At 45.0% G+C, this 1,153,433-nt stretch overlaps 2 protein-coding genes across 4 annotated transcripts; both read right to left on the bottom strand.

Moving 5' to 3' along the window:
* Window positions 1–220,197: 220,197 nt before the first annotated feature.
* Window positions 220,198–236,328, bottom strand: LOC147689420 (uncharacterized). Its single transcript, XM_086939925.1, has 4 exons — window positions 236,253–236,328; window positions 222,016–222,114; window positions 221,183–221,317; window positions 220,198–220,622 (listed from the first exon to the last, which is right to left on the bottom strand). Exons 1-4 carry the CDS (start codon window positions 236,326–236,328, stop codon window positions 220,198–220,200), a joined length of 735 nt encoding a protein of 244 aa, XP_086796051.1.
* A 143,160-nt stretch (window positions 236,329–379,488) lies between these two features.
* Window positions 379,489–962,965, bottom strand: LOC147689419 (vomeronasal type-2 receptor 26-like). 3 transcript variants are annotated; one of them, XM_086940099.1, is made up of 4 exons: window positions 962,684–962,965; window positions 531,470–531,697; window positions 423,453–423,576; window positions 379,489–380,396 (listed from the first exon to the last, which is right to left on the bottom strand). In XM_086940099.1, the coding sequence occupies exons 1-4, from the start codon at window positions 962,831–962,833 to the stop codon at window positions 379,489–379,491; spliced, it is 1,410 nt and encodes a 469-aa protein (XP_086796225.1). In that variant the 5' UTR covers window positions 962,834–962,965. The 3 variants fall into 3 exon arrangements, with proteins under 3 accessions (XP_086796225.1, XP_086796226.1, XP_086796224.1); XM_086940100.1 differs by lacking the exon at window positions 531,470–531,697 and having other exon boundaries at window positions 962,684–962,938; XM_086940098.1 differs by lacking the exon at window positions 962,684–962,965 and having other exon boundaries at window positions 531,458–531,685.
* Between the last annotated feature and the right edge of the window lie 190,468 nt (window positions 962,966–1,153,433).

The raw sequence follows: 1,153,433 nt of genomic DNA, 5'->3' as shown, positions 1-1,153,433 counted from the left end.
CCTCTGACTTGTACGGTGGTAGGCAGACTATCTGTGTTCTTCCGTCGAGGAAGGAGAGGATCCATTCCAGAGCCTTCTCCTGGATTCCGACGTTGCTGAGGCGCTGTACTAGGGTGCGGTGGCAGACGGTGTCGAATGCCGCGGAGAGGTCTAGGAGGATGAGGGCCGCTGTTTCTCCGTTGTCCATCAGGGCTCGGATGTCATCGGTGGCGGCGATGAGGGAGGTCTCGGTGCTGTGGTTGGCTCGGAAGCCAGACTGTGAGGGGTCGAGGGATCCATTCGTCTCAAGGAAGGCGGCCAGCTGCTTGTTGACGGTCTTCTCGATGACTTTGGCTGGAAACGGGAGGAGCGAGATGGGGCGGTAATTCTTGAGTTCGGTGGGGTCCGCTGTGGGTTTCTTGAGTAGAGCGCTGAGTTCGGCGTGCTTCCAGCTCTCAGGGAAGGTGGCGGTGTCGAAGGATGTGTTGATGATGTCCCGCAGGTGGGGTGCGATGACAGCGTCGGCCTTGTTGAAGACGTGGTGAGGGCAGGGGTCGGTCGGCGATCCGGAGTGGATGGAGTTCATCGTGCGGATGGTGTCTTCGGTGCTGATCGGAGTCCAGGCGTGGAGGGTGGTGGTGGGGGGTGGTTGTTCGGTCTTGGTGTGCGTTGGTTGGTTGTTGAAGCTGTTGTGTATGTCCGCGATCTTGTTGTGGAAGTATGAGGCGAGGGAGTTGCAGAGGTCTTGCGATGGGGTGATGTTGTTGTTTCCTGCGCTGGGGTTCGAAAGCTCTTTCACGATGTTGAAGAGTTCCTTGCAGTTGTGTGCGTTGTTGTCCAGCCGGTCCTTGAATGCAGTTTTCTTGGCGGCGCGGATCAGCTGGTGGTGCTTCCGGGTGGCAAGCTTGAAGGTGGTCATGTTGTCCGGTGTTGGTTCCCTTCTCCAGACTTTCTCGAGGGCTCGGCAGTTCTTCTTGGAGCTCTTGAGTTCATCGGTGAACCATGGGGCTTTCTTGCTGCCGGGTCTGCTGGGCGGGGTCCTCAGCGGGGCGAGCTCGTCTGCGCAGTTGCTGATCCACTTCGTGAGGTTGTCGGCGGCCTGGCCGGGGTTCGCTGAGCTGGCAGGCGGGTGCTGGCTCAGGGAGGTGGCGAGCTGGTCGGCTGTGATCTTGCTCCAGCTTCTGCGGGCAGCCTGTTGCTGGTAGTGGTGGGTCGTCGTTCTTTTGAAGGTGAAGTGGACGCAGCTGTGGTCCGTCCATTGAAGCTCTGTGGCGTGGCTGAAGTCGATGTCTGTGCTGGATGAGAAGACTGCGTCGAGTGTGTGTCCGGCGAGGTGGGTGGGGGTGGACACCAGTTGCTTGAGTCCAAGATTGGCGAGGTTGTCGAGCAGGGTGCTGGTGTTGCGGTCGTTGTTGTTCTCCAGGTGGAAGTTGAGGTCCCCCAGTAGGATGTAGTCAGCGGAGGGGAGGGCATGCGGGCTGACGAAGTCGGCGATGTCCTCGCTGAATTGGGTGCGTGGTCCCGGAGGTTGGTTGTCAACACTCCAAACCAGGTAGTGTTGGCAGCCATCTTGTGCTTAGTACACCGAGGCACAAGAAAGCAGAAAAACAAACGTGTAGAACACAAAAAGGGGGCAGGGTAGAAACACCCTTACCCCCTAGGCCTGCCAAGGTGGTCCCACAAGGACCCCCAAGGCCCAATTATTATTTTTTTTTAAACCCGGTATATTTTTTTTAAATTACCCCCCAGGGGGACCAAATCACGGGGGCATAGTGATAAAGAGGTGAGATGGGGGGCCCAATCCCCCCCACACTGCCCCGGGGACCACCGCCCTCCGGGGCAAAGCAACGCAGCCCCCTGGCGCATACTAGAAGCTCCTGGTAGGCTAATTTGCCCACAGGGACCCCCAGTATGCAAGGGGAATTAGTTACCCATCTGCAAACGTGACCGGGGGCTGCATTGCAGAGAGGTATAAAAAAGGGTGTGGCCTCATTACACCTCTCTGCAATGCTGCTCCCTCGCGCATACTGGACGTTCCAGGTGGGCTAGTTGGCCCACAGGGACCCCCAGTATGCAAGGGGAATTAGCTCCCCCTCTGCAAACATGCCAGGGGGCTGCGTTGCAGAGAGGTGTATAAAATAGTTTGGCCTCATAACACCTCTCTGCAATGCAGCCCCCTGGCGCATACTGGAGGTTCAAGGTGGACTAGTTGGCCCCCAGGGACCCCCAGTATGCAAGGGGAATTAGTTCCCCCTCTGCAAACACGCCCGGGGGCTGCGTTGCAGAGAGGTATAAAAAGGGGCATAGCCTCATTACACCTCTCTGCAATTCAGCCCCCTGGCGCATACTGGATGTTCCAGGTGGGCTAGTTGGCCCCCAGGGACCCTAGTATGCAAGGGGAATTAGTTCCCCCTCTGCAAACGCACCCGGGGGCTGCGTTGCAGAGAGGTGTAAAAAAGGGTATGGCCTCATTACACCTCTCTGCAATGCAGCCCCCTGGCGCATACTGGAGGTTCCAGGTGGGCTAGTTGGCCCCCAGGGACCCCCAGTATGCAGGAGGAATTAGTACCCCCTCATCAAACACGCCAGGGGGCTGCATTGCAGAGAGGTATAAACGATTTTTTGTTCAATTTATATTAAAAATATGTAATGTAATTTAACAAATAATATATCAAAAAATAAATAATTTAGAAATATTGTAGTAAATCAGTATAAAAATATAACAACTATTACATTTAAAAATTATCATTTACAAAACCATTGAAATTCACTGAAAAAAACATAGGTTTCAGCCACGTTATAGTTAGGAATTACCATTTAAAAAACCTTATATATACATATATATATTCCCACCTCTCCTCTGGAGCCTTTCCCCAGTCAAACCTCTGCTCCTTTTCCTCCTTCTCTGAGCCACTACCCTTAGGGGCCCTGTTTGTAAGAGGTCAACTACAATCAGGATTCTCCCTTCTCAAGAATTCTGAAGGAGTGCTCTTTAAACTCTTTGTGTGGTGCAGATTGCATTCTGTGGGAGTTCTCCCAGGCTCTAAGGGTGAATGAGCACCCAAACCTGAACGTACAGATTAGTTAATGGCTGTGTGAATAGTGTTATGGGTGTGTGACTGAGTGTTTCAGTTACTGTTTGGCTATATGAGTGATGGGTACATAAGTGCTTTTGTATGAGTGTAACTGGGTCTGTAAATGCCTGACTCACTGTGTGAAGTGTGCAAATTAAAATACATACTATTAAATTAAATACTATAAACAAGCACCCATATCTGATGTTAAACGCATTCATTCATACTGTGATAGTAAAATTAATTTACATTCAGTATACCAATTCATCTTTCTCTTTTCCTGCTCACTATATTTTTAGGTAATATTCTCATCTAAGCACCCCTCTATTTTCCTTCTAGTATGGTGTCTAGAAGTTACAATTTTTTTCAGCTTACATACACTTACTATTGTTTATCTTCTAGATATGCTTCTGGATACTACCACCTAATCAACAAACCTCTAATACATCTTTGCTGTTCTCTCAGTTTTATCTATGTTTGGTAACATCTGTTTTACAACAGCTGGACTGAGCGTCGTACTAATTATTAAAATATTTTTAAGATTCTTCAAATGGAGCCAAAGTTACTGAAAAACAACAAACAAAAATTCCTATGGAAACTATGTCCTAACTATAACTACCAACTGGTTAATTTTTAATTTATGTCACCTGAGTGGCACTGTGACTGTCTGTATCAGTGTGGAAGTGGGAGTCTGACTGGCTGTTTGGGTGAGTGAGTACTGCATGGGTAAGTGAGTATCTGTGTGAGTGGCTATATGAGTGGGGCGAGTGTGTATGATTGGCTGTATTGGTGACTGTGGTGGCTGTGTGTGCGGGGTGAACCAGAGGTGATGTGAGGAACCAGAGGGTGCTGTGATGAACGAGAGGGTGGCAGTGCTGAACCAGAGGGTGGTAGTGATGAACCAGAGGGTGGCAGTGCTGAACCAGAGGGTGGCAGGGATGAAGCAGAGAGTGACAGTGCTGTACCAGGGGGTGGCAGGGGTGAACCAGAGGTGCTGTGATGAACCAGAGGGTGCTGTGATGAACCAGAGGGTGGCAGTGCTGAACCAGAGGGTGCTAGTGATGAACCAGAGGATGGCAGGGATGAACCAGAGGGTGGCAGGGATGAACCAGAGGGTGGCAGGGATGAACCAGAGGGTGGCAGGGATGAACCAGAGGGTGGCACTGGTGAACCAGAGGTGCTGTGATGAACCAGAGGGTGCTGTGATGAACCAGAGGGTGGCAGTGCTGAACCAGAGGGTGGTAGTGATGAACCAGAGGGTGGCAGGGATGAACCAGAGGGTGGCAGGGATTAAGCAGAGGGTGACAGTGCTGTACCAGAGGGTGGCAGGGGTGAACCAGAGGTGCTGTGATGAACCAGAGGGTGCTGTGATGAACGAGAGGGTGGCAGTGCTGAGCCAGAGGGTGGTAGTGTTGAACCAATGGGTGGCAGTGCTGTACCAGAGGGTGGCAAGGATGAAGCAGAGGGTGACAGTGCTGTCCCAGAGGGTGGCAGGGGTGAACCAGAGGTGCTGTGATGAACCAGAGGGTGCTGTGATGAACCAGAGGGTGGCAGTGCTGAACCAGAGGGTGGTAGTGATGACCAGAGGGTGACATGGATGAACCAGAGGGTGGCAGGGATGAAGCAGAGGGTGACAGTGCAGTATCAGAGGGTGGCAGGGGTGAACCAGAGGTGCTGTGATGAACCAGAGGGTGCTGTGATGAACCAGAGGGTGGAAGTGCTGAACCAGAGGGTGGTAGTGATGAACCAGAGGGTGGCAGGGATGAACCAGAGGGTGGCAGGGATGAAGCAGAGGGTGGCAGGGATGAACCAGAGGGTGGCAGGGATGAACCAGAGGGTGGCACTGGTGAACCAGAGGTGCTCTGATGAACCAGAGGGTGCTGTGACGAACCAAAGGGTGGCAGTGCTGAACCAGAGGGTGGTAGTGATGAACCAGAGGGAGGCAGGGATGAACCAGAGGGTGGCAGGGATTAAGCAGAGGGTGACAGTGCTGTATCAGAGGGTGGCAGGGGTGAACCAGAGGTGCTGTGATGAACCAGAGGGTGCTGTGATGAACGAGAGGGTGGCAGTGCTGAACCAGAGGGTGGTAGTGATGAACCAGAGGGTGGCAGTTCTGAACCAGAGGGTGGCAGGGATGAAGCAGAGGGTGACAGTGCTGTACCAGAGGGTGGCAGGGGTGAACCAGAGGTGCTGTGATGAACTAGAGGGTGCTGTGATGAACAAGAGGGTGGCAGTGCTGAACCAGAGGGTGGTAGTGATGAACCAGAGGGTGGTAGGGATGAACCAGAGGGTGGCAGAGATGAATCAGAGGGTGGCAGGGATGAACCAGAGGGTGGCAGGGATGAAGCAGAGGGTGGCAGGGATGAACCAGAGGGTGACAGGGATGAACCAGAGGGTGGCACTGGTGAACCAGAGGTGTTGTGATGAACCAGAGGGTGCTGTGATGAACGAGAGGGTGGCAGTGCTGAACCAGAGGGTGGTAGTGATGAACCAGAGGGTGGCAGTGCTGAACCAGAGGGTGGCAGGGATGAAGCAGAGGTTGACAGTGCTGTACCAGAGGGTGGCAGGGGTGAATCAGAGGTGCTGTGATGAACCAGAGGGTGCTGTGATGAACGAGAGGGTGGCAGTGCTGAACCAGAGGGTGGTAGTGATGAACCAGAGGGTGGCAGTGCTAACCCAGAGGGTGTCAGTGGTGAACCAGAGGGTGGCAGTGTAAACCAGAGGGTGCTGTGCCCACATACACAACCGCATGGGTAACTTCGCCATGCAAGCGGCCCGCGAACACGCAAAAAACCCAGCGAACACGCAAAAATTCCCACGAACACGCAAAAACCCCAAAATTCGCAATTTCGCATGAATTCGCGAATTATGCGGATCGCGAATTCGCTTTCGCACGATTTCGCGGACCGCGATTTCGCTGATTTCGCCCATGCTTACATTTGACGCGTTTCGTTCTGTACAATAGAACTTCTTCAGGGTGTTCTTATTTCCTTCAAGTTATGTCGGTATCCTGTTGTCATATAACTAGATATTTCTTCCAAATGTAAGACGAGTCGTAAGTACATTCTTATTCAAAGTGACTGGGTATCAATTTTACCCACACAATTCGGGCAGACTTGAGTAATTTATAGCATCCTCAAAGTCAGTCTTTCAAAAATTCCAAAGTATAGGACATGATAATCCAAATCCAAATGTTTCTCAAGAAAAGTCATTTTCAATCGTTCGGAATATCGGCGTTTGGGCAGATATGACACACGGACACATGAGAAACATTTGGATTTGGATTAACATGTCCTATACTTTGGAATTTTTGAAAGACTGACTTTGAGAATGCTATAAATTACTCAAGTCCATGGATGCTGCTGGGAACGCCCCCAGCAATACCCATTGCACGCCCCTTTAACGCAGGACACTGCGTTAAAGGGACTGATATTTTTCAGGCAGAATTAAGCCACAAAAAGTGGCTTAGTCCTGCCTGATAAATATCACTAAGTCTTCTGCGCCACCGGAAAGTCACAAAAAGAGACGTTCTGGAGGCGCAAGGGGCTCATAAATAAGGCCTCATAGGTTTCACACTCGTTATAGTTTGGAATTAGCATTTAAAAAACCTTAGACATTTTCTGAAAAAACCATAGGTTTCACACACGTTATAGTTAGGAATTAGCATTTAAAAAACCTTGAAAATTCACTGAAAAAAACACAGGCTTTATACCAGTTATAGTTAGCTGGACATTTTGCTCATACAAAACCATTGAAATTCCCCCGTTATAGTTAGTTGTACTCACTATAACTCGCGCGCCCGCAATCCACTCCTGATGATGTCACATATTACATCATTCATGACATGGTCAGTGACATCACTGATGACATCTCAAATGACATCACTGATGACATCACTGATGACATCATCCAGTGAATGTGGTTTCCTTTGATATTTTAATATGTGTTATAAATACACTACTTTGCATTGAAGAATGAGTGGATATATAAATATAAATGTGTGAATGATGGATTTAGTAACAGTGTCATTGATTGTTTCCTTGACTAATTTGTAGAGTCTCACTATATATATTATGTAGTTATTTAACTGTGTTAAAGTCTTAATTGCTTTGACTTCATTGGTGTATTAATGACTATATTTGTTATTGGTTTCTTAACTGAGTATTTGTATGGGTAAATTAATGTCAATGTGGTTTGGTGGGGGGTATTTAATTGCCTAAAAATGTGTGAATAGTTCATTCAGTAGGTAAATGAGGTTAAGACTACATGTTATAACACTTTTTTCAGTGAGTGTATATGTTTATGGGTGTGGTGGTGAATAAATATGTCTCTCAATAGTATATCTCCATTAAATGTGCATAAAAAAGCAGTGTATGTTACAGTTATATCTAATTAGGTGAGCCTAAGACTTAGTGATTGTATGAGTCACTGTTTTGAGAACTGAATATTTCTAATAATCATTTTATAACACACTAAGTGTATAGATGAATAGATGAAGTGGTGTTTGTAGAAGTGTGTAGGTGAGTAAATGTAAGTATGATCCATTGTTTCCATAAGTCAATGAGATATCTTTATAAGTGAATACAATGTGTGCTGGTGTGTAATGTTGAAATAGGCGTATAAGTATATTTGTTAGTGTTCTGTTACTTATTCACTGCATATAACACTGAATCTATAGGTAAGTGATTAGATGTGCGTATAGATCCATGATTCACTGAGTGGATGTTTAGAAAATACTATTGATGTGTAAATGGTTTGAAATAGGGCACTTTCTATTTTACAGTGAGTGAAAAATATTATACTAGTGTGAGATGAGGTGTATTTCATTGTCACATGGATGATGTCATCAGTGATGTCATCAGTGATGTCATTTGAGATGTCATTAGTGATGTCATCAGTGATGTCACTGACCATGTCATGAATGATGTAATATGTGACATCATCAGCAGTGGATTGCGGCGCGGGCGCGCGAGTTATTGTGAGTACAACTAACTATAACGGGGGAATTTCAATGGTTTTGTATGAGTAAAATGTCCAGCTAACTATAACTGGTGTAAAACCTATGGTTTTTTCAGTGAATTTCTAAGGTTTTTTAAATGCTAATTCCTAACTATAACGTGTGTGAAACCTATGGTTTTTTCAGTGAATATATATATGTATATATATATTACCTACTGGCGGTCGCCAGTAGGTAGTCATAGTTAGGACCTAGTTTCCATAGGAAATCCGCAACATTCTATTGGGAATAACTTTGGCGCCAGAGGATTAATCTTCGTGAATTTCTCAAAGAAGATGGCCCGCTCCGCTCCCCTCCTTCCCTGAAAGTTTTTTTGGGATATGTCAAGCGGGGGCTGAGAAAAAAGGGGGGTCCCAAAACGTGTTTTCCCCATGTTATTTTCCATAGGACGATTAGACATGGCTACAGCCTGAACAGCTGAACGGAATTAGAAGAAATTTGGCAAAATGTTAGAGTCTGATTCGCAGATCACCCTTTTGTTTAAATAGTGTAAATTCCCCCAGTAGTTATTGAGAAAATCGAATTTGAAAACACATATATATCTATAAACATGCACCATACGCGTACCGTGCGTGCGCGAGCTGCATGCTGATTGGCTGCCAATGTCTGTCAACACTCCAAAACAGAAATTGTTGGAAGCCATCTTGTGCCTCGGTAGACTGAGGCACAAGAAAGCAGAAAAACAAACGTGTAGAACTCAAAAAGGGAGCAGGCTAGAAGCACCCTGACCCCTAGGCCTGCTCAGGGGGTCCCACAAGGACCCCCAGGGCAAATAAAATATTTATTTTTTTCCGAAAAATCGCGGGGTGCGCGTACCGTGCGTGCACGGGTCCGCATACGTACACGTACGGTACGTGTACGGTGCGCGTACCTTTCCGAGAAAGCTGCATGCTCATTGGTTGTCAACACTCCAAACCAGGTAGTGTTGGCAGCCATCTTGTGCTTAGTAGACCGAGGCACAAAAAAGCAGAAAAACAAACGTGTAGAACACAAAAAGGAGGCAGGGTAGAAACACACTGACCCCCTAGGCCTGCCAAGGTGGTCCCACAAGGACCCCCAAGGCCCAATTATTATTTTTTTTTAAACCCGGTATTTTTTTTTTAAATTACCCCCCAGGGGGACCAAATCACGGGGGCATAGTGATAAAGAGGTGAGGTGGGGGGCCCAATACCCCCCACACTGCCCCGGGGACCGCCGCCCTCCGGGGTAAAGCAACGCAGCCCCCTGGCGCATACTGGAGGCTCCTGGTAGGCTAATTGGCCCACAGGGACCCCCAGTATGTAAGGGGAATTAGTTACCCATCTGCAAACGCGCCTTGGGGGCTGCATTGCAGAGAGGTATAAAAAAGGGTGTGGCCTCATTACACCTCTCTGCAATGCAGCTCCCTCACGCATACTGGACGTTCCAGGTGGGTTAGTTGGCCCACAGGGACCCCCAGTATGCAAGGGGAATTAGCTCCCCCTCTGCAAACATGCCAGGGGGATGCGTTGCAGAGAGGTATAAAAAATAGTTTGGCCTCATTACACCTCTCTGCAATGCAGCCCCCTGGCGCATACTGGAGGTTCAAGGTGGGCTAGTTGGCCCCCAGGGACCCCCAGTATGCAAGGGGAATTAGTTCCCCCTCTGCAAACACGCCCGGGGGCTGCGTTGCAGAGAGGTATAAAAAGGGGCATAGCCTCATTACACCTCTCTGCAATTCAGCCCCCTGGTGCATACTGGAGGTTCCAGGTGGGCTAGTTGGCCCCCAAGGACCCTAGTATGCAAGGGGAATTAGTTCCCCCTCTGCAAACGCGCCCGGGGGCTGCGTTGCAGAGAGGTGTAAAAAAGGGTATGGCCTCATTACACCTCTCTGCAATGCAGCCCCCTGGCACATACTGGAGGTTCCAGGTGGGCTAGTTGGTCCCCAGGGACCCCCAGTATAAAGGAGGAATTAGTTCCCCCTCTGCAAACACGCCAGGGGGCTGTGTTGCAGAGAGGTATAAACGATTTTTTGTTCAATGTATAATAAAAATATGTAATGTAATTTAACAAATAATATATCAAAAAATAAATAATTTAGAAATATTGTAGTAAATCAGTATAAAAAATATAACAATTATTACATTTAAAAATTATCATTTACAAAACCATTGAAATTCCCTAAAAAAAACATAGGTTTCAGCCACGTTATAGTTAGGAATTACCATTTAAAAAACCTTATATATATATATATATATATATATTTATATTCCCACCTCTCCTCTGGAGCCTTTCCCCAGTCAATTCTCTGCTCCTTTCCCTCCTACTCTGAGCCACTACCCTTAGGGGCCCAGTTTGTAAAAGGTCAACTACAATCAGGATTCTCCCTTCTCAAGAATTCTGAAGGAGTCCTCTTTAAACTCTTCCTGTGGTGAAGATTGCATTCTGTGGGAGTTTTCCCAGGCTCTAAGGGTGAATGAGCACTCAAACCTGACCGTGCAGATTAGTTAATGGCTGTGTGAATAGTGTTATGGGTGTGTGACTGAGTGTTTCAGTTACTGTTTGGCTATATGAGTGATGGGTACATAAGTGCTTTTGTAGGAGTGTAACTGGGTCTGTAAATGCCTGACTCACTGTGTGAAGTGTGCAAATTAAAATGCATACTATTAAATTAAATACTATAAGCAAGCACCCATATCTGATGTTAAATGCATTCATTCATACTGTGATAGTAAAATTAATTTACATTCAGTATACCAATTCATCTTTCTCTTTTCCTGCTCACTATATTTTTAGGTAATATTCTCATCTAAGCACCCCTCTATTTTCCTTCTAGTATGGTGTCTAGAAGTTACAATTTTTTTTTCAGCTTACATACACTTACTATTGTTTATCTTCTAGATATGCTTCTGGATACTACCACCTAATCAACAAACCTCTAATACATCTTTGCTGTTCTCTCAGTTTTATCTATGTTTGGTAACATCTGTTTTACAACAGCTGGACTGAGCGTCGTACTAATTATTAAAATATTTTTAAGATTCTTCAAATGGAGCCAAAGTTACTGAAAAACAACAAACAAAAATTCCTATGGAAACTATGTCCTAACTATAACTACCAACTGGTTAATTTTTAATTTATGTCACCTGAGTGGCACTGTGACTGTCTGTATCAGTGTCGAAGTGGGAGTCTGACTGTCTGTATGGGTGAGTGAGTACTGCATGGGTAAGTGAGTATCTGTGTGAGTGGCTATATGAGTGGGGCGAGTGTGTGTGATTGGCTGTATTGGTGACTCTGGTGGCTGTGTGAGTGGTTCTATGGGTGGATGAGTGTGTGTGACTCAGTGGCTGTGTGAATGGCTCTATTTGTGAGTGACTGGGTATGTAAGTTGATGTATGAGTAAATGAGTGGCTTTTTGACTCTGTGTATGGGTAAGTGAGTGGGTGTGTGAGTTGCTGTTTTGATTTGTAAGTATTTGTGTGAGTGGGTATATAGATGAGTGAGTGGGAGGCCCGGGGACCCGGCGGACAAGGTAAGTGTTTTTAAAAGCTTTCTATCCTTTTATTTAAGTATTTAGGGCTTGAGGGAGGGAGGTGGGTGGCGGCCGGCTACGCACCGTCTGCGGATCGCGCATAGTGCCGCCTGGCTACGCCCGCTACGCAAAATGCGTAGGAGACGGCACTACGCACACTCCGTGCACGGAGCGTAGCTGGCCGCCCACCCTTACTGTATCGGTGAGGGGGTGGCTGTGTGTGTGGCTGTTTGGGATTCTGAATGGGTATGTAAGTGGTTGTATAGGTATGTGAGTGAGTGTGAGTATCTGTATAGTCTGTGAGTGGGTTTGTGAATGTTTTTGTGGGTATGTGAGTAGTTGTATGGGTCTGTTTGAGGCAGTATGGGTGAGTTAGTGGTTGTGTGAGTGGCTGTATGTGTGAGTGAGTGTGTGTGTCACTAGTTGCATGGGTCTGTGAATGGGTGTATGAGAGGTTGTATGGGGAATAGGTATGTAAGTGGATCTGCGGATGATGTAATCAGCGGTCATCAGTGATGTCATTTGAGATGTCATCAATGATGTCATCAAGGATGTCACTGACCATGTCATGAGTGACATAATATGTGAGGACATAAGCAGTGCATTGTGGGGGCATAAGTTATAGTTAGCTGTATGGGTGAGTGAGTAGCTGTGTAGATGCTGTATGGTGAATGAGTAGCTGTATGGGTGAGTGAGTGGTTGTTTGGATTTTTGAATGGGTATGTAAGTGGCTGTATAGGGGTTGGACTTGGCCCATTTTGCCGGGTCATCCATGAACTTTTTGCCTTCCTCCTATATATTTTCTGACCTGTTGTTGGCTATTTTATGACTCTGGGCACTTTACCACTGCTGATCAGTGCTTAAGTGCATATGCTGACTGGGCAAGTGCACCCACATGCCAGTCCCTAAACCTTCACTTTTCTTCATATTAGTCACCCCTATGGTAGGCCCAAGAGCAGGGTGCATTGTAAATGTAAGGTAAGACAAGCCCTGATGTGTTTGGCATGTCCTAATAGTGAATTACAGCAATTTTCATTTTTCACTATTGCAAGGCTACCTGTTCTCCATAGGCCAGAATAGGAGGTTAGAATTGTTACTTTTTATAATCCTAACCGACTCAGAGAACATGGTAGAAACTCGAGTTTAGTATGCCTGGACTCAGAATAATTAAATACATCTTTTAGTAATGTTTATTTTAGTATTCTTTGTTTGCAAATACCACTTTTAGAAAGTAGGTATTTGCTTGTCTAACTATCCAAAGTCTGCCTCTGCTAGGTTGTGTATTCCTTTGTCTGGTTTTGCGAGTGACAGGGCTGGGGGATTCCAAGAGACAGGATGGGTCAGCTCAGTGGTGAATAGAAAGATCTGCATCTAGAAGGGAGGGAGGAGTTGCACCTGAACCTTGAATCAGTCTGTGCCTGCCTTGCACAATGTTGGCTCCACCTCCTGTGGTGCGTCTGATGTCTCTGCTCTGCACACTGAAAGAAGAGAAGGAAGACTGTCAACAAAGTGCTCCAGGACTGTACTTGCATTCCACAATGCCAGCTCCACCTCCTGTGGGGCGTCTGCCCTGCACTGTGAAAGGAAAGGAGAAGTCTGGTAAACAGAGTGCTTCAGAAACTGGTTTGGACTGGGCACAGGCCCCTCTCCCCTCAGAGAACAAAGGATTTTGGGGTACAAGTATTGGGACCCTGATCGCATGAAATTAGATCACTTCTGGACTCACAAGACGAAACCTCTGCTGAGGAGAGGAATCTGAAGAAACTGAGGAGAGACTATTCCCAAACTGAAGTGCTGCTTGGGAGATTGCCTGCAGTGGTTGCCTGACTGCCAACGAGAGAAGAAAGAACTTTGTGGACTTTACTTTCAACTTGTGCAAAGATCTCCAAGGGCTTGGAAGAGAGCTTGCCCCCTGACTGAAGTCCCAGGACCAGTGGACTTCACCAGCCTTTGTGGATTGCTGCTGGAAACGCTGTTTCAGTGACTACAGAGGAAGGGACCTGTGACCGACTCTCACGACCGGTCCGGTGTCCTGTAGGCACCGCATCAAGCAACGCCCGCCTCAAACAATGCAAGCTCTGAGCTCACTGACTCCAACCTGATGCCGTCACCGAGCCATTTCCTGCACTGCGACTGGAAGGACACCACAATGCGCAACGCCTCGCTACACCAACTCGTACTGGTCTGACCGACGCAGTCACTGCTGCTGACTTGGAGTCCTGTGATTGCACCGGAGTTAGGCACCGCCTCCCATGTTTTGCGACGCACCACCCGACTCACACGGCTGTCCGGACTGATCGACGCCATCTCCAAAACTCCGTCTCGAATGCCGCACCGCAAGCTGGAAGCACCGCAACGAAGCACCGTCTCGCCCTGCAACGCACGCCTTGGATCCTCCGACTCTGTCAACGAGCCACTGCCTGCACCGCATCGAGGGACAACGCATCCTGCAACGCTTTCTTTTCTGCACCGCGACGAACACCGGAACCAGTTCGCACGTCCTTGCCGGCCGCATCAAGTAAAAGGTACTGTGACTGAGTCTGTCGACATGTGAGTGGGCCCGGACCGCCACGGTCTGCTGGATTTGTTAGACTCTGTGTTATTTCAGCAACACTGTAGCCGGACAAGGCTACCGACTCGCACAGAACTGTGAATTCAGATTTTTTGACCAGAACTCTTGAAATCTAATAGTACTGTGGATTCTTTTTGTCATTTATTGGTCTTGTGGTAACACCTCAAGGAAAAACCTTGTGTGGTGTCCATTTCTAGTGTTGTCACTGGGTTAATGTATGTGGTCACTAATGCTTAACTTACAACGCCTCGGAGTTAAAGCCTTGCAGCTCGTGCCAAGCTACCAAGGGGGTGAGCAGGGGTTATTTTAGGAGTGTACCCCCTTACCCTGACTAGAGGAGAGGGTCCCTATTTATCACAAGTACCTACCTGTGCCAACTAGAGACCCCCAATTCTAACAATAGCTATGTGAGTGAGTGTGTGAGTGGCTATATTGTCTGTGAGTGAGTGTGTGAATGGTTTTGTGGGTATGTGAGTAGTTGTATGGGTCTGTTTGGGGTTGTGTGAGTGGCTGTATGTATGAGTGAGTGTGTATGTCACTAGTTTAATGGGACTGTGAATGGGTGTATGAGAGGTTGTATGGGGATATGATTGGGTATGTAAGTGGGTCTGCAGATGATGTCATCAGCGGTCATCAGTGATTTCATTTGATATGTCATCAATTATGTCATCAGTGATGTCACTGACCATGATAATTAAACAAGAAGAATCCTACTCAGAGTGCACACCTCAGGGACTCATGCACCTACTCCCAGACTCACTCAGACATGGACCCACTCACAGACCCATTCTGAGACTCACACAACCACTCACAGACCCATTCAGACACTCAAACACTCACTCACCCACTAAGAGACTAATACACCCACTCACTAACTTTACAGCCACTCACACACAAACTCTCAAAGCTTAGATGTTACAGTTAAAAAAAATAAAACCATTAAAATGAACTAAAAAAAAAACAAAGGTTACAGGGTCTTTATAGGTAGGAAATAGAATTTAACAAAAACATTGAAATCCGGTGAAAAAAACAAAGATTACAGGGATGTTATAGTTAGGCTCAGATTTCACTCTTACGAAACCATTGAAATTCTGCAGTTATAGTTACCTGAGCTAACTATATCTTATGCCCTTACAATGCACTGCTTATGACCTCACCTATTACATCACTCATGACATGGTCAGTGACATAAAAGGTAACAAAGGGGGGAGGTAGAGTATAGAGATAGGATTCTCACTCCACGGGCACTGATAATTAAACAAGAAGAATCCTACTCAGAGTGCACACCTCAGGGATGTCCAAGGACATTTCCCCTGTGGAGACTGCAGTAGTTGCCATCTAACTCAAAAAAGCAAGGTCTTAACTTTCAGAAACGGTACATCATGGGAACAACGACAATTTTCCAACTGTAACACAAAAAACGTTGTCTACATGATAACATGCCCATGTGGCCTAGAGTATATAGGCATGACCACCAGACCTGTCAAAGTGAGAATAGGAGAACATAAAAGCGACATACGCTGCAAAAAAACAACCACAAAGATGGCATCTCACTTCCTGGAACAACAACATTGTGTCAATGATCTACGTTGGACCATAATTGAACGTTTAAAATCAGAAACCGGCCTGTTCCAAAAAGAACAATGATGGGTTTTTCGTTTGGGCACCCACATTGAAGGCCTAAATGATGATATTCCATGGGGCCATCTGTCCGGGTAAAACCTGAAAAACCTGAAGGGTTTGCAACTTATGGCTGTAATTCTATTTTGAGAAACACGGGTTCTTATCAAACTGTAAACCGTAGGGGTGTGCCTGGTTAGTCTCTGTTTTAACAACCCAAGTAAACACTCACTGATCCATCCCATGCGTTGTCCCAAGTACCGCATCACAAGTTTCCAAATAACCCACTCCTATTATGATTACAATCATATTGAAGTGTACCTATGACATTTACTCTATATTACTATCAGAATAGTGTAACTAACCAAAGCGCATATCTCATAGACTACACCATCTACCCATGCGCCCAGAAATAGTGACTGACGGCCGTGTCAATGATTGATGCGCATGCGCCCAACTGGCTCAACAGTCACCACCGGATCTAACATGCTCAGAATGACACAGGTTACTCTGAGAACAGGTCCATGATCATGATAGGCGCAGGGGCGGACGCTCCTTATTTGGTCTGCGCACCATATCCGTCAATCAACGAATCAGAAAGCACCTTGAGGCCCATATATGACAAAGCCCTGAACGCTAAGCATTACCAGCGGAGCAGCGTAGGGTGGTAGAAGGAGGCCGACTCAGGCGGATTTTGTGAGTATTCAGTAGACAAACTTTCAGAGACCTACCTAGCACGAACCCAGACAGTGAGTAAAAAATATTGAAACCAACTCTTTACCCACACAGATTACGAATCCACCTACCCACCCTGGCGTTCTGGATATGCTCATGAGGCAGGACACAACAGTCACTATGAGTATGCTCTACAGAACCATTACAAACTATTAGTGTGTCATCTATGTTGTGTGTTATGTCTGTCTTTCTTTTTACAGGTTTATTTAACCGTTTGGGGCTCCAGGTGACTGCACCTGTCCGAGCCAGTCCCTTGTGGCAACCAAACTGACTCGTCCTTTTCTTTTTCTTTTTAGGACATGCAACTGCATGAACCAAAAAAACGCTGTAGGCACATTTTAGCCTTTTTTCTTCACTGTAAATAGTTTCACTTTTTTTTCTACTTTAAGAGAATACATTTTTTTCTTAAAAATACGTGAGTAGGGTTGGGAAGTTGTGTCCCCGTCCTGAAGAAGGAACACCAGTTCCGAAACATGTCGACACACACCAGAGGTAGTGTCCATAATAAAGACAACTGACCTCACTTTGCACTTCTTTTTAATAGCACCAGCTAGGGGTCTCGAATAAAGTTTTTTCCTAGAACCCACTAGCCAGGTACTTTTTAATTTCTCACCACACCCTTCACTCACATTTCCCAATATCCCATCACTTGCACCTAACACACACCACACATAGTCAACTTCGACAGTGCTCCCGCGTAGTCGCTGGTCCCAGCACGCCGCATCCCTCCAGCGGGATGCGAAGACCCCGATGATGAAGCATGACACCAAGGGGCCTGTTGGTGTGTGAGGGGTATTTTTCACAACACTGAGTGTCCCCATCCCTGAGGTGTGCACTCTGAGTAGGATTCTTCTTGTTTAATTATCAGTGCCCGTGGAGTGAGAATCCTATCTCTATACTCTACCTCCCCCCTTTGTTACCTTTTATGTCACTGACCATGTCATGAGTGATGTAATAGGTGAGGTCATAAGCAGTGCATTGTAAGGGCATAAGATATAGTTAGCTCAGGTAACTATAACTGCAGAATTTCAATGGTTTCGTAAGAGTGAAATCTGAGCCTAACTATAACATCCCTGTAATCTTTGTTTTTTTCACCGGATTTCAATGTTTTTGTTAAATTCTATTTCCTACCTATAAAGACCCTGTAACCTTTGTTTTTTTTTTAGTTCATTTTAATGGTTTTATTTTTTTTAACTGTAACATCTAAGCTTTGAGAGTTTGTGTGTGAGTGGCTGTAAAGTTAGTGAGTGGGTGTATTAGTCTCTTAGTGGGTGAGTGAGTGTTTGAGTGTCTGAATGGGTCTGTGAGTGGTTGTGTGAGTCTCAGAATGGGTCTGTGAGTGGGTCCATGTCTGAGTGAGTCTGGGAGTAGGTGCATGAGTCTCTGAGTGGATCTGTGATTGGCTGGATGAGTGTCTGAGTGGGTCTGTGAGAGTGTGCAAGAGTCACTGAGAATGTGTGTTCATGTGTCTGAGTGGAGCTGGGAGTGGGTACACAAGTGTCTGAGTAGGTCTGTGAGAGGATGCATGAGTGTGTGAGTTGATGTGAGTCTCTGAGTAGGTCTGTGAATATGTGTATGCGTTACTGAGTGGGTCCGTGAGTGGATGAATGAGTGCTTGGATGGATTTGTGAGTGGGTATATGACTGTCTGAGTGTGTCTATCAGTGGGTGCATGAGTCTCTGAGTGGGTCTATGAGTGGGAGCATGAGTGGATCAGTGAGTGGCTGCGTGATTGTATGATTGGGTTTTTTCAGTAGGAATGCTGTAAAAGTAGTAGTGGGCCCTCTTGTTCAGCTTGCCTGCTGTCTGCTGCTCTTTGCTGCATTCAGTGTTGTGCCTCCTCTGCTTGTTTTCCTGCCTCTTCTCTTCTTGCTCCAGTCCTCTATGTTGCCTCTTTCTGCCCATTATTTTTCCTTTCTGCTCACTCCTGACCTATATTCTGTCTCCTGCTGCTCGTTTATGACCTCTATTTTGCATCTTGCTGCTCATTTCTCACCTCTATTTCGCCTCTTTCTGCTCATTCTGCTGCCCATTATTTTGCCTCATTCTGCTCACTCCTGACCTTTATTTTTGCCTCTTTCGGCTCCCTTCTGACCTTTATTTTGCCTTATTCTGCTCGTTTCTCAACCATATTTTGCATCTTGCTGCTGGTTTCTGACCTCTATTTTTCCTCTTTCTACTAGTTCCTCAAGGCTCATCCCTAAGTCCGACACTATTCAATATCTATGTGTCGGACCTTGCTAATGTCATCAAAGCATATGGGATGAGCGTAACCTCCTACGCTGACGATACCCAATTGGTGTTGGCCATCAAAGACAACGGACCAGAGGTGGCAGACCGATTTCAACACGGAATGCTTGCAATCATTGAGTGGATGGCATCTAATTGCCTTAAGCTAAACTCCAATAAGACGGAGGTGCTTATCTTTGGCCCCCTTCGACCAGATTGGTCGTCAACCTGGTGGCCATCAGCCATGGGAGAGCCGCCCAGGCCAGCACTTAAGGTCAGGAACCTGGGAGTAACATTCGATGTGGACCTAAATTTTATGGCACACGCGAACAAGGTAGCGGCAACAGCCCATCATAAATTAAAACTGATCAGGAAAATTCTTCCATTTCTTCCTGATACTGCCGCCAAAAACCTGATCAGTTCATTGGTGTTAACATCTCTAGATTACTGCAATGGGCTATTTCTAAATGCCCAAGCCAGGATAATAAACAAGCTTCAGTCACTGCAGAATGCAGCAGCACGGCTTCTTTCGGGAACACCCAAATTCTCTCCAATTTCTGACACCATCAAGAAATATCACTGGCTAACGATCCGCAACCGAATAAAATTCAAATCGTTATGCATAGTGTACAAAGCACTGCACGATCAGGCTCCTCACTTCTTTAAGGAACAGTTGACACCTTACAAACCAACCAGACAGCTCCGATCGGCCACCTTGAACCAACTAGTGGTCCCTCGATCCAAGACAGTTTCATGGGGAGATCGTCGCTTTTTGGTTGCGGCACCCAAGCTATGGAATACCTTGCCATACTGCATTAAGATGTCTTCTTCACTTCCGCAGTTCCGTAAATTACTAAAGACTTGGCTGTTTGATCAGTAATCTAAGACATTTTCTATGAGCCGCTAGGGAAATGAGGGAATCACTTAGCGCCGAGATGCCCACGGGTATTCGCCGCGCTCAACAAATTATAAAAATAAATAAAAAAATAAATAAATAGTTTCTGACCTGTGTCTGCTCCCTTCTGACCTTTATTCTGCCTCTTTCTGCTCAATTCTGACCTTTATTCTCCTTTTCTGCTTGTTTCTGACATCTTTTTTGCCTCTTTCTGCCTATCTTGGACCTCTATTCTGTCTGTTCCTGTTCGTTGCTGACCTTTATTCTGCCTCCTTCTGCTAATTTCTCACCATTAAGCGGGCCCTGGGTGGTGGCTGTCCCCAAGCCCATTAATGGCTTGAGGAGGGAGGGCCACACAACCCCCTCATTTACTTTTCAGGGCCAGCTCTGGAAAGGTGGTGGTCCCCATGTCATATGTTGCCCAGGAGTGGGGCGGCCGCTCTCTGGCCACAGGGATCTGGTAGTCCCTGTGGGCCTCAGGAGTCTGCAGAGCCTCCTATTAACTCATTTTTGCCCCGGGGAACTGGTGGTCCGTGGGGCAAGAGGTGAGTGCACGCCCCCATTACTGTTTCTATAGCGCCGGGGAGGTGCTGGTCCTTGGGGATTATTGAACTTCTGAATTGAAGCTAATTTCTTTGTAACCATTTTGTAAATGGTTACAAAGAAATTAGCTTCAACTTGGGCACCTGCTGTAACCCTGTAAGTGCTTCCTGGAAAAAATTTGTCCCGCTCGCGGATTTTTCTGCAATTTCGCGAGATTCGCGGATAGCGAAATAGCAGAAAATCCGCAAATTCCGCGAGCGGAACTGATTTTTGGTCCTCACTTAGTGATTTTCAACTAATAATTAAAAAATGCTTTCTTGCCCTGAAGGGGTCCCTCTCAGACCCGAGAACTAGAGCTAAGAGGTCAGGGTTTTGCTACCCTACCCCTTTTCTTTTATTTAACCTTTTTTCAGGGACTCGGCTGAAGCCGAGGCCCAAGATGGCTCCCAACTCTTCCTGGTTGAAGTATTGGCAGGACAGACTTGTTCTCGTGCTGCCAATTTATCTTAATTTCCCCTTACAGGGCACTCCTCCTCCCCCAGTGCATTAACCGTCCTTGAACTACTGGCACAAGTCTTCCATCTGCTCTTCAGGTAGAGTGAAAGGATTAAGACCATGTTGTTGTGTGTAGTGTTTAAACCAAAAGTTCTACTACATGGGTTGTCTCCTAACTATTCTGCCTCCTTCTGATAATTTCTCACCTTTAAGCGGGCCCTGGGTGCTGGCTGTCCCCAAGCCCATTAATGGCTTAAAGAGGGAGGGCCACACAACCCCCTCATTTACTTTTCAGGGCCAGCTCTGGAAAGGTGGTGGTCCCCACGTCATATGTGGCCCAGGAGTGGGGCGGCCGCTCTCTGGCCATAGTGAATTGGTAGTCCCTGTGGGCCTCAGGGGTCTGCAAAGCCTCCTATTAACTTTTTTTTTCCCCGGGGAGTTGGTGGTCCGTGGGGCAAGAGGTGAGTGCACGCCCCCATTACTGTTTCTATAGCGCCAGGGAGGTGGTGGTCCCTGGGGATTATTGAACTTCTGAATTGAAGCAAATTTCTTTGTAACCATTTTGTAAATGGTTACAAAGAAATTAGCTTCAACTTGGGCACCTGCTGTAACCTTGTAAGTGCTTCCTGGAAAAAATTTGTCCCGCTCGCGGATTTTTCTGCAATTTCGCGAGATTCGCGGATCGCGAAATTGCAGAAAATCCGCAAATTCAGTGAGCGGAACAGATTTTTGGCCCACACTTAGTGATTTTCAGCAAATAATTAAAAAATGCTTTCTTGCCCTGAAGGGGTCCCTCTCAGACCCGAGAACTAGAGCTAAGAGGTCAGGGTTTTGCTTCCCTACTCCCTTTTCTTTTCTTTTAACCTTTTTCCAGGGACTCGGCTGAAGCCGAGGCCCAAGATGGCTCCCAACTCTTCCTGGTTGAAGTATTGGCAGACTTATTCTCGTGCTGCCAATTTATCTTAATTTCCCCTTACAGGGCACTCCTCCTCCCCCAATGCATTAACCGTCCTTGAACTCCTGGCACAAGTCTTCCATCTGCTCTTCAGTTACAGTGAAAGGATTAAGACTATGTTGTTGTGTGTAGTGTTTAAACCAAAAGTTCTACTACATGGGTTGTCTCCTAGCTATTGTTCCTTTACTCTTCGGTGTTGTCTTAACATTTGAGGCTGTTGCTGGTTTCTGATGGCTGAGCCTTGGGTGTGAGATGTGTGCAGTTTGAAGTGAAGTGGTGTATGCGGTTCGGGTCAGGTGTACAGTATTCACCTGTTCTCTACCAATCGAGGTCTCCACCAAGGTGGCTGAGGTCTCTGTCAAATAGGCTGCACATAAAAGTTGATCATGACGTTTCTTTTCATTTCATTTCAGCGCAAAATACTATGTGGGTAGGCTCCACCAACTCATTCGCAGGGGTAGAGAATGAAAGTCTACACCTAAGTGAAAATCTGCACTTGAAACGCTTGAATAGAAAATAAGGGTATTGTTACACCTTGGTTCAGGAGTGAATAAGCACCTGAGTAATAATACACATGTATATTAACCTTTTCAAATCAGGTCCATTCTGTAATATTAACATGAAGCTTTGATTTGGGATCCTTCTGGGGCTCTCGCCACTAAACATAGTGTATGGCTTAGTTACATTAACAACATGCACTAGAGAACATGCCATCGATGTTAAGCATCAGAAACATCTCACTGGTATGAACTGGAATGGCTTCTCTTTGGAAGCGTTCTTCTCTCCTTTACATTGCTGCTTGACCCTGAATCCCAGTTGGTAGTTGCCAGAGCATCTCTTGCAAAAGATCTTTTGATTTGGCTAATAGACATGTCTTTGCTGCACAACTTTATTGTTGGAAGAAGGGACTGACTGAGTGACATTGTGTTTAAAAGGAGCAACACCTCTTCTTATGGCATATAATGCTTTTGGTCACAATGTATTCTTTTAAATGTTATTTTCATACTCCCGGGAACCCACACTGCCTTCAAAGCCGCGCTCTCCACACAATACCTCCTTATCAAAGAAGACGGCCCTCCAGGTCAGAATAAATGGCAACACATACAAAAGTAAAGTACTCTTCACCATCATCAGGGAGTTCGCCAGGCCCAACCAACAGCGAGACCACAGATGTCCCACCCTCCTAAGACCTCTGCGACAAACTCAGCACCTTCTTCCACAACAAGATAAGGCTTATGTACGACAGCTTCAAAACCCAAGACCCTCCCACCAAGCCTGACACCACCGCACCCAACCACGCCGCACCCCAACAGATCCTGCACAGCTGGACCCCTCTCACCTCTGATGACTCTTTCAATACCATGAAGAGCATCCACTCTGGACCCCCCTCAGACCCATGTCCATACCACATCTTCCACAGAGCAGCCACAGCCATCGACCCCAAGCTCTGCAGCACTGTCAACAGATCCATCCAGACTGTCATCTTCCCAGGTGATCAACCCTCTACTTAAGAAACCATCCGCCGACCTGATAGACCTCAAGAACTTCAGACCCATCTCCCTTCTCCCCTTCCCAGCCAAGGTCATCTAGAAGGACATGAACACCCAACTCTGAGTTCATTGAAGCAAACCATATCCTGGACATCTCCCAATCTGACTTCAAGAGCAACCACAGCACCAAGACAGCCACCTTCGACACCCCCTCCCACTGCACCCTAATCAAGAGACTCCAAGATGCTGGCATCCGCGATAAGGCACTGGACTGAATCCACTCCTTTCTCACCGGACAAACACAGCGAGTCAGACTACCTCATTCCTCGCCAAATCCATGGAGATCAACTGCGGAGAGTCTCAGTATTCTTCCCCGAGCCCCACCCTCTTTAACGTCTACATGGTCCCCTCGCAACCATCATCAGGAACTAGAAGTCAACATCCTCTCCTACGCCGATGACCATCAACTGATCCTCTCCCTCATTAATGAACCAACAACTACCAGAAACAACTTCCACAGAGGAATGAAGGCCATCGCCACCTGGATGAAGAGCAGCTGCCTCAAACTGAATTCTGACAAGAACGAAGTCCTCATCCTAGGACCCTCAGCATGGAATGACTCCTGGTGGCCCTCCACTCTGGGAACCTCGTCCACCACCACAGAACGTGCACAAAGCCTCAGCATCCTATTGGACTCCTTGCTCACAATGAACCATCAGATCAACGCGTCACCTCCTCATGCTTCCACAAGCACTGCCTGCTTCACAAGACATTCAGATGGATCCCAACTGAATTCAGGAAAACAGTCACCCTTTCGCTCATCAGCAGCAGACTCGACTACGACAATGCACTCTATGCTAGCATCACCCAAAAACTACTCAGAAAACTTCAGAAACTTTAAAATGCTGCAACCAGACTGATTCTCGACATCCCTCACCACAGCCACATCTCCGAACACCTCTGAAAACTCCACTGGCTTCAAGTCAACAAAAGGATAACCTTCAAGCTTCTCATGTATGCCTACAAATCCCTCCATAGCGCAGGAATAGCATACCTGAACCACCGCTTGCTTTCCACATCTCCACCAAAGATCTCCACTCTACCCAGAAGGCCTGGACATCGCCCCCCTGGATCCACAAGACAGAACCTTCCTCGCCATCAAGGCCTCGAACACCCTGCTGACCCACCTCAAACAATCCCCATCGCTGACCACATTCAGGAAGGACCTCAGGACTTGGCTCTTCGACGGAACAGCTTAGCGCAGATGGATCTGCCCCCCTCCCCTCCGAGCACCTTGAAACCCTCACGATTGAGTAACCACGCTTTACAAACCCTGATTGATTGTTGATTGACTTCAAAAAGTGGGATGTGGTCTGCTCTCCTTCATCTGCTGGTAAACTCTGCCATATGGAAAGCGCTGCAGGGCCCAAGAAACAAAACATGCTCTCTTCTTATTGTATTGGCTTCTAATGCATACTCTTCCTTTGGTCCTAATGCACATGTTGCAGGCTTTACTCTTGAGGGACAAAAAGCTTTTGTCTGGTTTATTTCTGGAGCTTGGAGAAGTGGTGAATCCTTCAACTGCATGAAGGAGGGAGTGATTAAGCAAGTTTGGGCTCAATGTTTTTTTTGTCAAACGGGGAATCAATTCTTCAATAACCATTAACGGTTCTTGGTCCAGCTAAGCTAAAAACCTCTACACCTGCACTTCTCCTGGCCCAGCCTGGCTCTGGAAACATAAACTTGATGGGTGTCCCTCAGATCTCCATGCTAGCTTCAAGATAGGACTTCTTTGGACAGCATGCCTTATATCTCCATCTAATAAATATCACTACAGATTGCCAGTTCTCAAAGAAAATCGTCAGTTTTCTCTCCAAGCAAAGACAATATTTAAAATCAGAAGCATCACGTACTACTCTGCTCTCATTATCAGCTAAGGCTTTTTAAAACATATGTGGACTCTATACGTCGCCACTGCTAATCTTAAAATCTCTCAGGAGCTAAACTTAACCTGTGTGGGTGTTGCTGCATCCTCCCTCTCTGCAAACTATGAACTCTACCAAGTATGGAAATACTGAGGAAACAACAGTGACTGAATCGCACCTTCTCTGGTTGCACCTGAACAACTGCGCCACCCACTAAACCTGGTCACCATTCCAGAACATGATTGTGCTAACTTGGCTTTATTGCCCTGTTTCTCTGTGTCATTAGTGTTCACTATGGTTGTACTTTCTCACAGGTTATTGAAAAGTGCACTAATTCTTTATGGTACAGGAGCTCTCTAAAGAACTCTTAAATGCAAAACAAAACTAATGCATACATGTCTCCAGAAATAGGTGAGATAAGGAGAAGAGAAGACAGTGAGTAATTAAGGGAGATGAGAAGATAACAGGACTTTAAAGTTGGAGGAATGAGAGTGTTGATATAGGGAGCAAGAGGATATTATGATCTAAACGGTGTAGAGAGGAGAGTGTAAGATAGAGGGAGGAGAGGATACCACGTGCTAAAAGATGTGAATAGTGAGTGATAGAAGGAGCTGAGGGTAGCATGAGCTAAGAGCGCATAGGGGAGAGCCAGTGATACAAAGAGGGGGAGGCAAACACGAGCTAAAAGATGGTGGAGGAGAGAGTTATAGAGGGAGTAGAGGATAACATAAACTAAAAGGTGTAGAGAAGAGAGTGAGTGATAGAGGGAGGAAATGATAAAATGAGCTAAAAGATCTGGAGTGGCGAGCGAGTGATAGAGGGAGCAGAGGATAACATGAGTTTAAAGGTATAGAGAGGGGAGTGAGTGAGAGGGGGTAGAAGGCTAACATCAGCTAGGAGGAGTTAGAGAGGAGAGTGAGTGATAGAGATGGTGAGAGCCTAGCATGAACTAAAATGAGTGGAGAAGAGAGTGAGGGATAGCTGGGTGAGAGGATAATATGTGGCAAAAGGAATAGAGCTGAGAGTAAGAGCTTCAGTGGGTCGGAAGATAACTTGAGCTAAAAAGTTTTGTGAGAAGAGTGAGTTATAGAGATGGTGAGAGGATAAAAAGAACTAAAAGGAATAGAGAGGTCAGCAAGTGATAGAGGGAGGAGGGGATAACAGGAATAAAAAGATTCAGGGAGGAAAGGATACAATGAGATAAAAGGTTTAGAGAGGAGAGTGAGTCATAGAGGGGGTGAGTGGATAACATGAGCTAAAAGGTGTAGAGAGGAGAGAGACAGAGATGGCGAGAAAACAAACATAAGCTAAGAGGTGTATGAGGAGAGTGAATAATAGATGGGTGAGAGGATAACAAAAGTTGAATGGTATAGACAGGAGAATGAGTGATATAGATGGTGAGAGGATAACAAGAGCTTAAAGGAGTAGAGAGGAGAATGAGTGATAGAGGATGGAGAGGATAACAGGAACTAAATCTTGCAGAAAGGAGAGTGAGATGTAGAGGAAAGAGAGGATAATTTAAGTTATACAGAATAGAGAGGACAGTTTGTGATAGAAAGAGGAGAGATATACCAAGCTTAAAGGTGTGTAGAGGAGAGTGAGTGATAGAGATGTTGAGAGGATTACATGAACTAAAAGATATGGAAAGGATAGTGAGTGATAAAGGGAGGAGAGGATAACACATGCTAAAAGATGTAGATAGTGAATGACTGAGGGAGCAGATGGCATCATGAGGTAAGAGTGTATAGGAGAGAGTCAGTGTCAAAGACAAAGTCAAAAAGTAGCTTTATTTGGTAGCAATATAGAAACCATAAAAGCACATGTTAAAATACAAATACAAATTTCATCTGATTCATTAAATACGTAAGTATATCGAATTAAAAAATGAATTAAACACAATATAATTTGGAAATACAGGTATATAAAAAATCCGAATATGCCACTAATTTCATGACCAGAAACAAACACTCTAGTTCATTGATAGTCTGAATCTTAAGACACATTTTAAAAACACTGAAACGCTAAAAAGAGTGAGCTCATCCTTCAACATTTGCAATCTTAACAGGGCTGGTCTGCACTGTCTTAGATCCCAGCTTTTGAGTAAATTAATAATATACCCTCTCCTGATTGAGGTATAAAATTTACAAAACATAATACAGTGTAAAGTTGTTTGTTGTGATACATCGTCACAAGGACAAAGGGGCAAGGATTCCGAACAAATGTTCACCTCCTGGAAGGTCACCAGTCTGAAGAAACTGCCCCCCCCCCTGAAGCGGGTGAGCAGCATCCGGGTAAAACAGCTCAATGTGAGTATTAAATATTTCTGTAAGCCAGGACCATTTAGCAACATATGATTGTGAATGACAGATGATTTCTTACCCTCCTGATGCCACCTTAAATCTTCCAGGTAAGTAAGACAGGCCTCTTTCAGTTTCTGCCTTGTGACACCTGCCATGCTAGAAGGATTATCAAAGTAATCCTGATGGCCTATAGCTATTAAAAAGCGTCTCACATACCTTAACCAGTCTATTTTCATGCACCCTTGGTGAGCCATACAATCACTGATAATGTCCTTATTTAGCCTTGTCTCCTGTGAGACCCAAACCCTGTGCCACAACAAGACCGGGCTCACCTTGATGAGGTCCGACACATAAACTATGCCCAGTTCTTTATGACAGACGTATGTGGAGGTTGACTTTGGTACTGCTAGTAGGTACCGTAAAAATGCGTTTTCACAGACCTGGATTTTACTTGTATCCGTGATACCCCAAACGCCTGCCCCATAAATTGCTGAGGACATACATTTTGCCTTATAAATATCAATGAGGATTTTTACCGGTCTACCTCCTAATTTTATAGCAAAATTTTGCACGGGCTAATAGCACGGGAAAAAACTAGTTTCCTAGCAGTTGCCGCTGTGGCCCAAGCCCATTGTTGTCGAAATTAATGCCTAAATAAGAGAAGGTTTAGTTGTGTCTATCTTTACCCCCGCCAAAAAAATATTACAACGCATCTTACTTTTCCTTGGGCAGGACATGCTAAAAGTCTTGCTGGTATTAATTTTTAAGCCATGTGCTTCCATAAAATCAGAAAAAGAGTTAAGTGACCTCTGTAGACCCAGTTGCGTGCGTGCCATAATGACAGCGTCGTCCTCATAAAGCAGGATTGGAACTGGTTTCCCTTTTACCTGTGGATAATCATGCCTATTTTCAGTCAAATGGGATGCTATATTGTTTATATATAAATTAAATAAAAACGGTGCCAATATGCATCCCTGTCGGACGCCTTTTTTGATTAGGAATTTAGAAGTACATTCCCCCTTTATACCAAATTGGACTTTTGCACATGCCCCACTGTACAATTCCTTTATAAAGTTTATGATGACGGGATCAATTTCTAGGTGTGAGAGGGTTTCCCATAGTACTTCATGACTGACACAATCGAAAGCAGCGCTTAAATCGACGAAAGTCATGAACAGTTTGTCCCCTTTAGCAACCCCATATTTGCCAAGTGATACAAAGAGAGGAGGCAAACACGAGCTAAAAGATGGTGGAGGAGAGAGTTATAGAGGGAGCAGAGGATAACACAAACTAAAAGGAGAGGAGAGTGAGTGATAGAGATGGTGAGAGAATTACATGAACTAAAAGGTGTGGAAAGGAGAGTGAATGATAAAGGGAGGAGAGGATAACATGAGCCAAAAGGTATACGGAGAGAGAGTGATAGAGGGATCAGAGGGGAACAAAAGCTAAAAGGGGTAGTGAGGAAAGTGAGTGATAGATGGGGTGAGAGGCTAACATAAACTAAAAGGTGTAGTGAGAAGAGTGTGTTATGGAGGGGGTGAGAGGATAACATTAGCTAGTTGATGTGGAGGGGAGAGTGAATGATAGAGGGGGTGAGAGGATAACATAAATTAAAAGGCCTAGCGAAGAGTGAATGTTAATTTGAGCAAGAAGATAACATGAGCTATATGTGTAGTGGGGAGAGTGAGTGATAGAGGGGTGAGAATATAACATGAGATGAAAGGTATAAAGGAGAGTGAGTGGAAAACATAAACTAAAAGGTGTAGAAAGGGGAGTGAGTGATAGAGGGGTGAGTGGATAGTGTAAGCTAAAAGTTGTAACGAGGGGAGTGAGTGATATAGGGGGTAGAGGATAGCATAAATTAAAAGGTGTAGTGATGCGAGTGAGTGATAAAGTGAGCAAGAAGATAACATGAACTAAAAGGTTTAGCAAGGAGGATGAGTGATAGAGGTGTGGGAGGATAACATGAACTAAAAGATGAAGAGGATAGTGATAGATAGAGAGAGGAGAAGAAATGATAACATGAGCTAAAATATGTGCAGAGTGAGTGAGTGATGGAAGAGAGGGTAACTTGAGCTAAAAGGTTTAGATGAGAGTGAGTGATACAAGAAGGACAAGAAAGCATTAGCTAAAAGATGGTAGAAGCGATTGAGTGATAGAGGGGGTGAGAGGATAACATGAGCTAAAAAGTGTTGAGAGAAGGTGAGTGAAAAAGATGGTGAGAGGATAGCATTAGCTAAATGGTGTACCGAGGAGAGTGAGTGAGTGACATAGATGGTGACAGGATAACATAAACTAAAATGTGTAGGGACAAGAGTGAGCGATAAGGTGAGTGAGAAGAGAACATGAGCTAAAAGGTGTAGAGAGGAGAGTGAGTAATAGAGGGGGTGAGAGGATAACATAAGCTAAAAGGTGTGGAGAGGAGAGTGAGTGACAGCGATGGTGAGAGGATAGTATGAACTAAAATGTGTAGGGACAAAAGTGGGTGATAAGGTAAACAAGAAGATAACATGAGCTAACAGTGGTAGAGAAGAGAGTGAGTGATTGAGGGGGTGAGAGGATAACATAAGCTAAAAGGTGTAGAGAGAAGAATGAGTGAAAGAGGGAGAAGGTGATAACATGAGATACAATATGTGGAGTGGAGAGTGTGTGACAGAGGAAGTAGGAAGTAGTGTGCTAAAAGGTGTAGAGAGGAGAGTGAGTGACTTAGATGGTGAGAAGATAGCATGAACAAAAATGTATAGAGGAGAGTTAGAGATAGAGGGAGCAGAGGGTAACACAAACTAAATGGTGTAGAAGAGAGTGAGTGATAGAGGGAGCAGAGGGTAACATGAGCTAAACGGTGTAGGGAGGAGAGTGAGTGACAGGGATGGTGAGAGGATAACATGAACTAAAATGAGTAGGGACGTGAGTGAGTGGTGAGGTGAGCGAGAAGATAAAATAAGCTAAATGGTTTTCGAGGGGAGAGTGAGTGATAATGTGAGTGAGAAGATAACATGAGCTAAAAGGTGTAGAGGGGAGAGTGAGTGATAGGGGTGTGAGAGGATAACACCGGCAAGCAAAAACAGTCAGTTAAGAAAGTAGGTGCCAAGGGGGCATTTTCAAGGGTATCATGAAGAATAAATACATGTTGGAGAAAAAAGTAACACTGAAAATGCAAAACGGTGTTATAGTTATCAACAATCGAAGGAAGGAGGGTATCTATGTGTCTATCTAGATTGTATCACTTTCAGGATTGTTCATGAAAACTTTTAATATATTTCCCCACTTCACTGATCCCTCAGAATAATTTACTTTTTGTTACTTAAATGTTCCCATTATTCGTCTGGAATTCAAACACACAAAGCCTCTTTCAGAGCGATGCTCTGAGCACAGAGACCCATTTGACCAACAAGCATACATCGGTCTGACATACAATACGTACATGTTGAGGTTAATGAAAAGAGGTTTCTCTTTAAAATCAGGAATTGGGCCTTGACCCTTATCTCCAAACTGCATGACTGCACCCAGGATCAGGGTCCCATCTCTCCTTGACGTCCTTTCCTCTGTTGTTTCTAAGACACAGCTGTGGTTTAGTGTTTCATGCGCTTCACCTGCATCAATAAACGTGATCAGCAGCACCGGAGTCAGGAAAATCAAATATAACTCACTGAGCACCAACAGGATCCGACTGGACATTGTTGTTCAACAGGTCTTCCAAAAAATAAACTGTACTCTGACTTAAAATCACCTTATCAATCCTCCAGGAATCAAGCCACTACCTGAAGGCGGGAAGCAGCAACACAAAGTGACAAGGTGATATTCATAGTTTGAAAACTTGAAATTAATGTTTCACTCTGATTTGTTACTTCTTAGCTTTGCCTTGTGGTCTTTGTCTGAAATTAATATTAGAATTTGCAAAGTGTGACTCTGGTGCAGTGCCTGTTTATAAAGGGGTTTAGTGCTGTTCTACCCCCCAAATCCACACACTCTAAATACACATAAACTCATGGACTTTCATGTTGTGATTTAATAGGTGCTTGTTTGGTCGTTCAGTCTTTTAGCGGTTACAAATTACGGGAGAAGAATAACAAGACATTCAATGTTTATTTTTAGATGACGGTCATCATTCCCTCATCTTCATCATGTCCTGAAGGGCTCTTGAGGACGCAGATGGAGCCCCAGTAGCTACAAGGATGATCACTTCTAAATGTAGAAATCTCAGTAGTATCCAGGCAAGAACACAGATTTACAACACCTGCAAGGGTTGTTGTTTGCAAGGATGAGATACTGAACCAAGATAGAAAGTGCAAGGTAACTAGATACATGTATGATCTCCTTGTTGATAGGGCAATAGTGTAGGGGTCCATGGGTAACTGACCACCCCGGGGTCAGATTCATAGCTTCACTCACCATACAACAGCCAGACAATGCCAATGCAGGCAGGGGTCAGCAGGTGCAGAGACTGACATCTTATCAGAAGTATACCCTTCACTGTTGTAATCAATGAAGCACTTAGGGTTTCATTATGGGTCAAGGATAATGGTCAGACAAAAAGCAGAATCCAGTACACAATGTCCATCACACATCCCTTCATTACCAACTTGATCAGAAAGAACCAACATGAAGTTCTCTACGCGTGTTTACAGTATTGTGTTATTGTGCTGCAGAAATCGTATGACAGACAACAAATGGCACAGCAACATTTTCCCTTAGCACATTTTCCAGGGACACTTGGAGCTGTTGGCTGTGCAAAAGAGGCATCAAATCTCCCTGGCAGACTGTACACCTGTATCACAATCACCACCGCTGGCACTCCATGAATGCGCCAGCTGTATGGACTGGCAGGGGGTATTCCAAAAATGTGTAAGCCTGGGCATAACAGCTAGAACAATTTCCTTTGGGTCGCCATCAATGTTACATCACTGAAGTCATAGGGATTTTGAAACATCAAATCGTCGCATAAAAACCAAGTGAAGCACTTGAGCCACACCCATTAAGCAGGAGAAGTGGCAACACAACTCACATGATATGCAGTTTTACTGAGACAACTATACAGCACACCAATAATAATGTGTGGAAATCAGTTTTCAGCAAATGTTTATCATTTGCACATCACTATGTAAAGGCTCTTGATATGATTTGATCTTAGCTTTGTGTCCATCAAACTGCAGAATTAGAAACACATGAGCTTCATTTGTGCTTCCCTACTACTACTTGCATGTTTCCTTTACAGGTATTTAAATGATGTTGTTGTAGGAAGGTAGGATCTGACTGCATGGTTACCTCCACTTTTTTCCTGGTGTTTTGTTGTTTTTTTACTAGTCTGACTGGGATCATGCTAATCACGACTCCAGTCTGCTTTCTCCTTGAAATTGCAATACATTTAAATTGGTACACTGTAGATTGGATAGTGAGGTACCCTTATCAGTCCCTAGTATATGGAACACATAAACCCAGGGCATAGGTACCCAAAAGGCTTCCCATGGGCCGAGGCATGTATTATGCCACCCATTAGAGGCTATTCAAAATGACACAACAAGTCTGCTACTGCAACCTGTGTAAGCTGGTGCTCGTACCACTTACTTAGATATACGTTAACTATATCTATCTAAATCACTACACTTAAAACCTATCAATCACCCCTATGGCAAGCCTTATCAATCATGAAGGCAGGGTGCTGGGTTTTACGTGAGAGGGTGCCCTTGCCTGAGTAGGGCCCCCCTGCCGCCTTCGGAGACCATTCTCCCGGGTTGTCTGTGATGCAGCCAGACATATAGGTTAAGGTGCATTATAACCTCGTGATAAATGCTATCTTTAAAACGGCTGCTTAGTAACAAGTCATGTTTGGTGTCAAACACCTTGGAATCATACCTCCCAACTGGTACATATTCTGTGGTAGGGTAGAGGTAAGCTATGCTACAGGAAATACGGAATTCTTGTAGGATTGAATAAACTATCCCTTTTGCTTAGCGTAACAGACAAATGGAAATGTATTTCTGTTGTAACTAAAGAATTATTGTAAAAGTTTAGAGTTGAAAAATATTGTCGATAAGTTTTGCAAAGATGTGGTCAGCTGAGTTGGAGCAGAGCTGACGTCAAAAAGACCGTGCTGGGATTATCCGGTTTTACAGAGAATGTTTTGTAAAGGAGGGGTCAGCAGAAAGAGGAGCATAGCTGACATAAGAGAGACCGCGCTGGGATTTGCCGGTCTTACCGATAACTTTTGTAAAGGAGGAGTCAGACAAAGCAGGAGTAGAGCTGACGTAACGAAGAGTCTGCGCTGGGATTGGCCAGTGTAGGAGTGACGCAAAGAGTTCTGATTGGTGCGTTGGTGTGAGACATGCTGGGATTGGAAGACGAGGTAGTGTGTTAAAAGGGATTTGTGAACGGTAACAGTGAAAAGAATAACAATGTGTTTCAGCGGAAAAGTGAAACAGAAATCTTCTTGGTTTGGGAAATATAAAAGTCTTTTTACAAAAGAAAAACCAATTGTGACGAGGGAAGGACAAGTAATTCCTCCACAAAATCACTTGTATCTTACATGATGATGAAATATGGTTATCATACCTGTATTTGGTTATATAATTGGGCAAAGTATACTAAAGGAGATGAAGTGTTAGCTTTTCTGGAACATGGTTCCTTTAGCCCAGCGATACTCCAAAATTTGAGAGAAACTATGTGGAAACTTGAACCGAGACTAGGCCAACCAAATTTGAAGCGTTAGTGGAATGAGAAGATGAGATGCATGAAAGAGAAAGACAAAGAGGGGCGAGACAGTTGTGGGTGTATGGTAAATCTTGGATGCCAGAAAGGCATGAAGATAGAATGAAATGATGGCAAAGTGCCGATATAACAGATGGCATGTTTCCTGTTAGAAGAGTGGGTGATAAAGTTATGACACTTATGGATAGTGATGGAAGGAAGTGCACAGAAAATAGGAAGCATACAATGCCACAGGACTATGAATTTGGAATGAATGATACAGATGATGAGCTGTTGTAGGATATAATAAATAGAAAGCCACCTCCATACCAACAGGATCCTGCGATGGTGACACCCAGTGCACCGCCAAAGGAGACAGTGTTATATCGGACCCCGGAACAAGTCCCGACAAATTATGGGAAAAATAATCCCTTTAATGTTGAGACACCACAAACTGTAGGTCCTGATAATAAAGAAAAAGACGAGTTAGCCAGAACCACAAAAGAACTCACTGAGAAAATCAAGGAACTAACCAGAAACATGGAAGCAGTGACTGTGCCAGTAACTATAGGGCCAGTTGTTCCAGAATTTGAAAAACAAAAACCAGAAGAATGTTCTTTAACCGTTCCCTATATTGTTGGGGTACTGAGAACCAGAGAAAGGACACTTTTGGGAGATAGCGAGTTTATAAGTGTGGCAGGTCCGTCTAGAAATAGTCCACCTGCAGACTTGACAATGAACCAGAGTCCAGCACGTCAGACTCCACTGGCAGCTGGATAAGCAACATAGACTCCTGAAAAGTGTTTAGAAAGAATGAAGTTACCTGCAACTCTTGTGGGTCCAACTCCAGGAAAACTGGATGATTGGGTAAGAAGTTTGTGGTAAATATATTTTACCGTATACGAGTTTGCCATATAATTTCAGACAGGTAAAAGAATAGCTCAATCAAATGAGAGGCAGAGTCCGTGATGTCTGAGTCATACGGGCTTTAATCAAAAATGGCTCGAGCCATGGAAATCAATTCCATCAATACAAGGGTTCGGGGGTATGCAATGATGGCAGAAAGATGTCAATGATTTATTAACAGTACATGACATATATAGTAAAATGACACAATGGCAATGGATACAGTAGGCGTGACAAGTGAAATGTATATGATAAGAACACATGTGAGTAGCAAAAAGGCGTGTACAGGGGCGTGCACAGAAAAGTGTCATATGTGGGTGGGTGCGTAGAGAATTCTGCAAAGTCAGCAGGAAGTGCGGATGCGCGCGCAACTAGCATGACGTGACATAGACGTGTAACTGGGGAGAACTTTGACACTAGTAAAGGAGACAGAAGTCTGGGATGTCAGTACGACCTGGACCTATAACATATCTGGTATCTTATGTTTGGAGGATGTTTTATCTGGAGTAAAAGGTCTCTCGGGCAGAGGCTATTCCATACTGAATGCTAGTGCGTGCATAGGTGTCTATGTGTCTACGTGCGGGCCATGGGCCTACTATGGCAACGGGAATTGCAAATTACTTGCACGGAGACAGGAAGGCTTGCTCTTTGCTCTGCAGCCGGGGATATGTTTACCTAAATCACTAGACAGGAATGTATTTTCGAGGAGGCTGAACAGATAACTTGAAGGCAAAATACGATCTTGGCAGGCAGGCCAGGCCGAGCCAGGCACCGCTACGCTTGGCAGGAAGTAAGGCAGAGGGAGGTCAGGGATGCATCTCCATGCTGCAGCTTCCAGAGGCAGAGACAGAAGTGGCTCGAAGGCAGAAATCAGGGCCTAGCTCGGCAGAGCCAGGAAAAACGTGAAAGTGCACCATGTAAAGACGGTGGCACGGCATACTTAGGAACTGTATTTCCGATCCATTCATGGTGGATCTGATAGAGAACATGTTGACGTTGGACGCAAATGTATTTGCGTCTTCAGATTCGGTTGTGGAGGGAAATTACATGTACTTTAATCTCGTACATGGAGCCGTTGGGGTACACGTTAGGGGACACACTTGACCATATAATTTTAATTACCTCATTCCCTCCTTGTCCCCTACGGACCCTTCAAGATATATTCAAGATATATCTATTTTCATGAGACCATCAATCTGTTCATATAACATCATCTGTTCTTCTTTCTTTATTCGGGAATGGGAACGTGAACTTGGATGAGGAACACAAGCTGTGGCGCACAAGCCGCAAATCGCTGGCCCACATTGCAGACATAGACAACAACTGAATACTATGGCCAATATTATTCCTAGGAATGACAGTAGCTTCCATCCCCAGGCTGTTATTACGCTCCAGAGCCAACCGGACCAAGTCCAGGAGCCTGGGTTCTGATGTATCAGATGGGCAATTTCATGAAGTCTGGTAATGGCCTTATAGACTGATGGCGCGTTATTAGGAATAAACACGCAACAACTGGATCCGATGACCCTACAAGCTCCGCCCCTATCGGCCAGGATGACGTCAAGGACAAGGCGGTTCTGAAGAACAACAAGTCTCATAGCAGACTGCTCCTCGGTTAAGTTGCCTAAAGCAGAAGTAGTCTCATTCACTACTGCTTCGAGTATTCTGGTTAATTTGCGTATCAGTTTACTGTTGGAGACAGTGCCTAGATAGGGAAAGAATCCTTTATTGAAATCTGTATATTGTTCCCATGTAGTTTCAGTCTGATCGACTATTGGGAGACCTCTCTTGTGCCTAACGAGATCGAGGCGGGAATTCCTGTGATAGTCAGAGGGGGCTAGGAAAACTGGTGGCAATAGGAATGCAATGAAACAAGTACCATCCCAATCTAGAGGTAAGCGGACATAAGCTGTCTGACCACAAATGAAATAGGAATGTCGGGAAGCTTTGAATGTAGACTTGCCTTTATCACTGAATTCAACCACAGTAGTACAGTCACTGTGACCTAGATGTACTGAACCATTCTTTCTGACACATAATACACCTTTTGCTGGTAGAACTGATATGGATGGCAAGTCTGGATTAGTCTCGGTCTGGACATTTAGAATCATGAGGTTAAGTGTAAAATTGCCTAATCCATGAACTTCATTTTCTAGATCGGTCCCTGTCATTTGTGGAAGACCTTCTTCGTTTGGGAAACATGCTTTGTTCATGACTGTATTCAGATTTCCCCATATCCAATTGTATTGGGAAACTCGGGAGTCAGTGTCTAAAGAGGATATTAAACTAAACCATGCACCACAGGAACCAATATGTGTAAACGGGTAAGGAAAGAGGGGCAGAGCTCCCTTGTAGTTCTGATAGGGAGGGAGTCGGCCACATATCCAACAATTAGTAGCATTGTTGATCTGGTGAGAATGGTGTAACATACGGATGAATGTATTGTTGCGCAGTGCAAGTCGATAGGATAATTCGTGTGGAGGCAGGGCACTGAACGTGTGCTCTGCAGTGTCATTAGAAGATTGTGCAATGGGATAATACATATATAACATCCAACTCATAACAATAATCGTAAGACTCAGAATAAACATAATAAGTAATGTGCATATGCATCTGCTTCGGAGACTTTTACAATATTTCTGTTTCTTGGTCTCCTGTCTATCTCTCTCTCTATTGGGGTCTAACTTATACATGTCAAGAAACTGTCTTACCGCTTCACCCAGGGGGGGACTTAAACAATTAAACTGTCTGACTTACTAGACCTCAATTTCATTCGAAACTCCTGCTGAGGAGTTATCTCTAACAGGGGGAGTTTGGTATCGGTCTCTGGAATGCGAGGGTTCTGGGAATCAGTCTTTGGCGGAAGTCCATGAAATCGTTTAACGTGGCTGGAATGGACCCAGCCTTTCCTCCCCTCTAGTTTCACTGCAGTCCTGGTTGTTAACAAAACGATCTTCGGCTCCTTCCAACGGGGTTCCAGAGGGCTTGATCGATCGAAATTCCGGGCTACGACGACATCTCCTGGAACCAGTTCATGTGGTTTCACCTCGGTGTTGTCTGGGAAGGCTGCCGCAACCTGTGAACGACATGATTGTAGTGCAGACATCAAGGAAGCAAGGTAATCTGTCAGCATATTACTGTCTACATCAGTTATTTTGCGTGGCATAGGCGTCCCCCACATATTAGGAGGTCTACCGAAGACCACCTCATACGGGGATAGCCCTGTCCTAGAATGGGCTACCATTCGCATATAAAAAGGGCAACTGGCAAAGCTACTATCCAATCTACTCCTTTCTCTTTACACACTTTGGCAAGACGCGTTTTCAGAGTCTGATTGTGTCGCTCCACGAGACCTGCTGCCTCGGGATGTCGGACACAGTGAAACTTCCACTGGTAACCCAATAGAAGTGAAACCTGCTTCATAAGTTCAGATGAGAATGGCTGACCGTTATCTGAATACACGACACGGGGCAAACCGTATCGAGGGAAAAACTCGCGAACCAACTGCTTGGCAGTGGTCGGGGCAGTGTAATCTGGGACGGGATATGCTTCTGTCCATCTGGATAGGGCACATACGACTACAAGGACATATTTGAATCCTCTGCATCTTTCCATCTGGATATAATCCATCTGGAGGACTTCAAAAGGATGGTCGGGAGGATGAAATCCACCTTGTTCCACGGGAATGCCTTTGCCTGGATTGAACTGACAACAGATCATGCAGGTACGCACTTTCTGTTTTGCTGCTGCTCGTAAATGCTTGTTGAACCAGAGGTTCTGTATGCTGTCTAACATGGCTTTTTCTCCTAGATGTGATGGACTATGTGCTGTGTTAATGATAACTTGAACCATAGAGTCGGGGAGAAACCATGTGGTCTTTCCCCTCGTCATCCATCCCTGGTCTGTCTGGACCCCTCCTTGTTCAGTCCATTTCTTTATTTCATCTGGAGTAGCATGTGTCTGTATGTCGATGACATCTTGTGTAGGATCTCTGACTGTCATGCAATGTGTCAGTGAGGTTACGTCAGTCTTTGTCATATCAGTCGTTTGAGTATGAGTCAGTGCTGTATGTTTAGCCGTTCGATCTGCAAAATCGTTACCCTGGGAAATAGTGTCTGTGACTTTTGTATGTGCTTTACACTTCATGATAGCTATAGCTGTAGGCAAATGTATTGCTTCCAACAGAGCTTGAATGAGGGGGCCATGCTGGATCTTGGCTCCGTGAGAGGTCAAGAAACCTCTTTCTTGCCAAAGTACACCGAAGTTGTGTACGACTCCGAATGCATAACGTGAATCTGTGTATATGTTTACTTTATGGTTCTTGGCTCGTATACAGGCTTGGGTCAGAGCAATGAGCTCTGCTGCTTGAGCCGACAGGGTGTCAATGCGATGTGTTTCTATGACTTCAGTTTCAGTGGTCACTGCATATGCGGCCACTAACTCTCCTGTACTTGTTCTCATACATGAACCATCTACATAAAGTGTCAGGTCTGGATTGGATAATGCAACATCTGTCAAGTCTTGTCTGGGCTTCGTAATTGTGTTAACGACATCCACGCAATCATGTGGAGTAGGATCTGTTGTGCTCGATGGTAAAAGTGTAGCAGGATTTAGTGTATTGCAGCGTCTAATTTCTATGTGTGGTTGGAATAATGTTAATTCATAACCTGTCAGTCGTGCTATAGTCAAGTGTTGGGTCTGTGTTCTGTTTAGGAGAACTTCCACTGAGTGTGGAACCTGTACTGTCAATTGATGTCCTAATACAATGGAGTCACTTTGTCTGATTGCTAGAGCTGTTGTTGCAACTGATTTTAAGCACGCAGGCAGGGCCTGGGCTACTGGATCTAATGTACTCGAGAAATAAGCACACGGTCTGTGTTTGTCTGCTTGAACCTGAGTGAGAACTGATAATGCTGTACCATCACGTTCTGTGACAAAAAGTGTAAAAGGTTTGCTGTAACATGGTGTTGCTAAAACGGGCGCTTGACATAAGGCTTTCTTTAATTCGTCAAAAGCTTGTGTATGTTCCTGAGTCCATGGGAGAACAGTCGAAGACGCTGCCTCCTGTGTTGTCAACTGTATAAGTGGTTTGGCTAGAAATGCATATTGTGGGATCCATTGTCTGCAATAAGAAGTGAGTCCAATAAAGGCTCGTACTTCTTTCTGTGTCTTGGGTTGCGGAAGATGTGCAATTAACTGAATTCTATCAGGTGTCAACTGTCTACCCCACTTGGACAGCAAGTGCCCAAGGTACACCACTTGCTGGGCACAGAATTGTAGCTTCGAAGGAGACACCTTGTGTCCCTTGTCTGCCAGGAAATACAAAACTGTCAGTGATGCTAGTACACATTCTGGTTCACTACGGGCGGTGATCAATAGATCATCGACATATTGGAGTAGGGCAGTGTTGGCGGGCATGTGAATACTGTCAAGTTGTCGTTTCAATGCTTGGCTGTAGATGCTGGGGCTTTCTGTGAATCCTTGAGGGGCGCGTGCAAATTTGAAGCTACGGCCATTTAAACAGAATCCGAAAAGGTATTGGCTTTCCGGATCGATGGGAACACTAAAGAAGGCGTTCTTGAGATCGATTACAGTAAAGAACGTCGCTTCAGAATCAATAGCTGTCAATAGTGACGAAATGTCTGGGACCACTGGATACTGTGGTACAATGCATTTATTTAACTCCCTTAAATCGATCACCAATCGATAAACTGGGGGTGCATTTGGATCAGTGCGTTTAAGAATCGGAATGATAGGGGAATTACAAACATTTGAGTCGGTTTCTACAACCACTCCTTGTGCAATGAGCTCGTCAATGATTTTCAGTAAAGCCACTACAGCATCAGGTGGTAACTTGTATTGTCGGATTCGTGGTAGTACAACTCCTGGCTTGAGTGTGACACGGTATGGTGTAATGTGCATACAACCTACATCAGTAGGGCCTTGTGCCCATAAATGTGCAGGAACATTCTGTAACTCGGATCAAAATCTCTCAATACATAGTGTCCTTTAAAATCACGAAGGAACAGCCTTACTCCTTCCGGAGAACAACAAATTACAGCTCCTAGAGCTTTCAGTGTCTTTATACCAAGCAAGTTTTCTGGACATGATTTCGTGAGCAATAAATCTGTAGTACGGGATAATGGACCAACTGCAAGGGGAACTGGTTTCGATACTTCATTAACAATAGGCTTTCCTGAAAATCCAAGGGAAACATTCTGTGAGCCTGAGAGGGGTGCCCCTGGAACCTCGTCATGACTGATGGTAGTTCTGCTTGCCCCCGTGTCAATCAAAAATTTTCTATCCTTTCCTAATACCTGACTATGTACATAAGGACCCTCTTGATCTACAGGAACTTCAATAAGAGGCAAGCCAACCTCCCTCTCTAGGCTGTTTCATGTGTACTGCTGATAATCGGGGTAATCGGATTGTGCATACTGGTACATCTGCTGTGTAACATGTTGTGTTGCGGCAATGGGCTGGGGCTGTGGTACCGCTACGGTCTGTTGTGGAACTTGCGTAGGCTGTACATTCTGCATCTGCGGAATATGATGTTGGACCTGGTCCTGTCTAGGGGGACGCGGTCTCTCCTTAGTTTTACCTGTAGCTATATTATGTTTCAAGACTGCACAATCGTTTACATAGTGACCTGGCTGTTTACAATAGTTGCATGTCCCTTTAACAGGAGCTGCCGAATTATTGGACTGTGTCGTACCCCTTTTATGACCATCAGCTGGAACTGACTGAGCAACTAGCACTTTCATTTTAGTGTCTTTCATGCGTCTCTGTTCGTGATCATGTTCCTCCCTGATTCTGTTCTGGTGGTACTGTAACATTTGTAACATTTGTGAAGGTGTATTTGCTTGCCATGTGCTCTCGACTTTCAGTACACGGTTCTTAACCTGGGGTAAGGAATTCTCGACTAATTTGGTCACAAAAAGATGTGGGTATGACTCGCTACTTGTTTTCAGGCCACTATTAATAATAAAACCTTTCTCAAATCTGGAATAAAAGTCACTAGTGTCTTCATCGTGTTTCTGTTTGCAGGCTGAGATTGCATCCCAGTCTTCCTTTTTAGTTGTCAATAATCTGGGCAAAACCTGTACTAATAATCCTGGTAATGCTTTAGTTTTCTCCCCAAGACCTAAACCTGGGGTTCGACCAGTTTCTTCGTTTTCTAATTCTGCCCAATTGATCTTTTTATCTCCCACCTCCCACTCTTTTTCTTTGAGTTTCTCGTAAATACCGGCAGGCAATAACACTTTTAATATTTTCATAATGTCGGGATAGGTGTAATCTCCCATGAGTAACATGTCTTTTATTTCGCGGTGAAACCCTGCTGGATCTTTATCATGGCTCGGCACTATTTTCTTCATTTCCAATAATTCCATCTTAGTTATGGGCGTATATACAAACACGCGTTCAAGTGTATCATCTGGTTTCCGGATTGGATGCACTTCTCGTAAAGGGTTCTGTTTATCTAGGTGATATGATTGTCTCACTGGGGGTGGAACGGAAACAAGATGTGGAGTCAGGAAAGTTCTGTATTTGTGAAGTTGTTCTAAAATGATGTCAATTAAATCGGTACCTAGACCTCTCCATCTTCTCAGGAGTAAGTCCTGCAATAGATTATATAACAAACCTGGATCAGACTGTTGGTTTTCATACTGTACAATAAGATGTTGGGTCATGTATATACCAGCTAGTCGCTGTTCTTCTGGAGTAAGACTTAAAAATGTTTGCACCACTAAATCGTCTTTATATATACTGTCATCCCCGGCCCATTCGACTGCGGACCGGGCTAGTTCCTGATCACGTAAGGTAGTGAGTTCATGATAACCTACTCTTTCTTTCAGGATTTTATCAGTAACTTGGAAAATATGTTCAAGGGAACATCGCTCTGGTATCGGGGAAAGGTAGCGTTTCTTGTTTTCTAAACAAATGGGTCTGTCAAAGGGCCTATCAAGAGGATACTGTCTAGGGAGTTTTTCTCTACCTACGTACGCTATCAGGCCTTGAGTCTCTGCAGCATCCTCTGGTTCTTCCTCCTCGGAGGTATCTTTATCGTCCGACTCGAGATGCCTTTCAGCCTCCCGTCGGGAGTGTATTGCTACTATTACTTTACGGATCTTTCTAGTCATAGCCTCTATACATTTCTCTTTGTCATGTTTACAATCTGCAATATTCTGACTCCACTTTGACAATCCCTCCATCTCTTCTTGCGGAAAGCCTGGCTGGTCTTGTTCCCTGATCAAACAATTAATCAAAAATCGTAATATTAAAGCTTGTGTCTCAACTTTCTGATTTGCCATGGCTTCACGAACACATTCTGGCCTCTCTCCTGTTCTAATAAAATGATATATGTTGTCTAGATGTTCTGGCATTTCCGGTAATAACATCAAATAATCTGTAACACGGCGTAAACGTAATGAGGCTAACATCATGGGTCCTGCCTTGCCAGGTACTGTATCATATCTGCAATCTGTAAGTAACTGTTTAAGTTTTTCGGCTGGGCTTGCTTTAGCTGTACGCTGCATAGCTAATTCTCTCATTGTCACTCGATGCAATTGCGGCGGGGTATGATGGGGACCTCCTGTAGCACCTCCTGAGACGGAGGCGTGAGCATAACCTGATGTCAATGGATGCGGGAAAGGTACATTTATCGGGGACGACTGACTCTGAGTCACATTTGAACCAAAAGGGTTGTGAGGACCAAGAATAGGGGGGCCAGGAGGGGAAATGACAACAGGTGCGGGAAAATGCTGACGTGGAGGGGTCATGGCTTGGGCTTGATCAGCAGGAATAAGTGGTGGCAGATTGTTATTAACAGGTTGCACGGGTACATTGGTATATGTGGGAGCTACATCATCTAAATAGGAAGAAAGGAAAATATCTGCTGCAGTCTTTTCATGACGTAATTTAGTCGGAACCAATGGAGGTGGTGGATCGTTCGGTATTTCCGGGGTCGCCTTGGGCAGGCCCTCGGCCAGAACTGGATACAGTCCTGTTATAAGGGCATTGCTCCGTCTGTCGTGTTGTTCCATTCTGACTCGCTGTCCTTCTTCTAGTAGTTCTTTTTCTCTAGCTTTTTGGGAATCTTCTCTACTCTTCTCTACTTTTCTGAGTGCTTTCTCTGTCCGTCTATGTGATTCTTTACGCCATAATTCGATGGCATCTTTCTGTGATTGTCTGGCTTTCTTTTTCCATAATGCTTCTTCTACTCTCATGATGCACTCGGCATCCCATGTCCCTGTAACGGGCCATCTCTGATTCTCTTCCAAGTCTTTCGTATAATCCACCCACAAGTCTAAGTACAGTATGGCATCTAAGCCATGCTTGTGGTACATAAAATGTCCAGGAGTGTCCCTAGGTGGGATGGGAACTGCTTCTTCAAGTATCCCTTTCCTAGTTCCTATCTGTCGTAGTTTTGAAAACAAAGGCATTGCTACCTCGACGCGAACACGATAAACACAGTAAAGAAATGCAAACAATCACTCATACCACGACATTAAACACATTGAAACATTTCGAACAAAACACTGACTTAACAAAAATTAACTGAATCACTGTATAACTGGATTACTAGATGTACTGCTAAACAGTACAGATACACTGCTAAAACAGTGCAGACCGGATCTGTGTACCCAAACCCGTCTTGACCGGACACAAATCAATGCACCTGTCTTGATGCGTCCCCAGCAACGGTACTCACCGGGAAGCACGGAACGGAAGGCCTCGGAAACTCGACTGGACTGGACCGCTACGACGTCACTGCTGCTGTGCACTACGCATGCGCCTCGACGCTTCGGACAGGTGGGCCTCTCGACACCTCGGACACTGCTCTCTCGGCTGGGCTCTGGTCGGGATCCTCCGCACTCCTCACCGCCTCGTCTGGATGTCGACCGCAGTCTCCGTCACCTTCGTAGGCCTGAGGGAGATACAGGAAAACCTGCAGATGCGCATGGGGTCCGTCACGGCTGTGGTAGGGGGCAAGGCCTGCGACGCATCGCCGGCGCGTGGGGTGGGGGAGGGGTCCCTGTTCGGGCGTCAAATTATGTGGTAAATATATTTTACCGTATACGAGTTTGCCATATAATTTCAGACAGGTAAAAGAATAGCTCAATCAAATGAGAGGCAGAGTCCGTGATGTCTGAGTCATATGGGCTTTAATCAAAAATGGCTCGAGCCATGGAAATCAATTCCATCAATACAAGGGTTCGGGGGTATGCAATGATGGCAGAAAGATGTCAACGATTTATTAACAGTACATGACATATATAGTAAAATGACACAATGGCAATGGATACAGTAGGCGTGACAAGTGAAATGTATATGATAAGAACACATGTGCGTAGCAAAAAGGCGTGTACAGGGGCGTGCACAGAAAAGTGTCATATGTGGGTGGGTGCGTAGAGAATTCTGCAAAGTCAGCAGGAAGTGCGGATGCGCGCGCAACTAGCATGACGTGACATAGACGTGTAACTGGGGAGAACTTTGACACTAGTAAAGGAGACAGAAGTCTGGGATGTCAGTACGACCTGGACCTATAACATATCTGGTATCTTATGTTTGGAGGATGTTTTATCTGGAGTAAAAGGTCTCTCGGGCAGAGGCTATTCCATACTGAATGCTAGTGCGTGCATAGGTGTCTATGTGTCTACGTGCGGGGCCATGGGCCTACTATGGCAACGGGAATTGCAAATTACTTGCACGGAGACAGGAAGGCTTGCTCTTTGCTCTGCAGCCGGGGATATGTTCACCTAAATCACTAGACAGGAATGTATTTTCGAGGAGGCTGAACAGATAACTTGAAGGCAAAATACGATCTTGGCAGGCAGGCCAGGCCGAGCCAGGCACCGCTACGCTTGGCAGGAAGTAAGGCAGAGGGAGGTCAGGGATGCATCTCCATGCTGCAGCTTCCAGAGGCAGAGACAGAAGTGGCTAGAACGGCAGAAATCAGGGCCTAGCTCGGCAGAGCCAGGAAAAACGTGAAAGTGCACCATGTAAAGACGGTGGCACGGCATACTTAGGAACTGTATTTCCGATCCATTCATGGTGGATCTGATAGAGAACATGTTGACGTTGGACGCAAATGTATTTGCGTCTTCAGATTCGGTTGTGGAGGGAAATTACATGTACTTTAATCTCGTACATGGAGCCGTTGGGGTACACGTTAGGGGACACACTTGACCATATAATTTTAATTACCTCAAGTTTACAAAAGAAAGATGCAGAACTGCAACCTTTGGATGTAGTTAAGCTTAAAATAATTATGGAAGAATTTATTGCAGGAACGATTGGTTCCGAATGATAAAGAACTTACCAGGATGATGATTCATGTTTCTCTGTAAGAGCATCACCTGGAGCGCTAAAAATATTAATGAAAAACTTGAGGAAAGTGCAAATGAACTAGGAGTACACTTTGCAAAGAACCGGAGTTTGCAGAAACCTTATAGAGTAGACTTCACAGAGAAGGACATAGAACATCTGAACACTTCAGGACGCATATCCAAAATAAAGGATCTAGTAGTGTTACTGAGAATTATTATTATTATTATTATTATTATTATTATTATTATTATTATTAAATCAGTTTTGTACAGCGCACGGTTACCCTAGAGCATCCCAGCGCTTTGCCCACAGAGCATGTCAGAAATAGCAGAGACAGAAAAGGTTAGCAGAAGAGGAAAGTTTTAAGTTGTTTTCGAAAGCGCAGAAGACAAGGTTCCGCGCGTAGACATAGAGGGAGGGCATTCCAGAGGGTGGCGACATTAACAGAGAATCTCCTTCCTCCTGAACGGGCCTTTTTTACCCTAGGGACAACAGTCAGGTGTTGCTGGTCTGAGCGTAAACTTCTGCTGGCTTTATACGGGATCACCATCTTTTGAAGGACGGGGGGGCCTTTGCCTTGCAAGATTTTGTGTGCAAGGCAAAGGGATTTAAATTTCACCCTTTCCCGTATTAGCAGCCAGTGTAACGCCCTCAGTGCTGGTTTAGCTGAACGAGACATGGGGATGTTGTAAAGCATTCGTGCTGCCGCATTCTGAACTTGTTGGAGTCTGTTCAGAGTGCTCTCAGGGGCACCGAGGTATATCGCATTGCTGAAGTCTAACCTAGACATAATCAGACCCTGGATTAGGAGCTTCCTAGATAGAAAGGGGATGAGTGGTAGTACCTTACGTACCGATCGGAGGAGGCCAAAACAGACACCCGCTAGTTTGGAGGCCTGGGTTCTGAGGGAGAGATCTCGTTCCAACCAAATGCCCAGGCTCTTGATCTCAGACTTTGGTTCAGGAAGAGGTCCTAGGCAACTGGGCCAGGCCAAGCAGGGGAGAGAGGGATTTTTTGGTCCCATCAGCATAATCTCCGTTTTGGACCCATTGAGTTTAAGTGCTGAGTCCCCCATCCAGGAATGGACCTGTGAGAGGCAGGCGTGAAGTATCTGGGAATTTTCCATGGATTGGGAGAGGGCGAACACCAGTTGGGTGTCGTCGGCATAGCTCACGATCTTGATGTTGAATGGAGCCACCACTTCCTCCAAGGGAGTCATATACACGTTAAATAGTGTGGGACTCAGGGAGGAGACCTGAGGCACGCCACAGTGGAGGTGAGTGGATGCCGATCGTGCGCCCCCTTCCCAAACCTGGAAAGATCTTTCGCTGAGGAATGACCTAAGCCAATTCAGCGCTGTCCCCCTCACTCCGGCATCCGACAGTCGCTGGAGTAACACTCGGTGGTTCACAGTGTCGAACGCTGCACTCAGGTCCAGGAGGATCACTGCCACTGATACCCCCGAATCCAAAATGCAGCGTGCCTCCTCCATGACTGCCAGCAAGGCGGTGTCAGTGCCTTGGCCCGGGCGAAAACCTGTTTGAGAGCTTCTTAACACACCATTGGACTCAACGAAATTAGATAACTGAGAGTTAACCAGTTTTTCCGTGATTTTACTCAGTCCTGGGAGGAGCGAGATAGGCCTGTAATTGGCCATATCTAGGGGGTCTAGGGAGGGTTTTTTTTAGGAGGGCTTTCACTATTGTGCTCTTCCAATTGGGTGGAACAATACCCGTGCCTAATGAGGCGTTGATGACTTCGGTGACGGGCTCCACAATGGAAGGGGCAACCTGTTTAAGGATCCTCATGGGGGCAACATCCCAGGGGGAGCCACTCTTAATTGAGCATAGGACTTTAAGGACTTCATCCTTAGTGACTGGCCCAAAGGATTCCAAGGTTATCTGAGGACGACCCTCCTCCTCCAGTAGCTCAGGTCCTATCTTGGGCTGGGGTAGAGAAATTAGGATTTTTTCAATTTTTGTGTGGAAGTACTCTGCCAGATTATTGCATTTAACTTCCAAGTTCTCCGTGGGGGCAGAAGGTGTAGAAACCTTCAAAAGTTCTTTAACCACCAAGAAAGTTTCTCTTGAGGAGTTGGAGGCATTACTAATTTTCTCCTCGAAAAACTGAGTTTTAGCCAGCCGGATGGAGATCTTATAGCTCCTCATTGCCTTTCGGTATTCCATCTTACTAGCTACCTCCCAGTTTTTTCTCCAGGAACGCTCTAATTTTTTGAATGCCCTCCCCATAACCCTCAGCTCAGGTGTGTACCAAGGAGCAGTGTGTAGTCTTTTCTCCTTTAATCCTGACGATCTTATAGGGAGGACGGCGTCTAAAGTGTTCGACATCCACCTACAAAAGTCTGCTTCGGCTACGACAGGGTCCTGTGAAAGTAGTGGGCGTGTGGCTTCCAGGCTACAAGTGACATTTTCCACTGATAGCCTGGCCCATGGTCTGTCAGGTGCACCAACACTAGAGGGGGGATTCTCTCAGATTCAGTTTCCCAGGTAAAAGGGATCAGGAAGTGATCCGTCCATGGCAGAGGAATAGGGGGGGCTGCTTTCATGATGGAAATATTTGCAAAGATGGGGTCTAACAAATGGCCTTTGTTATGAGTAGGCTCCAGGTTTATAAGGTCCATCCCATAAGTTTTAAGGTCATATAGGAGGGCAATCGCCAACCGCTCTTCCTGGTCATCAAAGTGTAGATTAAGGTCTCCCAGGGTAATGACATTTGTGGCAGAGGCAGCACAGACCATTACCGTTTCCATAAGGGAACTGGTAAAATTTCCAATATTTCCTGGGGGGCGATAAACTAACAGCCCTGACATTGCAACAGTGGGTGAGATTTGGAAGCAGAACTTACAGCTCTCACAGTCTTCCACTTCGCCTTTCTGAATTCTGCAGGTCAGTGAGTTTTATACAGAATGGCGACGCCTCCTCCTCGACCAAGCGGTCGATCCTGTGAAAGAATAAGAAAGCCAGGAGGAAGAGCGTTGACCATATCTGCTTCTGAACCCTGCGTGAGCCATGTTTCTGTTAGAAACAGGATGTCTAACTCCTGTTCCAGAATGAGGAGATTAACCTCAAGCTAGTGCCTGGGGAGAGATCTGCAATTCAAGAGACCGAGACGGAATGTGTGTTTTCCCACTGCTTGGTTAGGGGGGTGACATAAAGCACAATAAGTAAAAGGTAAAGGGTCCGTCTTACACAGGATACAATATGAAGGTGGCAGGGAACGTAAACGAAGTAGTGCATCTCTGGAATAAGTCCGAGGGGGGCCTGGTAAAATCGGCAGAGTGACTGGCCCTAGGCTCATCTGGGCGCGGACGGGCTCAGACGGGCATGACTCTGGCACGACTCTGGCGCCGTTCTTTATGACCGCTGCTAGAGCGCGTCACTCACGCACCCCCACCCAATATGGGCGCCAAAGTTGGAAACAACCAGCCCTCAGCGTCTACACTCGGCCGAGAGCTGACCGGGGGCAGATCGAGGGGGCAGAGGTACAGAAAGCGATTTCAACAACAAGGAAAGTCTCTACACGCCTTTTAAATCAAGCGTGATAGATGCAGGCAATGCGAACAAAGTGAAATAAAATCTGAGTAGTTTTAAAATCAATGAAGCGCTAAGAGCGCACTGTGCAAAGAAAAGTACAGAGACCTCCCGGCTTCTGCCTCAGAAGGGAAATGAGCAGCTGTTTGGCAATACGAACGAAGACTCCCAGGGCCCTTTATGACCGCTGCTAGAGCGCGTCACTCATGCACCCCCACCCAATATGGCCGCCAAAGTTGGAAACAACCAGCCCTCGGCGTCTACACTCGGCCGAGAGCTGACCGGGGGCAGAGGGAGGGGGGAGAGGTACAGAAAGTGATTTCAACAACAAGGAAAGTCTCTACACGCCTTTTAAATCAAGCGTGATAGATGCAGGCAATGCGAACAAAGTGAAATAAAATCCGAGTAGTTTTAAAATCAATGAAGCGCTATGAGCGCACTGTGCAAAGAAAAGTACAGAGACCTCCCGGCTTCCGCCTCAGGAGGGAAATGAGCAGCTGTTTGGCAATACGAACGAAGACTCCCAGGGCCATTTATGACCGCTGCTAGAGCGCGTCACTCACGCACCCCCACCCAATATGGCCGCCAAAGTTGGAAACAACCAGCCCTCGGTGTCTACACTCGGCCGAGAGCTGACCGGGGGCAGAGGGAGGGGGGAGAGGTACAGAAAGCGATTTCAACAACAAGGAAAGTCTCTACACGCCTTTTAAATCAAGCGTGATAGATGCAGGCAATGCGAACAAAGTGAAATAAAATCCGAGTAGTTTTAAAATCAATGAAGCTCTAAGAGCGCACTGTGCAAAGAAAAGTACAGAGACCTCCCGGCTTCCGCCTCAGGAGGGAAATGAGCAGCTGTTTGGCAATACGAACGAAGACTCCCAGGGCCCTTTATGACCGCTGCTAGAGCGCGTCACTCACGCACCCCCACCCAATATGGCCACCAAAGTTGGAAACAACCAGCCCTCGGCGTCTACACTCGGCCGAGAGCTGACCGGGGGCAGAGGGAGGGGGCAGATGTACAGAAAGCGATTTCAACAACAAGGAAAGTCTCTACACGCCTTTTAAATCAAGCGTGATAGATGCAGGCAATGCGAACAAAGTGAAATAAAATCTGAGTAGTTTTAAAATCAATGAAGCGCTAAGAGCGCACTGTGCAAAGAAAAGTACAGAGACCTCCCGGCTTCCACCTCAGGAGGGAAATGAGCAGCTGTTTGGCAATACGAACGAAGACTCCCAGGGCCCTTTATGACCGCTGCTAGAGCGCATCACTCACGCACCCCCACCCAATATGGCCGCCAAAGTTGGAAACAACCAGCCCTCGGCGTCTACACTCGGCCGAGAGCTGAGCGGGGGCAGAGGGAGGGGGGAGAGGTACAGAAAGCGATTTCAACAACAAGGAAAGTCTCTACACGCCTTTTAAATCAAGCATGATAGATGCAGGCAATGCGAACAAAGTGAAATAAAATCCGAGTAGTTTTAAAATCAATGAAGCGCTAAGAGCGCACTGTGCAAAGAAAAGTACAGAGACCTCCCGGCTTCCGCCTCAGGAGGGAAATGAGCAGCTGTTTGGCAATACGAACGAAGACTCCCAGGGCCCTTTATGACCGCTGCTAGAGCGCGTCACTCACGCACCCCCACCCAATATGGCTGCCAAAGTTGGAAACAATCAGCCCTCGGCGTCTACACTCGGCCGAGAGCTGACCGGGGGCAGAGGGAGGGGGGAGAGGTACAGAAAGCGATTTCAACAACAAGGAAAGTCTCTACACGCCTTTTAAATCAAGCGTGATAGATGCAGGCAATGCGAACAAAGTGAAATAAAATCCGAGTAGTTTTAAAATCAATGAAGCGCTATGAGCGCACTGTGCAAAGAAAAGTACAGAGACCTCCCGGCTTCCGCCTCAGGAGGGAAATGAGCAGCTGTTTGGCAGAAAATGGGGAGATGTGGACAAATGGAAAAGTAGATGGATTAGGAGAAAAGAGGGAACAGTTGAGAAGCCATTATTAACTTGTTCAGTGAGAGAAAAGGAACCTGAGGTGGTTGAGAGAAAGTGCAGGAGGGGGATATGTGTATATCCCATGGACCAGAGAGGATATACTGTCATTCATAAATGATTTCCCGAGGTTAAGAGAAAAAACAGCAGAATTGTACAGGCAGGTAGAGAGGTTAGTGAAAGTTTCAAAAGTACTATGGGTAGGCTTGGATGGCTTGTTTGACCTAGTTGTCCCGGCGGATTTGTGGACAGAATGTAAAATCTCGGTAGATTGGCATCACAAGAATACCCCAGAGATCCAAAAACAGGAGCTCCTCATCCAGATCTCCTAAAAAAATATGAGAAAGTAATCTTGTTCCTGAAGAACAAAGATCCCCCCAAAAAAAAGGACTTGGTAAAAATAGATAGAACAGTCCCGGAAAGCAAAGAGTCTGTGCATGCCTATTATGAAAGGCTGCTCTTAGTTTTCAAGCAGTACAGCGGGTATGAGAAGCTGAGCGAAAAGGACATGAGTCATTTCATATACAGGTTTGTATATGGTTTACAACCTGAAATCAGTGAGACAATCAAGAAACACCTGGTGGGGTGGCAGAGCAAACCCATTGATGAAGTCCTGCGATACGCTAAATATTGCAGTGATGACATCAAGACCAGACAGCGATAGCTAAAGGAGAAAGCAATGTGGGCACAAGTAAAGGTTGAAGAACAGCAAGAGGCGCAAATAATAAACCAAGCTAGTGGAAGTGATAAAACAAGAACAAAGCCTAATATTAGGAAAGGGAAAGGCCAGATAAGTATAGAAGAAGCAAAGAAGAAATGCCCTGACACAATTCCGGAAAATTAGGGCATTGGAAATCTGAGTGTAGTTTGCCTCCATAGAGTGACACTGTGAATCCATCTGTAAATCCACAGGTGCAGAATGAGGTGAGTTACCAACAGCCACAACAGCAGCAGGTAGCTCCCCAACAGGATCAGGTGCCAAAGCCACCTTTTCCTCAGAGTGTAAATCTACAGAGATACAGTGCAGAGACAGGATTCTGCGAGGAACAGGTAACTAAGCTCCCGCATGCAGCTGCTGCCACTCAGTATTGGATGAGGCAGAATGGTATGAGTCGCATGAGAGTTTATGACGGTGCCTAGGGGAGGAGGGAGAGTGCGTACTTGGTGCATCTCTAGTTATAGATACGTCAGGTCCATTTAGTGGATGGAAAGGTGAATGGTGTAAATCATACCTTCCTTGTGGACATTGGTGCTACTCGTACCACTGTTAGATTAGTGGAGGTTCAGAACCTTCCTCTCTCTGGAAAAGTAATCCAAGTAGTGAGTGTTGCAAACAATTTGATCATAGATCCTCTCACCGATCCCGTAGAGGTGGTGATTGGACAGTTTAAAGACATGCATCGATTTGTGGTGTGTGATACCAGTCCTATAAATTTGCCAGGATGAGACTTGTTACGTAAGATGAACTGTACCATCTTCTGTACTCCAGATGGTATCAGTTTTGAAACCTCGGACGAGGATGTGCTATACAGAGTAACATTATCAGAAGTAAATGCAGAGAGAAGCTAGACGCTCCATCACTTCCACACACTTCGAATGCTCAAAAGAATCTTCAGATGGAACCTAATTAACAAATTAAGTAAAATTAAATTAACTTTATTAAATTAATTAAGTAAAATCGACAACATACTGGCTTCCCTTCCCCGGCTAGGTGAGGTCTCCTCTTTGTAGGACAATCCCAGCTCCCAACCTGAGTCACCATTGGTGGAGTTGGCTTCCCTTGGTCCAGTTACTAAGGAGGAAGTCTTGTTGGTGCTGAGATCTATGAAGAGCGGCTCCCCGAAAGACCCAGCACCTATTAAATATCTTAAACAGGTGTCATCTACTATCGTTGGCCCTGTTACGGACTTGATAAACCTGTCTCTCGCCCATGGGGTGGTCCCCCCCAGTTGGAAAGGGGCGGTGGTTAAGGCTCTTTTGAAAAAGCCTAACCTCGATCGCGCCGATCTCGCCAACTTTCGGCCTATCTCTTTGCTGCCGGGTATCAGTAAGGTGGCTGAGAAGCTGGTGAATAGTCGCCTTTCCAACTTCTTGGAAGCCAATTCCCTCCTGGGCGACTCCCAAACGGGTTTTCGCCCCGGTCAGGGGACCGACACCGCCCTGCTGGCGGTCGTGGAGAATGCGAGGAGCATGCTGGATTCGGGGGGATCAGTGGCAGTGATCCTCCTGGACCTCAGCGCTGCTTTTGACACCGTGGACCATCAGGTGCTTCTCCAACGGCTGTCGGGGGTGGGGGTCACGGGTTTGGCCCTCAAATGGTTCGCCTCCTTTTTGGAAGGTCGCACATTTGAGGTGTGGGAAGGCCAGGAAAAATCATCTTCTACCCCTCTCCAGTGTGGTGTGCCACAGGGCTCTTCATTGAGCCCTACCTTATTCAACGTTTACATGGCCCCCCTGGAGAATGTGGTACGGCCGCTGGGTATCAAAATCATCAGTTACGCTGATGATACTCAGCTGGTGGTAGGCCTCTCCCAGTCGGCGTACCATCCCGACCGGCTGCACACGTGTCTTGAAAAGATCTACACGTGGATGTGCAGCTCAGCCCTAAAGTTAAATGGCTCCAAAACGGAACTGATGCTGCTGGGGAACTCCTCTCCATCTTTGCCCCCCAGCAGCTGGCCAGACTGTTTGGGACCGATGCCCCCCCCCAAGCAGGAGATCAAGAGCTTGGGGGTATGGCTGGAGCAGGACCTATCATTTAAAACCCATGCCAAAAAGACTGCTGGCGTGTGCTTTGGCCTGCTCCGCTCAGCCCAGAAGATTCTGCCCTTGCTCCCAGTGGCCACTCGAAGGCTTCTCATCCAGGGACTTATCATCTCGCGGCTGGATTTCAGCAATGCGCTATTCCTGGGCGCACCCGAATCGACCCTGAACAGACTGCAGCAAGTGCAGAACGCTGCTGCCAGGCTTTTGACGGGTCTCCCTAGGCGGCAATCTGCCCGCCCGGCGTTGAGGGCACTGCACTGGCTCCCTGTGAGGGACCGGGTGAAATTCAAGTCACTCTGCATCGCCCACAAAGTCCTGCACGGGGTGGGTCCACCTATTCTTGAGGAGATGGTCCAGCCCTATAAGGCCTCTCGTTCCCTCCGCTCTGACCACCAACATCTCCTTCAGGTTGGCAGGGTGAAAAAGGCAAGAACTGGTGGCAGAAGGTTTTCAATAAATGTGGCCTCCTTGTGGAACTCACTGCCCCTACAACTGCGTTCCGAAGCCAGTCTCTTCAGGTTTCATAAACTTCTCTGTTTAATCCTTGCATTCTTGTAGCAGTGTTATGTTCTGATAAGCGCGGGGATGCCTATTGGTAACCAGGCGCTATACAAAACTCGGAATAATAATAATAATAATAATAACACCAGAAAGAGCGTTACTCAAACCCTCGTCACCAGCCGCTTCGACTAAGGCAACAGCCTCTACTCTGGCATTTCCACCCAGCTCTTCAGAAGACACCAGACCATACAAAATGCTTCAGCCAGACTCATCCTGGGCATCCCCAAACTAACCCACGTTGCCCCCACCAGAGAGACCTCTACTGGCTCCCCATCCAGAAAATATGCCAGTTTGAGTTCCTCACGCATCCCTACAAAGCCATCCATGACCTAGGACCTGCCTACATCAAATATCAACTGAACTTCCATCAAACCTCTAGTCACCTGTGCTCCTCTTCACTCACCCTCGCACACACCCCCTGGATCCGTCATAGCCGCGTCTGTGGTCACTTCTTCTCCTACATTGCTGCCAAGACCAGGAACGACCTTTTCTTCCAGCTCCATTCAGCCCCCTCGCCAACATACTTTAGAGAGAGACTCAAGACTGGTCTCTTCGATGAAGACTCAGCACACTGATAGCCCTAGGAGTGACAGTCATGCACTCTATGAAAGCTGTTTGATTGCTTAATTGATTGATTTGACCTGCAAGATCTACATATACAGGCACAAAGATTGGGATGGTTGGTCTTTCCGAAGAGCAATATTTGCAGACCAAATTCACAAATGAAAGATGGAAAACCAGCATCAGAGTTGATAGATTAGTCTTTGCATTTAGAGCATTACATTAAATTGGCTAATTTGCTGCAGTAAACCAGCATCATGTTACTTGTGCTAAATATAACAGTGTGCGGGAAACTTTTGGGAACGAGGAGCACACTTTCCTTAGATTACTGTATGAGGATGTCGGTAGATTTGGACAAAGAATATGGCCTAGGAGTTTGTATATTGTTGGAAGTTTCTATATAGAGGCACGAATGATAAAAGTTATTGAATGGCGTGTTTCAGTATAAATATAGACATGATTAGGACTTTTCTCTCCTTATGGATTAAAGGTATTAATTCAGAACCAGGAGATGAATTGAGAGTATTGGAAGGTATTGGAGGCCTCTATGAAGGGCTTGTTAGAATGTTTTAGTTTTCTGCAGCAGTACAAAAACTTTGGTAAGTGAAGACACTAGAAATACTAAGGAGCTAATTCAAACAATTGATAGGATCCTTAATGGCAAAAGAGAGTACACTGAATAACATAAGAACGGAATTGGACTTCAAGTTGAAATTAGATGAACATATTGATAAATAGATTATACCTAACACATTACATCAGTGTTATAAAAGACAAAATGTGATTGACATCTGACTATCATGGCATTTTCATGTTTATTTATCCAGGAATTCTTCCCCCTGAATACATGCTTAATCATTGTATGGATATTCTGGGCTCAGTAAGAAGGTGATGCCTTGTTAAAAGAGGTATGATGGACAAATGCAAGATTGAATTTTTAATGTATGCATTTCTCACTCGGAGCACATGGGTGAGGGGCATGGTTTGTGATGATGGAATGCCTTTTACGGTACAGCATGTACCACTCAGATGTTTATCGTGACGGATTGGAAGTGGTTAAAGGAGTTGAAGAGGTAGTTTTTAGAGGATATTGGGGTATGTAAGGACTGAGCAGTGTTTTTACTGTATGATAAGTATATGAAAAATATTTATGATTTTTATAAATGTAATGAAATGTGTTTCTGATGAACTTTCCATTGAAAATTGTGAAATAGGATAACAATAATGAACAATTAAATGTATATAACAATATAAGTGGGTCAGTAACTATTTTGTGATGAAATCCTGGCTAGAACAATTTAGGTTAAGTGAGGATTCTTGCTGAATATTTAAGTCCAGGGTACAGACGTAGAACTTTGCCCACCTAAGGTGAGCAGGCACTACAGCCATGCACTTTGAGAAGGTTCTTGTAGCAGAAGGGAAGGACTTTACATTAACTATGGGACTGGTTTCTATCAATCTTAGAATCTTTCATTCAGATGATTCAGACAGGTTCACCATCTCTGGTGGTTCTCTGCATACCCACAGCAAGAGGTCAATGAGACTGCAGACTAAGAAGTGCAAAGGCACCCAGGATCTGAGACCAAATCACTGTATCCCTCAAGATCTTCTCAACAGTTCTCTGATTTAGCAAAGAGTTTAAGAACCCTACATCACAATGCATTAACTGTCTACAAACTAGGTACCTTTAGTATCACTCATTGACTATATGCTTGTTATGTTATGTTATGTTATTGCTTATTTGTATAGCGCCTATCACCGCCGGTCTCTAAGCGCTTAGAAGCAGAACAACACAACACACTGTTAACCCAAGTCTCTCAGGCTACCCGTCGATTATGCTGGAGTCATCGCCATTTTAAATAGATGGGTTTTTAATTTCTTTCTGAAGGGCAGTAACTGAGATTCTTCCTTCAAAGTAGCCGGAAGTGCGTTCCACAACTGTGGGAGAAGCACAGACAGGGCTCTGCCTCCTCTGGTTTTTAGCTTGAATCTAGGTTTGATCAGATTAGAGGTCATCCCTGAACGCAGAGGTCTACCGGGAACGTATCTCATAAGACGTTGTTTTATATACTCTGGTGCTTTACCAAAGAGAGCCTTGTGGGCCACACAGAGACATTTGAATTGTACTCTGTACTTGACCGGTAGCCAGTGCAACTTTTGGAGCAGGGGGGTGGCGTGAGAATTTCTAGGCAGGGAGTAGACCAGCCTTGCGGCATCGTTCTGTACTACCTGCAGCTTCCTCAACAACTTCTGTGGCAAGCCGAGGTATAGTGCATTGCCGTAATCAAGTCTTGAAATAACTGTGGCAGATACAATCGATTGCAGGGTAGGGGCTGATAAGATGGGTACCAATTTCCGCAAATGCCTCAGTACACCTGTGCAAGAGCCAACCACGGCTGCAACTTGGGGAGCCATCGAGAGATCTGCATCAATCCTCAGACCCAGACTTTTTACCACCCTACCAGGGGGGGAGTATAACCTAACTCTGGGGGCCAGTATAGGTCACTCCAGGGGTTCCCTAGGTTGCTGAGGACCAGCACCTCAGTTTTTTCAGCATTCACTTTCAACAGATTGTTGGTCATCCAGTTGACCGTGAAGCTGAGCAGATTTCTCACTGATTCCTGGGCTTCGATGGTGTCATCCAGCTGAACCAGTAGCTGGGTATCATCTGCGTAGTTCAAAACTTCGCAGTTCCGGCTCATGAGCTCCTCAACCAGCGGCTGCAGGTAGATATTGAACAGCAGGGGGGACAGCGCTGACCCCTGAGGCACGCCCCATGTTACATCACTAATCCCTGATAGCTGATCACCCAGCTGTACCCTTTGAGTACGACCTGCTAGAAAAGACTCCAGCCACTTTAGCACTTGGCCTGTGATCCCCAGCTTCGCGATACGGTCCAGCAAGATGGTGCGATTGTCCTTGACCTCATACAGTACCCGGCTGCCCTTTGGCTTGGCCCATGCTGTAGAAAATCTACGTATATACATACATGCATTCTGTCTTTTGCTGTCACTTGTATGTGAAAAAAGCATACCATAGATGCAAAGAACACATCCAATCACACTTCATATGCAGTGGATATTTCTGATGCAAAACTAACATTCTAAATGTTTGTTTCCTGATCGGTTAGTTGGCTTGTCTCAGATCAAGGATCAGCCTCAACGCCTCTTTGGGTTTTTCTTGGGAGTCAAAAATATCTGGCATAGATTCCTTTTCCTTTTTAAGATGAAAGAACTGGTTGTAATACATGTTTATGGAGCAGTAAACTCACCTCCTATCTTAAAAGTGTCAATTGATGTCTTAGAGTTGGCTTTTAGAGAGATTGATGTAGGAGGAGATTTGATCTTAAGTGCCGGCCATCCTGCATGATCTGTGGGACCCATCTTTTGGTGATAATTAGTCTCCTCTCTGGCGGGTGTTTTTTTACAATCCCTCCCAGTGGAGTGGCAAATAGAGTAGTAGGACTGAAGCTTTTATTGTTAAGATTGTGAGAAAGACTTCCCTAATGAGTAGCAATGCTGCTGCTGCCCTCTGTCTCGACTGGTTCTGCAGTAGTACTGGGCTTGATGCTGCTATTGCTGTCAATGAGCCTTGGGCTAAAAGTACCATTGAAGGGATTGAACCCTCTTTTCAGGCTGGTACCTATTATGTCTATGTCTGAAATGAAAACAATAAAATCTCTCCTTTACACCACTGCCATAGCATTTCCTCCTCTTTCTTAAAACACTCCATCTGCTTATCCGTATGGGGTACTAAAAGGACTGCCCTGGTAAAGGGGAGATTTTCTTGAGTCCTGAGTCTTGACTGGGGTGGGTAACTTCAGCCAGGACCATTCAGGGAGTGAGATGATGTGACAAAACTCTGTGATTGGAAATAGGGGTGGGTAACCCAATATACCCTTGCGGGCTTGGGCAGTAAAATTGTTTTAAGGAAAATATTGCCAGCAAGGGGTTTGTTTGAGGGTCTGAGTTAGACAGTATAACGCAGTCTGTGTTAATTGGACTTAACAGCTGAATGAAACAGCGACTGTTCAAAATCTTACGAATCTGTAATTCAGATACTATAGAAATTACCACACTAGCCCCATAGAAATGTAGTGATTTGGACAGAGCTCCCCTCTGATTGGATACAGAAGAGACGCTTCGTGCCAGTAACTCGCTACAGAACCATCTTGAACCCTGAGATTGAAACCACAGGTTCCCTAAAGTTCTAAATCGTTCCTGGCTTGATTATTTGGATATTACTTCGGGGCAGACTTATAGCTTCCCTAAGGCAATGATTTGTTCATACTCTGCATTATTCCATCTACAGCTTTGTTTCATTAATGAAATAAGGGTCATCCTTATTGCATCATTCTTTTGTCCTGATGATGGTCTCTGGATTATTCCACTGAGACCGAAACGTCGACTCTTCAATCCAAGTCTCTCTTCCTGTTTTACATCTGGCTTCCTATTTACCATCTTGGAAAGAAGTCAATTTAATTTAATGTATTCTTGACTGGATTGCCTTCTTTTGTATTTATGGATTGTTTTTTTCGGCTCCATTTACATTAGAAACACATGCAATTGTTTACAACTGTACACCCTTGATTTTCATTGATGATTTATTTCAATATAAAAATAATTTTTTCAAAAATTTATCCTTTCGTGTTGCTTCACTTGTACTCTTGTGTTTAATTCGCATTCACTGCCAGAAAACGCAAGTTTGTTGTTGAATCTGTCCAAATCACTACATTTCTATGGGGCTAGTGTGGTAGTTTCTATAGTATCTGACTTACAGATTCGTAAGATTTTGAACAGTCGCTGTTTCATTCAGCTGTTAAGTCCAATTAACACAGACTGCGTTATACTGTCTAACTCAGACCCTCAAACAAACCCCTTGCTGGCAATCTTTTCCTTAAAACTCTGTGATAGTAAGGCCCGCAGAAGCAATAGTGGAACTTATTTGAAGACTATCTGACCTTCCTATACTTACTTCAAAATGTCCTGTCTTCTATCTTTAGGCAAGTCGCCTGCAAAGGTAGTAAGTGATTCTTAAAGAGCTCAGTCATACTGCCCCAACAAAGCTGATGCTCTAGCTGTTATAAAAGCTACAGCTACAGAAGCATTTACTTCACTTCCTACAGCATCAACCCTCTGAATTTCTCCCTATGATGTATGTAATTACAGGAGAAGAAGGGTCTCTCTTTCTTATAGTCAAGACTATCCCTAAGTCTAGCCTAGGCTCCAGGTTCAAATAAATTGATCCTGCTATAAAGGTCTGTATTTATGGAGAAGCCTTGCAGTAGCAGACATGATTGTAGCTGGAGTCAGGGACTTTTCTTAAGCTAACTCTGCAAAACCTGAAACCAATGGTAAGGTGGACCAAATGAAAGCTCGTGGCTGCAAAGTATCAACTATTATTGAGTCCGCCTATCTGGGAGTCTCCATTTATATTTTCAGCTTTGTTGCCTCTCTTATCAGGACATTTTGAAAAATCATGAAATCCTCCACAGAAGACATTTTTATAGAAGACGCTGATAAAGATGTTTGTGTGTAGAACATATTGTTGTGTAGGGCTCTCTGGCTCAGCTCTACGAGGATTGCTGTCACGCCCATGGGTGACCCGAGTGAGCTTAGTTCAATGCACCGACGCTTAAATGTGAATGACAGGTTTTTGTGACCCAGCAGAATCCCATCCAATACATATTTGAAGTGGCATCAATGCTTTTGTTTCCTAAGAGTACTAAATGGATCCAGGGACACAGTGGTGAACGGACACAAGCCTGTTTTGTTCTTCTCAATACCACAGTCACAAACTGCACTAAGGAAAAGACACTTTACCTATAAAGTGTTAATTTCAACAGGCCTGCCTTTGTTTTGGATTTGCTATGTGCCAACACTGAGCAGGTGTACAAAGGCCCCTCTGTACCAGAGGGAGTCCTTAAGGGTTTTATTTTTTTACGTCAGGCTGCTCAGGAAAATCTCACTGGGCCAATAGAGGAAAATGAAAGTAAAACAAGCTGATGTGCTCATTTTACTTTCACAGAATTAGTGTTTGGGGGCATATCTCAGCCTTGCTGATTCTTTTGAGAGAGTAATAGGTGGGGAAAATCTCTCCTGCTACCTCTGGCCAGTGGATCTCTGCTTGGTCATCAGCACAATAGAGTGATCCACTTGTAGAATGGCGTAAGCAGCCCCGTAGGCAAAGGCTTGTGCTCCTACCAGCACATTTGATGATTACAGCCTTTCTGCCCTGTGGTGGATGTATGCAAGTAATTACCCCCGATCTGCCTCCTTGGGGGTGGGGAACAAAAATCCCACTAGACACCAAGGAAATATTTTATTTAAGTATAGGGGTGGGGGCTGTCCACCATGGGCAAGGCCATGCCGCCCACCCCAGAAAAACGGGGCATCAGTCTTTCTGAACCCTGGTTATGGCCCCCAATCCGCCCCTTGGGAAGAGGGTCAGAAAGCCCACTAGATACCAAGGACAAAAATATATATATGAGTGGGGACTGCCCATCTCATACCCCCTTCCTTAAAAACAAATCAGAAAGCCTTTCAGCCCTCTCTAGGGGTAACTGGATGTAATCTCCCCACATCTGCCACTCCGGGCAGGGGGGTGTAGAAAGCCCACTAGATCCCAGGGCATATTTGCCTCTTATTTGAGGTATCTGGTCTCAGTAAAGATACCTACATCCCCTCAGTAGACTTTGTGGAATCCACTGGCTGCCCCTCAGCTCCTCTGATTGCAGCGGGAACAAAGTAACAGAGGCTCAATGGACAGCCACCCTCAACACCACCCAGCCAGTCACCACTAGCAACCTGGACTCGGGGAGCATTTAGTTTGTGGTGAATAACCAAATTGGAAGTGCGAGGAGAGGGGGCAGTCATTCTTCTATTGTAGCAGAGCATATGCCATAGAGCAAGATAACAACGTGTAACACAAGAGTAGGGCACTCCTTCTACACCTTACAGAAACACTCCCGGAATGGACCTCCATCATAGCTACTGAGCTTTAGTTTAGTTTTGAGAAACTTGGACATCTGTTGTCACACTGAAACACAATAATTCACAAAACCTGGACAATAGTTGTCACACTGTGGGGCGATGATGAGGTGACTTGGCACTGGCTTTGTTCTTCACCCCAATGTCATCATGAAAGAGCAAAGTAAGCAGTGATTGCAGTCCACTTGTGGGTCTTTAGTATCATCAAGCACTGACTCTGCTTCTGTAATGCTGGGCAACTCTTCTCCAAAAACATGCTGCAGCACCACGATGGTACAAGCTTAGGGGGAAGGAGCTTTTATTCAGGTTCTTAAGCACTGTGGCAGATGGTACATCCCCTTGGATAAACATTTCAAGCTGACCAGCACACAGCATCTCATTCTTTTGTAACATCATTGAACATTTCAGGAATCTCCACTTGAAGCTACAAAACATCCCCTACCAATAATATGCAGTTAATGTAGTCACTAACAAACCTCCTATTTATGACGGTGTTGACCCCATCTTACCAGATAATCTAAGAGAAAGCACCTGTGCAGGATCCAAGACGGTATTAACCTCAAGAACATATGAAGCAATGTGTCCAGATAACACACAACAAATACATCAGCCTAGTTGATTGAATAAGCCTTAAATCAAGTAGGGACTTGAGCCTTCTAGAAGGTTTTGAAACCATGAAGGTTTATCTAATAATAAAGTGCAATACAGAAGCCAAAAATAACAGTTAGTTAAAATACACACTAAATCAATACAGGTATTTAGAATGAGACTCAGTCAAACACAGCAAAGACAATATACTGAGGTCAAATCTTAGAGTAACATATTCAAAGTCATAATCAGGTGACAGACTAACGTGAGTCCACTCTCTAAAGTCAGGAAACACCAGACCTAGCTAGCTTACAAAAACAATTCTTTGTGTAGCAAATTTAACAATACAAATCATGTCATCAGCATTTGGGATTTGTGCCATTATGCATATTTGGCATATAGAATATAAAACATAATGCAGTATGATTTAACACCATCTCAACACCAACCCCTAATGGAATATTCCCTAATGCAATCAGATGTCTCAGTACAAATCAAGTTACACTTAAACACTAACAATCTCAACAACAAAAAAGTGGACCACAGTAGTGCAGGCAGGAGGAGCCTTGAAATGTAGTAAAGTATTCCTCTGGCATTCTTCAAGAACAGCATGTCAACACATGATGCACAATTTGTCACGTGCAATGAGAGAAGAAATGAAAACACACATCATGACTGCTTCAGAATTCAAAATGAAGTTTATGTCTAGTTTGCACCTAGTTTTGACAAGCATAGGAAAATACAGTTCTGCAATGCGCAGTTTTTGTTTTAGGGCAAATATATACTGTTAGGCGCATATTTAAATAATTCTAAATCATCTCTTTCAGCATACATTTTTGATTTCTAGAATACTAAGATGATGACGTATTTCCTAAAGGATCACATATTTAAGTCAGTATAATTGTGACTAGTACAATACAGATCTACTTGTGTGTAAATGATGAACTGTGAAAATACCCCAGTACAACCGGACACCTATTTCCTCATTCTTCATTGGGCTCTAGTGGATTTTCTAGCACAAATTGAGTGCAGAATATTGGCTGCAAAAATACCAAGTCAGGCTGGGATCTACAGCAGTATTGTCAAGGTAAGTATATTGGTAAGTCTATATTTAGGATCATATTACTAAGATCTCACGCAGCTCAGCGCGTCACCTTTCTGTGCTGCACTGCGTGATAGAGAAAGGGCTGGAAATGTGCTGTACTGAGCACTGTCATTTTATAGGGCTGGCTAGCACCAACACAGGCACCCTTGAACCATGGTACGAGGGTGCCTGCGTTGTAAGCAGGATTGTATTTGTGCAGAATGGGACACCTTCCTGCACAAAAACAATCCCCTGAGGTATTTAATTATTTCAATGTGTGCTGCAGAATGGAGCACAGATAGAAAGAGGATGTAACAAGGAGAAATGCAGATATTACTCCCTGTTATGCCTCATGTCGGAAGGCATTCTGACACATTCCCAAGTCTACCAGTATTAGTAAATCTATGAATGCTTCAGAATCCACGGGTGGATGCGCAGGAATGGGTCGAATGCCTTCCCAGGACAGAGTAACATAACAGCGATGTGCACTGCGTTGCATTTCTCTTGATTTATCAAGCCACTCATAGCCACACAAGGTGGCCTTACGTGCGTCACTCATGGGCCCCCTTGCATGGCATAAGGGCTACGCAAAACCAACTTCAATAAGTCCCTTAATATTTTTACCTCCACACTGATGTGTGTTGATGATATACATAGTGTCAAGATACATAGATGTGAAATTAAAAATAGTAAATGTAAGCACACACTTATGTAACCACTTCGATGGGGCTGGAATTCCCCCGCTGTGTGGGAGAATTCCACGTGTGTGGAAAACGAACTGCCCCCGGCCGTCCTCAACACACGGCCACCATGACGTCAGACCGCCGGGGGCCGCCCGACGCATGGAAGAGGATATACCTACCTTGAAGAGACCATGCTATCAAATATTCTGCACTTGGTATTTTTACAGGTTGATATTTTGCCACTCAGTATTACTCTGGAAGTCTTAGGTGGTAGCTTGTTTTCCCATTAGATAGTCCTTGGTGTTCAGCTCAGGCCTAAGGAGTAGGATGTAAACTTTGGGGATGAAGATGCAGCCCAGCAGTCCAGCGCTGGAAGTCAGGATGGTGAAGACCTCCACGGCCACCATGTACCTGCCCTTGGTGCTCAGGTACGCTGGGATGAAGGCAACCCAGACACTGCAGAATACCGGCATGCTGAAGGTGATAAACTGGGCCTCGTTGAAAGTAGCCGGTAACTTTCTAGCTATTGAGGCAACAACAAAGCTCAGAAGAGCCAAGAGTCCCATATAACCAACCACAGCAAAGAACGCTGCGACAGAACCTTTGTTACCCTGTAAGATCATTTTTCCGGTTTCTGATTTGGTGTCAGTGTCTGGAAATGGAGCAGAGAGAAGGAGCCACACTGTGCAGATCACCACCTCTCCAAGTAAGCAGAGAAGCATCACAAAGATGGATAATCGAGGGCCCACCCACTATCTGAGTTTACTGCCCGATTTTCTGGCATTGAAGACAATGATAACTGTGAGAGTTTTTGCTAAAACTGAAGAAACAGCAATGGTGAAAATGATCCCAAAGGTAGTTTGACGTAGAAGACAGAACCTCATGGAAGGGCGTCCAATAAACAAAAAACAGCTTAGGAAGCACAGCATGAGGGAGAGGAGGAGGATGTAGCTGAGATCCAGGTTGTTGGCTCTAACCAGAGGTGTTTCCCTGTGTTTCATAAAGATTCCCAGCCCTCCAGCAGTGAGGAGGGAGAACAAACTTGTAATGGAGTTTAAGGTAACTCCCAGCTGATCCTCATAGGACAGGAACTCCACCACTCTTGGGATGCAGGCATTTCTCTTCTGATTGGACCACTGGTATTCAGGGCATGTTAGGCAGTTTGGCATATCTGCATGAAAAAAACATTGTTCATTATTACAGAAGATGCATTCAAGTAGTGAGAGATGAGAGAGATTAGTGGAATGTGAAATAATCAAGTTATTCTGACTTTTCCTGTGGGTAGCTGTGTACCTCTATGCAGGTCCACAGTCTCCGAAAAATGCACATTGGGCCTTTCAACTCATTGAAAAAAAACACATTAACCAAGCATATCCATAGAGGCTGCCAGGAGGACAGACAGAGGAATTAGTGGTAGCTTGCGGTGGTCATGCTCCAACCCTTCAGCGGGTTGTAAACTCCTTCACAAACCTACCAGTAGTACCAGGATATTTCTGAAGTGACTGGCTGTAGGGTGTGCAGACCCTCATCCTGCCTGCATACCTGTATGTATGAGTTTGTAATGGGGGCATGCACTTAGACAACAGGAAGTTTCTCCTTTTCAGAGAGGCATGTCCTCAAACAATGATATAATACCCAGATTTGAATGTTTATAATGGGAATTTACATCTGTCTTTAGAGAACCAATCATGTAGCTACACCTGTAACATCACTCTGGCCCCTGCTTCGAAAAAGTCTCCATCTTGTATTTTCACAGATGCTTCTGGTTTGGAAATGCTGCCCCTTCTGCTACATTATGTGACTAATCGTAACAACAGAAGAGCGTGCCTTTTAATAATTAAGGATTAGCACAACCAGAGAACCCAAATAGGTTTTTGATACAGCCCTCACTCACCAACCTAGTTGGTGACATGCTTCATCATCGGGCCCGACCTGGAGAGGCCAAATGCCACCCTGGTGTGCGTCGACGCCAGAATTACAGCGGAACTGGTCGTTCGTGTTCAGTGAAATGGTGAAAAAAGTGAGTATTAAAAATGTCACTATTGTGTCAAAGAATACATTTTATTAGAAGCCAATCAGACACAATTAAAAACAAAGTGTGGGACATCAAGGCTGAATAAATTGTTCAGAGAAGTCCACTAGAAAGTGGTCAACATGTTTCTGCCTATGTGTTGTAATTTAAACAGGCATTCGTCAGGACCGTGAGGTGTAAACCCCGGCGGTATGGGCGCACTAAGGCACACCCAAACCAAAGGTTATAAGTGTGAAAAAAATATATATATACAAATATATATATATATATATATATATATATATATATATATATATATATATATATTCACTGAAAAAACCATAGGTTATAGACCATATATAGTTAGGAATTCGCATTTACAAAACCTTATTTTACTCACACAAAACCATTGAAATTCCATATATAGTTAGTGGCACTAACTATATATCGCGCACCCGCAATCCACTGCTGATGATGTCACATATTACATCATTCATGACATGGTCAGTGACATCACTGATGACATCACTGATGACATCTCAAATGACATCACTGATGACATCTCAAATGACATCACTGATGACATCACTGATGACATCTCATTTGACATTACTGATCACATCACTGATGATATCATTCATGTGATAATACGATGAACCTCTTCAGACTCTAATATAACCTTAGATACAATCAGTGTAAACAGACACTCACAGACTGTCACTCATCCATGGAGTTACTCACACACCTAGTCAGTCATGCAAAGAATCAATCACACCTCCATTTCCTCAACTATACAGTTATACAAACTTTACTTATTCAAACATATACTAACACATATTTACTCTCTTATACAATCCCTGATACAAGTTCACAATGATCCATACAGCCACTCACACATTCACTGGCTCTTATGCACAGTTATTTATATATGTCAACTCTCACATGTACTGTGTTTTACATATGTACTTACTTTGACATGTAGCACTGAGATATCCATTCACTCACCAATACACTCATGCACACAGTCAACCGCCCATACAGCTGTTTCCACATGCACTTTTGAAACCATACATCTAGTGAATCAACTGCTCACACATCTATGCACAGAGTCATACACCTCCCAGCCACCCACACACACACTCAGTCTCCCATACAAATACTTGGGCAACCAATCAATAACCCATATAGTTACTCATATAGCTACTTATCAACACATGCAACAGTTTACAGAACAACAGACATAATGATGCACAAATTAAGACAGTTTAGTCACTAACCCATGCACTCAGTGAGACACATTTAATCACTCACTCATACAGTCAGTCATGCACCTACTAAATCCTTCATCCAGACACTTATACATCCACTCATTCTTCAATATGTAAGATATATTTTAACTTTACAGAAACATACAGTCACTGGATGTTGTCATCAGTGATGTCATCAGTGATGTCATTTGAGATGTCATCAGTGATGTCATCAGTGATGTCACTGACCATGTCATGAATGATGTAATATGTGACATCATCAGCCGTGGATTGCGGGTGCGCGATATATAGTTAGTGCAACTAACTATATATGGAATTTCAATGGTTTTGTGTGAGTAAAATAAGGTTTTGTAAATGCGAATTCCTAACTATATATGGTCTATAACCTATGGTTTTTTCAGTGAATTTTCAAGGTTTTGTAAATGCTAATTCCTAACTATATATGGTCTATAACCTATGGTTTTTTCAGTGAATTTTCAAGGTTTTGTAAATGCTAATTCCTAACTATATATGGTCTATAGCCTATGGTTTTTTCAGTGAATATATATATATACATACATATATAAACATATATCATCTGTATATCTATATAAATACAAACATAAATGCATGCATACATATACTTATATGCATACAGATGCATGTTATTTACATGAAAGTTGAAAAAACACTAATAAAAGCAAAGCTAAAAAGCCACCTCATTACAAACAGAATGGCTTTAACTTAAACGAGGGCGAGATCTATTGCATTTTCAATGCTTGTTTACTTTGGTTCCATCAAGAAGGCATTCAGATGTGTCACACATTTGCCATAAATTCTGAATGTTAGCACTCTAGTTGCACATTAGATCACTGTAGTAAAGCTACTGCTCACCAGGGACGTCTGCTGCTGGTATTCAAAGTGCATGTTTCAGTTTGCATGTCAGAATTTTTTTAATGAAATAGAAGAGGATTTGAGAAGTCACTCAAAATGATCCCTAATTTTTCTTTCTGAAGCACTAATCATACTTTCTATGGCAAAATTAACCCCCTCATGTTGTTCCTTTTTAAATTGAGTGTTTTCAGACTTACCACTTCATTCCAATCAAGATGGCTTCTGGTGTGCCATACTTTTGTCATAAGTAAGACTGTTAGCGCTCTAGTTGTTCTTTAGAACACTCTGTGACATTCTGTCATTGGGCTATACTTGGGGTACATCTTGGTGATATTTGGGCTACATTTAGGCTCTTTTGTCTCTGGTGGCCATCTTGGGAGACTGTATGTCAGAATTTTTTAATGAAATTGAAGAGGGTTTGAGAAGTCACTCAAAATGTGCCCTAATTTTTCTTTCTGCAGCACTAATCATAATTCATATGGCAAAATATACCCCCTCATTTTGTTCCTTTTTAAATTAAATGTTTTAAGAGTTACCACTTTATTCCAATCAAGATGGCTTCAGGTGTGCCATACCTTTGTAATAAGTAGGACTGTTAGCGCTCTAGTTGTTCTTTAGAACACTCTGGGACATTCTGTCATTGGGCTATACTTGGGCTACATCTGGGTGATATTTGGGCTACATTTGGGCTCTTTTGTCTCTGGTGGCCATTTTGGGAGACTGCATGTCAGAATTTTTTAATGAAATAGAAGAGGATTTGAAAAGTCACTCAAAATGTGCCCTAATTGTTCTTTCTGAAACACTAATAATACCTTCTATTGCATAATATACCCCCTCATTTTGTTCCTTTTTAAATTAAATGTTTTAAGAGTTACCACTTTATTCCCATCACGATGGCTCCAGGTGTGCTATACCTTTGTAATAAGTAGGACTGTTAGCGCTCTAGTTGTTCTTTAGAACACTCTGGGACATTCTGTCATTGGGCTATACTTGGGCTACATCTGGGTGATATTTGGGCTACATTTGGGCTCTTTTGTCTCTGGTGGCCATTTTGGGAGACTGCATGTCAGAATGTTTTAATGAAATAGAAAAGGATTTGAGAAGTCACTCAAAATGTGCCCTAATTTTTCATTCTGCAGCACTAATCATACTTTCTATGGCAAAATATACCCCCTCATGTTGTTTCTTTTTAAATTAAATGTTTTAAGAGTTACCACTTTATTCCAATCAAGATGGCTTCAGGTGTGCCATACCTTTGTAATAAGTAGGACTGTTAGCGCTCTAGTTGTTCTTTAGAACACTCTAGGAGGCTGCAGTAGAACACAAAGGAATCAACTGACAGTCTCTGTCCTTGTTGGATGTACATGTTTTACTGAGAATGTCAGACTTCATTTTCACATGACTGAGAAAGATAATGTGAATTTACAGAAAATATGCTTTCAGTTTAGCTTATAGATCCCCTTCCAAACCACTGTGGGAAAATCATGAGATATTAGTTTTCTTTCAAACAATATTCATGATATCACAGCAGAAGGTTTTTTCACATGGTAAAATCACCTTAGAACCCACCACAATTCCTAAAACGAGTATGGTACCATCAACAAATGATTTATAATGTAACTAAAGTCCTAAAATCCTCTATTAACTACAATGCTTTTTAATGAGGTGCTATCATGTATATTGGTCCCATGATGGCTGCCAACACTTCTTGGATGAAGTGCTGACAGCCAATCAGATCAGATGTGTGGTTAGGCTCCGCCCAGATATATATCTTTTTTTGAACCTAAATTACTCAAAATCCACTGGAGCACATATATTGAGACCTAGCAAAGGCACATTGGGCTAACAGTCCCTACAATTTTGCCAAGTTTCGTGCAAATCCATTCAGCCGTTCGAGCTAAAAGTGAGGCCAACCGCCCTATGGAAATTAACATGGGAAAAACACGTTTTGGGACCCCCCTTTTTTCTCGGCCCCCCCTTGATGAAACCCCCCAAATTGTCAGGGGCTGCTCAGAAACAGAATGTTCCATTTCCCTGAAAATCTCAGCCAATTCCGTCCACAAACGCCAAAGTTATTAGACATAGAATTTTCAAAAATCCCATAGAGAAAAAATCCTAACTATATATACCTACTGGCGACCGCCAGTAGGTAATATATATATATATATATATATATATATATATATATATATATATATATATATATATATATATATATATATATATATATATATATATATATATATATATATATTCACTGAAAAAAACATAGGTTTTAGGCCATATATAGTTAGGGATTAGCATTTACAAAACCTTAATTTACTCGCACAAAACCATTGAAATTCGCATATATAGTTAGATGCAATAACTATATATCGCGCACCCGCAATCCACTGCTGATGATGTCACATATTACATCATTCATGACATGGTCAGTGACATCACTGATGACATCATCCAGTGACTGTATGTTTATGTAAAGTTAAAATATGTCTTACATATTGAAGAATGAGTGGATGTATAAGTGTCTGGATGAAGGATTTAGTAGGTGCATGACTGACTGTATGAGAGAGCGATTAAATGTGTCTCACTGAGTGCATGGGTTAGTGACTAAACTGTCTTAATTTGTGCATCATTATATCTGTTGTTCTATGAACTGCTGCATGTGTTGATCAGTAGCTATATGAGTAACTATATGGGTTATTGATTGGTTGCCCAAGTATTTGTATGGGAGAGTGAGTGTGTGTGTGAGGGTGGCTGGGAGGTGTGTGACTGTGCATACATGTGTGAACAGTTGATTCACTAGATCTATGGGTTCAAAACTGCATGTGGAAACAGCTGTATGGGTGGTTGACAGTGTATGAGTGTATTGGTGAGTGAATAGATATCTCAGTGCTACATGTCAAAGTAAGTACATATGTAAAACACAGTACATGTGAGAGTTCACATATATAAATTACTGTGTATAAGAGCCAGTAAATGTGTGAGTGGCTGAATGGATCATTGAAAACTTGTATCAGGAATTGTATAAGAGAGTAAATATGTGTTAGTATATGTTTGAATAAGTAAGGTGTGTATAACTGTATAGTTGAGGAAATGGAGGTGTGATTGATTCAGTGCATGACTGACTAGGTGTGTGAGTAACTCCATGGACGAGTGACAGTCTGTGAGTGTCTGTTTACTCTGAGTGTATCTAAGGTTATATTAGAGTCTGAAGAGGTTGATCGTATTATCACATGATTGATGTCATCAGTGATGTTGTCAGTGATGTCATTTGAGTTGTCATCAGTGATGTCATTTAAGTTGTCATCAGTGATGTCATCAGTGATGTCACTGACCATGTCATGAATGATGTAATATGTGACATCATCAGCAGTGGATTGCGGTTGCGCGATATATAGTTATTGCATCTAACTATATATGCGAATTTCAATGGTTTTGTGCGAGTAAATTAAGGTTTTGTAAATGCTAATCCCTAACTATATATGGCCTAAAACCTATGGTTTTTTCAGTGAATTTCAATGGTTTTTTAATAGCAAATATCTATAGCTGTAACATATATTCTTATTCTAATTCACAAATATATTTTATATATTTTTTTTTTAAGCGGAGGACCCAGATGCATTTACAGTTTATCACTAACAATGTTCCAGGCTAATGTATTTTCACGGGAAATTAACAATTTTCCTGCAAGTAAAATATTCCTATTTCGTGAAAAAGGGCGTTTCTTCGTCCCATGAGGGAGCCGTTGAGCAAAAGAGACTCGGCCTGCTGTCTTAGTCGCTGATAGGCCTGATTATCGTATTTTTATCGATCACTTTATGTTGCAACAGTGGAAAACAGAACAGCCCTTGCCCATGTATTTTTACAGCATTCCTGCGTATTATACCCTACCCCCAAACAGTATTTTGCCTGTTACCATAGTAGTAGTTTATGGAACACTTACGTCAGCACATAGGTTAAAATTTCACCACAATATGTTGCTAATGAGTGAGCTTCAGCATTATACTTCAAATTATAAATATCATTTCTATTGATGACTGCTACCCCTACAAAAAAACAGACGTATGTACTTTTTTAATTAACTTTTATTAAAACAATAACCGGAACTATAACTAAAAGATAACACTACAATAAATAACTAGAACTATAAGTAACAAAACAATATAATAAACAACATATAATATGGAGTCCAAAATAAGTATTGTAGTTAATCAGCAAAACAAAAAGAAAATTAGTGTTTAAAATTAGATTGAAGTGACTAAATGAGATCAAACATCACAAGTCAAAGTAAAACTTGACAATATTTATATTTTTTAAAATCTTCACAGTGTGCCTGAAACGCTTCCACTGGCATTCATCATGCAGACTTTGGTCCACCCTCTTTATCAATTTTTGCAGTTTGAGATATAACGTCCTACATGTGTTATTCATCTCCTACTTTCTCCTTTCAAATTCTCTTGTAAAGACCTTAACAACAAATAAAGGGAACATTTTCTGCATATTTTTAATAAAGCATTTGACACAATGACCGTATTTATTGAATGTTTTGAAATTAATTTTCACAAGTCTTAAAAAAGGTGAATGCAAGAAAAGTTACTTGCCGCATATGCAAGACTGCTTTCAAGAGGAGACCCCAATAAAAAGGACTTGTGTGGAACTGCAAGTATGCTGAAGCAGTTGCAGACTAAGAATCCGGTCAACTTTGCAAGGGAAGAGTTAAGGAGATTGAGAGCGGCTCCTTCTGCTTCATGAGAAGGCTCGAGTACCAGTGGAGCAACACCGTCAACCTCTAGAGCACAGCCTAATATTTGTCCCCAATTTGAAACCCTTTAAGAGAAAAAGTAAGAAGGTTGGGAGCTTTGTATGCCATCCTAATATCTAATTATCCATAGTTATACAGAGATCCGCCCTGTATCAGACTCATATGTACAAGTGTATATTGTAGATTATCTGCCACCGAAAACCTCTCAAGTACCTATATCCGTTACTTTTTAACTTCGTTGAGTAGTCATATTGTGAGTATTTACCTTAAAGTTGTTAATTTTTTATTGAATATTGCTCTTTGAGATATTCCCTGTCTACAAACAGAGAAGAATAGGAATATTCTGTCTCCCTTTGCAGATAGTGAAGGATAGGTAATGCGGACTTTTGTCCCCCGTTGTAATCCGTCATGCCTGTTTTTCTCCCCACTGATTGATTGATTGGCTGGACATTTATTGTTCAAGGAATAGTTCTAACGAGGTATTCTCTGTTTGCAAATAACGTGGAATAGAAATATTCTGTCTAGTCTTTTCAAGTAGTGAAGGGTGGGTAATGCGGACCTTTGTCCCCCGTTGTAATCTGTCATACCCATCTACTCCCCACTGATTGAGAAACTAGTTCCACCCGGACCATTTATTAGAGGTACATCATCTGGCTCAACCGGAGAGTACCCCTAATAAAGAAGACATATGTAAAATACGAAGTAAACACTGTATCCTGTTAAACAGAAACTTTACAATGAAACACACTTGAAAAAGAAGGAAAAGAAATCGAACAAAATCAGTAGGCCACTGATGAGTTTTTGACTTCGCTAGAAATAAGGAACATGGAAGTGGTGAGAGAAGCCAAGCTTGACGTTACGACAGCCACGAGGTAGCTAACCTCCGCCACCCCCCCCCCCACTGCTCCAAGCATGTCTGTCCCACCGCCCGCCACGCCCAATAACGGTAACATGAAATAGATACAAATCAGCAGATACCTACCCCCATTCCGGAAACTCCCGAAGTGCAACAGGTCCATGGTTACGCCCATCCAGAAGATGAGGCCTCGACACGTGCAGGGCGGGGCCCGACTAGCCGCCATCAGCCGGAGAAGTCGTGGGATGGTCGGCCCGGAATGTGCTGGTCCTCCCTTTCTCTTCTGGTGCCCTGCAGGCCACGGGGGGGGGGATTTCTTGCCTCTGCCTCCGACCCCCCCCCCTCTTATCGCCTGGTCCGGACATCATGGATATCAACGCCTGACAAAATGACGGCCAGCACCCTGTATCCTGGACTCGTTGTTGACGGGGACACTGGCCTACCGCACGGCGCGTCTGCTGAATACTGTAAAGGTGTTCCTACACTTGGCGACGTGCTCGCTGCCTTGAATTCCTGGCGTGAGTCCATGAAGTTTCAGTCCGCCAGGCCGGAGGGTGTTCTTCTAGACGGGCTCGCTGAACCGCTTCCCACGTGTGCTTGATATGAGCTCCCCGTTCGGGCCTGAAGCGGCGCCCTGCAGGCCACGGGGGGGATGTCTTGCCTCTGCCTCCGACCCCCCCCCCCCCTCTTATCGCCTGGTCCGGACATCACGGATATCAACGCCAGGTGTCGGCGTGGGGTGCGCTGGGAGGGAGAGGCGGCGCGAACGAGCCTCTCCCACCCCCACAGGTGGGGGCCCCTCAGCACCCCCAACGCTCCACTCACCCAACAAAAGGGTTCCTCCACTCTTGCGATGCAGCGGCGCTGCACTCACCCGACAAAAGGTCTCGTCCACTATTGCGAGGCAATGATGCTCCGCTCACCCAGGGGGGGTCTCGGTTACTTTTGTGGTACAACGACGCTTTTCAGTTCAGCCTGAAAATGAATCCTGCGTCCAGAAACGTTCTCCTCAACTTTGAAGATTCTATAAGAGCCACGGGGGCCCCCGACCCCCGATGAGAAATGACTGCCTTGATCACCCACGGAACGATTACGACGTAGCAGAGGGACGTCGTCGCGCTCATGCCGGCGCCAGCCTCAGTCTTGAAATGATCAAAATCCTGCAAGACTACCAACTTGATCAGTTCCGGTGGGACAGCAGTATGACCCGGTAGGAGAGATTGTTTCCTCCCACCCCACTTTCACTGATTTTTCATGTCTCCAGTCCCCTCTGCTACCCTTCAACGAAAACTTTTGGACTGCCGAAAGAGGTCCCGGTCCAACCACGAGTTGGTGGAGACATTTTGACTATACTTGGACCTTCCTGACCTCATCCAAAATGGCGCCGGTACAAATGAAACTCTCAACTCCTTGTTGTGCCCCGATTGCTCAGCCTTGATATCATGAGAAATGTATGCAGTTTTTATCACATGAATTGATATGGGATAAGACTGATTACACGTTCAAACAATGAATTGATATTAAGTTCTAATGCATCATTGATTACTGTATTTATTATTGAAGGTTTGAATTGTCGACACTAATGGTACTTGCTCACAATGAATTATCGATATGATTTTGTTGCACTTGTCGCACTTTTTACTATGAAATCAACGACCACTGACTCTGTTATGTTTTCCACAAATAAATACCCCCCCCCCCATTTACAGTTCCAGCCTGCTCCGTGGCCGGCCCACGGGGTTGTAGGCCCGTATTTGGGCATCAACATTTTTATTAAAGGTTTTTGGAAAAGCAAACGTAGTTGTAACGCGTAGATTGGTAAGTTTCGAAGAAATGGCCACAGTTTCCGATGTTTTTTTTTTTTTTTTTTAAAAAGAAGGTGAAATGAAGCAGCTCAATTAGTTAAGGGTTAAAAAGTATAGTACGCAGAAACATTGAAAATATGAATGGTCCAGGTTTGTTGTATGTGTTTTTCATTTTTGTACAGCATAAAGCAATCGATAAAGATCCTGGTATTTAGCCTCTACTTTATATGCTACCTGTATCAGGGAAGTTGTTTTAAATGCCCCTAAGCCACCCCGAAGGAATGTCACCTGGCCCCCCTAGTACGAACGAAAACGACCCCGTACCACTGTAGGTTATCTCTCTTCCTCAAAAATGACAAAAATTACTTTCTAGGATGTTTTGGACATTGATGATTTTCATATGATCTATTTATTAAAGTAATACTCATCTCTCCGCATGAAATTAATTTTCCACATGCTACACAAGTCAATCTCATCTGCCTAAAGTTCTTTTACAGATTTGGGACCGTTTCCCTTGCCTCTGACTCACTTATTGGTAAGTCATTGGTGGATGTTTTTGCCGGTTGGGATTATCCACCAAATCTCGAAGTTGTGCTATAGAATAATTAAGAGGGTGCCACCTCTCCATGTGCCAATGCATGGTATGATTACCATAGCTATATTTTTTTTCGGTCCCTCTCGAGAGTTTTTTTTTTGCAGATGAGGTAGGTAACGAACCTGACATTAACTTTCTTTTCATGAGAAGGAAAAGAAAAAAATTGCCGGATAAAATTCACTTTCACATGGGACGTTCTTGGCATTTCTTTCAGAAACTTTTACATCACTGTGTCATTTCTTTGTCTATCCTGGTTAAAGCAATGTCATGTAAATAGTTCTTTAAAAAGTTTTTTTTTAACGTGTTTACTTTGTTGGAGCGTTGTATATATTTATAAGTTATTAAAGTGTTATAATACTACTACTTTGTTGGAGTGCTATATATTTTTAATGTGACACATAATTGTGAAGACTTTGATGTACAAAAAGGCATCCCTGGAATCTTCCGCTTCAGGCTCGGTCCCACACACCCTTACAGTGAGAATCCCCTCCCCAATCACAATACAGGATCGTTATCAGATAGTAGGAACGCGTGTGGTGTGACGGATCTCATGAGGTGGGGGCCTTGATCTACTGTAACTCCTTTGAACAGGGGTGATTCTTTACAGTTGGGGCCCTAAACTACATCCGCAGGGCTAGGTGATAGCCTGGGACCGGCCTGGACAATCGGACACAGAGGAAGAGGAGTGTCAGAGGGTGCGGTAGTGAATAGGGTGAAAGGGTGGTGTCGGGCGAGCACAGGGTGTGATTCTCAGGGAAGAGCAGCGCAGATGGGGGGAGGTTTATGGCCCATGCATAAGACAGAGAGCGGGGGTGACAAGTGCGTGGGGGAGATGCTTGCGAGGGTAGGGAGCCATGCTGAGGATCGGCGGCGTGCAGAGAGTGGGTCTGGTCAAGGCATCTAAAATGGCTGCCGTGCACGACAAAAGTGTGGCATTGGAAAAAAAGCAAGATGGCGCAGACAATGTTTATCAATACGGATTAATTTATAACAATTATTTTTAACAATATATTTACTAGCAGTGTCAAAATGGCGGTCAACACTTCCTGATTTCCTTCGAATCGAACGTTAACAGAAGTCAAGCGGCAAAAAAAAAAAAAAACGCTCACGCGCAGCCGCCGGAAGACAAGTATCAACATATATGAGCCTCCTCAACCACCCTCAGAAAACATAGAGGGTCAGGATACGTCTCCCATACCCCCTTATACCCAATACTCACATTGCTTTTCCTCCATCTTGTAATTTAATTAAATCGAAACACAAAATGACAAAATTCCCGTTTCGCTACCAGTTTGCGACCCGGTTCGCGAACCAAGAAGCGCTTCTACCGCGAAAAATCAAATTTTCTTTATTTGCCCCACGGGACCCTTTAATAACCCCAACATCATTCCTAGGGGGTCAAGAGGAGTCTACCTTGCCCCCTTTCATTAAATTCCCCCTTCGTTATTCTCCTCCTCTTGTCTCTCGATCCTACCGAGATACAAGATGGCGGCCGCACCGGACTGTTTAGAATGTTGACAGACACCGGAGAGCCAATCAGCTTCGCTTCGCAAAGCTCCGTTACGCGAAAAGTACGCGATCTGGAGCGCTATCCGGGACGCTGTCACAGATATATCTGTTTTTTTAAACGTTAATTTCTCAAAATCCACTGGAGCACATATATTGAGACCCAGCAAAGGCACATCGGGCTAACAGTCCCTACAATTTTGCCAAGTTTCGTGCAAATCCATTAAGCCGTTCGAGCTAAAAGTGAGGCCAAACACCCTATGGAAAAATGAATGGGAAAAACGCATTTTGGGACCCCCCTTTTTTCTCGGCCCCCCCTTGACGAAACCCCCCCAGATTTTCAGGGGCTGCTCAGAAACAAAATGTGCCATTTTCTTGAAAATTTCAGCCGATTCCGTCCACAAACGCCAAAGTTATTAGACATAGAATTTTCAAAAGTTCCATAGAGAAAAAATCCTAACTATATATACCTACTGGCGACCGCCAGTAGGTAATATATAATCTTCTATCCCTCGTGTTGGGAGGAATCGATTTTATTCTGGAAATGGATGGAAAACACAGAAAAACATGAAAAGAGAAGACAGACATAAATTAATTAGTTAGATAAGCTTGTCTAGAGTTGTCATAGTTGGACATACAAATGCTAGTGCTCTACGCAGTGCACTTATGCAGTAACCATTGATCGTACATGCTGATTAAAAAAGGGAGTGCATTCAAAATAAAACTGTATTGAGTGAAGGTATATGACAGATACAACATTCATATCGTATGCCCATCGTGGTTTGTACCTGTATACACGGAACTCAGTGTGGAACACTATGCGTAAAGCCTTTAAACATAGTGCAGTTGGGCATCAAGAAATCACAAAACCTCAACACAGGGGAAGAAGGGAATACCTCACATCATGTAATGTAGTCACTAACTACATCATGGGTCTCGGGAGGGGGTTGGTCGCAACCATGTCACACCCTGAAGAAAACGTGATGAAAAAGAAAAAAATGGTAGTCAATTCTATCCATAGGATTGTAAGCCCACGCTACTTATCTGGTGAAGGGTCGAAGAGAACTTACGCCTTCAGTGCAAAACACCTGCTTGGTGCCTGCAAAGCTCCCTCAGGACCGGACCCCGCTGGTAGTAAGCGGGGAAACCGGCTGGTATATAAGGCAGTAGAGTAATGACATTGCGGGAAAAATGAGGCATTACTGTGGGTGTGGCTACGTAAACGCCAATAGCATCATCCACTGTGAGCCAATCTGAAAAGGTCTAATGCGGTCAGCCAATCCAGGAGGAAGCCTCACAAGCTCAACGTTCAACCAAACTCGGACCGGGTACTGCCGTAATGATGATTACCAGGGCAATGTTTAACACAACAGTGGGCTAACGTATGCGCAGGGCAGATTGTCGGGTATCACGTAAAGGTGAACATTGGAAAGAACGTGAAAAGCACATAAGATTAATTAACAGTGAGTCATGAAGGCCGAATTACGCAGTAAGCGGATCTCTTATAAAGATTTTTTAAAAACATTTTTTTATTAAATGCTGCGAAAAAAAGGGGGTGGAAACCCCGTATTTTAGAAATGTCAAATTGCCGGATATAAATCACTTGATAGGGAGGGACAGCAGATATTTAATTAGTGGACCAAGAGGAACAGGACATTGTCAGAAATTATGAAATGATTCCAGATGGTGCCAAACAGGGGGTGTGAGGATGGATAACACACACAATCACGTGACAAAAGTTGTCATGTATGTATCGGTGGACACAAATTCTATTAAGGACATCGCCCACAGGTTTGTAGTAAAACTGTTTAAATGTCGAACTAGACGACTAATCAGCCGCTATCATGATATCATGGATACTAGTTCCAAGCATAAAAGATTTGGAGGCCATAGCGCCCCTGATAGAATGCGCGCCAAACAAAGCTATTTCAATGCCTGCGTCTGACATAGCAAATCGGAACCACCTGGCAATCGTAGCAGAGATAACAGGCTTGAAGGGCTTTTGTAAAGAGATCAACAGTGTTGAACAACCCACTGGTCTGAGAGGCCGGGTACATTCTTCGTATGCCTTGAGGCACTTCACCACACATAGCTTAGAATTCGAAGGAAAAGCATTGTAATCAATAGACCTAGAGAAAGTTTTTGTACGTGCCGTGATAACAAAAGAAACTCCCTCCAGAGGGAAAATTCTGCCCTCCAGGTCCAAGACCCTAATGTCAGAGACCCGTCTGCAAGACGACAAACACAGGAGCATAGCTAACTTAGCAGATAATTGTTTTATAGACAAGAATGCATTCTCAGGCCACGTATCAAACAGAGTCAATATCTTAGAAACATCCCATAAAGATGAATACTTAGCCTTAGGTGGGTTTGCGACACAAATTCTTTGAGCAGTTTACAAACTATCAGATGCATGCCTACCGGTCTGCCATCGATCTGTGTATGTCCTTCTGAGATGGCAGACCGGAAGTTTTTGACTGACCTGTATGACAAACCGTCAGCTGCCTTACTGGAACGAAAATTCACTATAAGCAATCAGGCGCAGCTGCCCCTCTAGCACTAGAGGATGCCACTCGCCTTGAGGGCCCTGGAGCATCGTCAGAAAAGATGGAAGAAGGAGAGGAAGGTCGCACGCCAGTTCCAGGCGAACCAGGAACCAAGGCTGCGACTTCCAGATCGGAGTTATCAATACCAACTCCGTTGCTTGTAGGGAGATCTGATTGGCTAGTTTGGGAATCAGAAGAAAAGGTGGAAAGGCTTAATTGAGGGATGTTGACCAATCCTGAGAAAAGGCATCCGTGGCCCTCGCCAGCTGATCCGGCCTCCAACTGAAGAACGCCTCCAGTTGACTGTTCAGTCTGGACGCAAACAGGTCTATGTGGCACGGACCCCAAATCGATTGAGTCAATTGGAAGAGCGATGGATGAAGTTTCCAATCACTGTAGTCTTTTAAATGATGAGAATTCCAGTCCGCAATTGTATTTTCTTTGCCCAGGAGATACTCTGTCACCACTGTTATCTGATAAGCTAGGCAATAGTCCCAGAAGTCTTTGGCTATCTCCGCCAACATTGGAGATCTGCTGCCCCCCAGCTTGTTTATATAACGCACCACGGAGATGTTGTCCATCCGCGGTAGAATACAGCAGGAAACCTTCTTGGGGGAAAACGTGTGGATCGCAAATGACCCCGCAAGAAGTTCAAGACAGTTCAAATGTAATTCTAGTTCTTGAGATGACCATCTGCCCCCTGTCGTCATCATCCCACACCGGGCTCCCCAGCCCGACCGACTGGCATCCTATTCTATCACTAACTGTGGGCGAGAGCCAAAGATTGCTAGCCCGTTCCAAGCTTCTACATGGGCTAGCCACCATCTGATCTCCTCTCGGGCGGCCTCCGTAAGGGGAATCATGTCAGAGTAGGAGAGCCCTTTCTGGAGATGCTGTATTTTCAGGCGCTGCAGGGCCCGGTAATGAAGGGGCCCCAGAAATATTGCCTGTATGGAGGAGGCCAGAAGGCCCACCAATTGCGCAATAGCTCTGGGAGACATCTGTTGAGATTGGGCCTTATCAAGTGCAGTAAAGGTCCTCGTACTTGGTGACGTCCTTCCAGAACTTTTACCCGAACAGCAAACCCTCAGCCAAAGGGCCTGGTGCGGCAGATGCAAGCTCCGTAAGATTGCTGTCCATCCTCAAGAGTAAGGACTTCCTACGCTCCGATGAAATAGCACAGTTGGCATTCCCTACGAAACAAACAGCGCGTTGCGCCCATCCCGCCAGGATGTCGGGATCTATGAGCGCAGCCATTTCCTTGGCAACCAGAGCCAATCTGAGGATCTTTGCCAGTGGATCAACAGCGCCAAGCTCTGTCGTTCCCTTTTTACGGGTCTTTGGCAAATTTCGTAAGGAACGCCAGCATGTTCGGATCTATCTCTGGCGTCTCCGCCACCTTGTTTAGGACATCCGGGCGAGGACACTCCAAGCATAGCCTGCTCCTGACTTCCCTGTCAAAGCTTCACCTGAGGTTCTGGTGGAGGTAGCTGGCAACCTCAGGGGGAGGGGCTCAACCGGAGGAGCGAGGAAAAATAATGTCTGCCGGGTTGAAGTCAAAGGGTAATGGAGACTGGTACACCGGCGCTACCTGGGAACCCCCCGGAGCGCGTCTTGGCTTTCTTCTTCTTGGGGGAAGCTGTCTTACTTGTGGAATCTGTGTCAGAGTCCGTGTCTGTGGTGGTATACACCTTGGTGGAAGACGATTGACTAGGGCCCGCCACCGCCTATTGGTTGTCACTAGCGGGGGCGGGGGCAACTTAGTCAAAGCCGGAGCGTGAGGCCAATTAGAAGAAGAGGTGCTAGCAAAGGTGGTAGCAGAGGTAGCACCAGAAGAGGCTGGGGAAGTCTAAGAGAGCATGCCATGCCTCTTCGCAAATTGCTCAAGCTGCGCTGTAATCGGCCTTAGAACGACAGCCAGCGCCTTGTTCATCGTCTTGGGGACCGCCACCTCAACTGCCCTACTTACAGACTGTTGCACAGATGCATCCACGCATCCACTAGGTTGTCCTCCAGAGGCGTGACAAGCGCCTCCTCATAGTACCTGTATTGGTGTTCCTCGCAGTAGGCCCAGTCTTCCATCATGCGATTGAAAAAGGCAGTGCCAGATATATATAAAGCTTGAACCAATTCAAGCAATCCCAAAGGGATTAATCAAGAGGGAGCCACCCTATGTGCAAAGTATGGGAAAATCAGAGAGATGTTCTTCAGCAAAGCTATAGACAGTCACCAGCCAAATATAGTTTACAAAACCTGCACAGAGCTTTGGCCTGACTCCAATATTATAACCAGCCCAAAAGGAGCCCAAAAGAAGCCCAAAAGGAGCCCAATTGGGCTGCGTGCACCCGGCTGGTGATCGGCAATCAGCAACGCGGGCCTGAATGAGGGAAGGCACCGCCGATATAGACGGGACCGGGACCGGGGAACAAACAGAGGAAAAACCACCTTCGGGCGGGGTTACGCGGGGACAGGAATTCTCCCGCTGACCTCGCCGCGCACCACCGCTCGAGGGCAGGACAACGCAGGAAAAGTAAAATGCCCTGAGGCAATCTTCACAAGAACACAAGGTCAGTTCACAAACTGCAAGGAAACGCGAAACAGCTGCGCATTGGCGCGGACCTTCACCAGAGAATAAAAAAACAATAGTACAATACGCCAAGCATAAGCAATGCGCTATGATCAGATGGAACACAAGAAGCACTTATCTTTGTCTGCGAGCAGCAAAGAAAGAGGAAGTGCTCGCTGGGCAAGAGACTTATATAGGGCTAGTCTATATGGTTGTTAGGGATGGCATGCTAAGCATTCTGGGAATGTTACTGTTGTTGTAATACATGTTTTTATTGGCTGCTGTTTTGTGCAGTAAAGAGAGAGAAAGCATAATCCAAAGCCTCCGGTCCTGTAATAGAATCCCCGTATTTCAGAATAGCATTCACGTCTGTACAAGCGGTATACAGAGGAACAGGATATTGTCAGAAATTATGAAAAGATTCCAGATGGTGCCAAACAGGGAGTGTGAGGGTGGGAAATCACGTGACAAAAGTTGTCATGTATGTATCAGTGGGCATAAAGGAATACCTGTGTTTCAGAATAGCATTCATGTCTATTCAAGCAGTATACAGAGATATATATATGTGGCTAGCGTTTTAGTACTGATGCCCAGGGGATATGTGTTTTGTTCGCAATATACACTGTTTTCCTAGGGCACTCGATGCAAATCAACATAACTTCACGTTACAACATGGCAGCTGGTTTCACAACTAATTAGAGCGGACCTGTGAGCGTCAGTTACATGTCTCGACTAATTTTACCAGGAAGCCAGCCCCTCCCCACACCAGAGGCCGGCAAGTATTTCAGTGCTTCCAAAACGTAGCTGGCAAATGCCCGGTGCTGGCGGTGAGTGGTAGGTTAGGCGGCTCACTTTCTGGACCCTAATGGGGAGTCACTACGATGCAGACTAAGTCCAAACCCAACCCTCTACGCATTGCAAGGTAAGATGTTGGTGGTGGGGCTCCTGCTCACTTTAGCTACTAAGCTTTTCCAGCCACAGATATGGAGAGCCCTGAGTCATGAATTATAATGCAGCGGGACCGCACACCGACCACATGGGAGTACCTACAACATCCTGGTACACTCCCAGTGCGTTGCGGACTCCTTTGGCTTTGCATGCACTTCCATGAACATACCCCCTACTGCACCTCCAACTTTGGACACAGTTATTCAATGTATACTTTCTCATCACGAAGAAACACATCAAGACAGTAAGCATGCGCAGAAAACAATGCGAAAGATTCAAGGGGCAGTTCGAAAAGTTGCAAAATCATGTGCTGTCATTAATGAACATCTCACAAGTCTTGAAGCTCATACTGAAGCGCTGGAAAATTATGTAGCAATCACACGCACAAACACCTCGGCACATGATGCGCAGTTGATCGTCATACAATGGAAAATTGAAGCCTATGAAAACAGGCAATGCCGGAATAATCTACGAGTCTTGGGCGTACCGGAGGGAAAGGAAGGGGCAGACACTTAGAAGTATATGGTTGACACTCTATCCAAGGCATTCCCAGATTTGGAGGGCAGGAACTGGGAACTGGAAATTGAAAGAACCCACTGTGTCCCCTTCAATCTTAAACTGCAGGTCAAGACCAATACTAAACCTCACGCCATACTTGTCTATTTTGGCAACTTTCTACTTCGGCAGGCAGTCTATGACAAAGCAAAGCCTACAACAAAATGCAGCAGCGGGGATTATACCTTTTTTGTTCAACCTGACTTCTGCCATTTAACAGTGGAAAGACTATGGCGACTTCGACAAATGATAAAACCAGTGCAAGATCATGGGGGGCAGGCATATCTCCTACATCCAACCCGCCTAAAAGTAATAAAAGGAGAACACGTTGGCTTTTTTACCTCAGAAATGAAAGTGCAAGAATATCTGGAGAAATGGGACCAGAAACCATAAACCGATTATTGCTGGGACTAAGTTCTAGGCTGTTCAATGTCTGGGTACGGGCTCCGAGAGCATCAGCAGCGGTGAGGGAAGATGTGCTGGTCATTGTTTCACTGCTCTGGGGTCCGGCGCACCCAGAACCAACTGACACACCGGTGCTCCGATATCTAGGAGTAGGACCTGCTGGACCTGCTAGGAGTGGAGGTCCCAGGTCTTGGTGAGTAACTAATTATTACTACTTTGTGTCTGTTCTTCTTCTCTGTGCTATATATTGCAAATATCTTTTTTTTCCAACCAGCAAGAATGCTGCTGCTTACATTAAAGGTAAATTACGTTTAAAAATCTTCTGTGATTGTTATGATGACACAGGGGCTCTTCTGCGCTACTAAACTTACTTGTATGCAACTTTGCATTTGCGCTCGCTTAGAGTGATTATGTAAGAGTTTATTTTAGAGAAATTAAGTTACATAATGCTATAGTGACTCTAGTCCTTACATTGTCCTGTCACTAAGAGATAGGGGCGGATTGATGCTTAGGTTTAGTTACTTTGTATGAGTTTGTGATTTTCTAGTGGTATGCGTGATGCCCCCTGTTATGTCACGTGCTGCTAGTATCCCAGTCTTTAGTAGAACCTTTTCTAGTTTGTTCAATGAGTGGTAATAGGCTTAGCACTTGCAGAACCTCATTCAGCATCAATCAATCAACCAAAAATTTGGTGTATATAAAAATGTGGTCATGTGTCCTCCATTTGACCATATGCATTTTTTCAGGACTAAAATAAGTGGAAATACATACTTAATGTACAATTGGCATGCCTGGAATAGGTGGGCTTGGTCAGGTGGTACGTACTACTTAGGCTTAGTTAGTATTCTGGAAACAGAATGGAAGACTGGATTAGTGTTGATAAATAGTAAGTAGTTGATCCGCGAATCCCCCAAAACTACTTTTCGACCAGATGAGATTGGTCTATTTAGTTATTGGTATTGTTGTTTATAAGTGTTTTTTGACAGTTCTTTACAAATATTTTATTTGTTTCACACCATTCATCAATGTTTGTCTCTTTCTTATATCTTTCCTGTTCAGCCCCCAGGGGCAGGAAGACAGGGTCGCAGTCGGCGGGAGGAGCACAACAGCAGCAACAGGAGGACACCAACGAGGGCTCTTTTGCTGGCCCTAGTAAGTCTTCTTGTTTTTAATATTAATAATTCTTATTCCAGAATTTTTACTGCACCATATTTTTTATGAACTATTGTTTCTGTTTCCTAATGCTATTTTTTACCAACAATTATCCTTCAATCTTGACTATCTGTTTCGAAATTCTTGTTATCCCTGCCTCTGCTATGATGACTCTCTGTACTGCTACTATTAGTCTGTCTGTAGTAGCTAAGCTTGCCCAGTTGGCCACTCTTTATTTAAAATATAAATAAAACTCAGATTCACCAGTAGCTCTAGCCGTTGAGTCCAGTCCTTAGGGTTGTCCTCTTGTACTACTAGTACTATTGATCTTGAGTCTTTGTTAATCTTCAGGCTTTTTGACAATTCCCACCAACAAATGCCCAACCAGATCTACTACTATTTTGATAGGATAGGACATACTACTACTGTTGTAGGGATGATTTTTTACATACTGAACTTTGCACAAGAAAATAGGATGTTGGTGTTGGGATGTTGGACCTTCCTCACACCTCAATCAGAAGTGCAGAAGCCACCACAGTTCCCTGTCCGACTAGTTATAGTAGTGTCTCGTCATAATTATTAGCTCTCCGAACCCTCTCCCTAAGATACCCAACAAATAGACAACCCAGAACATAACACACCCGACCTCTCAGCCGTGGAAGCAATGCACACCCTTCCTTTCGCTCACTCACTTGTGTAAGTCCACACCAAATACCACTGAGCCTATGTAAGTTCAAAAGTTTTATTTTGAATTGACAAGCTACCTACGTTGTTGTATAATGCAGCACCAACAGGAAAATTCATAACATTAAAACAATAAACATTGTTACACTTACAGTTACAACAACTAGAAGTCCATAGGAAAAAAAAGTGAAATTGTGATAACTGAACAGTGGTGGAAGCATCACCATCCCCTTGTTAGGAATATATAAATGAAGATGTCTGAGCGAATTCTGGGGACCCCTCACCTTAGAAGAACCTAGTACTGGTACATCATAAGCTCTGCAAAGCTCTGGCTCGTAGAAGGAAATCTTCTGTCTGTAATGTGAAAAATTGTGCACGTTAGTATATTGCAAGCATTTCTCAGCCGTGCCAAAATGTGTAGCATTTTTATGGATAAGGAATATGGACTAACACCACAACTTCATAAAAAAGTGGCTTGTTAATGTTTTGGTCGACCTTGTACGCAGCGCTTAGACAGTAGCAGTATGAGGTCATGTGGGCTCAATGGTGTCTTATACAACAAGCTGCGAGGTAACGTCACATGTGCAAAAATAAAAGACACAAAGGGAAAATGGTTGCATGGCTGGGGCTAACTAAGCAAAGACTAGAATGACCCTAGGGACCATATAACTACTAGTGTCTACTCTAGTACTACCTGATTTGTACTAGTGATGTATTGTATACTATTAACTCATTTTTTAATCTTGCTACTGACCAATAGGGGGAGATGTATATGACACCGAAAAAATGTGTAATGTTTTTTCTAGGCGCACTACCGACCACCAGTGCCGGGGCCAGCGGCGAAGGCGACGTGGCTGTAGAGGATGCGGCAGTTGCGGATGGAGCTGCAGGGGGCGAGCCAGCACCAGGGGTGGACGGTGGTAAGTTAGATTCATAATCCTTACGTATTGACATTACACTCAGTGCAAGGGTGTACTGTATTTATACTGTACTGTTGAGACTTAGGGCCCCATTAGGATAGCGGGCGGATTGCCCCCACTGGGCTGACGGTAGTTATCGCCGGCCCGGTGATGGCAAACCGCCCGCCATCCTTGTAGAAAAGACCCCCCACCATATTACAATGGCTGGGGGTCCGGGCGGATGGAAAGACCCTCCACCGCTTTTCCGCATGGTCGACATGTCCACCGGGCGGAAAAGGGTTCAATATTGTGGCGGTGTCTGAAAGACACCTCCAGCCATATTAGAATGTGCATTTTGGGATGCCTTCCTGTGGCGGCATTGCCGCCACGGAAAGGCATGCAGAGTATGCTTGGGGGCCCGTTGCGGGCCCCCATGGACTCTCGGGGGGTGCACATGGGGGATGCCTATGGTAACCTCCTCCCTTTCAAAAAACAAGGTGGCAGGCACCGCGTGGTGCCTGTCACGTTGTGCTTTGAAAAGCACAACATGTATTTTTAGCATTGCGGCGGGCAGTGCTTTCAGCACCGCCCGCCACAATGTTAAAAATACTGGATGCACCCGCCACTGTGGCGGGCGCATCCTAATTGTCCCAACAGGACCCCCGCCCTTATGGGGGGGCGGTGCCTTTTAGCGTGAGGATGGTGGGAGGACAAAGTCCGCCAGCCATCCTAATGATGCACTTAGTAAGAGTTGTTGTGAACATTTCAAGAGTGAAGATACCCTTTAATTGGCATTAGTAAAGGCACTAGGAGCGGGAATATTGAGTAACCAATGGCCTCCTCTATCTGATTTCAACTCTGCTTTAAAAGTTTTATGGGGAAGACTAAAAGTCAGATAAGATCACCTGGTGTTGAGCTAAAAAGGGAAAGACGGGTGGAAGGAAGAAGGATGGGTGAGATTTAATATTTATGACTGACAGAGAGAAGGATATGTGTGATGCAAGCATTCAAATTGCAAAGGTGGCTGATAGGAATCTGATGCATGGTTGGTGGAATGCCTGAAAACATCCTTCAAATATTAAAGACCAAGCAAGTGGGAGGATAGATACATACCGCTTTATAGTGCCACCATGCCACTATGTGTATAATTAACTTGTCTTACTGTTTTTCTAAGAGTATATTTTACAATAGCCTTGTTTTTTCTTTTTGATATACAGCTACTCCTTCCAAACCGGATCGGAAGGAGTTGGCCGCCAAGGCAAGGCGCCAGAAGCTGGAGGCGATACAAGTGGAATATCGGCTGCTGGTGGTCCTGGAAGAGGAGGAGAAGGCTGCAGCAGCTGAACACTCCTCCAATTCCCCGGGCCCCAGCCACCGCCCTCCAGCGGTATGGTGCCACCGTCTGGCGGCCGCCTGCCGCCACCTTTCCATCACTGGTGCCCCCCCACTGTGGCTGCAACTGCTGCACTCTAAAGCACTGCGTCGCCCTACTTGAGGAGGCAGTGCGTGTCCTCCAAAGACAATCCCGCCGAACCTAGGAGACCCTGTTTATTGCCCCTTTTTTATTTATTGTTTTGGTGGGTGGGAAAGGGTGTTGGGGTTTTGGACATTTGGTTGGACTTCTTTATGGACATCGGTTGGGGTTAGGGAGAGGGGTGGGTCAGGTTTTGTGGGTTTTTTACATAGTTTATTTTTTTTAGGGTTATTAAATCAATATTTATAATTTACATACAATGTTGTTAATGTTTTGTGGGTGGGGTTACTGTTTTACATCACACTGTTTCCTTGCTGGTGCAGGGCCGCCCATAGCCAGTGTTTGATTTAAATAATTGGCTGACTTTGAAAGACACAAAAAGATAGATGCGGCACCCCTCACTGATTGAGTTGTCCTACTAAGACTCTCAGTCTCTCTCTTCTAGTCTATGCATTCTTTAACTGGACTCAAAGGGGTGTGTGACTTGATTAAAAACATGTCCATTATTAATTTTGCCTCCCCAAACTTCTCTTACCTTTGCTTGATGTTTAACTTAGGCACAGCGATGGCTGCATGGTGATGATGGTTTCCTTTCCTAACATGCCATGGTTGTGGTGTGTGTAGTAGTAGTAGACACCGGCCGGGCAGCAGCATTTTCAAAAGAAGAAAATGAGACAGTCAGTCGCCTGAGAGAGACTGTTTTAGGAGTAGTAGAATGAAGTACAGTACAGAACTTACTGTGAAACAATAATATGCAAAAAATATGTTACTACAAAACATAAACTATAGTTGGGTGGAGTCACTTGACTAGGCCTACAGTACACTCGGCACAAGCGTAACAGTTAGTGCTGTGTTTGAGGATGACAATAAATCCCATCAATGCCGACAATTAATGCGGATGTATGTGTTCCTTTGGTAAATAAAAATCACCTCTAAAATATACTGCTCATGGGTGGGCAAGCAGTAGAAGATCCTCACTCTGCTTTGAAATTAAAGTACTGTTGCTTTCGCCACATCCGCCCCAGCAAGCGTGTGAAAATTATTGGTGTACATTTAATCTAGTCACACCCCAATAAGTCACACAGCCCGGGGGAAGAGGGTTAGGGTTTGTTGAATGGATGGAAGGGGTTTGGGGAAAGGTTTGAAAATGAAAAACAGACAGTACGCATGCACAAACACCAAACAACCTTTAGGTCTGCTGTTGTTGTTTTGGACTTGGTTACCTTTTATGCCACTCATGAAACGTCCTCCTGACTTGTTATTATTCCATCAATCATCTCCGATACTTGTACTGACTGACTGTGAAAATTGGCCTGCAGTAGAAGTACAATTTTGTTATTACACAACAAGAGTAGGAATATTATTGACTTGAGTCACTCTTTAGTGTGTACGGTAAGACTACTAGTAAACTTTGGCTTCACTTCATGTGCAACAAAAACAACAAAAACACAAACACCAATCGCTCAGAGTCAGGTGTCGAATGCATGCCAATCATTTTCATTACCTGTTCCTTCTCATCTTAAGTTTACGGACCGTCTTACTCGCCACCATCATCATGGACGGTGCTGTTGTCATACTCAGTGTGCAAATTGAGTCCCCATCCTGTAGTCAATCAAAAAAAAGTATCAAGCTGCAGTAGAAGTACAAATTTCTTAATAAAAATAGTTGCAAGAAGGGAAAATTGCCTTGAGTTACGTTTAGTGTGTACTGTAGAATGATGATTAGTGCACAATGAAATAACTTCATGCACATCAAAGAACAACAAAATCACTCAGTCTGCGTCCAATGCATGGCATCATTCATTACCTGTTCCATCTCATTTTCAGTTAAAGGGCAGTCTCTCTCGGCTCAGTAAGGAGGATAGCTATTGTAGTCATCATGTTCCACTTCTTTTGGCGGGACTAGAAAAGATTTTATTTTTTCTTCTATTTTGCTTCATCCAATCATCATCTGTCTTGAGGGCAATGGATTTGGGGAGATTCAGGAGGATGGAGCAGAGGAGCTGGATTCGGAGGACTGTACTGTGAAATTGAGACAGCTGAAACTCGTCTATTGAAATAAGAAGAGTAGAAGACGGTGGTGATGGATTTGTTGTGATTCCTTCAAAGTTTGTAACCAGAAAGACAGACACACAAATAAAGGAAAATAAGGGAGGAAGACATTAAGTGCAAGCCTAATTGTCAGGGAAGTGTAGTTCGTCCTCAAACTCTGGGAGTTCAACCAGTGGTAGGTAATCATGTAACACACTACTTCCGTCACATGAGCCGCTGTCCGTATCTTCCTCCCTTGATTCATGTATTGTGTATTTTGGTGGTATGAAACGCTGATTAATTGTGATTATTGGTAACCTCTCCACATTTTTGGGTGAGAGACTGGTCCTTCTCACTGTTACAATGGAACCAGCAGCACTGAAAACACGTTCGGAAGATTCGGAAGAGACACTTGAAACAGGGCATGCCAGATAGCTTATTGCCAGCCTGCTGAGCAGTGGCCATTCAGCCCATTTCCTATACCAATACTGCAATGGGTTTTGATCAATGTACACTTCTGTTGGGTCGTCCAGATAGTCCTGGACCATCTGCTCAGTGTTCAGGGGTGTTGCTGCTAACCTTTCTTCAGGCTCTTTTCTCTGTGCATCAGCACTGTGCTTACCAATGCCTAACGGTAAATATCAATCGTGTAACGATTCTACTGGGCCTAATGATCCAGTTATTGTTGCTGTTGTCGATAGTGATGGTGAGTGTTCTCAGCCAAACGCACTGCCCCCCAGCCTCCGAAGTTGCACTTGATGCCGGATGCCCTGCTGCAGTATTTCTTATGGGTTGAGCTAGCACGCTTTTAAGTAGCATCGCTCATTTTCCAACTTACTCGCTGCCTCAGCCATCCAAGTTTTGTAGCGGTCAACATCCATCTCTGAAAAAGGAATTAATGTCTCCAGTGCCAATTTTGCCCGTGGATCCAGAATTGTGGCAGAAATGTAATGTTCTTGTGACAAAATCTTATTCTGCACCTTTGTATTTTCAGCTAAGCGACGGGCTAAGCTCTCCACCAAGTCATAGGCTTCTTTTTTTTCCTCTACACCTTTGTCCGGCACACCAGTCATAGTTAGTGGCACTTCCTTTTTCTGTTCCTTCTTCTCGCTGGCAACTTTCTTGGTACTGGACCTGGCACCTTTCTTTGGGGCCATCTTCTTCATATGTCTGGCAGGATGCAGGTGCACAAGTTGTGGTCACACGTGGACGTGATGCGCAGCAGGACTTCTTTCTTGCTGGCTGTAAAACGGGTGATGATGATGACACCTCCTCCTCTGGCTTTTTGTGCACCTAAAAGGAAATAAGCCAGGAGAAGAACATTAGTGAAATGTTGCATGTGTTGTTGTGGTTCAGTTACTACTGTACTAGTACAAACAAACACACAAAAGATATAGTCTAGCCATTTCTGAGACTTTGTCAACAAGGGCTATGTTATGCTACTGTGTACACACTACACTCCCAGGAAGGATAGGAAAGAGAATAAGAACCACCAAAATAAAAATGTAATGGAAGTTGGGTGGACCCTATTTGCCATTAAATTATTTGAGCATCACATCATTCATGGAGCTGCTGCTGGCAAAGGGGAAGGATGGATGGAAGCAGTACGCCAATAGGAAAACCATGCAGGCCTATATGGCAAAAGCAGGACACTAAAAACTCCCACCACAAAAAAATATCACCAGCCACATGGACACTCACAAATCACAAGCAACAAGCAGGGGGCCTGGGAAACACCAGGAGCTGACAAATGGCCCATAAAAGCCAGGCAAATGATGCATGCTAAAGCACACTGCTCTGCCTTTTTAATGCAATAAAATGCAAAAACGAAAGTACACAGGCCCAAAAAAGGTCTGCAGGGTGCATGCATTGCACACCAACACGCACCAGACACACACAACAAAGGCATGTCTTTAAGACACCAAACATCAGAAATTCCACCCCAAAAAATCACACATTTCCCAACTCAATCCAATGCAATCCATGCACTAAATGATGTCTAAATTCAACAGACTACACAGAAACACTTGCTTCATGCAGCTGTCTGTGGCTACCTGTTCTGAGCCTACCGGATGAAAGCAGGCCTGTTGGTAGACAAGGCCAGACAAGCTTGCAGGCCTAGGCTTCTAAATGGCCACCAGCCACATGGCCAGGCCCAACAACAGAAAGCCCTCCCCAAAAAAACATATTTCCCAACTCAATCCAATGCCATCCATGCCCTAAATTATGCTTGAAAATTAAATACATTAAAAAAACACCAAAAGAACAGTTGCTTCATCATGCACCCACCCATGACTAGCTCTGGGCCTACTGACTACTACTGCCCACAACAATTAAAAAAAAAGGAAGGATATGTACCAAACTTAAATTATAATTGAAACAACTGCAATGCCCTGAATCAAACAGACAACAACCATTTACTTGTAAAATATCCAATTAAAAAATCCTTAAATCCAATATAATGCAGTCAAAAAGAGTGATCTTTCCAGCTCAAAATCCAAAGGCAGAAGGATCAGGAGATGGACAAAGCACTGGGAGGAGCCTGCTGGACAGGAACAGGAAATTGGAGATTCTGTGGCACTTCCTCCCTCTCCCCCCATTTTTAACAAGCATTTGCAATGCAATAGGTCTCGCATTTGGAAAAGTTTGATCTATTGGCATTGTAAATGACAAACCTTTTATCTATGTGTTGGCTTTGAAAACAGATAAATCAATGGCATTGTCATTTACAATCCCGATAGCTTAAACTCTCGCATTGTAAATGACAATGCCTTTTTCAAGATGTTAGGGTTGTTACTATTACTTTTAAGTTGAGGCTGGCACAAATTTTCTTTTAGGCAGCAAACACCACTAAAAGAACACATTAAACAGAACATTGAAAACATATCAAACTCAGATGCAATATACCATATAGCTAGGTATAACTGGCCAGGGCACCTCCTTCTCTCCCTTTCAGCTGCTCAACTTCATTTAACTTAAGCCCATGTTCTCGCACATACAGTACCACTTTTCCACAATTGAGAGCAGTTATAACCCAGCAGACACCATTAAGTAATGACACGCCTCCTTCACGAAAGTTAGAGAGAAAGACAAGAAAAGAGTTCGCTGCTACACCCAATGAGCCTGTTCCTCCACCAAAACACACACGGGCCGAGGGTATTTGTGAGTCCTGCTCCACAGCCCCTGGCAAGAGTGGTTTGCAGGCAGCGATAAGTTTGGAAAAAATAATATTTTCGGGCACACTCCTATATGGGAAAACCGGAATGGGGGCGGGGGGAGACAGAGGAGAGGGCGGGGGGGGGGGAAACATTGGAGAGAGCTAGGACCTGGGCAGAGCAGGTGAACGAGGCACTGGGAGTAGGCACGAGAGGGCATAGAAAGGAAGGTGGTGGTGGGGGGGCTACAGGAAGCTGCTTTTGGCTTTTGCTGCCGGTGTTAGGGCAAATACAAATCGGTAAAACGGAAAGCTACTGTTAATTTTAAAGTCTAATGGTATGGGCTAGAATGGAATAAATCCCTTAATGAAACAATATAAAAAAAGACAGGCAGCTTTAAAGACAACGTCCTTTTCAGACCCGCCCAGAAAACAAATTAACATTATGATTTATTTCGATTTTTTGAGTCTTTAGGTATTTTGTGGAATTATTTAGATCCTTCAAAATTGCCCTTTTCGTAACCCAGAGTACTATGGCGCGTAATGCAACATAACTCGGCATATAAAATAACATAACACCATACAAACTAACATAACATCACACATTGACCCTGTAACCATGACAGCTATGGTTGATTACCTAAACTATATACAATTGTCTGTTTTGCAGTTTTGTATAGCGCTAACTTGAACCGGAGGGTTTGGAGCGCTTTACATAAGCACCAGTTACATTACTCAAGGACTCATTCATACACATTCTGAAAATCATTACGTTCACTTGGAAATGTTAAATATTATTTCGTCCCCAATCTTTTCTAAGCAGTCCTACACTTGTGCGGCTGACGGAAGTTACTTCCCGGAGCCAGGACATGGTGGTCTTGTCAATTCTTAAGTCTCGGAGGTCGCATATGCGGTTCTTGCTCTTTAACCGAGGGACTGACCGGCTTTAAGACGCAGCTGGTATATTCCTCTACCTCTACCGTTTCCATGGTTCGAGCAGTATCTAAAAGCCCGAAGAGCGAGGCGCCGTTGCGAACACCAACTGGGACCTCGTGAGCCGGGAAGCGCACACATCATTAAGTGATGTGAAGGCACAGAGATTGAAATGTTAGCGTGGTGAGATCAAACGCTATGCAAACACAGTCTTGAGAATCAACATGGGGGGTGGGAGGGTTACAGGAATGTAATATTTTAAAAAGAAAAAAAATGCAGCATTCATTCACACTTGAACATTGTGTAAATCGATTTGTATCTCCCTTGTCCCCTGAACTGTCAGGTTAAAGGATGCACAGAGTGTTCCTTTTAGTCGTCAACAGCTTTTATGGCGCGGTCAGACAGTACCAGGTGAAAGCTGCACGGAAAGCTTGGGAGACATTTCTGTGTGGGCAGAAGGAGCTGGACACTCGCACCCTCGAGGTTTCACCCGAGTCTAGACCCCTTAATTTTAGGGCTCTTATGCGGAAAACAGTGCTTTAAATGGGCAGATACTGTCCAGGACGGAGTACCTGCACTTCAAGGTGAAAGAGAGAGTACCTGCACTTGTCAACAAAGCTGCAATATATTTAATAGGAGAGAACCAGCAGTCGCAGTCGAATTTAGACTTGCCTTGGGATTCTGCCTGTACCTTTGATGCCCGTGAGGAGAACTGTGTTTGGGATTGAAGTCCGCCAACAGACCGGGACTGCGAGGCCCACCAGGCTGTGCGCTGAAGATCCTGCACACCTGCTGCCTCTTCCCGTGTCCCCTCCCCTCTAACTGCTCACTACTTGGCCTTTAAAAAACGACTCGCGGCCCCCGCTCCACGGGAGCCTCTCGCAGTCGAATGGAGACTTGCCTTGGGATTCTGCCTGTACCTTTGATGCCCGTGAGGAGAACTGTGTTTGGGAGTGAAGTCCGCCAACAGACCGGGACTGCGAGGCCCACCAGGCTGTGCGCTGAAGATCCTGCATACCTGCCGCCTCTTCCCGTGTCCCCTCCCCTCTAACTGCTCACTATTTGGCCTTTAAAAAACGACTCACGGCCCCCGCTCCGCGGGAGCCGCTCGCAGTCGAATTGAGACTTGCCTTGGGATTCTGCCTGTACCTTTGATGCCCGTGAGGAGAACTGTGTTTGGGAGTGAAGTCCGCTAACAGACCGGGACTGCAAGGCCCACCAGGCTGTGCGCTGAAGATCCTGCACACCTGCCGCCTCTTCCCTTGTCCCCTCCCCTTCATCCACCCTCCCATATATAGATTGGATCAACATCGCGTGAGTGGGATGCGTGAGCGGTACGCGTGAGCGGGACAAATCCCGTGACAAAGCCCGGACTAAGGGCGGACCCTCTGAGACCCTCAGAGCACCGAAGAGACTGGACTGGGCTTAACCCCTTGATCCTTCGTTACTCCACCGCTACTGTAAACGACTTGCTATAGGTTTTCTTCCATTGGACTCGTTCAGCCTGCTTGTTACAAATGTCCGCAATAACGCCAAGCACAGACCAGTCCATGTCAGACAAGCAGGGTGCCCTGCTAAATAGAACTCTGGACAAGTATTTCACAAAATCTACCCCTGACATTACTAAGGAAATTGCTTTGGCGGAGCGTCGAGCTGAACGCCGCCGTTACGTGGAAAGCATGAAGAACAGGTCAGTGTCATTGGTATCTGTACCTGCTACTTCTACCACTGAGATTAATCAAAAAGCCAATGAGTCTGTATATATATTGAATAGCCAACCTTTGGTAGTGAGTGACACTACGCCCATATTAAATACTTCCCCCAAGTCGGATATGAATGGTCCGTCCACAATAATTCACACGAGCACTCCAAGTTTATCGAAGGTACCTGCCCCCGTCCCAGCTAAAATAACTCGTAATAGGGCAAAAAAACCTATGTCTTTGCCTAGAACTTATGGCCCTCCGCCGAATAAAAAACGGCGGAAAAGGGGGGATTCGCAGCAACCCAAGCTGAGCTGTTCTGACTTTGGGAAAAAGGCGATCACTATTGCCAAAAACCCCAACAATTTACAAGTAATTACAGAAGGAATTCACATCACATCTTCAGCCTTACCAAACTTGCCTACAGACAAAGCGGCCAGTATGGACACTATTGTGGTTGTCAACGCGCCCTATGTAGATCAGGGCCCTGTTACATTGCTTAGCATAGAGAGTCTAATCAAAAATTACTCAGCATCTATTTTAGAGAGGCTGATGGAAGTAGAATGTAGACTGTGTAAAATTGAGCATGCTTTGGGATGTAAGGATGTTGTTACTAACACTGCACCAAATAATGCATCCACCTTAGTACCAAGCAATGTAACACAAAACACTTTATTACCATCTAAACCATCCTTAACTGTCCCAACCTCTACTCCATCTTCGCACCCAACCACCCCAAAGCCCCCGGGGAACACAGTGATTACCCAACATAACCCACCCCCCAAACCACCACAACAAAATAAACAAGATCAGCCGCCGGCTATTACTGCAAGTAAAACTTCCAATAGCATGGCTAATACATTCTTGGAAAGACCATCAAGGGAGCTGGGGGATACCAGGTACACCTGGGGGAAACCTAAAAGGACTCCATTACCAGAACTCCCGCCAGAGGCAGTACCCTTTGTGGTAGTCCTAACAGGGGTGCCTGTGTTAGAACAGAACAAGCGGGAGGGTTTTGCCCAATTGAAGAACAAGATTATGCATTGGCTGAGTCTATTCAGGCCAATTGCAAATCATATTAGTGGCGAAATTGTTCATGTTCGCCGTCTTCAATGGCTGGGGGGCAGACCTAAAGACATCGAAGGCGATGTGGTGGTTGTGAATTTTAGGGACCCTAATGCCGTCCAATTCATATTAAACTGTCCGTCAGGCAGCTCCAACAACTCCATAATCCCTAGACCACTAACGTATTTTTACCCAAGGTCAGTGGTGTTTCCATCTCAGCATCAACCATCACAGCATATAACATACACCCACCCAACTAGCCATCCCCCTATTACACAGAATGCTGGGAACAGTCAATACGCATTGTACCCACTGACCATACAGAATGTTAGGAACCCGCAATTTGTACCCTATCCTGTGACAATCCCAGATCCCATCAGATGGAATTATGTACCAGCCAGAACTCACAATGCCCACAACAGAAGGATGGATCATCTAAAACCATTCACACCTCTAGAGACCACAAATAGATTTGACATATTTAGCGGGCTAGATGATTGTGATTGATGTTTCTTGTGCCGGTGGGGTGAGGAAAGCGGAACAAGGAATCCTATTGTTGAGGGTGTTGTTAATGAACCTAAAGTGTTGGTGAATCCTGGGTCCTCATCATTGGACAAACCAGCAATTAGTGATATAATTACCTTAGGCGAATGTTGTATAGATTTAAATGTATTGGTAGTATCCCAAAATAAACCGAGTAAAATGCCATCACTTGAGGAAACGCCCTTGACAACACAAACTGTGGATCCCGTTAGTCGTGGAGAGACGCCAAGGGTGGTCCTTGAGACAACATCCGTAGTTAGGGAGCCGGTAAAACTAGTCTGCTGGAACATAGCTGGAATCGCAAAAAACCTGAGGGATCCAGAGTGGGCGAGCTTTATTGAATCCTTTGATTTCTGTATGTCACAGGAAACCTGGGCAGTTGATACACCACAAGGAGTAGGTGATAAGACCTATGGAATTGGTGCGATTCCATCTAGAAGTGGAAGGTCTTCGGGGGGGCTATTCACTTGGGTGAAAGCAAAACTAAGGGTACACATCAAGGTGGCGGATACAAATTCTTTAGATATATTAGCATTAAAAGTCACGACTTGCAAAGGGAAAAAATTATTTTTGATAAATATCTATAACAGGCCCTCACCCTCGTCAAGTGAATCACCAACGCTATCTAAATTAGACCGTTTCCTAAGCGGCCTGGATTCCAAGGAGGATTTCATCATCCTGGCAGGCGATTTAAATTGTAACTTCGAGCCAGTCTTGGGTCTTAGTGATATTTTTGTTGAGGAAGATCAGGCGAACAAAATCCCTATTTTGGAGAATGTTAAATCGGTAAAATGCTCAACTTTGGTTCTCCAATTGACCAAACTATGCACGGAGTACTGTCTTAGGGCTTGTAATGGATGGTTACCGTCTGATAGTTTGAAGAAACCAACCTTTAGTAGGAACAATTGCAAAAGCAACTTAGATTTCGTGATTACCTCCATACCAATTTGGTCGTATCTTTTGGACCTCGATGTAATGGAGAGGCTAGAAAGTGACCACTTTCCTCTAAACCTTGTAATAGATGCCTCATTGTTTGATGACATAGTTCAACCCTCCTTAGAGGAGGAAAGCAGTGGTGATAATATCGAGATCCACATTAGCAACAATAGGCGCTCACTCAAATGGCCTTTTATATTGGATCATAGTGACATACTTAGTGAAATATACACACTTTTTGCTGGGACTTTTGGACCATATTTAGGTCTAATGCCTGACGAGGAAATTAAAATCCCCTTTATGTTAATACACCAAAAATTCTTCAGTGAACTAAAATTGTTAGTGACCAAAATGCCAAAGAAGAATCAGCAAAAGACACAGAATCTGTCCCATAGTAAACCCTGGTATGATAGATTCTGTAGAGAGTCCAAAAGAGAACTTTTATTGGCGATTAAATCTAAGTCTCCCTTAGATATTCAAAAAGCCAGGAATAAATACAAGTCTGTTCAAAGGGCTTCAAAAATAGCATGGGAGGAAGACAAATGGGCTGAATTGCTGCTGGCCGCCAAATCACGTGATAATGTGGCCTTTTGGAGGCTAGTAGCTAATGGGAACCACGTAGGGAGAGTGGTTAAGGATGTCTATTTGGACGAGCAAACTTGGATTAATAACTTCACTAACTTATATAAAAAATATGATGATCCCCATATTGACATGAATCCCCTAAGCTATGAAATATCATCAGATTATCTGGTCTTCACATTAGGGGAAACTGAGCTGGCAATAAGCCAAATAAAATCTGGCAAAGCTCCAGGTCTCGACAAGATTCCAGGGGATTTATACAAGCACGATTTAAAAGTATGGGCACCATATTGAGGTAATTAGAAATTTTATGGTCAAAAGTGTCCCCTACTGTGTACCCCAACAGCTCCGTGTACGTGCTTCAAGTACATGTAATTTCCCTCCATGACCAGATATGAAGACGCAAATACATTTGCGTCCAACGTTAACATGTCCTCTTTCAGATCCACCATGAATGGAATGATAATTCAGTTCCTAAGTATACCGTGCCACCGTCTTTACATGGTGCACTTTCACGTTTTCCTGGCTCTGTTGAGTTAGGCCCTGATTTCTGCCATCGAGCCCTTTCTGCCTTCTGCCTCAGAAAGCTGCAGCCTGGATCTGCATCCATGACCCTTACCGTACTCCCTGCGTGGCGAGCGGTGCCCGGCTCGGCCTGCTTGCCTGCCAAGACAATATTTAGCCTTCAAGTTATCTGCTCCGCTCCTCGACAATACATTCCTGTCTAGTGATTTAGGTAAACATCTCCCCAGCTGCAGAGCAAAGGGCCCGGCCTTTCTGTCTCCGTCCAAGGTATTCATTGCTCCCGTTACTATGGTAGGCCCATGGCCCCTCGCATTACACGTAGACACGTAGACACATATGCACGCACTAGCAGTCAGTATAGAATAGCCTCTACCCGAAAGACCTTTCCTTCCAGATAAAACAGTTCTCCAAACACAAGATATCAGATATGATTTGGGTTTAGGTTGTTCTGACACGCCAGACTTCTGTCTCCCCTTATAGTGCTAAATGTCAAGTCCCCTTCACCCTCCAGTTCCACGTCAAGCACACGTCATGTTGCCTGCGCGCGCATCCAGCCATATATTTCTGCTGACACTGCAGGATTCCTCTATGAATCCACCCACCTGTGACCCTTTCATGTGACGTTTCTAGCACACACCTCCGTGTACGCCCTCGTGCACGCCTTCTGTTACGCACATGTGTTCTTATCTCGTTTCTTTCAGCTGTTACGCCTTCTGTATCCTTCACCATTGTATGCATTTACTATATATATTGTGCACTGTAAATAAAGCATTGTCTATCCCTTCCTGAACCTTCGTGGTGAAGGAACACGATACCATGGTTCGAACCATTCCATTACATGGAATAAAACCCTTATGAACTCAGACACCACGGACTCTGCCTCTCATTTGATTGAGCTATTTTATTGAACTTATACCGCATAGAAACTCAGTATACGGTAAATCTTTATTTACCACATAATTTGGTGCCCGAACAGGGACCCCTCCCCCACCCCACGCGCCGGTGATGCGTCGCAGGCTTCACCCCCGACTACAGCTGTGACGGACCCCATGCGCATCTGCAGGATTTCCTGTATCTCCCTCAGGCCTACGGAGGTGACGGAGACTGCGGCCGACATCCAGACGAGGCGGTGAGGAGTGCGGAGGATCCCGACCAGAGCCCAGCCGAGAGAGCAGTGTCCGAGGTATCGAGAGGCCCACCTGTAGTGTCGAGGCGCATGCGTAGTGCGCGGCAGAAGCAGTGACGTCAGTCCAGTCCAGTCGAGTTTCCGAGGCCTTCCGTTCCGTGCTTCCCGGTGAGTACCGTTGCTGGGGACGCATCTAGACGGGTGCATTAATTTGTGTCCGGTCAAGACGGGTTTGGGTACGCAGACCCGGTCTGCACTGTTTTAGCAGTGTATCTGTACTGTTTAGCAGTATATCCAGTATCCAGTTATCCAGTTATCTAGTTACCTAGTTATTGTTGTTCGATTCGAAATGTATTAATGTGTTTTAATGTCGTGGTATGAGTGATTGTTTGCATTCTTCTTACTGTGTTTATTGTGTATAGTGTCTAGATCGAGGTAGCAATGCCTTTATTCTCGAAATTGAGACAGATAGGAACTAGGAAAGGGATACTTGAGGAAGCTGTTCCCATCCCACCCAAGGACACTCCTGGTTATTATATGTACCACAAGCACGGCTTAGATGCCATATTATTTCTCGACTTGTGGGTGGAATATACGAAAGACTTGGCAGAGAATCAGAGATGGCCCGTTACAGGGACATGGGATGCCGAGTGCATCATGAGAGTAGAGGAAGCGTTGTGGAAAAAGAAAGCCCGACAGTCACAGAAAGATGCCATTGAATTATGGCGTAAAGAATCACATAGACAGACAGAGAAAGCACTCAGAAAGGCAGAGAAAAGCAGAGAGGATTTTGAAAAAGCCAAAGAAAAAGAACTACTAGAAGAAGGAGAACGAGTTAGAATGGAACAACATGACAGACAGAGTAATGCCATTATGACAGGACTGTATCCAGTCCTGGCCGAGGGCCTGCCCAAGGCGACCCCGGAAACACCGAAAAATCTGCCCCCTCCATTGGTTCCGACTAAATTACGTCACAAGACCGCAGCAGATATTTTCCTTTCTTCCTATTTAGACGATGTAGCTCCCGCATATACCAATGTACCTGCCCGTGTACCCGTACCACCTGCTGACAATAACCTACCCCATGATCATCTGCCCCCGGGTCCGCAACAGCAGACCCCTCCTGCACCGCTTCCTGCACCCGTACCTGTTGTTCCCCCTGGTATCATCCGCTTAATCCTTTTGGGGCTGGCGCTGCTCAGGTCCCAACTCCGTTACAAATACCGACCCTACAGCCAGGTTATGCTCAAACCTCCGCCTCAGGAGGTGCTACAGGAGGTATTCGCACCCCGCCCCAGTTACATCGAGTGACAATGAGAGAATTCGCAATGTCGCGAACACCCAAAGGGGCCCCGGCCGAACAGCTTAAAAAACAGCTTACAGATTGCAGATATGACACAGTGCCTGGTAAAACAGGACCCATGTTGTTAGCGTCCCTACGTTTAAGACGTGTTACAGATTATTTGCAATTGCTACCAGAAATGCCAGACCATCTAGACAATTTGTATCATTTTATTAGGACAGGAGAAAGACCAGAGTGTGTTGGTGAAGCCATGTCACGTCAGAAAGTTGAGAACAAAGGTTTAATTATGCGATTTTTGGTTAATTGTTTGATAAGGGAACAAGATCAGACAGGCTTTCCACAAGAAGAGATGGATAGATTGAACAGATGGAGCCAGAATATTTCGGAGGGTAAACATGACAAAGAGAAATGTGTACATGCTATGGTTAGAAAGATCCGTAAAGAAATAATAGCAATACATGCCCGTCGAGAATCTGAAGAGCCACTCGAATCAGACGAACAGGACTCCTCGCAAGAGGATGAACCAGAGAATCCAGCAGAAACATCGCAACAGGCAGATAGAAAAATGATGGCATATGTGGGTAGAGAGAAACTCCCTAGACCGTATCCTCATGATAGGCCCTTCGACAGACCCATTCGTTTAGAAAAGAAGAAACGTTACCTTTGCCCAATACCAGAGCGATGTACCCTTGAACATGTATTCCAAATTACTGACAAAGTACTGAAAGAAAGGGTAGGTTATCACAAACTCAATACTTTACGTGATCAGGAACTAGCCCGGTCCGCAGTACAGTGGGCCGGGGATGACAGCATATATAAAGAGGATTCAGTAGTGCAAACATTTTTAAGTCTTACTCCAGAAGAACAGCGACTAGCTGGTATATACATGACCCAACACCTCATTATACAGTACGAAAACCAAGCATATGATCCAGGTCCGTTATATAGTTTATTGCAAGACTTACTCCTGAGAAGATGGAGAGGTCTAGGTACCGATCTAATTGAAACGATTTTAGAACAACGCCATAAATATAGAACTTTCCTGACTCCACATCTTGTTTCCGTTCCACCCCCAGTCAGGCAACCATATCACTTTGACAAACAGAATCCTTTACGAGAAGTACATCCAATCCGGAACCCTGATGATACCTTTGCACGTGTGTATGTATACACGCCCATAACTAAAATGGAATTATTGGAAATGAAGAAAATAGTGCCCAGTCATGATAAAGACCCTGCAGGTTTCCACCGTGAAATAAAAGACATGTTACTCATGGGAGATTACACCTATCCCGACATTATGAAAATATTGAAAGTATTATTGCCTGCCGGTATTTACGAGAAACTCAAAGAAAAAGAATGGGAGGTGGGAGACAAAAAGATTGATTGGGCTGCATTAGAAACCGAAGAAACGACTCGAACCCCAGGTTTAGGGCTTGGGGATAAAACTAAGGCATTACCAGGATTGTTAGTGCAGGTTTTGCCAAGATTGTTAGCGACTAAAAAGGAGGACTGGGATGCAATCTCAGCCTGCAAACAGAAACCCGACGAAGACACTAGTGATTTTTATTCCCGATTTGAGAAATGTTTTATTATTAATAGTGGCCTGAAAACAAGTAGCGAGTCATACCCACACCTTTTTGTATCCAAATTAGTCGAGAATTCATTGCCCCAGGTTAAGAACCGTGTACTGAAAGTCGAGAGCACATGGCAAGCTAATTCGCCTTCCCAAATGTTACAAATGTTACAGTATCACCAGAACAGAATTAGAGAGGAACATGATCACGAACAGAGACGTATGAAAGACACGAAAATGAAAGTACTAGTTGCTCAGTCAGTTCCAGCGGACGGTCATAAAAGGGGTACTACACAATCCAATAATTCAAATTCAGCAGCTCCTGTTAAAGGGATATGCACCTATTGTAAACAGCCAGGTCACTATGTAAACGATTGTGCAGTTTTGAAACACAACATAGCCACAGGTAAAACTAAAGAGAGACCGCGTCCTCCTAGACAGGACCAGGCCCAACAACACGTTCCACAGAATGTTCAGCCTATGCAGATTCCACAACAGACCGTAGCGGTACCACAGCCACAACCCATTGCCGCAACACAACATGTAACACAGCAGATGTACCAATATGCACAATCTGACTATCCCGATTATCAGCAATACACATGAAACAGCCTAGAGAGGGAGGTTGGCTTGCCTCTTATTGAGGTTCCTGTAGATCAAGAGGGTCCTTACGTACATAGTCAGGTATTAGGAAAGGATAGAAAGTTTTTGATTGACACAGGGGCAAGCAGGACGACAATCAGTCACGACGAGGTTCCAGGGGCACCCCTCTCAGGCTCACAGAATGTTTCCCTTGGATTTTCAGGAAAGCCTATTGTTAATGAAGTTTCAAAACCAGTTCCCCTTGCAGTTGGTCCATTGTCACGTACTACAGATTTGTTGCTCACGAAATCATGTCCAGAAAACGTACTTGGTATAAAGACCTTGAAAGCTCTAGGAGCTGTAATTTGTTGTTCTCCGGAAGGAGTAAGACTGTTTCTGCGTGACTTCAAGGGTCACTATGTGTTGAGAGATATTGATTCCAGATTACAGAATGTTCCTGCACATTTATGGGCACAAGGCCCCACTGATGTAGGTTGTATGCACATTACACCATATCGAGTTACACTCAAACAAGGAGTGGTACTACCACGCATCCGACAATACAAGTTACCCCCTGATGCTGTAGTGGCTTTACTGAAAATCATTGACGAGCTCATTGCACAAGGAGTGGTTGTAGAAACCGACTCCAATGTTTGTAATTCCCCTATCATTCCGATTCTTAAACGCACTGATCCGAATGCACCTCCAGTTTATCGATTAGTGATCGATTTACGAGAATTAAATAAATGTATTGTACCACAATATCCTGTGGTCCCAGACATTTCGTCCTTATTGACAGCTATTGATTCTGAAGCAACGTTCTTTACTGTAATCGATCTCAAGAACGCCTTCTTTAGTGTTCCTATTGACCCGGAAAGCCAATATCTTTTCGGATTCTGTTTAAATGGCCGAAGCTTCAAATTTGCACGCGCACCTCAAGGATTCACAGAAAGCCCCAGCATCTACAGCCAAGCATTAAAAAGACAACTTGACAGTATACACATGCCTGACAACACTGCCCTACTCCAGTACGTCGATGATCTATTGATCACCGCCCGTAGTGAACCTGAATGTGAACAAGCGTCACTAACAGTTTTGCATTTCCTGGCGGACAAGGGACACAAGGTGTCTCCTTCGAAGCTACAATTCTGTGCCCAGCAAGTGGTGTACCTTGGGCACTTGCTGTCCAAGTGGGCTAGGCAGCTGACACCTGAACGAATCCAGTTAATTGCACATCTTCCGCAACCCAAGACACAGAAAGAAGTACGAGCCTTCATTGGACTCACTTCCTATTGCAGACAATGGATTCCACAATATGCATTCCTAGCTAAGCCACTCATACAGTTGACAACACAGGAGGCAGCGTCTTCGACTGTCCTCCCTTGGACTCAGGAACATACACAAGCTTTTGACGAATTAAAGAAAGCCTTATGTCAAGCACCAGTTTTAGCAACACCATGTTACAGCAAGCCTTTTACACTTTTTGTTACAGAACGCGAAGGTACTGCATTGTCAGTACTCACCCAGGATCAAGCAGGTTCACACAAACCGTGTGCTTATTTTTCTAGTACATTAGATCCAGTAGCCCAGGCTCTGCCTGCGTGCTTGAAATCTGTAGCAGCAACAGCTCTAGCAATCAGACAAAGTGATTCCATAGTGTTAGGACATCAATTGACAGTACAAGTTCCACATTCCGTGGAAGTCCTTTTGAACAGAACACAGACCCAGCACTTGACTATAGCACGACTGACAGGTTATGAATTGACATTGTTTCAGCCACACATAGAAATCAGGCGCTGCAATACATTGAATCCTGCTACACTTCTACCATTAAGTATGACAGACCCTATGGCACATGATTGTGTTGAAGTCATTAACACTACGACGAAACCCAGACAAGACTTAACAGACATCGCATTACCAGATCCAGACCTGACACTTTATGTGGATGGTTCATGTTTAAGAACAAGTACAGGAGAGTTAGTGGCCGCATACGCTGTGACCACCGAAACAGAAGTCATAGTAGCACATCGCATTGACACACTGTCAGCCCAAGCAGCAGAGCTCATTGCTCTGACTCAAGCCTGTATACAAGCAAAGAACAAGAGAGTTAACATATACACGGATTCACGTTATGCATTCGGAGTCGTACACGACTTCGGTGTCCTCTGGCAAGAAAGAGGTTTCTTGACCTCTCACGGAGCCAAGATTCAGCACGGTCCCCTCATTCAAGCTCTGTTAGAAGCAATACATTTGCCTACAGCCATAGCCATCATGAAGTGCAAAGCACATACGAAAGTTACAGATACCATTTCCCAGGGTAATGACCTGGCAGATCGAACAGCCAAGCATACAGCTCAGACTCATACTCACACAACTGATATGACAAAGACAGTAGTCCCGACACCGACACATTGCATGACAGTTAGGGATCCCGCCCTAGATGTAATTGATATACAGACACATGCTACACCAGACGAAATCAAGAAATGGACTGACCTAGGAGGGATACAGACAGAACAGGGATGGATGACGAAGGGAAAAGCCACATGGTTTCTCCCCGACTCTATGGTTCAAGTTATCATTAACACAGCACATAGTCCTGCACATTTAGGAGAAAAAGCCATGTTAGACAGTATTCAAAACCTTTGGTTCAATAAGCATTTACGAGCAGCAGCAAAACAGAAAGTGCGTACTTGCATGATCTGTTGTCAGTTCAACCCAGGTAAAGGCATTCCCGTAGAACGAGGTGGATTTCATCCTCCCGATCACCCTTTTGAAGTCCTCCAGATGGATTATATCCAGATGGAACGTTGTCGAGGATTCAAGTATGTCCTCGTAGTTGTATGTGCACTTTCCCGATGGACAGAAGCATATCCAGTCCCAGATTACACAGCTCCGACCACTGCCAAGCAGCTGGTACGTGAATTCTTCCCACGGTATGGTTTGCCCCGTATCGTGTACTCAGATAATGGTCAGCCATTCTCGTCCGAGCTTATGAAGCAGGTATCACTCCTGCTAGGATATCAGTGGAAGTTCCACTGTGTCCGACATCCCGAGGCAGCAGGTCTCGTAGAAAGACACAATCAGACCCTGAAAACTCGTCTCGCTAAAGTGTGTAAAGAGAAAGGCGTAGATTGGATAGTAGCTTTACCAGTTGCCCTTTTTTATATGAGAATGGTAGCCCATTCAAGAACAGGGCTATCCCCGTACGAGGTAGTCTTTGGCAGGCCACCGAATATGTGGGGGACGCCTCTGCCTCGTAAGATCACAGATGTTGACTGTAATATGCTGACAGATTACCTTGCCTCCTTGATGTCTGCACTACAATCATGTCGTTTACAGGTAGCTGCAGCCTTTCCCGACAACACCGAGGTGAAGCCACACGAGATCGTCCCTGGAGACCTAGTTGTTGGAAGTATGAAGTAAAGAAGAGGTAAGACACGAGCTTGATAAACGGCTTCTTTATTTGGCCATCCACTCTCCTCACTGAAGGTTCTTCCCAACATTCTATCAACAGCTTCATGAGGAAGGTACCAAGGTAGGTCAGGGAACAGGGGTGGACAGAATGTACCAACTGGTTATAACACATCTCCCTTCCTATAAAGAAGATAGGAAAACGGTAACAGAGGCATAAAACAATATAGTCTTTCAGACACAACCTGGGTTATGGCTGTACTTTTACAATGTGATCAAAACTCCACCATTGACCATTTTCAAATTGTACAACATTTTTTAACACTTTAACAATCCTGCTGGGAGCATAGAACTTGCTGATGTCTGACCCTAATTTAAAATTCCTTCTGGCTTGCACCATGTCTCCCACTTTCCATGTTTGGGACTTCACACCATGTTTATTATCATACCACTGTTTATATTTCACCTGATGCTGTTTAACTTTCTCACCTGCCCCCTCCCAATCAACATCACTGACATCCCCTCCTTTTAACCAACATGGATTAAACTTGGTACTAGGCTCCCTTCCGCGTAAGGACACGAAAGGAGAGACCCCTGTGATTTTGTTGGGTGCTGTGTGATAGGCCCATAGACATTCTCTCAGACAATCCTCAACATCTTGTCTATTAACCAAGGCTAGATGAATATTTTCTTTGATGATCCTGTTAGCTCTCTCCACCATGCCATTAGCTTTGGGACAGTAGAGAGCAGTGGTCTCATGTTTAATTCCAGAAGTCTCCAGAAAACTTTTCATTTCTTCAGAGGTGAATTGTACACCATTGTCTGTGATTAACGTGGAGGGTAAACCTTCCTCACAAAACACCTCGTTCAAAAATTGAATCACTGTTCTAGTGTTAATGTTGTGCACAAACTTTTGTTTCACCCAGTGGGAGGTGTAGTCAACCAGAACCAACATGAACTTTCTTTGCACACCTAGCAATTGCATGGGTCCAATGATGTCTAGAGCCAATTTGCTCCAGGGCTTGATCGGAACTTCTACTGGAGAAAGTGGTGCTTTGTGTATAATTTTTGACTTGTCGCTCTTGGCGCACGCTCCACATTCCTTTACAGCTTCTTCAGTCATGGTATCCATTTTGGGAAACCAGAAATTCATTCTTACTCTAGCTTTCGTAGCACTGCGTCCAAGATGACCTTCATGCGCCAAGTCGATGACTCTCTTCCGTAATTCCTTTGGCGGAATTATTCTGTTATTCCGGTACACTTTTCCTCCGATAGCACTTAATTCATTACGTACTTCCCAAAATTCTTCCAGTTCTGCACCTACATCTCTTTTCTTATTCGGCCATCCTCCTTTGATCTGCTCCATCAACATCTTAAGTTCATTGTCTTTACTGATATTGTCTTCCCACTCTTCCTCTGTGATGGCAGGAAAACTCATCATCATTATAGGGCTGTCCAGAGCCTCCTCAGGTCCTTCTTCCTCTGGCAACGGTGATCTCGAAAGGAAATCAGCAATGGTATTCTCTTTGCCTGGCACATGTTCAACCTTGAAATTATAATGTTCAAGACCTAAAATCCACCTACTGATGCGTGGGGTACAGTTTTCCAGGCCTTTCACAGAGAATATATATATGAGGGGCTTGTGATCCGTTCTTATAGTGAATCTCATCCCCCATAGAAAAAATTTAAAATGTCTGATCGCCCAAAAACATGCCAGAGCCTCACGTTCAATTACTGAGTAGTTTTTTTCTGGAGAAGAAAGACTTCTAGATGCATAGGCAACCACTTTTTCTTCATTACCATCCTTCTGGACTAAAGTGGCGCCCAACCCATAGTTTGATGCGTCAGTGGCGAGAATGGTTTTCTTTGTAGGATCAAAAGTACTGAGTGCTGGAGAATTGATTAGATCTTCTTTAAGTGCATTGGCTACAGCCTCTTGCTCTTCATTCCAGACAAAATCCTTGTCTTTTTTTAACATTTCCCTCATTGTTTCACACTTTGCTGAAAAATTGTCCACATACTTCGACATGTACTCCATGAGCCCTAAAAAGGATTTTAGTTCATCTTTGTTACGTGGGCTCGGAGCCTCTTTCACAGCACGAATTAAACTGCCTTTTGGTCTGAAACCTTGTTCTGTAATAGAATGTCCCAGGTATTCCACTTGTTTCACTTTGATCTTGCACTTTTCCTTTTTTACAGTAAGCCCTGCATCCATGAGTTTCCTGAAAACTTGCTTTAGAACGGTATCATGTTCTTCAGAGTCTTTACCATAAACTAAAATGTCATCTTGGAAACACATGGTGTGCTCCACTCCTTCAAGGATCTTTTGCATGACTCTTTGGAAAATGGCTGCCGCTGACGCAAGCCCAAACGGCATTCTTTTGAACATGAAAGCTCCAAACGGCGTAATAAACGCCGTGAGTGGCCTTGAATCCGGATGTAGCTCTATCTGGTGGTACGCCATGGATAAGTCTATGACACTGAAATATTTAGCAGGACCCATGGTACTAAGCATCTCATTTATAACTGGCAAAGGGTGTCTTTCCACCCAGATACAGCCATTTAGGCTGCGTAAATCCACACAGAGGCGGATACCCTCCCCATTGGATTTGGCTGCAAGAACAATGGGGGCCAACCACTCAGAACAACTCACCGGCTGAATTATATCTAGATCACACAACTTCCGCAACTCCTTTTCTAGAGGTTCTTTCAATTTGAGAGGCACAGTGCGCAGGCCATGCACTACAGGTTTGGCATTTGATTTAAGCTTAATCTTATGCTGAAAATTGTGCAGACAACCTAACTCCTCTTTGAACAGGGGGTAGAACTCATCACAAATCTTTTCACTACCTGGCCAATTCGCAGTAAGCAAAACTTGCTCAGGACTATTTGGGTCCAAAATGATTCCCAGCTCCTTCTGGTGAACCCACCCCAACAGATTTGAACCAGACTTGACCACATAAACTGTGCCATAGGTTTTCCTATCTTTAAATTGAATCCGCACATCCTTCATTCCCAGCATAGGTATACTGCCCTTGTTGTAACCTGAAGGAGAAATATCAGGATTCTTAAGATCACTCATCCTATTACCCTCCATGGCAACATAATCATCCTTATTGATCAAAGTGAACGGGGAACATGAATCAGCGAACATTTCAATGCATTCATCATCAATTAGTACATCACATTTTGGGTAAATAAAATTTACAGAATCATCAACATCTTTTACTTGCAAAATAAACTTTTCCATTTTTTGTTCAATACATTTTACTTCTCTGTTAGATCCCCTTTCAGTTCCTCTATCACTGTCTCTCAAGTGTAACTCACCATCGCGGCACACCCTGGCAAAATGCCCTCTCCTATTGCACTTCTTGCAAGTGACATATTTTGCAGGACATTGGAAATAAGTGGCAAAATGGTTATTACTGCCACAACGGTAACATTTAGGACCTTTCTCCCTGTGCTCTATTTTTGTATTAGGATTCTCTTTATACCTTATTTTGTAGACATCTACACTTTCTTCAGTATCACTTATGGTAGCTACAACTTCACCTTCCGGCCTCATTTCTTTGACACATCTAGCCGTATGCTCCACTGACTTAGCTATTTCAACAGCCTCCTTCAACCCTGGATTCTTAGCCAGCAACTTCTCCTGAATGCGTGGATTATTAGTACATCTCACCAATTGGTCTCTTATCAGGGAGTCAGTGAGATCCCCAAATTCACATAATTGGGTCAACCCCCACAAGACTGCAATATAGTTTTGTACTGACTCCTGCTTCCCTTGACATCTTTTAAAGAATTTATGACGCTCCAGGACTACATTGATTCTATCCCCAAAATGTTTCTCTAATTTCTCCATAGTCTGTACAAACACATCCACTTCACCCACTGCATTAGCATCCTGCTCAGGTATAGGTAAATTTTCATATACTTTGCGCCCTTGCACCCCCAGATTGTGGAGTAATATGTGTTGCTTCCTAATAGAATTGAACCTTTGCCCCCCAATAGCTATAAGGTAAGACTCAAAAAGTTTCACCCATTCCTTCCAGCTTATCTCAGGTTCCCCTATGTCATTTAAAAAAGGGGGTGGTTGATTCATGCTTGCAGCTGCCATGGTGAACTAACAGTAGCCCTTATATAATACTTGAGATGGAACATGCAAAAGTTAAATTTGCTAAATGTGAAACCAGCACACCATGAATACCTATTGTAACAGCATTTTTTGAGAGACTGTAAATGGAATTGTTATTCAATGAAGGACGAGCAACCAGTCACAAACTTTTCCAATGATCCTTACTGTAAACCAATGCCCGTAGAGTCTCCTTCCTGTTCAAAATTTAGTACGAGGCCAAGACACTTTGTTGACCCCGGCAGGAAGACAGCTGGAAACTGACAGGAATTGTCAGCACACTCACTGAACCACCGCGAAACTGAGACACCGTGCGGTGAAATATAATTGGGCCGCTGCGAGACTGGAACACTACTTTCCTGCTTTCCTCCCTCAGAAAGGAGGCAGATGCCGGAAATTGGCGCGCTGCAGAGATGAGACACTACCGCCTCAGCACAGAAGGCGGATGCCGAATTCTGGCGCGCTGCAGAGTCGAGACACTGCCGCCTCAGCGCAGCTGCTTTCCGCACAACGATGGACGCTGACAGGAATTCTCACACGGTCCCGGGCAGATCACAATCCACTGCACAACTCCTTGCGCACCCACAGCGGACGTTGCCAGGAGTTCCCTGACAGGCCCCAGCAGATCACAGGAACACTTCGGGGCCGGTGATACCACGAAGGCGCCGCTACAGCACGCTCTCACCAGACGCTGACAGGAATTCAATCAGCACATCCAAGGCATAGCGCGGGGCACAGGGGTTAAGCCATCGGTCATGAACGGTGACCCAGATCAAGAACCCACAGACGGAAACTACAAATGGCCCCTTCAAAACCGGAGATGGAAGAAGATATCCTCAGGCACCTGGCAATTGTGCACGGACTGCACCACCAAGTAAGTCCTCCGAGGTGTCAAACGATGTAGTATTCAGCGCTTCCTTGTCAAAACCCCTCTCATAAAAGTAACACCCAAAACAAGCGATTGCCACGCAGTGTACCTTAGAGGGAGCGATCTCTGTCCTTATTTTCCTCACCAAGGAGCGCTACCGAGGGGAGAGAGTACTCAAAGGGGAGATGGCCAATAACTGTCCCCTGCACAGGTTCGTCGCCAGTGTTGGAAGTATGAAGTAAAGAAGAGGTAAGACACGAGCTTGATAAACGGCTTCTTTATTTGGCCATCCACTCTCCTCACTGAAGGTTCTTCCCAACATTCTATCAACAGCTTCATGAGGAAGGTACCAAGGTAGGTCAGGGAACAGGGGTGGACAGAATGTACCAACTGGTTATAACACTAGTGTTTATCCGGAATTTCGATAGGAGGAGTCCGCTGGAGCCCCGCTGGCAGGAGCCGAAGCTTGTTCTGTTAACAACAAGGACTGCCGTTAAGTTGGAGGGCCGCAAAGGCTGGCTCCACTCGAGTCACATCAAGAAATACCATGGACTTCTGCCAAAAACAGACTCCCAGCCCTGCCCCATTCCAGAGACTGATACTAAACTCCCCCTGGTAGAAAAAACTCCTCAGCAGCAGTTCCGAATGAAATTGAGGTCTAGCAAGTCAGACAGTTTAATTGTTTAAGTCCTCCCCTAGGTGAAGCGGTTAGACAGGTTCCTGACATGTACAAGTTAGACCCCAATAGAGAGAGAGATAGACAGAAACAGATCAAGAAACGAAAATATTGTAAATCTCTCCGCAGTCACTGTATTGTGACATTATTGATTATGTTTTTTCTGAGTCTTACGATTATTATTACAAGTTTATTGTTACACATGTACTTTCCTATTTCCATACGTGCACATTCTTCCTCAAATGACACTGTCGAGCATACTTTCAGTGAATTGCCCCCTCACGAGTTATCATACCGACTTGCGCTGCGCAACAATACTTTCATCAGTATGTTACATCATTCCCATCAGACCAGCAATGCTACAAATTGTTGGATATGTGGCCGACTCCCTCCCTATCAGAAATACAAGGGAGTTCTGCCCCTCTTTCCGTACCCGTTTACACACAACGGTTCCTGTGGTGCATGGTTTAGTTTAATAAATTCATTAGATTCTGATTTCATAGTTTACCAGGGCAATTGGGTATGGGGAAATCTGAACACAGTTATGAATAAGGCATGTTTCCCTGACAAGGAGGGTCTTCCACAAAGGAGAGGGACCGATCTAGAAAACGAAGTGTATGGATTAGGTAATTTTACACTTAACCTCATGATTCTGAATGTCCAGTCCGATACAAAACCAGACTTACCCGTCAGTATTACCAGTCAAAGGAGAATTATGTGTCAGAAAGAATGGTTCAGTACACCTAGGTCATAGTGAATGTACTACTGTGATTGAATTCAGTGATAAAGGCAAGTCTACATTCAAAGCTTCCCGTCATTCCTATTTCATTTGTGGTCAGACAGCTTATATACGCTTACCTCTAGATTGGGATGGTACTTGTTACATTGCATTCCTTCTGCCACCTGTTTTCCTAGCCCCACCTGATTATCATAGGAACTCCCATCTAGTACACAATAGACCCAAGAGACATCTCCCGATTGTCGACTATACTGAAACGGCATGGGAGCAGTATACAGACTTCAATAAAGGTTTCTTTCCCTATTTAGGTACTGTCTCGAATAGTAAACTGATACGTAGATTAACCAGAACCCTTGAAGCAGTAGTAAATGAAACTACTTCCGCCCTAGGCAACCTAACAGAGGAACAGTCTGCTATGAGACTTGTTGTTCTTCAGAATCGTCTCGTTCTTGACGTCATCCTGGCCGATAGGGGCGGAGCTTGTAGAGTCATCGGATCGAGTTGCTGTGTTTTCATTCCAGAAAACGCACCATCAGTATATAGAGCCATAACCCGTCTCCACAAGATTGCAAGTCAGATACACCAGAATCCAGGCACCTGGACTTGGTCCGGTTGGCTCTGGAGCGTGTTATCAGCCTGGGGATGGAAAGTCCTATCCTTCCTCGGAATAGCCCTTCTCATAGTATTCAGTTGTTGTCTATGTTTACAGTGTGGGCCAGCGATTTGCGGCTTGTGCGCCACATCATGTATTCCCCATCCAAGTCCACGTTCTAAATCCCGCCTGAAAAAGGAAGAGCAAATGATGTTATATGAACAAATAGATGGACTAATGAAGATTGATATATCATGAAGGGTCCGTAGGGGACAAGGAGGGAATGAGGTAATTAGAAATTTTATGGTCAAAAGTGTCCCCTACTGTGTACCCCAACGGCTCCGTGTACGTGCTTCAAGTACATGTAATTTCCCTCCATGACCAGATATGAAGACGCAAATACATTTGCGTCCAACGTTAACATGTCCTCTTTCAGATCCACCATGAATGGAATGATAATTGAGTTCCTAAGTATACCGTGCCACCGTCTTTACATGGTGCACTTTCACGTTTTCCTGGCTCTGTTGAGTTAGGCCCTGATTTCTGCCATCGAGCCCTTTCTGCCTTCTGCCTCAGAAAGCTGCAGCCTGGATCTGCATCCATGACCCTTACCTTACTCCCTGCGCGGCGAGCGGTGCCCAGCTCGGCCTGCTTGCCTGCCAAGACAATATTTAGCCTTCAAGTTATCTGCTCCGCTCCTCGACAATACATTCCTGTCTAGTGATTTAGGTAAACATCTCCCCAGCTGCAGAGCAAAGGGCCCGGCCTTTCTGTCTCCGTGCAAGGTATTCATTGCTCCCGTTACCATGGTAGGCCCATGGCCCCTCGCATTACACGTAGACACGTAGACACATATGCACGCACTAGCAGTCAGTATAGAATAGCCTCTACCCGAAAGACCTTTCCTTCCAGATAAAACAGTTCTCCAAACACAAGATATCAGATATGATTTGGGTTTAGGTTGTTCTGACACGCCAGACTTCTGTCTCCCCTTATAGTGCTAAATGTCAAGTCCCCTTCACCCTCCAGTTCCACGTCAAGCACACGTCATGTTGCCTGCGCGCGCATCCAGCCATATATTTCTGCTGACACTGCAGGATTCCTCTATGAATCCACCCACCTGTGACCCTTTCATGTGACGTTTCTAGCACACACCTCCGTGTACGCCCTCGTGCACGCCTTCAGTTACGCACATGTGTTCTTATCTCGTTTCTTTCAGCTGTTACGCCTTCTGTATCCTTCACCATTGTATGCATTTACTATATATATTGTGCACTGTTAATAAAGCATTGTCTATCCCTTCCTGAACCTTCGTGGTGAAGGAACACAATACCATGGTTCGAACTATTCCATTACATGGAATAAAACCCTTATGAACTCAGACTCCACGGACTCTGCCTTTCATTTGATTGAGCTATTTTATTGAACTTATACCCCATAGAAACTCAGTATACGGTAAATCTTTATTTACCACAATATATTAACTACTTGTGCAACAAGTTATCCCGCACCTTAGAATTCCCTGAAAGTTGGAAGGGAGCTGAAATAGTTTTAATTTTTAAAAAAGGAGATAGGATGGACCCTTGTAATTACCGGCCAATCAGTCTAATGGATATCCTTCAGAAAATCTACTCACAACACATTCTATTACGTGTGAGCGACTGGTTGGAGGAAAATACAATTTTAACCAAATACCAAGCTGGGTTTAGATCAAAAGTTAGCACAATAGACCAGATTTTTAGATTCTGTTGCCTTTACTGGAAATACGTAAAGATTAAAAGGGGTCATTTACATGTGGCCTTTGTTGATTTAAGGGCAGCATTCGATTTAGTGCCTCGCAATCTTCTATGGAAAACCCTGAGTGCAGTAGGGCTGCCAAATAATCTAGCAGTTCAGATCAAAGAGCTACACGAAGGGAATTTTGCGAAAATTCGATGGGGCCTGTGAGAAGTTGGCCTGGTATATAATGCTCACTAATTCTTAGTGATCACTTTGTACCATGCCAAGCAACCCTTATGATGATTGGTTGTAATTCAACCTTGTAGACCAGTTATCCTAGTGGTAACGTGGACAAAGCAGTCTTAGGCTAAACTCTGAAAGGCATGTGAAGCCAGCTGTATTACCATACACAACCCCCTTGAATACCAAATGAAAGGGACACCACACAGATATATATTGAAAATATATGTTGATTTATTAACTATAAAATCCCCTGGACTCTTTATGAGCACAGAAGCACAAGCGTTAAATCACAAGACAGTTTAAAATACACAAAAGTTGCACAATATGGATGAGCCCTAGGGGCCACCTAAACCATATACTAAGAAAGTGGTATAAGAGATACCAATAGGAAAGGGAACAGGCCTAGGGCCTTGGGAATCGCTGGAGCTATTCGAGACTAGCAGTGACTAAGTCGGGAAAGGCCCGCGGGACTCGGGTGCAGTGTTCAAAGTGCACGCACTTTCCAATGCAAAGTCTATGGTGCGTAAAAGTTACACAAAGTTAGTTTAAGGGCACTTCCGCTGAACCTAGAGGAACAAAACTTAATACACAGACCCTAGAGGTGTGTACCAGTGTAGGGACACCAGCGTTGCAATGTTACCTCACCCACAGGAAGTGGGTGCACAGGGTCGAAGTGGCGTCGGGTTTTGACACGCAGGTTCTTGGCGCTTGAAGCTGAAGATGCTGCAGGCGATGTGAAGGAGAAGTGTCTGGTGGATCCAAGGGTGGATCTGAAATAGTGAAGACCTGAAAGCAGAGGGGACAATGTTCAAAGTCACTGACCAGTGACCACCGTGGAACCAGATTGGAACCAGGCAAAGTCGGGTGCAAACAGGTGATGAGGTGTTGACTCTCTCTGCAGCCACGTGGACACGAAGAGGTCAAGGACGTCCAGGAGTCGATCAAGAGCTGTCCCTCAAAAGCTCTAGCTGATGGCAGTGTCGGTAACTCGATTGAAGCAAACAAGCCTTGGCTAATGCAAGCCACAGGGAAAGTGAAAAAGGCTTATTACTCGGACCAGCAAGGTCAGAGCGGGTACTCCTTTCTACAGAAACGAGGGGAGGTCTGGAGCAACCAGATCCACAGTGTAAATTGTAGGTTTCGTCGTCAAGATGGCCGCTGATCACGTGACAAGCGGACGGGATGGCGAGTCGAGTGGCACAAAGCAAAAGGGCCCCACGCAGATCGTGGAGATGCTGGAGGGCTGATCTTTGGTGCAAATGCTGCTCAGTTGTAGGGCTTCTTAAACCCCAAAGCACAAAATCGAGGGTGCCTCGGGTGCTGCGCAGTCAGCGTCTCGGGGGTCTTTCAAGATGCCCGCTCCCACGTCTCTCGGTGCCTCCACAGGTCCCTTCTTTGCAGGAACTGTGGATCGGGCTGGATAAAATCTGGGAAGCTGGGTCTTGTCAGGCTCTGCACTCGGGCTCCGGCGGGAGGCGGCGGCAAAGCAGACGTCGAGGTGCTGGGTGATGCCTGTGTTCACAGGGTGGCCACTCCTATGCCACAAGGGAGATTCTCTTCAGTCTTCTGAGCAGCAGAATGTCGAAGTCCAGTCTTCTTCTTTGTTTCAAGTTGATTCAGGATGATCTGCTGTGCAATGGCACTGCTCCCACTCTTATTCCCAATCTGAGGGGTGGATCACCTACTAGGTCCCTCCTCTGGGAGGAACCAGGAAGGGGGGCGGTTACACCCCCTTTCCTTTGTCCAGCTCCTCGCCAGGCCTGGGTCTGGAAAGTCCCAGGACCGGTTTGGACTGGCTTATGCACGGGGACACCTTGTGTGCCCCGGGCATGTCTGTTTCTATTCAGCCCTGTCCTACCCAATACACAAAACCCTGTCTGGGGTGGTGCTCGCACCTCCCCAGGCAGGAAACCCTTTGTCCAGGCCTTCCTCGCTGGAAGGACTCCCAGCAGCAGGAGGCCAGACTCGAGTCTGTGGTGGCAGCATCCATTTTGTGATGCTGAGGCTCTGGTTAACTTTAACCGGGGTTAAGGCTACACACATGTCGTGTCCCTCTAGAAGGGTGGAATGCTATCCCCGTCGACAGAACTGTCGCGGGGATAGTATTCCAATTCATATGACACCTTACTCGACATGTTTTGATAAAGCCAAACCAAAGATAGCATATAACCGCGAGGATTATAATGCACTTTAGAGTATATGGTATGGCAATATCCCAGAACAGCTTAGGGAGTGGTTCCCGACAGCTGCAGACAGGCTCAGCTCATGCTAGAGCACCATCTCACATGTAACCACGCACTCTGCCCCCAGGATTGCAGGGGCCTTCCATAGGAATGGCTTACAGGTTAACATGTGTCCAGTTTAAGGTTAGATATAGGGATACTATATCTAAGTAAGAGGTGATTACACCAACTTACCCCAGCTGAGTGATCAGCCAGTTGTGTCAAATCTGGAGGCCAGGCCAGGGGTGGCACAATATGTGCTGCAGCCCCTGGTAGGCCTTGGATGCACCTATGCCCTGGGTACCTAGGGTACACTGTTACAGGGGCCTATAAGGTGAACCAGTTCCAATTATGTTATGCACCTAGGGTACATGGAGTCAATTTTAAGGAGAGAGCAATCAGCCTGGGGCCCTGAATAGCAGGATCCCAGGCCAACTATGTCAAAAACCAGCTAAACACCAGGCAAAAAGTTTGGGGGTAACCATAGTCAGATATCCACCTTCCTACAGGGCCCAAACGGCGAACTAACTCAAAAAATTCCCATTGAGCGTGGTGTCCGCCAGGGCTGTGTTCTGGCCCCTACGCTCTTTTCCCTTTTTGTGAACGACATTCCCTTATACTAAGCATGAGCGAATTTTGCGGATCTCGCGTTCGCGAATTTTGCGGATTTGCGGATTCGCAATCCGCAAAATCCGCGAATTCCCGCGAATTTGCGAATTTTTTTTTTTTTTGTGTTCGCCCGTGTTTCTGCCAGTTCGCGAGGGTTTTTACAATTTCGCAATTTGCGAACTTACCTGTCGGGTCGCAAGTTTTGCGAACTTGTTGTTTCTACGTGTCCAGCCTGTTTGGGACACTCTTCTTCATCACTGCCACTCTCTGTCACCACTGCCACTCTCTGACTACTCATGCCACCCTCTGGCCCACCCATGCCACCCTCTGTTTCATCACCACACCCTCTGGTTGTCCAGTGTACATTATTTTCGGCAAAGCAAAGCACACCTTCCCTGCCTCAAGTGACCTGAATTAATTTGGGGCTGATTAATGTGTCACAGAATATTTTTTTAGCTGGCACCTGCTTCCTTAGTGCGCCCTGATTAGTGATCTTTTGCACTTGCTAAGTGCTTTCATTGTTGCAAAATTAGTTACAACACCTGCCCTGCCCCAACTGACAATAATGAATTAGGGGCTGATTAATGGATTTTAACTTCCAGCCTGGCTCCTGCTTGTCTCCCTTAGCTGTAATTCAGGACCTTTGTGGCATATGTGTAACTATTCTGAGGTTCAGAGCAGGGTCACATAATAGTTTCAACTGGCAACTGAACTCTGGAGGGGCCCCTCAGGAAGCACTACAGGAAATGGCTACTAATGATGAGCCTGAACTTTTGAACCTGGTAAGTAGTTACTTTCAGTTTTGCTAAGATCGTATTTCTGCAATTTTGCACTTATTCGCGGGGCGCGAACTCACGCGAACAGTGCGAGCAGTGCGAGCAAAATCCGCTGCTCGCGGATTTGCGGATTTTGCGGGAGATTCGCGAATCTCGCGGATTGCGGATTTCCCGAAAATCCGCAAAATCCGCGAGCGGAACGGATTTTCCGCCCATGCCTACCTTATACCAGGAGGGATGCAAAAACGACTCCCCAAAACTGAACGGTGAAAGGGTAACATCCTTACTATTTGCTGACGACACTATCTTGATTTCCCAAACCAAAAAAGGTCTCCAGGAACTATTGAACTCCTTCAGCGAATATTGCAGTAAGAAGGGGCTGGAGATTAATGGGAAAAAGACTAAATGTATGGCCCTAAACCCGACTAAACCAGATAAGAACTTTGAAAGGAGTAAAATTGGGATCGTTGACCCATTTCTCATACCTAGGGGTGACATTAGATTCCAACTTTACCTGGAGAGCCCAAATGGAAAAAAGTAAGTTGACATTTGCCCAGAATGTAAAACCTATTCTCAGGGAACAAAGCCTGAGTACTAGTAAAGCTGTGTCCCCAGCGATTGAACTTTTCAAATTTAAAGTCCAACCATCAGTGCTATATGGTGCAGAAATTTGGGGTCCCGGGTCCAAAGACACCTTTAGTGTCCTGGATAACAATTTTATGCGAAGTTTGGTAAGGGTCCCGAGAGGCACTCCATTAGTGCCACTGCAATTTGATCTAAATATCAAAAGAACTGATCACCAAGTCATAATTCGACAATTGATGCTAAGGGTTAGACTATGGCAGGTTCACGACCTACATGACTATAGAGACGGGTTAAAAGAAATTATGGCGCTTGATAGTCTAAAAGCTATCCCATGGTTTAGGCATGTTAAAACTTGGCTCAGCAATATAGGTCTGAAACTTTTTTGGGAGAAAACCCGAAATTAATCTTAAAAGCGGCCTTTTGGACCTTTATCGCAAATAGGACCATAAGTGCTTCAATTGGTGGGACTTTAGTATCAAACTTCCTTAGTTTTAAGGACGTGCCATTATTTGAGACCTTTATGGATGAAATAGAGCCCCCACTTGCCAAAACTTTATTTTTAAAATTTAGATACGGAAATCTCTTAATAAAGACAACCTTGGCACGTTGGGCTAGAAACTCAGATACATCATCCATAGTGACCGATGAAATTTGCTCTATGTGTGAACAAAACCAGATAGAAAATGAGCAACATATCCTCTTCTTTTGCCCTGCGTATGCACAGGCCAGGAAAAGATGGATCAAACCAATATGCCTACTTTTAGGCTTGAGGTCATGTACACATGCCTTGAGAATTTTGACAACAAACTCAATGCAACCAATAATATTTAGTGTTAGCAGATTCTTACATTCTATTTTTTTTCAAAGGAAAAAAAAGGGGCATCAACTGTAATTGAGCTCATTCCCGGAAACAGAATTGGTCCACCTTTTGAAACTAGTGAGGGGTCCATCCTAGGGGCCTCATTTATGAAAAGTGACGCATCGCTGCGTGAAAACAGTGATGCGTCACTTTTCACTGCGCACTCCTTGCGACATTCCTGATGCGTCATATTTAACGTATGACGCATCATGTCGCAAGGAGTTACAGATACGTCAGTATTTCTGACGTGTCTGTAAGCGCAAAAGTGACGCATTGCTGGAGTGTGTCACAAAAGTGACGCAACTCCAGCAATGCGTCCTTTCACATGGGGAAAGCCCCATGTGAAAGGGCTTGCGTCAGTCTTAGGCCTGCTGTGAGGCAGGCGCAAGATTTTGACGCAACAGCGTCCTAAAAGTGACGCAGTGAAATCTCATAGATTTCACTGCGTCACTATTACGAGGCTTTTTGCGGGGGAACGCCCCCTCTGCATACATTATACCTGACGCAGGTATAATGTTGCGCAGGGGTTTAAAAAGTGACGCATCTATCTAGATGACCCACTTGTGGGACACCCCCGCGCCGCACGGCCACCAGCTGCTGCGTGTGCCCCTTGCCTGCCCTCTGCCTTGCTGCCTGCCTCGTTGCCGGTTGCCGGCTGCCTCCGCTGTGGTTGTTTTTTCCTTTGTTTATACTGTAATTTGTGCCTGTTTAGTAAATTTTCTTCGTGCCTGTGTTTTGATTGTTTTTGCCTTTGTTTTTACTGTAATTTGTGCCTGTTTTGTAAATTTTCTTCGTGCCTGTGTTTTGGTTTCCTTCCTTGTTGTCCGCCTACCTCGCCGCCCCCCGCTCTCCCTTCCCGCCACCGCCGCTTTTCCCCGCCCCTTTTTCTATTCTGTACCCTCCCCGCTCCCGCCTCCCAGCTGCTCCGCCCACCCGCGCACTTGGCCTTAAATGGCGACCGTGCGACGCAGGTGAGTGTGACCCACTTGTGGGACACCCCCGCGCCGCACGGCCACCAGCTGCTGCGTGTGCCCCTTGCCTGCCCTCTGCCTCGCTGCCTGCCTCGTTGCCGGTTGCCGGCTGCCTCCGCTGTGGTTGTTTTTTCCTTTGTTTTTACTGTAATTTGTGCCTGTTTAGTAAATTTTCTTCGTGCCTGTGTTTTGGTTGTTTTTGCCTTTGTTTTTACTGTAATTTGTGCCTGTTTTGTAAATTTTCTTCGTGCCTGTCTTTTGGTTTCCTTCCTTGTTGTCCGCCTACCTCGCCGCCCCCCGTTCTCCCTTCCCGCCACCGCCGCTTTTCCCCGCCCCTTTTTCTATTCTGTACCCTCCCCGCTCCCGCCTCCCAGCTGCTCCGCCCACCCGCGCACTTCGCCTTAAATGGCGACCGTGCGAACGCGCAGCGGTCACGCGCAGCGGGTGCGCCGTTTGTGCGCCGAAGGCGAGCCAAAGGTAAGCCTGTCTGCGCCCGTCCGCGACCGGATCGCGACCAGCGCCAGGACCCCTGGCCCACGAAGACCCCGACCTACCCGCCTGACGTACTCCGCCGCCTCCCTCATCGCACTCAACACCGGCCGACTCCCAGAATGCCATCAAGCCACACCACGACGCACCCACGGACCTTTCAGCTGCCACGCCTGCAAGTTCACCTGCATCCGGACCTGCCTCGCACCAGCACCCGCCAAGACGAACACCAGCTGCACCCACCTCAAGTGCATCCTGCTCAACACCCGCTCCGTCCACAGACACGCCATCGAACTCTGGAACCTTCTAGATGCCACAGCCCCTGACGTTGCCTTCCTCACGGAGACCTGGATGAACGCCTCTTCAGCTCCCGACATCGCCATCGCGATCCCAGAGGGCTACAAGATCGTCCGGAGGGACCGAAACGCCAACCAGATGGGAGGAGGCATCGTCATCATCCACAGGAACACCATCCGTCTCACGACCAGCACCGACAACACCCTGACCAGCGCCGAACACCTGCATTTCCAGATCCACACCAACCCGAACACCACCCTCAGAGGCACACTGATCTACCGACCCCCTGGACCACGCACACAATTCAGCGAGGACATCGCCGACTTCGTCAGCCCGCATGCCCTCCCCTCCACTGACTACATCCTCCTGGGAGACCTCAACTTCCATCTGGAGAACAACAACGACCGCAACACCAGCACCCTGCTTGACAACCTCGCCAACCTTGGACTCAAGCAACTGGTGTCCACCCCCACCCACCTCGCCGGACACACACTCGACGCAGTCTTCTCTTCCAGCACAGACATCGACTTCAGCCACGCCACAGAGCTTCAATGGACGGACCACAGCTGCGTCCACTTCACCTTCAAGAGAACGACGACCCACCAACACCAGCAACAGGCCGCCCGCAGAAGCTGGAACAAGATCACAGCAGACCAGCTCGCCACCTCCCTGAGCCAGCACCCTCCTGCCAGCTCAGCGAACCCCAGCCAGGCCGCCGACAACCTCACGAAGTGGATCAGCAACTGCGCGGACGAACTCGCCCCACTGAGGACCCCGCCTAGCAGACCCGGCAGCAAGAAGGCCCCATGGTTCACCGACGAACTCAAGAGCTCCAAGAAGAACTGCCGAGCCCTCGAGAAAGTCTGGAGAAGGGAACCGACACCGGACAACAGGACCTCCTTCAAACTTGCCACCCGGAAACACCACCAGCTGATCCGCGCCGCCAAGAAAACAGCATTCAAGGACCGGTTGGACAACAACGCACACAACTGCAAGGAACTCTTCAACATCGTGAAAGAGCTTTCCAACCCCAGCGCAGGAAACAAAGACATCACCCCATCGCAAGACCTCTGCAACTCCCTCGCTTCATACTTCCACAACAAGATCGCGGACATACACAACAGCTTCAACAACCAACCAACGCACACCATGACCGAACAACCACCCCCCACCACCACCCTACACGCCTGGACCCCGATCAGCACTGAAGATACCATCCGCACGATGAACTCCATCCACTCCGGATCACCGACCGACCCCTCCCCTCACCACGTCTTCAACAAGGCCGACGCTGTCATCGCACCCCACCTACGAGACATCATCAACACATCCTTCGACACCACCATCTTCCCTGAGAGCTGGAAACACGCCGAACTCAGCGCTCTACTCAAGAAACCAACAGCGGACCCCACCGACCTCAAGAATTACCGCCCCATTTCGCTCCTCCCGTTTCCAGCCAAAGTCATCAAGAAGACCGTTAACAAGCAGATGGCCGCCTTCCTCGAGACGAACGGATCCCTCGACCCCTCACAGTCCGGCTTCCGAGCCAATCACAGCACCGAGACCGCCCTCATCGCCGCCACCGATGACATCCGAGCCCTGATGGACAATGGAAAAACAGTGGCCCTCATCCTCCTAGACCTCCCCGCGTCATTCGACACGGTCTGCCACCGCACCCTAGTACGGCGCCTCAGCAACATCGGAATCCAGGACAAGGCGCTGGAATGGATCATCTCCTTCCTCGACGGAAGAACACAGAGAGTCCGCCTACCACCGTACAAGTCAGAGGCCTCCGAAGTCATCTGCGGCATCCCTCAAGGATCATCTCTGAGCCCCACCCTCTTCAACGTCTACATGAGCCCCCTCGCGGCCATCGTATGCAAACACAACCTCAGCATAATCTCCTACGCCGACGACACCCAGCTGATCCTCTCCCTGACCAACGACCCCGCCGCCGCCAGAGCCAACCTGCACGAAGGGATGAAAGAGGTAGCCGAGTGGATGACGACCAGCCGCCTGAAACTGAACTCGGACAAGACGGAGGTCCTCATCCTGGGCTCCTCACCCTCCGCCTGGGACGACTCCTGGTGGCCTCCCGCCCTGGGCACCGCACCCAAACCAACAGACCATGCACGCAACCTGGGCTTCATCCTGGACTCCTCCCTCTCCATGACCAGGCAAGTCAACAACGTCTCCTCGGCGTGCTTCAACATCCTACGCATGCTACGGAAGATCTTCTGGTGGATCCCCACCGAGACCAGGAAGACCGTCACCCAGGCCCTCGTCACCAGCCGACTGGACTACGGCAACGCCCTCTACGCCGGTACCACCGCCAAGCTCCAGAAGAGACTCCAGCGGATCCAGAACGCCTCAGCCAGACTCATCCTCGACATCCCACGAACCAGCCACATCTCCGGACATCTGAGAGACCTTCACTGGCTCCCCGTCAACAAAAGAATCACCTTCCGCCTCCTCACCCACGCACACAAAGCCCTACACGACCAAGGCCCGAGCTACCTCAACAGCCGAGTCAACTTCTACGCTCCCAAACGCCACCTCCGATCAGCCAACCACGCCCTCGCCGCCGTCCCCCGCATCCGAAGAGCGACTACAGGAGGAAGGTCCTTCTCCTACCTGGCCACCAAGACCTGGAACTCCCTCCCGACCGACCTGCGCCTGACCCAAGACCACCTCTCCTTCAGGAAGAAGCTGAAGACCTGGCTGTTCGAGCGGTAGCGGCACCCCCCCCCCCAGCGCCTTGAGACCCTACGGGTATGTAGCGCGCTTTACAAGTGTCACTGATTGATTGATTGATAGATGCGTCACTTTTTAAATATGGCGCAACAGGGCGCATTTTTTACACCGCTGGTGCGTCACAAAAAGTGACGCACCTGCGGCGCAAAACTGACGCAAGGCCTTCATAAATAAGGCCCTAGGATTTTATGATTGTTTGTTTGTGCTCCGATTGTCTTCCAACATGAAATGTACTGTTTTTGCTAATGGTTTTAATATTCAAAATGGTATGTTTTCTTTTTCCTTTTTTCATCCATTGTAATGTATGTATTGTTCTTTTATGGCATCAAAGCCGAAATAAAGAATTTTGAATTGAAAGTGGCGGTGACAAAGAAGAGACAGCTTCTTTGAGGGAATGCGCTTTGTGTGATCCGAGACACAGCGCAAAAGGCTTGCCCACCAACCCCCGGGACACGTTTGATGTTCACCAAGGCAGGAGGTGCTGCAGAATGCAGTGTATGCCGCCTTCAACTATTCCCTTCATGACATGAAAAAGAAAGTGCACAAAACTCCCTGCTGAGACGTGAGGCGATCAATAGAGTTTTGCGGAGCTGTTTACATACCAAACAATACCATACGCCGGTTACATGTTTTGGCTCCTGGCGGGGTTCCCATCCCTGCCACGGTGAACTACAACTCCCAGAATCCCTGCTCAACATGTGACGAGCAAGCCGGGTCCATGTGACTGGCACCACAGAGCTGTTCCTTGCCCATAAGAAAACACTGCGTTCCCTCCGATAAAACCACACCCGCACCCCCACTTGCATTAACTGGTAGCTGTGTGCGGCAGGTCCTCCGGGCCAGCTGCACCCAGGCAGTAGATGCAGTGGTTTGGTTGGGGAGCTCAACAGTCAATGCTCCGCAACCCCTACAGCCGCTGAAAGGCAGGGCAAAGAGCGCGAGCATTACAGTTGAATTTGGCATTGAAGCACCAGTCGCCCTTAGCGCGGTTAAACAGCACAGCCCGGTGGCAAGCACTATATTAAACAAGCACTGTGGGGGAGAGGTCAGCGGCAGTGAAGGTGCCTGCGAGAGGCTCATGTGGCTTCGCAAAAGTGAAAGCATGGGGGAGCGCGAGAACAGACGCTGCTGACGCCGCCGTACACGCTCACAGCTCATACCAGCAGCAAACGCGTGCTCACAAGGACAAATCAGACACTGAAAAAGTGCGCGTCCGACTCGTGTCCACATATTCAAGTAAGCAAAGAGGTATACTAAAGTATACAAGAGGTCTCAAATGCTCAACGTAAAAAGGACTCCTTACACAGAAAAGGACAGCCAAATGTTAATCTGAGAGGTTATTTTTCATCCAAATCATCATTTGCTGAAGGTTTTATGCTGCTAGAAATGATATTCTTCTCCAGATTGAAAATTTTACATGTTCAAGTTCTCGAGCTTCACCTTACTTCCTCCGGATGCCGATGGCGCGTCCAAAATGACGTGTTGCATTCTCTCGCTCCCTGCTGCATTGGATATGATGTGTTTGGGTTCTCTCGCTCCTTGTCGCGTTTGATGTGACGTGTTCACGTCCTCACGCTCTCGCTCGCGGTGGAGAATGACGTGTTCGAGATCTCATACTCTCGCGGTGCATAATCGTGAGACAAATGTGATCGTTGGTGCGAACTCTCGAGAGATAGCGTAAACGGCTACCAACATCTAGTTGAGCACTCAACCGGATCAGGAAAACTTGACGACGAACGCGGGGATCCAGATAAGGCAATCGCGCCCGTGAGAACTTATTTTTAAAGCGCGAGCATGAAAAAAATTTCCGGTACTCTGTGTATCGTCGAAATTTTGCCATTTTCGCACTCTCCGCGGAACACGAAAATGTCAAATTATCGCAATTTCCGCGAGCGGAACAGAATTTGATGCCCACCCCTACCTAAAATTACATTTATTCATATGTTTTTAAATTCAAAGTACATTATTTTATTTTAACATTATTTGCTATAAGGAGTTATTTTAAGTCCTTGTCTAAGATAATATGGATAGGGGGTCTTGTTGTAACGTATCTAGGGCTCTAGTGTAATTTTCCCGATTCATGCCCTTATATATGTATAACTTATCATATCCTTATATAGGCATAAGCATCATAACCATATTTAGGCACAGCCAATGCAGTCCAAATACGGCATGGCTACTTCCACTAAGCTCCTAGAGTACAACGAGTTCTTGAAGACAGCCAGCCTTCAGCAGTACAGGAATTCCCCCTGCTTCAGTATAGATTTGTCCCAGAACTCCTGGAGCTTGTAAAGAACTTTGAGTTCTTAGTGACTTTATTATGTCCACCCTTACGTCAAATTCAGCACCTTCCAGGTATAAATATTCCCGCATCTGCCCTAGCAAAACACACAGTGGTTTTGGAGCAGATCGACTAACTACTTGCCCGACGCCCTGCTGTATGCGAATGCCGAAGGAAGCCGACCCTCCTGCTGACGCACTGAGAGAGACGCTTTCTTTTCTCCTGCCGAGAAATCCAGCTCCAGTGTTTCCCTGCTACCCTTGCAGGTTACTGGGAGATAGAGTCCTGAGAGAGAGAGACAAGACCTCCTTCATTCTATAACCAAGGTACGGAGCTGATTAGACCCTTAGAGAATTCTTGGATAGATTCTTGGCAGAAACTATTTAACTCAAGCTACACCTCACTTACTTCTTCCCTTGTACTAGAATTAGGTTAGGTACACCGGGGTAGGCGTATTTTAGATGCACCAGTTGAGTACTTTTAGTCATTATTTATCATTGTATGTATTTTATCTATTTTATATATTTAATGGCTTAGAACCATATAAATGCTTTTACAGTATTATTTCATAATACTCCTTTTCACTGTACGCACTTTACTTCATAGCAAGTATTACGATTGTAGCAATTCACTTCTCTTGCATGAGAAAGAAGACTGCTCAATAAATAACCTTTTTATTGAAAACGCCCGTCTATCTATTTCTCTGAACTTCTGGTGAAACGAAGCATGCACGATTGACTGAGTGAAATAGCCATCTATTGTTTCTGCGACTCTGGAGATATATTCTTTATTCTTGGGGAACAAAGTTGTCATGTTATATGGTTGTCAGAAACTAATCCCTTCTTGTGTTTTTGAGAAAGTTTCTAGTGACCTCTGAGCTAGCTGGCATTCACAATTAAGTCTAACACATTCAATAGAGACCTAGTCGACTTTAGTCCTACGTCTAAACTATCGTTTATGTTATTCCAATGCGCAGAGCCTTTTGGGAATATAGGAACTACACTACAGTCTGTTGCACCAATACCATTTGTGGTGCTGGGCTTACTCCAGGTCTAAGCTGGAATGCATTTGCAAATGCTTTCTGAACATTTTGCCTATTGTAACTACAGAAGTGTAATTTGTGAATAACAATGGACTTCCTTTTTTGGGGTGGATGTTTGCCCCTCCCTAAACCCCTCCTTAACTAATTATCTAAAAATGTTTTTTATCATGAGCAGTAACCAAAGTTATCTATTCAGATATGGTGCTGTTGCTCTGTCATCTAGTGCTGGCATACCTTAGGCTGCCTTGCACCAATGCACACACCCTTACACCATAGTGCGAGGGTGAATGAATAATGTCAAGCTAAAAGTTTTATACTGAAAGTGTACCCTTCCAGCACAAAATTCAATGTTTGACAACGTTTAACATTTTACCACTTTGCATGCGTATTGTATGGTGCAACACACATGCAAATTTGGAAGTATTTTCTCCAACTTTAAGAATGCCTTGATGATTCTAGTGGATAGGGATTAGTGTCAACATCCTTGGGTGAGTGTGCGGGAACACCCATGTACCACCAATGGTATGCTTCTATGGTGTAAAGTAGCTCATAGTGCTACTTTATGTTATATTAGGTAACTCAATTCAGGATTTCAACTGGAAAGTAAGGTTCAAAACAATACTTTGCACCAGGTTTGCATCGCTTTATAGCGCTTTATAAATACTGCATTACATTACTTTTCCTGATGCAAACCAGGAACAAACTCTTAGTAAATCCGCCCATAAGTGTGATGCAATGATTGTTATTAAAAGGGTATTGATACCTAAAGGAGTCCTCTTTCATAACCTTAGAATAATGAAAGATTGAGGGGAATAATCAATAAGGTTCTGAACCTATGCCTTTCTATATACATGCAGCACTTTGATGCCGCTTCATTACTCAATGTGATATATTAGAAGGATTGTTACTGATGAGCTCCAAATATGAAAAGGATCTCTGTGACAAAAGAAATAACCCACTAAGCTATCTGCAGAAAATACTCATCTGTGTACTGCATGTCACAGGTTGTGCATTGCAGCAGGAATATCAACACTCTGGGAGGCACATGCACAACAGGTTTTAGTGGTCGGTAATTGAGAATCGGGTTGTTAGTGATCCGTGAAATGCCTTTTAGCATGTAACTACCCTATTTTGTGAATTGATAAGCTATTACCAACCCGCAAAATAGGGTTTGCAAGTTGGTGTTAGGAAGAGACGTGCCAGGGGCTTCTCTTCCTAATTGCGAATCGCAGGAACATGTAGGAATGTTTTGCGACCAGAATTAATATTTTATCGATTCCATGAAGGAGGTTGTGAATTTTTTAACAGGAGGCAGTGGTCCGTGTGACCACTGCCTCCAGTTAAAAAATTAAAAGGTAGCTTTTAATTTTTATTTTTAAAATACATCCCATTTTCCTTTAAGGAAAATGAGCTACATTTCAATGAAAAAAAATCTTATATTAAAAAACACTTACAGACATGGTGTTCTACTGACCTCAGTAGTTCACCATTCCTGTGATAACAGGCCATTCCGAATGGTTTGAAAATTGCGATCTACCTCATGAATATTGATTAGGCAGGTCAATTGCAACCCCATTGGGAATCACAAACAGTGTATGAGACAACGTTGTACATCGCATTTTGCGAGTTCCTAATTGCGAGTTTCAAAAAGTCGCAATTAGTAACTTGCAAAATGCTTTGGTCATACATGCGGCCCTAGGCTACTATATAATGAGTCAAAACTGTGACTAGACAAATAGCAGATCTCTTCCTGTAGTACTTTAACCACCAGAGTTATCATGCCGTTTCAATTATCCCTGAAAAATTCTGTGCATTCAAAGATCTCTGCAGGGTGCTCGTTTATTGGTTCAGCCTGCCAGGCAGAGGTTGCACCATTGATCCTGGCACATGGCGCAATGATGCCAGTCACACTACCATAAAGCCAGCACTGGATGGGAGTAGGTAGGGAGAGAGTTAAAGAGAGGAGGAGAAAGAGAGATTGAGATGTGGGTCAGTTGATGAGGATCAACTAATTCTGGCTTTGGCAGATCCTAAAACAACGGTGTCATTCTGTTCAAATAACTTTATTTACAAAGGCAATTTACGTTCAGGAGTAATTTACATGTGCAAGTCTTCTCATTTGAGTCTTTGGAAAGGACTCTTGGTTGGCATGCAGTGTTTTATCACCAACCACTTGTGTTTGTAATCTCTCCTTCTGAGCAGAGGGCACAGTCATAGCAGCAGATGGGCTTGCCCTCCAGAGGGACCTTCCTGTACCCAGGAGGGCAGCTCTTACTGCACACAGAGTAAGGGACCTAGAGAAGAATCGAAAAAGGGAATGTGTGAGAAATAAAGTGGGGAAGAGACAAACGTCAGATGTGACATTATCACATAAGCAGCGGATTGAGAGACAAATTGTATATATGTTCATATGAAAGATAAGAGGGGGACAAAATGAAGGGCAGATGTCATAGCATCAGTTTGAGGCATCCATGGGTTTTCAAGATATGGGTGCATCCGTGTGAACGATACTTGGAGGAAGATATGTGGAGCGCATATGATAGCATCAGTGGGACGGATCCATGGAGGAGGAGATGCTGGCACCTGTGATAGCATCAGGCGAGGGACCCATGGAGTGAGAGATGCCAGGAGCATATGATAACATGAGTCAGTGCGATACTTGAAGGAAGAGATGCGGGGCACATGTGATAGCATCAGGGGGAGCGATCCGTGGAGGGGGAGTTGTGGGGCACATGTGATAGCATCAGTGAGAGGGATCCAAGAAGGAGATCCTAAGCCTATCTCATAGCATCAGAGCGAGGGATCCAGGGAGTGAGAGGTGTGGGCACAAGTCATAGCATGAGTGAGATTGATCCATGGAGGGGAAATTGTGAAACACATATGATTGCATCAGTGCGAGGGATCCAGTGAGGAAGAGATGCAGGGCAGATGTGATTATATCAGTGAGAAGGTTCCAGGGAGGAAGAGATATGGGGCACAATGGATTGGATCAGTGCTAGTGATCCAGGAAGAAGAGATGCTGGGCAGATATGATTGCATCAGTGTGAGGGATCCTTGGAGGAAGAGATGCGGGGCACATGTGATAGCATCAGTGTCAAGGGATCAAGGGAGGAAGTGATATGGGGCACAGGTCATAGCACCAGTGCGAGGGATCCAGGCAGGAGGCGTTCATAAGCCTATCTCATAGCATCAGTGCGAGGGATCCAGGGAGGAGGTGATCCTGAGCCTATCTCATAGCATCAGTGTGAGGGGGAAATGTGAAACACATGTTGAGGTTTTGTATTTCGCGACTTTGTTCGTGTTTGTCTGCCATTTTGCGACTGGCCTCCATTTTGTGTTGCCCTCACTCAGGCAGCACCGCCAGCCAGGTATTTTCTCAGTCATATCCCTGCATTCACATACTAAGTAACCTTTTCGCCTCTATTTACAGGTCTAGTGTCAGGGTCTGACCGAACACAACAATCCATGTCTTATTAACTAATCCCTGTCCAGACTATCTGTAGGTTCGCACCATTCTTTCCTGAGGCTATCTTATCTGCTGTCCTTCGCCATTTCCTTTATGGACTCTCTGATTCCACAACTGTCCTTCCTAAGCATACCAATGTGTTTACTCACATGCAAGTTGGATAGTGTGGGTTCATTTGCGAATGGCTTAAGGGGTTGGGTAACAAATACAGCCAACAACCAAGTAGTGTTCGAAGTTACGTAATACTTTGCTTTCCAAACCCTTTGCATTTGTCTGATTTGTATGTCTTGGGATTGTTCATTGTGTAACTAAAATGTATATAAACCTGTGTGCCATGGAGTTCGTTGGCACTCTCCTTTGAACATACTTCTGTACTTCAGGGACAACTGTGCTGGCTGCAGCTAACAAAATACGATCTTCTACGCCAACGAAGTGTCTGGTGTCTCTGTTCGACCAGGCAGGAGAACTCGAAGATTAAGGCGTACCCTGCGCCGCCAGGCCTTTAATCCGCCCAGTTATTCAAATTGACGCCCAGCATGGGGCAGCTTCAGTGGGAGCAGGTTCAGCCTGAGGATTGTGAGGAGCCCCGCAACAAATTCCGGAGGATGCGCACCACACGATTGGCCCCTGCATGTCATAAGTGGACCGAAGGTCTTTACAGAGTGGCTTTCCCCTTTTTGCTGACGGCTGCTGATGACTGCTGCCCTGACTGCCGCCCTGCCTTGGTCCCTTCGGTGATAATTGCTATTGCGAGACAGTAGACAGACCTCCGGTGGTGTAAGAAGACACTTAGTTAAGTATTTGGTGGGTCGCTCCCACAAATTTGTTTTGTTTCTGTTTTGGGTTTCCATTTGGCTACTGCAGTGGCCGAAGCCAAGGGGTAAGTAGGTTTGTACAGTGTTATTGACATTAATCCCTTGATGATTGAGAAGAGACCAGTGAAATAATGATGCCTGGTTTCAGTAAGTTTAAACGTTGGTGTTGTTGTTCTTGTGATAGGGATTCCCAGCTGAACGACTCTTGTCCGATCCCTCCGGTTGGAACTCCCACCTATGAGTTATATTCGAAACATGGTATTGGGCCCATTACTTTTAATAAGACATGGATCCAATATACTAAAAAGGATGGTGTTCTGCAGTGGCCACAGAATGGTAGCTTTGATACCGATATATTGAATAATTTGGAAACAAGTCTATTTAAAAGAAAAGCCCGGCCGGCAATGTTTGACTCTTTCCGCCTCTGGCAAAAAGGAGCCAAACAGAGAGAAAAAATGCAAGCAAAAAGAGATAGGAAAGTGCAAGGTATGACGATTACGCAGGCTGCCCAACAGTTTGTAAATAATGAGTCCGATTGTGCGATGGAAATAATGGAAAGACAACATTGTACGGCTATAGATAGGTGTTATTCATGGTTGCCTATTTCCCCTCCAGAGAAGAGTAGGGATCCTGAGGAAGATCCTTTAATGGCCCGCTTATTGAGTTTGCCTCCACCCTATGCACAAGGTGCTACTGCACCCCCGTTAGCACCTCCCGCTCAGCCAGTGGCCATTCAGTTGCCGATTGCCCAGCCATCTGCACAACCGATCATTGCTGCTTTGCCTGTTCCTATTCCCCAACATTTGCCCCTTCCTGTAATTCAGCCCCCACCTCCCTCGTTGTCAACTTCTTTGACTCTGCAATCTACTACGCGACCGCCGGTATCGCCTTCCGCTTCCCTTATGTCACCTGTTCTTTTTAGTGATACCCCGACTACGCATAAGCGACTGGTAGACGCTATCTCAGGTTTCTTTTCTCCTTTACTTGGAAATATGTCTCCGGCTCTTTCTCGACGGCACTCCCGTCAGCAAATTCCGCTTTCAGACGAGAAAATTGTGTTGGGTTCTCTCGCTCACAGATGGATTAAGGAAGGTGCAGTATATAGTGCACGAGATATTATGAGTTCTTTCCGCCAATGGACCGAGCCTACCCAGAGATATGTTTTCGATGTTATGTGTGACACTCTGGTTAAGGGATGGGAGGATATGGAGTTGGATACAGTTCCCCTGGATTTGTTGAGAGTTCAGGGTTATTTTGACAAAGGTCTTATAGTAGGTCCAAATGTCGAGGAGGCTATAAATGTGCTTGCTGCTTTTAGAACGATGTTCTCTTCCTTGACTCTTCCAGAATGTGATCCTATTGTTGGTCAGGTAAAGCACTATCCGATGCGTGAAGTTACTTCAGTATGGAGAGACACAGTAGCTGGCGCCCATCCCATACCAGCCCACTTTCAGTGTGTATGGGTTCATGTCCCATTGAAAAGGTCTGAAGTTTTGGCTCTTAAACAGACTCTGCTGGATCCTCGCAAAAACCCTACAGGTTGTTATAAAGAAATGTCCCAGACGGTTGAGGCTTGTAATATTAACCTAGCCGATATCGATATGTTATTTGGCAACGTAGTGTGACAATCCTTATGGGCTCGGATTCGTAGAGAGGACCATGCAGCAGAATTAGGTGGTGATTGGGCTGCTATACGCGCCGCAGAAGCAACGCAAGTGGGCGGTGTGAAGCCCGATGTTTTTATTAAGGAACTCCCTGGTAGAATCATTACTCTAATGAAGACAATGATGCCCGCAGTACGAGTAAATTTGGATAAGCTGGCTGCGTGTAAGCAAAAGGTAGACAAGAGTGTTTCAGATTTCTTTACTCGTTTCGAGGAAACATTTATTGATCACAGCGGACAGGACATGACTACTGAGGGTGGCCAACGTTTGTTGTGGACAAGTTTGTATTTAACTTACTTCCCGAGTTATCCAACAAATTGAAAAGCTCCGAGAGTTCATGGGCTGTTTCCTCTCCTGCCCAAATATTAGCCACTGCACAATCTTATGAGAATAGGGATAAGGAGGAGAAAGATAAACAAGAGAAGAAGAATAGAGATTTGAAAACTAAGGTCCTTTTACAACAGGCTTATCCTCCACGTTTTGCTCAGCGTCAGTTCCCCCAGCCTCTGCAATTTCAGAATATATTTCAAAAACCTGAGCCTTTTGTTCCGTGACCTCTGTTGGGTCCTAACCAGTGTGCTTATCGTAAAGAGAATGACCATTTGAAGAATAGTTCTGTTACACCGTAGTAATGGGATGTCTGTTCCATGTGGTTGCGGTGGTTTTCTGTCACCATCCAGGAGTAGAGGAAGAGGTGTGTTCCCCCAAGAACAGCGTTCTTTCCCGCCTCAGAATGCTACAAATTATTTCGATCAACAGAAAGCTCAGTCTGCACAATACTACACTGATGATTGTTATGTGGACAATGGGAACGAAGATTTCCACACTGAATAGGACAGCCATAGACAAAGTGAGGGAGTTGTATCGATTCCAGTAGACCAGAATGGGCCTTATGTTATTGTCAATACTATGGGTGTCTCAGAACCATTTCTTTTGGATACTGGTGCGACGAGAAGTGCTATCATTCATTCTGAATTCCCTGGGGCACCTTTGTCATGCTCAATAAATACATCTGTAGGATTTTCTGGCGCCCCTGTCTGTAATCCGGTCTCTTGCCCACTGCCTATTACAATTGGTCCTTATAACTTAAAGGCTCCACTTATTTTCACAGCTAGTTGTGGTGAGAACTTATTGGGTTTGTATTTATTGAAAAGGTTGTATGCAACATTACATTGTTCTCCTTCTGGTGTGCATCTCACACTAGGGTGGAAATTGACTTCTTCAATGTACTTGTCCCAAGATCAATTTCCACCTGAGTTGCTTTCTCTCCCTGAAAAGCTCTGGGCTACAGGCCCAAATCATGTGGGCCGTCTTGAGATTCCACCTTATGTTGTCATACTCAAGCCCAATGTCAAATTGCCACGTATTCCCCAATACAAAATATCTAGTGATGGTGAGAAAGCGCTTTTGGCTATTATTCATGATTTGGTTCAGAAAGGTGTGGTTGAGGAAACGAGAGGAAATGTATGCAATAGTCCTGTTGCAGATTCTTAAAAGAACAGATCCTTCCCAGCCCCCTGTTCATAGATTTGTGATTGACCTACGCGAAGTCAACAAAATTGTTGTCCCACAGTTTCCTGTCGTCCCCGATATCACAGCCCTGCTGACAATGATACCTGCTTCGGCAGCTTGGTTCTCTGTGATTGAGTTGAAGAATGCTTTCTTCAGCATTCCCATCGCTAAGGAGAGATGGGATATTTTTGGCTTCTCTGTAGGAGGTCGAAGTTTCCGATTTAAAAGAGCACCACAAGGTTATTGTGAGAGTCCCTCCATTTACAGTCAGGCTCTTAAATCCCAGCTTGATACTTTTCCTTTACCTTCAGGTGCTACCCTTATTCAATATGTGGACGATTTATTGGTGGCTGCTGATTCAGAGGATGTTTGTAAGGACGTGACTTTTACACTGCTACACCATTTGTCTGATCTCAATCATAAGGTGTCACCCTCCAAGTTGCAGTTTGCCCGCCAAGAGGTTACCTACCTAGGTCATCTCTTGTCGAAGGAGGGAAGGCGTTTGTCCCCAGAACGTATTCAAGCTATTGCACAAGTGCCTGTGCCATCTACACAAAGAGAAGTGCGTGCCTTTTTGGGCATTACCTCTTATTGCAGACAGTGGATCCCCAATTTTTCCTTATTAGCTACACCTTTGCTAGCACTTACATTGAAGGATACCGCTCATCCACTTCCTTGGACTGAGGAGTGCCAGAAGACTTTCACTGACTTAAGTACTGCTTTATGTTCTGCTACTGAGTTGGGTACCCCAGATTATAGTAAGTGTTTTAGGCTCTATGTCCATGAGAGAGAGGGTTGTGCATTGTCAGTTTTCACCCAACAGTTTGGAGATAAACAGAGGCCATGTGCCTATTTTTCAGCCACCTTAGACCCAGTAGCTAAAGCATTGCCTAGCTGCCTCAGAGCTACAGCAGCAGCAGCAGCAATCTCTATTCGCCAATCCGCTGGAATAGTATTGGATAACACACTTACTGTTATGGTACCACATGCAGTGGACACTTTGTTAAACAGAACTAAAACACAACACCTCACAAGTGCTCGTTTATCTGGATATGAGCTAATGCTCTTGGCAAGTCATGTACATATTAAACGATGTAACACTTTAAATCCAGCCACATTGATATCCCTCCCAGATGAGAAACATGCTCAGGAGCAGCATGATTGTTTTCTCCGCACAGAAGAGGAAACAAAAGGCAGGATTGATCTGAAGGATACTCCCCTTAAGGATCCGGAAGGGATCCTATGGGTAGATGGTTCCTGTTTCAAACTCCCTAATGGGGAAACAACTTCAGCCTATGCTGTTACTACCCTGCATACGATTGTTGAAACAGCACAAAATAGACATAATTCAGCCCAGGCAGCTGAGTTAATAGCCTTGACCAGAGCATGTGTGTTGTCAAGAGGGAAAAGAGTGAATGTCTATACAGATAGCCAATACGCCTTTGGCGTGGCTCATAGTTTCGGCCGCGTGTGAGGGAGAGAGGATTTCTTACATCTCATGGAACGAAAATACAGCATGGTCAATTGGTGACTGATCTTCTTGAGTCACTAGCTTTGCCTACACAGATAGCAATCATAAAGTGTAGCGCACACAAGAAGGCCACAGATGATGTTGGTTGTGGGAATGTTTTTGCGGATGAGGTAGCAAAAAACAACAGCTAGAGATGCCACAAGTCGCATGTATGTTGAGGGCCCTACAAATTGGGTCAGAGAAGCTGGAATGTGTGAGGACACGGTAGGGAGTGTGAGATCGATTCAAGGAGAGGCTACAGAGAAAGAATTGAGTAAATGGAAAGAAGGCATGGGAATGTTAGATGCAATGGGATGTTGGACGGAGTTATCAGAACACCAGCGTTGGCTGTTGCCAGACGCCTATGTGTTGCCTGTAGTTACTATGGCACATAGTCCAGCCCACATCAGTGCAAAGGGTATATGCAAGGTTTTGGCTCCGGTATGGCAGAATGAAGGTATTCCGAGGTGTGTGGAAAATGTGGTGAAACACTGCATTATTTGTCTAATGCATAAACCAGGGAAGGTTCAAATAACTTTATTTACAAAGGTAATTTACGTTCAGGAGTAATTTACATGTGCAAGTCTTCTCATTTGAGTCTTTGGAAAGGACTCTTGGTTGGCATGCAGTGTTTTATCACCAACCACTTGTGTTTGTAATCTCTCCTTCTGAGCAGAGGGCACAGTCATAGCAGCAGATGGGCTTGCCCTCCAGAGGGACCTTCCTGTACCCAGGAGGGCAGCTCTTACTGCACACAGAGTAAGGGACCTAGAGAAGAATCGAAAAAGGGAATGTGTGAGAAATAAAGTGGGGGAGAGACAAACGTCAGATGTGACATTATCACATAAGCAGCGGATTGAGAGACAAATTGTATGTATGTTCATATGAAAGATAAAAAGGGGGACAAAATGAAGGGCAGATGTCATAGCATCAGTTTGAGGCATCCATGGGTTTTCAAGATATGGGTGCATCCGTGTGAACGATACTTGGAGGAAGATATGTGGAGCGCATATGATAGCATCAGTGGGACGGATCCATGGAGGAGGAGATGCTGGCACCTGTGATAGCATCAGGCGAGGGACCCATGGAGTGAGAGATGCCAGGAGCATATGATAACATGAGTCAGTGCGATACTTGAAGGAAGAGATGTGGGGCACATGTGAAAGCATCAGGGGGAGCGATCCATGGATGGGGAGTTGTGGGGCACATGTGATAGCATCAGTGAGAGGGATCCAAGAAGGAGATCCTAAGCCTATCTCATAGCATCAGAGCGAGGGATCCAGAGAGTGAGAGGTGTGGGCACAAGTCATAGCATGAGTGAGATTGATCCATGGAGGGGAAAATGTGAAACACATATGATTGCATCAGTGCGAGGGATCCAGTGAGGAAGAGATGCAGGGCATATGTGATTATATCAGTGTGAAGGTTCCAGGGAGGAAGAGATACGGGGCACAATGGATTGGATCAGTGCTAGTGATCCAGGAAGAAGAGATGCTGGGCAGATATGATTGCATCAGTGTGAGAGATCCTTGGAGGAAGAGATGCGGGGCACATGTGATAGCATCAGTGTCAAGGGATCAAGGGAGGAAGTGATATGGGGCACATGTCATAGCACCAGTGCGAGGGATCCAGGCAGGAGGCGTTCATAAGCCTATCTCATAGCATCAGTGCGAGGGATCCAGGGAGGAGGTGATCCTGAGCCTATCTCATAGCATCAGTGTGAGGGGGAAATGTGAAACACATGTTGAGGTTCTGTATTTCGTGACTTTGTTCGTGTTTGTCTGCCATTTTGCGACTGGCCTCCATTTTGTGTTGCCCTCACTCAGGCAGCACCGCCAGCCAGGTATTTTCTCAGTCATTTCCCTGCATTCACATACTAAGTAACCTTTTCGCCTCTATTTACAGGTCTAGTGTCAGGGTCTGACCGAACACAACAATCCATGTCTTATTAACTAATCCCTGTCCAGACTATCTGTAGGTTCGCACCATTCTTTCCTGAGGCTATCTTATCTGCTGTCCTTCGCCATTTCCTTTATGGACTCTCTGATTCCACAACTGTCCTTCCTAAGCATACCAATGTGTTTACTCACATGCAAGTTGGATAGTGTGGGTTCATTTGCAAATGGCTTAAGGGGTTGGGTAACAAATACAGCCAACAACCAAGTAGTGTTCGAAGTTACGTAATACTTTGCTTTCCGAACCCTTTGCATTTGTCTGATTTGTATGTCTTGGGATTGTTCATTGTGTAACTAAAATGTATATAAACCTGTGTGCCATGGAGTTCGTTGGCACTCTCCTTTGAACATACTTCTGTGCTTCAGGGACAACTGTGCTGGCTGCAGCTAACAAAATACGATCTTCTACGCCAACGGAGTGTCTGGTGTCTCTGTTCGACCAGGCAGGAGAACTCGAAGATTAAGGCGTACCCTGCGCTGCCAGGCCTTTAATCCGCCCAGTTATTCAAATTGACGAACAGCATGGGGCAGCTTCAGTGGGAGCAGGTTCAGCCTGAGGATTGTGAGGAGCCCGCAACAAATTCCGGAGGATGCGCACCACACGATTGGCCCCTGCATGTCATAAGTGGACCCAAGGTCATTACAGAGTGGCTTTCCCCTTTTTGCTGACGGCTGCTGATGACTGCTGCCCTGACTGCCGCCCTGCCTTGGTCCCTTCGGTGATAATTGCTATTGCGAGACAGTAGACAGACCTCCGGTGGTGTAAGAAGACACTTAGTTAAGTATTTGGTGGGTCGCTCCCACAAATTTGTTTTGTTTCTGTTTTGGGTTTCCATTTGGCTACTGCAGTGGCCGAAGCCAAGGGGTAAGTACGTTTGTACAGTGTTATTGACATTAATCCCTTGATGATTGAGAAGAGACCAGTGAAATAATGATGCCTGGTTTCAGTAAGTTTAAACGTTGGTGTTGTTGTTCTTGTGATAGGGATTCCCAGCTGAACGACTCTTGTCCGATCCCTCCGGTTGGAACTCCCACCTATGAGTTTTATTCGAAACATGGTATCGGGCCCATTACTTTTAATAAGACATGGATCCAATATACTAAAAAGGATGGTGTTCTGCAGTGGCCACAGAATGGTAGCTTTGATACCGATATATTGAATAATTTAGAAACAAGTCTATTTAAAAGAAAAGCCCGGCCGGCAATGTTTGACTCTTTTCGCCTCTGGCAAAAAGGAGCCAAACAGAGAGAAAAAATGCAAGCAAAAAGAGATAGGAAAGTGCAAGGTATGACGATTACGCAGGCTGCCCAATAGTTTGTAAATAATGAGTCCGATTGTGCGATGGAAATAATGGAAAGACAACATTGTACGGCGATAGATAGGTGTTATTCATCGTTGCCTATTTCCCCTCCAGAGAAGAGTAGGGATCCTGAGGAAGATCCTTTAATGGCCCGCTTATTGAGTTTGCCTCCACCCTATGCACAAGGTGCTACTGCACCCCCGTTAGCACCTCCCGCTCAGCCAGTGGCCATTCAGTTGCCGATTGCCCAGCCATCTGCACAACCGATCATTGCTGCTTTGCCTGTTCCTATTCCCCAACATTTGCCCCTTCCTGTAATTCAGCCCCCACCTCCCTCGTTGTCAACTTCTTTGCCTCTGCAATCTACTACGCGACCGCCGGTATCGCCTTCCGCTTCCCTTATGTCACCTGTTCTTTTTAGTGATACCCCGACTACGCATAAGCGACTGGTAGACGCTATCTCAGGTTTCTTTTCTCCTTTACTTGGAAATATGTCTCTGGCTCTTTCTCGACGGCACTCCCGTCAGCAAATTCCGCTTTCAGACGAGAAAATTGTGTTGGGTTCTCTCGCTCGCAGATGGATTAAGGAAGGTGCAGTATATAGTGCACGAGATATTATGAGTTCTTTCCGCCAATGGACCGAGCCTACCCAGAGATATGTTTTCGATGTTATGTGTGACACTCTGGTTAAGGGATGGGAGGATATGGAGTTGGATACAGTTCCCCTGGATTTGTTGAGAGTTCAGGGTTATTTTGACAAAGGTCTTATAGTAGGTCCAAATGTCGAGGAGGCTATAAATGCGCTTGCTGCTTTTAGAACGATGTTCTCTTCCTTGACTCTTCCAGAATGTGATCCTATTGTTGGTCAGGTAAAGCACTATCCGATGCGTGAAGGTACTTCAGTATGGAGAGACGCAGTAGCTGGCGCCCATCCCATACCAGCCCACTTTCAGTGTGTATGGGTTCATGTCCCATGAAAAAGGTCTGACGTTTTGGCTCTTAAACAGACTCTGCTGGATCCTCGCAAAAACCCTACAGGTTGTTATAAAGAAATGTCCCAGACGGTTGAGGCTTGTAATATGAACCTAGCTGATATCGATATGTTATTTGGCAACGTAGTGTGACAATCCTTATGGGCTCGGATTCGTAGAGAGGACCATGCAGCAGAATTAGGTGGTGATTGGGCTGCTATACGCGCCGCAGAAGCAACGCAAGTGGGCGGAGTGAAGCCCGATGTTTTTATTACGGAACTCCCTGGTAGAATCATTACTCTAATGAAGACAATGATGCCCGCAGTACGAGTAAATTTGGATAAGCTGGCTGCGTGTAAGCAAAAGGTAGACAAGAGTGTTTCAGATTTCTTTACTCGTTTCGAGGAAACATTTATTGATCACAGCGGACAGGACATGACTACTGAGGGTGGCCAACGTTTGTTGTGGACAAGTTTGTATATAACTTACTTCCCGAGTTATCCAACAAATTGAAAAGCTCCGAGAGTTCATGGGCTGTTTCCTCTCCTGCCCAAATATTAGCCACTGCACAATCTTATGAGAATAGGGATAAGGAGGAGAAAGATAAACAAGAGAAGAAGAATAGAGATTTGAAAACTAAGGTCCTTTTACAACAGGCTTATCCTCCACGTTTTGCTCAGCGTCAGTTCCCCCAGCCTCTGCAATTTCAGAAGATATTTCAAAAACCTGAGCCTTTTGTTCCGTGACCTCTGTTGGGTCCTAACCAGTGTGCTTATTGTAAAGAGAATGACCATTTGAAGAATAGTTCTGTTACACCGTAGTAATGGGATGTCTGTTCCATGTGGTTGCGGTGGTTTTCTGTCACCATCCAGGAGTAGAGGAAGAGGTGTGTTCCCCCAAGAACAGCGTTCTTTCCCGCCTCAGAATGCTACAAATTATTTCGATCAACAGAAAGCTCAGTCTGCACAATACTACACTGATGATTGTTATGTGGACAATGGGAACGAAGATTTCCACACTGAATAGGACAGCCATAGACAAAGTGAGGGAGTTGTATCGATTCCAGTAGACCAGAAGGGGCCTTATGTTATTGTCAATACTATGGGTGTCTCAGAACCATTTCTTTTGGATACTGGTGCGACGAGAAGTGCTATCATTCATTCTGAACTCCCTGGGGCACCTTTGTCAGGCTCAATAAATACATCTGTAGGATTTTCTGGCGCCCCTGTCTGTAATCCGGTCTCTTGCCCACTGCCTATTACAATTGGTCCTTATAACTTAAAGGCTCCACTTATTTTGACAGCTAGTTGTGGTGAGAACTTATTGGGTTTGGATTTATTGAAAAGGTTGTATGCAACATTACATTGTTCTCCTTCTGGTGTGCATCTCACACTAGGGTGGAAATTGACTTCTTTAATGTACTTGTCCCAAGATCAATTTCCACCTGAGTTGCTTTCTCTCCCTGAAAAGCTCTGGGCTACAGGCCCAAATCATGTGGGCCGTCTTGAGATTCCACCTTATGTTGTCATACTCAAGCCCAATGTCAAATTGCCACGTATTCCCCAATACAAAATATCTAGTGATGGTGAGAAAGCGCTTTTGGCTATTATTCATGATTTGGTTCAGAAGGGTGTGGTTGAGGAAATGAGAGGAAATGTATGCAATAGTCCTGTTGCAGATTCTTAAAAGAACAGATCCTTCCCAGCCCCCTGTTCATAGATTTGTGATTGACCTACGCGAAGTCAACAAAATTGTTGTCCCACAGTTTCCTGTCGTCCCCGATATCACAGCCCTGCTGACAATGATACCTGCTTCGGCAGCTTGGTTCTCTGTGATTGAGTTGAAGAATGCTTTCTTCAGCATTCCCATCGCTAAGGAGAGATGGGATATTTTTGGCTTCTCTGTAGGAGGTCGAAGTTTCCGATTTAAAAGAGCACCACAAGGTTATTGTGAGAGTCCCTCCATTTACAGTCAGGCTCTTAAATCCCAGCTTGATACTTTTCCTTTACCTTCAGGTGCTACCCTTATTCAATATGTGGACGATTTATTGGTGGCTGCTGATTCAGAGGATGTTTGTAAGGACGTGACTTTTACACTGCTACACCATTTGTCTGATCTCAATCATAAGGTGTCACCCTCCAAGTTGCAGTTTGCCCGCCAAGAGGTTACCTACCTAGGTCATCTCTTGTCGAAGGAGGGAAGGCGTTTGACCCCAGAACGTATTCAAGCTATTGCACAAGTGCCTGTGCCATCTACACAAAGAGAAGTGCGTGCCTTTTTGGGCATTACCTCTTATTGCAGACAGTGGATCCCCAATTTTTCCTTATTAGCTACACCTTTGCTAGCACTTACATTGAAGGATACCCCTCATCCACTTCCTTGGACTGAGGAGTGCCAGAAGACTTTCGCTGACTTAAGTACTGCTTTATGTTCTGCTACTGAGTTGGGTACCCCAGATTATAGTAAGTGTTTTAGGCTCTATGTCCATGAGAGAGAGGGTTGTGCATTGTCAGTTTTCACCCAACAGTTTGGAGATAAACAGAGGCCATGTGCCTATTTTTCAGCCACCTTAGACCCAGTAGCTAAAGCATTGCCTAGCTGCCTCAGAGCTACAGCAGCAGCAGCAATCTCTATTCGCCAATCAGCTGGAATAGTATTGGATAACACACTTACTGTTATGGTACCACATGCAGTGGACACTTTGTTAAACAGAACTAAAACACAACACCTCACAAGTGCTCGTTTATCTGGATATGAGCTAATGCTCTTGGCAAGTCATGTACATATTAAACGATGTAACACTTTAAATCCAGCCACATTGATATCCCTCCCAGATGAGAAACATGCTCAGGAGCAGCATGATTGTTTTCTCCGCACAGAAGAGGAAACAAAAGGCAGGGTTGATCTGAAGGATACTCCCCTTAAGGATCCGGAAGGGATCCTATGGGTAGATGGTTCCTGTTTCAAACTCCCTAATGGGGAAACAGCTTCAGCCTATGCTGTTACTACCCTGCATACGATTGTTGAAACAGCACGAAATAGACATAATTTAGCCCAGGCAGCTGAGTTAATTGCCTTGACCAGAGCATGTGTGTTGTCAAGAGGGAAAAGAGTGAATGTCTATACAGATAGCCAATACGCCTTTGGCGTGGCTCATAGTTTCGGCCGCGTGTGAGGGAGAGAGGATTTCTTACATCTCATGGAACGAAAATACAGCATGGTCAATTGGTGACTGATCTTCTTGAGTCACTAGCTTTGCCTACACAGATAGCAATCATAAAGTGTAGCGCACACAAGAAGTCACATCCTAAATGGAACACCTCTCGGTCCCAAACCGATGTCACTGCCATGTACTGCTTTCAGCAGTCAATATTTTTTAGACCTTTGATCCAATTGAGTACAAAGAAGTGGTGAACAAAAGGATTTAAATCAGAATAACATTCAAGAAATGTCAAAATGTTAAAAGGTCTATAAAATATTGACTGCTGAAAGCAGTACATGGCAGTGACATCGGTTTGGGACCGAGAGGTGTTCCATTTAGGATGCGACTTAGTTTAATACGTGACGATTGGGCTGAGCACGTTTCCGTTGAGCACGCCAAAAGTTAAATAGTAATGAAAATATTTGGAGTTGAATTTAGGGAGAACACGGACAAGCAGGAGTGCAACCCCTCCACCCAACATGCGCACACAAGAAGGCCACGGATGATGTTGGTTGTGGGAATGTTTTTGCGGATGAGGTAGCAAAAAACAACAGCTAGAGATGCCACAAGTCGCATGTATGTTGCGGGCCCTACAAATTGGGTCAGAGAAGCTGGAATGTGTGAGGACACGGTAGAGAGTGTGAGATCGATTCAAGGAGAGGCTACAGAGAAAGAATTGAGTAAATGGAAAGAAGGCATGGGAATGTTAGATGCAATGGGATGTTGGACGGAGTTATCAGAACACCAGCGTTGGCTGTTGCCAGACGCCTATGTGTTGCCTGTAGTTACTATGGCACATGGTCCAGCCCACATCAGTGCAAAGGGTATATGCAAGGTTTTGGCTCCGGTATGGCAGAATGAAGGTATTCCGAGGTGTGTGGAAAATGTGGTGAAACACTGCATTATTTGTCTAATGCATAACCCAGGGAAGGGAACCCCAACTCCAGCAGGTAATTTTGCTCCCCCGACATATCCTTTTGAAGTCTTGCAAATTAACTATATTTACATGGATTGGTGCAACAACCTCAAGTATGTCTTGGTGGTTGTATGTGCTTTCTCCAGATGGATAGAGGCCTATCCTTTGAAGGATAACACTGCTTTATCAACTGCTAAAATTCTGCTTAAAGAGTTATTCCCTGGATTCGGCCTGCCGCGAATTGTCTGGAGTGATAATGGGAGTGAATTTGAGGGCCAAATTATGCAAAAAGTGTGTGCTGGTCTTGGTATTAGACAGAAATTCCATGCGGCGAACCATCCCCAATCAGCGGGTTTGGTGGAGTGCTATAATGGCACTATTAAGCTCAAATTAGCAAAGTTTCAGGCCAGCACAGGTCTCGCCTGGCCTGACGCTTTACCTTTAGCTCTCCTGTCTACCAGGACCACTGTCCACTATCGAGTAGGACTTAACCCCTACGAGGTGGTTTTCGGACGCCCAGCAAATATCTGGGGAGTCCCTTGTCCAAAGAAGTATTCAGACATACCATACCCAATGTTGATTGATTACTTGGATGATTTGACTACTAAATTGAGTGTTCTTCATCAACAGGTTCAAAGTGCTTTGCCAGTAGCCTCCACAGACCCAGGTCACTCGATCAAACCTGGGGATTGGGTTTGTGTGAAGAACTTTCAGAGAACCAAAAACCTGGAGCCCGTTGGACAGCCCCTCGCCTAGTACTCCTCATCACACGCACGGTGGTGAAAGTACAGGGGAAGAAAAACTGGGTTAATGACGTGCACTGCAAAAAGGTACCCTTGCCCTTGCCCTTCGACCAGTGGGTCTGCAGGGGCATAGGTGAGTCCGAAAGAGAGCAGATTCCCCTTTTTGTACCTTTTTTTAGGGCCCGGTTGGATGGAACTCAGTCCGAGAAAGAAGATGATGATATTCTTCAGGGAGCTATAGCACCACATCTTCGAATAGACACCACAAATCCGGAAAACACTGTTTCAAGACCAGACTATATCGAATAAGAGACGCTACAACCTCAGGCCTAGAACTGCAAAGGACACTTGAAATTCTTTTTTATTTATTCCTTTTTGTTGAACTTTTTACAAGATTATTCATATACCATCTGTCCCCGTTGCAGGGTCATGGTAGGAGCCTTGGACTGTACCCTGTTTTGGTGGCTAGGACCCGCAGGATTTGCAGTGTTATAAAAGCAAATAAATTCAGCCAAGAGATTGAGGAAGATTGCCGTGAGCAACAACCTTTTTTTTAGAAAGGATGGATGGTACATCAAGTAGGGAAAATAGGAAGACAAAGATGAAGCAGAAATACTGTAAATTATTGCGTAGTCGATTTGGCGTTACTTTGTGTATTTCGATGTTTTTATGTATTTTATTAACATTTGCAGGTTGGATTGTTCATCTTCTACAGCCAAAACCCCTTTCTGATTCCACTTCTTTGCTTTCTCACCCCTTTGTTTCTCAACATCAGACACATGCCCTTCCCCCGCATGAGCAGATAAGAAGGATTGAATACCTGAATAACTCGTTCATTCAACTATTACACCAACACCCATTAGCTGTCAATATAACAGATTGTTGGGTATGTGGACTCATGCCTCATAGCACGCACAAAGGCATGCCCTACCTAGTCCTCCCCTTCTCCTATGAAGGATCGGCCTGGGCATACTTGGCTATGTTCTCGGCCTTATACCATAATCGACTAAGATACCCTATTGGTTCGTTCTGGAGCAGAATGGATTTTAGCCATAGTAGCCTGCTAAAGGGAATAGTATCAATGGCTAAAATTGGAGACAAGAAAATGATACCCATTGATGAGAAACGAGCATTTGAAGGTTGGAATGTGACTCACTATATCACTAGCCTTAATGATAAAACAAAGCAGGGAACGTCTCCCCCAGTATGGACAGTACCCCATCACGGTAATGTTTGCCTTCAGATTAACAGCGAGAAGACTGATATACAACAGAATTGTTCATATACATGTTTTCACATCGCAGAATTCCCCCCATTGATTCCATCTCAGGGTACATACTTTGTCTGTGAAGACAGAGCCTATACATGGCTCCTGTCTGACTTCTCAGGAACATGCTATATAGCCTTCTTGCTTCCCCCTACATACACTGCCCCTTCAGATCATCACAGAAACAGATATGGTAGAGGGATAATTGATGCCAAAGATACAGTGGGACAATAAGGAGGTGATTTCCTTAAAGGATTTCTCCCTTTCTGGGGTCCAATGATCAACAGTAGGCATATTAGGCAGCTGACCCGTGTGGTCGAGACCACCATTGATGTTACTATAGGTGCTTTAAGTAACATTACAGCAGAACTTCAGGCTGATCGTCTCATGACATTGCAGAACAGGATTGTACTAGATGTTATCCTAGCAGACCAAGGAGGGGTCTGTAGATTGATTGGATCTAGCTGATGCATTTACGTTCCTGATGACGCTCCAACAATATACCAGGCCATCTCCAAACTACATACCATCTCCGAGTCGATTCATCAGGAGGAAGGAGACTTGTCTTTGGTAGGATGGTTCTGGGGATTATTTTCTGTTTGGGGATGGAAGATACAAATTTTCCTTGGAGCGATAGGAGCCATCCTATTCTCTTGTTGCCTGTGTGTACAGTGTGGGCCCTCCATTTGTGGTCTACTTGCCACAATGTGTGTCCCAACATCTGTGTCCAAGAAGACAGAGAACATTAAGATATGGTACAGCAACAGTTTGATGACCTTATGGCCATTGAGGTCGACTCCGACTCAGACTAACATGAGTTTGGTGATTTTGCCTGAGTAATAGCAAAAGGTGGGTCTGAGGTTCTGTATTTCGCGACTTTGTTCGTGTTCGTCTGCCATTTTGCGACTGGCCTCCATTTTGTGCTGCCTTCACTCAGGCAGCACCGCCAGCCAGGTATTTTCTCAGTCATTTCCCTGCATTCACATACTAAGTAACCTTTTCGCCTCTATTTATAGGTCTAGTGTCAGGGTCTGACGAAACACAACAATCCATGTCTTATTAACTAATCGCCGTCCAGACTATCTGTAGGTTCGCACCATTCTTTCCTGAGGCTATCTTATCTGCTGTCCTTCGCCATTTCCTTTATGGACTCTCTGATTCCACATCTGTCCTTCCTAAGCATACAAATGTGTTTCTTCACCTGAAAGTTGGATTGTGTGGGTTCCTTTGCGAATGGCTTAAGGGGTTGGGTAACAAATACAGCCGACAACCAAGTTTGTTTGAATGTACGTTATACTTTGCTTTCCAAACCCTTCGCATTTGTCTGATTTGTATGTCTTGGGATTGTTCATTGTGTATCTAAAATCTATATAAACCTGTGTGCCACGGAGTTCGTTGGCAGTCTCCTTTGAACATACTTCTGTACTTCAGGGACAACTGTGCTGGCTGCTGCTAATAAAATACGATCTTATACGCCAATGGAGTGTCTGGTGTCTCTGTTCGACCAGGCAGGAGAACTCGAAGATTAAGGCGTACCCTGTGCCGCCGGGCCTTTAATCCGCCCGGCTCTTCAATGTGATTGCATGAGTGTGAGGGATCCAGTGAGGAAGATATGTGGGCAGATGTGATTAATTCAGTGTGAAGGTTCCAGGGAGGAAGAGATGCGGGGCACTTGTGATTGTGTCAGTGCGAGGGATCCAGGGAGTGAAAGATGCGAGGCACATATCATAGCAAAAGGTGGGAGGGCAACTCCACTCTGCAAGCAGAGTTTTTCCCACTCCACACTCCACTAGGAACGTGGAGTCCAGCAAAACTCCACCAACCACCGTGGAGTGGAGTTCACCAACGCACTTACCCTAAATTCGGACAATACCATGGTTGAAAAAGGAGGAGGAGGCTGACGTGGGTGAAAGGTGCATCCAGTGTGGAGACAATCCTCCTGATCCATTTGTTTCCTTTGCCATGGTGGTGGGTGCATAGTAGTACCAGTGGGAAACTGCAGAGTTGAACAAGCCCCGCATTGCGTGCCTGTATTGACCACTCTGCCTGTACCCCTCTAGTCTATATGGCTTTGGCGCTCTCCTCGCTCCCCCCCAACTGACGGCTTGCAGTGGTACTGCTCCAATCACAGGACTGTAGGGGCCCTACTTTACAAGACTTTCCCTACCCTCAGAGCCTGCCCTAAGAGCAGCCCCAGGAGCAGGAGGACAGGACACCTGCGGCGGCCTCCAATTGCCCTCAGAAACCTTTGAGCCAACAATCTCCCCAGAGCCCCCAGCCATGGGTGACACCGGAAGTGAGCAGAACAGAAACAAGCTGGACTGCCATACCACCCCACCACCCCTACGCATTTTGGAGGTAAGAGGGAGCAGCACAAGTTGTGGGGCCCAGACGAGAATACTCAGCACTCTGCTTCTCTGCTACTGTTTGACTCACCAGTTGTACTTTGCCGGGATTAGCGTTTGATGGTCATCCCTTTGTAAATTTTTTAAGTATAAAATTAGGGGCGGTGGCAACCGGCGGCACTGTGGTGGCGGTCCTTCCGCCATCATACTGATTTTTCCCACCACCATATTATGATGGCGGTGGGAATATGAATGCATCCGCCGCGGACTTAAAGATCGTCTGCCACCCGAAATTGTTTGGCGGACGGTGGAGGATGCCTAAAATGGTGGCGGTTGTCTACCATATTAGGATGAAGCTAAAAAGCTGCCTTTCTATGGTGGTATCCCATGGAAAGGCATGTGGACTTTTGTTACGGGGGCCCGTTGCGGGCCCCATTGCGGGCCCCCCTTGTGTTGGGGGGTTGAGGTATTCACTTGGGGGGTACCATCACTGCACCAAGTGGCAAGCACCATGTGGTGCCAGCCATGTGGTACAGTGACATGCACTACTAGCGATTTTAACATTGTGGCGGGTGCTGCTTTGAGCAGCACCCGCCACAATGTTAAACTATAATGGGACCGCCATTGTGGCAGTCGCATTCTAATTTGCTGTGCGGGACCGCCGCCTGTCTGGTGGGCGGTCCCAAAGACCGCTATGTTGGCAGGCGGACAAAGTCCGACCGCCATCATAATGATCCCCTAAATTCTTGAACAGGAATCTGCTGGCGGACAGTTTGAGACTGGAGCTTTTGAGGTGTGCAACTCAGGAATTCCCAACTAGCCGATTACACGTGCTGTACTGTGGGAATTACTCTGGCCCAGCCCCACGATGCACCCGCACTAGAAAGTGTTTTGTCTGTGGATGCACATTCTTCCTGTTCACGCTGGCTCTGGAGTATAGCTGCCTCTCGTGGACCCATGTACTTGCTCAATTTTGGCAAGGAAGGTAAGAATACTTCTGGCACTGGGAGATACTCGTTAGTGCAGAGTGGACCGCCGCGGAACCCTACAGAGTTTTTATACAACTCTGCAGAATTCTGCATAGTGCAACTTCGCGAGCTCCGCTCAACCCTATAAAATAATCAGTGCAAGGGATCCAGGGAGTGAGAGATGCCGGGTACATGTCATAAAATCAGTGCGAGCAGTCCAGGAGGAAGAGATGCAGGGCATATGTGATTGCATCAGTGTGAGCGATACTTGGAGGGAGAGATATGGGGCACATGCTTATGAATCAGTGCAAGGGATCCAGGAAGTGAGAGATGTAGGAGACATGTGATCACATCAGTGTGAGAGATCCAGGGAGGAACAGATGCTGGGCACATGTGATTGCATGAGTGCTACGGTGCAGGGAGGAACAGATACAAGCAGGTGTACTGCATCTGTGTGAGGGATTCACGGAGTGAATGATGCTGGGCACATGTGATTGCATCAGTGCGACGGATCCATGGAGGAACATATGTGGGTCAGTTGGCGATCACATCAGCGCACAGGTTCCAGAGTTGAAGATATGTGGGACAGAAGTGATAACATTAAAGTAGGAGTTCCAGGGAGAAATACCAAAGGGCACATGATATTACAGAGCGAGGGGCTTGTGGATGAAGAAACACAAGGTGCATGCCCTATTAATACAGAGCCTGGAGTTCTGAGGACAGTGAGCTAAAGAGACTGGGTGTTCTTAGCAGGCTACACAGGGTGTCCAATCCACAGACCTATTTGAATGTGTAAAACCACCTTAAAAATAACATTTTCTTCAGAGTAAATATACCTGTTTGTGGGGATTGACAATATTTTGCTGACTCATTCCCACCTTTTAAAGGGTTGATATTTACATAAGTCATAAATCAATTTCCAGAATACAAGTGTGCAGGAAACAACTCCAATATTGGTGAAAATGAAGAGAGACTGGTTCTCAGCAGTAGTGCAACATTTGCTTTCTAGGAGTACTTCTGATCGGAGTATGCCTCATTGCATTGCTGCCCCTCTTGGGGGCAGATTTACAATCATGGGCGCATCCGTGCATAACAGCAGGGATGCGCCAGTTATTGTGCTCCACGGCAGAAACCTCTTGCGCCACTATGGATGTGCTTCCTTTACAATGCGGCACACCATGGGGCAAGAATAGGCAGATGTGTGACGCATCTACTGCCATAAAGGTGCTACATTGCCAGAGTGGCGTCGCAAGCGCGACGCAGCTCCAGCAAGACTTGGGGTGCACCTATGCCTAACATGCGCGTCAATCCTTCATTTCTGCTCGTTTTTTTCTCCTTACATGTATGCTGCATTCTGTGTCTCTGGATTGTTTGCAGTAATGGTAGGCACCAAGTAGAAAGGACTAGAATGCACTGTATCTCATAAATTTGGTGCATTCCTGCCCCTTGAAATTGGTGTAGGGCAGCACAGTAAATGACGTGTGGCGCTGCCCTAAGCCAATTCTTTGTAAATAAGGGCCCTTAGAGTTTACTGGGGCAGCTGAACTGAGATTTATTTTATTGGGGTTCATTCACTGATACAAACTGTCAATGAGGCAACAATTACTTTTCCATTTGATTATTATTGTTCTTTCAAATCCATCTGTTTCTCACCTTTTTTCAAAGTTTTTTCCCAAATCAGACAGGAGCCATTACCTGTTTAAAGTCAGGGTGCCAACGAATGGCTCGGTCATCAATGATGAACTGTTCTTCCCCGGAAGGGTTTATTTGGAAGCTTCCCACTTTGATTATTGTAGCATTATAGCGGTCAATGTAAATCCAACTGGAAATGTCAAAGCACGTGGGAGGGTCCCCTCCATCATCAAAGTAGATTTCATCACCAGAGGAAGTTTTAAAATGAAGATTCTGCAGATAATGATGTAACTGGAAGAAGACAGAGAAACTGAAAGAGGACACAGCGAATAAATAATCATAAGCTGCAATAATACCTACAGCAGTGGGCTGCTACTTATAGACATTTTAGCAGAAGAGGATGTGAATAAAGCACGTTTGGTGGGACAGAGGTCATAAAAGGACCAACACAATGCATCTCATGAGAACTGCAGCTTTCCAGGTGTAGTCCTACATACAGAGGATGCTGTGAAGAGGTGCTGCCATGCCAGATTGAGGCAATGAATGTGCTGTAGAAATAACAAGATGGGACGCAGTGGTAAAGCCCACACTGTGCCTGCTGAAGGGGCGTTGGACGCTTGCACTCAGCAGATGGGTGTGATTGAAATGATAGGTGTCGCAGGAGTTTGTCATTCAGTCGACAGTGCCAGGATAGGTTTGACAGGACGTGGTCACAAAAGGGGCACATTTACAAAGGTCTTGCATTCCTCTTGTGCCATGTAAGGTGACACAAGGAAACGCAAGCCCTAGAATGGGATTTACTAAGCCACACAAAGCCACCTTGCATGGCTTTGGGTGGCTTAGCAAATCCTGAGTAACTCACCGGAGCCCAAATCGTGGCCTTGCAGAACCCTGAATTGAAAAAATATGTCATGGGTGGAGCATGGGCAATCTTCTGCATCCACCCATGGATACTGGTGCAATTCCAGATTTACTAAAGAATTGTGAACCTGATATTGCCTCAAATTGGCACTCCTTTCCAAGTGAGCAGTAACAAGGAGAAGCATCTATATTTCTAATTTTATTTCCTCTTTCTACGTGTGCTTCATCATGCAGCACACATATAAAGAGGAACATACCTCATAGGATTGCTTTTGTGAAGTAAGGTGTCCATTCCTGCACAAAAACAAACATTCTCTTAACACAGGCCCCCTTGCAGCATGGTGCGAGGGTGTCTGGTTTGGTGCTAGGCAGTACAGAGTACAGCAGCGCAAGGAGTGAGCAGAAATGCTGAAAAACAAACAGTGTCAGAGGGTCTATAAGGTCTATGCGTGGTTCATTGAACTAACAGAAAAGTGTCAACTCATCTAACAGTGATAAAGAATATTGGTGGATACCAGTAAACACTCACAGGATATCCATCAGTCACCACACGGAACCGCCCTTCATCATTTGGCATTCCAGTTGGCCACAAAAAGTTTTTTGGTACACCACTGGCTCAAAGAGGGGGGTCAGTTGGTATAACCTCCCAAGAGACAGGTGATGGCCAATAGTGGTAGAGTGTTACAAACTACCCATCAATTTAATTAGTGGGTGACTGATTTGCAGTGCTGTGAGAAAAGGTGTGTGAAAAAAGTGAGTGAAAATATATAAAATTGGGTGAGGGAGCAGAAATAAGACAACTTTATTAGGTTCTATGCTCACTCCGCCAATATTAAAAAGCAGCATAGGTTGATTTAACAAATATCTACTCTGATATCAAGATGGTCAACATGTTTCAGCAATATACTAGGGACTATAGAGTCCATTACTTTCATCAGGACCGGTGTATGTTATAATGCTACTGCAAATAGTGAAGTGATGGATAAAAACAGTGACTGAATATTCGCATTGCTGCAACATGAAAAAAAACACCTGATGTTCTAGGTGTATTCCTTTGTTTGCAGAAGGTATATTCATTACATTATAGTTGGAGCAAATGGCTCCACCCCGCCTGGCCACGGCTCAGGGCACGAGGGAAGCACCGCTCTCTCCGTCGGTACTCCTACACCTCCTTCTGAGCCGGTTGGGGAGGTTTTTATATTGCTGAAACATGTTGACTATCTTGATATCAGAGTAGATATTTGCTAAATCTACCTATGCTGCTTTTTAATATTGGCGGAGTGAGCATAGAACCTAATAAAGTTGTCTTATTTCTGCTCCCTCACCCAATTTTATATATTTTCACTCACTTTTTTCACACACCTTTTCTCACAGCACTGCAAATCAGTCACCCACTAACTAAATTGATGGGTAGTTTGTAACACTCTACCACTATTGGCCATCACCTGTCTCTTGGGAGGTTATACCAACTGACCCCCCTCTTTGAGCCAGTGGTGTATCAAAAAACGTTTTGTGGCCAACAGGAATGCCAAATGATGAAGGGCGGTTCCGTGTGGTGACTGATGGATATCCTGTGAGTGTTTACTGGTATCCACCAATATTCTTTATCACTGTTAGATGAGTTGACACTGTTCTGTTAGTTCAATGAACCACACATAGACCTTATAGACCCTCTGACACTGTTTGTTTTTCAGCACTTAGTTAGGGAATGTGTCTTTGTTTGGTCCTTAAAATCCCTCAGGCCCTCCTCCAACCTCTTTGTTCTTTCGTGAGCAGAAATGCAGCATCTTTCAGTAGATATGGCATATTTTTGCTCTCTCACTGTCATGCAATACATCACAGCAAGTTGTCCTGCTGTGTTGCGTTGCATGACTTCTTAGTAAATCTGGCCCAAAGGGCCTATGTCTGTGATCATGTACTATTTATTGAAGAGGGAGGTGAAGCATGGGTGGGTAGAATCTGTTGTGTTCTTGCAGAGGTCATCACAGAGATACTCATGGCCACAATGGATCACGGAGTGTTGCCTGAAAAAAATACCGGGATAAATCTGGCTCTAACAGCTGGGATATCTCAACATTAGCTTCTTTAAGATTATTTTTATTTTTTTAATTTAGAGGTTTTGTGAGGAAATACTAAGTCCCGTTTGATACTTCAAAGCACTGACAGAAAAGAGAAAAAATACAATTTAAGGAGGAAATTGGAAGTTAGAGTTTACTCAGCAGGAAGTGCCTAGAAACAATGATCATAAAACATGAGGCTGGTTTAGCATGTTCAGCCTTTTAGACGACCTATACATTCAGGGGAGGTTTGATTACAATTCATGCAACGCAGCACGACAACTAGCTGCACAGTACTGCGTGAATGAGAGAGAGTTAAAAAACACCATATCTACTAAGATATGAAGCTCCTGAGCTTTCTCCCTGTGGTGGCACACAAGTGGATGTCTAATGCTAATGCATCCATCACAAAGTGTGGCCCACATTAAAACCAGCAGTAGCCATGATGCAGCAAAGTGCGGGAAAGCCGTAGAAGAAAAAACAGTGGGACTGTAATTAAGTAGGTGGAGCAGAGAGCGACACACATCCGCATGTGAATCCCTGAGCTCAAGTGGTGGTGGAGGTGCAGTAGCGCTGCAGCTTGAGGGAGCAGCGTGTGCCATGCTGGGCATGTGGTGATTGCCCATAAAAGGTAGACCAGAACTGTCCAATGATGGAGGAAAGACAACGTAGAGGCAGGGGCTCATGGGTCTCAACATGTTCTGCTGACAACAGGCTCCGGATGTCAGACCGGCTGTAGCAGCCAGGGTAATTTCCCGGTCCGCCAAGATGCCATCAAACAAATCTGGTGAGTGGACCACAACAAGACTTATACAGCGCAAATAAATGTCAGACATGGAAGCTACACTCCCAACCACACCAGAACTGGGCAACGAAAGCTAGGGGGCACAAGGAAGGCTGGGAGACTGCAGGAATGCAACATAAATAACTCCAGTGCTACTGGCAGGTAACAGTAAGTACCACCCAATAACTTGTTAGGTGGGGGTATAGGGAGGGATTGTGGATGCACCTAGGACATTATTAGAGGGCCCTTCCCAGGGACTACAATATCTAGTAGGATGGGTAGAAAGGGGACCACACAAAACAAAATGGATAGCACTATCTTCACATCTTGGGACGCAGGCGCCCCATCTCTAAACAACAGAACCACAGAAAGAAATTAAGCCTTCCTTAATAGATATATTGGTGCGTATTCAAGTAGTGAAGGGTTCGCTGAAATCAAAAACTGGATTCCTTTACCATAGAGGTCCTCTTATTCAGACTGACATCAAGTAAATGGTTGAAAGGGTCACAGAGACTGAGGCCTTGCTGGTCACACTAAAGGCTGATGAAAAGGTCCTAGGGGTCAAGTGTACCGCTTGATGAAAGACAATGTGATGATGATTTGCCAAGCTGAGTGACTTAGAGGGCTCCTCAAGAAGGAACAATATTTGAGTGGTGGGGTCCTCGAGTGGGCAGAAGGGCCAAGTGTTGAACTCTTCCTGGAGGACTTTATAATGAACACTTTGAAGCCCAAATGCCTCTCCAATTTTTTTTCAGTAAAATGTGACTATAGGGCCCCAATATTGACACACCGTCCCAGAGCCCCACACTGAACAATAATTGCACATTATTAAGGGTCAAATAAAAAGATATTTAGACAGTTGGGCTTGCGAGAGACTGGCAAGCATCCTGAAAGAGCACAAATTAAAAAATGAAGCCCGGTGATTGGACAAGAGGCTGTTTTTCCTGTGAGAATTTATTCTCTCATGGGAGCGAGAGGCTCTTGCTAAGGCGAGCGCTCTAATTGACTGGCTGCTAGAGTTTCAGAAATCAAATGGCTGTCATTGCTGTTTGTAATGAAACATTTTAGATGTTGTGGAAATGAAATAAAACAACTGTATAAGGAGACAGCAGAAAGGCATCCTGTACAGCTAGATTTTTAGGGGAGGTCTGTGTTGAATGGAATTCTAAATTGTTTTTAAAACAAGTTAATGCCCTCATGGGACTGTCGGAGGATCTTAATTAGTTAAAAGGAGTAGATGAGTTGTGAATACACTCTACTAGGAGGAATCGATATTGTGCACCATATTATTTAAATGAGGTTATGGGATATTAGAATTGTGATGAATAGAATGTAAATTTGTTTTTCAAATTGGCATGTTCTCATGAGACTTGCTTGGGATCTTGAAAATTAGGAAGGAATAGGTGATCTTTTAATACACTCTGGCATACACACTGTAGGAAGGAGTGTTAATATAGATGGATTTTATCTGAACCTACTATTGACACCAATAAACTTAGGAAGAGTTCTAGGTAGAGAGTTAAGTCTCTCCCTACACCCTACTATGCACACCCATCATATTGTAGAGGGGCCTTCTTCCCACACCCTTCCATACACTTCAGTCATCTGAGAGAGAGGTCTGAAAGGAGAGGCCAGCCACACCTCACTCACAACTATGCACACCCGTCATTTGACACAGAGATCTGAAAGGAGAGGCCAGTCCCTCCTCACTCACTACACTGCACACCCATTATTTATGAGGAAGGTCTCGCAGGAGAGTCCAGTTGCTCCCCAAACCCCCTACTATGCACATTTGACATCTGAGAGAGAGGTCTTAAAGGAGAGGCCAATCGATCCACACATCCTACTATGTACATCTGTCAACTGACACAGAGGTCTGAAAAGAGATGCCAGTCCATCCCCACTCACATCTACGCACACTCGTCATTTAAGAGAGAGGTCTGAAACGAGAAAGAGATCTTGAAGTAGAGGCCAGTTAATCTACACAACCTACTATGCACATCTGCCAAGTGAGATAGAGGTCTGAAAGGAAAGATCTGTGGCTCCCCATACTCTCTACTTTGCGTGCTTGTCATCTGAGAGAGAGGCCTGTAAGGAAAGGCCACTCCCTCTCAACTCACTACTACAGACACCAGTCATTTCAGAGAAAGGTCTCAAAGGAGAGGCCAGTCCATTCACATACCCTACTATGCACACTCTTTATAGGAGAGAGAGGTCTAAAAGGAGAGCTAGTCCATCCACACACTCTTTACACCCTAATATGTACACCTGTGATCTTGGGGAGAGGTCTTAGCGGGGAGGTATGTTTCTCCCCACACACTACTATGTACCTGTCTTTCCAAAGAGAGTTCTCAGTGTAGAGATCCGTCCCTCCATACAACCTACAATGTACAATTGTCATACCAGGTAGGGATCTCAGTGGAGAGGCCAGTCCCTGCACTCACCCTACTATGCAAAGTCGTGATTTGAGAAAGAGGTTTGAAAGAAGAGGGTAGTCCTTCATCATACTCCAGTATGCACATCCATTATTCAAAAGAGTGTTTCCAGTTAAGAGGCTATCCCTCCCATATACTATTTCCATACAATTGTGTTGTGATTCTACTAAAGTGCCACAAGAGTAGAGTGCACACTTCAGGGAGTGCCACTTGCCACATGAGGACCATTCAATCCCATTAGCTTCTCGCAAGACCTGTATTGAAAATGACTGTGCCTAACTCAAGGTATTTTACAATCCCACGAGAGTCTCACAAGATCGTATTCCTGCATGTATATGCATCTATACAATAGTATGCACATGTTTTATGCTACAGAGACTTGTTAATAGTGAAGTCAAGTATTTGAATAGACAACTATGGTGAGGTGTCTTGCAAGAGAAAGGTCTCACTAAAAAGATCAGTCCTTGTCCACACTGTAATTTAGAAACCTCTCATACAAGAGAGAAGTCTTGGCACAGAGACCAGTGCACCCTCATGTTCTACTATGCACTGCTATGAGCTTGTGGGGATGTGATAGTAGAGAGGGTAGTTCATTTTCACATGTTACTATATATGTTGAGGCTCTGGAGATAAGTTTTCAAGGAGAAGTCTGTCTCTGTGCTCAACATACTATGCCAGCCTTTGCTTATCAGGAGAAGTGTGAGGGAGAGGTGAGTGTGTCCCTACAATCAATTATCTACATCAATCAAACAAAACATAGTTCTCAGCAGAGAGGATACACCATTTCTATACCCTATTATCCACATCCCTTAGCAAAAAGAGAGGTAGAAGCAGAGAGAGCAGCGTCTATTACTTTTCGGAGATGTCTGAGCTAACAGAACCGTCTCTCTCCATACCCTAATCTCTATGTTTGTCATCTAAGACAGACTTCTCAGCATAGTTGTAATTTTCTCGCCACACCCTAATTATACATCTTTCACACTGGGCAGAGGTGTGAGCAGACAGGTAGGCCCCCTCCTCACACCCTACTATGCACACCCATCATCCCAGAGGGAGGCCTTAGCATAGGGTCTAGTTCCTTTGCCCACCCTGATACGCATACCCATAATCGGAGAAAGAGGTGTGAAAGGAGAGGCCGGCCAACTTCAGTCCTCACTTTGCATGCTCTTCGTCCAAGAGAGGGATTTCAGAAGAGGGGCTAGTCCCTCCCTACATACCACTATGTGTTCTTATCACATTGTGGAGGGGAGCTAGTGGGTATAGACCTTAATACATACACCCAAAGCCCTAGAGAAAGCTGTAATTAGAGAGGCCAATTTCCCAGACACTACTACTCATACTCATTAGTCTAGAGAAATGTGTTAGCGGGTAGGTCAGTTCCCCAACACTCTGCTGTGCACACCCATCATTTCAGAGAGAGACCTCAGGGGATATGCCAATCCTTCCCCACACCCTGCAATGCATGCCTGTCATCAAGAGAGGGGTCTCAGTGGATAGCCCTCTTAAGGTAACCCATCATCTGAGAGAGACATCTCAGTAGGGAGTCTAGTGTCCCCCACACACTACTATGCATACCGGTTAATTTCAGGAGAGGTGTCAGCGGACAGGCCAATCTCTCCTTACACCCTACTATACACTCCTAGTATACTGTGGAAAGCTCTGAGTGGAAATGCCATTTCTCCCCATATTCTAGTAGTAGTATCAATAAAGTATAAGTAATGTAATTAAAGATCACCGACAAAATATTGAAGATCAGAATATCGACCTACAAAAATATTCCAGGAAGAATATCAAAGTCAAGAATATCGGCATCATATCTACATTATGGTAAGTACAAAAATATCGGAAAAAAATATCAATGTCAAAAATATCGTTATTAAAAATGTTTTTTTTTGTTAAAAAAATAATGTAAAATAAAGTAAATAATACATTTAATTAAAATAAACACTTACAAATATGGTAAAATGTTTTCAAATGCTAAATAATATATATATTTTAAAAATACATTAAATATTTACTTATAATATATATACACTTACTTATTAATATGTTTTAAAAATTATTTTAATAATGTGTACATTATTTAAAAATATCTTATACATTATAAATACATCTATACACATAAAAGAATAATATAACTAAAAATTAAATAAAAATATGTAACAAATTAACAAAATTAAAAAATATATATTTTTATAATTTATTATGTACTACATTAGCTAAAATAAAAAAAAAAATATTAGATAGTGGAGGGAATAAAATAACTATTCCAACTCCAAACAGTGCAACAGTAGAGTAAATGTTGGATAGCGTAGGGGTTAAAATTACTATTCCCACTCCAATGAGTGCAACAGTAGGGAATGTGTTGGATAGCAAAGGGGTACAAATTACTACTCCCACTCCAGTGAGTGCAACAATAGGGAAAGTTTTAGATAGCGTAAGGGTTAAAAATAACATACTTATAAGATACCAATAAATAACTAATAAAAATGAATTACCAATTAATAATCCATTAACAATAAATTAATGATAAATACCAATAAATAATTAAAAACATTGAATTAGCAATTAATAATTAATCAATAATACATGTATTATCAATACCAACAATAATAATTATTAGGAATTAATTACCAATTACTACTTGATTGACATTAAACCAATGATAAATACCAATAAATAATAATTAAATATATTTAATTACCAATTACTAATTAATAAACAATACATTAAGTATGAATACCCAAAATTAATAATTAATAAACATTGATTACCCATTAATAATTAATTGACAATAAATTATTTATCAATACCCAACAATACAATTATTAATGACTAAATTAGAATTAAATTACTTCCTACCCTATTCCCCTATAAACTCACAACCTGCTTTAAAATTAAATTAATACAATAATCAATTAATACAAATTAATTACCAAATAATAATGAATTAATAATGCATTATTTATCAATACAAATAAATAAAAATACATTTTTACTTGATTACAATTACATTACTTCCCGCCCTATTCCCCTATAAACCCACAACCCACTCCAGAACTAAAACACAAAATGTATTTAAAACTTAATAATAATTCCTAAAATGAATAATTAATTTACTATACTTGAATAACTTCCCACCCGATTCCACTACAAACCCACAAGCTGCTACAATACTAAAACACATCATTTACTTAAAAAAAATACTAACATCTAAAAATTGCATACATATTTTTCAAAACATTACAATACGTAACAATAAATACATAACACATACATATTACAATGCAGAACACTAATCTAAATATTGATATTAGTAACATCGATATTTTTGCTATCGATATTACTAACTTCTATATTAATAAAAATAATATTTCTTACCTTCAGGTCTATAGTCTGGTCGTTGACATTCTTGACTTTGATATTCTGTCCTTACGATATTTTAAACTCGATATTAGTGTAGGTTGATAATAAAAACTTGATATTTAGATTATTCACCAATTATATCACCTAAAAAAATGTTTGCTCTTGCGAGAATCTCGCGAGATTGGACTAAAGTAAGGAGGGGTAGAGAAAATCTGTCTGAAAAGAGAGAAGGCTCAGCAAATAGTCTTATGTGTTAACACACTCTACCACCCACACCAAAAAATACAGGACTGTTATCAATGAGATATAGGTTAAGTGTGTGAGCTTGCGAGAGTCTGACAAATATTCAAGAGTGTTTTGAAACATTGGCCAGTACTAAATGCGGGACAACTTAATTTAGAAAAGCCAATGTTTGCCTTTAAACGCGCAAAAAATATCAAAGACCATCTAGTGAGGGCTGCACTCCCACTACCTGTATTGAAAACTACCATTAATGATGCATGGGGTCTCCCACCTCTTATAGGTCACAATAAATGTGGAGGTTGTATCTGCTGTGATTCCACAATTGAAGGAAAAACGTTCACATATGGCAACATCAATTTTGAGCGTAAGTCCTTCTCCAATTGTAATTCTTCAAACCTAGTGTATGCCATCTTTTGTCCATGTAGGTTTATTTACATTCGACAAACCAGTCAAAAAATAAAACTCCGCATTGGCCAACACCGGAGTAGGATTAAGTGCAAAACAGCGAATGCACCACTTATGGAACATTTCTCTGCCAATGGACACAACGAAAAGGATCTTCAATGGACAGTGATCACAGTCATCAAACCACCCCCCAGGGGAGCAGACATGGCTCAATTGTTAAACAAAGAAGAACTACACTGGATTTTGCGCACCAACAGCATCCGGAATGGGTTAAATCGGATTGAGGACTGGACGTCCCTACTGTAATTTTTCCTTTATGTTTCTATTCTGTAAAAATGTAAATGCTACTTTCCTGTCCTGGTTTTTAATGTGCGTGTTCACTTAAACACAATATCACCACTTTAAGATGTCCGCCGACAACTTTCCCTGTCACCATAGTTATAACAGGTATTGCCATGCTGCTTAACAATAAATTCGGTTCCCCGTGTTGTTGCAGTAAGGGTTGCTACACCCACTTTCTTGTGTAGCTTTGCAACTTTGGAATACGTAGATCCCATTACTCAGCCTCTTTTTTTTAAAACTTGCATGCCCACTGCAGGCACCATATCACCACTCCAAAATGGCGGCCGAAATCACTTCCTCTCACTGTAGCGTCAATATATAGTCCCTCCACTCTGTTTAGTTCACTATTAGATAAAGCCCGGGAAAGCGGGTTGCCTGTACATCGGATTGTCATACCTGCAGCGGTGCCGTCGCACCTACGCAGTAAGTACGCTACTAAGATACGTTATTGCAGCTATCCTTTTTGGATAGGCCTCATTCTAACCCAGACCTTCCTTCTGCCCCCGTTAGGTAGCCATTGTGCTCCTCCGCTAATTTAGCGTCCGAGTCATGTTTCTGGTAACATAATATGCCGCATGGACTCCCGGTAACATAATATACGGATTGGACGATCTAATTCAGGTAAAATGCCACCTCCACGTTTTGGTACATGCTTAGCATGCGCATCACCAAGATTCTAATGCCCCACTTCTGGTTACAGATCTATCCGTACGTATCAGCCTGGAAATGATCCCCGCAAGCAAAGCCATAAGAGGTTACAATGTAAGTGCAATCATCGTTTTTTACCCCGATTGACACAATAGCGTGCATGCCCTCTTGTATTCACGCACCATAGCCTCCATTGAACTTTCAATCATGTAGGCACGAATGCATCCTCCGTTAAAACCACTATCGCCGTGCTCGACAATCCGTGCACTCTCACTGTCTGGACACAACTTGCGGCGCTCCCAATGCCATGATCACTATATGGACAGCGCTCGACCCTAAGGCATGAATGCATCCTAGGTAAAAATCACGGATACCACTTTCGCCGTGCTCTTCAATCCGTGCACTTTCACTGCCGGGTGCCAGGGACACAACTTGCTGCGCTCACAATGCTAGACCTTAAGAAATAATCTGACCAGGCCAACTTTAGTTTTAATGCACGCCTGCTCCCCCTATCTCCCATGTCACTGCGCCGACAACACTATTATAGTCACTGCGCCGTTAACCCTATGACGTTTTTAATTTCCACTCGCATGTCACAGGTCAAATATTTAACAGAAAAATTTAAAGAAAAGGGTTTTTTGATACATGCCTAATACTTGTGTTATTTTTTGTTTCTTCCCACTTTTCCGTCCTACTGTAAATATGTATATAAAGTAAATGCAATGAAAAGGCTTTTAATACTGCTTATGTCCAAGACAACAATAAGGTCAACCCTTGTCCTGATGATGATGCCTTCATTTTTATAGGCATCGAAACGTCGTCGACTTGTAAACCCCATATGCAAAAAATGTTGGTGAATCTTTCAATTGCAATGGAGTGTTTTTCTGATACTTTATGTCTGCCCTACTGAAGTACAAGTACGCAGACTCATTTGCTTGCTTTGTTTAATATTGTCTCTTTGTTGTTCTGTCTTGCATGTTAAGGGTCACGGCTGTGCCCGCTTGACATTCTCTCCTAGAAACACTTTTTATCTATGCACGTATTGAAAAATAAATCCTGTCCGGACGGACAGAAGTCATATTACTTATCAAGTATATGTTCATTTTTTTGTTTATATTAGTTTCATATAGGGACCACTGTTCTTTGTAAAAACGTAATGCCCAAGGTCCTTATACTATACCTTAAGGGTTCCCTTGTTTTGTTTAAACAAATATTCCAGTGGAGGCAGGGGTTTGTGTGCTCCCACAATAGTCCCAAGGGTATCGGTATTTGTCGAAAGGTGGCTCTGAATATAGTGTACCAAAGTAAGGTATAGCGTGCACAGAGTCCAGTGGATCTCCAGAAGCTTTAAAGAGGCTAAAGAATATAATACCTTACTCTCTTTTGTGGAAGTGTGGTTAAGCAGTCAAGCTTACCAGAGAACAGTTTTAACAATTTGTTGTATATACTCAGGCAAGAAATGGTTACACACACTCCAAGACCGAATCCAAGACCAATTGCTTCTGTATATAAATATTACTTTGTTACCTTTATTTCTAGAAACAAGAGAAATTCAGTTGCAGGTAAGTACCAGTTTTAAAGTAGTAGTATTTTTCAGGTACAGTAAATTGTGTTTGCAAAAACAGTAAAAATACTAGTTATGCTAAAAATACTTTGTAATGTCAAATCAACAGAAGCAACCTTAGCAAATGTAAGAGATAAACATTTAGTGCAACAGGCAGAAATGCAATGCAATCCTAAGGGAGGAAAACCTTTGTGCACATTTAAAGGTAAGTACTCGACTTACACATCAAGTCTTTAGGCAAATACTGTGCAAGGGAGAGTTCTAGGTAGCTACTGCACCACCAGCGGTACTGGGGCGGCCAAGTGCAGAGGTCACTGGGCCCTTCCTTAGTCAATGGAGATTGGGGGCACCCACACAGGTGCTGGTTGGAGGTACGTACATGCGGTTTCAGGATACAAGCCAGGGGGTTAAAGCAGGCATGGGGGACCATGAGACAGCTCCAACCATACACCACCAGTGGCAACCAGGTGCATCGTGCTAATCAGTGTCGGGCACCAAATGCTTTTAAATAGGGAAACTTGGTCGCACAAACAGTCTGCAGGCTCGGACCAGGAGGCTGGAGAAAGATGACCACTAGCTGGATAGGTAATTTGGGATGACAGAAAAGACCTGGGCACCATCAGCTGGGCTCCCTAAAGTCGGGGCAGTGAGGATTCTGGGGTGCCTTTTGGTGTCAGATTTTCTTTACCGGGACCCTTTGTGAAGAAGCTGCAGGAGTCTTCGTGGAGTCCAGGAGAGGTCAGACACTGATGGAGTCAAGGTCAAGAATGCTGGGGGGAATTCACTGGACAAGTGAGACATTCAGACTTCGGCCATGGGCATCAGGTGCAGTGTGGGCAGGTATTGTGTTTACAGTTTGATCAAAAATACTTGTAGTTGGATTTTTCTGGACAGGGCCGCTGTCCTGGTTAGGTCTGATCTTTGTTGAAGAATAGGCAGTCTTCCTCATGTTTCTGGAAGTCACTGGCCACAGGACAGTTGCAGTCTTCTTTGCGGGGTCTTTAAGCTGGAGACAGGCCGGTAGGGCTGGGAACATATCAGTAGTCATCTTCAGGCTTGGCTGCAAGGCGTCGTCTTTGCCATTCTTTGTAGGTTACAGGAATCTGATGATCAAGGGTGCCCTTAAATACTGAATTTAGGGGAGTTACAGGCATGGGCTGGTAGTAGCCAATGGGCTATTTACCTTTTAGGGTGACTACACCCTTTATATGACCCCTCCCTTAGGGGAGGGGGGCAACATAACCTGATTGGCTAAAGCTTTCAATTCAAAGATTGAGGATTTTCTAAGGAGGAGGTCACCTCGGTCCAGGCACCTTAGGTGGTCCTGGCTGAGGGGACAAACATCTCTACTGACTGCTATATTTCCCTCTGACCTTGCTACCAATAGTGGGTTGTTTAGTTCCTATATCCCTATATAGGTTCTGTGCATTAGGATCTCATAGGCTATAGAATATGGAGGAAGACTAAGTCTGTCGGCTATTATCACAAATGTGAACCTTGTCGTAGCGTTTATTTACCTTGCTAGCTCAGAGGCCACTCTATAAACTTCTCGGTAATGAGAAGGGAACAGTTTCTTGGCAACCATTCAACATGAAAAACCATGATTCCTCAGACTCGTGGAAAAACAGTAGATAACCAAATTTAGTCATGCATGCACTATGTTTCTCCGTAGTACACCCAAATAACAGATGGGCGTTTCAATAAAAAGGATTCATTCAACAGTCTTGAATTTTGTGTAAACTATAGGAGCTATTACAATCGTAAGACAGTATGAGATATACAAAATGCATATGAAGTTGAGCAAATGGAAATATTACTGCTCTAACATAGTTCAAGGTTCAATAGTACATTGTTATTGATAAAAACCATATTGGTTAAAAGTACAGATAGCAAACCAAGTGGAACGTCCAGTTTTAAAAACACAGTTTAAAGTTGAGCACTTCGGGAAGTCTGTCTTGTTTCCGAATGCCATCTACCCACCCCCACCCTTGAATCCAAAGCTAGTTATAGATGTAGGTGCAAGGGGAGTTGTCGGCACTGAAGGCTATAGGATGGTTTCTTATAGTCAGGAGGGAAGAGCTATTTTAGTTCTGAAATAGGTCTTGTTTACAGAAGTGTTCTGTGCTAAAAGTTCTGAGTTAAAAAAGATTTTAAAAAGAAGTCTTGCGTAAAGCTCTGAGTTTAAGTGAAAGTAGTCCCTAGCCTTAAGTCTAGAGCAGGGTTCTCCAAATTAGGTTCTGGAGGGCCGGATCCATGTCAAATTTTGATGTAACTACATTTATCTGAATGGGGGTATACTAAAAATCTGGCATGGATCCGGCCCTCCAGGACTGACTTTGGAGAACCCTGCTCCAGAGTCTATCCTTAACCACAAATAAGGGAAGAGGGTCAATCTTATCTACAACTCTACCACCCCAAACCCCCTAAGTCACGTTATACACACAAGGAGGGGTGGAGAGACTCAAAAACACTTATAACACCACAAAACAGAAAACGTACAACTGTTTTGGAAAACTGCCCTCACTCACACACCGAAGTGTGTGACATGCTTCATCATCGGGTATGCTTACAAAACGCCCTGGTGTAGCCACACTCAGGACGGTGCATAAGGGAGGGGGTAAACATAAACACAATACAAAAGCAAACAACATATATATAGAGAGTGATCAGTGAGTGTCGCCCTGTGACTAGGACTAGTGATGCGACAAAGTGCAGCTGATGGGGAAGTGCTTTAAAACTGGTTTGAGGATACCAAACAAACCTTTATTAGTGGGTTCCACAACCAGGATTGAAATAAAAATAGGATGGGTAGTGTTTGCAAGATAAAATGTAAGTTCTCAAAACACCCCTCCTGGTACTGCTTGTGCCAACATGTTTCGATCGAATTACTGCACCTCAAAAGGTCACCCCGGTCTTCTTCTGGACGTATGTCCTTCCCAGTCCTGATAATGGCCTAACCGCACTTCGGTCAACGTGCCAAAAGACTGATCACACAAGGTTTCATCTAAATCATCACGTGTGGAGGGAATTCCCAACAACAGAGGAAACAAAAACTGAAACGATAAATAATCACAAACAAATATGTTGTATTTAGGTACCAGAGAGCTGTGTACTATCTCAGGCAACTCCATCAGTTATAACAACATGTGCCCTTTAAGTGGTCCACGTAACAACAGCCCTTGATGTAAATACATTTGTCACCCCAGGCTACAAGTAAAAGAAAAGAAAGAATGTATGTACAATGCTACAAAAAGACGGGTCACTACATCTCCATGAGTCTAAACGCACTTTCAACCTGTCTCAACTGCCAAAGAGTATATGTATCCCACAAGCGTCTCTGTGAGACATATTACTGCTCTCATTCATGTACTCACCAAGTTTATTCAAGTTGTAAACTCGACATGGCACCCAGCAGGGAGGTGTCCGAAGAACACAACCTATATCCCAAGCGATGAGAGAAGTACATATGTCGCAAACTCCTCTTCGCATCATAAACAATTAGTAAATCAGCCCCTTCCACGGACATCTCATCTTCAAGTTAACAAGTCATGAGATGCGTTGTGAAGTAAAAGCAAACTTGTGGGTATGAGCCTAAATATACTGGTAAAAGTGTAGGCAATCCCCTATGGAGCCTCCTTACTGTTCCGAGGGAAAGACCTCACAACACTGCCTGCTTCCTGATCGCCGCACCGTCAATGGCCGCTCCAGGAGTTCAGCTTAATAACGTCTGACTCCAACGTTGCCGGTTGTTCTGTCCGCCCCACGTGACATCGCGTATGACGTAATCACGTCGCGCGCGTTGCGTGAAGGTATGCTGGGTAACGTAGTCATAGTCTGGCGAAGTATTTTAGAAGCCGGAAGGGCACAGTAGCCAACATGTGCTCATCATTGGCATGATGTTCACCATTCTGACTTCCCCGCTATGGCCACTCCTCCCGTACATCCAGGAGACAATCAAGGAAAAAAGGGAGAGGCAAGAACGAAGGGCCAAACTGAAATGCAAAGAAACTGAATTGTCGGTCAACATCAAGCTCCCACAGTTAGATGTTCCAAAGGATGAAAAAAGGAAACATGTTTATATTTTTCAAACTGCGAGGCAAGATGTACCATCAGTAGGTTCAGGTGTCGCAAAGGAACAAAATACACCTAACCCCATACATCTAATATAGTAGGGGTTGGCCTATATATATATATATATATATATATATATATATATATATATATATATATATATTACCTACTGGCGGTCGCCAGTAGGTATATATAGTTAGGATTTTTTTCCTATGGGATTTTTGAAAATTCTATGTTGAATAACTTTGGCGTTTGTGGACGGAATTGGCTGAAATTTTCAGGAAAATGGCACATTTTGTTCCTGAGCAGCCCCTGAAAATTTGGGAGGGTTTTGTCAAGGGGGGGCCGAGACAAAAGGGGGGGCCCAAAGCGCGTTTTTCCCATTCATTTTTCCATAGGGCGGTTGGACTCACTTTTAGCTCGAACGGCTGAATGGATTTACACAAAACTTTGCAGAATTGTAGATATGGTTTGCCCGACGTGCCTTTGCTATGTCTCAATATATGTGCTCCAGTGGATTTTGAGAAATTAACGTTTTAAAAAACAGATATATCTGTGACAGCACTCCGGTTAGCGCCCCGGTTTGCGTACCTGACGCGTAACGGAACTTCGCGAAGCTGATTGGCTCCCCGGTGTCTGTCAACATTCTAAACAGTCCCGACCTGCCGCCATCTTGTCTCTCGGTAGGATCGAGAGACAAGAGGAGGAGAAAAACGAAGGGGGAATTTAATGAAAGGGGGCAAGGTAGACCCCTCCTGACCCCCTAGGAATGATATTGGGGTTATTAAAGGGTCCCGTGGGGCAAATAAAAAAAATTGATTTTTCGCGTTAGAAGCGCTTCCCGGTACGCGAACCGGGTCGCTCACCGGTAGCGTAACGGGAGTTCGCTATTTTGTGTCGAATTTAATCACAAGAAGGAGGAAAAACAATGTGGGAAATGGGTATAAGGGGGCACGGGAGACGTATCCTGACCCCCTAGGTTTTCTGAGGGTGGCTGAGGAGGCTCATATATGTTTGAAAATTTTTTTTTGAATTTTTCGCGTGGTTAGCTGCCGGTACGCGAACCGGGTAGCGAACCGGGAAGCGAACATAAGTGAAAATTAGTGAAAAAAGGTACATTCGAAATTTTGAAAGAGTAATATATATATATATATATATATATATATATATATATATATATATATATATATATATATATATATAGATATATATATAGATATATATATATATATGTCCACCGCTTGGCTCCCTTTCAGAGCCGTCTCTTCAGCGACTCCACTCCTCCCCGGGACCGGGGAAACCTGTTGCACATATATATATATATATATATATATATATATATATATATATATATATATATATATGTATATCACCTACTGGCGGTCGCCAGTAGGTATATATAGTTAGGATTTTTTTGAATAGGGATTTCTGAAAATTCTATGTTGAATAACTTTAGCGTTGAAGGACGGAATTGGCTGAAATTTTCAGGAAAATGGCACATTTTGTTTCTGAGCATCCCCTGAAAGTTTGGGGGGGTTTCGTGAAGTGGGGGCCGAGAAAAAAGGGGGGTCCCAAAACGTGTTTTTAACATTGAGTTTTCCATAGGGCGGTTGGACTCACTTTTAGCTCGAACGGCTGAATGGATTTCCACAAAACTTGGCAAAATTGTTGGGACTGGTAGCCCGATGTGCCTTTGCTAGGTCTCAAGATATGTGCAATAGTGGATTTTTAGTAATTAAGGTTCAAAAAAATATATATATCTGTAAGCGTGCCCCGGTACGCGCACCGGGGAGCGCTCCGGGTGCGATACGCGACTTGCGTGCTGAAAGCTGATTGTCTCCCCGGTGTCTGTAAACATTCTAAACAGTCCGGAGCGGCCGCCATCTTGTGTCTCGGTAGGATCGAGACACAAGAGGTGGCCAAAACAAAGGGGGAAATTACCATAAGGGGGCAGAGTAGATCCTCCCTTACCCCCTAGGTTTGATGTGGGGGCTTTAAAAGGGCCCCGCGGGTCAAAAAAAAAAAATATATGTTTTTTTACAGGGGGAGAGCCCGGTACGCACACCGGGAAGCGGTGCGGGGAGCGTATATGTGGAAAAAAGAATGATAGCATTTTCAAATATTATATGTTTAATGATTGTTCTTTTTGTTGTTTTTTTTTGTTTATTTTTATTTACGTAGCAACATGTAGGTACCAATGCATAGTCTAAAAATCAATAAACACCGTCTCCTTTGTAGATATCTTGCAAGTTGTTTCAGAAGTTATTGTGTTATATGGAATTCATACCATAGTCTGTCTGGAAAGCAGAAACAATATGGAGGCAGGAGATGAAAAAGAGATGTTAAATACACATTGGAGATAATATAGTTGGAGAAAGGAAGTAACTATGAGCAAACTTACTATGTAACACAAAAAAGTTGTACAGTATATTTTAAGTCTCACTTTATATTATATCTATTTTGGTACTATTTCATAATTTACATATAAAAAAAAAACAATTTTTAATTTTAAAATTTAAATTTATTGTTCAGATTTTTCAAAATCTAAAAGTATTTGTAACATCAATTCATCAGGTATGTTCTCCTTTTCATTCCATGATTCATATTCTTCTACACATTCAATTAATTCTTCGTCTAATGTGTCATCCAAAAAGTCATTTTCATCATTTTCTTCATTTGGATTGTTTTCAATCTTTATTTGAAAGGAAATATTATTTTCTTTCTGTTGTGCTTCCATTTTCTTGCTGTAAATTGCATAAAAAATAAATATATCAGTAGAGATAGGTTACTGTTCGGTTAAAGTTCAGGCAGGTACTTGTGAGTTTTTAACAGTGAAGTTATCTTTGGGCACTGTATGGTTTCAGGCAGGAAGTAGAACTATTAAAAAGTGCATGTGATGAAGACAAAGTAAATTCATAATTATACCATAGAAGCCTAACTCAATCCATAATTTTAACAGAGAAGCCGATCTCAATCTCTAACTCTAACAGAGGGACAGTATATAACTATTTGAAAACGTTTGCACAAATTACCATAACATAGTTCTCATTTCAAATTTTTAAAATAACTTCTTACCTTTCAAAAAGAAGTTTAATTTGTCAGTGAAAATGCTCTTCAAATGTACTTCCGGAAGTAGTAGTCAAAATGGCTGTGTTTCTCTCTCTTTCTTTATATATATTCAGGTACATAACCAATCAAATGTCATGAAATAAAAGTAGAAAATGAAAGTAACATTTTAATTGGTTGTCAATTCTAACACTTCATATGTGTTTTTGTCATGTAATTTACCTCAGGATATTTAGTCAGGCCTACAGCATAAATATCTCAATTGAATTCCATCAAATTTGGGTAAATGGTAGGGACTGCTATGTAGTAGGGCCTATTCTATATTTGATGGAAATGTCTCAAGTGGCTTTTCTGTAAATTACTTTCCCAGCCTTTTTTTATCGTGCACTTACCGGTTCGCGCACCGGTACGCGTACCGGCAGCGTTACGGGAGTCCTCCATTTTGTGTTTCGGTAGAATTGAGACATAAGATGGAGGGCAAAGAATGTTCGGAATGGGTAGAAGGGGGCACGGTAGTCACTTCCTGACCCTCTAGGTTTTCTGAGGGGGGCTTAGGACGCTCATATAGGCAAAAAACCACAAAAAAATGAAAGATTTCGCAGGGGGAGCGCTCGGTACGCGCACCGGTAAGCGTACTGGGGAGCGTACTTTGGCAAAGAAAATAGTGAAAAAACTTAGAAAAAGATAAATGTTTAGAATGATCAGAGATAGGGTAGCTCTGAAAAGAGCTATTGGGTTCTGTGGCTGATTTAGGTACCTTCAAGTAGGTTACAATGCACAGTCTTAAATTCAGGAGGAACATTCTATTCCCCTCATCTGACAAGTGCATACCATCTCGTCTGTAGATGTCTTGCATGTTGAAACGCAAGTTATTGTTGATTATTGAACCCATTCCATAGTCTCTCATGTAAGCAGAAACACATTTATTCACATGTTTCCGTGATTTCTCAAATTGTGGACAAAATTGGTTGGACCAGTTTCATTTCTGTCTTTGGCATATATTGGAATATAGCAAGGAAGTTTGGGGAAAAAGTGTCATGAATTGATCAAAGGTGTCCTTTAAAAGCTTTTCCAGACCAACCCCAGTCATAGTGCCCAAATCATTTCCACCACAGTGCACTATTAAGAGGTCAGGGTTTGGCAGATGCACACAAAAATTATATTAAAAACATATAAAATATATTTTTAATTTAAAAGAATAATACATTTTTTAGCTTTTGATATTTGCTATTAAAAAAACATTGAAATTCACTGAAAAAAACATAGGTTATAGACCATATATAGTTAGGAATTAGCATTTACAAAACCTTGAAAATTCAATGAAAAAGCCATAGGTTATAGACCATATATAGTTAGGGATTAGCATTTAAAAAACCTTATTTTACTCACACAAAACCATTGAAATTCGCATATATAGTTAGTTGCACTAACTATATATCGCGCACCCGCAATCCACTGCTGATGATGTCACATATTACATCATTCATGACATGGTCAGTGACATCACTGATGACATCACTGATGACAACTCAAATGACATCACTGACAACATCACTGATGACATCATTCATGTGTTAATACGATGAACCTCTACAGACTTTGATATAACCTTAGATACACTCAGTGTAAACAGACACTCACAGATTGTCATTCATCCATGGAGTTACTCATACACCTAGTCAGTCATGCAAAGAATCAATCACACCTCCATTTCCTCAACTATATAGTTATACACACCTTACTTATTGAAACATATTCTAACACATATTTACTCTCTTATACAATCACTGATACAAGTTTTCAATGATCCATGAAGCCACTCACAAATTCACTTGCTCTTAAACACAGTAATTTATATATGTCAACTCTCACATGTACTGTGTTTTACATATGTACTTACTTTGACATGTAGCACTGAGATATCCATTCACTCACCAATACACTCATGCACACAGTCAACCACCCCTACAGCTGTTTCCACATGCAGTTTTGAACCCATACATCTACTGAATCACCTGTTCACACATCTATGCAAAGAGTCACACACCTCCCAGCCACCCACACACACACACACACTCTCCCATACAAATACTTGGGCAACCAATCAATTACCCATATAGTTACTCATATAGCTACTGATCAACACATGCAGCAGCTTACAGAACAACAGACATAATGATGCATGAATTAAGACAGTTTAATCACTTACCCATGCACTCAGTGAGACACATTTAATCACTCTCTCATACGATCAGTCATGCACCTACTAAATCCTTCATCCAGACACTTATACATCCACTCATTCTTCAATATGTAAGACATATTTTAACTTTACATTATAATAATTTGATGTCAAATGAGATGTCACCAGTGACGTCATCAGTAATGTCATTTGAGTTGTCATCAGTGATGTCATCAGTGATGTCACTGACCATGTCATGAATGATGTAATATGTGACATCATCAGCAGTGGATTGCGGGTGCGCGATATATAGTTAGTGCAACTAACTATATATGCGAATTTCAATGGTTTTGTGTGAGTAAAATAAGGTTTTTTAAATGCTAATCCCTAACTATATATGGTCTATAACCTATGTTTTTTTCATTGATATATATATATATATATATATATATATATATATATATATATATATATATATATATATATATATATATATATATATATGTATATATATGTATATATATATATCTATATATATATATATTAATTACCTACTGGCGGTCGCCAGTAGGTATATATAGTTAGGACCTAGTTTCCATTGGAAATCCGCAACATTCTATTGGAAATAACTTTGGCGTTGGTTGATGAATCTCCGTGAATTTCTCAAAGAAGATGGCCTGCTCCGCTCCACTCCTTCCCTGAAAGTTTTGGGGGGATTCTTCAAGTGGGGGCTGAGAAAAAAGGGGGGCCCCAAAACGTGTTTTCCCCATGTTATTTTCCATAGGACGATTAGACACGGCTACAGCCCGAACCGCTGAACTGAATTACACCAAACTTGCCAAAATGGTAGGGACTGGTACTCCAGTAGTTGTTGAGAAAATTGAATTTGAAAAAAATTATATATCTATAAGCGCGCACCGTGCGAGCACCCTGAGATTTTTCGGAAAGAAATATATTTTTTGGGGGTCTTGGGGGTCCTTATGGGACCCCCTGAGCAGGGTTAGAGGGTCAGGGTGCTTCTACCCTGCCCCCTTTTTGAGTTCTACCCATTTGTTTTTCTGCTTTCCTGTGCCTCAGTCTACCGAGGCACATGATGGCTGCCAACAATTTCTGTTTTGGAGTGTTGATAGACAGTGGCAGCCAATCAGCATGCCTTCCCGAGAAAGCTTCATGCTCATTGGCTGTCAACACTTCAAACCAGGAAGTGTTGGCATCCATCTTATACTCGGTAGTCCAAGGCACAAGAAATCAGAAAAAAAAATGTAGAACACAAAAAGGGGGCAGGGTAGACATACCCTTGCCCCCTAGGCCTGCCCAGGTGGTCCCACAAGGACCCCCAAGGCCTGCACTTTATGAATCAAGCCCTTGCACTTTAAAGATGTGATCAGTAAGCCATCACAAGATCTTAGTGCCAGGGATCAAAACAAATCCTAGTTATTACAACTATAAGATGACATATACATATATTAATTTGTTTAGGCATTATGTTGCAATAATCATTTGGAACATGTCATCCGCTCATGTGTTTTTTAAAAAAACCCGGCCTGTTTTTTTTTCAAATTAGCCCCCGGTGGTCAGGGTGCTTCTACCCTGCCCCCTTTTTGAGTTCTAAATTCCCCGTCAGGCATTTTCCAATTCTGCCACATGCCTTTCGGACTTGCGTCAGCAGCATCAGTGTTTCAACGTCTTATGATAAACCTACTCAAAGGTCTGAAGAATGTAGCTATTTTCCAAGACAATGTTCTTATACATGCCCCTGACAAGATGACAAATGACAAAGTGCTGATCAAGGTATTGATTATATTTCAAATCAAATTTCAAGCTTTATTCGACAGCAAGTCATAAAAGCAATTATACATCCTACACTACACAATAAATACTACAAAGTTAAATTCATAATTTTTTAAAAACTCATTAAACCATAGTGCTGTCATATTACAAACAAGAAGACAATTTATACATGATGGTTAAAAATAGTTCAATAAAACATGAATTTTTAAAAACTGATCTACAATAAACGGTGACAGTTAATTCATCGAGCAGTGTCTAACTGTTGTAAAGTGCGGGTGCGCATGGTCCAGGTCCAACCTAAAAATTTTGCCATGTAGGGTGTGCAGTCTGATTCCAGCATTCTTAGCACCTCTATACACCTACGTGTGCCTAAGTTTAAACACACAGGTTTTATCCACTTCCGTCGTGGGCTTATATAAAGGCGACAAACAAACAGTATATGAGCAATATTCTCAATCAAGTCTTTGCAATGGGGACATTTGTCGTCCTGGATAGCTGACCATTTGCGGGTAAATGCCTTTAGAGGAAGGGTCCCGGTTCTAAATTGAAAATACAATTTTCTATCAAACGGCCGTTCAATAATGTCCCAGTATGGCTCACAAGATGGTAAGGGTTTGATATCCAAGAAACGTCCTGTTAAATTTGTGTTGAATCCAATACTATAAGCGGTCGACTATACCTTTTCCCAATACATTTTTTTCAATTCTACCTTTGATGGAAAGCTTTCGGCGTTGGGTGAGTTCCATAGGTGGTCTAATTCCAGCTTAATAAGCAAACCTCTTATTTCCTTTAACCACGGGATCGAATGGAAGCGATCTGCCCTGATGATATCCTTCAGGGCAGTGGCATAATGCACAAGTTCAGGGGTAGTCATGATGCGTCTCCAGTATAATAAGGGTCGCAGCCGTGCCAGATCCTCAATGTTCTTCCTGCCAAGGTCGTATGCCAGTGGAACGGTTGGAGTACTTTGGGGAACCGCAACAAGACGGCGTAGAAACCTGTTTTCCGCCTGTTTTAGTTGTTTCAAATTGGAGAATCCCCAAAGTTCCGAGCCTTATAAAGAGGCACTGATCACCTTCATGTTATATAGTTCTAAAGCAGGGGTGATTGGCTTAGTTAGTGAGGCTTTATATTTTGAGAGCCACTACACCCGCCAGCTGGTGGAATTTTAAAACAGCCATATCGATGTGGTTTTTCCAACTCATATTACACTGGAGGGATATTCCTAAATACGTGAAAGCCTCAACCTGTTCTAGGGTAGTACCATTAAAATTGATTGAACACTTGAAAGTGTTCCGCTGGTTCAAGCACATGAACTTGGTTTTGGAGGTATTTATCTCAAGTCCACGTGTTTGACAGAACTCACCGAAAGCGTTAACTGCCTTCTGGAGCCCACTCGGTGTTCGAGAAACTATAAGCGTGTCGTCCGCAAACATGAGGACTGGCACGCGTGCCCCTGCTAGAACAGGAGCATCGGTGGGAGAACGGCTTAGATGGTCTACGATGCCATTGATGTAGATAGAAAACAGTGTGGGTGCCAGAACACACCCCTGCCGGACCCCTCGTTCGACAGGGAATGTGTCCGTCACCTCACCCTGAGCCCCCCACCTGATTCTAGCATAATTGTTCTCATGTAAGCGGACAAGAAGCGTCAGCAATTCCGGGGCCAACCCAGCATAAGCGAGTACCCTCCAAAGTTTAGAACGAGGGACCAGATCAAATGCTGATTTTAGATCTACAAAAACAGCGTAAAGAGTCCCATTTGTTAGCATCACGTTCCTCCAGTAAAGAGCTATGAAAAAAAAGACCTGGTCGACTGAACTTGTACAGGGACGGAAACTAGCTTGATAAGGGGATAAAATATCTTTTTCTACTATCCAAGTTTGCAATTTATTTTGCACTAGTCGACCTATTAACTTTTGGGCAGAGTCTATGAGACTGATAGGTCTATAATTACTAGGTAATGATTTGTCTCCCTTTTTAAAAACTGGAATTATTTCTGCACCCTTCCATGAGGTTGGTATTGGTGCACCCCGGCCACAGAATTAGCTAGCCATTCAAAGTACTGACACCAAGATAATCGATCACTTAAAAACACATCAGCAGGTATGCCATCCATTCCTGGGGCTCGGCCCCCAATCACACAGTCTAGCGCTATGCTAACATCTTTTTTAGTAAATAGCCCGCATTGATAAAAAACTGTAGAAGGTAGTATACACTCTCCTTCCGCTGGATCACAAGCGTATTGTGGTTTGAAGAAGTCTACCCACTGGTTTTTAGCAACATTTTTTTGCGGGGGTTGTGCCACCCCCCCTCTATCCCACTTGACCAGGGCCCTGAATTGACTTTGATTCTTTGCAGCACAGGCGGATTTAAGATCACGCCAGTGGGCCTCATCCCACTGTTTCCTGGCCTCTTTTTGTGCCTTCCTATATATATCCCTCGCCTTTCTCACACCTAGGATGTTCTTGTTTCTGAGTTCGGTGCTGAGGTTCTGGCGGGCTACTCTACAGGACTTATCGTACCATCCCATTTTGGGAATTTTTTTTTGAACATTGTCTGATTTTGTCGGCTTCTTGAAAAACTCCTGAAGTTTGGCAAAAAAGTTCATATGAGCCTCAAGCATGATTTCAGGAAAGTTTTGATTTGTAGTATTTGAATTTATCTTACCCACTTCTTCGACCACCACTTTTTTAAGATCCTCCAACCTCTCTGGGTTCTCAATTAATCTACCCCATTTTATGTGGCGCAGGTTATTCGAGGCTACAATATCTAAGGTGACTTTGCCACCCCCTTGATTTGGTTCTCTTAACCCCATATTTGCTTTAAAGACCATACAGAGAAGGTTGTGGTCACTCTCAACCCTGATTTTTACAGCCATATCTGTCAGCCTATGCCATTCTCTAATGTCCACTAAGAAATAGTCTATTCGGCTAGAGAACCTATCATTGTCAAATGTTTTGTTCCCCTGGCGATCAGAAGCGGTGCGTCCATTAGCTGCTCTGAGTCCTCTTGCTAGACATAAGGCCATCAGTTGGATGGCCTTTGCTGTCCATCTTCTGACTACGGGTAATTCTAGCTGGGGGATACCCCACTTGCTATCCTCCTCTTCTGCTAGGATTTGGTCTTCTTGGCCAAGCGGTTCAAGTGTGGTGTTGACATCACCCCCCACAATAGAATACAACTGTGTTGGGAGTGCCTCGAGCTCAAGGTCAAGAGCGGCAATTACTTCTGATGTTTGACCTCCCACTACTCCCCTGGCATAAATGTTAAAAATGGCCATCCCCTGTCCGTTAGCCCATGTAAGGTTAACTGACAAAATATCATCTAATGGAGAACTCCTTTGCTGGATTCTACAACGTAATGTTTGGCGGGTCCAGATTATCAGACCCACTGATGGGCGACCCTTTGAATTTTTTGTAGCTGGGATTTGAAAATTAAGAAACCCTAGGTGATGTACTGGGGTCAATGACCATGTTTCCTGGAACAGAAGAATGTCAAATTGATCTATAAAGTTATACCATTCTGGTGATGACAACTTGTTAGTAATTCCAGCAATATTCCAGGAAAGAAAAGACAACCCTGCTTGATCTACTTCATCTGCTGCTAAGCATAAGGGGGCCTGAGTTATTAATATACCTTGGGTTACAGCCTCCAGCCCTGGTTCTATATTAATACAATGATGACCTGATGGTTCGGGTAAGGGTGCTACTGGACCAGGAACAGAACATGATACTGACAAGGTGGGGACAGACAGTGGCTCAGAGGATTTATTCTCCTTTCTATTTACTAAAGGAATTGGATCATCTACCCTTTTCCCTGGGGTCATGGAAATAATGTTTGTAAGACCAATCCCCTTGTCTATGGGAATATATGTTCTCAGCTGATTCATTGAACACTACACTGTCTGCCCTCTCAAGTCAATCACAATCGTTCAAGTCTGACAGTGCCGCATATCTATTTTCAAGACCGATTCCCCATTTGCTGGGTTGGGCACCCCTACCCCATTTGTTTGTCACAGGGTTCCACTTTGTCTTTAATATACTTGTATTCCCTGTACTGCCTTCACGATAGAAAAAATCTAGAGTTAGCGGGATGATGTCAGTGCTTCTGCTTGTGGGGGAAATATGTTTCTCAAAACATCAGGGAGTACTTCTGGGCTTACAAAATGCAGAACTACACAATCTCCTTTAAATTTTTTCACACCGTTCCCTATCCAGTCCACCCTTCTTGCCATAGTAATTTCCCCGGCTAGCTGCTGTTTACCCCATGGGGATATCATCATGTTGTTGCATAGCCAGTGGAATGCTTTACTGATCCGGGAGGATATAGATTCCAATTGACCCGGCTTTAAGGGAGGTACATTGGCCAGGACCAGGACAATGGGGGAGGCCTCTACAATGAGTTGGACCGGGCCTTTCTCTAAACCCGTCCCAGTGGATTTTAATGGGGGGTCTTCATTGATTGTTACCTGCACTTCTTTATCTACTGGGTACAGAATAGGGGGAGGATTTGATACCACTGTATCCCTACCCCCTGGCCCTACCCCAGGGACATTCACAGTTGGTTCAACTCTGTTTGAAACTAGAATTGGTATATTACCCACCTCCTCCACAGTCTTGTTTATGAGTCCCCCTAGCCTATTAACCTCTGCTGTTAGCTGGTCAATTTTGGCTACCAACGGTTTAATGATGCATTTGATCTTGAAATCAATCATACTCACTAGTTTTTTAATTTGATCATCCTCCAATATCTCCTTCCCACCATACTCCCCATTTGCCTCTTTTGTAGCCATATTTTTGGGTGGGGAGGCTGTCCTTTTCCTACTAGAGCGTAACCCACCACGTTTACTCTGGCCTTTTCTGCATGCTCTGACTGCTCTAGTTGCAGGCACGGACACAGGGGAGGGGGAATTATCTTCTATCAGGTTTGACTGATCTGCGGAATCATTGTCTAGATTAACAGCAATAGGTATATTTTGTTCAAAATTGTCATCAGGGAGAAACTCAATATCTAGAGCATCACTGTTATGCACCTGTACATGGGCCTTCTACCAGGGTGGGTTCTGGCAGAGAGCTCTGTGTGGAGGTAATGGGGGGAGAACTCAAGCCCAGCGATATCCTTCTCGTGCAATTGATTTTGCTCACAACCTGCACTAGGTAATTGTCCATGGTATTAGATACAGAAGAAGACTTTTGCTTGGACATATTACTCAAGGTGGGATGGTAGCAGGCTTGCACAGGTAACCTTAGGGCAAACAATGAATATCGATTGCTAATAGAATGAAAGCACGAAAGTACCACAAAAAACATTGACAACTGAAAGTCTTACTAGAAGGATACCACAAATGGACCACGGCAGCAACGAACAAGGATCCTGGCCCAGCCCAATCACGGTCAGTCTCGGACTGTCTTAGACTGTCCGCCCTCTGCCCGGGCTTCACCTGGCGTCCCACGAAGCGGGGTATTGAGAGCCTTTGTAGCGCCTCCTGGCGCTCTGGTGACGTGAGCAGCCTGCGCCCGCCGCAGGGGTTGGAGGGAGAGTGAGTCCTCCGCTCAGCGGCCGCAGTGATGGTTAAGGCGGCGGCGGGAGGACTCGTACAGCAGCGTGACGGTAAAATAATGCCCAGGAGATATGTGGTGAAGTCCAGTGACCCTCGTAGGATTTACGCGCTCCGCCGGGTATTGAGAGCCTTTGTAGCGCCTCCTGGCGCTCTGGTGGCGTGAGCAGCCTGCGCCCGCTGCAGGGGTTGGAGGGAGAGAGAGTCCTCCGCTCAGCGGCCGCAGTGATGGTGAAGGCGGCGGCGGGAGGACTCGTACAGCAGCGTGACGGTAAAATAATGCCCAGGAGATATGTGGTGAAGTCCAGTGACCCTCATAGGATTATATTTCAACAACAAGGCATTGTACTCAAGCGAGAAAAATGTGAGTTCTCAAAGGATTCGGTGGAATATCTGAGCCACATTATCTCGAGCGCAGGGGTCACACCGAGACCGCGGTTAGTACAAGCCATTGTAGAAGGACCTCCACCTTCTGACAAATCTGGGGTCAAGTCATTTCTGGGTTTGAGCGAATTCTACTCAAGCTTCATCCCAGACTATGCCTCCAGAGTACGACACATCTCTAACCTGCTAAAAAAAGAGACGGACTTCGTAAGGGATGATAAGTGTAAAGGTGCCTTCGACTGGTTGAAAACCCAACTCTGTCAAGAAAAAGTTTTGAAACCTTATGATCCAGCAGTATCTTGTACATAAACTGTTGATGCAAGTAGTTTTGAACTCGGCGCAGTATTAACACAAAACTATTGGCAAACTGGAACACACTCTAGGTTATGCCTCAAGGGTACTCCTAGACACAGAAATGCATTACTCTGTCATAGAAAAAGAGTTACTGGCATGTTGGTGGGCTATTGGTAAATAAAAATGCTATCTTTGGGGAAGGAAATTTACCCTATAAACTGATCACAAATCTCTGGTTTCCATTCTTGGCAATACCAATCGTGCATACCAAGCCTTTCTTCTAAACTCCTTCAATTCTAATTCAATGTTGAACACATACCTGGGGATTAAAATATATGAGCAGATGCACTCTAACGCTTACCTGTTCCAGGTAACGCCACAGGTAGTTTTGAAAAAACTGATGGTGATGATGAACTTGAAGACTGTCTTGTTGCTGCAATAGAATTGCAAAACATTTGTACCTTAAAAGAATGTGATTGGAGAGTAGCTATGCAAAATGACAAACTCTCACATGTGTTTAGAAGTATATTGCAGCAGGATGGCCTAAAGAAAAGAGTGTGAATGTGGACATCTAACCGTTTGTAAACATATGTGACAAATTGTCTGTTGAGGATGGCCTTGTCATCAGTATAGAGAATATTCTACCCCCCTTTGAGCTCAGGACTTCTCTTTTGTCTGATGCCCATCAAGGACATTTAGGCGCTACGCTTACCTAACGCAGAGTGCAGGAATACTTTTGGTGGCCATAAATGGACAGAGACATTGACAAGATGGTACAGGATTGTCTCATTTGCGCTAGTGGCAACAAAACCTTAAAGATTTCCAATCCACCCCTAACATCCATTCCTCTGCCTTACTATCCTTGGGAAAAATTGGGTTTTGATGTTTTGGGTCCCTTCCATGCCTTGCCTCTCCAGTGCCAAGTCGCAATCGTATTAGTTGATTACTAGTCGAAGTGGCCTGAAGTTAAATTTGTAGCTAGGGCTGACTCAAATGAAATTCTGGAATTCATGAAAGAGGTGTTCATGCAGGAGGACTTTCCCAAGACATTGGTATCAGACAATGGGATACAATTTGTATCATCCGAAGATGAGCTTTTTCTCAGGGAAACTTCTATCAACCACCTTAGGTGTTCACTCTTTCACCCTCAAACCAATGGTTTGGTATTGAGACTTAAGAGAGTGATAAGTGATTGTATACATTGGCCTATTTCACATAACAAAGTAATTCCTGTTTCTGTCAGAACAAAGCTGTGGTTCTACAGAACCACTCCACCCTCCTCCACCGGTGTGTCACCCTTTGAACTTCTCAAAGGGAGGAAGGCATATTCAGATTTCAGACCGGCATGGATGTCCAAACGTTAAATGAGATGGTAAGAAACAAAGTAGAAACTTTCAAGGCCAAGCAAGAGGCATACTTAGACACAAGAAAAGACGTTGCCTGTAAGAGATTGGCTGTGGGTGCTCTAGTTAAGATCAAGAAAGCAGGGTTTGTACGTAAAGGTGACTATAAGTTCAGTGATGCTGTTGTCATTGACAAAATCTGTGGGAGTGATGTTCGTGTCAATCGGTGCAACTGGTGGAACATGAATAAAGTTGTAAGCGTCGATCTCCAGATGCCTGACAACACCCCACAAAGTTTGAATGCTGGTGTAAGTAAGTCTGTCAGTGTTAAACCCAGTACTTCCTCTGTTGAATATTTCCCTCATAGTACTCTGAGAAGAAGTATGAGGGACATCCGACTGCCTGTTAGATTCAGGTCGCCTTTTTTCTCTCTCTCTCTCTCTCTCTCTCTCTCTCTCTCTTTCTCTCTATCGCTCTCTCGCTCTCTCCCTCTTTCGCTCGCTGCCCCTCACTCTCTCCTTATCCCCTTTCGCTCCTGCTTCTCCCTGTAAGGAAAAGAGATATGTATTAATCTGTCCTTGTGCCTCCTGTGTGAGGACTCTCTGTTACATCACAGCTCTTGCTGGCTGTAGCTTGTGCTGTGACACTGGCGGTTTTGGCAGTTGTGTTTCCTCTGTTTGACCGACATTCCGTTGGTGTGCGCCCTGCCTTAGACCTTGCCCTCCGTGTGATCTAGGATGAAACTTAATAGAACTACACTTTGAATTCACTCCGGCTCAGTGAAGTTACTGCAAAACTGTATTCCCTTAATCCTGCAAATGTTTGTAGATACTTCAAGTACAACAGATTTGACGCCATGCTTTATTTTATCTGCACCAAAAACAATCCACCGCTAGGTGAGGTTCTGGACTTCTTCTGGAGCAAGGAATACCAAGCTAGAGGAGCACCACATATATAAATGTTGTTGTGGGTGAAAGATTTAGCAATGCTTGGTCAAGATGCTGATGTGTCAGTGTTGTCATTCATTGAGAAATATATAACTTGTGATAACCCAGAAGAGTCTTAAAACTAAACTTTTAGGCACCAAGTATGTGATTCCAGACCCACAAATGTGGCAAGTATTATCGTTGGAGTTACAGAGCAAAAGGGAAACACTACACCAGGCGCCATTTTGGATTCTCAAGGCCTGTAATCTCTAAAGAAACAGTGAAAAGTTTTACGTCTGCAGTTACACTGTTACTGGCAAATCAGATAAAACTATATATAATCTGAAAAGATGCGAGGCTTCAAAAGTTATCAATGATTGAATCCCAACATGAATATTCAGTTTGTAGCAGACAATTCCATTGCTGTTGCTCGATATGTCAATTCATATATAACAAAGTCAAAAAGGCAGAAATGAAGGATGCATGGAAAGAGATTTCAACAGAGATTTCTTTAAGTAAAAACGTTCATAGTTTCAGTTTAAATGCTAGTGACAAATTTAGTTCTCCAAGCAAATATGGGAACTACAAATCAATAATTTTGGTTAGTTTAGGCCTGTCATCAATACAAAAATGTGTGTTTAAACTTACCACTATGCCAATCAGTATTAAAGAAACTGGAATCACTAGAGGAAACAGTTTCAAATACTGCTGGTTTGGAAAGATTCTAAACCTTTGTAAAAAATGCAGAATAATGTTTTGACTAATCTGAACGTCGAGGAGGGATTACTGAATGGTGTAGTGGGAAATGTGCCTTAATTTCATATCCCAACAGACCAGATTATTAATTAAGGGTGGGTGATAACTGCCACTCTGCTGTCAAAGTTTGTGGAGTTTTGGCCACTCCCAGCTACACTTGCAACATGGAGTTCGGACCAAACTCCACAAACCGTCGTGTGGCGGAGTTTTTTCTCATGCGCAGACCACCAACAGTAAGCAAACAAGCACAAGCAAGAATTGGCATCCCCTAGCATGTTTTTCAGGCGCTATGAGGGCACTCTGCGAGATGTTCTCAACATGGGTATTCGCAACAGTTCGGGACCGTTCGTGGTGAGAAAGCTGCTCCTCGAGTAGAAAATCTACTGTAGTGTCAGCAAAGAAGCAACACCTTCTTGCAAGAGCAGCGTTGCATGGTGATTTCTGTCTTTTCTCAGAAATCTGCAGAATCTTGCAGAGTTTTCATGTAACTCCGCAGACTGAAACTTTGTGAGTTCTGCCTGCCCCTGGTATAAATAGATATTAATTACATTTGATCACATTGCGGAAGAAAATAAATTGGAAGGTGCACTGGCAGATTTCTCCTGGTCAAATAGCTGTATGTGAACAATTAACAGTTTTCTCTGAGTTTGGCCAATGTTGACACCAATCACAAATCTCAAGGATCAAGTTTGACTGCAGCAATGATAAATGTTGGTAACACAGTCTTTAAAGAAATAATGTCTTGGGGCGGAGCTTAGCCATGTAGCAAGATAGAGGGGCTCTGCGGCTGAATTCATATTTTTGCATGATCCTTCTCCCATCGGCAGTCTAACTAGCCACATCCTACCACCTAACAACCTCTAACACTCTCTCAGTGGTGTGGATCCCACCTTGGTGCGTGACAGACGTCTGGGGTGCTTCTGGAGCCTGCTGCTATAGGCGGATGTCGGACCTGGTTGGGCCCAGGCTAGAGTGACGGCCCGGGCTGTGTCGCTTGTGGCCAAACCAAAAGCCACTGAAGAGGGAGGCGGTCCAGCTGCATTTGTGCCCAAGGGCAGACCAGATTTGTGCCTGGATGCCGCCCAGTTCCCTCGTCCCGGTAGACCCATGAGTGCTGACTGGTGCGTCAGGCCGTGCCAGAGCTGAGGTGGGATGCCACGTGTGCTTGATACTGGTAAGAGAGGAACGTGTATCAGTATCTTGATATCTATCAGGTTTTCTCAAATTATCCCTATTCCTGAGGCCATACCTCCTTTCAGAGGGCTCCTTTTGAGGAGACCTACCTCTGGATTGAGAACGCTTCTCTTCAGAAGTTTGTTTAGTATTCTCCAACTTCTTTTTAGGAGGAGTAAGAGTGTTTTTAATAAAGACCTTTAACTATGCAATTCTATTACATTTTGTTTATTACTAAGTAATTGTTCATCCTACATTGCTTCAATGTCAGGGTCAGGACTGTAGTTGCCTAAAGCTAGCCATGTTGCTCCTGGTCTACCTAGTGGACTGAGCCTGGTAATGTGATTTATATGTTCTAGGTCGCCTTTAAACCAGAGCTCATGCTCTTGGTATGTTAGTGGAATTTCAATATACTCGAAAGGACTGTATTCCGTTGGAGGTTCATCCTCTTGTGTTACCGTATTTGTTTCAGGGAAGACTATCCATGAATAGAACACCTTTCAGAGGACTCCTTGTGAGGAGACCTGCCTCTGGATTGAGAACCATTCTCTTTAGAAGTTTGTTTAGTGTTTTCCCACTTCTTTTTAGGAGGATTAGGAGTGTTTTTATTAGAGACCTTTAATTATGTAATTCTATTAAATCTTGTATATTACTAAGTAATTGTTCATCCTACATTGCTTCAATGTTAGGGTCAGGTCTGCAGTTGGCTAAAGCTAGCCATGTTGCTCCTGGTCTACCTAGTGGACCGAGCCTGGTAAAGTGATTTATATGTTTTAGGGCGCCTTTAAACCAGAGCTCATGCTCTTCGTATGTTAGTTGTATTTCAATATCCTCGACAGGAATGTATTCCGATGGAGGTTCATCTTCTTTGTAGAAGTGAAACACTTTTGTTACCATATTTGCTTCAGGGAAGACTATCCATGAAGAGAATAACTCTGTCTGTTGATATTCGTGTGCCCCTATCACAAAAACTATCCTACCACCTCTTGCTGATAGGCCCTTTCTTATAAGTTTCATAGTGATGGCTTTCCTTAAAATTTCTGGACCGCTTATAGTATCCTCGTCGGCTTCATTAAAGCCTGTTGTGTCAAACCCTGCTGTGGCTTGTACAGCTGCGGTTCCAATGGCCCCGGGATTATCTTCGTGGGCCGTTTTGTTGACTGAAAGTTTGCAGAGCACGTTTCAAGGAAACAAAGATAAGGTACACAATATTTTGGAACACTCTATCCTTCAACGTTGAACAAACCAAAAAACGAATACATAGGATTTTTCATCCTACTCAGTTATGGTGGATATTTTATCCTTTTACCCACTCCAGATGTCTATTGTAGTGCCTTACCAAACGTTGGGTGCCATGTAGTGTAGTTACTATATTCCCAATAGGCTCTGCGCATTGGAATAATATATCCTATAGATTTGACCTAGGACAGAGGTTGAATTGGTCTCTATCAAATATACAAAATGTAATAGTGAGTGCCAGCTAGCTCAGAGGTCACTATAAACTTTCGCGAATTCACAAGAAGGGATTCATTTCTTACAACTGCATAAACATGACAACTTTGTTTCCCAAGAATAGGAATATATCTCTCAGAGTTGCAGAAACAATAGATAAGTATTTCACTCAGTCAATCGTGCATGCTTCGTTTCTTCAGAGTTGCAGAGAAATAGAGAGACAGGTGTTTTCAATAAAAAGGTTTATTGAACAGTCTTCTTTCTCATGCAAGAGAAGTGAACTGCTAAAATTGTCAGACAGACTGTAAAGTATAATGTGTACAGTGTAAAGAGTAATAAGAAATAATACTGTAAGAGCATTGTATGGTTTCTAGGCCATATAACAATACATACATAAATACACAGGCTAAAATACCCAACTGGTGCGTCTAAAATACGCCTACCCCAATGTACCTAACCTAAGTCTAGTACGCGGGAAGAAGTAAGTATTGTGTAGCATAGGTTTTAGTTTTTTGCCAAGAATATACCAAAGGTTTCTCTAGATTCTAATTAGCTCCATACATTGGTTAGAATTAAGGAGGTCTGGTATCTCTGTCTCGGGACTCGATTTCCCAACACCCCGCAACGGGAGCCAGAAACACTGGATCTGGATTTCTCAGCAGGGCAGCTTCCTGATCAGTGCGTCAGCGGGAGAGTCGAGTTCCTTCGGCACTTGCTGTAGCGAGCTGCGTCGGGCAAGTAGATAGACGAACTGGTCCGAACCGTAGTTTGCTATAGCACATGAAGGTGCATTTACACCTTGAAGGTGTTCAGTTTGATGTAAAGTTGGGCATATGAACATCATGAATGAACCCTTGGGGAATAGTTGTTCATTGTAAAGTAACTGAGTTCTTAGAGAAATCAATATTCAAACAAGGGGAAGTCTCTAACGGCTAAAGTTGGGTTTCCAATAAATTGTTGTGACATTTGGTACGGGTGGAAGTAGCCATGCCTGTATTTGGGTAACTTGGGCTATGCCTAAATAAGGGTTTGATTTCTATGACTATATAAGGGCAACGTGGATTGTACCTATATAAGGGCATGAATTGGGAAAATTCACGTGGTGAATAAAACTCCACACAAATGACCAAAGGCATTCCCTTCCTCAAGTCTTCCCTTAAACTTAACAGTGAAGGGACAGGAATTACCCTAGTCTCTTTCAAAGTAATGAACTTCCTGCCACCTCACTATCTGTCCTTCCTGGGATGGGATGAGTCAAGTTTGCCACCCCAGGTCATCCTGTCAACAAGGTCTAAGCCTTTGTTCTTACTCTGTGAGTAGTTGTCACACCAAAAAGGGGAGGCACTGGCAGGCCATCTGTTGGTAGGTTAATGCTAATTATCCAACTGAAGTCTCAGGTAGTTAAACGATAACCTTTTAGAAGATAATTTTTCTAAATATTTACAAAAAACCTAACTTTACTAATTAATTGGATTTAATCAAATACTAACCTGCGATCTCAGAAGAAAAAAAATTCAAGTAAACTCGTCATGATAACATTCAATTTACATTGTGTCGTTTTTATTGAAACGTATTCATTTTAATATGGAAAACATTTCAAAGTGTCGTTTTAATTCTATTTATTTATTCGAGTGCTTGTCGATACACAATCTTTTTGTTTTTCCATCTGGTGCATACTCGAATAAATCAGTAGGTTTTCCAAAGCGTGAGCTGGCCACATACAGTTGTCCATGTGAGAAGCACGGATTCTCCAAATCTAGTCCACACACTTGCAGCGATTGTCCTTGTGCTTTGTTGATGGTCATTGCAAAAGCGAGTCGCACCGGAAACTGTAAATGTTTGAATTCGAATAGCATATCTGTTGGTATCATTGGAATACGTGGCAACAGTACATCTTCCCCCTTGAATTTCCCATTCAGAATTGTAGCTTTGATGACATTGTTCATCACCTTTTTACAGCAAGCCTTGTACCGTTGCAAAGTCGTGGTTGCAAATTCAGTATTCAAAAGATTATCCGGGCCCTGGGGGGCGATCTTTAAAAAAACGGTATGCCAGAAACCTTTGCAGGAGTGTACTCAACAACTTCCCAAAGTTTCATGGCGATCGGATGAATGGTGTAGTAATGCATAAAGGACAAACAGACAGACAGACAGACATACATTCTTTTATATATATATAGATTACAAATAGTGGTTTAATTAGCTTTGTAGCTTGTGGCAAACAAAGAACAGCAAATCAGACTTTATCTGAACTTTGGTACTTTTGTATATGACAGTTGCAGCCCTAATAGTAACAATAGGTCTTTGGGGGCAGGTCACTGTAGTAAATGTTTCGCTTTTAAATACCAGGTACCCTCCTGTGTTGCTACAAGGACTAATTAGGGGTGACGTATTTAATATTTAAAAGGGTTATTTTGACCTTGACTGCTGCATGTTTAATGGCTGCAGGAGTCAGGCTACAGTGGTAAGCCTAAAGCCATGTTTCCTTTTTCAGTCCGGTGTATGAGACACCCTGTCCACAGGTGACTTTTAACTCTCCATGCTCTTAGTGGAGTTCCTGCTCCATATACTTTGGTCTTCCTGAGGAGTTACATTGTCCAATTAGGAGTTAGCCAATGAATCATTTTTTAGGGTTCAGAGCAAATATACTGGAGAAGTGGTCCAGTTTGCAGAGTTGAAAAAACAAAAACACAGCATCAGTTTTCAATAAAATCGGAGTGGCACACACCAAAAGGCATCTTGTTACAGTATTTGAATGCTTTAGAAGGGGGAGGGGAAGTTGCTAAACTATGAATGCCAACCTGGGTTCAGATAATGTAGCAACATGGACTTCACTGACTTACAAAGCATAGGTGATGCCCTCGAGACTCCAGTTGAGGATGACCCTGCCTCCTGATATTATCAGGCTGCACAGCTGCCTTGGAAGTATTCATTCATTCTACAACCTTATAAATCCTGGAGTCTTGAATAGGTTTCACCAGCAATGTCCTTCAGTGGTTCTCCTCCTACCTTCCCAACTGGCTCAAGTTTGTTCCCATGGGCATGTCCAGATCCCAAAAGATCCCACACTGGTGAGTACCTAGTGTTTGATATAGTCCAATGTCATCTTCAGAAACTACATGAAACTACTTAGTACTCTACTCACAGACCACAGCATCAGGATTTACCAATATGCCGATGAAACACAACTCTACTTCAAAGCATCCTTAATTTTTTGGGGTTTCAATCAGATAAAACCACATTTGCGGGCAACAGTCATGCATGGTCTGTGATTTCATCCTATAAGCATATGGAACCACAATCCTATTTGCAAGAATGCTTCAGAGACCACTACAAGCGGAAATTGACCTTACTGAGATTGGGTTCCTTTTCAAACAAAGATCTCACCCCAAATGGCTACAGACCTGGGCATCCCCGGACTGCCGCCTCTGTGGCAACAGAGCAGAGTCACTATTACATCTATTATGCATCTGTCCGGCACTACATGACCTGAGGACGTTACTTTTAAGGCCAATCCTAAGAGCAACTCAAATCGGGACTTGCAGATTGTCCGTCATAAAATGCCTCAATGGCTTTTCAGTTCAACTGTTTTGTAACACCGTCAAATTTTTGTCTCTAGCATCACAAGAACTGGTATAGAAAGAATCAGCATGAAAACCTAGGAGGGAATGGGACATCAAAATAAGAACCCGGCAGTTGGGTATAAAGTAGCAGTAGTAGTATTGTCCGATTAGCCAATGAATCATTTTTTAGGGTTCAGAGCAAATATACTGGAGAAGTGGTCCAGTGTGCAGAGTTGAAAAAACAAACACAGCATCAGTTTTCAATAAAATCGGGTTGGTACACACCAAAAGGCAACTTTCTTACAGTATGTGAATGCTTTAGAAGGGGGAGGGGAAGTTGCTAAACTATGAATGCCAACCTGGGTTCAGATAATGTAGCAACATGGACTTCACTGACTTACAAAGCATAGGTGATGCCCTCGAGACTCCAGTTGAGGATGACCCTGCCTCCTGATATTATCAGGCTGCACAGCTGCCTTGGAAGTATTCTATCATTCTAACCTTATAAATCCTGGAGTCTTGAATAGGTTTCACCAGCAATGTCCTTCAGTGGTTCTCCTCCTACCCTCCCAACTGGCTCAAGTTTGTTCCCATGGGCATGTCCAAATCTCAAAAGATCCCATACCTGGTGAGTACCTAGTGTTTGATATCGTCCAATGCCATCTTCAGAAACTACATGAAACTACTTAGTACTCTACTCATAGACCACAGCATCAGGATTTACCAATATGCCGATGAAACACAACTCCACTTCAAAGCATCCTTTGTTTCAGACATCCAATGCCTCAAACACTGCCGGCACATCATCCATACCTGAAGTTCAAATCAGCTGAGACATGGTTCCTTTTATTTGCCAAGAACAGCCAGCAATAACCAGTGCAAACCTGCCTCACTGACATGAGCATTGAGATTGTTTTAAGACCCCAAATTCACCAAATGGCAAGTTGCTTGTATTCACTCTGAACACAAGCCAAACCCTCAGCTCTCTCCACTAAAAAAGTGAAACTCTTTCTTCCAGAAACAGCTTCAGAACTGCTGTCCAAGCCTCATACTCTCACATTAGGATGAGGCGAACCCCTGCTCAATGACCTCTCAGATGCCCCACTGGCACCACTTTAGAGCATCCTACATGCTGCAGCATGTTGCATTCAGGGCCTTATGAAATATGATCACATCGTCCCTATCCTGGTGTAACTCCATTAGTTCCCCTTGACGGCTTGAACAATTCTCATCTATTTATTCTCTATATGTGGAACAACATTTATATATCCATCAGGAACGCCCAGGTTGCTCCAATTTAGGAAAGAGTTGAAAACTGAAAACATATCTTTAATGAACACCACATCACAATGCAAAAACAGCCTACAAGCCAGCTGCCTCTCCTATAGCTCATGGATTTCATGCTGGTTTATGACCTTGTACAGAGCTTTACTGCTTGTTGGTTATGTTTACAATATAGAAATACCACATGCATGCAAACATACATACATAGATACATACATGAGTGCCTGTCAAAGGGAGTATTTTGGATACAAATGTAGCTCTGGATGACTGTATTTGAGAAGTATTGCTTGGCTAGCTTGTACAGAGCTTCCACATACGTTAACATTGCCAAGCTACAATCTTTGTATTTTCTTCGTGAAAGGAATGTCATAACTGCTGACGAGTTTTACAAGTCACTACTCCCGAATGAGACTCACAGAACTCCGCAGTCGATATCTCTATGTTGCATTCAACACACTCGAATGTTGACGGAAGCTTCCGCTGATGCCGAGGAGCAGCTCCGGTGTTTCATATGGAACGGATCCCGTGTGTTTTTGATTTTGGTGTGTGTGAAACACCCTGAATTATTAAATCACGGAAGCCGGAGGCTAGCATATTTTAAAACTGTGCATTTATATTTACTTTTGCGGCATATTATTTTAGTTTTCATTACCTTTTAGTCAAGCAGCCTTATCCCTGCTTACATCGCAGCCCACAGCGCAGCAGACTATGTGCTGACGCTGGGGAGAGAGTGCTCACAGCCGCCATACAGAGTGGGGGAAAGGGTGGCGGTCGAGTTGCTGGCCGCATCCCGCCCTCCCAAGGTATTTACCATTTAGGCTCACCTCTGAGGCGGAAGCCGGAGGCTAGCATATTTTAAAACTGTGCATTTATATTTACTTTTGCGGCATATTATTTTAGTTTTCATTACCTTTTAGTCAAGCAGCCTTATCCCTGCTTACATTGCAGCCCACAGCGCAGCAGACTACGTGTTGACGCTGGGGAGAGAGTGCTCACAGCCGCCATACTGGGTGGGGGAAAGGGTGGCGGTCGAGTTGCTGGCCGCATCCCACCCTCCTCCACACTGGATATAAGGACGACATCATCCCGTCCGCGCGCCAAAGGCAAGCCCGTCTGCGCCCGTCCGTGCCAAGACCGGGCCGAGGGCCACGATCCCTGTTTTAAATGGGCCTGCCGAGCGCATATTCTATTCTGGCGATGATCTCTTACATCTAAGGTCAGTCCCACGTAACATTTGCACTCGATATAACCCTGAGCATATTCCTCAAACGGGAATCGCCGTTTGCCCTAGTTGTGCCTCTCCTTTACCGTTTATTAACGGCAAAGCACGCGCCAAGCGAGACCTTAACAACAAAACTAGAAATATTATCATTGTACTCATTAATGCTAGATCGCTGGGAAAGCATAGGCAGGAAATTCACGATCTGATTCTAGATAACAACATAGACATGCTTTTTATCACTGAAACCTGGATGGATGCCGAATCAGACCCAGACTGGTGGTCGCTATACCACATGGAAATACGGCACATCGACATGATAGACAGGGAAAGAAAGGAGGAGGATTAGCGGTTATTACTCGAAACTGCTTCTCAGTCAGAACATTTCCGATTCTGTCTAAATGCTGTGAAGCATTTCAATTTGCCATTAAGGTAACGCCCTCATACAGTCTCAAGGGAGTACTGATGTACAGACCGCCGGGTTCTCGCTCTGCTTTCTTGGCCAATCTTAATTCGCTTATCGAATCTCTGGTGACCGAGGACTCTTTTATAGTACTGGGAGATCTGAATTTTCACTTAGAGAAGCAGGAGGATGCTGACTCCCAAGCACTAAATGGAGACCTGGAGAGCTTGGGGTTGGTTCAACTCGTCAACGCCCCCACACACGAGGCCGGCCATACGTTGGACGGCATTTTTTCCAACATACATGGCATAACTGTCCAGGATATCCTACCCCTAACATGGACCGATCACTCTGTCATTCTTTGTGCCCTTCCTATTACTGACACGCCCCCAACAAAACAGGTCATTTCAACTCAGGAGCCTTTCAAAGTATGTAAATATATAGACAATTTAGCCCTAGCTGAGATGCTGATTAAGTCCCGCCCTACTATATCCATGGACTCCAACCTAGCCGCCAAACAATTTACTGATTGGATAGGGAACGCGATGAATCTACTAGTTCCATCTAAGACTATTTCCAGAAATAGAAAGGTGCCATCTTCCCCATGGTTCACAGAAGAACTTAGGAAACAAAAGCAAGAATGTCGAAAGCATGAAAGACACTGGCGAAGGTCCTACGATCAAGTCAGTAAAATACGCTTTCAGGAGACACAGCTCATCTATAAAAAATTGATTATGGAGACCAAGAAAAAGTTTTTTGGAGATCAAATCGACTCTGCTAAAAACTCCAGTAAACAACTATTTGAAGTAGTGAAACAACTAGCTGGGAAGCTCACAGATACAGCCCCCACTCCATCACAGGCCCTCTGTGACTCCTTGGCTAACTTATTTTTCACTAAAGTCAATGACATTTATTCTGAGTTTTCGACTAATGACAAACTGGCCTCTCCAGCTATACAAATCAACCCCCCCACCTGCTCACTAGCCCAATTTGAAGGATTAGAGGAGGAACAAATTAGGGACATCATGGTGTCTATAAAATCAGGTTCAGCTTTGGACCCATGCCCCCCCAAAGTCTATTTACCGGTAATCGACTCTATAAGTACAGTTATCAAACAAGTCTGTAATGTGATCCTCAGGTCTGGGACATACCCGAACATGCTAAAGAATACCCTTCTAAAACCGCTCCTTAAAAACCATCTCTGGATAAGGAGTTGTTGAAAAATTATAGACCCATCGCCAGCCTGCCATTTCTTGCCAAAGTGCTTGAAAAGGCAATGAATATTCAGCTGGCTGACTACCTTGAGCAAAACAAACTGCTGGATGATACACAGTGCGGGTTTTGAAAGCTCCATGGCACTGAGACGGCTCTCATTAAAGCCGCAGACCACATCAGAATCATCAGAGATCATGGAGGGACAGCTGTCCTTATAATGCTGGACTTATCGGCAGCCTTCGACACGGTCAATCTTGATTGACCGTGTCGGAAATTTGGGCATCCGATCCAGCGCTAGAGAGCTGCTTACCTTGTTTCTTTCCAGCAGAACTCAAGCAGTCACGCTGGGACCTTTTAAATCGCCGGAGCTTGCCTTACCTTGCAGAGTTCCCCAGGGCTCATCGCTAAGTCCAACACTGTTTAATATCTATGTGTTGGACTTAGCGAGAGTGATTAAAACCAACCAAATGAGCCTTACCTCCTATGCTGATGATACCCAGCTGGTGCTTGCTATCAATAATGATGGGGAACAGGTAGCGGCACTGTTTCAAGAAGGTATGTTGGTTATTAAAGACTGGATGCAGGCCAACTGCTTAAGGTTGAACTCCGAGAAGACGGAGGTAGTCATCTTTGGGAAGATCGCCCCACAATGGTCTCCTGTGTGGTGGCCCTCATCTTTAGGAGATCTACCAACTCCATCAGTTAGGGTCAGAAACTTGGGTATAGTCTTCGATGAGAAGCTCAATTTTGAAGCACATGCCAATCAGACAGTGGCAAATGCTCATCATAAACTCAGACTCATAAGGAAAATCATCCCATTTCTCTTGGATAGCGCGGGAAAAACAGTGGTGAGTACACTTGTGCACTCCGCTCTTGATTACTGTAATGGCTTATTTGCCAATGCACAATCCCAGGTAATCTCCAAACTACAAATGATTCAAAACGCGGCAGCGAGATTACTTTCCAGGACCCCAAAATTCAAATCAGTCAGTCACACAATTAAAAGCTATCACTGGCTAACAATTAAAAACCGTATAAAATGTAAATCACTTTGTCTAACCTTCAAAGCTATTCATAACCAAGGCCCAAGGTTTCTGCAAGAGCAGCTTTCTATCTACTGCCCGTCAAGACAACTGAGATCGATGCAGTTGCATCAATTAGCAGTACCTCGCACCAGGGCGGTTACCTGGGGAGATAGGCGTGTTGTGGTGTCTGCAGCCAGACTATGGACTTCGCTCCCGCTGTCAATCCGATCGGCTCAATCTCTCCTCCAGTTTAGGAAACTGGTGAAGACATGGTTGTTTAACCAGTAATGAGTCCTTATGGCTAAATGCTGTTACCATCAGAGATCCTATGTTGTAATCTTAGCGCCAAGACGCCCAGGGGCAAACGTATGCGCTTTAAAAATTGTATTAACCCCTTCCATGGTCATGACGAGCTCAGCTCGTAATGCAGTACAGTGCTCCTGTGCTCATGACGAGCTGAGCTCGTCATGAACAATGGGATTTAAGGGATACCCAGCACCGGGGGGGAATTGCTATAGCATTGAAGGTGTTAATAAATAAATAAATAAATAAATATATGTGACGAATAATTTCCCTTTCCATTTGGTTTGTATTATTCAACTTTGGTACACAAATTAGCTGTTTCTATCAATAACATCATATTGAAAGAACCTTTTTGGCTATTGATAATAGGCCATGTAGGAATGAACAGAAACATATGACAAGTTTCTAAAACTATGTTACATATTATACAGAGACCATATTTAAAATCATGTATGTACCTTTACTATGAATACGATTGTATGTCACATTGTTTTTTTATGGATTTAATATTTATGAAAGTATCCTTTTTTCTATATCTTTAAATATTTATAACTTGATTAAAATAAAAATATAATTTTTAAAATATTCTCTTATGGTCCTATTTTGTCTTTATTTTTTTCTAGGTCCACTAGCTATCCATTTCCTAAATGTTCTATTTCACATCTTTTTACACTAGGGAGTTACAGTCTAAATAGGTCCACATCAGAAATCCTCAGTGACATTAACCCGCTTCCTCTTGTCTATGGGCTAGTCTGTAAAGTTTCTCTGAAAACTGTATTGACCTCACCATGAATTAATTCTCCCAGCCAGAACATTGACAGTTTTGGCAGTCATTGTGTTCACGAGGTCTTAGTGTGAGCAGGGGTTCACTGAAGACACTGGAAGCATGCTTTTTACTTAAACACATTGTCTATGCAGGATTGTGAGATCCCTTCATGGCCCTGGATAGAAGTGAACTCCTTGTAGCCTCATCACTGGACTCTGTCCTTTCTCCAAAACTGAGTTTGTTTGATTCTACTGAAGGGCTCATGTCTAGACATGTTGAGGGTAATAAATCAGGTGTGAAAGTGAGTGAGTGGAAAGTGAGTGAGTGAGTTGAAAATGAGTCAGTGAGTGAGTGTCCAAATCAATGAGCATATACGAGGATTAACAAAGCAGTAAGGGAGGGTGGACGATAGTATTGGAGAGGCCAGGTAAGTGAGATAACAAGCTGATAAGTATATCTGTGACTAGGGGGTAATTTAGGGCTTGGCAAAGTAGCTGGAATGCCATAAATTGGCAATTCACCCATCTGCCAAACTCACTCTTCTGCCACTATATATAGAGGTGAGTGAACCTCTGCATTTCAATTAGTGGAGTTTCAGCTGGTTTCTATATCCCTAGATTAGGGTGAGGCAACAATCATTAGTTTTCCCTTCCTCTGACCTCCATGGGAAGCATGATGGATCTGGTATGGAAAGCCATCAATGCCCCCAACATGCATGAAAAGATCTCATTATGCATCAGGGCTGTTGATTGTTTCACACAACCACCAATTTTGGGATTGTGTTTATTTAAAGCAGCCAGAAATGCTGAGCGCGGTGAGAAACAAGATGGTGCCTGATCAACATTTCACTGAGCTTATAGAGGAGCTGCGAATGGGGCCGTAGCTAGAAGGTAGGGCTCTCTAAATGAGGCCGATGGTTCTCTGCCAGGAATGTGAAGGCCACATCCCACTAACCTGGTGACCCACAGGGTCTCAAGCTCACATATAGATGTGCCCTGCAGTGATGAGATATGGACATTCCACCTGTGACTCCATAGAAGGAAAGGAGCCAAGGAATGACTTTCAAAGTAACAGAGACAAACTGAAAACCCAAAGCAGCCCTGACAATTTTGCCCAAAGAGGGAGCGGGAAAGTGTGAAGCATTGCTTCATTTGTTACTGGGAGCCGATATTGCAGCACTGCTGCAAAACCGGCCCCCAGTTACAAAACCGGCCCCTAACAGTGCAAAATTGCCACCCACTTTTCCAGCCTCCAGGGCAAACACCCGATGCCCGCTACAGCCAGTCCGGCCCTGGAACACATGCAAGGAACCATTGCTTTAGAAAAACTTTACACTCCTGAGTCTATTTATTAAGCTCATTGACCAAGTTCAGAAATGTATAAATCAAGCTCCTAGAGTGCCTGAACCTTCAGAACCAAGCTGGCAATAAAAAAGTATTAAAAACCCATCACTGGCAGAATCAAATATCTATTTTTTAATACAGTGCATTGTAGGCTAGATTGACTGTAACAAAGGCCTGGAATACCTGCTAAAGTCAGCCTCTTATTCTTTCTTGCAACAGAGCACAACTTCACATCCCATCCAGCTACATCCTGCAAACGGCCAAAGCAAGCAACAGTATATTGCGAGTCAAGAACCTCCATGCCCTTTTCCTGTTCCTAAGAAGGAACTAAGGGGCCTATTTATGAGCTGGTTTGCATCACTCTTGCAACACACAATGTGGTGCAAGAGCGACGCAAATCTTAAGTTGTTTTTATGAAGCCAGACAAACCACTTTGCATGACCCAGAGTGGCTCCATAAATCTGGGGTTGTCGCAGTGATTTGGCTCCTGCATAGAACTGTGCATAGAGACTTGGAACCTCAGTGAATTAGGGTGTGCCAAAACTCACCTTAGTATCCAAAATCCCCTACCAGACTAGCAATCGGTGTCTCATTGGTTCTTACACACCCCCAATGATTAGACAACCCAGAACATGAAGTTAGAACACCTCAGGTCACGTGTAATACATGAACATTCTTTCGTTATACTAGCATATCAGTCCAGAACGAGGAGTAAATGAGGACACGTGCAGATTTGAAATATTTATTTCTAATGCCGTGTTCTCAGGCACAGTATCTTGGCTAATACAAGCAAACATAGTATAAGCAAAAAGGTTATCAGCATAGTTACTAGTCCATAAAATTCAAAGGGTGAAAGCATGTTAAAATGCTACAGGGAAAAGGTCTAAATAGAACCTCAGTTTTACCCTCCCTTGCTAGTAAATTATATTATATTATATTACAGAAGGTCTCTTTGAGTTTTAGAAGGACGGCCCATACCTCTGGTCTTAGTAGAAAGGGATCACATCATCTTCTACACCAACTCTCTGCATGCGGATATTCATCAAGTGTGTGTGCATGCTCTGTGCAGTGCAATATTAAATGCGCCAAAAGCCAGAGTTGGCCATAGCTGCCTATGTGTTATGTCTAAGACGTGCGCTGATCAGACCGAACAACAACCGCTGTGTTGAAATAACATTGAAGGCCTCAGACTCCCTGTTCAGACATAGCTTACCAAGGAAAGCTGATGCTATAGGAAAAAATAATATTCTCATGTGAAGCTAAATAGTCTACTAGGCTCAAAGCATTAATAACAATATGTGCCATGCGCAAAAGCAGCAGAGAGGTAAAATGACGTTTAAACTCCTAATAAGCTCATGCTAACTTAACACAGTGTAAAGGCAAAGCCGTTCTACATGACACCCTCCCTTTATCCGAGCACGGATAAGGTAAGATAAGATAAGATAAGGGGCAAATTTTAGGAACGCAGAGTTCAATAGCAATAGTCCGAACACAAGTCTCCAATTTGTTCTTAGAACAAAAAAGAAAAAATCTTTGAAGAAAAAACTTTATAGTTTGTGAAATGTAAAAAAAATGTAGGCTTTGGACACAGTGAAGTCAATAGGTCTGGGCAAAATTTAATGAAAAAGTAAAAAAAAAAAAAAATTGGGATGTCCAATAAGTGGCGTCGGTCATAGAGGAGAGAGAGAAGACATAACTCATCCCAATAATGAATATGCAAAATACGCAGCAACAGCCTCCAACAGGAAGTCACTGTTCTCATCCGAAAATAACTCGGCCATCCAATTTATCAAAGGGAAAGAACATTCATGTTCCTCAATTACCAGAGCCTCTAGCACCATCAGAGGACAACTCGGTGGGTTTTCAACGAAGCTGCGTGCCAAGAAATTTTGCGCCGCTGGGAAAACATTCCAACGACCCAGTACTCCATGCATCGCTGCAAAAGCCATAATCCCATCATCAGAACAAAGCAATTCATGAGCAACTAAGGGGCTCATAAGTTGATTATAATCCTCATCGGGAGACACCGTATTGCAGAGACACAAATCCAGGGCCCATTCGAAGTCGCAACTCAGGCAATGAAAGACAGGCTGGACGCATGTAAAGTAGGAATATCAAAACGATAATCCATAAAGTGCACTCAAAGTAGCAAGAGGCAGCGCTCCATAGTACTCAAGCATTCGGGCGCAAAGCAGCCCCAGCCGAGACAGCTCTCCTTGTAACACAGGATGTGCATCCATTTTGAAACAAGCAAATCAGTAAAAGCATGCCAGCAGCCAGAGACAGCAGTAAGGGAAATCCACCAAACAGGCTGGAAAAAATAGAATGAAAAAATGCTGCAAAGACACCAAATATAGTTTGAAAAGAAGTGACCAGGCCACTGCTTACAACTTTAAAAAAATGAGCCATCCCAGTTGTGGAGGATGCATTAAAGATAGTCTGAATTAAGTCACCGAAATGCAAGGGCAAATCAGTATTCAATAAAGCATGCACCTCTGTGCGGGTGTTAGCCACGTGAAGGACAAATGTTTCATGAGCAGATGTAAGGGCAACTTCTTTCTGGGACAATAGAGCTCTAATGCGACTCATCTTGTTGAACTCTGCTTTTCAAGGTCGGAATCTTAGGCCAGATGGAAACATCAAGCTTCCCATGCGGGGGAGGATACATTACATTTTTACATTAAACCACCCGCTCACTGATGGTAACAACATAAGCAATTCCCTTTATTAACGCACAACAATCTTTGTAGTTTAAAAGCAAATAGCTCCCATTTGCCAGTAATGTGAATGTGGGAACGATGGCAGGCACAGGTGTACCTTTCAAAATACAGGCTAAATTGGGCTGATTCTGATTCTGATATGTCTACAAATCAATGAGTGATCTGATGTTTCAGTGCATTCTTCACCATTCAAATAAACCTCTTCACCCTCTCTAAGTCATCTATAGGTAAACAGAAGCGACCAAGCTTCATGGAGATAAGAACTTCCAAGAGGCTTGTATCTACCAATTGCAAAGTACTTCATGCACCCCTCGAACTTGAAAAGAGGGAACAGGAGTGTAATTAAACCGTGGATAAGCCACGTTGCAGTATTGGCTTCTGCCACAGAAAAAGGTAAAGGCTCCAACCGTTCAATGTGTAACACAGATAAAGATGCATCCTTCATCGACAGTAAACGCTGCTTCTCAGTCAAATTTAAAGGGGCAAACAATGATGACGTATTCATGTAATGCCATGGCACCTTGCCAGCCATAATGGTCTGCAAGGTCCGTGCAAACTGCATAATGGAACGCAATTGATTTTGACCATGATGCAGAACAGACACTTCATCTTGCACAATGTCAACAACAGACGATACAATATTGTCTAATGTGTAAATGCGGGAAGAGAGCGTGTTTGTGCTATTATCAACGACTGCCAGCCCTTTTTCTAAATTGGTTTAATCTATAGCTCTAAGGCGGGTGGCCGACTCAATCTGGGATGTTTTTCAGAATTCGTTATAAACAGCATATATCCATCTTTTAGATCTGCCTTTATAAAATTATTCAGATCAACATCGGCAGTCAGTTTAGACAAATGTAGCTTATCCGATGCCAGGGTAGAATATCTGAGCCAATTCTGACATAATTTGCCTACAGAATAGGTAGTCACAGAATGGCCACTTTCAAAACTGGGATCTACTCTGACCTGTGTAAATCCTTCTGCCAAACCCAGAAAACGATGCTGGCAAGAAACAGCACTTCTGTGCCAGAGCAACCAGCCTTTGGGATCCAAACTGGATATGTTAAAGGAAGAATTTAACAACAGAGTTTGTAAATCTCTTACTGAAAATGTAGTGGTATTTTTCCAACCTGAATATTCTTCTAAGTCAGGAAAAGAAGGAGCATTTAATTTTTTTGTAGTAGCCAATCCAAAGCATGTTGTCTGTGAAACTGTAGAATTCAAAAACAACATATGGTTCGGGATGAGGCATGCACGGTGCAAACCCTCAATGCCTTGCACTTGCCAGCTTTTAGAACCCCTAACTGATTTGAGGTAAATGGTATCCTTCCACGGTACAGAACGGGAATATCGTTGCAAAAATATCAACTTACCTAAATATCGCTGCAAAAATATCTACAGGAAGAAATATCGATGACAAAAATATAGTCTGACCAGAATATCGACAGACAGGTAAGTAATATCGATTACATTAATATAGTTGTAATAAATATCGTTTACAAAAACATAGTTTACAAAAATATCGTTTTTTAAATAATTATAAGTAATGTAGTGTTTTTAATGAGTATTTGTAGTCAAAGTAGTATATTTTGTAGTATTTTATTAGTTAATAATGTATTTTATGTTGAATTTAGTATTAATAGTTCCGTAGCGGGTTGTGGGTTTATAGGGGAGTAGGGTGGGAAGTAATTTAAATATAATACAATAATAGATTAATTAATGTTTTAAATGAATATAAATAGTGTAATAAATAATAATTAATTAATTTCAATTAGTTAATTGATTAATAATTATGTAATTAATTATGTTAATTATTTAATTAATTTTAGTTGTGTGTACTGGAATTTTTTTGTGAAAATGTAGTAAATTAATTACATTTTTATTGATTAATTATTTAATTAATGATTAAATAAATAAAAAGAAATATTTGTTATTTTATAAATGACTAAATACATTTAGTCATTTTTACCCCTACGTTATCCAACGCTTTCCCTACTGTTGCACCCTCTGGAGTGGGAATAGTCATTTTTACTCCTACGCTATCCAACGCTCCCAACGCTTTCCCTACTGTTGCACCCTCTGGAGTGGGAATAGTAATTTTTACCCCTACGCTATCCAACGTTTTCCCTACTGTTGCACCCTCTGGAGTGGGAATAGTAATTTTTACCCCTACGCTATCCAACGCTTTCCCTACTGTTGCACCCTCTGGAGTGGGAATAGTAATTTTTACCCCTACACTATCCAACGCTTTCCCTACTGTTGCACCCTCTGGAGTGGGAATAGTAATTTTTACTCCTACGCTATCCAACACTTTCCCTACTATTGCACCCCCTGGAGTGGGAATAGTAATTTTTACCTCTACGCTATCCAACGCTTTCCCTACTTTGCACCCTCTGGACTGGGAATAGTAATTTTTGCCCCTACGCTATCTAACGCTTTCCCTACTGTTGCACCCTCTGGAGTGGGAATAGTAATTTTTACACCTACGCTATCAAAAGTTTTAACTAATAATATATTGTATATTTTAATTATATGTATGTATTATTGTTGTTATATAAAGTAATGTGTAAAATATATGTATATGTACACATTTATTAAGTTTATAATGAAAAAATGTAGTTAATTTGTTTTAAATAGTTAAAAAATAAAAGTAATATAATGTATTTTGTTAATAGTACTTATATTTATTTATTATTTAATGTAATTTTAATTAATTTAAAAAGTCGATATTTTTTACATCTATATTAATTACAACGATATTTTTGAGTAGATATTTATGTACTTACCTGTTTAAGTATAGGGTGTCGATATTTTTGTAAATGATATTTTTACAACTATATTTATGTCAGCTATATTTTTGTAATCGATATTTTAACACCCTACCTCCTTCCACAACTCGAAGCCTCCAAGCCAACTGGTCTAGAAAGGACTTTGAATACAATAACTTAGTATCAGTAAGTCTAACTTTGGATGTGGACTTTTCAGTCATTTTAAAATAAAATGCATTGGGATTCAACTGATTAAAATCGGTAAAGTAAGTGAACCTTTTCGAAAAGGAAGCAGAACTGCCTTGTATAGGAGCTGGACAATGTTCCCATTGCATATAATTAACAGTGTTCCTCCTGGTGTTAGTTTTATGCAGGTAGTGATTGCCAAAATGTTGGTAACAATATAAATCACCATAATTAGCAGACTCCAAATACAAATCTTCAGCATCAAAGGCAGCATAATATTTCAAATCAGAAAACAATGATTCTACGACCTGAACATCCGAATCATCAGAACATATATTTTGTTTAACTACATCCCCCATAGAAACTCTAAGCACATTAGGGACATTTATAACCTCAGTTATATATATGGATTTGAAATCAAACAGCATCCCATAAATCCCATCTAAGACAGGCCAAGCAGTGATGTTAACAAAAGCCAAGTCTCTCTTCAATCTATGTGATGAGGAATGGGGAACCAGTGTTCCATTGATATGTCGAATGCATGCTCTCTCCTAGACATAGTGTCCTTTGACGAGACGGAAAAAATAAAACACAAAACAATTTGACATAAAAAGGTAAATCGAAAAAAGCATAGTGCCCTTCACACCAAGCACTGGAACCGGAGCTTGATAAGAGGGCCCAAATTCTTTATTGTTTTCGATCTTCTCTTGAACCAGTTCTCAAACTTGGGTTAGCCAGCCAACTACCGGGATCTGCAACGCATCATCCGAGGTGGAGGGCAAATGTTCCTTTGCAAGACTGTCTCTGGTCTCTTGTAGATTCTGTAAAACATTGCAATGTTCATCTACGTCAAAGGAGGCAGCAACAGCCGCCTGGTCTAGACCGTCAAGGTCCGGTACAAACATCTTGATACTAAAGAGCATTTCGTACGGGGTCCGCCCAGCCAGAGACCTTCTAGGGCACAGCTTTCCAAACTGTGTGGCGCGACACGTTAATGTGTCGCGACCCACACGTAGGTGTGTCGCGCGATGCAGCGCGATGTGATGCGATGATATCTGCTGGCCGGCCGATATTAGGGAAATGCGACTCACGCGACGTGCACACGACGTGAAGGTGGAGGGGAGCCTCGTGGACAGGAGCTCAAGTGAGTATTGACCCCCTCCCTCCCTCCGTGAGTGCTACGGGGCTGCTCATGGCCCTGAGCGCGGGGCCTTGCTGGGACACTGATATCGGAGCCGCCGCTACCCCACCATCCCAGGCACTCACTCGGTCGGTAAGTATTGAGGCTTATAGACCGTTTTGGTTTTGAACTGTTTAGAGATGCATCGATAATTTATATTTGCGCAAAATGAGATGTAAAACCGGTTATGTCTTTCAATGTTGGGATGCATTATGGAAGTTGTTGTGTTTTAGGCAGCACGGATGAATTTAAGCTGTGCAGGTGGTGATCACGTCGAGCAAAGGGGAAGGTTAATTGAGGAGGGGCGGAAGTTGGGTTTAAAGGTCAGGTTTTTGAATGCTGAAGCAAACTCCTTTTGTGACGCAGAGAGGATGACGGATGTTGTGCAGCAGGTATGCGATGGGGTACGAAAGAAGGCGAGGGGGAGAGATTAGAATGAATGTATTGTGATGAACACGTTTGGTCAGGCACATTAAGACGAATAGTGAAACAGACTCGGAAGGCTTGAGTGGGAGGTTGTGATGTAAAGGGGTGAGATGGTGGGATTCATGCTCTTGATAGTTGTGAAGTGAGAAGGGCAGAAGGTTAGAAAGGTACATGAATGATAGTTTTAAGGAGAGGGAGGTTGTGGAATTGGGATGTTGGGAAGGGGTATGAAGGGAGGGGCAAGTATGAGGGTATTGTCGACATGGTCATTGTATAGAAATGTTTAATAGACCATAACAGTATGAAATTGGTAAACACAATATGAATATGAGTGAGACATCAGGTTGTTTGTGTGTGTGTGGGGCTGTGTGTGGGGGTGTGTGGGTGTGTGTGGGGGCGTGGGGGTTGTGTGTGGGTGGGGTTGTGTGTGGGTAGGGTTGTGTGTGGGTGGGGTTGTGTGGGAGTGTGTGTGTGGGTGGGTGTGTATGTGTGGGGGTGTGTGTGTGTGTGCGGGGGGTGGGGTTGTGTGTGGATGGGGTTGTGCCATAAATCCTTGGGGCATTTGTCAATGTGTGCATGATTATATTCTTGTTTCATACACAAACCTAACCTTGCTTACACTCAGTTTTACCAGTCACTGGCTTTGTTAGACCAGATTAACAATTGCTTTATTACCCTTCCTGCTTTCTCAAATTTTCCTGGAAATGCACCATTTCCCCACTACTTTTTCAAAAATTTCTCGCAACCCCCTTAGGTGGTTCGGGCTCGCTCGCTCACGTTACCGTGTCCCTGAATTTTTTTTCACAAAAAGGTGTGTCACCAACATGAAAAGTTTGGAAAGCTGTGTTCTAGGGAGATTATTAAGAGCACGCTGCACGGTATTGAGGTGGGCCAGCAAGTTCCTGCCAGTGCCTATAACTCTAGCTGTCAAATACTGCTTTAAATCTCGGTTTATTTGTTCCACAACACTATTACCCTCAGGTCTGTATGGAGATGAAAACTTGACTTGGACCCCCAACGAAGTCATGGCATCCTTATACACCTTAGAGGCGAAAGCCGGACCCTGAATGGAAGGTACCACAGGCAAAAATCTCTACAAAGACACGCAAGTCTCTTATGACAGGTCGTGAATCGGCGCTGCGGTGTGGCCACACCCACACAAAGCATGTGCATGAGTCAACTGCTACTAAGATGTACTTATACGCAGTATCAGAAGAAAAAGAACCTCAGTAATCTAAATAAACACATCCAAGTGGTTTATTAGGAATGAACAACTGTGTCTGGGGCGGACGTGTAGCAGTAGAAGGCTTAATCTGCTGGCAAATGTCACATTGAAGGACATAATCACGGGTCTGTTTGTACAGTCCCCGCCACCAGAAACGTTGTTGCAACTAAGCTACAGTAGCCGAAACCCCCGCTTGCTCAGACGCAACACCTTCATGGGCTGCTGTAATCAGTGTGGCCCTGCGGGCCGCGTTGGGAATCAACCTCTCATCAACGTCAGGTATTTTCACATAAGGAACTTTATCAGGACTTAAGTGGTATAAATACTTTGAAGGGAACCCCTTAGGATATTTACTTCCCTTCTCAGTTGCAGCAACAGCTGCTGAGATATCATCATTGATCTTATTTTTGGAACGTGTAACTGCTGCAACCAAATATGTCGATACTGCTGATTTCGCTGGCTCATCAGCCAATGAATTGCCAACAGCGTGGACCCCTACGGGCTGATGACCGAGAGTGTGAATTACAAAGACGAGTGGCAACTGCTCTTTAAGTTCAACTACTCGGACCCAGATCATTTTATGTTTTATTGTGCTACCCTTGGAATCACGAAAATCATTCTGAATCCAAAAGAACAGGTTTTCATCGTAAGACTGGACACAGTAGTAAGAATCACTCGCAATAAGAGTTGTCACACTAGGATCAGCCTACTACAATGCAAGCACGGAGCTCTGCCAATTGTGCGGTGCAGTCCCCAAAAGTCTGCGTGTGCACGACTCTGGACTTGAACTCATCATTCACCATGGCACCTACCACAATGGCGCAAAGTGAAACGTATGCCTGCTTAGACCCATGCGCAACTTGCGCTGAACCATCAGTGTATATGATGCAATGGAAATCCTCCAAACGCGGCATAGCTAAAGGCGCAGGATTAACAAATTCATACTGCAAAAACTCCTGCAACTCTAGGAAGGCATCAAAAATAAACGTGACATCCGGAGATGTCAATGATGCTGCCCATTGTATCCACCGTGGGTGCAAAGCTTTAGAACTAGGTACACTGGCCTTCATCACTGCCTCTAGTGCAGGATACGGGGTAACAACCAACATGCGTTTTCCCTGCAACAGCGCACGTTCCTTAAGAATCGCCATTTGCACTGCTGTCAACACTTTTTTCACAGAGGAAAACCGCATTTCAGCCGAAGTGTACAAGTGTGACTTGTAAGCAGTAGGTTCTGTGTCTCCCTCGTTGTGAAACCCACCGCCCCAGGGATGGTTCTTATCACCAGGTTGGTGTGGTTATCATGAGCCAGTAAGAATTTAGATTCTAAAAGATCAGCCTGCAAAGATTGCAAAATAGCTGAATGTTCTGGCAGCCAGCAAGATTTGGTAAAAGTAGGTTGTATCAACGCATACAAAGGCTTGATACGCTAGGCATATTCGGGAATATAAGTACGCCCGAAATTTAGGCATGGGCGTAAAATCCGTTCCGCTCGCGGATTTTGCGGATTTTCGGTAAATCCGCAATCCGCGAGATTCGCGGATTTCCCGCAAAATCCGCAAATCCGCGCGCTGCGGATTTTTTGCTTGTGTTCGCACTGCTCGCGGCCCGCAGCGCGGGCAGCAACAATCTCGCACTCGCGAAATTACAAAAAAAAATAAAAATGGCGGAGGAGTGAAGGAAGGAAGTGGCCCAGTCTCCAACTTCCTGTTCCTGTCCAGCAAGTTCCTCCCATTGGGGAGGGGTGAAGGAAGTGCCCCAGTCTCCAACTTCCTGTTCCTGTTTCCTTTCCTGGCCATTTTGGATTCGATCTTGACTGGGAAGGATTACTTTTTGTGGATGCTGCTGGATATTTGGATTTGAGGCCTTTTGGATTCAAAATTTGATTTCACAAGTAAGTTGATAAGTTGATGTTGTTTGTGGTGATTTTTGTGTGTGTTAATCGACTTTTGGGGTGGTGTTGGGGGCTGGCTATGTTGGTGGTGGGCCATTTGTAATAACTTTTGGATTCGAAATTTGATTTCACAAATAAGTTGATAAGTTGATTTTCTTTGTGGTGATTTTTGTGTGTGTTTTCCGACTTTTGGGGTGGTTTTGGTGATTTAGCGGGTATTTTGCCGCGTTCGCGTCGTGAAGCAACAATCTCGCACTCGCTAAATTGCAAAAAGTGCAATTCTGCACCAGAAAACCACCAGCAGGCAGCATAAACCTTCTGAAACTTGATGGATGGCATTGGATTGTGGTGATTTGTGTTGTCTTTTTTGACTTTTTGGAGTAGGGGTTGGGGGCTGGCTATGTTGGGTGGGGCCATTTTGAAGCATGGTCCTCCTGGCCATGTGGATGGGGGTCAAGCGGCCATTTTGAAGGCAGGCAGTGAGCTTTGTGCCATAGGCCTGCACCCATTTTTCCTTGCTTTCACCCCTTGTGCCCAGGTTGAGTCAGTGGTACATGAAACTAACTACATGCCTCTCTGTGGGCTCTCTTGGATCAATGTTGAATTCCTGTTTCTCAAAAATGTAGCAATTCTTATTTTTGATATTTCCATATTGTGGTGTGCACGTGTGTATTCGAAATTTGATTTCACAAGTAAGTTGATAAGTTGATTTTCTTTGTGGTGATTTTTGTGTGTGTTTTCCGACTTTTGCGGTTGTTTTGGTGATTTTGCGGGTGTTTTGCCGCGTTCGCGTCGTGAAGCAACAATCTCGCACTCGCTAAATTGCAAAAAGTGCAATTCTGCACCAGAAAACCACCAGCAGGCAGCATAAACCTTCTGAAACTTGATGGATGGCATTGGAATGTGGTGATTTGTGTTGTCTTTTTTGACTTTTTGGAGTAGGGGTTGGGGGCTGGCTATGTTGGGTGGGGCCATTTTGAGGCATGGTCCTCCTGGCCATGTGGATGGGGGTCAAGCGGACATTTTGAAGGCAGGCAGTGAGCTTTGTGCCATAGGCCTGCACCCATTTTTCCTTGCTTTCACCCCTTGTGCCCAGGTTGAGTCAGTGGTACATGAAACTAACTACATGCCTCTCTGTGGGCTCTCTTGGTTCAATGTTGAATTCCTGTTTCCCAAAAATGTAGCAATTCTTATTTTTGATATTTCCATATTGAGGTGTGCACGTGTGTATTCGAAATTTGATTTCACAAGTAAGTTGATAAGTTGATTTTCTTTGTGGTGATTTTTGTGTGTGTTTTCCGACTTTTGCGGTTGTTTTGGTGATTTTGCGGGTGTTTTGCCGCGTTCGCGTCGTGAAGCAACAATCTCGCACTCGCTAAATTGCAAAAAGTGCAATTCTGCACCAGAAAACCACCAGCAGTCAGCATAAACCTTCTGAAACTTGATGGATGGCATTGGAATGTGGTGATTTGTGTTGTCTTTTTTGACTTTTTGGAGTAGGGGTTGGGGGCTGGCTATGTTGGGTGGGGCCATTTTGAGGCATGGTCCTCCTGGCCATGTGGATGGGGGTCAAGCGGCCATTTTGAAGGCAGGCAGTGAGCTTTGTGCCATAGGCCTGCACCCATTTTTCCTTGCTTTCACCCCTTGTGCCCAGGTTGAGTCAGTGGTACATGAAACTAACTACATGCCTCTCTGTGGGCTCTCTTGGTTCAATGTTGAATTCCTGTTTCCCAAAAATGTAGCAATTCTTATTTTTGATATTTCCATATTGTGGTGTGCACGTGTGTATTCGAAATTTGATTTCACAAGTAAGTTGATAAGTTGATTTTCTTTGTGGTGATTTTTGTGTGTGTTTTCCGACTTTTGCGGTTGTTTTGGTGATTTAGCGGGTGTTTTGCCGCGTTCGCGTCGTGAAGCAACAATCTCGCACTCGCTAAATTGCAAAAAGTGCAATTCTGCACCAGAAAACCACCAGCAGGCAGCATAAACCTTCTGAAACTTGATGGATGGCATTGGAATGTGGTGATTTGTGTTGTCTTTTTTGACTTTTTGGAGTAGGGGTTGGGGGCTGGCTATGTTGGGTGGGGCCATTTTGAAGCATGGTCCTCCTGGCCATGTGGATGGGGGTCAAGCGGCCATTTTGAAGGCAGGCAGTGAGCTTTGTGCCATAGGCCTGCACCCATTTTTCCTTGCTTTCACCCCTTGTGCCCAGGTTGAGTCAGTGGTACATGAAACTGCAAGCCTCTCTGTGGGCTCTCTTGGTTCAATGTTGAATTCCTGTTTCCCAAAAATGTAGCAATTCTTATTTTTGATATTTCCATATTGTGGTGTGCATGTGTGTATTCATAAATGCCTACTTGCAAACTATTAAATGAAGCGCCACATATGCAACATATATTTAACTGATGTTCCTCTGTCTTCGTTTGCTTTTAGGTGCACAAAGTCAAGAACTCTGCATCATCGTTGAGCATCAGTGCCAGGAAGAAGTCCTGCTGCGGCCTGCTGTTCCGACATCTGAAGAAGAATCAGAAGATGGGTCCGAAAAGAGGTGCCCGTAGCTCCTCTTGCAAGAAAGATGTCTCTACTAAGGAGAAGAAGAAGCAAGTGGCACCACTTACCAAGGAGTCTGGTGCCTCGACCACTAAATTTATGTGGAAAAAAGAACCAAAGTCCACCATGAGTGCTGCACAGGTAGCCTGTTTATTGGTTCAATCACCAACGACCAGTGATGTTGGCTCAAGTACTATTCAACAACCAAAGCCGCAACAACAACTGCATGAGCTAACAGTACAAGCACAAGTACATGCGCAAGGAGCTGTCCGAGAAGGAGCTGGTCGAGAAGGAGCTGGCCGAGAAGGGGAAGGCCGAGAAGGGGAAGGCCGAGAAGGGGAAGGCCGAGAAGGAGAAGGCCGAGAAGGAGAAGGCCGAGAAGGAGAAGGCCGAGAAGGAGAAGGCCGAGAAGGAGAAGGCCGAGAAGGAGAAGGCCGAGAAGGAGAAGGCCGAGAAGGCGAGGTCCATGAAGAGTTGCAAGTAGAGGTCAGTGAAGAGGGCCATGTAGCGGCGCATGGAGCGGTGCAAGTGGCCACAATGGTTGTTCTTCCCGAAGTCGGGGCACAGGAGGAAATTGACTTTGGACCCGGGGTATCAAGTCAGGAAGACGAAGCCACTCCTCCTGATGATTCATTTTCTCCCAGCTCCCCAGCAAGGAAAAGATCAAGGAGGGTGTGTAGAAGTTCCTCTTCAAGCCCCGCTCCATCAGATGATCTGGATCCAGATTGGCAACTATCTCCGACGTCTGAGAGGGAGGCACACCATGAGCTGAGAAAGGTATCAAATGTTAAAAGGAAGGGCCCCGGAAAGCTCATACTTATGGATCCGAACGTCGGACTTGATGAAGTGGTGCATTCTGATGTTGATGAACAGGATGACAGCAATGACCTAGTCATCACACACGTCATTCCAGCCACACCGGCCATGCAGCAGACAGACATTTATACCCTATCCCGACGTCATGCTGAGCGTGACACTGGCGATGTGGCACTGGTAGCACCACCAACGCAGTCATGTAGTACAAGTTCACCAAAACCTACAGCTCCCATATTTTCTCCCCAGAGGGGAACTCCATCCAGCTCGACTCCCTCAAGTAGGGTTGCTGCAATAATTGCACAACCCAGTAGAGGTCTGCAAGGCTCATCCACCACTGCTTCATCTGGCATTGGCAGTATCATCACCTCGTGCGGCAAAACCAGAAGTTTCCAGTCCCCAGTTTGGAACTATTTTAGTGTCCATGCAAAGCATGATAACCTAGCCGTTTGTTCCATTTGTACGACTACAGTTAGCCGCGGTAAGATTGGTACCAACTATGGTACCGGAGGCCAGCTAGGTCATCTTGAAAGAAGGCACTCTGTAGAATGGTTTGCGCACCTAGCAAACATCAAGGCAAAGGAATCCCAAAGGGCAAGTGGCCAAAATAAACCCGTACTAGGTGTTTCATCTGAAGATGACGGGGAGGTAGAAGAAGCGTCAGACATTTATTCGGGCGCACCCAGTACCCCTGGCAGCACCACACCCTCCGGAACACATAGGAGGCACACTGAGAGTCTGGGAGACACACCAATGCGGAAAATGTCAACACTGAGCAGAAGTGGGTCGAAGAAGGCATCATCATCATCCATTAAACTTGTCCAGCGCAGCATTACAGACATGTTCTCCTCAGATGCGCCATTTCAACGCAACCACCCAATTGTGCGCCTGTATAACACTAAGCTGGCTAAAATGCTAGCTGTGGACCTTCTCCCTTTTTCGTTTGTCGAAGGTGTGGGTTTTCTTGAACTCGTGGCAACACTGGCCCCTAAATGGAAGGTTCCTAGCCGGTTCTATTTTGCCAGGGTTGCTGTTCCAGCACTACATAAAGAGGTGCTTGAGTTGGTTGGGGCAGCTTTGCAGAAGAGTGCTGTTCACACTATACACCTGACAACAGACATGTGGACCAGTTGCCAAGCCCTTGATTACATGTGCATCACTGCACACTGGGTCTCTTTTTCAGGGGTTGCTAAACGGATAAATGCAGGTGGTGACTTGGTCGACATTTTTAAGGGTGCTCGTAAACATGCAACATTAGCCATGTTTGGCATGGAGAAAACTCATACTGCAGACAACATTTTGCATGACTTTAACAAAAAGGTCTTGCAATGGCTGCCCAAAAGAAATTGCAAGGTTGGTTATGTTTCTACTGATAATGGCAGCAATGTAGTTAAGGCCATGGCGGACGGTGACTATTTCAGAGTGCCGTGTTTGGCGCACTGTATGAACCTTGTCGTGCAAAAGTTCTTGAAAAAAGAACCTGCAGTCGACAAAATACTGACCATCTGCAGAAGAATATGCACACATTTCAACCATTCTTTTAAGGCCCGGAAGGAGCTGAGGCGCCAGCAAAATGTACGTAGAATGCCAGTGAAAGCACTTATCCAGGAGGTGGCAACACGTTGGAACTCAACCTTCTACATGCTTGAGCGTCTGCATGAGCTGTTTCCAGTAGTCAATGAGTATTTCTACAACCTGGGTGGTGATCCGACAGAAATGATGCTAGCGGTGGAGCAATGGCAGCTAGTTAAAAGCCTGACAGACATGCTTCGTCCTTTTGAGGTCTTCACGCGTGAAGTCAGCAGGGAGGACTGTTCTTTGAGCAAAGCTATCCCATTGTTGCTGAAGCTCGAGCACCAAGTCAAGGTGGTGTCTTCAGAATTAAAGGATGCGGGAAAGAATGAAGCATATGAGTTGGCGCAGAGATTATTACAACGCCTAGTTAGCAATAAACGGCTTGTAAATATCAAGAAACAACAGCACTACATTTGTGCTACTATTCTGGATCCACGTTACAGAAAGCCATTGTTAGGAAAAGTATTAATTCCTTTTGAAACTTCAGATGTTACAGAGTACAAAGGTTGGCTAGCTCGGTCAGCCATTCGTTTTGAAAGAGAGAGGAAGGAAACTGTAGGAGAAGACAGTACTAGTGAATCAGCAGGCCAACAGGCGTCGGATAAAAGCACTTCTGTGCCTGTGGCAGAAGTGAGTGTCTTTTCCTCTGAGCCGTTAACCACACCAGCAACCGTATCATCTGCACCAGGCACAGGCGATATGTCTGAAGAGGATTGGCTAAGTCAGCTAGGGTTTGCTTGTCCCAGAAAGGACACAGAAGTGCAAAGTACAGGAATGCGGGAGAACATTGTTTCAATGGTGCAGGCCTACCTGGATGACTCAACAGCGGTCAATATTACTGAGGACCCATTGGCGTATTGGCATGGGAAAAGAAACATATGGCGAGAGCTCACCAACCTGGCTATCAATTACTTGTCTTGCCCACTCGCAAGCGTGTCTTCAGAACGTGTTTTTAGTTCTGCTGGTGGCATTGTGACTTCCAAAAGGTCCCGCCTCTTGCCCGCAAATGTGGAGCGGCTCACCATGATAAAGATGAACCAGCACTTCATACCACCAGATTACAAAGTACGAGAATGCACGCAGGAAGAAGAGGACACCGACCTACCTGAGGAAAGTTCTCCTCAGTTACCACAAGTACTACCGACTGAATTTGCAGAGTATGAGGACGAGTTCATTTTCCCTGACACCGAGTTCTGAAAATGAGTCAATGATTCATTAACTTTATTTTTAGTTCGACTCCTTATTCACTTTTATTCCTGTGTGTCTGTCTTTCTTTGTTTACCAAGTGCTTGATCCCATTCACAACAAAACTGTAATCACCCAATCAAAGAACAAGCCCATCAGCAGAACTGTCTTGCCGCAGCATTCATCAGGTTCACAAGTTAGTTGCCAAGAACTCAGTCCTGGTCGTCTATCCTCCTCCTCCAGACTCATTCTATCCATTTCCCGTAATGCTGATGCCTGGATTCCGCACAATGAAGAAACTTACGTTGACGAGTTGCTGCAGAACGCTTTAGGACACTGTGAATTCCAGGTGGAGACAACCCTTCAACAAACACAAATTACAGGTAAGATAAGCGTTTGGATGGGAGGTAGTATAATGGAGTATTAGGAGGAGAGGCGAGAGAGTGACAGTGGTACTACTAGTAAACTCCTAGGACTCTTGATTATGGAAACTCTGTGACAGGCATTTAACTTTGGAAAACATTTGGCCAACTACAGGTTGCTTTTGCTTTGCAGAAAATCCACGCCGGGAAACTCCAGTTGGGGCCCAGCTGCAGAACGCTTTAGGACACTGTGAATTCCAGGTGGAGACAACCCTTCAACAAACACAAATTACAGGTAAGATAAGCGTTTGGATGGGAGGTAGTATAATGGAGTATTAGGAGGAGAGGCGAGAGAGTGACAGTGGTACTACTAGTAAACTCCTAGGACTCTTGATTATGGAAACTCTGTGACAGGCATTTAACTTTGGAAAACATTTGGCCAACTACAGGTTGCTTTTGCTTTGCAGAAAATCCACGCCGGGAAACTCCAGTTGGGGCCCAGCTGCAGAACGCTTTAGGACACTGTGAATTCCAGGTGGAGACAACCCTTCAACAAACACAAATTACAGGTAAGATAAGCGTTTGGATGGGAGGTAGTATAATGGAGTATTAGGAGGAGAGGCGAGAGAGTGACAGTGGTACTACTAGTAAACTCCTAGGACTCTTGATTATGGAAACTCTGTGACAGGCATTTAACTTTGGAAAACATTTGGCCAACTACAGGTGAATCAACACGATGACAGTGTTCCGTAAAACAAACTTACTGCAAAACCACCACCCACCAGGCTCACAAGTAGTAAAAAACAGCTATGCTCAGATAAAGTTTGAAAAAGTATATTTTTATATCCCTAACAAAATAAACTCCCGCAAGACCCTCCCTAACCCCAACAAATAAATAGTCCATCAAAAGTCCCCAAAAACCCCAACTCCCAATTCCCACCCCCCAAAAGTCTCTAAAAAAGGGGCAAGGGACACTCTACGGATGCAGGTTGTTGAATTTGGCCTCCAGGGCATCAAACTTCTCCTGGATGATGGCTTGATCTAAACGGAGGCCCTCCACCAGAGTCTGATACTCCTTCCATCTCTGGACCTCCGCCTCTAGGTTGGACACTCTGCGGAGTGCAAGGCGCAAGCGAGCCTTTACAGTACTGTGAGGAGGTGCAGCCTTTGCTGCTCGGCGGTGGCGTCTTCCAGCACGGCTCCGGTTGGCTGGAGCACTGCGCTTACCGGCAGAACGTGGGGTCACGGAGGAGGATGCAGAAGATGTTACACTGGAGTGCGTGTCGTCCCCCTCCATTTCCACCAGCCGGCGATATTGCGCAACAGTGGCATCCAGCCTCCGTTGCCGGGCAAGTACAGCCCGCATACTCCTGCTCGGTTTCCATGTTTTGGTATTACCAACTATAAGAAGAAAGAAAAACATAATCTGTAACGAATGCTCTTTAAAAATATGATTAACACAAAATGATTCAGCAGGAAGTTGTGTCACAGTACAACTAGCAACTAGCCAGCGCAGTACAAAACTATTGAGGCCAGTATCATGGGCGTCCGCATGGAGGGGCAAGGGGGGGGCGCTTGAATCACCATTTCCCTTCCCACAACTCACTTGTATCCTTGGTTTGGTGCTCTTTCATATGAAAGAGATCTGGCAGAAGTGAGTGACTTTTCCTCTGAGCCGTTAACCACACCAGCAACCGTATCATCTGCACCAGGCCCAGGCGATATGTCTCTATCTCTCTCTCTGTCTCCCTCTGTCTCCCTCTACCTCGCTGTCTCTCTCTCTGTCTCCCTCCCTCTGGCTCCCTCCCTCTCTCTCTCCTTCTGTCTTCCTCTCTCTCTGCCTCTATCTGTCTGTCGGTCCCAGCCTGCTGTAATTACCATATTGTAATTTGTCACTGGTCCAGCACTGGATACACATCATATGCTATCTAAGAGTCAGATAGTACCATGATCCAGCTTACCTGTACTCCACACCACCGCTGCCTGCTTCCTCACAGTCTGATTGTCCACTTGCGCCGCATCCTCCCCAGAGTCGCCCTCAGACTCCGAGTCGATGACGATCACGTCCGAGCTGGCCCCGCCACCAGCTGTTCCACCTAAAAAATATATTTAAGACTGTTAGATTACACCACTCACTAGTATTTGGTCTAGGAATGAAGAAGTTTGAAAACAGAAAAAATAATTGACTGTCTACTCTAGTCTAAAGTAAAAATGTCCCTCCTTCCAGGGAAGGCTGTTGTCTTGCTGCACTTTTTTGTCACAATTGATGAATGCTTGCTTAATTTTAACACACATCTTTTTTCTCTGAACAGACAGACGCTGGACTTCTACGGACAAGAGCAACCAACTAAACCAGGTGAAAGCTCGGCTCGACCACAAGACATGTGTTCCATTACTCATCAACTCAGCACCAAGCACTTTTCCTTTTCCAGCTAACTTTATTTTAATATATGTGTTTACTTTTACTTTTTTTAATAAAGCTTTTAAACTTGAATAGACTCTGTGGTTTTTGGTCCTCCTAGCTAGAGTGACTGAGAGAAAGGTTTTGTAATTTTTGCAAGGAGGAGTCCGTGCCGCTGACACTACCGAGTTTATACTATAGTATACAGTGTGCCAAACACGCCACTCTGAAATATTATTACTCTGGTCTTTGGTGTCCATAGTAAGGTTTGTGGAGAATTGTCCCTGCAACAGTAGTATTATTGATTTAGCTCCTATCTAAACACTGTTTCGAAAATTTAAATTAGGAACGCTTGGACAACAATAGGTCCTCTATATTTAAATGAAAACTTACTGGGGCCAGCAAAGGAGCACTCGCCGCCCTGGCCTGCATCATCCTCCTCCTTTGGAGCCACTGCATCCGCTGTTTCTGTCCGCTTGCCCCTGGGCGGACCTGACGTACAACATGAAAGAAAGAACAGAAAAAAATGATGATTGCTGCTTGTCGATGTCCTTGTCAACCAAATCAAACATTTAGAAATAACAAGAACCAACTATTTTAGCCAAAAAGAGGGCTACAAAGGAAGGACTGCACCTGAGCCTCTACTCAGTCATTTAGGACAATGATGCGTCACTGAAACCCTGCGCCTGCATGAAGCAGGCTTACGGCTTGACGCAGCATTGCTGGAGCTGCGCCATCGTTGCAACGCAACTCCATCAATGAGCCGCCTTTACGGCACCGATGCGTAACGCTTCGGTGACGTTTTGGCACCATGGCGTGCCGCATTGAAAATACGGCGCACCATGGGTGGTGCTGGCGTGCCTCACACTTTGCAGGGATGCACAGGTAATGCACTTAGGGGCATACTTACGAGTTCTGGGCTGCACACCTCCAGAGGTGCACCAGAACAAAATGCGTAACTCAAAACTAACCTTGCGTCACGGCAGATGCGCCGCAATTACAATGCGGCAAACCCTGGCGCAAGGGTAGGCAGATGCGTGATGCATCTCGTGACGAAAGAGGGGCGCATCTCTAGAGTCGCGTCGCAGGCGCGATGCAACTATAGCAATGCTCAGGGATGCCCAATACTCAACATACCGCATCAGTCCTTACGCCTGCTTCAAGCAAGCAGGCATAAAGAATTGACGTAGCAGCGTCGCGGAAGTGCCTGCGTTAAATCTTGTAGATTTCACGCAGGCACTTTTGCGAGGCGCACATCTGCCTGACCGCCACCCCCCCCCCCCCTCCCCCTGCGTGGCAACGCACCCATTGTGGCGCAGGCCCAGGTCTTAACGTGGCGCATCTCCTTAGAAGCATCACGTTGTACATGACTCGCTGGGATGCGCCACGTTTACGTCGCTGTGCGTCAGGTAAGGCAGCGTAAACGTGGCGCAAGGGGCTTGTAAATCTGCCCCTTTGTGTCTAGCATTACGCAGTTCTGTAAAGTACACTCATACATTACTCAGCCCAATTAAATGAACACACAATAGAAAACAAATAAGCAGTGGCACCGCCACAGAGAAAGAGAGCAGTGCACCTGAAATGCACAGAAGATTTTGAAATATTAATTTAGCTCTCCTATCAATGTAATCAGCAGCATTATTGTTCTTTGTAAAAAAGTTAAAGCAAACATTTGCAATATTAACACACAGAGCAGGAGAAAAAACAGAGTAGTGAGTGATGAAAAAATTGCTACTACTACTCACCAAGCCCGGGGACCTCCACTCCCAGCAGATCGAGCAGGTCGTGCTCCCGCTCCAGAATATCGGTCCAGCGGTGGGTCACCTGATTATAGGTGCGCTGGACCCCCGTGATCTTAAAAAGGGCCCGGCACACCTGCCCCCACCGCTTCCGACGCTCCTGGCTGTTGGTATAACCGGCAGCAATCCTGCCGCCTGCTGCGATGGTCCTCGGGAGACAGCGCTGCACAAAATAAACGAGTGTGCCCACCTCCTCAGGGCTGAAGATCTCCCTGGGCACCACCATTTCCGCCCTCAAGCGGCCACACGGGAGCCGGGCACGGGCTGCGGTGCCCGGCTTGGGCAGCTTGACAGCTGTCTTCACCATGTTCTGGGCAGGTAAGGAGATAAAATGAAAAAGAATAGGAGTAGAGAAGAAGGAAATAAAAGTTTAAAAAGTACTTGAAAAGTAAACAAAAGTAGCCTAAAACACAAAAATATAGACCTAAAAAACAAGAGGGATAGAAAAAAAGTTTAATAGATCAAAAACAAAATAAAATAAGCAAAGGATGGCATAGATATACAGAGGATAGAAACACCATGCCCAGACACATAGGAATGAATGAAAAACAAGATGGCGGCCGATCACGTGAGCGTAAGTAGGTTCTCACGCGATTTCTCTCGCGAACTCGTGCGAACTTGTATTCGCAAGGCGCTCATCGCGCGAGACTACACATAGCGGGCGGAAACGGAAAAACGTCACGCAAACAAAATGGCGGCGCCCAGAAACCTTGGGGTAACTCGCACGAGTTCGCGGCTTACACGATCGATTTCGCACAACACCGCGCCTCGCGAATAGTGCGAAATTACCGAAAAACGAGTTTTGCAAAAGGAAAAGCTATGAGCAGGTGCAAAAGTTCAACCTCATCATTTGTAACCATTCCCTGTAGTGCTTCCTGAAGGGGCCATCCAGAATTCGGTTAGGTTCCTGTTAAAAAAAAATTACATTGCAACAAACAGGAAAAGGAAAGGAAAGGGAGCAGACAAGCAGGTGCCAGCCTTCATTAATGTCAGTTGGGGCAGGGCAGGTGTTGTTGTAATTTAATTATGCAAAACTTAAGGCACTTAGCAGGTGTGCTTTGCTTTGCCACAATAATGTACACTCACTGGTCAACCAGAGGGTGCTGTGATGACACCGAGGGTGGCATGGGTGTGACAGCCAGAGGGTGGCATGGGTAAACCAGAGTGCCAGTGTTGACAGAGGATGGCAGTGCTTTGTTTGCCCCAATAATGTACACTGGTGAACCAGAGGGTGCTGTGATGATACAGAGGGTGACATGGGTGAGCCCGAGGGTGGCATGGGTGAACAAAGAGAGTGCCAGTGGTGACAGAGGGTGGCAGTGATGAAGAAAGGCTTGCAAACAGGCTGGGCACGTAGAAACAACAAGTTCGCAAAACTGGCGACCGGACAAGTAAGTTCGCAATTTGCGAAATTGCACAAAACCCTCGCGAACTTGCAGAAACCCGTGCGAACACCCCAAAAAATAAAATCCGCAAAATCCGCGAGGATTCGCGGATTTTGCGGATTTTCGCAATCCGCAAATCCGCAAATCCGCAAATTCGCGGATTGCGAATCCGCAAAATCCGCCCATGCCTACCGAAATTCAAAAATCCCAACAAGGACTGTAATTTTTTCAGAGTTGTAGGAGTGCGCAATTGTGCGCATTTCTCCAAAAAGTGAGGAGCCAATCCTCGACCTTCATTGTTGAGCTCGTAGCCCAGGAACAACACTGTGTACTCTGCAATGTGAGACTTCACAAAGTTGAACTTGTAACCAAAGTCCGCAAAGTTAGAAATTATGCGATCAACGCAACACAGATGTGACCAAAGCTAGTCGTCTGTGAGATATATGTCATCCACATACAAACACACATCTGTGTCCACCCTCTCTAAGAGAGAGACTATACGGGCAGCAAACACGCCTGGACTATTTTTATAGCCCATAGGCAACCGTTTATACTGGCGTTGTTTGCCGCCACAGGGAAAACTGGTCCACTGGGAACTCAGTCCATCCAAATTGTGGGCAAAAAAAACATTGGAAATGTCAAGCGTGGTTTTAAACCGCTTTCGCACAAGACCATCCACAAGAGCAGAGCCGTGGGTATTCTTTACTGCACAGGTACGGCAATGCGAGTTTAAATGCCGGTAATCCAATACCAAATGGTACAAGCCGTCTGGCTTGGTCACAGTAAAAAGAGGGTTATTCATCGGTGACACACAAGTTTCAATTACACCTTGATATTCCATATGTTCAAGGATTTCCGTGACGGAAACCTTAGCTTCACATCGGATGCGATATTGAGGTTGAGGCTGTGGCATAGACCGCACAGAAATCTTGTGGTGTGGGGAAAACGTATCTGACCCACAGTGTGTACGGTACAAAGCCGGCGCAAGAGCCTTAGCCCACTCTTCCTGAAAATTCAGCGCATGCTCTTTCGAGACCGTGTACGCAAAACTAGGGAGGAATACCTTCTCCCCTCTCGGAGCCATGAGCACAAAAGGTGGGGGCCAGTCAGCCTCCGTAACAAAATGTCAGAGGTAGTCATAAGATTTTGCCAAAATACCCCTTTGTTGGTACGCTGTATGTCACCTTCAATTAAAAGGACTATTTCATAATGTCTATCAGGGGGAGCTACTCTAGTATCAGCTGTCTCCACAACAACATATTGGTCAGTCGCTGTCACCTTCAGTAGTGGACGCAGGGCCTCTCGCACTATGGTAATATCCGCCGCACTGTCCAACAACGTCAGTGCCCATGTCTGATTCCGAAGCTGAATTCTCACTATCTGTGGCATATCTTGCTGTTAAAACTGAAACTTTCTTATTCTGAACTGGGGTATTTTCGGTGTAGAATCGTCCTGCTTGCCTTTACTGTCTTTCGAAACAAAAGGGGATGATGGACGGAGCGTTTGAGCAAATCAAACACTCACCCCCAGTCAACTGATCTGGGTTTAATCCATCACCATTCTTTACCTCACTCAGCCACACCAGTTCAGACATGGCCATATGCAAATCAGTCTGACCCTGTGCCTCATGGGAACAGTCCAGCCCGAACTGCCAAGCCATGTCTTCCCTGGACCGGAACCAAGCATCCTGGGACCGGTTTCAGATTCATAATCCTCATCAGCCAGGCCATGTCTGAACTGGGGTGGCTGAGTGAGCTAAAGAATGGTGATGGATTAAACCCAGATCAGTTGACTGGGGGTGAGTGTTTGATTTGCTCAAACGCTCCGTCCATCATCCCTTTTTGTATCGCTTTACTGTCTTTCGGGCGGGGCTGGTCGCGTCCCTGCTGGCCACCAGACCTCTGCTGCCTCCTCCACCACCGGTGGATGAGGCCGATGAGTCCTGAAAAGAACGAGGAGAGCGTTGTTCAGAAACCTGAAAACGATCAGGTGATTTTATCGTAGCACAATTTCGCAAGTCATAAACACGTTCTGTAGGTGCAGGCACTGGAGATGCAGGACGAGACTCCTGTTTCAGCGTTTGTTGTTTACCCTGCTACTGTTTTTTAGACCAATTTTGCTTTTTAGACTTGGGCTGATCGTCCGTTTCAGACTTCTGCCCTTGTGATTGTTTTTTCTCTTTTGTAGAGAAAAGTTTGACAACTAAACTATTGCGGCCCACGGTTTTATAAGCCGCCACCATAATTCTTGGTAACTGTCGGGGTTTATCGGCATCGGGAACCGCCAGCAAAGCATTAGACACCTGAAAGCTTACAGCATCTCCCTTGACATTAGCAAGTACGAGATCGGAAACTACGTCAAAACTGCCGCATAGGCGCATACCCAATTCAACCACTGCCTCAGGTCCGTGATCATCTTGAACACGCTTAATGACCGTTGGAAGGACAGTCATTGACGGAGTGCCGAAGCACCTCGTATACACTGCTGAAAAGATCTTATCCCAACACTCACAGTCACCAGCTTCTGGGATCAAGTCTTTAGGCATACTAATTGTCAGGATCCTGTGTTTTTCGCAAGGAATCTTGTTAGGAAATACTGCTTCCAGCTGGTCAAACTTCTCGGCAAGCCAGAAAGGAAAGTCCTCCTTATTCTGGGGGTTCTTGCCCATCACTGCGTTTACCATTACAGGGCTAACCTTCATTCCGCCCTATCCAGCTGGAAGCGCCGCAACACCTGGGGCCCCTCCCGGGAGATTGCGGGTAATGTATTGCACTAAAGACCTAATAACGCTAATAGCGACTGTATGTAGTCGTCTTATATCTGCAAGGGAGCACTCTTCTGCTTGAGGATGAAGTGTAAATCCAGCCAAAACAGGCCAAGTAGAGCCTGGAATAGACAAAGGACCTAATCTCGGAGTTAAAAAAGAGTGGGGTAGGGCGCCATTAAACCAAACTCGGTGCTGCCAAGCATTAATAGGAACTTTCTGTGTCCTATACGGAACATAGTCCTGTGGCATGGCAGTGGGAGTGTACGTGTCGAACACAATAGAATTTGCGTTCATAGCTGGGAAGGTCACCCACGAGTAAAAAATCTCAAAAGGGTAAGCTACTTCTGCACTCACTACCATAATAACCGCCCTGCCATCCACGGGGACGGTATAAGTCTGCAAATGATTGCGCACCGCAATGCGACTATGCTGCGGTATGTCAACGCCAGCCATAACGACACAGAAAGAAAGCGGTCCAATAAGAACCCACGTAGCACTACTGGGTAGTAATTCCAAAGAAAACTGTTTGAATACACTCAAGCTTGAAAAGACCTATGTAATTATAGGTAGGTTTGTCCGACACCACTGTCTTCTGGAAACAATAGCGAAGGGGATTAAGGACTGACAGAAGCAATACTCAACTGTCATGTAATAAGACCACCAACGATTGGGCGCCATGTCGCAGGGATTCTGCTCCTACACAGAACTGTGCATAGAGACCTGGAACCTCAATGAATTAGGGTGTGCCAAAACTCACCTTAGTATCCAAAATCCCCAACCAGACTAGCAATCAGTGTCTCATTGGTTTCTACACACCCCCAAAAATTCGACAACCCAGAACATGAACTTAGAACACCTCCGGTCACGTGGAACACATGAACACTCTTTCGTTATACTAACATATCAGTCCAGAACGAGGAGTAAATGAGGACACGGGCAGATTTGAAATATTTATTTCTAATGCTCTGTTCTCAGGTGCAGTATCTTGGCTAATACAAGCAAACATAGTATAAGCAACAAGGTTATCAGCATAGTTACTAGTCCATAAAATACAAAGGGTGAAAGCATGTTAAAATGCTACAGGGAAAAGGTCTAAATAGAACCTCAGTCTTACCCTCCCTTGCTAGTATATTATATTATATTATAGAAGGTCTCTTTGGGTTTTAGAAGGGCGGCCCCATACCTCTGGTCTTAGTAGAAAGGGATCACATCATCTTCTACACCAAATCTCTGCATGCGGATATTCATCAAGTGTGTGTGCATGCTCTGTGCAGTGCATTATTAAATGCTCCAAAAGCCAGAGTTGGCCACAGCTGCCTATGTGTTATGTCTACGATGTGCGCTGATCAGACCGAACAACAACCGACGTGTTGAAATAACCTGGAAGGCCACGGCACTCAGTGTTCAGACATAGCTTACCAAGCAAAGCTGATACTATAGGAAAACATATTATTCTTGCGTGAGCCAAAGTAGTCTACTAGGCTCAAAGCCTTAATAACAATATGTGCCGGGGGCAAAAGCAGCAGAGCGGTAAAATGGCGTTTACACTCCTAATAAGCTCATGCTAACTTTACACAGTGTAAAGGCAAAGCCGTTCTACATGACAGGGTAATGCAAGGCAGTGCAAATCAAGGATTTGCCTTACTCTGCCCAGGTAAGCTTTCCATAGGGATGGCATGGGTTATCCCACACAACTCCCATGATTTTTGACACATTTCCAGATTTACTGGAACTGGAAAACCTGGGAATGCGGCCAAAAAATACGCCTCCCCAGGAGAGGCATAACGAGGAGAATTATCTTTATTTCTCCTCATTACTTCCTCTTTCTATGTGAGCTGCAGTCTGCAGCACACCTAGATAGAGGAAGATAGAAGAATGTGTGTCTCAGAATTGTTTTTGTGCAGGAAGGTGTTCCTTCCTTTGCAAAATCAATCATGCATACAACAGAGGCACCTGTGCACCAAGGTGCAAGAGTAGCTGACTTTGCGGCACTAGCATAGAGGAAAAGGCAGTATTGTGCTGTACTATCTTAAATTTGGCAAATTCCTGCCATTTCCCTGTCAGGCAGCGCAGCAAGGTGACTTGCTTTGCTGCGCTGCGTGACATTTTCATAAATTGTCCCCTAAATTACCAACATTTAAAAAAGCACATTTCAAAATATAAATGTTCGCAAAAATTATTCAGGAATAGAATGTCATAAGAGTAGAAACAAGCAACTGTCTGGACCTGAAGGAGTGGATTCGCTATGTTTTCATGCATCCAGTCCTGCAACCAAATTTGCTGCATTTCATTGCGTTGAAGATAGAGGGCAGAACTGCCCCAAATGTACTAAGGCGTGGTGCTGCTCCTCTCTGTGGTACTTTAATTTAGGAAGCCTTGTGCCAATTTGCACACTCTTGCACTCTTGAGGGTGTGTGCACACTCTCACTCTTGATGGTGTGTGCACACTTGCACACTCTTGAGGGTGTGTGCTTAAAGTCAAGCTTAGTTTTTACTGGCAGGAGACTCTTCCTGTACAAAATACTGTTCTTTTTGCCAAGAATCACACTTCTTGTAGTTTGTATGCATGTTGTACACTGCAGCATACATGCAAAGTTGAACAAGGTTTAAGAAATGAAACCTTTTCTTAAACTTTATGCCTGCCTATAGGAGGCTTACATTTTTGGTGCAAAGTTATGTTTGTGTCAAAATCCATGGGTTGTTTCATGGGAATGCCCATATACCACCTTGCAATGCCACCTTCATGCAAATTGCTACTCTCACTTGCTTTAGGACAACTTTCCAACTCATATCCAGGTTTGAATCATGAACCTGTGTTTACTAGTTAGGATGGGGGCTCAGATGTCAAACACTCAATCAGTCAGCATTTGTATAGTGGAGCATTACCCTCCAGAGGGATATCTGGGTGCTGTGGATGCAAGGTCTCTGAGCAGAAAGACAGAAAATAAAGGTCAAAAATGAGCAGAAAGAGACACTAAAAAGGTCAGAAATGAGCATGAGACAGAATAAAGGTCAGAAACAAGCAGAATGAGGGAAAATCACAGGCAGAACGAGCACACAGAGGTAAAAATAGAGGACAGAAAAAGGCAGAGGAGGCACAAACCTAAGGCAGCAGAGGATAACAGACTATGGGCTAACTGGCCAGGAGAACCATTGCAGGGGGAGATGGCACGAGGACCTGAAGAAGTGACTTCAACGTGACAGGCAGCAGTGTACCAAATGCTGCTTACTTCAATTAGTTTATCTTTCGGGGAATTACATAAAATGTGCACTATGTGAGTCTAACTATATGCGGTTTATATATATTTAGAAATGAAAAAGTGCATCCCCTACCTGCCAAGTCAAGGAGATGTATTACTGATACCGGCCCTTTTAGGAAAGAAAAGAACTCACGACCGAGCCTTCTCTGGAGCAGCAACAAGAATTAGGAACCCACTCCCCTGGAAAATAAGAAAAATGTCGTCCATTTCTGCTTTAAAAAATGAAGCCAAATCCATTTTTATGAGCAAATTCCTTCCATAGTTTCAGCAGACCTTTTTTTATCAGAGGATCTTTTTGCTCACACATATGCTTACTCGCAGTGTCCCCAAACCGTTATCTTTGGACTTGTATATATGAGTGAAAAAGCACAAATGTTTTTCTTACAAAGCAAGGTATAGTTACTCAGGACCTGGTAGCACAACTGTTTCTAGCAACTCGCTGTGCACTGATTATTTTTACTAAATTCACATGTCGTGAGTGTTGTTCTACGTTTAAAGATATGTAAATGTAAAGTGCGCTAATACCCTTTCATAGGGTCATGTTTGAGCTATATAAAACACCAAATAAATAAATAAATGAGGAAGGAGGCTCAGGGTTGACAGTGTCACCAACAACTGGGCCTGCTCAGTTGGGTAGGGTTGGTGGGAGGGGCTGTGTGGATCCATACCATCAAGCAGCTGGTGCTTGCGAGGAACACCCAAACCTCTCCCGGGTGATCAATACCTGCGAGGGTTACCAGGGAGAAATGGGCAAGGTAATAGGGTCCTCCGGAACATCGAGCAGCTACAGGCAGGCCAAAACCAATGGCTGGACACTTTCAACCAAACACTTGACGACATTACTAGGGTGCTGCAGGATATTAGTACCAGCCTCCACTAGATTGCAGCTCACTTGACTACACCTCACTGTGTGCCCAAAACATCTGGTGCATCAACATCTGCACAAGCCACAGGGATGGACATGGAGTCTGGCGGAGAGTCTCCAGTACCCCAGGAGCATGCAGCTGTTGGTCCCCCACCCAAATGTGGGAAGGGGTATCTGAGGAAAAATCATTAAGAGTCAGATGGCAAAGCACCCTCAGGAAGTGACAATGTGCCCTTGATATCATCAAGTGTGTGTCAGGCGTTTACTTGTTGACTGTCATCAACAACTGTTCCACATTGGATGGAGGTTCAAAATTGGGCTTTGGACTCAAATCACTGTGGCTTTACCCCGAATAATTTCATCTACAAACTATCAACTCCTATCTGCACAATATTTTTTTCTGAGTGCACACCAACATTGTCTGGCTTTATTTGATCAATTTAGGTGCAAAAATAAAACATTTTACACCATAGTATTTACTCATGTTGTGACTTTGAATTCCAAATGTACATATTGTATTCACCCTCAAATTACATTAAAGAAAATGTCAACATCATTGGTAACAAATTACTTCCAAGTAGTAAACTAAGGGCTTGTGAGTAAATGAATCTTGCACAATATGATAGATGTACACAACCAGGTTATCACGCAACTCATACTACATGGTACATATTCACAGGAAGTCAATTGTCTACACAACTATCACTATTTGCCAGCAGAATCAACAATCATAGTTTGCAAACCAGTTCATCATAGTCAAACTATGGTTAGAAATCTCTTTGGATGTGTGATATCAGACAAGGCGCAAGTCAATGGCGGAATGACTGCGCAAAGCCGGAACCGGCTGCAATACTCCGGTGTCAGCGATCCATCATGCACTGCCTCTCGAGGTCTGGGTGCACCCCTTCCCAGTGCTTGGTTTTCCATAGCGTGAAGCAGGTGTGCACGGTGCTGGAAGTAGGAACCTTGCCTGTTTTGTCTTGTGGCTACTACGTGGGAACTGCTTGCATCTTCCAAGGACTGGCGGACTTTTGACCATCCCTCCAGCCTTGCACTCTGCCACTACTTGCACCCATGTTCGATGCGGACCGCCGGCTGCCATAGTACATCTCTCGTAAGGCAGTGCGGCGAGGTCTCGCATGAGGAGGGGGGGCCAGGCAGATAAATTCACCGGCGGGCTCCCGCGGCTGGGAAGCCCTCTACCTGTTTTGTCTTGTGGCTACGCCGCGGGAATTGCTTGCATCTTCCAAGGACCGGCGGACTTTTGACCATCTCTCCAGCCTTGCACTCTGCCACTACTTGCCTCCGTGTTTGACGCGGACTGCCAGCTGCCGTACTACATCAACCATAAGGCAGCGGCGAGGTCTCGCGTGAGGAGGGGGGCCAGGCAGATAAATTCACCGGCGGGCTCCCGCGGCGCGGGACGCACGCGGGCTCGCCCGGGTCAAGTGCGGGCCCGTCCTTGCCCGACTGTGGCCGGGCCGGGCTAAACATCTTGGTTTTCCACAGTTACCATGAACAATCTTTTAGTAAGTCCGCCATTATTATTGTTGAACATTTCCCACCAAACTTATAAGACCTTACCCCCTGTACAGTGTATGTAAGACCTGTGTTTTTCACTATAATTTAGGGGGTAGAAGGAAATCTGTACCAACATAAAATACCTATCAGAGCAGGACTACATTGATAGAGGTAAAAATGGGCAAAAGGAAGCTCGCTAGCCCTAAATCCAACGCAGGACGGAGGGTCATTACAGATTCGCAACAAACGTTGCTGAGTTACTTAACGGGCGCGATGGGAGCTTTAGATAATCAGATAAACTCAGCAGAGGAACTAATTAGGGCCAACTCCTCACGCTCTATTCCGGAGCTAAATCACTCAGCACTCCCACCGAGCCCTAGCCAAATTTTACCCAAAGCAGAGCACTGTAAATGGCTGTGTTCAGCATATTTCTGATAGAATTACCTTAAGTGACTCAGATACTTCCCAACAACCGCCCCAAAAAAAACATAAAATCCCGACCCCTGCTAGAAATAAGGTCCCGAAGAATAGCCCATTTCACGCTCCTACAAATAGTAATTCAACCAACGAGGAGGACGTGGTAACCCAAAAAAGGAAATATACTAAACAAGGCAAGAGAAAAGTGGGAGCAAGAAACACCTCCACAAAGGTTCAAGCTGTTGATGGCAGGATCTCGGAGACCAACAACAACAATATTAAGTCCCTTATCACAGTGGTGGAAAGGCTAGACATGTACTTAAGGTTAAGGATGGATCATATGCAAACTAGACTGACCCAAATAGAACAATCCATAACTATGAATACGGGGCGTTCTAGAGAGGACATACATGTTTCCTCCAACAAACAAGAATTACAACTGGGGGGTATAATCAGACCGATGGGCATCTCAAAATATACCAGAAAAATATCACGAGGTCTGACATCCCGACACTCAATCCTGTTTTAACTACAGATCCAGGAGAGGGAAATAATCCCATAAAGACAACGCTAGATATTGCAGAAACAGATACCTTTTCCCACCCCCCTCAGGTACATCCATACCCTCTTCATAACCCCGCTACTCAGCCCGGGACTAGATTGAGACCAGGCGAATACCTTCACCTGCCACCCGCGGCTACCCCTCACATCATTGTGTTGGCAAACGTTCCATGAAAGTCTCCACTAGAATCAGAGGGGTGGGAAACACTCAGAAATAAGTCGCTACATTGGCTAGGGCTTAAAACTGGTTTAGATGACTGCCTATTTAGAGAATTTAAAATGGCCAGAAGGGTCAAGTAGGTTTGAACTGGCGGAAAATTCTTTCAAGGAGATTGCATTGTACTTACTTTTAGATCACCTTTGCTAGTTAAAAAATCCTCTATGACATGGGTAGTAAGTACATTGCTAGGGGTGAGATAAATATACTCCCATTAGGTTTTTTCTACCCCCCCTGAATTTCACACAACAGACTCCCAACTTCAATTCTATAAAGAGTCAAGACCCATATCACGCGATTCCCACAGCAAATAGATTCAACATGCTTTCAGAACTGGAAGACCAAGGCTGACTGCCTAAGACAAAATCCTATGTTCCGGCCCCACAGGGACGAGATATAGAGCCAGCCCAATATATTGTGATAGAACTTTCAACCTTACATCCCTCTGACTTAATCATTGGGCCCATCTGTCAAGGCTCGCCAAAAATGGACCACCCAGACAAACCCACACTTAGTATACTTTTCTGGAATGTTGCAGGCTTAAGTGCCAAATTAAACAACAAAATCTGGACCAATTTTATTCATAAATTCAACATCTTATGTCTATAGGAGACCTGGTTCACATCTCCTAATCACATAGAGGGCTATAAAAGCTATTACTCCATGGCACTCCCCTCGGCTTTCGGAAGAGCTAAGGGTGGCTTGGCAATTCTAGTTTCTAACATCATTAAACTAGAGAAAATTGTCCAAATCAAAATAGAGGTAAATTATCAAATTATAACCTTGAGGGTGGATAAAAGTAATCTCTTCGCGCTGGTAAATTTTTATATGAATCTTAGACAGGATGAAACTATTAGCGTGAAAAGCGAGATTTACTCCTCCTTGCAGGAATTAAAGAGAAAAACAAGAAAGGGTCTGGTCATAATATGGGGGGGGGAATTTCAATCAACACATCTGTGGGCACAGCTCTGGTTCAACCTGTGGCCTTGAGGACGAAAATCAAATCCCTCTTACCCACTTCCTCCACACCCCGACAGAGAATCTTCTAAACGAGACAATATTTGGCCTGGAGATGGGTATGGCAAATGAGTTTGTGAATCCCCCAATTGCCATTAAGAGTACATTTAATGGGAGAGGTCTATCTAGTATCATTGACTTCATCTTAGTTACTAGTGTCTCTTCGTCCCGATTACATAATTTCTCAACAAACGATATCGCATTAAGCGATCATTATCCCAATAGTGTTACGCTCTTTTTGACATACAAAGAAGACAAAGGGAATTCTCTAAACATTCTGGGGTAGGCAACTCTGTCCCTTGATAGAGCAAATGGATTGGCACTGAAATGGGAAAAAATAGACCCAGTAAAAATTACAACGAAGATAGTGAAGAAGTCTTTAAGGGCTATTGATAAATGTCTTGATCCCTTTAGCGAGCATCAGGAGGTCTTGAAAAACTTTCAGATAATACCCCAATCAGTGAAAAAAGCTCTTAGTGCTAATATTTGAACCAAAACTGTGAAAACAATAGGATAGTTCAATAAAACCTGCACTAAAGCTTATTCAAAACTAAAAATAGCCCTCCACAGAGCTAACAGGGATAAAAATGAAATTATAAACCTTAGAAGAGAATAAAACAACGCACTAAAATCAAGGAAAAAGGAATTGAAAGATGAATTATGGGCCCAACTTCATAAAAGTTGCGCCGCTAAGGATAACATCGCATTTTGGACTACAATCAAATCTCCCTTCCTAGTGAATAATACCAACAACCCGAAAATAGATGTAGCCATCGATGAGCAAACATGGGTAAATCACTCTGCTTTGATTTTTTGCCTACCTTCTGAAGATTGTCCTGTGTTGGAGGAAAATGGAGAACCATCGTGGAAACTAGCAAATCCTCCTTCCCTATTCATCTCGACATAACACCAGTGGAAGTAGAGCTAGCGCTACTAGCCAGTAAGAGCACCAAGGCTCCAGGCCCCAACGGGGTCCCAGTCGACTTCTATACGCAAAATTTGGAATAGTGGTCCCCTATTTTAACCCGAGTCCTGGAAGCGTCCTGTGTGGTGGGAATATTAAACTCATGGTCCGATAGCATCTTGGTCCCAATTTTTAAAAAGGGAAATAGGCAATCTCGCTCTTGCTACTGCCCGATATCACTGCTGGACTCCTTGGGCAAGGTGGCCGGCCACATCATCTTAGAGCGCCTCCAGCTATGGGCTGCTGAGAGCAAGATTCTATTGGACCTTCAATTTGGGTTTCGTGAGGGGCTAGGTACCACAGAACAGGTATTAAACCTAACTCTTCTGGGAGGCAAATACGTCTCAGTCAAGGGTGGGTCATTGCACTTGGCATATGTCGACTTATCAGCAGCTTTTGACTGCGTTAGTCATAGCAAGGTATGGTCCATTTTGAAGGAAATGGAGGTAGAATTACCCCTATTAAACTTCATATGGGAACTATATTCCGGAGCAACTGCACGAGTGAGGTACGGCACGGGAGGACAACTAACGGTGCCATTCGCTGTACAGCGGGGAGTAAGGCAGGGCTGTGTCCTGGCACCCTTTCTTTTTACACTCTACACCAATGGTCTCGAGTGTGCCATGGTGAAAGGGTACCAGGACCTACCCCAAATCAAGAAACGCCCTATAACTGCCCTGCTCTACGCGGAGGATGCAGTGATATTAGCCCATACCCCACTGGAACTGCAGCATGCTTTAGCAAGATACCATTCATACATGGCTGACTTAGATTTTAAAATCAATATTAAAAAAAACATATGTCATGACGCTAGGCTCTAACACACAGAGATCCAAGGCAATCTTTATTGATAACACCAAGCTTGATAGCGCAAAGACCTACCCCTATTTAGGAATTATGATAGACAACAAGCAATCATGGAAACAAGCTATTGAAACAAGGAAACTGCTGTTTACCAGGGCAACAGCGGCACTAACTATTTTTTCACGCAGACTAGGGAAACGGCCTCCAACGGAATTAATATACACCTATAAGGCAAAATGCATATCCACTGCAATATACGTGGCCAGGGTATGGGGTTACGGGAATGCTGATTCTATCCAAACTGTGGAAAATTATTTTCTAAGATACCTTCTTGCATTACCGCAGGGCTCTGCAACTTATTCCTGCCATATAGAGCTTGGCTTGCCATTCCTTACGGACATAGTAAGAATCCAGCCACTCTTGCTGTGGCATCGAATATGGACATCCACTCAAACAACATTCTGTCAAAATCTCATTCAGGATTGTCTTTCATTGGAAAATGCACACAAGATAGGCTGTATTGCTTACATTAAGAACTTCCTATACAATTTGGGAATGGCAAACTATTTCCACACACCTATAGCAATTGCAAAGATGTCAAGAAAAGCTCTTAAAACAACCTGTATGACACACTTAGAGCAGCTCCAACTGAGCAATGAGGTGACAAAAAAAAGCGAAAAACATTCACTAATGGTACAAACAACCTTGCCCATCCAGCCATATCTTACTTTTAATCTAACCACCTACGAAAGGCTAATTTTAACAAGGTTTAGGATGAATACCTTCCATCGTTTTGACACCTTCCCCCAAACCGATGATTGGGCAAAAAGCTTATCCCTAAGCCCCTGTGATGAACTTTCCACCCAAACGACTATGCATGTTATCTTGTTTTGTAAGTTTTATACAGTTCAAAGAAAGCGTTGGATAATCCCCATTCTAAAAACAATGAGTCTACGATGATGCCGCCCAGCATTTCTCTGATTACAATTTTTAGGGCAAGAGTATACCGTGAATCAGGTAGCCAGATTCCTGAAATTAAAGCTAAGATGTAGAGCAAACAGACCACACTATGAATTTGATACCCTGATCATGCATCTCTACTTGTTTAATTTATGCAGCATATTCTGATTTTTAAATGAGCAGACAGCTTGCCGTATTTTAACATTTGTAAAGATTGTACTTATTTAACATTGTATATAGAATTATTTTAAATATTTTTATGACAAAATTACTGTTTTTTATATGTACTTTTATGGTTTTTCTAACACATGAAAACCGAATAAAGTAATTGAATTGAATTTTATTGATTATAAATCTCTTTGGATGTGTGATATCAGACAAGGCGCAAGTCAACGTGGAGCACATGTTTATGCTCCGGCTACAACCTGGTTCCTGAACACAAAGTCAATTCATATCACACAGTACTGAAAGGCACGATAAACAAAATCACCAGGCTATCAGGTCTGAAGGAAGTGGGTGCTAGGCAGTCCAGCGACATTTCCATGTTGGTGTCTATCACAGCATCATGTGTCTGGTGAGGTCACAACTTTCAAGTCCACTCTGTAGACGCCATGTCAAGGTACCCTGGTAAGAATAAACATAGAACACAGTCAGGAAATCAGGAATAACATAGCACATGCAAAGTACATCATCTAAAGCATAAAAATGTCAGTGTGAACACAAGATAGGCTTCCCAGTAAGACTATACATATTAACCTGCTCATTTCAATGACCCATCTTAGAAAAATCCTCAGGACAATTATCATACACTCACGAGCATACATTTATATTGTCCACCAGCAACACAACAACAAACAATGGTAGTCAGTCACCTCTTTTCATTGAATACTTACACTCATGTGAAAAAGTTGTGGATAAGCTGTTGTCTCAAATCCATGCCATCATTATTACCACTGTCATCATGGGCCAAGTCCTGGATCCTCCCTCTGTGGCACCTGCTGGTCTCTATTGTCCACTATCAGAGGTATGCCCTTAAGTGTTGCCACATTGTGTAGCAAGCAGAAAGCCAGAATTATCTGGCACACCTTCCATGGGGCATATTGGAGGGCTCCTCCAATATCCAGGTGGCAGAATCTTGACCTCAGGAGGCCAAAGGTTCGCTCCACTACTTGCCTGTTCCAGTCATGGGCCTCATTAACGCGCACTTCTGCTGGGGTGACTGAGTTGCACAGTGGTATCAGAAGCCATGGCTGGTTCGGGTATCTGGAGTCTCCTACAGTGAACACAGACAATACTTCAGTTGTCAAACAACATATCACTATCTGACATACAATCCAACACACTTTACAACATTCACATACAACATCACATACCAACAAGCCAGGCCCAGGTTGCATTTCAGTCATCAAATGGGGGATGACACTGTTCCTCATGATATATGCGTCATGTGCATAGCCAGGGAAATGGGCACAGATGCATGAGATGCAAATGTCAGCCAAACACACCACCTGGACATTGATGTAGTGATAATGCTTGCAGTTGCAATACACCTGTTTATCGGCCTGTGGTTGTATTGATGCAACATGGGTGGCATCAATAGATCCAATTACATGGGGTATCCGTCCCATGGCATAGAAGTCAACCTTGATGTCAGACAACTCTCCTGGTTTAAGAAACTTGATGTAGTGGTCCAGGTAACGGATCAATGCCTGCAACACATCCCGAAGGACATTGCTGAACATTGAAAGGACATTCCACCCGATGTTGCCACTGTCTACTGGAATGTTCCTGTGGCAAAGAAATGCAATGCTGTCATCACCTTCACATTGGGTGGTAGTGCCGTTGGATTAGTGTGACCCGGCTGCAAATGAGGTGACAACTGCTGCCACAATACCTCAATTGTTGCCCGTGTGAAACGGTACTTCTAGATGATGTCTCGTTCTTTCAATGTTTGTAAGTCTGTCAAGGGCCTGTACACAGGAGGCTGTCTTCCTCCTCCTCTGCGGTGCATATGTGTAGAGTGCATACACAGTTAGTTCACAATGTACCAAGCTACATGCACCTAGACCAACAGCCCAGGATAGAAGAACACACCTAACATGAAATTTTTAATGTACATACACTTTTTTTAACACCAATGTTGATCATATATATATATATATACATATATATATATTTGATGATGAATTCCACAAGTAGGAGCAATAAATACCATACAGTATTACATATTGATGATAAAAAACACATTTTCAAAGCAGCATTTTGTTCACAAATAAACCATTAAACCATATTATCAATTGATTGCACACTAAATATTTGGGTGCAGTCTGTTGCACCTTTCTTCCTTCCACCGAGAGAGCGGTGCCCAGATGTGCTTGCCTAGTTTTCTCGCTCTCCATCCCTTTTTCTCATACACCCCTTTTCTAGATTAAAGATGGCCAGAAGACCTCCTCTTCCGCTCGGATGCGAGCGCGGGGTACCGACGGACAGAGCGGGGCCTCAATTTCCCGAGCGGTTGCCGGGTGAGGAGAGGCCGTCACTCACATAATGCTGGGTAGAAGAATTTGTACTGTCTCCACTGGACATTGGTGCTCCAAGTTCCTGGTAGATATAACAGTATGCAAAAGGCAACTTCACTTATTTAATTTCCTTGTAGTTTATGCACTTTTTAATTTGCAGTAGCATATCATTTTTTAGGTCCTGACGAAAGCCGGAGCAATACTTTTTTTGGCTGAAACATGTTGACCATCTTCATATCGCCATAACGTTGTCACACATTTAGATGACTAGGCAGGTTTTTACTTTTGACACCTAGACTTTCCTTATCAATCCCATGTATCTAGGCAACCCTATAGATCTAGGTAGCCAATTATATTCAAGTATTATTTGAGCACTGCATTATATGAGCACTATTCTCCTGAGCACTACTTTGGCTAAGTTAAGCAACATTCACCTCCGCACCGATACTGCTGGGTCTGGATGGTGTCTAAGTCGGGTACAACTCCCTTATAATTCCCACATGATGATATTCCGCCACGAGGGTGGTCAGATGGGACTTTTTCTATAGCCAGTAGTGACTCTTTCACACACGTTACTCTCAGCTTCTCAGTCATCACCACGACAGCACACCTCCCTTGACCTGGTCACCTTTTCTTGGTTTTTGTAAGCTAATTGTTAGGGGCATAAGGTGACAGGTCGATAAATAACCCCCCTTGACCCCCTGTACACCAGTTGTTGATTAGTACAGAAGCCTCCCTAACCATTGCTGAAATGTAGAGGCCAGTGGATCCAGCCATACAGAGGTTATGCAGATTCTGGCAACTGCCATGGCCACAAATAAAAAGTATTGATATACATCGGGTATTTCATTGTTACCGACACCTAATATCATGCATTCTTATGTTACAATTAATTTTATATTCAGTGAATGATCTAAACAGATTCCTATTTAATTTTTTTAAGTATATGAACGGGGGCTGGTTGTAAACATGTGTAGCTGGTTCACTTCTGTGCTGCAAACAGAGAGGACAGCTAATCCCTTCTTGCCCCCCCTTGTGCTATTTTATCCGGTGTATGATACAGAGAAAAAATAGTTATATAGTGCTGTGCTTGTAATCCATCTGAGCTCAGTATAGTCCTCCCTAGTTCAAAGGAGTTTAAAAAGCTAACACAGCTTATGTTCCCACTTTGCCCCTTGTCTCTCAAGATCATCCGGTTTTAGCTGGGACAGCTCTGCATGTACGTGCCTGATGACGCAGCCTTCGTTATCCCTGACCAGCTCCATAATACGATTCTTGCTAAAACACGTTGAGCCCTCTTTTTTTTGCAAATAAACTCTGAATTTGTAAATACTAAAAAAATTCTCTCCTATCAATTCCAAAGTTGTCTTGAACATCATTAAATTATTGAATTCCATGTGTGTCCATTAGATCCCCAATCATTCGGAATCCCGGACCTTCCCATCTTGCCATGATGTTATCTTGAAAAATTCCTGGGAGCATCAGATTTCCGTACAGTTGAGTATAAAAATTCATTCTGCCAAACCCCATTTTCCTTTAAAAAGCTGCCCAGATCTGGTATGCCACTGATAGGGTTTTAAATGTAACTCTTTTAAAGTAGCTGGGTTCGCAGTATTTCAGCAAGAAATTCTGAGACTCATCACCAAGTAGTAATTCGTAAACATCAGGTGACCCTTGTTTACTCCAGCGGTCTGCTGCATTCCCTCCAATTAAACTCTGCATATATTGCGGGGCTGCTGCCCAATGATACAATTTCAGGTCGGGCACTGCCAACCCCTCTCTCTCTTGTGAGTGTCATGTATCTCAGTGCTCTCCTGGTCTTCCCATGGGCCCAAATAAACCTAATAAACATATTTTCCAGACTCGTAAACCATTGTTTTTCAAATTCAAGGGGTATAGCCCTGAAAAGATAAAGATCTTTGGGCAGGAAAATCATCTTAATTATACTGCACTGGCCAACAATAGAAATATGGAGATTATGCATCATGTCAAAGTCCCTCTTTCCTTTCTGAATAACTGGAGCTATATCCATCTCGACCAGTTCCCCAACTCTGAAGTAATATATTCATCTGGAGGTAGGTGGCTGTTTGTGTCACTCAGGGATCCTCAATGTAAGTAGGTCTATTTATGACCATCTGTGTTTTCTGCTGATTATGTAAATACCCCGATATCCTACTGAATGCCAGGGTTTCCGCCTCTATTACCTTGTGTACTGATTGGGGATTAGATGTTACTATTGCCAAGTCATCGGCATACACCAGAATTTTTGTTCCCCGCCCTTCAAATCTCATTGGTCTGATGTTTCTATTGTTATCAACCCTTCTGATCAAGGGATCTATATATAATGCAAAAAAAAGGGGGGCACACGGGCACCCCTGCTTTGTCCCCAGTGTGATTCTGGATCTGTATACCCCCCATTCAATCTTAATCTAACAACTGGAGTCCTATGTAGTCCCTGTATAGCATTAATAAAACATTTCCCTATACAGAACCGCTTGAGGACAACCCACAAATACTCCCAGGAGACCCTATTGAATGCCTTCTCAGCATCCAGTAAGATCAGTGTCATAGGGTCCCCAGAGACAGCTGCCACAACAACAAAGTTTTACTACCCTGTGGATGTGATCAGTGGTGCCTCTACCAGGCATAAAACCGTGCTGGCAGGGGAATATCACCCTTTCAATAATGCAGCTTAATCATGATGCCAATGCTTTTGAAAATAGTTTGGCGTTGCTGTTCATGAGGGTGATAGGTCTGTAGGAGCCAGCTTCCTTGGGGGGGGGGGGGCTTCTCCTTTTTCAGAAAGATTATAAATGAGGCCCCAGCCCATGAGTCTGGTACAGAATTTCCCTTATATACCTGACAGTGTTTCTAACAGATCCAGCCCTAGGGTGTCAAGGAGGGTTTTGTAAAACTCGAGGGGGATACGGTCAGGTCCAACTGTCTTACCAGACAGATAAGAGCTCTCCATAATTCTTCCTTAATGAATCCAGTCTCCAGTAATATTCGGGGATGAATTGTTCTAATTGAGTACCATTGAGATACTACCTGATTAAATTCTCTACTGGGTTCTGCTCTTCATATTATAATATACCTTAATATTTGTGGAATTCCTTCCGTATACCCAAAGAGCCTGTTACTGAGTTCCCCCTTCATCTTAAATCTCCAGTATCTTTCCCATCTCATTCTTTTGTCTTGTGCATACTGCTAATAGGTTCCCTACCCGTTCATTAAACTCATGGCCGCCATGCAATACATTTCTCTGCAGCCTTTGCTGATGATATTTCTCTGACTTCAGCTTTTGCAGGGGCAAGTTTGTGCAGTATGTGCTCTATAGGTATCCCTGAAGTTCTAGTGCTAGGAAGCTCCTCTACAGCATCTACCAATGCTTTGTATAATATTTTGGAGCGTTGAGCTTCTTTCTTTTGTTGGTGCAGACTATAGCTAAATGTTTCCCCCTTACCCCTGCCTTAAATGCATCCCAGACCACCCCACTTGTACTATTCTTGTTTATTTCCATGAATAAGTGTAATGTATCTCTTGTCTTTCAGTAAGCTTCTTTCAAAAGTCCAGGTTGACTCTGTTCTTTCTACCCCCACTACATGTAACTGCTAAAACTAGGGGGTTATGATCTGACATGACATGAGGGCATTTTTCTATGCTGCTCCTCGGGAGGAGTTGATTTGAAACAATAAAATAATCTAACCATGCTACTGACTTGTGTAGGGCAGAAAAATAAGTGCTTCAGAGGGCTTCATGTGTGACCATGTATCTACTAACTTATTATCTTGAGTAAGAAATGTGAAAGCTCTATAAACCCTATTCTTTTGACCTGTGTATTTACCTGAGCTGCCCTCCCAAAGCCCACCCAAATCATTAATATTCAAGTCCCCACAAAGAATGACAGAGATTAGCTGCAGCGCTAGCTCGGCATTAAGAAATTCCAATACTTCTGGACCATCCCCAGTAGGCCAATATACTGAGCATATTGGAAAGACATGATTGTGATTACACATTTTTCTAGCACCCAACGTCCCAGGTTATCTGACTGGCACCTATTGAATGTTATATCTCTCTTCCAAGATAGGATAGTGACCCCTCTCGTTGTTGTTCCCTGTGTGGTATTAACAATAACATTATACCCGAGCTATTCGATTAGCTTCACTCTTGTGCCCTCCATGTGTGTCTCCTGTATGCATACAATATCGTCAGGGAGCATTTTAAAATCAATTGCTGCTCTCTGTCTCTTGGCTGGATCACTTAGGCCGCATATATTTATTGGTGCGATGCGGATACTCATCATCTATTATAAAAATAATGTTCTTTATAAAGATAATTAAATCTTATAAGTTTGTACATTAGTATATTTTGCGATTACATCAGCCATTTTGGTGATATTCCTCATGTACTGTGTTTCCCCCTCTACCGTTCCTGCCCTGAGAACCCACCTATCCAACCCCTCCTCCTCCACTCTCGACTCCATCCTCCCCAGCCTCCCTCCTCCCTACACACAAATAAGCAGGTCAGAATGACCTCTGTGATTCAGACGCTAACACCAGCCATGAGGTGCCCCAGTGCCCCAGCACCCCAGCACCCCAGCCCTAATTTCAAATAAAGAGAAGATTAAAGGTAGATGACTAACAGAAAGTCTAAGCCTCATCAGAAACAGTGAACCTTAATCTTGTAACCCCAACCACACCAGTGCCCTACTACTTTGAGGGCCTCACTAACCAATCGTCATAATCCACTGTCCCCTTTTGGTCCTTTAAGTTCTGTCAAAAATTCTTGAGCCTTGATTTCTGATGTAAACATCTGCAGCTTTCGTTTGAAATAACCTTAAGTCAGGCTGGGTTCAGAAGCTACTCCTCGCTGCAGGCTGCCTGAAAGGGTGTATTCAAATTAGCAGAGATTCCACCTCCTCTCTTTTGTGTCATGGCAAGTCTGGTCGAGCAAAAACTGTATGGCCTTCAAAGTTGCTTTGGAATTTGGCCTTGCTTTATCCAATATGGCCTGTCAGAGGAGTAAGTTGCCAAAGAAGACTAAGACTGCCGTGGGCCGTTTAGTTTGTCCTGCCATATTTCTCTTCTGCATCAGCGGGAAGCGGTGTGCCCGTTGTAGTTCAGCATCCCAGTACCACTTTGGTAGTTTGGGGAAAGCACCCTCTATAGGCCCACCATGAATGAACTCATATCACTGCCTTCAAAATTTTCTGCAAGCCCCAAACATTTGAGGTTGTTTCGGCGTTGCTAGTACTCAAATTCCTCCAGTTTCCACATTATGTCCGCCGACTCTATTATCCTGTGCCTCTTTGTGTGTCTGTAGCTTCTCGACTTCTACCTCTAATGCTTCTTCGACATGATTCATCCTCTCCTTCATTGCAGAGCAAATTTTGCTCACTTACTGGATTGACCCTTGGAGCATTTTAATAGCTTGGTGTGCCCTGCAAATTTCTTGAAGGGCTTCTCCCTGCATTCATTTTAAAGTGGCATAGACTAGGTCTATTGAAGGTCAAACCGTTGGCTCATCGGAAACCTCCTGCTGTACCGCTTGGCCATCCATCTCTTCCTTATACACCTGACTAGTGGCAGAATAGTCCCATCTAAGTCTGCAGGCCATGCTCTTATCCGGATCTTGCCCCTGGTGAGCTGTTTTGGTCCTGCATTTTTTAATTATTCTATTTTGGCTCCCCTTTACACTGATAGATGAATCCTCCGTCCTCAATGAGCCATGTACTTGAGACCAAAAGTTCTAAAACATCTGTGAGTGAGTAAAATTTCTCCCAATGATCAGGCGATCCAAAAGGACTTTTCAGCCACGGGCCTAGGAATGGCCCTTGTTTAGCAGCATCACATAGAAAACGTGTTTGACAGAACAGGCAGGGAAATGCAGTTTTTTAACCATTGCTTCTGTAGGGGGTTCTAGTTATGGATCTTCCAGAGGACCTGTCGCTCCTGCAGAACTGGGGATGCAGATGTTCATCTCTGTCGCTTGCAGCTGATTCTCTGTCTGGGGATGGTCCATTCCGTGTATTTCAGCTCCAGGGCTGTGCAACAGCTCTGCATCCTCTGGCAGAGCGATTGAATCAGCTCCACCTGCTTTTCCCCACTGCTCTGCGGCTGGGGAGGCACTCTCAGCCGTAGCTTTGCTCCAAGGGTTCACCACAGTGGTCGAGAAGAAAGCCTCTGTAATTGTTGGCTGCTTCAGACTGCCCGGGTCAGCAGCCGCTCCACACCGGCAGCGAACCTCTGAACTGTCTTCCTTAGACATGTGCAAACCAGACGCCTCCATCTTTTTTGTGGTGCCGCAGAAGACCGCTCGCTCCTCCCCCCACCGCCGCCATGGGTGCCGCAGCCTCTTTCATCACCTTGCTTGCCTTGGGGGCCATTGCAGAGTGCAGTCTCTCCCACACAATAACTAGGAGAACTCTGGCCTCTCGGTAAGCAGTCTTTGCCAGAACGCACCACTCCTGTCACCTAATGCCTCTCCTCCACCAGGGGTTCAGCTGACGCAAAAGGTAAGATTCATTTAACATATTATTTTGTCAGCTTCTTCTTTTGTCAAGGGCCAGGCACGGAAGCTCCTCTTAGTGCAGTCAGTTGGCCACCATCTTGTTCTCGGTCCCATACATACACATTTCACTGAAATAAGGTTGACCTCAGATCCATTCATAGCATTGAGAACATTGCTAGACCTGTGTCAGAGGTTTGGTGACACAGCACTTTGAGTGCACTTGTGTAGACTTCACCAGTGTCTGTGATTGTTCCTGTAAAACATGTAGTACATACTCCACAACTCACTACCAAAAAATCATAGAATTCAGTTTGAGAGAACTATAGGAACCTGTAATACATGATATGTGGGACACCACTTACACACAGCATATTACAATGTAAAGTATGCACACTGCTTTCACAGAGTGGACACTGGCATGTCGTAATGTCTGCATTGCACAAACAATTTCATACAGAAACGATGTACCTTGTAGAAGTTCCATCAAATGCAGTCGTCCACTTAAGTTTAGCTCAGAAAGATACCCTAAATTAGAACAAATCTGAACTAAGCAAATGTATCTGCCTAATGTCACAGTGTAGTCATTTATTGGAAAATGCAGATACCAGGACTTGGAACACACACCACCTTTCAAGCCCACATCACAAAGATTGAACACTTGGTCACACTGTCATGTAATGTTGTGACTAGGCAAAGAGTGTCCTTGAAATGACCCAAAAGCATATTCTGACTGTGATCAACCCTAAGAGGCAAAATGGAATAGTTTCCTTCCTGTCGTCATTAGCCTCCCAATCAGTGTGTCATGTGCCCCTCAAGGTTAGGTCATCATGGGAGTGTGAGCGTTTCAGTTAGAGGTAAATGTAAATTGATACTTGTATAGCGCACTACTCACCCGCAAGGGTCTCGAGAAGCTTGTACGAATACCGCTGTGGAACCCATCCTGGCTTTCCCTGTGAGGCGTCCACTCCTGGGCACCCCCAAGGTGGAGGCCAGGCATCCTTAGCGTTGTGGGGGCCGTTGTGGAGATTAAACAAGCTATTGCCCAGAGTTGCAGAGTGGGACTCCATGATTGGAATAGGCACTGTGGCGAGAATTATCAGGTCCATGGAATTTTGAGCCCAAGAGCCGCCGAGGCGGGGAATAGAACCCTGGTCCCGGGCTAGACCTCTGCATGCAGACTCTCCATGCCTGTCCCTTTCAGCAGCAAAATGCTGCATCCAGCAATGGTTGATCAAAAACTCACAACATTTACAAAAGTGTTTTGTACAGTCTGACGATTTTTCAAAGGACACGTTAGGTGCATCATAACCGATTCAGACACGGCCATTGGCTGTTTGTTGTTATGGTGACAGACGTGGGTTTCAGATGTTTTCCACATTGCCCGGAAACCAACTCTGTAACCTCCAATTGAGAAAAGCATCAAAGTCACTCGAGGTCCATAATGTTTTTTGAATGGCGCCGTAGGCAATGGAATGCATTGTATAGATTAGTAAAAATCCTACCGACACAGACCTATTGCTTTGGCTGCATGGACTGAAGACCGGCTCTTCAGTTCAAATATAAGTCTGTTGGTCCCCCAGAGACTGCACTTGCCTGCACTGCCTGATCCTGGATGTCCCTATCTCTCTGCTGTTTTCCACATCCTCTAGGAGCAACAATGGCAACCTGTAGAGAGCGCAGGGCCCCAGGATTCACCCATGAAGAAAAAGAGATGCTGGTGGACACACTCCTGCCTATGTACAGGCAGCTCTATGGCAAACCAGAGGAGCAGGTGAGTATTAAACAGACTGCATTGTAAGTTGACCTGTGCACTAGGCATGCAATACTGTCATTAGGCGTCTTGTACACAAGCATGTAAACTGTTGTTTGCAAAGTTCAAAGTGTGTATATGACTGTTCTTGGCAAGTACACCACAGTAGAAGAGTATGCACTGGTGTAAACATTAGGGGTGGGCGGAATTTGCATAGTCGCGTTACGCAAAATTTTGCAAAACCGCAGAAAATCTCAGCTGTTTCCGCGGAAATCTGCAAGAATGCGGAATTTCTTTTTGCGCCCATTCGTGATGTTTTTTTCGTGTTCGGGAACGCTGTTTACATGATCGCGGGGAAATATGTTGCAAACTTGCCCATGCGGTTGTCAATGGGCGCGGCCATCTTGTTTTTCACTTGTCCCGCCTGTTTGCGATGCTATTTCCTGTTCCGGGTCGCGTACAGCGTGCTCCCTCCCATTTGCGATGAGTATTTCATGTTCAGGAATGCGTATTACATGTTTGCAACACTTTTTGCGTGTTTGGGGGTGAAATCTCCTGTGAACTTGCCTATGCTGTCGGAATGGGCGCGGCCATCTTGTTTCCCACTCTATTCCTCTGGTTCTGGGCCTAGTTTTCTATCCTCCCTTAATCTTTGTAATCCTTTGTTTCTGTACACTTCTTTCTATTCCTTTTTATTAATTATCTATCTCTCTGTTTTCCTTACTCTATATTTGGATTTTTTTTAAACTTTTTGCTGACTTTTTGGACTACTTTTTTACTCTTTTTCTGAAACGTACTTTTTCCATTTCTTTTCCTTTCCTAATTTCATCCCTTTTCTTTTCCGCACCACGAGTCCCAGAACCATGCCCAAGGGAGTGGGAAAGAGCAAGGGGAAGGCTGCCTGTAGCCGCAGCCGCAACCGCCTTCCCTGCAGAAGGCGGAGCCCACATGGGGTGCAGGCTAGGGAATTGTTTGGGGAGGTGGAGCTGGCTGCACAGTTTTTTTTGTGTGCAGTGCCACCTCCCCTTAACCCTAGCAGCAGGCGACAGGCCTGCATCTGTTACAGTCTCCTGGAGCGTCGCAAGAGGTGGGGAAAAGTGCGCCAGGCAGTGTTTCAACACTCTGGTGTCCGGCGCACTGATACCCAGCTGACGCACCGGTGGTCTGTTATCCTGGACTGTAATCACGACCTGCTGGTCCTGCTAGGACTGGAGTTCCTGGACCTTGGTGAATAGCTATTTAATATTACTACTAAGGGGCCGATTCTGATCTTAGTCCGAAAGGCACCGAATCGGGTTTGGCATTATCGGATCGGATTCGGAGGCTGTCTTTCCGTTTGGTTCGTACAAGGGTCCGGACGTCGAAGTATGATGCGAACAAGCGTGAAATCTCCATACGAATCGTTTCCGGGTTCGACCCGCTCCGTTCGTCTCGGCCGTAACCTAACCGTGGCGCGCAATGGAGGCGAATTTCCAACCGAGCCTGCACAATGCTCGATTCGGACATCCGGATCGAGTCGGAGCTTCCTGCTTGCAATAGCTCCCGGAGATGGGATTTGTGGGTCCGCATCGGACCCTCTGTTACCCGCAGCCTTACAACTCAGACACAGGGGGATACCCATGGGTGTCCCCAACACAGGCAGGTACGGTGCTGATGGCACCAACGTGTAACCACTGTAGGGGGTGCACTTGTCCACAACATACCCATTTAGTCAATGGGAGCCCATGTATGCATCGTACAATCGGCTCAATTTGACTTCTATGGGAGTCCGACCGAACCGAGTCCGACAGCATACAGCCGCATCGTACTCGCTCGGGTAGACTGCAGGAGTCCGGATTTGTCTAAAAAACACCCCGGATCAGGCCCAGTCGGAGTGCTTTCCAACCGAGATCGGAATCGGCCCCTTTGTGTTGTTCTGCTCTGTTATATATTGTGAATATATATTTTTTCCTAACAGCAAGAATGATGCTGCTTGCAGGTAAAATACATTAAACAATATTCTGTGATTGTATGACACAGGTGCTGCTCGGTGCTACTAATCTTACTTGTTTTGAACTTTGCGCTCGCTTCGTTTGATTAAGTAAGAATTTACTTTACTTTACAGAACTTAAGTTAGGTAATGCTAGAGAGATACTACTCCTTCCTTGGTCCTTGTGGTGTGCCTGATGCATCCTCTGTCACATCACGTGCTGCAGAGTGCTGCTTACTCCAGCCCTTCGTAGAATCTTTTTTAGTTTGTTTAGTGAGTGGTGGTAATAATATGCTTATTAGCACTAGCAGAACATCTGCAGCAACCAACCAACAATTTGGTGTATTCAAAAATGTACGCATGAGTCCTCCATCTATGCCTTTTTGAGGGCTAAAATGAATGGAAATGCATACTTAGTGAACAATCGGCTCTTCTGTAATAGATGGGCTAGGTCAGGTGTTACTTAGACTTAGTTAGTATTCTGGAATCAGAATGGAACACTGGATTAGTGTTTATAAATAATAAGTAGACGGTCCGTGAATACCGCAATACTACAAGTCTATCATATTAGAGAGGTCAATTTTTTTGCAATTTTTGTTTCCTCAAATGTTTTTAGTGCGTTTTTTAAAATGTTTTATATGTTTCAGACTAATCATTAATGTTTGTCATTATGCATGATCAGCACACAGGGGCAACAAGACAGGGTCACAGTCGGCGGGCCAAAAAAATCACCAACACCAAGATGCCACCCAGGGCCAGGCTTGCTCCTCTACCGAGGGCTCTGCTTCTGGCCCCAGTAAGTCCTCCATGGGCTAATATTAATAATTATATTTTTTTAATGCACTTAAATGTTCCCGAAATATTATTTTGGTTTCCTAAATCTTTTATTTACAATACCTTCTTTGATCTACACTATCTGTTTTTAAATTCTTGTTATCCCTGCCTCTAACTGCCTCTGCTCTGACTCTCTGTACTACTACTAATAGTCTGTCCGGTTAAGCTTGTCCGGTTGGACACTCTTCATTCAAAAGGTTTTAAATAAAACTCAGATTCGCCAATAGTTGTAACCATTGATTCCAGTCCTTTGGGTTGTCCTCTTCTAGTCTTCCTAATCTTGAGGCTTTTCGACAATTCCCACCAACAAAATGGCCAACCTGATATTTTACTATTTTTCAGAGAATAAGGATAGTACATACTACTGCTATTGTAGAGATTCTAAACCCACAGAACAATGCACAAGACTGGACATCATTGGTGATGGGAGGTTGGACCTTCCTCACCCCTCAGTCAGAACACAGAACCCACAATCCCCTGACCGAGTAGCTCTAGTGTCTTATTAGCTCCCTGAACACCCCCTAAGATACTCGATTAGACAACACAGAACATAACACTCCCGACCTCTTGTAGTCGCGGAATCAATGCTGCACATCCTTTCGCTCACTTACTCGTGTAAGTCGACACCAAATTGTCCTATCAGGTAATGGGGTTGGATCGCTTTTTGGGGGGATTCTTGGCTCTACACCCATATACACTCTAGGTATACTCAGAGTAGGGTCCACAGAATAGGAGTACGATATATTGCCAAATTGCATATATGCCTGCATATATTCATTGCTTCAGCACCATGGTAGAACTGTATCTACTGTTTACCCTTTTGGTGCTTGACATCTCTGTTATTTGATTCTGTCTCCTAATCTTTGCAGCACACATATTTTATACAAGAATAATGTTGGGTCAATAAATATTATTGAAAACCTCCCACTGTGTATTCTCTTTATATTTCTCTGAGAATAAGTGAGCTCGAGTGACTGGGCGAAAAGTTCTGTACTGTTTCGATGATCCCTCAGTGATCAGGGTTGTCATGTTCAGTGTTTGCCAAAGACTGTTCTCTCCCTTGTAGGTTAGGGGGGCATACAGTGGCACTGTGAGCTAGCTGGTCTATGCGCCAACATACCCTGCAGGGGTGTTCGTAATCAGTCTTTACACCAACCCCTTAGTTTGTGTTGTCCAAACAATGAGCAGATAGTACGGATTAGTATGAACTACAAGACACCTCACTGCATGCATGTCCCATCACTGAGCTCACATGTTCTGTTACTCGGCACAAACATTCCCCCCATTATTTAGTGCCCCTTCTTAAAATGGCATACACAGCTCAAAATACTATTGTGTCTACAAGCACAGCCCTCATGTCATGTGTCTTTACCACACAAAGACCATTAGGCCTGATCCCTTGACCCGGAGCTGAGGTCATGACGACGTACTAGCTTGATAAACCCATTGTACACAGCCATGCTTTGAATATTTTAAGATACACTTTAATTCCAGCTTTTGACACATCTCACCAGGCCCTGCCTCCAGGGATTGCACACTGAGGACCACTGAACAGGTGACAGTGTTGTTATTCAAGACACCTGTGTGCACTGTGCTCCCGAGGTGCAGCAAGGGTTATTCCTGGAGGCAGCAGCTGTCAAGAGCAGGGATTCGAAGAAGGTACCAGTGAGAATGAGTGTCGTGGGGGGGGGTGAGCAGAGCCGAGAGCAGTGGAAACTTTCCAAAGACAACAGATTGTTCTGTGCGTCCTGCACCTCTGATTTCCCTGTTGTGTTGGGAGCTTTCAACCACCCCTCCCACCAAAGTGAGGCCTGTCTGTCCGAGTGCACCATCACCCATATTACCCCGTACCCACAAACTTTGCTGTACCCACTTTACAGCTCATCATACATCCACCATCACCCCACTCATTATTACGCATCATTCATCCCTCCACTGAGCACCATCACCCCCACTCACAACATATTACTCTTGCCTACACTGAGTGCCATCAGCCATGCTCACAGCACATGGCACATCAGTTTATACTGGATCAGCACAAGCCACAGCACTTCACCTTCACTCCTCAGGGCACCAACACCACCACTCACAATACTTCATTCATCCCTCCACAGCAAATCAGCCACCCTTCCACTTTGCACTATATCCTCCACTCACAACATTTTAGACATCACCTCTAGAATGCACTATCATCATCCAGAAGCACCACATCTATCACTCCATATTGCACCATCAATCCCCCAGCACTTCATTCATCCCTCAGCAGTGCACCATCAACCACACAGCACCTCGGCCATCCTTCAACAGTGCACCATCACCATCTACCGCACCTCTGCCATCCTTCCGCAGTGCACCATTAACCCCACAGCACCTCAGTCACCCCTCTGTAGTGCAAAATTATAAGAATTTGAGAGTGTTAACTGAGTGGTGTAACCATCCACCTCAAGCAATAATCATAATGCTTGCCACAGTGAACTACTAAAGTTACTAAGTAAACCTGAGATCAACCCCCTGGTAGCTATGGCATAGAGCATATAGGCTTAGTTTAGAGGCAACGTGTAAAGTATTTTTGCAGTACCAACATAGTAATAAAGTCAAAACACAACACAACATGATCACAAACAATTTAGAGTTAATAAATATAGAGACACAGAAACAACAAATATCCAATAAGGTGGAACCAGAGATATGAATTGTTAAAGTGTTAAATACAAATACCACCCAAAAGTATCAACAGTCAAAAATAAAAAAAATATAAAAGTACTTTATTCGGTTTACATTTTCAGAAACCATAAAAGTTTAAAAATCCAAGATACAGTGCACTCACATAATAAAAACACAGAAAAATTCCTTGCCCTTGGTCGAGACTTTGATAGGGAATTAGTTTTGTCGTTGTAGTGATGTGAAAGGCATTGTTAAAAACATTTTGATATTAAAAAAGAAGATAGCCCGATAAAAACATGATATCCAATTAAAAATCTAAACTTTTCCTACATTTCATTGCACATTTTAGAAAACTGGCCACAAAGGGGATACAGTTGGATTTCAGAATTTGCAAGTAAAAAAGAGCTGGACGTACTTGTCTAAAGTTTAACTGTGTTAAAATAGGTTTTAAATAAAAGGTGGGCATTTCATAATATTTACAGAGGAACATGAAGTGGAGCAGATCCTGAGGAGACTTATTGTCGCAGCCACAGGATGCTAAAACTTTCCCTTTGTGGCTTCCCCTTGGTACTGCTAGTAAATAATGAAAAAGATTCAATCTAAACCTGGTAAGTAGGAAACGCTCATATGCAGATATTGGCAAAGACAAGTATGGTTCCATATCTGGGGAGGTTCTAATCATCAAGTGGAACCGAACACTGGGTTTCAGCAGTTCTTTCTCCTCCCTTTCCATCGTTTTATTAAATATGAAGGAATGTTTTACGAGCGTTATATCCTTTCTTGTTATACTTTCAGGTTTTAAGAATGAATCCGGACGTCCCAGTTCACTAAAACAAGTTATCATTAACTTTATCCAGGGGATTTTGATCCTGTGATCTAAATTTAAAATGTCCCTCATGAGGTAATGTGTGAGACCTAGGTGCTTGTTGAGCCAACATTGGAGCCAGAAAGTCAACAGGCGTAAAGCCAAGGTGTCACTTATGTAGGGCTAACCAGTTTCCTTGTAGACTGACAGATTCGCTGTCCCCTTTGGGATGCTCAATAGTTCTTTAAAAAAATTATTTTCAGTCATCTGGAGGCTTTCAAGGCCAGTGTATCCCCAAATATCATTCCCGTAACTAGCTATAGATAAGCTTTTGGCTCTATATATTTTTAACAAAGCTGCCACTGGTCGGTTGCCCATTTTGGTGGCAAATCCGAATAGTGCGGCATTTGACCTAGTGAATTTGCCCCTTTTTTTATTTAAAAGTGCTACCCAATTAAGCCGGTAATCCAAAAGAACACCCAGATAGGAAAACGTTGAGCAATTGGGCACCTTAGTTTCGTGTACCACAAAAGTATGCTTTCTTTTGGAACTAAGCCCCACCTGCATCACATAGGATTTGGTGTTATTTATGGCCAGATCTCGCTTGGTCATAAATCCATTTAAAGCTTCAAGTAGGGTTTGTAGACCCTTAGGGGGCGGGCGAGGAGGACTCCGTCATCCGCATAAAGCAGGACGGGCAGTCCTCGCCGTCCCACATAAGGGTAATCGGCCCCTGTGTCCAACAAAACTCCTTCTAGGTTATTAATATACAAGTTAAAAAGAAAGGGCACTAAAATGCACCCTTGTCGTACCCCCCTTTCAGTGTTAAAATTCCTCGATACCTTCAGGTCTATAGTGTATCTGATATTGGCCTTAGTGTCTCTATGAAGATCCCTAAGGAAGTCCAACAGGGATCGCTCCACCCCCATAGCCTCCATGAACTGCCACAATCCTCCTTGGTTGACACATTCAAAAGCCGAGGAAAGATCCATGAAGGCCATGTAGATCGTCCCAGGACGTGCGATGATGTATTTACCTAAGATCAAATAGAGATTAAGGCACTGAGCCATTGTAGAGTGACCTGGACGGAACCCATCTTGGATGTCCGAGATGATCTTATTCTCCTCTGCCAAGGTACTCAATCTCTTTAAAATTGCTCCCCTATAACCTTTACAACTGAATCAATCAGTGAAATAGGCCTGTAATTCATCACACAGTTACGGTCCTCTTTCTTATAAACTGGTACTATTGTGGAGACTCCCCAGGATATTGGGCATCCTTCCTTGGCCACTGCATTACCCACTGCGGTCAAGATCAGGGCCCGAAAGGAGGGATTAGATTTAAAAAGATCCGGAGGAATACCATCCGGACCTGGGGCCTTTTTATTTGAAAGTTTGTTATTGCCCTCCTCTATTTCGGTCAAAGAAAACATCACTACTTTGTTCCCTAAATTCTTGAGGGGTATAACTGGCAGTGTAGATGTGTTCTTAAATATAGAGGCAAAATGGGACACCCATTCTTCCTCTGTTATGTTGGAGCCCACCATTTTAGCCCCTTCTGCATAAAAAGGTGATTGGTTGATGGTACTCCGAAATCTACAACTACTGGATAGGGTCAGGGGATCTAAGAGCTCCCTCCATAGTGCTTCCTTTATTTCCGTTTTGCGTTTGGCCAGTGCAATTTTATAATTTTTCCGCAGTCTTCTAATCATGGAGCTATCCCTAGGCATGGTTTTTAAACCTGCCTTTAGTTCTCTTGCTGCTTTTGAGCATGAGCGGCAGAACCATCTCGGATCTTTAGATAGTCTTGATCTTCCTGGAGCTGATAGCAAGTCTCCTACTTTTTTAGCTAGACCCTCAAAAGATTGTATTATTCCTGGAGCCGTGGAATCTGAGTTAAGGTAGCAAGAGATTTCTTCTGCACAGGTAACCTTTAGTGTGTCATGAAAGAGGGACGGGATTATTTTGGTCCATTTAATCCGCCGCCCTCCATCAGTTTGTAGTAGGGTGTTACCTCTTTGTGCTTGTCCCTCTTTTTTCATTATACTTCCTCCTAATGTCACGCAGACTGGGTTGTTATCACTCTGTGCGGTGGGGGTTATGGAGAAATCCTGAAGGAGAGGTACAATGGACCTAGACAAGAGGATATGATCTATAAATGAACCACTGCCTCTACCTTGGAACGTGGGGTGCCATTGTTTTCTGAGTGGTGAAACAAGACTCAGCGCGGAGGACAAATGCAGCTCATCAAGCATATCATTAAGGGCGTTACCTTGTCTGGTATGCTCGAAGTGAAGTCCCGTTATCATTGGGCAACCCAATGACCCCATGGTGTTCAACTTGGGGTCACCACATGGAAGAACATTAAAATCTCCTACAATAAGCAAGTTCTTTTGGGAGCCACAACCCTGTTTGATGAAATTGCTCAATTTAGTAATCCCACAGCTCTCATCTTTATGGGTGGCATTATAAAAGTTTATCACAAGAAGGATATTATCTTTTTCGCCTAAAGAGATGACCTGGATATTTCTGTTATCAGAAGGGATAGCCCTGATTCTACATCTAAGTACCAGCGATACAAAAATTGCCAGACCACCCCTGGCCCTGCCACTAGTAGCAATGGTCGCTTGAACAAAGAATGCTTTAAAACCATCCACTGCAAAATTGCTGTTAACGAGCCAAGTCTCTTGAAGACATATTAGCGAGAAGTTACTAACGAACTTCACCCACAGGGGATCAGTATCCTTTCCTGCCAACCCCGCGATGATCCAAGAGATTACATTATTAACTTGGTTATTCGCCTTAGTACCCGGGGTGACCGCCCGAGGGGGGGAGGACAAAACTTTTTCAGGGAGGTTAATTTCTCGTTGCCCATCAAGTATGAGGGAGACTTGATGATCTATTATGTCTCCCACTAGTGGGGGCTCCATCCCTGAACTGCTGGCCAGGGGAGAACTAATTTTAGGTGAAATATTTCTGTTGTGGGGAGTGGGGGTTGCATTGTTACCACGCAGTCAATCACAGTCATTAAGACCGGAGAGTGCTGCAAATCTATTTGGCCCCTCAAAAAGCGGGGGAAACCCATGTCCCCCCCAATTAGGTTCACTTGGTAACCTCACCCATGATCGACCCAGTCCCTGTTGTGTTCTATGATGAGGTGGCCTTACATGTTGCCACCCATTCCATATATCAAGTCGTGCTCGGTTCGATGCCCTATAAAAGAAACCTAGGGGTAAAATCTCAATACCCGGACCCCTGTACGCCCCGCTGTACACTACTTCCCTCAGTATCCTGTCTACTGGGGCTGGGCTATTAAAATTAATCATGATACCGTCTCCATTTTTACATTTTCTCAACCTACCCAGCCAGGACACCCGACGGACCATTATAACGTCATGTCCTGCTGTGCGACCTTCTGAGGTGTTACAGAACAGCCAATGAACAACCTTGTTTTTTAGCTGGCTATAATCCTCATTAACTCCCTCATTGAGGGGTGGTACATTTCCTAGCACTAACACCAAAGGGGTAGATTGGGGGGTAGGTCGATAACGGGGAGAATAGCCACACTATTGGTAGTTTCGACCGAGTTTCTTACCCCCTCAGCCTGTACACGTAAAAGAGTGGGGAAAGGGGTGTTCAGTCTGTGATGATTGCTATTTTCCTCTACGTCAACTTTTTTACCTGGGCCTCCCTTCATCATGTCCTCCTTGTTTTTTAAGGTCCTCGGGTCATTAACTACACTAGTTGTGGTCAAGCAAGAGGTGTATAGGGGAATTTTGGCCTGTTTACTTGAATCTATAGAAGTACCCCCAATTTGCAAGCTAGGTGTTAAATTTGCCAACATGTGAGCATTTTCTGCAGTTGCCTTAAAAAGGTTTTCCATTTTCTCATTAATTATCTTTAGTCTCTCGATAATTGGAAGCATGAATGATTTGAGCAACTGTTCCACTTGGGATATAGTGCATACAGCGTCACTAGGTGCAGCTGTAGCATGAGTGAGAGGCTGACTAGATGAGTATTTTGATGGAGCAGGCAGACATGTAGCAGGTATATTAGATGTTACGGTTGCTTTAGAAGAAATGGGCTTTACCGATTTATTTGGTATTTTGGGTACTTTTGGTTTTTTGCAACAGTTGTCGGCCCCCTCCCCTCTTTCCTTTACCCATTTGTTTAGGGCATATAGCTGTATTTTTTGGTGTGTCAACAGCCTGAACATTCTTAGTGGTTAGAACAATAGGGTGGAAGTCCTCGAAAGATAGACTACTACGGGATGAAATGTTCGCGGAGGTAGTGGAGATACACCCAGGTAGTGGAGATACACCCATCTAGGCCTTTACTTCAAGTTCCTAAATTGGTCGCGCTGAGTCTTCGGCTGTTGGAATAGTCTGGTGTAACGTAAGCATGGGCGGAAAATCCGTTCCGCTCACGGATTTTGCAGATTTTCGGTAAATTCGCAATCCGCGAACTCCCGCGAATTTACCGAAAATCCGCAAATCCGCGAGCGGCGGATTTTTCCGGGGGCAAAAGTTCAAAACTTGCAGCCTGGCCTGTTGCAACTATTTTAGGATGGCGCCGGCAAGCTGCCAGCGCCATCCTAAAATAGTTACTAAGTTAGCTTCAACAGGAAGCTCTAATAGATAAAATAAAGCAGGTGCTCGATTTTATCTATTAGAGCTTCCTGTTGAAGCTAACTTAGTAACTATTTTAGGATGGCGCTGGCAGCTTGCCAGCGCCATCCTAAAATAGTTACAACAGGCCAGGCTGAACTGATCTTTCTCTGACCGTTTATGCACACAAGAGGCATGTGAACTCGCATGGAAGCTCCGCACGTTTGGCCCCGCGCACACACTCGCGGTTTGCACCGTCTTCGCGCCATTCACCCACTATGATGGACAGCTCATTCAAGGGACCCCTGCGCCCTTCGGGGCGATTGCATAGTAACACACACATGGGCGCTCGAACTAGTTGATGCTCAAATTCAGTGACTCATTCATTAGCCCAAAAACAATCATGAGCGTCTTCGAGGCTGGACAGGTGTGCCTCTTCCCAAATCTACCGTGGAAAGTCAGCTGTGATGCTGGGTAGAGGCCTTTGCATCCTTGACTTTCATGAGCGCAATCCCCGTGCTGTTCCTGTGACCAGGAGCTTCTTTCTCTTCATATTATTGTGTTCGCACGGGTTGCTGCAAGTTCGCACGCGTTTTGTACAATTTCGCAATTTGCGAAATTGTACAAAACCCTCGCGAACTTGCAGAAACCCGTGCGAACATCAAAAAAAAAAATCCTCAAATTCGCGAGAATTCGCGGATTTTGCGGATTGCGAGTTCGCAAATCCGCAAAATCCGCGAACGCGAGATCCGCAAAATTCGCCCATGCTTAGTGTAACGGCATTCCTTATATCACCCAAGGAGGATCGCTTAGAGCCCGTAAGTTCAAGAGATAGCCGTTTCTCTGTGAGGGCTATTTCTCGCTCTAGCACAACAGCTGCCCTGGTGATAAAGTTATCTAGCATCCCTGTGATACTGCCCCCATTACGCTAGTTACAGTCTTTCTCCCCTTCCCTGGTTGATGGGCCATTTCAATCAGGGTGTCAATGGAAGGGGCTAGCTCGTCCGAGTGCACCCTGGGACACACAAATAGGGTATATCACACGATGATGACCTTCCCAAGTCCCCTCATATAGTCTTACCAGCTTAAGGGTGCACGTTGGGGGGGTGGCCCAGTCCAGCCTCAATTGGGACGCTCCCGCGCAGCGGTTGGTAACCTAAATTAAATAGCATTCAGTCCGTGGACGGAGCACAATCTCATGTGCAGGTGTGGACAGCCCCAAGGACTGCTGGGACAGGTAGGTCAGTGAGTCAGTGCGGGCGTCACTCGTCCAGCGCCCGGCATCCCCAGTAGCACCAGCAGTTCTCCAGCGCTCAGCCCTCGGTTCACTCAGCAAGGTAATCAATTCTGTGAGCCCCTCTCAGCGCTGCGGCACCCGCGAAGCTGCTGCGGCGAGGTTATTTCAGGCGTCCGGTCCGTGGGCGGAGCACAATCTCATGTGCAGGTGTGGACAGCCCCAAGGACTGCTGAGACAGGTAGTTCAGTGAGTCAGTGTGGGCGTCACTCGTCCAGCACCCGGCGTCCCCAGTAGCAGCAGCAGTTCTCCAGCACTCAGCCCTCGGTTCATTCAGCAAGGTAATCAATTCTGTGAGCCCCTCTCAGCGCTGCAGCACCCGCGAAGTGGGTGCGGCAATGTTATTTTAGGCGTCCGGTCCGTGGGCAGGACACAATCTCATGTACAGGTGTGGACAGCCCCAAGACTGCTGGGACAGGTAGTTCGGTGAGTCAGTGCGGGCGTCACTCGTCCAGCGCCCGTCGTCCCCAGTAGCAGCAGCAGTTCTCCAGCGCTCAGCCCTCGGTTCACTCAGCAAGGTAATCAATTCTGTGAGCCCCTCTCAGCGATGCGGCGAGGGTATTTCAGGCGTCCGGTCCGTGGGCGGAGCACAATCTCATGTGCAGGTGTGGACAGCCCCAAGGACTGCTGGGACAGGTAGTTCGGTGAGTCAGTGCGGGCATCATTCATCCAGCTCCCGGCGTCCCCAGTAGCAGCAGCAGTTCTGCAGCGCTCAGCCCTTGGTTCACTCAGAAAGGTAATCAATTCTGTGAGCCCCTCTCAGCGCTGCAGCACCTGCGAAGTGGGTGCAGCGAGGTTATTTCAGGCGTCCGGTCCGTGGGCGGAGCACAATCTCATGTGCAGGTGTGGACAGCCCCAAGTACTGCTGGGACAGGTAGTTCGGTGAGTCAGTGCGGGCATCACTCTTCCAGGTCCGGGCGTCCCCAGTAGCAGCAGCAGTTCTGCAGCGCTCAGCCCTCGGTTCACTCAACAAGGTAATCAATTCTGTGAGCCCCTCTCAGCACTGCGGCAGCCGCAAAGCGGGTGCGGCGAGGTTATTTCAGGCGTCTGGTCCGTGGGCGGAGCACAATCTCATGTGCAGGTGTGGACAGCTCAAAGGACTGCTGGGACAGGTAGTTTGGTGAGTCAAAACGGGCGTCACTCGTCCAGCGCCGGGCGTACCAAGTAGCAGCAGCAGTTCTCCAGCGCTCAGCCCTCGGTTCACTCAGCAAGGTAATCAATTCTGTGAGCCCCTCTCAGTATCAACAATTAACCACGGTCAACTAGGCATGATTCTAGGTCAACTATAATGGAGACCAGGTTGGGTACAGAAACCAGGTTTGTCCCAGTCAGAAGTTTTACCATGGGACTAAGGGCTTCATTTATATATTGGTGGATGGCTTGTTGTTTCGCCAAGGTGACAGAGGAAATGACCTTGTCTGCCTTGTTGGGTCACTGCATGCCAGATTTATAAATGACCGCCAAGCAGGCGATCATTCATAAAGCATTGAAAAGAGCCACCGTCATAGTGGTTCCTGTCAATGCATTTTTCTTTTTACTAGAGGGATTTTTTTTCTATAAGAAAATCCTGAAACTGGATTTCCTTTTTTGGAAAAGAAATTTCAATACCTCCTCAACATGGGATTCCTCTCTCATGACGAGGGGATCATTTAGCAGTTTTCACTGCTCCTTACTGCCAGGGTTTTCTTGGCCGTGACGAGCAGTGAAAAATGGCCAGTCATTTCACCCTTTTAAATTACGTGAATAAAATGACAGGTCAGCCATTGACCCCCATACTTTCCAGTGCCATGAGTGGGATTTAATTATGGCAGAGACCGCGTAGTCTATGTTGTGATTAACCCTAAGGTCCGACCACAATTAAATTAGTGCACCAACTGCATTTTAGGCCTTATGGATACTCCATAATCACTGAAGCAAGTCTGGCTGTAGGAACAAAGAAGGGCCCTGTTTGGGAGTCAGTTAACATTGCTTTTTCAAATATTCAAGTTCCTAGGACCAGCACACTGGCCATCCGGTCAAGGGAACAACAACACGTCTTCACACCCAAGACTCCAAGCATCCTAGGGCCGGTTTCAGGCTTTCAGCCCTCATCAGTCAGGATAGCTTGATTCTAGTGGCATGGAGAGCACAGGACTCACGTCTGAGCTTACCCGTCCCACTCGGGGTGACAAATGCAAAAACAACAGTTGATGGACAGAATGCAGAACAATGTCATACATTCGCCCCAGTACAGAGATCTGGGTATAAATCTATTGTTTATTTGCTCACCATGCCATTCCAGTTTGAACTCAGCCATATGCAAATCAGTCTTGACCCTGTGCCCCACGGGAACAGTCCAGCCCAAACTGCCAAGATGCCAGGTCCTCCCTGGACTGGAAACAAGCATCCTAGGACCGGTTCCAGGCTTTCAGCTCTCATCAGCCAGGATAGCTTGAGTCCAGTGGCATGGAGAGCACAGGACTCAGGTCTGAGCATACCCGTCCCACTCGGGGTGACAAATGCAAAAACAACACTTGATGGACAGAAAGCAAAACAATGTCATACATTCACCCCAGTACAGAGATCTGAACCTAAATCCATCTTTTTTTGCTCGCCATTCCAGTTTGAACCCAGCCATATGCAAATCAGTCTTGACCCTGTGCCCCATGGGAACAGTTCAGCCCGATCTGCCAAGCCAGGTCCTCCCTGGACTGGAAACAAGCATCCTAGGACCGGTTTTGGGCTTTCAGCCCTCATCAGCCAGGGTAGCTTGATTCCAGTGACATGGAAAGCACAGGACTCATATCTGAGCATACCCGTCCCACTAGGGGTGAAAAATGCAAAAACAACAGTTGATGGACAGAATGCAGAACAATGTCATACATTCACCCCAGTACAGAGATCTGGTCCTAAATCCATCGTTTTTTTGCTCACAATGCCATTTCAGTTTGAATCCAGCCATATGCATTGTGTGCATATTAAAACTTGTTTTCTTTTCTTTATTGTAGCAATTCCTGAATTTTCACATCGTGACCAGGCCAATATGGCCACCAGCTTTTTGGATGAAAGTAATATGTAGTACTTTGTTATTGTTGGCAGCTGGAGGCATTTTTACATTTAAATAAGGATGCTACAGTGACATCTTGTGTCGTTATCAAGGTTCGGATGAGCCGAAACTCGTGGCTCACGTCCTTTGCAGATTAAATACTTCCAAACTACAGCCTGAGTGCTGATTCCTTCCTTGGAAGAGTGAGAGGAGATTAAATACATATATATAAAATTCACTGAAAAAAACACAAGTTTCGGGGAAATTATAGTTAGAAATTAGCATTTAAAAAACCTCAGAAATTCACTGAAAAAAATACAGGTTTTTTGGATCTCATAGTTAGTTGGATATTTCACTCATATAAAGCAAGAGAAATTCGGCCATTATAGTTAGGTGTGCTTACTGTAACGCACACCTCGCAATACAGTGCTGATGACATCACATATTAAATCACTCATGACATGGTCAGTGCCATCACTGATGACATCACTGATGACATCTCAAATGACATCACTTTTGACATCATCCATGTGATCATCTGATGCACCTCCTAGCACCCTAAAATACAGACTACCATTCTTGAAACTAACCCTGGGCGTAGTTCGCGGAGCCGCACTCCGCGGAACTACGCGAAGACGCACTTGCACTCCGCGAACTACGCATAGCTCCGCGAGCATGCGTAGTAGCTTGCTTGACCCGTTCGCGAGCCATTTTTCATCTTCGGGAGCGCCGTGGAACTCTGGAACCTGCTCGACACCACATCTCCAGACGTCGCCTTCCTCACGGAAACATGGATGAACGCCTCCTCAGCGCCCAACATCGCCTTCGCCATCCCAGACGGATACAAGATCACCCGGAGAGACCGCGTCAACGAGACAGGAGGAGGCATCGCCATCGTCCACAAGAACACCATCCGCATCACGACCAACTCAGAAGACACCCTCACAGCCGCTTAACATCTTCACTTCCAGATACACACCGACCCCAAGACCACACTCAGAGGCACCCTCATCTACAGACCCCCAGGACCTCGCACACAATTCAGCGAAGACATCGCAGACTTCATCAGCCCGCACGCCCTCGCCTCCGCTGACTACATCCTCCTAGGGGACCTCAACTTCCACCTGGAGAACAACAACGACAACACCACCACCACCCTGCTGGACAACCTCGCCAACCTCGGACTCATGCAACTGGTGAACACCCCCACCCACTACGCTGGACACACGCTTGACCCAGTCTTCTCCTCCAGCAAGTACATCTCCTTCAGCCACTCCACCGGACTCCACTGGACAGACCACAGCAGCGTCCACTTAAGCTTCAGAAAGACCACGACTCACCACCACCCGCAACAGGTTCCCCACAGGAACTGGAACAAGATCACCACCGACCAGCTCACCACTTCACCGAGCCAGAACCCTCCCGCCAGCTCAACGGACCCCAACCAAGCAGCCAACAACCTCCCACAGTGGAACACCAATTGCGCTCGCCCAACCAGCCTCGACCACTCGCAGTCCGGCTTCCGCGCCAACCACAGCACCGAGACCGCCCTCATCGCAGCCACTGACGACATCCGAGCCCTGCTCCACAACTGGGAAACAGCGGCCCTCATCCTCCTGGACCTCTCCGCAGCATTCGATACGGTCTGCCACCGCACCCTAGTGCAGCGCTTCAGCAACACTGGAGTGGATCATCTCGTTCCTCACCGGAAGAACCAAGAGAGTCCGCCTCCCCCCGTACAGATCCAAGGCCACCGAAGTCATATGCGGCGTACCACAAGGATCATCACTCAGCCCCACCCTCTTCAACGTCTACATGAGCCCCCTCGCAGCCATCGTACGCCAACACAACCTCAACATCATCTCCTTCGCCGACGACACCCAGCTGATCCTCTCCCTCACCAACGACCCAGGAACCGCCAGAACCAACCTACACGAAGGGATGAAAGATGTAGTCGAGTGGATGAGGAACAGCCGCCTGAAACTGAACTCAGACAAGGCGGAAGTCCTCATCCTTGGATCATCACCCTCCGCCTGGGACGACTCCTGGTGGCCCCCTGCCCTGGGCAGCGCACCCAAACCAACGGACCACGCATGCAACCTGGGCTTCATCCTGGACTCCTCCCTCTCGATGACCAAACAAGTCAACGCCGTCTCATCATCATGCTTCAACATCCTACGCATGCTCCGAAAGATCTTCCGATGGCTCGCCACCGAAACCAGGAAGACGGTCACACAGGCACTCGTCACCAGCCGACTGGACTACGGAAACACCCTCTATACCGGAACCACAGCCAAACTCCAGAAAAGACTCAAACACATCCAGAACGCCTCCGCACGACTCATCTCCGGACACCTGAGAGACCTTCACTGGCTCCCCGTCAGCAAGAGAATCACGTTCCAACTCCTCACCCACGCACACAAGGCCCTCCACGACCTGGGCCCCAGGTACCTCAACAACCGCCTGACCTTCTACACTCCCACCCGCCAGCTACGATCGACCAGCCACGCCCTCGCCGCCGTGACACGCATCCGAAGATCCACCATGGGAGGAAGATCCTTCTCCTACCTGGCAGCAAAGACTTGGAACTCCCTCCTCATCCACCTCCGCCTGACCCAAGACCACCTCTGCTTCAGGAAGCAACTCAAGACATGGCTGTTCGAGCAGTAGCGGACCCCCCTCCCCCAAGCGCCTTAAGTCCCTCTGGGTGAGTAGCGCGCTATACAAATATCCTGATTGATTGATTGATTGATTGCCTGCATGCTCGGGATGTGTAGCCCGCGAAGTTACCCATGAGGTTTGTCCCGCCCGCTCGCGTCCCCTTATTCCTGGTCACTACTAACGTGTTCGCGAGTTATTCTGTGCCAGATTGCAGTTTCTGCGTGTTCGGCAACTCGATCTTACCGACAAGCATCCTCGCGCACGCGAAAATGCTATTGAGCGCGCGAGAACTACGCTACGCAGCAGTTTGCGGAGTATTCGACAACTTCGCGTTCTCCGCGGAGCGCGGAGTTGCCGAAACTCCGCAAACTCCGCGAACGGAGCGTAGTTCTTCGCCCAGGGTTACTTGAAACCATAGACACACCAATACTAGTACAGCTACAATATTCTGTGTGCTGTGCATGCAGACCTCTAATCAACTATGTAGCACTGATACAGTCTTTTAAATACTCAGTTAGCACCTATGCTGTCTAGGAATCCTTCTGTCTGTCCCATGCACTTGGCCATTCACCCGTCCAGCACTATGTACATATCCTATTACACTGCCAATACCTAAGCACTTATACATTTAGCATGCACTCTCTTTGCAGCACTGAAATTACTCCAGTTATTAGTCATATACTTAAGGAATGGCCTAATCACTAACCCAAGTACAGGTACAATGTTTTGTACACTATGCATGCATATCTCTAACAAGCCACGTACTATTAATACGCTCTTCTAAATACCCAGTTAATACCTATGCAGTGTTTGAATCCTTCTGTCTTAGCCATGTATTTCTCTAATCAACCATTCAGCACTATCTACGTATCCTATCACTCCGCCAATACCTAAGCACCTATAAATTCAACATGTACTCTCTTTGCAGCACTGAAATAATTCTAGTTACTAGTCATGTACCTAAGTATTGGCCTAGCCAGAAAAACTAGTACAGCTACAATATTCTGTGCACTATGCATGCCGACCTCTAATCAGCTACATAGCATTGATACAGTCTTTTAAATACTCAGTTAGTACCTATACAGTCTAGGAATCCTACTGCCCTGTCCCATGCAGTTCTCCATTCATCCATCCAGCAATATCTACGTTTCTGTCACTTCACCAATACCTAACCACTTATAAATTGAGCATGCACTCTCTTTGAAGCACAGAAATTACTCCAGGTATTAGTCATATACTTAAAGAATGGCCTAGCCATTAATACAAATGCAGGTACAATATTTTGTACACTATGGGGTTGATTCCGATTCAGGAAACAAATCCGTACGACGATTCGTATTTGTAGCCATTTCCGTACAAATTCTACAAATCCGTCCGAATCTCGTAGTACGATCCGTAGGAAAAGAATGCGTACGAATGTTTGCGAACCGTACGAAAAGCAAGGGAAAATCTGTACGATACAGGACCCTCACGGTGAACAGTACGACTCGTAAACATGCTGTACGACCCGACAAGTACGATCCGGACCGGGGAACGAGAACGCGATTCGTACGGCAAATGTCGAATGAGCAATTTGTACGGAGAACCACACATACACATACGCACCGTACGCCTGCAATCATATGGGTACGCACGTACCCCTATGTTCTGTACCCCTATGCACCGTACACCTATGCACCGTATACCTACACACCGTACACCTTCTGTCTGTCACATGCACTTCTCCATTTACCCATCCAGCACAATCTACATAGCCTATCACTCCACCAATACCTAAGCACTTATAAATTCAGCATGCACTTTCTCTGCAACACTGAAATTACTCCAGTTATTAGTTGTATACATAAGAAATGGCATAGTCACTAACACAAGTGCAGGTACAATATTTTGTACACTATGCATGCACACCTCTAACCAGCTACAAACTATTGATACGCTCTTCTAAATACCCAGTTAGTACCTATGCAGTGTAGGAATCCTCCTGTCGGTCCCATGTATTTCTCCAATCACCCATCCAGCACTATCTACTTATCCTTTTACTCCACCAATACCTAAGCACTTATAAATTCCCTATAAACTCTGTTTGTAATACTGTAATTATTCTAGTTACTAGGCATGAAATTATGGAATGGCCCATCTACTAACACGAGTACAGCTATAATATTTTGTGCACTATCCAAGCAGACCTCTAACTACCACATACTATTGATACACTCTTCTAAATACCAAGTTAGTACTCATGCAGTTTAGGAATCATCCAGTCTGTCCCATGCACTTCTTTAATCACTTATCTACCACTACTTATTTATCCTATCACTTCACCAATTCGTGAGCACTTATAAATTAAGTGTCCACTCTGTTTGCAGCACTGTCATCATTCCAGTTACTTGTGGTATTCTTATAAAATGACCTAGGCACCAACACAAGTACACATCAAATATTCTGTGCATAATCCGTACAAATCTCTAAGCAGATACATACTATTGGTCCACTCCATTAAATACTGAAGTAGTAGCCATGCAGCGTAGGATACCTTCTGTCAGTCTCATGCAATTTTTCAATCACCCATCCAGCACTATGTTCTTATTGTATCAGTCTGCCAATACCAAAGCACTCATGGGTCAGATTTACAAGCACTCTGCGCCACCAGTACGTGACTTTTTGTAGAGTAGTGATGGCGCCAGGCACTCCTTCATATTTACAAGGAGAGGAAAAGCCACCCAGCATGGTTTTTCCTCTCCTTGTAAATGCGACCCCTTCATACACAGAAATTTTCTTTGAAGTGGCGTTCCATAGGTGTTACTGTGGGTGTTGCCACACAACACCCATAGAACAAGACACATCTCCAGAGTTATGAGAAATCGTAAATCTGGAGATGTGTGTGAATGCTGTGCCATCCTAGATTTGGTGTAGCAAGGAGCAACAAGGATAATTGTTTTCATTTCTCCTCATTTTTTCCCTTTTTGATGCATGCTGCATTCCACAGCGTACATTGAAAGAAGAAAATGCCATTACTGAATGTTTTTGGGTGGAAGGTGTCCCTTCTTGCACAAAAACAATCTACGCATGACACAGACATCCTTGCACCATGGTGCAAGGGTGCCTGTATCACCGCATGGCTGCAGTTTGTGAAGTAGTGCAGAGGGAAGCACAGAGTTGCAACATATTCATGTACATATGTCACATCCCTGTGCTTCGCAAATGCCACAGTGTAGTGCAGCTAAAGAGCTTGCAGTGTCACGCTGCAGTACTTCCTCATAAATCTTCACCTATAAATCACCATTCACTACTAATGCATTCTTTCAGTCAATCATGCTATATACACATATTCAGCCAAACTTTCACACATTACCTTGCAATTATAGTTCTTTCTTTAACCAGATAAGGTAGTTCTTATAAGAACTTTTTTTTCTTCTTTATTCTTTTGTATTTTTTTATCTTTTTGAACAATTTTGTCTTTTTTTGATGTTTTTTCAAAAAATGAACAAAAAAAGAACAAATAAAACAGGAAACGTTAGGAATTACTTATCATTCCAAAAACAAAAATAAAAAAATTAACAATGATGGTTGCGTTGATCCGCACAAACTGCATCTACTGACTGCTCATCGAAGCATTTACGTTTCTTACACTTCACGCAGTATTGCTTGCGAAAGGCGAATTCTGACCTAATGTCCATTGCAGGTGTTCCTGAGGATGCTACGGACGTACGTGCACAGCAAGTGAGGGGTCCAAAGCATCTCGCCTCATTTCCCCCCCAGCAAGATTGAGAGGATGTGTGGTCCGTAGATCCTTGTACATAGAAGCAGTGCCACAAGAGTATTTTTTTTCGCTGCCTCTTGACAGGACTCGGCCAAATATTTTGCACGTCACCTTTCTCGCATTTACTTTTTTCTCTCCAGGTAGAAAAGTGAAGAATTCCTACATGACAGATTCTGCCCTCTGTGGACGTTGTGCCTCCTGCAAGAATTCTTCTTCAGAAGATACATCCTCCGGCTGCTGCTGCTGTCCAGATGCCAGTTTGTTTTATATTTTTTGTAAAACAGCAAAAAAAACAAGCTAAACGGGTTCTTGTAGGAAAAGAGATGTCTCTCTAAAGATGCTCCAACAAGAATGATTAAAATGGGTGGGGTCCTTCAATAGTTATAGTGGGAAATGTTATGAACCAATGAAATCTTATTTTTTTTAGGTCCCATGGGATCCGTGCACTTTGCGCTCACGAAGCACGCACCCGACACAACTTCCCGAAAATATATTAATAAATAACATAGGCTTAATATAAGTATAAATATATAATTTTTTATGAATATCTTAGATAATTTCTTGCCCTAATATGTATGTTAAATCCACATACATATAATTTTAGAACATAAAAAACATTTGCAGGAGTTGCGCATCCAGCGCACCCCAGCACGTATATGACGTCATGCGGGATCCACCACAGCGCAAGCGTCGCGAACTGTAATGCACATGTGTTACGAATGCGCGGGAGCAGGAGTCCCGGACTGGTTGCATACCAATTGCGCACATCATGTAATATTAAATATATATAATGTAACTGAAAAACACGCAGCCGTCACACACCATATGAAGATCCTTCACAACTTTTCTAAAATGGTGGCTAGAATCCTTTATGTGTACGCTTTGGGTGCGCCACTCCGAAAAAAAATTGGATTTTTTTTTAAAGAAAATAACATAAATATATTAAAAGAAAAAATAAAACAAAAAAGTTAAACAATATTTCAGTTTGATTTTTGTAATTTCTTTTTATTGCAATTTTCATAAAAATATATAATGTTATTTAATGAATAAAATATAAGTAAACAGTTAAAAAACTGTAGAAAATCAGTAGAAAAAATAGGTATAGCTAGTATTACACTTACAAATTAGCATTTAAAAAACCTTTGAAATTCACTGAAAAAACCATAGGTTTCAGAGACATTACAGTTAGAAATTAGCATTTAAAAAAGCTTTGAAATTCACTGAAAAAACCATAGGTTTTCAGAGACATTACAGTTAGAAATTAGCATTTAAAATTGCTTTGAAATTCACAAAAAAAACATGGGTTTCAGAGATGTTATAGTTAGAAATTAGCATTTAAAAAAACCTTAGAAATTCACAGAAAAAAAGCATAAGTTTCAGGAGTGTTATAGTTAGCTGGACATTTCACTCGTACAAAACCATAGAAATTCCTCCATTATAGTTAGTTCTGCCAACCATAACTCGCGCGCCAGCAATGCACTGCTGTTGATTGTTAATGTCGCATATTACATCATTCATGACATGGTCAGTGACATCACTGATGACATCTCAAATGACATCACTGATGACATCACTGATGACATCATCCACGTGACAATCTGATACACCTCATCATACACTAACTAGTATAACATTTCATCACTCGCTGTAAAATACAGAGTATCATATTTGAAACCATTGACACACCAATACCAGTTACTACATACCCACTCACTGATTCCTAAGTCTACACACACAACTACCCATTCAACAACAGAATCACTTATAGATGCAGTCACTAATTAATAGAACAATATCAAATGCACTTATATTCATATATAGACATTGACACATCAGCAGTCATCTTAGTCGGTTATGAAGTCATCCCATTCACTCTTGAAAAAAATTAATCACACTTACATTTACTCACTTAGACAATTATACACACAACACCTCATTTATTCAAACACATAGTAACTCATAGATAATATGTTAAAAAATCACCATTACAATTATACACTCATTCATATAGTTACTCTCACAATCACTGACTCTTACATTTACTCTTTGTTGAAGATGTACAACTAAAACATATATTCACTCACCAACACACAAATATATACACTTAGTCACCCAAACAACTGTTCCCACATGCACTCTTAAACCTATACACCTAGTCAATCAACCGTTCACACATCTATGCACACCATCCAAACACACACATACTCAGTGTCCCATACAAATACCCACCCAACTAATCAATAACTAATATACACACTCATGTAATTAGTGACCAACTGATGCAGCATGTTATATAACAACAGAGACAGTGATGCACATATTCACATAGTTTAGTTACTAATCCATGTATTAAGTGAGACACTTTTAATTACTCACTTAATTAGACAGTCATACAGCTATTAAATCCTCCATCCAGTTATATATCCACTCAATCTTAAATACAGATTGGTATATATATGATACATATTTACATTTCAAACTAAACCACATTCACTGGATGATGTCATCAGTTATGTCATCAGTGATGTCATTTGAGATGTCATCAGTGATGTCACTGACCATGTCATGAATGATGTAATATGTGACATCAGCAGTGCATTGCGGGATCGTGAGTTATAGTTAGCAGAACTAACTATGACGGAGGAATTTCTGTGGTTTTGTACGAGTGAAATGTCCAGCTAACTATAACACCTCAGAAACCTATGGTGTTTTCTATGAATTTCTAAGGTTTTTTAAATGCTAATTTCTAACTATAACATCTCTGAAACCTATGTTTATTTCAGTGAATATATATATATATATATATATATATATATATATATATATATATATATATATATATATATTACCTACTGGCGGTCGCCAGTAGGTATATATAGTTAGGATTTTTTCTCTATGGGATTTTTGAAAATTCTATGTCTAATAACTTTGGCGTTTGTGGACGGAATTGGCTGAAATTTTCAGGAAAATGGAACATTTTGTTTCTGAGCAGCCCCTGACAATTTGGGGGGGTTTCATCAAGGGGGGGCCGAGAAAAAAGGGGGGTCCCAAAACGTGTTTTTCCCATGTTAATTTCCATAGGGCGGTTGGCCTCACTTTTAGCTCGAACGGCTGAATGGATTTGCACGAAACTTGGCAAAATTGTAGGGACTATTAGCCCGATGTGCCTTTGCTAGGTCTCAATATATGTGCTCCAGTGGATTTTGAGTAATTTAGGTTCAAAACAAGATATATATCTGGGCGGAGCCTAACCACACATCTGATCTGATTGGCTGTCAGCGCTTCATCCAAGAAGTGTTGGCAGCCATCTTGGGACCAATATACATGATAGCACCTCATTAAAAAGCATTGTAGTTAATAGAGGGTTTTAGGACTTTAGTTACATTATAAATCATTTGTTGATGGTACCATACTCGTTTTAGGAATTGTGGTGGGTTCTAAGGTGATTTTACCATGTGAAAAAACCTTCTGCTGTGATATCATGAATATTGTTTGAAAGAAAACTAATATCTCATGATTTTCCCACAGTGGTTTGGAAGGGGATCTATAAGCTAAACTGAAAGCATATTTTCTGTAAATTCACATTATCTTTCTCAGTCATGTGAAAATGAAGTCTGACATTCTCAGTAAAACATGTACATCCAACAAGGACAGAGACTGTCAGTTGATTCCTTTGTGTTCTACTGCAGCCTCCTAGAGTGTTCTAAAGAACAACTAGAGCGCTAACAGTCCTACTTATTACAAAGGTATGGCACACCTGAAGCCATCTTGATTGGAATAAAGTGGTAACTCTTAAAACATTTAATTTAAAAAGAAACAACATGAGGGGGTATATTTTGCCATAGAAAGTATGATTAGTGCTGCAGAATGAAAAATTAGGGCACATTTTGAGTGACTTCTCAAATCCTTTTCTATTTCATTAAAACATTCTGACATGCAGTCTCCCAAAATGGCCACCAGAGACAAAAGAGCCCAAATGTAGCCCAAATATCACCCAGATGTAGCCCAAGTATAGCCCAATGACAGAATGTCCCAGAGTGTTCTAAAGAACAACTAGAGCGCTAACAGTCCTACTTATTACAAAGGTATGGCACACCTGAAGCCATCTTGATTGGAATAAAGTGGTAACTCTTAAAACATTTAATTTAAAAAGAAACAACATGAGGGGGTATATTTTGCCATAGAAAGTATGATTAGTGCTGCAGAATGAAAAATTAGGGCACATTTTGAGTGACTTCTCAAATCCTTTTCTATTTCATTAAAACATTCTGACATGCAGTCTCCCAAAATGGCCACCAGAGACAAAAGAGCCCAAATGTAGCCCAAATATCACCCAGATGTAGCCCAAGTATAGCCCAATGACAGAATGTCCCAGAGTGTTCTAAAGAACAACTAGAGCGCTAACAGTCCTACTTATTACAAAGGTATGGCACACCTGAAGCCATCTTGATTGGAATAAAGTGGTAACTCTTAAAACATTTAATTTAAAAAGGAACAAAATGAGGGGGTATATTTTGCCATATGAATTATGATTAGTGCTGCAGAAAGAAAAATTAGGGCACATTTTGAGTGACTTCTCAAACCCTCTTCAATTTCATTAAAAAATTCTGACATAGTCTCCCAAGATGGCCACCAGAGACAAAAGAGCCTAAATGTAGCCCAAATATCACCCAGATGTACCCCAAGTATAGCCCAATGACAGAATGTCCCAGAGTGTTCTAAAGTACAACTAGAGCACTAACAGTCTTACTTATGACAAAAGTATGGCACACCAGAAGCCATCTTGATTGGAATGAAGTGGAAAGTCTGAAAACACTCAATTTAAAAAGGAACAACATGAGGGGGTTAATTTTGCCATAGAAAGTATGATTAGTGCTTCAGAAAGAAAAATTAGGGATCATTTTGAGTGACTTCTCAAATCCTCTTCTATTTCATTAAAAAAATTCTGACATGCAGACTGAAACATGCACTTTGAATACCAGCAGCAGACGTCCCTGGTGAGCAGTAGCTTTACTACAGTGATCTAATGTGCAACTAGAGTGCTAACATTCAGAATTTATGGCAAATGTGTGACACATCTGAATGCCTTCTTGATGGAACCAAAGTAAACAAGCATTGAAAATGCAATAGATCTTGCCCTCGTTTAAGTTAAAGCCATTCTGTTTGTAATGAGGTGGCTTTTTAGCTTTGCTTTTATTAGTGTTTTTTCAACTTTCATGTAAATAACGCACCGTTTTCACCAAATCGACTTTGCCCAAGCACACCCTTCCCTTCAGCCAACAAATCCCAAAAATTCGGCACACCTGCCGATCCACACTCCCTACAGCTCACCCAAGCCCCGTCCCTCTAGCGCAACTGGAACACCCCAAATTCACCTTCTCCATGCGCACCAAAAACTCCCATTGAATAACATGGCAATTCGCTACTCCGCACAAAAATTGCTCTTTAAAGCACTTCCACTGCTCCGATCCGCTTCAAACTTGGCTGGACACTAGTTCCAGCGATTTCCTAACATCTCACCAAAATTCAGCCCAATCCATCCACTGGAACGGGGACGAATTTCAACCCGAATACGCGCCCCTCGCAAACACAAAAAAAAGCCATAAAACGGCCAAATCTCGACCAAAAACCGCCAAAATCCCTCAAAACCTTGCCAACACCAATACGCACGAAACTGAACCGGCCCCTCAGCCCTAGGCTCTGGGAACCCTACTTAATTGACCCAAAAGCCCTAAAAAAGCAACATAATACACACGAAAACGCCCTAACAACCCTAAAATGCATATAAGTATATGTATGCATGCATTTATGTTTGTATTTATATAGATATACAGATGATATATGTTTATATATGTATGTATATATATATATTCACTGAAAAAACCATAGGTTATAGACCATATATAGTTAGGAATTAGCATTTACAAAACCTTGAAAATTCACTGAAAAAACCATAGGTTATAGACCATATATAGTTAGGAATTCGCATTTACAAAACCTTATTTTACTCACACAAAACCATTGAAATTCCATATATAGTTAGTTGCACTAACTATATATCGCGCACCCGCAATCCACTGCTGATGATGTCACATATTACATCATTCATGACATGGTCAGTGACATCACTGATGACATCACTGATGACATCTCAAATGACATCACTGATGACATCACTGATGACAACATCCAGTGACTGTATGTTTCTGTAAAGTTAAAATATGTCTTAAATATTGAAGAATGAGTGGATGTATAAGTGTCTGGATGAAGGATTTAGTAGGTGCATGACTGACTGTATGAGTGAGTGATTAAATGTGTCTCACTGAGTGCATGGGTTAGTGACTAAACTGTCTTAATTTGTGCATCATTATGTCTGTTGTTCTGTAAACTGTTGCATGTGTTGATAAGTAGCTATATGAGTAACTATATGGGTTATTGATTGGTTGCCCAAGTATTTGTATGGGAGACTGAGTGTGTGTGTGGGTGGCTGGGAGGTGTATGACTCTGTGCATAGATGTGTGAGCAGTTGATTCACTAGATGTATGGTTTCAAAAGTGCATGTGGAAACAGCTGTATGGGAGGTTGACTGTGTGCATGAGTGTATTGGTGAGTGAATGGATATCTCAGTGCTACATGTCAAAGTAAGTACATATGTAAAACACAGTACATGTGAGAGTTGACATATATAAATAACTGTGCATAAGAGCCAGTGAATGTGTGAGTGGCTGTATGGATCATTGTGAACTTGTATCAGGGATTGTATAAGAGAGTAAATATGTGTTAGTATATGTTTGAATAAGTAAAGTTTGTATAACTGTATAGTTGAGGAAATGGAGGTGTGATTGATTCTTTGCATGACTGACTAGGTGTGTGAGTAACTCCATGGATGAGTGACAGTCTGTGAGTGTCTGTTTACACTGATTGTATCTAAGGTTATATTAGAGTCTGAAGAGGTTCATCCTATTATCACATGAATGATATCATCAGTGATGTGATCAGTAATGTCAAATGAGATGTCATCAGTGATGTCATCAGTGATGTCATTTGAGATGTCATCAGTGATGTCATTTGAGATGTCATCAGTGATGTCATCAGTGATGTCACTGACCATGTCATGAATGATGTAATATGTGACATCATCAGCAGTGGATTGCGGGTGCGCGATATATAGTTAGTGCAACTAACTATATATGGAATTTCAATGGTTTTGTGTGAGTAAAATAAGGTTTTGTAAATGCGAATTCCTAACTATATATGGTCTATAACCTATGGTTTTTTCAGTGAATATATATATATATATATATATATATATATATATGTGTTTGAGTATATTAAGTTATTAAGTACACAGTGGCTGTGTAGTTATTGTTGACACCGGGTTTCCATAGGAAACAGTTTTTTTTTGGTTTGTGTAAGCGTGGGAGGGGTGCTAGGGACAGTCTCCGGTATAGGAACAGGTGCTACAACAGTAAGAGGCTGACTAATGTACTTCTTTAAACTGGGTTTTATTTTTATGGTGCGACGTGTTCTGTAAGTAAGTCTTTCCCTCGCAAATACAGAGTTATCCGTGGCGTTGGTCTTCTTGGTCTTTCTATGGTCCCGGGGTTCTGGTCTCTCTCCTGGATCGTCTCTCACTGCCGTGAGGTCTCAGGGCTCCGGTCATGAAATGAGAAAGAAGGAGAGAGGGACGCCGTTAGCCACTACTGTCCTTATCGTGTTTGCCCAAAAGGAACCCGGTGTTTGTGCAGGGTCACCCGTTTTACTAACGTGCTCTGAGGAGGGAGGATACGTGTGAGGTACAGGGGTAAGGGAAAAAGGTACCAGGTACGGGTAGCGGAAAGAGGGGGTGGAAATAGCGGACGGACGGTCTTAGATTTAAGAAGGTTTTACACTAGCAACAGGGGAACCCTTCCCCAACCAGCCCGCCAAACGCCGCCGTACCTGGCTAAGCCATACTCCTCCCTCGGGAGTATGGCACGGCGGAGCGTAGAAGCGTTGGCCTCCTGGCTTTCCTCCACAGTCGATTCCTTCGCTTTCTCCATCCTCAGCTCGCGTCTCCGTTCTCTTCTCCTCGCCTGCGCCGGTCCTCGCTGTCCCGGTGTCGTCACACGCCGTGTAGAGGACTTCCCCCGAATTCATCCATCCGGGAGAGGAGACGTCATCAGGAGGCGGGGATCCTTCTTCGTTGCAATACGCCCACTTAAAGGAGCCCGTGGACGCTTCCTCGCTCTCGTCCTCCTGAAGCTCCCACGCATCCCTCGCTCTGCCAGTCTGTAGAGTAGAAGGGGAAATAGCATCAGGTGTCCACCAGTCCTCCCGGCCTCCCTTCCCGACCTCGTTACACTTTGATAAAACTTTTGGTGCCATTTGAAGAATCGTCTTCACAAATCTTTCCACAAAAAAGGTTGAACATTTTCAGAGTGGTCATTCAAGAGAGACACAAGAAAAAGAGGGGGTCACAAAACATGTTTTCCCCATTCAATTTCCCCTAGGGAAACTGCACAGAGCAACAGGCAAAATAACTGAAAGAATTTGCACAGAAATTCACAGAAAGCTAGATCTTTACACAGAAAACATGCCTTTTGTGAATTGGTGTCATTCTGTTCAGTAGTTTTTCAAAAAGAAGATTCAGGATTTATGTATATATAGAGGTGCGGTACCACTGCGGAGTGCTGCGGTGGTACAAACTCAAAACACACAACCTGACTGCCTGACCACAACATGAAGAAAAATGTACAGCTTCTATTTTATGACTATGGGACTTGGTCTCGGTTTCACAGAAAACTAATAAGAATAAGGAATAAAGGGACAGGATAGGAGTACCCAGACCCCTTGGCCCTTGTGGTGGGGGGTCTCAGAAGAACACCCACTGTGGTCATACTGAAAAAAACAGGTGACTATAATTTGCATTCTCACCAAGCACAATGATGTCATCAATAATATTTTAGTAGTCATCAGTAAGGTTGTAAGGATGGCACAGTGTTGCTGTATGAGAGGTCATAAGCAATGATCGGTGAGGAAGAAAGTTATAGTTTCTTCAGTTAACTATAATCGTGAATTTCAGTTTGTTTTGTTAAAAGTGTTATGTTTTAACTGACACATTAATCTAACTATAATATCACATTAACGTTTAATTTTTTAGATTTCTATTTTTTTAACTTAAAGTATGAATTTATTACTATACTTAACAATGCCAAATCAAGTGCCACGTACAGCATTCAGTCGTCCAAGATGAAGGGTTGGCCATTCTGTGTCCAAGGCAGCTAAACGTTATTGTGCACAGCCGGTAGGTTTGAAACGTAGAGCCTGACCATTAATACGTAAGGGGGTGTCATTTTAAACAAATCGGGCCTACTGGTTCAAAAGGTTCAAAACATCAGTATATAAAAAGCAGGCCTATTGGCTTTGTCAGGGGGTCTCCCCTTTAATAAATTAGTCACGTGTCTTAATTTACCATTAACCAATAGAATAAATAACCATAATCCAATATATTTGTAATTAAAACGCACATTGTAATGTTCATTAAAAGTTATTGTCAATAAGATACTATATGTAAAGCACTCTTAAGGAATACAACAATAAACTTGTATTGGAGAGTTTTTTGATACTCTCCAGGCCACAGAACGCAACCATCGGACCAACCACAACCACACCATCTGAACATGTAGCTTCAGCTCGGACAGCTTGGAAAAGAATGGAAAGCTCTCCTTGGGCCGATCATTCAGTGACCAAGGAAACAAGATTTTTCCAAAAATATTTCTGAGGAGCCTGCTGTGCTCCCTGCAGCCCCCACAGCACTAAATTAATAATTGGTGGTGCCCCTGTACATCCTTGGAGTACCACAAGAACTCAAATAGTTAGAAAATTAAACCCACGCAGGGCATTATGGGGTGCTCCAGACATGTGAAGTGAATATTGCATGAATGGCCTCACAGCTTTCAATCCTGGAGCGACTAGGAGGTTGCAACTATTTTTAAAGAAAACTGGAACAAGGCAGAATAAAGGCGGCATATATATTTATCCACAACAATAAGCATATTATATGGACTAGACAATTTACTTATAATTAAGTCTGCTTTTCTATAGAAAGAGAATTTTTTGAGTTTGCTCATAACTTTGGCTCTCTTTGACCAATCTTCACAAAACGTTACACAAAAAATATTCATCCACCTCAGTTCCTTTCTGGAAAGTTGCGGGGAGATTTGTCAAGCAGGGTGCGAGACAAAATTGGGTACCAAATCAAAAACTCCCATTGCATTTTCTATAGACTTCTTTAGACAAGCCTACAGCAAAAATTGCTGAACGGAATCACACAAAATTTGACGGAATTGTAGGAAACTGGTTCTCTGTATGCTATCCCAAAAGGAGGTATGCGCAGAGAGTCTAATGCTCTCTTTTTTGGAGTTGTGGTCGAGCAGTTCGGCTTATCAGAGGGCAGTGTTAAGCATTTAATGTACACACCGTGGCAACACAGGAAACACACACTCAATGAATAAATCTGAGACCAATTTCTAAAAATAATACTTGGTTTTATTTATATCATAGAGCCACAGGACTTCATCTTAGAAATATACTTTTTGCAATAGAAATACTTTTCAATCTCAGAAGTGCAATTTTTAGACTTTACATTGCTAACCTATAGGAGGAAATAACATTCATCATACTTAGAGGTAACATCGACTTACATGACAAGTCTTCTGGAGTTACAGTTAGTATTGGGCAAGGTTCAGTTCAGCACCAACAGTGCACCACCAACAGCACAGGGTGCCTGGGTGCAGGGTGCAAATACAGTGTCGGGCACCCAATACAACTCAATGAAGAATGGGGCAATCGAACGGAGGCTGCTTACAGGTGAGTAGCATCAGCTTCAGGAGCTAATCTCTAGGAGTTGAAGCAAGCACTGGGCAAGGCCAAAGCAGCACCAACACTAAACCACCAGCAGCACAGGGGCAGTAATGTACCAACACAGCATCGGGTGCCCAATGTAAAGCAATGAAGAATGGCAAACTCGAAAAAGGGCTGTAGGCTCAGGCCATGCGGCCAGTCGAAGGAAACCAACAGCTGGAGAGGTAAGTCTGATGCCCGGGGACATAGGGACACCTTTGGTCCACTTCACCAAAGCCCAGGGCCGGCTGGGGTGTCTTCTCAAGTCAGAAATGGCTTACCAGAGCAGGATAAGGTTGACAGAGTCACTGTGCAGAGGCTGCAGGTGACGTTTAGGAGTCCAGGGGGAGCCAGCCCATGAAGGATTCAGGCTCTGGAGCACTGGGGAACCTCACTGGGACCAGTTGGCCACTTGCACTTGGGATGGAGGTGTCGTGTGCAGAGGTTGAAAAGGGAGCTGAGTTCTATGGTTCTTCAGGTCATAGAGGCCTTACTTGAGTTTTGTTGCCGATGACCAGATGCACTGTTCTGGGAGATCTTGATCTTTGTCGAAGACAGGCAGTCCTCCCAAGGCTTGCGAGGTTGGTGAGGTGCAGGACGAGTCGTGTTTTGGCGCTGGATCATTGAGAGCTGCAGACAAGGCAGTAGGGTTGGGGACAAGTCAGTAGTTCTCTGCAGTCTTCTCTGTAAGTGCAGCTCTCTGGTATCCAGGTCTTCTTGAAGTTCTGGGTCCGGGGCTGCCACCTCAATTCTAGATTTAGGGGCATTATAATGGAGTGACAGATAGTGGCCAATGGGCCCCTTACGAGGACTACAACCTCTATTATATATATATATTTTATATATATATATATATATCCCCCTACCACTTCCAGTGGTAGGGGGATATAGTCCTAGCCCTGATTGGATAAGACCCACCATCTTTAAGATGGTGGCACTTGAATATGTTATTCACCTAGCCTCTAGCGGGGTGGGGTTGGCAAAGGGGTGCACACCTCCTATTCTTTCTGAGTTTGCCCACCCGTCCTCCTGATAAAAAGGAGGTGAAAAAAGGGCAGGGGTCTGTTCACTCGAGCAGGAGAAGCTGGGGTTGTATTACAAAGGCACAAAGGCCTTTGAAGCTCCCCACCACAGATGGCTCTTCTTGACCAGGGAGCGGGGTGAACACCTCCACCTAGGAAAGGCATTGTTCCCGGCCTCTGAGCATGCAGACACTCACCCCATGAGTTTAGAACCACCACTCTCCCCGAGAACCTTGCCAACCTAGGACTAAAGCAGCTTGTCAGCACACCCACTCACAGAGCAGGTCACACCCTCAACCCCATCTTCGCGGGTGGATCCAAAATCCATTTCAACCACGCCACCCATCCCATCTGGATGGACCACCACTGGGTACACTTTACCTTCAACACCACCACCTCACCTAAGCCCGCCCCGTGCTAACCGTGACGGAACTCCTCAACACGGCCCTCCTCTGGGTCCAAGGTAGCACTCTCCCTAGCAGCTCCGCCTAACATCTGGACTGCCCGAGTCAGAGCCCTCTCCCAGCAGAGTTCAAGCCAGCACTGTTACATTCTGTGGCATTTTTTCCCCTGTTGATCCTTAATTGATCCTGACTATTGCTAATTGTTTTTTATTGTTTTCCTCACTGTTACTGCATATACTGTGCTCTTTTCACCCAAATCACTTGTGCATACTTTTCCTGCTGCTGCTGCCCCTGCGGCACGCCCCCGATTCAGCCCCGCTCTCGCCTCCCCACATCTGCTCCCGCCCCCTCCCCTACTAAATGGCAACTGCTACACGGTCATGCACAGCTGGCGCGCCTAAGGCAAGCCCATCTGCGGTTGCTGTGACCCGACCAGCGCCAGGAACCCTGGTTCTCCTGGACCCCACCACTATGACACAGCCACCCTCCAAGCTCTCAACCCCGGAGGCCAAGCCGACTGCTTAAGATCCTCTTCAACCACGACCCACGGGCACTTCTCGTGCAGACACTACTGATGATCCTCTCAGTTGACAATGCTCTCGCAGCCACCGAATGGCTGCCTGCTGCACGCACCACCGAAACCCTGATGTGCATCTTTTTCAATGTGCTCTCCCTGCACCGACACGCCATTGAAATCTGGGACCTTATCGACACCCTCTCACCCAATTATGCCTTCTTCATGTAAACTTGGACCAACACCACCTACGGACCCTACATTGCCACGGCCATCTCGGAACGCTACAAGATCCAGAGAAAGGACCGCCCTCATTGCCCGGGAGGAGGACTCGCAATTGCACACAAGGCTCCCCTCCGACTCTCCACATCCAGCATGAGTGACCCCCACTTTAACAAAGAACACTCCATTCCAGATCCAGACCAGCCCCACGACCACTCTATGTGGCACCCTCATATACAGACCACCAGGACCTCCTACCCAGGCCACAACCTCCATTGCCGAGCTCGCCGCACCCCATGCCATCACCTCCATTGACTACATTCTACTCGGAGACCTGAACTTCCACCTTGACAACATCAGCGACCCGGACTCCACTCTCCTCGAGAACCTCGCCAACCTAGGACTGAGGCAGCTCGTCAGCACACCCACAGAGTGGGTTACACCCTCGACCTCATCTTCGCGGGAGGATCCAACATCTGTTTCGCCACATCACCCAGCCCATCTGGACAGACCACCACTGCATACACTTAACCTTCAACACCACCACTGCACCATGCCAGACCCGCACCTGCCACAACAGAACTGGGGCAAGGTCACTGAGAAACTCCTCAACACAGCCCTCCGCCAAGACCCCCCTCCAGCGCCACAACCGACATCAACTTTGCAGCCAGGGACTTTCACCAATGGGTCTCCTGCTATGCCAGCAATCTGGCTCCTCCCTGCCATGCCGCCAAACAACGCCCTCCGAAGGCCGCCTGGCTCACCACAGGACTCCAAGAAGCAAGATGCTCCTGCAGATGCCTAGAGAAAACCTGGCAGAACCGGAAAAGCACGGAACTACCACAAGAGTGCCCTCAAGGAATACCACCAGAGTATAAGAGATGCAAACGGACCTTCATAAGAGACAAAGTCAAGACCAACACGACCAACGTCAAGGAACTGTTCAACGTCATTCAGCAGTTCACGAAACTACGGATGTCACACCCTCCCCGGACCTCTGCAACAAGCTCAGTTCCTACTTACACCTGAAGATTAAGGCCCTCTACAACAACTTCAGTAAGCCAGCACCAGAAAACACCCCCCTATCCACCACCACCGAGAAGCTGGCCATTACGTCCTGGGCCCCCCTGACTGTCGAGCACATCATCACAACAATGAAGAAAACTCACTCAGGTGCCCCAACAGACCCCTGACCCCCACACATCTTCCACAGGTCCGCCGCGGTCATTGCACCCAAACTAGGACGGGGGATCAACACCTCCCTCAGAACCGGCCTCTGCCCAGATGACTGGAAATGTGTGGAGATGAAACCCCTTCTCAAGAAACCAACGGCCGACCCAACGGACCTGAAAAACCTACAGGCCAATCTTTTTTCTTTCATCGCAGCCAAAGTCACTTAGAGACTTGTGACCGCCAAGCTGACCACCTTCATCGAAGAGAACCTCATCCTAGATGCCTCCCAGTCTGGTTTCTGAAGCAACCACAGCACCAAGACTGCCCTCCTCACCGCCACTAGACCAGAGACACACCGCAGCCCTCATCCTTCTAGACCTCTCCACAGCCTTCGACACCGTCTCATATCGCATGCCAGCAGACTTAAGGACGCAGGGATACGAGGAGCCTCCCTCGACTGAATGCAATCCTTCCTCTCGGGCAGAAGCAAGAGGATCAGACTTCCCCCCTTCCTCTCCAAACCCACTGACATCAACTGCGGAGTACCCCAAGGATCATCACTCAGCCCAACGCTCTTCAACATTTACATACCCCCCCTCGCCGCCATCATCAGACAGCATGGGCTCAGCATCGGATCCTATGCCGACGACATCCAGCTCATCCTCTCACTCACGAAGAATCCCGAAGACACCAGACTCTGCTTCCAGTAAGAAATGAAGGACATGGCAGGCCGGATGAATGACAGCTGCCTGAAACTCAACTCAGAGAAGACCGAGGTCCTCATCCTTGTACAATGCACTTCCGCCTGGAACAACACCTGGAGGCCCTCCGCCCTAGGGACCCCACATACCCCGACAGACCACACCCAGAACCTCAGCAGCATCCTTGACTCCTCCCTCCATGAACCGACAAATCAATACAGTCGCGTCCACCAGCTTTACGTGCCTCTGCATCCTCCGCAAGACATTAAAATAGATCCCCCCTGACTGCAGAAAGACTATCACACACACACTCATAACCAGCAGACTTGACTACAGCAACGCCCTCTACACCGGACTCAACAGAACACTTCTACACAAACTCCAAACCATCCAGAACGCCGCAGCCAGACTTGTCCTCGGGACACCGCGTCACAAGCACATGACCCAACACCTACAAGGCCTCCACTGCATCCCCCTCAAGAACAGGATCACCTTCAAGCACACGTTCATGAAGGACCTCAAGACCTGGCTCTTCGACTGATCCTGAACTGCTTTCCCTGCCCCCCAGTGCCTTGAGACCCTCATAAGTGAGTAAACATAAGGTTACTGTTCTTATGGGAGAGAGTTTTCATTGAACACTGGTGCAGAGGTCCGACCCGGGACCAGGGTTCAATTCCCGATGCGGCAGGGTCTTGAGCTCAAAATGTCCACGGACTCGATAATTCTCGCCTCAGTGCCTACTTGAATCATGGGTTCACACTCTGCAGCTCTGGGCAATAGCTTGCTTAATCTCCACTACGGCCCCACCGCGATGGGATGCCTGGTCTTCACCTTGGGGATGCCCAGTAGGGGCTATCTTGCAGGGAAAGCCAGGACGGGTTCCCAAAGCAAGCGCTAAGAGACCTGTCGGTGATTTGGCGCTATATAAATCGAAATTAACATAACGTAACATAACAAAATGCGCAGAATGCTACTTTGATCACATTTAGACAGTGTGGGCAAGCTGATCATGACCTATGTGTACCACTATCTGTCTATGTACATGTTGCATGTGAACTAAGAGCCTGTCATCATGTCATCCTTGCAGTTCAACTCACATCAGAACGGCAAGCTGTGGAGGACCATTGCGTGGAAGGTGCGCTCCGTGGGTGTCGCCTCTCGGAGTAGTCACCATTGCAGGAGACGGTGACAGAATTTGAGAGGCTGGACAAAGATCACAAAAGTCCTGCTGGGCCTGTCACCTCCAGGCAAGAAGGGCGCGTGCCGCACCTTGACCCCGACATGCTCCTCACCGCCACTAGACCAGAGACACACAGCAGCCCTCATCCTTCTAGACCTCTCCACAGCCTTAGACACCGTCTCATATCGCTTGTCAGCAGACTCAAGGACGCAGGTATACAAGGAGCCTCTCTCGACTGAATGCAATCCTTCCTCTCGGGCAGAACCAAGAGGATCATTCTTGCCCCCCTTCTTCTCCGAATCCACTGACATCAACTGCGGAGTACCCCAAGGATCATCACTCAGCCCGACGCTCTTCAACATTTACATACCCCCCTCGCCGCCATCATCAGACAGCATAGGCTCAGCATCGGATCCTATGCCGACGACACCCAGCTCATCCTCTCACTCACGAAGAATCCCGAAGACACCAGACTTGTCTTCCAGTAAGACATGAAGGAAGTGGCAGCCTGGATGAACGCCAGCTGCCTGAAACTCAACTCAGAGAAGACCGAGGTCCTTATCCTTGGACAATGCACTTCTGCCTGGTACAACACCTGGTGGCCCTCCGCCCTAGGGACCCCACATACCCCAACAGACCACGCCCAGAACCTCAGCATCAACCTTGACTCCTCCCTCCATGAACCGACAGATCAATACAGTCGCGTCCACCAGCTTTAAGTGCCTCTGCATCCTCCGCAAGACATTAAAATTGATCCCCCCTGACTGCAGAAAGACTATCACCCACACACTCATAACCAGCAGACTTGACTACAGCAACGCCCTCTACACCGGACTCAACAGAACCCTTCTACACAAACTCCAAACCATCTAGACCACTGCAGCCAGACTCGTCCTCGGGACACCGCGTCACAAGCACATGACCCAACACCTACAAGGCCTCCACTGCCTCCCTCTCAAGAACAGGATAACCTTCAAGCACACGTTCAGGAAGGACCTCAAGACCTGGCTCTTCGACTGATCCTGAACTGCTCCCCCCGCCCCCCCACCCCCCAGCGCCTTGAGACCCTCACGAGTGAGTAAACATAAGGTTACTGTTCTTATGGGACAGAATTTTCATTGAACACTGGTGAAGTGCGCAGAATGCTACTTTGATCACCTTTAGACAGTGTGGGCAAGCTGATCATGACCTATGTGTACCAGTATCTGTCTATGTACATGTTGCATGTGAACTAAGAGCCTGTCATCATTTCATCCTTGCAGTACAACTCACATCAGAAGGGCAAGCTGTGGAGGACCATTGCCTGGAGGTGCGCTCCGTGGGTGTCGCCTCCCGGCATAGTCATCATTGCAGGAGACATGGGCAGGATTTGAGAGGCTGGACAAAGATCACAAAAGTCCTGCTGGGCCTGTCACCTCCAGGCAAGAAGGGCGCGTGCCGCACCTTGACCCCGACATGCTCCGCATCCTTACGGTGGTCTTCCATGACCTGGATGGGATGTTGAAAGCCAGACAGCAGCAAAGAGAGTGTGAGTATTTGCAATTATGCCCAAGATTTTAGCCCATGCATGTTTGAGTGTCTAAGCCTGCAGGCCCATTTTCAGGTTGTAAGACACACAAAATAACTGTTCAGAGTTAATAAATGCATATGCACAAGGATATGTAGATGTATGGTATTCGCTCTTCTCCTGTGTCATGTGAGGATATCATGTCTAGGGTATTGACAGTAGTGCCATGCTCATGTGATCTGAAAGCATTACAACAACTTGTGCATGTAGATAACCTGAAGACATATTGTGATAGCTCAAAATGTGTCTGCACAATCTCTAATGTTTGCTCTGTTCTCTGAGTGGTCACACAAACTTTATGAAGTATGGTGTTGTTTGAGCATTTAGGTGCAAAAGCTAATGGTATACATCCAGGTAGCAGGTGATGTCTATGTTGAGGCCTAGATGAGTATTGATTGGTCAGTGTGCCAACGTTAGGTCCCAGCACTGGTGACCAGTGTATACCGAACTGATGGCCAATTTACAGGTTTGCTAACTCATGTCACCTGTCACACTGGCCTTTTCAAACGATTGGGTGTAAAATTCAATTCTATCTATTCCAAAGAGTGAGTCCAAGTGTCTGATACTGTAACAGTTAATTGCAAGTTTTATATAGCGCTAGGATCGACTCCCGGAGGAGTATCTCCGCGCTTCGACCGCTGCGAAACCCTTACTGGCTTCCCTGAGAGATGGTCCCTTAATGGGTATCTCCAGGGTGAGACCAGGCATCCCCGGCGGTCTGGTGGGGCCGTTAGTGCAGATGAGGCAAGCTTATGCCCAGAGTTGCCGAGTGTGATCGCTGATCAGAGTGGGCACCGAGGCGAGAGAATTATCGAGTCCGCTGACCCTGGTCCAGAAACCTGCCGCGTCGGGAATCGAACCCTGGTCCCGGGCCGTCCTCTGCTCTCGGGTCTGCCGCCTCTAACCAGTGAGCAACACTACTGCAACAGTAACAACACATGCCATTCTGTGGACAACAAAGTTGCTCACTGGTGGAAACAGGGATTGGATTGTAAGGTCCCATGTGTGTAAATGCTTTAAACTGGTTATACTTGATTACTTTTTAAACCATGCGCACGATGCATCGCTGTGAGATTCAGAGATGTCACATGAGCATCATTTGGAAATATGTTTACAAAATGAGATTGTAAGCAAAAACATTTCAGCTATACAAATTGTGCACAATGGCAAAAAGGAGTGGCATTCAGACTTGGTCTTTACACATGTGTACTTCTGAAGTCTTGACAAAATGCTACAAAGTGTTGACTATGAATTTCAAACCAAGGTGCTCAGGAGTAATGGTATGTACAGATGATGCATCCAGACAGCCCAGTGGCCTTGGGATCCACAGGAAGCACTGTGAAGATACAGTCATTGGACTTGGCAGTGTGCTGAGCATTGTTCACATGTGAAACTGGTGAACTGTTTCCAATGTGATCAACATGTGTATTCATTTTCCTAATACTGTACATAAATGACTCAAAACTGTGGCCACAAACCTCCCACTCTAGCTATGCCTACTACCTTGGTGTCTCCTCGCTAATAGTTAGATGTGTGACCTGACAGACAACAACTTAAGCTACAGGACATATAAGCATGATAAACGTAATTTGTGTGACATGGCCTATGAAATGACTACACCAGCTAGATGTGTGACAAGAAACGTATATGACCTGTGACAGTAGGCCCAAGGGTACCCAGATGGATGGATGAGGATAGTAGAATGTATATCATGTCTGCATTTAAATCTGTGACTCATATCCCAATTGAGAGTTCTAGACTCACTTCCATCTTTCAAGACAGGTATGTCATGACACAAGGCCATCAGTACTGAAAGACAATAGATAAGCTGGTACATAGTGAAGTAGTTGACATTGTGGTTGTGTAAAGGGCTTTTGCTAACCACAATGTTGCTGATATCACATTGTGTGACGGTACATAGGTTCACTTGCGTACTTACATGTGTTATTTGCAGAACAGTTACAAAAGTGTATCACACAAGTCAGATTGATGTAGTCAGTTCATCTTGGAAGAGTTGTTATGAAACCTATGTGTCAAGTACATATGGACGACTCATGGACTAATTTTACTCCTTGTTCACAGCATCAGCACTGGCCAGTGAGGAGGCAGCACCATGGAAACTGGGGAAGCAGCTCGCCAGACTGGTTATAGTGTTAAGTATGAGAAAGAGGGAACCAGTGGCACGGGGACTGAGAAGAGCCACACTGAGGGCACGCTGGACTTCTCATCAGTGACATTGAGATCAAGCTTGAGCTCCAGTGAGGACTGCCATGTGGTGGTGGATGACCCAGGGACTGATGAACCTCAGAAAATCCCATAAAACTTCCCACAACTGAAGTCTGAAAGCCCTCATGGCATCATAGCACAATGGACAACTCTCAACACGGATGAGGGCCGAGTGAGAAGAGTGGAGAATGGATGAGATTTTGGAAGTTTGCATACTTACCACTTATGAATATTTTGTCTGTACAAGCTAGGACTATCCAATTTTACCCACACATCATTTGTAGTTGAGCATCTGATATGTGTGTATGTTGTCATTTCTACATAGATGACAATGGAATACTTTTGAGCTAAGCTTGATGCTGGCCAAGATCACACAGAGAGATGAACTAGGAGTGCTGTTATGGCTAGTGGATTGCCCTGTGCAAAATGTGGTAGGCTGAGTGGGCTGTGAGGGCACAGAAGTGTTGTGGGTCCATCTGCTGGGCAGGTGCTACATGAGGCTGTGTTACATCCATGCACTAAATTAACAGACAGCAGGGAAGGAGATATATATTGGAATATGAAGCCTGGCTGTAGATGTGCTTTGCAAGGTTAATGTTGCATGGGCTGAGCTGGCTTAACAAGGGTAGGGGTGAGAAAGACTAGTGTTTCCATGTTGTGAATGGAGTGGAGACTTAGACCTGATGGGGACAGAACAAGTTAGGAATTTTACGAGAGTGAAGGAATGAGTTAATGTCAAAGGCAGTTCTTTGATAGAAAAAATGAAGTATTATCATTGTTACAATGTGAATTATTTACAATGCTGGGGTGTAGGAATCAGAGTATGGGCTTTGTGAGACTGGTTAAAACCTGGGCAGGGTATGCTAGAAATAGGTAGATGTGATTGAGGTAGAACCGGCTAGACATGGTTAGAGGCTGGCAGGAGATGAGAGCTGTGGTCTGTGGAACTACATTGAGGGATGACTGTGACAGGGCAGTGACATTGATGAAGGTAGTTTACAATGTGGATATGTCAATGGAGCAATGGAGCACGGAATAGAGATGTAGATGTGACAGGGCCACAGTGAGACAATGTTAAACTTGTTATTTGTAACAAATTGGATAAATGTACGTCAAGGGTATACACAAGTTGATTAAGTTAGGATGCTGGATGGGGAGGTGCAGGTGTTGGCCAGTTGATATATTTTGTTTGAATCTGTGGATGCACTAGTTTGTCAAATGACGTTTAACTTCTGCTGAGGAGGTGATTTGCACAGTACATTGTGTATATAGCATGAATGGGAGAGGTATTATGTACACAGTAATGATAAGTGATGCTGTGAATGTAGGTGTGGATGTTGAGAGGGGCAGCACCAGGATGAGCTTGTGAGAGTTGCGATGGAAGAGTTGGGGTACAAGGTTGGAGCGAGGAGGGCAGAAATATTTTAAGTATGCCTGCTCCAGAGGGTGATTTTGAAGAGCTTGTGTTTGATGGATAGATTGAGAGATGAGCATGTACTTTGAGGTTGATGTGAGAAGGGTCAGACCAGCACAAGTAGAGATTATGCATGCGATGAGGTAATAATGTAGAAATATGCACACGTAGAGATTAGGTCAAGTCAAGTCCTGTTAGTATATTCTGCGTGAACAACATTTGTCTGTACTTGGTCATCCAATGCCCTTTCTAGCCCCTCATAGTGACCGATATATTTTTATAAGTGATCGGTCCAATTATGGCCGTTGCCCACTACCATCTCAGTATATTTTGCTATAATATAGTGCTGTGTTGGCCCATATAACATGAATTTGTTATAGAGTAGGGCTTGATTATGTTATTTATGTTTCCAACTTTATCTTGCGTAATGGCAGGGATTGCCTATCGGCTTCAGCATGATCTTATGCCTTCTTGCATACTAATTTTGTTCTTTTGTGGGAACTAAGGCCTATGCTCGAGTAACTCCATTTTCTGAGTTGTCGCCATCTTCTGAGCCTCTTTAGGTGAGAGGCTATGTTTTACTTTCCACATGTTGTTCATCCTTCTTAAACTGGAGAGGACCGGTTCTTGTCAGAGGAATGTGCTCTCTCTATTCTTAAGTCATAACATACGCCTGGTCAGCCACAGCTGGGGCCTTGGTACAGAGTGGTACAGAATCTAATGGGAAAAGGAGGCGAGGCTTGTTAGAAGCTTCGGCCGACGTTTCCACTTGTACTAAAGGAGGTGTCTGAGCTCTGAGCAGAGTTAGATCGATCTCTGGTAGTCCATCACGGGTGGTGATCCATCACATTGCAGACGTGCAGCTGTGACCGTGGAGCAGGAGATCCTAATTAGGCTGGAGAGACAAGCCCCCTCTGGTGAAGTGGAAGCGAGATGTGTAGAAACTTAGGGCCAGATGTAGGTAATCCCAATGTACCTATTCTTAAATACCAAATTTTAACGATTCGGAATTTAGGAATAGGTAAATGGGATGTAGATACATTTTTAGTAAAAATTACCGAATTGGTAAGATTCGGTAAATACCGATTCGGTATTTACCGAATCGGTACTCCCCATTCATTCCTATGGGCCTGGAGGCCCATAGGAATGAATGAGAATTACCGATTCGGTAAATACCACCGAAGGGTGGCAGGGTGTCACATTGACACCCTGTTGCACCCCTGTATTGTGCATGGGTGCACATGTGGCAGACATACATGCCCTAATGGCATGTTTGTCTGCCACATGGCAATGAATAAAAAGCACAAAATTGCTTTTTAAAAGGTATTCGGAATTTACCACCAACTAATAGTTGGTGGTAAATAACGAATCCTTAAATGTAAAAAGCACTCACTTGAGTGCTCTCTACATTAAGGTTTTGGTAATTTACTGAATCGGTATGTTAAGATTTCGGTATGATTCTTTAAGTTACCGATTCGGTAAATTACTGAATCCTACAATTTAGCCACCTACATCTGAAAAGCCTAATTCCGGTCGGTAACGGCCGAAATTCTGTAATTTCGGCCATTACTAACTGGAATTTGGCTTCCTACATCTGGCCCTTGGTGAGGTGTTCCACTAATTCTTATATTCTGACTATCTTTACCTAACTATACCTTTCTGTTTTCAGATGCCATACGTTTATATACATACTAGCAGCCCGTCCCGACGTTGCCCGGGTATGAATTGCTGCCGGCCAGTAGTATATTGTTTTGTAGGATTTCGATTTGATAGCATTTCTTATCTGTGACAGGCCTGTGAAACGCTCAGATTCACAGTGCACTGCTGATGCACTTAAGAGTGCGCGTTCAGTAGTGCGTGAACTCGAGTTTCCCTACTTTATTTTTCCTTGCAATATTATATAGCGCGAACTCGACAACATGGCATGAGCACAATTTACATTACAGAAGAACACATTCATTTGTGGTAGGCCCGGGGAGACAAAGCGATTTGCCTGGAATCACAGGATGTTGAGCTGATGCCGAGATTCGAACGTAGCTCCCCGGCTCTAAAGTTCGCAATTGTAGAACTTGTGGCGGGAGGTGTGTCTAAAAGTGTATGTCGGTGCTGGCCATCAATGAGAGAGACCTGTGCATTTTTCAAATGGGTGGTGAAAAAATATGAGTATGTTGCTGGAGATGTGGGCCGCCGTGCCACCAATGTACTTACCGGGGGAGGGTAAACACCCATTATTCCGCAACTTTCTTTCCGCATACCATCACTCTGCATACTTTCATTACCAAAGTACCATGACTCCGCAATGCCATTATAACGCATGGCATTACATTTTATATGCTTTGTAAATGCATGAATGGTAAAAGCATGTTTTTTTTAATGTTTGGATAAGGTAAGTATGGGTATAGGTGTATATGTTTTGGGGTACTGAAGTATATGTTTTAGGGTGTTTGGGTATTTTAAGGGTTCAGGTATAGTTTTAGGTTATGGGGTACAGGGGTAGTTTTAGGGTTTAGGGATAGGTATGGGTTTGGAGTACAGGGGTATTTTTAGGGTTCAGGGCTAGGTTTGGGTTTTGGGGAATAGGGGTATTTTTAGGGTTCAGGGGTAGGTTTGGGTTTTGGGCTACAGGGGTATTTTAAGGGTTCAGGGCTAGGTATGGGTTTTGGGGTACAGGGGTATTTTTAGGGTTCAGGGATAGGTTTGGGTTTTGGGGTACAGGGGTATTTTAGTGTTCAGGGCTAGGTTTGGGTTTTGGGGTGCAGGGGTATTTTTAGGGTTCAGGGGTAGGTTTGGGTTTTGGGGTACAGGAGTATTTTAAGGGTTCAGGGCTAGGTTTGGGTTATGGGGTACAGGGGTATTTTAGGGTTCAGGGGTAGGTTTGGGTTTTGGGTACGGTGGTATTTTTAGGGTTCAGGGGTAGGTTTGGGTTTTGGGGTACAGGAATATTTTAAGGGTTCAGGGCTAGGTTTGGGTTATAGGGTACAGGGGTATTTTAGGGTTCAGGGGTAGGTTTGGGTTTTGGGTACAGTGGTATTTTTAGGGTTCAGGGCTAGGTTTGGGTTTTGGAGTACAGGGGTATTTTTAGGGTTCAGGGGTAGGTTTGGGTGTTGGGGTACAGGGTATATTTATAGGGTTAAGATGGGTTAGTGTTTAAGGGTGTTGGGGTATTTTAAGGAGTAAGGGTGGGTTATGATTATGGGGTGCAGGTGTATTTAAAAGGAGCAGGGTGGGATTAGCACACAATATGAGACATGGCATGAAGGGTGGAACATACCACACGCCCCCAGCATTTGTCACACCCCCATCACACGCCCACAGCACAACGCAGACACGCCCACAAGGGACTACTTTGCTGGCACGGTTCTTTTACCTTTTAAATGTATATGCTGGGCGTCTACATAGCCTATGTCCTTCTGCTGCAGCTGCCCTTTCCAACGCTGTATTGGGTGTTGTGATTGGTGCTGTGGTTCCTGTGATTACCCGCCTCAAAGGTTTGGGCTCTCTCTTTATTATATTAGTATGGATAAGTTTTATATGTTTTACTGATTGCGTTTAGCAATTGCTTAGGTGCTATTGTGAAGAAGGCCTATCGTGACATATTAGTAATTTCTTTCTTTTGCCATTCTATCATTGTGTAATAAAGAAACTCCAGAGCATATCATTATTTGTCTGTGTTCCTTGGGATGGGAGGTCAGGACCTTTCTGATCCAAGTGCTGTCGCATCGGAAGGATGGTAAGTTTCCCTTCCTGCAGGTAATTGTAGAAGGAGAGTTGTTCCGCTCTCATCCAGGGAAGGATAAATTCTAAGTATTCTACCCCAGCCATTGTTAGAAGGAGTGTGCATTGCTGCTATTCCGAATCCTCTTAGATGTGGGGAGGTGTGCTTGTTGTAGTTTCCTAATCCTCACGGATGTGGGGAGATGTGCGTTGATGTAATTTCCGAATCCTCTCAGATGTGGGGAGATGTGCGTTGTTGTAATTTCCGAATCCTTTTGGATGTGGGGAGGTGTGCGTTGTTGTAATTTTCTAATCCTCTTTAATGTGGGGAGGTGTGCGTTGTTGTAATTTCCCAATCCTCTCGGCTGTGGAGAAGTGTGTGTTGGTGTAATTTACGAATCCTCTCGGATGTGGGGAGTTGTGTGTGGTGACTTTATTTGCAAGCTCCTCTGCAATGGCCATATATCTTTAGTTTGCTGTTCGTGCTTATTCCTTTCTTAGGTAAGTATTGTGGAGTGTGGTGTCTTTCTGGGTCCTGGGAAAGGATGTGTAAGTAATGCCCTGGTGATTGGCAGAAATAACCGAATTATCAGGTCATTACATCTTGGCGTTGTGACAAAGGTTGACTCTAAATTGTCAATGGAAATTCCTGGATGGGATTCAACTCCGTAAGGAGTGCTGGCTCATGAATGGGTTAATGCTGCTGGTTTGAGTGAAAACTGGAATGCGTGTTTGTTAAAAGCCGAACCGGCTCAGGTGGTTTCATGTTTGCAAAAGGTGCCGGTTATAAGAGGAGAAGAGTTTCCTATATTAGGACGAAGAGGATGGGTTTTGTTAAATGCTTACAGAATAATGCATGAGAAATATGTGAAATTACTGCGTGAGTGTAAGGAGTTGGAAGAACAGCATGTTGAAATAAAGAATGCGACTACGCTGTTAAGATGTAAAAATAAATTATTTCTGGACAAGATAGAGACTTTTCAGACCGTAGCGGAAAGGTCTGCAGTGCGCATTGCGAAGTACAAATACAGATGAGGGAGAATTAATAAAAGGAAGGTACATGTAGTCATTGCAAAGGCAGGACTTGACTGGGACCCGAGAAGTTTGATGGAAATATTTGGGATTCTTCAGAGTTTTCTGGTTTGGGTGAGGAGGATGACAGGAAAGCAGAGCCTGTTAAGACTGAGAACGAAAATAAATCAGAAGAGCGTAGAGAGGTGCATGCGCAGCCGATACATCGGAAAAAATTGCAGGGTGGTCCACAGCATCCCCAGGGAATAGCTTTGGATAGTTTAGAGGATTTTACACAACAAGAAATTAATGATATTTTGGACAGGTTTTGGCAGAAATCTGGCAAGAACTTACTTACATGGATGGTCCGCATCTATGACCTGGGTGCTGCTGGTGTGATGTTAGATCAGGGAGATGCAGTAAAATTTCGTACCATAAGCACAGACCCGACAATTCAGGAACATTTTAGGAATTACAGGCTTAATGATCAGATTAGCCTGTTACAACTGGCTGTGGCTGGATGTAGTCACAAATACCCGACTGAATCAGACTGGCCAATGAATGTGAAACCTTTGTATACGTTGAGAGACGCAACACAGAGATTAAAGGAAGAGGTGATGAAAACCTCTATTTTCTTAGATTCTGCACATAGACTAATGGAAGGACTACTTAATACTTCTGTAAGAAATAACATCATTCATACGGCTCCTCCTGCTTATAAGCAGGTAATAATGACATTGCTTATAAATCAGACAGGAAACACACTAGCTCAAGTGATTGAAGCAGTTCGTGAATTGGGTGAACTGGGGGAATGGATGAAGACAGAGAGGACATCTAGACCTGAGGTTCGTACAGACAATGATAAGTTGACTAGACAAGATATGTTTTTGGCCTTAATGAGAGATGGGGTGAGTAGAGAAGAAATAGATGGGGAACCTACTCCGAAGTTATGGACCATGTTTCGAAAAAAGGGGCTTGGACAGGAAAGAAGGGAGCAGAAGAGTTAACAAACAAAATCATGAGCGGAGATACTCAGATGGAAGTGGTGACGAGTTATATCAAGGGAGAAGGGAAGAATCTCCAAAATATAGGACACAATATGAGAGGGAAGAATCTCCAAAATATAGAACATGACCTGAGAGAGAAGAATATGTAGATCACAGAGTTAAAAATGAAAGAGGTAGATCTCCAGAACTGAGAATGAGAAATGAGCGAGGGAGATCCCCTGATCGGAGATCGCGGAGTGACAGGAACATGAGAAACTCATATTATGAAGGAAGAGTGTACGAGGAAGATGTGCTTCCTAAACAATATTAAAGTCTTTATCCTGATTTGTCTTGGGCGCAGGACAGGAACAAAAATGATTAGGAAAAAGGTCAAGCTCCAGTACAGAATTGGGCTCGTAAAGATCATAGGCCCTATGTGGATATAGAGATTTTTTGGAAAAATTGTAACGTACAATGGGCCCGAGCTCTAGTAGATACAGGAGTTGAGGCCACTTTGATATATGGAAATCCCAAGAAATTTAGAGGACAGTATTTTACGATTACAGGGTTAGGTGGTAAAGAGACCCCAGCAGTGCAAACTAACCTTTAATTAAAAATCGAAAAAATACCAAAAAGAGAATATAGTGTGTTAATAGTGCCCTTTCCTGAATACATTATTGGAATTGATATTTTGAAAGGAATGACACGGAGCTTAGATGATGGTTTTATCAGTTTGGAACAAAATGTTAATGTTAATGTTAACTGGTATTTATTGAGCGCTCGTACGCCCGGAGGCTTCATGGCGCTATAGAAAGGAACAGGGCGCATCAATCATTTGATAAAAAGAGGCAGTTCAAGGGTGTGCCTGAGAAAAGAGCCAGGTCTTCAGAAGATGTCTAAAACTGAGGAGATTGTCGCTTAGTTTTAGGTGAGGAGGGAGGGAGTTCCAGAAGGCAGCTGCAAGATGGTCAAAGCAGCTGCCTCCGAGACGTTTCCTCTTGTACGACGGCACAGTCAACAGAGATTTATTGGTGGACCGGAGGTGTCGGGAAGGATTGTATTTATGGAATAGGTTCCTGACGAATTGGGGGCCAGTATCTTGCAAGGATTTAAATAAAATGCAGCCCGTCTTGAAGGCCACACGTTGTTCCACCGGCAACCAGTGTAATTGTTTCAAGCCAGATCTAACTGATTGCCTTCTGGGGATGTTCAGAAGAAGTCTGGCTGCTTGGTTCTGAACCAGCTGGAGGCGTTTGAGCTCTCCTTTTGGGAGCCCGAGGTAAAGGCTATTGGAAAAATCCAGTCTGGATAAAACCAAGGAGATGACAATCTGGGTAAGGGCGGAAAAGGAAAAAAAGCGTGCAATTTTTTAAATTTTTTTCAACTGAAAAAAACTGGCGGAGACGACTGACCCCACCTGTTTCTTCAAGGAAAGATCTTCACTGATGTGGATGCCCAGACTTTTTACCGAAGATGACTTAGACGGAGGGGCACCCATACAGGAGGGCCAAAAGCTAGGATTCCAACTATGTATACTCTGTCCAGGCAAGACCAATTCGGTCTTTCCTGGGTTGAGTTTTAAATGATTGCAGCTCATCCAACTCAGAATGTGGGACATGGTGTTCTGAAATTCTACCACTGAGTCCTTGGTGTTAAGGGGGAAGATGAGCTGCAAATCATCAGCATAGTTGAAGATGGTTACCTTGGCATTTCTAAGAGAAAACAGAAGAGGACGCAGGTATAGATTAAAAAGTAGGGGGGACAGCGAAGAGCCTTGAAGCACTCCGCAGTTGGTAGATATGGTGGGGGCCGTAAAGGTACCCAGTCTGACCGATTGAGTTCGGCCAGAAATGAACGAGCGGATCCAACTCAGGGCCGGACCTCTGAGGCCAGCCTGCTCGACGCGGTCGACCAAGATGGTATAGTCGACCGTGTCGAACGCAGCGGAAAGATCCAATAGCACCAGAGCCTGGTGGATCCCCTCGTCCGCATTCCGTCTCAAAGAATTCTGCACCGAAAGAATAACTGCTTCGGTTGAGTGGCAAGGGCGGAAGCCGGCCTGGTTGGGTGCAAGGTACTTAGATTTCTCCAGGAAAGCGGAGATACAATCACAGACATGGGATTCCAAAAGTTTGGCGCAGTAAGGCAACAAAGAAATGGGCCTATAGTTAAGTGGATCTGATGGGTTGGCTCCTATCTTTTTTAAAAGGGGAATGAGTAGGGCTTTTTTGAAGTTACTTGGGACTTTCCCTTGGGTGAGCGATCCATTCAGCAAGGGAAGTAGACCCTCAGGGATGAGGGTGCCTACTTCTTTCAGAATGAAGGGAGGACAGATGTCGTCAGGGGATCCTGATTTAACTTTGGTAAGAAGCTTAGATAAGGTAGCATTATCAATAAGAGGGTATGAAATCAAGGTGGCAGGATTGTGAAAAACATCGGAAAACAGAAGAGATGGCTGAGTGGTGGAGATGCTCTGTTTGATGGTGCAGATTTTGTCAAAAAAGAAAGAATTGAGTGAATTGCAAAGTTCCTGAGTGGGGGTTATCGGAAGGGAGGTTCTGTCACTTGTACTAAGATTTTCCACTATATTGAATAGTTCTCTGGATTTATTATTAGCTTTGAGTATTTTTTCAGAGAAATGTTCAGTTTTGTGTTTTAGGATAAGCTTGTGATAGTCCCTGCGAACTTTACGATAATTATCCTTGTCTTGCTCTGAATAGGCAGTGCGCCATTTTCGCTCCAGTTGACGGACCTTAAGCTTAAAGTTTTTCAAAACAGGTGTGAACCACTTGCGTGCGTCGTTGGGGCGGGAGCGAGGAAAGTTAGTGCAGGGAGCATGATCGTCAGCTGCCTGAAGTAACCAACCTGAAAAAGCTTCTTCCATTTTATCAATGTCCTGGTCGGATGAGGGAGGAGAGGAAGATAAGGATTCAATAAAGGTGGAAATGTTGACATTCTTCCACAGTCTAGTTTTACCTCCTGGCTGAGGTTGGGACCTTCTGCTGCTTACTATGGTGATGGTGAAGTTGATCAGATAATGGTCCGACCAGATGCAGGGCATGATGGAATTAATAGCAAGAGGAGTGTTTTGGGACCAGATTTGGTCTAAGCTATGCCCTTTGCTATGGGTAGGAAGATGGATGTGTTGAATAAGATTCATATCCAATAACATTTCTTTAAGACTGGCTGCCTGAGGATCAGACTCGGTAGAGTCCAACCATAGATTAAAGTCTCCTAATAATACAATTTTGCCATGGGAGATGGTCAGGGAAGCAAGCTGTTCAGCAAAGGATGTGATGAATGTAAGCGAAGTTTGAGGGGGACGATATAGAAGGATCAAAAGTAGTGATCCTAGATCAGTGTTCAATTTAAAAAGCAGGTTATCGCATCCTGTCAGATCTAAAGATGGTAAGGAAGAGACTTGATGAGAGCTGCGAATAATCGCAGCGACACCTCCGCCTCTTTTGCCAGCGGGTCTGTCAGCGTGCAGGATGTAATAATTCGAAGGGACAGCAGCTAGGATGTCAGGCAGGGATCCTTCATTGAGCCAGGTTTCAGAAAGAAATAAAAAGTCTGGCTGGTCGGTCTGAAGCAGAAGGAAAATGTCAAGATGGTGTTTGACCATAGACCTATTATTTAAGTATAGGCATTTAAGTGTTGTCGCAGAGTTATGAGTGGTAGCAGAGGACAGAGTAGAGCTGTATTTAGGAATTTTGGCATGGATGTATTCGGGCTTCAGAATGCCGTATGTGGCCGCACGTTTTAAGGTGTGGGCGGGCGGGGCGGGGCCAGCACTGTCTGGGGGTCTAAGTGACAGCAAAGTAGAAGAGGAGTATTTGATGTTTGGTCCAGGGGTTGTGGCCCCTGGCCCCGGACTGCCGCGGACGGGCGCAGACGGGCTTGACTTATGCGCGACTTCGGCGCGCATTCGTCGCGCCCGCTGCGCTCGTCCGCTGCGCTCCTGTATGCCCATTGTTTATAAGGCCTGCCTCCCGGGAGAACTAGACCGCTAAATCCGGTCCAGCTCCACCCAAGATGGCGGCTCGCCTCACCCTCCACACAAACGGCACCAGCCGCGATGGACCAGGGCGGGTAGCAGCAGAAAATAGTGTCCAGTCAGTGGGTGCAAGTTAAAATAAACAAAATGACAACTTTTAAGCAATTTTTAAAATACGAGCGCACTAGCGCTAAAAGTCGCGCTACAGCGCTAACAAATACTGCCAAGTAACTGAGATGACTGATAAACGAGTCCGAGGTTCCTCGAGGGCCGGGCTGCTGCCACCAGCCGAGCGTTCTCGAGTAGCCCAGAGCAAGGAAGTGTTTTAAGGCCTGCCTCCCGGGAGAACTAGACCGCTAAATCCGGTCCAGCTCCACCCAAGATGGCGGCTCGCCTCACCCTCCACACAAACGGCACCAGCCGCGATGGACCAGGGCGGGTAGCAGCAGAAAATAGTGTCCAGTCAGTGGGTGCAAGTTAAAATAAACAAAATGACAACTTTTAAGCAATTTTTAAAATACGAGCGCACTAGCGCTAAAAGTCGCGCTACAGCGCTAACAAATACTGCCAAGTAACTGAGATGACTGATAAACGAGTCCGAGGTTCCTCGAGGGCCGGGCTGCTGCCACCAGCCGAGCGTTCTCGAGTAGCCCAGAGCAAGGAAGTGTTTTAAGGCCTGCCTCCCGGGAGAACTAGACCGCTAAATCCGGTCCAGCTCCACCCAAGATGGCGGCTCGCCTCACCCTCCACACAAACGGCACCAGCCGCGATGGACCAGGGCGGGTAGCAGCAGAAAATAGTGTCCAGTCAGTGGGTGCAAGTTAAAATAAACAAAATGACAACTTTTAAGCAATTTTTAAAATACGAGCGCACTAGCGCTAAAAGTCGCGCTACAGCGCTAACAAATACTGCCAAGTAACTGAGATGACTGATAAACGAGTCCGAGGTTCCTCGAGGGCCGGGCTGCTGCCACCAGCCGAGCGTTCTCGAGTAGCCCAGAGCAAGGAAGTGTTTTAAGGCCTGCCTCCCGGGAGAACTAGACCGCTAAATCCGGTCCAGCTCCACCCAAGATGGCGGCTCGCCTCACCCTCCACACAAACGGCACCAGCCGCGATGGACCAGGGCGGGTAGCAGCAGAAAATAGTGTCCAGTCAGTGGGTGCAAGTTAAAATAAACAAAATGACAACTTTTAAGCAATTTTTAAAATACGAGCGCACTAGCGCTAAAAGTCGCGCTACAGCGCTAACAAATACTGCCAAGTAACTGAGATGACTGATAAACGAGTCCGAGGTTCCTCGAGGGCCGGGCTGCTGCCACCAGCCGAGCGTTCTCGAGTAGCCCAGAGCAAGGAAGTGTTTTAAGGCCTGCCTCCCGGGAGAACTAGACCGCTAAATCCGGTCCAGCTCCACCCAAGATGGCGGCTCGCCTCACCCTCCACACAAACGGCACCAGCCACGATGGACCAGGGCGGGTAGCAGCAGAAAATAGTGTCCAGTCAGTGGGTGCAAGTTAAAATAAACAAAATGACAACTTTTAAGCAATTTTTAAAATACGAGCGCACTAGCGCTAAAAGTCGCGCTACAGCGCTAACAAATACTGCCAAGTAACTGAGATGACTGATAAACGAGTCCGAGGTTCCTCGAGGGCCGGGCTGCTGCCACCAGCCGAGCGTTCTCGAGTAGCCCAGAGCAAGGAAGTGTTTTAAGGCCTGCCTCCCGGGAGAACTAGACCGCTAAATCCGGTCCAGCTCCACCCAAGATGGCGGCTCGCCTCACCCTCCACACAAACGGCACCAGCCGCGATGGACCAGGGCGGGTAGCAGCAGAAAATAGTGTCCAGTCAGTGGGTGCAAGTTAAAATAAACAAAATGACAACTTTTAAGCAATTTTTAAAATACGAGCGCACTAGCGCTAAAAGTCGCGCTACAGCGCTAACAAATACTGCCAAGTAACTGAGATGACTGATAAACGAGTCCGAGGTTCCTCGAGGGCCGGGCTGCTGCCACCAGCCGAGCGTTCTCGAGTAGCCCAGAGCAAGGAAGTGTTTTAAGGCCTGCCTCCCGGGAGAACTAGACCGCTAAATCCGGTCCAGCTCCACCCAAGATGGCGGCTCGCCTCACCCCCCACACAAACGGCACCAGCCGCGATGGACCAGGGCGGGTAGCAGCAGAAAATAGTGTCCAGTCAGTGGGTGCAAGTTAAAATAAACAAAATGACAACTTTTAAGCAATTTTTAAAATACGAGCGCACTAGCGCTAAAAGTCGCGCTACAGCGCTAACAAATACTGCCAAGTAACTGAGATGACTGATAAACGAGTCCGAGGTTCCTCGAGGGCCGGGCTGCTGCCACCAGCCGAGCGTTCTCGAGTAGCCCAGAGCAAGGAAGTGTTTTAAGGCCTGCCTCCCGGGAGAACTAGACCGCTAAATCCGGTCCAGCTCCACCCAAGATGGCGGCTCGCCTCACCCTCCACACAAACGGCACCAGCCGTGATGGACCAGGGCGGGTAGCAGCAGAAAATAGTGTCCAGTCAGTGGGTGCAAGTTAAAATAAACAAAATGACAACTTTTAAGCAATTTTTAAAATACGAGCGCACTAGCGCTAAAAGTCGCGCTACAGCGCTAACAAATACTGCCAAGTAACTGAGATGACTGATAAACGAGTCCGAGGTTCCTCGAGAGCCGGGCTGCTGCCACCAGCCGAGCGTTCTCGAGTAGCCCAGAGCAAGGAAGTGTTTTAAGGCCTGCCTCCCGGGAGAACTAGACCGCTAAATCCGGTCCAGCTCCACCCAAGATGGCGGCTCGCCTCACCCTCCACACAAACGGCACCAGCCGCGATGGACCAGGGCGGGTAGCAGCAGAAAATAGTGTCCAGTCAGTGGGTGCAAGTTAAAATAAACAAAATGACAACTTTTAAGCAATTTTTAAAATACGAGCGCACTAGCGCTAAAAGTCGCGCTACAGCGCTAACAAATACTGCCAAGTAACTGAGATGACTGATAAACGAGTCCGAGGTTCCTCGAGGGCCGGGCTGCTGCCACCAGCCGAGCGTTCTCGAGTAGCCCAGAGCAAGGAAGTGTTTTAAGGCCTGCCTCCCGGGAGAACTAGACCGCTAAATCCGGTCCAGCTCCACCCAAGATGGCGGCTCGCCTCACCCTCCACACAAACGGCACCAGCCGCGATGGACCAGGGCGGGTAGCAGCAGAAAATAGTGTCCAGTCAGTGGGTGCAAGTTAAAATAAACAAAATGACAACTTTTAAGCAATTTTTAAAATACGAGCGCACTAGCGCTAAAAGTCGCGCTACAGCGCTAACAAATACTGCCAAGTAACTGAGATGACTGATAAACGAGTCCGAGGTTCCTCGAGGGCCGGGCTGCTGCCACCAGCCGAGCGTTCTCGAGTAGCCCAGAGCAAGGAAGTGTTTTAAGGCCTGCCTCCCGGGAGAACTAGACCGCTAAATCCGGTCCAGCTCCACCCAAGATGGCGGCTCGCCTCACCCTCCACACAAACGGCACCAGCCACGATGGACCAGGGCGGGTAGCAGCAGAAAATAGTGTCCAGTCAGTGGGTGCAAGTTAAAATAAACAAAATGACAACTTTTAAGCAATTTTTAAAATACGAGCGCACTAGCGCTAAAAGTCGCGCTACAGCGCTAACAAATACTGCCAAGTAACTGAGATGACTGATAAACGAGTCCGAGGTTCCTCGAGGGCCGGGCTGCTGCCACCAGCCGAGCGTTCTCGAGTAGCCCAGAGCAAGGAAGTGTTTTAAGGCCTGCCTCCCGGGAGAACTAGACCGCTAAATCCGGTCCAGCTCCACCCAAGATGGCGGCTCGCCTCACCCTCCACACAAACGGCACCAGCCGCGATGGACCAGGGCGGGTAGCAGCAGAAAATAGTGTCCAGTCAGTGGGTGCAAGTTAAAATAAACAAAATGACAACTTTTAAGCAATTTTTAAAATACGAGCGCACTAGCGCTAAAAGTCGCGCTACAGCGCTAACAAATACTTCCAAGTAACTGAGATGACTGATAAACGAGTCCGAGGTTCCTCGAGGGCCGGGCTGCTGCCACCAGCCGAGCGTTCTCGAGTAGCCCAGAGCAAGGAAGTGTTTTAAGGCCTGCCTCCCGGGAGAACTAGACCGCTAAATCCGGTCCAGCTCCACCCAAGATGGCGGCTCGCCTCACCCTCCACACAAACGGCACCAGCCGCGATGGACCAGGGCGGGTAGCAGCAGAAAATAGTGTCCAGTCAGTGGGTGCAAGTTAAAATAAACAAAATGACAACTTTTAAGCAATTTTTAAAATACGAGCGCACTAGCGCTAAAAGTCGCGCTACAGCGCTAACAAATACTGCCAAGTAACTGAGATGACTGATAAACGAGTCCGAGGTTCCTCGAGGGCCGGGCTGCTGCCACCAGCCGAGCGCTATATTTCAGCTAACACAGTGAGAGTAGGTTGTTTGAAAATCCCTGTGAAGGTGCCTCAGGCGACTAAAGTGATTTTGATGAAAAAGTACAGAATTCCTGGTGGGCATGATGATATCAGTGCTACTATTCAAGACTTGATGGACGCAGGGGTTGTGGTTCCGATTACTTCTGCATGGACAAATCCCGTGTGGCTGGTGCGCAAAAGTGATAACTCAAGGCGCATGACAGTTGATTACCGCGAACTGAACAAGCATATACCGCCTTTACCTGTTGCATGTCCCTGACACTATTACCTTGATTGAGAGAATTTAGAAAATCCAGGGACTTGGTACGCAACTATTGATATTGCCAATGCATTCTTTTCCATTCCTATATCTCCTGAATTTCAGGAACAATTCAGTTTTTCATGGGGTGGCAGACAAATGACATTTCAAAGTCTGCCTCAAGGCTATTTACATAGTCCGACAATATGTCACCGGTTGGTGGCAGAGCATTTAGATGAGGTACAGTTAAGTTCTGGAGTACAGATCTGTCATTATATTGACGACATATTGATTCAAGGTAAAACACAAGAGCAAGTTCAAATTCAACTAGACCAAATTGTAACCTATTTGCAAAGTAAAGGTTGGGAGATTAATCCTGATAAATTACAAGGTCCAGCACAAAGTGTAACATTTTTAGATATTCAATGGCATAAAGGAAATCGAGAGGTGGTCCCATAAGTGAGGCAGAAAATAAAGAATTTGCAGTACCACGAAATAGGAAAGAGGCTCAAAGATTCATTGGTTTGTTTGGATTTTGGAGACAGCACATTCCCCATCTAAGTCAGATTTTGGCTCCTTTGTACAAAGTCACGCGAAAGAAAAATGCGTTTGAGTGGGGTGACCCGCAGCAGACTGCGTTTGAACTGGTGAAAGAAGCTATTCAGCATGCTTTAGATTTGTGGCCAGTGCGAGATGGTGAAGTTGATTTGAATGTGACTGTACAGGGTCCCTATGCAAATTGGAGTTCATGGCAAAAACAAGATAAGACAAAAGTTTCCTTGGGATTTTGGACGAAAAAGTTGCCTGACGCTGGAGAGCATTGTACACTCTTTGAGAAACAGTTACTTGCATGTTATTGGGCTTTGGTAGACACGGAACAATTGACGTTGGGACATGATGTAATTTTGAGACCTGAAATTCCAATTATGCAATGGGTTATGAGCTCTCCTAAAACTCACAGAATTGGACATGCACAAGAAGCTAGTGTAATTAAATGGAAGTGGTACATACAGGAGAGGGCTTGAATGGGCCCTAAGGGTACAGCGATGTTACATGAGCACGTTGCTCAGGCACCAATTGAAGAGACAGATGTGGAGTACAACGTACCTATAGTACAAGAATCTCCTGTTAAGTGGGGTAAGGCATTTAGTGATCTCTCCGTGGAGGATAGAAAGCATGTATGGTTTATGGATGGTTCAGCTAGGTATGTTGGAGCAAAGAGGCATTGGAAAGCAGTATCTTACAACCCTATTACACAAAAATTGCTGAGTAAAACTGGTGAAGGAAAGAGCAGTCAATTGGCATAACTTTATGCTGTTTATCCGGCTTTGAAACAGGAATTACCGAGAGTTTGTCATATTTATACCGACTCCTGGTCGACTGTTAATGGATTGGCCACATGGCTTCCCACACGGCACGCACATAATTGGTTAATTAACAAAAAGGAATTATTGGGAAACGAATTGTGGAAAGAGGTGTCGGACATGCTCCCCCAAAGTGTTGTGTCTGTATTTCATGTTGATTCTCACACTTCAATGTATTCACTCGATAGGTGGTTTAACCTCATTGCAAACGACCATGCTAAGATCTCTGAGGCAGAGGTGGAGACGCAGAATTTTGACGTGGTTGGATTGGCGAGGTGGGCGCACCAAAAGTGTGGGCATTTTGGACAGAAGATTACTAGCAGGTGGGGAGCGGATAGAGGGATATACCTTCCCTATGATATAATTAAAACAGTAATTTTACATTTCTCCATTTGTCAGCATTCCTAACAAACAAGAGGTACCACAGATAGTAAGAGGTCAGTTGCATCGAGGTAAGTCACCAGCACAAATTTGGCAGATAGATTACATAGGTCCCTTACCAATGTGCAAAGGTTGCCAATATGTATGCACAGTCGTAGACACCTTTTCTGGGTATTTGATTGCATCCACTTGTAGACGTGCTACTCAGATGAATACACTTAAAACTATAGATTTGCTTACGCTTTACTATGGCAGCCCATTACAAATTCAATCGGACAATGGCTCACATTTTAAAGGGAGAATGGTACAAGAATATTGTGCTCAACACAATATTGAGTGGATTTTTCATATTCCGTATTACCCACAGGCTGCAGGTTTAATTGAGCGAATGAATGGCCCTTTAAAAGATCAGTTAAGAAAATTGTCAGCTGGTTCATTACGCAATTGGAAAGATCATTTGGTTGATGCCTTACAAATTTTGAATAATTGTCCTTTGAATAATTCTGAAACACATATTATGCGAATGCTGTCCCCTTCTGTAAGTGTGCAACCCCATACGGCAGTGGCTACCATTGACTATTGCGAAATAACTCCCGGAGCCTAAGCACCACATAGAGCAACCCCTGAAGCTGCCGGTTTGGATTTACATACCTTGAAACAGAATGTGTTAAAACAAAGAGATATTGGCCTAATTGAAACTGGAATTGGTGTCCAAATACCAGCTGGACATTTTGGTCTTATTGCCCCACGCTCTGGACTAGCGCTAAAAGGCATCCAGGTGCTGGGTGGCGTAATTGATTCTGATTATCAAGGAGAAATCAAAATTATTCTGTTGAACAGTGGTGATCTGGATTTAATAGTCCAGCCTTGAGATCGAGTTGCCCAGTTGGTTATAATGCCAGTCTTTGGAGGTGTGGTGAGAAAGGGGGCTGCCCCAACCCTCCTAACTGTACGTGGAGAAGGAGGTTTTGGCTCAACTGATAAAAATCCAGGAGCCAAGGTGTGGGTTCAGTCACCCAATCAACCCCCTGAACCAGCTGCAATAATAGCTACGGGCAATGACAATGCAATCTTGATCATGAAACCTGGACAGGAAAAGTGGGACTGTGTCCCGGCTGATAAATGTTATCTTGGAGAATGAGTAATACCTGTTTTTGACTCCTTTTCTTTAGGTCATTGTATGGATTGTCGCTGCAGGATGTCTCGTCGCTGGACTCCTTTCGGCATGGTGCGCATGGGGCCAGGATGGGCCTGGGAGATTCCGGAATGAGGCGATTACCCAAGAACGGAGAACGAACTCGATCCTGACTGATAAACCAAACGTCTGGGAGAATCTTGCATGCAAAGTGCTGAACCTTTCATATTTTTGTATGTCAAACATGAAGAGTGTTCCCGACATTCTGTCAACGTGTTTGGTATCAACCCCAACTGCAGTTCTGATTAATGCATTCAATGTTACAGGTATCAACAAAAGTATCAACGTTGGGACTGTGCAGAATAGATTATCGGTGTATGACTTTTGTGCATCGTGCACAGTGTTACTGATTTAAACGGGCCTCAGACTTTCTCTATCACTACTTATAACATCACGGAAGGCGACGTTTGTTATAATTTTACGTGTGACCCACAAATAATTGGCAAATGTATACAAGTGAAACTGGAAAACGTTTCTGCACTACCACTGCATGTACAGATGCTATGCTATAATCGTACCCCCAAAATGTGCTCGTCAGTTCGTAACTCTATGACTTGTAGACAGGTTACCCTTTCCGTTAGCCATTATAATATTGTTTTGTTGCCGACTGGATGGCTCTTTTCATGTGGTAATATTTCCTGGTCCTTTATTCCAGCAAACATTTCTGATGGACCATGCGCTTTGACTAGACTTAGCCTAATGATGTTTTCTTTGTTTCCCTCCACGCATATTCGAACTGTGCGTGAAGCACCCTCACTGACTGAACATTGTAAATCTAATTTGCATTTACTATCCAAGACAGAATATGTCAGTCTTGCTGCTTCAATTGTAGGTATTCCTGGATTATCTATTTACAATTCCAGAGTCATTAGGAAACTAGATTGTCTTATGGTCAAATCTATCAATCATACTTCAACTGCTTTATCAGAATTTTTGTTGGATGCACAAGGTGAACGCCGAGCTATTTTACAGAATAGAGCTGCTATTGATTATTTGCTGCTGAAACATGATCATGGATGTTCGGACTTTGAGGGTCTTTGTTGTTTTAACCTATCTAGCCACTCAAAATCTATTCAATCTCATATTACTGCCTTGTACAATCTGTCTTTAGAAATCTGGAAACATTTGGATCAAGGGTGGTTTAATTGGCTTTCCGGGTGGTTGCCTGATTTACATTTGCTTAGTTCTATTTTGGGTGGTGCATTCTTAGTCATTTGTTTTTTGATCACCATTTGCTGTTGTATTCAATATATTCCCAATCTTTTGAATATGTTTCGACCAAATACTATGACCAGATCTGTTAGTTATGTTTCCTATTATTCTGCTAATGATTTACTTTCTGTTTGAAGCTTATATATGTTCGATGGTGTTGGACAATGGTCATGGGTGGAATGTAGTGACCGATATATTTTTATAAGTGATCGGTCCGATTATGTCTACTACCATTTCAGTATATTTTGCTATAATGTAGTGCTGTGTAGGCCCATATAACATGAATTAGTCATAAAGTAAGGCTTGATTATGTTCTTTCTGTTTTCAACTTCATCTTGCTTAATCGCAGGGCTTGCCTATTGGCTTTGGCATGATATTATGCCTTCTTGCATACTAATTTTGCTCTTTTGTGGGAACTGAGGCATATGCTCGAGTAACTTAATTTTCTGAGCTGTCGCCATCTTTTGAGCGTCTTTAGGTGAGAGGCTATGTTTAACTTTCCACTTGTTGTTCACCCTTCTTAAACTGGAGAGGACCGGTTCTTGTCAGAGGAATGTGCTCACTCGATTCCAACGTCATAACAGACGCCTGGCCAGCCGAAGCTGTGGCCTTGGTATGGAGTGGTACAGAATCTGATGGGAAAAGGAGTCGAGGCTTGCTAGATGTTTTCACTTGTACTAAAGGAGGTGTCTGAGCTCTGAGTAGAGTTAGATCGATCTCTGGTAGTCCATCACAGGTAGTGATCCATCACATTGCAGACGTGCAGCTGTGACTGTGGAGCACGAGATCCTGATTAGGCTGGAGAGACGGGCCCCCTCTGGCGAAGTGTAAGCGAGATGTGTAGAAACATGGTGAGGTGTTCCACTAATTCTTATATTCTAACTATCTTTACCTAACTATACCTTTCTGTTTTCAGATTCCATACGTTTATATACATAAGTTTTATATGTTTTACTGATTGCGTTTAGCAATTGCTTAGGTGCTATAGTGAAGAAGGCCTATCGTGACATATTAGTAATTTCTTTCTTTTGCCATTCTATCAATGTGTAATAAAGAAATCTCAGAGCATATAATTATTTGTCTGTGTTCCTTGAAATGGGAGGTCAGGACCTTCCTGATCCAAGTGCTGTCACATCGGAAGGATGGTAAGTTTCCCTTCCTGCAGGTAATTGTAGAAGGAGAGTTGTTCCGCTCTCATCCAGGGAAGAATACATTCTAAGTATTCTACCCCAGGCATTGTTAGGAGGAGTGTGTGTTGCTGCTATTCCGAATCCTCTCTGATGTGGGGAGGTGTGTGTTGTTTTAATTTCTGAATCCTCTCGGATGTGGGGAGGTGAGCGTTGTTGTAATTTCCGAAACCTCTAGTATGTGGGGAGGTGTGCGTTGCTGTAATTTCGGAATCCTCTCGGATTTGGGGAGTTGTGCATTGTGACTTTATTTGCAAGCTACTCTGCAATGGCCATATATCTTAAGTTTGTTGTTGGTGTTTATTACTTTCTTAGGTAAGTATTGTGAAGTGTGGTGTGTTTCTGGGTCCTGACAAAGGATGTGGTAAGTAATGCCTTAGTGATTGGCAGAAATAACCGAATTATCAGGTCATTACACCCCTTCATGTGACGCAGCCACAGGTGTAGCTTTTCAGCAGTACAAGGCAATGCAGCAATCTCCTTCTCTATTTAGTTAGTGCAAGCAGTCTGAACAGTTGCGCAGTTTTCCTCCCTCCACCAACTATCGGACCAGGTGACAAGGTGCATAAAAGCAGCACCGTCACCCTTACCTGCGGAATCACTTGCGGAGCATTTTTGGAACCGGCAGCAGCTGTACCAGTGGGGGCTACGTGTCAGAGGCGAACCACGCACCTCTCAGTACCTTGCAGAGACGCCACCTCTTGCGTTTCCCGCTTCGCGGAAAATGCTCGCACCTGTGGGTTTGGTGCAACTACAGCGCCCAGAAGGCAACGGGCATAGCGCCTCCCTCCCTCCACCAACTATCGGACCAGGTGACAAGGTGCATAAAAGCAGCACCGTCACCGTGGACCGCGGGACGAGCCGGGCGAAGCCCGGGCAAAGGGCGGGCCGTCTTAGGCCGTCAGTGGCTGGAAGAGGCTGGGCTGGGCCACTTCCCTTGGCCGTTTGTTTGAGTAAGTGCCCTGATATTCATAAACTATATACTGTGGTTATCGAGGAGCTAACTGTATGTTGCATGGTCTTTAATATTCCACATCTTTATTGTTACTACCTTTGCTTTTTATTCGGTAATTGCTGCCAAAAATGTTGATACAAACCACTCTAACGGATAACTATTTGGTCAAAGTTGTTAGTAGGATTAACAGTGACAGACGAAAATCCCTGGGTCAAGGTAATCTACCTGACCCTCAAAGTGACTTACCTTTGGATCCAACAAACGAGTATAACACCTCCCCCATTGTGACAGTTGAGTCTAAGGACACCAGTAGTAACATCGGAACTACTCCTGTAGAGGTGTTAGATGACTCTATCCCTGTGGAAGATCAACCAGAAAGTCCTGAAGGTACTCTGCAACCATGCACAAGGGCTACACGTTCTATGAGAGCATGTAGGAAATTAACTACCAAGCGGGGAGGCCATTTGACCAGAAGGAAAAAGGAATCCACACCTAAGAAAAATGTTTGTGACAGAGGGACTTTAACTAAAGACAATTGTGTTACTATTAACATTGACCAATTTGAATTGTTAGTGGGCTGCATAGATGGTAAATTGAAGTCGATTGTTGAACCATTACTTGCCAAAATTGATGCCTTATCTACCGAAGTATCTAGATTGGGGTCCCAGTTAGATGTGTACGCAGCCAAGTTGGTTAACACTGGACCAGCTAGTAAGGATGCCCCTAGTATACGATCTGCTCCTAAGTCAGTCAAGGGGAGGTCTTGCCTTACGAAAAATGTTACATCTGGCTTTAATATGAGTAGTCTGACCTTGCAGGTTCCACCTGCCTTGCCAAGTACGACCACGTTACCAGCTTGCCATTCAGGTAGGGTAACACAGGCACCACCTGTGATGGCCGCAGCTGTTGGATCTGCAGTGGGTCCTATTAGTACAAATACACTACCAGCTCCTAAGACAGGCGGGGTAGTGCATGCACCAGCAAAACCGGCGACGGCTGCTGGGTCTGTAGGGGCTTCTGTTGGTAATAATCGCGTGGTAGACCTCCCACCCGAGTGTGTACCCTATGTTGTGGTTTTAACCAACATTCCCCCCTTAGCATCCAGTCAGGCTATACCTTCCCAAGAGCCGCGGGACTCATTAAAGAACAAAACGGTCTCTTGGCTACATAGATATTGTGGGTTCCCCGTTAACTTCTCAGATCAAATTATATCTACTGGAAGGGTGAATTGGGTTGGCAATACCAGAAAGAATTGTGGGGGAGACTGTGTAATTGTCAATTTTAAACACCCCCAGCATGTTGCGACGGTCCTACTAAGAGCTGCTGCAATAACCCAGTATGAGACCGATGTAACTGCACGTCCTTTAGGCTATTTCTATAACCATCTTAACAAGATACCACCTGCCACTAGCAGAGATAGGGCTTTTACCCCCAATATTGTATCTAATGGTGAGAGATTCTTTCAACCTATCCCTAAATTTGTACCTACTGGTGATAGATTTTTTCTGCCCACACCAAACCTTACACCTACTGATGATAGATTTTTTCTATCGAACTCCAATTTTCCATCTCATGGTGACAGATTTTTTCCATCAACTCATGGGATGGTATATGAAGTCCCTATCCAGAACAGGTATCAACTCCTGAGTTCCCTGGATCAAAATGATTGACTTCATAAGGGACCCGGGCTTCAGAGTGACGTCACCAGGGGTGCTAATTTGAATAATCCTAGTGAGGAAAAGGTGGTTATCGAGAGTCAACAGACTAATGATATCATGGGTAACATGAGAAGTGGGACAATAGTGTCCTATATGACTGAGATCACTGAGGACCCTGTGAGGGATGTAGGTAGTAATATAGGGAGGCTTGTGATTGAACAGAGTAGTAACGGCAAGACTCCCAACAATACATTTGGCATTTCCAACAGTGACCATTACATTGGGATTTCAATTGTTAGCTGGAATATTGCCGGTTGGGCCTCTAAGGTACACAAAATGGAGTGGGAGGGCATTTTTAGATCCTATGACATTCTATGCTTACAGGAGACATGGTGTGTTGACATACCTAGATTTGAAGGGTACACATGCTATAGTCTTGAAGCTACTGAATCAAGGCATGGAAGGGCAAAGGGAGGTCTACTTTTTCTAATTTCGGTGGATCTAAAGTTGACAATTATCAAACATTTGTTAGTCGAACCCCACTCACAAATTCTTTGGGTACGCGCGCTAGATGGCACTGATGTGCTTTTAGTAAATTTCTATAATAATATTTTTAACAATTCACGGCACAAAGTAATAGAGGAGTTGGATTGTGCCCTCTTGAAGCTGACATCTGAGGCAAAATGCACTTTTACTTATATTTGGTTAGGGGATTTTAATTTAACAGTTTGCAGTCTGTCCTCCTCCAGGGCATGTGGGATTCAAACCAATAGCGGGGAGAGCATGGTGCGTTTCCCATATCATGCCTATGGGGAAGCTATTAATAACGTTATGGCCTCCTATGATCTAGAGCTAGTGAGTACTGACCGAGGGGATAGTGAGAGTTCCATTCCTACCTTTATTGGGCGGAATAGCGGATCCAATATTGATCATATTATGGTTTCATCCAATTTGGTACCTCACTGCCTAACCAAGGTCAGGGATGCTTTCGCCCTGAGTGACCATAACTACATCACATTGCAAATAACTACATGGAAGTGCAGAGTATTTATTTTGCGTGTTTGTAGAGCGCTAGAATAGACTCCCAGGGGAGTATCTCCGCGCTTTATGACTGCCGAACCTACAGGAGAACAAGCTACATAACTGCAATCCAATTCTGAGACTGTAAAGTTAGACCTGGAACAGAAACGTCTTCAGCTTTTTCCTGAAGGTCAGATGATTTTCAAGCTGCCTAAGCTGGAGGGGGAGGCCATTCCAAATCTTCGGTCCCCTTACCGACAGAGCCTTACCCCCTTGCCTTGCCCGCTTGATCCTAGGAATCATAAGAAGCAATTGATCACTGGACCGTAGAGCACGGGAAGGGACATACGGCACAAACTTGTCTGCGAGATAAGAGGGACCCAAACCATGAAGACCTTTATGTACCGTACAACAGATCTTAAAGGTGACTCTCTGACGGATGGAGAGCCAATGAAGCCTGGCAAGAAGTGGTTTTGATGGTGTTCTGGGAGGAGCATTTACCACCAGCCTAGCTGCAGTGTTCTGCACAACCTGCAACCTGTCCAGATCCTCTTCATTAGCTGACAACAAGAGGCCATTACAATAGTCGAGACGACTGATAACCAGCGCCTGGACCAGGGTCTTTCTAATAGTGTCTGGAAGCAGTGGAAAAACTCTGCGCAGTAGTCCTATAGTTCGAAAACAGGACCCCACAATGTTGGTAACATGCTGTTTCAGGCTGAGTTCTTGTTACAGACGGACCCCTAGGTTCTTGACTATCTGCTTAGGCTCAGGGACTGGGCCTAGGTCTAAAGGCCACCAGTCAGGAGCCCAGCAGATTTTAGCCTCACCAAAGAGCATAACCTCTGTCTTTGAAACGTTGCACTGCAACTTGTTCAAAGACATCCATTGGGAAACTGCTCTCATCCCCTCAGAGAAAGAATGTAATACCTCTGGGGTTAGATGGTCAAAGGGAAAGAGCAGCTGAGTATCGTCAGCATATGACACTGGGCAAAAACCAAAGGCTCTCAGGATATTCGCCAGGGGGGCCACATAGATGTTGAATAATGTAGGGCTCAAACAAGAGCCCTGTGGCACCCCCTTAGTAATCCTGGTCTCCTTGGATCGAAAGTCTCCCATGGTGACACATTGGGTTCGATCCAGAAGAAAGCTCTTTAGCCAAGCCAGTGCCATGCCCCCTAGTCCAGTCTCAGTCAGGCGCTCGACCAAAATTTCATGTGAGATGGTATCAAAAGCTGCCGATAGATCCAGCAGCACCAGGACAGCTGATGTTCCTTTGTCCTGGAGCATGCGTAGATCATCGGTAATTGACAGCAATGCTGTTTCCGTGCTGTATTTTGGTCTAAAGCCCGAATGAGATGGATCTAGTGCACCAGTGTGTTCCAGGTGATTAGACAAGTGCTTGTTGACATGCTTTTCTATGAGCTTTCCCAAGAATGGTAAGAGGGAAATGGGTCTCAAATTGGTCATGTCAGCCCACGCAGTGGCGGTATTCTTGCGGATGGGTCGCACTTGGGCTCTCTTCCACTCTAAAGGGACACAGCCTGTATCCAAAGAGAGGTTGACCAAACTTTGGATTTCTGGTGCCAATATGCTCCTCACTGAGATCATCACTCTCGGTGGAAGCTGATCCATGGGACTCCCACTTTTTATAGTTGTAATGAGTCCCTCCACTTCAGCCACAGTGATGTTAGGAAATTTGGTGAAGGTGGGGGCGAGGACCTTTTTACTCGCTGGGACCACAGTGGGAAAGATAACATGTCCAATGGATGCTATGGAGACATGAATCTTTTCATAGATGGTTTCAATCTTGTCAGTAGAACTGCCAACAAGAATTTTGGGTGACATTGAGCCACACAGGGCAAATGGGACTAGGCTTAGGTGGAAAGGGGAAAAAGCATCTTTAGTGGAACCCATTATTGTTAATAAATGCCTGGCGGACATCAATATTATCCTGACTTCAGGATGTCCGCCTGCCTCCGTCATGACTCATTTTCTTAACATTAATACTGTTATTAATAACATCTTCACAGGGGTTAAATCGGGAAGAAGCGGAAAAGGGATCGGTTGGTTTGACCATACTTGTACGACCCTTCTCTCGCAACTTAAACACGCTTTAGCCCTTACTCCAAGAGATAGGAATAGAGTCAGACTTTTAAGAATTGAATATAAAAAGGCGCTATCCAAAAGGAAGAAGGAATTACAGCAGGAAGCCTGGGACCACCTATCCAAGGCAGCAGAAACTGCTGATAGTTGTCTATTTTGGTCCACTATTAACTCCCCTTTCCTCCAAGATGATAAAAATCCACAGCTCTCCTCTAACGTTGGTAGCGAGGACTGGGTGCAACACTTTTCTACAATCTTCCGGGATAACACTCAGACGTCCGAAGGGCAAAGGCTTTGGCCCGTGGTGCCTTTAGATATCACCCTGAAGGAAGTGGAAAGCAGTATTAAATTCAGTAAGGGTGGTAAGTAAGCATGAGCGAATTTTGCGAATCTGGCGTTCGCGAATTTGCGTATTTGCAAACTCGCAATCCGCAAAATCCGCGAATTCTCGCGAATTTGCGGATTTTTTTGTTTTTATAGTGTTCGCAAGGGTTTCTGCCAGTTCGCGAGGATTTTGTACCAGCTCGCAATTGCGAACTTACTTGTCGGCACGCAACGGTCGCGACTATGTTGTTTCTACGTCTGGTTCATCATCACAGGTTCACAGCACCCTCTGTTTCAACACTGCCACCCTCTGTTTCACCCATGCCACCCTCTGGTACATCAATGCCACCCTCTGGTTCATCATCATCACTGTAGATTATGGGGGGAAAAGCAAGCACACCTGCCCTGCTTCAATTGACATGAATTAATTTGGGGTTGATTTATTATTGTGTCACTGTTTTAAAATTCCAGTCTGGCACCTGCTTCCTTATCTGTAATTTGCTTTCTGTTGCAGTGCAATTTTTTTTTCCAGGACCTTTGTGGCCTATTTGTAGCTATTCTATGATCCGGCTGTGAGGGTCAGAGTAGGGTCATACAATTGTTGCAGCTAGCAACTGAACTCTGGAGGGGCCCCAGTCAGGAAGCACTACAGGGAATGGTTACTAATGATGAATTTGAACTTTTGCATCTGCTGAGTGCTTTCAGTTTAGCAAAACTCGTTTTTCTTCAGAACAGCAACTGTAATGCCCCAAACAAACTTACTTGTGAAAGTTGATTTCTAATCCAAAAGTGATCCAAAGAAAGTCAAAAGGCCTCAAATCCAAAAAAGTGCAGGCAAATGTCAACCTGAGGAGTTATTCTGATAAAAATCATCATTTCCAGAAAGTCTATGCTGCTTGCTAGTGGATTTCTTGTGCAGAATTGCAAATTTTGTAATTTCGCGAGTGCGAGATTGTTGCTGCCCGCCGCACCTACATGTTCGCAATTGCGAACTTACGCCGCAAAATTGTATCACCAAGAAAAAAAAATCCGCTGCGTACGAATTTGCGAATTTTCGGTAAATTTGCGAGCGTTTGCGGATTGCGAATTTACTTAAAATCCGCAAAATCCGCGAGGGGCCAGATGGAGTCCCAATTGATGTGTTCAGGGCCCAACCGCAGCTCTGGGGACCTATACTTACTTTGGCACTCAATGCTGCGGTTACCACCCTGATCCCACCCTCTTGGGGTGACTCCATTATTGTCCCCATTTATAAAAAGAGGGATAAGGCATCAGCTTGTAATTACCGGCCGATTAGCCTGCTTGACTCATCGGTCAAAATCATGAGTAGAGTGTTGCTATATAGATTAGAAGAGTGGGCTGATGAGAACGGGATTCTTGGCAATTCACAATACGGATTCAGGAAAGGACGAGAGACCTTAGATCAGTGCCTGAATCTAGAATTATTGATTGGCAAGTACACTAGAGCCAAGCCCGGTAATATCTATCTTTGCTTTGCTGACCTAAGCAGTGCTTTTGATTTGGTAAACCATTCTCTCCTGTGGTCTATTCTGCTAGATATGGGTGCCCCTAAAGAAATATTTTTTTTCCTTGCGAGATTGTATAGTAAGATGCAAACATGTGTCCGCTATGGGGTTGGTGGGGAGTGTACTCCAAATTTTAATGTTAAGTTGGGAATTAGACAGGGGTGTGTTCTTGCCCCCCCTGTTGTGTACTCTTTTTATTAATGGGGTTGAATCTGCCCTGAAAAATGTCAAAGCTGATGCCCCACAGGTTGCTGGGAATAGCGTCCGAGTTCTGCTTTATGCAGATGACGCGGTGCTTCTGTCCCGAACACCTGTTGGCCTGCAGCGCTTGATGGACAGGTTTACCCATTTTATAGGAAGTAGGAGACTGCTGATTAACAAAAATAAAACCCACACTATGACCTGTGGGACAAAGACGGGGAACAACTGTGCCTTTTTTATAGAAGGGGTTAAAGTACAGCATGTCAATAGTTTCTGCTACCTGGGGGTTACCTTTTCTAGCGATGGTAGCTGGGGGCAAGAACTAACCAATGTTAAGACCAAAATGAGCAAAAGCTCCTTTGGCATTTTTTAATTTGCCTCTAAGTTGGGAGATAGGCGAATTAAAGATATGATGGAGATTTATAAGGCACGTAGTGTATCCATCGCCCTTTATGGGACGGGCTCTAGGGGTTATTGTAATGTTGAGTACCTTCAGAGGGAAGAAAATAACTTCATAAATAAATTACTGTGCCTCCCTAAATCTGCTCCAACAGAGTTGATCCACAAAGAGGTGGGGTTCGCTTATTTGGGCGACCTTGCCTTACTCAGGCCTCTACTACTCTATCGAGCTATTTGGCTCAAGGAAGAGACTGAGTTTAATCAACTTGTAATTAGGGATTGCCTTAGTTTAGACAATTGTTTGATGATACCATGGCTTAAATATGTTGTTGATTGTTACCTGAGTATCTATGATATTAATTTGCTGTTAGACCACTGTCCCCCCAGAGGTCTTGCCAAACAGGAAAGGAAAAATTCCTTTAGGTCCTATAGAGCTCTGAAACGCTCAGCTGTGACTAATTCTCTCGTCACTGTTAATCTTTACAATAAATATATTGGTATCGAGGGATTCCAGAATTATCTGAGTGTGGTAACTAGGCCTGCGCATCGATTTGTATTGACTAGATTGAGAGCTGGAATTGTCCACGTTCTGGTGGCCTTTCCACATCAAAAAAATCACCCGGTTGGCCCTTGTCCCTGCGATGGGCATTCTAAACAAAGCACCATGCACTTTATGCTTATTTGTACGTTGTTCCAGAATGTGAGGATTACATATTTAAAACCAATATTTCTTAAGTATGGTATTCGTACTGTGGAGGATGCAATGTGTTTATTATACAACATGGACTGCCCCTATATATGTTTTTATGCTGCGAGTTTTATCTGTAAATCTATGTTTTTTAGGAAAAGCATGATCTTTTAAACATTACTGTTAATTTACTGTATTTTATCTTGTTGCATTTTGCTATGTGCTTTTATGGTCATTATTGTTATGAACCGAATAAAGCTTCATGAAATGAAAAAATGTCTACTCCGCGTTCTCCATGGAACGCGGAGTAGCCAAATCTCTGCACACTCCACGGGCGGAGCAGAGTTCTCCACCCACGGTTAATTGTGAGGATCTCTCTGGATGTGCAGAGAAAATACAGTGCACTGTTGCAAGAGATACATGTGACACCGGAACATTATACCTAAGCTTTCCTTTTTTCAGTTTCTATTTTTGGTAATATCTGGTGGGTTTTTTCAGTGTTTTCAGGTAATTTCAATACCTTTAAAAACAGTGGTTATCAGTGTTTACACATTTTCGCGCCACTAATAACAACAGAAACAGTGTTTTTTCGGTGTTTATGGAAACTTTGCTTTTCTTATTGCTTGCTTTCTGCACTGATTGTGCATGTTATATAGATGGTGTATGTACAGTGTATATGAGGTCCAAATATATTTTTGCAAATCAAACTTAATGTCATACACCATACAATACTTATTCAGTGAGTCTTTGGTCATGTGCGCTCGCTCTTTCCTTCCTGAAAAGTCCCTCTCAAAATTGGCACTTGAGACAGGCATCGCCAAAATAGCCAGTACAAAATGTGCTATCTCTGGCCATTGACACAGCTTCCCATGCCAATACTGGTGCACTTGAAGATTGTGATTTTCTGGGTAGGTTCTGCAACATTTTCGTTGAACTGGGCGCTTATGCCCTCAGAGTTATTGAAGCGGTCAAAAATAAAGCAGCACTTTTGAAACTACAGAGAAAATTCCCATTTATGGAAAGGATCTAGATCTTGGAAGAGTACTACAGTGAAGTATCATTGACTTCAAATCCCATGGTTGGTGAAGGGACATTTACATGCATCATTGCAAGCCATTTCTCAAACATTGTAAAATATAAGTTCCTGAATTGCTTTTCAACATTGCTTTGTTTACCAAGTGGCTAGCCCTCTAACATAGAACATGTTGCAGCTCCTAAGTCACTAAGTGTGTCCCCTAGCCTACTCTCAAGGAGATGTTTCACATATACACCAATTATGCTGAACACTTGGCAGACAAGGGAGTTTTCAGACTAGTTTTTTTTTATATGAACACTACAGTAGTTATATTTTCCTGTAACAATCTAAGAATGCAGTACAGTGTACTTTTTTGACATCACTATCAATATGAGACCAAAGATCCGCACATTACTTGCCTTTGGCATCATCCCATAGCAGAATTTCTGTAAACGGTTGCCATATTGATAATATAGCATTCACAGCCTCTTGGACTGAGAGCCATCAGCTAAATGACACAGTTTGGATGACTCTTTCTTTGATGCCACACAAAGCACAAAATGAGAAATATTTGCATTTTAGTTACTGCCCATAACAAAGCAGTGCACCAGAATGGACGAAAAAGTTATTAGAATTCTTCATTAACTCTGAAGATAGTAAAGTTACAGGGAAGCACTTCAGCTCAGGTATCCATTTATCAGGTCGTCACACAGCTTTTTCATATACGTAGCTGAATCACTTCAAATACAAACAATATCACTCCAATCTTTGCTGAACTTGGAAAGAACCTTATAGCAGCAGCATTCCAAGTGACACTGTGTTCCATGTTTTCCAGTAGTCTGGTGTCATGTTTTCACTAAGCATGGGCGAATTTTGCGAATTCGCGGTTTGCAAATTAGCGTGAATTCGCAAGAAAATCTGCGAATTCGTGGGCAATTGCACTATACTCAACTGGAGTACTTTCTACTGGCCAATCAGTAAGTGCTTCCTTGTTGGGTAAATGTATTGTGCTTTTCCTACACTACAGCTGCGTAAAGGCCCAGAAGAGTTGTCTCCAGTGACCCTGTGTGTCTGTAACTTTGCCACCGCGCCCATAGGCGCCGAGGTCCCTCGAGTGATCTGTCCATCACAGTGGGGGAAAGGGCGGGAAGAGGTTTGCAAAGCCTAGTGTGTGTGGGGCCGGGCTTCTGTGCGAGTTCACATGTCTCTTGTTTATAAAGGTCAGAGACCGATAAGAGCAGCAGATAAGGAGAAAGCAGTAAGTGCTACCTCATTGGGTAAATGTTCGTGCTTTTCCTACACTACAGCAGCGTAAAGGCCCGGAAAAGTTGTTTTCAGTGACCCCATGTGTCTGTAACTTTACCACTGCGCCCATAGGCGCAGAGGTCCCTTGAGTGAGCTGTCCATCACAGTGGGGGAAAGGGCGGGAAGAGGTTGCATAGCCTAGTGTGTGTGGGGCCAGGCTTCTGTGCGAGTTCACATGTCTCTTGTTTATAAAGGTCGGAGACCGATAAGAGCAGCAGATAAGGAGAAAGCATTAAGTGCTACCTCTTTGGGTAAATGTTCGTGCTTTTCCTACACTACAGCAGCATAAAGGCCCTGAAGAGTTGTCATCAGTGACCCCGTGTGTCTGTAACTTTGCCACCGCGCCCATATTCGCCGAGGTCCCTCGAGTGAGCTGTCCATCACAGTGGGGGAAAGGGCGGGAAGAGGTTGCATAGCCTAGTGTGTGTGGGGCTGGGCTTCTGTGCGAGTTCACATGCCTCTTGTTTATAAAGGTCAGAGACCGATAAGAGCAGCAGATAAGGAGAAATCAGTAAGTGCTACCTCGTTAAGTAAATGTTCTAGCTTTTCCTACACTACGCAGCGTAAAGGCCCGGAAGAGTTGTCTTCAGTGACCCCATGTGTCTGTAACTTTGCCACCGCGCCCATAGGCACCGAGGTCCCTCGAGTGAGCTGTCCATCACAGTTGGGGAAAGGGAGGGAAGAGGTTGCATAGCCTAGTTCATGTGGGAAGGGGCCAAACGGGCTGGGCTTCTGTGCGAGTTCACATGCCTCTCGTTTATAAAGGGTTAGAGACCGATCAGCGCAGCAGATGAGGAGAAAGCAGCCTCCTGGTCACTGAAAGTACAGGCGGTTGCGCTCTAGAAACTCGTGGATGCCTTGAGACCCCCATCACGGATTACAGCTAATTGTAGACGGTAGATCTGGGGAGAAAGCACACCTGCCTAGCATCGACCGTGCTCACTAGATTCTTGGGCTGATTATAATGCGTTACTGAATTTGAGCTTCAACTCCAGCAGCTGCTTTATTTATATCTGTAAGTGCTTCCTGCTGAGGTTTAATTTTTGTGACAGGGGCCTCGTTGCCTAATTGTAACTATTCTCTGACCCTGCTTCGAGGGTCAGAGCAGGGTCAGAGAATAGTTGCAAGTAGGCAACGAGGCGCCGCTCAGGAAGCACTTACAGGGTTACAGCAGGTGCCCAAGTTGAAGTTAATTTCTTTGTAACCATTTTGTAAATGGTTACAAAGAAATTAGCTTCAACTTGGGCACCTGCTGTAACCCTGTAAACGCTTCCAGAGCAAAATTCGCCCCGCTCGCGAATTCGCAGATTTTTCCACGATTTCGCACGATTCGTGGATCGCGAAATCGCGGAAAATCTGCAAATTCGCGAGCGGAACGAATTTTCCGCCCATACTTAGTTTTCACCACTATCCCATATGCTTGGTGATAGTACTCTTTTCACATATACTTGTGACTAAACCTTGCATTGAATTTTTAAAGCATGAGGTGTTGGCAATTCACCTAGTATCAATACTGGCTCACCAGAAACTGGGGGCTGATGTATCAAGGGTTTTTACCCATTTTCTGTTGGTAAATCTGATTGCACATATTGGGAGGTATTCTTATGAAATGAGCCATTTTGTTAATGTTAATGTTAATGTTAATATGTATTTATTAAGCGCTCGTACGCCCAGGGGCTTCATGACGCTATAGAAGAGAACACAACACAGCAGTTAAAAGTGGTAATAATACAACTCAGCAATAAGCCTGTGAGAATAGCCAGGTTTTAAGGGAGTGTCTGAAGCTAAGAAGATTACCGCTCAATTTCAATTGTAGAGGAAGGGAATTCCAGAAGGTGGCTGCGAGATGGTCAAAGCAGCAACCACCTAGACGCTTCCTTTTATAAGATGGAACAATCAGTAGAGATTTTTGAGCGGAACGAAGATTTCGGGAAGGATTATATCTGAGGAACAGATCTTTTATAAATTTTGGGCCAGAGTCTTGTAAAGATTTAAATAGGATACACCCTGTTTTGAATGCAACTCGCTGTGCAACAGGCAGCCAATGTAAATGTTTCAACCCAGGTCTAATAGATTGCCTTTTTGGAAGGCTCAGAATCAGTCTGGCAGCCTGATTCTGGACTAGCTGAAGACGTTTTAACTCTCCAATTTGGAGCCCCAAATAGAGACTATTGGAGAAATCTAGTTCTAGTCGAGACAAAACCAAGGCAATTATGACCTGGATGAGGGCAGCCTGTGAGAGAAAACAAGCAATTTTTCTTATTTTCTTTAATTGAAAGAAGCTAGAGGACACTACCGCGCCTACCTGTCTTTTCAAAGAGAGATCCTCACTAATTAGTACTCCCAGACTTTTAACTGAGGACGATCTAGAAGGTGGAGCCCCCATGCCAGATGGCCAAAAGCATGGGCTCCAACTTAATACGCTCTGCCCAGGCAAGACCAATTCAGTCTTGCCTGGGTTGAGTTTCAGATGGTTGCAACTCATCCAACCCAGGATATGTGACATGGTGTTTTGGAATTCCTCCACCGAGTCCTTGGTGTTCAGAGGGAAGATGAGTTGCAGATCGTCTGCATAATTAAAGATGGTAACTTTCGCATTTCTTAGGGAGTACAGTAGCGGGCGTAGGTACAAATTAAAAAGTAAAGGTGACAAAGATGAGCCCTGAGGTACTCCACATGTGGTGGAAATAGTGGGAGCTGTAAAAGGGCCCAGTCTTACGGATTGAGTGCGGCCAGTAATAAATGAACGGATCCAACTCAACGCAGGTCCCCTAAGACCAGCTTGTTCGACACGGTTGACCAAGATGGTATAATCAACCGTGTCGAACGCTGCCTAAAGGTCCAATAAAACCAGGGCCTGGTGAATCCCGTTGTCCGCATTTCGCCTCAGGGTATTTTGTACCGCCAGGATGACTGCTTCAGTTGAATGACACGAGCGGAAGCCACACCACACCACAGACTCCTGACCTCAATCACCTACAATGCATCCTTCTCAACACCCGATCAGTCCACAGGCACGCCATTGACCTATGGAATCTACTAGACACCATTTCTCCGGACATCGCCTTCCTTACGGAAACATGGATGAATGCTTCCTCCGCACCAGACATCACCATTGCCATCCCTGAAGACTATAAGATCACTCGCAAAGACCGTACCAGCCACACAGGAGGAGGAATCGCTATCGTCCATAAGAAATCAATCCGCATCTCAACCAGCTCTGACGCCAACCTCGCCAACTCCGAACACCTTCACTTCCAGATCCACATCGACCCCAAAACCACACTCAGAGGCACCCTCCTCTACAGACCACCAGGACCCCGCGCAAAATTCAGTGAAGACATCATGGACTTCATCACTCCACACGCGCTCCCCTCCAAAGACTACATCCTTCTGGGAGACCTCAACTTTCACCTTGAAAAGATCAACGACCGCAACACCGCCACCCTCGTGGACAACCTCGCCAACCTCGGACTTAAACAACTAGTCACTTCCCCCACCCACATCGCAGGTCACACGCTCGACCCCATCTTCACATCCAGCAATCATGTATCCTTCAGCCACACCACGGACCTCCTCTGGACTGACCACAGCTGCGTTCACTTCACCTACAACAAACCAAAACCCAGCATCCACCTCCAACCTACCCTGCAAAGAAACTGGAACAAAATCACCACGGACCAAATCTCCGCATCGCTCCTTCGAAGCTCTCCAGCCCTCTCTTCGAACGCTAACAAAGCCGCCGCCAACCTCACCCTATGGTTATCCAACACCGCCGACACCTTAGCACCACTGAAAAAACGTCAAAGCAAACCTGGCAGCAAGAAGGCCTCATGGTTCAACGATGATCTCAAGAAGTCCAAGAAACTCTGCCGCTCCCTTGAAAAGGCCTGGAAAAAAGACCCAACCACCAGCACCAAGGACGCCTTCAAAAGCGCCACCCGCACTCACCACCAACTGATCCGAAAAGCCAAGAAAACAGCATTCAAGGATCGACTTGACAACAACGCCCACAACAGCAAGGAACTTTTCAACATCGTCAAGGAATTTTCCAATCCCTGGGCCAACTCCAACGACATCACCCCCTCTCAAACCCTCTGCGACTCCCTAGCCTCATTTTTCCACAACAAGATTGCAGACATCCACAACAGCTTTGACAACCAACCCGGAAACCAACCCACCCTACCATTTGTTGACCTTCTTCCCCCCGTGAACACCCTTAACGACTGGAACCCAATCTCCACTGAGGACACCATCCGCCTGATGAATTCCATCCACTCAGGTTCCCCCACAGACCCATGTCCTCACCACATCTTCAACAAAGCAGACTCCGTCATAGCACCGCACCTCCGAGACGTCATCAACTGCTCCTTCAACTCCGCCACCTTCCCGGAAGACTGGAAACACGCTGAACTCACCGCCCTTATGAAAAAACCAACAGCGAAACCCACCGAACTAAAAAATTACCGCCCCATCTCGCTTCTTCCATTCCCGGCCAAAGTCATCGAAAAAGCCGTCAACAACCAGCTCGCCGCCTTCCTCGAAGCCAACAAATCCCTCGACCCCTCACAATCTGGCTTCCGAGCAAAACACAGCACTGAGACCGCCCTCATCGCAGCAACAGACGACATTCGAACTCTACTGGACAATGGAGACACAGTCGCCCTCATCCTCCTTGACCTCTCTGCAGCTTTCGACACAGTCTGCCACAGCACCCTATTACAACGCCTCAATAACATCGGAATACAAGGAAAAGCACTTGAATGGATCACCTCGTTCCTCACCGGAAGAACCCAGAGAGTCCGCCTTCCACCATTCAAGTCCGAGGCCTCTGAAGTCATCTGCGGCGTACCACAAGGGTCTTCACTCAGCCCCACCCTTTTCAACGTATACATGAGCCCCCTCGCAGCCATCGCCCGCCAACACAACCTCAACATCATCTCTTACGCGGACGACATGCAACTGATCCTTTCTCTCACCAATGACCCCAGCACCGCCAAAACTAACCTACACGAAGGAATGAAAGAAGTTGCCGAATGGATGAAACAAAGCCGTCTGAAACTGAACTCAGACAAAACAGAAGTCCTCATCTTAGGTACATCCCCCTCTGCATGGGACGACTCCTGGTGGCCGGAAGCCCTCGGAAAAGCACTAGGCATGGGCGGAAAATCCGTTCCGCTCGCGGATTTTGCGGATTTTCGGGAAATCCGCAATCCGCGAGATTTGCGAATCTCCCGCAAAATCCGCAAATCCGCGAGCAGCGGATTTTGCTCGCACTGCTCGCACTGTTCGCGTGAGTTCGCGTGAGTTCGCGTCCCGCGAATAAGTGCAAAATTGCAGAAATACGATCTTAGCAAAACTGAAAGTAACTACTTACCAGGTTCAAAAGTTCAGGCTCATCATTAGTAGCCATTTCCTGTAGTGCTTCCTGAGGGGCCCCTCCAGAGTTCAGTTGCCAGTTGAAACTATTATGTGACCCTGCTCTGAACCTCAGAATAGTTACACATATGCCACAAAGGTCCTGAATTACAGCTAAGGGAGACAAGCAGGAGCCAGGCTGGAAGTTAAAATCCATTAATCAGCCCCTAATTCATTATTGTCAGTTGGGGCAGGGCAGGTGTTGTAACTAATTTTGCAACAATGAAAGCACTTAGCAAGTGCAAAAGATCGCTAATCAGGGCGCACTAAGGAAGCAGGTGCCAGCTAAAAAAATATTCTGTGACACATTAATCAGCCCCAAATTAATTCAGGTCACTTGAGGCAGGGAAGGTGTGATTTGCTTTGCCGAAAATAATGTACACTGGACAACCAGAGGGTGTGGTGATGAAACAGAGGGTGGCATGGGTGGGCCAGAGGGTGGCATGAGTAGTCAGAGAGTGGCAGTGGTGACAGAGAGTGGCAGTGATGAAGAAGAGTGTCCCAAACAGGCTGGACACGTAGAAACAACAAGTTCGCGAAACTTGCGACCCGACAGGTAAGTTCGCAATTTGCGAAAGTGTACAAAACCCTCGCGAACTTGCAGAAACACGGGCGAACACAAAAAAAAAAAATCCGCAAATTCGCGGGAATTCGCGGATTTTGCGGATTGCGAATCCGCAAATCCGCAAAATTCGCGAACGCGAGATCCGCAAAATTCGCTCATGCTTAAAAAGCACCCATCCCGACAGACCACGCACGGAACCTAGGCGTCATCCTGGATTCTTCACTCTCAATGAACAGACAAGTCAGCGCCGTATCCTCTTCTTGCTTCAACATTCTTCGCATGCTCAGAAAAACATTTCGCTGGATCCCCTCCGAAACAAGGAAAACAGTCACCCACGCTCTGGTCACGAGCCGACTGGACTACGGAAACACCCTCTACGCAGGTACTACCGCAAAACTCCAGAAGAAACTCCAACGAATCCAAAACGCCTCAGCCAGGCTCATATTAGACATCCCACGCAACGAACACATCTCTGGTCACCTTAAAGACCTCCACTGGCTACCCGTCAATAAGAGGATCACTTTCCGACTGCTTACCCACGCACACAAATCACTCTACGACATCGGACCAGACTGCCTCAACTCACGACTGTCCTTCTACACCCCCTCCCGCCAACTACGTTCTTCCAGCCAAGCCCTTGCCACTGTACCTCGCATCAACAAGACCACCATGGGAGGCAGATCCTTTTCATACCTGGCTGCTAAAACATGGAACTCACTCCCCGCTTACCTTCGCCTTACCCAGAACCACCTAGCATTCAGAAAGCAACTTAAAACGTGGATATTTGACAAGTAATCCTCCGCCCCTTCCTAAGCGCCTTGAAACCCTCTGGGTATGTAGTGCGCTATACAAATTCTATGACTTGACTTGACTTGACTTGACTTGATTAGGTTCAAGGTATTCTGTTTCTTCTATGGATTTAGACATGTTTGCGCAGACGTGAGCCTCCAGTAGCTTAGCACTATACGGCAGCAATGATATAGGCCTGTAATTTAGCGGGTCAAGCGGGTTTGCTCCGACTTTCTTAATCAAGGGGATGAGTAAGGCCTTTTTAAGGTTATTGGGGACTTTACCCTGTAGAAGTGATCCGTTCAACAGAGAAAGCACACCCTCAGGAATAACTGTTCCCACCTCTCTCAAGATGTACGGGGGCAGATATCGTCAGGTGAGCCCGATTTGACCCTGGTAAACAGCTTGGACAGGGTATCACCATCAATAAGGGGAAAGGATTCCAACGTGAAAGAGTTATGGTACGCATCATCCTGGAGAGGGGGGGGCAGAGTAGTAGAAATGCTTTGTTTTATAGTACAGATTTTATTAAGAAAAAAAGAGTTCAGTGAGTTGCATAGGTCCTGAGTAGGAGTGACCGATGGAGTAATTCTGTCACTACCACTAAGACCATCTACAATATTGAACAATTCGTTTGATTTATTGTTATAGTTCAGAATTTTCTCAGAGAAATAGTCAGTTTTATGTTTTAGGACAAGTTTCTGATAGTCCTTACGGGCCTTGCAGTAGTTGGCTTTATCTTGTGCCAAATAACCAATTCGCCATTTCCGCTCTTTTTGACGGACTTCAAGTTTTTGAGACTCCAAGTGAGGTGTAAACCACTTATGTGCGTCATTAGGGCGGGAGCGGGGAATGTTTGAACAAGGGGCATGAGCGTCAGCTGCCTGACGTAGCCAGTTGGAATAGGCTTCTTCAATGCCATCAATGTCCTGAGCCATGGGGGGAAGAGACGATGTCAAAGTGTCCAGAAAAGCGGAGATGTCAGTGTTCTTCCATATTCTAACTTTCCCACCTATCTGGAAAGGCTGCTTTCTACTCTTCGCAATGGCGAGTGTAAAGTGTATCAGAAAGTGGTCCGTCCAAATACAAGGGGTAATGGAACAAATAGCCAGGGGGATATTCTGAGACCATATTTGATCAAGGCTATGCCCTTTTTCATGGGTTGGCGAGTTAATCTGTTGAGTTAAGTTCAGATCTAATAATGCCTCTTTCAGCGCAGCTGCCTGGGTGTCTAAGGCAGTGGTATCTAGCCAAAGGTTAAAGTCGCCCAGCAACAGAATGTTTTTATAGTTAATAGTGATATTTTACCTATCAGCGAAAGACTGGAAAGCAGTCAAAATATCAAATATTTTTTTGATAAGTCCTGATCCTCTACAGTTTATAAAATCATTGAACAAGACCTAAAACATGCTTCTTAATCTGGCATCTTCAGACCTAAGACCACAAAACCGAAAAAAAGGAAGAACAAACAATCTTTTGGTGACATCCCTAAACAAAACTCAAGCATAATAATGTTAGCCCAGCATTCTTGCTGCTAGTTTGTATAACTAAGTTATATTGTATTGGCCCCTTGGGGAAGAAAATAAAATGACTCTTTCACTCTTATTTTACTATCTTTGAATGGCATTTATTTTGTGGTTGTGCAGGTGTTTTTTCAGTGTTTATATGTTTACACTGGTGAGGGCTATTGCATTTTCGGTGGGGTTTAATCAGTTATTATAGGGTTAAACCTAAAACTGGACAGCCTATCTATAATGAACAGTTAAATGAGTACTGTATATGGTTTTCAGATATCTACTTATGTTGAAAGAGATGGATTTATCGAGAACAAGATTCCACTATTACTACAATTGGGAATCCTTTCAAACCAAGGAGCACCTTTATCCCACCAGTATCACATAAAATTTTGGACTCATTCGAGATCTTGGTACAAAAGGATTTGTCCCCCATTAACTACCAAACCATGAAATTTGATAACCTCCTTAAACAAGAAAGATCAATCATCAAATCCTTAGCTAATAATCGGGACATCACTTTGCAATCGGCTGATAAAGGTGGAGCCATAGTGGTTATGGACTCAGCATTTTATGTAGCTAAAGTCAACACTTATGTATCAGACACCGACAGCTGTATGCAACTTGCAAATGACCCTACTAACCAACTGCAGAACATTCTTTCCAATCTACTTAAAGAGGCTATTGATAATGATTGGATTTCAGATCAAATCAGATCTTATTTGAAAACTACCAATCCGAGAAGACCAAGACTGTATATGCTCCCCAAAATACACAAAGATCTTGTGGACCCACAATTTCATCCTATTGATTCAGGATTTGGTTCGAGTTTTGACCCGTTGGGGAAGTTTCTTGATCACTACATGCAACTATTTGTGCCACACTGGTGCTCATACGTAAAAGATACTAAACATTTTCTCAAAAAATCGGAATCTTTTGATGGTACAGATATTTCAGACATCATATTATGTACCATAGACATCACTGCATTATACACCTCAATTCCTCACCAAGCTGGTCTCGAAGCCGTTGAGTGGGCACTACTACGCACATAAGATATCAAGATGGAAAGATTGTTTATCCTGAAATTGCTAAGTTTTGGTCTCAACCACTGCTACTTTGAGTGGCAGGGATGTTTTTATGCCTAATTAACTGGAACATCTATGGGCTTTTCTGGAGCCCCAGCATACGCCAACACATTTATAGCTCTATTCGAACTGGAAAACATCATGAATAACCAGAACGGGTGGCAGAATATCAAAAGGTACTGCAGGTACATAGACAATATCTTTATCCTATGGACAGGGACAAGGACTGAAATAAGATCCATGATTGTCGAACTGAACACCGTCGATCCTAGGATACAATTTACATACAAGATTCAACAACAAATTATTCAATTTCTTGACGTTTTGATTTCTAAATCGTCTGACCAACAGGGTGGCTGTTTGTTTTGTATGCAGTTTTTTTGATTACCCATATTGTCTCTCTCCTTGTCAGGTTTCTGATCCTGCGGTTGTACATCATGTCACTGATCTTCGTTTTAGGATATTTGATATTCATTAGCTCGCGAGCATCGCGTGTTTGCGGTCTAGTAGTTTTCTGCAATTACAGTGAACTACATATAGCGTCTTTTCTATTTCCATTAACCTGCACGTGACTCGAGTTTCCCTATATCACTTCTGGGTCTCCACAGCTTTTGAGTGTGATAGGGTGTCTCTAACAGTATTTTTTCTATTTTCATTCTCCATCACGTAACTCGGGTTCCCCGATATAACTTCCGGTTTTCTGTGTACGTTTTGAACACGTCTTCTTTCGTTCGTTGCGTCTACAAGTGGGACATCTTTGAATACTTTTCGGGTAAGATATAGGACTTGAGCGTTTTTTAAGTAGAGTTTCGTCTATATTAGTAATAAGGTACATTATGGGTTCGTTTTTTATCTCTGCAGAAGTCCGCGATTTACACTAATCGGACGAAGTTTTTCAAGCCTTTTTCGTGCAACGATCTTCACTTCTTAGTTAGGTGAGTTACCGGGATTCCAGGATATGAGCAGTTGGATATAGTATTTATCATTATCATTATCTTAGAACTTAGTTTCCCGTGTAATTGGTTTTTGTTTTGTTTTTCTTTAGCGTGCTTTGTTAAACTTCGTTTCACCATATTGATGATTCTCGCTTTATGTTTCATGGTGAGTTTCACACCTAATATTACAGGCTTATGGTGGTTGTTGAAGATTTCTTTGATTTACATACCACGTTTTGAATATACTGACTTAGAGATTCTTGGACCATTACCCCCCTACAATCCAAGGGTGATCTACATTATTCGCATGAGCATCATGTATGTGTCATTCACTATGTCTAAACTTTGGTATGCAATCACCTATCAGGTGTTGTGCTAATATGATCCTACGCGATTTCCTGAAATTATGTTGCCTTCATTCTGAATGATTAAAATGTTTTCCTTTTAGGTTTCCCCTGACGAAGGGACCGTATATTCCGGAAATGCATCGGGCCACACACAAAAAACAGATGAAGATTTGAATTATATGTTTACTTATTACTACATTGTGTTAATGACATACTGCTTAAACTAAAAATGTCTATATATTTTGCATTGTTTACTATTTGAACTTTATCTATGCTTTGATTTATGGATATGTGAATTTTATGTATCTATCTCAAAATATACTGACAGCGAAAGTATATGGTGAATGGTGATGATTTATTGATTCATTGATACTAGTGGTTTGCTGGATACGCAACCTGTGAACAGTGCACGGTTCTCCTGCTATTGCCTTTATTCTTCACATCCAATGTAGCCAAGCCGTGTGCATAGAAAGCTTTTCTTTACCCCACTGGCATAGAATGGCCCAAACAGATGCCCCAGCACAGGCCCAATATGTCACCCCTTTAAGTGGGAATTTCACCGGGTTAGGGATACCCAGGGTTATGGAAGCCAGTCATCTGTGTATCAAGGTGTTTATCTTTGTCATCTAAAACTGCACCCAGCAGTGCTTGAGCTTCAGACATTCCCATAGAATTGAATTACTTTATTGTACAGTTAGGTAAAACTCACAATATAAAACTCACATCATTAAAATCATTATAAACTTAAATACACATATGTTGTTAAAAGGAAAAAGGTATTTAAAACAATATCAAGTCATCATTCTCGATTGCAATATCTGTAATCCACCTATAGAGTTAAAAGTGTGACTCAATGTGCTGGTGCATGCATTGACTTGGCGGGACCTTGGCAGACTGCTTCTTGGTTAGCAAATTGTTGCATGCTGTTAGTCGCTGCGCCATGTGGTTGGTTCATAAGTCTTGTGGACACAATGTCAAGGAACTTCGTCAGTCTACAATTTAGCTGGACCTCTTCAGGTTTGAAGCATATCATCACAGCTTGCCTGCAGCTTGTTATACCTTTTTGATTCCAAAGTAATCTAAATAGGGCATGCCTTATGTCTATTAGGTTAGGGCAGATTCAGATTATATGGATTAAATCCTCATTCTCTGATCTGCAAAGACGGCAAAGATGATCTTCTGGCCTCCTTTTCCATGGTTCCAAGTGAGGTAGAATTGGTAAAATTCCGAAAAGCAGGTTTAGAAATGTATCTTTTGTCTTCCGTGTGAGACCCATTTTCAGGTATTCCTGCAGTTTCAGGGCGTTGTAATCTTTCAGCACGGCCCATCCTTGCGCTCTCTTGGCCAGTGTTTCTTTATCTTCAATAGATTATATCAGTTTAGTAACTTTTGTTACCACCTTTTTGAAATTATTATTGTCAGTTGATGACTCCCAAAGGCTAGTTAAATCCAGATGTTCCAATGAGATTAGAAGGTATTTCTTAGCGGGTGAGTTTGATCGTATTGACAGTTCGGTCCATAGATGAGCGTTTAGGGTTCCTTGCTCCGCACCTTTTATTTTGCGCCAGCATTTTATGTAGGCACCTCTCCTCTCCACCATTTGTTTTTGGATGCCGAATTCGAGGCGGATTTGAGCAGGAGACACATAGTTTGGCAGACAGAAAAATGCCCTGTATGCTCTGGAGATTATTTTGTCTAGAGCATTAGCGTCTTTCCCTTGCATGGGTTCACTTCCGTTTGTAAGCATAGGCTGTAGGCGTGCTCTATTCACCTGTAGGAGGGGTTCAAATGATCGATTAGGGAGAACTTTCTTTAATGGCTTCATTGAGAAATGGAATGTAGTACCCTTCCGTGTTATAGCCACTAGCTGGGATTTGAAGGAACCTCTTCTGTCTAATAATACGCCAAGGTATTTGTAGTTGGTGACTCGGTCCAACCTCTGTCCGTCCAGGGACCATACTAGTTTCTTTGATTTGTTGTAATTCCCTGACATAACTTATTTAATTTAATCTTCAAAGCGTTGTTTACTGAAAATTTGTTAGTAGTGTCCAAGAGATGTTACAGTCCAATTGGGGACCGACTTATTAAGACCAAGTCATCAGCGTAAAGGAGGTTCGATAACAAGATGTCCCCATCCGTGGCGCATGTGAGTTGGTTTTGTCCAATTCTCCGAGCAAGTCTGCGAGGAAAAGGTTAAGCAACATGGGGGCATGGACGCACCCTTATTTTAGACCTATGGTGGTGTTAATTTGCTTGGAAAGGTGCGTCCCGCTACCAAGTTTGATCTTGACCCAGATGTTGGTTTGGAGTAGTATCAACTGCTTCAGGAGTGGCCCCGGTATCCCCCCCTTGTCCAGTTTCTGCCATAGTTTGCTTCGGTCAACATGATCGAACGCTGCACTGTAATCTATAAAGCATAGAAATAGTGAGCTCTTAGTTATCTTGGCAGTGTCTGTCAGTAGGGTTTGCGCCATGATGTTTGTAATTGTGCCCTGTCCTCTGCAAAATCTGGTTTGGTTTACAGAGATGATGTGTTTTAGGGTTGCCCAAGATGTTAGTTCCTCCAGAAGGAAACCCGCATAGTACTTTGCCTCTGTGTCAATTAGGGCGATGAGGCGATAATTACTTGGGTTGCTCCTATCGCCCTGTTTGTGGATCGGACTAAGTATTGATCCTCTCCAGGTTAAAGGGCATGTCGCCATTTCCCTGACTTCCAGAAAGAGTGGCACCAGTTACTTTCTCCATAAGTTGGCTTCATGCTTGTACATTATTGGCGGGACTCCATTGAGTCCAGGAGCTCCTTCCAGTTTTCCTTTGGATATTTGTTGCTTAATACTGGCTGCTGTTACTGTATGTTTTTTATCCTCACTGCCTGAAGGTGGTCTAAAGCTTGCTGTTCCATCTTTCTCCAGTGTTGTGGGGTTGCACGAGGTCTCCAACAGAATAGTGTCTTCATTCACGTTTGCATTTGCTCCATGATTGATTGTCATTTTCCTATTACTCTTTGTGTCCTCGTAGATTGATTCTTTCCTCTAAGTAAGCCCCCCTCTGAATTTTTGGCATTGAAGTGTGTCGATAAATAGTGAGTCCATTCGGGTTCAGATATATGGGAGTTTATTCCAATGTGGTTTGGAAGTTGGAGGCTTTGAATAGTTTTGCAGAACCTGGCGCTGTTCTTCTGTTTTGAATTGTATACGATTTTTGCCCAGAGGTCCTCGTTGATTTGCCTTTTGTTTTCCCAGATCGAATTATTATGCTGAGTCTTTAGGGATTGCAGCTCCTCCTGCAAGGCATGGTTGTTTGGTTGTTTGTGGAGCTTCCTAAGGGTCTGGTTTATTTCCTGTTTTAGTTTTTGTTATCTCCAATGAGGGGACTTTCGCTGTTGTGTAGGATGGTGAGCTCTTAGTATTGATTTTTTGCTCTGTGGCAAATTTTGTTCCAAGTTCTGTTACAAATTCTACTCAAGACACTAATGGGTTTGTTGACGAGCTTATGATCCGGTGAAGAATCGTTTTTGCGTTGATTGTTAGCTCTTCTACTTTGTTGGTCTTGCATCTTATCCATCTGAAATTGGTGGTGTGCTCCGTGCCAGCAGTTTTTCTTACTTCCTGGTCCATAAAATGGAAAGCAGCCTCCCAGAGGGCCTGCATCACCTCCAACACTTTGCACTATGAATGTTATTGCCTCCAGCAGGTGGGCCGGGGCTAGAGACCAATAGGTCGCGCTCTTGATAGCAGTCTCTACTCTTGCAGTGTTGCAAGCTCTGTCCCCCGCCCTATAATATATCTCTTCCCGCTCCTTGTGTTAGTAAAATGACATATATAAATATGTAATTAAATATTCATCAATATACTAAAATTTGTAATATCAAACAAATGATAACAAACATATAAACAGAATTACAAAAAGACGTGTATGCACATACAAAACTCATAACGTCAGTGAGACAATATTTAGTGTTTTAGGCATACAATAAAAAACATAGAAACAGAAGAAACAAGATACAACACTTGACATGATCATATTCCATGCCAACCGTTGGCAAGTTCGTTTATATATAATTGGCAGACATTAAACATATGACCGAGAACACAAAGCAACACGCCACAACAGTGCAAAGGTAGGGTAATCTGACAAATTAAAATTCAGAAAAGGAAGGCAGGGAAGAAAAACCTCCCACTAGTGTGGTGCGCTAAATCCATGACCTATAGTTTTCATTATAAGCAGAGGGAGAATTAGTGCTACCAGAACCAATAGAATCCTGACAGGAGAAAATATAAGTAAGCAAAAAATGAAAAGAAGGCAGGGAAGAAAAAAACATCCAATAGTATATGAATTATCAGAATTGTCTGTTTGTTAAACTAAATCCATGACTTGTAGTCCTTTTTATAGGCAGAGAGACAATTAGTGCCACCAGAGAGAAAAAAATAGAAATAAATCCTGATCGGAAAACATAGTTAAGTGACAAAATTAAAGGAGGAAAAAATGAAAAAATGAAAAGAAAATGAAAAAAGTTTGACCTATAGTCCAATGTGATGGAAGGCCCGAGAGACACCCCTAAGGCAAAAACAAAATCATGTAAGTTTTATACCCACCAAACTAGAGTATAAGGTGTTTCATAATGGTCCAAAAAAACACCAATCCAATATCACTATGCGCTATCTCAATGCTTGATGGCAACCATGTTTTGAATGCCATACGCAGTCAAGGTGCATCAAGTAGATCATGATTAAGTAACTAGAAAAATATATATGAGAGATTAAATAAATCAAGACCTACAAATAAAAATGCATGTTGGCCATAGGACAATGAGTAGGGCACTTACATTCCGATTGGACCCGTAGTAAAAAGCATAGACAAGACTGGGTATTTCAGGATAAGTCCACTTCTGGGTCCTATAGACGAGGTGAGCGCAGGGTAAATATACCCAATTCACTGGCACCTAACACAAAAACACACAAGAATTGTGTTATAGTTATGAAGTAGCAGGTATATCTTGATGACCAGTAACAAAGACTGATCGGGCTAGTCTCAAGTAGCCAAATTCAAGTACCCATTGGCCTTCCATCACCGAACCGCTTGCATAAGCCAAGCGGAAAAATATTAACCCAAATGGGAAAACGTATTAATAAGATGAAGGTACAACTGTCAAGGTAAAATGTGTCTGCCCCAATGTTTTGGCCTTGGCAGGTGTGTGCCTTGTCTTTAGGGAGCCGCCTCCTTTCAGAGGGAGTGAGCGTGTGCTAAGCGCTGTGTTGCTTGTCTGAGTGTGCAACCCAGTGCCTGATTTGCATATATCACAGCCGTTCTGTTCCTTCTAACCCATAATCTGTCCTGAGCTGCTCAAAAGAGAGGGGCCCATCCGCATCAAACATGTGCCCCACTGTCCTGAAGCCGGGCACCTGCCAAGCTGGAAACGTAGATCGGTGGAGTCACGGGGTAAACTCTGAGTTGCCAGCATGGTCATTTTGAGTATGATATAGAACTGTTCATCCATCAAAATGGGTACCTGGTAGTGAGTTGCACCTCAGTCTGAATTAAAAGATTCATGCATAAGCCCTAGGCTTTGTCCAAATGTCCCCAGTTCTTCTAGGAAGGCCGGTAGTGCTTTTAGCAGGTCTTCCAATTACACTATCACATTATCAGTGTAAAGGCTGATGGTATGCTCCTCATTCCTGAAACACATCCAAGTGATGTGTAATAATCTTGTACTCTCTGCGCCAGCGGCTCCATTTACAACACAAACAACAAAGGCGACAGTGGACACCCCGGTCTTGTCCACTTGTTGACAGAAAAGGGAGTGGAGGCTATGTGTTGTACCCTGCGCATTGAGACACTGGTATCCTTGTAGAGTAGTTTCAAATCTTCTTTATTAGTTCCACGTCAGCGTGTTAACAATCATAGTCCAGCCATGTACCAGCTCCTACATCTCCTATACCAGTCCCACCAGGAGCAGCCTGCCTAGCTGCTCAGCCAGTCTCCAACTGTCCCCACTCATCCACACAGGCACCCAGGAATTCCATTCATCACAGTCACACCGACATTCAATTACCATCTCTCTGGATCAGCAGCTAGGAGGACCTAGGATATTTACAATCAAATGTAATACTCAGGATATAACATTATCCCTTTCTTTTTAAAATGAAAAATGAAAACAAAGATTACAATACTAAAGCAGATAACTGTAATGTTCGTAACTCAGGGATGCAATTAAAGGCAAAACATCACAAAAGAGAGAACAATGCAAATCAAGAAAAGATGGACAAAATACGACATTTAGAAACATGCATCAAAATCCCCCATCCTCCCTCATGAAGATTAAATCATATGAAAGCATGAAATAAATGATCAAATCACAAACGATGTTAAGACGCAGAGAAGAAGACTAAAACTGCGTACTTTAGGGAAGGAATAAAAATTGTCAAGCAATTTAAATTACAAACTAGCAAAAACCCCATCCTTCCCCATGAACATTTGAAAATAATGTAGTGAAGGGTGAACACACCCCACGACCAACACCCAAGGCCAGAAACAGACAACAAGGATGAACCAACACTACAAATACACGTGTACCACAATATGGACCACATAGAGGGTACACACAGTGAGGCGGAGGGTGACTTACACACAACAAAATCTGAAGCGCGGGGCGACTTACACAGGACAAACATGTGACGCACAGGGCGATTACACACAACAACATCTGAAGAGCAGGGCGACTTACACAGGACAACACATAAGGCGCAGGGCGATGATCCAGCGCTCCTGTGAAAAACTGTCTCAATAACGCTACCTATTACCTCAATACTCACCATTAATCATGAAACACTTAAACAGGCCATAACAGCAATGAGACAATTTTGAGCAACTGAATCATGTGGTCTGATTAATAAACTCACTCTCCTAATATTTACACTATTATATACAACTGCAGTTTATCATCCTTTACCATAGTTATAAAAATTTGACATATATTTAAGCAAACCACTTAAGGTGATTGGATCAACTAGGCCACGAATGAACAAGACCAGCTTGTCTTTTCAAATCTATTTTATTAAACGTTATTCTTCAAAGAAAGAGCATTTATGTTTAGAAACATTATTTTATTAGCAAATAAAGCAGCATTTTATTAGGAAACAAATTAATGAACTGACATTTATTTAAGCAAGATCAGAATCATGAAATATTAGCAAATAACAGTTTCCATACCCTAATTCTATTTCCCTGTCTATCTTTGCTTCACCTGAAAAGGAAAATATCAATTTAAATCAGCTGTCCTTACGTGCGCCAAAAGTCCAACAGCACGTCAATCAGGAATCGGGAAGCAAGCTTTTTGCCCTGCTCATGATGTCAGGTTTTATACCTTTTCTCTATCTAAAACTTTCTACATTCTGCATTCTTTCAACGAAATCCAGATCTCTTATTGGCTGAGCCATGTCAGTCCACCATTAGGTCATCCTTATATTTTATCCAAGTTGGGGTTTTTACATAAGCCCCATTGTCTCTTTCTTCGACGACATTTGGCTTCCTAAAAAGTGATACTTTCTCGTTCGAGTACTGTTCTTTTCACTTCCTGACCTTGGCAGACATTCACAGGTCCTGTCCTTGGGCCTTCTTTCCGAGAGCACATTTTATTCAAGCAAAGTCTTTTTTATTCAGCAAACATTTCCATTACACAATGCAAGGCTCCATTCTGGACAAGATTTCTTTCATGTCTGCATCTCTGTCAGCCATATTTTTCCGAGCCACTTTTTAGGCCTCACTTTGGAAACTATTATTTAAACAAACACAAAACATCAATTAAAAACAGAATTGAGACCCATTATGTTACCCGCCCCTCTTCTAATTATTAACCGGGTTAATTATGTTACCTAGCCAAAGCAACACAAATGCAGCATTATATCTACTTTTTTCTCCAGGATCTGCATGAACTCCAAAGGCTTTTGTCATAAAAGACATAACATAAGCACAAATAATAAGCACATGCCATTAGTTAAACAGCCGCATTTAATACTGACAAAGACAATAGACAAAGTTAGTTTATTATTTTCTTATTTGCGTATGCAACATAGAGCACATTAGTTAATCCCGCGTGTAATGTTTGCAATTTCAAACTAAGTTGATTAATACTTTTCACCACATGCTTATTAGTTAAATTATATATTATGGAAGATTAACTTCACAGGTTAGAACAACATTTTGCTCTTTACCCTGCTCCATCAGCGACTTACACACAACAGCATCTGAAGCACAGGGCGACTTACACAGGACAACATGTGAGGCGCAGGGCGACTTACACATATAAAAACAGACAAGACGTACAGCGCAAGACGACTTACCAACACAACACAGAGAAGTGGAAAACCACCCACCAAGACCAGAACCACCATCATGTAAGACAGAAACTGTGTCATACCAACACAATGTACCCTTGTGCATATATTGAGGATGACACCCACAGGTATAAAGGAGCTAACTTATACGCCTGTCCCCATGTAGGGGTCTCTAACTGGGACTAATACCCAACCTCACCCCTCACCAAAGGGATGAACTGTGATGTCCACCCACAAGGAGACTAAGACGTCCCATACGTAAATAATCCTAGACTGTGGCATCACTTCATACAAATATACTGTAACAGTAAAATCTCCAAATTGAGCTCTAAACAATGCAAACTACATTGCAATTACTGTGAGAAATAGGCTCTGTCAAAAGGCAGTACATTTCAAATAGTGCCCAGTAGAAGTTAGAGAAACCTGAAAATCACGCCGAAGAGTGATCTCTCAACTGAGTTGTCCTGGGTAAGAACTTCCCTGCGTAAGGGATCCAAGGGAAAAAAAACACAACAACACCTTCCAAATTGTTTGACCTCACACAAAATATTTGGAGACAACAAGCATTTGAAAAGCATAAAATTACCAACAGAGTGTCGTACTACCCATGATAAACAAAACACGTAATAAATTGGTCACTCCCAATATACAAGTCAGAGAAGACTTCAGCAAGAAGGTGTATAAGTAGATGTGCACTAAATATGAGCACTTAAATAAGCTCCTCATGCAGCGTGAGCCCCTACAGGACACTCTGCAAACTGGATTCTGGCATTCATTGAAGAGAAAATCCATAAAACCATATTGTGAAATGGAAACACAAAAAAAAATACTTTGAAAATCCACCAGATGGCACTCATGTAAAAAAATTAAAAGCCTTAACTTCAACTCGTTTGTGCTTGTTTCTGCTTCCGTGTCTGGATTCCATATGTTTTGACAAGTCTCTGTGCTCAAGGGTAGCTCTGGTGAAAAAACCTTTCTGGAAACACGAGTAAGACCTTTGCGATGTGTGCATCTTAATTACAGCAGTTAAGCAGGACAGTGTTGCTTGACAAACTTTGATGACAAACAAGATCATCGAAGAGATAGTAGTTTGAAGCAACATGACGTCAACTTAAACTTAGGACGCAAATAATAGCGTGGTTGGCAGTGGACAAATAGTATCCTACAAAATAAGAATGAGCCGCCAGCCACAAGATGGCAGCCCGCATCGTGCGTCGTGCCGGGTAGCTTCAAGCATGTTGGAGCTCCACAGCGTCCCAAAGCAGCTAGAGCTTAATGGAGATCCTCGTGAAAGGTAAGAGCGCTCGTGCAGCTCATGACTCGTGCCTCGGTTTTAAAAACAAACGCGTTGGTTAAACAGTCCTAGTTGGAAGGAGGCTGTGGTATCTGCTCCAGCTTGCTGCTCAGCCAGGGGATATGTGTGGAATGTTGTTATGGGTGTATGATGTCATAGAGTGTTGTATGCATGGGCGAAGGTCAGTTACGAGTAAGGCTGAGCAGCAAGGAGGCTGCTCCAGTTGGGGTTTGTTTTTTGTACCTTACTTCTTACCAAATAAACTACATTAAGATATCACCTGGATCCAGTGTTTCTTCCGTTACAACACTGGCGACGATCTGAAGAACCTACTGCTGTATTCTCAGGACTTCTGAACTTTGAAAAACTAAGCAACTACAAGGTATGATCTTGTAACTATTTATGAACCTTTTACAGCATTCTGGCACCCTATGAACCCCTATAGTGACCTCCCATTAGTCACCCTCATCACCTATTTGCCAGTCTTTGCTTCAATTTCTGCTTGATATCTGCTTACTGTAACCTGCCTGCGAGTGCTTGGAGCACTATTCTGCCACCTTGTGAGTGCCCTGTTGAATTAGGCATTTTTGTCCACTTGCTCCTTCTACTTACAACTTTACTCTACTGCTCCTGTCCCTGCGGCATTTACCTACAGTTCTAGCGTACCGGTTTACTGCCTGCCTCCTGTAATCTGCTTTTGGATATTAGCACCTCTTTTGTGTTTTCATCATTTTAGACTGCTGCGTTTGTGAAGAAAGTGCCTTTTCTTTTGCTGCCTTTATTGCGCATTTTGTCTACCTGCTGCAACCAATGTACAAGCGTTCCACCCATTTGCCTGGAAAAGAGCTTCGAACTGCTCGTTTTTGTGATGTGGGGAGTCTTGGATGTTCTTCTGCGTTCATCTCCTGCTTCCTAATTACTGCCGCATGTAACTTGATTTGTGTTTTCACTGCCACACGTTTTTGCTTCTGCTTGGCAGTGGTGAGGGAAAGGAGATCTGCCGACCAGCTCTTCATCAGTGCTTCGGGTGTAACAGTGAGTTTTTTATTAATTTGTACAATTATTATTGTAAATTGCCTCTGTATGTGTACCCTACCATGACAGTTTAACTGCCATCTAAACCTGTCAAATCTCCTCGAGCGCACATTGGGCCCGCGAGATCGTACCTTCATGACGCTGTTGTGCCGCCCTTCATTCCTCGTGACGCCTACAGTCTTCGTCATGTTTCCTGCTTCTCCTGTGACATTGCATCCCTCTGCAGTGTTAGAGGAGCACAAACCTGTCTTGAGCCACCCGGGGCTCCGTCCCGCTGCGTGCCTCCATTTTGTCTGGCACTAGCGGAGCTCCTTGACTTTCAATTGTGCTGCCAACCACTGCCAACCACGCTTTCAAGATATTGGCAATCTCGTAACTTCGTCCTCTCCTTCACATCAAGCACTACCTGTTCCTTGCTGCGTGTCAATGCTGAGGTGTTTTCCAGCTTGTGATTGGCATTTTCTTGCCATTTTGTTGGACCAAAATTTTTCATTAGCATTGCAGCGTAAGTACTGCAGTTGAAGTTTCATTAACCATGTAACATCGCCATCTAGCGGTTATCTAGCATTACTGCATCTGTTCCAGGAAAAGGAAAGCCCATGTTTGTGCTTTTTCTTTAAACTGTTTTATTGCTCGATGATGTCATAGTTGGTCATCTTTGCACTAATCCATGGCAAGGTACTGTTCCATTCTGTTTGGGCATCAGCTGCACACTAAGATGACTACGGTGACCACTTTATTTGTGTTATCTTATTATTTTATTGGAATGTTACTTAAAGTTTATAATGTATATCATTTATGTTATGAACCATTTTGCCAACATTCATTTCTTTGTGTCCTCGCATTTGGCGCGGACATTTTTAGTACTTATTTTGCTTTATGTTACAGTACTTTAGAGGGCCAGTATTTACATGACGTAGTGCATCTGTTTTAATAGCTTACTGGCTGTATACCTTACCTTACAGTGATGTCTTCTCAATTTCTTGTTGGTGAATCTTTATTGGTGCTATTATAGTATTCATTGCAACGTTACTCAATAATAATAATATTAAAACCATTTATAAAGTGCCTGGTTACACAAAGCACTGTGTGTCCCCACGCTATGAATGCTGGATATCCCCAAGTAGCAGTTGACATAAGCTGAGAGAAATAACAAAAAACAGCTAAAGATAATTAAATACATGGAAAAAGGTAGGTTTTAAGTTTCAGGCGGAATCTCACTTCTGAAGGTTCCATGCGGAGTTCATTGGGGAGCTCATTCCAGGATTTGCTTGCTAAATACCTGAATGAGCGACCCCCCATTCTCGCCTTACGGATACGAGGAACCTTGCAAAGCATAGTTCCAAGTGATCTCAGATTGCATTTGGGGCAGTAACTAGTAAGAATCTTTTGCAGATACGCTGGGCCTTTACCTTGGACAATGCGATGTGTAATACATAGCGCTTTGAACCTAATACATTCCTTAATAGGGAGCCAGTGCAGCAATGATAGGGCCTGTTTCCCTGATGCTCTCCTTCAGTTAAAAAAAATCCTTATGGAATTCTTTATTGAGATCCATTTTATGTGACTTGTCAGCGTCACTTACACCGTTATGCATTATGATAAGATACTTTCCTATGTTTCGTGATTTGTCAGGTCACCTATATGCATTACAGTATGATACATTCCTATGTTATGTGACTTGTCAGGTCACTTACACTGTTATCCATTTTGTAATCTTACTTTTCATGTGTCTTATCCTTCTGTATGTGGATTCATTTCAATGTTTCCTTCAAACATTAATGTGTTTACTACATTGCATTACTTTATGTTACATTACCTTACTGTGCCTACCTATTGGGCACATGTCAAAGATGTAATTGTGTTGTAATAGCCTATGTTTTCTTAACCTTTGTATCTTATTTACATATTCATGTTTTCTTGGGATCTATGAAACTTTGTATTTCATCTTACATGGTAGCTGTCTGTTGATTTTTCATGGTGTCACATTATTATTCTCTTGCGTATTTTCTAAATACTAATAGTTTTCCTTACAGATCTCTCATACATTTTTAGAGTTTTTTTCTTGTCTTTGCACTGTCTGTTTTCCTTTGCTGTTTCTTCTTGCCATCTTCAGTCTAGTCAGGCCAACTGGTATATCTGGTGGTGATTTGGAGCGTCAATTCTTTTTGTTATGTGTATTTCGTCACTATTGCTAGGCTATTGTTGTCCATCCGTACTTTTCTAGTATCCAATTCCAATTCCAATTCCAAAAATTCTTTATTTCGGCCATATAGGCCATAAAAGATGCAGTAAAATACAATACATACATTTAAAATACAGTGTTAGATACAATAAAAGCTCTATACTGGACCAGCGAGGGATAGAAGGTGCAAAGCAGTGCCAGTTCCGGGGGACATTTTCTTCCTAATTATCCACGCTGCCATTAAGAATTTTCAAACAGCAAACACAATGTGGCCCAGCGTACTGGTTTTCATGACCCTGTAAGCCTGTAGGTACTTCCTGAAGCCCAGGTTCCGGCAAAGCGGTGCTATCCAATGCTTCCTGGGTCTATGGTAAGCATGGCATACAAACATTATATGTAGGTCATCTTCATCATGGGCATTGCAGCAAGGGAAGAGTTTGTCACCCCCTTTTGACCATTTGGAGGTAAATGTTTTAGTGGGGAGTGAACCGAACCTCCATTGCACAAACAGTTTCCTCGCCAGGACAGGGAAGATAAAATCCATAAAAAGATTTGAACACATAAGAATTTTTGGATTCCATAAAACGGGCCGTCAGGGTGCCACTATTAAAAGCATTTTCCATATGAGACAAGTTCTTATTCTTATACATCTGGGCCAGGGTTTTGCGGGTAATCCTTTGACAGCCTCGGGCTGGATCATCCCATAAATCTGGCAAGTTCAAACTGAGCAATTCCGTCTTAATAAAAGCCAGCCAGGGAATTTTGTTGTTACCATTCAGGCTCAGTACATGAATAAGGTCCTGTCTGTAATGGTGCAGTTCATCAGTAGTCCATATCCGGTGCCAGAACTTCACGGGTTTGGACAGAAGATCGTCAGCAATGGAGGGAAGACCCAAATCTAGTCTTAGGGGCAGGAGTGGCGTGCCTTTCGGGAGACCAAGTAGGCGTCTTAGGAAACAGTTTTCCACTCCTGCCAAAGCCTTCCCTGCTTTGTGTCCCCATAACTCGCTACCATACATGGCTGCTGCCTTGGCTTGGGACCTATATGTTTCCAGGGCCGGGCTTACAGGCTTAAAGGTGGACTTATTAGCCACCTTCAGCATTGCACCCGATAGCTGAGACAGTTTTACCCTGGATCTAGCTATCTGGCTGTCCCAAGAGAGGTTTTCCTGGAGTGTAACCCCCAGATATACGAAGGTCGAGACCCTCTCAAGACTAACTTCCCCCAGTGTGGGATTGGGTCTGGTTTTAGAGGGGGGATTGAAGATCATGAACTTGGTCTTCTCTGTGTTCACCTCCAGCCCGTGTTGGCGTCAGAAAAGACCAAAACCGTTCACGATCCTCTGAATCCCCATGGGGGATTTGGAAAGCAGGAGGGTATCATCAGCAAACATTATTGCCGGGACCCTCCTGCCTGCCAGGAGCGGGGCATCATTGTCCTTAGCGTTATCAAGATGTGATATAACGCTATTGATGAAAAGACAGAACAGGGTCGGCGCCAGGACACAGCCCTGTCTGACTCCTCTAAGGACTGGAAATCTGGACGAAGGCTTGCCATCCCTCCCGCACCTCACTTGTGCATAGTTGTTCTCATGCAACCTGATGATAATGCTGAGTAGCTGAGGGGGTACTCCTAGCTTTTCCAAAACCTCCCATAATTTCCTTTGAGGGACTAGATCAAAGGCTGACCTTAGATCCACGAAGACCATGTACAGTCTTCCCCCCTCTATCGTCACCGTCTTCCAATAGAGGAGGAGGAGGCGGAAGATCTGGTCCATGGTCGACGTGTTCTTTCTGACGCCAGCCTGGAGGGGGCTCATGATGTCGTTGTCCTCCACCCAATCCAGCAGATGGTTTAGAATGAGGCGCGCAAAGAGCTTTTGGGGTACATCTATTAGGCTAATGGGCCTGTAGTTGGCCGGGAGCAGAGTGGACCCCTTCTTGTGAATCGGTACGATCTCTGCCCCCAGCCAAGACCCGGGGATCGCCATACCTCCTAGGATGGCATTAAAAAGAATAAGGAGGTACGGACCCCAGATGTCCGGATGGTGCCTAAAGAGATCCCCGGGTAGCTTATCCAGACCCGGCGCCTTCCCCAACGATAAGTGCTCCAGGGCAGACTCTACCTCCCCTAGGCATAATTCCAGGGCTGAGTCCAGGGAGCCTATAGACACTGACAGGTCTCTGTCTGGGCAAGTATTAGTGTCTTGGTATAGTGCCCCAAAGTGAGCCTCCCAAACCCCGGGGGCAATGTTGGGTTCACTTGCTTTCTTAAGTTCCCCCATCCCATTGTTTACCAGGGCCCAGAATTTCCTGGAGTCCCTGGCTTTTAGGGCATCATGAAGGTCCTGCCAGTGGTTCCAGTCCCACTCGGTCCTGGCGTTTGCCATCACTAATTTATACTCCTTCCTAAGGTCACGTACCTTGGCCCTATTTGACCCCTCCTTGATTGCGGCAATAAGCTCAGATTTGGCTGCCCTACAGGAGGAAGTGTACCAGGTGGGAACATGGGACTTTTTCTTTCGGATTGGCACCACCGGGTGAAATACCTCCGCCAGATCCCTCACTAATTCCTGGTGTATGCTACCCAGTTTCTCGTTATATTCTGGGGTTCGTCGTTCATTTAAAAGTTCATCCACCTCCATGAACCTTGGGAGTGCCAACCCATATAACTTATTGATAGCATCTTCTGAGCTCAGGAGTTTTCCCCACTTGACCCGACGCCTATTTGTTGTAAGGAGCAACTCTCCCATGTCTGCTCCACCGTCTTCTACGGGAAGGCCCACTGGGGGCAGGGGCTGCTGAATGTTTAAGCAGAGGGCATTATGGTCGCTATCTGACCTATTTATTACCCTAAGGTCAAGGACTTTTGGCCAAATTGTAATATCTACCATGATGTAATCTAGCCTCGACTCATGGCCCCTTCTATTGAAAGTACACGCCGAGGGGGTGTCGGAAGGGGTACGGCCATTACAAGCCCTCAGTGCGAAGTTCAAGGTGAGGGACATGAGTTGTATTGCTAGAGGGGACCAGGCTTTTGGGTGGGGTGAGGACGAGGGTGGTACCCCCCAATAGTCATCCTCAGCAGTGAGGGCACCCTCCAGTAGGCCTTCCAAGGGTTCAAAGTGGCAGTTAAAATCTCCTCCCAGCACTACCTTAAAGTCTCCCAGCAGTTGACCCAGGAAGGAGGACAAATCATTTAAAGTGGGTGACTCATTTGGCGCAGCAACTGGTCGCGAGTAGACATTGACAATGGCCCACGATGGTTTGACAGGCCATGTGAGCAATACACACTGGATGTCCTGCGAGGACGTGTGCACCTGTTCCGCCAGGCACCCAGTGTGACTCGCTATCCAAATTGCCAAGCCTCCTGACGGCCTCCCCCTCCCACTCCATTTAGCGGGGATTTCAAATATTTCGAACCCTCTCCTGGTTTGGGGTTCCCTCGCCCATGTTTCCTGAAGAAGGAGGATATCGCTGGAACCTAATAAGTGATCCCACTCCGGTGTGCCTACCTTGTTTGCGATTCCTGCCACATTCCAGGAGAGAATTATCAACCCTGGATCTTGCGGTACTGCACCTTGGCCTCCAGTAGGAGGTGGTGCAGTAACTGTGGGGGGATAGGAGTCTGGCGGAGTAGTATTACAGACCATGGTGATGGGTGGACCATCCACCTCCACCTCCATGGTCTGCACACTATGATCAGACCCAGTGTTGGGTGATGGCCCCTGCTGGCCCAGAGTGTCATCCTGGGTGGCCATTTGTTCTTTGACGGTATCCTGTGGGCCACACTCAGTTACAGGGGCAGCACTCAATCCCACCCAACTTTGCGCCTCACCCACCAGCTTTCCAGGGCTGAGGAAAGTCTCCCCAGTTTGTCGTCAGTCAACTTGGTCTAGGCATGAAAATCTATTGTAGTGTGTGATATTGACCGGTACAGGTGGTAGGTAATGCTTTGGTCTGTAACGTGAGCCGTCTACGGCAAAGCCTACTCTAGTCCACCCCTTATCCCTCCCCACCTCCGTATTGCAAACATTTGGGTAGAAGTGTGAGAGGGGTACTAGTTCAATATTGGACTTGTCAGGCCTTACGAGCCAGTTGCAGATGTAATTTGCGACATGTGGGCTTTTGAAACTGACAATAATGCAATCCCCCGCCCTGTTCTTAGGGGTATGGCCAATCCATGGGATCCTCCTGACCATTAGAACCTCTCCTTTCAGATTTGGGGGCAGAGGCCTGTTAATACTGAGCCAACTTACGACCTTGTTGCGTAGAGAGTCCTGGGGCTCCCTTGTGTCGCCAGTTAGCTCCGGTACTCCCACCATGATTGCCGTGTATGGTACTGCTTCTGGGGGCAGATTAACCACTCTCCGCCTATCAAGGGGGGTATTAGTGTTGCCAGTGGGACCATTAGTGGAATTCTCAACTCCCCTCGACTGAGGAGCAGGAAGTGGCTTGGATCTTCTAGGGGCCGGAACAGGGGGCCTAGGCGTTGGGGATGGCAAAGGGTGCGTTTGAGGGGCAAGCGCACCATTTGTGCTGCAAGGGACCAGATTTAGGTCCTGGGTCAGTGCGGCAGCCGACGGTCTGTTCCCAGATGATTTCCGGGGGACTAAAGAAGCATTTGTAGCTGACCCATGACTGTTCCTTTTGTGAATATTTTCCAAAGCCTTGAGTCTAGCCTCTATAGCATCCAATTTGTCCGAGATAGGACTCAGCAAGTTCTTAAAAGTCTGTGAGAGTGAGTTGATTATTATGTCAGTGCTACTGGAAGTTACCCCACCGAAAATAAATGGACCCGTGTGCGATGGTAAGGCTGTGGCTACTGGGGAGCCTATATGGTCCGACCTGACCCCTGGTGAGTTGAGTTCAGGGGAGGCCGAGATGTCTGTGCTGATATCCAGATTTAACTCAATTGAATCAACTTTAGCCCTTTTTGCCTTCTTTGGTTTCCTCGTCCTTTTCCTTTTTGGCGGTTGTTCCCCTCCACTAGTTGCAGGCTCTGTAAGCAGGACAACCTGTCTTGCTTCCTGCAGCTCTATTCCCGTGTTGACCGGAACAGGGGAGTGGTCAGAGTTCCCAGATGGCCAAGGGGAGTCACTAACCCTCTGTGGGAATGACGGAGTTCTTAGCTGCTGGAGAACCGACTCAATGGTCTGATCGATACTGTCCATTAGTGACATATGGGTGGCATCCAGTAGTAAAGGCGTACTAACGTCAGTAGAGAAAGTATCCCCGGGGTCCAATGTCACGCTTTCAGGTCCCAGCTCCAGATGCGATTCCGTGACTGACTGACATTTGTTGGCTAAAGCACTCGCCTTTGGAAAAAAAAATTCCAGTGTACTGGAAGACTGTTGAGCAGATTTGCTCCTTGAAACCCTGGTCGCCATTATGGGGTTAAGCGGAGAGGGGCTGTGGGGCAGGAGGCGTCAGAGGGGTGGCCCGGTCCGGTCTCTGCCGGCCTCTAACGGCCCGCTCTTTGCCCGGTCTTCGCCCCGGTGACCGCCCCGCGTGCGTCCCGCGATGCGCTTGCCCAGGTGCTCCTATGTGTGACAGGGGGGCGTAGCACTGGGAGGGGGCGCGGCGCGGCGGGAAGAGGAACCAGCTGGCGGTGTCAAGCAGGAATGCTGGTCCTCGCAGTCCCGCTCGTCGCGCCTCTCACCTCCACTGCGGCCGAGTCCTCCGTTGGCAAATACAGAATCCCCAGCAATATAGAAATATGCTCCCAGCTACTCCTGTAGCGAGCGCGGACAGACACCAGAAGGACAGCGTCTCACTTTCGAGCGGCTCCCGCGAAGCGGGGGCTGCGAGAGGTAATGAGCTCTCAGGCGGGGGGCGTGGCACTGGGAGGGGGCGCGGCGCGGCGGGAAGAGGAACCAGCTGGCGGTGTCAAGCAGGAATGCTGGTCCTCGCAGTCCCGCTTGCCGCGCCTCTCACCTCCACTGCGGCCGAGTCCTCCGTTGGCAAATACAGAATCCCCAGCAATGTAGAAATATGCTCCCAGCTACTCCTGTAGAGAGCACGGACAGACACCAGAAGGACAGCGTCTCACTCTCGAGCGGCACCCCTAGTATCCCTTTAGCTTGTTACATTTCCTACTTTTCTTCTTCCTTTGCTCTTCCTACAAATGATTCCTTGTCATTCTTTTAAAGGGAGAAGACGGGTGTGGTTATTCCTGGTATTCCTGGTTGTGGTACTCATTGTCCTCTTCTGCTTTATTTTAGTGTTTATGTTCTCATTGTTAGTCTGAATATTAATTCCTTTTTTTATTGCCCAACTATCTATCATAATATTTGCAATATGTACTTATTTAGTTTCTTAAGTTATTGATTTTCTGACTGCATACTTTTTCCTTGTAATGTCGTTATTATGCTTATTCCTTGCATTTTCAATTTTTGTGTTTTTATTAAAGGGGGAAGAAGTGTGGTATCTGCCCCAGCTTGCTGCTCAGCCAGTGGATATGTGTGAAATGTTGTTATGGGTGTATGATGTCATAGAGTGTTGTATGCGTGGGTGAATGTCAGTTGAGAGTAGGGCTGAGCAGCAAGGAGGCTGCTCCTGTTGGGGTTCGTTCTTTGTACCTTACTTCTTACCAAATAAACTACATTAGGATACCACCTGGATCCAGTCTTTTCTTCTGTTACAACACAGGCCTCAAATCAAAATAAAACAATTAACTGCCGCACTAGAAATATCCTGCTCCTTCAGTTGGCACTTCAGAGAAAAAAAAACGTGCCGCCAACACACCATGAAGGCAAGTCCCCAAGCTCTCCTCAGTAAGGTTCTTTGTGTGCAGGTTGAAGGAGCGTGAAAAAGGGTATATAAACCATTTCTCCCCCATTGCAAAAGTCAGGACCTGATGCTCCAAAACACACAAAAAATAGCACTTCTGTTCTTATGTCAATTGGCAAACATTGCGCAGCGTAAGTGATTTCCATGGGTCCATTCAGTATTTCTTAGATTTAATTAGATCCCCAACAACATTACTTCTACAGCATTCACTGACAATGGTAGAATTTTCTATGTGCCAACAAAATACCAATCTTTGGTGAACTACACCGCTCCTGTGTGGCACCTGTAAATTTGTTTCACTGAGTTAGTCCATAACTCACATCTTGAACAGCAACAATTCCTTTACACTGTTGATACATCCATGCAGCAGATAACACAGGAACTGGTAGGGTGAAACTTAGAACAGACATACCCTAACATACAGACCATATCTGTGGTCAAATCCATGGAGCAAGTTCTCCCTCTTGATCACATAGCACTCCTTGTCCCAGATTGGACTTGTTAGGAGACCTCACTTCTTTTTGACAATTGTGAATTTCGGTTGGTGAACCGGGGAGGTGCTATTTTGTACCTCAGAGCTATAGTGCTCTCGGGCCATAATGGAAGGCCTTAAAACTCACAGTTATAATGAGGGCCAATTTAATAAAAATATCAATGGCACTGTTAAAAATATCTCAACAGTGCGCATTAACAACACTGATGAAGAAGAGTGGTGGAATCTATGGAACACCAAAAAGAAAATAATAAGAACTGAATTACACTCAGATTTTCTTATAGATTACTGCAAGAGGGGTATAATCCCAAAGGGACTCCAGGTGACTAACAAACCAGGAACATTTATTAATAACCCCAAATTCATAGAGAATTGGACCCTTTTGGCCAACCGATGCAGCCGTGACTGGATGCTTTTAAGAATTGAAACAGCTACAGACATCCTCATTATTGAGAGACAAGAAATAAAAGATCTAGAACTGAAACTGACAGACAGTACGGCACTAGAAGATGCCAAAAAGAAATTGGAGGATATCCAAAGTGATGTAAATGGATCTAGAGATTATTTAATTAACAAGAAAAGCAACAAATTAAGGAAGGACATTGCTAAATATAATCCTGAACATGTCTACCCCTACCTCCAGAAAGATTATTACGAACGCCCTAGAGAGAATTTCCAATACCGCAGACCCTGGCAACAACACCCGGGGCAAAACACCCAAAAAAAGAAATTCATATTTTTTGACACTTCTTACACCAGCTGTGACTCTGAAACTGAAATGCAAAGTGAAAATCATGGTAATAATAAAGACAAATATGCCACAACTGGCTCAAATAGATAATCCTTCTCTTTTTTAGAACAACAACAGAATTTCAATCAACAGAGAGGGAAAAACAGAGAGAGGGGCAAGAACTCCCCTAAACCTCAATTCTACCAGAGGCTACACACCTGGAGCCAGAAAACATGGGACAGGTAAATAAGGCCCCAGTGATCAATTTATCAGATACAATACTCACTGATACTGAAATCAAACTTTTAGAGAAAGGGTTAGGTTATGCAATTGCAGTCTTTCTTTGAAGGGAAGGAGAAAGCCCCCTCATTTAATAAATCAGGATTAAAGCCCAAATCTACCTGGACCCGTCAAATAGGACAGGTTAATAAAGAATTAGAGGCGTTTGAAAGGGTAGTAGAAAAAAGTATAGCAGACCTCCTTGACCAAAAGAATTGGATTAATTTTAATCTGAATATTGATGAAAAGGAAGCTTTAAAAAAACTAGAAAATTGCCATTTATTAACCATTAAGCCCGCGGACAAAGGCAGTAGCATAGTAATTATGTCCACTGATCAATATAATGAGAAAATGGCCTTACTTCTAGGAAATGAGGACCATTATCAAAAGGTCAATAGAAAAGACTAGACTAACCTCAAAGATATGGTAAAAAGAACACTAGATCTAGCCAAAGAGGATGAAGTGATCTGCGATGAAAAGTACAAATTTCTTTATAATATTAATCCTACAGTGCCTGCACTGTATGGATTATCAAAAGTGCATAAAAACCTAAAAAAAAAGATCCACGAGACCCATCGTATCCAGTATTGGCTCATTAACTGAGCCTCTCAGTAAATACGGCAACATATTTTTACAACCTTATGTGACCATACAAAAAGCGTATATTAAGGATACAGCAGCCATTATTCAAAAAGTAGAAAATTTACCTTTTAACCCCGATACTCAATATTTAGTAACTCTCGACATTGAGGCTCTTTATACAAATATACCTCAGGATAGTACGATTGAGATGATAAGAACACTCCTGGGTCAAAGTGATAGAGACCTAAATGCTCAAGAGATATTTATTATTGATTGTGTCACTATAGTCTTGAAAAACAATATATTTATTTTTAACAAAGATCTCTATAAACAAGTAAAGGGCACGAGCATGGGAGCTACCTGTGCTCCTAGTCTAGCATGTTTATATGTAGCACAGTTTGAGGACACCCACATATTTAATTCCATGGCCCCCTTCTTTGAAAATATATTGGAATGGTCTCGATATATTGATGATGTCTTCTTCATCTGGACCGGAAAATTGAATACATTAGAGGAATTTATTTCGTGGTTGAACCTAGGTGATTCTAACCTCAGATTTACGGTACTCCATGATAATAAACGATGTGAGTTCTTGGATATAATAATTAAACATGACAAAGGAAGACTACAAGTAGAATTATTTACAAAAGGTACAGACAGGAATATCATGCTTCACTACAAGAGTTACCATCCACCTTGTCAGAAAGACAATATCCCTTATCGGCAGTTCTTAAGGTTAAAACGTAACTGCTCACAAATTAAAGACTTTGAAAAACACGCTAAGATTTTAACTGACAAATTTTTAAACAGAAGTTATCCAAGACGCATGGTAAAACATGCATACAAGAGAGCAAAATACTTCAATAGGGACACCCTTTTTCAAAAGAAACAGAAGCATGATCAAAAAGAGAAACCTCTAATTTTTGTGACCAATTATAGTGTAATTAATAATAAAGTAAAAAACATAGTCAATAGGAACTGGCATCTCGTTATGGATAAGAATAAGGAGAGCATAAGGAGAAACTACCTGACCCAATGTTTACCTTTAGGCGCAATCAAACGATTAGGAATAGTTTAGTTCATACATATAGAGAGGAATCCATAGCAAGTCAACAGAGTATAAACAATGCTCCTCTCCCAACAGGGACTTTCCCATGTGGAAATTGTTCCAATTGCGAGAATGCCCTTAAGGTGAACTGTGTTGAACATAACAATGCGAAACACAGAGTGAAATCATTTATTAACTGTAGGTCCAAAAACTTAATACATTTCATAAAATGCCCATGTAACCTAGCGTATGTAGGGTAAACATCTCGCGAGATTCACCTAAGAATCAATGAACACAAATCAGCGATTCGCACAAAGAAAAAAGGTGCACCACTAACAGACCATTGGCAGCAAGCCAGCCACACCATTAATGACCTTTCATGGTGTGGACTAGAAAGTATACAGATGAATAACAGGGGCGGAGACATAGATTTAAAAAGAAAGAAACACAAACAATTCTTTATGTCCAGATTTAATACGGTAAGAAAGGGTCTCAATAATAAAGAAGACTGGGAACGTATCTTGTAAAAACACTTATCATCCACCTAGGTCTGACAATATCAAATCCCGGAGAAAGTTCAGAAAACCTCTAATGCCCCCATAACATGGGAATAAAAGAAGCTGCTTTTAAGGCAAGGAATACGTAGCCGCCTCTAAGGCAAGAAATATGTATTAGTTTTATACATCAGGGTAAAAGAAAGAAAGAAATAAACCAGGCAAGATGCCAGCGAATACGCCCCAGCGTAGACCTCTAAATTTTACTAACTAGCCCAGTACATAGCCACCGCAAGAAAAGACAGGCAGTGACTGCAAAACGATTAGAAAATATATATCAGCTTGAAATTTATGAGAAAACAAAGATATAACTTAAATAGACAAGAGGATATAACAAACACACTCTAAATAGATTATACGAGAAAACTACATCTACTCGATGTTTTGAATAAATGCAATCTTCTGTGTAGAATAACATGAAGATCACCACTAAATAACTATGTTGACACCCCAATTGAGACATGGAACAAACGAAAAACTACCTGTGTAGTCCGCTGTCTCCACAAAACATAGCGAGAATTCGCCAAACTCCCGGTTTTGTTTTTTTATTATACCTCCTACTGAAGTCGGGAATATTCGACTTAATATAACTTTCGATAAAATCAAGGTAACTAGACCACTCGATATTATGTTTCACACTAACGATACCCAACAATGTATGTGCCAATAATCAACATAGGCCTGAGTGTGGTCCAAGTTGATAAACTACTCCAGTAATAAACTACTCCAGTAGTTCCTGTATGTCGGTCGGATTTAGAAAAACATTATACATTTCCATAATGTTATCCCGTTTACTAAATCCCGCGGGACAACAATGAACAGGAAGCCGGCTGAATTATTGTAAATAAACACACAGTGGAATGAGAGTTTACTTATCACAAGAAGACGAGGTACAAGCGGAGCAGGGAGGCCGACGATAATAGCAAAGGTAAGACTGGCCCCGCTATGCGAGTTTGAAGTCTTTAAAGTTAGGACTTTTTTATAGTTTTCGGATATTGGCTTCGTACTACTTGCCAATATGCTACGCGAGTTTGAGGTCTCTTAAATTAGGTTTTTTTAGAGCCTTTGTAGACAGCGGTACCGTAACACTTGCCAATAGTCCCGCATGAACGCCGAGTGTGGAGGAAGACTTTCGATTTAAAGCAACAAACTTCCCCGAACTGGCAGACCAACTGGGTAATGCTCAAAAGAAGTAGTAACTTAGCGGTTTATTAACCTAACGTGTAGTGAACAGCGGTGCATTAATGAACCGGTAGACCTACTGGGTAATGCTTAAATGAAGTAGTAACCTAGTGGTCTATTAACCTAACGTTTAGCTAACAGTGGTACATTTACTAAATAGTAAACCGTCAACGTGCTGTCTTGATGGTAAATCCCTTAAAGCCACATGACACCGTATAAGGTTGAATGCAGCCTTAAAGCTGCGAACAAATAGAGCACAGAGGGCTTTTTAAAAAAAACGTGCCTATGGTGAATGTAATCGTGCGCTTAATTTAAACAATGGAATGACGTTATACCTATTGAACCAACAGGGGCACACGACGCGGTAAAGCGCATACATGTTGCCCAAGCTGTCAATTAGCAGAGGGCAACGCGGGTAATAGATGGGGCTATGATAAACCTCAGAACAGACTATTAATATTGATGTCGCCTGGATTTCTAGATAGGAATAGCAAACTGAAACCTAATGCGTTGGTGGTAGACTAAATACACACTTAATGGACATGTATCGCATTCCAGAGCCGGTCAATTGTACAAGAATAGAATTGATGAGGAGGGCAGTGCTGGAATTATTGAAGGGATCCAGCGACACGCAGCTCCACAATCCCTGATTTAGGGGTAAGTGTGTTCTATATATGGATGGTAGTAAATAAAAAGACCATACACACGATCCTAAGGTCCCTTTCATTCATCTTTTTATACAGCGACCTGCCCCCAAAATTCGGTGGCTCCCTTGACCTCAGATATACCACAGAGTATAGGAAACCTCAAGGTAATCAAAAAATAGGGTACAATACACTGAAAAAGAATAGAAATAGACAAGATATTAATAAAACTTATTATCTACTCCCATTAAGGAATCTGTGTTGAAATGCAAACCCAGTATTGAATCATATCAAACAGAAGCACCCAAGCATAAGATGGTGACTCGGTGAAGAATACCCTCTAATTGACTACAGAGGTGGAATTCATTTCCAATTTTTAACAAATAAGGTATGCGAGCCTACAATATGTAGTTAGTAATTTTCTCAGGTATAACTTCCCCAGAATAAGTATGACCCCACTTAACTCAAAATTAGAACCTTATGCAAATATAAGTCAAAGTGCCTGCAAGTACTGTTTTGTTTTAATTGTATTTTAATCATGTCCCAGACAAGTGACAACCTAGTATTACGAGTTAGAGTCAAGTCAAGTCAAGTCATAGAATTTATATAGCGCACTACATACCCAGAGGGTCTCAAGGCGCTTAGGGAGGGGAGGAGGATTACTTGTCAAATATCCACGTTTTAAGTTGCTTTCTGAATGCTAGGTGGTTCTGGGTAAGGCGAAGGTAAGTGGGAAGTGAGTTCCATGTTTTAGCCGCCAGGTATGAGAAGGATCGACCTCCCATGGTGGTCTTGTTGATGCGAGGTACAGTGGCGAGGGCTTGGCTGGAGGATCGTAGTTGGCGGGGGGGGGGTGTGTAGAAGGACAGTCGAGAGTTGAGGCATTCTGGTCCGATTTCGTAGAGTGCCTTGTGTGCGTGGGTCAGAAGTCGGAAAGTGATCCTCTTATTGACGGGTAGCCAGTGGAGGTTTTTTAGGTGACCAGAGATGTGTTCGTTACGCGGAATGTCCAATATGATCCTGGCTGAGGTGTTTTGGATTCGTTGGAGTTTCTTCTGGATTTTAGCGGTAGTACCTGCGTAGAGGGTGTTTCCGTAGTCCAGTCGGCTCGTGACCAGAGCATGGGTGACTGTTTTTCTGGTTTCGGTGGGGATCCAGCGGAATGTTTTTTTGAGCATGCGAAGAATGTTGAAGCAGGATGAGGAGACGGCGCTGACTTGTCTGTTCATTGAAAGTGAAGAATCCAGGATAACGCCTAGGTTCCGTGCGTGGTCTGTCGGGATGGGTGCTTTTCCAAGGGCTTCCGGCCACCAGGAGTCGTCCCATGCAGAGGGGGATGTACCTAAGATGAGGTCTTCTGTTTTATCTGAGTTCAGTTTCAGACGGCTGTGTTTCATCCATTCGGCGACTTCTTTCATTCCTTCGTGTAGGTTAGTTTTGACGGTGCTGGGGTCATTGGTGAGAGAAAGGATCAGTTGAGTGTCATCCGCGTAAGAGATGATGTTGAGGTTGTGTTGGCGGGCGATGGCCGCGAGGGGGCTCATGTATACGTTGACGAGGGTGGGACTGAGTGAGGAACCTTGTGGTACGCCACAGATGACTTCAGTGGCCTCGGACTTGAATGGTGGGAGGCGGACTCTCTGTGTTCTTCCGGTGAGGAACAAGGTGATCCATTCCAGTGCTTTTCCTTGTATTCCGATGTTTCTGAGGCGTTGTAAGAGGGTGCTGTGGCAGACTGTGTCGAAGGCTGCAGAGAGGTCGAGGAGGATGAGGGCGACTGTGTCTCCATTGTCCAGTAGAGTTCGAATATCGTCTGTTGCTGCAATGAGGGCGGTCTCAGTGCTGTGTTTAGCTCGGAAGCCAGACTGTGAGGAGTCGAGGGATTTGTTGGCTTCGAGGAAGGCGGCGAGCTGGTTGTTGACAGCTTTCTCGATGACTTTGGCCGGGAAAGGAAGGAGCGAGATGGGGCGGTAATTTTTGAGTTCGGTGGGGTCCGCTGTGGGTTTTTTCAGAAGGGCAGTGAGTTCAGCGTGTTTCCAGCTTTCCGGGAAGGTGGCGGAGTTGAAGGAGCAGTTGATGACGTCTCGGAGGTGCGGTGCTATGACGGAGTTTGCTTTGTTGAAGATGTGGGGAGGACATGGGTCTGTGGGGGATCCTGAGTGGATTGAGTTCATCAGGCGGATGGTGTCCTCAGTGGAGATTGGGTTCCAGTCATTAAGGGTGTTCAAGGGGGGAGGATGTTCAGCATATGGTTGGGTGGGTTGGTCTCCGGGTTGGTTGTCGAAGCTGTTGTGGATGTCTGCAATTTTGTTGTGGAAGAATAAAGCCAGGGAGTCGCAGAGGGCTTGAGAGGGGGTGATGTCGTTGGAGTTGGCTGAGGGATTGGTAAATTCCTTGATGATGTTGAAAAGTTCCTTGCTGTTGTGGGCGTTGTTGTCTAGTCGATCCTTGAATGCTGTTTTTTTGGCCTTTCGGATTAGTTGGTGGTGTATGCGGGTGGCGTTTTTGAAGGCTTCCTTGGTGCTGGTGGTTGGGTCTTTTTTCCAGGTCTTCTCAAGGGAGCGGCAGAGTTTCTTGGACTTCTTAAGATCATCGTTGAACCATGAGGCCTTTTTGTTGCCAGGTTTGCTTTGACGTTTTTTCAGTGGTGCTAGGATGTCGGCGCTGTTGGATAACCATAGGGTGAAGTTGGCGGCGGCTTGGTCTGGGTTAGAAGAGTGGGCTGGGGTGTTTAGAAGGAGCGATGAGGAGATCTGGTCGATGGTGATTTTGTTCCAGTTTCTTTGAAGAGTTGGTTGGGGGTGGTTGATGAGTTTAGGTTTGTTGTAGGTAAAGTGGACGCAGCTGTGGTCAGTCCAAAGGAGAGCCGTGGTGTGGCTGAAGGAGACGTGATTGCTGGAGGTGAAGATAGGGTCGAGAGTATGACCTGCTATGTGGGTGGGGGAAGTGACCAGTTGTTTAAGTCCGAGGTTGGCGAGGTTGTCCAAGAGGGTGGTGGTGTTGCGGTCGTTGTTCTTTTCAAGGTGAAAGTTGAGGTCTCCCAGAAGGATGTAACCTTTGGAGGGGAGCGCGTGTGGAGTGATGAAGTCCGTGATGTCATTACTGAATTTTGCGCGGGGTCCTGGTGGTCTGTAGAGGAGGGTGCCTCTTAGTGTGGTCTTGGGGTCGATGTGGATCTGGAAGTGAAGGTGTTCAGAGTTGGCGAGATTGGCGTCAGAGCTGGTTGAGATGTGGATTGATTTTTTATGGACGATAGCGATTCCTCCTCCTGTGTGGCCGGTACGGTCCTTACGAATGATCTTATAGTCTTCAGGGATGGCAATGGTGATGTCTGGGGCGGAGGAAGCGTTCATCCATGTTTCCGTTAGGAAAGCGACGTCCGGAGAGGTGGTGTTTAGTAGATTCCATAGGTCAATGGCGTGCCTGTGGACCGAGCGGGTGTTGAGCAAGATGCATTGTAGGTGGTTGGGGTCGGGAATCTGTGGTGTGGTCGCAGCGGAGATGTTGTCGGTGCCGACGAATTTGCAGGAATAGCAAGAGAAAGGTCCATGGGTGTGTCCAGGAGCGGCTTGGACGCAGTTGGGGGCGCGACCGGGGTTAAGGGCTAGGAGGGTGGCGGCATCGTAGGTAATGCGGGAGGGCTGGGCAGCGCGAGGAGCAGGGGGTCTGGCGCTGGGCGCGGTCCAGGCGCGGACGGGCGTAGACGGGCTTACCTTTGGCGCACCTTCGGCGTGAATGGGGCGCGGTCGCTGCGCGTGAATGCTGCGCGCGGGAGCGACTGTCATATATGGATAGTGGAGGGGGGAGGGGCGAGGGCGCTCAGCTGGGAGGCGTGGCGGGCTCAAGGGAACAACAACAACAACAAAATCAAAATGGAGGGGAGGGCAGAGCAGGGCGCCGGGGGATAACACACGAGGTCAATATCACAATGCGCAGGTAAATATCAGAGCGAGCAAGCAAGCAGCCAGTAAAGCAGTGACCAAGCGATGAAAAACGCTAATGAATCCTGGCGCTGTTGAAATAAATAAATAAACACTGAAACGCTATAGAATCCTTGCGCTATTGAAATAAATAAATAAACAACACTGAAACGCTATAGAATCCTGGCGCTGTTTAAATAAATAAATAAACAACACTGAAACGCTATAGAATCCTGGCGCTGTTTAAATAAATAAGCAACACTTCGAAAAAAAGCAGCTTCACAGTACGATACCGCCTTTCAGCAAGCAGACAGGGGAGCGACCACTCAAGGCAAGAGCGAGGAGTGGATCACAGCGCTGCGAGGTCAGAGGGCGCTCTATATTGGTAGTGGGAGGGCGGCTCAGCTGGGAGGCGTGGCGGGCTCAAGGGAACAACAACAACAACAAAATCAAAATGGAGGGGAGGGCAGAGCAGGGCGCCGGGGGATAACACACGAGGTCAATATCACAATGCGCAGGTAAATATCAGAGCGAGCAAGCAAGCAGCCAGTAAAGCAGTGACCAAGCGATGAAAAACGCTAATGAATCCTGGCGCTGTTGAAATAAATAAATAAACACTGAAACGCTATAGAATCCTTGCGCTATTGAAATAAATAAATAAACAACACTGAAACGCTATAGAATCCTGGCGCTGTTTAAATAAATAAATAAACAACACTGAAACGCTATAGAATCCTGGCGCTGTTTAAATAAATAAGCAACACTTCGAAAAAAAGCAGCTTCACAGTACGATACCGCCTTTCAGCAAGCAGACAGGGGAGCGACCACTCAAGGCAGGAGCGAGGAGTGGATCACCTAGAATAGAATGTAAAAAGAATGATATATTATAAGATGTATGTATCTAATTGTATGTTTCTTTTTAAATAGAACATTGTCCTGATGAAGGTGTTATTACACAAACCGAAATGCTGCGTCGACAACCTGTATTTTATTGTTCTTTATGTGAATTGACAAATTTTTAATCTTATTGTATGGCACTGTAATTTTGTATTTATCAATGCATTATATGTAATAAATTGTACAATTTCTATACTGAATTATTTTATTTTGTATATATTTGCACTATTTTTGAAACGTGGTTGCCAACTGTTTGGTATCTTGAGTTATGAGGGGGTATACACAATAGGTTTTTCCCTTAGAGAAGCATTGGGACTTCTCCCTCTTTGATTGCAAGTTCAGGCAAGACACTGGTTGTTGGGGCCGTCCAATGACATGGACACTGGTGTGGTTGGCTTGCCTGTAACTCCATAGCGCTTCATATAGTTGCTTCCTTTTCTTGTAGTTTTGCAGGTTACTGTGGTTTCTTTGTTTCTGCTAAGTCCTTAAGCCAATTAAAATGTTGTACCCTGCGCATTGAGACACTGGTAGCCTTGTAGAGTAGTTTCAAATCTTCTTTATTAGTTCCAAGTCAGGGTATTTACAATCATGGTCCAGCCATGTACCAGCTCCTACATCTCCTATACCAGCCCCACCAGGAGCAGCCTGCCTAGTTGATAAGTAGATGGAGACTTTGGCAGGTGAACCTACCTTTTCTTTCAATCATGACCAGTCTCTCGAAGAAAAAGGTGCTTTATACAATTGTGGTGGAGATCCGGGGCTAAAGGTCCAGCAAGCTCTGTATACTGAGTTAATAAATCAAAGGCTTACTAACTGGAGGAGACCTCATCGGCACTGCCAAAACAGTTACAGGCAGCAGAGCAAGGAATCTCAGACATTGAGGACAAACTGGCACTCCTGCAATCCTGTCCGGCACCTGAATCTGTAAAAATTGCAGAGTTGGAGCTGAAATTAGAGTCAATGGTGAATCATGCAAGACGTTCCAATTTTTGATTCATGGGAATTCCAGAAGGCAGTGAATCCCAGGGTCAAATACAATCAGTTCCGCAGCTCATTAATATGCTGATTAAAGATCACATCTTACCATCTGCTCCTGAAGATTTGACAATTATGCGTGCTCATTGAGTTCCTTTTCATCAGCCACTTGGGGCTAAATACCCACAAACTATTTTGGTGAACTTTTTCAATTTCTGGAATAAGGAACAGGTCCTTACAAGAGTGATCCAGCAGTAAACATTTATGCCCACATGCATCAAGCTTTTTTGCATTCGCAAACGGCGCAAATCGCAAAATTCGGCCGTTTGCGAATGCAAAAACCTTTTTGGGATGCATCATTTTTTTTTCAATTTTCGCAATTTAAGAAATTGCAATTTTTTGCGATTTCTCAAATTGCGATAGCATGTAAGAAATCGCAAATTTTGCGATTTCTTAAATGCTATGCTTGATTTTTTTAAATTTGCGAATTCGCAATTAGGAAGGGGAAAATTACCATGAAGTAAACCTTCATGGTAATTTGCGAAAAGTTTCAAAAATGCAAAATAATGCATTTTTGAAACTTATATTTTACACACACACATGCCTTTGGGACATGTGTGTGAGTAAAATGTACTTACGTGACATTTCAGGGGTGCAGGGGGGTGAGGAGGTCCTTTGGACCCCCCCCTGCACCCTTGAAATTGCATTCTCATTTTGCGATTCCGTAATTGCGAATTCGCAAAATGAGAATGCCTTCCCATTGATTCCTATGGGCCTCTAGGTCCATAGGAATCAATGTAAAGCGATTCCTTATTTGCAATTCGCAATTAAGGAATCGCAAATAAGGACAATTAAGAAATCGCAAAAACTTTTGCGAATTCTAAATGCATAGGAATTTGCGATTCCTTATTTTTCGCAATTTAGGAATCGCAAATTCCTACAATGATGCATGTGGCTGTTACAGTCTTGCAAAATGCCTCTTTGAAGATTTTTTCCTATCTTTCCGTGAATTCCGCTATGCGGAGAAAAGCTTTTCAACAGCTTGCCTTTGACTTTAGATCAATTGGGGCACAAGCCTCCCTGGTCCAATTTACAGAACTTAAGGTTCTTTGGAAAGGACAATTCCATATATTTAATGTTCTTTCAGAAGCACAGGACTTTTTAAAATCAATTATAAACTAAAGATGTATGTAGGGTGGCATTACCCCTTTTTGCTTTTTTTTCTTTTCTTTTCTTTTCATTTAGTTTTTTTCCCTCTTTTCTTTGGTGGGGGGCAGTCTGGTGGTGGTGGTTGGGGACCCGATTAGGACAGGTCAGGATGCAATTTCATGGCATCATTCTGATAGGGACTCTGCGTGGTACGTTGCTAGGGGGACTATCGCCATGTGGGTGGGTAGAATGGGGAGGGTGAAGAGGGTGGGAAGGGTGGGGGTTGGGTGGGGATAGCAGGAAGAAAAATGAGTGGATCAAAGTTTTTTATTTTATATGCAAGTGTGTTTCTTTATATCTCTTTAGATATTTAGGGGCAGATTTTTGAGCCCCGTGCAACACATTTGCGCCACCACTGAGTCACTTTTTTGGCACAGCGGCATCGTAAAGCAAACGCTACGCTGTGAAGGATTTACAACAAGACGCATCTAGGGAGATGCATTACACAGTAAACCCCTACGCCACATTATACCTGCATCAGGTTTAATGTGGGCATACCGTCATAGTGTGGGCGTTCTGTCGCAGGAAAGCCTCAGAAAAGTGCCTGAGTGAAATCTACACGACTCCAGCACTGCGCTAACCTTACGCCGGCAGATACAACACGCATCTGCCTATCCTTGCGCCACGGGGTGCGGCTTTGTAAATGCAGCATATCCGTGGTGGCACAAGGTGGGTTTGTGTGTCGCAAGTTTACTGGTGCATCCCTTCTGATTTGATGAGATGCCCCAGCCTTGTAGATCTACCCCTTAATTTCAAGTGGTTTTGGTGCGATGAAAGCCTTTGTACCTTTAACAAATGGATAGCATCAAAATAATTTCATGCAAAGTGAATGGGTTGGTGAATTCAAGAAAAGCAAGCCCAATGTTGACTTGGTTGCTTTCTTTTTCCCCATAAACTCATTTTAGGGCTAATTCACCTAAATTAATCCTTCCTAAGGGGTACAATCAAGCCAATTTTGCTTCTGCAAATATGTCAGTTCATGGGCTTGCTATTATATTTTCTAATAACTACAACTGCCAGGTACTAAAAGTTAGTTGTGATGTGCAAGGCCGATGGATTTGCGTACAAATGAACCTTCAAGGTACAGTGTTTGATCTTTTGAACTACTACAAACCTAAATTTGATGATACTTTGGCTTTGCTTCAAATTTATGACTTATTGGTTGTTTCTAAGGGTTCAATAATTTGGGAGGGGAGAGTTTTACTTTATTCAGGATATTCATCTATATATTTCTAATCTTGCTAAGAGGCAATTAAAACCTAAATCAAATAAATTGATCAACATGATGAAGCAAGATTTTGTTTGCTGGATCCCTGGAGTCAAAGTCAGATTATACATGCTATTCCTCAACTCAGCTCAGCCCAATCTAAAGCATATAAATCAGAGCTCCTCATCCCTAGGTCAGTGAGGAATTCAAGACTGGAGCTAGGTTTGGCAAGGCTAGGTTTTAGATGCCAGTGTTTTGGTTTGGAGTGGAGTGAAAAATGAGAAAAAAATAAAACATGAAAGGGTATCTTAAGAGGACCTCAGACCCCACTTTTAACATACACACATCTGGGAGAAATTACGTGCACAGAAGAAGCAACGCATGAGGTACACAGCAACATACACATTCGTTCCTAAGCACCCCACTATTTCCCTTACACCCCTACTAAAAAGATATTATAATTGGATTTATATAGCGCTTACTACCCTTGACAAGGTGTTGAAGCAATGTACGGCAAGTAGTATGTGACTCCGGAACCCAAATAAGATTCTACCTGCTTTTAACAGGCCCTCATGTTCACATATAACTATAGAAGTACACATTTAGTGCATTGCATTTGTGCCTTGGTGCGGCACAGTGTGTTGTGTCTATAAATAACATTCTCAGGCCATCGTTCCATGTATTTAGCAGAATGTTGGTCTGGGAAGAATAACAATTGGGGAGTTCACTTCACATAGGACGTTTGAAGAGTTTATACGAACCCAAATGATCAGTGTTCAGAGCACCCACTGCGGAGATCAGTCTGGTAAAGATCAGTGCTGTAAACACACTTACTTTTGGGATTTTCATTTAGTACATGAAATCACTAGTACCAACAAAAGATGACGTTGTGCAGTCCCAGACAGTAGAGGTGATCGCTTTACTAAAACTTCCAAGTATTGCGAACCACACAAAACTGTTCTAATGCCCGCTTCCAGTGGTGTAATATAAGAGGACGTTGCCACACTGTCCCTCTCAGACAACCCCCACCCCCAAATTAAAGAGGAGCCCGATACTCCAGAAACTCACAGATAGTGCTAGTCCTGCTTACCTTATCAGGTAGATTTTAGGCACTTAGAAACAAGTGGGCACCAGTAAATCGATAGGTGAAACTAGGAAGTGACGATTCAGGGCAAAAAACAATGATTTGACAATGTGGTACATTAGTCATAAAATGACATGTACAATGTGTAGAGCATCCTTTGCAGGTGGGAAGTGGGCAGGGTCTGCCTGAATTTTAGGACAGGATATTTTGGTCAAAGTGTGCAGACAAGGGCTATTATGTAGAAAATGAAACACGTTTTATAATGTTATGTTTCATGCCCCTGACAAGACGCTTTCAGTTAAGTGGTAACATCCCTCATGTGTTTATAATTAAGGCTCCCTGTTTTTGGTTTTTACAGATTTTTACAGATGAATACAGAGAGAAAACCAATTAATTTCATGTCTGGATTTGTTTTTAAATGTAGGCAAAAATGGAAATTATGTTCTTTTTTAAGTTCCTTTAAATACTGCCAGCCATGACTGTCAGGCCAATAGATGTGTGGATTGACAGGTATAGGCAGTTCAAAAAAGTAAGACATTTTAGTAATGAGTCTTAGACATTAGTAGATATGCATTAAGTTAATATTGAAAACTTTGATATTTTCGTATCTGTATATTGCTTTACCATCTGTGGGTCTATATATCATTGAAACCTGTCAGACATTCAAATAAGGGCATACATTTATTGGTTAAATAAATGCAGAAATATACTGGTTTCAGCAAAATAATGGCCGATTGTGGCAGAATGATTTATGATACCCCGATGATTTATGTCCCAGGGGTTATGATGCCCCAATGAGAACGGTGTGATACCCTATGTGCAATAGTGTATGAGGATGATTTGTGACCCCGCCCACAAGAAGGTGCCCAGGGGAGTTGCACATATATGACGTATTTAACAAGTAACAAAACTGCAGCCAACAATGACCACCAAATACAATGACTGTTGGCTTTGTTTAGTAATACAAATACAGAAGTAGGGTCCCTTCCTGGAATGGGCACAGTGCGGACATTAGGGATCTCCCAAGGATTAAACTCCCAGAGTTGCAGCGACTAATAGGGGGGCTCCAGGCTAACAAACATTTATTAGTTTATAACTGCATGTCAATTGGGGTGTTCAACACTTGCTTACATTAAGTAGTCTGATTTGACATCAGTCAAATTCAGACCACTATCCCCATAGAAGCGATAGAGAGGCGACAGTAACAACTTGGTCCTTTCCAGATTTAGTTAACCAAATGTTGGCAAATCAAGTCATCCTCAATTTATGGGGGATAGTGTGACAAAAGTTCAAATCCCACCCCGCTGCCCAGGACCACAGCTCCTAATAAAGCAAGAGGGAGTTCAGTCATAAGGAGAGTGGCAGGGCAGGAATGAATCTGAGAACTTTAGATAACCTAACAATTGTGAAGGTGTCAAGCATTGACCACCAGGGCCAGGTCCAGCAGGTGTACTATGACTCCGCAGCCCTTAAAACCCAGGCCAGACCCTGGCTTCACAACAGTCAAGTCATCACCCAGTCCTGACAAGAAGAACAAAAGCTGTGAACCTGAGTCAGATAGCATAAACAACTGCTCATGGAGTGCACACGGACTGAAGACTCTGTTACAAGGAGAGGACGCAAGGTCATTTCTCCAGAACACTTACATTGTCCTGATTCAGCGAACGTTGTGTTCAGAACCAACATAAATTGTAAGCTATGTGGAGTATCATGTACCGATGACAAGGTTTTCAAAATTTCAAGGGGGGGGCCTCCCACGTTCTGTGCCACAAAATTCAACAGGGCCATAGAATAAATGGATCTCGGGGTAACCTGGATATTAGAAATCAAGCTAGAACCCAAGAAGGAATGTCTCATGCCTAGGGCAGTGCTCTTTATAAATATATACATTTACCCCAGCAAAGCAAAAAAAACAGAAAAACATGCAAGTTGTGCTCAAAATATTAAAAACTAGGCTAAGTATGAAGTATTAGGCTTATGTGTTTTCCTGGGTATGGCTTTTTCTTCCTTTTTTCTTACGTATTTACGGGTGGTATGCTTCAATATATATGTAAACGTTCGTATATTGTAGAACTTGGCTTCACAGAGATGCTGACGGGGGAAATTTGTCCCTTGTTACAAAACTGTACGGATTTTATAGCTAACCTTCGCATGAATTTTGCTTCCCTGAAAAATGACTGAACGTACTATGGTCTTTGCAAAATGTTTGCAACCTGTGAATACATTTCAATAAAGATATTTTGACAAAAAAATAAATATATTAAAATCATTACATATACAATACAAGCAAGCAATCTTCATTATCTCCGGTGATTTTAATACAGACCTAAATAATCTAAGTACAAAAAGGGGCACTCTCCAAGGTGTAAGCAAATTCAGAAGGCAGCTGGCAAAACTGGGGGGTATAATATTAAAGGACGGCGATAAATAACGCAAAGCACGCTTAGAGCTTGTTTATTTATCGCCGTCTATCTCTGGAATTTATCGCCCTGGTAGCGCGTTTCTCCAGTTTGATAAACATTTTAGAGATAGCGGGGATATGTCTTATAGGCACCTTCCCACAGGACAACATCCACCCGCCAATTTTGGCTCAAGAGAAACTAGGATGCCTCCAATATGCGGACGATATGGTCCTATTAAGTCAAACTCCAATAGGTCTGCAACACAGTATGAATGCCCTAAATGGATTAGCAAGGGCTAGAGCTTAACTTGAATAAAACTAAAGGGGTTTGTCTGGTTCATTCCAAATTTAATTCATACTCTTGGTTTTTGGAGGGGAAAAAGGTTGAGGTAGCGACCACATATAAATACTTAGGATTAAACGTGGAACATCAAATGACTTTTAAACATCATCTAGCTGCTATTCAGGCCAAAGCACAGTCATGAATGTGCGGTTTAAAATTATTAAAGAAGAAACTGAGCTATCCGTTATTCAGGCATTTGCTCACAGTAATGCTCTCTCAGTTAACGCCAACGGTGACCTATGGCACGGAATCAATAGGATCCAAACAAAAGTATAGAAAACCTTATTTCACATCCCAAAATCAGCATCACCAGCCCAGGTACACCTAGAGTTTGGCTTGAAAAACCAAGCATTTCATTGCAGGAGTATTTATATCAATCAATGCTTATGGCTGCATGTCTCCGAGAGCGGCTCCACCAACAACTTATGCTGGCTGGAAATTGAGGAGCAACAGAACAGCAACTTAAATGGTTCCTGGGGATACCACCTAAACCAGGCCATTAAGGCTTTGTATACGCAAGAAGCTTGGTACCCATGGGAACATCTGCATTTTATTCAGCAATAAATGCTTCAACTCGAATCTTATCTCATTTAACAGATAAAAATGCTCTTGCGTAAAGATGGCACTCCTGGGCAGTGATCAACTCACACAACTGCTTGTGGCATCAGGAGTATCTCTCAGAGCACTTTTCTCGTGCCCTAAAGCATCAGTTCATGTTATTTCATTTTGGCTTCATGGAGACAAAAGATCTCATCTCCGCTTGGAAAGATCAGTTGCAAAATTGAAAATATCAACTCTGCGGATACAAGCAAGAGTCGCTAGTACATATCTTTTGTGTGTGCCCGGTGCACCTGGCTCAAAGGAAAAAACACCTGAAACTCAAGCAGATATCGGATGCCTTCAGCGCATCCAGAATGCCGCAGCAAGAGCGGTGGTAGGATTACCCAGATCGTGCTCCACTACAAACACCCTGCGATCGCTGCATTGGCTCCCGGTGGCACAGCGGATCCGGTTTAAGGTCCTCTGTGTTGCCTATAAAATTCTTAAGGGGTCTCCGGCTGCGATTCTCTCCAAGCTCCTGGTTCGTTACATCCCGGCCGGACCCTTAAGATCTTCTGATCTAGAATTGGCTGCTGTTCCTCGCTTTAAGCGGAGCAGGGCTGGCGGACGCTCTTTTCAAGTCCGTGCTGTGGTGCTTTGGAACTCCCTTCTCCCGGCGATTCGTTGCTTCAGGGACCTGCTCTCCTTTCGCTGTGCGGTGAAAACTTTCTTATTTATTAAGTATTCTGATTTCCGGGTTTTGTGTTTAGTTGTGTTGTGCTGCTACCTTGTCGGGCGGCAGGACGCTCCTTCGCTGGAGCATCTGTGCGCTTAATAAATACGCATAACATAACATAACACAACATAACATAACTAATATTCATCAACTTGAAAATTCGTTCTTGCAGGCAAACGGTAATCACTTGGTTAAGTGGCACTTCAATTCCCCCAGCCTGCAAAAGGGGAAACATTCTGAAGCCAATCTTCAGAGAAATGGACCAAGTGAACAAGCAACCTGCTGCTATGGGGAAAATAAGACAGTAAGGTTGGTTCATATTTAAGACCATTGAACTCTAGAAGACACTTGCACTTTATTTGAGATTTGATCAGCTCACTTACTCAATATTGGATTGCTAGACTCTAGGGGGCAGATTTACAAGCCCCTTGCGCCACTTTTGCGTCACTTTTAACATGGGAAAAGTGACGCAAAAGTGGCGCATGGGACTTGTAAATCTGCCCTTAGGTTTGCACAAGGCATCTGCACTTAAACTCGTGAAGAGAGCAAGGACAGGCACAAAATATCTGCTGCTGAGGGGGGGGGGGGGGGGGGGGAATTAGCAAGGTAAGACGACTGGTTAGTACGCTGGTTTACTTAATGCTACTGCTTTACAGGTGCAATAACAATGGACTCGCACCTACATTCACATGTCTTTATTCACAACTGTATTTTACTTGCAGGATAAATGGCATATCACTGAGTTTCACTGTATATAGCAGAAATGCTTAGCAGAGGTCAGAGCAAAAGGTTTTTAGAGTAGTTATTTTTGTATTTTAAACAAATGTATTAGACAAGGTTTTTATTGATATGCAATGTTTTTAACTGACTATGCAAACAAACTTCACTTTGACATACATCATGGCTGCTTTAGAATTCAAGATAGTGTTTATGTCTAGTTTACACCTACTTTTGACAAGCTCAGGAAAATACAGTTTTGCAAACTGCAGTGTTTTTGTTTTAGCACACACATATAACGGTAGGCACAGACTTAAATAATTTGAAATCATCTCTCCCAGCAGTAAAGCTTTGATTGCTAGAATACTAAGCTGATAAAGTATTCCCTAAGGGATCACATATTTAAGTCAGTAATAGTTGATGTTTACAATATAAAACTGTGTGTAAATGATGAACTGTGAACATATCCCAGTACAACATGACCTCTACTTGCTTGTTCTTCGTTGGGCTCTTGTGCACTTTTTAGCACATGGCTGAGTGCAGAACATTGGCTGCAAAAATATCAAGTCAGGATGGGGTCTGAAGCTGTATTGTCAAGGCAGGTACATTGGTAGATTTAGGATCATATTTACTAAGATCTCACACAGCTCAGCGCGTCACCTTTCTGTGCTGCACTGCGAGATAGGGAAAGGGCAAAAATGGACCGCACTTAACACTATACGGCGTTGTGTCACTTCCCAGTGCTGGTGCACGATGTGCTGCCTGGCGCCAAAGCAGGCCCCCTTGCACCATGGTGCAAGGGTGCCTGTGTTGTAAGCTGGATTATATTTGTGCAGGAAGGGACACCTTCATACACAAAAACAATCCCCAAGATAATTTCCCCTTTCTATGTGTGCTGCAGAATGGAACACAGATATAAAGAGGAAGTAAAAGTAGAAACACAGATATTTCTCCTCATTATGCCTCTTATGGGAGAGCGTAGCATTCTGACGCATTCCCAGGTATACCAGTATTGGTAAATTTGGGAATACTTCAGAATCAATAGGTGGATGCATGGGAACACCCACGCTCCACCCATGGAATGCCTTCCCAGGGCAGACTAACACAAAGCGGACGAGCTCGCAACTGCGCGGACGAGCTCGCCCCGCTGAGGACCCCGCCCAGCAGACCCGGCAGCAAGAAAGCCCCATGGTTCACCGACTAACTCAAGAGCTCCAAGAAGAACTGCCGAGCCCTCGAGAAAGTCTGGAGAAGGGAACCTACACCGGACAACAGGACCACCTTCAAGCTTGCCACCCGGAAGCACCACCAGCTGATCCGCGCCGCCAAGAAAACTGCATTCAAGGACCGTCTGGACAACAACGCACACAACTGCAAGGAACTCTTCAACATCGTGAAAGAGCTCTCCAACCCCAGCGCAGGAAACAACGACATCACCCCATCGCAAGACCTCTGCAACTCCCTCGCCTCATACTTCCACAACAAGATCGCGGACATAGACAACAGCTTCAACAACCAACCAACGCACACCACGACCAAACAACCACCCCCGACCACCACCCTCCACGCCTGGACTCCGATCAGCACCGAAGACACCATCCGCACGATGAACTCCATCCACTCCGGATCGCCGACCGACCCCTGCCCTCACCACGTCTTCAACAAGGCCGACGCTGTCATCGCACCCCACCTGCGAGACATCATCAACACATCCTTTGACACCGCCACCTTCCCTGAGAGCTGGAAGCACGCCGAACTCAGCGCTCTACTCAAGAAACCCACAGCGGACCCCACCGAACTCAAGAATTACCGCCCCATCTCGCTCCTCCCGTTTCCAGCCAAAGTCATCGAGAAGACCGTCAACAAGCAGCTGGCCGCCTTCCTTGAGACAAATGGATCCCTCGACCCCTCACAGTCTGGCTTCCGAGCCGACCACAGCACCGAGATCGCCCTCATCGCCGCCACAGATGACATCCGAGCCCTGATGGACAACGGAGAAACAGCGGCCCTCATCCTCCTAGACCTCTCTGCGGCATTCGACACTGTCTGCCACCGCACCCTAGTACAGCGCCTCAGCAACGTCGGAATCCAGAAGAAGGCTCTGGAATGGATCATCTCCTTCCTCGACGGAAGAACACAGAGAGTCCGCCTACCACCGTACAAGTCAGAAGCCACCGAAGTCATCTGCGGCGTCCCTCAAGGATCCTCGCTGAGCCCCACCCTCTTCAACGTCTACATGAGCCCCCTCGCGGCCATCGCACGCCAACACAACCTCAGCATAATCTCCTACGCCGACGACACCCAGCTGATCCTCTCCCTGACCAACGACCCCGCCGCCGCCAGAGCCAACCTGCGCGAAGGGATGAAAGAGGTAGCCGAGTGGATGACGACCAGCCGCCTGAAACTGAACTCAGACAAGACGGAGGTCCTCATCCTGGGCTCTTCTCCCTCTGCCTGGGACGACTCCTGGTGGCCTCCCGCCCTGGGCACCGCACCCAAACCGACAGACCATGCACGCAACCTGGGCTTCATCCTGGACTCCTCCCTCTCCATGACCAGGCAAGTCAACAACGTCTCCTCGGCGTGCTTCAACATCCTACGCATGCTACGGAAGATCTTCTGGTGGATCCCCACCGAGACCAGGAAGACCGTCACCCAGGCCCTCGTCACCAGCCGACTGGACTACGGCAACGCCCTCTACGCCGGTACCACCGCCAAGCTCCAGAAGAGACTCCAGCGGATCCAGAACGCCTCTGCCAGACTCATCCTCGACATCCCACGAACCAGCCACATCTCCGGACATCGGAGAGATCTACACTGGCTCCCCGTCAACAAAAGAATCACCTTCCGCCTCCTCACCCACGCACACAAAGCCCTACACGACCAAGGCCCGAGCTACCTCAACAACCGAATCAACTTCTACGCTCCCAAACGCCAACTCCGATCAGCCAACCACCCCCTCGCCGCCGTCCCCCGCATCCGAAGAGCGATGACAGGAGGAAGGTCCTTCTCCTACCTAGCCGCCAAGACCTGGAACTCCCTTCCGACCGACCTGCGCCTGACCCAAGACCACCTCTCCTTCAGGAAGAAGCTGAAGACCTGGCTGTTCGAGCAGTAGCGGCACCCCCCTACCCCCAGCGCCTTGAGACCCTACGGGTATGTAGTGCGCTCTATAAATGTCTTTGATTGAAAGTAGCAATTTGCACACCGTTGTGTTTTTCTAGATTTATCAAGCCACCCAAGGCTGTGCAAGGTGGTCTTGCGTGACTTGATTAATCAGAGGTTTTGCATCACCGTTGAGCCCCCTTGCATGGTGCAAGGGCAATGCACAACCTACTTGAATAAGCCCCTTTATAGTTTTTTGCCTCCACACCGATGTGCCTTGATGGTAAGCATGTTGTCAAGGAATATATCTATTTACAATGAATGCACATCAACGCATTCCATTACAACACGGTTGTAACAATGACTGTGTGGTTACAATGCAAACCATTACATCAATTGTTGTTACAGCGACTTGCTGTAGGGGGCGCACTGGACTTAGGTATAGTATAATTTACTATTCCTACTCCAGTTTGTGCAACAGCAGGGAAGGTGTTGGATTGTGAATCCAACATCAGCGCACCCCCTACAGCAAGTCCTTGAAACAACTTGTGATGTAATGGTTTGCGTTGTAATGGAATGCGTTGTAGCACATTTGATGTAAACAATGTTTTCCATTGTCAAGATAGTCAAGTCAAGTCAAGTCAAGAGATTTATATAGCGCGCTACATACCCATAGGGTCTCAAGGCGCTAGAGGGAGGGTGGGGAGTTACTTGTCGAATATTCAAGTTTTAAGTTGCTTTCTGAATGCTAGGTGGTTTTGAGTAAGGCGAAGGTGAGTGGGAAGTGAGTTCCAGGTTTTAGCTGCCAGGTAGGAGAAGGATCTACCTCCCATGGTGGTTTTGTTGATGCGAGGTACAGTGGCAAGGGCTTGGTTGGAGGATCGCAGCTGACGGGAGGGGGTGTAGAAGGACAGTCGTGTGTTGAGGCAATCGGGTCCAAGTTCGTAAAGTGCTTTGTGTGCGTGGGTTAGGAGGCGGAAAGTAATCCTCTTATTTATGGGGAGCCAGTGGAGGTTTTTCAGGTGACCAGAGATGTGTTCTTTATGAGGGATGTCTAGTATGAGCCTGGCTGAAGCGTTCTGGATGCGTTGGAGTTTTTTTCTGGAGTTTTGCGGTGGTACAGGCGTATAGTGTGTTTCCTTAGTCCAGGCGGCTCGTGACCAGTGCGTGGGTCACCGTTTTTCTAGTTTCGGTGGGGATCCAGCGAAATGTTTTTTTGAGCATGCGAAGAATGTTGAAGCAAGATGATGAAACGGCGTTGACTTGTCTGGTCATCGAGAGTGAGGAGTCCAGGATGACGCCCAGGTTCCGTGCGTGGTCCGTCGGGATGGGGGCTTTTCCAAGTGCTTCTGGCCACCAAGAGTCATTCCAGGCGGAGGGGGAGGTGCCTAAGATGAGGACTTCTGTTTTGTCTGAGTTCAGTTTCAGACGGCTGTGCTTCATCCACTCGGCTACTTCTTTCATTCCTTCGTGTAAGTTGGTTTTGGCGGTGTTAGGGTCTTTTATGAGTGATAGGATCAGTTGAGTGTCATCCGCATAGGAGATGATGTTGAGATTGTGTTGGCGAGCGATGGCCGCAAGGGGGCTCATGTATACGTTGAAGAGGGTGGGGCTGAGTGACGATCCTTGTGGCACGCCGCAGATGACTTCAGAGGCCTTTGACTTGAATGGTGGGAGGCGGACTCTCTGTGTTCTTCCGGTGAGGAACGAGGTGATCCATTCCAGTGCTTTTCCTTGGATTCCTACGTCTCTGAGGCGCTGTAGAAGGGTGTTGTGACAGACTGTGTCGAAGGCAGCGGAGAGGTCGAGGAGGATGAGGGCGTTGTGTCTCCATTGTACAGTAGAGTTCGAATGTCGTCTGTTGCTGCGATGAGGGCGGTTTCAGTGCTGTGTTTGGCTCGGAAGCCGGATTGTGAGGAGTCGAGGGATTTGTTGGTTTCGAGGAAGGCGGCGAGCTGGTTGTTGACAGCTTTCTCAATGACTTTGGCCGGGAATGGAAGGAGCGAGATGGGGCGGTAATTTTTGAGTTCGGAGGGGTCAGCTGTGGGTTTTTTCAGAAGGGCGCTGAGTTCTGCGTGTTTCCAGCTTTCCGGGAAGGTGGCGGAGTTGAGGGAGTAGTTGATGACATCTCGGAGGTGTGGTGCTATGATGGAGTCTGCTTTGTTGAAGATGTGGTGAGGGCATGGGTCAGTTGGGGATCCTGAGTGGATGGAGTTCATCAGGCGGATGGTGTCCTCAGTGGAGATTGGGTTCCAGTCGTTAAGGATGTTCAAGGGGGATGAAGGTCCTGCAGAAGATTGGGTGGGTTGGTCTTCGGGTCGATTGTCGAAGCTGTTGTGGATGTCTGCGATTTTGTTGTGGAAGAAGGAAGCTAGGGAGTCGCAGAGGGCTTGGGAGGGGGTGATGTCGTTGGAGTTGGCAATGGGGTTGGTGAATTCTTTGACGATGTTGAATAATTCCTTGCTGTTGTGGGCGTTGTTATCTAGACGGTCTTTGAATGCGGTTTTCTTGGCAGACCGGATTAGTTGGTGGTGTATGCGGGTGGCGTTTTTGAAGGCGTCCCTGGTGCTGGTGTTAGGATCTTTTTTCCAGGCCTTTTCGAGGGAGCGACAGTGTTTCTTTGATTTCTTAAGATCATCGTTGAACCAGGATGCGTTTTTGCTGCCTAGCTTGATTTGGCGTTTTTTCAACGGTGCTAGGATGTCGGCGCTGTTGGATAGCCATTGGGTGAGGTTGATGGCTGCTTGGTCGGGGTTTGAGGAGTGGGCGGGGGGGTTTAGTAGAAGCGATAAGGAGATCTGGTCGCTGGTGATTTTGTTCCAGTTTCTTCGCAGGGTGGATTGAGGATGGTTGTGGATTGTGGTCTTATTGTAGGTAAAGTGAACGCAGCTGTGGTCCGTCCAGTGAAGAGCTGAGGTGTGACTGAATGAGACATGTTTGCTGGAGGTGAAGATAGGGTCGAGCGTGTGACCTGCGATGTGGGTGGGCGTAGAGACAAGTTGTTTGAGTCCGAGGTTGGCGAGGTTATCCAGAAGGGTGGTGGCGTTGCTGTCGTTGCTTTTTTCCAGGTGAAAATTGAGGTCTCCCAATAGAATGTAGTTCTCGGAGGGGAGGGCGTGTGGGGTGATAAAGTCAGTGATGTCGTCACTGAATTGTGCACGGGGTCCTGGAGGCTGGTAGAGGAGGGTGCCTCTGAGTGTGGTCTTGGGGTCGGTGTGGATCTGGAAGTGAAGGTGTTCGGCGCTAGCGAGGTTGACGTCTGAGCTGGTTGAGATGCGGATGGAGTTCTTATGGACGATAGCGATGCCTCCTCCTGTATGCTTGATGCGGTCCTTTAGGATGATCTTTTATCCTTCCGGAATGGCAATGGTGATGTCTGGGGCTGAAGAGGCATTCATCCATGTTTCTGTTAGGAAGGCGACGTCCGGTGAAATGGTGTCTAGTAGATTCCAGAGGTCGATGGCGTGCCTGTGGACCGAGCGGGTGTTGAGCAGGATGCATTTAAGGTTGTTGGTGTCAGATATCTGGTTGGTGTTAGTGGATGAGGAGTTGTTCTTGGTGCCGTCGAAATTGCAGGAGTTGCAAGAGAAGGGTCCATGGGTGTGTCCAGGAGCGGCTTGGACGCAGTTAAAAATAGTAAGTGTAAACACACAGTTACATATACCTACCTTGAAGATACAGTGCTATCCCATTTTCTGTACTTGGTAATGTTGCAGGTCAATAATTTGCCACTCATTATTGTGCTATAAATCTCAGGTGTTTACTAGTTTACCCATTAGATTGTCCTTGGTGTTCAGCTCAGGCCTACGGAGGATGATGTAGACTTTAGGGATGAAGATACAGCCTAACAGTCCAGAGCTTGAAGTAAGGATGGCGAAGATCTCCACGGCCACCATGTACCTGCCCTTGGTGCTCAGGTACGCTGGGATGAAGGAGACCCAGACGCTGCAGAACACCAGCATGCTGAAGGTGATAAACTGGGCCTCATTGAAAGTAGCCGGTAACTTTCTAGCTATTGAAGCAACAACAAAGCTAAGAAGAGCCAAGAATCCCACATAACCAACCACAGCAAAGAACGCAGCGACAGAACCTTCGTTACACTGTAGGATCATCTTCCCGGTTTCTGCTTTGGTGTCAATGTCTGGAAATGGAGCAGAGAGAAGGAGCCACCAAGTGCATATCACAACCTCGCCAAGTGAGCATCCAAGAATCAAAAAGATGGACAATCGAGGGCCCACCCACTTTCTGAGCTTGCTGCCCGGCTTTGTGGCATTGAAGGCAATGATAACTGTGAGAGTTTTTGCTAAAACTGTAGTAACAGCAATAGTGAAAATTATCCCAAAGGCAGTTTGACGGAGGAGACAGGAAGTCTTGGACGGGCGTCCGATAAACAAAAAACAGCAGAGGAAGCACAGCATGAGGGAGAGGAGAAGGATGTAGCTGAGATCTCGGTTATTGGCTCTAACCAGAGGTGTGTTGCTGTATTTAATAAAGATTCCTAGCACTCCAGCAGTGAGGAGGGAGAACAAACTTGTAATTAAGGTTAAGGCAGATCCCAGCAGATCCTCATAGGACAGGAACTCTACCACCCGTGGAATGCAGGAATCTCTCTTCTGATTGGACCACTGGTCTTCAGGGCATCTTAGGCAGTTTGGCATATCTGCAATGAAAGAACATTGTTCAGTATTACAGAAGATGCTTTCAAGTAGGGAAAGATGAGACAGATGAATAGAATGTGACACAGTGAATTTATTATGACCTATGTGGCTAATAATACACCTGTATGCGGGTGTACTGTGTGTGGAATATACACACTGGGCCTTGCAACTCATTAACAAAAACACATTGACCAAGAATCTCCATAGAGGCTGCCAGGAGGATAGACAGAGGAACATCTAGCAGCTGTGGTCACTCTCCAACCCTTGAGCGTGTTATAAAACCCTTCACAAACCTAGGAGTAGTACCAGAATATTTGTGAAGTTACTGGCTGTAGGATGTGCGTACACTATTCCTGACTACATAAAAGTATTCAGGAATGTAGAATGGTCTGTAATGGGGGCATGGACACAGGCAACAAGAAGGTTCTCCTTTTCACGGAGGAATGTCTTCAAGCAATAAAAGAATACCCAGATTTGAATGTTTATAATAGGAGTTTACATCTGTCATTAGAGTAGGGATCATGTAGCTGCACCTGTAAGGTCAATCCTGCCCCTGCTTGGGTATAGTCTCCATATTTTGTTTTCACTGGTGCTGCTGGTTTGGACATTCTGCCCTTTCTACTACATTATGTGACTATCACAATTCATTCTAATCTCCTGATCTTACATAAGCCTCATAACCATTAAGGCCCCTCCTCTACAGCATACACACAATCTTGAAATGACTCCTCTCCCTGTTCTTCAACCCCAATACCTCAATGCACAGCTCTCTTTATTTCTCTAAATAACGTTTCCGCTATAAACAGTCATACCCTTAAATAGATAAATATCTTCGTATAAACCATAAAAGTCTAATATGTTTGGACACTGCAGAAATGAGCACAGGCAAACTTTGTATTTATGCCAATGTGTGACATTTTCTCAAACACAAGTAAACTTTATAAACCTTAGCAGCAGTGTCATTTCATTAGGCCTCCATCGATAAGTAGTAGGCCCAACACACATAACTGGGCACACATTAGATTTCATATTCACAAACTCTCCTAACCTATAGGTCGAATCCCCCATGCCTAAGTTCTGGACAGAACATTTCTCTATCAATTTTCATCTCCATGTTGGAAAATCCCTGGACCTCACCGCTCTGTCACCTAGAAAGGTCGGACCCTGGAGAGAGGTGTCTCTTCAGTCCTTTACTTCACATTTTACTCCTTCCCTCCCTACCACTCATGGAGATATTAATCATGCTTTGAAGGATTTTGAGGAAGCGTTTACCCAGGCATTAGATATCATCACACCATGAAAATCAGAAATCCATCTCTCCCTGGTTCCCATAGTCTCTAAAGGCAGAAAAAGCAGTCTGGATCTAAACATATTAATGAATAATACTAAGTGGTACTCCCCTAGTAGAGTGCTTCACTCTAGTATCGCTAGAAATCTGATAGGTCCCTTCCACAAGCTTGTTTCTTGTGATGCGGAAGCTTCATTGGTGGCACAACCTTACATTGCAACACTCTTCTCTTTAATATCAAATCCGCATTGACTCATGAATTTCAGGAAATCCTTAAAGACATGGCTTTACAGCAACTAATCAGGGCCCCTCAGTGTTAGAAGCTAGCACCAAAAATCCTCCGATATACATGAGCGCTTTATAAAACTTCAATTCTAGCACTGCACCACACATGTTTTCTCCCATTTTGCAGGCGATAAGTATCACAGCTGTTGAATGTCATTCCCAGTGGTATTAGATTTTAGCACCACCAGCATCAACTACTGATCCAAAGGGCTGTCTTGGATGACACATGGGCTCTCATCATGAGTGGTATGGTAATTACTTTATGGCTAATCTCTGCTACCGTTTTATTGCAATAATTCTCACTGTAGGAAAGTGAGGACTTATGTAGTGAGGCGGGTTAAGCTGGACTATGTAACACCTTCACGTTGCCCCAAATAGATTCTTTGGATTCACACTAATAAATCCCTATCTCAGTCCTGGTAGTGTGGCACAGAGCAGTCAGGCTTTAGCAGAGAAACATGTGTTAATCAATTCATAGTACCAATCTGGACGATAAGTAACTGACTTGACTCAAAAGAAAACTGACAACAATTTATAAAAATAGAACATATTTTATATGTTTGTAGACACCAAAATGAAGACAGTGGGATGAGAATAACCAGAGTTATGAATTTTTAAAAGAGAAATCAATTAGTGCATTTAACTGCTGCAAAACAATAATGTTGCAGTCTATGGGGAAACACATTAGTGACACCCGGTCACTTGCGGGTCGAGTCCAGCGGAAACGACTGGGGAGCAGGGTGATGGGGGTCCCAGGACCAGGCTTGGACAGTCAGACTGTCGTGATAAACAAAATGCTCCATGCCCAGTCTCCATTTTAGTTTTGCTGTTTCTCCAATTCTTCTTGAGACGTCTGCAGGTGTGTCTGGATTCTTGGAATTTAGTGGTGAACCAGGGGGCTTCCTTGGTTGCTGTCTGTCGTGGTTGTGGAGGGGGCCAGCATGTCTGCGCAGTTAGTGATCCATCTGTGAAGTTCTTTGGCTGAGGAGTTGGTGTCGGTCGAGGTCGGGGGGCATCGCAGTTGAGCGTGGAGTTGAGGTGCTCCTCGGTGACTTTGCTCCAGTTCCTTTGTGGTGGCGGGTGGTGCTTTGGGTGTGGTGGGATTTTCAACGTGGAAGTGAAAGCAGTATTGGTCTGTCCAGATGGGTTGCGTGGTGTAGCTGAATTGGACATTGTTACCTCCTGCGAAGACGAGGTTGAGGTTGTGTCCTGCCTTGAGGGTCGGGCGGTGAAAGCAAAGTTGCTGCACTGCATTGCTGAACTGCACCATATTTTCGAAGACATATTTTATTAACATTTTATTATATGGAGTGCAATCACATTCAAGGGCAATATCTTGCAACACATACTCTTATTTCAATAAGACCTGCTGAGATCACTGATAGCAAAATGGTGTACATAAAGGAGTGACTTAAGATAGGATAAAAGGTCGACTCACATTCAGGAAAATTGAATCATAGTGCTAACCCACACAGGCTAGCTACGAATATGAGTCCTAGAGTATAACAAGCACTAACCTGGGGGAAGCAGGGGTAATTAAGAACAAATAAACCTAAAAGCAAATGGGAAATATTCAGAACCATTGGGCTTATTTACAAGCCCCCTGTGCCGGCGGAGTGTAACTTTTGGTGATGCTCCAGTGGCGTAGATGACAAACTCATATCTATGAGGCCATGCAAAGCCACTATGTGTGACTTTGAATGACCTCATACATATGTGGTAAGGCAAGATAACACAAATTGCTGCGTTTCTTTACTCTGCGCTCCGGAGACGTTCCATAGGCTTTATGGTTTGTTTTCCTACGCAACAGCGATGGATTTTGATGCTTCCCTAGATCTAAAAAAACATGAAACCTGAGAAAAAGCCAAATCCTTACGCCTTCCGAGGTGAGGCATAACGAGGAGAAATGTTTTTATTTCTACAAGTTATTTCCACATTCTGCAGCACACATAGAAAGAGGAAAATGCCTCTTAGGTTGTTTCTGTACCCTTTCCTGCACAAAAAGAATACTGCTGACAACACTGGCACCCTTGCACCATGGAGCAAGGGCGACTGCATGCACCATACTGAATAAATATGGTGTAATCCTGCCTTTTCACTTTAACATGAGGCAGCGCAGCAAGGTGACTTGCTTCACTCCTCTACACCAGATCCCCTTAAATGAGGGCCCAATTGTCCACTGGGGGGTTCATACCACACTAATATGTATGATGGATCATTGCAGTATGGGGGGGGGGGGTAGAGTGCAGAGGGTGGCAGGCGTTGAGTGCGGCGAGTTTTCTTCATGGTCATCAAAAGTGGCACAAGTGGCTAACGACCCAATTGGCAGAGATTGGTGCCTCAACTCCCATAAGAGGATTCTTCTACTGGAGCAGAGAGTAGGTGGCCATCATTAGCTACAAAAGGGTAGTCGTTCTGTATCATATCCCAAGCCAGCGTGTGGTCTGTATTACACCAAACGTTCTGTACTTCCAGCTTCATTAAAATTCTCTCACATTCAGACCATTTGGGCAATTCTTGTCTCCACTCCTGTATGGAGGGACTGTTAGGGGATTCACAGAACATCGATATGCGTCAGCGAGAAGGACGTGAAATAAGATTGCAAATTTAAGGTGATGATTTGGAATGGGGTGTGGGGAGCAATCTCAGTAAAGAGACAGTCTTAGTCCTATTGAGATTCTGGCTTGTGGCAACATTGATGAGGCATATCACTGCTTCCCAATAAGGTGTGAGGGTCGAGCAGTGTCGCACATACAATAAAAGTCTTCACCACCTTGCTGGCATCTAAGGCTAACCGCTTGGGCCCCTGGGAAAATCCCGTTGATGCACGTTGGGGTTAAGTACACCCTATGGACATAGCAACATTGAATCAGTTTAAAGAATGCATTGCAGGACGTGTAATGAGTGTTACCCAGAACATTAGACCAGTCCTTGTCTGCCCATGTCCATGGCTCATTGGTCTTGAAGGTGAACATGGTCACTCTTAGTTTGGGAGAGTCATGACCAATAAAGGAGCATAATAGCTCATACCCATCCAGATGTGGTGAAAATAGTTTTGGGGCAATTGGGGGTGGGGGTTCAAGTCTATCCCCAACCCCATGGCCAACAAATAGTGGCCACCACTGCACATAGAGAAAAAAAAGTAATATCAGGGAAAGGAAAGCATGTCCATTAGTAAAGTGAAGCTCTGCAATTGCTTGTTCGAAAACCAGTGCTCCATAATCATCATGCCCCTCTGCAACTAATCATCTAGTCTAGTCCAGCCTCCTGTATGAGGGAGATGAAGTAGGGCTGTTAGTGGAAAGTAGAGGATCTTTGTCCCAGTGCATTGTAGAGCCCAGATCCATGCAAACTAGAGAGTATATATTAAGAGACCCTCTGACCCCATGCTGTGCTTGCAGTGTGAGTAACAGGGCCGCAATGGTGTATCGAGTGCGTACAAATGGCGATCCTCCGCTGTTTCATCACAACCTCCATACCGCCAGTAAGCCGCCCATTTGAGTTGCCCTGCAGAGTTATAGAGCTCCATATCCCGTACTGCGAGTCCTCCTTCATCTGTGGAGAAAATCAGTTTGTTCAGGACTGTATGATGGTACTCTGTTCCTCAAATGAGTAGGACTGGCAGACTATCCATCTCATTAAAGAGGGGCATTGGAAGGCAAATCGGAAGGGCAGCAAAGTAATAAAGAAAAAATTTAACCTTTTAGTTAAACAAGCATGACAAGAAAAAATTTCCAAATCACTGCAGACCGACTTAGAGCCCCTCCGGACCCAACTACCACGCCAATAATTACTTTATTTGAGGGAGTGTCATAACCCAATCCCCCTCCCTTCCCCCGAAGCTATGCACCTGCAAATTGGTTATCTGTGCTCTGAGCATGCATGGTTCTGTACTGTGCCGCAGAAATGGAGATTTGTGCTCTGACTATGCAAGGTGCTGTCCTGTGCTGCAGAAACTGAAATCTGAGTGTGCACAATACTCTACAGTGGCAGGAAAATGGGGATTATGTACAGGTAAACGGGAGTAGTTTAGGGAGGGACAATGAGGGATTTAGGTACAGGTAAGGAAGTGTTTATGAAGGGACTATCTAATACATTCATGGTCCGGTCAGGTGAGCCCTTCCCCGATGAATGTGTACACTTTTTCCATGGAAACCTCTGGGGTTCCTTATCAATATTTGTGATGCCAAATTTTCAATAAACAAAATTGCAAGCCATTTCTTTTCAATGCTACATCTTTATTTTGAGAAATAAATAGATTTTTATTTGTTCAATCTAACGGACATTATTTGAACTTCCAGTTATATGTAATCCATAGATTTTACAACCGAATGCATTTCAGGTCACTCCATGGACCCTTCTTCAGGGGTCGAAAAATAAAATAATGCAAGATGCTAATCAGTCTATCTTTCTTAATAAACAAAAGTTATACATGTATTCAATGTAATACTGACAAACGATAATGGATATTATAATTACTAGCATAAAACTAAGTGTGGGCGAATTTTGCGGATTTGCGATCTGCAAATTTGCGCAAAATCTGCAAATAAATCAGCGAGTTTGCGAAAAAATTTACGAACTTGCAGATTTGCCCAAAAAAGACTGTTTCCTGGTGTGCGGGGCCAAATGGGCGAGGCTTCTATTCATGTTCACATGCCTCTTGTGTATAAAGGGTCAGAGAGCGAGCAGGGCATCATATGAGGAGAAAGCAGCCTTCTGGTCATAGGAATTACACAGGGATCGCTCTCGAGAAACTCATGGATGCAAAGACCTCCCTGAAGTATTACAGCTAATTTTCTATGGCAGGGATGGGGATAAAGCACACTTGCCCAGCCTCGACCGTGCTCACTAATGTTTTGGGCTGATTAAAACGTTACAGAATTTGGCTTCAACTCGGGCACCTGCTTATCTGTAAGTGCTTCCTGTTGAGGTTTAATTGTTGTGACAGGAGCCTCGTGCCAGAATGAATCCTGCCCTGCATATTTATCCACGAAGATGCCACCGTTTTGTGCAATACCTCTACTCAACTGGAGTACTTCTAGTAGCTAATCAGTAAGTGCTACCTCGTTGGGTAAATGTATAGTGCTTTTCCTACACTGCAGCTGCGTAAAGGGCCAGAAGGTTTGCCTCCAGTGACCGTGTGTGCCTGTAACTTTGGTCCCTTGAGTTAGCTGGCCCGAAAAAAAATAATAATCCTACTGCGAGCGAACGTGCGAATTTTTCAGCAATTTTGCAAGATTCGCGGATTGCAAAATTGCAGAAAATCCGCGAATTTCGCGAGCGGAACCGATTTTTGGCCCATACTTACATATAACATGTAATAGTACAAAAAGGTACTCAATGTACATAAAGTGACAATAGAGAAATGAATGCGCGGTGCTGCATCTCATGTATTTCATGATGTAAAACTTGATCACATACTTAATGCCCATGTTCTTGGAAAGTGCTCATGTCCCAAAATTATTAAAAACCAATACCTTATGCTATGTTTGACTGATAAACCCTATAACTCGCATTTCAACCAAAGTTACACGTCAACGCGGTCCTATCTAATCTAAAAAAGTGCCCCAAAAGCATTCATGGTTCTAAACAACGCTCATTTAGTTTAAAAGCTTTGATGGATACCCGTCTTTTAAGAATAGCAAAAAGATGCATATAGCCATGTTCATTTACGTGAACCGGTTCCAACCTGATATGCACTCGCGTTCAACTTGAGGTTAAGAGTGAACACAGTCAGACAGAATCGCCAAACTTTCCAAATGTTCGCTTACGCGCAAACTTACTTTCTGCAGAAGAGTGCTTAACCCAGGGTCTGGTACGGAATCAAACCGCTCGAGAGTTCTCCATGACTGAACTACGCACTACGTGATATGCGGAAGTCACGTGTTAGTTTACTGTGATTTATTTAAAGGGACTACTCACTTTGTTGAATGCTTAACACAATAAAGAAATAGAAAAACAAAAAGAGAACAATAATCCCCTTCATACAGAGTTCTGAGGCATGACATATGATCACATACATAGAGCTTCATTTGTTATGTGAGCCAGAAACGATAACATGATATATAACGGACATCTCACCACCATTGATTCTGTAATACTACAGTCTTTCAGTTCTGTGTATACATGATTAAATGTTCATCGATGAATGCTCATACCACAATTTAAAACCTGATGGAAGGAAAACACAATATTAAAGAAAACATGCTAATTCAATACGGTTGTTTAACCCAAACGGATGTGTAGAATTAAGTCTCTTGATCCAATAAAATTCAGATCTTAACAGCTGTTTGTGTGGATCAATATATGGACACATTTTTAAGGATTCTAATATGGTGAATCTCAACTGCGACACATTGTGTCCTGTTTCCAGCCAGTACATGGCTACTGATGATTTTTCATTTTTCACCCGGTAGAGGTGGGAGGGAGGAGCAGCTGGGAGGCGGGTGCAGCGAGTGGGCAGGCGGGCGGGGAAACAGTGGGACAGAAGCAGAATGGGGCGCGAAGAGGGGGAAAACAGTGGCATAGAGGTCAAAACGGGGCACAACAGAGGGGGGAAAACAGTGGCACAGAGGTCAAAACGGGGCACAACAGAGGGGAAAAACGAGTGGCACAGAAGCAAAAAAGTGGCACACAGAGGGGGAAAACAGTGGCACAGAGGTCAAAAACAGGGTACAACAGAGGGGAAAAACGAGTGGCACAGAAGCAAAAGCGGGACACACAGAGGGGGGAAAAACAGTGGCAGAGAAAGTGAAAACGGGGCACACAGAGGGGGAAAACAGTGGCACAGAAAGTGAAAAAGGGGCACACAGAGGGGCAAAACAGTGGCACAGAGGTCAAAAACGGGGCACAACAGAAGGGAAAAACAAGTGGCAGAGAAGCAAAAGCAGGGCACACAGAGGGGGGAAAAACAGTGGCAGAGAAAGTGAAAACGGGGCACACAGAGGGGGAAAACAGTGGCACAGAAAGTGAAAAAGGGGCACACAGAGGGGCAAAACAGTGGCACAGAGGTCAAAAACGGGGTACAACAGAAGGGAAAAACGAGTGGCACAGAAGCAAAAGCGGGACACACAGAGGGGGGAAAAACAGTGGCAGAGAAAGTGAAAAAGGGGCACACAGAGGGGCAAAACAGTGGAACAGAGGTCAAAAACGGGGCACAACAGAAGGGAAAAACAGTGGCACAGAAGCAAAAGCGGGACACACCGAGGGGGTAAAAACAGTGGCACAGAAAGTGAAAAAGGGGCACACAGAGGGGGAAGACAGTGGCACAGAGGTCAAAAACGGGGCACAACAGAAGGGAAAAACAAGTGGCACAGAAAGTGAAAAAGGGGCACACAGAGGGGCAAAACAGTGGCACAGAGGTCAAAAACGGGGCACAACAGAAGGGAAAAACAAGTGGCACAGAAGCAAAAGCAGGGCACGCAGAGGGGGGAAAAACAGTGGCACAGAAGCAAAAGCGGGACACACCGAGGGGGTAAAAACAGTGGCACAGAAAGTGAAAACGGGGCACACAGAGGAGGAAAACAGTGACACAGAGGTCAAAAACGGGGCACAACAGAGGGGAAAAAACTAGTGGCACAGAAGCAAAAATAGGGCACACAGAGGGGGAAGACAGTGGCACAGAAAGTGAAAAAGGGGCACACAGAGGGGCAAAACAGTGGCACAGAGGTCAAAAACAGGGCACAACAGAAGGGAAAAACAAGTGGCACAGAAGCAAGAGCAGGGCACACAGAGGGGGGAAAAACAGTGGCACAGAGGGCACAAACGGGGCACAGAAACAGGGGTAGAACACACTTACCAGTGGGTACTCAGCAGCGGCAGCAGGGGCACACAGGCAGAGCTGCGTGGAAGGGGTGCAACCTACCAGGAGGGTCAGGGGTCGCTCCCCTTTATTGTATAAATCGTAGGGATACTATTGATTATAAACTCAAAGAAGTTTATACATGGGCGTAGGTCTACGGCCAAATGAAGTGGCAACAAAAAACATAAATGAGTTAATCTCAAGAAAGTATGGCTTCAGATTCACATGTTGCACAAAACAGGCCACCAATGAATTGGGGAGCAAGTACATTCACACAAGTCTCAAATATTCAAGCATCTAAAGGGACCAAGGCGTCTTTTTTATCCACAAGTCCAGCAGCCAACAATGCTCCAAATATAGAAGAACCTGCAGGGGCATAAGAGACAGACCCCGACACAGTCAATAGATCCCTAAGGAGCACTACAAAAATTACTTAGTAATGAACATATCAAATGTTAATCTGACAAAAGATCAAATACAAGTACTAAATAAAGGGACATTGTGTGTTCCCACATATACGAGCAACATAGCTGAGACAGAAGTTTCCATCTTCAAATTTTTACGCACCTTGAAGTTAAAATATTTTTTTTGTATTTTGCCTGCTTCAACTGACCATCATACAACACAAGAGTACATTGAGTTTAAAAAAAAGAGTTCATTGTGTGCACCGACTTCAAACAAAACTATTGACATCTTCGAACGTCTTGTGAAAATTAATTGCAACAAGATTAAATTTGGCAAACCTAAAATGACAAATTTCACAAAAAAGCAATGGAATATTCTTCAGGACCTGGCAGAAAACACTGAACTGACATTCCAGAAGGCAGAAAAAGGTGGTGCTTTGGTCGTTATGAATATAGAATTTTACCAGAGCAATGTGGCTACTCATGTACAAGACAAAGGAGTATACATGCAATTAGAGAAAGACCCAACTATGGCATTAGCCAAAATTTTGGGACAAATTCTAGATAAAGCCCACGAGATGGGCTGGATAAGTGAAAAGACATATAAGTTTCTTGATAATGAATTTCCATGAAGTCCTCAATTCTATATGCTACCAAAATTCACAAAAGTCTATTGAAACCTCCTTTCAGATCCATAGTATCAGCCTGTGGATCTATCTCGGAACCGATTGTCAATATCAGGATCAATTTTTTCAGCCAGTGGTACAGAACTGGATAACTTACATTAAGGACACTACCTTTTTTTAAACCTACTGGAGTCATTACTCAAGGAAGACATGTCTAATTGGCGGTTATGTACAGTGGATGTAACCTCTTTAAACACCCACATGAGGGGCTTGAAGCTATTGAATGGTTTTTACTGAACAATGAATGTGAAGGAGCCAATAAAAGTTTTCGTTTGGAATTAAAGCATTTTGCATTGTATCACAGCTACTTCCAATGGAAAAAAATGTTTTGCTCAATGTAATGGCACTTCAATGGGCTTTGCTGGGGTGCTGGCCTATGCAAATATGTTCATGCCCAAATTTGAGTATGACCATATCTTACAGGAAACAACATGGAGTAACAACGATGTTCAAAAGATATATTGACGATATTTTCATAATTTGGAAAGGTGAGGAGAATGCATTAGATGACAATATCCAACGTTTAAATAAATGTCATCAACATATCAAATTTACCTACACTATCGATAAAAGAAGCATTGCGTTTTTAGATGTCCTAGTACAAATTGGAAGTAGCGACATCAAAATCAACGTGTATATGAAACCTACTGATCATTAATTGTCTCCACTTTAAAAGTTTTCATCAGCAGGCATTGAAGAAACATTTGCCGTTCTCACAGTTCTTATGACTTAAAAGGATCACAAGCCCACAAGAAGAAGCCATGAAAGCAATAAAAACCCACTCTGACAGATTCATGGATAGAGGATATCCAGAAGCTCTGATCAGTGAATTAATTATTAAAGTAAGACGTTTAGAAAGATCAACTTTAATTGAACATGAAATCAAGATCTAACAAAAATCTAATATATGCATCTTGAAACATTCCACTGAAGACATCCAAATTAAGAACATCATCAAAAAGCATTGGCATTTGATAGAGTCTGAACCTGATTTAGATTGTATATATCTAAGAACAAAATGATATTTGCCTTTCAACATTCACAGAATGTAAAGGCATTACTATCTAAAACAAACGCTAAATGTGGAACAACTAAATTTAAAGGCATGCAAACTTGTGGTAATTGTTCGCATTGCAACAATGTCATTAAATGCAATGAATGTACACACCCTTCAAAGGGCTATAAGATTAGTTTGAAACATATGAGTACATGCAATACTACAAATGTTGTATATGCTATAGACTGCCCGTGCGGAAAAATCTATGTAGGAATCACAGAAAGAAAGATGGGAACATAAAAGCAGCATAAGATTGAAAAATGAAAAATTATCGAAATCCATGCACTGGCTGGGAATGTGTCGCAGTTGAGATTCACCATATTAAAATCCTTAAAAATGTGTCCAGATGTTAAGATCTGAATTTTATTGGATCAAGAGACTTAATTCTACACATCCGTTTGGGTTGAACGACCGTATTGAATTAGCATGTTATCTTTAATATTGTGTTTTCCTTTAATCAGGTTTTAAATTGTGGTTTGAGCATTCATCGATGAACATTTAATCATGTATTCACAGAACTGAAAGACTGTAGTATGACAGAATCAATGGTGGTGAGATATCTGTTTTATATCATGTTATCGTTTCTGGCTCACATAACGAATGAGGGTCTCTGTATGTGATCATATGTCATGCCGCAGAACTCTGTACGAAGGGGATTAGTTGTTCTCTTTTTTGTTTTTGTTTTTCGTTATTGCATTAAGCATTCAACAAAGTGAGTAGTCCCTTTAAATACATCACAGTAAACTAACACGTGACTCCTGTCACGCTGCATATCATATAGCGCATAGTTCAGTCATGGAGAACTCTCGAGCGGTTTGGTTCCGTATCAGACCCTGGGTTAAGCACTCCGATGCAGGAAGTAAGTTTGCGAGTAAGCAAAAATTTTGAAAGTTTGGCGATTCTGTCTGAGTGTGTTCACTCTTAACATCGAGTTGAACGCAAGTGCATATCCGGTTGGTAAATGAACATGCCTATGTGTATCTTTTCGTTATTCTTAGAAGACAGGTATCCATCAAAGCTGATGAACCAAATGAGCGTTGTTTGGAACCATGAATACTGTTGGGGCACTTTTTTGGGTCTTGCCGACCCAGCACATGCGTTGCATAGGCAAAAATACCTTTTTTTATCGGTACGGCTTTTCGGCCAAAAACGTGCATGCGTTCTATTGCCTTCAATGGCAACGCGTACACGTGTTGCTATTCACTTGCAGGAGCGAGCACCGCCATATGGCAGCAATTATCGCTCCCGCAATGGAATCACAGAGGCCACCCTCCTCCCCCCTGCTGCCGCCTACGCACCTCCCCCTGCTGCCGCGCGAGCTTGTTTTTTTTTAGCCACACTGCTGTATAATGCATGCACTATGCCTTCAAGCCTAGGATGGCTCACACAGTTGGTTATCAGAGCATACAGTCAGCAAATTTGTTTCGTTTTTTTGTTTGTACTGTATAATTACTATTAACATATCGTCCATTACATTGATTTATGAATGTTTACCAATCATTGTTCCTGCACGGTTCTGAACAATCGCAGCAGCCCGAATTCTCAGCTCACAGCGTGCCCAGACGTTGGCTTTACTCCAGGGTGCGCTTCTTTTCAAAGGCCGGGGAACGCTTCAGGCTATTTTTACATAAATATCCTGGAATACCCAGGGTGCCTCGATGTTGCACAGCTGCAAGGAGACGGCAGGCTGCGGAGAATGTGCATATGTACTAGAGCAGAGTAAATGGGGCGGATGCACTGCCTTATGATCACTTTAATCCTTCTAGTATTGTACTCAATATTTCTGACAAAGGGTGCGTACCCACTGCCTGTTAGGACCCCGCAGGCTGTAGTCAATTAGTGTTTGTACAGGAATGAAATCCCTGAGTGGGTAGCACTGTTCCTGTGGGAATAAAGCCCAAAAATATTCAAACAGTTGTACTATTGTGTAAAAAACAGTTTTTAAATAAAAAATGACCAACACTCATTATTTGCTGTTATGTGTATTTACCTTGCAGCTTTTAGAAAGAACGATTGTACATGAACTTATGATTACATAAACAAACATTTAAGTGGATCTAAGCTCCACCTAGTTTTTCAAAATGTTTAAAATTTCCATAAAAATTATACAACATCAGTTGTGTATTTGCAGATTATAGCAGACATGTAGAAAGTCAGCCCAATGCATTTCGGGACATGGGGGTCCCTTCATCAGCGGCGCATCTGTAAATGAGCAAATGAATTCAATGCATTACAAGGTATAAATGGAGGAAACTGCCTCAACAACAACAAAATTAAGAAATAAGGACTGGTGATACTGATGGAGCAAGGATTCGCACGTAACGCGACTTGCTCTCTTTCATGAACCTCGCCTTAAATCATAACTATACTAACTCCGATTGTTTGTCATTTATTTGTATTTCCCCAACACACGGGTGTCCCTAGGAGGCTTGCCTATGTGTTTTTCATCGTAATCAAGCTTGCACATTAATAAAATGGCCGCTTTGCAGAAATCCAGTCTGCGCATGCGTCGGTCATACCCATGTGATGTGACGCACTCGCAATCTGGAGGGAAAAGTTTGCTCATGCGCAGTAGTGTTAAAATGGCCGCTTGTCACTAATCATGCTTCATGCTATCTTAAGCCGCTTTTGTCTATGCATCTTTTCTGCACTAACTCTTAATGCTATAAGTATTATAAAATAAGGGATTAAGAGTAGTTGGTCATGGTGTACAGTGTATTCATTTTATTCTGTGTTATTAATTTGTTTTCCCTTACTTTTCATGTACCGCGTAAATGAGGGCCTGGAAGTAGGGACGGGAACCATATTGAAGCTGACGTATCCCTCATCACGTGACCTAAGATCTGGGACGTGCAGCAATGGAACCTGGCCAGTTGGCTATTGAAAATGGGACTGTCCTTTCCAAGCGCACCTTCGCCCTTGAAGACTTGCTATTTTTACTCTGAATGTGCAACAATGTTGCAAACCCTTTCTTCACTATTGTACTTTCCCACACGTATGCCTGGGAACCCAGATGTTAGGGGGAGGGTAATGTCACATGAAATACGTAATAAGAATATAGGTGGTACCTATGTCCTAACCACCTCTCTTGACCAATCAGAAGATGGGACTTTGTCATATTGCAACATTTATCATTATGGGTGGTCTTGGGGACTCAAAACAGTATATATAGCCTAGCTTGGCTTAGAGAAATTGTCCGACTTGTCCGAGTAGCAGACCTGTCACTGACCCTACGAACTCTATAGGTGCCTGATACAGAGTGCTGCGGAGCATTCTGCCTGAGACTTTCCACAAACTCCAAGGGGTGGAAATTAGTCCTAAGTGCTAAGCGAAGCACTTTGCTGGGAGATTCGAAAACCCAATCGGGGTTATTGGCGGATTCCGTGCAGAAGAGGGGGTAACGCTGGCGTTGCATCCGATGCTGTGAGGGGTTGGTCGTGCCTTGGTGAACCCAGTCCTGACCCAGACCTGAGGGGTATCCTGTCCTGACTGTCTATGAGCTGTACCTGCTCACCTTCTGGTATTCCCTGAATCCTTGAGGGTCCTTGTCCCGTTCTTTCCCAACTGACCCGTGGCCAGGGTTAGTCCTCATTCTCACTTAGGTAAATATTGGCATAGGTGTCTGTCTATACTATTCCTTCAACTTTTCCTCCTCTGATTAAAGCAATCTTGCCTGTGATATTCTCCATGTCTCTTTTGAATGTAATTTCATGCAATTAAATATTAGTAAATGTTCCACTTTTACCCTTCCTTTAGGACATTGTAGAAACCCAACTGTTTATTTAGATTGTTCCACTTATTCCCTTTCCCTTAGTATGGTTGCCGTGAAGTTAGAAAGATAGCATAAGGTTTAGGAAGTAGTATAAAATTATTAGGTCACACATTAGGTCTTCCTCACGTCCTGGCCCTAGATCAAACTGTATTAGATAAATGTTCATTATGATTCATGCCCTATAGTGTTCCCTTTTACTCTATGATACTCACTTTAATCCATAGTTATATCCTGGTTCTGATACTAATCATTGATGTATTACTTTGCATTTGCCTACTTGTAATGGCATTTTCGTTCTAAACTTATACTATATAAAACCCTTAAAACCATCAAGGTGTCTGTGGTCATTATACATTAAAGCGATACTAAAAGTATTAAATGTGTAAAGTAGAATTTTCTCCCTTTTAGGAAAACCCTTATCACCTGTCCACTGCTAGCTCCTGATCCGTCAGGAGTAATGTGCCTGTGGTAAGTCAGGTACATGAATAGTGAGTGGTGTAAGAGTCACCCACTCGATTACTCATAGTAGCGTGACAGAGGTTTCACCCGGTTCATGCAAAACACGGTCATCATATGCACGCCAGGGCCCAGTGCGTGGAAAATTTGGAAATCTAGTGACCCGGGTGACCCGCGCGCTCTATCAGTAATTTCTGGTAAGCAGAGGAATGGTTAGGACTAGTAAGATAGGTAGATAAGATAGTTAGAAAAGAAACCGTGAAAAATAAATGTGCTGCTAAAAATTGTTTTTTAATATTGATTGTGTTACTTAATATTTTATTGCAAAAGAAATCGATTTCAAAAATTGTTTTAAATGATTTTATATATGTATTGCTGCTAAATATTATATGTTTTGTTAACCAATTGTGTGTGATTGTTGAGTGTTGTCTGAAATCCCCGGGGAATTGTATAACGGATGGTGAGTAGAATCCATCGCGTTCTGAGGTCATTTGTAGGGAGGAAAGGTTAGTGCATGGTTCAAGTGGAACTGGAAGCGCTAATTAGGTCTTTTTCGGAAAACTGTATGAATGAAAGTAACGGGACTGCTGATAGAAACCTTGGTCTGATATCACCTAGTAAGGGTCACACTAAGGGAGTAATAGAGTCATCGGAGCTTGTATGATAGCAAAGGGAAACGCTGACGAACCCCAGGCTTAGTATATATCCCGGGAAGAAGTGGATGAGACTGGGTAATAGCAGGTTTTCTAATGCTTGCGTGAGGGTAGGCAAGAGAAGTCTATCCGAAGTGTATGAAAAGTAGACAGAAGTGGTTTACTTGCAGTAAAAGAAGAACTTTCTATCTCTTTAGAACACTCCTACACAATGGCGAATGTTACACGTTGTTGACTAAAATTAACAATAGCACCTTAGAGAAAATACAAAGTTTCCGTTACCTTGTAAAGGAGGGAGACAGTCGAAGGGCTGCTCTGACGTCACTCCGTGCCGCGCTGGTATTGGTTAAACCAGCGGGTGTGTAGTGAAGCCGAAAATTGTAAGGGAGGGGTGAGTGCCGGAGCGTGAGAACGCGTCTCGCGAAAGGCCGCACACCCATTAGGTCAAGAACTTTTTGCAACCTCTGCACTGATTGGTTGTTGAGAAATTGGAGTCACGCTAGCATTGGAAGCACAAACGAAGTAAAAATTTTCCGCACCGAGCTTATAGATTGTTACGAGCGGTGTATGTGGTACCCTGACTTTCTGCCTGATCCCAGAAATCTAGGGTGTCATAAAGAGTTGATGAGCAAAGGCAGACCTCACAACATGTACGGAGGAAAGAGAAAAATGTCATTTGCCAGCAAAATAAAGAATTTCTTCAAAACTGACAAACCCGTACGAACTAGGGAGGGCGTGATCATTCCTCCGCCAGATACTCCAGCCTCTTTCATGATGTTAGAAAAGGGGTATCATACCTGTGTATGGTTAGAGAACTGGGTAAAGTACACTGCGGAGGATGGAGTTTTAGCCTTTCCCATTGATGGTACTTTTAACGGGAGAGTCCTATTTAACCTGAGGACCCGAATGAATGAATTACATCCAAGACCTAGATTAACTCAGTATGAAGCTTTAGAGGAATGGGAAATTGAGGCTCTAGAGCGAGACAGACCCCGAATGGACAAGGGAGTGACCCGATGGTATCCAAAGATGGTAAAGGAAACCAAGGAGCAGAAATTGAAACAGTGGAGACAAAATATGATGGTAGAAGGGTTATTCCCCATGTTCGGAGCTAATGAAATGATGGGAGGGAAGAAATGTACTGAGAAAACCCGACACATGATGCCCCTGGGTGAATCGGAAGATGAATTTTTAGAGGACTTATTTATGAAAGGTCCCCCGCCTTATAATGAAGACACCAGATCTCAAAGCTTAACTACTCCATTGAGACCTTCAGGAAGAAGAAGTACTAGTGAAGCCGATTCCACAGGGATAGAACAGAGAAGAGCGGGAGGAGAGGGATTTGGTAGACCCGACCCCGTGGTCCCGAATTACAACCCCTTTGGCGAGGAAAGACCAGTTTTATCCACTCCATCTGCTCCGAATATATATCCTTCTTTAGTACCCCAAATGATCCAGGATCCCCCCATGAATCGAGTATTACACGAGCAGGAAAGGGATGCCCTGAGAGGACAGCGGAATGATCTAATACATGCCATAGCTCAGATTAATCCAAATCCTGAAGCCCTGACGATTCCAGTAACCATTGGTCCAGTTTTTCCCCTATATGGGGACAGAATGAATACTCCAAAAACTCCAGTCATAACCCCGATGATGCCCCCGCCCAGAAGGGAACCACTCATTATTGATGACCAAGCAAGTGAATGTGAGTCCATGGCTTCCTTGATGGATCTGCCTAATAGGGAACAGGGACCTAGTATGTCTCGAATGGGAACTCAGACTGGGAACAAAGACGTACTAATAGAGTCTTCATCAGGAACTCAAAGTGCGACAGTGGTAACTCCCGAGGAAATAGAAAGATGGACCCGAGAATTAGAAAAGGGAACCCCTCATCCGAAACCACTAGATATTTATAAGCTAAGAATAGAGCTAGAGGAACTGAGCGCAGGGAATGTGGGTTTAGAACGATTGAATGTCCGGGAGGAAGATGAGTTGTTGTTCATGTGCAAACACCTTACTCGGAACGCAAAAATATACTATGACAAATTAATGGACACGGCAGTTTGTATGGGAATAGATATCAGCAGATCCAAGGTACTACAGAAATCCTATAGGGTAGAATTTTCAGACAAAGATCTAGAAAACCTGAATACCGCAGGGAAGAAGACGCAGATTAAAGAACTGATAAACTTAGCACAGAAATGGGGAGATCTAGACAAGTGGAAAGCCAGGTGGGCAAAGAAAAAGGAGGATAGCAAGGAGAGACCACGGACTGCTGAGTACGTCCTACAAGAAGCTGACAAACCAGAAAAATTATGTCCCATGAGAGAAGTCCCAGGGGGAAAATATGTCCATGTCCCTTGGTCCAGACAAGATATAGTATCATTTACCAATGACTTTCCAAAATTACGGGAGAAACCAGTCGATTGGTACCGACAGGTCGAACGCTTCATAAAAGTTCAGAAATGTCTTCTGAAAGACCTGGATGGTTTTTTCGACATTGTGGTGCCTGTAGATTTGTGGACCGAATGCAAAATTGAAATTGATTGGCCCAATGAGGAGTACGAGAGAGACTCTGTAACTGGAGCTCCCTCACCTGAAGTAATGAGAAAGTATGATCAAGTCATACAATACCTAAAGAAAAAGGTACCTGCAAAGGAAACTGATTGGACCCGTATAGATAGAACTACCCAAGAGCGTGATGAATCAGTCCACTCCTTCTATGAAAGGTTACTACAGGTGTTCAAAACTTACAGTGGAATCGATAATGTGGACATGAAGGATATGACCCATTTCAGTTATCGATTCGTGTTAGGATTGAGACCTGAAATATCCAAGTGGATTAGAGATAACAAAATCAGTTGGCAAGGGAAACCTATTGATGATGTTCTCAAATATGCCAAATACTGCGAAGATGAGATCGAGAACAAAAAGAAAGCCCTAAAGGAGAAGGTGATGTGGGCTCAGGTGAAATTAGCTGAACACCAAGAAAAACAGTTAAGTAAAATGACTAACAGTAATAATGCTCCAAATCCGAATGCTGGGGGTGGAGGCAGGCCCCGGGTAAAAATGAGTAGAGAAGAGGCTATGGGAAAATTTCCCTGTCACGGATGTGGTCAGATGGGGCATTGGAGAGATAAATGTCCGCACTTGCAGGCTGATAATGCCCCCGTAAATGGTTTAAATCCACAGGTGCAGAAAGAGGGGATCCGAAAGACCCAGCAGCAGGTAAATCAACCCCCGGTGCCACGCGCTCCTAGACAGAATTATAGGAATCAGGGTCAACAGAATGAAAGGGTCGAAGTGTGGGAAGGAGAGAATGAAAGAAATGCACCCATTCCACAGTACCTGTTAAATGATACTTTTCTCTGTGATGATCAATACTGACGGGGCCTGAGAGGGGAGGACAAGGAGTGCGTGCTTGGCGCCTCCTTACCGGTAGACCAGACTGGACCATACATTGAAGGAAAGGTTGAAGGGACAGATGTCACCTTTCTGTTGGACACTGGTGCTACCCGTTCCACTGTGAGAACAGCGGACGTTCCTAACCTACCCCTCTCGGGAGAAGCTATCCAAGTAGTGGGAGTTTCTAATCAAATAATCAGTACTCCGGTAACAGAACCTATGGAAATTTCCATAGGAAATTTCAAGGAAATGCACAGATTTGTGGTCTGTGATTCCAGTCCTGTAAACCTATTAGGACGAGATTTGCTGTGCAAAATGCGTTGCACCATCTTTTGCTCACCAAATGGTGTTGAAATCCAAACCCCAGATGAAGATGGCCTATATAAATTGATGTTACTGAGGCCCGACACAGAAATTAAGCCCATGTCCATTGAAAGTCTACCTGAAGAACTGCAATCAAGCGTAATACCTGAAGTTTGGGATTTTACTGGAAAAGATGTAGGCTTAATGGCAAATGTAGACCCAGTTAAAAATAGCTATAAAAGCAAATGCGGTATACCCAAATACCAAACAGTATAAAATGAGTGCAGAAGTGAAAGAAGGAGTCACAAGGGAATTAAACAGATTGCTCAAAGCAAACATCATTCAGGAAGTGATGAGCAGTCCCTGTAATTCACCCATACTTGGAATTAAGAAGCCTAGCGGAAAGTATAGGGTAGTGCAGGACCTGCGCAAGGTAAACCAAATAGTAGTACCTTGCTGTCCCATAGTACCAAACCCCGCAGTAATACTGTATCAAATTCCTTGGAATGCGGAATGGTTCACTGTCATAGACCTGTGCCATGCGTTCTTTTCCATCCCATTGCATCCAGAAAGCAAATTCCTTTTCAGTTTTGAATTCAACAGCCAGGTCTATGTCTGGAATCGTGTCCCCCAGGGGTACACCGAAAGTCCATCGATTTTCAACCAGATTCTAAAGAAATGTCTTGAATCCTTAGTACTGCCTAAAGAGTCTGTCCTGGTACAGTACATAGATGACCTGCTGGTAGCATCTAGAAGTCAAGACGACTGTGTCACTGATACCATTGCCTTGCTGAATCACCTAGGAAAAGGAGGACATAAGGTCTCACCAGACAAATTACAGTTCTGCAAGAACTCAGTAAAATATCTGGGGCACCAGATAGAGAAAGGGATCCGGAGAGTCACTACAGAAAGAATTAAAATAATTCGAGAAATGTCACTACCAGTAACCCAGAAAGAAGTAAGAATGTTCTTAGGAGTTGTTGGGTACTGCAGACAGTGGATCGTGGGTTTCGCGGCTATAGCTAAACCCTTGATTAACATGACAAAGAAAGGAGCGGAAGACCCAGTTTGTTGGAATGATGAATGCATGACTGCTTGGGTAACATTGCGAAATTGTCTGTGCACAGCTCCAGCCTTAGGAATGCCCGACTATTCCAAGAACTTTGAACTGTTCTGTGACACGAGAGACAATTGTGCGCTCTCGGTCTTAACCCAGGAACATGGTCTGATTAGACGTCCCGTGGCCTACTTTTCGGCCGCCCTGGATCCAGTGGCTGCTGGATTACCTGGGTGCCTGAAAGCAGTAGCTGCTACCTGTACAAGCCTAGAGCAAAGTGAGAACATTGTGATGGGACATCCTGTCACTGTATTTGTTCCACATTCAGTTGTGATCTTGCTCACACGAACCAAGACACAGTATCTCACCCCTAGTCGGTTGACTAAGTATGAGAGGATTCTCATTGGTGCAGAAAATGTAATAATCTCCCGATGTAATATTCTAAACCCTGCCACTCTATTGCCCCTTCCCATTGATGTAGAGGCAGGAGATGAAATTGAGCATAGCTGCATAGACTTGACTGAATTTAGCACAAAACCCCGTCCTGATATCAGAGAAGTGGCCTTGGTGGATGAAGACCTCAAAATGTTTGTGGATGGTTCATGCTTGAGACATGAGAATGGAGGTTTGAGTGCTGCCTATGCTGTAGTCACATTGGAAAGAACCCTGGAAGCTTCCTATCTTTGCCAAGTTAAATCTGCTCAAGTAGCGGAGCTCATTGCTCTAACAAGAGCTTGTAAAATAGGGAAAAACAAAAGAGTAACTGTTTATACTGACAGTCAGTACTGTTATGGGGTTGTTCATGACTTCGGCCAGCTCTGGTTGCAAAGAGAATTCATGAGTTCCTCAGGTTCTCCTATCCGAAATGGAAAACCAGTACAAAACTTACTAGAAGCCATCCAATTGCCCAAAGAATTGGCTGTGGTCAAGTGTGCGGCTCACCGATCTGGAAATGACGAGGTGACAGCCGGAAACAGATATGCTGACCAAATTGCCCAGTACTGCGCCCGACACAAAATGTCCCTCCTAATTAAATTATGGGGAGGTGAAAGCAGCTGCCAAATGATGTTGTTTGAAAGATTGGGAACATGGGATGAATTGAGAGAACTACAACAGACAACTGACAGGGAAGAAAGGAACAGGTGGAGGCAGGATGAATGTCGACCAAGGGAAAGGGATGGTGTTGTGGTCCACGTGACTGGTATGCCTGTACTCCCCGAACGACTGGTTACCGCAATGGCACGGATAATACATGAACCAACACATATTGGGAGGGATGCCATGTGCCGAATGTTTGAAAAGGTGTTCTACAGTCCAAAATTCAGGAGCACAGCAGACAAACTTTGTCAGAGGTGTTTAGTGTGTCAACAATTCAATGCAGGAAAGAAGACAGTAGTGGAACAAAGTACCATTGGGAGAGCAGAAGGTCCCTTCATTAGGATGCAGGCAGACTTCATAACAATGCCCCTGTGCAAGGGATATCGATATGTCCTGGTCATAGTTTGCTTGTTTTCCCGGTGGGTGGAGGCTTATCCAGCAAAGAAGAACGATGCCCTGACGGTAGCTAAATTGTTACTTAGGGAACTGATCCCCCGCTTTGGAATTCCTGAGACAATTGAAACAGACCAAGGTGGACATTTTTCAAACGAAGTCCTAAAAGAACTCTGCAAAGCATTCAAAATGGAGCAAAGGCTGCACTGTGCCTATCATCCAGAGGCTTCTGGGATAGTCGAGCAGATAAACGGCACTCTAAAGTCCAGGCTGGCGAAATTGTGTGACTCCACAAAAATGAACTGGATAGAAGCTTTGCCCATGGTGCTGATGAGCTTGAGAAGTATTCCAAACAGAAAGACAGGCCTGAGCCCCCATGAAGTGCTGATGGGAAGAGTGATGCGACAGGCATGGGTACCTGGACACAAACTGCTAAGTATTACTGATGATATGGTGCTAGAATACTGCAGGCAGTTGGGTGACCAAGTGCGTTCTATCTCTCACCAGATTGGAGAGACTGCTGTCGAATGGCCTACAACTCCAGCACACAATCTGAGACCAGGTGATTGGGTGGTGTTGAAGAAACACACCCGGACGAGTTGCCTTGGACCGAAGTGGGGCAGGCCTCGACAAGTGATCCTTGTCACCACAACTGCTGTGAAGTGTGCTGGTGTACCAAAGTGGATCCATGCAAGTCACACGAAGAAGGTGACTGGAGAAAACGCGACTGAAGCCGGAGGTAGTCCAGCTGAGGAGACTCCAGAAGAGGGTCCGGATCCCGCTGATATCGAACTACCAGGCACAAGTCAAGAAGTTGAATGGTTTCCTGCTGATGACCAAGTTCCTGATCCAATAAGAACCAGAAAATACTCTTACCTAGGTAGTGAGTGGGACAGTGCAGGTGAGTCAGAACAAGAAGGAGAAGGTCAGATCATCAAAACCATCATAAAATCTGATCAGGGAATAGGCCAAGTAGGGACAGTTCAAGTCATCGACACTCCTTCTGAGACAGAGGAGACTGGAAAGGGACAGATAGTAGTCAAAGCAGAAGTTCATGCGGAAGAAAATCAAGAGATCGAAGAGCATGAACAGGATCAGTTAGTAATAGATGAACGTGTTCAGGAAGAAGAGTCCAGTGAATCACTAACAAACGAAGATCAAATACAGTCTAAACCTGAACTAGGTCAGCTTAAGGACCAGGCAGAAGAAATAGATGAAAGACCTTGAACTAGTCAAACAGGAAGGGAAAAAGACACTGCTGAAGCAATAGTGCGACAAAGAAGAAAAAGCAAAAGAGTTCACGAGGAAGAGCAAGTTTCCTCGACTACAAATAGGATCGAAAAGAAGGATGAACCCCGATATGTAAAAAGACTAAGAATAAGAATAAAAACAGTCGAAGAAAAACTAAAGGACCGAAAAAGGGCTGAAAGTGAAGGAAAAGAAGCCCGAGGAAAGTCCATCCGAAAGGGCGACAGAGTAAAGAAACAGAACAGACTGTATCGAAGCCCTGAGTGGACCTATTTGGTGTTGGAAGAAATTGATGAGCCCGAAGCCTGTGGCAAAGTGACGAAGAGCCAATTGCTAATCGGAGTTCTGACGAAGACCCTCCTTGAGGTGAAGCGAAGTAAAACCTCTGCTGAGAAGAAACGAAGAGGGGTTGGAAAACGCCACCTGTAAGATAAAATGTCTGATTCAAATGTCACTGGAAGGTCCAGATTTAGCTGTTGCAAGACATGCTGTAAAATATGCATCTGTAGTGTAGTACTGATAGTAATGATATGGATAGGATTAACAGTGTTTATACCTTTTAGGATAAGCAAAGACCCTAACATATATCCTACAGACTTGACGACACAAGACGCAGAAGTTGTACATACTGAAGAAACACCACGAAGAGTAGAAAGACGTGACAATGCAATGAGTCTGAGACATATACGACCTGACTTAGAAGCATCAGATGAGGGAGAACTACATTATCACCAAATGAAGAACAGGACACACTTAAATGTTTTCGCTAATCTTTTAGTGCACTATGTAGAAGCTATGGAAATAGAAGATTGCTATGTCTGCATGATGCTACCTACTTCAGTGGCTGAAGGCGTGACATACCACCATTTACCCCTGACCTATGGAATTTCCTGTAGTATTTTAGCTAGTTTATTTTATAGAAGCACTTTACAGTACTATTACTCAAACACTGACGTTATCTTTTCAGAACTTCCTATTAGAGGGAATCTGAACCTTGTACATACACTTGGTGGAGTGACTCGCTACATGGGAGAATATTTCCTGACTATAGGTGACATAGACTTAGATGAAGCTAGAAAAGCTAACCTGACTTGTTCCTTACATGCACAAGAGAAAATGTTCTTGAAAATGGCGGAGAAGAGAAGGGAAAAGTTTCAGAAAAAGGCAAATGACGAAAAGAACAGAACCCCTAGATGGGCAGAAAACATGGATAACACCTAACAAAGCGAAGTTACTCCTGCTCTGTTGCTGGATTTTGAACGGAAAGGGAAACTCTGTCTTCATAGAGAAAAGACTAGTTATTATAACAATGTATTCATTGGTTCCAGCGAGTGTGAACATAATTACAAGGTAATTGGAGGTTGGGGTTTCAAAAATGGGTCAGAACCTGTGTTTCCAGGAATTTATTATATATGTGGAAACAAGGCGTATTTCAAATTGCCGGATCACTGGTATGGAAGCTGCTACTTTGGCATTGTCTTTCCGAAAATATACCATGTGAACAATGCAGCTGGAAGCAATGAGATTACTAATGGCTTAGTGCGTAGAAAACGTGAAAGTGTAGGAGAAATTATAGGTGATATTTTTAGTGCACTGATACCTGGAATGGGGGTAGTTCTGAATACTCATAGAATCTGCAAATTATCTACAATAGTGGATCGGTTATCTACTGACACTGCTGCTGGATTCCTGATGATCAATACTGAAATGGTTGCGATCAGATCAATGGTTTTACAGAATCGCCTTGCTCTTGATACCTTATTGGCAAAAGAGGGCGGAGTCTGCAGGATGCTGAGGGCACAACATTGTTGCACTTACATTCCTGATAAAAGTGTCGAAATTAAGAAGTATATAAGAAACATTACTAATTTGGAAAAATAACTCAAACCATTAGAGGTTGACAGTGCCTGGAAGAGACTGACTGATGGTCTCTCCTCTGTAGGTAGTTGGTTCTCTAACTTAGGTAAAAGTCTTATATGGAAAATACTGATGCCAATAGCTGGAATAGGTTTGATTGTTCTGATCATATTCATCTGTTGCAAATGCCAGAAATGCAGAAAATATATAGTGAATAAAAGAGGAAAGCGAAAGGCTGAAGAATTAGAATTAGAAGAATTAAGAAACCAGATATATAAGAAAATAAAGAACAATCATACACACAGAGAGGCGGAGAGAAAGCTCAACAATAAGTTCATTGAGATTGAGATGGATGAATTGGATGAATGAAGTTGGCATCTGTTTTCATGTGTAGTGATGATAGTAAATATCATCAAAGAGGGGATTGATGGAGCAAGGATTCGCACGTAACGCGACTTGCTCTCTTTCATGAACCTCGCCTTAAATCATAACTATACTAACTCCGATTGTTTGTCATTTATTTGTATTTCCCCAACACACGGGTGTCCCTAGGAGGCTTGCCTATGTGTTTTTCATCGTAATCAAGCTTGCACATTAATAAAATGGCCGCTTTGCAGAAATCCAGTCTGCGCATGCGTCGGTCATACCCATGTGATGTGACGCACTCGCAATCTGGAGGGAAAAGTTCGCTCGTGCGCAGTAGTGTTAAAATGGCCGCTTGTCACTAATCATGCTTCATGCTATCTTAAGCCGCTTTTGTCTATGCATCTTTTCTGCACTAACTATTATAAAATAAGGGATTAAGAGTAGTTGGTCATGGTGTACAGTGTATTCATTTTATTCTGTGTTATTAATTTGTTTTCGCTTACTTTTCATGTACCGCGTAAATGAGGGCCTCAAAGTAGGGACGGGAACCATATTGAAGCTGACGTATCCCTCATCACGTGACCTAAGATCTGGGACGTGCAGCAATGGAACCTGGCCAGTTGGCTATTGAAAATGGGACTGTCCTTTCCAAGCGCACCTTCGCCCTTGAAGACTTGCTATTTTTACTCTGAATGTGCAACAATGTTGCAAACCCTTTCTTCACTATTGTACTTTCCCACACGTATGCCTGGGAACCCAGATGTTAGGGGGAGGGTAATGTCATGTGAAATACGTAATAAGAATATAGGTGGTACCTATGTCCTAACCACCTCTCTTGACCAATCAGAAGATGGGACTTTGTCATATTGCAACATTTATGGGTGGTCTTGGGGACTCAAAACGGTATATATAGCCTAGCTTAGCTTAGAGAAATTGTCCGACTTGTCCGAGTAGCAGACCTGTCACTGACCCTACGAACTCTATAGGTGCCTGATACAGAGTGCTGCGGAGCATTCTGCCTGAGACTTTCCACAAACTCCAAGGGGTGGAAATTAGTCCTAAGTGCTAAGCGAAGCACTTTGCTGGGAGATTCGAAAACCCAATCGGGGTTATTGGCGGATTCCGTGCAGAAGAGGGGGTAACGCTGGCGTTGCATCCGATGCTGTGAGGGGTTGGTCGTGCCTTGGTGAACCCAGTCCTGACCCAGACCTGAGGGGTATCCTGTCCTGACTGTCTATGAGCTGTACCTGCTCACCTTCTGGTATTCCCTGAATCCTTGAGGGTCCTTGTCCCGTTCTTTCCCAACTGACCCGTGGCCAGGTTTAGTCCTCATTCTCACTTAGGTAAATATTGGCATAGGTGTCTGTCTATACTATTCCTTCAACTTTTCCTTCTCTGATTAAAGCAATCTTGCCTGTGATATTCTCCATGTCTCTTTTGAATGTAATTTCATGCAATTAAATATTAGTAAATGTTCCACTTTTACCCTTCCTTTAGGACATTGTAGAAACCCAACTGTTTATTTAGATTTTTCCACTTATTCCCTTTCCCTTAGTATGGTTGCCGTGAAGTTAGAAAGATAGCATAAGGTTTAGGAAGTAGTATAAAATTATTAGGTCACACATTAGGTCTTCCTCACGTCCTGGCCCTAGATTAAACTGTATTAGATAAATGTTCATTATGATTCATGCCCTATAGTGTTCCCTTTTACTCTATGATACTCACTTTAATCCATAGTTATATCCTGGTTCTGATACTAATCATTGATGTATTACTTTGCATTTGCCTACTTGTAATGGCATTTTCGTTCTAAACTTATACTATATAAAACCCTTAAAACCATCAAGGTGTCTGTGGTCATTATACATTAAAGCGATACTAAAACTATTAAATGTGTAAAGTAGAATTTTCTCCCTTTTAGGAAAACCCTTATCACCTGTCCACTGCTAGCTCCTGATCCGTCAGGAGTAATGTGCCTGTGGTAAGTCAGGTACATGAATAGTGAGTGGTGTAAGAGTCACCCACTCGATTACTCATAGTAGCGTGACAAAGGTTTCACCCGGTTCATGCAAAACACGGTCATCATATGCACGTCAGGGCCCAGTGCGTGGAAAATTTGGAAATCTAGTGACCCGGGTGACCCGCGCGCTCTATCAATACCACATGATTACGGTGATCTGATCATGTAGTGTGTTCATGCAAGGTTAAAAATCATGAATTAAATCCTCAATCCAATCAAAGAAAACCATATGCACGGGATACGTATATATATAGCTGTGATTCAGTGCTCAATATTTGACCAGTGTGAGGTAATGTGCGTGAAGAGGGCAACAACAGTACTAAACAAGCGGTGTGGTGGTTCACCTGCTGTAGAATACAACAAAACTCTCCGTCTTAGTCAGGTCCACAGCACACTTTCGAATAAAAAATATCTGCGATTCCCAAAAATATTGGATGTTATTGGATATCTCTGCGCATGCCTAAAAATTACCCATAGTGTAAGGCGGAACAATTCTTACCGAAGAAGTGTATCTCTCCTAATCAACGACCGTACTCAGATGTGAGCTCCTGAAAGAGGAACAGAGAATCCTCATGTAACATATATTACGTGCTGCTAGAAAAAGAGAAGCCTTTCAGAGGCCAAACCGACACTTACCTAATATGTTAATCTATTTGCTTTCTTCGTCTTCTATTTCTGCCCATGCTATCTTTGACTCTCCCACCTCCCAATCCTTTTCCTTTAATTTCTCGTAAATGCCCGTGGGCAACAGTACTTTTAACATTTTCATAATATCATCATACGTGTAATCTCCCATCAGCAACATGTCTTTAAGCTCTCTATGAAAACCTGCAGGATCTTTATCATGGCACGGAACTAATTTCTTCATTTCTAACAGTTCTAACTTAGTCAGTGGTGTGTGAACATACACACGCTTCAAGCGTTGGTCCGTACCCATAACTGGGTGTACTTCTCGTAAGGGGTTCTGACTTTCAATGCCGCCACCGCATTGCATGTGGTACATTTTCCTTTCTGGAGGCGGGGCGGGAACATATTCGGGACTTATGAAGGTGTTATATTTATGTCGTTGTTCTAGAATTATTTGTATTAATTTGGTACTAAAACCTCTCCATCTATCCATGAGTAGTGCTTCTAATGTCTCGTGTAAGGGGCCTGGATCAGAATGATGGTTTCTGAACTTGATGAGGAGGTGCTGAATCATGTATACACCTGTTATTTTCTGCTCTTCCGGGGAAAGGTTCAAGAATGTCTGTACTAATGTGTCATCATTATACATGTCTGGGTTTTCGGCCCATAACACGGCCGACCGGGCTAGTTCCTGTTCATCCATAGAATTGAGTACATGGTACCCCACTCGGTCTCGAAGCCTTTTATCAGTTTCCTGGAACTGATGTTCAGAAGAATTCGGATTGGTTAAAGCAGAGAAAAGAACTCTCTTGCTCTCCGGACGGATGCCTTTCCTAAGGTAACTTCCCTTACCTACGTACGCTATAGTATCTGTAGACCTTCCTGGTGCTTCATGGTCTTCTTCCTCCTCGGAGGAAGCTTTATCATTCTCTTCCTGGTGTGCAGTCAATACTGCCTTTCTAATTTTCTGGGACATACTGGCTATGCAATTCCCTCTATCATGCTTTCCTTCGGCTATATTTTGACCCCACTTGTTTAATGCGTCTAATTCACTTTGATCTGTCCCGGGCCTGTCTCGTTCTCTTATTACACAATTTATGAAAAATCGTAATATCTGTGCTTGAATGTCAACTTTCTGTTTATGCATGGCATCTTTGACACTGTCGGGGTCTTTCCCTGTCTGTATAAACTTATATAGTCTGTCGAGAAGTTCCTGCATTCCTACATAGCATAGCAAGTTATCGGTGGCAGATCTTAATCGGAGTGATGCTAATATCATTAAATCGTCTTTTCCGGGTACTGGATCATATCTGCAAACTGACATCTTCTCTTTAAATGCGTCAAGACGGGAAAAGTGGGGAGACTGGAAAGGATTCTGCGTATCCCTTAAATTCAATCTGTGTGTCGGTGGCGGGGTCTGTAGACCCGCTGTCGCACCTCCTGAGGCGGATGCTTGGGCATTATCTCTCCGCGGAGTCTGGATCTGAGTCTGAGTTTGTCGTTTAGTAAGATCAGGTAGGACTGGTTTCGGTAGGTCTGTTTTAAGTGCGGGAAGTGGCGGAGCTAGCGGAACAGGGGGAGTCTGTCGTGGTACCGGCGGAACATTATCTGGGGGCGCAGTGCCACCCCCATCCCTGTCAGTAGGCAGGGCACGAACAGGCAGATTGGTATAAGCTGGTGCTACATCCTCTAGATATGAATTTAGGAATATGTCTTTAGTAGTTTTATGCATTACTTTAGTTGGAACTAATGGTGTCGGTAAGTTTTTCGGTGTTTCTGATTGGGCTTCAGACGTGCCATCTGCTGCAAGATACATACCGTTTACAAGATTATTTCGGGCACGGTCTATTTGTTCTGTTTATACTCGGATCCCTTCAGTAACTAATTCGTTTTCTTGCTCTTTATCTGATTCCTTAAGTCTGTCTTCTCTACGGAGTGTTTTGTCAGCACGCTTACGTGATTCCTTACGCCAAAATTCTATGGCGTCCTTCTGAGATTGTCTAGCTTTCTTTTTCCATAATGCTTCTTCTACCCTCATGATGCACTCGGCATCCCACGTTCCGGTAACAGGCCATCTGTGTCTTTCGTCTAGGTGTTTGGTGTAATCGGCCCATAAGTCTAGATATAATATGGCATCTATGCCATGCTTCTGGTACATAAAATTGCCTGGAGTGTCCCTAGGGGGGATAGGAATCTCTTCCTCCAGTAACCCTTTCCTAGTTCCTATCTGTTTTAACTTGTTGAAAAACGGCATCTTGCTTACTTATTACTGAATGCTAGATCCTTATTCCTTAATACTCTTGACAGCTAGTTGATACAAGAAACACAATAATACACATTTAAACAGTTACATTCATACCACAACATTAAGCACATAAACACGTTGAAGACATAGATGACTACCCCCTTATACTAGATGTACTGCTCAACAGTACGGATACACTGCTGTAACAGTGCAGAAATTCGGAATACTTGATATACTGCTAAACAGTACAGATACACTGCCTAAAAACAGTGCATACCGGACTTGCGTACCCAAACCCGTCTAGATACGACCCAGCAACGGTACTCACCGGGAAGCACGGAAACAGAAGGCCTCGGAAAACTCGACTGGACTCGACTCGGAACTTCGGAAAACTTCGGAAAATTTCGGGAAACTTCGGAAAACTTCGGAAAACTGGTGGGCCTCTTCACACCTCGGACCTTGCTTCTTTCGGCTAGGCTCTGGTCGGGATCCTCCGCACTCCTCACCGCCTCGTCTGGGCACTGATCGCAGTCTTCGTCACCTCCGTGGGTCAGAGGGAGATGCAGGAAATCCTGCCAGTACACGTGTGTTCCATCTAACTGATGGCAGGGGACACAGCTTGCAACGCGCCAACCGGCGCGTGAGGTGGGGGAGGGGTCCCTGTTCGGGCGCCAAAATGACGTAAATAATTAATTTACTCTCTTAATTTCTATGCAGGTAAGTACTTAATCAATAATAACTCAATCGGAATGAAAAAAGACAGAGTCCGTGGTGTTAGAGTTTCTAAGGGTTTTATTCCTTATAAAGGAATCAGGATATCATGTTCTGACCACCACAGGGGTGCCAGAAGGGATAGATGAGCGCTCTCGTTTATTGACAGTACATAGCTTATATACTTGATTTATACCATAAGAATCAATGTAAGAGGCGTAACAGCTGAGAGAAGACAAGATAACAGTATACACGTGGTACTAGTACATCATCAAGAGGCGTAAACTAGGCGTGAACCAGAGGTGTGTGCTAGAAACGTCACTGATAAGTGACGCAAGTGGGTGGCACCAAGGGGTGGTGCTAACAGAATGTTGCAATGTCAGCAGAAATCGGAAGCTTGGATGCGCGCGCAGCTGCATGACGTGTGATTGACGGGGTGCAGGGGACTTGACATTTACACTGACGGAAAGAGACAGAAGTCTGGCATGTCAGATCAACTTGTACTTCTATCATATCTGATATCTGGTGTTTAGGAACTATACTATCTGGGCGGAAAAGGTCTCTAGGGCAGAAGCTGTTCTATGCTAACTGTGGATGCGTGTATAAGCGCCTAAGTGTCTACATGTGAAGCGTGGGGCACGGGGCCTTCCATGGAAGCATGGCAACAGAGGCTATGAATTACTTGCATTAAGACAGGTCGGCCTTTTGGCTCTGCAGCTGGAGAGGATGTTTACAGGATCTAGTAGACAGGAATGCATTCTCGAGGAGCGGAACAGATAACTCGAAGGTTATAGTCAGTCTTGGCAGAAAGCAGGCTGGAGCTGAGCGCGAGGGGCCGCGCTGAAAGTAGGACAGAGTTCACGGGTACAGAGGTAGCCTGGGCAGAGTCAGGAGCCACAAAAGAGGTTCAGATGGCAGGAATTCAGGGCCTACTCTTGCTAGAGCAGGAATACATGAAAAGTGTACTACAAAGAGACGGTGGCATAGCATACTTAGGAACGGACTACATAATCCATTCATGGTGGATCTGAAAAAGGACAAGTTAACGGTGGACGCAAATGCATTTGCGTCTTCATAGCTGGCACAGGAGGGAAGTTACATGCACTTTAAGCTGGTACATGGAGTCGGTGGGGTACGCGCTAGGGAACACAACATGGCCAAAATTTAATTTTCCTCAAAGGTAACAAGAGAAAGTTCTGGATCACAAACTGTAAAAACAGTAATACACAGAATTATGTATTCAATCCCCGCATGCTGTAAGCATGGTGTGTTATCCATGGTAAAGGTTAAACGCTTACCGATAATGCTGCGACGATGTTAGTTCACACGACACAAAACACTTCAATCTGGAAGAACGCGCATGACCCAAATGCGTGAGTGAAATAGGACTAGTAATGTTAGATATCAAAAAAGGACTGAATGGAACCGACGCTCAAAAGTGGATGTGCAAAACAATAGAAGTGAAAACCGGACTATTCTTATGTTTACGACTGCAACAAAAGTGATCCCAGTAATCAGTGTGCCCAGTGTACTTTAGAATCCTGAACGCGTATATCTACAGGATGTTGAAAATATAGTGATGAAAATCGTGTAGTGATGATACAGATCATCGAATTATGAACCGAAATAATAGTGTGTGGGGAACATGAAAGTTACTATTCCCTCGTAAGACACAGTATGTAAAACTTATTCCATGGACCAGTGACAATGTATGTTAGAAGTAGACAACGGCTCATGAATCCGTTACTGAAATTTCAGTTCCTAAAGTTTTACATTGATGACTGCCTTACATGTATATTCATTTTAAACCATCTGAGAAACAAATGACAATAACTATGTCATTGCACTTGCCATGAACGACAATGTATGTTACAACACATTCCTTTGATCGGAGACAATGCATGATGGAGGTGGACAATTAACCATACAACCGTTACAGGTATCTCTGTTCCTGGAAATGTAAATTGATGACGACCTTGCCTGTACAAACATATTACAACCTCTGTGAAACACAGTTAAAGACATCTTAGTTGCTAGAAATCAGCATTGATGGCAATCTTAAGCTACATCTGTAAAACACATGTCAATAACTGTGACATTGCACTTAATGCATATCAAAACATTATGAAACCCACGTAATGTAAATGTAATCTTCAAAATGATCCAGAAAAGTGGTATCTGCACCCCTTACAGGAAACAACTATAATCAACTCGATCATTTAACCCTTTAGGGAATGTGGTACCCAGAGATTCTATCCAGTAAACTTCCCTCTGTAGTAATCTCTTGTGATTGTCAACTCCATCTAGAGGTTTTACTATCTCAATTATCTGGCCACGTATTTAGGAAATACTGTGCTTAGCCTCTTGCCAGTGTGTGGCTACACTAGAAGTTGATTTAATTCCTGTCCAAATACTTATGTACTAGAGCAGCCCACAGACCCTGAAGACACTAATAGTGAGTCTATGCGCTTATTACGTATAGTGCCAACAGCCAGACATACTTCACTCTGACTGCAGATAAGCGCTTCAAACGGTTCCGAAATCAGAATGCCTCTTGTAAAAGTCACCCACAGCTTTTACGTTACATAGGCATGCATTCTGCCAATCAAATCTGGAGTTGGCACTCAGCTAAAGAGCTTCTGCTTTACCTGCCTAGTGCCCCAGCCCAGGGCTTCATTGCGCTAGGCACTCTAGCGCAGAGCTCTTATTTGGTATTACCGGTAGACCCCTGGCCGGCCTTGACCTCCTTTCCGCGTTGTTTCATTCCTGAACCTCCATCTCAGCACTTCCATCAGTCTCGGCTCTTATCTGTTCCAGTCCTAAGGTTTAACTGAACCACAGTCCTGAAAAGTATTTTTTTATTGAATACACATTAGTATTAACACAATAAATAGCATGAAGTTGAGACTAATGTGAAAACTGCGCTTGTTCTAACATTGGTGAAGGTAGGTCTCGATATCATGGCTGCCTCCGCATCTTCTCAGCAAGTAAGCCTCTGCCTCACCTGTGCGTAGAAGATTCATGCACAAGCAACTTTGTAAACACTATTTGAATGGTAATACTCCTCACATCTACAGAACGATGTTTCTGTTTTTTAAAGCTCCCAAACACAATGTTCCACTGACAGTGAAGCATCTCGAGGCCTCACCTCTTGGCACTACAGCGCTATTCTGTGTGAGAGCTTGTCAGTGTATACTAAGTGACAACATTTGTACCAACCATCGCAGTGGCGGACAGACTCCAGGGATGGGAACCGCTTCATGTGAATCTCTGGGACAATATTGACAACGTGAGCTCAGAAGCGTATCACTCGTCCTCTAATGTGATTGGCTCAAACCGTGCGACTCTTGCACAACTGTAACAGCTGTATAACTTCCATTGTGGAAGGCGTTATAAACATAGCCCCTTCTTGGGGTGTTGGGGTCGTTCTTTCCCCTGACTTTCGGGTGCGCCACCACCCTGATCGAACCTCTGCTTTATGACTGATTTATTTACTAATCCTGAACAATATCTGGTTCTGTTTAATTATTTCCTGAATTTTATTCCCAGCTTCATACCATTTTTTTTATATATATCACTAATTGATGGACTTATAACCGCTCGCTTTGCAGTCTGTGATGGCCGTAGCCCTAATAAACCTTCACAGTTTTAGAACTCTATTTGTCACATTTTCATTCAAAAGCCCAATGTGCTTTACAGCTCATATTATAATTTTGGTGACTAGATCTTCGTGATGAGCAACAAAATTATTTGGGTATTAACACTGCTCCCAGTCCGTCAAAAGCGCTTTAAATTCACATATTAAAACAAGCATTGGCAAATCCAATAGGTCTCGCCTTTGGGACCTTATAAGTGTTTAGCCATGCAACAGTTGATGTTGTTGCACCAAGGATATTGTGCTGGATAACTAAATACTTATAAGGTCCTAAAGGCAAGACCTATTGGCTATGCCAATGCTTGTTTAGCTGAGATAGGACCGTGTTCCCTGGTAACTTTGGTTGAAATGCGAGTTATATCGTTTATCAGTCGAACATGGCATGAGGTATTGGTTTTGAATCATTTTGGGACGTGAGCACTTTCCATGAATGCGTGCCTTAAGCATGTGATCAAGTTTTACATCATGAAATACATGAGATGCAGCATCTCGCATTGATTTCTCTATTGTCACTTTATTTACATTGGGCACCTTTTTTGTACTATTATATGTTGTATGCTAGTAATTATAATCTCCATTATCGTTTGTCAGTATTACATTGCATATATGATATCTTTTGTTTATTACGAAAGATGGACTAATTAGCATCTTGCGTTATTTATTTTTTTAGACCCCTGAAGAAGGGTCAATGGAGTGACCCGAAATGTATTGGGCTGTAAAATCTATGGATAAGATAGAACTGGAAGTTCAAATAATGTCCGTTGGATTGAACAAATTGAAGTAAAAATCGATTTCTTTCTGAAAATAAGGAAGTGATGAAGCATTGAAAAGTAATGGCTTGCAATTTTGTTTATTGAAAATTTATCATCACAAATATTGATAAGGAACCCTGGAGGTTTCCATGGAATAAGTGCACACATTCATCAGGTAAGGGCTCACCTGACCGGACAATGATTGTAATACTTTTGGCACCTTGACATAGTGTAACAAATGGAGCAGCACCATATGAACATGGTATAGAAAATGATTTTTTTTATTACTTTAATGTGCACAGAGAACCATTAACACTATAATAAAAAATACATCCACAAAAGAATAAGACCATTTTTATTCGCAAATGGCATTTCTGAAGTTGCTATGGCATTAAGGGTGACAAAACAGCAGCAAATATTCACCAGCCAAGCCTTGGAGGAAGTTTAGCATCACACAAGGCCATTTGCAGGTTCTGAAACACACTCCCATAGAAAATAGTGGGTGTAGGAATTTAATTTAATACCCCATAGGAAACTATGTTAAAATAATTACATTATTTTGACTTTTAAACTATTATAATTAAAAATTGGGAAGAGGAGTTGACCTTGTGGAGAGGAGTTGGCCTAACATCTAGGGCAGTTGATCTCAAATCTGGGGTTTGAGTCTTGGCAAGGACGCGCAACATCCTGTGATTCTGGGCAAATCACTTAATCTCCCTGTGCCTAACAAAAATGAATGTGTCCTCATGTTATGCAATTTGTGCTTGTGTAAAGCGCATTGATACGCGATACCTTTGGGTCAAGTTCATGCTATATGAAACGCTGTAAAAAAATGCATTTATATGGCGCTCATCAACCCTGCCAAGACATTAAAGCACTTTACGCTAGGCAGCATTCTGTTCTGGTGCCAAAAGTTAGTAGTTAGTCCTGTGATAATACTTGCTGTCAGTTAATTATGTGCATATGTGTATGTGTTTGTGTGTCTTAAAAAGTGCACACAATCATATCTACATATATTATTAGTTTAGCTAATAATATTAACTATAGTAAAAAATATATTTAAAATTAAAATCTAATTTACAATAATTAAACTCAAGTTTAATTCAATGTGGTTAGTACTAATTGGAAATAAAATTGCTAGGTTGTGTTTTTTTATTTCATTTTATTTATAAAAAATCTATATTTATTACACTTGAAAATTGTGAATATCCAAAAGTGTGAAATTCACACAAAAGTATAAGAGTGAATTTATGCTCACTATTTACAAGACAAATATACAAATCTACATATTTAAATTTAGACTTGTAGTGTGCAGTAAATTTACTAGCTTTGGCTATTCACCATTTCTGAGTGTAAATATACTACATAGGGGACGATTACGATGTAGGTCGTAAAGCTTCCAAACCTAGGTCATCGTCGGTTTCAATTCCGGCTGGCTGATTACAATACAGCCAGTCAGAATTGAAACCGGACGGTCATTCCAGCTGGCTTCCGAGAGGAGCCCGCCAGCCAGTCGGAACTGGCCCGTAATCAATAAGGATGGCGGTTTGCGCCGCCCGGATTACGATAATAATAATAAATAATAATAATAAGGTAGTTTGTAAAGCGCTTGGTTACGCCATCCCGGCATGTCCCCGCACTGTGGAGAACAGAACAAAACCAACCAGAAGCATTAGCAAACCACCCATCCGCACCTACGCTCCTATATAATATAGAGGTGAGTTTTAAGAAGACTCCTGAACTTGGCCTCCTCCGACCTTTCCAGTCTGAGACCCACCGGGAGTTTATTTCAACTTTGAGCCACTATGACTCTGAAAGAGCGTCCTCCCATTCTGGCTTTCTTGATAAGGGGGAAAGCAAGCCGCCCGGTCCCACCTGAGCGTAAGGCTCTACTTGGCTCATACCTGGAGACCAAGTCTCCCAGATATGGTGGAGCCTTATGCCAGAGAATGCAATGGCATATAAGGAGGGATTTGAACAGGACTCTCTTTTTGACCGGTAGCCAATGTAGTGCTGCAAGTGCCGGCCTAGAAGCTGCTCTTCTTGGAAGTATTAATACCAGCCGAGGGCCCGCATTTTGTAGGACTTGCAGGCGCCCCAAACTTTTTTCCGTAGCTCCTAGAAATAGGACATTCCCGTAATCCATACGGGACGTCACGAGGGCCTGCGTCAAAGTGCGTCTGGCTTCAAGAGGGAGCAGATCCAAAGATTTGTTTAGTGTTTTTAGCACACCGAAACACTTTCCCACTAGACGGCGAATGTGCCCCTCGTAGGATAGGGTAGGGTCCACCCATATCCCCAGATTCTTAGCCTCCTTACAGGGGGTGGGAGAAGGGCCCAAATATTGTGGCCACCAATCCACTGTCCAGCTAAGATTATCTCCACCGACCACCAACACCTCGGTCTTGGCTCCATTTAGCTTCAAGCAGTGCGTGTTCATCCAAGAGGCCAGAGCCTGCATACAGGCCTTAAAATTGGATGCCGCGACCGAGGGTGTTTGGGAGAGCGAGATCAGCAGTTGGGTGTCATCAGCGTAGGAGACTAACTCCACTCCAAACGCTTGCACCACCTCAGCCAGGGGGGCCATATATAAATTAAATAAAGTCGGACTCAGGGCCGAGCCCTGAGGCACCCCCTGTTCCAGCGCCACCTCCATGGATTGAAAAGAGCCCCGTTGAACCTGAAAGCTGCGGCCCGTAAGGAAGGATTTCAGCCACCCTAGTGCGGATCCTGTGACACCACCTCTGATCAGACACTGCAGCAAGATGAAATGAGCTACAGTGTCAAACGCCGCACTGAGGTCTAACATCACCAATGCCATGGTGTGTCCAGCATCCGCAACTTGTCTTATGATCTCCGTAGCTCTCAGTAGGGCGGTTTCGGTCGAATACCCTGACCGGAAACCCGATTGGGAGGGATGTAGGAGATTGGCATTCTCTAAATGTGCCATCAGCTGAGTATTTGCCACCTTCTCGGCCACCTTAGCTATGTAAGGTAGCAGAGAAATCGGCCTAAGGTTCTCCAGGACTTCATGACTCACATTGGATTTCTTCCTAATGGGTAGAACTACTGCCTTCTTCCAATCTACCGGATGTGTCTGGAAGGCAAAGGAGATCTGCAGCACATGTCTGATGTAAGGCTCCAGGACCAGCAGGCTGTCTACGAACACCTTGGGGGGTGCTGGGTCCCGAGGGGAGCCGGACTTAACACTCAGACAAATACTCCGTAGAACATCCGGGAGCCTTTCCACATTACACTTCCTCAAAGGTCAGCCCGCTTTCGGGATTATTAGAAAAGGAGGCATATATGTCCCTGACCTTACTGGCAAAATACTCTGCTACTCGGTTACACTCGGTCACTGAGTCATTGTCTGGGGCATTCGAACTGGCCACTAATGAGATCTCTTTAAAGATCTTAAAGAGTTCTTTTGAGGAGTTCTCTGCATCTCCAATTCTAATATTGTAATGGGTGGCCTTGGCTCTTCGTAACATAACTTGATATTTTCTCTGCGCCACCCTATAATTTCTTTTCTTCTGCGAGCAAAAATCTGTGTGCCAGCTTCTCTCTATTCTCTTGCAGTCAGATCTAGCCATCTGCAGAGCTGGCGTATACCAAGGAGCGGATTTTCTGGCTCTGCTACCCGATTTAGTCAGACATAGCGTAGCCACTATATTAAGGGCACTAAGAAGGCGTTCGTCTAACTTTTTATTAGTGCTGTCGCTGTCTCCGCCCCCCGGCGGAACCCCTTCCTGCAACAGTTTACTAAAGGTGTCCTGAGAGAAGTGTTTCCATTTGCGATGGGGATAGTTTTGGTTTCCTCCCCTTTGTGTGTCTTCCGCTAAGATGTTTATACTGAAGGGAAACAAGAAGTGATCCGACCAGGGGACTGGTAAAGGAGTGTCCGTCTCCACCCCGTCCCAGCTGGCAAACACCGGATCTAATAAATGGCCATGCTTATAGGTAGGGGTAGTGTTTTTCAGCTCCAGTTGCATAGCCTGCAGCTCATGCCTTAAATCTACTGCCTCCTTTAGCAGGCCATCCTCGAGGTGTATGTTGAGGTCCCCTAGCACAAGAAGCCTGCTGTTCCTAATAGCCTAATGAACAATACCCTCCATCAGACTTGTCCTGAACTCACAGAGCCCTCCTGGGGGACGATAGAGAAGGATCCTCGCAATAGAATATTGAGGGCCTAATTTTAGGCTGAAATATCCTGCCTCACAGCTATCCATTTTTAGGGGCTCTAAGGTGCATTCATACGGTGCTTTGATGACCATTGCAATCCCCCCACCCCTTCCCGTATCTCTATCAATTCTGGCTATAGTATAGCCTGGGGGGAGAGCTTCTATAATATCAGGATCAGAGTTGTCCCCCAACCAAGTCTCCGTTAGGAAGAGAACATCCAGTTTCTCATCCAAAAGGAGGCCCCAAATCTGATTACTGTGCTTACTCTAAGATCTGCAGTTCAGCAGGCCTCCCTGCAGATTCCTGGTAGCTGTCCCGCTAGCCGGCTCTCTCCTGCCCTTAAATGAGCAATGCATGCAGTCCCTGAGTAATGCCTCCATGGAGTGCCAGCATACCTCCGTAATGGGTGGACATAGATGTAACAGTTCCTCTTTCCCATAATGTATGGGACGCCATTTCAATTGGACAGGGGTCGTGGCCCCGGCCCCTAGTCGGCCGCGGATGGGCGCAGACGGGCTTGCCTTTGGCGCGCCCGCTGCACGCGTCCTCACCCTCCGCATCAATCGCCCACAATGGGCGCGGCGGACCAGGGCGGGAGTGCAGCAGGTGAGTGACCCCCCCGGACTCTTAATCAGCCCCAAATAGAGTGCATGTTATTTTTAAAAATGTCAGCTCAATACAGTGCAAATCATTAAAACCTACTAGCAGTACTCGCTAACACTATGTAAAAAACAGCAATACTATTGCTTTTACATCAAAATGCTCTAAATCAGCACCCAGAGTAAAATGCTTGCAGCGCACAAGCGGATAGAGCCTACCTCTGCCACCGGCTTGCTCGTCTCCACGATGCACGGGTTTACGGCAGGGTTTTCATGTAGGCCTTTCTGACATGGAAAACCTGTCGATAATCGTGTTTGGGGGCTCCTAGCAGGGCTCCCTTTCGTTTGCTGCCTCTGTGCCCCCCTGTTAATCCCTGCACCATGTGGCAGGCGCATTGATTTGTCTGCCACGAGGTGCAGGGATTAACACAACCTCACATTTCCCTATGGGAGCATGTACAAAGAAATCAGGAAGTAGAGCCTAAGAGTGTAATGATACTACTAGTAACTTTTGACACAAAGTCATAGCCACTGGGTGGAGATCTCCTAATTGTAAAGTATTAGACAATTTTTTTAAGTTTATTACATTTTAAAATAAATTATACAAATATTTCTGTTACATATTAATGAAAATTAATTTTATATATGTACTTTAACAGTAGAAAAAAATAAAAACCTATTACAGCACAACAAACTTAGTTTTGAATTAAAAATAGTTGACGATTTGAATATATTAAATTTAAATGACATTTATTTTTTTAATTAATTTTAGAAAATTACTACCTAAATAACATGTCCATATTTATTTATTATATAGCAATGTTACCAATAATATTCTATAGAAATATTTTAAATTAAATTATCTTTAAATAAATATAGTTACGTTTATTCTTAAGCTTAAAGGTGTGTTAAACTATTTAAAATATAAAGAAATGTTTATTTTAAAATAATACACTATTTCTTTAACATTAAATTACAGTTATACATATGTTTTAAAATTCTAAATACATTCTTTTATTTTAACATTACTTGTTATCTGGTGTTATTATAAGAGCCTGTCTGTGTTACTATGGATAGGGGTTTTTTGAAGTACCAGTGCTTGGCCATATGTGGTGCTGGGCTTACTCCAGGTCGAGCTGGAAAGCATTTGCACCTGCTTTGCTGAAATATTTGGATATGCTAACTATAGAAGTGCAGTTTGTGAATACCAATGGGCTCACTCTTTTGAGGGTGAAAGTTTGATCCTTCATAAACCTCTCCTTAATCAATTTGCTAAAAACCTTTTTTTACCATGAGCAGCAACCAAAGTTATCTATTAAGATATGGTGAGGTTTCTCTGTCCTCTAGTGCGGCCGTACCTTAGGCTGCTTTGTGCCAATTACACCCTTACACCATAGGGTGAGGGTGATTGAGATATGTCAAGTTAAAGATTTATACTGAAAGTGTACTCTTCCAGAACAGAATTCAATGTTTCATAAAATTACCACTTTGGGTGTGTAATGTATGGTGCAGCACACATGCACATTTGGAAATACTTTCTCCAACTTCACACCTGCCTTGAGGATGCGAAATTGTTTCATGCCTATCATTTTCTATTAAAGTTAGTAGATAGGGATTAGTGTCAACATCCATGGGTGAGTGCGTGCGAACATCCATGTACCACCCATGTTACGCCTCCATGGCGTAAACTAGCTCATAGTGCTACGTTGTATTAATTAGGGTTACTGTCCAACTCAATTAAGAATCTGCACTGGAAAGTAAGTCTCAAAACAATACTTTGCACCAGGTTTGCACCACTTTTCCGATGCAAACCAGGAACAAACTCTTAGTAAATCTGCCCATAAGCATAACACAATGGTTGGTATTAAAAGGGTATTGCTACCCAAAGGAGTCCTCTTTCCCAACCTTAGAAATATGAAAGATTGAGGGGAATAAACAATAAGGTTCTGAACCTATGCCTTTCTATTTGCATGGAGCATTTTGATGCCACTTCATTGCATAATTTTCTATATTAGAAGAAATGTTACTTATGAACTCCAGATAAGAACTTACACTTGAGAGTAATTTACATGTGCAAGTCTTCTCATTTGGGTCTTTGGAAAGGATCATTGGTTGGCATGCAGTGTTTTATCACCTACCAATATCGTTGGTAATCTCTCCTTCTGAGCAGGGGGCACAGGCATAGCAGCAGATGGGTTGGCCCTCCAGAGGCACCTTCCTGTACCCAGGAGGACAGCTCTCACTGCACACAGAGCGAGGGACCTGGAGAGGAGGCAAAGAAGAACATGTGTGAGAAATAAACAGGGGAAGAGGCAAACGCAGATGTGACATTATCACACAACCAGCAGATTGAGAGACAAATTGTATCTATGAGATAAAAGAGGAAGATGAGATAAAGGGCAGATGTCAGCATCAGTGTGAGCGATACTTGAAGGAAGAGATGTGGGGCACATGTGATTGCTTCAGTGTGAGGGATCCAGGGAGTTAGAGATGCGTGGGTAAATGTGAATGCATCAGTGCGAGTGATACTTGTAATGATGCTTGGAGGTAGAGATACAGGGCACATGTGATGGCATTAATGTGAGGGACGCAAAAAATGAGAGATGTGGGGCACATGTGATAGCAGCAGTGTGAGGATCCAGGGAGTGAGAGATGTGGGGCACGTCATAGCATCAGTGCGAGGGATACATAGAGTGAGAGATGTGGGGCACATTTAATGGCATCAGTACGATGGATCCAGGAAGAGATGCAGGGCATATGTCATAGCATCAGTGTGAGCGATCCGGGAAGAAGAGATGCAGGCACATGTGAGTGCATCAGTGTGAGGGATACTTGGAGGAGGAGATGCGCGGCACATGTGATTGTATCAGTGTGAGGGGTCCAAGAAGAAGAGATGCAGGGCACATGTCATAGCATCAGTGCGAGGAATACATGGAGGAAGAGTGCAGGGCACATGTAATTGCATCAGTGTGAGGGATACATGAGGAAGAGATACAAGGCACATGTAATTGCATCAGTGCAGGGGATATAGGGAGTGAGAGATGTGGGGCAAATGTCATAGCATCAGTGCGAGGGATCCAGGGAGTGAGAGATGCGGGCACATGTCAAAGCATTACTGCGAGGGATCCTTGTAGGAAGGGGTGCAAGTCACATGTCATAGTATCAGTGTGAGGAATCTTGTGAGTGAGAGAATTGGGGCACATGTTATAGCATCAGTGCGAGGGACCCTGAAGGACTGAGTTATTTAAGACCCAGCGGTGCCAGGGGACAACACCTGAAACCTTCGTGGGTAACCTGCTCCGGCGTACGAATGACAGAGACACGGGACACTTCCTTCGGCGTCAAAGATTCAAGGTTTATTTACTGCAGGGAAACACAGAAGTCACAGGAAGTACAACGAGTGTAGTTCGGGGAGACTGCTTCAAATTGGTTCTGTGGATCGCTCCTTTTATACACAATTCTCCCATAGGTTTACATGGTACACAAAGGTTTAGGACTTGGGTCCCACAATTATCCCCGAGAGGGGTCGCTTTGGTCACTTTGATACATTCAAGGTCCGGCACATAAGTGCGGAAACATTTGGCGGTTCCCAACTGTAAAAACCCATCTTCCCACCATTAGTACATTCCAATCGGCAGTAAAACAGATCGAAGAAGGAACAAGAACAGGTGCAGAGGAAGATGGAAACAGTGAGGAGATTGGAAAGGGTGTAAAAAAGGGGGGTATCAAGAAACACGAGCTACAGGCATCAAAGGGACGTGCCTAATGAGATGTACGGCTGAGACAATAGACCAGCACGGCAAGATGGGCCTCGAGCGGCGCCATCTGCCTTACAGTATCATCCCCCTCGTCAAAAAGACACTTTCAAAGGACATGTGTCTTCCACAGATCTCTTGGGAATCCCAGGGTCGCGAAGCGGACAACGTCCGTTCGCTGGCTACCTGAGGGCAAGAAACAAAACGGATGCCGTATCTAAGATGGAATCCGTGGGTACAGATGAAAAACCCACGTAACAAACGAACGGTTTAAGTTAGCACAGCGAAACTGCGCACACTTACTAAACTCGTCATTTGCGGTTCATAGATACCAGACTCGACCATATTCGTGCGAGTCGAAAACACCACTTACAATTGTCACGGAACCTCAGACGCTCCTTTTGCCCTCATGTAGGCAAGCACTAGTCGGAATCATACTCAATATTCATCAGACCATCTAGATGTTGCTGTAACATAGCTCTGTCCAACCGAGTTCCCTTGATAACAGGTGGCTGTCTTATACACGTTGTAGCACAAAGGCCACATAAGGCAGGACCACACTGCACACAAAGGCAACACGTGAACAGGAACGCCACAACAACTCCGATAATCATCAGAATCTTCCAACCCCAAGTCGACATCAGGCCCCAAAACCACCCAAGTAGCGTCCAATCCCCTACATCCACGTGTATGGATTCAGAGATTTTATGCAACTTTGAGATGGCTTGATAGACGGTCGGAGCGTTATCAGGAATGAAAATACAGCAGCTCGAATGGATCACCTTACATACCCCACCTCGATCTGCTAAGATCACGTCTAAAACCATATGGTTTTGTAACGTCATAAGTCTATCCTGAAGTTCTGTGGTGATATTACCAAGGGCACTGGCAGTAATATTAGCTGTCGATTCCACCACTCGAGTCAACTGTCTTAGGTTCCTACTATTAACCATAGGCCCCCAAAACGGGAGGAAACCCTTGAAAAAGTCTCCTGCCTCTTGACCGGCAGTGTCCTCTTCGCTAATTACGCCTCTCACAACTCTATTTTTGTGATAGTCTGCGTCTACAGTGAACGTCGGAGGCAACAGATTTGCGATAAAACATGAGCCCACAAAGTCGGAGGGCAACCATGCATACGCACGATCATGGCAGACAAAGTACGTACCCTTGGCAGCCAGAAACACAGGGGACGAGACCATCGGCAGAATGTAATTTTCAGTGCAAGCACTCTCTCCAAGTCGGGCTTTCGATCTTCGGCCACGACCCATTAAACAAAAATTACCAATGTGGGGTACGACCCATATCGGAGGCGAGCTTTTAAGCTGTTTATCACTCGGGAGCGCACTGTACTCGACCTTACTCAGGACCCTATAGGCTTGTACCTCTTCCTCTGGGATGAGCGACGGCTCATAGATATCTCTATCTAAATCTTCTATCGCTATGGACAAAGGCTTATAGTACGAGCCAAGGCCAAGGTAGGGAGAACGTGGCTCTCGAATGGGGTGAGAATCTAGTGCGCTTCGAAACATTGTTTGAAATGCTCGAGCGGACCCCTGGGAACTATACGGTAACACCAGATATGGAATTCCCTTATCCGTGGTATGTGGCATTAATCCACACACCCAACAATTAGTAGTATTCACCACTAACTGGTGCTGGTGAAGGAGCTGAATAAAGGAATTATTGCGGAATTCTGCACGTCTAGCCTGCTCGTGTTCGGGTAAGATATGAAAAGAATGAGGAGATGCAGTGGAGGTAAGTGTAGGGTCAGAAGTAGGAGTAGGTATGACAGAAGGTGAGAAGTACGACATCATATAATACACCCCACACGCTAATAGTGCAGAAACAGTCAGAAGCAGTACGAATATTTGAAACATAAAACATTTGGTACGAGTAAGTTGCTGTAGCTTGAACCTTTGCGCCTGAGCTTCTTCCAAGTCCATCAGCTTTGAAAACGCCATCCCCTATGACCGTCCGCAACGTTTCTTGACGCACTTCGTTCTGTGTAGCAGTAGTCAATCCCCAGGAGTTCCCAGGAACCGACGGTCTTTAACCTAGCGTCAAGACCTGCTAACCAGAAGGAAGTACACGCACGGCCCTACGGCCTTTATTCACAATGTATATGCAAAAAAAATGTCTCTCAGCTGTGGAAGCAAAAACACATATGGAACGAAACTCAATATATATATATACAAAAATAATTACAATGACACGGGTGTTCGGACTGATCGTGGAAAATGGGATAATGCAACTATAAAGGGGCAGAACGGGATTTTTATTTGTCCTTAGTACTAGAACGCAAAAAGTATCGAGTTTTCCCAGGACGTGTATGTTCATCAAACAAAGGATCCGATGAGGGAACAGAGTCCTGTTGATCAGCCGAATGTTCTGGTCTCGAGTCTTTTGATGACAAATGTTCAACAATGTCTTTCTGCTGCACTGAGGATTCTCCGATAGGTTGTGCGTCGCTAAAAGGTACAAACGCCGGCAATCCTTCTGATTCTGATGAAGCAATGCCCCTCCTCACCCACGAGTCTGCCGGTAAAGGAATAGGAACTTTCTTCGTATGGGTGGCATGCACCCAATTCTTCCGACCTTCTAAACGAACGGCAGTTCTCGTGGCGAGGAGGACCTGGTAGGGTCCAGTAAACCGGGGTTCCAAGTTCTTCTTGCGGGCAAAATTTCTGGTGACCACCCAGTCTCCGGGCTGGAGCTGGTGGTCTGGACCCTCCGTCTGCGTCGGCAATGCTTCGTAAACCTGTTGGTGAATTAACCTCAGTTTAGCAGTCAGATCATGAAGATAGTCAATCAACATTGGGTACTCAAGATTACAGAACACACCCGGTCTAGGGACCCCCCACACATTCGCAGGACGACCGAACACTATTTCATAGGGGCTAAGCCCTACTCGGGAGTGTACGGTTGCCCTAGTTGACAACAAAGCTAAGGGTAAAGCATCAGGCCATGAAAGACCAGTCGTAGCCTGAATCTTCGCTAGCTTCAGTTTAAGGGTACCATTATACCCTTCAACCAAACCAGCTGACTGGGGATGATTGGCGCTGTGGAATTTTTGATTAATTCCAAGGCCCTTACACACACTCTTCATCACACTCCCCACAAACTCACTTCCGTTATCCGACCATACAATCCGAGGCATTCCGTACCGAGGAAAGTATTCCTTCAGCAGGATTTTCGCAGTCGACAAGGCAGTATTGTCTTTGAGGGGATAGGCTTCAATCCATCGGGAGAACGCGCAAACCACAACTAAAACGTATTTCAGGTTATTGCATCGCTCCATATGGATGAAGTCTAATTGGATCACCTCAAAGGGACATGAAGGGGGAGCAAAACTACCAGGAGGAGTTGGGGTTCCCTTACCAGGATTGTACAACATACATACCATACAATTCTTAACCAATCGTTCAGCACATTTCGTGATACCATCATTCTTCCACACAGGGGACAGCAACTTACAAATACCTTTCACGCTAATATGTGCTAACCCATGTGCCATTGTCACAACAGCTAGCACATACGCATCTGGTAACATCCATCTCTTTTGTTCCGACAAATCAACCCAACAACCATTCGCATCCAACTTTCCCGTACTTTCTTTCCACTTCGTCTTTTCAGTTTCGGTGGCTTCATTCTGAATTGCTTTCACACTCTCGATAGTGTCCTCACACATACTTGATTCTGTAGGCCACCTAACCGAACTCGTCACATACATTCTAGTGCTAAGGTTCCGGGCAGTCTCCTTAGCAATCTCATCCGCAAAGGCATTACCACGACCAACATCATCCGTCACCTTACGATGCGCACTACATTTAACAATCGCTACCTGTTTAGGCAACGTAAGTGCATCCAAAAGATCATTCACGAGCTGTCCATGCTGAATCTTCGTACCATGCGATGTCATAAAACCTCTCTCTCTCCACAACCGTCCAAAGCTATGGGCGACGCCAAAGGCGTATTGGCTATCGGTAAACACATTCACACGTTTCCCTTTCGCTAACACACACGCTCTAGTTAGAGCGATCAGCTCTGCAGCCTGGGCAGAGTTCTGATTCAATCTCGCAGTTTCCACTACAGTATTCAATGTTACAACAGCATATGCAGTAGTCACATCACAATTCGGCAATTTAAAACATGAACCATCCACATACAACGTTCCATCTGGATCTTCCAAAGGAGTGTTTTTAAGGTCCACTCGACCTTTTGTTTCCTCTTCAGTTCTCAGATAGCAGTCATGGGCTGCTATTTCATCTGACTCTGTGCTAATGGGTAACAAAGTTGCCGGGTTCAGGACATTACAACGTCTTATCTGAATGTGGCTTGCCAACAGCGTCAACTCGTACCCAGACAACCTCCCACTCGTCAAGTGCTGAGTTTTCGTACGATTTAAAAGAGTGTCGACTGCATACGGAACCATCACCGTAAGCATATTATCCATGACCAATCCTGCTGATTGTCGGATGGACACCGCAGCTGCCGCTGTTGCTCTCAAGCAACTCGGCAATGCTCTAGCTACCGGGTCCAAGGTCGAGGAAAAATATGCACATGGACGTTGCTTACCACCAAAAGGTTGCGTTAAAACACTCAAAGCACAACCTTCCCTCTCGTGAACATATAATGTAAACGGCTTGCTGTAGTCAGGGGTACCTAACACAGGAGCCGAACACAATGAGTCACGCAATTCAGAAAAACTTTTCTGACATTCCTCCGTCCATGGTAAAGGAGTTGAAACATCCTTGCACGTAAGAGCCACCAATGGTTTTGCTAGCAATGAAAAATTTGGAATCCATTGCCTGCAATACGATGTGATACCTAGAAAGGCACGCACATCTCTTTGCGTTGTTGGCACAGCCATTCGCGCAATTGCTGCAATTCTCTCTGGGGTCAACCGTCTTCCCTCCTTTGACAATAAGTGACCTAGATAGGTTACCTCTTGACAACAATACTGGAGTTTAGAAGGTGACACCTTGTGATGTAAGTCACAGAGATGTTGCAGCAACGACACCGTAGCAATTTTGCAAATGTCCTGAGTATCTGCAGCCACCAACAAGTCATCGACATATTGGATTAAGGCCGCACCGGCCGGCAATGTAAACGCATCCAGTTGACCCTTCAAGGCTTGACTGTAAATCGATGGACTCTCACAGTAGCCCTGAGGAGCGCGTTTAAACCGGAAACTGCGTCCACCAAGAGAGAAACCGAAAAGGTCTCTGCTCTCTTCTGCAATTGGAATGCTGAAAAACGCATTCTTCAAATCGATCACCGAAAACCAAGATGCAGAAGCTGGAATCAGAGTCAGTAGCGCCGTGATGTCAGGCACAACAGGAAACTGAGGAATCACAATTTTATTCACCTCCCGTAAATCAATAACAAAACGATAAACAGGTGGTTTCGAGGGATCAGTACATTTTAAAATAGGCAGTACAGGACTGTTGCACACGTTTCCCCGCGTTTCTTCAATAACATCTTTCTCGATCAGATCATAAATGATCGCTAACAGTGCTCGTTCACCATCAAGAGAGATACGATACTGGGGAATACGTGGCAACCGCACATTAGATTTTAGCTGAACAACATAAGGGGAGATGTCGAGCAGGCCCATGTCGTTGGGACCTGTTGCCCACAAAGATGCAGGAAGAGAACTCAATTCCGGTGGAAGCTTATTGAGAGACAAGTACATAGGAGAGACAACCCTCTCTCCTAACGTAAGCTTTACACCCGCAGGAGAACAATACAGAGTTGCATACAAACGTTTTAGCAAATCCAGGCCCAAAAGATTTTCACCACAACCCGTAGTCAAAATCAATGGAGCTTTTAGCTCACACGGCCCAATTGTAAGGGGCAAAGGGCGTGAAACTGGATTGCTAACAGGGGTGCCAGAGAATCCAACGGAAACATTTGTTAAGCCAGACAAAGGTGCGCCAGGGAGTTTCGAATGCATTATGGAACTTTTCGCTGCACCAGTGTCCAACAGAAAAGGCTCAACGACGCCCGATGTAGCAACTGCGACGTAAGGCCCTCTCTGATCAACCGGAACTGATACCACTCCCTCTCCTTGTCTATGGCTGTCCTAGTAATTACTGTCGTCATTTTCCTGATCGACGTAATAATCATCTACATTGTACTGCGCAGATCGTCCTTGCGATGATCCGCGTTGATCAAAACAGTTATTGGAATTTGATGAGTTATCTGAACGATCATTTTGAACACCACGACCCCTACCACGTGATGTCTGCTGCGACCCACCACGGCCTCCTCTAGATGAGTTACCACTGTTACGGTCGTTTAGAACGGGACAGTTGAATTTTAAATGACCCTCCTGTCTACAATAGGCACACTGATTGTACCCTAACGAAGATCTTTGGGAAGAGGAGTCAATTCGAGGTTGTGACCTATTTGATTGCGACTGCGGCCTATTTTGCTGCGAAGCATTCTGGTTCGAGCGCGGAGGATACGCCTGCTGTAACAACACTTTAGTTTTGAGTTCCTTCGTCTTCTTATCAGCGCGGTCGTTCTCCTCTTTTTCTCTGTTCTCATAATACTGTGCCGTAGCCAATATTTGAGCCGAAGTAGAAACGGCCCACGCACTCTCAGAATTTTTTAATTTATTGCTCAAATCGGGCAATAAGTTAGAGACAAATTTGTCCACGAACAACCGTTGACCACCCTCAGTGCCCATATCCTGACCACTATGATCGATGAATGCCTCCTCAAATCTCGTAAAGAAATCAGAGACACTCTCGTCCTTTTTCTGTTTACACGCTGACAATTTGTCCCAGTTCACCCTCATAGCTGGCATAAGGGTTTTCATTAGCGTAATTATTCACTGAGGGAGAGCAGTAATGAGCTGTTCAGGCTTAGACCCCGCCAACTTGTCGCGTGTCGGCCGCAGTAAGAGTAGCCCAATCACCACCTAATTCGTTTGCGTGATCTTCGTGCCGAATCTTAGCCCATACCGGCTGCGGTAGGACATTGCCGAACAGCATGTCGATATCGGCAAGATTCATTATCGTAGCGTCTACGAGCTGCGACAATTCCTTATAATACCCTGTAGGATTTTTGCGAGGGTCAGGCAAAGATTGCTTCACCTGCAAAACTTCTGATCGTTTCCATGGGAGATGTATCCATACTCTCTGGAAATGTGGCAGGATCAGTGGAATTTGAGCAGCATCACCTGGCATCCACACTGGTGGAACTTCACGCATGGGGAACTGACCGGACGCATCTAACTGCCTCTCAACATCCTCAACAAACAAAGCTTGAGGTATAGGAGCGGGACGGAAAGATAACAACCGCTCAACAGCACGTCGAACATTAGTATCCACTATCAGTCCATTCGAGAACTGAAGCTGTAGGTCAGACAAAGCGGTCAACACCTCGTCAGGTGCATCGGCCGATATCTGATCACGCAGAACCTTGCACATTTCTTCGAACACGTACCTTTGTGTCGGTACATTGAATTGGCAAAACGTATCAAGTACAACGCGTGGAGGATTTCTAAGAGGGTGCGTCATCCAACCCATCGCCATATTGTATAGCGAAGCACGTTCCCTGTTACCGGGAAGCTGACTACGTCTCTGAGGACCATCTGAACCAGCGGACCCAAGAACAGGCCCAAGAGAATGAAAGAAACTAGCCGCAACAGGAGGAGTACGACTTCGAGTAGATGGAGAAGTATAGCACAAGGGGCTAACAAGAGAAGGAGTAGAAATAGAAGAAGCAACAGGAGTAAGTAGAGCAGGAGCAGTGGCGGGAGCAGGAGTATGTGGAAGCGGAGGAGCAGTAGGAATAGCAATCGGCAAAGGAGCGGGAACAGTCGGAAGAACGGGTGCAGGTTGAGGAACAGGCTGAGGAACAAGTACAGGGGGGACCACAGGAGCTGCGGTACCCTGTACGTACGGAGGTGGTGACTTCATAAGATAAGACATTAAAGGATCCTCAACTGATTCGTCCTTCTTATCCGACTCCGTTGGCAAAGCAGGATAGCACTTATCTATGGACATACGCTGTAGCCTATCAAACACTTCCTTTTCCTTAACCTCCTTATCACGCTGAAACTGCTCTGTTTTCTTTAGAATGGTGGCAACACCATCTCTCTGATTACGTTTAGTCTGTCTGATCTCTTTCTGTCGGGCTTCTTTACGCCACAACCAAAAGGCATCAAACATGGCCGGCCTTGACTTTCTTTCAAACAATTTAGTCTCAAGATTATCTAAGATCGTTGTCTCAAAACTACCATGAGGTGGCCAACTAAGGGCACCATCTTTCCTAGTATAACGGATCCAGTAATCATTAAAAGTAATTGGACCTAGCCCGTGTTTGCTGTAGAGTTCATAAGTGGGAGTTCCAACCGGAGGTATCGGACACGAGTCCTCCAGTCGGGAATCCATACCACAACGCCTGAAACAACTAAACAAAGTACTGCGACCAGGCATCTTGCACACTAGCCGAGTTTCACAAACGTCAAGTGTTACGGGATTTACCAAGTCCCTGCAAAGAGCAAAAACCCTCAGTTTTTGGCGACTGCAGACGTCAAATATCACAACAAAGTACCAAGAACCACAAATGCAATGGAACCATGCAACAACTACGCAACCACAACCAAGAACTCTGGGAGCGACCCACAAATACTTAACTCAAAGATCAATGGCGTCACCAGGAAGGCCCGTCAATCGTCTCGCTATACCAAGGTCTACGCCAGGCGCCAAAACAGGTCTACAGTCAGGGCAGCAGTCCGTCGCAGCCGTCAGGAGGCGGGAATCTTCGCGGGAAAAGTCTTCGGGCCACTTGTTTCGACAACAGGATCGATGAAGCGGAGTGCACCTTCCCTCTGAGATTTCACACGAAGTTCCTCACGATCGTCGGGCTTGGACCGGTACCACTGATGCAGCCCCACGTTGGGTGTCAACTGAAGGACTGGGTTATTTAAGACCCAGCGGTGCCAGGGGACAACACCTGAAACCTTCGTGGGTAACCTGCTCCGGCGTACGAATGACAGAGACATGGGACACTTCCTTCGGCGTCAAAGATTCAAGGTTTATTTACTGCAGGGAAACACAGAAGTCACAGGAAGTACATTGAGTGTAGTTCGGGGAGACTGCTTCAAATTGGTTCTGTGGATCGCTCCTTTTATACACAATTCTCCCATAGGTTTACATGGTACACAAAGGTTTACGACATGGTTCCCACAATTATCCCCGAGAGGGGTCGCTTTGGTCACTTTGATACATTCAAGGTCCGGCACATAAGTGCGGAAACATTTGGCGGTTCCCAACTGTAAAAACCCATCTTCCCACCATTAGTGCATTCCAATCGGCAGTAAAACAGATCGAAGAAGGAACAAGAACAGGTGCAGAGGAAGATGGAAACAGTGAGTAGATTGGAAAGGGTGTAAAAAAAGGGGGGTATCAAGAAACACGAGCTACAGGCATCAAAGGGACGTGCCTAATGAGATGTACGGCTGAGACAATAGACCAGCACGGCAAGATGGGCCTTGAGCGGCGCCATCTGCCTTACAGTATCATCCCCCTCGTCAAAAAGACACTTTCAAAGGACATGTGTCTTCCGCAGATCTCTTGGGAATCCCAGGGTCGCGAAGCGGACAACGTCCGTTCGCTGGCTACCTGAGGGCAAGAAACAAAATGGATGCCGTATCTAAGATGGAACCCGTGGGTACAGATGAAAAACCCAGGTAACAAACAAACGGTTTAAGTTAGCACAGCGAAACTGCGCACACTTACTAAACTCGTCATTTGCGGTTCATAGATACCAGACTCGACCATATTCGTGCGAGTCGAAAACACCACTTACAATTGTCACGGAACCTCAACCCAGGGAGTGAAAGATGTAGAGCACATCATAGCATCAGTGCGAGGGACCCAGGGAGTGAAAGATGCAGGTGATATTGGAGTGCACCAGTGTGAGGGATACTAAAAAGAAGCGATGCTGTGCTCATGTGATTGCATCAGTGCAAGGGATATAGGAAGTGAGAGATGCGGGGCACATGTCATGGTATCAATGCGAAAAACACAGTTGATGGACAGAATGCAGAACAATGTCTTACATTCACCCCAGTAAAAAGATCTGGGCCTAAATCCATCGTTTTTGCACTCCACACCACCCTAGGTAAGACAATGGCTATATGCAAATCTGCCTTGACCCTGTGCCTCATGGGAACAGTCCAGCCCGAACTATCAAGCCATGTCTTTCCTAGACCGGAATCAAGCATCCAAGGACCGGACTTCTGGCTATCAGCCTTCTTCAGCCTGGATAGCTTGACTCCAGTGATGTGGAGAGCCTGGGACTCACGTCTGAGCATACCCAGCCCACTCGGGGTGAAAATTGCAAAAAACACAGTTGATGGACAGAATGCGAAACAATGTCTTACATTCACCCCAGTACAAAGATCTGGGCCTAAATCCATTGTTTCTTTGCACTCCACACCACCCTAGGTCAGACAATGGCTATATGCAAATCAGCATTGACCCTGTGCCTCATGGGAACAGTCCAGCCCGAACTACCAAGCCATGTCTTTCCTAGACCGGAATCAAGCATCCAAGGACTGGTTTCTGGCTATCAGCCTTCTTCAGCCTAGATAGCTTGACTCCAGTGATGTGGAGAGCCTGGGACTCACGTCTGAGCATACCCAGCCCACTCGGGCTGAAAATTGCAAAAAACACAGTTGATGGACAGAATGCAGAAAAATGTCTTACATTCACCCCAGTACAACAATCTGGGCCTAAATCCATCGTTTTTTTGCACTCCACACCACCCTAGGTCAGACAATGTCTATATGCAAATCAGCCTTGACGCTGTGCCTCATGGGAACAGTCCAGCCAGAACTACCAAGCCATGTCTTTCCTAGACCAGAATCAAGCATCCAAGGATCGTTTCTGGCTATCAGCCTTCGTCAGCCTGGATAGCTTGACTCCAGTGATGTGGAGAGCCTGAGACTCACGTCTGAGCATACCCAGCCCCCTCGGGGTGAAAATTTTTAAAAACACAGTTGATGTACAGAATGCAGAACAATGCCTTACATTCAAATACGTACAAAGATCTGGGCCTAAATCTATCGTTTTTTGCACTCCACACCACCCTAGGTAAGACAATGGCTATATGTAAATCAGCCTTGACACTGTGCCTCATGGGAACAGTCCAGCCCGAACTACCAAGCCATGTCATTCCTAGACCGGAATCAAGCATCCAAGGACCGGTTTCTGGCTATCAGCCTTCTTCAGCCTAGATAGCTTGACTCCAGTGATGTGGAGAGCCTGGGATTCACGTCTGAGCATACCCAGCCCACTCGGGCTGAGAATTGCAAACAACACAGTTGATGGACAGAATGCAGAACAATGTCTTACATTCATCTCAGTACAAAGATCTGGGCCTAAATCTATAGTGTTTTGCACTCCACACCACCCTAGGTCAGACAATAGCTATATGCAAATCAGCCTTGACCCTGTGCCTCATGGGAACAATCCAGCCCGAACTACCAAGCCATGTCTTTCCTAGACCAGAATCAAGCATCCAAGGACCGGTTTCTGGCTATCAGCCTTCGTCAGCCTGGATAGCTTGACTCCAGTGATGTGGACAGCCTGGGACTCACGTCTGAGCATACCCAGCCCACTCGGGGTGAAAATTGCAAAAAACACAGTTTATGGACAGAATGCAGAACAATGTCTTACATTCACCCCAGTACAAAGATCTGGGCCTAAATCCATCATTTTTTTGCACTCCACACCACCCTAGGTCAGACAATGGCTATATGCAAATCAGCCTTGACCCTGTGCCTGAGGGGAACAGTACAGCCCAAACTACCAAGCCATGTCTTTCATAGACCGGAATCAAGCATCCAAGGACCGGTTTCTGGCTATCAGCCTTCTTCAGCCTGGGTAGCTTGACTCCAGTGATGTGGAGAGCCTGGTACTCACGTCTGAGCATACCCAGCCCACTCGGGGTGAAAATTGCAAAAAACACAGTTGATAGACAGAATGCATAACAATGTCTTACATTCACCCCAATACAAAGATCTGGGCCTAAATCCATAGTTTTTTGCACTCCACACCACCCTAGGTCAGACAATGGCTATATGCAAATCAGCCTTGACCCTGTGCCTCATGGGAACAGTCCAGCCCGAACTACCAAGTCATGTCTTTCCTAGACTGGAATCAAGCATCCAAGGACCGGTTTCTGGCTATCAGCCTTCTTCAGCCTGGATAGCTTGACTCCAGTGATGTGGAGAGCTTGGGACTCACGTCTGAGCATGCCCAGCCCACTCGGGGTGAAAATTGCAAAAAACACAGTTGATAGACAGAATGCAGAACAATGTCTTACATTCACCCCAATACAAAGATCTGGGCCTAAATCCATAGTTTTTTTGCACTCCACACCGCCCTAGGTCAGACAATGGCTATATGCAAATCAGCTGTGACCCTGTACCTCATGGGAACAGTCCAGCCCGAACTACCAAGTCATGTCTTTCCTAGACTGGAATCAAGCATCCAAGGACCGGTTTCTGGCTATCAGCCTTCTTCAGCCTGGATAGCTTGACTCCAGTGATGTGGAGAGCTTGGGACTCACGTCTGAGCATGCCCAGCCCACTCGGGGTGAAAATTGCAAAAAACACAGTCTATGGAAAGAATGCAGAACAATGTCTTACATTCACCCCAGTACAAAGATCTGGGCCTAAATCCATCGTTTTTTTGCACTCCACACCACCCTAGGTCAGACAATGGCTATATGCAAATCAGGCCTTGACCCTGTGCCTCATGGGAACAGTCCAGCCCGAACTACCTAGCCATGTCTTTCCAGGACCGGAATCAAGCATCCAAGAACCGGTTTCTGGCTATCAGCCTTCTTAAGCCTGTATAGCTTGACTCCAGTGATCAATGTGAGGCATCCACGGAGTTAGAGATGCAGAGCACTTGCTATAGCATCAGTGTGAGGGATTCATGGTGGAAGAGATTCAGGGCACATGTCATAGCATCAATGTGAGTGATCCAGGAATGAGATGCGGGCAGATATGATTGAATCAGTGCGAGTGATCCACGGAGAGAGAGATGCAGAAAACATGTGATTGCATCAGTTCTAGGGATCCAGGGAGGAACAGATGCAGACAGATGTAATGCATCAGTCTAATGGGTCCAGGGAGTGAATGATGCTGGGCACATGTGAGTGCATCAGTGCAAGGGATCCATGGAGGAACAGATGCAGGCCAATTTGTGACAACATAAGTTCACAAGATCTACAGTTGAAGATATGTGAGGCAAAAGTGATAACATCAGTATGAAAGATCCAGGGAGGAAACACCAAAGGGCACATGATATTACAGAGTGAGGGGCTTGTGTAGGAGGAGACACTAGGTACATGCCCTATAAATATAGTGCCAGGAGTACCGAGGACAATGAGTTAAAGCGACTGGGTGTTCTTAGCAGGCTACAAAGGGGGTCCAATCCACAGACCAATTTGACCACTTTAAAAATAAGATTTTCTTCAGAGTAAACAAAATTGTTTGTGGACATTGACAAGAGTTTGCTGACTGATTCCCACCTATTAAATAGTGGCGATTTACATCAGTCATGAGCAGGAGTTAATCCATGTCCAGAATGCAAGTGTGCAGTAAACAACTCCAGTATTGGTGAAAATGCAGAGGAAGTGGTTCTCAGCAGTAGTGCAACATTCGCTTTCTAGGAGTACTTCTGAAAATGTTTACAAATTCCTCCCAAAATATTTTGTCCTTCAAAGTACAAGAGCGAACTTGTTGAATTATACTTATATTTGAATTTGTGTATGTGACAGTCAAAGAACAAGTCCTTGGAGGGAGACGAGACAAAGATGATCTGCCAAAATATTAATAATAGGTATTTTTAATTCAATTAAATTCTTATTTATTGTGCTGTGGAACTCAACAGAGATCCACATAAAGAATACAGCAATTCATCCTCATCTTCAATGCAAGAAAATTAAAGCAAAAAACAAACACATACCATTACAGTTGAAAGATAAATTGTTCATCCATACAAAGTTAACACACAGGGATCCATAGTGTATCCCTCAGATGACACAAAACTTTAATTGACAAATGTAATAAAAAATCTCATTCGCTGAGAATATATACAACCTTATTGGGGCATATTAACAAGGGCCTAATCTCCACTTTTTTGGCTTTAAAAGTAAAAAAAAACAGAGATAAAACTATTGCCCTCCCAACAAATGGGTGCTAACATGCATAATCGCATGTCAGCACCCTTTTACTCGACGCCTCCCTTTGCATCTCAAATGTTATGCAAAGTGGGCATCACTGGGCAGTACAACCTTGGAAATATATATTTACAAGACTGCCCTAGCATTTTAGCAGATGTTAGTTTTTGGAGAAAACCGCTGTTTTCTCCAAAAACTAACGTCTGCTAAAATGCAGACTTAGCTATCCCTAACATTGGGGGTGGGGGATTGTGCTGATATGACTACAGGGTCGTATCAGCAAGGTTATCGGCATTTTGCAGGGAACAGAGATGTTCCCTGTAAAACGGCAATTCCACCTCTATCTCTGGAATTTTTATGGCCCTAGAGAAACGAGTTGTTAATAACCCGCTACCAGGGCGATAAATTCCAGAGATAGTCGGCTATAAATTAACAAGCGCTAAGCACGCTTGGCATTTATTTATCGCCGTCCTTGCAAATATGCCCCAAACAGTGCAAATACAAAATAACAGTACTGAATACAATAATCTACCGTGAACTGCCAACATCTGATATAGTGCACATACACAGTTAAATCAATGTAGGCAAAACAGTACAACGCTCTCTGCAGTAAAGAATGCGGTACACCCTGATACAAGGCGTGGAGTAAAAAGAGCAAATGAGCAAATAAAGTGCAAGAGGGGCAAAGGATTGGCAGAAAATAAGAATGCCTAAGCCTCTATTACATCTGTCGAGCATCCAGCTTAACACAGCATGTGAAGTAATAATTAGGCTTATGATGAGCATTATAACATTTACTCTCCTTAGCAATTCAAATAAAAGGCAGAGAGTAAGAGAGTAATCACTCATATTATTACAAAATGTAAAACACACTTTAAAAAAAGTTACCTATTTGTGCAAACCATTTCAGGAGGGGGAGGGTGTGCCAATAGACACTGGTAAGCCTCAACTGACATAGTTATGTTATGCTTAAAAAAGAACAGTCTTAGAAAGTGTTCTAGTGATGACGCAGCAGAAGCAGATTAAACCTTTATAACAGAATTATTCTGTTTACTCCGTGTGGGAGATTCCATAAAATACCGTTTTTTTTTGCAGATGCTCCTCTCTATTATAATTTCATTCCTTTATTTTATTTTATTTACAGGCTTGTATCGCGCTGGCTTTGACTCCCAAGGGAGTATCTCCGCACCTTTGACTTCTACCACATTGAATTCAGGGAAACGCTAGCTTTCTAATGATTGAATAAGAATGTTTTCAACATTTTTCTGAAAGGGAGGTGCTCTGTACATAACCTAAGAGTGTTAGGGAGGCTGTTCCAAAGGGAAGGTCCTGCTATTGAGAGAGCTTTGCTTCTGTGTCTGGCCTTCTTAGCTCTAGGTACACAGCAAAGGCCTTGTTCGCTTGACCTAAGTAAGCGAGAGGGTTTATAGGGAACAAATTTGGTTGACAAATATGCAGGTCCCATTCCGTTGAGACTTTTATGTATGGTACAGCATACCTTGAATTTGGCCCTCTGTCTGAAAGATAGCCAGTGGAGTTTTGTCAATAGGGGCTTTGAAGGTGTGCAGGGAGGGGCATTCAAGACCAGGCGGGCAGCCGTGTTCTGGACTACCGGATGTCTTATCATGACTCCCTCGTTGGCAGATAGCAGCAAGCTGTTACAGTAGTCTAAACGACTCATGACTAGAGCTTGTACCAACATCCTCCTACTTGCATCTGATAAAAGGGGAAAGATTTTCCGCAGCATGCCGATTATATGGAAGCAGGATCCCACCACCTGGTTGGCATGTTGTTTGAGGGTAAGTTCCTGGTCTAGTCGGACCCCCAGATTCTTGACTGTTAGTTTAGGCTCCGGTACTGGGCCAAGGTCTTGTGGCCACCAGTCCGGAGTCGAGAGTCGTTTTAACTCACCAAACAACATGACTTCCGTCTTTCCAACATTGCATTGAAAATAGTTGGAAGACATCCAGTGTGCCACTGCTTACATGCCCAGGGAGAAGGAGTTCCTAACCTCGGGAGTAAAGGTCTTAGAAGGAAACAGGAGTTGCGTATCATCCGCATAGGATATTGGAACAAATCCATATGCTCTCAAGATGTTAGCCAGGGGTGCCACATATATGTTGAAAAGAGTTGGGCTCAAACATGAGCCCTGTGGCACCCCCTTGGAGATTTCAACTTCCTCGGACCGGAATCCACCCATGATTACTTGCTGGGTCCGATTGGTTAGGAAACTCCTCAGCCATGCCAGGGCTTTGTGTTTCAGGCCGATGTTAGCTAGCCTAGCCGTAAGGATAGAATGGGATACGGTGTCAAATGCCACAGACAGATCTAGTAGTACCAGGATAACGGAGAGGCCCCTATCCTGGTACATGTGCAGATCGTCTGCGACTGACATTAGGGCGGTTTCCGTACTATGTGTAGGCCTAAAGCCAGATTGTGACAAGTCCAACACTCCTGCAGATTCAATATATCTCGACAGGTATTTATTTACGTGTTTTTCAATAATTTTACCTAGGAAGGGGAGTAGAGATATCGGTCTGAGGTTGCTAAGCTCATTCCAGAGGATAGCGGTATTCTTCCTAAGCGTTTGACCAGTGCCCTTTTCCATCCTTGTGGGACTTGCCCGGTGCTTAGCGAGAGGTTTATTAGTCTCTGGATAGTGGGTCCCAGATCCATTGCTAGTGTGGGCATAACACGTGCTGGGATAATATCCATTGGGCAACAACTCTTTATTTGGGCGGTGAGTGCCAATACTTCCTCAATCTGAATAGGGGGAAATCATGAGAGGAGGTGGTATTTCAAAGTTAGGAATAGGGTCATTGTCATATTTACAGGTATGATTTGGCGTCAATTTTTTGAGTAAAAAAATGGGAGATATCATCACATAATTGCTGTGAGGCCACCTTTGGAGGCTATGGGTTTGGTGAAAGTCAATAGAATCTGATATAGTGTCTTGGAGTTGTTACCAGCAGCCAATAGCTGTGAAGCTATGTGGTTTTTTCGTGCTAAGCGGATGTCTTTATGGTATGCTCTCAGAGATCTTTTATATAGTTGTTTGTCGCTATCTTGGCGTGAAGCCCTCCATTTCTTTTCTAATTTTCGTGTGGCTTGTTTAAGTAATCTAAGGTTTTCCGAGAACCAGATCTCCTGTTTGGGTGCAGGTTTAGGTTTAAAAGTTTTTAATGGAATGATGCCATCTATGGTTTTAAGTAGCGTCTCTTCATATTTGCATAGGGCCTTTTCAATATTCTCACTCGCAGTAGTTTTGGGCGTTACAAAGTTTTTATTAAAATTTTGTTGGGTTAATTTGTGCCAGGGTCTCCTTTTACTGGGTAGGATGGAGTGTCTCAGGTCATGTGAGGTGGGAGAGGGGGTGAAAAATTCTATGACATAATGGTCTGTCCATTCTACTTGGTAGGGAGGGGAATATTCAATCATTAGGGAGTTGGAAAAAATTAGGTCTAGCGTGTGTCCTGCCTTGTGGGTGGGCCCATTATTGACCTGCCTTAGTCCCAGTGAGTTGAGGTCTGCCATAAAAGTCTTCGTTTCGGAGCTATTTTCTAGCTCACTGTGGACATTAAAATCACCTAATAATAGAAAATCTGAGTTTTCGTGTATATGAGGTGCCAATGCTTCCATCAGTACTACAGATATGTTGGAGCATGGACCAGGGGGGCGGTATATTAATGCTCCTTTTCTGCTTAATTTAGTTGAAAATTGAATATTAAAGATCATAAGTTCTAGTTCAGGGGTGCACATCTCATCCAGTACTTTGACATTGTTTTCCTGCTTATGTACTATCGCTATTCCACCTCCGATTTTCATGGGGAGATCCACCCTAACAATCTTGTAGCCTGTAAAGATTCCCAGTGTTATGGCGGGAATTAGGTGAGGTTTAAGCCAAGTTTCCGTCAAGAAACATAGGTCGGGTTCCTCACTAGAAATCAAATCCCATACTTCGACTGCGTTTTTGGACAATGATCTGATATTACATAACAGGTTTTTATTGTTCAGGGAGCTTTTAATAGTAGTCTTATTCATTATGGAGGAAGAATTATGAGGTAGAATGCTTTTTCCCGGTGAGCAATATTGAGGAAAATGTTTGGGGATGTGTCTCGGCCCAGTGACAGCCTCAAATTGAGTTTTGCAGTATAGACAGGAAAATGGGCCCTCTATACTGTCCTCCACCCTATTAGAGCATTCCCTCGATGAATGGTATGAGATATTCAGTAGTACCTGTGATGGATACGTTAGTCGAGGCACTGATGATAACGCCATAGCTGCCGGCCCCCGGCCACGTCCTGTCGCGGACGGGCGCAGACGGGCAGGTCTTTGGCTGGTCTTCGGCGCTGACAACGGCGCCCCCACTGCGTGCTACCGCTGCGCGCTAGGGCCGACGAGGCCTATATAGCTCTGTCAAGTGGAGAGCTGGAGCGCTAACCGCTCGCCTCCCTGGGCGTGTCTTGCTCTTGCCTGCCCCGCCCTCTTCTCAACGGTATTGGCTACCGAGTCGGACCGGGGCGGGCAGACTTGAATAATGAGCAAGACGTGGTAGCACGACAGCCGATGATACCTTCTGAGCCCCTCTAAGTCCTGTCAGGCGCTGGTACCTCAGTAAGTTACACAAAATATGTTTAAAATTCTTACATCAATTTTAAAACATTCTATCCGGGTAGGTGCAGAGTTTTTAAAATTCGACAATCAATTTTAAAAAACGACGAGTGCGGGGTAAATACAGGGACAGTTCAATTATTAATTCAATGCCAGTCACTCTGCCGCAGCGTTACCGCTTCAACAATGAGGTAGGCGCCAAGCGTTGTCGGGAGATGCTGACACCGTCGTCCCTTACCGCAAGATTGCACTGCCTCCTCGTTGCCTATACAGCCCTGTCAAGTGGAGAGCTGGAGCGCTAACCGCTCGCCTTCCTGGGCGTGTTTTGCTCTTGCCTGCCCCGCCCTCCGCTCAACGGTATTGGCTACCGAGTCGGACCGGAGTCTTACATGCTGTTAACAGAACAGAATATCCCTTTTTCGACTCACTGCATAGAACGATTTTTAAACCACATTTTTTAATAAAAGATTTTGGAAGAGGACTACCCCATCTGGCTAATCTCAAAAATTTACAGAGATGTTATATAATTAGAATAAACTGTACTTCTTCCTTTCAAGCTATGAAAGATTTCAAGCTTTAGTGCAGCTTGGATAGAACCCATTTCACGACCCAGTAGACTCTTCCCCCATCTCAGGACGGCTGCCATAGCAAGCACGATTGTAGAAGATAGTCCAAATTTGAGCCCTGGGCACATTGAGAAGTGAAAGAATTCAGGTTACATGTGCGCCCTTCTACTTTCTCAAACGAGGATCAGTGCCGCTCGTCCATCACTGCACACGGATAACTCAGTGATGGCGGTATTTTTGTCTTATAAACTGAGAGGACTTGCGCAAAGTGCCTTTGTACAATCTCAGGACAATGCCTTACTTTTTCAGTAACTTATATGATCTTTGTTTAACCATTTACTTGAGAAAATGTTGCCAATGTCAGGGTAAAACCACACCACTCCGAACCTGGCATTACCCAGGGACCACCTGACATTTTTACTGATTCTGCACCCCTTAGTTCTAAAAATCATGACTTTGCTCTTCAATATATTTATTTTTAGAAAGTGTTCTTGCAGATATTTCTCCAACACACAGAGTCCCCTTCGGAGGCCTGTCAGGGTTAAGTCCAGAAAAATAACATTGTCAGCATAAAGAAGACGATCAACAGTCAATAACCATGATTTAGATGGATCCCCCTTTGTCGGGCCAACTCTACGAGGCAAATCATGAGTGTAGAGTGAGGAAAGAAGAGGCACAAGCAGGCACCTCTGCTTTAGACCATTATGCATCCCCACTTCACGGGACAAACCCTGGTTCCCTCCCATCAGGACCTGGATCCAAGTAGAAGAGTTCAAGGCAATTATTAACCATCCGAAGATGATCAGGAATCCCTAGTGCACTCAGGGCCGGACTGACTACTGGGCAGTTTGGAATGCTGCCGAGCTGCGTGCTGATTTCATCGTTGTGGGGGCCGATTTAGTCAATGGAGACCTGTGTGTGCTTCAAATTAATGAAAGCAAAACGAATTTTGTTTAGTACACGCAGGTCCCCATCAACGAAATCAGCCCCCAGCTCAGCAGCATTCCAAACTGCCCGGTAGCCAGTCTGGCCCTGAGTGCAGACAGTTGTGTCAACAGCATCCCTCGGTCAACCCTTGAATGCTGTGGAGAAATCAATAAAGGCAGAATACATGGGCCTTCCCCTAGCCAAGGGATACTTTTTGACCAGGGTTTGGAGGACCGTGATATTATCAAGGGTAATACAATTCTTACCAAAGCCAGCCTGCTCTGCAGGTATACGCTTATTGCAGAATGCCCATTCCTGAAGGCGACATACTTTACTTTTGACACATAACTTGTCAGTCTCATCCAGAAGGGGGATTTGTCTATAGCTGACAGGAGAGGCTTTTGAATCCCTTCTATATGAAAGTGCCACAATACTTCCTTTGCAATGAGATGCAATATCACCAGACCAATAGCAGTTCTGGAACAGAGGAAATAAAAAGATAGCCCATTGGGAGGCATCCAGTTTAATGATTGCTACCGGGAGTTCATCATGGCACATAGCACCTGAAGTTTTTGCACCCTTAACGAATCCTTCAATCTCCTCACAAGAAGGCGGGCCGTATAGTTCCAGTGAACCTGCTTCAACACTAAGCACAATCTGGCCACTGTGGCCCAATTGTTTACGAGAATTAAATGAAGTGGAAGCTTCCCTTAGATTGATCCATTTCCAACCATCCTCCTTCCTTCGTTCAGACACCTTCAGTCTAGTTCCTATACGCTTAAGTCACTTGGTTTCCCTCTGCTTCGGAATTAGGAAACATTTAAATTGTTTCCTTACTAGGGAGTTTATTTCACGATTCACCTTTTTTAAAGCCCAAGGGATGTTAATAGGTGACTTGACACTTTCACCTCTATTTTTACTTCCAAATGTTTGAAAAAAGGTTAGCTGCTTTTGGAACCAGGAGACAGGGTCATCTAAGGAAAAGCCAGAGGGGCCCAGGCTTTCTGTGTAAATACTATGGCCCAGGTTCCTTATGGTGTCCCAGGACCGGAAAGTGCACCCATTAGATCTGTTGTAGGCTACACTGTCTTTCCCAGAGTTACAGGAATCTAAATGAATAGACACTGAAAGAACGCTGTGGCCACTTAAATCAGTCCCCAAAACCTCCAACTCTGTACACACTCCAAACATTTGATGGGATACCACCATATAATTGATTCGGGATTGCCCTCATGGGGGTGAAAAGTGTATGAAGAGTCTTCGGAAATCTGCCATTGAAACAAATTAATTTGTGTAATTCAGGCTTTCCAGGAAATGTAAATTCTGCCTGTCTGATCTAACCTTTTCAGGTAAAACACCGTCAGAATGCACCACTCCTCATCAATTCGGTGTAACTAAAGGTCATGCTGGCAGAATTCAAAAGTTTAGCATTGAAGTTCCCTACAATAATAACCAAAGAGCATTGCTCCAGAACACTAATACTATGAATGAATGAAAGCATGGAATCAACGAGAATATCATGGTATTTTCCTGGGGGATACATATATTTACAACCAAACGAGATGATGACAGCCCTCCATTCTCATTAGACAAAGCCAACTTTAAGCACAGGCAAAGATTAGTGGGGTGAGCAAATACCTTTGGTTTCCAATTTATATCATTGCTAATAGGTATAAAGCAGCATTAATTTTATTTATTTATTTATTTATTTAGTGTTTTTTATAGCGCGAACATGACCCAAAGTAGGGTATCAGAGCGCTTTACATGAGCGTTTCAACAAACCGAGACATTAAAGAAAAAACGGTCATTACTGTTTTACGACATTACACTTCATGATAGCATATAAACACATATACAGTCAATAGTTAAATTACCATAACGCAGCTTAAGAACAAGGATAACCTTATGTACAATCCCCAAGGTTAGCTATACCTTGAACACAAATGAACAGTTTATAGACACAAATTCAGCTATTTGGCCTTATGGGAGAAATGTACTCATAATACGATTTTGCTTCCTCTTTGAATGTTGCAATGGATGTAATTCTTCTAATGTTTGGTGGGGAGTGTGTTCCAAATTCTCAGTGCTGCCCCTGAGAATGCTCAATCATAAGTCTTTTTCTTGCAGAAGCAAGACGGTTTCAGTAGTAAGTCTCTTTTGTTCCTGGAGGATCGGTTCCCTCCCGAAAGCGTGAGTTTCTGTGCAAGGTAAACTGGAGTTTTGTGGTGTATTGCTTTATGAGTGATGCATGCCAACTTGAATTGAATTCTTGCTTCCATAGGCAGCCAATTTAGTATTTTCAGGCGAGGGGAGATATGGTCGAATTTCTGGATCCCGCTATCAGTCTTGTGGCTGCATTAAGACATGCTTTCAATAGGGCTGTTGAGATCTTGGGGAGCCCAGCCAAGGTAGTGCACCCATATTCGATCCTTGAGATGACCAGGGCCTGAACTGCTGTTTTAAGATCTGGTTTATTTTGGAATGTAATAAAACAAGGAAAACACTTTAAATCCTTCAAGTGGAGTTTATTCTGACACCCACCGATAACTTGCAGCTGAAACTGCAGCAACTGACACTCTGTGTGACTCAGCTCGAGCAACACGCTCTCACTGATGTCACATCATTCTAAAAGTGGAACATCAACATTAAAGAGAAATTACAACACATCTTCCTTTATAATAATAATAATTCAAATAAATAAAAAGAATAAATAAAAAGGAACAGCAACACAGAATTATACACAAAGCAATAAAAGTAATTATTTAAGACAATAATCCTGAAGATACAAAGGTGACTTCTTGACTCTTCTTGACTCTAGTACTATGAGAAGAAAGGCCAGAACCATCTTTATGATTACCACTCTGCGGCACATCAACATGTTGCAGACTTCTCTGAGATTTTAGTTTATCACAAATCTGATCCCTTTGAAAATTGTCTTGACAATCACCATCGTTGGACTTGAAAAAACAAGATTTAGACTTGACATATTCATCCCCCTTTGTACACTTTGCCAAACGAGACAACTCCAAACATCCACCCCCAGCAAGCATGACAACATTCTTCATAACTTTAACAATACGCTTTGGCCCAAAATATTTAGACTCACCTTTAGGTGACCAGACTGCTTTCTTCACATAAACAAAATCACCCACTTTCCCCAAAAATTTCTTAACCCCCATCTTAATATCAAATCTTTGCTTATACTTGTTTTGATAACTTCTAATTCTCCAGTTAACTACAACACAACTCTTGTCTTTTATACTCAACCATAAGGGATTAAGCTTAGAACCAGCAGTTCTACCTTTGAGTTTCTTAAAAGGCGAATAACCAGTCACATTGTTTGGAGTATTTCTATGTGTCCACAGTTTCTCTTTAAGTATCGGTCTAAGCGGAACTCTCATCTCCAAAGCAGACTAGGCAAAAGCTCTGATTAACCTGTTCATGCTCTCGACCAAACCATTGGCCTGAGTGGCATAGAGAGCAGTCTTATGATGTTTTATGGACAGATCTTTAAGAAAATCAGACATTTCTTGAGAGGTAAACTTAACCCCGTTGTCAGAAACAAGGATATCAGGAACACCCTCACATGTAAAAGAATCTTTCAAAAATTCTATGATGTTTTTTGTCACAACTGAACTCATACAAGCAACAGACATCCACTTTGACGTATAATCTGCTAAGACCACAACAAATCTTTCAGAAGGAGCTAAATTCTCAAATGGACCAACAATATCCACCGCAAGTTTGGACCAAGGACATTCAGGTATAGCAACAGGAAACAGAGGAGTAGACCTTACTTTCCTGGATTTATCATTCCCGGCACAGATAGTGCAATCCTTAACCACTTCTTCAACAAGACGGTCAACCTCAGGCCACCAATAAGACTCCCCGATCCTAGCCTTGGTAAGACTACGGGCAAGATGCCCTTCATGTGCAAGATTGATAACCTTCTCACACATCTGAAATGGTGGTATCAACCTATCACCCCACAAAAGCTCACCTTGCACAATATTCAACTCTTCACAAACATTCCAATAACCTTTGATACTTTCAGGAACCTCTTTCAAACAAGTCCAACCATTGACAGTAAAATCCATAGCTATTTTTCTTGCCTCATCACTAACTGAACCATTCTGCCATTCTTCCTGGTTAATGGCTGATTCCTTTACCCAAGAAACCTTCACACAGTCAGCACTGGATACTGAGTATTTTTCCAAAGTTGTGTTAGCTTGTTATTTTTCCTTCTTTATGTTGAATTGTCATTTTAGATAATTTTGTAGTCTATTTTATTAGCTTGTTAAGTTAATTTGCCTTACAGGACGACTATGGCTACTGGAATGAGCCAACCTCCTCAATTTTTGAGTGAGCAAGGTGAACATATCCTTCCGTGGAAGAAGTGGAAACCAATTTTTGATTCCTATTTAATTGCCATTGGTGGGGAAAAATTTTCTGCGGCAAGAAAGCAAGGTTTATTGTTGCACAATCTTGGCACTTAGGGGAGAAATATATATGACAGTCTCGATCCCATACCTATTGGCAGAGGGGCTGGTGAGCCTAATGATGTTGAAATGAGTATTCTTTTACTTGAAAAACATTTTGGAGCACGTTTGAATGTGGTTATGGAAAGACATATATTTTTTATGCGTGTTCAAGGTAAAGGAGAAAGAGTTGGCAATTACGTTGCAGCTCTCAAGTCATTAGCACAAACATGTGAGTTTCAACAATTGACAGACTCTCTTATTTGTGATCAACTTGTTCGATGCATTAATGATCCAAAGATTCAGGAAAAGTTGCTATCCAAAAATCCTAACTTGAATGAGGCCATAACCATTTTTGAAAGTGTTGAACACACTGCTCATTGGGTGAAAGAAATACGTAAGAGTCCGGGGCATGTTGAACCTGTTACCAATTTGAGGTAAGACAACCAAGACAGTGTATCCTCTGAAAATCATGTGGCAGCTATCAATAAAGCAACCAGTAAGCAAGAGATAAGTTTGATTAAAACTGACAAACAGAAGTTCAATTTCGATTTGAACAAAGATGGGAAATTCAAATGCCCGAGGTGTGGAAGCCAGAATCATGGGCCGAATTTCCCAAATTATTATGCCAGGAGTACTAATTGCAGAAATTGTGGCAAAAAAGGTCACTATGTCCGTATGTGTAGAAACACAAGAGTAAATTTGATTGAAGATGATAAGGAATTCACGCAACAGGGTATTCATTATATTACTAATTGTACATCTGAGGACTCTCTCAGTATACTTGATGTAAAGACAATTGACTCTGACACTGTGACTATGCCAGAATGTGATGTGTGCATTGGGGATGAAATTATTCCAGTCTTAGCGGATTCTGGTTCCCCATATACTTTGATAGGTGATACATTTTGGTTTCACACTTTTAGGAACAAGAAATTTGAACTTTTGGCACCTGATATTAATCCTGTGAGTTATGGATGACAAAAATGCGATTTAACTGGTTATTCCATCCAAACTATTGTGTTCAAAGATAGAGAAACAGTAGGTAAGGTTTATGTTGCAAAGTGTGAGGATAATCTCTTAGGTTGGCATCACCAAAGAGATCTTGGCATTATTTTGAACCTAAATGCACCAGAACAAGTTATGTTAATTTCTTTGCAGAATGGTGTCCAAGACATCATTAACAGGTTTCCTGGAGTTTTCAGTGGAAAACTTGGTCTTTTGAAGGGTTTCAAACACAAAATTATATTAAAGGAGAGTGCAAAACCATCTGTGCATAAAGTAAGGAAAGTGCCTAATCTTATGATGGAATCACTTCGAGAGGAGATTGATAAACTGCTCAACTTAGGTGTTATTGAGGAAATTGAGTTCTCAGAATGGCTTGACCCAATTGTTTTGGCCTCTAAGGATAAAGGAACTAAGATTAGAATGTGTGTGGACTTAAGAAGCCTTAACAACTCAATTTGGGTTGACAGACAACCTCTTCTCAACATTAATGAGACATTGTCAAAACTTGGGGGTGCTACTGTGTTTAGTGTTATGGATTTATCATCAGCTTACCATCAGATTTTACTTCATGAGGATTCGAGACCTTTAACATCTTTTGTGCCTCCTCTAGGTGCTTACAGATTCATAAGGATGCCTTTTGGTCTGGCAAGTGCAGCAGCTTGTTTCCAAAGGGTGATGAAAAATGTTTTGTCTGGAATTGATTCTGTCATTATTTTTCAAGATGACATTCTTGTCCATGGGCAAGATACAGCTAAGCATGATGAAATCCTTTTTAAAGTTTTGTCCAGGTTGGAAGAATATGGTTTCACTTTCAAAAGTGAGAAGTGTAAATTCAGGGTCAACTCAGTGTTTTATCTTGGGCACTCTATATCGGGTGAGGGCATCAGTCCTAAAGTTGATCTTGTGGAGGCTATACTACAGGCACCACCTCCTACCAACAAGGAGCAGTTTAAGTCTTTTCTTGGTTTAGCCGAGTATTACTCAAAGTTTGTATGTCATTTTGCAAGTGTAATGCAACCTATTAGGACCCTTCTAAAAAAGGGTACTGTTTTCTGTTGGAATGACGATTGTGTAAATGCTTTTGACAAAGTAAAAAGTGAAATTGCGAGGATGCCAACCCTGGGTCATTTTGATGTACATAAAAAGACTATTTTGACCACTGATGCAAGTCTGCATGGATTAGGGGCTGTCTTATTCCAGGTTATTGATGGAAAAGAAAAAGTCATTGGTTTTGCGTCACGGGCACTTAAAGGAGCAGAGGAGCCTTATTCAGTGATAGAACGTGAGGCTCTTGCTTACTCATGGGCCATTAATCATTTCAGGTTCTATTTGTGGGGTATACCATTTTTGGTTAGATCAGACCACAAGCCATTGGTACACATGTTTTCCTGCAGGAATGTGGAGAGCACCACCCCAAGAATGAAAAGGTGGATTGATGGGCTTTGGGAATTTATTTTCCGTGTGGAATATTTGCCTGGACTTAAAAATGTTCCGGCAGATTTTTTGTCAAGAATGATCCATTGGCAATTTGCTCAGTAACACCTTTCAAAAAGATGATAAATAATTTTCTTGCGCTTGTCACGTTTCTCAAATAATTGTTCTTATATTTAAAAATAAATAAGATAATAAATAACAAAATAAATTAAAACAGTTAACTTATCTTGAGAATGATGGTCTATTTTCTTTAATAAGTATATAATATTCTTCTTTCCGTTTGAGTAGTTGTCTTCTAAACCATTTCGCGCATTCTCACCTCTTTTTTAACTGAGCATAACTTGGAAATACTTTTTTGCTGTGAGATCATACTGTTTATTCTTAACAAACATAAACCATTTCGCGCATGCTCATAACTAAGTCTTTGCGCATGACGTCAGTTGTGTGTGCCCTTTGTCTCGTCTCACGTTCACTTCAAAGAACGCCACTCACAGGGAACACAATGCCAGGCTCTCATAGAAGTGCGGTAAGAATCTCAAATAATTAATTCACGCGCATGCTTCAAAAGATGCTGCTTTCAGCGCATGCTGCCAACTGTAAATCGTAAACCACATGCTAGCGCTTTAATTTATAGCTACCTTTTCAGCCACAAGCATATGCAGTTAACGCTTGGCTAACTCAGTCTATTCCACAAGTCTTCTGTTAAATAAACAATCAACACGACTTGAAATGTGAAACTCTCACGGACTTTAATCCTTTTCACATAAATCTTCCCTTCTTGTCACAATGAGTTCTTTGGTGGGCGTCTAAATCCCGTTGCCAGTAATAAAACGAGGAAAACACGTTAAATCCTTTAAGGGGAGCTTATTCTGACACCCACCGATAACTTGCGGCTGAAACTGCAGCAACTGACACTGTGTGACTCAGCTCGAGCAACACGCTATCACTGATGTCACATCATTCTAAAAGTGGAACATCAACATTAAAGAGAAATTACAACAGAATGGTTTTAGTTTTTGCAAGTTGCTTAAGTGGAACCGGGCGTTTTTTGCCATTGTATAGATATGTGCTAACATGTTCAAGTTTTTATCTAGAGTAATTCCCAGTGATTTGGTGGAGTCGACAATCTTTGGAGTACATTTTAGAGCAGTGATAAGGTTGACCCATTCTGCTGTCTTTAGTTTGCTTTTCTGGGGTGTAATAAATAGGAATTCGGTTTTCTGAGGGTTTATCTTCAGGTGATTCTTGGTTAGCCATTGGAGGGTGCTCGATAGTGCATGGTTCATGGTCTTTATCTCTTCTGCTGATGCAACCTTGATGTACAGCTAAGTGTCATCCGCATACATATGGAAAGCGACGTTTGCTTTTTGTAAACCTTTTTTGAGTTCCCTCTCCAAAGAGTTAACTTTTTCTGGAAAGAAGACCGAGAAATCTTCACTATTTAGGCTATTTTTGGTGATGACTGGTGCTAATTTAGCTGATTTATTAGACTGTTCTTTAAGTAGATCCAATAGTTTCCTGGGTCTTTTTACTGCATTATCCAATTCTTTCCGGAATAAGTCTTTTTTAGATGTAATAATGCTTTTATTGTAAGCTTTCCTAGATTGTCTCAATAGGATTAGTTGGGGCGAGGAAGAATGTGGTCGCCATTTGTGTTCTGATAGTCTCATAGATCTCTTTTTTTCATTGAGAGCATCATTGAACCACAGGTTTTTGACTTTGTCAGAGAACCTTTTCAGTTTTAAAGGCGCTATGTCCTCGATAATGCTTGACATTGTCTTGTTATAGTACAACGTGAGGTCATTGACGTCAACCATGCTCTTGGGTGGTTGCAAATCTAATTCACAGCATGCGGCTATGCTTTCCATATTGATTCATTGAGTGTCCCGGGTCCATTCTTTGGGTTTAATAGCTTGTGCAGACGATTTGTTTTTTTTTTAAGGGAATTTCGAATGTGAAAATGTGGTGATTGGACCACTCACAGGGTGTGATTACAATATTCTTTATCGCTTTCTCTTTAGCTATGATCCAATCTAAGGTGGAGCCTTTGGAGTGGGTGGGGAGATGACATCCTTGGACTAACGCTTGCTCTGCCAGGACAGTTTTAAGGATGGTGATTTAACTGTCAAACTGATCCTCCCAATGAATATTAAAATCTCCTTAGAAGATATCGTTAGACTGCGGGTTAGAGTTGGTGGTAATGATTTCTATTATCTGTTCTATGAACTTGGTCTTTGTACCGGGGGGGGTGGTAGAGTGCATGGAGTTTACAGTTTTGGTTATCTGCTGAACTTAAGGACATGCCCATATATTCACAAGACTCGTAATAACTGGAAATATGCTAATTTCTCCTCTTAACTTTCTCTTCCTATGCGTGATGCATTCTCCATCACAAATAGGAAGTTGAAATTGCATTACAAGATTGTTTTGTGCAGGAAGGTATACCTTTCTGCACCAAAAACAAATTTTCCCCTAATACAGGCTTTCTTGCAGCATAGTACAAGGAGGGCTGTGTTGGTGCTTTGAAACAATTTGAGGGAGCTGAAGAGCACCATATATTAGTAGATCTGGTGATATATGGAGGCATATAGAATTGTCTGCACTGGCACAAGTGGACTGATGGTTTCTTCAATTTCCAGCTGTCTAATGTCAGCTTGGATCTGGTGTAGTATGTATGTACTAGGAATAGCAGTTTAGGAAATAGCAAAGTGCCCACCGCACAAAAAAGAGAGCGTCATGTTGATGGGAGTAAACCCACTCATGGTCTTAATGTTCTTTTATCTTTTAACCATTATGTGATTAATGAATCGTGAGAGTGTATGTCCTATCTGGGATGTTGATATAGCACTAAATCGAAAATGTGCACAACTCGCAACATGGGGGGGAGTAACCTATAGACACAAGTCAGCCCATGTTCTAGAATGCCAATATGGCAGCTTCAGGATTGTCAATTTTGGCACTTGTGATCCTAAATTTTAACCCGATGTTGTGTAACCCACTGTAGAACTCTGCTCAGCACCAATACCATCAACCAATTATTTTGAATTTTCCTTTATATTATAGTGTATTTAATGAGCAGTTGCACTCTCTGTGGTCCAAAATGTATCTTGAAACTTGTATCAAGCACGCAGTCAACATGTTTATAATCTCATAGTGTTATGTATATTTAGATTTTAGCTTCTATGATAATGAGCTTTTTATCAATGTATTAGCGTTTCTGATTTCTGATTATATTCATTATGATTTTGTTTTTATGTTTTTTTTATGTATGTTGTACTTTTATGATCCTGGAGATCGAAATAAAGTTATGATGAGGATGATGATGATGATGATGGTGGTGATTTTTTCTTGAGAAACAAAAAGTCAATGGTCCTGGAATTTAAAGATTTTTTTCTGTTGGACATGGCCCTTCTTAGGGGATATTAACCCAAAGCTTTTTGCTTTTTCCTGCTAGCTTTTGTTGTATCTTTCTGCCAGACCTTAGGACTCTGGGCACCTTCCCGCTTTACTGCAGAGGGAAGGTGTGCGCGCCCTTCCTGCACGCAACAGGATGGTGTGTGTATGTATCTGGCTTTGGTGCCGTACCTACACATACCCCATAAACAGGTACCTCACATACCCACAGCAGGTATGACACTGGCTAGTAGTGGGACTTAGTACTGAGTGTGCCACCCACTGGATAGCCTGTCAACCATGTATTGGACCTGCCATCACAGGCCTGTGGGCACCATTGCACCCCTCCTTAGATTGGATGATTCATGCCTCAGACAATTCTGAGTGCACCACGAGGACACCCACCAGGGAAGCCCTGAGGAATGAGAGGGTGGTCGGCTGAAGGCAGGGTGGGAACAGATGGCTGTCCTCTATCCAGGTAGTGAGGAGCACCCTTGTGGGTTTTCCTCTGTCTTGGAGTTTGAATCCCCACAGGTACTCCTGAGGCAAATGCTCTTTTGTGGCCTTAGGGCCAGAGGCACTTTCTCACCATACAGACCATGTGAAAGTGTGAGCGCCTTCCTACATATGTAAGGAAGTGACGCTGACACAATGTTCTGAGACTTGGGCCAGTCTGCCATAGCAGACCTGTGTGTGTATGCTTGCCATTGCGGGCGTGGGGGTGCGCACTGGCCCTTGTGCTGGTTTTAATACATGTCAAGACTGCCACTGCAGGCTTATGGGTACACACTTACATAGGTATCTGTCCTGCTATCGCAGGCCGATGTTTGCATACCAATGACGATGATGTTTCAAGAACTGGGTCAGGACTGCAGTTGCCAGCCTAAGTGTGTGCGCTTGCACACATATTGTTAGTGGCTACGTATCCGGCCGGCCATCACAGGCCTTTGTTAGAACACTTGCCCCGTAGTGGGTACACAGCGGTCTGGCCTGCCATTGCATACTTGTGCATGTGCACCTGTACCTACGGTAATAAGGGCTATGTGTCCCAAATGCCCTTACAGGCTTGGGTGTCGGACTCGCACCGGTGGCACTAGGGACTACATGTTCCGCCTGCTTGGTGGCATGTGTGTGTGCACTTGCAATGATGGTGCAAGGGACTACATGTGCTGTCTGTTTTGCAGACTTATGTGTGCACGCTTGCACCTATGGTGCTCATGACTATTTGTCCAGACGGCTCTCGCAGGCTTGTGCATGCGCAGTTGCACCCATGGTGCCCTTGTCTACATGTCCAGCCTAGCATTGCAGGCCTATGGGTGAGCACTTGCATCCGGAATGGCTAAACCTATATCCAGTCTGCCATTGCAGGCTTCTGTGAGCGCACTGGCACCTATGTGTCCATCCTGCTATTGCATGTCTGTTTCCTATCAATGGATTCTCCATGCCAAAGCTGGTTTAGGCATAGCTTGCTTAAAAATCCCACTTATAGAATATGAGCATTTCTATGTTCTAAAAATCTTTGTTTGCCTTGGGGCAAGGTTCCAATCAATACCGGAGGACAGGGGAGCACTTCTCCACATTCCCCAAAGGCAGCTATAAACCATGGACATGCCCTGGAATAACAGACCTCTGCCATTTCAGGGCGAAGTGGAATAGATTGGTACGGTAAGTTGTGACACTTAGCCTCTAGGGGCCATGTTAGACCTGGCACTATTGGCGTGGGTCTCCCTTCCATTTTTCACTTCCATCTCCTCTGTTCTTGCTGGTATTAGAAGTTCTGGGCGCTGAGCCACTGCCATTCAGTGCCACAGGGCAAATGCTCCTTATTATCAACTGACCGTATGAATTGGTATTCCCCTAATTGGTTCATAGGAGTTGCCTGTCAGTCCCTAATATAGTGCACCATGCGAGCTAGGGCTGGTAACCCAAATGCTGCTGGTGGGCCTGCAGCGCTGATTGCGCCACCCACCGAAGCAGCTTGCCAAATACGCCTCGGACTTGGCATCGCAGAGTCTGTGCGCAGTGCAGAACTGCCCTGCTGTCTGGGAAGGGCACCCCCTCCCGAGTCCCTAAACCTTCCCTTGGTATCATGTCAGTCACCCCTATGGCAGGGTACATTGTGTGCGCAAGGTAGGACATGCTTTGGTCCATGTAGCTTGTCCTGATAGTGAAATACACTCTATTTCATTTTCACTATGGCAAGGCTATCTGTTCCCTTAGGCCAGAAAGGGCGGTTCGATTATTACATCCTATAACCCAAAACCGACTCCAGGAACACAATAGGAAAACCAAATTTAGTATGCCTTAGCACAGGATATTAAAATACACCTTTTAGTAAAGAGTATTTTCTTATTCCGTGTTTGAAAATATCACTTTTAGAAAGTGGGTATTTTCTTGCCTAACAAAGCTATGCTCTCGCAACTACAATGAGGTGTCACAGAAAAAGTACAATGACCAATGTGAATCAATGAACAGAAGCAGATTCTTTTGTGTGTTTCTTGTCACAGCAAGATGATGGTTTATTGTATCCAGACTTGAGGATTGTCACAGTTAGCCGACACGTGTTTCGTCGTGCACAGTTGAGTCAACACGACTCTTCAGGGCTGGTGGTACAAAAATAACGTATGCATACTCAGTTATGCGTCATATCACTGTGACATACTGCATATGGTGACAGGAGTGCATCCTACATGCAGTAGTGACGTGCGTATCCATTCGCACATAGTGGATGTGTTTGGTGATGACGCTCGAGATCTAGGAAGTGTGCCACTACAAGGATGTGAGTGGTTGACCTTGAGTGGTAGTGCAAAGGTGGTGAAGTTTGGTGATATAACGTCTGAGTGTGTGATCATTGTTCGCACACACACAGTAGTCCTGCAAAACGAAGGTAAGTGAAGTGATGAAGCGTCCAAAGGAAAGCAATCTAAAGTGAAGTGATGTGTAAAATTTTTGGTGATAAGTCTAAACGGGAGCGTTTAAGTGTGGTTTAGCGTCAAAATTGGGCGGTGTCCGAAATAAGTTAAAGGCAAACATGCTCTCTCTAAACGGTAAAATAATTACCTGAAACTCAACTCCAAACGTATGGGTTGAGACTAGTCTGGACCTCGTAGTTGCGTTCTATGTGGGTGGATTAGAGAGAGACTAGAGGAAGAAAGGAAAAAACTCATCAGGAAGGCATAAAAATGGGGGATGTCCGAGGACATCAATTTGTCTCGTGAATAAAACTGAGTGGTAAGGTTGAAAGGGGACAGAGTGGAAGGAGTCCTTACCACTATGTCATTACGAATCAGATTTGTGACTGAGTAGGAATGGTGCATCCAGTAGAGTCACGTGCAAGATATACTTCTGGCCGCTAAAATCCGCCTTATTAGGTAGGTAAAAATCTTCGAATATTAGCACTCTGGTTAAGAGAAAAGCATGGAACACAAAAGTTATCAGGCTTGAATTGCCATATCACGTGGTGTTCCAAATGACATCAGTCATAATATTAGCGGTGAACAAAGATGGGTTAGGAGTAAATCGGTACATGAATACGGGTGCGTATCGGGCAGTAGCCGGGAGGGGATCCATGTGTAGAGTTACTTCAGAAAAAGGGTACGTTTTCTCTTTAGCGGTATGCTGTGAAAGGGAAAAGATCATATACGCACGCTTTAGACATGCATGAGCCTAGTCGTATGGGCTTCAAAAGTTGATTACAAAAGGTGAAAATGGTTGTTGTGGGGAAAGCCCAACAACTTACCCGCAGTGTGGTATCCCTCCTCTCTTGGTTCCCGGTCGTCGTCTCTCGTGTACGGACACGTGACCTGGGGGGAGGTGTCGCCATATAGGAGTAGTAGACATGGAAGATGTCAAATTACTTACTGTCAAAACATGGACGCCATGTTTGAGAGGGGAACTGTTTAAGAAAATATTCTTTATTAAAGTCTTTTTCTCCTATAAACGAGTAGATGTGTGCAACAGTGCCACAATTGTTTGGAAGGGCAAATGATGCGTACCGAAGCAGGATATGTGGGCAATAGTAGTCCAATTATTGTTAGAAGAATAGTAAATTCTCACGGCTGTAAGTAGAGGGAAATTAAAGTCTAGCGACTGTCAAGCTACTTTGTCTACCTCTGTTCCAAATCCAGTATGCTCTGATTTTGCAGTGTCCTTTAGATTAAGTGATACGTGAAAAGTAAATGCCATCACTTGTTATGGCCCGGTGCTTATAGACGTGGTGTGGTATAAAGAGAGCGATTAGATAACATAGCTGCCACAAGGGTGAAGGTGCACCATTATCACCATTCATTCGTGAGTTCACTCATAATGTACTCGACAGAAATTCATTTCAATAAAAATTGACAAGCGGTGTAATTGATTACATGTGACGGACCACAGTACAAGTCAAACATTAATTTATACAGTACATCTTGAATTCTATACTACATAGTACATGCAATCGGTGGCATCATTCTCCTTCCAAAAGTTATGAGTATCTCTAGCAGTGTCTAGTATTTGTTATGTGAGTCACTGGCTCATACTTAAAAGCAACAAAGCAGTAAATGTTACAAATATAGGAACCCAAAGGGTGACTATTTAGTCACCCAGAAAGTATTGAAGCTCAGGATCGTAGTTTAGCCCATGTTCCACGCTTTGTAAACGCATGATCCATGTGGCTTCTCTACGTCTGAGTGTCAATTCACGGTTACCCCCTCTGATGTTGAGGGGAATCATGTCAATCCCAAAGACACGTACTTTGATGTCATCCTCCAAATGTTGACATTCTGCTATGTGTAGGGCTACTGGGTATCTTGGATCTCTTTTCTGAATTGCTCTCATGTGTTCTGAGATTCTTTCTTTGAGAGCCCTAATCGTGCTACCTACATAAATCTTGCCGCATTGGCATTCAATTATGTACACTACAAATTTGGTCAGGCAAGTAATGTTATGTTTGATTTTGTATACCGTCCCTTCTGGACCCTTGAAAGTTGTGGTGCCATGTTTCCCCCAAATGCACATGGAACAGAAACCACACTTGTGGAATCCCAGGCCTCGTGTGGATAGCCAATCACGAGCTGTAGTGTTCGGGGGAACTGTGGGGCTCAATTTGTTTCTCAGAGTAAAGCCCTTTCTGTATGTGATGGAAGGTCTGTCTGGAAGAAATTCCTTGAGCACAGGATCATCTGTTAAGAGTTTCCAGTGTTTGTTGAAGCTTTTTCTGGTGGTGTGATTGAGTGCATTAAATTCTGTTATGAGTCTGATTTGTTGGCCAGAGGATTCTACCTCTGTACGTGTCTTTAAACAATCTGGTCTCGGGACGATTCTGGTCCTTAGTTCTGCTTTCTTGAGGGATGTGTTAGAGTACCCTCTCTTGCGAAATCTGTCTCTCATATTGGAGATGCAATTGTCAAACTCACTGGATTCGCTACAGTTACGTCTAGCTCTTAGAAATTCTCCATATGGGATGGAACGTAACTGGTGTTCAGGGTGAAAGCTAGAGGCGTGAAGTATAGAGTTACAGGAAGTAGGTTTCCTGAACAATTTGGAATGTAGTTGGTTGTCCTTCAAATAAAATTCTAGATCTAAGAATTCCATGTTAGTAAGGCTGTGTCGCATGGTGAAACTTATTTCCCATGTGTTATTGTTCAAATAATCAAAAAAAGAGAGAAGTTCCTCAGATCCTGACCATAAGAGAAAACAATCGTCGATGTATTGACCCCAAAAGACTATGGAGTCGACGTATTGTGTTCCTTTGGTGCCCCAAATTAAATCAGCCTCCAATGCCCCCATGAAGAGATTAGCGAAGGATGGTGAAAATTTGGAGCCCATAGCTACTCCCTTTTTTTGTCGATACCATTTCCGATCGAAAATGAAGAAGTTGTTCTCTAAGATGATCTTCATCATGTGTAGTAGCATGTTGGTGTGTGCCCAAAGTGAAGCCGGTCTGTTGGATAGCAGTTTGGTAATGGCTGAAATGCCTAGTTCGGGATTAATGCTGGTGTAGAGAGACACCACATCCATGGTTACTAATATAGTGTCTTGTTGCCATTCCATGTCCGACATGATATTCAGTATATGTTTGGAGTCTTGAATGTAAGAAGGAAGGTTCTTGACTAGAGGTCCCAAGAAAAGATCCACATACTATGCGATTCTTTCGGTGGGACCCCCTATCCCCAATACTATCGGTCTACCAGGTGGAAACAGTAGATTCTTGTGAACTTTGGGTAAAGTATACAACCAAGGGTACGTGGGTCTGAAGACTTTGAGGTACAGGTACTCATTGTCATCCAGAAGAGCAGATTGTTTCCAGTTAAGTAGGAGTCCATTAAGTAGAAGTGTTAGTGGACCCATGGGGTTATGATTAAGTAACTCATAACATGAGTCATCATTAAGTTGGCTATGGATCTCGTTGTTGTAGTCAGTCAGATCCATAACCACCACATTATCCCCTTTGTCTGCCTCCCTGATGATGATGTTGGGGTTATTGCTTAAAGTGGAAAGTGCTAACCGTTCCCCTTTAGTCAGGTTGTCCTTATATTTAAATTTGGTGTTTAAGTTCTTGGTATTAATTCTATTCAGATCTTCAAGAACGTGTCTGTGGAAATTGTCAATCACATTACCCCCTGACAATGTGGGTGTCCATTTGGATTTACTTTTCAAACCACTCGCCATGCTGTAATCAGTCTCTACATCAAGCTCCTCAAGTAGCCTTTCCATTTCAAGAGGACTGTCTTCCCTGTCTGTTAAAGAAAGAAGCAAGTGTGTAGTTTGCACATCTTTAATGGTCAAAGATATATCATCAAAAACATTAGGAGTGTGTCTAGGTTGTCTCTGTATGTCTTGTGATCCAACTAAAACTAGTTCCTAGAGGATACGGTCCCACATCTTCCCGACCTATGATGATCTCGACCGAGATCTCATGATCAAATGGGAAGACTCACTGAACCAGAATTCCATTACACTCATGGATATTCTCATTGAGAGTGCTGACCGTAAAACCGCCATATTACGAACAGAAATCTCTACTGTAGAACAGGAGATCAAAGACTTAAATAAACCCGAGGCCACTGTGAAGAACTACACCCTACTGGATGAGATTCTTCTAAAACATCAAGTGGAAATCAAAAACAGAAAGGCACGTCAGATTAAAAGGGACGAGGCAGACTATAAAAATGGTGAAATTTATACTTTTGATCGGAAATATGATTCCCTGATCCCTAAGCCCAAGGCAGTTTCACAGGCTGGTAGATCCACTACCACCAGTTCTGTAAATTCCAGCACCACATCATTGAGCTCTACTGGACTCAGCGACATTGAGAACGAAATTCTAGCTAATACAGAGCCCAACAATTCAACCTTTTTTTTAGAAATGGAACGTGTGAGGAAGGGCAACAGGACACAGCCACCAAAGGTCGCTGTAGACCCAAACCCCACCGGGGCAAACGTAGGAACAAGCGAGGATTATCGCAGGAAACTGAGGTCAGGGACACAGAGGAATTAGCCAGACCAGTTGACACGGTACAAGTCATTAATCTTTCCTCATTTCCCTTGACACCGGAGATGGTCTCCTTACTCAGTAGAGGCCTGAACTTTAATCCCTATGCCACCGGTGACATGTGCCAAACCAAGATTGATATTTTTAAGTTTATACTTAATCTTAAACTTAAGAAACATTTTGCTGGATCACAAGACATACAGAGACAACCTAGACACACTCCTAATGTTTTTGATGATATATCTTTGACCATTAAAGATGTGCAAACTACACACTTGCTTCTTTCTTTAACAGACAGGGAAGACAGTCCTCTTGAAATGGAAAGGCTACTTGAGGAGCTTGATGTAGAGACTGATTACAGCCTGGCGAGTGGTTTGAAAAGTAAATCCAAATGGACACCCACATTGTCAGGGGGTAATGTGATTGACAATTTCCACAGACACGTTCTTGAAGATCTGAATAGAATTAATACCAAGAACTTAAACACCAAATTTAAATATAAGGACAACCTGACTAAAGGGGAACGGTTAGCACTTTCCACTTTAAGCAATAACCCCAACATCATCATCAGGGAGGCAGACAAAGGGGGTAATGTGGTGGTTATGGATCTGACTGACTACAACAACGAGATCCATAGCCAACTTAATGATGACTCATGTTATGAGTTACTTAATCATAACCCCATGGGTCCACTAACACTTCTACTTAATGGACTCCTACTTAACTGGAAACAATCTGGTCTTCTGGATGACAATGAGTACCTGTACCTAAAAGTCTTCAGACCCACGTACCCTTGGTTGTATACTTTACCCAAAGTTCACAAGAATCTACCGTTTCCACCTGGTAGACCGATAGTATCGGGGATAGGGGGTCCCACCGAAAGAATCGCAGAGTATGTGGATCTTTTCTTGGGACCTCTAGTCAAGAACCTTCCTTCTTACATACAAGACTCCAAACATATACTGAATATCATGTCGGACATGGAATGGCAACAAGACACCATATTAGTAACCATGGATGTGGATTCTCTCTACACCAGCATTAATCCCGAACTAGGCATTTCAGCCATTACCAAACTGCTATCCAACAGACCGGCTTCACTTTGGGCACTACCAACATGCTACTACACATGATGAAGATCATCTTAGAGAACAACTTCTTTATTTTCGATCGGAAATGGTATCGACAAAAAAAGGGAGTAGCTATGGGCTCCAAATTTTCACCATCCTTCGCTAATCTCTTCATGGGGGCATTGGAGGCTGATTTAATTTGGGGCACCAAAGGAACACAATACGTTGACTCCATAGTCTTTTGAGGTCGATACATCGACGATTGTTTTCTCTTATGGTCAGGATCTGAGGAACTTCTCTCTTTTTTTGATTATTTGAACACTAACACATGGGAAATAAGTTTCACCATGCGACACAGCCTTACTAACATGGAATTCTTAGATCTAGAATTTTATGTGAAGGACAACCAACTACATTCCAAATTGTTCAGGAAACCTACTTCCTGTAACTCTATACTTCACGCCTCTAGCTTTCACCCTGAACACCAGTTACGTTCCATCCCATATGGAGAATTTCTAAGAGCTAGTTGTAACTGTAGCGAATCCAGTGAGTTTGACAATTGCATCTCCAATATGAGAGACAGATTTCGCAAGAGAGGGTACTCTAACACATCCCTCAAGAAAGCAGAACTAAGGACCAGAATCGTCCCGAGACCAGATTGTTTAAAGACACGTACAGAGGTAGAACCCTCTGGCCAACAAATCAGACTCATAACAGAATTTAATGCACTCAATCACACCACCAGAAAAAGCTTCAACAAATACTGGAAACTCTTAACAGATGATCCTGTGCTCAAGGAATTTCTTCCAGACAGACCTTCCATCACATACAGAAAGGGCTTTACTCTGAGAAACAAATTGAGCCCCACAGTTCCCCTGAACACTACAGCTCGTGATTGGCTATCCACACGAGGCCTGGGATTCCACAAGTGTGGTTTCTGTTCCATGTGCATTTGGGGGAAACATGCACCACAACTTTCAAGGGTCCGGAAGGGACGGTATACAAAATCAAACATAACATTACTTGCCTGACCAAATTTGTAGTGTACATAATTGAATGCCAATGCGGCAAGATTTATGTAGGTAGCACAATTAGGGCTCTCAAAGAAAGAATCTCAGAACACATGAGAGCAATTCAGAAAAGAGATCCAAGATACCCAGTAGCCCTACACATAGCAGAATGTCAACCTTTGGAGGATGACATCAAAGTACGTGTCTTTGGGATTGACATGATTCCCCTCAACATCAGAGGGGGTAACCGTGAATTGACACTCAGACGTAGAGAAGCCACATGGATCATGCGTTTACAAAGCGTGGAACATGGGCTAAACTACGATCCTGAACTTCAATACTTTCTGGGTGACTAAATAGTCACCCTTTGGGATCCTATATTTGTAACATTTACTGCATTGTTGCTTTTAAGTATGAGCCAGTGACTCACATAACAAACACTAGACACTGCTAGAGATACTCATAACTTTTGGAAAGAGAATGATGCCACCGATTGCATGTACTATGTAGTATAGAATTCAAGATGTACTGTATAAATTAATGTTTGACTTGTACTGTGGTCCGTCACATGTAATCAATTACACCGCTTGTCAATTTTTATTGAAATGAATTTCTGTCGAGTACATTATGAGTGAACTCACGAATGAATGGTGATAATGGTGCACCTTCACCCTTGTGGCATCTATGTTATCTAATCGCTCTCTTTATACCACACCACGTCTATAAGCACCAGGCCATAACAAGTGATGGCATTTACTTTTCACGTATCACTTAATCTAAAGGACACTGCAAAATCAGAGCATACTGGATTTGGAACAGAGGTAGACAAAGTAGCTTGACAGTCACTAGACTTCAATTTCCCTCTACTTACAGCCGCGAGAATTTACTATTCTTCTAACAATAATTGGACTACTATTGCCCACATATCCTGCTTCGGTACGCATCATTTGCCCTTCCAAACAATTGTGGCACTGTTGCACACATCTACTCGTTTATAGGAGAATAAGACTTTAATAAAGAATATTTTCTTAAACAGTTCCCCTCTCAAACATGGCGTCCATGTTTTGACAGTAAGTAATTCGACATCTTCCATGTCTACTACTCCTATATGGCGACACCTCCCCCCAGGTCATGTGTCCGTACACGAGAGACGACGACCGGGAACCAACAGAGGAGGGATACCACACTGCGGGTAAGTTGTTGGGCTTTCCCCACAACAACCATTTTCACCTTTTGTAATCAACTTTTGAAGCCCATACGACCAGGCTCACGCATGTCTAAAGCGTGCGTATACGATCTTTTCACTTCCACAGCATACCGCTAAAGAGAAAACGAACCCGTTTTCTGAAGTAACTCTACACATGGATCCCCTCCCGGCTACTGCCTGATACGCACCCGTATTCAGGTACCGATTTACTCCTAACCCATCTTTGTTCACCGCTAATATTATGACTGATGTCATTTGGAACACCACGTGATATGGCAATTCAAGCCTGATAACTTTTGTATTCCATGCTTTTCTCTTTACCAGAGTGCTAATATTCGAAGATTTTTACCTACCTAATAAGGCGGATTTTAGCGGCAAGAAGTATATCTTGCACGTGACTCTACTGGATGCACCATTCCTACTCAGTCACAAATCTGATTCGTAATGACATAGTGGTAAGGACTCCTTCCACTCTGTCCCCTTTCAACCTTACCACTCCGTTTTATTCACGAGACAAATTGATGTCCTCGGACATCCCCCATTTTTATGCCTTCCTGATGAGTTTTTTCCTTTCTTCCTCTAGTCTCTCTCTAATCCACCCACATAGAACGCAACTACGAGGTCCAGACTAGTCTCAACCCATACGTTTGGAGTTGAGTTTCAGGTAATTATTTTACCGTTTAGAGAGAGCATGTTTGCCTTTAACTTACTTCGGACACCGCCCAATTTTGACGCTAAACCACACTTAAACGCTCCCGTTTAGACTTATCACCAAATATTTTACACATCACTTCACTTTAGATTGCTTTCCTTTGGACGCTTCATCACTTCACTTACCTTCGTTTTGCAGGACTACTGTGTGTGTGCGATTCAGAAATGGGGGTGGTGATGAACAGAGTGTCTGAATTAAGCAGACCACTCTTACCCAGTCCAAAGATCAGGGCTTGATCCATCACCGTTATTTATCTCACTGCACCATCCCAGTTAAGAACCTGGCTATATGCAAATCAGTCTGTCCCTGGCCCAGTGCATCATGGGAACAGGGCAGACTAAACTACCAAGCCAATTATTCACCAGAAAGGAGACAAGCTACCGGGGACCGGTTTCTAGCATTTCAGCCGTCTTCGGCCCGGCTTGCTTGAATCCTGATGGTGCAGTGAGAAAGGGACTCATGTCTGAGTATAGCCTGCCACACCTATAGTGGTAAAAAAGGATTCAGAAATGGGGGTGGCGATGAACAGAGTGTCTGAATTAAGCAGACGACTCTTACCCAGTCCAAAGATCAGGGCTTGATCCATCACCGTCATTTATCTCACTGCACCATCCCAGTTCAGAACCTGGCTATATGCAAATCAGTCTGTCCCTGGCCCAGTGCATCATGGGAACAGGGCAGACTAAACTACCAAGCCAATTCTTCACCAGAAAGGAGACAAGCTACCGGGGACCGGTTTCTGGCATTTCAGCCGTCTTCGGCCTGGCTTGCTTGAATCCTGATGGTGCAGTGAGAAAGGGACTCATGTCTGAGTATACCCTGCCACACCTATAGTGGCCAAAAACGTTTCAGAAATGGGGGTGGTGATAAACAGAGTGTCTGAATTAAGCAGACCACTCTTGCCCAGTCCAAAGATCAGGGCTTGATCCATCACCGTTATTTATCTCACTGCACCATCCCAGTTCAGAACCTGGCTATATGCAAATCAGTCTGTCCCTGGCCCAGTGCATCATGGGAACAGGGCAGACTAAACTACCAAGCCAATTCTTCACCAGAAAGGAGACAAGCTACCGGGACCGGTTTCTGGCATTTCAGCCGTCTTCGGCCCGGCTTGCTTGAATCCTGATGGTGCAGTGAGAAAGGGACTCATGTCTGAGTATACCCTGCCACACCTATAGTGGCCAAAAACGATTCAGAAATGGGGGTGGTGATGAACAGAGTGTCTGAATTAAGCAGACCACTCTTACCCAGTCCAAAGATCAGGGCTTGATCCATCACCGTTATTTATCTCACTGCACCATCCCAGTTCAGAACCTGGCTATATGCAAATCAGTCTGTCCTTGGCCCAGTGCATCATGGGAACAGGGCAGACTAAACTACCAAGCCAATTCTTCACCAGAAAGGAGACAAGCTACCGAGGACCGGTTTCTGGCATTTCAGCCGTCTTCGGCCCGGCTTGCTTGAATCCTGATGGTGCAGTGAGAAAGGGACTCATGTCTGAGTATACCCTGCCACACCTATAGTGGCCAAAAACGATTCAGAAATGGGGGTGGTGATGAACAGAGTGTCTGAATTAAGCAGACCACTCTTACCCAGTCCAAAGATCAGGGCTTGATCCATCACCGTTATTTATCTCACTGCACCATCCCAGTTCAGAACCTGGCTATATGCAAATCAGTCTGTCCCTGGCCCAGTGCATCATGGGAACAGGGCAGACTAAACTACCAAGCCAATTCTTCACCAGAAAGGAGACAAGCTACCGGGGACCGGTTTCTGGCATTTCAGCCGTCTTCGGCCCGGCTTGCTTGAATCCTGATGGTGCAGTGAGAAAGAGACTCATGTCTGAGTATACCCTGCCACACCTATAGTGGCCAAAAACGATTCAGAAATGGGGGTGGTGATGAACAGAGTGTCTGAATTAAGCGGACCACTCTTACCCAGTCCAAAGATCAGGGCTTGATCCATCACCGTTATTTATCTCACTGCACCATCCCAGTTCAGAACCTGGCTATATGCAAATCAGTCTGTCCCTGGCCCAGTGCATCATGGGAACAGGGCAGACTAAACTACCAAGCCAATTCTTCACCAGAAAGGAGACAAGCTACCGGGGACCAGTTTCTGGCATTTCAGCCGTCTTCGGCCCGGCTTGCTTGAATCCTGATGGTGCAGTGAGAAAGGGACTCATGTCTGAGTATACCCTGCCACACCTATAGTGGCCAAAAACGATTCAGAAATGGGGGTGGTGATGAACAGAGTGTCTGAATTAAGCAGACCACTCTTACCCAGTCCAAAGATCAGGGCTTGATCCATCATCGTTATTTATCTCACTGCACCATCCCAGTTCAGAACCTGGCTATATGCAAATCAGTCTGTCCCTGGCCCAGTGCATCATGGGAACAGGGCAGACTAAACTACCAAGCCAATTCTTCACCAGAAAGGAGACAAGCTACCGGGGACCGGTTTCTGGCATTTCAGCCGTCTTCGGCCCGGCTTGCTTGAATCCTGATGGTGCAGTGAGAAAGGGAGCATGCGAGCAATGCGTGCGAGCAATGATCACACACTCAGACGTTATATCACCAAACTTCACCACCTTTGCACTACCACTCAAGGTCAACCACTCACATCCTTCTAGTGGCACACTTCCTAGATCTCGAGCGTCATCACCAAACACATCCACTATGTGCGAATGGATACGCACGTCACTACTGCATGTAGGATGCACTCCTGTCACCATATGCAGTATGTCACAGTGATATGACGCATAACTGAGTATGCATACGTTATTTTTGTACCACCAGCCCTGAAGAGTCGTGTTGACTCAACTGTGCACGACGAAACACGTGTCGGCTAACTGTGACAATCCTCAAGTCTGGATACAATAAACCATCATCTTGCTGTGACAAGAAACACACGAAAGAATCTGCTTCTGTTCATTGATTCACATTGGTCATTGTACTTTTTCTGTGACACCTCATTGTAGTTGCGAGAGCATAGCTTTGTAATGTTGTCTAGTCTTTGACTTTCTCAGACGGTTAAGGGTGTTTTCCGCCTGCTCTTTACGCACTACACATCAACCATTTCATACAACACACTGTAACGTAGAAATTGAGGCAGTGCGCCCTTGATATCTGAATTTCCTAAAACCCCAGTTCAGTTTACTTCAAATTATATCAGATTGGGTGCCTCCACGTTACCACATTTTTTACTTCTAGATCTAACTCATTTTCCATACTTGTCCATCACATTATGGACAGAGACAAAGCAGCGGCAGATCTCTTTGATAATCTGGCCAAAGGCATGCCCACACACCAGGCATCGGCCACGGCAGGTCCTGCACGTATAGAGGGTTTAAGAGACAAGTTCATCAAACTAGAGAAACTCAAGAAGCAAGAGAACTCCCGTTGGTGGGATGGAGCAACCCTAAAACACTATCTTAGACTAAAATTAGTTTCTAGAGGACTACAGTCCCACATCTTCCCGACCTATGATGATCTCGACCGAGATCTCATGATCAAATGGGAAGACTCACTGAACCAGAATTCCATTACACTCATGGATATTCTCATTGAGAGTGCTGAAAGTAAAACCACCATATTACGAACAGAAATCTCTACTGTAGAACAGGAGATCAAAGACTTAAATAAACCCGAGGCCACTGTGAAGAACTACACCCTACTGGATGAGATTCTTCTAAAACATCAAGCGGAAATCAAAAACAGAAAGGCACGTCAGATTAAAAGGGACGAGGCAGACTATAAAAATGGTAGAATTTATACTTTTGATCGGAAATATGATTCCCTGATCCCTAAGCCCAAGGCAGTTTCACAGGCTGGTAGATCCACTACCACCAGTTCTGTAAATTCCAGCACCACATCACTGAGCTCTACTGGACTCAGCGACATTGAGAACGAAATTCTAGCTAATACAGAGCCCAACAATTCAACCTTTTTTTTAGAAATGGAACGTGTGAGGAAGGGCAACAGGAGACAGCCACCAAAGGTCGCTGTAGACCCAAACCCCACCGGGGCAAACGTAGGAACAAGCGAGGATTATCACAGGAAACTGAGGTCAGGGACACAGAGGAATTAGCCACACCAGTTGACACGGTACAAGTCATTAATCTTTCCTCATTTCCCTTGACACCGGAGATGGTCTCCTCACTCAGTAGAGGCCTGAACTTTAATCCCTATGCCACCGGTGACATGTGCCAAACCAAGATTGATATTTTTAAGTTTATACGCAATCTTAAACTTAAGAAACATTTTGCTGGATCACAAGAAATACAGAGACAACCTAGACACACTCCTAATGTTTTTGATGATATATCTTTGACCATTAAAGATGTGCAAACTCCACACTTGCTTCTTTCTTTAACAGACAGGGAAGACAGTCCTCTTGAAATGGAAAGGCTACTTGAGGAGCTTGATGTAGAGACTGATTACAGCATGGCGAGTGGTTTGTAAAGTAAATCCAAATGGACACCCACATTGTCAGGGGGTAATGTGATTGACAATTTCCACAGACACGTTCTTGAAGATCTGAATAGAATTAATACCAAGAACTTAAACACCAAATTTAAATATAAGGACAACCTGACAAAAGGGGAACGGTTAGCACTTTCCACTTTAAGCAATAACCCCAACATCATCATCAGGGAGGCAGACAAAGGGGGTAATGTGGTGGTTATGGATCTGACTGACTACAACAACGAGATCCGTAGCCAACTTAATGATGACTCATGTTATGAGTTACTTAATCATAACCCCATGGGTCCACTAACACTTCTACTTAATGGACTCCTACTTAACTGGAAACAATCTGGTCTTCTGGATGACAATGAGTACCTGTACCTCAAAGTCTTCAGACCCACGTACCCTTGGTTGTATACTTTACCCAAAGTTCACAAGAATCTACCGTTTCCACCTGGTAGACCGATAGTATCGGGGATAGGGGGTCCCACCGAAAGAATCGCAGAGTATGTGGATCTTTTCTTGGGACCTCTAGTCAAGAACCTTCCTTCTTACATACAAGACTCCAAACATATACTGAATATCATGTCGGACATGGAATGGCAACAAGACACCATATTAGTAACCATGGATGTGGTGTCTCTCTACACCAGCATTAATCCCGAACTAGGCATTTCAGCCATTACCAAACTGCTATCCAACAGACCGGCTTCACTTTGGGCACACACCAACATGCTACTACACATGATGAAGATCATCTTAGAGAACAACTTCTTTATTTTCGATCGGAAATGGTATCGACAAAAAGAGGGAGTAGCTATGGGCTCCAAATTTTCACCATCCTTCGCTAATCTCTTCATGGGGGCATTGGAGGCTGATTTAATTTGGGGCACCAAAGGAACACAATACGTCGACTCCATAGTCTTTTGGGGTCGATACATCGACGATTGTTTTCTCTTATGGTCAGGATCTGAGGAACTTCTTCTCTCTTTTTTTGATTATTTGAACACTAACACATGGGAAATAAGTTTCACCATGCGACACAGCCTTACTAACATGGAATTCTTAGATCTAGAATTTTATGTGAAGGACAACCAATTACATTCCAAATTGTTCAGGAAACCTACTTCCTGTAACTCTATACTTCACGCCTCTAGCTTTCACCCTGAACACCAGTTACGAGCTAGACGTAACTGTAGCGAATCCAGTGAGTTTGACAATTGCATCTCCAATATGAGAGACAGATTTCGCAAGAGAGGGTACTCTAACACATCCCTCAAGAAAGCAGAACTAAGGACCAGAATCGTCCCGAGACCAGATTGTTTAAAGACACGTACAGAGGTAGAATCCTCTGGCCAACAAATCAGACTCATAACAGAATGTAATGCACTCAATCACACCACCAGAAAAAGCTTCAACAAACACTGGAAACTCTTAACAGATGATCCTGTGCTCAAGGAATTTCTTCCAGACAGACCTTCCATCACATACAGAAAGGGCTTTACTCTGAGAAACAAATTGAGCCCCACAGTTCCCCCGAACACTACATCTTGTGATTGGCTATGCACACGAGGCTTGGGATTCCACAAGTGTGGTTTCTGTGTGGTAAATAAAATTACCTATACTTAATTTATGCGGTAAAGTTCAATAAGAATAACTCAGTCAAAAAAAATGAGAGGCAGAGTCCGTGGCATCTGAGTTTATAAGGGTTTTATTCCTTAAAAAGGAATTGGTTCGAACCAGGTATCATGTTCCATCACCACGAGGGTTCAGGAAGGGAATGGACATGGACATGTACAATGCTTTATTAACAGAATATCATATATATAGTCAATGCATACAGTGGTGATGGATGCAGAAGGCGTAACAGCTGAGAGAAACGAGATAAGAACACATATGCGTAACAGAAGGCGTGCACAAGGGCGTACACGGAGGTGTGTGCTAGAAACGTCATAGAGAAGTGTCACAGGTGGGTGGATCCATAGGAGAATCCTGCAGTGTCAGCAGAAATATGTGGCATAGATGCGCGCGCAGCAGCATGACGTGTGATTGACGTGGAACTGGAGGGTGAAGGGGACTTGACATTTGCGCTATACGGGGAGACAGAAGTCTGGCGTGTCAGAACAACCTAATCCCAAATCATATCTGATATCTTGTGTTTGAGGAACCGTATTATCTAGAAGGAAAGGTCTCTCGGGCAGAGGCTATTCTATACTGACTGCTAGTGCGTGTATATGTGTCTACGTGTCTACGTGTAAAGCAAGGGGGCCATGGGCCTACCATGGTAACGGGAGCTATGAATTACTTGCACAGAGACAGAAAGGCCGGGCCCTTTGCTCTGCAGCTGGGAAGGATGTTTACCTAAACCACTAGACAGGAATGTATTTTCGAGGAGCGGAGCAGATAACTTGGAGGCAAAATACAGTCTTGGCAGGCAAGCAGGCCGAGCCGGGCACCGCTAGCCGCGCAGGGAGTAAGGTAAAGGTCAGGGATACAGATGCAGGTCCAGGCTGCAACTTCCAGAGGCAGAAGGCAGAAAAGGCTGGATGGCAGAAATCAGGGCCTAGCTCCGCCAGACCCAGGAAAACGTGAAAAGTGTACCATGTAAAGACGGTGGCAAGGCATACTTAGGAACTGAATATTCGACCCATTCATGGTGGATCTGAAAGAGGACATGTTAACGTTGGACGCAAATGTATTTGCGTCTTCATAGCAGGTTGTGGAGGGAACATACATGTACTTGAAGCACGTACATGGAGCCGTTGGGGTCTACGATAGGGGTCACAATTGACCATAAAAATTCATATTACCTCATTCCCTCCTTGTCCCCTACGGACCCTTCATGATATATCAATCCTCATTAATCTATCAATTTGTTCATGTAACATCATTTGCTCTTCTTTCTTCCGACGGGATTTTGAACGTGGGCTTGAATTGGGAATACATGATGTGGCGCACAAGCCGCAAATTGCTGGCCCACACTGTAGACATAGGCAACAACTGAATACTATGACAAGGGCTATTCCGAGGAAGGATAGGACTTTCCATCCCCAGGCTGATAACATGCTCCAGAACCAACCGGACCAAGTCCAGGTGCCTGGATTCTGGTGTTTCTGACTTGCAATCTTGTGGAGACGGGTTATGGCTCTATATACTGATGGCGCGTTTTCTGGAATGAAAACACAGCAACTCGATCCGATGACTCTACAAGCTCCGCCCCTATCGGCCAGGATGACGTCAAGAACAAGACGATTCTGAAGAACGACAAGTCTCATAGCAGACTGTTCCTCTGTTAAGTTGCCTAGGGCGGAAGTAGTTTCATTCACTACTGCTTCAAGGGTTCTGGTTAATTTACGTATCAACTTACTATTAAAGACAGCACCTAAGTAGGGAAAAAAACCTTTATTGAAGTCTGTGTATTGCTCCCATGCCGTTTCAGTATAGTCGACAATCGGGAGATCTCTCTTGGATCTATTGTGTACTAGATGGGAGTCTCTATGATAATCAGGAGGGGCCAGGAAAACAGGTGGCAGAAGGAATGCAATGTAACAGGTACCATCCCAATCTAGAGGTAAACGTATATATGCTGTATGACCACAAATGAAATAGGAATGACGGGAAGCCTTGAACGTAGACTTGCCTTTATCACTGAATTCGATAACAGTAGTACATGTACTATGACCTAGGAGTACTGAACCATTCTTTCTGACACATAATTCACCTTTGACTGGTAATACTGACATAGCGGGCAAGACTGGTTCAGCTTCGGACTGGACATTCAGAATCATGAGGTTGAGTGTAAAGTTACCTAATCCATATACTTCATTTTCTAGATCGGTCCCTGTCCTTTGGGGAAGACCCTCCTTGTCAGGGAAACATACTTTATGCAGAACGGTGTTCAGATTTCCCCATACCCAGTTGCCCTGGTAAACTACAGAATCAGAATTTAAGGAATTAATCAAACTAAACCATGCACCACAGGAACCATTGTGTGTGAACGGGTACGGAAAAAGGGGCAGAACTCCCTTGTATTTCTGATAGGGAGGGAGTCGGCCACATATCCCACAGTTGGTAGCATTACTGGTCTGATGGGAATGGTGTAACATACTAATGAATGTGTTGTTGCACAGCGCAAGTCTGTATGACAACTCATGCGGGGGTAATTCACTGAAAGTGTGCTCGACAGTGTCATTTGAAGAAAAATGTGCACGTTTGAAAATAGGAAAATATACATGAAGCAGTATACTTGCAGCAATAATCAAAAGACTCAGAAAAAACATAATCAGTAAAGTCACTATGCAGTGACTACGGAGTGATTTACAATATTCACGTTTCTTGAGCTGTTTCTGTCTATCTCTCTCTCTATTGGGGTCTAGTGGATACATGTCAGAAACTTGTCTAACCGATTCACCTAGGGGAGGACTTAAACAATTAAACTGTCTGACTTGCTAGACCTCAACTTGGATTTATACTCCTGAGAAGAAGTTTTCTCTACCAGGGGGAGTTTTGAGTCAGTTTCTGGAGGAGGGCAGGGCTGGGAGTCTAAGTCTGGCGGCAGTCCATGGCATTTTTTAACATGACTCGAGTGGAGCCAGCCCTTGCGGCCCTCCACTTTGATCGCAGTCCTTGTAGTCAATAGTACTAGCTTCGGCGCCTGCCAACGGGGCTCCAGCGGACTCCTCCTGTCGAAGTTCCTCACGAAAACCAGGCCCCCCGGAACAACCTCATGCGGATTCACCTCGGTGTTGTCGGGAAAGGCTGCAGCAACCTGTGAACGACATGATTGTAGTGCAGACATCAAGGAGGCAAGGTAATCTGTCAGCATATTACAGTCGACATCAGTAATTTTTCTTGGCAGAGGCGTCCCCCACATATTCGGTGGCCTACCAAAGGCCACCTCATACGGGGATAGCCCTGTTCTAGAGTGAGCTACCATCCTTATATAAAAGAGTGCAACTGGCAAAGCTACTATCCAGTCTACGCCTTTCTCTCTACAGATCTTGGCAAGACGAATTTTCAGAGTCTGATTATGACGTTCCACGAGACCTGCTGCCTCGGGATGTCGGACACAGTGGAACTTCCACTGATAACCTAGCAGGAGTGATACCTGCTTCATAAGCTCGGACGAGAATGGCTGACCGTTATCTGAGTATACGATACGGGGCAAACCATACCTGGGGAAGAATTCACGAACCAGCTGCTTGGCAGTGGTCGGAGCAGTGTAATCTGGGACTGGATATGCTTCTGCCCAACGGGAGAGTGCACATACAACTACGAGGACATATTTGAATCCTCGACAGCGTTCCATCTAGATATAATCCATCTGGAGGACTTCAAAAGGGTGATCGGGAGGATGAAATCCACCTTGCTCTACGGGAATGCTTTAACCTGGATTGAACTGACAACAAATCATGCAAGTACGCACTTTCTGTTTGGCTGCTGCTCGTAAATGTTTATTGAACCAAAGGTTTTGAATACTGTCTAACATGGCTTTTTCTCCTAAATGTGCTGGACTATGTACTGTGTTAATGATAACTTGAACCATAGAGTCGGGGAGAAACCATGTGGCTTTCCCCTTCGTCATCCATCCCTGTTCTGTTTGGATCCCTCCTAGCTCAGTCCATTTCTTGATTTCGTCTGCTGTAGCATGTGTCTGTATGTCAATTACATCTAGGGCTGGATCCTTAACTGTCATGCAATGTGTCGATGTCGGAACTATTGTCTTTGTCAGGTCAGTTGTGTGAACCCGAGTCTGAGCTGTATGCTTGGCTGTTCGGTCTGCCAGGTCGTTACCCTGAGAAATGGTATCTGTGACTTTCGTATGTGCCTTGCACTTCATGATGGATATGGCTGTAGGCAAATGTATTGCTTCTAACAGAGCTTGAATGAGGGGACCGTGCTGAATTTTGGCACCGTGAGAAGTCAAAAAACCTCTCTCTCGCCAGAGTACTCCGAAGTCGTGTACAACTCCAAATGCATAACGTGAATCTGTGTGTATGTTAACTCTCTTGTTCATTGCTCGAATACAGGCTTGTGTCAGAGCGATGAGCTCTGCTACTTGAGCTGACAGGGTGTCAATACAATTCGTTTCTATGACTTCAGTTTCTGTCGTGACTGCATATGCGGCCACTAACTCTCCTGTACTTGTTCTCATGCATGAACCATCCACATAAAGTGTCAGGTCTGGATCTGGTAATGTGGTATCTGTCAAGTCTTGTCTGGGTTTCGTCGTGATGGTAATGACTTCAATACAATCCTGTTCCAAAGGGTCTGTCTCATTTAATGGCAAAAGTGTAGCAGGGTTCAATGTATTACAGCGTCTGATTTCTATGTGTGGCTGAAACAATGTCAATTCATAACCTGTCAGTCGTGCTATAGTCAAGTGTTGAGTCTGCGTTCGGTTTAAAAGAACTTCCACGGAGTGTGGAACTTGTACTGTCAATTGATGTCCTAACACTATGGAATCACTTTGTCTGATTGCTAGAGCTGTTGCTGCTACTGATTTCAAGCACGCAGGCAACGCCTGGGCTACTGGATCTAATGTACTAGAAAAGTAAGCACACGGTTTGTGTGAACCTGCTTGATCCTGAGTGAGTACTGACAATGCAGTACCTTCACGCTCTGTGACAAAAAGTGTAAAAGGCTTGCTGTAACATGGTGTCGCTAAAACAGGTGCTTGACATAAGGCTTTCTTTAAGTCGTCAAAAGCTTGTGTATGTTCCTGAGTCCATGGGAGGACAGTCGAAGACGCTGCCTCCTGTGTTGCCAACTGTATGAGTGGCTTGGCTAGAAATGCATACTGAGGGATCCATTGTCTACAGTAAGAAGTGAGGCCTATAAAAGCCCGTACCTCCTTTTGTGTCTTGGATTGTGACATGTTTACAATTAACTGGATGTGGTCAGGCGTTAGCTGTCTCCCCCCTTTGGACAGCAAGTGCCCAAGGTAAACCACTTGCTGAACACAGAATTGTAGCTTCGAAGGGGACACCTTGTGTCCCTTGTCAGCCAAAAAAGGTAAAACCGTCAGTGATGCTCGTTCACATTCAGGTTCATTTCGGGCGGTGATCAATAGATCATCGACATACTGAAGTAGGGCAGTGTTGTCAGGCATGTGAATACTGTTGAGCTGTCTTTTCAGTGCTTGGCTATAGATGCTGGGGCTTTCTGTGAATCCTTGAGGTGCGCGTGCAAATTTGAAGCTTCGGCCATTTAAACAGAATCCGAAGAGATATTGTCTTTCCGGATCAATGGGGACACTAAAGAAGGCGTTCTTCAGATCAATTACAGTAAAGAACGTTGCCTCGGAATCAATAGCTGTCAGTAATGAAGAGATATCTGGGACCACAGGATACTGTGGTACAATGCATTTATTCAATTTGCGTAAATCGATAACTAATCGATAAACTGGGGGTGCATTTGGATCAGTGCGTTTAAGAATGGGAATGATAGGGGAATTACATAAATTCGAGTCGGTTTCTACAACCACTCCTTGTGCAATGAGCTCGTCAATGATTTTCAGTAAAGCCACTACAGCATCTGGGGGTAACTTGTATTGTCGGATTCGTGGCAAGACTACTCCTGGCTTGAGTGTGACTCGATATGGTGTAATGTGCATACAACCTACATCAGTGGGGCCTTGTGCCCATAAATGTGCAGGTACATTCTGTAATCTGGGATCAATATCTCTCAACACATAGTGACCCTTAAAGCCACGCAAAAACAGTCTTACTCCTTCCGGAAAACAGCAAATAACAGCTCCTAGAGCTTTCAGAGTCTTAATTCCTAACAAGTTTTCTGGACATGACTTCGTGAGTAATAAATCTGTAGTACGTGTCAATGGACCAACTGCAAGGGGAAGTGGTTTAGATACTTCATTAACAATAGGCTTTCCTGAAAACCCAAGGGAAACATTCTGTGAGCCTGAGAGGGGTGCCCCTGGAACCTCGTCGTGACTGATGGTTGTCCTGCTTGCCCCTGTATCAATCAAAAACTTTCTATCTTTCCCTAATACCTGACTATGTACATAAGGACCCTCTTGATCTACAGGAACCTCAATAAGAGGCAAGCCAACTTCCCTCTCTAGGCTGTTTCATGTGTATCGCTGGTAATCGGGATAATCAGTTTGCGCATACTGGTACATCTGCTGAGTTGCATGTTGTGTTGCGGCAATCGGTTGTAGCTGTGATACTGCTACGGTCTGTACTGTCTGTTGTGAAGCCTGCATAGGCTGTGCATTCTGTGGTACTTGTTGTTGGACCTGATCTTGTCTAGGCTGGCGCGGTCTCTCTTTAGTTTTACCTGTAGCTATATTGTGCTTCAAAACTGCACAATCGTTTATATAGTGACCTGGCTGTTTACAATAGTTGCATGTCCCTTTAACAGGAGCTGCTGAATTATTGGACTGTGTCATGCCCTTTTTCTGACCGTCAGCTGGAACTGACTGAGCTACTAACATTTTCATTTTTGTATCTTTCATACGTCTTTGTTCGTGATCATGTTCTTCTCTAATTCTGTTCTGGTGATACTGTAACATCTGTAACATCTGTGAAGGCGTGTTTGCTTGCCATGTGCTCTCGACCTTCAATACACGATTCTTTACTTGGGGCAAAGAATTCTCGACTAACTTGGATACAAAAAGGTGTGGATATGACTCGCTACTTGCTTTCAGGCCACTATTAATAATAAAACATTTCTCAAATCGGGAATAAAAATCACTAGTGTCTTCATCGGGTTTCTGTTTGCAGGCTGAGATTGTACCCCAGTCCTCCTTTTTAGTTGCTAATAAACGTGGCAATACTTGTACTAACAATCCTGGTAATGCTTTAGTTTTGTCCCCAAGCCCTAGGCCTGGGGTTCGAGTGTTTTCTTCATTTTCTAATGCAGCCCAATCAATCTTTTGTTCTCCCACCTCCCATTCTTTTTCTTTGAGTTTCTCGTAAATACCGGCAGGCAATAATACTTTCAATATTTTCATGATGTCGGGATAGGTATAATCACCCATGAGTAACATGTCTTTTATTTCACAGTGAAAACCTGCTGGGTCTTTGTCATGGCTAGGCACTAATTTCTTCATTTCCAATAATTCCATTTTAGTTATGGGCGTGTACACAAACACACGTCTAAAAGTATTATCATCATTCCTGACTGGGTGCACTTCTCGCAAGGGATTCTGTCTGTCTATGTAATACGTTTTTCTTTCTACGGGTGGAGCTGGAACAAACTGTGGATTCAGGAAAGTACTATATCTGTGCCGATGTTCTAAAATTACTTTAATTAAGTCGGTACCTAGGCCTCTCGATTTATTCATGAGTAGCTCTATTAATATATCAGGTAGGGGACCAGGATCAGAGTGTTGGCTTTTATACAATATAAGGAGGTGCTGTATCATGTACATACCAGCTAGTCGCTGTTCATCTGGGAAAAGATTCAAAAACGTTTGCGCTACTGCGTCATCATTATATTTATCGGAATTGTCAGCCCATTGTACTGCTGACCTGGCTAATTCTTGTTCATCCATGGAATCGAGTACATGGTACCCCATTCCTTCTTGAAGTATTTTATCGGTAGCCTGAAATAGATGTTCAGGAGTCTTCGGATTTGACATAGCAGAGTGAAAAAGTCTCTTGCTTTATGGGCGTATTGTGTTATTAAAGGATCTACCCTTTCCTACATATGCTATCATTCCCTTATCTTCTGGCTCTTCCTCCTCTGAGGATTTATTTGCATCTGATTCTGCTTCCCTTTCAGCTTTCTCTTTTTCATGGAATACTACTATTTCTTTACGGATTTTTCTCCACATAGAATCTCTGAATGTCTACTTTCTGATGCGCCATGGCCTCCTGAATACATTCCTGACCCTGCCCCGTCTGAACAAAATGATATATCCTGTCTAGGTTATCTATCATTCCTGGAAACAGAACTAAAAAATCTGCAGCACGTCTTATGCGTATTGATGCTAATATCATGCAACCATCTTTGCCTGGTATGGGGTCATATCTACAGTATGTGATAAGTTCTTTTGCCTTTTCACTTGTAATCGGTTTCGGAGTACGTTGCATTGCTAGGTCTCTAGTGTTTAATCGATGTACTGGTGGCGGGGTATGGTAACCTCCTGATGCACCTCCTGAAGCGGAGGCTTGAGCAGGATCTGTCGGTAGGGCCGTGTCAGGCCCGAAAGGATTAGGCGGATTAATAGGGGGTGCAGGAAGTGGTGGAGGACTCTGCCGTTGGGGATGACGGTCAGGGGGATGACGATCAGCGGGTGGTATACGTGCAGGTGGAACATTGATATATTCGGGAGCTACATCGTCTAAATAGGAAGAAAGGAAAATGTCTTCTGCGGTCTTGTGACGTAATTTAGTCGGGTGTAATGGCGGGGCAGATCTTTTGGTACTTCCGGGGGTCGCCTTGGGCAGGCCCTCGGCCAGGACTGGATACAATCCTGTCATAATAGCATTACTACGTCTATTGTGTTGTTCTATTCTAACTCGTTCTCCTTCTTCTAGTAGTTCTTTTTCTTTGGCTTTTTCGGAATCTTCTTTACTTCTCTCTGCTTTTCTGAGTGCTTTCTCTGTCCGTCTGTGTGATTCTTTACGCCATAGTTCAATGGCATCTTTCTGCGACTGTCTGGCTTTCTTTTTCCATAATGCTTCTTCTACTCTCAAGATACACTCGGCATCCCATGTCCCTGTAACGGGCCATCTTTGATTCTCTGCTAGATCTTTGGTGTAGTCCACCCACAAGTCGAGAAATAATACAGCGTCTAAGCCGTGTTTGTGGTACATAAAATATCCGGGAGTGTCCCTGGGTGGGATGGGAACAGCTTCCTCGAGTATTCCTTTCCTAGTTCCTATCTGTTTCAGTTTAGAAAACAGCGGCATTTTGAGCCTTGATACTTGATACTTAGATACTTACTCGGATTTGGACACCACTAATACAATAAACACAGTAATGAAAATCAAACAATCACTCATACCACGACATTTAAAACACATTTAAACATTTCGGAACGAACATAAACTAGATAACTGGATACTTGATATACTGCTAAACAGTACAGATACACTGCTAAACAGTGCAGACCGGGTCTGCGTACCCAAACCCGTCTTGACCGGGCACAAACTAATGCACCCGTCAAGATGCGTCCCCAGCAACGGTACTCACCGGGAAGCATGGAACGGAAGGCCTCGGAAACTCGACACTGGACTGGACCGGACTGGACTGGACTCGACTCGTGACGTAGGTACTTCGGAACTTCGGAACTGGTGGGCCTCTGAATACCTCGGACCTTGCTCTCTCGGCTGGGCTCTGGTCGGGATCCTCCGCACTCCTCACCGCCTCGTCTGGGTGTCAATCGCAGCCTCAGTCACCTCCGTTGGCCTGAGGGAGATACAGGAAATCCTGCGGGTACGCGTAGTTGTCCGTCACGGCTGTGGTAGGGGACCAGGCCTGCAACGCCCCGCCGGCGCGTAAGGTGGGGGAGGGGTCCCTGTTCGGGCGCCAAATTATGTGGTAAATAAAATTACCTATACTTAATTTATGCGGTAAAGTTCAATAAGAATAACTCAGTCAAAAAAAATGAGAGGCAGAGTCCGTGGCATCTGAGTTTATAAGGGTTTTATTCCTTAAAAAGGAATTGGTTCGAACCAGGTATCATGTTCCATCACCACGAGGGTTCAGGAAGGGAATGGACATGGACATGTACAATGCTTTATTAACAGAATATCATATATATAGTCAATGCATACAGTGGTGATGGATGCAGAAGGCGTAACAGCTGAGAGAAACGAGATAAGAACACATATGCGTAACAGAAGGCGTGCACAAGGGCGTACACGGAGGTGTGTGCTAGAAACGTCATAGAGAAGTGTCACAGGTGGGTGGATCCATAGGAGAATCCTGCAGTGTCAGCAGAAATATGTGGCATAGATGCGCGCGCAGCAGCATGACGTGTGATTGACGTGGAACTGGAGGGTGAAGGGGACTTGACATTTGCGCTATACGGGGAGACAGAAGTCTGGCGTGTCAGAACAACCTAATCCCAAATCATATCTGGTATCTTGTGTTTGAGGAACCGTATTATCTAGAAGGAAAGGTCTTTCGGGCAGAGGCTATTCTATACTGACTGCTAGTGCGTGTATATGTGTCTACGTGTCTACGTGTAAAGCAAGGGGGCCATGGGCCTACCATGGTAACGGGAGCTATGAATTACTTGCACAGAGACAGAAAGGCCGGGCCCTTTGCTCTGCAGCTGGGAAGGATGTTTACCTAAACCACTAGACAGGAATGTATTTTCGAGGAGCGGAGCAGATAACTTGGAGGCAAAATACAGTCTTGGCAGGCAAGCAGGCCGAGCCGGGCACCGCTAGCCGCGCAGGGAGTAAGGTAAAGGTCAGGGATACAGATGCAGGTCCAGGCTGCAACTTCCAGAGGCAGAAGGCAGAAAAGGCTGGATGGCAGAAATCAGGGCCTAGCTCCGCCAGACCCAGGAAAACGGGAAAAGTGTACCATGTAAAGACGGTGGCAAGGCATACTTAGGAACTAAATATTCGACCCATTCATGGTGGATCTGAAAGAGGACATGTTAACGTTGGACGCAAATGTATTTGTGTCTTCATAGCAGGTTGTGGAGGGAACATACATGTACTTGAAGCACGTACATGGAGCCGTTGGGGTCTACGATAGGGGACACAATTGACCATAAAAACTCATATTACCTCATCTGTTCCATGTGCATTTGGGGGAAACATGGCACCACAACTTTCAAGGGTCCGGAAGGGACGGTATACAAAATCAAACATAACATTACTTGCCTGACCAAATTTGTAGTGTACATAATTGAATGCCAATGCAGCAAGATTTATGTAGGTAGCACGATTAGGGCTCTCAAAGAAAGAATCTCAGAACACATGAGAGCAATTCAGAAAAGAGATCCAAGATACCCAGTAGCCCTACACATAGCAGAATGTCAACCTTTGGAGGATGACATCAAAGTACGTGTCTTTGGGATTGACATGATTCCCCTCAACATCAGAGGGGGTAACCGTGAATTGACACTCAGACGTAGAGAAGCCACATGGATCATGCGTTTACAAAGCGTGGAACATGGGCTAAACTACGATCCTGAGCTTCAATACTTTCTGGGTGACTAAATAGTCACCCTTTGGGATCCTATATTTGTAACATTTACTGCATTGTTGCTTTTAAGTATGAGCCAGTGACTCACATAACAAACACTAGACACTGCTAGAGATACTCATAACTTTTGGAAAGAGAATGATGCCACCGATTGCATGTACTATGTAGTATAAAATTCAAGATGTACTGTATAAATTAATGTTTGACTTGTACTGTGGTCCGTCACATGTAATCAATTACACCGCTTGTCAATTTTTATTGAAATGAATTTCTGTCGAGTACATTATGAGTGAACTCACGAATGAATGGTGATAATGGTGCACCTTCACCTTTGTGGCAGCTATGTTATCTAATCGCTCTCTTTATACCACACCACGTCTATAAGCACCGGGCCATAACAAGTGATGGCATTTACTTTTCATGTATCACTTAATCTAAAGGACACTGCAAAATCAGAGCATACTGGATTTGGAACAGAGGTAGACAAAGTAGCTTGACAGTCGCTAGACTTCAATTTCCCTCTACTTACAGCCGCGAGAATTTACTATTCTTCTAACAATAATTGGACTACTATTGCCCACATATCCTGCTTCGGTACGCATCATTTGCCCTTCCAAACAATTGTGGCACTGTTGCACACATCTACTCGTTTATAGGAGAATAAGACTTTAATAAAGAATATTTTCTTAAACAGTTCCTCTCTCAAACATGGCGTCCATGTTTTGACAGTAAGTAATTCGACATCTTCCATGTCTACTACTCCTATATGGCGACACCTCCCCCCAGGTCACGTGTCCGTACACGAGAGACGACGACCGGGAACCAACAGAGGAGGGATACCACACTGCGGGTAAGTTGTTAGGCTTTCCCCACAACAACCATTTTCACCTTTTGTAATCAACTTTTGAAGCCCATACGTCCAGGCTCACGCATGTCTAAAGCGTGCGTATACGATCTTTTCACTTTCACAGCATACCGCTAAAGAGAAAACGAACCCGTTTTCTGAAGTAACTCTACACATGGATCCCCTCCCGGCTACTGCCTGATACGCACCCGTATTCAGGTACCGATTTACTCCTAACCCATCTTTGTCCACCGCTAATATTATGACTGATATCATTTGGAACACCATGTGATATGGCAATTCAAGCCTGATAACTTTTGTATTCCATGCTTTTCTCTTTAGCAGAGTGCTAATATTCGAAGATTTTTACCTACCTAATAAGGCGGATTTTAGCGGCAAGAAGTATATCTTGCACGTGACTCTACTGGATGCACCATTCCTACTCAGTCACAAATCTGATTCGTAATGACATAGTGGTAAGGACTCCTTCCACTCTGTCCCCTTTCAACCTTACCACTCCGTTTTATTCACGAGACAAATTGATGTCCTCGGACATCCCCCATTTTTATGCCTTCCTGATGAGTTTTTTCCTTTCTTCCTCTAGTCTCTCTCTAATCCACCCACATAGAACGCAACTACAAGGTCCAGACTAGTCTCAACCCATACGTTTGGAGTTGAGTTTCAGGTAATTATTTTACCGTTTAGAGAGAGCATGTTTGCCTTTAACTTACTTCAGACACCGCCCAATTTTGACGCTAAACCACACTTAAACGCTCCTGTTTAGACTTAACACCAAATATTTTACACATCACTTCACTTTAGATTGCTTTCCTTTGGACGCTTCATCACTTCACTTACCTTCGTTTTGCAGGACTACTGTGTGCGTGCGAACAATGATCACACACTCAGACGTTATATCACCAAACTTCACCACCTTTGCACTACCACTCAAGGTCAACCACTCACATCCTTGTAGTGGCACACTTCCTAGATCTCGAGCGTCATCACCAAACACATCCACTATGTGCGAATGGATACGCACGTCACTACTGCATGTAGGATGCACTCCTGTCACCATATGCAGTATGTCACAGTGATATGACGCATAACTGAGTATGCATACGTTATTTTTGTACCACCAGCCCTGAAGAGTCGTGTTGACTCAACTGTGCACGACGAAACACGTGTCGGCTAACTGTGACAATCCTCAAGTCTGGATACAATAAACCATCATCTTGCTGTGACAAGAAACACACAAAAGAATCTTCTTCTGTTCATTGATTCACATTGGTCATTGTACTTTTTCTGTGACATCTCATTGTAGTTGCGAGAGCATAGCTTTGTAATGTTGTCTAGTCTTTGACTTTCTCAGACGGTTAAGGGTGTTTTCCGCCTGCTCTTTACGCACTACACATCAACCATTTCATACAACACACTGTAACGTAGAAATTGAGGCAGTGCGCCCTTGATATCTGAATTTCCTAAAACCCCCAGTTCAGTTTACTATTTTCTTGCCTAAGCCTTCCAGTGTTCTCTGCCGTTATGTGTTTTGGCTGCCTGGTTTTGGAGGGACAGGGCAGGCTGATCCAGACCTGGGGTTGAATAGAGAGATCTGCATTTGGTAGTATGGGGAGGGGTGACCCCTTGACCTGAAGCGGGCCGGGCCTGGCAATGTACTGCCAGCTCAACCTCCCACTGTGCGTCTGATGGTAGACCAGCTCGTTCCAAAGGGCAGGATGCAGCCTTGTAAAACACAGTGCTCCGTGACCACACAGAACTGGTTCTGGCTTGGTTCAGTGACCTGTGACACTTGAGAACAAAGACTTTTAGGGTATAAATGTGCGCGCTGAAAGACCGCCAATTTGTATTACTTTTGGATGTCAAGACGAACCTCTGTCCGTCGAGGTAAAGGACTGTCTGCACTTTCCTCCATCCTGCTGAGCAATCACCCAAGGGCTTGAACCGAGCTTGACTCCTGTCGAAGTCTCAGGGACATAAGACTTCACCCCGCCAGCCGTCCGAATTCCTGGAACAGGGATTCTACTTGCAGGTGAAGCCCCTGTCAAGAACTCCAGGGCCTCTGTGTTATTGCGGAGGCGCCGGCTGGGAATAATCGCCATACCTACATGTGGGCGAGCTGTTGCCGCTGAGTGCCCGCACCTTGCATCGCATCATGAAGATAAGTGTCCTCCTTACTTGTGGGCCGCTGCAGCTGAGAGCTGTTGCCGCTGAGTGCCCGCACTTTGCATTGCATCACGAGAATATTTGTCACCGCTGTTTGTGGGCCGCTGCAGCTGAGAACTGTCGCCGCTGAGTGCTCGCACTTTGGCTTTGCATCAGGAGAATAATCGCCAGCTTTCTTTGTGGGCTGCTACAGTCGAGAGCTGTTGCTGCTGAGGGCCCGCACTTTGCATCGCAACTGGGGAATCGTCATTGATACTACTTGTGGGCCGCTGCAGCCGAGAGCTGTTGCCACGGAAGTGCCCGCACTTTTACCGCGCTGAGGGAATAATCACCATTACCATCTGTGGGCTACTGCAGCCGCGGAGCTGTGGCGGCTGAGTGCCCGCACTGTCCTCGTCTCGAGGGAAGCATTGACATCGTCATCTTAGGACTGCTGCAGGTGGGAGTCACGTTCCAATGCCCTGAGCTGTGGCCGCTGAAGGGTCCGGATTCCACCCTCTCAACTCCACCACGGAGTCGCATTACTGGGCCTCCTCCCCTCCAGTTACTTGGCATTTCCACAGGCCGCATAGGCCTCTGCCTTGAATCAAACTTGAGTGACCAGCTGCTCAGTCATTGCCCAGCACAGGGGTTGTGGGGATGCTTTGTGAGTGATGGGAGAGATACCCTGTTAGATCTGCCTGAAGAGGACTTGATGAAAAGATATGGGTTAACCCCTGAAATGTATAAGCAGAGATTTAGAACCTGCAAGAAGTTAGAGGGTACCACTTGGGTTGAAAACGTGTCTTTATTTTGAAGAGCAATGGGACGCTGGTTAAAGGGTAGCACAGTGGCAACTTTTGAGCAGCTTTATGATTTGTTCGCATGGGAGCATTTATCTAGAAATTGTTTTCCAGATCTACGCCAGCACCTTATTGATAGCAAGTTGACTAACCCTAGGAAACTTGCTAAGGAGGCGGACCGCTAGGTGAGCACCCGGGTTCGCAAGGGTCCTATGAGAGACTTAGCCAAAGGTGGGCTGGGTCCCCAGCAGAGGAGTGGGGTGACCGGGGTAAACCGGTGGATTTCCAAAGAGGGCCCCAAAGTAATTCCCAAGGGAACCAAGGAGTGGGTTCCGAGGCTCCCTCAGAAAAGAAATCAGGGCCCCCGACAGGTAGGCCTGTTCAGAGGGGGCCCCCTACTTGTGTTAAGTGTGGTCAAGTGGGCCACTGTTATTATGATCCCCAGTGTCCACAATAGGATCCCAATGCCCCCCGTGCACCACCCATCAGATTGCCAGTGCATCCTTGGAAGGGGAGGCGATGGGGGCCCAAGATGGGTGGGAGCCCGTAGAATTGACCCTTGTCTCATTAGGAGACTTTGAGATGGTCCCTAATCCCACATTGCCTGCTAACGCTAAAAAATACTGGCAGTGGGTGACCATCAATGGCCAGAAGGTGGAGGCTGTTAGGGACACAGGAGTTAGTGTGACTGCTGTCAGCTCCCGGTTTGTGTCTAAAGAGCAGTTTGTCCCTCATGCCTTTTGCCCAGTAGTGTCAGCAGACAACTCTGAGAGCCAGCCTTTGACTGGGGGGGCGTCTCAGGAACTCTTCAAGTAGCTGTGAGGCCCACCACGCCTGTGGAATGTCTGTTAGGCAACGATTTAGAGAACTCTCCGTGGGTTACAGTGGGGAGGATGTCTCACTTGGAAATGTTGGGGCTGCCTGAGCAGGCGTGTGCCATGACTCGGTCCATGACAGCAAGTCAGAGTGATCAGAAGGACCTGGAGTCTGAGTGTATGACCCAGGGCCCTGTCTTAGAGAGAGGGGAATGGGGGTGTGGGAAACCGGCCCCTGTGGTTCCCATGATCCAGGAGGGAGCAGACCTTGAGAGGGATTCCCTGGAGCCTACAGGGGAACAGGCGCCTGAACTGGAGGACGTCCCTGAGCTGACCCATTGGCAGCAGGAGGGAGGGCCCACAATGGAGGAATTTTGTGAGCAACAAAGAAAATGGCCTTCACTTGAGGGCCCGCGGCAACAGGCTGTAGCCCAGCCAGCCTGTGAAAAGACGGGGTCCCATTTGATGTATTGGTAGAATGACCTCCTCTACAGTGAGCCTAAGGTGGCGGAGCCTGGGTCAGCCCGTGTGCTGGCGGTACCCCAGCACTTCAGAGCCTTCCTACTGGGGTTGGCTCATGATGTGCCATTGGCAGGACATCTGGGGCAGACTAAGAACTTGTACAGGTGGGTGACCCATTTATATTGGCCCCAGATGCACAGGAGCTTAGATGCTCACTGCAGGACATGTAAAACTTGCCGGGCAAGTGGGAAAAGTGGGGCGAAGTTCAAGGCCCCACTCCAGCCCTTCCCAGTTGCCAGTACCCCCTTCGAGCGAGTGGGCATTAACATTGTGGGGCCTCTGGAACCCAAGACAGCCATGAGCAACAGGTTTATCCTGGTCTTGGTGGACCATGCTACCCTGTACCCGGAAGCCACCCCTCTCAGGACAGCGACAGCCCCCGTGGTGGGACGTGCGCTGATGGGGATTTTCTACCGCATGGGGTTCCAAGGAGAGGTAGTTTCCGACCGGAGCACTAACTTCATTTCCAAGTATATGAAGTATCTGTGGGATGAGTGTGGAGTAACTTATAAATTTACCACTCCTTACCACCCCCAAGGCAATGGGCTGGTTGAGAGGTTCAAATGGACCCTTAAAGGCATGATTATGGGCCTAGAAGAACCCATGAGGCATAAGTGGGACGTCCTCTTGCCCTGCCTGTTTGTCGCTTGCCTTGAGGTACCACAGAAGGCCCTAGGGTAAAGCCCCTTCGAACTGCTCTATGGTCACCCGGTCAGAGGATCTCTGAGTCTGGTCAAGGAAGGCTGGCAGAAAACTCCCCAGAAACCTCCACAGGATGTGTTTAGTTACATGCTGGTCATCAGGAACCAGAATCTGCGTCTCAGGAAGCTTGCTGAAGCAAATATGGAAGCCAGCCAGGAAGAGATGAAGTGCTGGCACAATCAGAATGCCACTCTGAGTTTCAGCCTGGTCAAAAGGTTTGGGTCATATCCCCAGTGGAGTCCCGTGCTCTCCAGGATAAGTGGACTGGGCCATTTGAGGTGGGGGAGCGCAAGAGTTCTGTTACCTACTTGGTGGACTTGCAGTCTCCCAGGAACCTCGTACAGTTCCTGCATATCCAACCGCCTAAAGCCCCACTTTGAGAAGTCCGATGTGTGTATGCTCCTGGCCACAGATGCTGGGATGGAGTAGGTGAGCGAGCCTCTTCCGAAACTCCTGTGTGTAAAGGAGCAAGATGGGTCAGTAGAGGGTGTGGTCCTCTCCACCATCCTGACCCTTGAGCAACAGAATTATTGTCGCCAGCTGTTTGGGCAATTTTCAGATTTATTTCCCCTGGTACCTAGTGTCAATGATTGGTGTGTCCATGAAGTAGACACTGCGGACAGTCCTCCTGTCGGACACGGCTTACCGAGTGACTGCCCGGGTCAGGGCCTGCATTGAGGAGGTCTCCAAAATGTTTGCCTTAGGGGTGAATGAGTCCTCTAGTATCCCTTGGTCCAGCCCAGTGGTTTTGGTACCAAAAGCTGCAGCCCCAGGTACCACCCCAGAACTTTGGTTCTGTCGGTTCAGTGTGGATTACAAAGGTCTCAATTCGGTCACTAGGACTGACGCGCACCCATACCCAGAGTGGGTGAGCTCATAAATTGGTTAGGGGTGTGGTCCTCTCCACCATCCTGACCCTTGAGCAACAGAATTATTGTCGCCAGCTGTTTGGACAATTTTCAGATTTGTTTTCCCTGGTGCCTAGTGTCAAGGATTGGTGTGTCCATGAAGTAGACACTGCGGACAGTCTTCCTGTCGAGCACAAGGCTGACCGAGTGACTGACCGGGTCAGGGTCTGCATTGAAGAGGTCTCCAAAATGTTTGCCTTAGGTGTGATTGAGTCCTCTAGCAGCCCTTGGTCTAGCCCAGTGGTTTTGGTACCAAAAGCTGCAGCCCCTGGGCCCACCCCAGAACTTCAGTTCTGCGTGGCCTCAAGGCCCAAGGTCTCAATTCGGTCACTAGGACTGACGCGCACCCATCCCCAGAGCGGGTGAGCTCATAGATTGGTTAGGAGCTGCCCGGTACCTCAGCACGTTTGATTTGACGTCTGGGTACTGGCAGATCGCCTTGACTGATTGGGCCAAGGATAGGTCAGAATTCTCCACCCCAGAGATGCTCTACCAACTCCATTTGATGCCCTTTGGGATGAAGAATGCCTCTACCACCTTTCAGAGGTTGGTCAACAGAGTGTTGGTTGGGCTGGAAGACTTCAGGGCCGCCTACCTGGATGACATTGCAGTGTTTAGTTCCTCTTGGGAGGCCCACTTGCGCCACCTCTGGGAAGTGTTGTTGGCGCTGCGCAGGGCAGGCATCACAATCAAAGCCAGTAAGTGCCAGATTGGGCAGGGTTTGGTGATGTTCTTGGGACAACAGGTGGGGAGCGGCCAGGTGCCACCCCTACAGCCCCAGATTGAAACCATCCGTGCCTTGGAGCCCCCCCGGGACCCAGACCCAGGTGAGAACCTTTATAGGACTCAGGGGTTATTACAGGAGATTTGTCAAGGGGTATGGCAACATTGTTGCTCCTTGACTGAACTGACTTCTAAAAATAAGCCAAAGATGGTGAACTGGACTGACACCTGTCAGGAAGCGTTTGACGCCCTGAAGACGGCCATGTGTACCGCACCTGTACTTCAGGTGCCCAACTTCTCCAAAGAATTTGTTGTCCAGACAGATGCTTCAGAGCATGGTGCGGGGGCTGTTCTGTCACAGATCAATGAAGAGGGCTTAGACGAACCTGTAGCCTTTATTTGTAGGAGGGTACTCCCCGAGAATAGAGGTGGAGCACCACTGAGCGTGAGGCCTTTGCTGTGGTGTGGTCACTGAAGAAGCTCAGACCATACCTGTTTGGGACTCACTTCCGGGTTCAGACAGACCACAGACCCCTCAGATGGTTGATGCAGATGAGAGGTGAGAATCCTAGGTTATTGAGGTGGTCTATGTCCCTACAGGGCATGCATGGACTTTATGTCCCTTTATGGGACAGAACACACCAATGCTGATGGTCTGTTTAGATTTTTCCGCCCTAGTGACGAGAACCCCCAAGAGGGTGGGTAGTTCTCCCCACATTTCAGCTGGAGGGGACGCGTGTTAGACCTGGCACCATTGGCGTGGGTCTCCCTTCCAGTTTTTGCTTCCATCTCCGCTGTTCTTGCTGGTATTAGATGTTATGGGCACTGCGCCACTGCCATTCAGTGCCACAGCGCAAATGCTCCTTATTATCAACTGAGCGTATGAATTGGTATTCCCCTAATTGATTCATTTGAGTTGCCTGTCAGTCCCAAGTATAGTTCACCATGCGTGCCAGCCTGCCAGGGCTGGTAACCCAAATGCTGCCACTGGACCTGCAGCCCTGATTGGGCCACCCACCGAAGCAGCTTGCCAAATACGCCTCGGACCTGCCATCGCAGAGACTGTGCACAGTCCCGAACTGCCCTGCTGACTGGGAAGGGCACCCCCTCCCCAGTCCCTAAACCTTCCCTTGGCATCATGTCAGTCACCCCTATGGCAGGGTGCATTGTGTGCGCAAGGTAGGACATGCTTTGGTCAATGTAGCATGTCCTGATAGTGAATTATACTCTTTTTCGTTTTCACTATGGCAAGGCTATCTATTCCCTTAGGCCAGAATGGGTGGTTCGATTATTACATCCTATAATCCGAACACGACCCCAGGAACACAATAGGAAAAACTAATTTAGTATGCCTGAGCTCAGGATATTAAAATACACATTTTAGTAAAGAGTATTTTCTTATCACGTGTTTGCAAATACCACTTTTAGAAAGTGGGTATTTTCTTGCCTAAGCCTTCCAATGTGTTCTGCCGTTATGTGTATTGTCTGCTGCTTTTGGAGGGACACGGCAGGCTGATCCAGACCTGGGGTTGAATAAAGAGATCTGCATTTGGTAGTAATGGTAACCCCTTGACCTGAAGCGAGCTGGGCCTGGCAAGGTACATGCCTGCTCCGGATCACTGACATAATATCTACTGACAGAATATCGACTAGCAAAAATATCGAGGAAAAAATATCTACAGACAAAATATCGAGTTTGTATCTACAAACAGGTAAGTACAAAAATATCGAGTACAAAATATCGTTTACAAAAATATAGGTTTAAAAAATATCGACTTTATTAAAAACAGTGTTAAATTAAATAAAAATTAATAATTAATTACTAAAATATACTTGAAAATACTTAAATTAACTTATAATAATTAAATAATTATTGGAAGTTATAAAAAAAATGTTTACAATCATATTTATAAAAACATATATATATATTAACATAATATAATTAAATAATATCCAATATTATTACCGTACGATAGCAGAAGTGTAAAAAATACTATTCCCACTCCACAGAGTGCAACTGTAGGGAAAGCGTTGGATAGCGTAGGGGTTAAAATTACTATTCCCACTCCAGTGAGTGCAACAGTAGAGAAAGCGTTGGATAGTGTAGTGGTTTAAATTACTATTCCCACTCCAAAGAGTGCAACAGTAGGGAAAGTGTTGGATAGCGAAGGTGTTTAAATTACTATTCTTACTCCAAATAGTTCAACAATAGGGAAAGCATTGGATAGCGTAGGGGTTTAAATTACTATTCCCACTCCAAAGAGTGCAACAGTAGGGAAAGCGTTGGATAGCGTAGGGGTTTAAATTACTATTCCCACTCCAAAGAGTGCAATAGTAGGGAAAGCGTTGGATAGCGTAGGGGTTAAAATTACTATTCCCACTCCAGTGAGTGCAACAGTAGGGAAAGTGTTGGATAGCGTAGGGGTAAAAATTACTATTCCCACTCCAGTGGGTGCAACAGTAGAGAAAGCGTTGGATAGCGTAGGGGTAAAAATTACTATTCCCACTCCAGTGGGTGCAACAGTAGGGAAAGCGATGGATAGCGTAGGGGTTTAAATTACTATTCCCACTCCAAAGAGTGCAAAAGTAGGGAAAGCGTTGGATAACGTAGGGGTTAAAATTACTATTCCCACTCCAAAGAGTGCAACAGTAGGGAAAGCGTTGGATAGCGTAGGGGTAAAAATTACTATTCCCACTCCAGAGAGTGCAACAGTAAGGAAATTAAATACTTCATATATTATTTCAATAAATATAAATTAATATGTATCAAAAATTAATTAAACGTAATTACAAATTTAATATAATATAATAATTAATCAATTAAAATTACACATTTAATTTAAATATTACAATTATTTAACTAATAATACTAATTAATTACAAATTAACAATTAATACTTTCACATTTAAAAATTAATTTACAATAAATTCTAATTAAATACGATTAAATAAATTGATTTATTTAATTAATTATAAATACATTACTTGCCATCCTATTCCCCTATAAACCCACTACAAAAAATAAATTATTAAATTAACATAATTAGCAATGAATTAATAAATAAAATTAATTAGCAATTCTAATTTAATTAATTACCCATACAAATTAATTAACAATTAATTCCAAAACAATACCAATAAATATGTTAGCATATTTAATTAATTATAAATAAATTACTTCCCACCCAATTCCCCTATAAACCCAAAACCCGCTACAGAAAATAAATTAGTAAAATTTACATAATTAGCAATTAATCAATTAATTTAAATTAATTGCCAATTAAAAGTTAATTAATTACCAAATATAAATTAATTGACAAATAATTAAAAATGAATAACAATAAATACATTTACATATTTATTAATTATAATTAAATTATTTCCCACCCTATTCCCCTATAAACCCACAACCCGCTACAGAATTAAATTACGCAAAAATTAAAAAATAAACATTTCATTAATTAAAATTATTTATAACATAAATACACATTTTTCACACATATAATAACAAATAAAACACTATAAATAATTCAATATTATAAAAAAATCGATAATTTTAATAACCTATAATATATACTTCGATATTTTAACTGTCTATATTTTTAACATTCGATATTACATTACTTACCTTAAAAACAATATTTTTGATGTCTATATTCTGTCCAGTCGATATTTTGTCCATTCGATATTTAAAACTCGATATATGTCCAGTAGATATTTTGTAGTCGATATGTTGACTGTTTACCGCCTGCTCCACCTCGCACTTTGCGTCTGATGGCAGACCCCCTCGTTCCAAGGGCCGGATACAGCCTTGTAAAACGCAGTGCTCCGTGACCACACTGAACTGCTTCTGGCTGAGTCAGTGACCTGTGACACTTGAGAACAAAGACTTTTAGGGTATAAATGTGCGCGTTGAAAGCCCGTTAATTTGTATTACTTTTGGATGTCAAGGCGAACCTCTGTCCGTCGAGGAAAACAACTGTCTGCACTTTCCTCCATCCTGCTAAGCAATCACCAAAGGGCTTGAACCAAGCTTTCCTCCTGCCGAAGGCTCAGGGACATAAGACTCCACCCCGCCAGCCATCCGAATTCCTGCGACAGCGATTCTACCTGCAGGTAAGGCTCCTGTCGAGAACTCCAGGGCCTCTGTGTTACTGCGGGGGCGCCGGCAGGGAATAATCGTCACCCCTATGTGTGGGCCACTGCAGCCAAGAGCTGTTGCCGCTGAGTGCCCGCACCTTGCATCGCATAACGAAGATATGTTTCATCCCTACTTGTGGGCCGCTGCAGCCAAGAGCTGTTGCCGCTGAGTGCCAGCACCTTGCATCGCATAACCAAGATAAGTTTCATCCCTACTTGTGGGCCGCTGCAGCCAAGAGCTGTTGCCGCTGAGTGACCGCACCTTGCATCGCAACACGAAGATAAGTGTCCTCCTTACTTGTGGGCCGCTGCAGCTGAGAGCTGTTGCCGCTGAGTGTCTGCACTTTTGCATCGCTTCAAGAAACACACGGCCAGATGTAGGTCGCCGAATACCGGTCGGTAACGGATGAAATTACCAAATTTCGGCTGTTACCGACCGGTATTGGGAATTTGTAATGTAGGAGGCCAAAAAATCCTTGTCTCATTAGGGGACTTTGAGATGGTCCCTAATCCCACATTGCCTGCTAAACACTAAAAAATACTGGCAGTGGGTGACCATCAATGGCCAGAGGGTGGAGGCTCTTAGGGACACAGGAGTTAGTGTGACTGCTGTCAGCTCCCGGTTGGTGTCTGAAGAGCAGTTTGTCCCTCATGCCTTTTGCCCAGTAGTGTCAGCAGACAACTCTGAGAGCCAGCCTTTGAATGGGGGGGGGTCTCAGGAACTCTTCAAGTAGCTGTGAGGCCCGCCACGCCTGTGGACTGTCTGTTAGGCAATGATTTAGAGAACTCCCCGTGGGTTACAGTGGAGAGGATGTCTCACTTGGAAATGTTGGGGCTGCCTGAGCGGGCGTGTGCCATGACTCGGTCCATGACAGCAGGTTAGAGTGATCAGAAGGACCTGGAGTCTGAGAGTATGGCCCAGGCCCCTGCCTTAGAGAGAGGGGAATGGGGGTGCGGGAAACCGGCCCCTGTGGTTCCCACAGTCCAGGAGGGAGCAGACCTTGAGGGGGATGCCCTGGAGCCTACAGGGGAACAGGAAGCCAAACTGGAGGACCTCCCTTAGCCGACCCTTTGGCAGCAGGAGGGAGGGCCCACCATGGAGGAGTTTTATGAGCAACAAAGAACGTGCCCTTCTCTTGAGGGCCCGCGGCAACAGGCGGCATCAAAGCCAGCCTGTGAAAAGACGGGGTCCCATTTGATGTATTTGGAGAATTACCTCCTCTACAGTGAGCCTAAGGTGGCCGAGCCTGGGTCAGCCCGTGTGCTGGTGGTACCCCAGCACTTCAGAGCCTTCCTACTGTGGTTAGCTCATGACGCGCCATTGGCAGGACATCTGTGGCAGACTAAGACCTTGGACAGGCTGGTGACCCATTTTTAGTGGCCCCAGATGCGCAGGAGCTCAGATGCTCACTGCAGGACATGTAAAACTTGCCAGGCAAGCAGAAATAGTGGGGCGAAGATCAAGGCCCCACTCCAGCCCTTCCCAGTTGTAAGTACCCCCTTCGAGCGTGTGGGTATTAACATTTTGGGGCCTCTGGAACCCAAGACAGCCATGGGCAACAGGTTGATCCTGGTCTTGGTGGACCATGCTACCCGGTACCCGAAAGCCACCCCGCTCAGGATAGTAGCGGCCCCGTGGTGGGACGTGCACTGATGGGGATTTTCTCCCGCATAGGGTTCCAATGAGAGGTAGTTTCCGACTAGGGCACTAACTTCATTTCCAAGTATATGAAGTATCTGTGGGAGGAGTGTGGAGTAACTTATAAGTTTACCACTCCTTATCACCCCCAAGGCAAGGGGCTGGTTGAGAGGTTCAACTGGACCCTTAAAGGCATGATTATGGGACTAGAAGAGCCCATTTGGCATAAGTGGGACGTCCTCTTGCTCTGCCTTGAGGTGCCACAGAAGGCCCTAGGGTTCAGTCCCTTCGAACTGCTCTATGGTCACCCGTTCAGAGGACCTCTGAGTCTGGTCAAGGCAGGCTGGCAGAAATCTCCCCGGAAACCTCCGCAGGATGTATTTAGTTACATGCTGGCCTTCAGGAACCAGACTCGGCGTTTCAGGAAGGTTGCTGAAGCAAATCTGGAAGCCAGCCAGGAAGAGATGAAGTGCTGGCACAATCAGAATGCCACTCTGGGTTTCAGCCTGGTCAAAAGGTTTGGGTCATGTTCCCAGTGGAGTCCCGTGCTCTCCAGAATAAGTGGACCAGGCCATTTGAGATGGGGGAGCGCAACAGTTCTGTTACCTACTTGGTGGACTTGCAGTCTCCCAGGAACCCCTTACGGGTCCTGCATGTCAACCTCCTAAAGCTCCACTTTGATAATTCCGAAGTGTGTATGCTCTTGGCCACAGATGCTGGGATGGAGGAGGAGAGCGAGCCTCTTCCGGAACTCCTGTGTGCAAAGGAGCAAGATGGGTCAGTAGAGGGTTTTTTTTCCTCTCCACCACTCTGACCCCGGATCAACAGAATGATTGTTGCCAGCTGTTTGGACAATTTTCAGATTTGTTTTCCCTGGTGCCTAGTGTCAAGGATTGGTGTGTCCATGAAGTAGACACTGCGGACAGTCCTCCTGTCGAGCACAAGGCTGACCGAGTGACTGACCGGGTCAGGGTCTGCATTGAAGAGGTCTCCAAAATGTTTGCCTTAGGTGTGATTGAGTCCTCTAGCAGCCCTTGGTCTAGCCCAGTGGTTTTGGTACCAAAAGCTGCAGCCCCTGGTGCCACCCCAGAACTTCAGTTCAGCCCGCTGACCCTGGTCCAGAAACCTGCCTCGCCGGGAATTGAACCCTGGTCCCGGGCCGTCCTCTGCTCTCGGGTCTGCCGCCTCTAACCAGTGAGCCACACTACTTGCCACACTGTTGCCCCCTTGACTGAACTGACTTCTAAAGGGAAGCCATAGATGGTGAACTGGACTGACACCTGTCAGCAAGGGTTTGACGCCCTGAAGACGGCCATGTCTACCGCACCTGTACTTCAGGTGCCAAACTTCTCCAAAGAATTTATTGTCCAGTCAGACGCTTCAGAACATGGTGTGGGCGCTGTTCTGTCACAGATCAATGAAGAGGGCCTAGACCAATCTGTAGCCTTCATTTGTAGGAGGTTACTCCCCGGGAACAGAGGTGGAGCACCATTGAGCATGAGGCCTTTGCTGTGGTCTGGGCACTGAAGAAGCTAAGACCATACCTGTTTGGGACTCACTTCCGGGTTCAGACAGACCACAGACCCCTCAGATGGTTGATGCAGATAGGAGGTGGGAATCCCAGGTTGTGGAGGTGGACTATGTTCCTACAGGGCATGGACTGTATGGTGGAACACCGCCCTGGGACAGAACACGCCAATGCTGATGGTCTGTTCAGATTTTTCCGCCTTAGTGATGATAACCCCCAAGAGGGTGAGTAGTTCTCCCCACATTTCAGCTAGAGGGGATGCGTGTTAGACCTGGCACCATTGGCATGGGTCTCCCTTCCATTTTTCGCTTCCATCTGTTCTGTTCTTGCTGGTATTAGATGTTGTGGGCACTGCGCCACTGCTATTGAGGGCCACAGCGCAAATGCTCCTTATTATCAACTGAGCGTATGAATTGGTATTCCCCTAATTGGTTCATTTGAGTTGCCTGTCAGTCCCAAGTATAGTGCACCATGCGTGCCAGGGCTGGTAACCCAAATGATGCCGGTTGACCTGCAGCCTGATTGGGCCACCCACTGAAGCAGCTTGCCAAATACGCCTTGGACCTGCCATCGCAGAGTCTGTGCACAGTCCCGAACTGCCCTGCTGACTCTGAAGGGCAACCCCTCCCCAGTCCCTAAACCTTCCCTTGGCATCATTTCAGTCACCCCTATGGCAGGGTGCATTGTGTGTGCAAGGTAGGACATGCTTTGGTCAATGTAGCATGTCCTGATAGTGAATTACACTCTATTTTGTTTTCACTATGGCAAGGCTATCAGTTCCCTTAGGCCAGAATGGGTGGTTCGATTATTACATCCTATAATCCAAAGCCGATAGGAAAAATGAATTCAGTCTGCCTGAGCTCAGGATATTAAAATACACCTTTTAGTAAAGAGTATTTTCTAATCCCGTGTTTGAAAATACCACTTTTAGAAAGTGGGTATTTTCTTGCCTAAGCCTACCAATGTGCTCTGTCGTTATGTGTATTGTCTGTCTGGTTTTGGAGGGACACGGCAGGCTGATCCAGGCCTGGGGTTGAATAGAGAGATCTGCATTTGGTAGTAAGGGTGAACCCTTGACCTGAAGCGAGCTTGGCCTGGCAAGGTACATGCCGGCTCCACCTTCCACTTTGCGACTGATGGCAGACCCCCTCGTTCCAAAGGGCCGAATGCAGCCTTGTAAAACGCAGCACTCCGTGACCACACTGAACTGCTTCTGGCTGGGTCAGTGGCCTGTGACACTAGAGAACAAAGACCTGTTAATTTGTATTACTTTTGTATATGAAGATGAACCTCTGTACGTCAAGGTAAATGACTGTCTGCACTTTCCTCCATCCTCCTAACCATTCACCAAAGGGCTTGAACCTAGCTTGCCTCCTTCCTAAGTCTCAGGGACATAAGACTTCACCCCGCCAGCCATCGGAATTCCTGCAACAGGGATTCTACCTGTAGGAGAGGATCCTGTCAAGAACTCCAGGGCCTTTGTGTTACTGCGGGGGCGCCGGCTGGGAATATTCGTCACCCCTACGTGTGGGCCGCTGCAGCCAAGAGCTGTTGCCAATGAGTGCCCGCACCTTGCATCGCATAATGAAGATAAGTTTAGTCCCTACTTGTGGGCAGCTGCAGCCAAGAGCTGTTGCCGCTGAGTGCCCGCACCTTGCATTGCATCACGAAGATAAGTGTCCTCCTTACTTGTGGGTCGCTGCAGCTGAGAGCTGTTGCTGCTGAGTGTCTGCACATTTACATCGCTTCAAGAAACACAGGGCCAGATGTAGGTCGCCCAATACCGGTCGGTAACGGCCAAAATTACCGAATTGTTACTACTTGTGGGCCGCTGCAGTCGAGAGCTGTTGCCACGGAAGTGCCCGCACTTTTACCGCACCGAGGGAATAATCGCCATTACCATCTGTGGGCCCCTGCTGCCACGTAGCTGTGGCCGCTGAGTGCCCGCACTGTCCTCGTCTCGAGGGAAGCATCGCCATCGCCATCTGAGGCTGCTGCAGCCAGGAGTCACGTTCCAACGCCCGGAGCTGCGGCCGCCGAAGGGTCCGGATTCCACCGCCACAACTCCCCCGCTGAGTCGCGTTGCTGGGCCTCCTCCCCGCCAGGTACTTTGGTATGTCGACAGGACGCATAGGCCTCTGCCTTATATCGAACTTGAGTGACCAGCTGCTCAGTCATTGCCCAGCACACTAAAAGAATTCCCCTCTACATATATTATTGAGTATAAGTCGTTTTGAGTCTTGTGACAAGCCTATATAAAGATGCTTAAATTTTTATAACTACCTGTGTGGTGTGCCTTTTGTAGTGTCTTCGCTGCGTTATTGTGCATGGTCATAAATGCTTCACACGCTGCCTCCGAGATAGGCCTGTCTGCTCGTGCTACGTTACCACAGGTTTGAACAGGGGTTATCCAGTTGTGCTGCCCCCTTGCTCTGACTTAGGAAGAAGGATCCCTATTTGGACATTGGCGCCAGCCAGTGCCAACTAGAGATCCCCATTTCTAACAGGCCAGATCAAGGCCCCACTGAAGATTAGAACATCTGCATTCCACTGCCCCATTACACACAGGCCGAAAATCTAGGGAGACATCTGTGGTTCAAAGGGAAACCCCATGAACCACCCCCAACTGCAAAGGCCACTTCAGTATAACTACTGGTGCCATGCTTCAGCAAAGCAGAGATACACTTGTTGGAACGTAGGACTGAAGAACCCAGACTTGTTGTAAATAAAACAGCGATAATGTTAAGCATTCGCTGAAGACATGCTATTGTGTCTTTAGTATAGTTTTCCCGCTCATACTTGAATGTACGGCTGGACTCCATTTTGTTTTCTGGCCTCCATCTTGTAGGCTACATTGTGCCATGTGCTCGCCACGAGGCCAGTCCTTCCTCACTGACCGTCACCCCTGGAGTTTGCCCAGCAACAGGCCATAAATAGTTCCAGCTTATCTAGCGCATGCCCAGTACGTGTAACATCTGTTTCTGTTTAGAGGGGATTGGAATGTGCATTCGAGGGGCTTCATGAACCGTTAACTCCACCCATGTATCGATCATGTTTGAGAAACGTCCATATAAGGTTGTAAATCATGCTCTTGTGTTGTAACCGCCCACTTATGAGCCCCTTCTTTGTGTATAAAAGGGGACCACATGTCCACATGTCCTGAGTGTAGCGCCGACCTCCGCATTTGCCTCTCAGCTAGCGCACTAGTTTGTTTGTTCAAATTTGTTCATAGCGCTTTGGCTGAGTGTAGCGCTGACTTCTGCATCTGCCTTTCTGCTAGCGCGCACGTTTGCCTAAACATTATCATAGCGCTTTGGCAGACTGTAAACTATTTTATATTTGCTGTGCATATCCATGTGTTTGTATTGGCTGCTCATTGTCCGTGATTACATTGGCTGTGTTTAACCCTGTCTCCGCGCTGTTGTTATTGTTGCGGCCATTTCCCTGGTTGACCCGAGCCCTCCCTCGACCTCGCTCCCACCTCCCAGCGGCCCCTCCCACGCTCCGCCCCCTCCACCACCCATTTTAGCCAATGCCCCCACGCGCAGCGTCCACGCGCTACGGCCACGCCGAAGGTGCGCCAAAGGTAAGCCCGTCTACGCCCGTCCGCGCCTGGACCGCGCCTAGCGCCAGACCCCCTGCCCCTCGCGCCGCCCAGCCCTCCCACATTACCTACGATGCCACCACCCTCCTAGCCCTTAACCCCGGCCGCTCCCCCAACTGCGTCCAAGCCGCTCCTGGACACACCCATGGACCTTTCTCCTGTTACTCCTGCAAATTCAGCGGCACCGACATCTACTCCGCTACGACCACTCCACAGACTCCCGACCCCAACCACCTACAATGCATCCTTCTCAACACCCGCTCGGTCCACAGACACGCCATTGACCTATGGAATCTACTAGACACCATCTCTCCAGACGTCGCCTTCCTAACAGAAACATGGATGAACGCTTCCTCCGCCCTAGACATCACCATTGCCATCCCTGAAGTCTATAAGATCACACGCAAGGACCGTACCGGCCACACAGGAGGAGGAATCGCTATCGTCCATAAGAAATCAATCCGCGTCTCAACCAGCTCCGACGCCAACCTCGCCAACTCCGAACACCTTCACTTCCAAATACACATCGACCCCAAGACCACACTCAGAGGCACCCTCCTCTACAGACCACCAGGACCCCGCGCAAAATTCAGTGAAGACATCACGGACTTCATCACTCCACATGCGCTCCCCTCCAAAGATTACATCCTTCTGGGAGACCTCAACTTTCACCTTGAAAAGATCAACGACCGCAACACCACCACCCTCTTGGACAACCTCGCCAACCTCGGACTTAAACAACTAGTCACTTCCCCCACCCACATCGCAGGTCACACACTCGACCCCATCTTCACCTCCAGCAATCATGTCTCCTTCAGCCACACTACGGATCTCCTCTGGACTGACCACAGCTGCGTTCACTTCACCTACAACAAGCCGAAACCCACCAACCACCTCTAACCAACTCTGCAAAGAAACTGGAACAAAATCACCACTGACCAGATCTCCGCATCGCTCCTTCTAAACACCCCAGCCCACTCTTCTAACCCAAACCAAGCCGCCGCCAACCTCACCCTATGGTTATCCAACACCGCCGACACCTTAGCACCACTGAAAAAACGTCAAAGCAAACCTGGCAACAAGAAGGCCTCATGGTTCAACGATGATCTTAAGAAGTCCAAGAAACTCTGCCGCTCCCTTGAAAAGGCCTGGAAAAAAGGCCCAACCACTAGCACCAAGGACGCCTTCAAAAACGCCACCCGCACTCACCACCAACTAATCCGAAAGGCCAAGAAAACAGCATTCAAGGATCGACTCGACAACAACGCCCACAACAGCAAGTAAACTTTTCAACATCGTCAAGGAATTTTCCAATCCCTCGGCCAACTCCAACGACATCACCCCCTCTCAAGCCCTCTGCGACTCCCTAGCCTCATTCTTCCACAACAAGATTGCAGACATCCACAACAGCTTCGACAACCAACCCGGAGACCATCCCACCCAACCATTTGCTGAACATTCTCCCCCCGTGAACACCCTTAACGACTGGAATCCAATCTCCACTGAGGACACCATCCGCCTGATGAATTCCATCCTCTCAGGATCCCCCACAGACCCATGTCCTCACCACATCTTCAACAAAGCAGACTCCGTCATAGCACCGCACCTCCGATACGTCATCAACTGCTCCTTCAACTCCGCCACCTTCCCAGAACACTGGAAACACGCTGAACTCACCGCCCTTCTGAAGAAACCCACAGCGGACCCCACCGAACTCAAAAATTACCGCCCCATTTCGCTCCTTCCTTTCCCGGCCAAAGTCATCGAGAAAGCTGTCAACAACCAGCTCCCCGCTTTCCTCGAAGCCAACAAATCCCTCGACTCCTCACAATCTGGCTTCCGAGCAAAACACAGCACTGAGACCGCCCTCATCGCAGCAACAGACGACATTCGAACTCTACTGGACAATGGAGACACAGTCGCCCTCATCCTCCTCGACCTCTCTGCAGCATTCGACACAGTCTGCCACAGCACCCTTTTACAACGCCTCAATAACATCGGAATACAAGGAAAAGCACTTGAATGGATCACCTCGTTCCTCACCGGAAGAACCCAGAGAGTCCGCCTTCCACCATTCAAGTCCGAGGCCACTGAAGTCATCTGTGGCGTACCACAAGGATCCTCACTCAGCCCCACCCTCTTCAACGTATACATGAGCCCCCTCGCGGCCATCGCCCGCCAACACAACCTCAACATCATCTCTTACGCGGATGACACTCAACTAATCCTTTCTCTCACCAATGACCCCAGCACCGCCAAAACTAACCTACACGAAGGAATGAAAGAAGTTGCCGAATGGATGAAACAAAGCCGTCTGGAACTGAACTCAGACAAAACAGAAGTCCTCATCCTAGGTACATCCCCCTCTGCATGGGACGACTCTTGGTGGCCGGAAGCCCTTGGAAAAGCACCCATCCCGACTGACTACGCACGGAACCTAGGCGTCATCCTTGATTCTTCACTCTCAATGAACAGACAAGTCGGCGCCGTATCCTCATCCTGCTTCAACATTCTTCGCATGCTCAAAAAAACATTTCGCTGGATCCCCACCGAAACCAGGAAAACAGTCACCCATGCTCTGGTCACGAGCCGACTGGACTACGGAAACACCCTCTACGCAGGTACTACCGCTAAACTCCAGAAGAAACTCCAACGAATCCAAAACGCCTCAGCCAGGATCATATTAGACATCCCGCGCAACGAACACATCTCTGGTCACCTGAAAGACCTCCACTGGCTACCCGTCAATAAGAGAATCACTTTCCGACTGCTAACCCACGCACACAAATCACTCTACGACATCGGACCGGAATGCCTCAACTCACGACTGTCCTTCTACACCCCCTCCCGCCAACTACGTTCTTCCAACCAAGCCCTCGCCACTGTACCTCGCATCAACAAGACCACCATGGGAGGCAGATCCTTCTCATACCTGGCTGCTAAAACATGGAACTCACTCCCCGCTCACCTTCGCCTTACCCAGAACCACCTAGCATTCAGAAAGCAACTTAAAACATGGATATTTGACAAGTAATCCTCCTTCCCTTCCTAAGCGCCTTGAGACCCTCTGGGTATGTAGTGCGCTATATAAATTCTCTGACTTGACTTGACTTGACTTGTGCTACCTTGTACAATACTGTAGAGTGTTGTGTGAGCTTTAGTACCACCTTTAAAGGTTTATTAAACTATGTCTTTGTATTTCCAGTTTCCGTGCCAATTTTCTTATGTAGTCTGAGGACTTATCGTACAGAAGGGCGAACCCTTTTCGCACTCGCAGGCCTTGCTGAGACCTGAACTCATCAATTGGCGCCCGTCACGTGGGGCTCATCGACGACTCGGATGCTCTAAGGACTGGTCGTGACGAAGGATTGGAACCTTGCCGGGGACGTGATCACTGCCAGTGGTGCCTTTAGTCCTGGCATCCCGAGGTATTCTTCCTTCCCTTCCGATCTGACCATCTGGGTGGCGCCGGTCATCGACTGAGACATCTTCTGTCGGTTTGCTGCACAGTGGCCGTTTGGGCGAATTCGGAACTTGGCAGTTGGAATCTGGACGCTCTTGATTGGTAAGAATCGTTGTACGATCCTTGCTCCGAACCTTTGGTAGTCTTGATTGGCAAGGCAGTTTTAGGATACGCTTGCCCCGACTAATTTGTTTGATTGATTGTTTTGTTGATGACTAGTCATATTATTGATCCTATGAGAGTGATATATGAGTTGCAACCCATATAGGCAGGCAATGTGGAGATATTTCTCCTGATCTGTGAATTTGAACGGCGCAATGTTTAAGTGCCATTTTTGTATAATACTGCATATTTTGCATTATTCTTTGACATGCCTGTTTTTAGCGCACTTCGTAAGTGGTGCTGCTGTTTTGGAAATGACCGGTTGGTACTTGAAGAATCACAGCCGGCTCCCCCAGAGGGGACGCCGAATAGGGATATGTACGTGAAGTTTGGTCTTTCCCCCATAATGTACAGCACGTTGTGGAGGAAATATACCAGAAAGGATCCTGAGTTGCGATGGCCCATGTATGGTTCGTTTGATTTGAGAAAAATTGAGTATGTGGAGCAATGTATGTGTAAGCGTCGAGTGAGGCAAGATATGTTTGAATGTATACGAATGTGAGTGAAAGAGGTACGAGAGCATGAGAAACATGAGCAAGCATTAATTGAGAAAGAGCAGCGAAAGAGTGAACGTGAAAGGGCGCATGAGGCGAAAAAGCGTGAAGCAAAGGAATTAGAAAAAAAGCAGGAGAAAGAACGTCGATTGCAAATATCTGGCCAGTACCCTGTTCGTCAGCTTCTCTATCCTGTCCTTAATAAACCGGATGATGATTTTTCGTTATTAGATCGCTCATCGCCTCCGTACGCTGGTCCGTCAGCTCCAAGTGGAGGAGATCAAGATTCTAGACCGCCCGGACAAAAAGTGGATACGAGGTCTATGTTATCGACCGATCGTATGGCGAAGCTTCGTAAGATTGCTCATCGGGTTAAAAAGGATTCTATTACCCTTGCTGATTTGTTAACAGATCTAGAGACATGGGAGGATAGGGAGAAATTGTACTTTACTGATTATTTTTCTAGTGAAATAGTATCAGCTTTTCGGAAATATTCCGATCTCTTAGAACCAGCTGTTGTGATAAATGATGCAAAAGAGTTGCGTAAAGGTCTTTTCCTTTCCCCCCAGGTACCCGATGCCATCCGACGGTTAATTGCGTTGCGGGATGAAACGTTTCGACTACGGGACGAGGCGCAGAAAAGGAAGGCCGGTGAGGAACAGTTGAATCCGGGTGGTGGCGTGAAGCAGTCATCCATTTTCAATTCAGATAAGATCGGTGCAGTGCATGCTAAGCCAATGCGGGAGGCAGCGCCTTTATATGTTCCTCCTAAAGGAGCGGGTACTAGTTCAGATAAAGGGTCTCCTGATGCTCAAGGGTACTTTATCTATAATTGGGTTTATACTCCTTGGAATAGGGCTGATGTTATGGCATTGAAGGCAGCATTACCTGATCCCCGGAAGAATCCTGCAGCCTTTTATGAGGAAGTTGAAGGGGCTTTGAACTCCTGCACTATGACTCTGGCTGATATTGACTTGTTTTTTGGGCTTATACTACCCCCAGATATGTGGAGGTCAATCCGAAAGGTTGATGATCTTCAGGCATTTAAAGTTCGGTGGGTGGACCTTGAGGATGAGGACAGGGAGAGGAAGCCAGCACAGAAACCGCCTCAGGCCATTTTAGATCTTCCTGTTGCTATTTTAGCTAAATTAAAAACGCTTATTCCCCCTAAAAAAATTGATTGGACTATGTTAGCGTCATGTAAACAGAAAGTAGATGAATCGGTTTCAGATTTCTTTACACGATTTGAGGAAACTTTTTATGACTTTAGTGGACAGTCGCTTACGGACGATACGGGTCAACACCTTTTTGTTGACAAATACGTCTCGAATTTATTACCAAGTATAGCAGCTCGACTTAAAGCGAGCGAAAGTTCTTGGACGACTTCGACACCAGCATCCCTCCTGACGATGGCTCAGTATTACGAGCGTCAGGAACTAGAAGCAAAGAGCAGTGAGGAAAAGAAATCTAAAGATTTAAAAACGAAGGTTATGTTAGCACAAGTATATGGGCCGCCTCGTAGGGGAAACGATAGGGGAGGCAGGAATTTTCCTAACTTTCCTTCGGGCCATACTGATTTGGCTTGAAATCAATTTGCATATTGTAGACAGAAAGGCCATTGGGCAAGAGAGTTTCCGGTGTTGCGTGCGCAGCGCCAGGAACATGGCCTGGGGTCTCTAAGGGTTAGAGGAAATTTTTCAGGCCCTAGAAATAATACGAATGACCGAGCTAGATTTGATTCTAATGTGCGACCCCGAGATGGGTCTAATGTTCTTGATCGACCAAACCAATACCAAATGTCTGATTATACACCTCCCGAACAGCATGATTCACAGTATGCATAGGATTGCGTAGGATGGGGTAAGGAACCAGTTGAAGTGCCAGTAGATCACAGGGGTCCTTATGTTACAGCACATGTTTTGGGCTCTACTGATAGGTTCCTGGTTGATACAGGAGCTACTCGTAGCGCTTTGTCCCAAAAATTGGTTCCGAGGGCTCCCCTGTCTGGTTCAACGATTATGTCAATAGGGTTCGATGGAACGCCTTCTGTTAGCCCACTGTCACAACCTCTTGCACTCTATGTAGACCAGTTTGCTGCACCATGCCCATTCCTCCTTTCCCCGAACACTCCTGATAATATCGTTGGCCTGGATATGCTCAAATATTTTCGGGCCACGATACGGTGCTCCCCTGAGGGAGTACGTGTTATTTTGAATGATAATTATCCACCATCAGAAAGGGTGTACATGATTACCATAGAGGCTGCACTGGCCTCTTTGCCTGAGTCTTTGTGGGCCATGTCCGATACCGACGTGGGACAGATGATCATCCCTCCGGTACACATCAGTGTAAAGGAGGGAGCTGTGCTGCCGCGCCTGCCTCAGTATCGGATTTCACAGGAGGGGGAGGAGGCACTCATACAGATAGTGCAGGACTTGATTAAAGTAGGGGTGGTTGAAGAAGTTCCCTATAATGTGTGTAACAGTCCTATACTACCGATTTTGAAAAAAGACACTGACACCAGGATTTATCGATTTAATATCGATTTGAGGGAGGTCAATAAGATAGTGATACCTCAATACCCAGTGGTTTCTGACATTACGACACTCCTTACTTTGGTCCCACCAACAACGTTCTCTGTTATAGACTTGAAGAACGCTTTCTTTTTGATCCCTATTCATCCTGACAGCCGATACCTTTTCGGTTTCACGTTGAATAATAGATCGTATAGATTTTGTAGAGTTCCTCAAGGCTATACTGAAAGCCCTAGCATTTAGAGTCAGGCTTTAAAAAGACAATTGGATTCCTTTGTTTTGCCCGACGGTGTGGCGCTTATACAATATGTCGATGACATCTTGTTGGCCGCCGACACCCCTGAGCAATGTGAACAGTGCACTTTGTCCTTACTTACCTTTTTGGCATCGCACAACCACAAAGTTTCGAAGAAGAAATTACAATATTGTAGACCAAAGGTAACCTACTTAGGTCACCTTTTGTCTAAGGAGGGGCGTGCACTTACACCAGATCGTATTCAAGCAATTTTAGATACACCAGTACCTTTTACACAGAAAGAAGTACAAGCATTTTTAGGTCTTACCTCCTTTTGTAGACAGTGGATATTAGGGTTTTCACACATAGTTAAGCAACTGTTAGCTCTTCTGACAAAAGATACTCCAGTTCCCCTTCCATGGACGGATGAATGTGAGAATGCTTTCCACCAATTACGTCAGGCTCTTTGTTCGGCACCAGTATTAGGCACCCCTGATTATACAAAGCCCTTTACATTGTATGTGCATGAAAGAGATGGATGCGCGTTATCAGTGTTAGTGCAGATGCACGGCCACAAGCAGCGCCCTTGTGCATACTTCTCTGCAGTACTTGATCCTGTTGCCCGAGCGTTGCCTGGGTGTTTTCGCTCAGTTGCGGCGACAGCTGTGTCAATATGCCAGAGTGAAGGGATAGTCTTATCTCATAAGCTGTTGGTGTTGGTCCCACATGCTCTTGATGCCCTTTTGAATCAGACGAAGACGCAGCATTTAACTAGTGCTCGTCTGACCGGATACGAGCTGACATTGTTGGCTCCTCACATAACTTTGAAGAGATGTGCAACACTAAATCCAGCTACATTGTTGCCTTTCCCAGCGACTCAGCCTGAGGCACAAGAGATGCATGACTGTGTCTTTGTGACCGAGGAACAGACAAAGGGTCGTATTGATTTACAGGATATGCCCTTTACAGATGTTGATGGAGAGCTGTGGGTGGATGGGTCCTGTTTAAAATTACCAGATGGAACCACTTCCGCAGCATATGCAATTACCACATTGCACACGATAGTGGAGACAGCACGCATACCACAGAAATCAGCTCAGGCAGCAGAACTGATACACGAGCTTGTGAGCTTAGTGCAGGATTATGTGTGAATGTCTACACAGACAGCCGCTATGCTTTCGGAGTAGCGCACAATTTCGGCCTGCTCTGGAAGGAAAGGGGCTTTTTGACATCACATGGAACTCAGATAATGTATGGAGACTTAGTACAAAACCTTTTGACTGCATTGACGATCCCTAAGAAGATAGCTATAGTGAAGTGTAGTGCACCTAAGAAAGTGACAGACAAAGTGGGACAAGGAAACGCTTTTGTAGACTGAGTGGCACGTGACACTGCGATGCAGCCTGGCTCTACTTCAATGTATGTTGTGAAGTCACAAGCTGAATGATGGCATGATGCTAGGGGGAAAGTATTGGAAATGCAAAAGATTGCTACTGAAAAAGAACGAGAACAATGGTCCAAAGATGGAGAATTGGACGATGAGGGTTGTTGGAGGAATAAGCAGATGGATAGATGGAAGTTACCTACAGCCTTTGTACAACCTATGGTTCAGATGGCACATGGGCTAGCACATGTTGGAGCTTCGGCAATTGTGAAATTGCTTACACAAGTATGGGAGCATCCAGAGATTGCTAGCACAGCTAAGAGAGTGGTACAGACTTGCATGATTTCCCTAAATATAATCCAGGAAAAGGGACACGAACTCCGGCAGGAGGATTTGCAACACCTACTGCACCTTTTGAAGTATTGCAGATGGATTATATTCAGCTGGAACTCTGCAATAATCTGAAGTATGTCCTGGTTGTGGTTTGTGCATTCAGTAAATGGATTGAAGCATACCCTACTAAGGACAATACTGCCATGACTACTGCTAAGGTGCTTCTGAAGGAATTCTTTCCTCGCTTCGGTGTTTGTAGACTGTTGTGGAGTGATAACGGGCCCCATTTTGTGGCGGACGTTATTAAGTATGTTCTGAAGGGATTAGGCATCGTGCAAAAGTTCCACGCTGTATTCCACCCGCAATCAGCTGGATTGGTGGAGAAATATAATGGCATATTGAAGTTGAAAATTGCAAAGATACAGGCTTCTACTTCTCTGACTTGGCCAGATGCTCTGCCTTTGGCGTTGTTGTCTATCAGATCGGTACCACACTCTCGGACAGGCTTAACGCCCTATGAGATAGTATTCGGGTGCCCCATGAATATATGGGTGGTGCCCAAACCAAGTTCAGTGTATGATGTACCTTGTGTTTTAATGAATGACTATTTGGCACAATTAACTGATAGTTTGGTTTCTATTCATCAGACGCAGGTTCGAGAAGCACTCCCTGATCGGTCCACAGGAGAAGGTCATAATCTCTGCCCTGGCGATTTCGTTCTCGTGAAATCATTCGAGAGGTCGAGTAGTCTGGAGCCGAGATGGTGTGGCCCTGACCAGGTCCTCCTAGCCACGAGAACAGCAGTACGAGTGACGAATCGCAGAAACTGGATCCATTCTGTTCACTGCCGGAAAGTGCAACCTGATCTGGTGGAACCTGCTGTACTGACTGACCATCGAGATATCCTGACTACGGAGAGAGGACGTGCTGTGGTACCTGACGATACTGAGGAGTTCTTCCCGGACCAAACAACGCCTGCATCGAGAAGATACGATCTGCGCCCAAGGAAAGAATCCGCAATTGTATGAGAAGTTGTCAGAACGGTCCCTAGGTTTGTGAAATGGAGAGCCAATGAGGCAAGGGGGGGGGTCAGCCATGCATTAGAGTAGTGACACCCGTCTTGGCCCGATGGTGAAGAAAACAACGGCTATCTCAGGGGTAAGAGTTCTGACAACACTTTAGTTTCAGGAAGATACTGTGTACATTTTCTGCTCGAGAAGGATAAACGAAAGACTTTTGGTTCTGTAGGGTTAATTTTCGTTATAGCAGTCATTGCTACAGTCATGTGGTTTGTGGAGGAGAAAGCTCCTGCCCGAGAACTGTATGTTGTTTCTACTCCAGTCCCTGATGAACATTTCTTTTATACACTCCCTTATCAAGAGTTGAAACATCGACAGTCATATATGAACAATACTTTTATTCAGATGTTGCATCACACTCATGTTGCTACAAATGCTACAGACTGCTGGATATGTGGGATGATGCCAGCACATCAAAAGAAAGGGGGAACCCGTTCATACCGCTTCCCTTTTCGCATAATGGCTCTTGTAGAGCGTGGTACACTTTGCTTTTTGCTACAAGGAAGCCTACAGTAGGACAATTGATTTTCAAGCTGAATAAAGAATGTCATCAGGATAAAGACGGTTATCCACAAGCCAACGGAACTATATGGGAGTTGGAAGAATATCGACCGGACAATGAATCGACCCCTTATGTCTTCACGAACACGAGAGACACTGTTGGACAAGAGAAATTTGTAATTTCTGTGGCACAAGCACAAGCTGATTTATGTGTACAAAGTGTGGGCCATATTCCTGTAGGTGTTAGCGATTGCACTGTCGTGCTGAACATTGACGGCCTGAACAACAGTACTTTCCTTGCTTCACATAACACTTATTTTGTATCTGGGAATAAGGGCTATTATCGATTACCAGCCGGTTGGTCTGGAGTATGTAATGTATCGTTTTTGTTGCCACCTGTATTTCTGGCACCTGCATTATATCATAAAGACTTGAAGTTGTTGAATAATGTAGCTGTAAATAGATTTAGACGGACCTTATCTATGGATGATGTTGATCAGACGGACACTAGTCTACAACAGTATATAGACTTTAACCTGGGATTGTTTTTCTTTGTTGGAGCTGCTCTGAATAGCAGAAAGATACGACGATTAACAAGAGTAGTGGAAGCTGTTACCAATCAAACTGCAGCAGCTCTTGGGAACCTTACAGATTACTAGAATTGTTGCGTTGCAGAACCGAATGGTTCTCGATGTTATGTTAGCAGATAGAGGTGGAGCTTGCAGAATTATCGGAAGTAGATGTTGCGTCTTTATACCTGACCATACTCCTTCTGTGTACAAAGCCATTAACAAATTGCACAAAATTGCTGCTGATATACATCAAGAAAATGGGTGTTGGACTTTCTCTGGGTGGTTCTGGACCTTAATTTCCACATGGGTATGGAAAGTTCTTACTGGGCTATGCATAATTGTTGTCATACTTTTCACCTGCTGTGTGTGTATTCAATGTAGCCCTATGATATGCTCGTTATGTGTCTCACTTTGTATGCCTAATAAAGAAGCTGTTGTGGAGGCTGTCCACAAGAAAACTATAACTAGAGAGATAGCGGATATGATGAGCATCGATATCAACGATGAGTATTTAGATTATCCGAGAAAGCCGAATGTCTTCAGCAAATGCTGAAAGGGTCATCTGTTGTAAATAAAACAGCGATAATGTTAAGCATTCGCTGAAGACATGCTATTGTGTCTTTAGTATAGTTTTCCCGCTCATACTTGAATGTACGGTTGGACTCCATTTTGTTTTCTGGCCTCCATCTTGTAGGCTACATTGTGCCATGTGCTCGCCACGAGGCCAGTCCTTCCTCACTGACCGTCACCCCTGGAATTTGCCCAGCAACAGGCAATAAAATAGTTCCAGCTTATCTAGCGCATGCCCAGTAGGTGTAACATATGTTTCTGTTTAGAGGGGATTGGAATGTGCATTCGAGGGGCTTCATGAACCGTTAGCTCCACCCATGTATCGATCAAGTTTGAGAAATGTCCATATAAGGTTGTAAATCATGCTCTTGTGTTGTAACCGCCCACTTATGAGCCCCTTCTTTGTGTATAAAAGGGGACCGTATGTCCGAGTTCTTTGTGCTACCTTGTACAATACTGTAGAGTGTTGTGTGAGCTGTAGTACCACCTTTAAAGGTTTATTAAACTATGTCTTTGTATTTCCAGTTTCTGTGCCAATTTTCTTATGTAGTCTGAGGACTTATCGTACAGAAGGGCGAACCCTTTTCGCACTCGCAGGCCTTGCTGAGGCCTGAACTCATCAGACTGTGTGGTGCACACTGTCAAAGGAATCTCTCGTGCGCATGGAGGATAACTGTCTGAATAGTGTCCAGCCTTGGCTGAAGACCTGTTGAAGTGTAGCACCCTGAAGTGTGCTCTCCAAGGGTCTGTTGGTTGGCCTCCTGTTCTTCTGTAGATATCAAAGATCTCCTACAAGGGCCTACACCATCTACCTGTGACATCTGAAATTAAATAAATGAAAGTAGGAATTCTAAAGCGCACTACTACCCGTAGGTGTCTAGGCACTGAAAAATATCTGCAAAGCGTTGCCCTTGCAAGTGCCTACTTCGTCTGCTGAATCCCAAAATGCAGCGAGGCACGGGTGCCATACTAAGAAGTATGACTGGAGATCACATTGCTTAGGGTGGAGCCCCAGAAACTTTGTCAGCATCTAAGGTGTGTGATTCCTGTACTGCAGGGACCTCAACATTCCTAAGCGTCTGGTTGGTGGTGAGGGGATCCACCGGCTGCAGAACTCTATATGGCCCAATTTATTTCGTGCGGCCCTATCTCTCTCATGCGTCACTGCGACTGCATGCTCATTGCGTCCAGTGTCCTGATGGAGGAAGGTACCAAGTGAAACTTGCTTGAAAGCAACTCTCCTGATAGATAGAAATATTAACTGTACTAATAAAATTGTGGTGTGAAGACTAATATGCATTTTTATAAATATTACATGGGGAAAAGACACTTGCAAATGATTAACTGCATCTAATAGACGATTAATACGAACACTGTCGCTTTAAACTGGAAATTCTGCCTGTGCATGCATCAGTCTGACTGACGTGTGTCTGAAGTAGTATAGATGGTGGGAAAACTTGTGCATGAGCAGTGATGCTTAAAATGGCGTCTTGCCTACTCGCATGCATGGCGCCTGCTTTGCTATATTTTCAAGCCTTGTTTGCTACATGAAATGCCTCTCTTTAACAAATTAATTATGATTAATATGAGGTAGAGGCGGGTGGTCAACATTGCTACACTAAGTTTGAAATTCTAACGTTTTTCTTTTCTGCTGTTTATTATTAGTATTCATTCGGGCCTCTCAAGCCAAATAACGTGAGCTTGAGCGCCATCTTGCGCACATGCACAGAAGGAGAACAAACCGACCCGGCGAACTGATTGCGGAGCTCCTGCCAAGAAGTCAAGAACAAGGTAGCCTGGGAAAGGTGCTCTATGAACTCTTTTTTTGAATGACACCTTTATATGAATTGAATAAAATGTATTACAATGTATAGTACATTTGTACAAGTAACAGGATATTGAATAATAAATTAAGGGGCAGATTCAAGTAACAATAAAGTCTTATAAATTTGCCAATTCAGCAGTGGAGTGAGCCTGACACCCCATAATTGGTCCAATCAGAGCCCAAATTTAGAGGTAAAAGTTACTTTAGAGGGAGGGACATGAATAAAGTAAGGTATAACTAGGGTAGATTAGCCAATTACTTAGAACCAGATGCTGAGATCGAGAGACTCCAGAATCAAGATACCAGAGACGCAGATGCAGACACTGACTCCAGAGCAGTGCAGCACAGACTCTTGAGAAAAATTACTGCAGATATAAAGCTGATTGCTGATTAGAAGATTTGCGGAAGAACACTCGAGGAGGGAGAGAGCTAGAGCAAGGGTGTGGCGCAGGTCATCGGAAGCGCAGAAGAGGTCCAACTGTTCTGTCCTGTCCTGATCCTGTCCTGAGTCCTTTGCCCCATGAAGTCTCGTGTCGGGAGGCCCCGCCGGTCCCTAGACCTGGGGATTGGTTTTCCAGCATCTCTTTTGGGTAATATATATTTTCAGAGATTAAGTTAATGAGCTTATCTATATGTATTTTTGTCCTCTTCTCTATCCACTCCATATTTTCAGGTGACAGTAGTGACAGATTTTTTTTAAATTCTGCTAACAAATATTTTCTCCTTCAAGTATTTCACTGTATTATTAAGTGTTTACATTTCATTACAAAATTTTAGAAAAGATTTAAACGACAACCAGAGTCCGCGGTTATTGGCGTCTGTAGTTATTATGCATAAGAGAGTGAAAATTGTTACAATAGCCATGATCATCAGGCCAACTAATTAGGATTCATCGAGTGATAGGATTGGTCTATTTATGTAGGGTAAGTAAAGTAACAGATCCTGAATCGGTAAAAGAAAAATAGATCAATCCAAGCAGGAAGTCAGGGAAGAAGGGTGTAAGTCGGGAAAACATCCGAGGTAAAACTTATGGTTTCAGGTGCAGAGTGAGAAGTACAAGAGGAAAGGGCCCAGGTGAGTACCTGCTAAGGCATGGGTGCTCACAAACTTTCTCTCGGGGACCAAATTTATAGTGTGGTTTGTGTCCGAGGGCCACACCGCACCGGTGGTGATGGGGTCAATGGGGGAGGGGGCGGGCCAGAGCAACAAAAAAACTGTGACCATGAGGTTAAACACAGCGGACGCCTTCATCCACTGAGCTACCAGCCCGGCATACACAAATATCTCTCTCTCTTTCTCTCTCTATCTCTCTCTCTCCCTCCATCCTCTCTCTCTCTCTCTCTCTCTCTCTCTCTCTCTCTCTCTCTCTCTCTCTCTCTCTCTCTCTCTCTCTGTCTCTCTCTATCTGTCTCCCTCCCTCCATCCCTCTCTCTTCCTCCCTGACTCCTTCTGTCTCACTCACTCTGACTGACTCACTCCCTCTCCTTCTCTCTCCCTCACTCTGACTGTCTCACTCCCTCTCTCTCTGTCTCCCTCACTCTCCTTCCCTCTCCCTCTGCCTCTCTCCTTCCCTCTCTCCTTCCCTCTCTCCTTCCCTCTCCCTCCCTCTCCTTTCCTCTCCCTTATTATTATTATTATTAATCGGGTTTTATAAAGCGCAAACAACCCAGAGGCCTCGTAGCGCTGAGTACAGTCATACTATTAAAAGAGGGGAAGAAAGTTAAATGAACAGATAGGTTTTCAGAGCCTTCCGAAATTTTAAAAGGCTTGGTTCGCTGCGAAGGAGAGTGGGCAGAGAGTTCCATTCTTTTGCGGCGTTCCAGGAGAAGGAGCGTCCACCCCATCTGGTACGTCTGATCTTGTTGACAGTAGCCAGGAAAGCAGTACTAGATCGCAGAGATCTGCGAGGAAGGTAGGGTTTTGCCAGGGAGCAGATCATAGTGGGGGCATTCTTCCACATGGCTTTATGCATGATACATAGAGATTTAAACAACACTCTGGCCTTAATAGGAAGCCAGTGCAGTTTCCTTAGGGCCATGGTAGCTGATTGTCGTTTGTTGAGGCATAATAGGAGGCGGGCTGCGGCGTTTTGTGTCACCTGCAACTTTTTTATTGTAAAGGAGGGAGCTCCTAAGTATAGGGAGTTCCCGTAATCCAAACGGGACAAAATATTGGCTTGAACCATTATTCTGCGAGCTTCAAAGGGGAGAAGAGGCAACACCTTTCTCAGCATACGCATGAGCCCGAAGCATGTGGCAGAGAGAGTAGTAGCTTGCTGCATGAAGCTGAGGTTGGAGTCCAACCAAATACCTAGGCTCTTTATATGGGACTTTGGTTGGGGCGTTGGGCCCATACACGGTGGCCAGTCTAACAAAGGACTGGAAATGGCTGAGTTGCCTAGTACCATGAGCTCAGTTTTCTCGCCATTTAATTTTAAATGCGAGGTAGCCATCCACTGAGCCACCGCTACCAGACAGTTACTTAGATTGGAAGAATCTGCCTGATTCATAGATACGATTAATTGCGTATCATCGGCATAGGTGACTATATCAAGGCCAAATGAGTGCACTATATCAGCTAAAGGCTGCATATAAATATTAAAAAGAGTAGGGCTCAAAGCCGAGCCCTGGGGCACACCTTGATCCAAGGGCCAGATTTTTGAGTAGGTAGTGCCCTCAACAACCTTAAAGGAGCCCTCCCTCTCCCTTCTCTCCCTCACCCTCCTTCTTGCCTTCCCCCTCCCTCACTCCCCTTCCCTTCCCTTTATTTACTCCCCTTCCCTCCCCTTCCTTGACCCTCTTTACCCCTCTCTCCCCCTCCCTCTCTCCCTCCCTCATTCCCCTTCCCTCTCTCCCTCACTCCCTCCCTCACTCCCCTTACCTCACTCCCTTCCCCTTCCCTCACTCCTTCACCCCCCTTACCGAACTCCCCTTCCCTCACGCCTTCCCTCACTCCCCTTTCCTCACTCCCCTTCCCTCACTCCCCTTTCCTCACTCCCACCCTTTCCCTCACTCCCCTTCCCTCACTCCCTCCCTTACTCCCCTTCCCTCACTCCCCTTCCCTCCCTCCCCTTCCTTCACTCCCCTTCCCCTCTCCCCTTTCCTCACTCCCCTTCCCTCACCCCTTCCCTCACTCCCATCACTCCCCTTCCCTCACTCGGCTTCCCTCACTCCCTCCCTCACTCCCTCCCTCACTCCCCTTCCCTCCCTCCCTCACTCCCCTTCCCCGACTCCCCTTCCCTCCCTCCCTCTCTCCTTCCCTCACTCCCCTTCCCTCACTCCCTCCCTTACTCCCTCCCTCACTCCCTCATCTTCCCTCACTCTCCTTCCTTCACTCCCTCCCTCCCTCCCCTTCCCTCACTCCCTTCCCTTCCCTCACTCCCTCCCTCACTCTTTATTTAAAACTTTATTTGATTCATAAAAATGGATCATAAAAGTACTGAACATACAACCATCGTACCTCATAAAAGAAAAGAGCATTTTAAGTACACAATTTACCAAAATTTATAAAAGACATGATAAAAGGACCATTATAAAAATATAAATGCATAGTTTTGGCCAGAGAACATTATATACATATTGGTACTAGCCAAAGCCCTTCCTAATCTTTAGCGAAACTCTGATAAAATTTAACATGGCACAGCAGGTTTCAACAGAGGATAGTGATGACAGGTAATCATACCCTTCCTTATAAGTGCAAGGTTGCCGCCCCTTCAGAATTGGTTTGATAAACCGGATTCTTGGCTCTTGGTATAAGGAGCAAAAGAGGACCACATGTATGGTGCTTTGGCTAACCCTGTTATTACATGGACAAGGGGGCAGCCTCTCACACCAACCCCCTTGTTTCGGGAAAGCAAGCAGAAAATGCAGAATATCCAATCTAAACCTTGTTATTAAGAATCGCCATTGAACATTGAGAGTAAATGTTAAATAAAACTGAGGTTGGGGCTTACGAACATAAACATTGACATTGTCCAAAGATGGTGAATTCAATGATTTCCAGTACATTGTCTTTATGACCGCCTTTTGGTTTCCCTCTATTTTTTCTGGATTGTCAAAAAAGGAACCCAAGCCAATCTTATTAAACATGTTACAAACGTAGGACAGCCAAGGGATCTGTTTTTAATTTTCTAAGGCCATGCAATCGATGATGATATCTTTAGTAAGTTGCAGGTCTTCAGATCGCCATATTTTGCCCCATAACAATAAAGGGGACAAACGAATAGTATCAGAAACACTGACCATTCCCATTTCTTTGTGGCAAAAGATGTTTGAGGAACCTTTGGGGACCGATAAAACCCGTTTTATGAAATTATTTTCCACCACCTGTATAACAGTTGGTGTTTCAGTCCCCCACACCCCTGCCCCATAAGTGGCCATCGATAGACATTTAGATGTATAGAGGGTTTTGAGGTGCTTAACATGTTTTTGGCCCAATTTGCTACAAAAACGGAAGATGCCCTCTATTGCCCGGGTCGCACTCTGGGCTCGAACCTTCATAACTGGAGTCCAGCTTAGTTTGGTGTTAAACAAATTACCTAAATAGTTAAATTTCTCCACCTTTCCAATTGTGCGATTATTTACCACAAACTTCCTGATGTTTGACCCTTTGGGACCACAACACATTACAAAAGATTTGTCGAAGTTTACCTTTAAGTCAAGGTCCAGCATGAAAGTATTAAAGGCATCTAAACATACTTGCATGCTATTCCCCGTTAAGGTCATTAAGACGGTATCGTCTGCATAGGAAAGCATGGGAATACTTTTGCCATTAATTTTTGGAAAGTCGCAACCCTGGTCTAATAAGTACTTTTCAAACCCGTTTGTGTATACCAAAAAAAGGAAAGGCGCCAGAATGCATCCTTGACGCACACCCTCAGTTGATGGAATCGATTCTGTCATTTCGCCTCCAGGGCCAAATCTAACTGATACAGCTGTTGCTGCATGTAGCCTCCGAAGCAATGTGACCAATGGTTCCTCGAAGCCCATGTCATCCATCATCTGCCACAACTTATGTCTACAAACAGTGTCGAATGCACTTGACAGGTCGATGAAGGCGAGATGTATTGCGGACTTTTTTGCCTTCATGTACTTGCCTATAATTAGTGCCAAATTCAGGCACTGCTCGACAGTCCCCTTTCCTCGCCTAAATCCATATTGGGAATCAACTATAAGACCTGTTGAGTCTGCCCAGCTTTCTAATCTGGCTAGGATAACCCTGCCCAAGATTTTGCATGAAGCATCTATTAGGGATATAGGACGATAGCAACATGGGTCGCACCTATCACCCTTCTTGAAGATCGGCACTACAATTGCCTCCTTCCAGGAACCAGGGATGCGCCCGACCACAACAGCCTTAAATACATTCAATAATAGGGGTGCCCACAGATTAACGTTATGTTTAAAAAGGTCCAAGGGGACAGTATCTGGGCCTGGAGCTTTTAATGATAAACCCTTCCCTATAGCTTCCTCAATCTCTATCAGTGTAAGTGAAGAGCTGAGGGTCAAAGCCGAGGGAGATGACGCCAGTTCCCCTGTACTATCCGAACTTGCCGTTATTGGAATAGAATTAGGATTAAAAATCTTAGTAAAATGTAGTACCCATTGTTCAGCGGTGACCTGCATAACTATAGTTTCTTTATTGTCATTCTTAAAAAGGGGGCGGTTTAGGACCTCCCAAAAGAGTCTACTGTCTTTTAGTTCTGCAGCCTTTTCAAGGTCTTCCCAAGCAATGTTTTTTAGGTCCTGCTTTCTTTTTACAATAGCCTCCTTGTAAGCCTTTCTACTAGTTCTTACAAGTTCCCTGTTTCTTGGTTTTTGACGCAAGGCTAGTTTTAGGGATTGGTGTGTGGCAGAACAAACAGAGTCAAACCATCTAAAGGCCTTTTGGCCGCCCTTTCCCTTGGGTTTCCTAAGGTGCTTTGCTACATGCCCACACAGTTTCTCAAAACTCTCAATAACCTTATGGGGGTCAGGTGCTGGGAGTAGACATGATTCCATTTCCGTTTTACAGCTAACAAAAATATCTTCCTCCAATTTTGTCGTATTTACCTTCCCCGATTTTAAACTAACTCCCTGATTCTTGCTGTACTTAATTGACTGGTCCCAGGTCTTTGGTGATTCTTGTACTGGGAGGCACAATGACAACATTAGGGGGTTATGATCGCTTGAGGGATTAGCCACCACCTCGAGCTTTTCAACATATTTAAGAAAGCTACTGGATACCAGGACAAAATCGATGGTACTCATCTCTCCCCTTGTACCCTGGAAAGTTGGTATTTGCGGTATATTGGGGGCTGACCAAGGTTCCACCACACACAAGTCATTCAAGATAATAATATTGTTCAAAGCATCCCCCTGGGGTGTGTGTTTGAAGTGGATCAAGGGCTGTGTGTTTAAGTCCTCCAGTCCACACACATTCGAATCTCCAAAACTGCACAACGAACAGTTAAAATCTCCAACCCAAATGATAGACGATAAAGGATGCTCGCTTCGTACTTTGCCCATTGCGTCCTCCAGACTTTGGATTATCGATGTATCACGGCCATTAAAGATATTGTGATACCAGTTGACTAACAACACAGGTTCTGGAAAGAGATGCTCTAATAACAACAATTGATACCAATTTGTGTCCACCAGTTTCAAAGTTGTCAATTTCTGTAGTTTTATGGACAGCGCTGTCATTATGCCACCCTTTGCCCTCCCAGATGTCGATGGAACGGCCAAAACATTGAAAGATTGAAAGCCCTCAATGTCATAGGCAGTCCTAGTCCAAGTCTCCTGTAGACACAGGATCCCCTGGGCTCCTACATAATCCAACCACGCATCATCCTCCAATCTGCCTGCAAGTCCAGCAATGTTCCAAGATATTAGAGACAGCCCCGGTTTCCCATGAGTACTTCCCAGGATGTCTCTTGTATTTGAAAGGTCTTGTCCAGACGATAGTGTGTGATTCTCACGACCCAAGATGGTATCTCCTCCACAAGTAACACCATTCTATGCACATGAGGGGCCGATACTCACAGTATCACAATCGCCAATCACCGCAACTTGGTTATTATTGCGGGCTATCCCTGTGTTTTTACTCTTTCCCAAGTCTAGCGCGGAAGGCGCATTTCCCTTAGACCTAGATGATGGTCAATCTACACCGTCCATACCCATTAATGGATCAAAGCGGTTTCTCAATGGGATATTATTATTTGAGATCCATCCTGGATGTTCCTCACCCTGATACCTAGGTCTTCGTGGGTTATACGGGACTTGTGTAAAAGGACCCATACTCGGTGGTCTCATAAAGGGGCCATTTATCTCATGCCAAGGGCCACAATAATTTTGTGTACCTTGGTTCATGGTCAAGTTATGTGCCCAACCCGAGTGATTACTGTTGTGTGATCTTTGCCCGGGTGGTTGGGGTTTGAGATGGTGTGATAAAGGTTTGGGTAAAAATATTCAAGTCCCACACACTGGATGTCCCCCATCCTACCGAACCTTGCTTTGCTGCAGATCATATCCTTAACCCAGATGTCTCTAAAATTAATCAGGATACAATCTCCCTCCAGGTCTTTCTTGCTTGGCCCAACCCAGGGGACCCTCCGCACACTTAAAATTTTTGTAGCAGTGTCTTGAGAACGGGGCCTGTTATTATTTAGCCAAAATTTTGTTTTATTTAGAAGGTCCTCCATTTTCTCATATTTATTCGCTGCGATTAATGGAACACCTGTCAAAATTGCCATATAGGGAGCAGCCTCGGGGGGTATATTTACATAGATTTGTTTACCAGGCAGGGGTGTTTTACTAGGAGCTAAGGGCTTGCTAACTGGAGTTTCTTTCCCCTCAGCATTTAGCAGGGCTGGGGCAGCTGTATTTACTGGTGTTGCTACCGCCAAGGAGTTCTTTAACTGAGATCCCACAGTGGTTTTAGACAAAGTAGCTGGCACTATACTAGGGGTAATACCGTTAGGATCTGCAGATACTGCAGTTTTCGGTTGCTGAGATTGTGGCTGGCTTTTCTTAGCGCTCTTTTTTACTATAGTAATGTTATTACCCCCAGTAGCAGCAGGTTGTTTACTATTATCTAGAAGACTCTCCAGTAGAGCCGTATGTTTAGATGTTAAGAACTCTAGTTGATCTAGTTTTAGGTTAATAATTTGGGTTTTTTCCATCAGGGGAGTCAGCATACTTTTTACCAGCTTCTCTAGACTGGCCATAAGATCCTTCATCTTGTGTATAGATTGTTTTTTTATCTTGGTTCGAAACACTTTTTTCCCTCTCCAAGAGCTTAGATCCTATATGTGAGAGTTTCACTTCAAGGGGAATTAACAGTTTCTTGAGTGTTTCCCACACAACAGTCAAAAATTCTACATCTTTCCCTTTTATGATGCAAAGTGGAACCCCACTAGTTTCACTCTCTATTACGAGATTATTATTTTCATAAGTTACTTCCAGTGATTCAGGGCTGGGTTCTGGTCTTAGTTCAGGTGGCTGTGTGTTACTCACTGGGGATGGATCTAGTGGTAGCAAAGATGGTGCCTTGGTGGATAGCTGTGCCTTCGCAATCTTGGCTTTTTTCCTTGCGTATGCTGTTATATTATTACGCTTCCTTTTATTGTGTGGCCCTTGTTGTAGGGTACAAGAATTCTCCCCGCCCAATTCCATAGATTTGGGTGTTGGCGCCGTTCCCAAAGGGCCGCCCTCACCCTCCTTCTCTTCCCCATCTGCCCCGACCATTGAAGTTTTTAAAGAAGAATTAATGGATACTAGTGGCGACCCCCCCTTTCGTATAGATGTAGTGGGTACTAGTGGCTGGTGAATATCTGCCTCGGTTAAGATCAGGGTAGGAGCAGGACCAATTGGACGGTCAGGTGTTTTAGCGAAAGCTATAGACCCCAGGGAAGATTTTTTGGCCGCTGCTAACTCCTGTGATAATCTTCTAGCAGCGTCTAATTCGATGGACACTCTGTGCTGCATTTTGGCAATCTCGTGTCAATGGCTGTGTGGGTCCTGGTAATAAAGTCATCTAGTGTACCATTTTTCAGTTTAGACTTAGCTGCCCTATCTTTGTACTCACGGGTTGACATGGTGGCTGGTCAGATTTTCAAACTGGCAGTGCAGATATTAGCGAGGGTTAGGGCCAAAAGAGAGTGGCCCAGTCCAGTCTCTCCCAGCCTCTAACGGCCTCAAACGGCCCGCTCTTTGCCCGTTCTTCGCCCCGAGCTGCGTCCCGCGCTGCGGGAGGGACGTTCCAATATATAGGGGAGAATTGCTGAGGGCGGGGGGCGGGCCAACAGGGAGAGCCGACCGGAAGCTGTCACACGGTCACGCAGGGACTCCTGGGAAATGGAGTCCCTGCAACGCTCGCAGCCCTGCTGGAGCCCTTAGCCACAAGTCCTTCTCACTTCTACTCCCAACAAACTCCAAAGATTCTGCCCCACTCGAAAACCGGCGATGCGGCACCCGCAGAGCGGGTGCGGCGAGGTCCTGATGCAGGTCAGGGTAAGGTAAGCGCCTCCAACAATGCGCCTCGTACAGAGATGATGTCCCTCCCTCACTCCCTTTCCCTCACTCCCCTTCCCTCACTCCCTCCCTCACTCCCCTTCCCTCACTCTCTCCATTTCCCTCACTCCCCTTCCCTCCCTCCCTCCCTCCCTTTCTCAATCCCTCCCCTTCCCTCACTCCCCTTCCCTCACTCCCCTTCCCTCAATCCCCCTCCCTCCCTCACTCCCTTTCCCTCACTCCCTCCTTCACTCTCCTTCCCTCACTCCCTCCCTCCCCTTCCCTCACTCCCTCCCTCCCTCACTCTCCTTCCCTCACTCTCCTTCCCTCACTCCCCCTCCATATCTCCCTCTCTCACTCCCTTCCCTCACTCTGTCTCCCTCACTCCATCTCCCTTACTCCAAATCCTTCCCTCTGTCTCCCTCTGTCGCCCTCCTCCCTTTGTCGCCTTCCTCCCTCTGTCACCCTCCTCACTCTGTTGCCCTCCTTCCTCTGTCTATCTCCCTCCCTCTATCTGTCTTCCTCCCGCTGTCTGTTTCCCTTTCTCTGTCTCCATTTCTCTGTCTCCCTTTCCCTCCGTCTCCCTCTGTTTTTCTCACCTTCCCTCCCTCTTCCTCTGTATCCCTCCCTTTCCCTCCCTCCCACCCTCCCTCTCCCTCTGTTTTGCCCCTTTCCCTCCCTCCCTCTCCCTCTGTCACCCTCGTCATCTCACCCTGCCTGTGTGTCAGCTTCCCGGGCACATACTCCGCCGCACCCGAGCACTTCACAGGTCTTTAAAAGACCATTTGAATGTTAATGGAGCTGTGTTGTATTTCACACCTCTTAGCGCCCCTGCAGCTCCACTCTGACTATCGCTGGAATTAATCGCCCAGCCCCCACAGAGCAGCAGTGTCTCTCAGAGTGTCGCTGCTGCAATCAGCAGTGTTTGCAGACACTCTTTAAAAATGTTTTTTGTAAAACATGGGTACGATGTCTTCAAGGTCCGCGGGCTGACAAGGAAGGCTTGCCGGGCCGATGGCGGCCCGCAGGCCGTACTATGAGTACCTGTGTGCTAAGGTAACTATTTGCCTTTGGTGATGAAGAGATAGGTCTTTCCCAGTTACTGCCCAATACACCTGATTTCTGCTCCATCATTCCAATTCATAGGTGCGACCCTCGGAGATCGGGGTGTACCCATAGTAGTGCCTCATTCTACTTCATGCTGCTCTGCTGAACTTGCTCCTCTGTATTTGACCAGGCTGGTCTGGCGTAACCCAAATCAATGTGCACCGGAACGTTATGCCTCATTTGCAGGAAAGTACAGAATTTGCGACTCTTCGTTTTGTGTGATCCGAATTTCCTAGTGCAACCCATATCAACGTGAACCGGCCATTGTGCCTCATTTCAAGGGACATACGGAATATACAACTCTTTGTTTGTGTGACCTGAAGTGGTTGGTATGACTCATCCCAATGTGCACCAGACCTTGTGCCTGGACTGCCTGGGTATGACACAGATCCACATGTGGCTGAGGGGGTGCCTTCTGCATTCGAGAGGCTCACCTGCGTTATTCCCCATTCATTTTTGTTTCCTTCCTGACCCTCATCTCGGCAGACCAACTGACCTTTTCTCACCTGGCCTCTTCCGAAGACATCTTGGCACCAGATAGTAGCAAACGATTTAACTGGGCTGGAGCAATGCTTCTGAGTCAGTTTATAAGTGGGTCAGGAGACTGCGTAACTCCTTTCTGTTTTGAGACCTGTGGGTGACTTCCTGAGTGGCGGCCAAACCCCTGAAATGTATGTTTAACTTTTAATTTAACTTGTTACTTTCTTCACCTGTTCCCGAGACCCCATTCTAAACGCTATCTGGGGATCTTCCATCCGGGGTTGTGGAACAGTCAGGGTGAACTGGAGGGTGGAGGAAGGTTTGGGCCTCGGGGTTTGCAGAGTGTTATTAGTTGACCTGCTGAGTATCAGTGCATCGCATTTGGGTGCCGAGTGTGTATGAGTGTAAGAACATTCCATACAGACTGGCTGGTACCAGTGACACCGCGTAGCGGTGTGGAGTGAATGTGTGTGGAAGTGACAGTGTTCGTACAGCCAGTGTTTCACAACATTGGCCTGCAGTGCGGTTTTATGTGTTCATTTCATACCAAAAGCATGTTTACATTTAACACTGGTTGTACCTGCATGGCCCTGGTCCGAGGTGCTGCTGAAAAGTGGTCTAATTTCCTAAATGTACATTTTTCTGATTTTGCTGTGACCTAGGGTGCCCCCTATAACTGTGTGGGATTAAATTATAAGGATTGTTGGGATGGGTCTTGGGTGTAAAGGCATTTTGCACAGCTTAAATGTGCTGTGTACTGTGTGTGTGTGTGTGTGTGGGGGGGTTAGATTAGGAATTGTCCCCAGTGTGCATATTCGTGATATTTTTACAACACAAGCGAGCCTAGGATTCCTAGTAATAATTCCAAGTGTGATTTATGCCCAAAAGTACATGACGTTGATTTTGCATTGATTATATACATGTGCTGAATACAAACAATTTTTACATATGTCTTGTGTGGTACACAGACAAAATATCGAGTTTTAAATATCGATATACCAAAATATCGAAGTTTAAATATCGATATACAAAAATATCGAAGGTAAGTAATATCGACAGTCTAAATATCGATATTGGTATGATATCAGTAATATCGAAGTTGTAAATATCCATGTTAACAATATCGAAATTAATAACTTTGATGTTACTAATATCAATTTTTAAATAAATTTAGTGTATATTATATTGTATTTATTATGTTTTATTATTTATTTTTAATGTAATTTAATTAAATATTGTCTTTTACTACTGTAGCGGGTTGTGGGTTTATAGGGGAATAGGGTGGGAAGTAATTTAATTATGTTAAATTAATTATTAATTAGTAGGAATTATTAATTAATTAATTGAGAATTAATTTTTAATTATTTTTAATTAATTGATTAATTGATAAATATGTTCTGTAGCGGGTTATGGGTTTATAGGGGAATAGGGTGGGAAGTAATTTAATAATAATTAATTAATTGATATATGTTTGTACATATTTTAATTAATAATTAATTGGTAATTAATTTCGATTAATTAGTTAATTAATTATTATATTTTTTTACATATTTATAATTATTAATTAGTTGGTGATTAATTATTATTAATTATTTTATTACATCAATTAGAGTAATTTTTTTATATATAATTTATTGTTATTCTTAATTAAGTAATTGGGCAAAATAATATTAATTATTAAATTAAATGAATTACAGCAAATGTGCTAATATATTTACTTTATTGTTATTGTTAATTAATAAATAATTGGTAATTAAATGATATTAATTAATTTTGGGTACAGGGGTATTTTTAGGGTTCAGGGTCAGTTATCAGTTCATGGGTACAGGGGTATTTTTTGGGTTCAGGGTCAGTTTTCAGTTCATGGGTAAAGGGGTATTTTTAGCGTTCAGGGTCAGTTTTCAGTTTTTGGGTAAAGGGGTATTTTTAGGGTTCAGGGTCAGTTTTCAGTTCATGGGTAAAGGGATATTTTTAGGGTTCATGGTCAGTTTTCAGTTTTTGGGTAAAGGGGTATTTTTAGGGTTTAGGGTCAGTTTTCAGTTTTTCGGTAAAGGGGTATTTTTAGGGTTCAGGGTAAGTTTTCAGTTTTTGGGTAAAGGGGTATTTTTAGGGTTTAGGGTCAGTTTTGGGTTTTTGGGGTACAGGGATATTTTTAGGGTTCAGGGTCAGTTTGGGGTTTTTGGGTAAAGGGGTATTTTTAGGGTTCAGGGTCAGTTTTGGGTTTTTGGGGTACAGTCGTACAGGGTAAAAATAAAATAAATTTAAATTAAATCAATTAAATGAAATTAAAAAATATAAAATTACATTAAATTATTAAGTTTTTGATGTATTTTAAATGTATATGTATTAGTTTTAATTTTTTAATTATGTTTTAATATTTTTATTTAATATTTGTAACATTATATGTATTTTATAATTATTTTTACATTATTATTAATACATTTAAAAAAACGATATTTTTAATTTCGATATTTTTGTACTACGATATTATTTTTTCGATATTTTTGTACTTACCTTGTTAGGGATAGGATTCCTATATTTTTGACTTCGATATTTTTGTTCCGATATTTTTGTATTTCGATATTTTTGATTTCGATATTTTGTCAGACATTCGTCTTGTGTGAAATCTCTATTGTACCGCGTGGGGTATTTATCATTAGTGAGTGCTCTACCAATGCTTTACACATTGCCTCTGCGATAAGCCTGACTGCTCAGTGCCAAGCTACCCCAGGGTGAGCACAGGTTATACAGTAAGTGTAATTACCGGCCCTTTGACAGGGGTGGAGGATTCTGGCTGGCTGGATCTTTGTCTCAGCCAACCAGAAAACACTGCTTCCAACATTGTTCTTGAGTGTGGGAGTCATTAAATAATTACCTAGCCATGGGTCGCCAAGTCTGACATTGTAGCCAGAAATATGTGTTGACCTTCATTCTGCCCAGTACAACACTTGCATCTGTTACTATAAGCTGGTGGTCAAGTGGAAGACAAGCCGTCAGGTAAAGGTTTCAGCTATCTGAGCTAATTTAGGCTCTGTGATGGAACCCCACATTATTCCACCTTTAAATTGGCCAGGGACACTTTTTTTGGCGCACCAGCTATGCAGAGTGCTGACCCATATCTACGAGGCCACGCAAAGCCACTTTACGTGGCTTTTCATGTCCTTGTAGATATGAGTTAGGCAAAGCAGCACAGGTATCTGTGTTGCCTTACTCTGTGTCAAAGAGGCCTTCCTTGGGCGGCTCTGTAAGTTTAATCCTGGGAATGCACGAGGAGAAATAACTTTATTTCGCCCTATTTTTTTCCTCTTTCTTTGGGTGCTACTTTCTGCAGCACATATAGGAGAAAAATTCCTCCAATTATTATTTTTTGTGTGGGAAGGTGTCCCTTCCTGCACAAAAACAATAGTTACTACAATTCAGGCACCCGCACTGGGAAACATTGTTTACAACGCGGGGATTACATCGCAATGCTATTACATCACGGTTTTCACAACGCAAGTCGTTACAACGACTTGCGCTGGATGGCGCTCTGGGACAAGGAATAGTATAAGTTATTATCCAACACCTTCCCTACTGTATGTAGGCTGGAGTTGGAATAGTAAATTATACTACAGGGCCCTCCAACGCAAGTCGCTGTAATGACTTGCGTTGTAAAAATCTTAATGTAATGTACTGCGATGTAAATGTATGCGTTGTAACATCATGCATTCCCTTGCACCATGGTGCAAGGGTGCCTGCATTGACGGTAGTCAGCCAATTATGCGCCAGCGCAGTGAGAAAGCACAGGAATGCACCATATCTCAGCGATATGACCCATTCCTGCTGTTTACTTTTGATGCATAGTAGCGCTGCAAAGTGACTTGTTGCTTTGCCATGCTTTAAAAACTAGTACATAAGCCCCTTAGAGTTTTGAAGGGCAGCCGAACTTCGATTTATTGTGATCACCCTCTGATACAGACTGTGAATGAGGCAACACTTACTTTTCCATTTGTTTATTATTGTCCTTTCACATTAACATGTTTCTGACCTTTTTTCCAAGTTTGTTCCCAAATCAGACAGGAGCCATTACCTGTTTAAAGGCAGGGTGCCAGGGAATGGCGCGGTCATCAATGATGAACTGTTCTTCCCCAGAAGGGTTTATTTGGAAGCTTCCCACTTTGATCCTTGTAGCATTAAAGCGGTTGTAGAAAATCCAACTGGAAATGTCAAAGCGCGTGGGAGGGTCCCCTCGATCATCAAAGTAGATTTCATCACCAGAGGAAGTTTTAAAATGAAGATTCTGCATGTAATGATGTAACTGGAAGAAGACAGAGAGATTGAAAGAGGACACAGCAAATAACCATAAGCCGCAATAATTCCTACAGCAGTGGGCTGCTACTTATCGACATACCATTTTTGCAGAAGAAGCTTTGAATAAAGCACATTTGGTGGGTCAGAGGCCAAAAAGGGTCTACCTCAATGCAGCTCAGGACAACTGCAGTTGTCCAGGTGTATTTCTGCAGCAGACGATGCAGTGCAGAGCTGCAGCCATGCCAGACTGAGGCAGTGAATGTGCTCTAGTAATAACAAGATGGCTGCAGTGGTAGAGACCACACTGCGCCTGTTGAAGGGGCATTGGATGCGGGTACTCAGCAGACGCGTGCAATTGAAGTGAGAGGTGTCGCAGGAGTTGGTCATGCCATGATGGCAATAACTGGAGTCATTCAGTGGACAGTGCCAGGATCGGTGTGGCAGGACTTGGTACAAAGGGGCAGATTTACTTAGGGTTTACGTTCCCCTTGTGTCATGCAAGGTGATGCAAGGGAATGCAAGGCAGTGCAAGACCTGGAATGGGATTTACTGTGCCACACAGAGCCACCTGACATGGCTTTTTGTGGCTTAGTAAATCCAGAGTAACAAACAGCATCCCCTATCACTGGCTTGCAGTACCCAGGTTGTGAAAATATTTCAAAGGTGGAGCATGGGTTTTCCGAAGCTTCCACCCATGGATACTGATGCAAACCCTCATGTAAAGCTCTCTGACACCCGATGTCTCAGGTCTAGTTCATGCTACATAAAACTCACAAAAAAACAAACAGAGTTAATCAAAAACAGTGAACTGGGGTTGCATCAAAATGACACGCCTTTCCAAGTGAGATGTAATGAGGCAAAATAACTTTATTTCTCATCCTTATTTCCTTGTTCAATGTGTACTGCATTCTGTGGCACACATAGAAGGAGGAAAATTCCTTATAGGATTGAATTAATCCTCTTAACACAGGTCCCCTTGCAGAATGGTGCGAGGGAGCCTAGTTTGGTGCTAGGCAGTACAGAGTGCAGCAGCGCAGGGCGTGAGCAGAAATGCAGCATATCTTAGTAGATATGGCTCTGTCCCTGACATGCATCATACATTAACCCCAGTACAGAGATCTGGGCCTAAATCCATCGTTTTTTTGCTCACCATGCCATTCCAGTTTGAACTTAGCCATATGCAAATCAGTCTTGACCCTGTGCCCCATGGGATCAGTCCAGCCTGACCTGCCAAGCCAGGTCCTCCCTGGACTGGAAACAAGCATCCTAGGACTTCATGGGAAAGGGTCACAGAGACCAAGACCTCGCTGGCCGCACTAAAGGCTGTTGAAAAGGCCCTTCGGGGTCAAGGGGACCACTTAATGAAAGACAATGTGATGATGATGTCCAAGCTGTTAGACTACCAGGGCTCCTCCAGAAGGAACAATATTTGAGTGGTGGGGTCCTTGAGTGGGCAAAAGGGCCAAGTGTTGAACACTTCCTGGAGGACTTTATAATACACACTTTGAATCCCAAAGCCCTCTCCAAGTTTTTTTCAGTGGTACATGACTATAGAGCCCCAACATTACCACCCAGCCCTGTAGACCCACACCGAACCATTATTGCACACATTTTAATAATTGAGATAGGGATGCAATCCTAAGTCCCCAAGAAACTTACAATGTTAAAATGCCATCATACATTTTTTTACAGACTTTAAGCTAAAAGTACATCACTTTTGATGGAGCTTCAATGTTATGTAAAAGGTGCTGAGAGTGAAAGACCCTTAATATATGATGTTTTTTCCCTGAAGATACGAGACCTGACATGTTGTGACTCCTGAGAAGGGAAAGCCCATGTGAAGCATTTGATGAAGTGATAGCAACACTGGGATTGGAGACTATGGACTTTTCTAGTGCTGTTGATTTCAGTAAGACCTTCGAGACTACTGAACTGAGAGATGCCTTCCTACATCATAGTAGCATCATAGTAGGTAGGCACATTGCCTGGACTCTTCTGGACCTCACTCCTGCTGTGCGAAGCCCCAGAAATGACATGGAAATATAATGGTATTCTTGGGGGTGAGAAAGGACAAAAAATTACCAGGGACCTCACACAGCAACCTGCTCGCTCTACACTTTCTTGGAGTAACAGGAGCTCTGAATTGTTGGGGAGGTTGGTAGTTTCAAGTCTGCCACACAGGGTTGCAGGGAGGGGGGAATTTACCAGAGGGAAAGTTTGATTATGTTTTAATCTTATTTTTCACATCCACTGGGAAGAAACCCTAAAGTAACTATAACTTGTGTCCCCACCATGCACAGTATTATCAACAATGATGTCATTTCAGATGTGATAAAGGGTGGTATAAATGTAGTCAATGAATATGTCATGACTGATTTAATATGCAAGGGTCAAAGCAGTCCCACTCTGTGACTCTGGGCAATAGCTTGCTTAATCTCCACAACGGCCCCAGCAGCGCTTGGATGCCTGGCTTCACCTTGGGGGTGCCCAGGAGTGGGCACTTCACAGGAAAGCCAGGAAGGGTTCCACAGCGGTATGAATACAGCACTACGAGACCTCAGGGTAGAAGGCGCTATATAAATACAAACACCTGCTCCACTCATCCTTGCCCTCCATAACCTAAGACCTCTTTCCACTCATTTAGCTCTGTGTGGCCGATGCTCTGCCATTGCCCTGCACAGTTAGCTTTCTGCCAGTACCCACTTCCTCCCTGCATTCTGTTGTCCCAGTCCATGCATCTGCCTCCTCCCCCCTATCCTGCACAATCCGATGTGCTGCCACTGTCTTCTAGTCAGCTTGATATTCCTGCCCACTCCTCCTACCCTCCACTGCCTTAGGCTATGCTCTTATCATAACGCGAGGCTCCTTGGATGACTAGAGGTAAGGAGAGCCCTGACTGGATCCAATCGTTCCTCACCGGAAGAAGCCAGAGAATCACACTACCACACTTCCTCTCCGATCCTACGAAAATCAGCTGCGGAGCCCCACAGGGATCATCACTGAGCCCGACCCTCTTCAATATATACATGGTCCCACTCACAGCCATTGTCCGAAAATATGGCCTCAGCATCGTATCCTACGCCGACGACACCCAGCTCATCCTCTCCCTCACCCGAGACCCCACCACTGCCAAACTCAACTTCCAGAAAGGAATGCAAGACGTCGCAGACTGGATGACCTACAGCTGTCTGAAACTCAACGCCGAGAATACAGAAGTCTTCATCCTTGGAACCACCCCTTCAGCATGCGACAACATTTGGTGGCCGACAGCCCTCGGGAACCCACCCACCCCCTCAGACCACGCAAAGAACCTGGGTATCATCCTCAACTCCTCACTCACCATGAACTGACAGGTCAACGGCGTCACATCTAGCTGCTTCAACACCCTCTGCATACTCTGTGAGACCTTCAAATGGATCCCCCCGAGTCAAGGAAGACCGTCACCCACACACTCATCACCAGCAGACTGGACTATGGAAATGCACTCTACACAGGCATCAACAAGTCCCTACTCCGCTAACTCCAGACCATACAGAGCACCGTAGCCAGACTCATCCCCTGCTTCCCCGGCAAGAACACATCAGCCAACACCTACAAAGACTCCACTGGCTCCTCATGGAGAAAAGAGTCACTTTCAAAATCCTCACCAACACCTAGAAATGGCGACACAACAACGGACCTGAATACCTCAATGACAGAATCAATTTCCACATACCCAAATGAAACCTCCAATCCTCCAACCTCGCACTGGCAAAAACCCTGCGCATCCACAGTGCCGGAGCAGGCGGAAGATCCTTCTCCCACATTGCAGCCAAGACATGGAACGAGTTACCGGCAGACATCAGATGCGCACCCTCCATGAACACCTTCAGAATAACTCTCAAGACCTGGATCTTCGGCTACACAGACCAGCGGATACCCCCCCCAGTGCCTTGAGACCCACATGAGTGAGTAGCATGCTTACGATTCCCCTGATTGATGGATTGATTGATTGATCATTGCACTCCTGCTTAGCCTACCTTTCTTCCCCCTGCCCTCTGAAGTCTATGTGCATGCCCCTGCTCCCGCCATTTTGCCCACTAAGTTCCATGGATCTGCCACTGCACCTCCTGTCTACTCTGAGTTCTCTGTTCAGCTGCTACTGTCCCTCCTCCCTGCCCAGCATTGGCAGACGGCTGTCACCTATCCCTGACCCCTCCACCCTCCCTTCCGTTGACCGAGTTCCATGACCCTATCCGCTTCCTTCTGTCTTCCACAGTCCATTTTGTTGCCACTCCCTTCTGCCCTCCATGCTCATTTTTGCTACAACTGCACCTCCTGCCTGCCCAGCTTTGTGTTTTGTAAAGCCCCTGCTCCATTCTCCTGCCCTCACTTGTCTGTTCCCAGCCCGTACCTCTCTCTTCTTCCCTCCATGCTCCTTTGTGCTTGACCTTGCCCCCTCCCTCTTGCCCTCTATGGCTGTTTTGCTGCCATTAATCCTCCTGCTTGCAATGGATGGTCTTTTGTGCTGTCACTGCCCCGCCCACCTGCCTTGTGTAGCCAGCTTGCTGCCCTTGACCCCTCCCACCTTCCTTATGTTGTCTGTGTGCATGCGATTAACCCCTTCGCTGCTAGGCCTCCCCGCCCCCGTGCTAAGCCTTTTTGTGGCTATTTGGGGTAGTTTGCGCTTGGGCCCTTGAAACTTTTTGTACACATAAGGTATCAACACCAAATGTGCGTCTTTTTCTTCCAACATCATGCAGATTTTAAATGTCCCCATGTTTGTTGATTTTTAAGCGTGGGAGAATTTTGCGAATTCGCGGTTCGCAAATTTGCTTATTCACGAATTCGCAATCCGCAAAATCCGCGAACCCCCGCAAATTTGCAGATTTTTTCTTTTTTTTGTGTTCGCAAGGGTTTCTGCCAGTTCGCGAGGGTTTTGACCAGTTCGCAAACGGGAACTTACTTTTCGGGTCGCGTATATGTTGTTTCTACGTCCGGTTCATCACAGCACCCTCTGTTTCACCACTGCCACCCTCTGGTTCACCCATGCCACCCACTGGTACATCACTGCCACCCTCTGGTTCATCACTGTAGATTATGGGGAGAAAAGCACACCTGCCCTGCTTCAACTGACATGAATTAATTTGGGGTTGATTTATGTGTCACTGAGTCTGGCGCCTGCTTCCTATGTGTAATTGCTTTCTGTTGCAGTGCAATTTTTTTTCACAGGACCTTTGTGGCCTACTTGTAGCTATTCTCTGAGCCTGCTGTGAGGGTCAGATCAGGGTCATAGAATAGTTGCAAGTAGGCAACTGAACTATGGAGGGGGCCCTCAGGAAGCACTACAGGGAATGGTTACTAATGATGAGGTTGAACTTTTGCACCTGCTGAGTGCTTTCATCAAAAATCGTTTTTCTGCAATTTGGCGGGGCGCGAATTTGCGTGAGATCGAATTCGTAAGCCGCAAATTTGTGCAAATATGCGATTTGTTTTTTTGCGGCGTGTTAGTTTGCGTGGTTTTGTGCGTTTTAGCAAGCCGCTGGTAGCGCAACGAGGCAAAGTTACCCTCGCGGTCGTACATGGGAGCAGCCATCTTGTTTGCGTGACGTATTTCCGTTTCCGGGCGCTATGTGTAATCTCGCAAAGTGTGCGGCTCGCTAGTACAAGTTCGCGTGTGATCGCGAGGAAAATCTCACGCAAACTTACCCACGCGGTCGTGAACGGGCGCGGCCATCTTGTTTTTCATTCATTAATATGGTTCTGGGCATGCTTTCTGTATCCTCTGTCAATATCTGCCATCCTTTGCTTGTTTGAAGTTTTTTTTAATCTATTTTACTTATTATCTATCCCTCTATTTTTCTAGCTCTATATTTTTGTGTTTTCTGCTACTTTTGGTTAATTTTAAACTACTTTTTTAAACTCTTTTCTTTTCTTCTTCCCTATTCTATTTCTTATTTATTATTTACCTTCCTTTCTGCCCAGTGCATGGTAAAGGGAGCCGGGAAGCAGCCTGTGAAGGGGAAGGGTCCCGCACCCTGTGCCCAGCTCCCGTGCGGGCGTTTGAGGGGGGAGCAGGTCACAGCCCGGGAGATCTTTAGCGCGGAGGAGGTGGCCACACTAGTTTTTTATGTCCAGCGCCGCCTCGCCAGGACCATCATGGCAGGCGGCAAGATCGCGAGCGGCTACGGGATCCGGGAGCGCCGGAAGCGGTGGGAGAAGGTGTGCCGGGCCATGTACCAACACTCTCGGGGCCGGCGCACCTACAACCAGGTCACCCACCGTTGGACGGATCTCCTGGACCGGGAACGCGACTTGATCGACCTGCTCGGCCTCGAGATCCCCGGGCTTGGTGAGTAGTAGTAGCTATTTCTTCACTACTCTGTTCTCTCCTGCTCTGTGTGTTATTATATTGCAATTTTTTGTTTTTTACCAAGAGCAATAATGCTGCTGATTACATTGTAGGTAGATTATATTTCAAAATCTTCTGTGCATTTCAGGTGCACTGCTCTCCTTCTCAGTAGCGTTGCTACTATGCTTATTTGTTTTTGATTTTGTGTTCATTTCATTGGCCTAAGAAATTATGTATGAGTGTAGTTTAAAGAACTGCGTAATGCTAGACACTAAGGGTCAGATTTTTAATTACCGGCGCATCCCTGCAAAGTAGCAGGGATGCGCCAATAATTGTGCGCCACGCCACCACCACCACCCATGGTGCGCCGTATTTACAATGCGGCGCACCATGGGCCCAAAACATCACCGAAGCGTTACGCATCTGTGCCATAAAGGCGGCGCATTGCTGGAGTTGCGTCGCAACGATGGCGCAGCTCCAGCAATGCTCTGGGGTGCCCTATCACCCCAATGCTGCGTCAAGACATACGTCTGCTTCAAGCAGGCGCAGGGTTTGGGTCACGCATCATTGTCCTAAAAGTGACTGATTGAAATCTTGTAGATTTCCCTCAGCCACTTGTAGGATGCGTTCCTGCGCAGGAACGCCTTCCCTTGCGCCGGAACGCCCCCTGATGGCGCAGGGCTTTACAACGTGATGCATCTCCCATATGCGTCACGTAACACATTGTTAATATACGCCGCACCATGGCGCCTCTTTTGTAATGCCGCTGCGTCACAAAAGTCACGCAACAATGGAGCAAAAGAGCCGTAAGGGGCTTATAAATCTGCCCCTACAGACTCAAGTCCAGTCCTTCCTTTGTACACCTTGCAATAAGAAGAAATAGTGGTGGTGGATTGATAGTTGGAGTATTTTAATGACTGGTTATTGTAGTAGTAAACTTTTTAGTGTTGTCGCTGATCTGCAATCTCGATGGAGTTTGTCTGTCACTTCACGTGCTGCGGACTGCTGCCTGCCAGACCTAGGCGAACCTTTTTAGTAGTTTGTTTAGTGAGTTACATAACTTTCCAAGTCGACGGTCCGCAAATCAAGCAATACTAATATCGTAGTAGACCACATGAGATAGGGCAATATATCCCGTGGAAAAGTTGTCTATTTGCTATTTCGCCAAAATATTTTGTTATTGTTCTTTTGAAATGTTTGATTTGGTTGACAAATATCATCATGTTTTCGGGTCTTTCTTTCTTTCATGTTGTACATCAGCTCCCCCCAGGGGCAAGAGGACATTGGAGGAGGCTGCTGCTGCTGCTGAACAATGCCAGGATCGGTCAGGCGAGGGCTCCTTTGCTGGCCCCGGTAAGTTTTAATTTTAATCTAGAGTACCTATTTTTTCCTAGCATTCCTCATTCGATTTTTTCTAAATCGTCTTTGATCTTCTTGTAGACTGTATCTAAATTCTTATCCTGCCTCGACTATGACTCCCTGTGGTATTACTAGATTATTCCTATAAGTCTGTCTGTGTAGCTAACTAAGATTGCACATTTGGCAAAAGGAGTAAAACAAAACTCCCATTCTAGTCAGCAATAGCTCTATGCACTGAGTGCAGTCCTCTGGTATTGTCCATAATGTCTTTTCAAGTCTTCTAAATGTTTATGCTTTGACAATTACCAACAATAAAAAGGTGAATGACCACCCAGAAAGAATAAGATACTACTTTACTTTTGGTTTGGATAGGAGGACAATCCATACTACTACTGTTGCAGGGACAAATCTGCACAAACAGAACTATGGACACTAAATAGTGCATTGTTTATCAATTATAATAGGCACAGGTAGACTTTCCACATACCTCAGTGATATCAGTCTTTGAAGAACCCCCAATCTCCTTACTGACTAGAAAGTGTGGCAGAGTCATTTAGCTCCCGAATTCATTGATGATTGATCCCCAATGATGATTATCCAACGCAGGACAAGAGTACGGAGTCAGAGTCCAGAAGTGTCAGAGGCACGGACTCATGCTTGCAAATTGCAAAACCTTTTACTCATTCACTCTTGACCAAAAACCACAGAGTCTATTTAAGTTTTAAAGCTTTATTAAAAGTAAAAATATTTATTAAAATCAAGCTTGTCATAAAACATAAACGGTTGATTAAAAATGGAAAAGTGCTTATAGTGATTTATTTCACACATTTATTGTGGGCGAGCCGAGCCCTCACCTGGTTTGAACTCTAATTTTTCTTTTTGGTGCTGAATCGTTGGTCCCTCTGTCCTAGTGGTGATGATGATGATTTGTTCTTAGAAGTGAAGCTTCTGTCTGTTATGAGAAAAATGGTGCGTGTTAAAAAGCAAGCATTCATCAGTTGTGCCAAAAAGTGCAGCAAGACAACACCCTTCCCTGGAAAAAGGGACATTTTTACTTTAGAGTAGACAGTCACAAATTATTAGATTGGTTTCTGTATTCACATTTCTTCATTCCTAGACAAAATGTTAGTGAGTGGTGTATGTCTATGACATCTAACATTCTTAAATGTACTATGTAAGTGGATCATCTGGTGCTGGGCCCAGCGCGGAGGTGGAGGAGGAGACTTCAGGGGAGGAGGCGGTGCAAGTGCCGGAGGAAACAGCTGTGCGGGTTGCCACGGTAGTGGCGGGCAGTGGTAAGCTCTTATATTCCTTACTTATTGAGATTGCAGACTGCATAGTGTGCTCCCCATGAGAAAATGTAAGGTTTGTCCAGATGAGAGACATGAAGAAGAATGACTGACATATAGTTTGAATGGATGGATGCCTGAATCATGGTACTATCTGACTCTGATAGCATTTGTGTATCTAGAGAGAGTAGACGGTCACTGGATGAACTAAGTGTTACTTTGAAGAGCATGTAACATCGCACCCGCACGTCCGTCCCAGCGTAGGAAAGGCAAGGAAAAGAAGTTGTAATTTTGTCCGAATACTACCATGAATAGTAGCAGTAGTTTGTATTGCAAGCACAGCATATATCCGCCTATTACGATGGCCACTCACTATCTCTGTTAATAAGTTTAGTAGAACTCGGTCATTCATGTGTGGATGTATCACTGTTCACTCAATAAAAAGCAAAGCACCTAAAGTCATCCCATATGTAAGCAAATACATACCATGTGCAGTGATAGATAATCAGATTATTTATCTTCTTCATTTTCCTTTTCTAGTATTCATTGGCACTGTAGGGTGAAAGTTAAATTAATTAAGCAGTAGCCCCTGTAACAGAGTATTCTCAGTGCCACCCGTAATAGAAAAGTAAGAGCATCACCACCTGCATGTGCTGGACTGGTACAGTAATGCAAGTCTGTCTCACTCATCATGGCGGGCGTCTGTTTTTCTCGGGTGCAAGTTGACTGCGCTGGCATTATGACGGCTTGCAGAAGTTAACGTACCAATTTTGCTAAACAAGAGAGAAGAAGAAGAATAAGACTGGTGTACTGTCATAGTCGACTCTAATGGAGTGAGTCCATAGTGCTCGTAGAATTGATTCCTTAAACTCCCACTAATGTTAGAGTAAGGATGAAGAAGTGGGAGGTTAGATAGATACTGGCCACAATAGTTATGTACTACGCTTGCAAGTTGCTAGTTCTACTGTGACTCAACTTTCTGCTGAATCATTTTGTGTTAATCTTAAAGAGCATTGGTTACAGACTATGTCTTTCTTTCTTCATATAGATGCTCCTTCCAAACCAACACGGAAGGAGCTGGCTAAAAGGGCCCGGCAACGGAGGCTGGAGGCCACTGTCGCCGAATATCGGTGGCTGGTGGCCCAGGAGGAGGAGGACATGCAGACTAGTACGTCAACAACATCCACTGCAACACCTGCATCCTCCTCCGCGCTCCCTGGGTCAGCCAGTCAGCACAGCAGGTCTCCAGCGGTACGGAGCCGGGGTACCACAGCCACCCGCCACCGCCGAGCAGCAAAGAAATCAGCTGCCCCCCACAGCAGTTACAAAAAAAGGATGCACCGCCTTTCCCTGAGGGTTTCCTACCTCGAGCAGGAGCTCCTCAACACCAAAACCCTGCTCGAGACCCTCCGCAAGGAGTATGCCGACCTGGCCCGAAAAGTCAACAGCAGCCAGCAGTAGGAGGACACTGTCCCTTGCCCCTTTTTTAAAGACTTCTGGGGGGTGGGAATTGGGAGTTGGGTTTTCTACTTTTTTGGACTTAGTTTTCAGGGACATTCGTTGGGGTTCGGGAGGGGGGGTGGGTTGGGTCTTGCGGGAGAATATTTATGTTAGGGATATATAAATATACTTTAAAATTTATCTTAGCATACGTGTTTTTTACTGCTTTTGAGGCTGGTGGGTGGGGGTTTAACAGTACAGAAACTTAAGTGGCATCTTGAGTCAAGTTGTGTAAGTACTAATGGCCCAAATGTTTTCAAAACTAAGTGCCTCTCACAGAGTAAGTGAATTCAATAGTCCTAGGACCGTCAGTCTCCCATCTCTCCTAATACTCCATTATACTACCTCCCCACAAATGCTTATTTTACCTGTAATTTGTGTTAGGAAATAGGGCTAGGCACAGGGCTGGCTGCACGCGAAATGGCAATTAAGGTTGGCAATCCTGGGTGGATGAATTGTCATCATTGCGGTGGTACTTGTGGTGTTACACAGTGGCAGTTGCAGCATCTGAAAAAAAAGAAAATGAAACCTTGTTTGTCCTTACCGTAGCATTAGAACGGTACGATAGAGAATATAGCAGGTGACAGTACACTAGAACAGTGCCACAATGTAGCCTAACAAATGGTAAAGTATTGAAAGTATAACTAGTACTTGCGTTGAATTTCTTTGACATTGGCTACTACTACAAGAAATAGTACCGAAGGTGAAGGACACAGCAGCGTAATAATTTGCCACGTCTAGGAGGAGGATGTTATTGATGACCAATCAAGTTGATGGCGCACATGAAAATCTGCTTACATTTGCCAATAGTGACTGAGTGTCAAGCTGATTAAGAATAGAATATATCCTCGGATTCCTTCACCAGCCTGTTGCTATGACCTTATCCTCCCCAGCAAGTGTGTGGAATTATTGCTGAAACATGTTATCTTAAGTTCCGCAAAGGAGTGAAAACCTGGCTGTTCTCTCTGTAACCTGTTCCTTACACTCCCGTTTGCCCTCTTTTACTTCTGTTCTCCTAGCGCCGGGAAACCCACGGGTAGCTGCGCGCTCTAAAAAATCAGATATAATAATAATTTAGTCACACATCAATCAAAACCACACAGCCCGGGGGAAGAGGGTTAGGGTTTGGAAAATGGATGGGAATGGGGGATTTTGGGAAAGTTTTGTTGAGAGAAGAAAAAAAAAGCACAGCATGGACAAACAATAATTGAAGATAAAGAAATCTTTGGGTACAAAGCTAACCATAAATCTTTTCAGTGACATAAAGGAAGTGCATGCACTACTGCATGCATGGTTACTGAAAAGTAAGTAGTACTTTCGATAACCGTAAATGAAAGAATGCGACAGTACAGGGCTGCAGTAATAATTTAGTTTTTTCACTTGCCTATCTCTGCACTCAGAGAAACACTTCTTACATTAAATTAGGTTTAAAAAATAGCCGAAGTAAAACCTATAGAATGGCTGTAGGGATCAATTTAGAAGCAGAGATCAAAGAAATGCAGAGTCACACTCATAGAAGTTCACAGCAATAACATTACTTAAAAGATAATTAGAAAAGAACGGATACTGTATCTGTATGTTGTTGTAGTTGTCCTGTTGAATTTGGTAAGTTGCATGCATCAAACCATTCCTCTTATTAGCGGGACTCCTCCATTCCAGCTGACGCTCCGTCCATCAATGTTGGTGACCAGAAGACAACCTGTCCACTGCCTGCCTGGCGGATGCTGAATTGCGGCTCGCTAATGTGAAGCCTGACTTCATCCTTTTTTTCCAATTGCACAGACTGAAACCCGGCCTGTAATTATTGATGGAAAAACAGGAAGTGATATTAGAACACCACTGACAAATAAATATAAGGTATGTACGCTGTGTAGTGCAAAAAGTCACACTTTGAGTTTCCTAATAGACAGTACAATATTTTTGAAAGTGCGTACTCTGTCTGAGTCTCCTTTTGAAGGATAAATAAGTATGGGCGAATTAATTTAGCGGATCTTTCCCCTCAAGCTAGGTGTACTGTAAACTGTGTTTTAGAACAAAATTAGACCTTCCCAGCAGTGCTCCCAGACCCTTACTAAACCCAGTCGCAAAAATGTAGAAGACCCCAATCAGATCTCAAAAAACAAGGTCTAGTGGAAAAATGGTGACAAAACGTACTTTGAAAGTCAAGTAGGCCCAAATCCCCCCTTACCCACCGTGGATTGTATTCAAACCACTTGCAAGCAAGCAAAAGTATCCATACCCAGCATCGCTCCAAGACTCGCAAACCCCCCACAAACAGCCCCCGCCCAAACGTATGCAATACAATACTGCTAACCCTAACGAGCCCTAAGTTAAGAATAGTTGCAAACGCTTTCTTTAACTAGGCCAAATCCCCCCTTTCCAACTATGGATTTTCTTAAAATCACTTGCAACCAAGATTGCACATTCCCACGAGTGCTCTAAGACCCCAGAACTCAGTTGCAAAAATCTAGAACACCCCGAAACACATGCAATCCTGCTGCTAGTGCTAACGCTAACGAACCCTACGTTACAAAAAGTGCCAAAAGGCTTTTCAGCATGGATTTTCTCCAAACCACTTTTATCCCGTATTAGAACTTCCCAGCAATGCCCCAAGACCCGCCAACCCACCCGCAAAAAAGCACAACACCCCCAAACAGGCAAAAAGCAAAAATGGAAAATCTCATACTTACAATATTTTTCGGCCTTCTTTCAATTCTGTCCAAACGCGCTGTGCAGCTAGGCCCTAACTCCCCTTTTCCACCATGGATTTCCTGAAAAACAAATGCAATCCACATTAGACTGTGCCAGCAGTGCTACCAGACCCCAAAACCCACCCACAACAACCTAAAAGCCCGCCAAACAGCACCCCAAAGATAGGCAAGTGAACAAAAGCGCAAAATCTTTTTCTGCTCCGATTTTCTCCAAACCACTTTTTTCCGGTATTAGACCTTCCCAGCAATGGCCCCAGAGCCGTCAACCCAGGCGAAAACTAGTAGAAGACCCCCATACCGCCAAAAAGCTAAACTACAAAAATGGGGACTTAGTAATTTTCAGGCACATTTCCAAAATTACTCCACGCGCACTCTGCAGCTAGGCCCTAACTCCCCTTTGCCACCATGGATTTGCTTCAAACCACTTGCAACCAAGATTACACATTCCCACCTGTGCTGTAAGACCCCAGAACCCAGTTGCAAAAATCTAGAACACCCCCAAAAACATGGAATACTGCTGCTAGGGCTGACCCTATCGAACCCTAAGTTACAAAAAGTGTCAAAAGGCTTTTCAGCATGGATTTTCTCCAAACCACTTTTATCCGGTATTAGACCTTCCCAGTAATGCCCCAAGACCCGCCAACCCACCCGCAAAAAAGCACAACACCCCCAAACAGGCAAAAAGCAAAAATGGAAAATCTCATACTTACAATATTTTTCGGCCTTCTTTCAATTCTGTCCAAACGCGCTGTGCAGCTAGGCCATAACTTCCATTTTCCACCATGGATTTCCTGAAAAACAAATGCAATCATAATTAGACTGTGCCAGCAGTGCTCCCAGACCCCAAAACCCACCCACAAACACCCGGAACCCCCCCAAACAGCACCTCAAAGACAAGCAAGTCAGCAAAAACGCAAAACAAATTTCGCCTCCGATTTTGTCCAAACCACTTTTATCCGGTATAAGACCTTCCCAGCAATGGCCCCAGAGCCGTCAACCCATGCGAAAACTAGTAGAAGACCCCCAAACAGCCAAAAAGCAAAACTACAAAAATGGGGACCTAGTAATTTTCAGGCAAATTTCCAAAATCACTCCACGCGCGCTCTGCAGCTAGGCCCTAACTCCCCTTTGCCACCATGGATTTGCTTCAAACCACTTGCAATCAAAAGTATCCATACCCAGCATTGCTCCAAGACCCCGAAACCCACCCACAAACACCAGGAAGTCCCCCAAACAGGCCCCCGAAAACGCTAAATTGAGTGAAATGTCTGAAAATGCAAAAACTTTTTCCTCATGGATTTTGTCCAAACCACTTTTATCCGGTATTAGACCTAACCAGCAATGGCCCCAGAGCCGTCAATCCAGGCGGAAACTAGTAGAAGACCCTCAAACAGCCAAAAAGCAAAACTACAAAAATGGGGACAGTAATTTTCAGGCAAATTTCCAAAATCACTCCACGCGAGCTCTGCAGCTAGGCCCTAACTCCCCTTTGCCACCATGGATTTGCTTCAAACCACTTGCAATCAACGGTATCCATACCCAGCGTTGCTCCAAGACCCCGAAACCCACCCACAAGCACAAGTAAGCCCCCCAAACAGGCCCCCGAAAACGCTAAATTGAGCGAAATGTCAGAAAATGCAAAAACTTTTTGCTCATGGATTTTGTCCAAACCACTTTTATCCGGTATTAGACCTTCCCAGCACTGGCCCCAGAGCCGTCAACCCAGGCGGAAACTAGTAGAAGACCCCCAAACAGCCAAAAAGCAAAACTTCAAAAATTGGCACTTAAAAATGTTCAGGCAAATTTCCATAATCACTCCGCGCGCGCTCTGCAGCTATGCCCTAACTCCCCTTTGCCACCATGGATTTGCTTCAAACCACTTTCAACTTTTCCACCATGGATGTCCTGGAAAACAAATGCAATCAACATTAGACTGTGCCAGCAGTGCTCCCAGACCCCAAAACCCACCCCCAAACACCAGGAACCCCCCCAAACAGGCCCCCGAAAACATGATAGTGAGCAAAAAGGCAAAAACTTTCTCAACTCTGATTTTTTCCAAAACACTTTTATCCGGTATTAGACCTTCCCAGCAATGGCCCCAGAGCCATCAACCCATGCGGAAACAAGTAGTAGACCCCCAAACAGCCAAACAGCAAAACTACAAAAATGGGGACTTAGTAATTTTCAGGCAAATTTCCAACATCACTCCACACGCGCTCTGCAGCTAGGCCCTAACTCCCCTTTGCCACCATGGATTTTCTTCAAACCACTTTCAATCAAAAGTATCCATACCCAGCATTGCTCCAAGACCCCAAAACCCACCCACAAACTCCAGGAAGCCCCCCCAAACAGCACCTCAAAGACAAGCAAGTCATCAAAAGTGCAAAATAAATGTCACCTCTTATTTTGTCCAAACCACTTTGATCCGGTATTAGACATTCCCAGCAATGGCCCCAGACCCCCGCAGCCACCCGCAAAAAAGCAGAACACCCCCAAACTGGCAAAAAGCTAAAATGGGCCTACTACCTGGAATTCTGTCCAAACGCGCTGTGAAGCTAGGCCCTAACTCCCTTTTCCACCATGGATTTCCTGAAAAACAAATGCAATCATAATTAGACTGTGCCAGCAGTGCTCCCAGACCCCAAAACCCACCCACAAACACCCGGAACCCCCCCAAACAGCACCTCAAAGACAAGCAAGTCAGCAAAAACGCAAAACAAATTTCGCCTCCGATTTTGTCCAAACCACTTTTATCCGGTATAAGACCTTCCCAGCAATGGCCCCAGAGCCGTCAACCCATGCGAAAACTAGTAGAAGACCCCCAAACAGCCAAAAAGCAAAACTACAAAAATGGGGACCTAGTAATTTTCAGGCAAATTTCCAAAATCACTCCACGCGCGCTCTGCAGCTAGGCCCTAACTCCCCTTTGCCACCATGGATTTGCTTCAAACCACTTGCAATCAAAAGTATCCATACCCAGCATTGCTCCAAGACCCCGAAACCCACCCACAAACACCAGGAAGTCCCCCAAACAGGCCCCCGAAAACGCTAAATTGAGTGAAATGTCTGAAAATGCAAAAACTTTTTCCTCATGGATTTTGTCCAAACCACTTTTATCCGGTATTAGACCTAACCAGCAATGGCCCCAGAGCCGTCAATCCAGGCGGAAACTAGTAGAAGACCCTCAAACAGCCAAAAAGCAAAACTACAAAAATGGGGACAGTAATTTTCAGGCAAATTTCCAAAATCACTCCACGCGAGCTCTGCAGCTAGGCCCTAACTCCCCTTTGCCACCATGGATTTGCTTCAAACCACTTGCAATCAAAGGTATCCATACCCAGCGTTGCTCCAAGACCCCGAAACCCACCCACAAGCACAAGTAAGCCCCCCAAACAGGCCCCCGAAAACGCTAAATTGAGCGAAATGTCAGAAAATGCAAAAACTTTTTGCTCATGGATTTTGTCCAAACCACTTTTATCCGGTATTAGACCTTCCCAGCACTGGCCCCAGAGCCGTCAACCCAGGCGGAAACTAGTAGAAGACCCCCAAACAGCCAAAAAGCAAAACTTCAAAAATTGGCACTTAAAAATGTTCAGGCAAATTTCCAGAATCACTCCGCGCGCGCTCTGCAGCTATGCCCTAACTCCCCTTTGCCACCATGGATTTGCTTCAAACCACTTTCAACTTTTCCACCATGGATGTCCTGGAAAACAAATGCAATCAACATTAGACTGTGCCAGCAGTGCTCCCAGACCCCAAAACCCACCCCCAAACACCAGGAACCCCCCCAAACAGGCCCCCAAAAACATGATAGTGAGCAAAAAGGCAAAAACTTTCTCAACTCTGATTTTTTCCAAAACACTTTTATCCGGTATTAGACCTTCCCAGCAATGGCCCCAGAGCCATCAACCCATGCGGAAACAAGTAGTAGACCCCCAAACAGCCAAACAGCAAAACTACAAAAATGGGGACTTAGTAATTTTCAGGCAAATTTCCAACATCACTCCACACGCGCTCTGCAGCTAGGCCCTAACTCCCCTTTGCCACCATGGATTTTCTTCAAACCACTTTCAATCAAAAGTATCCATACCCAGCATTGCTCCAAGACCCCAAAACCCACCCACAAACTCCAGGAAGCCCCCCCAAACAGCACCTCAAAGACAAGCAAGTCATCAAAAGTGCAAAATAAATGTCACCTCTTATTTTGTCCAAACCACTTTGATCCGGTATTAGACATTCCCAGCAATGGCCCCAGACCCCCGCAGCCACCCGCAAAAAAGCAGAACACCCCCAAACTGGCAAAAAGCTAAAATGGGCCTACTACCTGGAATTCTGTCCAAACGCGCTGTGAAGCTAGGCCCTAACTCCCTTTTCCACCATGGATTTCCTCAAAAACAAATGCAATCCACATTAGACCGTGCCAGCAGTGCTCCTAGACCCCAAAACCCACCCAAAACAACCTAAAAGCCCGCCAAACAGCACCCCAAAAACAGGCAAGTGATCAAAAGCGCAAAGTCTTTTTCTGCTCAGATTTTCTCCAAACCACTTTTATCCGGTATTAGACCTTCCCAGCAATGCACCAAGACCCGCCAACCCACCCGCAAAAAAGCACAACACCCCCAAACAGGCAAAAAGCAAAAATGGAAAATCTCATACTTACAATATTTTTCGGCCTTCTTTCAATTCTGTCCAAACGCGCTGTACAGCTAGGTCATAACTCCACTTTTCCTCCATGGATGTCCTGGAAAACAAATGCAATCAACATTAGACTGTGCCAGCAGTGCTCCCAGACCCCAAAACCCACCCCCAAACACCAGGAACCCCCCCAAACAGGCCCCCAAAAACATGATAGTGAGCAAAAAGGCAAAAACTTTCTCAACTCTGATTTTTTCCAAAACACTTTTATCCGGTATTAGACCTTCCCAGCAATGGCCCCAGAGCCATCAACCCATGCGGAAACAAGTAGTAGACCCCCAAACAGCCAAAAAGCAAAACTACAAAAATGGGGACTTAGTAATTTTCAGGCAAATTTCCAACATCACTCCACACGCGCTCTGCAGCTAGGCCCTAACTCCCCTTTGCCACCATGGATTTTCTTCAAACCACTTTCAATCAAAAGTATCCAAACCCAGCATTGCTCCAAGACCCCAAAACCCACCCACAAACTCCAGGAAGCCCCCCCAAACAGCACCTCAAAGACAAGCAAGTCATCAAAAGTGCAAAATAAATGTCACCTCTTATTTTGTCCAAACCACTTTGATCCGGTATTAGACATTCCCAGCAATGGCCCCAGACCCCTGCAGCCACCCGCAAAAAAGCAGAACACCCCCAAACTGGCAAAAAGCTAAAATGGGCCTACTACCTGGAATTCTGTCCAAACGCGCTGTGAAGCTAGGCCCTAACTCCCTTTTCCACCATGGATTTCCTCAAAATCAAATGCAATCCACATTAGACCGTGCCAGCAGTGCTCCTAGACCCCAAAACCCACCCAAAACAACCTAAAAGCCCGCCAAACAGCACCCCAAAAACAGGCAAGTGATCAAAAGCGCAAAGCCTTTTTCTGCTCAGATTTTCTCCAAACCACTTTTATCCGGTATTAGACCTTCCCAGCAATGGCCCCAGACCCGTCAACTCACCCGCAAAGAAGTAGAACACCCCCAAAAATGCAGAGTCTTTCTTCATTGGGCGTAATCCAGCCATCTGCTTTGAGGGAAATAGGAGTCTGGAGGAGGAGTATAGAGGAGCATGTTCTTGTGAACTTGTGAACCTGAGGAATGCAGACTGCTGCACCTTCAAATTAATAAGCAAATAAGTGAAGACAGTTCTGCTGATGGGCTTGTTTTTGTGATTAGGTGATTAAAGTTTTTTTTTATATAGATTTTGCAAAACAAAGAAAGACAGACACACAGGAATAAAAGCGAATAAGGACGAAAAAGAAAGTTATTGTTTCATTGGCTCATTTTTAAGGCTCGGTGTCAGGGAAGAAGAGTTCGTCCTCATACTCTGCGAATTCAGGCGGGAGTAGGTCACCTAACAGAGAAGAACTTCCCTCATCTAAGTTGGTGTCCTCCTCGTCTTCTTCCTGGGTGTATTCTCGTAGTTTGTAATCTAGTGGTATGAGGTGCTGATTCATCTTGATCATTGTTAACCTCTCCACATTTTTGGGCGAGAGGCAGGTCCTTTTGGAAGTTACAATGCCACCAGCGGCACTGAAAACACGTTCAGAAGACACACATGCGAGTGGGCAAGACAAGTAATTTATAGCCAGGTTGGAGATCTCTGGCCACAATTCTTTTTTCCCATGCCAATACGCCAATGGGTCATCATGAACATATACCTCTGTTGAGTCATTCATAGTCCTGCACCATTGACTCAAGGTTCTCCACGGTTCCTCCACTTTGCTTACTTTTTGATGGGACCTTTTGAGAAGCAAGCCCAAGCTGAGTTAGCCAATCCTCTTCTTCACACAATGTTACTGTTGTGTCTGGTACAGATGATCCGGTTGCTGGTGTCTTTAACGGCTGAGAGGGAAAATCACTCACTTCTGTCACAGCCACAGGTGCAGAAGTGGATTCTTTTGACTCCGGATGGCCTGCTGATGCTGATGTACTGCCTTTTCCTTCAATTTCCTGCCGTTCTCTTTCAAACCGAGTGGCTGACACAGCTAGCCAACGTTTGTACTTTGTAACTTCTGCGTCATCAAAAGGAAAGAATACTCTGCCTGCCAGTGCCTTTTTGTACCGTGGATCCAGAATAGTAGCACAAATGTAATGCTGTTCTGTGTGGATCTTTTGAAGACGTTCATCGCAAAGTAGGCGCTGTAATAATTTCTCCGCCAAATCAAAAGCTTCTTGCTTTTTTTCATCTTTTTCAAACGTAGAAGACACGGCCTTCAGTTGGTGCTCTAGCATGCGCAACAATGGGATAGCTTTTCCCAAATTACAGTCCTCCCTGCTGACTGCACGCGTGAAGACCTCAAAAGGACGAAGCATGTCTGTCAGGCTTTGAACTAGCTTCCATTGCTCCGCATGTATCCTCAGGTCCTTCATAGCTGCACCCTGTGTAAAGAAATACTGATCGACTACCGCACACTGCTCAAACAGACGCTCAAGCATGTAGAAGGTTGAGTTCCAACGTGTTGCCACCTCCTGGATGAGTGCTTTCACTGGCAGTTTACGTTCATGTAGCAGGCGCCTCAGATGCTTCCGGGCCTTAAAAGAATGGTTGAAATGTGTGCACATTCTTCAGGCAGGTGGTCAGTAACTTGCACACTGGACTTTCTTCACTCAAAACATTTTTAACAACCAGGTTTATACAGTGCGCCAAACACGGCACTCTGAAATAGTTACCCATATCCATGGCCTTAACTACATTGGCGCCATTATCCGTGGAAACATAACCAATCTTGCGTTTCAATGGGGACAGCCATTGAAAGACCTTTGTGTTAAACTCCTGCAAAATGTTTTCTCCTGTATGACTTCTCTCCATGCCAAACATGGCTAGTGTTGCATGTTTCCGAGCAGCTTTAAAAATGTTTTCCGGGTCAACACCTGCCCTTAGCTTTGCTGTAACCCCTGAAAAAGAGACCCAGTGTGCAGTGATGCACATGTAATCAGTGGCTGCGCAACTGGTTCACATGTCTGTTGTCAGATGTATAGTGTGAACAGCACTCTTCTGCAAACCTGCCCCAATCACCTCCAGCACATCTTCATGTAGTGCTGGAACCGCAACTCTGGCAAAATAGAACCGGCTAGGAACCTTCCATTTAGGGCAGAGCGTTGCCACTAATTCAAGAAAACCAACCCCTTCCACAAAAGAAAAAGGGAGAAGGTCCAGAGCTAGCATTTCAGCCAGCTTAGTGTTATACAGACGCGTCATTGGGTGGTTGCGTTCAAATGGCGCATCTGAAAACAACATGCTTCTAATGGTGGGCTTGAGCATTTTACGGGATGATGATGATGATGACTTCTTCGACCCAGTTACGCTTGGTGATGATGATTATCTTTTTCGCATTGGTGTCTCACTCTCTCCCACACTCTTAGTGTGGCTCATATATCTTGCAGGGGGTGTGCTGCTGACAGGGGTACTGGGTGTAAGTGAAGAAATGTTTGACGCTTCTTCCTCCTCGTCATCATCAAATGAAACATCAACGGATACAGTTTCTTGACTTGCAATTCGGGCTTCCTTGATCTCCTTTAGGTGCGCATGCCATTTGACAGTGTGCTGTCTCTCAAGATGACCTCTCTGGCCTCCGGTACCATAGTTGGTGCCAAGCTTACCACGACTAACTCCAAGCTTACAAATGCTACAAATGGCTATGTTTTCACTTGTTGTGCTTACACTAAAGAAGTCCCAAACTGCGGACTTCAAATGTCTGTGGAGGGCGGAGGAGGCGATACTGGTCATGCTAATGCCAGATGAAGTGGAGGATGTGTGTTGCCGAACTTTACTACGTTGTGCACTTCCAGCACCACTAATTGAGGAAATGGAGGTCGAGGTGGATGGAGGTCCCTTCTGGCGAAAAAATATGGAAGCGGTAGGTGGTGGTGTACTACTTAACTGCAATGGTGGTGCTCCCATTGTTGCCTCGTCGACAACATCACGCTCAGCAGCTTTTCGGGCTAGGGTAAAAATGTCTGTTTGCTGCATGCCCGCTGAGCCTGGAGTGACGTTTATGATGACTGCGTCGTCATCGTGAGAGTCTTCATCAGCAGGAGTATACGCCACTTCTTCAGCGTCATCGCCACACTCCATAACTATGAGACTTTCCGGGAACTTCCTTTTACGCTTAGCTACCTTTGTCAGATCATGGTGTGCCTCACTCTCAGACGACTGTGATGGTTCCCAATTTAGATCCATATCATCAGAAAGAAGGGGGCTTGAAGAAGATGTAGACACCATCCTTGATCTTTTCCTTGCTAGGGATCTGGAAGACAATGAATCATCAGGAGGAGTGGCTTCCTCAAATGATACCTCGGCTTGAATGTCGATTTCCTGATGTGCCCCTACTTCGGGAGGAACAACTATTGTGGGCACTTGTGCTGCTCCATGCACCTCTGCTTGTGCATCTCCTTGCGCTGCCTCTCCTTCCACATGTACTTGGGCTTGTACTTGCACATGTGGTTGTTGTTGCGGCTGTGGTGGTTGAACACTCGTCAGATGAGTTACAACAACCTGTGTTGATTGAGGGACATCGCTGCTACTTTCTTGCGATGAGCCAACATCACTGGTCGATGGTGATTGAACAACTATACTGGCTGCCTCTAAAGTACTCAAGGGCTTGGACTTACGTTGGCGTGGTGGTGGTGGCACTGAGCCCAATGGAGCGGGGGTGCTGCTCCCAGCTTGGTCCCCAGCAGACCCCGCTGCTGCTGCAGGCGTACTTTGTTTTTTCCCCAAAAATGTGGCGGGCGGCACACCAGTCTCCTTGGTAAGTGGCACCACTTGCTTCTTCCGCTCCTTACTGGCAACTTTCTTGCTAGAGGAGCTACAGGGAACTTTTTTTGGGGCCATCTTCTTCAGATGTCAGAACAGCACGCCGCAGTTGCACGAGTTGCAGAGTTGTCTTGTCTGTGGCCACACTTGACGTCGCGTGACGTTATGCTGCACACACCGCTGCAGGACTTCTTCCTGGCACTGGTGGTTCTCTTGTGCACCTAACAGCAATGGAAGACAGAGGAACATCAGTTATACACGCCAGAAAAATCGCAAAACACACAAAAATCAGCACAATCCCATGCCATCCATGCCCTCAATGATGTTTAAATTCAAGACACCCCACAGAAAGACTAGGCCCATGCACCACTCACTACCCCTGGGCATAATGGATGAAAGCTAGGCAAAATGGGTGCAGGCTTGAGAACACTGCCTGCATTCAAAATGGCCCCTTTCCCCCCAGCACATGGCCAGGGCCTGCCTGTACCAGCACTCAAAATTGCCCCCACCCACATGGCCAGTCCCCATCAACACCCCAAAAAAATCGAAAAACACACAAAAATCACCATAATCCACTGCCATCCATGCCCTCCATGGTGTTTACATTAAAGAGACCCCACAGAAAGACTCAGTCCATCCACCACTGAGTACCCCTGGGCAAAAGGCCCCAACAACAGCCCAAAAATCGACAATTCCAAAATTGTAGTTGCAGCAACTGTAATGCCCCAAACAAACTTACTTGTGAAATTTCTAATCCAAAAGTGATCGAAAGAAAGTCAAAAAGGCCTCAAATCCAAATATCCAGCAGCATCCACAAAAAGTAATCCTTCCAGGTCAAGATCCAAATCAAAGTGACCAGCACATGAAGAAAGCACTGGGAGGAGCCTGCTGGACAGGAACAGGAAGTTGGAGACTGTGGGGCACTTCCTGCCTCCCACCCCCCCCCCAAAATGGACTCCTTGCAAAAAGAAGTGCAGGCAAATGTCAACCTGAGGAGTTATTCTGATACAAAATCATCATTTTCAGAAGGTTTATGCTGCTTGCTGGTGGATTTCTTGTGCAGAATTGCAAATTTTGCAATTTCACGAGTGCGAGATTGTTGCTGCCCGCCGCATCTACGTGTTCGTAATTGCGAGCTCTCGCGATGCGTGCTGTGCAAGGTGGCAAGCCGCGATGACGTAATCGCGGTCGCCAAACTCCCGCGGGATCCCGCAGCAAGATCCAAAATGGCGCAGCACACTCAAAATATGGAGAAAAACAACTCTGCAAACGCTGAATGACGGGAAGTGAACGCCGCGCGCTGCAATATTGTATCACCAAGCAAAAAAATCCGCTGCGTGCGAATTTGCGAATTTTCTGCAAATTCGCGAGAGTTCGAGGATTGCGAATTTGCTGAAAATCCGCAAATTTTGCCAGCGGAACAGATTTTACGCCCATGCTTATTGATTTTCCTGTAGTGGACCCAGAAAGTAGCCAAAAGACAGCTAAATGTTTTTGATTTATTTAGAAAAATTGGAAAAATGTGTTGCAGATGAAAGCATCTGTTTTTTCCCTGCAAATTGTATCAACAAAGCGTTTGTGGTGCTGAAATCACAATCCTACCAGGTTTAGGTGATTGACAGACTTTAGTCAGAAAACCAAAATTTTCTACACAGTTTGGGCATTTTACCGGGACATAGCCTATTTTTGCTATTTTTTGTGCCTTCAACCACCTTCCAGTTAATGGTAGAAATGGGTATGAAAGCAATAATGGATCTTGGAAAGCTACACATTTCTGGAAAGTAGGCTAAATTTTGAATTTAGTAAAGGGACATTTGTGTGGATCCTTCAAGGTTTTCCTATGGAAACTAACAGTTAAAAATAGGAATAATTTAAAATAAGTTGAAAAAAACAGCCATTTGTTCCAACGTTTTCACCTGTAACTTCTAAGTATGACAGATTTTTTAAAGCAATATAGCGTTACATCCACAGGACCCTTCTGGGTGTGGTAATATATAAGACTTGTAGGTTCACCTAGAATCCGAGGAACCCAGAGCGAATAACTGAGCAGCATCTTGCAATGGTTTTTTATTGTGCACTGGGTATGTAGCAATTCATTGGGGAACATATAAATAGTGAAAAATTGGTATGAAAGACACCTATGTATTTCTGAAATGGGAACAAAATATAGAGTTTAGAAATAGTAGCTATTTGCACATCTCCAAAATTGTGGGTACCCAAATAAGCATGTGAATTATAGGACATTTTTCAAAGTGACTTTTTTACACATTGTCTTACATTCGGAAAGCAGAAATGCATCGAAAGTCAATAGTTAGTAATAGTTGCTCTACAATTCTGTGTTCCCCTAAGTCTCCCGATGAAAATGGTACCTCACTTGTGTGGGTAGGCCTAGTCCCCACGTCAGAAAAAAGGCCCAGAACGCAACATAGACGCACCTCATTTTTACAGTCAAAACTGACCCTTTTTTTTCAAAATGCCTAGCTGTAGATTTTGAACCCTAGCTCTGCGGGCACCTAGGGAGACCTAGCAAACCTATACATTTTTGAAAACTATACACCCAGACACCCAGGGAAATCCAGGATTGAGTGACTTGTCTAGCTCTCACCAGGTTATGTAACCCAGAATCCCTTGCAAACCTCAAACTTTGTAAAACAAACTCATTTTCCTCAAATCTCTGTGATGGAAAGTTCTGGCATCTGCATGGATCCACACAATTCCACCTGCCCCACATTCCCTAAAGTCTTCTGATAAAAATGGTACCTCAGATGTGTGAGTAGGTCTACTGCCCGCAGCAGGAAATGGTCCAAAACGCAACGTGGACACACCACATTTTTACAGTGAAAACTGACCCTTTCTTGACAAAGGGCCTAGATGTAGATTTTGAACCCTTGCTCTGCCCGCACCTAGGGAAACCTAGCAAACCTATACATTTTTTAAAACTAGACACCCAGGGGAATCCAGGATGGGGTGACTTGTCTGGCTCTCACCAGGTTCTTTTATTCAGAATCCCTTGCGAACCTCAAACTTTTAAAAAAAAAAAAAAACATTTTCCTCACATTTTTGTGATGGATTGTTCTTGAAACTGCATGGATTCACAAACTTCCACCCACCCTGCATTCCCCAAAGTCTTCGGATAAAAATTATAACGCCCTTGTGTGGGTAAGTCTAGTGCCCACAACAGGAAATGGCCCAAAACGCAAGGTGGACACACCACATTTTTACAGTGAAAACTGACCCTTTTTTTTTCAAAGTGTCTAGCTGTAGATTTTGAACTTTAGGTCTGCTGGCACCTAGGGAAACCTAGCAAACCCATACATTTATTAAAACTAGACAACCAGGGAAATCCATGATGGGGTGACTTGTCTGACTCTCACCAGCTTCTATTACCCAGAATCCCTTCTAAAGCGCAAACTTTGTAAAAAAAAAAAAAAGAAATTCTCATATTTCTGTGATGGAAAGTTCTGGAATCTGCGTAGATATACAAAGTTCCATGCACCCGCATTCCTGAAGGTCTTCTGATAAAAATTGTACCTCACTTGTATGGGTAGGCCTTGTGCCGGCGACAGGAAATGACCAAAATCACAACGTAGACACACCACATTTTTACAGTGAAACTGACCATTTTTTTGCAAAGTGCCTAGCTGTAGGTTTTGAACCCTAGCTCTGCCGGCACCTAGGGAAACCTAGCAAACCTATACATTTTTTAGAACTAGACACCCAGGGAAATCCAGTATGGGGTATCTTGTCTGGCCCTCACCAGGTTCTGTTACCCAGAATCCCTTGCAAACCTCAAACTTTGTGAAAAAAAACACAGTTTCCTCACATTTCTGTGATGGAAAGTTTTAGAATCTGTGTGGATTCACAGAATTCCCCACACTCAGCATTCTCCAAAGTCTCCCAATAAAAATGGTACCTCACTCGTGTGGGTGGGCCAAGTGCCGGCGCCAGGGAAGGGCCAAAAACCTATTGTGACGACATCACAATTTCCTATCACAAAACAACCTGGTTTTGCAAGGGGGAGTCACCTGGGTTTATGGCCCCGGTCTCAGAGGCCATCTAGGGAAACCTACTAAAGCCACACATTTCTGAAAACTAGACACCCGGGGGGAGTCCAGGGAGGTATGACTTGCGTGAACCGACTAACATTTTCCTACCCAGAATCCCCTGCAATCCTGAAATTTTCCTGCAAAAAGTCACTTATTTCTCATATTTCTCTGTGGGAAAGTTGTGGGATCACTGGGCTAACACAAATTTCCCACAATCCAACGTTCCCCCAGGTCTCCCGATAAAAATAATTTCAGAAATATATGGGTTTGGTAGGTTTCCTTAGATGGCCGCCGAGCCCAGGGCAAAAAACCCAGGTGACCCCCCCTTGCAATACAAGTTGTTTTGTGATAGGTAACTTTGATGTCTCCTCAATACGTTATGGGCCCTTGCATGTCACGGGTACTTGGGCCACCCACACAAGTGAGGTGCCATATTTTATCGGGAGACCTGGGGGAACGTTCGGTGGAAGGATATTTGTGTCAGCCCGGTGATCCCACAACTTTCCCACACAGATTTCAATGCTGAATCGCATAAAAACGTTACTTAAAAACAAATATATATAGTGCTTAGAGTTTGCGGTGGTATACCCCTACTCCCTATGTTTTTGGCCTTTCCCAGTCGCAGGCACTTGGCCCACCTACACAAGTGAGGTATCATTTTACTCTGTAGATTGAGGGGAACGCTGAGTGGTAGGTCATTTTTGCTTGTGCAGTGATTCCAGCCAGAAATGTGAGGAAAATGTGATTGTTTAGCTAATTTTAAGGTTTGCCAGGAATTCTGGGTAGGAAAACATTTGGGGATCCACGCAAGCTCCCCCCGGGTATCTAGTTTTCAGAATTGTCTGGGTTAGGTAGGTTTCCTTCCATGGCCGCCGAGCTCGGGACCAAAAACGCAGATGCCCCCCTTGCAAAACTAGGACGTTTTCTGATAGAGAGGGGTCATATGCGTTTTCGGTCCCAGGGTCGGCAACCATCTAGGGAAACCTACCAAACTCACACATTTCTGAAAATTAGACACCCGGGGGAGACCAAGATGGTGTGACTTGTGTGTACCCACCAAAGGTTTCTTACCCAGAATCCTCTGCAAAACTCAAATGTTGCTGAAAAAAAATCAATTTTTTCTCAAATTTCTGTGTGAAAAAGTGGTGGTTTCACGTTGCTGACACAAACTTCCTTCCACCCTGCGTTCCTCCAGGTCTCCCAATAAAAATTGTAACTCACTCCTGTGTGTGGGTCAAGTACCTGTGACAGGCAAGGGCCCAAAACGTGTTGAGGAGACATCGAAATTACCTATCACAAAACGATCTGGTATTGCAATGGGGGTCACATGAGGTTTTGGTCCCGGGCTTGGCGGCCATCTAGTAAAACCTACCAATCCCTCATATTTCTGAAAACCTGAAAACTAGAGACCTCTGGGAGTCCAGGGAGGTATGGCTTCTGTGGATCCCCCAACATTTCCCACCCAGAATCTCCTGCAAACCTCAAATTTAGCTGACAAAAAATCGAATTTTCCTCACTTTTTCGTGTGGAAAGTTGTGGGATCACCGGGCTGACACAAATTTCCTAATACCTAGCTTTGCCCCAGGTCTCCCGCTAAAAATGGTACCTCACTTGTTTGGTTAGGCATAGTAGCTGCATTAGGAAATGGTCCAAATCGTACTGTGGTGACTTCAAAATTACCTATCATAAAACTACGTGGTTTTGCGGGGGGGGGGGACCTTGTGTTTTGGCCCCGGGCTCGCGACCATCTAGGAAAACCTACCAAACCAACACATTTCTGAAAACTAGACACCCTGGGGAGTCCAGTGAGGTAAGGCTTGCGAGGATCCCCCAAAGTTTTGCTCACCATGTTGTGTTGTGATTTCAGTGCCTATCCTGCCTACCCTGCATTGTCAGGTTGGTTCACATGCCCTGCCATCTTCCCCCCTGCCCTCCTTCTACCATGTGCTGGCCCCTATCCCATCCATGTGCACTGCCCTCCTGCTTGCTCTGTGTGGTGTATTGTGCTGCTGCAACCTCTGGTGGCTGCCCTGTAAAGTCAGTTTTGTGCCCCTGCCCACTTCCCTCCTTCCCTTTATTGTCTGAGTCCATGAACTTGGTAAGAGGAAAATTGTGAAACAAATACATCTGGGAATTGATTTTCTCCTTTGACTTAGATTGAAAAAGAGGAGATTTTAGGCGGGATACAGCGAAAATAAAGTCTTTTGGGCTTAAAAACATTGTGAGTCTCCTACCCGAATCGGGTCCATTGGCATGCATGGTTGTACTGCCACTGCCTCTCTATTCTGCCCTCAATGCTATGCTGTATTACCGTAGCCTCTCTTACCTGCTGTACATGGTTGATGTGTTGACCCTGTCCTCCATGGTCTATTGTGCTGCCACTGCTGCTCCTGCCCATCCCAGAGTGGCCAACTTGCTGTCTCCTCCTCCTTCCTGCCCTCAATTGTCCGAGTGCATGCCCCTTACCTCTGCCTCCCTACCATGTTCTAAATGAACAACTAGATCACTAACATGCTGTGTTTATTGACGGAATCAAAACTGTAATACCTAAAGCATTTCCTTTACGAATTATAAGCATTAGGCGGTCTTTTCCCATAGAAATTATGGTTAGTCCTCTAAAGAACTAATATGAGCAAACATTTCTGAGTTCTCAAATAGCGGGAATGCGCTTTTAAATTATTTGCTACATCAATGTTTTTGTATCCAGTTGTTCACTTGATTATTTGTTGCACCTAGAATCAAGGTTATGGCATTACGGTCAGAGCTGCAGACTTTGCAACTGGGGAGCCAGGTTTGAGTTTCAACACCGGCTCAACATCCGGTGATTTTGGGCAAGTCACGTAATCTCCCCATGCCTTAAACCAAAATGAATGCTTCCTTGTGTAGTGTAACCGATACTCATGTAAAGCAAGCCAATATATTTGGGTCAGGTCTCTGCTATATAAAACTGCAAAAAAAAATTAAGCCTTTTTCACACTTCTGTCATTGGGTATAATAATAATAATAATAATAATAATAATAATAATAATAATAATAATAATAATAATAATAATAATAATAATAATAATCTTTATTTGGATATATAAAAAAAAGATATCCTTAAAAGCACGTCACAATATTCCAACAGCTATACACGTTAATAAGAGAAATGGAAAATCAGTTAAACGACGATGATTAAATGAGGGGCCTCCAGATCGCATTATTCATCTTCTGTTACATATGAAAGATTAAAACGTAAGTGCAAAGCAATAAAAACAGCATGACATTAACACAGAAGAGGTTTATAATAATAACGGTTGAGCAGTATTCAGCTTGTAAAAACAGTCTGATGTTCAGTATATTACTACGAGTTATGATAAAATGCAGTCAGATAAAATCAGATCAAACTAATCGATAGCAGCGAGTTGTGATAAAATACAATCAGAGGGAACAGTTTTAGCAGCTTAAATGTTAAGTGCATTTTAATTTAAACTATTACTTAAAGGAGAGGCCGCGGATGACGCCAAACAGTGTCCCGAGCGGGCCATCGCAGTAGCAAAATATAATCGCTTGGGCCTAAAACAGTACAATGTACCAAGTGCATATCACTACCGGTAAAAGGTACAAGCCAAGCTTTTACCAGTCTGTAATCCCCCAAACACAAAGACAACCCAGAGAGGCATGATTGAAAAGAGGTCTTAACTGGCAAAGCAGTGAAGAAAGAGAAAGGACTGCTGACAACAAGGATTTATATGTTGGGGTGGACTTTACTGCTATTGGCTTGTGGTTGCCAAGGACTCCTCCCAAGGACACATGGGATTTGTACTGTGGGCTGTATCTTTTGTTTGTTTAACTTTGAATCTGCTGTTATTAAAAAGTGACTATAGTTATGCATAATCCTCGCCTCCGATCATGAAATGGAATACAAATTTACTGAGAATGTCAGACTTATTTTTCACATGGCCAAGAAAGATAGTTTTAATGTACAGAAAATATGTTCTCATTTTAGCTTCATGAGCAGCTTCCATAAGCTCTATGAGAAAACTATCTTCTCTCAAACAAGATTCATGAAATTCCAGTACATGGTGAGCCTTTCTCACAGGGTAAAATCACTTTAGAACATACCACAATTCCTAAAATTAGTATTGTTCCACCAGCAAATGATTTATAATATAACTAAAATCTGGTATTAACTTTTATACGTGCTCCTTTTTGTGACCCTAAAAACCTGCCCTTAACTGCAATGCATTTTAATAGGGTCCACGTGCCATAGTCCTGTAATGGCAGTCACAGCATGTTGTCCATGTTGTGGTCAGCCAATAGGTGGGGGGTCACATTGGGACCAACTTTACATGCCGTTTGGGTTCTGGGTGTGATCACTCTGCCCCCCAACCTGAGTTTGGTATGGCTGCCAACGCTATTGTTCAGGTTGAAACCAACTAATCACAATTGACTAGTTCCCTTTAAATTGGCCAATTAGAGCATATATGGACAACAAGTGCCCATATATATTTTTTTAACCTCAATTCCTAGAAAACTACTGAATGGTTTTACACCAAATGACAAAAAGCAGTCTGTGGACCAAGATCTAGCTTCCTGCCAAATTTGGTGTAATTCTGTTCAGCACTTTTTGCTGTTGTCCTGTCTCAATAAGTCTATGGAAAATACATGAGGATTTTTGCATGTTGGGACTCCCCTTCTTTCTCGGCCCATACTTGACAGATCACCCATAAACTTTCCATGCACAAACTCGTCAAAAATGAGTGGTCGCCAGTAGGTAGTTATAGTTATGACCTAGTTTACATAGGAAGAGTGTTTTTTGTTTTGCTAATAACTCTAACATCGTTTGAAAAATCCTCGCATAATTTTCCAAACTAATCCGATGCTCACTTCAACTGCTGCCTTGAAAGTTTTGTGGTGATCTATCAAGCGGGGACCGAGAAAAAGGGGGGTTCACAAAACATGTTTTCACCTTGTTAATTCCCATAGAGATTTTAGACACAACTACAGCCCGAACCACTGAATGGAATTACACCAAATTTGGCAAAAAGGTAGTTGTGAGTCCTGAAAGAAACCTTTTTGTAAATTGGCGTAAATCCATTTAGTAGTTTTTAAGGTATTGGGAGAAAAACAATTTGTATAGATAGAGACACAAAGGCTTCGCAAACCCTCCCGATCTTGTGCTGAGATCTGATTGGCTGCCAAGACTTCAACCAGGAAGTGTTGGCAGCCAACTTGGCACTCAGCCAAGTCCCAGAAAAAAAGTTAAAAAAAGATAGAAAGGGGCATATGAATGCAATGGTACCTAGGCTTCTTAGGGGGTCCTACAGGGACCTCGCTGGGCAAATAAAAGCAGCTGTCAAATAGCTCCTGCTTGCAGAAAGCAGGGTTTTCATCTGTTTGCCTGCACACAAATATGTGTGCAATGAAACAGATGAAAACATTGTTCTGACAGACAGGGAGGTGCCTGTCTGTTTGACAATGATGGCTCCCGTAGGAAGCAGGGAGCTTGCTGGGACAGCGGGGGCCTTGAAGCTCCTCCCACGGTTCCATTGCACACTGGCTGCCCTAGGGATACCTAGGTGACATGGCCAGGCCTGGGAGATGGGGTCCCTGGGGCCAAAATTGGCCCAGGAGATGGGCCACCTCCTCAGCTAATACAAATTTAAAAAAATTCAAATTTGTGGACCCTGGGGATTGGGTACCCAAGGCTGAAATCGGATGGGGGGGGGGGGGCCACGCGGCCACTCTCCCCATAGTATAATGGACAGACCCCGGGGGATGGGGTCCCGGGCCAAATTCAGCCTGGGGAGGTAGACCTTACGGCCCCCGTCACTTATATAAAATTCATTGAAACAAGTAGAAAGAGGCAAAATAGAAGTCAGAAACCAACAGAAAGAGGTAAAATTGAGGTCAGAAGCGAGCAGAAAGAGGCAAAATGAAGAACAGCAGCTAGGAGAAGAGCCAAAATAGAGGTCAGAAACAAGCAGAAAGAGGCAAAATAAAGGTCAGAAAGAGGCAAAATAGAGGCCAGGAAGGAGCAGAAAGAGGCAAAATAAAGGCCAACAACGAGCAGAAAGATGCAAAATAAAGGCCAACAACGAGCATAAAAGATGCAAAATAAAGAACAGCAACTAGCGGAAAGAGGCAAAATAGAGGTCAGAAACAAGCAGAAAGAGGCAAAATAAAGGTCAGAATTTAGCAGAAAGAGGCAAAATAAAGGCCAGCAATGAGCAGAAAGATGCAAAATAGAGGTGCTATTCTGATCCTTTAAGATTTGTCTGCAGCATTTGATACAGTATTCATGAAATCCTATCTCTGAGATTGGGATCTTTGATCAGGCCTGGAGATGGCTTAAATCCTTTTTAACCCGTTTACCGCAGCAGCAATTCTGCCGTGGTGCGGGCATGTGATTGCACGGGCGGGGCTGCGTCGGCCAACGGATGTGCGTACCACTATGGAGGTAGAGCTCGCGACGGTTGTTGGCCCACGAACACACGCAAGGGGTTAAAAAGGGAGCAATGCGTCAGGAAGCCCCCTTTCCATTCTTTTGCAAAGAAATAGAGGTTTGGCATCATCACTAAGCCCAGTCTATTTAACATGTACTTAGCTCTATTGGCAAAGCTTATTGAATCATTTGGCCTAAAGAACATCGCTTATGCATATGACACTCAGCCTCTCCTAAAGGTTGATATTTGCACCCCTTTCCCTAGCCTCACTGCTGCTGAAGGCTAAACGTCTGCTTTGCAATGGGGATAAAACGGGGATACTTCTGTTTGGCCATATCAGATAAGTTGATCAAAACACAGGTTTGTGCAAAATGCAACACACCATTTGATCTTGGCTATTTCCCAAAGAGATCATATTTCTCCACATCTGCACAAATGACACAGGCTTCCTTTAAAGAAAATAATTATTTTGAAACTCTTAAGATCAGATATCATGCTTTTCATCATCAAGGCCCAAAATATCTTGCATCACGATTCCAACATTATGTCCTCTTGAAAGACCTACGGTCCACTTCGGACATGTTTCTCACTGTCCCTCGATTCAGTCAGTCAAGAAGTGGAGGCTGGTCCTTCTCTGTTCTAGCCGATGCTACGTGGAATCAGCTTCTGCTCGGGCTGCTCAAGATGCCACAGGAATCAGCCTTTCATAAAGCTTTAAAACCTCACCTTTTCACATCTTTACTCAGTGGCTATTTCAGTTTTCCTTATCTTTCGGAACTCTAGTACCGGGACACACCTCGGAGCAGCCATGCACTTTATAAATCTCATCATTTATTCATTCATCCATTCATTCATTTATTCATTCCTATTCTAAGCCATATTTAGATGATTTCAGTCTGTGTACACAGATTGCACACTTTCACAACTCTAGTTAATGTGTTACCTTGATGCATTTACATCTCTGCAGAATGTGTTTAAGCCATAAACTACCTAAACATTCTGCCCTAGCCAATTAAGTGAGCAAGCTTTCCTAAGTGTTTGCTGGTTGTTAATTCCTGAGGGACAGAATATGTAAAGAAGTATTGCCTATGTTTAGTAGAGCATAATCTGGAGCGAGTAGACTCCCCATTGATTCTGAAAGGAAAGAGGAAGTAAATGCTATAACCTTCTTTTTTGGGTAAAGTGCATGGGGATCTAAATAATTCTGTTACATTTTACCTTCTTGATTTTTACTGTACCTTTAAATCTGCTTTATATGTTGCTGTGCTGCATATTAAACCTCTTCAAACTACAAGCTGTTCCACTGGATTATTTAACAAATTCACCCACCCAGAGCACCAAGGCCGTAAGCAAAAACACATATGAACGTGAACAAATACCAGAGGGAGTCAAGGAGTGGAAGCGGTTAGTCTAGCAGGGTGCAAGAGCATCATCCCTACACTAAAAAGAAATTACGAGGCAAAAAGTCAGGTCTTCAAGGCTTATGGAAAGGAAAATGAGATTACAGGCAAGCGATGGATTGAGGGATAGTATTCCAAAGCTTAGATGTCTCCACATCAAGGGCTCTCCCTTCCCCATCTTGCCCTCCAAAACCTAGGAACAACCAACATGTTTTTAACAGCAGAGTGCAACAGTCTAGTCGAACATACTGTTAAAAGAGACGCTTCATTCCCTCAAGACCTGTGTTGTGAAGTGCCTTATGACTAATGCATAAGGCCTTTAATGCAAATCATTTGGCAGCCGAGAACCAGTGCAGCTTCCGAATAATTGGAGAGACTGAATGATATTTAGGAAGATCCAAAACAAGTCTTGCTGCAGCATTTTGGACAAGCTACAACTTGTCAAGGGCTGTCTTATTAATATCCAGGTAGAGCGCATTACAGTGATCCTTCCTGGACATAATCAGTGCCTCAGCCTCAGTGAAAAAGATGGATAGTTACCTAGAGTAGTATGATGTATGTTTTGCTGGTGGTACCTCGCCCATTGATCGGAAAAGTAGTGGACTGGATTCCAGAGATTCACAACATACATCCGTGAGGGAGAGAGCCAGACCCAGACCTATTATCTTCACGGAGCTAGAGAACCTGACTTAATGCCATTTAGTGTATGTGTAAGAATGTGAGTTATTAATTGGAGTGGATGTAAGTCTTCCACAAGGTCTAAGGCTCCTAATTAGTCCAAGTAAAAGATAGTTTCAATAATTTAAATTTCGGCTCCTGGTAGCTATGCCATAGAACAGACAGGCTTAACAGAAGTAAATACGTAAACAATTTAGTAGTAACAAAAGAGTTAAAAAGTCAAACCATAACACAATGAAAACCCCTCAACTAATTTAGTAAAATAGAGAAAAATGACAACCAAAAATGAAAAAAATCCAATAACGGAATGAGAGATAGGATTTTTTAAAGATTTAAAGTACAACATGCTAGGAAAAAGTAAACCAGGATGTAAGCGCAATTTCAGAATGAGGGAGCAAGGTTCAGATACACCAAGCGGTTCTTCTGAGTCAAAGATTTTACCTTCTGACTAGGGGCCATATGTAGGTAATCTCAATTTACCTAGTCTTAAATACCGAATTTTACCGATTCGGTATTTAAGAATAGGTAAATGGGATGTAGATAATTTTTCGGCAAAAATTATCGAATCGGTAAGATTCAGTAATTAAGATTCGGTATTTACCGATTCGGTATTTACAGAATCGGTAAACAGCGATTCAGTAATTCCCATTCATTCCTATGGGCCTGGAGGCCCATAGGAATGAATGTGAATTACCGATTCGGTAAATACCAAATCGGTAAATACCGAATCGGTAATAGGGGGAACCCTTTCAAGGGTGTCAGGGTGTCACATTGACACCCTGTTGCACCTGTGAATAGTGCATGGGTGCACATGTGGCACACATATATGCCCTAAGGCATGTATGTCTGCCACATGGCACTGAATAAAAAGCAAAAAATTGCTTTTTTAATGGTTTTCGTTATTTACCACCAACTTGTAGTTGGTGGTAAATAACAATTCCTTACAGGTGAAAAGCACTCACTTGAGTGCTTCCTACATTTAAGATTCGGTAATTTACCGAATCGGTATTTAAGAATTCGGTAATTTACTGAATTCTTAAATACCGATTCAGTAAATTATGGAATCTGAAATGTAGCCACCTCCATCCCAAATGTCTAATACCGGTCGGTAACGGCCGAAATTCGGTAATTTCGGCTGTTCCCGACCGGTATTAGGGTTCCTACATCTGGCCCTTACTGTCTCAAATGGAAGTTGCAATACTTCAGCAGGGAAAGGCTGCAGATTGTTTCCGTCAAAGTCCTCTCAAATTTGGATAGCCAACGAGTTAAGGCCTACAAAGGTTATAGTGTTTATCAGGAAAAGCTCAGAGCGGGAGCAATTAACATTTGACTGCTGATAGAGTCCTCGTGTCAGGGTGATATTTTTCATGCCATCAACAGGTTAAGAGTTCTACTTTCAGGCGTAATGCCTGATTTAGGGTTTGAGGGACAGAGTAAAGGATGACAGGATAGCTGAGAACTTTACCTTTGCCACCCTACCATTAGTCCACCCACCACATTAGGAGAAGTCTTCCGGCTTTGCCGATATATCTATAGATTGGCAGGAATCGCTGACATGGAAGTTTCTGTCAATGAGGGAAATGTTTAACTTTCGGCAATCAAACTTTTCTTAAGCTTTTAATTTTCAAAAACAAACTCCCAAAGCAGGATTTTTTTTTTTTAATGAAAAACTAAAGATACCCACACCATTGGAGTGTTCTCCCACAGTGTGGCAATCGTTTTCTATATTTAGTGTGCTTTGTTGGAGAAGAAAATAAAATACCATCCACCTACCCACTCTAAAAATAGAGTAGATTGTCAGATGGCTTATCTGCCTCATGTCAACAGAAGAAAGGTTGAGTAAATTGTACTCCGTCAGTGTAAATCTGGCAGTTGGTCCACCTCTACATCAGATTAGCAGAACAAGGGATAGGAAGAAAGGGTACTCCTCTCTGCCAAGCTCCAAATCAACCCTTTTTTTATGGAGCTCAAAATCCTCCAGTGGGACATGCCTGAAGTTGTATCCGACAAAGTTATATTTAAAGTGGACACCTTTGCTGTGAAGGATATTCTGAATAAGGGTGTTTTGGGTATAGGAATCAGTGGCGCCTAGCTGTTCTTGCGTGTAATTTGGTGGAATTCTGCTTAGTATGGTGCAAAAGGGTGGGGGAAACACCCTAAGACCCCCACATGTATGAAGGAAAATTCCTGCACATAAACTGTAAACCAAAGATCCTAATCACACATTTGTGATCAGCCTATGAAAGTTTAAGTGTTTCCAATATGAGCATCAATAAAATTCCATGAATATATTTCTTTTCGTTCTGTTTATTCAAGAAAAACATCAAGAGCATCCAGCCAACACGTGTTTCGTCAACGGGAATGATCCCTCGACTTCTTCAGGGCTGGAATGATACAATAATTCATGTATAAATGCATTGTATCACATAAAAGTGTAATAAAGTAGGAGGTGTACATGCCTTTCCAACATTTATTAAAGGTGAACAGAAAATCTTCACCTTTGCGTGAAAACCTTAAACATATTATGAAAAACGATTTGTGACTGATTGCTTGCGCTTTTGAACATGTGTGAGTGAAACAGTATTATCACAATGTGTCAAAGTGATATATTTTGTGCCTAATATCTATTGAGAGTTTAACCATATAGCTTGTAACAGCTGAATTTATAAAATTCCAAAACACAAGGTGATGGGGAGATGTTCATTCTATACATAGTATCAATACATGGACACATTCCATTAAAATATATGCAAGTGCTTCCTGTCCTTCGTATGTGAGTTCTTTCAGTAATCTAAAAGAAAGGTGATGCTAAGGTCCGGAAAAACCAGGAATTAGAGAAACAGAAAGGATCTAAAATGCTTGAGGTAATGAGTATTGACAGAATTTATTGGTGTGCCCGCACCACACCGCCGGTTATAATTCCGGCCCGGCTGGCCAATATTTAAGCGTCTTTTGTCCGTTCCAAAAGACTATGTATTGAATCTTCAAAACTCAACCTATTAAGTAATGAGGTTGATTTTAGTGATCACCATAAAATTAAATGAAAGACAATGAGATGAAAACCATCTCCTTGCATTTGAAAATCATGGACATATGTTCCTTACATAAATTGTGGTGGACGGTACCAGACCCGTGACGTATCGTGTGGGAAACTCTTTCTGTGCTAAACAATGGGATCATCTACCTGTGAAAGTATCAGGCCTCCTTAGAAAACAATGCGCAGGGATCCTGACATGACATAAATCTGCGCCATTCTAACTGATAATCAGAGTTTTCAGACAGCGCTGTGTCTTACTGTAAGCAAGTAAGCTGAAGTCGGTGTGGCATCGGACGTGTACCTTGTTCCGTATACAGACAAGAACACGACCCGGAAGTGACTATTTATAGCGGAGTTGCCTAAGGGACAACTAAAGCGTTAACTCCCTAATGTGAAAAGTTTCAAAGGGTGGAACCTTGATTGAACATAGTTGATGTCTAACACGACAAATGTCCCTATTTTTTAAAATACTGTTTGGACAAATAAAATTAAAGGTAGATGAAACGGAGGCTCGTGTCTGTTTTCAATATGTACCAGGAAATTTAAGAAAAACAGCGATTATATAATAGCTACTTCATCACTTTTCAGCCTGTGATTATATTGCGAGCATTATTGAGTGTGTGTTTAGAACCAGAAATTCACTTGAGATTAGAGACTAGAGTATGGCTGTGGGTTGGCATAAAACTACAGCAGTGTCAATTGTCCATAGCGAAAATGGATACATGACAATATACATATATACATACTGGGGGCGGAAAAGGGGTTTCCTCTTCAACATACCTTCCTATTCTTCCATATCCTTACTCTTATTTATACATTGCAAAACACAGCCTGGAGACACCTTAGACATATAGAGTGTGGCTGTCAGAGTATGACAATAAACAATATTAACTAGAATTTGTGAACATGATAGTACGTGTAGTCCGATGACGGAAAAGTGCTTTTTTGCTCGACCCTTTCTTTCTTTGTCTTTACATTGTTACCCTGATATTCAAATATACTCTGACCTGGAGACCCAGGTCCCATATCTTCCCCACGTATGACGATCTTGACGAGGACTTGCTAAAAAAATGAGAACACCCTGATGGACATACTCATAGAAAATGCAGAACCCAAAGTGACTAAACTACAGATTGAGATTGCTGCATAAGAAAGAGAAATTAGGGATCTGGATATGAAGGAGGCAACTGAAAAGAAGTATGTCATTTTAAATGACATTTTACAAAAAACATCAAAACGATATTAAAGACCGGAAAGCAAGAAAGCTCAGAAGGGATGAGATTGATTATAAGGAGGGGAGAATCTAATCCAAAGAGGCCAACAGGGAGACAGAACTATGAGACTGGAAACTATTTCAATTAACTCCTCCAGCTCTACCTCCCTCAATGCCCCCCTGACTAGTGACAGTGAGGCTGACAACAACACAGGCTCCACAAATGATGTTAGACAGACCAACTTGTCTTTTTTGAAGGAGGTACAGAGAATACGGAGGGGGAACAGATCACAACCTAAAAGGGTCGATCAGGGCATAAGACCCGCAGAGGCAGAAGGGCCGGACAAAGAAGATTACAAGATGAAGCTGAGATCAGGGGACAGGAAGAACAAGTAGAACACACAAAGGGGGAGGTGTAGGTTATCAATCTCTCCTCCAAAACACTCACCAAGGACATGATTTCTCTACTCAGCAAGGGCTTAAGTTTCAATCCACGGGAATGAGGTGCCATTTGTATACTCAAAGTTGACCTGTTCAAGTTTGTAACGGGTCTCAAACTCAAGAAATATTTTAGCTGTAACCCAACTATAAATAAAAGCATTAAAAACATTCTGAGTGTTAAATTCTCTGGTGTACTAAGTATACAAGATGTATATGACACACAACTGCTCCTGTCATTAACTGACGTAGAAGAATCACCACAAAGTATGGAAAGACTACTAGAACAACTCAATGTAGATACAGATTATATCATAACAAGTGGCCTTAGAAACAAATCCAGGTGGACACCTACCCTCCCAGGTGGTAATTCCATAGACACATTTTATTGACTGGTACTTGAGAACATTGACAAATGTGACAGGAAGAGGGCCACCAAGAGGAACATACACAGGGACGATTTGGTCACAGGGGAACACCTCGCATTAAAATTACTAAGCATTTATGAAGACATTCTAATCAGGGAAGTGGACAAAGGAGGAAATGTTGTGATCATGAACCGAGATGACTATAACCTAGAAATATTGACACAGCTTAGTGATGAAGCATGTTATGAGAAACTTTCACACAACCCCATGGGAACACTCACTATCAAAATCAATAAACACTTGGATGAGTGGCATATGACGGGCTTGCTAGATAATGAGGAACATTTATACATGAAGGTTTTCAGACATACCTTTCCATGTTTGTATACCTTACACAAAGTACACAAACATCTGCAGTTCCCACCAGGGAGAACCATTGTATCAGGCATGGTGGGCCCTGCTGAAAAACTTTCAGAGCATGTGTATTTATTTCTTGGACCCCTGGTACAGTCCTTACCTTCTTTTATATGGGATACGAAACATATTCTCAGTATCCTGGCAGACGTACAATGGCAACCGGACATGATTCTAGCAACTCTTGATGTAGTGTCATTGTACACCAGTATTAGTCCTGATCTAGGCCTTTGAGCAATACAACGAAATTTACACAATAGACCTGTGACACATACTAATATGCTGATTTTTTCATTTTTGAAAGACATTGGTACAGACAAAAGAGAGGTGTATCAATGGGCTGGAAATGATCGCCCTCCTTTGCGAATTTATTTATGGGTAACCTGGAGGATGAGTGGATCTGGGGACAGAAAAGGGCACCATGAATTGATTCGATTATTTTTGGTGGTCGCTACATAGACAACTGCCTCCCACTCTGGTCAAGAACTGAAGAGACACTAGAACAGTTCTGTACTTATCTAAATACCAATAATTTTGAAATTAAATTTACAAAAGAATATTTGAGGTCCAGCATTACATTTTTGGACATTGAGCTTTATGTTAGAGATGACAAACTACACAGCCGACTATACCGGAAAAAGTCTTCCTGCAACTCGACTCTACATGCAGGCAGTGCTCACACAGGACACCAAATACAGGCTATTCCTTATGGTGAGTTTATGAAGGAAAGGAGGAACTGCAGGGAAGACATAGGGTTCAACAAATGTCTTTCTGACATGACATCTAAATTCACTAAGAGGTTACCCACCTCACACAATAAAAAAGGCAGAGAACAGGATCAGAACAACACAACGGAATGACACACTGAGGGACAAGGTCCAGACTACACATCACAACCAACCAGTAAGACTGGTAACTGATTTCAACGATACCAGCGACACATTAAAGGAAAAGCCTGACCAAACATTGGGGGATTTTGAGAGCTGACCAATCCCTGGTAGAACACATTGGATCATTCCCTCAAATTACTTAAAGAAGAGGCAGGACATTGAAAACAGACTTAGCCCCACAGGTCCACGGGTTGGTGGAGACTCCATATGGCTCACCCCCCAGTCTGTTGGTTTTTACAAATGTGGCTCCTGCGGTACATGCAGATGGGCTAAACACAACACTAAGGAATTTGTGGGGACATGACAATAGGAAATATGAAATAAGATCTAAAATCAACTGCAACACCAAGTACGTAGTGTACGTTATTGAATGCGCATGCCGGAAACAGTATGTAGGTGTCAGGGTTGGACCAATTGCAGACAATACATTGCAGGTTTCCTCCATCACTAAATCCTCACCCCCTTCTCTCAATTGGACTCAGCTTGTGGCGAAGTATCGTTTCGCCTTGGTTCAATCATTTCCCTGTTGCCAGTGTAGTGGGGCCAGTTAGCGTTCTAGTGTTTGTCTGGAACGCTGGCTCTGTGACTTGAAGCGCGAGCGTTCGGTAAACGTCGCACTTCAACTGAAATTCCCCGAGAGGCGGACGTTTTTTCATTCGCGCTCTCTCTCAGTAGATATTTCTGTCATAGTTAGATTAGTTCAGTCTGGTCAGGTTTACCCTCTTTTTCCAGTCACCTGCCAGTTTAATTTTCCCGGTGTTTGGCGGCTTGTCAGCTGCGTCTATCTTCCGTTGCTGCCCATTAGCCTCACGGACATTAGTTTGGCTCCCATCTGACCCCTTGACACGCTTCCAGCATTTATCCCCTTCACCTTCAGTCAAGTTATCCTAATTCTCCAGTCTGGGTCGGCAGCAGCGGCTTCTTCGACATCCTGGCAGCTTTTCATGGTGCGCTGCGAAGGCGCTTGAGACTTGACACACGGAGAGGTTCCCTCAGCGGCCAGCAGCATTTAGCCGGTGAGCTCGAACCGATTTCTCTTCATTTCTGAACTGTTTATTGCTCCTCCGCAGTTTTCGTTGAGACTATTGGAACTCTGGTACTACGCTTGTCAGCAATAGACATTTATAACAAACTCTTGGAACTTACCAGTTGGAACTTGATGTTAAAAGACTGTGACCTCATGTAGATAAAAATATATATATATATTCTTGTGTACCACCAATATCTCCTGCTCATTACGTCAGTTCTGCTACCACCTTCTACGCAGCAGTATATTAGACCTTCAAGAGAGTAGCTAAGGCTCACTCACACACAGGTAATCGGGGTTGGGTCCCAGAGAGATAGTTTAAGTTGACTAGTGTATTTAGGAGGTCGGAACTTAGTAATGTTGTCCTTATGTTTTGCAGAATAACTCTTCACCATTCCTTGAGCGGGAGTAGATGATTGTGTGAGCAGTCTCTCTGTCTGTCTATCCACTTCCCCTTTCCCTGTTATCACTGTTGCAAGAGAAATCCGGCACAGTGGTGAAGGGGAATTGGGAGCTAGCTTCTTCTTCGGTCTGATACTCCAGCGGATCCAGAATCTTCAGGTACCTTCTGACAGATTGAAGTGCCCGCTGTATTATCCGCTTGGGTGTCATGGCCGAAGGACTAGACCTCAAAGCCCTGGGATCCATTTTGGAAGATTTACAAAAGCAATTGATAGAAACCAGAGAGGAAGTTAGGAAATCTAATCAGGAAACAAACTTTCTTCGTCAAAAGATAAATGAATTCACCACTAGTCCAAGTCCTGATTTCGGGGGTGCAAAGTCCCAAACCTTTAACCCTTCACCAGCCACTAGCGAGTTTTCCACACAGGTAGTACATGCTATGTCTCCCACAATCCCGCTAGCCCCTCCCGAAAGATTTCTGGGGGACCCAAATAAGGCACAGATTTTTGTCACTCAGTGTTCATTGCATTATCTCTGTAAACCAATAATATTTAAAGAAGATCAATCCAAAGTGGCGTTCATGCTGTCGTACCTGAGTGGAGATGCCGCTTCTTGGTCATTGCCATTGGTTTCTACCAATGATCCGGTGCTGTACAATTTTCAGGAATTCAAGACAGAATTTTTACGCATATTTGATCGGAGAGCCATTTCTCAAACCACCGACAATGAGCTTCTGGATCTAAAACAAGGAAATCGAGAGTTGGTGGCATATTTAGCGCAGTATAACAAGCTTATAGTTGAGACAAATTGGCCAACAGAAAAAAGAGCAGCAATCTTCTACAGAGGTCTGCGTGACGAATTGAAGGATGGACTCTCCCAGATTCCCAAGAGACCCACCGACGTCTCAGAACTTATAGACTTAGTTCTTCAAATTGACCAGAGACAATCAGAGAGGCGTCAGGAGCGGCGAAAGGAAACTCGAACTTTTCCTCCGAGATTTGATCGCATGCGTCCAGAGAGTGTAAAACCCAAGGAAGAAGTCACGGTAGAAGAACCAATGCAAATTGGAACGGTTCGGGGACCGCTTAGTTCTGAGGAACGGGAAAAGAGAAGACAAGGCAAGTTATGTATGTACTGTGGTGGTTCTGGACATTTTGTCAAGGAGTGTCCACGCAGACCCAAGACATCGACATGGGTAAAAGACAAGCTTCACCAGTAGAAGGGGTTGCCCTGGTGGAAGCTGAATCTAAGTCAACTCCTCTAATTCAGTCGTTGTCTAACACCATGCAGTTTTCGGCTCCTCATCTCATTCTATCTTGTCAAATAATTTTTGGAAAAGAACAAGGTGCAAACGTAGCAATCATGATCGATTCAGGAGCTACAGGAAACTTTTGCGATATTCTGTTTGCTAAGAGGTTGGGCATTAACTTTGTGAGGAAGGACAAGCCCGAGCCTGTGCGTGCTGTTGATGGAACCCCTTTATCTTCCGGTCCGATAGCCTTTGATACAGAAACAATCTCAGTGATTGGACCTGGAGAACATAAAAGTTACCTTCGATTCAGTTTAATTGATGCTCCTCAGTTCCAACTGATTTTGGGATTGCCTTGGTTAACAGAACATAACCCGAAGATTGACTGGGCTAGGAGAACTGTAGATTTGACCTCAGACTTCTGTATGGAACACTGCTTTCATCCTCATACTTTGAAGACGGAGTCTAGTGAACCTTACTGTTTGGCCAACCAACCGCAAGTAATTTGCTTGGTGGAACTCCCCAAGATTCCTGCACAGTATCAAGATTTAAAATCCGTTTTTGATGAGCGAGAAGCACAAAAACTTCCTCCCCATCGAGAATATGACTGCACAATTGAGCTGGAACCAGGAGCCTCGCTACCCTGTAGTCGCATATATGCTCTTTCGGAATCAGAAAATGTGCATTTGAAGGAATACCTTGACAAGAATTTGGCTAATGGATTCATCAGGCCCTCACAATCCCCAGTTTCCTCCCCTCTTTTTTTTATTCCGAAGAAAGACAAGAGCCTGAGGACTTGTATTGACTATCGGGCCTTGAACCTGGTGACTCGAAAGAACCGATACCCGTTGCCACTTATCTCTGAACTTTTGGATCAGGTGAAGGAGGCCCAGATCTATACAAAATTGGATTTGAGGGGGGCTTACCATTTGGTCCGGATGGCTGAAGGAGATGAGTGGAAAACGGCTTTCCGAACTCGTTATGGGCTTTTTGAATACCAGGTCATGCCCTTTGGGTTGTGCAATGCGCCTGCGGCATTTCAACATTTTGTAAATGATATACTTCGTGAATTTCTGGACCGCTTCGCCGTGGTGTATATAGATGATATTCTTATTTTTTCCAAGAATACCGAGGAGCATATCCAGCATGTTCGAACCATCTTGGAGTGTCTGTTGCAGAACCAACTTTTTGTGAAATTGGAGAAATGTGTATTTCATACAACCAAAGTGGAGTTTTTGGGGTTCATACTCTCTCCCGAGGGAGTTTCCATGGACGACTCCAAACTCAAGGCAATCCGAGATTGGCCAGCTCCAGGTTCAGTGAAGGAAATCCAAAGTTTCTTAGGGTTCGCCAATTTTTATCGGCGATTCATTCAGAATTTTTCTGAAAAGGTGAGCCCCATTACTCGTTTGTTGCGGAAGAACGAAAAGTTTTTATGGGGAACAGAGGCAGAAGGCGCTTTTCAATTCCTAAAAGAATCCTTTGTCACTGCACCCATCTTGCAACACCCGGATCCGTTGGAACCATTTTTTGTAGAGGCAGACGCTTCCAATCTTGCTATTGGGGGAGTTCTGTCCCAACGCAATAAGAAGACGGGGCAACTTCATCCAGTAGCCTTTTACTCCCGAAAACTTACCACAGCAGAAATAAATTACGCCATCGCCGACAAGGAGTTGCTGGCAGTAAAGGTGGCGTTTCTCGAATGGCGACATTATTTGCTTGGAGCCAGGCACGTGGTGACTGTGTTCACCGATCATAGGAATTTGCAGTTTCTAAAGTCTGCGCGGACCTTGACCCCGAGACAGCTTCGTTGGTCCTTATTCTTCGCCGACTATGATTTTGTTCTCACATACAAACCGGGAGTAACCAATGGAAAAGCAGATGCTTTATCTCGATTAAATGTGGGGGAGAATGCAAAGGAAAAGACAGAGGAATTCCTCATCCCCGCAGAAAAGATCTTAGCAGTTGCAGTAGTGGATGAGTTACAAGAGAAGATTGTCTTGGAGTTCAAAAAAGATGATTACTCGAATTGGGAGAATAAGGGTCCAGATCGAATTGTGGAAGATGGGAAACCATATTTTCAAGGAAAGATGTTTGTCCCTGGAGAGAAACTACAAGAGGAGATCATTCGAAGTTTCCATGATCAGCCTTTGGCAGGCCACAAGGGAGTCTTGAAGACGTTGGAACTGATTAAGCGAAATTTCCTTTGGCCAGGTATGGAAGCTCAGGTTCGACAGTATGTTGCCACTTGTGAACTATGTTTAAAAGGGAAAAGTCTCAGGCAATCCCCACAAGGTCTACTTATGCCTTTACCTGTACCACCTTATCCTTGGCACACAGTCTCCATGGACTTTATTGTTGAGTTACCATCTAGTCAAGGGATGTCAGTCATTTGGGTGGTGGTAGACCAATTTTCTAAAATGAGTCATTTTATTCCTCTAAAGGGTCTTCCTACTGCCACTGATTTGGCCTCTTTGTTTGTTCAACACATAGTCAAACTGCATGGAATTCCGAAGGTAGTTATTTCGGATAGGGGGTCCCAATTTGTGTCCCGATTTTGGAGATCCTTCCTAAGTGGCCTGGGGGTGGACTCTCGTTTGTCCACCGGTTATCATCCCGAGACCGATGGACAGACTGAGAGAGTAAATCAAGATTTGGAACAGTACTTGCGTTTGTATCTTCTGGATCAGGAGGGAGATTGGCCATCTTTACTAGCTCCAGCTGAATTTGCCTATAATAATTCAGTGCACACTGCCACTGGATTTTCTCCTTTCTTTTTGAATTCAGGTAGACACCCCAATATGCTGGTGGGCAAGGTTGTAGGAGAAGTCCCAGCTGCTGAAGAAGTCATTCATAAGTTACAGATTGCCCTGCAGTCAGCAACTGCAAACTTGGTCAAGGCGAAGTCAGCTTTTAAGCAGCAAGCAGATAAGGGTCGCAAGGCTAATCCAGTTTATCTTCCTGGGGATCAAGTTTGGGTTTCCACGCGCCATATGCGTTTGCGGGGAAATCGAAAGTTTCAACCTAGGTTTGTGGGGCCCTACTCTGTGGACAGAATGATAAATCCTGTTTGTGTGAGACTCCATTTGCCCAAAACTTTGAAAATTCACCCAACATTCCATGTATCATTGATTCGGAAAAGCCCACCTAATCTTCGTAAGGTTCTCCCACCCGTTTCAGTACAGGTAGACTCAGTGGAGGAATATGAAGTTAAGAGAATACTAGACTCTAAGATCAGGAAGGGACAACTTTTCTATTTAGTGGATTGGAAGGGGTTTGGGCCAGAAGAACAGTCCTGGGAACCCAGCTCTAATGTTCACGCAGCCAGACTAGTGAGAGAGTTTCACAAGACTTATCCACACAAGCCTAGGAAGGGGGTTTTGGTGGGGGGTACTGTCAGGGTTGGACCAATTGCAGACAATACATTGCAGGTTTCCTCCATCACTAAATCCTCACCCCCTTCTCTCAATTGGACTCAGCTTGTGGCGAAGTATCGTTTCGCCTTGGTTCAATCATTTCCCTGTTGCCAGTGTAGTGGGGCCAGTTAGCGTTCTAGTGTTTGTCTGGAACGCTGGCTCTGTGACTTGAAGCGCGAGCGTTCGGTAAACGTCGCACTTCAACTGAAATTCCCCGAGAGGCGGACGTTTTTTCATTCGCGCTCTCTCTCAGTAGATATTTCTGTCATAGTTAGATTAGTTCAGTCTGGTCAGGTTTACCCTCTTTTTCCAGTCACCTGCCAGTTTAATTTTCCCGGTGTTTGGCGGCTTGTCAGCTGCGTCTATCTTCCGTTGCTGCCCATTAGCCTCACGGACATTAGTTTGGCTCCCATCTGACCCCTTGACACGCTTCCAGCATTTATCCCCTTCACCTTCAGTCAAGTTATCCTAATTCTCCAGTCTGGGTCGGCAGCAGCGGCTTCTTCGACATCCTGGCAGCTTTTCATGGTGCGCTGCGAAGGCGCTTGAGACTTGACACACGGAGAGGTTCCCTCAGCGGCCAGCAGCATTTAGCCGGTGAGCTCGAACCGATTTCTCTTCATTTCTGAACTGTTTATTGCTCCTCCGCAGTTTTCGTTGAGACTATTGGAACTCTGGTACTACGCTTGTCAGCAATAGACATTTATAACAAACTCTTGGAACTTACCAGTTGGAACTTGATGTTAAAAGACTGTGACCTCATGTAGATAAAAATATATATATATATTCTTGTGTACCACCAATATCTCCTGCTCATTACGTCAGTTCTGCTACCACCTTCTACGCAGCAGTATATTAGACCTTCAAGAGAGTAGCTAAGGCTCACTCACACACAGGTAATCGGGGTTGGGTCCCAGAGAGATAGTTTAAGTTGACTAGTGTATTTAGGAGGTCGGAACTTAGTAATGTTGTCCTTATGTTTTGCAGAATAACTCTTCACCATTCCTTGAGCGGGAGTAGATGATTGTGTGAGCAGTCTCTCTGTCTGTCTATCCACTTCCCCTTTCCCTGTTATCACTGTTGCAAGAGAAATCCGGCACAGTGGTGAAGGGGAATTGGGAGCTAGCTTCTTCTTCGGTCTGATACTCCAGCGGATCCAGAATCTTCAGGTACCTTCTGACAGTAGGCAGCACAATTAGGCCCCTCAAGGAACAAAATGGGGAACATTTAAGGACCCTACACCAAGAGGATGTGAGATACCCTATGGCACTACACGCTTCCACATGTCCTTCTCAAGAACAACAAAAACTTTTTGCATAATTGATGTTGTGGGACCGAGTCCATGTGGTGGTAATAGAGAACTCAGGCTCAGCCGCACAAAAGCAGCATGGAGCATGCGTCTAAAACACTGCACGGACTCAACAGCGATCCCAAGATGTAATACTTCTTGGGGGAATTAAAAAAAAATCTCTGGTTCTTCCAAAACAAAGATCTTCCCTTCTTTCAGGTCTAGATAGTTCCACTGGCTTATTGGGATGTTATAAAGAGCATATGACAGCATTGGTGGAATCTTGGCGCTGTATACCTGAAGCAGAGAAGAAAAGTGTCTTTGTCCAGTTGAAGCGTATAAATGTGAAAGTGCCCCCACATGAACGTCAGATTTGTGAATCAGATTCTAAGTATGGGGCATGTTTTGTAGAGATTTTGTGAAGATTCGACCTAAATAGGTATATTCATTTGCCACTTCCAAGGATTTTCCACCTAGAGTCGAGTTGAATTTGGCTCTCTATTTCTTTCCTGAAAACAGAACTATTTTTGTTTTTGCGATGTTCGGTATTAAATAGTTTTCCTCTGTGTAGTTGTGGAGTGCTTGGAGGCTTCTTTGCAGACCAAATGGTGTTAGATCTAAAATGATTACATCGTCTGCATACATCATGGTGTGAATTTTGTGGAAGGCAGTTTTAGGTGGAAAGTTGCATATCTGTTTAAAACATTCAGGCAGGCCGCTGAGATAAAGGGAGAACAATAGGGGAGCAAGAAGGCATCCTTGCCTAAGGCCGTTTGGAGTCGGGATAGGGCTTGTGAGACCCTTTTCCCTCCCCATTTGAACCTGACTCCAAGTCCCGGAATGTAATGATGTTATTATATGGAGTAATTTATCCAAGATACCCATTTTGCTGAGTTTTCTCCAGAGTGCTCCTCTATCGACTCTATCAAATGAGGTGTTAAAGTCAATAAAAGCAGCATAGACGACCTGGGATTTTATTGCCACATATTTGTCTAAGATGGTTTGGAGCATGGCAATATTATCAATGACCGAGTGCATTGGTCTCAATCCGGCTTGATATAGGGGGATTAGTCCTGATGAAAAAGCCCAGTCCTTAAAATAGTCTAATACTGCTGTTGTGAAAATCTTACCACGCATCTTTTACCACAAAATACTGTTACAACGAAACTATTACAACGCAGGACCCTTTACAACAAATACCTTTACAACGCATTACACTACAACGCAGATACTATTACAACGCATACCATTACAACGTAAGTATAGGTAAGTTTATCTTTTTTTAAAAACATTTATTTAGTGGTATTGGGTTATGGGGTACAGGGGTATTTTTAGGGTTCAGGGCTGGGTTTGGGTTATGGGGTACAGGGGTATTTTTAGGGTTCAGGGCTGGGTTTGGGTTATGGGGTACAGGGGTATTTTTAGGGTTCAGGGCTGGGTTTGGGCTATGGGGTACAGGGGTATTTTTAGGGTTCAGGGCTGGGTTTGGGTTATGGGGTAGAGGGGTATTTTTAGGGTTCAGGGCTGGGTTTGGGTTATGGGGTACAGGGGTATTTTTAGGGTTCAGGGCTAGGTTTGGGTTATGGGGTACAGGGGTATTTTCAGGGTTCAGGGCTGGGTTTGGATTATGGGGTACAGGGGTATTTTTAGGGTTCAGGGCTGGGTTTGGGTTATGGGGTACAGGGGTATTTTTAGGGTTCAGGGCTGGGTTTGGGTTATGGGGTACAGGGGTATTTTTAGGGTTCAGGGTTAGGTTTGGGTTATGGGGTACAGGGGTATTTTTAGGGTTCAGGGCTAGATTTGGGTTATGGGTACAGGGGTATTTTTAGGGTTCAGGGCTGGGTTTGGGTTATGGGGTGCAGGGGTGTTTTTAGGGTTCAGGGCTAGGTTTGGGTTATGGGGTACAGGGGTATTTATAGGGTTCAGGGCTAGGTTTGGGTTATGGGGTACAGGGGTATTTTTAGGGTTCAGGGCTAGGTTTGGGTTTTGGGGTACAGGGCTATTTTTAACATATATATTTACAAAATCTTAAATAAAAATTAATATAATTAATGTAATTATTTAAATAATTATTAATTACATTATTTTAAAATATGATATACTTACCTATACTTACGTTGTAATGGTATGCGTTGTAATAGTATCTGTGTTGTAGTGTAATGCGTTGTAATGGTATTCGTTGTAAAGGGTCCTGCGTTGTAAAAATTGCGTGGTAATGGTATGCGTGGTAAAAGTATGCGTGCTAACGTCATTCATCCCTTTTTTATATATAGCTCAATTGAGAAGGAACTTGGGGCTCCGATATTTAAGGATTTCACTTCTGGATTTCTAGCCAAATTATTAGTTATTTCTGAATTCGTATTTAGTTTATATAGATTGGCATGGTATAATTCCATTTTTGTGCCCATTTCTTTAGCAATTATGGTCCAATAGGCACGTTGGTTATTTTGTTTGGATGCTATCTGCATATCTACCCAGTTTTTATCCTGGGTTATTCTCTTGTTTTTTGCCTTTTCTCTCCTACGTTGATTTTTCAATTTATTCATTTCTAGCTGTTTGGATACTGAGTATTCTAGAAACTGCGATCTTATCAGTTTGTTTAATTGTTTTGTATTAGTAGCTAATTTTGGTTTTTCATATTGATTCTTCATTGTACCCATTGCTTTAATTTTTCCTATAATTTTTGTAATAACTTTTTGATAGCCATTTCGAAATTTATTATCGGATTTATAGAATGAGTTATTTGCAATAGTCGTGTTGTATCGATTATGGTAATACTTTTATTGAGTGCTGCTGAATTCCATTGAATCCGTCTTTAGGCCTGATTTACCAGAACTGTGCTATGAATGTACATAATATGGCTTGACGGGGAAAGTTGTATATTCCTCTCTGTGTCTGCTTGCAGGATAGCATGGTCACTGCCAAGAACAAAATTAATTTTAAGTTTTGAAACTATTTCAAACAGGTCAGCGCTACAAATCATGTAGTCCAGGAGTGAGGGACTGCAGTTCCCTTGTCTTGTATTTGATGCAGGAATATCTCCTTCTACATTAACATTTAGTAATAATCCACTTAATAATGGGAGTGAAGCTACTAGAATTTTCCCTCTTTTATCCGCTTTATTTTTTTTAAGAAATAGTGGAGTGGAGATTCCCAGAGCCTCTTCTTTGTGCCAGTTTGCCCATTTTTGAAGCACCTCATTTGAGATTTTCCCATTGAAGTCACCCATAATGAAAAATTATAACCTTGACCTTCTACTGGTATTTCGATATCCTGGAGAATTTCTATAGCAAGTACATCCATTTTTGCTCCAGGGGGATATACATATTACAAATTAGTAGATCTTTTAGGGCTTCTAGTGTGTTTATCCCAAACTTAATCTTGATACATTGAAAATTCTTTGTGTTAGTTGGGATAATTTATTGAGCCCACTTGTAACTAGTAAAATCGGTATCCCACCTTTCGCATGACCCCGATCAACCTGCTCTGCGGGAATATCATATGCGTAGTATTTTCCTTGATTGAAACCAGGTTTCTTGTAGGGCCACTATTGCTGGACAGTTTTTTATTATTTCAGCGATCTTATCTTGAGTTCTCCCGGCAATGTTCCAAGATGAGATAGTCAAACCTATTTTAAACGGAAGTTTCATTATCCTAAAGTTGTTTGTTACTGTTCAGGGTCTCAGAGATCCAGGCCCATGAGTAATCCCTCGTTTTTATTTCCCTCTAAGGGGATTTTTTACTCCAAATTCCTCTTTCACCATTCTTTATGGAGACAAATATATTTTCTGTTTAGGGGTCTGGGAGGTTGTTCATAGGAATAAGGCTTTGTTTGATTCAGTCGCTGCGTTTTAAGAGATTCTTTTGTTATTTCTATCTTTTGGGCTTCTCGATTTAACACTGGAGTAAAACAATAGCCATATTTGTGGAGGATCTCACTCTCCTTTATTATAATTCCTGGTATTACTGGAGACCAGAATTCTACAACCGCTGTTGTTGTTTTATTTTTTTCCGGGAACATTACTAGTTTTATTTCATTTCTCGCAAGTGAGTGTAACGGCTGTATCTTTTGAAGCAGACTGATAATTCAGTCACGAGTAAGAGGAGCATTACCTGAAGGAAATAGATCTTACATTTCCAGATGGTTTGGCCAAATCTCATCTACTTGTGGGTTCTTTTTCTCGATGGTAAATGTTCTTTTTGGGATTTCTCTTAATGCCGGGGTCAAAGGACTGTGATCTACTAATGAGAAACTTGTTACCTTTGGATTAAGTTTGTTAAGTTGGTTAGAATTGACTCTTTTTGTTTTCACTGGCGGGTTGCAAGGCATTTCTTCCCTTTCCTCTTTATCTAGTGATCGGATTGGTGTAGGGGAAATATTCTGGAACCTTGTTTTATGGGCTTTTTTTTTCTTGATCCTTCTTAGCGCCTTTCTCCTTTTTGATTTGATCCTTCTTTTGTTTCCTTTTGCTATTTGAAATTTCTGGGCCCTGTGTGGCATTGTTAGGAAGCTCAGTATCAGCCGTTGCTTTAGAATGTGGTATTGCTGGACTGCTCAGAGTCAGTTGTGGTTTAGTTTTTGTTTTTGTAAAAATTGGATAATATGGTATTTGCTGCTGGTGAGTCTCTGATTTGTTTTCCTCCTTGTAAAGTTTTCTGAGTGAATATATCTTGTTATGATCCTGTTTGTCCTTAGATTCCTTATGCAGTTTCCTTCCAGTTTGAGTTGTAATTTCTTTCTTCAACGGGGAAAGAGCTTTTATAATTTCAGCTTTTGGCTTGGAGGGATTTTCCACTTTGCCTTTGCCACAATCTCCTGCTATTAATGTTGATTTCAATAGCTCTTTCTTCCTTTTTTTCTCTACTAGACATTTTAGCATTCCTAGTTGGGTATTGAGCATTTGATCGGAATATTCCAATATGTTCCCTAATTGAATAAGATCTGATTCCAGGATGCTTTGCAAAGTGAACAGAGATTTGGATACTGGGGTATAGTTATTAGAGAGACCTGTGGTTTTAAAAAGATAAAGATCTGGTGATTTTTCAAGGAATCACTCTTGTTTAGATGTTTTTTGTGAAGTGCTATTCTGAATGTTCTGTGGTTTTTTTTAGGACCCCATGTGCAATATTAGATCTTTGATATTAATATCTGGACAAGTGATGTCATACTCTTGAGATTGCTGTATTTGGAATGATCCCGGTATTATTGATTCCGATACAGTGAGGTTAGGAATTGACTCCTCCAGGTCTATTAGTGTACTTTTTGTGGAGACCTCTGGTGTTCTTTGATTTTGAATTTGGGATTGATCGTAGGTTGGTATTCCATTCTTTCCAGCCTCATTATTCCCTTTTTTTTGATGGTCTATCTTATGAGTTTTTTGTAATTGCCCCTGTTCATCTGAGCTTAGTTGTGCGAAGTATTTTTGAATTCCAGGGGTCGATACAGTCTTTCCGGCTCTTATCGTCTTCCCAGTGCTCTTTCTAGTTTCCTCTTCTGTTCCCATCCTCTTCATGAAGATAGTTCTCGATCTTAATTTTTTATATGCCACTAGCTTACCCGTCGTGCGTTGCTGCGATCTCAGAAGAAAGGAAATTTAAGGAAACTTGTTATGATAACAATCAATTTACATTGTGTCATTTTTATTGAAACATATTCATTTTAATATGGAAAACATTTTAAAGTGTTGTTTTAATTCTGTTTATTTATTTGAGTGCTTGTGGATACGCAGTATTTTTTGTTTTTCCGTCTGGTGCGTACACAAATAAATCAGATGGTTTTCCGACGCATGAGCTGGCCACATACAGTTGTCCATGTGAGAAGCACGGATTCTCCAAATCTAGTCCACACACTTGCAGTGATTGTCCTTGTGCTTTGTTGATGGTCATTGGAAAAGCGAGTCACAACATAAACTGAAAATCATTCAGTATTAGAAAGATTATGAGGGCCCTTGTGGGGCGGTGGGCCGATATTTAACACTTTATTTATTTATTTATTTATTTATTTATTTTTGCCAGAAACTTTCCCGGGAGTGTACTCAACAACTTTCAACAATTTCTTTTGTATTTTTTTTGGGCCAGAAACCTTCGCCGGAGTGTACTCAACTACTTCCCAAAGTTTCATGGCGATCGGATGAATGGTGTAGTAATGCATAAAGGACAAACAGACATACTTTCGTTTTTATATATATGGACTAGCTTACGCGTCACGCGTTGCTGCGATCTCAGAAGAAAGGAAATTTAAGGAAACTTGGTATGATAACATTCAATTTACATTGTGTCATTTTTATTGAAACTTATTCATTTTAATATGGAAAACATTTTAAAGTGTTGTTTAAATTCTGTTTATTTATTCGAGTGCTTGTGGATACACATTTTTATTTTGTTTTTCCGTCTGGTGCGTACACAAATAAATCAGAAGGTTTTCCGACGTGTGAGCTGGCCACATACAGTTATCCATGTGAGAAGCACTGTTTCTCCAAATCTAGTCCACACACTTGCAGCGATTGTCCTTGTGTTTTGTTGATGGTCATTGCAAAAGCGAGTCGCACCGTAAACTGTAAACGTTCAGTATTAAAAAGATTATGAGGGCCCTGGAGGGCCGTGGGGCCGATATTTAACCAATTTTTAAAAAAAAATTTTATTGGGCCAGAAACCTTTGCAGGAGTGTAGTCAGCAACTTTTAAGACAATTTTTTTTTTTTTGCCAAAAACCTTCGCGGGAGTGTAATCAACAACTTCCAAAAGTTTCATGGCAATCAGATGAATGGTGTAGTAATGCATAAAGGACAAACCGACATACTTTCATTTTTATATATATAGATTAGAGTGCAGAAAATAACAGCATGATTTCAGTCGTGATTTCGGTCGTCCTGGTTATGCCAAGTGGGCACTACCTGGTGGATTGTGGCCAGCCGTGCGCTTGATCCTACTGTTTCCTGCTGCCCCCCTACTTTTGTGGTCGCAGCTCTAAACAGTAGTGCACTTCTTGCTGAGCCAACAGGAACCAACGTTAAAAAAGACCTTGGCCAATACCAGCCAACCCAGCCAGGGAGGTTAAGTTCCAAAGCACCAATATACCAGTGCACCGCTCATGCAACACCAAACCTAACACCAACCTTCCACTCCCTAACTCTCAGCTTCGTATGTGATTATACCGTTTTCACAGACACTAGTCATTAATCATTAGTCTTTAGTTTGTTGGATACTGAACTGCTATTAACGATATCCGTTGGTTATTCCTGCTGCTCAATCAACCTGGTAATTAAAGCCTGTTTCCAGATTAGGCTTAAACCACAACCAGGGCCTTGAAAGGCACTATAATAAATACAGATGGTCACTTAGATGTAATTAGAGGCGGATGCCAGTGGTAGGCTTCATTCCCCGCCACCCCTCTGTTCACCTAGACCACTGTCTCTTGTACTCATAGTCTCTCTTTGCCTCCGATGCTTTGCGCAGCTCCTCACAGTGTCTTCTCGGTGTCCTTGCTCTGCTCTGCTGCTCTGCTGCTCTGCTACTATCAAAATAAGTTCAATAGCAGCTCCTGCCAAGTAAAGAGACAACTCGTGGCTTTCTGCCAAACTTGGCAATATTTTTGCAGCTACTGCCACGATGAAAAGGCCACACGGCCAACACGGTCTCTGCCGTGCCACACAGGGAATTCGTGGCTAACAGGAAGGTAACACTCTGCTCCCGCCGCATTGTGAGGCACTCAACAATGCCCTGTGGGTCGTGCCACGTTAGAGACAGCACGCGGCTCCTGCCGCACGTTGAAGCAATTTGCGGCTCCCGCCGCACTGGCAGGCGACTCGCGGCACCTGCCACACCAGAAGGAGAATTGCGGCTCCTGCCGCACGAGAAAGTAATTTGCCGCTCCTGCCGCTCCAGAAGGCGGCTCGCGGGTACTGCCGATCTGGGGCGAAATTTGCGGCAATTCGTGGCACTCAGTAATGCCCGGGGGGTGTTGCCGTGCAGAAAAGTAATTTGCGGCTGAGCACTCCACCACCAACAGCAGCACCACTAGCTAGAACACTAGCATCTGTCGTCCCTTCCGATCTCCAACTGTACTCTCCCTATTATATAATCGCTATTTTTCTTAAATTTGCTGTTACATAATGAAAACAGACATGAGCCTCCGCCCGGCTCCGATTCTACCTTTAATTTTATTTTGTCCAAACAGTATTTTAAAAATAGGGAAATTTGTCGTGTTAGACATCAACTATGTTCAATAAAGATTCCACTCTTTCAAACGTTTCACATTGGGGATTTAACGCTTTAGTTGTCCCTTAGGGGACTCCGCTATAAATAGTCACTTCCGGGTCATGTTTTTGTCCGTATACAGAACAAGGTACACGTCCGATGCCACACCGACTTCAGCGTACTTGCTTACGGTAAGACACAGCACTGTCTGAAAACTCTGATTAGCAGTTAGAATGGCGCAGATTTATGTCATGTCATGATCCCTGCGCATTGTAATCTAATTAGGCCCGATGCTTTCACAGGTAGATGATCCCATTGTGTAGCACAGAAAGAGTTTCCCACACGATACGTCACGGGTCTGGTACAGTCCACCACAATTTATGTAAGGAACACATGTCCATGATTTTCAAATGCAAGGTGACGGTTTTCATCTCATTGTGTTTCATTTAATTTTATGGTGATCACTAAAATCAACCTCATTACTTAATAGGTTGAGGTTTGAAGATTCAATACATAGTCTTTTGGAACGGACAAAAGACGCTTAAATATTGGCCAGCCTGGCCGGAATTATAACCGGTGTTGTGGTGAGGGCACACCAATGAATTCTGTCAATACTCATTACCTCAAGCATTTCAGATCCTTTCTGTTTCTCTAATTCCTGGTATTTCCTGAACTTAGCACCACCTTTCTTTTAGATTACTGAAAGAACACACACACGAAGGACAGGATGCACTTGCATATATTGTAATGGAACGTGTTTATGTATTGATACATTGTATAGAATGAACATCTCCCCATCACCTTGTGTTTTGGAATTTTACAAATTCAGCTGTTACAGGCTATATAGTTAAACTCTCAATAGATATTAGGCACAAAATATATCACTTTGACACATTGTGATTTTACTGTTTCACTCACACATGTTCAAAAGCGCAAGCAATCATTCACAAATGGTTTTTCATAATATTTTTAGGGTTTCCACGCTAAGTTGAAGATTTTCTATTCACCTTTAATAAATGGTGGAGATGCATGTACACCTCCTACTTTATTACACATTATGTGATACAATGTATTTATATATGAATTATTGTATTTTTTCCAGCCCTGAAGAAGCCGAGGGATAATTCCCATTAATGAAACACGTGTTGGCTGGATACTCTTGGTGTTTTTCCTGAATAAACAGGTCGAAAACAAATATATTCATGGAACTTTATTGACACTCATATTGGAAACACTTGATGAATTTTCATGGACTGATCACAAATGTGTGCATAGGATCTTTGGTTTACCTTTGCTCTGAAGTCCCACTGACTCCCAAAGTTCTTGGAAGTCAAAAATTACAGAATTTCTGGGGCATCTCCTCTTGGTAAATTATAAAGTCCTCCAGACCTCAGAGACACCACTTAGGCACAATACCCACTTCATCAGAGGCCAAGAGCAGGTTCCAGTCCAGTTCCAGTCACTATTAGTCAGCTGAGCACTTCAGGAAATGGGCCTCTTGCAGCATCTTGTGTCCCTGTAGCCACACAGGGGATCAGCCAACTGAACATTGGAGTCCACTTCTTAGACCTGGGCAATAGTGGGAGCAGGTCCAGCACTTTATGTTACTAAACAAGTCTCAAATAGTAGGTCCAGTCCACTCTAATGCTCTGTGGGTGAGATATAACGTTTGTAGATTTATTAGTTAGTGAGTGGGGCTGACTTCTAGACACTCTTCAGCCAATGGGAAAGAAGTCTCTAGGAGCAACCCTTACCACTTTTGCAGCACATCCTGTTTGCCTTACTGTAAACTATTGCATGCTGCACCTCTCTAAGAGAAATTCAAGATAGCACAGGCCTTCTGCACCTGAAGAGAGCCTGTGGGCCAGCCAGGGGTGTGTTTAGAGTAATGAGCAGTCCAACCCTCACCAGGTACCCCAATCTGGTCTGGCACAGCCCCTCTTCCACTGGGCTGGTGACCAACTGGCTATAGAAGGCATAAGCAACAAAGGCATTCCCTTCCTCAAGTCTTCCCTTAACAGTGAATGGACAGGCCTTATCCTAGTGTCTTTCAGAGTAATGAAGTTCCTGCTGATTCCTCATCTGTCTTTCCTGGAATGAGATGAGTTCCCTTTCTCACCCCAGGTCATCTTGTCAACAAGTCTAAGCCTTTGATCTTACTCTCGGAGTAACTGTCACACCAAAAAAGGGGCACTGGCAGGCCATCTGTTAATAATAATTAGCCAACTGACTTCTCTGTTGCCCCAATGAACTGCATAGTTGAAGAGGGGGCCTGGGAAGATTATTTACAGGAACTATATTCCCCGGGGAGGGTAATTGAAGAGGAGAGATCAAGGGATTGGAGCGGCCTAGTAGAGAACTTAAAATGAGACTGCTCAGTAGTTAATGTGCTTAGTACAATAAGGACTTTGAACTTAACAAGAGCTGCAGGTCCAGACAACCTACCAGCCCTGATAATAAACTCAAACCGGACCTGGTGGGCAGAATTATTTGCTAAGATGTTTTTAGCAATTTTAGAACTAGGGAAGATCCCTGCAAATTGGAAGGGCGCAAAAATTAGGCTGATTCACAAGAAAGGGGATGTACATGCCCCTAAGAATTACAGACTTATTAACCTGTTAGATATAGGAGAAAAGATCTTTGCAAAAATAATATTAAGTAAACTAAAAGATTGGGTAGAGCAGGGATCTATTGTGCCAGTTGAACAAGGAGGGTTTAAAGAAGGACACTCAACTATAGATCACTGCTTTGCACTGTGGGCTCTGGCCAGGAAGTCGATAGAGCAAAATGGTAAACTGTTCTGTTGCTTTGTCGAATTCCGGGCGGCTTTTGACTCTGTGGATCGTAATAGCCTCTGGGAAGTCCTGAGAAATTATGGAATACCTGAAGGCATTTTGAATATTATAATTGACTTACACAGTGACAACTGGGCTCAGGTCATTAGAGACACAAAGGGGTCACTAACTCACAACAATATCTGTAAAGAATGGCCTTAGACAGGGGTGCGTGTTGGCACCCCTGCTATTTCAATTTTTTTTAGCAGATCTCCCCATAGTGCTAGAAATAGAAAGAAGTGCAAGCCCGCGTATGAATAGAGTCTAACTGGCAGATGCATCAAGCAAAATACCTCCCGTTAAAATACCGAATCGGTAAAACAGGCCGATACCGAACGCAAAACCAGAATATGCTATGCATCAACCCCAAATCGGTAAAAATTAAAGAATCGCTAAAAATATCCCCTCGGTAAATTACCGAATCGCAAATCAGACAATCGGAAATAACGAACACCAAAGCTTACCTCGGAAATACCGAATCGCTATTAAAGAATCGCAATGGAATGCATGAAAAATAGCTAATACCGAAAAACGCAAAAATCGCTATTTAGCATGAGCAAAATAAGGGGAATCTCAAACAGGAGGTAGAGTCATTTGAAGGATAGGAAAAAAAAATTCTAATTCGCAACAGGTGCTGACAATCAGTAACCCTTCAAAAATGCCCTGGGAAACCCCACAAGTCTTCTAAAATGGCTGCCCTCTACATGCTTTCTAAGAGGAGGAGGATCAACGCCCAGGCTCAGCGCAGGAGGATGATCCAGGACAGGGTCTTCAGGGTGCGCATCACTTTGCTGGGTTGACCGAGGAACAGGTGTACGATAAGTACCGACTCAACTGTGCCATGTTCATGCGCCTAATAGCAGATCTGGAACCATTACTGCAGCACGAGACCCATAGGACAAACGCCATACCAGCCCATGTCCTATGCTGCCTACACCTGCTGGCGTCTGGAAGCTTCCAGGGGGCAATAGCTGAGAATGGAGGCGTGTCGCAAAGCGCATTATCACGCTTCTTCCACCGGTTCCTAGAGGCCATGCTGACATTCATAAATCGCCACATCACCTTCCCCACAACCCCCCAGCAGCTGACCCGCACCAAACGGGAATTCTACCAGGTGGCACAATTCCCCCATGTGATAGGGTGTGTTGACTGCACGCATGTCCCCATCTGTCCTCCATCAGCCACCGAATACATATACCGCAACCGGAAGTCAAATCATTCTATTAATGTGCAGGTCATGTGCAATGCTAAGTACATCATTACGGACCTTGTAGCTCAATTTCCCGGGAGCACACACAACGCTTACATATTCCGTCACTGTGGCCTCCACAGGCGCCTGATCAACGGTGAATTTGGAGAGGGACACCTATTAGGTACATATTGATGCATCATCGTTCACTCCATCCCCACATGTATCATTGCATTCATGCTGATGACCATTCTCTCCCCATCCTGCAGGTGACAGCGCTTACACATTGCGTGAATATCTACTCACTCCCTACCTCAACCCAGCAACACCGCAAGAGCAGCGCTACAACAGAGCACACATCAGCACAAGGAATGTGGTGGAGCGTACATTCGCCATCCTCAGGAGTTGCTTCCGAATACTGCACAAGACTGGAGGTGCCTTGCAGTACGACCCAGTGACCTGCTGCCAGATCATAGCTGTCTGTGCCATCCTGCACAACATCGCCACCCGCAGGGGGATACCCATAGAGGTGGACGGAGAGGATGAACTACGTGCACAGCAACCCCCCCCAACACCAACAGGCGCATGTGCCCAACACAGCAGAAGGGCAATGGAGGCGGACATACATCACACGGCATCATTTCTGAGACAGGTAAGAGAGTGCCTTGACAACATGATTTGGTTTGGAAGGGTTTAATGGTCATGAACACCTGACTGGTGCAGAAATATGTAACTCAAACATGATGCAGCTGCCGTAGAAGTTAAACTTAAATTGTCCCTTCTCAACACGGGTGATGCTTGTGGCACTATAGTTGGCCCATGGTTATGTCACCATGGATAGTGAGACTTTGCCACATGTCTACTTGCATTTGCCATGTACCCCCAATCTCCTATCCCGTGACTCCTCCGCTTCTCCACGATGGGTGTCAGTGGCTGTTGCGCTGCGCACACTGCGCCTCCTCCCGCTGGTCTCCGGCAGGGAGACGCTGCTCACACTGGAGGCTGTCTCACTCCCCTCATCCACTCCCACACTGCTGACACTGGCTGACCCAGGCTGCAGTTGCTACACTGCAGTGGTCACTCTCTCAAGGGCCCTTGCCACATCCCCACAATAATGCCCTAGGTCCACTTGCAGGGACACGGACCTGCGGGACAGCACAGCAGTGCTGTTGCACAGCTTAGTGATGGCCACATTGGTTGAATTTACAGCGAGCATGATCTGCCTGTGCCTCCGGCGCTCACTTTGTTGGCCTGTGACTACGGCACGTGTCAGTTCCTGCAGGCAAAGCTTGATCTCATTGTTGCCCGTAGCTACGGCTGTGGTGTGCTCACACTCAGCGTCAGTCATGTTTCCTAATTTGTTACAAAGTTTAGTCATGGTGAGTTTCATTGCACCCATGTGTCTCCCCTGCAGGCGCTGGACACGCAGCATCCGGGTCTCAACAACTACGTACCCTTCGGACGGATCCACTGGTCTTGCTGCTGCCCTACCCAGGGGCACAGCCCTCTGTCTGACACGCTGACGTGCTGCTGTTTGGGTGGTTGGAGTGACGACAGCCTGGCGTGGGACATTTTGGGGTGCTGAACTCTGCTCCGACTCCATCTCGTGCAGGGAAGGAACTTCTGCCCTGCGGCTCTGCGGAGTTGTCTGCACTGGTGGTGGTGGTGGTGGTGTCTTTGCCCGCGAGGATGGCGGTGGTGGTGGTGGTGTCTTTGCCCGCGAGGATGGCGGTGGTGGTGGTGGTGTCTTTGCCCGCGAGGATGGCGGTGGTGGTGGTGGTGTCTTTGTCCGCATGGGGGATGCATCTGTGTGTGAAACAGTGCATAGTTAATATTTAGTTATTGTATGTGGCTATTGCATTATTGTCTCTGAATTAAGCTCTTTTTTGGACAGACATTTGGCCCTTTGCTGCTGTATTCATTTCATTCACCTCTGGGGTCAGACATGCACTCATTCATGTATTGACTACAACTCCCATGGTGCAACACTGTGGTGAGGGTATGTGTTTTAGGCACGGCTACATGTGCACTGGGTCTGGCATGGGGGAGTGGGCAGGGATTGACTACACGCTGCATTGCTACACTGCCATGCATCTTACCTTGTCCTCCTTCCGCAGCACCAGAGGTGTCCAGATGTGTGACCCCCACAACAGCTTCCGGTTCTTATAGTAGACTCCACTAGGTCCTCCAGGGCTGTGTTCGGTGTCAAATTGAATGTGCCCCCACCTGTGCCTGCAGCATCCTTGACCCTCTGAGCGATCCTCTCCTTGGCCCTTTTACGCAGGTCATACCAGCGTTTTTTTAATTCGTCAATGCTGCGGTGGGTGACTCCGCAGGCATTGACCTTGTCCTTGATGCGCAGCCACATCTTTCTTTTTTCAGCCTCAGGCACCTTCAGCGACAACTTCCCAAAAAGTTTGTAATTGTTGCTGGTTATGAAGCACAAAGGGTACAAAGTTCCCCGAGAGCATCTAGGGAGGGAGGGAGTGTGTAAGCAGAATCAGAGAGTGGAGTCAGGGAGCAGCAAGCTCCCTTGTTAGAACTGAGAGGCCTCACACACCCAGCGAGCTAGATGTCAAGCTTCATCATTGGCCTCTTGCTCCTCGTCAGGCTGGCGCTGCAATGCCTGGCGGGCGCCTAAAAGGCGCGCTTTGTTGGAGATCTTCTGTTCAAGCCAATGGTTGTGTGCGTGTGAGGGGGAAAGAGTAAAGGGTGTAGTCATGTGGAGAAGGTGATATTAAAAAAGGTGAACCAATTCACAAAGATTTTTATTAGTGTGACTGATTCCCTTGGTTTAAAAGGTGGGAGGGGAGACAGAGGCTGTAAAGGGCACAGTGGAGCTATCTCGACCCTCTAATCAGGTCAACATGTTTTTTGCTTCCTATCGCAATTCCTCAGGACCTCAAGTACATAGTACTACACAGTGAAAAAACAAAAAGTGAAGATAAACAGGATCAATACAACCTCTCTGGGTCTGTAAAGCTGCAGGCCAAGTGGTTCTGTGGAAAAGGGTAAACCTAGAGGAGGTAAGAGATAACAAACCAGTTGAGTTACAATGGTATCATCACCTCATCCAGTAATAGGTAACCCTCAATCTCTTAGAGAATGAACACACTCCTAGGGATATTTAAAAAGCGAAATGCATAACAAAAGGTAAGGCCTATAAGCAATTAGGTATGTATACTGACGATAAAAACAACAACATACAGGAATGAAGGCATAGGCTAATGCTTACCCTACAGGAGTCCCTAAAGGGCCTCGCAGTCTGTTCCCGTGGGGCAGCACGAAGGTATAGTAACCTGGAGAGACGAAAATACAGACATGCACCCGGTTCAAGGTTTTTGACTAGGGCTAGGAGAGAAGCCAGTGAGAAGGTCGTGGCTGTAGGCGCACCAAGGATATCAGGAGGTCAGGCAGGACAACTGCCAGAACCGGAACCGACATCCGGAACAACCCAAGCCGGACCCAGCCCACCAGACCCCCCCGTCAGGGTGGCGCGCAGTGCGGTCCCAAGGTGTAGGCGTGTGAACACCATGAGCACCCTATCATGGCACGTGTGCCCGTAGGTCCAAAGCATCCAAAGCACCCCGGGTGATAAATGTCGAGGGCAGGAACGTCCGGTTAAAATACACACAACAACCTATGATGAATGCCTTGATGTACCGCCCCACTGGGACCGCCCGCCCGCCCACCGATCTTAGGGGGGGCCAAAGCGGCCAGAAACCAGGCTCAAGAAGAACGAAGGATATCGTGGGTCGAGCCATGACGGTGTGGGTGGCCAGAATCAGTGACATCAGGGGGCCCTATTGGGTAAAGGACAGGCGCAGATCTTACCTTCTGCAGGAGCAGCCCGAGGCTTGCGAACCTACCCACACGCGAGGCACTCACTACGTGGCGCGGAACAGCTGGTAACGGGAGTGCCGGAGTCCGGGGATTAAAAGCTGTCCGCACGTCCGCCTCGGCAACCGGGCGGGGGGCGTGGTCACGGAGCACTGCCGACTGCGCGTGCATAAGCAAAGTGAGCCTGTCAGGTAGCGGGGATTAGTATAGAACAAGGGGAAGGTGGCGGCCATCTTAGCGTGGTGAAAGTATAAGTGTCCCGTTAACCACAAGTATATAACGGGAGCTTAGGAGCGAGTAGGACGATGGCCTGATAATCATATATGTCAAACAATGTGTACATTGCAATAGTGGAGATAAACCAAGGGCAAAGTCGGATGTACACTCTCAACTGCTATTTCCTAAAAATGAACTGTTGTCATCTAACACCCCTGAGGGAAAACAAGGGATAAAGGTATCTTATCGGAATGCCCACTCAAGAGGGAAAGTAAAGAGGGAAAGTAAAAACCGAATAAGTACCTAATGTGTAATGGCACCTGTCACATGGGGGATATTGTGTGGGAAGCTATCTCTGGATGGCAGGCACATATCTAACTCGTCAGGGATGACCAAGGGACTGAGTCATTGAGGCCAAGGGTGTCCAGCTGTAAGCGATGAACCCAACGTTGTTCCATCCTGAACAGAGCCTGTTGCGTTATTGCGTGGAGAAGTGTGGCTCACGGTGTAGAGCAGGCAGACCCGGAAGCTGAGGTCAGACCCGGGACCAGGGTTCAATTCCCGACGCGGCAGGGTCTTGAGCTCAAATGTCCACGGACTCGATAATTCTCGCTTCGGTGCCTGCTCTAATCATGGGTTCTCACTCTGCAACTCTGGGCATTAAGCTTGCTTAATCTCCACAACGGCCCCCCTGCGGCGGGATGCCTGGCTTTCACCTTGGGGATGCCCTGTAGGGGCTATCTCACAGGGAAAAGCCAGGACGGGTTCCCAAGGCAAGCGCCGGGAAACCTCCGGGTAGCTGTGCGCTCAATAAATGCAATAATAATAATAATAATAATAAGGGATGGGATTCAAGTACTAGCCACTTGATACTGTCAGCATGGTGGTTGTGTTGCAGGTAGTGTTCATAAAGGCGTGTGTGTGTTTTGGAACAACGGATATTGCTCTTGTGTTCCATTATTCTTTGCTTGACCTGCCTCATAGTCATGCCGATATTCTTCTTTCCACACGGGCAAATGAGCATGTAAATGCAACGGAGACTGTTGCAGTTGGTATGTTTGTTCAGGTGCCAAGTGAAAGTGTCGGACAGTTCGATTTCTTTACACTGAATTGTTTGAGGACATACAACACACCCTCCACATTGGTAATGGCCCACCACTGGTGGTAGACCCCACAGTGTACTTTGATTGATGGAGGTTTGTTTCCTAGGACGTGTATGAATGAGGGCATCTTTGAGGTTAGATGTGCGCTTAAAGGCAAAACGGGGACGTGGGATGTCTAACTCCCCTGTATTCAGTAGCCCCCAGTTTTTATTTATAGTCTTTTTCAGGAAGGCTGAATTTTTAGTGAAACAGGTCACACAAGTGATCCAGTTATCAGGTTCTTTAGGGTGTGTTTCCAGAAGTACCTCCCTGGGATTGTTAAGAGCCCTTTTGCGTGAATCGCGGATGAGCTTGGTGGGATAACCTCTATCCTGCAATTTATGTTGGAGTAAGACAGATTCCTTATTGTAGTTGGAGTTGGTTGTACAGTTTCTGCGTATCCTTAGGAACTGTCCAAAGGGAAGGTTATCTCTAAGGGCCTTAGGGTGATGACTATTGTAGAGAAGAAGACTGTTTTTATCCGTTTCTTTACGAAAAAGGGTGGTACTCAGTCCCTCCTGGTCCAGACTGATGGTAAGGTCTAGGAAAGGCAATGTTGTATCTGAGATGGTCCCTGTAAATTTCAGGAAAGGGTTTTGATGATTGATCCAGGTACAGAAGGCGTCACAGTTCTCCCGGTCCCCTCGCCAGAGGACTAGTATATCATCAATATACCTGCGCCAGAGAATAATATTCTCAGAAAAGGGATTGTGGGCTGGTCTAATGATTTTGTCCTCAAAAGTAGCCATGTAGATGCATGCTAGGCTAGGGGCGAAGGTAGAACCCATCGAAGTCCCCCGGATCTGATGGTATAGCTGGGACCCATACTGGAAGAAATTCTCAGTTAGAGCTATGCTGGCACAGGCCATGATGAAAGGGATAGGTGTCGATAAAGTCCACTCTTCCGTCCGGAGAGTGTCTTCCACTGCTTCCAAGGTGGCCTGTTGGGGAATATTGGTGTAAAGCGCCTCAACATCCAGCGTAAGGAGGAGGTGGACGCTCTCTCTCCCCTTGATGGAGTCAACCAGGCGAAGTACATCCCTGGTATCCTGTAGATAAGATGGAATTTTCTTTACCAGTGGTTGGAGAAATATATCACAAAATTTAGACAGGGGTTCAAGAAGTGAGCCGATGCCAGATACAATAGGCCTACCCGGGACAGGTGTTGTTCCCTTATGGATTTTGGGTAGGGTGTAAAAGTAGGGGATGACAGGGTCAGTTGTCAAAAGAAACTCTGCCTCCTTTTTAGTGATCCATTCATTAGCTTCTCCTTCCATAATCAAACTTGTGATCATGGTAGTCAGTCTAGGGGTGGGATCAGCATGTAGTGGCCTATAGTGGTTGGTGTTGGCCAGTTGTCGTTTACACTCTGTGTCATAGTCAGTCACATTCTGGATTACCGTAGCTCCCCCTTTATCCGCCTGTTTTATGACAATAGTGTTGTCATTACCAAGTGTTTTGACAGCCAATCTCTCTGTGTGGCTAAGGTTGTTGAAGCTACTTTTGTTGGGTTTAGCCTCTAGGGACTTCAACACTGCCTTTTCAAAGACCAGAACTTCTGGTGGAACCATACCATCAGTTGGGGTGAACCTGGATGGTCTGCGCAACCCTGTGTCGTTTGTTTCTTGATCTGGTTTCTCATTGAAAAAAGCACGTAAGCGTACTTTTCTGAAAAGTTGCTTGACCTCACACATTTCATTGAAATTGTCAGGGATGGGAGTAGGTACAAACCCTAGGCCTTTCTCAAGGACTCTGATTTCATCGGACGTGAGGGATCTAGTAGACAGGTTGACTATCAAGCTTTCTTCCCTCTGGTTGTGCTCCTGGTCTCTACCGACCTTGATGCTGTCGGCTGGTCCTGCCATTGAACCCCTTTCTGACCTCCTCGCTTTCGCCCTCTTCCTCTGCCCCAACCTCTGTCGTGAAAAGGAGGGTTCATAGGAAAAAACTGTGGTGGACCTTGTGGATAGAAGGGGTATTGCCAAGGTGGTAGCATTTGAGGGGGTCCTTGAAACATCTGTCCCTGATTGAAACCATGGTTCCAATTCTGGCGTCGCTGGTTGCGGTTGTTATTAGTGGGGTAGCCACCGCTTGAATCGCTGCTAGAGGAGCCCCTCCGGCTGCCGTTATCTGAATTGTCATCAGAGGAGTAGCTATTCTTCCTATTGGAGTATCCTTCCTTGAGGTATGGATATACCTTTTCTTTGTCAAATTTAGCCACATCCTTCTGGAGTTTAGTCATTTTCTGTTTGAGTAAGAAATCTTGGTTCTCAGAAATTTCTTGGTTAATTTCTGCCAATTTGGTGGTGAAGGGAGTTTTGGTTAGGGTGCTTCTAATGGCTGTCTCTAAGGCCGTGATTTTAACTAGAAGTGCATCAGCAAGCCTCTTTGCTGTCTTAACGATCAAGAATAGAAGATCTTTGGTGCACTTCCATGACACTTGGCACCAGTCTCCTTCAAATTGGATATCTTCCAGAAAGAGCCTTGGCACGATGTTCACCAGGAGCCCCTGGGGGGCTATATTAGCCCTTAGGTATTCAGTCATTATAGCCCCATGGACTGTAATTCTAAGCCATTCTTTCTTCATTCCAGTTAGTGTTGACCAATCGTCATTAGTGGAGCCTGAGGTGGGAGCCCCTCCAACCCCTAGGAGTTGAGGAGCCGATCTCAAAGCCTCGGCTATAGCATCTTCATCGAAGCTTAAGCCGGGTACGTCCTCCATGATCAGAGGATCAATCCCAGTAGGAGTAAAGTATCACCTAAGCTAAACAATGAGGAAGAGGGGGGTTCTTGTGAACCACACTGGGTTCTAGGGATCAGAATGGTCCACACAGCGGTTTGTCACTGTAGGTAACCTGGAAAGGTTCCGTGGGAGCTTGGCCCACGCTAAGAATTCGGTACGAATGGAGGGAACCAGTTTTGGACAATATTTAGCGGGGTCCAGTGTACATGTCCAGTTAAGCATGAAGCACAAAGGGTACAAAGTTCCCCGAGAGCGTTTAGGGAGGGAGGGAGTGTGTAAGCAGAATCAGAGAGTGGAGTCAGGGAGCAGCAAGCTCCCTTGTTAGAACTGAGAGGCCTCACACACCCAGCGAGCTAGATGTCAAGCTTCATCATTGGCCTCTTGCTCCTCGTCAGGCTGGCGCTGCAATGCCTGGCGGGCGCCTAAAAGGCGCGCTTTGTCGGAGATCTTCTGTTCAAGCCAATGGTTGTGTGCGTGTGAGGGGGAAAGAGTAAAGGGTGTAGTCATGTGGAGAAGGTGATATTAAAAAAGGTGAACCAATTCACAAAGATTTTTATTAGTGTGACTGATTCCCTTGGTTTAAAAGGTGGGAGGGGAGACATAGGCTGTAAAGGGCACAGTGGAGCTATCTAGACCCTCTAATCAGGTCAACATGTTTCTTGATTCCTATCGCAATTCCTCAGGACCTCAAGTACATAGTACTACACAGTGAAAAAACAAAAAGTGAAGATAAACAGGATCGATACAACCTCTCTGGGTCTGTAAAGCTGCAGGCCAAGTGGTTCTGCGGAAAAGGGTAAACCTAGAGGAGGTAAGAGATAACAAACCAGTTGAGTTACAATGGTATCATCACCTCATCCAGTAATAGGTAACCCTCAATCTCTTAGAGAATGAACACACTCCTAGGGATATTTAAAAAGCGAAAGGCATAACAAAAGGTAAGGCCTATAAGCAATTAGGTATGTATACTGACGATAAAAACAACAACATACAGGAATGAAGGCATTGGCTAATGCTTACCCTACAGGAGTCCCTAAAGGGCCTCGCAGTCTGTTCCCGTGGGGCAGCACGAAGGTATAGTAACCTGGAGAGACGAAAATACAGACATACACCCGGTTCAAGGTTTTTGACTAGGGCTAGGAGAGAAGCCAGTGAGAAGGTCGTGGCTGTAGGCGCACCAAGGATATCAGGAGGTCAGGCAGGACAACTGCCAGAACCGGACCCGACATCCGGAACAACCCAAGCCGGACCCAGACCACCAGACCCCCCCGTCAGGGTGGCGCGCAGTGCGGTCCCAAGGTGTAGGCGTGTGAACACCATGAGCACCCTATCATGGCACGTGTGCCCGTAGGTCCAAAGCATCCAAAGCACCCCGGGTGATAAATGTTGAGGGCAGGAACGTCCGGTTAAAATACACACAACAACCTATGATGAATGCCTTAGAAGTCTTAGACAATTAAATGATAACATTTTAAAAGTTAATTTTTCTAAATATTTAAAAAACATCCAACTAATGAATTGGATCTTATTAAAAATAGTGGTTTAATTAGCTCTGTAGCTTGTGGCAGACAAAAGATAACACATCGGTTTCTATCTAAACTTTGGTATCCCCCTACTACACCCCCATCTACCTTGCTTTTATTTGCTTCTTATTTTGTATTTCACTGAACAGTACAGAATGTCGTGATATATATATCATTTTTGTATGTATTTTATTGATTAGGTGCCTCTTATGTTGTATTTACCCTGTAGTACGCTATTTATGCAGCCCACACCTTATTTTGTTTGATGTTTACTCTCTTTAGTCATCTCTCTCACTCCTAACCTTATTCACATCTTTCTCACGCTTAATCTTAATCTCTGAATGTTCCTTTTGATGTGTTGTATCTCTTCCATAGTTCTGCCTTTCTATACTCCTGTTCTGATTAATCTTATGGTTTAATCGACATGCTTTTTCTCTCTCACCTCCTAATCATGCCTCCCCTCTCTCTTTCCCCCTCTACCTCAGTATCATCTATCTCGAAACCTGGCCCCAACTCTTGGTCTATCGTCTACCCCTCCCATCTCTCCAAGCATGGTAAGAAAAACTTCAAACACAAGCTCCTCAGTCTCCACCCTGAAACCTTATTTGCCAATTACCATAATAGCCTTAACTCCTCCTTAATCACCAACTACATCTTCTTTTGGAAAAGCCTATTTCTTCGTCACCTCCATATCACTAACTCTCGCAATATTCCGTACGGTCTGAAACTCCCCACCACTCCTTCCTCTTTCTTTCCTGGTGAAATTGATATTTCCATCTTCAAATCTGGAAACATTCTCATCCAAGCATCTGAAAATCACCTTTACATCTTTGAACTCCACTTTAGTTCCTTATCCAAATCCCTCGCTCAGTTCCTGAACCCCCCTCTCCCACCCCCTCATCTCCTAGGTCCATCACCTCCCCCCTCTTCTCCTACCCCCTAACTCTTCTCTCTGATCTACCTACATCCCCCCCCAACTTTGATGTCTACACCCAACTTCCACTGACTAGTCAAACTCTCAATACCGTTACTAGCACTGACACCCTACACCCCCCAGCCCCACTTTCCCTCCTCACTGATTCACCCACTCTTTCACTCAGCCCTGATGCACACACTCAACCGCAGATGTCCTCCCTAGCTGACTGCTATATTACCAGCACTGACTCCCTTCACCCACGTTCCCCCTTATCTCCTCTCACTGTCTCCCCACCTCTTCTCCTAACCATGATGTTCTCTCTCAATCACTACAAACCACCCCTACTCTTAACATTATAACCTGTAACGACACCCTTATCTCCCAATCACCTAGTTTTTCTGCCTCTTTCCCATCCACCTCCACCAATGATTCTCACACCCCCTTCTTTCACCCCCACCCCCTACTGCCCCTTCCCCACCCTCTTCTATCCTTGCGTCCCACCCCTTTGTCCTCGCTCCCTCACCCCTTTATCCCCCAACACCACCCTCTTTCCGCCTGTCCCCTCACCCCGTCTTCTTCTTCCTCCCCTGTCTCACCTATAACCTCGCAGTCTCTAAGCTCTGCCGAACACTCCACTCCTTGTGATCTCACCTGAACAAACCCTCCTCCATCCTCTACTTCTTACAACTCTTCCTCGTCTCCTCCAGCCTCTCTCACGGACCCCCTATACCCCTTTTTCTCAATAATACACTTTCGTCCATTCACCTCTCTCCTTATGACTCCCGTAATACCCCACCCTTTGATGCACTTTATCCTCTCCCCCTCGTTTAACCGTCCCCCATATCCCCCAACAACCCTCACATCTCCTCCGCTGACAATTCCCTCTCACACTCCCTTGATATCTACTGCAACCCTCAATATACCTCCCACACCACCCTATACTGTCCCTCCTCCTCATTTATCAAACTATCTTCCTAAACCTAATGCCTCAACCACTCCTACCTCCTCTGTCCCCTCCTCCCCAATACGAAACCTCCCACCCATCATAACTCCCTTCTCCTCCCCCCAGGTTACCCCCCATTCCTCTCCCCAATCCCCCCCTCTTCGATAACTCCTACTCTTCACACCTCCCAAAAACTTTTGACCCACTCCACTCCTCACTTCTTATACTATCACTCCTTAATGTTGAATTTCTCCTTTCGTCCCTTGTTTTAGAACTCTCCTCCCTCAGATCTGATGTCTCACTCCTTGCTAAGTCCCACTCTTCTGATCACTTACACACATCGGTCCCTTGACTAAACAGCTTATCATCACACATCAACACCCCTCTCACCTCCCCCATCAACATCTCCCCTAGTACTGGTAACATCGATTACTCTCCACATGGCCCACCCATCCCTACAAATTTCCTGATCCCACCCAAACCCATTGAACTTTCCAATGCCCCCCGCTTACACGGCAACAGAGATTTCCACTCCTCAACATGCTGCATGCCCAATATCCTTGGGGGTTAACTTATCTCCGAACTCCCCTGCCTCTCCCCCTCCCTCTTCATCCTCCTGTCCCCCTTACCCGCAGTCTACTATCCCAGTTCTCTTGGGAATGAGCAGACTCCCCCTTTACCCGACATCACCTAAACCCCCTCAACAACTAACATCTATCTTCCCTGGTCCCTCCACCCAATACCCTGATTCTTCACCCCTCTACTGCATGTTGATTAACTGCCGATCCGCATCTTGCCATGCGACGGATATTGCGGAAACCATTCTCAATGAAACCATCGACATTGCATTCCTAACTGAAACCTGGCTCAACCCCCACTCCACTCCTATCCTCGACTTGCTCATTTCTCCTGGATATTCCCTCATTAGGAAAGATAGAATCGAACAAATAGGAGGTGGCCTTGCCCTAATCTTTAAAGATTAACTTAATCTCACGCTAGTCCATCTCCAGGACCCTTCCACCTCTGAATACCTTTGCGCTAATCTTACTATTCCTGGCTCCCCCACCATTAGTTTACATACTATCTACCACCCCCGGCAATTCTATCCCCTTTACTGAGGAGCTGTCTCATCTTATCATTCAATCCTTGCTCACTCCATCCAAGAATCGCTATCTTGGCGACAATAACATCAACTGGAATAAAAATGATGACCCTGCTGTCAATCTCTTTAAAGACACCATGGACATTCCTGACCTGACTCAACTCTGCCAATCCCAGACTCACTTCAAAGGCGCCACCCTTGACGCTATTATGAATAGCAAGGATCTGGCCTCCCTCAATGATCCTTCCAGTAGACTGGTCTGATCACCACCTTATCCTCTTCACTTTGAACTGCTCCATTACTCGCCCCACCCCTATCGGCACCTTACCCATGAAACATACTCGCAATCTTCACCTTATTCCCCCTGGCGATTTGGAATCCTCAATCAAAACTTGCTTACTTCCCCCCCCTCTCACAGCACCAATGAACTAACTGAACATTATAATAATTCTATTCTTCAAGCCCTTGACCAAATTGCCCCAATCAAACTTAAACAACAACAAAAAATACCACTCAAATCCTGGTTTAATTCCGACCTTAATAATGAAAGACGGGCCCTCAGGCAGTCTGAACATTCTTGGAGGAATCATCCCTCCTCTGTTAACCTGGTATTCCTTAGAAACGCCAGAGCCAAATACAAGAAGCCCATCTTCAATGAAAAAGCCTTCTTCTTCCGTTCGCAACTTGACCATGCTAGAAACCATCCCAGAGAACTCTTTAACATTGTTAAAAAACAAACTTCCTCTGGTCCCCCTAAAATACCAGCCACTGTTGAAAGATGCAAAGAAATCGCCAGCTACTTTTCGAATAAAGTCAACTCGATTGAACTATCCTTCTCTTCACCCCTCTCCCATTCCAATCTCCCTTCAGCCAACACCACCTCCCTAACATTCCTACTTAACCTTTTTCCTCTTCCCCTTCGTGTCAGGACCCCTCTCTACCCCTCCCTAATCTACCCCACCCTGACTCTACTTTTAAGAAATCCCATGCTAAAATCAATGCCTCCTGAAGTGAATTCTGTCCAGTATCTGAATCTACTGTCCTTAACATCATCTCTAAACTCAAACCATCCTCACACACCAAAGATCCTCTTCCCGCCCAGTTGGTTAAGGAGTTTGAACACATCACTGCCCCCATTTGGACCAATATCATCAATTCCTCCTTTACCACTAGTTGTATCCCACCATCCCTTCAACTAGGTCAAATCTCCCCCATCCTCAAAAACCCCACCGCTAACCCTAACGACTTTAACAATCTACGCCCCATCTCTAACATTCCCTTCCTCTCCAAAGCCCTTGAATAATGTGTCTTGTCCCAATTAGACAACCATATCATCTCCTTCAATCTCCTTGACGTTTTCCAATCTGGTTTTAGAAAAGGATGCTGCACTGAAACTGCTATGCTCAGTATTATTGATGATATTCATCGTTCTCTTGACAAAGGCGAATACTCCCTCCTTATCCTCCTTGACCTCTCTGCTGTCTTTGCTACTGTCCACCATCCCACCCTTCTTAATACTCTCAAAGACCGCTTTGGGCTTGAGGGCATTGTTCACCAATGGTTCATCTCATATCTTCAAAATAGATCCCAACAAATTAAACTCAGTCACTGCCTCTCCAAACCCCAACCTGTCTCACTTGGTGTCCCACAATGTTCTATCCTTTCCCCAACCATATTCAATCTATTCATGGAACCACTCACCATCATTCTCAAACAAGCTAATATCAGTTACCACCTCTATGCTGATGACACGCAACTATATTACAAGATCAAGTCCCACCATGACACCCTTCACCTCAATGATACCTTGAATAAAGTCCAATCCTGGTTCCATATTAATCATCTCAAACTGAATCCTAAAAAAACTGAAATCATCCTTTTCACTCCCAAAAACAATACTTTGCCTATCCAACTCTGGTTCAATGATATCAAATCCCTGGGCATCAGCATTAATCAGAATCTTACTCTCATCCCCCACATTAAAAATGCTGCTAAAGGTGCTCTCTTCACCCTTTTCCACCTTAAAAAAATCAAACCTTTTATTCCAGCTGATGACTTCAAAATCGTTGTCCAATCTCTTGTACTTTCCAGAATTGACTATGGCCATGCCACCCTTGTAGGCACCCCTAAAGTCCACCTTGCCCCGATTAAATCTGTTCTCAACCTGGCTGCCAGACTTATCTCTGACTGTAAGTGATTTGATCACATCTCTCCTGTCCTCAAAAACCTCAACTGGCTCCCAATTTAAGGTAGATCCACCTTCAAGATGGCATGTATCACTCACAAAGCCCTTCACCAAAACACCCCCTCCTACCCCTCTGACAAACTACAAAAAGCTGGCTGTTCCAGATCATTGAGAAGCACTAACGCCCTTGTCCTCATCCCCTGAGACTCAAATGTAAAAATACCCAATCATGTGCATTCTCTGGTAATGCCCCTACGATTTGGAACTCTCTCCCCAAAGATCTACGCTGCAACCCCTCCTACCCTCTCTTCAAAATAAGACTCAAGATGCTTCTTCTTAACAAATATTGGGGCACCTAACATCTTTGCATCTCTCTCCTATTTTTCAACCTTCCTCGTTTCCCGTATTTATCTCTTAGTTACTTTCTTTCTTCCTTCCCCTCGTCTAACTGAAATGCCTGATCCTATGTTAGTTTAATTCAGAATGTAATTTTGTCTCTGTGTTTACCTATCTGTAAAGCGCTCTGATACTCTTGGGTCCTGTAGCGCTATATAAAACCTTTTGAATAAATAAATAAATAAACAGCTGCAGCCAAAATAGTAACAATAGGTTTTAGGGGGCTAATCAGTGTAGTAGCATGCAAATATTAAATCCTTAAATGTTTGAAATACCAGGTAGCCTCCTGTGTGTCTACAAGGACAAATTAGGGGTGACATATTTAAAAGTAAGGTTCCCACATTATTTTGATACTGTCAGCTGCAGGTGTAAAGGCTGCAGGGGTCAGACTGCAGTGGTATGCCTGAATCCCTGTTTCCTTTTTCAGCCTAGAGTATAAACACCATGTGCTGCTGTCCACAAGTGACATTTAACTTTCCATGCCCTTATTGGAGTTCCTGCACCAAATAGTTTGGCCTTAATGAGGAGTTACATTTTCCAAGTTAGAGTTAGCCAATTTATTATCTTTTAGGGGTCAGAGCGCAAACACTGGAGAGGAGGGGCCCAGTGGGCAAAGTTGAAATGCCACAGCATTAGTTCACAATAAAATGGGGATACCCACACAAAAAGGGGACTTTCTTACAGTATGTGAATGCCTTAGAAGAGAGAGCGGAAGATGCTGAACTATGAGTGCCAGCCTGGCTTCGGATCATGCAGCAACATGGACATCACTGGCTTACGCATTGTAAGTAAAGCCTTCCAGATCTGAGTTGAGGATCACCTTGCCTCCTGCTCAGCTGCCTTCGATGTATTCTACTCTCCTACACTCATATACGCCATAGAGTCTTGAATATGATTCACCATCAATGTTCTTCACTGGTTCTCCTCCTACCTTTCCAACCGGAAAAGCTTTGTTCCCATGGGCATTTTTTGGTCCCAAAAGATCTGTATCACCTGGCGGGTAACTTGGGTTCCATACAGTCCAATGTCATCTTCAACAAGTACATACTTAGTAATCTACTCATAGACAACAGCATCAGGATTTACCAACACGTGTAGTTCCTATATAATCTATACTGTAGTGTAGTTTCTATATTCCCAATAGGCTCTGCACATTGGAATAATATATCCGATAGATGTGACGTAGGACTTAGGTCAACTAGGTCTCTATCGAATTTATTAGACTTAATTGTGAGTGCCAGCTAGCTCAGAGGTCACTAGAAACTTTCTCGAATAAACAAGAAGGGATTCGTTTCTGACAACCTCATAAACATGACAACTTTGTTTCCCAAGAATAAGAAATATATCTCTAGAGTTGTGGAAACAATAGATTTCACACAGTCAATCGTGCATGCTTTGTTTCACCAGAGGTGTACAGAAATAGAAAGACGGGCGTTTTCAATAAAAGGTATTTATTGAACTGTCTTCTTTCTCATACAGAAGAAATGAACTGCTACAATCGTTGTACTGGTTGCAAAGTACAATATGTACAGTATGAAGATTATTATAAAATAATACTGTAAAAGCATGATATGGTTTCTAAGCCATACAATACATTAAATACATACATAAATAATAAATACCAAAAGTACTCAACTGGTGCTTCTAAAATATGCCTACCCCCGTGTACCTAACCTAGGTCTAGTACGAGGGGAGAAGTAAGTGTGGTATAGTTTAAGGTTTAGTATTCTTGTTCCAAGAATCTATCCAAGATTTCTCTTAGGGTCTAATCATCTCCGTACCTTCGTTTAGAATGAAGGAGGTCTGGTATCTCTCTCTTAGGACTCGATTTCCTAACAACCCGCAAGGGTAGCTTGGAAACACTGGAGCTGGATTTCTAGGCAGGAGAACAGACAGCGTCTCTCTCAATGCGTCTGCTGGAGGGTTGGCTTCCTTCGGCACTTGCTGTAGCAAGTTGCGTCAGACAAGTAGATAGTCGAACTGCCCCAAACCACTGTGTGTTTGCTTGGGCAAGTGTGGGCATATTTATACCTTGAGGGTGCCGAGTTTGACGTAAGGTTGGACTTAAAACAACATCAAAGAGTCTCAGTTCTTTGAAAACTCCATGAGTTCTTGGATAAATCAATATTCAAGCAAGGGGACGTCCCTGACTGCTGAAGGTGGGTTTTTCCAAGAAATCGTTGTAGATTTTCAGAACTAGTGGAAGTAGCCATGCCGTATTAGGACTGCATGGGCTATGTCTTAATATGGCTATGAATTCTATGCCTATATAAGGATACGGTACTTTATACCTATATAAGGGCATGAATCGTGAAAATTACACTAGGGTCCTAAAATTATATACAACAACCACTCCACGTATTATGTCCGATATTACTAAATCTGTAAGCATCTAAAACATAACTAAAGCATGTGATCATAATCCCACCCAAAAATACATAAAATGCATTCGAAAATGGTTGTACACATCATTGAGCATTTGTACTGTACGCATTTTAAAAGCAATAGCTGTCATTCAAAGCATATTTAACGACATTGGAAATGCTATCTGAATGAATCATGAAATAACATTTATGAAATGGCTCTAAGTTTACAGAAGAAAAAGGTTGAGACCATTCCATAGCAGAATATATAAACTGTTATCGTTTTGCAGGACAAGGCCACATATTGTCTCTAGGAAGTGTTTAAAAAAGAATTTCTTGTTCTCTAAGAATAGTTCTACTTTAAGCAGATTACTTAGTGTCAAACTGAATAATAATTCAATTTTGGAAAAAGTCAAATCGAAATAGTAGTAAAAATAGAGTTCCAAAGTTAGAAGTTTTGTTTTGAAAAGCGAAGGTCGAATTCAAAGTTCATGGAACGCTGAGTGCTAATTTCAAAAGTTATTCTCGGTGTCAGGAAAAAACATCAAATCGTCTAAGCTGGCAAAGAAATTGTCTACCACAGTAGGTGAGAGTTGAACCACTTCATTAAGTAGATCAATTGTACACAGATGAGAAATATTACCGTCCGCGTCAACCGCATTAGCAACGTTCTCAGTAGATGGTACCTGTGTGCCTGTTGGTCCATGAGTCTCACATTCAGCAACTTGCGTCTGTGAGACTTCAACAAATGCCGTCATCAGGATTGGTAGCCGTTGGGGACAACACAATGCGTGAGCAGTTACCGGACCTAGCAACATGTCATCATCCGTTGGCAGTGCTGATGGAAGTGTCAAACAAACGTCTAAAATGCATTCCTCTCCACAAAGTAGGCATTGTAGAACAGGTAAAATGCAATCTTGCCAGATTGGTCTTAACAAAAGGAACCATGTGGTATTCAGATCTCTTTAAAGAGCCAAGCCAAGAACCGGTGTTATTCGGTCACGGTACTGCATCGCCAGAAGAGCATTTTCCATGGTAATCTGGCTGTCGCTGGTGACTGGTTTTGCCATATCGGAGCAGAAGAAATAAAAACAGTATCCCTGCTACGAGTCCCAAAATTAGAGGCAGACCACCGAACACAGAGTGCACGAAATTTGGAGAAATGCCTAGGACTGCTTCAAAGGGTGTTACCAGTCCCGAAAAAATTGTCTTAAATACACGTGCCATACCACTGGTATCAGACATGTTTAAGATACGACCTAACATTTCTGCAAAATGTATTGGGCAGTTTGTTGATAATAGGGCATGTATCTCCGCAGAGGACCTTGCGACTTGTAGATCATACGTCTCTTTGGACGAGGTCAGTGGCACCGTTTTTTGTAAAAGAATGGCTTTCATTCTGCTTAAAGTATCAATTTGAATAGAAGAGATGTTCAGTGAAGGCCAGAGCGGCAACTCCCCGTCTGTCTTCGTTTTTGGAAACAATACTTGCAAACAACAAGTGACCATGGCTGACACACTACCTAGATAGTCTATACCTGGCATCATTCCACAACAGCTGTGATCGTTCAACATTATGTAGTTACCATTGGATAGATGCTTAAAAACTGGATTTATCACTGCTGCCGGGGAACCGTGCATGTGGCAAGAAAGGTTATTTGAAGAACCCTCACAGGCTCCATGTAAATTAATACACTGACACAAAAGTGTACCGCTTAGTGAATGTTTGCAATTGTTCCCACTAAGAAATATTTCCTTTCCCCCACTCCAACATGTGTGAGCGTATGGTAAATCCCAGGTCGACTTAATGTATTCTTTACCCAACCTTTCATACAGGCCTGCTGGCATGTGTTTCAAGCAATACTGAAACTGGAAAATCGTCACTGGTATCGTGATGGTGCCATGTATTATCCATTCTATGGCGGGTTTCTCAGAAACAGTCAATGCTAATCTTTCCAGTTTTTCAATGCTCAGCACCGTATAGTCTGCTCCCCTCTGTGACAAAGAGATTTGTTTATCTGTAAGGTTAAATGCAGAAAACAATGACGTGGTGTTGATTAAACGCCATGGCATGTAGCCTGAATGGAGATTTTGTAACGTCCAGCCTAGCAGCATTATAGAACGTATTTGGGACTGACCGTGTTGCAACATTAGCAAGTCCTGTTCCATTATGTCTATGGCAGAGGATACTATCCTGTCCAAAGAATACATTCTGGAGGACAGAGTCGTTAACCCATTGTCCACTACAGAGAGAGCTTTCTCTAAATTAATACGATCAATTTCTCGTATTCTTTCTGCAGTTTCTATTTGTGAGATTTTCCAAGCTTCATTATAAGAAGCATATATACCGGCTTATATGAAACGTTTATGATGCTGTTTACGAGGTCCTAACAGGAATTCTCTTAAATCAACGCCATCTTTAAGTGAAGATAAGTGTTGTTTAATTTCTGGAAGTGTGGATTTCTGTAGCAATTCTAGGCATAGTTTTCCTACACTGTATGTTGTTACTATCCGTGGATGTTGTCTCTGGATATATCTTGGGTCTGGCCTGGTTACTGTAAATCCTTGTGTTTTGTTCAGGAATCTACCTTGACATTTATTTGTGTCTGTGGGCCAGAATAACAATTTTTTCCAATCAGGATTAGTTCTGTTCTGTTCTTAAATGTAGTTTACGTCTACCTCCTTATCTGTAGTCCTATTACTATCAGTTGTGGGTTTCGGTATGGACGGTTTGTTTAAATCTTTTATCTGAGCTATACCAAGACAAGATGTCTGTTGAATTGTGTCATTTAAAAACATTATTTGTTCTGGGATGATGCAGGCTCTGAACTAAGTATGGGCGAATTTTGCGAATCAGCGGCTCGCAAATTTGCGTGAAATCGCAAAAAAATCAGCGAATTTGCGGATTTCCCCGCGAAATCGTGGATTTTTTTGAAATATTGTACCACCGCTAGTGTGTGTGAGGGGGCAAACGGGGGGGCTTCTATGCAAGTTCACATGCCTCTTGTGTGTATAAAAGGACAGGCACCGATCAAAGCAGTAGATGAGGAGAAAGAAGCTTGTGGTCACAGGAACTGCAACGGGATAGAGCTCGTGAAAGTCAAGGATGCAAAGGCCTCCATCAAGCATCATAGCTAATTTTCAATGGTAGATATGGGGAGAACACACACCTGCCCAGCCTCGACAAAGCGCACATTTGTTTTGGGCTGATTAACTTTGCCATCGCGCTGAAGGGCGCCGGGGTCCCTCGAGTGAGCTGTCCATCATAGTGGCTAAATGACGGGGAGACGGCGCACACCACTAGTGTGTGTGGGGGGGCAAACGGGCAGGCTTCTATGCAAGTTCACATGCCTCTTTTGTGTATAAAAGGACAGGCACCGATCAGAGCAGCAGATCCGGGGAGAAAGAAGCTCGTGGTCACAGGAACTGCATGGGGATAGAGCTTGTGAAAGTCAAGGATGCAAAGGCCTCCATCAAGCATCATAGCTAATTTTCGACGGTAGATATGGGGAGAACACACACCTCCCCAGCCTGGACAAAACAAACATTTTTTGGGGGCTGATTAACTTTACCATCGTGCCGAAGGGTGCCGGGGTCCCTCGAGTGAGCTGTCCATCATAGTGGCTAAAGGGCGGGAAGACGGTGCACACCACTAGTGTGTTTGGGGGTGCAAACGGGCGGGCTTCTATGCGAGTTCACATGCCTCTTGTGTGTATAAAAGGACAGGCACCGATCAGAGCAGTAGATCCGGGGAGAAAGAAGCTCGTGGTCACAGGAACTGCACAGGGATAGAGGTAGTGAAAGTCAAGGATGCAAAGGCCTCCATCAAGCATCATAGCTAATTTTCAACAGTAGATATGGGGAGAACACACACCTGCTCAGCCTCGACAAAACGCACATTTTTTTTTAGCTGAATAACTTTGCCATCGCACTGAAGGGCTCCGGGGTCCCTCGAGTGAGCTGCCATCATAGTGGCTAAAGGGTGGGAAAATGGTGCACACCACTAGTGTGTGTGGGGGGGCAAACAGGCGGGCTTCTATGCAAGTTCACATGCCTCTTGTGTGTATAAAAGGACAGGCACCGATCAGAGCAGCAGATCCGGGGAGAAAGAAGCTTGTGGTCAAAGGAACTGCACGGGTATAGAGCTTGTGAAAGTCAAGGATGCAAAGGCCTCCATCAAGCATCATAGCTAATTTTCGACGGTAGATATGGGGAGAACACACACCTGCCCAGCTTCGACAAAACACACATTTTTTTTGGGCTGATTAAGGAGTTACTGAATTTGACCTTCAACTCAGGCACCTGCTTTATCTATATCTGTAAGTGCTTCCTGCAGGAGCCTCGTCTACTTGTAACTATTCTCTCACCCTGCTTCGAGGGTCAGAGCAGGGTCAGAGAATAGTTGCAAGTAGGCAAGGAGGCGCCGCTCAGGAAGCACTTACAGGGTACAGCAGGTGCCCAAGTTGAAGTTAATTTCTTTGTAACCATTTTGTAAATGGTTACAAAGAAATTAGCTTCAGCTTGGGCACCTGCTGTAACCCTGTAAGTGCTTCCTGAGCAAAATTAGTCCCGCTCGCGAATTCGTGGATTTTGCTGTGATTCGCAGATCGGGAAATTGCGGAAAACCTGCAAATTCGCGAGCGGAACGAATTTTCAGCCCATACTTACTCAGAACAAGGCTTCTAAACCTTGCACCTGCCAGTCTTTTGTGCCCTAGACAGTTTTTGTCTCAATGTTGCCTTTCCAAAAGTCAAAGCCTAATGTAGACAGCTGAGCATAATAGGCCGCCGATTAAATTTGCTCAGTATTGGTCAACATACTTTTTGATCCTGTTCTATTAACATTTTTAAAGTAAAACGTTTCTGTATTTGTGACATTGAAGCCTGAAAAGTATGGAAATTTTGCATAAAATGTTTTTGAGCTTCCTTTTGGAGGCGTTGGACAATGTTCCCATTGATTAAAAGTAAAAACATTTCTAGGATTAGCAGATCTATTCAAATAATGTTGACCATAATGATTAAAACAATACCTTTGTTCATAATTTGTTAAATATTCTAAGTACTCGTGTTTTGTGAATTTTGCTGACATTTCTAAGTCTTTCATCATGTTATTGACTGTCTCGAAGTCCCAATCATCAGAAAAAGTGCTTGGTGAAACAAAGTCACTTCAAGAAACCTTAAATTGATGTAGAATCTTCAACAGCTCTACAGGGCCATTGAAGTCATAATCAGTTCTGTCCCATGCTATACCACCTGGTATAGGAACGGCTGTGATGTTCACTGATGACAAGTCTCTTCTTTCACGATGAGATGATTTGTGTGGCTCCCAGGAGCAAGTTGATATTCTTACTGTGTCCATTGTACTGTATTATCCATCAATCAACTGTCCCAAACTTAAAACGAGAATGAGCCATAGTAGGAGAAAAAGTACACCTAACACAATCCAAAATTCAACCCTTGGTGAAACCAGGTATGTTTCGTTAAGTTGAAGAAAGAGTTCTGTTATTTTTTCTTTGTAAGTTTTGCTTGCTGGCGTTGTTTACGGTGCACTGGGATCCTCAGAAAATGTATCAAAGTTGATGAAATAGCCAGAGACACTTCTTTCAATTGTTGGGATTGCATCCATATTTTTTGAAATGGCTGGGGCTGCTTCATCCTTTGTCATGTTGGTATAGTCTGAAGCTATATCATTGTAGACAGGTGTTTCTTGACAAACTGATATTTGGGTTTCAAGAGGCACCAGTTCCGTGGCTTTGTTGCATATTCCTTCTTTTCTTACTACAGGTTTATCAAAGGTGATAATTCTTTCAGTTTGAACCTCTTGGATTGTAGCCAGATTTGGTCTTCTGCTACATCCTGGGAGTCCACTGGGCCTACTACTTATTATCGGGCATATGATGTGGATTGACCAGTTTGATGGACACGACTCTGTTCTCCTTTCTCCCAGCAAGGGGTGGTAGTAACACTGATCTTGTTCCTTGGATTGCTAAGACAGGTACTGGTTTTCTCTAAGAAGGCCCAAATTCCTTCTTCACTGTGATCTTTTCTCCGACTAGATCCCCAATCTTTGGAATCCAGACAGGTCTTGCTGGGACAAGTGGTTTTTCTTCAGTGGTCGTTGGCTTTTGTGTTGTGTTGCTTAGACTTCTTCTTGTTTCATTTAAGTCCTGTAAAATAGTCAAACGGTCTTTGATATCAAAGGATTTTTGTTCCACCACTGAAGTATGACGATCAAGATCCTGGATGATCATTCTAGTACCAAAAAGTATTTCATATGGAGTGATTCCACCCAGAGAATTTCTTGGCAGATTATCCCGAGCCTAATACTCTTGCTGTTATAGATTGCTTTATGTCACGGTTTTTTCTTTCCACTACCGCATTTCCCTCAGGATGGAATGGACTTGAGTACCGCAATGCAATGCCCAAACTAGTCATGGCCTCCTTGTACGCTCTAGAGCTAAACGCAGGACCCTGGTCGGAATGTAGCAAGCCGATTGCGTATGTGCCGATAAAGACTCACAAATCTTTTATAACAGTTCGGGCCTCAGCCGAGTGCTGAGGCCACATCCAAATAAATCTTGTCCTAATAGTTGTGGGACCGCATCTGTCCATAGGGAGGTCTGCATGTAGATAGTCTAATGCTGTCTAACAATGGTGACTGTACTGGGCTGGCTACACTGTAGTCAGGTATCTGGTGGCTTTCTCTGATGTGATCTCTGTTGCAGTCAGGGCAATTAATTGCAAATGTGTGAATGTGGGCATTCATCCCTGGCCACCAGTACTTCTCCTTTAATTCTGTTATAGATTCAGAGATCCCTCGACGTATCAGACCCTCTCCCATATGTGCTTCTTGTATCAAGGCCCCTGTCAGCCTCCTGTTTGGAATTACTCTTTCCCCCACTCCAGGGATTCAAGCAAAAGGAACAGAGTTTGCGTCTATTATGTATCTGTATTTGAGTGGATAATTTTGAGGTAACTCTGCACCGCTGTCTTTGCTTGTGCATTGACAACTAGCATTGTTTCACCATCTATTTTCATTTTGAACAAGTGATTGCAGCTACGGAAGCCGTTTGCACAGCTGCCTTTGTGGCTTCATCAGCCAATGAATTCCCTGCAACGTGAAAGCCATCACGCTGATGACTCAGTGTATGTATCACGTGAGTCTTTTGTAGTTCTTTCTGTAATAGAACTACTTGTCCCCAAAGCAATTTATACTTGATTGTGCCACCTTTTGTGTTTTGAAACCATTTTGAATCCAGCTCTGCAAGTGTTCATTGTAAGATTAAACGCAGAAATACAAATCGCACACTATGAGTGTGGGGAATTCACGATCGGCATTTTCATGCCGCATCTTGAAAGCCTGTAGTTTATCTCGCTGAGCTGTACAGTCTCCTAGTGATTGCATTTTTGTGACCATTGGTCGGAATTTACCATCATACCAGTGACCTTTAACAATCGTGCACGCAGCACTATAAGCTTGCTTACCCCAATTGCGGCTGTGCTGATTTGTCTGTATAAATTACACAGCCGTAATGTTCTGGAGGCAGAATTTCAATGGGCAGAGGACATTCTTGTTCATATTGTAGAAATTCTTGTGTTTTCAAGTAGGGGTCAAAAATGTATTCAACGTATGTTGCAGCAAGAGAATTAACCCATTGTATCCATTTTGGATGTAAAGCTTTAGCATTTGGAATGCTCGCTTTTGTCACTGCCTCTAAGGCAGGTACAGGTATAACGACCATTATGCATTTTCCCTGCGCCAGGACTCTTTCTTTTGCTACTTCAGTTTGAACCGCTGTCAGATTTTTTCTTTTGAAGTGAATTTCATTTCAGCTTGTGTCTACACGTGTGATTTGTAAGCTATTGGTACCTTTTCACCTTCATTAAAGATTAGGTATGTGAATCCGCATCTTCCTGGGATGATTCGGATTACAAGATTGCGTATGTTGTCGAGTGTTTGTAGTTGTGTTTTTGTTAACATGTCTGTTTGTACTGAACACAAAATTTCTGTGTGTTTTTGAGTCCAATCAGTTAGTTTGAAATCAGGTTTGATTAGTTCGTAGAGAGGTTTAACCCTTTCTGCGTAGTTTAGAATGTAGGTTCTCCCAAAATTCAGGAAACCTACAATTGACTCTAAGTTTTTCAGCGTCTTTGGAGGTTGGAGCAGCGCACATTTTTTTTAAAAAGGGTTGCTGCCAGTCTTTTGCCTTCACTTGAAAGTTGACATCCTTAGAATAGAACGTTGAGGTGGGGAATTCGTGATTTCTTAAAATGTAATTTGTACCCTTCAGATGCGAACCCAAGTATTATGGTGTTCACTCTTTTCAAGTGTACATCGTCTGTAAAATAGATATCATCGACATAGGATAATGCCTCATCATCATACGTTTGTAGTAACTCTGTACCCTGGCTGAAAATAACCCTGGACTATTCATGAATCCCTGGAGGAGACGGCAAAATTGTCGCTGTGCCCCCATTACTGAGAAAGCGGTCAAATACCTGCTATTTTGTGCAATGTTTTAACAGAAGAAACAGTTTGAGATATCTAATGTAGTTTTATATTTTTTGCGAACGATGTTATTCATCAGTGCTGCACTGTGTGCATTTTGTACTGCAAAAGTTTTGCAACAGGAGTTTAAGTGTCTGTAGTCCAAAACTAGAGGATATGTATTGTCTGGTTTGGAGACAGCAAATAAAGCATTATTCATAGACGAGGTGCATTTTTCAATCACCCCTTGGTATTCAAGTTGATCTGAGATCTCCCTGACCTGTTTTTTAGCTTCTTGCTTAACTGGATACTACCTTTGCATAGTTGGTTGAGTTTTCAACTGGATTTTATGGTGAGGAGAGTCCTCATCCCATCCTACATAATTTTTATATAATGCTGGAGCCAGTGCTACAGCCCATTTTCTGGCATAGGTGTATTTTTTATGAATAGGAATATGATAAGAGAAGGCTGGCATAATGATCTCTTCGCCATGTGGGCACTCTTTGACAAATTCAGGTGGCCAGTCTTTTTCAGCTAGAAGGATGTCATAACCTTTAGATAGCTTCTCCCAAAAGAGTGCTTTTATTTTCCTAGGTATGTCCCCCTCCATCCGGAGTGTTACTTCATATAAGTTATGGGGTACACTAACCCTGGTGTCGGCAGTTTCAACTTGAATGCATTCATTCAAGTCCACTGTCTCCAGATGATCCTTCAGGATCTTGCGAGCTATGGTATCTGCTGCTGCGCTGTCCTGCATTGTCTGGGCCCACTCCCCGTTCTTGATTTGTGTCTAAGCATGAGCGGAAAATCCGTTCCGCTCGCAGATTTTGCGAATTTTTTGTAAATTCGCAATCCGCGAGATTCGCGAATTTCCCGCAAAATCCGTGAACGAAAATCCGCGAATGGAACAGATTGGGTCAAAAGTTCAAGCTGACTTTTGTAACTCATTCTAAAATAGTTACAAAAGTCAGCTTCAACAGGAAGCTCTAATAGATAAAGTAAAGCAGGTGCTGCTCAAATTCAGTTACACAATCATTAATCACCCCAAACTTGGGGTGATTAATGATTGTGTAACTTAATTTGACCTTCAACTGGAGCACCTGCTTTACTTTATCTATTAGTGCATCCTGTTGAAGCTATTTCTAGCTATTTTAGAATGGCGCTGGCAGCTTGCCGGCGCCATTCTAAGTGCGGCTGAGGGCAGAAGGGCACAAAAGTGGGACAGAGGGCAGAAGGGGACAAAAAATGAGTGGGGCAGAGGGCAGAAGGGCACAGAAACAAGTGGTACAGAGGGCAGATGGGCATAAAAAACAAGAGGGTGGCAGTGATTAAGCAGGCAATACCCCCCCCACCGCGAAAATGTAAAGCGCCTCGCGAACACCCGCGAACACGCAAAGCGCCTCGCGAACACCCGCGGAGACACGCAAAAAAAAAAATCCGTGAATTTGCGCAAATTCGTGAATTTTGCGGATTGCCAATTCGCAAATTCGCGAATTGCCAATTCGCAAAATTCGCCCATGCGGTTTCTTATTTTTCTGAACGTGCTGATCATCTTTGGACTTCACGAGTTCTTCCTTTTGTTCTGACTGTCCTCTTCTTTCTGATTTCTGCGAGGAACTCTGAAAGGTACGGGAGGAACGTGTATCAATATCTTGATATCTATCAGGTTTTCTCAAATTATCCCTATTCCTGAGGTTATACCTCTTTTCAGAGGGCTCCTTTTGAGGAGACCTACCTCTGGGCTGAGAACGCTTCTCTTTAGGAAGTGTCTGTTTAGTGTTTTCCCACTTCTTTTTAGGAGTAGTGAGATAATTTTTAATAAAAGTTTTTTCAGGACTTTCTGTTAGTTGGGGTTTTACTGTTTTCCCACCCAAGCTATCTCTACCTAGTTCTTCATAGGATTTTTCAATAATTCTCGCAAGTTCAGATGGTTGCTCAGTTACATCTATTTCTTTTAGCTTTTGGCGGATTGCCACAGATGCTGCCTCACCTTTAATGTTAGCTAATAGTATAGCTGAGACCTGTTTGAAGTCTTTCATACCCAGATTCAAAGCAGGGTCTGGTCCGTATTCATTTTGAATCTGTCTTAGGACGTCTGGTATCGCCGCCATAGACGGAACACCATGTGTTTTTGTATAGATTGAAGCAAAGACTGTACCCCAAGTGTAGTGTTGCAGTTCTCCTCATGTGGTGCAATCCCCATTGGTAAACAGATTGTTAAAATCCTTTGTTTCTCATGAGGTGTACTCTAAGGAATCACTGCCTCTATTTGAGTAATTTTTTGAGCTAACCAGAACGGAATTTGTTCCCGTTTGAGGCCAATTTACCAATGACTGATTGTATAGTCTGTGGTGTAATTTTGTTTGTTTTCCCCTGGTGAGAGATGTGCTGTGGCATTCTAACAGCAGGTTGGACTGTTAAAGTCCGCATGACATATTGAACCAACTGTCTATGTATTTTAATTACCTGTTTCAGCTGAGCTAACAGTTCTGGACCTGTCATTCTTTCAATGCAAGGATGTGGTGTATAGCTGGCTGGTACCAGCATGTTGCTCCTGGTCTACCTAGTGGACCGAGCCTGGTAATGTGATTTTGATGTTGTAGGGCACCTTTAAACCAGAGCTGATCCTCTTGGAATGTTAATGGAAATTCAACATCTTCGAAAGGAATGTATTCCACTGGAGGTTCCTCCACTTTGTAGTAGTGGAACTCATGTGTTACTGGATTTGCTGTAGGAAACAAAATCCATGAATAGAATACCTCTGTCTGTCGATATTCAAGTGTCTCTATAACAAAGATTACTTTACCACCTCTCGACGACACTCCATTATTTATGAGTTTGTAAGTTATAATTTTTCTTACATTTGCCGGGATGTGTATAACATCTTCATTAAAATCTGTATTATCTAGGTTTTGTGCAAGTGCTGCTGCTGCAGCTCTAGCTAATTCTTCGTCACTATCCGTCATTTTTTATGAAGGTTTGCAGAGCAAGTTTCAAGGAAACAAAGATAAGTTGCACAATATTTTGGAACACTGTATCCTTCAACGTTGAACAAACCAAAAACTAATACATAGGATTTTTGTCCTACTCAGTTATGGCGGATATTATATCCTTTTACCCATTCCTGTTTTTACTGAAAAAAGGGGTCTGTGTGAAAAGAACGACTGAGTTACTCTAGTATCTAGCGTTAAATTAGTGCCTTACCAAACGTTGGCCTCCATGTAGTGTAGTTCCTATATTCCCAATAGGCTCACGCATTGGAATTATATATCCTATAGACGTGACGTAGGACTTAGGTAGACTGGGTCTCTATCGAATATATTAGACTTAATTGTGAGTGCCAGCGAGCTCAGAGGTCACTAGGAACTTTCTTGAATAAACAAGAAGGTATTCGTTTCTGACATCCGCATAAACATGACAACTTTGTTTCCCAAGAATAAGAAATATATCTCTAGAGTTGTGGAAATATTAGATAGTTATTTCACTCAGTCAATCGTGCATGCTTCATTTCACCAGAAGTGTAGAAAAATAGAAAGACTGGCGTTTTCAATAAAAGGTATTTATTGAACAATCTTCTTTCTCATACAGAAGAAATGAACTGCTACAATTGTAATACTGGTTGCAAAGTACAATGCGTACAGTATGAAGAGTATTATAAAATAATACTGTAAAAGCATGATATGGTTTGTAAGCCATACAATACATGAAATACATACATAAATAATAAATACTAAAAGTACTCAACTGGTGCTTCTAAAATACGCCTACCCCGGTGTACCTAACCTAGGTCTAATACGAGGGAAGAAGTAAGTGTGGTATAGTTTAAGGGTTAGTATTCTTGTGCCAAGAATCTATCCAAGATTTCTCCTAGGGTCTAATCAGCTCCGTACCTTGGTTTAGAATGAAGGAGGTCTGGTATCGCTATCTCAGGACTCGATTTCCCAACAACACGCAAGGGTAGCTTGGAAACACTGGAGCTGGATTTTTCGGCAGGAGAAAAGACAGCGTCTCTCTCAGTGCCTCTGCTGGAGGGTCGGCTTCCTTCGGCACTTGCTGTAGCGAGTTGCGTCGGGCAAGTAGATAGTCGAACTGCCTCAAACCACAGTGTGTTTGCTTTGGCAAGTGTGGGCCTATTTATACCTTGAAGGTGCCAAGTTTGACGTAAAGGTTGGACATAAAACGCCATCAAAGAGTCTCAGTTCTTTGAAAACTCCATGAGTTCTTGGATAAATCAATATTCAAGCAGGGGGAAGTCCCTGACTGCTGAAGGTGGGTTTTTTAAAGAAATCATTGTAGATTTTCGGAACTAGTGGAAGTAGCCATGCTGTATTAGGACTGCATGAGCTATGTCTTAATATGATTATGATTTCTATGCCTATAAAAGGATACGGTACTTTATACCTATATAAGGGCATGAATCGGGAAAATTACACTAGGGTCCTAAAATACTATACAACAATACGGGACCTGCGCATTTGGATAACATAAATTGTGGGATTGGTGGCAGACTGAATCCATGCGCCCCTACCGGGCATGTTAGCCTTTCTGTATTAGCTAGCTCACAGTGTCACTAGAAACTCTTCTTACCAAGGAGAGAATAGTTATTGGCAACCTCAGAACATGACAACCCTGATCCCTCAGGATCATGGAAACAATGTACTACCTTTCAATCAGTCACTCGTGCTTACTTAGTTTGTCTCAGAGAAATACACAGAATAAACGATTGGGCGTGTTAAAATAAGGATTTATTGCACATTTGCTATTCTAGTGTAGAATAGATGTGCTGCAACAACTGTTAACAGTAGCAGAGATATTTTATCCGCAGTACAATCAAAGTGAACTGATGGTATAGTTCTATCATCTTGCAGTAGTCATGAATACATGCAAGTATCTAAAATACATGACAGTAAAAGGTGCGTACTCCTATGATGCATCCTAATTAGATGTACCTATGGGTACCTAGCATGTGTGTAGGTGTTAAGCCAAGAATCCCTCTAGGATTTAGTCTAACCCCCTTACCTGAAGTGAGAGACTGTGGGGTCCCATCCTGGTCTCGAGTTGGACACTGCGCAATTGATGTTATACCATTGCGGGCTGAAGTATCTGCATGCAGGAACTGTCTCTGGTCAGTGTGTCAGCCGGGAAGTCTCGGTCTTCTCTGTCTTTCTAAGCAAGACGTGTTGTATACAGAACCATAGGTCTGCCCAGGGGTCCTACCTTGCTGTGTTTCTGTGTCGGCCTGCTGAAGGTTGACGTCGGACCTGTACTTTGTACAGAGATATTATACAGGAGATGGTAGTCCTGATGTGCTTCCATGAAACCTCATGCATAATGTATGACATTAGAACATAGGGAAAACCCGTGTTCTGAATGCAGTGCCATATCTGGGTAAAAGGTCAGTCCCTGTAAACCCTTATGTGTGTAATGTAGGGAAGGATATAGGTAAAAGGTTGCAATGTTACCTGCACCTATATTAGGGTACCTATATGGAATATAACACCCACTCCTCTTCCTACTGGTCGACATAGTTGGATTATCAGCATACTACTAGGCCTACTATATAACGGTACACACAAAGTTTGTATAAAAACAATTGTTTTTGCTAAAAACATTTCAAACTTCTAAAACGTTCTAAAAAGTCTTTTAAAAAATGTTTTTTGAAAGAAAAAGTGTCTTTTAAGTCATAGTTCTAAAGTGTTCGTAGGTTTAGTTTGAACCACTATAAGCTTAGGAAACCCATGTATGCCCCAAACAATTTAAGGAATGTCAATTTTGTTTTGGGATTCAAATTCTTGCTTTTCAAAAAAAGGAGGATTTTCTTCCAGCACACGACGAGCTAAATGTTTATGTTTCCTGGCTGGTAGATGCAACATTTTTGTTGCTTGCTTCCTCAGTCAACGATCCCTGTAGCACCTCGCAGATTATATCAGTCGAGCACAGATGATCTTCTGTACTGGCCACATCTGTTGCTGGGGTGGCCTGTGCGTCTTCCAAGGCCTGGGTGTCAGAGGAGGAGCCGGTGTCCATACCAACAGGTGGCTCTAAGAAAGCCGCCATCAACATAGGAATACGTTGAGAACACCGCAGAACATGGCCCGTTATCGGCTCCAGTAGAGCATCTACGTCCAATTGCGCGCATGATGGAAGTGTCAAACAGAAGTCTAACACACATTCTTCACCGCAGAACAGGCATTGGAGGACAGGTAAGATGCAGTCCATCCAGACTCGTTGAAATGACAAGATCCAAGACACACTTAGTTCTCTTAGGCGAGTAGTGCCAAGATGTTGTGACATGCGGTCACAGTATTTTTGCTCCAGGAGTGCTTTTTCCATCTCCTTGGTGATGGGGCCATTCATTGCGTAGCCGGAAAATAGCAATCAGGATACCCGCTATTAGAAACAGGATCAGCGGAAGCCCACCAAAGATGCTTTCGAACACGGAATGAATGAAGTTCGGTATAACTCCAAGTACAGTCTGAAAGGTGTTTAGAAGTCTGGAACCTATGGTCTTAAATAGGTGGACGATGCCTGTAGTATCATACATGTTAAGGATACGATTAACCATTTCTGTAAAATGGATGGAGTAGTTCCTACGTATAAGCGCCTGTATCTCTGCCTAAGACCTTGCTATATGCAGATCAAAAGACTCTCGAGCAGAGGTTAAGGGCACGGACTTCTGTAGAAGAATGGCTTTCATTCTGCTTAGAGTATCAAACGATATTAAAGAAACATTCAGTGAAGGCCATAATGGCACCACCCTGACTGTAGCTGTTGGGGAAACAATACTTGCATATGGCATGTAACCCTGGAACTCATGGTTACTAGATATGCAATGCCCGGGAGCATCCCACAGCAGCCTTGATCTTTCAACATCAAGTAACTCCCATTTGAAAGTAGTCTGAATACTGGAGTGATCACTGCAGCTGGGGCACCCCTCATGTGACAGAACAAGTTAGCCACTGAACTGTTACAAGCTCTATGTGGCATTATATCCTGACACATGAGCGATCCACTCAAAGTGTTTTCACATTTTGTTTCAATTAGGAATACCTCATTATCCCCACTCCGGCATAGAAATCTGTAGGATGGTCCCTTGATGTACTCCCTACCCATTTCTTCACATCTGCCTGCCTGCTTTTGTTCAAGGCAATACTGAAACTGAAAAGTAGTGACCGGTAGAGTTATGTGGCCATGGATTAGCCATTCTGTGGACGGTGATTCTGCCACTGTAAATGGTAATCTATACAGTTTTTTAATACGCAACATTGTACATTTTGCTCCCCTTTATGCCATCTCCATTTGTTTATCCATTAGATTATAGGCGGAAAACAGAGATGTACTGTTGATAAAACGCCAAGGCACATAGCATCCACGCAAAGATTGCAGCGTCCAGCTTAATACCATAATAGATTGCAATTGTTATTGCCCGTGTTGTAATATGGACAGATCTTGTTCTAGTATGTCTGTCGCAGAAGATACAATTTTGCCTAAGGAATTTATCCTGGAGGTCAATGTACTTAAAATATAATGGAAAAAAGGTTTGCACCGGGTTCAGTGCACAATCAAAACACGTAATGCACTCATATATTTGGACCACAACACACAAATATATTCAGTAAACAAATGTATATAGAAAAAATATTTTATCTTTTTATTATTTTACTACATGAATTATTTTATCAAAGATATAGTTGGTCAAAAGCCACAAGAATTACATACATAAATAATTATCAAAAGAACACATACATTCAAAAAAGATAATTCATTGATAAATAAGAATCATAAAAAACATGTTTTCCAACCACCAGAGAAAATTCATTAATACATTTGCATCACGATGAACATATTTCAAACACCAATAGATAATATATATTGTGTCCCCACCCTGAAAAAAGACGAAAAAACAGGTGTAGGGAGACAAGAAACTTGAACAATTAAGTTGACCTGTCACAAATGTATATTGACATCTGTGTATAATCTTGAAAGCACTGGTTACAGTTGTAAAAGACCAACGCGTTTCGGCATAAGCCTTCCTCAGGGCATATACTTAATACCAGTGGTGTAGCTTCTTAGTATGTATTAGGTCTGCCGTTAATTTTCCATGTGGACGTTAAATCGAGATTATATATGAAAACGATCAACATCAGCATCTGTATTCTGCAAGTTATTCCAAACCAGGGATAGTAACAATCTGCATGATCAAGGGAAACATCCCTCCATGTATTCAGGATAGATTTGGTGATCAAAGACGATTCAAGACGACCAACTCAATAGTTGCTTGCATGCTTTTCAAGGTTACAGCCCGTTAACCGATCTCCATCGATTTTACTTCTTAACAGAAATCTCAATGGGAATTCCCTCCAACCAGAATATCACACAGCTTATCGGGACCGCACTATGATAACAACCTCTATTAATTCAATTCCAACGTGTATTCGGTTGGACCCCACTTTGGTACGATAACTTTCTCCAAAAATGTAGTTAACCCATTGCCTACACCTGCTATAGACTTTTCTAGATTTATACGGTCTATGTCAAGTAATCTCTCTGCGGCCTCTTGTTGGGATATTTTTCAGATTTCATTGTAGACAGCATAGTAGATACGTTTTTGAAATGGCTTTCTGGGACCAATTTCCCAACACTATATGAGGTCACTACCACTGGATGTTCTCTTTGTACATAACGTGGATCTGGCCTATGTGCATTAAACCCTTCGGGTTTCCTCAGGAATCTTTCCTGACATCTGTTTGTGTCTACGGGCCAAATCAACTATTTCTGCCAATCGGGGTCTGATCTGTTGAAATGTGTAATGTCATCAAGTGTAATCTCTTCCTGTGATGATATATCACTCTCGAGATGTGATGGTGTCGGTATCCGAGGTGTGTTCATCTCTTTGCTTTTGGCTAGTCCAAAGCAGGATGTCTGTTGCACTGTCTCATTCAAAAACTTGATTTGCTGAGCAATGAGGCATGCTCTAAATAGTGCTTCTGTTCCCTGTACGTGCCATCCTCTAGTACCCCAGAATGATTTTAAATCAATAGTGTCTTTCCATAAGTCAAACCTTGTTCAGACAACTAGGCAATAAAAGAAGCAGAGTAAATCTGTTTGGTGTTAGTTAACATATTTTTCTGTGCTGGTGTTTGTGCAACCTTATAATAGTATGAGGCTGGGTCAGATAAGTTAAACCCCGGAAAATATGGAAACTTCTGTGTAAATGTTTTTTAACTGCCTTTCGATGGTGTTGGGCAATGTTCCCACTGGTGGAAAGTGAACACATTTCTAGGATTAGCAGATCTATGCAGGAAAGGATGACCGTAATTAAGCATGGGCGGAAAATCCGTTCCGCTCACGGATTTTCTGTAAATTCGCAATCCGCGAACTCTCAGGAATTTACCTAACATCCGCAAATTCGCACGCAGCAGATTTTTTTTCTTGGTGATACAATTTTGCAGCGTGCGGCGTTCACTTACCGTCATTCAGCGTTTGCCGAGTTGTTTTTCTCGAACTTTTGCGAGTACTGCGCCATTTTGGATCTTGCTGCGGGATCCCGCGGGAGTTTGGCGACTGCGATTACGTATTCGCGGTTTGCCACCTTGCACAGCACGCATCGCGAGAGTTCGCAATTGCGAACGCGTAGATGCGGCGGGCAGCAACAATCTCGCACTCGCAAAATGCAGAATTTGAAATTCTGCACAAGAAATCCACCAGCAAGCAGCATAAACCTTCTGAAAATGATGATTTTTATCAGAATAACTCCTCAGGTTGACATTTGCCTGCACTTTTTTTTGCAAGGATTCCATTTTGGGGGGGGGGGCTGGGGGGAGGAAGGAAGTGCCCCACAGTCTCCAACTTCCTGTTCCTGTCCAGCAGGCTCCTCCCAGTGCTTTCTTCATGTGCTGGTCACTTTCATTCGGATTCTTGACCTGGAAGGATTACTTTTTGTGGATGCTGCTGGATATTTGGATTTGAGGCTTTTTTGACTTTCTTTGGATCACTTTTGGATTAGAAATTTCACAAGTAAGTTTGTTTGGGGCATTACAGAGACTGCAACTACAATTTTGGAATTTTCGATTTTTGGGCTGTTGTTGTGGCCTTTTGACCAGGGGTAGTGAGTGCTGCATGGGCCTAGTCTTTCTGTGGGGTGTCTTGAATTTAAACATCATGGAGGGCATGGATGGCATAGGATTGTGCTGATTTTTCAGTGTTTTTCGATTTTTGGGCTGTTGTTGTGACCTTTTGACCAGGGGTAGTGAGTGGTGCATGGGCCTAGTCTTTCTGTGGGGTGTCTTGAATTTAAACATCATGGAGGGCATGGATGGCATGGGATTGTGCTGATTTTTCTGTGTTTTTCGTTTTTTGGGCTGTTGTTGGGGCCTTTTGACGAGGGGTACTGAGTGGTGCATGGGACTAGTCTTTCTGTGGGGTGTCTTGAATTTAAACATCATGGAGGGCATGGATGGCATGGGATTGTGCTGATTTTTCTGTGTTTTTCGATTTTTGGGCTGTTGTCGAGGCCTTTTGACCAGGGCTACTGAGTGGTGCATGGGCCTAGTCTTTCTGTGGGGTGTCTTGAATTTAAACATCATGGAGGGCATGGATGGCATGGGATTGTGCTGATTTTTCTGCGTTTTTCGATTTTTTGGGGTGTTCATGGGGACAGGCCATGTGGGTGGGGGCCATTTTGAGTGCTGGTACAGGCAGGCCCTGGCCATGTGCTGGGAGGCAAGGGGCCATTTTGAATGCAGGCAGTGTTCTTAGGCCTGCAACCATTTTGCCTAGCTTTCAACCATTATGCCCAGGGGTAGTGAGTGGTGCATGGGCCTAGTCTTTCTGTGGGGTGTCTTGAATTTAAACATCATGGAGGGCATGGATGGCATGGGATTGTGCTGATTTTTCTGTGTTTTTCGATTTTTGGGCTGTTGTTGTGGCCTTTTGACCAGGGGTAGTGAGTGGTGCATGGGCCTAGTCTTTCTGTGGGGTGTCTAGAAGTTACACATCATGTAGGGCATGGATGGCATGGGATTGTGCTGATTTTTCTGTGTTTTTCGATTTTTGGGCTGTTGTTTGGGCCTTTTGACCAGGGGTACTGAGTGGTGCATGGGCCTAGTCTTTCTGTGGGGTGTCTTGAATTTAAACATCATGGAGGGCATGGATGGCATGGGATTGTGCTGATTTTTCTGTGTTTTTCGATTTTTTGGGGTGTTCATGGGGACAGGCCATGTGGGTGGGGGCCATTTTGAGTGCTGGTACAGGCAGGCCCTGGCCATGTGCTGGGAGGCAAGGGGCCATTTTGAATACAGGCAGTGTTCTTAGGCCTGCAACCATTTTGCCTAGCTTTCAACCATTATTCCCAGGGATAATGAGTGGTGCATGGGCCTAGTCTTTCTGTGGGGTGTCTTGAAATTAAACATCATGGAGGGCATGGATGGCATGGGATTGTGCTGATTTTTCAGTGTTTTTCGATTTTTGGGCTGTTGTTGTGGCCTTTTGACCAGGGGTAGTGAGTGGTGCATGGGCCTAGTCTTTCTGTGGGGTGTCTTGAATTTAAACATCATGGAGGGCATGGATGGCATGGGATTGTGCTGATTTTTCTGTGTTTTTCGTTTTTTGGGCTGTTGTTGGGGCCTTTTGACGAGGGGTACTGAGTGGTGCATGGGACTAGTCTTTCTGTGGGGTGTCTTGAATTTAAACATCATGGAGGGCATGGATGGCATGGGATTGTGCTGATTTTTCTGTGTTTTTCAATTTTTGGGCTGTTGTCGAGGCCTTTTGACCAGGGCTACTGAGTGGTGCATGGGCCTAGTCTTTCTGTGGGGTGTCTTGAATTTAAACATCATGGAGGGCATGGATGGCATGGGATTGTGCTGATTTTTCTGCGTTTTTCGATTTTTTGGGGTGTTCATGGGGACAGGCCATGTGGGTGGGGGCCATTTTGAGTGCTGGTACAGGCAGGCCCTGGCCATGTGCTGGGAGGCAAGGGGCCATTTTGAATGCAGGCAGTGTTCTTAGGCCTGCAACCATTTTGCCTAGCTTTCAACCATTATGCCCAGGGGTAGTGAGTGGTGCATGGGCCTAGTCTTTCTGTGGGGTGTCTTGAATTTAAACATCATGGAGGGCATGGATGGCATGGGATTGTGCTGATTTTTCTGTGTTTTTCGATTTTTGGGCTGTTGTTGTGGCCTTTTGACCAGGGGTAGTGAGTGGTGCATGGGCCTAGTCTTTCTGTGGGGTGTCTAGAAGTTACACATCATGTAGGGCATGGATGGCATGGGATTGTGCTGATTTTTCTGTGTTTTTCGATTTTTGGGCTGTTGTTTGGGCCTTTTGACCAGGGGTACTGAGTGGTGCATGGGCCTAGTCTTTCTGTGGGGTGTCTTGAATTTAAACATCATGGAGGGCATGGATGGCATGGGATTGTGCTGATTTTTCTGTGTTTTTCGATTTTTTGGGGTGTTCATGGGGACAGGCCATGTGGGTGGGGGCCATTTTGAGTGCTGGTACAGGCAGGCCCTGGCCATGTGCTGGGAGGCAAGGGGCCATTTTGAATACAGGCAGTGTTCTTAGGCCTGCAACCATTTTGCCTAGCTTTCAACCATTATTCCCAGGGATAATGAGTGGTGCATGGGCCTAGTCTTTCTGTGGGGTGTCTTGAAATTAAACATCATGGAGGGCATGGATGGCATGGGATTGTGCTGATTTTTCAGTGTTTTTCGATTTTTGGGCTGTTGTTGTGGCCTTTTGACCAGGGGTAGTGAGTGGTGCATGGGCCTAGTCTTTCTGTGGGGTGTCTTGAATTTAAACATCATGGAGGGCATGGATGGCATGGGATTGTGCTGATTTTTCTGTGTTTTTCGTTTTTTGGCCTGTTGTTGGGGCCTTTTGACGAGGGGTACTGAGTGGTGCATGGGACTAGTCTTTCTGTGGGGTGTCTTGAATTTAAACATCATGGAGGGCATGGATGGCATGGGATTGTGCTGATTTTTCTGTGTTTTTTGATTTTTGGGCTGTTGTCGAGGCCTTTTGACCAGGGCTACTGAGTGGTGCATGGGCCTAGTCTTTCTGTGGGGTGTCTTGAATTTAAACATCATGGAGGGCATGGATGGCATGGGATTGTGCTGATTTTTCTGTGTTTTTCGATTTTTTGGGGTGTTCATGGGGACAGGCCATGTGGGTGGGGGCCATTTTGAGTGCTGGTACAGGCAGGCCCTGGCCATGTGCTGGGAGGCAAGGGGCCATTTTGAATGCAGGCAGTGTTCTTAGGCCTGCAACCATTTTGCCTAGCTTTCAACCATTATGCCCAGGGGTAGTGAGTGGTGCATGGGCCTAGTCTTTCTGTGGGGTGTCTTGAATTTAAACATCATGGAGGGCATGGATGGCATGGGATTGTGCTGATTTTTCTGTGTTTTTCGATTTTTGGGCTGTTGTTGTGGCCTTTTGACCAGGGGTAGTGAGTGGTGCATGGGCCTAGTCTTTCTGTGGGGTGTCTTGAATTTACACATCATGTAGGGCATGGATGGCATGGGATTGTGCTGATTTTTCTGTGTTTTTCGATTTTTGGGCTGTTGTTTTTGGCCTTTTGACCAGGGTTACTGAGTGGTGCATGGGCCTAGTCTTTCTGTGGGGTGTCTTGAATTTAAACATCATGGAGGGCATGGATGGCATGGGATTGTGCTGATTTTTCTGTGTTTTTCGATTTTTTGGGACGTTCATGGGGACAGGCCATGTGGGTGGGGGCCATTTTGAGTGCTGGTACAGGCAGGCCCTGGCCATGTGCTGGGAGGCAAGGGGCCATTTTGAATACAGGCAGTGTTCTTAGGCCTGCAACCATTTTGCCTAGCTTTCAACCATTATGCCCAGGGATAATGAGTGGTGCATGGACCTAGTCTTTCTGTGGGGTGTCTTGAATTTAAACATCATGGAGGGCATGGTTGGCATGGGATTGTGCTGATTTTTCTGTGTTTTTCGATTTTTGGGCTGTTGTTTGGGCCTTTTGACCAGGGGTACTGAGTGGTGCATGGGCCTAGTCTTTCTGTGGGGTGTCTTGAATTTAAACATCATGGAGGGCATGGATGGCATGGGATTGTGCTGATTTTTCTGTGTTTTTCGATTTTTTGGGGTGTTCATGGGGACAGGCCATGTGGGTGGGGGCCATTTTGAGTGCTGGTACAGGCAGGCCCTGGCCATGTGCTGGGAGGCAAGGGGCGATTTTGAATACAGGCAGTGTTCTTAGGCCTGCAACCATTTTGCCTAGCTTTCAACCATTATTCCCAGGGATAATGAGTGGTGCATGGGCCTAGTCTTTCTGTGGGGTGTCTTGAAATTAAACATCATGGAGGGCATGGATGGCATGGGATTGTGCTGATTTTTCAGTGTTTTTCGATTTTTGGGCTGTTGTTGTGGCCTTTTGACCAGGGGTAGTGAGTGGTGCATGGGCCTAGTCTTTCTGTGGGGTGTCTTGAATTTAAACATCATGGAGGGCATGGATGGCATGGGATTGTGCTGATTTTTCTGTGTTTTTCGTTTTTTGGGCTGTTGTTGGGGCCTTTTGACGAGGGGTACTGAGTGGTGCATGGGACTAGTCTTTCTGTGGGGTGTCTTGAATTTAAACATCATGGAGGGCATGGATGGCATGGGATTGTGCTGTTTTTTTGTGTTTTTCGATTTTTGGGCTGTTGTCGAGGCCTTTTGACCAGGGCTACTGAGTGGTGCATGGGCCTAGTCTTTCTGTGGGGTGTCTTGAATTTAAACATCATGGAGGGCATGGATGGCATGGGATTGTGCTGATTTTTCTGTGTTTTTCGATTTTTGGGCTGTTGTTGTGGCCTTTTGACCAGGGGTAGTGAGTGGTGCATGGGCCTAGTCTTTCTGTGGGGTGTCTTGAATTTACACATCATGTAGGGCATGGATGGCATGGGATTGTGCTGATTTTTCTGTGTTTTTCGATTTTTGGGCTGTTGTTTGGGCCTTTTGACCAGGGGTACTGAGTGGTGCATGGGCCTAGTCTTTCTGTGGGGTGTCTCGAATTTAAACATCATGGAGGGCATGGATGGCATGGGATTGTGCTGATTTTTCTGTGTTTTTCGATTTTTTGGGGTGTTCATGGGGACAGGCCATGTGGGTGGGGGCCATTTTGAGTGCTGGTACAGGCAGGCCCTGGCCATGTGCTGGGAGGCAAGGGGCCATTTTGAATACAGGCAGTGTTCTTAGGCCTGCAACCATTTTGCCTAGCTTTCAACCATTATGCCCAGGGATAATGAGTGGTGCATGGGCCTAGTCTTTCTGTGGGGTGTCTTGAATTTAAACATCATGGAGGGCATGGTTGGCATGGGATTGTGCTGATTTTTCTGTGTTTTTCGATTTTTGGGCTGTTGTTGCGGCCTTTTGACCAGGGGTAGTGAGTGGTGCATGGGCCTAGTCTTTCTGTGGGGTGCCTTGAATTTAAACATCATGGAGGTCATGGATGGCATGGGATTGTGCTGATTTTTCTGTGTTTTTCGATTTTTGGGCTGTTATTGGGGCCTTTTGACCAGGGGTAGTGAGTGGTGCATGGGCCTAGTCTTTCTGTGGGGTGTCTTGAATTTAAACATCATGGAGGGCATGGATGGCATGGGATTGTGCTGATTTTTCTGTGTTTTTCGATGTTTTGGGGTGTTCATGGGGACAGGCCATGTGGGTGGGGGCCATTTTGAGTGCTGGTACAGGCAGGCCCTGGCCATGTGCTGGGAGGCAAGGGGCCATTTTGAATGCAGGCAGTGTTCTTAGGCCTGCAACCATTTTGCCTAGCTTTCAACCATTATGCCCAGGGGTAGTGAGTGGTGCATGGGCCTAGTCTTTCTGTGGGGTGTCTTGAATTTAAACATCATGGAGGGCATGGATGGCATGGGATTGTGCTGATTTTTCTGTGTTTTTCGATTTTTGGGCTGTTGTTGTGGCCTTTTGACCAGGGGTAGTGAGTGGTACATGGGCCTAGTCTTTCTGTGGGGTGTCTTGAATTTACACATCATGTAGGGCATGGATGGCATGGGATTGTGCTGATTTTTCTGTGTTTTTCGATTTTTGGGCTGTTGTTTGGGCCTTTTGACCAGGGGTACTGAGTGGTGCATGGGCCTAGTCTTTCTGTGGGGTGTCTCGAATTTAAACATCATGGAGGGCATGGATGGCATGGGATTGTGCTGATTTTTCTGTGTTTTTCGATTTTTTGGGGTGTTCATGGGGACAGGCCATGTGGGTGGGGGCCATTTTGAGTGCTGGTACAGGCAGGCCCTGACCATGTGCTGGGAGGCAAGGGGCCATTTTGAATACAGGCAGTGTTCTTAGGCCTGCAACCATTTTGCCTAGCTTTCAACCATTATGCCCAGGGATAATGAGTGGTGCATGGGCCTAGTCTTTCTGTGGGGTGTCTTGAATTTAAACATCATGGAGGGCATGGTTGGCATGGGATTGTGCTGATTTTTCTGTGTTTTTCGATTTTTGGGCTGTTGTTGCGGCCTTTTGACCAGGGGTAGTGAGTGGTGCATGGGCCTAGTCTTTCTGTGGGATGTCTTGAATTTAAACATCATGGAGGGCATGGATGGCATGGTATTGTGCTGATTTTTCTGTGTTTTTCGATTTTTGGGCTGTTGTTGGGGCCTTTTGACCAGGGGTACTGAGTGTTGCATGGGCCTAGTCTTTCTGTGGGGTGCCTTGAATTTAAACATCATGGAGGTCATGGATGGCATGGGATTGTGCTGATTTTTCTGTGTTTTTCGATTTTTGGGCTGTTATTGGGGCCTTTTGACCAGGGGTAGTGAGTGGTGCATGGGCCTAGTCTTTCTGTGGGGTGTCTTGAATTTAAACATCATGGAGGGCATGGATGGCATGGGATTGTGCTGATTCTTCTGTGTTTTTCGATTTTTTGGGGTGTTCATGGGGACAGGCCATGTGGGTGGGGGCCATTTTGAGTGCTGGTATAGGCAGGCCCTGGCCATGTGCTGGGAGGCAAGGGGCCATTTTAAATGCAGGCAGTGTTCTCAGGCCTGCACCCATTTTGCCTAGCTTTCAACCATTATGCCCAGGGGTAGTGAGTGGTGCATGGGCCTAGTCTTCTGTGGGGTGTCTTGAATTTAAACATCATGGAGGGCATGGATGGCATGGGATTGTGCTGATTTTTCTGTGTTTTTCAATTTTTGGGCTGTTGTTGGGGCCTTTTGACCAGGGGTACTGAGTGGTGCATGGGCCTAGTCTTTCTGTGGGGTGTCTTGAATTTAAACATCATGGAGGGCATGGATGGCATGGGATTGTGCTGATTTTTATGTGTTTTTCAATTTTTTGGGGTGTTCATGGGGACAGGCCATGTGGGTGGGGGCCATTTTGAGTGCTGGTATAGGCAGGCCCTGGCCATGTGCTGGGAGGCAAGGGTCCATTTTGAATGCAGGCAGTGTTCTCAGGCCTGCACCCATTTTGCCTAGCTTTCAACCATTATGCCCAGGGGTAGTGAGTGGTGCATGGGCCTAGTCTTCTGTGGGGTGTCTTGAATTTAAACATCATGGAGGGCATGGATGGCATGGGATTGTGCTGATTTTTCTGTGTTTTTCAATTTTTGGGCTGTTGTTGGGGCCTTTTGACCAGGGGTACTGAGTGGTGCATGGGCCTAGTCTTTCTGTGGGGTGTCTTGAATTTAAACATCATGGAGGGCTTGGATGGCATGGGATTGTGCTGATTTTTATGTGGTTTTCGAGTTTTTGGGGTGTATAACTGAACTGATGTTCCTCTATCTTCCATTGCTTTTAGGTGCACAAGACTCAAGAGAACCACCAGTGCCAGGAAGAAGTCCCGCAGCGGTGTGTGTGTGCAGCATAACGTCACGCAACGTCACGTCTGGCCACAGACAACTCTGCAACTCGTGCAACTGTGGCCTGCTGTTCTGACCTCTGAAGAAGATGGCCCCAAAAAAAGTTCCCCGTAGCTCCTCTAGCAAGAAAGTTGCCAGTAAGGAGCAGAAGAAGCAAGTTACCAAGGAGACTGATGTGCCGCCCGCCACATTTTTTGGGAGTAAAAAAAAATAGTACGCCTGCAGCAGCAGCTGGATCTGCTGGGGACCAAGCTGGGAGCAGCACCCCCGCTCTATTGGGCTCAGTGCCACCACCACCACCACGCCAACTTAAGTCCAAGCCCTTGAGTGCTGCAGAGGCACTTAGTCTAGTTGTTCAATCACCATCGACCAGTGATGTTGGCTCATCGCGAGAAAGTAGCAGCAATGTCCCTCAATCAACACAGGTTGTTGTAACTCATCCGACGAGTGTTGAACAACCACAGCCGCAACAACAACCACATGTGCAAGTACAAGCCCAAGTACATGTGGAAGGAGAGGCAGCGCAAGGAGATGCGCAAGCAGAGGTGCATGGAGGGTCACAAGTGCCCACAATAGTTGTTCCTCCCGAAGTAGGGGCACATCAGGAAATCGACAATCAAGCCAAGGTATCATTTGAGGAAGCCACTCCTCCTGATGATCATTCATTGTCTTCCACATCCCTAGCAAGGAAAAGATCAAGGGTGGTGTCTACATCTTATTCAAGCCCACCTCCTTCTGATGATACGGATCTAAATTGGGAACCATCACTGCCGTCTGAGAGTGAGGCACACCATGATCTGACAAAGGTAGTTAAGCGTAAAAGGAAGGTCGTCGAAAGTCTCATAGTTATGGAGTGTGATGAGGCTCAACAAGAAGTGGCGGATACTCCTGCTGATGAGGACTCTCACGACGACGACGCAGTCATCATAGGCTTCACTCCAGCCTCAGCGGGCATGCAGCAAACAGACAATTTGACCCTAGCCCGAGAAGCTGCTGAGCGTAATGATGATGTTGTCGACGAGGAGGCAATGGAAACACCACAATCATTGGAGTTAACTAGTACACCAACACCTACCGCTTCCATATTTCTTCCTCGCCAGAAGGGACCTCCATCCACCTCGACCTCAATTAGTGGTGGTGAAAGTGCACAACATAGTAAAGTTCGGCAATCCACATCCTCCACTTCATCTGGCATTAGCAGCATGACCAATGAAATAATCAAGCAAAAACGCTTGCCCTCTGCGCACTGTTGCGAATCCAAACTGGATGTATAAAAGATTATCTAATGTATCATTTTATATAAAGAAACATGAACAACTGATTATTCAGTCAATGCATTTTTTTATTGAAATTTAGTTCATCAGCACATTATTTAATGTCATAATTTTCTTTGTTATCTGATAACACAATGTTTTTATCAAGAAATTCTGTTTTATCTCACAAATTGCCCATGCCCAATGCATTTCGGGCCACACGGCCCTTCGTCAGGGGATGTACCTGAAAAACATAAAAGATTGCGTACTTTCACTTCATTGGAAGACCTTCAACTTCACAGTTTACAGTTAACCACAGCAATCAAATTCGCTACTATAGAAACCAAGAAAGTGTTTACCAAAAAAGCATGGTTAAATGAAAAAATAACATCATTTTGAATAAGTGAAAAACATATAGTTTACATGGTATTAAGCAGCACGTTATTCAGAGCACTGACTCACTTGTGAGGTTTAGAATGACAAGGAAAGAGTGAGTAGTCCTAGAAGATTCCGGCCGTAGAAGATTTAACGTGTCAGTATTCTACAATGTAAACAAACCAAAGATGGCAGAAGTGTCCGTTTACATGTTGGGACAATGCGTAAAAAACTGAGCGTTAACTCACTCAAAAATAATGATGCACAACGGCAAATAAGAAGCGGGTGCACGTTCGTGATCCTTCCCCCAAGGACGCGATATGGTTTGACCGTTATTCTAAAAAGCAAACAAAGAATCGTTGACCACCGGATTAAGTGTACGACGATAAGGAAACTATCATGGGAGATAAACCCAAGTCTTGCATTGACGAAAACACGACATCCAGATAAACACGTTTTGTCTCGTAATGAACATAACGTTAAATGCCTGAAGAGAGCTCACTTTTGAGAAATGCCCGTTCAAGAATTACTTAAAAAAACACACATTTGTACTACTGGGCACATTCCGCCCAAACCAACCTTTCGTGTTAGAGACAAATCAGTGTCCAATTCTAAAACGTTCTGTTCAAGCGTAAAAGCTTTACCGATAAGCCAACACCGTTATCTGTGAAAATAATAATAGCGTAGCGTGAAAAAAATGGAATGTAAAATATGCTACCTTTCTTTCATGCACAAAGTCAATATCTCATACCTGTTGTCAAAGAAAAGTCCTATACGAAGCAAATCGAATCAGCCCAACGTGCTTGTGCACCCGATCCAAACGCCGAAGAAATGTGTTGGCCGTATCATCATGCATGGATTTGTGAAGAAATGGAAAACGGACTAACACCATGGGGTTGAGGGTTAAAAAACGAAGTCAGCGCGGGCGCCATGATAAAGTGGATAAACAAAGATGATGAGCTGCGACCATGTGAAGAAAAGCACACTTTGATAGAATGGTGTGAGAAATATACATATACTAACAATGTTTTTCACTACATTGAATATTACAAAAATGTTTTTTTAAAACAAAAGTAAACACCTTTAAACAAGTCATTGATAATAGATGTGAGAAAGCGCTGCTCAGGTCCTTATGCGTACATATGTCATAACAGAATCACAGGAAGCATGCTAAATCTACTCGGTCATTGATCCCTTTCGGATCTTGAGTATCTAGTCTTTTTATCCAAAATATCTCCCTCTGCAACAAAGTTTTTATCAAATTTTTTCCGGGTGTGGGAATAACAACTTCAAGGATCTGGAATTTAACCTGAGCGATAGAATGTCTGTTGGTATCCCAGTGTACTGCCAGGCTACTGTTTTTGTTTTTGTTGTGAATCGTACTCTTGTGCTCAGAGATACGAGTCTTGATCTTGCGTTCTGTTTTCCCTACGTACAATAAGCCGCAGGGGCACTTTATCGCATAAATGGCGTTCATGGTGTTGCAATCTGCATTAATCCTGGTAATGATTGTTTCCCCTGTGTGGGGATGCTTCACCATGTTGGTCACCATAACATTGTTGCATTGGACACAATTCTGGCACCTTTTCATGCCTTTGTACGTTACTACACTAGATCATGCGGTGGGTTTCAGAAGTTCCTTGATATTCTGGGATCTTTTATAGGCAAAAATAGGTCTATTTGGAAAATGTTCTTTGAAATCAATCTCATGGCTCAATAGATTCCAGTGTTGGTTGATACTCTTCTTAATTTAATTTGAGCTTGTGGAGTATTTAGAGACAAATACCTGACGTTGGTCTGCATTTTTCATTCTTTTTATTAACAGAGAATCCCTGGTTTGAATTTGTGCTTTGTCTCTTGCTATTTCCAGAAGATTTTTTGGATACTTTCCAAAAACACTTCTGGAAATAGCAAAAGGCAAAGCACAAATGCAAACCAGAAGAATGAAAAATGCAGACCAACGTCAGCACCAGAAAAAACAGTAACATTGGGTGAAGAAGAGTATTGGCTAACTCAGCTTGGGTTTGGTTCTCAAAAGGTCCCAGCAAAAAGTAAGCAAAGTGGAGGAACCTTGGAGAACCTTGAGTCGATGGTGCAGGACTATCTGAATGACTCAACAGAGGTCTATGTTAATGCTGACCCATTGGCGTATTGGCATGGGAAAAAAGAATTGTGGGCACAGCTCTCCAACCTGGCTATAAACTACTTGTCTTGCCCACTCGCAAGTGTGTCTTCTGAACGTGTTTTCAGTGCTGCTGGTGGCATTGTAACTTCCAAACGGACCCGCCTCTTGCCCAAAAATGTGGAGAGGTTAACAATGATCAAGATGAATCAGCACCTCATACCACCAGATTACAAAGTATGAGAACACAGGCCGGATGAACGTGAGGAGGACAGCAACTTAGATGAGGGAATTTCTTCTCTGTTAGGTGACACTGACCTACTCCTGCCTGAATTCGCAGAGTATGAGGACAAACTCTTATTCTTATACCCTGACACTGAGCCCTGAAAATGAGCCAATGAATCAATAACTTATTCACTTTTATTCCTGTGTGTCTGTCTTTCTTTGTTTTGCACAGTTAATATAATTAAAACTTTAATCGCTTAATCACAAAAACAAGCCCATCAGCAAAACTGTCTTCACTTGTTTGCTTATTGATTTGAAGGTGCCGTAGTCTGCATTCCTCAGGTTCACAAGTTCACAAGAACATGCTCCTCTATCCTCCTCCTCCAGACTCCTATTTCCCTCAAAGCAGAGGGCTGGATTACGCCCAATGAAGAAAGACTCTGCACTTGTGGGGGTGTTCTACTTCTTTGCGGGTGAGTTGGCGGGTCTTGGGGCATTGCTGGGAAGCTCTAATATCGGATAGAAATGGTTTGGACCAAATCGGAGGCAAAATTTTTTTTGCGTTTTTGCTGACTTGCTTGCCTTTGAGGTGCTCTTTGGGGGAGTTCCAGGTGTTTGTGGGTGGGTTTTGGGGTCTGGGAGCACTGCTGGGACAGTCTAATTGTGATTGCATTTGCTTTTCAGGAAATCCGTGGTGGAAAACGAGAGTTATGACCTAGCTGCACAGTGCGTTTGGACCGAAGGCCGATAAATATTGTAAGTATGAGATTTTCCTTTTTGGCTGTTTGGGGGTGTCGTGCTTTTTTGCGGGTGGGTTGGCGGGTCTTGGGGCATTGATGGGAAGGTCTAATACCGTATAGAAGTGGTTTGGACAAAATCCATGAGGAAAAAGTTTTTGCTATTTCTGACATTTCGCTCAATGTAGCGTTTTCGGGAGCCCTTGTTTGGGGGGCTTCCTGGTGTTTGTGGGTGGGTTTCGGGGTCTGGGAGCACTGCTGGCTATCGATACTTTTGATTGCAAGAGGTTTGAAGCAAATCCATGGTGGCAGAGGGGAGTTAGGGCCTAGCTGCAGAGCACGCGCGGAGTGATTTTGGAAATTGCCATGAAAATGACTAAGTCCCCATTTTTGTACTTTTGCTTTTTGGCTGTTTGGGGGTCTTCTACTAGTTTTCGCCTGGGTTGACGGCTCTGGGGCCATTGCTGGGAAGCTCTAATACTGGATAAAAGTGGTTTGGACCAAATCGGAGGCGAAATTTTTTGTGCGTTTTTGCTGACTTGCTTGCCTTGAGGTGCTCTTTGGGGGGTTCCGGGTGTTTGTGGGTGAGTTTTGGGGTCTGGGAGCACTGCTGGAACAGTCTAATTTTGATTGCATTTGCTTTTCAGGAAATCCGTGGTGGAAAACGGGAATTATGACCTAGCTGCACTAGGTCCCCATTTTTGCTGGTGGGTTGGCGGGTCTTGGGGCATTGCTGGGAAGGTCTAATACCGGATAGAAGTGGTTTGGACAAAATCCATGAGGAAAAAGTTTTTGCTATTTCTGACATTTCGCTCAATGTAGCGTTTTCGGGGGCCTGTTTGGGGGGCTTCCTGGTGTTTGTGGGTGGGTTTTGGGGTCTGGGAGCACTGCTGGCTATTGATACTTTTGATTGCAAGCGGTTTGAAGCAAATCCATGGTGGCAGAGGGAAGTTAGGGCCTAGCTGCAGAGCGAGCGCGGAGTGATTTTGGAAATTGCCATAAAAATGACTAAGTCCCCATTTTTGTACTTTTGCTTTTTGGCTGTTTGGGGGTCTTCTACTAGTTTTCGCCTGGGTTGACGGCTCTGGGGCCATTGCTGGGAAGCTCTAATACCGGATTAAAGTGGTTTGGACCAAATCGTAGGCAAAATTTTTTTTGCGTTTTTGCTGACTTGCTTGCCTTTGAGGTGCTTTCTTGGGGGTTCCGGGTGTTTGTGGGTGGGTTTTGGGGTCTGGGAGCACTGCTGGGACAGTCTAATTTTGATTGCATTTTCTTTTCAGGAAATCCGTGGTGGAAAACGGGAGTTATGATCTAGCATTTTTGGGGGCCTGTTTGGGGGGCTTTCTGGTGTTTGTGGGTGGGTTTCGGGGTCTGGGAGCACTGCTGGCTATTGATACTTTTGATTGCAAGAGGTTTGAAGCAAATCCATGGTGGCAGAGGGGAGTTAGGGCCTAGCTGCAGAGCGCGCGCGGAGTGATTTTGGAAATTGCCATGAAAATGACTAGGTCCCCATTTTTGTACTTTTGCTTTTTGGCTGTTTGGGGGTCTTCTACTAGTTTTCGCCTTGGGTTGACGGCTCTGGGGCCATTGCTGGGAAGCTCTAATACTGGATAAAAGTGGTTTGGACCAAATCGGAGGCGAATTTTTTTTTGCGTTTTTGCTGACTTGCTTGCCTTTGAGGTGCTCTTTGGGGGGGTTCCGGGTGTTTGTGGGTGAGTTTTGGGGTTTGGGAGCACTGCTGGGACAGTCTAATTTTGATTGCATTTGCTTTTCAGGAAATCCATGGTGGAAAACGGGAGTTATGACCTAGCTGCACAGCGCGTTTGGACCGAAGGTGAATAAATATTGTAAGTAAGAGATTTTCCTTTTTGGCTGTTTGGGGGTGTTGTGCTTTTTTGCAGGTGGGCTGGCGGGTCTTGGGGCATTGCTGGGAAGGTCTAATACCGGATAGCAGTGGTTTGGACAAAATCCATCATTAAAAGCCTTTTGGCACTTTTTGTAACTTAGGGTTCGTTAGGGTTAGCCCTAGCAGCAGGATTGCATGTGTTTCGGGGTGTTCTAGATTTTTGCAACTGAGTTCTGGGGTCTTAGAGCACTCGTGGGAATGTGTAATTTTGATTGCAAGTGATTTGAAGAAAATCCATGGTGGGAAAGGGGGGATTTGGCATAGTTAAAGAAAGCGTTTGCCACTATTCTTAACTTAGGGCTCATTAGGGTTAGCAGTATTTGTATTGCATGTGTTTGGGTGGGGGGCTGCTTGTTGGGGGGTTTGCGAGTCTTGGAGCAATGCTGGGTGTGGATACTTTTGCTTGATTGCAAGTGGTTTGAATACAATCCACGGTGGGTAAGGGGGTATTTGGGCCTACTTTTACTTTCAAAGTACGTTGTGTCACCAGTTTTCTACTAGGCCTCGTTTTTTGAGATCTGATTGGGGGTCTTCTACATTTCTGCGACTGGCTTTAGTAAGGGTCTGGGTGGGAGCACTGCTGGGAAGGTCTAATTTTGTTCTAAAACACAGTTTACAGTACACCTAGCTTGAGGGGAAAGATCCGCTAAATTAATTTGCCCATACTTATGTATCCTTCAAAAAGAGACTCAGAAAGAGTACGCACTTTCAAAAATATTGTACTGTCTATTAGGAAACTCAAAGTGTGACTTTTTGCACTACACAGCGTACATACCTTATATTTATTTATCAGTGGTGTTCTAATATCACTTCCTGTTTTTCCATCAATAAATTACAGGCCGGGTTTCAGTCTGTGCAATGGGAAAAAAAGGATGAAGTCAGGCTTCACATTAGCGAGCCACAATTCAGCATCCGCCAGGCAGGCAGTGGACAGGGTGTCTTCTGGTCACCAATATTGATGGACGAAGCGTCAGCTGGAATGGAGGAGTGCCGCTAATAAGAGGAATGGTTTGATGCGTGCAACTTACTTACCAAATTCAACAGGACAACTATAACAACATACTGTTCGCTAATTCAACTGCTGCTGACCAGGGACCCTCGTGGACCATCCCTGCAACGTTCCTGCTGCTGGGCTGACCCTTTGCTTCACACTTCGCGGAACCCGCTGCGCGGGTCCCGCATCGCCCGCACTCCAGGACAGGGCTGCCTCGCTGAGGTGAAGAGCTTTGGCGGCGCACCGTGTGCCTCATTGGGCGGAAGGAGAGAACACTCTAGCCGGGCTGCGAGCACCAGGTGAGGGACAGGGACTCCATTTCCCAGGAGTCCCTGTGTAGCCATCCCCTGCACCTGGACGCTCTCCCGGGTAGCCCCGCCCCCAACCGCCGGACTAAAGCTGCTGCTTACCGGATCAAGTTGGGAAACGCTAATTCAACTGCTGCTGACCAGGGACCCTCGTGGACCATCCCTGCAACGTTCCTGCTGCTGGGCTGACCCTTTGCTTCACACCTCGCGGAACCCGCTGCGCGGGTCCCGCATCGCCCGCACTCCAGGACAGGGCTGCCTTGCTGAGGTGAAGAGCTTTGGCGGGGCACCGTGTGCCTCATTGGGCGGAAGAAGAGAACACTCTGGCCGGGCTGCGAGCACCAGGTGAGGGACAGGGACTCCATTTCCCAGGAGTCCCTGTGTAGCCATCCCCTGCACCTGGACGCTCTCCCGGGTAGCCCCGCCCCTAACCGCCTCATCTCCTCATTAGCAACTGCTGACACCCGCTACGCGGGACGCCCGGGGATAAGCCCGGGACAAGGGCGGGACCGTCTGTGGCCGTCCGGGGACGTCCGAGGACGGGCCGGGCCACCCCCCTAAAAACTTTACTCTTGTACTTGGACTACACTGGACCCAGACTGTAAGGTAGGCTCTTACCCATGGCTGCTAATACTGAGAACTCCAGCATGGTGGGGTCCAGTAAAAAAACATTGGATAATTATTTCCCAAGGGTTTCTGTGGACTTGGACAAGGATGACTCACTACTTGAACGTAGGATTGAACGCCGTCGCTCCATTGAGTCCCTGAAAAACAGACCATGTACTGATCTGGCATCCCCATCCACTATGTCGGTCATTGTTAGTGACACACACTATGAAGACCCATTATCGCTGGATAAATTTCCTTTACTCCTCAGAAGTACTCCACCGCCCACGGGCTCCTTATTGGTTGTGTCTCCACCTAATGTTTTGTTCTCGTCTGACCTCAATTCCCCTCCTAATGTAGATACTGGTCCAAAACCTCCCCCCAAAGAGCTGCCCAAAAGGACAGGCAGACCTCTTACCACGTCCTTAGCCCACGGTCCACCGCCATCTAAAAAGAGGAGGGGGCTAGGAGCTCCTCAACGAGGCAAGCTTAGTCATACCGAGTTTGGTAAGCCGTCAAAATTTAAGACCACTGGCGGTACTACATCTAAAACTCTGGTAACAACTGATACTACGCCCATAGCAGTATCAGTTCCAGACCCACAACCTATACAACCCACTAACACCCGAGGGAGGGAAATAGAGGCTGTCCCTACCCCAAGTCCAGTAATCATTCCCTCTACTAATATTGAGCTGAACACTGTTGAGCAGTTGCTCAGGTCTTTCATGCTGCCTATTCTGGATATTCTAAAAAGGGTGGAGCACCGACTAGGTAATCTGGAGGCATTGTATGCTGATAAGACAAGTGTGCGTACGACCTCGCCAAGGCCTACCATTGCCTCCACAATTACACCCCAGATTCCAACTGTCTATGCTCCCAACCCGCCGGCTCCAAACGGCTGTAACAGTGGCAATAATGGAGCAACTAAACCCCCTGTTAGCAATAAACAGAGCTCTGTAGTCTCGACCAAGAATACTGCTAAGGCTAATACTGTAATCAGTAAGCCTGTGAATAACAACCAGCAGAAAAACTTGGTGTCACTGCAGGCACAGGCTCCTGTCCAAACAGCATCAAATTCTACGGCCCAGGTTGTAAGAGTTCCCCAGAAGAGCGATGTTAATTCTACCACTAAGACCCTGCAACTGGGTAGGGGGAGGCCTGTAAAGCCGACTAACGATAAACAATATGGTCCCAATGTTGAATTACCCCCAGAGTCGCTACCTTTTGTAGTTGTACTCACAGGTGTCCCCCCATTAGAAGCAGGCAGAAAGGAGGGCCATCCCCAACTTAAGAATAAGATCTTACATTGGCTAGGACAAAACAGACCTCTCCCGTATTACATTGACGGGGAGATAATTCATGTTAGACGCCTGCCTTGGCTGGGCACTAGGGAAAAAAATATTGAGGGAGACATCGGCAGCAGCCGCCTAATTTTCCATCTCTTGTCCCGCACCATGCTGGCCCCCAGTGGCAACAACCTCTCCACCCCTTACCACCTTTTTTCCAACCTGCCCAGCAGTGGCAACAACTCCCCCAGCCACCACTTTCTGTTAATCATCAATGGCAACAGCCATGGCAGGATCCGTCTTCGTCCTTGTCCTTTAACCCCTCCTATTCACAGTTTGCCCATCCAAACAGGTACTGTGTATTGGATGAGGTTGATTGACTTCCTCTCAAGGGAGGCTCAGATACTAACCTTCCTTATGCTAATATCATTACGAAGGATGCAGTACTGGGTACATCTCTCCCTACAAACTTAGAGGTGTCACCACCTACACCAATTAGGGCCAGAGTAGGTCCATCTAATCCCCAATGTACTGTGATCCCAGACGGAAACTCAGTACATGGCGAGTTAAAAATCCTCAGTTGGAACCTTGCTGGGATCTCAAGGAAACTAGGCCTCCCGGAGTGGAATGCCCTGGTTGATGCCCATAAAATTTGCATTTTTCAAGAGACATGGGCCACTGAACCACTGCACCGGGTTGGGTTTGTCACTTTTTTCACACCAGCAGTAAAACCCAAGGCAGGGAAGGGGCGGCCATCGGGGGGGGGTTATTATCTGGATAAGTATCCTGCTCAACTGCAGGATAATTATTAAGAAGGCAGGAACACCGGATATTCTTGGTATTTCCCTATTGGGCCTACAGGGAAGCATAACTGTTGACCTCTATAATGTCTATATCAGGGGAACAAAAAATGGGCGCATCTCACCCACAATGATGGAGCTTGAGGCCCAGCTAGGAGAGCAGAGTGGACTTGGACATATCTTAGTAGCAGGGGATTTTAATTGTACATACGAGCCACTCCCCCTAGAAGGAATACCTGACCTAGGAGAAGAGGATAGTAGATGGGGTATCCCTACCCTCTCTATCCCACCCATCAAGCGCTGGACTCGCAGTGCAATCCATCTAAATGCACTCACATTGGAGTTTGGATTAAGAGCTGCTAATGGCCGTACTCGATCTGACCTGCTGGGTGCTCCCACATTCAACAGAGTTGGTCACTGTACACGGATTGACTATATTCTGCTGGATAGGGGCCTCTGGAGCCATGTTAACGACATGGTTGTTACCAATACCATAGAGAGCGACCATAACCCACTCTCCTTATCTTTAAAAAATCCTTGGCCCATTGAAGTATTGCCAGTCTCACTAAGCCGCTCACAGGGGATTACTGTTTCCACTTGTGGCAGGCGTCTAAAGTGGAGCAAGTTTATGTGTAACACCGACAAACTATCCACCATAGACGAAGTGGTCAAGGGCACGCAAGCCGAAATTGGCTCTATCGACCTAACTAAAGCAGCAGTCAAGGCCACCGCTATTTTTGAAGCTGCCATAAAAACCATAGGGGACCTCTTTTGGGTACAATTGTCCTCAGGGAAACAGAAATCTTTACTTAAACCTAAAGGCAAACACGACTGGTATTCGGCAACATGCAGGAAGGCCAAATCTCGCCTAATAGAGGCAGTCAAAGGGAAGTCCCCCCCACTAATCCAAACTGCCAGAAGAGATCATAAAAAGGCCCTACAGGTAGCTAAAAGGGAGTGGGAGGATTCCTACTGGCTAACCCTTAAGGAAGCCAGTATGAAAAAAGACTCCAAATCCTTCTGGGACACCATAAGGCGCGAAACAGACCGGATAGTGACCTTGTAACCTGCAACATTTCGGGGCAGGTATGGGAGGCTCACTTTTCCAAACTTTACTCCTGCCATAATGGCCTGAACGAAAGAGGGTCTGTCCAATCCTCTCCTCATACTAATTACATGTTTCTCCCTAGTGATCCTGACTTTACATTGAAGATAGTAGAATATGCTATAAACTCCATCATTCCACAAAAAGCTGCAGGACCAGATGGCATCCCCGGGGACTTGCTAAAATCCGATAGTGTCAAATGGGGTAAACTAATCCACTCCCTCCTTCTTGCCATCTGTAGGGGCGCCCCCATTCCCGTGTCATGGAAGGGGGCGGAGGTGGTTCCCATCCACAAGAAAGGCCCAAGGGATGATCCGTCCAATTATAGGCCGATTAGCTTGCTAGATGTCAGCCAAAAAGTTGTCGGTAAAGTTATTTTACTCAGGATACTCAACTGGGTAGATGAAAACAAAATACTTACCGATTTTCAGGCCGGTTTTAGAGTAGGCACTGGCACGATAGAGCAGGCCTTTAGGCTTATGATGATCTACTGGAAGGTGGTAGTGATAGGCAAGGGCAGTCTTTATCTCGCATTCATCGATTTAAAGACTGCCTTTGACCTTGTCCCCAGGGATTTGCTATGGAAGGTCCTGGCCAACATGGGGCTCCCACAGTATCTACTATCCTTACTAGTCAGGCTTCACCAGGACAGCTTTGCCCAAATTAGGTGGGGTTCTGGAGGGGAGAAAATGGGCTGTATTCCGGTCGAGAGAGGGGTCCGCCAGGGATGTGTTCTGGCTCCCACCCTTTTTTCTTTGTACATCAATGGGGTGGTTGAGCACTTACTTAAATCTCCATCTGACGAACCATCCCTGGCGGGGGTACGCATACCGACCCTCCTCTTCGCGGACGACACGCTCCTAATCTCTAAAACCCCAATGGGACTACAGAAACTCTTAGACAATTTCCAATCATTTTGCACTGATCGGGGCCTGGTAATAAACACCAACAAAACAAAATACCTCGTTCTTAATCCCCCTAAACAGCAAGTGCGTCCCCCTATTTTAAACACCGAGCCCCTAGAAAGGGTAAAAGTATTTGATTACTTAGGGATACGCATTTCAGACAAAATGGATTGGACCCCCCATCTAGACAAGATGCTGTTGAACCACAAAAGGATCACAGGTGCCCTATTGAGGGAGCAACGTTCCAGTTCGTTCAAACCAATAGGATCAGTCCTTGAGATCTATGCTGCCAAAGGTGTCAGCTCTGCCCTTTATGGAGCTGAACTTTGGGGCTCTGCATCTACTGAAGCACTACAAAAATCTGAGAATAATTTCTGTAGACAAATAATGTCCCTCCCTCAAAGCACTCCACTTTTACCCTTATTTATGGACCTTGTTTGTACCCAGATTGGCGAAATCGCGAAATTTCGTCCTCTCTTATTATGGGCCCGTATTTGGCGGGTAGAGGAACTTAGTGCCTACGCCAGAGGTCTGGAAGAAATAATGGCGTCACCACATTGGGCCAGAATCAAATGGCTAAAAGACATGAAAACCTTATTGTTGAATCTGGGCCTACTTGATTCCTGGTCAAGCAGAACCTCTCCTCCAAAACAAATACTCAAAAAGCTTTATCAGGATTGGATTTGCTCCCAAAGACATTCCAGCACATCCATTGGCAGGCTTACAGAGGATTTTTTGATGTTTAAAGACTGTCCCAGGCGAGAACCCTATCTAGACATAATCGGGAAACCATTTGCCCGGTCTTTGTATTTTAGATTTAGAACGGGTACTTTGCCACTGAATACTTTTACCAAAACATGGAAATCCTGTACAGACAAAACCGACTTGTGTCCATCATGCTTAGCCCACCCAGAGACATTAGCCCATTTCTTATTTGTCTGTAAGGAATATGCTAACCCAAGAAGGGTGTGGCTGAAGAATTTGTGCCGACAGCTGGGAACCAGGAGCCATGATGTGGCAATTAGGATACTTGTTTCGGACAGCTATGTACCCTATGTTTGTGCCCTAGCTAAATTTTTATTCTGGGCTTGGGCTATTCGAGCCAGAAAGCTTAAATACCCTGTTTAATTTATTTTTAAAGGATATTTATTCTAGTAATGTTTTACTTTTTGCTATTAACTGGATATGTGTTATCAATTTTATTAACTTGCTTTTATGATAATGAAATTTTATCGAAATAAAGCTTTTTGACTTTGACTTTGTTATTAATTTCAGGAACCCAGAAGCAGTCAGGACCATACTAACAGGACCCCCTAGGAATTTGAACACTGCTATAGTCCCATACGACCTAACAAATTTCTATCCAAGGTCGTATATGACTCCTGTCCTCTACACCGGGGGGTTAACTGACCCCAAAGATATCAGGAATATCCATATGCCTCCCACTAACAGCTATATGTGTCATCTCCAAAGGCCTTTGCCCACCAGGAATAATACAGAGTGGAATATAGTCCCTGCTAGCGGCCGTAGTTTTCCCTTTGTGGGGCTAGAGCATCTGCAGGGGTCTAGAAATATGGAGCACTTGATTCCCTTTACCCCATTGGAAACCTTGAACAGATATGGCGCCCTTTCTGGCCTTGACGGTTGCGATTGACTCCCTGATACGGCTGCCCCCCTATCGAAAGATTTAGGAGTAGTTGGAGGGGGGCTAATAGAGGAGGTCACCCAGAATAGGACAAGGTTTCCATTCACACCTCTCCACTGTGCCAGCTCCCCTTTAAGTATAAATGAGGTTAATTGCACCACAACCAATCATGAATTCACTATGGTGCAGTCGAGGCCTGAAGTGGGTGACCAAACTGTAGAAAACATTATATCCCCGAATCTGTTAATTGACCAGTTGTCCCGTAGTGACAAAAATGTATTGTTGATATCATGGAATGTGGCGGGCTTGGGTGCTAAGCTAGATAATACGGAGTGGTGTGACTATGTGGACAACCATGGTATCTGCATATTCCAAGAGACATGGGCCAGGGCTGTCCACCACAGAATGGGTTTTGCTACCTACGCTGAACTTGCAACCAAGGGTCCTAGAGGTAGACCATCTGGTGGACTAACAACTTGGGTGGGTGTCCATCTTGGGTTCTCGGTTAAAAGGATCAATACTAATACTTGTGACATACTATGTATCCTCCTTACTCGTCCTAGCACACCCAAATTAGCGATTATTAACATCTACCTACGCCCAGTCGTGGGGAGTGTGGTCTCCCGTACTCTAGAGTGCTTAACTGCTTTATTAAACTCCCTCCCAAGTGATACCAAGGTGATAATGGGGGGGGATCTTAATTGTCACTACGAACCACTTGGGGGGGTTCCCCTAATAACAACTGATGAGGATGATGCCTGCCGGATCCCGCCCCCAAATGTTTACCAAACTAAATCTTGGTCACCCATGGCCATGCAGCTCACATCATTGACATACACAAACTCACTTAGAGCTTGCAATGGTCGCTTCCCGGGGGATAGCCCAGGAAGGAGTACCTATAGTGGAATGGGCCATTCATCAATAATAGACTATCTTATGGTTAGTATGTCTTTATGGCACATGATTCGATACTTTCATGTGCCTGATCGCTCAGAAAGTGACCACAACCCTTTGGTAGCAGAGTTAGAGTTGCCACTTCCCGATGGGGAGTATCAAGTTGATGATATCCCCTCCAGTAATATTAGGATCCTACAGGGTGGCAAGAGAATCCGTTGGGCCTCCATTAAATCATCAGCAGATAATTTGGCATCACTGTATAATAGTGTCACTGCCCAATTAGAGCGATTAAAAATATTGCTTGAAAGTGCCCACACCCTTGATAAAGATGCTAAACTCTTAAACATACATAATGACTTAATGCTCATCCTAGCGGCAAGCTTCTATAAATCGGTAAAGCAGACTAACCGACAGGCACGTACCACAAATCCCTGGTACAACCAGTCTTGTAGGAGGGCGAAGACTATTCTAATCTCTGCCCTAAAACAAGGCCATAGAGCTACCATTATGGTCGCAAGGAAAGCCTATAAGAATCTCCTTTCCCACGCAAAATCCGAATGGGAAACTGAGAAGTGGCAGGCAATTAAACAGGCCCTAATAACGAAAGATGCCCGAACATTTTGGAACCTGGTCCATACCGGGAAACCAGAAGGCACGGCAAAAATCGATCCTAACATCGCTGAGGAAGCCTGGCGAACATTCTTTGGTAAACTTTACTCTAGCCCTGCTCCTCATCATAAAGTACCACCCATCATATCTTCGAGTTTGGACCTTGGATGTCTTCCACCACCCTTTACCATGTCGGAAGTCACAATTGCAGTCCAAGCATTAAAATGTAACAAGGCCCCAGGGTTGGACAAGATCCCCGGTGATCTTTTTAGAGAAGAGCCGAAGATCTGGGTCCCCTACCAGACCGTCATATTTAATGCTATTCTTGACGGTCAAGAGATTCCAAATACCTGGTTGGGGGCCGAAATCATCCCGATTTATAAAAAGGGATCACCGTTGGATCCATCAAATTATAGACCAATCAGTCTTATCGATGTCACCCAAAAAATCTACGCCAAACTACTTTTGCAGCGCTTGCAAGATTGGATTAGTGAGAACAACATCCTCTCACATCTGCAAGCAGGGTTCCGTGCCAAAACATCTACCATCGACCAACTACTACGGCTCCAGGTATTATACTGGAAGCATGTGGTCATGGAAGGTGGTAGTCTCTACCTGACATTTGTGGACCTCAAATCCGCATTTGACATGGTGGACAAGAACCAACTATGGAGTATATTAACAACAATGGGCATCCCACCCTACTTATGTCACCAATTTAAAAGACTCCATGAAGGAACCTATGCAAAGGTACGTTATGGCAAATATGGCCAGCTGACAAGAGCTTTCCCTATTGAGAAGGGAGTTAGGCAGGGATGCGTACTTGCCCCTACCTTATTTTCCCTTTTTTTAAATGGCCTTGTTGACGACCTAAACAGTGTTCATAATATTGACGCTCCTAATCTAGCTGGTGGTAAATTCCCTGCACTTATGTTTGCGGATGACACCCTGCTCCTCTCGAAAACACCTATGGGGATGCAGCGAGTGTTAGACCAATTCACCAAATTCTGTAGGAACAGGAATTTGGTGATTAATATAGACAAAACAAAGTATATGGTGTTCAATGCCAATACAATAAATTGCCCATGCCCGTTAATGGATGGACGACCTCTGGAAAGGGTAAACAATTTCACTTACCTAGGTCTGACCTTAAATGATAAAATGAGTTGGGCAACTCAAATGACCAAGGCTAACTTAGCCCTTTCTCAGTCCACGGGTGGGATCTTCAAGGTGCAGAAGTCTTGTGTCCATAAAGTAGTCAGTGTTCCACTGGAAATATACAAAGTCCAAACCAGATCAGCTACCCTATACGGAGCTGAACTCTGGGGCCATTGTCCAGCGAGTGAGATTAGTACAACAGAGAATAACTTTATTAGGCATCTCCTCTCCTTACCAAAAAACACTCCTCTTGTTCCTCTAAGGTTGGATTTAAACTTGAGACCCATTGCAGAAGCTATTGCTTCACGCCCGCTCCTTTATTGGCGCAGACTGTGGAGCGTCCCGGAGCTTGCGTGTTATAGAGAGGAATTGAAGACTGTGATGGCACGCCCGAGTGTAGGGAGGATAAAGTGGTTATCCTTTATAAGGGAGCAGGCGTCTAGGATTGGCATGGAGAACCTCTGGTCCAACCCGGAGGACACATGCAAATCTATCTCTAAGAAAACCCTGGCTGAGTCTATAAAATATTACAACTTAGAAGAGGTCCTTCGTTCAGCCAGGTCTTCTAGTCTCACTGACACCTTTTTGGATCTTAAAAATGCCTACAGCTTTGAGAAGGAATTAGACAGCATAGAACCTGTTTTAGCAAAAAAACTGTATCTACAGTTTACATATGGCACACTACCCCTCCATTCTTATACTAATAAATGGAAAGCGGGTCCAGTTCACCCTTGCCCAGGCTGCAACGATCCAAATGAATCCCTAATCCATGTGATATTGTTTTGTCCTGCTTATTTTGCTAGCAGGAAAAAATGGATTTTACAGTTATGTATGAACCTAGGAGTCAGGAACCATGTAGAGTTTTTTAGAATTTTAAAATCCGATACTAATACACTAATAGTTACTGCTATTTCTAAATTCTTGTTTTCAATGTGGTTAATTAGACGGAGATTGATTCGGTAGTATTAAGCTACTCTAACTCAGTAAGATCATGCTTCTACTGCGTTCTGAATATTTAATCAATGCATTTTCTTGCTGTAGTGTTTTTTTTCCCATCACCCTAAAAACCACATATTAACTGCTTTTATTCAAAATGAGAATTAATTGTGTATTATTTTATTATTGTAAATGTACTTTTATGGTTCTTAAACAAACCGAAATAAAGTTAATTTGATTGATTGATTGACAACAACATACAGATACAGTATCCATTGTTTTCAAATTATTTTTTAAGTAATGTTATTGCTGTGAACTTCTATGAGTGTGACTCTGCATTACTTGGATCTCTCTCTGCTTCTAAATTGATCCCTACAGCCATTCTATAGGTTTTACTTTGGCTATTTTTTAAACCTAATTTAATGTAAAAAGTGTTTCTCTGAGTGCAGAGATAGGCAAGTGAAAACGCTGCAGCCCTGTACTGTCGCATTCTGTCATTCACGGTTGTCAAAAGTACTACTTACTTTTCAGTAACAATGCATGCAGTAGTGCATGCACTTCCTTCATGTCACTTAAAAGATTTATGGTTAGCTTTGTACCCAAAGATTTCTTTATCTTCAATTATTGTTTGTCTATGCTGTGCTTTTTTTTTCTTCTCTCAACAAAACTTACCGAAAAATAACCCCCCATTTCCATCCATTTTCCAAACCCTAACCCTCTTCCCCCGGGCTGTGTGGTTTTGATTGATGTGTGACTAAATGACAGCAATAATTCCACACACTTGCTGGGGAGGATAAGGTCATAGCAACAGGCTGGTGAAGGAATCCGAGGATATATTCCAGACTTACTAAGCTTCAGTACTATTTCTTGTAGTAGTAGCCAATGTCAAAGAAATTCAACGCAAGTACTAGTTATACTGTTGGGCAGGCCTCGTGGAAGGCCCGCTCCCTCCCCGCATGACGGGGCCCGGACCCCTGCCCTCCCTGTATCCCCGACAAGAACCATCCGGGCAACCGACCGGGGCAACCCCCTACCCGTCCACAACGGAACTCCAGCCCCCGAACACCACAGTATCGGCTGGCCCGGGCCTCCGTCAGCACCACTGCCCCGGCCCAGCCGCCATCTTTGGACACTACAGAACTAAGCCGCGTGGCCTCGGCTCGACCCCGACCCTGGGCCTGGCCAGGCCCCGACATCGAGGCACCACCATCTACCCAGGAGGTGAAGAGACCACTTGGCAGGTCAATGGGAGAAGGAGTGTCAATGGCTCTCCTCCGCCAGGTGTCGATCGCCCCCAGCTTCCCCGGGCGCTGGCTCCACCCCCCTGCTGGGTGTCTGGACTCCCTCATCCCGGACCTCCCGACCTCCAAGTGCGAGGGTCCGGACATCAAAGGGGACCAGACCTATAACTGGGGCAGCTCCAGAGCAGGAAGGCAGTTGTATCCTGGAGTCGAGAGACACCGAGACAAACTCATCCTTGGAGGCCTGCTGGCGCTGCCGCGGCCCTTTCTTGTGAACCATCTTTGAAGCCTGCTGGCGCTGCCGCGGCCCTCTGCAACGTGAACTATCGTCTTGGCCTGCTGGCGCGGCCGCGGCCCTCTGCAACGTGAACCATCGTCTTGGCCTGCTGGCGCTGCCGCAGCCCTCTGCAACGTGAACCATCGTCTTGGCCTGCTGGCGCTGCCGCGACCCTCGTCATCGTGAACCATCATCCAGGCCTGCTGGCGCTGCCGCGGCCCTCCTCGTCGTGCACCATCTTCGTGGTCTGCTGGTGCTGCCGCGGCCCTTTCTCGTGAACCATCTCCGAAGCCTGCTATCGCTGCCGCGGCCCATCTCTCCGTACCCCCAAGCTCGAGGATTGTGAGCTTCCCTCTTGCTGGCCCTGTAACGGACCGGTACTGAGACTGTCCCCGCTACCCCTTTCCCCTACAGAGACTAGAATTGGGAGGATCCTCGTGTCCTGCCCCCGCTGTACCGTTTATCACTTTGCCTCAAGATTCTTATATAAAGTGTGGTGAACTTATCCTTGTGTGGTGTCCATCTGTGGGGGGGGAAGTTACTTGTCTGTACGATCGCCGGAGACGGCCCTCACTGGAGGCCTCTCCCCCCTGTACTCGGCCGACCCTCCGGGTCCCCGTCTAACATTGGTGGCCAGCGGCGCGATCCGAGCCAACGCATAATCGTACAGAGAGTAACGCACCCCACGACACACAAACACCATGACGACAAAAGAGAGTGGAGCAACGGAGAAATTCCAGATGAAAAAACTAGAAGAGTACAACCACAGAGAATTAAAACAATTCTGCATAGAACTAGGCATTGCTACCACAGGACTGAGCACGAAAGAGGACTTCAAACACGCCCTGGAATCTTGGGCGGAGACGGGTACGGCTGTACCCCAAACCCAAAACCTCGAGACAACGGAAACAAACACTGCTCCGACAGAAGAAAGAAGACCGGGTCACTCGCCGGAGGAGGCCCGAGAACGGGAGAAGAGCAGGCTCCACAAATTGGAACTGGCTCGACTCCGCTTAGATGGAGAACTTAAGTTGGCGGAACAAAAAATAACTTTAGAACACTTACGGCTCCGAGAGGAGCGAGAAGAGAAACAAAGGCAGAGAGAGCTGGAAGAGAAAAAACTAGCCTACGAGCATGAGCGCAACCTGAAGGAACTAGAGATCCGAAGACAGAACAAAGACCTCGGGGTCCCCGGGCACCCGAGCCCCCCTGTCCCTACGGACCCCAAGGTCCACATCCCCAAGGATGTCGTCAGAGAATATTACCGGAACGATGATATCCAGCAATGGTTCAAAGCCTACGAAGTGGCCATGACCTCCCACCGGATTCCCCGGAGCGACTGGGGAGCCGGGTTGTGGGGGAGGTTTGTTAACGAAGGGCGAGACGCCCTGCTGCAACTCCAGGACCATCAGATGACATCCTACGACCACATGAAAGCCGCCCTCCTCACTCGATATGGACTCAGGCCCGAGATGTACCGCCAGAGGTTCCGCGACTGCAAACGGATCCCGGGTACAACTTGGGTGGAGTACGTGAACTTCTTTAGCCGAGCCTTCGAGGGGTGGATCAAGGGCAGCAAGGTGACCACTTACGAGCAGCTCTTTGATCTTATTGTATGGGAGCACCTCTCCAACAACTGCTTCGTCGAGCTCAGGCAGCACCTCCTCGACAGTAAACTGACGGAACCTCGGCAACTCGCCATCGAGGCTGACCGATTTGAAAGCACCCGAGTACCCCAAAACTGGCCCAGCGAACAGAACCGAGCCTCCCAAGGGCCCCATCGCCCACGAGGGGGAGGAGGAGGCCAGGGTCGGGGCCGAGACACCGTCCCGGTGGCTCCCACCAGCAACACCCCGCCCCCGGCCGGAAGAGGGAACGCCCCGATGCGACCAATTTTTCCCGCCAACGTTACTTGCCATCGATGCCAGCGACCCGGCCACTACGCCAATGATCCCAACTGCCCGAAAAACCAGAGCCCTATGCCCCGCCAGGTCGCTGCCGCCGCTCTGGGAGAGAAACAAACCCAGGAAGAGACTGAAGAGTACGAGCCAGACCAGCCCGAGTGGGAACCAGCCGCCATGTCCTTGGTCTGCCTAGGGGACAGAGACCTGATCCCATGGACACCCCTTCCCGCCAACACGCAGAAGTACAGCCAGTGGGTCAACATTAATGGGCACCGGCCGAAGCCCTCCGCTACACCGGGGCCAGTGTGACCGCAGTCCGCTGTCATCTGGTGACCCCGGACCAGATCTTACCAAACGTCCTTTGCCCAGTACGGTCGGCCGACAACTCAGAAAGCCTGTGTCGGATGGCCTGCGTCCCCTTCGAGTGGGGAGGAGTATCCGGAATGCTGAAAGTGACTGTCCGCGACGACGCCCCCGTGGACTGCCTCCTGGGGAACGACCTTGAAAGTTCTCCCTGGTCAGCCGTCGAGAGAAGAGAGCACCTGGGGATGCTGGGCCTCCCTGAATGGGTCTGCGTAACGACCCGGTCCATGACCGCCCTCGCCATCCCCCGTCCTGAAGAAACCGAATGGCCAGAGCCCCCTCCCCCGATCGTCCAAGAGGGAGCCACCCTGGAAGCCCGTTCTCCGGAGCACAGCGAAGAAGGACTCGATCGGCTCCGGGACCTTCCCGAACTGGCCCAGTGGCGTCAAGAGGGTGGCCCCACTCAGGAACAATTCCAACAGGAGCAAAGAACATGTCCCTCCCTCGAGGGACTCCGGCAGCAAGCCCTCGCCCAGAGCACAGGAGACACCTCGGGGGCCCACTGGATTTATTGGGACAATGACCTGCTCTACAGCGAGCAAAAGATTGCTGAGCTGGGGGCCAGCTGGGTGCTGGTAGTCCCCCTCCGCTTCAGAGACTTTCTCTTGAACCTAGCACATGAGGTGCCTCTTGCCGGACACCTGGGTCAAGACAAAACGTACAACCACCTGGTGACCCACTTCTACTGGCCTAAGATGCGGAATGACGTGACAAACCACTGCCGGGCCTGCCCAACCTGCCAGGCCAGCGGGAAGAGCGGCCGAAAGATCAAAGCACCCTTGCAGCCTTTCCCCATCGTCACCACCCCGTTTGAATGGGTGGGAATAGATATCGTGGGGCCCCTAGAGCCCAGAACAGCACAAGGACACCGGTTCATCCTGGTCCTGGTGGACCACGCCACCCGCAATCCCAAGGCCATTCCTCTTCGGACCGTGACGGCGCCCGTGGTAGGCCGAGCCCTGATGGGGATCTTTTCACGGGTGGGCTTTCCCCGGGAAGTCGTCAGCGACCGGGGCACGAACTTTATCTCTAAATACATGAAGTCCCTCTGGCAACAGTGCGGGGTCACCTACAAATTCACGACCCCCTATCACCCGCAAGGAAATGGACTGGTCGAGCGGTTTAACCGCACCCTCAAGGGGATGATCATGGGCCTGGAAGAGCCCCTACACCGCCAATGGGATGTGCTGCTCCCGTGCCTCTTGTTCGCCTACCGAGAAGTCCCCCATAAATCCCTGGGCTTCAGCCCATTCGAACTCCTGTATGGACACCCCGTCCAGGGTCCCCTCAGCCTGATCAAAGAAGGGTGGGAGGTGCCCCCCCAGAAGGCTCCGCCGGACGTATACAAGTATCTCCTGACCCTCCATAACCAGACCCGGCGATTCAGGGAAATTGCCAAAGCCAACCTTGAAGCCAGTCAAGAGGACATGAAGAGATGGTATGATCAGCATGCCTCCTCCATCGAGTTCGAGCCTGGACAACAGGTCTGGGTGATGTCCCCGGTTGAACCCTGCGCCCTTCAGGACAAATGGACGGGGCCCTTCAAGGTGGTAGAGCGCAAGGGTCCCGTCACCTACCTGATCGACATGGAATCCCCCCGGAACCCCCTCAGGGTCCTCCACGCCAACAGACTCAAACCCCACTTCGTACGCTCAGAGCTCAGCCTCCTGATGGCTACCGATAGTGGGACTGAAGAAGACTCCGAGCCCCTTCCTGACCTGCTGAAGACGCTCGAGAAGGACGGCTCCGTGGAAGGGGTCAGACTCTCCGATGCCTTATCCCCAGAGCAGCGCCAAGGCTGTCGAGACCTTCTACTCCAATTCACCGACCTGTTTTCCCTCATCCCCGGGGTTACCCCCTGGTGCCTTTACGACGTGGACACCGGGGATAGTCCTCCTATTCGACACAGGGCGTACCGAGTGCCGGATGGAGTGCGCGCCTGCATCCAGAACGAAGTCTCCAAAATGCTGGCTCTGGGAGTGATCGAGCCATCTGACAGCCCCTGGGCCAGCCCAGTCGTACTGGTCCCCAAGGCTGCCGCCCCGGGCGTTGCCCCCAAGCTCCGGTTCTGTGTGGACTATCGGGGCCTGAACGCCGTTACCAGAACCGACGTTAACCCTATCCCCTGGGCGGATGAGCTGGTTGACCGCATGGGGGCCACCCGCTACCTGAGCATCTTCGATCTAACAGCGGGCTACTGGCAGATCGGCCTCACCCCAGGGGCCCAAGAGCGATCCGCCTTCTCCACCCCGGATGGCCACTACTATTTCAAGGTGATGCCATTCGGCATGAAAAACGCTCCAGCCACTTTCCAGACACTCGTGAACCAGGTACTGGCGGGCCTCGAAGAATTCAGCGCCGCCTATCTGGACGATATTGCCGTGTTCAGTCGCCACTGGGCGGACCACCTCCACCACCTCCGGGAGGTCCTGCACGCCCTCCGGGAGGCCGGGCTCACCATCAAAGCCAGCAAATGCCAGATTGGCCAAGAGTCAGTGACCTACCTGGGACACCAAGTGGGGAGTGGTCTGGTGGCCCCCCCTCCAGCTCAAAATCGCTGCCATCCAGGCCTGGCAACCCCCTACCACCCAAACCGAGGTCCGAGCCTTCCTGGGGCTCACCGGATACTACCGGCGGTTTATAAAGGACTACGGCAGCATTGTGGGGCCCCTCACAGAACTCACATCCAAGAAAAACCCCAAGACAGTCAACTGGACTCCGGACTGTCAAGCGGCCTTTGAGAAATTGAAGGCCGCCATGTGCACCGCCCCCGTGCTCCAGGCTCCCGACTACAGCCGGGAATTCATAGTGCAGACGGACGCCTCAGATCATGGCATTGGGGCTGTCCTCTCTCAACTTAACACCGAGGGAGTCGATCAGCCCGTGGCCTTCATCAGCCGACGCCTGCTGGCCCAAGAACAGCGCTGGAGCACCATCGAACGGGAGGCCTTCGCCGTGGTATGGGCCCTCAAGAAACTCCGGCCCTATCTCTTCGGTACCCATTTCCGGGTGCAAACAGATCACCGACCCCTGCAATGGGTGATGCAGATGCGGGGAGAGAACCCAAAACTGTTGCGATGGTCCATCTCCCTGCAAGGGATGAACTTCACTGTGGAGCATCGTCCAGGCCAGGACCACGCCAACGCAGACGGCCTGTCACGCTTCTTCCGCCTCGGCGAGGAGAGTACCCAAGAGAATGGGTGACTCTCCCTGCCTTCAGCTGGGGGGGACGCATGTTGGACAGGCCTCGTGGAAGGCCCGCTCCCTCCCCGCATGACGGGGCCCGGACCCCTGCTCTCCCTCTATCCCCGACAAGAACCATCCCGGCAACCGACCGGGGCAAACCCCGACCCGTCCACAACGGAACTCCAGCCCCCGAACACCCCAGTATCGGCTGGCCCGGGCCTCCGTCAGCACCACTGCCCCGGCCCAGCCGCCATCTTTGGACACTACAGAACTAAGCCGCGTGGCCTCGGCTCGACCCCGACCCTGGGCCTGGCCAGGCCCGACATCGAGGCACCACCATCTACCCAGGAGGTGAAGAGACCACTTGGCAGGTCAATGGGAGAAGGAGTGTCAATGGCTCTCCTCCGCCAGGTGTCGATCGCCCCCGGCCTCCCCGGGCGCTGGCTCCACGCCCCTGCTGGGTGTCTGGACTCCCTCATCCCGGTCCTCCCGACCTCCAAGTGCGAGGGTCCGGACATCAAAGGGGACCAGACCTATAACTGGGGCAGCTCCAGAGCAGGAAAGGCATTTGTATCCTGGAGTCGAGAGACACAGAGACGAACTCATCCTTGGAGGCCTGCTGGCGCTGCCGCGGCCCTTTCTTGTGAACCATCTCTGAAGCCTGCTGTCGCTGCCGCGGCCCTCTGCAACGTGAACTATCGTCTTGGCCTGCTGGCGCGGCCGCGGCCCTCTGCAACGTGAACCATCTTCTTGGCCTGCTGGCGCTGCCGCGGCCCTCTGCAACGTGAACCATCGTCTTGGCCTGCTGGCGCTGCCGCGACCCTCGTCATCCTGAACCATCATCCAGGCCTGCTGGCGCTGCCGCGGCCCTTTCTGGTGAACCATCTCCGAAGCCTGCTGGCGCCCATCTCTCCGGACCCCCAAGCTCGAGGATTGTGAGCTTCCCTTTTGCTGCCCCCGTACCGGACCGGTACTGAGACTGTCCCCGCTACCCCTTTCCCCTACAGAGACTAGAATTAGGAGGATCCTCGTGTCCTGCCCCCGCTGTACCGTTTATCACTTTGCCTCAAGATTCTTATATAAAGTGTGGTGAACTTATCCTTGTGTGGTGTCCATCTGTGGGGGGGGGAGTTACTTGTCTGTACGATCGCCAGAGACGGCCCTCACTGGAGGCCTCTCCCCCCTGTACTCGGCCGACCCTCTGGGTCCCCGTCTAACATATACTTTCAATACTTTACCATTTGTTAGGCTACATTGTGGCACTGTTCTAGTGTACTGTCACCTGCTATATTCTCTATCGTACCGTTGTAATTCTCCAGTAAGGACAAAGCAGGTTTCATTTTCTTTTTTTCCATAGGCATGCAACTGCCACTGTGTCACACCACTAGTACCACCGCAATGAGGACATTTCATCCGCCCAGGATTGCCAACATTAATCGCCATTTCCCATGGAGCCAGCCCTGGGCCTAGCCCTACTTTCAAACACAAATTACAGGTAAGATAAGCGTTTGGTGGGAGGTAGTAAAATGGAGTATTAGGAGAGACGAGAGATTGACGGTAGTACTACTAAAGTCCTAGGACTCTGGAATTCACTTACTCTGTGAGAGGCACTTAGTGTTGAAAACATTAACCATTTACACTTAAAGGAAGAAAATGACACAGACTTAAGTTTCAGGAAAACAAACTTACTGTTAAACCCCAACCCACCAGACTCAAAAGCAGTAAAAAACAGGTATGCTCAGATAAAGTTTCAAAAAGTATATTTGTGTAGCCCTAACAAAATAATTTCCTGCAAGACCCTCCCTAACCCCAACGATTGTCCTTCAAAAGTCCCCAAAACAACCCAACTCCCAATTCCCACCCCCCAAAAGTCTCTAAAAAAGGGGCAAGGAACACTACGGCAGGATGCTGTTCACTTTAGCGGCCAGGGCATAATACTCCTTGCGGAGGGAGGCATGGTCGGAGCGGAGGCCCTCCACCAAGGTCTTATATGTTAGGATCTCCTGCTCCAGGTAGGACACTCTGAGGCATAAGCGGTGCTGGTGTGCCTTGCAACTCCTGTGGGGGGCAGCTGCTGTCTTTGCTGCTCGGCGGTGGCGGTTGGCTTTGGTAGCCCGGCTCCGTACCGCTGGAGCACTGCGCTGGCTGGCAGCCCGTGGGGACATGGAGGAGGATGCAGCTGTCCCAGTGGATGTTCCAGTAGACTGCGTGTCCTCCTCCTCCAGGGCCACCAGCCACCGATATTCAGCGACAGTGGCATACAGCCTCCGTTGCCAGGCCATTCGAGCCAGCTCCTTCCTTGTTGGTTTTTTTGATTTGGAAGGAGCAACTATATGAAGAAAGAAAGACATAGTCTGTAACCAATGCTCCTTAAGATTAACACAAAATGATTGAGCAGAAAGTTGTGTCACAGTACAACTAGCAACTTGAAAGCACAGTACATAACTATTGAGGCCAGTATCTATCTAACCTCCCACTTCTTCATCCTTGCTCTAACATTAGTGGGAGTTTAAGGAACAAATTCTATGAGCACTATGGACTTCCATTACAGTCGACTATGACAGTACACCAGTCTTATTCTTCTTCTTCTCTCTTGTTTAGGAAAATTGGTACGTTATCTTATGCAAGCCGGCATAATGCCAGCGCAGTGAACTTGCACCCGAGAAAAACAGACGCACACCATGATGAGTGAGACAGACTTGCGTTACTGTACCGGTCCAGTACATGCAGGTGGTGAAGCTCTTACTTTTCTATTACGGGTGGCACTGAGCATACTCTGTTAAAAGGGCTACTGCTTAATTAATTTAACTTTCAGCCTACAGTGCAAATGAGTACTAGAAAAGGAAAATGAAGAAGCTAAATAATCTGATTATCTATCACTTCACATGGGATGTATTTGATTACATATGGGATGACTTTAGGTGCTTTGCTTTTTATTGAGTGAACAGTGATACACCCATACATGAATGACGTACTACTACTAAACTAAACCTTTTAAGAGAGGTAGGGAGTGTCCACCGTAATAACCGGATATATGCTGTGCTTGCAGTTGCAATACAAACTACTGCTACTATTCATGGTAGTATTTGGACAAAATTACAACTTCTTTTCCTTGCCTTTCCTACACTGGAACGGACGTGCGGGTGCGGTGTTTCATGCTCTTCAAAGTAACACTTAGTTCATCCAGTGACTGTCTACTCTCTCTAGATACACATATACTATCTAAGAGTCAGATAGTACCATGATCCAGGCATCCATCCATTCAAAGTATATGCACACATACAGTTTCTGTTTCACCCACTCAGGCTGTTCTCCTTCCACCCATCCTTGCTTCATCATTCACCCAGCCATGCACCATACCATATTCTTTCCTTCCCAGCCACCTCGGGGACCAAGCAAACACATATCATTCTTCTTTTCCAGTCATCATTAAATTTCTCGTCCTTCCACACTTACTTACACCCTTCTTTCGCTTTTCGTTCATCCCATCCATCAAGTTCATCTCAGATCTGATTGGGATTCTTCTCGCCAAAAACTTCACAGCTAAGTCGAAGTACATTTAGAGGAGGCTACTACCTGGTTGATTTATAATACACCCGTGCAGAAAGCACACTCAACAGTCTTCAATCTCAATAAGTAAGGAATATAGAGCTTACCTCTGCCAGCCCACCTCCACGCTGGGCTCAGCACCAGATGTTCCACCTACAAAGTACATTTAAGAATGTTAGAATACACCACTCACTACTATATAATATTTGGTCTCGGAATAAAGAAATGTGAAAAAAACAGAAAACAATGTAATAATTTGTGAATGCCTACTCTAAAGTAAAAATGTCCCTTTTTCCAGGGAAGGCTGTTGTCTTGCTGCACTTTTTGGCACAACTGATGAATGCTTGCTTTTTATTTTTAACACGCACCACTTTTTCTCCTAACAGACAGAAGCTTGACTTCTAAGAACACGAGCAAGATCAAGTTCAAACCAGGTGAGAGCTCGGCTCGACCACAAGAAATGTGTTCAATTAATCGTCCGCACTAAGCACTTTTCCATTTTCAGTTAAACGTTTAGTTTTATGACAAACTTGATTTTAATAAATGTGTTTACTTTTAATAAAGCTTTTAAACTTAAATAGACTCTGTGGTTTTTGGTCCTCCAGACTAGAGTGGCTGAGCTAAAGGTTTTGCAATTTTTGCAAGCATGAGTCCGTGCCTCTGACACTTCTTGACTCTGACTCCGTACTCTTGTCCTGCGTTGGATAATCATCATTGGGGATCAATCATCGGTGACTTTGGGAGCTAAATGACTCTGCCACACTATCTAGTCAGTAAGGAGATTGGGGGTTCAACTACAAAGTCTGTTATCACTGAGGTATGTGGAAAGTCTAACAGCGCCTATTATAATTGATAAGCTAAGCAATGCATTATTTAGTGTCCATAGTTCTGTTTGTGCAGATTTGTCCCTGCAACAGTAGTAGAATGGATTGTCCTCCTATCCAAACCAAAAGTAAAGTAGTATCTTATTCTTTCTTGGTGGTCATTCACCTTTTTATTGTTGGCAATTGTCAAAGCATAAACATTTAGAAGACTTGAAAAGACATTATGGAAAATCCCAGAGGACTGCACTCAGTGCATACAGCTATTGCTGACTAGAATGGGAGTCCAATGGAATTGCCAAATGTGCAATCTTAGTTAGCTACACAGACAGACTAATAAGAATAATCTAGTAATACCACAGGGAGTCATAGTCGAGGCAGGATAAGAATTTAGATACAGTCTACAAGAAGATCAAAGACGATTTAGAAAAAATCGAATGAGGAACGCTAGGAAAAAATAGGTACTCTATATTAAAATTAAAACTTACCGGGGCCAGCAAAGGAGCCTTCGGCTGACCGATCCTGTTCAGCAGCAGCAGCAGCAGCAACCTCCTCCAATGCCCTCTTGCCCCTGGGGGGAGCTGATGTACAACATGAAAGAAAGAAAGACCAGAAAACATGGGTGATATTTGTCAACCAAATCAAACATTTCAAAAGAACAATAACAAAATATTTTGGGGAAATAGCGAATAGACAACTATTCCACTGGATATATTGACCGATCTCATGTGGTCTACAACGTTATTAGTATTGCTCGATTTGCGGACCGTCGACTTGGAAAGTTCTTATGTAACTCACTAAACAAACTACTAAAAAGGTTCGCCTAGGACTGGCAGGCAGCAGTCCGCAGCACGCGAAGTGACAGACAAAGACCATCGTGATTGCAGATCATCGACAACACTAAAAAGTTTCCTACTACATTAACCAGTCATTAAAATACTCAAACTATCAATCTACCACCACTATGTCTTCTTATCGCCATGTGCACAAAGCAAGGACTGGACTTGAGTCTGTAGGGGCTGATTTAGAAGCCCCTTGCGGCTCTTTTGCTACATTGTTGCGTGACTTTTGTGACGCAGGGGCAGAACAAAAGAGGCCCCATGGTGCGGCGTATATTAACAACGTGACGCATATGGGAGCTGCATCACGTTGCAAAGCCCTGCTCCATCAGGGGGCGTTCCGACGCAAGGGAGGGCGTTCCTGCGCAGGAACGCATCCTAAAAGTGGCTGAGGGAAATCTACAAGATTTCAATCAGTCACTTTGAGGACAATGATGCGTGACTCAAACCCTGCGCCTGCTTGAAGCAGACGTACGGCTTGACGCAGCATTGGGGAGATAGGGCACCCCAGAGCATTGCTGGAACTGCGCCATCGTTGAGACGCAACTCCAGCAATGCGCCGCCTTTAAGGCACAGATGCGTAACACTTTGGTGACGTTTTGGGCCCATGGTGCGCCGCATTGTAAATACGGCGCACCATGGGTGGTGGTGGCGTGGCGCACAATTACTGGCGCATCCCTGCTACTTTGCAGGGATGCGCCGGTAATTAAAAATCTGACCCTTAGTGTCTAGCATTACGCAGTTCTTTAAACTACACTCATACATAATTTCACAGGCCAATGAAATGAACACAAAATCGAAAACAAATAAGCATAGTAGCAACGCTACTGAGAAGGAGAGCAGTGCACCTGAAATGCACAGAAGATTTTGAAATATAATTTACCTACAATGTAATCAGAAGCATTAATGCTCTTGGTAAAAAACAAATATTTGCAATATAATAACACACAGAGCAGGAGAAAACAGAGTAGTAAAGAAATAGCTACTACTACTCACCAAGCCCAGGGATCTTAAGGCCGAGCAGGCCGAGCAGGTCGAGCAGATCGTGTTCCCGGTCCAGGAGATCCATCCAACGGTGGGTGGCCTGGTTGTAGGTGCACCGGACCCGAGAGTGTTGGTACATGGCCCGGCACACCTTCTCCCACCGCTTCTGGCGCTCCTGGATCCCGTACCCACTAGCGATCTTGCCGCCTGCCATGATGGTCCTGGGGATGCGGCGCTGAACATAAAAAATTAGTGCGCCCACCTCCTCCGCGCTGAAGATCTCCCGGGGTGCGACCTGCTCCCCCCTCAAACGCCCGCACGGGAGCCGGGCACGGTGTGCGGGACACTTCCCCTTCTCAGAATGCTTCCCGGCTCCCTCCAGCATGGTCTGGGCAGAAAGGAAGCTAAATAATAAAGAAGAAATAGAATAGGGAAGAAGAAAAGAAAAGAGTTTAAAAAAGTAGTTAAAATTAAACAAAAGTAGCAGAAAACACAAAATATAGAGCAAGAAAAATAGAGGGATAGATAATAAGTAAAATAGATTAAAAAAAACTTCAAACAAGCAAAGGATGGCAGAGATTCAGAGAGGATACAAAAAGCATGCCCAGAACCATAGCAATGAATGAGAAACAAGATGGCCCGTTCACGACCGCGTGGGTAAGTTCGCGCAAGATTTTCCTCGCGAACACACGCGAAATTGTACTAGCGAGCCGCACACTTTGCGAGATTACACATCGCGCCCGGAAATGGAAATACATCATGCAAACAAGATGGCCGCGCCCATGAACGACCGTGAGGGTAACTTCGCGCCGTTGCGCTACAAGCGGCTCGCTAAAACGCACAGAACCTTGCGAACTAACACGCCGCAAAAAAACAAATCGCATATTCGCACGAATTTGCGGCATCCGAATTCGATCTCGCGCAAGTTCGCACCCCTCGAATCCCGCGAAATTGCAGAAAAACGAGTTTTGCAAAACTGAAAGCACTCAGCAGGTGCAAAAGTTCAAACTCATCATTAGTAACCATTCCCTATAGTGCTTCCTGAGGGGCCCCTCCAGAGTTCAGTTGCTAGTTGCAACTATTCTATGACCCTGCTCTGACCCTCACAGCAGGCTCATAGAATAGCTACAAGTAGGCCACAAAGGTACTGGAAAAAAAAATTGCACTGCAACAGAAAGCAAATTACAGATAATGAAGCAGGTGCCAGACTGGAATTTTAAAACAGTGACACATTAATAAATCAACCCCAAATTAATTCATGTCAGTTGAAGCAGGGCAGGTGTGCTTGCTTTTCCCCCCCATAATCTACAGTGATGAACCAGAGGGTGGCATTGATGTACCAGAGGGTGGCATGGGTGAAACAGAGGATGGCAGTGGGGAAACAGCGGGTGCTGTGAACCTGTGATGATGAACCAGGCGTAGAAACAACATAGTCGCGACCGTTGCGAGCCGACAAGTAAGTTTGCAATTGCGAACTGGTACAAAACCCTTGCGAACTGGCAGAAACCCTTGCGAACACAAAAAAAATCCGCAAATTTGCGTGAATTCGCGGATTTTGCGGATTGCGAGTTTGCAAATACGCAAATTTGCGAACGCCAGATTCGCAAAATTCGCCCATGCAGATTTCTCCAAATCAGTTAGCATGTTATTTACAGTTTCAAAATCCCAATCATAAGAAAATGTACTTGAGGTAATGATATCCATCAATGATATTTTAAATAAATGAGTCGCACCAAATATATCGAAAACAACCTTGTCCCAAACTATACCATCCGGTATAGGAACTGCTGTAATGTTCACTGATGACAAGTCTCCTTGTTCTCGATGAGATGACTGGTGTGGTTTTAAAAATAAATTCACTTGTTGGGCAGCAGAGCTTTGCCGGAGGTATTTTCCATTAACAAGCATACTAAAAGTTATAACTAAGCCTAGCCAGAAAATAAAGAAAAGTATCCCGGTAATTACATGAGTTCTACCCAAGACGATACCAGGTAAGTCTTTTTGAGAAAGTTCAGAAAGTCTTTTAACTTGCTGCTTGCATGATTGTTGGTCTGGCGTTGTTTCAGGTTCACTTGGATCCAAAGAAAACGTAGCAAAGTCTTTGAAGTAGCCAAATGCAGTTCGATCAATTTTTGGTATTTCCGCAGGATTTGTGAAAACCCTGGCTTACTCCTGTTGAGGCATGTTTATGTAGATATCAGTGCTTGGTCGAATTGAAACTTGTCTTTCATTTTGATTTAGAATTATTATTTCTGGTTCAAGAGGAACTAGTTCCATAGCATTGTTGTTTAGTCCTTCATTCCTTGCAGAGAACTCTTCAAACGTGGAGTCTTTCTGTTTGAACTTCTTGTATTGTTGCTAGAGGAGGGCATCTGCTCCAGCGGAGTCCACGAGGCCTACTATTCAGATCGATTGAGACAAATCTTTTCTCCCTTTTTCCGGCAGGAAGCGGCAGAAGTACAGTTCTTGTTCCTTGAATTGCTAGGACTGGTACAGGTTTTGTGTATGGTGGTCCAAATTATTTCTTGTCCGTTATTTTCTCTCTGACCAGATCCCCTTGGGATCCAGAAAGGTCTTGCTGTGACTGACTTGACTACCCCAGTGGCAGTTTTCTTCTCCTGCACGTTGCTTTGTAGCGCCTATGCTTCGTTCAGGTCCTGTAAGATAGCCAAACGATTATGAATGTCAAATGGTTTTTCATCTGCCACTGTGCCTTCACAATCAAGATCAGGTACCCACATTCTTGTCCCAAATAGGACCTCGTAAGGAGTGACACACCTTAGAGAACTTCTTGGCTGATTGTTTAAGGCCCTTTGTACCCCATATAGATTATTGACCCAACTACCGCCCTTGCCTAATACTCTAGCTGATAAAAATTGCTTTAAGTCCCGGTTTTTCTTTTCCACAACCGAATTACCCTCAGGAAGGTACGGAGAGGACTACCCCAATGCTACGCCTAAACTTTCCATGGCCTCTTTGTAAGCCTGAGAGCTAAACCCCGGGCCACGGTCAGAATGCAATGTGCCGATTGCGTATGTCCCTATAAAGACTTGCAAATCTTTTATAACAGTTCGAGCATCAGCCGAGCGCTGAGACATACCCATAGGATTCTTGAGCAGGAATCCACTGCAACCATGATATACTTGTAGGCCTTAGAGGGCTGCAGTGGTCCAAGTAAACACAAGCAAGAGGTTTGTCTGAAATTATTAATGGTGTCTGCGCAGTACGTGTTACAGTGGAGCCTTTCATCTGCTGGCAGATGTCGCATTTCAAAACATAGGGGCCAGAAGTAGGTGGCCCAATACCGGTCGGTAACGGCCGAAATTACCGAATTTCCTCCGTTAACGACCGGTATTGGGCATTTGGGATGTAGGTGGCTACATTTCAGATTCGGTAATTTACAGAATCGGTAATGATTACTTAAAATACTGAATCGATAAATTACTGCATCTGAAATGTAGGGAGCACTCAAATGAGTACATTGCACAGTTAAGGATTTGGTATTCATCACCAAATAAAGGTTGGTGGTAAATTTCGAAAACCTTAAAAAAAAGCAATTTTGTGCTTTTTTTACTGTGCCATGTGAAAGACATTCATGCCCTTAGGGCTTGTATGTGTGCCACATGTGCACCCATGCACTATTCAGGGGTGCAACAGGGTGTCAATGTGACACCCTGCCATACTTGCATGAGTTCCCCCTATTACTGATTCAGTATTTACCGAATCGGTAATATTGAATGGCTTCCCATTCATTCCTATGGGCCTCCAGACCCATAGGAACTAATAGGAATTTCCGAATTGGTAAATACCGATTCCTAATTACCGAATCTTACTGATTCGGTAATTTTTACTGAAAATGTATCTACATCCCATTTACCTTTTCTTAAATATCGAATTGGTAAAATTCGGTATTTGAGAATAGGTAAATTGTGATTACCTACATCTGGCCCATAGTCTTTAGTCTGCTTTGTTAAACCAGGCCACCAATAGCGTTGTTTCAACAGTGAAATTGTTGCTGTTACTCCTGTGTGCGCAGAGCACAAACCCTCATGTGCCGCTAATATTAAGCCTTGCCCACGATCCATATTTGGTATTACTCTATCCCCCACTCCAGGAATCTGAGCATATGGAATGTTGTTTGCATCTAACTTGTAGGAGTATTTGAGTGGAAATTTCTTTGGTACTGCTGAGTTGCCTTTGCGTGAAGCAATGATAGCAATCAATCAATCAGAGTACTTGTAAAGCGCTCTACTTACCCATGAGGGTCCCAAGGCGCTGAGGGGGGGTGCTGCTACTGCACGAAGAGCCAGATCTTGAGTAAGCATGGGCGAATTTTGCGAATCTGGCGTTCGCGAATTTGCGTATTTGCGAACTCGCAATCCGCAAAATCCGCGAATTCTCGCGAATTTGCGGATTTTTTTTTTTTTTTGTGTTCGCAAGGGTTTCTGCCAGTTCGCGAGGGTTTTGTACCAGTTCGCAATTGCGTACTTACTTGTCGGCTCGCAACGGTCGCGACTATGTTGTTTCTACGTCTGGTTCATCATCACAGGTTCCCAGCACCCTCTGTTTCACCACTACCAGTTCGCAATTGCGTACTTACTTGTCGGCTCGCAACGGTCGCGACTATGTTGTTTCTACATCTGGTTCATCATCACAGGTTCCCAGCACCCTCTGTTTCACCACTGCCACCCTCTGTTTCACCCATTACACCCTCTGGTACATCAATGCCACCCTCTGGTTCATCATCACTGTAGATTATGGGGGGGAAAAGCAAGCACACCTGCCCTGCTTCAACTGACATGAATTAATTTGGGGTTGATTTATTAATGTGTCACTGTTTTAAAATTCCAGTCTGGCACCTGCTTTCTTATCAGTAATTTGCTTTCTGTTGCAGTGCAATTTTTTTTCCAGGACCTTTGTGGCCTACTTGTAACTATTCTATGAACCTGCTGTGAGGGTCAGAGCAGGGTCATACAATTGTTGCAACTAGCAACTGAACTCTGGAGGGGCCCCAGTCAGGAAGCACTACAGGGAATAGTTACTAATGATGAGTTTGAACTTTTGCACCTGCTGAGTGCTTCCAGTTTAGCAAAACTCGTTTTTCTGCAATTTCGCAGGATTCGCTGGGCGCGAACGTGCGCAAGATCGAATTCGGAAGCCGCGAATTCGTGCGAATATGCGATTCGTTTTTTTGCGACGTGTTAGTTCGCAAGGTTTTGTGCGTTTTAGCGAGCCGCTTGTAGCGCAACGGCGCGAAGTTACCCTCACGGTCGTTCACGGGTGCGGCCATCTTGTTTGCATGACGTATTTCCGTTTCCGGCTCGCTAGTACAATTTCGCGTGTGTTCGCGAGGAAAATCTTGCGCGAACTTACCCACGCGGTCCTGAACGGGCGCGGCCATCTTGTTTCTCATTCATTGCTATGGTTCTGGGCATGCTTCTTCTATCACCTCTGAATCTCTGCCATCCTTTGCTTGTTTGAAGTTTTTTTTGATCTATTTTTCTTATTATCTATCCCTCTATTTTTCTAGCTCTATATTTTTGTGTTTTCTGCTACTTTTGGTTAATTTTAACCTACTTTTTAAAACTCTTTTCTTTTCTTCTTCCCTATTCTATTTTCTTTATTATTTAGCTTCCTTTCTGCCCAGACCATGGTAAAGGGAGCCGGGAAGCATCCCGAGAAGGGGAAGGGTCCCGCACCCCGTGCCCGGCTCCCGTGCGGGCGTTTGAGGGGGGAGCAGGTCGCACGCCGGGAGATCTTCAGCCCGGAGGAGGTGGCCGCACTAGTTTATTATGTTCAGCGCCGCCTCCCCAGGACCATCATGGCAGGCGGCAAGATCGCTAACGGTTACGGGATCCAGGAGCACCGGAAGCGGTGGGAGAAGGTGTGCCGGGCCATGTACCAAAACTCTCGGGTCCGGCGCACCTACAACCAGGCCACCCACTGTTGGATGGATCTCCTGGACCGGGAACGCGATCTGCTCGACCTGCTCGGCCTTGAGATCCCCGGGCTTGGTGAGTAGTAGAAGCTATTTCTTTACTTCTCTGTTTTCTCCTGCTCTGTGTGTTATTATATTGCAAATTTTTGTTTCTTACCAAGAGCATTAATGCAGCTGATTACATTGTAGGTAAATTATATTTCAAAATCTTCTGTGCATTTTAGGTGCACTGCTCTCCTTTTCAGTAGCGTTGCTACTATGCTTATTTGTTTTCGATTTTGTGTTCATTTCATTGGCCTGTGAAATTATGTATGAGTGTAGTTTAAAGAACTGCGTAATGCTAGACACTAAGGGTCAGATTTTTATTTACCGGCGCATCCCTGCAAAGTAGCAGGGATGCGCCAGTAATTGTGCGCCACGCCACCACCACCCATGGTGCGCCGTATTTACAATGCAGCGCACCATGGGCCCAAAACGTCACCAAAGCGTTACGCATCTGTGCCGTAAAGGCGGCGCATTGCTGGAGTTGCGTCGCAACGATGGCTCAGCTCCAGCAATGCTCTGGGGTGCCCTATCTCCCCAATGCTGGGTCAAGCCGTACGTCTGCTTCAAGCAGGCGCAGGGTTTGAGTCACGCATCATTGTCCTCAAAGTGACTGATTGAAATCTCGTAGATTTCCCTCAGCCACTTTTAGGATGCGTTCCTGCGCATGAACGCCCTCCCTTGCGCCGGACCGCCCCCTGATGGCGCAGGGCTTTACAACGTGATGCATCTCCCATATGCGTCACGTTGTTAATATACGCTGCACCATGGCACCTCTTTTTTTCTGCCGCTGCGTCACAAAAGTCACGCAACAATGGAGCAAAGCTTCTAAATCAGCCCCTACAGACTCAAGTCCAGTCCTTCCTTTGTACACATGGCGATAAGAAGAAATAGTGGTGGTGGATTGATAGTTTGAGTATTTTAATGACTAGTTAATGTAGTAGGAAACTTTTTAGTGTTGACGCTATCTGCAATCACGATGGACTTTGTATGTCACTTCACGTGCTGTGGACTGCTGCCTGCCAGTCCTTGCCGAACCTTTTTAGTATTTTGTTTAGTGAGTTACATAAGAACTTTCCAAGTCGACGATCCGCAAATCAAGCAGTACTAATAACGTAGTAGACCACATGAGATCGGTCAATATATCCCGTGGAATAGTTGTCTATTTGCTATTTCGCCAAAATATTTTGTTATTGTTCTTTTGAAATGTTTGATTTGGTTGACAAATATCATCCAGGATCGGGCAGGCGAGGGCTCCTTTGCTGGCCCCGGTAAGTTTTAATTTTATTATAGAGTACCTATTTTTTCTTAGCGTTCCTCATTCGATTTTTTCTAAATCGTCTTTGATCTTCTTGTAGACTGTATCTAATTTCTTATCCTGCTCGACTATGACTCCCTGTGGTATTACTAGATTATTCTTATTAGTCTGTCTGTGTAGCTAACTAAGATTGCACATTTGGCAATTCCATTGGACTCCCATTCTAGTCAGCAATAGCTCTATGCACCGAGTGCAGTCCTCTGGGATTGTCCATAATGTCTTTTCATGTCTTCTAAATGTTTATGCTTTGACAATTGCCAACAATAAAAAGGTGAATGACCATCAAGAAAGAATAGGATACTACTTTACTTTTGGTTTGGATAGGAGGACAATCCATTCTACTAGGACAAATCTGCACAAACAGAACTATGAACACTAAATAATGCATTGCTTAGCTTATCAATTATAATAGGCGCTGTTAGACTTTCCACATACCTCAGTGATAACAGACTTTGTAGTTGAACCCCAATCTCCTTACTGACTAGATAGTGTGGCAGAGTCATTTAGCTCCCAAAGACACCGATGATTGATCCCCAATGATGATTATCCAACGCAGGACAAGAGTACGGAGTCAGAGTCAAGAAGTGTCAGAGGCACGGACTCATGCTTGCAAAAATTGCAAAACCTTTAGCTCAGCCACTCTAGTCTGGAGGACCAAAAACCACAGAGTCTATTTAAGTTTAAAAGCTTTATTAAAAGTAAACACATTTATTAAAATCAAGTTTGTCATAAAACTAAACGTTTAACTGAAAATGGAAAAGTGCTTAGTGCTGACGTTAATTGAACACATTTCCTGTGGTCGAGCCGAGCTCTCACCTGGTTTGAACTTGATCTTGCTCGTGTTCTTAGAAGTCAAGCTTCTGTCTGTTAGGAGAAAAAGTGGTGCGTGTTAAAAATAAAAAGCAATCATTCATCAGTTGTGCCAAAAAGTGCAGCAAGACAACAGCCTTCCCTGGAAAAAGGGACATTTTTACTTTAGAGTAGACAGTCACAAATTATTACATTGTTTTCTGTTTTTTTCACATTTCTTTATCCTAGACCAAATATTATATGGTAGTGAGTGGTGTATTCTAACATTCTTAAATGTACTTTGTATGTGGAATGTCTGGTGGCGGGGCCAGCGCGGAGGTGGTGGTGCTGGATGAGGGGAACACTTCTGGGGAGGATGCAGTGCAAGTGCCGGACAACACCAATGAGCCTGTGAGGGTTCACACGGTGGTGGCGGGCAGAGGTAAGCTATATATTCCTTACTTATTGAGATTGAAGACTGCAGAGTGTGCTATCTGGGGCTCAGGGAGGGGGAGGGGGCGCACCAGCAAGTGCAAGGACCCTGCGCCCACTATCTGCACGGGTGTATTATAAATCAACCAGGTAGTAGCCTCCTCTAAATGTACTTCGACTTAGCTGTGAAGTTTTTGGCGAGAAGAATCCCAATCAGATCTGAGATGAACTTGATGGATGGGATGAACAAAAAGCGAAAGAAGGGTGTAAGTAAGTGTGGAAGGACGAGGAATTTAATGATGACTGGCAATGAAGAATGATATGTGTTTGCTTGGTCCCCGAGGTGGCTGGGAAGGAAAGAATATGGTATGGTGCATGGCTGGGTGAATGATGAAGCAAGGTTGGGTGGAAGGAGAACAGCCTGGGTGGGTGAAACAGAAACTGTATGTGTGCATATACTTTGAATAGATGGATGCCTGGATCATGGTACTATCTGACTCTTAGATAGCATATGTGTATCTAGAGAGAGTAGACAGTCACTGGATGAACTAAGTGTTACTTTGAAGAGCATGTAACACCGCACCTGCACGTCCGTTCCAGTGTAGGTAAGGCAAGGAAAAGAAGTTGTAATTTTGTCCAAATAATACCATGAATAGTAGTAGTAGTTTGTATTGCAACTGCAAGCACAGCATATATCCGGTTATTACGGTGGACACTCCCTACCTCTCCTAATAAGTTTAGTTTAGTAGTAGTACGTCATTCATGTGTGGGTGTATCACTGTTCACTCAATAAAAAGCAAAGCACCTAAAGTCATCCCATATGTAATCAAATACATCCCATGTGAAGTGATAGATAATCATATTATTTAGCTTCTTCATTTTCCTTTTCTAGTACTCATTTGCACTGTAGGGTGAAAGTTAAATTAATTAAGCAGTAGCCCTTTTAACAGAGTATTCTCAGTGCCACCCGTAATAGAAAAGTAAGAGCTTCCCCACCTGCATGTACTGAACCGGTACAGTAACGCAAGTCTGTCTCACTCATCATGGTGTGCGTCTGTTTTTCTCGGGTGCAAGTTCACTAAGCTGGCATTATGCCGGCTTGCATAAGATAACGTACCAATTTTCCTAAACAAGAGAGAAGAAGAAGAATAAGACTGGTGTACTGTCATAGTCGACTGTAATGGAAGTCCATAGTGCTCGTAGAATTTATTCCTCAAACTCCCACTAATGTTAGAGCAAGGATGAAGAAGTGGGAGGTTAGATAGATACTGGCCTCAATAGTTATGTACTGTGCTTTCAAGTTGCTAGTTGTACTGTGACACAACTTTCTGCTCAATCATTTTGTGTTAATCTTAAGGAGCATTGGTTACAGACTATGTCTTTCTTTCTTCATATAGTTGCTCCTTCCAAATCAACAACACCAACAAGGAAGTAGCGGGCTCGAATGGCCCGGCAACGGAGGCTGGATGCCACTGTCGCCGATTATCGGCGGCTGGTGGCCCTGGAGGAGGAGGACACGCAGTCTACTGGTACAACATCCACTGGGACAGCTGCATCCTCCTCCGGGCCCCCACGGGCTGCCAGCCAGCGCAGTGCTCCAGCGGAACGGAGCCGGGCTACCAAAGTCAACCGCCACCGCCGAGCAGTGAAGACAGCAGCTGCCCCCCCTCAGGAGTTGCAAGGCACGCCAGCACCGCTTATGCCTCAGAGTGTCCTACCTTGAGCAGGAGGTCCTAACTTATAAGACCTTGGTGGAGGGCCTCCGCTACGACCATGCCACCCTCCGCAAGGAGTATGATGCCCTGGCCACTAAAGTGAACAGCAGCCTGCCGTAGTGTCCCTTGCCCCTTTTTTAGAGACTTTTGGGGGGTGGGAATTGGGAGTTGGGTTGTTTTTGGGAGTTTTGAAGGACAATCGTTGGGATTAGGGAGGGTCTTGCGGGAGATTATTTTGTTAGGGCTACACAAATATACTTTTTGAAACTTTATCTGAGCATACCTGTTTTTTACTGCTTTTGAGTCTGGTGGGTGGGGGTTTAACAGTAAGTTTGTTTTCCTGAAACTTAAGTCTGTGTCTTTTTCTTCCTTTAAGTGTAAATGGCTAAATGTTTTCAACACTAAGTGCCTCTCACAGAGTATGTGAATTCAAGAGTCCTAGGACTTTAGTAGAACTACCGTCAATCTCTCGTCTCTCCTAATACTCAATTATACTACCTCCCACCAAACGCTTATCTTACCTGTAATTTGTGTTTGAAAGTAGGGCTAGGCCCAGGGCTGGCTCCACGGGAAATGGCGATTAAGGTTGGCAATCCTGGGTGGATGAAATGTCCTCATTGTGGTGGTACTAGTGGTGTGAAACAGTGGCAGTTGCATGCCTATGGAAAAAAAGAAAATGAAACCTGGTTTGTCTCTTTACTGGAGCATTACAATGGTATGATAGAGAATATAGCAGGTGACAGTACACTAGAACAGTGCCACAATGTAGCCTAACAAATGGTAAAGTATTGAAAGTATAACTAGTGACATTGGCTACTACTACAAGAAATAGTACTGAAGCTGAGTAAGTCTAGAATACATCCTCGGATTCCTTCACCAACCTGTTGCTATGACCTTATCCTCCCCAGCAAGTGTGTGGAATTATTGATGTAATTTAGTCACACATCAATCAAAACCACACAGCCCGGGGGAAGAGGGTTAGGGTTTGGAAAATGGATGGGAATGGGGGTTTCTTTTTGGGTAGGTTTTGTTGAGAGAAGAAAAAAAAGCACAGCATGGACAAACAATAATTGAAGATAAAGAAATCTTTGGGTACAAAGCTAACCATAAATCTTTTAAGTGACATAAAGGAAGTGCATGCACTACTGCATGCATTGTTACTGAAAAGTAAGTAGTACTTTCAACAACAGTGAATGACAGAATGCAACAGTACAGGGCTGCAGCGTTTTCACTTGCCTATCTCTGCACTCAGAGAAACACTTCTTACATTAAATTAGGTTTAAAAAATAGCCGAAGTAAAACCTATAGAACGGCTGTAGGGATCAATTTAGAAGCAGATAGAGATCCAAGAAATGCAGAGTCACAGTCATAGAAGTTCACAGCAATAACATTACTTAAAAAAACATTACAAAAGAATGGATACTGTATCTGTATGTTGTTGAAGTTGTCCTGTTGAATTTGGTAAGTAAGTTGCATGCATCAAACCATTCCTCTTATTAGCGGCACTCCTCCATTCCAGCTGAAGCTCCGTCCATCAATGTTGGTGACCAGAAGACACCCTGTCCACTGCCTGCCTGGCGGATGCTGAATTGCGGCTCGCTAATGTGAAGCCTGACTTTATCCTTTTTTTCCCATTGCACAGACTGAAACCCGGCCTGTAAAAATTGATGGAAAAACAGGAAGTGATATTAGAACACCACTTACAAATAAATATAAGGTATGTACGCTGTATAGTGCAAAAAGTCACACTTTGAGTTTCCTAATAGACAGTACAATATTTTTGAAAGTGCGTACTCTGTCTGAGTCTCCTTTTGAAGGATAAATAAGTATGGGCAAATTAATTTAGCGGATATTTCCCCTCAAGCTAGGTGTACTGTAAACTGTGTTTTAGAACAAAATTAGACCTTCCCAGCAGTGCTCCCACACAGACCCTTACTAAAGCCAGTCGCGAAAATGTAGAAGACCCTCAATCAGATCTCAATAAACGAGGCCTAGTAGAAAACTGGTGAGAAAACGTACTTTGAAAGTAAAAGTAGGCCCAAATACCCCCTTACCCACCGTGGATTGCATTCAAACCACTTGCAAGCAAGCAAAAGTATCCATACCCAGCATCGCTCCAAGACTCGCAAACCCCCCACAAACAGCCCCCCACCCAAACACATGCAATACAAATACTGCTAACCCTAACGAGCCCTAAGTTAAGAATAGTGGAAAACGCTTTCTTTAACTATGCCAAATCCCCCCTTTCCCACCATGGATTTTCTTCAAATCACTTGCAACCAAAATTACACATTCCCACAAGTGCTCTAAGAAGACCCCAGAACTCAGTTGCAAAAATAAAGAACACCCCGAAACACATGCAATCCTGCTGCTAGGGCTAACCCTAACGAACCCTAAGTTACAAAAAGTGCCAAAAGGCTTTCCGGCATGGATTTTGTCCAAACCACTTCTATTCGGTATTAGACCTTCCCATCAATGCCCCAAGACCCACCAACCCACCCGCAAAAAAGCACAACACCCCCAAACAGCCAAAAAGGAAAATCTCATACTTACAATACTTCTCGGCCTTCGGTCCAAACGCGCTGTGCAGCTAGGTCATAACTCCCGTTTTCCACCACGGATTTCCTGAAAAGCAAATGCAATCAAAATTAGACTGTCCCAACAGTGCTCCCAGACCCCAAAACTCACCCACAAACACCGGGAACCCCCCCAAAGAGCACCTCAAAGGCAAGCAAGTCAGCAAAAACGCAAAATAATTTCGGCCTCCGATTTGGTCCAAACCACTTTTATCCGGTATTAGAGCTTCCCAGCAATGGCCCCAGAGCCGTCAACCCAGGCAAAAACTAGTAGAAGACCCCCAAACAGCCAAAAAGCAAAAGTACAAAAATGGGGACTTAGTCATTTTCCTGGCAATTTCCAAAATCACTCCGCGCGCGCTCTGCAGCTAGGCCCTAACTCCCCTCTGCCACCATGGATTTGCTTCGAACCTCTTGCAATCAAAACTCTTCATACCCAGCAGTGCTCCCAGACACCGAAACCCACCCACAAACACCAGGAAGCCCCCCAAACAGGCCCCCGAAAACGCTACATTGAGCAAAATGTCAGAAATAGCAAAAAAAAATTCAGCATGGATTTTGTCCAAACCACTTCTATCCGGTATTAGACCTTCCTAGCAATGCCCCAAGACCCGTCAACCCACCTGCAAAAAAGCACAACACCCCCAAACAGCCAAAAAGGAAAATCTCATACTTACAATATTCATCGCCCTTCGGTCCAAACGCGCTGTGCAGCTAGGTCATAACTCCCATTTTCCACCACGGATTTCCTGAAAAGCAAATGCAATCAAAATTAGACTGTCCCAGCAGTGCTCCCAGACCCCAAAACTCACCCACAAACACCCGGAACCCCCCCCCCCCCCCAAAGAGCACCTCAAAGGCAAGCAAGTCAGCAAAACCGCAAAAAAAGTTTCGCCTCCGATTTGGTCCAACCGATTTGGTCCAAACCACTTTTATCCGGTATTAGAGCTTCCCAGCAATTGCCCCAGAGCCGTCAACCCAGGCGAAAACTAGTAGAAGACCCCCAAACAGCCAAAAAGCAAAAGTACAAAAATGGGGACTTAGTCATTTTCCTGGCAATTTCCAAAATCACTCCGCGCGCTCTGCAGCTAGGCCCTAACTCCCCTCTGCCACCATGGATTTGCTTCAAACCTCTTGAAATCAAAACTATCCATACCCAGCAGTGCTCCCAGACCCCGAAACCCTCCCACAAACACCAGGAAGCCCCCCAAACAGGCCCCCGAAAATGCTACATTGAGCAAAATGTCAGAAATAGCAAAAAAAAGTTCAGCATGGATTTTGTCCAAACCACTTCTATCCGGTATTAGACCTTCCCAGCAATGCCCCAAGACCCGCCAACCCACCTGCAAAAAAGCACAACACCCCCAAACAGCCAAAAAGGAAAATCTCATACTTACAATATTTATCGGCCTTCAGTCCAAACGCGCTGTGCAGCTAGGTCATAACTCCCGTTTTCCACAACAGATTTCCTGAAAAGCAAATTCAATCCAAATTAGACTGTCCCAGCAGTGCTCCCAGACCCCAAAACTCACCCACAAACACCCAGAACCCCCCCAAAGAGCACCTCAAAGGCAAGCAAGTCAGCTAAAACGCAAAAAAATGTTCGCCTCCGATTTGGTCCAAACCACTTTTATCCGGTATTAGAGCTTCCCAGCAATGGCCCCAGAGCCGTCAACCCAGGTGAAAACTAGTAGAAGACCCCCAAACAGCCAAAAAGCAAAAGTACAAAAATGGGGACTTAGTCATTTTCCTGGCAATTTCCAAAATCACTCCGCGCGCGCTCTGCAGCTAGGCCCTAATTCCCCTCTGGCACCATGGATTTGCTTCAAACCTCTTGCAATCAAAACTATCCATACCCAGCAGTGCTCCCAGACCCCGAAACCCACCCACAAACACCAGGAAGCACCCCAAACAGGCCCCCGAAAACGCTACATTGAGCAAAATGTCAGAAATAGAAAAAAAAAATCTGCATGGATTTTGTCCAAACCACTTCTATCCGGTATTAGACCTTCCCAGCAATGCCCCAAGATCCGCCAACCCACCTGCAAAAAAGCACAACACCCCCAAACAGCCAAAAAGGGAAATATCATACTTACAATATTTATCGGCCTTCGGTCCAAACGCGCTGTGCAGCTAGGTCATAACTCTCGTTTTCCACTACGGATTTCCTGAAAAGCAAATGCAATCAAGATTAGACTGTCCCAGACCCCAAAACTCACCCACAAACACCCGGAACCCCCCCAAAGAGCACCTCAAAGGCAAGCAAGTCAGCAAAAACGCAAAAAATATTTCGCCTCCGATTTGGTCCAAACCACTTTTATCCGGTATTAGAGCTTCCCAGCAATGGCCCCAGAGCCGTCAACTCACCCGCAAAGAAGTAAATGTATAGGCATTTATATAGCGCACTACTTACCCGGAGGGTCCCAAGGCGCTTCGACCGCTGCGAAACCCTTCCTGGCTTCCCTGAGAGATGGTCCCTTAATGGGTATCTTCAGGGTGAGACCAGGCATCCCCGGCGGTCTGGTGGGGCCGTTAGTGAAGATGAGGCAAGCTAATGCCCAGAGTTGCCAAGTGTGAACGCTGATCAGAGTGGGCACCGAGGCGAGAGAATTATCGAGTCCGCTGACCCTGGTCCAGAAACCTGCCGCGCCGGGAATCGAACCCTGGTCCCGGGCCGTCCTCTGCTCTCGGGTCTGCCGCCTCTAACCAGTGAGCCAAACACCCCCACAAGTGCAGAGTCTTTCTTCATTGGGCGTAATCCAGCCCTCTGCTTTGAGGGAAATAGGAGTCTGGAGGAGGAGGATAGAGGAGCATGTTCTTGTGAACTTGTGAACCTGAGGAATGCAGACTGCAGCACCTTCAAATTAATAAGCAAACAAGTGAAGACAGTTCTGCTGATGGGCTTGATTTTGTGAATAAGGACGAAAAAGAAAGTTATTGATTCATTGTCTCATTTTCAGGGCTCGGTGTCAGGCAATAAGAATAAGGGTTTGTCCTCATACTCTGCGAATTCAGGCAGGATGAGGTCAGTGTCACCTAACAGAGAAGAAATTCCCTCATCTACGTTGCTGTCCTCCTCGTCTTCATCCGGCGTGTATTCTCGTACTTTGTAATCTGGTGGTATGAGGTGCTGATTCATCTTGATCATTGTTAACCTCTCCACATTTTTGGGCGAGAGGCGGCTCCGTTTGGAAGTTACAATGCCACCAGCAGCACTGAAAACACGTTCAGAAGACACGCTTGCGAGTGGGCAAGACAAGTAGTTTATAGCCAGGTTGGAGATCTGTGCCCACAATTCTTTGTTCCCATGCCAATACGCCAATGGGTCAGCATTAACATAGACCTCTGTTGAGTCATTCAGATAGTCCTGCACCATCGACTCAAGCCCCTTCAAGGTTCCTCCACTTTGCTTACTTTTTGTTGTGACCTTTTGAGAACCAAACCCAAGCCGAATTAGCCAATCCTCTTCTGCATCCAATGTTACTGTTGTGTCTGGTGCAGATGATCCGGTTGCCGGTGTCTTTAACGGCTGAGAGGTCACTTGTGCCACAGCCACAGGTGCAGAAGTGGATTCTTTTGACTGGGGATGGCCTGCTGATGCTGATGTACTGCCTTTTCCTTCAATTTGCTGCTGTTCTCTTTCAAACCTTTTGGCTGACAAGGCTAGCCAACGTTTGTACTTTGTAACATCTCCATCACCAAAAGGAAAGAATGCTCTGCCTGCCAGCGCCTTTTTGTAGCGTGGATCCAGAATAGTAGCACAAATGTAATGCTGTTCTGAGTGGATCATTTTAAGACGTTCATCACCAAGTTGGCGCTCTAATAATTTCTCCGCCAAAACAAAAGCGTCTTGCTTTTTTTCATCTTTTTGAAACATAGAAGACACCGCCTTCAGTTGGTGCTCCAGCATGCACAACAATGGGATAGCTTTTCCCAAATTACAGTCCTCCTTGCTGACTGCACACGTGAAGACCTCAAAAGGACGAAGCATGTCTGTCAGGCTTTTAACTAGGTTCCATTGTGCCGCATCTAGCCTCAGGTCCTTCTGAGCTGTACCCAGTGTTAAGAAATAGTGATCGAGTACCGTATACTGCTCATACAGATGCTCAAGCATGTAGAAGGTTGAGTTCCAACATGTTGCCACCTCCTGGATGAGTGCTTTCACTGGCATTCGACGTTCATGTAGCAGGCTCCTCAGATGCTTCCGGGCCTTAAAAGAATGGCTGAAATGGTTGTACATTCTTCGGCAGGTGGCAACTAACTCGCACACTGGACTGTCTTCATCACTCAAGAATTTTTTAACAACCAGGTTTATACAGTGCGCCAAACACGGCACTCTGAAATATTGACCCAGCTCCATGGCCTTAATTACATTGGCGCCATTATCCGTGGAAACATAACCAATCTGGCGTTTTTTTGGGGACAGCCAGTGAAAGACCTTTGTTTTAAACTCATTCAAAATGTTTTCTGCTGTATGACGTTTCTCCAAGCCAAACATAGCTAGTGTTGCATGTTTCCGAGCAGCTTTAAAAACTTGGTCCGGGTCAACACCTGCGTTTAGCTTTGCTTTAACCCCTGAAAAAGAGACCCAGTGTGCCGTGATGCACATGTAATGAGCACCTGCGCCACTGGTCCACATGTCTTTTGGCAGATGTATAGTGTGAACAGCACTCTTCTGCAAAGCTGCCCCAATCACCTCCTGCACATCTTCATGTAGTGCTGGAACCGCAACTCTGGCAAAATAGAACCGGCTAGGAACCTTCCATTTAGGGCAGAGCGCTGCCACTAATTCTAGAAAACCAACCCTTTCTACAAAAGAAAAAGGGAGAAGGTCCAGAGCTAGCATTTTAGCCAGCTTAGTGTTATACAGACCCGGTTGCGTTCATATTGCGCTTCTGTAAACAACATCTTTTTAATGTTGCCCTGGACCAAGCATTTACGGGATGATGATGATGATGACTTCTTCGACCCAGTTACGCTCGCTGATGAACTTTTTCGCATTGGTGTCTCACTCTCTCCCACACTCTTAGTGTGGCTCACATGGGGTGTGCTGCTGACAGGGGTACTGGGTGTAAGTGAAGTGTTTGACACGTCTTCTTCCTCCTCGTCATCATCAGATGAAACATCAACGTTTTCTTGATCTCCTTTAGGTGCGCAAACCATTGGCCAGCGTGCTGTCTCTCAAGATGACCTCTCTGGCCTCCGGTACCATTGTTGGTACCAAACTTACCACGACTAACTGCATGCTTACAAATGCTACAAATGGCGAAGTTTTCCTTTTTTGGGCAAACACTAAAGAAGTTCCAAACTGCGGACTTGAAATGTCTGTGGGGCCCGGAGGAGGCGGCGATACTGGTGGTGGTGGTCATGCTGCTAATGCCAGATGAAGTGGAGGATGTGGATTGCCGAACTTTAGTACGTTGTGCACTTTCACCACCACTAATTCAGGTCGAGGTGGATGGAGGTCCCTTCTGGCGAAGAAGAAATATGGAAGCGGTACGTGTTGGTGTACTAGTTAACTCCAATGATTGTGGTGTTTCCATTGCCTCCTCGTCGACAACATCATCACGCTCAGCAGCTTCTTGGGCTAGGGTCAAAATGTCTGTTTGCTGCATGCCCGCTGGGGCTGCAGTGACTTTTATGATGACTGGGTCGTCGTCGTGAGAGTCTTCATCAGCAGCAGTATCCGCCACTTTTTGTTGAGCCTCATCACACTCCATAACTATGAGACTTTGGACGAGCTTCCTTTTACGCTTAACTACCTTTGTCTGATCATGGTGTGCCTCACTCTCAGACGGCAGTGGTGCTGGTTCCCAATTTTGATCCGTATCATCAGAAGGAGGTGTGCTTGAAGAAGATGTAGACACCACCCTTGACCTTTTCCTTGCTAGGGATGAGGAAGACAATGAATGATCAGGAGGAGTGGCTTCCTCAAATGATACCTCGGCTTGTTTGTCGATTTCCTGATGTGCCCCTACTTCTGGAGGAACAACAATTGGGGGCACTTGTGACCCTCCATGCACCCCTGCTTGCGCATCTCCTTGCGCTGCCTCTCCTTCCACAAGTACTTGGGCTTGTACTTGCACATGTGGTTGTTGTTGCGGATGTGGTTGTTCAACACTCGTCAGATGAGTTACAACAACCTGTGTTGATTGAGGGACATTGCTGCTACTTTCTTGCGATGAGCCAACATCACTGGTCGATGGTGATTGAACAACTAGACTAAGTGCCTCTGCAGCACTCAAGGGCTTGGACTTAAGTTGGCGTGGTGGTGGTGGTGGCACTGAGCCCAATGGAGCGGGGGTGCTGCTCCCAGCTTGGTCCCCAGCAGATCCCGCTGCTGCTGCAGGCGTACTTTTTTTTTTACTCCCAAAAAATGTGGCGGGCGGCACACCAGTCTCCTTGGTAACTTGATTCTTCTGCTCCTTACTGGCAACTTTCTTGCTAGAGGAGCTACGAGGAACTTTTTTTGGGGCCATCTTGTTCAGAGGTCAGAACAGCAGGCCACAGTTGCACGAGTTGCAGAGTTGTCTGTGGCCAGACGTGACGTTGCGTGACGTTATGCTGCACACACACACCGCTGCAGGACTTCTTCCTGGCACTGGTGGTTCTCTTGATTCTTGTGCACCTAAAAGCAATGGAAGACAGAGGAACATCAGTACAGTTATACACCCCAAAAAATCGGAAAACACAGAAAAATCAGCACAATCCCATGCCATCCATGCCCTCCATGATGTTTAAATTCAAGACACCCCACAGAAAGACTAGGCCCATGCACCACTCACTACCCCAGGTGAAAAGGCCACAACAACAGCCCAAAAAAACAAAAAACACAGAAAAATCAGCACAATCCCATGCCATCCATGATGTTTAAATTCAAGACACCCCACAGAAAGACTAGGGCCATGCACCACTCAGTACCCCTGGCCATAATGGTTGAAACCTAGGCAAAAGTGTTGCAGACCTAAGAACACTGCCTGCATTCAAAATGGCCTCCTGCCTCCCAGCACATGGCCTGCCTGTACCAGCACTCAAAATGGCCCCCACCCACATGGCCTGTCCCCATGAACACCCCAAAAAATCGAAAAACACAGAAAAATCAGCACAATCCTATGCCATCCATGCCCTCCATGATGTTTAAATTCAAGACACCCCACAGAAAGACTAGGCCCATGCACCACTCACTACACAGGTGAAAAAGGCCACAACAACAGCCCAAAAAAATGAAAAACACAGAAAAATCAGCACAATCCCATGCCATCCATGATGTTTAAATACAAGACACCCCACAGAAAGACTAGGGCCATGCACCCCTCACTACCCCTGGCCATAATGGTTGAAACCTAGGCAAAATGGTTGCAGACCTAAGAACACTGCCTGCATTCAAAATGGCCCCCTGCCTCCCAGCACATGGCCTGCCTGTACCAGCACTCAAAATGGCCCCCACCCACATGGCCTGTCCGCATGAACACCCCAAAAAATAAAAAAACACAGACAAATCAGCACAATCCCATGCCATCCATGCCCTCCATGATGTTTAAATTCAAGACACCCCACAGAAAGACTAGGCCCATGCACCACTCAATACCCCTGGTGAAAAGGCCACAACAACAGCCCAAAAAAATGAAAAACACAGAAAAATCAGCACAATCCCATGCCATCCATGATGTTTAAATTCAAGACACCCCACAGAAAGACTAGGGCCATGCACCACTCACTACCCCTGGCCATAATGGTTGAAACCTAGGCAAAATGGTTGCAGACCTAAGAACACTGCCTGCATTCAAAATGGCCCCCTGCCTCCCAGCACATGGCCTGCCTGTACCAGCACTCAAAATGGCCCCCACCCACATGGCCTGTCCCCATGAACACCCCAAAAAATCAAAAAACACAGACAAATCAGCACAATCCCATGCCATCCATGCCCTCCATGAAGTTTAAATTCAAGACACCCCACAGAAACACTAGGCCCATGCACCACTCACTACCCCTAGTGAAAAGGCCACAACAACAGCCCAAAACAACGAAAAACACAGAAAAATCACCACAATCCCATGCCATCCATGCCCTCCATGATGTTTAAATTCAAGACACCCCACAGAAAGACTAGGCCCATGCACCACTCACTACGCCTGGTGAAAAGGCCACAACAACAGCCCAAAAAAACAAAAAAAACATAAAAACCAGCACAATCCCATGCCATCCATAATGTTTAAATTCAAGACACCCCACAGAAACACGAGGCCCATGCACCACTCACTACCCCTGGTCAAAAGGCCACAACAACAGCCCAAAAATCGAAAATTCCAAAATTGTAGTTGCAGCAACTGTAATGCCCCAAACAAACTTAATTGTGAAATTTGTAATCCAAAAGTGATCCAAAGAAAGTCAAAAAGGCCTCAAATCCAAATATCCAGCAGCATCCACAAAAAGTATCCTTCCAGGTCAAGAATCCGAATGAAAGTGACCAGCACATGAAGAAAGCACTGGGAGGAGCCTGCTGGACAGGGACAGGAAGTTGGAGACTGTGGGGCACTTCCTTCCTCCCCCCCCCAAAAAAATGGACTCCTTGCAAAAAGAAGTGCAGGCAAATGTCAACCTGAGGAGTTATTCTGATAAAAATCATCATTTTCAGAAGGTTTATGCTGCTTGCTGGTGGATTTCTTGTGCAGAATTTCAAATTTTGTAATTTCGCGCATGCGAGATTGTTGCTGCTCGCCGCATCGACGTGTTCGCAATTGCGAACTCTCGCAATGCGTGCTGTGCAAGGGGGCAAGCCGCGATTACGTAATCGCGGTCGCCAAACTCCCGCGGGATCCCGCAGCAAGATCCAAAATGGCGCAGCACTCGCAAAATATTGAGAAAAACAACTCGGCAAACGCTGAATGACGGTAAGTGAACGCCGCACGCGTCAAAATTGTATCACCAAGAAAAAATAATCCGCTGCGTGCTAATTTGCGGATTTTCGGTAAATTCGCGAGCGTTCGCGGATTGCGAATTTACCGAAAATCCGCAAAATCTGCGAGCGGAACGGATTTTCCGCCCATCTGCTGAAGGCGAGTAGGTCTTGGGTCTGCCGTATGTGGGTAGGGAGGGTGTGCCAGGTCTTGGCAGTGAGGTAGGAGAAGGATCTGCCGCCGGAGGTCGTTCGTTGGATGCGGGGGACAGCGGCGAGGGCGAGGCTGGCAGAGTGGGGCTGGCGGGTGGGGGTGTGGAAGCTGAGTCTGCTGTTCAGGTTGGCTGGTCCGGGGTTGTGGAGTGCTTTGTGTGTGTGGGTGAGGAGCTTGAAGGTGAAGCCAGTGTAGGTCTCTCAGGTGGGGGGTGATGCGGCTGCGGCGGGGGACGTTGACGATCAGTCAGGCGGAGGCGTTTTGGATGCGTTGTAGTCATCGTAGGTGTTTCACTTGGGATTCCTGCGTAGAGTGCATTGCCATAGTCCAGTCTGATGCTGACGAGAGCCTGTGTCACCCTTCTTCTTGTTTCGGTCGGGATCCACTTGTAGATCCTGCGGAGCATGCAGAGGGTGTTGTAGCAGGAGGAGGAGACGGCGTTGGCCTGCTTATACATGGAGAGGGAGGAGTCGAGGATGAATCCTAGAATGCGTGCATGGTCGTGGTTGTTGGTGCTGTTCCCAGTGTGGTCGGCCACCAGGAGTCGTCTCAGGCTGAGGGGGTGGGTCCGAGGATGAGGACCTCTGTCTTGTCCGAGTTCAGCTTCAGACGGCTGCTCCTCATCCAGACGCCGATGGCCTCGTGGAGGTTGGTTTTGGCGGTGTGTCGGTCATTGGTGAGGGAGAGAATGAGCTGGGTGTCGTCAGTTTAGGAGATGATGTTGAGGTCATGATGGCGGGCCACTTGTGCAAGGGGGGCCATGTAGACGTTGAACAGCTTTGGGCTGAGAGATGAGCCCAGGGGGACGCTGCAGATGATGTCGGGGGCTTCGGATCGGAGAAAAGTTACCACCGAGCAGCTAACCACATCGCTGAGCAAGAACCCGCCAGTCAACACCCCTGACACCAACAACGCAGCCCAGAACCTCGCGCAGTGGATCACCAACTGCGCCGATGACCTCGCTCCTCTCAAGAACCCCCCAGGCAACCAGGCAAGACCAGCAACAGGAAAATCACATGGTTCAACAACGCCCTCAAAGACTAAGAAATCCTTCCGAACCCTCAAAAAAACCTGACGCCACGAACGGACGACAGAAAACATGACTGCCCTCAAGAACGCCACTCGCAAACACCACCAGCTGATCCACACCATCAAAAGGACATAATGTAAAGAGCGGCTGGACAACAAGACCCACAACAGCAAGGAACTCTTCAACATCTTAAAAGAGCTCTCCAACCCCAGCGCCAGCAACAACGACATCGTACCATCGCAGGATCTCTGCAACTCCCTCGCCAAGTTCTTCTACCGCAAGATCACAGACATACAGGACAGCTTCAGCACCCAGACCCTGCCTCCAGCCACCGAACCAACAATCACACCCACCACCCTCAGCGCCTGGACCCCCGTCAGCACTGAAGACACCACCCACGTCATGAACACCATCCACTCTGGCTCTCCCTCGGACCCATGCCCCCACTATATCTTCAACAAAGCTGACGCCATCATTGCACCCCACCTCCGGAAGTCATAAACAACTCCTTTGTGTCAGCCACCTTCCCAGAAAGTTGGAAGCACACATAGATCAACGCCCTTCTGAAGAAACCCACAGCCGACCCAAAAGACCTCAAGAACTTTCGCCCCATCTCTCTCCTTCCCTTCCTGGCTAAAGTCATCGAGAAGACCGTCAACAAACAACTGGATGCATTCCTCGAAGCAAACAACTCACTCGACCCATTCCAGTCCGGATTTCGAGCCAACCACAGCACCGAGACCGCCCTCATTGCAGCCACCAACGACATCAGGACCCTGATGGACAACGGGGAAACACCCGCTCTCATCCTCCTGGACCTCTCGGACGCCTTCGATACCATCTGCCACCGCACCCTAATAACCCGCCTCCAAAACACTGGGATCCAAGGAAAAGCCCTGGACTGGATCACCTCGTTCCTCTTCGACAGAACCCAGAGAGTCTGCCTCCATCCCTTCCGCCCCGCATCCACCAGGATCATCTGCGGCGTACCCCAAGGCTCCTCGCTCAGCCCAACCCAATATCTACATGAGCCCCCTCGCCACCATCGCACGCAAACACAACCTCAACATCATCTCCTACGCCGACGACACCCAGCTGATACTCTCCCTCACCAAAGACCCAGCCACCGCCAAAACCAACCTCCAGGAAGGAATTAAAGACGTCGCGGAATGGATGAAGCTCAGCCGTCTGAAACTGAACTCAGACAAGACAGAGGTCCTCATCCTCAGACAATCCCCATCCACCTGGGACGACTCCTGGTGGCCTACAGCGCTGGGCACCGCACCGACACCCATGGACCACGCACGCAACCTGGGATTCATCCTGGACTCCGCCCTCACGATGACCAAACAAGTCAACGCCATCTCATCCTCATGCTTCAACACCCTGCGCATGCTCCGAAAGATCTTCCGGTGGATCCCCACCGAAACCAGAAAAACGGTCACCCAGGCCCTCGTCACCAGCCAACTGGACTTCGGGAACGCCCTATATGCAGGAACCACAGCCAAACTTCAGAAACGACTTCAGCGCATACAGAACGCCTCTGCACGACTCATCCTTGACATCCCTCGCCACAGCCACATAACTCCCCACCTGATAAACCTGCACTGGCTCCCCATCAGCAAGAGGATCACGTTTAGGCTCCTCACCCACGCACACAAAGCACTCCAAGACATTGGCCCCGAATACCTCAACAACCGCCTTTCATTCGACACTCCCACCCACCAGCTCTGCTCCGCCAGCCTCGCCCTCGCCATCATCCCACGGATCCGCAGATCCACAACTGGAGGAAGATCGTTCTCCTACCTGGCCACCAAGACAAGGAACTCCCTCCCCGCACACCTACGACTGACCCAGGACCATCTCACCTTCAGGAAGAACCTCGAGACCTGGCTATTCGAGCAGTAACAGCACCCCCCCTCCCGTCAGCACCTTGAGACCCTCACGGGTGAGTAGCACGCTCTATAAATGTTCTGATTGATTGATTGATTGGTTTCAGCCGGCGTTATGTGAGTGGAGGGTGCTGGCGTCGTAGTGGATTCTAGTGTCGTGGCGTTCGCGGGGTCTAGGGGTTCTGGCGCTGGGTTCGGTTCAGGCACCGATGGCCGCAGTTGCGCCAGCGGCCTGCCCGTTGTACGCGTCTGCTGCGTGGCTGCTTCTTGGCCTGCATATCAGGTGGCTTGGGAGGGAGGAGCAGCTGGGAGGCGGGATATGGAGAGGTGAATGGGTGTGCAGGGTGGGTGGGGCCGCAGGGATGCAGCGGCGGGAAAGGGTCGGATCGAGAGCGGCGGGGGCAGGGGGACTGGTGCACAGGGCAGAAGGGAGGGAAAAACCCAGGAAACCAGGAGGCAGCAAGGAGGCAGGAACCAGGCAGTCAGGTGACGAGCAGCAGCGTGGGGGTGACCTGCCTGCAAGCAGGTTCAAAGGTCACAAAAAAGCACAGAAAGATCACAAAAAACAGGGGGAAATGAGTGGCACAGAGGCACAAAGGTCATAAGAAAGGGCAGCAAAAGGTCACACAAAACGGGGAAAACGAGTGGCACAAAGGGAGAAAGGTCACAAGAAAGGGCAGAAAGGTCACAAAAAATGGGGGAAACGAGTGGCACAGAGGCAGAAAGGTCACAAGAAGGGGCAGAAAAGGTCACAAAAAAATGGGGGAAACGAGTTGCACAGAGGCAGAAAGGTCACAAGAAGGGGCAGAAAAGGTCACAAAAAAAAGGGGAAACGAGTGGCACAGAGAAAGAAAGTCACAAGAAAGGGCAGAAAAGGTCACAGAAAACGGGGGAAACGAGTGGCACAGAGAAAGAAAGTCACAAGAAAGGGCAGAAAAGGTCACAGAAAACGGGGGAAACGAGTGGCACAAAGGGAGAAAGGTCACAAGAAAGGGCAGAAAGGTTACAAAAAAGGGGGAAACGAGTGGCACAGAGGCAGAAAGGTCACAAGAAGGGGCAGAAAAGGTCACAAAAACGGGGGGAAACGAGTCGCACAGAGGCATAAAGGTCCCAAGAAAGGGCAGAAAGGTGACAAAAAACGTGGGTAAACTAGTGGCACAGAGGCAGAAAGGGGAGTATGGGCAGGAAAAATGAGTACAATCAGGGGAGCAGAACGCAAGAAAAACAAGTGCAATCAGGGGAGCAGAAGGCATGAAAAATGGGTACAATCAGGGGAGCAGAGGCAAGAAAAACAAGTGCAATCAGGGGAGCAGAAGGCAAGAAAAACGAGTGCAATCATGGTAGCCTGCGGGTGGAGGGGGGCCTCAACTTCTACAGCAGCGGCAGCTGGGACAGGGTCAGGAAACACAGGCACACCTGTGTGGTGGGGGAGCAACCTACCAGCAAGGTCAAGGGTAGCAACCATAATCTCACCGTCTATTTGCATTCTTGAACATGTGATTGCAGCTACGGAAGCCGTGCGTATAGCCCTCTTTGCTGTTTTGTCAACCAATGAAGTCCCTTCAACGTGAACACCATCACGCTAATGACTCAGTGTATGCATCACGTGAGCCCGCAGTAGTTCGTTTCTCAACCCAAATACCTGTTCCCATAGCATTTTGTGCTTAATTGTGCCACCTTGCGCATCTTTGAACCCATTTTGCTCCCAGTTATGTAAATATTCATTATGACTGCACACAGTAAAAAGAATCGCACACAATTGGTGTGGGGAATTCGTGATCCGTATTCACCATTGCCAGTATTAGTGCTTTTAATTCTGCCAGCTGCGCCGTGCAATCTCCTAGAGACTGAGTTTTTGTACAACTTGGATGGAACTTTCCATCCTGAATGCGACCTTTAACACATGCAGCACTGTACTGCTGCTTACTCCCTATGGCCGGCTTAGCAGATCCGTCAGTGTAAATTATGTCTTCATACTGATCTAGAGGCAACATTTAGTTCAGGAGAGGATATTCTTTTTCGTATTGCAGAAATGCTTATGTTTTTAGACTTGGATCAAATCTGTATTCAACATCCGTTGCAGTGAGATAATTAGCCCATTGTATCCATCTCGGATTTAAGGCTTTTGCTTTAGGAATGCTACCCGTTGTAACAGCCTCTAAGGCTGGTACTGGGGTCACAAAAAGTATGCGCTTTCCCTGAGCAAGTGCTCTTTCTCTTGCTACAGCGTTCTGCACTGCTGGCAGAATTTTTTCTGTTGATGTGAAACGCATTTCTGCTTATGTGTACAGGTGTGATTTGTAAGCTATTGGTACAGTTTCGCCTTCATTGAAGGTTAAGTAAATGTACCCGCATTGACCCGCTATAACACGGATCACTATATTGCGTACGTTTACACGTGTCTGTAAGTGTTTTGAAGCTATCATGTCTTCTTGTAGTGAATGTAGGATATTTGTGTGTTCCTGTATCCATTGTCTAACTGAAAAGTCAGTTTTTATTAAGTCGTAGAAAGGTTTTACTCTTTATGCGTAAGCCAAAATGTATGTTCTGCCAAAATGTAGGAATCCCAGTATCGATTTAATTTTTTTAAATGATTTTGGAGGTTGGAGCAGTGCACACTTTTCTAAAAAGTTAACTGCCAGACTTTTTCCTTCACTTGAAAGCTTATATGCCAAAAACAGGACTTTGAGATGGGCAATTTTTGATTCTTTAAAGTTACATTTGTAGCCCTCAGAGGTGAATCCCATAATTATGTTGCTCACCTTGGTCAAGTGCTTTTTTAGGTCTTCGTCCATCAGATAAATATCATCAACATAGGACAATGCTTCTTCATCAAAAGTTTGGAGTAACTCTGGTACTCTTCCTGAAAATAACCCCAGGCTGTTCTCATACCCCTGGCGGAGATGACAAAATTGCCGCTGGGACCCCAACGCTGAGAATGCTGTTAAATACCTGCTTTCAGGCGCTATATTTTGGCAGAAAAATCAATTTGAGATATCTAGTGTTGTTTTGTATTTTTTCTGCACAATGTTAATCATTAATGTGGCACTGTGTTCATTTTGAACTGAAAATGTCTTTGTGCAAGTGTTTAAATGTCTGTAATCTAAAACTAGATGATATGAGTTGTCCGGTTTTATTACGGGAAGTAAAGGATTGTTCATTGGTGAGGTGCATGTTTCAATGACCCCTTGGTATTCAAGTTGATCTAAGATCTCCCTGACCTGTTTTTAAGCTTCTTGCTTTATTCGATATTGCCTCTGTGCATTTGGATAAACTTTTAACGGAATCACATGGTGGGTCGAATCCTCATCCCATCCATCATGATTTTTGTATAATCCCGGAGCTAGGGCTACTGCCCACTCCTGTCCATATGTGTCTTTAAAATTAATAGGAGCGTGGTCAGAGAAGGCTGGTAAAAGTACAGTTTCTCCCCTAGGGCACTCCATAACGAATGCTGCAGGCCAATTTTCTTCAGATAATAGGATGTCATAACCAAATGTCAGGTTCTCCCAAAAGAGACCTCTAACTTTCCTGGGTTTGTCCTCCTCCATCTGGAGTGTTATTTCATATAACTTATGCGGGACACTCACCATAGTGAGTGTCCCGCATAATTAAATACATAACGCCATGCAGAGCTCCAAAAACAACCACCTACAATGCATCCTGCTCAACACCCGCTCGGTCCACAGACACGCCATTGAACTCTGGAACCTACTCAACACCACAACTCTGGACGTCGCCTTTCTCACGGAAACCTGGATGAACGCCTCATCAGCACCCGACATCGCCATAGCCGTCCCGGACGGATACAAGATCATCCGAAGGGACCGCATCAACAAAACAGGAGGAGGCATCGCGATCATCCACAAGAACACCATCTGCATCTCAACCAGCTCCGACGACACCCTCACAACCACCGAACACCTCCACTTCCAGATACACACAGACCCCAAGACAACACTCAGAGGCACCCTCATTTATAGACCCCCGGGACCCCATACACAATTCTGCGAAGACATCGCTGACCTTGTCAGCCCACACGCCCTCCCTTCCGAGGACTACAATCTCCTAGGAGACCTCAACTTTCACCTGGAGAATAACCACGACAACAACACCACTACCCTACTGGACAACCTCGCCAATCTCGGACTCAAACAACTGGTGAACACCCCCACCCACTACGCCGGACACACGCTCGACCCAATCTTCTTCTCCAGCAAACACATCTCCTTTAATTACACCACGGGACTCCACTGGACGGACCATAGCTGCGCCCACTTCAGCTTCAGAAAGACAACGACCCACCACCACCCGCAACAGGTTCCCCGCAGAAGCTGGAACAAAATTACTCTCGACCAGCTCACCACATCATTGAACCAAAACCCTCCCGCCAAATCTACGGACCCAAATCAAGCAGCCATTAATCTCGCACAATGGATCACCCACTGCGCTGACAAACTAGAACCCCTGAAAAACCGTCCCAACAAGCCAGGAAGCAAAAAAGCCTCCTGGTTCAACGACGACCTCAAGAACTCCAAAAAGAACTGCCGCGCCCTCGAGGAAACCTGGAGAAAAAACCCAACCGCAGACAACATGACCGCCCTCAAGAACGCCACCCGCAAACACCACCAGCTGATCCGCACCACTAAGAAGTCAGCATTTAAAGACCGACTAGACAACAACGCCCACAACAGCAAAGAACTCTTCAGCATGGATGAAGAACAGCCGCCTAAAACTGAACTCGGACAAGACAGAAGTCCTCATCCTAGGATCATCCCCCTCTGCCTGGGACGACTCATGGTGGCCCCCGGCCCTAGGCAGCGCACCCAAACCAACGGACCATGCTCTCAACTTGGGATTCATCCTAGACTCCTCCCTCTCGATGACCAAACAAGTCAACGCCGTCTCATCATCATGTTTTAACATCCTACGCTTTCTCCGAAAGATCTTCCGATGGATCCCCACCAAAACTAGGAAGATGGTCACCCAAGCACTTGTCACCAGCAGACTAGACTACGGAAACACCCTCTACACCGGAACCACAGCCAAATTGCAGAAAAGACTTCAACGCATTCAGAACGCCTCCGCCCGACTCATCCTGGACATACCTCGACACAACCATATATCAGAACACCTGAGAGACCTGCACTGGCTCCCTGTCAGCAAGAGAATCACGTTCCGTCTCCTCACTCATGCACACAAGGTCCTCCACAACCTAGGATCCAGTTACCTCAACAATCGCCTATCGTTATACACCACCACCCGCTAACTACGTTCGTCCAACCTAGCCCTCGCCGTGATCCCACGCATCCGAAAAACCACCATGGGAGGAAGATCCTTCTCATACCTGGCGGCCAAGACCTGGAACTCCCTCCCCTCCCACCTCCCACCTCCATCTTACCCAGAACCACCTCTCCTTCAGGAAGCAACTCAAGACCTGGCTGTTCGATCAGTAATGATCCCCTTTCTCTTAAGCGCCTTGAGACCCTCTGGGTGAGTAGCGCGCTATACAAATTTTTGACTTGGCTTGACTTGACATTCAAGTCCGCTGTCACCAGAAATTCCATCAGGTTCTGGTGAGTTATTGTTACTTCTGCCGCACTGTCTATCATCATCAGTGCCCATTCCCCTTTCAGAAGTTGTGTCCTCAGAATTCTGGGTATGTCTGACATTTAGGCCTGCAACCTTCTTCTTTTTGAACTGTGGCTTTGATTTTGGCTTTTCTTCTTTTTTGGAAGTATAGTCTTGAGCGTGCTGCTTGTCTCTGGACTTTGTACGCTCTTCTTGTCTGTCTGACCGGCCTTCTCTGAGTTTTTCGATTAACCCTGAAATGAATGAGAGGAATGCATATCAGTATCCTGATACCTAACAGGTGTCCCTATTTCTAAGGTTGTACCTCCTTTTGGATGGTATAGCATGAGTTTTGGTGTAGATTTCAGCGAAGACCGTACCCCAAGTGGTACAATCCTCTATTTGTGGTGTAATCCCCATGGGTAAGCAGATTGTCAGCACTCTGTGTTTTCATAAGGGCTGGTATTTGGAAATACTGCTTCTAACTGTGTTATTTTTAGAGCTACCCAGAATGGCATTTGTTCACATTTCGTGGGTATTTTTCCCATTACTGCGTGCAATGTTTGAAGTGTAATTTTAGTTGCTGTACTCTGGGTGGGAGCTGTATATGTTGTAACCATTGCTGGTTGGACTGTTAGTGTCCTCATGAAGAATTGCGTCATGTTTCTGTAAAGTTTTATCAACTCATTGTGTTGTATGAGTAATTCATCTTGTGGCATTGTGACAATGTATGTAGGCCGCTAATGGACATGTTGCTCCTTCTCGTCTGAGTGGACCGAGCCTTACTCTACTTCTTGTATGGGGGAGGGCGCCATTAAACCAGTATAGGTGTTCCTGGTACGTGAGCGGAACTTCAATGCCCTCATACGGACCATATTCTGGTAGTATTCCTTCTTCTAGGTAATAATGAGAATGTTTTTGTTCTTGCATTTGCTGCTGAGAATGTAACCCTCGAATAGAATACCTCTGTTCGAAATGCTTTGTGCACCTCAATCACGAAAACTACTACGCCACCCCTAGCTGCTAAACCATGCACAAATAGTTTTAGGATGACTGCATGTCTGATGTTCGGTGCAAAATGTATTGCATTTTCATCTTTCTCTTCTTCTGAGAGGTTCCGTAAATTGAAGACTTTCTCAAGGGATCTAAGATAAGGTGTTTTGCACAATTTTAAGAACAAAGGGCTAGATGTAGGTAGCCCAATACTGGTCGGTAACGGCCGAAAATACCGAATTTCGGCCGTTACCGACCGGTATTGGGCAATTGAGATGTAGGACACCAAAAAAGACCGAATGGGTAAATATGAATCGGTAAATTACCGATTCGGAATTTACCGAATCGGAATTTACCGATTCAGTAAATAAGAAATGGCAAAAAATGACAATCGAGATGTTGGTAACTTCTAAAATACCGAATTTCAGGATATTCGGTATTTAAGAGTCGGTATTTACCATGGATTGGTACACTGTGACCACAATGGCGGCATTCTACGTGATAGCAAGCCGGCTACGGCTACAGGCAGCAGGAGAGAGGGTCTGGAGACGGGAGGAGCAAGTCTACAGACAGCGGATAACGCTCATCCAACTCACTGAGGCGGAGATCTTGCAAAGGTACAGGCTACACCCCCAAACCATCCTGGACTTGATTGGGGACCTGCACCCATTTCTGGAGCACCCAACACCAAGGGCCCATGCCATCCCACCCCATGTGCAGGTGCTCTGTAGCCTACACCTGCTTGCATCTGGGAGTTACTAGGGGGTGATTGCTGTGGTAGGTGGGGTGTCCCAGAGGTGTCCATCCCGTTTCTTCCGGAAGTTCCTAGAGGCCATGCTGCAGAGAATGCATCATTACATCAGCTTCCCTGACACACATGCAGAACTGCTAAAGACCAAGACTGACTTCTATCAGCTGGCACAGTTCCCACACGTCATCGGCTATATTGATGGCACCCACATCCCAGTCTGCCCACCTGCTGCCACAGAGTACATTTACAGAAACAGGAAGTCAACCCACTCTATCAATGTGCAGGTAATCTGTGATGCCAACAACATCATCACAGACATTCTGGCCAAATTACATCATCCCTACCTGAAGCTCATTTCAACCAAGGCACGGTTCCTGTTATTTACCAAGAACAGCCTACAATAACCAGCATAAACCTGCCTCATTGACATGATCACTGATGGTTTCAAGCCCCAAATTTCACCAAACGCCAAGTTACTTGTATTCACTCTGAACACCAGACAAACCCTCAGCTCTCTTCTCTAAAAAAAGTAAAACTCTTTCTTCCAGAAAACAGCTTCAAAACTGTTGCTCAAGCCTTCATACACTCACATTAGGATGGCAGCAAACCCCAGTGCCATGGCCTCTCAGATGCCCCTGGGGCACCACTTGGGAGCATCCCACATGCTGCAGCATGTTTCATTCAGGGACTGAAGAAATATGATTACATAGTCCCTATCCAGGTGGAACTCCATTGGTTCCCCTTGTAGTCCTGAACCATCTTTAAAACCAGCTGCATCATTTACAAAGCTATCATGACCAGCATCCCTGCTTACCTTGCAGACAAGCTCACCATCTCTGGCGGTTCTCAGTGCATCCATGACCAGGACACCGTTAGACTACAGATTAAGAAATGTAAAAAAGAAAAAATAAGGCAGCAGGCCTTTTCTATTTATACATGCTAATTGTTGAACAACATCCATGTATCCATCAGGATCGCCCCTGGTTTCTCCAATTTCACAATGCAACAAAAGGCCACAAATCAACTACCTCTCCTATTGCTCATGAACTTCATGCTTGTCCATGACCCTTGTACAGAGCTCCACTGCTTCTTGGTTACGTTTGCACTATAGAAATTCCACTTGCAAACAAACATAGATACATACATGATTGTCTGTCAAATGAGGGAGTATGTTGGATACAAATGTGGCTCTGGATGACTGTATTTGAGAAGTATAGCTTAGCTAGCTTGTATGGAGCTTCCCCATTGGTTACTATTGTTGAGCTACAATCGTTGGATTTTCTTGGTGAAAGCAATGTCATAGCTGCTGCCCAGTTTTATATAATGTTGCCGATACTTTAATCAGCGGATGGTGTGTGAGAGGCTGGCCTGGTATATGATGTCCACTAATGAAAGTGGGCACCTTGCACCAGTTCAGACAACCCTTATGGTGATTTAGGATGTCTCAAACAATCTTAGAAAGCTATCCAAGTGGTAGCTGTGGAGAGCAGCCTTCAGGCCTAGTCTTGAGGGAGTGTAAAGCAGCGTGTTTCACCAGAATGCAATCTTATAGTATAGATTAAATGAAAAGAACTACACCAAGTATTTATAAAAAGATGTATTTATTATATAATACTCTCTAGTGTTCCAATATCTCCGATGCAGAGATAAACACAATGCACATAATACTTTAGCAAAGTAACACAGTAAATAGCAAGAAATACACAGTGGGCCCCAGGGGGGAAACAAACCATATACTAAGAAAGTGGTATAAGAACCACAACTCTATTCAGGACAATGTCGAAAGGATGTAGAATTACTAGGGACCCACAGAACCACCCAAGGTAAGTAGATAGTGACCCCATGGAGAGAGTGTGCAGTGTGTGAACACAACCTCATGCTCCTTACAAGTCTATGTGCGAGTTACAGTTGGATTTTTAAAGATTAGGTAACCTTCCCTGTGAACTCGGAAGAAACCCAGTGGACGACAGAAGGTTGCAGAGCCCACCCAACCGTGGATACTGTGGTACCCAAGTTACCTATGCCAGGGAAGCTGGATGCATAGGTGTGAAGTGGATCTCAAAAGAAACAAGTGTGATTGTCAAGTGGACCCACAGGCCTGAGGCACTGGAGTCGCGAGAGGGCCTCAAGCAGCTCACCAAAAGATGCAGGCCACAATGCACACAATGTGGTGTGGCCGAAAAGTCTGGTCGCTGGAGGTGCTCGAGGTTGGGGCTACTTGGAGCCCGAAGTTCTTCTTGCAAAGATGACAACAAGCCTTTGCAACTGCAAAATTGATGCGGTACTCAGGAGTTTGGTTATTGCAACCACCACAAGGACTACTGGCCTCAAACTTGGTGAGAGGGTGGAGCAGATGTCGAGAGCTGTGGAAAACCAACACCTGTGTTGCAGAGCCCACAGAGTCTGGAGGAGCTCAGGATCTGCAGACCAGTCGACTTAGTTGCTGTGCCTGCGAATGCAGGGTAGTGACTCTTTCACTCCAAGGGAAATTACTTTGGTTGTCCTTAATGCTTCACGGGCCTTTGAAGGTTCCTGTATGATACACAGGCACAGGCAATGCAGGAGACTGAAAGGGAGGCAAAGTCAGGCCCAAACAAAGTCCAGCAAAGTCCAGAGTGCCCAGACGGTAGAGTTGCAATGGTGTCTGATCTGAGTCTTATCCCACGGTTAATCTAAAGACCTACAACCAGGTAAGCCCTTAAGTACCCTGGGGAAAGGGTTGGGAAGATCCAGGGGACCCTCCCAAGGGGGATTTTGGACAGAGGGGATGTTACTCCTATGTCCTTTGTCCAGTTTTGTACCAGAGCAGAAGACAACGTCTCTCTAGTCTGGTTTGAACTGGACTATGCACAGGGACAAAAAATGTTCTCCTCATGCACCCTTTCTGGTGCTGGCAAGCCCTAATACAGCCCCAATACACTAACTCCTGTATGGGAGGTGGTCACTCCTCCCTGTGACAGGATGCCTGTTGTTCCTCCTTTCTCTGCTTGGTCTTGACTCAGCAGCGGGATTGGTAAAATGTGTCTCTGGTCGGCAGCAACCATTTTGTGCTGTCTGGGTCAAGAAGGCTGGTACCGGGAATACTGAGAGCCTAACAGAGGGCTTTTCCAGTTCTTGTAATCATACCCCCCACACCGTTTACGGTGTGGGGGGTATGAATCCAACATGTTTGATAAGAAATGGTCATTGTGCAATTACACGGTGCCCCTCTATATAGTATATGGCTGCTTCACTGACAAACCGGGAGAATGGACACCATAGGCTGCAAGGGTGTTCTGCTCATGCAGGGGCACTGTAGGACTTGGCCTTTTTGGTTAAAGTTTCCTAAACTTTTTGCTTTCCCCCTAGACCGTTTTCCTGACCTAGATATGCCAATTTGAATGCTTAGGGTACTTTGCCACTGCTGATCAGTGTCAAAGTACAGGAGTTCCCTATATAAATTGTAATGATGATTGGTTGGCCATGATTGGTATGTTGCCTTACAAGTAAAGGTCCCTAGTGATGTGCACTGCGTGTGCAAGGGCTAGTAATGCAAGGTCACACAGAGAAGGGAATTCAGCCCTTCAGTGTGGGGCCTGCTCGCAGAATGCTAAGTTAGCATGTAGTCTTGACAAGTGCAACCACTTGTCAGGCCTGACATTTCCTTTTACATACACATGGGGCACCCCTGTGGCAGGTACCAGGTAACCCCTTGGGCAGGGTGCAGTGTAGGTAAAAGGCAGAACATAAGCTGAGGTGCTTGTTATGTTCTAACACTGAAAAACTCTCTTTTCAATGCTAAAAGGCCATTCTGCCCATAGGACAGAATGGGGAGGCTGGGTGTGTGTTTGTTAGCCTAGTTTCCTTTCAGTTTATAATGGAGAGGTGAGGTTTAGTATGTATGGATTCACAGTGTCATAATGAATCTTTCTGTGAAGGTGGTTTTGTCACTGTGTGTTTATAAACCACTCTTTTAGTGGCTGAGTTCTGTGCTCTGAGCATGTCTGTGTGTCTCTGAAATGTGGATTGTCTATCTGGAACTGAAAGGTGAGAGGAGCTGGGAGAGGTCTTAACCCAGGGAGGGGTTGAGATGGAACCAGGCTGCCCTGCATCTGGAGAGTAGGGGCAGGTGAAGCCCGGGTGCTGAAAAGGCCTGGGCTGGTGCTATAAACCAATTGACGCATCTCCTGCTGAGTGATCAAGGATCCAGACCCCAGTATCAAAAGGAGAGAGGTGACACTGGGAGGGAGACACCCATGACTGATGTAGGGAGGGGTCATGGACCCCTGAGCACATACAAACTTCAAAGACAGTAAGGGGTATAACTATGAGAGCTGAAACCACTGAACATTGGAATGAAACAGATTGAGACTGAAAAGGTTTGGACCAATTCTGTGGTCAAGAGGAACCTCTGCTAAAGGAGCAACTGAAGAGACTGCTGTGGGTAGACCAACCTTGGCTTCGTGATCCGGGGCCGGTCTGCACTTTGCTGTCCTAACTAAGGAAGAGGCTGTTGGGACTGTGCTTCGAAGTGCTGGGTCCCCCTGCTTGAAGAAGGCTGTGCTTTGTGCTGTGTCTTGTAACCCCAAGGGGCTGAGGTGAGCTGGTTCCCTGTTTTGGAAACACGTGAATATAAAAGTTTCCAGAGAAGACTCTCAGATACGCCGTGGGTGCTTGTGCTCTGTCTAGCCTGAGACCTTCGCTAGTTGTGCCTTGTGATCTTGGGCACCTGGATCTTCAAGTGAAACTCGGACGCGCTGGGAACGTGTTGTGGTGCAGCCCGGGTGTTGGTGAAGAGAGCCTGGGCCTCGTGTGCACCAAAGGAAGAAGCGAGACTCCGCCACGCAAGTGTGCATGTCGTGATGCAGCCAGGGCATTGGTGAGGAGTGCCTGGACATCGTGTGCACCAACGGAGGAAGTGAGTCTCGACGCACTGGGTGTGTGTCGTGGTGCAGCCCTTGTGTTGGTGAAGAGCGCAGGGGCCTCGTAAGCACCAAAAGAAGAAGTGAGTCTCCAACATGCAAGAGGGTGTGTTGTGGTGCAGCCAGGGTATTAGGGAAGAGCGCCTGGACGTTGTGTGCACCGGGAGAAGAGGTGAGACTCGGATGTGCAAGAGTGCGTGTCGTAGTGCAGCCAGGGTGTTGGTGAAGAGCGCCTGGACATCATGTGCATCGGGAGAAGAGGAGAGGCTTGAACGGGCAGGGTGCGTGTTGAGGTGCAAGTGGAGCATTGGTGAAGAGCCCCGGAGCGTCGTGAGCACCAGAGAAGAGGTGAGTCTAGGAAACACGGTGTATGTTTCGAAGTGCATCCTGAGGTGCTGGTGAGGAGTGCCGGGTTTAGGGTGTGCACCCAATTGAAGTCGTCTCCACAGTGCTGAGGGCGGGTCTTGGTGTGGACTGAGACCACCGGAGTGAGGGCCAAGTCGTTGGGGCCCTGCAGTCAATCAGCAGCGGCCTGGACAGGCAGCCACGGAAGAACTGGGCCACCGGCCAGAGTCCGCTGCAGACCGTGATGGAGTTCCGGATCAAGGCCCGTGTCGCTGAAGTCGGGGAGGAGAGTGGGATCGCTCCACCTCAGGTAACGTGGAGCAACACCTGGGTTGGGGTGCGGGCCCGGAGGGACACTCTCTCGGCATCCCGCTTCAGTCAGCTGCGTGAGCCGTTGCTTCGGCTCGGATCCTGGCCAGTGCTGACCCAAGATGGGGCAGTACTTTTTGTGTCGTATTACACTTTGCATCATTGCTGCTAACGAACTATCGAACTGTCGTATGACGCCTTACCTCATTTGTGCCTGACAAAATGTATATTTGATGCGTTACGTACTGCGTTATTTCTCCCTTGCATATTACCTGATTGTAACACGGCGCATTACATTATTTCTTCAGTGCACAGTATCTGAGTATAACGTGGTGCAGTGTATTAATTCTTCATTGCACCGTACAGGATTGTAGCATGACGCATTGCTTTGTTTCTTCCTGGTACAGGGCATGCTGGTGGTGATACACATTGCATTATTACTTCAATTGCAAAGAACATGAATGTGGCACTACGTATGGCATTGTTTCTCTGTTGCACAGTTTAAGAGAATATCGTTACGCATTGCAGTATTTGTTTCCTTTTGCAATGTGTGTTTTTCTAGCAATACGACTGGACTAACTTTTTGGAAACGGTTAGAAGTGAGCTTAACTGTTGGTTAGGAGTGGCGGTTGGAATTAGAACCTACCAACCCACCGGAAAGAATACTTCCCATTCTTATATGTTGATTTTGTATTGTGTGGTCAGATCGTACAATTGCTTATATAAAAATTGTACTCATTTTTATCAATACTCGTGTGGAGTCTATTTGTGATGACATCATGGGGTTACTGTGAGCGTGGTTGCACATACTGAACACTTGTGCCATGGAGATTATCCTGTCTGCTGGTGCCAAGCTACTAAGGGGTTGAGCACGGCTATCTCAGACGGTGTCCTTACTTAGCCTAACGTTGAAGCAAGGAGTCGGGGAAGCACGCCTCCAGCATTTGGTGGTGGCGGTAAGCGACAGGGACCTCCACCTCCAACAGGCACCCTCTCACTTAGAACCACACACGCTACCTTCAGGATTGCTTAGGCCTGCTACATGGGTGACTTATAGGTTTTAAGTGCAGTTACCCTTAGATATAGTAAACCTATATCTTTAGTAAGTGGTGCATGCACCAACTTACACAGACTGCAAGGGCAGGCCTGTAGTTCATTTTGCATGGTCTCTCATGAGTGGCATAATGCATGCTTCAGACCATGGGAGACCTCTGGTGTACCTATGCCCTGGGTACCTTAGTACCATATACTAGGGACTGATAAGGGTACAGTAACCAATGTGGATTTTACCTAAGTACTCAACACAACAATTTATGGAGAAAGCAGAGAGACTGGGTCCTGATTAGCAGGATCCCAGTCAGATATGTCAAAATACAGCTTAGCCCCAGGCAAAAAGTGGGGACAGCCATGGAAGTAGATCCTACTTTCCTATAGTATGAAAGAATTACAACTTCAACTGACTCAAACATTACCTTTCTCTTTCCCTTTCGCTTGCTCTCTCTGTTTTAGACTAAGCCAGACATCTTGATTCTGGTCTTACACAAGGGAGTTACAGTCTAAGTGGGGTCCACATCAGGAATCTGCATTGGCGTTAACCTGTTTCCTCTCTTCTCTGGGCTAGTCTGTAAAGGTTCTTTTGAAGACAGTGTTGATCTCAGCATGAATTAATTCTCCTAGCCAGAACATTGACAGTTTTTCCAGGCATTGTGTCCACATTGTCTTAGTGTGAGCAGGACTCACTGAAGGGACTGGGAGCATGCCTCTTACTTGAATGCACTGCCCATGCAGGTTTGTGAGATCCCTTCATGGCCCGGATAGAAGTGAACTCCTTTGAGCCTCAATTTTAGGAAAGTGACCCTTTTTGCATGGTTAACCCCCAGGTTTTGCCTGACATCTGTTGCAACTTGACTTGATGTGCCCTGGGTCTCTGCCAATCAGGTTCCCAGGGCCTGTGATCTTTCCTCAAACTGTACCTGTGTACCTACAATTGGCACATCCTTGGCTATAGATAAGCCCCTTGTGAAAGGTGCCATGGGTACCAAGAGTGCTGTAAACAGTGAAGGCCTCTAAGAGCTGCAGTACCTATTGTGCCACCCCCAGAGGCCCTGAACCTTAACACACACACACACTTCCATTGCAGGCTGCGTGTTTTGGTGCAGAGACAATTGAAGAGTTGACATGGAACACATCCCTGTCTGCCATGCCTACAACCCACAGCCTGAGGCCTAGGTAAGTCACCCCTCTAGCATGGTGCACTAGCCCTCAGGTGAGGGTACAGAGGCATGAGCTATGTACCCCTACAGTGTCTAAGTCCATTCCTAGACTTTGTAAGTGTAGTAAAGCCATTATGATTATTTGGTCTGGGAGTTGGTCATTACGAACTCCACAGCTCCATAATAGCTTTACTAAAACCTGGAAAGTTTGGCAGCAAAAGACTCAGCACATTAAATCCACACTTATGCCAGTGTGGGATTTAATATAAAATGCACTCAGAAGGCTTCTTAAAAATGACCCCTGAAAAATTACCAGCTCTGGTTTGGTTCCTGAATAGCTGCCCGCCATTTTCCACCACCAGACAGGTTTCTGGGCCCCTGGGTAGAGAGCCTCCGCTCTCTGGATCCAGAAACAAAGCCCATCTGCAGCAGAGGTGTCATGCCTCCTTCCCCAGGATGGGCTGGGTCAGTGAAGGGGAAGCTTCAGAGGCCTGCCACCTTTGTAAGCTGTCCTTGCCTTTTGCTTCCCCCAGCAACTGACTCCCACTGGTTCTGCCTGCCACTTTGGGTAGGAGAATCAGTGGAAAAACCAAGCTAGAAGAGGCATGCCCACCTTTGCCAACCCCACCCCTCAAGTGGCGGAGGTGAGGTGAAACACACATCTCAGTCCCCTCCATCTTGAAGATGAAGGGACCCAGCCAAATAGGAAGAGGCTCATGCCCCCCCTCGCATTGGAGGGTGGCATAATAGGGGGTGTACCCACCCCAAGGAAGAGACCCATTGGTCTCAAGCAGCAAATCCCTTTAACACCCCTCAATTTAGTTTTGAGGGGTGACCCTGAACCTTGCCTCCTCAGATTTGAGGAAGAAAGATGAAGGATTGAAGAGCCATTTTGACCCTCACTTCTCCGACTTCCCTCAAGCTTCAATCCGATGCTTACAGCCTGAACCTGAGGGGTTCCTCCTGACCGCAATCAGAGCTGGTAAAAAGAACCTGATGCCAAAAGATACCCCTGCACCAGATGCCCCTCGGCCTTGTGTGGCCAACCAATGGTGTCCAGGCATCCCCCAAGATCCCAACTTATCTCTCAGCCAGTGGTTGCCTTCAGGAAGTTTCCCTGCCCAAGCCTGCAGCAGCTCTGCTGTACCAAATGTCTCCATTGGAATCTACAGGGTCCCCAACGTCTCCTTGGCACACTGCATATGGCCGCCCCTGTGCTGCAACTCCTGTTCTGATTGTTGTCTCCTATAGTGCTGACCTTAACATGAGGAGCTTTGCTCCCACACTTGAGTGGCCTGCTCGCAAGCAGTCCCTGACCAAAGGCCTCCTTAGCCCAATTATCTAACGTTGGGCCCCTGCACTCTGCATCCGGCTGCCCGAGTGCCACTGGTGGTGCAATTTAAGTGCCTACATAGACCTTGGGTAATCTTGGTCCTAACCCGTAAAACGCCCACTAGTAAGCCGTTTACTTACCTGAGAACCGTTAATCCTTTTTCTCCCATAGGAACCAATGTTACAAGTTTTGTTCCTAAAAATGTTTTGTGTTGAGTTGAACTTTGGATGAAAGAAAGTAACTAGATTGCAAATCTTAAAAAGTCTTACATACCTTGTATTGTGAGATCCCGGGTGTGGTATCTAGGCATTCCACAGAGTAGGCAATGTAATCAAAAAGTCATCTAAAAGTATTTCAAAAGAAATTAGTGTATAATTTAACCTGTTTTTGAAACCCAATACACACCTCTAACAATTGCAATTTCATCTACAATTGCATTTCCTTACTACGTTTTGCATTTGCAAGTATATTTTAGTTACCTGTGCCAAGTCCCTTCAGAGAAATCTTTATTGCATGATTAAAAAACCTTTGCACGTTACAGAGTTTTAAGAGCGATATATCAATGAATACATATAAAAATAAGTATAAGATCATATGCGTTATGAAGATTATAAAAATGTGTAAAAAACATACTTATGAAAAGGAGAGTTAAAAATCATGTCCATTATACAGTAAGGTAGCAGTTAGAACTAGGCTAGTAATTGTGCTGGTGAGAAATCGCGAACTTGGGACACCTCTCCAAGTTTTTTATCTGCTTGTTCCAAAAACCTTACTAGGGCACAGTTTAATTTAGTATTCCGAGGGTCAAAGCAAGCCAAGACTGCTGCTCTACACAATCTAATCATGTTTGTGTTCCAGAGTTTCCTCAGGAGGGACCGCCTTTCGTTCAGCAGGTTTGGGCAAAGACAAAGGATGTGTACATGTCTTCTTTTTGATTCCCGCAGAGTCTACATTGTTCCTGTCCGTGGGCTCTTTTCCATTTTGGCAAATGGACCAACAGGTTGATTACTCCCATTCTCAACTTTAGGAAACTTAGTTTTGTTCGAGTAGTGAATGGTTGAGTTAGGTACTCCTGTGGGGTCAACTGGACATAGGATTGCAAGGACATCCATCCGTGACTTCTTTTTGCCAGCCGAGCTTTGTCTTCCACGGGAGAGAGCTTTTTTGTGCTTATTTTCGCTAGTCGTTTGAATTCATTATGGCTTACTTGCATGCCCCAAAGGTCTTTCAGGCCTAGTGTTCTTAATCCTCTTTCCCAATATGCATGCCCTGCTCGCCATAGATTCATTTGAAGGCAAGACCACAGATGTTGCGCTAGGCTGCCTTCCTTCGATGACCTCAATTTATGACAGCACATTAGAAAACTCAAGGCTCTGGCAAGTGATTGGTGGCAGATTCCCAGTTCCAACCTAATTTGGGCCGGTGATGTTTGACTTGGTAGCTTGAACACTATTCTGTATACCTGTGCCAAGTCCTGCTTTGTTCTAGAAATAAAACAGAAGTATATCTATTTTAGAATTACCTAATTGATTTGGATTCTTTCTCTGAGTGTGTCTAATCAGTACTTGATTGTGTGAATACAATAAATGCTTTACACACACTCTGGATAAGCCTAACTGCTCACTTGCATTACCACACAGAGAGCTGTTAGTTCCTGTCTAATTTAGCCACTGCTATACCGCTAGGGACACCCTGGACTCTGTGCATACTATACTTCACTTTGGTATAGTATATACAAAGCCAGCTTCCTACCCTCATCACTTGTATCTGCCCTTTCTTCAAAACTGAGTTGGTTTGATCCCACTGAAGGGCTCTTGTCTATACAAAGTGAGGGTAAAAATCAAGTCTGAAAGTGAGTGAGTGTAAAGTAAGTGAGTGGGTGAGTGAGTGAGTGAGCCAAAAGTGAGTTAGCGAGTGGAAAGTGAGTCAGTAAACATATCATTGAGCATGTAAGAGGTTTCTCAAAACAGTAAGGGAGGTTAGAAGATAGTACTAGAGAGGCCAAGTAAGTGATTTAACACATTGATAACTATTTCAGTGAATAGAGGGTCATTTAGAGTTTGGGGAAGTTATGTGACTAGGGGGTCATTTAGAGTTTGGGGAAGCAAGTGGAGTGCCATAAATTGCCAACTCACCCATCGGCCAAACTAATTGTTCTGCCACCATGTTTAGAGGTTAGTGAACCTCTGCTGTTCCATCGGTGGAGTTTCAGCTGGTTCCTCTATCAGGAAGATTTGGCCTATCACTTGCTCTATTGGTGCTTGAATCCCTTGATTATGATGAGGAAACACTCATTAGATTTACCTTCATCTAACCTCCATGGGAAGCATGATGGTCGCAGGTATGGAAATCCATCAATTGCCCATAAGATGCAGGAAAAATCTTTGTGCATCAGGGCTGTTGATTATTTTACACACATTCCCACTTAGGGAGTATATTTATCTAGAACAAACAGAAATGCTGAGAAGGGTTTGAAACAACATGGTGCATACTCAATATTTCACTGAGCTTAAAAAGTAGGTGCTGATGGGACCGTAGCTAGAAGATAGGGGTTTCCAACTGGGGCAAACACTTCTCCGCCAGGAAAGTGGAGGCAACATCCCACTAACCTGGTGACCCACAGGGTCTCAAGCTTACCTATAGATGTGCCCTGCAATGGAGAGATATGGACACTCCACCTGTGACCCCTTGGATGGAAAGGAGCCTAGGTAACAATTTTAAAGCTAATCACTGCTTTGTAGCTCATGCCATCCTCACATCAATAGTGTACTCCCAGGTGTCAACATGCAAGGACCCATGCTTTGGAAAGACGTTGTACCTCTGTGTCATATTAAAAAGTTAATTGACCAACTTCAGAAATGTAGAAATCAAGCTCTTAGAGAGCCTGAACCTTCGGGATCAAGCTGCCAATATAAAAGCTTTGAAAGCCCGTCACTGGCAGAATCAAATATCGAGTTTACAGTACAGTGCATTTTAGTCCAGATTGACTGGAACAAAGGCCTGGGATACCTGCTAAGGTCAGCATCTTACTCCTTCTTTCAACAGAGCACAATGCCACATCCCATCCAGCAACCACCTGCAAACGGATGGAGCAAGCAAAAGTATATTGGTAGCAGAGAGCCTCAATGTCCTTTTCCTGTTCGTAAGTCTAAACTAAGAGCCCTATTTACTAGCTGGTTTGCATCGTTCTTCCAACACAGACCGTGGTGCAAGAGCGACGCAAACCTTAAGTTAGATTTAAGAAGCCACACAAGCCACTTTGCATGGCCCTGAGTGGCTCCATAAATCTGGAGTAATGTAACGCATTGCAAATCGCTGCGTTGCCTTACTCTGCCCTGGGAAGGCGTTCCATAGGCTTTGCATGGGTTATCCCACACAACGCTAATGGTTTTTGACACATTGCCAGATTTAGTAGAACTGGTAAACTTGGGAATGTGCCAAGAAGATACGCCATCCCAGGAGAGGTGTAACGAGGATAAATATCTGTATTTCTCCTCATTACTCACTCTTTCTATGTTTGCTGCATTTGCAAACATAGATAGAAGAAGATGGAGGAATGTGCCTCTCAGGATTGTTTTTGTGCAGGAAGGTGTTCTTTCCTGTGCAAAGACAATCCTACATGCAATGCAGGCACCCATGCACCAAGGTGCAAGAGGGCCTTCATTCACGCTAGGCTGCCAAAATGGCACCAGAGGAAAAGGCAGGAATGTGCCGTATTGTCTTCAATATGGTACATTCCTGCCCTTTCCCTGTCATGCTGCCCAGCAAGGTGATTTGCTGCGCTGCGTGACATTTTCATAAATTGGCTCCTAAATTACCAACATTAAAAAAAAAAATCAACATTTTAAGATTCCATACAATATTCAGGAATAGAAGGCCATAGGAGTATATCTACCCACTGACTGGATTGGAAGGAGTAGATTCGCTATGTTTTCATGCATCCAGTCCAGCAACAAAATTTGCTGCGTTTCATTGCGTTGAAGATAGGGAGCAGAACTGCACCAAATGTACTAAGGCGTGGTACTGCTCCTCTCTCCATGTGGTACTTTAATTTAGGAAGCCTTGTGCCAATGTGCCTACTCGCACACTCTTAAGGGTATGTGCCTAATGTGAAGAATAGTTTTTACTGGAAGGAGACTCTTCCTGTACAAAATACTGTCCTTTGCCAAGTTGAACACTCTTTTGAAATTTGTGTGTGTGTTGTACAGTGCAGCACACATGCAAAGCTGAGCAAAGTTTGAGAAATGAAACCTTTTCTTAAACTTTATGCCTGCCTCGAGAAGAAAGAGGAAAAATAAAAGTCAGAAATGAGCAGAAAGAAAAATAAAGGTCAGAAACGAGCAGAAAGTAAAAATAAAGGTCAGAAACAAGCAGAATGAGGCCAAATAAAAGTCAGAAACAAGAACAACAAGTCAAAATAAAGGTCAGAAAAAACCAGAAAGAGGCAAAATCAGAGGCAGAACGTGCAGAGAGAGGTAACGTAGAAGGCAGAAAAAGGAGCAGAAAGTGACCAGAAAAGAAGGCAGAAAGTGAGCAGAAAATGAGCATAGGAGGCACAAACCTAAGGCAGCAGAGAATAACAGACTGGGGGGAAGCTGGACAGGAGAACAGTTGCAGGGGTAGATGGCACGAGGACCTCAAGAAGTGAATTCAACATGACAGGCAGCACTGTAACAAATGTCAATTACATAAAATCTCTTCGGGAATTGCATCAAATGTGCACTATTTGAGTCTAACTATATTTGGTTGATATATCTTTAGAAATAAAAAGTGCCTCTCCTACCTGCCATGGATGGAAGTCCTTCCTCAGACTTTCACTAACTGAGGAATGTCCTGAGTTGGCTTTGGCTGAGATCATGTTGTGCAAAGCGTGAGCAGCTGCATAGACCGCAGTGTAAACACTATACGTATTGTAGAAATTGTAAGCATCATACATAGGGAGGGGCAGCGTTCGCATCGTCTCGTTCCCTTTACAACGAGGGAAGAAGGATTCGTAGGCAAAACTCCCATCCGGCAAAGCAGGAGCGCAACTGAACGTCATCACCCACGAGTCCACAAACATGGAAATGTCTGGGAAATGTGAAGGTTTCACACTGTATAGGAAATCTGTCAGTCCAGGAATCTGTCCCTTAGGAATGGAAAATTCCAGTGAGCCATTGAAAACATTCCCTGCGCTGTGATAACTAAAATCTTTCAAATGTGATGTGATTGCAGAAGCGATCCAAACTTTGGCAGGCAGGTCTACCAAGTACCAAATGAGTATTGGAACCATGTAAGCTCTCGAACAGTGAACAATCACCACATTGACAGAATAACCACGGATTGTTTCAACAATTTGCCTCATCTCTTCCCAGCTGGTGTGAGGGGGCTTGTGGAGTCTTTGTAAGAAGGCCACACAACCCCCACTGTTGGTGATGTCTCTCTCCAGCTCCTCACCAGCCCTCCTGCCACTTTCATCGTCTGATGTCAGGATCCCAACCCAGGTCCAGCCAAAGTGCGAGAGCAGCCGGACGATGGCGCGTGTCTCGTAGATCTCATTGGGGACGGTGCGGTAAAAGGATAGGAACCGATGCCTGTCATTGAAGATCGGATCCATAGCACCATAGCTGATCTGAGAAAGACATAGTCATGCACGATTAGACATACTGCACCACCCTCCACTAACACCCATCATAGCCTATGGTGTGTGGTTAATGGATCTCATTGGAGACAGTGCCGTACAAGGACTTAAACCAAAGCCTGTCATTGAAGATTGGATCCATGGCACCATAGCTGACCTGAGGAAGACATAGACATGAGCTATTAGACATATAGAACCACACTCCACTAACATGCCTCACTGGCCGATGGTGCTTGGCTTGTGGATCTCATTGAGGACAGTGCGATAAAAAGATGGGAACCAATGCCTGACATTAAAGATTGGATCCATGGCGCTATAGCTGATCTAAGTAAGGCATAGACATGAGCAATTAGACATATTGCACCACCATCTACTAACACGCATCACTGGCCGATGGCGAGTGATTTGTGGATCTCATTGTGGACAGTGTGGTAAAAGGATGGGACCTGATGCCCATCATTGCAGGTTGGATCCATAGCACCATAGCTGACCTGAAGAAGACATCAACATGAGCTATCACAGGGAGGGCTGGATGTTTCGAGTCAAAGTGTTTGCTGCAGTTTGTGAAGATGCAACAAATCCCTTTAGGTCCAACATGCTTACTCACTACAGGAACAGAAGTCTATTACTACTTCACAGTGATATAGATCAAACATGTTCAGACAATTTGCATTACTTGATACCCAGACAATATATGAGTATGTATCTATCCCAATCACATCTGAGAATGAGTTTCTTTTTAAAACAGCATATCTGCTCCATAGTTTAATACATCACATGCCATTAGATTTAGCATTTTCTTCCGGATCTGCCCAACGTTGTGATTTAGTGTTGTTTCTCTAACTAGAAACTCTTCCCTCTTCCCTGCGGCATTCTCATGCTCTGCCGTCTCGGGGTGGGGGGAGAGGGTATATTTAATAAGATTTTGCGCCATGTTTGCATTCACAAAAGTGATGCAAATCAATGCAAAATCTTTTTTTAATAATTTGCTCTCCAGGGCAAAGTTAGTTTCGCACTGGAAAATCACTTGAAAGTAGCGCAAAGCAGCACGTAGAGCTGCTTTGCATTACTTAGTGCCACGTGGCCATTCTATGGGGGATGCTTGGGCATTCCCTTGCTACCACCGATGGTTTTTTATGCGAAACCATATTTGCTAAAAAAGTAAGACAGGATTTGCATCAAAAAATAGAGCTCACTTCAACCAGGCGCTATCACTGAGAAATGCTTCGTCTTCTTAAAACTTTATTAGGACACCCAAGTATCCTCAAAAGTACAATGCATAAAAACAGAAAACAATTCATTAAAAACACCATAATAAAAAGGAGAGGATCACCATGATACATATACAAAAAGCCAGAGGTATGGATCCAACATCGTCTGTCTTGCTCAAACGGCTATCCGCAAGAAAGTGCTAGTGCGAAGAGTAATGTCATCATCATGCAGAGTTAACATCATCAAGTAAGCAGTTTCCAAGTTAATAAATTTATATTTTCTAAAATACGGAATTAAAAACCCTTTACTGTATTTCATATAAAATTTGCAAAAGAATAAAAAATGCAGTACGGATTGTCCACTCATCCCATCACAGGGACAGGGCAGGGAATCATGATCATTATGATGGCCAAGGGGGAAACAAAGTGCAGATTTAATAGTGCCAGCCCTAAGGCGAAATATTAAGCCACGCTCCCAGTTGCTCATCAGGAGTGTCAAATAGCGGGGCAGTGGTGGAGTCAAAAAAGCATAAGACAAGTAAGAGGAGACAGTTTTCTTCAGAGATTCCCTGTGGGATCTTTCCCGGGCATACAATGTATAAAAAGAATGTTGCAAGTCATTTTTAGGAGGGAGGACATTAACAGAATAGTTATTAAAAATACTCCCTTGATTAATACTACTAAGAAGATTATACACTCCCGACAACCAGGGAATGTCCATGCACTTATCACATTTCAAACAGTCAGTGATAATATCTTTTGTAAGTAGTGCCGCAGGATTCTTCCAAATGGAAAGCCAGAAGAGAGCAGGGCGTGCGCGTACAAAGTCTTCAATAAAATTAACTCCCAGTTCTTCATGGCAAATATATTGGGGTGTAGAAATAGGGACACAAAGTGTTTTCCTCAGAAACCTGTTCTCCTCATATTGTAAGGGTAAAGTCTTGGCGATGCCCCAAACCTCTGCTCCATAAGTGGCGACCGGGATGTATTGTGCTTTGTAAATCTTTAAAGTTGCCACAAGAGAACCTTTATTTTTTGGGCGCGGTAAGCTGAGGATGGAATTAATGGCCTTTGAGAACCTACCCCTGGAATAGGCAATGTGTTCTGTCCAGGAGTTGTTTGCAGCAAAGACCATCCCTAAATACGGGAAACTATTAGTGGACCATAGCTTATCGGTGCCCACAGAAATACAGCGTAGCTGTCATTTATTAGGGCCACAAGACATAATAAAAGATGTTTTAAAATTGGTTTTCAAATTGAGGGACTCCATATGGTCAGTAAACCCCTTGACAAGGGCGCGTACAGCATTCGGGGTGCGGCCCATGATCACTGCGTCGTCCGCGTATAGTAAAACAGGGAGGGGTTTACCCATTATTTTGGGAACGTCGTGTGTAATTTCGATTATGGTTTGTGCAGCCCGTTAATATAAATAATAAAAAGGAGCGGGGCCAGCACGCAGCCCTGTCTTACCCCTCTGTGAACTTTAATTGCTTTAGTCACTTCACCCCCCTGGACAATCCTCACACAGGCATTAAGATCTTTATGTAAATAGGCTAAAAAATGCACAGGAGATTCATCCAGGCCATACTTTAAAAGGGCTGTCCAGAGCTTCAATCTATTCACAAGATCGAAGGCAGAAGACAGATCCATAAAAGCAATATAAAGTGCTGATTTGCGTGCGATATTATATTTGCCTAGGATAAGGTTTAAATTAAGACACTGTTCAATTGTTCCTACTTTATTGCGGAAACCCAATTGACAGTGTTCCAATATACCATTGTCCTCTGCCCATCTTAAAATTTTATTATATAAAATCCTACCAACAATTTTTAAGGTATTATCGATAAGGGATATTGGTCTATAACAGCTCGGTTGAGAGCGATCTCCCTTCTTAAAGATAGGAACGATAATACTTGATGACCAGGTAGGAGGAAGGGGAGCGGATGTGAGATTATTAAAAACATTTAAAAGGAGTGGGGCCCAGATTTCGAAGTTTAATTTAATAATTTCAATTGGTAGGCCATCAGGGCCAGGTGCCTTATTCCCTACGCTCTGAGTGATACCGTCTTCTACCTCTACTAGAGAAATGCTTCTATTTCTCTCTTCTTTTCCAACTTTGCACATGTGCTGCACCGTACTACATGCATATAAGGTGGAAAAAGTTTTAAAGTTAGTCTAAGCATTGTGGGACATATTTATAAGGCCCTTGCACTGCCGTAGCATCACTTTTTGTGGATGCCTAGCAGGTCGAGCAGGTCTTGTTCCCTGTCGGGATGTCCGCCCAGTTGTGTGTCAGCTGCTGCTAGGTGCGCATGAGGCCGGTGGTGCTGTGAATACAGTGCCGCACTGACCCTCAGAGAACCTGATAATCCTGCACGGCGCAATCCTTCTTGGGCCTACTGCCTACATTGAGGGAAGGTGGTACTGCACTCAACAGATGAGCACAGCCAACTCTGCCTCACCAAAAAATATGAGCAGGTCAGAGCCAGGAGAAAATAGCAGGAGTAAGCTGGATAAAATAAAATTACAATGCGCTTGAATTCCACGTTGTGTTGTTCATTCTGATTTTCAGTGAGGGACATGCTACCGGCAGTAAATCTCTGTACAACATGCATTTTCTTTTGAAATCCCAAAGAATCTCACAGAGTTTTATGTAACTTCATGGAATGCTGCTAAGTGAAATGCAGTGAGTTCCTCTCAGGTCCAAACTAGATATGGAGGTAGAGTGTGGTCTGGAAAGTGACCGCAATTTATTTTTTCTCTCCCTTGAGCAATTAAGTAGACTAAAAACCCTACAATTTAGTTTTTCACATAGTCATCTCCTGGTTGCGAACAGCCATGTAAACTCAAGTCGGAGAATGTTGAATGTGGTCCCACTATTTCGCTGATCAAAAATTGCATTTATACTATTACTCTCAGCAGAAATTATCTGTATAGAGTTCCACCAATGCACACTGACTTGACTGAAGCTCTTGTGAAGCACAAAGCCCTCCTCATATCAAAGCCAGCTCCGGCAAATAAATTACATCATTGTGTAAGACACCATTGCTTCAACAGTAGGTAAAGGCTTCCAAACTCCACTTTATTTGCAGCAATTAAAAGTACTACTGGAGATGAAATTAAAACTGCAAAGCACAGATTTAAAAGTATAGTCAGTACATCAAGAGATGGGTGGGAATATGCTGGATAGCTGGTATTACTTGCAACAACTAGAAAAAGGGACCAGCATGTCTTCTACTACATTTTTGCCTCAAGGAAGAACTGTAGCTATATAAGATCAGAATTTTTATATCACAGGGCTGTATGGTACTCCCACATTTCATTATTATATTCCGCTCCAGAGGTGGCTTCCAGCTGTTTAATTCACACAATCGAGACCGAGAATCTTGAGCCCCTTACGTTGAAGGAGTTGTTACATTAATTTCTTGAGCAATGCAAACCTGAGTGGAGCACCAGAGCCTGCATCATGGTTAGAAGATGAAATTATTCCTCTTTTCTAGAAAAATGCCAGACGTAATATGGCAAATTGTCAACCGATTAGCCTCCATGACAACTTTATCAAGACTCGAGAATCGGTTGACAGCAAACAGATCCTTTCCTATCGCCAAGGTGGCTTACGAAAAACATTGCCCCGTAGGTTAGTCTTTTTGATTTGTACATCTATTAGTAAAATATGTAGTGTTAAGAATATTTATTTATTTTAGAGGTGTTATATAGCGCTGGCCAGACCCGAAGGTATCGGAGCGCTTTACAGCAGAGAGGATAGGATCAAAACAAGGAGATAAAAATAAACAAATTATTATTATTATTCTGAGTTTTGTATAGCGCCTGGTTACCAATAGGCATCCCAGCGCTTCCAGAAAATAACACTACTGAAAGAATGAAGGGATTAAACAGAGAACAAAAAAGTTTTTAAAAGTTTACGGAACCGAAGCAGACTAGCTTCCGATCGCAGCTGTTGTTCAAAAGTTCCATCGCGCTGTGTGTCTGAGGGGCGTCAATGAGGTAGCGAGGTCCAAAGTCTTAGGCTAAATCTTCCTCCAAGCGGCGATGGACAAGGAGGGGGTTAGGGGGATGGGGTGAGGTAGGGAGTGGAGGAACGTTTTTGGTAGCCTGGAGGGAGGAGGCTGGTGAGTTGTGGATTTCAGTGCGGGAAGGCACGGTTGAGGTAGAGTTCTTTTAGGAGTGATTTGAATTTTGGGAAGGAGGGGGTAGTTCTGATAACAACAGGGATAGAGTTCCAGATTTCGGGTGCGTTTCCTGCGAAGGAACGTGCTGCAGTTTTTTGTTTGTGAGTTTTCAAGGGGATGAGTAAGAGGGAGTTAGAGCTCCTGAGGTTTCTCGACTGGCCGGCTTTTTTAAGTTTTGATGCCGGGTATTCTGGTTTCCCTGTGTGCAGGGCTTTATACTTGAGGCAGGCAGTTCTGAAGTTAGCACGCATTTCCACTGGGAGCCATTTTAGTTCTCTGAGAGCGGGAGATATGTGGTCATATTTTTTAAGTCCGGTGACCATTCTGGCAGCAGCATTGAGAGTTGTTTTGAGTGGTGCAAGGTGGGAGATAGCTGTACCGGAGAGAACTGTGTTCCTATAGTGCAGTCTCGACAACACCAGTGATTGGGTGGCTTGTTTGAGGTCCATGGGCGGCATGCAGGGTTTGATTTTATTAAGAAGCTTCAGATTGAGGAAGGCACTCTTTGCGGAGTCCTTGATGTGGTTGTTCATGGTTAGTTTTTGGTCAAGGGTGATTCCAAGTGATTTTACCGAGTTTGCCAGGGTGAGATTACCGTTGAGAGCATTGATTGCTTTCAGCCACTCTACGATTTGCAGGTTTTCTTCTTTATTGGAGATTGGGAGTATTTCGGTTTTATCCTGGTTGAGTTTAAGGTGGTTAGTTGATAACCAATGTTGAATTTCCCTGAGAGTATTGTTGAGTCTTAGGATGTCATTAATGGAGGAGGTTTCCAAGTAGATCTTAGTAGCTATTAGTTTTAATACGCCAGTTTTTGTCCAAATAATTTACTTTGAGTTTTACGTTATCCCCTGTTTTTAAAACCCATTGACTTGCACTATAATTGTGGAAAACCCACCACTCTTTGCGGGTCCTTCTCCTTGCCTTCCTGATTCCGACTCCGGCGGCCATATTGGGGGTAAGCGGGACGCCATTCCTCGCACGGTCTAGTCGTCACAAGGACGCTAGACCTCCTACAAAAGGCGGACAAACTAGTTGCTCAGCCTTGTTCATTTCGAAGGGGCATTGGCAGTCGTGAGGACGCGCTCCATTAGTTTAAAGCGTGCTGCGCTTTAGTGCAAATTACAAGCTGCATATCGCTATTAGTTTTAAAACGCCTGTTTTTGTCCAAATAATTTACTTTGAGTTTTACCTTATCCCCTGTTTTTAAAACCCATTGACTTGCACTATAATTGTGGAAAACCCACCGCTCTTTGCGGGTCCTTCTCCTTGCCTTCCTGATTTCGACTCCGGCGGCCATATTGGGGGTAAGCGGGACGCCATTCCTCGCACGGTCTAGTCGTCACAAGGACGCTAGACCTCCTACAAAAGGCGGACAAACTAGGTGCTCAGCCTTGTTAATTTCGAAGGGGCATTGGCAGTAGTGAGGACGCGCTGCATTAGTTTAAAGCGTGCTGCTCTTTAGTGCAAATTACAAGCTGCATATCGCTATTAGTTTTAAAACGCCCGTTTTTGTCCAAATAATTTACTTTGAGTTTTACCTTATCCCCTGTTTTTAAAACCCATTGACTTGCACTATAATTGTGGAAAACCCACCGCTCTTTGCGGGTCCTTCTCCTTGCCTTCCTGATTCCGACTCAGGCGGCCATATTGGGGGTAAGCGGGACGCCATTCCCCGCACGGTCTAGTCGTCACAAGGACGCTAGACCTCCTACAAAAGGCGGACAAACTAGGTGCTCAGCCTTGTTCATTTCGAAGGGGCATTGGCAGTAGTGAGGACGCGCTGCACTAGTTTAAAGCGTGCTGCGCTTTAGTGCAAATTACAAGCTGCATATCACTATTAGTTTTAAAACGCCCGTTTTTGTCCAAATAATTTACTTTGAGTTTTACCTTATCCCCTGTTTTTAAAACCCATTGACTTGCACTATAATTGTGGAAAACCCACCGCTCTTTGCGGGTCCTTCTCCTTGCCTTCCTGATTCCGACTCAGGCGGCCATATTGGGGGTAAGCGGGACGCCATTCCTCGCACGGTCTAGTCGTCACAAGGACGCTAGACCTCCTACAAAAGGCGGACAAACTAGGTGCTCAGCCTTGTTCATTTCGAAGGGGCATTGGCAGTAGTGAGGACGCGCTGCACTAGTTTAAAGCGTGCTGCGCTTTAGTGCAAATTACAAGCTGCATATCGCTATTAGTTTTAAAACGCCCGTTTTTGTCCAAATAATTTACTTTGAGTTTTACATTAACCCCTGTTTTTAAAACAGCACTGTGGAATATCACGAGCTAGGCCATTTCCGCTGGAATTGACGTCACACGGCGACAGGAGAGAGCCCGCTGCAGCGGATCACATACCGCGGAGCCGGGAAAATGAGAAACTTTCACTGAACCGCGGCAGTTTTCTACCGGCTCCTATTACCATCCGAAGCCTGGTACCCACCTGCATCCCCGCCTGGATTCCCCGCCTGCCTTCCCCCCACCCGCTCGAGAACCAGCTTCAGCAGGGGGCTGCCGGGGTTGTCAGGGAGCCGCGGGTCCAAACGGCGGCTTCAGGCTAATCACGCCGCTCCAGCCGGCTCAGCCCGCCCGCCCCAGCCCGTTCTGGTCCCCACCCGCCCACCCTGGAAAAAGTGACTACAACGCCGGGGGCAATCAGGAGCTGTGGGCGTAGGGGCTACAGGGCTGTTCTGACCAAAGCCCAGTTCCCAGCCTGCCCCCTCCCTATGCATCTCTCTATGCCAGGGGCAAAATAAGGCTGGAAAAAAGGCTGAGAGCATCGGAAGGCTGCAAGAATCGGGAGACCGAGCAAGCAAGGAGTGAGTTCGGGCGAGCGAGGAGCAAGGAGCAGAGAGGTGAGCGGGGGTCGCGGGGGCAGCAGTTGCTTTGCTGTCTTTGCTGGTGTCACCTGGGGGCTCTTCGCCGCTCTTCTCTGCTCGCTACAAGCCCCGCAATTTAGGTCCCTTTGCTCATTTGCCCGGTACCGAAGAGAAGAGAAGAGGCGGAGTGGGGGAAAAAAGTGAGGCTGCACACCTGGAATCTTTTCTACCTATTAACCCCACTCACCTCAATCGATCATCGACCAGGCACAAGGTCTTCCGGGGGAAGGCGAACCTACAAGCGCGAGCGCGGCTGCCAGTAGAGGCGGCCGCTAAGTAAGAGCCCAGGGGGTCTGACAGGCAGTCTGACTAGGTCTGACTGACCTACGGCCCCTTTGCGCGCTCTGCTCCGCTCAACCTAAAGCGCAGCCAGCTCACATCCAGCCTACCTACGGACAACTAGCGAGCCAACCATCATCGCCACTAACGACATGAGGTCAGGCAAGGCCAGGGTGTCCCTGGTAGTCAAACCAAATCCTACAGCAAAAACAAACGAAAAACAGGGAAATGGGAAAGGGCATAAGAAAAAGAAAAGGAAAATGAGCGCAAACTCGACTACCAGCACGGTGCTGAACCTCTCCACATCAGATTAGGCACTGGAACTGAGCTATAACTGAGCTATAATACAACAGAGCAAGGATCCACAACGGTCCTGATACCAGAGACTGTAGTAAGCACATCACAAACCGTCAAAAAACTCTATCAACCCAACATATTCACAAAGTTTGAATTCCTAAAGGATGCGGGCGCAGCAATATTCTCGAGTAACAGGCACCTGTCCGGTCTGCAAACACCACTGCTTCCCGCTGTCTTGGGATCAGCATGCCCTTCGCCACCACTGCTTGTACCTGAAGGCCCGTTGGCACAAGGTGGCCCTTCGTCAGATCCTGCGCAGGGCAGCACCTCAGGGCACGGGAATGCTAGCACTCCTCTGGAGACCTCAAGCGAAAGAGGGAAGTCTTCTAACTCCGCTGCCTACAACCAGAAGATTCCGCACGCATACCCAGCTGGCTTGGTCCTTTGCAGCCGGGAAAACATCTTATCACCCCCACTAGATAACCTCAAAGTCAACCTGAATGAGAAACGAATTTTAGTCCAAATACCAGCTGACAAACTAGACAGCTGCCCCACTGAAAGGGATCCTGGGGCAGGCCTACAGACATCAGCATCGGTTCCAGCAAAAGAAACCGCACCATGTCCGGAGCTGGACTTGCAATTGAAGAGCCTTACTCATAGTACACCCATCAAGTCTTATCCAACGGCTGAACGCGCTCTATCAACCACAGATCAGGAAACCCAAAACTCAGCAAGAAGAGCCTCTGGTAGGGAGGCTGTAAGTTCTCACAACTCCATTAACAAAGCCGAAGCAAGAGCACTAGCGTCCCATCTCAGCACACAAGAATGGGAAGATATGCTAGCCACTCATACACCTGATCCCAAAGGGACTCATGCCCCTGACTCACCTTTGGCAGCCAAAAACCTAAACATGCCTGGCAATGACTCTAAAGAGAATGAGCGGAGAAAGAAACAAAACATCAGAACGTGGAATTCACTGCTAAATACAATCCAACTAGCAGTAGATACCCTGCAATACCAATCAGAGAAAATGGAGCTTCAACTTAATCTTCTCAATACACTGGCAGTCTTTACAGCTGGCATCGACGATAAGCTAGGCAATCTAAACAACCTGATTCTGAGAGCACAATGAAACACCTACCTGAGCTGCAATTGCAGCCAGGCATTAGACAAAGTAGCCTCACTGCCCTCAATGCTAACTCACCTAATAGGAGATATAAAGTCTCTACATAGAGGAAACGCAATTAAAGAAATGGGCATCACTAACCCTGAAGCAGGAGACATCAGGAGTGAAGCATCCAGAACCGCAGCAGAGCCAACCACCCACTCCACACCCGCAAACGAAGAGACAACCCTAACAGGACAGGAGCCCTCGCAAAAACTCAACGCCAAACAGCGTCGTCAACAAAAAAGACAAGGGCGTAAGCAAAAAACTGAAACATCCACGTCTAAATATTTCCCCATCTTCTATGACACAAAGGAGAGATCTTGGGATAACGCAAACAATGCTAACCCCACAGATAGCGAATACCACTTGCCCCTAGGCACAAATCAGCAGCAGCACAAAACAAACAGTAGCCAGCCGAAACAAGAAAGGCAAGGGTCCCAAGGACTACGGGTAAGAGACCAGTCGGAACAAATAGTCGGAGCAAGAGAGGCGGCAGTAAAGATTATTCACCTCATACCGCCAAACTGTGCCAAGAACAAGACAGCAAGGGCCTCTAAGGATCAAGCGGGAGTCTCAACACTGCAAAGCAAGGAGTCTCCTCACCAAATGGAAAGGGGAACATCAGAACTAACTACCAATCAAGACTCGCCAACAATAAATGTTAACAACCACCCTCACAGGCTAAATGTTGAGGTGGGGGATAGGAACGGAAAACTTGGACCATCGCTAAGCCAAATTTACGGAGTCCATGTCACAGACACATCGGACTTCACCAATCACCCCGTTTCTAATCAAACTGAGGGTTCCCAAGCAAAACGGCCATCCGAAACACGAATAATATCAAAGCAAATGACTTCATTCAAAGCATCAACCATCACCGCCAACATGCCAGGTGAAGGTTCAACCTTGGTACCTCGCGAAACTCATACAGGCCATGCATCATTAGCTCAAGTACATCACTCACAATACAAGGAGGGAGGAAGCACCAAACAAACAACAGAGATGTTGGTCTTTTTTCCGGAATATAACTCACAAGGGCAGCATGACACGCTCAACCGTGGCAACATTCTTAAACTAATGGGACATATTCCCAGCCTGGAGGGGATAAGTACCAAGGACTTAATCTCGGTTGAATTCTTGCCCGCCGCCAATCCAAATAGCCTGGAGGGGACCAATACCACCTGGTCTTCCAACAATGTTGCGGAGTCCATTGCAACGGAAGCAGAGCAATTTAAGACCCGGGGCATCAAGCTAGACCCCATACTAAAACCAGCCTACCCCTCACTCCTTCAGAAGAGGACAAGCTCAAAATTGGAGGCAAGACATGCAAATACCCTTAGCGTCCTTAAAGGTGCCTTGGGAAGCTCGCCCAAAAAAAGAGAGAACATACACTGGCAGCGTCCGGAAGATAGGCCGAGGGCGGTAGTGGGCTCTGAACTAGCACTCACATCAAGCGGGAGAAGTCCAGTTTCAAAAGCACCATCAGATTCGCACTCCTATCATGACTAAGCCCTTGAGAGGAAGTCCGCCAATTAAAAACACACGCAGCCCTCGGGGATGGACAGAAGCGAGCACAGGGGGGGGGCTACATCAAAATCGAGCACTAACAAGAGAAACTCTCTCTCGAACGATCTTTATACGTCCTGAAGAGGCCTGATGCCACAAACAAATGAGAGATGAAATAAAGGGCAGTGCACCATCCATAGGCATCTGTTCCTGGAATATGAACGGCCTCATCTCAAAAAATGGATGACCCAGACTTCCAAAAGTACATTTCTCTATTTGATATAGTAATGCTGCAGGAAACCTGGCTCACATCTACACAACACATCACAGGCTTCACTGGCTTTTCAACAGCAGCAGTTAGAACCAATAGATTTGGCCACCAGTCAGGAGGCCTGGCTACATATATATCCAACACAACAATATCGTCGGCAGTTCTCATGAACTCGTCCACATCCTCAACCTTAACAGTAAAAATAAAACTGAAGCTCTCTAACACAGAATAAGAGATATGCCTTGTCAATGCATACGTCCACCCTAAACACAGAGGTAAAGACTCCAACACAATTTCCAATCAACTCACGGAGTATATCTCCCAGATGGAAAAGCCACTCCTTCTCCTGTCAGGGGACTTCAACCAAAACCTCCTTTGCTCATCAGCAGAGGAAGAGGTCCTGGCTCTGAATAATATTTACACCATACCACCACAAAGCTCCCCGCAAAACAGGAGAAAGCACCAACACAATCCCTTTCTCAAAGACTTAGAACATTTAAATCTCCGGGCATTAAATGGTAGATTCATGACAGATCGTCCTCCAGTAGAAACATTCTACTCACATACAGCCAGCTCCATCTTGGACTATACATTTGCCAGTCTGGCACTCTTCCCCTACATCTTGGAATTTAGAATGGGGGACAAGGGAGAAAGTGACCACCGTCCCCAGGAATGCCACCTGACAATAAAGTTGCCTATTACAATTAGGCCAGACAAAATGTTAGGGGCGATCTACACCATCAATCGAAAAAGGATCAAATGCACACCAATAACCTAACAACTATGGCCGATACTGCCCTTCAACGATACAACACACACAAACCAAATTCAGCTGGGCATATCCCACACTGGGAGCAATACACAGGATCTTTGCTAAAAGAACTGGCAACCAAGACCCCGGCAAAAACTAACTTGCACAATGTGAGCAGTAAAACCAACTCAAAAAAGGACCAAGAGCAGAATTAAGGCAGCATAAAAGATTAGTAAATTCGACATTACGAATGCTAAGATCAGCCCCGACAACGCACAGCTTCGGACAGTGTTGAAGAAACAAAGAACTGAGCTCAAAAGCATAAAATGGAACATAAAGAAAGATGCTGAAAATGAGACATGGGCAAAATTACTACACGACAGCAAAAGTAGCAACAGCGCACGCTTCTGGCAATCAGCAAACAGGATCCTACGTACACACCATAAAGAACTAGGCTCGCACATTCTGGAAGAGTCATGGATCACTTACCTCTCTAGCCACTTTAATGACCAGCCGGAACACCCAGGAGCGCAAAAAACAAACACCACAGAGCCTAACTCCACAATGTTCGCGCTGAAGGCCCTGATCAATAGAGAGCAAAGCCCACCCAAAAACATCTCGGATACAACAGCCGGCCAGCAAACAGCAATCATAAAAAAACAGATTCGCAAGGGCAGGAAGGAAGGTGCTCCGGGTCCAAACGGTATTCCGCTAGCCCTATTTAAGGAAAAGATCACATAATGGGCTACCAACATGCAACCGCTATTCTCGGAATTAAGACTCTTAAACAAAATCCCAGAATCTTGGAGAGGGTCGACGATTGTCCCCATATTCAAAAAAGGCGACAAAACGGACCCTAACAACTACCGACTAGTAGCCCTCCTCGATAATGAGGCAAAATATTTTGCGGGAACTCTCTTAGAGGAAATTGCGCAATGGGCGGATACAAATCAGATCATACCATTGAACCAGACCGGTTTCCAGAAAAATACTGGAACAGCTACCAATATTCTGGCCATCTCGCTAATGATCGATGCAGCAAAAACAAAAAAAGCCGCTGCACATGTGCTACATCGATTTCAGTGCAGCATTTGACAACATCGAGAGAGGCAGACTTTGGGGGAAACTGACACAATGGGGAATACCTCAGCCGATCCCAAGCATGCTGAAGCTTCTACACTCTGATACCTGGGTGCAGGTGAAGCTAGGAGGCGGCACACACCTGTCATCTAAAGTTCGTACCATCAAAGGCCTGAAGCAAGGGTGCGTGCTTGCCCCAATACTATTCAATCTGTTTATGGCAGACTTATCAGACACACTCAACATATGCAACTCCGACTCCCCGAGGCTGGGGGGGGAAACCTTGAGCAACCTGCTGTATGCGGACGACGTTGTGCTACTTAGCCATACCTACACCGGCCTTCAGCAGCTTCTGATCCAAATGCACAGCTATGCCACGGAAAACAAACTTAAAATAAATCTGAGCAAGGCACGCACCATGTCGATCAACACCAAGAAGAAGTTTCAGAAGTCATGGGCATTAGGCGGTCAAAAAATAGAGTTGGCACTTGTTTATAAATACCTGGGAGTTCTCTTTCACAGAGATGGCACCTTTGCACAACAAAAGCAGGAAGCAAAAAGGAGAGGGGCGTGCATCGCTGTTACACTAAAAAACATAGCCAATCAACTGATGGGGCCAATTCTAGCCCCCTATCTGAGAGTTATTCAGGCTAAGCTACTCCCCTCTATCTGCTATGGCAGCGAGGCGCTGCGTGGGAGAGACTCCAAGAACCTGGACACAATCCAGACAAAAGCCTATAGAACAATGTTTTCCCTTCCGTCCTACACATCGCCGGCCCAACTTAGGCTGGAATTTGGATTGCAAAAGCAAGCCCTTGCCAGACAGGGAGCATACCTCAACTGCTGCCACAAACTCCGCTTGGCCCCCACCAACACTCTAAACTCGCTGCTATGGCAAGACATCCAAAATAGGGATACATCTCAGGCAAGATCCTACCTGAAGACAGCTTTGGTGGCTACTAATCTAACTGTGATTTGGGACATGCAACTCGGGCACAACCCATTCAAAAAACTAGTCTGGAAAACTGTTAAAACACTATCCTTACTAGAGGACAAGGCCACATTCGCCAAAAGAAACCATGCTTGGATGTCATTAAACTCTTATAAAACGCTGACACCACAACCTTACTTCAGCCAGGGTTATCCTAAGACAACAAAACTGAAGTTCTTGAAATATAGACTAGGGGTTTTGCCCAGCAGAGAGTATCTTCCACCATGGCTCAGGAGTAATGGCCATGAGGTTTGTCCCTTTTGCAACACAGACAAGGGCGATATACTTCATCTGACCTGCCTTTGCGAAGAGCTACGGCCAGCCTATCAACAGCTCTTAAAGGCCCAGCTTAAGCAGCTAGGGACTTGCACGAGAAGACAAGCGGTACCTGCCTGAACCCTTCGAACACGAAACTGAATTGCAGATACGTTAAGTTCCTTGCAATGATCGAGCAAAAACTGTCAAAACAAAAAACTTCCGATCATTGACACAGACAACATGTAGGCGGACTACAGGACTCACAGGAATATGCTGCCCTGCCTTAAAGACAATTGCTCCTGGCTAATCAGACTGGGTTCTTCTGTGTATGCTTTTTAATGACGATAACAATGTACAAATCTTAATGATTTTTTTAATGTCCATTTTTTTACTGTTTGTACCACGCTTTGCACTGGTTTTAATTAACTATGCGTAATAAACTTACTTACTTACTTACTTACTTACTTACTGTTTTTAAAACCCATTGACTTGCACTATAATTGTGGAAAATCCACCGCTCTTTGCGGGTCCTTCTCCTAGCCTTCCTGATTCCGACTCCGGCGGCCATATTGGGGGTAAGCGGGACGCCATTCCTCGCACGGTCTAGTCGTCACAAGGACGCTATACCTCCTACAAAAGGCGGCCATGCAAACGCGCAGAGGGTACGCGCAGCGGGTCCGCCATCATTCCGCCGGAGTTATGCCAGAGTTCAGCCCCTCTGTGCCCGTCCGGGCCCAGACGGGCTTAGGGCTAGACACGCTGGCACTTTCCCCTAAGGTCGGCATTACATATACTAGAAATTATCTTATATTATTACGACCTTCGAATGATGTGCCCTGCAACTACATTCATAAAAGAGATATACCTTTCGTGATGTGCAGGCGATGCATCAAGGGCCAGAGAGCTAAGGAAAATAAGGCCCTACTAATGGCTCTGCTGAATTGTAGGTCCCTTCCTAGTCATTCAATTGAAATCAATTCTCTCGTACAAGATCATGAGCTGGATATCCTGTTTTTATCAGAAACCTGGACCACGTCTAGTTCTGGGCCAGATATGGTGCAAGCACTACCCCCTTGCTATCTAATATACCACCTAGATAGGCCTATTGGACGAGGAGGTGGTATTGCTATCATCTATAGGGACACGCTTGTCTGCATAGCCCAGGACGGGGGGGGGGTTCCCGATTGTGAGAGCTGTCAATTCTCACTACGGATGTCATCCGCGACCTCCATATCAGGCCTCCTAGTGTATCGCCCACCGGGGTGTGTAGGCAATTTGGCCAGTTCATTTATGGAAACTGTTACACTCTTGGCATCGTCGACTGCCAATTTTGTGGCACTTGGAGATTTCAATCTCCATTTTGACGACTCTGCTGACACACTCGCTGTTGACCTGCAGGGTGTTTGAAAGCTTTTAATATGAGGCTAATCAACTCAGGGGCCACGCATTGTAAGGGTCACTTACTTGACCCAGTTTTCTCGAATATGGTCCGTATTAAAGCACTGACTCCCTTGGCTTTACCTTGGTCAGACCATTTTCTGGTTCCCTTCAATTGGCAGTATGATTTAACGGATGTAACTACTCCTAGGACCTACTCTGTCGACAGGGCTTGGTCCAGGCTACCGGTAGAGTGCTGGACTGCTAATCTGGATGCTACCTGTCCCCGCCCGGTGTTGGATTCACTATTTGCAGATGCGAACCTGGAAAATTGGCTGACCAGGTCCCTGGACGCCATTCTCCCTAAAAAGAGAATCACGAAGAGGGAGAAGAGAGTGGGTTCAGCCCCTTGGTATACTCAGATGTTAAGAACTCTTAGGAAAGGCTGCAAGAGGCTAGAGCGGATTTGGAGAAAGGATTGGGGAGAGGCAACTCGGAAAGAGTATCGTACGGCAATCAGAGGATATAAAGCCACTCTCCGGGACGCCAAAGCTAAGTTCTTTGAGGAGAGAATTGGCAATTCGGCTAACTCCTCCAGAGAGTCCTTCCAGGTCTGTAGAGACCTCTTAAAAACCCCTGAACCGCCAGTGAACCATGAGAGTCCTCGAAAGAAATGTAAGGAACTGGCCAACTACTTTCACACGAAAGTAGAAAACATCGTAAGTTCCTTACCACGACCAGCCCAGGAATTAGATACAGGCAAACAGCGGGGTGATGTTGAAATTGAGCTTGACGCCTTTGGACCAGTGACCACTGACGAAGTCCTCAAGGCCATCAAGAGTGGCTCGCCTAGGGATCCTGTCCCGATGAGATACCTCAAGCAGATAGCAACTACTATCGCCGCACCAGTAACAGGTCTTATCAACGCATCTTTTGCGCAGGGGGTGGTTCCACCCAGTTGGAAAAAAGTGGTAGTAAAGGCCCTTCTGAAAAGCCTGGTCTAGATCCATCTGACCTGGCTAACTTCAGACCGATTTCCTTGCTGCCCGGGCTCGGTAAGATCGCGGAGAGACTTGTGAACAGGCGATTGTCACAGTTCCTGGAGTCCAATGGCTTGTTGCGGAATTCCCAAACGGGATTCAGGCCAGGCCAAGGCACTGATACTGCCCTTTTGGCAGTCGTGGAAGAAGCAAGGAGCATTTTGGATTCAGGAGGATCGGTGGCAGTGATCCTCCTGGACCTCAGTGTGGCTTTTGACACCGTAAACCATCAGGTGCTGCTCTAGCGACTGTCAGAGGTAGGCTTGACTGGAATGGCCTTAAAGTGGCTTGCGTCTTTTCTGAACCATCGAACCTACCAAGTCTGGGAAGGAAGTGCACAATCAGCCCCTATCCCCCTCCAATGTGGTGTGCCTCAGGGCTCCCTCTGAGCCCCACATTGCTTAATGTCTATATGGCACCGCTGGAGGATGTGGTGGCACCATTTGGTATCAAAATTATCAGCTACGCTGATGATACCCAGTTGGTGGTGGCCCTCTACCAATTGGTGAATCAACCGGACCTACTTCACTCCTGCTTGTCCAAGGTGCACACATGGATGGGCAATTCAGCATTAAAACTGAACGGCTCTAAAACAGAGATGATGCTGCTTGGACATTCGGGGCTTTCTCTTCCGCCAGGCAGCTGGCCAAGTTGTCTTGGCGATCCTCCAAGCCCCAAAAAGGAGATCAAAAGTCTGGGGGTGTGGCTGGAACAAGACCTGTCTTTCAAGACCCATACCAAAAAAAACGCGGGAGTCTGCTTTGGTCTGCTCCGATCAGCCCGTAAGATCTTACCTCTTCTTCCTCCGGCCTCCAGGAAACTACTTATCCAGGGATTAATTGTCTCGAGGTTGGATTATAGCAATGCGATTTTTTTGGGCTCTCCGGAAGCAACGCTCAATAAACTCCAACTAGTGCAGAACGCAGCAGCAAGGCTGCTAATGAATATTCCAAGGAGACAGTCAGCAAAACTGGCATTAAGAGCGCTGCATTGACTCCCGGTACGGGAGAGGATAAAATTTAAATCTCTCTTTACGGCTCATAAAATCCTTCGGGGGAAGGGACCTCCCATCTTGGGTAATATGGAGCTCCCCTACAAGGCTACTAGAGCCCTGCGCTCTGACCACAAATTTCTGTTACAAGTGGTCAGAGTGAAAAGAGCCCGTACGGGCGGTAGAAGATTCTCTGTGAACGCAGCCAATTTATGGAATGCGCTGCCTTTGAATTTACGGACAGAGACTTGTACTATTCGGTTCCGGAAGCTACTCAAGACCCACCTGTACCCCGCTTAATGCTGTCTTCCTAGCTCTACACCCTTGAGTCATGAACTAGCGCTGGGATGCCCGAGGGTAACCGCGCGCTATACAAGATTCCAAATAATAATAATAATAATAATATTCTGTGTGTCATCAGCATATAGGTGGAAGGGGATGTTGGCTTGTTTTAGAATGGTGGTGAGGGGTTCCATGTATATATTGAAGAGTTGGGGGGAGAGTACTGATCCTTGTGGGACACCTCTATTGACGGGGAGAAGGTCCGACGTAAAAGATTTGATTTTTATCCTTTGGGAGCGATTGTCAAAGAAGTAGGAGAACCATTGAAGGACCACCTCGTCTGCACCTACTCGGTCTTTGAGAGCCTTGATGAGAAGATTGTGATCCAAAGTGTCAAAGGCTGCCGACAGGTCTAGGAGGATGAGTAGGCAGCAAAGGTCCTTGTCAAGGGACTTGAGGATGTTGTCCACGATGTTAAGGATTACGGTTTCAGTGCTACAACCCTTTCTGAAGCCTGATTGGTGTTGGTCTAGCAGATTGCTATTGTCAATGTGTTGGTTCAGTTGACGGAGAACGTATTTCTCGAGGATTTTGGCTAGGAAGGGTAGATTGGAAACGGGCCTGAAGTTGTTCAGATCGCTGGTGTCTAGGCCTGGCTTCTTCAAAAGTGGAGTGACTTGGCCGTCTTTGAGGCAGTCTGGAATGATACTGGTTTTTAGGAGCTGTTTATGATTTCACACCAAAGTGATGCCAGGGAGAGTTTCAGTTTTTTGGCCATTTGGGAGGGAATAGGATCAAGAATGTGGGATGAGGGCTTGGAAGAGGAGATTCATTTGAGAATCTCAGCTTCAGGGATGGGGTCAAAGGAACTCCAGGTTTTTGAGGGGCGTAAACTAGCGGTAGTTTCCATTGCTGGGGCGAAGTTGATTCCAGCAGGGTAGAGATTGATGTCAAGTGATAGTTCAATCTTGATGATTTTGTTATTAAAGAAATTGGCAAAGTTGTCACATAAGTCTTTGGAAGTCTGGATTTGAGTAGAGGAGGACTTGGACGTTTTTTGTTTGATGATGTTAAAGAGTTCTTTTGGTCTGTTTTTGGCATTGTCAAGCGCCTGCAGAAAAAGTTGGTTTTTTCGTTGTTGATATGACTTTTGTATTTTCTTCTTGCTATTTTAAGTACTTCACAGAGGGTAGATGAGGGATTCTTTCTCCAGAGACGTTCTGTGGCTCTAAGTTACTTCCTTTCATCGTTGATGTCTTTGTTGAACCAGGATCTGGAGGGGATGCTCCTGTTTTTTTTCAGTTTCAGTGGAGCTAGTTGGTCTAAGATGGAGGACATGTTAGTGTTGTAGTGAGATGTGAGTTCCGTGGTTGAGAGGCTGTCAGGGAATATGGGCAGGAGGGAGCTTATTTTTTCTTCTAAGTCAACTGTGTTGATTTGAGTTAGGTTTCTTGACCATGTAGGGGGGTCTTGGATGGAAGGATGGCACATGAGTGGATGAGAGATGTGGAATAGGATTAAGTGGTGGTCAGACCAGTCGGCCGGGAGGATGTGGTCAATTGTGATTTTGTCGTGTTGAGCGATGATGGCATCTAGGGTTGCCCCGTTGCTATGAGTTTCCTTTAAGCAGTGCTGGATAAGGTTGTTGGAATGCAATAGCTCATTCAGGTTTTGTATTGGAGCACTGTTTTTATTGTTCCAGTGAAGGTCGCCCAGACTTAGGTTGTTGGTATCACAGAGAGAACAGTGCGCGATCAGGTCTGATACGTGTTCCGGGAACGTGACGGAGTTGCCTGGGGGATGGTATAAGAGATGGCAGTTTAGAAGCTTGTTGTTACTGTTTTTAAGGTTGGCACTTAGGAATTCGCAGGAGTTGTAGTTGAAGGTGTCAATTTCTGTCACTGACAAGTTGTTGTTGTGAATGATTGCTAGCCCTCCGCCTTTTTGGTCTTTTCTATCTTTGTTGATGATAGAGAAACCCTGGGTCATGAGCATATCCATGACTGGAGCGCTTGTGGATCTTCACTTCATCTTTGCTGACATTATAGTGAGGTGAAGTTGGTGACGTAAGGTAACTTGAACCCTCAACATGCACAGCTAATTACTCCAAATATTACATCACTCATGACATGTTCTATATCATCATTGATTGTATCAATGCAACTTTTTAATTCACATCATTGATGACAAGACTGAGCATGGCGGGGCGCGAGGTATAGTTACCTTAGGGAATGAGTTGTAGCTACTAAAGATAACTTTAACTGGTGAATGTCAGTATTTTGTTTTAAATTTAAAACATTATTGTTGTCACTGAGATATCCACTTAACTGAAACGTCAGTTTTTGTTTTTAATGGAAAATAAATTATAATTATCATACCTAACTATAATGTCATTTTAACCATAGCTTTTTTTCAGTGTATACACACGCGCACATACACATAAATACGCACATGTATATATATATATATATAATGAATTATTTGTTTTATACCCAACTATAGCATCACATATACATATACATATATAACCACACATATAAATGTCTTTTTCCTATATAAATCAAACAAGCTCGAGGTGTGCTACTTATAATACTTTGAAGGTGGTGGATAAATTGTAAATGAAACTTATAACTACCACTTTAGCATTTCTAAAGTTTGTGCAGTTTTTTTATATTCTGTTTATTAGCATTTTCAATAATTACATCTTGATGGAACAACACAACTTGCCAGTTTACATGTCCATTATTCAATAATCATGGTGCACGCATGTATAATACTATGTCTCAGGTTATACAAATGGTGGCCATGGCATTACTACAAATAGATGGTGTACATATCTTCAACTTTAGTACAAGTTTGGGGGGGACCTTAAGGATATATAACAAGAATCACGGTAGCAAACACAATCAATCATGTATACTGTAGTTATCAATAAGGCACCACATGAAACTTCCAATTCCCATCTATCCCAGTCCCCCGTCGAGGCCCGCCATTCAAAACTCTATCTCCCATCCCTGTGCATTAGACCGCATCCTCCCCCGATCATTCCACGGCCAGCTCAACCCCAGATCTAGCGTCTTCAGCATCAGTCGACCGCTCAGTGACCCATTGTATATATGGTTCCCAGATGTCCAGAGGTCGGGATGCAGGCGGCATCAGCTCCCAGAATATTCCCAATTGTGTGTGTCTATATGCTATATCTACCAGCCAGCCTTTAATCATGGGCACTTGTTTCCTAACCCAGTGCACCACCACTCTCCTCTTAGCGAAAAAGAGAAGCAGTGCATGCAATTTACGTGTTTTGGGTGGGGTGTTTCTAACATATCCCAGTAGGCCTAGTTCCGGAGACGGGGCATCTGATCGTCCCACAATTTGGTTCATCTAGGCAAAGACCTCAGACCAGTACTTTGCAATCACCGGGCAGGACCAGGCTATGTGTAAAGAACCCTCATCTCCAACAGTCCTCTAGTTCTCTGAGGCCCATCCTGCGCAACCCTATGGGGGTCCCATAGAATCTATGCAGGTATTTAAAGTGTATCAAGCGCAGTCTGTAGTTGGGCGAAAGCTTTGTGAGCTGACCACAGCAGAATGACTATTGTTCTTCGGTTAGGGCACCTGGAATCATCGTTCCAGCCCTGTAGGGACTTTGGTTCAACCACCGGGGCCGCGGCCTGCATCTGCCTATATAACCTGGTGACCAACCTTCGGGGTTTCGGAGATCCCACCAAACTCTCTAAGGCAGGGAAGACCGGGGGGGATACCGAAAAGTCATCACTTATGACTCGGCACGCTGCACGTAGCCTATGGTATAAAAACATCTCCGAAAACGGCGCAGTCTCACCCTCCTCTGCTTCCGGTGGGGGCATGAACTCGCCATCAGGGAATAGGTCATCAAAGGTATGGAGATGCAGCTTCTGCACTAGGGATCTACCAATTCCCCCTTCAATACAAGGCAGCAACGGATTCTGCAGCAGCAAGAGCGAGGGGGCGTACAGTAATGGGATCCTCACCCTCTTCCGCAGTTCCTCCCACACCCATCTCAGCATGCCCGCGGTATCTACATCTCCTCTGGGATGACTCGCTTTCCCACAGATCGCCACCTTCAGCGGGACAGGCGCAACCATATCCTGCTCTACCGCTACGTGAGGCTGGAAAGGGGTCGGGTGAACCCAAAAATGCAGATATTGGACATGCACACACAGCGCATAGAGGACCATGTCCGGGCACCTAGTCCTCCCTGGCTAAGTGGCAAAGTCAAAATGGGTCCAGGTTGTCCTCCGGGTTCACGAGATACTACAGCAGATCTAGATAAAAGGCTCACTGAAGTCCAAAGTGACCGTCTAAAGCTAGCACACCACCAAGTCAAAAGTTTGCAGTACGCAGATGACAGTGTCCCATGTAGCCAGACCCCAGTAGGCCTACAGTCCCTGCTTACGAAGCTGTTGGAATATACAGAGGACTTCGGCCTATCTCTAACCAAGGTCATCTGTTTCTCTACAAACACCGGGCCCATTAGAAAAAAACATAAGTGGTATGCAGCAGGGAACAGCATAGAGCAGAAAGGCGCTTACATATATTTGGGAGTGGTGGTAGATTCCAGATTTCCACTTAAAGAGCATCTCATTAAAAGAAGAGCAAAGGCGGATAAATTACGCTTTGCACTAAACACTCTAAGACAGAAATTAATGTGACCATCAAACTCACATTTACTGAAAGTTATTGCTGCTAAGTTTCTTCCATCTCTTATTTTCCGCTCCGAATCATTTAAGGGCCAAGATGCTAATTTTTTGAATATCCAACCAAATTTTCGGATTCCACAATTAACATCGCAGGCACAAGTTCACTTGGAATTCGGGCTAAACAGTCAATTCCTGGAAAGGCAAGCAGCAATACTAAAATTGTGCTGGAAACTGAGAGCAGCTCAAAAGAATCCTTGTCGGGGCTTTGCTGGATGGAACAGAAGAACCAGCCAAAAGGAAAGAAAGACTGGCCAACCACACTTGACCAAGCGTTACTCACTCTCAACTTACCCGAAGCCTGGGACACAAACTATAGCTTCCCTGCATTTAAAAAAAATAGCAAACAATGCTGCAAAATAAAAAGCCTAGCTACTGGACAAAACTGCCCAGGCAAAGAAAAAACACGGCTGAATGGTTTTATCTTCATTTATTTATTTATTTATTTATTTTTGTAATTTGTACAGCGCGAACAATTGCCCGTAGGCATCTCGGCGCTAGAAACTGTGCATGTATTCCCAAGGCTAAGCCAGTGACTATTCCTGATCAAACAGCCAGGTCTTTATATTTCTGCGGAAGTCCATCAAGGATGGGCTGTCTTTGATCGACGCTGACAGGGAATTCCATAATCTGGGAGCTGCCACTAAGAAGCGTCTATCGCCCCAGTTGACTGTTTTAGTTCGTGGTATATGCAAGAGTTTAAGGTTGTTGGATCAAAGCGATCTTGTGGAGGACTGGTACCTGAGTTGGGATTTCAGGAAGTGCAGACCATGGTTATGCAATGCTTTATAGAGTATGCACAGCGCTTTAAACTTGATCCTATTTCAAATCTTGAGCCAGTGCAGGTCCTTTATTGTCTCAGAAATTGGTGAGTACTTTGGGGTTCCAGACAGGAGACGGGGTGCGGCATTCTGGATGGTCTGCATTTTGTTGGTCACTCTTGCTTGGGCGTTAATGAATAAGCCAATCTTCATATGAGATCCGGTCACCACAGCTGTATCTGGTCCAACACATAACCCCAACCGTACAGCATTTTCTACTCTTGATTCACTGGGAGATTTTTGCTCAAAAGATCAGGTCCCAAAATAGAAACAAACATGGCCGACCACTCAGTGTAGACTCTGTGAACAGGCGGAAGAGACACTCTTACACCTTTTGTGTATCTGCCCAGCTGTGAACAACTGGAGACGCATTTTCTATTTCCGCTTTCCGTTCTCTCTGGGTTAGATCATGCCGACCGGCCATAATGGCATTACTAAACAGCCCGTCATTACAGATTTCATGCAGGAGAGCTAAATTCTTGCAACAAGTCAGCAAATTACTACAAATATCAAACAAATAGTGTTTAACATGGTGCCATTCATTTTACGACTGCTACATTAAATGTGCATATTTTGCACACAATCCTCAATGATGTGGCTGCTACAAAGGGCACAGTGTAGATGTACAGCTGTCATCTAGCATCAACTTGTACATGGCACACTTTTCTCATGTTTTGACGCACTGTGTGCCAAGCTGTTTAAGATTTCGCCACCTTCTAAGTGCTCGCTACATTGATTTGCACATTCGCATTTTTGCACACAAACTCCAACTACGTGGCAGCAGAAAAAGGGCACTGGGACGATTTAAAGGACATCGTAATTGAGGACGATTGCTATCAGGTATTGCACATAGTTCACTGTCCTTTCCGGTTTTAGATGTATATCGCCAATTTCTCAGACTGGTGCTAAGAACTGAATTCAATTATTACTATGGACTTAGAGCTTCCACACAATCACTGAAGCAGTCAGCGGACATTTCTACAGTCTGGACTTGAAGGTGCTGACTTGGCATTAGATACACTATGTTCAAGGTTTTGTTTAAGAAAATTAAATGATTCTTTTAATTTAATACAAATTAAAAATGTAAATAGGAAAGTTGTCACACTTGATGATTTTATGCTAAAATTGTAATGGTTTTAACTAACTACACAATAAAGTCTTATTACAATAGTCACAAATGAGCGAGTTCCATCTCCCGGCAAGACGCTCTCCAAAGCACCCACAAAAAGGATCAACAGAGGATGGTCCTAGTTTCGAAATATTCCACTGTTAGTAACAGTTACAAAGGCATCATCTTAAAACATTGGCGCATCTTGGCATCAGAACCAGATTTTGGAAACCTCTTCAAAGAACCACCAATCTTTGCCTATACTCGACCAAGGAACCTCAAAGAAATCCTATCTCAATCTAATCCCAACATCACCTCTACCAAGCATACTGGTACCCGTCCTTGTCACCATTGCAACAATTGCAATAATATCATCAAGGGAAACAACATTAACCATCCAATGAGAGGCTACAACATCAGATTGAACGTGGACGCAACCTGTGACTCCTCCAATCTTATTTATCTACTTAAGTGCCCGTGCGGCAAGATTTATGTAGGTAAAACCAGCAGAAAGGTCAAGATTAGACTGAATGAACATAAGTCGAACATCCGTACTAAGAACACCAAGTCTACGATAGCCACACATTTTAATGAAGCTAACCACAACGTGGCTCAATTGAAATACATGGTCCTAGAGATTGTCCCCAGGATTGAAGGAAGGGACAATGACAAGTTTCTCTTACAGAGAGAAACCTCCTGGGTTTATAGACTCCAGGCACAGAAACCGTGGGTTCTCAATGACCGGACTGAATTAAGCTGTTATTTATGATGCCCTCCGGGCACTATATTGATGCCATATACTTTGCTTCTGCTGTTTGTACTGAATGTTAACTGCACCTTCAGCATGCCACACTATTCACCCCTCACGGAGTTAACTTTCCCATTCTAACATGGCCGCGCTTTTTCACGCTGTTTTTTAGTCCTTTTTCTATTGCACCCTCCTTGCTTTCATATTCCTCAACTCCGCGTTCACTTCGCGGAGTTCCTGATCGCAGAACCCACCTTCTGCAAACACACGCTGATACTGGTCGAAGTAAGTTTCTTTTCACCCAGTCCGGCACCTTTTTCCCGTTCCTTTACTCCACTCGCTAATAACAAGCGGTTCGTCACTGTTTATTTCAGCTGCCTTTCCCGCTACGCGGAGAGCACCTAAGAAGCCTCGCGCTTTGAGGTCTGTTTTTCACCCGCCCGTTTTTCATTTATTTTCACTTCTTCACCCTCCCTCTAACCGCCGCCTAGTCACATTTAGTCACCCGGTCCGTCTTGGCACGTTGCTTTCACCTTGAGCATGTTTCTTCTATATATTTCCTTCGCACCATCACCATTACCTATGGTTTTCACTTTCTTTGGAGCCTCGTTCCCCATCCATATTGTGATTTTTTTAACCATCCACACTTATAATTTACACAGGGCAGCATGAGGTCGCACAATTCAGTCACCCTTGTTTAGTAACAATGTTACTTAACCGTTTCATTGATTTGGGTTATTTTTTCATATTCTGTTGTAGTGCTCCTCGATAAAGGACTTGGTTAGTCCGAAATGCTTCGGAGCTTTCTCAATATCTGATGTTTGAAAAGAAATAAGAAAATCATGGGTTGATAAATCATCTAACAAATCATCTAATAAACTTGAACAAATTGTACATTTGGAACTATTTATTGAAACTCTTTGGAATCCACGGTGTCATTGACACATAGAACCTGAATAGGTGTGCCCAATACAGGGATGCGCCTACATTTCTGTAGCGCACTTCACCCTCATTGACAATTCCAGACGCACTGGAACAGTTGCGTCACCTGTAGGAGCACCTTGAAATCCACAAACCTCAATTACTCTTCTCTTGAATTTCAACCTTCAAACCTTAGTAGTGCGCCGTGCCCACGTCCCCTTTCATAAACTAATGAGGCACATTTTTTATAGCCTTACATAATTAATTTGTAATGATTACACATGGTAATACTGTCTGGGCAACAATTTCTCACCTCACTAGTACCTCTTTAACAACCAAATACATAAAATAAGCACCTGAAAGAAGACCACTTAACCTTCGGGAAGGGCCTTTCACTGTGCGTGAACACATGTTGCAATGTTTTAGTAACTTTTGATCCATTTGACCAAAAATCTACTTTAAATAAAATCTGCAGAATGTGCAGAAGATGATGAATTATGTGGCACATGCAGCAAATTCATACATTTGTGAAACAGCAACAGGTGTAGAATAGCAGAATTCCAGTATCCCTGCCCATAAGCCTATTGTGAAGGGTGCATAAATGGTACCTATGTCATGGAAAGTTAAATGTCAAATGTGGGCTGCTGTGTATGTTTTTTTAAACTTTTTTTTAAAAACGTTATTTTTCCAGTTATAGAATAGTAGTCACATTGCATTGCAAACAGTAATCCAACATATTAATCAAATTGTCCCTGACAGTAGCGAACCCGTTAGCGATCACACAGTGTAACCCCTGATGGAGCAGTCCAGTATCAAAACAATCCGGCCAACCATCCACCCTCTACCTGCAGTCCCCAACCCAACTGACCAGAACCCTATCGACAATATTATCTGACGGTAGCAATGCCACACGGCCTCAGGGGACATACAGGTCTGAAAGGGAAATCATAGCTAAAAAAGTAAACAACTTTCCCATTAGCCCACCCCCTCAGGCACCAACCCATCATCCACCTGTGATGCAGAAGTTTGCTTGGTGGTCTCAAAGTAGGATCTCAGTGGCCCCCATATATTCCGCGGCTGTGACAGGCTGCTGTGTATGTTAACAGCATCCACATATGCAACAAAAATATAACTCTGCCAGGAGCATCATTGTGCTTTGGCTAGGCTGCAGTTTAAATGCAATGCAGTGACACAGCTTTAGCATTACTTGCTGAATTTGCATGAAATGCGGCTGGGGGTTAGCCAATTACACCCAGTGCCTGTATTACAGGTTTCGTGCAGATTCAATGAGAGTGCAAAGTTAGACGTGGTAAACATGTTTTGTTTAATAATAACTTGGACACTGTTTGATGGACCTGCACAAACTTTTGCAAAGTCTTAGCACATTTAGCCCACTCCAGGTATTTTCTCAATTTGAGCAGGGGTCAGTTAAAAAGGAGGGAGTCAAAATGTCCTCATTTGGAGATAATATTGAGTCTTTGTGACAAATCTGGACAAAATTTGGCAGAAACCGGGAAGGTTTGGTTTTCCATAGCTTTGCCAAGTTTTGTGCCAACCCATCAAGAAAGGGCAAAAATGGGGGGAGGGGGTTTCTATTTATTTTGCTTATAACTTCATCACTGTTTGAGGAATCTGCAACAAATCTGTCAGGCCATTAGCAAACTGCACCTAGTGCAAGTATTTCATGTTTCAAGCAAAGTTAAGAGGGGGCAAAATTAAAGAGAATAGACAAAACATGTCAGAGCTTGTGCAGAACAAATTGGGCAAACGTTGGCAAATTAAAAAGTCCCTTTTAATGAAAATTGTAGCTGAACCATCACTATGCAGTGGTGACTGCCACATACAGTGGAAACATGATAGTTAAATGTGTTTTATGGATCAATATTGCTATAGAAAAGTTCTGGTGACATCATAAATCACAAGTCTGAAGTCATGGTAGAATGTTAGTATGTAATGCTACTGGAATAGAAGTATGTAATGTTAGAATGTAGGGCTGTCATGAGGGGAATCGGGAGGTTTGTACACAGTGCTGGAGAAGATGGTTGCCTTGCTGCCTGGTCCTGTTGGTGGCTGTTTAAGCTGTCTTTTTTTCCTGCAATAAATGTACTTTTCAGATCCACTGCTGTCTGCCTCTTCACTGCATACATTTGTCGATGAGCGGGAGAAGGTAAAAAGAAGGCAGCACTCACCAATATTTCGAGGTTGCTTGCTTTGTGCTGAAGACCCGTTTTCTTTGTGAAGCTGTTTTTACTCATCCCAGGGTCGTCGGCTCATTTAACTATGTCATCCGACCTCTGATAGGATTTATATTTTTAGATTTTGGGCTTCCTCTGCCTCTTCACTACACTCTGGTTACTGTACTACACGTGTGCAAGTAGTGTTTGTATGTGTTTATACTAATTCTGTAGTTATGCAGTAACAAATGCATCATGGCCCTTGGGAGCGCAACGTCACAGGCGCAGCTCATACAATGTCCCGGGGTGTGCATCCGCGGGACATTTATGTTTGCTATTACAGGGCGGGAGCATGGTTTTCACCCTGTGATAGCAAATCCTTGTTTGGTTCATTGAAGCGAGAGGAGGAAAACCTTGTATCGCTTCAATAAAGCGGATCCGGATGGTGAAAATGGAGAGAAAAAAAATGAAGGTGGGTCTCACCCGTTCATTTAAATGAGCCCCCTGGTGGGTAATGTTCCAGGGCCAATCTTATTATTATATTGCGGGGTCTGTGCAGGACTGGGGACCTTAATCTCACATGTAAATTAGGCGCGGGAGGGCGCAGAGACGTTTCACAGACTAGGGGATCGTCAACTCCCCGGGTATTGTTTACTAATTGTTCAGGGGGTTTCTAGGTCAATTGAAGCCCAGGAGTCGCCACCCTCCGGGGCTTTACTTAAATATGCTGGGTGGACCATGCCAGTCCTTGAAGCCTCTGTGGTCCTAGGCAGTGTCTTATTGTTTAAAAAAAAAAAATCTTTATTAGTATTTTCACAATTACGTCCAGATCAGAATAAACATACAAAAACTCCAGATTAATTCCCACTCCCTCCCCCCACCCTCACCACCCCCGCCCACGGCAAAATACATAAGGTATAAATGTCAGATATTTACATCAGTTTATACAAGAAAGAAATAGGAAAAGAAAAAAAAGACAAAAGAAGAAACAGAAAGGAAAACAGAAAAAAGACAGCTACATAGCAAAATAGTATACAAACTGAAATGTCATTCTTATTCATTCAAAGAAGTCCAATTCATCAAGGGAGCCCAAATGGCTAGTCCTTTCGTTCTCAATCTACAATCTTTTCTGGCATAGACAGATTTTTCAAATCTATACATTGATAAGAGCCTTCCTAGCCACTGTTGACAGGTTGGAGGGATAGAATCGAGCCAGTGAGTGGCTAAACACAGCCTAAAAACTGTGAATGCAACAAATAAAAAAGTGTGAATTAAATTCTGAGAAAGAGGGTCTCCTATCAATATAATCAATTGAGGGCTAAGATCAATTTCAATACCAAGTAGGAGCGCTGGGTGAGGCAAGATGGCGGCTGTGTGAAAGCTGCTGGCGGCGCTCGTCCAGGGTTCTATCATGATTTAAAATCTTCCACCGAACCCTCCAACGAATAAACCCCCACTCTCGATGGATAGCGGCTACTGGACCCTTCTGCTAGCGGTGCGGAGATGTAATTTGCATGGAATATTGAAAAAGCAAACTCTCCCCTGTCTCACCTGGATGTTAGCCGGTGGGTTTCTGAAGGTGGCTCCGAGGGTGCTTGCGGCGGCAGTGGTGCTGGCTCAAGCGGGATCAGCTGACAAGGGAAGAACTATGCGGCCCAAGCAGCTCAAGCGGGACACACTGGAGAAGGTCGCTGCGATCGGCGATATAGCAGAGACGGCAACTGGGTGGGCTGCTTTACGGAAAACACTGAACTGAGCCAAAACCGGGGACGCCACTCCCGTGGCTGGACAAAACTAGGGGGAAACTTTGAAAACCAAGATGCGGCAGGGGGAAATGCCAAGTGCAAGCGCCGGTGCTACTAAACAATGAATAATTCCCAGGATTTTTGCAGGACTGGGGAAACCCTCCACCAACTTGAAGAATGCCGGGAAAGAGACACCCCCTGCACCGGGTGAAAAACAACTTGGAGATGCTGTGATGCCTGGAATAAATATGACTACAGAGAGAGAGGATACTGTGAGTATTAACAGTGCTGACATTGTTAATCGACCCTGCACCAACGCAGACAGATCGGGGAAACGCTGAAGCCCTAGCTAATATAGGGGTGAGTGACTTTGCTGATATCGATAAGGATGTGAATAAGCTTGGAACTTTGGCTGGTGCGATGCACATGACAGACAGCATAGCCACATCCTCCAAGTTATTGCCAACTGCCACTACTGCTGTAATTGAGAAAGGCTTTCGAACACCAGAATATGGAGAAAAAAAATTCTCTTAATGCAAGTTACATCGCAAGAGATAAAAGGGAAAGCAGGATTATCCCATATAGGGGTATTTTGATTAATACAACCTAGAGAATATTGCTTGCATATCCCCTTCAAAGTAAACATAATATCTTTAAGTACCTTAAAGTGTACCCTCTTGTAATAGTTGGGATCAACTAACCAATAAAAGAAAAGGATAGCTTCCACTCCTATTGCGAGTTGTTAATATAGTGGTATTTGATTTGAATCTCCATATGAGAGTAGACTACACACGCGACCAGTAAAAGCGGCCCAGAAGTAGAGCTTAAAGTCTGGAAGTGAGAGCTCCCCTGTTTCTTAGGGGAATTTCAAAAGTTGTCTGGCATGCCTAGGACGCCAATACCCCCAGGAAAAGCTCCCCAAAGGTACGTGGTTCTTAAAAAATTTGAGTGACGGCTGATGCAGGGTTGGAAGAAAAGATTGCCACATCGTCCGCATAAGCGTTGAGTTTGAGCTGCCGATCAGCAAAGACCCATGATTGGATATCTATGTTTCTAAGAAGGGACTGTAGATAAGGTACAATATAAAGAGGAAAGAGGAGGGGCAAGAGTGGACACCCCTGTCTTGTCCCTCAATAAATGCAAAAGGGCTCAGAGTAGGTCCAATCATATGCGACCCGGGCGTGTGGGGTCATGTAAAGTTGCTGGATCATTTTAACAAATTATTCGCCTATCCCAAAAGCAGATAGCATGACCCATATGCAGTCCTAGACCACCCGGTCGAAAGCCTTCTCTTAGTCAAGTAGTATCATACCCATATTCATATTACATTTTCCAGCAATATCAAATGCCGTAATTGCTGTGTTAATATGCTCTGTAGTATCTCTACTTGGGACAAATCCATGTTGATGTGGGGATACTAGCCGTGAAATCAATGGAGCAGGACGACAGGCTAAAATTTTGGCAAACCATTTAGCGTCTGCAATAATCTACGAAATGGACTATAAGAAGAGCCCAAGTTGTTGGCCGGTTTATCCTTTTAAAAAAAAACACAATATTAGTTGTGTTCCAGATATCTGGAATAGTCCATTGTGCCTGAATATATTGCACCACGTAGAGAAATTTCACCCTCAGTATTTCTCCAAACGTCTTATAAAACTCAATCTCGAGCGCATTCTCTCCCACAGCCTTAACTGAAAATGTTGCCATTAGTCGAGCTTCAATTTCCAGACTTGAACTTTCTGCCTGTAAATCATATGCTCCTCCGCAAGAGAGGGTAAATGACACTGTTGAATATAATCCCAGCACTTGCCCTGATCAAACTTCTGTGACTGGCTGTACAGCTTACTATAAAACATAGAAAATTGTTACAAAATAAGTTTAGGTTTTACATAAAGCGTACCATCCAATCCCTTAATGGCCTGAATTTTACCCCAGTTTGTTTTTCTGCAATTTGGTATGCTAAAACTCGGCCGACCCTTTCCCCATAATCATATTGGAGCTGTCTATGTTTTACAAAACTAGCCACTGTTATATTTCATATAGATATCCCAATATAGGCTCAGGTAGCAACCAAACCGTTCACCTATATTTCCCCTGCCATTACACAACTTAACTGTTCTTGTGACTGATCTTTTACCTAGTTACGGTACTGCTTACATGACAAGGGGTTTTCCTGAAAAATGGCCTCATCCATTATATATGAGGATTCTAGGAATCTCAATAGGACTACCATCTCCTGCATAATAACTATGTAAAAGGGTCTGACATGACATAACAAGGTAGATCCACTGAGGGTACCACTTTGGGTATATAAACACAATATATTTGCTGAAGAAAGGAAAGAAGAACAAGGACTTCCATGCTGACATACTGACGCGAGATGCTGAGGTTCCTGCATGCAGACATCCCTTGCAGGTTGTCCATCTCAAGACCAAGACGGGGTCTCACAGTCTCTCACTTCAGGTAAAGGGGTTGAATTTATCTTAGAGGGATTCTTGGCTCCACACCTACATAAATGCTAGGTTCACTTAGGTACATCTAGTTAGGGTCACATCATAGGAGTATGCATTATTTCTGTCATGTATTTTTATACCTGCCTGTATTCATTGTTTTAGCTCTACGGTAGATATCTACCATCCTTTTACTCTGTTGGTGCTTATAATCAATTATATCTGTTTATGTCTAATGGTTGTTTCAGCAAACCTATTTTATACTAGAATGACTCTGGTTCAATAAATGCTTATTAAAAAACCTCCCCACTGTTTGTTGTGTGTATCTCTCTGGGACAAAGTGAGCATGAGTGACTGAGTGAAAAGTATCACACTGTTTCCACGATCCCTGATGGGACAGAGTTGTCATATTCAATAGTTTCCAAGAACTATTCTCTCCTTGGTTTCTAGTTACACTGTGAGTTAGCTGGTATACAGGCGAACATGCTCTGTGGGGGTATCTAGAATCAGTCTGAACACCAATCCCACAGTCTATTTTGTCTAAACGTGCGGATCCTATATAGGTTTATAGGTACTACACGACATGGCGCCGCCAACGTTAGTTTGGTACTTATTTAAATGTCAAATCTGATTAATATAGTCATGCTATTCTCTTAGACCCCTAATCACATTTTTCCAGGGAACCTCTGGAGTGGGAAGGGAGCAATCCACCACAGATGAGGAGGCATATCCTATGTATTGGCTGTAGGTTTATCAAATTTGAAGTACAAACAGTACCTATTTTGCAAAAAACCTTATCTCAGTTTCCTTGAAACTTGCTCTTTTTTTTCAGTAATGGCTGACAAAGACACCAATGCACCAGCACAATGTCCTGCAGCAAGGGAGGAAGAAAAGGAAGGTGAAATAAACATTTCAGAAAATGTTAGAACTGCTACAAAGGCGACATCCTGCCCTTTCAGAACGAGGGGGTCTGCTATCAGACGCCCAATGGGAGATGGAGCCATCATTCACCTTCGCCAGGCACGGCCCTGCTCAGATCAAGGAACTACTCCTCCCCCTCCCTTCATGGCGCTCTATCTACTCGGGCAGGTCTGACCCAGCCTGCCCTATCCTCCTCAAACCAGACGGCAAATACACATACCAGAAAAGCGCAATTGAACATTTAGGCAGGTCCAGGACTGCACGGCTTTACAGGACTCTTAAATGTAAATGTGTTTGTATTTATATAGCGCCTTCTACCCAGAGGTCTCGTAGCACTGTAGTCATACCGCTATGGAACCCTTCCTGGCTTTCCTGTGAGATGTTCACTCCTGGGCACCCCCAGGCATCCAAGCGCTGCTGGGGCCGTTGTGGAGAATAAGCAAGCTATTACCCAGAGTCACAGAGTGGGACACATGATTAGACTAGGCACCGAGGCGAGAATTATCAGGTCCGGGGAGGTTGAGGCGGGAATTGAACCCTGGTCCCGGGCCAGACCTCTGCATCAGGGTCTGCCGCTCTAACCATTGAGCCACGCTTCTCCACTCTTAGAGCACTTCACAGGGGCTTTAACCCTTTTTAAATCGCCGCAATTGTTCATTTTTAATTTTTTTGATTCTTTTGGTTAAATTTGTTGTGACTGCTGCTATTGCACCATAATTCCCTATCCGCATACCCGCACCTTAAAAAACTAAATTACCTCATTTCACGCCGCTTTGGCGTGGCTAGAACTCCTGTGTGCGCCATCATGTGTGAGGGAGGGTCAGGCTTGCTGCCATCTGCGTGCGCCATTTTGAGTAGCGCTCTAGATGTCTAGCTGCTCCTCAAGGACACCTTACTTAAGGAGGGGCTGTTAGTGCTCCGATCTTGCTTCCAGGACTGCATGGCTTTACAGGACTCTTAGAGCGCTTCACAGGGGCTTTAACCCTTTTTAAATCGCCGCAATTGTTCATTTTTAAAAATGTGTTATTCTTTTGGCTAAATTTGTTCTGACTGCTGTTATTGCACCATAATACCCTATCCGCATACCCGCACCTTAAAAAATGAAATTACCTGATTTCACGCCGCTATGGCGTGGCTAGAACTCCCGTGTGCGCCATCTTGTGTGAGGGAGGGTCTGGCTGGCTGCCATCTGCACCATTTTGAGTAGGGCTCTAGATGTCTGGATGCTCCTCAAGAATACCATTTATAAGTGAGGACACGCTGGCGCGCCAGAGGCAAGCCCGTCTGCGCCAGTACGTCGCCTCTCGCCAGCCATGCTGTTTAAAGTCAGTCAGGTAAGCTCTCCTACTCCAGAGAGGTATTTTTAAATCTTCGACCTCCTCTTCACAAGTGTAGCATGTCCCCGCTACATCCTTTAAGTGGCCCGGTAAGATGCCCGTGTGGCACATTTGTACTTTCTAAACCCATGCCAGTATTTGTACCCCCTATACCTCCTCCCCAATATTGGTTAAAAATAATGCATTTAAACGTAGGGTCACTTGCTAAACATCATGCAGAAATATATGATTTGATTATTGACAAATCTCCAGATGCTTTCTTTCTGACTGAGACTTGGCTCAGTGATGATATGACGGCTGTCTCGAACTTGGCGCTAACCCCTGACTATTCGATCTATTTGGTGAATAGAGCAACGAGGGGAGGCAGCATTGCGGTGATTACTAGGTCGAATTATCCCTGCCGTTTTGAGAAAGTTAATATGGAAGGAGGCGAATGTGCACACTTTAATATCGCCGTGAGCACTCACTTCTCCCTCTCTGGTCTAATTATATATAGACCCCCCGGACCTATATCCGGTTTTAATACTACCCTTTTAGAAACTGTTGGAGCATTTGCTGTGGAGTCGGCCAACTTTAGCATTTTGGGCGACCTTAATTTCCATTTTGACCTGGACCAGGACCAGACAATCCGTACCATGCTTGCTATTTAGCTGCATTTCAGTTACACCAATTAGTGAAAAGCCCTACACATATAGGAGGCCATCTGCTAGATCCCATTTTTACCAACATGGAAGGGGCCATGGCATCGACACCCATTCCCATGACCTGGTCTGACCATCTCTTGGTTGAAATGATCACTCCCTTGCCTTTATCTCCACAGAATAACATGCGACGCTCAGTATATAAAAGACCGTGGCGTAAGCTTCGTTTGGAGGACTTTCATGCTCTTTTAAGAGCTGATCTGTTAGGCCCTTTGACTGATGTCGAGGTGGGATATGATTCGTTCTGTGCCTGGATTACTCGGGCACTGGACACTTTTATACCGGCAACATGGATTAGAGGTCGTACATATGACTCTAACCCCTGGTATAATGACTCCCTGTTCGTCCTTAGGAAGGCATGTAAAAGATATGAGCGCAAATGGAGGAAAGACTATGACTATGACTATACACAAAGCGCGCTACCTGGCAGAACTCAAAACATACCATAGAGCGGTATGTAGGGCTAGAGCAGAGTATTACGCTGCTGAGATCAAAATGAGCTCTAATCCTGCGAAAATCATCTTTAAAATTGATAGACCTCAGTACTAGAAAAGCTCCGGTGTCCATATCTACATTGCAACCCCAATGCGAGACATTGGCCTCTTTTTTTGTTGAAAAAATACGGGCCATTTATCGTTCCTTCCCTGTTACGGCTATGCCCACACCCTCTCTTTTTACCAGGCCTGTCTTAGCCTCTAACCTAACGGCTATCCCTGAGATCTCCTGGGAAGAATTCAGTAAGTTAGCGGGGAAAATTAAGTCTGGTTCTCCAGCGGACCCACTTAAACCCATGCAGTTCAGAGATGCTTCTCTGATATGTATGCCCCCGCTACACCAACTGATCAATGCCTCCTTTTCATCTGCGATTATCCCGGTGAAATGGAAACAGGCGTGGGTCTCTCCGATTCTCAAGAAACCGAATCTGGACCCTACAAAGCCTGAGAACTTCAGGCCTATTTCTCTCCTCTGGACTCTTTATCCGCTTCCCTCCCTTTTGTTTGATACCACTATTTCTCTCCTTCCCTGGATAACGAATGTGGCAGAATCCCATGTTAATACCGTGCTCACTAACACTCTGAGCGTTAATAACATCCTTAATGAGACGCAACATGGCTTTCGTGCTGGCCACAGCACCGAGACTGCCCTTTTGGCCATGACGGAACATCTACAAAACATTCTTGACCATGGTCAAACAGCGGCACTGATCTTGTTGGATCTCAGTGCCGCCTTCAACACTGTCTCCCATAAGATTCTGCTTCACCGGCTTGAGGATGCGGGGATTACCGATTTGGCCTTGGCCTGGTTCAGATCTTTCATGGCCGAGAGGTCCTTTCGCATGTCCACCCCTCCCTTTTTATCTCAGGCTCACCCAATTGAGCAGGGTGTTCCACAGGGCTCGGCACTAAGTCCAACTTTATTTAACCTGTATGTCCGGCCGCTAGCTGATGTCGCCAGCCAGTGGGACCTTGCCATCGTCTCATATGCTGACGACACTCAGCTAGTGGTTGCTTTGACTGAGGCACTAGCTCCAAATGTCTCCAGGTTCAGAAGTGGCCTTGCTGCTGTGGCACAATGGATGACATCTAACTGTCTGCAATTAAACGCAAATAAGACAGAGGTGCTACTGATTGGAAAGAATGTCGAGTTATGGGGGGACCATTGGTGGCCCACCGCCCTTGGTAAAGCCATGGAACCCAAATTAGAAGTTAAAAACCTGGATGTGTGGTTAGACTCCTCCCTTAGCTTCGGCAACCAGACAAAGAAAGTTGCGGCCACATGTTTCGGTATTCTACGAGGCCTAAGGCCTGTCCTTAAGTTTTTTGATTCATCTACAAGGCAGCTGATAGTCCAGGCCACAGTGCTTTCCCGGCTGGACTACGCATGTTCCTTGCTTCTGGGAGCTAATCAAGCTGAGATCTGCCGGATGCAGCGCATGCAAAATGCGGCTGCCAGAGCCTTAGTGGGCTTTCCGCGATTCTGTTCTATCTTTGATACCATCCGGAGACTCCATTGGCTCCCTATGGCTAAGCGTATCCAGTTTAAGACACTTTGCCTCTCCTTTAAAAATTTTAAATTTGCCACCCCTAAAATGCTCTGAAATCTTCTCACCCCGTATGTTCCAACTCGCGTATTGCGTTCTGCTGGCCAACATTTGGTCAAGATACCCCTGATCAAGCGCTGCCGAGCGGGAGGACGTTCCTTCCGCTACCTAGCGGCTAAATTGTGGAACTTCCTGCCGGCACATATACGTGAATTGGAAAACCTTTTAGATTTCAGAAGGGTTGTCAAAACCCACCTCTTTCCCCAAACTAAGCCTGCTTGTTCTATGCTCTATTTCTTTCTCTGAAGTCAGTCATGTTTCTGTTGCAAAGCGCCGGGACGCCCCTTTGCTGGGGCAGCTGAGACCTATATAAACTACTGGAACATAACATAACGTAACATAACATAACATACCTCGTCCCCAACTGAGGTATTTCAAACTCCGTATACCAAAACAACCTTACTAAAAAGATGTATTCTTAATGTACAAACTCAGGCATACAACATTTTAATTGGTTACTTCGTTCCCAGCGTCGGTCAGGATGGTAGGAATGAAATGGGAGTGTAACCCATTATCATAGCGGCCCACGTAGGCCTAAGCACGTTGCTTCACAGTCAATGAGGCAGTCTTGGACTGCACACCAACCCTGCAAGGGCAGGTGTCAGACATATGCTTGAAAGCTGCTTCGGTGGGTGGCGCACATCAGCGCTGCAGGCCACCAGCAGTATTTGGCCTACCGGCCCTGGGCACACACAGCGCACATATACAAAGGACTGATAGGCAGACCAAATGAGCCAATTATGATTATCTTACTTCATACAGTCATCTTAGCACAGAGGGCATCCACGCTGTGGCACCAATTAGTGGTGGCTTTGCTTTTTGTTCAGCAAAAGTGCACGTCAACGGCAATTGCAACTCAGCATTGCCCCTTGTATATTGTATGTTTGTAATCAAAACAATGAAAGAGCGTCAGAATCTATTTCCGGATAGCTTAGAACGGACATGAAGAATACCCCTGCCATGCACCCATGAGACTTCCACAAGCAGCCTGATAAGTAAGTGATGCATGTTTAAAGTACATCACTCATCTGACACTGACTGTACCTGACTGACAACGATCGTTATTGAGATGCCCAATTATAAACGGTCCTTTTCTTTTTCTCTTTCATAACTCTTTCATAATGATGGCTTTGCAGACAGTTGGCACTTGTACAGTGTTGCTTTTAATCATTACACTGACACGGTAGTTGTGTGTTCAGTGTATTCTCTCTGACCATTAAGGTTGGAGGGTACCCAGCATGTTTATAGGTGGTGGACATGAGCTGGATCTTTGTCACATACATATCGATGTGTGAAAGGTGAATCTAATAATAAGAATAGATTACCTCATGCAACTTGATGAGTATTTAAATTTGTTGAGCAGGTGCCATTTGAACATTCAGTTCTTTTATTGGGGAGAGTTTAGATACAAATGTAAGAACAGTATTACCATGGTACTTATGAGCTGAAGTTGTTTGGGAGTATAAGACCAGGATTGAGGTTTTGTCACCACTCATATACATTTAATTCCACACAGAAGTTGTGTTACACTCCACTTGGATTTTTGCTGTTATTAGGATTTTGTTTTCCTTTACAGACACAGGCGTACTAGCAGCAACCAAGGCAACTCACGGAGGAGTAACCGTGAGTGGGTGAATCACCCTTCTTTTTCTTGAGCACAGCAAGAATTGGACACACGTTAGAGTGTGTTCCTTCTCAAGCTGTTAAAACAAAAGTTTATTTTCGGTCCTGATGAATGCTTGAGTGATTGTTGCTCATTAGTGAGCAGAAACATGTTGACCATTTTTTCTCATTTAAAGGACATCAGGTTTCATTGTTATGCCTTCAAAATGTCCGCTGTTTTCACATGCTTTTAATAGAAGTAGGCTATCCCTCTATTAAAAATGATATTAGGAACTGCTTATCTTCTTTTTTTAAATTTGCACTTTCATTGTGGGCCCTATGAGTGGTCCCCTTTCCCTTTTTTCCATTTTTTCATACTTGGAAAACCCAATGATGATAATTAACACCTACTTGTTTGGTGTTTAAGGGATTTTCTTCTTATCATTGTTCTTTTCTCTCCCTACTTTCATTGCTTGTTCACACCCCTCGTTTTTCCTCTTGGTAAGACTGTTTTCTAAGGGTTGCTGGGGTTGGAGTGTGTTTTTATAGATTCTGACACTCTTTCATTGTTTTGATTACTGAATTACATGGGGGCTGAGAGCGTTTCTGCCACGGCCCTTTCTCTCTTTTTGTTTTGTAGTATTGTATGTTTGTGCCATAATGTACTAAACATAATAGGGCTAATACCATATTTCACATACATATCTAAATTAGGAGTGCCTTCTAAAGGCACTGGCTGAGCTTCTTTCAATTGAGCATCTGCAGAACAGCAGAGACAGCACAAAGAAACCAATTTACTTACTCCAGGCATTCTCAAAGAAAACACATTTATTATTTTATGCCTGGCACAACATTTGCAAACATTGTTATCCAATAGACGGCCCTTAGACCGTACCAAATACAAACCAAAATGGTACAATTATCCACAAAGAACTAAAACAAACTCACCTGAGGTATACAGGTCAAACAAATATATTCTCCACTGCCAACTGTTCAGACCAAACAGTCAGGTCCAAGGGTGTCCCCGTTCATGACTCCAGTCGGGATGACCACTGGGCGAGGCACCGTCCGGAGGGACAGAGGGGGCAGCTGCAAGTACAGGAACTCTCTCATTTAGGGATCCCTGATCTGTCCGTCTGACCCAACAATAGCCCCGACCTCCCCACCCATTCATGGAAGGAGATGGGTCACTCACCCTGAGTAGTCCCTGTTAGGACACCAACTGAAGGAAGTGACCCACTCAGGGTCACCGGGTCAATCACGGCCACCTCTCTGCCTTCCATACTAAATGAAGAGTCGGTCAGACTGTGGAGAACCAATAAACATTTATTCAGGTACACTCGAGCGGAGCCCGCTCTGCCCAGTCTCTTAGGAGTGCTGCAGAGCGACTGGGATTAGAAAGCATAGAAATACATTATGTATAATTCAGAACCGATGAAGGCACACCCACAATAGAATTTTCCAGGAAGATACAGCTAAACAAAGAAGTACAAAAGGATAGGTTTTGATTCTGAGGCCGGGCACACACTATCTCCTGCTCTAAGTCGCTCTGTCCATGCCTGCCACTAGACTAGTGGGAGAAGGCCTCTATCTTGTGGGAAAGGTATGCGCTAATAAGAACAGTGCATCCATTGGCAACGCAGGGCCCAACCCGGGAGAAACAAAACGTACCAGAAGCTGTCTCGGAAAGGCAAAGATTAGTTTCGATCATAGTTCAAAATGGCAGCCAAACATAAAATGGTGCCGCGTATGCTAACTTACATAAATACTGTGCAAGCAAGGATAATAAAAACATTTTCTGTTCAACCCTCTCAACACCATTGACACTCTAGATCTGCTCACCTCAAATGTCTGATTTTCTATCAAAGTCTTTCTTTCTCAGGGTGGATGGCACTGTGCTAATCCTAAGCTTGAAGACTTTGGTAGAAAAGCAGACATTTGAGGTGGGCAGATCTAGAGTGTCGCTGTTGTGGAGGGTGCTCTATACAGGAGCTGCTTTCCACCTAAACATGAGAACTACCCAGAGTTCCCTGCTTCTTTTTTGCATAATTTAGATATCACTACTCTATGCCTGAAAGGATATTGCTTTAATATATACATATATATATATGTATATATTAAAGTATATATAGTTATAGTTAGGATTTTTTTCAATGTTAAATCTCAAAATTCTATTTGGAATAACTTTGGCGCCGGTTGACGAATCTGCCTGAAAATGTCCTCAAAATGGCCTCGCGGCGCTCCGCTCCTTCCCTGAAAGTTTGGGGGGGATTCGTCAAGCGGGGGCCAAGATAAAAGGGGGGTCCCAAAATGCGTTTTTCCCATGTTAATTTCCATAGGGCGGTCGATTTCATTTTTAGCCCGAACGGCTGAATGGATTTCCACCAAACTTGGCAAAATTGTAGGGACTGGTAGCCCGATGTGCCTTTGCTATGTCTCAAGATATGTGCTCCAGTGGATTTTGAGTAATTTAGGTTCAAAAAAATATATATATCTGTAAGCGCGCCCCGGTACGCGCACCGGTGAGCGCACCGGGCGCGCCACGCGACTTGCACACGGAAAGCTGATTGGCTCTCGGGTGTCTGTAAACATTCGAAACAGTCCGGAGCGGCCGCCATCTTGTGTCTCGGTAAAATCGAGACACAAGAGGTGGCAAAAACAAAGGGGGAAATGACCATAAGGGGGCAGGGATAGACCCCCCTGACCTCCTAGGTTTGTTGTGGGGGCTAAAAAAGGGCCCCGCGGGGCAAAAACAATTTTTTTTTCGATTTTCGCGGGGGGAGCGCCCGGTACGCCCACCGGGGAGCGTACTATGGGGAAAAAAGTATGACAGGCTTTTCAAAAATTGTATGTTTATTGTTCTTTTTGTATTTTTTTTATTTTTAAAAGTACCAACATTTTGCATGTTGTTACAGAAGTTATTGTGGTATTTGGAATTCATACCATAGTCTTTCAGGAAAGCAGAAACAACATGGAGGAAGGAGATGATAAAGAGATGTTAAATACACATTGGAGATAATATAGTGGGAGAAAGGAAGTAACTATGATCAAACTTACTATGTAACACAAAAAAGTTGTACAGTATACTATAAGTCTGACTTTACATTATAATCAATTTGGTACTAGTTTAAGAATTACATATAAAAATGAATAATGTCTGAAACAATTTTAGAATTATTAAATATACATTTATTTTTCAGATTCTTTTTCCAAATTTAACAGAACTTCTAATATTTGATTGTCGGAAATGTCCTCATTTTGAATCAGGAAATCTACTGATTCTACACATTGAAGTAGTTCATAGTCCCGTGATTCATCCATGAATTCTAAGTTATCATTGGTTTCAATAACTTTTTCATTGTTGCTCTCCAGAACAATTTTGAAGGAAATATTCTTTTCTCCTTCCATTTTGTTGCTGTAAATTGCATAAAAAATAAATATATCAGTAGAGATAGGGCACTGTTGGGTTTAAGTTCAGACATGTAGTTTGGATTTTTTAACAGTGAAGTTATCTTTGGGCAGTGTATGGTATCAGGCTGGAATTAGAAATATAAAAAAGTGTATGTGATAAAGCCTAAGTAAATTTATAATTATATAAGAGAAGCGTAACTCAATCTATAACTATAACAGAGACGCCTATCTTAATCTATAACTATTACAGAGGGATAGTACATAATATCAGAATATTTTTTCTCAAATTAACTTAAAGTGCACAACATACTTCACTTTCCAAAATAACAACTTACCTTTGAGAAAGCAGTTGAAGTTCTCAGTGTAATTCCTTTTCAAATGTACTTCAGGAAGTAGTAGTCAAAATGGCTGTGTTTCCCTGTCTTTTTTATATATATTCTTGTACATAACCAAGCAAATGACAGGAAATAATCGTAGAAAATGAAAGAAACGTTTTAATTAGTTGTAAATTCTAACACTTCATATGTTTTTTTGTCATGTAATTTACCTCAGGATATTTAGACAGGCCTACAGCCTAAATGTCTCAATGGAATTTCACCAAATTTGGGTAAATGGTAGGGACTGCTATGTAGTAGGGCGTATTCTATATTTGATGAAAGTGTCTCCAGTGGTTTTTCTGAAAATTACTTTCCCACCTTTTTTAGGGAGCTCTTACCGGTGCGCGCCCCGGTACGCGCACCGGCAGCGTTACGGGAGTCCTCCATTTTGTGTTTCGGTAGAATTGAGACACAAGATGGAGGATAAACAACGTTGGGAATGGGTAGAAGGGGGCACGGTAGACACTTCCTGACCCTCTAGGTTTTCTGAGGGGAGTTTAGGAGGGGCATATATGTCAAAGAAATTTAAAAAAAAAAATTATTTCTAAGCTATAGATATTTGCGAAAAAATAACCTTAGAAATTCACTAAAAAACACAAGAAGCCCTAAAAAAAGATACGAAATTCACAGGAAAAACCATAGGTTGCACACCAGTTAAAGTTAGGAATTAACATTTAAAAAACCTATGAAATTCACTGAAAAACCCATAGGTTTCACACCAGTTATAGATAGAAATTAGCATTTAAAAAACCTTTGAAATTCACTGAAAAACCCATAGGTTTCACACCAGTTATAGATAGAAATTAGCATTTAAAAAACCTTTGAAATTCACTGAAAAAACCATAGGTTTCACACCAGTTATAGTTAGGAAATAATATTTAAAAAACCTATTAAATTCACTGAAAAAACCATAGGTTTGACACCAGTTATAGTTAGCTGGAAATTTTACTGACATAAAATTATTGAAATTCCCACGTTATAGTTAGTTGGACTCACTATAACTTGCGCGTGTAATGCACAGCTGATGACATCACATATTACATCACTCATGACATGGTCAGTGACATCACTCATGACATCACTGATGACACCATCCTTGTGACAGATTGACAGATTGAAATTTGAGATGTCATCAGTGATGTCATCAGTGATGTCAATGACCATGTCATGAATGATGTAATATGTGACATCATCAGCATTGGATTGCGGATGCGCGAAATATATAGTTAGTGCAACTAACTATATATGGAATTTCATTGGTTTTATATCAATAAAATGTCCAGCTAACTATATATGGTCTCTAACCTATGTTTTTTTCAGTGAATTTTCAAGGTTTTGTAAATGCAAATTCCTAACTATATATGGTCTATAACCTATGGTTTTTTCAGTGAATTTCATTGGTTTTTTAAAAGCTAATATCTATAGCTGAAAAATATATTCTTTATTACGTGACGTTTCACGTAGCCACGTGAGACGCCTCATGACGCGTCTCATAACCGTGACGTATCGGCTCTGCAGCGCAAACAAAACCCGTAACGTAAGCACGCCGGAGCACGCTTACAGATATATATTTTTTTTTAACCTTAATTAGACAAAATCCACACGTGCACATATCTTGAGGCCTTGCAAAGGCACATCAAACAAAACAGTCCCTACAATTTTGCCAAGTTTGGTGGAAATCTATTCCCTTAAATTTTTTTTTACTGTTTCTCTTGGTTTTCCCCTTGTTACGCTTACCGGGACGCTACCCGGGACGTGAACCGGATGCTCCAAAAACACAAGATGGCGGACTCCCGTTACGCTGCCAGTTAGCTGCCCGGTTCACGTACCGGGACGCGCCTCTTTTGCGAAAAATCGCAAAAATGTTTTTTTTTTATTTTTTGCCCCGCGGGGCACTTTAATATCCCCCTCATCAATCCTAGGGGGTCAGGAGGGGTCTACCTTACCCCCTTTCCTTCATTTCCCCCCTTTTTTTTCCACCTCTTGTCTCTCGATCCTACCGAGAGACAAGATGGCGGCCTCTCCGGACTGTTAACAATGTTGACAGCCAATCAGCTTCTCCTCAGACTCCCGTTACGCTGCCGGTTAGCTGCCGGGTTAGCTGCCCTGTTAGCTGCCCGGTTCGCGTACCGGGACGCGCCTCTACGGCGAAAAATCGCCAAAAAATTTTTTTGCCCCCTGGGGCACTTTAATATCCCCCTCACCAATCCTAGGGGGTCAGGAGGGGTCTACCCTGCCCCCTTTCCTTCATTTCCCCCTTCGTTTTTCACCACATCTTGTCTCTCGATCCTACCGAGAGACAAGATGGCGGCCGCTTCAGACTGTTTAGAATGTTGACAGACACCGGAGAGCCAATCAGCTTCGCTTCACGAAGTTCCGTTACGCGTCAGGTACGCGAACCGGGGCGCTAACCGGAGCGCTGTCACAGATATATCTGTTTTTTAAAACGTTAATTTCTCAAAATCCACTGGAGCACATATATTGAGACATAGCAGAGGCACGTCGGGCAAACCATATCTACAATTTTGCCAAGTTTCATGTAAATCCATTCAGCCGTTCGAGCTAAAAGTGAGGCCAAACGCCCTATGGAAAAATGAATGGGAAAAACGCGTTTTGGGACCCCCCTTTTTTCTCGGCCCCCCCTTGACAAACCCCCCCAAATTTTCAGGGACTTCTCAGAAACCAAATGTGCCATTTCCCTGAAAATTTCAGCCAATTCCGTCCACAAACGCCAAAGTTATTATACATAGAATTTTCAAAAGTCCCATAGAGAAAAAATCCTAACTATATATACCTACTGGCGACCGCCAGTAGGTAATATATATATATATATATTACCTACTGGCGGTCGCCAGTAGGTAGATTTATTTAGGACCTAGTTTCCATAGAAAATCCGCAACATTCTATTGGGAATAACTTTGGCGCCGGTTGATGAATCTCCGAGAATTTCTCAAAGAAGATGGCCCGCTACGCTCCGCTCCTTCCCGGAAAGTCTCTGGAAGATTCGCCAAGCGGGGGCCGAGAAAAAAGGGGGTCCCAAAACGTGTTTTCCCCATGTTAATTTCCATAGGACGTTTAGACACGGCTACAGCCCGAACCGCTGAACGGAATTACACCAAATTTGGGAAAATGGTAGGGTCTGGTACACAGAGCACGCTTTTGTTTAAATGGTGTAAATCCCTCCTGTAGTTGCTGAGAAAATTAAAGTTGAAATCAAATATATATCTATAAGTGCGCACCGTGCGAGCACCGTGCGCGCACCGTGTGCGCACCTTGCCGTGCACGAGCTTCATGCTGATTGGCTGCCACTGTCTGTCAGCACAGAAATTGTTGGCAGCCATCTTGAGCCTCGGTAGACTGAGGCACAGGAAAGCAGAAAAACAAACGTGTAGAGCTCAAAAAGGGGGCAGGGTAGAAGCACCCTGACCCCCTAGGCCCGCTCAGGGGGTCCCACAGGGACCCCCAAGGCAAAAAAAAAATTGGGGGGGGAAATTGTGGGGTGCGTGCACCACCGTGATTTTCCCCCCCAAAATATATATTTTTTTTGCCTTGGGGGTCACTTACCTCCCTTTTATCATCCTCAAATTCGCTTCCCTCACCATCTTTCCATTTCTTTTACCTTCACTCCCCTTACCCTACTCTATGTATCTCTCTTTGTCCCTTACTCTCCTTCCATATGTCCATCCTCACTCCCCTTCTGTCACTCCTCCTCCTTTACTTTCTTTTCCATACTGCTCTTCCTATAATTTTTAATTATTCTTGAATCACTACCCTACTTTTAGACAGCTTGGGGCAGATTTACAAGCCCCTTACACCTGTTTTGCGCCGCCGTTGCGTCACTTTTGTGACACAGCGGTGGTGCAAAAGATGCGCCATGGTGTGGGCTATTTACAACGTGACGCATCTGGTTCCGTCATGGCCCCGCCCATTCTTCAGAACATCAGCGCAGGCGCAAATCTCTTTGTCCCTTACTCTCCTTCCATATGTCCATCCTCACTCCCCTTCTGTCACTCCTCCTCCTTTACTTTCTTTTCCATACTGCTCTTCCCATAATTTTTAATTTCCCTTAACTCACTACCCTACCTTTAGACACCTTGGGGCAGATATACAAGCCCCTTACACCTGTTTTGCGCCACCGTTGCGTCACGTTTTGTGACGCAGCGACGGTGCAAAAGATGCGCCATGGTGCGGGCTATTTACAACGTGGCGCATCTGGTTCCGTCATGGCCCGCCTGTTCTTCAGAACGTCAGCGCAGGTGCGAAATCAGCGCCGCGCAGGCGTGCCGGGCGGGCCATTACGGAACCGCTCCGTCACCAGCGCAGCCCACCCGAGGGCTATGACGGAGCAGTTGCGTCATAAGCATAGGAGGGGTTAAAGGATTGTTGTACATCAAACAGCCAACGTCCATCGTATATCAAGAGAGATGAAACCATGCACACATTCGACCAAGATTGTACAACACACAGTATAGTTAGGAATTAGCATTTAAAAAACCTTTGAAATTTACTGAAAAAACCATAGGTTTAACACATGTTATAGTTAGGAATTAGCATTTAAAAAACCTTGCAAATTCACTGAAAAAAACGTAGGTTTTTGCACACGTTATAGTTAGGAAGTAGCATTTACAAAACCTTTGAAATTCACTGAAAAAAACGCAGGTTTTACACATGTTATAGTTAGCTGGACATTTCACTCATATAAAACCATTGAAATTCCCCCGTTATAGTTAGTTCAGCTAACTATAACTCGCGCGCCCGCAATGCACTGCTGATGACGTCACATATTACATCACTCATGACATGGTCAGTGACATCCCTCATGACATCACTGATGACATCTCAAATGATATCACTGATGACATCACTGATGACATCATCCTTGTGGAAGCATGGCAGACCTTCTCTAACCCTAATATAACCTTTATTACACACATTCAAAAATAGAAAATAACATTTTCAATACAATAGACATACCAATGCCACTTACAACACACCTATTTAGTAATTCCAAGATCTATACACACATCCACTCATTCATCAACAGACATATACAGTCACTCATACATGTACTCACTCATCATATGTACTCATACACTAATACATCCTGATCATCCTGTTACACACCGACACTCATCCATAGAGTTACTCACACATAACTCATATGTACTAGTTTAAAACATATGTACTTACTCACAAATACACTATTAAGACAGTCATTCATTCACTAACACACCCATATAAACACTCATCCACCCATACAGAAAAAAAACAAATAATAACCTATATAGCTACTCACCACACACACTCATCCACCCATACATTCCGGCACATATGCTGCCTTCAACACATACAAGCAGAAAGTCACTCATTCATGCATCTATGCACTACGTAAGACCTCCCAACGAAGCATACAGACACTCCTAATGATAATCAAACAAACAATAACCTATATAGACACTCACCAACACATGCAGCCACTAATACAGAAAGTGAGAGACTGATACAGAAATGTATATATTTAAACATTACTCACTAACCCATGTATTCATTAAGATACACTTAATCAGTCAGTTATACAATCTATTTCTCACCAAAAAAACAGCCATTTATACACGTATATACCCATTTCTTCTTCCATCAACCTTCAGATATACATATATAAAACATATTTAATTTTCAGAAAAACACCCATTCACTGGATGATTTCATCAGTGATGTCATCAGTGATGTCATTTGAGATGTCATCAGTGATGTCATGAGTGATGTCACTGACCATGTCATGAGTGATGTAATATGTGACGTCATCAGCAGTGCATTGCGGGCGCGCGAGTTATAGTTAGCTGAACTAACTATAACGGGGGAATTTCAATGGTTTTATATGAGTGAAATGTCCAGCTAACTATGACATGTGTGAAACCTACAGTTTTTTCAGTGAATTTCAAAGGCTTTGTAAATGCTTCTTCCTAACTATAACGTGTGTAAAACCTACGGTTTTTTCAGTGAATTTGCAAGGTTTTTTGATTGCTAATTCCTAACTATAACATGTGTTAAACCTATGGTTTTTTCAGTGAATATATATATATATATTCACTGAAAAAACCATAGGTTTCACACCAGTTATAGTTAGGAGTTAGCATTTAAAAAACCTATTAAATTCACTGAAAAAAGCATAGGTTTCACACCAGTTATTTAATGTCATTCTATGATTCCAGTGACTGGTGCACAATTCAGAGATTCTGCTTAAGAAAATCTGGTGTGTGATTGACACTGTTCTAAATCTTCAAAAACCTTTTTAACCCCTTGGCTGCTGGGGCTATTCCCCTGCTGTGCTGGGGGTCGGGGGGCACGCAGAGCGCCCCATGCTCTTGATGAGCTCAGCTCGTCATGAGCCACGGTGCTCCGGTGCTCATGACGAGCTAAGCTCGTCACAACCATGCCCGTTTAATGGAACGCTCAGCACAGCAGGGGAATTAGCCCAGCGTTCTGAGCGTTCCAAGGGCCATGACGAGCTCAGCTCATCATGAGCACCGGAGCACCATGGCTCATGACGAGCTGAGCTCATCATGAGCATGGTAGCGGTTAAAGGTGAGTTGTTAATTTGTAAGGGGATGTGTGTTGTGCAGTTTAAGATAATAAGAAAAATGTGTTCTAATGTAGAAGCAGGAGTTTATTTGTATAGAGTCTCTAGCATTTAGTAATCACTTCAGAACATTGTGACAGGATAATTTGCTTGGTTGATGTGTTTAAAAATATGAGAATACATGTACTCATGAAGTGAGTCCGGGTTTAGGAGATGTAGTGTTAGAAAGTGCTATGTAGTATGTCTGTCAGGTCTCTTAATTCCCAAGTAGTATCCATGCTGTATAAAGTAAAAAAGACACTGGGTGTGCTGCACAAATGCCATAGAAAATCTTTCAGTAGCATTTAGTAATCACTTCAGTAAATTGTGACAGGATAATTTGCTTGGTTGATGTGTTTAAAAATATGAGAATACATGTACTCATGAAGTGATTCAGGGTTTAGGAGATGTAGCGTTAGAAAGTGCTATGTAGTATGTCTGTCATGCCTCTTAATTCCCAAGTAGTCTCCATGCTGTGTAAAAAAGATGCAGGGTGAGCTGCAGAAATGCCATAGAAAATCTTTCAGTAGCATTTAGTAATCACTTCAGAAAATTGTGACAGGATAATTTGCTTGGTTGATGTGTTTAAAAATATGAGAATACATGTACTCATGAAGTGAGTCAGGGTTTAGGAGATGTAGTGTTAGAAAGTGCTATGTAGTATGTCTGTCAGGCCTCTTAATTCCCAAGCAGTCTCCGTGCTGTGTAAAAAAGACGCTGGGTGAGCTGCACAAATGCCATAGAAAATCTTTCAGTAGCATTTTGTAATCACTTCAGAAAATTGTGACAGAATAATTTGCTTGATTGATGTGTTTAAAAATATAAGAATACATGTACGCATGAATTGAGTCAGGCTTTAGGCCATGTAGTGCTAGAACGTCCTATGCAGTATGTGTGTCAGGCCTCTTAATTTCCAAATAGTCACCATGCTGTGTAGTAAAGATCCTGGGTTTGCTTTTAAAAAAGGCCATAACGACTCTCTCTCTGGCATGTAGTAAACATTTCAGTGAATTGCAAGGGATACTTGTGTTTGTGTAGTATCACAATGTGAGTCAGTGTACATTTGGGCATAGTGTGACAGAATCACTTACTTGGTGCTTGTCTTTTTTGTCATGGGAATACAAGTAGACATGGATTGAGTTAGGCTTCAGCACATGCAGTGCTTTATATTCCTAGTCCCTGCCTGATACCATACACTGCCCAAAGATAACTTCACTGCTCTAAACTCTGACGTACCAGTCTCACCATGACCCCCTACACTGCCCTAACACCACTGCAGTGTGCAAAAACCCTGAAACACCATCCTCAGCTAATGCCCCTGTAATGTTGAAACACCAGTGCACTGCCCTAAACCCTGAAACAGCACTCTCTGCATGATCTCCTACAATGCCTGAACACTGCTGCTGGGTCTTAAAGTCTGATAAAACACTCCCTGCTATACCCCTTACACTGGGTAAATACTATTTTAGTTTTCTAAACCCTGAAACAGCACTCCCAGCAAGACCTTCATTCACTGTAGTAACCATTTCAGCGAATTGCAAGAGATACTATCATTTGTCTAAAATTACAGTGTGAGTCAGTATTCATTTCAGAAAAATGTGGCAGAATAATTTGCTTGGTTGATGTGTTTAAAAATCTTGTGAATACATGTACGCATGAATTGAGTCAGGCTTTAGGCCATGTAGTGCTAGAACGTCCTATGCAGTATGTGTGTCAGGCCTCTTAATTTCCAAATAGTCACCATGCTGTGTAGTAAAGATCCTGGGTGTGCTTTTGAAAAAGGCTAAAGCGACTCTCTCTCTAGCATGTAGTAATCATTTCAGTGAATTGCAAGGGATATTTGTGTTTGTGTAGTATCACAATGTGAGTCAGTGTACATTTGGGCATAGTGTGACAGAATCACTTGCTTGGTGCTTGTCTTTTCTGTCATGGGAATACATGTAGTCATGGATTGAGTTAGGCTTCAGCACATGCAGAGCTTTATATTACTAGTTCCTGCCTGATACCATACACTGCCCAAAGATAACTTCACTGCTCTAAACTCAGAAGTACCAGTCTCACCATGACCCCTTACACTGCCCTAACACCACTGCAGTGTGCAAAACCCTGAACCACCATCCCTAGGAAAATGTGTTAAACTCTTTGAACACTACTGCACTGCTCTAAATCCTGGAACACCATTGTCAATGAATGTTCCTATAATGTTGAAACACTACTGCACTGCCCTAAACTCTGAAACAGCACTCCCAGCAAGATTCTCTTTTGCTGTAATAATAATTTTACTGAATTGCAAGGGTTACTGTTATTCATCTAAAATCACTGTGTGAGTCAGTAGTTGGTGTGTTTAAAAATATGGGAATACATGTTGTTTAGTACTGATATAATCATATAAAGTACTTGAGAAAGGTTTCTGTATAATATCTTTTAAAGGTTAAAATAGTTGATAAAGCTAGTTTTGTATTATCTATTAGTAAAAATAATAAAATGAAGTATTTATATTTTTCTGCAAGGTACAACACCATATTAAAATTTATAATGGATACAAATCAGAAGACCATTTAAGTCAGTTTTGAAATTTCTGATAGTCTGCTAAAGATTTTAAATGTACCTTTTGAGGACAGCAACAATGAAGAAGAACTTATTGGTGCAGGAGATAAAACCTGCGATTTTTTCGATGAAAGCTTGGACAATGAGTTTATTAAAGTATTAGATGACATTGAATCTAATGAATCACGTTTTCAAATTGATGAACAACTAAATGAAATTCCTGATTAAATCATGTTAGATGTTCTATTAAATTATGAAATGTTTCAAGAATAAATTTATGATGAAAAATTAAAAATGATTTCAGAGAGTCTTCTTCTACAATTGTAATCTTTGAGCTAGTAGCCAAGTTATTATGGTATAAACTAAGTCTTACAGCATAGAGTGCAACATAAAGTAGTGCTAGAAAGTCCTATGCACTATGTGTGTTAGGCCTTTTAATTCCCAAATAGTCGACATGTTGTGTAGTAAAGATCCTGGGTATGCTGTAGAAATGTCATAGCGTCTTTCTCTGTAGCATGTAGCAATTATTTCAGTGAATTGCAAGGGATATGTGTGTTTGTCTAGTATCACAATGTGAGTCAGTGTACATTTGGGCATATTGTGACAGAATCACTTGCTTGGTGCTTGTCTTTTCTGTCATGGGAATACATGTAGTCATGGATTGAGTTAGGCTTCAGCACATGCAGCACTTTATATTCCTAGTCCCTGCCTGATACCATACAATGTCCAAAGATAACTTCACTGCTCTAAAGTCAGAATTACCAATCTCACCATGACCCCCTACACTGCCCTAACACCACTGCACTGTCCAAAACCCTGAAACAGTACTCCCTGCATGATCTCCTACACTGTCCGAACACTGCTGCTGTGCTTTAACTTACTGTTGGAATGAACTAGACTTTACAGCATGTAGTGTTTCTAATTGCTATGTAGTATGCTAGTAGTGATCTATAATTTTATTTTAAAAGCATTTTTTTTCTTCACAACAGATTTTGATTATCTACAGAAAGAAAAACCATCATGCCTTCAAAGACTGAGAAAAGAAAAACATATAAACGGGCTTAGGTTTCCAAGGAAAAACAAACACAAGATTTATCTAAACAACAATGTGTTGAGAAAAAGAGGGAAGCTCCTGGTAAGATAACAAAGGATTTTATAAGGAAGATAACACAAACTAAAAAAAGTGTGGATAGTCTTGAAAAAACAAAAAATATATCTGTAACTACAAAGAGAAACCAGACAAAAAAGAAAAATGATGGAAAACTATGTGGTAAAGACATTGTGTATAGTAAAAGACGTAAGAATCAGTTCGTTGAAATCCGCAAGCCGATGTTTTATAACAGAGTTGTTTTAAATTTATTAAAAAATATAAAGAATTGTAAAAGAAAAACAGCTTTTTATAAGAAAGAGAAACATATTCAAACTATTGTCGAGAAAGCTTTTGAATTAAAAAAGAAGTTGTATATTTTAGTAATCAATAGAATTCGATCACTAGATAAGCCAATCAAAGTTATGAAGGCCAAAAAGTAAGTGGAAAAGACTAATTAATAGAACTAATTTTTGTAATGTTTTTTCTGGAGAATAGAAACATAGTTCAAGTTGTGAGCCGTTTTTTAATGAAGAGAGTTACATTCAGAGTAATGATTTGTTGCATGCAGTTGACACCAGTGGTCGTGCTTATGAGGTTAAGGATGGTTGTCCAATTGAAAAAGAGAAAATTGTGCCCAGAAATGCAGAAGAGGTGTTAGCTGATGAAATTTTAGGGAGACGTCCTAAGGCTCCAGTGTACACTTGGAATTGTACTAGTATTTGTAGTCTACAACAGGATTCAATTGATTTTTTGAGCAATTTCTTACGTAAGTATACTAAGAAAAGTGTTAAACAAAAGATTAAGATATTGCAAGAGTTAGACCCTTGCAGAGTGAGAGAAAAAACGGGTTTGCAAGGTCATTCTCTGGCTTGCCTTTCTAAAAAAGTATGTCAGAGTGTTTTCCACCATTTCAGGATGTTAGCAGTACATCATACTGAAATGAGGAAATTAGTGAGAAGGTTGTATTATGCAAAAAGTCTAGCTCTAATGTTAAAAAAGTTGAACAGAGCTCTTTTGCATGGATCTGTATTAGATGTAAAGAACATTTGTGAAGAAATTGAGGTTAGTTACTTTGGTCCTGAAGAAGACAGTGCAGAAACTGAAACAATAACAGTAGGAAATGTGGAGGAAAATGTACAAAATTTTAGTACAGAAAATTTTGAGCAAGAAATTACTAGGTTTAAGGTCATTTCAGGTGAAAAGCCTAACTTTTCTTGTATTTGTTGTAGAAGATTTCATTATAAAAATCAGACCAGGTTAGTTGATCTATATTTAAAAAGTGAAAAGGAGAATAATATTCAGTGGAAGGAATTTGCAACTTATTTGTTGGTAGAGAATTTTTTTGATTTGGGTTCTGATCAACGTATTTGTAAATATTGTTATATTAAATTAAATGAAAACAAAATGCCTGCTAGAGCTGTACATAATAATCTTGAGTTGGTAAATATTCCTTCGGAACTGAAGGATTTAAATACTTATGAGTCTATTCTTATTCAATGTGTGCATCCATTTCAGGCTATTGTTTGTATGGAGCCTAAGACAGGGAAATTGCCTCCTACAGATTTGCAGAGAGGATTAAAGGGAAGAGTTATATATTTGCCTCTAGATTTAAAGAAAAATATTGAAACAATTGGTGTAGAGAATGTGAAAGAGGAACCTCTAGTTATTCTAGTTAATGGCATCCCAACGAAGAGTAAGAAAACCTGGCAAGAATTAGTGGATATTAGGAAAGTGAAAAAGGCAACGTTGTCTTTGGTAAAAAATAATCAATACTACAAAAATGTATATGTAGGAGAAGAGGAAACAACTGTAGAAGAGGACATTGATTTGTCAACTGGACAAATTGAAAAAGTGGATGTGTCCAGAACTGAAGAAATTTATGAACATTATAGTGTGCATCCACTTCACTCTAAAGAAGTGATGGGGAATACTATTGAGTTATTCCAGATGAAGGAAGCGAAAGGAAGTCCCATTAGTGTATGGGAAGATAGCTTAGAAGCTCGTTGTTTCCCTCAGTTATTTCCAACAGGCAAAGGTGAACGATATGATGAACGTCCTGTGCATATTCCTGCATCTGAATATCGGACAACAAGATTGTATGCAGAAGATCCAAGGTTTCGTCAATGTATTCCATATTTGTTTCATCTTCTGTTTGAGAGTCACTTGTCTGCACTTTCTTATGCAGTGAACCATATACTAAAAAGTGGAGTACTTCTACAAAATGTTTCGGCAAAGGACTTTATGGATAAAGTCCAACAGAAAGATACTGTTTTGGAATTTCACCTAATTAATCTCATGGAATGTCAGCGTGGTACTAATGAGTATTGGTACCGTCATCATGGGGAATTGAAATGTAGGCTAAAAAACTTAGGAACTCCTACATGGTTCCTTACTCTAAGCTGTGCTGAGTATGCTTGGGAAGATTTACTTCAATTTCTTCGAGAGGCAAATGCAAACATAGAAAATATAGAATACAAGACACCCGGAGAACTGTGCTCTCTTGATCCAGTAAATGTATGCAGGTATTTCAATCATAGATTCGAAGCTATGATGTCTTTTTTAACCCTGGGCGTAGTGTGCGGAGTGGGGCTACGCGGAGCTAAGCGAAGTGGGCACAAAACTACGCCCACCCGGCCACTGCGCGTAGCCCCACTACGCGCCGCCCGCCTCCCTCCCGCCCTCCCTAAATACTTAAATAAAAGGATAGAAAGCTTTTAAAAACACTTACCTTGTCCGCCGCGTCCCCGGGGCTCCCTCTCACCGTCCCGCGATTCGCGCCGCCACCGAGTCAGATACTAATGCGCATGCGCGGGCGCCCGCGCAAGCGCATTTCTCGTGAGAAATGCGCAGGCGCGGCCGCCCGTGCATGCGCATTAGTATCCAAAATGGCGGCGCGAATCGCGAGACGGCGAGAGGGAGCCCCAGGGATGCGGCGGACAAGGTAAGTGTTTTTAAAAGCTTTCTATCCTTTTATTGAAGTATTTAGGGAGGGCGGGAGGGAGGCGGGTGGCGGCCGGCTACGCACCGTCTGCGGAGCACGCGTAGTGCCGCCTGGCTACGCCCGCTACGCAAAATGCGTAGGAGACAGCACTACGCACACTCCGTGCACGGAGCGTAGCTGGCCGCCCACCCTTAGTCTTTTTTCACCAACAAAAAAAATTCCCCCTCTTGGAGAGGTTCTGGATTTCTTTTGGAGAAAGGAGTATCAAGCAAGAGGTGCTCCTCATATACATGTGCTGCTATGGATCAAAAATGCCCCAAAATTTGGAACAGATAAAGATGATACAGTGATGAGTTTTATTGAACAATATTCTACATTTGCTGTACCAAAAAGTACAGAACAAAACAATTTAAGACATCAAGTCTTGCGGTTTCAAACCCATCACTGTGGAAAATACTGTTGTCGAAAGTTCAAATCTAAGTATAAGTTCTACACAAAATGTCGTTTTGCATTTCCACGACCAGTAATATCAAAAGGAAGAGTGAACAATTTTATGTCATTTTTGCGACATACCGTCACAAGAAAATCACCAAAAAATACTTACAACTTAAGAAGAAATGAAGAGTCAAAATACATAAATGACTAAAACCCAGTCATTTTGTCCATGTGGAATGCTAACATGGATATTCAATATGTTGCAGACAACGCCATTGCTGTGGCTCGTTATGTAACGTCTTACATTACTAAATCCGAAAAGTCAGAACTTAAGGAAATGTGGGAAGAAATTTCTCATGAAAAGAGCCTAAGTAAGACATCGTACAGCTACAGTTTGAAGATGTTGTCCTATTTGAGAAATCAGAGCTTATGAATGTTCAGATCGCTTATCATCTGCAAGTCTATACTCCAAATCTAGAACAATCATTTGGGTGAGTTTAGGTCTTGCAAGAACACGAAACCAAGTTTTGAAACCTGTACACGAAATTGAGTATTTAGCAGAGAGAGAACCAGACAGTACAGATATTTTGAAGACAAATATGTTGGATACATACTATCCAAATAGAAGTTATCATCTTGAGAACGTTTGTCTCTATGAAGTACTGCAAAGCTATACTTTTAAGAGGAATATTACAGAAGATATCAATAAAGGAGTATATGCTGTGATTGGATCTGAAGGTTGTTTAGTCAAACAAAGAAAAGGACATTTGATTAATCACCGAAAACTGAGTTGCGAAACTCCTGACAAAAGGGAGTTTTACTATTTAGCTCTTTTGCAACTCTTTAAGCCATGGCGTACAGAAGTGGAACTACTTGGAGATTTTCTCAGTTATGAAGATTCATTCAACACAACTAAAAATACTATAGAATGTCCTGTTTTTACTACTTGTCTGAAAATGTTGAACGACGAAATACAGCAAGAAGCTACAATTACAGCAGAGATTGCTAGAGACAGTTCTCAAGACAGTCAAAGTTCTGCTTCGTTGAGTCAGGATCCACTAGGAGAAGCAATTATCCAAAATGAAGCAGCAACTGCCATGGATGAGGTGGAAAGAGCAATGCAACAAGCTCAAAAGGATGTAATAAACTTAGAAGAATTGGAAAAACAACTAAATGTTGAGCAAAAGCAAATATATGGTCAAGTGACACAGCAGATTGAGCATTGTTTAGATCATGAGCAAAAAGAGTGCTCTTGTACGTCATTTAAACCTGTCCAACTGTAAGTGAGTTGACAAGCAGGAACTGGAAAAAGTGTTCTAATTAAAGGAATTGCTACTTATCTACAGAAAAGAACTGAGTCATCACTCTCTTGTGTTGTTACTGCTTCAACTGGGTTGGCAGCACATAACATTAAAGGGATTACTTTACATCGTTTATTGATGCTGCCAGTAGAGCATGAAAATAAATTAGAATACCACAAGCTATCTGGAGAAGCTTGTTGTGAAGTTTCTAGAGTCTTGAAAAAAATGAAACTTCTCATTATTGATGAGGTAAGCATGGTATCAAATGTAATACTTGCCTTTGTGCATTTAAGAATGCAACAAATCCTTAAGACAGAGTATGATTTGTTATTTGGAGGCAAACACGTCATAGTTTTTTGTAGAAGTACTACAACTAACTCCTGTGAAAGGACAACCAGTATTTAAAACAGTTACACATGAAGACACCAGAAAGTGCCTGGGAAGCATTGGAAATATTATTATTTGGTCAAATTTCGAATACACAGAACTCATTACAAATATGCGACAGGCAAAGGATGCTGATTATAAGAGTATTCTTGAAGATATAAGTATTGGAAAAGTGAGTGAACATGGCAAAGAAGCTTTACAGGCTTGATTACTTTCAAATTTGTTTCCAAACGAAAATATTGTTCCAGAAAATATATATAGAAAAATTGCAGAAAAGGAAACAGTGATAGGCTTGAGGCCAACTCTGCAAGAATGTTCAGTATTCAATGAAAAAATGTTAAAGTTAGAAAATCAAGAAATTATAAAACTGGAAGCTATTGATAGAATAGAGCATGAAGGAGCTACTATTATTTTGTCAGAAAAGTTGAAGTCAAAATTGGATTCTTTAGAGAAATCAGTATCTAAAACTGCTGGTTTTGAAAATAATCTATATGCATGTATAAATTATCGGATAATTTTACGACGTAATTTACATGTGGAAAGAGGTTTAGTAAATGGAGCAATGGATAATGTTGTTGATTTTTTTAATTACCCAAATAGAGATGAAATTGAATTTTTGAAAATTAAATTTGATGAAATTGAAGAGGTACAACAATTGAGTCGTTGTTCAGCTCGATTTTTGCTTGTAAAAGATTTAAATGTCCGCTGAAAACAGTTTCCTGTTTGTTTGGCTTATGTGGTGACTATTCATAAATCTCAAGGCTTAAGTGTAGATACTGCTTTGGTGAATATTTGAAGTTCTGTGTTTAAAGAGGGTATGGAATATGTTGCTTTATCTCGAGTCAGAACTTTATCTGGATTATACTTGATTGATTTTGATGAGACAAAGATTAGTGCAGATCTAAATTGTGTAAGAGTATAATAGGTTAAGAAGAGAACATGCTCCAAATTTACCTCAATATCCTTTATTTGTAAAGCGTGTGGTAGGTCGAAAAAAAAGATATGAGAAAAATTGTAGCGAGGTTGTAGAGAAAAGAAAAAAACTAGAGGAACCAGTGATAGTAAGCAAAAAATGCAAAAGGATTCTATTGAAGAGGTTGTTGGTTTTCGGTTTGAAAAAAGTTATGGTGTCAACTGCTATGCTAACGTAGTGGTTAATGTTGGTTTTTTTCTTGAAACTTTACAACAAGAAATTGTTGAAAATCGGATAAACGATTTTGTGGTTTGTGGAATTCTGTGTTGGAGAAATGTAGTAGTGATAAAACTAAAATAGAAAGTGTTTCTGATATTCGAAATGTTTTAGACATTTGTTCTGGTTTAAATCAATTTTCACAGAATATTCAGCAAGATTGTCAGAAATTTCTAACGTATATGCTTGTTGTATTGCAAGATGAAGGTATAGATATTGAAAATCACCTTTTGACCCGGTACTGACGAATTTGTGCGTCCGTTTCCTTCAGACTAAAACGAATCTGGACCCTGAAATAAAGAATTTTTTCTAATACTTGGATCCACACCTGGAATACAAACAAAGGGATAAGTTGCTGAAATCCCAGAGGGTATTAATTCATACGTTGGATTGCACTTCTGAACATCCATAGTGCTTTATGTGTTTTAACACAAGGGTCATCCGTACTGCATTTAAACCTTCTGTCCTGATGATGGTCTTTGGATAAAACATTGGAGACCGAAACGTCGACACACCAGTCCATGTTCACACCCTACATCTGACTTTCTGTTTATTTCAAAATGAGTCATTTTTCTATTTTGATCTACAGACTGGACTGTTTTTCTTATGTATTGATGGATTGATGTTGTCGTTTCCTCATACTTAAGATTTTTATGCAACTATTTTGATCATGAACCCTTGCAAAACTTTAATGTGATTTGAAGATACAAATAATAAGTTTCTTTAAAAACATCTTTTTGTGTTGCTTTTCATTCACTTTTTTTCTCTAAATTGTATTTATTGAACGAGTATTATTATCTTGTACTGTATCTCCTCAGGGCTAGTGGGGTAGCTTTCATGAGGATTTGAGCAAATACAAGTAATCATAACGGTGACTGATTGTCTCAGTTGATAAGTCTCAGTAAGAAAGATACTATCATACTGTATACTTTAATACCTAAAGTAAATCCCTTGCTGGTACCTTTCCTTAAGTATATACTGTTTGCCCAAGCCCGCAAGGGTATATTGGGTTACCCACTCCTTTAACCAACTTTCTTATAAATGGCAACATGACTGTGACAATTGTTCCTTTTCAAGTAGTACTACAATAGACACTGAAAGATTTATATATTTGACTTTACCAGACTGCAAATCAGTGTCTTTTAATAATCTAGTTAGAGTAGCAAATCAAAACATGGTTTGTACCCAATGTAACTCACAAATGTTATCAACTTTATTTATACAAAGATATGGACAGTATGTCATTTTGAGGCTGCAGCGATGCAGACCTGATGGAAGAAAGCTGACAACTTTAATAAAAATGTTTGTTGCTTCTCAACTATCAATATCAGGAAGAACTTTTGTAACTGTAGCAGTTGCTTCTCAACTATCAATATCAGGAAGAACTTTTGTAACTGTAGCAATTATTTTCCATGATGGTCCTTCCACAACATCAGGACATTACTCAGCTTATTTAACATGTAGAAAAGGCTGGACACATTGCAATGATACTCAATTGATTTTTAAACAACGTTTGCCTTATGACCAGTGTTCCCACTAACGCGCGCGGCTGCGCGCCAGCGCACCTTTAAGGCACCGAGCGCGCAGTGTCCCGTCTGAAGCGCGCGCATATTCTCGCCGCCGCCCGCTTTTAAAGCACGAGCGGCGAAAAACTGCAATTTACCAGTTGACTGAGGCCTTTGTGAAAGTATTCCTGTTAAAATGACAGCGCCCGTTATGTGCTGCAGTTAACAGGAATACTTTCACAAATGCCCTCAATCAGCCCGCAGCCTCTCAGGTGTGCTTTACACATCGTGCTTTTGGACTTGCTTCATTTCGTTTCTAAATAGAGCGCGGCTGGGTGCTGATTATGGCCCATTGTGAAAAGATTCCTGTTAATTGCAGCACATGACAGTGCTGCAATTAACATAAATATTTTCACAATGGGCCACAATCAGCACCCAGCCGCGCTCTATTAAGAAACAAAATAAAGCAAGTCCAAAAGCACGATGTGTAAAGCACACCTCGTGCTTTTGGACTTAATGCTTGTCTTTTGAAAAGCGTGTAATATAAGGCTGCAATGGTTTTACATACTTGGTGCGCTTTTAAGCTATTGACTGATCTTGGGCACTATATTGGGGGTACCTTGTTGGGGCCGGGCCTGCTACTGGCGCCAAATCGTGTGCTTTTAACACAGGGATTGGTCTGAGCGTTAGATTGGCGAATTGTTTAAAGGCACTGTCTGCTCTTGGCGCGGTGTGCTCACTGTTAAACTCAGTTATTCCAGGCGCTACACTACTATTGCCAGCATACGCAATGCTCAAGGAACACGAAATACACGCGCTTTTCATTAGATCCCTAATAATACTTAGGGAGGATTCTGCTCTGTTTATCTTCAATACCCGTCCCTTCCACCTTCACTCACCGGCAGTACGGACAGGCCTTGTGAGACAGCATGTAGTATGAGGATGTAGAAACTGGTGAAAGACGGGCTAAGGATTGTCGCCTGTGGGCGGGTGCTATATGTTGCTTCTTTGTTCTGTTTTGCAGGCGATCGTGCTGAACCTGTTATTTTAAGGTTATTTATATCAAACATTTCTATTATCTGTAACTTGGTACTTTTACTTTTTGCTATACAGAGGTACTGATTTGTGTAGTATGTTCTGAGAGATGTTACTTTAGGTTTGTCAGGTACGAGTTTTAGTGGGTCATCTCTAGGATTTGTATACCTCATTCTGATATGTATTTTTGAGGCGAATGCATTGGTGGTATGTTTGCAATGTAATCTGGTTCTTCACTGACATTAGTAATGGAGTATTTTAAAAAAAGGAATGTTTCCGCAAAGCTTGCAAACATTTGAGTGCTCAAAACGTTTAGCACCGTCATCCATCTACCCTAGTAAGATGCTTCTGGTGGCATTTTTTTTCCACGTTGGAAGAATCACACTTTGGAGAAATCAAAGAGAGACTATGCTTTGAGACAGACCTCCCACTTGTCTCTAGTGTTGATGTACGGACAAAGAGGCCAAGAACTGAATGGGCACACAGGCTGATACCCGACTTACCGCTAAACTGATATGGGCATAGAGAAGTCAGTTAGTGAATGGTCATGAAAGAGGACTTTGCTTTGAACATGAGCTGTGATCTGTCGAGAGGGAGGTAACGGAGAATTACTTTTTTATTCATTTATTTTTTTAACCACATAGTAGGGCAGTTAATAGAGATTAATACTAAACTCAGTTAGCAACGTCTCGAGGCCCCACTAAAAGTGTTATTGCATACATTATATCCTCTAGGAAGGATAAAAGGAGGAGTCAGTTTGTCAGGGATTAATTTTGTGACCTGAAAGATGTATCTTGGCAGAAGTAGGTAATTCGCTCAGCATTCTAATGCGCCTGCGACTGAGAACCCCGAGAAGAAAGGGGCCAAGGGTTGGGGTTATTCGTCACCGTTTTTTACGACTTGAGGGCGTAGAAGGAGGGAGCGCCTCGGCAGCAAACTTGGGTATCTAAACAAGGAGCCTACTGATGCTAATGGTGCCTTCTTTCCCTTAATCGCTCCAGATGTTTAGATGTTCTACTATGCAGCTCATATGTTTCGCATACAGTCGTTTTCTATTTGTGGTATAAACAGCTCGTGTCGCTGCGGGGTTTGACTTCTGCACAGAGCCATTGGAAAATGGGAATGGGTGTTGACAGACTAGGATGGGCTATGTCAAACGGCTAGGGCAAAGGATAGCTCAGTGAGCCAAACGCTCGCGACAGCCAAATGTTAGGCTCTTGATCTCATCCCAAGCCTTCCACCCTTCTGTGGGGGTAACCACCATCAAATGGCCAATGTTTGTCATTTAAATTATAGCGACTAGAAAAGGAGAAAGTACAGTATTTCGGTGCTAAGGTCGCAAGCGGATAGGAATTCAGTTTAATGCCTAACTTTGTATGGTGGACTGCAAATATGTGCTATAAAAATATAATCAACATATTTTAGGGTTATTATACCTAGCTTCACTTATATGTACCATACCAACATAGCTTCAAGGTTGAATTGGTTTAGAGTCAAGAATAGCTTTCAGTGGTTAGGCAGTTCACGTTGTGGCTGATATCTTTGTGGTGGATATTTGGACACACCAGGTTAGTGTTTCTGTCTCTTGGAAATCTTAAAGGCATTAGGGCCAGTGGCCCACCATCCGCTGCACATGAATCATTACCGACATCCTCAGTCACATGGTGCACAGTTCTTACGCATATCAAACCAATGTGAGACTGTACAGTCTGGTTCATAGTGGCACATCTTGTTTATACGAAAGAGTGACCTCCTGCATGGCTAGGCAGCATAACAGCGCCACTGGAAAAGGTTGGTTATTATGCCAACGTTGGACCTGGGGAAGAAGGGTCTAGTCTCTGCGTCCATTCAACGTCTTGTGATTCTGGGTAAATCCCTTAATCTCCTCATGCCTACCAAAAATGAAGGTCTTTTGTCACGTATCTGGTGCTCATGCAAGTCGTTCCAATACCATTGGGTCACGCTACAAATAATTAATAGAATAGGTTAAAAATACCCTTGTGTTTTGCGTGCAGGGGACTCTTCTCCCCTTAGTTTAACATGGCTTTTGATACACTTGTATGCGACCCGTCCTTACTAAGGTTTAGTCTCTTGTTCAGCCAATAAGATAGGTTGGCTGTAGCTAGCCAGTTCCAGGGCGCAAGTCGGGAACACGCGGTAGAGGGCGCCTAACCATTCTTTTTCAAGGGTGGACCTTGTCCACGCGGCCAAGAGAAGGGGTCCCCACATGTTTGGGCCAACCTATTTGTCCTGGTATAAGTATGGGACACTGGGACAATTTCAGCTGCACCAGCACTTTTCTGGCCTAGTTCCTAGCAGCAATGCCGGCCAGGGAAGAAGCTGAGAGGATGCCAGCTGCGCACATTACATAAGCCGAACTTATGGGGCTATCAGGCCCCCATGCAAGCAGCGGCTCAGATACCTAGCTTCTTGATAATCTCTTCGGTGGATGGGAGTCCAGCCCTATTACAGTGGTAGGGGCCTTGCTCTGCGAGCGCACTCAGAAGTCAGGAACGTAAGTGCTTGGGGCTTGCAACCACAAGAGCGGAAGCATTTACACTATTATATACAACTTGATGCAAAAAAAACATTGACAAAGCCAATAGTCTTGGCTTCTTGTAGGTGTAATGTTACTTGTATTATATATCTGGATGCAATGACAGAAGCAGCAACATATCAGTAGGGTGGCACACTATGCGATGCACATATTTTTAGCTGAATTGCTTTTAAGCCACACCCTTAATTGCATCGGTTACGCCCCTTTGAAAGATCCTGAGTATTTCCATCCCACTCAAAGCCCTGGTCTACACGCACGGTCAGGTTCTTGGCGCACATAGCCTTGGTTGCAGCGCACAGAGACCTTACTCTGCCGCACACAGAGGAACATAATTAGAGGGAGCATTGCTTATGACTTACCAAATTCTTACCTAGTGTTTTTACAACCAACATTTTAGGGAAAAAAATTGGCCTGGGAAAATGACTGCTGTTTAGAAAGGGTAGTCTGGTGTTGAAAAGTACTTTGTGAGTGAGGGTGAACAGGTTCAAAGAATTCTTGTAGTTGACGTAGAGGTAGTGTAAGTGGATCACATAATGGGTAATGTGGCTATCACAGGAGATGTTGATCATCAGTGAGGCAGAAGTGTTTTAGATTTGTTGTAGTTGTTGTAGATGTTGGTGACATTTTGTATTCCCTTTTAGAGGTTTCTTTTAATGGTATACAGCTGTTTGCTAAGATAAAGGATAAGCAGAGTGTCATCGGCATACCAGATGATGTTGAGATTCTGATAGCATGCTAGTTGTTTAAGGTTCTATGTACATGATAAATAGCATCAGGTGGAGGTATAACCGTTGTTAGATGGTACAAAAGATGTTGGTGCTTTTGATTCAGAAGGTTGGGAAAAAGAAGCTTAAGAGTACTAATAGGTAACTTCCAAACTCTTCATTTTACGAATACTATTTGGCCGTGAGGAAAAGTATCTCAAACAAAAAGGACTATTTCGGGTAAATGTTGTTAGCATATGTTTGTACATAACTTTATTTAGAGTGTATAAAAAAGAAGTAATAATGTTTTGTCACTTTGCGATTGTTGGACATATGCCATACTTATGTAAGAAAATGCTGTTCGAAAAAAACACTTAAGATATGTTTTTTTCAAATTTTTACATTGTTAATGAAAATGTTGAATGGGTTTTTTAAAGACAATCTTATTGATTGTCTTTTTTTGCCCGCTGTTATCTGATGATTATTATTGAGCTCACTCTTTTCAGTGAAATTCAATATATTCTGAGAACAGCAAAAGAACATACATAACATATTGTACAAATTATCTTGTATTGTGAAATATATATTATAACTCAATATTTTCTTCTCTTCCACAGATACTATATTTATAAAAATGTATTATTTACTTGTCATTATTTATAAGGTAAGTATGAGAAACAAAAAATACTTTTTCATCACTCATTTACTACTCTTTCTCTCTTTTCCTTTCTTCACTCTCTCCCTTACTCCCCTTCTTTTACTCATCTTACTCCCCTTCCCTCACTCTCCTTACTCCCCTTCATTCACCTTTACACTCATTCTCTCACCATCAGTACCCTTCTCTCACCCTCACTCACTTTCCCGTGTTCTCTCTTTTCCCTGTCTGTCCCTCATTTCTCTTTCCTTTCTTCCTCCATCACTACCTTTGTCTTGCTCTATCTCTCACTCTCTTCTCACTCTCTTTCCTTCATACCATCCCTCAGTCACCTTCACTCACTCCCCTTCTCCCACTCCCTCACTCCGTTTTGCTCACTCCCCTTCCTTTATTCCCTCCCTCACTCCCCTTTCCTCCATCCGTCTGTAAGTCTCTTCCTGTGTCTCAGTCAATATAACTGCCTCACTCCCTCACAGTCCTTCACTCTCCCTCTCTTTCTCTCTCTCAATGTCTCTCTCTCTCTCCACCAATCTTCCTTTTCTTTCCTCTCTCTTTCCATAAATTCTTCTCTCTCACTCACTACTTTTTCCTCTATCAATTTCATAAGTCTTTATTTCGATTTCAAAATCATAAAAAACAATAACAACTAGACGGTTACATATTTTAAAATGACTCAATAACATTTCAGACACAGTGTATTCCAAGGATAGGAGTAGTAAAGGGGTAGACCCTTGGAACTCCAGGACCGGGGTCCAAATGTCAATACACAAAACAATGGTCCTAGTTCAAATATGACTCATGTGCTGTGACAAGTGTCTATCACATCAAACTAGCACTCACCGCAAAGTCATTTACCATATGTCAAATCACATTAATATATACAAATTAAACCAAGTAAACGTTTTTTATGCATTTATTAATGCATAGTCCATATTGACGCAATAGTATTTTTGTGAGCTTTTAGCTTGTATCAGATATAGTGAATAACACAGAAATATTAGAATGCAATTGTATAATCATTACATTTCAATGTGCTCTCAGAAGAAAGGGAAGGGAAAGTGTGCAGGTTGTGAGGGACCGGGTAAAGGTGGTGTGACTGGTTAGGAACATCACGTTAAAATCAAGATGCCTTTACAATCAGTATGTACAAGGTTCCAGAAATGCATCTAACATAGGTTTAAATTAATCAATTTCTTTATATCCTATGATGTGCTTGAGTGGCGTAGTCTATGTTTCGACCCCCGAAATACGCTGAAAGGGTAATTGCTGCCTCATGTTGGGTTCTTCATCAGGACTGTGTGATATGAGAGCCTATAAAAATATTATGAAGGAAATAAATTACCTGGTATAAAACGGTGAGTGTACTCAGTTTTATAGGTATTAGGTAAAAAAGAATTACATACATCGAAGGACGGTAGAAAAATGTGCCGTCAAGGGATGGGCCGAGTAGTGCTCCTAGAAAATCTGTTGAAAAAATAATGGTGGAGACTGGGGTTCAGTCACTAGCTAGACCAAGCTGCTAGGTGCGGAACGCTCATGGCTAATGGGGAACTTACTTGGAGACTGTTCCTTACAAGTATTGTTAAGTTTCTTCAGGCATACGTCCTGCTGTTCTCAGTTCTTGCACGCGCTGTGTGGGAAAGATATTAAATAATGAAAAAACTACACAGATGGTTAACTGTGGTATGTTCATAAAAAGGACAACTCACTGTCGGGATAATGAGCTCTAGAGCGCTGGATCTGTTAATACAAATTGAGCAAATTGCTGTCAGAATATTCACAGAGAGTCTGTGAGTACAGTGCGCTTTAAAGCGCTGAGCAGTAGTGCAAAATAGATTTAAGGAACTTATAACGGATTTGTTATCTTGCGCAGACACAATACATGTCCGAAATGCATCGTCTGGTGTTGAATTTGTTAAAAGCAACAAGGTTGCGTAAAGATTATAAGCTAATGGTTAAGGATCGGTAGTATGCACATTTCAGGAGTGGGAAGCCGATCGCTGGGTTGTCAGGACATGGAGGAACAACTTACTTTAAGCGTGCCGTCTGTGGTCCGACCTCTGGGGTTCTGGGCTTGAAACTGAAAGACTCACGGTGCAGCCGCTGAGTACTTGTCAGGTTGGGGGCTCGTCTCCAAAGGGCCAATCAAAATTGAGATAGAGCTAAAGGAGCCGTGCTCGTCTAACGCGTCCTGCGTGAGGAAGGGAATGTCTACAAAGGCCGTCGTGTTGATCGACTGGGGGAATGTCTGCAAAGAGCCTCTGTTCTTAAGAATAGTGATATAACTAGGTAACAGCCAACGTTGTTCAGATTAAAGTTTGTCAAATACCAAATAAATACAATCTGCATACAGCCAATTAGACATCAAATAATGCATTCTTAAAAGACAAAAAACACAAGTGTTATACAAATCATCAGCAGTCACAGGTTAAACTTGTGGTTGTTATTGATGGAGTGATGGTTTTATGTGAAAAAAACAATATAGATATTTCTCTTATCGTTTGATGATCTAGGCTATTATTGATGTTAACAGTTATCACTTTGTGTTATCTGAGTGTATATATGATGTTATCAGAGACTCTGCAGTCTGGTCTGATTTGAGTTATGAATGTTAAGTCATGACGCTGGAAGGCAATCATTTAAAAAAAATCGACCAATTAGAAGAGCAAGCATTCAGAGTTTATACCAGCCATTGGGGCAAAGTTGGAGTCTATTTAGTTGAGCCCGTGGTTGCTGGTTATTTAGGATTAGTACCGGCCAGTTTGAAAGGCGGTCATTCAGGGTTTATCCCGGCCATTTGGGCAAAGTTGGCATCCATTTCGTTTAGCCCGTGGCTGATGGTTTTAAACAGGTACATCCATTTACATTCTCTGATGTTCATTATGGAGTTGAGATTCCCCCCACGAGGTCCCAGTGAGATCTTTTCGAGGACCAGCCATCTTATGGATTCAGGAGTGTGGTCGTGTTCCTTAAAGTGTTCCACGAGGGGCGCTCCAGCTGTAGAGCACCGGATTCTGCTAGAGTGCTGGAAAATCCGATTTTTTACTTTCTGTTTAGTTTGTCCAACATACATCAAATTGCAGGGGCATAGAATAGCATAGATGACTCCACTTGTATTGCAATTTGTAAAAGATTTAAGGTCTATAGTGAGATCGTTGTACATCAGTTATTTAGTTTCCCATCATGTGGGGCATGCCTTGCATGTTGTACATTTGAAATAGCCCACTACCTCGGGGAGATTCCACATTCTTTGTATGCTAGGTGCTGCAGGAGTATCCAACATTGAGCGTACTACATGGTCCCTTATGCTCTTTGCTTTTTTGAAAGCATGCATCGGAGGGTCCGGACTGTCTAGAGTGTCTGCAATAAGGTTCCAGTGTTTGTTGACTATTTTGCGTATTGCATTGCTCTTAGTGCAAAATGTAGTCACACAGATCATCCGTGATTGAGAGGGGGTCCGTGTTTTCGGTGTCAGTAGAGATGGTCGGTCTTGGTACCAAGCTCGTTTTCGTGATCTTTTAACCAGGCGTTGCGGATATCCCCTGTCCACAAGGCAGTTGATCAGATCGTCAGATTCCTTAAAGAAGTCATCTTTATGGGAGCAATTCCTACGTAAACGAAGAAATTGGCCGAAGGGTAAATTGTCTCTCAAGGCCCTTGTATGGTGGCTAGTATATCTCAAAAGCGAATTTCGCTCAGAAGGTTTCCTAAAGAGGGTGGTATCGAGATGGTCCTTATCCACTTTGATGGTGATATCAAGAAAGTCAATGGATTCTTTGCTCATGGTCATGGTGAATCTTATATCTTCTGATTGGGTATTCAACCATTCCAAGAATGCATGTAAAGAGCCTTCATCACCTGTCCCTGTCATCAGGACATCATCGATGTATCGATGCCATGTGGAGATCATGTCGCGATATGGATTCGTTGCTGCCAATATGCATTCATGTTCGTATTCAGACATATAAAGAATCGCCAGGTCCGGTGCGAATGCAGCACCCATAGCAACTCCTTTGCTTTGGATGAAGAATTTGTTCTGAAACATAAAGTAGTTTTTGGTCATTGCAATTTCCAGTAGGTCCACTATAAATTCTGTCGGGACTGTTACCGGTTGTTCACGTCTCTCAATAACTCTTTTCATACAGTCTAGTGCTGGTCTCTGTGGTATGCTGGTATATAGTGAGATAATGTCCATGGTCACCAGAATTTGATTGTTCTTATTGAAGGGTGTTTGGTCTATGAAGTTGATGACCTGCATGGTGTCTCTGAGGTAGGTGGGAGTGGCTTCAGCAAGTGGTTTTAAGAAAACATCTACATATTTACATAGTGGTTCTAGAAGCGATCCACATCCTGAAATGATCGGACGTCCAGGTGGTTTGTGTGGATTCTTGTGGACTTTCGGTAGTACGTAAATTGTAGGTGTCCTTGGTTGTTCCACCTTGAGGTATTGTAGTTCTTTGTTGGTGATGAAGCCCAGCTCTAAAGCTTTTTGAGTGAGTATTCGTATTTCCTTTCTGATTCCTTGTGTGGGATCACCCATTACCGGTCTGTAGCTGATGACATCCATTAGTTGGGAGTGAATTTCTGATTTGTAATCCTCTGTATTGAGCATGACAATGGATCCCCCTTTGCCCGCTGGTTTGATTACTATTGATTTGTTGTTTTTGAGAGAGTTCAAAGCTATCTTTTCACCTGCTGTGATGTTGTATTTCACATATGAACTGTCACCTAGTACTTTTAGAACATCCCTCAAGACCACACTCTCATAGGTCAGTATTTTGTGTGAGACGGAAGCCATACTAGGCATGAAAGTCGAGGGTGGTCATAAATAGGTAAAGGCAGTGGAGGCCGCTGTAGGTTTATTGGCAAAGAAATTCTTCAATCTAAGCTTTCTGAAGAATCCGGTTAGCTCTGCTTGTATGTTAAATCGGTTGGGATGCGATGTTGGTACAAATGATAATCCCTTACAGAGTATGTTAGTCTCATCCTGTGTAAGTGTGTAATTGGAAAGATTAATGATGGGACTGGTGTTTGAATTCTTCCTCGGGATTACCACCTGTAGGTCTTCCTCCTGGTGGTTCTCTCTCCGTGATCCTCGGGTTGGAATCTCACCTGCTTATTGGTTTTGGCCTTGTTTCCTTCCACCATCCCAGTTCTGCTGGTTCTGACCTTTAGCTCTATCTCAATTTTGATTGGCCCTTTGGAGACGAGCCCCCAACCTGACAAGTACTCAGCGGCTGCACCGCAAGTCTTTCAGTCTCAAGCCCAGAACCCCAGAGGTCGGACCACAGACGGCACGCTTAAAGTAAGTTGTTCCTCCATGTCCTGACAACCCAGCGATCGGCTTCCCACTCCTGAAATGTGCATACTACCGATCCTTAACCATTAGCTTATAATCTTTACGCAACCTCGTTGCTTTTAACAAATTCAACACCAGACGATGCATTTCGGATATGTATTGTGTCTGCGCAAGATAACAAATCCGTTATAAGTTCCTTAAATCTATTTTGCACTACTGCTCAGCGCTTTAATGCGCACTGTACTCACAGACTCTCTGTGAATATTCTGACAGCAATTTGCTCAATTTGTATTAACAGATCCAGCGCTCTAGAGCGCATTATCCCGACAGTGAGTTGTCCTTTTTATGAACATACCACAGTTAACCATCCGTGTGGTTTTTTCATTATTTAATATCTTTCCCACACAGCGCGTGCAAGAACTGAGAACAGCAGGACGTATGCCTGAAGAAACTTAACAATATTTGTAAGGAACAGTCTCCAAGTAAGTTCCCCATTAGCCATGAGCGTTCCGCACCTAGCAGCTTGGTCTAGCTAGTGACTGAACCCCAGTCTCCACCATTATTTTTTCAACAGATTTTCTAGGAGCACTACTCGGCCCATCCCTTGACGGCACAGATTTCTACCGTCCTTCGATGTATGTAATTCTTTTTTACCTAATACCTATAAAACTGAGTACACACACCGTTTTATACCAGGTAATTTATTTCCTTCATAATATTTTTATAGGCTCTCATATCACACAGTCCTGATGAAGACCCCAACATGAGGCAGCAATTACCCTTTGAGCGTATTTCGGGGGCCGAAACGTAGACTACGCCACTCAAGCACATCATAGGATATAAAGAAATTGATTAATTTAAACCTATGTTAGATGCATTTCTGGAACCTTGTACATACTGATTGTAAAGGCATCTTGATTTTAACGTGATGTTCCTAACCAGTCACACCACCTTTACCCGGTCCCTCACAACCTGCACACTTTCCCTTCCCTTTCTTCTGAGAGCACATTGAAATGTAATGATTATACAATTGCATTCTAATATTTCTGTGTTATTCACTATATCTGATACAAGCTAAAAGCTCGCAAAAATACTATTGCGTCAATATGGACTATGCATTAATAAATGCATAAAAATCGTTTACTCGGTTTAATTTGTATATATTAATGTGATTTGACATATGGTAAATGACTTTGCGGTGAGTGCTAGTTTGATGTGATAGACACTTGTCACAGCACATGAGTCATATTTGAACCAGGACCATTGTTTTGTGTATTCCAAGGAAGCATCATATATAGATAAAACACTATCCATGTCATCCATCCAACCAACATTAAGATAATAAATTAAGTACATTTGATGAATTGTAGCATGAAAATTATATTGACTATTCCTGAATCCCATATATACACAAACAATTCATTATGCAAATTCCTTTAAAAAGAGTTAATATAAGTTAACGTTAAAATGCCATAATTTTACACTTTACACATAAGACAATAAGTATACATTAATGGAGCTCTATCATATAAAACCATTAAAAAAGGAACTTGATTTCTCACTGTGACCTTATTTTGCGTGCTCTAATAATCCACATCCAGTGGAGAAACTTGGCAACAGCAATAACCACTGCCTGAGAGCTATCGGTTAGAAGAATCCTTACCGACTCCCAGCCTGTTTTAAGGCCTAACTGGAGACAGATAGATTTTATCCATAAAGTCCTATGGGGCTTTGTATGCAGGACAAACAAAAAGAATGTGCCCAACGTCTTCCTGCTGACTGGGGCAAAAAGGACACGCAACTCTAGGTCCTCCGCTCCATTTCGCTGTAAAGGCATTGAGTGGTAATGTGTCAACCTTGAACTGATGATATTTTTTTCTGTCCCCAGGGATAGTAATCCAGTCCCAATAACGCTCAAAAACCGGGGAGTGTTTTAGTCCCAGAAACTCCACTGTTAAGGATGGACCAATACAATGACCAAATCTTTTTAGCACAAGCATATTCCAGTACAAATCTCTAAAACTTTTCTAGGTGGGAATATATTAGCTAATGGATCTTCCCACGAGGCAGATAGGCCCAAGGCAGTGTATATTGCCCTTACCTCCCTCATCCATGTATTTTGTGTGCCCTGTCCGCGTCTCTAACCTCAAGAGGGGCCAGTGCATACTGGGAGAGTTCTGGAGTAACCCACAATCTCCTCCAGTAGGCTGCTGGTCTATAGCAAGCCATATCCTCAAGGCGTTGGGATCCTAAGTCATAAAAAAGAGGAGTTAAGGGAGTCGATGCTGGGGGACCTGTAATACCACGCATAAATTTGTTTTGCGCTCCCGTCAACTGGGTTAAATTACCAAATCCCCACAGTTCTGCGCCATATAGAACGGCTGCTCCAACTTTAGCGTCGTAGATATTTAAAGCCGGGGTAATAGGCCTGGTATGTGACTGATAAAATTCTTTTGTAAGTGCTCCCGCCAATTGTGAGTGTTTCATGGCTAGCTGGTTGGTGTGGTGTTTCCAATCTAATTTGGATGAAAGGGTAATGCCAAGGTAGGAAAAAACATGGGTCTGTTGAAGCTGGACCCCATTTATGGCCACCTTCCCTCTGACACACTTAGATTTATGTAGGACCATTAACTTAGTCTTTGTTACATTAATGACAAGTCCATGATCATTGCAGAAGACCTCAAAGACATCAATGGCCTTTTGAAGGCCTTGTTGTGTCTTTGAAATTAAAAGCGTATCATCTGCAAACATCAACAGGGGGATCAGCTTACCATCCAGCTTAGGGGCATCGGTTGGTTGGTGTTCATAGTAGCTGGTCACCCTGTTGATATAAAGTCAAAAGAGGGTCAGTGCCAGGACGCACCCTTGGCGTACTCCCCTAGCGTTTGGGAATTTATCAGTTACACTCCCCTGCTGATTCCAGCGCACTTGGGCAATATTGTCCTGGTGAAGTTTAATTAAAAAGGACAAAATATCTAAAGGCATGCCCTGGGCTTTAAAAGCTGCCCACATTTTAGCACGTGGCACCAAGTCGAACGCGGATTTAAGATCAACAAAAGCCACAAAAAGTGTACCCCCCTGTAACGACCGGATTTTCAGACCAGATAGAATCAGCTCACAAAACACCACCAATCCAGCCGAAACATAACCATCTCCCTCCTCAGGACCCATTTATCCAGGCACCTGGGTACCTACCTGAGGATGGGGAATTAGCAATATAGAAGCTCATATCATCAAAAACATCACTAAATCTATAGGATTACTAGGAATACTCACTGATTACTAAGGACGTCCATGCTCTACACCACACTCATACCTTATAGTCTCGCGGCAACTCAGACCCAGACTATGCTACCCTCCTACTCATAGTGAAGGGGGCAGTTCCAATAACTTACCATTACACACTGACCACAATCATTGCTCACGCAAGCCACAATCCGGTGGGTATACACACTGACCACAATCAGTGCTCTCGTTATTTCCTACATACACAAGCCACAATCCTGTGGGGATACACACTGACCACAATCAGTGCTCTCATTATTTCATACATACACAAGCCACAATCCTGTGGGTATACACACTGACCACAATCAGTGCTCTTGTAGTGTAGTTCCTAGTTTCCCACTAGGCCCTGCGCATTGGAATAACATAAACAGTAGTATCGACGTGGAACTGCTTATATTCCAGGCCTCCACTGACTATGCTAAACTTAATTGGGTTGTGTTACCAACTAGCTCAGAGGTCACTGGAAACTTTCTTCTCTGCATAGGAAGTGATCAGCTTCCTTGGCACAGACAAGAAGGGATTCAGTTTTCCAACAACCGTGCAACATGACAACTTTGCTCCTCAGATCAAGAGTCAATCTCTAGGGTCGTGTGAAACAATAGACATAGATTTCACTCAGTCAGTCTAGTGCAGTTTACTTTCACAGTATGTAGAGAATAGAGAGACGGGCGTGTATCAATAAAGGTTAACATTTATTGAACAGTCTTTCTTCTCGTACAAGAGAAATGTATTGCCACAATTGCAATAACTGTTATTATAAAAAGTACGTACAGTAAGATAAGTATTGCGAAATAGAACTGTAAAAGCATTGATATGGTTTCTTAGCCATACAATGGTTTAAAAGTAATAAAACATATATACAGTCATATATACATTAGGCTAACATACTCAACTGGTGCTTCTAACTAAGCCTACCCCAGTGTGCCTGACCTAAGCCTAACACGTGAAAAGGGGGAGTAAGTAAGTAGCTTAAGTTAAGTTGGTTTTGCCAAGGTTTGTTTCAAGAATTCTCGTCTAAGGGTTTAGTCAACACCATACCTCTGAATAGAATGATGGAGGATTGGTATCTCCTTCAGGGGTCTCTCTCGATATCCCAGTCACCCGCGAGGGTAAACCGGAAGCGCCGGGACTGGATTTCTCTGCACGAGAAATGCAGCGGCTTCTCTCAGCGCGTTGAGGAAGGAGGGGTGACAGCGTCCGCGGGCAGCTGGGCTGGATGTCTTCGCAGAGGACGGCTGCACGGTTCCTCAAGCGTACTGAACCACAGTTCGCGCTGTAGCGGCGATAATGGTAATCAGTAGCTTCACCACCACAGGATAGCAGGCTGCAGCGACAGAGTGCTAGTTGTTACCAACACGGGGTCATGCAGGCAGCTGGCATCAGCAACAGGTTCGCTCACTGCTTAAGGCAACGTTGGTAATATTTATACCTGACAGGTGCCGGGTTTGAGGCAAGTTTGCTGGACATAAGACGTCAATTAAAGATGTCACTAGGAAGTGACAGTTATCAGTTGCTCATTAGAGTTCCATTACTAATCAAAACATAGCAAGCAGGGATTTCCAGGTTTGCTAAGTTTTTATCTTGTTGAAGAACTCGGAGCGTTATCTAGGAATATCAGATAGTGACTGCTGCTCTGTCATTGCACTAATTGGTCGCAAAGGAAGTAGCAGAGAGTCATGCTGGAATGTGGCTCTGTTCGTGTGAGGCCAGAGATGACTTTTCAGAAAATCGCACTTGAACGGTTATGCCAATATAGGGAATAAATGGTTTTATAGCCGAATAGGGGCATAAGGTCACAGTATCGATCAGGAACCTAGATAAGCACGCAACACCCACTCCACGTATACATGTCCATCAAAATTACTAAAACTAAAGCAATTAGATGCATGTGTAACATTGCCCACCCCAAAATACATAAATGCATTCGAAATAGGCGTACTTGCAATACATGGAATTTAGGTACTGTACGTTTTTTTAAAGCATAGTAATCATTCAAAAAATTATTGCATATGAAGTCAATGAACGATTATGCAAAAAGAATTACACATGAAGTATCTCTGACAGAAGAAATGCGAGATAAATCATCACATAAAAATGTATTGTAATAACATGTGTGCTAGAGGCTGGTGTTATGTTGTTATGTCTCTAGATGTGTTTTAGAAATAGAAGTGTGAAGCTTCTGTTCTCTAAGAATAGTTTTTACGTTAAGCAAAGAATTGTTCGTGCCAAAAGGAGAGGGTCAATATTTTTTAAAAAATTGTCCAATTCAAAAAAAAAAATAGATTTCCAAAGCACTTGGCAGTTTTTTGTTGATCAAAACTGAAGGCCGAATTCAGAGTTCATGGGAACGCTGTGTGTCGGAAAGCTTCTCAAAAGTTATTGTTTCTCTATGGGTGAGAACATCGTATCAGACAGGCTCGCAAAGAATTGGTCTACAAAATCAGGTGATAGTTCAACCAAATTAGATAGCGCTGTAACTTGGCAGGTGTGAGAATGATTGCTGTCATCGAAGTCAGGACCAGCAATGCTCACAGAACGTTGTACCTGGATGATGTTGCTTTTGTCACTCGCTCCACTGTTACCACTTGGCTGTAGTACAGGAGTCTCCACGAATGCCGTCATCAGGATTGGTAGCCGCTGGGGACAACACAATGCGTGAGCCGTTATTGGACTTAGCAAAGTATCGACGTCCATTGGTACTGCTGATGGAAGTGAAAGACAGATGTCCAACACGCATTCATCGCCGCAAAGCATACACCGTAGCACAGGTAAAATGCAATTTTGCCATATCGGTCTGAATGAAAGGAACCAGGTCATGTTTAGATCTCTTAGCCTGGCCAATCCGAGGATGTTAGTTATCCTGTCCCTGTAGCGCATTGCTAGGATTGTCTCTTCCATTCCCATGGGAGCTATGTCTGAGCCGAGGCTTGCCATAACGTAGCAGGATGGTCAAAAATAGAATCCCTGCGATGAGTCCCAAAAATAGTGGAATACCACCAAAGATGGAGTGCACAAAATTAGGAAAGATTCCCAAAATTGCCTGGAAGGGTGCTAGCAGTCCTGTAAAGACTGTCTTAAATATGCCTGGGATGCTTGTTGCACTAGACATGTTAAGGAGTTGGCTAAACATTTCTACGAAATGCACGGGGCAATTTGTTGATAAAAGGTCATGGACCTCAGTAGCCGTCCTTGCGACTAGAAGATCATACGTCTCTTTAGATGACGTTATAGGCACTGTTGTCTGTAAAAGCACAGATTTCATTTTGCTTAATGTATCAATTCGTATAGAATAGAGATTCAGACGAGGCCAGAGGGGAGTCACTATGTCTGGAGGCCCGCTCGGAAACAATGCTTGCATACAACATTTGACCATGGACGTTACTTGTACTAGATAACTTTTCCCTGGCGCGAGGCCACAGCACCTGTGATCCGTTCTAAGAATGTAACTCCCGTTTGCGAGTTGCATAAAGAAGGGCTCTATCTGAGTTGCAGGTGTGACTAGCTGGTGGCATGAAAGGTTGTTTGAATTACCATCGCATGCTCCGTGTAAATTAATACCCTGACACAAAAGTATACCGCTTAGTGAGTGTTTACAGTTGTCACCACTAAGAAATACATTTTTGTCACTGTCACTATAGCAAGAATGAGTGTATGGTAATTTCCATTCGGATTTAACATATCCCTTACCCAATTGTTCATATTGGCCAGCAGGTATGTACTCAAGGCATTTATGAAATCGGAAAGTTGTTATCGGAATTGTGATAATTCCGTGTATTATCCATTCAATGACAGGACTCTCTGACATTGTCAATGGTAATCTCTCGAGTTTCTCGATGCTCAAGATTGTATAGTCTGCTCCTTTCTGTGCCAAACTGATCTGTTTATCAGTTAGGTTAAAAATGGAAAATAATGACGTTGTGTTGATTAAACGCCAAGGCACATAGCCTGAACGAAGATTTTGCAGCGTCCAGCCTAGTTCTATAATAGAGCGTAATTGAGACTGGCCATGTTGTAACATTAGCAAATCTCTGTCTATCACATCAAAGGCAGAGGATACAATATTGTCCAAAGAATATATTCTGGAAGACAGAGTCATTAACCCATTGTCCACCACAGAAAGTGATTTTTCCAAATTAATACGATCAATTTCTCGTATCTTTTCAGCAGTTTCAATTTGCTTTACTTTCCAAGCCTCGTTGTAAGCAGCATAGATACTGGTCGCTATGAAACGCTTCTGACGCTGTTTGCGTGGTCCAAGAATGAAATCGCGCAAATCAGCACCATCTTTTAATAAAGACAAGTGTTGCTTAATTTCAGCCAGTGTGGATGTAGTTAGCCATTCTAGGCAGAGTTTCCCTACACTGTATGTGGTTATAATCCCTGGATGTTGTCTCTGGGAGTATCTAGGGTCTAATCTGGTCATTTTTAACCCCTGTGTTTTATTCAGGAACCTATCTTGACAGCTATTTGTGTCTGTAGGCCAGATTAACCACTTTTTCCAATCAGGATGTGTTCTGTTGAAATGTAAAATGTGTGACACGTCTAACTCATTATCTGCAGTTGCATTCTCAGCTATTGGCTTTGGTATAGACGGTGTTTTAAGGTCTTTGTTCTTAGCTAGGCCAAGACAAGATGTTTGGTGTACAGTGTCATTTAAAAATAACATTTGTTCTGGTATCATGCAGGTTCTAAACAGTGCTTCTATGCCTTGCACCTGCCAATCTTTTGTACCCCAAATTGTTTTCGTTTCAATATTATTTTTCCAATAATCAAAACCAAATGTCATCATTTTGTCATAAAATGCTTCTGAATATATCAATTTAGAATTTGTCAGCATTGTTTTCATTCCTGTTTTATCTAACAGTTTGTAATAAAACGTTTCTGCATCACTGGTGTTAAACCCTGAAAAATATTTGAATTTCTCAAAAAATGCTTTAGAACTGCTTTTAGGTGGTGTAGAACAATGTTCCCATTGATTATACATAAAAACATTTCTAGGCTGTGCAGATTTATGCAAGTAATGATCCCCATAGTGGGTGTAACAGAATAACTGCTCATAACTAGATGAACCTTGTAAATAATCATGATCTGTGAATCTAGCTGACATTACTAAATCAGACATCATGTCATTAATACTGTTAAAGTCCCAATCATCAGAAAGTGTACTAGGTGTCACAAAGTCACTTAAGGAAACCTTTCGTTGATGAGGATACTTCAGGATTTCGACCGGACCATAGATCTCATAGTCTGTTTTCTCCCATACTACCCCACCAGGTATTGGAATTGCTGTGACATTTACTGTTGACAGTTCTCTTTTCTTCACGTGGGATGATCTGTGTGGTTTCAGGACTAGGTTGATGTTCTGACTTGCTGTGTCCATTGTAATATATTTTCCTTCAATGAATTTTCCCAAACATAGTACCATGATGAGCCAAAGCAAGAGGAAAAATACACCTAGACCGAACCAGAACTCTAGCCAAGGGGAAATTAGGTAGATTTCCTTCAGTTGATGAAAGAGTTCCGTTGCTTTTTCTTTAAAAGACTTTTTTGTTTCTGGCATCACTTCGGGGTCATTTAAATCTTCAGAGAAGTTGTCGAAGTTGATGAAATAACCAGAGGCAGTTCTGTCAATTGATGGGATTGTTCTTTCAATCTGTCTCTCGGTAGCACTTTCTGATGCCACATTAGTATAGACTGGTGTTGTTTCTTGACGAACTGTTTCAATCTGTGTTTCAAGAGGCACGAGTTCCATGGCATTATTGCATAGTCCTTCATTGTGCACTGCAGGCTGATCGAATGTGATGAGTCTTTCAGTTTGAACCGCTTGGATTGTTGCAAGTTTGGGTATTCTGTTGTTTCTTGGGAGTCCACTGGGCCTACTGTTGATTATAGGCCACATGCTTGTGGTTTTACCAGGTCGATGGACACGACTCTGTTCTCCTTTTTACCAGCAAGGGGCGGTAGCACAACTGATCTTGTTCCGGTGACTGCTAAGACAGGTACTGCTTTTCTGTAAGAAGGCCCAAATTCCTTCTTAACCGCGATCTTTTCTCTGACTAGATCCCCAACCTTTGGAATCCAGACAGGCCTTGCTGGGGCTGTTGCGGGTGGTGCCTCGTCAGTGGTACTTGGCTGTTGCTTTAACTTTATGTTGCTTAATGATTTTCTTGTTTCATTCAGTTCCTGTAAAACAGCCAAACGGTCTTTTACTTCAAACTGCTTTGTTTCTTCTTGTACCACTGACATCTGACTATCGAGGTCCTGAACGTTCATTCTAATTCCGAACAATAGTTCGTATGGGCTGAAACCTTTTAGAGAATTTCTTGGCATGTTATTAAGACTAGTCTGGACACTTATTAAATGTTTGACCCACCCAGCGCCTGAACCTAATACCTTCGCTGTTATAGATTGCTTTATGTCACGGTTTTTTCTTTCTACCACACTATTCCCTTCGGGATGCGACGGACAAGAATACCGCAACCCAATTCCCATGCTGGCCATGGCCTCCCTATAAGCTCGAGAGCTGAAAGCAGGACCCTGGTCAGAATGGAACGTGGTAATTGCGTATATGCCGATATGGACTCGCAAATCTTTTATAACCGTTCTAGCGTCAGCCGAGCGCTGGAGACCTCATTTTTTAAGTGCTTTTCGCCTTAACTATTAATAGGACGCAGGGTGGGGTGTAGGCAGCGTTACGCTCTTTCTGGCTGGTAGCCGGTAGCAAGGTTCGCTACTGCGATCCCTATTACAGTTTTCACAGTTGTTTGCATATATTTGGTGTTCTACACTCATTCCCGGCCACCAGAATACTGATTGTAATTCAGTCAGTGATTCCTTGATCTCTCTGTGCCTTAGACCCAAACCCATGTGTGCGTCTGCTATTAAAAATATTCTCCTGTTCATGTTTGGAATTACTCTGTCCCCCACTCCAGGGATTCGAGCAAAAGGAACGGAGTTTGCATCGATTATGTATGCATAATTGAGTGGATAGTTTACGGGTAGTGCTGCACAGTCGCCTTTTACGGTCGTTTTTACTGCTAGCATGGTTTCCCCGTCTATGTACTTATCTGTACGCTTTTTTGTGGCTACGGAAGCCGGGTTAGTTGCTTCCGCTTTGGCTGTATTAGCCAATGAATTCCCTGCAACGTGAACGCCATCACGCTGAAGTCTCTGTGCGTGAATCACGTGAGTCTTTTGTAGTTCTTTACTTAAAAGAGCTACTTCGTTCCAGAGCAATTTATGCTTTATTGTGGCACCTGTGTCATCTTTGTGATCGTTTTCGATCCAACTCTGCAGTTTGTTATTGTAAGAATTGACGCAAAAATGAGAATCGCAAACTATAAGTGTGGGGAATTCGCGTTCTGCATTTTCGAGCGCCATCTTTAAAGATCTGATTTCAGTTCTTTGAACCGAACAGTTTCTTACAGATTCAGTTTTTGTTACTTTCGGTCTGAATTTACCGCACAGCCAACGACCTTTAATGATCGCACATGCTGCATCGTAGGATTTTCTCTCTACGTTGAAATGCTGTACAAAGCTATCTGTATAGATTATACATGCGTATTGTGGAAGAGGCAGGATTTCGATTGGCAGAGGATATTCTTCTTCATATTCCAAATCATTCAGTTCTTTGTATTGCGGGGCGAAATAGTATTTCACGTCTTCCGCTCCAAGAGAATCTATGTACTGTATCCATTTCGGATCTAGTGACACTGTAGGCAAGTTTACTGGGCTGAATAGCGCCTCGAAGGCGGATTCCGCTGTAAGGATATTAATCCGTTTACCGTGTGCTAGTTCTCTTTCATTTGCTAATGCGATTTGCACTGCGTTCACAGTTCTTTCTGTGTGACTGAATGCTTTTTCTGCTTGTGTGTACAAGTGAGATTTAATTGAAATTGGTACCTTTTCTCCCTCATTAGAGGTTAGGTACGTGAATCCGCATCTTCGTGGGATGACTCGGATTACAAGATCGATCGTGTTGTCACGTGTATCTAATTTTGTTCTTGCTAACATGTCTGTTTGCAGTGATCTCAAAATTTCTGTGTGTTTTTGAGTCCAATTGATTTGTTTTAAATCAGGTTTTATTAGTTCGTAGAGAGGTTTAACCCTCTCTGCGTAATTTAGGATGTAAGTTCTTCCGAAATTCAGAATACCTAGTATTGATTGTAAATTCTTCAGCGTTTTTGGAGCTTGGAGTACAGCGCACTTCTCTAAGAAGTTGTCCGCTAGGCTTTTCCCTTCACTTGATAATTCGTACCCTAAAAACAGTACTGTCAGATGGGCAATTCGGGACTTTTTAAAGTTGAATTTGTAACCCTCAGCTGCGAACCCAAGTATAATGGTGTTCACTCTTTTCAAGTGAGTATCCAAGTCGTCGTCTGTGAGATAAATATCATCTACGTAAGACAATGCTTCATCATCATAGATTTGTAGTAACTCTGTTACCCTGGCTGAGAATAGTCCTGGGCTGTTCTTGAACCCCTGTGGGAGTCGACAGAATTTTTTCTGCGACCCAAATGCAGAGAAAGCGGTCAGATATCTGCTTTCTGGTGCAATGTTTTGACAAAAGAAACCATTAGAAATGTCTAATGTCGTTTTGTATTTTTTCCTAACTATGTTATTCATTAGGGCTGCACTATGCGAGTTTTGTACTGCAAAAATTTTGCAACATGTATTAAGATGTCTGTAGTCCAAAACTAGACGATATGAATTGTCTGGCTTGGAGACAGGAAACAAAGGATTGTTCATTTGAGAGGTACATGTTTCAATCACCCCCTGGTACTCAAGTTGATCTAAGATCTCCCTGACCTGTTTTTTAGCTTCTTGCTTTATGGGATACTGCCGTTGGGCAGTTGGTTCATTTTTTAGTTGGATTTTGTGAGGCGGAGAATCCTCATCCCATCCTACATGATTTTTATACAATGCAGGTGCCTGGGCTACTGCCCATTTCCTTGCATATGTATATTTTTTATGAATCGGTATGTGATTCGAGAAGGCAGGCATAATCACTTCTTCGCCACGAGGGCACTCCCTGACAAACTCCGGGGGCCAATCTTTTTCAGCTAACAGAATATCATAGCCTTTTGAGAGCTTATCCCAAAATAGACCCTTAATTTTCCTAGTCTTATCACCCTCTATACGCAATGTTATTTCGTATATTTTATGGGGCTCGCTAAGCCTGGCGTCGGCAGTTTCAACCTGAATGAATTCATTCGTGTCCACTGTCTCCAGATGACTCATCAAGATCTTGCGCGCTATACTGATTTCTGCTGCACTGTCCAACATCGTCAATGCCCACTCCCCGTTTTTCAACTGTGTCCTCAGTATTCTCGGCATGGTTGATTATTCTAATACTGGCTACCTTCTTTTTCTGAAATTGAGATTTCTTATTTTGAGCAGGTTCCTTGTCTTTGGACTTGGTGTGCTCTCCTGGGTCTGACCGTCCTCTTCTTTCCGAATTCTGTGGAAAAGATCGAGAGGGACGTGTATCAATACTTTGATATCTATCAGGTTTTTTTATATTATCCCTATTTCTAAGGTTATATCTTTTCTCAGAGGGCTCCCGTTGGGGAGACTGGCGTTCTCGAGTCGGAGTTCTTTCCCTCCGTTGAGGAGACCTTCCTCTGGACTGGAAAACTTTTTCCTTGGGAGTGGACTGTTTATTTCCATCCCAGCTCTTTTTAGGAGTGTTTGAATTATTTTTAATAAATAATTTTTCAGGATTTTCGAGCAGTTGGGGTTTAACTGGTTTTCCACCCAAGCTGTCTCTACCTAATTCTTCATAGCATTTTTCTATGATTTTTGCTAGCTCAACAGGATCTTTTATATCTGTTTCCCTCAACTTCTGGCGAATCGCCACAGATGCTGCTTCTCCCTTTATGTTGGCTAATAATATAGCCGTGACCTGCTTGAAGTCTTTCAGTAATTTCATACCTAGATTTAAAGCGGGTTCTGGACCGAATTCATTTTGAATCTGTTTTAGCACTTCTGGTATTACCGCCATAGACGGAACACCGTGTGTTTTTGTGTAAATGGAAGCAAAGACTGTACCCCAAGTGTCACAGTCCTCCACGTGTGGTGCGATTCCCATAGGAAGGCAGATGGTCAAGATTCTGTGTTTCTCAATAGGGGTAGTATCAGGAAATACTGCCTCTATTTGAGTGATTTTCTGGGCTAACCAGAAAGGAATTTGTTCCCGTTTTACGGGTGTTTTACCAAGACATGACTGTATGTTCTGTGGTGTAATTTTATTTGTGTTCCCCTGATGAGGGGTCAGCTGTGGTGTATTAACAGCTGGCTGGACTGTTGCAGTCCGCATTACATATTGGACTAATTGCCTATGTATTTTTATTAATGTGTTTAGCTGTGCTAACAGCTCTTCTCTAGACATTTTTACAATGTCAGGATGTGGTGTGTAGCTGGCTAGAACCGGCCACGTGGCTCCTGGTCTACCTAGTGGACCGAGCCTGGTAATGTGATCATTGTGTTTTAGGGCGCCATTAAACCAGAGCAGGTGCTCTTGAAATTTAAGTGGAATTTCAACCTCCTCGAAAGGAGCGTACTCATCCGGAGGTTCCTCTATTTTGTAATAGTGAAACTCTTGTGTTATAGCGTTTACCGCTGGAAAGTTTATCCATGAATAGAATACCTCTGTCTGCCGATACTCGTGAGCCTCTATCACGAAAATTACTGTACCACCTTGAGGTGGCAGTCCGTTTTCTATAAGTTTTAAAGTTATAGATCTTCTTAACTGGACCGGGATGATAATAGCACCCGGGTCTGTGTATTCGGGACCTTGCTGAGTCGCATCAACTGCGGCCCCAGGGGCTCCGTTTTCTGGCATTGTAAAAATGCGAGGTTTGCAGAGTAGGTCTCCAAGGAGACAAAGATTAGATGCACAATATTTTGGAACACTGTATCCTTCAACGTTGAATAAACCAGAGCTTTACATAGGAATCTCTTCCTACTAAGGTCGGGCGGATTTTAACCTTTCACCCACTCCAGACGTCTATTGGAGTATTTACGGGAGAAAGGGGTGTGAAATATGCACGACTGAGTTACTCTACAAGTCTTACGTTAGTTTATTGCCTTACCAAACGTTGGGCGCCATGTAGTGTAGTTCCTAGTTTCCCACTAGGCCCTGCGCATTGGAATAACATAAACAGTAGTATCGACGTGGAACTGCTTATATTCCAGGCCTCCACTGACTATGCTAAACTTAATTGGGTTGTGTTACCAACTAGCTCAGAGGTCACTGGAAACTTTCTTCTCTGCATAGGAAGTGATCAGCTTCCTTGGCACAGACAAGAAGGGATTCAGTTTTCCAACAACCGTGCAACATGACAACTTTGCTCCTCAGATCAAGAGTCGATCTCTAGGGTCGTGTGAAACAATAGACATAGATTTCACTCAGTCAGTCTAGTGCAGTTTACTTTCACAGTATGTAGAGAATAGAGAGACGGGCGTGTATCAATAAAGGTTAACATTTATTGAACAGTCTTTCTTCTCGTACAAGAGAAATGTATTGCCACAATTGCAATAACTGTTATTATAAAAAGTACGTACAGTAAGATAAGTATTGCGAAATAGAACTGTAAAAGCATTGATATGGTTTCTTAGCCATACAATGGTTTAAAAGTAATAAAACATATATACAGTCATATATACATTAGGCTAACATACTCAACTGGTGCTTCTAACTAAGCCTACCCCAGTGTGCCTGACCTAAGCCTAACACGTGAAAAGGGGGAGTAAGTAAGTAGCTTAAGTTAAGTTGGTTTTGCCAAGGTTTGTTTCAAGAATTCTCGTCTAAGGGTTTAGTCAACACCCTACCTCTGAATAGAATGATGGAGGATTGGTATCTCCTTCAGGGTTCTCTCTCGATATCCCAGTCACCCGCGAGGGTAAACCGGAAGCGCCGGGACTGGATTTCTCTGCACGAGAAATGCAGCGGCTTCTCTCAGCGCGTCGAGGAAGGAGGGGTGACAGCGTCCCCGGGCAGCTGGGCTGGATGTCTTCGCAGAGGACGGCTGCACGGTTCCTCAAGCGTACTGAACCACAGTTCGCGCTGTAGCGGCGATAATGGTAATCAGTAGCTTCACCACCACAGGATAGCAGGCTGCAGCGACAGAGTGCTAGTTGTTACCAACACGGGGTCATGCAGGCAGCTGGCATCAGCAACAGGTTCGCTCACTGTTTAAGGCAACGTTGGTAATATTTATACCTGACAGGTGCCGGGTTTGACGCAAGTTTGCTGGACATAAGACGTCAATTAAAGATGTCACTAGGAAGTGACAGTTATCAGTTGCTCATTAGAGTTCCATTACTAATCAAAACATAGCAAGTGGGGATTTCCAGGTTTGCTAAGTTTTTATCTTGTTGAAGAACTCGGAGTGTTATCTAGGAATATCAGATAGTGACTGCTGCTCTGTCATTGCACTAATTGGTCGCAAAGGAAGTAGCAGAGAGTCATGCTGGAATGTGGCTCTGTTCGTGTGAGGCCAGAGATGACTTTTCAGAAAATCGCACTTGAACGGTTATGCCAATATAGGGAATAAATGGTTTTATAGCCGAATAGGGGCATAAGGTCACAGTATCGATCAGGAACCTAGATAAGCACGCAACACTCTCGTTACACACCAGGTCCTCCTGGTGCTCTCGCAAGCCACAATCCGGTGGGTATAACGCCGCTACACAACGACGATCACTTTCCTATGAATACCCTCTCCATATTGGGAACTCTCTCTCTCTTCTACTGGGAAGTTTCTCTCATACATCTAATATCTACTGGGAATGTATAATTGTTATATTTTATGTGGTACACAAGAATGGCCAAATCACAATATGCAAAGGTTATTATCAAATACAAGTGCTCCTCTACTCCCTTTTAATCCATCAGTTACCATTACAGCATCTGGCTAGAAGAAAGGTTAACTTTATTATGAATAATAACAGTTACACAATGGTACTATATGCAAAGGTTATTCTCTGATTTAGGCGCTCCTTCTCCCTTTTGATCCATCAGTTACCAATACAACATCTGGCTAGAAGAAGGTTAGTCTTATCATGAATAATAACACTTGCACAGCTGTTCACTAAGAACTGGGGTTCCTTTATTACACAGTATCAAATTATAACATCACAATAACTAGCAATCTAGACATAGCCTGAAAAGTAAAGGGGAATAGACACATACACATATCTGCGGAGTCTCTTTATTATAATGGAAAGCTTTATTACTAACACATAACTGTAGATAGCTAAAAAGGGAACTGGATTATAACAGACTGCACACCGCTGAAAGAAAAAGGATTAACAATACAGTGTAACAATATAATAGGGAATCTAGCCTAGGAAATAAAAGACAAGATTAATGTATAGGGGCACTAATATAACAGGACAGATATCACCTGATTAGTATGAAGTCTTGTTCTAGCTGTCATCTGGGTTCCTCTCTCGTCTGTGCCTTGGCTCATCTCAGATTCTCCCATGCACTCTTGGACACACATCTGCGCTGATCACTCTGCACTGGATTCCTCTCCTCCATGAACTGTCTTCACCTTCCAACTTCAGTCTAATGATATAGTTTCTGCCGCTCTGATAACCGTTCGCTCCACTAGCTTCTTCACTATGTCTGATAACTCAGCTCCAATGTCCAACTCACTCCAGCTGATCCCACAGACTAATCCACAATATAACTTCAGTCTCTTCCAAAAGGCATCACTCCAGACTCCAGCTGTTAACTGCCTGCTCCAACTGATCACAACTCCTTCTGATAAGTAACTGCTTCTGACTGCTTTCTTCAGCTCCAAACATCATCTGATCACAACTGCTTCTGACAACTCCAGCAACCAACTGACTGCTCTCTCTGGTTCCAACTCACTGACTGACTTCTATCATTCCAAGAACTGACTGACCTGAACCATCCCAAAAACCGACTGACTACTCCGCCTCTTCTGCACTTCGCTAATATGGAATGCTCTCTCCTAGTGGAAAGTTCCAGCCAGTAGCCTCCTCCCACCGAATCCATGCACCAGGCTCCCTGCTCCAGACGCCCCCACAGTGATCAACTGCTTGTTTCGTCTAGAGACTTGAGCCCAGGGACATTTCCTGATAAGATTCAGCTCCGGCCAGTTCTCTGCAGTTTGCAAACAGCGAACAACACCTCATAACTAAAACATCACCTTTACCCTGCAAGCATTTCAGTCTGCAGAGGCAGAAAGCAAAATGGAGTCTCTCTGGTTCTGGGCCTTGTAAGCCCGAAAAGGATGAAATAAACACTTTGCTCTGTACACAAACCCTACCAATAAGTAATATAAAGTCAGAACTACAGGATCCACCCTCTACTATAGGTAGGATGATGAAAGGACACATAATTATGTCAAAGCCAATAGGCAATAGATGGATTAGAGTCAGGAATAAGGGATCTATCATCATATAAAGCGGATATCCTCTAGTTTATGCTTCTAGGTCTGAAAAGAGGCCTGAAAAGGACCAGAACAAGCTAAGAATAGGGATCTAGGATGGTAGCAAGCTAAAGTCACCATCACTCAGAAATAGAGCCAAAAACCCGGTCACTACACCCCCCCAAGCAAAACCACCCGCCAATAAATTAAAACAAATCTAAAAACTTGATCGACAATACTTGTATGACTGCGGAACCCAGCCTGGAGAGGGGAAATAACTTTTTCCTCCTCAATCCAACCCTGGATTCTCTGCAGTACATGTCTTGCTACCACCTTCTGTATACAGTCAATCAGACTAATTGGCCTGTAATTCCCAGGGTCCGAGCAATCGCCTTTCTTAAAAATCGGAATAATCTAGGCCCCCTTCCAGGAATCCGGAATGGGTGAGCCTTTGGCAATGCTGTTTGCAAGCAATTGGATATAAGGAGCCCAGACCTCCTTGTCATGCATAAATAGGTCTGCTGGGACTGCATCTAAACCAGGAGCTCTACCCTTTGGAATAATATTCAATATCTTAATAACCTCTGCTCTAGTAAAAGATAGAGGAATAATATCCAGGTTAGGGGCAAAAAGAGCATCCCTCACGTCACCAGCTGCATCAATTGATGCAAAATGGGACTCATGGTGGGATACCCACAGGTTGGGTGAAACATAGTTAGTTGATTCGCCCCTATTAATCCCCTTTCCCCATTTCACCATATCCCAAAAGGAGCACATTGATCTTTCTTTACTTGCGCTCAACAGCTCCTTCCAATATTCCTCGTCCCAATCTCATTTTGCCTGGTATTTAGTTTTTTTATACATGGCACGGGCATCCTTAATCCAATCCCTATCTTTAGATTTAACAGCATTGGATAGGGCTTTATACGCCACCCTACAAGACTTCCCATACCATCGCAACTGGCTAAAAAGTTTGTTATGTGTCTGGGTGACATTTAAAATAGTTTCATCCACATCAATACCTCCCTGAAATTCCATTGTTTCCTGTACAGTCAAATCCCTCATCCCAGCTATATGCTCTTCATTCATTAAACAATTACCCCATCTTATTCGTCTGGTATCGTTAGACAAAAGTATTTCCACACAGTCCGGAGGTCCCTCACATTGGTGGGTTTTAAATAGCCTAAATGATAAAACTAGTGGGTCATGATCACTCTCGACCCGTTCCACTACCGTCATATCATTGATATTTGGCCAGTTCTCCTTGTTAGTTAAAATATAATCAATACGACTATGGGATAGGCCGTTATTGAAAGTGAAGGCGCCATGTTTATCAGAAGCCATTCTTCCATTAGTAGCACATAACCCGTGCCCTAAACATTATACTTTAAGTTGGAGCGCAATAGGTGCTAAAGACAACTGAGGGATATTCCATATAGAATCTTCTTCTACAGTAAGATCTATATCGTTGCCGTCTAAAGGTTCAAAACAACATTTAAAATCCCCTGCTACTACAAATTTACCCTTTTTACAATAAGAAGCAAGGAGAGCGTCTAGTTGATCAATTACGTCAGATGGTTTGCCCCCAGGCAAGCCCCTGGAGTAAATATTAAAAACAAAAAGATCTTTAGAACTGGGGCATCTAACTTGAATTAACAATATATCTGAACTATTTGTAACCAGCTGGTTGATAGAGTATCTACTATCTTGTTTTACCCAGGTAAGTAGGCCCCCCTTTGGTCTTCCCCTCAAACCCAGAGTGGCTGGGGCATAAAAATTAAGATATCCATGTTTGTGTTCAGAGACAACCGACCAGGTTTCCTGCATAAGAATTATGTCCATGGTATCTAAAAAGGATAACCAATCCAAAGAAGTTATCTTATTTCTCAGCCCTGCAACATTCCACGAGACCAGACTAGTTACCTCAGGGAGAATATCAGTATTTATTGGCGCTATCAAACCAATATCAACTGGACCCCCATTGTGTGATGAGCCACTTAAACGGCCCTCCATTGAGCACTCAATAATTTGGTCAACTCCACTATTAGGTACAGCGTCAATCCCAAGGGAGACGTTGACTACCTGTGAACAAATATCGAAAGATAGGGGGACAGAACCGGTGCTTGCACTATACAATTCTTGTTGATCCCTACCCAGTTCTAAGCGAAGTCAGTCGTTAGTATCCAATGAGTTCAGGATCTCATATCTATTACTGACTATTAGAGGGCTACTTGGGGGGACAGCCAGTGGTGTAGCGTCACTTATGTCCTGAGTTCCTGGGTAAGAAGATGGATGATAAAAGTAACCCAGTGGTAAGACATTAACACAATCATGATGGATCCTCGCTGACCCAGTCTGCCTGAGGATTTGTCGTACTAGCTCCGGCGAGCTAAAATTCACCACAACACAGTCCCCCTTCATTCCCTTTTGTAAGTGGCCCACCCATGCTACTCTCCGTACCATCTTAAAGTTGTCGAATAAATGGTCTCCTAGTACTGTCTTTTTTGCTTAAATAATGTAGGGACTTGTTTTTAAGAGTTGTCCAATGCTCCTCTTCACTATCAGGGAGTTTAGGAACATTTGCCAAAATATTAGAATAAGGGCAAGCCTCCAGGGGGCAAGTGAAGAAAAACTTCCCTGGAGGAAACTTTAGCTGATGGAAATAGTCTCCCAGTTGGGCCCTTAGGATCAGACTTAACTGGGGGGTTGTTGGTCAGTGCCACAACTGATAGCTTAGGAGCTATGGTCACCAGTGTGGCCGGAAGGCTCTCCTGCGCAGTAGCTATGGGAGCTATGGGTGCAGCAGTAGATACAGCGCTGCTATGTGGGGTTACTATTATATTTTGTAACCCCCTTTTAGGTAGACACTCACTATTGAGGTTTTTTTTCCATAGTAGCTTTCCTACGTTCAATTGACTCAAGTTTATCTATGACTGGATGAACAAGTGCTCTAAAAAGTTCCTCCAGGTACCCAATCAACTCGGGCAAAGTTCCCTCGTTTAAGCAGTTTGGGGCGGTTGAATGTGTGATATTCCCTACATATGGATCTTAATGGGATGTCGGAGGGATAACTTTTTCCCTTTGCGGCCCCAACCCAGATGTGGAATTTTTACTCCTAGCAATTTTAGCACATTGGCGGCTTCCTTTCGGGGCACCATTAGCTTTTCTTTTCCCTGGGAGTTCTTTGCTTTTAGCCCCAAGGGGTAGCCGTGATTGTCTTGTGCGGGTGATGTGGGGGGAAGGAGAGGGGAGAGACGTAGAGGAACAGGTAGTGTTTGACATGTGTAATGTAGGTACCCCATCAACCTGTGAGGGTAAAGCGGTCACCTGTGATAGGTCCAGGCAGGGATAGTTACTAACAGGGACTGCAGAGCCCGAATCTTGATCGGAATTTGGATTGGAGCGATGTAAAGGCTCTAACGAGAGTCTTTTCTCCGTAAGTTCTATCTCTTTGTCTATTGCTAATTCTGCCCGTTTAAGAAAGGCGTCCATCGTCCTGATGCCTCCACCCCCTATCTCACCCTTACGACTAGATTTACTCATATGGGGTGCTAAATATCTTCCTCAGAACAATAAATTATAAGCCCCAACACCACAAGTAAGCGCAATAACGTAATACAATAAGCACACTTAGCTACACATAGAGTCCCAAGGTCCTAATAGATTAGGCAAAATTAGGGAGGAGGCCCGGCCCGACCTCCTCTGGCCTCTGATGGCCACAGATGGCCCAACCTTTGCCCGGGCTTCGCCCGGCACGTCCCGCGCACGTCCCGCGCACGTCCCGCGACGTGGGAGATAGTCTCATTTTTAAAGCGCCTCCAGGCGCAAAAATCCGATGGAGCGGCTTCCTGCCGCAAAGCACCCTGGGAGTTGGAGTCTCCCCCTCACAGCGGCCACGCTAGGATGATAGAGGCTGTGGCGGCGGGGGGAGACTGACACTGGGAGCGGGAGCTGGATACTGCGACCAAGTAGGTAGATGAGGGGCATTAAGGGGGCTACTTGCAAAAAATATCCTGGGAGCCTTAGTAATACACCCGCTCCCCCGGAGATAGTCTCAGTTTTAAAGCGCCTCCAGGAGCGAAAATCCGATGGAGCGGCTTCCTGCCGCTAAGCACCCTGGGAGTTGGAGTCTCCCCCCCACAGCGGCCACGCTAGGATGATAGAGGCTGTGGCGGTGGGGGGGGGACTGACACCGGGAGAGGGAGCTGGATGCGGCGACCAAGTAGGTAGATGAAGGGCTTCAAGGGGGCTATGTGCAAAAAATATCCTGTGAGCCTTAATAACACACACGCTCCCCCAGAGATAGTCTCAGTTTTTTCCTCTACCTTATTATGCTTCTTTTTCCCTCACTCCTTTTCCCTTACCCTCATATCCCTTCCCTCACTGTCACTGCCCTTCACTCAATCTCACTCCTCTTCTCCTACTTCATATTCTCCTCTCTGTGTGTCTCTCCCATTCCCTTTTTCCAGCTCCCATTCCCTCACTCCCCCTCAATCCCCCTCACTCTTTCCCTCACTCCATCTGTCAGTCCCCTGCCTCCCCTTTGCTCATTCACTTTTGCTAACTCCCATTCCTTTAGTCCCTCACTCCCCTTCACTTCATTTCTCTCCCCCTCTGTTTCACTCAGTCTAACCGCCTCTCTCCCTCTCAGTCATTCGCTCTCCCTCTCTTTCTCTCTCACTCTCTCCCTCTCTCTCTGTACCTCACCCTTCCTCTCTTTCCCTTTCTGTTTCCTTCACTCCTACGTTATCCTTCAGTCCCCTTTGCTGACTCCTAATCTCCTTCCTTCTGTCTTGTATTGTGAAATATATATTATATATTTTTTTTCTTCTCTTTCACAGATATCATATTTATAAAAAATATTTAATTAAATTTTCATTACTTATAAGGTAAGTATGACAAACAAAAAATACTTTCTCATCATTCTCTTATTTCTCTTTCTCTTTTTGACTTTCTTCACTCTGTCTCTTACTCCACTTTCTTTTCTCATCTTACTCTCATTCCACTCTCTTTACTCCCCTTAATTCACCTTTATACTCCTTCTCTCACCATCAGTACCCTTCCCTCACCCTCACTTACCTTTTCCTGCTACTTCTTTCCTCTCTGTGTCCCTCACTTCTCTTTTCTTTCTTCCTCCATCACTACCCTTCTTTTGCTCTATTCCTTACTCTTTTCTCTCTCCTCCCTCACTCTCTTTCCTTCACACCATCCCTCACTCACTTTCAGTCACTCCCCTTCTCTTATTCCCTCGCTTCCTTTTGCTCACTCCCCTTCCTTTATTCCCTCCCTCATTCCCCTTTCCTCCATCCGTCTTTAAGTCTCTTCCTCTGTCTCAGTCACTATAACTGCCTCACTCCTTCACAGTTCCTCACTCTCCCTCTCTTTCTCTCTCTCACTGTATCCCTCTCTCTCCACCAATCTTCCTTTTCTTTCCTCTCTCTTTCCATAAATGCTTCTCTCTAACTCACTACTTTTTCCTCTATCTTAATATGCTTCTTTTTCCCTCACTGTCACTGCCTTTCACTCAATCTCACTCATCTTCTCCTACTTCATATTCTCCTCACTGTGCATCACTCCCATTCCCTTTCACCTGCTCCCATTCTCTCACTCTCCCTCACTCTCTTTCCCTCACTCCATCTCTCAGTCCTCTTCCCTTACTCCCCTTTACTCATTCACTTTTGCTAACTCCCATTCCTTTAGTCCCTCACTCCCCTTCACTTGATTTCTATGTCCCTCTCTCCCTCTGTCTCACTCAGTCTAACCGCCTCACTCCCTCTCAGTCACTCGCTCTCCCTCTCTTTCTCTCTCACTCTCTCCCTCTCTCTCCCTCACCCTTCTTCTCTTTCCCTTTCTGTTTCCATCACTCCTACTTTATCCCTCAGTCTCTTTTCATCTCTCTTAATCTCCTTCCTTCTCTCTCATTCCCCTTTCGTCACCCTCATACCCCTTCTCTCACTGTTACTGCCTTTCACTCACCCTCAGTACTTTTCCCTTACTCCTCTTCCCTCACTCCCCCTCCTTCACTCATCTTTCATCTCTCCCTCACTCCATCTCACTTACTCCCCTGCTCTACTTCCCCCTCTCCATCCCTTACTTCCCTTCCCTGTTTCTATCCCCACGCTCCTTCTCTCACTCCTCCTCCCTCACTCTCCTTTCCTTACTGCCCTTCACTCACTATTTCACTGCTCTTACCTCAGTCCTCTACCCTTAGTCCACTTCTTTCAGTCACTCTTTGACTTTCCTTTCCTCACTCACCAGACTCCCCTTTCCTCACTCATTCCCTTAGTCTCTTCCTCCCCTTCACTCAGTCTTTGCAGTCATTCATTTATACACTACACATTCATTCAAAAAAAGTATGACACAGTATATAAGAGATATAGCTCTTCTTGGAGAAGTGAAGTTAGTTCTGAAAAGAACTGTTTTTTTTGTCTTTTTTGTTTTGTATTTTTTCTGTATTTTTTAAACAATTTTTTTATTTTTTGGGGGATTTTTTAGAACAAAAAATAAAAAACAGGTAACAAAAAACTGCTCAACAGTAACAAAAATTAATAAATGAAAAAAATTATTGGCGGGAGCATGTGTGCTGGGTAATCTTCAGCTCTATTAAGTTAAGACTTTGTTCGGCATAACAAAGAATCTCATTGCACATGTTGCATCCGAGGTGGACCTTGGCGAAAAGTGGCCGGATATTCAGAGCAGTCGAAGAAGGAAATGCTCCTGCAGTTGTAGTGCTGGGGACAGCAGCTGGTGGGTTCGCTGCAAGGGCTTGGGTAGATGCCCTTGCATAGTTGTTTGGATGTACATTTTTCACGTGCCTTATCATTGTGTATATACTAAAAGAGTAGTTTCTTTGGGTCTCCTCTAGAAAGCACACTACCACAGATTTTGCAGGTGACCTTCGGTGCATTTACTTTCTTCTGCCCCTCTGGAAAGGTGAAAAAGTTCCATATGAAAGATTCTTTGGTCTTCTTACCACGTGGCTGCTCTTCAACAAACTGCACATCTGAGTCAGATGATGATGTATCCTGCTGTTGCTCTGCCATTTTGCCAAAAAAGCTGGAACAAATCAGCATAGATCCTTCTCCTAGAAAGGTGAAAGAGATAGTGAGGGAAGTGGATAGGGTTTGTGAAGATTCTGGAAAAGTAACTAGTATAAACCAATCAAAAGTGTTGTTTTCTAGTCACATGACTTCACGTGCGTGCACGGGTGCGCGCACGGGCGCGTGCACGTTGCGCGACCGTCACATATGAATGACGTTCTACTCGATTTTTGAAAATACTTTTAAAAACGTGAAAAGGAGGCAGGGAAGAGACTCCCTGACCCCCTAGGCCTTCTCAGGGGGTCAGGGACCCCCTGACGTACTCCGAGGCTGAAATGAGTCAAAATGGGGAGACCTTTCTAAACGCTTCTTTTGAATCCTTGCCCGCCCTTACCTTGTATCAGAGACTGCCAGAGTCTGCCGGGAGCTGCGCCATAGGACCGGGTGTGTGGTGGGAGAGGTCGCTGATGGCCACACAGCATACAGCATACAGCATCGAGGGGCACAGGACCACAGTTCCCAAGGTGCACTGGGGCCACGCACACACCTGACGTCACCGATAAGCGCGCGGAGATGCTTAAAAGACCAGGGAGCTCCCGCGGCGTGGGAGACCTTTCTAAAGGCTTCTTTTGAATCCTTGCCCGCCCTTACCTTGTATCAGAGACTGCCAGAGTCTGCTGTGAACTGCCACCAAGAGCTGTGCCATAGGACCAGGCATGTGGCGGGAGAGGTCGCTGTTGGCCACGCAGCATACAGCATGCAGCATTGAGGGGCACAGGACCACAGTTCCCAAGGCGCATTGTGGCCGCGCACACACCTGACGTCACCGATAAGCGCCCGGAGGCGCTTAAAAGACCAGGGTGCCGCCCGCGGCACGGGACGCGCGCGGGCATGCCCGTCCGCGACAATCGGAGCCCGAAGGGGGCCGGGCCGGGCTTATCCCCTAACATTTACCATTGGATCCGGTACTGTATTGTATTTAACCTGCTTAAAAAACTTTTTGATACCTTTTGGTGCCAAGGGGGTGGTTGGACTGAGGCAATGAACACTGGACTAATTGGGCAATCACTGTTTGGAACTAATTTGAAATTATGAGTAAAAGAAAAAAATTCCACACCGAAGGCAAAAACTCACATGATTTACAACTTGGGGGTCAAACTACACTACTCTCATATTTGATGGGAGCTATGGGGGTACTGGAAAAACAGATTACCAATGTAGAGGAGACAATAGGGAAAGAGCAAGTAAACTGTAATGCAGAGGCCTCTTTGTACATCACACCTCAGCTCATTCTCTTAAGTGGTAGCAGCTCGCATGACAAATTAAAAAACGGATGCATACAAGACCTATCCCTGCAGATTGATGCAAGCACCTCTGAGGATGAAATAGAGTCCCAACCTCCGAACAAACGCCCTAAGAACCCATTGAACATGGAGGGGGTTCATATTAATAACCAGCTCATCGACACGAGCACCATCTGCATAAGCCCCCATAAAATGAATTCTAAAAACAAAAGGTCCAAAATAAAAAAACCTGCTGTACAAATGGCCCCTCGTAGGAACAACAGAGGCCCTGTAAAAAACAGACAGGTCACAGCAATTGAAAACCTTACTAAGGAAATAAGCTGCTTACGTAATACACTTATTGATGCATTGCAAGCACTAATCACTAGAGTAGCTAGCCTGGAGGACATGGTCAGCGTTAGTAAATGCAGGACACACATAGACAAAGCTAAGCAGGCTCAGGCAGGTGCACCTAGGATTCATACATCTGACCTACACCCAACCACTGAGTCACTTATGGGAAATCGAACACAACCTCTGCCTGACTCTGTTCAAATACAAACACATATTATTCCTAGGGGTAACAAAGATACATATCCACTACTTATTAACCCAACTACTCGTCCTCTGTGGGATTGGCTCAACATAAACATACTAGAGGTGAATTTGGGCCCGATGGTCAAACCAACCAGTATACTACTCATGAAAGAAACTGTCTAGACCTACCTCCTGCAGCTACCCCATATGTGGTGGTTTTGTCCAACTCGACAACTTTGGCCCAGGGGAAGTATGAAACCTGGCAAGAACTCAGAAATAAATCCCTTCATTGGCTGGGTTAACAAACGGGGTTAAGCAGCGATCTGTTTAGCTGCTTCAAAATGGCAAGAAGGGTGGCATGGGTGGGAAGGCTAAATAAGATCTCCCCCGGCGACTGTATCATCTTGACTTTTGGTAATCCTAGATTGGTCCACGAAATCCTACTCCGTACCAGACATCTTTCCTTTTATTATAATCCCATAAGCATTAATCCGTTGGGGGCTTTCTACCCTCCACACCAACACACAGGTATGACTCCTGTACACCAATTAGTTACAATACCTCAGATCACCCGTACACAAAGGTGGTGCATACCATTACATAATCCTTATGAGGCCCTGTCGGGCATGGACGAACAGGACTGACATAATAAAGATCAGAAAGGGGGTACAATATCATAAGTTGCCCCGCCTGCCCCGATTAAACTACATAAGCAACAGGGAAAGGGCCTTGCAAGCATCCTGCATTCAAAGATCGTGGTCAATACATTACCTGCAACTACTAAGTCTTCCGACTGGACCACACTGTCGGTAGATAAGACGCCCACAACTAAGGCCCTAATATATAATACAGAACCCTCACTGAACATAAGCCCTTCGTTAGTGCCGAGAATTCTAGAGGGCCCAAGAACAGAGGTTGATAACAGTATCCCTATTACAGAGATAGAACCTATTAACAATATCATATGTTGGAATGTTGCGGGTCTGTCTGAAAAAATCATCAATCCTTTTTGGCTGGAAATAGTAACTAAGCATAGTATTATTTATACACAGGAAACGTGGACCATGAACGAGCTACACATCTTGGGCTACCGTACTTTCCACACCCCAGCCACTCCTAGCCCACATGGTAGACACAAGGTGGGGTTATGTACATATATCTCGTCTACTGCGAGATCCACAGTTATCAAGTTTTTATCAACAGAGTTTTACCAAATCATAGTAACCCCCTGGGGTGATCTAAAAAACATGACACTGGTCAATTTTTATAACAACATTCCAACACTACTGATGGAAACTCTTGTAAACAACCTTATGTCCGATCTACTAAACATAGAGGAACAAATGGATGGAGATATGGCCCTGCTATTGGTAGGTGATTTTAACTGTACCCTATGCCCTCGAGGTGAGGTGGGTATTTGCGGCCTGGGCGATAGCAAGGAAGACGCCCCCACTCACTTTAATCATTCCAGGTTTGGGGACCTTTTGAATACTCTGACTTCTCACTTTACCTTGTCATTCGTCAATGAACTATGTTTTCCCACCAAACCCTTCAGGCCCACCTTTAGCGGGAGAGGACGCAACTCAACCATCGATTTAACCCTTCTATCTCTAAGATATTCAGAGTCAATACTTAACTGGGACACACTCAATACCATCCTTAGTGATCATTATTCCATTTCCATCACCATCAAATCTAATGGTAATGTGCAAAACCCTGTGAATAACCCTTTATACAAACCACCACTAAGGTTAGCCAGGACCAACGGGTACTGCATTAAATGGGACAAGGTGGAGCCTGTGGATTTCCTTCATAGCCTAGTTAAAAATACTCATGAGGATATTCAAATCTGTCTCTCCATTAAGGATGAGCCTCATATAGCTATTGATTCCTTCACAAAAATTTTAGTGGAAATAAAAAGACTTTTAAATAGGGTGCCTCGTCACGCTCCAAAAAATATTCAAGGTTGGTTTGACGAGAATTGTACCAAGGCACTTACTGCCTTAAAGAAAGCCTTATCAATCAATCAATCAATCAATCAATCACGGCATTTATATAGCGCACTACTCACCCGGAGGGTCTCAAGGCGCTAGGGGAGGGGGGGTCCGCTACTGCTCGAACAGCCAGGTCTTGAGCTGCTTCCTGAAGGCAAGGTGGTCCTGGGTCAGGCGGAGGTGGGTCGGGAGGGAGTTCCAAGTCTTGGCGGCCAGGTAGGAGAAGGACCTTCCTCCTGTGGTGGCTCTACGGATGCGGGGGACGGCGGTGAGGGCGTGGCCGGTCGATCGAAGCTGGCGTATGGGAGCGTAGAAGTTGAGGCGGCTGTTGAGGTATCCTGGGCCTTGGTTGTGTAGGGCTTTGTGTGCGTGGGTGAGGAGACGGAAGGTGATTCTCTTGTTGACCGGGAGCCAGTGCAGATCTCTCAGGTGTCCGGAGATGTGGCTGCGGCGGGGGATGTCCAGGATGAGTCGTGCTGAGGCGTTCTGAATCCACTGGAGTCTCTTCTGGAGTTTGGCGGTGGTTCGGGCGTAGAGGGAGTTGCCGTAGTCCAGACGGCTGGTGACGAGGGCCTGGGTGACCGTCTTCCTGGTCGCGGTGGGGATCCATCGGAAGATCTTACGTAGCATGCGCAGGATGTTGAAGCATGATGAGGAGACGGCGTTGACTTGTCTGGTCATGGAGAGGGAGGAGTCCAGGATGAAGCCCAGGTTGCATGCGTGGTCTGTTGGTTTGGGTGCGCTGCCCAGGGCGGGGGGCCACCAGGAGTCATCCCAGGCGGAGGGTGAAGATCCCAGGATGAGGACTTCCGTCTTGTCCGAGTTCAGTTTCAGGCGGCTGTTCATCATCCACTTGGCTACGTCCTTACACACCACCCCGTGATCCCAGGCTAAAATCCAGAGAGCCAGACACATCTACCTTGCCGCCATAATAAGCAGGAAAAAACAACTAAAAAAGGATGCATGGCTGGCACACCAGGAAGCATCCGAGAGGAGGGATAACACAGCCTTTTGGAAGGCAGTAAATGTCACGATTCTCCTGTCTCTTTCTAGTTGAAGCCTGCATAAAGGTCGTCAGTCATGTACACCCATAGTACATAACTTTATTATCCCATCTGAAAAACCCACCCCTGTCCCGTGCACCAGCACCTCTTAGTGTATGTGTGTAAAGAGTTGTGATTCAATGATCTTTTTACAAGAGAAATTGCAGTAAAAGTTGTGGTTGTACTATTTCTATGTTATCTAGCATTGTGACCTTTGTTTAGGCGTTTTCATGGATTAATCTGAGTTATTTGCATTGTTTAACTTTGCCGTCGGAAAGCCTTCTGCATGCGGAAAGCGAAGGCAGTTAAACGCGTGTGCTTTTACCTTGCCGTCTGAAAGCCTTCTGCACACGGAAAGCCGAAGGCTGTTAAAACGTGCGAGCGCACGTTTCTTCTGGGTGCGGTCGGTATTTAAACCGCACCCAGGCCTCTGGAACTCGCTTTGCCTCTGACTTTCAAGAGGACATTTACGCGAGTTCCTGTCATCGGATTTTCAGCTTCCAGCGCTTCACCGGAGGACACCGCCTGGAGCCCTGAAAACATCTCGACCTGCGCAAGGGAAAAAAGACATCGTCTGGAGCCCTGTAAACATCTCGAACTGCGCAAGGGAAAAAGAACATCGCCTGGAGCTCAGCAAACATCACGACCAGAGCTAGGAAGAAGACTTTAAGCTAAGTTTTGTTTGAATGATCCTTTCCAAGGCGCCCAACGCAAGAGAGAGAGAGATTCACTAAAGCTTTAGTTAACTTTTGACTGGAATAGCATTAGACTTTAGATTCTATGCTTGGTGCCTTTTTGGGCTATTTGAACATCTGTGATTTTTTAGAGTCTGTTAATTCACAAGAGGTTTATTGTGAGTTAAGTGTGCAAAAGACTGTTTCTGTTTTAGGAATATTCACAAGAAGGTCATTGTGAGATACCTGTGCACGAGTTGTTTCTTTTCTTGGTGTATTTCATTTTCTTAGGTTAAGATACACAAGAACTCATCAGAACCCACCATTTAAAATTGTGAGGAGATAATTTTCAAGTAAGTTTAGGTAGCAGGGGAGGGAGGCAAGGAGAAAGGGAACAAATAGGGAAAGACTTATTTTTAATAGTCATTTATTTGTTTACAGACTTCCAATCGGTAAAGTTCCAACTCATCTACAAGGACTACTCCAAGACTCCATTCCTGACAAGACAAGAAATACTGGACGGGTGGATAGAACCAGACTGTTCGCAGGTAGGAGTCAGCTCAGATAGGTTTTCAGCTCACTTAACAGGGAAGAGGGTGGACCAGCTTAAAGTAGGAATTCTGTAAAGCTGGAATTGGATAGTAAGTGTTATACTCTTGTTGATTCGCAGGTCGACAGCCAGACGTTTAACACTCCAGTCAACGTCCAGTACCGGCCCTCCTCCCAAAAGTTCTAGTTAATGCTTAGCTGTAAATTCTAGTCAGCAAGTTTTAGTTAGAGTTTTTGGGAAGTTGGTCCCTTGCGTCTCTGCGAAATCCACTACGCTGTCTACAGGAATTCTTGTCATCTCAAAGGTAAGAGACAGCGTATTTAGGTCTTGACAAAAGGCAAGGCCCAAGAAAAATATTTCGCCCAGACGCAATGGACCAGGTTTCCTTACAGGAAATAGCAGCAGTTTTAAAAGACATCAGGGATGAAAATGTTTCCTTAAGAAATGACATGACTGCGTTACAAGCAGCCATTCAGCAGAAACCAATCAGCATGCAGGCCTCATCTTCAGACTCAGGAGTGCAAACTCAGATTCAGGTAGTTACCCCAATTCCAACACCTTTAGCTCAACCTGAACGTTTTTATGGAGACTGTAACAAGTTCTCCATATTCTTTCAACAATGTCATTTACATTTTTTAGCCAAAAAATCAGCCTTTCCAGATGATTCTTCCAAAGTAGCCTTCATGTTATCATACTTTGGAGGTGATGCAGCTCTTTGGTCCATTCCTTTGGTTGAGAGAGATGATCCGATTTTGTATAATTTCAGGAGTTTTGAATGTGCCTTAAAAACGATTTTTGCAAAACATATGTTTGTGCAGTCTGCAGACAATGAGTTATTGAGTTTAAAACAAGGGTCTTCTGAACTACTTCATTACATCTCCCAATTCAATCGTTTGGTACTTGAGGCTAATTGGCCGTATGATAAAAGAATTTCTATTTTTTATAGAGGACTTCGGGAAGATCTGAAGGACATGGTAACCCAAATTGTAGAACCCCCTGATGATATCAATGAGTTTATTGATCTCGTGGTAAAATTGAATCATCGTCTTAGTGAAAGAAAGGGCGAAAAAGGGTAAGAGTGATCATAAAATCTTGTTTGTAAAAGATAGGAATACATCAGTAAAGGAAGTAGGCACTAAGACAGATCATGTGGAACCTATGCAGATAGGAACTGTTCGAGGTCCGCTCTCAAAAGATGAAAAGGAGAGAAGACGAAAATTAAATCAATGTCTTTACTGTGGTAAGACTGGACACTTTGTAAGAGACTATCCAACCAGACCAAATAAGTTTAAGTCAAAATCCTCAGATTTAGCTTTAACTCAAGAGTCGTCGGAAAACTAGAAAACTCGATGAAAGAAGAGGTCGGTTCATCGAGTGTAATTTACAGTTTGGCCTCTACTGTTCCACCTTTGGGATGTAAGCATTTTGGTATTCTAGTCGAGTTAAGAAGCCTATCGCCTTCCTCTCAGATCGGAAAGGTAGAAGCAGTAATAGACTCAGAAGCTACGGGAAACTTTATGGATACTCAGTTTTTCTCCCAGTTAGGCTTTGAATCTATCCTAAAAGATCGTCTTGAGATTGTTAGAGCAGTAGATGGTAAGGAATTAACTTCAGGACCGATAAACCGACAATCCGAAATTCTTGACATGGACTGTTCGCCCATTCATCGTGAAAAGATCCAATTTGACATCATAGACGCCCCTCAATTCAAGATGATTCTAGGAATTCCTTGGTTGATCAAACACAACCCAAGTATAGATTGGGTGTCTCAGACAATTACCTTTCAGTCATCTCATTGCGTTAATAATTGCTTTCTTCAGGAAAGATCTGGAGAAGTTATTCAAGGGTTTAACTTCCCTTCTGATTCATCCTGTGTTTTGGCAATAGAAGGGGTTCCACCTGTTTACTCTGATCTTCAAGACGTTTTTGACAAGAAAAAGGCAAACACTCTCCCTCCACACAGGGACTTTGATTGTAGAATAGATCTTGTCCCAGGAGCTACTCTGCCTTGTAGCAGAATATATGCATTAACGGAAAAAGAGAATGTCCATCTTAGAGAGTATTTAGATGAGTATCTAGCAAATGGCTTTATTCGTCATTCCAAGTCTCCTGTCTCATCAGCTCTCTTTTTTATTCCGAAAAAGGGAGGTGAATTGCGCACATGCATAGATTATAGAGCTTTGAATAATGTGACTGTAAAGAACCGATATCCTTTGCCTTTGATTCCCACTTTGTTAGACCAGATCAAAAAGGCAACCATTTATACAAAATTGGACTTGCGCGGAGCTTATCATTTGGTACGAGTTCGAAAGGGCGACGAATGGAAAACAGCATTCCGTACAAAATTTGGACTTTTTGAATATCAAGTCATGCCCTTTGGACTTTGCAATGCCCCTGCATCTTTCCAATTTTTTATAAATGAAGTTCTACACGAGTTCATTGATGTATGCTGTGTTGTTTATATAGATGACATACTTATCTTTTCCAATTCTGAAGAAGAGCACGTGCAACAGGTCCGAGCTATTCTTAAAAAACTGCTTTCAAATTCTTTGTATGTCAAGTTGGAAAAGAGTCTATTCCACACTTCAAGAGTAGAATTCTTGGGGTATGTCATCAGTCCAAAGGGAATAGAAATGGACCCAAAGAAAGTGGAAGCGGTGGAATCATGGCCCAGTCCTTCTTCTGTAAAGCAGGTTCAAAGTTTTTTGGGATTCGCAAATTTCTACCGTCGGTTCATTCAAGATTTTTCTAAAACAATCACTCCTATCACTAAATTATTAAGGAAAGGTGTGAAGTTTGTTTGGACTGATCTAGCAGAGGAAGCTTTTCAGAATCTCAAGAAAAAATTTATTTCAGCCCCTATTCTTTCCCATCCAGATCCCAGTCAGCCTTTCATTGTTGAAGCAGATGCTTTCCAGTATGCAGTAGGAGGCATATTGTCTCAAAGACATATTGATACTGGACAGATGCACCCAATTGCATACTTCTCTAGAAAACTATCTGAAGCAGAATTGAATTATGCGATTGCAGATAAAGAACTTCTGGCAATAAAGGCAGCTTTTGAAGAATGGTGCCATTATTTGCTGGGAGCTAGACATCCTGTGACAATATATACGGACCATAGGAATCTTCAAGCCTTGAGGTCTGTTAAGGCTCTATCTGCAAGACAATTGAGGTGGTCAATGTTTTTTAATGATTACAATTTTGTTATTACCTATCGACCAGGTAAAGAGAATTTGAAAGCTGATGCATTGTCTAGAATGGGAGAAGTTTTTGTTGATTCTCCTTCTGAAGTAAACCCTGTAATACCTATCTCACGATTTCAAGCCAGTATAACTGTTTGTGATGTTATTTCAGACATTAAGAAAGAATTGGCAAAGAAAGAATTCAAGGAGTGGAAAGAATCACATCCTTATTTACAAGAAAGGGAAGATTTAATCTTTATGCAGAATCTCATTTTTGTACCCACTGATGCAATAAAAGAAAAGATCTTACATTTCCATCATGATACTGCTTTAACAGCTCATCCAAGTAAGATTAAGACCTACAACTTAATCAAAAGAACCTTCTGGTGGCCTTCTATGTTTAAAGATGTGCAACTTTTTGTTGAGACTTGTGGTGTATGTATTCAGAATAAACCTTCTCATCAAAATCCAAGCGGTTTGTTAAACCCTCTACCCGTACCACCTCAACCATGGCACACAATTTCTTTGGATTTTATTGTTGAGTTGCCAATCACCAAGAAAGGTTTTACCACTATTCTGACTATTGTAGACCAGTTCTCAAGCATGGCTCATTTTGTTCCGCTTAAAAAACTACCATCTACCATGGAATTGGCACACTTGTTAATGGAAAATGTAGTTTGTTTACATGGAATTCCATCAGTGGTAATTTCTGACAGGGGGGTCCAATTCATTTCACGAGTTTGGCAAAACTTGAGGTCTCTGCTAAATATGGATATTTGATTATCCTCTAGCTATCATCCTCAAACAGATGGTCTTACTGAACGTACCAATCAAACTATTGAGCAATTCATTCGCTGTATGTTAACCAATGTAGGTGAGGAATGGTCAACACTCTTAAGTCAACTGGAATTTGCTTATAACATTGTTGATCACTCCTCCCTGGGAATGTCACCTTTTTTTTGTAACCTAGGTTATCACCCTAAGTCTTTTCCAAAAGTGATAAAAGAACTCAATCATGTACCAGCTATTTCTGATTATGTTTCCAAATTGTCCTCAATTCAAGAACAAGCCGCTTTCAATTTAGCCAGAGCAAAAGAAGATCAGAAAAGGTTTGCTGATAGACATAGATCAGAACCACCACTTTACACACCTAGGGATAAGGTTTGGTTAAGCACAAAAAATTTGAAATTGAAAGGGAATCGTAAATTTAATCCTAGGTTCATAGGTCCCTTTCCCATAGAAAAGGTTCTATGTCCAGTATGTGTGAGATTAACCTTGCCTGTCAAGTATCAAATCCACCCAGTATTCCATGTATCTTTAATCAAACCTTTTCACCCTCAGACTCGATTCATCCAACCTCCTTCCTCAATTGATATTGAGGGAAGCCCTGAATTCGAAGTAAAGTCGATTTTAGATTCTAAGAGGTCTAGAGGAAGGTTGTTTTACCTTATAGAATGGAAAGGATACGGCCCGGAGGAAAGGTCTTGGGAACCTTTAGAACACTTAAAGAATGATCCCAAAGTATTAAAAAGATTTCATGCTCAGCATCCTGAGAAACCCAAACCTATTTCACCGGTTTTAGGGGGGATCTTGAGGAGGGAGTACTGTCACGATTCTCCTGTCTCTTTCTAGTTGAAGCCTGCATAAAGGTCGTCAGTCATGTACACCCATAGTACATAACTTTATTATCCCATCTGAAAAACCCACCCCTGTCCCGTGCACCAGCACCTCTTAGTGTATGTGTGTAAAGAGTTGTGATTCAATGATCTTTTTACAAGAGAAATTGCAGTAAAAGTTGTGGTTGTACTATTTCTATGTTATCTAGCATTGTGACCTTTGTTTAGGCGTTTTCATGGATTAATCTGAGTTATTTGCATTGTTTAACTTTGCCGTCGGAAAGCCTTCTGCATGCGGAAAGCGAAGGCAGTTAAACGCGTGTGCTTTTACCTTGCCGTCTGAAAGCCTTCTGCACGCGGAAAGCCGTAGGCTGTTAAAACGTGCGAGCGCACGTTTCTTCAGGGTGCGGTCGGTATTTAAACCGCACCCAGGCCTCTGGAACTCGCTTTGCCTCTGACTTTCAAGAGGACAACTACGCGAGTTCCTGTCATCGGATTTTCAGCTTCCAGCGCTTCACCGGAGGACACTGCCTGGATCCCTGAATACATCTCGACCTGCGCAAGGGAAAAAAGACATCGTCTGGAGCCCTGTAAACATCTCGAACTGCGCAAGGGAAAAAGAACATCGCCTGGAGCTCAGCAAACATCACGACCAGCGCTAGGAAGAAGACTTTAAGCTAAGTTTTGTTTGAATGATCCTTTCCAAGGCGCCCAACGCAAGAGAGAGAGAGATTCACTAAAGCTTTAGTTAACTTTTGACTGGAATAGAATTAGACTTTAGATTCTATGCTTGGTGCCTTTTTGGGCTATTTGAACATCTGTGATTTTTTAGAGTCTGTTAATTCACAAGAGGTTTATTGTGAGTTAAGTGTGCAAAAGACTGTTTCTGTTTTAGGAATATTCACAAGAAGGTCAATGTGAGATACATGTGCACGAGTGGTTTTGTTTCTTGGTGTATTTCATTTTCTTAGGTTAAGATACACAAGAACTCATCAGAACCCACCATTTAAAATTGTGAGGAGATAATTTTCAAGTAAGTTTAGGTAGCAGGGGAGGGAGGCAAGGAGAAAGGGAACAAATAGGGAAAGACTTATTTTTAATAGTCATTTATTTGTTTACAGACTTCCAATCGGTAAAGTTCCAACTCATCTACAAGGACTACTCCAAGACTCCATTCCTGACAAGACAAGAAATACTGGACGGTGGATAGAACCAGACTGTTCGCAGGTAGGAGTCAGCTCAGCTAGGTTTTCAGCTCACTTAACAGGGAAGAGGGTGGACCAGATTAAAGTAGGAATGCTGTAAAGCTAGAATTGGATAGTAAGTGTTATACTCTTGTTGATTCGCAGGTCGACAGCCAGACGTTTAACACTCCAGTCAACGTCCAGTACCGGCCCTCCTCCTGAAAGTTCTAGTTAATGCTTAGCTGTAAATTCTAGTCAGCAAGTTTTAGTTAGAGTTTTTGGGAAGTTGGTCCCTTGCGTCTCTGCGAAATCCACTACGCTGTCTACAGGAATTCCTGTCATCTCAAAGGTAAGAGACAGCGTATTCAGGTCTTGACAGTAAATGCCCATTTTCTGCAAAATAAGCAGCTGGCCCAAATAGATCTAGCAATTCCAGGCAAAACTTGGGTCACATATTTTAAAGCCCTATACAATAAAACAGAGGCCGTGGAATCTAGATTAAGTATGGGCGGAAAATTTGTTACGCTCGCGAATGTGTGGATTTTCCGCGATTTCGTGATCCGCGAATCACGCGAAATTGCGGCAAAATCTGCGAATTCCCGAGCAGGACGAATTTTGCTCAGGAAGCACTTTCAGAGTTACAGCAGGTGCCCAATTTGAAGCTAATTTCTTTGTAACCATTTACAAAATGATTACAAAGAAATTAACTTCAACTTGGGCACCTGCTGTAACCCTGTAAGTGCTTCCTGAGCGGCGCCTCCTTGCCTACTTGCAACTATTCTCTGACCCTGCTCTGACCCTCGAAGCAGGGTCAGAGAATAGTTACAACGAGGCTCCTGCAGGAAGCACTTACAGATATAGATAAAGCAGGTGCCTGAGTTGAAGGTCAAATTCAGTAACTCCTTAATCAGCCCTAAAAAAATATGCGTTTTGTCGAGGCTGGGCAGGTTTGTGTTCTCCCCATATCTACCGTTGAAAATTAGCTATGATGCTTGATGGAGGCCTTTGCATCCTTGACTTTCACAAGCTCTATCCCTGTGCAGTTCCTGTGACCACGAGCTTCTTTCTCCTCATCTGCTGCTCTGATCGGTGCCTGTCCTTTTATACACACAAGAGGCATGTGAACTCGCATAGAAGCCCCCCCCCCGTTTGCCCCCCCACACACTAGCGGTGTGCACCGTCTTCCCGCCCTTTAGCCACTATGATGGACAGCTCACTCGAGGGACCCCGGCGCCATTCAGCGCGATGGCAAAGTTAATCAGCCCCAAAAAAATGTGCGCTTTGTCAAGGCTGGGCAGGTGTGTGTTCTCCCCATATCTACAGTCGAAAATTAGCTATGATGCTTGATGGAGGCCTTTGCATCCTTGACTTTCACGAGCTCTATCCCCGTGCAGTTCCAGTGACCACAAGCTTCTTTCTCCTCATCTGCTGCTCTGATCGGTGCCTGTCCTTTTATACACAGAAGAGGCATGTGAACTCGCATAGAAGCCCGCCTGTTTGCCCCCCCCCAACACACACTCGTGGTGTGCGCCGTCTTCCCGCCCTTTAGCCACTATGATGGACAGCTCACTCGAGGGACCCCGGCGTCCTTCAGCGCGATGGAAAAGTTAATCAGCCCCAAAAAAATGTGCGCTTTGTCGAGGCTGGGCAGGTGTGTGTTCTCCCCATATCCACCGTCAAATGATGCTTGATGGAGGTGAGGTTCCGTGACAATTGAATGTGATGTTTTTCGACTCGCACGAATATGGTAGAGTCTGGTATCTACGAACCGCAAATGACGAGTTTAGTAAGTGTGCGCAGTTTCGCTGTGCTAGCTTAAACCGTTCGTTTGCTACGTGGGTTTTTCATCTGTACCCACGGGTTCCATCTTAGATACGGCATCCATTTTGTCTCTTGCCCTCAAGTAGCCAGCGAACGGACATTGTCCGCTTCGCGACCCTGGGACTCCCAAGATATTTGCGGAAGACACGTGTCCTTTGTAAGTGTCTTTATGATGAGGGGGATGATACTGTAAGGCAGATGGCCCCGCTCGAGCCTCATCTCGCCGTGCCGGTTTATTGTCTCAGCCGTGCATCTCATTAGGCACGTCCCTTTAATGCCTGTAGCTCGTGTTTCCTGATACCTCCCCTTTTACACCCTTTCGAATCTCCCCACTGTTTCCATCTTCCTCCACACCTGTTCTTGTTCCTTCTTCGATCTGTTTCATTGCTGATTGGAATGTACTAATGGTGGGAAGATGGGTTTTTACAGTTGGGAACCGCCAAATGTTTCCGCACTTATGTTCCGGACCTTATGAGTATCAAAGTGACCAAAGCGACCCCTCTCGGGGATAATTGTGGGAACCGGGTTGTAAACCTTTGTCTGCTATGCAAACCTATGGGAGAATTGTGTATAAAAGGAGCGATCCACAGAACCAATTTGAAGCAGTCTCCCTGAACTACACTCGTTGTACTTCCGTGATCTCTGTGTTTTTCCCTGCAGCAAATAAACTTGAATCTTTGACGCCGAAGGAAGTGTCCCGTGTCTCTGTCATTTGTACGCCGGAGCAGGTTACCCACGAAGGTTTCAGGTGTTGTCCCCTGGCACCGCTGGGTCTTAAAGAACCCAGTCCTTCAGTTGGCGCCCAACGTGGGGCTGCATCAGTGGTACCGGTCCAAGCCCGACGATCGTGAGGAACTTCGTGTGAAATCTCCGAGGGAAAGTGCACTCCGCTTCATCGATCCTGTTGTCGAAACAAGTGGCCCGAAGACTTTTCCCGCGAAGATTCCCGCCTCCTGACGGCTGTGACGGACTGCTGCCCTGACTGTAGACCTGTTTTGGCGCCTGGCGTAGACCTTGGTAGAGCGAGACGATTGACGGACCTTCCTGGTGACGCCATCGATCTTTGAGTTAAGTATTTGTGGGTCGCTCCCAGAGTTCTTGGTTGTGGTTACTTAGTGGTTGCATGGTTCCATTGCATTTGTAGTTCTTGGTACTTTGTTGTGTTGTTTGACGACTGCAGCCGCCAAAAACCGAGGGTTTTTGCTTTTCGCTGGGACTTGGTAAATCCCGTAACCCTTGAAGTTTGTGAAACTCGGCTAGTGTGCAAGATGCCTAGTCGCAGTACTTTGTTTAGTTGTTTCAGACGTTGTGGTGCGGATTCCCGACTGGAGGACTCGTGTCCGATACCTCCGGTTGGAACTCCGACTTATGAACTGTACAGTAAACATGGGCTAGGCCCGATTACTTTTAATGATTATTGGATTCGCTATACAAAGAATAGAATAGTTGGCCACCTCATGGTAGCTTTGAGACCCCGATCTTAGATAACCTAGAGGCTAAATTGTTCGAGAAAAAGTCAAGGCCGGCCATGTTTGATGCCTTCCGGTTGTGGCGTAAAGAAGCCCGACAGAAAGAAATCAGACAGACTAAACGTAATCAGAGAGATGGTGTTGCTACCATTGTAAAGAAAGCAGAGCAATTTCAGCATGATAAGGAGGTTAAGGAAAAGGAAGTGTTTGATAGATTACAGCGCATGACTATAGATAAATGCTATCCTACTTTGCCTACGGAGTCGGAAAAGAAGGAAGACGCAGTTGAGGATCCTTTAATGTCCTATCTTATGAAGTCGCCACCTCCGTATGTACAGGGTACCACAGCTCCTGTGGTTCCTCCTGTACCTATTCTTCCACCTATTCCTCCGCCTGTTCCTCAACCTGCACCCGTTCTTCCGACTGTTCCTGCTCCTTTCCCTGTTGCTATCCCTACTGCTCCTCCGCTTCCACATACTCCTGCTCCCGCTACTGCTCCTGCTCTGTTAACTCCTGCTGTTGCTTCTGTCTCTACTCCTTCACTCGTTAGTCCTGTGTCCTATACTTCTCCCTCTACTCGTAGTCGTAATTCTCCTCTTGCGGCTAGTTTTTTTCATTCGCTCGGACCTGTTCTTGGGTCCGCTGGTTCAGATGGTCCTCAGAGACGTAGTCAGCTTCCTGGTAACAGGGAACGCGCTTCGCTATATAATATGGCGATGGGTTGGATGACGCATCCCCTTAGAAATCCACCTCGTATTGTACTCGACACATTTTGTCAGTTCAATATACCAACCCAGAGATTTGTGTTCGAGGAAATGTGTAAGGTCCTTCGCGATCAGATATCGGCCGACGCACCTGACGAGGTGCTGACTGCTTTGTCTGACCTACAGCTTCAGTTCTCGAATGGACTGATAGTGGATACCAACGTTCGACGTGCTGTTGAACGGTTGCTATCTTTTCGTCCCACTCCTATACCTCAAGCCTTGTTTGTTGAAGATGTTGAAAGACAGCCAGATGAGTCTGGTCAATTTCCTATGCGAGAAGTTCCACCAGTGTGGATGCCAGGCGACGCTAATGCTCAACCTCCGATCTTGCCACATTTCCAGAGAGTATGGATACATCTCCCATGGAAACGATCAGAAGTTTTACAGGTGAAGCAATCTTTGCCTGACCCTCGCAAAAATCCTGCAGGGTATTACAAAGAATTATCGCAGCTCGTAGATGCTACGGTAATGAATCTAGCTGATATTGACATGCTCTTTGGTAATGTTGTACCGCAACCGGTATGGGCTAAGATTCGTCAGGAGAATCATCCCAATGAATTAGGTGGCGATTGGGCTGCTCTTCTTGCGGCCGATACGCGACAAGTTGGTGGGGCTAAGCCTGAACAACTCATTGCTGATCTCCCTCAAAGAATAATTACCTTAATGAAAACTCTTATGCCAGCTATGAGAGTGAATTGGGATAAATTATCGGCTTGTAGACAGAAGAAGGACGAGAGTGTCTCCGATTTCTTTACGAGGTTCGAAGAGGCATTCATCGACCATAGTGGCCAGGATATGAGTACTGAGGGTGGTCAACGGTTGTTTGTGGACAAATTTGTTTCGAACTTATTGCCCGATTTGAGCAGTAAATTAAAGAATTCAGAAAGTGCGTGGGCCGTTTCTACCTCAGCTCAAATATTGGCTACGGCACAGTATTATGAGAATAGAGAGAAAGAAGTGAACGACCGTGCTGATAAAAAGACGAAAGAACTCAAAACTAAAGTGCTGTTACAGCAGGCCTATCCTCCGCGTTCGAATCAGAATGCTTCGCAACAAAATAGATCGCAGCCACAATCGAACCGATCACAATCTCGTAATGACTCCTCTTCCCAAAGATCCTCATTAGGGTACAATCAATGTGCCTATTGTAGACAGGAGGGTCATATCAAATTCAATTGTCCTGTTTTAAACGATCGTAACAGTGGTAATTCATCTAGAGGAGGTTGTGGTGGTTCGCAGCAGGCACCACATGGTAGAGGTCGTGGTGCTCAGAATGACCGTTCAGATAACTCATCAAATTCCGATAATTGTTTTGATCAACGTGGATCGTCGCAAGGACGATCTGCGCAGTACAATGTAGACGATTATTACGTCGATCAGGGAACTGACGACAGTAATTACTAGGACAGCCATGGACAAGGAGAGGGAGTGGTATCAGTTCCGGTTGATCAGAGAGGGCCTTACGTCGCAGTTGCTACATCGGGCGTCGTTGAGCCTTTTCTGTTGGACACTGGTGCAGCGAAAAGTTCCATAAAGCATTCGAAACTCCCTGGCGCACCTTTGTCTGGCTTAACAAATGTTTCCGTTGGATTCTCTGGCGCCCCCGTTAGCAATCCAGTTTCGCGCCCTTTGCCCCTTACAATTGGGCCTCGTGAGCTAGAAGCTCCGTTGATTTTGACTACTGGTTGTGGTGAAAATGTTTTGGGTCTGGATTTGCTTAAACGCTTGCATGCAACTCTGTATTGTTCCCCTGCAGGTGTAAAGCTTACGTTGGGAGAGAAGGTTGTCTCTCCTATGTACTTGTCTCTCGATAAGCTTCCACCAGAATTGAGTTCTCTTCCTGCATCTTTGTTGGCAACAGGTCCCAACAATGTGGGCCTGCTTGACATCTCTCCTTATGTTGTTCAGTTAAAATCTAATGTGCGGTTGCCACGTATTCCCCAGTATCGTATCTCTCTTGATGGCGAACGAGCATTGTTAGCGATCATCTATGATTTGATCGAGAAAGATGTTATTGAGGAAACACGGGGAAACGTGTTCAACAGCCCTGTACTGCCCATTCTGAAACGTACCGATCCTTCGAAACCACCTGTTTATCGTTTTGTTATCGATTTACGGGAGGTAAATAAAATTGTGATTCCTCAGTTCCCCGTTGTGCCTGACATCACAGCGCTACTGACTCTGATTCCAGCTTCTGCATCGTGGTTTTCGGTGATTGATTTGAAAAATGCGTTCTTCAGCATTCCTATTGCAGAAGAGAGCAGAGACCTTTTCAGTTTCTCTCTTGGTGGACGCAGCTTCCGGTTTAAACGCGCTCCTCAGGGCTACTGTGAAAGTCCATCGATTTACAGTCAAGCCTTGAAGGGTCAACTGGATGCGTTTAGGTTGCCGGCTGGTGCGGCCTTAATCCAATACGTCGACGACTTATTGGTAGCCGCAGATACTCAGGACATTTGCAAAATTGCTACGGTGTCGCTGCTGCAACATCTCTGCGAGTTAAATCATAAGGTGTCACCTTCTAAACTCCAATATTGTTGTCAAGAAGTAACCTATCTAGGTCACTTATTGTCAAAGGAGGGAAGGCGGTTGACCCCAGAGAGAATTGCAGCAATTGCACGAATGGCTGTGCCAACAACCCAAAGAGATGTGCGTGCCTTTCTAGGTATCACGTCGTACTGCAGGCAATGGATTCCAAATTTTTCATTGCTAGCGAAACCATTGGTAGCTCTTACGTGCAAGGATGTTTCGACTCCTTTACCATGGACGGAAGAATGTCAGAAAAGTTTTTCTGAATTACGTGACTCATTGTGTTCGGCTCCTGTGTTAGGTACTCCTGACTATAGCAAGCCGTTTACATTATATGTTCACGAGAGGGAAGGTTGTGCTTTGAGTGTCTTAACGCAACCTTTTGGTGGTAAGCAACGTCCATGTGCGTATTTTTCATCGACCTTGGACCCGGTAGCTAGAGCATTGCCGAGTTGCTTGAGAGCAACAGCGGCAGCTGCGGTGTCCATCCGACAATCAGCAGGACTGGTCATGGATAATATGCTTACGGTGATGGTTCCGCATGCAGTCGACACTCTTTTAAATCGTACGAAAACCCAGCACTTGACGAGTGCGAGATTGTCTGGGTACGAGCTGACGCTGCTGGCAAGCCACATTCAGATAAAACGTTGTAATGTCCTGAATCCGGCGACTTTGTTACCAATTAGCTCAGAGTCAGATGAAATAACAGAACACGACTGTTATTTGAGGACAGAAGAGGAAACAAAAGGTCGAGTGGACCTTAAAAACACTCCTTTGGAGGACCCAGATGGAACGCTGTATGTGGATGGTTCATGTTTTAAACTACCGAATGGCGATGTAACTACTGCATATGCTGTTGTAACGTTGAATACTGTTGTTGAGACTGCAAGATTAAATCAGAATTCTGCCCAAGCTGCAGAACTGATCGCTCTCACCAGAGCGTGTGTGTTAGCGAAAGGGAAACGCGTGAATGTGTTTACCGACAGCCAATATGCCTTTGGCGTCGCACATAGTTTTGGACGATTGTGGAGAGAGAGAGGTTTTCTGACATCGCATGGTACGAAGATTCAGCATGGCCAGCTTGTGAATGATCTTTTGGATGCACTTACGTTGCCTAAGCAAGTGGCGATTGTCAAATGTAGTGCGCATCGTAAGGTGACGGATGATGTTGGTCGTGGTAATGCGTTTGCGGATGAGACTGCTAAGGAGACTGCCCGGAACCTTAGTACTCGAATGTATGTGACGAGTTCGGTTAGGTGGCCTACAGAATCGAGCATGTGTGAGGATACTATCGAGAGTGTGAAAGCAATTCAGAATGAGGCCACCGAGACTGAAAAGACGAAGTGGAAAGAAAGTACGGGAAAGTTGGATGCGAATGGTTGTTGGATTGACTTATCGGATCAGAAAAGATGGATGTTGCCTGATGCATATGTGCTGGCTGTTGTGACAATGGCACATGGGTTAGCACATATTAGCGCGAAAGGTATTTGCAAGTTGTTGTCTCCTGTGTGGAAGAATGATGGTATCACGAAATGTGCTGAACGATTGGTTAAGAACTGTATGGTATGTATGTTGTACAATCCTGGTAAGGGAACCCCAACTCCTCCTGGTAGTTTTGCTCCCCCTTCATGTCCCTATGAGGTGATCCAATTAGACTTCATCCATATGGAGAGATGCAATAACCTGAAATACGTTTTAGTTGTGGTTTGCGCGTTCTCCCGATGGATCGAAGCCTACCCTCTTAAGGACAACACTGCTTTGTCAACTGCGAAAATCCTACTGAAGGAATATTTTCCTCGGTACGGAATGCCTAGAGTTGTGTGGTCCGATAACGGAAGTGAGTTTGTGGGGAGTGTGATGAAGAGTGTGTGTAAGGGCCTTGGAATTAATCAGAAATTCCATAGCGCCAATCATCCCCAGTCAGCTGGTTTGGTTGAAGGGTACAATGGCACCCTTAAACTAAAGCTAGCGAAGATTCAGGCTACGACTGGTCTCTCGTGGCCTGACGCTTTACCCTTAGCATTATTGTCAACAAGGACAACTGTACACTCCCGAGTAGGGCTCAGTCCCTATGAAATAGTGTTCGGTCGTCCTGCCAATGTTTGGGGGGTCCCTAGGCCGGGTGTGTTCTGTGATCTTGAGTATCCAATGTTGATCGATTATCTTCATGACTTGACTGCTAAACTGAGGTTAATTCACCAACAGGTTTACGAAGCATTGCCGACGCAGACGGAGGGTCCAGGCCACCAGCTCCAGCCCGGAGACTGGGTGGTGACGCGGAATTTTTCGCGCAAGAAAAACTTGGAGCCAAGATTCACTGGACCCTACCAGGTCCTCCTTGCCACGAGAACTGCAGTTCGTCTAGAGGGTCGGAAAAACTGGGTGCATGCCACCCATACCAAAAAAGTCCCTATTCCGTTGCCAGCAGACTCGTGGGTGAGGAGAGGCATTGCATCAACTGAAACCGAAGGATTGCCGGCGTTTGTACCTTTCAGCGACGCACAACCTGTCGGAGAATCCTCAGTGCAGCAGAAAGACACTGTTGAACATTTGTCATCAAAAGACTCAAGACCAGAACATTCAACTGATCAACAGAATGCTGTCTCTTCAACGGATCCTTTGTTTGACGAACAGACACGTCCTGGGAAAACCCGATACTTTTTGCGATCCAGCACTAAAGACTAATAAAAGATCCTGTTCTGTCCCTTGACAATTGCATTATCCCGTTTTCCACGATCAGTTTGAACACTCGTATCACTGTAATTATTTTTGTATATGTACATTGAGTTTCGTTCCTCGTATTTTTGCTTCCACAGCTGAGAGACACTTTTGCATACACATAATTGTGAATAAAGGCCGTAGGGCCGCGCGTGTACTTCCTTCTGGTTAGTAGGTCTTGACACTAGGTTAAAGACTGTCGGTTCCTAGGAACTCCTAGGGATTGACTACTGCTACGCAGAACGAAGTGCGTCAAGAAACGTTGCGGACGGTCGTAGGGGATGGCATTTTCGAAGCTGATGGACTTGGAAGGAGCTCAGGCGAAAAGGTTCAAGTTGCAACAACTTAGTCGTACCAAATGTTTTATGTTCCAACTATCCGTATTATTTTTGACTGTTTCTGCATTATTGGCGGGTGGGGTGTATTACACGATGTCTTACTTCTTACCTTCTGCCATACCTACTCCTAACCCTGACCCTAAACTCACCTCCACTGCTTCTCCTCATTCTTTTCATATCTTACCCGAACACGAGCAGGCTAGACGTGCAGAATTCCGCAACAATTCCTTTATTCAGCTCCTTCATCAGCATCAGTTGGTGGTTAACACTACTAATTGTTGGGTGTGTGGGTTGATGCCACACACTACGGATAAGGGAATTCCATATCTGGTGTTACCGTATAGTTCCCAAGGGTCTGCTCGAGCATTTCAAACCATGTTTCGAAGCGCACTAGGCTTCCACCCCATTCGAGAACCACGTTCCCCCTACTCTGGTCCTAGTTCGTATCAAAAACCTTTGTCTATAGCAATTGAAGACTTAGATAGCGATATCTATGATCCCTCGCTTATTCCAGAAGAAGAGGTACAAGCCTACAGGGTCCTGAGTAGAGGCGAGTATAGTGTGTTCACTAGTGAAAAACAGCTTAAAAGCTCGCCTCCGATATGGGTCGTACCCCACATTGGTAATTTTTGTCTAATAGGTCGTGGCCGACGATAGAAAGCCCGACTTGGAGAGAGTGCTTGCACTGAAAATTACATTCTGCCGATGGTCTCGTCCCCTGTGTTTCTGGCTGCCAAGGGTACATACTTTATCTGTCATGATCGTGCGTATGCATGGTTGCCCTCTGACTTCATGGGCTCATGTTTTATCGCAAACTTGTTGCCTCCGACATTCACTGTAGATGCAGATTATCACAAGACTAGAGTTGTGAGAGGCGTAATTAGCGAAGAGGATACTGCCGGTCAAGAGGCAGGAGACTTTTTCAAGGGTTTCCTCCCGTTTTGGGGACCTATGGTCAATAGTAGGAACCTGAGACAGTTGACTCGAGTGGTAGAATCGACAGCTAATATTACTGTTAGTGCCCTTGGTAATATCACCACTGAACTTCAGGCGGATAGACTTATGACGTTACAAAACCGTATGGTTTTAGACGTGATCTTAGCAGATCGAGGTGGGGTATGTAAGGTGATCCATTCGAGCTGCTGTATTTTCATTCCTGATAACGCTCCGACTGTTTATCAAGCCATCTCGAAGTTGCATAAGATCTCCGAATCCATACACGTGGATGTAGGGGATTGGACGCTACTTGGGTGGTTTTGGGGCCTGATGTCGACTTGGGGTTGGAAGATTCTGATGATCATCGGAGTCGTTGTGGCGTTCCTGTTCACGTGTCCTGCCTTATGTGGCCTCTGTGCTACAACGTGTATGAGACAGCCGCCTGTTACCAATGGAACTCGGTTGGACAGAGTTATGCTACAGCAACATCTAGATGGTCTGATGAATATCGAGTATGATTCCGACTAGTGCTTGCCTACATGAGGGCAAAAGGAGCGTCTGAGGTTCCGTGACAATTGAATGTGATGTTTTTCGACTCGCACGAATATGGTCGAGTCTGGTATCTACGAACCGCAAATGACGAGTTTAGTAAGTGTGCGCAGTTTTGCTGTGCTAGCTTAAACCGTTCGTTTGCTACGTGGGTTTTTCATCTGTACCCACGGGTTCCATCTTAGATACGGCATCCATTTTGTCTCTTGCCCTCAAGTAGCCAGCGAACGGACGTTGTCCGCTTCGCGACCCTGGGACTCCCAAGATATTTGCGGAAGACACGTGTCCTTTGTAAGTGTCTTTATGATGAGGGGGATGATACTGTAAGGCAGATGGCCCCGCTCGAGCCTCATCTCGCCGTGCCGGTTTATTGTCTCAGCCGTGCATCTCATTAGGCACGTCCCTTTAATGCCTGTAGCTCGTGCTTCCTGATACCTCCCCTTTTACACCCTTTCGAATCTCCCCACTGTTTCCATCTTCCTCCACACCTGTTCTTGTTCCTTCTTCGATCTGTTTCATTGCTGATTGGAATGTACTAATGGTGGGAAGATGGGTTTTTACAGTTGGGAACCGCCAAATGTTTCCGCACTTATGTTCCGGACCTTATGAGTATCAAAGTGACCAAAGCGACCCCTCTCGGGGTTGTAAACCTTTGTCTGCTATGCAAACCTATGGAATGGGAGAATTGTGTATAAAAGGAGCGATCCACAGAACCAATTTGAAGCAGTCTCCCTGAACTACACTCGTTGTACTTCCGTGATCTCTGTGTTTTCCTGCAGCAAATAAACTTGAATCTTTGACGCCGAAGGAAGTGTCCCGTGTCTCTGTCATTTGTACGCCGGAGCAGGTTACCCACGAAGGTTTCAGGTGTTGTCCCCTGGCACCGCTGGGTCTTAAAGAACCCAGTCCTTCAGAGGCCTTTGCATCCTTGACTTTCACGAGCTCTATCCCCGTGCAGTTCCTGTGACCATAAGCTTCTTTCGCCTCATCTGCTGCTCTGATCCATGCCTGTCCTTTTATACACACAAGAGGCATGTGAACTCACATAGAAGCCCCCCCATTTTCCCCCCACACACACTAGCGGTGGTGCAAAATCGCAAAATAATCTGCGATTTCGCAGGGAAATCCGCGAATTCGCAGATTTTTTTGTGATTTCGCACAAATTCATGAACCGCTGATTCGCAAAATTCGCCCATACTTGATCTAGATGTCCACAGGGAGATGACCTCGTTGCATCTCTGGGGCACAATCTACCAAGTGCTTTCCCTTTGGGTATTACGTTTGAATGCGAGGAAGTCACCAGGGCATTGAAAGAAAGTCCTACAGGGAAGGCACCCGGCCCAGATTGCGTCCCTATAGATGTATATAAATCTGAGATTGATCTATGGGCGCCCCTGCTCACTAACGTGCTCAATTCTTTAAATATTTCCAGATTCATCTCAACCTGGCCATAGGCTATCGTTGTACCGATCGTTAAGAAAAGGGACAGGAACGACCCCGCCTGTTACCGCCCGATCTCGTTACTCAATGCCCTGATAAAAGTTGCTGGGAGGATCATTTTAAATAGGATCCAAAATTGGACAGAGGAGCACAATGTTATTTCAAACTTACAATATGGTTTTAGAGCAGGTAAAGGCACCATAGAACAAGGCCTGAACCTGGCATTAATGATAGCCAAATACACCCAGGCCAAAAAAGGAAATCTTTTTGTGACGTTCGTGGACTTAAGCACCGCATTTGACTGTGTGGACCATGACATGCTCTGGGTGATACTCTCTGAGATTGGCCTAGACAAACAAATCCTTCAGTTTATTAAAGAACTTTATAGGGGGCAGGCGCCGGAAACAGATATGGGAGGAGGGGCGAGTGTTCCGATAAGTTAGAAATACGCAGAGGGGTAAGGCAGGGGTGCATTCTAGCACCACTGCTTTTTACCCTATATATCAGTGCGGTCGGTCAACATCTTACTGAATCATTCCATGACTATCCTACAATAAACGGGTCCCCAATACCTACACTCCTGTATGAGGACGATACCGCAATATAGTCTTCGACAAGGATAGGATTCCAAAGGGCAGTAGGAAAATTTACTGATTTTATGAAAATGAGAGGTCTACGAGTAAACATCTCCAAAACATATACTAAGTCCTGTGGATCCAGGACAAGAAGTACTCCATTCACAATCTTCCTGGATGGGAAAAAAGTCGAGAGCACAGATAGGTTCTCTTACCTTGGGATCTAGCGTTTACTAGGGCTATGGGTGCAATGACTAATTTTGCCAAAAAACTGGGAGGGAGACCGGTAGGACCACTTCTACAGATTTATAAAGCCAAATGCCTATCTACCGGCACATATGGAGCTGGCCTCTGGGGGATTGAGCATGCTGAACATATCCAACGTTCTGAGAACTTTTTTCTTCGCTACTTATTAGCAACTCCCAAGGGCACAGCTACATATGTTGTCCATAATGAATTAGACCTCCCATATATCTCGGACATTATAAAATCTTCACCCATCATATTGTGGCATAATGTCTGGGTAAAACCCGGGACAAGCCTGAACAGAGATGTCATTAAAGATTGTCTCAGCGTAAACGGTGCTGCTAATATCAAATGATTTAAATACGTAAGAGACATGCTTAAAGATATTGGGCACCCGGAATTCTTTTTAAACCCCGCAAGCATGGAGGCTGTGCCCAGAATTACCCTAAAAAAGCTGGTCCTCGAGCACTTAGACAGCAAAAGATGGCTCATAGAAAAGGGCAAAAAGCACAGTCATAGAGAATCAATTGACCACTATTGAAGGCGGGGTTCAGCAGGATTTACTTTTAGAACCATCCCCCTTCACATGCATGCTGTTGACCTGTTTTCGTCCGGATAGTTTTTTCAGATTAATCACTTTTCCGCAATGCAATGATTGGACAGGGGATAGAGCAATCTGCCCGTGTGACAACATCTCACATCAGTCCAATATTCATTGCATATTATTCTGCAGGTTTTATCTGTTCCCGAGGGAAAGATTTCTGAAACCCCTACTAAAGGCTTGGGGTCTATGAACCTGCAGAGTGGCCTATAACAAACTGAAAATATTAGAAGACGCTTATGTCATCAAAGCCGTATCTTCCTACTTAAAACAAGGTCAAATAATTGTCATTAGGAATCATTCAAGGAATTCTTGTTCTCTAAGAATAGTTCTACTTTAAGCAGATTATAATGTGCCATGAACAAATTTGGAAAAAAATCAAATCAAGTTGTAGAAAAATAGATTCCCAAAGGTAGAAGATTTGTTTTGAAAAGCGAAGGTCGAATTCAAAGTTGATAGAACGCTGTGTGCTTGTTTCAAAAGTTATTCTCGTTGTCAGGAGAAAACATTAAATCATCTAAGTTGGCAAAGAAATCATGTACCGCAGTAAGAGAAAGTTGAGCTACTTCATTAAGTAGATCAATTGTACACAGATGAGAAGCATCGCCATCAGCGTGATCCGCATTAGCAATGTTCGCAGTAGATGGTACCTGTGTGCCTGTTGCTCCACGTATCTCACCTTCAGCTGGAATGGCCGTGAGACCTCAATGAATGCTGTCATCAGGATTGGTAGCCATTGGGGACAACACAATGCATAAGCCGTTACCGAACCAAGCAAAGCATCAACATCCGTGCTGATGGAAGTGTAAGACAAACGTCCAACACGCATTCCTCTCGTAAAACAGGTAAGATGCAATAATGCCAGATTGGTCTGAACGAAAGTAACCATGTGGTATTCAGATCTCTTAAACGAGCCAAGCCAAGAATCTGCATTTTGCATTCACAATACTGCTTGGCCAGTAGAGAGCAGCAGAGAGACGTTTGCAAGGAACGCTGCCGGCCGCCAACCTCCGTGATCCAAGCAGCCGCGGCGTGCTTCAAGCGGCAACAGCAATCCTAATTTCCCCCTCCCCCGGTACCCACAACCCGCAATCCACGACCCGCTGCTCGGTGTTGCCAAGTCGGGGGACGGGGTGGGGGGAAGGGGAAGGAAGGCGTAGGACAGAGGATTGCCGGTGGAGCCCGTGGTGCCCATGGTAGAGAGCCTGTAGGGGGAGATCAGCCGGTGAGCGGAGCCCATCTGGTGGCACCCGGACTCCAGCCCCCCGTGGTGACCTGCTTTCCGCTACGGTCCCAGCTTGCCGTGGCAGAGGCAGGGGGCAGGCAGCAGCAATTGGCAGCAGTAACCGGTGAGGAGACCCTTCCAAAGATTGCTTAGTGCTAACGCTTAACGCAGTAACGTATTAACGCTGCAAAACAAAAAAACTCCCCAAAAAAATTCAAGTAGCAATATTATAATAAGCGTTTGTTGGAGTCTGCTAGAGGAGACCGCGAGAGGGCTTAGTTATGCAAAGTAGAGCAGAGCCAGCGCCAGAGAGTCAGAGGGTGCCAGAGAGACGCAAGAAGTGAAGGAGTGAACGAGCACGGCGTTGGAGAGTTCAGAGACCGTCTTGGAACGGCTGTGCCGGGGTCTGTCAACCTCCAACCTTCAACCTTCAAACGACAACTCACGGCGGCGGCATAAGGCACCACAAGGCTCCATAAGGGCATTTTTGAACATGCGAGCGTGGCTGCCGATAGAGGCGGCCGCTGAGTAAGAGCCTGGGGGGTGGCCGGAAGGCAGCTCAACTAGGTCGTGCTGACCTGTGGTCCTCCCCACGTGCAACGCTCGCAAAACAACAGCGACTTCCCTTTGTCCCTTTAGTGCACCAGCACGCCTTAGATCGATCAAACCGCCTGCAGCCACAAGATAGCCTCCACCCAGAAAATACCTGATATTCTTCGTGCAAGCCACCAACTACCAGCTACCAGCTGCCAGCTGCATCTAGCGGCTAGCAACTATCAACTACATTTGTGATTAATCCAGGAAATCACAGCTAACTGATCAGCTGGATCTAGTAGGATTCAACTGAGGGCCCAGTTACACCATGGGCGCAAAACTACAACTTCAACCATAACTCCTGTTAGTGTTACATAAAAGCATAACCAGATAAGGATAAAACTGAGAGCCGACAAACAACTACAACTATGAGATCAGGTAGAGTCAGGTTACAACTAAAGCCTAAATCAAATGAGAAGCGTAAAGCACGGAAAAGTAAACTTGGAAATCTAGAACCAATGTCCTCACTAAATTTAAATGACTCTCAGGCCTTTAATCCACACAAACACAATAAAAACACCCAGGAGGATCCAACTGTGTCTTTTATGGAAACACCACCCTCAAATCAAATCCTACCCTCAATTCCAATTTCAATTCAGACGACAAATAAAAATGACCAGGCTGAGATCATTCTGCCCAACTTTGGCCCCTCAGCACTCAAACAGGTCTGCACAAATTGTACCATCCTCAGTATCAAAGACCTCACCAACAACCCCGGACAATCTTATAACCATCGACGGCCTCCCAGCAAAGAAAAGGACATGTACTTTTCAACCCAAGATTTACACCAAATTTTTCTTCCTTAAAGACCCAGGGACAGCTATCTACTCTAAAACAGGGAACATTCGAGGTCTTCAAACTCCGCTCCTACAAGGCGATTCTCTATGTAGCCACACGGTGAAGATCCATGATGGTTCACCCCAACCAGCCAACGTCTTCTTTCCATCCAGGAACGGGGCCGCCGCGGGTATACACACACCTACATCACCTGACCTAAGAAAAACCGCTGCTCCCCCCACTCTAGCTGACCATGATCCTGCCACCCTCAACCCCTTGGGAATGATATCTGACAGTAAAACTTTCTTGAGAGATTGGAGCCCATCAATGAATCCCGAACTCCTTGAACCAGTAACCGATCGATATTTGGTCAACCAGAGCGAGACCCAATGCAGAAATCTCGGTCCATCGTCCCCAGGAAGCAAAAACGCGTCAATGGTAACTGAGGCCATGATACATAGAGAGGAGGCAAGAGATGATGCGCCCAATCTCCAGCCTGTCAGTAGTTCTCCAATCGCAGCGAAGGTCACCCGAGATGTACACACGGCTTCTCCAACGGACGCCAAAGTACAAGGAGGAGGGCCTCCTCTCCCCCACCCGTCGGGATCTCCTCCGTCTCCTCCGACTCAGACTAAAACACCTCACCCGAACCTGAGCAGAATCAGTGAACAAATAACTTCAAACATTAGGCCAGTAGTACCAACGATATCTCAATGCCGTACTTTATTGCCATTCAACGACCCCTGACCGACAAACAACTCTATCAACGATGACATGTCCTCAATAGCAGTCCAGGAGTGGGAAGAATTAGTTGCCACATATAACCTCAACTCTCCTGAAGGGAAACCGACTACTTTTGCCTCGCCTAAAACCAAAGGGCACACCAGCTTAGGTAAACCAGCCCTCGATACTCCATGGATAACAATCCTAAATACCCTGCAATACTCGGCCACCGCTCTGGACTTCCAGTCACAAAAAATGGACCTACAACTTTCTGTCTTGCAATCAATGGCTGACTCCATCTCTGGGATTGATTGGAAAATCTCGGAATTGAACGGCCTCATAAGGCGAGGCCAAGACGCCGTCTTTGCAGCCAACCATCTCCGTCAAAACTGTCACCTTATGACCCTCTCTTAGATAAGCTCTCATCCCTCCCATCGATGCTAGGGGACTTGATAAGTGACTTAAAATCTACAGCCCTCCAAACCCTAAAGTCACAAACCCCTGATGCTATCCCAGCACCTCCAGCGATGCCAGCATGGCCAGTGATCAAGTCGCCGGGCGATCTGAGCCCTGCTACCATCTTACCCTCAGTTCAAGCATTATCCCCTGGACCACTCAAATCAGAGCCAACGACTTCCACTCGGATCACAGCTGAACCCCCTTTACACTCCAATGCTAAGTCCCGGAGAAAGAACAAAAGAAAAGGTAGGAACCGTACACTAACAGGTGCAATACATAACATAGAAGAACATTCGAGCTCCTCTCCCTCATCAGCCACCGATACCGGGAGTCTGACAACCAATGTCCAGCCACTTCCCCTGCATAAGGTAGCACCCCTTCAGTGTCTCCATCGCAGAGTGTAAAAGCAGGACACAAATCTACAAAGAAATTGACACCTAAAAAATACAAACAGAAACTTTTACAATTTAAAACAATACAAATAGGCCAAAATACTGCCACTACAAAATCTAAACCAGCCGAAGAGGCCTTAATAACAGACTATGACGACACCCTCACGGCCACCATCACAGAGACACCCCAACAGTCCAAATTAAAATCAAACAACACATCTGGGTTTACGAGCTTAGACAACGACCAAAGTGGGCTCTCTTCTGCCTAAAATTTAGCACCCCCAAGTTCCCTGCCTGAACCAGGGCAACTGGAGAACAAGAGTCCGGCACTTGTCTCAGCAATAACGAAGCATTCGGGCACCCCAACCTCAATCTTTTTCATTCCTGAATATAGATCCAGAGGCAGGGACAATATACTGAACAGGGGTAACATATTAAAACTCATGCACTCAATAACAAACCTTGTAAAAATCAGCTCCACCGACCTTTTGCAAGTAGGGTTTCAGTCCAACACCGCCCCTCAATGCCCAGACATAACAAAGACAACTTGGAACTCTTCGGAGATAGCGCACAAAATAATGAAAGAAGAAGCAATGTTCCAGCAATTTGGGGATTGCCCTGAAACTCGAAAAGCAACCCTGCTACCCGACTCCTCTTCTACCCCCTACTTGGCCACAGTCTCAAAAAAACACCAGTTCAATACTAAAGGGAGCCAGGAGCAGTTCACCTGGGATTTTCATCACAAATACAAAAAGCCCCCGACCTGGACAAAATAAAAACCAAGGCACTCAACTCTTGTTTACAACTGACCTCAATTGGAAGTCAATTCAGCGCACAATCATTACTGCGACTCCAGACAACTGACAAAAAGAGCAAATTCTTTCCAACTCCTCAGCGAGGCGCAGGGATATAAGAATTTGTTCCTGGAATATCAATGGTCTACAAAGCAAAAGGAATGACCCTGAATATATACAATATCTAGTCACGTTTGACCTCCTATTATTACAAGAAACCTGGGAAGACAAAGTATTCGATCTCCAGGCGTTCACGTCATGCTTAATCCCGGCAAACAAAAATTCAATCTTTGGATGTAGATCCGGAGGGTTGACGGTCCTCGCCTCTATATCGACAGTAGGCAAAATCGAGGCAATGGATTTTCACATATCTCCACCAAGTGTCATCCAGGTGGTAAAGCTCTCACTTGGGCTAAAAATGCAGCCCCAGGAAGCAATTATAATCAACACGTATATTCACCCCAAACAGAAACATAAGGCGGTAGATGAGCTGGTGAATATTCTAGAAAAAATAAGGGAAGTAAGTGTGTCTGACCTATTCATTCTGGCTGGTGACTTCAACACACTTCTCATCAGCAAAGATCAAGACAGCGACCTTATTCAAGAACTGAATACAGTGTGGGGCGTGCCGCCACAAGGCGCCCTAAAAAATAACAACTGAACGAAGCATTCAACAAAATTCCGACATCACCTGGATCAACTCAATTTAAGGGCCTTAAACAGCCGCTACATTGAAGACGACCCCCCAGTAGCCACTTTCCACACCAACTTGCAAACCTCGCACCTCGACTACATGTCCGTATTTCTGAATATGTTTTGCTGGGTTTCTTCATTCAAAATAGAAGCGAGTGACCTGCCGAAATAAGATCCAACTCGAAACTGGAAATTGAGCCCCTTACTGGCCCAGACACACAAGTCAGTTCAAATTTAAAGCGCCTGCGGTGTAACTCTGGTAACATTGATTCCATCAACCTCACTGCGAAAACCCTTTTTTCCCAAGTCTCTGGGTTTTTCAACCAAGCTGTCGGATGTCTGGCAAAACTTCACCGACGCCATGATGGCGAAAATGAGATGCACGGTGTCCAAAAACTCTGACCAAACAAAGGGGTCTTCAGTTTGGAAACATCTGTCCCCGGACATGAAAAAACAAAAACGAATAATAAACCAAACCTTGAGACTTATGTGAAAGGACCAGGCAAACCGCAGTTTGCAAGCAGTTCTGCGGGAAGCGAAAAAACAGCTCAAACAGTTGAAATGGGAAAGCCAAAAGCAAAGAAATTACGATTTTTGGGTAAAACTTGTCCACGAGGGGAAGCAGAAAAACAGCTCCAGGTTCTGGCAAATGGTAAAAAGGTTACAGAACCCTGACCATTCAGGGCAAAACTCACATATATCAGAGGAAGTATGGTCAAAATACCTATTATCACACTTCAACGATGATGTCATCCCAGGTGACACGGTAATAATGTCTCCTGGCACAAAAACCTCAAGACCTGGAAACGAGGAACAACTCAACCATCACATGGTTGCAAGCACACAAGAAACATGGCAGTGTGAAGGAATAAGGCCAACTAAACCTGACCATCCTAAAAAGGAAGAAAAACCTGCAAAGGATGTCGAGCAAGGGCCAATGAAAATCATCCCAGCAGACATCAGACGGAAAATAACAAAAGGGAGACCCAAAGGAGCGCCAGGGCCGAACGGAATACCATCTATGCTGTACAAATCAGATGCAGATTTCTGGAGTGCATCTCTGGCACCAATATTCAACAACATAAGCTTAACTCTGATGCTTCCGGATTCATGGTATGGGTCCGTCATAAGTCTGATCTATAAACATGGGAACAAGAGTCATCCAAATAGTTACCGTCTTATTGCTTTGCTCGACGTAGAAGCAAAATACTTTGCAGGTCTTATCCTGGAAGAATTATCATCATGGGCCTCCGAAAATGCCATCATCCCTCTTAACCAAACGGGTTTCTGTAAAGGCCAAGGGACTACAACTAACATCATGGCTCTGTCCCTCCTGATGGGTGCAGCAAAAGCAACCAAGTCACCCTTATTCCTCTCGTTCATTGATTATACTGCCGCCTTCGATCACGTGGATCGCAACAAACTTTGGCAGAAACTATACAATTGGGGTATTCCGAAGCGCCTCCTAGATGTCCTAATACTGCTAAACTCCATTACCTGGATCAAAATCAAGCTTGGGGCAGGCACACACCTCTCGAGGCCAATTAGGACGACAAAAGGATTAAAACAGGGTTGCCTACTAGCGCCCATCCTATTTAACCTTTTTCTAGCGGATCTGCCTGTAGAACTTGACAAATGCCGCAATCATGCACCCAAGTTAGGGAAAATTACCCTTTCAAATCTGTTATACGCGGACGATCTAGTGCTGATAAGCCGCTCTAAAATAGGCCTTCAGCACCTCCTGAACGCAACTTACGCCTTTTCAGCAAAGAACGCCCTCCAAATAAATCTTCACAAGTCAAAGTCCATGACGGTTATTTACAGTAAAAAAAGGAATCCTTGCTGGTACCTGAATGGAGAAAAACTTGACAGGGTAGCCTCATACAAATATCTGGGTGTCCTCTTGGACTCAAACAACAACTCTAGGCCTCAACTCCACTCCATCCGAGGGAAAGCCACAATGACTTATCTAGCATTAAAATCATTAAAGGCAAAACTCCCCGATCTTACACTTAAACCACTCCTTGAAATCCTGCGCGCGAAACTACAGCCAACACTCACGTATGGGAGTGAATCACTTCACGGGAAGGATGCCGTACTGCTGGACACAGTCATAGCCAACTATTATAGGGCTATATTTAACCTTCCTACATACGTCTCCCCTGCCCAGATTCGTTTGGAATTCGGCATTGTCAAACAAACTTTAGAAAGGCGGAGTGCGTACGTAGCATGCTGGCGCAAGATCCGCAATGCAGAGGCCGACTCCCTAAATGCCAACGTATGGGAAGAGTTAATACGGCACCGCACCTCGTTGCCTAGAGCTTATCTTTTTGAATCAATTGAAGTACTAGATTTGTCTGACACCTGGGAATCGTCTATAGATCTCCAGTCCTTTATAAAACTGGCTGAAAAAATCAGCACGCATTATCTCAGTGATTGAAGATAGGAAAGACCTTGCAAGCAGAGCGCACGGATGGACAACCCTGGGTGATTATGGTAAAATACAGTCACAAGCATACCTTAACATCGGGATGAAAATACAAGTTAAAGAAAAGTTTCTAAAATAAAGAAAAGTTTCTAAAATGACGCCTGGGCGTAATCCCGATACTGCGCACCTGCCCCCTTGGGAGACAACACCCACCTCGCAACAGTGTCGTTTGTGTAAGTCCGGCAAAGAGGACATTGTCCACGTGATTTGTATATGCCCTAGACTGAGGGACTTGAGGCGCAATCTTCTGCTTCCATCCTTTAAGTCATATGCTGTTCGGACCTACAGGCAGGCAGTTAAACTATGCTTTACCTCTAGTAACACAAAATTTAACTGCCAGGTCGTGAAGTTCTTTGACTCAATAAGAAAAAGACTTGATATATCGTTTGAAGTTCCTCATTAGTACCTGAGGACAACCTTGATCTGACCACTGTAAACTTTGTTATTTTTAATCCTAATTACAAATTGGTTTTAATGTCTCTATTGGTGCTTTTATACTTTTGTAAAGATTTTAATTAATCGTATACAAATAAAATATTACTTACTTACTTACTTACTCATGCATGGCCAGGTGCGTGTTCTCCATGGTTATCTGCGTACCACTGGTGACTGGACTTGCCATATCGGAGCATCAGAAACAAAAATTGAATTCCTGCTACGAGTCCCAAAATGAGAGGCAGGCCGCCGAACACAGAGTGCAAGAAGTTTGGAAAAATGCCTAGGACTACTTCGAAGGGTCCGGAAACAACTCTCTTAAATACATGTACAATACCACTGATATCAGACATGCCTCTACACGGCGTAGAGGTTGCGGCTGCGATCTTCCGGGGTCGCCTGCATTCCGCGGCCCACCCTCGATGCTCAGAGTTGCTGGTCCGGTGTCCTGAGCTGCCTCATCATTGTCACAAGCTCTGTGGGGGCTCTGCTGTTTACCGCCCGCCCACACGGTTCACGCCACACGGATTGCGGCTCCGGCTCGCTCTTCTCGCTTTCTCCTGGTCTATGTTGGGGCTCTACTGTCAGCCACCTCTGCAGCGTTACCAGTACATTGCAATATACCAGTAATTATAATCCTTACCCTACAAGTTTACATGCTTTCCCTAGACTCTCGGTATTTAATCATTTCCTTCATTTCATTATTTGATAAAAACACGGAGAAAGGACTAACTTGTTGAGCCCATTTTGTTTACTCTCGGTCAATAATAACTTTTATTTGGCCACCATTTTGTCGCTCTCCACTTAGCTGACAATGAGCTCCTCCTGCCTATCTGTGACACAGACACTGAGAAAGGACTGGTTTCTCCTACACTAATTCGGTGGCCATCTTTGAAGGTAGCCCCGATCACACTTTATATCACTTAACTTTCTTCTCACAACCTGCTCCCTCATATCTCCTTATATCTTTTCTTGCCATTCCTCACCTCATTTTTCACCTACTCTACCCCCCTCACCACCAGTTATCCTCACTACATGTTATTTTATTTTATTTATTTTATTTCTACCCCCTTCCTGACTGACCTTTGATCTACCCACTAACTCTATAATGTCATTGTGTGCACTTTATTCATTTTCGTTTGGCTTTGTTGTTTCACTGTTGTTCTTTTTGATTTGCACCACATATTTTTCATCATCTTTAATTCTTTTATTATATGACTGTGTATTACGATAGGTCCTTCTTCCACTAGGTATCTTATTTTATCATGTGCTTTTAATTTATTTGTCAAACTTTTCAATTTTAATTCTTCAATTTGTTTTTGATGATATCTCCCTCTTTCTCTTTGCATTCTGTCTTATTATGTATTATGTAGTTACCTGCTCCTCCCCATTCGTTGTTCCTCTGCTCTGTTATCTATTTTCAATAACTATCTTCTTTCTACTTACTCCCCTTTCTCTTTCTTTCTTTTTAATCCGCTTTTTAGTTATTTTTCTCCTCTTTCACTTAATTTTATTTTACCTTTACCGCTTCCCTCACTTTTATCATTCATCCCATTGATTCTCTATTCTACTACCTTCTAATCCATACCCCCCTCTATACCAATTATCTTCACTGTTTGCTATTTTCTATCTCTACCCCTCTCCTGACTAACCTCTAACCTATCCCCTACAGTATATAATGTTTTTTATTTGCACTTTATTTTGTATTGTTTGGATATGTTATTCTATTGTGGCGCTTTTTAACCTATTTCAACTTTAGTTCGTATATTCCTTGACTGTTCACTATGGTATATTCTCTTTTTGTTATGTATTTTGATATATTGTATATTTTGATGGTCCTCTGTTTAAACCACCCTCATTTCCTATCATTGTAATTTGTTTCTAGCTATTGTTCAGATTGCCCTCTATGTTATATCTTTTTGTCACTATGCTTTTGTTTTCAATGTGTATTCTGATGTTACTATGTGTAGTTCACCATTATGTCCTATCTTTATAATTTGTTCAGGCTATATTTAATTCCTTACCCCGATATATAGCCTTATCTTCTTAATTCTCTTGGCTGCCCTGCCTTACATCGTGAAATGTAATTTATATGATTACGTCGCCTCCTCACCTATTGTGCTTATGTTTACATCCTTACATCGTGAAATTGTATTTCCTACGATTACGTTGTCCCATCACCTATTGTGCTTAATTGAAACCCCACCCACACCTATCACTGTCTGAGTCTGCTTTGGATTCACTTAATCGATACCCGCTTCCCCTATCACCACCTCCTATCCTCACTTCGAGGACCAGTGCGTTCTAATCTACTGTGCTTCCCCTTTCTCCCCCTTCTTTTCACCAAATCATGCCCCCACTCACTCTTCCACCATCAATCTCAACCCCACACATCTCTAAACTCAGCCCTAACTCTTGGACCATCCTCTACCCACCCCATCTCTCTAAACATGGTAAAAAGAAAATTCAAACACAAACTTCTCTGTCTCCACCCAGAAACCTTATTTGCTGATCACCATAACAACCTTAACTCCTCACTTATCACCAACTTCATCTTCTTCACCAAACGACCATCTAAATGGAAAAGCATATTCTGACGTCACCTCTTGATCTCTAATTCACGAAACATCCCATACATTCTAAAACTCTCCACTACACCATCTTCTTCCTTTCCAGGCAAAATAGATATCTCCATCTTCAAATCTGGAACTATACTCATCCACACGTCTGAAAAGCACCTCAACATCTTTGAACAAAACTTTAGTGCTATATCCCAAACTCTCACAATATCTGCGACTCCTGCCCTCTCACCCCCTCTACCCCTAGACTCATCACACCCCCTCCCATCCCCGATACAATTACCTTGTCTCTCTGACTTACCCCAACTTTTATCCCCTTCCTTTCCCTTCACCTCTCCCTCCCCCTATCGCCTTGTCGTGATTTTCCCCCTCCCTCTCCTACTCCCAATGAACAATACTTTAGCCCAAACCCTCACACAATCCCCGAACCCTGGCCTCTCACCCCCTCTACCCCTAGATTCATCACCCCCATATCATCCCTGTCCCCCTTACCTCATCTCTCTGACCTTCCCCAAATCTTATTTTCTTCATCTCCCTTCACTTCTCCCTCCCCCTTATCGCCTTTTCCTAATCTGATATGCTCTGGTACACGCGCCTCTCCTTTCAACCTCCTCTCCAACATCCCCCTCCTTGCACCACATCATACATCCACACAATGATACCCCCTGCATCCCCCACTTACCAGATGATCTCCCCCGATTCCAAAAACACACTCTACTCAACGCTCCTCCTTCCACTCGACTCCCTTCCCGCTTCTCCCTCTGTCTCTTACCTCCTGGGACCCCCATATCCTATTAATACACTCTCTTCTTTGCCCCTCCCCCCTTGACTCCCACATCCCTTACCCCTCTGCCACTTATCCCCAGATTCCCCCCTGTTCCAATAATACACTCTCTTACATACTCCTCCCTCCCCCTGACTGCCTTATCAATTCTCCCTTTGCCACGTACCCCATAGTAACCCCCCTTTACAACTATACACTCTCTTCTATGCTCCTCCCTCCCCTTGACTCCCTTACCACATCTATCTCTGACTCAGTTCCCCACTCCCCCTTAACTGCCCCCACATATCCCCCACAATCACCCTCCAACAACTCCCTGCTTTCTTCAACAACTCACAATCCAACAAATACAGCACCTTCTACTTCCTCCATGCCACTTTCACCTAACTGTCTGTCCGAAATGAATACCTTTCCTACATCCTCATCTTGTTCACCTCCGCTCTCCAAAAATGATCCTCCCCCTCATTATATTCCCACCCCCCTCCAGGCTTTCCTCCTCATCCTCCACACGTTATCCCCCCTAAACAACCCTAACTCGACCAACAGCCCAATAAATATGGATCCACAGCACTCATCAATACACACAATGGCTTCCCCTACCATTGAACTTGTCCTTATGTCCCTCATCTTAGAACTCTCCTCACTCAGAAGCGATATCTCATTCCTTACTAAAACCATCTCCTCGCACAGCGACACTCTCCTCAACACATCCACATATTGTCCGCCAAACTCTATCCCCAACAGAAACACTCCTCCTTCTAGCAACTACACAACCAGCACCTTACCCACTCAACCTTCCTCAATCGTCCGTCCCTACAATACCAACATACCCAAACCGCCACAACTTGGTACTCACCCAATTACCTCTGAAGCTAACAGTTCCACTAACTTAACTTCTAGCAACTACACAACCAGCACCTTACCCACTCAACCTTCCTTAATCGTCCCTCCCTACACTACCAACAAACCCACACCGGCACAACTTGGTATTTGCCCGATAACCACTGAAGCTAACAGTTCCACTAACTTAACTACCTCTCCCTCACCACCCTCGTCCACTAGCCCCCCTACTCAACTGTCTACCATCCCAGTTCTCTTAGGAACTAGCAGACTCCTCCTTCTTCCGACCTCCCCTAGACCACCCAAACAACTTAGACCTATCCCCCCTTGCCCCCCCTCCAAATTGCCCAACCCCACTCCCCTCTGTTGCATGCTGATTAATTGCCAATCCACCTCCTGCCACGCTACTGAGATTGCTGAAACCATTCTTAGTGAAAACATTGAGATTGCATTTCTAACTGAAACCTGGCGCAACTCCCACTCCACTCCTATCCTCGACTTGCTTATCCCCCCTGGTTACTCTATCATTAAAAAAGATAGAATCGAACAAACAGGAGGAGGACTCACCATAATTTTTAAAATTTAACTTAACATCTCGCTCGTTCATCTACAAGACCCTTCATCCTTTGAATAACTTTGCGTTGATCTCATTATGCCTGACTCCCCCACCACCCGGTTGCACACTATCTACCATCCCCCTGGAAATAACATCCCCTTTACGGAAGAGTTGACTGATCTTATTATACAATCATCGCTCTCACATTCTAAAAATCTCTTCCTCAGTGACTACAACATCCATTGGAACAAAAGTGATGATCCTGCTGTCATCCTATTTAATGATACCATGGACATCACCAATATGACCCAACTCTGCCATTCTCCCACCCATAACAAAGGTGCCACCCTTGATGCTATTATGACTAGCAATGATCTGGCCTTCCTCTCAAATACACTTCCGGTAGACTGGTCTGACCACCACCTTATCCTCTTCACTATGAATAGATCCATGACTCGCCCGCTCCCATCAGCTCTTCACCTAAGAAATCCACACGCAACCTTCATCTTATTCCTCCTGGCGAATTGGAATCCACAAATAAGGCCCACTTACTTCTGCCCCCTCTCTCTGACAGCACCACCAACCTAACTAACCATTATAACAATTATATTCTTGAAGCCCTTGACCAAATTGCTCCAATCAAACTCAAACAACAAAAAAGTAACCCACCTAAGTCTTGGTTCAATTCTGAACTTAATAAGGAAAGACGGACCCTTAGACATTCTGAAAGGTTTGGAGGAATCATCCAAGCGTTGACAATATGGCTCTCCTTAGAACTGCTAGAGCCCAGTACAAAAAACATATCTTTAATGAGAAAGCCTCCTTTCTACGATCACAACTTGATCAGGCCAGAAACCGCCCTAGAGAACTCTTTAACATTGTTAAAAAACAAACCTCCACTGGCCCTCCTAAAATATTAGCCTCTATTGACAGATGCAAAGAAATTGCCAGTTTCTTTACGAACAAAATCAACAAGATCGAACTATCCTTCTCTTCCCTCCCACTCTCACTACAACCTACCCCCATCCTATACACCCTCTCCAACACTCCTAACTCTCCTCCGTCCACTTTTTCCACACCCCTCGATCCTTCTCATCCCCTCCCTGCTCTCTTCCAACAAGATACCTTTCCGAAAATAAGCCCCCCTGCTAAAAACAATGCTTCATGGAATGATTTTAGTATGGTATCAGAATCTACGATCACTAATATCATTGCCAAACTAAAACCTTCCTCCCACTCCAAAGATCCTCTTCCCGCCCTTTTGGTTCAAGAACTTCAAATCAAATCAAAACACCTTTATTCGGTTTCCGTTTGTGAAAGCCATAAAAGTACATAAAAAACACAATAAATATTTAAAAACCATTATTTGTTCGTTACAAATAGGCATTATAAAAACATTTTCAAGATCCTTTTTCAGAAGAAGGCTGTTACATATCATTATAAGTTCATACGGTGCCTAATGCATAGTTTTAAATATTGTGCCACAGATTTTGTCATTAAGTGTTTTCCAGAAATTGCAGTGCTAAGTAAGCAAGGCGACATCTATGGATGTTCATAACTTTTAGTAGTGGTAATATCCACCTCCTGCGTAGTGGTGTGTAAAATTTACAAAAGAAAAGAACGTGGATTGTTGACTGTGGGGACGTTAGGTCGCAAGGGCACGCCGAGATGTTATGAGTCCATGCGTTCTGGGTGGGAAATAAAACCATATAATGATATAAATTAAACCTGAAACGGGTGAGGAGGAGTTTTTCAAATTGCGACAAATCGTACTGCAGGTAGGGTTGGATGGTTGGGACCAGCTGTATTAACAGGCATTGTTGAACAGATGATTTGCCTATTTCAAGAACTTAAATTTATCATTGCCCCTATATGGACCAAAATCATCAACTCCTCTCTTTCCACTGGCTGTGTCTCCACCTCCCTTCAGCTTGGTCAAATCACACCCATTCTCAAAAACACCCCTGCTTACCCCAATGACCTTAACAACCTTCGCCCTATCTCTAACCTTTCATTCCTCTCTAAAGCCCTCGAAAAATGTGTCCTATTGCAATTAGATAAACATATCGCCTCCTTAAACTTCCTTGATGTTTTCAAATCCGACTTTAGAAAGGGATTCAGTACAGAATCTGCTATGCTAAATATCACTGACGACATTCATCGCTCCCTAGACAAAGGGGAATCCTCATTACTAATCCTCCTCGACCTCTCAGCTGCATTTGATACCGTCCCCCACCACACCCTTCTCAACACTCTCAAAGACCGGTTCGGATTAGATGGCAACGTATTCAAATGGTTCTCCTCATTCCTTCAAAACAGATCAAAGCAAATCAAGCTCAGCCACTTTCTCTCTAAACCTCAACCTGTCTCACTCGGCGCCCCTCAAGGATCCATCCTCTCCCCAACCCTATTCAATCTGTTCATGGAACCACTCACCATCATCCTCAAACAAGCTAATATCAATTACCACCTCTATGCCGAAGACACCGAATTATATTACAAGATCAAATCCCACAAAGACATTCTCCACCTCAATGAGACCTTGACCAGAATTCAAACCTGGTTCTATCGGAACCATCTCAAACTGAACTCGAATAACACTGAAATCATCCTTTTCACCCCCAAAATAACTCCCTTTCCATTCAACTCTGGATAAATGACATCAAAGCTCTTAACTGCCCACTTTCCACGTCTAATTCTGTCAAATCCCTAGGCATCAGTATTGACCAGAATCTAAATCTCATCCCCCACATTAAAAATGCATCCAAAAGTGCGCTTTTCACCCTTCTCCACCTCAAGAAACTTAAACCATTTATTCCATCAGACGATTTCAAACTTGTTGTACAATCGCTTGTCCTTTCCAGGATTGACTACGGCAACGCCACTTTGGCTGGCACCGCTAAAATCCATCTTGCACCGATTAAATCTGTCCTCAATCTAGCTGGGAGACTCATCTCTGATTGTAAAAAATTTGATCATATCTTCCCCGTCCTCAAAAATTTCAATTGGCTCCCAATAGAAGGAAGATCCACTTAGAAGATTGCCTGCATCACTCACAAAGCTCTTCACCAAAACACCCCTTCTTACCTTACAACAAAATTACACAAAGCTGGTTGCTCCAGGTCCCTGAGGAGCACAAACTCCCTTGTCTTGATCCCACCCAGACTCAAATGTCAAAAGACCCAATTGCGTGCGTTCTCTGGTAACGCTCCTACAATTTGGAACTCTCTCCCTAAGGATCTTCGTTGCAACCCCTCTTACCCTCTCTTCAAAAAGGAACTCAAAGTACTTCTTCTCAACAAGTATTGGGGTATCTAATGTTACTGACTCTGAACATGTTCACTCCGTTCTCTTCCCTTGTCCACTCCTCTTCCCACCCCCACTCAATCTCTTCATTTTCTCACTCCCCCTCTCTTCACCCCCCTCTCTCCTAACTTTTAATATTAATTTTCCACTTAATTTTATCTCTCTTTCTTTGCCCCCTTAGCCCTGTTGAATGCATTATCATACTGTAACTCTTTTTCGCTTAATTGTTAATTTTATCTCATTATGTTCACCATCCTTGTAAAGCGCTCTGATACTCTTGGGTCCAGTAGCGCTATATAAAACCTTTGAAATAAATAAATAAATAAATAAATTTAGGATACCTCCTAACATTTCTACAAAATATGTGGGGCAGTTTGTTGATAATAGGGCATGTACCTCTGCAGAGGACCTTGCAACTTGCAATTCATACGTCTCTCTGGACTAACAGTCCAGAAAATACGGTCTTAAATACATGTACAATGCCACTCGTATCAGACATGTTTAAGATACGACTTAACATTTCCGAGAAATGTATAGGGCTGTTTATATTCAAGAGGGTCTGCATCTCAGCAGAACTCCTTGCGACTTGTAGATCATAAGTTTCTTTGGCCGAGGTCAGTGGCACAGTTTTTTATAAAAGATTGGCTTTCATTCTGCTTAAAGTATCAATTCGTATAGAAGAGATGTTCAGTGAAGGCCATAGTGGCGACTCCCCGTCTGTCTTGCTCTTAGGAAACAATACTTGCGCACAACAAGTGACCCTGGCTGACACACTAACGAGATAGGCTATTCCTGGCATCATTCCACAACAACTGTGATCATTCAACATTATGTAGCTACCATTGGATAGCTTCCTAAAAACTGGATCTATCACTGCTGCCGGGGAACCCTGAGGGTGGCAAGAAATGTTATTTGAAGAACCATCGCAGGCTCTGTGTAAAATAATACCTTGGCATAAAAGTGTTCCACTTAGTGCGTTTTTGCAATTTTTACCACTAAGAAATACGTCCTAGTAAGAAGTCTCCTAAATCAACGCCATCTTTAGGTAAAGTTAAGTGTTATTTAATTTCTGGAAGTGTGGATTTCTGTAGCCAGTCAATGCATAGTTTTCCTACACTGTAAGATTCCTGGATGTTGTCTCTGGGCATATCTTGGATCTGGCCTATTCACTGTAAACCCTTGTGTGTTATTCAGGAATCTATCTTGACAGTTATTCGTGTCTGTTGGCCAGATTAACCATTTTTTCCAATCAGGGTCAGGTCTGCTTTGTTGCAAAATATTTTTAACGTCTACCTCCTCTTCTGTAGAGCTATCACCATCAGGTGTGGGTTTAGGTATAGACGGTTTGTTTAAATCTTTTATCTTAGCCAGGCCAAGGCAAGATGTTTGTTGGACAGTGTCATTCAAAATCATGATTTGCTCTGGGATGATGCAGGCTCTGAATAAGGCTTCTAACCCCTGCACCAGCCAGAATTTTGTGCCCCAGACAGTTTTTGTCTCAATTTTGTCTTTCCAAAAATTCAAAGCCTAATGTAGACAGCGGAGCATAAAAGGCCGCAGAATAAATTTGCTTGGTGTTAGTCAACATATTTTTCATTCCTGTCCTATTAACATTTTTTTTTTAAGTTTGATTTTATTGAAGATAAAGGAAAGGGGGGAGGGAGGGAAAAGGAAGAAACAGGAAAAGGGTATGACAATAATTTACAACTTAGAGAAAATTACAATAACTTATTTCAATAAAATCTTATAAAAGGCAGGCAGAATGAGCATGAAATGACAAGAATAAAAATATATAAGAAAACACATTTTTTCCTCAGCAGACCTAAAACATATGCTTTTTGACTGTCCACATGTTTCCAAGTTCTGGAACTCTGCATGGTCCCAAATCCAAAAGATTTTCCTTATTTAAATTCCCTTCTGCCCTGCTCTTGTCTTTCTAGGATCCCTTTCTCCGGATCTCCCTCAATCTCCCAGCCATTACCTGCTCCTTGACCTCTTAATAGCTGTTGCTTTCCACATTATCACGTCTAACTGGAAACAAGCAGCAAACGTGTCTTATCGCTCTTGGTGGAATGCAGTCTGTTTCCATCACTGGCTAGACACCAATTTTCTATCTCCTGTTTCCCTGGCAATTAAACAAGACCTTATTTGGCTTCCTTTGGTAACGTTTCTTTCCTCCAATGCCCCAAGGAGCTCCTCCCTGCATCCTGCAGTAGTTCAAGTCCGCAAACCACCATGAATGTCTTTTCCCTTTGCTTTATTTCATACAGTCCTATTAACATTTTTAAAGTAAAATGTTTCCGGATTTGTGACATTAAACCCCAAGAAGTATGGAAACTTTTCATAGAATGTTTTTGAGCTACCCTTTGGTGGCGTTGGACAATGTTCCCATTGATTGTAAGTAAAAACATTTCTAGGGTTTGCAGATTTTGCAAATAATGATGACCATAATGATTAAAACAGTACATTTGTTCATAATCTGATGAACCTTCTAAGTATTCATGTTGTGTAAATTTTGCAGACATCTCTAAGTCTGACATCATGTTATTAGCAGTCTTACAGTCCCACTCAACAGAAAATGTGCTGGGTGAAACAAAGTCACTCAAAGAAACCTTAAATTGGTGTGGAATCTTCAACAGCTCAACAGGACCATAAATATCATAATCTGTTCTATCTCATGCTATACCACCTGTTTTGGAATGGCTGTGATGTTCACTGTATAGTCTGGTGCTATATCGTGGTAGACAGGATTGTCTTGACAAACTGTTATTTGGGTCTCAAGAGGCACAAGTTCCATGGCTTTATTGCATAGTCCTTCTTTTCTTACTGTAGGTTTGTCAAAGGTGATTAGTCTCTCAGTTTGAACCTCTTGGATCGTAGCAAGATTTGGTTGTCTGCTACATCTTTGGAGCCCACTGGGCCTACTACTTATTATCGGCCACATGATGTGGTTTTACCAGGTTGATGGATACTGACCGGTTCTCCTTTCTTCCAGCAAGGGGCGGCAGTAGCACTGTTCTTGATCCGTGGATTGCTAGTACAGGTATGTTTTTACTGTAAGAAGGCCCAAATTCCTTCTTATCCGCGATCTTTTCTCTGACTAGATCCCCAATCTTTGGAATCCAGACAGGCCTTGCTGTGACAGGTGGTTGTTCTTCATTGGTCGTTGGCTTCTGTAGTGTGTTGCTCAGACTTTTTCTTGTTTCATTTAAGTCCTGCAAAAGAGCCAAACAGTCTTTGATATCAAAGGGTTTTTGTTCTACCACTGAAGTGTGACAATGAAGGTCTTGGACAAGCATTCTAGTACCAAAAAGGATTTCAAATGGAGTGATTCCACCCAGAAAATTTCTTGGCAGATTGTTAAGACTACTTTGGACACTTTAGATGTTTGACCCACCCGTCACCCGAGCCTAATACCCTAGCTATTATAGATTGCTTTATGTCACGTTTTTTTCTTTCCACTACCGCATTTCCCTCAGGATTGAATGAACTTGACTACCGCAATGCAATGCCCAAGCAGGCCATGGCCTCCTTGTAAGCTCGAGAGCTAAACGCAATACCCTGATCAGAATGTAGCATGCTGATTGCGTATGTGCCGATAAAGACATGCAAATCTTTTATAACAGTTCAGGCGTCAGCCAAGCGCTGAGGCCATATCCAAATGAATCTTGAGCAGGAATCCACTGCGACCATGATATAGTTATAGTTGCCATCCCTCTGTAAGGAACCACATTGGTCCAGGTAAACACATGCTAATGGTTTATATGAAATGAAAAGGGGCGTCTGTGCAGGACGTTTCACTGTTGAAACCTTCATTTTCTGGCAGATTTCCCATTCTAGAACATAGTTTCGAGTTTGTTTCCTCATGCATAGCCACCAGTATCTCTGTTTTAATAACAACAATGTGGCAGAAACACCTGCGTGTGTAGATGCGAGCCCCTCATGTGCTGCTAAAATTAGTCCTAATCTGTGTTCCATGTTTGGAATTACTCTATCCCCCACTCCGGGGATTCGAGCAAACAGAACATTATTTGCTTCAGTTATATATAAGTACTTGATTGAAAAGCCTATTGGGAGTGTTTTATCGGAGTCTTTTACTGAAGCAATGACAGCTTGCATTATTTTGCTGTCAATTTTTGTTTTTGAGCTTGTGATTGCAGCTACGGAAGCCGATTGTACAGCTGCCTTCGCGGCTCCATCAGCCAATGAATTCCCTGCAACGTGAATGCCATCATGCTGATGACTCACTGTATGGATCACGTGAGTCTTTTGTAGTTCTTTCTGTAATAGAACTACTTGTTCCCAAAGAATCTTGTGCTTGATTGTGCCACCTTTTGTGTCTTTGAAACCGTTCTGAACCCAGTTCTGCAAATATTCATTGTAAGATTGGACGCAATAATACGAATCGCACACTATGAGTGTGGGGAACTCGCGATCGGTATTTTCAAGTGCCATCTTGAAAGCCTGTAGTTCAGCTCTCCGAGGGATTGAGTTTTTGAGACCATAGTTCGAAATTTTCCATCGTGCCAGCGACCATTAACAATCGCGCACGCAGCACTATAAGCTTGTTTACCCCCAATTGCAGGCTGTGATGATCCGTCTGTATAGATTATACATCCGTAATGTTCTAGGGGCAGAATCTCAATAGGCAGCGGACATTCTTGTTCGTATTGTAGAAATTCTTGAGTTTGGTATGGGTCAAAAACGTATTCAATGTCTGTTGCAGCAAGAGAGTTAACCCATTGTATCCATCTTGGATGTAAAGCCTTTGCATTTGGAATGCTCGCTTTTGTCAATGCCTCGAAGGCAGGTACAGGTGTAACGACCATAATGCGTTTTCCCTGTATGAGGGCTCTCTCTTTTGCTACTGCAGTTTGAACCGCTGTCAGAATTTTTTCTGTTGAAGTGAATTTCATTTCAGCTTGTGTGTACAAGTGTGATTTATAAGCTATTGGTACCTTTTCACCTTCATTAAAGGTTAGGTATGTGAATCCGCATCTCCCTGGGATGATTCGGATTACAAGATTGCGTATGTTGTCGCGTGTCTGTAAATATGTTTTTGCTAACATGTTTGTTTGCACTGAACGTAAAATTTCTGTTTGTTTTTGAGTCCAACTAGTTGGTTTAAAATCAGGTTTGATTAGTTCGTAGACAGGTTTAACCCTTTCTGTGCAGTTTAAAATGTAAGTTCTTCCAAAATTCAGGAAACCTAGAATAGACTGTAAGTTTTTCAGTGTTTTTGGAGGTTGGAGCCGGGCACACTTTTCTAAAAAGTTGGCTGCCAGGCTTTTGCCTTCACTTGAAAGTTCATATCCTAAGAATAGGACATTGAAGTGGGCAATTCTTGATTTCTTAAAATTGAATTTGTACCCTTCAGAGGCAAAGCCAAGTATTATGGTGTTAACTCTGTTAAAGTGCCTATCCAAATCATCGTCTGTAAGATAGATGTCATCGACATAAGATAATGCCTCATCATCATACGTTTGTAGTAATGCTGTTAGGCTGTTATATAATGCTGGAGCCTGGGCTACAGCCCATTTTCTGGCATAGGTGTATTTTTTATGAATTGGAATATGATTTGAGAAGGCTGGCATAATGATCTCTTCGCCATGTGGGCACTCCCTGACAAATTCAGGTGGCCAGTCTTTTTCAGCTAGAAGAATGTCATAACCCTCAGAAAGCTTCTCCCAAAAGAGTGCTTTTATTTTCCTAGTTATGTCCCCCTCCATCCGGTGTGTCACTTCATATAACTTATAGGGTACACTAACCCTGGTGTCTGCAGTTTCAACTTGGATGCATTCAATCAAGTCCACTGTCTCCAGATGATCCTTCAGGACCTTGCGAGCTATAGTGACTTCTGCTACGCTGTCTATCATTGTCTGGGCCCACTCCCCGTTCTTGAGTTGTGTCCTCAAGATCCTCGGCACTTGCTACCTTCTTTTTGGTTAATTGAGTTTTCTTATTTTTTGGAAGGTGTTGATCGTCTTTGAACTTTACGCGTTCTTCCTTATGTTCTGATTGTCCTCTTCTTTCGGATTTCTGCGATGAAGTCTGAAAGGTACGAGAGGAACGTGTATCATTATCTTGATATCTATCAGGTTTTCCCAAATTATCCCTATTCCTGAGGTTATACCTCTTTTAAGAGGGCTCCTGTTTAGGAGACCTTCTTCTGGACTGGGAACGCTTCTCTTTAGGAAGTGTTTGTTTAGTGTTTTCCCACTTCTTTTTAGGAGTAGTTAGATTTTTTTTAATAAAGACCTTTTCAGGATTTTCTGTTAGTTGGGGTTTTACTGGTTTCCCACCCAAACGATCTCTACCTAGTTCTTCATAGGATTTTTCAATAATTCTAGCAAGTTCATATGGTTGCTCAGTAATATCAAGTTATTTTAGTTTTTGGCGGATTGCCACGGATGCTGCATCACCTTTAATGTTAGCTAATAATATAGTCGAGACCTGTTTGAAATCTTTTAGTAATTTCATATCAAGATTCAAGGCAGGCTCTGGTCCATATTCATTTTGAATCTGTTTCAGGACATCTGGTATTACCGCCATAGACGGAACGCCATGAGTTTTTGTGTAAATTGCATCAAAGACTGTACCGCAAGTGTCACAGTCCTCCAGGTGTGGAGTGATCCCCATAGGTAAAGAGATTGTTAGAATCCTGTGTTTCTCATGAGGTGTACTATCGGGAAATACTGCCTCTATTTGAGAGGTTTTTTGAGCTAACCAGAAGGGAATTTGTTCCCGTTTTGTGGGCATTTTACGAATAACTGATTGTATAGTCTGTGGTGTAATTTTGTTTGTGTTCCCCTGGTGAGGAGTGTGCTGTGGATTCCTTATAGCGGGTTGGACTGTTAGAGTCCGCATGACATATTGAACCAATTGTCTATGTATTTTGATGAACTGTTTTAGCTGAGCTAACAGTTCTGGACCTGTCATTCTCTCAATGTCAGGATGTGGTGTATAGCTGGCTAGTACCGGCCATGTTGCTTCTGGTCTACCTAGTGGACCGAGCCTGGTAATGTGATTTTGATGTTGTAGGGCGCCTTTTAACCAGAGCTGATGCTCTTGTTAAGTTAGTAGAATTTCAATGTCCTCGAATGGAGTGTATTCCACTGGAGGTTCTTCTATCTTGTAGAAGTGGAACTCATGTGTTACTGGATTTGCTTGCGAGAAGCCTATCCATGAATAGAATACCTCTGTCTGCCGATATTCATGTGCCTCTATCACAAATATTACCTTATGACCTCTCGATGATACACCATTTGTTATAAACTTTATAGTGATTATTTTCCAGACATTTACCGGGATGATTATAGCATCCGGGTCCTCTTCATTAAACCTTGTAACGTCTAAAACCGCTTGGGCTGCTGCTGCAGCTCCACCGGTTCCGTTGTCGTCGCCATTAAGCTACATTATTTAATGAAAGTTTGGAGAGCAAGTTTCAAGGAAACAAAGATAAGGTGCACAATATTTTGGAACACTGTATCCTTCAACGTTGAACAAAACCAAAAACGAATACATAGGATTTTTCGTCCTACTCAGTTTCGGCGGATATTTGATCCTTTTACCCACTCCAGACATCTATTTGAGTATTTTACGGGAAAAAGGGGTATCTGTGAAAAGCATGACTGAGTTACTCTAGTACGTAGCGTTAAATTAGTGCCTTACCAAACGTTGGGCGCCATGTAGTGTAGTTCCTATATTACCAATAGGCTCTGCGCATTGGAATAATGTATACTATAGAATTGACGTAGGACTTAGGTTGCCTAGGTCTCTATCGAATATATTAGACTTAATTGTAAGTATGGGATGAAAATCCGTTACACTCGCGGAATTAGTGAATTTTTGACAATTTCACGGTCCGCGAATTGTCAAAAAAACCGCAATTTGCAAGGTAGCGGATTTTTTTGCTTGGTCGCGCTTCAAATATACAATCTCGCACGCACGGCGTTGACTTACCGTGATTCTGAGTTCACCAAGATATTTTTCCTCCCGGTTTGCGTGCGCTGCGCCATATTGGATCTGGCTGCGTGATCGCGCAAGACTTTTCGACCACGAGTACGTCATAGCGGCCCGCCATCTTGCACTGCGAGAGTTTAAGAACGCGACTACGTCATAAAGTCCCGCGATCACGCATTGCGGGAGTAAACAATTGCGAACACGTAAATGCGACGCACAGCTGACATCCGGTGGGAAATTTGAACAGCTCACTTTCCCGAACATGCAAAAATTGCAATTCTGCACAAGAAATGTACCGCAGGCAGCATAAGCCTTCTGAAAATGATGATTTGGATCAGAATAAGCCCTCAGATTGACATTTGACTGCACTTTTTTGTGCAAGGAGTCCATTTTTGGGGGGTGGAAGAGGATGGAAGTGCCCCAGAGTCTCCAACTTCCTGTTCCTGTCCAGCTGGCTCCTCCCAGTGCTTTTTCCACGTCCTTGTCACTTTTCATTTGGATCTGGAGCTGGAAGGATTTTTTTGTGGCTGCTGCTGGATATTTGGATTTAAGGACTTTTTGTTTGGATCACTTTTGGATTACTTTTGAATTGAGATTTTAAAAGTAAGTTGGTGTTGTTTGTTTGGGGCATTGCAGTTGCTGCAAATACAATTTTTAAACTTTTTCACAACTTTAAAAAAAAAAAAAATTCTGGGTAGCCACCGTATCCAGTAGTCCCAGGGTTATTCATGGGTGCATGATAGAACTGTTTATGTGTGTTTTGTAGAATTTAAATATCATTTATGTCATGGAATTGATTCTAGCTCACGGTTATATGTGTATTTTTGTTTTTAATTTAGGGGTGCGTGTAAAGCCCAGTAGGCCCAGGGGTAGTCAATGGTGCATGGACCAAGTCTTTCTGTGGGGTGTCTTGAATTTCAAAATCATTTAGGGCATGGATTGGGGTGATTTTTTGTGTGTTTTTCGCTTTTTTGGGGTGTTGTTGGGGCTTGACCATGTGGTTGGGGGACATTTTGAGGCCTGGTCCAGGCAGTGCCATTTTAAAGCCAGGCAGTGTGCTTTTTACCATAGGCCTGCTTCACCCAGTATGCCATGCTTTCATCCATTATGCCCAGGGGGAGTCAGTGGTGCACATGGACCAAGTTTTTATGTGGGCCGTTTTGAATTTAAACATCATTTATGGCATGGATGGCATTGGATTGGGGTGTTTTTTTGTGTGTTTTTTGCTTTTTTGGGGTGTTGTTTGAGCCTGGCCATGTGGGTAGGGGCCATTTTGAGGCCTGGTCCAGGCAGGGCCTGGCCATGTGGGTGGGGGTCAAGGGGCCATTTTGATTGAAGCCAGGCAGTGTGCTTTGTGCCATAGGCCTGCTGCACCCAGTATGCTTTGCTTTCATCCATTATGCCCAGGGGTAGTCAGTGGTGCATGGACCAAGTCTTTCTGTGGGGTATCTTGAATTTAAACATCATTTATGGCATGGATGGCATTGGATTGGGATGATTTCTTGTGTGTTTTCACTTTTTTGGGGTGTTGTTGGGGCCTGGCCATGTGGGTGGGGGCCATTTTGAGGCCTGGTCCAGGCAGGGCATGGCCATGTGGGTGGGGGTCAAGGGGGCATTTTGAAGCCAGGCAGTGTGCTTTGTGCCAGAGGCCTGCTGTACCCAGTATGCCTTGCTTTCATCCATTATGCCCAGGGGTAGTCAGTGGTGCATGGACCAAGTCTTTCTGTGGGGTGACTTGAATTTAAACATCATTTAGGGCATGGATGGCATTGGATTGGGGTGATTTTTTGTGTGTTTTGCGATTTTTTTGAGGTGTTCTCTTAGGCCTGGCCATATGGGTGGGGGCCATTTTGAGGCCTGGTCCAGGCAGGGCCTGGCCATGTGGGTGGGGGTCAAGGGGCCATTCTGAAGCCAGGCAGTGTGCTTTGTGCCATAGGCCTGCTGTACCCAGTATGCCTTGCTTTCATCCATTATGCCCAGGTATAGTCAGTGATGCATGGGCTAAGTCTTTCTGTGGGGTGTCTTGAATTTATACATCATTTATGGCATGGATGGCATTGGATTGTGGTGATTTTTGTCTGTGTTTGGCTTTTTGGGGGTGTTGTTGGGGCCTGGCCATGTGGGTGGGGCCCATTTTGAGGCTTGGTCCAGGCAGGGCCTGGCCATGTGGGTGGGGGTCAAGGGGCCATTTTGAAGCCAGGCAGTGTGCTTTGTACCATAGGCCTGCTGTACCCAGTATACCGTGCTTTCATCCATTATGCCCAGGTGTAGTCAGTGGTGCATGGACAAATCTTTCTGTGGGGTGTCTTGAATTTTTACATCGGTTATGTCATGGATGGCATTGGATTGTGGTTATTTTTGTGTGTTTTTTGCTTTTTTGGGGTGTTGTTGGTGCATTGCCATGTGGGTGGGGGCCATTTTGAGGCCTGGTCCAGGCAGGGCCTAGCCATGTGGGTGGGGGTCAAGGGGCCATTTTGAAACCAGGCAGTGTGCTTTGTGCCATAGGCCTGCTGTACCCAGTATGCCTTGCTTTCATCCATTATGCCCAGGTGTAGTCAGTGTTGCATGGACCAAGTCTTTCTGTGGGGTGTCTAGAATGTATACATCATTTATGGCCTGGATGGCATTGGATTGTGGTGATTTTTGTCTGTTTTTTGCGTTTTGGGGTATTGTTGGGGCCTGGCCATGTGGGTGGGGGCCATTTTGAGTCCTGGTCCAGGCAGGGCCTGGTCATGTGGGTGGGGGTCAAGGGGCCATTTTGAAGCCAGGCACTGTGCTTTGTGCCATAGGCCTGCTGTACCCAGTATGCCTTGCTTTCATCCATTATGCCCAGGTGTAGTCAGCGGTGCATGGACCAAGTCTTTCTGTGGGGTGTCTAGAATTTATACATCATTTATGGCCTGGATGGCATTGGATTGTGGTGATTTTTATCTGTTTTTCGCTTTTGAGGGGTATTGTTGGGGCCTGGCCATGTGGATGGGGGCCATTTTGAGTCCTGGTCCAGGCAGGGCCTGGCCATGTGGGTGGGGGTCAAGGGCCATTTTGAAGCCAGGCAGTGTGCTTTGTGCCATAGGCTAGCACCCAGTATGCCTTGCTTTAAACCATTATGCCCAGGGGTACTCAGTGGTGCGTGAAACAACTCTCTCTGTGTGGTCTCTCTCTCTCTTCTATTAATGTAACATCCATTTTTTATTAGAAATAAATGTGCAATTTTTATTTCTTTTCTTTCCGTTTTTGGGTGTGTTGTAATAATAATAAATGCCTACTTGCAAACTATTAATTGAAGCATGACATATGCAACATTTTTACTTAACTGATGTTCCTCTGGCTTCGTTTGCTTTTAGGTGCACAAAGAGAACCACGAATCAGCTTCCTCGTTCATCATCAGATTCAGTGCCAGGAAGGAATTCTGCTTTGGTGTGTGCAGCACAGCGTCAGAGGACTTCACATGTGGCCACAGACAACTCTGCAACTCGTGCAACTGCGGCCTGCTGTTCTGACATCTGAAGAAGATGGGCCCAAAAAAAGGTGGCCGTAGCTCCTCTACAAAGAAAGTTGCCAGTGCTACTGCCAGTAAGAAGGAGCAGAAGAAGCAAGTGGCGCCACTTACCAAGGAAACTGGTGTGCCAACTGGCACTTTTTTGGGGAAAAAAAACTATGCCTGCAGCAACGGGGTCCACCGGGGACCAAGCTGGGAGCAGCACCTCAGCTTCATTGGGCTCAGTGCCACCACGCCAAGTTAGGTCCAAGGCCATGAATGCTGCAGAGGCCAGTGATGTTGGCGTTGACTCATCGCAAGAAAGTAGCATCCAATCAACGCAGGGTGTAACTCATCTGACGAGTGTTCAACAACCACAGCCGCAACGACAACCACAGGTGCAACAAGTACAAGTGCAAGTACATGCGCAAGGAGAGGCGCAAGTAGAGGCGCAAGTAGAGGCGCAATTAGAGGCGCAAGGAGTGGTGAATGGAGAGGCGCAAGTAGAGGCGCATGGAGAGGCACAACTGCCCACAATTCTTGTTCCTCCAGAAGTAGGGGCACATCAGGAAATCGAGATACTAGCGGAGGTACCATCTGAGGAAGCCACTCCTCCTCATGATCCATTGTCTTCCAGATCCCCAGCAAGAAAAAGGTCAAGGAGGGCTACTACAAGTTCTTCTTCAAGCCCCCTTCCTTCTGATGATCTTGATGTTGATTGGAACCCACCACCAATGCAGTCTGAGTCTGAGAGTGAGGCACGCCATGAACCGACAAAGGTAGCTAAGCCTAAAAGGAAGGTTCCCGCAAGGCTTTCACTTATGGGTGATGACAACAAACAAGAAGTGGTGTATTCTGCTGCTGATGAACAGTCTGACGACGACCCAGTCATCACAGCCATCATTCCAGCCCCAGCAAGCATGCAGCAGACAGACATTTTTACCCTATCCCGAATTGCTGCTGAGCCGGATGTGGGCGGCGTGGCACTGGTACCACCACCAACACAGGTATCTACTACACCAACATGACCTACTACAGCTGCCATATTTTCTCGTCTGAAGGGCCGGCAGGGACCTCCATCCAGCTTGACCTCCATTACCTCAAGTAGTGGTGCTGTAACTGTAAGGGCACACCAGAGTCTAATTCAGCCACGCACATCCTCCACTTCATCTGGCATTGAAAGTAGCACCTCCACCACCACCACCAGAAATCTCAACTCCCCAGTTTGGGACTTCTTTAGTATTAGACAAAAGGCGGAAAACCTAGTTATTTGTTCGATTTGTAAAGCAGTAGTTAGTTGGGGTAAGCTTGGTACCAACTATGGTACCGGAGGCCAGAGAGGTCATCTCCAAAAACACCACATCATCCAGTGGGAGGCGCACCTAAATAACATCCGGAAAGCCAAAAGTACAAATCCAAATGTATCCATTGATATTGCATCTGATTCTGATGATGATGAGCTGATCGTGCAGGGGGGAGGTGAAGATTCAGAAGCGAGCAACATTTTTTCTGGTACACACAGTACCCCTGGCAGCATCACTGCAGTGGTAGCGCCCACACCCTCTACCCCAGCAACATCTATGAGGCACACTAAGAGTCTGGGAGAGACACCAATGCGAAAAAGTAGTACATCAATGAGCCTAACTGGGTTGAAGAAGTCTGCATCATCATCATCACGTAAAAACGGTCCAGACACCCATTAAAAGCATGTTTTGGTCGGAGGCGCCATTTGAACATAACCACCCAACGGCACGCCTTTATAATGCAATGCTGGCTAAAATGTTAGCGCTGGACCTTCTCCCTTTTTCTTTCGTGGAAAGGGTGGGTTTTCGACAATTTGTGGCAACAGTCTGCCCTAAATGGAAGGTTCCTAGCCGGTCCTATTTTGCCAGAGTTGCGGTTCCAGCACTACATCAAGATGTGCTGGAGGTGATTGGGGCAGCTTTGCAAAAGAGTTCTGTTCACACTATCCACCTGACAACAGACATGTGGACCAGTTGCCAAGCCCTTGATTACATGTGCATCACTGCACACTGGGTATCTTTAACAGGGGTTAGAGACAAGATGTATGCAGGTGTTGTTGACACTGACACAATTTTTCAAGCTAGTCGGAAACATGCAACAGTAGCCATGTTTGCCATGGAGAAATCTCAAACTGCAGAAAACATTTTGAAGGAGTTTAACAGTAAGGTCTTTCAATTGCTGCATCCAAGAAAGCGCATGATTGGTTATGTTTCCACGGATAATGGCAGTAATATAGTTAAGGCCATACATGATGGTAACTACTTCAGAGTGTCGTGTTTGGCGCACAGTATAAACATTGTGGTGCAAGATTTCTTGAAAAAAGAAAACATAGTCAGCAAGTTAATGACCACCTGCCGAAGAATCTGCACACATTTCAGCCATTCTTTTAAGGCCCGTAAGCAGCTGAGGATCATGCAACGTGCCCGTAGAGTGCCAGTCAAAGGACTCATTCAGGAGGTGGCAACACGTTGGAACTCAACCTTTTACATGCTTGAGCGTCTGTTTGAGCAGTGCTTGGTAATCAATGAGTATGTCTTTGGACGTGGTTCTTCTATGAAAGACTTGAGGCTAGAGTTGGAGGAATGGAACCAAGTTAAAAGCCTGACAGACATGCTTCGTCCTTTTGAGGTCTTCACGCGTGAAGTCAGCAGGGAGGACTGTACTTTGGGCAAAGCTATCCCATTGATGTGCATGCTAGAGCACCAACTGAAGGTGGTGTCTTCAACTGTCAAAGATGAAAGTGACAAGCAAGACTCATATCATTTGTCGGAGAGCTGATTAACCCGCCTACTTGACAATGAAAGGCTTAAAAAAATACATACAGAACAACATTACATTTGTGCCACTATTCTGGATCCACAGTACAAAAAGGCAAATTTCCAGCAATGCATTCATTCCTTTTAATGAAGAAGATGTTTCAAAGTACAAACATTGGCTAGCTCGGTCAGCCACCCGGTTCGAAAAAGAGAGGCAGGAAACTGAAGGAACCGGCAGAAGTACTACTGAATCAGCAGGCCCTCTGGTGTCAAGGTCAACTTCTGTGGCCGAAGGCAGTCACCTTCCCTCACAGCCATTACCGACACCAGCAACCGTATCATCATCATCCTCACCTGCAACAGGCCCAGCCATAATATTGTCTGAAGCGGATTGGATTACTCATCAAGGGTTTGCTCGTTCCAGTGTTGATGCAAATGCCTCAGATGGTACGCAAAGTTCAGCACCCCAGGATAACTTCGAGTGGATGGTGCAGACCTATCTGGATGACCCAACAGAGGTCTACATTGATAAGAACCCATTAATGTATTGGTATGGGAAAAGGGGTCAATGGCCACTGACCACCAAGCTGGCTCTAAATTATTTGTCTTGCCCACTCGCAAGCATGTCTTCTGAACGTGTTTTCAGTGCTGCTGGTGCCATTGTAACTTCAAAAAGGACCAGCCTCTCGCCCAAAAATGAGGAGAGGTTAACAATGATCAAGGTGAATCAGCACTTCATACCACCAGATTACAAAATACGTGAATGCATGCAGGAAGAAGAGGACACCGACTTAGGTGACGGAAGTTCTTCTCTGTTAGCTAACCCTCTCCCGGCTCAATTCACAGAGTTTGAGGACGAGCTCTACTTCCCTGACACCGAGGCCTGAAAATGACTTCCTTTTTTTTCGTCCTTATTCACTTTTATTCCTGTGTGTCTTTCTTTGTTTTGCAACTTTTACCACAACAAAACTCTAATCACCTAATCACAACAAATCCATCAGCAGCACTGTCTTCATCTTATTTCATTATTCATTTGAAGGTGCCGCTGTCTGCATTCCTGAGGTTCACAAGTTCACAACTCAGTCATGCTCCTCTATCCTCCTCCTCCAGACTCCCCCTATCCATTTCCTTCAAGGCAGATGGCTGGATTACGCAGAATCAAGAAACTTTGGCTTCGTAGATGAGTCCCCTCAAATGGGACTGGAATTACTGACTACATGCTGATTGCTGACAGTTACTTCTGAGATTGACAGGAGAGGCTGCCATGTGGGCCTTCACTTTAAGAACAAGACGCAGACAAAAATGTCACAAGTAATGAATAATGAGAAGATGGCATGCAGTGGATAGCAATGGCTGTCTGGCTCTGATGAAAGCAATTGCTGTTTGTTTGTTGTGCATGAAATGAATCATATGTCTTCTGTTATTATTTGATCTTTTACACACTAAATATAACTCAAGTCTACTCTGTTTTTTTTACCTTGTTTAATTCAAATTGTACTTCAACTGCAGGGGCCACTACGTTGCATTTTCCAATATGAAAAATGTCCTTGGACTCACTGTTTGCCAATATACCATGATGATGATGATGAGTGTAGATGATCAAAGTAAAAGTCCAGACAGCAGTTCATATAAAATTGCAGCTATGTGGCTTGCTGCATCCAATTAGATATGCGTTGTCTGTCTGTGACAAAGAGGTATGCTACATCAGGTTGCTTCACTCAGCGGTGCCTGCCTTGACCGTCTGCATTGCCCTGGCCTGCTGTGTGCTAATTAGTTACTATCCTTGAAAAGGAGACTCAAAGACGCACTTTAGAAATGATGCTTGTATGTAATACTGTCGCCTCTGAAAGTGTTATTTTTGCACTACACAGCATGCCTTATATTTTTTTCTCCGTGGTGTTTAATATCACTTCCTGTTTTTCCATCAACAATTACAGGCCAGCTTATACCCTGTGCAATGGGAAAAACGATTAACTCAGGCTTACCATTAGCTATCCGCAATTCTGCATCCACCAGGCAGGCAGTGGACAGAGTGTCTGGTCACCAAGATTGATCGACGGAGCGTCAGATGGAATGGAGGAGTACCGCGAATAACAGGAATGGCTGGATGCATGCAACTTCACAAATTCAACAGGACAACTACAACATACAGTTACAGTATCCTTTTCACTTCTCCTTATCTTTTAAATAATGTTATTGTTGTGAACTTCTATGAGTGTGACTCTGTGCATTTGTTTGCTCTCTGCTTCAAATTCATCCCTTCAGCCATTGTATACGTTTTTCTTTGCTATTTTTAAAACTAAGTTAATGTACTAAGTGTTTATTCTATCTGAGGGCAGATAGGCAAGTGAAATTGCATAATTACTGCAGCCCTGTTCTGTCACAATGTTTCTTCATAGTTAGTAAGTTGTAGAAAGTACTACTTAGTTTTCAGTAACCTAACCATCCATATAGCAAACAACTTCATGCATGCAGTAGTGCATGCACTTCCTTTATGTCCCTTAAAAGATTTATGGATATCTTCATATCCAAAGATTTGTTTATCTTCATTTGTTATTTGTCCATGCTGTGTTTTTTTCCTCTCTCCATAAAACTTTCCCAAAAAACCCCATTCCCATCCAATTTTCAAACCCTAACCCTCTTCCCCCGGGCTGTGTGGTTATCATTGAGGTGTGACTAAATGACAACAATAATTCCACACACTTGCTGGGGAGGATAAGGTCAAAGCAACAGAAAAATCATTCACATCAGAATTTCATGTGCACCATCGTGGATTGATCATCAACAACATCCTCCTCCTACACGTGACAAATCGAATGCTTACGCTGCTGTGTCCTTCACCTTCAATACTATTTCTTATAGTAGCCATACTCCACGCAACTAGTACTAATATTTTGAATACTTTAGCACTGCTTAGGCTACAATTTACGGCACTGTTCTCTACCGTACTATCTATCGTACTGTTCTAATGCTATGCTCAGGCCACTCAATGTTTCATTTCCTTTTTTTCATATGCTGCTACTGCCAGTGTGTACCACTACTACTACCAGCACAACAATGACATTTCATCCATCCAGGATTCCATACCCAACCTTAATCACAATTTGCCATGCAGCTAGCCCTGTGCTTGGCCCTATTCTCAAACACAAATCACAGATAGGATAAGCATTTTGGGGAAGTAGAATAATGGGCTAGGACTCGGAGGAGAGGAGAGACTGGCAGTAGTACTAGTAAAGTACTAGTAGGGTAATTGAATTCACTAACTCTGTTAGTGGCACTTTTGTAAATTTTTGGACGTTTAGATAATTCATGCTGGTAAGTTTGAGAAAACCAAACGTACAGTAACCCCCGCCCACCACCACACAAAATAATATGAACATGTATACTATGTTTAAATATGTAAAGTAAATAAATATATTTTCCCTAACAAAAATAAACTATTCAAAAGACCCAACTCACCCCCCTCCCTAACCCCAACCAATGTCCAAATGTCCCTCAAAAACTCCCTTTAAATTCCCAACGCCCAATTCCCACCCCCCCAACAGTCTTAAAAAAAGGGCCAAGGGACAGTCACTTCTTCCGGCGGTGTCCTGTTGACAGGTGGTCCTGCATCTCTTTATTTAAGTTCCGGAGCTGGAGCTTCTCAACCACGCGCTCCAGGTAGTCCAATCGCTGGCGGAGGTGGCGCTGACGTGCCATTCAAACTCTGGGGGGGCAGCTGCTGGTGTCTTAGCTGCTCCCCGGCAGCGGCGGGAGGCTGTCGGGCCACGGCGCCCTACCACTGGAGGCTGCTGGCTGGTGGACCCGGGGGCACTGGAGTAGGATGCAGCTGTTGCCGTCTCCTCCTCCTGCTCCCGAGCCTCCAGCCGCCGATATTCGGCACAAATGGCCCCAGCTTCCGGGCCCTGGCCCGGACAGCCATCTCCTTCCGGGTCAGTTTTTTTAATGGAGCATCTATGAAGAAAGAAAGAAAAATAGAGTCTGTAACCAATACTCTTTAACACTAACACAAAATAATTCAACAGAAAGTTGTCTCACACTAACACTAGCAACTTGCAAGGACAGTATAACATTTTGGCATGTATCTTTCCGCCATCTTTGTAGGCCTGTAACATTAGTGGGAGTTTCAGGAATTCTACTAGCAGCTCAACTGGACCAACTTTACTTTTTCTCTACAACGAACTAACACCCTTTTTATTTTATTTGGTAAACCACCGTCTTGACTTGCATTTGAGTTTCACCCAAATTATATATTGCAATGCACACCACACATGCATTTTCTCATTCACCCACACAGGCAGTCATCTTTTCTTTCTCCTCCAACCATCCTTGCTTCAAGCAGCCATGCATCTGATTCCTTCCTGTCAGCCACCTCTGCCTGCATTCAAAAGCACGTATCATTCTTTACAGTCGTAAATGTTACGACTCGCTCGTCCTTCCTTTCACCCTTCTTTACCTTTTCGTTCATCACATCCCTCAAGTTCATCTGATATGACTTGGCTTGGTTAAAAGTTTCCCAGCTGAGTTGAAGTCAAATAGAGGGGGCCACACCACCACCCTTTTGGACAACCTCGCCAACCTCGGACTTAAACAACTTGTCACTACCCCCACCCACATCGCAGGTCACACACTCGACCCTATCTTCACCTCCAGCAAACATGTCTCCTTCAGCCACACCACAGCTCTCCTTTGGACTGACCACAGCTGCGTTCACTTTACCTACAACAAGCCCACATCCAACAACCACCCCCAACCCACCCTGAAAGGAAACTGGAACAAAATCACCATCGACCAGATCTCCTCATCACTTCTTCTAAACCCCCCAGCCCACTCCTCAAACCCAGACCAAGCAGCCACCAACCTCACCCAATTGCTATCCAACAGCGCCAACATCCTAGCACCACTGAAAAAACGACAAATCAAACTAGGTAGCAAGAAGGCCTCCTGGTTCAACGATGATCTTAAGAAATCCAAGAAACTCTGTCGCTCCCTTGAGAAGGCCTGGAAAAAAGACCCAACCACCAGCACCAGGGACGCCTTCAAAAACGCCACCCGCATACACCACCGACTGATCCGGAAGGCCAAGAAAGCCGCTTTCAAGGACCGACTAGATAACAACGCCCACAACAGCAAGGAATTATTCAACATCGTCAAGGAATTTACCAACCCCTCAGCCAACTCCAACGACATCACCCCCTCTCAAGCCCTCTGCGACTCCCTAGCGTCTTTCTTCCACAACAAAATTGCAGACATCCACAACAGCTTCGACAACCGACCCGAAGACCAACCCACCGAACCCCCTACAGGACCCCCAACCCCCCTGAACATCCTCAATGACTGGAAGCCAATCTCCACTGAGGATACCATCCGTCTGATGAACTCTATCCACTCAGGATCCCCCACTGACCCTTGCCCTCACCACATCTTTAACAAAGCAGACTCCATTATAGCACTGCACCTCCGAGACGTCATCAACTGCTCGCTCAACTCCGCAACCTTCCCGGAAAGCTGGAAACATGCCGAACTCAGCGCCCTCCTCAAGAAACCCACAGCTGACCCAACCGAACTCAAAAACTACCGCCCTATCTCACTCCTTCCATTCCCGGCCAAAGTCATCGAGAAAGCGGTCAACAATCAGCTCGCCGCATTCCTCGAAACCAACAAATCCCTCGACTCCTCACAGTCCGGCTTCCGAGCCAAGCACAGCACCGAAACCGCCCTCATCGCAGCAACAGACGACATTCAAACTCTACTGGACAATGGAGACACAGTCGCCCTCATCCTCCTCGACCTCTCCGCAGCCTTCGACACGGTCTGTCATAGCACCCTTTTACAACGCCTCAGAAACGTCGGAATCCAAGGAAAAGCACTGGAATGGATCACCTCGTTCCTCATCGGAAGAACCCAGAGAGTCCGCCTTCCACCATTCAAGTCAGAGGCCACTGAAGTCATCTGCGGCGTACCACAAGGATCTTCACTCAGCCCCACCCTCTTCAACGTATACATGAGCCCCCTCGCGGTCATCGCACGCCAACACAACCTCAACATCATCTCCTACGCCGACGATACTCAACTGATCCTATCACTCACCAGAGACCCTAACACTGCCAAAACCAACCTGCATGAAGGAATGAAAGAAGTAGCCGAATGGATGAAGCTCAGCCATCTGAAACTGAACTCAGACAAAACAGAAGTCCTCATCCTAGGCACCTCCCCCTCAGCATGGGATGACTCTTGGTGGCCAGAGGCAAATAGAAAAGCACCCATCCCGACGGACCACGCACGGAACCTGGGCGTCATCCTGGATTCCTCACTCTCGATGAACAGACAAGTCAACGCCGTTTCTTCATCTTGCTTCAACATTCTTCGCATGCTCCAAAAAACATTTCGCTGGATCCCCACCGAAACTAGAAAAACAGTCACCCATGCTCTGGTCACGAGCCGACTGGACTACGGAAACACCCTCTACGCCGGTACCACCGCAAAACTCCAGAAAAAACTCCAACGCATCCAGAACGCTTCAGCCAGGCTCATATTAGACTTCCTGCTTAAAGAACACATCTCTGGTCACCTGAAAAACCTCCACTGGCTCCCCGTCAATAAGAGGATTACTTTCCGGCTCCTAACCCACGCACACAAGGCACTCTACGAAATCGGACCCGAATGCCTTAACACACGACTGTCCTTCTACACCCCCTCCCGCCAGCTACGATCCTCCAACCAAGCCCTTGCCACTGTACCTCGCATCAACAAAACCACCATGGGAGGTAGATCCTTCTCCTACCTGGCAGCTAAAACCTGGAACTCACTTCCCACTCACCTTCGCCTTAATCAGAACCACCTAGCATTCAGAAAGCAACTTAAAACGTGGATATTTGACAAATAATTCCCCACCCTTCTTCAAGCGCCTTGAGACCCTCTGGGTATGTAGCGCGCTATATAAATTTATTGACTTGACTTGACTCGAGAAATACCGCCGCTAATGTTATTGCTAAGTCAAGGGTGACTGTCTTCTCCGTGATTGGCAAAAATGTAGTTCTAAATTAGTAACTGTTCTTAACAGTACAGTGTACTTGTACTAGTGTACTGTTCTGTACATCATATACTCCTTTGCGAGCCTACTATAAAATGTCAATAAGTAAGGAGTATAATAACTTACCACCGTCCGCCGCTGCTGAGCCATCCGCCACAGCAGCTCCTCCTGGTGTTACTTGTGGCACCGCCGCATCAACCTCTGGAGTGGACACATCCGCGGTGCTGGCCCCGGCACTGGTGGTGGTGGTAGTAGGTGCCGCATCCGATGTTGTGACGCTTAGAAAATGTCATATTTTTAGATGCCATACACCACCCCCTATTTCATCTCGTAATGGAAGAAAATGTTAATACATAACCAATTTTTAATTATTTGGAATGAAAAAAAGTGAAGGTTTTGGGGAGGGTGTTAACCTTTTATATGCTTAGCCATTACATGCTACACTTTTTGGCACAACTGACGAATGCTTGCTGTTTAACGTGCACCATTTTTCTAATTACAGACAGAAGAAGATAACATTGCCCTTCTGCCAACAAGAGCTTTTCAATTTTCACCACCTACTCCTCATCTCCACCAGTACTTGAAGTTCAAACCAGGTGAGGGCTCCCGCACAGTTATTATAATAATTAGATGTGTTAAGTTGAAGTATATTGATTCTAGGGAAGGGTGTTTAAACTTTAACGTCATCTATCACCACTGCTCGCTGGGAATACTGCGCTATTAAAAATAAAGACATTGTTTTTTTATTTCTTATTTGAAAATAAAACTTTAAAACTAAAAAACGCTGTGTGGTTTTTGTTCACGAGTGAGTGAGCGGAAGGGTTTGCACTACTGCACTTTGCAGGCATACTTCCGTGACTCTGATAGGTCGGGATTCGGCGGTAGTCTTCTTTTTCTGTTCTTCTGGGTCATATAATCATTGGTCAGACACACTGGATAGTCGGTCAGGGGATTGGGGGTTCAACTTCTGTTCGGACTGAGGTATGTGGAAAGTCGAACTGCACCTATTATCAACAATGTCCTATTTCTCTTGTCCATACTTCTGTATGTGCAGAATAGTCCCTGAAACACTAGCGGTATGGTATGTGCTTCTATCAAATCAAAAAAAGCCGACTACTAGCTTATTCTTGGCGGACACATTGACATTTTGTTGTTGGAAATTGTCAAAGCACTTACATTAAGAAGACTGGAATAGACAGCAATGGCAACCCCGAGGACTGCACTCAGTGCCTAGAGCTATTGATGGATCAGAGTTTTGTTTAACAGCGTTTGCCGACTGGGCAAGCTTAGCTACCTACACAGAACGAATCATAATAATAGTAAATAGTAGTAGCACATAGAGTGACAGTAGAGGCAGGGTAACCATTTAGAAACAGTCTGCAAGAAGATCAAAGACTATTTTGTAAAAAATAGAATTAGGAAACAGTTTGGAATGAATAGGTGCTGTAAAAATTAAGGAAGTATAATTATTAATATTAACAACAGAACAACTTACTGGGGTCTGCAGAAGAGACCTCGGAGAAACCGATCTTGCCCATCTTGTTCCGCCGGCATCGCTGTCGTCCTCTTGCCCCGGGAGTTGCTGATGATCATGAAATAAACACAAAAATGGATGATTGTTTTTTTGAAATATTTGATTTCTTTGACCACAATCTAAAATTATCTCGGGGAAACAAATTACCAACAATTGCACTACATGTATTGACCTATCTGAACTGGTCAACTAGGAGGATAGTACAGTATTGCTGGATTCGCAGACCGTCTACTTGGAAAGTTATGTAAATCACTAACTAAACCAACAACAAAAAGGTTCTACTACGACTGCCAGCACTCAGCAGCACGCGACATGACAGACACAGTCTGTCATCATGATTGCAGACCACTAAAAAATGTCCTACTACTAAATAACAAGTCATAATATACTCAACCTATCAATCCACCACTATCTCTTCTTAGTGGCAGCAGGAGTACAAAGGAAGGACTAGACTTGAGCAATTTTCCCTCTAATTATTTTCCTCTGCGTGCGGCAGTATAAGGTCCCTGTGCGCTGCAGCAAAGGCTATGTGCGCCAAGAACCCAACCACATGTGCGGGTGTAGCGCCAATAATTAGTGCAAATATCACTCAAACATTTGCATAATAAATAGAAAAGACAGTTATTTCTACACATACAGCACCACATGAAGGGTCTTAAGGCAGGTTTGCAACATACAACAAACATAAAAAGGAAACAGTATTCAAAAGCATTTTCTCCATTGAAGGTCTTTTAATGTAGCAATGTGCCCCTTACTGTCACTTGTCAAATGTGAATGCTACATCCCTGAGAGGTGTCTGTGTTATTCAAGATGACACCACAATGGAATCTGTAAAAATGCATTGTTGTGACCTATCCTTAGCCAACCACAGAAAATTCCTTATATGCGTTTTATCTCCTGCTGCATTTCCTCCATTCCTTTCGCAGCCCTGCCAAGTACCATGCATCAGGCTTAGACTAATGCATTTTAGTGTGGTGCTCTGGAGGAGGAAGAAAAGCATACAAGGAAGAGAGCAAGAGGAGCATGGAGGAGGTAGTGCTTAAAGGTAGGAAAAACACAGGAGGGAGAAAGCAGCATGGAGCAGTTGGGATGGCAAAGAAAAGCACAAGAGGGACAGAGAGCATCACTGAGAGCAAGAGTGTTTTGCAGATGGAGAAACAGATAGAGAGGAAAGCAACACGGAGCATGGAAGCATACAAGGGAAAGAGCAACACGGTGTGCAGGAGGTAGTGCCTCTGTGACTCTGCTTCAAAATGTGCTTTTTAATTTTATTAATAGATCTAGCACAGCACAGTGGTAAAGGTCCAACTACCCCATACCTTGATTTTGCTCGCGAGAAAGTGGCACTCATAATTCACTGAAATTAAGAAAAGGTGTTGCGTAGCAATCAGAAACCTTGGTAGCTATGCATTTGTTAATAAGGCGTGGCAGATTGTGTGACTTTTTGAACATTTTTATGGTCATTTTAGCGCCCTTCTTGCCTACATACAGCACTGCAATTATCTTGCATACTTTCAAAAAGGCACCTAATCTACACTGCTCTATCAATAGGTTGACCATACCTCAAAGATTTGTCAGGGTAGTCCTAGTTTTTCACCACCTGTAGATGTCAGTAAATTTGGCTCATGTCCTCGTTTTTAGACCGGGTTGACTGAAAACATTGGGAGGTGCCTTTTTATGTTTTCCAAATCGGTGATAGTTAGCAGCTGTTATAAAAAATCTATTTAATTAACTGGCATGATACTGGCTTTAAAATCTTGATTTTATCAATGTCTTTACTGACTCTTCTGTAATTCTGTACTGATGAGCGATGTTATTTTGTGTGCTCCATTTAAGTAGAAATTGCAGTCAGCCCTGCCAAGTACCACACATCAGGCGTTAGACTAACGCATTTCAGTGTGGTGGTCTGCGTCACCGAACTGAAATGCGAAGTCACGCATTTATAAAACCTCCTCTGATGCCAAGCCCAGTGCCAGCTGGTAATGAGAACCTCTTACAGAAAGCTGGCAAACCCCGGTCAGCCCTGCTTGCGGAGACTTGGGGGTTGGCTCAGTGTTACGGTAGTCCAGAATGTAACTCAGAATCACAACTTTATTCTTAAAATCAAATTCATATTAAGCCTAATGTTAGGACCCACTAGGAGCACCGTCCTTGCTGCTCAGCCCTTCCACACCAACTGATTCTTTCTTCCACACCAACCCTGTCAACATTCTGATGACATCACCATAAGCTGAGCATCAAGGCAAGGGCAACAATAAAGAGGATGCATTAATCACTTGCTAGATTATAACAGATCCCCCTTCATTAACCCCTTGCATGCTGATGACGGCCCCCGTCCGTCACGCATCACGGTGGGCATGTGCTGATGACGGCTGGAGGCCGTCATGAACCCGCCCACTCTTTAGAAGTGCCGCACAGGCGCAGAATCGCGGCCGCACGCAAGGGGTTAAATTTGTAAAAACCAGGCATGCAAGATCATAGTACATACATGCAATATAACCGACAATTAATAAATGTGTGAAGGTGGACTTACACACAAACAACATTTCACACAAATAATGGATGTATGCAAGGTGAACATACACACAGGCGACATGTCCAAGAGCTTTAAGAAAAACATCAATCTTTAAGAATATCATCAAATATTACATCAAACACCACCTCCCAATCCCATCCACAAAAAATGAGAAAAACATACAAGTTTTCTAATCTTTTACAATCACACACCCATCCCATTTGGGAAACCTTCTATTGCACACACTTGCAGGACTAGGGACACAAAATACTCCCACTACTGCACACACCTGCAGGAACACCCCGCAGGAATAGGGACAATCCTTCTACTGCACAAATTAGAAGGACTAGAGATAACCCCTCTACTGCACACACTAGTAGGACTGAGGATTATGGCAAAAACATCAATGTCACATCCGAGAAGTTGGCAAATCAGCCAAATGGCCGGTGAGCGACTTCTCACCCGAGCCCACCATCAAATACTACATCAAACACCACCTCCCAATCCCATCCTCGACGCCAGTGTTACGGTTGAAAGAAAGATACGCAGTCCAGAATTTAACAGGATCACAGCTTTATTCTTAAAATCAGATCCACATTAAGCCTCATGTTAGGCCCTACCAGGAGCAGCCTCCTTGTTTCTCAGCCCTTTCACACCTACTGATTCTTTCTTCCACACCAACCCTCTCAAAATTCTGATGACATCACCATAAGCTGAGCAGCAAGGCAAGGGCAACAATAAAGAGGATGCATTAATCACTTGCCGGATTATAACACTCGGCAAGTTTTGGGCTGGCTTCAGGAGCTACATTGTAACAACTTCACCTGTAGTGGGCTGGCGCCACATTCAGCTTCACTGACCTCATGTGACAAAGCAAGCAAATCATTGTCTGCATGATTTACCCATGGCCCAATGTCCGATATACTGAGTCTGACTACGCTCCTGGATATAGGCGCTCTACCGCCTTTTTGTTTTTAGTTCTTTTGCAAAGTTTTCCATAGCACAAAGGTATCAGGTATCAGAGCGCTTTACACAAGTACTAGCTGCGTTACATGATGACACAATAATTTTTTTGTTAGGCATGGGGAGATTAAGTGATCTACCCAGAATTACAGAATTTTGCACGTCCTTGCCTAGACTTAAACATGGTTCCACAGATTTGAGGTCGACCACTCTTGCCTTTAGGCCAACTCCACGCCTGCGGTGTGACAGTGCAGTCTTGGCAGCCATGTGCTGTCCCTTTTCTGTTTGTATGAAATGTCCCCGTTTTTGGCTTTCGAATTCTGGTCACCCAATCTCTCAACAAAAGGCAGTAGCAAGCCTAACAGCATGACGTGTGCTTTCACAATCCCTAATATATATTATGGATTGTAAAAGCACACGTCGTGCTGATAGGCTTGTTGCGTGCCTTTTGTTAATAGAGTGCAGCAGATTGTGTGCCTTTTTGAGAGTCTTCACGTTAATTGCAGCTCCCAACATGCTTACACTCGAGGCTGCATTTAACATGAAAACTTTTTTTTAAACGTATGCAAACTGCTGCGCTCTGTTAGGAAAAAGCATGCAGCAATCCCAACAGCACCATAGGTGCATTCACAATCACTAATACATATTAGTTTATTGTGAAAGCACACGTTGTGCTGTTAGGTGCTATTAGGCTTGTTGTGTGCCTTTTCATAGCTATCAAGGTCTCAGATTGCTTCTGTGTGACATATTCATAATTTCAGTGTAATTATGAGGGACACTTTCTGGAGAGCAAATCAAGCAATGAGGAAGAGTGAAACACATATATATGAAAATAATTGCACTAATTTGAGCAACTAGAAACTATAAGAAGATCTTAAAACTGCTGGAAAGCACCAGAAATGGAAGGTCAATAATCTAGTCAAAAGTCATAGCTCACAACTAATCCTCATAAAATACAGTTTTGGAAATATGCATGGTTCGTGTTCTACACGAAACTATTCCCGGGCTCAGTTTGAAATGTAAATTATGAAAAGCATGTCTCATTAACCGTGACGGGAATTGCTGGCCGAATGGGTTTAAGCGCATGTTGCAAAGAATAAGCTGAACTTCATAGTGCAGGGCCTGTAGTGTAGACTTAGTGTGCATGAATGACGAGCGTTATTAAAAGTAACGCGGCTGTTCGTGATGTCGAACTGAGGAAATACAGAAACATGCCTTTGCTCCAAACTGTCTGCTTTGTGTGCAATGGACAGCAAGCATTTTTGGCATTGGGAAATCTTAATTACCCAAACTCAAACATCAGAAACACGTCCTTCACCTATTTTATAGCGGAAAACCATAACCCCTGAATATTTAGTATGCAGTGGGTATAAACTACTCAGTCTGTTACAGGTAAAGTAAATCCGACGGCAGGCCAGTAACTGTTTGACCACCGATTTCCACCTAGTTAAGAATGTTATTTAATAAATGGCTCCAAAACGAGTGTTGCTTAACAACAAATTGATTACTCAGTCAGTGAAAAAGGGGTTCTGGAGGCCGAGTGTAACCGTACACAGTGCAATTACAGGGCTTTCCAGGTAGTGACAGTACAGTCAGCTCAGCCCAGCAGCTGTTATACGTAACTTGCAGGCTCAGCCTCGAAGCTAAAGGTTAATGGATTATTAATGTTTTATAAAAATCAACATCAGGTTAGTAGTAGTCCTGACTTCTATCTGTGTGGCCGACGATTGTGGTCTGTTCCTCAGCATGGCACGGCACTGGACGTATACCTCTGCAGCGATGATCCAAGCCACTGCTTGGATTATCACTGCCCTGGGACAGGATGGCAGGCCGGGAGGGGTCGGGGAGCCTAGGGGAGCTGGGCACTTCCCTCGGGGGCTAGAGGGGTGTTTAATGTCACCAGAGTCCCATGCAAGTAAAGATTGCACCCCACCACCTGCACGTGTGAAGTGCACTAAATGCGCTCAGTAACACATGCACGATTCACGTCACATGCCCCCCCATGTTGGAGGACACTTCAGCCACCCACTCTTCCTGTGTTCGCGCCCTGAAGCGGACTGCGTGGGTGTTTTTTGCAAGTCTATAAATAAACTGGGAGGTGCCGGCACTTAATCACCACTTACTTCAGAGTGACCTCTCACCTGTCCTCCTTACACATCTCCTATGAGGCAGCCCCTCTGCCGCCACCCCCTAAGAGACAAGTCTGGAGCTGAGCTCTCCAGGATCACGGGGATAATAGCCTTGCACCCCTTGGGGAAACAATCTGACACCCGCAAACATCCAGGAAATGCAAATCCTTATTCGCTACGGTGACGTAGCTGTGGAAGGCGCTATACACGTGTGCTTTCACAATCACTAATGTATGTTAATTATTGTGATAGCTCACGTTGTGCTTTTAGACTTGCTGCATGACTTTTCAAAAGACAGCACAGAGGGGGTCACATTGCCTGCTTTCCTTCAAATATTCATGTTAATCGCAGCGCCCATCATGCTTCAACACAGCGCTGCGATTAACATGAATACTTGTCTCGCCTGGTGTGTGCGTGCTTCAAAGGGGACACTGCGTGCCCAGATTCACCTAGGTGGGGGCGCGCGCATGCGCGCAGGTTAAAGGGAACAGTGGACTTGAGTCTCTGGTCTCTTTAGCATTACGCAGTTCTGTAAAGTACTACACTCAAACATAATCAGGTCAAATGAGCACAAAGTTGCAAACAAGTAAGCATAGTAGCAACGCCACTGAGCAGGCGAGCACCTGCAATCACAGAAGCTTTTTAAACATTAATTTACCTGCAATGTATCTAATCGGCAGCATTCTTGCTCTTCGGGAAAAACATATGTTAGCAATATAACACAGAGCAGAAGAAAACAAAGTAGTTATTAAATAGCAACTCACCAAGCCCCGGGATCTCCACGCCTAGCAGGGCGAGCAGGTCCTGCTCCTGGTCAAGGTGGTCCGCCCAAAGGTGTGTCGCCTGCTGGTAGGTGCGCCGGACCCCTGACTTTCTAAACATGGCCCGGCACACCTTAGCCCAGAGCTGCCTGCTGCGACGGTCTTCAGGAGGCGGCGCTGCACTTAAAAGAAAAGTGCAGCCACCTCCACAGTGCTGAAAATCTCCCGGGCCAAGACATCCTCCCACCTTAATAGCCCACAAGATAGCCGGGTACGGGGTGCAGGATCCTTCCCCTTGTTCTTCCCGGCTCCCTTTGCCTTGGTCTTAGACAGGAATGGAAATAAATAGGAAAGAGAATAGAGAAAAAGTAAATAAAAGAAAAGAGTTAAAAAAAAGTTGTTTTAATGTAACCAACAGTAGAAAAAAACACAAAATATAGATGTAGAAAAATAAAGAGATAGATAATGAGTAAAACAAATTTAAACAAACTACAAACAAAGGATTACAAAGATTAAAGCAGGATAGTAAAAGCATGCCCAGAACCATAGCAATGAATGAAAAACAAGATGGCTGCACCCATTGGGACCGCGTGGGTAAGTACGCGCGATATTTCCCCCACGAGCACGCAAAAACGGACGTGAACAGGTAATTGCGGCCCGCACGTAGGAAATGCACAACGCGAGCATGCAATTAGCGCCCGGAAACAGAAATACAAAACGCGAACACTGAAAACAAGATGGCCACACCCATGTACGACCGCATGAGTAACTTCACGGTCGATGCGCTGAAAAAAACCTCGCGAACACGCAAAGCACCCTGCGAACACGCAAAAAAATTATTCCACAAATTTGCGGAATTTGGGACCGTGAATTTCTCTTTCGCATGAATTTGCGTACCAAAAATTCACAAATTTCGCAAATACTTACTTAACTGTGAGTGCCAGCTAGATCAGAGGCCACTAGAAACTTTCTCGAATAAACAAGAAGGGATTAGTTTCTGACAACAGCATAAACATGACAACATTGTTTCCCAAGATAAAACGTATCTCTAGCGTCGTGGAAACAATAGATAGATATTTCCCTCAGTCAATCGTGTATGCTTCGTTTCACCAAAGGTGCAGAGAAATAGAGAGACGGGCGTTTTCAATCAAAGTATTTATTGAACAGTCTTCTTTCTCAAGCAGAAGAAATGAACTGTTACAATCGCAATACTGACTGTAAAGTATAATGCGTACAGCAAGAAGAGTATTATAAAATAATACTGTAAAAGCATGGTATGGTTTTTAAGCCATATAAAATCACATACATAAATAACAAAAACTAAAAGTAGTCAACTGATGCTTCTAAATTATGCCTACTCCAATGTACCTAACCTAGGTCTAGCACGAGGGAAGAAGTAAGTGTGGTGTAGCATATGTTTAGTATTCTTTTGCCAAGAATCTATCCAAGATTTCTCTTAGGGTCTAATCAGCTCCGTACCTTGGTTTAGATTGAAGGAGGTCTGGTATCTCTCTGTCTCAGGACTCGATTTCCCAACACCCCGCAAGGGGAGCTTGGAAACACTGGAGCTGGATTTCTCGCCAGAGAAAAGACAGCGTCTCTCTCAGTGCGTCTGCTGGAGGGTCGGCTTCCTTCGGCACTTGCTGCAGCGAGCTGTGTCCGGTAGTTAGAAAGTCGAACTGCTCCAAACCACTGTGTGTTTGATAAGGCAAGTGTGGGCATATTTATACCTTGAAGGTGCCGAGTTTGACTAAGGTTGGACATAATAATGTCATCAAAGACTCGAGTTCCTTGAAAACTTCATGAGTTCTTGGATAAATCAATACCTAAGCAGGGGGAGGTTCCTGACTGCTGAAGGCAGGTTTTTCCAAGAAATCGTTGTGGATTTTTGGAACTGGTGGAAGTAGTCATGCCGTATTTGGACTGCATGTACTGTGTCTGAATATTGTTATGATTTCTATGCCTATATAAGGACAAGGTGAGTTATACCTATATATGGGCCTGAATCGGGAAAATTACACTAGGGTCCTAAAATCCTACACAACACTAGCAAGTACAAATTTGCATTGGTTGTGGCAAATTATTTTAGCAAGTTGTGGAAAGTTCATTTTATGACGGATCCTAATTCTCAAGAGGTAATTCAATTTTTACAAGGTTTATTTGGAAGGGAACGCTTTCCCAAAGAAATTGTGTCCGACAATGGTGTGCAATTTACATCAAAAGAAATGTCTGATTTTTTTAGTCAATCTGGGATATTACAATCAATCAATCAATCAATCAAGACATTTATAGAGCGCGCTACTCACCCACGAGGGTCTCAAGGCGCTGCGAGGGGGGGCGCTACTGCTCGAAGAACCAGGTCTTGAGGTGCTTCCTGAAGGAGAGATGGTCCTGGGTCAGACGTAGGTGGGTGGGGAGGGTGTTCCACGTCTTGGCTGCCGGGTAGGTGGTGGTTCTGCAGATTTGTGGAATGGTGGCGAGGGCGAGGCTGGAGGAGCGAAGCTGGCGGGTAGGTGTGTAGAACGTGAGGCGGTTGTTGAGGTATTCAGGACCCATGTTGTGGAGAGCCTTGTGTGCGTGGGTGAGGAGCCTGAACGTGATCCTCTTGCTGACGGAGAGCCAGTGCAGGTCTCTCAGGTGGGCGGAGATGTGGCTGTGTTGGGGGATGTCCATGACGAGTCGTGCGGATGCGTTTTGTATGCGTTGAAGTCGTTTCTGTAGTTTGGCAGTGGTCCCAGCGTAGAGAGCGTTCCTGTAGTCTAGTCGGCTGGTAACGAGGGCCTGGGTGACCGTCTTTCTGGTTCCAGTGGGGATCCAACGGAAGATCTTTCGGAGCATGTGGAGGGTGTTGAAGCAGGAAGAAGTAACGGCGTTGACTTGCCTGGTCATCGTGAGGGAGGAGTCGAGGATGAATCCCAGGTTGCGTGCATGGTCCGTGGACTTAGGGGGGGCGCCCAGAGCCGGGGGGCCACAGGAGTCATCCCAGGTGGAGATGGATGGGCCGAAGATGAGGACTTCCGTCTTGTCTGAGTTCAGTTTCAGACGGCTGAGCTTCATCCATTCTTCGATGTCTTTCATGCCTTCTTGAAAGCTGCTTTGGCGGTGGCGGGGTCGTTGGTGAGGGAGAAGATCAGTTGGGTGTCGTCGGCATAGGAGATGATGTTGAGGGTGTGCTTGCATGCGATGGCTGCGAGGGGGCTCATGTAGACATTGAAGAGGGTGGGGCTGAGCGAGGAGCCTTAGGGTACGCCGCAGATGATCTTGGTGGCGGCTGCGCAGAATGGCAGGAGACGGACTCTTTGGGTTCTGTCGGAGAGGAAGGAGGTGATCCATTCCAGGGCTTTACCTTGCACTCCGGCGTGGCGGAGGCGGGTTGTCAGGGTGCAGTGGCAGACCATGTCAAAAGCAGCCGATAGGTCAAGGAGGATGAGGCGGCAGTCTCCCCGTTGTCCAGCAGGGTCCTGATGTCGTCGGTGGCTGCGATGAGGGCAGTCTCGTGCTGTGGTTCGCTCGGAAACCGGACTGCGATGGGTTGAGGGAGCCGTTAGTCTCGAGGAAAGCGGTCAGCTGCTTGTTGACGGTTTTCTCGATGGCTTTTGCGGGGAACGGGAGGAGCGAGATTGGGTGGAAGTTCTTGAGGTCTGTAGGGTCTGCGGTGGGTTTCTTCAGGAGGGCGCTGATATCCGCGCGCTTCCAGCTCTGCGGGAAGGTGACGGATGCGAAGGAGTTGATGATGATGTCCCGGATTTGGGGTGCGATGATGGAGTCCGCTTTGTTGAAGATGTGGTGTGGGCAGGGGTCGGCAGGGGAGTCTGTGTGGATGGTGTTCATCGTGTGGGTGGTATCTTCCATTCTGACGAGGGTCCAGGTGCAGAGGGTGGTGGTGGGAGGTGCTCGTTCTGTGGTGGGGTCTGTGGTCTGATCGCCGAAGCTGTCGTCTAGATTGGCGATCTTGCGGTGGAAGAACGTGGTGAGGGAGTTGCAGAGGTCTTGTGATGGCGTGATGTCGTTGTTGTTGGCGTTGGGGTTGGAGAGCTCTTTCACAATGCTGAAATTTCCTTGCTGTTGTGGGCGTTGTTGTCCAGCCGTTCTTTGAACGATGCTCTTTTGGTGGTGCGGATCAGCTGGTGGTGTTTGAGGATGGCGTTCTTGAGGGATGTCATGTTTTTTGCTGATTGGTCATGGCGCCAGGCTTTCTCGAGGGCACGGCAGGATTTCTTGGAGTCTTTGAGATTGTTGGTGTACTATGAGGCTTTCTTGCTGCCGGGGTTGCTAGGGGGGTGCTTCAGTGGTGCCAGGGCATCGGCGCAGTCAGTGATCCACTGTGTGAGGTTGCAGGCTGCTTCGTTGGGGTCCGTAGTGATGGTGGGGGGGTATTGCCTCAGGGAGGTGGTAAGCTGGTCGGTGGTGATATTGTTCCAGCATCTTTGGGGGGCTTGTTGCCGGTGGTGGTGGGTCGTTGACTTTCTGAAGTTGAAGTGGACGCAGCTGTGATCGGTCCAGTGAAGTTCGGTGGCGTGGTTGAAGGAGATGTGGTTGCTGGAGGAGAATACGGGGTCGAGCGTGTGGCCGGCACGGTGAGTGGGGGTGTTGACCAGTTGCTTGAGTACGAGGTTGGCGAGGTTGTCTAGCAGGGAGGTGGTGTTGTTGTCCTTGTTGTTCTCCAGGTGGATTTTGAGGTCCCCCAGGAGGATGTAGTCGGAGGAGGCGAGAGCGAGCAGGCTGATGAAGTCTGCGATGGCTTCACTGAAATGTGTGCATGGTCCCGGGGGTCTGTAGATGAGGGTGCCTCTGAGGGTGGTCTTGGGGTTGGTGTGTATCTGGAAGTGAAGGTGTTCGCGGCGGTGAGGGAGTCTTCGGTGTTGGTCGTGATGCGGATGGTGTTTCTGTGGAAAATGACGACGCCACCTCCAGCTTGGTTGACGCGGTCCCTCCGGATGATCTTTTAGCTGTCCAGGATGGCAGTGGCGATGTCGGGGGCTGAGGAGGCGTTCATCCAGGTTTCCGTGAGGAAGGCGACGTCCGGCGCTGTGGTGGTCCCAGAGTTCGACGGCGTGTTTGTGGATGGAGCGGGTGTTGAGCAGGATGCACTGGAGGTGGTTGTTGTTGGTGTCGGTTCTGGCGGGCGTGGTGCAGGACCGAGGGCAAGTGAACTTGCAGGTGCGGCAGGTGAATGCTCCGTGCCGTGGGTGCATTTCGGGATGGCATGGTAACAGGCTGGCTGGCTGTCGGCCGGTGTTGAGTGCGTGGAGGGTGGTCGCGTCTTATCTCCGTTGGCTGAGCTGGCTCCGGCGAGAACCAGGGGTTCTAGCGCTGGGCGTGGTCCGGGCGTAGACAGGAAAACGAAACACGGGGAGAGCGGCGAGGGGACAAGGCTTGAGGAGAAAGAAAAGTGGCACAGACCCAATGCAGTGTCACAGACCCCAATACAGACACAAAAACAGTGGCACAAATACAAACACAAAATGGTAGGGACAGACACAAATGCGGCAACGGAAGCAGAACTGAGGAACAGGCAGAAGAGGGCACAGAGCAAGGAGAAGCACAGGGTGCTTAGAGCAGCAGGAGCAGCGGCTGGATTCGCGGCAGGAATCGCTGCAGCAGCGGTTGGACCAAGACACACGGGGGCCGTGCGGTGAGTGGAGCAACCGGCCGTGCACTGGCGTGTGGCGTTATATCACCCACAGTCCAATGGTTTTATAGAACGCAATAACCGTATTTTAGTTGAGTGTGTTCAGTGGGCTGTATCAGCCAATCTTGACATCAAAGAAGCTGTGCACAGTATGTTGTGGGCACATCGCACAACGCCGAGGACTGTCACAGGTTCTAGTCCTTTCACACTACTTAGAGTAAGGCAGGCATCTTTTCACATGTGTCCAGCTGGGATGAAATAATGGGGTATGTTATCTAAAAATGTAAAGAACATGCAACACCGTCCAGGTCTAGATAAGGGTGGTAAGTCTTCTCAACTTATGACCAATGATTCAGAGTGTTTTAATTCAAAAATTAAAGTAGGGGATTGGGTCAGGATTCAAGTCTCCCCACAATGTCCCTAAAGGTTTGTCGAAATTTGGTCCACCACAATCAATGGGAAGAATTGGTGGAATCGTTCTAGAGTTTATAAAATTCCATTTAAAGTTGTGTTGCAGTTGGGTCTTGATTCAAAAAAAAATGTTCAGTCTCAACGTGGTTTGGAAAACAAAGAGAAGGAGTTGAGTTATTCCCGGTTTGAAAATTCCCAAAATCCCATGAAATATGTTCCTCCACGTAGAACTAGCAGGACCAGTGTCCCGACAGATCATCTAAATTTGTAATGTTTCTCTATGTAGAATTAGCAGGACCTTTGTCCTGTCAGATCGTATAAATTTGTAAATTGCTTCTGTGGTGGAGAAGCGTGGCTTAGTGGTTAGAGGCGGCAGACCCAGAAGCTGAGATTGACCGTGGACCAGGGTTCGATTCCCCGCCTCGGCGGGTCTCGGGCTCAAAATTCCACAGACTTGACAATTCTCGCTCTGGTGCCTACTCAACTCACGGGGTTACACTCTGCGACTCTGGGCAATAGCTTGCTTAATCTCCACTACGGCCCCTCGCGGCGGGATGCCTGGCTTTCACCTTGTGGACACCCTGCCGTGGTTTCTCACAGGGGAATACCAGGACGGGTTCCCTAAGCAAGCGCCGGGACGCTTACGGGCAGCTGTGCGCTTTACAAGTCCAGCACATTTACATTTACATTTACATTTACATTCTGTGTTATATTATTTGTTATTATGTACTTTTCTCTCATTTTTTATTTTTAGATTTCTTTATTCTTTCTCTCTCTTCTTAAGCATTATATTATTTTATTGAGAGATAGAAGATGTTGTTGTAGTCTCTTCTTTAGTTCTATGGTTATATTTGTGGCCACTGCTACTTATGATGTCAGTGTCATAGCAATAGAACTGGATAGTTTGAATCCCAGGGGCATTTGTCAGTTCCTGGAAGCTGTGGAGACATACAACCAATAAAGTCTGTGTTCCTATACTCTCCTGTGTAATTACTTCAAATACATATATATTTTAAATAACTAGACACCCAGGGGAATTCAGGATGGGGTGACTTGACTGGCTCTCACCAGGTTCTGTTACCCAGAATCCCTTGCAAACCTAAACATTTGTAATATAAAACACATTTTCCTCACATTTCTGTGGTGGAAAGTTCTGGATGGATCCACAATATTCCCCCCATGCCCCGCATTCCCCAAAGTCTTCTGAGAAAAATGGTACCTCACTTGCGTGGGTAGGCCTAGTGCCCGTGACAGGAAACAGCCCAAAACGCAACATGGACACACCACATTTTCAAAGTGAAAACTGACCCTTTCTTTGCAAAGTGCCAGATGTAGGTTTTGAACCCTAGCTCTGCCGGCACCTAGGGAAACCTAGCAAACCTATATGTTTTTTAAACTTAGACACCCAGGGGAATACAGGATGGGGTGACTTGACTGGCTCTCACCAGGTTCTGTTACACAGAATACCTTGCAAACCATTTTTTTGTTCAAAAAAACACATTTTCCTCACATTTCTGTGGTGGAAAGTTATGGAATTTGCGTGGATCCACAAATTTCACCCACTCGGTATTCCCAAATGTCTTCCGATAAAAATGGTACCTCACTTGCGTGGGTAGGCCTAGTGCCCCTCAACAGGCAATTGCCCAAAACACACAGTGAACACACCATTTTTTCACAGTGAAAACTGACCCTTTTTTTGCAAAGTGCCAGCTGTAGGTTTTGAACCCTAGCTCTGCCGGCACGTAGGGAAACCTAGCAAACCTATATATTTTTTTAAAAACAAGACACCCAGGGGAATCTAGGATGGGCAGACTTGATCGGCTCTCACCAGGTTCTGTTACCCAGAATTGCTTGCAAACCTAAAATATGTGTATAAAAAAACACTTTTTCCTCACATTTCTGTGGAGGAAAGTTCTGGTATCTGTGTGGATCCACAAAATTCCACCCACTCCGCATTCCTCAAAGTCTTTTGAGAAAAAATATACCTCACTTGCATGGGTAGGCCTAATGCCTGCGACAGGAAATGACCCACAACACAACGTGGACACACCACATTTTCACAATGAAAATTGACCCTTTTTTTGCAAAGTGCCTAGCTATGGATTTTGAACCCTAGCTCTGTCGGCCCCCAGGGAAACCTAGCAAACCTATACATTTTTGAAAACTAGACACCCAGGGAAATCCAGGATGACTTGACTGGCTCTCACCAGGTTCTGTTACCCAGAATTCCTTGCAAACCTAAACATTTGCCCAAAAAACACATTTTCCTCACATTTCTGTGGTGGAAAGTTCTGGAATCTACGTGAATCCAGAAAATTCCACCCACCCACATTTCCCAAAGCCTTCTGAGAAAATCGGTAGCTCTATTGCGTGGGTAGGTCCAGTGCCCACGACAGGAAATGGCCCAAAACGCAACATGGACACACCGCATTTTCACTGTGAAAAATGACCCTTTCTTTGCAAAGTGCCTAGCTGTAGATTTTGAACCCTAGCTCTGCCTGCACCTTCAGCAAAGATATGGTATATCAGATGGATCATTATTTAAATATAGGCAGTTTACAAGTTATCTGAACAAAATGAAGGAGAAGGGATTCTCTCTGCAAAGGAATTCCTTAATAGAAACTATCTCTCAGTCTCAGACTGGAAACAAGGATATATATAAAATGCTAATGGGTACACTTATGGATGATTTGGAGGTAGTAGAAGCTAAATGTGGTATGAAAACTGGAGACCGCGATATTGACGTATGTCGCTCTCTCACCCTATCTAATGAGATATTTCTTGCAGCAAATTTAAAAGCCCAGCACTACTGCACAATATATGAACTTTATTTTATCCCTGAGAAACTACATCGCTGGGGGAAAAGAGAGTACAATAAATATCCTAGATGTAATCAAGGCCCAGCAGACACAATTCATATGTTCTATAGCTGTCAGAAATTATATCCATTAATAAAACACATAAAAAATGTTTGGCAGCAGCTGTTGGGAACCCTATTAAAATATCTGTAACCTTAATGTTACTAGGGTACGTTCAGAAGATACAATGCGATTACCGATGGAGCAAATTTGTTTTCATTTCTGAAAACTAAATACCCGGGGGAGTCCAGCCAGGTATGGCTTTCGTGGGTCCCCCAACATTTTCCTGCCCAGAATCCCCTGCAAACCTCAAATTTAGCTGAAAAAATCACTTTTTTCTCCAATTTCTGTGTGGGAAAGTTCTGGAATCTCCGTGGATCCACAAATTTCCTCCCACGCAGCATTACCCCAGGCCTCCCAAAAAAATGGTAATTCACTTGTGCGGGTAGGCAAAGTGGCTGAAACAGGAAATGGCCCAAATCGTATTGTGGAGACTTCAAAATTACCTATAACAAAACTATTTGGTTTTGGGGGGGCACCTGGTTTTTTGGCCCCGGGCTCACCGTCATCTAGGGAAACCTACCAAATCCACATGTTTCTGAAAACTAGACACCCTGGGGAGTCCAATGAGGTATGGCTTGCGTGGATCCCCCAACGTTTCCCTACCCAGAATCCCCTGCAAACCTCAAATATAGCTGAAAAAACATATTTGCACATATTTATGTTGTGAAATCACCGTGCTGGCACAAATGTTCTACCACCCAGCGTTCCCCTTGTTCTTCCGAGTAATATGATACCTCACTTGTGTGGGTGTCCAAAGCAGGATTGGCTAAAAACTTTTTTTTTTAAATGTTAAATGTAGCGCTTAGAATTCTCAGTGCTATACTCTAAATCCCTATGTTTTGGGCTCTTCCTAGTCACAGGCCTTTGGCCCACCCACACAAGTGAGGTATCATTTTACTCAGTAGAACAAGGGAAACGCTCGGTGGTAGGATATTTGTACCGGCACAGTGATCCCACACAAAAATGTTTGGAAAAAGTGATTTTTTCAGCTACATTTGAGGTTTGCAGGTGATTCTGGGTAGGAAAACCTTGAGGCACCCAGGCAAGCCATACCTCGCTGGACTCCCCCGGGTGTCTCGTTTTCAGAAATGTTTGCATTTGGTAGTTTCCCAAGATGACTACCGAGCCCAGGAACAAAAACCCAGGTGAACCCCCCTTGCAAAACCAGGTTGTTTTCTGATAGGTAATTTTGATGTCGCCTCAATAGGTTTTGGACCCTTGCCTGTCGCGGGCAGCAGGCCTACCCACACAAGTGAGGTACCATTTTTCTCGGAAGACTTTGGGGAAAACGGGGTGAGTGGAATTTTGTGGACCCACACAGATTCCAGAACTATCCACCACTGAAATGTGAGGAAAATGCGTTATTTTTGTAAATTTTTAGGTTCGCAAGAAATTCTAGGTAACAGAACCTGGTGAGAACCAAGTCACCCCACCCTCGATTCCCCAGGGTGTCTAGTTTTAAAAAATGAACAGATTTTCTAGGTGTCCCTATGTGCCGACTGTGCTAGGGTCCAAAATTGACAGGTAGGCACATTGCTAAAAACAAGTCAGTGAATAGTCAGCTTTCTGCCATCCTGGGGGGGGGTTATCGTGGGGTGAGGTTGCCCAGTAGCTATTTTTTGGGGGGCATTAGTATGCCCATTCTGGGCAGCCCACACCCCCCACACATAAAAAAGCCAGCATAATCATGTTTGTTTACTGGGATTTTAGCCCCCCAGGTAACAGATTGGGGGCTACTACCTCATCTTCCCCCAAGGGGGGCAGTAAGGCTGTACTTTTTGCAGGTGAGGGTGGGGACATTGGCATGCCCGTTATGGGCAGCCCCCGCCCTAATTAACATTTGCCCAAAAAAATCCCTGGCATCTAGTGGGTATTTTGCCCTCCCCGGGGTAGGCATGGGCGGAAAATCCGTTCCGCTCGCGGATTTTGCGGATTTTCGGGAAATCCGCAATCCGCGAGATTTGCGAATCTCCCGCAAAATCCGCAAATCCGCGAGCAGCGGATTTTGCTCGCACTGCTCGCACTGTTCGCGTGAGTTCGCGCCCCGCGAATAAGTGCAAAATTGCAGAAATACGATCTTAGCAAAACTGAAAGTAACTACTTACCAGGTTCAAAAGTTCAGGCTCATCATTAGTAGCCATTTCCTGTAGTGCTTCCTGAGGGGCCCCTCCAGAGTTCAGTTGCCAGTTGAAACTATTATGTGACCCTGCTCTGAACCTCAGAATAGTTACACATATGCCACAAAGGTCCTGAATTACAGCTAAGGGAGACAAGCAGGAGCCAGGCTGGAAGTTAAAATCCATTAATCAGCCCCAAATTCATTATTGTCAGTTGGGGCAGGGCAGGTGTTGTAACTAATTTTGCAACAATGAAAGCACTTAGCAAGTGCAAAAGATCACTAATCAGGGCGCACTAAGGAAGCAGGTGCCAGCTAAAAAAATATTCTGTGACACATTAATCAGCCCCAAATTAATTCAGGTCACTTGAGGCAGGGAAGGTGTGCTTTGCTTTGCCGAAAATAATGTACACTGGACAACCAGAGGGTGTGGTGATGAAACAGAGGGTGGCATGGGTGGGCCAGAGGGTGGCATGAGTAGTCAGAGAGTGGCAGTGGTGACAGAGAGTGGCAGTGATGAAGAAGAGTGTCCCAAACAGGCTGGACACGTAGAAACAACAAGTTCGCGAAACTTGCGACCCGACAGGTAAGTTCGCAATTTGCGAAAGTGTACAAAACCCTCGCGAACTGGCAGAAACACGGGCGAACACAAAAAAAAAAATCCGCAAATTCGCGGGAATTCGCGGATTGTGCGGATTGCGAATCCGCAAATCCGCAAAATTCGCGAACGCGAGATCCGCAAAATTCGCTCATGCTTACCCCGGGGGCAGATTGGGGCCTACTGTCCTATCTGCACCCCAGGGGGGCAGGAAGGCTTTCCGGTGCTGTGTGCCATGACGGCCGGGACACTTTGTGTGCATACGAGCACTGTTGTGCACGACGGCTCCCTGCCATCTTGCGCATGGAAGGGGTTAAGAAATGTGTTGGTTTGGTAGGTTTCCATAGATGGGCGCCTATCCCAGGGCCAAAAACTAATGGGACCCCCCTTTAAAAACCAGGTTGTTTTGTGATAGGTAATTTTGATGTTGGCTCAATAGATTTTGGGACCTTGCCTGTTGCGGGTTCATGACCCACCCACGCAAGTGAGGTATCATTTTTATCAGGAGACCTGGGGGAACGCTGGGTGGGAGGAAATTTGTGGATTCACGTAGATTCCAGAAATTTCCCACACAGAAATTTGAGAAATAGTGATTTTTTCTGCTAAATTTGAGATTTTTAGGGGATTCTGGGTAGGAAAACATTGGGGGACCTATGCAAGCCATACCTCACTGAACTCCCCCGGTGTCTACTTTTTAAAAATGTGTGGTTTTGGTAGGGTTCCCTCGATGGCCGCCGAGCCTGGGGCCAAAAACTCATGGGACCCCTTCTTGCAAAACCAGGTTGTTCTGTGATAGGTAATTTTGATGTCGCCTCAATAGGTTTTGGGCCCTTGCATGTGGCAGGCAGTAGGCCTACCCACACACATGAGGTACCATTTTTCTTGGAAGACTTTGGGGAACGCTGGTTGTGTGGGATTTTGTGGATCCACGCAGATTCCAGAACTTTCCACCACAGAAATATGAGGAAAATGTGTTTTGTTTGACAAATGTGTAGGTTTGCAAGGGATTCTGGGTAACAGAACCTGGTGAGAGCCAGTCAAGTCACCCCATCCTGGATTTCCCTGGGTGTCTAGTTTTCAAAAATGTACAGGTTTGCTAGGTTTCCCTATGTGCCGGCTGTGCTAGGGCCCAAAATCAACAGGTAGGCACATTGCTAAAAACAAGTCTGTGCCTAAACGGCTTTATGCTGCCCTTGGGGGGATATCGGGGGTGGGGGGGCCCTGATATGCCCCCAAACAGTGCAAAAACACTGTGGTTATTTTTTTAGGGATAGGGGCATTGGTATGCCCATTTTGGGCAGCCCCCATGCATGAAAAAAGCCAACGTAATCGTAGGCGTCTAGGGGGCTTTTTGACCCCCCGGGGGGCACGTTGGGGGATACTGCCCCATTTTACCCCCAAGGGTGTAAAAAGGCTGTAATTGTTATGGGTGGGGGGTGGTGGCATTGACATACCCATTTTGGGCAGCCCCCACCCTAGTTAAAATTTGCCCCAAAAAATCCATGGTGTCAGGTGGACTTTTTGACCCACGGGAGGCAGATTGGGGGCTACTGTCCCATCTTCCACCCAGTGGGGGCAGGAAGGCTTTAATTTTTGCGGGGGAGAGGTGGAGGCATTCACATGCCCATTTTGGGCAGCCCCCACCCTGATTCAAATTTGCCCCAAAACATCCATGCCATCTAGTGGGCTTTTTGCCCCCCTAGGGGGTCATATAGGGGGCTACTCTCCCATGGGCCACCCAGGGGGGGCAGAAAGGCTGTAATTGTGCAGGGGATAGGGGGATGCCCATTTTGGGCAGCCCCCACACTAATTCAAATTTGCCCCAAAAAATCCCTGGAATTTAGTGGGGCTACTGCCCCATCTGCCCCGCAGGGGTGGCAGGAAGGCTGTAAATGTTGCGGGGGAGGAGGTGGGGACTGGGCATGCCCGTTTTGGGCAGCCCCCACCCTAATTCAAATTTGCCCCCAAAAAATCCCCGGTGTCTAGTGGGCTTTTTGCCCCTCTGGGGGGGCAGATTGGGGGCTAATGCCACCATCCGCCTCCCATGGGGGGCAGAAAGCCCACTATATGCCAGGGTTTTTTTAGGCAAATTTTAATTAGGGTCGGGCTGCTCAAAACAGGCATGCCAATGCCTCAACCCTAATTCAAACTTGCCCCAAATAATCCCTGGAATCTAGTGGGCTTTTTGCCCCGCGGGGGAAGATTGGTGGCTGCTGACCCATCTGCCACTTTGGGGGGAAGGAAGACTGTAATTTATGTGGGGGAGGGGTGGGAGCATTGGCATGCCCTTTTTGGGCAGCCCCCACCCTAATTCTAATTTACCCAAAAATAATCCCTGGCGTCTAGTGGGCTTTTTGCCCCTCGGGGGAGCAGATTGGGGCTAATGCCCCTATCTGCCCCCCAGGAGGGGCAGAAAGACTGTACTTTTGCAGTTCAGGGGGGTGGGTTCATTAGCATGCCAATATTGGGCAGCCCCTACCCTAAATTATCATTAAAAATAAATCCCTGGTATCTAGTGGGATTTCTGCCACACGAGGGCCCTCCTGGGGTAATCCCCTAGCAGGGATCTACTAGGGAGGGGTACATTTGGAAAGGGGAGATTCTTCCCTTTCCAATGATCTACGTGCTCAGGGGGCTGAGATAGCCCCCTGACCACGTAGAAACTGAAACTGAATTAAGCCTCTTGGCTCATTTCAGTTTTGGTTTCACTGAAATGATGTCAGTGCGACGTGCATGACGATCGTCATTTCAGGGAAACCAGGGGGGCCTCCTCCCGAGGCATTAGGGGTGAAAAAGAAATCGCTCTGGTGCCTGCACCAGAGGGATTTCCGGTGCTGTGGGCCATGACCGCCGGGAGCCATCGTGCGTACACGAGCACTGTTTTGCACGACGGCTCCCGGGTGTCGTGCACATGAAAGGGGTTAAGAAATGTGTGAGTTTGGTAGGTTTACCTAGATGGGACCCCCACCTGCAAAACCAGGTTGTTTTGTGATAGGTGATTTTGATGTCGCCTCAATAGGTTTTGGGCCCTTGCCTGTTTCAGGTACTTGACCCACCTTCGCAAGTGAGGTATCATTTTTATTGGAAAACCTCAGGGAATGCTGGGTGGGAGGATATTTGTGGATCCACGTAGGTTCCAGAACATTCCCACAAAGAAATTTGAGAAAAAAGTAGTTTTATTTCAGCTAAATTTGAGATTTACAGGGGATTCTGGGTACGAAATTGTTGGGGGATCCACGCAAGCCATACCTCGCTGTACTTCCCCGGGTGTCTAGTTTTCAGAAATGTGTGTGTTTAGTAGGTTTCCCTGGATGGTAGCCGAGCCCGGGGCAAACAACTCATGGGACCCCCCTAGCAAAATCAGGTCGTTTTGTGAAAGGATATTTTTATGTCGCCTCAATAGGTTTTGAGTTCTTGCCTGTCGCGGGTACTTGACCCACCCACTTGAGTGAGGTATCATTTTTATTGGGAGACCTGGGGGAATGCTGGTTGGGAGAAAATTTGTGGATCCACGTAGATTCCAGAACTTTCCCACACAGACATTTGAGAAAAAAATATTTTTTCAGCAGAATTCGAGGTTTGCAAGGGATTCTGGGTAGGAAAACATTGAGGGAACCACACAAGCCATCCCTCGCTGTACTCCCCCGGGTGTCTAGTTTTAAGAAATCTGTGGGTTTGGTAGGTTTCCCTAGATGGCCGCCGAACCCGGGGCCAAAAACTCAGGGGACACCCCCTTGCAAAACCAGGTTGTTTTGTGATAGGTAATTTTGGGCTCTTGCCTGTCGAGGGTACTTGACCCACCCACGAAAGTGTGGTATCATTTTTATCTGTAGACTTCTGGGAATGCTTGGTTGGAGGAAACTTGTGGATCCACGCAGCTTCCAGAACTTTCCCAAACAGAAATTTGAGAAAAACTTGATTTTTTCAGCTAAATTTGAGGGTTGCAGTGGATTCTGGGTAGGAAAACGTTGGGGGACCCATGCAAGCTATACCTCCCTGAACTCCCCCAGGTGTCTAGTTTTCAGAAATATGTGAGTTTGGTAGGTTTCCTTAAATGGACGCTGAGCCTGGGGCTAAAAACTCAGGGGACCCCACTTGCCAAACTAGGCTGTTTTGTGATGGGTAATTTTGAAGTTGCTCAATAGGTTTTGGGCCCTTGCATGTCGCGGGCAGTAGGCCTAACCACACAAGTGAGGTACCATTTTTCTCTGAAGACTTTGGGGAACGCGGGGTGTGTGAAATTTTGTGGATCCACGTAGATTCCAGAACTTTCCACCACAGAAATATGAAGAAAAAGTGTTTTTTGACAAATTTGTAGGTTTGCAAAGAATTCTGGGTAACATAACCTAGCAAGAGCCAGTCAATTCACCCCATCCTGGATTTCCCTGGGTGTCTAGTTTTCAAAAATGCAGGTTCCTAGTCACGTGTTAGAGGGGGAGTCACGGTAGCAGCAGCCGCAGGAGCAGGAGAGAAGCCAGCGTCCCCGGCGTCCCCCGTGTCCCCCCCATCTCTCCCGCGACTTCGGGATTCAGAATCCATCAGAAAGAAAGAAGCGGTCCGGGGGTTCCGGTATTCGGGCTTCCGCACCCTGGTAGCTGAAGGAGCTCAGTGCTGCGCCGCCTACGTTGGCGAGGTAAGAGGTGGAGGAAAGGAGAGAAGGACATGGCCACGGCCACCGTTAGAGGCGGCTGCGAAGTATGAGCCCGGGGTTTAGACCGACGGGGCTGCTTGACTAGGTCTCCCAGCCTGCGGTCCCCCTGAGAGCTCCGGTTGCTGCCCTCCTCAAGTCAGAAAAGCTCGCTTAAACTCACCCAAAAGCTGATTACTAGCGCCACCCCCGCCAATTCCATCGTCATTCTGAACAGTGGCCCAGAGCTGTGGTCGGTAAACCATCCATCCTGCAGTCACTCCATCCGCGGTCAGTAGGCGCCTCACAATTCACAGCCTGCCAACAGCCTGCCAACCCCATCACAAGCCACAAGCCTCAATTGGTTAAACTAATTTCCAAAATACTCTAAAAGAAGGCTAGTACTGGTCCGCCGCCGGAAACTACTGCCCAAGATACTCCCCAATCAAAAGGAACAACCGTACCGCCCGACAAGGGCCAATCCTAAGCATTTCGATCATGTGATCAGGAAAGCCATGAGAAGAAGATAAACCACCAGAAAAACCACAGGGGAAGACAAAAAAGAGTAAAGGGGACCCCCCGAGCACGACCAAAGAGGCAGAGGAAGGATCATCTGCGGGCAGGGGTAAGAGCCCCAAAAAGCTAACTTTGAAAGAGCCACACATCAGTTCAACAGAGCTTTCAGAACCCTCTCATGATATGATAAAACATGGATCGCAGAGCTCAGCCGCTGCTGCAAAGGGGCCCCACAAGGACAGCACAGACTGCAGACCCGCAGAAAACAACATGGGCCAATTTGATAATGATGCAATGCCCTCTCCTGCCCATAATGCTCAAGCCCCGCATCTCAAAGCAAGAAAACGTGCATTAATTACCGACTTTCTTAAAGTTTGTCAAAGACTCTCCACTGGGAGTGGAGCGGAACTCCCACAACATAATGTCAGTCCCAACTCTAACAGTAATCAACATAACGCCCTGAAAGAGGCCATGAGCAAGGGTGTTAAATGACCATCGTCACTACGTAATTCAAGGTGTCAAAGTGAGCCCCGCAATGCCCCCAAAACTAAAACAAGAAGGAGCCCTGGGGGCAGGGGATCTGGTCCTCCCGGGTCAGATGATCCGATCAGCCCACAACAAGTCCTCGGCGCATCCATCTCCCAAGGCTCAACAAGCATTCCATCCTCCAACGGTTTGTGCTCTAGTCCATCGGGCTCCAGACGCAAGCAAAAATTCTGTCTTTTTGGAGCAAAGCCCACGGTCAGTCCAGAAAATGATCCCTAAAACAACAGAGGAAGGCTCTCTGCATAACCAAAATCGCACTCAAAAGCTGAGTCCACCGTCACTGGTGCATTTTCCTAGATTAATGAGTGGTCAATTTACACCGGAACTAGACAAACGGATGGAAACTACAGCTTCCTCTCTGCAGGACCAGTAACCGAAGAAATCGAAGAAATCAAAGAAAGCTAAATTCCGAAGTCACAAGAAGCAAACGCAACACCAAACGAAACAGTAGATCTTAAACTAAGTACGTGCCTGTTTCCAGTCTCAAATGATCTAAGTCCTGGTAAGGAAGAGAGTATTTTAAAAAGGACATCGCAAAGGAGCGATCACCTGCGTGAGCACCACACCCAAAACAGATCTTTTTGAGCACCTTGACTCTTCACCCATATTTAGTCAAACTCAGGGGGAAACATCCGATAGCACTCAAACGGCCACCAAATGGCCACAACTATTAAAGTCAATGGAAACCATAGGCGTAGCTATGTCCTACCACGCAGACAAACTAGATACGCAAGTCGATCTGCTTAACATCCTGGCCTCCCATGTCCAGGGGATAGAATCAAACTTACAGGACTTAAACAGTATGATAACGAAGGTGCAACTTAACAAGGACACCTCCTTTTACACTTGTCACTGCTCCCAAATAATAGAAAAACTGGCTACAGTACCCAGTTTGATGACACAGATACTGGGGGCCATTATGGAATCATCAACGGAGACAAAGATAACCACCACCCAAGTAAATAGCCATCAAGACGCCAAAGAGGGATTTGGCAGGTCAATCGATGTCTGTAGTGGCGAAGAGAGCCCCGAATCCCAAGATAAATCGTATTCTCCCTCTTCAAATGACATCACTACGCCAGCAATCTCAGACGAACATAATCTAGTTGACATCCGAGAGGAAGCCCTGCAAACTCAGGCATCACCACCAAATGTTCCAACTAGCTCCAAACGTATTGAACAGGTACCCACACTCACAATGAGAGAAAGGAAGCGCCTGAGAAAAGCAAGAAAAACCAAATCACATACCCGAGGGGTGCTAGTAACCCAGCCTCAAAAAATTTACATCAACTCCAATGACAAAGAAATTAAACAGCAGACAGAGGGCGCCCCACCTCAAATCAAAACAACGTCAAAGCATGGGCTAACTTCAACAGTTAACCCCCCAACCAAGGAAACCACTACCTCAAACGCCCCAACAGAACGTATTAGTCCAATCCAGAATACAAGGAAAGTGTACAGCATTTTTTATTTCCCAGGAGGGAAAGCAGAATGCAAATTACCAAGCCCTGAGTCAGCAAACAACACAGACACTGCGCAAGGAAATAAATCCAAAGCTAGCACTTTTTCCATGCAAGCACCAGCAAATAATAGACAAGCAGATGTAGACAAACCCGCAAAGAGTAAGGGAAAAAAGACAAGTTTGTCGATTGTTGTGGAGGGAGCCCATTGGCCGCGACACTGTCTGGGGTTACTCACTTCCGGGGTAGGAGGTGAGCGGTCTAGCGCTCCGACCTCCTCCTCCTCCTTACAACCCGATGCAGGCCACGACGCGCAGCGGACGCGCGCAGTGGGCGCGCCTAAGGCAAGCCCGTCTGCGCCCATCTGCGCACGGCCGGGCCCAGGGGCCAGTCCCCCTGCCCGACAGCCCTCTACCTCGGTGTACTCGGCGGATGAATTGCTCGCTCTCCGTGGCAAAGTGTACCCTCCCATGCCTATGCTGGGTCTAGATAATCTTGCATGCTCTAGCTCAGCGCAACCCTCCCCTCACCCCCCTGTTACTGTCACCCTGCCCCTTGGAGACTCTGACCTGGACCCCTCACCGATCCCTCTGCCTCCAGACAGGCCGGGTGCTAGTCGGGACCATCTGTCTATCTGGTACCTCAATACCAGATCGCTAGTGAAACATCAGGTCGAGATATTCTATCTCCTCGACACAGTTAGGCCTGACATACTTCTTTTGTCTGAGACTTGGCTTACGGCAGAGTCCTCCCCGGATATCTTGGCAGCGGTCCCTGGTGGCTATTATATCCTCCTGGCAAATCGCCCCCAGGGCAAAATCAGAGGGGGGGTAGCTGCTATTATTTCTCACTCCCTTAAATCCAAATCACTTGCTATGCTGCCTATCCCTGCAGCTGACTATGTCCTCTTTAAACTAGAGTTGAAAACCTTTCCCCTTACTTTCGCTCTATTCTACCGTCCCCCAGGTCAGTCACCCAACTTCATGCATCACTTTGGTAGCATGATAGCTGAACTTGCAATAAATCACGCCAGCATCCTCATAATTGGGGACTTTAACTTCTGGCCTAATGCCTTGCGCGAAAGTGCTCACTCTAGGGAGTTTACCGACCTGTTAGTTGGTCTCAACTTCTCTCAGTTTATTCATGCACCTACCCATGTTAAGGGACATATTCTTGACCAAGTCTGGACACTGAATCAGGACATCTTCGATGTGCAGATCTCCCCATGCTTATGGTTGGACCATTTTTCCATATCTTTTACGGTCCCCAAGTCCTCTACTATGATTACACGCCCCTACAACCATCCACTAATTCGCAATTGGGGCTAAGTCGACCTCCCTGCTTAATTCAGACACTCTGTTCATCACCACCCCCTTTTCTGAATCGTTTTTGGCCTCTATAGGTGTGGCAGGGTATACTCAGACATGAGTCCCTTACTCACTGCTCCATCAGGATTCAAGCAAGCCGGGCCGACAATGGCTGAAATGCCAGAAACCGGTCCACGGAATCTTGTCTCCTTTCTGGTGAAGAATTGGCTTGGTAGTTTGGTCTGCCCTGTTCCCATGATGCACTGGGCCAGGGACAGACTGATTTGCATATAGCCAGGTTCTGAGCTGGGATGGGGCAGTGAGTTAAATAACAGTGATGGATCAAGCCCTGATCTTTGGACTGGGTAAGAGTGGTCTGCTTAATTCAGCCACTCTGTTCATCACCACCCCCTTTTCTGAATCGTTTTTGGCCACTATAGGTGTGGCAGGGTATACTCAGACATGAGTCCCTTACTCACTGCTCCATCAGGATTCAAGCAAGCCGGGCCGACGACGGCTGAAATGCCAGAAACCGGTCCCCGGAATCTTGTCTCCTTTCTAGTAAAGAATTGGCTTGGTAGTTTGGTCTGCCCTGTTCCCATGATGCACTGGGCCAGGGACAGACTGATATGCATATAGCCAGGTTCTGAGCTGGGATGGGGCAGTGAGTTAAATAACGGTGATGGATCAAGCCCTGATCTTTGGACTGGGTAAGAGTGGTCTTTCTAATTCAGACACTCGGTTCATCACAACCCCTTTTTCTGAATCGTTTTTAGCCACTATAGGTGTGGCAGGGTATACTCAGACATGAGTCCCTTACTCACTGCTCCATCAGGATTCAAGCAAGCCGGGCCGACGATGGCTGAAATGCCAGAAACCGGTCCCCGGAAGCTTGTCTCCTTTCTGGTGAAGAATTGGCTTGGTAGTTTGGTCTGCCCTGTTCCCATGATGCACTGGGCCAGGGACAGACTGATTTGCATATAGCCAGGTTCTGAGCTGGGATGGGGCAGTGAGTTAAATAACGGTGATGGATCAAGCCCTGATCTTTGGACTGGGTAAGAGTGGTCTGCTTAATTCAGACACTCTGTTCATCACCACCCCCTTTTCTGAATCGTTTTTGGCCACTATTGGTGTGGCAGGGTATACTCAGACATGAGTCCCTTACTCACTGCTCCATCAGGATTCAAGCAAGCCGGGCCGACGACGGCTGAAATGCCAGAAACCGGACCCCGGAAGCTTGTCTCCTTTCTGGTGAAGAATTGGCTTGGTAGTTTGGTCTGCCCTGTTCCCATGATGCACTGGGCCAGGGACAGACTGATTTGCATATAGCCAGGTTCTGAGCTGGGATGGGGCAGTGAGTTAAATAACGGTGATGGATCAAGCCCTGATCTTTGGACTGGGTAAGAGTGGTCTGCTTAATTCAGACACTCTGTTCATCACCACCCCCTTTTCTGAATCGTTTTTGGCCACTATAGGTGTGGCAGGGTATACTCAGACATGAGTCCCTTACTCACTGCTCCATCAGGATTCAAGCAAGCCGGGCCGACAACGGCTGAAATGCCAGAAACCGGTCCCCGGAAGCTTGTCTCCTTTCTGGAGAAGAATTGGCTTGGTAGTTTGGTCTGCCCTGTTCCCATGATGCACTGGGCCAGGGACAGACTGATTTGCATATAGCCAGGTTCTGAGCTGGGATGCGGCAGTGAGTTAAATAACGGTGATGGATCAAGCCCTGATCTTTGGACTGGGTAATAGTGGTCTGCTTAATTCAGACACTCTGTTCATCACCACCCCCTTTTCTGAATTGTTTTTGGCCACTATTGGTGTGGCAGGGTATACTCAGACATGAGTCCCTTACTCACTGCTCCATCAGGATTCAAGCAAGCCGGGCCGACGACGGCTGAAATGCCAGAAACCGGTCCCCAGAAGCTTGTCTTCTTTCTGGTGAAGAATTGGCTTGGTAGTTTGGTCTGCCCTGTTCCCATGATTCACTGGGCCAGGGACAGACTGATTTGCATATAGCCAGGTTCTGAGCTGGGATGGGGCAGTGAGTTAAATAACGGTGATGGGTCAAGCCCTGATCTTTGGACTGGGTAAGAGTGGTCTGCTTAATTCAGATACTCTGTTCATCACCACCCCCTTTTCTGAATCGTTTTTGGCCACTATAGGTGTGGCAGGGTATACTCATACATGAGTCCCTTACTCACTGCTCCATCAGGATTCAAGCAAGCCGGGCCGACGACGGCTGAAATGCCAGAAACCGGTCCCGGGAAGCTTGTCTCCTTTCTGGTGAAGAATTGGCTTGGTAGTTTGGTCTGCCCTGTTTCCATGATGCACTGGACCAGGGACAGACTGATTTGCATATAGCCAGGTTCTGAGCTGGGATGGGGCAGTGAGTGAGTTAAATAACGGTGATGGATCAAGCCCTGATCTTTGGACTGGGTAAGAGTGGTCTGCTTAATTCAGACACTCTGTTCATCACCACCCCCTTTTATGAAACGAGTCGACCTCCCTCTGCTCTCCCTTTCGCTTGCCACTATGACTCCTCCTTTGACGGGAGAGCCTGGTCTTCCCCTGTCCGTCAATGGCCAGGCAGAGAACATTCACAACTGGTTGGCAGATGCCAGGGACACTTTTGCCCCATTAAAGAAACTTAGGACTAATCGCCCCCACGACGCTCAGCGTTGGTTCACCTCTGACCTCTCTAGCATGAAACTTGCACTACGCCAAGCAGAGCGCAAGTGGAGGGCTCACTACTGTCCTGAAAGGAAGCTGACCTTCTTGGCAGCACTGAAAGAATACAAAGCTGCCATCCTCGTTGCTAAAACTGAATATTTCTCGCAGAAAATTCTTAACTCCTCCAACAAATCAAGGGAGATTTTCACTATAGTTAACAAGCTTGTAAAACCTGACTGGGTCACGATGCCCCCTTTGCTCTCTCAGACCCTCTGCGACTCTTTCAACAATTACTTTGTTGAGAAGATAGATGTGATCAAAGCTACGATCCCTAGCCCTGATCCGGGATTTAACATAGGCAGCCCCCCTATCAACCCCCTTTCACTGTTGGAGTTTCCCCCTGTCACCACTGATACCTTTCCCCGCTCCTTTGTAGAGTCCGCTCTGGCTCTCCCTCTGATAGCTGCCCAGCCCATGTGGCTCGGAAGGTCTTTGCCGACCTCCCTGCGGTCCCCCTCTCCCTACTTAATAACTCTCTTAACCAGGGTATGGTTCCTAGCCCCTTTAAATCAGCCACTGTCACACCTATTCTGAAAAAACCAGGGGCAGACCCGGCCACCCTCAGCAATATTCGGCCGATATCCCTGCTTCCTTTCCTGGGCAAACTACTGGAGGCCCATGTCTCCAGTTGTCTTTGCTCATTCATCGAAGGCTCCGGGTTTTTGGACCAGCACCAGGCAGGTTTTAGACCTCAGCACTCTACGGAGTCGGTCATGGTAGCAATCCATGACGAACTCAGGAAGGGAGCGGACCAGAACATCTCTCAGGCTCTGGTGCTCCTGGACTTGTCGGCGGCGTTCGATACCATTGATCATTCCATCCTTATTCAGCGGATCGAGAACGCCGGCATCAGGGGCACCCCGCTTAGGTGGCTTACCTCATTCCTGCAAGACCGCAAGCAAGCAGTTCATCTTGGTTCCCTCATGTCCGAGGTGAAGGACCTGACTTGTGGGGTCCCCCAGGGCTCTTCCCTCTCCCCTTTATTATTTAATCTTTACATCCTCCCGCTGATTGCCAAACTCAGAGAAAAATCAGTAGTAATTTTTAATTATGCAGATGACATGCAGCTCATCTTCGACATTGACTCCTCCCCTTCCTCAATAGAGAACTTTCAGAGCACAATGGTGTTCATCAGTAGCTGGATGAATGCTAATCAGCTTAAGCTTAATCCAGACAAGACTGAGCTGGTGCTCACTGGACCCTCGAATAATCCATGGATTCCCAGCTTCTGGCCGCCTACGTTGGGAGGAGCTCCCGCCCGGCGAACACGGCAAAGAGTCTCGGAGTTACCATCCAGTAATGATCTGTCCATGAAACACCAAATCAAATCTGTGTTGTCGGCTTGCTTCTTCCATCTGCGCCGCATCAGGAAGATTAGCAGATTCCTTACCCATGAGGCCCTGATCCATATCGTTCTGGGCTTAGTAGTCTCCCGCATTGATTATGTGAATTCCCTCTACATTGGGATTCCCCTCTACCAGTCCCACCAACTCCAACTTGTCCAGAGGCAGGCGGCCAGACTGATCTTTCGGCAGCCCAAATCTTGGTCTGTGAAACCACTCCTGAAAAGCCTACACTGGCTCCCGGTAGTTCAGCGCAGTCTCTTTAAAATTGGCTGCACCACCTACCTAGCCCTTACCAATCAGGGCCCTTCCTTCATTGGCGCTCTGCTTCACCGATACACTCCCTCCCGAACACTTTGGTCGGGTGGGCTCAATCTCCTCTCCCACTGCGCGTTCAAGCGCAAGAGAACTGGGGGCCTAAGACTCGCATCACAAGCCCCTCGCTTATGGAACTCTCTTCCTCCCGACCTACGCCACATCACCTCTTACCAGGTGTTCAGGAGAGCCCTGAAGACGTGGCTGTTTGTACAGGCATTTGACTAAACTCCCTCTGCTCTGATGTCTGTGCCAGTAAGTCTCAAAGCGCCAAGAAGCGGCTGGTGAACGTGCGCTGTACAAATGTCTTTTTCATTATTTCATTCATTTCACAAGGGAAACGCCGAGTGGAGAAACACAAGCACCATCCTTTTTAGTCCCTAACGATCAGGAGGCAATAAGCATCGCTCACACATCTAACTCGGCCACACCCGATCCAGAGGCAGACCGAGTAGGAACAGTTTTTTCAAACACTGAAGAGAGAAGACGACTAAAAGACCAAAAGTGGCACACCCCAAGCAACAAAATTGAGCTAATCCCACAATATAGCTCAAGAGGGTCTCATGACATCCTGAATAGGGGGTCCATTTTAAAACTTCTAGAAGAACTACCAGGCTTGCAACATCTAAAATCAAGTGATTTGGTGTCAATTGAGTTTAAACCAAACCTTCACCAACCAGGCCCGATTGCACGATTACAACGTAGACCGAACACATCTTCACAGAATCAATCCTGACACATAGGGAGGAATTTGCGTTATGGGGCATACAGCTAAAAAAGGTGGAGCCCGCACGATATCCCAGCCCATTGCAGAAACAAAGCCCTAAACGAAGCCTACTAAAAGGTGCCAAAGGCCCAGATCAAAGAAGAAACATCGAAGAAGAAAGTCATCCATTCAGGCAAATCACAATCACATTCGCCCATCAGGACGCAGCTACATTTGAGAGGCACCAACAAGTTCCCCTGGTATCAACCTAAAGGAATGTAGAATGAATCAATGGCAGACTAACAGCAGGAAAAGAGCAGGGCTGTAATATCTGTTCGTGGAAGGTCAACAGACTAAACACAAAGCTGGAGGAAAATGACTTTATAGAGTTCATCACTCAATACAAAATACTTCTGTTTCAGGAAACATGGCAGACAAAAAACTCGCCTCTAGTGGGATACAACGAATTTTTCACACCAGCATATAAGGAGGCATGTCCTGGCAGGGCAAAGGGAGGTCTATCTATCTTCATATCCACCGATTTCCTTTGGTCAGTCAGTTGCATCGAACTAGATTCCACATGGATGCAATGCATCAAAATTGAAATTTTTCGCCTATCATTGGTCTATTGATCGTAAACTTATACATGCACCCCAGTGGAGAACATAAAGGGAAAAGGATAAAACAACTAATTACTGTAATTAACACATTGAAATCCACCTACCCAAGTGATAACATGCTAATAACTGGAGATTTCAACATGAACTTAATTCAAGGTCAAGAGGGAACTCTTCCTACACATATTGATCCAAGACAGGGCAATCAAAGTAGACAAAGCGCAATGGGGAGGAAATGTGCTTCAGAACTGGAACCCCTTCGCTTGTACACACTAAATGGAAGGGGCCACTTGGACAGACCAGCCGCCCTAACGAGGGTCACTAGGAATTCAGGTTCAACAATAGACTACACCTTGGTTGACCCCGATCTATTCCCCCACATCAAAGACTTCCATATTCAGGAACGGGGTGAAAGCGATCACTACCCACAGACTTTCACACTATCAATCCTACTAAACAAGTCCGAGCAAGCGCAGCCTTTAACATTGAATACTCAACTTTTTAACCTGCAAAGATTAAATTGGAATGAAGACAACATTTCCAACTTAATGGAGACATGCCACTCACTGCTCTCACCACCAGCCATATCAAAAGACATAGTAAAGACCAGGGAGTCCTTTGTAGTGAATATAAACAAAAAATATCAAACCAATCACAGAGGACACAAAACAATAAGAAACGGAGGAGGGAAATAGTACACTCCAAAATTGCGTTTATTAAAAAAGCAGCTTAATTCATATCTCAGGGCTCAACGTAAAAAGGATCCTCAACTATCACAACAAACCCTGAAAAAAATCGAATCCTTAAAAAAAGAGCTAAAACGCGAGACCAAATTGGCCAAGCAAAAGCACAAGGAAAAATTAGAGTGCACTATACTCCATGCTAGCAAACTGCGGAATTCCAAAGATTTCTGGGCAAAAATAAATTTCATGCTTAACGGCAAACACCAGCAGTTCAATTCAGATATGACCGATCAGCTTCGGGGCACTCACATCGATCTACTATACAATTTTACGCACGATACATCTACAGATAACACACTCGCAACTCCATATGAGCCCACTCCAACACCAAGCCTGAGATCAATGGCAGAAGCAAAGTCTCCTCAATCCAAAGTTACCTGCAAGCCACCGCTATTGGAGCTCATAGGAGAAATTGACCAGATTACACCAATGCAGGTTTCGAATACCATAAAACACTTGAGAGCAGACGGAGCCCCCGGACCAAATGGCCTTCCCAACGCCCTATTCAGGCAAGACCCAATGTTTTAGGCCAGTCAATTATCCCCCTTGTTCTGTCGCAGCATAAGGACCGGGAATATTCCTGACTCCTGGAGGGGCAGCATTCTACATCGAATACACGAATCAGGGTCCCGCTCAGATCCCAACAATTATAGGCTAATAGCCTTAATAGATGTGGAGGCCAAGATCTACGCATCAAATCTATTGGTAGAACTGGAATCTTGGGTTAGCAGCAAAGGGTTAATCCCTTTGACACAAACAGGCTTCAGGGCCGGAATGGGCACCCTAACAAACTTATCCGCGCTAACCCTCCTTGCTAGAAAGGCAATCGATAATTCCACCACGCTTTACACTTGTTTTTTAGACTTGAAAGCGGACTTCTATAAAGTGCCTAGATCTAAACTTTAGGTCAAAATGAAAGCCTGGGGTGCACCACCAAAGTTTTTGGGAGCAATCATAGAACTATACTCGCATACCTGGGTCCAAATAAAAAAAGGAGACGGCCAATGCCTAACAAAGAAATTCCAAACATTTAACGGCCTAAAGCAAGATTGCGTGTTGGCCCCCAGCCTTTTCAACATCTACACCACAGACCTAGGAAGTGGCCTATGTACAGTTCAGGGAGATCCACCGAAATTGGGACAAACACCTATAGTGAGTCTACAATACGCAGACGACATCGTGCTCCTCTCACAAACTCCGCTTGGCCTACAACGGTTGATCTCCAAACTTGCATTGTACATCTCCAAAGCACAATTAACAATACATTTAAAAAAATCAAACATCCTATGCTTCTCCAGTTCCCGAAAGAAACAATCAAAATTCGTCTGGAGGATAAATTCTTCTATATTAACACAGGTTGACAAATACAAATACTTGGGCATCCTACTTGACCATCAACTAAAGTACAAATACCATTTAGAACTGGGGAAATCAAAAGCCAAACAACTTCAATTTGCCCTTAAAACCATACAAAAACATTTAAGTGAAAGTTCAACCGGCCATATGTTAAAGATCGCAGCTGCTAAATTCTTGCCATCGCTCACATATGGCTCGGAAAAGATGGCAACCAGGTACTCTACAGTGCTAAATCTTGCCCAATCCAGACAATTTAAAAACCTCTTTTCGATCCCGCGACACATTTCACAAGCCCAAATACGTCTGGAATATGGATTAACAAATCAGACTCCGGCAAGACAAGGAGCCCTGGCCAAATACTACTGGCGCATGAGGGACGCCGAAGACAACTCACTTGCCCACCTCTGCTGGCTAGAAGTCGAAAAACAGGCTGGGTTCTCCAACTCAACATATAAGTCCCTTAGGCAAGCGCTTCAGTCGTTAAAGCTGGAAGAAGCCTGGCTTTCACCCATGTCTTACAACGCTTTTAAACAGATTACCAACAAAGCCATCAAACAAGCATCGCTGCTAATGGATAAAGTTGTAGTGGCTGGAAAAAGCCACGCCTCGATTGTGTTGCCAACATATAACCATCTGAAACATCAGCCATACTTGCAAGATTGTTTTAGGGATTATTACAAGAGGAAATTAAGCCTTCTGAGGCTGGGTTGGTTCTCGGGTAAAGACCTCACCCCCAAATGGCTATGGTCCTGGTCAACTTCAGACTGTCGCCTCTGCGACAAGGGTGTAGAGTCATTATTGCACTTATTATGTATATGCCCGGCACTCCAAAATTTAAGGAAGACGCTCTTGTTACCACTCCTAAGAGAAGCGCAAGTGAGAACTTGCAGGGCGGCCGTGATAAAATGCCTTAGCGGGTCTTGGATACAACTTTCCTGCAAAACTATAAAATTCTTGGCTCACGCTGCCCAAGAGCTGGAAAACAAGGCAGCAATTAAAGACGACCTTGGCCAGCTGGTCTCCTCATGGCTGCCCCTGGACTCTCCCCTATTTTTCTAATGGACACACATTATCCTCACCCTTCCAGCATAAGCACTTCATTCTGAGTCAACAATGTGTTATTTCCACCAAGTTACATTTAACCCCCCAAGCATTTTGTATCCCCCCTCTGAATACCCATTTGTTGTCTTGAAGCTTTAACGAGACAGTCATCCCTTTGCTCAGCCACACTCGTGTCTTTTAATTTTACACAGTGATTGCATATCTGTGCAATTTGCTAAGCTTGTGTTATTTTACTATATTATTTTTCTATGTGATTTTATGCTGTTTTTATCCAGATTCAAAGATGTTAATGTCTATTTTATGGTGGTAAGATCCACCCTTTTATGATTTTCACAAATCAAATAAAGTATTATTATCAGCTGCAGAGTCTTAGTTTTCAAAAATTTACAGGTGTGCTAGGTTTCCCTATGTGCCGGCTGCGCTAGGGTCCAAAATCCACAGTTAGGCATGTTGCTAAAAACAAGTCTGTGCCTAGTCGGCTTTCTGACACCCTGGGGGTATATCGGGGGTGGGGTTGCCCCAATATGCCCCCAAAGGTACCAGGAACACTGTGGCTATTTTTTGGGTGGTGGGGGCATTGGTATGCCCATTATGGGCAGCCCCCACGCATAAAAAAAGCCACCATATTCGTTGGCGTCTTGTGGGCTTTTTGCCCCACCAGGGGGGATATTGGGGGATACTGCCCCATCTTCCCCCCAGAGTGGGAAGAAAGGCTGTCATTTTTGTGGGTGGGGGTAGGGGCATTGGCATGCCCATTTTGGGCAGCCCCAGTCTATTTAAAATATGCCCAAAAACATCCCTGGCATCTAGTGGACTTTTTGCCCTCTGGGGGGGCAGATTGGGGGCTACTGGCACATCTTCCCCCGGGGGGCAGGAAGGCTGTAATTTTTGTGGGGAAAAGGTGAGGGCATTGGCATGCCCATTTTGGGCAGCCCCCACCCTGATTCAAATTTGCCCATGAAAATTCCCCGGTGTCTAATGGGCTTTCTGCCACCCGGGGGCCAGATTGGGGACTGCCGCCCCCATCAAACACCCGGGGGGCAGAAAGACTAATCATGCCCAAAAGTTTATGAGGGAGCAAAGGCCCTTGCTCAGGAGGCTGCTCCCCCCTCCCTGGTGCCTAGTGGGTGGATTCCTGCTTGGGGATCTCCCTCCCGGGCTGATTCCCAAGCAGGGATCCACTAGGGGTAGCATTAGAAAGGGGAGATTCTCCCCTTTCAAACGATACCTCTCATGAGTTTCTATTTGCTCCGGGGGCTGAGATAGCCCCCTGAGCACATAGAAACTGAAACTGAAATGAGCCTCTTGGCTCATTTCAGTTTGAGTTTCACTGAAATGACATCAGTGCGACATGCGCGCCGATCGTTAATTCAGAGAAACTAGGGGTGGGGGGCTCTGGAGCTGGGGAAGCTCTTCCCCAGCTCCCGAGGCTTTAGGGGTGAAAAAGAAATCCCTCTGGTGCCCACACCAGAGTGATTTCCGGTGCTGTGTTCCATGACGTCCGGGAGCCGTCGGTCGCACATGAGCACTGTTGCACACGACGGCTCCCGGCCATTGTGTGCATGGAAGGGGTTAAACCCAGAGGTGTCACCGACAAAACATGCCTGACATCTGTTAGTATCTAACAGCCACACTAACCATCCTTCTAGGGTGGTACGTGATAAAATGTATGTGCCCTTGCAAAACATGGTATTTAATGTTTCCTCTGTTTAATTTGTGAGCTGTTGCCAGTTTGCAAATTGTGCAAATGCAGGAATGTGTGGAGCATTTAAACCGTTTATCTTGGCTAGGCCAAGACATAATGTTTGCTGCACAGTTTTGTTCAGAAAAATCATTTGGTATGGTATAAGGCATGCTCTCTATAAAGCCTTGTTACCCTGAACCTGCCAATCCTTGGATCCCCATATGGATTTCAAATTAACCGTGTATTTCCAAAAGTCAAACATGTCTACAGACAGCTGGGAAATAATAAATGAAGAATAAATCAGCTTGGTGTCAGTGAGCTTTGTTTTATAAGCCCTAGAAGGTGTTAGTTTATAATAAAAGGACTACAGGTCAGCTGGATTGTGACCAGAAAAATATGCAAACTTCTGTGCAAATGCTTTTGATCTGCGGTGTAGGGCAGGGTTCCCATTGTGTGTACTTGAATAGTGGGCTTGGAGTGCTTGCTTTGTTCAGGAAATTGCAACCATAATGTTGAAAATAGCACAATTCATTATAATTAGTCGTGCCATCATATATTTAATTTGAATTAAAAACAGTTGAATGCTACAGATCATCTAACATTTCATGGACTGTATCACTGTCCCAATTATCGGAGAATGTACGACGGGTGATAATGTGATTCAAAAAAATGCAAAATGCATAAGGTATTTGCATAATTTGAGTCTGTTCTAATGTATTACATGATACCTTATAACAAGCAACCCTTCCTGAACTGGAACAGCGGAAATTTTCACCAGGGGCTGGTATTTTTGCACTTTGTCTGATGAAGAATGTGGTGTTAAAACCAAGTTCACCTGCTCAGGGTGTTCTTGGAGATGGTGTCCATTTAAAAGCAAGAACAAGGCTTTCACTAATCTAAAAGGAAGTGGAAAAGTAATGCAATTGCAACCAAAATGTTTATCCATGGAGGGATGAAGTATGTATTTTTCAGGCAAATGTAAAATACATGCAAACGACCTCAAGGTGGTAGTGGTGGTGTGTCAGATGAATCCAAAGAGAAGTCATTATAGGAGATGAAGTAGCCAGATGTATTTGTAAGCCACATCTGATTGTAAAGGGACGCAGTGGTCCAAATAAACACACGCGAGAAGCATGTCTGAGAACAGCAGAGGTGGTTTTGGTGGGTGTGCAATGGTGGAACCCTTCATCTGTTGGCAGATGTTGCATTTAAGTCCTTAGTCTGTTTGTGTAGACCTCGCCATCAATAGCATTGCAATAGTGAAATTGTTGCCTCCACCCCCACATGCACTGATGCTAGGCCCTCATGTGCAGTTAGGATTAAGTGTAACCTGCAGTCCGAATTAGGTTTTACTTGATCCCCCAATCCGGGAATCTGAGTAAATGAATTTTGTACACTTAACTGGTAGGAGTACTTTGTTGGTAGTGTTTCTGCAAGTGGGTGCCATTGCACGCAGGGTTGATAGCCATCATAATGTATCCATCTATTCTTGTACTTGAATGAGTAATTGCAGCAACTGCAGCAGTTTGCACTGCTGCTGCTTCATCAGACACGTGATTCCCCGCAACGTGTATCCCTACACACTGATGACTCAATGTTTGTATTACATGAGCCTGTGGCAAACACACTTTGAGTTTTGCCACTGGTCACCAAAGCATTGTGTGCTTTATCGTACACCCTTTGGAATCTCTGAATTCATTCTGTCTCCAATGGTGTAAGTATTCATTGTAAGACTGAACACAATCATATCAATCACACACTATAAGTGTGGGGAATCAGGAATCCATATTTAGATCCAATCCAGAATTAGAGCTTTCAGTTCGGCCAACTGCATTGTGCAGTCACCTTGTGACTATATGTAGGTCTTGTGAGGCTGGAATTCACCATCCTCCATTGTACCCTTCACAGTGGCACATGCTGAAGAGTATTGGTGCGTTGTTCCTTCCGTAGGCTGTGCGGAACCATCAGTGTACATGATGTAATCATACTGATGTAGAGGCACAACTTGATGAGGCAGAAGATATTCATGTTATTATTTCAGGTATGCTTGCGTCTGTAGTGCAGAGTCAAGAGAGTTGGCCCATTGTATCCATCATGGATGTAGGGCTGTTCCATTTGTAAAGCTGGCTTTTGAAAAAGACTCTAGGGCTGGAACCAGAGTCACCACAATGATGTGTTTCCCCTGAGCCAATGATCTTTCTCTCACTAAGGCAATGTGTTTACATATCTCAGTTTAAGGAATTTATAAATTATTCTGAAGTGGTCTTTTATTAAAATAGCCCATGTGCCCATTATAAGCTGGCCGCCGAGCTCTTTAACCCCTTCGATGCTCATGACGAGCTGAGCTTGTCATGCAGTACACTGCTCGTGTGCTCATGACGAGCTGAGCTCGTCATGAACAATGGGATTCAAGGGAGTGCAGCATCCGGGATGAATTGTTGTAGCATTGAAGGTGTTATTCAGTTTCTTCTGTGACTGCATTGCGATCATGTGACAGGATATACATGTTTATATGCATCTCAACTACATTGGAGTTTGAATGCACTACGGGATCAGCGTGTTGGACCCGTTAAATCAGTGATTCACGTGAGTAAGCCTCATTCTGTAGGCAGCTTATCAAATGTATTTTTGTTAAGTCTTGGACGTTTTCCTGATATACCATTGTTGCATTCTTTAGATTTTAGTTCCCAGATTATGTAAAATCACCTGTGGGTAAGATATTTTTTGCTTTCACCTCCCGGTGTGATTCTTGGGTGTGTATAGATTGTCCCTAACTGGAATATTTTTCATTTTTTAGCAGTCATGTTGTGATTTATAAGGAATCTATGTAGCCCTTGATTTAGATGTGGACCTAACTGGGTAGCAAGGAATTTTGTGTTACTATTTACAAATATACATAGCAGTGTTAGTCATTGCATGTTTGTGTACCTCCTTCACTATATAGTTTTAACTGGTCACTTTCACGGGTTTCTATATTGTGAAGGTTATACACAAGTGGTTGGGTGTTGCATTACACTTGGTGCTAGGTGGAAACATGTTTTATCCCACAAGCTCAATGGTATTGGGCTCGTGATTTTGTTTTCTATTTTTATTCTGGTATGGGAGTGTGGGTAAGCAATGCACACCATGGGGTAGTTTATTGAATTCTTTATGTATTTCTTTTTCTTTGTTTTTTGTGTGGCAGTACTATTACAATGTATACCGATGCAACATTGCCTCCTGAAGATGGTCTCTTGGAGCTGAAATGCCATATGAGATCAAAACGTCAACATTTTGGCCTCTCTACCAACATTAGATCACACCTGATGGTATTTGGAGTTCTTTATCCATAATTATATTGTGAGGAAGTAGATTTAATGGACTTTAGTGTCTTTTACTTATATAGTTAGGAGGATCTTTGCCCTCCTTTATAACCTGCTAATCGAGTGATTGTATAGTTGAGGATCATAAAGGGGCATCAATGTGTTTATTCTTTTCCTTTGTACTGCTGATTCAAATACAATGTTATTTGGATTTTGATGATGTAAAATAGATATAATGTATTATTGATTGAAGTTTCATAAAAATATACATTGTGTAAACATCATTACATCATTGCTTCTGATACGTGAAAGTTCCGTGGATCATTGGACCTACATAAATATGAATATTTTGAAATATAGCCTCCAGAAACATATTTGCTTTGTAACTTTCTCTCATTACAGCAACCTGTACGACCATCAGAATCTTCTCTGTTGGTGCAAAACACCTCTCCGCATTCGTATAAAAATGCAATTTATATGCCATTAGTACAGTGTTTCCTTTATTGAATGTGACATGTGTACCCAGATACACCCACAAATATACAAATCACCATGGGTGTTTAAGTCTTTTGACACTAGCATTTTAGCTTGTACTGAACATGGAATCTGTTTGTGTTCAGTTGTCCAATGTGTACTTGAAAAGTCTAGATGTATTAAGTCGTAGAATGTGTTTACCCGATCTGTATAATCTGGAATGTATTTTCTACCAAAATGTTAGAAACCCAATATTAATCGGAGTTTCTTTGATATATTTGGTGGTATTAGAAACCCACACTTCTCTGGGAATTGTGTCACAAGGCTTCTACTTTCACTTGGCAATTCGTATTCTATAAACAGGACACTGAAATGGGCAATTTTAGATTTTTTCCAGTTGAAATTGTAGCCTATGTGAGCAAATCCCGAACTATTAAATCTACTCTTGCCAAGTATGCTAAAAGGTCATCATCCAGTATGTATATGTCATTGACATAGGACAATGCCTGGTCATCAAATTGTTATAAAAGTTCTGTACCCAGGCTGAATACAACCCTGGGCTGTTCTTATACCCTTGGGGTAATCAACAGAACTGTTTTGGCGAACCGAGCATGCTAAATGTGGTCAAATACGTGCTTTCAGGTGCTATATTTTGTCAGAAAAAAACATTGGAAATATGCAACTTAGTTTGATATTTTTTACGCACTATATTGTTCATTAGTGCCATGCTGTCCACGTTTTGTACAGCGAATGTACACGTAGCTGTGCTTACGTATCTGTAATCAAAGACTAGACAATACAAATGGTCTGGCTCCATTACTGGAAACAAGGAATTTTTCACAGGAAGGTGAAACCTTCTATTACACCTTGGTATTCAAGTTGTGTGAAGATCTCTCTAAATTGTGTTTTAGCCTCATTCTTAATGGGGTATTGTCTCTGAAGTTGTGGGGTTGACCTCATAGGTATTTGGTGATACAGGGAACAGTCATCCCACCCCACATGGTTGCAGTATAATGTCAGAGATTGTGCTAAGGCCCACTCCTTGGTGTATGAATATTTCACTGCATATGGTACTAGCTCTGAGAAAGCTGGTAAAATTACTGTTTGTGCCTTGGGGTAGTCCGTGACAAACTCTGGTGGCCATTTCTAATTGGCCAGAGAATATCATACCCGAATGATAAGTCCCCCCAAAAGAGAACATATATTTGGATGTTGTATACCCCGCAACATCTTGAGTTGCATTTCATATAATCTATGCAGAACACTAACTTTCGTATCCGGTGTTTCGATCTGGATATAGTCACTCAATGCTACTGCCTCTAGACAATCCATCAGGTTCTGGCGAACTACCGTGGCATCTGCCGCACTGTCCATGGTCAGCAGCACACTCAGAAACAGTATCCTCATTATCTGTGGCAGGCTTTACTTTAATGCCAGGCATCTTCTTCTTTTGTATTGAGGTTTGGACTGTTTTAGTTTATCTTCTTGTTTTGTAAATTCAGATGAGCGTTGTGAGTCCTTCTTTGGTTCCCGTACTCCTCTAATCTGCGCTCCGACTGTCCCCTTCTCTCCGAGTATTTTCTGGATGATTCTGGGAAAGAACGAGAGGAAGGTGTAGCAGTTTCCTGATATCTGTCAGGAATTTTAATATTGTTGTAGTTACGCAAATTATAGAATTTTTGTGACCTCCTTTTTTAGGAGATCCACCCATTGTTTTAGGTTTGTCTTTATTTTTCTTATTATCCCACTTTTTCTTTGAAGAGTCAAGTGCTTGCTTCAAGTTATCCTTTTCAGAATTACCCTTCTCTTGTGGTTTACTAGGTCTGGCTTCCAAATTATCTCTGCCTATTGTTGCATAGGTTTCCTCAATCATTTTTGGCAACTCACGCTCCTGGTCTTCCGGAGGTAAATGTGTGAGTCGTTGGCATATAGCCAATACTGCTGCTTACCCTTTAATGTTACTTTTCATAATGTCGGATACTGCAGCAAAGTTGCCTATCACTTTCATCCCCAAATCCAGGGCCAGTGCTGCCCCGTACTCATTTTGAATCTGTTTAAGCACCTTGGGCAAAACAGCTAATCAGGGTGTACAGTGAGTTCTGGTATACACTGCAGCACCGTCTGTAGCTCAAGTGGTACAGTCTTCCACTGGGAGTGCCATCCCCATTGGCAAATATATTGTAAGAATTCTGTGTTGTTTCTTTAGTCCCATATGGGGAAACACTGCTTCAAGCTGATTCGTTTTTGTGCAATCTAGAATGGACTCTCCTTCCGTCTAACAGGAATTTTACCCATGATTGCATTGACAGTTTGTGGATGAATTCCAAATGTAGCCAATTTTGGTTACGCAGCTTGAGCAGCCCTTGCAGGATTTATAGCTATTGTTCTCATGACAAATTGTGTCAAACATCTGTATGTTTTAGCTAGATCTGTGTAACATATACATAGATCTGGTGCTGTCAGATAAGCGATGCCTTGGTATGGTGTGTAACCGGCTAAGACTGGCAATGTTGCTCCCTCATTGCTAAGGGGATCTAGTATAACATTATTGTTTGTGTGTGGTAGGGTGCCTATAAACAAGTTGTGATGTTCTTGGTATGTTTATGTTATTTCTAATGCTTTGTAGGCTGTGTAGTTATTAGAAACTTAATCTGCAGTGTATGTGTGAAAAAGTGTTGAACAAGCATCTGCTGCTGGGAATGCATCCCATGAATAGAATACCTCCATCCTGAATGCTTTGCGGGCCTCAACCACAAAGGTAATGTCTCCACCCATTTCGGGTAGTTCGCCTTGTTGGAGCATTTGAATAGCTGCATGTCTGCAGTTAGCTGGTATATTTATTACTCCTTCGTTTGACATATGAATATGTGGAATTTAGAGAGGGTAGTACTAGGGGTCACCCTTTGAAAGGTTCAAGCTTGAACAACCAACAGTCAATATATAGGTGTCCTACTTAGCTGAGGAGGATTTTTCCCTAACACCTCAGACGCCTCCAGTTAAAAGCTGAGTACGGGTCTTTGAGTAAACAAAAGAAAACCATTAAGGTGATCCAGTATATAAGAACCCAAGCTAGAACGTTGGCAGTGCATGTTGTACTGCTTCTATTTTCCCAAGTAAAACTGTGCATTTTTTGGACAACATAAACATTGGTTCTGTGTGACACAGATTTTTTGAGCACACCCTCAGGATATGTTGGCCTTAGTCCTATTAACTCACAGTGCACCATCTGTACCACTAACCTGAGAAGGTAACACATGTATGTGCAACCTCAGAAAATGACAAACCTCACTCCCCAAGGAAATAATGGGATCAGTTCTAGAACTGCAGTTTCAATATTTATTGAAGGAATGTGATTCCTGAGTAAAATACATGTGATGCAATAATCAATGGAAGGAAACAAGATAGCATAATTGCCATTAAAACCATGGTGAAGAAGATTAACAATGCAACCAGTGTGCTATAACAGTGAATATATGCTGGCCCATAATCTACTGTATTATGTTATTCTTCTACTTAGTGCTGCCTAAACTAGTTTTGTCTAGGGTAGATGAATCTGCCAAACCCTGTATGGTGGTCCAACTCCCATTACCTGCGGGTAAGTGTCCTCAAGGTGCCGGTCTGAGTGAGGAACGGGGCCACATCCCTCGCTTGAGGTACACAGGAGTCAGCTGACTTGCAATGCCAGCATTCAGCATCCTCACAGTATAAGCAAAATGCTCCTCTGACTAAACAGTTTGGTGATGCTAAACATCCCCCATGCTGTGATGTCGAACCCTCAGTCAGGCTGCTATTATTTATTTGTCGGAAGGGAACAAGCGAACGTGAGGCGAACACAACACCCCTCCTGCCTTACACCGAGGGAATCACTTGGGAAAGAGAGGCACTATTCAAACACCCGGGTAATTCATGGTCCGGGTCTCTGTTACAGGAAGTTGGAGGCGGGACCAAGAGACTCGACAAATCCAGAAACAGCCCGGAAGAGAAAAAGGCAGAACCGGACGTCAACGTCGTCGTCGAGAGAACCGGAAGAGAAGAGGATGGAGGAGCTGTGCGAGGACGCGGAGAGACGGGAACCGAAGAAGCACCAGAGCGAGACGCGGAACCGGAGGCCTTCATGGACGAAAGCGGAGAAGCGGAGGAGGGTCCGAGGAGTGGTGGATACCATCCTCCCCCCAGGAGGGCGCAACTGCCGCCGTGACTCAGGAGAGTTACGGCTCGGACGGTGAGTGGCCTTGTACACGGGGTAGAACTGACTAGTCGGGAGGAAAGCGGGAGGACTGAGTTGGAGCGGGGAGGTCAGGAGAGGAGTAAAGCACTGCCATAAGTGCCATACCTGAAAGCACGACCCCTCTTGCCTACCTACAGTCACATTCTTCCCACCTGAAAATCCTCTGAACGCTCTTGAAGTATCGAATAGTAACCAGAGCAGGAACTTTAGCGGTATTGACGAAGTCCCTGAACACAACCTTTGAATGAGAACTTAAGCACTATAACCTGACTATATCATAGGAACCTGAGCACTACTGTTGGTTTATCTGCTATTTCCTTTAGTCACCCTTATGCTCTACTACACCGGGTGTGGTGATGGTTTTCCCATTCTAAAGAGTAGAACCTATCCTGGAGGGATGTACCATGTTACTCCGCATACTATTACTCCGCATACCGTTACAACGCGACTTTTACAACGCATACCATTACAACGCATAGCGCTTTGGGGTGCTGGATAGTGGTAAGTATAATTTACTATTCTAACTCCAGTCCCCGTGGACCCTAGGGAAGGTGTTGAATAGTAAATTATACTTATTCCCTATCCTAGAGCGCCCCCCAGCGCAATGCGTTGTAATGGTATGCGGAGTAAAAGTCGCGTTGTAATGGTAGTGCGGAGTAAAAGATGCGTTGTAACGGGTGTATACCATCCTGGAGACCAAACCACTTACCGTCCTCTTTGTTCTCTTTTCTTCCGAGCATCCAGGGGGTTGAAGGACGTACCAGAATACCATTGGCTCCAAAGAAGACGACAAGGACTCTGAATACTACCTGTAACATTCCCTGGGTAGTGTTCTTCTAAAATAAATACCACAATTGATAACTTACTGAAGCCTCCTAGTTTCTATTTCTGCCCATCCCTCCCACAGTTGGTGTCAGAAGTGGGATCGGGGGAAATGGAGGCTGTTATGAAGAAAATGGCGGACAATCAGGAACAATTAGGGAAGATCATGGAAAAATGTCTGGCAGTTGCAGAAGAAGACCGCCATAAATTACATCGCACTCTCACGGCACTGAGTACCGCTCAGGAAACCGTTATTGGCAAACTAGCCGAAACTCTTGGCCAACCCAGACCGCAAACCACCCTGCCTTCCGTAGTAATGCAGAAATATGTCGCAGGGGAAAACCCAGACTTGTATTTCTCTAATTCCGAGCGCATGGCCAGGGCAGCAGCATGGCCACAGGACAAATGGGGGCAGTACTTAGGCCCGTTACTTTCTGGCGAATTACAAGCAGCTTACCAGGCAGCGAACCCTTTGGATCTGACCCCCTACGAAGACATAAAAAGAAGCATTCTCGAACGTATGTGAATAGACACTGAAACTTATAGGATACGATTCAGACAAATCAGGGAAGGGACCCAGGAAACCCCAAGGGCCTTATATTATAGAGTAAGAGATTTAGCAGATAGATGGCTAAAACCAGCAAGTGCAACAAAGGAGGAAATTATGGAGAAGGTTTATCTTGAACAATACCTAACCTCTTTACATCCTCCTATCCAGAAATGGGTCAGGCAACATACACGACTAACCCTGGAAAATGCCGTTGAAATAGCTAATGCGTTTAACCGGGCACAAGAAAGTCAAAAAGGAAGAGAAGATGTTTCATGGAAACACCCAGACCGGGGCACTTCTACTCGGGCGGTTAGACCTTTACCCCCCAAGAAAACTGAAACTGTGACCCTTGCACCCGGACCTTTACCTGTTGTACTGAGACCGCCTATTCCCCAAGGGCCTCAATGTTACCACTATGGGGCATATGGACACATTGCACAACATTGTCCCCAAAAAGAAGAACCAATGGAGATAGGGCTAACTCGATCGTATCTCTGTCAGACCGAAGAAAACGACCCACTGCCCTATCACCGACAAGTGTCTGTCAATGGAGAACCCCGAGACGCCCTAATAGATACAGGATGTCTCCAAACGGTAATGCAACCCCAAACTCTTCCTGAGGGGGTCACAGAAACCCAGGGAATTGTAAACATTATTTGTGTACACGGGGATCAAAAACTATACCCCACCACCAAGGTTAAAGTACAGCACAATCCCCACATAGACCCTGTGCAGATGGATGTAGGACTCATACCTAAGTTACCAGAACCCTTTATCCTGGGAAGGGATTACCCATATTTAGACGATATATTAAAAGAGAGAAAAACCAGCGAAGATGAGTGGAGAGAAACAGCACCTTTTTCCTTCCTGACAGATCAGGAATGGCCAGCTTCCAAACAGAAGAAAAGCAAAAATCAGAAAAAGAAAGAGAAGCGTGAATGAACACATGTAGCATTGACTAAAAAGGGTGATGACTGTCTTTGGGAACATGACCAGAAATTCCATGTAGCCCAAAGAGAAGACCCCACATTAAGAGAAGCATGGAACAAAGCAGTGGAAGTCGAGGACCCCCAAAACGTAGGTCCCCAATTTTCGAAAATAAAAGGCTTGTTATACAGGAAAGGAGGGAGAGACCAGAAACCCCAGTTGTTGGTACCCCAACCCTTTAGGGAGAAAATTCTCTTTTTAGCCCACAGTCATCTTTTAGGAGGACACTTTGGCAGGGAGAAAACGGAGAGCACTATCCTAGCCCAATTCTACTGGCCAGAAATATACCATCAAGTCAGGAAATATTGTCAGGAATGCCCCATTTGCCAGAAAAACAGTAGATATAAACCCCCTCCAGCCCCTCTTCACCCTCTCCGGATAATTGATGAGCCTTTTTGCCGAGTTGGGATGGACCTCATCGGTCCTCTATTACCCTCTCGCAGTGGTTGCAGATATGTGTTGGTCATTGTTGATTATGCAACCAGATTCCCAGAAGCCTTTCCATTACGCCACCCTAATACCACCCAAATTGCAAAAGCAATGATTTCCTTATTCTCAAGGGTTGGATTTCCCAAGGAGGTTATCACAGACCAGGGGACGCCTTTTGTCTCCAAAATTATGAGACAGGTCTGTCAACAACTCCAGATCAAACAAATCCGCACTGCGGCCTATCATCCGCAAATGGATGGACTTGTGGAAAGATATAATGCCACACTCAAAACGACCTTAAAAAAGTTGTCATATCTAGAATATCGGAAATGGGAGGACATGTTGCCTTTAGCCCTTTTCGCAATACGATGCCAACCCCAGAAATCACAGGGTTTTCCCCCTTTGAACTCCTGTATGGCAGACAACCCCGTACCTTATTAGATATGATCCGAGAAGATTGGGAAGAAGAAGAGAAAAGAGCTAAAGATTAAGCATGGGCGAATTTTGCGAATTTGCGGATTTGCGAATTCGCAATCTGCAAAATTTGCGGATTTGTGAAAATTTGCGGATTTTTTTATTTTTGCGTGTTCGCGGGGCGCTTTGCGTGTTCACGGGGCGTTTTGGCATGTTCGCGGGGCGCTTTGCGTGTTCGCGGGGTTTTTTTTGGGCGAGACTGTGATGCGCCCTCTGGTTCATCACTGCCACCCTCTCGTTTTTTATGCCCTTCTGCTCTCTGTATCACTCGTTTTTGGGCCTTTCTGCCCTCTGCCCCACTCGTGTTTGTGCCCTTTTGCCCTCTGCCCCACTCGTTTTTGTGCTCTTCTGCCCTCTGCCCAACTCGTTTTTGTGGTCTTCTGCCCTCTGCCCCACTCGTTTCTGCCCTCTGTCCCACTCGTTTTTGTGCTCTTCTGCCCTCTGCCCCACTTGTTTTTGTCCCCTTCTGCCCTCTGCCCCACTCGTTTTTTGTCCCCTTCTGCCCTCTGTTCCACTTTGTGCCCTTCTGCCCTCAGCCCCACTTAGAATGGCGCCGGCAAGCTGTCAGCGCCATTCTAAAATAGCTACAAAGTCAGCTTCAACAGGAAGCACTAATAGATAAAGTAAAGCAGCTGCTCGAGTTGAAGGTCAAATTAAGTTACACAATCATTAATCACCCCAAGTTTGTGGTGATTAATGATTGTGTAACTGAATTTGAGCTTCAACTCGAGCACCTGCTTTACTTTATCTATTAGTGCTTCCTGTTGAAGCTGACTTTTGTAACTATTTTAGAATGGCTCTGGCAGCTTGCTGGCAGCTTGCCAGTGCCATTCTAAAATAGTTACAAAAGTCAGCGGATTTTGCTGGAAATTCGTGAATCCCGCGGATTGCGAATTTGCCGAAAAGATTTAACAGAGTACATATGGAGTCTAAAGACTCATTTAGCACAAGTCCGAAGCATAGTCAGAAATCATATGGAAAAGGCACAGGACAGTCAGAAAAGACAGTACGATAAAAAAGCCTCGGAGAGAACACTAAATATAGGTGATATGGTCCTACTCATGATGCCCAGTTCTGAACATAAATCAATAGGACAATGGCAAGGACCTTTCAAAGTCACAGAGAGAGTAACACCGGTCACATATCGCCTAGAATTAGATCCCAAGAACAAAAGGAACACCCAGATATACCATGTAAATCTATTGAAAAAATGGTTAGGTCCTATTCCTACATTAGTAGCTAACTCAGAGAAGTCCCTTCCTTTGTTCCATCAGAGCATAGATAGTGACCTATCCCCATGCCTACGACAGGACCTTTGTTAAAAACTCTCTTACCTACAGGAGGTGTTTTCCCTAACTCCTGGAAAGACCTCTTTGGTACAGCATGAAATCCACACAATTCCTGGGAAAAGAGTCAGGTTACGTCCTTATCGGTTACCGGAAGCAAGACGAGAAGCCATAGAACAAGAAGTCCAACAAATGCTAAAATGGGGATCATTGAACCATCTCATAGTGAGTGGAACTCCCCCATAGTTATAGTACCAAAGCCTGACGGGTCAATCAGTTTTTGCATTGATTTCCGCAAGGTCAATAAGATATCGAGATTTGATGCATACCCTCTTTCCAGAGTCGATGAGATGGTGGAAAAATTGGGTAGAGTACAGTATATCAGCACGTTAGATCTGTGTAAGGGTTATTGGCAGGTCCCTCTCAGAGAACAGGACGGGGAAAAGACAGCCTTCTTTACTCCTGGTGGTTTGTATCACTTCTTGGTTTTGCCTTTTGGCTTACATGGGGATCCTGTCACCTTTCAGAAATTAATGAATCAGGTCCTCGGACCCTGTAGCAGTTTTGCAGCTGCCTATCTTGATGATATCATCATATACAGTAATTCTTGGGAGGAACATGTGGATCATCTCCGGAAAGTGATACAGGCCCTAAAAGAGGGAGGGTTGACTATCAATCCAGCGAAAAGTATTCTGGCTGGAAGATCGGTTAAATATCTAGGGTACCTCCTAGGAGAGGGATACATCAGACCACAGGAAGAAAAAGTAGCCGCCATAGCCCAGTTGTCCTTTCCATGCACAAAGAAAGATCTAAGAGACTTTCTCAGTATTCTAGGATATTACAGACGGTTCATTCCCTCTTTTTCCCAGACAGCAGCACCCCTCACTGCTCTCCTTAGAAAGGACAGGAGAACTGAGAGAGAACTACAGAACCCTTCAATAGAGATGCAAAAAGCATTTCAGAGTTTGAAACAAGCTTTGATAACAAAGCCGGTACTGCTCAGTCCTGACTACACGAAGCCCTTTGTGTTACAGACGGACGCGTCTGAATACGGGCTGGGAGCGGTGTTGTCCCAACAAGACCCATTAGGACAGGAAAGTTCAGTCATGTACATAATAGGGAAACTATATCCCCGAGAAAGAAACTATGCTGTAATTGAGAAAGATTCAGAAAAGGGGGTGGTGATGAACAGAGTGTCTGAATTAAGCAGACCACTCTTACCCAGTCCAAAGATCAGGGCTTGATCCATCACCGTTATTTATCTCACTGCACCATCCCAGCTCAGAAGCTGGCTATATGCAAATCAGTCTGTCCCTGGCCCAGTGCATCATGGGAACAGGGCAGACTAAACTACCAAGCCAATTCTTCACCAGAAATGAGACAAGCTACCGGGGACCGGTTTCTGGCATTTCAGCCGTCTTCGGCCCGGCTTGCTTGAATCCTGATGGTACAGTGAGAAAGGGACTCATGTCTGAGTATACCCTGCCACACCTATAGTGGCCAAAAACGATTCAGAAAAGGGGGTGGTGATGAACAGAGTGTCTGAATTAAGCAGACCACTCTTACCCAGTCCAAAGATCAGGGCTTGATCCATCACCGTTATTTATCTCACTGCACCATCCCAGCTCAGAACCTGGCTATATGCAAATCAGTCCGTCCCTGGCCCAGTGCATCATGGGAACAGGGCAGACTAAACTACCAAGCCAATTCTTCACCAGAAAGGAGACAAGCTACCGCGGACCGGTTTCTGGCATTTCAGCCGTCTTCGGCCCGGCTTACTTGAATCCTGATGGTACAGTGAGAAAGGGACTCATGTCTGAGTATACCCTGCCACACCTATAGTGGCCAAAAACGATTCAGAAAAGGGGGTGGTGATGAACAGAGTGTCTGAATTAAGCAGACCACTCTTACCCAGTCCAAAGATCAGGGCTTGATCCATCACCGTTATTTATCTCACTGCACCATCCCAGCTCAGAACCTGGCTATTTGCAAATCAGTCTGTCCCTGGCCCAGTGCATCATGGGAACAGGGCAGATTAAACTACCAAGCCAATTTTTCAACAGAAATGAGACAAGCTACCGGGGACCGGTTTCTGGCATTTCAGCCGTCTTCGGCTAGGCTTGCTTGAATCCTGATGGTACAGTGAGAAAGGGACTCATGTCTGAGTATACCCTGCCACACCTATAGTGGCCAAAAACGATTCAGAAAAGGGGGTGGTGATGAACAGAGTGTCTGAATTAAGCAGACCACTCTTACCCAGTCCAAAGATCAGGGCTTGATCCATCACCGTTATTTATCTCACTGCACCATCCCAGCTCAGAACCTGGCTATATGCAAATCAGTCTGTCCCTGGCCCAGTGCATCATGGGAACAGGGCAGACTAAACTACCAAGCCAATTCTTCACCAGAAAGGAGACAAGCTACCGCGGACCGGTTTCTGGCATTTCAGCCGTCTTCGGCCCGGCTTGCTTGAATCCTGATGGTACAGTGAGAAAGGGACTCATGTCTGAGTATACCCTGCCACACCTATAGTGGCCAAAAACGATTCAGAAAAGGGGGTGGTGATGAACAGAGTGTCTGAATTAAGCAGACCACTCTTACCCAGTCCAAAGATCAGGGCTTGATCCATCACCGTTATTTATCTCACTGCACCATCCCAGCTCAGAACCTGGCTATATGCAAATCAGTCCGTCCCTGGCCCAGTGCATCATGGGAACAGGGCAGACTAAACTACCAAGCCAATTCTTCACCAGAAAGGAGACAAGCTACCGCGGACCGGTTTCTGGCATTTCAGCCGTCTTCGGCCCGGCTTGCTTGAATCCTGATGGTACAGTGAGAAAGGGACTCATGTCTGAGTATACCCTGCCACACCTATAGTGGCCAAAAACGATTCAGAAAAGGGGGTGGTGATGAACAGAGTGTCTGAATTAAGCAGACCACTCTTACCCAGTCCAAAGATCAGGGCTTGATCCATCACCGTTATTTATCTCACTGCACCATCCCAGCTCAGAACCTGGCTATATGCAAATCAGTCTGTCCCTGGCCCAGTGCATCATGGGAACAGGGCAGACTAAACTACCAAGCCAATTCTTCACCAGAAAGGAGACAAGCTACTGCGGACCGGTTTCTGGCATTTCAGCCGTCTTCGGCCCGGCTTGCTTGAATCCTGATGGTACAGTGAGAAAGGGACTCATGTCTGAGTATACCCTGCCACACCTATAGTGGCCAAAAACGATTCAGAAAAGGGGGTGGTGATGAACAGAGTGTCTGAATTAAGCAGACCACTCTTACCCAGTCCAAAGATCAGGGCTTGATCCATCACCGTTATTTATCTCACTGCACCATCCCAGCTCAGAACCTGGCTATTTGCAAATCAGTCTGTCCCTGGCCCAGTGCATCATGGGAACAGGGCAGATTAAACTACCAAGCCAATTTTTCACCAGAAAGGAGACAAGCTACCGGGGACCGGTTTCTGGCATTTCAGCCGTCTTCGGCCCGGCTTGCTTGAATCCTGATGGTACAGTGAGAAAGAGACTCATGTCTGAGTATACCCTGCCACACCTATAGTGGCCAAAAACGATTCAGAAAAGGGGGTGGTGATGAACAGAGTGTCTGACTTATGCAGACCACTCTTACCTAGTCCAAAGATCAGGGCTTGATCCATCACCGTTATTTATCTCACTGCACCATCCCAGCTCAGAACCTGGCTATATGCAAATCAGTCTGTCCCTGGCCCAGTGCATCATGGGAACAGGGCAGACTAAACTACCAAGCCAATTCTTCACCAGAAAGGAGACAAGCTACCGGGGACCGGTTTCTGGCATTTCGGCCGTCTTCGGCCCGGCTTGCTTGAATCCTGATGGTACAGTGAGAAAGGGACTCATGTCTGAGTATACCCTGCCACACCTATAGTGGCCAAAAACGATTCAGAAAAGGGGGTGGTGATGAACAGAGTGTCTGAATTAAGCAGACCACTCTTACCCAGTCCAAAGATCAGGGCTTGATCCATCACCGTTATTTATCTCACTGCACCATCCCAGCTCAGAACCTGGCTATATGCAAATCAGTCTGTCCCTGGCCCAGTGCATAATGGGAACAGGGCAGACTAAACTACCAAGCTAATTCTTCACCAGAAAGGAGACAAGCTACCGGGGACGGGTTTCTGGCATTTCAGCCGTCTTCGGCCCCGCTTGCTTGAATCCTGATGGTACAGTGAGAAAGGGACTCATGTCTGAGTATACCCTGCCACACCTATAGTGGATAAAAACGATTCAGAAAAGGGGGTGGTGATGAACAGAGTGTCTGAATTAAGCAGACCACTCTTACCCAGTCCAAAGATCAGGGCTTGATCCATCAATGTTATTTATCTCACTGCACCATCCCAGCACAGAACCTGGCTATATGCAAATCAGTCTGTCCCTGGCCCAGTGCATCATGGGAACAGGGCAGACTAAACTACCAAGCCAATTCTTCACCAGAAAGGAGACAAGCTACCGGGGACCGGTTTCTGGCATTTCAGCCGTCTTCGGCCCGGCTTGCTTGAATCCTGATGGTACAGTGAGAAAGGGACTCATGTCTGAGTATACCCTGCCACACCTATAGTGGCCAAAAACGATTCAGAAAAGGGGGTGGTGATGAACAGAGTGTCTGAATTAAGCAGACCACTCTTACCCAGTCCAAAGATCAGGGCTTGATCCATCAGCGTTATTTATCTCACTGCACCATCCCAGCTCAGAACCTGGCTATATGCAAATCAGTCTGTCCCTGGCCCAGTGCATCATGGGAACAGGGCAGACTAAACTACCTAGCCAATTCTTCACCAGAAAGGAGACAAGCTACCGGGGACCGGTTTCTGGCATTTCAGCCGTCTTCGGCCCAGCTTGCTTGAATCCTGATGGTACAGTGAGAAAGGGACTCATGTCTGAGTATACCCTGCCACACCTATAGTGGCCAAAAACGATTCAGAAAAGGGGGTGGTGATGAACAGAGTGTCTGAATTAAGCAGACCACTCTTACCCAGTCCAAAGATCAGGGCTTTATCCATCACCGTTATTTATCTCACTGCACCATCCCAGCTCAGAACCTGGCTATATGCAAATCAGTCTGTCCATGGCCCAGTGCATCATGGGAACAGGGCAGACTAAACTACCAAGCCAATTCTTCACCAGAAAGGAGACAAGCTACCGGGGACCGGTTTCTGGCATTTCAGCCGTCTTCGGCCCGGCTTGCTTGAATCCTGATGGTACAGTGAGAAAGGGACTCATGTCTGAGTATACCCTGCCACACCTATAGTGGCCAAAAACGATTCAGAAAAGGGGGTGGTGATGAACAGAGTGTCTGAATTAAGCAGACCACTCTTACCCAGTCCAAAGATCAGGGCTTGATCCATCACCGTTACTTATCTCACTGCACCATCCCAGCTCAGAACCTGGCTATATGCAAATCAGTCTGCCCCTGGCCCAGTGCATCATGGGAACAGGGCAGACTAAACTACCAAGCCAATTCTTCACCAGAAAGGAGACAAGCTACCGGGGACCGGTTTCTGGCATTTAAGCCGTCTTCGGCCCGTCTTGCTTAAATCCTGATGGTACAGTGAGAAAGGGACTCATGTCTGAGTATACCCTGCCACACCTATAGTGGCCAAAAACGATTCAGAAAAGGGGGTGGTGATGAACACAGTGTCTGAATTAAGCAGACCACTCTTACCCAGTCCAAAGATCAGGGCTTGATCCATCACCGTTATTTATCTCACTGCACCATCCCAGCTCAGAACCTGGCTATATGCAAATCAGTCTGTCCCTGGCCCAGTGCATCATGGGAACAGGGCAGACTAAACTACCAAGCCAATTCTTCACCAGAAAGGAGACAAGCTACCGGGGACCGGTTTCTGGCATTTCAGCCGTCTTCGGCCCGGCTTGCTTGAATCCTGATGGTACAGTGAGAAAGGGACTCATGTCTGAGTATACCCTACCACACCTATAGTGGCCAAAAACGATTCAGAAAAGGGGGTGGTGATGAACAGAGTGTCTGAATTAAGCAGACCACTCTTACCCAGTCCAAAGATCAGGGCTTGATCCATCACCGTTATTTATCTCACTGCACCATCCCAGCTCAGAACCTGGCTATATGCAAATCAGTCTGTCCCTGGCCCAGTGCATCATGGTAACAGGGCAGACTAAACTACCAAGCCAATTCTTCACCAGAAAGGAGAAAGGTAGCTTTTTTCCTTCCCAGTACAAGAATTGGCTTGGTAGTTTGGTCTGCCCTGTTCCCATGATGCACTGGGCCAGGGTAAGACTAATTTGCATATAGCCAAGTTCTGAGCTGGGATGGTGCAGTGAGCTAAAAAACGGTGATGGATCAAGCCCTGATCTTTGGACTGGGTAAGAGTGGTCTGCTTAATTCAGACACTCTGTTCATCACCACCCCCTTTTCTGAATCATTTTTGTCCACCATAAGCGTGGAAGGGTATACTCAGATGTGAGTCCCTTGCTCATTGCACCATCAGGATTCAAGCAAGCCGGGCCGAAGACGGCTGAAATGCCAGAAACCGGTCCCCGGTAGCTTGTTTCCTTCCCAGTACAAGAATTGGCTTGGTAGTTTGGTCTGCCCTGTTCCCATGATGCACTGGGCCAGGGTCAGACTAATTTGCTTATAGCCAAGTTCTGAGCTGGGATGGTGCAGTGAGCTAAAAAACGGTGATGGATCAATCCCTGATCTTTGGACTGGGTAAGAGTGGTCTGCTTGATTCAGACACTCTGTTCATCACCACCCCCTTTTCTGAATCATTTTTGTCCACCATAAGCGTGGAAGGGTATACTCAGATGTGAGTCCCTTGCTCATTGCACCATCAGGATTCAAGCAAGCCGGGCCGAAGACAGCTGAAATGCCAGAAACCGGTCCCCGGTAGCTTGTTTCCTTCCCAGTACAAGAATTAGCTTGGTAGTTTGGTCTGCCCTGTTCCCATGATGCACTGGGCCAGGGTCAGACTAATTTGCATATAGCCAAGTTCTGAGCTGGGATGGTGCAGTGAGCTAAAAAACGGTGATGGATCAAGCCCTGATCTTTGGACTGGGTAAGAGTGGTCTGCTTAATTCAGACACTCTGTTCATCACCACCCCCTTTTCTGAATCATTTTTGTCCACCATAAGCGTGGAAGGGTATACTCAGATGTGAGTCCCTTGCTCATTGCACCATCAGGATTCAAGCAAGCCGGGCCGGAGACGGCTGAAATGCCAGAAACCGGTCCCCGGTAGCTTGTTTCCTTCCCAGTACAAGAATTGGCTTGGTAGTTTGGTCTGCCCTGTTACCATGATGCACTGGGCCAGGGTCAGACTAATTTGCATATAGCCAAGTTCTGAGCTGGGATGGTGCAGTGAGCCAAAAAACGGTGATGGATCAAGCCCTGATCTTTGGACTGGGTAAGAGTGGTCTGCTTAATTCAGACACTCTGTTCATCACCACCCCCTTTTCTGAATCATTTTTGTCCACCATAAGCGTGGAAGGGTATACTCAGATGTGAGTCCCTTGCTCATTGCACCATCAGGATTCAAGCAAGCCGGGCCGAAGACGGCTGAAATGCTAGAAACCGGTCCCCGGTAGCTTGTTTCCTTCCCAGTACAAGAATTGGCTTGGTAGTTTGGTCTGCCCTGTTCCCATGATGCACTGGGCCAGGGTCAGACTAATTTGCATATAGCCAAGTTCTGAGCTGGGATGGTGCAGTGAGCTAAAAAACGGTGATGGATCAAGCCCTGATCTTTGGACTGGGTAAGAGTGGTCTGCTTAATTCAGACACTCTGTTCATCACCACCCCCTTTTCTGAATCATTTTTGTCCACCATAAGCGTGGAAGGGTATACTCAGATGTGAGTCCCTTGCTCATTGCACCATCAGGATTCAAGCAAGCCGGGCCGAAGACGGCTGAAATGTCAGAAACCGGTCCACAGTAGCTTGTTTCCTTACCAGTACAAGAATTGGCTTGATAGTTTGGTCTGCCCTGTTCCCATAAGGCACTGGGCCAGGGTCAGACTAATTTGCATATAGCCAAGTTCTGAGCTGGGATGGTGCAGTGAGCTAAAAAACGGTGATGGATCAAGCCCTGATCTTTGGACTGGGTAAGAGTGGTCTGCTTAATTCAGACACTCTGTTCATCACCACCCCCTTTTCTGAATCATTTTTGTCCACCATAAGCGTGGAAGGGTATACTCAGATGTGAGTCCCTTGCTCATTGCAGCATCAGGATTCAAGCAAGCCGGCCGAAGACGGCTGAAATGCCAGAAACCGGTCCCCGGTAGCTTGTTTCCTTCCCAGTACAAGAATTGGCTTGGTAGTTTGGTCTGCCCTGTTCCCATGATGCACTGGGCCAGGGTCAGACTAATTTGCATATAGCCAAGTTCTGAGCTGGGATGTTGCAGTGAGCTAAAAAACGGTGATGGATCAAGCCCTGATCTTTGGACTGGGTAAGAGTGGTCTGCTTAATTCAGACACTCTGTTCATCACCACCCCCTTTTCTGAATCATTTTTGTCCACCATAAGCGTGGAAGGGTATACTCAGATGTGAGTCCCTTGCTCATTGCACCATCAGGATTCAAGCAAGCCGGGCCGAAGACGGCTGAAATGCCAGAAACCGGTCCCCGGTAGCTTGTTTCCTTCTCAGTACAAGAATTGGCTTGGTAGTTTGGTCTGCCCTGTTCCCATGATGCACTGGGCCAGGGTCAGACTAATTTGCATATAGCCAAGTTCTGAGCTGGGATGGTGCAGTGAGCTAAAAAACGGTGATGGATCAAGCCCTGATCTTTGGACTGGGTAAGAGTGGTCTGCTTAATTCAGACACTCTGTTCATCACCACCCCCTTTTCTGAATCATTTTTGTCCACCATAAGCGTGGAAGGGTATACTCAGATGTGAGTCCCTTGCTCATTGCACCATCAGGATTCAAGCAAGCCGGGCCGAAGACGGCTGAAATGCCAGAAACCGGTCCCCGGTAGCTTGTTTCCTTCCCAGTACAAGAATTGGCTTGGTAGTTTGGTCTGCCCTGTTCCCATGATGCACTGGGCCAGGGTCAGACTAATTTGCATATAGCCAAGTTCTGAGCTGGGATGGTGCAGTGAGCTAAAAAACGGTGATGGATCAAGCCCTGATCTTTGGACTGGGTAAGAGTGGTCTGCTTAATTCAGACACTCTGTTCATCACCACCCCCTTTTCTGAATCATTTTTGTCCACCATAAGCGTGGAAGGGTATACTCAGATGTGAGTCCCTTGCTCATTGCACCATCAGGATTCAAGCAAGCCGGGCCGATGATGGCTGAAATGCCAGAAACCGGTACCCGGTAGCTTGTTTCCTTCCCAGTACAAGAATTGGCTTGGTAGTTTGGTCTGCCCTGTTCCCATGATGCACTGGGCCAGGGTCAGACTAATTTGCATATAGCCAAGTTCTGAGCTGGGATGGTGCAGTGAGCTAAAAAACGGTGATGGATCAAGCCCTGATCTTTGGACTGGGTAAGAGTGGTCTGCTTAATTCAGACACTCTGTTCATCACCACCCCCTTTTCTGAATCATAATTGAGAAAGAAGCCTTAGCAATCAAGTGGGCTATCGAATCCCTAAAATACTATCTAGAGGGCCGAGAATTCGTCCTTTATACGGATCATGCACCCCTGGAGTGGCTTGCACGCAATAAGGGACACAATGACTGAATTCTCAGGTGGTTCCTTGCCTTACAATCTTACAGATTCAACACTTTCCATCGGAAGGGCCAAGCTCAAACCAATGCTGACTTCTTGTCCAGATATCCGATGGAACCCCTTCTTGTAAACAAGAAACTAAGGGAAAGGGGATGTCGGAAGGGAACAAGCGAACGTGAAGGCTGAACACGACACCCCTCCTGCCTTACACCGAGGGAATCACTTGGGAGAGAGAAGCACCATTCAAACACCCGGGTAATCCATGGTCTGGGTCTCTGTTACAGGAAGTTTGAGGCGGGACCAAGAGACGCGACCAATCCAGAGACAGCCCGGAAGAGAAAAAGGCAGAACAGGACGTCAACGTCGTCGTCGAGAGAACCGGAAGAGAAGAGGAAGGAGGAGCTGCGCGAGGACGCGGAGAGATGGGAACCGAAGAAGCACCAGAGCGAGACGCGGAACCGGAGGCCTTTACGGACGAAAGCGGAGAAGCGGAGGAGTGGTCCGAGGAGTGGTGGATACCATCCTCCCCCCAGGAGGGCGCAACTGCCGAGGTGACTCAGGAGAGTTACGGCTCGGACGGTGAGTGGCCTTGTACACGGGGTAGAACTGACTAGTCGGGAGGGAAGCGGGAGGACTGAGTGGGAGCGGGGAGGTCAGGAGAGGAGTAAAGCACTGCCATAAGCGCCATACCTGAAAGCACGACCCCTCTTGCCTACCTACAGTCACATTCTTCCCACCTGAATATCCTCTGAACGCTCTTGGAAGTATTGAATAGTAACCAGAGCAGGAACTTTAGCGGTATTGACAAAGTCCCTGAGCACAACCTTTGAATGAGAACTTGCGCACTACCACCTGACTATATCATAGGAACCTGAGCACTACTGTTGGTTTATCTGCTATTTCCCTTAGTCACCCTAATGCTCTACTACACCGGGTGTGGTGATGGTTTTCCCCTTCTAAAGAGTAGAACCTATCCTGGAGACCAAACCACTTACCGTCCTCTTTGTTCTCTTTTCTTCCGAGCATCCTGGGGTTTGAAGGACGTACCAGAATACCATCGGCTCCAAAGAAGACGACAAGGACTCTGAATTCTACCTGTAACATTCCCTGGATAGTGTTCTTTTAAAATAAATACCACAATTGATAACCTACTGAAGCTACTAGTTTCTATTTCCGCCCATCCCTCCCACATTATTCTATTGTGATAGCTCTGTTGCCTAATGGTCAATAACAAAACAACAACATTTGAGCAGTGAACTTTATCCCTTGTACAAAATATTCAAGGTATTGTGATAGTGTGCCTATGAAGTGGAAATGTAAGCAATGCAGATTCAGAGAATATTATCTGCACAAACATGCAAGCAAATGTACGTCAAATGTCATTGTGTTAAAGAAAAGAAGGCAACTTTAGAAATGTGAGCATGTAAAATGGTGCTGTTTCTACATGGACCTATTCTAGCCATGTGACAACACTGGTGAAGGGGGTCTGGGGAATGGTGGAGAGTTGAGGTATTCACTTTCCTCCCCGTCATTATCACTTTGAGCTAGGGTATCATTCTCACCCTCATCAGGGTCTTCTTCTGAGGAATGGACTTCCCTAGCTTACTTTGCTTGCTCAAAAGAGCTGAGGGCTTTTTCAAGTTCCACCTTTTTGGCAGTTTTCCTACAGGAAATACCTCTAAGTTTGCACAAAAATCTGAGATCATTGTTTTTCAGAGTTGAGAGGACTTCCAAGTCGAGAATTTGTGCAGCCTCTATTGTGCCTAGCTTTTTCATCAGGAATTTAGAACCTTTTTAAAATTTAACTAAAATATTTAAACCTTTTCCTAACTTACCTAGACTTTTTTAAATGTACTATTGAAATGGAGGTCTGCACAGTGCCATAACAATTTAATTACAAAAAAATTGAAAGCATTTCAGAAAAATGATTTCCTGTGCTTAAATCACTTATGACCAAGTACTACAAAACACAATATTAGGATTTCACCTCAGTAACACCAATGTAGGAAGGTGGAGTACTACGTGGTGTGGAGGTTTGTACTCACCATGTAATACTATCATGATACTCCAAAAATGGTCCTTGGATTTACACTAATAAATTCTTAGCTCAGTTATGGTAGAGTGGTAAAGAGAAGTCAGGCTTTATTAGAGGAACTTGTGTAAAGCATTTCAGAGCACAAACATTGATGATAAGTAATTGACAGGGCTCAATAGAAATCCAACACCAATTTATAAAAATAAATTATGTTTTATCTTTATTTAGACACAAAAATGAACAAGACTTCATACATATAACCAGCGTTATGGATTTTGCAAAGAAACATAAGTCACAGCAATACAAAACTGCAGACCTTTTGCATTGCGGTCAATGGGAGAAAACTGGTAGTGACAATCATTCACTTGCAGGTTACGTTATGTGGAGCCCACATGGGGTAAAGGTCATGTGGGTCCCTGGGCCAGGCCTCAACAGTAAGGGGCATATTATCAAGAAACTGCATTATTATTATTGCTGCTTTAGTGGCAGGAAACTGCTGCTAAAGCGGCAATAATGGGTTTGATAATATGCCCTTGAGAATTCCAATAGAAGCCCATGTTCTATTGTCAACATGGGCTTCTATTGGAATTCTCTACGGCATATTATGAAGCCCATTATCGCTGCTTTAGCGTCAGTTTTCTGCAGCTAAAGCGGCAATAATTAAAACGCAGTGCTTGATAATATGCCCCTCAGTTCCCGTTTACCTGACCCATTAGCATACGGGTGCAGAGTGGTCTTGGCTGTCTTGGTGCTCAATGGGAGACGTTGGGGGAGCTGATTTCACAGCTTACACAGTGCTGTGGGGAACCAAGATGCAAAAGCACAACAATTGCATCACTGCTGACATTGTTTGAAGGTTGCATGGCGTTCCCTGTACAAGCAGTGTTGTGTGTGTACGGGTTGGTTGCCGTACTGGCTATCAATAAGCCTTGGCAATGGTAAGCACAGCAAAAGGTGATTTAGGTGTCTGGTGGTTCCGGGGAACTTCAGTTCTCACAATGCACTAGCTCATCAGGTTTTGGGTTATTCCTCAGAGGGCCTGTGATTCTTCGGATATGGATCGTTGTTTTACCTACAGTTTACAGGGTACTAGTGCCACTAGTGCAGGGGAGTCAGAGGGTGCTTCAGGCTCTTTCAGGTCTCCCTCTGTCTGGTGGAACCAAGCTTTCGGCCAGGACCAGTTTCAATCCCACAGTTCCAAGGTCATTGCCACAGGGACAGAGTATTCCTTGTTTGCTTTGTTGTGGGCAAAATCTTGTTGCCGCTAACAGGGGTTACTTCTGTGTAGGATGTTCCAAAACTGAGGTTCAGGTGTCAGGGGTGTTCCATAATTCCTACATTTAGGGGAGTTATGGGTTTGGGAGCAAGTAGCCAATGTTCTACAAGTACCTAATGCTAGTCTGCCCTTGAAATTCCCACATTCGAGGTGTGGGTCACCTTTCCTACCCAAAACCCTCTTTTCTGCCACTTATAAAAATGGCAGACCCCTTCTTCCAGTGTACAGACTGGGCTGCACACCCTGGAGGTGTGGCTAGCCTTCTGGGGTGTACACCTCTCTGACTATCTAAATTTCTGCTTTTCAGGCTGCAACTGTTCCTGGGGCAGGGAAGGGCTGTTTCATATCCTGGAAGTCAGCCCTGAAGCACATCAGAGGCAGTGAAGCCTTTGAAGCTCAAACCTTAATGTGCCACTTCAATAGACTGCTGCCTGGGAGGGAGGAGGTGTAACCACTTTCTTGCCTAGGCCTTTATTCCTGACTCCTGGGAGTGATCCTGTCTTGGCAGCAGCAAGTGTAGGAAACACGGCTTGCTTGCTAGAGCACAGAGAAGCTGGGACAACTAGGTGAGCAACCTCTAATGTAGCCACCTGGTTGCATGCCACATCACCCTCGACACAAAATGCATGTTAAGGGTGAAAATGCACATTGTTTGATACCAAACTGTACATATTTAGACAGTACCATAATGGAGATAGCGACCTTGGGTTTGTCCAGGTGCAAGCTAAGTTCTGCTATGATCCGCTTATCACTTATAATGTACTTTACTGGTAAAGAACACTATAGAATGACATACGCTTGTATTTACATGTCCTCACTCTTATTTAAGGCACCCTGACTCCTGGGCTCAGCAGACCCTCTCTTGGGGTGACTGACATATATCAACAGCAGTGCATTGACTTTGCCGCAAACAGTGATGGAAACGTTGAAACCGAACAGATTGCACTGTTCATGCAGTCTGCAATGGCAGACCTGCTGTCAGTAGTTTATTCCGGTCACTCGAGGTGGCATAAACTGTGCTGCAAGCCCTGGGGACCCCTTTACCACCAATGTCCTGAGTACCACATGTACCATATACTAGGAACTTGTAAGGGGGGTTGGGGTTACCAATTTAAACATAACAGTTTTGGGAGAGAGCACAGGCTCTGGGGTTTGGGCAGCAGACTCCAGTGCACTGTCAGAGTCATAACCATAAGCATTTGGAGCAAGCGAGGGGTGGGAAAGACCATACAAAAGTATACTTTCCTTCAGAGGAGGAAGACAGAAAGTTTGGGGTGCCCATGCAGAGAGGCCATTTTCAAACACCCCTCTCCCCTCCAGCTTAAAGTCAGGGTAGTCTAATCAATACCTTGACGGACTTCCTTGTTAGGGAGACAGAATGTTGACAATGGCTCACTACGGCAGGGACAGTTGCCTGTTCTATGCCTCTCTGAACTCAGTTGGATCCCTATGTCTATACTCTCAGCGGCCACTGAGCTGACAGGCACTGTGAGAAACTTGAACTGCCCTCAGTGTCAACTCCGGGGCTTTCAATTGCGGAGCATTATAAACACTGCTTAAAATGTGCCATGATTGAGACCTTTGGCGTTAAGCATAAGGACACTGCTGGTTTCTAACAGAACCTGTTCCCAAATAACTATACCTTCTACAATGTAATCATCACAAGCTGACCTTCTATAGGATGCCCTTGACTTTCTTAACCCAACCTTCTATATGACCCCCTATACATTCTTACCCTACCCTTCTATATGACACCTTAACATTCTTTACATACTCTTCTATATGATTCCTTAACATTCTTAACCTAACCTTCTATATGCCCTGTTAACATTCTTAACCTATTCTTCTATATGACCCCCTATACATTCTTAACCAAACCTTCAAAATGGCCTCTTACCATTCTTAACCTAACCTTCTATATGTTCCCTTAACATTCTTAACATAACCTTCTGTATGATCATTAACATTCTTAATCTAACCTTCTATATTACCCCTATACATTCTTAACCTAACTTTCTATATGCCACACTTCTATATTATCCCTCAACATTCTAATCCAGCCTTCCGTATGATCCCCTTAACCTTCTTAACCTAAACTTCCATATGACCCCAAAAAGAGGGAGGGAGCACAGTGCCTGACACCCAGCACCCAGTTTGCTCCTACGCATCATGGTATATGCAGTGACTGATAACACTTACAGTGGCACATAACCTGGAGAAGTCTTTGGGCAGCATTTCCAGCAACCCCAAAAGAATGTGTTGTTCTCTACTAAAGAAGGACAACTGTCCTCAAGCACATGCCTGGAGATACAATTTGTCTCACTCTAGACCTTTTGGCTGGCTCTACGCTTATCCTCGCCTACATCATGTACTGCTGAGAAATTATCTATACCATTATCACCTCTTATAGTCTATGCTAATTGATTTACACCTCTAGCTTCTCGATCCATCGATCTGGAACCTCCTAAGATATAATTAAACTGTGTGGGGTTAATAGTACCTCCCTCTCTTTAAACCCTTTTTACAGACTCAATGAGTTGTGATTCAAATATGCATTTGGGTGTAGAAGGCAGCGAACCACTCGAAATGGTTCGCTGCTTCTTGTCTGAGGTCTCCGACTTGAAGTTTCAACTAGTGATACTAACCCTAAAACTCGAAGAGTTCAGATTGGCAGCGGGATTACCATTCTCCAAAACCTCCCAACATGCCTCAGGTTCTACCTATATAACACTTATTAATGAAAAAAACAGCGTAAGAAACCAAATGGTCCAAAAACGCCACACACCTGCTGCCAGCTGTGCCATCTGCAGATAGTGGGACCAACAACCAGGTTCAAACTTAACCATCCTGTAGACTTTTGAGAGAAAGGACTCAGTCCAGGCAGGATGATAACCTGGTAACATCAATGATAGACTGACTACCGAACCACCTATAACTACTGGAGACAGTAGTAGAGACCACTTCTTTTGTTGTGTTCGATTTTAGGTTCTGATTGAATTTCCTGATTCATACCGTTATATAGGTACAATTTGCATTGCCCTTATATAGGCATAGAAATCCAGTCCTTATTTAGGCATAGCCCATGCTGCCAAAATACAGGCATGGCTACTTCCATCCGTTCATCTACATCACAACGATTTCTTGCAAAACCAGACTCTTAAGCCGTTAGGGACTTCCTCTTGTTTGAATATTGATTTCTCCAAGCACTCAGTTATTATGCATGAACATCTATTCCTTAGGGGTTCATTCATGACATTCATATGCCCGACTTTACGTCAAAGCTGGCATTCCTAAACACCTTCAAGGTATAAATATACCTTCACTTGCTATGGCAAAGCACGGTGTAGTTCAGTGCAGTTCGACTTCCTACTTGTACGACGCAGCTCGATACAGCTAGTGCTGAAGGAAGCAAATGCTCCAGTTGACACACTGACCAGAAGCTGTCATCCTCCTGCCGAGAATCCAGCTCCAGTGTTTCTGACTCCCCTAGCTGGGTGTTGGGAAATCGAGTCCCTCATTCTAAGTTATGGAGCTGATTAGAACCTAGAGAAACCTTTGGCAATTCTTGGCAAAACTAAACCTATGTTAAATACAGCACCTACTTCTTCCCTCGTACTAGACCTAGGTTAGGTACATTGGGGAAGGCTTATTTTAGAAGCACCAGTTGAGTATTTCTTTTTTTTAGCATGTGTTATTTATGTTTGTATTTTTATATGTCAAAGCACCAGACAATGCTATTACAGTATCATTTTATATTACTGTTTATGCAGTACGCATTATACTTTGCATTCTGTCTAACAATTGTAGCAGGTCACCTCTCTTGCATGAGAAAGAAGACAGTTAAATAAAATCTTTTATTGAAAGGCCCGTCTCTCTATTTCTGTGCAACTCTGTAGAAACGAAGCATGCATGAGTGAAATAGTTTTCTATTGTTTCCACGACTCTGAAGATACGTTTTATTCTTGGGGAAACAAAGTTGTAATTTTTATGTGGTTGTCAGAAACTAATCCCTTCTTGTTTATTCGAGAAAGTTTCTAGTGACCTCTGAGTTAGCTGGCACACACAATTAAGTTTAGTATACTCGATAGTGACATACTGATCTAAGTACTATGTCAAAACTATAGTGTATATTACTCCAATGCACAGAGCCTATTGGGAATATGGGAACTATACTACACGGCGCCCAATGGTTTGGTAAGGCGCTAATTTAACGCTAGATACTGGAGTAACTCAGTCGTGCTTTTCTCAGAGACCCCTTTTCCATAATACTCCAATAGACGTCTGGAGTGGGTAAAAGGATAATTTCCGCCATAGCTGAGTAGGATGAAAAATTCTATGTATTAGGTTTTTGGTTTGTTCAATGTTGAAGGCTACAGTGTTCCAAAATATTTTGGACGTTATCTTTGTTTCCTTGAAACTTGCTCTGCAGAATTCATTAAACAATGTCGAATAATGGCAACAGCACTGAAACCAGTGTAGCTGCGGCTGATCCACACGTTGCAGCTTTTAACTTAACAGGTTTTCAAGAAACCGATGAGGATGCTATAGCCATACCTTTAAACCTAAGGAAAGCCTTCACTATAAAACTTATAAAACATGGCCTAACATCAGGAGGTGGTAGGGCAGTTTTAGTGATAGAGGCACACGAATATCACCAGACAAAGGTATTCTATTCGTGGATAGGCTTCCCTGAAGCAAATCCAATAACACATGTGTTTTACTTCTACAAGGAAGATGAACCACCGGAGGAATACATTCCTTTTGAGGATGTTGAAATTCCACTCACATACCAGGAGCATGAGCTCTGGTTTAAAGTCGCCCTAAAACATTTAAATCACATTACCAGGCTCGGTCCACTAGGTAGACCAGGAGCAACATGGCCGTTCTTAGCCAGCTATACACCACATCCTGACATAAATGACATGTCAGATGTAAACTTACTAGCTCAACTCAAAGAGTTAATACAAAATTATAGATAATTGGTTCAGTATGTCATGCGTACTCTCACAGTCCAACCTGCAATAGTGATTCCACAAGATACTACTCACCAGGGAATACATTAAAAATCACAGCGCAGACTTTACACTCAGTGATAGGTAAATTACCTACAAAACGTGAACAACTTCCATTCTGGATAGCTCAAAAACGTACTCAAATCGAAGCAGTATTTCCTAATACTAGCCCTCATGAGAAACACAGAATTTTGATAATCTGTTTACCAATGGGGATCACAACACATCTGGAGGACTCCAACACTTAGGGTTCAGTCTTTGCTGCAATCTACACTAAAACACATGTTGTTCCATCTATGGCGGTAATATATGATGTCCTGAAACAGATTCAAAATGAATAGGGCCAGAGCCTGCTTTGAACTTGGGTATGAAATTACTAAAAAACTTCAAACAGGTCTCAGCAATAATATTAGCTAATATTAAAGGTGAAGCAACATCAGTGGCGATCCGGCAAAAATTAAGGGAATTTGATGTAACTGAGCAACCACTAGAACTGGCCAGAATAATTGAGAAGTCCTATGAAGAATTAGGAAGAGACAGTCTGGGTGGAAAACCAGTGAAACCCCAACTAGCTGAATGTCCTGAAAAGGTATTTTCTAAAAACACTTCTACTCCTTCTAAAAAGAAATGGGAAAACACTAACCAAACTTCTAGAGAGAAGCGTTCTCATTCCAGAGGTAGGACTCCTCAAAAGGAGCCCTCTGAAAGGATGTATAATGTCAGGAATAGGGATAATTTGAGGAAACCTGATAGATATCAGGATACTGATACACGTTCCTCTCGTACCTTAACCAAACAATCAATTATTGTTAAAGCGCACTACATACCCATGAGGGTCTCAAGGTGCTAGGGGGCCTTTCAGACTTCGTCACAGAAATCCAAAAGGAGAGGACAGTCAGAACACATGGAAGAACGAGTAAAGTTCAAAGACGGTCAACACGTTCAGAAAAACAAGAAACCTAAATTTACCATAAAGAAGGTAGCAGGTCTAAAAATCAAACATGCCGAGGATCTTGAGGACACAACTCAAGAACGGAGAATGGGCTCAGTCAATGTTGGACAGCGCAGCATAAGTCACAATAGCTTTCTAGAACCTAAAGGGTATTCTGGGCACAGTGGACTTGAATGAATACATTCAAGTTGAAACTGCAGATACCAGGGTTAGTTATTCACATAGGTTATATGAAATAACACTCTGGATAGAGGGAGATATACCAAAAAAAGTGAAAGCACTCTTTTGGTAGTGACTTTCTACGGGTTATGACATTCTTCTAGCTGAACAAGACTGGCCACAAGAATTTGTCAGGGAGTGCCCACATGGTGAAGACATCATTATGACAGCCTTCTCCAACCATATTACAATTTATTTAAAATATACTTATGCCAGGAAATGGTCAGTCGCCCAAGCTCCTGCATTATACAAAAATCATGTAGGATGGGATGAGGATTCTCCTCACCATAAAATCCAGTTGAAAAGTCAACCAACTGTACCAAGGCAGTACCCAGTTAAGCAAGAAGCTAAAAAACAGGTCAGGGAGATCTTAGATCAACGTGAACATCAGGGGGTAATTGAAACATGCACCTCGTCAATGAACAATCCTTTGTTTCCTGTCTCAAAACCAGACAATACATATTGTCTAGCTTTGGATTACAGACATCTAAACTCTTGTTGCAAAACTTTTGCAGTGTAAAATGCACACAATACAGCATTAATGAATAACATGGTGCGTAAAAAGTACAAAACAACATTAGCTATTTCTAACGGTTTCTTCTGTCAAAACATTGCACCAGAAAGTAGGTATATGAGAACTTTCTCAATTATGGGGACACAGCGTCACTTCTGTTGTGTCCCTCAAGGATTCAAGAATAGTCCTGGGTTATTCTCAGCAAGGGTTACAAAGTTACTACAAACATATGATGACGAGGCATTGTCATATGTCGATGACATCTATCTGACAGACGATGACCTGCACAGGCACTTGAACAGGGTGAACACCATTAGATTGGGCTTTGCCTCTGAAGGGTACAAATTCATTTTTAATAAATCAAGAATTGCCCACCTCAATGTCCTTTTCCTACGATATGAGTTATCAAGTGAAGGCAAAAGCCTGGCAGACAACTTTTTAGAAAAGTGTGCGCTGCTCCAACCTCCAAAAACGCTGAAAAACCTACCGTCAGTTCTAGGATTCCTGAAGTTCGGAAGAATTTATATTCTAAATTATACAGAATGGGTTAAACCTCTCTACGAAGTAATCAAACCTGATTTTAAAACAGTAAATTGGACATAAAAACACACAGAAATTTTGTGTTCATTGCAAACAGACATGTTAGCAACAAAACATTTGCAAACACGCGTAAACGTATGCAACTTAGTGTTCCGAATCATTCCAGGACAATGCGGATTCACTTACTTAACTTTTAACAAAGGGGAAAAGTACCAATAGCTTACAAATCACATTGCAGACACAAGCAGAAATTAAATTAACTTCTATAGAAAAAAATTCAGACAGCTGTTCAAACTGCTTTAGCAAAAGAGAGAGCCCTTGCACAGGGAAGGCACATTATGGTTGTTACCCCTGTACCCGCCTTGGAGGCAGTGACGAATTCAAGCATTCCAAATGCTAAAGCTTTACATCCAAGATGGATACAATGGGTTAATTCTCTTGCTGCAACAGATGTTGAATACGTTTTTGATCCTTACTTGAAAACACATGCATTTCTACAATTTGAACATGAATGTCATGTGCCTACTGAAATTCTGCCTCTAGAGCAGTATGAATGCATTATTTATACTGACGGATAAGCCCAACTTACTATGGGGGGGGTAAACAAGCCTATAGTGCTGCATGCGCGATCGTCAAAGGTCGTAGGCGCAATGGCAAATTCTGACCAATGATCACTAAAACGCAATCTCCAGATTGTACAGCTCAGCGAGATGAACTACAATAATTTATTATGGCACTTAAAGATACGAACTGCGAATTCCCCACACTCATAGTGTGCGATCGAATTATTGTGTTCAATCTTACAATGAATACTTGCAAAACTGGCTTCAAAACGGTTTCAAAGATGCAAAAGGTGGCACAATCAAGCATATAATGATTTGGGAACAAGTAGTTAAGTTATGACAAGGACTAAAAAACACTCATGTGATGGCGTTCACATTGAAGGGAATTTATTGGCTGATGAAGCCATGAAGGCAGCTGTGCAAACGGGTTCCGTAGCTGCAATCACTCGTTCAAAAATGAAAATAGATGGCGAAATAATGCTAGCTGTCAATGCGATAAGCAAAGACAGTGGTAAAACATTACCTAAAGGGTTTCCACTCAAATACTCATATATAACTGATTCAAACAATGTTCCATTTGCTCAAATCCGTGGAGTGGGGGATAGAGTAATTCCAAACATGAAATGTAGATTAGGACTAATCTTAGCAGCACATGAAGGGCTTGCTTCTGCCCATGCAGGTGTTTCTGCCACGGTATCTTTATTAAAACAGAGATACTGGTGACCGTGCATGAGGAAACAAACAAGAAACTATGTTTTGGAATGTGAAATATGCCAGAAGATGAAAGTCTCTACTGTGAAACTTCTTGCGCAGACACACCTGTTAATATCAGATAAACCATTAGCTTGCATTTACCTGGACCACTGCTGTCTCTTACAGAGGGATGGTAACTATAAATATATCATGGTGTCAGTGGATTCATGTTCAAGGTTCATTTGGATGTGGCCTCAGCACTCGGCTGACACTCGAACTGTTATAAAAGATTTGCGAGTCTTTATCGGCACATACGCAGTCGGCAAACTACATTCTGACCAGTGTCCTGCGTTTAGCTCTCGAGCTTACAAGGAGGCCATGGCCAATCTGGGCATTGCATTTCGGTACTCTAGTCCATTCCATCCTGAGAGAAATTCGGTTGTGGAAGAAAAAACCAGGACATTAAGCAATCTATAACAGCTAGGGTATTACATTCGGGTGAGGGGTGGGTCAAACATCTAATAAGTGGCCAACATAGTCCTAATAACTTGCCAAGAAGTTCTCTAGGGGGTCTATCACTCCGTATGAAGTCCTTTTTAGAAATAGAACGTTGGTTGCGGACCTTGATTGTCAGACATCAGTGGTGAATAACCCTGGGCGTAGTTTGCTTAGCAGCACTACACGTAGCTTCACATAGTATACTTTAAACTACACGTTGTACTGCGTAGCGTAGCTGATGGCACTGTGTACTTATATGCACTGTGAAATACATGCAAATGGCATCCTGCACAGTGCCATTTATGATAAAATAAGTATATCCATCTCTTTATATGCTAAAGAGCATATATTACTTTCACAATAGTGAAACTGAAACATTTGCAAGCAGAGAGAGATGTGATGATTTTGGGATCCTCCCTAACCTTGGGAGAGTACCAAGCAGATGCCTTGAAAACAAAAAAGCACATCTTATTGAACGATTCAGTGGTGGTCTCATCCTGTTAGGACCACCCCAAGCACATTGATTGGCAAAAAAACAATCCCAACCAAAGGCCCTGCAAAGCATTATGGGATGAGATTAGCAGTGGGTAGTATCCAATATCAAATTAATTCTACAAAGACCTGCAGTTCAACTGGTGGTTACTAGATGTCCCTCATGACTAGTGGAACTGCAGCTTGATGTGAGAATAATTTCAATGCTTTGCATTTGACTCGTGAGGGATATCTAGTAACCACCAGTTGAACTGCAACTCTTTGTAGAATTATTTTGATATTGGATACTATATAATATTAACTGCCCACTGCTAATCTCATCCCATAATGCTTTGCAGGGCCTTAGATTGTGAGTCGTTTAATAAGATGTGCTTTTTGTTTTCAAGGCATCTACTTGGTACTCTCCCTAGGTTAGGGGAGAACCCAAAATCATCACCTCTCTCATTGCCTAATGTTTTCTTTGAAAAAGTTCACTTTTGTGAATTTGTTATATGCTATTTAGCATGTAAAATTGCTTTATCAAAGCACCTGAGGATGCTGTTGATTTCTCTGCTATGCTACGTGATTAAGCACAGTTTTTATACTGTACTACGTGCAATATGCGGTGAGTGATTTAGTACAAACTACGCATGCTCCGGTAGCGTAGCACTACGCCCAGGGTTAATGGGAAACCCAAAAGAATTTGATTTCAAAGATTGTTTGGCTGTTTTACAAGACTTAAAAGAAATAAGAACAAAACAAAGTAACGTGATCCTGAAGCCAACCACCTCTGAGGAAAAACCGACCATCCCAGCAAGGCCTGTCTGGATCCCAAAGCCTGGTGATCTAGTCAGAGAAAAGATCGCGGACAAGAAGGAATTTGGGCCTTCTTACAGACAACCAGTACCTGTACTAGCCATCCACAGATCAAGAACAGTATTACTGTCGCCCCTTGCTGGTAAAAAGGAGAACAGGTTTGTGTCTATCGACCTGGTCAAAGTACATTATTTGGCTGATAATAAGCAGTAGGCCAAGCGGACTCCGCCAATGTAGCACGCCCAGCTCTGGCTACTATCCAAAAGGTTCAAACTGAGCGACTCATCACCTTTGAGGAATCTGCAGTGCGAAATGAAGGACTAACCAACAAAGCTATGGAACTTGTACCTCTTGAAACCCAAATAACAGTTTGTCAAGAAATGCCTGTCTACAACGAAGTAGCATCTGACTACACAAATATAACAAGTGATCCTGTGGTTCCAGCGATTTCAACGACTCCTGATGCAATCCCTACTATTGACAGAACTACCTCTGGCTATTTCATTAAATTTGATACGTTTTCTGAGGATCCCAGCGAGCCTGAAACAACGCCAGCAGAAAGAACTTTGAAAGAACAACCAACAGACCTTTTTCATTACCTAGAAAAGACTTATCTGGTTTCACCATGGATTGAACTTTGGATTGTGTTGGTTGGTTGGTACTTTGGCTGACTCTGGTGATAACATTGGGAATGCTGATAAATGGAAGATATGTAAAAATGAACACAGTAAGAACATCAACTTACTCCTCAAGCCACACAAATCATCCCATTGTGAACAAAGCGACTTGTCAGCAGTGAACATCACAGCAGTTCCTATACCTGGTGGTATAGCTTGGGACAAAACAGAGTATGACATTTATGGCCCGTCGGAGCTGTTGAAGATTCCACACTTATTCAAGATTCAATTCAGTGACTTTGTTTCATCAAGTACCTTTTCTGATGATTGGGACTTCAAGACTGTAAACAATCTGATGTCAGACCCAGAAATGTCAGCAGTACTCACAAATCATGAATATTTAGAAGGTTCATCAGACCATGAACAAATGTATTGTTATAATCATTATGATCATCATTTCTTGCACAAATCTGCAAATCCTAGGAATGTATTAATGTATAACCAATGGGAACATTGTTTTACGCCACCAAAGGGTAGCTCAAAAACATTTGCAATGAAATTTCAGTACCTTTCTGGGTTCAATGTATCCAATCCAGAATAATTTTACTTTAAAAATGATAAACAAAACAGGAATGAAAATTATGTTGACAAATACCAAACAGATTTATTCTGCAGCCTTTTATGCCCAACTGTCTAAACTAGGTGTTGACTTTTGGAAAGACAACCGTGAGACAAAAACTGTCTGGGGTAAAAAGGTTGGCAGGTATAGGGTATACAAGCCATGTTTAGAGCCTGAACAATCCTTCAATACCTACACCTACACCTGATAGCTATAACACTTCTGGGGGGTGGTCGACGTACATACTAGTTTGCTTCACAACAGAAGAGATTGAGATTGGAATAAATGGTTGTTCTGGCCACAGACACAAACAACTGTCAAGATAGATTCCTGAACAAAACACATGGTTTCACATTCAATAGGCCAGACCCAAGATATGTTCAAAGACAGCATCCTGGAATAGTAACAAAATACAGTGTAGGGAAGCTTTGCCTTGATTGGCTTTGCCTGATCCCAAACAACATGTTAGTTACTGCCCCAGCTCCCTCCTGCCTCTTTTTGGTAAAATGATGGAGTCACTCATTAATAAACAATTAACAAAACATTTGGAAGTTAATACATTATTAGATCCATCACAGTCAGGCTTTAGAGCCTCCCACAGTACAGAGACTGCCGTCCCGGAGGTAGTAGACAACATCCGCCTGGCACTGGATGCAAAACAATCAGCCATTTTGATCTTGCTTGACCTGTCGGCGGTCTTCGACACCATCTCACACAGCATCCTTTTGGAACGGCTGCGTGAGTTTGGTGTCAAGGGTCTAGCCCACAGGTGGATCCAGAGCTACCTCTCGGGAAGAAAATCTAGAGTTAAAATTGGTCCTTTTTCATCTGACCATGTCGAAAACGACAAAGGCATCCCGCAGGGCTCTATATTAAGCCCAACGTTATTCAATATCTACCTATCTCCTTTAGCCAAGATAATTAAAGATCAGGGGTTCGACACGGTATCATATGCCGACGATACCCAGATCCTAATCACTCTCGGCCCTAATCTCATAGACACTAAACACAGATTTAAACAGTGCATGGTGTCAGTTAAAGAATGGATGACAAATACCTACCTCATGCTAAATGTCGGAAAAACTGAAATCATCTTATTTGGTAGGGCAAACAAAATCTGGACAGATGAATGGTGGCCCACGTCTCTAGGTTGCTGCCCGGCACCAAAAAACACCATCAGAAACCTAGGTATAACCATCGACCATAAACTGTCCATGGCCTGCCATATAAATAAAACCGTGCATACAAGCATTGGACTGATGCGCAGCCTTAGAAAGGTCTTCAAATGGATACCGCTGGCATCTCGCAAACCCCTTGTCCAGGGGCTCATAATCAGTCGCTTGGATTATGGTAACTCACTACTGGCGGATGTTAATGAAAGCTCCTTAACCAAGCTTCAGACTCTTCAGAATGCGGCGGCCAGGCTGACCCTTGATCTTCCTCACCGCACCCCTTCAGCCCCATGTTTGAAAAAACTACACTGGCTGCCAATCAGAAAACGTATTAAATTTAAAGTCTGCTGCCTGGTACATAAATCTTTGTATGTACAGGGTCCACAGTACCTGATGCAAAAGCTCCGAGGTTACTGTCCAGGAAGAACTCTTAGATCACCCAATAAACATCTTTTAAAAGTCCCTAAGGTCCGGACAGTCAGAAATGGAGACAGAAGTTTTTCTAAAATTGGCCCCGCCACTTGGAACACACTTCCTCTATCCATTAGATGTGATCCGAATCATAAATCATTTAGGAAAAACCTGAAAACCTGGCTATTCTGACCAAGATGTTCCATACCTTTCTTCTTCCTCTCTATCTGATCTTTCTGCAGCGCTATGAGACCTACTGGTGATTTATGCGCTATACAAAACCAATTACATACATACATACATACATACATTGGCTACAAAGATCTACACTTAAGGATGTAAAGCAACACTTATCTTTACATTAAGATGGCTCTGATCTTAGGGAATTCTTGCTAGGACCAAGAACACTGCGTCATAAACGTTTTATATATGCCGGTATCTATGGTGCTAATAATGAAGCTTGGAAGATTACGCAAGCAGAGACTGCAGAAAGAATACGAGAAATTGATCGTATTACTTTAGAGAAAACTCTCTCTGTAGTTAACAATGGGATAATGACTCTGTCGTCCAGGATATATTCATTGGACAGCATAGTGTCTTCTGCAATAGACATCATGGAACAGGACTTGGTCATGTTGCAACATGGTCAGTCGCAACTTTGTTCTATCATGCTATTAGGATGGATGTTACAAAACCTTCATTCAGGCTATGTGCCTTGGCGTTTAATCAATACTACGTCACTGTTTTCAGAATTCAGTCTTACTGATAAACAGATCAAGTTGGCACAAAAGGGAGCAGACTATACGGTGCTGAGCATTGAAATACTGGAAAGATTGCCATTTACAGTAGCAGAGAAACCAGCTACTGAATGGATAATACATGGAACAATCACTCTGCCTGTTACAATTTTCCATTTAAATATTGCCTAAAACACATACCAGCAGGCACATATGAAAGGTTAGGTAAATAATACATCAAGACATCCTGGGAATTACAGTACACACACAGATGTTGGAGTGGGAGACGTGAAGTGTTTCCTAGTGGGAAAAACTGTGAAAACGCTATAAACGGTTCTCTCCTCTGTCAGGGTATAAACTTACACGGGGCCTGCGATGGTTCCTCTAACAGCTTATCCTGCCACCTGCAAGGTTCACCAGCTGCAGTGATTGATCCAATTTTTGGACAGCTCTCAAATGGGAGTTACCTCATGTTGAATGATCATGGCTGGAGTGGCATGTTACCAGGCATACCATACCTAGTAACTGTGTCAGCCAGGGTCACTTGCTGTATGCAAGTATTGTTTCCTAAAACCAAGACAGACAGGGAGTCACCTTTATGGCCTTCACTGAACATCTCTTCTATACAAATTGATACTTTAAGCAGAATGAAAGCCATTCTTTTGCAAAAAACTGTGCCACTGACCTCGGCCAAAGAAACTTATGATCTACAAGTCGCAAGGAGTTCTGCTGAGATGCAGGCCCTATTGACTATAAACAGCCCTATACATTTCTCAGAAATGTTAAGTCGTATCTTAAACATGTCTGATACGAGTGGCATTGTACATGTATTTAAGACCATATTTTCTGGACTGTTAGTACCTTTTGAAGCGATACTAGGAATATTTCCAAACTTCGTGCACTCTGTGTTTTTATCGGACTACCTCTCATTTTGGGTCTCGCTGCAGGGATACTATTTTTGCTCCTACTGCTGCGATATGGCAAGCCAATTCACCAGCGACACCCAGTTCTCCATGGAGACTACTCTACTGGCGATGAAGTGTCGTGAGCGCATTGTCCACATTTTGGGACTACCTCATCTATGAGAATTAAATACCACATGGTTTCTGTCATTCAGACCATTTTGGCAAGATTGTATCTTACCTGTTCTACACTGCCTGCTATGCGGAGAAGAATGCGTGTGAGACACATGTCTCACACTCCCATCAGTCATGCCAACGGATGTTGATACTTTGCTTGAACCAGTAACGGCCCATGCATTGTGTTGTCCCCAGCGGCTACCAATTCTGATGACGGATCTCACAGACGCACATTGCAACTGCTGAGGTACGAGACGAAACTACAGGCGCGCAGGTACCATCCAGTACGAACATTGCTAATGCGACCAATGGTGACAGTGATGCTTCACATCTATGTGCGGTTAATCTTCTAAACGAGTTAATCCAACTTTCACCTACAATGGTAGATAATTTTTTGTCAACAGTCATAAAAGATTTCATGTTTTCTCAGAGCCCTAACACTGACTTTTGAAATTTTGGCACACAGTGTTCTGAGAGACTTTGAATTTGACCTTCATTTTTTCAAAACAAAGTTCTAACTTTGGAACTCTTTTTCCTATGATTACATTTTTTTTTTCTCCAAATATGTATTTTTCCTTATTTTCACAAGTAATCAGCTTAAAGTAGAATGATTCGTAGAGAACAAGAATTCTTTGAAAAATTCCAGAGACAATATTTGACTCTGGTCCACATACAAACAGTGTTATGTAATTTGACATGAGATAGTTTTGGCACCTTTTTCTTCTGTATTCACGATCCATTTCATAAATGTATATTTTCATGATTCATTCAGATGGAATTTTTTGAAAGTCAACTATATGCTTAGAATTAAATATTACTTAAATGCGTACAGCACCAATGCTCTTTTGTGTACAACCAGTACCAATGCATTTTTATGTATTTTGAGTGGGTATTTAAAACACTTGTTGATGATCCTGGGATCTGGGTCATCCGTACGCCGGATCGATGCAACAGCTTACGTCATGTCACGTGGCCGGTCCCAGTGGGGTTGTAGGCAAGACTCTGTGTTAAAATGTGCCCTTTTTTTGCAGGCCCTAAGGCCCTAACGCTGTTTCCTTTCGCGGCCGGCCCTGTTTAGGGTTGTAGGCTCAATGCTGTGTTTAAATGACGCTGTTATGAGTGTTAACACCTGAAAATAAAACAGACTTGAACTTAAAACACTCGTGTAGATATGTTTCATCATGTTTAGGACTTAGTATTTAGTAAAAGTCGTACATAAGAAAGTGGAGTGGGTGTTGTGTTCGATTTTAGATTCCGATTGAAAATCCCGATTCATACCCTTATATAGATACAATTCGCATTACCCTTATATAGGCATAGAAATCCAGTCCTTATTTAGGCATAGCCCATACTGCCCAAATACAGGCATGGCTACTTCCATCCGTTCATCTACGTCACAACGATTTCTTAGAAAACAAGACTCTCGAACCGTTTGGGACTTCCCCTTCCTTGAATATTGATTCCTCCAAGAACTCAGTTATTATGCATGAACATCTATTTCTTAGGGATTCATTCATGACGTTCATATGCCTGACTTTACATCAAAGCAGGCATTCCTAAATACTTTCAAGGTATAAATATACCTTCACTTGCAATGGCAAAGCACGGTGTGATTCGGTGCAGTTCGACTACCTACTTGCATGACACAGCTCGCTACAGCAAGTGCCAAAGGAATCCAACTATCCAGCTGACGCATTGACCAGAAGCTGTCATCCTCCTGCTGAGAATCCAGCTCCAGTGTTTCTGACTCCCCTTGCGGGATGTTGGGAAATCGAGTCCCGTGAAAGAGATACCAACCTGTCTTATTCTAAGGTATGGAGCTGATTAGAACCTAGAGAAACCTTTGGCAATTCTTGGCAAAACTAAACCTATGCTAAAGACAGCACCTACTAGACCTAGGTTAGGTACATTGAGGTAGGCGTATTTTAGAAGCACCAGTTGAGTATTTTTAGCCTGTGTGTTTTATGTATGTATTTTTATATGTCATAGCACCAGACAATGCTATTACAGTATTATTTTATATTACTGTTTACGCTGTATGCATTATACTTTGCATTCTGTCTAATGATTGGAGCAGTTCACCTCTCTTGCATGAGAAAGAAGACTGTTCAATAAAACCTTTTATTGAAACGCCCATCTCTCTATTTCTGTGCAACTCTGTAGAAATGAAGCATGCACACCAGACTCGGTGAAATAGCTATCTATTGTTTCCACGACTCTGAAGATACGTTTTATTCTTGGGGAAATAAAGTTGTCATGTTGTCAGAAACTAATCCCTTCCTGTTTATTCGAGAAAGTTTCTAGTGACCACTGAGTTAGCTGGCACACACAATTAAGTTAAGTATACTCGAGAGTGACATACTGACCTAAGTCCTATGTCAAAACTATAGTGTATATTATTCCAATGCGCAGGGCCTATTGGGAATATAGGAACTACATTACACTTTGAGGAGGAAACATTGTCCTTAGATTACATCCCCTGTATTTATCTGTTTTTTAATATGTTTTCTTGAAATATTGCGGGAATCAAGGGTAAGCTGGGTGACCCGTCTTGGGAAAACTTTATTGATCAAATTAATCTATGTTTCTTCCAATAAGCTATGTCTATTGATCCACCTCATAGATCAGGTTACACAACCTACCAAATTCCAGCCCATAACAATAGTAAGGGCTGCCCATCTGGTGGTGGTCTTATTTAGGCCAAGTTAACTATAATACCAAAATACGCCACTTCCTTTAACATCTTTTGATATTATAGGTATATCTCTTACTTGTTCTGATGCTTGGACCTCTCACCTGTATAATGTATAGAATAGGATGGCCGGGGGTGGGGGAGAGACTGAGGTGATGCGGAACCTTGAACTTCACAGGGCCTCCTTTGATTCTCATGACACTGCTATTTTTGTGGGTAACTTTAACACCACATAGGAGCCTTGGGACTTGGCCATCAACCCCCTATAAGCGAGGAGGATGAAGAGTGGGGGATTCCTGCTCTTAATATTGCTCCTGTGAAACATTGGACTGAAGCTGCATAGCGGCTCCTGTCCTTCACTCTAGCATGTGGTCTGAGGGCATATAATAGTTGCTCACTCTCAGATCCCAATGATGAGCATACCTTCAGAGATCCCAGAAAATTAAGCAGAATTGACTATGTTTTAATTTCTGTCCAGCTTTGGAGAAATCTGATTAGTTTCAAGATATTAAATAGGGATGACAGAGACCGCAATGCACATTAGTGCTCACTAAATGAACTTTTCTTTTAGTTAACCGACTCCCCTATATCACTCAGATCTAATTTAATGCCATCTAAAGACAGGCGAAGGATTAGATGGGACAAATAGCTCAGGACTCATGCACAAGAGATCGCATGAAAAGGCACGCATGAGTGAGACACGCTAAATCTATCTCAGACCAGGGACCTCTTTTGGTTCAATAAAATAACTGAAATTAATCAGGATTTGTTTGATACCTTATGAAAATGCTTTAAAGGTAAATCTAGGCCAAATGGGGTTAACCCCAAACCAAAATGCTTAAGGTATAATAAATCCTGTAGTGGGAAACAAATTAACTCCGACAGGCCTTATCCACGGGTGATACATCATTGATGAAACTCATAAAGAAATGAGTATCAGTTGATTCAAGCAAAAGCAGTCAGATATTGGGAATCCAAATTATGGGAAGATATTTATGAGCTAATAGAAATGAGGGCCCCTTAGGGCTTATGGCAGACACAATCTCCCCAGAGGTATGGCATGCCCATTTCACAGAGCTCTACAGATGAAAACAGGGATTTCCTGCTGCTGAAGCCCATAACCATGGCTCAATCCCCCACATGAAGGACCCTCTAGTGATAGAGTTGAGGGATTCTGTTGAGGCAATCAATGTTGTTACCCCTGAAAAAGCAGCTGGGCCTGATGGCACCCAGATGATCGTTATTTGGCTGACATCTGTGCCTGGGTCTTTATTTAAAAAAACTATTGAATTATATCTTGGAGGGGGCAATTACTCCTGCCAGCTGGAAAGCCGCCCAGATTGTGCCCATCTACAAGAAGGGCCAACAGGATTCCACTCTAAACTATAGGCCCATCAGAGATGGCCCAAAAGCTATTTGCCAGATAACGACTCACAAAGCTGGACTTCTAGATTGAATATCACCAGGTTCTCTCCCCACCGCAGGCAGGATTCAGACAAGGGATTAGTAATATTGACCAGGTCATTATACCTTTACTAATCTACTGGAAAATTATTGTCATACAAAAGGCGCATCTTTATCACCTGCTAACCCTAATCAGCCGATCCAAGCGCTGTCAGGGACAGGAAACGCTCGATCGCCGCCATCACTCGCCTCGAGGAGCCACGGGACACGCCCACTCCTGTTGGCCACGCCCACCCCTCCAACGCCCACAACCTCCCCATAAAACATGTGCCGAAGGCGCGCCAAAGGCAAGCCCGTCTGGGCCCGTCCGGGCCCAGCCGGCCCCAGGCCAAGCCACTCTGCCCCGGTCAGCTCGCAACGACCGAACCTACTCTCGCACAGAGCTATTAGCCTTAAACCCCAACAAACAACCCTCCTGCTCACGCATCCTACACGGAGATACCCAATTCTCCGGCTGTAACATCTGCGACCCCACAAAGCAGAAGACGCCACCCAAAGGCTTGTACCTTGGCCTACTCAACTGCAGGTCGCTCGTGAAACACTCACACGAAGTGAACCTCTTAATCACAAACAATGCCTTGGACATTCTGTTTTTAACAGAAACCTGGCTCACTCCCAGTAGTGGCCCAGACATTGTTCTAGCACTCCCCCCCGGGTACGCCATGTGCTCACTCAACAGACCAGAGGGGAGGGGAGGTGGACTAGCGATAATTTTTAAAGACACCCTCACATGTAGAACATCTGATGGTAAAATCAAGGGATACGAAAGCTGCCACTTCACAATACTAATCACCCCAACTACCTCGCTGTCAGGAACGCTGGTATACCGCCCGCCAGGCAATCCAGGAGACTTTCAGAACAAAATTATTGACCAGACTTCCATTAAATGCACGTCGACTACCAACTACCTACTACTAGGAGACTTGAATATACATTTCTTGGACCCGGAAGACAGGCAGGCCACCAAACTACTCCAGGAATTCACCTCAATGGGCCTTGACCTCAAAAACCCACAGGCCACTCACGAAAGAGGGCAATTGTTGGATCCTATTCTCTCCAACATCCCCAACCTAAAAATTCTTGACCATATCCCCCTCCCCTGGACAGATCACTTCTTGGTCCCCCTAGTATGGACATCTTCTCTCCGCCCCCCCCACCTCCCAAAACCAAAACGTATGCCAGACGTTGGCAGAAACTAGAACCAGACGTCTGGGCAGCCAAACTCAGGGAAAACGTTCCCCACCCCCCCCCATGATACCCTAGCAGGGGACAAAGATTTTAGTACCTGGATTTCTCGATCGCTCGACGACATTCTGCTGAAAACCCACTCTCTGAAACACATCAAGAGAGTTAACCCCTCACCCTGGTATACCCCGGAACTCAACCTCCTGCGCAAAACTTGCAAAAGGAATGAACGTATCTGGAGGAAGGAAAAAACAGAGGCACATAAAGAATCATTCCGGGCCTCTGTAAAATCCTATAAAAAAGAGCTCCGCAACATCAAAACGAGCTTCTACGAGAACAGAATTAAAAACGCTGCCTGCTCGGCCCATGAAACCTATTCAGTTCTTAAAGAACTCCTCCACGCCCCGGACCCTCCACTTAAACCCCTCGACCCCAAAGAAGCTGAAATCAAATGTAACAACTTAGCCACCTTCTTTGACGAGAAGATTCAAAAAATTCTTCTCACCTTACCTCCACCCGAACAGGCTCACACAGAGGATCTCACCAGCACCACCACCAATCCTCCTCTGCCGTCAGATCACCCCCAACCCTTCATGGACACCTTCGGCCCCGTCACAACAGAAGAAGTAGGATTAACGCTGGCCTCAATTAAAAGCGGCTCCCCACTCGACCCGGCCCCCCTCCGCTTCCTAAAAACAGTGTCGAACACCATCATCCCTCCCCTCACGGCCCTGATCAACTCTTCTTTCGCGGAGGGCACAGTCCCCCCCAGCTGGAAAGCGGCAGTAGTCAAAGGTCTATTAAAAAAACCCTCCTTAGACCCGCAGGATCTCTCCAACTACAGGCCCATATCCCTTCTCCCTGGAAGCAGCAAGGTCGCAGAGAAGCTGTTAAACAAGCAACTATTGCTTTATCTAGAAAACAACAACCTCTTGGCAGCCTCCCAGACAGGGTTCCGTCCAGGTCAGGGCACGGACATCGCCCTCCTGGCAGCGGTGGAGAAGGCCAGAAGCATTCTGGACACAGGAGGATCAGTGGCAGTGATCCTCCTGGATCTCAGTGCGGCCTTCGACACTGTAGACCATCCTACCCTGATCCATCGGCTGGGAGAAATTGGATTAAAGGGCACAGCCTTGAAATGGCTAGAATCATTCCTATCAGAACGCTCCTTCCAGGTGCAAGAAAACGACAGCTGCTCATCCACTATCCCCCTCCTGTGCGGAGTACCGCAGGGCTCATCCCTGAGCCCTACGTTATTCAACGTGTACATGGCCCCACTGGAGAAGAGGGTCAGCTCGTTCGGCGTGTCCATTATTAACTACGCCGACGACACTCAGCTGGTCGTAACCCTCTCTCACCCCCATCACGCCCCTTCCGATATCCACAACTGCCTCTCAGAAGTTCACCGATGGATGAATCTCTCCTCACTGAAATTGAATGGGTCTAAGACCGAGATCCTCCTGATGGGCCACAAGGGGCCCTCTCTGCCATCTCACCTCTGGCCCAGCTGCCTAGGTGATCCTCCCGCACCCAAGGAAGAGGTCAAGAGCCTTGGTGTGTGGATCGAGAAGGACATGAGCTTTAAAACCCAGGCTAAAAAAACGGCAGGGACATGTTTTGGACTACTTAGAGCCTGCAGGAAGATCTTCTCCCTGCTCCCTGATACCGCAAGGAGGCTCCTCATTCAGGGTCTAATCCTGGCAAGATTAGACTACTGTAACGCTATCTACCTGGGAGCCCCTGAAGCCACCATGAACTCACTGCAAAAAGTGCAAAACGCCGCCGCCCGCCTACTCACGGGCACACCAGGTCGATCCTCCACCAGACCGGCTGTAAGATCCCTCCACTGGCTCCCAGTCAGAGAAAGGGTCGTCTTCAAGGCCCTCTGTCTGGCCCATAAAACCCTCAACAACACCGGCCCCCCTCTTCTCAAAGAAGTACTAATCCCATACAAAGCGGAGAGAGACCTTCGGTCTAGTACAGAAAACTTCATCGTTGTCCCTAGAGTCAGGAAAGCCAAGACTGGCGGCCGTCGCTTCTCGGTTCACACGGCCAAACATTGGAACCTCCTACCACGTAGACTCAGGACAGAACCGAACTATCTCCGGTTTAGAAAAACTCTGAAGACCCTCATTTTCCCGCAGACATAATTCCACTGGCTGGCAGAAACCTTTGGAGAATCAGGTCAGCGCTGGGATCCTCATTGAGTTACTACGCGCTTTATAAAATCATTAAATCATTAAATCAATCCTTCAGCTACCTTAAATTTCGCTGTGGCACTTTACCAACATTGTCTTCATTAGAAAAATGGAATCAACCAACTCCTACAACCATTGTATGTCCAGGCTGTCAAAAGACAGATGAAACACTACCATGCTTTAGTTTCTTTTGCCCTGGCTACACTCGCCCTAGGAAAGCATGGATAATTCCATTGTGAAAGCAACTTGGCTGTCGTCATTGGCTCTGTGTGGCATAGTAAATCGGGGGTAAGGCAAGGGAACGCAGGCTGCTGCCTTGCGATAAATTGCACTGAGAATGCATGGGTGTTCCCATGCATCCACTCATGGCTTTTATCTCATTCCTAAACTTACTAACTATAGTAGACCTAGGAATGTGCGAGAAATCTGCGCCTTTCCAGGGGAAATTGTACCTGTGGTGCATTTTGCATCACAGTTAGAAAGAGGAGAAATCCTCAGAGGATTCTTTTATGCAGAAAGGTGTCCCTTCATGCACAAAAACAAACCTGCCTGCAACACAGTCACCCAGGTTTAGTGTTTTGTTATATTTGGCTGCTTTATGTACTAAAACGAGGCGCGCATCGATGTATCAGTGCATGTTTCTCAATTAAATAACTCCATGTATCCTCAAAACACAAAATAAATATGGATACATATCAATGGAATGGGCAAAACATAAATATGGATATATACAAACGGAAATATTAAGAAAATAAATACCATAAAACTGGTAACCCAACATATAATCCTTGCTGTTCCTACAAGAATCATCTCCTGGGCACTCGTGAGATCTACTGAGGAAGTGAATGAACAGAGCACCCTCTATTCCGACGCATGCATTTCCAAACCCACTGAAAGCCTTCTAAAGAATTTGAACCTGATACATTGTGCCTTAAAGGAAACATACATGTGCTGTGCATTCGTTATCAGCATAAAGAATGTTAAAGCATGTCATATAAGTAATCTTCTCTCTACCTGCAGGTACCTGTAGAGCCCAGTGATGGTAGCCATAGCAACAGATGTGGGTGGTGATATGTCACCAATGACAGCAGCCAGGACCCCTCTAGTCCAACACTTGTAGTTAGGGACTGGGGCCGGATCCTCTCTCCCTGATAATAAGGCCATGGTGCTCAGCGTCGCTTTGGCCTCGTTGACATATGAATCAAATACCTCAAAGCCCAGGGTGATGTTGGGTAAAAGGTCAGGTTTCTTGTTAATCTCCTCAATGGCGTAAACAAGGGCGAAGTAATGTCGAAGGAAACGGTGGGAAATCCTGCAAGAAAAATATATTTGTTTGAGTTACTTATTACGCAGCTGTCTTTTGAAGACAATGTTTCCAATTTTACAGAGTTGCCTTTTTTGATATTTTCACCACAGGAGAGACGGTAACAAGCATCCTCACTCCCCGTTATCTCTTCCCCTCATGAGGTAGGTGACAGGAGCAAGGGTAAGAAACTTAGGACTCACCCATCAAATGCTGCAAAACCTTATCTGGAAAACATATCCCTCAAAAATGTAGCAGCTTTCTTGGAAGATGGGTCTGATGCAAAATATACTTCAGGCCATCTACTGTAAAAACCTACCGATGGTGCTGTGGCAAAAGATTAAAAGGTCCTACCGTATCTATGCCAATCTTCTTCCAAGGACCACCAGGTAGTGCAATAGGAACCAAAGGGTGAGAACATGTTTTTATTTGTTTCTCTGAATTATGCAGATCACACATCTTTGACCTCTCATTTAATACCATCATCCATTGAAGGCCATTAATACACAGATATAACCCTTCTCTTGTTGATAGGAGTGCCCAAATTACCATTAGGAAAAGTCTTTACCAGATTCATGTGAATGTTGGCAAGAAGTATCAACTTATCTACTCTTAACACAGTATTGTCTCCTATGGTTAACTCATCAGCAATTTTAGAAAATGGTTGTAACCCAACAGAGATATGTCTCTCCTGTGGTCAACCTTTGCTCACAATATTTCAAGCAGTATTTCCTCCTCCTCACATGCTTTCTTCCATCCCTCTTCAGGGAACACACAAGTATTAGGAATGGCTACTGCCACGGTAGAGCACATTTCCACAACCTCCTCCCGATGCAGGGGTTCTGGGTCATTAATGGTCAGCCTGGAAAGAAAATTAAGTAAGGGCTTAAAATCCGTTCTGCTCGCGGAATTTGCGGATTTTTGGCAATTTTGCGGTCAGCGAATCGTGCAAAACTGTCAAAAAATTCGCAATTCGCAAGCTGGCGGATTTTTTTGCTTGGTCGCACTTCAAAAATACAATCTCGCGAACGCGGCGTTGACTTACCGTGATTCTGAGTTTGCCGAGTTATTTTTCCTCTCTGTTTGCGTGTGCTGCACCATTTTGGATCTGGCTGCATGATCACGCAAGACTTTTCGACCGTGAGTACGTCATAGCGGCCCGCCATCTTGCACTGCGAGAGTTTGAGAACGCGACTACGTCATAAGGGCCCGCGATCACGCATCGCGGGAGTAAACTATTGCAAACACGTAGATGCGCCGCGCAGCCGACATTCTCGCTTTCCCGAACTTGCAAAAATTGCAATTCTGCACAAGAAATCTACCGCAGGCAGCATACACCTTCTGAAAATGATGATTTGGATCAGAATAACTCCTCAAATTGACATTTAGCTGCACTTTTTTTCTGCAAGGAGTCCATTTTTTGGGGGGGTGGGAGGAAGGAAGTGCCCCAGAGTCTCCAACTTCCTGCTCCTGTCCAGCAGGCTCCTCCCAGTGCTTTGTCCATGTCTTGGTCACTTTTCATTTGGATCTGGAGCTGGAAGGATTACTTTTTGTGGCTGCTGATGGATACTTGTATTTGAGGACTTTTTGTTTGGATCACTTTTGGATTACTTTTGGATTTGAGATTTTACAAGTTAGTTGGTGTTGTTTGTTTGGGGCATTGTAGTTGCTGCAACTACAATTTTTAATCTTTTTCACAACTTTCAAAAAAATATATTGTGGGTAGGCACAGTATCCAGTAGGCCCAGTGTTAGTCATGGGTGCATGATACAACTGTTTCTGTGAGTTGTGTTGAACTTAAATATCATTTATGTCATGGAATTGAATAGCTCATTGTTATATGTGATTTTTTTAAAAAAATTTTGGGGTGCGTGTAAAGCCACACTAGCCAGTAGGCCCAGGGGGTAGTCAGTGGTGCATGGACCAAGGCTTTCTGTGCGGTCTATAGAATTTAAACATCATTTAGGGCATGGATGGCATTGGATTGGGGTGATTTTTTGTGTGTAGGGGCAAGATGGCCGCGGACCGGTCGCTGGAGTGAGACGCCACAGCCTCCCTCTCCCAGTGAAAAAAGAAATGAACCTAACGACTAAAAACTATGCAAAGGATTAATTGGACGGAACTAAAGAGCGTCATATTTAAGGCTATAAGGTTATTGCAGCAAAAGCCACTGTACAGAATCCTTCAGACTAGTTGGACCTCCCTACAAGATACCTGGAAGCACAGACATACCAGTATCTACCAAGACAAGATGCCTTTACGCGGCACGAAGAAGAAGGAGGGCGACGAAAACACCAAATTACCAGACTCCCACGCTGTTACCAGGAAACAAGCGGCGGCAAAGCAAACGGACACCACCACGGATTTGGCAGCTAAGAAGAGAGAGTTAAAAAAGAAAGAAAAAGAGAGAGATGCCGAAGCAATTAGCCATACAAAGGGCAGAACGTAAGGTAATATTGGCAGCGACGGAGGAAAGAGCTTTGAAGGCAGCGGTTGCACTGCAGAAAAAAGCGACCCCTAAAGCGCTGAGGCAGCCCACGATGACGGAGGCTTTCGCAGGGGGAACGGGAAGCGCTGGGAGATTCGCGATACAAGGCAGCGGCACAGACCAGATTGACTGCACGGCCAACTTACCGCTGACAGCAGCCCCAGAAACCGCTCCAACCACAGGAACGGCGGCGCACGCACCGGGAGCACCGAGCAGGGTGATTCCCGATGCGCAGACAGCAGATGGCTCGGATCTAGGCATACCTGCAGAGAACGAGGGGGAGATGAGAGAACAGCAGCAAACAGATGAGGCCGCAGAGATGCCAGTAGCCTTAGACGGGGATGGAGACGGAGGTCGAGAAACGCGCAGTAAGGTAAGCCGCGTTGGTAATGAGGTAGACAACGTTTGATTGACTTTACGGGACATTGAGGCAGTAGCAGGAGGTGGAGCTGGATCAGGTGGCTCAGATGGCCCCGAGATTATATAAGACAATGCAGAGCAGCAACACCAGCCCCCAGGCACACCGCTTGCTGATACAGTCTCTATAGGTAGTGGTTTGAGTCAAACAGAAACAGTAGTATGGGGGAAACAATAGATCCGGGCACCGGCAATACAGCTTTTCCAGAACAAGCCAGGGAAGAGTATGCAGCCGGGAGCAATTTACTAAAAAGCACCCAAGAGGTGGGATGCCCAGAACTCTCAGAAACACAGACCCAGAATGAGAAAGATACGCTTTTTTTCAGGCTCCCCAAATGAGGACCGATTTTTTTCAGTAAACGACGAAACGGGTGTATCGTCTGAGAGCGGGGACTCAGACTCACGAGGCTCAGAGGTGAGCTCTGTGTTAAGCTGCACATCGGCTTCAGACTATGATCAGACTCAATCCATCTCAGAGAATACGATACAGCGGCTTACCACGAATCAGAAAAGGAAGCAGCAGAGAAGGCGTCAGAGCCGAAAGCATCAAAGCCCGATTAGCCCAACGCAGTTAGAGATGGCCAAGAAGTTGGCCTGGGACTACTCTGCCACATCAAATTTATACCAGGAGGAAGGCGGTGTGAGCGATCAACAGCCTGGCTCGCTTAACATACAAAACCAAGCCCAAGGCCCGACAATGGATCTATTGTATGCAACCCTGAAGCTGATGCAGGGGGAGGCAAGATCAGAATCTAAAAGATTCCAGCAAGTCAGCAAGAAAATTGAGGGCTCCCTGAGCAAAATGAACAAATTGTATGCTGAAAAGGGCTGCCGAGTGACGGAGGTTGAAGAGAGGACGGGGAATTTGGAGGACGAGGTAACCCACTGGCAGGAGTTTAAAGCGGCACAGGAGAAGTGCAACGAAGACCTACAGTGGAAACTCGAGGACATTGAGAACAGGCAGAGGCGCAATAATATCAGGTTGTTGGGTTTACCAGAAGGGGCTAAGGAACAGGACCCCAGAGCATACGTAATCGCCCTTTTGAAAGAGGCGTTCCCAGAGGTGGTGGCCTCGAACTGGGATGTTAAGGTCCAACGGGCACATAGGTTTCCCCTGACCCAAAAGAAAAGCTACGGTGCCTCTCGCAACGATAAACCAAGGGCTATGCTGGTATTTGTATGGAACTTTTTGGCCAGACAAGAGATTATTGACAAGGCTAAGCCCCAGGACCATCGCACCTACAAAGGACTATCTTTCTTCGCACGACCAGACTTCTGCCATGTTACAATAGAAAGAAGGTGGAGGTTAAGGCAACTGATCGACCCTTTTCAGAAAGTAGGATGCGAGGCCTATCTCCTGTTCCCAGCTAGGCTAAAAGTAATATTAGATGGCCATAACAGAATGTTCTTTTCTGAAGTCAAGGCACAGGGTTTTCTGGCACAGCTGAGGGAAAAAAGAAGCCAGGGGGTTTCCAGGCGGGGTTCTAAATGAGCACCCTGGCATTGTTGTACAGTCAAGTATTTAATAAGGATATGAAACCATGTACCTTCACCTATTGTATAATTGTATAGTATATAGTGTGTACAGCATGTAGTGGAGGGCAAAGTACTTAATATGTTTATAAGATTAAGATTAAGAATGAGATTAATAGTGATCTCTGCTTAAGTAGCATGAGGATGTATCATAATATTCTTTTTTTTTGCTCCAAGAGATCTTTCTTTAACCTTTGTTTTGTCAGGTAAACAGGCACTAAGAGGGTAGGGAGAGGGGGGAGGCGACACTCTAGGGGCTAGGAAACAGTTATACGTAGGTCAGGATTGACCTAGTTGCCTGTGATGGGTGGGAGGGGGGTGGGGCTGCTGAGGGAGGGGGAAGCACAGGACAGGAGGAAGGGAAATGGACACTGCGGGACGGAGGGGGCATACACGATAGATGGAATTTGAAACAGGCAGAGTAAAGGGTCTGGGCTGGATTGGTAGTAAGCTACATAGTGGTAACAAAGAAGGAGATGCTGGGATGTCAAGGGGTCACACACGGGAAAATAGCTAAGATTCAGAATGAGTGCAAACATTAAGGTGCTGACACTGAATGTGTGCGGTCTGAATGATAGGCTAAAAAGGCAAAGGGTAGCTTTATGGCTGCAGAATACACACGCAGATTTTATTTCCCTCCAAGAAAATCATATAGAGGGCAACAAACCATTTCTGTTGGAACAACTAGGGTTACGCCTGCTGGCACACTCAAAACAGGGGGCCAAAATTAGGGGGGTGGCTATTTTAACAAAACATTTTAATATAAGGACAAGGAATAAGTTAGAGGATCAATGGGGGAGATGGGCCTTGATTGAATGTTTGATTGGAGAAGAGTGGGTTACTCTAGGCTTGGTAAATGGGTCAATGGAGGATGTTCCGGAAATATTTGAATTTTTAGACATAGAATTGGCCACGTGGGCTCCCAGAGTTATTCTATCAGGAGACTTCAATAATAACGGGGCCTTAGGCTTAGGTTTAGACTCAAAGGGACAATATCAAGGAAGGAAAAAGAGGGTATGTAGAGCAATCCAGAGTATGGTTAGCAACAACTCATTGGTGGACGTTTGGGGGGAACTGAAGTCAGAGGACACCTGTTTCACCTATTATTCAGCCCCTCACTGCAAAAGTGTCCGCCTGGATTACTTTTTTACTACAAGATCAATGCTGCCTAACATTAAAGTCGAAAGATTGCTGCGAATCTTATCCAACCATAATCCCCTGATATTGACAATGGAGGGTAGTGGATTTAGAAGGCAGGTAAAGACCTGGACATTTGAAAAATAACTTTTGAAGGATGGGGATTATATTTCACATATGCACTCATGGATAAAGGATTTTTGGGACATTAACAGGGGCAGTGCTAGTACAGGGAATAAATGGGACGCCTTTAAAGCGGGGGCTCGCGGTGAAACACTTAGCTTTAGTTTAGCTAAATAGAAGAAAGAAAAGATTAAGAATGATCAGTTAAACACGGCCTTGTTAGAAGCAGAGCAGAGGCTAGCGCATGCTACTATAGAATGTCAAGAGGTGGTACAACGATCACTGGAGGTTATGTGTGCTAAGGCCGCAGCAGAAGAGGTCATAGCAGGGAAAGCAGCCAAAATATATAATGTGCAAAGGGAGAAGTGCTATGAATACAGTGAAAGGGTGGGGCGAACACTAGCAGTTTGTACAAGGCAGAGGACAGCCAAGGGGAAAGTTAAAGAAATAAAAAACAGCAGCGGCAACATGATCATAGACAGTGGGGGTATACAAGAGGTGTTTAGGGAGTTCTATTGTAAGCTTTATGAGGAGGAACAGGACAGAGATAGTGTGGAAATACAAAGATATCTACAAAACTTACCTAACAAAGTGCTACAGGATGAGGACAGAGAGTCCTTGGATGCCTTTCTAGGTTTAGATGAAATCAAGGAGGCCTTGTTGAGCTTACCACTCGGTAAAGCAGCTGGGCCAGATCTGTTGCCCGGGGAATTTTATAAGACATTTTTGACATCTATTTATTTGGACCTAGTTAGAACTTTTAGGGAAGCACAGACAGGGGCATCCATCCCAGCGAGCTGGGCTGGGGCAGACATCATAATAATTTTTAAAAAAGGGAAGGCTCCCTCAGAGCCAGGATCATATCGTCCCATAACACTGATCAATGCGGATTTAAAAATCTTCTCAAAAGCACTGGCAGTTAGATTTGCAAAAGTAATAGGGCAGCTAGTGAGCCCTAACCAACACGGTTTTATCCGCAAAGAGGCAACACACTGCATGTTAGGAAGATGATAACATTGTTCGACGCACAGGGAGTGGGGGAAAACCAATGGCGGCCATGTTGTTGGACGCCGAAAAGGCCTTCGATCGTGTTTCATGGGATTTTTTGGGGGCTTTGGGATAGGATTTATCAAGGCGATTCAAACATTATATCATAGACCCACTGCCTGTATTAGAGTGAATGCAGGCCGCACCGCTTCCTTTTCAATTAGCCGGGGTACGCGACAGGGGTGCCCCTGTTCACCCCTGCGCTTCACAATGTACATAGACCCTTTGATCCAGAGATTGGAGCTAAATAACCAAATTTGCCCCTTAAAACACCCAAATGTGGAGCGTTAAAGTTCTCGCTTACGCGGACGATATCGCGGTCATCACACCCTCACCTGCAGAGGCTATAGGAGCAATAGAGCAGGAAGCAGAACAGTTTGGGAGGGTGCAAGGCTATGCACTGAATAAAAGCAAATCACAAATTATAAAGAATACTCATGCAGTCTGCATAGACACTCGGGTGGTGGCTGAGGGGGTTTATCTGGGCATAACCATAACCGCAGATCTGGATAAACTGGTGGAAATTAATATTTGCCCTATCATCAGTAAAGCAAGGAAGAATTTAGACAGGGTGCACAATTTACACATGTCCATAGTAGGTAGGGTAAATTATGTAAAGATGAACCTGCTGCCGAAATTTTTATATTTGTTTAGAACTATTCCATTGTTTTTTAATTTAACCTGGTTTAGCAGAATAGATAACATGATTAATCGATTTGTGTGGTCACATGGTAAGACAAGAAGAGCTATAAGATTTATGTCATTGCCACGGGAGAGGGGAGGATGGTCGCTTCCAGATCTAAGAATGTACTATTGGGCAGCAGCATTACAACAGATGTCAGGCCTTTTGGGAGGCGCCGAGATGGAAAATGAGACACACGCAGGATCGATTGAGATCTATGGAATAATTCTTGGGGCAGAGACAGAGAATGCATTTCTTAGATATACGGAGCCAAGCTACTTTAAGAGGAATAGGTTCAAGACCATAGACGCGGCATATAGGGTATGGAAGGCATTTAAAAAAAGCTTTGGCATGGGGAGATATCATGCATACACCAGACTTGGGGATGATCCTACGCTACCCGCGGAGATCTTTGCCGACACTACATTTAGGGAATGGAGCAGCTTGGGAGCAAAAAAGATGGGAGATTTGCTAGGCCCGACAGGTGTACGCCAATTTGCAGAAATCCAACGGGAATTGGGGATCAGCAACAGGAGTTTTTTTAAGGACTTGCAGACGAGAAGTTTCTTGGCCAGCAAAAGAGGGGGCCCACTGGGGTTTGGCGACAATCCAATATTGCGAGTAATAGAAGGGGGGCAGGGCTGTACAATCAAGAGGCTGTATGCTGTACTTATTGTGCATAGAGGGGATGATTTAGTTAAATTTGAAACTAAATGGATGGACACATTAGGGATACCCGAGGGCGTGTTTGGAAAATCACTGCAGCTAGGTCAGGAGGCTCTGTGCTCGTCGGCTCTACAAGCCCAACACTATAAAACCCTATACAGACTTTACTATACGCCAGCCAGAATTGCCCAGTGGGGATGCACACAGGGGATCACTTGTCCGAGATGTGATAGCACGGAAGGAGACATAAAACATATGTTTGCTGAGTGTCCAAACCTTCTCTCCCTGTTAAAAGACATGGAAGCTTTTTTTGACAGATCTTTGAACTATAAGGTAAAATTAACAGCTGACATAATCCTTTTAGGAGTTGAGACAGGCACTTTGCAATCACAATTTGTATACTTTGTATTTGTGGCCATGGCGGTGCTACGTTTATGTATAGCTACCGCATGGCGAGATAAACTACCACCAACCATGTAACAATGGTTGGCAAGGTTGCTGCATATACATAATATGAAAAAGGCCATATATGCGAGGAAGGGGTAGAAGGGTAGGTCACTAGGCTTACAGATTTGGAGCCCGATCGCAGAATGGAAAAAATAGGATGGTTAGAGTTTAGACTGAGCAGGAAACTTTGGGTCTGCTTGATCATCGGTGCTCCTTACCTGTTAGGCCTACCTGGTTAAATTTCCAGGCAAGGCTTTGCATATCTGGTTAGATTGGTCTTATTATTTTTTTATGTCTGAATGGTATATCTTGTGTTACTGTCATCTCTTTAGTTCGCGGATTAGCCAAAATGTAAGCAATTTGTAAACGCTGAGTACTATAATGGCCTAAAATCCTGCCCTACATGTATAGGTAACCATATGTAACTAGACTGATCATAGGCTTGTTCTTGACATATACCTGTGTATTTGACTCTCTCTCTTAATTGAAATGTCCTGTGCGGGGGAGGGAGGGAAGGGAGTAAATGTTGTAAAAATTGTTTAATAAAAACATTTTAAAAAAAATAGGGCATGGATGGCATTGGATTGGGGTGATTTTTTTTTTTTATTATTTTTTTGGGGTGTTGTTGGGGCCTGGCCATGTGGGTGGGGGCCATTTTGAGGCCTGGTCCAGGCAGGGCCTGACCATGTGGGTTGGGGTCAAGGGGCCATTTTGAAGCCAGGCAGTGTGCTTTGTGCCATAGGTCTGCACCCAGTCTGCCTTTCTTTCATCCATTATGTCAAGGGGTACTCAGTGGTGCATGGGCCAAGGCTTTCTGTGGGGTCTCTTGAATTTAAATATCACTTAGGGCATGGATGGCATTGGATTGGGCTGATTTTTGTGTGTTTTATTATTTTTTGGAGTGTTGTTGGGGACTGGCTATGTGGGTGGGGGCCATTTTGAGGCCTGGTCCAGACAGGGCCTGGCCATGTGGGTGGGGGTCAAGGGGCCAATTTGAAGCCAGGCAGTGTGGTTTGTGCCATAAGCCTGCACCCAGTCTGCCTTGCTTTCATCCATTAGGCCCGGGGTACACAGTGGTGCATGAACCAAGGCTTTCTGTGGGGTCTCTTGAATTTGAACATCATTTAGGGCATGGATGCCATTGGATTGGGGTGATTTTTGTGTGTTTTTCGATTTTTTGGGATGTTCTTAGGGCCTGGCCCTGTGGATGGGGCCATTTTGAGGCCTGGTCCAGGCAGGGCCTGGCCATGTGGGTGGGGGTCAAGGGGACATTTTGAAGCCAGGCAGTGTGCTTTGTGCCATAGGCCTGCACCCAGTCTGCTTTGCTTTCATCTATTATGCCCAGGGGTACTCAGTGGTGCATGAACCAACTCTCTCTGTGTGGTCTCTCTTCTATTAATGTAAACATCCATTTTTGATTAGAAATAATTGCAATTTTTATTTTTGGTCTTTCCGTTTTTGGGTGTGTTGTAATAATAATAAATGCCTAGTTGCAAATATTAATTGAAGCACGACATATGCAACATTTATTTAACTGATGTTCCTCTGGCTTCCTTGCTTTTAGGTGCACAAAGAGAACCACGAATCATCCTCATCGTTCATCATCAGAGCCAGGAAGAAGTCCTGCTGCGGTGTGTGCAGCACAACGTCACGTGTGGCCACAGACAACTCTGCAACTCGTGCAACTGTGGCCTGCTGTTCTGACATCAGAAGAAGATGGGCCCAAAGAAAGGTGGCGGTAACTCCTCTACCAAGAAAGTTGCCAGTGCCACTGCCAGTAAGAAGGAGCAGAAGAAGCAAGTGGTGCCACTTACCAAGGAGACTGGTGTGCCCACAGACACTTTTTTTGGGAAAAAAAAACTTACGCCTGCAGCAGAGATGTCCGCCGGGGACCAAGCTGGGAGCAGCACCTCAGCTACATTGGTCTCAGTGCCAACACGCCAAGTTAGGCCCCAGACCATGAGTGCAGCAGAGGCAGCCACTTTAATTGCTCAATCACCATCGACCAGTGATGTTGACGTTGACTCATCGCAAGAAAGTAGCATCCAATCAACGCAGGGTGTAACTCATCTGACGAGTGTTCAACCACAGCCGCAATGACAACCACAGGTGCAACAAGGAGAGGTGCAAGGAGAGGCGCAAGGAGAGGCACAAGGAGAGGTGCAAGGAGAGGCGCAGGAGAGGTGCAAGGAGTGGAGCAAGTAGAGGCGCAAGGAGTGGCACAAGTAGAGGCGCAAGGAGAGGTGCATGGACAGGCGCAAGTAGAGGCGCAAGTAGAGGTGCATGGAGAGGCGCATGGAGAGGCTCAACTGCCCGCAATGCTTGTTCCTCCAGAAGTAGGGGCACATCAGGAAATCGAGATTCAAGTGGAGGTATCATCTGTGCATGCCACTCCTCCTGATGATCCATTGTCTACCAGATCCCCAGCAAGAAAAAGGTCAAGGAGGGCCAGTACAAGTTCTTCTTCAAGCCCCCTTCCTTCTGATGATCTAGATCTTGATTGAGCCGACAAAGGTAGCTAAGCCTAAAAGGAAGGTTCCTGCAAGGCTTTCACTTATGGGTGATTTCTGTGTCTGTGGCAGAGACACGGCGGACGGCACCCTGTTTGGACTTGACGTGACCAACGTTTAAAACCAAGTTGCGGCACATGTCTCTTTCTGAGGTACCATAAATACAAAAACAGAACATAGAAAATGATATAGAGAACACTGCTTCCTTTGACATATGTGCCTCATATGACAACTTGTTAAAAACCGTTCAGGAACAAATAACTAATTCCTCCCCAAGTATCAATAGACTCCAACTACATATGGATGTGCACCTCTAAAGAACTATAATCAACCGCCAAAACTTAACGCCTCATTAAAGCCACAGCAGATCTACTGTGTCTGTACGACCTCATATATTAAGATTAAGAGAACCCCAAGGTTTATGACTATTGCATACATTTGTTTAGTCCAAGTTGGCCCTGAAGAAGGTGAATCCAAATTAACCATCACCGAAACGTGCGTAGGCTGTACGTATACAAAGACCCTCGAATACGACAAAATTGAAAGATCATAAAAACTAAACTGGAAAAGAAATGTAAACAGAGACTACAACGATACTATATATACTGTTTCATGATTTAAGACAGATTGAAATCACATTACGAGGAGTCTTGTATTGGACATTGATAAGATATCACCACAAAGTCTGCAAAAATTTTTTTAATGTATTTTGGCATTGTTGTTTGCATGTGAGAAAGTGTGAGTATGTATGCTGGGATGAATGTCTATACTTGTATATAAAAGAAAAATAAGGGGTTCTATCTAAAACATAAACTTTAGCAAATATAATGTACCTCAACAAATGCATGTTAATTGTTATTTAATTGTATTTATTATGTCTGTTATGTAAAGAAAACTGCAGAAAACTCAAAAAAAGTATATTTATTTTTTGTATAATGAAAAATAAATGAAAAAAATAACAAATATGAGAGAAGTTTAATGTGTCATGAGGATGCACCCCATGTACAAATAACTGACTTAATTGCCAAAATTGTTGAATATAGTTAGGTCATACTAGAGGTTTTTTCTTGTTCTTATGCTGCTCAGTGCCAACACGCCAAGTTAGGCCCCAGACCATGAGTGCAGCAGAGGCAGCCACTTTAATTGCTCAATCACCATCGACCAGTGATGTTGACGTTGACTCATCGCAAGAAAGTAGCATCCAATCAACGCAGGGTGTAACTCATCTGATGAGTGTTCAACCACATCCGCAATGACAACCACAGGTGCAACAAGGAGAGGAGCAAGGAGAGGCGCAAGGAGAGGTGCAAGGAGTGGAGCAAGTAGAGGCGCAAGGAGTGGCACAAGTAGAGGCGCAAGGAGAGGTGCATGGACAGGTGCAAGTAGAGGCGCAAGTAGAGGTGCATGGAAAGGCGCATGGAGAGGCTCAACTGCCCGCAATGCTTGTTCCTCCAGAAGTAGGGGCACATCAGGAAATCGAGATTCAAGTGGAGGTATCATCTGTGCATGCCACTCCTCCTGATTTTTCAATTCAATTCAATTCAATTCAATTAATTTATATAGCGCGCTACATACCCAGAGGGTCTCGAGGCGCTTGGAGAAGTGTGGGGAGTTACTTGTCGAATATCCACGTTTTAAGTTGCTTTCTGAATGCTAGGTGGTTCTGAGTGAGGCGAAGGTGGATGGGAAGTGAGTTCCAGGTCTTAGCCGCCAGGTAGGAGAAGGATCTTCCTCCCATGGCGGTTTTGTTGATGCGAGGTACCGCAGCAAGGGCTAGGTTGGAGGAGCTTAGCTGGCGGGGGGGGGTGTAGATGATCTAGATCTTGATTGGAACCCACCAATGCAGTCTGAGAGAGAGGCACGCCATGAGCCTACAAAGGTAGCTAAGCCTAAAAGGAAGGTTCCTGCAAGGCTTTCACTTATGGGTGATGACAAAGAAGCAGTAGAAGTGGTGTATTCTGCTGCTGATAAACAGTCTGACGATGACAACCCAGTCATCACAGTCGTCACTCCAGCCCCAGCGGGCATGCAGCAGACAATCATTTTTACCCTATCCTGAATTGCTGCTAAGCGGGATGTGGCGGCGTGGCACTGGTACCACCACCAACACAGGTAACTACTACACCAACACGACCTACAGCTGCCATATTTTCTCTTCAGAAGGGCCGGCAGGTACCTCCATCCAGCTCGACCTCCGTTACCTCAAGTAGTGGTGCTGTAAATGTAAGTGCAAAAACCACAGTTGATGGACAGAATGCAGAACAATGTCATACATTCACCCCAGTACAGAGATCTGGGCCCAAATCCATTGTTTTTTTTTGCACTCCACACCACCCCAGTTCAGACAAGGCCATATGCAAATCAGTCTGACCCTGTGCCTCATGGGAACAGTCCAGCCCAAACTGCAAAGCCATGCCTTCCCTGGACCGGAAACAAGCCTCCGAGGACTGGTTTCTGGCATTGCAGCCGTCTTCAGCCCGGCTTGCTTGAATCCAGTGGTGTGGAGTGCATGGGAATCAAGTCTGAGCATACCCATCCCACGCGGGGTGACAAATGCAAAAACCACAGTTGATGGACAGAATGCAGAACAATGTCATACATTAACCCCAGTATAGAGATCTGGGCCCAAATCCATTGTTTTTTTGCACTCCACACCACCCCAGTTCAGAAAAGCCATATGCAAAGCAGTCTGACCCTGTGCCTCATAGGAAAAGTCCAGCCCGAACTGCCAAGCCATGCCTTCCCTGGACCGGAAACAAGCTTCCGAGGACCAGTTTCTGGCATTCCAGCCGTCTCCAGCCCGGCTTGCTTGAATCCAGTGGTATGGAGTGCATGGGACTCACGTCTGAGCATACCCATCCCACGCGGGGTGACAAATGCAAAAACCACACTTGATGGACAGAATACAGAACAATGTCATACATTCACACCAGTACAGAGATCTAGGCCCAAATCCATAGTTTTTTGCACTCCACACCACCCCAGTTCAGACATGGCCATATGCAAATCAGTCTGACCCTGTGCCTCAGGGGAACAGTCCAGCCCGAACTGCCAAGCCATGCCTTCCCTGGACCGGAAACAAGCTTCCGAGGACCGGTTTCTGGCATTCCAGCCGTCTTCAGCCCGGCTTGCTTGAATCCAGTGGTGTGGAGTGCATGGGACTCACGTCTGAGCATACCCATCCCAAGCGGGGTGACAAATACAAAAACCATAGTTGATGGACAGAATGCAGAACAATGTCATACATTCACCCCAGTACAGAGATCTGGGCCCAAATCCATCGTTTTTTTGCACTCCACACCACCCCAGTTCAGACATGGCCGTATGCAAATCAGTCTGACCCTGTGCCTCATGGGAACAGTCCAGCCCGAACTGCCAAGCCATGCCTTCCCTGGACTGGAAACAAGCCTCCGAGGACCGGTTTCTGGCATTCCAGCCGTCTTCAGCCCGGCTTGCTTGAATCCAGTGGTGTGGAGTGCATGGGACACACGTCTGAGCATACCCATCCCACGCGGGGTGACAAATACAAAAACCACAGTTGATGGACAGAATGCAGAACAATGTCATACATTAACCCCAGTACAGAGATCTGGGCCCAAATCCATCGTTTTTTTGCACTCCACACCACCCCAGTTCAGACATGGCCGTATGCAAATCAGTCTGACCCTGTGCCTCATGGGAACAGTCCAGCCCGAACTGCCAAGCCATGCCTTCTCTGGACCGGAAACAAGCTTCCGAGGACCGGTTTCTGGCATTCCAGCCGTCTTCAGCCCGGCTTGCTAGAATCCATTGGTGTGGAGTGCATGGGACTCACGTCTGAGCATACCCATCCCACATGGGGTGACAAATGCAAAAACCATAGTTTATGGACAGAATGCAGAACAATGTCATACATTCACCCCAGTACAGAGATCTGGGACCAAATCCATTGTTTTTTTGCACCCCACACCACCCCAGTTCAGAAAAGCCATATGCAAATCAGTCTGACCCTGTGCCTCATGGGAACAGTCCAGCCCGAACTGCCAAGCTATGCCTTCCCTGGACCGGAAACAAGCTTCCGAGGACCGGTTTCTGGCATTCCAGCCATCTTCAGCCCGACTTGCTTGAATCCAGTGGTGTGGAGTGCATGGGACTCACGTCTGAGCATACCCATCCCACGCAGGGTGACAAATGCAAAAACCACAGTTGATGGACAGAATGCAGAACAATGTCATAAATTCACCCCAGTATAGAGATTTGGGCCGAAATCCATCGTCCTTGGATGCTTGGTTCCGGTCTAGGAAAGACATGGCTTGGTAGTTCGGGCTGGACTGTTCCCATGAGGCACAGGGTCAAGGCTGATTTGCATATAGCCAGTGTCTGACCTAGGGTGGTGTGGAGTGCAAAAAAAGTGATGGATTTAGGCCCAGATCTTTGTACTGGGGTGAATGTAAGACATTGTTCTGCATTCTGTCCATCAACTGTGTTTTTTGCAATTTTCACCCCGAGTGGGCTGGTTGTGCTCAGACGTGAGTCCCAGGCTCTCCACATCACTGGAGTCAAGCTATCCAGGCTGAAGAAGGCTGATAGCCAGAAACCGGTCCTTGGATGCTTGATTCCGGTCTAGGAAAGACATGGCTTGGTAGTTCGGGCTGGACTGTTCCCATGAGGCACAGGGTCAAAGCTGATTTGCATATAGCCAGTGTCTGACCTAGGGTGGTGTGGAGTGCAAAAAAACGATGGATTTAGGCCCAGATCTTTGTACTGGGGTGAATGTAAGACATTGTTCTGCATTCTGTCCATCAACTGCGTTTTTTGCAATTTTCACCCCGAGTGGGCTGGGTATGCTCAGACGTGAGTCCCAGGCTCTCCACATCACTGGAGTCAAGCTATCCAGACTGAAGAAGGCTGATAGCCAGAAACCGGTCCTTGGATGCTTGATTCCGGTTTAGGAAAGACATGGCTTGGTAGTTCGGGCTGGACTGTTCCCATGAGGCACAGGGTCAAGGCTGATTTGCATATAGCCAGTGTCTGACCTAGGGTGGTGTGGAGTGCAAATAAACGATGGATTTAGGCCCAGATCTTTGTACTGGGGTGAATGTAAGACATTGTTCTGCATTCTGTCCATCAACTGTGTTTTTTGTAACTGTAAGTCCACAACAGAGTCAAATTTGGCCACGCTCATCCTCCACTTCTTCTGGCATTGAAAGTAGCACCCCCCACCACCACAAAAAGAAATCTCAACCCCCAAGTTTGGGACTTCTTTAGTATTAGCAAAAAGGCGGAAAACCTACTTATTTGTTCGATTTGCAAAACTGTAGTTAGTCAGGATGAGCTTGGTACCAACTAAATATGGGCAAAATTTGCGAATTCGCGGTCTCGCGGATTACCCGCGAAATCGAGGATTTTTTTGCGATTTGCACTGGAGTACTTTCTACTGGATAATACAGTAAGTGCTCCCTCGTTGGGTAAATGTATAGTGCTTTTACTACACTGCAGCTGCTTAAAGGGCCAGAAGATGTGTCTCCAGTGACCATGTGTGCCTGTAACAAACACGCAGTTTGCTACAGGCACACATGGTCACTGGAGACACATCTTCTGGCCCTTTACACAGCTGCAGTGTAGTAAAAGCACTATACATTTACCCAACGAGGGAGCACTTACTTATTAGCCAGTAGAAAATACTCCAGTTGAGTAGAGGTATGGCACAACCAGTGGCATCATTGTGGACAAACACGCAGGGCGGGATTCATTCTGGCATGATGCTCCTGTCACAAAAATTAAACCTATGCCGGTGACAGGCACTCCATGTGCCGGTGACAGAAACTCATACACGCGACAGACACTCATGCTACCACCCTCAGCAGACACCACTCACGATCCCCTGCATATAACCAGGAGCATCTTGAACTGCGACAGACATCCAGAGCTGGTTCGGAGTCAGGTCTTCAGAATCCACCAAGCCACACCCTCATTTGTGTTGACCAATCAACACGCTCACCAGTGCCAGACATCTTTGTCAGTGCTAAACTAGAACCTCCCACACCACTAACAGACACCCAGTACCCCGCCCACGGCAAACAACCAGCACCCTCAACCGAGCTGGGCCTCACAAATGCAAAACAACCAGCCCCCACGAGTGATGAGTCGATGAGTTCCCCGCCTGTGTCAGACACCCTCAGTAGGACACCCAGCGCCCCCAACTATGCCAGACCCCTCAATATACAGGCTTTTCCAGACACCCTGACCTCTATCAGACACCCAGCGCCCTCACCTATACCAGACCCATCAATATGCAGGCTTTGCCAGACACCCTGCACTCTATCCCATTGCCCAGTGCCCTCACTTGTGCCAGAGCTGCAGACCCTCTCCTTCATCCGATTGCTTGGCCTCCGTCAGCCACCAAGCATCAAGGCCAGTGTCAGACACTGAGCACCCATGCCTTCTAGCCTCACTATGCCAGCCTCATCCCCGTGCCCTCCCCATACCAAACATCCAGCACCCCTCCGAGGTCAGATCGTCTAGTTTCTATCTGTGAACGGCATCCAGCACCCCACTTCTCAGACACCCAGTTCAGTTGCCAGGGTCAGACACCTCACATGTGCAAGAAATGCAGCACCCCGATCTCTGCCCGCCTCCCTCTCCCCTGCCTTCACGTGCGGCAGACAGACTATCCGTGCCAGGCACCCAAAGGTGCCACCACTGTCCCGTCAGATCTGGACTAATGCTAGACATCATCACCAGGGTCAGACACTCATCTGTCCTAGATGTGTAATACCCCCGTAGCGGATCCCTTAGTACCCTGCCCCATGCCAGGCGCCTTCATCTATGCCCTCCAGGGTCCGATCCGACATAATACTGGCCGTGCCAGGCACCTAGAGCAGACACCTCTACCTGTGTCAGACTCCCTGAGCTGTCAGACTCCCTGAGCTGTCAGACATACTTGCCTGTGTGACCTCTCACATGTCAACACCTGCATCCGTTGCCAGTGCTCCAGAACTCCTCCAGCGTGAGCTCCCCTGGAATTCTGCCCATGCCAAGCACCAGTGCCAGACACCTTCACGTGTGCCAATCATCCAAACCCCTCTATGGTCAGAAGGCTCAGTATCCGGCCCATGCCGGAAACCCCCACCAGTGCCAGACACCAAAACCTGTACAAGACACCCCCACCTTTGCCAGACACCCCAACCTGTACCAGACACCCTCTCCTGTGCCAGACACCCCCACCTGTGCCAGACACCCCCAAAGTGTACCAGACACCTCCAACCTGTACCAGACATCCCCACCTGTACCAGACATCCCCACCTGTACCAGACACCCCAACCTGTACTAGACACCCCAACCTTTACCAGACACCACCATCCTGTGCCAGACACCCCAACCTGCGTCAGACACCTACACATGTCACAGTGATCCAGAACCCTCCAGCATCCGTTCCCTCGGAATTCTGCCCATGCCAAGCATCCCCACATGTGCCAGATGCCCCCACCTTTGCCAGTCATCTAGAACCCCTCCAGCATCAGATCCCTCAGTATCCTGCCCATGCCGGAAACCCCCACCTTTGCCAGACAGCAACATCTGCGTCAGGCATCCATGACCCCTCCAGGGTCAGATCCCGCAGTATCATTCTCATGGCAGGCACCCCACCTGTACAAGAGACCTACACCTGGGTCAGACACCTACACCTGGGTCAAACACCTACACCTTGGTCAGACACCTACACCTGTGCCAGTGATCCACGACCCTTCCAGCATCAGATCCCTCAGTATCCTGCCCATGCCAGAAACACCCACCTGTGCCAGACACCAACATCTGCGCCAGACACCTACACCTGCGCCAGAGATCCATGACCCGTCCAGGGTCAGATCCCTCACTATCCTTCTCATGGCGGGCACCTACACCTGGGTCAGGCACCTACACCTGGGTCAGGCACCTGCACCAGGGTCAGGCACCTACACCTGGGTCAGACACCTATGCCTGTGCCAGTGATCCATGACCCCTCCAGGGTCAGATCCCTCAGTATCCTTCTCAAGGCGGGCACCCCACTTGTACCAGGCACCTACACCTACGTCCAACACCTACACCTGTGTCAATGATCCAGGACCCCTCCGGGGTGAGATCCCTCAGTATCCTGCCATGCCAAGCACCCCCACCTGTACCTGGCACCTACACCTGGGTCAGACACATATGCCAGTGACCCCTCCAGGGTCAGACACTTACCTACACCTGTGCCAATGATCCAGGACCCCTCAGGGCCAGACACCTACCTACACCTGTGCCAGTGATCCAGGGTCAGACACCTACCTACACAAGTGCCAGTGATCCAGGGTCAGACAACCTACACCTGCCTCAGACACCCTCACCAGTGACCCCTCCAGGGTCAGACACCTACACTCACCTGTGCCAATGATCCAGGACCCCTCCAGGGTAAGACACAGGTGATGATCCAGGACCCCTCCTGGGTCAGACACCTACACTTGCCTCAGACATTGTTATTTGTAATATTAATACATCTAAGTCATTTAAATACAACACAGATTGCATTACAAATGCTATAGGTGTCACTTTTGCGAAAGTTAAAACTATTGGCATTGTAAATGACAAAGCTATTAAGATCGCTGTTTACAAAACTAACACATAAATAAAATATTTGTCATTTACAATACCAATTGCTCAAACTTTCCTAATGCGATACCTATTGCATTGCAAATGCTTGTTTTTATATCTATAAGTGCTTTCTGTTGAGGTTTAATTCTTGGGACAGGCGCCTCTTGCCTACTTGTAACTATTCTCTGACCCTGCTTTGAGGGTCAGAGCAGGGTAAGAGAATAGTTGCAAGTAGGCAATGAGGCGCCAGGAAGCACTTACAGGGTTACAGCAGCAGGTGCCCAAGTTGAAGTTAATTTCTTTGTAACCCTTTTGTAAAAGGTTACAAAGAAATTAGCTTCAACTTGTGCACCTGCTGCTGTAACCCTGCAAGTGCTTCCATGAAAATTCGTCCCGGTCGCGAATTCGCAGATTTTCTGCGATTTCGCGAGATTCGCGAATAGCGAAATCGCAGAAAATCCGCAAATTCCGGGAGCGGAATTAATTTTCTGCCCAAACGTAGTACCAACTATGGTACCGGAGGCCAGAGAGGTCATCTCCAAAAACACCACACTATCCAGTCGGAGGCGCACCTAAGTAAGATCCGGGAAGCCAAAAGTACAACAAATCCAAATGTATCCATTGATATTGCATCTGATGATGATGACAACGGGCTGATGATCGTGCAGGGGGAGTTGAAGAAGCGAGAGACATTTTTTCTGGTACACACAGTAGTCCTGGCAGCAGCACTGCAGTGGTAGCGCCCACACCCTCTACTCCAGCAACATCTATGAGGCACACTAAGAGTCTGGGAGAGACACCAATGTGAAAAAGTACATCAATGAGCCTAACTGGGTTGAAGAAGTCTGGATAATCATCATCACGTATGAAAACAGTCCAGACCGCCATTAAAAGCATGTTTTGGTCGGAGGCACCATTTGAACGCAACCACCCAACGGCACGTCTTTATAATGCAATGCTGGCTAAAATGTTGGCGCTGGACCTTCTCCTTTTGTCTTTCGTGGAAGGGGTGGGTTTTCTAGAATTTGTGGCAACAGTCTGCCCTAAATGGAAGGTTCCTAGCCGGTCCTATTTTGCCAGAGTTGCGGTTCCAGCACCACATCAAGATGTGCTGGAGGTGATTGGGGCAGCTTTACAGAAGAGTGCTGTTCACACTATCCACCTGACAACAGACATATGGACCAGTTGCCAAGCCCTTGATTACATGTGCATCACTGCACACTGGGTCTCGTTTGCAGGGGTTAGAGACAAGTTATCTGCAGGTGTTGACAGTGCCACCATTTTTCAAGCTAGTCGGAAACATGCATCAGTAGCCATGTTTGCCATAGAGAAATTTCATATTGAGGTAAACATTTTGGAGGAGTTTAACAGTAAGGTCTTTAAATGGCTGCATCCAAGAAAGCGCATGATTGGTTATGTTTCCACGGATAATGCCAGTAATATAGTTAGGGCCATGAATGATGGTAGCTATTTCAGAGTGTCGTGTTTGGCGCACAGTATTAAAATTGTTGTTCAAGATTTCTTGAAAAAAGAAACCAAAGTCAGCGAATTACTGACCACCTGCCGAAGAATCTGCACACATTTCAGCCATCCTTTAAGGCCCGGAGGCAGCTGTGACCATAGAGTGCCAGTCAGAGGACTCATCCAGGAGGTGGTAACACGTTGGAACTCAACCTTCTACATGCTTGAGCGTCTGTCTGAGCAGTGCTTGGTAGTCAATGAGTATATCTTTGCTCAGGGTTCTTCTATGAAAGACATGAGGCTAGAGATGGAGGAATGGGACCTAGTTAAATGCCTGACAGATATGCTTTGTCCTTTTGAGGTCTTCACACGTGAAGTTAGCAGGGAGGACTGTACTTTTGGCAAAGCTATCCCATTGTTGCGCATGCTAGAGCGCCAACTGAAGGCGGTGTCTTCAATGTTCAAAGATGAGAGTGACAAGCAAGACGCATATCAGTTGGCTTAAAAAAATACATACAGAACAACATTACATTTGTGCCACTATTCTGGATCCACGGTACAAAAAGGCACTGGCCAGCAATGCATTCATTCCTTTTACTGAAGCAGATGTTTCAAAGTACAAACATTGGCTAGCTCTGTCAGCAACTCGTTACGAAGAAGAGAGGCAGGAAATTGAAGGAACCGGCAGAAGTACTACTGAATCAGCAGGCCATCCGGTGTCAAGGTCCACTTCTGTGGCTGAAGGCAGTCACTTTCCCTCACAGCCGTTACGACACCAGCAACCGTATCATCCTTACCTGCACCAGGCCCAGTCTGTGTTAAAGAGGTATGCTACATCAGGTTGCTTCACTCAGTAGTGCCTGCCTTGACCGTCTGCATGCCCCTGGCCTGCTGTGTGCTAATTACTATCCTTGAGACTCAGAGTACGCACTTTAGAAATGATGCTTGTATGTAATACTGTCGGCTCTGAAATTGAAAGTGTTATTTTTGCACTACACAGCGTACCTTATATTTTTTTCTCTGTGGTGTTTTAATATCACTTCCTGTTTTTCCATCAACAATTACAGGCCGGCTTTTACCCTGTGCGATGGGAAAAACGATTAACTCAGGCTTACCATTAGAGATCGGCAATTCCACATCCGCCAGGCAGGCAGTGGACAGTGTGTATGGTCGCCAACATAGATCCGCGGGCGTCAGATGGAATGGAGGAGTACCGCAAATAAGAGGACTGGCTGGATGCAAGCAACTTCCCAAATTGAACAGGACAACTACAACATACAGTTACAGTATCCTCTTCACTTCTCCTTATCTTTTAAATAATGTTATTGTTGTGAACTTCTATGAGTGTGACTCTGTGCGTTTGTTCACTCTCTGCTTCAAATTCATCCCTCCAGCTATTTGATAAGTTTCTTTGCTATTTTTAAAACTAATTTAATGTACCAATAAGTGTTTATTCTCTCTGAGGGCAGACAGGCAAGTAAAATTGCGTAATTACTGCAGCCCTGTACTGTCAAATTGTTTCTTCATAGTTAGTAAGTTGTAGTAAGTACTACTTTTCAGTAACCTAACCATCCATTTAGCAAACAACTTCATGCATGCAGTAGTGCACTTCCTTTATGTCCCTTAAAAGATTTATTCTTCGTATCCAAAGATTTTCTTCATTTGTTGTTTGTCCATGCTGTGTTTTTTTCCTCTCTCCACAAAACTTTCCCAAAAAACCCCATTCCCATCCAATTTTCAAACCCTAACCCTCTTCCCCCGGGCTGTGTGGTTTTCATTGAGGTGTGACTAAATGACAACAATAATTCCACACACTTGCTGGGGAGGATAAGGTCAAAGCAACAGAAAATCAATTTCAAGGCTGGTGAAGGAATCCGAGGATATATTCTTATTCTTATTCTGCTTGGCACACACCCATAGTATTTGCAAATCAAATCAGAATTTCATGTGCGCCTTCAAGTGGATTGATCATCAACAACATCCTCCTCCTACACGTGACAAATTGAATGCTTACGCTGCTGTGTAATTCACCTTCAGTACTATTTCTTGTAGTCGCCATACTCCACGCAACTAGTACTTATATTTTGAGTGCTTTAGCATTGCTTAGGCTACAATTTATGGCACTGTTCTTGTGTACTGTACTATCTATCGTACTGTTCTAATGCTATGCTCAGGCCACTCAATGTTTCATTTCCTTTTTTTTCATATGCTGCTACTGCCAGTGTTTACCACTACCATTACCAGTACCACCACAACGATGACATTTCATCCGTCCAGGATTCCATAGCCAACCTTAATCACCATTTGCCATTCAGCCAGCCCTGTGCCTAGCCCTATTCTCAAACACGAATCACAGGTAAGATAACCATTTTGGGGGAGGAAGAATAATGGAGTAGGAGGAGAGGAGAGACTGATGGTAGTACTAGTAAAGTAGTAGGACAATTGAATTCACTAACTCTGTCAGTGGCACTTTTGCACAAATTTGGGCGATTAGACAATTTGAATCAACCAGCCAGTTAAGTTTCAGGAAAACAAATGTACAGTGAGTAAACCCACCCCTGACTCCTCCAAAAAACAGTAAAAAAAAGTGGATGCTATTTTAATGTTGAAATAAATAATTATTTGAACCCTTCAAAAACAAACTATCCCACAAGATGACCCGACCCACCCCCCTCCCTAACCCCAACCAATGTCCATGAAATGAGTCCCCAAAAGTGCAAAAACCCCAAAGCCCAATTCCCACCCCCCAAAAGTCTTTAAAAAAGGGGCAAGGGACAGTCTTCCTCTACTTCTGCCGGCGGTGTCCTTTGGCCAGGTGGTCACGCTGCTCTCTCCGGAGGTCCTTGAACAGGGCTTTCAGCCTCGCCACCTCCTGCTCAAGGACACTCTGAGGGTCAAGCGGTGCACAAGAGCTTTGCACTTGCAGGCACTGTGGGGGACAGCTGATGTTTTTGTTGCTCGGCGGCGGCGGGTGGCTGCCAGACCACGGCTCCGTACCACTGAAGGCTTGCGCTGACTGTATGACCCAGGGTCAGCGGAGAAGGATGCAGCAGTCGTGGATGTTGTCGACTAGAACTGCATGTCCTCCTCCTCCTGAGCCACCAGCCGCTGATATTCGGCGACAATTGCCTCCAGCTTCCGTTGCCGGGCCCGTCTAGCCAACTCCTTCCTTGTTAGTTTTTTAGGAGGAGTATCTATATTAAGAAAGAAAAACATACTGTAACCAATGCTCTTTAAGATTAACACAAAATAATTCAGCAGAAAGTTATGTCACAGTAGCACTAGCAACTTGCAAGCACAGTACATAACATTTGTGGCAAGTATCTATCTAACCTGCCACTTCCTCACCATCTGCTCTAACATTACATTAGTGGGAGTTTCAGGAATTCTACTAGCACTATATGGACTCACTACTAGATTAGACTCAGACAGTACACCAGTCTTCTTCTTCTCTCTTGTTTAGCGAAATTGGTACGTAAACTTGTGGAACCCGGCATAATGTCAGCGCAGTCAACTTGCACCCGAAAAAAACCGACGCAAGCCATGATGAGTGATGACACAGACTTGCGTTACTGTTTTCCAGTCCAGTACATGCAGATGGTGAAGCTCTTACTTTTCTATTACGGGTGGCACTGGCCATACTCTGTTACAAGGGCTACTGCTTAATTAATTTAACTTTCCCCCTGCCCTGCCCCTGACTACTACAAAAGGAAAATGAAGAAGATAAATAATATGATCATCTATCCCTTCACAGGATATTTGCTTATTTATGGGAAGACATTTAGGTGCTTTGTTTTTGATTGGGGTGCCGCTCGCAGCGGTTAGTGTGCCTGACAGCAGCCGACCACACCGGAGGGGAGAGAGGGAACGAGCGGGACTCCCAGGAGTCTCCGCTGCTGCTGTTATCACTGCGCTCCTCCCCCCTGACTTCACACAGTTCTAATAGGCATGGACTTGCCCCGCTGCACGGGACGTGTGCGGGACGCGCGCCGGGTGAAGCCCAGGCCAAGGGCGGGCCCGTTTGAGCCAGTTCGATACCTGAGAAGCATAGGCTGGGCTTATCCTCCAACATCAATCCTGGAACGCTGGCTGCCCAACTATCTACGGTAAGATCTAATAACTGGCCGCAAAATTCACAAAGAGGGGTCAGTATCCCCTGTCATGGCCAACAGTGTGGCAAAGAAAGGCCCTAAATCGAGGTAACTGAACGACGGCTCTCACTCGGCTTGGGAGCTGCCAGGACCCAGCAGGAGCATGGACAATTGCGGGTCACTCATTCCCGGAGGCCCTAAACGTAATCATTAATGACCTTCCACCACTGGACAGCAACACCCTATTTGGGACAGAGTAGCCCGCTCAAGAATCAAGCACACCGTACCAGTCAGTCTGTGCAACAATTAGATCCAAGTCGGCCTTGTGCAAACCAAGAATTGAATCCCTGAAAGACAAACAGTGAAGTAGTGTGGCTCACTGGTTAGAGGCGGCAGACCCGAGAGCAGAGGACGGCCCGGGACCAGGGTTTGATTCCCGGCGCGGCAGGTTTCTGGACCAGGGTCAGCGGACTCGATAATTCTCTCGCCTCGGTGCCCACTCTGATCAGCGATCACACTCGGCAACTCTGGGCATTAGCTTGCCTCATCTTCACTAACGGCCCCACCAGACCGCCGGGGATGCCTGGTCTCACCCTGGAGATACCCATTAAGGGACCATCTCTCAGGGAAGCCAGGAAGGGTTTCACAGCGGTCGAAGCGCCTTGGGACCCTCCGGGTAAGTAGTGCGCTATATAAATGCCTAGACATACATACAAACAAGGCCAAAAAACCAAGAGGAGGGCAGGACATAGACAAAAGGCAAAAAACTATGCGGGCGGAGGGAAGTCATTGAAGTGTGTGGGGGGGGGGAGTAAAGATGTGGATCAAAGTGGGGAGCCAGAGATGGTTAAACGAAGTTTGGTGCCTGAGACGATTGAGATGTCGCCACCCCCAATTACACCGGACATATCCGCGGTTCCTGTAGTCACTTTGAATAGTGCTTTCTGGGAGAAAGTGGGGTCAATAATTGCTGAAAGCCTAATGCTCCTAATGAACAGAATGGCTGCGATCGAAGCAAACCTATTCTCACTCACTAATGTGTTAGATAGAATCCCTGGCGTGCTAGCAAACCCTAATATCTCTATAACTGAGCCAGCGCCCCTAACTCCTTGTAAAGCTAATGAATCAAGTAAAGCGAGGACAGTGCTAGAGCATCAAAGTGTACAGGGGGTCGGGATCATACCACAGCTAAGACCAGGGGCAGGTGGGAGTAGGTCAGGAACACAGGCCCCAGTAGGTGGAAATTTACAACAGGCTAAATCAGTGATTGCAGCTGTCCTGGACACGCTGAGGAGGAACGCTGAGACAGGGATCCCCCAGGCACTCGTACTCCTGGATCTGTCGGCCGCGTTTGACATGGTTGATCACAACATCCTCCTCCACCGTGTCGAGTGGGCAGGCATCCAGTGTCCTGCCCTCAAATGGATCCAATCCTTTCTGACCGGCAGAACACAAGCAGTCCGCTTGGGCCCCTATACAGCGGCCAAAACCCCCACGACCTGTGGAGTCCCTCAGGGTTCTTCCCTGTCACCTCTACTATTCAACCTCTACCTCCGGCCCCTGATTCACTCGCTTCAGAGTTGGGACATCACAGTTTACAACTACGCTGATGATCTGCAGATCATCTTCCCACTCAACTCCTCTGACGCCGTGAACAACTACGATTCCGCCATGATACACATCCAGGAGTGGAGGAACCACAAACAACTAAAACTAAATCCTGGAAAAAATGAGCTTCTCCTTCCCGGCTCCAGCTCCTCCCTCTGGGGCCCGCAGTTCTGGCCTATTGAACTAGGCCCCCCCTCCCCCCGGCCCCTGTGAAATCAGTAAAAAGTCTTGGTGTGACCATCGATGCCGAACTCTCCCTCAGATCTCAAGTGGGCGCTGTGATCTCCTCATGCACTTTCCAGCTTTGTAAAATCCACAAAGTCAGCCACTTACTACCACCAGCCGCTTTGATCCAGGTTATCATCTCCCTGGTACTATCCCGATTGGATTTTTCTAACTCCCTGTACTACGGACTCCCAAAATCACTGCTGCGGCGCCTCCAGGTCGTGCAGAACCAAGCAGCCCGCCTCATCTACAAAACCCCCAAATGGCAGTCGGCCAAACCTCTGCTACACAAACTGCACTGGCTACCTATAGAACAAAGGGCGGCCTTCAAACTTGGCTGCCTCACGTTCAAATCCCTCAACTGCACCAGCCCCGCCTACCTGACAACACTCATTAACCCACACCGTCCAACACACAACCTCTGCTCAGCGCACCTCAATCTGCTTGCTGCCCCAAAACCAAAACTAACAAATTTGGTGGCCATCGGTTTGCCCACCTAGTCCCCAAATTCTGGAATCCTCTTCCCCTATCTATCAAATCCAGTAGTTCCCTCCTTCATTTCAGAAAACTTCTCAAAACCTACCTTTTCCCCCAATCCGGCTAAAACTCCGCTTCCTCAGACCCCTCATTTACCTCTGCCTCACAGCGCCAGGAAACCCACGGTGTCAGTGCGCTCTACAAATGCCACTTAACATAACATAACAAGGGACCGGTTAGGCATCCCCATAGCAAGGACACAGTAATGTCAAACTCGAATGCTGCCCCACAACCACTTAGCCAGAACAAATCTCCGACTGTACGAATTGACCTACCGCCTGAATGTAGTCCCCTCATAGTGGTTCTTGCTGGGGTACCACCACTGACAAATGGGCAAGAGGAAATACACACCACTCTCAAGAATAAAGTCATCGACTGGCTAAATAAAAATAGACCATTACCACAAGATGCAACCAGTGAAATCCTGATGGTTAGAAGAGTTGCATGGGTAGGCCACAGAACGAAGGATTTTGGGGGAGATTGTGTCCTAATTAATTTTAGGGACACAAGGACTGTGTCCCATGTATGCCAGTGGCCCTATCCCACACTAGTGTCCGCCATCCAGTCCCTTCCGCTCTCGTACTTTTATCCACCTGTTTCACCGCACAGTACCAGCGACAGGGATGTAGGCTGGAATTGGGTAGCTTCTACAACAAGAACAGGGTCAAGACAGGGTAGACACAGAGAACCCCTGTTAGCTAAGGACACCTGTTTATACAATAGATTTAGGGCTAGATGTAGGTAGAATAGATTTACCGATTTTTAATTACCGAATTTTACCGATTCAGTAATTAAAAATCGGTAAATCTAAGGGGTGGATATGTAGGTATTTCCAGATGTGGAAATACCGAATCTGTAACATTCGGTATTTACCGATTCTGTAAATACAGAATCGGTATTTCCCATTGATTCCTATGGGCTTTGAAGCCCATAGGAATCAATGGGAAATACCGATTCTGTATTTACAGAATCGGTAAATACCGAATTTTGCAAGGGTGCAGGGGGTGTCACTTTGACACCCTCTGGCACCCCAAAATAGGCATGTGCGCCATGTGGCACACAGACATGCCCTAAGGGCATGTCTGTCTGTCACATGGCTAGGTGTGCATGCACACATGTGCATGCACACCTGAATTCGGTATTTTACCACACAATAGGATTGTGTGGTAAAATACCGATTTTGTAGGGCCTTTGGGACTCAGAAGAGTCCCACCTACATCTGAGATTTACCGAATCGGTAAAAATACCGATTCAGTATTTTACAGAATCTGTAAATTTACCGAATCGGTAAAGTTACCGATTCTGTAAATTTGTGCCCCTACATGCCAATTCATGAATACCGGTCGGTAACGGCCGAAAATACTGATTTTTGGCCGTTACCGACCGACCTACATCTGGCCCCTAGTCCCTTAAACATGGTGGACTGACTAACTTCTAGTGAAATGGATATTAATCCGAGGGGCACACAAGGGGCGATTAGTGAATTACAGGGGCTGGAAATGAGAAAATGCATGCAGGAAGAAAAACTGGTAGGGAATACACATGCGCTGTGGCAGCCCCACTAAGGCCAGCAGATGCACCCTAATTTCAAATAGCCAGAGGGTCCGCAACTGATAATAGCGGGGGGGGCATGCCGATGACTGATAACGGTGTAAAGACTGATTCTAAAGACGTGGGGAATGAGGTACAAATTGAGGGAGGTGTCCCTGCCGCAAACTTAGATTCAATAAAAATTGTGACATGGAAGCTTGCTGGACTATCCAATAAAATCATATGTCCAGAATGGGGATCATTTATGGATAAAAATGACGTGTGCCTCCTCCAAGAGACCTGGGCACGCACAGAGGAATTCAGAGTGGGCTTTGCCTCCTTCCACGTCCCATCCATATGGAACGGGAGGGGGCGTCCCTCTGGCGGCCTTACAACCTGGGTCGGAACACACCTGGGCTGTAAGTCTAGCACTCTTACCACCTACTCCAGTGACATACAATGTGTGGTCCTTGCCTGGCCAAATCGCTTCAAGCTAGCTTTGATTAATGTTTACTCACGCCCAGTCAAAGTAGGCAGTGAGTCCAGTACCATAGATGATCTTTCCACCTTTATTTCTACCATTCCGAATGATTGCAATATAGTGGTAGGGGGTGACTTAAATTGCCATTTTGAGCCCCTAGAGCGTTTAAATGAAGGTGCCCTTACAGCAGAGGATGACCATTGGTCAATACCCTTGACCCAGGCCCCATTTGCTAGGGCATGGTCCCCCCTAGCTGTCCAAGTCACTGCACTAACTATTACCCATTCTCTACGAGCATGTAATGGTCGGACTCCGTCAGACATTCCAGCCAAATATACTTACAATACACCTAGTCGTACATCACTTCTCGACTATATTTTGGTGGAAACCAGGCTATGGCCGAATGTTATTGATTTAGCTGTTATGACAAGAGAGGACAGTGACCACAACGACTTCATTTTAGAAATGGCCTTGTCAAAGATTGCCAGGCTTGGGGATCCTTCGAGGGGGAGAAGGCATTAATAATCTGACCCTGACAAATAATAGGCGTATAATTAGATGGTCGCGACTAAAGGAAAAACCAGAGCAGATTGCGAAACTATATAATCTGGTGGTTCGGCTGCTGGTAGAAGCTGCTGTTCTGAATGACTTACCATCATCCCCAAATGCCAATGCCAATGCCTGACTCTCTCGATCGGATAGAGGCCTTGCATGGGACCCTAGTATGCAGCTTGGCCAAAGTATTGAATCCCAGGGTGTTTAGGGAAAGAAATACTACCTCCTGTTCCTCTTGGTATAACAAGGCATGCAGAAAAGCAAAGTCAGAGTTACTGGCAGCCGTAAGAGATAATAATAGAGCCCTAATAAAAGTTAAGAGGGCTCACTATAAGAATAAAATTAAGTGTGCCAAGGAAGAATGGGACCAGGAAAAGTGGTCCAGTCTAACGTCTGCCCTAAACTGCAAAGACTTTAAAACATTCTGGTCAATTAATAATGTCAGCGCAGGACAACCAAAACAAGCAGTAGAACCGAACCTCGCGCCTGAAGTATGGGAAGACCACTTCCCGACTTTGTATTCCTGCGAGGCTATTCCTGAAGATGTGTCTGTAGATCTACTGTCCTATGGTCTGAGTACTCCTTGCGCTGAGGAGTGTATGGTCACGGTGGCCGAAGTATGCACTGCCATTGACAGACTTGCATTAAATAAAGCTCCCGGCCTGGATAAACTTCCGGGCAACCTTTTCAAGCACCAACCAAAAGTTTGGGCCCCATATCTCTGCTTTGTATTTAATGCAATCCTGAGGTGAATGGTGGTCCCTAGTACTTGGCTGGGAGCAGAGATAGTACCTATTTTAATCTCATGACTATACTGAATACACGAGAAGCTAAATGGATGTCACTTTTGGACACAATTAAAAATGGCCTTAATGAATTAGATCGTAGCTTGTCCCAATTGGCAGCACTTGGCTAAATATTCTCATGGGCTGATATACTGTATGCTTCATTTAACTGTCATTCGGTTTCACTCTCATGTCAGAGAAGTGCCCGAGCTCTCTCTACAGAATGTAAAATAACTAACTGTTTGTTGTCTCTTCCAGAATCAATACATCCACAACCTCATAATCTGAGAATTGCAATATTCTAATGTGGTTATAGATTGTATATTTCACTCGGTTTCACTCTCATGTCTGAGAAGTGCCCGAGTTGTTTTGAATCTCTTATCCTATAGGGTGTACAGTAACTAACTGTTTGTTGTGCTTGGAGAATCCACACATTTCGGGAATTCCGTCTACAATCTCTTGTTCTGAGAATTGCACGGACTCCAATTTTCAAACCATGCAATTTGTACTGAATACTTATTTGACACCCACATGTTTAATGTTCACTATCTTTTATAAAATACTTAAGTATGGCCCATTATCAAGTGGATAACAACACCACGAGTTGACCTCCGGGGCCCTGTGAAGTATTTCTTCACTTTCCTCGACATGTCGGTCACATGACCCAACAACCTCAAACTCCGCGTAGTCTCACAGCAATTCCGACTTGGTTCCTACCACTCCGCCGGACGGCGGCTTTCAAATCGACCAATCGTGAGTTCCCTTCCCCTTCTTACGCTATTACAGATGCGTTCAAACTGTGTTTTTTTCACAAATAGATCTGGGTAGTGTCTGACGGACCCCCCTTTTCTTCGATTTTATCTCCCCGTTACAGAGATTGGTTCTTGAGGTTTATTGAGCAGCCTCGCCAACCATGGGATCCTGTAAGTGTTTTTTCGTTTTACTATTTGCTCCCTTTTCTATTCTGCTGACGAACGTGGAGCTGTCTACTCGAACAAACCGACTTTGGTAATACTTAACGAATGTTTATGCTGATTCTATCTCCCCGCTACAGTGACCGAGATGGAATAATTATTGAGCAGCACCTCTGATCCTTTTCAAGAATATATTTAGGATCAAGTAAGTGGTCCGACCAACCTTTTTGTGGCTTTATTAAAAAATAAAACTTTTGAGCCAATGCGTGACTCTTTTTTCTCCCCCTCGCAGCACCGCATATAACTCTTCACCAACGGCACACTCGAGGTGTTTGTTTATCCCATATTAACTAAGTAAGTGTGGTTCGTTTCTAAGCATTGGATTGGGAGGCCACTTAAGTCCATTGATCATTGTTATTGTATTTTATTTTCTTTACTCACAGCTTTTTTAATTGAACTCCGGTCTTTCATCCAAATGACAGAAGGACACCCGTCCCAACAGTTTGGCTTTGTAGCCACTCCTGTCCATTTTTGGTTTTCATTAAACTAAGGTGAGCTCCATGACCTTATGTGACGGTCTGTTACACATGACCATCTGGCCTATGCCGCCCCTCTAATCTTGGCAATAATTTAATAAAATATTCAGAACTACCGCATTGCAATCTCTCTACTATTCCAAAAAAACCCTTATTTAATGCAAGGTAACCCCTGATGCCCCTTCCAGCCTTTGTCGATCACTATTGACTCAGTTACAGAACTCTTTATTGATTTCTTTTCTCTGTTCCTATTCCTCTGCAGTTTGCGAATTTACTTTGCAGCGGATATTCTTCTACGACTGAGTCGGATACCCGAGTTCCTACAGCAGAGCCCCTTGTGGCCTGTTGCTCATGGTAAATCTATTATTTACACTTAGACGCCGCTGCGACGACGTCTATAGCAATTTTTAATGTCCATTTGCACTCCTGCCTGAATTGTCTAACTCCCCTCCCTCCCCTTTAACTCCCAGATATCAGCGCCCCCTCCCTTCCTTCACCCCTTTTCGTTTTGGTCCTGATGAAGACCCCACTTAAGGACTCAAGTTGACCTACAATACAGGGGTCGAAACGTCGACGGCTTGTGTTTTTCCGACATCCGGTTTCAAGTCCCCGATACTTTCCATTGATATGGTCTATACGGTTGAATGTCTTCCTCACCAGTGCATCAATTTTGTCCTCCAACTTTGGATGTTGCATTTGAAATGTTTAAATGTAGTACATGAATTGGGTGATTTGTTTGACTCAATATGATCACTACTTTTCTGTATTTTCCTCTAATGAGCACCCCCTTTTCTTTTCCTTTTTCCACCCCCCTCGGGGCCTCATTATTCGTTTGATTGAATATATAGTAGTTGTCATTACTTGATCTATCCAGTTTTGTTAATAATTACAATACTGTGTTATAAAATTTCATAACAGTGCGTAAATGTTTCCATTTTTTACAAACTCTATTTTGCAATTCTTCCTCTTGCGGGGACCCCCTCTCTTGTGTACCACTATTTTAAAAAAGGGGTCGCCTCTGCTCCCATCCAACTACAGTTAGAGGGGTCCCAGACTGGGAAAGGGGAAAGAAATGTAACAGATAATAGAAAACAACACTTTACATAAATGAAAAAACAGAGGACAAATCTAAAGTATAATGTTTTAATTCACACGGTACTGGAAACCTTATCACTGGTTGCACAAAGGAGAAAGGGGAGGGGTGTGCTGTGAAGGGATATTGGTGGGGAAATATTTAGAAAAAACCGTCTTCAATCACAGTCTTCAATGAAAAACCAATAAATGCAATCCAGAAAGTGAAGGATTATTAAAATCGATGTTCTCGGCGCATTCTTTTAAAAGATTGCTAATATACATCAACAAGGGAAATATTTTACCATGTTCAAGGGTGAGGCAATCCTTAATGATTTCCTGGGTAAATTTAGTTCCCTCCTTACTCCATATCCCATACCAGACAGTGAGACCTGCTACACTGATAAAATCATTGATATAAGAGGCAGCACGCTCTATGTGCACGCTATATATAGGGGTCGAGTTGGGAACGGCTAACAATCTTTTTAAGAAGATGTTGTCTTGTGTCTGGAGGGTAGCATGGTTAGCCGCTCCCCAGAGCGCAGCACCATAACAAGTTCCAGTAAGACACTTGCTCCTATAAAGGGTCAAAATTTCCCTAATTGGTTTATTCCCCATTTTTTTTGAGAATCAAAAAATTGCCTCTGTATTTCATGTAAATTTTAATTTACAGTAATCAATATGGGGTCCCCAATGACCGTTTGCTGTGAATAACAGTCCTAAATATTAAAATGAATGCGTTTCTGCGATAGGGACCCTGTTTACATGTTGGGCCTCTGTTTTTATACTTTATATTCACTGATTTTTAAGTGGAGGTTAATGCACTGCTCAACAGTCCCTATCTCCCTTCTGAATTCATACTGTTTTTCTGTAAGGATTGAGTTTTCAGTTGCCCAGATTTCCAATCTCTCCACAAGGATTCTACCCATCAATTTGGATGTTGTGTTGAGAAGGGAAATGGGGTGATAGCATTTGGGGTCACTTCTATCACCCTTCTTAATAAATCGGGACTAAAATACTTTCTGTCCAAGTTCTCGGCACCAGACCATCTGCTACAACATTACACACTCTTTGTAAAATTGGGGCCCATAAACCCATATCCATCTTCAAAATGTCTACTGGGACCCCCATTGGGTCCGGGTGCCTTCCCATTTACACATCTGTCTAGGGCCACTGTGACCTCATCCAGAGTAATAGGTGCAAATTAGGGGATCCAAGGTAATAAGATCTTTATTATCTGATGGTACTGAGATTTCATTAAAATCTCTATTATATGACGGTACAAAAATGTCATTATCTGGGTTAAAAACCTGTCCACAATACTTTATCAATTCCTGGGGCTGGACCAAGCTCTCAATTATTACTGCGGAATAGTCATTAAAAAAGGGGTGATAGATTGTTTTCAAGAATAGGGGAGCATCCCTTGTACTAGCTGCTTGGGTTAATTTTTCCCATGCCTGATCTTCTATCTCCCTTTTCCTTCTAGTGAACGTCTGTTTATATATCATCCTTTGCGTTTTTATAAGTTCACTATCTCTCGGCCTAACCATTAGGGCATTTAAAATGCTTGATTGGCCTTAGTGCATTAGCAATCAAAGCAACTGACATTTTTAGAAACTATCTTTTTATTCAAGAGGTAGGTGTCAGCGGTACTCCCCTCAACTGGATCAAATCTTTCCACACAAACATATTCCAACAGGTGATGCTGGGCTCATTGATCTGAGGCATTCCGCAAGGTTCTGCTCTCAGTCCATTATTATTCAATGTGTATTTAAAACCACTAGCAAAAGTGATTGAATCATGGGACGTCAAAGTAACCTTTTATGCCGACGACACCCAACTAGTGTTCTCCTTCAAAGACCACTCAGAAAAATCATTTCACAACTTTCGCCAATGCATGCTGAATATTGCCTCTTGGATGTCGGCTAATAATTTAAAGCTCAATACGGACAAGACTGAGGTCCTTTTCTTTAATCAGAAATCCCCCACACCCTCCACCCTCTGGTGGCCAACTGAGCTCAACCCTCCTCCGGACCCAGTTCAAGCGGCCCGTAACCTGGGCTTCCAATTTGACAATGCCCTCTCCTGCAATACGCAAATTAATAAAGTCACCTCCTCCTGCTTTGGAAAGCTTTGCATGATAAAAAAAAAATCATCCCATACCTACCAATAGACTCTCGGAAAACAGTTGTCCATTCTCTCATCACAGCTCACTTGGACTACGCAAACAGTCTGTATGTAGGTGCCCCAGCATACCTCATAAACCAACTACAGAGAGTCCAGAATGCAGCAGCCAGGCTGATCTGCAACATCCCTTACCGCCACTTTATTACACCCCATCTGATCAAACTTCATAGGCTCCCAGTGAGACTCCGCATTCAATTTAAATCCTTAACCTTGGCTTTTAGAGCTATCAATGATCGAGGTCCTTTTTACCTGCGCCATCGAATTAAACTCTCACAAGCTTCCCGAAACCTTAGATCCAACCATCTCCGCCTTATGATCTGCCCCCGTTTCCGCCTTGCCCGCACGGGAGGAAGAGGCTTTGCAGTGGCCACCTCCAAACTGTGGAACCAGCTTCCTACAGAACTAAGAGTTTTGAAGTCAGAGCCTCTATTCCGAAAAAAACTCAAGACCTGGCTCTTTTCCCTCATCTAATTTATCGGCCCCCTACTTCATCCCACTGACCCTCGGTGAGGTATTATCTTCAGCGCCGGGACACCTCCGTTGGAGGTAGCTGTGCGCTCTACAAACTACTAAATAAATAAAATAATACATAATTTTTAAGATTGCAGAGGTAATATTACAGAAAGCCGCAATGATGTGACAGTCAGAAGAATCCTCCTTTTTTACAAATCTTAATATCATGTTGACATTTGTACATTAATCTATCTAAAAATTCAATTGAGGGCATGGCCAAGATGGCGGCTTGATAGGACGTACTGCTCTATCACTCCTGCCCGAGGCCTAGCAAAGCACCAGCATTTTGCCGCTGGCAGCAGTTGGATCCTCATTAATGAGTTACTGACTGTTGCGGTCGATGCAGAGGCTGTCGCGGTGGTGAGCAGTTGCTGAAGTTCCAGCCCACGGCGTTACAAACAGCCCTGATGCCGGGAATGACCTTGCGGGGGTGCAGCCTATCTTTAGGGCGGCCTCGCACTGGTGCGGCAGCAGCTGGGAAAGCGAGGCCGGAGAGCGGTCCGGCTCTCCTGACGAGACCGAAGCAAAGGGAGCAGCAGACCGGGCTGCCGGCACGACGGTGCCCAGAGAGCATTGAGTGACCTGAACGCACCTCATGCAGTGAGGAGGGCTAGCAGGCTCCCGTTGAGGTAAAGCCAGCAGTTGAGCAGTGAAATGCCCGCCATTTTGCGACAAGGCCCAGCGACAGTTTGGCGATCCTGAAGCCAACCAGCGGTACAGTGGGCCTCCGGAACTTCATCCACCCCACCACGAATCAGGCAAATGACCGGCTCGGGGGGAAAGTCACAGTGTGCAATCCACACGGGGTGTCAGAGGAGAGGGGCGGCCGATGACACCTGGAGGCCCGGGATGCAGCTGAATTGTGCTTGACATCTGAATGCAACTGAGTTAAGGCCTGGCGATTGCAACAGCCATGCCTGGGGGAGACCCTGCAGCAGACCAGCCACAGCGAACCAAATGGGGCCTGGCACATAGAAGCAATTTGGGGGTACAGCCAAGGTTTACCAGGCCCGCAAGGAGTGTGACTGCGAGCTATGTCGAGCCCAGGGAGGTGATTTGAGTGCTGCCGCCCACGGGAACTGTCAAACCCACTGGGGTTGTTCAGAAGATTGACGCAGAAGACCTGGTTGGCCCCGGGACGCACCAGTCAAGGCCTACACATGCTACCTGAGACACTGTGTCCCCCTCTAGAGCCTTCCGCATGGGCCCAATGCTGGAGGGGGGATTAGACACCAGGCAAGCCGAAGGGGAAAGTGACACGTCAGCTGGGGAGCGGCGCAAGCAGGCTTACACCCGGGTATGAGAAGGGACCTCCCAGAGTCTCGCTTTAGCTGACCAGACAGATCACATCAACGGCCAGCAGACGGAGGGTCCGCCTAGGGACCACAAGACGCAGCCGGGGCTGGGTGAAGCCAGATTAACACGCAGTGCCCCCGAGAGGGAGCCGCAAGAAGACATCAGGGAGCAGTGCAACTGCATTACACCGCACATAGACTCATATAGGGCCCACCAGAGTCAGCTCCAGTCACCTATTGGGACACAGCATGCCCTCCTCCCGAGGGCGGAGAGAAAAAACCGCAAAGGCCCAAGGTGGAAACCAAACGGGCGATACACATGCAAACAAGAAATTACCTGCACAAATGAGTGGTGAAGGTGGGGAGCCAATAACGAAGGCCTTCCTGGAGTCTCTGTTCATGTCACTGCGAGAGGACCTGCAAACACTCAAACGGGACCTCACGTCCGAAATCAAAAATGTCCTAAGAGACATGGACAGCATAGGACAGAGGGTCACTGATCTGGAGGACAAAAGTAAATGTAAATGTAAATTGATACTTGTATAGCACACTACTCACCCACAAGGGTCTCAAGGCACTTGTACGAATACCGCTGTGGAACCCATCCTGGCTTTCCCTGTGAGGCGTCCACTCCTGGGCACCCCCAAGGTGGAGGCCAGGCATCCATAGCGTTGTGGGGGCCGTTGTGGAGATTAAGCAAGCTATTGCCCAGAGTTGCAGAGTGGGAATCCATGGGAGGAATAGGCACCGAGGCGAGAATTATCAGGTCCGTGGAATTTTGAGGCCAAGACCCGCCGAGGCGGGGAATTGAACCCTGGTCCCGGGCTAGACCTCTGCATCAGGGTCTGCCGCTCTAGCCATTGAGCCACACTTCTCCACAAAGTGACGGGAGAGATGCGGAGCTGTTGACTCTTCAACAAGAAGTCATTCGAATTCACGGTCAGCAGGTGGACCTACAGTCGCACCGCGAAGACTTGGAGAATCGCTCCTGCTGCCACAATATCAGGATCCGAGGGGTGCAGACTAATGAGGAAGCGGGCGACATTTTCAAGTATACCAGGGACCTCTTTAACCATATCTTGGGTAACCCTGGGCAAAGCAGTACGCTACGCTTGCGTAGTTTGAGAAGTTTGCGCAACTTCGCACTACGTGAACTGCACGTAGCACAGTGCAAACACGCGTAGCATAGTGCAGCGGTCATTTTTTGCTTGCTCGCGGACCTCAATGTCAAGTTCGCAACCGCGAGCAAGCAAAATGACATCCTGGCGAGACTTTTTCCTCGTTTGCGATCAGCAACATCAAGTTGCCGATCGCAAGTGTGGAAAATAAACCTCCTGTCAAGATTCTCAATGTGTGGAGGTCAGGTTTCTCATTGCGAGTGGTCGCGTATGCTCGCGACCGCTTGCGATTAGAAACTACCAGTTCAAGTTGAGAAAGCTGCCGCTCGAGTAAAAATCGACTTGAGCGGCAGAAAACTACATCTCGCACAGTGCAAGATGCCGTTTTCAATGATTGCACATTGCAGGGTGTTAGTCTGCAATGTGCAATCACTGAAAACGGCATCTTGCCCAGTGCGAATTGGGTACTACGCAGTTCGCGTAGTGCTACGCATAGCTACGCATAGCGCTACTTCGCGGACTACGCCCTGGGTTAATCTTGGGCAACCCGTAAATAGCTGATCTTAAGTTAGACAGGGCGCACAGAGTGGGACCACCACACCCTGACACAGCCCCGCCATCTGACATTTTGGTCTGCGTTCAAGACTTTTGAACGAAGGAAGAAATCTTACAGAAAGTCTGACAGATGTACCCCCTAACATTCCGTGGACAGAACTCTGTTGTGTACCAAGGCTTGGCAGCACTCACTTTACAAAAAAGGAGAGCCTTCAGACCCATCACCTCGCACCTTTACCAACCCAGCATTTCCTACAGCTGGGGCCACCCGTTTTGTCGGATCTTCCAGAGGGATGGCAAATTCTTCCAGCTACGCTCCCTCTCGGAGGCCTGCCACCTGCTAGGAATCGATCCCCCAGCTGAGGAGGATGGAGATGATGGCCCTACCCCCAGCGCAGATGGTACAAGACCCCAATGGAGGCAGCAGAGACGACGGCGTCAGTCTAAGCTACCAGACCGGGCAGAAATTTCAAGGGGACAGAAAGCAGCACTCAAGACTCTGCCTGAAGAATTGTCAAAGACACAACCTGGTTGACATTCGTCTGACACATCGACCTCTTTGATGTATCCCTCTTTTGAGTGGGTAGCTGGCGGGAGGGTGGAGGGATGTCCTTGGCCACAATATGTCCCCCATGGAAACTCTAACCCGATCATCCGAGGATGATGGACTACGTTACGATTCTCATAATTTCCCTTTCTTATTTCTGCTCTTTGCGGATGATTTTCCACTGGATACTTGTTTGGAGTTATTGTTTGGGGGTTTTGGGGTCCCTTGTCCACCCTTTTTAATCAATGCTCCAAACTATCCACATCTGGGCAAATGGCCGCCACCATGCTTAGGATACTCACCCTGAATGGGAGGGGACTTAACAATCCTGTTAAGTGTAAAGCAGTCATGTCATGTCTGGAAAGTACCAATGCAGACATAAGCCTCCTGCAGGAGATGCATCTATTACCAAAATATTGCCACCGCCTCAACTCCCGCAGGTTCCCGACCCAGCTGTTTTCCTCTGGCTCCACCAAATCTGCTGGCAAGGCTGTACTTGTTGCCCACAGGTTTCAAGGGGAGGTCATTCAAAAGGAAGCTGAAATTAAGGGGCGGCTCCTAACCTAGCTCTTCACTCTAGGGGGTTAAACATTCACCATAGGCTCAGTGTACGTCCCTAACGAGGGGCAAGAAAAGTTTCTACACACAGCGCTCACCCAAGTGACAGCTACGACAGAACGAAGGATCCTATTGGGGGGCGACCTGAAATTGGTATTTGATAATGACGCAGATAAATCATGTCAACGCACAAGTCAGACAGGGGCACTATCGACGGCAGGTTTAACACGACTGCACGACTTAGCCCTCAAAGACCTATGGCGCTGCTTTCACCCCCATAGTTATGAATTTTCTCACTACTCTAATGCGCACAATACATACGCTAGACTCGACTATCTGTTAACCTCGGCACCTTTGCATGTGTTAGCGACAGACGTAGCGATAGGAGTAGCTTCTCTAGTTGACCACCCACCAGTAATCGCTACCTTCACTCTCCCTCCCATGCTGCGACCCTCTCGACAGTGGCGCCTTTGCGATACTCTTTTAGATCACACAGCAGTAGTAGAACAGATACAGCACTCCATAAAAGAATACCTCTAATAATGACACTTCCCTATCTACACAGTGGGCAGCGTTTAAGACTGTCATACGCGGGGAACTGGTGGCCATCTCAGCAGCAGAAAATGTAGAGCATAAGCTTAAGAGGGATGATCTTAACCAAAAAACAAAAGAGGTAGAACAGACGCATCAACAGACAGTGGCGCCACGGGTGTTGCATCAATTGAAAGCCATGCAACAACAGCTTGGGGCACTGGACCAAGACAGGGCAGAGTATGCGGCCCTCCGCCTGAGACAAGCCTATTACACTGGGAAGATAGAGGTGTTCGCCTCCTTGCCCATAAATTGTGGGAGACCCGACAGCGACAGGGGGTCCAGGAGATTCAACATGGGGACGGTCGGCGAGTTCCAGAGGATTCTGTGATGCTGAGGCATTCCGAGATTTCTACGCCTGTCTGTATGCCAGCTCACCACTGACTAATGCGGAAGGAGCTGCTTATCTCGCGACAACTGACCTTCCCACTTTGACTAAAGCCCAGGCTGATCACTTGGACAGAGACATAAGAATAGAAAAGGTTATTGCAGCCATTTAACGCCTCAAGCCTGCATAGGCCGCGGGCCCGATGGCTTCTCTGTAACATTTTACAAAACATTTTGTACATTGGTGTCCCCTTTCCTAACTAAGCTTTTTAATTCATTTGCCGAACCTGGAACGATACCGGGAGACATGCTTGAAGCTTCCATCGTGGTTATCCCAAAACCAGGAAAGGACAAGACTACATGCGGAGCTTATCGCCCCATATCTCTACTCAATATTGATATTAAGCTATATACTGGGATATGCTGCTCACCATCAATGCTAAAAAGGCCTTTGACAGGATCCATTGGCCAGACCTAGAACAGGTTCTCGAACAGGTGGGGATGGGGGAGAAGCTTCAAACACACATCTTAAACTGCTAGTGGTTCCCAACAGCCACGGTTCGAGTAAATGGCTAAAAGTCATCCCGGTACCCCATGGAGAGAGGCATGAGGCAAGTGTGCCCCTTGTTACCCCTTCTCTTTGTGTTTTATATGGAGCCATTAGCCCACCGATTTCAACACACCCCAGTGATAACAGGGATTAAATTTGCGGGTGATATCCACACAATTAGTTTATATGCAGATGACGTCACGATCTCGCGATCTCGTTGTCGAATCCAACTCTCGCACCGCCAGCGTGCCTCGCCGAATTAGAGACCTTTGCGCAAGCCTCGGGGTTTAAGGTGAATATGGATAAATCAGTAGCGCTCGATCTCTCCATAGCGTCCTCAACCTGTGCGTACCTCAAAGAACATCACCCCATTCAATGGGCAAAATACACAGTTCCCTATCTAGGGATCCAGTTAGCTCCCTCCCTACCAGTCATAGTACCCACTAATTCCGCACATTTGCAGTTGAAAATCCGCAAGGAGCTGAGCCAATGGAAGCACTACTAAATTTCCTGGCTCTGTAAAATAGCAGCAGTTCAAATGACTATATTACCTCAGATCTTATATCTGTTTCAAATCTTGCCTCTTCGGTCCCCAAACTAGTGGATACAACAAACTCAGTCCCAACTTGCACAATTTATATGGAATGGTCGCAAGCCAAGGATGAAGCAGGCCTTGGCAGTGCTTCCACGGGAGGAGGGGGGCACTCAGTATCCTCGATCTCCAACTCTACTTCCAGGCAACACAATTGTGCCATTTAGTTGAATGGAGCCGGTTGGAGTCAGAAAAGCACCGGTTAATCCAGGACCAGGCAGCGGCCGCCAGATCCCTACAGGGAATCCCCTTCCTTTGGAGGGTGAACATACCACTCAACCTCTACCCGTCCTATATCATCCAGGTTCCCCTTGAAACGTGGGACCACACCAACCTCAAGCACAATCTAACTACCTTCCCTTTGCCACTTACTCTGTTGTTTGATAACCCCAAATTCCAAGCAATCAATCAATCAATCAAGATATTTGTTAATCGCACCACATACCCGTGGGGGGGGTGCTGCTACTGATTGAAGAGCCAGGTCTTAAGGAGTCTTCGGAAGGACAGTAGGTCTTGGGCGTAAGTGGGTGGGGAGGGTGTTCCAAGTCTTGGCACTGAGGTGGGAGCCGTGACAGAACCCCAGAACGCTGTCTTCGACAACCGAAGAAGGACAACGAGATTGCCGCTCCCGTCCACCTCTGTCCACCTCTTCCTCCCCGGATAAGGGGGTCTGCGGGGGAAGACTAGGGGAGCATTTAGGGACAAGGTTCACCGGAGCGCGATAGGTAAGGGCTGTCCTTGACTGAGGCGGTCGGACCGCGCTTGCCCGATGTGCCGCTGTGAGCGGTGGAGGAGCTGAGTGCGGCAGTGCCTGAGATCGGCAGCGTGCAGGTGTGAGTAGGTGCGAGCGCTGACTGAGTGACTGAGCGCTGTGATAACAGCACCCCAATTGCCTCTGACTACGACATTGCCTCCGTGCAAGTCACGAGACTGGAAAAGAAGGAGGAAGAAGAAAGGGGCAAGTTTCAAGGACCAAGGACCAAGGTGATACAGAGTTGCTACAAAGTGTTACTGGCTGTTGGCAGGTGTGAGCACTGCACTAAGCGCTGTTATAACAACACCGCCAATAACCCAAGAAAAACCTGTTGGCAGGTGTGAGCGCTGCACTAAGCGCTGTTATAACAAAACCACCAATAACCCAAGAAAAACCGAGCTGCACCAAGGGGCCGGCTCTAGGATCAGACGGCGGACCAGATTGCGGACCGCGCATCACGACCAAAACCACACCTGAATAGGTAGGGGGTGCAGTGCTTGGGGCTCGTGTGTTCGTGGTTATTGGGTTGGTTACTGGGTTGGTGGGGCAAGGCGGAGACCTACCATACCCATAGCCGTTATGACAGCTCACAATTAGACTGGGACTTTGGACAACATACCCCTCAGGTACTGGGGGTCTTCTACACTCCAATCTGCCTTCACTGCATTGCTGCCCCTGACGGCAGATGCTCCTTTGCTCTGATTAACCCGATTACGTGAAAATTCACGCGGCACGGCACCGGAGTTTCAGAGGGAGTAGACAGGCTTGGGAGAGCACGTGGTGCGGGTGGATAGAGAGGTCTGACATTTTTAGACATCTTCAGACTTGAGACACGTGTGTGATAGAGGGGAGCTGTAGGACTGTGCTGGGGTGCTGGGGTGCCTCAATTAACCAACTAACCACAAACGCACAAAAAAATTGCAGCAATCTACTGTAGCAAAAGAAGTAAAAACAAACGCACCAGGTCAGACCCAGTCTCTCTTATCCCCTATCGTGCGCATGTTTGAGAAATCTGGTGAAATAACAGACACATTTCAATTTTTGAAGGATCCTGTAGGAGGTATGATGTCAATGAGAATGGAGACAAATAAGGATAAACTACAAACTCCCATGAAACCTATTAATATTAAAACTGAAGCCCTAAATCTGTCTCAAAACAACAAACAAGTGATAGATTTGGATCAAATAGAGCAAATCTGGAATGAAAAAGATCCAGTTGATTTAGACATACCAACTGGAGACCAACAGCCAAGGATAACTCAGGAAGAACCGTCAAAAGAGATGCGAAATTGCTATATAACAACAATGAAAGATACTAACATGTTTGTAACGTCTAACTTGGATGTCATTACCACAAACAAGTTATTGGCGCAATCTGTGGAAACTACTCAACAAGACTGCCAAGATAGGGCTGAGCAAGCACTCCAAGGGATCCCCCTTGAAGTGAAAGTTGAGATAAATAAAAAGCTGGGCACAACCACTGAGGGAACTGAAATATACACTAACCATCATCGGGAGCTCCAAAAGAGCCCTCAGACTAACAACACACTCAAGGAAAGAACAAATGATACTAGGACCATAGGGGAAAATTCGGAAGGACCTCTGGGAACTAATAACCCAGTCTCAAGCACGATTGATAATGCTGGCATTATTGCCAATACCAGGGATGAACCTATAGACTGCGGGGTAGCTGAGCAACCTAGGTGTGAAACTGCCCAAACAATAGAAATAGGAGATAAGCAACAGAATGCAGTGAAACCCTGGGATATCTTCTACCAAACATCAACCTATACCTTAGAAGCCCTTCATTATCAATCAAATAAAATGGACATACAAATTGACCTTTTAAAAATGATGGCAAACAATGTGGCGGGATTTGACAACAAATTGGCCCAATTAAACGATCTGATAATCAGAGCACAAACAGAAAATGAAAAAACAACCTCTGACTGCAGTTTGTACCTATCATGGATAAGCTATCTGCCCTACCTGCAGTATTAACAACTATAATAGAAGACGCTAAAAGGAACATCGAACACAGTAAAGATAATTCTAAAATGAACATCGCTAGCATGAAGGGAATGGAAAAAATTACACCTGGGGTTGGTATGGACAACCGTAAACTTAAAGAACCACAACAGCAAACAAGACAACTTGGAGATATAGTTAGTCTACCAATCTCCCAGGCAAAGGATCCATTGGAAAACGAAATGATGTGTGAAACTACATGTAAAGTCTCCAAAAATGACCAAAATCATAGCTATACTGAGTCAGATGGTTTCTCTACGATGTCAAAACGACAAAAGAAAAAACTTCGTAAAGCAAGAAAAAATGAGAAAACGAGGCTGAATATCACAAGTAACATAGCCGAGGAACACACATTATCTACCTCAGGACCTAAAAAGAAAGATAAAAACAACTTCTTCCCTATTTTCGGAAAAAAAACAATAAATGATCAAATTCTAATAAAACCTGAAAAAATAAATGAATCACAAATTCCGGTATGGGGAGAAAACAGGGGTTTGGAAGTGCAAGTAATAAATAGTACGACAGAGAGTCTGCAAATAGTACATAACCGAGATGAAAACCAAAATAAAGAAGAAAGAGAGTTAATTACTTGTAATTCCAACAAAACGATTGGAACAATCTCTACGAAAGCGACAGAAACAATGATTCCCCGCCTTAATGCTGGCACGAAGGAAGATAGAAAAAAAGACAGCTTCCTTATAGTACGGAGGGTAGAAAGCATCCCTGAAATAACACCTGAACAACACCATTTGCAGATTAAAAGTAGGGATGGGAATAAAACAATCAGCTATATTACGAAACAAACTGAGAAAAACGAGGTGGCTAATCAACACAGTCCTAAAATTACAGAGAAACTCAAATTTACACCAGAATTCGGCTCTAGAGGTAGACACGACATACTTAATCGAGGGAATTTACTTCGACTTTTTAAATTCATACCCTCATTGAACAACATTGTAAGTAACGACATTATACCTGTACAATTTATGGAGGACGACCAGAGCAGCCAGACCCCAACTTTAATCTCACTAACATCATTATCCATAGCTGAACAGATAATGAAGGAGCAACAGACATTCAAAACCTGGGGTATAACTCTTACCAAACAAATCCCAGAGGTTTACCCTACCCCTTTTATAGAAGCTGATACATCACTGAAATAAAAAATGGTAGGGTCAGTTTTAAAAAATGCTCTTGGTAGATCACCAGCAAAAAATGTATGTCCCACTTTGCAAAACGTGGTAGAAAGAAATCTAGAAATAAATGAAAAATGGATCAACACGGCACTCCATAGTAATCAGACACAATGAAATGGTAGTCCATTACAAACAGGAGCTAATGGCAAAAATAAAGAAACAATAAGACTATGTTCATGGAACATTATTGGTTTGAGGGGGAAAATTCACAATGCACATATAGACTCTATAGTGGGGAATCCCGACATCGTAGTGTTGCAGGAGACATGGGAACTTAATCCATTTATGTTACAAGGCTATGCCGGCTACTATGAAAATGCAAAAAAGGAACATAGGTTCGGGCGAGTCAGTGGGAGGCAGGCATTATTCATATCTAATGCGTTGCACATCGGCCACGAGCAAGTGGAGATAGATGACTCGAACATTCTTATGGTTAAACTTCGCTACAAAATAAACAATCAAAACCCTAGAACACTATAGTTGACTACTGTCTACATACTGCCCACTAACAAGAATAGGGAGAAAATATGTGGAACCCTGAACAATATTCTAATTGATAGAATGCTTGAAGATCCAATAGCAGATTTTCTGATTACCGGGGATTTCAACCTTAATCTAATGTCATCACACCTAAGAGATGAAGCTACGCAACTTCAAAACCACCAATGGTTAATACCTGAGCAAGATCTAGGGACTAATAATAATTGCAACAAAAATAAAACGGGACAGAAATTCGTAAAGGATATGGAAGCTATAGGCCTTCGAATACTAAATGGTAGAATAAAAACGGATGTTCCACCAAGATATAGTTACTTCGGGCATAAGGCAAAATCTAGGATTGATTACACCATGACAACATTATATATGTTCCATAGCATCACCTCATACTAACTAATGAAAGTAAATGAAAGTGACCATGCCCAGCAGTCGATACTAATGGATATTGGAATAACTATGAAAAAGACTTACCAGATGGTCCAAGGGCATTTTGGTACTATTAATTATAAAAAACTGATCTGGAACATTGGTAACAAAGATGTAATGAATGATCAAGTGGAGAATATCTTGGAAGAATGTCTACAAGATACTGCATCAAAAACAGCAATTGAACAATGGGAAAATCTGATTGGGATGCTAACTAAAACACAAGGCAAACTAAAACAATAAAGCTTAAATACAGAAATGAACCTCGAAAGGAAAATGAAGCCAATGTAAACCTGCCGCATACAATAAGGACACTGAAGAAAGAACAAAATAGGATTATCAGATTAAGGAAGAAACGGGATGTAAAAGCAGAAAACCTCGGAAACCTAAAGTTATTAAATCAGAATTTGAAAAAATGATTATGGGGTGAGAAAAACAAAGCGAAATAAGCTATTGGTGTGCAATGCATACACCCTGCAGACCTTTTTTGGGCCTTTGTATTTTCTTTTTTGCGTTTTATTGCATGAAAAAGGCAGAGCAGTGTGCTGTAGCATGCATCCTTTGCCTGGCTTTTATAGGACTTTTGTCAGCTCCTGGTGTTTCCCAGGCCCCCTGCTTGTTGCTTGTGATTTGTGAGTGTCCATGTGGCTAGTGGTCTTTTTTTGTGGTGGGAGTTATTAGTGTCCTGCTTTTGCCATATAGGCCTGCATGCTATTCCTTTGTGGCCTAGGCTTTTTGTTGTAGTGGGTAGGCCTGGCCATGAGGCTGGCAGCCATTTTGAAGGCTGGCAGTGTGCTTTTTGCAATAGGCCTGCATTGCATTGTCTGTCCTCAGTTTCTTGTAGTTGGGTGGGCCTGGCCATGTAGCTGGTGGCCATTTTGAAGCCTAGTCCTGCAAGCTTGTCTGGCCTTGTCTGCCAACAGGCCTGCTTTGATCCAGTAGGCTCAGAGCAGGTAGCCACAGCTGCATTAAGAAAGTATTTCTGTGTGGTCTGTTAAATTTAGACATCATTTAGGGCATGGGTGGCATTGGATTGAGCTGGGAAATGTGTTTTGTTTGGGGTGGGGTTTCTGATTTTGGGTATCTAAAAGACATGCCTTTGTTGTGTGTGTCTGGTGTGTGTTGGTGTGCAATGCATGCAACCTACAGACCTTTTTTTCGGCCTGTGTATTTTAGTTTTTGCATTTTATTGCATGAAAAAGGCAGAGCAGTATGCTTTAGCATGCATCCTTTGCCTGGCTTTTATAGGCCATTTGTTAGCTCCTGGTGATTCCCAGGCCCCATCCTTTTTGCTTGTGAATTGTGAGTGTTCATGTGGCTGGTGGTCTTTTTTGTGGTGGGAGTTATCAGTGTCCTGCTTTTGCCATATAGGCCTGCATGGTTTTCCTATTGGCTTACTGCTTCCATCCATCAATCCGCTTTGCCAGCAGCAGCTCCATGAATGATGTGATGCTCAAATAATTTAATGGAAAATAGGGTCCACTCCACTTACATTCCATTTTTAGTTTGGTGGTTCTTATTCTCTTTCCTATCCTTCCTGAGAGTGTAGTGTGTACACAGTAGTATAACATAGCCCTTGTTGACAAAGTCTCAGAAATGGCTAGACTATATATTTTGTTTGTTTGTTTGTACTAGTACAGTAGTAACTGAACCACACCAACAAATGCAACATTTCACTGATGTTTTTCTCATGGCTTATTTGCTTTTAGGTACACAAAAAACCAGAGGAGGAGGTGTCATCATCATCACCCGTTGTACTGCCAGCCAGTAAGAAGTCCTACTGCGCATCACGTCCACGTGTGACCACAACTTGTGCACCTGCGTCCTGCCTGACATCTGAAGAAGATGGCCCCAAAGAAAGGTACCAGTTCCAGTACCAAGAAAGTTGCCGGTGAGAAGAAGGAACAGAAAAAGGAAGTGGCACTAACCACGACTGGTGTGCCGGCCAATTTTTTTGGGGAGCAAAAAAATTATGCCTGCAGCAGCGTTGTCCGGGAACCAAGCTGGGAGCAGCACCTCCACACCAGCGGTCCAACCCAACCAACCTAGGCCCAAGCCCTTGAGTGTCGCAGAGGTAGCCAGTCTACTAACGAGCAGCAATGTTGAAATGTCATTATCGCAAAGTAGTACACAATCAACATAGGCGGAAAATCAGCAGATAGGTGTGCAGCAGTAGCAGGAACAACAACAGCAGCAGCCACAAGAACAGCAGCAGCCACAAGAACAACCCACCTGCAAGAACAGCCCACAATAGTAGTTGTTGCTCCTGAAGTAGGGGCATTTCAGGAAATCCAGCTTTCTGCAGACAAAGTGGAGCAAACCACTGTTTCGGAAGATCTATTGTCTTCTAGACCACCAGCAAGGAAAAGGAGGCTTAGTCCATCATCATCTTCTTCTTCAAACCCCACTTCTGATGATCGTGATGCCACTTGGCAGCCACCAGCTCAGTCTGAGAGTGATGCACCCCACAAGACAATGCTTCTGAAAAGGAAAGTTCCAGAAAAACTTAGAATTATGGAGGTAGATGTACAAGAGGAGGATGATGTGGCGAAGTGTTGTTCAATGTTTAGAGCGGCAGGCCCTGATGCAGATGTCTGGCCCGGGACCAGGGTTCAATTCCCGCCTCGGCGGGTCTTGGTCTCAATTTCCTCGGACCTGATCATTCTCGCCTCGGTGCCTATTCTAATCATGGGTCCCACTCTGCAACTCTGGGCAATAGCTTGCTTAATCTCCACAACGGCCCCAACAGCGCTGGGATGCCTGTCTTCACCTTGGGGGTGCCCAAGAGTGGACATTTCACAGGGAAAATCCAGGAAGGGTTCCACAGCGGTATGCGTACAGCGCCAGGGCGTCCCGTTGCTGGGGCAGCAGTGCGCTTTAAAAGTACAATTTCATTTCATTTCATGTTGATGAAGACAAGCCAGTCATCAGGCACATCCCTCCTGCCCCAAAGGGGATGGTAACCAATATTATTACCCGATCCATAAAGGCTGCCACTGAGCAGGATGTAGCACAGATGGATGTATGACGGTACAACGCATACCGTCACAACGCATCCCTTTACACCGCATCCCTTACAACGCAAGTCGTTACCACGATTTGCGTTGGGGCGCGGATTTCGAATAGTATAATTTACTATTCTAACACCAGTCCCCGTGGACCCTAGGGAAGGTGTTGGGATAGTAAATGTACTATTTTTAATCCTTTAGCGCCCTCCAGCGCAAGTCGTGGTAACGACTTGCGTTGTAACGGCCGCGTGGTAAAGGTACCGCGTGGTAAAAACTTTGTGGTAAAATATGTTTACCAGCACAGATACCACCATCACAGCTTACACCACCACGACCTCCAGCTGCCATATTTTCAAAGGCCAGGCAGGGACCTACATCCAGCTCAACCATGTCAGTAGATAGTGGTAGTAGAAGTCACAGTGTATCTGTACAGAGTCACATTCCAAGCAGACCCTCCAGTTCATCTGGTATTGAAAGTGGCACATCCAGCAGCGCCAGAAAGTTCTCCTCCCCAGTTTGGGACTTCTTTTCGGTTAGCACTAAGGAGGAGAACGTTGCTATATGCTCAATTTGTCGACAAGGTGTTCAGCGGGGTAAGCCTGGTACAAACTATGGTACCGGAGGCCAAATAAGTAATCTCAAAATGCACCACACTATCGTTTGAGAAAATCACCTACTTCACTTACAACAAAGTAAAAAAACTCAACCCATTGATGTTGGGCATGAAGAATCAGGGGACGATATTATTGCGGTGGAAGGCAAAGAAGAGGGAGGCATTTCTAGCCCTGTCCCCAGTAGTGTAGTGGTACTGCCCACATCCTCATCAGCAACATCTCAGTGGCACTGCAGTAAGAGCCATACTCAGAGTAATGCTGAGACACCAAGGCGACCGAGTACTGCAATGAAACAAAGTGCATTGTTGAGCCTAAGTGGGTTTATGAAAACAACAGCACCACTAAGGAAAGTAATCCAGCCTACCATTGAGAGCATGCTTAGGTTGGAGGGGCAGTTCCAACCCAACAACCCAATGGCACGTTGGGACAATGCAAAGCTGGCAAAAATGTTAGCGCTAGACCGTCTCCCTTTTTCATTCTTGGAAGGGGTGGGTTTCATTGAATTTGTGACAGCCATCTGCCCTAAATGGAAGGTTCCCAGCCAGTCCTATTGCCAAGAATTTCTGTTCCAGCACTACATCATGATGCGCTGGAATTGGTTAGACACGCTTTGCAGCAAAGTGCTGTTCACAATATCCACCTGACAAAAGACCTGTGGACCAGTTGCAAAGCCACAGATTACATATGTATCACTGCACACTGGGTCTCTTTTGTGGGGGTTTGAGATAAGCTATCTGAAGGAGGTGCTCTTGACACAGCTGACACAGCTGAGATTTTTAAAGCTACTCGGAAACATGCAACTGTAGCCATGTTCGCCATGGAGAAATTTCATACTGCTGTAAACATTTTGGAAGAGGTTTTTGAATGGCTGCGCCCAAGAGGGCTTAGTATTGGTTTTGTTGCCACAGATAATGGCAGTAATGTACTTAAGGCCATGGATCTTAGTTCCTATGTCAGGGTTCCGTGTTTGGCACACTGCATAAACATTATAGTTCAAGAATTTCTGAAAAAAAAGAACCCAGAGTCAGCAACCTACTGACCACCTGTGGAAGAATATGCACTCAATTCAGCCATTCTTTTAAAGCTCGGAAGCAGCTGAGGATCATTCAACGTGACAATAACATGCCAGTCAAAGCACTCATCCAGGAGGTGGCAACACGGTGGAACTCAATGTATTACATGCTTGATCGTCTGAGCAGTACAGGCCACTCAATGAATATGTTATGCGAAGAGGGGATGCTAGTGTGAAAGGCATGACCCTTACGATGGACCAATGGTGCCTAGTAAAATGCCTGACTGACATGCTTCGTCCTTTTGAGGTCTTCACACGTGAAGTCAGCAAGGAGGACTGTACAATGGGCCAAGCTATCCCATTATTGCAAATGCTAGAGCATCAGCTGAAGAAGGTGTCTGAATCAGACAAAGGTGTACAGGAAAAAAAGAAGCCTATGACTTGGTGGAGAGCTTAGCCCGTCGCTTAGCTGACAATAAAAGGGTGCAAAATAAGATTTTGTCACAAGAACATTACATTACTGCCACAATTCTGGATCCACGGGAAAAATTGGCACTGAAGACATTAATTTCTTTTTCAGAGATGGATGTTGCCTGCAACAATACTTGGATAGCTGAGGCAGTGAGTAAGTTGGAAAATGAACGGCTGGCAATTAAAAGCCCGCTAGATCAACCCACAACAAGTACTGCAGCAGGGCATCCGGCATCAAGTGCAACTTTGGAGGCTGAGAGCAGTGCGTTTGGCTCAGAACACTCACCATCACTATCGACAACAGCTACAATAACTGAATCATTAGGCCCAGTAGAATCGTTACATGATTGGTATTTACAGTTAGGCATTGGTAAGCACAGTGCTGATGCACAGAAAAAAGAGCCCGAAAAAAGGTAAACAGCAGCACCCCTGAACATTGAGCGGATAGTCCAGGCCTATCTGGACGACCCAACAGAGGTGTACATTGATCAAAACCCATTGCGGTATTGGTATAGGAAAAGGGCCGAATGGCAACTGCTCAGCAGGCTGGCAAAAAGCTATCTGGCTTGCCCTGTCGCAAGGGGCTCTTCCGAACTTGTTTTCAGTGCTGCTGGTTCCATTGTAAAAGTGAGAAGGACCAGTCTCTCGCCCAAAAATGTGGAGAGGTTAACAATGATCAAAATGAATCAGTACTTCATACCACCGAATTACACAATACATGAATCAAGGGAGGGAGATGAGAACAGAGGCTCAGGTGACGGAAGTAGTGTGTTACATGATGATTACCTACTACTGGTTTGCCATTGCCATTGTTTTTGCCCTTGTTTATGCTGTAATTTGTGCTTGTTGTTAGTATTTTTTTTTTTTTGTATTAACGTTTTCCTTCCTGTTTGCCCGCCTACCTCGCCGCCCTCCGCTCTCCCTCCCCGCTTCCCGCCACCGCCAAATACCACGCCCCTTTTTTTCTTCGGTACCCTCCCCGCTCCCGCCTCCCAGCTGCTCCGCCCACCCGCGCACTTCGCCTTATATGCAGACCGTGCGAACGCGCAGCGGCCACGCGCAGCGGGTGCGCCGATTGTGCGCCGAAGGCGCGCCAAAGGTAAGCCCGTCTGCGCCCGTCCGCGACCGGATCGCGCCCAGCGCCAGGACCCCTGGCCCACGAAGACCCCGACCTACCCGCCTGACGTACTCCGCCGCCACCTCATCGCACTCAACACCGGCCGACTCCCAGAATGCCACCAAGCCTCACCACGACGTACCCACGGACCTTTCAGCTGCCACGCCTGCAAGTTCACCTGCATCCGGACCTGCCTCGCACCAGCACCCGCCAAGTCGAAAACCAGCAGCACCCACCTCAAGTGCATCCTGCTCAACACCCGTTCCGTCCACAGACACGCCATCGAACTCTGGAACCTCCTAGACGCCACAGCCCCTGACGTTGCCTTCCTCACAGAGACCTGGATGAACGCCTCTTCAGCTCCCGACATCGCCATCGCTATCCCAGAGGGCTACAAGATCGTCCGGAGGGACCGCAACGCCAACCAGATGGGAGGAGGCATCGCCATCATCCACAGGAACACCATCCGTCTCACGACCAGCACCGACAACACCCTGACCACCGCTAAACACCTGCATTTCCAGATCCACACCGACCCGAACACCACCCTCAGAGGCACCCTGATCTACCGACCCCCGGGACCACGCACACAATTCAGCGAGGACATCGCCGACTTCGTCAGCCCGCATGCCCTCCCCTCCGCTGACTACATCCTCCTGGGGGACCTAAACTTCCACCTGGAGAACAACAACGACCGCAACACCAGCTCCCTGCTCGACAACCTCGCCAATCTTGGACTCAAACAGCTGGTGTCCACCCCCACCCACCTCGCCGGACACACACTTGACGCAGTCTTCTCTTCCAGCACAGACATCGACTTCAGCCACGCCACAGAGCTTCAATGGACGGACCACAGCTGCGTCCATTTCACCTTCAAGAGAACGACGACCCACCACCACCAGCAACAGGCCGCCCGCAGAAGCTGGAACAAGATCACAGCAGACCAGCTCGCCACCTCCCTGAGCCAGCACCCTCCTGCCAGCTCAGCGAACCCCAGCCAGGTGGCCGACAACCTCACGAAGTGGATCAGCATCTGCGCGGACGAGCTCGCCCCGCTGAGGACCCCGCCCAGCAGACCCGGCAGCAAGAAAGCCCCGTGGTTCACCGACGAACTCAAGAGCTCCAAGAAGAACTGCCGAGCCCTCGAGAAAGTCTGGAGGGAACCTACACCGGACAACAGGACCACCTTCAAGCTGGCCACCCGGAAGCACCACCAGCTGATTCGCGCTGCCAAGAAAACTGCATTCAAGGACCGGCTGGACAACAACGCACACAACTGCAAGGAACTTTTCAAAATCGTGAAAGAGCTATCCAACCCCAGCGCAGGAAACAACGACATCACCCCATCGCAAGACCTCTGCAACTCCCTCGCTTCATACTTCCACAACAAGATCACAGACATACACAACAGCTTCAACAACCAACCAACGCACACCAAGACCGAACAACCACCCCCCACCACCACCCTCCACGCCTGGACCCCGATCAGCACCGAAGACACCATCCGCACGATAAACTCCATCCACTCCGGATCACCGACCGACCCCTGCCCTCACCACGTCTTCAACAAGGCCGACGCTGTCATCGCACCCCACCTGCGAGACATCATCAACACATCCTTTGACACCGCCACCTTCCCTGAGAGCTGTAGGCACGCCGAACTCAGCGCTCTACTCAAGAAACCCACAGCGGACCCCACCGAACTCAAGAATTACCGCCCCATCTCGCTCCTCCCGTTTCCAGCCAAAGTCATCGAGAAGACAGTCAACAAGCAGATGGCTGCCTTCCTCGAGACAAATGGATCCCTCGACCCCTCACAGTCCGGCTTCTGAGCCAATCACAGCACCGAGACCGCCCTCATCGCCGCCACCGATGACATCCGAGCCCTGATGGACAACGGAGAAACAGCGGCCCTCATCCTCCTAGACCTCTCCGCGGCATTCAACACTGTCTGCCACCGCACCCTAGTACAGCGCCTCAGCAACATCGGAATCCAGGACAAGGCGCTGGAATGGATCATCTCCTTCCTCGACGGAAGAACACAGAAAGTCCGCCTACCACCGTACAAATCAGAGGCCTCCGAAGTCATCTGCGGCGTCCCTCAAGGATCCTCTCTGAGCCCCACCCTCTTCAACGTCTACATGAGCCCCCTCGCGGCCATCGCACGCCAACACAACCTCAGCATAATCTCCTACGCCGACGACACCCAGCTGATCCTCTCCCTGACCAATGACCCCGCCGCCGCCAGAGCCAACCTGCACGAAGGGATGAAAGAGGTAGCCGAGTGGATGACGACCAGCCGCTTGAAACTGAACTCGGACAAGACGGAGGTCCTCATCCTGGGCTCTTCACCCTCCGCCTGGGACGACTCCTGGTGGCCTCCCGCCCTGGGCACCGCACCCAAACCAACAGACCATGCACGCAACCTGGGCTTCATCCTGGACTCCTCCCTCTCCATGACCAGGCAAGTCAACAACGTCTCCTCGGCGTGCTTCAACATCCTACGCATGCTACGGAAGATCTTCTGGTGGATCCCCACCGAGACCAGGAAGACCGTCACCCAGGCCCTCGTCACCAGCCGACTGGACTACGGCAACGCCCTCTACGCCGGTACCACCGCCAAGCTCCAGAAGAGACTCCAGCGGATCCAGAACGCCTCTGCCAGACTCATCCTCGACATCCCACGAACCAGCCACATCTCCGGACATCTGAGAGACCTCCACTGGCTCCCCGTCAACAAAAGAATCACCTTCCGCCTCCTCACCCACGCACACAAAGCCCTACACGACCAAGGCCCGAGCTACCTCAACAGCCGAATCAACTTCTACGCTCCCAAACGCAACCTCCGATCAGTCAACCACGCCCTCGCCGCCGTCCCCCGCATCCGAAGAGCGACTACAGGAGGAAGGTCCTTCTCCTACCTGGCCGCCAAGACCTGGAACTCCCTCCCGACCGACCTGCGCCTGACCCAAGACCACCTCTCCTTCAGGAAGAAGCTGAAGACCTGGCTGTTCGAGCAGTAGCGGCTCCCCCCCTCCCCCAGCGCCTTGAGACCCTACGGGTATGTAGTGCGCTCTATAAATGTCATTGATTGATTGATTGATTGAACCCCCAGAGTTTGAGGACGAGCTATACTTCCCTGACAATTAGGCTTGCACTTACTGTCTTCCTACCTTATTTTCCTTTATTTGTGTGCCTGTCTTTCCGGTTACAAACTTTGAATCACAACAAATCCATCGCCACCGTCTTCTACTCTTTTTATTTCAATATACGAGTTTCAGCTGTCTGCATTTCACAGTACAGTCCTCCGAATCCAGCTCCTCGACTCCATCCTCCTGAAACTCCCCAAAATCCATTGCCCTCAAGACAGATGAAGATTGGATGATGCAAAATAGAAGAAAAAATAAAATCTTTCCTAGTCCCTCCAAAAGAAGTGGAACATGATGACTACAAAAGCTATCTCCTTTATGAGCCGAGAGAGACTGCCCATTAACTGAAAATGAGATGGAACAGGTAATGAATGATGCCATGCATTGGACACAGACTGGGTGACTTTGTTGTTGTTTGTTGTGCATAAAGTTATTTCATTGTGCACTAATCATCATTCTAGAATGCACACACTAAAAGTAACTGAAGGTAATTTTTCCCCTCTTGCAACTATTTTTAATAAGAACTGTACTTCTACTGCAGCTTGATACATTGCTTCTGATTGAATACAGGAAGGGGACTCAATCTGTACACTTCACACTGAGTATGACAACAGCACCGTCCATGATGATGATGGCGAAAAAGACGGCCCGTTAACTTAAGATGAGAAGGAACAGGTAATGAAAATGAATGGCATGCATTGGACACCTGACTGAGTGATTGGTGTTTGTGTTTTTGTTGTTTGTTCTGCAGGAAGTGAAGTCAAAGTGTACTAGTAGTCTTACTGTACACACTAAAGAGTGACTAAAGTCAATAATATTTCTACTCTTGTTGTGTAATAACAAAATTGTACTTCTACTGCAGGCCAATCTTCACAGTCAGTCAGTACAAATCGGAGATGATTGATGGAATAATAACAAGTCAGGAGGACGTTTCATGAGTGGCATAAAAGGTAAAGAAGTCAACAGCAACCACAGCAGACCTAAATGTCTGTGTAGAAGTGGAGTCGAGTGTAGCGGTGGGATGACTGCGGTGAATGGATTTCGTCACTTAAATTGTAAAATGCTATGTTGCTGGATATGTGCTTGTCCAACTCTTTAAAGAAAGGTACTCTAAACGGAGGATGTGCTAAGCAAAGTGCCATCACTGTGGGCCTGCTCTGTCCTGTTGTTGTTGTAGCTCGATGCTGGAAACAGACTAGAGTAGAGATGATGCATACATGCTGCCTTGGAAAGTGTTCTTGTTGCACTACACCATAGCTTGTGCATATTTTTCAACTTTGTTTCTCAATATCCCTTTTGTTTTTCCATCTACAATTACATGCCAGGCCTTGTGCTATACTTAGCAAAACAATGCACACTTACCTTACCAATCTACATTTGCCAGGCAGGCAGTGGCGACTGGCGACACCCAAGATTTATGGATGAGAGGACCAAGAGGAATGCCAAGATGCAAATCCACATTTTTGACCAGGATAATACAGTATCAACTTTCATCATCTTTTAAATAATTAGATTTTTTTTGTCTACAATCTTTACAACAGTGTGTTCTTGTTGTTGTTATTATTATCATTAGGTTTGCTCTCTGATTATGATTCATCCCTACCAATATTTAAAAAATGTATTTGCTATCTGTAAAAGTAAGCCCAGAACAACTGAACAAGAACTGTATGTAATCCGGGTCTTCTTATCAATCATCATCGTGCATGCATTTCCTTTTTCTCCCTTAACATATTGATATGGATATGGTAGTCTACAGAGTTTGTCGTTTGTTGTTTGTCCATGCGTACTGTCTGTTTTTCATTTACAAACCTTTCCCCAAACCCCCCTTCCCATTCATTCAACAAATCCTAACCCTCTTCCCCCGGGCTGTCTGACTTATTGAGGTGTGACTAAATTAAATGTACAGAGAATCTAAGGTGAGTGGGATCTCGCACAGCGTAGGTAGACAGCTTTATATAGGTAATGGATTGTAGCGTGCAATCGGGTGGTACACTGTCTGACCCAACAGTGTGAGCACGAAGCTAGTATATTCAAGGGTCCCCCTACTGGGAGGGGAACAATCCTGTGCACAGCGTGAGGACCGTAGTCTTATTCCATAGACACATTAATCAAGAGTCTGCATGTGTGTTTTCACACTTTTAATCTTCAGGTGGTGAATATTCATGCATATTCAACTGTATTGTGGTGATATAAGCCACTACAAAGTCTATAATTCAAGCATTGTAATCCTTAACACAAGATCCCCGATGCATTTCGGGCAAAAGCCCTTTCTCAAGGGAATGCTCTACAAAAGAAAACAAATGTAACCAGAATGAATCGTATGTAAGCAAAGTAAATACGTACGATCGAATGCACTCATGCATTAGCCGGCTCATAAGTGGCTAAACAGGAGGTGACGCAAACTAAAACTGAAACCGTGTGGTGAATTACAGCAAACCATGCGACGGTATCTAAAGTAGTGAAACAAGGAATCCAAAGTAAAGAAAACGGAGTCAGAGTGTGGCAAAAAACATACAGTGATAACCGGCGTTAAAAATAAAGCGTCTAAACCGTTTCAAACCCGTGTTGAAGTAAAGAGACACGCGAGCGTGCCAAAGTGCCCTGGAAGGTGCTCCCACAGTTACTCACGTGAAGAGGTGTACCGGGTGCCTCGCGGCATGCCAGAATGATGGTGATACGGTAACGAGAGGGTCTGACGCGGATATACAAACATTAAAGGACACAAACAAGGGACTCAATGTGGAGAGTTAGTAGACAGTGAAAAGGGACCAAAACGTAAAGGCAAGCTAATGGCAAATGAATGGAAAATAAATCGCCATTATGGAAGAGATAAAAGACACAGTGCATGTGGGTGAATGGAAAGGTGATATGTACAAATAAAGACAAAACATAATCATAGGTAACAAAGAAATTCAATTCGATCGTTCAGCCCGTTGGGCGCCATCGTGGAAAGGAAACGGATCCAAAAGTTCTCGCGTTTTAGTAAAGTGTTCTTGTTGTTGTGAGTTACTGGTACTTGTTCCAAAATCTGGAATTTGAGTTGGGCTACAGTATGTCTAGATTCAGCAAAGTGGGAAGCTACGGTGGATTTCAGATTGTTAGTGCGAATGTTGCTTTTATGTTCTAAAATCCGGGTGCGGATTTTTCTTTCAGTGTGCCCCACATAACATTTGCCACACGGACACTTCAGTAGATAGATGACGTTGTTCGAGTTGCATGTGGCATTCACTTTAAGTTTGATGGGATGCCCTTTCATGGGGTGACAGATGACATTGCCAGTGATACAGTTGTTACAGTTGGAACAGTTATAACAGGGTCTGAGTCCTTTGTATACCATCTGTGTGTCGTCCTTGTTGGGTTTCGATAGGATTTCTTTTAAGTTTCTACCCCGTGTGAATGCGAAGATAGGAGGTTTGTTGAACAAGCCCCTGAAATCTGGTTCCAGGGTGAGGATGGACCAGTGTTTTCGAATAATGGCCTGAAAGCGATTGGACGTTTTAGAATATTTGGATACCACAACCAAACGTTCTGATTTGTCTTTTTGTTTTGGTTGCAACAAGGCAGACCTGCTTTTTTTGTCACTTCTTGCCATGGCGAGATCCAATATGGGTATAGGATATCCTCTTGCTTTCAGTCTGTCAAGAGTATGTTTCATTTGTATCTTGCATTCATCTTCATTGGAAACTATGCGTTTTATCCGCAGGAGTTGAGCATATGGTAGATTGTTCTTGAGGTTAGGACGATGGAAACTACTGTAATGCAGAGTGGAGTTTCTGTCTGTAGGCTTCCGATATACAGTGGTGGACCAGTCTCTTTGATTCCTGTGGATTTCCACATCTAGGTAATGAATGAGTTTTTCGTTGTGTTCCCATGTAAACTGAATTCTGTCATTGAATTGATTCCACATTTCCAGAAAAGCATTCAAAGTGTCTGTGTTGCCCTCCCATAGAAGGAAAATGTCGTCGATGAAGCGTAGGTACAGTCGGCCATGTGCTTGCCAACTGGACTGGCACAGGATATAAGACTCCTCAAATTGCCTCATGTAGATGTTAGCATAGCATGGAGCTGCCGAATTTCCCATGGCAGTGCCGTTGAGTTGGAGAATCCATTTGTCCTTGATTGAAAAATAGCTGTGATATAGTGTGAATATGGTTAATTGCATTAGAAATAATTTGAAGTCTGCATCTAAATCAGATGAGGATAGAGCGTCTTCAAAAGATTCGATGCCTCCATCGTGTGGAATGGAGGTGTAAAGTGAACATACGTCCACCGTACACATGATGAGTTGAGTGTCTCTGAGCTCGTTCATGATAGGTTCAATTTTTTGTAAGAAATCAGTTGTATCTTTGACATGCGATTTGGTGGCTAGAACAAAAGGTTGCAGATATTTGTCCAAAAATTTGCCTACATTTTCGTGTAGGCTGCCTCTAGTCGACACAATGGGTCGAAAAGGGGGGTGCGTTGGGTGCTTGTGCATCTTGGGAAGCATGTATAAAACCGGAGGTCTGGGATTATCTGGTGTCAAAAATCTGCGAGTCTTATCATTGATGATGCCTTGGTCAAATGCTGTCTTGACAATGGATGTCAAATCTTGCGAGTATTCCTTAGTGGGATCACCAGCTAGGAAATCATAGGTGTTTTTGTCGCTGATGTGTATGTCAACTTGTTGGTCATAAAAAGTGGTGTCCATGATGACTAGGGCACCGCCTTTGTCGGCATTCTGACAAGTGATGGTCGGGTCGTCGGCCAATTTTTGGAGGATGTTTCTCTCCTTCCGAGTGAGGTTCCCACGTTTTATATTCGTTTGGAAGGGTAGGTTCAAGATTTCTTGCTTGATTAGATTTTCAAAAGCATCAATAATCTTGTGACTTTGTGGTGCCATGAAAGTGCTGTGGGGTCTCAATCCCTTGAGCATATCTTCTTCCTGTGTGAGAACAGGGTTGATGTTTAAAAAGTAGTGTTTTAAACGGATGTTACGAATCAGTTTAAAAGCGCTGACTTCCAGTTCCAGGGAGTTGATGGCAGTGGTAGGAACAAAGGATTGACCCTTTTGCAGGGTGTTGATTTCATCACAGGTTAGATTGGTGGAGGATATGTTAATAACAACATTTTCTTGGGTGTTCAACGTCTGCCCTTGGGTTTCTTTTTGGTTTGTGGAGGTGTTTTTTCTACTTCCTCTGCGGGTTTTTCCCCGCCGGGGTCTTTCTGTTGATCCGGGCCCGACTCTAAAAAATGAACCGAGGAGTCTGTGGAGGTACTCGGTGTTTGTAAATCAACGTTAGATGTAGTACGGGTTGGTCTGGTTCTGCTGTCGTCGTCAGAAGATGATGTTTCAGTGGCTGAAGCAGGATTGTAGGATTTGTTGGAGCGTCGGCGGGCATACACCTCTGCCCAGGTGTATACCTCGCCGAGCTTGTAGTCTATAGTATCCCTCTTAAACTTACGCAGTTTCCTCTCCTGGGTCTCTCGGGTATGTTTCTCAAGTTGAACATTAATATCTTCCAACATTTTGTTCAGGTCCTCTGCTGTTAGGGTGTCGGACTAATTTATCACACGCTTGCTGGGGCGGATGTGGGGAAATCAACAGTACTTCAATTTCAAGGCAGAGCGATGATCTTCTTCTGCTTGACTACCCATGAGCAGTATATTTTAGAGGTGATTTTTATTTACCAAAGGAACATATACCTCGGCATTAATTGCCGGCATTGATTGGATTTGTTGTCATCCTCATACACAGCTCTAACTGTTACACTGTAGGCCTAGTCAAGTGACTCAACACAACTATAGTATGTAACTCTGTCTAGTGGGCAATCCTCACCACCATTATGTTTTGTTGTAAAATATTTTTTCATATTATTGTTGTTCGGTAAGTTCTGTACTGTACTTCATTCTACTACTCCTCGAACAGTCTCTCAAAGGCGTCTGACTGTCTCATTTTCTTTTTTTGCAAATGCTGCTGCCCTGCCATTGACTGAAATCCAAGCAGTGGACGGACAGGACATCGTTCCCCCGCCCCCAGGACACTATTCCAACGGAGTCACAGCACTCCCCAAGAAATACCCGGTGAGGCCAACTGGACCCTGCAGTTCATCGAGACTGCCCGGAACTGCAAACACAGAAACCCCCGGTGTTCGAGACTAGGACCGTGATTTCTATCCAACATAACCCGGACCCCTAGAAACCAGCGACACATGTAGCAAATCCAATTCCCTGCTTGCACTTGCGTGGGCGGTAATTGCAACATGCTCCCAACACCCAAGCCCGCATCAGGGCGGTTGTACTATTATTACAGGCAGGTAAATGTTGTCAATTTTAGTCCTGATGATGGTCCCATGTAATTAGAGCAAGAGGGATCGAAACGTCGACTTCACATAGTGCTTTCAGAACCTAACCATTGTGCTTTATTCTGTTGTGTCTAGCATTTTTCTGGCAATACTTCAATCCAAACACTGAGTTAAAAGTGGCCAATATTGCTCGTTTTTTGCCTGTGAAACCCTTTTTGCTTATATGTTGTTTGTCTCTCTTGAGTAAGGTACAGGACTGTGCCTCTTAATCATTTATCATTTTTGTTCATTTTGTTCAAATAAATAACCTGTCCGGCTGGACAGAGGACAAAAATATAGTTTCCTATTATGGCCTATATTACATTGTTGTTCTTGATTCTGATAAGCTAAGGACCTTTGTTTTTCAGAGCATACCTTCCCACGGTCCTCAGCCAACTATTTGGGTTCCCTTGTTATATTAAATAAGCTGCTCTGCCAGAGTCATCTACTACTACTACTAACACCACCACAATCATGGCATGTTAGGAAAGGAAACCATCATCACTGTGCAGCCATCGCTGTGCCTAAGTTAAACATCAAGCAAAGGTAAGAGAAGTTTGGGATAGGCATAATTAACAATGGACATGTTTTCAATCAATTCACACGCCCCTTTGAGTCAGTTAAGGAATGCATAGACTAGAAGAGAGAGACTGGCAGTACTAGTAGGACAACTCAATCAGTGAGGGGTGCCGCATCTATCTGTTTGTGTCTTACACAGTCAGCCAATTATTTAAATCAAACACTGGCTATGGGCAGACCTGCACCAGCAAGGAAACAGTGTGATGTAAAACAGTAACCCCACCCATAAAACATTAACAACATTGTATGTAAAGTAGAAATATACGTTTATTATAATCCTAACAAAAATAAACTATGTAAAAAAAACACAAAACCTGACCCACCCCTCTCCCTAACCCCAACCAATGTCCGTAACGCAAAAGTCCAACCAAATGTCCAATTGTCCAAAACCCCAACGCCCAATTCCCACCCACCAAAACAAGAAATTAAAAAGGGGCGATAAACAGGGTCTCCTATGTCCGGCGGGATTGTCTTTGGAGGACCCCACTGCCTCCTCAAGTAGGGCGATGCAGCGCCTTAGAGCACGGCAGTTGAAGCCACAGTGGGGGGGCACCAGTGATGGAAAGGGGGCGGTGGGTGGCCAGCAGACGGTGGCGCAGTACCGCTGGAGGGCGGTGGCTGGGGGCCGGGGGCCGGGGGTACTGGAGGAGGCGTCAGCTGCTGCCGCCTCCTCCTCCTCCTCTTCCAGGACCACCAGTCGTCGATATTCCAGTTGTATTGCCTTCACCTTCCGGCGCCATGCCTTGGCGGCCAACTCCTTCCGATCTGGTTTGGAAGGATTAGCTGTATATAAAAAAGAAAACTCCTAGAAAAACAGTAAGACAAGTTAATTATACACATAGTGGTATATTATCACTATAAAGCACAGTACATAACATTTGTGGTATGTATCTATCCTCCCACTTGCTTGGGCTTTAACATTTGTGGGATTTTTTCAGGCATTTAACCAACAATGCATCAGATTCCTATCAGCCACCTTTGCAATTTGCATGCTTGCATCACACGTATCCTTCTCTCTGTCAGTCATAAATATTAAATCTCGCCCGTCCTTCTTCCTTCGACCTGTCTTTCCATTTTTAGTTCAACACCAGGTGATCTGATCTGACTTTTAGTCTTCTCCATAAAACTTTCAAAGCGGAGTTGAAATCAGATAGATGAGGCCATTGGTTACTCAATACTCCAGCCCCTAATGCCTTTACTAATGCCAATTAAAGGGTGTCTTCACTCTTCAAACGTTCACAACAACTCTTACTTACTTAGGGCATCATTAAGAAAGTCCGCCCGCCATCCTCATGCTAAAGGGCACCGCCCGCCATGAGGGTGGGGGTCCAGTGGGGGCAATTAGGATGCACCCACCACAGTGGCTGGCGCATCCCGTATTTTTAACATTGCTAAAAATACATGTTGTGCTTTTCCAAGCACAACGTGACAGGTACCGCGCGGTGCCTGCCACGTTGTGCTTTGAAAGGCAGGGGGGTACCATAGGTACCTTCCATGGGGACTCCGCATGCCTTTCTGCCGCCACAGAAAGGCATTCCAAAATGCACTTTATATGGCTGGCGGTGTCTTTCAGACACCGCCATCATATTGAACCCTTTTCCGCCCGTGCAAAAAGCGGTGGACGTTCTTTCCATCCGCCGGGGACCCTCCAGCCATTGTAATATGGCGGAGGGTCTTTTCTACAGGGATGGCTGGCGGTCCGCCCCCACTAGGCTGGTGGTGACTACCACCGGCCCAGCGGGGGCAATCCACCTGCCATCCTAATGGGGCCCTAAGTCTCAACAGTACAGTATACATACAGTGCACCCTTGCAGTGAGTGTAATGTCAATAGTTAAGGATTATGAATCTAACTTGCCACCACCCGCCACTGGTGCTGGCTCACCCCTTACAGCTCCATCCGCAACTACCTCATCCTCGCCAGCCGCGTCGCCTTCGCCGCTGGCCCCGGCATTGGTGGTCGGTAGTGCGCCTAGAAAAAACATTACACATTTTGTAGGTGTCATATAAACCTCCCCCTATTGGTCAGTAGCAAGATTGAAAAATGAGTTAATAGTATACAACATACATCACTAGTATAAATCAGGTAGTAGTAGAGTAGATACTAGTAGTTATATATGGTACCTAGGGTCATTTTATCCTTTGCTTCGTTAGCCCGAGCCATGCAACCATTTTACCTTTGTGTCTTTTATTTTTGCACACATGACGTTACCTTGCAGCTTGTTGTAGTTGAGCTTATATAGCGCACAGCTACCCGCAGTGGGTGTCCCGGCGCTTGCTTAGGGAACCCGTCCTGATATTCCCCTGTGTGATAGCCCCAGCAGGTATCCTCAAGGTGAAAGTCAGGCATCCCGCCGCGAGGGGCCATTGTGGAGATTAAGCAAGCTATTGCCCAGAGTCACAGAGTGTGAACCCGTGAGTCGAGAAGGCACCGGAGCGAGAATTATCGAGTCCGTGGAATTTTTTTAGCCCAAGACCCGCCGAGGCGGGGAATTGAACCCTGGTCCAGGACCGATCTCAGCTTCCGGGTCTGCCGCCTCTAACCCCTGAGCCACACTTCTCCATGACACCTTCGATCCCACATGACCTCATACTGCTACTGTCTAAGTGCTGCGTAAAAGGTCAACCAAAACATTACCAAGCCACTTTTTTATGAAGTTCTGGTGTTAGTCCATATTGCTTATCCATAAAAATGCTACACTTTTTGGCACGACTGAGAAATGCTTGCAATATACTAACGCGTACCATTTTTTTAATTACAGACGGAAGATTCCCTTCTACCAACCAGAGCTTTGCAGAGATTATGATGTAACAACTACCAGTAGATGTCATCTAATGCTTCCACAAAATCAGCATCTAAAGTTTAGTCTAGGAAATCACAGCTGATATATGATGTATGTATTTTGTACAGTTAACAGAATCTGAGGAAAGAGTACAATTGTCTCTGCCTTAAGGAAAGGAAGGCTGAATACAATGCTGTCCTTAATGTAGAAGGAAAGCTAAATTCAAGTTGTGAACCCAGCTGTCTGCTGTGTAGATTGAAGGCAGTTGTTGACACAAAGATTGATGAAAACTATTTTGTCAGTGTTTGCATAACCTGAGGACACAGTATAATTGTCTCTGCCTTAAGGAAAGCAAGGCTGAATACAATGCTGTCCTTAATGTAGAAGGAAAGCTGAATTCAAGTTGTGAACGCAGCTGTCCGCAGTGTAGATTGAAGGCAGTTGTTGACACAAAGATTGATGAATGCTATTTTGTCACAGTTAACAGAATCTGAGGACACAGTACAATTGTGTCTGCCTTAAGGAAAGCAATGCTGAATACAATGCTGTCCTCGATGTAGAAGGAAAGCTGAATTTAAGTTGTGAACCCAGCTGTCCGCAGTGTAGATTAAAGGCAGTTGTTGAGACAAAGATCGAAGAATGCTATTTAGTCAAAGATAACAGAATCTGAGGATACAGTATAATTGTCTCTGCCTTAAGGAAAAAAAGGCTGTATGCAATGCTGTCCTTAATGTAGAAGGAAAGCTGAATTGAAGTTGTGAATACAGCTGTCCCCAGTGTAGATTGAAGGCAGTTGTTGACACAAAGATCGATGAATGCTATTTTATCTTAGTTAACAGAGTCTGAGGACACAGTATAATTGTCTCCGTGTTAAGGAAAGCAAGGCTGAATATAATGCTGTCCTTAATCTAGAAGGAAAGCTGCTTTGAAGTTGTGAACTGAGCTGTCTGCAATGTAGATTGAAGGCAGTTGTTGACACAAAGATTGATGAATGCTAATTTGTGAAAGTTAACAGTATCTGAGGACGCAGTATAATTGTGTCTGTCTTAAGGAAAGTAAAGCTCAATGCAATGGTGTCCTTAATGTAGAAGGAAAGCTTAATTGAAGTTGTGAACGGAGCTGTCCGTAGTGTAGATTGAAAGCTCTAGTGACCAGTTATAGATGAATACTATTTGTGACATTCTTTTACAAAATCGGAAGACATAAAATCCATTAGTCTCTACCTTAAATAAAGCGAGGCTGAATTCAATGTTTTCTGTAGTAGTGGAGCTCTTGCTATGAAGTTTTAATTTTTACTGACCACAGAATATATTGAAGGTTGTTGTAAGGACAGATATTGAAGATAATTTTAGTTCTATAGCTGAGTTGAAGTTGTGAACCCTTCTGTCCGCAGTGTAGATTGAAGGCAGTTATTGTCACAAAGGTCGATGAATGCCATTTAGTCACAGATAATAGAATTTCAGGATACAGTATAATTGTGTGTGACTTCAGGAAAGCAAGGCTTAATGCAATGCTGTCCTTAATATAGAAGGAAAGCTGAATTGAAGTTGTGAACGCAGCTGTCCGCAGTGTATACTGAAGGTAGTTGTTGACAGAAAGATCGGTGAATGCAAGTAGTGAACGCAGCTGTCTGCAGTGTAGATTGAAGGTAGTTGTTCACAGAAAAGTTGGTCAATGCAAGTTGGGAACTCAGCTGTCCGCAGTGTAGATTGAAGGTAGTTGTTGACAGAAAGATCGGTGAATGCTGTTTTGTCACAGTTAACGGAATGTGAGGATACACAACTACTGGATATTGACCTAAATTGGGTGCATCTTCTCTTCTTAACACATTATACTCTTTCACACAATTTGCATCTACACAAACCTTTGTCTCATCAAAATCAATCAAGTACAATCCAGATAAAGTTCTGACTCGAGACAAAGCAACATATGCCATACCTTCTTTAAACACGGTACTTCCAATATTTACTAAAGCACAATCTATACTTAAACCTTTAGATTTATGAATGGTCACCGCATATGCCAAACAAACAGGGCAATGATAAAGGGCCATGAGTTTGAATCAAAATATGAAATTCAAGAATAATTGATAACTCCAGCCAAGAAAGGCTGCAAGTGTGCAAATTTCCCATTGCCTTCTGCCGGGGTAGTATCTACATGAAAAAGGCTTGATTAAGGGCCTTGACTTTGAATCAGAATATAAAAATGAACAATAATTGACAACTCCAGGCAAGAAAGGCAGCAAGTGTGCAAATTTGCTACTGCCTTTGGACAGGGTAGTTCTTACAACAAAAAAGCTTGATAAATGTCTAATGAGCAATGTTGAGGATAGAGATGATTCTGTTTGTTTTTGATGAGGTTGATGAACTTTTCTGTCATGTGAAATAATGCATAGAAATATAGGTTGAACAAAATCAAGATTTATATGTGAGTATGGACTGTTTGCTGAAGATGCTGTTGCAGCAGTTGATGTGCTTGGTGTAGCAGGAATTGAGTTGCCCTTCAATGTTTGTGTTGCAGCTCAAGCAAAGTTGTTAAGGTGTGAGTTCTTCACGTGTCACACTATATTTGTTGTGCTAAAGAAGCATTTTTTGGATGGATCACCCTTTGAAAGAGTTGTTTGGCAAATTTTAAAGATTACTTTTGCAGTATTAATCTTTGGCTGGGGTAGTAGGTACAACAAAAAGGCTTGATAAAGGGTCATGACTTTGAATCAGAATATCAAATTTAACAATAATTGATAACACCAGCCAAGAAAGGTAGCAAGTGTGCAAATTTCCCATTGCCTTAGGCTGGGGTAGTAGCTACAACAAAAATGCTCGATAAAGGGCTTGCACTTTTAATAGGAATATGAAATTGAACTATAGTTCTTAACCTCTGCGAAGAAAGGCTGCAAATGCACAAATTTCCCACTGCCTTTTTTCAGGGTAGTTGATACACCAACAACGTTTGATAAAGCGTCTGCACTTTGAATAGGAATATGAAATTGAACAATAGTTGATAACTCCTGCAAAGAAAGGCAACAAGTGCGCAAATTTCCCTCTGACTTCTGGCAGTGCAGTATCTACATGCAAACGGCTTGATAAACGGTCTTGACTTTGAATCAGAATATGAAATTGAACAATAATTGATGACTGCAGCCAAAAAAGGTAGCAAGTTGGTGTGTGTTATGTGTGGAGGATGTGTTGATTGAGTGGAAGATAAAAAAGGTGAAAAATTAGAAAGGCTGCAGACATGCAAACTATCCACTGCGTTGTCAGGGAAGTGGATCTTTGCATTTCCAACTCATTATACGGATAGGGCATCGAATTTTGCAGTGGGAGCATTAGAAATGGCTACGACATCGAAGCAAGCAATGTAAGTGCATTAAGTTACCATTGTGGGCGGTAGGGCTGAAAAATTACAACACCGGGCCCATTTCAGGGACTCTACTTTGAGTTAGAATAATACTTGGCAAAGGCTGCAAGAAAGTTTAGAGGTAGGTGTGTTTCAGGTAGTGGATGCAGAATAAGGCGAAAAGGAAGAAAGGTAGCAGATGCGGAAACAACCCACTGCCTTGTAAAGGAAATGGATGTTTGGTTTTCCAGTCCATTACAGACTGTGAGTCGGATTCCGCAGTGGGAGCCTGAGAAACGGGTATCTCATCTAAGGAGTTAAGCAAGTGCACAAAGTATACACACTGTGCGGTAGAAAGGACGCAAGAAAGGACGCAAGTGCGCAAATTACCCACTGCCATTCTGCAGCAATAGTTACCAAGAAGGCTGAATAAAGGGCCTGCACTTTAAATTTGTATTACAAGAAGGATAATTGATAACTCAATAAAGTTTTACAGTCTGTTACTTTACAGCAGTTTTCACCCGCGACACCTACGCGATAATCTGCCCTACGGGCAATTTCTTCGCCTGCGGCGAAACTGCAGTGACATCAAGAATTTCAAAACCCAAGCAGCTGATCTTGAGCGTAAACTACTGAACAGAAACTACCCAAGAACTGTTGTCAACAAAGGCCTAAAAAGTGCTCGTAATAACAACAGAGAGGCCTTATTAGAACCCACAGAGGTAAAGGAACCTGACCAACGCCCATCTGCGTCACAACGTACAATATCAACTCGAACCATATCACAAAAATTGTAAACAAACATTGGAAAATGCTTAATTGTGGAAAACTAGACTTCCCAAAACCCATGTTTTCACACAGGAGGGGTAAGAATTTAAAGGATATGTTGGTCCACACAAGACCAAAGAATTTCACCAATAATGACCCCCCTAAACTAACAGCTGTCAGTGGGCATCATCCTTGTGGCTCATGTGCGTCCTGTCAATACACGCAGAAAAGCCGCAACATCACCTTCTCCAATCAGTCCACTTGGGAACAACGTTATTTCACTAACTGTAATAGCCGTAACGTGGTCTATCTGATTACCTGCCCCTGCAGGAAAGAATATGTGGGCATGACCACCAGGCCAGTGAAAGTACGTATGGGGAAACACCGCAGCAACTTGCGCTGCAAAAAAACCACAACCAGAATGGCGACACAATATATGACAATGGGACACAGCATCCATGATTTGAAATGGACAGTCATAGAGGCGTTCAGCAACGTCAAAGACCTCCTATCCAAGGAGCAACGTTGGGTGTACCATTTAGGTACTCATCTGACAGGCCTAAATGATGAAATTCCATGGTCCCAATTGAAAATCTGAAAGGATCCATTTTTCCCCCCACCTTTTTTCCGCGGTGGATACTGCCAGTTGCACGCCCTATACCTTCAATGATGACCAGGATGCACTAGTGCTCGTCTTTATGGAATTTGTACAAGTTACTCCAACCTTGTGGAACCAGGGATATAAGATAGAAGATATAGAATCGGAATTGATCCAAGTTTTCCACTATGAAGAATGCTATTTACACTCTTTATATCGTCTATAATGGGCAAAACAACCCCCCTTTTTAATTTGTGCTGTTTCTCCAACCTTGTGAATACCAGGGACTCAGGACGCGCATGCGCATCAAAACAGCACTCCACCACACGTGCGCACTCCGACCGGAGTAGCAGCATTTCATAGCGCATGCGCTTTTCCAATCAGCACCCCGGCTCTCCACGGACAATATTTTCTTTCTTCGCCCTAAAAGCATGACTTAATAAACTATTAAGTCAGCGGTATTCCGCGGCTAACTTTCATGCGTACAGAGGCTTTTTGAAAAATGGAGCTCTTAAGAAACACAACAAATGCTATATTTTCTACAATGGCCGCCGCAGTAACCATGGTCTTGACTCGTTCTCTTTGACACACCTGTCCTGAGTCCTAGTCTTAAGTCAATTAACCCGTCATTATTCAATTAACCCCACTACATATAAAGGTGCCCTATTCCAGCTTCTCACTAACACGGAAGCCACGGACGAAGGAGGAAGCACCGATGTGCTGGGGGTTGAGTAAGTACGGCACAGCCGAATGGAACAGCTAAGAACTTTTTCAACTTGAAGCAGCATAAAACCATTCAGCCTGTAAATACAACAAACTAGAACAAGCAAACATTTCTTTCCTTCGTTCCCATTTTTTTCCCATTTACAGTTGGACCCTCATATTACCCTTCGCTCCAGTCTTGGCTCATGGGGCACTGACTCCAAACCTCCTGAGTATGTGTCTATGACAGAAAACAGGCTTTTCCAAAACTAACTTATTGTGTAGCAATATATGTGTGTTCCAGTTTTTACTGTTTGTCAATTAGCACTTCACTGTCTGCTAACAGGGGACTTTCCAGATTCATCTAGGATACCAAGTACCATAGTCAATATGTGTGTGCAATTTTCCTTTTTTTCCCTTACAGGTGACCAGTAGTCTAGCGCAATGGGATCCGCGCATTAATAACTATGTGCTCTTATTTTTTCAGGCCTACTACATCAGCACTTCTGATTAAGCTAGGAACACGTATATTTATAAATTATATTTATACACATTGATAATAAAAACATTATTTCTTTGTGCATACACCTTAATTTTTCTGTGGTAAAACATTAGTGAGTGACAGGGGGATCTGACCCCGGACCTGACGAAGGGGCATGGCGCCCCGAAACATGTTGACCCGCACAGGAGAGTAAGCCCATTAACTTGCTTTATCTCTCCGCATCACTTTTTTTTAACAATACCAGCCAGTGTTTATTAAACATTTTTTTCTACCACTAGGCTAGGTATTTTTTAACATCACTTTATTTATCACTCCTGACCCTACTGACACTCACTCCCATTCACTCACATAGCACCCTCAATAAAAAGGTGCTCCAGCATAGTCGCTTGTCGCAGCACTGCCCCGTCCCGCAGCGGGCGGGAAGACCCCAATGATGAAGCATGACACCAAGGGCCCTTTTGGTGTGTGAGGAGTATTTTAACATACATTGTGTATTCCATGAACACCAGGATATACACTAACTCTACGTGAGGTGGACCTTGTTGAATATTTGTACTTTCAGGAGAGGAGGATGCGCCCACCTTGGTGCCGTTAAGCACCACCTCTTCACTCCCCCCTTTTTGATATTCATTACTCTTCAGACAGCGCGCAGCTGTGGGAGTTCCTTTCTCCATTGAGAAAACCAGCATTTCTGGACTGCGACAGAATAACTAATTAGGTATTTTCTGTCCATAATTTATCTACTAAATTACGACACTTTTTTCACGGACATTACAGTTAGTCTACACACATAGTCACAACACACACAATTTGTTAGCTATCCACCATGGAGGACGCGGGTGGCCTTACATTCGACGACGATGAAGTCGATAGAATCCTGGCAACCCTACGCCCTTTTGAAGTGTTGAGCAACTCCGAACCCGGCACAAATGATGGTGACTGGGAAGAACTAGCTGCTTTAAGGAGAACTCAAATAAAGACAGCTTTACATGGTCTACTCATGTCAGAGTACCTCAAATCAAAAACAGTAGTAAAGAATGAACCATTCATTTTCACTCATGTTCTAGAATTCAAGAGGGACTGGTCTCAAGTTGGAGATGTACTAGGGACTGGCTAGTCCTTATTATAAAAACTGCAACTAAACTTACACAAGAACCTAAAATAGAGATCACACAACTAGAGGTGAAGATCAAGAGTTACCTATCCCCCGCAGCCCTAAAAAAGAGACTAGAAGAACTGAATCAAGAGATGACTGATTTTGAACTTACCCTGAAAAAAAGCAAATACATAAACACAAAAAAGACACTGAGGGTTTCACCCATGAACGCATATATCCCTATATCAAAAAAGATTTTGTGTCCAAAAATCACAACAACGATCAGGACACTGATTTTTCGGAAACAAGCTCAAACAGTTCTGGTTTTAGCAGAAATAGCTATCAGGAAGCAAGAGGAGGGACACCATCCCCCAGAAGACCTTATTCACGGGGCGGGAGAGGTTGGCACCCTATCAAGGGCCACCACCCTAAATGCAAGGACCCCCAGGCTACATGCAATATCCACCGGTGCCAACCTACATGGGTAACCAAATCCAACCATGGGACCAACAGGCACCTCCATTCAACTACTATGGCCCACCGCCTTTTTTAGGCCAGCGCCAAGGAAACCGAAGGGGCAGAAATCGAAAAGGAACCCAAGTCCACTGGAACCAACAACCAGTGGGGCCCCCGGGTGTGTCAACCCGGAGCCAAACAGCATCAACCAGTCGGGGAACCTAGTGATGAACCTGTCAGACCACCATTTAACAGAGGCCCAAGATAAGTCCTTGGAAAAAAGTTAGGTTTCGTACCAACCAATAAGATGGACACATTTAAAGTATGTCAAGAGATGAAGGAGTTCATACAAAAATTAAAGCTAAAAGCCATTTTACAGAACTCTGACAACGAGACCGTTGACCAATCAGACACAGGTCTAAAGAAAAAATCCACTTTTACCCCAATAGACTCCACAATACCAGTTGAACTTCTGGCGTTTGAGAAAGCAGTCATGGGAGACCCAGAAAACTTACCAACAGACACGAGCGACACCTACCAAAACACTACCAGATTGGAGAGAGTCGCACTCCACGAACTTGCTAACAACCAAGATATCGTAATTAAGCCAGCCGATAAGGGCGGAGCTACGGTCATACAGACCTATGCCAATTACGACAGAGAATGCAGGAAATTGTTGGAAGACAGACGCAACTACCAGGTACTCAGAGAAGACCCAACAGAAGAGGTTAGGATCTGTATTCTCATAATGATTGAGGAAGCCAGAGCACATGACTGGCTAATCAAAAAAGAGAGTGACTTCCTAATTCAGGACAATCCCAAAACACCCTATTTTTACACTATACCTAAAATTCATAAGGAAGCCCCCTATCCAACCGGTCGCCCGATAGTATCCGGGATTAACTCAATCCTTGAACCTTTGTCAAAATTCTCTGACGCTTTCCTTAGACCTATAGTGCAAGCAACCAACACCTATTTGAAGGACACCAAAGCTGTCCTACAATTGGTCAGGGAAGTACCTTTTGATCCAGAACAGGACCTCCTTTTGGGCTTAGATGTGGAGAGCCTCTACACAAGCCTCTCCCACCAAGAAACCTTGGAAATAATATAGGAAGTTCTGTTCTCAACACCTTGGAAATACCAAACCCCAAGACAGGTGGTACTTGATTGTATCTCCCTGTCCGTGAAGAAGAACTTTTTTCAGTATGAAAGTACATACTATCTACAGAAACACGGCACAAGCATGGGGAGCACATGTGCCCCTAGTCTGGCCGGTCTGTACGTTCATCACCTAGAGACAGCAAAAATCCTCAGTGACCAAAATCCCTTTAGGAACCATGTGGTCACATGGAAAAGGTACATTGACGATGTGCTAGGGATCTGGAGAGGTGACCAAGACTCAGTCAACCAGTTCAGGACCTGGCTGAATCAACAAGACCGGTTCCTAAAATACACCCACACAGCTTCCAAAGGAGAACCTTGTGTTCCTTGATTTGAATATCTATCCCATTGATGGTAGATTAGAAACATGTACCCATTTCAAACTTACTGCTAAGATCAGTCTGTTACTTTACAGCAGTTTTCACCCGCGACACCTACGCGATAATCTGCCCTACGGGCAATTTGTTAGCCTGCGGCGAAACTGCAGTGACATCAAGAATTTCAAAACCCAAGCAGCTGATCTTGAGCGTAAACTACTGAACAGAAACTACCCAAGAACTGTTGTCAACAAAGGCCTAAAAAGAGCTCGTAATAACAACAGAGAGGCCTTATTAGAACCCACAGTGGTAAAGGAACCTGACCAACTCCCCATCTGCGTCACAACGTACAATATCAACTCGAACCATATCACAAAAATTGTAAACAAACATTGGAAAATGCTTAATTGTGGAAAACTAGACTTCCCAAAACCCATGTTTTCACACAGGAGGGGTAAGAATTTAAAGGATATGTTGGTCCACACAAGACCAAAGAATTTCACCAATAATGACCCCCATAAACTAACAGCTGTCAGTAGGCATCATCCTTGTGGCTCATGTGCGTCCTGTCAATACATGCAGAAAAGCCGCAACATCACCTTCTCCAATCAGTCCACTTGGGAACAACGTTCTTTCACTAACTGTAATAGCCGTAACGTGGTCTATCTGATTACCTGCCCCTGCAGGAAAGAATATGTGGGCATGACCACCAGGCCAGTGAAAGTACGTATGGGGGAACACCGCAGCAACGTGCGCTGCAAAAAAAACACAACCAGAATGGCGACTCATTATAGGACAATGGGACACAGCATCCATGATTTGAAATGGACAGTCATAGAGGCGTTTAGCAACGACAAAGACCTCCTATCCAAGGAGCAACGTTGGGTGTACCGTTTAGGTACTCATCAGACAGGCCTAAATGATGAAATACCATGGTCCCAATTGAAAATCTGAAAGGATCCATTTCCCCGCCCCCCACCTTTTTTCCGCGATGGATACTGCCAGTTGCACGCCCTATACCTTCAATGATGACCAGGACCCACTAGTGCTCGTCTTTCTGGAATTTGTACAAGTTACTCCAACCTTGTGGAACCAGGGATATAAGATAGAAGATATAGAATCGGAATTGATCCAAGGATCCTGTTTTCCACTATGAAGAATGCTATTTACACTCTTTATATCGTCTATAATAGGCAAAACAACCCCCCCCCTTTTTAATTTGTGCTGTTTCTCCAACCTTGTGAATACCAGGGACTCAGGACGCGCATGCGCATCAAAACAGCACTCCACCAAACGTGCGCACTCCGACCGGAGTAGCAGCATTTCACCGCGCATGCGCTTTTCCAATCAGCACCCCGGCTCTCCACGGACGATATTTTCTTTCTTCGCCCTAAAAGCATGACTTAATAAACTATTAAGTCAGCGGTATTCCGCGGCTAACTTTCATGCGAACAGAGGCTTTTTGAAAAATGGAGCTCTTAAGAAACACAACAAATACTATATTTTCTACAATGGCCGCTGCAGTAACCATGGTATTGACTCGTTCTCTTTGACACACCTGTCCGAGTCCTAGTCTTAAGTCAATTAACCCGTCATTATTCAATTAACCCCACTACATATAAACGCGCCCTATTCCAGCTTCTAACTAACACGGAAGCCACGGACAAAGGAGGAAGCACCGATGTGCTGGGGGTTGAGTAAGTACGGCACAGCCGAATGGAACAGCTAAAAACTTTTTGAACTTGAAGCAGCACAAAACCATTCAGCCTGTAAATACAACAAACTAGAACAAGCAAACATTTCTTTCCTTCATTCCCATTTTTTTCCCATTTACAGTTGGACCCTCAAATTACCTTTCGCTCCAGTCTTGGCTCATGGGGCACTGACTCCAAACCTCCTGAGTATGTATCTATGACAGAAAACATGCTTTTCCCAAACTAACTTTTGTGTAGCAATATATGTGTGTTCCAGTTTTTACTGTTTGTCAATTAGCACTTCACTGTCTGCTAACAGGGTACTTTCCAGATTCATCTAGGATACCAAGTACCATAGTCTATATGTGTGTGCAATTTTCCTTTTTTTCCCTTACAGGTGACCAGTAGTCTAGCGCAATGGGATCCGCGCATTAATAACTATGTGCTCTTATTTTTTCAGGCCTACTACATCAGCACTTCTGATTAAGCTAGGAACACGTATATTTATAAATTATATTTATACACATTGATAATAAAAACATTATTTCTTTGTACATACACCTTAATTTTTCTGTGGTAAAACATTAGTGAGTGACAGGGGGATCTGACCCCGGTCCTGACGAAGGGGCATGGCGCCCCGAAACATGTTAACCCGCACAAGAGAGTAAGCCCATTAACTTGCTTTATCTCTGCGCATCACTTTTTTTTTTAACAATACCAGCCAGTGTTTATTAAACATTTTTTTCTACCACTAGACCAGGTATTTTTTAACATCACTTTATTTATCACTCCTGACCCTACTGACACTCACTCCCATTCACTCACATAGCACCCTCAATAAAAAGGTGCTCCAGCGTAGTCGCTTGTCGCAGCACTGCCCCGTCCCGCAGCGGTGCGGGAAGACCCCCAATGATGAAGCATGACACCAAGGGCCCTTTTGGTGTGTGAGAGGTATTTTAACACACATTGTGTCTTCCATGAACACCAGGATATACACTAACTCTACGTGAGGTGGACTTTGTTGAATATTTGTGTTGGATAATTGATAACCCCAGCCAAGGAAGGCAGCAAGTGTTCGGCCGTGGTAGTTGATAGAAGAAAAAGGGCTCGATAAAGGGCCTGCATTTTGAATAGGAATATGAAATTGAACAATAGTTCATAACCCCTGTGAAGAAATGCAGTAAGGGTGCACATTTTCCACTTACTTCTGGCAGTGCAGTATCTACATGAAAAAGGCTCTATAAAGAGCCTGCACTTTGAATACAGATATGAAATAGAAGAATAGTTGATAAGCATAGCCAAGAAAGGCAGCAAGTAGGTTTGTGTACGTGTAGATGATGTGTTGATTGAGTGGTAGATGAATAATGTAAAAAATAAGAAAGGCTGAAAGTGTCCAAATTACCCACTGCCATTCGTGGGTAGTAGTTAGCAAGAAGGCTCAATAAAAGGCCTGTACTTTGAACTACAATAACATACAGAAGATTTGATAACCATAGACTATACTGGCTCTTTTTTAATATTGTTAGACTTTTAAGCTTTTGTTTACACATGAACGGCAGGAAGTGCGCAAATTACCCACTGCCATTCACAGGTAGTAGTTACCAAGAAGGCTGGATAAAGGGCCGGTACTTTGAAATACAATAACAAACAGAAGATTTCATAACCATAGACTATACTGGCTCTTTTTTCAATCAAACAATCAAACAAATTTGTATAGCGCGCTACTCACCCGCTAGGGTCTCAAGGCGCTGGGAGGAGGGGGGGGGAGCCGCTACTGCTCGAACAGCCAGCTCTTGAGTTGCTTCCTGAAGGAGAGATGGTCCTGGGTCAGCCAAAGGTGGGTGGGGAGGGAGTTCCATGTCTTGGCCGCCAGGTAGGAGAAGGATCTTCCTCCGGCGGTGGCTTTGCGAATTCGTGGGATGGTGGCGAGGGTGAGGCTGGCGGATCGGAGCTTGCGGGTGGGTGTGTAGAATGTGAGGCGGCTGTTGAGGTATTTGGGGCCTATGTCGTGGAGAGCCTTGTGTGCGTGGGTGAGGAGTCTGAACATGATCCTCTTGCTGACGGGGAGCCAGTGCAAGTCTTTCTGATGGGCAGAGATGTGGCTGTGATGGGGTATGTCCAGGATGAGTCGTGCCGAAGCGTTCTGTATGCGCTGGAGTCTTTTCTGGAGTTTGGCTGTGGTTCCAGCGTAGAGGGTGTTCCCGTAGTCCAGACAGCTGGTGATGAGGGCCTGGGTGACCGTCTTCCTGGTTTCTGTGGGGATCCACTGGAAGATCTTTCGGAGCATGCACAGGGTGATGAAACAGGATCACGAGACAGCGTTGACTTGCTTGGTCATCGTGAGGGAGGAGTCCAGGATGAAGCCCAGGTTGCGTGCATGGTCCGTTGACTTGGGGGTGGTGCCCAGGGCAGGGGGCCACCAGGAGTCATACCAGGCACAGGGGGATGGTCCCAGGATGAGGACTTCCGTCTTGTCTGAGTTCAGTTTCAGACGGCTGAGCTTCATCCAATCTGCGACGTCTTTCATTCCTTCCTGGAGGCTGGCTCTGGCGGTGGCGGGGTTGTTGGTGAGGGAGAGGATCAGCTGAGTGTTGTCAGCGTAGGAGATGATTTTAAGGTTGTGTTGGCATGCGATGGCTGTGAGTGGGCTCATGTAGACGTTGAAGAGGGTGGGGCTGAGGGAGGATCCTTGCGGAACGCCACAGATGACTTCGGTGGCCGCGGATTGGAACGGGGGGAGGCAGACTCTCTGGGTTCTTCCGGCGAGGAACAAGATGATCCACTCCAAGGCCGTTCCTTGGATTCCGGTGTTGCTGAGGCGCTGTATCAGGGTGCGGTGGCATACTGTGTCGAAGGCTGCTGAGAGGTCCAGGAGGATGAGGTCAGCTGTTTCCCCGTTGTCGAGCAGGGACCTGATGTCGTCGGTAGCTGCGATGAGGGCGGTCTCGGTGCTGTGGTTTGCTCGGAAACCGGACTGCGAGGGGTCGAGGGATCCGTTTGTCTCGAGGAAGACGGAGAGTTGTTTGTTGACGGTCTTCTCGATGACTTTGGCAGGAAAAGGGAGGAGCGAGATGGGGCGGAAGTTCTTGAGGTCTGTGGGATCCGCGGTGGGTTTCTTCGGGAGGGCGCTGAGCTCGGCATGTTTCCAGCTCTCCGGGAAGGTGGCGGATGCGAAGGAGCTGTTAATGATGTCCCGGAGTTGGGGTGCGATGATGAAGTCGGCTTTGTTAAAGATGTGGTGTGGGCATGGGTCAGTTGGGGAGCCTGAGTGGTTGGTGTTCATCGTTCAGGTGGTGTCTTCGGTGCAGAGGGTGGTGGTGGGGGGCGCTTGTTCGGTGGTTGGGTGCGTGGTCTGTGCGCTGAAGCTGTTGTGTATGTCGGCCATCTTGCGGTGAAAGAATGAGGCGAGTGAGTCACAGAGGTCGTGTGAGGGTGCGATGTCGTTGTTGCAGGCGCTGGGGTTGCAGAGCTCTTTAACGATGCTGAAGAGTTCTTTGCTGTTGTGGGTGTTGTTGTCCAGGCGTTCTTTGAATGTTGTCACGCGGATCAGCTGGTGGTGTTTGCGGGTGGCGTTCTTGAGGGCTGTCATGTTTTCTGTTGTCTGGTCATGGTGCCAGGCTTTCTCGAGGGTGCGGCAGGTTTTCTTGGAGTTTTTGAGGTCGTTGGTGAACTACGAGGCTTTCTTGCTGCCGGGTCTGCTGGGAGGGTTCTTCAGTGGTGCGAGGTCATTGGCGCAGTTGGTGAGCCACTGTGTGAGGTTGCGGGCTGCTTCGTTGGGGTCCGTTGTGTTGGTGGGAGGGTTCTGGCTGAGGGAGTTGGTGAGCTGGTCGGCAGTGATCTTGCTCCAGCTTCTGCGGGGAACCTGTTGCAGGGTGGTGGTGGGTCGTGGTTCTCCTGAAGTTGAAGTGGACGCAGCTGTGATCTGTCCAGTGTAGTCCGGTGGAGTGGCTAAAGGAGATTTGCTTGCTGGAGGAGAAGGTGGGGTCAAGCGTGTGGCTGGCGTAGTGGGTGGGGGTGTTCACCAGTCGCTTGAGTCCGAGGTTGGCGAGGTTGTCCAGCAGGGTGGCGGTGTTGCTGTCATTATTGTTCTCCAGGTGGAAGTTGAGGTCCCCTAGGAGGATGTAGTCTGAGGAGGTGAGGGCGTGCGGGCTGATGAAGTCTGCGATGGCTTCGCTGAATTGTGTGCCTGGTCCCGGGGGTCTGTAGATGAGGGTGCCTCTGAGGGTGGTCTTGGGGTCGGTGTGTATCTGGAAGTGAAGGTGCTCGGCGGCATTGAAGGTGTCGTCGGAGTTGGTCGTGATTCGGATGGTGTTTCTGTGGACGATGGCGACGCCTCCTCCGGTTTGGTTCACGTGGTCCCTCCGGGTGATCTTGTAGCCCTCCGGGATGGCTATGGCGATGTCGGGGCTGAGGAGGCGTTCATCCAGGTTTCTGTGAGGAAGGCGACGTCTGGTGCTGTTGTGTCGAGGAGGTTCCAGAGTTCAACGGCGTGCCTGTGGACGGAGCGGTTGTTGAGCAGGATGCATTTGAGGTGATTGTTGCTGGTGCTAGGCTTGGTGGGTGCCGGGCAGGGTCGGAGGCAGGTGAATTTGCAGGTTTAACAGGTGAAGGGTCCGTGGGTGCGTTTCGGGGTGGCTTGGTAGCAGGCGGGGTTCCGGCCGGCGTTGAGTGTGTGGAGGGTAGCGGCGTCGTATGTCCGTCGGGTGAACTGGCCTCGTCGAGGGCCAGGGGTCATGGCGCTGGGCGCGGTCCAGGCGCGGACGGGCGCAGACGGGCTTGCCTTTGGCGCGCCTACGGTGCGCCAGCGGCGCGCCTAGTTGCGCGCGTCCGCTGTGCGGCCTCCATAAAAGGGAGAAGGGAGGGAGGAGCAGCTGAAAGGTGGGAGCGGGGCGGCCAATGGGAAGTGGGGGGCGGGGCCTCGGGGAGCGCGAGCGGTGAGAAACAGGTGATACAGAAGGCAAGAAGGGGCTGGGGGGGAGAGGGCACCGTGGCAAAAAGCAAAATACACTGATAGGATCAAGTGCACAGAACGAAGTAAACAGTGAGCAAACCGAGGTGCACAGAGGAGGACACAAGGAGCAACAACGAAGGATAAAACGAGGGACAAAGGAGAAGAAAGGCGCACGAACGGGGTAACAGTGAGCAACCAAGGGGCACAGAAGGGGGACTGAGGTAATTGAAATTTTTATGGTCAAGTATGTCCCCTAACGTGTACCCCAACGTTTCCATGTACGCGCTTAAAGTACATGTAATTTCCCTCCATGACCGAATATGAAGACGCAAATACATTTGCGTCCAACGTTAACATGTCCTCTTTCAGATCCACCATGAATGGATCGATAATTCGGTTCCTAACCATGCCATGCCAACATCTTTACATGGTACATTTTTACGTTTTTCCTGGCTCTGCCGAGCTAGGCCCTGATTTCTGTCTCCGAGCCCTTTCTACTTTTTGCCTCTGAAAGCTGCAGCATGGACACGTATCCCTGACCTCTGCCTTACTTCCTGTCAAGCGAAGCGGTGCCTGGCTCAACCTGGCCTGCCTGCCAAGACAGTATTTTGCCTTCAAGTTATCTGTTCAGCCTCCTCGAAAATACATTCCTGTCTAGTGATTTGGGTAAACATATCCCCGGCTGCAGGGCAAAGAGCAAGCCTTCCTGTTTCCATGCAAATAATTTACAGTTCCCGTTGCCATAGTAGGCCCATGGCCCCGCACGTAGACACTTAGACACATATGCAAGGACTAGCATTCAGTATAGAATAGCCTCTGCCCGAGAGACCTTCTACTCCAGATAATACATCCTCCAAACATAAGATACCAGATATGTTATAGGTCCAGGTCGTTCTGACATCCCAGACTTCTGTCTCCTCTACTAGTGTTAAAGTTCTCCCCAGTTACACGTCTATGTCACGTCATGCTAGCTGCGCGCGCATCCGCACTTCCTGCTGACTCTGCAGATCACCTCTGTGCATACACCCACTTATGACACTTTCTGTGACGTCTACATTACGTCAACATCATACGCCTCCGTGTACGCCTATTACACGCCTTCTTTCACACCCCCTGCTACGCACATGTGTTCTTATCTTCCCCTTTTCACTTGTTACGCCTCTTCAATGCAATGCTAATGTACCGTTTTTACTATATATATGGAGCACTGTTAATATAACGTTGACTTGTCCTGATTTCCTGACACCCTGTTGACTTGTCCCATGGCTCGAGCCATTGTATTAAAAACCCGTATGACTCAGATACCACGGACTCTGCCTCTCATTTAATTGAGCTATTCTTGTACTTGTCACTAAAAAATGATACGGTAAATTATTTACCACATAATTTGGCGCCCGAACAGGGACTCCTCCCCCACCCCACGCGCCGGCGATGCATCGCAGGCCTTGCCCCCTGCCACAGCCGTGACGGACACCTATGCGCATCTGCAGGTTTTCCTGTATCTCCCTCAGGCCTACGGAGGTGACGGAGACTGCGGTCGACATCCAGACGAGGCGGTGAGGAGTGCGGAGGATCCCGACCAGAGCCCAGCCGAGAGTAGCAGCGTCCGAGGTATCCAGAGGCCCACCTGTTCCGATGTGTCGAGGCGCATGCGTAGTAACCAGTCCAGTCTGAGGCCTTCAAGTTCAAGTTCAAGTATTGCCCCCGGTGAGTACCGTTGCTAGGGACGCATCTAGACGGGTGCATTAGTTTGTGTCAGGTCAAGACAGGTCTGGGTACACAGTCCTGGTCCGTACGTGTTCACTTAGGTGAGCGCTGTATGACGTGTCTCTTTATGGGACCGGTCTGTACTGTTTAGCAGTGCATCTAGTGATTCAGTAATTCAGTGATTCAGTGTTCGAGTCTTCTAGCATTCTCTCACGTGATTCCAAGTATTGTATTTTTTGTACTGGACAGTATCTGTTCGAAACGTTTTAATGTGTTATATGTCGTGGTATGAATGACTGTTTGCTTTTCATTACTGTGTTCATTGTGTTCAAGTCAAAGTAATAATGCCACTGTTTCCGAAGTTACGTCAGATAGGAACTAGGAAAGGGATACTCGAAGAAGCAGTGCCTGTTCCGCCTAGGGACACTCCAGGGCACTTTATGTACCACAAGCATGGCTTAGACGCCATACTGTACTTTGACTTGTGGATCGATTACACCAAGCACTTGGACGAGAAATATAGATGGCCTGTTTCAGGAACATGGGATGCTGAATGCATCATGAGAGTAGAAGAAGCATTATGGAAAAAGAAAGCCAGACAGTCCCAGAAGGATGCCATAGAATTGTGGCGTAAAGAATCGCATAGAAGGACAGAGAAAGAATTCAGAAAAGCAGAGAAACATAGGGAAGATTCAGAAAAAGATCGAGAAAAGGAATTAATAGAAGAAGTTGAACGAGTTAAAGCAGAACAATTAGACAGACAACGAAATACACTTGTTAATGGCATGTATCCTCTTCTGACCGAGGGCCTATCTAAGGCCAACCCGGAAATGCCAAGTAATTTACCGCCACCTTTGGTTCCGACTAAACTCCATCAGTCCGCAGCAGATATTTTCCTTTGTTCCTATTTAGATGGTGTAGCTCCAGCATATACCAATGTAACCGTACCACCCGTTAACAATGCACAACATCCTGCACCACAGCATGTTCAAGTCCAGGTCACGACCCCTCCACGTCACCAACTTCCCGTGCATGTTGTCACTTCCCCTGCCACAGGTCCGCCTGTTATTGGTCCGCATAATCCGTTTGGGACAACTGCAACCCAGAGTCCAACTCCGTTGCATGTACCTCTTCTACCTGCTATGACCGCAACAGCTATACCACAGTCAGGCTATGCTCATGCTTCCGTTTCGGGAGGTTCCATAGGAGGCCACCACCGAACCCCGCCACAAGTACATCGACTGACAATGAGAGAATTAGCTACACAGCGTACCCTGAAAGCGACCCCTTCTGAAAAGCTTAAACAATACCTTACAGATTGTAGATATGACCCCGTACCAGGCATGACTGGGGACATGATGCTAGCCTTGTTACGTTTAAGACGTGTTGCAGATTATTTGATTACACTACCAGGAATGCCAGAACAACTAGACAGGATATATCATTTTATTCAGACTGGAGAAGGTCCTGAATGTATACGTGAAGCCATGGCCTATCAGAAAGCTGAGACACAAGGGTTAATATTACGATTCTTGATTAACTGTTTGATAAGAGAACGAGATCGACCAGGTTTTGTTCAAGAAGAGATGGAAGTATTGACTAAATGGAGTCAGAATATTGCAGATTGTAAGCATGACAAACAGAATTGTATAGATGCCATGTCTAGAAAAATCCGTAAAGAAATAATAGCCATACATACCCGACAGAATGCCGAAAGGGCAGCTGAGTCAGATAAAAACGAGTCCTCAGAGGAGGAAGAATTAGAGAGTCCGGAAGTGCAGCAAGATACAATAGCGTATGTAGGTAGAGCGAAACCTCCTAAACAGTACCCTTTAAGTACTCCTTTTGACAGACCCATTCGTCTAGAAAACAAGAGACGTTTCCTTTCCCCCATTCCAGAATTATGTTCTCTTGAACAAGTATTCCAACAGACCGATAATATACTGAAAGAAAGATTAGGTTACTACGAACTTCATACAATGCATGAACAGAAACTGGCACGGTCCGCAGTACAGTGGGCTGGTGATACCCACGTATATAATGATGACGCAGTAGCGCAAACATTTTTAAGTCTTTCCCCAGACGAACAGCGATTAGTTGGCATGTATATGATCCAACATCTCATTACACAGTATGAAAACATGCATTCCGATCCAGGTCCCTTATATGATTTACTAGACGACTTACTTCTGAAAAGATGGAGAGGCCTGGGTACCGATTTGATTAATACGATTCTAGAACAACGCCACAAATTCAGAACTTTCCTAACTCCACATTCTGTTCCAGTTCCACCCCCAGTAAGACAGCCATATCACCTAGACAGACAGAATCCCTTACGAGAAGTACATCCAATTCAGAAGCCAGATAACACGTTTCAACGCGTATTCGTGTACACTCCTTTGACTAAAATGGAATTATTGGAAATGAAGAAACTAGTACCTAGTCACGATAAAGACCCTGCAGGGTTCCACCGTGAATTAAAAGACATGTTACTAATGGGTGATTACACGTATTCAGACATCCTTAAAATGTTGAAAGTATTGTTGCCAGCAGTGATTTACGAGAAACTGAAAGAGAAAGAATGGGAGGTGGGAGATAAAAAGATTAACTGGACTGAATTAGAGGACGAAGAAAAGGGACGTACCCCAGGTTTGGGTCTTGGGGACAAAACTAAAGCATTACCAGGATTATTAGTACAAGTTTTGCCTAGATTACTGACAGTTAAGAAAGAGGATTGGGATGCAATCTCAGCCTGTAAGCAGAAACAAGACGAGGATACTAGTGATTTTTATTCTAGATTTGAGAAATGTTTTATTATTAATAGTGGCCTGAAAACAAGTAGCGAGTCATATCCACATCTATTTGTGACCAAATTAGTCGAGAATTCCTTACCCCAGGTTAAGAACCGAGTATTGAAAGTTGAAAGTACATGGCAAGCAAATACGCCTTCCCAAATGTTACAAATGTTACAGTACCACCAGAACAGAATTAGAGAGGAACATGATCATGAACAGAGACGTATGAAAGACACGAAAATGAAAGTACTAGTTGCCCAGTCTGTTCCAGCAGATGGTCAGAAGAGGGGTAACATGCAGAACACACAGACTAGTCATCCTACAGGTCCTGTTAAAGGGAATTGCAATTATTGCAAGCAGCCAGGTCATTTTATAAGTGATTGTGCCGTTCTCAGACACAATATTGCTACAGGCAAAACGAAAGAAAGACCACGTCCGCCTAGAACAGAACATGTTCAACAGAATATTCCACAGAATCCACAACCTCCACAGAATGTACAGCAACAGACCGTAGCGGTACCACAGCCCCAACCCATTGCCGCAACACAACATGTTACACAGCAGATGTACCAGTATGCACAGTCAGAGTATCCAGATTACCAACAGTATTCATGAAACAGCCTAGAGAGGGAAGTAGGTCTGCCTCTCATCGAGATTCCTGTAGATCAAGAGGGTCCTTATGTACATAGTCAAGTATTAGGAAAAGACAGAAAGTTTTTGATTGACACAGGGGCAAGCAGAACTACTATTAGTCATGACGAGGTTCCAGGGGCACCCCTCTCAGGCTCACAGAATGTTTCCCTTGGATTTTCAGGAAAACCTATTGGTAATGAAGTATCGAAACCAGTTCCCCTTGCAGTTGGTCCATTGTCCCGTACTACAGATTTATTGCTTACGAAATCATGTCCAGAAAACCTGCTTGGTATTAAAACGCTGAAAGCTCTAGGAGCTGTAATTTGTTGTTCTCCGGAAGGAGTGAGGTTATTTCTACGTGACTTCAAGGGTCACTATGTGTTGAGAGATTTTGATCCCCGATTACAGAATGTACCACAGCATTTATGGGCACAAGGTCCGACTGATGTAGGTTGTATGCATATTACACCATATCGTGTTACTCTTAGAGAAGGTGTTGTTCTGCCCAGAATCCGACAATACAAACTGCCACCTGAGGCTGTAGCAGCCTTATTGAAAATCATTGACAAGCTTATTGCTCAAGGAGTAGTTGTAGAAACTGACTCAAATATCTGTAATTCTCCAATCATTCCGATTCTTAAACGTACTGATCCCAATGCACCCCCAGTTTATCGACTAGTGATTGACCTTAGAGAGCTTAACAAATGTATCATACCTCAGTATCCAGTGGTCCCAGATATTTCATCCCTATTGACTGCCATTGATTCCGAAGCGGTGTTCTTTACTGTGATAGACCTCAAGAATGCCTTCTTTAGTGTTCCCATTGATCCGGAGAGCCAGTACCTTTTCGGATTCAGTTTAAATGGCCGAAGCTTTAAATTTGCACGTGCACCTCAAGGGTTCACGGAAAGTCCAAGTATCTATAGCCAAGCATTGAAAAGACAACTTGACAGTATCCACATGCCTGCTAACACTGCCCTACTTCAGTACGTCGATGATCTATTGATCACCGCCCGAAGTGAACAAAAATGTGAACGTGCATCACTGACAGTCCTATATTTTCTGGCCGACAAGGGACACAAAGTGTCTCCTTCGAAGCTACAATTCTGTGTTCAGCAAGTTGTTTACCTTGGGCACTTGCTGTCCAAGAGGGGGAGACAGCTAACACCTGACCGCATCCAGTTAATTGTACATATGCCACAGCCCAAGACACAAAAGGAAGTACGGGCCTTTATAGGCCTCACCTCTTACTGTAGACAATGGATTCCTCAGTACGCATATCTAGCCAAGCCCCTTATACAGTTGACAACCCAGGAGGCAGCGTCATCGACTGTCCTCCCTTGGACTCAGGAACATACACAAGCTTTTGACGACTTGAAGAAAGCCCTATGTCAAGCACCTGTTTTAGCGACACCATGTTACAGAAAACCTTTTACACTTTTTGTCACAGAACGCGAAGGTGCTGCATTGTCAGTACTCACCCAAGACCAAGCAGGTTCACACAAACCATGTGCTTATTTTTCCAGTACGTTAGATCCAGTAGCCCAGGCTCTGCCTGCGTGCTTGAAATCAGTAGCAGCAACAGCTCTAGCAATCAGACAAAGTGATTCCATAGTATTAGGACACCAATTGACAGTACAGGTTCCACATTCCGTGGAAGTTCTTTTAAATCGAACTCAGACTCAGCACTTGACTATAGCACGACTGACAGGTTATGAATTGACATTGTTTCAGCCACACATAGAAATCAGATGCTGCAATACACTGAATCCTGCTACACTTTTACCGATAAGCACAACAGATCCTTTTTCACATGACTGTGTGGAAGTCATTACCACTATGACGAAGCCCAGACAAGACTTGACAGACATCGCATTACCAGATCCAGACCTGACACTTTATGTGGATGGTTCATGTATGAGAACAAGTACAGGAGAGTTAGTGGCCGCATATGCAGTGACCACTGAAACTGAAGTCATAGAAACACAGCGAATTGACATCCTGTCTGCCCAAGCAGCAGAGCTCATTGCTCTGACCCAAGCCTGCATACGAGCCAAGAACCTTAAAGTAAACATATACACAGATTCACGTTATGCATTTGGAGTCGTATACGACTTCGGTGTCCTTTGGCAAGAGAGAGGTTTCTTGACCTCTCATGGAGCCAAGATCCAGCATGGTCCCCTCATTCAAGCTCTGTTGGAAGCAATACATTTGCCTACAGCCATAGCCATTATGAAGTGTAAAGCACATACGAAAGTCACAGATACCATTTCCCAGGGTAACGACCTGGCAGATCGAACAGCCAAGCATACAGTTCAGACTCATACTCATACGACTGATATGCCAAAGACAGTAGTTCCGACATATTGCATGACAGTTAGGGATCCTGCACTAGATGTAATTGACATACAGACACATGCTACTCCAGACGAAATCAAGAAATGGACAGAACTAGGAGGGGTCCAGACAGAACAGGGATGGATGACGAAGGGAAAAGCCACATGGTTTCTCCCCGACTCTATGGTTCAAGTTATCATTAACACAGCACATAGTCCTGCACATTTAGGAGAAAAAGCCATGTTAGACAGTATTCAAAAACTTTGGTTCAATAAGCATTTACGAGCAGCAGCCAAACAGAAAGTGCGTACTTGCATGATCTGTTGTCAGTTCAACCCAGGTAAAGGCATTCCCGTAGAACAAGGTGGATTTCATCCTCCTGATCACCCTTTTGAAGTCCTCCAGATGGATTATATCCAGATGGAACGTTGTCGAGGATTCAAGTATGTCCTCGTAGTTGTATGTGCACTTTCCCGATGGACAGAAGCATATCCAGTCCCAGATTACACTGCCGTGACCACTGCCAAGCAGTTGGTTTGCGAATTTTTCCCGAGGTTTGGTTTGCCTCGTGTCGTATATTCAGATAACGGACAGCCATTCTCGTCCGAGCTCATGAAGCAGGTTTCCCTTTTGTTAGGTTACCAATGGAAGTTCCAGTGTGTTCGGCATCCCAAAGCAGCTGGATTAGTAGAGAGACACAATCAGACTCTGAAAATTCGTCTTGCCAAGGTCTGTGCAGATAAAGGTGTAGACTGGATAGTAGCCCTTCCAGTTGCTCTCTTCTATATGCGAATGGTAGCCCATTCTAGGACAGGGCTATCCCCGTATGAGGTGGTTTTTGGCAGGCCACCGAATATGTGGGGGACGCCTCTGCCCCGTAAATTAACCGATATTGACAGTAATATGCTGACAGATTACCTTGCTTCCTTGATGTCTGCACTACAATCATGTCGTTCACAGGTCGCTGAAGCCTTTCCAGACAACACCGAGGTGAAGCCACACAAGATCGTCCCTGGTAACTACGTCTACGTCCGCAACTTTGACCGGTCGAGCCCTCTGGAGCCCCGTTGGAAGGAACCTAAGATCGTTTTAATGACCACGAGGACTGCAGTGAAGATTGAAGGCAGAAAAGGCTGGCTCCATTCGAGCCACGTCAAAAGGTGTTATGGACTTCCGCCAAAAACTGTTTCCCAGGACTGCCGCATTCCAATCCCTGATACTAAACTCCCCCTGGTAGAGAAAACTCCGTCCCAGGAGTACAGATTAAAGTTGAGGTCTAGTAAGTCAGACAGTTTAATTGTTTAAGTCCCCCTCGGGTGAAGCGGTTAGACAGGTTCCTGACATGTACAAGATAGACCCACATAGTGAAAGAGATAGACAGGAGATCAAGAAACAGAAATATTGCAAGAATCTCCGAAGCCGTTGTATTGTAACTTTACTTGTCATGTTTTTTCTGAGTCTTACGATTATATGCCTAAGCTATATGTTACACGTATATTTTCCTATACAAGCACATTCTTCTTTCAATGACACTGCAGATCACACCTTTAGTGATCTGCCCCCGCACGAACTTTCTTATCGACTTGCACTGCGTAACAATTCTTTCATCCGTATGTTACAACATTCTCACCAGACCAGCAATGCCACCAATTGCTGGGTATGTGGCCGACTCCCTCCCTACCAGAAAATGACGGGAGCCTTGCCTCTTTTTCCTTACCCGTTTACACATAATGGTTCATGTGGTGCTTGGTTTACATTAATGTCCTCGTTGGACAGTAAGTCCAAAGTTTCCCAAGGTAATTGGATATGGGTAGACCTGAATACAGTTATGAATAAGGCATGTTTCCCAGACAAGGAGGGTCTTCCCCAAATGACAGTTACCGATCTAGAAAACGAAGTATATGGATTAGGTAATTTTACACTTAACATCATGATTTTGAACGTCCAGTCAGAAACTAGATCGAACTTACCCTCAATTTCAGTTTTACCAGTGAAAGGTGACCTATGCGTTAGAAAGACTGGTTCAGTACATCTAGGACACAGCAATTGTAATACAGTTATTGACTTCAGTGATAAAGGCAAGTCTACATTCAAAGCTTCCCGACATTCCTATTTCATTTGTGGCCATACAGCTTATATACGTTTACCTCTAGACTGGGATGGTACTTGTTACATTGCATTCCTACTGCCACCCGTTTTTCTAGCCCTACCTGACTACCATAGAAATTCTCATCTCATTCATGTTAGACCCAAGAGAGATCTCCCGATTGTCGACCAGACTGAAACCAAATGGGAACAATACACAGATTTCAATAAAGGATTCTTTCCTTATTTAGGAACTGTTTCAAATAGTAAACTGATACGTAAATTGACCAGAATCCTTGAAGCAGTAGTAAATGAAACTACTTTTGCCCTAGGTAACTTGACAGAAGAGCAGTCTGCTATGAGACTTGTCGTTCTTCAAAATCGTCTCGTCCTTGACGTCATCTTGGCAGATAGGGGCGGGGCTTGTAGAGTCATCGGATCCAGTTGTTGCGTTTTCATTCCTAATAACGCACCGTCAGTATATAGAGCCATAACTCGGCTCCACAAGATTGCAAGTCAGATACACCAGAATCCAGGTACCTGGACCTGGTCCGGTTGGCTCTGGAGCATGATATCAGCCTGGGGATGGAAAGTCCTCTCATTCCTTGGAATAATCCTACTCATAGTATTCAGTTGTTGTCTATGTCTACAATGTGGGCCATCGATTTGCGGCTTGTGCGCCACATCATGTATTCCCCGTCCAAGTCCACGTTCTCGTGCCCGAATGAACAAAGATGAGCAAATGATGTTATATGAACAGATAGATGGACTCATGAAGATTGATATATCCTGAAGGGAACGTAGGGGACAAGGAGGGAATGAGGTAATTTAAATTTTTATGGTCAAGTATGTCCCCTAACGTGTACCCCAACGTTTCCATGTACGCGCTTAAAGTACATGTAATTTCCCTCCATGACTGAATATGAAGACGCAAATACATTTGCGTCCAATGTTAACATGTCCTCTTTCAGATCCACCATGAATGGATCGATAATTCGGTTCCTAACCATGCCATGCCAACGTCTTTACATGGTACACTTTTACGTTTTTCCTGGCTCTGCCGAGCTAGGCCCTGATTTCTGTCTCCGAGCCCTTTCTACTTTCTGCCTCTGAAAGCTGCAGCATGGACACGTATCCCTGACCTCTGCCTTACTTCCTGTCAAGCGAAGCGGTGCCTGGCTCAACCTGGCCTGCCTGCCAAGACAGTATTTTGCCTTCAAGTTATCTGTTCAGCCTCCTCGAAAATACATTCCTGTCTAGTGATTTGGGTAAACATATCCCCGGCTGCAGGGCAAAGAGCAAGCTTTCCTGTTTCCATGCAAGTAATTTACAGTTCCCGTTGCCATAGTAGGCCCATGGCCCCGCACGTAGACACTTAGACACATATGCACGCACTAGCATTCAGTATAGAATAGCCTCTGCCCGAGAGACCTTCTACTCCAGATAATACATCCTCCAAACATAAGATACCAGATATGTTATAGGTCCAGGTCGTTCTGACATCCCAGACTTCTGTTTCCTCTACTAGTGTTAAAGTTCTCCCCAGTTACACGTCTATGTCACGTCATGCTAGCTGCGCGCGCATCCGCACTTCCTGCTGACTCTGCAGATTACCTATGTGCATACACCCACTTATGACACTTTCTGTGACGTCTACATTACGTCCACATCATACGCCTCCGTGTACGCCTATTACACGCCTTCTTTCACGCCCCCTGCTACGCACATGTGTTCTTATCTTCTCCTTTTCACTTGTTACGCCTCTTCAATGCAATGCTAATGTACCGTTTTTACTATATATATGGAGCACTGTTAATATAACGTTGACTTGTCCTGATTTCCTGACACCCTGTTGACTTGTCCCATGGCTCGAGCCATTGTATTAAAAACCCGTATGACTCAGATACCACGGACTCTGCCTCTCATTTAATTGAGCTATTCTTGTACTTGTCACTAAAAAATGATACGGTAAATTATTTACCACAGGACAGAAGGAGCAAAAACGAGGCAGCAGTCAGGAGAAGCAGCGGCGCACAGGGGGTCTGTGCGGTGGCAGAGGGAGCGACCTGCCTAGTCACAGGGTCAAGGGGCACTTAATATTGTTAGACTTTTGAGCTTTTGTTTATACATGAACGGCAGGAAGTGCGCAAATTACCCACTGCCATTCACGGGTAGTAGTTACCAAGAAGGCTCAATAAAGGGCCTGTACTTCGAATTACAATAACAAACAGAAGATTTGATTACCATAGACTATACTGGCTCTTTTTTAATATTGTTAGACTTTTAAGCTTTTGTTTATACATGAACAGCAGGAAGTGCGCAAATTACCCACTGCCATTCACAAGTAATAGTTAGCAAGAAGGCTCAATAAAGGGCCTGCACTTTGAATTTGTATTACAAGAAGGACAATTGACAACCCCAGCCAAGAAAGGCAGCAAGTGTGCAAATTTCCCACTGCTTTCAGCCGGGGTAGTAGGTACAACAAAAAGGCTCAATAAAGGGCCACGAGTTTGAATCAGAATATCAAATTCAAGAATAATTGATAACCCCAGCCAAGAAAGGCAGTAAGTGTCGAAATTTACCACTGCCTTCGGCCGGGGTAGTAGGTACAACAAAAAGGCTCAATAAAGGGTCAGGAGTTTCAATCAAAATATGAAATTCAAGAACAATTGATAACCCCAGCAAAGAAAGGCAGCAAGTGTGCACATTTTCAACTGCCTTCGGATGGGGTAGTTTTTACAACAAAAAAGCTTGATAAATGTCTAATAAGTAATGTTGAGGACAGCGATGTTCCAGTTTCTTGTTTTTGATGAGGTTGACATACTGTTTGCAGGCCGGGGTAGTAGGTACAACAAAAAGGCTCAATAAAGGGCCACGATTTTGAATCAGAATATGAAATTCAAGAATAATTGATAACCCCAGGCAAGAAAGGCAGCAAGTGTGCACATTTTCAACTGCCTTCGGACGGGGTATTTTTTACAACAAAAAAGCTTGATAAATGTCTAATAACTAATGTTAAGGACAGCGAAGCTCCTGTTTCTTGTTTTTGATGAGGTGGATGTACTATTTGCATAACACAAAACGTCATCACAATAAATGCATAGAAATTTAAGTTTACGAAACTCAAGATCAATATGCGAGTATGGACTGTTTGCTAAAGATGGTGTTGCAGCTGTTGATGTGCTTTGTGCACCAGCAAGTGGTTGTCCTGCAATCTCTGTGTTGCAGCTCAAGCAAAGTTGTTGGGTTTCAAGTGGTTTATGTGTTTTTTACTATATTTGATGTGGCAAAGGAGTATTTTTTGTATTGATCACACCTTGAAAGAGTTGTTTGGCAAATTTTACAGGTTACTAATGATTGGTGTGTTTCAGTTAGTATGTGTTTGAACTTCGCTTGAATCTTTAAGGGACGCATTAGGGCTTCCATAATACAGAAACACTTTGTACTTAGTGATATCCAATTCTATTTTATGAAGAACGGTTGAATTCTACATCCACCTCTAGTACTAGTGGCAGGGTAGTATTTCCAAGTGTTTGACAGGTTATACTACATGTTTCTATGTAGCTAAAGAAAAGTTAGCTTGGTTATGTATGGGCATACTCTCACACAAAACTCAGCACTCAGCATTCAGGATTGTAAAGGCTTACCATAGGAGTGACTGATGAGTTTACATATGTCAATGACAAAAGAGAAAACAAGTACGATTGTTTTATATTAGAGATATACAGACCTGAAAGACTATGGATGTAAATTCATGAAATCTTTTTTGAAGGTTTGGAAGAAAGCAGTGAAAGGGTGTTTAGAAGCAATACTGTTCAGCATAAAAAGTGCATAAGTATGTTTTTAAGTAACATATGATTACATGCAAGATATCTAATTAGATATTTGGACACTCCTGCAGTCTAGTCTTGTGTCCAAATTATCTTAAAAAGAAATGTTGAGATACACTTTTTTTCACCTGTTACGATTTGCACAATGCTTTTAGAGTTGGAGCAGACTTCGTCTAACATTCCTACTTAATTTTCTTTTTGAAATTGAGTAATTATTGTGTTTATCTGTTGAAATATACATTTAAATCTTCCTATTTGAAGGTGAAGAAGCAACACCGTTCCTCTACACATTATTGTTGAATGGTTGTCTAAAACGTAGGTGGTAATTCCACTATCACCAAGGTAGATATCTGACAATAGAATGAATTATATTTTTATACCACTATTCAATATTCCTAATCCAAAAGGTGTGTTTAGACTCAACAAAATTAACACATTTGAAATATATATCGGCATTAAAAGGCAAGTATGATTTACAATTTATTTCATGAATTGAAGGTGGAGTCATCTGCTGCATTCGAAACATTGGGCCTGTTGAAAAGAAAGTGAAAAGTACGTTGTAATTAATATTGCATTGTTTAAAGGTGAATAGCTTTTTGAAAAAAATACATTATATGTATTTACATGGTAAACATAGTTCCAGGGTCAGAATGGCCTTTTGAGTCTGTGCAAACCCACTAACTTCCATGTTTTATGCGTTTTTAACAACTCTTCGCTAATCTTTTGTCATAGTGAAGAATGTTTGCAATTTCTTCCAGACAATGGCAGACATCAACCTTCTTCCTGAGATGGGAAAAAAGGTGTTGGAGGAAAAGTGAATTTGTAAACATTCAGATTTTTGCATGAGCAAATCTACACATGCAAATGTGCTCATGTTAAAATGTAGTTCACAAATATTTTCTAGGAGTACTATTTCTTGTCCTACTTGTATACATTTTTGGGAATTCACAAAATCTGTATAGCTGCACTTAATGCTAGGAAATATTCCATGGGTGCACTTTTGAGACTTTCTTGAATAATTGGACCCCTAATTTGGTCTGGCATTAAGCGTGACCTTTTGCGTTTTTTACATCTCTCTCTCTCTCTCTCTCTCTGTTCCCTCCACTCTCATCCACTCTGCTCTCTCTCCTGTCTCTCTCTCTGTCTTTGTATCGGATGGCTTCACTTTGAGTCACAGCATTATGCTGTTTCACAAGGAGCATATCGGCACACAAAGTAGTTTTGTTCAGTGCCAGTAACTACTGTGGAAGTTTGTGCTTTTAAAAACCAAAAATATTTTTTGCTTTTGCCAAAGTTTGTTATAATAGTGAGGGCGCAGCAGCTTACATGCCAATAACGTTTTACAAACACGATGCCAAAACGAGTCACACAATGACAAAGGTAAAAAGGTGACCATCAATTTCAGACCTACTGTGTTTGCCAATGCTTGTTGAATTTTGTTTCCCATAATCTTATTGAAAGTAGTTACAGAGATTTTCCATAATGAATATTTTGGGCAAATACTAGCATGGTTTAACACGTTATTAAATGATGCTGCAAAAAAATGATAACAGAAATTTTATAGTAGTTTAGCAAAATGTTTTTTTGTCTGCTTTCTCTTTTTTATGAACATTTTATTTTGAAAGCAAAGTATTATCAAACTTGCTTTAAAGCTTCTGCAATTATTTGCATCAAATCGCAGAGCATTCTGGGAGCAGTATACATAGCCTCATAGTGCTAAACTTTGGAAGTGTGTGTACACTTTTTTTTACTACAAAAACTGTCAGTAGTGCAGTCTGAGCTTACAACATTTATTTGGAACAGTCACTCTAACTAATAATAATGACTGCATCAATGTTTGAAGGTCATTAACATATGGACACAAATATTACCTCAGCAGCAGACACTTCCCATTCCTGCTTCATAACGTTTTACTGTAAATTGGGAGCTGAAGGATTTGTGTTGCAGGGCTTGGGACTATTTGTTCCAAGGACAAAATAAATGTGAAATCTTGATGGCACTGGCCCCAATAAATATATGATGGTGTAAGAGTTTCTGATAAGCATACGTGGGTCAGGCGTGTTTCAGAGCTGCTCGGTTTTTGTATACTGGAGCTAATGACAGTTGTGCACTCAGAGGTTACAACATTTCCTCAGAGTGCACTCCTGAGTAATAAATGCATTCAAGTATTGAACCATAAATACAGGTTTGAACAGCATTAACATATGGGCAAACATATTACGTAACTGCAGACAGTGCCCTTCTCTGACCAATTATGTGGTACTGCTAACTAGCAGCCGTAGGGTTTGTGCTGCTGGGAGTTGGGCCTACTTGTGCCAAAGACACAATACACATGAAAACTTGTTGCCCTTGACCTCAAACAATATGTGCTGTGCATCGGGCTATAGGAATTACACATCCCTGACGGTGCACAGTCAGTTTTCCAATATAGTGGTCGCAACTCTGAAAAGATTCTTACCATAAAGTTTTCTGTATAAGTTGCTGAAGCTTTTTGGTTGCAGACACCACAATACTTTTCAATAGACTGTAAATGTAAAAAAGATGTATATTAGGGCATCATAATAGCAATGCTAACCATTGAAAAGGTAGTTTGCAAATTATTGTACATGTTGCAAGTGTTTTAAAATGAAAGTAATGGGGCTGTCACAACTATTCAAAAGAATAGTAATTGTTCGTATTAGGATTGGGGTTAGAAACAATCATAGGTTTCAGTGCAACCGTGTTAGAACCATAGTAGTGGTGAGACAAAATGATATGCAAATAGCAATATCGTTGCGACGGGCACTACAAATTCATTTAATAGATATTCATAAATGTTATCCTTGAAAACCCTCTTTGTTATTTACGAGTATTTTAAAGAAGTTGCATCAAGCCAAAAAACGGTCGCAAACAGGCAGATTCTCAGAATCTTTCCATTTGTGACCGGTATTTTTGCATTTGGGATGCATCATCCCAAATCCAAAAATCGCAATTAAGGAATCTCTAAATTGAGAATCCTTAAATTGCGATTGCATTTAAGCAGCCACGGCTCGTGCAGGGCGTTACGCTGGGCGGTGACATCAGGCAGAGGAGGGGCAGGGTGGGGGGTTGTAAAATGCGGGATATGGACGACTACAGGTAAGTACCGAAAAAAAAAAAAAAAAAATGTGGTTACCCGCGCTGCATCGCCAAATGTGATGCAGCGCGGGCAACGAAATTTGTTTTTTTTCGGTACTTACCTGACATCGTCCATATCCTGCAGTTTACAACCCCCCACCCTGCCCCTCCTCTGCCTGACATCACCACCCGGCGTAAAGCCCTGCACGAGCCATGGCTGCTGACGTCACTGCCCGGCATAACATCCTGCACGAGCCGTGGCTGCCAATTACATTCGTTTAGACTTACAAGTATTCAAAAACGAATACAGGCTTGGGAGTGTCACGTGATGCAGTAATAAATATTAAAACTAATGGGAGAATTAGGAGGGAGCAAATATGATGAACCAGAAAGCATATATTCCAGAAAAATGAAGCAAAGCAGAGCTGGGAGGGCCACGTGATGGATTAAAAAAAATAATAGTATTATGAACGCACAATTTATAAGAATACAGGCTAAAGCACATGACAGTTAAAAAATATGAAACCGAAATTTATGTATGCAGAATTTATAAAAATACAGGTCTGGAGGACTTTTTGACACAGAAAGAAACTTTTATACTATGTACATACAAAATCATTGAGGGGTAGGAGGGGAACGTGATGCAGAAAAGAATACCATCATGAACATACAATAAAAAGAACACATTGTAAAGCACGTGACACACTTCAAAAATAGGATACAGAAATTCATTGAAGCTCAATTTATACAAAAAAGGCGTGGGAGTGCTCCGTAAGACAGAAGGAAATATTAGGATCAACAAAGGAAGATCAATAAGAATAGAAGCTTGGGACCAGGGCCGGACTGGGAACCAAAACCGGCCCTGGCAAAGTGCTCGGCCGCCCCCCCCCACCCCCTCCCCTGGATGCTGCAAAAACGGCCCTGTAACAAAATCAGCCCCCAGGGGCCCAAAACCAGCCCCCACCCTTGCGGCGCACCAGGGGATTGCCTGTGCCCACAACGGTCAGTCCGGGCCTGCCTGGGAGGGCCTTGTGACGCAGTAAAAAAAATATCATCATGGACACACAATTAACAACGATAGAGGCCTAAGCACGTGGTGTAGTAGAGAAATACGACACAGAAAGTTATGGATGCATAATTTATAAAATTAGAGGTGTATAGGACCTCGTGACGGAGATAGAAACTTTTATACTATGTGCATACAATTTAAATCCATTGAGGGGTAGGAGAGTCATATGATGGAGAAAAAAATAGCATCATGCATATACAATTTACAGCGGAGTCTGATGTTGTGACGGCTTCTATTACCTTTGCTTCTGTCGTCTTTTGTCGTGTCTTCAAAGGCTGCGGTTTTGCTGGGTCTGGGGTGTTTTGGGTGCGGGCGCCGCCGCCTCCGCACCTATGGTATTGTGGCTGGGCGGCAGCGGTAGTGATATCACGTCAAGTGTCAGGAGTCCTCCTCTGCTTGAGCTGTGAGTTTGTAGTAAAATCGATGACGACACTCTGTCTGTCACTGCAGTACAAGCAGACAAAAGAGAGCATGCTCACATCAGTGTTCGGATTATATGGGAACCGCAGGGGGCTGACCAAGCTGAGCCGAGGACCATCATTGGTAGCGTTTTCGCAGTCTATAATAATGATGGTCTTGGGGGACATTAAATTGGACAATGTATTGGTTTCCAGGCTTAGTGATACCAATCATGCTTGGTGGTGTCATGTGGGGAGTGCGGGCGGGCATGCACCGCGCATGTGCAAGTGTGAGTGTGTGCACCAACAATTAACAACAGAGAGAGATGGGGGCGGTGTTATCATGTGCGCAGAGGCAGGCCCAGAATCGGATCTCCAATGAGTGACCACTTCTAATCATTCTCCTTAGCGCACCCTGAGCTCCGATTTGTCAGTGAGACGGTGATAGCAATATACTTTCTACTGTTAATCATACTCAGCGTGTACCCGCACATACAGTACGAATATGGTTTGACGTTACGCGTCGCATCAAAGATTCCGTGTGACGTCATGTATGGCGCCCTGTACGTGAAAGGCGCCAAAGTTTCTACATGGTTAAAAACATATATTTATGTATTTAATGTACATACTAAGGGAAGATATTATTTGGGATAACTATGAACATTTTTTTTTACAGTTTTAACAATCATATATTACTTTTAAAAACAATTACTCAAATCGCGGTAGAACATCATGTGTACTGGTATCGAAACAGCTGCGTAAATGCATCATAAGCGTACGCATAGTCATGTGACTGTAAAAGGAGAGATTTGATTGGTTCACAACTTTTTCTTTTGCAACTGTTGAAAGTTCCGTCCCATTATAATCATTCGACTTTGACTTTCTAAGAAGAAGCATTTCTTCTGAGAATGTTTTCAAATACAAGGAAGATCTTCATAATAAGAGCAATGGACTCATCTTCCAGCAGTTCTTCAGAGGGAGGTTTCATTCCTGAAGAACCTCCAAAGAAGAGGAAAGAAGCTCTAATTTGGCAATTTTTTACTTTTCCAGAAGGGCAAAAAAAGGTTAATGCTCCAAAAGTGACCTGGAAAATTTGCCAAACAACTCTTTCAAGGGGTGATCCATCTAAAAAATACTCCTTTGGCACAGCAAATATGGTGCGACATGTGAAGAACTTGCACCCCAATAACTTTGCTCGAGCTGCAGGAGAACCCACCTGCTTCTGCACGAAGCACATCAACTACTGCAGCAGAATTTTTAGCAAGCAGTCCACATCCACAATTTGATCCTGATTTTGCTGACGTAAAAATTGTATGCATTCATTGCGATAAACTTTTGTGTTATAGGGAACAGTCTGATGAAACGCAGGATGCAGGAGCATCGCTGTCGTCGACATTGGTTTTTTGTTTTTTTTTCATTCTTTTGTTCTTGTTTGATACTTTTTGGTTTCCAGTTCAATTTTTTTGGTTTAAAAAAAAAAACTTGTTGACAAAACACAAAAAAAACTGAAAAAAATCCAGTTCTTTTTAGAACTACCTTCACTGGTCAAAGAAAGAACTATATTTCTATGTTAGTGTGTATAAGTTTGTCAGAATGAATGTGTAGTTCATAAATGAATGAATGAATATATTACTAGTGTATGGAGAATGTGAAAGTGCAGAACTATAAGGAAGTGCTACAGCATAAATCTATAAGGTGTTTACCTATAGTATACTGCAGTATGTCCGAAGCACTTGAATGTAACATATGAACATAAATATGTTACAAGTCTATGCTTCAATTTGCGCTGCTGGTGAAACTGCCTGGGTGAATTTGTATGTGTTAGAGGCGGATTTACAATCCCCTTGTGCCTCTTTTACACAGCCATTGCATCACTTTTGTGACACAGCGGTGGTGCAAAAGATGTGCCATGGTGTGTTGTATTGAGAATGTGATGCATCTGGAGGGTGCATTACATTGTAAAGCCCTGCACCCGAAGGAGGCTTTCCTGTGCAGGAAGGGGGTGCAGCAACGCCTCCTAAAAGTGACTGATTGAAATGTATAACATTTCATTCAGTCACTTTTGAGCTTATGCTGCGTCAAAACCTTGCATATGCTTGAAGTAGATGTAAGCATTTATACAGCATTGTGAGAATACGGCCCCAAGAGCATTGCTGGAGTTGTGTTATGCTTGCAACCAAAGTCAAGCAGTAATTAATCCCAAAAATATTTTGCAATTTAATTTTGTTAGTATTTTATAATAAGAATATGAAATATAATCTAAAAATAAAATAAATATAAATATTTATATTGAAAATATAAGAAATTAGTATAACAAGAAAGACATAATAATTAATACATTTATAAATTATTATTTACAAAACCTTTGAAATTCACTGAAAAAACCATAGGTTTCAGTCATGTTATAGTTAGGAATTAGCATTTAAAAAACCTTAGAAATTCACTGAAAAAACAATAGGTTTCAGGCACGTTATAGTTAGGAATTAGCATTTAAAAAACCTTAGAAATTCATTGAAAAAACCATAGGTTTCAGGCTCGTTATAGTTAGAAATTAGCATTTAAAAAACCTTAGAAATTCACTGAAAAAACCATAGGTTTTACCCATGTTATAGTTAGCTGGATATTTCTCTCATACAAAACCATTGAAATTCCTCCGTTATAGTTATTTCAGCTAACTATAACTCGCACGCCCGCAATGCACTACTGATGACGTCACATATTACATCACTGATGACATCACTGATGACATCATCCTTGTGAAAGAGTGGCAGACCTCTTCTCACCGTAATATAACCTTTGATACACACATTCAAAAATAGAAAAACAATTTTCAAAAAAAAGGAGATACCAATGCCAGTTACAACAATCTATTCAGTAATTCCAACATCTACATACATATCCACTCATTCACCAACAGTTCTATATAGTCACTCATATATGTACTCACTCATTATATGTATTCATACTCATATACATCCTGTTACACACCGACACTCATCCATAGAGTTACTCACACACATACTCACACATGCAAATAAACATCCATTTACTTGCATATACAGCTATACACACATACTTACTCTCTTAAACAATCCCTTATAGAAACACATACTTATTTATACAGGAACTCTACCAATCTCTCACTCTCACATATACTCACTTATATACATCAATACTCACATATACTAGTTTAAAAGGCATGTAGTTACTCATAAAGATACTATTGAGACAGTCATTCACTCACTAACACACCCATACACACACTCATCCACTCATACAGTCCTGCACACATGCTGTCTTCAAAACGCATACAGTGAGTCACTCATTCATGCATCTATGCTCTAAGTAATACCCTCACCATACCATACAGACACTCATACTGATACTCAAAAAAACAACTAATAACCCATATAGACATTCATGTAGCTACTCACCAACCCATGCAACCACTTATACACAAAGTGAGACACTGATACAGATATTTACATATTTAAACATTACTAGCTGCCTAATACATGTATTCACTAAGATACACCTAATAAGTCAGTTATACAATCATTTTTACAAAAAACATCCATTTAGACACTTATTTACCCATTTATTCTTCCATCGACCTTTAGATATACATATATAACACTTATTTAGCTTTCAGAGAGACACACATTCACTGGATGATGTCATCAGTGATGTCATCAGTGATGTCATTTGAGATGTCATCAGTGATGTCATGAGTGATGTCACTGACCATGTCATGAGTGATGTAATATGTGACGTCATCAGTAGTGCATTGCAGGCGCGCGAGTTATAGTTAGCTGAACTAACTATAACAGAGGAATTTCAATGGTTTTGTATGAGAGAAATGTCCAGCTAACTATAACATGAGTGAAACCTATGTTTTTTTCAGTGAATGTCTAAGGTTTTTTAAATGCTAATTCCTAACTATAACATGGCTGAAACCTATGGTGTTTTCAGTGAATTTCTAAGGTTTTTTAAATGCTAATTCCTAACTATAACGTGCCTGAAACCTATGTTTTTTTCAGTGAACATATATATATATATATATATATATATATATATATATATATTACCTACTGGCGGTCGCCAGTAGGTATATATAGTTAGGATTTTTTCTCTATGGGATTTTTGAAAATTCTATGTCTAATAACTTTGGCGTTTGTGGACGGAATTGGCTGAAATTTTCAGGAAAATGGAACATTTTGTTTCTGAGCAGCCCCTGACAATTTGGGGGGGTTTCATCAAGGGGGGGCCGAGAAAAAAGGGGGGTCCCAAAACACGTTTTTCCCATGTTAATTTCCATAGGGCGGTTGGCCTCACTTTTAGCTCGAACGGCTGAATGGATTTGCACGAAACTTGGCAAAATTGTAGGGACTGTTAGCCCGATGTGCCTTTGCTAGGTCTCAATATATGTGCTCCAGTGGATTTTGAGTAATTTAGGTTCAAAGAAATATATATATCTGGGCGGAGCCTAACCACACATCTGATCTGATTGGCTGTCAGCACTTCATCCAAGAAGTGTTGGCAGCCATCTTGGGACCAATATACATGATAGCACCTCATTAAAAAGCATTGTAGTTAATAGAGGGTTTTAGGACTTTAGTTACATTATAAATCATTTGTTGATGGTACCATACTCGTTTTAGGAATTGTGGTGGGTTCTAAGGTGATTTTACCATGTGAAAAAACCTTCTGCTGTGATATCATGAATATTGTTTGAAAGAAAACTAATATCTCATGATTTTCCCACAGTGGTTTGGAAGGGGATCTATAAGCTAAACTGAAAGCATATTTTCTGTAAATTCACATTATCTTTCTCAGTCATGTGAAAATGAAGTCTGACATTCTCAGTAAAACATGTACATCCAACAAGGACAGAGACTGTCAGTTGATTCCTTTGTGTTCTACTGCAGCCTCCTAGAGTGTTCTAAAGAACAACTAGAGCGCTAACAGTCCTACTTATTACAAAGGTATGGCACACCTGAAGCCATCTTGATTGGAATAAAGTGGTAACTCTTAAAACATTTAATTTAAAAAGAAACAACATGAGGGGGTATATTTTGCCATAGAAAGTATGATTAGTGCTGCAGAATGAAAAATTAGGGCACATTTTGAGTGACTTCTCAAATCCTTTTCTATTTCATTAAAACATTCTGACATGCAGTCTCCCAAAATGGCCACCAGAGACAAAAGAGCCCAAATGTAGCCCAAATATCACCCAGATGTAGCCCAAATATAGCCCAATGACAGAATGTCCCAGAGTGTTCTAAAGAACAACTAGAGCGCTAACAGTCCTACTTATTACAAAGGTATGGCACACCTGAAGCCATCTTGATTGGAATAAAGTGGTAACTCTTAAAACATTTAATTTAAAAAGAAACAACATGAGGGGGTATATTTTGCCATAGAAAGTATGATTAGTGCTGCAGAATGAAAAATTAGCGCACATTTTGAGTGACTTCTCAAATCCTTTTCTATTTCATTAAAACATTCTGACATGCAGTCTCCCAAAATGGCCACCAGAGACAAAAGAGCCCAAATGTAGCCCAAATATCACCCAGATGTAGCCCAAGTATAGCCCAATGACAGAATGTCCCAGAGTGTTCTAAAGAACAACTAGAGCGCTAACAGTCCTACTTATTACAAAGGTATAGCACACCTGGAGCCATCGTGATGGGAATAAAGTGGTAACTCTTAAGACATTTAATTTAAAAAGGAACAAAATGAGGGGGTATATTATGCAATAGAAGGTATTATTAGTGCTGCAGAAAGAAAAATTAGGGCACATTTTGAGTGACTTTTCAAATCCTCTTCTATTTCATTAAAAAATTCTGACATGCAATCTCCCAAAATGGCCACCAGAGACATAAGAGCCCAAATGTAGCCCAAATATCACCCAGATGTAGCCCAAGTATAGCCCAATGACAGAATGTCCCAGAGTGTTCTAAAGAACAACTAGAGCGCTAACAGTCCTACTTATTACAAAGGTATGGCACACCTGAAGCCATCTTGATTGGAATAAAGTGGTAACTCTTAAAACATTTAATTTAAAAAGGAACAAAATGAGGGGGTATATTTTGCCATATGAATTATGATTAGTGCTGCAGAAAGAAAAATTAGGGCACATTTTGAGTGACTTCTCAAACCCTCTTCAATTTCATTAAAAAATTCTGACATAGTCTCCCAAGATGGCCACCAGAGACAAAAGAGCCTAAATGTAGCCCAAATATCACCCAGATGTACCCCAAGTATAGCCCAATGACAGAATGTCACAGAGTGTTCTAAAGAACAACTAGAGCGCTAACAGTCTTACTTATGACAAAAGTATGGCACACCAGAAGCCATCTTGATTGGAATGAAGTGGTAAGTCTGAAAACACTCAATTTAAAAAGGAACAACATGAGGGGGTTAATTTTGCCATAGAAAGTATGATTAGTGCTTCAGAAAGAAAAATTAGGGATCATTTTGAGTGACTTCTCAAATCCTCTTCTATTTCATTAAAAAAATTCTGACATGCAGACTGAAACATGCACTTTGAATACCAGCAGCAGACGTCCCTGGTGAGCAGTAGCTTTACTACAGTGATCTAATGTGCAACTAGAGTGCTAACATTCAGAATTTATGGCAAATGTGTGACACATCTGAATGCCTTCTTGATGGAACCAAAGTAAACAAGCATTGAAAATGCAATAGATCTCGCCCTCGTTTAAGTTAAAGCCATTCTGTTTGTAATGAGGTGGCTTTTTAGCTTTGCTTTTATTAGTGTTTTTTCAACTTTCATGTAAATAACGCACCGTTTTCACCAAATCGACTTTGCCCAAGCACACCCTTCCCTTCGGCCAACAAATCCCAAAAATTCGGCACACCTGCCGATCCACTCTCCCTACAGCTCACCCAAGCCCCGTCCCTCTAGCGCAACTGGAACACCCCAAATTCACCTTCTCCATGCGCACCAAAAACTCCCATTGAATAACATGGCAATTCACTACTCCGCACAAAAATTGCTGTTTAAAGCACTTCCACTGCTCCGATCCACTTCAAACTTGGCTGAACACTAGTTCCAGCGATTCCCTAACATCTCACCAAAAATCAGCCCAATCCATTCACTGGAACGGGGACGAATTTCAACCCGAATACGCGCCCCCGCAAACACAAAAAAAAGCCATAAAACGGCCAAATCTCGACCAAAAACCGCCAAAATCCCTCAAAACCTTGCCAACACCAATACGCACGAAACTGAACTGGCCCCTCAGCCCTAGGCTCCGGGAACCCTACTTAATTGACCCAAAAGCCCTAAAAAAGCAGCATAATACACACGAAAACGCCCTAACAACCCTAAAATGCATATAAGTATATGTATGCATGCATTTATGTTTGTATTTATATAGATATACAGATGATATATGTTTATATATGTATGTATATATATATATTCACTGAAAAAACCATAGGCTATAGACCATATATAGTTAGGAATTAGCATTTACAAAACCTTGAAAATTCACTGAAAAAACCATAGGTTATAGACCATATATAGTTAGGATTTAGCATTTACAAAACCTTGAAAATTCACTGAAAAAACCATAGGTTATAGACCATATATAGTTAGGAATTCACATTTATAAAACCTTATTTTACTCACACAAAACCATTGAAATTCCATATATAGTTAGTTGCACTAACTATATATCGCGCACCCGCAATCCACTGCTGATGATGTCACATATTACATCATTCATGACATGGTCAGTGACATCACTGATGACATCACTGATGACATCTCAAATGACATCACTGATGACATCACTGATGACAACATCCAGTGACTGTATGTTTCTGTAAAGTTAAAATATGTCTTACATATTGAAGAATGAGTGGATGTATAACTGTCTGGATGAAGGATTTAGTAGGTGCATGACTGACTGTATGAGTGAGTGATTAAATGTGTCTCACTGAGTGCATGGGTTAGTGACTAAACTGTCTTAATTTGTGCATCATTATGTCTGTTGTTCTGTAAACTGTTGCATGTGTTGATAAGTAGCTATATGAGTAACTATATGGGTTATTGATTGGTTGCCCAAGTATTTGTATGGGAGACTGAGTGTGTGTGTGGGTGGCTGGGAGGTGTATGACTCTGTGCATAGATGTGTGAGCAGTTGATTCACTAGATGTATGGTTTCAAAAGTGCATGTGGAAACAGCTGTATGGGCGGTTGACTGTGTGCATGAGTGTATTGGTGAGTGAATGGATATCTCAGTGCTACATGTCAAAGTAAGTACATATGTAAAACACAGTACATGTGAGAGTTGACATATATAAATAACTGTGCATAAGAGCCAGTGAATGTGTGAGTGGCTGTATGGATCATTGTGAACTTGTATCAGGGATTGTATAAGAGAGTAAATATGTGTTAGTATATGTTTGAATAAGTAAAGTTTGTATAACTGTATAGTTGAGGAAATGGAGGTGTGATTGATTCTTTGCATGACTGACTAGGTGTGTGAGTAACTCCATGGATGAGTGACAGTCTGTGAGTGTCTGTTTACACTGATTGTATCTAAGGTTATATTAGAGTCTGAAGAGGTTCATCGTATTATCACATGAATGATATCATCAGTGATGTGATCAGTAATGTCAAATGAGATGTTATCAGTGATGTCATCAGTGATGTCATTTGAGATGTCATCAGTGATGTCATCAGTGATGTCACTGACCATGTCATGAATGATGTAATATGTGACATCATCAGCAGTGGATTGCGGGTGCGCGATATATAGTTAGTGCAACTAACTATATATGGAATTTCAATGGTTTTGTGTGAGTAAAATAAGGTTTTATAAATGTGAATTCCTAACTATATATGGTCTATAACCTATGGTTTTTTCAGTGAATTTTCAAGGTTTTGTAAATGCTAAATCCTAACTATATATGGTCTATAACCTATGGTTTTTTCAGTGATATATATATATATATATATATATATATATATATATATATATATATATATATATATATATATATATATATATATATATATATATATATATATATATATATATATATATATATATATATATATATATTCCCATCTCTCCTCTGGAGCCTTTCCCCAGTCATGTCTCTACTCCTTTCCCTCCTTCTCTGAGCCACTACCCTTAGGGGCCCTGTTTGGAAAAGGTTAACTACAATCAACATTTCTCCCTTCTCAAGAATTCTGAAGTAGTCCTCTTAAAACTCTTCCTGTGGTGCAGATTGCATTCTGTGGGAGTTCTCCCAGGCTCTAAGGGTGAATGAGCACCCAAACCTGAATGTACAGATTAGTTAATGGATATGTGAATAATGTTATGGGTGTGTGACAGAGTGTTGCAGTTACTGTCTGGCTATATGAGTGATGGGTCCATAAGTGTTTTTTTGGGAGTGTAACTGGGTCTTTAAATGCCTGACTCACTGTGTGAAGTGTGCAAATTACATACTATTAAATTTAATACTATAAGCAAGCACCCATATCTAATGTTAACTGCATTCATTCATACTGTGATAGTAACATTAATATTCATTCAGTATACCAATTCATCTTTCTCTTTTCCTGCTCACTATATTTTTAGTTAATATTCTCATCTAAGCACCCTTCTATTTTCCTTCTATTATGGGGTCTAGAAGTTACACATTTTTTTCCAACATACATACACTCACTATTGTTTATCTTCTAGATATGCTTCTGGATATCACTGGTTAGAGCAGGCAGACCCTGAGGCAGGGTTCAATTCCCGACGCGGCAGGGTCTTGAGCTCAAATGTCCATGGACTCGATAATTCTCACTTCGGTGCCTGACCTAATCATGGGTTCACACTCTGCAACTCTGGGCATTAAGCTTGCTTAATCTCCACAACGGCCCCCCGCGGCGGGATGCCTGGCTTTCACCTTGGGGATGCCCTGTAGGGGCTATCTCACAGGGAAAAGCCAGGACGGGTTCCCAAGGCAAGCGCGGAGATACCCCTTCGGGGGTCGATTCAGGCGCTATATAAGAAACATAATAATAATAATAATAATATTCAACAAACCTGTAAAAAATCTTTGCTGTTCTCTCAGTTTTATTTCTATGTTTGGTAACATCTGTTTTCATTTCAAATTTCTAGTCAGAACTCCTGCAAACCACCTCCTCTCTCAGTAGAAAAGCAGCTAAAATGACTACACTTCACCATGTGCTCTTCCTTATGCTGCTCTAGTTAACAGCGGTACAAAAGGGGGAGGTAATGGACGGAGCATCTGAACCAATCACACACTCACACCCAGTCAAAAGATCTGGGTTTAATCCATCACCGTTCTTTAGCCCACTCTGCCACCCCAGTTCAGACATGGCTATATGCAAATCAGTCTGACCCTGTGCCTCATGGGAACAGTCCAGCCGGAACTGCCAAGCCATGCCTTCCCTGGACCGGAAACAAGCTTTCAGGGACTGGTTTCTGGCATTCCAGCCATCTTCAGCCCGGCTTGCTTGAATCCAGTGGCAAAGTGAGCAAGGGACTCACGTCTGAGCATACCCTGCCACACTTATGGCGCCCAAAAGCGGTACAAAAGGGGGTGGTAATGGACGGAGCATCTGAACCAATCAAACACTCACACCCAGTCAAAAGATCTGGGTTTAATCCATCACCGTTCTTTAGCCCACTCTGCCACCCCAGTTCAGACATGGCTATATGCAAATCAGTCTGACCCTGTGCCTCATGGGAACAGTCCAGCCCGAACTGCCAAGCCATGCCTTCCCTGGACCGGAAACAAGCTTCCAGGGACGGGTTTCTGGCATTCCAGCCGTCTTCAGCCCGGCTTGCTTGAATCCAGTGGCAAAGTGAGCAAGGGACTCACGTCTGAGCATACCCTGCCACACTTATGGCGGCCAAAAGCGGTACAAAAGGGGGTGGTAATGGACGGAGCATCTGAACCAATCAAACACTCACACCCAGTCAAAAGATCTGGGTTTAATCCATCACCGTTCTTTAGCCCACTCTGCCACCCCAGTTCAGAAATGGCTATATGCAAATCAGTCTGACCCTGTGCCTCATGGGAACAGTTCAGCCCGAACTGCCAAGCCATGCCTTCCCTGGACCGGAAACAAGCTTCCGAGGACCGGTATCTGGCATTCCAGCCGTCTTCAGCCCGGCTTGCTTGAATCCAGTGGCAAAGTGAGCAAGGGACTCACGTCTGAGTATACCCTGCCACACTTATGGCGGCGAAAAGCGGTACAAAAGGGAGTGGTAATGGACGGAGCATCTGAACCAATCAAACACTCACACCCAGTCAAAAGATCTGGGTTTAATCCATCACCGTTTTTTAGCCCACTCTGCCACCCCAGTTCAGACATGGCTATATGCAAACCAGTCTGACCCTGTGCCTCATGGGAACAGTCCAGCCCGAACTGCCAAGCCATGCCTTCCTTGTACCGGAAACAAGCTTCCGAGGACCGGTTTCTGGCATTACAGCCATCTTCAGCCCGGGTTGCTTGAATCCAGTTGCAAAGTGAGCAAGGGACTCATGTCTGAGCATACCCTGCCACGCTTATGGCGGCCAAAAGCGGTACAAAAGGGGGTGGTAATGGACGGAGCATCTGAACCAATCAAGCACTCACACCCAGTCAACAGATCGGGGTTTAATCCATCACCGTTCTTTAGCCCACTCTGCCACCCCAGTTAATACATGGCTATATGCAAATCAGTCTGACCCTGTGCCTCATGGGAACAGTCCAGCCAGAACTGCCAAGCCATGCCTTCCCTGGACCGGAAACAAGCTTCCGAGGACCGGTTTCTGGCATTCCAGCCGTCTTCAGCCCGGCTTGCATGAATCCAGTGGCAAAGTGAGCAAGGGACTCACGTCTGAGCATACCCTGCCACACTTATGGTGGCCAAAAGTGGTACAAAAGGGGGTGGTAATGGACGGAGCATCTGAACCAATCAAACCCTCACACCCAGTCAAAAGATCTAGGTTTAATCCATCACCGTTCTTTAGCCCACTCTGCCACCCCAGTTCAGACATGGCTATATGCAAATCAGTCTGACCCTGTGCCTCATGGGAACAGTCCAGCCCGAACTGCCAAGCCATGCCTTCCCTGGACCGGAAACAAGCTTCCGAGGACCGGTCTTTTGACTGGGTGTGAGTGTTTGATTAGTTCAGATGCTCCGTCCATTACCACCCCCTTTTGTACCGCTCTAGTTAACAGTTCAAAGGCTTCAGTTCATCTCTCATTTTTGTTATGCCACTTCTATTTCGTAAGTATTTATTTAACCCTTTCCATGTTTCCTGTAGAGAAGCCCAATTTGGTTGTTTTTTAAATGGATCCTCGAAATCTTTACGATACTCAGCGCAGCCCCCGTGAAACTTTGTGGTGGATTGGCGGGTCTGCACAGGATCTATAACTGCATGTGTGAGTGGGTCTGTGAGTGGGTATGTGAGTATCTGTGTGGGACTTTGACTAGGTGTGTGAGTGTCTCCGTGGGTCTGTGACTGGGTATATGAGTGTCATTGTGGGTCTGTAAGACAGTCTATGAGTGCCTGTGTGGGAATGTGACTGTGTGTGTGAGTGTCTGTGTGGGTCTGTGAGTGGTGTGTGTGAGTATATATATATATATTTCTACATTTAATTGGGGTCCACAGATCCATGGCAGATTTAAATTGACAGCCCTGCTGAGCCCCGTGATGGGGATACAGATCTTGAACAATGGAAAAAAACATTTGTAATCATTTTTTTGCTCATCATACCTACTTTTGAGACCCACGTAACGTAAACATGGGGTCACGGAACCTTTACCCTTATGCCTTCATATAAATTGCAGCCTACATTTCAGCCCTGGGGATTGTTTCCTGATACATTAAATAATGACCTCGCCTTTTCTCTCAGGTTAAAGTCAGCCAATCAGGGCCTTACTAGTGGAGCAAGACTTGGAGTATTCCCTGGGGAGGATCTGCGGAGGGTCTGCGTCCCTAGAGGTACAATTTCTTTCTCCTTTAATTTCTCAAAAACTACAGATTTACACCAAATAACAAAAAGGGCTCTTTCTGGACCAAGAGCTTCCTTTCTATCTTCCTTTCTGCCAAACCTGGTATTCTGTCCAGTGATTTGGGCTGTAGCCGTGTTCGAAAACTTCTATAGGAAAATGCATTGGAAAAAATGTTTTAGGACCTCCCTTTTTCTCTGTCCCCATTTCATGAATCACGCTGAAACTTTCAAAACAACAGCTTGACTGAGCGACGTACTAATTATAAAAATATTTTTAAGATTCTTCAAATGGAGGAAAAGTTATTGAAAAACAAAAAACAAAAATTCCTGTGGAAACTATGTCCTAACTATAACTACCTACTGGGTCATTTTTAATTTATGTCACCTGAGTGGCACTGTGACTGTCTGTGTCAGTGTGGGAGTGGGAGTCTGGCTGGCTGTATGGTGAGTCAGTAGCTGCATGGGTGAGTGAGTTAATGTGTGAGTGGCTTTATGAGTGGGGCGAGTGTGTGTGAGTGGCTGTATTGGTGACTGTGGTGGCTGTGTGAGTGGTTCTATGGGTGGATGAGTGTGTGTGACTCAGTGGCTGTGATAATGGCTCTATTTGTGAATGACTGGGTATGTAAGTTGATGTATGAGTAAATGAATGGCTTTTTGACTCAGTGTATGGGTAAGTGAGTGGGTGTGTGAGTTGCTGTTTTGCAATGTTAGTATTTGTGTGAGTGGGTATATAGATGAGTGAGTGGGCACATGAGTGATTGTATTGATGGGTGAATGTGTATTTAAGGGGTTTTGTGGATGAGTGAATGGATGTGTGAGGGGCTGTATGGGTGAGTGAGAAGCTCTGTTGGCTGTATGGTGAATGAGTGGTTGTATGGGTGAGTGAGTGGCTGTGTGAGTGGCTGTTTGGGTTTCTGAATGGGTATGTAAGTGGTTGTATAGGTATGTGAGTGAGTGTGTGTGGCTGTATGGTCTATGAGTGGGTTTGTGAATCTTTTTGTGGGTATGTGAGTAGTTGTATAGGTCTGTTTGTGGCTGTATGGTTGTGTGAGTGGCTGTATGTGTGAGTGAGTGTGTGTGTTACTACTGTAGGGGTGGGCGGCCAGCTACGCTCCGTGCACGGAGTGTGCGTAGTGCCGCCCACTCCGCATTTTGCGGAGCTGGCGGAGCCAGGCGGCACTACGCACGCTCCGCAGACGGAGCGTAGCTGGCCGCCACCCGCCTCCCTCCCGCTCTCCCTAAATACTTTAAAATAAAGGAATGCTATAATTTAAAAAGCACTTACCTTGCCGCCGCTGGCCGCCGCGTTCCCCGGGGCTCGTTATCTTCCGTCTTCCGTCTTTATCAGTAATGTGCATGCGCGGGCGGCCGCGCATGCGCATTACTGATAAAGACGGAAGACGGAAGATAACGAGCCCCGGGGAACGCGGCGGCCAGCGGCGGCAAGGTAAGTGCTTTTTAAATTATAGCATTCCTTTATTTTAAAGTATTTAGGGAGGGCGGGAGGGAGGCGGGTGGCGGGGCTGGCGGCCAGTGGTTTTGCGGAGTGGGGCTACGCGGAGTGCGGAGGTGGGCGTAGTTTCTCGCCCACTTCGCGTAGCTCCGCGAAGCCCCACTCCGCGAACTCCGCCCAGGGTTAGTTACTAGTTGATGGGTCTGTGAATGGGTGTATGAGAGGTTGTATGGGGATGTGAGTAGGTATGTAAGTGGATCTGCGGATGATGTCATCAGCAGTCATCAGTGATGTCATTTGAGATGTCATCAATGATGTCATCAGTGATGTCACTGACCATGTAATTAGTGACATAATATGTGAGGTCATAAACAGTGCATTGTGGGGGCATACGTTATAGTTAGCTTTATGGGTGAGTGAGTAGCTCTGTTAGACGCTGTATGGTGAATGAGTATCTGTATGGGTGAGTGAGTGGCTGTTTGGGTTTGTGAAAGGGTTTTTAAGTGGTTGTATAGGTGTTCGACTTGGCCCTTTTTGCTGAGTCATCCCTGAACTTTTTGCCTTTCTCCTATATTTTTTTCTGACCTGTTGTTGGCTAATTTGTGACTCTGGGCACTTTATCACTGCTTATCAGTGCTAAAGTGCATATGTTCTCCCTATTGTAAATTGATGTATGAATTAGTGACTCCATGATTGACTATTTGGTTTACTTGTCAAACCCTAGTACAGTGCACTGAGTGTGCTCAGGGCGTGTAAATCCAAATGCTGCTAGTGGGCTTGCAGCACTGGTTGTGCCACCCACAGAAGCGGCCTTGCAAAACGTCTCTAAGGTCTGCCATTGCAGAACCTGCGTGCAGTCTGGAACTGTCATGCTGAATAAGCAAGTGCACCCACTTGCCAGTCCCTAAACCTTCCCTTTTCTTCATGTTAGTCACCCCTATGGTAGGCCCAAGGGCAGGGTGCATTGGAAATATAAGGTAGGGCAAGCCCTGCTGTGTGTGGCATGTCCTAATAGTGAATTACAGCCATTTTTGTTTTTCACTATTGCAAGGCTACCTGTTCTCCATAGGCCAGAATGGGTGGTTAGAATTGTTACATTTTATAATCCTAACCTACTCAGAGAACATGGTAGAAATTCGAGTTTAATATGCCTGGACTCAGAATAATGAAACACATCTTTTAGTAAAGTTTATTATTCTGTGTTTGCAAATACCACTTTTAGAAAGTAGGTATGTGCTTGTCTAACTATCCAAACCCTGCCTCTGCTAGGTTGTGTATTCCTTTGTCTGGTTTCGTGAGTGACAGGGCTGGGGGATTCCAAGAGACAGGATCGGTCAGCCCAGTGGTGAATAGAGAGATCTGCATCTAGATGGGACGGAGGAGTTGCACCTGAACCTTGAATGGGCTGTGGCTGCCTTCCACAATGCTGGCTCCACCACCTGTGGTGCGTCTGATGTCTCTGCCCTGCACACTGAAAGAAGAGAAGGAAGTCTGTCAACAAAGTGCTCCAGGACTGTACTTTCCTTCCACAATGCCGGCTCCACCTCCTGTGGGGCGTCTGATGTTCCTGCACTGTGAAAGGATAGGAGAAGTCTGGTAAACAGAGCGCTTCAGTACTGGTTTGGACTGGGCACAGGCCCCTCTCCCCATAGAGAACAAAGGGTTTTGGGGTATAAGTATTGGGACCATGATACCATGAAATTAGATCACTTCTGGACTCACAAGACGAAACCTCTGCTGAGGAGAGGAACCTGAAGAAACTGAGGAGAGACTATTCCCAAGCTGAAGTGCTGCTTGGGGGATTGGCCTACAGTGGTTGCCTGACTGCCAAAGAGAGGAGAAAGTAATTTGTGGACTTTCCTTTCAACTTGTGCAAAGATCTCCATGGGCTTGGAATAGAGCTTGCCCCCTGACCGAAGTCCCAGGACCAGTGGACTTCACCAACCTTTGTGGATTGCTGCTGGAAATGCTGTTTCAGTGGCTACTGAGGCAGGAAGCTGTGACCGACTCTCACGACCGGCCCAGTGTCCTGTAGGCACTGCATCAAGCAACATCCACCTCGAACAATGCAAGCTCTGAGCTCACGACTTTGTCCTGACGCTGTCACCGAGCTGTTGCCTGCACCGCGACGGGAAGAACACCGCAACGTGCAACCTCTTGCTACACCGACTTCTACTGGTCTGACTGACGCAGTCACTGCTGCTGACTTCGAGTCCTGTGATCGCACCGGAGTTGGGCACCGCCCTACATGCTTCCCAACACACCGCCCGACTTGCACCGCTTTCCGGACTGATCGACGCCAGCTCCCAAACTCTGGCTTGGTCGCCACACCGCAAGCTGGAAGCACCGCAACAAAGCACCATATCGCCCTGCATTGCACGCCTTGGATCCACCGACTCTGTCAATGGGCCGCTGCCTGCACCGCATCGAGGGACAATGCGTCCTGCAACGCTTTCTTTTCTGCACCACGACGAACACCGAAACCGGCTCGAACGTCCTTGCCGGCCACATCAAGTAAAAGATACTGTGACTGAGTCTGTCGACATTTGAGTGGGCCCGGAGTGCCACGGTCCGCTGGATTTGTTAGACTCAGTGTTATTTCAGCAACACTGTAGCTGGACAAGGCTACTGACTCGCACAGAACTGTGATTTCAGCCTTTTTAACCAGAACTCTTGAAATCTAATAGTACTGTGGATTCTTTTAGTCGTTTATTGGTCTTGTGGTAACTCTATATAAAATATACTTATTTTTGATATAAAACCTTGTGTGGTGTCCATTTGTAGTGTTGTCATTGCGTTACTGTATGTGGTCACAAATGATTCACTTACAATGCCTGTGAGATAAAGCCTTGCTGCTCGTGCCAAGCTACCAAGGGGGTGAGCAGGGGTTATTTTAGGAGTGTACCCCCTTACCCTGACTAGAGGAGAGGGTCCCTATTTGTCACAAGTACCTACCTGTGCCAACTAGAGACCCCCAATTCTAACAATAGGTATGTGAGTGAGTGTGTGGGTGGCTATATGGTATGTGAGTGAGTATGTGAATGGTTATGTGGGTATGTGAGTAGTTGTATGGGTCTGGTTGTGGTTGTGTGAGTGGCTATATGTATGAGTGAGTGTGTGTGTCACTAGTTGAATGGGACTGTGAATGGGTGTATGAGAGGTTGTATGGGGATATGAGTGGGTATGTAAGTGGGTCTGCAGATGATGTCATCAGCGGTCATCAGTGATGTCATTTGAGATGTCATCAATGATGTCATCAGTGATGTCACTGACCATGTCATGAGTGATGTAATATGTGAGGTTATAAGCAGTGCATTGTAGGGGTATAAGTTATAGTTAGCTCAGGTAACTATAACTGCAGAATTTCAATTGTTTCGTAAGAGTGAAATCTGAGCCTAACTATAACATCCCTGTAATCTTAGTTTTTTTCACCGGATTTTAATGTTTTTGTAAAATTCTATTTTCTGCCTATAAAGACCCTGTAACCTTTGTTTTTTTTAGTTAATTTTAACGGTTTCAACATTTTTATTTTTTAACTGTAACCTCTAACCTTTGAGAGTGTGTGTGTGAGTGGCTGTAAAGGTAGTGAATGGGTGTATGAGTCGCTTAGTGGGTGAGTGAGTGTTTGAGTGTCTGAATGGGTCTGTGAGTGGTTGTGTGAGTCTCAGAATGGGTCTGTGAGAAGGTCCATGTCTGAGTGAGTCTGGGAGTGGGTACATGAGTCTCTGAGTGGATCTGTGAGTGGCTGGATGAGTGTCTGAGTGGGTCTGTGAGAGTGTGCAAGAGTCGCTGAGAGTGTGTGTTCATGTGTCTGAGTGGAGATGGGAGTTGGTACATAAGTGTCTGAGTAGGTCTGTGAGTGGATGCATGAGTGTGTGAGTTGATGTGAATCTCTGAGTAGATCTGTGAATATGTGTATGCATTACTCAGTGAATCTGTGAGTGGATGAATGAGTGCTTGAATAGATTTGTGAGTGTGTATATGACTGTCTGAGTGTGTCTATCAGTTGGTGCATGAGTCTCTGAGTGGGTCTATGAGTGGGTGCTTGAGTAGATCAGTGAGTGTCTTTGTGATTATATGAGTGGGTTTGTCAGTAGGTATGCTGTAAAATAAGTAGTCAGCCCTCTTGTTCAGCTTGCCTGCTGACTGCTGCTCTCTGCTGCATTCAGTTTTGTGCCTCCTCTGCTCGTTTTCTTGCCTCTTCTCTGCTTGCTCCAGTCCTCTACGTTGCCTCTTTCTGCCCATTATTTTTCCTTTCTGCTCACTCCTGACATATATTCTGTCTTCGGCTGCTCATTTATGACCTCTATTTTGCATCTTTTTGCTCATTTTTCACCTCTATCTTTCTGCTCATTCTGCTGCCCATTATTTTGTCTCCTTATGCTCACTCCTGACCTTTATTTTGCTTCTTTCGGCTCCCTTTTGACCTTTATTTTGCCTTATTCTGCTCATTTCTCACCTTTATTTTGCATCTTGCTGCTGGTTTCTGACCTCTATTTTTCCTCTTTCTGCATTTTCTGACCTTTATTCTTCCTCTGTCTGCTCCCTCCTGGCCTTTTCTTCCAGTTTCTGACCTCTATTTTGCCTCTTTCTGCCTGTTTCTGACCTCTATTCTGTCTTTTCCTTTTCGTTGCTGACCTTTATTCTGCCTCTTTCTGCTAATTTCTCACCTTTAAGCGGGCCCTGGGTGGTGGCTGTACCCAAGGCCATTAATGGCTTAAGGAGGGAAGGCCACACAACCCCCTCATTTACTTTTTCCCCATGTCATATGTGGCCCAAGAGTGGGGCGGCCGCTCTCCCATTGATTTAAAAGTATTTGGCCGCAGGAATCTGGTAGTCCCTGTGGGCCTCAGGGGTCTGCAAAGCCTCCTATTAACTTTTTTGTGCCGCGGGGAGTTGGTGGTCCGTGGGGCAAGGGTTGAATGCACGCCCCCATTACTGTTTCTATAGCGCCGGGGAGGTGGTGGTCCCTGGGGATTATTGAACTTCTGAATGGGGGCCCTTTGCACCCCCTCCTTTTTTAAAAATATGCCCCCAGGACCTAGCCCACCAGGGGGCTACTTCCAAAACAAGTGCAGCATCGCAGATCGGCTGTGATTTTCAGCAAATAATTAATGAATGTTTTTTTGCCGACCCGAGAAATAAAGGTAAGAGGTCAGGGTTTTGCTACCCTACCCCCTTTTCTTTTTTTAACCTTTTTTCAGAGACTCTGCTGAAGCCAAGTCCCAAGATGGCTCCCAACTTTTCCTGGTTGAAGTAATGGCAGGACAGACTTGTTCTTGTGCTGCCATTTTATCTTAATTTCCCCTTACAGGTCACTCCTCCTCCCCCAGTGCATTAACCGTCCTTGAACTCCTGGCACAAGACTTCCATCTGCTCTTCAGTCAGAGTGAAAGGATTAAGACTATGTTGCTGTGTGTAGTGTTTAAACCAAAAGTTGTACTATATGGGCTGTCTCCTAACTACTGTTCCTTTTACTCTTCGGTGTTGTCTGAACATTTGAGGCTGATGGTGGTTTCTGATGGCTGAGCCTTGGGTGTGAGATGTGTGCAGTTTGAAGTGAAGTGGTGTATGTGGTTTGGGTCATGTGTACAGTATTCACCTGTTCCCTACCAATCGAGGTCCCCACCAAGGTGGGCGAGGTCTCTGTCAAATAGGCTGCACATAAAAGATGATCATGACATTTCTTTTCATTTCATTTCAGCGCAAAATACTATGTGGGTAGACTCCACCAACTCATTCGCAGGGTTAGAGAATGAAAGTCTACACCTAAGTGAAAACCTGCACTTGAAAAGCTTGAATAGAAAATAAATAAGGGGATAGTTAAACCTTGGTGCAGGAGTGAATAAGCACCAGAATAATAATACACATGTATATTTACCTTTGCAAATCAGGTCCATTCTGTAATATTTACATGAAGCTTTGATTTGGGATACTTCTGGTGCTCTCTTCACTAAACATATTGTATGGCTTAGTTACATTAACATTTACAACAAGGGGTGGTGAGGGACAGAGTCTCTGAATTAAACAGAATACTCTCACCCAGTCAAAAGATCAGGGCTAGATCCAACACCGTTTTTTAGCTCACTGCACCATCCCAGTTTCAGAACCTGGCTGTATGCAAATTAGTCTGTTCCTGTCCCAGTGCATGATGGGAACAGGGCAAACCAAACTACAAAAGCCAATTCTTACACTGGGAAGGAAACAAGCTACCGGGGACCGGTTTCTGGCATTTCAGCCGTCTTCGGCCCGGCTTGCTTGAATCCTGATGGTGCAATGAGCAAGGGACTCACATCTGAGTATACCCTTCCACGCTTAGGGTGGACAAAAATATTTACAACAAGGGGTGGTGAGGGACAGAGTCTCTGAATTAAACAGAATACTCTCACCCAGTCAAAAGATCAGGGCTAGATCCAACACCGTTTTTTAGCTCACTGCCCCATCCCAGTTTCAGAACCTGGCTGTATGCAAATTAGTCTGTTCCTGTCCCAGTGCATGATGGGAACAGGGCAAACCAAACTACAAAAGCCAATTCTTACACTGGGAAGGAAACAAGCTACCGGGGACCGGTTTCTGGCATTTCAGCCGTCTTCGGCCCGGCTTGCTTGAATCCTGATGGTGCAATGAGCAAGGGACTCACATCTGAGTATACCCTTCCACGCTTAGGGTGGACAAAAATATTTACAACAAGGGGTGGTGAGGGACAGAGTCTCTGAATTAAACAGAATACTCTCACCCAGTCAAAAGATCAGGGCTAGATCCAACACCGTTTTTTAGCTCACTGCACCATCCCAGTTTCAGAACCTGGCTGTATGCAAATTAGTCTGTTCCTGTCCCAGTGCATGATGGGAACAGGGCAAACCAAACTACAAAAGCCAATTCTTACACTGGGAAGGAAACAAGCTACCGGGGATCGGATTCTGGCATTTCAGCCGTCTTCGGCCCGGCTGCAATGCCAGAAACCGGTCCCCGGTAGCTTGTCTCCTTTCTGGTGAAGAATTGGCTTGGTAGTTTAGTCTGCCCTGTTCCCATGATGCACTGGGCCAGGGACAGACTGATTTGCATATAGCCAGGTTCTGAGCTGGGATGGGGCAGTGAGATAAATAACGGTGATGGATCAAGCCCTGATCTTTGGACTGGGTAAGAGTGGTCTGTTTAACTCAGACACTCTGTTCATCACCACCCCCTTTTGTAAATTAGTTACATTAACAACATGCACTGGATAACATGCCATCAATGTTAAGCATCAGAAACATCTGCACTGGTATGAACTGGAATGGCTTCTCACTGGAAGAGTTCTTCTCTCCTTTACATTGCTGCTTGACCCTGAATCCCAGTTGGTAGTTGCCAGATCATCTCTTGCTAAAGATCTTTTGATTTGGCTAATAGACATGTCTTTGCTGCACAACTTTATTATTGGAAGAAGGGACTGGCTGAGTGGCATTGTGTTTAAAAGGAGCAACACCTCTTCCTCTGGCATAGGATGCTTTTGGTCACAATGTATTTTTTTAAATGTTATTTTCACACTCCCGGGAACCCACACTGCCTTCAAAGCCGTGGTCACCACACAACAACTCCTCATCAAAACCACTAAGTAGACTGCCCTCAAGGTCAGAATAAATACCAACACATACAAAAGTAAAGTACTCTTCACCATAATCAGGGAGTTCGCCAGGCTCAACCAACAGCGAGACCACAGACGTCTCACCCTCCTAAGACCTCTGCGACAAACTCAGCACCTTCTTACACAACAAGATAAGACTTATGTACGACAGCTTCAATACCCAAGACCCTCCCACCAAGATCAACACCACCGCATCCAACCACGCCGCACCCCAACAGATCCTGCACAGCTGAACCTCTCTCACCTATGATGACTCTCTCAAGACCATGAAGAGCATCCACTCCGGACCCCCCTCGGACCCATGTCCGTACCACATCTTCCACGGAGCAGCCACATCCATCGCCCCCAAGCTCTGCAGCACTGTCAACAGATCCACCCAGACTGTCATCTTCCCAGGTGATCAACCCTCTACTAAAGAAACCATCCGCCCACCCGACAAACCTCAAGAACTTCAGACCCATCTCCCTTCTTCCCTTCCCAGTTAAGGTCATCTAGAAGGACATGAACACCCAACTCTGAGTTCATTGAAGAAAACCACATCCTGGACATCTCCCAATCTGACTTCAAGAGCAACCACAGCACTGAGACCGCCACCGACAAAATCCACTCCCTCCTCGACTGAGGCAAAACTGCAGCCCTCACCCTCTTGGCCCTGTCAGCCATCTTCGACAACCCTTCCCACTGCACCCTAATCAAGAGTCTCCAAGATGCTAGCATCCACGTTAAGGCCCTGGACTGGATCCACTCCTTTCTCACCGGACAAACGAGTCAGACTACCTCATTCCTCCCCAAATCCATAGAGATCAACTGGAGAGTGTCTCAGTGTTCTTCTCTGAGCCCCACCATCTTCAACATCTACATGGCCCCCTCGCAACCATCGTCAGGAACTAGAACTCAACATCCTCTCCTACGCCGATGACACCCAACTGATCCTCTCCCTCATTAATGAACCAACAACCACCAGAAATAACTTCCACAGAGGAATGAAGGCCATCGCCACCTGGATGAAGAGCAGCTGCCTCAAACTGAAGTCGGACAAGAACGAAGTCCTCATCCTAGGACCCTCACCATGGAATGACTCCTGGTGGCCCTCCACTCTGGGAACCTCGTCCACCCCCACAGACCGTGCACAAAGCCTCAGCATCCTATTGGACTCCTTGCTCACAATGAACCATCAGATCAACACTGTCACCTCCTCATGCTTCCACACGCTCCACCTGCTTCGCAAGACATTCAGATGGATCCCAACTGAATTCAGGAAAACAGTCACCCTTTGCACTCATCAGCAGCAAACTCGACTACGACAATGCACTCTACGCTAGCATCACCCAGAAACTACTCAGAAAACTTCAGAAACTTTAAAATGCTGCAACCAGACTGATTCTCGACATCCCTCACCACAGCCACATCTCCGAACACCTCCAAAAACTCCAATGGCTTCAAGTCATCAAAAGGATAACCTTTACGCTTCTCCTGTATGCCTACAAATCCCTCCACAGCGCACGGCTAGCATACCTGAACCACTGCCTTGCTTTCCACATCTCCACCAAACATCTCCGCTCAACCCAGAAGTCCTTGGACACTGCCCTCTGGATCCACAAGACAGAACCTACCTCACCGCCAAGACCTCAAACACCCTGCCAACGCACCTCAAACAATCCCCATTGCTGACCACATTCAGGAAGGACCTCAGGACTTGGCTCTTCGATGGAACATCTTAGCGCAGATGGATCTGCCGCCCTCCCAGCACCTTGAAACCCTCACGTTGAGTAACTCACTTGACCAAAGTTGCTCTTGCCTTTTTGGAGGAAGATTTACCGCTGCACACGGAGGGTGCATTTCACAACCAAAGGCTCACTTGTAAGGTCGCGCCGCTGGTGGGAGCTTCTCCGCATTCGGCGGACAGCCTGCACGCTCCCAGCGTGTGCCTGACCTTTAAACTACCTGTTGCCTTCACCGGGGGACTGCGAGGACCAGCAGCCTCTACACCTTACAGCTGGTGCCTCTTCCCCCGGCGGCCACGCCCCCCATCAGCTCCTATTTACTTTTCGCGACACCCGCTCCGCGGGTGCCGCTCACTTGACCAAAGTTGCTCTTGCCTTTTTGGAGGAAGATTTACTGCTGCACACGGAGGGTGCATTTCACAACCAAAGGCTCACTTGTAAGGTCGCGCAGCTGGTGGGAGCTTCTCCGCATTCGGCGGACAGCCTGCACGCTCCCAGCGTGCGCCTGACCTTTAAACTACCTGTTGCCTTCACCGGGGGACTGCGAGGACCAGCAGCCTCTACACCTTACAGCTGGTGCCTCTTGCCCCGGCGGCCACGCCCCCCATCAGCTCCTATTTACTTTTCGCGACACCCGCTCCGCGGGTGCCGCTCACTTGACCAAAGTTGCTCTTGCCTTTTTGGAGGAAGATTTACTGCTGCACACGGAGGGTGCATTTCACAACCAAAGGCTCACTTGTAAGGTCGCACCGCTGGTGGGAGCTTCTCCGCATTCGGCGGACAGCCTGCACGCTCCCAGCATGCGCCTGACCTTTAAACTACCTGTTGCCTTCACCGGGGGACTGCGAGGACCAGCAGCCTCTACACCTTACAGCTGGTGCCTCTTCCCCCGGCGGCCACACCCCCCAGTACGATCATAATAACTTGAACAGTCCCTCCCGCAACAGGCGCGGGACGAAGCGCGAGGCGTTCAAGACCGGGCAAGACTGGACTGGGCCACCCTATTAATGTTTGCCTTTTACGCTTTTATCCTCGCTGTGACTGAGAATATTTCTACATAAGCCCTTGCAGTTCGCATTTAGACTTTATAGTACCTCTGTATCGCAACGAACTACATTGCATCATGTCTCCGAGAACCACCAGGAATACAGTTAAGAAACAGGCCCAGACTGCTGCTGAGGTTATTGGGCCAATAGATCAATTCATAACTAAAGCCAACGAGGCCATTGAGCAGGGTATCACTCTATTGGAACGGAGAGTCTCACAGGACCTGGCTATCGCCAGACGCTCTTCTATGGGCTTACTGGCCACCGCAAAAACTCCCCAGCGTCCTGTTGAGCTACCCCCTCCCCTGACAGTGCACGCAGAGACGCATACTGTCCCCCGCACAGTGGACCTATCTGCGTCCTTAGATCTTTCCGAATCCCATCTCTCACTTGAAAAATCTCCAGTCATTTTTGCTACCCAAACTGATGTTGCCCCTTCCCCAACTGCAGCTAGGGGCGCACGCGAAGGAGCAGTCCCCAAAAAAAAGAAGAAGAGGGAAGCTACTAAGTCTCCTCATATTACTAACTCCCCCCATAACTATCCCTGCAACCCCTTCCGTTTCCCATCCCCTCCCACAAACCTTTAATCTTGCCATAGCTCCTCACCAACCTCCCTCCCCGTCTTTTGTACACACAGCGGATCTTATCACAGATAATTTGAATGTTAGTTGTACCAGCTCTAGTAGCTACGACAGTGAGGGTGGTATGGACAATGGTGACCTTACAACTAACACCTGTAGTAATGACAGTCTACTGCTTAGTAACATTGGAGACCTAATTAAGTCCTATTTAGAGCCAATAGAAAAGGCACTGCATCTGGTCCACTCCCAACTAACCCAACTGTCCTTAGCTCTAAACTCAAGTAAGGGTAACAATAAAGACTCCAACTTGGCTCAAGGAAGGCCCACTATTCACAATTCAAACACATCTAAGCCTGGTACTACCGCACCGAATCCCCATACTACCAAACAAAAGGTCCCACAGCAACCCAACCAAAAACAGCCACTAGCACTTACAACCAAGCCACAAGCACCTCCCAAATCTCCTAATCCCATACCGACCCAATCTTCAACCAATTCTAAGCCATTGCCTTCTACCCAACCGAAACCTCTTTCTGTTCCCCCTACCCCCGCCCTTCCTACCCCTGCCCCTACCCATCCTAAAAACTCTGTTGGATTTAACAACATCCCGAGAAATCGAAAGAGAAGGGGCCATCCTATCCATCTCCCACCTGAGGCATCCCCCTATGTAGTAATAATGACAGGTGTCCCGGAACTCCCCCCAAATCAGAACGAACCAGTTTGGTCATTAAAAAACAAAGTAATATACTGGTTGTCCAATAACAGACCTTTACCAACCTTTTTGGACAACAGAGTCACCACTGTGCGCAGAGTGCCCTGGCTAGACAATGAACCCAAAAACATCCAGGGTGACTGCGTCATAGTAAATGTTGCCGATCCTAACACAGTTGAGCATATCTGCTCCTGGGGAGACCATACTTCCACTGAAGGGATCGCCACCCACAATCTGTCATATTTCTACCCCCCGACTCCACAACGCTATGCCGGTCCCCCGTGGAGCTGGACGAGAGTGGGGAACTGGGGTGGAAATAGAGATCGAGACCATTGGACAGGGTACGGTTTTAGTAATCTACCATCTGGTCACTTTACCAACTGGAGAGGCCCACCGCTATCCAACAGATACGATTGTTTGGATATGGTAGACTGACCATCAATCCCATCTACCGAAGTCAATGCCATCAATAACGTACCGATTCACTCCAAACATATCTCCAAGAAAATTTGGATGGCTGGTTCCACTCTGCCATCTCTGTCTGGCATCTTTACTGAGCCTTGCACTCCCCTGTTAACTTCTTTTTCACAGTCAACATCTCTTACACATCAAGATTCCTGTCACGTTCAGTCAACTTTTCCCGAGAAGTCACACTCGAGTCAACAACATATCACCCCAAAATTCTGTGATTCAAAACTAATTCCCTCCCCTCCTGTCCCAATCGCCCAGTCCCATCCTTTACTTCCTTCTGCTGATTTACAGACCTCAAATTCTATCTTACTACCAACCTGGGATCTTCCAGTCCTATTTTGGAATGTAGCAGGCCTCAGATCCAAGACTCATCTTCAGTCTTGGTTCGACTTGGTTGATAGGCATAAGTTAATCTGCCTCCAGGAAACCTGGGCTACTGACCCTATCCACATTCAGGGCTTCAAAACTTTTCATTTTTCTGCCATCCCGTCCACTCACGGAAGACCCAAGGGTGGTTTAGCTATCTATATTTCCAATCAAATTCCATTTACGACCATTGAAGTTCCCTCAGTATCTTCAATTCTCCAAATCCTTAAGCTAGTTCCCGACAAAAGTTCCTGTTATTATTTCATCAACATGTACAATAATTCTACACCTGCCGACTGTGTAAAATCTCTGTTAGAAACTACATCATATTTGCATGACCAGAAAGATAAGAACCCGCAGCTACAATGTTATGTTGTGTGGGGTGGGGATTTTAACGTTTACCTATGTAACAACTATAAAAAAGGTATCTGCGGGCTCCAAGACGAGCATGATGTCCCCATTGCCCACTTTGCTCACTCCAGTATTGGGACTACCTTAAATAACAGTCTTTTTGCACTAGAACTTGAATTTGCGAATGAATCAGTGAGTCCTGTTGTCGAATTCAAGCCGACCTTTCATGGTAGAGGTTTTTCCACTATCATTGATTTTATTCTGTGTTCAAAATCTCTAAATAATCGATTGAAAAACTTTATAACTGGCACTGATCCCTCCAGTGATCATTACTCCATCAGTATTACTATAATATTTAACACACCCTCCCCAGTTCATTCAAAAACAAGTCTCCTAACGCAGCATTCCTTGGAGATGAGCAAAATCAATGGCTATACTGTAAAATGGTCAAAGATCAACCCCTCAGAGGTTACCAGCAAGATTGTTCAAAAAACCCTTCCCTTAATATACAACTGTTTAGAGGAGACCTCATCTCCTCAGTTGATCCTCTCTAGTTTCGTTAAAATCTTAGAAGCTATACGGCAGGAGCTTACACGCCAACATAAGACTCATGATAAGGACTCCAGGGGGTGGTTTGATTCCCACTGTCGAAAAGCCCTTTGCGCACTAAAACGTGCTCTACATAGCCAAGACAGGGACATGCCCTTAATAGCCTTATTAAGAAGGAATTACAAGCTGGCTCAAAAAACCCGCAAACGGGAAATAAAAAACAACCTCTGGGCCCAACTGCACCAGAGCACATTAAGTAAGGACAGTACTCTGTTTTGGCGAACAGTTAAGGCCCCTTTTTTAGCTGATGCGACTGCTGTTCGCCATCTAGATGTGGCAGTACCCGCTGAAAAATGGGTAGCTCACTACTCACAGATTTTTGGGGACCCCACTTCAACAACTGAGACCTCTAGAATTGGGGAGGCAGTCCCTACAAGAGTTAACATTTATCCCATTGACCTCCACTTCGATCTCGTGGAGGTGATTGCTGCGTTGACTTCCTCAAAGACCGGGAAAGCTCCCGGCCCTGAGGGTGTCCCACTTGACATCTTTGTGAGTAACCTAGACCTATGGTCCCCAATTGTTATGCAAGTTATGTCCGCAGCTTCACAGATTGGCCTTATCGATTCTTGGTCTACTTTTGTGCTTCTACCCATATTCAAAAAGGGAGAACGCGATAACCCAGCCTGCTACAGACCCATTTCCCTCTTGGATTCTCTGGGCAAGGTCGCTGGGAGACTAATCTTGGAACGTCTCCAGGACTGGGCCACAGAGAATAAGATCATAACCGACCTACAGTTCGGTTTCCAGGAGGGATTGGGCACTGTTGAACAGGCCCTTAACTTGACTTTGCTCATGGGCAAATATGCTTGGGCCAAAGGCGGTAACCTTTACCTGGTCTATGTGGACTTAAGTTCCGCATTTGACTGCGTAATCCATTCCAAGTTATGGGAGATCTTGAGTAACTTGGGTGTAGATCCTGCACTCCTGAAATTTCTTCGAGAGCTATATTCGGATGCAAAAGCATGTGTGAGGTATGGCATTAATGGAGAGCTTTCGGAATCATTTGGCATTGCAAAAGGCGTCAGACAAGGGTGCGTCCTTGCTCCATTTTTATTTAATATCTATACAAACGGGTTGGAACAAGCGATGCTGGCAGATAACAAAGACCTCCCCTGCATAAACACCCGTCCAATCCCCGCATTACTATATGCTGACGATTCCGTCATTTTAGCAAGAACACCCAATCAGCTCCAGCTCCAACTGGACAAGTACTGCCAATATATGCTCTCTCTTGGACTTAAAGTAAATAAGTCCAAGACTTTTGTTATGTTTACTGGCAAGAAAGCCCAGAAATGCAAACCTCTCTATATCGAAAACACTAGGTTAGAAACTGCTAAAACATATCCATATTTAGGGATCCTTATCGATAACCATTTGTCCTGGAAACCTGCCACCTCCAGCAAGAAACTGCAGTTTCAGCGCACAACATCGGCGCTGACTTCTTTTTCAAGGAAGCTGGGCAAGCCCGCCCCTGCCGTGATTCTGAAAATCTACCAAGCCAAATGTTTGAGTGTCGCTACTTATGGAGCGGGTGTATGGGGCTACACGCCCGCTACTGAGCTTCAAATAATCGAAAATGATTTTTTGAAATATATATTAGCCCTTCCCCGCAGTGCTCCTAACTACGGTACCCATATTGAGCTCGGTTGGGAGTACCTAATTGATACCATTAGATACCAACCGATCCTCCTTTGGCATCGTATATGGACCCAGGAGCAATGTCTCCTTACTAGGTCACTAATAACTGATTGCCTTACATTGACCTATTGGAAAAAGATTCCCTGGCTATTATATGTTTTTAAATTTTTGAATGATCTGAATTGTCCAGCATTTTTCACTGACCCTGTCTCATTAATGGCTATACCAAGAAAAACCCTGAAGAATCTGTGTGTCGCCCATTTAAGAGACCTACGTATGTGTTCCGAAATTGGCAAACAATCAAACACTCATTTAATGATGATACAATCCTCCTATGGCATACAACCTTATCTGTCTTTTTACCTGTCAAATTATGATAGATATGTTTTAACTAGATTTCGGTTTGATTCATTTTATTGTCTTGTTTCGTTTCCTGAGCCCTCTGATTGGTCACGTGAACTAGTTAGTTGTCCCTGTGACGGTTGTTCTTCCCAGTCTACCTTGCATGTAACCTTATTTTGTAGCTTTTATGAGACCCCGCGTAAACGCTGGCTGTCAGGTCTGAGAAGATGCAGACCTGCTCTTTTGGCACTTCAGTTCTTAGATACCCCGTTTGTTGCCAAATCTGTAGCTTGCTTCCTTAAGGCATGCCTGAAAATTCATTCCCAACTATTGGTTACTGCACCGTAAGACTTTATTCTGATCGTGTGAACAACTTGTTATTTTATTGCTGTACAGTGTGATATTGTATAGACGATTTCAATGTTTAATTCGTAGTTTTATGTATCTTCCAGTCAATAATGTTCAAATGAAAACTTTTTATAAATTGTTGTAAATATTTTTCTCTAATGTACTTTTATGATTGAAAATTCAATCGAAATAAAGTTTCTTTTGATTTGATTTGATTTGAGTAACCACCCTTTACAAACACTGATTGATTGTTGATTGACTCCAAAAAGTGGGATGTGGTCTGCTCTCCTTCATCTGCTGGTAAACTCTGCCATACGGAAAGCGCTGCAGGGCCTAAGAAAAAAAACATGCTCTCTTCTTATTGTATTGGCTTCTAATGCATACTCTTCCTTTGGTCCTAATGCACATGTTGCAGGCTTTACTCTTGATGGACAAAAAGCTTTTGTCTGGTTTATTTCTGTAGCTTGGAGAAGTGGTGAATCCTTCAACTGCATGAAGGAGGGAGTGATTAAGCAAGTTTGGCTCAATGTTTTTTTTGTCAAAAGGGGTATCAATTCTTCAAAAACCATTAAAGGTTCTTGGTTTAGCTAAGCTAAAAACCTCTACACTTGCACGTCTCCTGGCCCAGCCTTGCTCTGGAAACAGAAACTTGATGGGTGTCCCTCAGATCTCCATGCTAGCGTCAAGGTAGGACCTATTTGGTCAGCATGCCTTATATCTCCATCTAATAAATATCACTACAGATTGCCAGTTCTCAAAGAAAATCCACAGTTTTCTCTCTAAGCAAAAACAATATTTAAAATCAGAAGCATCACTTACTACTCTGCTCTCATTATCAGCCAAGGCTTTTTTAAACATATGTGGACTATACGTCACCACTGCTAATCTTAAAATCTCTCAGGAGCTAAACTTAACCTGTGTGGGTGTTGCTGCATCCTCCCTCTCTGCAAACTATGAACTCTACCAAGTCTGAAAATACGGAGGAAACAACACTGACTGAATCGCACCTTCTCTGGTTTCACCTGAACAACTGCGCCACCCACTAAACCTGGTCATCATTCCAGAACATGATTGAACTACCTTGGCTTTAATTGCCCTGTTTCTCTGTGTCATTAGTGTTCACTATGGTTGTACTTTCTCACAGGTTATTGAAAGGTGCACTAATTCTTTATGGTACAGGAGCACTCTAAAGAACTCTTAAATGCAAAACAAAACTAATGCATACATGTCTTCAGAAATAGGTGAGATAAGGAGAAGAGAAGACAGTGAGTAATTAAGGGAGATGAGAAGATAACAGGACTTTAAAGTTGAAGGAAGGAGAGTGTTGATAAAGGGAGCAAGAGGATATTATGATCTAAATGGTGTAGAGTGGAGAGTGTGAGATAGAGGGAGGAGAGTATACCCCGTGCTAAAAGATGTGGAAAGTGAGTGATAGAGGGAGCTGAGGGTAGCATGAGCTAAGAGTGTATAGGGGAGGGACAGTGATACAAAGAGGGGAGGCAAACACAAGTTAAAAGATGGTGGAGGAGAGAGTGATAGAGGGAGAAGAGGATAACACAAAATAAAAGGTGTATAGAAGAGAGTGAGTGATAGAGGGAGGAAATGATAAAATGAGCTTTAAGATCTGTAGTGGTGTGCGAGTAATAGAGGGAGAAGAGGATAACACGAGTTAAAAGGTATAGAGAGGAGAGTGAGGGAGAGGGGATGGAAGGATAATATCATATAGGAGGTGTTAGAGAGGAGAGTGAGTGATAGAGATGGTGAGAGCCTAGCATGAACTAAAATGAGTGGAGAAGAGAGTGAGGGACAGTTGGGTGAGAGGATAGTATGTGGCAAAAGAATTAGAGCGGTGAGAAGAGTGAGTGATAGAGATGGTGAGAGGATAACAAGAGCTAAAAGGAGTAGAGAGGTGAGTCAGTGATAGAGGGAGGAGAGGATAACAGGAATACAAAGTTGTAGAGAGGAAAGTATACAACAAGCTTAAAGGTTTAAAGAGGAGAGTGAGTGATAGAGGGGGTGAGTGGATAAAATGAGTTAAAAGGTCTAGAGAGGATAGTGAGTGAAAGAGATGGTGAGAGAATAATATAAGCTAAGAGGTGTAATATGGAGAGTGAATAATAAGGGGGTGAGAGGATAACAAAAGTTGAATGGTATAGACAAAACAGAATGAGTGATAGCGATGGTGAGAGTATAACAAGAGCTTGAAGGAATAGAGAGGAGAGTGAGTGATAGAGGAAGGAGAGGATAACAGGAACCAAGGGGCATATTAGCAAGCTGAAGTATCGCCGCTTTTTTTGGCGAATTGTGCTGAGAAAGCAGTGATACTTCCAGCGCCCTATTAACAAGGGCATGCTAACGCCTGCCTCAAGCCTACTTTGCATGTCAGCGAGAAACATCGCTAATGACATGCAAAGTGGGCGTTCCCACGTCCAACCACATGTAAAATGTGGTTGGAGGTGGGAACACCCCATTACCAAGGCAGCTTTGGGAGAAGAAGACCTGCGATAAACTCGTTTATCGCAGGCCTCCCAACGCCTGCTCCGACCAGGTGTTAAGGCATTGATAACATGGAGGTGTGGATCATAAAGCTGAATCTACCCCCCCATATTATCAAGGCACACATTAGCGTGTGAAAACAACGTTTGTTTTCATGCGCTAATGTTCCATATCGCCGACTATCGCCGGATTTAATTTCGCCTACGTGTTGCGCATTGATAATTACGCGCTAACAAGGCGAAAAAATCCGGCGGTAGCCAGCGATATGGAAATGTGCGATATGCGTTATGTAACGCACATCTAGATAACATGCCCCCAAATCTTATAGAAAGGAGAGTGAGATATAGAGGGACTAGAGGATAGTTCAAGCTAAACCGCATAGAGCGGAATGTTTCTGAGAGAGAGAGGAGAAATACAACAAGCTAAAAGGTGTGGAGAGGAGAGTGAGTGATAGAGATGGTGAAAGGATTACATGAACTAAAAGATGTGGAATAGAGAGTGAGTGATAAAGAAAAAGTTGTGGAGGAGAGAGTTATAGAGGGAGCAGAGGATAACACAAACTAAAAAGTGTAAAGAAGAGAGTGAGTGATAGAGGGCGGAAATGATAAAATGAGCTAAAAGATCTGGAGTGGCAAGAGAGTGATAGAGGGAGCAGCAGATAACATGAATTTAAAGGTATAGAGAGGGGAGTGAGAGAGAGGGGTGGAAGGATAACATCAGCTAGGAGGTGTTAGAGAGGAGAGTGAGTGATAGAGATGGTGAGAGCCTAGCATGAACTAAAATGAGTGGAGAAGAGAGTGAGGGATAGCTGGTTGAGAGGATAATATGTGGTAAAAGGAATAGAGCAGAGAGTAAGAGTTTTAGTGTGTCGGAACAGGGGCGGTGGGTGACATTTGAAAGTGGTGAAGCGCAAAGTGATTTGCATACAGCACCGCAGCGAGCGAGCGCATCGAGCGAGCCCGAACCCCAAAAGGGGGGTTTGGGGGGATAACCCCCCCCCAAGAAAATTTTGAAAAAAAAGAAGAAAAATCATGCATTTTCAAGCAAATTTGAGAAAGCAGGAAGGTTAATAAAGCAATTGTGAAAGTGCAGTTATTACATTAATAGATGGCAGAACATAGGTAGCTGCTTATTCAGTATAACGACAGAGCTTCATACATTCCGTCCTATTATGCTCGGGTGCGGAATTCAGACTATAAGACTTTAAATAAATACCAGCTTGAAATACCATGTTTTAACAGTGTGGCTCACGCTCGCACCATGCACAGCTTGAGGCAATAAAATAAAGGCATGTCAGTCGCAATGATTTAGATTATCAGTTTTCACAATGTGCTAAAACAAATGTCGTCCTGAACATTGCCGTCCTTAGCAGTGCCCACCACATATAGTGCCCAGTAACCACCTAATGTGCGCTGTTTTAAATGTGATCGTTTATTGCCCTCTTAGGAAAAATAGACAAGTGGATAATAACAAAGTTTAATCTGATTTACAGTTCCTGTAAGCAAAACAACTCAGCATTACACACCTATACTGAGTGCCCCCGTTGTATTCTTTGCCTTCTCTTATACACGATAATATTAGTTGTTAGGACGAGAAAAGTTAACGTTAGAAGAATTGCTCTTCCTGTATTGTCAAACGAATCCAACCTCAAACTGCATCCGGACTCCCTTTTTCATGCCTTTTCCTTGTACAATTCAAAAACGGCATAATATTGCATGTCTTTTTGCCAGAAATACACATGGACATGCCTAAAGCTGAATCGAACAGTGGAATTAACAGTGAAGGCTCCTGTATTTAATAATCAGACTTGGTTTTTAAAGTGTGGATCCCATCCGGTTCCTGTTCAATAGTGGCAGGTCATGTTTTACATCTAGTTAGAGCGCTTCCTTTCGAAGGTGATATTACCAGATTAAAAGTGATGTTTGGAACAGCACATCAGACAGGGCAGCAGTTGGATAGTACACGTTGCCACTATTAAGATCCTTGTACCTCTAGTAGCAAAGGTTTGAATCAGTGGGTTATTGGACACACCTTTATGTGATGTGTTTTTGGTTGACTCAGTGCACCTCTGAGAAGTGTGAAATGACTGCTTGGGCATTAGTATTCCTCCTGCTTCACACCTCATACCACCAATGATTCAGTCCATATGGCACATTATTTGGTACATATCTCAATGAAAGCCCTGGTTCACTGAAATAAGCACCATTCTTACACTTAAGGGACAAACCTATTTCCGGGTCTCCAAAGTAGAGACGTTAAGGCAATTTGTAACCCTGGTGAAATCCAGGATAACAATTTCAACTGCATCTGTTATGTTTCTGTATACACATTTTATGTGTAATTGTATATAAATGTAGCTAATAGTTAGAAATGCTAGATAACTCCAAAAACCTCCATTGGACACTGGTAACCAGCTCCATGATGTACCTGAAATGAACAGGAATGCTGCTCAGAACCTTCCAGAACTTGTTCAAACCCATGTATGATGGCAGAGCATGATGGCAGAGCATTTGGATAAGCTAAACCTTCGGTAAACAATCAACTTCCAATGAGGAGGGGGACTCTCGTAGTTGTCTTTGGAAAAGTCGAAAAAACACTCCAATGACACTGGAGGAGTTTCCACGATTCTGCATCACGATCTGGTGCGTCCTTATGGAACGCCAAACCCTAATAATACTTTAAAGTTCATAAAATAGAAAAGGAATTTCCCATGATCACCTGCACAAGCACCCACATCAGCTAGCCAGGATATTTTAACCTGTTTAATTATTTTTACAAAAATACAACCTGTTTGCACGAGGTACTAAGAAGTAGCTGTTTTAATGGAAAAAGGTGCAATTGATCACACAAAGCAGAGAAAGGGGGAAACCACGTAGGCTACCTTCATTTTGGGAAAGATCTTACTTCATTCAAACAGTAAAGGAGAACAGTTTCAATTCCTTAACGTGCACACTGCCTACTCACATTTGTTTGAAATGCCTAGACAGCAAAGGAGAAACTGTGAGCACATTAACACTGCGCTGTGCAGGTCCTGCCTAAGAAATTCAGCACATCAATGAAAATAGTTTGGCAACTAAATAAAAACTTTTTGGGGGCATACTCTGGGATATTCAACTCGGGAAAGGCCGCCATATATGGGAAGGTGGGAGGAAGGAGCAGCTGGGAAGCGGGAGGTGGGAGGCAGGGGCAGCAAATGGTCAGTCAGGGGGGCGGGGCTGCAGGGGACGCAGTGGAGGGGAACGGGAATGGCGAGGGACACAGAACCCGGCACAGAATCAGGGGCACACAAGGGGAAACAGAAGGCAAAACAATGGGGCGCAGGGAAAGGGGGCACACAAGGGGAAACAGAAGGCAAAATGGGCACAGAATCAGGCACACAAGAGGAACAGAAGGCAGAGGGCAAAAGGGCAACAACAGGAAAAACTGGCACAGCAACAAGGAGGCAGTGGGGGACAGAGCAAGAGCACTAACCAGCAGCAGCAGGGCAGCACAGGCGGAGCTGTGTGGTGGGGGAGTGACCTACCTGGCAAGGAGACCATTCATACGATTGCTAAAATAATAATGCAAACAGAAACTATACAGGGAGCCCCCCTTCCAGACCACAATGTACACTCATGTATCCTTAATTCTAGACGACGACAGCTGTTTTTTTCTTTGGTAGCATTTTCTCAGCAATAGTTTATGAGTGGTCATCCTACCCACAAATCCTAGCTATCATGCCACATTCTTGGACACTCAAAAAATCTTGGGTACTAAGGCACACATGTGCAAAAATATCACCTCAAATCAAAGACCCCCAAGTCGCGTATTTAAGGTATGCAGATTTTACCCCCGATAGAAGACAATTAAGAATGTGGAAAATATACAGGTGCTCATATTGTAAACAGTCACAGAAATCATTACACAGCAGCACATCCAAAGCTGGCCATTGTTAAGGGGCGATGAAACAGTGCACAGTAGCAGATTCCAAACTGGCTGTAGCTAAGAGGCAACAAAACAGACATGGAGGAAAACTTTTGGAAGCAGGTGGGATAGCTCCCTGGGATCAGCTACTTAGCTTCTGTAACATCAGGTGTTGAGGAGTTTTAAGAGTCAACTAGGAAAGCATTTCTCAAATGTACCGGTCAGGTGAATATTTTCTGTATAATTGATTATTATCCTATGATCTCTTATAAGCATCTGCACTATGCAGAACGCAGAAATGTACGTGTTTACTGTACTATGTCAAGTCTCAGCTATGTACGGCTTTGTTTGATGCACAATACAAAGTAAACTAAATATATGTTATCCACATGCATAAATTTGATTTTAGAAAATGTGTTTTAATGGGAAATGTCATGCAAGCAGATGTTACAAAATTCCTCTCCTTGCAGGTATTTATACATATTCACAAGGCCCTTTGTCAAATATATTGCACTTTTATATTTATGTATTGAGCATTATAAAATCCGTAAACACCCCCATTTTTCAATAGAATTCGGATGAATGGTTTTCCTCATATTGAAAATGATTTTATTGAGAAGAACAGAAGAGAATGGTTAATTGTACAGAAGTTGTAGCTTTGGCTCGAGTGCTCATGTCACTTTTGAAAGTTGTAAACAAGTTTAACATTTCGCACATCGTATTTTAAGTATGCATGGGTCAATCTCGCATCATATCCAAAGACCTCTCCCCCCAGCGAGCCCCCTCATGCGTTCATACCATGCGCCTTTCTCAAGCAGGGTGCCAGCAGGAGGCAGACAACATTTCTTTTTGGTGATTACTCCATCAGTCGCTCAATCCATAATTCCAATCACCACACAGCCGGATGCCCCTCACAAACACGGAGCTGTCTGTGTTAACGCTGGGCAGCTCTGGAGGCAGGCACACAATATGACAGGTGCCAAACATATCAATTCCTCCCCTGCCTCCGGTCCCCTATCGCAGCATCCCTGTCACTGACACTGCATGTACTTTGCATCACTCGTGCCCCCCTCCCCTCCCTACTCCCGAGTCCCAGCCCTCCATTACAATGTTTAGTTTAAAGCTTCCTTGACCATCATGCCTCGGGCACAGTCTGGATAATACAGAGGACTCCGTCAGATTATAGGAAGTGCAGAAGACCCCGGGCTACCCAAGCCAAGGCTTGACAGCCAAGAAGAAATAGCTGGTCAGGAGAGTACCTGCCCCAGGGACAGAAGGAAACTCCTCGCCCAACCTTAGACAAAGCTGCTGTCACGTAGATCTCCCTGCACTAGATTCCGGCTCAGAGGGATAATGTCGCTCAGCCCAGCACATCTCACAGCACAACTGGCTAGGTTAGACATCAGAGGGTCCTCTGCTTCCAACCTCCCACGAGTTCCTGCCCCAGCCCCTCATCAATCTAGACTGTGCCTCAGAGGGAAACCCGGCCTCGCCATACCTCACAGCACCCCAGACTGAAAGGGAGTCCCTGCCCCAGCCCTGCACATCTCTCAGTAAGCCTTGTGGCTCAGCCTCGTAGGAGACCCCCTACCTACACCCCGCACGCATCACATCTCTCCAGTTCAGCCTTAAAGGAAGCCGCTGCCCCAGACTTGCCCACCTCACAGCAAGCATTCCCTTCCCTGCAGCGTTCAATCCACACACCGTAATCCTGACTGACTTACCTGAAGGGCATCTCCCACGGCTGCAATTAGCTGCCAAGGTTTCATTGTCGGCTGCAAAGTGTCTCCTGTTGTTCCCCCGCAGGGAGGATCTGTCGCGCTCGCGCTGCCTTAGTCTGGCCCCAAAAGTCCTCACACTTGCACATGGGGCTCTCGCCGGGGCTTCTCCTCCTGCCGGGGTCGCGCCACTCTGCCCCCGCCCACCCACGCGCAGCATCCAATAATGGATGTTGCGTGGTGGAAGCCAATCCTGGCGCTGCATGCAGCACCAGGATTGGCTAGGGGGGCTTAATGTGTCCTTGCCCTGGGCAGCCTTTCAAACCCGGCGCTGCTGAAGCTGCACCCCCGGCCCCTTCTGTATGCCTGAAGTGTTTTGATGGCATCGGAGCATGCGCGGGCATGTCTCAGCCCGGCAGTCTCATGCACACAGTTGCTGGCCTGCTGCAGACTGTCACTCAAGTAGCTGCAGCAGGCCAGCAGCCCCGCCCACCCCCTGCGCACTCCGGCCGCACAATTGTCATGACAACATGAATCACGTCATGATCCGTGTGTCACTCCCGTGCTGCGTTTGCAGCTATATTTATTTTAATAAGCTTAGCTTAGCAGTGCCACGGCCGCGGCGCGTCCAGGGCTGGCTTAGTGGGGCTACGCCCCTACGCCCCAATGGACGCACCGCGGCTGGGTCGGAAGATAACTTGAGCTAAAAAGTGTTGTGAGAAGAGTGAGTTATAGAGATGGTGAGAGGATAACAAGAACTAAAAGGAATAGAGAGGTCAGTGAGTGATAGAGGGAGGAGGGGATAACAGGAATAAAAAGTTGTAGGGAGGGAAGGATACAACGAGATAAAAGGTTTAGAGAGGAGAGTTAGTGATAGAGGGGGTGAGTGGATATCATGAGCTAAAAGTTGTAGAGAGGATAGTGAGTGAAAGAGATGGCGAGAGAATAACATAAGCTAAGAGGTGTATGAGGAGAGTGAATAATAGATGGGTGAGAGGATAACAAAAGTTGAATGGTATAGACAGGAGAATGAGTGATAGAGACGGTGAGAGGATAACAAGAGCTTGAAGGAGTAGAGAGGAGAATGAGTGACAGAGGATGGAGAGGATAACAGGAACTAAATCTTGCAGAAAGGAGAGTGAGATATAGAGGGAAGAGAGGATAATTTAAGTTAAACAGCATAGAGAGGACAGTTTGTGATAGAAAGAGGAGAGATATACCAAGCTTAAAGGTGTGTAGAGGAGAGTGAGTGATAGAGATGGTTGGAGGATTACATGAACTAAAAATATATGGAAAGGATAGTGAGTGATAGAGGGAGGAGAGGATACCACGTGCTTAAAGATGTGGATAGTGAATGACAGAGGGAGCAGATGGCATCATGAGGTAAGAGTGTATAGGAGAGAGCCTTTGATACCAAGAGAGGAGGCAAACACAAGCTAAAAGATGGTGGAGGAGAGTGTTATAGAGGGAGCAGAGGATAACACAAACTAAAAGGAGAGGAGAGTGAGTGATAGAGATGGTGGGAGGATAACAATAGCTTAAAGGAGTAGAGAGGAGAATGAGTGATAGAGATGGTGAGAGGATAACAAGAGCTAAAAGGAGTAGAGAGGTGAGTCAGTGATAGAGGGAGGAGAGGATAACAGGAATACAAAGTTGTAGAGAGGAAACAATACAACCAGCTAAAAGGTTTAAAGAGTAGAGTGAGTGATAGAGGGGGTGAGTGGATAACATGAGCTAAAAGGTGAAGAGAGGAGAGTGAGTGAAAGAGATGGTGAGAGAATAATATAAGCTAAGAGGTGTAATGAGGAGAGTGAATATTAAGGGGGTGAGAGGATAACAAAAGTTGAATGGTATAGGCCAAACAGAATGAGTGATAGAGATGGTGAGAGTATAACAAAAGCTTAAAGGAATAGAGAGGAAGAGTGAGTGATAGAGGAAGGAGAGGATAACAGGAACCAAATCTTATAGAAAGAAGAGTGAGATATAGAGGGAATAGAGGATAATTCAAGCTAAACGGCATAGAGGGGAATGTTTTTGATAGAGAGAGGAAAAATACAACAAGCTAAAAGGTGTGGAGAGGAGAGTGAGTGATAGAGATGGTGAGAGGATTACATGAACTAAAAGATGTGGAATAGAGAGTGAGTGATAAAGAAAAAGTTGTGGATAGTGAGTGATAGAGGGAGCAGAGGGCAGCATGAGCTAAGAGCGTATAGGGGAGAGCCAGTGATACAAAGAGGGGAGGCAAACACAAGCTAAAAGATGGTGGAGGAGAGTGTTAGAGAGGGAGCAGAGGATAACACAAACTAAAAGGTGTAGAGAAGAGAGTGAGTGATAGAGGGAGGAAATGATAAAATGAGCTAAAAGATCTGAGGTGGAGAGAGAGTGATAGAGGGAGCGGCAGATAACATGAGTTTAAAGGTATAGAGAGGGGAGTGAGTGAGAGGGGGTGGAAGGATAACATCAGCTAGGAGGTGTTAGAGAGGAGAGTGAGTGATAGAGATGGTGAGAGCCTAGCATGAACTAAAATGAGTGGAGAAGAGAGTGAGAGATAGCTTTGTGAGAGGATAATATGTGGTAAAAGGAATAGAGCAGAGAGTAAGAGTTGAGGATAACAAGAACTAAAAGGAATAGAGAGGTCAGTGAGTGATAGAGGGAGGAGGGGATAACAGGAATAAAAAGTTGTAGGGAGGGAAGGATACAACGAGATAAAAGGTTTAGAGAGGAGAGTCAGTGGTAGAGGGGGTGAGTGGATATCATGAGCTAAAAGTTGTAGAGAGGAGAGTGAGTGAAAGAGATGGTGAGAATAACATAAGCTAAGAGGTGTATGAGGAGAGTGAATAATAGATGGGTGAGAGGATAACAAAAGTTCAATGGTATAGACAGGAGAATGAGTGATAGAGGATTGAGAGGATAACAGAAACTAAATCTTGCAGAAAGGAGAATGAGATATAGAGGGTAAAGAGGATAATTTAAGTTAAACAGCATAGAGAGGACAGTTTGTAATAGAAAGAGGAGAGATATACCAAGCTTAAAGCTGTGTAGAGGAGAGTGAGTGATAGAGATGGTGAGAGGATTACATGAACTAAATTGTGTGGAAAGGAGAGTGAGTGATAAAGGGAAAAGAGGATAACATGAGCCAAAAGGTATATGGAGAGGGAGTGATAGAGGGATCAGAATGTAACAAAAGCTAAAAGGGGTAGTGAGTAGATTGAGTGATAGATGGGGTGAGAGGCTAACATAAACTAAAATGTATAGTGAGAAGAGTGTGTTATAGAGGGGGTGACAGGATAACATTAGCTAGTTGATGTGGAGGGGAGAGTGAATGATAGAGGGGGTGAGAGGATAACATAAATTAAAAGGTGTAGCAAAGAGTGAATGTTAATTTGAGCAAGAAGATAACATGAGCTATATGTGTAGTGGAGAGAGAGATTGATAGAGGGGTGAGAGGATAACATGTGATGAAAGGTAGAAAGGAGAGTGAGGGATAACATAAACTAAAAGGTGTAGAAAGGGGAGTGAGTGATATAGGGGGTAAGAGGATAGCGTACATTAAAAGGTGTAGTGAAGCGAGTGAGTGATAAAATGAGCAAGAAGATAACATGAACTAAAAGGTTTAGCAAGGAGGGTGAGTGATAGAGGAGTGGGAGGATAACATGAACTAAAAGATGAAGAAGATAGTGCTAGATAGAGAGAGGATAAGAAATGATAACTTGAGCTAAAATATGTGGAGAGTGAGTGAGTGATGGAAGAGAGGGTAACTTGAGCTAAAAGGATTAGAGGAGAGTGCGTGATACAAGGAGGAGAAGAAAGCATTAGCTAAAAGATGGTAGAAGAGATGGAGTGATAGAGGGGGTGAGAGGATAACATGAGCTAAAAGGTGTTGAGAGAAGGTGAGTGAAAAAGATGGTGAGAGGATAGCATTAGCTAAAATGTGTAGGGACAAGAGTGAGTGATAAGGTGAGTGAGAAGAGAACATGAGCTAAAAGGTGTAGAGAGGAGAGTGAGTGACAGCGATGGTGAGAGGATAATATGAACTAAAATGTGTAGCGACAAAAGTGGGTGATAAGGTAAGTAAGAAGATAATATGAGCTAAAAGGGATAGAGAAGAGAGTGAGTAATAGAGGGGGTGAGAGTATAACATAAGCTAAAAGGTGTGGAGAGGAGAGTGAGTGACAGCGATGGTTAGAGGATAGTATGAACTAAAATGTGTAGGGACACAAGTGGGTGATAAGGTAAATGAGAAGATAACATGAGCTAACAGGGGTAGAGAATAGAGTGAGTGATTGAGGGGGTGAGAGGATAACATAAGCTAAAGGGTGTAGAGTGAAGAATGAGTGAAAGAGGGAAAAGGTGATAAAATGAAATAAAATATGTGGAGTGGAGAGTGTGTGACAGAGGAAGTAGGAAGTAATGTGCTAAAAGGTGTAGAGAGGAGAGTGAGTGACTGAGATGGTGAGAGGATAGCATGAACAAAAATGTATAGAGGAGAGTGAGAGATAGAGGGAAGAGAGGGTAATATGAACTAAACGATGTAGAGAGGAAAGAGAGTGATGGAGGAGAGGATAACATGAGCTATAAGGTGTACAGGAGAGTGAGTGCTACAAGGAGGAGAAGAAAACACGAGCAAAAATATGGTGGAGGAGAGTGAGTGAGTGATAGAGGGAGCAGAGGGTAACATGAGCTAAAAAGTGTAGGGAGGAGAGTGAGTGACAGGGATGGTGAGAGGACAGCATGAACTAAAATGAGTAGGGACGTGAGTGAGTGGTGAGGTGAGCGAGAAGATAACATAAGCTAAAAGGTTTTGAGAGGAGAGTGAGTGATAATGTGAGTGAGAAGATAATAACATGAGCTAAAAGGTGTAGAGGGGAGAGTGAGTGATAGAGGTGTGAGAGGATAACAGTGGCAAGTAAAAACCGTCAGTTAAGCAAGTAGGTGCCAAGGGGCATTTTCAAGTCTATCATGAATTATTTTCAGAAGAAGAGTAAATACATCTTGGAGAAAAAAGTAACACTGAAAATGCAAAACTGTCTTATAGTTATCTACGATCGAAGGAAGGAGGGTATCTATGTGTCTAGCTAGATTTTATCACTTTCAGGATTGTTCATGAAAACTTTGAATATATCAGAAGAATGTACTTTTTGTTATTTAACTGTTCCCATTTTTCATCTGGTATTCAAACACATGAAGCATCTTTCAGAGCGATGCTCTGGGCACAGAGACCCATTTGACCAACAAGCCCACATCAATCTGAGATACAATACGTACATGCTGAGGTTAATGAAAAGAGGTTTCTCTTCAAAATCAGGAATTGGACCTTCACCCTCATCTCCAAACTGCATGACTGCCCCCAGGATCAGGGTCCCATCTCTTCTTGATGTCCTTTCCTTGATTGTTTCTAAGACACAGCTGTGGTTTAGTGTTTCATGCACTTCACCTGCATCAATAAACGTGATCAGCAGCACTGGAGTCAGGAAAATCAATAACAATTCACTGAGGGCCAACAGGATCCCAAAAGGCATTGTTGTTCAACAGGTCTTCTAAAAAATAAACTGTAGTCTGACTAAAAATCACCTTATCGTTCAGCCAGTAATCAAACAACTACCCGAAGGTGGGAAGCAGCAACACACAGTAACAAAGTTATATTAAATATTTCAAAACTTGAAATTAATGTTTCACTCTGATTTGTTCCTACTTGGATTTGTCTTGTGGTCTTTGTCTGAAATTAATATTAGAATTTGCAAAGTGTGACTCTGGTGCGGTGCCTGTTTATAAAGGGTTTTAGTGCTGTCCTACCCCCCAAATCCACACACTCTAATTGCACATAAACTCATGGACTTTCATGTTGTGATTTAATAGGTGCTTGCTTGGTCGTTCAATCTTTTAGCGGTTACAAATTACAGGAGAAGAATAACAAGACATTCAATGTTTATTTTTAAATGATGGGTCATCATTCCCTCATCCTTGTGATGTCCTTAAGGGCTCTTAAGGACGCAGGTGGAGCTCCAGTGTCTACAAGGATGATCACTTCTAAATGTGGAAGTCTCAGGAGGATCCAGGCAAGAACACAGATTCACAACACCTGCAAGGGTTGTTGTTTGCAAGGCAGAGATACTGAACCAAGATAGAAAGTGCAAGGTAACTAGATACATGTATGATCTCCTTTGATAGGGCAATAGTGTTGGGGTCCATGGGAAACTGACCACCCCGGGGTCAGATTCAAAGCTTCACTCACCATACAACAGCTGGACAATATCAATGCAGGCAGGGGTCAGCAGGTGCAGAGATTGACATCTTATCAGAAATGTTCCTTTCACTGTTGTAGTCAAAGTAGCACTTAGGGTTTCATTTATGGGTCAAGGGTAATGTACAGACAAAAAGCAGAATCCAGTACACAATGTTCATCACACAAACTTGATCAGAAAGCACCAACATGAAGTTCTCTACGCGTGTTTATAGTATTGTGTTATTGTGCTGCAGAAACCGTATGACAGACAACAAATGGCACAGCAACGTTTTCCCTTAGCACATTTTCCAGGGACACTTGGAGCTGTTGGCTGTGCAAAAGAGGCATCAAATCTTCCTGGCAGACTGTACACCTGTATCACAATCACCACCGCTGGCACTCCATGAATGCGCCAGCTGTATGGACTGGCAGGGGGTATTCCAAAAATGTGTACGCCTGGGCATAACAGCTAGAACAATTTCCTTGGGGCTGCCATCAATGTTACATCACTGAAGTCATAGGGATTTTGAAACATCAAATCGTCACACAAAAACCAAGTTAAGAACTTGAGCCACACCCATTAAGCAGGAGAAGTGGTAACACAACTCACATGATATGCAGTTTTACTGAGACAACTATACAGCACACCAACAATAATGTGTGGAAATCAGTTTTCAGCAAATGTTTATCATTTGCATATCACTATGTAAAGGCTCTTGATATAATTTGATCCTATCTTTGTGTCCATAAAACTGCAGAATTAGCAACAAATGAGCTTCATTTGTGCTTCCCTACTACTACTGGCATGTTTCATTTACAGGTATTTAAATGATGTTGTTGAAGGAAGGTAGGATCTGACTGCATGGTTACCCACACTTTTTTCTGGTGTTTTGCTGGTTTTTGACTAGTCTGACTGGGATTCTGCTAATCAGGATTCCAGTCTATCTGCTTTCTCCTTTAAATTGCAATACATGTACTTTGGTACACTGTAGATTGGATACTGAGGTACCCTTATCAGTCCCTAGTATATGAAACAGATGTTCCCAGGGCATAGGTACCCCAAAGGCTTCCCATGTGCCGAGGCATGTATTATTCCACCCATTAGAGGCCATTCAAAATGACACAACAGGTCTTCTACTGCAACCTGTGTAGGCTGGTGCTCAGATATAGGTTCACTATATCTATCTAAATCACTACACTTAAAAACTATCAGTCACCGCTATGGCTGGCCTTATCAATCCTGAAGGCAGGGTGCTGGGTTTTATGTGAGAGGGTGCCCTTGCCTGAGTAGGGCCTCCCTGCAGCCTTCGGAGACCATTCTCCCAGGTTGTCTGTGATGCAGCCAGACATATAGGTTAAGGTGCATTATAACCTCGTGATAAATGCTATCTTTCAAAGTCGTGTTTGGTGTCAAACACCTTGGAATCATACCTCCACACTGGTACTGGTGTGGGAGCTATGATTCCACCCTCCAGAAGTAAGCTTCATGGTTCACCGGGCTACCCTTGTCAGAATTGTCTGACCATATCAGGTAAAACGGCTGTTGGTAAACACAATAGTCCATAAGACTAGGTCTAAAAAGAAAATCAGGCAAAGGCTCAGCAGATTCACAGCACGTTCTACAACCAAAATGGCCACCGAGAGTCCAAATTCGGAACAACAGGTTAGTGCTCTAGATGTGAAATGCAATTACCTTGATTCGGGTGTTGGGCCCATTCTATGGCACACTTCAACAAATTTCGCTGCATAGAAGCATCACAAAGTCAGTTTAGGTAAAACACTTTGTCGCGCTTGAACTCTCAAAGAATATCGGAAGAGGAGTACGGAGGAGCCAACAGTAAAGTAAGACTGTTCTAGAGATTATTTTTTCATTGAGCATGCGCAATTCTATGGACAGAAGGTAGCGATTTCTAAGACATGCGCAATTGTTCACACTGGAATTATCTGAGCATGCTCCAGTGTATGAACTCTATTGAAACCAGAGAAACTTAGAGTCAGCACAATCACACAACTACCGGCAACCGAGTAGGAAATAACAAAGCTTGAAGTGTTTATAAATAGCGAGTTTCTGAGAGAAAGAAACATAACTAGTTGGAGTGAAGTAACTTCATCAGAATTTTTAGTTTAATTGACAGGATTATTCATATGGAGAATCTTATTCTTAGCAAAGAAAGCAAGGTGAAGCAATTGTAAATCTGAGTTCTACTTACCTCTGAGGAATTTGGTTGATACACCAGCTGTGCCTTTCAAAGGTGAGAAACCTGCAAAACATAAGTATAGAGAGAATAATAAGGTAAAGCTAGGAACACCTATTAATTGTCTTACATTTAGTCCACAGCATTTAGAATACAAAACTACACTAACAACATAAGAGAAGAATTGGCCACATATATACAGGGTAGATGAGCAGGATTTAATACAGTATATCAGATATGGCATAAGTATCTATACTAATGTGCACATTTTCTTTATAGTTTCATACTTACCTGTTAAGCTAGAAAAATAGCGGAAGAATAGCGAAGACTTCTGAAGAAGAGTGCAAGAAGATTTGCAGTGTGGCTGTCTCTTCTATATCCAATCCCCTTTCCCCCATGGGGTTTCATTGGCTTAGCGCTACCAATTGTGTTTTGCAGTAAGATCTTGTTGGGGCATTGGGAACGTGCAGTGTTCTGCTCCTGTGCCTTTTGCAGAAGGGCTCGGACTCTGACAACCCTGTACCAACTTTCTGGACCCGGGCAGCACAAAATGGATGCTGCCAGCCACAGACACATTTCTGCCCTTCTGTTTCTGAGCCACGCTCGAGCAGAGGAAGGCATGACAAGAGGAATTCTGTCACAGGGAGATGTAACCACCTCCCAGACAGGGTTTAGTGTATTGGTGCTGGGTGGGTGCACTCTGAGAGTGCCAGAAAGTCTGCACTGTGGGCACATTTGGAGTTCCTGTGCATAGTCCAGTTTAAACCAGTTCTGGGAGCCAATGAGCCCCGCTCTGGTGGGAAACTGGACAAAGGACATGGATGTTGCCACCCCTCTGTCCTGCCTCTCACATAGGAGGAACCCCTGAATCTGTCCTACCCTCTAGCGTGAGTATAAGAGGGCTTACCTGACGTAGGCTCTTTGGATTTTACCTGGACAAGATTCTGCTATAGAAGATACCAAGTACTTCAACTGTGTGCACGACGCTGGACGACTGAAGAATCTCCCTTGGAATAAAGGAGTTACTCCCCTGCACTAGCAGGCACCTAAGCGCATCTGACCGGCTTGCTGCTCCCAACCTCCTGAGGACTCTGAAGATTTCAGCAACACAGGAGGTGGGTTTCCGAAGGTCCCAGAGGTCAATCTGCGCTCTCAGCAATTCTGAAGCCAGTATCCCTCGTGGGATTGCGTGAACCGAACCCCTGTGCACCGTGTACATTTGCAGTTGCACATGCTTGTTGGTGATCCCCGAGCTTGTGCTTTGGACTCTGTGTAGTCCTGACCCGAGCATTATTTTCACCAAAGAACTCCAGCCTCCTCACACCGAGTGCTTCGTGGGCTGGTACTTTACAAACTTGCTTGAGGTCTCCTCACAACTCCTGGTCTGTTGGTCTGTGGGTCCTGGTGAGGGTCACTTCGTTTGTTTTTGGGCCTTTATGGTTGCTCCAGATGTACCCTGACTCTCCATTGCTTGGAGAGTCCCCTGGACCTTGCTGGTCTACACCGTAACCTGTTTGTCCTTCCTGCGTGGGTTGCACTTGCCAAGGCTTGTTGGTGCTCGAGCCCGACGCTGACCCCTCAGCACTGGACATCCTTCATGGGACAGCTCACCTCTGGCTTCTGGTCATCCTAGATGTCTCTGGGTCCTCGTGGCTGAAGAGTCAAGCTTCCCCTCATTGCACATGAAGAGCCCGACATTGGTGGGCATTCGACTACCGAGCCCCTGGTCACCTGAAGTGACCCAGACTCAGTCCCCTCTGCTTTCAGGTTCCTCCATCCAGAACCCAGGCTTGGATTCCCACGGACACATTTCACCTTCACGGCAACATTACTTCTTCTCAGAACTCTATTGAAAACAACAGAGGGGTCCGACACCACTTGACCCCTTTGCACCTGGCTCCTCTGGGATAGGTAACTCGGGTACCTTGGTGTCCGTGGTGGGTTGGCCTTAGAACCTCTTATGTTCCAAAGGGTTTGCTGGAAGTCCTCCTAAAAGTGTCCTTAAACAGTAATTTTGTAACCACGACTTTCTCATAGAGTTGTACGGAGCCTGCGCTCGTGTTCACACACTGCCCCTTTCCTCCGTGGGCATCCTGTGTCACTACCTTGGGTGGTTCCATGGGGTCCCAGCGGTTTTACGTGCTCTAGGCACTGTGTCTATTCAAGTCGTGATTGTTATACCATTTTTTTAGTATATGGTTCGGTCTCGCCCTGGAGCCCACTGTGTATTGTGCTACTTACAACTGTTCTATTGATATCGCTTTGTGTTCTATCCTCAAGTACGATTAAGCCTGAATGCTGATTATCCACAGCTACCACTAGGATAGCTTTCTAAAGGTTATCTTTGACCTCATACTTCATAAGGGTTTTTTGGAATGGTGCACTGTGTCCAATTTCATTAGTGGACAGAATATACAAGGCCAACTTCTCACAGTTGTGTGCTATGAAAACTGACATCCAGCAGTCTGTAGTCAGAGAAAGAAAAGAGAATAGACTCCTGAATGTTGAAAGAATAAGCAGAAAATTGTCAGAAGACAGTGCCTGACATTTAACTTCTGCCTTTGAATGCTTAGTAAATATGGCAAGCTGGAAGCAAAATTTAAAGGCATCTTTATTGATATTTCACCTTCTGAACTCCAGTATGCCTATTTTGGGGGTGAAGCAACACCTCACCCCCACATCCTTACTTTCAGTGCCTATAAAATAGAGAAATAGACATGTGGTTGTTTGGTGACAAGCTGACCTTCATAATGAGGATGTGTGGGTTAGGGCTAGGAGGAAGAAGGATCACCCGGATTGACGACAGGGAGTCTGAGGACTTTGTCATATTCCTAAAATGAGAATATGTCAGGAGCTGTTTGTTCTCTGGTGCTAACACCCTAAAACAGAGCAGGCCACCTTCTTTGCATGGATACGATAAGCTGTAAATATAACTGGCACTGCATTTTCCCATATGGAAGACTGTGTATTTTTACATTGCGCAAACTTGACCCGAAGGTATTGGAGTGCTTTACAGGAGCACCTGGTACAGATCACAAGGACACGTTAATTTTTTTCTAGACATGGGGGGACAGATTAAGTGATATGTCCAGAATCACAAGTGGTTGTGCCGACGCAGAGACTCAAACTTGATTCCCTAGCTCAAAAGTCGGCCGTTCTGGTCACATCACATCCTTTATAGCAAGGCGAGAAAAGAAAGTGATTTGCAAATGTATGTTTCTCCTTCCTGAGAAGCCAGTGGTAGGAGAGGATATGACATAACATAACAACCAGAGCTTACTTTGTTTGCTCGTACTGGGAATTGTTACTGTCCATGGCAACTGGCCTTGAACCTGGTCACAGGACAACTCTTTACGGTCCTGGGAGGAACGGGCTTGGCAGTTTGGGCTGGGCTGTTCCCACGAGGAGCAGGGTTAAGACTGATTACCATATGGCTGGGTCCAAACTGGGTTGGAATGGTAAGCAAAAGAATCATGGAAAAAACCTAGATCTTTGTGACTAGGTTGAATGTTTGCATTGTTCAGCATTCTGTCCATCATTTGCTCATTTTGCTTTTGACACCCTATGTGGGAAGGGTATGCCCAGACAAGAGTCCCGTGCTCACTGCGCCACTGGATTCAAACTAGCCTGCCTGATGAGGGGTGATGCCTCAAAGCCAGTCCTAGGATGCTTGGTTCCAGTCCAGGGAGGACCTGTCTAGGCAGTTCGGGCTGGACAGTTCCTTCGAGGAATAGGGTCAAGACTGATTGGAATATGGCTTGGTCCAATCTGGGGTAGTGTGGTGAGCAAAAGAGCAATGGATTAAACCAAGATCTTTGTGACTGGGGGGAAAACATTTTTGCATTGTTTAGCATTCCATTAATTATTTTCTCTTTTTGCTTTTCTTACCCTAAGTGGGAAGGGTATGCCGAGACCTGAGTCCGGTGCTCAATGCGCCACTGGATTCAAGCTAGCCTGGCTGAAGAGGGGTGATGCCCCAAAACCAGTCCTAGGAAGCTTGTTTACAGTCCAGGAAGGACATGACTTGGCAGTTCGAGCTGGACTTTTACCATGAAGAACAGGGTCAATACGGATTTGCATATGTCTGGGTCCTCACTGGGGTGGCGTGGTGAGCAAAAAAACAACGGATTAAAACCAGATCTTCATGACTGGGGGTAAATGTTTGCATTGGTTAGCATTCCGTCTATCATTTGTTCCTTTTGCGTAACCAAGTCCACACCCCCAGATAGAAATCAATCAAGTCTTCTTTTACTAGTGTGAACGCCTCTTTGATAAGGATAATACGCAAACAGCAGACATGGGGACCTGGTTCCATTTGAATGCCACCCTCCTAACCTTGCCACTTTCTTTTGATGCTGCACCACTTGGTGAATCGATCACCTGAGGTTGAAGTCTGGTTGCTAATTAAAAGAGTTGCTTTTAGGAAAACCTGCCTCGTATGGCCTCCCCATTGTGTTCTCTGACACATAAGTGGACCTTTTAGCCTAAGTGTTAGTGGTTATGTAAACGTGGGTCCCTTGCTCACTAAGCCACTGGAGTCAAGCTATCCCGGCTGAAGACGGCTGATAGCCAGAAACCGGTCCTAGGATGCTTCATTCCGGTCCAGGAAAGACATGGCTTGGCAGTTCGGGCTGGACTGTTCCCATGAGGCACAGGGTCAAGACTGATTTGCATATGGCCATGTCTGAACTGGGGTGGCTTGGTGAGCAAAATAACAATGGATTAAACCCAGATCTGTGACTGGGGGTGAATATTTTGCCATTGTGCAATATTCCGTCCATCATCTTGTGTGTTTTGCTGTTCACCCTATGTGGGAAGGGTATGCCCAGACGTGGGTCCCTTGCTCACTAAGCCACTGGAGTCAAGCTATCCTGGCTGAAGACGGCTGATAGCCAGAAACCAGTCCTAGGATGCTTGATTCCGGTCCAGAAAAGACATGGCTTGGCAGTTCGGGCTGGACTGTTCCCATGAGGCACAGGGTCAAGACTGATTTGCATATGGCCATGTCTGAACTGGAGTGGCTTGGTGAGCAAAATAACGATGGGTTAAACCCAGATCTGTAACTGGGGGTGAATGTTTTGCCATTGTGCAACATTCCGTCCATCATCTTGTGTCTTTTGCTGTTCACCCTATGTGGGAAGGGTATGCCCAGACGTGGGTCCCTTGCTCACAAAGGCACTGGAGTCAAGCAATCCTGGCTGTAGACGGCTGATAGCCAGAAACCGGTCCTACGATGCTTGATTCCGGTCCAGGAAAGACATGGCTTGGTAGTTCGGGCTGGACTGTTCCCATGAGGCACAGGGTCAAGACTGATTTGCATATGGCCATGTCTGAACTGGGGTGGCTTGGTGAGCAAAATAACAATGGATTAAACCCAGATCTGTGACTGGGGGGGAATGTTTTGCCATTGTGCAATATTCCGTCCATCATCTTGTGTGTTTTGCTGTTCACCCTATGTGGGAAGGGTATGCCCAGACGTGGGTCCCTTGCTCACTAAGCCACTGGAGTCAAGCTATCCTGGCTGAAGACGGCTGATAGCCAGAAACCAGTCCTAGGATGGTTGATTCCGGTCCAGAAAAGACATTGCTTGGCAGTTCGGGCTGGACTGTTCCCATGAGGCACAGGGTCAAGACTGATTTGCATATGGCCATGTCTAAACTGGGGTGGCTTGGTGAGCAAAATAATGATGGATTAAACCCAGATCTGTGACTGGGGGTGAATGTTTTGCCCTTGTGCAACATTCCATCCATCATCTTGTGTGTTTTGCTGTTCACCCTATGTGGGAAGGGTATGCCCAGACGTGGGTCCCTTGCTCACAAAGCCACTGGAGACAAGCAATCCTGGCTGAAGACGGCTGATAGCCAGAAACCGGTCCTAGGATGCTTGATTCCGGTCCAGGAAAGACATGGCTTGGTAGTTCGGGCTGGACTGTTCCCATGAGGCACAGGGTCAAGACTGATTTGCATATGGCCATGTCTGAACTGGGGTGGCTTGGTGAACAAAATAACGATGGATTAAACCCAGATCTGTGACCGGGGATGAATATTTTACCTTTGTGCAACATTCCGTCCATCATCTTGTGTGTTTTGCTGTTCACCCTATGTGGGTAGGGTATGCTCAGACGTGGGTCCCTTGCTCACTAAGCCACTGGAGTCAAGCTATCCTGGCTGAAGACGGCTGATAGCCAGAACCCGGTCCTAGGATGCTTGATTCCGGTCCAGGAAAGACATGGCTTGGCAGTTCGGGCTGGACAGTTCCCATGAGGCACAGGGTCAAGACTGATTTGCATATGGCCATGTCTGAACTGGGGTGGCTTGGTGATCCAAATAACGATGGTTTAAACCCAGATCTGTGACTGTGGGGTGAATGATTTGCCGTTGTGCAACATTCCGTCCATCATCTTGTGTGTTTTGCTGTTCATCCTATGTGGGAAGGGTATGCCCAGACGTGGGTCCCTTGCTCACTAAGCCACTGGAGTCAAGCTATCCGGGCTGAAGACGGCTGATAGCCAGAAACCGGTCCTAGGATGATTTATTCCGGTCCAGGAAAGACATGGCTTGGCAGTTCGGGCTGGGCTGTTCCCATGAGGCACAGGGTCAAGACTGATTTGCATATGGCCATGTCTGAACTGGGGTGGCTTGGTGAGCAAAATAACGATGAATTAAACCCAGATCTGTGATTGGGGGTGAATGTTTTGCCGTTGTGCAACATTCCGTCCATCATCTTGTGTGTTTTGCTGTTCACCCTATGTGGGAAGGGTATGCTCAGACGTGGGTCCCTCGCTCACTAAGCCACTGGAGTCAAGCTATTCTGGCTAAAGATGGCTGATAGCCAGAAACCGGTCCTAGGATGCTTGATTCAGGTCCAGGAAAGACATGGCTTGGCAGTTCGGGCTGGACTGTTCCATTGAGGCACAGGGTCAAGACTGATTTGCATATGGCCATGTCTGAACTGGGGTGGCTTGGTGAGCAAAATAACGATGGATTAAGCCCAGATCTGTGACTGGGGGTGAATGTTTTGCCTTTGTGCAACATTCCATCCATCATCTTGTGTGTTTTGCTGTTCACCCTATGTGGGAAGGGTAAGCCCAGACGTGGGTCCCTTGCTCACAAAGCCACTGGAGACAAGCAATCCTGGCTGAAGACGGCTGATAGCCAGAAACCGGTCCTAGGATGCTTGATTCCGGTCCAGGAAAGACATGGCTTGGCAGTTCGGGCTGGACTGTTCCCATGAGGCACAGGGTCAAGACTGATTTGCATATGGCCATGTCTGAACTGGGGTGGCTTGGTGAGCAAAATAACGATGGATTATACCCAGATCTGTGACTGGGGGTGAATGTTTTGCAGTTGTGCAACATTTCGTCCATTATCTTGTGTGTTTTGCTGTTCACCCTATGTAGGAAGGGTATGCCCAGACGTGGGTCTCTTGCTCACTGAGCCACTGGGGTCAAGCTATCCTGGCTGAAGACGGCTGATAGCCATAAACCGGTCCTAGGATGCTTGATTCCGGTCCAGGAAAGACATGGCTTGGCAGTTCGGGCTGGACTGTTCCCATGAGGCACAGGGTCAAGACTGATTTGCATATGGCCATGTCTGAACTGGGGTGGCTTGGTGAGCAAAATAACGATGGATTAAACCCAGATCTGTGACCGGGGGTGAATATTTTACCTTTGTGCAATATTCCGTCCATCATCTTGTGTGTTTTGCTGTTCACCCTATGTGGGAAGGGTATGCCCAGACGTGGGTCCCTTGCTCACTAAGCCACTGGAGTCAAGCTATCCTGGCTGAAGACGGCTGATAGCCAGAACCCGGTCCTAGGATGCTTGATTCCGGTCCAAGAAAAGACATGGCTTGGCAGTTCGGGCTGGACTGTTCCCATGAGGCACAGGGTCAAGACTGATTTGCATATGGCCATGTCTGAACTGGGGTGGCTTGGTGAGCAAAATAACAATGAATTAAACCCAGATCTGTGACTGGGGGAGAATGTTTTGCCGTTGTGCAACATTCCGTCCATCATCTTGTGTGTTTTGCTGTTCACCCTATGTGGGAAGGGTATGCTCAGACGTGGGTCCCTCGCTCACTAAGCCACTGGAGTCAAGCTATCCTGGCTGAAGATGGCTGATAGCCAGAAACCGGTCCTAGGATGCTTGATTCGGGTCCAGGAAAGACATGGCTTTTCAGTTTGGGCTGGACTGTTCCCATGAGGCACAGGGTCAAGACTGATTTGCATATGGCCATGTCTTAACTGGGGTGGCTTGGTGATCAAAATAACGATGGATTAAACCCAGATCTGTGACTGGGGGTGAATGTTTTGCCGTTGTGCAACATTCCGTCCATCATCTTGTGTGTTTTGCTGTTCACCCTATGTGGGAAGGGTATGCCCAGATGTGGGTCCCTTGCTCACTAAGCCACTGGAGTCAAGCTATCCTGGCTGAAGACGGCTGATAGCCAGAAACCAGTCCTAGGATGCTTGATTCCGGTCCAGAAAAGACATTGCTTGGCAGTTCGGGCTGGACTGTTCCCATGAGGCACAGGGTCAAGACTGATTTGCATATGGTCATGTCTGAACTGGGGTGGCTTGGTGAGCAAAATAACGATGGATTAAACCCAGATTTGTGACTGGGGGTGAATGTTTTGCCATTGTGCAACATTCCATCCATCATCTTGTGTGTTTTGCTGTTCACCCTATGTGGGAAGGGTATGCCCAGACGTGGGTCCCTTGCTCACAAAGCCACTGGAGACAAGCAATCCTGGCTGAAGATGGCTGATAGCCAGAAACCGGTCCTAGGATGCTTGATTCCGGTCCAGGAAAGACATGGCTTGGTAGTTCGGGCTGGACTGTTCCCATGAGGCACAGGGTCAAGACTGATTTGCATATGGCCATGTCTGAACTGGGGTGGCTTGGTGAGCAAAATAACGATGGATTAAACCCAGATCAGTGACTGGGGGTGAATGTTTTGCCGTTGTGCAACATTCCGACCATCATCTTGTGTGTTTTGCTGTTCACCCTATGTGGGAAGGGTATGCCCAGACGTGGGTCCCTTGCTCACTAAGCCACTGGAGTCAAGCTATCCTGGCTGAAGACGGCTGATAGCCAGAAACCGGTCCTAGGATGCTTGATTCCGGTCCAGGAAAGACATGGCTTGGCAGTTCTGGCTGGTCTGTTCCCATGAGGCACAGGTTCAAGACTGATTTGCATATGGCCATGTCTGAACTGGGGTGGCTTGGTGAGCAAAATAACGATGGATTAAACCCAGATCTGTGACTGGGGGTGAATGTTTTGCTGTTGTGCAACATTTCGTCCATCATCTTGTGTGTTTTGCTGTTCACCCTATGTAGGAAGGGTATGCCCAGACGTGGGTCTCTTGCTCACTGAGCCACTGGAGTCAAGCTATCCTGGCTGAAGACGGCTGATAGCCAGAAACCGGTCCTAGGATGCTTGAATCCGGTCCAGGAAAGACATGGCTTGGCAGTTCGGGCTGGACTGTTCCCATGAGGCACAGGGTCAAGACTGATTTGCATATGGCCATGTCTGAACTGGGGTGGCTTGGTGAGCAAAATAACGATGGATTAAACCCAGATCTGTGACCGGGGGTGAATGTTTTACCTTTGTGCAACATTCCGTCCATCATCTTGTGTGTTTTGCTGTTCACCCTATGTGTGAAGGGTATGCTCAGACGTGGGTCCCTTGCTCACTAAGCCACTGGAGTCAAGCTATCCTGGCTGAAGACGGCTGATAGCCAGAATCCGGTCCTAGGATGCTTGATTCCGGTCCATGAAAGACATGGCTTGGCAGTTCGGGCTGGACTGTTCCCATGAAGCACAGGGTCAAGACTGATTTGCATATGGCCATGTCTGAACTGGGGTGGCTTGGTGATCAAAATAACGATGGATTAAACCCAGATCTGTGACTGGGGGTGAATGTTTTGCCGTTGTGCAACATTCCGTCCATCATCTTGTGTGTTTTGCTGTTCACCCTATGTGGGAAGGGTATGCCCAGATGTGGGTCCCTTGCTCACTAAGCCACTGGAGTCAAGCTATCCTGGCTGAAGACGGCTGATAGCCAGAAACCAGTCCTAGGATGCTTGATTCCGGTCCAGAAAAGACATTGCTCGGCAGTTCGGGCTGGACTGTTCCCATGAGGCACAGTGTCAAGACTGATTTGCATATGGTCATGTCTGAACTGGGGTGGCTTGGTGAGCAAAATAACGATGGATTAAACCCAGATTTGTGACTGGGGGTGAATGTTTTGCCTTTGTGCAACATTCCATCCACCATCTTGTGTGTTTTGCTGTTCACCCTATGTGGGAAGGGTATGCCCAGACGTGGGTCCCTTGCTCACTAAGCCACTGGAGTCAAGCTATCCTGGCTGAAGACGGCTGATAGCCAGAAACCGGTCCTAGGATGCTTGATTCCGGTCCAGGAAAGACATGGCTTGGCAGTTCGGGCTGGTCTGTTCCCATGAGGCACAGGGTCAAGACTGATTTGCATATGGCCATGTCTGAACTGGGGTGGCTTGGTGAGCAAAATAACGATGGATTAAACCCAGATCTGTGACTGGGGGTGAATGTTTTGCTGTTGTGCAACATTTCGTCCATCATCTTGTGTGTTTTACTGTTCACCCTATGTAGGAAGGGTATGCCCAGACGTGGGTCTCTTGCTCACTGAGCCACTGGAGTCAAGCTATCCTGGCAGAAGTCGGCTGATAGCCAGAAACCGGTTCTAGGATGCTTGATTCCGGTCCAGGAAAGACATGGCTTGGCAGTTCGGGCTGGACTGTTCCCATGAGGCAAAGGGTCTAGACTGATTTGCATATGGCCATGTCTGAACTGGGGTGGCTTGGTGAGCAAAATAACGATGAATTAAACCCAGATCTGTGACCGGGGGTGAATGTTTTGCCTTTGTGCAACATTCCGTCCATCATCTTGTGTGTTTTGCTGTTCACCCTATGTGGGAAGGGTATGCTCAGACGTGGGTCCCTTGCTCACTAAGCCACTGGAGTCAAGCTATCCTGGCTGAAGACGGCTGATAGCCAGAACCCGGTCCTAGGATGCTTGATTCCGGTCCAGGAAAGACATGGCTTTTCAGTTTGGGCTGGACTGTTCCCATGAGGCACAGGGTCAAGACTGATTTGCATATGGCCATGTCTTAACTGGGGTGGCTTGGTGATCAAAATAACGATGGATTAAACCCAGATCTGTGACTGGGGGTGAATGTTTTGCCGTTGTGCAACATTCCGTCCATCATCTTGTGTGTTTTGCTGTTCACCCTATGTGGGAAGGGTATGCCCAAACGTGGGTCCCTTGCTCACAAAGCCACTGGAGACAAGCAATCCTGGCTGAAGACGGCTGATAGCCAGAAAACGGTCCTAGGATGCTTGATTCCGGTCCAGGAAAGACATGGCTTGGTAGTTCGGGCTGGACTGTTCCCATGAGGCACATGGTCAAGACTGATTTGCATATGGCCATGTCTTAACTGGGGTGGCTTGGTGAGCAAAATAACGATGAATTAAACCCAGATCTGTGACCGGGGGTGAATGTTTTGCCTTCGTGCAACATTCCGTCCATCATCTTGTGTGTTTTGCTGTTCACCCTATGTGGGAAGGGTATGCTCAGACGTGGGTCCCTTGCTCACTAAGCCACTGGAGTCAAGCTATCCTGGCTGAAGACGGCTGATAGCCAGAACCCGGTCCTAGGATGCTTGAATCCGGTCCAGGAAAGACATGGCTTTTCAGTTTGGGCTGGACTGTTCCCATGAGGCACAGGGTCAAGACTGATTTGCATATGGCCATGTCTTAACTGGGGTGGCTTGGTGATCAAAATAACGATGGATTAAACCCAGATCTGTGACTGGGGGTGAATGTTTTGCCGTTGTGCAACATTCCGTCCATCATCTTGTGTGTTTTGCTGTTCACCCTATGTGGGAAGGGTATGCCCAAACGTGGGTCCCTTGCTCACAAAGCCACTGGAGACAAGCAATCCTGGCTGAAGACGGCTGATAGCCAGAAAACGGTCCTAGGATGCTTGATTCCGGTCCAGGAAAGACATGGCTTGGTAGTTCGGGCTGGACTGTTCCCATGAGGCACAGGGTCAAGACTGATTTGCATATGGCCATGTCTTAACTGGGGTGGCTTGGTGAGCAAAATAACGATGGATTAAACCCAGATCAGTGACTGGGGGTGAATGTTTTGCCGTTGTGCAACATTCCGACCATCATCTTGTGTGTTTTGCTGTTCACCCTATGTGGGAAGGGTATGCCCAGACGTGGGTCCCTTGCTCACTAAGCCACTGGAGTCAAGCTATCCTGGCTGAAGACGGCTGATAGCCAGAAACCGGTCCTAGGATGCTTGATTCCGGTCCAGGAAAGACATGGCTTGGCAGTTCTGGCTGGTCTGTTCCCATGAGGCACAGGTTCAAGACTGATTTGCATATGGCCATGTCTGAACTGGGGTGGCTTGGTGAGCAAAATAACGATGGATTAAACCCAGATCTGTGACTGGGGGTGAATGTTTTGCTGTTGTGCAACATTTCGTCCATCATCTTGTGTGTTTTGCTGTTCACCCTATGTAGGAAGGGTATGCCCAGACGTGGGTCTCTTGCTCACTGAGCCACTGGAGTCAAGCTATCCTGGCTGAAGACGGCTGATAGCCAGAAACCGGTCCTAGGATGCTTGAATCCGGTCCAGGAAAGACATGGCTTGGCAGTTCGGGCTGGACTGTTCCCATGAGGCACAGGGTCAAGACTGATTTGCATATGGCCATGTCTGAACTGGGGTGGCTTGGTGAGCAAAATAACGATGGATTAAACCCAGATCTGTGACCGGGGGTGAATGTTTTACCTTTGTGCAACATTCCGTCCATCATCTTGTGTGTTTTGCTGTTCACCCTATGTGTGAAGGGTATGCTCAGACGTGGGTCCCTTGCTCACTAAGCCACTGGAGTCAAGCTATCCTGGCTGAAGACGGCTGATAGCCAGAATCCGGTCCTAGGATGCTTGATTCCGGTCCATGAAAGACATGGCTTGGCAGTTCGGGCTGGACTGTTCCCATGAGGCACAGGGTCAAGACTGATTTGCATATGGCCATGTCTGAACTGGGGTGGCTTGGTGATCAAAATAACGATGGATTAAACCCAGATCTGTGACTGGGGGTGAATGTTTTGCCGTTGTGCAACATTCCGTCCATCATCTTGTGTGTTTTGCTGTTCACCCTATGTGGGAAGGGTATGCCCAGATGTGGGTCCCTTGCTCACTAAGCCACTGGAGTCAAGCTATCCTGGCTGAAGACGGCTGATAGCCAGAAACCAGTCCTAGGATGCTTGATTCCGGTCCAGAAAAGACATTGCTCGGCAGTTCGGGCTGGACTGTTCCCATGAGGCACAGGGTCAAGACTGATTTGCATATGGTCATGTCTGAACTGGGGTGGCTTGGTGAGCAAAATAACGATGGATTAAACCCAGATTTGTGACTGGGGGTGAATGTTTTGCCTTTGTGCAACATTCCATCCACCATCTTGTGTGTTTTGCTGTTCACCCTATGTGGGAAGGGTATGCCCAGACGTGGGTCCCTTGCTCACTAAGCCACTGGAGTCAAGCTATCCTGGCTGAAGACGGCTGATAGCCAGAAACCGGTCCTAGGATGCTTGATTCCGGTCCAGGAAAGACATGGCTTGGCAGTTCGGGCTGGTCTGTTCCCATGAGGCACAGGGTCAAGACTGATTTGCATATGGCCATGTCTGAACTGGGGTGGCTTGGTGAGCAAAATAACGATGGATTAAACCCAGATCTGTGACTGGGGGTGAATGTTTTGCTGTTGTGCAACATTTCGTCCATCATCTTGTGTGTTTTACTGTTCACCCTATGTAGGAAGGGTATGCCCAGACGTGGGTCTCTTGCTCACTGAGCCACTGGAGTCAAGCTATCCTGGCAGAAGTCGGCTGATAGCCAGAAACCGGTCCTAGGATGCTTGATTCCGGTCCAGGAAAGACATGGCTTGGCAGTTCGGGCTGGACTGTTCCCATGAGGCAAAGGGTCTAGACTGATTTGCATATGGCCATGTCTGAACTGGGGTGGCTTTGTGAGCAAAATAACGATGAATTAAACCCAGATCTGTGACCGGGGGTGAATGTTTTGCCTTTGTGCAACATTCCGTCCATCATCTTGTGTGTTTTGCTGTTCACCCTATGTGGGAAGGGTATGCTCAGACGTGGGTCCCTTGCTCACTAAGCCACTGGAGTCAAGCTATCCTGGCTGAAGACGGCTGATAGCCAGAACCCGGTCCTAGGATGCTTGATTCCGGTCCAGGAAAGACATGGCTTTTCAGTTTGGGCTGGACTGTTCCCATGAGGCACAGTGTCAAGACTGATTTGCATATGGCCATGTCTTAACTGGGGTGGCTTGGTGATCAAAATAACGATGGATTAAACCCAGATCTGTGACTGGGGGTGAATGTTTTGCCGTTGTGCAACATTCCGTCCATCATCTTGTGTGTTTTGCTGTTCACCCTATGTGGGAAGGGTATGCCCAAACGTGGGTCCCTTGCTCACAAAGCCACTGGAGACAAGCAATCCTGGCTGAAGACGGCTGATAGCCAGAAAACGGTCCTAGGATGCTTGATTCCGGTCCAGGAAAGACATGGCTTGGTAGTTCGGGCTGGACTGTTCCCATGAGGCACAGGGTCAAGACTGATTTGCATATGGCCATGTCTTAACTGGGGTGGCTTGGTGAGCAAAATAACGATGGATTAAACCCAGATCTGTGACTGGGGGTGAATGTTTTGCTGTTGTGCAACATTTCGTCCATCATCTTGTGTGTTTTGCTGTTCACCCTATGTAGGAAGGGTATGAACAGACGTGGGTCTCTTGCTCACTGAGCCACTGGAGTCAAGCTATCCTGGCTGAAGACGGCTGATAGCCAGAAACCGGTCCTAGGATGATTGATTCCGGTCCAGGAAAGACATGGCTTGGCAGTTCGGGCTGGGCTGTTCCCATAAGGCAGAGGGTCAAGACTGATTTGCATATGACCATGTCTGAACTGGGGTGGCTTGGTGAGCAAAATAACGATGAATTAAACCCAGATCTGTGACTGGGGGTGAATGTTTTGCCGTTGTGCAACATTCCGTCCATCATCTTGTGTGTTTTGCTGTTCACCCTATGTGGGAAGGGTATGCTCAGACGTGGGTCCCTAGCTCACTAAGCCACTGGAGTCAAGCTATCCTGGCTGAAGACGGCTGAAAGCCAGAAACCGGTCCTAGGATGCTTGATTCCGGTCCAGGAAAGACATGGCTTGGTAGTTCGGGCTGGACTGTTCCCATGAGGCACAGGGTCAAGACTGATTTGCATATGGCCATGTCTGAACTGGGGTGGCTTGGTGAGCAAAATAACAATGGATTAAACCCAGATCAGTGACTGAGGGTGAATGTTTTGCCGTTGTGCAACATTCCGTCCATCATCTTGTGTGTTTTGCTGTTCACCCTATGTGGGAAGGGTATGCCCAGACGTGGGTCCCTTGCTCACTAAGCCACTGGAGTCAAGCTATCCTGGCTGAAGACGGCTGATAGCCAGAAACCGGTCCTAGGATGCTTGATTCCGGTCCAGGAAAGACATGGCTTGGCAGTTCTGGCTGGTCTGTTCCCATGAGGCACAGGGTCAAGACTGATTTGCATATGGCCATGTCTGAACTGGGGTGGCTTGGTGAGCAAAATAACGATGGATTAAACCCAGATCTGTGACTGGGGGTGAATGTTTTGCTGTTGTGCAACATTTCGTCCATCATCTTGTGTGTTTTGCTGTTGACCCTATGTAGGAAGGGTATGCCCAGACGTGGGTCTCTTGCTCACTGAGCCACTGGAGTCAAGCTATCCTGGCTGAAGACGGCTGATAGCCAGAAACCGGTCCTAGGATGATTGATTCCGGTCCAGGAAAGACATGGCTTGGCAGTTCGGGCTGGGCTGTTCCCATAAGGCAGAGGGTCAAGACTGATTTGCATATGGCCATGTCTGAGCTGGGGTGGCTTGGTGAGCAAAATAACGATGAATTAAACCCAAATCTGTGACTGGGGGTGAATGTTTTGCCGTTGTGCAACATTCCGTCCATCATCTTGTGTGTTTTGCTGTTCACCCTATGTGGGAAGGGTATGCTCAGACGTGGGTCCCTTGCTCTCTAAGCCACTGGAGTCAAGCTATCCTGGCTGAAGACGGCTGAAAGCCAGAAACCGGTCCTAGGATGCTTGATTCGGGTCCAGGAAAGACATGGCTTGGCAGTTTGGGCTGGACTGTTCCAATGAGGCACAGGGTCAAGACTGATTTGCATATGGCCATGTCTGAACTAGGGTGGCTTGGTGAGCAAAATAACAATGGATTAAACCCAGATCTGTGACTGGGGGTGAATGTTTTGTCCATCATCTTGTGTGTTTTACTTTACAATGCTGTCACAACCTTGGCTCCAGAATCTACCATGAACAAACTGCAGCAAGTGCAGAATGTGGCCGCCAGGCTCCTGACGGGCCTCCCCAGACATCAATCTGCTCGCCCTGCGCTGAAGGCGCTGCATTGGCTCCCTGTGAGGGACAGGGTGAAGTTCAAGTCACTTTGTATCGCTCATAAAGTCCTGCAGGGGACAGGTCCACCTATTCTGGGGGAGATGGTCCAGCCCTATAAGGCCCCCCGTTCTCTCCGGTCTGACCACCAACATCTTTTGCAGGTAGGGAGGGTGAAGAAAGCAAGAACTGGTGGCAGAAGGTTCTCGATAAATGTAGCCTCTTTGTGGAACTCTCTTCCCTTACATCTACGTTCGGAAGCTAGTCTTCCTCGGTTCCGCAAACTTTTAAAAACTTTCCTGTTCTCTGCTTAACCCCCTCATTACTCTGGTAGTTCCATTCTCTGGTTGAGCGCTGGGATGCCTTTTTGGTAACCAGGCGCTATATAAAACTCAGAATAATAATATGAATAATATAATATGACTGTGACGTTACCAGGCGTCCCTTTACCATGCAAGTCATTACACCAACTTGCTTTAGGGAACGCTGTTTTGCACTGGTGATGGATATTAAGTTCAACACCTTGCCTACCGAAACACCCACTGTATTTCCAAAAGTAATTTATACTATTCCAAAGTCCAGCACCCCCCTAAGGTAAGTCGTTGTTACGACTTGTGTGGAAAAGAAATGTGTAGTTATGACACAGTTGGGGTAGTGACTGCTTTGTATAGGCATGTTTGGTTCTGTCATACATCCCTATATCAATGCTGAATGTGAATATAAAATGCTAATTCAAGCTTGACCTCCAGGATTCTCTTGTATGTGCCTCAGTGTATCCATTAAAAAACAATCTTGATTAATTCCTGGTAGAAACAATGTGATGAATATACAGAGGGCTATAGACATACTGCGCTGCTCCACAAATTCTCACTCCAATGCCTTACATTCTCTCAATTGACATAAAACAAATGTCTGATTTGCTTAACTTGCACTATCGATACTCTGTGATGAAGCGGTGCCCCTGGGGGAGGGATTCCTTAAATGGAGACAATTGCTTTCATGGTAACCCTACTGCCTGACTGCATACTGGGGTCCTTGAATCACATGTAAATGTGGTGCAGAAGGTCCAAGACAAAGTGGTCCCTTATCTCTGCTCTTGTTCATATAGCAGTGGAACTTCTGCCACCTATGTTACAATAGGGAAGTGTGTAAGAGGGGACATGAATGACCTCATCACACATACATTACACCTTCCTTTTCATGGACAACATGTGGATGTACATTAAAGACGTGACGATCTGCTGTTTACATGCCATGAAGGTTCTGGATAGATTTGGTCTGCTGTCCGGAATTTCAGTGAATTGGGGCAAATCTAGCTCCTTCCCTGTGCAGGCCCAGACCTCATTGTGGAACCTATGCACATATAATGGTCTGTCTGAGCCCACCATCCTCAGATACTTGGGGTTCCAATTGAATCAATCCGATAAGGACATCATGGATGGAAAATTCTCTCTGGCAATCAGAGCATTTCACAGCAGTGTGCAGTTCTGGTGATCACTCCCCTCATCTGTCAATCTTAGCATAGCAGTTACTAAAATGATGAAGGAAGCATTAATTTGTTTCTGTTCTTCATAGCAAATGGTGCCATTAGTACTGGATGACTGTCCACTCATCTCCGGAGTACTCGGATCTTTGTGATGATTGATGTCACACACAAGGCCTCTCGACGGGAAACAGAGTTAACAACGCATATTTTAAAACGCATGCCTTTACAAAGCGGACGTTACAACGACTGCGTTGCTACAACGTGAACAATTACATCGCAAGACTTGATGCAGGGGTGGGCGCGCTAGGGTTGGATATACAATCCAATACCTTCCCTGCTGTTACACAAACTGGAGTAGGAATAGTAAATAATACTATTCCTAAGTCCAGCGCGCCCAGTACAGCAAGTTGATGTAATGACTTGCGATGTAATGGTTTGCGTGGTAACACCTCGGTCATTGTAACTACCACGTTGTAAAGGCATGCGTTGTAAATGCATGCATTGCAACATCATACGTTCTGCTCGACTCGCCACAGCAGCATGAGGTACAGGTCACTGGTGTGCTTTGACTCCGTCTGGCTCACCGAGATGGGGAGAGGGAGAGACAGGCTGGTTGAGCAGCCCAGCAACGGCAGAAATAGCCAATAGCTGCATGGCTTGACAATAACCCATTAAAGTGATGGGTCATGCTACATGGGCAGAGCATCCTACCCCCGCGGTGTCATTAGCACAAACTCTGCACCAGAGGCCTAGACTAGGTCCAGCAACTGCATCACTCAGCATATACAGACGCTGCTCCCTTGCTGTTACACAGCATGACAGCAGTGCAAGGATTGGCTTGAGTGGGCAAACTTACTGCTCATTAGGAGACTGTGGGTCTGTGACTTTAAGCAATCCCCATTCACTAGTGTGCAGTAGAGAGAGGCCTCTATTGCGCATGTCAGGCTGGCCAGAAAAAGGCAGGTGTCCAATCCGACATGCACACTTTGTGGCCCAGTTTCCATGCACTGCTATGCATATGTGACTGTCTATAAAATTGAAGCCCTGCTCCCATTCCCTTCAGAGCACCCATCATGTCCGCAGCAGAAAGGCTGAATTGTGGCTGTGCTAATTGGAATACTGCTGATTGCAGTTCTCTTATACAGTGTGTACTTACTATCAATACTCTGTAGAGTATATTCACATAATAGGGGGCTCAAAATATCAGTATATCAATGGGTCAACGCCCCAGTGCCCTAAGACATCAACTGCCCCTAGTGGTTATGTCAGGTACAGATGCGAGGTTCAGTCAGGTTTGGATGAGGAAGAGGATGTCCAGTGGGTTGTTGTGTAGCAGGTCAGAGATCTCTGTAGAGTGTTTGGTGAGTGAGCGGGTGTTGAGGAGAAGGCATGTGAGTTCAGAGTGTTGTGTGGGTGGATGCAGCATTATACGCATGTGAGAATGGGTTGTTGGGTACTGTTGGTGTGGTGACTGTTGGGTGTGAATAAGTGCATGAAAACATGCAGGAAGTGCAGGAGAGTGCTCCCTTGGTGTTGTATGGTGTGGTGAAACAGCAGTGTGGTGAGCCGTGGCCAAGGTTGATGGTGCTGAGGGTCACAACAGGAAGGGGTGGGAGAAGGTCCAGTGTTCCTGGTACAGTCCAGGTGCAGACGGGCATGAAATGGCTAACATGTGAGGTGCCTCCGGCGCACTGGTGGTGAGCCTGCTACACATCTACGCTGTGTCTGCCATCAAGCAGGTCCTGGGTGGTGGGAGAAGTGATACCACTTCCTGTGCAGATGGATGATGGGAAATCTAGTGATGCCACTTCCTGTGCTGATGGATGATGGGAACCCTAGCATTGCTAAACTCCTGAGATGCTGTGCTTTGCTTTCAGGTCCGGAAGCATGAAGAGTAGATGTGATGAGCTCCCCTTGGCCCTGGGATCTCCTTATTGACCTTTCCTCTCATATCCAGAGTGTTGGCCAAAATTAGGGAGGCAGAGGTGACTGTTCTGCTGGTGGTTCAGTCATGGACTCATCATCCCTGGTTCCACTATTCAATCAGTTATCACCCCGTCCTCCTTTGATTTTTCCTCTGAGTCCTTCTCTCAAGTTTCCAGATTTTCCAGAGAAATTCCTGCTTCACCTCCCTCTGGGGGTCTGGGTTTGAGAGGCAGACATTAGAGGCCTGTGCTATTTCCCCCGCCAGCCCTCTCTATTCAAAGTTCCAGGAAGAGCAGTATGCCCAGGATTTAGGGGAGACACTGGAAATATTACTCAAGCTGGTGTTCTAATAAAAATATTCAGCAAGGGATTTGTTAGGGGGAAGATATCAGAATTTCTAAGGGACATTTTTTGCTGGGTCTGCAGCTTCCACTATTCACAGCCAGTGGGCAGCCATAAAAGCAATCAGAGGTCCCAGTTTGATTCCTTAGCCTGACTACTCAAAAGTATTTTCCTCAGAAGATCAGTGGTTCACTCCCTGTCCCTTCTTGGGCACTCCCCATTGGTTCTGAAGATGCTACCAGCAACTCCATTTGAGGCTTTATATACCATTCAATTAAGGTTTTGACCAGTTTGATTCATGAGAAGCCCGACTACTCAAAGGTCTTTTCCTAAGAAGGTCAGTGGTTCACTCCCCTGACTCTTCTTGGACACTCCCAGCTCGTTGTGAACAGGCTACCAGTGACTCCATTTGAGGCTTTATCTACAATTCAATTAAGGTTTATGGCCTTAAAGGTGTATTTTTATTGTAGCAATGTCCTCTGGTAGAAAGCTGGACTAGATCGGGGCACTTTTATGCCATTGGCTCTTTATTTATTTCTTTTCTGACAAGGTAGTTTTATCTTAAAACCAGACCCTAAGTTCTTTCCTAAGATTTCAACCTTTACATTTTCCCAAGATATTGTATTGCCCACCTTTTTCCCCCACTCCTTCTTCCAATCAGGAAATTCGGTTGCACTCCTTAGACCTCCATAGGGCCTTGTCCATATTTCTAAAGAGAACTGTCTCTTTTAGGCAAGCTGATGTTCTTTTTGTGACTTTGGGCCATGTCTATATGCAGTATATTAAAATATGTGTTAATAATGTTCACTTGCTGCTACACTTCTCTGTTGTGTTTTAGTCTTTCTTCAAAAATGTTTTGGTTTCAAGGAGGACTTGGCTATATGATCTATGTGTAAGGAGTAAGATGAGGAAGATGCAGGAGGTAGATAATGACTTAGGGCCAAATATACATAGGCTTTATTGTTTGATTTCCTAATAGCGAACTTTTGAGATTCACTGACATACACCTATGTACTAATGTGTCTTTGACACATTTAGCGATTCCTAATGGGGTCACAATTGACTTATCTCATTAATATCCATGAGGTAGGTTGCAATTTGATACCCATTAGGAATCGTTAAAAACACAGGGATAGTGGCCTGCCCTTCACACTGAAAGAGTCAAATCTAAAGCACTCCTAAGCGAACCAGTCGCTGTTTACAGAATTGTCAGCCCAATTTGTAATTTCCAAAATTAGTTTATTCAACTGATAGTCGAATCATAAAGTATCCATTTGGTTAATTAATCATGGTATTATTCATATCATTAGTACATCCTAGTGCATTTTGATGTATGTACATGACAAACTGCTGCTTCACAGAAATTTCACATAGCCCCAATGCATTTCGGGCCCAGCCCTTCGTCAGGGGGGAATCCCTGTAAGAAGACGAAACGAGTATGAGTCCAAGAACTGTTTGAATGCGCAGGAAATAGAAAAGAGGGGAAAAGGACGGGGTCAGAAGTTTACAATGAAAGAAATGGATGAAAGAGGTGTTCCGAACACCGCAGGGTGAAAGGTAACAGTCACTTAGTTACCCAAAGGCCGATATTCTAAAGGTGTGGGATTAGCAAGGAACTGAGCGGAGTAAAGCAGAGTGACGTTGATTGAAGTGGAGTAAAGCAGAGTGCCGTGGAGTGGTCAAGCAGAGCGGCGTGGAGTAGACAAGCAGAGCAGCATTGAGTGAGGCAGAATGGCATTGAGTGGAGTAAAGCAGAGCGGAGTAAGCAGAGTGGCATGGAGTGGTGTGGAGTAAAGAACGAAAACGAGGTGTAGATTAGAGTGGTACATAGTAAAGCAGATTAGTGCAGAGCGGAGTGGTAGAGTGGAGTTTTAATAGAGTGCAGTGGTATAGAGTCCAGTGCTATAGAGTGAGCGATGTAGAGTTCAGTGATGTAGAGTGGCATAGAGTGCAGTAGTGTAGAGTGTTGTGGCATAGCATGCAGTGGCATAGAGTGCAGTGGCATAGCGTGCAGTGGCAGAGAGAGCAGTGGTGTAGAGTACAGTGGTGCAGAGTAGAGTTAAGTGGAATAGAATGCACTTGTATAGAGTGCATTGGCATAGAGTGCAGTTTTGCAGAGTATAGTGTCATAGAGTGCAGTAGTGTGGAGTGGCATTGAGTTCTGTGGCGTAAAATGCAATAGATTAAAGTGCAGTGGCATAGCATGCAGTGGCATAGCGTGCAGTGGCAGAGAGAGAGCAGTGGTGTAGAGTACAGTGATGCAGAGTAGAGTTAAGTGGAATAGAATGCAGTTGTATAGAGTGCATTGGCTAGAGTGCACTGGTTTCAAGTAGAGTGCACTGGCATGAAATGGAGTGCATAGAATTAAGTTGAGTGGTGTAGAGTGCAGTGGCGTAGAGTAGATTGTTTCAGAGTAGAATGAAGTGGAAAACAGTGTTACAGAGTAGAGTAGAGAGGCAAAGAGTGAAGTGACGTTGAGTGCAGGAATGCAGAGTAGAATGGTTCAGAGTGGAGTAGAGTAGAGTGCATTGACACAAAGTGCAGTGGTGTGGGGTGGTGTAAAGTGCCGTGATGCGGAATGAAGTGCAGAGGTATGGAGTGGCACAGAGAAAAGTGGAGCGGCGTAGAGTGGAGAATGCATGGTGTGGTAGCACACTGCCAGTACAGACAACATATTTTTAAATTTACATTTATACAGATATAGAGTGTTTCTAATGAAACTATAATGGTGCACAAGCGATAATGTGTGGAAATGGCATCACTTAGTGTGATGTTTTGTTTTGATCATAATAAAATATTGTTTCCAGCACAGCCCAGAATTACCAAAAAAAGTTGTCGAAGAATACAAGGGAAGTAGATGTAAAAATCTTTGCTGCGTGAAGGGACAAACTCACTCTAGACAGCCTTAAACAAATAAAACCAGCAAACTTAGAGGGAGGAAATATGATTTACAAATCACAAAGCCAATGGTAAGCAAGAGGTGGAATGCATTCCCAGGGAGGCTTTCTAAATGCCCCTAAGATCTCTTTAGCAAACCTGACATCTGCGCTGTCAAGTAGGCGTCTCAAAACCCCCCAAGCAGACCCCCAACAGAGACAAGAGCAACAATATTCAACACCAAGAGAAAAAGTTAAAAAAGGATTAAAAAAAGAGGTATAGCCATTTAAAAAATCAGGTGCAAGCACAGAAATTTCCTTTAGCTCTTTTGACATTTTCAGATCACTGACAGAATATCGATTACAACAATATCGTGATACAGATTTTTTGTGTCAAAAATATTGATTACAAAAATATTGTTTCCCTATACTTATAATGGTAAGCACAAAAATAGTGACCAAAATATATCATTCCACACTGATATCGTTAACAATAATTAAAAATATTGATTTTCATTAAAGTGGTAAATCTTAAATATTTTTACATGTAACATTAATATAAATTAAATAATTTAAAATATTATATAAATATATACTCATATAAAAACACACATACATATGTGTGTGTACGGCAGTCGCCACAGGTAGTTACAGTTAGGACCTAGTTTCCATAGGAAAAGCATTTTTTGCCTTGCTTATAACTTTGACACCGATTGAAGAATTTTTACAAATTTTCAAAGAAAATGTGCCTCATTTTGTCTAGTTATGGATAGAAAGTTTCGAGGTGATCCATCAAGCGAGGGCTGAGAAAAAGGGGGATATAAAAAAAGTATGTTTCCAATGTTAATTTATTTTTTATTGTTTAGATCCTTCTGATGTTAATTTTGGACATTATTACAGCCTGAACCGCTAAGCGGAATTGCACCAAATTTGGCAGAAAGCTAGATCTTGGTCCAGAAAACATGCTTTTTGTGATGTGGAGTAAATCTATTGCGTAGTTTTTTAGATATTAATGGCAAAAAAATATAAATATCTAGAGGTGCAAACCCATTGTGACGCTTTGTGAATCCATGCACCAACAGCAATGCCATGATTGGCTGGCCGCAACCAGAGAAGAAATTTGTGTCACCATTTTAGATATCAGAGGGCTGGTCCCCAGTTGTATTGTAGTATAGGGGCCAAGGGTAGAGGTAAGCTGACACAATGGGTGCAATAAAGGGTTCTGTGAGGGCCGCCTGATGGGTCAGAACATACCCCAGAATTATTTTTTGTCAACATCCAAGGGTTTACAAATCTGCCCCGATCCTCATCAGGGCCTCCCATGTACCATTATGGCAAGTTTTCTAATTCTGTTGAATTTCTTTTTAAAATACACTTACACACGGGGGCGTGGCTTGGACGGCAGTGGAAATGGCTGCCTGAACCAGGAGCTCCGTGGATCGGGAGAGCGACTCCTTCGGCTATCCCTGCTTTCCCCACAGATATACGACCCAAAACCAAGGATCCTGCGCCTAGAAGCATGAGGAACCCTCCGGTGAGTTGAAATCCGCCTGCTGATGACCATTTGCGGTCTTTTTCGGACTTTGTCCTCCGAGCGCTCTCTAACCCGGGCTAAAATCAAAATAGCGGCGCCTGGTCGCGGCTCCAACGCCTGATGCTGAGCACCGAAACAACTCATCCATAGCCAACAGCCGCCCACCACATGCCGGGCAAGTGAAACAGGCATTCGGAATCGACCCGCAAGACCACCATGAGGCGAGTGTTGCCAAATAGCCGACCCGACAGCTGCTAACCGGCACATCGTGCCTGACCCCAAAATGGCAGCGGCGGCGGCGGCGATTCCCTCGAAAGCACACTGCATGGACACAAGATGAACTCCTGCCTCTCATTCAATGTACAATTTTAACGACCTAGAGGGGTTCTAACACATCAGAACGGTTTCACCTTGCCTTACCAAGTTTAGGAGCGACTGCTCATGCCCAGTGCTGCCCGCCACAAGGTCATCAAGCTTTGCCCCACTACCGAGTGTCTCCTCATGGTCGGTGACACAGACCACCGCCTAATGTGCCACGGAGTCCGCCTATCGCTGTAAGTGACCACAGGTACTGCGCTTCCATAATCTCTCTGCGCATTCATAAGACTGTGTGCCACTGCCCTACCACCCTTAGTTCCTGTGTCCGAAACGCTCACGTAGCACCAAACACAGTAGACGAACGGCAACCCGGTCCTACTTCCGTGAGTGACCAGCATCAGCAACCCACAGTTTCTTCTTACCGGTCCTGCACGGGCCCACCCTGCTTCCTATAGCAGTTAACCCACAACGCGCTGCGATGGCGAACAGAGAGGACAGAAATACCACCAAAAAAGTGAAGCCAGACCCACTTATCTTGGACTCCACCATTAAAAGCAAACCGGACATGGCTGACACGATTGAAATGATCCTCAGAAAACTGGCAGACCTCCACGAACTTTCAAAATCTACCAAATCTAATACCGACTCTATGCAACTAGAACTCACAGCGATTACAGCCGATATGAATGCAATAAACACAGGTTTGGGAGCAGCCGAGCAACGTATTAGCGACGTGGAGGACCTGGCACGACAATCAGCTTCCAAGATCCAACGTCTAGAGAACACCACGGACGAACTTAAACGCCATAACGCGGAGTTAGAAGATAGGAACAGAAGAGGGAACATCAGCATTTTTGTCGTTCCGGAGAATTCCGAAAAAGATGCAGATTCTTGCGTGGCCTTCCTTGAATCATGGATACCTATGATCACCAACATAGAATTCCCACACAGCCTTGAACTGGATAGGGCACACAGGATCCCCACCTTCGCTACCAGGAACTCCAAAGGCCCCAGACCGCTGATTTGCAAACCGCTCAGATTTCAACATGTAGAGATGATCCTTCAATTCGCAAGGAAAAACCACTCCATCACGTGGGAAGGTCATAGAATCATCTTCACGCAGGACTTCTCAAAAGACACGGTGGCGATCCGTAAAGGTTTCCTGGAACTCAGTGACAAACTCAGATCCAAAAACATTACATTCTCCTTTGCTGGTCCGGCAAAATTCAGAATTGTAGTGAACGGCCACCCAAGATTCTTCACAGACCCCAGAGCCCTTGCAGACCTACTAGAAGATCATCGCGAACAAGAAATGGATCTATCGACCGGCCTCTCGAACAAAAGGAAAACGTGAACTCCTCCAGCTCATAAATCTTCATATTGTCTGCTGGTATTAATGCCAACAAGCCTTTGCCTGTTCCCAAACGGACTCGATATGGCTCTAGCGCCATACTCTTCAGTCTGATAACGTCTGCTTCAACTCGGAAGCCCACCATCTCACCTGAACACTCTCCTGTAGAGTGAGTTAATGCTCTTAAAGTTGTGTCATTTGGTACCCATGAAGTTTACAACCCTGCAATTCTTAAGTCTATGCCAGCTATACACATGCAGGTCCCGTGCTTCACTACAATGATACACTATTGTTATTCGTTAATGCCTTAACGTAAATTGCTTATGTTCTCATTCCACCACCACTTACTACTGCCATATATAGTGGCACTTTTTCAGCGCGAAAATGTTGGCCGGATAAGACAAGTTTCATGTTTATTGTTACTTCGCTTTCTTCGATGTCTAGGGAATTATACTAGTTAGTAGTTATTACTCCTGCTCCACCTAGCATGGTACTGCCGTTGTACTCCCTATGTACGATTTGGAGGGGAGGGGAAGGAGGGGGGGCGAGGGGGGGCTCGAGGGTAGTTTTGACAGGGGGGGGAGAAAATGGAGCTAAAAGAGTTTAGAGAATAACAGTCTTTCTTTATGTTTTGTACTGCCTTTTGCTTATGTTCATTTCTTACAGGTATGGCATGCATCTCTCGCTGCATTTCCAAATCTTATTTCAATGGTGTTTCTTACACCCTGTCCTTAGAGTTGTATCTCCCCACACTGGCCCACATCAATGTGACCAGCACACGACACTATTCACCGGTATCGTTCGACAGCCATGTTACTACTCAGCAATAACAACTCACTCCGATGTCTAACACAAAATCGTTAGCCGATGACCTTACAATAATCTCTCTTAATGTTAAGGGCCTCAACCATCCGGTAAAAAGAAGGAAAGTTTTTGAATATCTCGCCAAATCAAAGGGGGACATTATCTTACTCAAGGAAACCAAACTGTCTGAGGAAGATCTACAGTTCCTGAACATCCACTGGGCGTTACACATATTGAACTCGCCAGCGAATCACAAAAAAGGAGGGGTAATCACCTTACTGGCAAAAAAAGCCAATCTAACGCTAGTCTCGAACTCTCATGACAAAGAAGGAAGGCTATCCGTTACACACCTACTAAGGGAAGATGACCCCATACATGTAATAAATATTTACGGTCCAAATGCTGATGACCCGGAATTCTGGGACTCGGTCTCCCGCTCATTAGAACCCATCCCTCCAGATGACCTGCTGATAGTAGGTGGTGACTTCAATCTCCCCCTTGACCCGATTCTAGACAGACAATCCAAATGCACCTTCCACCCAACCCGTTCGCATGAAGCCCTCCTTTGCCTTTGTGACAGATATTGTCTTAAAGATTCTTGGCGCCTCCAAAATCCAGAAGGAAGGGACTATACTTTTTACTCCGCCCGACACAAATCATATTCTCGCATCGACTTTATCTTGATCTCAAGCCCCTTCACACACCTGATAGAGGAAACTGAAATAGCCCCTAAGCTAATTTCTGACCACGCCTGTATTCGCACCAAGCTTGCTGGTTCCAAATCGATCCTCCCACCCAAGAGATGGCGCTTCAACGATGAAACCTTATCCGACCCCGCAACCAAATTATTAATAGCTAACGCCATTGATGAATACCTAACCTTAAATGACACCCAAGACACTACACCCAACACCTTGTGGGACCCCCTGAAAGCCACAATCCGAGGGGTCATCATCAATATCAGAGCCAAGACGAACAAGACACTAAATAAAGGGCTAGCATCTTTAGAACAACAGATTGGAACACTAGAATACCAACATAAGTCCAACCCACAAGACACTAAAACACTAGAAATACTAACCAAAAAGAAGTACGAATACAACACCATTACCAGTAAACGAGCGGGGGTGTGGATCAACCGCTTCAAGGCCCTAAAACTCTGTGAAGGCAACAAAGCAGGGAAACTCCTTGCCTCCTATCTTAAGCACAAACAGAAATTGTCCACCATAACATCCATAAAAGATTCTAGAAACAATACTCACACAAAAAATTTTCTCGACACGTTCAAATCATTTTATGAAGACCTCTATAAAAACGACGTACCACTAGATGTATCAGCCTGCACCAAATACCTTGAATCACTTCACCTCCCCAAACTCTCAGAAACTGATAAAATTCAACTAGGTTCCCCCATCACATGTGCAGAGATCAGGGCAGCAATTAACACACTAAAGAATAATAAGGCCCCCGGACCGGACGGCTTCACAGCGTCATTCTATAAGGCCTTCACGGACCAACTTAGCCCTCCGCTCGTTAACCTTTTTAACTCTACAGCATCCAGCGGAAGTGTTTCCCCATCGATGAGTGAAGCTTCGATCATAGTTTTACCCAAAGAAGCAAAGAAGGGAAAGACCCTCTCCTCACTAAAAACTACCGCCCCATCTCTTTGATAAACCTTGATTGCAAAATCTACGCAAAAATATTGGCGACCAGACTACATTCCGTCCTTCATAAACTAATTAGCCCCGCGCAGGTTGGCTTCCTAAAACACTGGATGTCAAATAACAATACTAGACTACTGTGCCACCTTCTGGAGAAAGCAAAGGCCTCTTCCTCCCCAATGGTAGCGATAACCTTGGACGCGGAAAAAGCCTTCGACAAGGTCTCATGGTCCTTCCTCCGACAATGCATGCACACCTTTAACCTTGGCGACTCCTTTGCCAAGATGGTGATGGCCCTATACTCAGCCCCGTCTGCCAGGATAGCCATAAACGGAACCCTATCCAACCCGTTCCGACTTCACCAGGGAACCAGACAAGGCTGTCCACTCTCCCCAGCGCTTTTCCTCCTAGCCCTTGAACCCCTCCTTACAGACATCAAAAATAACAAAGACATAGCAGGTGTTTCATTCAGGGACACACAAGTTAAGTTAGCAGCGTATGCTGATGACATCTTAATTACAACATAAGACCCTACTAACTTCATTGCTGGGCTTATGTCCTCAATTGACAAATACTCCTCCCTATCCGGCTACAAATTAAATAGGGATAAATCCGAGGTAAAACCCCTAAATGTCCACACCTCTAGTGAAGTTTTAGGCAACTCTGGCCTAACTTGGCAAACTGACGTGATTAAATACTTGGGGATAGAATTTACTGATGACCTCTTAAGTACCCTTAAACACAATGAGGCCACGACCCTTGCCAAAATCAAACGACTGCTCGACGGTTGGTCCCCCCGTTTCATCACATGGTGGGGCCGTATAGAAACCATAAAAATGATGATATCCCCCTTAGTCAACTACCTTATCACAATGCTTCCACTTATACTTTCCAAAGAGTTCCACAGTAAATTAGATAAGCTGATCTCTTCCTTTCTCTGGCAGGGCAAGAAAGCCAGAATCAGTTTAAAGAAATTATGATTAGATAAAAGCCTAGGGGGAGTTAACTTGGCGGACTTCAAGCTATATCAAACTGCCTTTTTGGCAAAACAAGGATCATACTGGCTAACCCCACAGACGGAGTATACCCCAGAGTGGCTTGCTGTGGAAAGGTCCATCTTACAAGGCCTCGACCCCTGTGCTCTGCTCACCATTAAACTCCGTCCCAACCTAGACTCCGGCCCTATCTTCAAAAACACCAAAATGGCTCTTCTCCAAGTAAGCAAACACTTACCACATCAATTTCAGCACTCAAATTGGGAGTCGCTCTGGCACAATAACGCCTTAACATACAAAGGGAGACCTCTAAACTACTTTCCTTGGATAGAAAGAGGTATACTCTTCCCCCACCAACTCTCTGAAAAGTCACTACCACTCTCCTTCAGTGAACTGCAGAACAGATTCCACCTCCATCACATAGAATTCTATAACTTTCTACATATTAAACTAGCGCTAGCGAAAGCGGACCTGAAGGACGTCACCCCCTCGCTCCCTGGATTCCTCACTTCATTAAACAAACTTGGCCATCAAGTCTCTAGAATATATATCTAATTCGTCCACAATCGTCCTCCCTAACCAAACCACTCCAGCTCTATTGGGATTCTTTCTCAACCACACCTACTTCAGAGGCAGAGTGGGCCAGAACCTGGGAGTCCACCACTCGCCACAAAATAAGCCCTACACTCTCACAAACCAAGTTCTGGCTACTCCACAAGGCCTTCTGGACACCTAGGAGGCTCTTTCTGCATAAAATCAGGGATGATGACACATGTTGGAACTGCAAAGGTGAGGGAGGGGATCTTGAACACTTAATTTTCAGATGCCCATGCGTCACCTCCTATTGGGACATAATCTTTGATCTCATTTCCAAAGCCCTACATATCACCCTCCCAAGGGAATTCTCAACGCTCGTCTTCGGATTCGCCAAAGCCGCCACACTCAATGATAATGATAAAGCCCTACTCGACCTATTGCTGATGGCTGTGGTTCAAATCATACTCAATAATTGGAAAAACACAAACAAGGCTTCTTTCGCCCATTGGCTTAACTGGGTCACCAACTTAAGAGGAGCCGACAATATAGCCCTCACCTCTACCCCGTGGCATCCCCCACTCAGAAAACTCTGGTCCTCGCTAGACGAATACTTTGACCTACACAAGCCTCCTTGATACATGATAGCCTCGCGACCACCCCGTACATCCACCCTCCTAATTAACATGCTGTTGGGGTATTGGTATCATTCTATGACTCTGTATACCTACCGTCATGTAAGAAAATAGATGCAACTTTCCTATGTATAATTTTATGTATAATTTAAAGTATAACTTATAATCTACTTAATTTATTGTATAATGTGATACGACTCATGTGTACTCTCCATATGCCAACTTCTTTTATTGTTTTGTTTACCCTATATGTGTATTTTTTCTTTTCAATTTCTTTCTTCTGTTAATAACTTTTGTACAGCTGTGTATCTCTTAAGCTCCTAATAAAAACTTTTGAACAAAAAAAATACACTTACACACACTCTCTCACACTCATACCTCATACACCCAATCAGAGACCCACTCAGATATTAACACACCCATTCAGATATTGTCATACCCACTCACAAACCTCCTCAGAAACTCACACACCTAGTCAAAGACCCACTCAGACACTGTTATACCCACTCACACTCATATACACCCACTCAGAGACCCAGTCAGACACTCACACACTCACTCACCAACCCACTCTGACACTCACACACCCACACACAGACCCAAACAGACACTGTCCCACCCATTCATAACCCACTCAGATACTTATACACCCACTCACAGACCTTCTCAGACACTCTCAGACCCACTGGTAGACTCATGTAGACTCACACATAGATGCGCTCAGACTCTTATGCACCCAATCACAGACATAGGCACACTCCTACACTCCATGTATGAGGCTTCCGTTACAGTTATAACCAAAACTGGGAAAGACAGGAAGGAGTGATGTTCTTATTTCTACATCCTCCTTATAATACTCTCACACCCACTCACAGACCCATTCAGACACTCACAAATCCACTGGCATACCAACTCAGACACCCATTCAGCCTCTCAAAGACCTACTCTGACACTCTCACACACACTCAGAGACCCACTCAGATGGCCTTGGCTGGTGTGTGCTGTAAGATAGGGTATAGTTCAATGATGAGGCATTTGTCCATGTCTTTAGTAAGCCGCCACCTTTCAAAGGGAGTGTATGCTAGCTGAGTGTCATGTCGGGGTGCGTGACCCATTGCTTGATTTGCACATATTGCAGCCGTTATGTTCCTACTAACCCATAATCTGTCCTGAGCTGCTTAACAGAGAGGGGCCTATCTGCATCAAACATGTGGCTTACTGCCCAACAACCGACCGCCTGCCAAGATTAAAATGTAGAGCGGTTGAGTACCGAGGTAAACTCCTGGTTGCCAAGTATGGGTGGGTATCAGCGGCGATGGGAAGGTCAGTCTGCTGCTGATAGAAACCTGGTCTCATACACCAAGTATGGATCTAGTATTCATAGAGGAATATAAACTCCAAGCCCTCTGGTGCCTATGCAAGAAGGAGATTTTTCAGAGTTGGTCCCCCATGACCACTCAATCTATAACGCACCAGTGCATCTCCATTTCAGAACGAATCAATTCCATCAAAAAGTGAAACTGGGCTGCCCAAGTGATAGGCCTGGTTATGACTCACACACTGCAGCCTCCTACCTTCCCACACAAAGTGATTAGCTTCTCTCTGCAAGGCTTGTAATATGCCTATTGTGGGTGCTAATGGTAAGATTTGGAACAGATAAAGCGCTAGTGGAAGCATAGCCATTTTGAGTATGATATATAGCTCTCCTTCCATCAAAATGGATACCTGGTAGTTGGTTGGGCAAGCACATCAGTCTGATTTCCGAAGAATAATGCATAAGCATTCTGCTTCACCAAACTTCCCCAGTACTTCCAATGCCACTATCACACAATCAGCGTACAGGCTGATGGTATGCTCCTCATTCCCGAACCGCATCCCAGTGATGTGTAAATTATCTCGTACTCTCTGCACCAGGGGCTCCATATACAACAAGAACAACAGGGGCTACAGTGGACACCCCTGTCTAGTCCCTTTGTTGATAGAAAAGGAAGTCGAGGCTATGCCATTAACTTGCACTGTCACTCATGGAGTGCTGTTGTTACTAAGAGTACAAGCCAGGAATCTATCTCCGATGCCAAATATAGGCCATCATCACTTTCAAGTAATGCCAATGCACCCGATCAAATGCTTTTTCAGCATCGATATATAGGAGCATTGGCTCCTTGTAGGAGCTCAAAGCCTTATCCATTAAATGCTTGGCCCACCTGGTGTTGTCACCGTATTGGCGGTGCAGAATGAATCCCAATTGACCGAGATCCGCATGTCTCGACATTTAAGGTGCAAACCTCATCACTAGGATACTTGTAATATAACTTTAAATCCACAATTATAAGCGGGATGAGAAAATAGAAACATCACTCCTTCCTGTCTTTCCCAGGTTTGGTTATAACTGTAACGGAAGCCTCATTCATGGAGGGTAGGATTGTGCCTATGTCTGCAAAGGAGTTAAAGAGTCACATCAGAATAGGGGCAAGAATCTGGCAAAATTGCTTGTAGAAGAGGTTGGAGAATCCATCTGGGTCAGGGGATTTCATCAATTTCTGTTGTGCTACGGCCATCATGACCTCTTAGATGCATATGGGGCTGTTAAGAATGTCAGCCTGTTGGGGTGTTATACGGGGAGTATGCGCGCCACATAGGTAAGCCTGCAACACCTCTGGGGAAAAATCTTTGGCCCGAATAGATACCTTATAGCTTACGGCTAGAGCGGTTGACCTCAATGCTGGGGAACTGGGTTTGAGTCTGGGCAACGATGCTCAACATCTTGTGATTCTGGGCAAATCACGTAATCTCCCCGTGCCTAACAAAAATGAATGTGGCCATCTGTACCAAAACTAGTGCTCATGTAAAGCACTCTGATCCCTGATATCTTCAGGTCTAGTTCACGCTATAGAAAACTCTTTAAAAATACTATTAAATAATCCTCTCTGCTTGTCTCTTAACCTGCAACTTGTTAGCCAACAGCCGACCACATTTGTCTCCCCCAAAATAGAAAAAGTGCTGGAGGCGGAGCTCTGCATATTCTGCCTTGTCTAAATCTAGACTGAAGAGTTGAGCACGGGCTTCCTCTAATTGCTACCATATCCCGGGCGCCCCTGTTAGTTTGTGGATCATCTCCAATTTTCTCACTCTCTCCTTGAGCTCCTGTTGTTTCTCTTTATGGGCCATTTTGTCTGATGCAGAGATAGCGATGAGTTCTCCACGCACTATCACTTTCAAGGTACAAGAAAGGTTGGCAATAGTTGTTTCTGGTCGATCAATGATCTCTAAAAAAGCTTTAAGTGCCTGCTGGATTCACCAGATCACTTCTGGTCTATAGAGCATATGCCATGGGCGGGGTGTCCATCCTAATAATGCCACCCATAAAGTGAGTGTAACAGGGGCATGGTCTGACAAGCACCAGGGTTTTATCTCAGCTGCAGTGGCATGTGCCTGTATGCCCCCTGTGCCTAGAAAATAGTCATGATGGGTGTAAGTCTCATATGCATGCAAGTAAAATGTATGATCCCTGGGGTGCGGGTAGAGGCACTGCCATAAGTCAACCAGGCCTATTTCTTGCAGGCAACTCAACCCCTCCTTGGGAAACACCTCCATCTGTCCATTGCACTGCCCAGACCTATCAGTGTCATTTCTCACCACCAGGTTCAAGTCTCTGCCCATTAAAATCATCTAGTTTAGGGAGGTCATCTCCTCCAAAGTGGCTCACTAAAGGAACTGCTTGGGATTGTTGTTAGATGCGTAGATGGAGGCACGAGTGAAGGTCTGATCCCCTAAGTGGATTTGGAAGGCCAGCAGTTGTCCCCTCAGTTCAGCGATTTTACATCCCACTGTGCCCTGAAAGGAACACACAATCAGAATGGCACCGCCTACCCCTTTTAGTAGCATTTGAGGAGAGGAATTATCACAAAAACTAGCAGGACTTCAAATTATGCCAGTCTCCTGCTAGTAAGTGTGTCTCCTGTAAGAGGCAAACATCACCCATTTGCTTTCCAAATAAGACAAGATGGCTTTGTGTTTAACCACGCTATTCTGCCCTTTCAGATTCACTGTGATTATCTTCAAATAAGTGTGCAGTGGGAAGGGAGGTTTTCGATGTGCACAGCTGCCGATGAGGGGGTGCTAAACCATATCTACATGTCTGAGGTCCATCCCTCTCTGACCGTTGGAGTGTGCTGGGGTTCTATGTCAGGTAGCCATGATCCAAGAAGTGAATGAGTGTCCCTCCCCTAGAATTCTCAAAGAACACATCTGGGGTGCAAAACCAAAACATTAACAAAACAAGCTCTGTGTGTGCTGGGGCTAACCGTCAAAGTACCATCGGGGCACCTGGTTGAATGTACATATTGGTCGCCTCCCACTACTCAAAACGATGCTGTCTGTCACCCCACCCCAGATCTAGGTGATGGACACTATTTATGCTAGAATATCCTATTGGACCTGACCCCGAAAAGACTTTGACCGGATGTGCTGCTCCAATTTTCCAAGTCAGTCTGTCAAGGACTGCCTAACGCTACATCGCCATGGTAGCAGAATCCGGTCCATGGTCCACGAAGAAGTCTCTATTGTTCCTTACCGGTTGCGGTACAGTGTTGCTCCCTTATTCTGGTGGCTCTGCGCGTCAAGGTCTCTTCATCTTTATCTGGGAAATTCAGGAGGCGGAACGCCTACGCCAAGTTATTGAGTTAGTGTAGCATGTCATTCCAGTAGATGATAAGGCGGAATGGATGCCCCCATTTGTTCAAGATACATTTGTTCCAGAGGAAATACGTGATAGGTCAAAAATCCTGTCATCTCTGGGGAGTGACCGCTGCCAGGTCTTGATATAATGTTAGGGCATCGCCTCTGAACTACAAGGGTTGCACATCATATGCTTTGTACTGAATGGACTCCTTCAGCTGAAAAACATGTACGCAGACAAAAATGTCCTGTGGGCACCTTGTCTAGTTTCACCTCTGTTCCTGCTTGTGCACCCAGGATGGGTAAGAATAAAGCCTTCACCTAGACCTCAATGTCAGAGACTTCAACCTTGTTTGGAACACCCTGGATTTGGACATTATGTCTGTGCGAGCAATTTTCAAGATCCTCGGTCTGTGCTTTTAGGCTCTCTTGTTGTTCTCTTAGTTGGATCATTTCCTGCTGCAAAAGCTCAATCTCCTCATTGCAGCCAGACTTGTGATCCTCGAGAATGCACACCCTGTCTCCCACATCCGTCAGATCCTTTTTGACTTCCTTCAGATCATGGCAGAGCTCCTTCATGACTGCTTGAATATCATCCCAAAGAGATGCAAAGAGTGCTTCTATGAACGATCTCGATAATGGGACCTTCTCCTAGCCCCCCTCTATCTCTACAGCTGGTCTCAGAGCTAGTCTGTCCTCCCTAAACCCGGCCACAGAAACCTCTTCTGCAACAGCTTGGCCACGCCCTCTTGGAATATTTTTAAAGAAATTAACAGTTTTAAGATGGTGCTCAGGTTCCAGTCACAATCATGTGATCTTAGATTTGGCATCTTAACAGTAGAGCCTTTTGACCTCTGGGGTACACATCAACCAATCACACAAGCAATATCAGCATCATCCTCAACAGCCAACTGACCATAAAATGACAAGTTAACAAGGTCACCTACTCCTGCTTCTGATGGAGCGAGGTAAACAAAATATTTTTTGTACCCCTCCATAAATTCATTTTACTAACACTGTAATATTGAATGTCATTTGCTGTGTATTAACCAACCCATTATACCTTTCTTTTTGTAAACACAACATGTGGGCAACCAGCTAAGTGTGGCAAAGAGAATAATACGTTATTAACTAAGTGCTGTGTATAACGTGAATTGCATGTTTATGTCGCTTCTGTGAATTGTAATGTGGCAAAGAATGGTGGAAAAGGTTGAATATTGGTAAGAAAATACGGCTTTAAATGTTGCTTACGCTAGGATATACTAATGCTCTCTCCGAGTTAGGAGGGTGGTAAACACAAGGGTTTCATTTATAGCATATCTGCATTTTAATTTCTGTTATGTTTATCCTTATCTAGTTCTGTACGGGCCTGCTAGGCCTAAAATACAAGATGGCTGCTGAGAGGGAGGGTCAGGAGTGCACGAGTGTGAATGGGAAGACGAGCTGAGTATGAGGGTTCACCCAAAGGCTGAGACCGGGGGACAATGACAACGCTAGAGGTGTGAGAAGGTCATGACCGGTGCCACCAGAGATTGGGAGTCTGCCAACGCTCCGCGGAAGAAGACCATGAGAAAACAAAGTCCAGAGACGAGACATTTGGTGTCAAGAGTACACACAAGAATGTATGACCATGTGAAAAGAACTGAATGCCCATGTCAGTTCAAAAACTATTTTTTTCCGAACCTATGAAGTCACTCTTCATCACCTTCTCAAATCTGTCCAATTCTGTGGGTTCTACCTTTAAAAAATGTATCTTTTATGCGTAGCTAGTTTAGCAGAGGGTATAAAAAGGCCCCAACTCATAGTTAAGGGGCTGAACGGGCTGACAGGCTGAAAAACGTACTGATGCGCAAGACAGAGGGACTGACAGACTACTGACTTTTTCTTTTTCCCGGAGGGTCACGTTTTCCGGGAGCCATTTTTCCCCGATCTTTATGGGATGCCACTTTTCCTTGATATCCTTGCATGACACTCTGCTTGGTCGCTCTATACTGCAAAGGACTTTATTATATCTATTTTGAAACCTGATTGATGGGACAAGGCGTTAGGAGGATAGTCAGTCAGCTTGGGAATCTTTTCTTGTTACCCGCGGATTTCCTCATTCTTCATGATGGTTTTCTTCTGATTTATGCATCTACCACCTTGGTAAATATAACATTTCCCTTATTTCCACATTCTTCTTGAACTTATTGAAATGCTTAAAATTCTCTGAGATGTATTTCAATAATAATTCTAAATGTATGTGCTGAATAAACGATCTAAAAAATTTCATTTGAAAACTAGATAAAATTGATGTTAAAATATAAACTGAGTCTGTGGTTCTTAGCTTAAAACTGTGATAATAGGATGCGCATAAAGTGTTAACTGTGATTAAGCTGGTCTTCATCACCATCAATCGACTCAACTAGTTTGTCCATCGACCAAACAGTGGAGTACCTTGATGCTTAACACGTTTAGGTTATGAGTACAATGTATATAATGTAATATAGGTACCCTGCTGATCCGGCAGCTCATCCATTTGTGTTCCCTGTAGGGTGAGGAATTCAGAACTGAGGTAAATGAGTGTGTTTGGTGCTATGGGCCCCACCAAATGTGTTTTACGGTGTGGGTAGGAGGTTTTGAATTTGTGCTACAGGGACAAATTCAGGTTAGCTGCACTGGATCAATCTTTCTTGGTAGCAGAGGATTGTTATTATTGACCAGTTTGGTGATCAGTAACGGTTATTTTTGACTAGTTTAGTGTCTATAGAAATCCCTATATTCAAAGCTTAGTGACTAACACTTTATGTTGAGTTTGTATTGCGTTATATGTCGTCAATTGTTTTAAAGACTTCCAGGAAGTAGGAAGTTGGTTATCCTGTATGCAGGCAGGAGAAATGTGTGGCAAGTGAAGTCGCACACTACATTGTCTGATTTCAAAGTGGTAACATCGTCATGTGTTATCTTTAGGGAAATTTCAGTATGCTTGTGAGTGAATGATATAGCAACCTGTATTCTTGTAAAACTCTGGCCTTAATTCTCAGGAGCATTGTGTCTCTACATGTGTTTTATCCCCAGAGAAACAGGTTTACTCCTTGCTGTATAGAAGGGTACAGTATAGGGAAGTGCTACTTTATCGGCGAAACATATATTCTGTGGTAGGATAGAGGTAAGCGCTGCCTACTGGAAATAAAGAATTCTTGTAGGATTGAATAAACTATCCCTTTTGCTTAGCGTAACAGACAAATGGAAATGTGTTTATGTTATAACTAACAATTTATTGTAAAAGTTTAGAAAATATTGTCGATACATTTTGTAAAGGAGGGGTCAGCTGAGTTGGAGCAGAGCTGACGTCAAAAAGATCGTGCTGGTATTGGCAAGTTTTACAGAGAAGGTTTTGTAAAAGAGGGGTCAGCAGAAAGAGGAGCATAGCTGACGTAAGAGACAGCGCTGGGATTGGCTGGTCTTGCAGATAACTTTTGTAAAGGAGGGGTCAGCAGGAGCAGGAGTAGAGATAACGTAAGAAGAGTCTGCGCTAGGATTGGCCAGTTTAGGAGTGACGCAAAGAGTTCTGATTGGTGCGTTGGTGTGAGACATCCTGTTGTAATCAAAAACCTGCTTCTCAGGGGTCTCACTGATACGTAGTCCATAAAAGCAGTAAGAGAATGACACAGAACTCTGAAATATCAAAGGACAGTTTATTACACTCATATGAGGTGAGGCTGCGTCGCCCAAAAGCCATGGCAAATGAATGAGACAGTCTGAGGAATTCAGAAAGCTGGCGCCTTAAATACATTTCAGACTTACACAGTAAGCATACATGCAAGGGGCAGTCCTGGCTCCTGTGAGCACACAAAAAATACCTAATATGGACATACAAGTTCTCTTTGTTCAACCAAGTGGGAGGAGCTAACAGTTTTCAGAACGTAGTGAACACATTCCTATTTGAAACTAATCAGTAACAGCTGCAGATCCTACCGGGCATTTCTGAGCATGCGTTAAAGTAGAGGAGGCTAAATATATCCTGTTACTAGGCAGACTTCAGGCGCAGCTAAAAGGAAAGTAGGACAAAGCACATGGTGAGCACATGGCAGCACATGGTAGGCAAGATGGCTGCTAGGAAGACAAAATGGCTTCTAAACAGCAGATAAGATAACTTCTAAATGCAAGATGGCTTCTGCTAACGCTAACCCATTTCTGCTAATTTACAACAATGCTGGGATTGGAAGACAAGGTAGTGTGTTGAAAGGGATTTGAGAACGGTAAGAGTGAAAAGAATAACAATGTATTTCAGCGGACCAGTGAAAGAGTAATCTTCCTGGTTTGGGAAATATAAAAGTGTTTTTACGAAAGACAAACCAATTTTGACAAGGGAAGGACAAGTAATTCCTCCACCAAAAACACCTGCATCTTACATGATGATGAAATATGGTTATCATACCTGTATTTGGTTAGATAATTGGGCGAAGTATACTAAAGGAGATGGAGTATAAGTATGGGCGCAAAATCCGTTCCGCTTGCGGAATTTGCACATTTTCGGCAAGTTCGCAATCCGCGAATATGGAAAAATTGCAGAAAAATTGGCAAATTCACTCGCGGGCGGATTTTGCACAGGCCCGAGATGAAGCTCAAATAATAATCAGCCCAAACAACTAGTGAGCTAGTCAGGCAGGTGTGCTTCCTCCCTATATCTACCACCTACAATTAGATGTAATCCTTGATGGAGGTCTTTGCATCCACGAGTTTCTCGACCGAAATCCCTGTGTTCTTCCTGTGACCTGGAGGCTGCTTTCTTTTTATCTGCTGCTCTGAGATCAGTCGCTGACCCTTTATAAACAAGAGGCATGTGACCGCCACACACACACACTAGGGTATGCATAATGCAACGTCTTCCCGCCCTTTCCTCACTATGATGGACAGCTCACTCGAGGGACCTCGGCGCCTTTCGGTGCGGTGGCAAAGTTACAGATACACATGGTCACTGGAGACAACTCTTCAGGCCCTTTACGCAGCTGTAGTTTAGCAAAAGGACTATACATTTACCTAACGAGGTAGCACTTACTGATTAGCCAGTAGAAAGTACTCCAGTTGAGGAGAGGTATGGCACAACACGGTGGCATCTTCGTTGATAAATATGCAGGCAGGATTCATTCTGGCTCGATGCTCCTGTCACAAAAATTAAACCACAACAGGAAGCACTTACAGATATAAGCAGGTGCCCGAGTTGAAACTCAAATTCAGTTGCACATTATAATTATCCCAAACAACTAGTTAGCACGGTCCAGGTGTGCTTCCTCCCCATATCTATCGCCTACAATTAGATGTAATCTGTGATGGAGGTCTTTGCATCTACGAGTTTCTCGAGCGCAATCCCTGTGTACTTCCTGTGGCCAGGAGGCTGCTTTCTTCTCATCTGCTGCTCTGATCGGTCTCTGACCCTTTATAAACAAGAGGCATGTGAACTCGCATAGAAGCCCCGCCCATTTGGCCCCGCCACACACACACACTAGGGTATGCATAATGCAACGTCATCCCGCCCTGTCCTCACTATGATGGACAGCTCACTCGAGGGACCTCGGCACCTTTCGGCGTGGTGGCAAAGTTACAGCCACGCATGGTCACTGGAGACAACTCTCCTGGCCCTTTACGCAGCTGTAGTGTAGCAAAAGCACCATACATTTACCCAACGAGGTAGCACTTACTGATTAGCCAGTAGAAAGTACTCCAGTTGAATAGAGGTATGGCACAACACGGTGGCATCTTCGTGGATAAATATGCAGGCAGGATTCATTCTGGCACGATGCTCCTGTCACAAATAATTAAACCTCAACAGGAAGCACTTACAGATATAAGCAGGTGCCCGAGTTGAAGCTCAAATTCAGTTGTGCATTATACTCAACCCAAACAACTAGTGAGCACGGTCCAGGTGTGCTTCCTCCCCATATCTACTGGCTACAATTAGATGTAGTCCTTGATGGATGTCTTTGCATCCACGAGTTTCTCGAGCGCAATCCCCGTGTACTTCCTGTGACCAGGAGGCTGCTTTCTTCTCATCTGCGGCTCTGATTGGTTGCTGACCCTTTATAAACAAGAGGCATGTGAACTCGCATAGAAGCCCTGCCCGTTTGGACCCGCACCACACACACTAGGGTATGCAACATCTTCCCGCACTTTCCTCCACTGTGATGGATTGGACAGCTAACTCGAGGGACCTCGGCGCCTATCAGCGTGGTGGCAAAGGTACAGAGTCCTTAAGCAGGTGCCCGAGTTGAAGCTCAAATTCAGTTGTGCATTATACTCAACCCAAACAGGTCTAGGTGTGCTTCCTCCCCATATCTACTGGCTACAATTAGATGTAGTCCTTGATGGAGGTCTTTGCATCCACGAGTTTCTCGAGCGCAATCCCCGTGTACTTCCTGTGACCAGGAGGCTGCTTTCTTCTCATCTGCGGCTCTGATTGGTTGCTGACCCTTTATAAACAAGAGGCATGTGAACTCGCATAGAAGCCCTGCCCGTTTGGACCTGCACCACACACACTAGGGTATGCAACATCTTCCCGCACTTTCCCCCACTATGATGGACAGCTCACTTGAGGAACCTTGGTGCCTTTAGGCGCTGTGGCAAAGTTACAGACACACGTGTCACATTATTTATGCAAATGGCAAAAAAATCCGCGAGTTTGCTGGAAAATCTGCAAACTCGCTGATTTGTTTTCCATTTCGCGCGAATTCGCGGACCACGAATACGCAAAATCTGCCCATACTTAATATAGTGTTAGCTTTTCCGGAACATGGTTCGTTTAGCCCAGCGACACACGACATTTGAGAGAAACTATGTGGAAACCAGAACCGAGACTAGTCCAACCCAATTTGAAGCGTTAGTGGAATGGGAAGATGAGATGCATGAAAGAGAAAGACAAAGAGGGGTGAGACAGTTGTGGATGTATGGTAAATCTTTGATGACAGAAAGGCACGAAGATAGAATGAAATGATGGCAAAGTGCCGATATAGCAGATGGCATGCTTCCTGTTAGAAGAGTGGGTGATACATTTATGCCACTTATGGATAGTGATGGAAAAGAGGAAGCATACAATGCCACAGGACTATGAATTTGGAATGAATGATACAGATGATGAGCTGTTGGAGGACATAATAAATAGAAAGCCTCCTCCATACCAACAGGATCCTGCGATCCTGCGATGGTGACACCCAGTACACCGCCAAAGGAGACTGTGTTACATCGGACCACGGAACAAGTCCCGACAAATTATGGGAAAAATAATTCCTTTAATGTAGAGACACCACAAACTGTAGGTCCTTATAATAAAGAAAAAGACGAGTTAGCCAGAACAGCAAAAGAACTCACTGAGAAAATCAAGTAACTAACCAGAAACATGGAAGCAGTGATTGTGCCAGTAACTATAGGGCCAGTTGTTCCCGTATTTGAAAAACAAAAACCAGAAGAATGTTCTTTAACCGTTCCCTATAATGCTGGGGTACAGAGAACCCGAGAAAGAACACTTTTGGGAGATAGCGAGTTTATAAGTGTGGCAGGTCCGTCTAGAAATAGTCCACCTGCAAACTTGACAATGAACCAGAGTCCAGCACGTCAGACTCCACTGGCAGCTGGATCAGCAACAGAGACTCCTGAAAAGAGTTTAGAAAGAATGAAGTTACCTGCAACTCTTGGAGTCCAACTCCAGGAAAACTGGATGATTGGGTAAGAAGTTTACAAAAGAAAGATGCAGAACTGCAACCTTTGGATGTACTTAAGCTTAAAATAATTATGGAAGAATTTATTGCAGGAACGATTGGTACAGAATGATAAAGAACTTACCAGGATGATGAGTTCATGTTTCTCTGTAAGAGCATCACCTGGAGGTCTAAAGATATTCATGAAAAACTTGAGGAAAGTGCAAATGAACTAGGAGTAGACTTCGCAAAGAACCGGAGTTTGCAGAAACCTTACAGAGTAGACTTCACAGAGAAGGACATAAAAAATCTGAACACTTCAGGACCCATATCCAAAATAAAGGAACTAGTAGTGTTACTGAGAAAATGGAGAGATGTGGACAAATGGAGAAGTAGATGGATTAGGAGAAAAGAGGGAACAGTTGATAACCCATTATTAACTTGTCCTGTGAGAGAAAAGGAACCCGAGGTGGCGACTGAGTTTCCATTGAGAGAAACTGCAGGAGGGGGATATGTGTATGTCCCATGGGCCAGACAGGATATTCTGTCATTCATAAGTGATTTCC

Source organism: Lissotriton vulgaris, chromosome 10 (genome assembly GCF_964263255.1).
Source record: "Lissotriton vulgaris chromosome 10, aLisVul1.2, whole genome shotgun sequence".
In the NCBI taxonomy this organism is placed as follows: Eukaryota; Metazoa; Chordata; class Amphibia; order Caudata; family Salamandridae; genus Lissotriton; species Lissotriton vulgaris.
Note: the sequence above shows the minus strand (reverse complement) of the source record. Positions and strands in the feature narration are given on the sequence as shown.

Excerpts from the sequence above, each read along its gene's own strand:
- LOC147689419 (XM_086940099.1), bottom strand. The coding sequence starts at position 962,833 with ATGGCCTTATTATCAGGGAGAGAGGATCCGGCCCCAGTCCCTAACTAC. Across the intron at positions 531,698-962,683 it reads GGCTCTACAGGTACCTGCAG|TTACATCATTACATGCAGAA; the intron begins GTAGAGAGAAGA and ends GTCTTCTTCCAG. Across the intron at positions 380,397-423,452 it reads AGAGATTACCAACGATATTG|ATATGCCAAACTGCCTAAGA; the intron begins GTAGGTGATAAA and ends CTTTCATTGCAG.
- LOC147689420 (XM_086939925.1), bottom strand. The coding sequence starts at position 236,328 with ATGAATAGGGAAGGAGGATTTGCTAGTTTCCACGATGGTTCTCCATTT. Across the intron at positions 222,115-236,252 it reads CACAGGACAATCTTCAGAAG|GTCCGCCCAGGGGCAAGCGG; the intron begins GTAGGCAAAAAA and ends GTTGTACGTCAG. Across the intron at positions 221,318-222,015 it reads GTGCTCCTTTGCTGGCCCCA|GTGGAACAGCTGGTGGCGGG; the intron begins GTAAGTTTTCAT and ends TATATTTTTTAG.